The sequence below is a fragment of the Panthera pardus genome, unplaced genomic scaffold (assembly GCF_024362965.1).
Source record: "Panthera pardus isolate Hobbes unplaced genomic scaffold, ASM2436296v1 HiC_scaffold_8, whole genome shotgun sequence".
NCBI classification, from domain to species: Eukaryota; Metazoa; Chordata; class Mammalia; order Carnivora; family Felidae; genus Panthera; species Panthera pardus.
Genome location: NW_026527013.1, coordinates 72,815,160 through 73,968,592, shown reverse-complemented (window position 1 = coordinate 73,968,592; position 1,153,433 = coordinate 72,815,160). Strand labels below are relative to the sequence as shown.

General features: G+C 39.2%; 4 protein-coding genes, 1 long non-coding RNA gene and 1 other non-coding gene across 10 annotated transcripts; 4 read left to right on the top strand and 2 right to left on the bottom strand.

Annotated features, from left to right (window-relative positions):
- Positions 1-17,443: 17,443 nt before the first annotated feature.
- Positions 17,444-17,749, top strand: LOC109267900 (10 kDa heat shock protein, mitochondrial-like). Its single transcript, XM_053898329.1, has one exon. The coding sequence runs from the start codon at positions 17,444-17,446 to the stop codon at positions 17,747-17,749; it is 306 nt and encodes a 101-aa protein (XP_053754304.1).
- A 39,890-nt stretch (positions 17,750-57,639) lies between these two features.
- CDK13 (cyclin dependent kinase 13) lies at positions 57,640-179,715 on the top strand. Of its 2 annotated transcripts, none has more exons than XM_019451096.2 (14): positions 57,640-58,853; positions 83,391-84,050; positions 92,434-92,604; positions 93,950-94,089; positions 95,895-96,065; positions 136,886-137,075; positions 138,116-138,172; positions 157,263-157,364; positions 157,460-157,537; positions 166,480-166,596; positions 167,149-167,280; positions 173,258-173,463; positions 175,793-176,065; positions 176,686-179,715. In XM_019451096.2, the coding sequence occupies exons 1-14, from the start codon at positions 57,640-57,642 to the stop codon at positions 177,537-177,539; spliced, it is 4,365 nt and encodes a 1,454-aa protein (XP_019306641.2). In that variant the 3' UTR covers positions 177,540-179,715. The 2 variants fall into 2 exon arrangements, with proteins under 2 accessions (XP_019306641.2, XP_019306638.2); XM_019451093.2 differs by having other exon boundaries at positions 175,613-176,065.
- Positions 179,716-210,159: 30,444 nt separating this feature from the next.
- On the bottom strand, positions 210,160-213,144 carry MPLKIP (M-phase specific PLK1 interacting protein). Its single transcript, XM_019451102.2, has 2 exons — positions 212,490-213,144; positions 210,160-211,424 (listed from the first exon to the last, which is right to left on the bottom strand). The coding sequence occupies exons 1-2, from the start codon at positions 212,952-212,954 to the stop codon at positions 211,224-211,226; spliced, it is 666 nt and encodes a 221-aa protein (XP_019306647.2). The 5' UTR covers positions 212,955-213,144; the 3' UTR covers positions 210,160-211,223.
- A 62-nt stretch (positions 213,145-213,206) lies between these two features.
- Positions 213,207-960,955, top strand: SUGCT (succinyl-CoA:glutarate-CoA transferase). Of its 4 annotated transcripts, XM_019451100.2 has the most exons (14): positions 213,207-213,420; positions 240,164-240,215; positions 240,867-240,940; positions 249,504-249,589; positions 250,864-250,914; positions 258,297-258,417; positions 313,751-313,842; positions 351,094-351,237; positions 397,152-397,247; positions 533,504-533,575; positions 541,365-541,462; positions 586,830-586,932; positions 858,253-858,316; positions 959,542-960,955. In XM_019451100.2, exons 1-14 carry the CDS (start codon positions 213,321-213,323, stop codon positions 959,703-959,705), a joined length of 1,317 nt encoding a protein of 438 aa, XP_019306645.1. In that variant the 5' UTR covers positions 213,207-213,320; the 3' UTR covers positions 959,706-960,955. The 4 variants fall into 4 exon arrangements, with proteins under 4 accessions (XP_019306645.1, XP_053753853.1, XP_053753854.1 ...); XM_053897878.1 differs by lacking the exons at positions 858,253-858,316; positions 959,542-960,955 and adding an exon at positions 654,676-655,094; XM_053897879.1 differs by lacking the exons at positions 858,253-858,316; positions 959,542-960,955 and adding an exon at positions 634,084-634,286.
- On the bottom strand, positions 802,804-802,905 carry LOC128775747 (U6 spliceosomal RNA). Its single transcript, XR_008420727.1, has one exon. It is a non-coding gene; the product is annotated as a U6 spliceosomal RNA (small nuclear RNA).
- Positions 960,956-1,114,761: 153,806 nt separating the features above from the next.
- On the top strand, positions 1,114,762-1,115,636 carry LOC109267898 (uncharacterized). Its single transcript, XR_002080337.2, has 2 exons — positions 1,114,762-1,115,037; positions 1,115,255-1,115,636. It is a non-coding gene; the product is annotated as an uncharacterized LOC109267898 (long non-coding RNA).
- The last annotated feature ends 37,797 nt before the right edge of the window (positions 1,115,637-1,153,433 follow it).

The following is a 1,153,433-nucleotide window of genomic DNA, read 5'->3' as shown; positions in this document are numbered from 1 at the left end:
CATCTCAGTTTATAATCAGTTGAGCCGCATGGAGGCTAAGTGATTTCCCAAGGCCAACAGTTCCCCAGTCACCTAGACAACATCTAAGGGTCCTCCAGTACATGTAAATCTCTACCCTGGATGGTACAGGGGCCAGACTAGAACCCTTGACAGTGTGATTCCTGGTCTCCGCTTTGTCCTGTTTAAAACACGTTTTCAGCCCACAGCTTCGTTTCCCCTGCCTCTGAACACCAGACATTATTTGCCTTTACAGGGTGTTGACTTACGGTGCAAAGCAGTGGCAGTAAATCTGTCCTTGCTTCAGTATCAATCGAGGCAGTGGCGCCAAACTGTGTGAGTCGTCTCCGTGCACTGGCGAGTGTTTTAAAAGCCAGTATCATTCAAGAATGTTCTCAGCTGGGGGCACCTGACTTGAACATCTGACTTTGGCTCAGCTGTTGATCTCATGATCACACGGTTGGTGAGTTTGAGCCCCACATCCTGCTCGCTGTTGTCAGCGCAGAGCCTGCAAAACCTCTTCAGATCCTCATGTCTTCCTCTCGCTCTCTGCCCCTCCCCCGCTCTCTCTCTCTCTCTCTCTCAAAAATAAAACATTAAAAAAAAAAAAAGAATGTTCTCGATTGGGGTGCATTGGCGGCTCAGTCCATTTAAGCATCTAACTCTTGGTTTCTGCTCAGATCATGATCTCATGGGATCGTGAGTTCAAGCTCCATGTCAGGCTCCAAGCTGTCAACACAGAGCCTCCTTGGGATTCTCTCTCTGTCCCTCCCCGCCATGTGCACGCTCTCTCTCTCCCTCCCTCTTTTTCTCTCAAAATAAATAAATAAAGTTAAGGAAAAAAAAAAAAAGAATGTTCTAGGTAAAACACTAAAAAGTCACTAATTGTATCACATCTTGTTCCTTGTATACATATATATTTTTAAAAGTTTTTATTTTATTTTTGAAGGAGAGAGAGCATGAGTGGGGAAGGGGCAGAGAGAGAGGGAGACACGGAATCCGAAGCAGGTTCCAGGCTCTGAGCTGTCAGCACAGAGCCCGATGTGGGGCTCGAACCCACAGATGGTGAGATTATGACCTGAGCTGAAGTCGGACACTTAACCGACTGAGCCACCCAGGCACACCACGCATCTTTTTATTATGTATGAAATAAATATGCATAAAGCACTTCTGCTGCATACTGAAGTCTGGGGGTTGTCCAAGAAGACAACCAAGAAGCGTTTGAGTTGCAGACTCAACCAGCTGCATTTTTCATGAAGCAGCAGTCTGACTTTCTGAAAGAACACCTAAGAGACAAACTGGATTCATTCACATTTGAATATTTGGCAGGTATTTCCTCGAAAATGAATGCAGTGAGCCTGCCACTTTAAGGAAAACAGCATTTGTTGGCAGTACTAAAAGTTGAGTTTTCAAGTAAAAATTAGAAATTTAGAAAACTTGTACCCACCAGTATGAACTTGACAGTTTCCCAACATTTGAAGACTTTTCTGAAAAGACCTATGGCCATACTAACAAAAGTGATTTTTTTTTAATATTACATAAGGAAATGTGTCACCCTTTGTAAAATTTGTATAATTCAGTTACTATCAATATTTTTCCAAATGAGCAATGCATGATGTTAAAAAAAAAACATGCATGGGTAAGAAATCCATGCAAAATGCGGGATGGGTTTGAATACAGCAGAATATGAAAAGTACATTGATAAGGTTTCAGATTCCACATTGCAACTTAAGAAAATTCCACTTGTCAAGTTTGGGGCAGTATCAGAAATAGCTACTACGATTATCTAAAGATGTTATTAAAATACCTTTCCGCTTTCCAACTACATAACAGTGAGGATAAATTTTCTTCAAACACTTTAACCAGAGGTACATTGCAATAGACTGAATAGAGAATATGAGAGTCAAAGTGTCTTCTATTAAACTAGGGATCAAAGAGATTTTCCAAAAAAGGTAAAAATCCCGTTCTCCTACTGAATGTTTTTTTTTGTTTTTAAAAATATGTATTTACTTAAAACATTTTTTTAATGTTTATTTATTTTTGAGAGAGAGAGAGACAGACAGAGCACAAGTTGGGGAAGGAAAGAGAGAGAGGGAGACACAGAATCTGAAGCAGGTCCCAGGCTCTGAGCTGTCAGCACAGAGCCTGATGCGGGGCTCGAACTCATGAGTTGGGAGATCATGACCCCGGGCCGAAGTCGGACGCCCAACCGACTGAGCCACCCAGGATCCCCCTAAAAATATTTATTTTTAAACATGTTTTTACTTAGCATGTAGTGGGTTTATTACTGTTATTGTGGTCACCCCTTAGAGATATATGTACCCCACACCCAAAATTTGACTCAGCTGTTTAGACTGATAGGTCGCACATTTACCAAGAGGGTATAAGGCAATCTATTACTCACATAATGAGGCTTTCTGGGACGAGCAGGGAAGGCTCTCAAGAAGGTCCATAATGACTTGAGAAAGCAGGGAGAGGTGACTGGTTTGGAGTTTTATGGTGGTTGGGGGGTGAGGCTGGAGCGAGGGTTCTCTCATATGGACCAGATTGTGTGGTCTGAATTTTGTTTGTGTGTTTTTTGGCACCAAGGGAAGGAGTTCATGAGCTTTCTTACTGCCTTTGCAGATGTGGGCAAGAAGTAAATAATGAGGAGTGGAAGTTGAAAGATGTCAGCACTCAAAGGTCAAACCTGGAGTCAGACTTACTACAATTCACTCCTGATGTTTCACTGATGACTGAAAATGCCACGTTGCATTTAACTGAATTTGTACTTGTAATAAATAAGCTACTACAGTCCTCTGGGAAACGTGTTGCCTGATTTTGGTCAGGGAGCTCAGTTGAAGACCTTGTTCAAGAGCCCAGCATTGTGTATTTTGCAAAGTGACATGTGTGCCTTGTCACTATCGGTAAAGTTTGGAACTGCGAAGAAGTGTCTTGGTGAATCCTCATATTGTGGTTTTAGTATGTGCAGAGATATGTGTGATCTTGGTTTATAATTTAGTGTCTAAGGGGTCCCTGGGTGGCTCAGGTTGAACCACCGACTTTGAACTCAGGTCATGTCTCGTGGTTCACGAGTTCAAGTCCCATGTCGGGCTCTGTGCTGACAGCTTGGAGCCTGGAGCCTGCTTCAGATTCTGTGTCTCCCTCTCTCTCTGCCCCTCCCCAGCTCGTGCTCTAACTTTCTCAAGAATAAATAATAAACATTAAAAAATAAATAAAAACATTATATAGTTTAGGTGTCTGTTAGCAATAGATTTGCAGAGTTCTTTACCCATAAGGATGCGCCTTGGGTAAGGGATTGTTGCTGCCATTGGCTGGACCAGATGGGTGACCGCTGGCAGCGAATGGCACCGGTACCTGTAAAAATGTGCAAATGGGGTCAATTGTTGGCCAGGGACCAGCGCGAAGTTGACTGCCTGTAGTGCTGCTAACTGTGCTGGCCCTTGTGTCCCATCCTTAATTAGCGATGTCCCAGGAAAGGGATGGACACCAGCCGCTCATGTGTAATGATGGCATTGCTGTCTGTAAGGTGTTCCAACCCATTGCCACTCACTCTGTTGATCCCCAGGGGCTCCCCAGGTGGCCAAGGGGTCCTCCAGCATGATAGCATCTGGCGGAGGCAGAGACATGATCCAGGGCCACTTTAAAGAGGGCCTCAATCCCAATTTCCAGGCCCTGAACACCAACCATTGAAACTTTCCACTCGGATTGGTTACATGTACGTCAGAGGCTTGGCAGGAGACAGCGAATGCAGCACTGAGTAGCGCGGTCCAAGGTGCACTCTCCCCAGCAGGCCGCCGCACAGCGCGAAGGGGACGCGGGTCAGCGCGCTCAGCAGCGGTTGGCGGAGCCAGTTAGAAGCCTGAAGAAAGGCTTTTGGTGGTGGGCACCACCTGAACACCCTGTTCGTCGTGACAACTGTTGGGCTCATGCTGCCTCCCTGGGGTGACGACGATGGTTAATAATGCAAAAATTAATAAATTAATATGTTTTCGGTTGGTCCGAAGGTAGTGAATTCTCTCAACTGATTGTTACAGATCAAACTCCTTGTTCTTTCCCTCCTTCCCACTACTGCCCTTGACTAGTCTAAAAAATATATGTATATATGTGTATATACGGATATGTACACATGTTTATATATATGTATATACATATATAATATGCATATATTTTTTAATTCTCAGTTTTAATTTCTAATATAGAAAATATCAGTAGCTATGTCCCCCATCAGCAAAAACTTTCGGAGGTCCTGTCTATATTTTAAGGTGATGAGAAGAGATCCTGAGAATCACTGGCATTAAATGTGTAAAACGAAACCAAAGCCTCACAGAACAATCGTTTCCTGATATCATGGGATGCACCCTGATGTTTTCTTCTCTCTCCTATTCTATATCATCCTTTAAAAAGTACTGGTCATGGGGCATCTGGGTGGCTCAGTCGGTTAAGCGTCCAATTTCAGCTCAGGTCATGATCTCGCGATTCATGAGTTTGAGCCCTGCATCAGGCTCTTGCTGACAGCTCAGAGCCTGGAGCCTGCTTCAGATTCTGTGTCTCCCTCTTTCTGCCCCTCCCTCGCACGTATGCTCTCTTTTTCTCTATCTCAAATAAATAAATGTTTAAAAAATTCTTTTTACTAATAAAATAAATAAATAAGTAAATAAATAAATATTTAAAAGCCCACAAATTGTTCTTTAAGGCTTAAAAACACTAAGGTAAAACACTAGGATAGTATGATGTAATTTTCTGGGGAGCACTTACTGCTTAAATCAAACATGGTTACCATTGGAGAAAGATGTCTAAGCTCACATTGCCGCTTTGGATCACGGTCTCACTTCTAAGCGGAGTTGAAGTCACCGCGAAGTTAATGAAGCTCGGGGCTTTGAGGTCCTCACTTCAACGGGTCTCCTCTTTTACGGCCCTATCCCTAATTTTTATGGGTAATTTTGCATCCTTTTTATTCAAGATGGCCACCCAATCTGTACAGGCTCCAGACTGCACAAAACCTAGATTCATACGTGCTTCTAAACCTTTTTTTTCCAGGAACTACGGTGAAATGTTTTAAAATAACAAAAGCGTTGCTTTCCTTATTAGAAACAATGGTAATAATTAGAAACACAGCTGCTGTTTTGCATTAGGTCCCTGTAAGCAAACCCACGTGATTTAGTTATCTCAAGGAAAAGGTAGATGACTCTAAGGATACACATACTGGGGCTGGAGAGTCATCTAGAGCAAGTCTGTTCCTTTCTCCAGCAGCAGCTACATGATCTCCCACTAATGGCCCCTCTACTTCTTTCTTGTGAGTCTGTCCATTCTGCCTCCTCCCAGGGCTAACCCCGGGCTTCTTCATACCATCACTTTGCCTGCGGTCCACAGCGAGCCCTGACTTGTCTCCCACAGCCAGCTGACCCAGGCTCTCCAACCTCATAGGCTGGCCCGGCCTCAGCTGGCTCATCAGTACGCCACGGCTGGGGGTGTGGGAACAGGGTCGTGACATACGAACCTTACCAGGTCAGGCCCCAGAATCTGGAAATAGGGCCTATTCCTCAGCAGAGACTGGTCGGCAGCAAGCTCAGAACACAGAGGTTATTCTGATCATTCAAACTTTGAGTTTAGCTCCATACTCTCAATTGGATTTTAGTTCAACATTAACCTGATTACTTGTGAAATGCCACTTCCAAATACATATGGGTATTTCACTTTTCACTGTTTCATTTTGGAACACAAGGGAGAATTTTATTTTTGGTACTTCCCATTAAAAAAACCCCATATTTCTTTTGGAGCATATTGATCTTCCCATTGCCCACTTTCTGGATTTTTTGCTAGTCACTGGAAATTTGGTGCAGGTGACTGATTTCAAAGACATAACATGTTGCTCACTTTTTGTCTTGTTTTTTTAAATTCTTTTTTAAGTTTATTTATTTTGAGAGAGAGACAGTGCGAGTGGGGAAGGGGCAGAGAAAGAGGGAGAGAGAGAGAATCCCAAGCAGGCTCTGTACTGCCTGTGCAGAGCCCAATGCAGGGCTCAAACTCATGAAACCAAGAGTTGGATGCTTAACAGATTGAGCCACCCAGGTGAGACTTTAAGTTTTTTAATGTTTTCTTTTTATTTATTTCTTTTTCTTTTTTAAAAAATTTTTATTTAATTTGTTTTTTTAATTTACATCCAAGTTAGTTAGCATATAGTGCAACAATGATTTCAGGAGTAGATTCCTTAATGCCCCTTACCCATTTAGCCTGTCGCCCCTCCCACAACCCCTCCAGTAACCCTCTGTTCCCCATATCTAAGAGTCTCTTATGTTTTTGTCTCCCTCCTTGTTTTTATATTATTTTTGCTTTCCTTTCCTTATGTTCATCTGTTTTGTATCTTAAAGTCCTCATATGAGTGAATTCATATGATATTTGTCTTTTTCTGACTAATTTCACTTAGCATAATACCCTCTAGTTCTATCCACGAAGTTGTGAATGGCAAGATTTCATCCTTTTTGATTGCCAAGTAATACTCCATTGTATATATATATATATATACATATACATATATATATATATGTATATGTATATATATATATACCACATCTTCTTTATCCATCCATCCATCCATCGATGGACATTTGGGATCTTTACATACTTTGGCTATTGTTGATAGTGCTGCTATAGACATTGGGGTGCATGTGCCCCTTCGAAACAGCACACCTGTATCCCTTGGATAGATACCTAGTAGTGTAATTGCTGGGTCGTAGTGTAGTTCTACTTTTAATTTTTTGAGGAAACTCCATACTATTTTCTATATTGTTTATTTATTTTTGAGAGAGAGAAAGACAGAGCAGGAGCAGGGGAGGGGCAGAGAAAGAGGGAGACACAGAATCTGAAACAGATCTGTCAGCACAGAGCCAGCGAGCCAAAGTCGGACATTCAACCGACTGAGCCACCCAGGTGCCCCACGTGGCACTCAGTTTTGCTGTCAGTCTTAAAGAATGGTTACGCCAAAAGAATCGATAGTATGCATAAGAAGAAGTTTAAGTGTGATATTCTTATCTGCTGGAGAATTTAAGTTTAATCTTGGCCTTTCATTTGTAAGAAAGATATACAAACTCACTGTGTGAGTCAATTTCAAAATGTCTCCAGTTTCCTTTGTCTCTCGGTGACACCCTAGGATGCTCTGAATGTTTGGGGGCGTGTATGCTACTCCATATTATTGCTTTGTTTGTTGTTGATGGCAAAAAACCATGTCTCTAATGACTTTTTTTTTAAATTTTTTTAAATGTTTATTTATTTTTGACAGAGACAGAATGCAAGTGGGTTAAGGGCAGAGAGAGAGGGAGACACAGAATCTGAAACAGGCTCCAGGCTCTGAGCTGTCAGCACAGAGCCCGACGCGGGGCTCGAACTCACGAGCTGTGAGATCATGACCTGAGCCGAAGTCGGACGCTCAACCGACTGAGCCACCCAGGTGCCCCTTTTTTTTTTTAATCTGAAAGCAGAAGCACCACATGAAACGTGTACAAATTTTAAGCCCTTCAGGAAAGAAGTCAGGAGAGGAACAGAATTCACACATAAGGAAGTCTTCGATGGGCCTGGATTTTGTAGCTGGGCAAGCACTACCCCATTTTGAAAGCCAGGCAATAGACAATTGCCAGACCCCACCCTTCCTCTGCAGCGGACGACCCTGCGCAGCAGTGGTTTTCCAAGTGGGGTTCTAGGACCAGTAGCATCAGCGTCACCTGGGAACTTACTAGGAATGCACATTCTCAGGCTCCTCTCCAGACCTGCTGAATCAGAGACCCTCAGCTGGGGTCTAGCATTGGGGTTCAACAAGCCCTCCAGGTGATTCTGATGCAGGCCAGAATTTGAGAGCCATTGTTTGAAGGCTTGCATTTCAAGGTATAGGGAGATTTCAACACACACACACACACACACACACACACACACACACAGCTTGGAGTAATAGCAAAAAGACCTGTAACCCACAACGTGCTACTCTCCTATTTTCTGGCCTATATTCTGGTTGTTTCTCTAACTAGAATATTCTTTCTCTTTCCTTGTCCAGGACCATCTATTAAAACCTTGCTCATTTTTCAAAGCCAAACCAGTTCAAAACCTACTTCCTCTGAGAAATTTCTCCAGACCCATCCAGCCCTCTGAAATGTGATATCTGTCTTCTAAAGGAAGTCCAATAGAACAAGTTTTGGTCCTAAAGATACTTACAGTTAGAAGCTTGTCATATCCAGGTAAAAATAATTTGGAATGAGTGTAAGGAGCTCTCTCCCATGATGACAACTAATTGATCCTCTGGATGGACCTTTCCTTTGCTTTCTGTCAAGTTGTGCATGCTCCTGCTTCAAGGTCTGATTCTTCCCTCTCCTGGAATGTGTTTAACTTGAGGTCAGGGGTCACAGATCAGAAATCAGCAAACATAGCCCACAGCTTATTTTTGTACGGCCTCTGAGCCAAGAATGTTTCTTACATTTTAAAATGGTTAGAAAACGGGGCACCTGGGTGGCTCAGTCAGTTGGACAGCCGACTTCGGCTCAGGTCATGGTCTCGTGGTTCGTGAGTTCAAGCCCTGTGTCAGGCTCTGTGCTGACAGCTCAGAGCCTGGAGCCTGCTTCGGATTCTGTGTCTCCCTCTCTCTCTGCCCCTTCCCAGCTCGTGCTCTGTCTCTCTTTCTCTCTCAAGGATAAACATTAAAATAAATAATTAAAATAAAATGGTTAGAAAACACTCAAAAGAAAAATAGTGTTTGGTGACACATGAAACGTACATGAGATCTGAATTTTATTTTCCATAAGTACGGAATTAGTGGAACATAGCCTCACCCATTCTTTTATGTTGTCTGTGGCTGCGTGTTTGCCCCAAGGGTGAAATCCAATAGTTTGCTGCAGAGACCATTGTGGCCTGCAAAGCCAAACATATTTACTGTCTGTCTCCTCACAGAAAAAATTTGCAAACTCTTGCACTAGATAACCTCACTCTCTCATTTCATTAGGGTCTCTGCTCAAATGCCACCTTATCAGAGAGGTCTTCCTGGACCACCCTACCTAAATGGAACACATGCCCCACCTGCTCTTTGCATCCGTATAATGCTTTATTTGTCTTCTTTGTAGCGGCTACTTTCAGCTGATGTTATATATTTATTTATTATAGGTCTCTCTTCATTAGAACCCAGTTCCATGAGATCAGAGCCTTTGTTTTGTGGCTCATTCCTGTATGCCCAGATGCTGTTAATCAACATTTAAATGGATGAGTAAATATTCTCCAGTAAGAATACAATAAGAAACCCTCCCAGGACATTTCCTTGTGGTTAAATTATTTTGTTTTTGGAGAGACCAGGGGCCAGTGAAGTGTAGTTTCTAGACTAGGTGATAGTAACGTAGAGAAAACCAGAGGTACACTTTGCCTTAAAAAATAACGAACATACATTATGGAATAATTTTTAATTAAGACCTGGAGGCAAAGCCTTCAGATATGAAGGATGTTTATCAAACCAATTCCTCTGTTTTGTAATAAGAATAAGAGCTGCCAACTGGAATTCTGGAAATTGATTTTGACCACTGGTTTTATTTTAAAGAGATTTTAGGGACTATTTTGTCCCATTCTGTTTCTCCTTGATTTCAAAATTCTCCCACATTTTAATCCAATTTTACAGACATTAGAATGTAGGCCAAAAAATGAACAAACAAACAAACAAACAAACAAAAACAGGCTGGGGCATTCCAGGTGCCATTTAATTTGGGATAAGAAATTTTCTGGAAAAGTAGACAGTATCTCTCAAGAGCCTCAACTGATCTTCTCATAACTCTTCCATTTGAAGTCAGATCAGTTGGGGTTTTTTGTATGTTTTTTAATGTTTATTTATTTTTGAAAGTTGAAGGGGAGAACAGAGGATCCAAAGTAGGATCTGCTGTCAGCACAGAGCCCAATGTGGGGCTTGAACTCATGAGCCTTGAGATCATGACCTGAGCCAAAGTCAGACGCTTAACTGACTGAGTCACCCAGGTGTCCCTGGATTGGTTGTTTTTAAAGAAATAGTTCATCTGCCTTTCCTTTCTTTTCCTAAGGCTAGTCTTCTTATTGAGAATTGGCCTGTGGTTTACCTCGTGTTGGGTGAAGAGAGCTGGTTCACAGGAATCTGCCTTCTTCCTTTCCCTACTCAAATATAATAGAAGTTTCCATCTAAAAGGACAGATTTTATCATTATGTTAGGGAGATGTATACAAATAACTTGCATCTGGGAAATCTGAATTATGAGATTACAAAGTTATGGTTGTTTTTTCGGGAAGACTCATATTGTCACTTTGGGAGAAATATGACTTTTGTATTAAATTCTGAAGTTTTTGTTTTTTGCATGTGTTTTTTGACATCATGGTCTAACTCCTAGAAAATATAAGTGGCTTAGCTGTGGTTACACAGCCACCTTAGGACCCAGGTGCCCTGCCTCCAATCTCTGAGGGCTCATGCCCCTTTCCTGCATCCTTCCACACCTCTCTAAAACACTCCTCAGCATTTTTCTCCTTCAAATCCACATGAAGGGAAAGACACAGGCAGACCATCACTGGGTTTCCACTGTTTGATGTTTGTCTGTTGATTAAGAATGGAGAGGGACTGGGGCCCCTGGGTGGCTCGGTTGGTGGAGTGTCTAACTCTTGGTCTCCACTCAGGTCATGATCTCACCATTTGTGAGTTTGAGCCCTCAGTCAGGATCCACACTAACAGTGCAGAGCCTGCTTGGGATTTTCTCTCCCTCTCTCTCTGCCCCTCCCCTACTTGCACTGTCTCTGTCTCTCTCAAAAACAAATAAACTTTAAAAACATTATAATAAAGAAAAAGAAAGGAGACTGGTTTAAATTGGATTCTGTTTGTTTTTTTTTTTTTTTAAGGTATTTCTGATCTCTGCTGAGTGGAAAAAAAAGTTAATTATGGAATACGAGTACATTCCTACATCAAGGAATGGTAGGGCTTTCTGAGGTTTAATGACTATGGTAATAAAATGTGTGTTCTTCAAAGTACGGTAAGCACTTAGGTTCAGAAAATATTTTCCCAAATACTCTTTGGATGTAAAATGAGAGATCAGTTTGTCCTGGCATAGGTACATTTGGGAGGGTTAATGCTTCTGGCTTAAAGAAACTCCCCCAGGGAAACACGACCTGCCTAGGGTCTGTGATGATGGCAATTGATCATTTAGAAGCATTACAATCAGAAGAAAAACAAGTGTAGGAAGAAATGTGGTGTGGAACAGTCAGAAATCATCACCCTACACAAGAGCCTTCCAGTTTCTATGCAAGATGAAAACTCTCTGTCATTTGAAAAGGCAGGAAAACAAACATTCTAACAATGAAAGTTCTGAAGTTTTTTTGTTTGGGAAACTGGAAAATAGCACCCAAGTTCTTTTAGAAAGATCACAGTCACAAAAGACCTATAGTTTGGAACAACAACATGAGCAAAAACTGGGCTTAAGTTTATTTACTTGAGTAACATTTCACATTTAGTAAAAAAAAAATTTCAAGGACATATTTTTATTTTTTTAGTACATACTTTGCAAATGCAGGATAAACATGCAATTCCCTGCTGCTACCTAGAGCTGAGAGTTAATTAAGTTGAAAAATAAAATAAAATTAGACAGACCAAAATATCTCATAGAGTGAGTGGTGCTATGAATAAAAGAAGAGATATTAACCTATTTTCTTCATGAAAATGAAAACTTAGTTGGGGGTCAAACTATGTTGACCTCGCTCTGATAGCTCTCACTTTTGCTAAGCACAGTAGGTATTTGTTGTTTTGGAACATCTGGATGTCAGGCACTCGTTAAGGGGACTATATATTGGATATCTGTTGTTGTTTCTGTTGTTTTCATCCAGTTCTAGTCTGTAGAAATAGTATTCCAATTCTGCTCTGGAAAGCCAGCCCTCCCCGCAGTCTGAAAGCCAGCCCTCCTCCCCCTCCTCCCCACATGCTTCAAGTGAACCTGAATCCACCCAGGGGCTCCCAGGCAGTGGTATGTGACCAGGCTAAGCTAATCAGTACAATTGACTTCCCCTGACAACAGTAACTGGATCAGGAAAGACACATGATCCAAACTGGACCAATCAGGGTATAAAAGACTCAATTCAAAAAAATTGATGAGTGACCTGGACCTTCCTGGATTCTTTCTCAAAAGATGTGAATAAATGTTTATAGCAGCAGTTTCAACAATAGCCAAATTATGGAAAGAGCCTAAATGTCCATCAACTGACGAATGGATAAAGAAGATGTGGTTTACATATACAATGGAATACTACTTGGCAATGAGAAAGAATGAAATCTGGCCATTTGCAGCAATGTGGATGGAACTGGAGAGTATTATGCTAAGTGAAATAAGTCAGGCAGAGAAAGACAGATACCATATGTTTTCTCGCATGTGGATCCTGAGAAATTTAACAGAAGACCATGGGGGAGGGGAAGAGGGAAAAAAAGTTACAGAGAGGGAAGGAGGCAAACCATAAGAGACTCTTAAAACTGAGAACAAACTGAGGGCTGATGGGGGGTGGGAGGGAGGGGAAAGTGGGTGATGGGCATTGAGGAGGGCACCTGTTGGGATGAGCACTGGGTGTTGTATGGAAACCAATTTGACAATAAATTATATTAAATAAATAAATAAACCGTATATACAAGGGCAAAAAAAAAAAAAGGTGTGAATAAGAATAGAGCCACTGCTGAGGCGCCTGGGTAGCTCAGTCAGTTTAGTGTCTGGACTCTCGATTTTGGCTCAGGTCATGATCCCAGGGTCATGGGATTGAGCCCCACACTCAGCATGGAGTCTGCTTAAGATTCTCTCTCTCTCTGGGGGACCTGGGTGTCTCAGTTGGTTAAGCATCCAACTTTGGCTCAGGTCATGATCTCATGGTTCATGGGTTCAAGCCCCGTGTTGGGCTTTGTGCTGACAGCTCAGAGCCTGGAGCCTACTTCAGATTTGTGTCTCCCTCTCTCTCTGCCCCTCCCCCATTCAAGCTCTGTGTCTGTCTCTCAAAAATAAATAAACATTAAAAAATTAAAAAATCCTCTCTCCCTCTGCCCCTCCTCTAAAATAAAAAAAAAATTAAATTTAAAAATTAAAAATTAAAAAAAAAAAAAGACTAGAGCTACCGCTATAATGCATTGCTGGTAGGAATGCAAAAGGTTATGGCCTTAGAGAGGGGAATTCAGCAATATCCAGTGAGGCTGAAAACAGAATGCAATTTATAATCTGTGGTTTTCTTTTCCTATAAAAGATGTTACTGGGACAATTAGTGAAACTGGAAGAAGATATGTGTGGATTAGCTGATATTGTATCAACTTTAATATCTCGATTTTGATCATTGTATTTTGACAATTGTATTGTGGTTGATATTCTTATTTTTAGGTAATACACACTTAAGTATTTAGATGTAAAGGGTCATCACATCTGCAACTCATTCAACCATGGTTCAGAAAAATTACATTATGCACATACACACTTACACAGATAATACATTAGAGAAGAGGACAAGACAAAGAATGGTAAAGCAAATGGAATAAAAAGTTAGCAACTGAAGAATCTGGTTAAAGAGTGTGGTGTAATAAGAAATACATTTGGTCTTGGGGTGTCTGGGTGGTTCAATTGGTTAAGCATCAGACACTTGATTTCAGTTCAGGTCATGATCTCACAGTTCACGGGATTGAGTCCTGAGTCCAGCTCTGCTCTGGGCATGGAGCCTGCTGAAGATTCTCTCTCTCTTCCCCTCTGATCCTCCCCCACACGTACAAGTGCTCTCTCTCTCTCCCTCTCTCTCTCTCTCTCTCTCGCTCAAAATAAAAAACTTAAAAAAAGAAAGAAAGAAAGAAAGAAAGAAAGAAAGAAAGACAGACATTTGGTCTTTGTCTGTGGCTCCTGTCACAGAGCTTCTAAATTCTTGCCATTTTGTCATTCATAAGGAGCCCCTCTTGAGCACATCTGAGTTTATTATGCTAATAAGGTGACTTAGGCTGGGCCCCAAAGATAGCCTCAGGATGGAGCTGGTCACCAGAAAGAACAACTAAATAGAGGGTTGGAAATTTCAGCAACACCCACCAACCTCTGGAAAGATGAGAGGGCTGAGGATTAAGCTCTATAAAAACTTTTTTTTTAATGTTTAATTTGGAGAGAGAGAAAGCATGCATGGGGGAGGGGCAGAGAGAACGAGGGAGACAGAGTCCCAAGCAGGCTTCGTACTGGCAGTGCGGAGCCTGATGTGGGGCTCGAATTCACCAACATTGAGATCATAACCTGAGCCGAAGTTGGGCATGTAACTGACTGAGCCAGCCAGGTGCCCCTTATAAAAACTCTTAAACAAGATTTGATGAGCTCAGGGTTGGTGAAAGCATCCATGTAGTGGGATGGTGGTGCCTCTTAGTTCCATGGAGACAGAAGCTCTTGCCCTCGGGACCCTTCCACATCTCACCCCACATACCTCTTCATCTAGCTATTTGCTTATTGTTTATAATAAACTAGTAAATGGAATATATGTTTCTCTGAGTTCTGTGGGTGACTCTAACAAGGTAATTAAACTTGAGAAGAGGGTCATGGGGACCTTCCATTTATAGCCAGTTGGTCAGAAACAGGTGAATTGTGATTGACTTCTGAAAACAGAGAAACAGTCTTGTGGGACCGAGCCCCTCACTGTGGGATCTGACACTATCTCCGGGTAGACAGTGTCAGAATTGAGCTAAATTGCAGGACACCCAGCTGGTGTTGCAGAATTGTTTAATGTGTGTAAAAGTGTCAGAAGTGAGATGCAGTAGTAGTGTCAAGAGTAAAGAATGCACACAGGAAGTGAGTTTTCCTTTACGGAGGGTATAAAGGAATTCTTTACTCTTCTTGTAACTCTTCTGTAAATCTGTAATTATGTCAAAATAACATTTACTGAAGAAAAAGAACAGGATGGGGAGGAGGAAGTGGCAGAAGAAGAGGAGGAAAATGAAAAAAGTTGCTGTTGGCAGCCATCTTAAGCCATGCTGGGAAAGGCTGTCTCAGAATGGAACAGACTCAGAGGAAGCAGAGCCATGAGGTAGATCTGGGTGACTTTGTGGCAGCCCTACATTAAGCTTTAAATTAGTTAATCTGTTCTTCCCCCTTTAGTTTTCAGCTTATGTGAGTCAAATAATCCTGTTTCATAAGACTTGCTCATGAAATATGTAATAATTCACCACATTCCAGTCGGAAACTACTACACTTCTTATGTTTTCTTTTCTTCTTATTTTTTAAGTTGTTTTCATTCCTAAATAAACAATGAAACTACACAACAGAGTTCAAAGAAGCTACACACTTTGCTGACTTCCATACATATATATGGAAGAGGATGACAGAAATTACTTAGAGAAACACAACCATCAAGAATTACATGACCAACTCAACTACAACACAAAAGCAAGTGACTTGATTTAAAAATGAGCTAAGGACTTAAATAGAAATTTCTCCAAAGAAGAGTGAGCAAAAGATGTATGAAAAGATGCTCAACATCACTAATTATTAGGGAAATGTATATCAAAATGTATATCAATGAGGGACACCTGGCTGGCTCAGTCAGTGGAGTGTGTGACTCTTGATCTCAGGGTTCCAGAAAACCCTGTGCGTTCCAGTCCCATGTTGGGTGGAGATTACTTAAAAATAAAATCCTTAAGAAAAATTTTAAAACTAGAGTGAGATGTCACCTCACACCTATTAGGATGGCTACCATTAAAAACAAACAAAGAAAGAAACAAACAAAATAACAAGTGTTGGTGAAGATGTGAAGAAATTGGAATCCTTGCACACTGTTGGTGGAAATGTAAAATGGTGCAGCCACTGCAGAAAATTGTAAGGCAGTTCCAAAAAAAAAAAAAAAAAGGCACAAACATAGAATTAGCATATGACCCAGTATATATCCTAAATAATTAAAAGGAACTGAGTAATTGAAGAGTATATATCCAGCATCTTGAAGAGGTATTTATACACTCATGATCATAGCAGCATTGCCTACAATAGCCAAAAGTGGAAGAAGCCCAAGTATCCATCAACAAATGAGTGGACAAACAAAATGTGGAATATTATTCAGCCCTTAAAAAGGAAGGAGATTCTGACATGTGCTAAAACATGAATGAACCTTGAGGACATTATACTGAGTGAAATAAGCCAGTCACATAAGGACAAATACTGTGTGACTCCACTTAGATGACATACCTAGAGTAGTCAAGTTCATAGAAAGAAAACTACAGAAAGTACAATGGAGGTGGGGGGTGCCAGGGGCCAGGGGCCAGGGGGAGGGGATAATGGGGAGTTAGTGGTTAATAGGTGCAGGTTTCAGATTTGCAAAATGAAAACATCTCTAAGGGTGGAAGATGTTGGCTGCACAACTATATGAATGAACTTAATGCCACTGAAATGTATATTAAAAAATGGTTAAGATGGCAAATTTTATGCTGTTTTTTTTTTTACCAGAATAATAACAATTAAAAAAAAAAAGAGTTATAAAGACAAAGAACTTGCTGTAGGACAGACTAATTTACGTAATTGGGGCAGAAAATGGCTACCACAAAAAAATAAATAGATGACCAAAGGAAGTGAAAATTTATAAATCCTAAGGAAAAGTAAATTTATTGTAAAAATCTGAGATAAATCTATGTAGAAAATGTAGCAGAAAGTCAGAAAAACTTGAAAGGTATTTTGTCCCTGAGACATTGGTGCTCTAAGATTGTAAGCAAAGGATTACTAAATATGGATCCCTGGGCATAGATTCTCTTTGTTATTCTAGAAGTTCTAGGAGAGATTACCTCCTCCAACATACTCCTCCAATCTTCCCATTGATGCCTAAAATTGCAGTCTTTGAGGTTTATTACTTTGATATAGGTTTTTTTTTTTTTCTCCTCTGTCCTAACCTTGGCCCTAAATTCCAGCACTACATTACAAAAGCCCATTAAACATTCTTCACCAGTTCTTCAAACCAGTATGTCCAAATGAATTATCTTCTCTTCAGAAGTCACTCCCTTACTTCCTGCCATTTCTGCCAATCACTTCCCTTTTGCCCCCAAATCTTGGAGTAATTTTTCCTCCTCCATCTCCTGTGCCCTTGTACCCACTTGGTGATTCAGTCCTGATATGTCTCCCTCCCTGACTCTCATTACGGTCCCTTCTTTCCATCCTCATTACCACTTCCCTCTGTCTATTCACTCCTAGGTTGCTGTAGCAAATCCAAACTGGCTCTCCTCATCCAGCCTCTCCCCTGCCTTATAAGAGGAAGACTAAACACATGTTGACAAGCACCAGGAAAGCAGGAAATAAGGAAGGAAGGGAGAGAAGGAGGGATGGAGGGAGGATAGGAGGAAAACAATATTGGAAAAATTTCAAGAACTTGAAGATAAAATCAAAAGATTCATCATGAGACTTTTTTCCCCCACGTTCATGTGGCCCCAGGGTCAGACTATAAGTCTGGGGGACAGAGTCATGGCAAGACATGCATTTAGAAAGTTTCTTCCCCTCTTTGGCCGAGTTTTAGTTGAAAGGAATGCAGCTGAAACTGTAACCAAAGGTGGCATTACACTTCCAGAAAAATCTCAAGGAAAAGCATTGCAAACAACAGTTGTAACTGTTGGATGGAGCTCTAAAGGAAAGCGGGGAGAGATTCAATCAGTTAGCATGAAAACTGGAGATCGAGTTCTTCTCCCAGAATACAGAGGCACCAAAGTAGTTCTAGATGACATGGATTCTTTTGTAGAGACTGTGACCATTCTTGGGAAGTATGTAGACTGAAATGAATCACTGAAATGGCATCGAATGAAGCTGCCCATTCCAGTGAAGTTGTGAGATTTTTCATTAGACAAATAATTCTCATGTCTCTCTTTTATAATAAACCAATGGTGTTCAAAACAAACAAACAAAAAGATTCATGAAGAGAAAAATATAAAAGCTACATTCCTTAACAAATTCCATTCCTCAAACACAATCCTTGTACAGATATTTTTATATATTTCCCCCACAATTTCCTAAGCTTATAATAGACACTTCCTAATAGTCCAGCCAGACAACAGTTTATGAATCCTTATAATTAAATAAAGCCTAGAAGAATCAGTTCCAATATCTAGAACATAGTGTGGGATTTTCTGTCAAAAAATCTCTCCAAGAACTACCAGCCTTTTAGAAGACAGGATGTCTTAATAGGGTCATTATACAAATATTATTGTTTAATAATAATTTTATAAGTTCTGATCTAAATTTGTTCTCTGTATCATCAGACTGACCCTTAAGTAAAACTTGAGGGAAACGGAAGTTCAGCTCAAGAGAAGAAAAAAATCAACAACAATAGTGTCTACAGCACAATAGGCTGACTCAAAGGAAAGTAATCTGTCCCTCACTGGGGTAGTCAAGCTAACACAGGATGAGTATTTGTCAGGAAATAGTAAAATGGATTTAAGCATTAATTAATGGAGAGAAATAAGTGAACTCCTTATTCAACGGTTTCTCAAACCAGCCAATCTACACAATCACTTGGAGAGCATGTTAAAATTCAGATTCCTGGGGCACCTGGGTGGTTCAGTTGGCTAAGCGTCTGACTCTTGATTTTGGCTCTGGTCATGATTTCATGGTTGTGAGATGGAGTCCTGAGTCAGGCTTTGTGCTGAGTGTGGAGCTTGCTTGAGTTTCTTTCTCTCTCTCTCTTTCTCTCTCTCTCTCTCCCTTTGCCCCTCCCCAAACTGCACACACTCTCTCACTGTCTCAAAAAAATTTTTTTTAAATAAAACTCAGACTCCTTGGCCTCACTTGTAGAAATTCTAATGTAGTAGGTCTGGGATAGAGCCTGGCATGTATATTTTTACAGAGATCCTCAGAAGGTTCTAACATAAAGCTGGCTTTGGGATCCCCTACTTTATATTGGTTTCTCAAACTGAAGAATACAGTCCCCCCCAATATGTCCATAGAATACACCTTTTTTAGGGGTCTTAATTACATAAGCATTATGTTCAAAGAATTATTTTTACTTAGTCTTGGACGGTGACTTTTGGATATGCCATAATTACATGTAGTAACACAAATGGCAGTGTAAATCATGTCTACCGTTCTGATCTCAAGGGTAGGGCTAGGCCCAGAATTGTTTGTGGTTTTTTTTTGTTAATATTCTAACATTTGGAGGCAGTATTGCCTAGATCAGTGGTTGTCAAACTTTGGTCTATGGCAGAATTACCTGGAAGGCTGGTTAAAACTCTGGTGGTTCCAGGGCACCTGGGTGGCTCAGCTGGTCAAGAGTCCAACTTCAGCTCAGGTCATGATCTCATGATTAGTGAGTTCGAGCCCCACGTCGGGCTCAGTGCTGACAGCTCAGAGCCTGGAGCCTGCTTCGGATTCTGTGTCTCCCTCTCTCTCTGCCCCTCCCCAACTCATGCTCTGTCTGTCTCTCTCTCAAAAACTAGTAAACATTTTTTTAAAAAAGCAAAAACAAACAAACAAACAAACACTCTCTTGTGGTTCCCATCCCCTGACCCAGAAAATCTGGGGTGGGGTCTGGGAACTTACAGTTCTATCAAGTTTCCAGGTAAATGATGGCACTGCTGGTCTGGGAGCCACATTTTGAGAACCATTGACTTTTTTTTTTTTTAAGTTTATTTATTTATTTATTTATTTATTTATTTATTTATTTATTTTGAGAGAGAGAGAGAACACGCAGACAGCAGAGGAGGGGCAGAGAGAGAAGGAGAGGATCTCAAGCAGGCTCTGAGCTGTCAGCTCTGACCTCAACATGGGGCTCGGCTCGCATTTACACGAGATCGTGACCTGAGCTCAAACCAAGAGTCAGACGCTCAACTGCCTGAGCCACCCCGGCACCCCAACCATTAGCTTTTTGATTACAATCGCAGGCTTCTGGGCCAGACTCAGTGGGTTAACCTCTAGGTTCACCATCTTTTTGTTGTGTGACCTTGGGGATATTCAACATTTCCATGCCTCAGTTGCTTTCTATGTAAAATGGGGATAACAATGGCATCTACTTTAGGGGGGGTTACGGGGAGGATTAAATACATTTATCCACAGGAAGTATGGACACACCATGTATCCATAAAGTACCCACCACAAAATACTTTTCCTCATAAAAAAATGGATACAGCAGATGGTGAATACTCATATGTTTGGTATTAATTCAGAACATGTTTTGTGAGCCAGGTATTATACTGCAAATGCATATTATAAGATATGCAAGATCCATAGATCTTTCACACTCCTAATGGCTGAGTCTAGAAGAAATTGAACTTTTTTAAACAAATTTTTAATGTTTATTTTTGAGAGAGAGACAGAGTCAGAGTGTGAGTGGGGAAGGGGCAGAGAGCAAGAGGGAGACACAGAATCGGAAGGAATCCGAGCCCGTGGTGGGGCTTGACCCCATAAACCATGAGATCATGACCTGAGCCGAAGTCGGATGCTTAGTGGACTGAGCCACCCAGGTGCCCCAGAAATTGAAGTTTTTTTATTTTTTATTTTTTTATTTTAAAAAAAAAATTTTTTTTAACTTTTATTTATTTTTGAGACAGAGAGAGACAGAGCATGAACGGGGGAGGGTCAGAGAGAGGGAGACACAGAATCTGAAACAGGCTCCAGGCTCTGAGCTGTCAGCACAGAGCCCGACGCGGGGCTCGAACTCACGGACCGCGAGATCATGACCCGAGCCGAAGTGGGCCGCCCAACCGACCAAGGCACCCAGGCGCCGCAGAAACTGAAGTTTTTGATTTAATTTCTCAGTAATTAGCTGTGAAATTCTCATGTCTCTTCATGTTTGTCTTTTCATATTTCTCTAGTGATGATCATGGAGCCTGGCAATACCAAGCAAGTGCATTAGGAAAAAAGTATTATGATAGAAATACAGCAAGCACCAGCTCTTTTACAAAATACCATTTTATTGGAAAAGCTAGCTTTTTGGCAGTTAGAGTTTAATTTCCTAGTTGAACAGAAGGTGGCAGCACCACACGGCAATTTTGCAGGAGCATATTGCTCTGCGCCGCCTCTCCCCTACGCCCCAACGTGGCTGGCTTTTTGCATTTTGAACCCATTTCCCGGGTCTCAGATTCTTATCCTTTTTTAGGCTTTAGAACATCAGTGGACCAAGACCCCTTCCTGTTGGTTAGTTTATGGGTTAAAAAAAGTTTTACCTCTCCGACAGACTAACCTGAAGTGCGACTCTTAACAGGTCCCTGTGCCCCTCTTGCGCCTCAGTTTCCCCTGTGTGAAACGAGGACAGCGGAACTGGGGCTCTCTGAGGTCATCAGCCTCGACAGCCGGAGGTTCCAAGTTCAGGGTCAGGGCTAGTCGGAGGTGTCCAGCAGGTGGGTGGGTTCGTGCTCCCCAGGAGATTGGGCTACAGGAATTCAGGATGGCGGGTCGGCGCCAGAGTGTGCAGGCGACAGGCACTGCGTCCTCTGGAGCATCCTGTTTACTGGGCGTAAGAAATGTGAAACGTCGTGCGCTGTATTAAGTATAATAAAGCAGGAGATTCGGGGGAAAGTTACATCAATTTTTAACATAAAGCTGATGGCATCAACGAAATTACATACCTCCAGTAACTTTTTAAGAGGGCCACCTGTCCACTGTCTTCTGTCTTTAGGAAGACTTCGGTGGAGACTGTCGCTTTGGGCAACTATTTTGTTTAATTGAAGCTTAACGGGTTTTAGGGCAACAGAAACTTCTTTTGGAGAAGGATGCTCTGGCGCCCTCTGGTGACGCATCCTGAGTAAGACATCACTCCCCTCCCAACTCCTTCGTTTCAATCGTTCACACCAAATAATCCGGTTTTTGCCTTTAGGGTTCTATGTCCCTTGGCTTCTGGATTATTAATTTTACAGCTAACTCTATGATCCTCCAAGAAGAGGTTACAAGATTTCACGTTGGTTATATGGACTGCAAGCCAGCTTAGAGCAGAAGTACTAATAAAGTAACTCGGTTGGACAGCCAATCTTTGGTTTGGGGTCATTTCATAGGAAAACAACGTGCCTTCCAGAGCTGGTTATCAGTCTGAGCTCGGAGTGGGGCGTCGGAGAGGAGCCTCTCATTTTCCATGCTTGTGGTTTAGGTCGGTGGCTCTCTGGAATCCCCTTGTCCTTTCCACATAGGGTGATGAGGCGTCCACCTCGGTTCATGTTTGAGATCCCAGTTCTTCACAGGATGGCTCCTCTTGGGCCCTGACATCTTTCTTAGCAAGCTTGGTGAGTAAGAGGCCAGATACTTCCTGATCTTTGTGCCTGGAATTGTTACTAGCAATACCAGTATTTCTCCAGGGACCAAATGCATCGGTGCCTCCTGGGATGCTGCTTACATTCACACCCGTTGGGTCCAGCTCTGGACTCACTATGTTAGAATCTCTGAAGGTAGAGATAAAATTGTGCATTTTAAACCAGATCCCTAAGTGGTCATGAAGCAAGCCAAGATTTAGGAATTGCTTCATAGACTTGTGACTCATCATCATGATATCTTCTGTCCACCTAACAGATGTATTTCTGCTGTCACTTCCCCACCCTGCCGCCAACAGGATTGCACCTTCTTAGATCCGAGCCCCAGCCAGGGTGCACAAGCCTGAGCCTCCTGGCTCCAGTCAGAGTAAATTTCCCTGGTCTTTTCTGGGCCGCATTTTTCTTCCATCAAGCTAGTGAGTCTGAGGTTGCAACGAGACTCTTTGCAGAGCAACTTGAAATTATACGCCTAATGTTAAAATAAAATGTCAAGGATTAAGAAATTACAAAAGCATATGTAATTTGATATCTACATATACACAGAATCATTCACATTTAGGCAAAAGAAAGCTACCTACCAAAACAATGGTGTGGTGTTTTGGTAGCTTTGTTCAGCTGGGACACCTTTTGTCTCTATCTGTGTCTGTTAGAAACAGTGAGGTGAGGGACCCGAAGCCCACCCTAGGGTCAGGGACTCAGCATCAGGAAGGACAAAGCCTAATTCCTTTCCCAGGGCATCAGTCCCTTTCCCATGCATGCACTCAGAAGACATCATCTTAGATACAGACTTTGCAGCTGCCTGGCCTTGAATCTGCAGGTGTACTGTTCATCTGTGTACCCAAATGCTTCCTTGCCCAGCAGGGTTCAGATGCGTCAGAGAACAAAATAGCCTACCAGTTCACTAGCACCAGTCAGTAGTGTTATGAGCACTGAGGCCCACATCTCAGACTCTAGAGCAGTGCTGACCAATACAGTCGCCACATGTGGCCACTGAGCACTTGAAATGTGGCTCACGCGGCATGGGCTTTAAGTGGGAAACCCACACCAGATTCTGGGCACATAGTAAGAGTGTTAAATATCTCATTCGTAATTACAAATAAATATTGATTGCATATTGGAATGATAATATTCTGGATATACTGGGTTAAATAAAATATAGTACTAAAACTAATTTCAGTTAGGGGCGCTTGGGTGGCTCAGTCAGTTAAATATAAGACTTTTTTTTTTAATGTTTATTTATTTTTTACTAAGAGAGAGAGAGAGTGAGCAGGGGAGGGGCAGAGAGAGAGGGAGACACAGAATCCAAAGCAGGCTCCAGGCTCTGAGCTGTCAGCACAGAGCCTGACTTGGGGCTGGAACCCACGAACCATGAGATTATAACCTGAGCCAAAGTCAGACGCTTAACCGACTGAGCCACCCAGGCGCCCCAAGGGTAAGACTCTTTTTAAAATTGTTTTTAAGTTTATTTATTTATTTTGAGAGAGAGACAGGGACAGCAAGAGTAGGTAAGGAGCAGAGAGAAAGGGAGAGAGAGAGAGAGAGAGAATCCCAAGCAGGGCTCAAACTCATGAAACTGACATCATGACCTGAGTCAAAACCAAGACTCGGACTCAACCAACTGTGCCACCCAGGCACCCCTAAGCATCAGACTCATGACACCACGTCATGATCTCAGGGTCATGCGATTGAGCCCCACATCGGTCTTGCACTGACAGCACAGAGCCTGCTTGGGACTCTCTCTCTTCTCTCTGCCCTTCCCCCATGCATGCGTGCACATGCTCTGTCTCTCAAAATAAATAAGTAAACTTTAAAATCTTAAAAAAACAAACTAATTTCAGTTATTTGTCCTTTTGAAATTTGGCTGCCAGATAATTTAAAATTATATAACATGGCTTAGACCCTACTGATCTGAACCTGTGGTATTTATCTGATGGTCCCTATTGTAACTAACCTTTTGGAGGCTTTCCCACTCCCCTAAGCTACATGATCTGTCTGGTTCCTTCCAGTTCTTCCCCTTCTGGCCAGCCCTATCCTATTGCCCATGGTTGCTGTCATGTTAGAGCCTTGCTAGAATGCCCCAGGTGGCTCATTCCATGTTGCATAACTCTAGCTGTCAGAAGATTCTTTCATATATAAGCCAAAATATGCTTCCCTGGGACAGTTTTCTGTGAGAATAAATCAGTCATGGTTAACAACTAGATAATAACAAATTTATGCCATTTATTTAACCGATTCCCTATTGCTGGCTATTAAGCTTATTTTCAGGTTTCTAAAAATTGTGTTATGATAATTATGTTTATTGTTAAATGTTATTTTTTTTAAGTTTATTTATTTTAAGACAGAGAGAGCAGGGGAGGGGCAGAGAGAGAGGAAGAGAGAGAATCCCAAGCAGGCTCCACGCCATCAGAGCAGAATCTGACCCGGGGCTCCATCTCATGAATGTGAGATCATCACCTGAGCCAAGATCAAGAGTCAGACGCTTAACTGGACTGAGCCATTTAGGTGCCCTTCCTTTATTTTCATTTGTCTTCTCTTAAAATGGAGAAGGAAGCAGTTGGATCCTGGGTATCCTGGGGACCCATGATGGGCAAGTTTGCCCACCCTGGAAAGGGTGGACACTGAGACCTTGGGCTAGGCTGCAGAACCCAGTCTTCTAAGACCTGCTGGCGGAGGCAACAGACGAGAAACGACCACTTTCTCCTTCTTATAAGGAAATCCCAACTTCTCCTCCGCAAGCCCTCAGGTTCATTTCCTTCTGTTGTCTCTCTATCTCAATTTAACAGTGCTTTGAGTATAATTGGCACTGTACAAATGCTTGTTGAGTGAATGAATTAATAAATGAAAATATCCATGGGTGAACACTTACCCTGGAAATACCTGGGTAGGCTTGTTAAAGCAGCACTGAAGGTTTTCATCCATGTGAACGGCTTAGCACAAATAGCCAATGACAGTGTAGCACAAACACTCTTGGGATATTATGGAATCAGATATTGTTAGAGCTGAAAGAAGCCTAGAGCTTTTCATGTCCCAAGGTCCCATCCTGGGAAATACCATTAGGATTCAGATGTATTTATTTAGCTTGCATAGTCTTGTTGCTGTCGATGCTGGTTTTTACTTTTTTTTTTTTTGTTTTTTAATTAAAAAATTTTTTTAACCTTTACTCATTTTTGAGAGACAGAGAGAGACAGAGAGTGAGCGGGGGGAGGGGCAGAGAGAGAGAGAGAGGCCCAGAAGCCCAAGAAGGCTCCAGGCTCTGAGCTGTCAGCACAGAGCCTGACGTACAGGGCAGCACAGAGCTTCGACCCCACGGACTGCAAGATCGTGACCTGAGCCGAAGTCAGACGCTCAACCGACGGAGTTAGCAGGGGCCCCTGGTTTTTACTTTTGAGTTAGTTACCAACATATAAATGTTGGGAGATTTCACAGAAAGTGTTTGGGGCTTTTTTTTTTTTTCCCCCCTTGACTGGAAAATCTGGTACCAGTAGGTCCGTAGCTACCCACAGCCTGGGCTGAGTAGTTGCTGCCATCTTTGAGACAGGTTGTGTCCTATCCATCCAGGGCAGCCCCTGGCACTCACATGGGATTTGTCCAGCCTTGCTACAGGTGGCATTTGTGATGCCTAAGCTAGTTTAATGCCACCCTACAACCCCATTTTGTAGACAAGGTGACTGAGCCCACTGAATTTACTCCTTTGCTTGACTTTGGCCTCATCCCTGCAATATCTTCCCTCTACTGCCAGAGTCATCCCTGGAAGATACAGATTGGACTAGGTCACACTCCAGCTTAAAATCCTTCAGTGGCTCCTTACTACCTAAGGATCCCAGTCTTATGTTTACCAGATTCCTCAATGCAAAGCTTGTTTTACCAATCTTAACTCTGACAACTCTAACTCACCAGGCACACTGAATATCTTCATGTTCCTCTGTTCTGCCATACCCTCTTGTGCCTCACTGTCTCCATACATGCTGTTCCCTTTGCCCAGAATGATCTTCCTTATCCTCATTTGTTTGACAAACTCTTATTCGTATTCAATATTTAGCTCAGGCACCTGTGGTTATCCCTGTGAATCCCTCCATCCTCACTTCATTATCTCTGCCATGGGACTCCGTTCACACTTCCATTTATAGCTCTTGGAACAATTTATGAAGATTTCCCCACCAGAGTATGTGGACCACAAATCATTAATTTTTATCCTTAACATTTATCCCAGTGCTCAATAAATGTTGAATGAATATAAGAATGACAGCTTTGCTCTAGGTGACTTGTTGGTGACATAGATGTGATAAATTATGGTCTTTCCATGATTCCCTGTAGGGTTATGACTGGAGTCCTTTGCAAACTTGAGAGAGTGCAGAGACGAGCGACATTCTTCTTACATTACCAGACTGTCTCAATTATTGACAAAGTACGTCTTAGAGGTGGCCATGAGTGAGCCCCATCACATCCCTTCCTACTGTGGCCCACACTGTCAGCTCACATTTGGGCTACAGCCACGGTTCCTCCTTCCTAACGGCACCAGATTTTGTTTACAAGGATACCTCTCTCCTTACGGTCACAATGCTCCCAGTTCTAAGAACGGACCTGATTCTTCCACGGATAATCTCACGGCGCCTGGTCAATGAGTAGTTATGAATGAGCTGGAGAATCAATTCTGGCCAATGAGACAGGAGGGGAAGTATATGAGGAAGCTTCTGGAGAAATTTCCCTCAATCCTAAGAGGCAGCTGTAAGAGAAGTCATCCCTGCCCCACTTGACAATTCCTGTGAGAATGTGAATACAAGAGTTGCTGCTGCTGTCTTATTATGAGCATGAAGATGAAGTCAACCCCAAGGACTTCAGAAGAGAACGATGGAAAGAATCCAGGTCCTTGATTGCACATTGAGCTGTAGAACTGACCAGTCTTGAAGCGCTCCTTACCTTAGCTGAGACGTTGAGTAATGCAAAATAATGCATTTTCTTATTTTTTTAATGTTTATTTATTTTTGAGAGAGAGAGAAAGAAACAGAGGACAAGCAGGGGAGGGACAGGGAGAGAGGGAGACATAGACTCCGAAGCAGGACCCAGGCTCTAAGCTGTCAGCACAGAACCCAACTTGGGGCTCGAACCCACAAGCAGTGAGATCATGACCTGAGTCGAACTTGGATGCTTAACTGACTGAGCCACCCAGGCACCCCTGCATTTTCTTATTTTTAATCCAATTTGATTTAGACTTTCTGACACTTGCAATTTAAAACATCCACATGATACAACTCCAAAACAGGGGAGGAGTCTTGTTCGTAACCATTTATTACTTTCTTTATAGCCCTAGGATATTTTTGTATATTGTTTTTGATGCTTGAAGACCAACTTTTCATTAACTGTCTGACATGAGGGTGATGTGACTTGAAAAGGACATTTTAGGAATCAGCTACTCTTTAGTTCTCATTTCCAACACAAATAAATGGCACAAAATTGTATTCGTTGGGATAGGATAATATAGGATAGGATAGGATAGGATAGGATAGGATAGGATAGGATAGGATAGGATATTCTCTATCGGATGAAATAACAAACCTTGAAATCTCAGAGACTTAGCACACATTAAAAAGAATACATTTCTCACTAGCAAAAAAATGGATTCAGGTGAGCCAAAGATGTCCTCCATCTGGTAAGTCCAGAATTCAAGCTTTTTCTATCTAGAAATGCTGCCTTTTCAGTCTGAGGCTTCCAAGGTCACCATGATGGGGAAGCAAGTACATGGAGATAGCACACTAACTCTTAAACATCTTCATCCAGAAGTGACACATGCCATCTTTCATTGGCAAAAACTAGACACCCATCTAGCCTACAGCTAGGAAGTACAGTTTCTCCTTATTCCTGGAAAGGAGGACCAGATACAAATAAGTCCTTTCGATCTCTATCTGTATAATATATATATTTCTGTGTAAAACATATACTTCTGTGTAATCAGATCAGCAATGCTTATTCTGTTCCATGTGTAAGTAAAGGAAACAACTGTTATCCAAAAGGCATTTTAGTAATTTATTTGTTAAAGTGGGCTTCTCTCCTCTGAGAAGTAAAAATTATTACAAAGATTGCCTTTAATTACATCCACTTTTTAAAAACTAAATATGGGAATTCAACAGTACTGTTGTTTCACACTAAAATGGCAATCTTTAAAAAGAGGTACTATGAAAGGAAAAAAAAGGTATATTCTTCAAAAATATGAATGTCATAAAAGACAAAAGCTAATGGTGAACAGTTCCAGATTAAAGGAGACTAAAGACACATGACAACTAATACGACATGTGATCCTGGTTTGGAATTGGTACTAGAAGAAATCATGGTATAAAGAACATTATTGGGTCAATTGGCAAAACTGGAATATAGGCAATGGATAAGGTAAAAGTATCTTCGTTAAACTTACCGAAGCTGCTAACAGTACTATGGAAATATAAGAGAATATTCTTATTCTTGGGAAATACACACCGAAGAATTGGGGGAAAAGGTTCATGAAATATGCAACTTAGTAGAAAAAAATTATGTACCATGGTCATGAGCCATAACATTCAATATTGTTAAATGTCAATTCCTGCCAAATTGATATAGAGATTCAATTGCAATTTCAATAAAAATCCTAATAAGCTCTTCTGTAGAAAATGCCAAATTTATCTGAAAATGTATGTAACATAGAATATCCAAAACAAATTTGAAAAAGAATAACAAAACCGGAGGACTTAACACTAGCTGACTTCAGTATTTAGTACAAAGCTGCAATAGTGAAGACAATGTTGGATTGTTGTAGGGATAGACATATAGACCATTGGAGCAGAATAGAGACTTCAGAAATAGATCAGTACACTCAACTGATTTCACCAAGGCAATTCAATTCTACTGGGTACAGGCATGAAGAGAGTGCAGAGTCATGTCAAGTAGGAACTTTCCAGGGTCCCAATAGGAAACAAATGGCACACTCAAATTGTGATTGGTTGGTTTAATAAAGGGGCTATTTAAAAGATGATGGAAATGATATATTAAAAAAAAAAAAAAAAAAAAAAAAAAAAGAGGTTAGAGTGGGAGAGAGCCAAAGCATAAGAGACTCTTAAAAACTGAGAACAGGGGCGCCTGGGTGGCTCAGTCGGTTAAGCATCTGGCTTCGGCCCAGGTCATGATCTCGTGGTTTGTGAGTTCAAGCCCCACATCAGGCTCTGTGCTGACAGCTCAGAGCCTGGAGCCTGCTTCGGATTCTGTGTCTCATTCTCTCTCTGCCCCTCCCCCACTTGTGCTCTGTCTCTCAAAAATAAATCAATGTAAAAAAATTAAAATAAAAACTGAGAACAAACTGAGGGTTGATGAGGGGTGGGAGGCAGGGAGGGTGGTAGGTGATAGGTATTGAAGAGGGCATCTTTTGGGATGAGCACTAGGTGTTGTATGGGAACCAATTTGACAATAAATTTCATATATTAAAAAAATAAATAAAAAAAAAAAAGATGATGGAAATGACCCACTGCCAATTGCAGGGCTTGAGCCTTAAGGTCTGTCAGCTTCTGCCTTTGTAACTTTGGGAGTTCTTGAGTCACCAGGTCCAGTTACTCTGAGGGAGAGACCATGGGGAAAGAACTTGTGGAGGTGGGGGGCCATACAAAAAGGATGAGGCTCTTGATTCCTTGGGGAGAGAGAGAAATCTCACCTTCCCAGAATCCCAGTCTTCCTGCTGTCTCCACCAGACGTGGGAGTGAAGATGTCTTGGACATTCCAGCCTCGGTCACCATGTGACTGCAGCTTTATGAGAAACTACTGGTGAGACCAGTGAAAGAATCATTCAGCTGAGCTTTGGTCAATGGTGATGGTTCTAAGTCAGTCAGTTGTTTTCTTTAAATTTTTTTGATTAAGTTTATTTATTTATTTTGAGAGAGAGCAAGTGGGGTAGTGCAGAGAGAGAGAAGACAGAGAGAATCCCATGCAGTCCCCACCCTGTCAACGCAGAGCCTGATGCGGGGCTCGAACTCATGAACTGTGAGATCATGACCTGAGCTGATAACTGACAGAGCCACCCAAATGCCCCAGTCAGTCAGGTTTTTGATAGATAACTAAAGTAGCCACCAGGCAGCAACTCCCCAGAGAGGGAGCCTGGCAATAAATATTTCAACCTCACCCTTCTCACTCCCTCTAGTCTCCTTTTTGGTGTTCCCCATAATTTGAACCCAGTCAGAAGCAGAAGGCAAGGGAGCCTTCCATGTTGTCCATTAAGGTTAGCCTCTCAAGACACAGAGCAGGGGAGAGGAGACTCGAGATTGGATCTGGAGAGGCGGACAGAAGATGTTCAGCAGGCTCCAACTCCTTCCCCTTTCAGCATCAACTCTTGCTCTTAGTGGCGGTGAAAATCTGTCTCCCTGTTATAGGAGACATTCAAAGTCCTCCAAGTTCCATGTTGGGAAAATGTCTGTTCAGTCATAGTTCCACCTGAAACCTGAAATATTAGCTAGCACTGGTGTTCTTCATATCAGATGGCTAGGATGAGGGTGTGGAAAAGTAATTAATTAATATGAAACATAGCTATTACCATCCCTGCTTCTGTGACTGACCCTGAGGTCTAAGCAGGTGGTGATCGTATATATTTTCTTCCACATTCACCTCATGTTTCTCTTATCCTCTGATAGCACCTCAGCTGGATGGAGTTCTTTTTCTGGTGGGGAGTGGGGGGGGGGCAAGCCTTCATTTTTATGGGCTTGGAGTCCTTGTTGGTCTTGTTTTACTCTGTTGCTACCACTTCCCATTGAGGACAAGGACAATTGGACAAGTAAGTACTAGGAGGCACCCCACAAACCCTCTGTGCTTTTTTTTTTTTTTTTAGTGTTTATTTACTGAGAGAGAGAGAGACACGCATGCACACACTCCCATGAGATAATGTGAAGTCAAAGCATATGTTTCCATCCCCTGACCACCGGAAGGGAAAGAAAACATAATTACTTTTGAAAGCCCAGGACAGATTTTTAATTTAATTTAATTTTTTAAAAATGTTTATTTATTTACATTTAGAGAAAGGGTGTACATGTGTACATGTGCATGCCAGCAGGGGAGGGGTGGGGGGGGGTGTGGCGGACAGCGGATCTGAAGCAGGCTCTGCACTGTCAGTACAGAGCCTGATGCAGGACTTGAACTCACAAATGCGCGATTGTGACCTGAGCCAAAGTGGGATGCTTAACCCACTGGGCCACCCGGGTGCCCCTCCTCTGTTCTCCTAATATAGTTCTGTGCCACCCTTGTGTAGCAGCAACCCAATCTCTCCCTGGTAATCAGGATCAGTGACCCCAGTCAGCACAATAGCCCCATTCTTTGCATTGCTCCCTCAGGCACTAGGATCTTTAAATCCACAGAGGCCAAGGTCACAGGGACAAAAAGCAAAAATTCTTCAAGTGTATCATGTAATAGAGAGATCAATCACTTCCAGCTCCAATCCTTGGTTCCCACACCCGGGCGTTCTGGCTAGGAAAAATAAGGCACCATATATCGGTCCCTGGCTAAAAGCATATCTTAAGTTTATAGACCAGCAGCCTCACCTCACAGGGTGTTGTCTCCCAGCCAGTGTCAGGACTAAGTCTTCAGCAGCAATTCCACTGTTCGGTCAAAGCAACTACTTCCATGTGATGGAAAAGTTCACAGATGCTGAGTCCATTGCCCCACTTCTTTTGCCTAGTCTTGGGCAATGTTGTGTGGGACTTGATGGCGGTAGATAAGATGTTCCAAGAGTCCAAAAACTGGTGGGACTGGCAAGAGCACTGAGATCTTGCCACTGATTTTCCAAAATTAATCTTTCCAAGTCCCTGACCGATTGATTTATGGTCCATGTGTTATTATAGCTCTGTACATCAGCCTACCTCTTCTCCCACATGAAATGGACAACCAGATGTGGCATCCAGAGTTCTGTCCATAGGGATTTCCCTTTACCTTTGTCTTTCTGGCAGAGTGTTAATGTAGCAGCCACCCACTTCCAGCCGGTGATGGTGCAACAGGTAGATCCTTCAATAAATCTAGCTCCTGTTTTTCCCTCTATTAACTGGCTGCATGGAACTCCTCACAGCGCCCTGGCGTGGACTGAGAAAGAGGCAAAAAAGCCATAGGAGCAGTGGCATGGGAGTCTGTGCCATCTGCTTATGTGGGTGACTTGTGTCTTCCAGACCTGTGTATGAGACCGAGCATGCCATTTCTACTTTACAAGAAATCTGCTAGGCATGTCTTATTTTGACGTTTTGATGGAATATATAATACCTCCCACTCCCCAGTTCATGGTGGGGAGTTTGGTGTCATAGTTGAATGCCAGGGCCCAATGGTAATCTGGGAATTATTTATTTGTTTGTTGTTAAATAGAGAATAGTTGAAGGCCTTTCCTGAGCTGAGTCCTTCCAACAGGGGATGTAGCCCATGATGACTTCTTAGAGAGGGAGCTGGAGGAGTGAGTATCTTAACCTCAGTCTCCTCCCTCCCTTTGATCTCCATGGACTGAGATCCAGAGGACAAGGGGTTCACTGAAGACTATAGACCATATATGTCTGGATCTAGAGGGGCAAACAGAAGGTAACCTGCATCAGGTGAATATAGGGGTATTAAGAATTAAGGGAGTTAAGAATAAAGTGACATATCATTACATCTAAGTGGTGTAAGGGGGCCGATGAGGACATGCAAAGAGGAGGCAGTGAGAAAATGCAGGACCTATACCTATGGGTCCAAATGCAGGTTACAAAGTATTAAAGTGAGGTTACTAGAGCAAGTTGGAAAGAGAGAAGGTGCCTGTCAGAGAAGGGAACTGCTCAAAGTAGAAATTCTGTGTGAAACATTGGTTATAGTTCAATGGAACTTTCTGCGATGATGGAAATATTCTATATCAGTCCTGTCCAGTACGGTAGCTATTGGCCACATGTGAGTATAGAGCACTTGACATGTGGCGAATGTGACTGAGACCCCAAATTTTAAATTTTATTTAATATTAATTAATTTACATTTAAATAGCCACATGAAGTTAGTGGCTACTGAACTGGACAGTACAGGTCTAGAGTTTGATCGTAACAGCTGTTTTATGGGGGGAGTGCAATCCTAGGGCAACAAAGAGTGATGGAAAAGAGGAAGGAGCAGAGGCAAACATAACATAGCTGGTCACAGCTTCACAAGAAAACACACCAGTTGCTGGGCCACACAGGATGTCTCTGGAGATGCCGTGTAGCACGGTTGTACATGGGCACAACCCATCATGGGGAGGAAGGGAGATGCACTCAACTACTGGCTCCTTGCCATCTCCTGCCTTCCATTGTCCAATGCCCTTCACGGGGCATTAATTACCCCACTATGAGCTGTGCAGGGAAAATGGCACAGTGCTTCATCTAATCTTGAAGTGGTGGGAGGAGCCAGTCAATGGGTCACTTTGGACCTGGGTGCTGGAGCTGCTGCTTCATGAGTGGGTGTGAGGGAGGTCAGGCTAAAGCCAGGCCCTCATCCTGGGGGAGTCTGAGTCAGCTGGGATGTCAGGAGATTAGGGGAGCTCACCAAGTAAGAGGCCAAGGTTGGGGTGTGGGGTCAGAGGGGCCTGACCTGAGGTCTGGGGGGGGGGCATAAATTCAGTTTGGTATATTGTGAGTGACCCTGGGGAGGTCACCTGGCACTTCAAACCTTGGTTCTCTCTTCTACACAGTGGGTAACAGTACCTACCTCACATGCTGGCTCATATTATTCATATGGATTACCCAGTATTATTACAAGCACTTTGTAACAATAGGCGAGGAAGCTATCATTCTTGTCGTTTCACAGAAATGAACACTGAGGCTAAGAGAGATTAAATGAAAATACTTATTAATGGCAGAACCAGAGTACGTCTGACTCAGCCTCTTACTCTTTTCACTAGATTACACTTCCCCTTGGGATTTCACCAGAGGACTGAATTTCAAAGCTCTAAGAGAAAGATTCAAGCATGAAAGTGAGCTAAAAGTTATATACAGGTGCAGATATTATAAAGGGTAAAATGTGTGTCCAACAACATGCAATCCTAAAATTTCTTAATTGGCTTTAATAAAGTAAAATGTGCTCTGAAAGCAGTTTGCAAATATAGTTTTCTTAAAGATTTGTTTGTAAGTAATCTCTACGCCCAACGTGGGGCTGGAACTCACAACCCCGAGATCAACAGTCACATGCTCTACTGACTGAGCAAGCCAAGTGTCCCACAAATATAGTTTTAGAAGCACTCCAAAAAGTGTTTGGTTTGAATGAATTTCTGTTGAATTCCAATGATCTGTTGAAACATTAAATATAAGATTCAATGTTCCAAACAATTTTCAGGGGAACCAGTCTCATTTGTCAGGCGAGCACAGAGGGAGAACAGCTATCAGTGAGATCACACACGCTCTGACTTGTCAGGACCTTCCTTCATGTTTCCTCCTGCCAAGTAACAGGCTCAGCTATCATGACCTCTAATCCCTTGGATCCAGCTGCCTCTCAGACTGTTAGAGCCTAAGTCACCCAGCTCCTGCTGACAGCAAACCTCTTTCAGATCTCCGTTCTGAGGAAAAGAAAACCTAATGGGGGATTAATTGGGCAAAAATCCTCCAGACTGATATGGGTAAAATTCAGTAATTACAATGAGCAGTGAACTGTTTTATTTTTTGCATTTTATGTAAGTACAGAGGGAAGTCAAAACTCTCTTAAAACTAGGGCTACTGCTTTCTAGCTTTCAAACTCTCTGAGAAAAGCGATATGGGAGTGACGTTCATGTGAAGGAGGTAGTCAGACTTCTTAAAGAAGCCTGCCCATTCCCTGAAGTGCACAGCAGAGATGCCCCCTTTCGTGACTGAGGACTTTTCCTGCAAATTGTATGGACTTCATAAGGCTAGGGAAACAGAAACTGGCACCTGTTAGCTGATGTTATTGCCCTGAGAAGCTATTGCTGGAAGGGATGAGAAAGTCGTCCAAATATGACACTGAGTCAGGTGTCCTGGACACCCGGGGACTCCTCATCATGAGAGAGACAAACGGGGATTCTGTGTTTCTGAACTTACTCCCCTAGCCCTAAACCAGAGGGTGGTGGCAGGGCCAAAAGGTACAATGATACTCAATACGCTAAAAGGTACATGGGTCATCAATCAGTTTTGTGGGGAGCTGACTGAGGGGCTACTACTGATATGAACACTCACATAAACTATCTCCAAGGCCATTTTTAGTGATGGGGAAGAAGAGTCTCAACTGTGCTATATCGTGGGATGGTCGAATGCCATAAAAACAAATTTCAAATCAACCTTCCACCAAAAGAGATAGAAACTGGGCTGTCAGAGAAGAAACAAGTTGATTTTATGTCTTTATGTTCTTATGTCCAGAATGGTGCCTCCCATGGATATAGCAGGACTCAACAATTCTTTGTCATCGATGCTTATAGTAAAAAGGGTTGATTAAAAAAAAAAATCAACTGAGCCAAAGTGGCTCAGTGGATTAAGGGTCCAACTCTTGGTTTCGGTCCGGTCATGATCTTGTGGTTCACAGGATGGAGTCCTGTGTCAGACTCTGTGCTTGAGAGGACAGAGCCTGCTTGGGATTCTCTCTCTCTCTCTCTCTCTCTCTCTGACCCTCCCCCACTTTCTCTCTCTCTCAAAATAAGTAAAAAATTTTACATGATCTCACCACTCGTGATTTCGAGCCCCACATTGGGCTCTGTGCTGACAGCTCGGAGCATGGAGCCTGCTTCAGATCCTGTGTCTCCCTCTCTCTCTGCCCCTCCCCCACTGGTGGTCTGTCTGTCTCTCAGAAATAAATAAACGTTAAAAAAATTAAAAATAAATAAAAAAATTTAAAGATAAGATAAAGGTCAGACAGACTAATACAATAATCTGTCCTGGGCTTTCCAAAGTAATTATCTGTTTGCCTTTCCCTTCAAGTGGTCAGGGGGTGAAAACAAGTATGCTTTGACTTCACATTATCTCGTGAGCCACTGCCTGGCTGTCGTTTCACAAATAGCTGTGAAAAAAACATTTCAAAACTACTGCATCCTCTTTAGACTAATTCCTTTCATCTCTTCTCTTTTATCTGGACTTTACGAGTGTCTCTTAAGGTTCTGCTCCTTGCTGGTTGTGTGATGTTGAGAAAATGACATAATTTCTTTGATCTCACATTTCCACATTTGTGAATCAGGGCTGATAATAGTGGTATGAAAAATAAATGAGTTATTGTCTGTGAACGTCCTGGGCAGGATGCTTAGTGCACTGTAACTATTCGTGGCATTTATTGGATTAACAAGCATGCAAAAATGACGGTTCAGTTTTACTGCTGACATAAAAATTTCTCTTTTGACTCTGAGGTGAACACCCAAAGGAAAGAAGAATGGAGCAGGAAACAGTACATGTTTTGGAAAGTACTTTTGAGGAAAGTCAATGATGTATGACCAAAAATTGTTCTCAGATTTAGGCCAGTTCTGCCTTTTCTGAAATATGAGCAGTTTGAGTTTTCTTTTGCTTTCGGAGAATTTTCTGTAAATCAAAGACTTATGTACATCTAGAGTTTTCAGAGCAAATACAAACAAAAAATCATCAGGGAAAAAAAATCCTACAGAATTTCTGGTTTCATCTGGATCTAAATTTATACATTCTTATCGTCCGTTTTACACTTTTTTGTAAAACGGGGCAGACTGTTTAATTTTCATGAATCCTGTCGTTCTCAATTAAAATTTTTTTTTTTTGCAAAAAATCTCCCACAAAACACCTCTCATGCAATAAGTTTCCGCTAATAAGTCCAGAGATTAATGGAAATCAGGTCACTTGAAAGACCATCAGCAGCAGTAAACGTTTAGTGACTGCTTCCTATTTTATGCACTATGCTAAGCAATGGAACGTGATTCAAGCTTCTAGGAAACTTATATTCAAATCATTCAAAAGGAAAATTAGGAGAGTTGATTATGAGTGCATTATTCTATGAGAAAACAATCCTTTTTCTTTTTCTTTTTTGTCCATTGATTTTTTTTTTTCTGTTGGAATTTATATAATTCTGGTATTAAACTGGGACACCTCCTATGGGGAGTGAAAGCAGACAACAGGATGTGAAGGGATTGGGAGGAGGGGTCAGATGAGGCAGAACAGGCAGGGGCTGGATTATTCATCTAGTTTGGGCCTGGCCTTTTTAATATATGAGCTGAGAACCAAAATCGTCATTTAGAAACAAAAAAAGAAACTCTCTCATTAAACCCAAATTTTATGGTCATAAGGTTACAAGTCCACTAGTGAAATGGGGGTGAGAAGAGAATGAATGAGTGAACACACCAAGCTATGATGAATTATCCACTAAGATGCTGTGAAAATGCCCAGGATAGCATAAAACCCAGCTGTGGAGGGATGAAGAAGGCGCCTCCTTGGAGGAGGGGTGGACCTAATTTGAACTTTCCTGGATAAGTAGGAGTTAGTCAGTGGAAAGAGGATTGAGAAGGGAAGGAACTATGTATGCCCAAGAGCTCAGCTCTGAGAACCAGCAACCACCACGTTTGGATTGGATGGAGAGCTAAGAGTTGAGGCCAGAAAGGTGAGGAGAGGTCACATCATGAAAGATCTTAACTGTCATGAAGGCAATGGAGATAGACCCATTAAAGGAATTACGTTGGGGGAAGGCCTTAAGCAGATTGGCCTTTGAATAAGGACCTTCGGGACTATTGTGTACAGATTGAGGGAGACAGTCTGGCTCTTGGCCCAATTTTCCTCCAGTGTTTCAGAGGGAAGAAAGTGACATACAATAAACATGTTTCTCAAGTTTAATCTAATTTTAATTTCTTAATGTTGTTCTTAGAAGCAACCCAGAAATCTCGAATAACTACCTAAATAAATTCAACTTGTAAACTTCGTATATACTGCTGATGTGTTGGTAGGGTTTTATGGAAGCAAGAATTTCAAGATAAGCTGGATGTAGTTCTAGAGATGATATTCCCTTTGTGCAGTCTCTATGGATTGATTCCTTTGATTTACCATTTAAAATCATTAGTCATGAGAGACGTCATGAATGGTTGTACAATTAAGGGTCTATACTCCCTCTTTGAAGAGCACAAACATCTCCATGAAACACGGATGGTGCTTCCAAGGTTTTTCATAGGTGATTCAAAAATGAAATCAGAATATATTTTTAATTATTTAGTTTCCCAATATTGTAAAACATAACAGATTACATTACTCAGTGGCTTCATTTCCCTAGTTCATAGCATACTCAGCATTAAGGACTCTTACGATCTTCATAAACAGATTCTGGGAAACATAAAAGTGTGGAAACATATGCATTCTGTCTGTTCTTTCAAAAGTGCTAAGACCTGTTTTTCTCCAGAGAGACACGGTGCCTTAGTTGCTACTCCCAACTTTTCTCTCCTATGGGCCTCTTTTATTATTCCTGGCAGAAAAATTTAGTCCCTCACCTCTAAAGCAACTTCCTGGCAAGCCTAATACGGACCTTTCAAAAATCAAAAAATATAAAAGAACTTATAAAGCAAAAGCCACCTGACCCAACCCCTGTAAATTTTCCAGAGGCCACTACTTTGAATCATTTTCTTACTGTTTCTTGATTAATCAACTTTAGACATTTTCTTCTTACTTCCTGCTATGACAGATGAAGATTTGGCACATTTACACCACATCTCAGTTCATTTACCTCTGTCCTCATGTGTGTTAGTCATATCCCTTTACTGTGTTTCATTTCTTCATTGCAGAAGTTGCAAATGGATGGCCTGGAGGCTAAATCTGACTAGGGATGTGTTTTATTTGGATTACCGTTAGTTAAAAAACAAACAAAGAAAAAACACAATACTGAAAAATTGTTAAGACTTAACAATTTTGGAGGCACCTGGGTGGCTCAGTCGGTTAAGCGCCAGACTTCCCTTCGTTCCGGTCATGATCTCGCAGGGGACAGCAGGTTCGAGCCCCACGTCAGGCTCTGTGCTGACAGCTCAGAGCCTGGAGCCTGCTTTGGATTCTGTGTCTCCCTCTCTCTCTGCCCCTACCCCGCTTGTGCGCATGCACATGCGTGTTCTCTCTCTCAAAATAAAAAATTAAATAAAAATAATTAAATAATAAGAAATGATTTAACATTTTCAAAAAATCCAAATGTTTAGCTTCTCACAAAAAGTCAGATGAGGCATGTTTTCGTTCCCTAGGGCAGCAGTAACAAAGTATCACAAATCAAGTGGCGTAAAACACCAGTGTATTCTCTCCCCATTCTGGAAGTGTATTCTCTCACTGTTCTGGAAGCTAGAAGTCTGGAATCAAGTGGTTGGCAGGGCCACAGTCTCTCTGAAAGCTCTAGGAGAGAATCCTTTTTTGACTCCTCAGAGCCTACAAACCTTGGCGTTCCTTGGTTTCTAGGTGTATCACTCACATTTCTGCCTCTGTCTTCACGTGGCTGTCCTTCCTCCGTGTGTCCTCATCTCCATCCAAATCTCCCCTTCTTGTGAGGGGTACCAGCCACTGGATTGAGGGCTTGCCCTGATCCCTTGTAACCTCACCTTAAGTAATTGACATCTGCAGACACTATTAACAAGAAAGATCACATTCTGAGGTTCCAGGTGGACAGGAATTTTGGAGGGCAAGGGGACACTAACTCAGTACATGGCATATATGCCCCGTCCTAAGAACTGACCGAAGCTGGTCCGGTGGCCGAACTCTCCAAGTGGGACGTGCACCTACTAGTATGCCCAAATTCTCATCGCATCTATGAGGCAAACACATGCACCAGTACCTGAGCCCTGTTTTTCATGTATGTTACCTGCTTTGTTCCTGTAAAAGTCTGTTTGCTAACTGTGCTACTATTTACCTTTATAATTTTTAAATAATATACCAAAACTCCCATTTCATGCTTCATAAGCTTTTGTCAATATCTCACAGCTCCCTTCCTGTTTTGTAAGACCAAGATATTGGGTTTTTTTCCACTTCGCCTCTATCTCTTCTATTCCCTTTCCATCTCACACATTTTGTCAGAAGCACCTTAACTATTGTTATGAATTGAATCGTGTCCAACCCTTCCCCCCAATTCATTTGCCAAAGTCCTAATTCCCAGTACCTCAGAATGTGACCTTATTTGGAAATAAGGTGATTGCAGATATAATCAGTTAAGATGAGATCATACTGCAGCAGGGTGGGTCCCTAATCCAATATAAGTGATGTGCTTAAAAAGGGGAAATCTGGAGACAGACATAACCACAGGGAGAGTGCCAGGTCAAGATGAATGCAGAGATTGGGGCGATGCAGCAGAAGCCATGGAATGCCAAAGACTGCCAGCAGAAGCTAGGAGAGAGGCATGAAAAAGATTCTCCCTCACAGCCCTCAGAAGGAACCAACACTGCTGACATTTTAATCTCCAATTTCTAGCTTCAGAAACTGTGAGACAATAAATTCCTAGTGTCGAAAGGTACCTCCCCCCGCCCCCCATTTCCGGTACTTTGTTACAGCAGCCCTAATAAATTAATACATAATATATAATATATATATTAAGTACATCTTATATTCTGTGGTCCTCAAGTGGTTGTTCATCCTGGGTTATCTATGCATATTTAAGAATGGGCAATAGACTTCTGCTTCTACACATGAAGGGGTTACCAGTATGGGGCTTGCACTCCTGTTGTAAACAATTAGAAAACTGAGCAAAATATCTGAAATAAATGCTTGAAGCCTTTTCCTTTCAGTCATTGAAAGAAAGGAAACCCACAGGATGTGTCTTTTGATTGCTGCAGCTTTATCCCTGGAGGCAGTTTCTAGACCATGGCGCAGGAAGGAGAAAAATCACTAGGAGATCTCACTGAGTTGATGAGCCAGAGATAAGGACTTGGGGAGGCTGGGTGGCTTCAGTTTGTGAGGAAGAATATCAAAGGGGAGGGAGAGATGCAGAGAACAAGATCCAAAAATCTGCATAGGGATCCCCTTACTGTTTGACAGAAAAGTAATCTGAACCTATGTAAGATGAAACCGCATGGGCTAAGCAAAGAACACAACCTGGGCGCTATGAGCTAAACAAGTTCTACAGCTTGCACAGGGCTAAGAGACACTTTATCTCCACGTGGCCATGTGAGGAAAACATATGAAAGACTTGGGGCATTCAATAGAGAACTAAGAAGTGTTATGTGTTCTAGTGGGGCTAAATAAGTATTAGAATAAAAGCTACTTTAGATCTGACTGAACAAAGCTTAAAACTAGGTCTTGAAATAATTAAGCTGATCCTCAAGTAACTAATTTAACATTTATTAACATTCATTAAATTTAACATTCATTAAACTTAACACTCATAAAAGCAAGTTTAACATTCATTAAAAGAATGCAACAAAAGTCAAATAGTCTTATAAAATTCACAATGTTCAACTTCTAGTCAAAACTCACTAGGTAAGTGAAGAAGGTAAAAATATGACCTCTAACCAGAAGAAAAATGAGCCAATGTTTCTAAGAGCTGTTGTCTGTTTCTAGACTCAGAAATGACAGGTGTGATGGAATTAACAGACAAGGAATTGAAAATAGCTATTATAGATATGTTCAAATGTTTAAAGGAGAAGAAAAATAATAAAGAAAAAATGGAATGTATAAAAAAGAACTAAATGGGTACTTCCAGAAGTAACAAAATACAAAATGTGAATTGAAAATTTCACTAGATGAACTTAATAGCAGTTTAGATACTGAAAATAGAAAGATCAGTGAACTTGAAGACACAGCAATGGAAATTATCTAGATGGAAAAAGAGGAAAAAACTGAAAAACAATTAATGAGACTCAATAACCTATGAGACAATCTCGAGAGGCCAAACGTGTGTAATTGAGACCCCAAAGGAGAAGAAAGATGTGGAGAAAAGATCTGCAGAAGTAATAGTCAAAAAACTTCCAAATATGATTAAAATTTTTAAAAATCCACAGATCCAAAAAGACAAGTGAAAGTCGAGCAAGAAAACACAAAGAAAACCATTGCAAGGAATATAATAATTAAATTGCTAAGACCGTTGACAAAGAGAACATTTATCAAGTAGCCAGTAAAAAAGAAAAAATTATCACAGACTTCTCACTACAAACTATGTAAGTTAGAAGACAATGAAACAATCAATGGTGTCAGTCTAGAATTCTATATTTTTTAAAAAATGCTTTTCAAAATAAAGAAAAACATAGAAACTTTCAGGAAAACAAATTTGTGAGCTGACCTGCACTACAAGAAAGGTTAAACAATATCCTTCAGGCTGAAGGCAATGTTATCAGATAATCTTGGTTCTACACAAAGGAGTGACAAGGTTCAGAAATGATAAATATAGGGGTAATTATAACAGACCTTTTACTTCATTTTATTTTTTTTAAGGATGTTGATTGTTCACAGCAAAAGAAATAATAATACATTTTGCTTTCTATTGTGTATGCATATATGTTATATGTGTAGAATTAAAACCTTGGCAAAAACAGCATAAAAGATGGGAGAGGGAAATGGAAGTATGCTGTGGTAAGGTTCTTACACCAAATTTGAAGTAGTATAATATCATTTGAAATTAGATTCTGTTAAGATGAAGGTTCATACTGCAAGTCCCACAGCATGCACACAGACATACAAAAAAGAGGTATAGCTAACAAATAAATAATGGGGATAAAATGGAATACATTTAATGGAATACATTAAATAGAAATAGATCAACCACTCTAATTAAAAGGTAGGGAATGTTGAACTGGATTTTAAAAAAAAAGCAAGACCCACATAGATGCTATATACAAGAAACTTGCTTTAAATATAAAGAGGTATAGCTAACAAATAAATAATGGAGATAAAATGGAATGCATTTAATGGAATACAGTAATTAGAAATAGACTAGCCACTCTAATTAAAAGGTAGGGACTGTTGAACTGGATTTTTAAAAAAGCAAGACCCCCCCCCCCCCAATAAATAAATAAATAAATAAATAAATAAATAAAGACCCAAATGCTATATACAAGAAACTTGCTTTACATATAGGTTAAAAGGATAGAAAAAGTTATAATAGGCAAACAATAATTACGAGAAAGCTGGAATGGCTCTAGTAAGAAAAAAGTAACATCAGGATAAAGAATATACCAGATATAAAGAGGGACATTTCAGTATGAAAAAGAATATGGGGTTAAATTCACAAGGATGACATAATTCCTACATGTATCTGCAGCTAAAAACAGTGTTTCAAAATATGAAGCGCAAGTTGATAGAATTAAAGGAGAAATAGAACAATTCACAATTGTGGTTCAAGATTTCACTCAGCTCAGTAATTGATAGACTAATTAGTACATCTGTAAGAATATACGAGACCCCTAAGCCACATTGACCCATTGATATTTATAGAACACTTTTTCCTTATCATAGTACACTATACCTAACAACAGAAGAATACACATTGTTTTTAACTTAGAATAATCACTAAAATAGGCCATATATTGGACCATAAAACAAGTTTCAATAGATTTAGATGTATTGAAATCATAATGAACATGTTCTCTGATCATAATGGAATTAAATTAGAAACTGGTAGCCAAAAGATATATGAGAAGAGTCTAATTATCTGGATAATCAACAGATTTGTAATTAATTTATGGATTAAAAAAGAAATCACAAAAGGAATTTTAAAACATTTTGAACCAACTGATAACAAAACCACAGCATATCAAAATTTTTGGGAGGTAGCTAAAGCTTAAAGGAAAATGTGTAGTTTGTTAAACATTTTTTTAAACGTTTATTTATTTTTGAGACAGAGAGAGACAGAGCATGAGCATGGGAGGGGCAGAGAGAGAGGGAGACACAGAATCTGAAGCAGGCTCCAGGCTCTGAGCTGGCAGCACAGAGCCCGATGTGGGGCTCAAACTCGTTAACTATGAGATCATGACCTGAGCAGACGTTGGATGTTTAACCGACTAAGCCACGCAGGTGCCCCATTAAATAAATAATAAATTTTAAAAACAAAATAAAAATCTGTTGTAACTTTTAAGTTTATTTATTTATGAGAGAGAGAGAGAGAGAGAGAGAGGTGCAAGTGGGGGAGGGGCAGAGAAAAAGAGAAGGCGAGAGAGAATCACAAGCAGACTCCATAGTGTCAGTGCAGAGCTGGAGACAGGGCTCAAATCCATGAACCTTGAGATCATGAACCTGAGCCAAAATCGAGAGTCAGACGCTTAACCGACTGAGCCCCAAATCAATAGTAATTCCAAATACTAGTAATAAACTGAAGAAAATGAGGAGCACCTAGGTGGCTCAGCTGGTTAAACATCGACTTTGGCTCATGCAACTCAGGTCATGATCTCATACTTTGTGAGTTCGGGCCCTGCCTCCGGCTCTGTGCTGACAGCTCAGAACCTGGAACCTGCTTTAGATTCTGTGTCTTGCTCTCTTTCTGCCCTTTCCCTGCTCATGCTCGCTCTCTCTCTCTCTCTCTCTCTCTCTCAAAAATAAACAACATAAAAAGAAAACTTAAAAAAAACCTGAAAAAAATGAAATATTAAAAAACATTTTACATATCTTTCATGAAAATTAACTAAAAAATGGATCACTGACCAAATATTAAAATGCAAAGCTATAAAACTTCCGGTTTGGAACATAGGAGAAAATATATTTGACCTTGGATTTGGTGATGAATTTTTAGCTACACCAAAAGCATGATCCATGAAAGAAAAACTTGTTAATTTGTACTTTGTAAAAACTAAACATATCTGTTCTGGGAAGATAATCAAAAGACAAGCCTCAGACAGGCAAAAACTTTTTGGAAAACACATATCTGATATGAAAAATATACAAAGAACTCTTAAAGCTCAACAATAAGAAAACAATCCAAATTGTAAAAACGTGCATCAAATCTAAAACACACACAACATACACATCAAAGAAGATATGCAGATAGCAAATAAACATATGAAAAAATGCTCAATAGCATTTGATATTAGGGGTCTTCATAATAAAACAAGAAGATACGACTGTATACCCGTTAGAACTGCTAAAATCCAAATACTGATAATACCTGTTGCTGGTGAGGATGTGGAGAACAGGAACTCTCACTCATTGATGGCAGAAATGGAAAATGGTACAAACACTTTGGTAGTTTCTTACAAAGCTAAAAATAGTCGAGACATAATATTATTATATGATCCAGCAATTTCACTCCTAGTGATTTGATGATTTGCAAAATTACCCAACTGATTTGAAAAATTATGTCTACCTAGAAACCTGTAGACAATCATCAGCTCTATTCATAACCACTCAAAATAGGAAGCAACAAAGATATCCTTCAATAGGTGAAGAGATAAGCAAATTGTGGTACATCCATACAATGTATATCTTTTCAGCCACAAAAAAGAAATTAGCTATCAAGCCACAAAAAGATATGGATGAATCTTAAATACATATTGCTAAGTGAAAGGTGCCTGTCCCAAAAGATTACTGCATAATTATAATTACAATTACATCATGGAAAAGGTAAACTATAGCAGTATTAAAAAGATCAGTGATTGACAGGCCAGAGGCTTGAGGGGAATGGGAGAGGGTTAAATGGGTGAATCACAGAATTTTTTTTTAGGGAAGTGAAACTATTCTATATGAGACTCTAGTGGTAGATACGTGAATTTAATAGTTTTGTACATAATAGCTCCCAACTGGAAACAACCTGAATGTCCAACCACAGGTGAATGGATAAGAAATGTGGTCTATCCATTCAAGGCAGTACTACTCAGCAACAGGAAGAAATGAATTACTGATATGAGTTACAACACGACAAATCTCAAAAACACTACATCTAGCAAGAGAAGCCAGTACTGCATACTCTATGATTCAGTTCAGCAGAAGTTCTAGAACATGAAAACTAGTTGCCTAGGGTGGGCTGGTGGTGGCAGTGGTGATTGATTGCAAAGAGGCAGGAGGAAAGTTTATTTTTGTGAATGACATATTCTTTGTGTGGTGGTTACATGCCTTATGTGTTTGCCACTATATTATAAACAAATTGATTTTGTAATAAAATTGATTTGATTTTTTTTTTTTTTAAGAGGCAACGGTAAGACTGGATGATTTGTAGACAAAGGAGATTCTCAATTGATAGGCTTTCCTGGAGAGTACAGGTCATGGGCTGGTTTTTATGATGGAAACTTCTCCCATGCCAGAAGGGAGAGCTTTTCTCTGCTCTACCAACTCCTTCCTAACACCCCTAATTCTCTCTAGGTAGTTCTCTAGAAAGGAATTCTCCTGTCCATCCCAGCCTCCAGATGTAATCACCTGGCTGGCAACTATTCTGTGTCTCAAAGTCTGTTCCCTATACACCTTCGGATGGTCTGATCCTGCCTCATTTCTCTTTCTTTCCCTCTGTAATACTTCCTATACCCGAGTCCGAAACCTCTCCAAAGCCCTACAAATCTAGAGTTGTTTATGTGTTGTTGGGATGTTTGTTCTGTGATGTGCATCCATTGATTTAATCCTAGTTGAAGTGTGTTGTAATAATTATCTATTGTTGAATAGCAAATACTGCAAAATTTAGGGGCTAAAACAATAATAAAAAGGACCTGAGGATCATTGGGGTTCATCTTGGGGGATGTCTAATCCAGTCAGTAAATACTTACTTGTGTGTTTATGTCCATCTATTTCATTTTTATTCCTCAGCATCTGTTTCACCTGCCACTTGTGAAGAAAATACCAATCAATTTTTATTAGTATGATAGATACTATGGCAAACATAACTAAGACATTTATAGTATTTCAAAGTTTCAAAGTTACAATTGTAAGTGCTTCTCTCTCTCTCTTTTTTTAAAAAGACTTTTATTTTAAGTAATCTCTACTCTCTATACCCAGTGCCGGGCTCTAACTCACAATCCCGAGACCAAAAGTCGCATGCCCCATCAACAGAGCCAGCCAGGCACCTCTGTGTTTCTCTTTTCATTTTTATTTTTCATTATTTTTTAAAGTTTATTTATTTATTTGGAGAAAGAAAGAGAGAGCAGGGGAGGGGCAGAGAGAGGGAGAGAGAGAGAATTGAAAACAGGCTTTGCACTGGTGGCACACACCCCTACACGGGTCTCAAACCCGCGAATTGTGAGGTCATGACCTGAGCTGAAACCAAAAGTTGGATGGACGCTTAACCAACTGAGCCACTTAGGTGCCCCTCTCTCTTTCTAAAAAAGTAATAGATTTTAGAGCACCTGGCTTGCTCAGTCTGTTAAGCGTCTGATCCTTTATCTCGGCTCAGGTCATGATCTTAGTTTGTGAGTCTGAGTCCCACGTTGAGCTCTGTGCTGAGAGGACAGGGCCTACTTGGGATTCTCTCTCTCCTTCTCTCACTGCCCTGCTCATGCTCTAAATCTCTTTCAAAATAAACATTTTTTAAAAAGTAATAGACTTTATCTTTTTGAGAAGTTTTAGGTTAACAGAAAAATTGAGCAAGATGGATAGAGTCCCATAAACTCTTCACCCCCTGGTTTCTTCAACTAACGTCTTGCATTACTGTGGTGTGCTTGTTACAGTTAATGAATCAATAGGGATGCATTATTATTATTGAAGTTCATAGTCTACATTGGGTTCACTCTTAGTGTTGTGCATGCTATGGATTTTGACAAATGTATAATGACACGTATCTACCTTTACAGCATCATACAGAACAGTTCACTTCCTTAAAAATATTCCATCCTCCCCTAAGAACCTCTGATCTTTTTACTATCTCCAGTTTTGCCTTTCCCAGAATGTCATATCATTAGAATCATACAGTATTAAGCCTCTTCCAATTGGTTTCTTTCACTTAGTGATATGCACCTGGGTTCCTCTATGTCTTTTGTGGCTTGAGAGCTCAATTCTTTTCATTGCTGAGTAATATTCTACTGAATGGATGTACCACAGTTGGTTTACCCATTCACTTACTGATGGCTATCTCAGTTGCTTCCACATTTTGGAAATTATGGAAAAAGCTGCTATAAACACTGACGTGCAGGTTTTTGTGTAGCTATATACACATCCTTTTTCATCCTTGGTTCTTCAGGTTTATGCTAAACTTTTTTTTTCTTAGATGGTTCATTTCTTTCATATCTGAGAAAAACCCTTCATCTTGTTTGTATGAGCCTGAATTCTTGGTAGTCTCTCAGTAAATATTAATTACTGCGAGGTTTCCTCAAAATTTGACAGGCATTTTAACTTCTGTTGAGTAACTTTCAAAGTCCTTTGAATTTCTAGACTCATGCCCATTTCCACAGAAAGGTAGAACTGTATGCTGTAATTGAGATTGGAGCAGTAAGGAACTTATGGATAATGCAAGCAAAAGTATTTTAAGTTCTTTTCACATGATGTTTTAAATGTCTATCTTATAATTTCTCTTTCTATCCTTACCTGAGCTCTTCATTAAGAATTCTAGCATAAACACATCCAAATTACTGAATATTCCATTTGATTATAAAATGAAGATTATGTTTCTCTGAAAACATCATGCCCAATTCTTGTGTTTTATTACTTTTTAAGCCATTCCAGGGGCCCTAAACACACACATGGCACCAAAACAGACTGCTCTGTATGAGAACACATATTTTGCTTTAGTTCTAGACAGCTGTAATGGACAGCTGGACTTTCTTGGCTGCAGCATAACCAACCCTTCTTCCTGTTTGAGGAAATTCCCCCACTGTCTCGTTGAGAGGTCACACCCTCCTTCCCACTCGGGAAGTGTAAGGGGCCATTTACCCTAGCAGCCTGCATGGGCACATGATCTTTAGCCAATGATCATTTTTTTCAGAAAGTTGAATCTTAACCAAGTGACACAAAAGTAAAGAAGTGATGAGATTTAATTCACACTAGTGGGGACATTATCTCTAAACAGCAGTGTCCTTCCACAGAGGTGGTTGTGTCCTTCCTCAGCGATTCTTCCTCACGTTTTCTGGCTTCCTTGCTGTCTGGATTTATCTGGGTCTTTACCTATTATTTAAGCCTTGGTATTATAGCTTCAATTTGTGAGCCCTTTACACATCTTCAATAAATTCCTTTTTTACTTAGGATTTTTAACTAACTTTCTAACTTTCAGTAGAATTATTTTAATTGATAAATCGGCAAAATCAATCCATCAATTCTCCCAATATTGATTAAGCACAACCTATGTTGTGCAGGGCTTAAGAATAAAATGGCGGGGCACGTGGGTATCTCAATCTGCTAAACTTCTGACTCTTGATTTCAGCTCAGGTCATGATCCCATGGTTCAGAAGACTGAGCCGCATGTTGGGCTCCACACTGACAGCAAGGAGCCTGCTTGGGATTCTCTCTCTCCCTCTCTCTTTGCTCCTCTCCTGCTTGTGTGCAAGTGTGCACATGTGCGTGCTCTCTTTCTCAAAATACATAAACTTAAAAAAATAAATAAAATCTTAAAAAAAAACCTGTCTACTTTGTACTTTAGATAACATTGAAAAGACAGAAACTAAGGCTTAATCTGGCATAATGTTTTCAAAGTTCATCCGTGTTATAGCATGTATTAGAAGTTCATTCCTTTTTATTGCTGACAAATACTATATTGTATGGATCTCTCACATGTTGTTTATCCATTCATCTGTTGATGGACATTTGGGCCCTTTCTACTTTTTGGCTATTATGCTGCTATAAACATTCATGTACAAGTTTTTGCATGGAAATAGGTTTTCACAACTCATAGGTATATACTTAACGGTAGAATTGCTGGGCCACATTGAAATTCTATGTTTAGCACTTTGAGGAACTGTCAAACTGTTTTCCAAAGCAGCCATACCAATTTTACTTCCTTACCAGCAATGTATGAAGGTCCATTTTCTCCACATTTTTCAACAAAACTTATCTATTGATTATTGCCAGCCTGGTGTTTGAAGTGGTATCTCACTGTGATTTTTATCTGAATTTCCCTAATAACTAATGATGTTGAGCATCTTTTCATGTCCTTTTTTAGCTATTTGTATCTTCTTTGGAGAAGAGTCTATTCAGATCCTTTAACCATTTTATTTTTTTTAATTTTATTTTATTTAAAAAAAATTTTTTTTTCAATGTTTTTTATTTATTTTTGGGACAGAGAGAGACAGAGCATGAACGGGGGAGGGGCAGAGAGAGAGGGAGACACAGAATCGGAAACAGGCTCCAGGCTCCGAGCCATCAGCCCAGAGCCTGACGCGGGGCTCGAACTCACAGACCGCGAGATCGTGACCTGGCTGAAGTCGGACGCTTAACCGACTGCGCCACCCAGGCGCCCCTCCTTTAACCATTTTAAAATTGGGTTTTTTCATTTCAATATTGAGTTGTAGGAATTCTTTATATATTCTAGATACAAGTTGCTTAACACACACACACACACACACACACACACACACACACACACACATATATATGAGCTGTTCATTTTCTCGATGTTGTCATTTGAAGCACAAAGCTTTTGAATCATAATATGTCCAATTTATCTATTTTTCCTTTTGTCATTTGTATCCTTGGTATCTCATCTGAGATTTTATGTAACCCAAAATTGCAAATATTTATTTGTATGTTTCCTTCTCAGAGTTCTATAGTTTTAGGTCTTATATTAGGTCTCTAATCCATTTCGTGTTAATTTTTGAATATGGTATGAGATTGGGGTCCAACTATGTTCTTTTGTATGTGGCTACCCAGTTGTCCCAGCACTGTTTGTTGAAAAGACTATTCTTCCCCATTGAATTATTTTGGGACCCTTGTTGAAAATGATCTGACCATAAAAATAAAGGTGAATCAACTCTTAAATTCTAATACTTTTATTGTAATGCTCTGAAAACAAAATAAGATTCTCATTGTCAGTTAAAAAGTTCTGGGAGAAATCATTTCACTTGATCTATATCACCAATCGTGTACTTTAAGATTATAATGACTTCATTAATAAGAGCTTTAACACAACATAGATGAATTGTTCATGTTTGTTTGCACTTTCTCCATCAACTCTCTTAGTTGATATAATTGGAAATTTAAAGTATTCTTGTTCTATACTTGAACTTCCAAATATTCCTGAAAATCTCCTAAGAGTACATATTCTGATGAAGTTACACATTAACAAAATATCCCAAAAAGGTATATCCATTTTAAATTCTGACATAATTCAATGTATTAATTTGATTTATCTCTATAACTAAGGCATAACTAGTATAAGATAACTGTAATGTTCATAGTTTTATGCCAAAGTGTGAATCCTAGTTTTTGGACCAAACCCCCCCAAAATTACAAAAGTTGCTCTAGGACAGGCATGAAAAATGATTTAATTGCTGGTACCATCTCTGACCTATTGGTAATGGGCCTCTGAACCATGGAAAAGATGAGCATGGGACCAGCACATCTATCATTTTCATCTATTATTAGTAAAATTCATCTTAAAATTTTATCACAAATTTTGTGTTTTACTTTTATTCTGAAATATACTATGTTTGTGTGCGCCTCCCCCAGGCTTAAGAAAAAAGTTATGCGTGATGTATAGATTAAAATCAAGAGCACCACAAAAGGGTGCCTGGGTGGCTCAGTTGGTTTAGGTGTCCGACTTCAGCTCAGGTCATGATTTCCCATGAGTTTGAGCCCTGTGTCAGGCTCTGTGCTGAAAGCTCAGAGCTTAGAGCCTGCTTCACATTGTGCCTCCCTCTCTGCCCCTTCTGGGCTCACACATTCTTTCTCTCTCTAAAATAAAATACATTAAAAACAAAAACAGAGCATCACTGAACTTTACCTTCCCTCCAACTAATTCCTCAAACTCCCTCTCCCTACACCCTTTGTGTTCCCAATTCCTTTCTTAGTGAATGAAGAGCTTAATCCCCAAAGGCCTGATATAATCCCCAGGGTTCTCTTCTCATAGATTTCCCACTCCTCTCCCCCCATTCCTGGGAAGGGGCAGGCACCTCAATTTGAATGGATGCGATACAGCCTAGTGAAGGACCCCATAACCTGGGGCACCAAAATGGGGCTCTCGTGCCATAGAAAAAGGATACTGGTGCCTCTGAGAAAGGAGGCATGCAGACTCAAAATCCTCTCATCATGAATAGTCACTGCTAAATCGGTTGCCCTTCTAATGAGGGCTGTAGAACCACACCATGTCCTTCTTGAGCCCGAGCTGCTGGGCAATGTGGCTGATCTGCTCCACTGTGGGTTTCAGGCACTTATTTTGAGATGGAGTCTGAGGCTATATTTAGGATGCGCAGGAAGGAGTGTTGTCATTAATTAATGATATCCATCATGGAAGTGGGATGAGCATGGGGTCACACTGAAGTGTTTAGGAATTTAGTTTGGCTGTAATAAAACTGGAAAAAACAGCGGCTTAAACATATTACCAGATTTATGTCTTTTTCAGTCCAGGATTGGTTTGGCACATCCACAACATCCTCAGGGAGCCAGGGTCCTCCACTCTCCCTCCACCTAGCAATCCTTAGCCCACACTTGTTCCTTTGTAGTCACAAGACGGCTGCCCAAACTCCAGTATTGCATCCAGACGTAAAGAAAAGTAAGGGTGAAGGGCAAAAGGCACAGGTCAGTTAAACTGGTCTTCCGTTTTCAGAAGCATTTACAGAAGCCTCATCCAAACTGTTCTGCTTCCATTTCATTGGCCAGAACTACATAATATGTTCTTGTCCTTCATCTGCATTGTGCTGGAAGATGTAGTTTTTTTAGCTAGGCACATTTATACCCCCTCCGAAACCAGTGTTCTGTTACTTATGATCAGGGAGAATCCATACTAGGAAGGTCTCTAGCAGTTTAGTCCACCATTCCTATTCTGTAAATAGGTATCCTTCAGCTTTATTGAACCAGCAAGAACTCTACCCCCAGTACCCCCAAATCCCCACCCACTTTCACACACAGAGGTAGCATTGCTCTTCTGCAAAGGGTTGATAGCCAGTGTGGGTTCTGAACTGTGTGAAAGATGAGCATGGGAGAGGCACATCTTTCACTTCTGAGTCTTACTAGTGAAATTGATCTTAAAGTTGTATTACAAATTTTGCGTTCTATTTCTTTTTTCTGGGAAATTTATTACTATAGTTGTGTTCAACATAAATCTCAGGACTGATATCACTGTGAAACATCTTGTAATTCTTAAAAGACTGGACTACAAACCTAGACAGACTTGGGTTAGAATCCAGATCCAAATTTACTAGCAATGTACTTTGGGCAAGGCATTCAAACTATGCCTAAATTTCCTCATTTGTAAACTGTGGGTAATAATTTTTATAAGTCAGATGAGAAGACAATTTATGTCCAAACTGGAAATCCTTAATGTGCTGGAAAGGGGATACTATTAATAATTACGCTTCAGCAAGTGGCATAAACCAGGACCGCCCCAGGCAAACCCAGAACTATGGTCACCCTACTTATAGGTACTGATGAGGATTAAATGAGAAAATAAAAATAAAGCACTTAGCATAGAGCCTGATACACAGCAAGTGCTCAGTAAATACTAGCCACTACGTTTTTGTTATTGAATTGAGAAGTTCCACTGTTTTAGTTGACAATCTCCCATGTGATAGTGGGCTGACTTAAGAAGAGCTTAATTTCTTTCAAGGTGGAGAAAAACCTAACTGAAAGTCAAACAACCAGCCTCTCCAGAGGCGGAACAGTGTTGAAAGACACTGCAGAAATTCCTAGTGATAAGGATCCTGGAATGATAGTGAATGGCCTGTCAACAGTTTGTACGTTAGAAGCATGAAGCAGAGAATCAGAATTTTAATGATTTTATATACTATTTCTCAAAGGTTTTGATCTGAGGATCCTTTCACACTCTTAAAATTTTTTGAGGCCCACAAAGAGCTTTTGTTTATGTGAGTTGTACCTATTGATATTAAAAATAAAAGTGGAGAAAATTAAAAAGTATTCATCTGAAATGACAATAACCTCGTCATATATTAACACAACAAACACATTTAAATTAACTATCTTTACAAAACAAAACAAAACAAAACTGAGAGGATTATTGTTTTACCTTTCTGGAGATCTCTTTATCGACTGGTTTAATAGAACCAAAACTGATTCTCATTTCTGTCTTTTTATGCCATTTGTCGCAGTATGTTGTTTCAGTGAAAATATATGAACAAGATATGTCCTTGGAAAAGAGAGGGAGTATTTTAATACCCTTTCCAGATAATTGTGGTTATTCTTTGATATTACATCAAAACTCCACAGTAGTTTCTTAAAGGTTAGTTGTAAAGTGGAATCTCAAATCCTATCCCTGAATGTTTTGTACTGTTATATTAAAATCCCTCAGTCAGTCTTGCACTTTGAATGAATGTTTTACTCATGACTTTGTAACATCACCCATTACTCATATGGAAAATATCAGTTCATGGAGTTATGCAGATTTTCCAAATGTTTACACATTTCAGAAACCTAATACCTTAGAACATTCTAGAAAACAAATGAACACACAAGCACACATTCTATTAGCCACCAGAACGATGATGTCATCACATGTCATGTCGTCTCTGGAAAACTCCACCATACATTCATGAAAGAATTAGAATAAAAAAGACAAATCATATCTTATTATTAGGAAAAGTGTTCTGACTGCATGAGTTGCTGAATAGGTTTTAGTCTCAAGGCATACTTTAAGAACAGCTGATATGGTACGATATGACTGTTAGATAAAAAAAGCAAAAAACTTACCACCTGTTTTTTTTTCTTTTAAAATCAAGAGGCAATAAATTATAACACACAAACAGCAAAATACTAAAATATAGTCCCAACTGGCAATTTCAAACCTTTTTATATGAAGACAAGTAGACAAGCTTATAGAAACAGATGGCTTTTAATCTGAAGGTCTTTCTCATTTTTTGTTTTTGTCTTTTGTTTTTAGTTTGGAGTCTATTAATTATTAGTATTTCCATGTATGCAGGCAGGTACCTCTTAGGAGCTCAAAATGCTTCATTTCTTCCACTTCTTCCCATTGCTCCCAAGATAGAATCTTTACAGAAACATGTGGGCAGCAAATCCCACTAAAAATATTTTAGTACATCTTTTCTGTTTGCAACCTGGCCTGGAAGCTGCCCATGAATTATGGGTCAAGTTTTTGTACAAGTATAGATCACATTCTCACGTGAAATTGGTTATAGATTTGAGAAACTGCTAAATAAATCTCTTATCTTGCTCCCCTGCTCTGTTACTCCAGGCTTTTCAAAGTACGATGATAGTAGAGGTTAATCCTATTTTTTGGAAAAAACCACCTCCTACCTGGTCTTTAGCGGGCTATAACACCTTCACTCAGCATACTGCCAAGGAGGAATTTGTTTTAGGCACCCTGGCCCTTACTTTTCTATTCCGTTTTCCAGTGCCCTTACCACTTCCTTCTGGCTGCACAGTAGAGCCCACTGTGTGGCCCACCCAGGCTTACCTTCCTGGGCAATGCTTTGCCTCCTCCTTTATCCTTCAGCAAACACATACCCTTTGTATTCTTTCTTTCAGTAAAGTCTGATTTTAGCTTAGATTAGTCCAGTCTGAAATACAGTGTTAGTGGATGTCAAACCAATTAAAATATTTACACTAAGGTATGAATGATGGAAGCATACCAAGTGTTTGGGAACTAAGAACCAACTGATGATCTGAAAAAACAAACGTGTAAAGGGGTTACTACTTGTAGCCACTGAATGGACTGCTCAGCTTTTTTTCAAGTATATTAAAAGCCAATAACCCATTTAAATTTCAATCTAATTATCCTATGAGCCCAGTCTATAACTGAAAGGCAATTTGGGAAGGCAAGAAATGAGACATGAGGTCACCGAATGGCTACGTTTGGCAGCGCCATAGGTTTAGATATTAAGAAGAAAGTGGGTGAAGTGCCAAGAGGGCAGTCCTCATTTGAGCAAAATGTTTTGACTTCTAGCTGCTGGTAATAATTTTGGGATTTCCAGTAGTTCCTTTGGAAGTTTCATTTATTCCCCAAATCAATTCAAGGCTCTTTCTTTTTTAAAGTAAATTTCAGTGTTACCAAAGCTCAAGACTCTGATTCCCAAGTGTGCTTTTAGGTTAAGATGGGGCCTCCAACTTGGATGTTCGTAAGACAGTTTAAACCAACGCCACCTCTGCTCTCTTTTGCACGGTGCCCTCTCTTTTCCTGTCGCAGCTATTCCATCCCCGGGATTTGGCTGAGGGTACAAGATAGAATGACTACCCAGCCCAGAGGCTCCTAACGGCGTTACTAATGAGTCTCTAGATTCTTGCTGTCGCCGTGACCTTTCAACAGGCGGGCGGTGCAACACCGCGTTGGACGCAACAGGCACGACCGGCGTGCCATCACTGCGAGAGTCTCGAGCGACAGCAGTGGGCGGTACACGAAACCTCTCCTTTCTTTAACCCTTCTTCACACAGAGTCCCACCCTCACCGGAAGTGGAGCCGTTTCTACGTTACGCCACTTCCGGCCCGCACGCCCGTCTCCGGCGGGAGCGAGCACGCTGGTGCGCGGCAACTTTGTTCCCGCCTCCTTTGCCCCGACACCACTCACCTTCGGCTTTCTCGGAGCGTGACGTGCGTGCGCGTCCCCGGCCTTGCGTCAGGGCCGAGGGGAAAGGCCGAAAGAGCGAGGCGAGAAGGAGGGGTTGTGGAGGTTAGGGCCCAACCAGCAAGTCCCGTCGCCCTCCCTCCTCCTGACGAAGATCGGCGAGGGAAGGGGAGGAGCGAGCCGGGGCCGGCCGCGCACACCAGGAGCCTCCTCGTGGAGGGGGGGGGAGCGGAGGAAAAGGGAGCTCCGCCACCTCTGCTCGCGGCGGCGGCGAAGGAAGAAGAAAGTCAGGGCCCGAACCCACCGCCACAGGCTCAGAAACTCCCCCCCCCCCCCGCCCCTATCTCCCCGGAAACAGCCCCCCGCCCAGCCCCGCACACTCGCTGCCCCAACCGTGAGCCGCAGCCCGGTCGCCCCCGCCTCGCCCCGCCCCGCCGCCCGTCCCTGCGGGCGGCAGAGTGCGCGAGGCCCTAGGCCGGGAGTTGTTGTCAGGCCCAGGCCACTTCCGAGGCGCCCGCCGTGTGTCGCCGCCACCACAGGAGGACGACGTCGACGCTGAGGAGGCGGCGGCGGAGGCGTGTTGTTGTCTCGCCCACTCCCCTCCCCTGAACTCGCACCCAACGTCAGGGCGCGATGGAGTGAAGCGGAGACGAAGGTGGTACTTCCGCGTTGCGCTGCCCGAGCCGAGAGCGCGGCCGAGGCCGCTCCCCCACCCCCGGGGGCACTTGGAGGACTCCGGACTCCCCCGCAGGTCAGCGCCCGGCGCATCTGGTGTTTTTGCTGCTGAGGAGAGGACGACGAGCACGATCGCGAGCTCTGCCACCAGGATTCCTGCTTCCCTCAGGCCCGGAGGCCGCTGCATACCCCACTGTGACCTGGAACCCAGGGACCCGAGTCCTGACCCGGATTATCGTGGCGCGTCCCCTGGCCGGCCCTGGTGCTCGGTGTCCCTCCGCCGCCGCCGCAGTTCCCGTTTCCGGCGGGGGAGATGGCCAGGATCTGACCCGGGAGGAGGCCGCACCCGCGCCGCGCTCTGCGGCGGGCTCTAGGCGATGCCGAGCAGCTCGGACACGGCGCTGGGGGGAGGCGGGGGCCTGAGCTGGGCGGAGAAGAAGTTGGAGGAACGCCGCAAGCGGAGGCGATTCCTGTCCCCTCAGCAGCCGCCGCTGCTGTTGCCGCTCCTGCAGCCGCAGCTCCTGCAACCGCCGCCGCCCCCGCCGCCTCTGCTCTTCCTGGCTGCTCCCGGCACGGCCGCCGCCGCAGCCGCCGCCGCCGCGGCCTCCTCCTCTTGCTTCAGCCCGGGCCCCCCTCTGGAGGTCAAGCGGCTGGCGAGAGGCAAGAGGCGCGCAGGAGGGCGGCAGAAGCGGCGCCGCGGGCCCCGCGCCGGGCAGGAGGCGGAGAAGCGTCGGGTCTTCTCGCTGCCCCAGCCGCAGCAGGACGGCGGTGGCGGTGCTAGTAGCGGCGGGGGTGTGACCCCGCTGGTGGAATACGAGGATGTGAGCTCCCAGTCCGAGCAGGGGCTGCTGCTGGGGGGGGCCAGCGCGGCAACGGCGGCGACGGCTGCCGGGGGAACGGGGGGCAGCGGCGGGAGTCCGGCCTCCTCCTCCGGCACCCAGCGGCGCGGGGAGGGGTCGGAGCGCAGGCCCCGCCGGGACCGCCGCAGCAGCAGCGGCCGCAGCAAGGAGCGCCACCGCGAGCACCGGCGGCGGGACGGGCAGCGCGGCGGCAGCGAGGCCTCCAAGTCCCGCAGCCGCCACAGCCACAGCGGCGAGGAGCGGGCCGAGGCCGCTAAGAGCGGCAGCAGCAGCAGCAGCGGCGGCCGCCGGAAAAGCGCCTCGGCCACGTCTAGCAGCAGCAGTAGCCGCAAGGATCGAGACCTGAAGGCTCACCGGAGCCGGACTAAGTCGTCCAAGGAGCCGCCTTCGGCCTACAAGGAGCCGCCCAAGGCCTACCGGGAGGACAAGAGCGAGCCCAAGGCCTACAGGCGGCGGCAGCGGTCCCTGAGCCCGCTGGGAGGCCGGGACGACAGCCCGGTGTCCCACAGGGCCTCGCAGAGCCTGAGAAGCCGCAAGTCCCCCAGCCCGGCAGGAGGTGGCAGCAGCCCGTACTCTCGGCGGCTGCCACGCTCCCCGAGCCCCTACAGCCGCCGCCGCTCCCCCAGCTACAGCCGCCACAGCTCCTACGAGCGGGGCGGCGACGTGTCCCCGAGCCCCTACAGCAGCAGCAGCTGGCGCCGCTCCCGGAGCCCCTACAGCCCGGTGATCAGGTGAGTCCGCCGCCTGGTGCGCGCCGGTCCTCTGCAGCGCTGGCCAGATCTCCAGGGGGCAGGGAAAGTGGTGATTGGCCTCTTGGAGCCACTTAGCTCTACAACCGGCCCTAGAAAACCCATCTTCAGACTGGGCTTCAAGTCGGGAGAGGCGTTTTCGCGCGCCCACGACACCTTTTAGTGGGTTGGAGGGACAAAGCAACAGGTCCCGCAGTTTTTTTCTTCTCGCTCGTGCAGGGAAAATTTCTAAGAAAGAGTTCAAAGTTTTCAACTTGTTGCATTGATATATTCACAGATTTCCCTCAACTGCTCTTTGCTTTTCTAGCACAATTACTTTGGGTAAACCTAGACGTTTTAATTTGTCATCATTTTGAAAGCCCTATGAAGAGGTTTCATCGTTGGAGATTTAGGAACGGACTGCAGCTAGGGCCTAAATATTGTAGGAGAGAATCAGAATCACTTGCTGATGTCAGTTAGATGTACATTTCAGATGTTTCAGGTGATTAATACAACGACAGAAAAAGGTTTTCTGTAAAGTTTATTCTTTTAAGATGTAGAAGCCTTATAGTTCTAAATTCTCAAGACAAGGAAGATGCCCGATTTGTGATATTCTTGTGCGGAATGTTTTTTTAAGTGTTCAAAAGTAGAAAAAAAATGACAACATTGTGGTTTCTCTGTTGGTTTGTGATGACACCCAGTTGCTAATGACGTATAATTAATTGGTGTGACCAAGCAAATGGTCTGGTACATCCTTACACTATTACACTATTTACCATTACATTAAGTTACTGTTTACATTTACCATAAGTTAGCTATACTTTTATATATCAGGATCTTTGTTCAGGAATCTTTAAAAGGGGTAATTTAATCTAGTGAAATTGGAGTAAATCTTTTATGTAGTTGTTATACCTTGTTACGTAATTCTTCAGGAAAAGTGTGTGCATTGATATATGCATACCTGTGAAGCAAAGTGAATTAAAAATAACTTTTGAATATTTTGTAGGTTCTTAATTCCTTGAGCTGTCTGGAAATTCTAGGCCTTATATTTTAGGGTATTACAGAATGACGTTTGCATCTGTTATGCTTTTCCTATTGGCCTTAGTTTGCAGTAATGCCAAGTGGATGCTAAGAATCTCTAAGTAGAAATTATGTTGAATCTCAATTCATGTATCTGTAAAATTAGCAGATCTCTTTGAAGTGTCAGCCTAGTAAATATTTGTGAAGATGTGATTGGAGTAGAGATCTGGGTGTGAGTTTGTCTTTAAATGAAAACATCTGTGTACATGTGTTTCTTACAGTGTTCAAGTACACTTAAAATGCTAGTTGATGCCTTAATAAAGACTATTAACAGTGACCACTTAGCTTTTATATCTTGTAAGACTTTGCATTTTACTTTTAGTTAAAATATTTTAGGTTTGCCAAAAGGCTTGCTTTCTTTTCTTTTTCTTTTTTTTTTTTTTGCAGTTGACTGTTTTTGAAAACTGATTAGGTTAAGTTTCAGCGCTTTACATTGTAATTTTTAAGCGTATGATGCAATATAAGAGTAGATTTATGTGTTTGTTTGGTTTTTTAGTTGCTGGTTACTTTAGCAAGGCCCTGCACTATGGTGCTGTGTATTTTATATATATTGTAGAGTAGTGGTATGTATGATTAGGATTATTCATCTTTATTAGCAAATATTTATTAAGCACATTATATGCCAGTTACTGTTCTAGGGACTGGAATAGATTGGTGAAGGGAGATGAGGTCCTTGCCCTCATGAAGCTTGCATTCTAGAGAGCCATTCATTGCTGAATCTTTTCATGGTGTTTATACTGACCACCAGTATTTCTAATGGATTGGATTTGGAAGAGGCTTTAGAGTATCTTGGCCAACATTCCTGACAGCTGTCCATTTGCATTTGGTGTGTGCCTGAAACATCCAGACCTGGGAAAACATTATTTTGAGATGGCCTGTTCCATTAGATTTGGGACTTGAATTCTAGTCCTGACTTAGCAAGACCCTCTCTTAAAGGCTCCCATTTCTGAACTGTAATGGGAAAATGCTTGTGATTTTTGGATTATTTCAAGGATTAAGTGAAAATTTGTGTTTTGTAAAGTATAGAAATACTATAGATTATGATAGAAGTGTAATGTTGACTTATGATTGCGTAGTTTGAATTATTAGAATTCTTCACATTGAAACAGAAATCTATCTCCATATAACTTTCTACCCATTGCTTCAAGTTTATCCCTTTGGAATGATACAGAGCAAACCTGTATGCCACCTCTTTAAAATGTAAAGACACTTCCTATGTCTTCTTTTCTTCTCTAGGGCCAAGAACTTCATTTTTCGTGAGGTGTGGTTTTTAAAGATTTTTAAATATAACAAATGTGTTATAACTGTTTAGGAAATTGAACTTGTCCAGTTTAATGCTAAAAGTTTTATTTACTTTCAGAATTTAGTAATGTCTTAAGTGTCTCATGTTGTTTAATGAATAGACTGCTAGATCGTGAGCCTTGTGAAGGCAGCTATCCTGTCATGCCCACCACTGTATTCCTGGTGTTCAGCATGGCATCTGGCGCATGTAGTCTCCTAATAATTGTTGAATGGGTAAATGAAGGGATGATGGAGTTTATGGAGCATGTGAAATATTAGAGTGGGGCTGGATTGCATAAGTATTTAATAGAGACCATGTGCTATGCTATGAGAAATATCAGTGAGATCTTTTACCAGTCCACATGGACCTAATGTATTCATAAATTGTCAGTGTAATATTTTAAGGAAATGCATGCACATTGAAAATGGTATTGAAACCATGGTATGAAGTTTTTTCTTGGTGTTAATTCCTAGAATAAATCCTCTCCATTCTAGTGACTTCTAAATCACAGTTTTCTCTAGGCCTTCATCTGAATTTTCAGTCCTCTCCTCCTGCTTTTCTTTTCATCAGTCCCTCCTTAGCTTTACGTTTTCTCTGTGTAACCAGTTTACCATATTTTCTTTACTGCTTGACTATCGGGCTGTGGGAAGTCACATAATTTTGCTGACTGGCCCTATAGTAAGTGTGAGAGTGTACTGAAGAGAGAGCTGTTTAATAAAGGGAGGGAATGGTACTGAGATTTGGATTTTACTATATGCCAGGCATTGGTAAGTACTTACCATACATTCACCCTCAAATCCCCTAAGATACACTTCTATTGATAGACTGGGAAACTGAAGCTATAAAAAGTTAAGTCAGCTTGGATTCAAACCCAGGGCTGACTGAAGTATGTGTTCTTGATATTAAGTATTGGTATTGTCATGCATTAAAGGGAGCTGGCTTTCAAGGGAGCTGACCGTCTCATGTGATAATCTGTTTTGCTGAAATTCATCTCCCTGTTTGGTTATTTATTGATTTTTTTTTCCTGGCCATCTTTGCAGCATTTTGAAAATTTTAAAAAAGAAATTCTTCTCTAAAGATTGTTTCAGCTCATTTGGTCTTTATTAACTTGTAGTTTTTATGAATATGAGTCTAAGAACAATTCCTTGAAGGCTTTAATTATACTTAGTTATTGACAGTTGTTTTGTAATGGAATGTCTTGATCTGAAGTCACTCAAGTCTCATCAGTTACAACCAGTATAATAAATTGTTATATATACTGTAATTGGTTCTGTGTCTGAAATTGTGGAAGTTCTATTCTAAATGGAGCAAAAGCCTCCATTACAGAGACCCTGAAAATCTAAAGATGGGTGGACCCTAGGTGTAAATCAGTGAAGTTATTAGTATTTACTTGCATATGATGTGGGATACCTCTGTCATGATTTATTTAGTGTATTGTCTTAAAATCTGTGTTCAAAAATATGTAAAATAAAACCACTCCGGGATAATGAAAAAGCTCCTATTAACCGATAATGCTACTGATTTGGTTTGTACTTACTAGAATGGTAGTATCCTTAGATGAATGTAATTCTTAAAATGCTTTTTAAAAGTGTTGAGTGTATAGGATACTAGAATAAAGGATACTAGAATAAATGAAGAAATACACAGAAGGAATGGAAATTTAGGTGAAGTGTCTTAAGTGTCCAAACCTGTAGTTACTTATTTCACGTTCAAAGTAGGCTTGTGTTTTGCTTCTTCTCTGACCAAACTTTACCCAGCATTTATATCTATGTAGTCCTTATCACATGTATATTTTTTAAGTTTATTTATTTTTGAGAGGCAGCACAGGTGAGGGAGGGGCAGAGAGAGAGGGAGACAGAGAATCCCAACAGGCTCTGCACTGTCAGTATAGAGCCCAACATGGGTCTCGAACCAACAAACTGTGACACTCTGACCTGAGCCGAATATCAAGACGCTGCTCAACTGACTGAGGCACCGAGGTGCCCTGCCCCATTTATCATATATTTGTTCTAACACTGGTATTTCTCCCGTTTTCATTTTCATTCAGCACCTTAGTTCAGGCCCTAGTTTTCACTCAGACTTCCTGTTATCATTCTTTTCTTCTCTCTTCCATTCCTTTCTTCCCACTTCATTCTTTATCAGGAGAATTTTCTTTTTTAATTTCTTTTAACATTTATTCATTTTTGAGAAACAGAGCATGAGTGGGGAAGGGGCAGAGAGAGAGAGGGAGACACAGAATCTGAAGCAGGCTCCAGGCTCTGAGCTGTCAGCACAGAGCCCGACATGGGGCTCGAACCCACGAACCGTGATATCGTGACCTGAGCCGAAGTTGGACGCTCAACCGACTGAGCCACCCAGGCGCCCCATCAGGAGAATTTTCTTAAAGTCTTGGTTAGATTGTGTCACTTCCATTTTATAGAATTAAGTCCAGACTTTTCAGTGGATTTTCAGGTAATACCTTTTATGATCAGGCCCCATTCTATCAGAATTCTATTTCCAGAGGCCCTTTTATTTCTCTGTATTCTTGCTCTTGCTGTTCTTTCACCTTGAAATGCCCCTGTTTTTCCCTCTTCTCTGCTTCCGGCTTTGCATTCAAATCCTAGCTCCAGTTGAACCATGTTGAGGTCTTGCTCCATTCATCTAGAAAAAGTTAATTCTTATATTACTGCAGCACTTTGCTTTATCTTTGTTATAGAGCTTCAGAAAATTCTATTTAATATTCTAATTATTTGGCTGCGTACATTTGTGTTTTCTCTCTAAGATTGTAACCTCCTAGAGGATAAATTTTAAAGTGTATTGATTAGTGGTTGAGTTAGTTTAGATAGCATTTTTTCACCATAGATTAATGAAAATCAGCGTTTGTGCAGAATCCAGTTGTGTCTCTAAACTTGGAATTTTGGGGATGCGTGGGTGGCTCGTTCTGTTAAGCATCCATTCTGGATTTTGGTTCAGGTCATGATCCCACAAGCCCTGCGTCTGGGTTCCATGCTGAGCATGAAGCCTGCTTGTAATTCTCTCTCCCTTTCTTTGCCCCTCTCCCATTTGCGTTCTCTGTCTCTCTCAAAATAAATAAGTAAAAATTTAAAAAAAAATACTTGCTATTTTGGTTCACATATACTCTAGGATAGATGAAGTAATTATTTTATTTTGTAAGGAGAAAAGCTAAGAACTTCTTTTTCTAGCTGCTTCTTTACTGGCATGAGTTGAAGATGCTGGGACTCGTTTTCTGTGTGAGTAGAATAAATTCAGACCTAGTGTTTATATTTGCACTCTGGTACTAATCAAGATAAGTGATATGCTATTCTTGGTGAAAATTTTCTGAACAAGTTGACTGTATGTCAAGCTTTATTTCCTAACTGAAAAATTGTAGCTGTTTCTGAAAAATAAGTTGAAAATTAATATTGCTTAATATTTATATTTTAGATCATTTTAATCTGTTGTTTTACACTTTCTCTATGAATATCACTTAATTTTTTTTTTAATTTATTCATTTACTTTGAGAGAGAGAATGAGAGAGAATTCCAGGCAGACTTCACACTGCTGGCCAGAGCTGGACGTGGGAGTCTTGAACCCACGAACCAACCACGAGATCACGACCTGAGGTGAAGTCTAGAGTCAGACATTCAACCGACTGAGCCACCCAGGCACCCCTCATTTAAATTTTTATTGCTGTTATTTTGGTTTTGGTTGGCTTTGTTTCATAGCTAGATATTTATATGCTTTTAAGTGGATGTCAAAAACAAAAGTATCAAGCTAGAATCAGAAGTACTACTTGTTTGCAGTGATTTTTGTTACTTGAATTTCTACATATGTAAATCGTGAGAGAATCTAGTTTGCTTAATGTATTTGGAAAACAAAATGAATGTACAGAATAAAATCTAGGTTAGAAACTGGAATTTATTTATTTTTAAAGTTTTAATTTAAATTCCAGTTAGTTGATGTACAGTGTAATATTAGTTTCACGTGTGCAATATAGTGATTCATCACTTCCGTACAACACCGGGCGCTCATGACAAGTACACTCCTTAATCCCCATCACCTATTTCAAAACCCATTCCTTCATCCCTTTGTCTCTGGTAACCATCAGTTTGTTCTCTATAGTTAAGAGTCTGTTTCTTGGTTTGTCTTGCTCTTTTTTTCCCCTTTGCTCATGTAAAAACTGGAGTTTATAAAAAAGAAATGAAAAAGGTAGTGAGAGGAACTGAAAACTGAAAGTAGTTAATGGGCCGCATGCCTCCCCACTTTTGTTACTGCATTTTCAGTTGCACAGAGGCACTTTCACTGAGATATGTTATTGATTCTCCAAACTTACTTTATTTAATATTAAGTTAATTATTTCACCATTCTTAAAATCATTTCTTCTTCTGATGCTACTCTTCAGTATTTTTCACCTGTTTACAAAGATTCTAGAGAATCATGGTTTTTCGGTTACTACAGAACAGTGTGAGAGATTAAAAGTCCTTCTGAATCCAACCACCTGAGATGATCATCTTTGACATTTCTGAATAACATTCTTCTAGACTTCTCTCTGCATAATATATGGGACTTATGCATATATGCAAAGCATAGAGACAAAAGATTTTATATAAATCTTAAGAATTATGGGAATATACTACAATGCTGTTTTGTACATTGTACTCTGTAGTATGGTCTTTTTATTGGCTTTTGTTGTTGTATGGATGTACTGTAACTTATTTGGCCAACTCCATTTTGCTAGAATCTTAGTTTTTTATTTTTGACATGTGTATGTATTTGTTGCAGATATTTTGTATGTGCATTTGTCCCGTTAAATCCCATATATTGGACTTTTCAGAGGTAAAATTGTTGGGTCAGAAATGGTACTCATATTTGTAATTTTGATACACTGTCATATTGTCCTGCAGAAGGCTCTTACCGTTTTTTATTTCCCAACAATGTGCCACTGCTCATTTCCTCAGCCCTATCATCACTCGGAGTTGTCAGATACGCCATTATTTTTTTATTTGCTTTTCTTTAATATCTAATAAGACTGACTTTATTTTCATCTATTTATTGAGTGTTTTAGTTTCTTGATTTATTCTCTTTGTTGTTTTTCTTATTAATTTGTAAGCTTTTTTGTGTATTAGGGGTATTAACTTTCTGTGGCCTAGCAACTATTTTTCATGGGTTTGTTTTTTGTTTTTTTTTTAACGTTGTTTATATAATGTTTTGTTTTAAGAAGTGCTATGCATGTATTCATGGTTTGGTTTTTTTTTTAATATATGAAATTTATTGTCAAATTGGTTTCCATACAACACCCAGTGGTCATCCCAACAGATGCCCTCCTCAATATCCATCACCCACCCTCCCCTCCCTCCCACCCCCCATGTATTCATGTGTTTTAAGTGACAGTTTCTCCAAGGCACCTAGGTCCAAAACTGCAGTAATACTTCACTTGCCTCTTGTTCTTCCCCAGTTCTAGTGAATTGCTTGTTCTGTTGGTCCTTTTGCAGTGGTCTTTAGTCTATCTGTTCTTACTTTGGTTTTGGAATTCCTTACTTTACGCTTTTATTGTGGGGTTTGCTTGCTTTGGGTTTTTCCTCTTAGACACTTTCCTGTTTTCTGCGTTCAAATTAATCTTAAAATACCATTTTGATTCTGTCATGTTTCTCTGAAGCATACTTACCGAATCAAATTCTTGAACTGGGCATTTATGATTCCTTACCTCAGACCGACCCACACTACCTTTATTTATATATGCTGATCACAATGCAAGCTGGACTCTTTACTATGTTAAAAACATGGAATTGCAGGTGCCCTACACTTTAGTTTATGCCCTTCTCTCAGTTGGCTAATCCTCCTTGTCCATTCTTCCAGCCATAGTTGAGGTGTCCTCTTCATTAATGTCATCTAGAAGTGACCTCTCACATCCAGGCTTGAATTAATTTGAGATGTCCCCTCCCACCCAGGTATACTGGACATATTTCATTCATTCATTAAAAAAAAAGTCAGTTTTATTAAGGTATAATTTGCATACAGTATAATTTCCCAATTTATGTATAAAATTAAATGCTTTTGACAAATAGATATACTTGTGTATCTTCTACACAATCATGATAAAGAACATTTCTATTACCCCAAAAACTTCCCTGTGCCCCTTTGTAGTTTGTCCCCTGTTCTGCATGTGGTCCTTGGCAACTGCTAATCTGCTTTTTGTCACATTAATTTTATCTTTCTTGAACTTCATATCAGTAGAATTATATGGTATGTAATCTTTGGTGTCTGCCATTCACTTAGCATGCTTTTGAAATTCATTGTTGTTGATGTGCATTTGAGTGATTTTTTTTTTTAATTTTTTAATGTTTATTTATTTTTTGAGAGAGAGACAGAGACAGAGCATGATGGGGAGAGGGGCAGAGAGAGAGGGAGACACCGAATCCCAAGCAGTCTCCAGGCTCCAGGCTCTGAGCTGTCAGCACAGAGCCCAATGTGGGGCTCGAACTCACAAACCGCAAGATGACCTGAGCTGAAGTTGGATGCTTAACCGACTGAGCCACCCAGGTGCCCCAGTGGTTTGTTTCTTTTTATTGTTTAGTAGTATTCCATTTACATCTACAGTCGGTGGATATACCATAATTTGCTTGTCCATTCACCCAGTTGATGAGCATTTAAGTTTCCAGTGTTTGGCTATTATGAGCAAAGGTGCTGTGAACATTTGAATAGTTTTTTTCTCTTTGCATATCTCATGAATAAATTTGGAGTGGGATTGCTATGTTGTATAGGAAGTGAGTTTTTGACTTTATAAGCAGCCTCTTTTCCAAAATGGTTGTACCATTTTTCATTCTAGTCAGTAATGTATGACCATTCTGGTAGCTTCAAATCCTGACTTGTTTTTATCAGTCTTTGTTCTTAGCTATTCTGGTGGACGTGTAATGGTACATCATTGTGCTTTTATTTGCAATTCTGTAATGACTAATAATGTTAAGCATCTTTCCATATGCTTATTTGCTCTTCATATCTTTTGTGAAGTGTCTTAAAATGTTTTGTCCATATTTTTTATGAATTGGGCTATTTGCTTTATTGAATTGTGAGAGTTCTGTACATATTATAGTTATAAGCTTTGTCAGTTTGTAAATGAGTATTCCTGTTCTGTGGCTTGCCTTTCCTTAACAGTAGTTTTGAAAAGCAGAATTTGATGAAATCTAATTTAGCAAATCTGAGTCTAACTTATGGTCACAAAGACTTTCTCTTTGGTTTTATAATGTACCACTTTAGTTTATCACAGGCTACCTTCATGTATAATATAATATTGCAAGAGTATGCTTCTATTTCCTCCTTCTCTTCTTATGTACTATTCTTGTCATATGTGTTATTTCTACAGAAGTATGACTTATGTACGTTGTTTATAGACATGAAATTAAAAAAATGAGAAAAAAATTTATATCTAATATATACCTCTTTTTTTTTTTTTGAGAGAGAGGGTGCAAGTGAGTGAAGGGTAGAGAGAGAAAGAGGAAGAATCCCACGAGGGGCAGAGAGAAAGAGAGAAGCGGTGTTCACCTGGGACTTGTGTTTAACCCAAAGCAGGGCTGGCGCTCACCTGATGTGGGACTCGAACTCACAAACTGTGAGATAATGACCTGAGCCAAAGTCAGCTGCTTAATGACTGAGCCACGAAGCCACCCCTTAATGTACCTTTTGAAACACTTCTGATGCCTTTGTGTAGATCCAAGTTTTGAGGTAGTATTTTGCTGTAGGGAGAGAAATAGCTTTTAGCCTTTATTTTTTTTTAAAGTAGGCTCCACACTGGGTATGGAACCCAACGCAGAGCTTAAACTCTTAAACTCATGACCCTGAGATCAAGACCTGAGCCGAGATCAAGATTCAGATGCTTAACCCAGACACCCCTTTCAGCATTTCTTACCAATGCCACTCTGCTGTCTTGTTTGTCTGAAAAAGTCTCTATTTTGAAAGATATTTTTGCTGGGTATGGAATTCTACATGGACTTTCCTCCCCCGCCCCCCCCCCCCCCTTTGTTACTTTAAGTTATTCCACTTCTGGCTTGGGTAGTTTGACAAGAATTTACATAATATTTTGTTTTTGCTTCAGTCACTGGATTGTAAGTCTCATGAGGTTCTTTTTTAATCTTACTGTCTCTTAAGCACCTACCACAGCACATGATAGGAAATAGATACCTAACAAATGATGTTAAATTGGTTTGGATAAGAAAATATCCAGCACCTCAGAATTTGAAAAAAAAATCCTTTTAATATTAATAGAGTCTAATATTGATTTATGAATAAATCAATAATGGCTAGAGCTGGACCTATCAAAAATATGTGCCTTTGTGCAAATCAAGTATTAAGCTTTCCCTCTACTTTTCTCACCATCTTTCCTTTTTCTGTCTTCAAAAACATATCTCAGGGCATGGTTCAGTGAAACATGAAGACAAACACAGTTTATGTGCTCAGTGGACTAGAACTTGTTTGCCTGAGCAAATCCACAAAAAGTCAGTCATGTGTCTTTAATCTTCTTAACTTTTAGTGTTTCATAAGGAACATGAAAGGAAGTATACTTTTCAAATAAACACAAAACATTTCAGTTTTATATTAAATTTTTCTAGTTTTTAAAATAACATCTTTTTTGAGATATTATTCACCTACCATGCAATTTACTCTAATTTTAACTGATACAGACAGTGGCCTTTAGTATAGTCACAGAGTTGTGCAGCCATCACCACTAATTTTAGAACATTTTAATCACTCCAAAAAGAAACTCAGTGCCTGTTAGTAGTCAGTCTCCATTCTCACCTCCCCACATCTTTGGCAACTACCAATATACTTCTTATCTCTTTGGATTTGCCTATTTTGGACATTTCATATAAATGGCATCATATGATTCACGGTTTTTTATGACTGCTTTCATTTGAGCTTAATGTTTTTAAGGTTCATCTATGTTGTAGCATGTGTCATCAGTATTTCATTTCTTTTTAGGGAAAAATAGTGTACCATTGTATGAATATACCACATTTTGTTGTCAGTTGATGGACATTTGGGTTGTTTTCAGTTTTTGGCTATTATGAATTATGCTTCTATGAACATTTGTGTTTAGTTTCTTGTTTTCGTTTGTGTTTAGTTTTTGCATGAGATTTTTTTTGCATGAGGTATGTTTTTATTTCTTTTCTTCCTTTTTTTTTTTTTAATGTTTGTTTATTTTTGAGAGAGAGAGAGAGAGAGCAAGCAGGGGAGGGGCAGAGAGGGAGACACAGAATCGGAGGCAGGCTCTAGGCTCTGAGCTGTCAGCACAGAGCCTGAACTCATGAACTCATGAACTGCAGGATCATGACCTGAGCTGAAGTCAGACACTTAACCGACTGAGCTACCCACGTGCCCCTGTTTTATTTCTCTTGGATATATATATACCTAGGAGTGGAATTTCTGGGTCATGTGGTAATTCTGTTTAACATCTTAAGGAACTGCCAATCTCTTTTCCAAAGTGGCTGCATCATTTTTTATATTCCAACCAGCTATATATGAGGGTTTCAATTTCTGCATATCCTTGACAATAGTTGTCTGTTTTTATTACATCTGTCCTGGTATCTCGTTGTACTTTTGATTTGCATTTCTTTAGTGACTAATGATGTTGAACAGCTTTTCATATGTTTATTGGCCATTTGTATATCTTTTTGGGAGAAATGTTTATTCATATCCTTCACCTATTTTAAAATTGGGTTTTCTTCTTATTGTTGAATGTCTTGAATTCTTTATATATTCTAGGTACTAATATGACTATGACATTTCTTCTAGAAAGAAGAACTCTTGTATTCACGAGAGTTCATTTTAATTTAGTGCAAAATAATGGACTCTCCCTGGGTAACTTGTTTGTAACCGCTTAGGCCATTCTCACAGTGTAAACTTTGGACAAGTCACTTAGCTTTTGAGTCATTGTCTATGGACTCATAAGAAGAAAAAAGAGAATTCCTAGGGCGAGGTGTTAACAGAACAACCAAAAGACTACTGTCTGGTTGGCAGACCTTCTACCTTGGGTTGACTGGGTAAATATCCGCTATAAAGGAAAAAGCAAGGACTAGAAATTATATAGATGTGGATTTAGGTACTAATTCTGTTGCTTTCATAGCAGAGCAATATCAAGCAATTCAATTTTTGAGCTCTGGTCTTTCTACTTTGTAAAATGGGAGGTATAATGCCTACCTAGTAAAAAAAAGAAAAATAAAACAACAAAACTGGAAACAACCCAAGTACAATGACTAGGAGCAATTAAATTGTGCTACAGATACATGATTTGCATTTTTCCCCCATTGTATCACTTTGTTGACATCCATTAATGCACATTAGTTTTTAATTTTGATGAAGTCCTGTTTATTTTTTCTTTTGTTGCTTGTGCTTTGATGTTGTATCTAAGAAGTCTTTGCCTAATTGAACATCACAAAGATTTATTCCTATATTTTCTTCTAAGAGTTTTATAGTTTTAGCTTTTACATCTTGATCTTTGATCTATTTTGGATTAATTTTTGTGTATGGTGAGAGAAAGAAGTCCACCCTTATTCTATTGTGTGGAAAACCAGTTGTGCCAGCACTATTTATTTAAAAGGCTATGTATTTTTTTCGCCATTGAATTGTATTGGCACCCTTGTTGAAAATCCACTTACTATAAATGAGAGGGTTTATATATGGACTGTCAGCTCTAGTCCATTGATTTTACATGTCCATCTTTAGCCAGTACCATACAGTTTTGATTATTCTAATCTTGTAGTAGTTTTTGAAATTAGGAAGTGCTTGATTCTAATTTTGCAGTGATTTTTGAAATCAGGAAGTGCAAGTCCTTCAGCTTTACTCTTTTACATTGCTTTGACCTTTCCCCCTCTTTTTTGGAGGAGGAGAGGGGTCCTTTGCATTTCCACATGAATTTTAGGTTTACCTGGCCAAAAGGCAGCTTGGATTTTCATAGGGATTGCACTGAATCTGGAGATCAATTTGAGAGTATTGCCATCTTAATGGTAAGTCATAAAATATATGAGTATGGAATGTCTTTGCATTTATTTATGTCCCTTCAATATTTTCAGTGGTATGTTGAAGTTTTCAGGGAATAATCCTTGAACTTTTTTTTGTTAGATTTATTCCTACTTTTTCAGTGTAATGGGAGTTGTTTTTGTAATTTCATTTAATTGTTCATTGCTAGTGTCTGGACCTACAATAGATTTTTCTACATTGATCATGTATCCTGCCATCTTGCTTGCTTATTAGTTCTAATAGTTTTTAGTAGATTTCTTAGGATTTTCTGTATACAAGATTATGTCATTTGCAAATGGATACAGTCTGGATTCCTTTTACTTATTTTTTCTTGCTCAGTTGCAATGGCTAGAATCTCAAGTACAATGTTTTGTGGGTTTTAATTTATTTATTTAATGTTAATTTATTTTTGAGACAGAGACAGAGTGTGAGCAGGGGAGGGGCAGAGAGAGAGGGAGACACAGAATCTGCAACGGGCTCCAGGCTCTGAGCTGTCAGCACAGAGCCCGATGTGGGGCTTGAACCCACGAAACGTGAGATCATGACCTGAGCTGAAGTCGGACGCTTAACCGACTGAGCCACCCAGGCGCTCCCCAAGTACAATGTTTATTAGAAGTGGTAAAATGAGACTTCCTTGTGTTGATCCTGATGATCCTATAGGAAAAGTATTTTAGTCTTTTTCCACAAAATGATGTTAGCTATGAATTTTTCATAAATCCTACTTTTATTTTTTGGTTAAAGTTGTTTCCCTTGGGGTCTAATTTTTGGTGTCAGAAAAATTCTAGATGCCTTGCTTGACCCTTACATATGAGCCTGTGTAATTATTTATTACTCTTACAGAGTCCAGGAAAAGAGGAAAATCTCCTATTTTGTAGCATGTGTGTAATGATAATGATTAGCTATATTGGTTTCCTACAGGAACATTTGAAAAATGTTTTATTGTTAAAAATATATGCATTAATGTTCACAGTATTTTCTTTAATTAGTGTTACTTAAGTAGTCATGATTTTCTAAATTTAATTTTTTAAGGTTAAGAGGTGGTGTACTGTAGTAAGAATAATTTGTGCAGCCTTTTTTATTTTTATTAAAGAAAGTGACAAGTTTTCTTTATAGCATAGATTTTGGTTTGTTGTAATTTCTGGTGGTATTCATCTTTAAACTTTTCTGTTGGTGTTTGTGTATTCTTTTGATGAGTTTTGAATACTCACTGTTTTTTAAGTAATCTCTATGCCCTGTGTGAGACTTGTCCTCACGACCCCGAGATCAAGAGTTGCGTGCTCTACCAACTGAGCCAGCAAGGCACCACTGTTGGTGTTTATTTTCATTAAAATTTTTTTAAAAATTTATTTTTTACTAACAAAAGTGGGTTTATTCGAGAGTAACAGTAGCAGTCAAGGGCATACAAGCTACCACAGAACCATGGGCAAGATCTATGAGTATTTATTTTTAAACTTTTCTGTACTTTTCAGTTTTCTACAATGAAATTGTGTTACCTTTTTTAAAAACCCATACTGTTTGTATTTAAAACTTACATATGAGGGGTGCATGGGTGGCTCAGTCCGCTAAGTGTCTGACTTTTGGTTTTCAGCTCAGGTCATGATCTCACCGGGGTTTGAGCCCCCATCAGGCTCTGCACTGACAGCATGGAGCCTGCTTGGGATTCTCTCTCTCCCCCTCTCTCTGCACCTTCCCCTGCTTGCTTGCTCTCTTTCTCAAAATAAATAAATAAACATTAAAAAAAAAACCTTATATATGAGATACTTGAAAACAATACAGAAGAATATACAGCAAGATGTGAAAGCTACCCTTGATGTCCTTTTTGTTCCTGTTCCTTTTAAAATGTATAACTCTGTACGTAGTTGGTGTATATGTTTTTTCTGTGTATATACTTTCATACAAACATGTGTACATGTAAACATTAAGAATGTGACTATGCCATAAATTTTTATTTACTTTTTTTTTTTAGCAGTAGTATTTGAAGCTCTTTCCAAATTGGCTACATAGAATTCCATACTGAAATGTTTCAAGTTTTATTTACCTATCAGTTGTTGGGCACTGTTTTTTCATTTTTTCTGTATTATAGTCAGTCCTTTAAAGAGTATCTGTGTAATAACTTTTTGACACATATGGAAATGTTTTTGTAGGATATGTTCTCGTAAGTGAAATTGCAGATCAAAAGCATTTGATAGATATTACCAAACTGCCTTTTAAAAAGGCTGAGTAATTTTATATTCCTTCTGATAATTTATGTAACTGACCATTTCTGTGCATTTTCATAAATTATATTTTCAGAATTCCAATTTTTGACATTCTGATGGATGCAAATTAATTACCATTGCTTTATTTTGCCTTTTCTGGTTATGAGAGAGAAGAGAGCATTTAAATTTCTTTACTGGCCATTTGCATTTCTTCTGTGATTACATATTTTTCTAATCAAGAAGAGACTCTAGTTATTAAAAATAAGGAATGAATATAGTTTTACAACAGAAAAACTAGTTTTGTTCATTAAATCCCTATGGGATAATGGATATAAAATGGTTGGTTAATAAAATGATAAATTCATCTCAGTGTTTATATGAAGAAGCTAATTAGCTAAATGTTATTCTGTCTCAAATCTTTTTAGTTTAAGTAGAATTTCATCAGTGGACCTTTGCCTGTTAGTTAGCTGGGTATCAGTTATACAAAGTTAGCATTTATGGGCAGTTAGAGAATAGATGATAAACATGTGCTTTGCTCTTTTATTCATCAATTCATTAAATATCTTTTGATTCCTTATTACATACCAGACACAGTTCTAGGCACTGGGATGGAGTAATAAACAAGACAGTGGTGGAAGGGGGGAGGGAACATGATGTACTTATTTATTTTTCTGAGGAGAGGCTCACTGTGGTGTTGATAAATATATGGAGCCCTGAATGACAAGAAAGAGCAACTATGTGATGATCTCAGTATCCCAGAAAGAGAAAACAGTATTGCCAAGGTACCAGGAAGAAGCATAACTTTGAAGAATCATAAAAGAGACTAGTGACTGGGACCTAGTGAGTAAAGGAGAGTGTAATGAAGATGAGAGGCAGTTTGGGTCTTGTGGATCACAACAAAGATTTTTATTTTAATTTTAAATGCAGTGAGAAGCCATTGGAGAGTTTTAGGCAAAGGTGTGGTATAATCCAGTTTATATTTTTGATAGACATAGAATACAAGACAGTATGTCACAAGTATTATTCAGCAAATGGGGAGGTTACAGAGTTGGGACTTTAACTTGATCCATAAAGGCAAGTAAGAAATAAATGGAGGGGAAGGATGTAGTTTGATGTGGTAGCAATAAAGAACGCCTGGGTTTCAATTGGAAGACTTGGTATTCAGTATTGACTCTACTTCTTTATAGCTCTTGGCCTCTACATAAAATTTTTAACTCTCTTCTTAGTTTCTCTCATCTTTCTGTGTACTTTGGTTGCTGTGAAGAGCAAGTCAGACGAACAATGTTTATAAAAGTGTTTTGTAAACTGAGACATGCAATATGGTATGTTTGTTTACTCAGGAAAAGACTTATCATCTGTGTGGTATTATGCTAAGGACTGTGGAGTGATTAAACAAAAATGAATTATACCTGGTTTCTGCTGCTCAAAGAGGATATAGTCTAGTAGACAATGTGGTAAATACCTAAAATACAAAGTTAAGAATGGTAAACATCTTAAGAAAGATGCAGATAAAGCCCTATGGGGAGTTCAAAGAAAGAAGAGCTTTCTTCTTTCTTGGAGTTGGCGGTAAGGCTTTTAGAGTAAGAGCTCTTGAATGAGGCCTTGTAGGACTTCAGTAGAATATGGAGGGGAAGAGAATATTCTCAGTAGGTGAGTCTGTGAGTAAAGGCATGGCAATATTAGGCAGATTCAGAATGTGATAAGGAAAGGTAGTTTAGAATTAGATCATGCAGCACCTTAATATTAGGATAAGGAAGATGAATTCCATTCAATAGGAATATTCTCAGCAGGTGCTTAATTCTGCAAATATTTATTGACTATCTGCCATTGCCACATTGGTGCTAGTTAGGGCTATGAAGATACAGTTGATCTCAGTCTATTTGCGGAAGACAAATTATCTGTTATTCTAATGAGGCAGGATCATAGGACAAGGAACATCTCCAGCTCTCTGGCATAATGAGGGAAGGCTTTATAGAAGTATAGTAGACCTTTTGTTATGATATGAGGTATCTTTGTACTTACCAGGTACCAGAGATGAAGAGAGGAATATAAGAAAGGCATTCTGTGTTTTGGGATGGCTGGACGAGGTCTTTGTATGCAGTGCAAGGTTGTCTAGAGCTTTGTTACAGGGGTAACTGGAAGATTCAGGTGGTGGTATGGAGACTAAATTGGAAAGGATAGAGGTTTGAGGTGAGGAGTCTGGAAAGGAGGCTGTTAGACTGGGCGAAGTGAGAGGTGATGTAGGACCAAATGAGAAATAGTAGCTATGGGACAAAGAGCCTAGACAACTAGAGAGATGCTTAAGATGTACAATTGGCAGGACTTGCAGATCAGTTGGATATGGGAGAAGAGAGGAAAAGGACCATATGGAATATAGAATGATTTCTGGATCTTTGCTGTTTCAGAATTTCAGAATCTGCTATTGCCTGAGAAGAAAAGGGGTGGATTTGGAGAGGACTTAATAGTTTTATCTGTATTGTGTTGAAGGTTCTTGTAGGTTAGTTGGAAGTGGGAAGAAGGTCATCACACATGTTGATATTCCTCCCCCACCCCAAAGATAGGTCATTGTTCACCCTAGTAATTAATTTCAGTGAGGATACAAGCCAAATTATAGGGGTTTGAGGGGTGTATGTATGTAGAGAATTTGGTTGTAATTGGAAGCAGAGAAAAAGATAAAATACAAAAATACCATTGTTTGGTTTTTTTTATATGTATGTATTTATGTACGTATTTTTCTTGTTTGTTTTTAAAGATTTTAAAGATGAATTATTTAATCCTTGAAATAGTAAACGGACAGCAAAGGGTTGAAGTCACAAATAGTGGAATAGTCATGGAGGAGCCTAGAATAGTGCATCTCAAACTTTAGTGAGCATCTTGTTAAAATGCAGACTCTGAATCGGAAGGTCTGGGTTGGGGCTTGAGATACAGCATTTCTGACAAACTCCCAGATGAGGCTAATGCTGCTGGTTTGTGGCCCATACTCTTTGAAGTAAGATCTAGAGAGTATGGCATTGATAGCATTATAAAAGAGTTAGTCTTGGATAGGAAGAAGAACACCTCTATTCTGAGATCAGGTAAAATGTGAGGTAGATGGAGATACAGATTAAGCTTGTAGGTGGGAGCTATGCCTGATAATTTTTTTTATTTCTGCAAAATAGAAGTAAAACAATGTTAAGAAAAGACTTTGGAATGGTGTTAACTTGAAGACAGAAAGGTTTGGAATAAATTGTGAAGGTTTGGAATAGCTACTAAAAAGAGAAGGGAAATGAGTGAATTTGGAGCATTTAACATTCACTGAACAGTGAGGATTTGTTTGGTGATGGTGTCTGTAGAAATAATTGGAGTAGGGAGAGACTATATATGAAGATTTTTGAGATGATAAGGTACTCTCAGGGGAGATAATGAGGTCTGAAATAGAAAAGTGGCCTTGAGAATACAGAGGGGAGGATGTGGTAGGCTACATAATGGCCCACCCAAAGGTGTCCATGTGAACCTGTGAGTATACTTCCTTACACGGCCAAAGGGACTTTGCAGATGAGATTAAAATGAGCATCTTGAGATGGAGAGATTATCCTGGACTGTACACGTGGGTCCTCTGTAATCACAAGGGTCATTATAAAAGGAAGCAGGAGGGTCAGCAGAGTCAGAAAAGGCCATGTGAGGACAGAAACAGCAGAAGAGGAAATGTGATAAAGGAAGCAGAGGTCAGATTGTTGGAGGACCAAGAGCCAAGGAATGGACAGCCTTAAGAAGCTAGAAAAGGCAAGGAAACAGATTTTCCCAAGAGACTGCAAAAGGAACAAAGCCCTGGTGATGTGCTGATTTTTGCCCAATAAGACTGATTTTGGAATTTCAACCTTCAGGTACTGTAAGATAATAAATTTGTGTGGTTAAGCCATTAAATCTGGTAATTTGTTATAGCCACAATAGGAAACATGCATAGAAGTGTGGATGTAAGGGGATGCAGAGTTAGAACTGATAAAGTGAGGCAGTTGATGAGATGTGCTGTGGGCATCAGGTAACTGGGAAGATTTCTAGCCTGGATAAATGGGTGGAAAAGAGTGGTGAAATTAAAATTACAGGAGGAGATATTAGAGGAAGGTAGTCGCTTTGCATTAAGTATAGATTAGTTAGGGTAAAGGAAGATCTGAAACAGGAAGACGGATTTAAGAGGCTGCCCTAGTATTGTTAATAGTTACTTGAAAAAAATGAGAAAAAAAAAGTTAATTGAGCTGTTCCAATACCAGTACATGACAAATTACATAGGAATATTTAAAATTTTGACTGAGAAGGTAACAAAAGGGATGATTGAGAAAGGCAGGTTTTTGACTACTTCAGGTACTGTTTTTCATTTTAGAAGTCATTTTTTTTTACTAGTTTTATTAAGATATAATTGAGAAAATTATGTATTTAAAGTGTCATTGTGATGATTCGCTATGTGTATATATTGGGAAAGGATTCTCATATCATAATCAGGTTATGTAATACATCCATCACCTCATAGATTTAATTTTTTTGGTTAGAGTTCTCTAAGTTAATTTCAGTTATACAATATTATCAACGGTAGTCACCACGTTACACATTAGATCCTCAAACCTTATTAATCTTGTAACTGAAAGTTTTTATTGAGGTGCGTTCCTTCTATACTGTTTGTTTAGTTTTTATCATGCAAAGTTGTTGAATTTTGTCAAATGCTTTTTCTGCATCTGCTGAGATGATCCTGTGATTTTTATCCTTCATTTTGTTGATGTGGTATGTCACATTTATGGATTAGCATATGTTGGACCGTCCTTGCATGGGAAGCATTGTTATATCTTTTTTGGGAGGGTAATCAAGTTTTTGAAATGCGTATAGCTGCTGTTAGAATGTGAAATAAACAGGGTAGAAAAATTAAGCTAAAAAATGTTGAGAATAGTGGCTAATGTATCAGACATGAACATGTATAGAACATTTCTATCATTTTAGAAACTTCTTTTGGATAGTGGTTATATATTGTTTTATATAATGAGGAACTAGATATTATTATAGTAAAAATTTTAAGAGTTAGTGTTAGCATACCTGGACTCTTGGAGAGATTGTGTGATATAGTTGAGTGAATACTACACCATGCTCTTTCTCTAAGGAACACTAACCTAATTCACAATGAGCACTAACCAGTTGAGTTTCGGGATATCAAATTTTGATTCTGGTTCTGCTTTGTGTTGTATGAATTTGCAAGCCTTAGAAACATGGAAAGTTTTCTCAACTTCTTAAAGAGATACTACCATCTCTCAAAAACATTAAAAAGAGACAAACAGCTAATATGTATTCAGTGCGTAGAGATATTAGAAAAAACATTTTTAAAAAGAAGAAAAATCTTATCTTCAAAGAAAGACTTGCTATCTACCATCCATTTCGTTCTTTTGGTTAAGATACCATGATATCGTTCATTCTGTAGTCTTGAAGACGCACTTCTCTCTTACCCTCGTAACTTTGTATGGCTGAAGTATTAGATCATTTGTAAAAATGACTTAAACTTGAATTTTGTGTTTATATTTAATATTAGGTTCCCAAACCATGTTTGTTTCAGACCGTAAGCACTGAGAGAATGCATGTTTCCTAGGACATGAAGTTAAAAGGTTAAGGAACTTATGGGGCACCTGGGTGGCTCAGTCGGTATGATTTTGGCCCAGGTCGTGATCTTACCTTTTGTGAGATGGAGCCCCATGTCGGATTCTGTGCTGTGATAGCACAGAGCCTGCTTGGAATTTTCTCTGTCCCTCTCTGTTTGCCCCTCTCCAGCTTGAACTCATGCAGTCGGTCTGTCTGTTTGTCTCTCTCTCTTTTTCAAAATAAGTAAATAAACATTTTTTTAAGTTAAAAAATGAAAAGTTAAATTTTTGAAGAGAAATAGAATTAGAGAGGAATGGAGAGTATGTCCAGAAGAATTTAATTGATACAGAGATCAAAACATATAAAAACCTCATTTCTAAAATAACCCTTTTATTTTTTACTTTTTTAAAAAAAAATGTTTATTTTTGAGAGAGAGCATGCACAAGCAAGGAAGGAGTAGAGAGAGGGATATAGCAGTGAGCTGGATGGGAGCGCGAACTCACACATCTTGAGATCACGACCTGAGTCCAAGTGGGACGCTCAACCAACTGAGCCACCCAGGCACCTCCAATATATATATCCCTTTTATAGACCAGAAATTTTTAAGTCTTTGCTGATAATGCTTATCCAGATTCTATCCAGAAAAGAATAATTTAATAGGCCACGGGAGTTAATTGTATTAGGGTTTTACCTGATATCTTTGTCTCTTTTCTTAGGTAAAACTTAGTCATAAATCTCTCAGTTAAATATAATTTATGTGTTTGTATGAAATTGATGATCCGAATCTTGCTAGTGTAGGAAAGTTAATTTGAGGAAAGTTCTGTACTGTTACCTCTGATGAAATGATAGTCTCTTTGCTCTCTCCTGCTGTGTACCTTTCTGTTGCTTTAGAAGCATGGCATATGAGACTTGTTTTGAGGCCCAAGAGTTTAAAGGGAGAAGACATAAAAAATGTGGCTGTTTCATATTATGACACTGTTGGTTCCTGTATTAAAGTTATCTGAGATAGTTACCACTTTATATTTAGCAAAACAATTCCTCTCATATCCGTAAATAGTTGTAAGCTTATTGGTGATTTTAATGATTGGTGTATATGAATATTTAATGATAAGCAAGTGTTAGATTTAAGTATTTTCTAAACTGTGTTCCCATTAATCTAAAATAGTGTTGCATAAATACTTTATATAAAATATTGGGTTTGTATGAAACACAAGCTCGATGTTGAACAGCAGTTGGCCCTCAGTACATTTTGAAATGTTTTTGAAAGAGTGAGGGAGAAGTTTAATTTGTATTTGAGTTTATCCTAAACCTAATCATCATTTTATTTTCATATTAGAATTATAGAATGTTTCTAACGGTTTTCCTCCATACTTTACTAACATCAGATATAAACAGAGTTTCCAGTCCTTTCTTTTCTCTCTGCCCTATTTTAATTATGGGTTCTTAGGAGTTTCTTTGCTTTATTTACTCTCTCCCCATAGCTTCTACAAAATTTCAGCAAGAGTTCTCTCCTTCACAGTGTGTTAATTTTTTTTATTGTGTTAACCTAGCTACTTTTCAGTCAGAAGGTCTGGATTTAAAACCTGGCATACAAGGTAGATCAGGCAAGGTTCTGAAAGGAAACTGAATCCAACTGAGATGGTGCAAGAGACTTTCACGAAGGATTGCAGATAAAGGGGTGGATTAAGGGAACCCACAAGGGATGTTCCTGTAGTTACAGAGGGAAGCAAGGAAAATACAGTGTTTTTAGAGCCTGATGAGAGCTGTGGAGAGGGTGATAAGGGGACACAGCTTCTGTCAGAAAATGTGACCAAAAGGGAGGATGCTGGGAAGAAATAATCCGGCCTTCTCTGCCTTCTGATCTGCCGGTGACAGCCCTGAAACTCAGAAGGTGCATTTGTTGAGGTTAGCCTCCTTTGGCACAGAGTTGGATAGAAGAGTATTGGAGGAATAGGGTAGTGACAGTAAGTAATAACCAGTACAACTACTGATGAGTATGGGATTGATTTTAGGTAACATAATATTTTAGATTACATTTCTAATCTGTGAACTGTAGATACTTCACTAGGATTGATGTGAGCATTAAAATGAGACCTGGTAAACATGTCAGAGTACTATCATAGTGCCTTTGTCTTGTAGATACTTGTTTTTAGTTTTGATAAGGTGAGGATTTGAAAACTTCAGTTTCCTTTCACATGGTGCTGTGCTGCATTTGTTTTATAGGAATTTTGGTTGTCACTGTATTTTAAATATATATGATAGTTTTTGTATTTTCCAGTATTTTTTGAAAAGTGAATTGCAGTCATTATTGAGTAGTTACCAAGATTTAGAGACTGCTTTTACTTATTGCCCAATGACAGGCATTGTCTTTTTCACTCTTGCTGTAGACAGAGCACTACCGACTACTGAATTTGTGGGGTGAGGAAGCTTTACAGATGTAGAGATTAGACTTTGGTGAAAGATTGGTCAGACTTCACCCTGCTACTGCTACCATTGGTGTACCCTTGTTGTGTACTTCTCTTTTCTTTCTTTTTTTTTTTTTTTTAAAGCAGGAGGCTCCCAGGGACCTCAGAAAGACCTTTTTTTTTTTTTTTTAATGTTTTAAAATGTTTATTTAATTAGAGAGAGAGAGAGAGAGAGAGAAAGCATGGGGGGGGGGGCAGAGAGACAGAGACAGAATCTGAAGCAGACTCCAGGTTCCAGGCTGTGAGCTGTCAACACAGAGCCCAACACGGGGTCCAACTCACGAACCTGAAATCACGACCTGATCTGAAGTTGAACGCTCAACCGACTGAGCCATCCAGGCACCCCTGTACTTCTCTTTCCTTTCCTTTTCTTTCTTTTAATTATTTTTTAATCTTTATTTATTTTTGAGAGACAGAGTGTGAGCAGGGGAGGAGCAGAGAGAGAGGGAGACACAATCTGAAGCAGGCTCCAGGCCCCAAGCTGTCAGCCACAGCCCGACGCGGGGCTTAAACTCATGAACTGTGAGATCATGACCTGAGCTGAAGTCGGATGCTCAACCAACTGAACCACCCAGGCGCCCCTGTACTTCTCTTTTCTAAAGACAGCAGTGATGCTTCATCACACTTTTGTTCCTAATCCTTAGAGTATTTCTTCTACCAGAGATCTGCTTTCATCCAGTCTCACCTTTGAGCATTCATAGGCTAGACCAGGATGAAGACAGTCTATTTTCAGGAAAATTTTAGCTACCAAATAGATAATAATCTGCTTAAAAGCATTTTCTGTCTTTTAAAAAAGTCTCCCCCCAAAAAACTATTATGATTTTGAAATTTAATAAATTTGTATTTTATGTAACAGGGTTGAGTTAGTAGTTTTTGTAAATTTCAGACTGAACTTTTCTGAATTCCTGACTAAATCTTCATTATTTTCCACCAGACGTTCTGCCAAATCCCGAAGCAGAAGCCCATATTCCTCTAGGCATTCAAGATCTCGTAGCAGGCACAGGTTGTCTCGATCCAGAAGCCGTCACTCTAGCATTTCTCCTAGCACACTAACTCTGAAGAGTAGCCTGGCAGCCGAGTTGAACAAGAATAAAAAAGCACGGGCTGCAGAGGCAGCAAGAGCTGCAGAAGCCGCAAAAGCTGCAGAAGCAGCTAAGGCTGCTGAGGCTGCTGCCAAAGCTGCCAAAGCCTCCAACACTTCTACACCTACGAAGGGGAGCACGGAGACGGGTGCCGGTGCATCTCAAACAAACCATGTGAAGGATGTGAAGAAACTGAAAACAGAACACGCACCTTCTCCGTCAAGTGGTGGGACTTTAAAAAACGACAAGGCAAAAACAAAGCCACCTCTTCAGGTAACCAAGGTGGACAATAATTTGATTGTAGATAAAGCCGCCAAGAAAGCAGTTGTAGTTGGGAAGGAGAGTAAATCTGCTGCTACAAAGGACGAACCAGTATCTCTTAAAGAGAAAACCAAACCACTTACACCAAGTTTAGGAGCCAAGGAGAAGGAGCAACATGTGGCTTTAGTGACCTCTACGTTACCACCATTACCTTTGCCTCCCATGCTGCCTGAAGATAAAGATGCTGATAGGTAAGCGCAAAAAAGTTTTGTCACTAACAGTTTATTTTTATTATTTTGAAATTATTTTTTTACTGTTTATTTTTGAGAGAGAGAGAGAGAGAGAGAGAGAGCAAGAGCAAATGAGCGTGGGGGAGGGGTAAAGAGAGAGGGGATGGGGGAGACACAGAATGTGAAGCATTCTGTCAGCACAGAACCAGCCTCGGGGCTCGAACTCTCAAACCGCAAGTTAATGACCTGAGCTGAAGTCAGACGCTTAACTGACTGAGCCACCTAGGCGCCCTTGTCACTAACAGTTTAAAAAAAGAAATGTAAGTTTGGAGTGAGAAATTACCTGAAATGCCCCCCCCCCCATAAAAAGGTTATAAAAAAATCATAAGTAAGTAAACTTTTTATTATGTACACTTTAAAATGAAGCACACTGCTTGTAAGATGACAAAATATAGTTTATGCTAAGAATTCCAGGAAAAATTTGCTGTTGGGTTTGGAATACAATGTATATTTCCGATTGAGTTTGGGAATTAGAAATGCTAGTACTGTGTTTTCTTTGATTTAATATTCCTTAAATGACAGTATCAGAAACAGGACATTTATGAGAGACTCTGTCCTGGGTGATTAAAGCAGGTATATTCGTTATTTCTAGGTTTCTTCTGTGGCCTTATACATTTATCACTCTGGGTAGCTTTATGAATTTATTATTTTTTAGGCTTTTCTTGACCCTTTTAATTTTGTGCAATTGGAGATTCATTATGTATTACAGAGAACTCAATGTGGTTATGCTTTCCTTTAACATGTTTACAGATTCTTTTATGAATATTGGGGGTATGACTTTTTTTTGAAACATTTTATTTTTTAGAGGATGAAGATAAGAGTGTCTGTAAAGTAAATGTGGTTCTAAGAATATTTCTGAAACATATGCTAGGATAGAAGCATTATGCTACTGTGTAATGTCTGTCTGTTACACCACTTAACCTTTTTCATTTTTATTTTTATGGAGAAATTAGAGCTGTTTTTCCCTCATTTTCTGTTAAAAAGCAACTATATGAGCAGTTTTCCTAGCTGACATCTTTATAGAATTTGGAAACAAGTGGATGAGAATGCTGTGTGGGTAGGTCTTTCAAGTGCTCACTTTGGCTGGCATTATGAACATTTTATAATTTAAAACAAATCATAATTCCTGTGTTTTGTGTCCACTATAATGTCTTTTTTCTACAATCAAAAATGTTGCCAGGAGAACTCATCCAATATAATCAGGTATTCTCCAATTATACCACTCTAATTATGGTATTTACAGGTTTCACTATTCTCTAGGAACACTGAAGGTTCATAAACAGAGTAGTGATTTGTAATTTTGATGAGTTGTGGAATGGACTCTCCAGCAGAGAGGCATGAATGCAGAACTGAGTCACTTCATTAGTGAGAAAATAATCCATTTGCCAAGAATCTAGTAATTCTGGGCTGGTGAGACTGGTTATTCTCTATTTTTCATATATCCTATGGAGATAAATTTTTATTGGTGGTATTTTCAAGAATTCAAGATGCATGCAGGTGAATGCTTTAAAGCATTAATGCTTAATGCTTTAAGGAGGGTATTTTTTGTGCATCCTTTTTTTTTTTGACAATTGACTGATTTATTGAACAATAGAATCTAAGGTTCTGATCTCGGATGTGTACAATCCCCATTTAGCTTTGCATCTTTTATTTTTTATTTATTTATTTTTTTGATTTAACTTTATTTTTAATTTTTTAAAATTTACATCCAAACTGGTTAGTATATAGTGAAGCAATGATTTCAGTAGATTCCTTAATGCCCCTTACCCATTTAGCCCATCCCCCCTCCCACAACCCCTCCAGCAACCCTCAGTTTGTTCTCCATATTTATGAGTCTCTTTTGTTTTGTCCCCCTCCCTGTTTTTATATTATTTTTGTTTCCCTTCCCTTATGTTCATCTGTTTTGTCTCTTAAAGTCCTCATATGAGTGAAGTGATATGATTTTTGTCTTTCTCTGACTAATTTCACAGCATAATACCCTCAAGTTCCATCCACATAGTTGCAAATGGCAAGATTTCATTCTTTTTGATTGCTGAGTAATACTTCATTGTATACATATACCACATTTTCTTTATCCATTCATCCATCGATGGACATTTGGGCTGTTTCCATACTTTGGCTATTGTTGATAGTGCTGCTGTAAACATGGGGGCGCATGTGTCCCTTTGAAACAGCACACCTGTATCCCTTGGATAAATGCCTAGTAGTGCAATTGCTGGGTCATAGGGTAGTTCTGTTTTTAGTTGTTTGAGAAACCTCCATACTGTTTTCCATGTGCATCCATTTTTTTTTAACGTTTATTTATTTTTGAGACAGAGAGAGAGAGAGAGAGCATGAACAGGGGAGGGTCAGAGAAAGAGGGAGACACAGAATCTGAAACAGCCTCCAGGCTCTGAGCTGTCAGCACAGAACCCGATGCGGGGCTCGAACCTATGGACTGCGACATCATGACCTGAGCTGAAGTCGGACGCTTAACCGACTGAGCCACAGGCGCCCCAGTGTGCGTCCATTTTTAATGAGATGTTGGTATATGTCATGCTTATCATCAAAAATTTTTTTGACCTGTATTCTTTTTGGTCTCTTCTGCTTCTCTGTTCTTCTTTCTTTGAATATGTTTGCACATTTCATGGATATAGAAGTTTTTAAGACCCCTGGCTACTACTACTAACATGTGTGGCCACAGATCAATTCAACACCAGTCAGTCACTCTTCTTTTGATGCTCCATTGTCCTTGGTCAGTGGGAACTCCTTAAGCTGACTGTCTTGTCCTTTTGACATGACCTGTTTGGTTTTGAGTACTTCCTAGCCAAGTAATATCTTTTAGGGTTACTTTGAACTTTGCTTCTCCTTCAGACCCGGAATTTATTACTCTTTAAAAATCACAAGATAGACTGTTAACTATATACTTTCATATAATAAATTGTTTTGTTTTAAAGGAAATTAGGATTATACTATGCATAATACTCGACTTTTTTTTTCATTTAATATGTTGGAGATCATTCCATATTGGTATATGGATAGGTTCAATATTCCTGTCTATAGGAATGATAAATCATGCTCTTACTAGCTATTCTATTGGTTAAGGGATACTTAGATTTATAATAATTGTTTGTATCACACTCTTGTTATATTAATATTTTATGTACGTTTGAGCAATTTTTGTAGGATAGTTATAAGGTTGAAGTATACACATTTAAAATCTGATAAAAGCTGCCAAATTGTGTCTTAATAAGACTGTGTGCCAATTTATACAGTCTATAAAATATATGATCATTTAATTTTGCATTTTTCTGATTATTGAGATAGCATCTTTCTGAATACTTGTTGGCTATTTATTTTTTTCCAGTGAACTACTTGTTTATATCTTATGCTGGCTTTTCCTTAATACTGTTTTTCTTTTTTTTTTTCCTTATGTTAAAGATCTTGCCTTTCAGAGTCTATTGCTTGCCTTTGACATTTATTTGTTTTGTTTTTGGCCATATGGATGTTTTCCTTTTTTTTAAATTTTTTTTTAATGTTTATTATTTTTTGAGAGAGAGAGACAGAGAGCAAGCAGGGAATGGGCAGAGAGAGAGGGAGACACAGAATCGGAAGCAGGCTCCAGGCTCTGAGCTGTCAGCACAGAGCCCGATGCAGGACTCGAACTCACAGACCGCGAGATCATGACCCATGCTGTAGTGGGCCGCCCAACCGACTGAGCCACCCAGGCGCCCCGGATGTTTTCCATTTTTAAATATAGTCAGATCTATCATTTTTCCTTTAAAACTTATGGGTTCATAAAGTTAAAAAAAACTTGACTCAAATCATACAGAAATTTGTTTTTGGTTATTAGATGAGGAAGAAAAATGCTCTTCCCCACCACCCTGTAGGCTGATAGATCTAGTTATTTCCAACATCACTTACTGAATGGTCCCAGCTCACTGGTTTGTGGTGCCATATATGAAAATTCTTATAGATACCTGTATTTCTGGACCCTCTCTTCTTTTTTTTTAAAAATGTTTTATTATTTTTGACAGAGAGAGAGACAGAGACAGAGAGACAGAGCATGAGTGGGGGAGGGGCAGAGAGGGAGGGCGACACAGAATCCATACAGGCTCCAGGCTTTGAGCTGTCAGCACGGAGCCCTATGTGGGACTCAGACTCACCGACTGCGAGATCATGACCTGAGCCGAAGTTGGATGCTCAACCGACTGAGCCACCCAGGTGCCCCTGGACCCTCTTTTCTATTAATGTGTTTTATTATTTCTTTGCCAGTACTTTTTTGTTTTGACTTCTTTAGATGAATAGTATATTGGTTCTCAGACTCAAATACCGATTAGTGAATAGCTCTGCTATTCAGCCTCAGCTTCAGTGCTACTGTATATGAATTTGAGCCCAGTGTTGCTAGAGCCTTTGATTTTTTTTTTAAGAAGCCTGAAATCTGAATGTTTATGTAAATTTTCTGATTTAAAAATATTTACAATTTAATTCATAGTTTTTTGGGTTTTTTTTCTTATAAAACATTGGGTAGACCATAATATATATATTCCTTGACTTCAGCCAATCTTGGGCTTCTAGTTTGGGATCTTTTATAAAATTTGTTTTAATGTTTATTTTTGAGAGAGAGAGAGAGAGACAGAGAGAGACAGAGTATGAGTGGAGGGATGGGCCGAGAGAGAAGTAGACACAGAATTCGAAGCAGGTTCCAAGCCATCAGCACAGAGCCGGATGTGGGGCTCGAACTCATGAACTGGGAGATCATGACCTGAGCCAAAGGTCACGCTTAACTGACTGAGCCATCCAGGTGCCCCTAGTTTGTGATCTTTTAAAACAGGTTGACCACAGGACAAGGCAAATCTCACTTCATTATTGTTTTTTGGAAGTGTTTTTTGGCAGATTTTTGTCTTTATTCTTAGATTTTTATAACCTGCTTGTCAAGTTATATTAAAAATTTTTTTGCTTGTGTTTTGTGTGGGACTCTAGTGAGTGTAGTAGACTAATTTGGAGACTAATAGCTTTACAGCATTACAGTTTCCCGTACAAAAACATTGTTTCTTTCCATTCATTCAGATCCAGTTTTATTTTCATCATATTTTTAAATTTTCTTCTATTGGCCTTGTATATTTCTTGTTAAGGCATTTTATTGTTTTTGTTGCTGTAGTATATGGGAGCTATTAAAAATGTCATGCTTCCTGTTTGGTTATTGTAGGTATTCAATAAAAATAATGATGCTTTTAATTATATAGTATTATTCTTGGATAGTTAGTATTTCATTTCTCTGAAGCCTGGGAGTCTTGCTGAATTTGGTAGTTCATAACATATATATGAATATAGGCAGTCTTTTAATTTTTAAGTTATAAGTAAAGATTTGTGTTTTTTCCTCTAAAAATGTTGATTTGAATCTTCAGACAAATGAGAATTTTTGACTGAAAACTAATTACAAGTAAGAGACTACAGTTTTGTTTTGTTTTGTTTTTTGAGACTACAGTTTTCTAAGAATTATTTGGAATAGGTTTATTTTCAGGCACAGTTCAAGTGGTACCTTTTTAAATTTTTTTTTTTTTCAACGTTTTTTATTTATTTTTGGGACAGAGAGAGACAGAGCATGAACGGGGGAGGGGCAGAGAGAGAGGGAGACACAGAATCGGAAACAGGCTCCAGGCTCCGAGCCATCAGCCCAGAGCCTGACGCGGGGCTCGAACTCACGGGCCGCGAGATCGTGACCTGGCTGAAGTCGGACGCTTAACCGACTGCGCCACCCAGGCGCCCCCAAGTGGTACCTTTTTAGAAAGAAGCCTTTACTATCTTTCAATCCTGATTTAGCGACCCTTTAGCTACATTACTCTAGGACTCCATTTGTGTAGTACTTTATCCTACTGCTTGCTTGACTATGTTCTCCAAAAGTCTAAGTTCCTTTCTGAGAGGAGTTATATCTTAAATTTTTTTGATGTTTATTTATTTTATTTTTATTTTTTTAAAATGTTAAAAAAATGTTTATTTTTGAGAGAGAGGGAGAGACAGAGTGTGAGCAGAGGAGGGGCAGAGAGAGAGAGGGAGACACAGAATCTGAAGCAGGCTCCAGGCTCCGAGCTGTCAACACAGAGCCCAATGTGGGGCTCGAACTCACAAACCATGAGATCATGACCTGAGCTGAAGTTGGACACTTAACCATCTGAGCCACCCAGGCGCCCCTGGAGTTGTATCTTGACCTGAGCTGAAGTCGGATGCTCAGCTGACTGAGCCACCCAGGCACCCCTGATGTTTGTTTATTTTTGAGAGAGAGAGAGAGAGAGCGTGAGCAGGGGAGGGGCAGAGAGAGAGGAGACACAGAATCTAAAGCAGGCTCCAGGGTCTGAGCTGTGAGCACAGACACAATGTGGGGCTCAAACTCACAAACCATGAGATCATGACATGAGCTGAAATTGGATGCTTAACCATCTGGGCCACCCACGTGCCCCAGGAGTTGTATCTTAATGTATTTGTTATAGTTTTTATTGTTAAAGTCCAGTGCCTTACCTAACATCTAGTACATAGAAGCATAAAATCAATTGAACGTATGGACATTAACATTGAAAAGGAGGCTATATACCATTACTGTAAAAATAAAACTGCAAACTAGTTTCCTTTTGAGCATGTTTTCTCTGTTAAAGAACCTTCTGGTGAGTAACACGGGGCTATGGAGAAAAGGCACATTTTTATTGTAGTTACTGATAAATGGTTTTTATCAGATGGTATTAAAGTGTGCATTTGTACAATAATATTGTTTAACATGAATAGAAGTTATAATTAAATGATTTACATTGATAATGTCATTTGTAATTTCCGACCCCAGTGGTGTAGTCTCACTAAACTTTTTCATTATCGGACTCATAACTGCTATGAAAGTGTGTGAAGTCCAAATTTTGTTATCATTATAAGATTTTCTTTCAAGAAATGTCATTTTCTAAAAATTTTTTTCAACATTTTATTTATTTTCTGAGAACGAGAGACAGAGTGTGAGTGGGGATGGTCAGAGAGAGAGGGAGACACAGAATCCAAAGCAGGCTCCAGGCTCTGAGCTGTCAGTACAGAGCCTGATGCAGGGCTTGAACCCATGAACTGTGAGATCATGACCTAAGCCGAAGTCTGACGCTTGACTGACAAGCCACCCAGGTGCCCCAAGAAATGTCATATTTTTAAGCAGATTTTTTAGTAACTGGGAGGTTTAAAATAATCAGATTACCTAGTTAAAATTCGGAGTTCTTTATGCGTTCAAAAAAGTACAATACAAACAACTTAAATTTTGACCTGTAATTTCCATAAGCTAGAACCTTAAAAATATTTAAGAGAGTCATTATCCAATTTAAGAAAATTAACCCTGGAAAAGGGCAAAGCTAAACTAGTTGTTCGTGGTTATTTAAATGGGCAAGATAAATAACGCCATTTAGTGTTATTTATTTAATAAGAGACTTTTTCTTTTAAGTTTATTTATTTATTTTGAGAGAGAGGGCATGAGTAGAGAAGGTGCAAAGAGAGAAGGAGAGACTCCCAAGCAGGCTTCACACTGTCAGCACAGAGCCCGATGCGGGGCTTGAACTCACGAACCATGAGATCATGATGTGAGTTGAAATCAAGAGTTGGATGCTTAACTGACTGAGCCACCCAGACGCCCCGAGACTTTTTTTTTTTAATGTTTGTTTATTTTGAGGGAGAGAAAGAGAACACATGCGGGGGAGGGGCAGAGAGCGAGGAAGAGAGAATCCTGTGGGTTCTGTGTTTGCAGCGCTTGAACTAACGAACACTGAGATCATGACGTGAGCCTAAATCACGAGTCGGATCCTCAACTGACTAGCTGCCCAGGTGCCCCATGTAGTGTTATTTATTTCTATAAAACCTCTTTATGTCTCTCCAACAGAGTCAGGATGCTATCACAGAACTAATGAATTTTTCTGTGAAGCATGACTAATTGATTTTTTTAGTCTTAATTTACAGTTTCATAGTAATTCTAAATCATCTTTAAAATATACGATTTTTTGAACAGATTTAGATTTGCAGAAAAATTATAATTATACTACAGAGAGTCCCCATAGATACTGTATTCTGTTTTTTCAGTATTAACATCTTATATTAATATGGTATGTTTGTTTCAATCAGTGAACAAATATCAAAATATTATTGTAACTAAAGTTCATACTTTGCTCAGGTTCCTTAGTTTTTATCTAATCATTTTGACCCCCAAATTTGGTATTTTGCAATTGAATACAGTTTATTATTTTAGCTGGAAAGTAACTTAGTTTAGTATTTTGCCATTACTACTTAAGTGTAAGACATGGCTGATTATTATTTCTCAAATGTGTTTTGTTTGTCTGACTCCTTTCTTCCTTAGCTTACGAGGAAATATTTCAGTAAAAGCAGTTAAAAAAGAAGTAGAGAAGAAACTACGATGTTTACTTGCTGATTTACCACTGCCCCCTGAGCTACCAGGAGGAGATGATCTCTCAAAGAGTCCAGAAGAAAAGAAAACAACAACACAGTTACATAGTAAAAGGAGGCCTAAGTATGTGCTTGCTTTCTACCTGCTTTTAAATTGACCAGAAATGATTCTGGGTCCTCATAAAATCATAAAACACAAAAAATTAAGATTTAAAATAATAAAAAGTATATTTATTCTTTAAACTTAAGTATATGAATAAATTCTACTAGAGTTTTGAAAAAAAAATTCATAATTCCCTGCATACCTATTCAAAATGACTAATAAAACTAAATTTAATTTTCTCTCATGGTTTGTAATGTATTAATTTCTTGGGGTATTATATGTTAAAGATAATTTCTATAATTAAGTTTTTAAATAACACAAAACACTGAAATTGGAGAAGGTGGAAGTCAGCATTCAGTGAGCCCAAACAAAATTAGTAATGGGCAAGCTGCTATGTTTTCTTTGCTTTTTAGCTCCATTTGCTCCTATAACTAAATGCATTTTTCATTTTGCAAGAGGTGGAGTGGAAGAAGGTTTGAAATCTGTATCCTAAATTAGCTTCAAGTAAGTGCCTAGAGATAACTCCCTTGAAATGTGTTCATCAGTTAAGAAGTGAGCATGTTGATTTCTTTTTTTACTTCTACTTAACCAAGGGAAAGTGTGAGTAAGACTTTGAGTTAGATCTGATTTTAGAATTGCTGTTCAGGTGCCTCGTGTGAGTATGAGGCAATTTTCTAGTATAGAGTAGAAAACTAGAAAACTTTTAAAAGTCTTTCTGAGTATTGTAGCTTTATTCCTTTACTTGAATTTCTATTACATACCAGAATATTGAAAGACTATTAAATTATGTATCTTTTGAAGAATGTCAAATATTTGTCATATATAACACACACACAGCCACAAAGTATGGATTCCTGGAAGTTGATTATATTAATACTTTTTTTACTCTCTTGGACTAAACATCTTTCTAGTATTTCCATTTTTAAGATAATTTCATCTAGCTGTAAGTCTAAATTTGTCAGTAAGCTTTATAGTTAGATTTTTGGTAATGTTCATTATCAAACTTGCTTTTTGGAAGCATTTTATATATTTTGTATATATATATATAATATGTATTATATATATAGATGATGAATGAAAAGGAAAATTTCCTAAAGGTTGGTTAGAGAACTTTGACTCTTTGTATCAGTGTTGGTTTTATCCACTCATTGAAAAATTACATTTTATTAATCTGGAAGTTCTTCATATAAGCCTTAGTTCTTTTTCCAGTTTGTTAGTCTATAGAAGAAGAGTCAGCATGGAGAAATGATGCCTTGACTTTCATGATAATTTATAATACTTTTTGGGAGAGGGTGGATATTAAATATTAAACAGTTTATTCAACTTGCTTGATTGTATATAAAAACTTAAGAACTATATTTGATAGAATATGTGGGCCTCGCTATGGTGAAATCAAAGAAAAAGATATTGACTGGGGAAAACGCTGCGTGGATAAATTTGATATCATCGGAATTATTGGAGAAGGTACCTATGGACAAGTTTACAAGGCCAGGGATAAAGACACTGGTAAGTATGCCAAATACTGTGGATCTTTGGATCTATTGAATGTACTTAATTTGTGTTTTTTAAAGTGGTTTTTTAGTATTTGTGATGTGTAGCATGGTGGGATTTAGATTTCTTTAATTGTGAATAAATTCTTACATTGTTAGTAATCAGGGGGAAAAAAGTATCTTGACCTTAATTAGCCTTAGTAGTAAATTTTGTTGAATTAAGCCTTATGCAGCACTTTTTCTTTTAGCAAAATATTCTTTTTTTCTGTCAAAGTTACCCTTTGGAGGCCATATTTGGCAGCTTAATCTTTTAGAACATAATCAGGAACCTGTGAGACAGTTTTAAAGGTTTTGCAGCCAGTAAAAAGTAACTGTGCAGAGGCTACATATTTTACTAATAACTCTTAGAGCCAGTGTTTAATCTTTACTTATAATTCCTTGTTGAAATAAACCAATAGATTAAAATAGCATAGCTATTTGAAGCCATTTACTATAGGGGAGACTAGACTACCTTATGCCTGGAAACTCTGGAACACGGTTACGGCATACAGTAATACTATTTATACTGGTGATTCTGCATTATCAAAAAGAGATTAAATTGTAGCTTTTAAAAGCTGTTTAACAAATAAGGAATCATAATTTATTTTAGACTTCCATCAAAGAGAAATAAATAAATTTTAATGATTAAAAGGATAAACATCCTTCTTTTGGAAAATTTGTAAGTACAGAATTCCTTTTTTCTCCAAAGAAGTAGAATGAACAAACCTTTTTTTCTAATTTTTTTTTTTAACATTTATTTATTTTTGAGAGAGACAGAGCATGAGTTGGGCAGGGGCAGAGAGAGGGAGACACAGAATCTGAAGCACGCTTCAGGCTCTGAGCTGTCAGCATAGAGCCCTATGTGGGGCTCTAACTCACAAACTGAGATCATGACCTGAGCTGCAGTTAGACACTTAACCAACTGAGCCACCCAGGCGCCCAACAAACCTTTATTATAGTGAACTTTTACTTACAGGATTTGTGTGTGTGTGTGTTCTTTTAATAGTGAGATCTTATCTGAGACAGTACTCACTCATATCTGAATTACAATGTCGTTTAGTGTAGTGGGAAGAGCGCATACTTTTGAGATAGCTAAAACAGATTTTGAATCCATGTCTCACTGCTGGGCTGGGCAGCTTTGGACAAGTTAATATGTCTGAGCACATTTTGTCACCTGCTTAATGTATAGAATCTTCTCATCTGTTGAGAGATTTTATGTATGTATAAGCATATTATATAAATTTAACCTCCTCTCTACTTTTTTTTTTTTTGAGGGAGAGAGAGCATGAGCCGAGGGGTGGTGGTATAGGAAAAGGGAGAATCTTCAGCAGGCTCTGTGCTCAGTGTGGAGCCCAAAGCAGAACTTGATTTCAAGAGCATGAGATCATGACCTGAGATGGAATCAAGCTGGACAGTTAACCAACTGAGCCATCCAGGCATTCCATCCCCTCCTTCACTTTTTAAAAATGGTAGTGTAATGCAGCTACTGTTCATCATCTTGCTTTTTTCATTTAATATATCATACAGAGCATACAGTAACAATACTTATGGACCTACCCCCTCCTTTTTAACAGTTATATAGTATTCCACAGTTTGGATAATTTAACTAGAGACTTAATTTCTTGAGCTATGAACATTATCATTGGTACTTTGAAAGCTAAAATATATTTTGTGAGTAGTAAGAGGTAGGAACAGAAATTTTGAATTAAAATAAAGTTAAAATTAAGAAAAATGTCATTTGGTTTTGTCAGCTGCTAACTTGATTTTACTTAATTTTTATAGGAGAAATGGTAGCCTTAAAGAAAGTACGTCTAGATAATGAAAAGGAAGGCTTTCCAATTACAGCAATTCGAGAAATTAAAATTCTCCGGCAGCTTACCCACCAGAGTATTATCAATATGAAGGAAATAGTGACTGATAAAGAAGATGCTTTGGATTTTAAGAAGGATAAAGGTATGTGTGCATATTTACATAACCAGTTCTGCATACACATGATGTTGCTAACTTGCAGATTTTGTCATAGGTATTGACTATATGAGTAATTACTAGGTACATAAAACTATTGCATTAATATCATACTCTGTTTTTAGATGTAGTTGAGTTGAAGAATTATTTATTTACTTTAGTGATATTTGAGTCCCCTAAGAAACAAAACATATTTATCAGTATTACACATATTTAGTAGTAGTAGTTTTTTGGAGCATCAATGTATAATTTTTAATCTTCATTTTTTAGTTATTGAGAAATAGTTTATAGTAGTATAGAATATATGCTTATCTTACATTTTTAAAATGTTTTAATGCCTTAACATATAAGGAAACTTTATGGTAGGCATTTATGTTATTTCTGAACGTGTGGAGGCAAAATCTTACCTGAAATTGCCTTTAATGAATTATAGTGGTATATGCTTTTAGCAGAAAAACTAAAAAGAAATTAGCATGCTCATTAAAGTAGTTATCATAAGGCATATGGTAGGTAAAAGGCTCTACTTCCAGTAGGTTTTAGGATCTTTAAGATTTTGGAACCAAAGTTGACTTCATTATAACCTGTGGTTTTCAAAGAGCAAAATTCTTTTTCAAATCTAAGATAAGATAGATTAAAATAGGTGTTCTGATTGAACATGGTACTTAACCCCCTCCCATCCGCAACTGTACACACACACACACACACACACACACACACACACATACACACACAATCTTAGTCTTCTGGGGAACAGTATAAAAAATGAGTGACTTAATACATAATAGTTATTTTGTAGAAAGGAACTTCTTCTCAAAGTATTCTGTGTGCACTATGTAGAAAATTTGAATTTTTTTTTAAAAATTTTTAAATGTTTATTTATTGTTGAGAGAGACAGACCAACAGAACGTTGAGCAGGGGACGGGCAGAGAGAGAGGGAGACACAGAATCTGAAACAAGCTCCAGGCTCTGAGCTGTCAGCACAGAGCCCGATGCAGGGCTTGAACTTGTGAACCATGAGATCATGATCTGAACTGAAGTTGGACGCTTAACCGACTGAGCAGTTAAGCCCCTAGAATCATCTTTTTAATTGATACCACTTTCATTAGTTGTTGTCCATAATAACACCAATATTCCTTAGCTTGATTTTAATCCAGTTTATATTTTTCATCGTTTCTTATTGTGTAGTAGAAAGGATACTGGTTTGACTTGTGTTGGAATGTCTGAGATTTGTGACTTTGCTTACAAGCAGTGCAACCTTATTTGCAAGATCTTTAGCCCATCTGAGCCCTTGTGACCTCTTCATCCATTAAAGGAAACATTATTTTTCTTACTGTGTAGTAAGGATTAAATTAAGATCTTATATATGAGGGTTATATGTAAATATTTTTCATTAATGTCATACTATAGCCAAAATTAATATATTTGTTCTTCCTCCAACATACCCTGAACCTCCTGCTGCTTTGATTTGGGGGATCATATCCCTGCCTATTTCTTTAACCCCATCTCTGCCATTTTTCTGATTGTCCACCAAGCTTCAGTCATATAGGTCACATATGCCAATGCACTTCACTGCCTTAAAGTCTTTACATATGCTGCTTCCCTGGGCTTAAACCTCTCTACCCTCAACACACACACACATGCATGCATGCATGCACACACAATTTGAAAGACTGTTTTCTCATCCTCTGGGTCACAGACTGAATGTTACTTTATTCATCAGTGAAGCCTAACTGGATGGACCACTTTCAACTGAATGGAGACACAGGCAATTTAAAAGCCTTAGTTTTTTTCTTCATAACTTTTTCCAGAATAACTACTGATTTGTTATTTACTTGTATCTCCATATGAGAATGGGGACCATACCTGTTTTATTCATTATTATAACCCTTACCTAGCTCAGTGACTAGGCCATAGAAGGTACTGAATAACTAATTGCTGGATTGGTAATTAAACTCTGCTTACTATAGCCTGTTCATACTTTAATACTTTTTTTGTTTTAATTTTTTTTTTAATGTTTATTTATTTTTGAGAGAGACAGAGACAGAATGTGAGTAGGTTAGGGGCAGAGAGAGAGGCACACAGAATCCTAAGCAGGCTCCAGGCTCTGAGCTGTCAGCCCAGAGCCCGACGCAGGGCTCGAACTCACAAGCTATGAGATCATGACCTGAGGCGAAGTCGGACGCTCAACTGACTGAGCCACCCAGGCGCCCCAATACTTTTTAAAAGAATGCAGTAGTCAGAATTTTCCTTGTATCATATTTATGGTCCTTATTTATTTTCCTTACTGGATTATAAGTTTCCTCAGTCCTTTGTTTTTTGGTTTGTGTCTCCCCCACAATGTCTATCACCATATTTTACAAACCATAGATTTTCCTCTATTTGCTTCCTCATCTTTTCCCCCACCATAATCCTGTTTGTAATTGCTGGAATCATGATACATAATGTGTTTTACTGTGGGGAAGTTACATTTAGATGCCAGCTATTAAATATACTACAGTATGTCAAGGAGTATGGAATTTAAAACATAATCCTCTTTCAGAATTATTTATTTTATTGAGATAAAATCGACATAACATTGTATTAGTTTTAACAGTATAATGATTTGGTATTACATATATTGTGAAATGAGCACCGTGATAAATCCAGTTAACATTCATCACTACACAGTTACATTTTTTTTCTCACGAGAACTTTTTTTTTTTGAGAGCGCACATGAGCTGGAGTGAGCATGAGTCAGAGAGGAGCAGAGAGAGTGGGGGAGAGAGAATCTTAAGCAGGCTCCATGCAAGCATGGAGCCCAGCACCGGGCATGATCTCACAACTCTGAGATCATGACCTGAGCTGAAATCAAGAGCTGGATGCTTAACCGACAGAGCCACTTAGGCACCCCATGATGAGAACTTTTAAGATCTACTGTCTTGGTAACTTTCAAATATACAATACAGTATTATTAACCGTAGTCACCATACTGTGTATTACACCCTCATGCACACAGTTATTTATTTTATAATTGGAAATTTCTATCTTTTGATCCCCTTCACCCATTTTGCCCACCTCTTGTCCCCTGCCTCTGGCAACCACCAGTCTGTTCTTTAGATTATCTATGAGTTTGGGGGGTTTTTTGTTCTTGTTTTTGTTTTAAATTTCACATGTAAGTGAGATCATATGATATTTGTCTTTCTCTGTTTGACTTCAGGGCACAAAACCCTCAGGGTCCATCCACATTGTTGCAAATGGCAAGATTTCCTTCTTTTTTACAGCTGAATTATATTATACCATATAGTTATGCTACATTTTATTTATTCAGTCATCTTTTGATAGACAGGTTGTTTCCATGTCTTGGCTGTTGTAAGTAATGTTGCATGGGGGTACATGCATCTTTTTGAGTTAGATTTTTATTTCTTTTGGATAAATAACCAGAAGTGGAATTGCTGAATCATATGGTAGTTCTACTTTTAATTTTTTGAGGCGCTTCTATACTGTTTTCCATAATGGCTGCACCATTTTACATTCCCACCAACAGTGCATGAGGGTACCCTGTACTCCTCGCCAACGCTTATTTCTTGTCTTTTTTGATAATAGGTATTCTAATAGGTGTGAGGTGATACGTAATCCTTTTTCAATGAATCTATTAAATTTGGTTTGTTTTATTTTAGAGAGAGACAGTGTGTGAGCAGGGGAGAGGGGCAGAGGGAGAGAGAGAGAGAGAGAGAGAGGGAGAATCTTAAGCAGGCTCTACACTCAGAGCAGAGCCCAATGTAGGGCTCGATCCTACAACTCTAGGATCATGACTTGAGCCAAAATCAAGAGTTGAATGCTCAACTGACTGAGCCACCCAGGTGCCCCATGAATCTATTCTTTCTGGTGAGAACCACGATGATGCAGACTGATTTGGTGAAAAGGGAACTAGATCTGAAGTCTTTGGGTTCTAATCCTGATCATGTTAGCTGTGTACCATTATTCCAATTGTGATTGCTGTCCTGGAGCAGAAAGACAGTATGGAAACTTTGATTTAATATTTTATATTAGAATTGATGAAACTAAAACAACAAAGTAAAACCAAATACTTAACAATAATTTAAATTTGAAAATTGTAAACAACACAAAAATCAAGTAAAATTGCTAACATAATAATATAAACTTTGTGCCTGAGTGGCTCAGTCTGTTGAGTGTTGGACTTTCGGTTTCAGCTCAGGTCATGATCCCAGGGTTGTGAGATCAAGTGCAAAGTTGGCCTCCGCTTTGAGTTTAGAGTCTGCTTAAGATTCTCTCTTTTGGGGTGTCTGAGTGGTTCAGTAGGTTAAGCCTTTGACTCTTGACTTTGGCTCAGGTCATGATGTCATGGTTTGTGAGTTCCAACCCTGTGTTGGTCTCTGTGCTAAGGCTACAGAGCCTGCATGGAATATTCTCTGTCTCTGTCTCTCTGTCTCTCTCTGTGTCTCTCTATTCCTTCCCTCCCACCATTAGTTCTTTCTCTCTCTCTCTCTCAAAATAAATAAATTTAAAAAAAATTTAAAAAGTAAAAACTTAAAAAAATATAAAAACATAGTAAAAACTATATATAAATATATAGTGTAAATATATTATAATAAATAATATAAATAAAATTAATAAATATAAATAAAATAAAAACGAATATATATAAAGATTTGCATTATTATAACAGAAGCCATAGCACAAAGCACTTGGCTCTACTTCCTTAAGGAAACAGGGTTAAGTGGTTTCCATAAGTCATAGGTGGATTTTTGTGCAAAATCTTAGAGATGCTGAATGAGCTTTTTCTGAAATAATCTGGGGAAATGGAGGGAGGCTAAACTAATTCTAAATTTTTTTCTTAATTTTCTTTATCTTCAGGCAGTCTCATCTTTTTAATAACTGAGGGGAATCTTTGAACTTTTTGTGTGTTTTTCAGTCTTTAAGTGTTAGCAAAGGGTAGTTTTTGTTTCAAGGAAAATATTTCTTGTACTTCTAGATTTGCAGTTTCAAGTATGAAAGGAGAGTGGGATGTAATTACTTGTATTAATTTCAGTACTCTGGTGTTCATATTTCACTGTTCCTCAAATTTTTGAACTAAAGTATGAACTATTTTGCAACAAAAGTTTTGCTTTATTTTCTTGCTCCCACTGAGGATTATGAATTTATGGAAAGATACTTTCTGACTGAATGTAATAATATTCAATTAAAAATTTAAAACAGTTTATAATTCTCTGGGCAGAGAAGACTTTGTTTTTGCAATTATATGCACTATAAAATAAAAACTACAGTCTTTGATCTCCATCTCAAAATGTAAATATTTTGTATTCAGGTTAAAAAAAAAAACCTAAATACTGAAATAATGGTATCATTCCAACAAAATAGTATTGGTACTTAAAAATAATATGATATGCTGGACAGCCAAAAGCTGCAATTGTAATTACTATATTCAAATTAAGCTATAATACTTTCAGTATTAGTACTTATTTAATAATGGAATTTGTGTAATCTTTTAATTTGGAATTTTCTTAAAAATCAGCAAAAAACAATATTCTATAGTAAATGTTTGTGGCAAAGTGTCACCATATGGTTGAGGGAAAAAGTCTCATATGTCACTGCTATGATTTCTGATTTCACATGGTGCTCCCCTGCATTTGCATTGCATGTCATACACAGTTCTCCTAGACACTGGAGCCAGATTTCCTTCTGTTTTAGTGACTTTGTACATAAAACTTTTATTCACCTCTGATTGTTCCCTTAAATAGATTAATACAAATTGGATTACTCGGTCAGTGGATTTGAACTTTGAAATTTCTTGACACATGTCACCAAGTTTTTCAGAAAGGCTGTGCCAATTTATAAAGCAGGAATAGAACAGACTAGGAAAAGAAGGTAACTGTCTCAACCTGATGAAGGGCATCTATGAAAAACAAGATGTCTGTTCTTACCACCTCTATTCAGCATTGCCAAGGCAGTTAGGCAAGAAAATTAAATAAAAGATAAACAGATTAGAAAGGAAGAAATAATACTATCTCTAATGTGTGCATGGTGTGTGTGTGTGTGTGTGTACGTACGTACACACATACTCTATCTTCATAGAGAATCCTATAGAATCCACTAAAAAACTCAGAACTAATAAATGAGTTCATTGAGGTGGCAGAATGCAAGATCAATACACAAAAAACTGTTGTATTTCTGTATATTAACAATGAACAGTCCAAAGTGAAATTAAGAAAACAGTTTCATTGTAATAGCCCTAAAAGGAATAAAATATCTAGGAATAAATGAACAAAAAAAATGTAAAAGTCTTGTACACTGAAAACTATAAAACATCACTGAAAAAAATAAGACCTAAATAAATGGAAAGACGTTCCTTGTTCATGGATCTGTTGACTTAATATTACTAAGATGGTAAATTGATTTGTATGTTTATTGCAGTCCCTATCCTGGCTGACTCTTTTTCAGAAACTGACCAGCTGATTTTAAAGTACATATGGAGGGGCAACTGGGTGACTCGTTTGGTTGAGTGTCTGACTCTTGGTTTCGGCTCAGATCATGATCCCAGGGTTATGAGTTCGAGCCTCTTGTCACTCTGCATTGAGCATGGAGTCTGCTTCAGAATCTCTTTCTCTCCCTCTTTCTCTCCTTCTGCCTCTCCCTCTGCCTCTCCCTCTGCCCCTCCCTCTGCCCCTCTACCCTGCTCACACTTTTGAAAGAAAGAAAGAAAGAAAGAAAGAAAGAAAGAAAGAAAGAAAGAAAGAAAAAGACAAAGAAAGAACATATGAAAATTCAAGAGAGGTAAAACAGTCAAAAAATATCTTTAAACAGAAGAACTGGGGTGTCTGGGGGCTCAGTTGGTTAAAGTGTCTGACTTCAGCTCAAGTCATGACCTCACAGTTCACGAGTTCGAGCCCTGCGTTGGGCTGTGTGCTGACAGCTCAGAGCCTGGAGCCTGCTTGGGATTCTGTGTCTCCCTCTGTCTCTCTGCCCCTTCCCCACTTACGCTCTGTCTCTCTCTCTCTCTCTCAAAAATAAACATACATTTCCTGATTTCAAATATTACTATAAAACTTAGAGTGATCAAGACTGTGTAGTACTGGCTTTAGGATAAATATATAGATCCGTAGAATAGGTTTGGAAGTCTAGAAATAAACACTCACATTTTTGGTCAGTTGATTTTTCAATGATGATACCAAGACCATTCAGTGGAAAAGAATAGCCTTTTTAGTAATCAGTGCTGGCTCAAGTGGATATGAAAAAGAATGAAATTGGGCCTTTTATTCATACCATATGTAATAATTAACTCAAAATGGTTCAGTGGCTTAAATATAAGACCTAAAACCTTAAAACTCTCAGAAGAAAATATAGCAGTAAATCTTCATGACCTTGAGTTAGCTAAAGCCTTCTTAAGACACCAAAAGCAGAAGCAGTAGAAGAAAGTAGATATATTGGACTTCATCAAAATTAGAAACTTTTGTGCTCTAGGTAGGGGACACTACTGAGAACAAGTGAAAAGACAACTCATAGAATGGGAGAAAATATTTGTATAGCATCTATCTGATAAGGAACTTGTATCTAGAATGTATAAAGAACTCTTACAACCAAATGATAAAAAGACAACCTGTTTAAACATGCAAAGGATCTGAATAAACATTTTTCCAAAGAAGATAGGCAAATAGGGGCACCTGGGTGGCTCAGTCGATTCATCATCTGACTTTGGCTCAGGTCATGATCTCTCAGTTTGTGAGTTCAAGCCCCGCATCAGGCTCTGTGCTGACAGCTCAGAGCCTGGAACCTACTTCGGATTCTGTGTCTGCTTGTCTCCCACTCATACTCTGTGTCTCTTTCTCTCTCAAAAATAAATAAAGATTTAAAAAGTTTAAAAAAAAAACATAGGCAAATGACCAATAAGCACATGAAAACATGTTCAATATCATAGCCATCAGGGAAGTGCAAATCAAAATTAGAGTGAGATGCCACTTCATATGCACTATAGGATGGCCATAAGAAAGAGGATAGATATTGACATGTATTGAAGAAGATGTGGAGAGATTGGAAGATTCAGACATTACTGGTGGGAGACTCATACATTACTGGTGGGGTTGTAAAATGGTACAACCACCTTGGAAAGCAATCTGGCATGTTTTTCAGAATATTAAACGTAAGAGTTATGAGCTATAGAACTTCAACTTTTGGGACATATCCAGGAAAAATAAAAAGATATATCCACACAGAAACTTGTAAACTAATGTTCATAGGAGGATCATTCATAATGGCCAGAAAATGCCAACATCAGTTGATGAATATGTCTATCGATTGGTGAATAAACAAAATCTGGTACACCCATGCAGTGCAATAGTATTATACCATAAAAGAGAATGAAGAACTTAGACCAACAAATTTGATAACCTGGATAAAATGGAAAAATTCATAGAAATGTACAACCTCCAAGAATTATGAAGAAATAGAAAATCTGAACAGACCTATAACTGTAAGGAAATGAATCTGTAACAAAAACTTCAACAATAACAACTAAAAAGCCCAGGACCAGATGCTTTTACAGTGAATTCTACCAGTCATTTGAAGAATTAACATCAGTCCTCTCCAAAACTTTCCAAAAAAACTGATCACGAAGAAACACTTTTTGGGGCGCCTAGGTGGCTCAGTTGGTTAAGCGTCTGACTCTTGATTTCTGCTTGGGTCATGATCTCATGGTTCGTGGAATTGAGCCCTGCATTGGGTTTGGAGCTGACAGCTCAGAGCCTGCTTGGGATTTCCTCTTCCTCTCTATGCCCTTCCCTTGGTTGTATGGTCACTCTCTCCCTCTCTCTCTCTTTCAAAATACATAAACATTTAAAAAAAAAAAAAAAAAAGGAGAAACACTTGGAGAATCATTCTATAAGCACATCATTATCCTGATACCAAAACCAGGCAAAGACACTATAAGAAAACTATAGACCAATATTTCAGAGATATATTTATACAGAAATCCTTAGAAAATACTAGCAAACTGGATTCAGCAGTATATTAAAAGGATTATACACTATGACCAAGTGAGATTTATTCCTGGAATGCAAAGATAGTTCAGCATATGAAGATTAGTCACTGTAATACACTACATTAACACAATGAAGAAAAAAATTTACATGATCATCTCTCTAGATACAGAATAAACATTTGACAGAATTCAACATTCTTTCATGATAACGACACTCAACAAACTAGGATTAGAAGGAAACTATGTCAAACGTATTAAAGGCCCATATATGAAAAGTCCACAGCTACCATCATATTCTGTAGTGAAAGATGAAAAGCTTTTATTTTATAATCAGGGTGAGACAAGGATACTCACTTTTGTCACTTCTATTCAGTATAGTGCTGGAAGCAGTTAAGCAAGAAAAAGAAATAAATATATCAAAATTGGAAAGGGAGAAATAAAATTATCTTTATTCATAGACAACATGATCTTATATGTAGAAAGTCCTAAAGATTCTACCAAACAAAATATTAGAATTAATAAGTAAATTCAGCAAATCGCAAGGTACAAAATCAATGTGCAAAAAAGATGAGTTTCTGTATTCTAACAGCAAAAATCTGAAAAGGAAAAGAAAATGATTTCATTTGCAATAGCATCAAAAAGAATAAAATAGGAGTAAATTAACCAGGGAGATGAAATATTTGTATATTGAAAATTATAAAACGTTGCTGAAAGAAGTTAGACACCATAAATTAAAGATATTGGTGTTCCTGGATTAGAAGACTTAATATTGTTAAGATATCAGTACTACCCAGAGTAATCTACAGATTTAATGCAATTCTAATGAAAATCCCAACAATGGTTGTGGCAGATTGGAAAAATTCATCCTGAAATTTATTTGGAATCTCACGGGACCCTCAAATAACCGAAGCAAACTTGAAACAAGAACAAAGTTGGAGGTCTCACACTTCCCAGTTTCAACACTTATCATAAACTACAGTAATCAGACTGTAGTACTGGCATAAAGACAAGACATATGCACCAGTGGAACAGAATTCAGAGCCCAGAAATAAACCCTGGCATATATGGGCACGTGATTTTAGACAAGAGTACTAATACAGAGGAAGTTTTTTCAACAATTTGTGTTGAAAAAGTTGGATATCTATATGTGAAACCATGAAGTTGGACTCTTAGCCTAATACTGTGTTAAAAATAAAACCTTGAGGGGCACCTGAGTGGCTCAGTCAGTTAAGTGTCCGACTTCGGCTCAGGTCATGATCTCATGGTTTGTGAGTTTGAGCCCCGCATTGAACTCTGTGCTGACTGCTCAGAGCCTGGAGCCTGCTTCAGATTCTGTGTCTCCCCCTCTCTCTGCCCCTCCCCTGCTCGTGCGCGTGCGCTCTCTCTCTCTCTCTCTCTCTCAAAATAAACATTTTTTTTAGTTAAAAAAACTAAAAAAATAGAAATAATATAAAACATCAGGGTGCCTGGGTGGCTCAGTCAGTTAAGCATCCAAATCTTGATTTCGGCTCAAGTTATGATCCCATGGTTATAAGATCCATCCCTGCTTTGGGCTCCGTGCTGGGTGTGGAGCTTGCTTGGGATTCTCTCTGTCCTTCTGTGCCTCTCCCCCACTTGCATGGTTTCTCTCTGTCTCTCTCCTTCAAAATGAAGTAAACTTTAAAAAAAAAGTGAGACTGAGGATCACTTAAGAGAAAATACAAAACAAAAAACGGGTGCCTGGATGGCTCAGTTGGTTAAGCATCCAACTTTGGCTCAGGTTATGATCTGGTGGTATGAGCCCCGTGTTGGGCTCTGTGCTGACAGCTCAGAGCCTGGAGCTTGCTTTAGGATTTGTGTGTATGTCTCTCTTTCTCTGCCTTTTGCCTGTTTACGTTCTCTCTCTCTCTCTCTCTCTCTCTCTCTCTCTCTCTCTCTCTCAAAAAGAAGAACTTAAAATAAAACCAACTCAAAATGGATCAAAGACCCAAATGTATGAGCTAGAACTAGAATACTTCTATAAGAAAACATAGGGGAGAACTTGACTACATTGAGTTTGGCAATGGTTTTTGGGTAGGATATCAAAAGCACAGAACAACAAAAGGAAAAAGAAAAAGTTGGGCTACTCAAAATTAAATTTGATTTTTTTTTAGCAAATTCTACCCCCAACATGGGGCTCAAACTCATGACCCCGAGATCAAGAGTCTCATGCTTTACAGGCTGAGCTACCCAGGCGTCCCCAAAATCAAAATTTTTTAGGCATCAAAGGACATAAGAGTAAAAAAGCAACTCAGGATATAGAAGAAGATATTTGCTAATCACATATCTGATAAGGTTTTATATTCATTTTATGTAAAGAACTCCAACTCAATGAAAATAAAATACCAAAGGACTTTAATGGATTTTAAACACATGAAAAGGCATTCAACATCACTATTAGGGAAATGCATGTTAAAACGGCATTGAATTACCAGTCATACCCATTAAAATGACTTATCAAAAGAACAAAAATAAAAACAACAGAAAAATAACGAGTGATGCCAAAGGTGTGGAGAAATTGGAATGCTTGGCCTTTGCCAGTTGGAATGTATAATGGTAAAACTGCTGTGGAAGATATGATGATTCCTTAAAAAGTTAAAAACAATTAACCATATGGTCCAGCATTTCCACTTTTGGTTATATACTCATAAGAACTAAAGTAGCATCTTGAAGAGATATTTGTACCTTTTGTTAATAGCACTATTCACAGTAACCAAAAGGCAGAAGCAATCTAAATCTTCTTGGATGGATCAATTGACAAGCAAAATGTGGTATATACATACAATGAAATATCATTCAGTCTTTAAAAGGAAATTCTGACACAAGCTACAACATGGATGGACCTTAAGGACATTATGCTAAGTAAAATAAACATCACAAAAGCGAAATACTAGATGAATTTACTTTCAGGAAGTACCTGAGGTAGTCAGATCCATAGAGACAGAAAGTCAAATGGCGGTTACCAGGGAGTAGAGGCGGGTAAGAATGGGCAGTTACAGTTCAATAGGTACAGAATTTCATTTTTGCAAGATGAAAAGAGTTCTGGAAATGGGTGCTGCTGATTGGTTGCACAGCAGTGTGAATGAACTTGCTGCCCCTAAACGGTACACTTAAAAAATAGTTATGAATGGTTTATATTATATACATTTTGCTACAGTTTAAAAAAAAAAAAAAAAGATGAAGTACAGATACATCTTACAACATGAATGGACCTTAAAAACAATAAGTGGAAGAAGCCAGGTAAAAAGACTGTGTATTGTATAATTCTGTTTATATAAAATGTCCAGAATAGGCAAATCTGTAAAGACAGAAAATAGATTGGTGGTTGTCAGACACTTGGGGAGGTGTTGAAAATGGGGAATACCTGCTAATGGGTATGAGGCTCTTTTTGAGGTGATTTCATTGTGGTGGTGGTTGCACAACTCTGAATACATTAAAACCAATTGAATTGTGTACTTTAAATGGGTGAGTGTATGATATATGAATTAAATCTCAATGAAGCTGTTATTTAAGACAAAATCCAAACAGCACCCCAGAATTCTTTGTTCTGATGAAAATACTGGGTAGATTGAGAGGGAGAGGTGTGTGTGGTGGATGGGGTGGGTTTGTTTAGAAGATGAGACTGGAAGGGTAGGTTAGGACCAAAAATGGTGCTTGACATTAAATACAATGCCAAGGAATCAAAATACTCACTTTTTTCAGAAAAAATAGCACAGAGCTTGTCATGTATTTTGACCAGCATTTATAATGATTTTGTTTGATAATTTGATAGGTAAAAAATGGTATCCTGTCTTTTTAATAATTATTTTTTATTACAATGGAGATTGGACAGTTTCCTGTTCTTAGAGGCCATTTATATATTTTTTTAACATATATTACCTATTTATGTCCCTTGCCTATTTTTTAAAATTAGGGTATTAGTGTTTTTAATTGAGTTTTGAATATATTTGTAACATAGTAAGAATGTTCATCTTTTGAGTAGTTTATATAGAAACTGTCCAGACATCTGGTTTCCTTGCTCTCATGTTTCTTATGTTAGTGCTCAGTAAATGTTAGAGTTGAATCGAGGAGAAAAATATTTATAAAACAGATTGTATTCTGTTCCAAAATAACCAAATGAATATTTCATGATTGTGAATTTTGCATAATCAGTTAAAAGGTATAGGAAAGTGTTTTATTTACATTTAATGAAATGTAGCATATAAAGCTTTTACTCTTTTAAATGTTTACTTTTGAGAGAGCATGGGGGAGGGGGAGAGAGAAAGTGGAGGGGGGGGAGAGAGAGACCATGTGGGTGTGAGTGTGGGGGATGGGCAGAGAGAGAAGGGGACAGAGGATCCGAAGCAGGCTCCATGCTGACAGCAGTGAGTCCAATGTGGGGCTCGAACTCACAAACCAGGAGATCATGAGCTGAACTGAAGTTGGATGCTCAGCTGACAGAGCTACCCAGGTGTCCCTTGCCTATAATGCTTTTAAAGGAAAGAACGTAAAATCTTAATTTGGAAATGACTCCTTTCTGAATCACAAGAAGATACAGAGTTAGCATCATGTGTTGAAATTAAGAGTTTATTTTCATTTATTTTTTTGATTAAGTAAGCTCTATGCCCAAGGTGGGTCCTGAACTCAAGACCTTGAGATCAAGAGCCAGGTGCCTTTAAAAATTTAAAGAACATAGGGGTGCCTGGGTGACTCAGTCGGTTAAGCATCCGACTTTGGCTCAGGTCATTATCTCGTGGTCCGCGAGTTCGAGCCCCGCGTCAGGCTCTGTGCTGACAGCTCAGAGCCTGGAGCCTGTTTCAGATTCTGTGTCTCCCTCTCTCTCTGACCCTCCCCTGTTCATGCTGTCTCTCCCTGTCTCAAAAATAAAAAAAATAAACATTAAAAAAATTTAAAAAAAAAATTTAAAGAACATAGAGAAATCAGAATGTTTAGTTGCCCATCAAATGATTTATGGCAAAGGGATTGTGGAGTTTAAGGGAAAAGGAATCTGTGGGAAAGGCAGGAAGAAGTAGATGGGAATGGAAAGGGGAAGTGCCTTTCTCTTGTCAATATTTCCTGAGTAGCTGAACAAGAAATAGTGTTCTTTTGGGGCAGATGTTATAAAGTAAAAGTAATGAGAAATATGTGTAATGATTAAGAGTACATAGTTTGAATCCGAGCTTCGTCCATCTCTGGTTTCCTCATCTGGAAGATGGAGTAATAATTCATTATTCATAGATTTGTTGCATTTGATGAAATAATTCATGAGAAACACTTAGAATATTGCACACAGCAAGAACACAATAAAGTTTGTGTTTATTATAGGTTGGTAGTCTATTGATTGTGAGGGTAGAAATAGATCAATAATACAGTAATTGTTTTAATTAGGTGGAGAGGATGGAGGTTTGGGAGAAATGGTTTTAGTCCTCCAGTGAAGTTTTGGAGAGCAGACCCAGAAATTAGGAAAAAAAAAAAAAAAAAAAAACAACCTTTTTTCTGAAAGCTTACAAGTAGTCTTTAATTATTAATAGTAAAAGTTGTCAAGAGTGAAAAAGTTGTCACATAATGACTAGGGTGTGTTTGATTGGTTAACCTTACCGGAAGTTAAAAAGTGAGCTCAAACCCAGGCAGAGAAAGGGGGATCGTAAGAATGAAACTCAGCAACAGACACGTAAGACAGATGCCAATTGCAGAAGCCATGGTATCGGTTTGAAATGGAGAGTAGAGGGAGAAGTTAAAAAGCGGGTGATCTGCATTGTGAATACTGTGGCCATTAATAGAAGAACTTTAGCAGTTAAATCCTGCAGTGGGGCAAGGTGGGTGGTGAAGGGTGGAAGTGGCAGAGAACCATTTAGGGCAGCATCAGCATTAGGGCAGTCAACTATGAAAGGTTAAAGATTTGTCAGGTTTTTGCCATTTCTGTGAATTGCCCGTTTGTTTGATGTTTGCTTACTAACTGGAAAGATTTATTAAAATACATATTAATGTTTTATGTGTTTCACATAGCATAGATAATTTTTCCCATTTCCATTGTTTGCCCTCACCTTTGTTTTTCTTGTGTTCTTTGTTATTCTGAAATTTATATGTGGTCATGTCAGTTTGTGGGATTTTTTTTTGAAGGAAGGTGATTTGTCTCACGCTTAGGAAGGCTTAGCCCCCTAGAAAATTGTAAGAATGTTTTCTGTTTACATATTTTTAAAGTTTTTATTTAAATTCTAATTAGTTAATGCAGCGTAATACTGGTGTCAGGTGTATAATACAGTGATTCAGCACTTACCATACAACACCGGGTGTTCATCACAAGTGCGCTCCTTAATCCCCATCACCTACTTAACCCATCCCGCCATCCACCTCCCCTCTGGTAACCATCAGTTTGTTCTCTGTAGTTTAATAGTCTGTTTTTTGGTTTCCCTCTCCCCCTACCCCTTTGCTCATTTGTTTTCTTTCTCTTATTTAAATTTTACATATGACCATGGGGGAGGGGAAGAAAAAAAAAAGGTTGGGGGGGAGCCAAAGCATAAGAGACTCTTAAAAACTGAGAACAAACTGAGGGCTGATGGGGGGGTGGGAGGGAGGGGAGGGTGGGTGATGGGTATTGAGGAAGGCACCTGTTGGGATGAGCACTGGGTGTTGTATGGAAACCAATTTGACAATAAATTTCATAATAAAAATAAAAGTAAAAAATAAATAAATAAAATTTACATACAAATGAAATTTTGTGGTGTTTGTCTTTCTGTGACTGATTTATTTGGCCTATTTCCATAATTTGGCTGTTGTAGATACAAACATCAGGGTCTGTGTATCCCTTTGAATTAGTATCTTTGTGTTCTTTGGGTAAATACCTAGTAGCACAATTGCTGGGTTTTAGGTATTTCTATTTTCTGGTTTCTTAAAAATGTCTATGTGAGTTTTTAAAAACATTTGGATATTTAATCTTTCTTACTCTGTTCTGTCATGTTCATCGTATATAAAGTTTGTACATATTCTGGGCTTTCCTGTTTTATAGATCCCTTTGGGTGTCCTGCTATCATACATTGTTTTAATTATTGTAATCTTATATTACATTTTAATTTCTGGTACATAAAGGTCTCCTCCTCTGTGCTCCCTAAGAAAAGATCTTATTTTTATACATTTAGATGTTCATGAAGTGTGAAAACTTAAAAATGGAGACTTGACTGGAATTATGTTGAGGTTTATTTGGGGAAGAGCAGGAGTTTTTAAAAAACTTGTTCAGTGTATGAAATCATAGGTATATTCATGTAATACTTGAGACTGAAAATTGGTACAGCTTATTTCATAGAGGAAGGGCATGGTATGATACCTGGCACATACTACATGTTGTATAAGTATTTAATGTTGATATTATATTACAATAATTATTTCTTAAAGTATAATTGTCCTTTAACTCAGCAATTCTATTTTTAGAAACATAGAAGGAAGTAATCATGACTTTATATAAATATAGCTATGAGAATGTTGTTCACAGTATGGCTTATAATAGCAAAACAGAATTAATTTAAGTGTCTAACAACTTAAATTGCCTGGGTGGCTCAGTCGGTTAAACGTCCGACTTCGGCTCAGGTCATGATCTCATAGCTTGTGAGTTGGCGCGCTGCGTGGGGCTCTGTGCTGACAGCTCAGAGTCAGGATGGAGCCTGCTTCGGATTCTGTGTCTCCCTCTCTTTCTGTCCCTCCCCTGCTTGCTTGAGCTTTATCTCAAAAATAAACATTAAAAAAAAAAAAACTTTATATGTCTAACATCAGAAGATGATTGAACAGAACTATGGTGTATTATTACTTTGGAGTACTATGTAGCCATTATAATTGTGTTCAATGATAAGGAAAACTGTTCACTCTATGTATTATGAGCTGGAAAAAGTTTATAAAGGAATAGGTAAAGTTTAATCCATATTTTGTATTAAAAATATAGTCTAGGAGCACAAGGAAACCTTTGGGGCTGATGGATGTGTTCATTATGTTAATTGTAGACACAGTCTCACAGGTGTATACCTATGTGAAAACTACTTAAATTGTATCTTCTAAATATGTACAGTTTATTATTGTCAATTAACACATTGAAACTGAAAAACATTTTTGTTCAGTTAAAGTGTAATAAGCTCAAGGAGAACGATTGAGTTTATTACTTCAGAAATTAAACCAATAGAATATATGAATATATAGAGAGATTTATTTTAAGGAATTGGGTCAGACAATTGTTGAGGCTGGCAAGTCTGAAATTTGTTAAGAGTGGCTAGTAAGCTGGAAATTCTGGCAGGAGTCTGTGTTGCAGACTTGAGTTCAAAAGCATTCTGGAGGCAGAATTTCTTCTTTAAAAGGACCTCAGTCTTTTCTCTTGAGGCCTTCAGATGGTTGGATGAAGCCTACGCACATTATTGAAGGTAATCTGTCCTCAAAGTCTACTGACTTGAGTGTTAATCACATCTAAAAATACCTTCACACAACATCTGGACTGGTATTGACCAAGCAGCTGGGCACTGTAGCCTAGTCAGGGTAACACATCAAATTAACCATCACATTCTATCAGAGTGATTTCAGCAGAGCAACAAAATTCAATTGAAATGGTTTAAATCATAATGGGAATGTATTAGCTTGCATAAAAAGTCGTCCAGAGATAGGGCAGGCTTTAGGGTTAATTGATTCAGTGGCTTTCGGATGTCATCAAAGGCTCAAGTTATGCCATCTGCAGTGTCTGTTTTATTCTCACAGTAGGATGGCTTGAAGAGGCAGTTACTCATATCTGGTGAGGGGAGAGCCTGGCTTCGCATGGCTTGCTTTCTTTTTCCTTTCCTTTCCTTTCCTTTCCTTTCCTTTCCTTTCCTTTCCTTTCCTTTCCTTTCCTTTCCTTTCCTCTTCTCTTCTCTTCTCTTCTCTTTTCTTTTCTTTTCTTTTCTTTTCTTTTCTTTTCTTTTCTTTTCTTTTCTTTCTTTTCCTTTCCTTTCTTTCCTTCCTTCCTTCCTTCCTTCCTTCCTTCCTTCCTTCCTTCCTTCCTTCCTTCCTTCCTTCCTTCCTTTTATTTACTTTTGTGAGAGAGAGAGTGTGAGGGCCGAGACACAGAATCTAAAGCAGTCTCCAGGCCTGAGCTGTCAGCACAGAGCCCTACACAGGGCTCAAACTCATGAACCGCGACATCATGACCTAAGCCAACGTTGGATGCTTGACTGAGCCACCCAGACCCTCCTTCCCACGCATTTCTGAAGTCCATGAAGGCTTCTCTCTTAGGGCCCCTCATCAGTGCCTCAGTAGGCCCAAATCTTCTGTGCCTGCACATCTGTTAAGTTAAGCTGTTAAGTTAACATAGAATGTACTGTAATTAGAATATGATGAAAAGAAAACAAACTAAGCAAAATACCACTTTCAGTACTCAGGACCTTATTGGGAGGGAGGGAGATAGCTGACTTGGGCAGAGACTGATTCTTGGCTTTACATGAAATCTGAAGATGCTACAGTATTACAAAAGAAGATTGAGAAATACGTATTGTGTTATGCAAGTAAAGGTTATGCAGACTTTTTCTTTTTCGGTTAGTCTGTGTCCCTAGGACAGGTGGGAATTGGCAGCCAAAATACTGAGTCATGAAGTCAATGGAATTACTGACTTTTTATTTTAGGATATGGAAAGTTGCATTGATACTGTCTTTTTACGTTCTGACTTTAAGTGTTTTATTTTAGTTAATGTAGTAATTATTTCCTGACTGTTGGCTCCTATTACTGGGCTTGTTCATTAGGGCTTATGTTCATTTCACTCTTGGGTTTTTAGGTACCAGACTTTTAATTTGGGGATTTGGGGTCATTTTTGCATATAATTGGATTTTCTAGCAAATGTTATGTAATCATAAGATTTGTCCATTATCACAGATATTTGGGGTAACAGTTGAATGCGTTTTGCATTTCTCGGCTTTTTTGTTCTTTGTTTCTGGGTTTAACTGAGTTTTCTGAAAGTGAATTGGAATTTTACAGTTTGTTCTAGATTTAATGTAACCAGTAAACTTTTAAAAAGTTCAGATTCTCCTGTCATCTCATGTTATTTATGCAGCAGCCACTTGGCCAACTTGGATTCCCTACACACTATTAATCTTCATTTTAAAGCTGTTCACTCTCCCCCAACGTATTGAGTTGCATAAGAAAGACTGGACTGGCATCAGCTGTCCCTAAAATGTTACGTGATTGTATTTGTCCCAGAATGTAATTGAGGTTGCATAGACTTCTCACCGTACATCCAACTCTTACAGCAGAAGCTGCATTAAATGATGGCAGTTTAATGGAGCACTCATGATTAAGTGTAAATAAAGGTATATGATTAAGGTAAATAAAAATTGCTTAAACATGGGGATCCTGGGTGGCTGAGTTGGTTAACCATCCAACTTTGGCTCAGGTCATGATCTCACAGTTTGTGAGTTTGAGCCTCGCATCGGGCTCTGTGCTGACAGCTCAGAGCCTGGAGCCTGCTTCGGATTCTGTCTCCTCCTCTCTCTCACCCTCCCCACTTGTGCTCTCTCTCTCAGAAATAAATAAATGAAAAAAAATTGCTGAAACGTAACAAATATACTTTTAAGGGAGTGACAATATGGCTGTGGGTAAAATAGGTTGTAGATAAAGTTTTAATTTTTTTAAAGGTTTTTTTTTCTTTTTAAGTTTATTTATTTTGTGTGAGCAGAAGAGGGGCAGAGAGAGAGGCAGAGAGAATCTCAAGCAGGAAACTGAACCACCCGGGCTCCCCTTTAGGTAAAATTTTTAAAAAACAGGACAACTTTGGAAGATAAGGTTACTTTAAACATACTGAAAAGTTACAAATTATGAAGTTATAAATTAATCTGAAGTTCCCAAAGAGCAGTTGATGTGCTAGTCTTTTGAAATGATAATTTTGACTGTGAATTCTGGATAATTCATTTTGAAGTGATCAAAAAATGAATTTTGAAAACCCCACTAAAAAAGTAAAGCCAAAAAAAAAGCACAAAAAAGTAGAGCCAAAAATACTTTTTTGAAAATTAATTAGAAATTAATGAGAGAATTAATTTAACAAATTTGAAAAATGAAGTAGTGTTTTATTTAATTAAAAAAAAATAATGCTTGCTGTGGGCCAGGCACTTTCCTGAGCAATTTACAAATATTAACTCAAAACTTATAGAAAGCTTATGAAAGTAATTGAAGAAGACACAAAATAATGGAAAAAGATTCCATGCTCCTGGATAGGAAGAACAAATATTGTTAAAATGTCAGTACTACCCAAAGCAATCTACATATTCAATGCAATCCACATGAAAATTACAACAGCATTCCTCACAGAGCTAGAACAAATAATCCTCAAATTTGTATGGAACCAGAAAAGACCCCGAATAGCCAAAGCAATCTTGAAAAAGAAAACCAAAGCAGGAGGCATCACAATCCCACACTTCAAACTATACTACAAAGCTGTAATCATCAAGACAGAACAAAATAGAGAACCCAGAAATGGACCCACAAACGTATGGCCAACTAATCTTTGACAAAGCAGGAAAGAATATCCAATGGAATGAAGACAGTCTCTTCAGCAAGTGGTGCTGGGAAAACCGGACAGCAACATGCAGAAAAATGAACCTGGACCACACACCATACATAAAAATAAACTCAAAATGGATGAAAGACCTCAATGTAAGACAGGAAGCCATCAAAATCCTTGAGGAGAAAAACCTCTTTGATCTTGGTCGCAGCAGCTTCTTACTCAAACCATGTCTGGAGGCAAGGGAAACAAAAGCAAAAATGAACTACTGGGACCTCATCAAAATAAAAAGGTTCTGCACAGCAAAGGAAATAATCAGCAAAACTAAAAAGGCAACTGACAGAATGGAAGAAGATATTTGTAAATGACATATCAGGTAAAGGGTTAGTATCCAAAATCTATAAAGAACTTAACCAAACTCAACACCCAAAAAACAAATAAGCCAGTGAAGAAATGGGCAAAAGACATGAATAGACACTTCTTCAAAGAAGACCTCCAGATGGCCAACCGACGCATGAAAAAATGCTCCACATCACTCATCATCAGGGAAATACAGATTAAAACCACAATGAGATACCACCTCACACCTGTCAGAATGGCTAAAATTAACAACTCAGGCAGCAACAGGTGTTGGCAAGGATGCAGAGAAAGAGGATCTCTTTTGCATTGTTGGTGGGAATGCAGGGTGGTGCAGCCACTCTGGAAAAACAGTATGGAGGTTCCTCAAAAAAACATAAATAGAACTACCCTATGATCCAGCAATTGCACTACTAGGCATTTATCCAAGGGATACAGGTGTGCTGTTTCGAAGGGACACATTCACCCCCATGTCTATAGCAGCACTATCAACCATAGCCAAAGTATGGAAAGAGCCCAAATGTCCATCAATGGATGAATGGATAAAGAAGATGTGGTATATATATACAATGGAGTATTACTCGGCAATCAAAAAGAATGAAATCTTGCATTTGCAACCACGTGGGTAGAACTGGAGGGTATTATGCTAAGTGAAATTAATCAGAAAAAGACAAACATCATATGACTTCACTCATGTGAGGACTCTAAGAGACAAAACAGATGGACATAAGGGAAGGGAAACAAAAATATAAAAACCGGGAGGGGGACAAAATAGAAGAGACTCATAAATATGGAGAACAAACTGAAGGTTGTTGGAGGGGTTGCGGGTGGGGGGGATGGGCTAAATGGGTAAAGGACACTAAAGAATCTACTCCAGAAATCATTGTTGCATTATATGCTAACTAATTTGGATGTAAATTTAAAAAAATAAAAAATAAAACAAGTTAAAATATTAACTCGTTTAATCCTCATAAAAAATCTGTGAGGAATAGAGAAGGAAATGAGATGTAAAAACATCAGAACCACTCTTAAATACACATAATACCTGGTATATGAAAAATAGTGACTAGAAATACTCTTTTTCAAGTGGACATTTCAGTTTGTTTGATTTTAATAGGATGTAGAAAATCTGACTTTGATGTATCACAGTATTTTTGTGGGAAAATGCATTAGAAATACAAATATTAAGGCCAAGTACACACCTGTTTCCTGCCATTCTCAGCTGTGGTGGCATTCAATGGATTTCTCCTCTTTTCTGCTCACCTTTCACATGGTGGGAGCACGTTTCCTAACTCCACTCACTGTCACTGGTAGTGACCTTGGAGGCCTGAAATGAGAAATGGAGACCTTCAGGTGACAAGCCAGGAGCTCTCAGGTTTTCAGAATTGGAAGCTTTTGGGCTTTTTTTTGTGATAGAAAAATCTCTGGATTTGAGGTATTTGGTTTCAGGCAGGCACAGTCATCAAACCTCTCTCTTTCTGCCATTTCAGGAATTGATCTGTTTCTCTTTTTGCTACTGACCGCCACTCTTGGTCACAACTTCGTGTAATGTGCGTATATCTGTTGTTAAGTTTTCTGCCGCTAATACCAATGAGAAGCAGAGGAGGATAGCTTTCTTCCTTCTTTGCCAGTACTTAACACCCAAACCCTTTTCCCCAGACACATTTTCCTCTTTGGCCTGTGGGAAATGCAGAGATGAGAAAGTGACTCTGGGTAATGTATTTACTGAATGCCGAAATAAAATTGTCTGGATACTTTTCGAAGAAATTACTTAACAAGTATTTGTTGAGTACTTGTTATATGCTTTACATTGTTCTAGGTGCTAGGTATAGGCAGTACATTTGATAGACAAGTTTTCTACCTTTTGGTGTTTAACATTCTAATTGAATAAGACTGGCTGTCTTGGATATTCTATTGTAAGACCTGAGGATTGGGGTTGGGCTGGGGAGGATTTAAGGGAATAGGGAAATGAAGTTGCTTTTTTCTCCTCCAACTTGGACAGAATACAGAGTCAAAGGAGAGTTTAGGAATGTCCCTATCCATCCTCAGTGATACTGTATGGTTTGGGATGCTGATGTTAAGTGGTTAATGTAGCATCATGTTTTCTAGCAATTACGGATTAAAGGCAAAGACGACTACAAGAAGAAATGTTTTTACTTTCTTTTTCTTTCCTTGCAGATTTCAGGCAGAAATGTTTTTGAATTTATATAAATGTCTTAAAAATGTATACATTCCAAATATTGAGACTATGATTCTTTTCCTTGTTTTCTTAAGTAAAGACAATGCAGTTTTGGCAGTCCTTAGTTTTACAGTGAGAACTGTTAAAGCATGTCCATTAACTTTCCTTCCTTGATTATTTCTGATGTTGAATTTGAGAAAACAGAGTTGTAATGCAGCTTATACTTTGTTTTTACAGGGTGAGAATTCTCTGCCTCTACTTCTGACTTTCCATGCACTCACCTCACTCTGTACCCATTTTGCTCTTTGAAGTAATGTTTCTTCCTGCTTAAGGCTGATTCCTTCTTGTTCCTAGGATCTTGGTTGTGTGTTATCTCTTCTGTATTTCGTCCTCTTCCCTCTTTTCTGGCTCCTTACTTTCAGGACTAAACCTACTCAAATCTCTTCTGTCTTGAACGAAACAAAAATCTTTCTCTGATTTGCATCTACTTATGACTCCATTACTCTTGTTCCTTTCCATTGTTGCCAGACATTTGGAAAGAGTAATGAACAATTGCTGTCTGTATTTCTCACTTTTTCAATCACACATTCATCTGAATTTTCCTACTACTTTATTAAGATAACGTCATTAATGATCTCTTGCCAAACCAGTGGTAATTTTTCAGTTTTTCTTTATATGGGCAGTATTTACTGTTGACTTGTTTCTTAAATGTCTTCTTGCCTTTTCTGAAAAAGCTCTTGTCAGATTTGTTTTCTTCTTCTCTGACTGTGGCTTCATGGCCTTGATCATTGGCCCCTTCTTTGCCTGATACTTAAATGTTGGTGTTAAGTCCTTGGTGGTCTTCTCTTAATTCTCAAATACTCTCATTGGCTAAGGCTATTACCATCATTGGCTCTATTCTGTTACCTTGTAAAAATTTTCTAGACCTGAGCTCCGTACAGTTACAACTGTTCACTAGATGTCTCCATATTGACATTTCACAAGGGTTTCTCAAACTGAGCATACTCCTTGCCCCTGTCAGCCTGCTTGCTCCTAGCCCTGATTTTAAACCCAGGTTAAAATGTTTCTTCTCAATTCCCTAATCAGGATACCACTGCATTTTAAGCTTGTCAGTTACAGCACTATAGTATTTTTATTTACTTAATATCTCCAGTGCTACCTTATTAGGCTCTTGATGTCAGCAGCTCTTAGTCATATCTGTACTTATAAGCCATATACTTCTGTTGACTGTTCTATTGAAAAATGTCTCACAAAGGTAAAATTCTGAAATAATTGATACATTTACAAAACATATGTGATCTCAAAAATAATATAAATTAGAATTTACAAGTGGAAACTTGTAATTTTGGGTTCAAATTCACCATTCCTATACCTTGTGTTTGCTTCCAGTATTACTGTATTTGCCTTGAACAGGCAGGATCTAGGCTTAATATACTAGATGATTTTTAGAATGACTAGTTGAAAGTAGATTGGTCTTTCACATTCTTTTCTTTTTTTTAATTTTTTTTGATTTTTTAATTTATTTTGAGACAGAGACAGCACAATTGGGAGAGGGGCAGAGAGAGAGACCAAGAGAATCCCATGGAGGCTCTGTTCTGCCAGCGCAGAGCCTAATGTGAGGCTCGAACCCATGAAGCTGTGAGATCATGACCTGAGCTGAAACCAAGAGTGGGATAACCAGCTGAGCCACCCAGGCACCCTAGAATGCTTTTTCTGTTTGCATTGTTTATTATGGTAATTAGTTAACAGCATGGTAACCTTCCATGTTCAAAAATAAGGCAATCTCCAACAGAGTGGTTGGTCTATTTATTTAAGAAATCTGTTTCTTTTGGGGCGCCTGAGTGGCTCAGTCGGTTAAGCATCCAACTTCGGCTCACATGACCTCACAGTTCATGGGTTCAACAGCACAGAGCTTGGAGCCTGCTTCAGATTCTGTGTCTCCCTCTCTCTCTGCCCCTCCCTCACTTGTGCTCACTCTCTTTCTCTCTCAAAAATAAATAACAATAAAAAAAAAAGACATCTTTGGCTCAGGTCATGATCTCATGTTTTGTGAGATTGAGCCCCGTGTCAGGCTCCGTGCTGAGTGTAGAGCCTGCTTGGGATTCTCCCTCTCTGCCCCTCCACCACTTGCACTCTCACTCTCTCTCAAAATAAATAAACATTAAAACACCACATTTTTATAAATTATGTTAGGCGTGAGTTTACCTTTCCATATATTTTGGTCATGGGTGAAATACTATATTTGAATTAGTACTAAGTGGACAGTTGATTTTCACATAAGTCAGTGTGCTAGTGAATTTATTGTTCATTTTTTGGATGTATTCCTCCCCTTCCCTACCTTTTTGCCATGTTTTTAATAATATAATAAAATATTTTCTCTTTGCTAATCATGATCTTTTTTTTTTTAATGTGAGGGAGAGTGCAAGCAGGGGAGGGGCAGAGAGAGAGGGAGACACAGAATCTGAAGCAGGCTCCAGGCTCCAGGCTCTAGGCTCTGAGTTGTCAGCACAGAGCCCAATGCGGGGTTTGAAATCATTAACCATGAGATCATGACCTAGGCCAAAGTTAGACGCTTAATTACTGAGCCACCTGGGCGTCCCATCCTTGCCAATTATTTTTAATAATATTTTATATTATTTAAAATACCCCAAAATATAATCGTAATTATAACATGTAATGATTATTTAAAAATTATTGAGATGTTTTACATGTTTTTGTACTAAGTCTTCAAAATCTATAGCACATCTCATCTCATTGGGTCTAGCCACATTTCAGGTGCTTCAAAGGCAATTGTGACTCATGCGTTGTGAATGGAGAGCATAGTCCTAGAATATAGCTTGATAGTGGCTCTACTTTGAGGTTGATAATTGTATTTGATGTGTTTTGGAGTCTCCTACTGCCCATTTACCCCATTTCCTATATACTTCCTGTAACAGCTGTGGACTTTTTGTTTTTGAGAATCCACCTTTTATCTATTCTCGGTTGGTCTAGCAGTAGAGCTCACTCCACTTGCAGCGCCTTAGGGGCACATCACTGGCCAGTTAGAGTAAGGTCTTCTTGTGTATGAGGTTGAGATTTATTCCAAGATTTCATGCATAGAGTGAGGTTGTCTCACCTGTGCGGTGTAAGCTTGAGAGCAAGAAGGAACTGTTGTTGCAGCAGCCACCTTATGACAGTATAGGTTCTTAGTTTAAGGCCAGCACTGAGATGTAGAGGAGACTAGACTCTAGGTGTAGGATTTTGAAAACTCCGTTTCACTCTATACCCAAAACAAAGAATGTTTCGGAGATTGATAAATCAACTTTTTTGTTCAGGTCAGTATACTTTGACTCTTGTAGGTGTGGATTAGGGAGGTCTATCTTAAAATATCCTGTGGTTTTAGAATGTCCTAGTAGCACAGGATTGTTCTGGGATTGACTGGAGGGTTTCCACCAAATATAATTCAGGTTAAGTTGTGATTCCTAGGCCTCAAATGCTTGACTTTACCCCTTATAAAGGGTTGTTCCTGACCTTCTGGTGGGGCTGACATTTAAGGACTCAGCCTAATTACAATGAACAGTAATGATTCAAATGTCTATTCAGTGAAGGGAATCAGAAATGCAGGTAACACGTAATTTATTCCCCCCAATTTATTTGTTCTCCGTTTTGCATTTTATTGCTTTTGCCTGTGAGTGTAGAGCTTATTGTGATCAGTTTTTACTGAATTTAAAATCTCTTGTATCTTAAGGACTTTTAACTATAAATTCTTTATTATTTTAATGTTCTTTTGAAAGAGTTCCTCTGTAATGAGTATAAAAGTAAAAATTAGTTTATCATAATCTTTGAAATAATGCAAATATATATAAAGAAAAAAATTAATTTCCTGGTTTTTTCTTGATACTTTTTTCCGAATCCAGGGTTAACAGCCTGTTATATATCTTTCAAGACCTTTGTGTCTTGGAATGGAAATAGAAATAGAAATGGAAATAATAGAAATGTATATTTTTTAAGTTTATTTATTTTGAGAGAGAGCACATGCAAGGGAGGGAGAAGGAAGGGAGAGAATCCCAAGTAGGCTCCGTGCTGGCAGCACAGAGCCTGTCCTGGGGCTCAATCTCACAAACTGTGAGATCATGAGCTGACTCAAAATCATGAGTCTGATGCTTAATCGACTGAGCCACCCAAGTGCCCCTAGAAATATATATTTAAATCTATATGTTGAGAGAGAGAGAGAGAGAGAGTCAGAGAGACAGTCAAGCAGAGAGAGACAGAGAATCCAACAGTTTGGTAGAGTTTGAGAGAAACTGATAGGAACACAGAGAAAGAGAGACAGGGGCACAGAAAGTCCCCCAGACACAGAGAATCTGACAGAGTATTTACACTGTCTTAAAAATCCCCTGTATTCACCTGTTCATATCCACATTTAAATTCTTTGGCAAATACTGTTTGTTTCTTACTATCTCCCTAGCTTTACATTTTCCAGAATGTCATTATAATTGGAAAAATAACAGTATGTAGCCTTTTCAGATTGGTTCCTTTCACTTAAATAATACACTTAAGTTTGCTCCATGGATTTCCATGGTTTTCATGCATCATTTCTTGTTAGTGCTAATTAATATTCCACTGGCTCCATGTACCCCATTTATCCATTCACCTACTGAAGGACATGCTGGGTTTGGATTATTGGGTTTGGATGCTTGGGTTTGAATAAAGCTGCTGTAAACATTCACATGCAGGTTTCTGTTTGGATATATGTTTGTAGCTTCTTTGGCTAAATACCAAGGGGCATGAGTACTGGGTCATATAGGAAGAATGTATTTGGTTTTCTGAGAAACTTTCAAACGGTCTTCAGAAGTGACTTTACCATTTTGTGTTTCCATTAAGTAATAAATGATGAGAGGTCTGCTGTTTCATAGCCTCACCAGCATTTGGTGTTGTCAATGTTTTGGATTTTTGTCATTCTAGTAGGTGTGTATGGTATCCCATTGCTGTTTCAGTTTGCCATTCTTTTTTATATTTATTTATTTTGGGGGAAAGCACAAGTGGGTGAGGGGCAGAGAGAGGAGGACAGCGCATCTGAAGGTGGGCTCTGTGCTGACAGGCTGACAGCAGGGAGCCCCATGTGGCTTGAACTCACAAACCTCAAAATCATACCTGAGCCACCCAGGTGGCCCTCAGTTTGCTCTTCTTTAATGAAGTATGATGTTGAGAATCTTTCCATATGCTTATGTGCCACCTGTATGTGGGGTTTTTTGGGTTTTTTTTCTCCTTGGTGAGGTATCTGTTCAGATCTTGTGCCCATGTTTTAATTGGGCTGTTTGTTTTCTTAGTGTTGAATTAAACAATTTTTTGTACATGGCTGTATACCAGTCCTTTCTCAGATACATTTATTAAGATTTTCTTCCAGTCTGTGGCTTGCCTTTTCATTCTTCTAAGGGGGTCTTCCACAGAGCTGAAGTTTTTAATTTTAGTGAAGTCCAACTCTTTTTCCTTAACACCATTTCTTCTTTCACAGATTGTAAATTTGGTGGTGCATCCAAAAAGCCTTTGTCAAACTCAGGATCCCCTGGATATTCTCCTGTGTTATCTTCTAGGAGCTTTATAGTTTTACATTTTACCCTTAGGTCTATGATCCATTTTAAGTTAATTTTTGTGAAGCATGTAGTATCTGTATCTAGATTCTTTCAGTTGTTTTTTGTGGGTTTTCTTTCTTTTTTTTCTTTTTTGGCATGCATGCCAGTGCCTATTTATTCCAGCAGCATTTGTTGAAGACTGTCCTTTCACTATTGAGGTGCCTTTGCTCTGTTGCTGAAGATCAGTTGACTGTTTTTTAAGGATCTATTTCTGGGCTATTCTGCTATTCCGTTCCATTGGTCTACTTGCCTATTCTTTTGCAAATACCACATTGTATTGAGTATTGTAGCTTATAGTAAGTGAGGTTAGATAGTGTTAGTCCTCTAACTTGATTCTTCTTCTACTGTGTTGCTCTTCTAGGAATTTTGCCTCTCTGTATGAACTTTAGAATCATTTTGCCAATATTCATAAAATAACTTGTTAGGATTTTGATTAGGATTGCAATAAATGCATAGATCTGGTTGGGAAGAAATATCTTTACAATATTATGTCTTCACTCCATGTACATGGACTGTCTCCATTGATTTAGATTTTTGCTTTTTCATCAGGGTTTGTAGTTTTTCTGGTACATATTTTGTTAGATTTATAACTTAAATATTTAATTGTTTTTGTTCTTAACGTGAATAGTATAATGTTTTTAATTTCGAATTCAGTTGTTCACTGCTGGTATATAAGAAAGCAGTTAACTTTGTACATCAATTTTGTATCTTGCAACCTTTTTACAATTGCTTATTAGTTGCCCGACTTTTTTTGGTATTCTTTGGGATTTTCTACACAGACAATAATGCACATTTTATTTTTTCTTTCTAATAATGCCGTTTATTTCTTTTTCTTGTCTCACTGCATTAATTAGGTCTTACAGTACGATGAGTAGAAGTGGTAAGAGGGGATATCCGTGGTTTATTCTTGCTATCAGTGGGAGATCTCTCACCATTTAAGAATGATGTTAGCTGCAGGTTTTTGTAGAAACTTTTGTAGAGGAAGTTTACTGAGTTTTGTTTTGTTTGTTTTGTTTTGTTTAATCATGAATGAGTGCTGGATTTTGTCAGATGCTTTTTCCTACATCTGTTGCTATGATCAGATAATTTTTTTTTTTGTTGTTAGCCTTGATGTCATGGGTTACACTGACTAATTGTTGAATGATGAACCTGGTTTTCATACCTGAACTAAATCCCACTTGGTCATGGTGTATATTTTTTATATATACATTGTTGGATTTGATTTGCTTATATTTGGTGAGGATTCTTACATATGTGTTCATGAGAGATGTTGGCTGTAGTTTTTCTTTCTTGTGGTGACTTTAGTTTTGGTATTAGAGTAATGCTGGCCTTATAAAATGAGTTAGGAAGTAGTCTGTCTCCCTATATTTTCTGGAAGAGATTGTAGAGAATTGATATAATGTCCTTCTTAAAATTTTTGGTAAAATGCACCAGTAAGCCCATCTGGGCCTGATGCTTTTGGTCTTGGAAAGTTATTAATTATTAGTTCATTTTCGTTAATAGATATAGGCCTATTATTTTTCCTTTTGTGAGTTTTGGTACATTGTGTCTTCCAAGGCATTGGTTCATTTCATCTATATTATTAAATTTGTGGGCAGAGTTGTTCATATATTCCTTTACTGTCTTTAAAATGTTTTTGAGAGAAATAGTGATGTTTCCTCTTTCATTTCTGAGATTTGTAATTTGTACATATTCTCTTTTTTCCCCTAATTAACCTGGCTAGAGGTTTACTAATTTTATTTGATCTTTTCAAAGAATCAGCTTTTAATTTCACTGATTTCTGTTCTAATTTTTATTATTTCTCTTTTGCTTACTTTGACTTTAATTTGCCCTTTTTCTAGTTTCCTAGAAAGATGGATGCTTAGGTTACTGATTTTAGGTCTTTTCAAATACATGCATTCAGTGATGTAATTTTTCTCTAAGCAGTACCTTTGCTTTCTGAGGAGAAATTTGATATAATTTTTATCTTTGCTACTCTGTAGGTGAGTTTCCCCCTCCCTCTGGCTTCTTTCAAGATTTTTCTTTCTTTCTTTCTTTCTTTCTTTTTTTTTGATTCTCAGTAGTTTGAATGTGATATACCTAGATGTTGATGTTTTGTATTTGTCTTCCTGGGTATTCTTTGAGTTTCCTAGATCAGTGGTTTGGATTTATCATTAATTTGGGGGAGATTTCAGCCATTATTACTTGAGATTTTTTGTTTTCCTTCCTCTCTTTTTTCTGTTCCTAGTATTCTCTTTACATGTGTGTTAACACCTTTTGTAATTGTCCCACATTTTTTGAGTATTTTGTATTGTTCTGCATTTTTTTTTTTCAGCTCAGTTTTGGAAGTTTCTTTTGATATCTTCAAGCTCAGTGATTTTTTGCTTGGCCATGTCCCATATATTGATTACCCATCAAAGGCATTCTTCATTTTTGTTACAGTGTTTTTTGATTTTTAGTACTTCCTATTCATTCTCTTTTAGAACTTCTATTTCTCTGCTTACAATACCCATTTGTTCTTGCTTATTGTCTACTTTTCCCATTAGAGCCCTTAGAATATTAATTATAGTTTTTAAAATTCCTTGTGTGATAATTCTAGTTTTTCTGCTATATCTGAATGTGACTCTGATGTTTGCATTTTCTCTTCAGATTGTGTTATAAAATACTGTATGATATTTAGTTGAAAACCAGACGCACAATGTATTGGATAAAAGTAACTGAGGTAAATTGGCTTTTAGTGTATGGTTTATGTTTATCTGCCTAGTGGCTAGGCTGTGCTTTTTGTTTGCTGAAGCTGTGTCAGAGGCTAAGCTCTCCCCTCTTGTCTTTTGGGTTCCTTGGAGACTTCTTAAATAATATCTGGGATGTGCAGTTCTTTAAGTTGTATTCCCTTGTTACTATACAGAAGCCCTATTTATACGGTGGTAAGTTATGGGGGGAGGAAAAGTATTCTGTACTTCTATGATTCGGTCTGTTTTTTAGTAAGCCTGTATCCTTGGGCTGTGTCCTTCAGAAGTGTTTCTCAGTTTTCTTATACTTTTCCCCCTTAAGTAAGGCAGGAATACTAAAGGATGCTGCAGTTGAGTATTTCCTTCCTCTAAGTGAAAGGCTAGAGTGTTGTGGAGATGGGATTTTATTTTTTTTCTGCCAGATCGATAAAGCTCTTGTGGAACCCCAGTCAGTTAGTCTCTGTTAATATAATTTCTCTTGAGAGCAGGCTGTGTTAAGAACAGAATGCTCTGAGTGTATTTGATCATGACTGTTTTCCCCCACCCCTTGCTAGAAGCACAGTATAATTTTTTTGTGATCTTCGATGTGATAACCTGGTAGGTTTCCTGAAGGGAAAACTTGCAGAAGTATGGGAACCTATGTAAGGCTGGATCCCCTGGAGTTTTTAACTGTTAGACTTGTTCATGTGGAGTATCCAGCCATTTGTCAACTACATTTTGGGCTTTCCTACCCTGATAATAGTTTCTATGGAGATTTCTTTTCCTGGGTTTCTTCTCTGGTGAGTTGACTCTCTTTATCCACCTGTCTCCTTTGCTAATTTGGGGGGCAGTGGTTTGCTCTGTGACCCTTAATTCTCTGATCTAAGAAGAGTTGTTGATTTTCAGTTTATTCTCCTATTTTCTTGTTGTAACAATGGGATTGGTAACTTCCAAATTCCATACATGTCAGACCAGAATCAGGAAGACCTAGTGTTAATTGCTTTTTTACTATGTATTTTACTTTTCTTATTAAAGAATAAAACATACCTCTAGGTGATAAAATTTTTTTGACACAGCTGCATGATGTGCCACAGTGTGGATATGTACAGTTTTATTCAGTCAGTTCTTTATGGGCATTCAATATTTCCCATCATTTTTTCCATTACAAACAGTTCTGCTAGAAATGTTCTTATGGGGTACCTGGATGGCTTAGTCATTTAAGCGTCTGACTCTTGATTTCGGCGCAGGTCTTGATCTCATGGCTCATGAGATCTAGCCCTACATCAGTTTATGAGATCGAGCCCCGCATTGGGCTCTGGGCTGACAGTGTGGAGCCTGCTTGGGATTCTCTCTCTCTCTGTCTCTCTCTGTCCCTCCCCTGCTCACACTCTCTGTCTCTCTCAATCTCTCTCTAAAAATAAACATTTTTTTTTAAAGTCCTTATTCATGTGTAAGTATACATGTATACTTGCATACTGGCGCTATTATTTCCTTTGATTTACTCCCAAATGTGGGATAGCTAAGTCAACAGACATTGTAGTTTTAATTAGTAGGTAATCAGGTTACTTTGCTAAAAAGTTGTAGTGTATGAGTTCCCTTTCATTTGAAAATCACTGGAGGGGGTGCCTGCGTGGCTCAGTTGGTTAAGCATCTGACTCTTGGTTTTGGCTCAGGTCACGATCTCATGGTTTTGTGGGTTCGAGCCCCACTTTGGGCTTTGCACTGGGAGCCTGGAGCCTGCTTGGGATACTCTGTCTCCGTCTCTCTGATCCTCCCCCACTTGCACTGTCTCTGTTTCTCTTACATAAATAAACTTAGAAAGAAAGAAAGAAAGAAAGAAAGAAAGAAAGAAAGAAAGAAAGAAAGAAAGAAAGAAAGAAGGAATTGCTGAATATTGTCAGTCTGATAGGTAAAAATGGTATCTCATTGTTTCTTTGATTAGTACTTTCCTGATTACTAGTGAGGTATGGAGCATCTTATTACCATTTTGATTTCCCACATGCATTCTTTGTGACATTGCCATTTCTTTCAGTTGGGTTGTTTTTTCCTTAACAAATTGTATATTAGACATAGTTGTTAATATATTTAAAAATTACTGTTTGTGTTCCTCGTAGAAAAGTCAGAAAATGGCAGCAAAAGAAGAAAGTAAAAATCACCCATCTGCTCACACAGAGATAAACTGCTCTTAGAATTTTGATATTGGACATTTTTCTAACCATATGTATGTATATAAATTCCTACCAAAATGAAAGTTTACTTGGCATGCTATATTATAAAAAATATTATTACATACGATTTTACTAATGTTTCAATACAATGTAAGGAAAAATAACATGCAGTAGAAAAAAAATTTTTTTTAAAATTTTTTTTTTTTTTAATGTTTATTTTTGAGACAGAGACAGAGCATGAACGGGGGAGGGTCAGAGAGAGAGGGAGACACAGAATCCGAAGCAGGCTCCAGGCTCTGAGCTGTCAGCACAGAGCCTGACGCGGGGCTCGAACTCACGGATCGCGAGATCATGACCTGAGCCGAAGTCGGACGCTTAACTGACTGAGCCACCCAGGCGCCCCGGAAAAAAAAAATTTTTTAATGCATTTTGTGGGGTGCCCAGCTAGCTCAGTCAGTGCAGTGTATGACTCTTGATTTTGAGATTGTGGGTTTGGGCCCCACACTGAGTGTAAAGATTACTTAAAAATAAAATATTTAAAAATAAATTTTAAAAATAAAAATAAATGCTTATGACTCACTAAATTGATTTCATGATCCAGTTTGAAAGTTGGAACTTTTGAAACATTTTGATATGGGAACATTCTATCCCTTAATTCAGGATAACTTGAAAACCTACTGAAATTTTTATTTATTCATTTTTGTTGCAAACATTTAAAACAATTCAGTATTAGTGAAATAGTATTATTGAACTACTCAAACATACTTAAGACAGTATGATGAAACCCATTGTTGCCATTTCTCACATTTAGCCGTTATCACATTTTGCTAATCTTGTTTCATTTCTCTCCCCACCTGTTTTTATTATGCCTGGATTATTTTTAAGTGAGTCTTAGGCATCATATTGTAAACATAAATACTTGATTAATCCTCCGCCTATAGTATATAATGAATTTGTGGTTATGTTAAAAAAGAGAAGAGGCAGTTTTTTATAATATTTATATAATTTATATAATATTTATATAATTTATAATATTTTCTAATAGTTGATATTTACATTTACCAAGTTGTCTCAGAAATACTTTTTATGAGGGCTTTGTTGAAGTCTGGATGCAAACAAGATCTACAGTGTATGTGGTTAATTATCTGCTCTTACGTTTTAAAAATTTCATTCCATTTATTTACTGAAGATTAGACCACATTTTGGATTTGGCTAAATGCTTCCTTTTGGTGTTTTTGGATTGTTCTTCTAACTCTCATATTTGCTATAAATGGTAATTAGATCTAGATGCTTGTTTAGAGATAAGCTTGATTCTTTGGCAGTTGTGCTTAAAAGATGATGCTGGAAGCTATTATCTCTTATGGTTTCTATGGGCAGGGATTTGGGAGCATCTTCGCTGGGCACTTTTGGCTCACGTTCTCTCATGAGGTTGCAGTGAGGTGTTGACTAGATCTGTAGTCACTAGAAGGCTTGACTGGAGTTGGAGAATCACCTTCCCTCAAATGGCTGGCAAGGTGTAGTTCCACGGTTGGTGGGTGGTCTCAGTTCTTTACATGGGCCTTTCAGTAGAGTTGCTTGACTATCCTGACAGCTTCATGGCTGTCTTCTCCCAGGGCAAGTTATTCGAGAAGGTAAAATAGAACCTGCAGTGTCTATATACGATCTTGCCTTGGCAGTCATTGATATTATCACTTCTGCAGTATTCCTTTGGTCACACAGGCTGCCCTCGAACCACTGTGGGAGGGCATAGATACCTGGACATAGAATTGTTGGGGACCATGTTGGAGGCTGACTAACCATAGATGATTTGTTTTTAAAGAAATTCATTTACTTATCTTTTATTCTAAGTAGGCTCCGTACCCAGCATGGTACTTGAACCCATGACCCTGAGATCAAGAGTCACATGCTCTAGCAACAGAGCCAGCCAGGCGCCCTTACTGTAGATAATTTTAATTTAAAAGAATAAGGTTTATATTTGTTTGATCTTATACTTTTCTTTGTTTTATATTAAAAATCTTAATTCCCAAGGTACTAACCTAGTCCTACAATATACACATAATTTCAAGATAACAATGCTAATATTAGTTACTAAGAAGAACACTGAATAAGGTTTTAGATTTCTTAATGTTTCTTTTTGTTCCTAGACTATACCCCACTAGGGATATTTAGTCAAAATACTATGATACAGACCTGCAGCCAGTTTGATACACGTTTAGGTTCATCTGTTTCTGATCTTTTATGGAAATACACTCTTACCCTTTTTGGTTAATGATGTATATTTATCATGTAAAACATTACATGACTCTAAACTCACAACTTTAAAACAGGGCACATTCAGAATAGGCTCACTCGCATTTCTCTTTTTCTCATTCTGTCCCTTTCCCATGGGTAACTGTTATGTTTTTGTTTTTAAAGTTTAATTCATTTCAGTTTCTTTTCTACATATTCACCCTCCTCTCTTTGTATAAATAGGAGCATAATAGTAAATGATCTCCTGTGCCTGGTTCTTTCCTCCATAGTGGTAGAGATTGTCATCACCTCTTTTTATGGCTACACAGCACTCCACCATGTGGATGTACAGTTTATTTGGTCAGTCTCCTGCTGGTCGACATTTACATTGTTTTCAGTCTTTTACTGTTAGAAATAATGCTGCATTGAGTAGCTCTGTGCCTATATCATTTAGCATTTTTGTCAGTGAATTTTGGGACAGGTTCCTAGAATTGGGTTTGTTATAGGTCAAAGGGAAATGCTAAATATAATTAAATTAGATATTAACAGATTCCTAGCATGTCCGAGAGAGTGTTCCTTACAAGCTTTGCAGTAGAGTCTGGTGTCATACTTTAGGGTTGTTGTCAGTTTGTTATTGTGGTGAGCTTTCAGTTTGAAAAAATAAATTTTTATTCTGGGCGAGGTTAAGCAACTTTCCATTGATGGAATGGCAATTTGCTATACTGGTTTTTTGGTGGTTGTGGGTTTTTTTTGGGGGGGGGGATCTTTTTTTTTGCCTACTTTTCTTAAGGTTGTTAATCTTTTTCTTTCCGACTTAGAGGGACTTTTTATAATGGATATTAATAAATTGCCTGGAATATAAGTTACAATTGAATATTTTCCAGTTTGCTTAACTCTTCTAAATTTGCTTGTAGTGTTTTTAGCCATGCAATAGATTTTTATTTTTACATAGTCGCATCATGGAAGTGTTTTCCCTCTTATTGCTTCTTGATTTGATTCCTAGTTAGGAAAGTTTTCCTCATTCTGAAGTTAGGAAGAAACTCATGGTTTTTGTTTGTTTGTTTTTTTAAGTGTTCTCATGATTTTATTTTTTATATTTAGCACTTCTTCGTTTGCTTTTTATGCTGGTATATGTTGTGAGGAAAAGACCAGTTTCATCTGTTTCTGTCTATTTCAATTGCTCAAATATTGTCAATAAATCCATATTTTGCCCTATTGAAATGATACACCATCTTTATCATATATTAAAGTTTTGTATGTGCTTGGGTAATAGATTTCTGGATTTCTGCTTTATTTCATGTTTACTTGCAAATATTACACTTTCTAGTTATAGACATTAATACTGTCTTTATATCTGGTAGAGCCTCATGCCCAGATCCCCTTTTAGATGTTTTCATTGCTATTCTTATATTTTTCTATGTGGATATAACATCAACTTTATGTTTAATTGTAGGGAAGAAGAACTATTTTAAAAAATTGAGCTTGTGATTAATTTATAAATTACTTAGGGGGAATTGACATCTTTTTCATGTTGAGCCTTCCTATCTAAGAGTGTATGCACTTTTTGTGTGTATAGTTTTGTCTCATAAGAGTCTTACAAGTTTATCTTTGAAGGATTTGGCACATTCCTTAAATTAAAAAAAATTAATCTTTTATTAGAAACAGAGCCTTCCATTTTGTCTTTTAACTGGTAGTTACGTTAGTGACTCCTTTATGTTTTATTTCTGCTGGTTTTTTTTTTTTTAATTTTTTTTTTTTTTTAACGTTTATTTATTTTTGAGACAGAGAGACAGAGCATGAACAGGGGAGGGGCAGAGAGAGAGGGAGACACAGAATCTGAAACAGGGTCCAGGCTCTGAGCCGTCAGCACAGAGCCGGACGCGGGGCTCGAACTCAAGGACCGCGAGATCGTGACCTGAGCCGAAGTCGGCTGCTTAACCGACTGAGCCACCCAGGCGCCCCTCTGCTGTTTTTTTTAAATGTGTTACTGTTTTTAATAATTTTCTCATTGAATGTTTATGTCTTTTGCAGGGACCAAAAGATAATTTCATCTGTATAGAGAGATAGTTTTCGTTTTAATTCTTACACCTGTAATTCAATTCTAATAGAAATAGAATGCAAGCCGTTATATTTTAATTTAAAATTATCTGTTAGCCTCATTTTAAAAAAATCAGTCTGTTTAAATAATATTTTTATTTAACCCAGTGTATCAAGTAGATTATTTCAGAATGTGATTGGTATAACAGATTATTAAAGTATTTTATATTCTTTTTGTTGGTTTGTAGTAAGTCTTGGAAATCTGTTATACATTTTATACTTCCAGCACATTCAGTCTAGCCAGATTTCAAGTGTTGAATAGCCACATGTGGCTTGTGGCAACTGTATAACACCATGCACATTCTAAATACTTTCTCTAACTGTGTTATTTAATGTCATCAAAGATTAATCTGTCAAATGCATACTATTTTATAATCTACTTACTTTATCTTAACATCATTAATATGTTTCCACATCAATATTGTACCTCTACAATAATTTTCAAAGCGCATGGTATGGTATAGATGTACCATAATAAGCCAGTTTTTTGTTTGTTTTTTGTTTGCCTATTGTTTTGCCTTTAAGTATTTTATTGCACTATTGCTTTTAGTGAACATGCTTATAGTTAAATCTTTGCAATCTTTATTTCCTTTTGCTGAATGTCTATAAATGCACTTGCTCTGTAAAAGGGTATGTAATTTTTAAAGCTTTGGTGTATATTGCCTATTTATATTTTATGAATCTTCTAATTTACTGATACTACATAACAGTGTCTATTTACCTCATGAAGCCTTTGTTAATACTGTGTATTTATTGTCTTTCTTTTGAAATGCCTTTAGTTAAAACCCTTTAGGTAACCCTTCAGTTAAGAGTGGTATATTGCTTTGTATATTTTGATTGATAGTGAAATGTGTGTTTGGATATAAGCATCTTTTGCATATTGACAGTTCATTTTATTTATCATTTTCTATTGTGGGATTGGTCTTCTAACGTACTGATTTGTAAGACTGTGTTTTATATTAAGGAATTTGTAGGACTTTGTTTTATATTAAGGATATTAATCTGTTTTGTAGCAAATATATTTCTCCAGTTTGCCATTTGCCTTTACCTCCCTTTTTTAAATTGTATTTTAAAGTTTATTTATTATTTATTTTTGAGAGAGAGAGAAAGTGCACACGTGCACAAGCAGGGGAGGGGCAGAGAGAAGAAAAGAGAGACTCCCAAGCAGGCTCTGTGCTCTCAGTGGGGCTTGATCCCACGAACTGTGAGATCATGACCTGAGCCGAAATCAAGAGTCAGACGCTTAACTGACTGAGCCACCCAGGCACCCCTTGCCTTTACCTTTCATATTGTTTACTTATGTACATGATTCTAAATTTTTATTTAGTGAAATCTGTTGGTTTTTTTATGGGGTTGTGTTTTGTCTTTGGTGTAACTCACCCATCTTCCTGTGGGGTTATGGTATTTGTTCCAATACCAGCTTCACCTTGTTTTTTCTTCACTGACTTCAAATGCTTGCTTTCATAATTATTAGATGTATATTGACGCTTTATTTTCTGGTGTATATTATATTACACTTCTCTGTCCCTACAGGTTATATGAAATCTCTGGTAGGGCAGATGTTCATTTTCAGAAACATTTTGGCTGGTACTTTGGTTCTTGTTTTCTTTAAGGTGAATTTTAGCATTATTTTGTGAAGTTAAGTATCTTCTTAGCAAGAGAAAATAGAAACAAATCCTTGGCTCTTTTATTGAAACCATTTTATAGTACAGAATTTTATAGTTTGGTATTTCGTAATGAATTTGTATGGTTATTGTTAAAGTTTATTTTCCTGGTCATTTGTAGTAATGTTTCTTCTGTGGAGTAGTGTAAATTTTATTTTCTAATAAGTTGTTACTTGCATATATGAATGCACCTTTTGCTTTTTGTATATGATTTTCTCTAACTTAGGTAGTCTCTTTTTATTCTATTGGATTTTCAAGGAAAATAGTCATCTACCAGTAATTCTGTTTTTCTTCCTTTCAGTGTTTACACATTGTCTTTAATTTTCCTTACTAACTTCTACAGCAGTTAGTAATAATTAATGTTTTTTCTTATTTATAACACCAAGCATTTTACTGCTAAATATGACTTGGTTGTTGGTTTGAGAGAAGGGTACCATCATAAACTTGTTTTTCAATTTTTATTTACATTCCAGTTAGTTAACATAGAGTGTAACGTTAGTTTCCGGTGTACAGTTTAGTGACTCGGCACTTACATAGAACACCCGATGCTCATCACAAGTTCACTCCTTCATCCCCAACTTTTAAGAGTATTCTTTTTTTAAGTTTACTATAAGTAAGATCTTGGCTCTGTTTTTAGTTAGGAACTGATTGTTAACTTTCTTCAGATGACTTTTTTGGCATATTGATAGCTTATTTTCTTTGATAGATATATTGAATTTTGTCAGCTTTTCCATGAATATTTTTAGATACAGCTTTGGATTCAATTTCTACAAGCTTCAGTTAGGGTTTTTGGATCTCTTATAAGTACAGTTGTTATGTATGTGCTATGTGCTATTTTAGGTTTTGGTAGCAAGATTAAGTTGGTTTTATAAAATAAAGTTGTAATTTGTGTGCTTTCAAATGCTCTGGAGATGTACAAACAGAATTAAATTATATGTTTATTGAAGGCTTAATAGAAATCATCTAAAATCAAACTGGGCTCAGATTCTTTTCTTATTAAATACAATTCTTTTAACACTTTTAAATTTTCTTTGATGAACTGTACTGATTTTATTCAGCTTCTGCTGAGAGACAATTTGTTCAGTGTATAAAACAGTTAATTTATTTTACATTAATCACGCCCAGAAGCTATGCACTGTAGGGTTGATTTCCATATCTTAACAGTTTTCTGTTTCCTTGGGACGTTTTTATTGATTTTAAATTCAGAGAGAAAGATGAATGTTATTGAAGTCACAAAGTAGGACTTCTTTTCAAGAGATAATTTTCTTCACAGCCTTTTTTTTTAAATTTTGAGCCTATAGAAAAGTCTTATAAGAATAAAAATTTTAATGTGTTAACTATTCTTGTTCTTAGGTGCATTTTATCTGGTGTTTGAATATATGGACCATGATCTGATGGGACTACTGGAATCAGGCTTGGTTCATTTTAATGAAAATCACATAAAGTCATTTATGAGACAGCTTATGGAAGGCCTGGATTATTGTCATAAGAAGAACTTTTTGCATAGAGATATTAAATGTTCAAATATTCTTCTAAATAATAGGTATGGTATGAGTCTGATATATGTGTTTCAAATGAGTATTATATAATGTATACTTTGATTCTGTTGAAAAGATTTAAAATTTATTGCTCAAGCTGTTATAACATAATCAGTGTTATAACTGCCAGAACTGCATCTGAACATGTGTTAAATACACTTTGGTTAATTTTCCGATAATACTTTTTGGTGTACATAAAATAATACTTAATCAATTTTCTTATTTGATATTCTTCCAGATAATGTGAATGGATATTCTTATAATTAATAATGATTTCAGCCTTAGGTTAAGAATAGTTCTGAGAATTTTTTTTAATTTAGAATTTGTTTTACACCAGTATCACAGTTTTAAAGTGAACTTTTTTTGAAGTGTGTATACACAGACACACACACACATATATACTTATACACACACACAAGTAGATATTTAAAGTTTATGTTAAACATTTTACTGACAGCATAACCTGAGCTCTGATAATTCTTTTGTAAGTAGTACTCCTTGTTAGTTTAAGTGAGATATGCCTGGTTCTGATTTTAGTTACTAGAAAGGGTTCTATGTACCTAGCCCCTCTAAGAATTGGAAAATTAAACATAAATTTAAAATGATACGATTTCATTCTCATGCTTTACTGATTTGATTTGAACAAGTAATATGTCTTAATACTGAGTAGCAACAATAATCTCATTTTATTTTCATTGAAGTGTACTTTTCTAAATAGGAACTAACTAATACTAAAATACTGTTAATACTAGTACAATAATAGTAATAGTTGTGGTGGTGGTACTAGAATAATAGTAGCTGAAATTGTCAAAGGAAAAGTACTGTTTGTTTTTTTTTTTTTTTTCTTGTTTATCTGTTTACCTTTCCTTATAGGACTTGGGGTACTGCTGTGTGATCAATGTTAAAGTTTATATAAGTATATTTTTTATTAGTCCTAGGAATAGAATATGAATGTGTATGATAGGATTAGATATCTATGAATATGTACAAATATGTATGATTTCAGAGTAGGCTAATAGTTTATGTTCATTTTGTCTTCCACCAGAGGGCAAATAAAACTTGCAGATTTTGGACTTGCTCGATTGTATAGCTCAGAAGAAAGGTAAGAGTATTTTCAAATGAGTATTATAGACAATAGAGACCAGTTTTAAGGACAGCTTATTGATAGTTTATTTTTTTTTAAGAAATAAACTTTTTTAAGAAAAGGGAAATCTATACTTTTCATTGTTAAATACAGGAAATAATATAATTTTATACCATATTGGATTGACTGTTTTAATTACAAATTTTATGTATTTATCTCAATTTAAAAATAATTGCTTTTTTGGCACTTTAGAGGTAAATAAATTTTTTTTTTAAACGTGTCATTTTAAATGTAGCTTAAGTACAGATCCAGATATTAAGATGTTGGTGATTTTTGTGTTTAGTGAAAAATATTAGTACAGTATGTGCTTTTTTTATACTGCATGTTTAAGCTCACAAATTTTGTTTTAGTTATTAATTTGGATTCCTTTTTTTAAAAACTCAAGTTTTATCTATAGTTATGTTTGTTGTAAACTCTCTGGAACCTTTTATTTAAACTATTGTGAGAAAGTTCCATTGTATAACTCTTCTCTGTATGGAGCTTCCCTGGCTGCACTTGGGACGTGTATCCCATTTTGGCTCCTTTGGGCCTGGTGGTAGTGAAATAGGACTTGCCTCATTAGAACTAATATGTGGGAGTCTGGCTGGCTCAGTGGGTGGAGCATGGGATTCTTGATCTCGGGGTTGTAAGTTTAAGCCCACACTGGGTACAGAGATTACTTAAAAAGAAAATCTTAAAAAAAGAAGAAAACTAATATGGAATTTCAAAATTATTTTTGTGAAGTAGTGGATTTTATATAAATATTCTATGGAATTAATTGGGTTTAATCTATCTCTAGTTTGGTCAATTTCTTTCCTATCAAACAACACTGTTTCTTTATTTCCAGATATATATTCTGAAATACTTTATGCTTGACAATTCTGTAATTTCTTTAGTGCAACTATAATTTAATCATGATACAAAAGTTAATTAGAATTCTCAGAAATAGGTACTTTCACTGAATGTTGGCCAGTTTCTGGTTGGTTGAAAAAAATCCTCTTTGAATTTTTTACAGTGAAAATTTATTTCTTTTTGAATCTTGCATTGTCTGTTATGTCATTCTGAAAATTATTTTCATTGTTTAGTGTAGAGAGGTTTTTAAATGGTGTGTTTTGGACCCATCAGAATTCATTAAATCCCTCAGAAACTATGGTATGGACCAGTTGTTACAGACCTACTTTAAAAAGGCAGAGCTTTTTGGCTTTTGTTGTTTTACCTGCCATACTTCTAATTAATATTTTATTTTAAGAAAGAGTCGTAGGATTTATTTTTTTTAAGTTTGAAACTTTTCTAAAGCCTTAAAAGCTGTAACCCTCATCTTGCATTTGAGAAAACTGAGCCCTAGAAAGGGTTGAGTTAAAGATAAAAAAATATTTGTTGGCAGAGTCCAGAGTATATGTAGTTCAGTTTCCAACTCCCAATTTTTTATTTTTTCTATCACCTATAATAGTGCCTCTTGGTAGAAATTGAAGAAAAAAATAAACTGGCCAAGTATGCACTTAATCCAAAACTTCTCTTGGGAGTATATTTTTTGAGTAACTAAATTTCGTTGACTATTCTTTATGGGGAAGTTCTTTTTTTTTTTTTAATTTTTTTTTTTAACGTTTATTTATTTTTGAGACAGAGAGAGACAGAGCATGAACGGGGGAGGGGCAGAGAGAGAGGGAGACACAGAATCGGAAGCAGGCTCCAGGCTCTGAGCCATCAGCCCAGAGCCCGACGCGGGGCTCGAACTCACGGACCGCGAGATCGTGACCTGAGCTGAAGTCGGACGCTTAACCGACTGCGCCACCCAGGCGCCCCTGGGGAAGTTCTATTTAATTAAAGATTCTGTCCTCTTAGCTGGTTATTTGAGATTTCACTGTAGTTTCAATCATCCTTTCTTAATACAGGTATATGTTTTTGTCAAACTTAAATGTAAATCCCTTCTTGATTTCATGTTAGGTTTCAGTAGAAATGGAGAACAGCTAAATTACCATTTTTTGTCTTATTTTCATGTTTAGTGAAAAATCTTAGTATAGTATATGCTTTTTATACTGTATGTTTAAGCTCATAAATTTTGTTTTAGTTATTAATTTGGACTTCCTTTTTTTAAAAAAAACCTCAATTTTATATATAGTTATATGTTTGTTGTAAACTCACTAGAATCTTTTATTTAAACAAACTATTGTGAGAAAGTTCCACTGTATAATTCATTTTATGTTGATATTTATTCACATTAGAATAGATATGTTCCAGAAAAACTGACTGTAAAGTCAAGTTTTACCTATCAAAATACATTTTCTAATTTATTTTACCTTTTAAAAATGGAGTGTTGGGGGGTGCCTGGGTGGCTCAGTCGGTTAAGTATCTGACCTCAGTTAAGGTCATGATCTCACAGCTGCTCATGCGTTCAACCCCTGCATCGGGCTCTGTGCTGACAGCTCAGAGCCTGGAGCCTGCTTCAGATTCTGTGTCTCCCTCTCTCTCTCTGCCCCTCCCCTGCTCACATTCTCTCTCTCTTTCTCTCTCTCTCTCTCTGTAAAAAATAAATAAACGTTAAAAAAAATTTTTTTTAAATGGAGTGTTGGGTTTCAGGGGAGTGCCAAGGGCGTGGTGTGTTCACTGAGCCGGGGTCCCCATTGCTGTACTGAATTGATACAGGAATTTTGAGCTTAGAAAGGTAGGAAGTTTAAAATTTGCATCTTCAGGTAATGTGTAGTAAATGTTTCTGCTTACCCAATTTTCGTAAGATAAAACCTTTTGGTGTATTATTTTGTTTTGTAAGCAAAGTTTTTCAGGGGCTTATGTACTCCCTTACAACTTTTCTTTTTCAGATTTGAATAATTCCAATTTAAGATCAGAGTAGGCTTAATTTTAATGGAATGACTTTAAAATATATATATTGTTATAGTAAATTTTAATAACCTACCAGTTTCTAACATACTGCCTTTAGCAGATTTACTATTGTTCCAACTTTTCTAGATATTTTTAAAAATAAACATACCATGATATTTCATTCATACTTCTTTGTTATTATAAGCAGGAATAAAAGTAAGGCTTTATAGTAATAACACTCATCCAAATGTTAAATCACTTTGAAGTGTTTTCTAAGTAACTAGCTATTACAGATAGAATAACTGAAGTGTTCAAGAAATTATTGCAAGGTTTTTTTGTTCAGAAATTGAGCACATTTCAGCTTACCACTAATAGCTTCAACTACATTCTCACTCACTTGGTTTCCGATATCTTTTTTGAATTTGGAGAACTGGATGGAATTCTCTCTAGTACTTAGGAATTGAACATGGGAGGTGATGTGACCATTGTGGATCTCCTCTGTCACGTGTGCTACAGAAGAAAGAACCACTGAGTTAAAATTAGGGTGAAAATGATTCCTTTAAACTTGAAAAATCCTTTTCTCATTTTGGGAAATATAGAACTTGAGAACAGAGGGTTTTGCCCATTTCTTTACACCCATTCATTTTTTTCAGTAGCTATTTTAAGTTCAACTTTTCCTGAAACTTTTAGCCATGGTAATATACCCACTTCTGAGTTTTTATTTTACCAAGTCATTGCTCCATTGCTTTCCCAAATGATAGGATATCTTTTTCTCTTTATGTGACTGTCCCATATGAATAAATATGTGCATCAGGAAAACTTTGGTTCTAGTCCTGGCATTTCCATTTCTTTAAGAAGTTAATCTTGGGCAGGTCACTTAATCTCTCTATATTTCATTATTCACAACTTTAAGATGAAAGATTTTGTTTTATAAAATTTTTTTAAGTTTATTTAGAGAAGAGACAGAACGCACGCGTGCAAGTGAGCAGGGGAGGGGCAGAGAGAGAGAGAGAGAGAGAGAGAGAAAATCCCAAGCAGGCTTCACGCTGTCAGCACAGAGCCTGACCTGTGCCTCGAACTCACAAACTGTGAGATCATGACCTGAGCCAAAACCAACACCCAGACGCTTAATCGGCTGGGCCACCCAGGTGTGCCCCAAGATGAAAGATTTAAAATCTCTAAAATCCTTATTTAAAGTATATTGAAAAACCTATCTTTTATGGTTCTAAGAGTTAGTGTAATCAAAATAAAAGTTTCTTAAACATTTTTAAAGGTAATATCACCATCTAGTGGCTTTTCATAAAATTGCCATTAAAAGCAAAATTAAATTTTTCCAAAGCTAAGTATCAGTGGGAAAGGGAGAAAGTATTACCTCTTGCAGCTTGTCCAAGGACTAGATGAATTTATATTCAGGACATATTACTTGTGTTCTTGCCTTTTCAGTCAAGCTAGAATTGTAGTCATCTTAAAGACAGAGACCATATTTTAAACTTTTATGTTTTTTATGCCCTAAAGTGTAAAACACATTCACACTAACTGCTTGATTAATTCTGATCCAAGAGACCAGCATTCTGATCTGCAGGACCCTCCTGATAGAGATTAGTGCAGGGAGCTCTGGGGACTACAGATAATACAGAGTACTTCTGGGAGATCCTGGGCCAATATTAGGACCATAGTAATAAAAAGATGGCTAATAACATATTAATAACAATAAAAAATGTGGCTAAACAAGCTTTAGGAATGGAAATCTCATTTAGATTACTAACCTAACCATATGATCCAGATTAAATTGTACTTCCTTTGGCCCTAATGGAGTAGCTTACATTTTTGAGCATATAAAATGGGAAAGGCAGTTTAATTATCTGGAGTATGGTGTTCCCCCTCTTCATGTAGGGTAAATGTATTCCCTCAATGCTGAAGATTTACAAATTTCTCTTTCTTTCTCTTGATCTTTCTTTTGATCTCTAAACCTGTACTGGACATAACTGCACAACTCCACCTAGGTGGTGTAGGTGCTTTAAATTAAACATACTGTACAAAGCCTGTCTTCGTATTTCCAGAAAAAAAGTTTGCTCTTTTCCTTTATTCCCCATTTTAGTTGAAGGTATCAGTCACTCTCACATATAGATATGTCTCCTATAGACCACTGTAAGTAGAATTGTATTGGTTTTCCTGCCTCTGGGCTGTTTCCCTAACATTCTTTTCCTTCTGCCATTCTTACCAACTGCTGTCCCCTGCCCCCCAGATAATAGCAATGTCAACTCTTGGTAGTTCCCTTAAACAGGTTAAGCTCTTGAATGCCTTTGTGAGTCTACATAAGTTGTTTCCTTTGTATGGAATTATACTTTCCATTATCTGAGTCTGACGTTTGTTTTTTTTTAAAAATTTACCCTGAATCCTACAGTCATTATTGGTCACATCTTCCTTTATGTATCCAGAGTACATTTTTCATTATTTTATGTAGTACTTAAAGTATATTATTGTAATTTATATCGATATTACCACCAGACTTCAAGGCTTTAAACAACTACTTGGTTGGTTGGCTCTTTGGTCTAGCCATCTCTTGGTGCTTAGTGCAGTACCTAGCTCAGAGTGTCAGTAAATACTTGTTTATAAAGAAGGAACAGGGACCCCTTGGGTTGCTCAGTTGGTTAAGGTCCAACTCTTGATTTAGGCTCAAGTCATTATCTCACACTTCATGAGTTCGGGCTCCACATTGGGCTCCTCGCTGACAGTGTGGAGGCTGCTGGGGTTCTCTCTCTCCCTCTTTCTCTGCCCTTCCCCTGCTTGTGTACTTGCTCACTCTCTCTTTGTGAAGAAGGAACAAACTTAACTAGCATTTGTGCATAGTACTTTATATATTTTATATATGTATGTATACATATATACACATACATTCATACATACATACATATATACACATATACACATATATTCACAGTATATAATCAAAAGCATTAGACTTTTGATTTTGGTTTAGGTCGTGTTCTCACAGTTGTGAGATCGAGCCCCAAGTCGGGCTCTGTGCTGAGCCTGGAGGCTGCTTGAAATTCTCTCTCTCCCTGTCCCTCTGCCCTCCCCTGCTTGTTCACTTGTGCATGTGCTTGCGCTCTCTCTCATAAATAAATAAATAAATAAATATCATTTAAATTAGTGAATTAGGTAATTTGAAATTGGCCTTATTTGCCAACTCCATCTATCTTGGTATTTGCTTTTATGATTAAAAGTCTGTCTGCATACTTTCTCAATATTTGCTTCCTTCTTATTAGACACTAAGGTAGAAAGTGAGGTGGGACACCTGTTTTGCAGAATACTTGAATAAATCATGTAAGTTTTTTCTTAACTTTTAAACAATCATTTTGTCTTTTGTCAATATTAACTTCTAAACATTTAAAACTAGTTTATTGAAAAGCTTATTTAAAATGTTTATTTAAAAAATGTTTAGCACAGACATTTAAAACATAATTATAGCACCACCATCTTAAAAGTTTTCTTGCTAGCTCTGCTCTCTCCCTGGCTTATCTCCTAGCTCTAGAAAATGAACATTTACTCAGCCTTCTCAGGAACTGATGGTTCAGTGTGCTTGAAACAAGAACCAAGTAGTAAATATTTTTTTTTTTAATGTTTTTTTTATTTTTGAGAGACAGAGCATGAAGGGCAGAGAGAGACGGAAACGCAGAATTGGAAGCAGGCTCCAGGCTCTGGGCTGTCAGCACAGAGCCCGACATGGGACTCGACCTCATGAATCGTGAGATCATGACCTTAGCCGAAGTCGGCCACCTAACCAACTGAGCCACCTAGGCACCCTAGTAATAAAGATTTTTATAGGCCTTATGTGCATATTCTCTAGGAGGAAGAGAATGTGTGTGTGTTAAAGGTATAACATATTGACGTTTTGTGTTGTCCCTTTGACTATTTGGAAAGGAAGTCTGGAAGCAAGGGCAGTCAGAGAGCTGTTGCAGTAAACCTGGGTAGGATGATTATGGCTAGAACTTGGGAATGGGCATAGATGTTGGCAAAACAGATGAATTATATCATAAGATATAAAATTGTTAAAACTTGATAGTTGAATATGTTTATTATTTATTTTTAATTTTTTTTTTAACGTTTTATTTGTTTTTGAGACAGGGAGAGACAGAGCATGAACGGGGGCGGGGGGGGTGGTGTCAGAGAGAGAGAGGGAGACACAGAATCTGAAACAGGCTCCAGGTCTGAGCTGTCAGCACAGAGCTTGACGTAGGGCTCGAACTCATGGACTGCGAGATCATGACCTGAGCCGAAGTCGGCCGCTTAACCGACTGAGCCACCCAGGCGCCCCTGAATATGTTTATTTAGACACATCCCTGTCTGTACCTCTACTGTAGATTTCTGCTTAAGAAACTGAATAAATGGTTTGTTAGGGTAAGCTAAGCTTTTACATCAAAAAGAACCTGGAAATTCAGTGGCTTAAAGAGTACGAAGTTTGTATGTGTTTCTCACTTAATGATCAGGAATGGATATTGCTTACCTCAGTGGACAACGAAGAGTATTTAACCATCTCATTAGATCAAGTAGTGACTATTTCATATAGTCATTGAGGGATCCAAGTTGGAAGATCTGCCATCTTCTTCACATGACTTCCAAGGCTGACACCACCTCTGTTAACCAGAAGCTAGAAAAAAGGAGAGAGGGATGTTATGAGCCAGACCTAGAATGGTGCTTATCGTTTATGATCATGTTCTTTTAGTGAGAACATGGTGCTGTGATCACACACACCTAACTACAGTGAGGGTAGGCAGTGGCCTATAGGTGGGCAGCTACCATTGAAGAAAAGAAGAACAGATTTTGGAAGACAGCTAGCAGTGTCTACCATACATTCCTGAGACAGGAAACAGGAAGCAAGTGTGTGGCAAAAGATGATACATTTCCTTTGGGATGTGTTAAGATACAGGTACTTTTAGGACTTCTAAATTTACATGTGTAGTAAAAACAGGTAAGATGACCTTAGTTGGGGAAAAAAAATTATTGTTTCTTTGCAGCAGTGTTACAATACAGAAGTTTCAGAGTTATTTTTCTTGGAAAATATCAGGAAGAAAGTGGGAGTGAAGATAGAAAAGTAAGGGGGAAGGGGCATGTGAAAAAATTGTGTTCATCATATATAGTTAAGGCATGTCTTAGCTCATTAAAAGTATTAGTAAGTGCAGGGTACCCAGGTGGCTCAGTTGGTTAAATGTCTGACTCTTGATTTTGATTCATGTCATGATCTCACAGTTCTTGAGTTTGAACCCCGTGTGGGGCTCCACACTGCTGACAATGCAGAGCCTGTTTGAGATTCTCTTTCCCTCCTCCTTTATCTGCCCCTCCTCCACTCTCACCTGCTTTCTCAAAATAAATAGACTTAAGAATATGTTAATGAGGGGCGCATGGGTGGCTCAGTGGGTTGGTTGAGCGGCTGACTTCGACTTCGGCTCAGGACGATCTCACGGTCCGTGGGTTCGAGGCCACATCGGGCTCTGTGCTGTCAGCTGGGAGCCTGTAGCCTGCTTCGGATTCTCGATCTCTGTCTTACTCTGGCCCTCCCCTACTCATGTTCGCTCGCGCTCTCTCTCTCTCTTCCTCTCTCTCTGTCAAAAATATAAAACATTAAAAAATATATACATGTATATTAATAAGTGCTTACTCTGTGCCAGACACTGACCTAGGTAATACCTACTGGTTAAGTATTAGAGATATAGCTATGAAAGACACCGGGTCCATGGTCTCATTTACACGGTGATGGCAGAGGTAGACATGAACCTGTGGAATAGAGGAAAGAATTTAAAATACTTAAGTGCTGCAAAACAAAATAGTGACTGCGAGGTCACTCTAGGCATGTGGGTAGTTTTTAGCTAAGGTAGTTAGGACAGACCTTTAAAGAAGTAAAATTGAGCCTGACACCTGAATAATGAGTGATGAGAATGGGATAACTTAATGAAGACATAGGGCAAGAACATTCCAGTAGAAGGAACTGAGCAACTGCAAAACCTGGGAATAGACTTGGAAAATTTAAGGGCCAGAAAGTTGCCTAGTGTAAAAATAGGAGGTGAGATGCCCAGGAATATGGTTATATCAACTGAGGTAAAGTTTAAATTTTATGTACTTGCAGTAATAGGATCTGATTTTAGGCTTTGAAAAAAATCTTTAAAAAAATGGGGGAGGGAGGCCAGATAGAAATAGAGGCAGGGAAACTCATACCAATGAAAAAATAATAATGACTCAGACTAAAAGATAATCTTGGCTTTCACTTTTTGAAATCATGGAAAATGGTTGGATTTAGCATCTGTTTGGATGTAGAAATGACAAAAGCTGTTGACAGATGTGAGATTTGAAAGAAAGAAGAGTCAAGGATGACAGAATATTTTTGACCTCTGGAGGGTAGGTATTAAAAACAGGTCCTAGATTTCTTTTGTAGGTTTGGTAGGTGTTTCTACAGTAGATTCTGAAGGGAGACATGGCATTTGTGCATATGATAAATTTTGTTAGCAGAAGGCTCTCCATGTTTTTCTCAAAAATATAAGTTATAGTCTAAAAGAAGTACAGGCATACTATATATGTTGAAAGAATGAAGCATTTTAGAGCAGTTTAGGTATTTCCTTTTATATAATTCTCTTTTTTTATTTCTTATAAGAGTCTTTAACAAAGTTAGCAACTCTGGTTTGTAAATTTTAATTATGTAGAACCTGCAAATACTTCAGGGGTCTAGGATCTTGCTCTGAACATTTGCTTTTTTGCCTTTTTATTTATTTAGACCAGATAGGAGGCTGAGCTGCCTACCAGCCTCGGGACACACCCTTAAGGCATTGCTTTTTTTTTTTTTTTTTTTTTTTAATTTTTTTTTAACGTTTATTCATTTTTGAGAGACAGAAAGAGACAGAGAATGAGCGGGGAAGGGGCAGAGAGAGGGAGACACAGAATCTGAAACAGGCTCCAGGCTCTGAGCTGGAGGCTCCCAGCGCAGGGCTCGAACTCACAAACTGTGAGATCCTGACCAGACCCTAAGTCGGGCACTCAACTGACTGAGCCATCCAGGCATCCCAGGCATTGCTTTTGTTTGTTGGGAAAAAAGGTAGGCAAGTCTGTAACTGTTTCCCACCACCTCCCCTGATCCACCCCAGTCTTTTGAATTCCTGGGATTATCTAAAGGCAGAGTGTTGAAATCTATCATCGAACAGATAGTCTTTGAGCTCTCTTGATACCTCCATTGAATGTAAAGAAAAATTCAGTGAAAATTCACAATGGTACTTTGTTTTATAAAAGGTGTATATCAATCTGAATATTTTATTCACTTTACAAATAAAAGAATTTCCCCAATATTGAGATATTCGTGTTTTAAAATTGAACTTTTTGGGGCACCTGGGTGGCTCAGTCAGTTAAGCTTCGGACTTTGGCTCAGGTCATGATCTTGCAGCCTGTGATTTTGAGCCCCTCATCGGGCTCTGTGTTAACAGCTCGGAGCCTGGAGCCTGCTTTGGATTCTGTGTCTTCCTCTGTCTCTGACCTTCCCCTGCTCGTGGTCTCTCTCTCAAAAACAAATAAACATAAAAAAAATATTTTTAGGGGCACCTGGGTGGCTCAGTCGGTTAAGCATCCAGCTTCAGCTCAGGTCATGATCTCATGGTTTGTGGGTTTGACCCCCAAGTCAGGCTTCTTGCTGACAGCTCAGAGCCTGGAACCTGCTTCAGATTCTGTATCTACACCACCACCGCCCGCCCCCCGCCGCCTTTGCCCCTCCCCCGCTGGCACTCTGTCTCTCAAAAAAATAAAAAAGATTTTTTTTTTAAATTAAAAAATATATAATTGAGCTTTCTGGGTCAAATTTTACAGTTGAATGATTTTTCTCGGTCTCCCTACTTCTTATTTTTTTCTGACAGAAACTAAGAATTTGGAAATATTAGAAAAAGCTGTCAACTAGTATACATGAAATATTTTTGCCATATATTTAGAAGTGTATTTTGGGACTCCTGGGTGACTCAGTCAGTTGAGCATCTGACTTTGGCTCAGGTCATGATCTCACAGTTTGAGTTCGAGCCCCCTGTTGAGCCCTCCATTGTCAGTACAGAGCCCACATCAGATCCTCTGCCCCTCCCTGCTCATGCTCGCTTGCGTGTGCGCGCGCGCGCGCTCTCTCTCTCTCTCTCTCTCTCTCTCTCTCTCTCACACACACACACACACACAATAAACATTAAAAAATTTTAAAAAAAAGAAGTGGATTTCATCCAGTTTTGCATTTAATCATCTTTGATAATATACTAAATATTTTCATTTCTGGATTTGATAAAAGTTAAAAAATTAAACTAGTCTAATTTTAACTGCTTAAAGATGACTATGTTGTAAATGTTGTCTAAGACTTGATACATAGTATATAAAATAATCTTTTATTTAAATATTGCTTTCAATAAAACTTAATGACTTTAATTTGTGTAATTTCTCTACATAATTCAACATACTTTTATTTTTAAAATTATATTTAAATATACTGCTAAACATAAAAAGATAAAATATAAACTATTTACAGATTTATATTAATTTAAACATATTCTTGAGACTGTAGATATCTAGTTGCACTTGAGGCGATGAGACCATAGGTTTCATATGCTTAAAAATCCTTGAAATGTTTTAGAAAACTAGCCATTATCATTTTCACAAATTTCTCCCACCCAGCTAATTCATATAGGTCAACTAAACTTGCAAGGCCATATCCATTAAAGTGTCTGTCCTGTGCTCAGCTTTGTTCTGGGCTTTGTGTGTGGGGTTCATAATAAAGAATGGTCTCTGGGGTCTTTTGTCTTCCTGGGAAGATAGAAAACATAAAATACAATACAGTGGTAAGTATGATATAAAAAATAAGAATGTGAAAATCTGCTGATAATAGAGATTCGAGTTTATGAAGATTGGTCTTTCACTATGTCTTGAAGGAGGTACAGGATTGAATGAGAAAAATGGGGAATTTCAAATTTAAAAGGAGTAAGGCATAAACAGGTGAATTTTTTTTATTGACGTATAATTGACATACAACTTTATATTAGTTTCAGAATGTAATGATTTGACAGTTGTATGCACTGTGAAATGACAGTAGATCTAGTTATCATTTGTCACCATAAAAAGTTACAGAAGAAAAATTTTCATTCTTGTGATGAGAACTTTTCAAGATCCACTCTCCTGGCAACCTTCAAATATGCACTGCAATACCATTGACTTCGAGTCACCATGCCGCACAGCACATCCCCATGACCTGTTCGTTTCACAATGGGAGGTCTGTACCTCCTGACCCTCTTCATCCAAATCACCCCACCTCCTCCCTGGCAACCACCATTCTGTTCTTCATGTCCATGAGTTTTTTTATTGTTTGTTTTTTAGATTTCATATATAAATGAGATCACATGGTATTTGTCTTTTTCTGTCTGCTTATTTCGGTTAGCACAATACCTTCATGGTCCATGCATGTTGTCACAAATGGCAAGATTTCATTCTCTTGCCTGCATAGTATGACTTATGACTGCATAGTATTCCATTATATAGAGAGTAGTCTCCAGGTCTGGGTTTTGTGTTCCACAGTTTCAGATGCCTGCAGTCAAACCCAGTTCAGAAGCAGATGATCCTTCTGATGTATCATCAGAAGGTCAGTAGTAGCCTAATGCTACATCACAGTGTCAGCATCACTCACCTCACTTTGTCTCATCACATAGGCATTTTGTTATCTCTCATCACAAGAAGGATGAGTACAGTACAGTAAGATACTTTGAGAGAGAGACCATATACACAAGTTTCATTACTATATGTTATAATTGTTCTACTTTATTATTATTATTATTGCTAATCTCTTATTGTGCCTGATTTATAAATTAAGCTTTATTATAGTTCTGTGTGGATTAGCAAAAAGCAGTATATATATAGTTCAGTACTACTTAAGGTTTCAGGTATCCACTGGGGGGTTTTGGATTGTATCCCTTATGAATAAGGGGGGGACTACTTTGTGTACCACATCTTCTTTATCCATTCATCCATTGTTGGACGCTTAGGTTGATCCATATCATGACTACTGTAAATAATGCTGCAGTGAACATGGAGGTGCAGATTATTATTTCCATTAGTGTTTACTTTTTTTTTTTTTTTTTTTTTGGATAAATACACAGAGTGGGATTGCTGGGTCATATGGTATTCTGTTTTTAGTTTTTTGAGGAACCTCCATACTGTTTTCCATAGTGGCTGTACCAATTTACGTTCCCACCAACAGTGCACAAGGGTCCCCTGTTCTCCACATCCTTGGCAACATTTGTTATTTCTTATCTTTCTGATAATAGCCATTCTAACAGGTGTGAATTGATCTCTCATTGTGGTTTTGCATTTCCCTCATGATAAGTGAGGCTGAGCATCTTATATGCCTGTTGGCCATGTGTATGTCATCTTTGGGAAAATGTCTCTTTGGATCCTATGCCCTTTTTTTTTTTTTTTTTTCTTATGCCCATTTTTAAATCCGTTTTTTTTGGGGGGGTTGTTTTGCTATTTGATTGTATGAGTTCTTTATGTGTTTTGGATATTAACCCCTTATGAAATATATGATTTGCAAATATTTTCTCACAGTCAGTAGGTTGCCTTTTCATTTTGTTGATGGTTTTCTTTGCTGTGCAGAAGCTTTTTAATATGATGTAGTCCCAACTTGGGACTTTAACCTTTTTTACCTTTTCTTTTGGAGTCAGATCAAAAAAAAAACCCCAAAAAACCAACACTAAGACTTGATGTCAAGTGTTTTCTTCTAGGAGTTTTCTGGTTTCAGGTGTTAACATTCAAGTCTTTAATCCATTTTGAGTTAACTTTTGTGTATGACAAGATAGTGGTCCAGTTTTATTGTTTTGCATGTGGCGGTTCAGTTTTCTCAGTACCATCGATACTCAAGAGATTGTCTTTTCTCTAGTTATATTCTTGTCTGCTTTGTCATAAGTTAATTGACCATATATGCGTGGGTTTATATCTGGGTTCTCTATTCAGATCCATTGACCTATGTGTCAGTTTTTATGCCACTGCTATACTGTTTAGATTACTATAGCTTAGTAAATTAGTTTGAAATTGGGAGAGTGTGATGCCTTCACCTCTCTTCTCAAGATTGCTTTGGCTATTTGGAGTCTTTTTTGGTTCCACTCAAATTTTGGGACAGTTTGTACTATTTTTGTGAAAAATCCCATTGGGACTTTGATAGAACTTGCATTGAGTCTATAGATTGCTTTGAGTAGTATAGACATTTTAAACAATATTAATTTTTCCAGTCCATGAGCATGGACAATATGTCTTTACATTTATCTGTGCCTTTGGTTTCTTTCATCAGTGTCTTTATAGTTTTCAGTGAACAGGTCTTTAATCTCCTTAGTAAATTTATTTCTAGGTGTTTTATTCTTTTTGATGCAATTGTAAGTGGGATTGCTTTCTTAATTTCTCTTTCTCATAGTTTATTGTTAGTGTATAGAAATGCAACAGATTTTTGTGTGGTTGATTTTATATCCTGCAGTTTACAGAATTTGTTTTATAGTATTTTGTGGAGTCTTTAGGGTTTTCTACATATAAAATGTCATCCACAAATAGTGACACTTTTATTTCTTCCTTTTCAATTTGAGTGCTTTTTGTTTCTTTTTATTGCCTAATTGTTCTGGCTAGAGCAATTTGACATATTGAATGAAGGTGGATAGAATGGGCATCTTTGTCATTTTTACATCTGTGTTCACCAGGGATACTGGCCTATAATTTTCTTTTTTTTTTTTTTTTTTCCTTTTCTTTTCTCTTCTTCTTTTTTTTTTTTTTTTTTTTAATGTCTTTGTCTGGTTTTGTTATCGGGGTAATCCTGACCTAATAAAATGAGTTTGGAAGTGTTCTCCCTTAATCAATTTTTTGTCAGAGTTTTAGAAGGATAGGTATTAAATCTTCTCTGTTTGGTAGAATTCATAAGTGAAGCCATCTGGTCCTGGACTTTTGTTTGTTGGGAGGTTTTTGATTACTGATTCAGTCTCATTAGTAGTTGGTCTGTTCATATTTTTTCTTCATGATTCGGTCTTGGAGGCCTGTATGTTTCTAGCGATTTTTGTTTGAGCCTTTTCTCTTTTTTTCTTGTTGAAGCTAGTTAAAGGTTTGTCAGTTCTGTTTAGTTTTCAGAGAACCAGTACATGGTGTCATTGATCTTTTCTGTTGTCTGATTAGTCTCTATTTCATTTATTTCTGCTCTGATCTTTGTTATTTCCTTCCTACTACTATGGGTTTTGTTCTTCTTTTTCTAGTTTCTTTACATGTAAAGTTAGATTGTTTATTTGAGATTTTTCTTATTGTTTGGAGGTAGGCCTCTGTTGCTTTGAACTTCCCTTTTAGAACTGATTTTGCTGCATCCCGTAGATTTTGGTAAGTTGTATTTCCATTTTCATTTGTTTTGAGGTATTTTCTTACTTCTCCCTTCTAATTCTTCATTGACCCATTGGTGGTTTAGTATCATATTGTTTAATCTCCACATACTTATGATTTTTTTCCGGTTATTTTTTTTTCATGTGATTTTTAGTTGCATACCATTGTGATTGAAAAAGATGCTTAATGTGATTTCAGTCTTCTCAAATTTATTGAGACTTACTTTGTGGCCTCACATGATTTATCCTAGTTGTTTATCTTTTTCTTATGTTTATTTAGTTTTGTCACGGGGGCGGGGGGGGGGGGCGGGAAGCATGGGGGTGGCAGAGAGAGAGGAGACACAGACTCTGAGCTGTCAGCACTGAGCTTGACATAGGGCTCCAACTCACAATTCTCAAGATCATGACCTGAGCCAAAGTAAGATGCCTAACCAGCTGAACCACCCAGGTGCCCCTAATTGGTTGTTTAAAGCTGATGTTGCCTTACTGGTTTTTTTTGTCTGGATGATCTGTCCATTGATGTAAGTGGGGTATTAAGTCCCCTGCTATTATTGTATTGCTGTCCATTTTTCCCATTGGGTCTGTTAATATTTACATATTTAGGTGCTTCTATCTTGGGTGCATAAGCATTTAGAAATGTTATATCCTCTTGTTGGATTGACCCCTTTATTATTATGTAAAGTTCTTCTTTGTCTCTTACTACATTCTTGGTTTTAAAATCTATTTTGTCTGATACAAGTAAAGCTGCCTCTGCTTTCTTTTGGTTTCCATTTGTGTGAAATATATTTTTCCATTTCTTTAGGCTGTGTATGTTCTTACATCTGAAGCAAATCTCTTGTAGCAGATCGATGGTTTTTTTTATTCCAGCCACTTACTTTGTCTTTTGGTTGGAGAATTTAGTCCATTTACCTTAAAGTACTTATTGATATTTACTTATTGCCATTTTGTTCCTTGTTTTCTGGCTGTTTTGTAGTTCCTATCTTCTCTTGCTGTCTTCCTTTGTGATTTGATGGTTTTCTTTAGTGTTATGCTTAGATTCCTTTCTTGCTATTTTTGTGTTTCTCTTGTAGATGTTTACTTTGTGGTTACCATGATGCTCCCCCCTCCCATTTTATGTTTTTGATGTCACATTTTACATCTTTTTCTTTTGTGTGTCCCTTAACTGATTATTGTAGTTACAATTATTTTTACTTATGTCTTTTAACCTGTATGGTAGCTTTATGTGATTAATCCATTACCTTTACTATGTATTTATCTTTACCAGTGAGACTTACATGTTTTCTTATTCAATTAGTGTACTTCCTTTGCTGCTTAAAGACTTCCCTTTAAAAGTTCTTTTAAAGCCAATTTAGCAATGATGAACTTCTCTAGCTTTTGCTTGTCTGGAAAACTCTCTCTGCTTTAATTCTGAATGATAACCTTGCTGGGTAGAGTATTTTTGGTTGGAAGTTTCTTTCCTTTCAGCTCTTTGTCTATATTGTGCCTCTCCCTTCTGGCTTGCAAAGTTTCTGCTGAAAGATCTGCTTAAAGTCTTAAGGGGGCTGGGGTGGGGGTTCCTTGTATCTTAAAGTTGTTTTCCTCTTGCTTCTTTTTGGATTCTCTTTTACTTTTGACATTTTAATTATACTATGTCTTGCTGTGGATCTTTTGGAGTTCAATTTTTTTATGGGACCTTTTGGGCTTCCTAGATCTGGACATCTGTTTGCCCACATTAGGGATATTTGCAGCCATTATTTCTCCAAATAAGTTTAATGTCCCTTTGTTTTCTCTCTTCTCTTTCCGGTACCCCTATAAGGTGGATGTTATTCTGCTTGATGTCGTTCCATAGGTTCCTTAAGCTTTCTTCACTTTAATTTTTTTCTTTTTTCCACTCTGTTTGTTTGAGTTTCACTGCTATGTCTTCTAGATCACTACTCTTGTCTCCTGCTTAATCTAGTCTGCTGTTGAATCCCTCTAGTTTAGTTTCTGTTTTTCAGATCAGTTACTGTCTTCAGCTTTGTGACTTCCCTTTGATACTTTCTTATATTTTCAATCTATTTGTTTAACTTCATGCTGTGTTTGTTGACTTTTCTCCCAAGATTGGTGAACATGTTTATGATCATGACTTCCACTCTGTTAGATAAATTACTTATTTCTGTTTCATTAAATTTTTTCTTCTCAGGTTTTATCTTGTTCTTTTGTTTGGAACATATTTTTCTGTTTCCTTATTTTGCTTGACTCTGTGTGTTGTTTCTATGTTTAGGGAAAACAGCTACCTCTTCTAGTCCTAAGGAGTGGCCTTGTGTGGGAGATGAACTTTGTCTTTCAACCTTGCCCTAGCTCTTCTGTTTCTCAGACCTTTGTGTTTGTCTAAGCAGCCTGATTTATATTTGCTAGGAACCAGTTATTGAGGGTGTCCCAAGACCAGTCAGTGTTCTGAAGGGAGGGATCTCAGTCAACACTTAAGTTCAGGTTGATTGGAAGCCAGACCCTCAGGCGGCAGCTTTTAACGTATGCAAATATATATAGTTGTATGGTACCACAATTGTAAATCCTCTGCCTACAGACCAGGTGATCTGGAGATATCCCTGGGCTACAATTGGAAAAGTCAAAATATATAAGCTCTTTTCTGGGAGGTACCAGTGAGCTGTAATGAGGCCAATGGAGAGTGCAAAGATGGTGTCCCCTGCCGGACATTCCCCAAGAGCACCTGTGTAGCCTTTAGATGTGTGGCAAACCTGAAGTCTGTCCCTTAGGCTGAAGCTCTAGGACAGATAAATGGGCCTTTTTCACAGAAAGCCTGGGGGTGTGTTTCAGTCTGTGTGGTGCCCTGGTTATGGTGGCCTGCCAAGAACCTTTTCTCTGATTATTACATTCTCACGGGACTAAGGAACGCAGTCACCCCTGGCCACTAGAGCCATGTGATCAGGGAGCATCTCTTGTGTAGACTGTGTGTGACCAACAGGTTTAGTGCAACTGCGGGAGAGTGCAGGCTGGGGTGCGCCTGCTGGCTTTAGTGGGGCCATGGGAGAGTGCAACAGTGGCACAGGGCAGTGCCTTTGTCTCTGGAGAGAGTCCCAGCAGGCCCCTACCCCTCTGGTGGATGGTTTAAGATTAGCAAATTAATATCCTTCACATATAATCTAGTTGCTTTTTAAACAGCTACTTTGTGCTGGTCCCTGGCTTGAGGGAGCCTGTTTGCAAGCCTTTTAAGAGAAGTATCTCAATTCCCTACAGGCTGTTTGGTCCCCTGGATGTAAGCCCCACTGGCAAATAAAGAGGTAGCAGTATGTGTATATTTTCTCTGTTAGAAGGTGACAAAGGAATCGTCTGATACGGTATCATACCTATTGCTTGTGGCGCTTTGCAGAGTAGACCTCAGCTACTACAGTACATTCACGTACTTTGTGTTTGCATACTAAAGTGGGTTGAAATATTGTCAAAGATATGTCCAGGTGAAAATGTTTGTTAGGTGATTCCAATTTGTACCGTATCTTGCCACACATTAGTAATTTGCCGGCTTTGGTTAAAATCATTCAACTTCCTTTAAGTCAGTTAATTCCTTTTAAAGTTATGGAAAGGAAAAACCAAACTGATGAGTTGAAATATAAAGACCTTTTTTGGACCAAATGACAGTTAAAATCAGCCAACTACTTTTCATTTTTATGTATTAAGGGAATTTTCGGTTAATCACGTTGCTCTCAGATGCATTTTATGATCATAGTCAGATGTAATAGCATGTCGGAATTTCGTAGGCAGGTGGAATTGGTTTTAGTTCGGATTGTTATGCTTTGATTAGCCAAAACAATATTTCCTAAGAGAATCTCTCTTATTCTAACAGATACTAATTCTAAAGAGTGATTTTTGTTTTCTTTTAGTCGGCCGTATACTAACAAGGTCATCACTTTATGGTACCGTCCACCTGAACTGCTGTTGGGAGAAGAAAGATACACACCAGCCATTGATGTATGGAGCTGTGGGTAAGATAGTTTTACTGATGGTTTAATTTACTTGAAACTTTTGGTAGTGAAGTAAATTCGTATCATTTAGTAATGATGGGTATTTTTCTCGTTAGATGTATCCTCGGTGAACTCTTCACTAAAAAACCTATATTTCAAGCAAATCAGGAACTTGCACAACTAGAATTAATAAGGTAAGTTCATGACTGTAATATTTGTTGGGGGTGTATTTAAAGTCTCTCAAGTTTGTGTTTTCAGGAGAACGACGTGGTTTTCCTGAAGGCTAATGATTGCTGAGTGGAGGAAAAACTAGAATGTGGGTACTTTGATCCTCGTTCTAGTAAAATTAAGGATCTTAAAGTCCCTAGATCTTTTTTGCAATTAAATGAAAGGGCTAGAGGCCCAAAAAATAAGACTGGGAAGAAAGAGTAAATAAATATGAGGAAGGAGACAATATGTGATAGGTAACATTTTTTTAGTATGGCAGGGTGGAAGAATTCATGTTTTGGAGTACTGTAAAAGAATATCTGTTTTATATATACATATGCATATGCATATACATTTATATGTATCTATATATGAATGTCTACACACCAAATGTATACATATGCACGTACCCACTAACATAAGTCTTCATTATTTGGAGCCTATTGTAGAGCCTATGTCATCAAGGGCATACATGTTAATCACGTTTCTCTTTAATATTTTAAAATATTTTTTTTAAAGAGCCTTGGCTTTCATATATAATAATGTTAATTTACAACTTCTAAGATTTGTGTGTTTCTCAAAATATGGATGAGAACTTTTAGGAAAGGTACTGGTATGAGGTACCAGTATACTATGATACCAGATACCAGTATACTATGATATATACCAGATACCAGTATACTATGAACCTTCCTTTCAACAGACTTAATTGGATTAATTGATGCTCCCCAGTCCCCCTGTAAGTAACACTAGCTTGATAACATGGCAAACTGAATGTTTGCAGCTAATAGGCTACTACTCTCTAGTAAGACTATGTATTTATCTTACCAGTTGAAGTATGATGACTAAGAAATAGTTGTTTACTGACTTTTTTGTATACCGACTTTTTTTTTGTATGCCTACGTTTTATTATTGTATATATATCCTTTAATTAAATATAGACAGATGCAGTGCTTTGCAAAGACTTAACAAAGTTGGGGTGGGCAAGTTAGAAAGATAAGTCATAAAAATTTGGAAGAATTTAGTACTCAAATTGCTTTAAATCCTTGATATGATGTGTTATGGGTGTGGTTTATTCAAGAAAGCGAATACAGAGTCCCATTCAACGCATCCTCTGTTCAAAGGGAAGGCCTTGCTCTGTGTCAGAAAATTGGAGAATAAATGTACATTTTTTATTTTTCAGTTATAATAAAATGTTTAAATTATGTATCTGTGTTTCTTTATTTGTTTTAAATCATTCCCTGTTACCCATTTTTTCTATTAACAAGGCATTGGTCCTGATTGTATTGGATACTAAGGCTCCTATTAATGATAAGTTAACATTTATTTACTTTATACATGATGCAAGCATTGTTCTAAGAATTTCACCTGAATTAACCTCAGTTAAGCTTCATAACAACCTTCTTTCTTCTTTTTATAGTTAAGAAAATGGAACCTTAGAAAGTGAAGAATTTGTCCAGGGTCATAGAACTAGCAAGTGGCAAATTTGAGATTTGAATTTAGTTTTACCATAGTAGCTAAACTTCTTACTCATTCTCTCCACCATGTAGGAAATAAAACTGCTTGGAGATTTTTGGTTAGTATGACATAAGCATCGATAATTGATCAAACATCCTGAAAAATTTCTCCAGAATATTAATCCAAAACTTCTAAAGAAAAGATTAGTCAGTAGTATCTAGTTTTTCATTAAAAATCAACTTGCAGAGTCAAGTAGGAGTCATCTCAAGAATACAAGAATGTTTCAGTTTTAGGAAATCTATTACTATAATTCATCATTTTAATAGAAGTAAAATAATATGTTTATCTTAGTAGGCATTGAATAGGCATTTACTAGAAATATAAACCAAGTGTAGAGGTAAAATTCTTTAATGTGATGTAAAGATGTATTACAGACTAATATCCAGAATATTTAGTGTTGAAATACTAGAAGATAGAAGACAAGAATTATAAAAAGTGTTTTCTAGTATCATTACTTTAAGAGTGTTTTTAGAAGTACCAACCAGTTAACTAGTAGTGTTATGAAAGTGAACCAATAAGAGGTATAAATAGTGGAAAGATAAGGCAGTATTGTTATAATTTGTATATGATAACATTGCATACATGCAACATGCAAGGGAATTACCTGAAAGACCTTAAATTAAAAAGTTTGGTAAAATGATGAGTGTTGAGAAACCCTGTGTGTGTGTACATATGTGTGTATATACGTATATACATATGTGTGTGTGTGTATACACAATATACACGTATATAAATATATATGTATATACATACAATACCCTAATACGTTAATACATTTATGCCAAAAGCAGTAGCTTCTTAAAAATATGTACCAATAATAACCAGTTAGAAACGTACCTGAGGGAAAAGATCCCTTTAACAAAAGCACCATCATATATTCTCCATGCTTAGTGAAAACTAGTATCTCACTTAACATTGTAAAGCAGATTTGAATAACTATTGGGAGAAATGTATCTTGTTTTTGGTTGGAAGCCTTAACTTTTTTAAAGATGGCAGTTCAACCTGTGTCAATCAGTATAGTCCTAATGAGAATTTCAAAAGACATTAGCCCTCCAGATAAACGTTAAAATAACCAGAAAAATTCTTAAAAAGAAGGAAAATCTGGCATATCATATGTTAAAATTATAGCAACTAAAACCATTTGCACTGGCACAACATACATAGATGAATTGGTGGAATTATATGGCAAGTCCAGAAATAAAGCAAGTTTATATGGACTTTCAAATATAGTATAGAGAAAACATTTCAAGGCCAGGGGGATTAACTGAACAAGTATCTATTGGTTGCTGGTTGTGTGCCAGTTACTTGGCACTGAGGGTACAGTGAAGGGTGCGGGTTGTATCCTCAGTGCCTAGTGACTGGCACACAATTTTTTTTACTTTCTAACTGGGAGAGACAAGACAAAACAAATTAATAAAATGAATCAGGTGGTGATAAGGGATAGAAAATGACAGGAGGTAGTGTCATATATAGAGTCAGGGAAGGTTTCTCCCATAAAGTATCATTTGAGCAGGGATCTGAAAGAAGTGAGGGGACAGCAAAATAAAGATCCTGATGCATGAGTGTACTTGTTATGAACATGTTAAGTCCATTAGTGAACTCAGCCCATCCACTTGGTCACATACTGTACAGAGATTAAAAAGGAAATGGTAGATCTGGAGATGTTGACATAGAAAAGCAACATCATTACATGATGTTTTACAGAACCGTTTTGCAGAAGGCTATGTTTGGTTTGGTCCCATTTAGATAAGACTGACACATCAAAAGAGTCTGGAGTTACTGTCTGAGCATGGATTTGTGAGAGGGGGCTATTTTACATTCCAGTTTATATATTTCAGAATGTTTTTGTTTTTGTTGGTATGATACCAAATATTTATAATATAAAAAGATGGTGGAATTGTGATTCTATGGCATTATTTTTAAAACACGAAGAAAAAGACGTTTCTGACAAACAGTTGTCTCCCTGACTCCCTGATATGAAGGAGGCATCAGAGTACTATTGATTGAAAGGGTGGGCTGTGGAATCCTCCAGACCTGGGTTCTAATGCCAGCTCAGCTACTTCCTGCTCTTGTGACTTAGGGTAAGTTCCATAACCCTCTAAGTTTGTTTCTTCACAAGTAAAACAGGATTAATCATATGCTTAGGGTTGTAAGAATTTAGTGTAAGTTTCTTGCTTCTCCCTCTAACTTTGTTTGCAGTTATGTTTGAGTATATCCCCAGTCTAAAGCCGCAGGAATGATGGGTTCTAGTCTGCATAAAAATCCGTGTGAACTAGTCAAAGGTGGGAATACTAGTCAGAATCTGTGTTTAAAAGCTTCACACTACAGTGGTTAAGTTCTGTCTACTTAGCCTTGTTCCAGAAACTATTTTAGGCAAATTACAAAAGTTTTGTGATAAGAAATAGCTTGGGTTTAAAATCAACGGCAAAATAAAGTGAAAACAGGTGATGCCAAAATGGGATGAATTGAGAGCAAAAACTGTTAACACAAGAGTCACTGTTTTAACTCCACGAAGAACTTTTATATCACACAGTATACATTACATTGCTTATGAAATAAAAAACACTTATAATCATGGAAAAAGTGAGAAGTAGATTGGAATGAAAAGAATTCTGCTTCTATCCACCTATGGTCACACAGGTGAAATTTTTAACACCTTAAAAGCTTAGCCATTGATTGTTCTAAAATATAGCTCAAGAAGGGAAGCTCCCATATTTTTAAAAATGAAGCATGTATATCTTCATAAATCAATAGCATAAACATTAGACTTGTGCTTCTTTTTGCTCTTAAGAATTTCTCTACACCCTGAAAAATTATGTAAGATCCCAGGAGCTTTGTTTACGCTAGTTGTATCTATTGATATTTATCATACAAGAAATTAAAACTGAAAAATTAAAAATAGTCACTTTAAATCAATATATTAATACGGTTTAATTGTAAAAGTCTTTGTTTTCCAAACTAAAATAAATGTTGGTGAAAATGAGTAGCATTGTTTTACATTTTTATATATCATTTAATATCTGGCTTAATAAAGTAGTAACATCTGGATTCTCCTCTTTGTGATATGTTGTTTTCAGTAGTCTTTTAGATAATCGTGTGTATTCTCCTTTGAAACTATACTAAATAAGTGGTTATTTTTTATAGGTTAGTTGTAAAGTGCAGTGTGAAAACATGAAGGAATATATTGTATTCTAATGTATTAAAATCCATTAGTCTGTCTTGCACTCTGGATCTGTGTTGATTTTGTAACATTGGTAATTTGGAAGATATCAGATCACTGAATTTAGCGGATCTTCTAAATGGAACATTTCATTATATAATATTGGTTATCACCACTAATCTCATCAGAAAAGCCTATAGGTATTTATCGTGAAGCTTTCAAGTCTATGGTGTAGATAAAACCTTTCTGGTATTCCAATTTTCTCCTAAAATCTTGGATTTTATAATTGAAAATAAATACCACACTTGTCTTCCTTGAAGTAACAAGCTGACTTTGTTCACATGTGAGAAAATGTCTGGCAGATACCCAAGTCTGAATGACCGTAGTGTGTTACTTATTCATATAGGGAAAAATGATGGGCCGTGAAAAAACTGCTACTTCAGCAGTTACATAACACAAGTGTGTCTCAAGATAACCATCAGAATTTCTTGAGCAACAAAAGTGCTTTATCTTCTGTTTTCTCACTGAGAGTGTAAATAAGATGTATACTCAAGTGTTAGGGTTTAATAACATTAACAGTTTTTAGTGCTTCAACAAGTATGACCGTAAGTGAAATGGCTGTTCTGTATCATCCCTGCCCTGGGAGATTGTATAGTAGTAAAGAGTATTTACTGTTGATAGTTTTATACCATCAGTGGATAATCAACACATTGAAAAAAGGCAAATAATGTTTCAGTAACATCTTTCACCTGCCGGACTGCTAAAGGGTCCAAGGGATTATTATCCAAGGGTCTTTGGACCCCCTTTTTGAGAACTGCTACTGTATACCAATCTCACATACGAATATTGATGCAAAACATCCAAACGAACAACTAGAATACAGCATTACACTAAAATAATAGTACTTTTGTCAGGGCCAGGTGTATTCCTCATTTAAATGTTAAGGATGAGTATTAGGAAAGCTCTTAATATAATATACAACATTAGTAACCCAGGGAGGAAAATGCAGATGATGGTTATAATAGTTTCTAAAAATGAAGCTAACAAACTAAAAATGAAACTAACAAAAGAGTGCAAAACATTATAGTTAGGCAAACTGCCTTTTAAACATTTAAAAGCCACAAAATAAAACCCATAGTAAAAAGGAATACGTTAATTTTTAACAGGATATATGTGAGTGTGTGTGTGTGTGTGTGTGTGTGTGTGTGTATGAATATCTTTATGTTTTTCTCAAACCAAAAGTCATCATCCTTCCCAGTTGTAAACAATTAGAGTACTCCCATTTAAAGTCAGAAACTAAACTACCCAGTATCGTATGGCATCATTATCACTGTAACATTGTTTTGAAATTGCCACATACCGTATCATAATGATAAAGAGGTATGCATGTTTGAAAAAATAGAGGAGAATTCTCATTATAGGTGAGAAGACTGTAAACCCGGAAAGCCTCAAAGAAACAACTATTAAAACTATGTTAGGACCCATAGGATCTCAGATGGCTATTTAAAATTTTGTGTCATATGTCAAATGTTTTCTATAATAGGACTTTCCTAATAGGAATAAGAATACATTCAAACAAGCAAAAAATAAAGATGATAGAAAGCAATATATAAGATCTAATTAAAGATACATTTAAACTGAAGGAAATATAAATGTGTATTTCTGGGATAGAAATATTAAACCTTCTGAGGATAGCAATTCTTTCTAAATCTATAAATTCAGAGCAGCAGTGGAATCTGAACAGATTCTCTTACTTTTGGAGTGTGACAGTATTGATTCTACAATCTGTAAGAAAATTCTAAGGAGAGTAATTAGAGGTGTGGGTGGATAGAAGGCTTTGTCCTGTTGGCCTTACAAAAAATAAAAAGCTACCGTATGGTATTGATACCAGAGTAGGTGAGTCAGAATAAAGTCCCAAAATAGATCTCAGGTATTTGGGGATTTAGCATATGATGCATCTCAAGACCTCTTCGGTAAGTGATCTTGAGAGAGCTGGTTGGCCATCGGGTACAGATCTTAACCAACATGCAGTTATCATCAATTGCTGTCATGTCTGCTTCGTCAGTTTCTAGTAACTTTCCCTGCCTCAGATGATCTAATGACCTGCTACTAGTTCGATAACTTCACTATTCAACTATCTTCTCACAACACATAGAGTAAAATAGTTGAAACTCTTTAGCTAAGGGGTAATGAAACTTACTTTCATTTTATTGCTATTGAATGGGCCAGATGCCAGCTCATTTAATTTCACAGCTCTGAAGTAAAACTAATCTGCCTTTTACAAAAGAAGAAACAGATTTTTAAGCAATGCAGTTTGACCAATTGTCACAGGCAGGTTTCAGTTCTAAAGTTTGTTTTCAGAGTTTGCCTTCATTCTAGTTAGGCGAACTGCCTGTTAAAACTTACTGTGTGGCTCCTATCTGTGCTCCCAGCAACCCTCCCTGAGCCCTAAATTCCACCTATTTCCTTAGTCTTCCTCTGATATGTCTGTACTGGACTACTTCTGTGCCTCTGCCTATGCACTTCTCTTTGCCAGTAACATTTTTGTTAGTTCTTTTCCACCTGTCTATTATTTACTTATCCTTGGAGCTGTAGCCAAAATTCTGTACCTCTTCCATAACTTGAGTACATTTTCTTGTATTTCTGCTGTTGAAAGCATCCTTCACTTTTGAAAATTTCAGTATACTTTATATTTCTGTAATAACGTACATCACTCTGCCTGGGATTATTTATATTTATATTGTTATTGAGAGAAGTTTACAAAAGTTAAAAGACACAGTTCCCAAACTGTAGTTTAGTAAGAAAAAACAGATACGTAAACTAAAATACAAAACAGTGAAATAGTGTCAAAAGAAGCAAGTAGAAAGCAGAGTGACTGTTCTCGGTAGCTATGGGGACACAGAAGACCTCATTGAATACATTATTTTTGATCTGAGTCTGGAAAAATGAAAAGGATTCTGCTAGTTAGAATCTAGCAAGGGGAAATATCACAAATGTGGAAGAGTGATTGATCTGTGGGGAGGGATGAATTGGGAAATGAGACTGGGAAGGCAGTTTGAAACCAGATCATAGAACCATACTCCTGAGTTTGACCTTGTTTTCTGAGACAGCCACTGTATTTTTGAGGAAGTTGTAAGGAAAAAGAGACTGGCAGTGGACAAATGCCTTAATACCTTTTTAAAAGCTTAGGTTTACAAAAATCCTGAACTATGTTGAAACAAAAATGTACTTTTCAGTGGCATAGCTTAAAAGACCTGCGATTTCTTCCATAAAGAAGAAATCTTTATTTCTTGTGTGTTTCTGAGACCGCGTTCTACAGCTCAGCTAAAGAATGGCTGGCAACTTTAGCCATCGCTTGTTTATACACATTGGTGCATGCATTTATATTTATTATGTACAGAACAGTTACTTTTAGTCAGTGATGCCTGGACATTTCCTCTTTACATATGAAGACCAGCTGAGGATTTTATGTACAATGCACATTTATTTTTGAGATTCAGTGTACTGAGGGTAAGCATATTTAATGATTTTTCATCTATATGTTATCAAATCAGTGTTTAAATATTTAGCAGCTGGGGTTATCCATGTTATAGCCTTTCTTCTACAAATTACCATAACAAGGACTTACTAGTTAGTACAAAAATAGGGTTTCCAAAATACAGATAAGCAGAGATTAAAGCAGTTAAAATTTCTAAATACCTTGAAATCAGTGGCACTACTTAAGTTGAAGAACTTTTATGTCTCAAGAATGTTACTTTGAAGGGTCCTCCTGTTGACTGAATTCAGCAGCAGACATAGTACAGTTCCCTTCCTGGATGTAGGAAGTTTGTTTCCAGTGTTCTCACAGACTTCATCATAGTCATGAGAAGGTGATGACAGGTACCTATAGAACAAGAGAAAGACCTACTAAGTTCTTGCTCCTTAATTTATTGGCATAAATTTTTTAGCTTGCTTCACAATATGGTCAGCATATTTGAAGTGTTTTCAGACTTGATTGTACAAATATAAAGGTTTTCTTTTCAGGAATGTTTGGAGTGTTAGAAGTAGCTACTGAAAATAAGTTGATATCTTAACACAAGTAATTAAGTTGGGATGACTAAAATATTGACTAAAACTTCTCATACTTTGCATGAAGATTCTATGTAACCTTTATGTATTGAATAATGAGTTGAGGTTTTATGTGGCAGTCGTATGTATGATTTTTTTTCTGTGTAATTTATATTGATGTACTTATTTTTGTGTGTTGTTTAGCCGTATATGTGGGAGTCCATGTCCTGCAGTGTGGCCTGATGTAATCAAACTACCATATTTCAACACCATGAAACCAAAGAAGCAATATCGTCGAAAGTTAAGAGAAGAATTTGTTTTGTAAGAAGGGGATGCTTAAATGTCCATATTGCATTGATTTTTTTTTTCTTTTTAGTTATTGTGAATTCTAAATGTCACTGTCCTCTATTGACCCAACGTAGACCGATCACAATTCTCTTATGTCCTTTAATTTTGACTTTCCCTTTGCTACATGCAAATTACCATTTCACTATCATTATGGTTTCAGTGATTTGGGGTTGTGTGTTTGATTTGGAGTTTATGTGATGGAACTTTAGCATCATTTAAAATTTTAATGAAGCAACTTACATGTTATTTGAGTTCAGGTTTTTATTTTGTTATAGGAAACTATACTATTCAGTTCTTCATTGTTAAAATTGCATATTTCCAATTGAGTAATAAAATAACGCTACTGTTTGCCAAATTTCAAATTATTTAGAATGATAGTTAAAAAGTATGTAAAAATATGTCTCAAAGGAAAATTTGGAATTTATTGGACTAAAGTAGTACAAACATGTTATAAAATGTTATTTTAAAGAAGCATTAAACTTATGTCAAAGACCATGTATGACTTTTGTAATCCTCTCATGCCAGTATTCCTGCAGCCGCATTAGACTTATTTGATTACATGCTCGCCTTGGATCCTAGTAAGCGCTGCACTGCAGAACAGGCTCTTCAGTGCGAATTCCTTCGGGACGTGGAGCCCTCAAAGATGCCTCCACCAGAGTAAGTGGCTCTTTATTAATAATTAGATCCCATCTGGACAGTTTTAGTAGCATCTGTATAAAATGATCAGAAGCTATTGCATGATTAAGTCAAAAAGAATAAGTCAAAAGAAATAGAATACTAGTAATACACATAATTTGCACATCTAGAATTTAGAACCTTGCTTAATGTTCTGCTAACATAGCAAGAGCAGCTTTCCTCTTTCTAATTTTATTAATAGATTTCAACTCTAGGAAAATATTCCTGCTGCTAATATTATTCTAGTACTACTTCTGCCAGCCCCGGTGTTGCTATAGCTAAAAATTTGGGTGCTATGCTAAGCATTTTTCATGTATTACATTAATCTTTATAATCCTATCAGGTGGGTATTATTATTGTCCTCTTTATATAGAGGAGGAAGCAGGCTCAAAGAGGTTAAGAAACTTGCCCAAGAATACAAATCTAGTAAAGGGTGGAGCCAGCCAGTTAGTTCAGTAGCAAAGAGAAGTTCTGAAATATTCCTGGCATACTATATAATAGAAAATCCTTATCATTGGATAAAAGAGCATTAGTAACAAAAGTCTGTATAGAAGGAGTTTATTGGATGAAGCAGAGAAAATGTATAGAGTTTGGGAGTCAGAATAGCTGGGTTCTTGAACCTTCCTTCCCTGTGGCTCCTGTAATTTCTCTAGGATTGCTTTGGGAAAAAGGGAGGGGACAGAGCAGTCCCTTTTGTAGGGATTTTTATAGTAATTTAAAAACTTAACGATGAGTGTCACAAAAGCAGGCCTATCCCTATAATAAAATGTTTCCATGTAATAAAATTAGTATATTGTGAATGAACAAACATGGGCTTTGGAGTTCAAATCCTGGCTCTTCCACTTATCACTTAGATTGGACTTACTTTATTTCTGAGACCTTCACGTTCAACTTCATTAGGTATTTATTGAATTATATGAATAGACATTGTGGGATGATTTGACAGGCAGAAAGGATCTATCACTTAACATGTTGAAGGACCTGAATCATTCGCTGTTTAATTAATTGTTTCATGGTGGGGTTTTTGTTGTCGTTGTTGTTGTTCTTTGCTTGTCAGTATATATCAGCAGGCTTGAGACTTTGGCACCAGTACCCCTTCAAAGTATATCTTTTATAACTTCTGATTTGGAAAAATTTCACCTCTGCAGAAAAATATGAAGAACAGTACAATAAGCACTTATATGTCATTCACCTAGATTCAATAATTATTAACATTTGCTTTATACTATATATAAGGTTTTCGTCCTGAAATATCTGAATATTGTATTGTGGAAGTGACACAATACTTATAAATGATTTGTCATGTAGCTATAAGAACTGGGACTTTGTTACTACAGTGCCATTATAAAGCATAAGAAATTTAACATTGCAGTATGTAGTAGGCAATCCATATTTAAATTTCTCCAGTTGTCCCAGTAATTTCCTTTATAGTTTTTGTTGTGTTTTTTGTGTTTTTTTGATGAAGAATTCATTCAAAGCTCACTCATTGGATTTGGTTGTAATTCTCTTCAGTCTTTAATTGCTCTTTGGGGGAGGGCTTTTATGACATTGGCATTTTTGAAGAGTTCAAGCTAGCTATTTTGTAAAACATTCTACATTTTGGCTGTAATTGCTTTCTTGTGATCAAAATTAGAATAACTTTTTTTTTTTTTTTGTCAAGAATAGTACTTAGGTAGTGATGTGTGCTTCCTGCTCTATCCTATCAGGAGGAATGTAAGGTCACTCTTCTCCCATTATTGGTAATACTAAGTTGATCTCCTGGTTCAAGTGGCCCACATGAAAGAATCCTGGTAAAAATTATATTGAGCATATTTTTAATTAACATCTAAACTTGTTTTAATCAAGGGTGGAGATAGTTGCAAAAGATGTAAATTTCAGTGTATGGTAAGTGTTGACACTTTTAAATGGAGCAGTTATCTCACTTCTTGTAAATGTACCCACTGGGATCAAAATATCTTAGCATTTTGATATTCATCAAGATTCATTTAGAAAATACAGAATACTCTTCAACAATTGGACAGTGTCCCTTTTTTTAATCTGGAACTTATATTAATTTCACAGGTTTTTAATGTAACATATTTATGCTTGAAAGTATTTTATTGATTACCGTATTGAACTTCTTTAAAACAAATATATGTATATAAATGGAAATTTAATTTTAAAATTTTTCTGACTTTAAGCTTTTTTTCTTCTTGATCAGTTGGTCATTGTGAATATTACTAGTACATATTTCAGTTTAAAAAAGGAAAGAAAATTGTTGACTCACTATGTTGTAGCCCTGAAACTAATATAATATTATATGGTAAATTATATGGCAACTATATTCCAATTAAAAACATTTTTTTAAGGAAAGAAAAAATTAATAAATTTGTTTGTAAATTCAACCTAATGAAATAGGTAGGACTGTGGTTTCTTTTTATATCTATCAATTAATATTACTCATTCTAGAATGAGAGAGTTCCACATTAATTGTAATTTTATTCTTTTCTTTTTATAAGTACCCTTGTAAGTAAGCCTTTGCGAACAAATGGTCTTTTGTCATAGTTTTATCACTGAGTTCTTTGCACTCCTTCCATATTATGTCCAAAAATCACAGAGTGATCTGTCATCAGAAATTATGGTAATGACCTTTCAGATGTCGACTTAAGGTTCTGTTTTAATTTTCTTGACAGTAAAGAATTGGAAAGCCTATGGCTTGAAAAGATTTTTAAGAGTCATTCATTATTTATTTTTTCAAATTTTGAGAAAATAAACTAAAGAAGCTTCATTAGTATCTTATTAAATGATTTCTTATACTTCGTACTTTTTCTTTTATTAACACTTATTTCATCCAGTAAGTATACTTGGAAAAGTTTAGGGTGTCAACATGTAACATCAGTACAACTTCGCCAATCTTTTTGTTACATCTTTTTTCTTATTACATTTTTAAAATATGCATGGTTTTGTGAAAACCTTGGAACTGTAGATACACCCTATTTAATTAATGGAAAACATCTGTCATATAACCTAATTGGAATCTGTCCATATTGTCAAACACATCACCTAAATGTACTTAATTTTTACCAGAACACACCTGACTGCATTTCTCCATTAAAAATAAGCATATTAAAAAAAAAAAAAAACATATTAATACACATTTTGGTGAACAGGCTGTAATCCAGTAATAAATTACAGGATGCATCACTAAAGCATTCAGGTTGAAAGTATAATGATATTGTGATTAATTTTAGGAATAATCAAATGAGAATAGGATATTAAAACAAAAAAACAAAACAACTGCATTAATTATATTAGATGTGGTGTCAAGACTTTACTGGCATATTTAATGGAAAGAAAAAAACATATTGCTAAAAAGTGAAAGAGTGACAGCTAGCCTATAATTTTATTTTTTCTCAACAGCAAGTGAAAAGCACTGAACAATTTATAAGATAAAATATGATCAACTGTAATTGGAATAAGCATTTCATGATGTGAGTGATTTGATAAAAGTAGTTTTAAACTATCTTACGGAATGATGATAAATGGGTATCAAGCGTGAATACAGTGCCTACTATGTGAGGGGCACTGTCCAGCGCTTACATATGTTAACATATATCATTACCTCTACCCCATAAGGTAGATTATATTGTTAATCTCATTTTTAAAGATAAGGAAACTGAGGCACAGAGGTCAAGTTACTTGCCTAATGAGAGCCAGTAAGTAAGTGGCTGAGCCGGTATTTGAACCTTCAGAAAAAGCACATAAAAATGTGGTCATCCTGGAAAACATTGCCGGTATATCCAGAGTCTGCATCACTAACCTATACATTACAGCTATTGGTTGGGTAATGTTGGTCTTTCCTAGAGATGAGCTTGGAGATCATCCGTAAAGAATCTCTCAGCTTTAAATTGTGGGAGGGAGCCCAGAAGCCCTTTCTCGTGGATTTCTTTGCTTTCCCGTTATGGGGCTCTCCTGCAAGAGCATCAGGGTGGAAGAAGTGAAGTCACTCCTGTTGCCCCACTCTGAGTACTGCAGTATATCTGAATTCGGAATATCCCAGCAGGGGCTAAGGCCACACATCTTAAAATACATAAACACACACACAGAAAGGAAAGTCTTTGGCGGGTTTATGATGCCTTAAAGCTTCCCAATATCAATATTTCAAATTGTACCTTTGTTTGTTACTCCAGGAGGTTTTTACACGCTGAGGCAATGCACCATAGTAAGATGGCTGAGAGGTATGCCTTTGTTTTGTTTTTGGACCTCAGGTGCATAGACTTGGTTTAATCATAATCCTTGTGTCACTCATCATTGGTCCATGCATGGCTCTCTTTTTTTTCTTTTAGTTACTTAATTAGTTATTTTAAATGATGTTAATAAGCAGCCATGAACCTACCAAATAAAAGCTAGAACCTTGGAAATAACCTACGTTAGTCATATCATACCCTCTCCCCACCCCCTGCCCCACGACCTATCCCCTTGCCTTCCTCCACCTGAGGTAACCATCATCCCTGTTTTCTTTTGTATATACTTTTGTTGCCATCTATATGTACTCATAAAAAGTTATATTTTAAAATTTTTAGTTGTTTTTAATTTTATAAAAGGGTGTCATGCTGTTTGTAATCTTTTGGGAATGACTTTTTTTTACTTGATATTATATTGCTAAGATTCGACCATATTGTTGCATATGCCTTTATTTTGTAACATGAGATGAGAGTAATTGTGAAAGAGGAGGTGTGAAAGAACTTGCTGTGCAGGCCATTCTCCAAAGTCAATTGTAGGAAAGGACACGGAGCTATGTCAGTTGTTTTAAAACCATTTCAGGTGCATCCCCTTCAAAAGCATCCCTAGAGGTGAACACACCCAGGTTGAAGACTTGTAGCTGTATCAACCAGGTTGGGGCTGCTTAAGAGAATTTGTAGATATTCTGGGCAAGTTTATTAACCTTTCCAAGCCTCAATTTTCTCATCTTTAAAATAGATATAATAGTAACTTCCCATTGGAATTTTTATTAGGATAAGAAGAAAACATTTATAAATCAACCACTTACATCTTTCTTTAGGCAAAAGTTACTCTGTAGTGTTGTCAGTTTTAAGAAATTACATTAATGAAGGTAGAACTGTTTCAGAATTGTGGGTAATTTTGATAGCTGCTAGGCATTCAGAACTCTTTATTGATGAGTAATTAGCCTGGACTACCTATTTTTGAACCTTCTCTGTAGCATAGTTTCATTTTAGAGCATTTGATTATGGAAGTAAATAAGAGGGTATTAAAAAAGTAAAAAGCTTTTACTAGAAAGTCTTTCACAAATGTTATCTCCTAGCCTTTACTACTCTTTAATCCTGTTTCCATTTCCTGCGAATGGCATATTTTTTGCCTTTTTTTCCATGTCCTGTTCAGTGTATGGTGTACTGTGATAAGAACTGGCTTTAAAAGACTGCACCAAGGATAATAGTAACAAAGTTTTATGAACATGTGTTCTTCATTCATAGTTTTTAAAAATTTTTTTAATGTTTTATTTTTTATAGAGAGAGAGAGACAGAGCGTGAGCGGGGGAGGGGCAGAGAGAGTGAGACACAGAATTGGAAGCAGGCTTCAGGCTCCAAGCTGTCAGCACAGAGCCCGACACGGGGCTCAAACCCACGAACTGCGAGATTATGACCTGAGCCAAAGTCGGATGCATAACCGACTGAGCCACCCAGGCACCCCCTTCATTCATAGTTTTAATAAATGATTATTTGTCAATTATTCAGAAGCCACAGAAAAACAGTCCATTTGTAAAAGTGAATCCCTGACAGAGGTGGGGCCTCAAGGATGATTTTTGTTGAGGGGCTCACACAGCATGTGTATGGAGTCTTCAAGATCAACTGGCAGGGGTGTGGGGTGGCAGCTTTGGTGCTGTGTAGGAAATATTAGCAGGTTTTGGTTGTCATTAAGAAATAACATTGACAAACAATTTTGATACCTTTTTTTTTTCCAGTCTTCCTTTATGGCAAGATTGTCATGAGCTGTGGAGTAAAAAGCGAAGAAGACAGAAGCAGATGGGCATGACTGATGATGTTTCAACAATTAAAGCCCCCAGAAAGGACTTGTCTCTTGGCTTAGATGACAGCAGGACCAGCACACCGCAGGGCGTGCTGCCGTCTTCACAGCTGAAACCTCAGGGCAACTCGAACGTAGCACCTGGTCAGTAATGCTTCCCGGGTTGGTTTTCTTCCCTCGTTTTGTGGCTAGCGGTGATTATGTTGCTATCGTGTTAAAGCATTTGTGGCTAAAACATTAAGATTTACTCACCAAACTTGACATTTCCCTGTTAATTGCTTGTGCCAGTATAGACATTTCACTGCTACTGGCATCACAATATGAAACAATCTTAAGGTAAGAGGCACTTCAGAAGAGCATCAAATTACATATGATTAGTGAATGGTCAGATTTCTCTATTTCCTTTTTCCCCCTAGGGCAAGAATCCAGAGAAAGATACAGGAAGACAGCCAAAATTCATAATAGAAGTTCTTTCATTCTGTTTATAATGTCCTCAGATCACTCTTACTACATGGCCTGTTATATTATAGAATCTCAAAAATTAGAATCTCATATTGTTCGAGAAATGACTTGAAGTATGATAAAGAAGGCTATCTGGGGGAAACTTACTAAATTTCTTCCTCTGGATCAGTCTGTCATAAGAGTAAGCTTCTTCATGAGAATTCGGCCTCTTGAGTGTTGTCAGAAATGTTGTTAAACTCATTCTGTCATTTAGTTTTAAAGATCAGTTAGTTGATTAAAACAGATCTGCTGATCAGATTGAGCTTTGGTGGTTGGATATAAATATAGAGTAGATTAGCTGAGAAAGATTACCATTAATGCTTTCCCATGTAATCTGCAAGCTTATACTTGACCTTGGTCAGACTGCATTAAAGTACTGGTACATTACTTTACAAACCAAAAACAATTGTTATTTGTTGCTCAGAGTTTCATTTTATCTTTTGTTTTCCTTTTTTTGAAACTGTCACTGTTAAGAAGAATCCTGGTTTTGTGAAATAGGAATGAATCCTCTCTGCTTCATTTTCTTCATCATCAACTGTCTTATTTTAAAAGAAAATGCCCTTTTTGTTAGAGGAGACACCATAGTTACAGAATACTTGCAAGCTCACACAGAGCCTGCCTCTGCTGATGTAGAAATTAAATGGAAAATGAGGGGAAACTGGCTCTTAGGATGCAGCAAACAGACATGGCTCCTTGTTTCTTAATGCCTGCGAGTCACAGGAAGAACTTGCAAAAGTTTGTTTTGAGTTAACCTACAAATAACATTAAGAAGTAATAAAAAGTCTCTTAAAATATATATAAAGAGAGAAAATAAAAGGAGAGCATTACTCATCAGTTTTTTATTTTCTTGGAGTTTCTCTTCTGTTGGTTCATCATTCTTATAATAGAAATTGCTTATCAGGGTAGTGTCGCTGAACTTCTGTGGTATCATACACATTCGAGCCTCGTTATGTGTGGCTCAGAGAAGCTTGCACGAGAACCTGTGTAAACCGTCACAAGCCTCAACTGAAAATTGAAAAACAACGCCATCTGTTTTGTTGGTGATGAGTTAATACCGTCTTGCAGGAGCATTATAAGCATGCTTCTGTAGGAGTTCCTAACTTACCCTAAGGGACTTACCTTAAAAAAAAGGTAATTTGAATAAAATACATTTTATTAAGGAGTCCATAACATCTCAGTTTGAATTTACAGCAAAATCAGGTTAGGTCCTCAGATAATAAGCATGATTTTAGAGATGATTTTAGTGAGTAGTTAAGAGCTCAGACTCCGGAATCAGAATACCTGGGTTCTGATCTCAACTTGGGCAAATTATTTAGTGTCCCTGGATGTCAGTTTCTTCTTCAGTTTAAAAACAAACAAACTGGGCGTAATAATAGAGGGTGCCTTCAAGGTTGTTGCGAGGAATGAAAGATCCCAAATGCTTCAAGAGTGCCTGACACTGTAGCTGCCCGGCACCGCCGCCTCCAGTCCCTGCTCACAGCTGGCGGCTCCCACTCATACCTACCGTACGGGGCTCCAGCAGTAGTCTTGGTTTTCCTTTTGAACTATTGAGCCCTGAAGAGAATTCTTCAGAACGGGCCGCAGTGTGTTGTTGTTGTTTTGACTTACGTGCAGTTACATCTTAAATGTACATACATGAAATTAGAACCAGACTGAGATTCCTGTTTCACAGTGTTTCCTACACACTGTCCCACAAATGGACATTTTAATAGGGTAATATAGAGCCATTTTGGGGGGGGCGGGGTGTGCTGTGAATTATGGCAATTCTAATTAATACAAATTTTGTCTTTAGTAAAAACAGGCCCTGGACAGCAGTTAAACCACAATGAATTGGCAATTCTACTAAACCTACTACAGTCTAAAACAAGTGTTAATATGGCTGATTTTGTCCAAGTGTTGAACATTAAGGTAAACTCTGAGACTCAACAGCAGCTAAATAAAATAAACCTTCCTGCTGGAATTTTGGCAACAGGTGAAAAACAGACAGACCCATCCACACCACAACAGGAGTCTTCGAAACCATTGGGAGGAATTCAGCCTTCTTCTCAGAGCGCGCAGCCTAAAGTGGAGACTGATGCTGCCCAGGCGGCCGTGCAGAGCGCGTTCGCAGTTCTGCTGACTCAGTTAATAAAGGCCCAGCAGTCCAAGCAGAAAGACGTGCTACTGGAAGAGAGGGAAAATGGGTCGGGACATGAAGCGTCATTACAACTCAGGCCACCTCCAGAACCTAGCACTCCGGCATCGGGTGAGTGTGCAGAGAGCAGACCGCTAACAGTGTCCACACTGTTTTTCTTGATGGGGGGGGGGGGGGGGGGGGGTCTCTGATGTGTATCGTTTGGTGGCATTGCTAGGAGTAGATGTTCTGAAAATTCCTAGGTCACTGGTCATAGGTTGGTTCGTGAGTCCATTTACTCCTAGGAGGAGTAGATTCTTTGACAAATTACCCATGTGTGCTGTAGCTCATTAAGAATGCCAGAGATTTTTCTCATGTAAACCTCTGATGGAAGAAATAATTTACTCCAACTACAACAACATGATTGAGCAAGGCAGAAACTTTGTGTGTACGGTAGCTTTTGTTCTTCAGGCAATAAATAGGTAGATGTGAGATACCTTGGAAAAGTCCAATGCAGTTAAATTTTTCAGTCACCACAGACCTAAATGGTAGCAGGCAATATTAGTATTTATATCCCTGTTTCCTTTCGTTCCTTTTTTTTTTTGCTGGAAATGGAACTTCCGGAACTTGTGATGTTCTTTAGGACCACCTGTAGGAAACTGACTATTTTGAAACACGTAGTTTTCCATGATCACTTTTGACTCTCTCTCTCTTTTTTTTTTTTCCTTTTCTTTTTGCTTTGTTTCACTTAGGGCAAGATGACCTCATTCAGCACCAAGATATGAGGATGTTGGAGCTCACCCCAGAACCGGACCGGCCTCGTATCCTCCCTCCTGATCAGCGACCTCCTGAACCGCCTGAACCACCACCAGTCACCGAAGAAGATCTGGATTATCGGACAGAAAACCAGCACGTACCCACCACCAGTTCTTCGTTAACTGACCCTCATGCCGGAGTGAAAGCCGCCCTGTTACAGCTGCTCGCTCAGCATCAGCCCCAGGATGATCCCAAAAGAGAAAGTGGTATGGATTACCAGGCAGGAGACACTTATGTGCCCACATCAGACTACAAGGACAATTTTGGATCCTCTTCTTTCTCTTCCGCTCCTTATGTTAGCAATGATGGTCTGGGAAGTAGCTCTGCTCCTCCACCATTGGAACGACGTAGCTTCATTGGAAACTCAGATATTCAGTCTTTGGATAACTACAGTACTTCTTCATCTCATTCTGGTGGTCCACCTCAGCCTTCTGCCTTTTCCGAGTCATTTCCCAGTTCAGTAGCTGGATACGGAGACATTTACCTCAATACTGGTCCCATGTTGTTCAGTGGAGACAAGGACCATAGATTTGAATATAGCCATGGCCCCATTGCAGTCCTGGCGAACAGCAGTGACCCTCCCACAGGGCCAGAGAGTACTCATCCTTTGCCAGCAAAGATGCACAACTATAACTATGGTGGTAACTTACAGGAAAACCCGGGTGGCCCCGGCCTCATGCATGGACAGACCTGGACTTCTCCTGCCCAAGGACCTGGATATTCACAAGGATACAGGGGACACATTAGCACATCAGCTGGCAGAGGTCGAGGCAGAGGGTTACCATACTGAGTATCTGTTTTTCCTCAGGCACATCATTTTTATCTGGAAAGACTTTTCTAGCTGCAATTTAAGGCAGCAATCCAAGAGACTTGAATAATATTAATTCAACAACAGCTTTATTTTTATGTGGAAAAGGGTCTTGCATACAATAGTTAAAAAAAAAAAAAACCTTTGCTTAAATTCATGCTGTTCTAAAAACTAGATCTATTGATTGTACATCTTCACAAATTCTAGTTAACAATTTTATTTTGTATTCTTGCAGTTTTACGTGGATGCTAATCTTAGGGACATAAGAGTCTTTTATGGCCCTCTTGCAGATCTTCTGAACTATGCACATTTGTGCTTTTTTTGTAAGTTTGGACCAACTTTTATGTAACAACCAACCAACCCCTCCCCCGCTCCAGTTTTACAACAATCAGAAAGGGCACTGATTTATTTGGTATTTTTCTTTTTACAAAGCTACCTTTAGTCAAAGGTCACTGTCAGTCTTTGCACCTGCTTCCAGTGTTATTGTGAAAGGTGTACTTTGTGCTCACTTCAGAAAATAAAACACAACCTTTCTCTTGATGCAACAGTTTTATAAAAAAAAATGGTCAACGTTATTTTTGTTTTATTTTGCAGATTATCATAGCCGAGCAAAATGCATTCAAATGAAATAGTGGGTTTTATATGAAAAATATGGGGTGGGGAGGGTAAGTAAGTGCCTTAACAGGTGAGCTGAAGGTCTGAAAAAGCAGTTAACCTTTACACCCATTTGTCTTCTAAAGGGAATCAATACTGTATTGAAGAGGCAGGGAGCTCTCCAGTGTTTAGGGACTGCTGCCTGTTCAGTTCCCGCTAGACTCATTCCCTCTGCCTGTCACACTTTCTTCTTTCCTGCCTGTCTTTGGGCTACGTTACCTTCCACTACCACCTTGTCTTGATAGGAGCGTGAGAGCAAAGAAAGGGATTAGAACTCCAGTCAGTACCTTGTTACTTCCAAGATGTTCTAAAAAGTTACATCAGTTAAGTGGTTGAAAGTAATAGCTAAATGAGAATTTTAGAGTACCCATTTTCAGGCTGCCATATTGTCCCTGTTTTCCTTTTGCCATGGATAATTGGAGGGCAGTAGTGCAGAAGCAAGGCTTAATAAACAGAATTGCCTGATTCTATTAAAGTTCATGGGGGGAGGGGAGGCAGACATCATATTTTAAGTTACGCAATTGCCATTTTAAGAAAAAGCCGTTCAGTTTGTTAACTAGAAACTTTGCCTACACCGAATTTATTGAAACAAAAAAAAAGTAGTGAGAGAAAACCTCTTCTCTTCCTTCCTCTCACCTTCTGTGAGGTTTATTAGGACTTCTGCCAGACTTAGAGCAACTTTAGTTCATTTTAGCATTTTTCTCTTTTATTAAAAGCAGCAAAGAAGGATGGACTAACCCTTATGTAAGCTGTAATGGTGTCAAGTCTAACTAACTTCTCGTGCACGCTCAGGCACACGTACAATTACAATAAATTCTCAAAAGGAACCAAAGGTGAATAACCAGTGTTTCCAGTATCCCTGAATGGAAAAATAAACTCTGGAAATGAGAGCTGTGCCAATTAACCATTTTGTTTTAACTGTTCTTTCTCCTGGTAACTTACTTTTTCATTGGAATTGTAAATCGGAAGAACTGTTTTAGAATGGAAATTTGCTCCAGTTCTAAAGTCAGTCTTTTAACCCCATGCCCTCTGACTTGTGAACCTTCATTTCAAAATACTATATGGGAAGCATTACAGTTTGGTGACAGCAAGGATATTTTAAAGTGGATATTTTACCATTTTACTGCTATAAAATGAGTTGATGTCAGTTGATCATTTTATTTTTTTGATGGAATTTTTTTTTTGTTATTGGGGAGAAAAATGAATGGAAGAAAAATTATTTTGCTTTTATTTGAATTTTGAGTACTAACAACTTAAAACTACATTGCAGGAGGTGAAGAAATACTTCAAATTTAGCAAAATAGCTACAGTATTCAACTATCTCAAATTTTAATATGGTGAGTCTTAGCGCTTTAGACTTTCCTATAAGTGACAGTATCTAAGTTATTCTTAATAGTCACACTTGATAATTCTGCTGACCATAGCAGCTAACCGAAAATTGAAGATATTTATGTGACATGAATAGCCTGTGTTTTAAAAATTAAATATTTTATATAAAATTGAACTGTGTTTGGATAGTTTTTCCAACATTTCAGTTATATATTTATGTTGGGAGAGTGGCTGGGAGGACAGGGAAATTGTTGCTTGAAATTGGAAATTTGAACTACAGCTTATAATATTACCCTTAGACAGTATTAATTGTGAAATATACCAGTATCTTATGCACCACTTAGAAAAAATCTTGCCGGTTAAACCACAACACAATGCCCAGATGCAGTAATTGTCAGATACTTCCAAATTCATAGATGTTATTATATGAAACAGTTGGTAAAATACGGTAATAAAAATCTCAATGCATCCTTCCATACCATTTAATACTTCAGTAAATACGGATTAATAAAAAGAGCCGGGATGGAAATCACTAATTACATAGGTTATAATTGCAGTAATCACGAGTATTCTTGAGTAAAGTCTAAGGACCATAAAACGTTAACTTAAGTTTTGGGGAAAGAATCAGGTAAGTCAGATTGCAAATAATGAAGATGAAAATAGAAGACTGACCTACCAAAAGAAGAAAACTTATTATCTCCCATGTGAAATTCCCATTTATATTTCCTGACGCAGCAAGTTTTTCTGCATGCAACTCAAAAGTCTTCAGTCTGTTCTTTGTGGAAGAATTGTAGTCACCCATGAAATTTTTAAGACTCGTTTTAAGAGGTTTATTGATGAAAATGGTTTGTGGAATGTGAATTAAGATAATGCTTTAGCTGTGATTCAGGGCTTCATTCTGTCAGTGAGTATATATATTCAGTGCCTTGGGCTACGTCAGTTAACTTGTGAAGGGCATTCAGTCACACTTCCAGTGGGTTGATAAGATTTTAAAAAGGGGCTGGAGAAGCTAGTAGTATTTGCTACTCTCAGCTGTATCTACATTACTCTTAAGTGAATGTAAGAAGTGACCATGTGAGTGTGCAGTTTTAAAGTGGAAACTGAATAAAGAAATAACATTCTGGAACAAAATAGAACAACTGGAAACTCTATGATGAAAACAAATTTTAAGTTGCATCTGGCCAATTTGTAATAGGCCGATTTGTAGGAAATATCAGGATTTCTTAAGAAAAGTGGAAGGTAAATGGGTTAAGTGCTTCCAAACTACTCTCACTGGAACTTGTGAGTCAAAGTTTTGCCGTGTTTGCTAGGAGCTTAATCATATTTTACACAACTTTTCACCATAGTCCCTCCCCCCACCTTTTGTTAAAATAAACTTGAAATACAAGTTCTGAATGAAAATCTGATCCTCTGGGATACTGGTTTTGAGATTTTTAAAGTCTGAACAGGACATTCCTTCCAATATTCTAATCATCTGGTCTGTCCCCTCACTTTTACAGCCTAAGAGAAATGAGATGGATTTCCAGGGCAGTTCCTCTAAGCCTCATCTAAATTCTGCAGAAAACACTTAACTTTTTTAAAAAATTGACTTAAAATGGTTACCAATGTTGGGGCCAGGCTGACAGAAGCCTGCTTGGGATTCTCTCTTGCCCCTCCCCTGCTCACGCATGTGCACACTCACTCTCTCAAACTTAAAAAAAAAAAAAAAAAAAAAAAATTACCAGTGTTACAGTGAAGTAAAATAATTAAATTTAGAATACTGAACAACTACCTTAACACAAATGGTTTTAAAAAGCCAACTTATAAAATGACTCAAAAAATAGAGAAATAGACTAAAACAAAACTTTAGAAAAACTTCATTAGAAGCCTATACAGGATGGATAGTTCTTCAAAAGGAGGCTCCTCGTTTTTTTTGGTTTGTTTTTTGTTTCTTTTTAACAACAGTAGTTTTTAAATAACGATTAGGTAGTGAACTGAATCATTTACATTTGTTTTCTCTTTAGAGGAGGAAAGTCTATGCTAGCAGGCCTGCAAACATTGCTTTTATAATCTTTCAAGGGTTTATAATTTCCAGTGGTGTCATGAGGGAGCAACGGTTTGTCATTTACCAAAGCCTCTCCAGATAATTTCTCAAGCTGCTTTTAATTTAATTAAAAATAAAAGCTATTAAATTAATAAGCTATCAAGGGATCCACTTGAAGATGGAGAAAACAAAATTTTGACCATAACAGAACTTTGTCTTTAAATTGTGACTAACAAATTTTGTGGGTCTTACCCTCTTCATCACGTCAAAACAATTCCTAGTTGTAGTTGCATTCAAAATGAGGCCCTGTAAGTGAATCACCCCTTGGTTTTCTTTGACAGCTAGTTTGTTGTAAAGGTGTTGTACTTTTTTGCAAGAACTTTTAGTAAAGTCTTGTAACTGTTAAATCTAATGTGTTTAATAGAAGCCATTTGTTTAAAAATAAATAAATAAAGGCTGTATTCAATAGTCTGTAAATAAACTGCCATAAGAATTCGAGGCCATTTTTAGCCTTGTTTTATTCTTGCTTATATCCAGTACAGACTTCCAGGAATAATCTTAATAAATAATCTGAAAAAGATGACCACTTATTATCCATTGTGCCGTGTTTTATTGACAAAACCTAAAACCCGGAATACTTACTTTGTCCTTTTTAGACTGGTACATATTTGAAAATGTAGGAACACCTCCAAAGATAACCGTTAATAATTAGACTTTGATGGATGTATATAAATGCATATCTAATCTTTTTCTTAAAACAATGGGTTTATGTTACCCGTAACTTTGTAGTTTATTTTTTTCATTTAATAATACATTGTGAACATCCTGCTATGCCAATAATTAAATTCTACCCTCTTTTTAATGGTTGTTAAGTTATTCCCTTATAAAAAGAAGAACCGTAGCTTCCAATTTCCTTATTACTGGACACAAATAATTTCTAACCCTCCTGTTATAAATAACGTGATGAAAATCCACATAAAAACAAATATGCATGATTTCCTTGGAATTGCTGGTGTATAGGAGTATACTTCTAAACTTCTGCTATATCCAAATTGCCCTCAGGAAGGGTTTGCAAATTTTACATTCATTCCTATTACTTTTCACTTAGCTATGCTGGGTATTTAAAACTTTTAAATCTGCCATTTTGACAGGTGATAAATCATTTCGATTTGTATTTATTTGATTACTAATGAAATTCATTATTATTTCATGTTAGCCAGGTATATTTTGTTTTATTAACTATTCATGTTCAATTATTGCTTGAAAGAGCAACAGAGATAAAGAAGATAGCCCTATGTAAAGTATAATTTTAAAAACACTGTATGGTGTGTTTTGATGTAGGAAAAATTTATAATTATATATGTAGCCAATTCTCTTCATCTTTTCCTATGGTTTCTCCTTAGAAAAGCTTTCTCCAAGATTATTTTAATATTCACATAAGTTTTATTTTACTTCTCTGGCTTCTTTTACACTTAATTCTAAATCACCTTAGAATTGAATTTTGTGAGGTGAGCGACGACTTAAGGCTTTCTCGGAGTGGCTAACCTGATGACGCAAGCAGCATTGGTGAGCAGTACGTCCTAGTCATAGTTTGTAAATACCATCTATGTCTTATTCAGGTCTGTTTCTGGGCTTTCAGTTGCGTTCCACCCTCATCTCTTCTGTTACAAGTTCTACAGTTGCATTATGTCTGTATAAATTATGCATCGGTCCTTGTAGTCCTTTTTTTAATCACTCTATTTTCAATCCCTAGAACGATGTATAGCACACTGCAGGCAGTAATACTTGCTGTAGGACAGAGCTTAGTTGTCCCTTTTTCAAAGTTTTCTATTTTTGCCTGTTTATTTTTTCATGTGACTTTTAGAATCATTTTGTTCACTTTCCCCAAGGTATCTTGTTAGGATTTTAACTGGAAACATTAAGTGTTTAAATTCACTTAGGAGTCTTTCCATTGAGAACATAGAATTGGTTTTTCGCATGTTCCTCATTGAAAGTTCCAAAATTTTCTTTACTGTAGCTGTTAATTTTTTAAAAAGTTTCCAAAAATATTGTTGTTGCCTTTAGAAATGGCCTTTTCATATTATTAAATAATAGTATTGTAATATTTTAAACTAGTCACTGCTTATATAGGAAAGCAGTCTTTTTTTTTTTTAACTGAAGACATTTTATTATAATTTCCAGTAATTTTCAGTTTGATTTAATATGATAATGGGCATTCTTGTTTCCGACTTTATGAAAGTCTGTAGTATTTCACTCCCACGTATAATTTTAACCTATAGAGTAGAAATAGAATGCTTTATGGGGCACCTGGGTGGCTCAGTTGGTGAAGCGTCTGGCTCTTGATTTTGGCTCAGAGCATGATCTCATGGTTTGTGACTCTGTGCTGACAGTGCTTTATTATGTCAAGATTATTCATGAAGCCCATTTATTAGGATCAGATGTTAAATTTTTTTTCAAATGCCTTTTCAGTGTCTACCATTATATTTATACAGATTTTCTCCTTTGAGCTATTGATCATAGACACCAACTATGTTAGTAGAATCCAATCTTGAGCTGCTCATTTAAAATGCTGCTGTGTTCTATTGACTAACCCTGTATTTAGGATTTTGTATTTACGTTTGTTCATAAGAAACAAGTCTGGTTTTAATTTACAGGTTTTGATAGCTGTGCAGAATAAACTGGAAAACTATCTCCTGTTTTGTTTGATTTGGAATAGTTTATATATTTGAGAATGATTGTTTATTGAAGTTGATGCTGTTTTACTTATACCCAGATAGACCTGACTCTTTTCTTGAAGGTAATTCTTTCACAGTATTTCTGTTTCCTCATATGTTCTTGCTCTGTTCAGCATTCTGTTTCTTGAGTAAATGTTGGTAATTTTCCTTTTTCTGGAAATTTGTCATTGTGGTCTACCTTATATTTAAACTGTTCTTAGCATACAGTTGCACTTAATAATCTCACTGTTGTAAATACATATATTATCTATTACCAATCTCCTTTTTGTGTCTTTTCTTCTCCTTGATTAGATTTGCTCCCTTCTTCCTCCATCCTTTCTCTCACTACCAAGGAAGGAAGGATCTATTACTTGTTTTCTCATTTATTTCAGTATTTTGACTTTGATTCCTTTCTTCTACTTCCCTTACTTATTCCCACCTCTTGAGTTTGAATGACTGATTCATTTATTTTTCTTTCTTCGATTCTAAAGCCATGTTAATGGTATGGATTCTCTGATTATTTTCTTTGGGTCCATTCCATACGTTGAGGATGGTGTGTTATCATTACTGTTTTCTAAATATTTGGTGGCTGCAAATTTGATAGCTTGTTTGATCCAAGGCTTACTGAGGATAGTGTGTTTGAATTTCCAGGTGGCTGGATATACTTTATTTTTTTACTTTAGTGTTTTGTTAATAACTTATAGTTTCTTTCCTTTCTTTTTTTTTTTTTTTTTAATGTTTATTTTTGAGAGAGACAGAGCGTGAGTGGGGCAGGGACAGAGAGAGAGGGAGACAGAATCCGAAGCAGGTTCCAGGCTCTGAACTGTCAGCACAGAGCCCGACGCGGGGCTTGAATTGGCAAGCTATGACCTGAGCTGAAGTCGGACGCTCGACCAACTGAGCCACCCAGGTACCCCAATAACTTACAGTTTGTATTACATGTAGTCAGTGTATACAGTCCACTTTGGGGAACTTATTAAGGATATCTTTTTAACCTGCTAACCAAACACATTTTGTAAATATTTCCTGGGTGCTCTGGTACAGGGCATTTCCTTTGGTACAGTTTGTCATGTAACCATTCAATCAATATTATTCATTGAACACTGGGGAGATCTTTACTTACTATCTATATGTCTCTCAAGGAGTGAGATATGTAAATTCTCATACTGCTTTTACATATTTTTCCATATTAATCCTTTTTGTTATATATATTCTGTGCTCTTACAGGTTCATAACTACTGAATCTTTGTTCCATTTCTTCACATTTTTGAAAACTTTTAATTCCAGTGGGTCCAGTTTTAAGATTATCACTATTAATGTTATCACTTGATCTTCTGAAAGTTTATTTTATAATCCCTTCTTACCTTTTTTTTTTTTTTTTTTTTTAATGCTACCTTGCTGGCTTTGTTTTTAATCTTTTATTAACTTACTTTCTTTTACTCTCTTTTTAAAATTTGTGTTTGGGGGCCTTCTGTTGATTTGTAATGTTCCTGTTTATCTTTAAATGTTTGGAAGACATATGTAAACCTATATTTTGAATGAATAATGTCAGGAATGAGGGAGTTGCTATAGACTGTCACTTATATAAAAAGAAATGTGCCTACTTTCCCTATTTCCTAACCTACTTCCTGCTACTTTTTTGTTAGTAAAATTCATGATTTTAGACTCATTTTAAAAATACTGTGCTTCAGTTCTGTTACATAGCTATTATAATCATTACCAAAACCTAATGCCACCAATATATTGGGATATAATGTTAGACACGTTCACTTTAAGAGGAGGAATGGACAAACGTGCCCATTATGAGTGACTACTTGGTATTCGACACTTTGTGGCAGGTCTTGTTACACAGTTAAGAAAGAGCTGGGAGAAGGAGGAAGGAAGAGAAGAGTAGGATTGGAAAGGAAGAAAAAGTTCTTAATGGCAGACTCTATTACTGTCTATGGAGGACTTGCAACAGAGATCCATGGGAAAATTATTAGCATTAATATGCAATTTGAGAAAGTGGCTAAAACATTTATACAGAAGAACAAGGGACCAAGAATAGCAAAGGCAATTTTGAAAAAATAAGAATTTGGACTTGTTCTACCGGATACTAAGTTTTCTGGGACAATTGGTTATATGCAAGTACAAATACTAACGTCAAAAAGAGGCAAATGTTTAAAATACACGTTTTCTTGGGTCTGTGTGACAAAAATTAAAAATCCGGAGGAAGAAAAAATGCACTTTGACATAGCAAATCCATTTCTGGGAATCTGTTATTCATAAATAATATTATTTACAAAGTAGTAAATGTAAATATCCCTTTATTGGAGAATAGTTAAATATTGTTATGGATAAAAGTATAGTATGATTCCATTTGATTAACGAAATGTGTCTATATATGGTGTATAGGAAAGATATGAAAACTAAAACTGATTGTGGGTTAATGAATAATAACACAGTGGTTTAAAAGGCAGGCTTCTAAGCCAGCATCAAACTCTGGCTTTACCATGTATTAATCTGTACAACCTTAGACAAGTTAGTGAAACTCTGATTCTCAGTTTTTACATTTGTGAAATGGGTAAAATACTAAAGTTTTATGAGTTCAGTAACTTCATAGCGCCTGGTATCTAGTAAGTGCTTCGTGAATACTCATGTTGTTACCGACAGATTGGGTAGGAGTGGTGAAGGGCAAATTTTGCTGCTTCATTCATGCTTGCTCTTTATCTTTAAAAAAATTTTTTTTAAATGTTTTTATTTATTTTTGAGAAAGAGAGAGACAGAGCATGAGCAGGGGAGGGGCAGAGGGGGAGACACAGAATCTGAAGCGGGCTCCAGGCTCCGAGCTGTCAGCACAGAGCCTGACGCGGGGCTTGAACTCACGGAGTGTGAGATCATGACCTGAGCTGAAGTCAGACGCTCAACCGACTGAGCCACCCAGGCACCCCTATGCTTGCTCTTTATCTTAACATCTTTTTGTAATAAAAAATTTTAAGTTGGAAGGTATCAACTTCGGTCAACAAATAATAACTTTTACCCTTGAGGCTTTCCACAGAATATAAAAACTATCTTGAACTATCACCTTAAACACCAGAAAGAAGTGATTAACAGAGAACTGTCTGTTCTTTCTCCTTCAAGCACTAATGTTTACTATCTGCAAGTTCAGAGAAATGATTTCTTTCTCGATCTCCATCAGAGGAGTTAGGAGTAAAGCTAGTTCTGCGTTCACTACAGGAAAATGGTCTAATAAGCATTGGGACCACTCATTTTGAAAATGGAGGGTTCCATCAGTGCTCAGACCGGCTCTCTCAAGCCACGTGTGAATACGAAATTTCAGCCTTGGGTGGGCATTAGAATCACATGTTAAGTTTTATTTTTAACTGAACATTTAAACTTTTACGTAGGTATAACACGGATAAGTTAAAGTAACATTAAGTATACCTAATGCATTCTTACATGTTTGCACCCCATGTAACCACCGCCCAGATTAACGTTTCTATCACTCCAGAAGGTCACACTCCTTCCCAAGCAGGACTCCTAGGAACTACCGTTCTAACTTCTATCACCTTTGATTAGGATTTTGTCTGTTCCTAGGCTTCAAATTAAGGGAGCCAGACAGTATATACTCTTATTAACAACTTTGTTCAAATAAATTTGATAAGGTAGATGAAACAGACAAATACAACTTAAGACTGGCAGGAAAATTGAAAAGTCTTGAATTGAAACTGTAATTAGAAACCTCCCCCACCCCACCTCCCCCAAAGAACCCAAAACATATAACTGCAGGCTCAGAATGGTTTGCTAATGAAACCTTCCAAACACCTACAGAAAAACTAATAATTCTACACTAACTATTAGAGATTAGAGAGAGAAGAAATATATTCCCACTCATGAGTTCAACAAAACCCTGACAGCTAAAACCTAACATGGACTTTGCAAGAAAATTATAAGCCAATATCTCTCATTGAACATCCCTAACAAAATAGTAGAAAATCCAGATTAAAAGAAAAAAATGTATGATGACTAAGTGGAGTTTATGCCAGGAATGCAAGGTTGGGTTAAAATTCATAAATCAATGCAATTTACCACATTCACATGATAAGGAGAAAAGCCATGTCATCATCTCCATGAGGAACTTCCTCAATTTGATGAAGGGTATTTATTTAAAACCTATACCTAGGGGCGCCTGGGTGGCTCAGTTGGTTAAGCATCCAACTTTGGCTCAGGTCATGATCTTGAGGTTCCTGGGTTCGAGACCTGCATTGGGCTCTGTGCTGACAGCTCAGAGCCTAGAGCCTTCTTTGGATTCTGTGTCTCCCTCTCTCTCTGCCCCTCCCTTACTCATGCTTTGTCTCTCTGTCTCAAGAATAAACATTAGAAAAAAATAAAAAAGAAAAGAAAAGAAAACCTATACCTTACATACCTAATGGAAAAATATCAAACTCTTCCTCCTGAGGTCCAGACAAGAAAGGATGTTTAACTATCACTGCTGCTTATCAATATTTTACTAGAGGTATGAGCCATAAGACAAGGAGGAAAATGTAAAGATTGGAACAGAAGAATCAAGTATGCCTTTATTTGCAGATGATATGATTGTATAAATAAAAATAGAAAAGAAACTACAAATAATAAGTTAATTTAGCAAGGAATCTGAATAAAAAATCAGTATACAAAAATCAATTGTATTTATTTATACTAGCACAGTTAGAAAATGAAATTCATGGGGCGCCTGGGTGGCTCAGTCGGTTAAGCGCTGACTTTGGCTCAGGTCATGTTCTCGCGGTTCGTGGGTTCGAGCCCCGCGTCGGGCTCTGTGCTGACAGCTCAGAGCCCAGAGCCTGCTTCCGAACCCATGTCTCTCTCTCTCTCTCTCTCTCTGCCCCTCACCCACTCGAGCTCTTGTCTCTCTCAAAAATAAACATTAAAAAAAATTAAAAAAAAAAAAAGAAAATGAAATTCAGTAAACCTCACTTACATTAACATAAATATAGGAATATCCTACAAAAAATGTACTTCTATACTAAAAACTACAATACACTGCCAAGAGAAGTTAAAGGAGGCCTAAAACTATGGAGAAAAAGTGACAGACAATGAACTAGCTCATGGGTAAATATATTAAGCTCATCGATTGGAAGCCTCAGTTTTATTATATCAATCCTACTCATACTGGGCTATCTATAGATTTAATGCAATTCCAATCAGAAACGCAGCAGGTGTGTATATGTGTGTGTGTGTGTGTGTGTGTGTGAGAGAGAGAGAGAGAGAGAGAGAGAGAGAGAGGGAGAGAATTGACACATTGACATTAAAATTTAAGGCCAAGTGGCAAAGGAACTAGCATAGCCAAGGAAACCTTGAAGAAGAATAAAATTGAAGAACTTTATCAGATTTTCAATGCTTAATGTAAAGAAACAGCTTTTAAAATAGTGTGGTATTTACACAATGGTAGGTGTAGACCAATGAAACAGAATACAAGTCCAGAAATAAATCCCCACATACCCACTCACCTTCATGTAATTCAATGAGATAAACTAATCTTTTCCAAAACTTTTTTTAATGTTTATTTTTGAGACACACACACACACACAGCATGAGGGGGAGTGGCGGAGCAGAGAGAGAGGAAGACGCAGAATCCAAAGCAAGCTCCAGACTCTGAGCTGTCAGCACAGAGCCCAAGGTGGGGCTCGAACCCACAAACCGTGAGATCATGACATGAGCAAAGTCAGATACTTAACTGAGCCACCCAGGTGTCCCAAAATAATCTTTTCAATAAATGTTGCTGTAGTAATTGGTATCCATGGGTGTGTGGGGGAATGAAGCTTGAGTCATATATCGTATTCAAAAATTAATTTCAGATAGATCATAGGGCTAAATGTGAAAGGTTAAAAAAGCAAAGCTTGGGGCACCTGAGTGGCTCAGTCGGTTAATCGTTTGATTCTTGACCTCAGCTCAGGTCTCGATCTCAAGGTTGTGAATTCAAACCCAACTTTGGGCTCTGCATTGGGCTCCATGTTGGGTTGTAAAGCCTGCTTTAAAAAAAATTAAAAATGGGATGCCTGGGAGGCTCAGTTGGCTGAGCATCTCTTGATTTCCACTCAGATCATGATCCCAGAGTCATGGGAGTGAGGCCCATGTTGGGCTTTGCACTGTGTTGGGAGTCTGCTTGAGATTCTCTCTCTCTCTCTCTCTCTCTCTCTCTCTCTCCATCCCCCTATGCTCTCTCTCTCTCTAAAATGAAAAAAAAAAGGGGGGGGTGCCTGTGTAGCTCAGTCAGTTGAGTGTCTGACTCTTGATTTTGGCTCAGGCCATGGTCACCTAGTAGTGGGACTGAACCCCGAGTTGGGCTCCGGGCTAGGTGTGGAGCCTGCTTGAGATTCTCCCCGTCCCTCTCCCTCTGCCCCTCCCTCTCTCTCAAATAAATAAATAAGAAAAAATAAAATGTTTAAAAAATTAATTAAAAAAATTTTAATAAAAAGATAAAAAAAGCAAAGCTTATAGAAAAAAATACATTTGTTGTGACTCTGAACAAAACACAAAAGCACTAATATTTCATTAAATTTAGGAAGAAAGTCATGTTTTCTTCTACATATTCTAAGTGGTATCCTTAGATCAAACCATACCTTCAGAATATTTAAGTACTGCTACCATTATCTGGATAGTTTGTAGAATTGCCTTAACTAACATTTTATTGGTAAGCTTTCAGCTTTTTATCAAAGGACACTATACAAAAACTAATGAAATTATTCTTGCATTTGGTGTCATTGATTCTTTAACCAACACTTTTCCTGTTTACCATGTGTTATGCACTGTTCTAAGACCTTTATAAATATTAACTTATTTAATCCTAATAACTCTCAGGAGCTGGATACTAGTCCTAAGTACATTTTACAGAGGATGATACTGGTGAAGAAACATTAAACACATTGCCTGTGGTCATATAATCAGTTATAGGCAGTGTGGGGATTTAAACATGGCCATAACCCAAAACCACAGGCTGGGGGGCTTACATTTAAACAGAAATTTATTTCTCACAGTTCTGGAGATTGGAGGTCCCAGACAAAGGTCAGCAGGGTTTCTGGTAAGAGCTCTCTTCTGATTTGTAGATGGCCACCTTTCCCCTGTGTCCTCACATAGCCTTTCTTCTGAGTGTGTGGAGAGAGAGAGACAGAGACAGAGACAGAGACAGAACTCTCTGGCATCTATTCCGATAAGGACACTAATCCTATTGGATCAAGGGCCCATTCTAATGACCTCATTTAACCTTAATGATTCCTTACTCCTTATTTAACAACACTGGGGGTTAGAGCTTTAGTTTATGAAGCTGTTAGAGGTTTAGTTTATGAACCAGACTGGGGACACAGTCTGGTTCCAGAGTCCACATAGAACCACTGATTCTAAGGTGCACATAAACATTTTCTGTAAGAAATTGATGCAGGGAGAGATTAGCATATTGAGCACACTCTTCTTCAAAAATTTGTGTATTTATAATTCAATAACAGTGTCAGAACACAGGCCTCTTATGTCCTAGAAGGTTTTAGAAATTCTTGGAAGATAGAATGCAAAGAAGTTGGAGAAACTTGATAGAAAACAATTAAAACAGGGGCACCTGGGTGGCTCCGTCAGTTAAGCATCCGATTTCAGCTCAGGTCATGAACTCGTTGTTCATGAGTTCGAGCCCCACATGGGGCTCTGTGCTGACAGCTCAGAGCCTGGAGCCTGCTTCAGATTCTGTGTCTCCCTGTCTCTCTGTTCCTACCCTGCTTGTACTCTCTCTCTCAAAAATAAAGTTTAAGAAAAAAATTAAAAAACATAGGGGGAAACCACATGGTGAAATATTACAGAGAAATTCCAAGGTCGGAGCCACTAAATATAGATCCTTCTTATGCCAGGAAAATTGGTGCAGCAGAAAACAACTTACAGGGAATCCACTCCCAATGGGGGTGAGGAATTCTACGACGGGGGAAAAAGTTCGCTCGGTACTTTATCTTTAATGATTATGAAAGCCATGAGAATGAATGTATTAAATGTATAGTTAACAAAACTTGTTATAATTGCAACTGTAGTGTTAAAAAGATACCAGTTGAATCACTTGTCTTTTTGGATGTAATAGTTTTGATGAAACAGTGTTGCTAACACAATGAGATGCCTTTCATTCTACCCTTCACTTTTGTAATCTCTTCATCCCTCTGACCTTCTACTTTATATCTGCCCTTGAAATTTGAAACAACAGCGTTAGGTAAGAAAGAATGCTTCATAACCCTATAGTTCTGAGAAAGGCATAATAAAATTTATCTTTTTTTTCTTCAGTCTTATCTCCTACTATGTCTTCCACTTCCTGGAGCAGAGAATTCAGCTTTTCAAACCTCAGGGTCTTGACTTGGATTGCAGGCTGGACCTGGGAAGGACTTGTGCTTTCAGATAGGTCACCTTCGGCTGGATCTTTTCTTGTGTGCTGTAAGAAATGGCCAACATATTCCAACATCCTCATTTTTCCCTACCATTTTCCTTGATACCACATTTCTGTAGGTATATGGTTAATGTCCCAACGTATAAGGTAAGAACTTAGCCAAATGCAAGGGTCATCCAAACCTGGAACAGTGGGAATCACGTTGTCCAATCTTCCACATCCTTGACTTTGCCAATTATACATTTGAGGATGTGCTGTGGTACTTGAAGCGTCTTACTTCCTTTAACCACAATCTCTATCAGGTCAGCATGTTTGGGTTGCTCATCACAGAAAATCCAGCTCAAAGTTGCATAAGCAATAGGGAAATTTATGGGGCGCCTGGGCGGCTCAGTCGTTTAAGCATCTGACTTTGGCTCAGGTCATGATGTAGTGGTTTGTGAGTTTGAGCCCTGGATCAGACTCTCTGCTGTCAGCACAGAGCCTGCTTTGGATCCTCTGTCTCCCTTTCTCTCTGCCCTTCCCCTGCTCACTCTCTCTGTCTTTCAAAAATAAATAAACATTAAAAAAGAAAAAAAAAAGCAATAGGGAAATTTATTTTCTCACATAGACCCAGAAAAGGGTAACTTTCAGACATGGTATGCCAGCTACTTCTTTGTAGCTTTCCTGATCGGTTCTGTCCTCTGTGCATTGGTTTCATTTCAGCAGGGGAGCAAGTTTGTTGTGGCTGTTCCGGTATCACAAACAAAACTCTCTAGAGCAAGACGGATGGCCTCTTAAGAACTACATCTCATTAGCCAGAATCGAGCTATATACACATTGCCAATCCAACTACTGAACGAGGAATGACATGGTTAAAGAAATGTTGGAGAGTCACTTCTTATTAAGCATTCATAAAAAAAAAAAAAAAAAGCAAAAAAAAAAAAAAAAAAAGCTGACAAAAGTGAGAATCAGAGTTCCTGGATATTAAAAACATGATTGCAAACAAAAAGTTGGATGGGCTGTAAAATATCCATAGCTGAAGGTCAAATTAGTGAGCCTGAGTATCAAGCCAGAAGATGTTGGGGATGATCCTCCCCCAAATTCACCACTAAACTAAATAAGGAAAAGTATAAGCAAATTGAATAAGTAGATGGATATCCCAGTATCCATCTGATAGGAGTTCCAAAAGGAGAAAACAGAGAGATTGGAGAGGAAGAAATAAGCAAAAAAGTATTAGAAGAAACTTTCCCAGAACTGAAAGAGACATGAGGCTTGTAATGGAAGAGGTCCAGAGCAAGACCTATGATAAAAGATTTACACATGAAATACACCAAAGTAATATGTCAGAGTTTTCAGTTTTATTGGAACTTTAGATTTATTTAGATTGAGGAAATAACAAAAATAGACTGTCAGTAAAAGAGAGAATCAGACTGCCACTGGACCCCTCACCATTAACACTGGATGCTAAAAGTTACTGCAAAGTCTAAGGGAAATCATTTTGACTTTAGAATACCCTACTCAGTGTGGGAAGGGAAAGTTGTGTTCTCCTGGTCTGCTTGCTTTGACTGATACCTGGCCCTTCCCTAAGGATACCGATTGCCCTGCAGCCTTCTCAAGTGATAGCTGTTTTCTCTCCCTTGTGCCACTGTGCCTGGAGTCCAGTTAGGTTTCCTTCTTGACCTTCAATTTTGGTTTTAGACTTCTCTCGTTGCCTCCTTAAAACTACATAGTTTTTTTGTTTGTTTGTTTTTAATGTTGATTTTTGAGAGAGCTCCAGCAGGGGAGGGGCAGAGACAGAGAGAGAGAGAAAGATACGGAATCGGAAGCAGGCTCCGGGCTCTGAGCTGTTAGCATGAGCCTGAGGTAGGGCTCGAACCCACAAACCGTGAAATCATGACCTGAGCCAAAGTCGGATGTTTAACCTACTGAGCCACCTAGGCGCCCCCAAACTACATAGTTTTGACTCTCCTTAGACTGTTTCACTCCACTTGTCCTGCTGTTATTATTTACTGACCTCTGAGTTGTTCTTCTCCTTCCACCCTCCCCCCAATACCCAACCCCACACGCATTCTTTCAAGATTTTAATTCCTGGCTCACTCACTCTTGCCTATTTCTATCTTGATTTCACATGTGGATGATTCTTCAAACCTTGCCCACTTCTCTAATGGTCTTTTCCTCCACCTCATCTCAGCTACTCACGCCCTTGTCATACTTGGGACTTTATCAACACCAATAATGTCATCCCCTCCACAAACCTCAATGTCAAGCACACTACTCATACTGCTCTTTGGAACCCCTCCTAAGTTTGTAGCTCACCCTCCCAGTACTCAGACTCCGCTACCTGTTTTCATTATCATCTCTCCCTCACTTCCTTATATACCCCTTCAACTGCCTCAGGCATCCCCTTTCTTTCCTGTACTCACTTGATAAAATGAAAACTCTGTTTAGACCCAAAGTCCAGAAACACTGTTTGAATCCACACTATGCCTGTATCCATGCAGCTGAACATAGTGGAGAAACGAGCTGTGCCATCTAGTTTCCCTTTACTTCATGATCACCAGTCTCACTGTGGGCCCACTGGCTGCCCATCAGTTATCCTGCCATATGCCATCGGTTCTAGAACATACACGCTGTCACACTTAGTATCTCCAGAACGAGGGTGTGCCTTGTATACGTCACTATCAAATGTCATACTTTGATTGGCAGAGCTTTTCCTTTTTTGTGGAACCTAAAACATTGGTGTGGCTCTCAAGTGGCATTTTGGGTTTGATGAAGTGCAGCATAATTCTCTAGTCCTCGTCATTCTCTCGTCCTGATCATGATCATCTCACACTCTTCCCCTCTCTCCTCAGACCTCCAGGACTTCTCTGCCCAAGGCTGCCTTCTCGCTGTGTCCTCACATGGTCTCCCCTCTGTGTGTGCCCCAATTTCCTCTTATATGGACACCAGTCATACTGGATTAGGGGCCACACTGACAGCCTCATTTTAATTAGGTTACCTCTGTAAAGACCTTATCTGCAAATACAGTTACATTGTTAGGTACTGGGGGGCTAGGACTTCAACATATGAATTTTGAGGGGACACAATTCTGCCCATCACACTCTCCCATCCTCACTTTTCCCCCCTTTATTACAGATACAGAAATAAGAAATCCCAAAGCTGCTACCTCCACCTTTCACTAACTGCCCCCATTTCATGAATGCCTTTCCTGTTACTGTGGATAAACTCTCTCCCAGGAAATCTCTTCTTGCCAAAAAAAGAACTTCACTCCAGCCCGTGTCTCCCTCCTGCTTTATCGACTTTTCCCCTCATATAAACTCCAAGGGAACCAGTTGTTTGTTTTGTTTTGTTTTATGGTTCTCTACTCCCAGTCTCTAGAAATGTGACTGGCACACCATACAAGCTCAATATTCAAGGAACAAATACTGATTTTATGGATAAAAAGGAAACCCTTCCCTGGAAGTAGAAATATGAGTATATCAAATAAGACAATAAAATGAAACAAAGTTTCAGTCAGCCCAAGAAAGGCAGAACACTTCACAGGAAAAGAGGGAGGTGGTTGAAGAACAGCAGTCACTTGAAGGAAAAAACCTCACTGTTCATTTCAGATATGACCATATGCCAAAGACACAGGAGATTCAGACAGAGCCATGGCTGATGAAAAAACTTACTTTCCTGTCCAGTAAAAAACTCCATAGGGTTTTTTGCTATGCTTTTCAATTAGGCTATGTTATATACATATTTTCATTTCCTTCCCATCCTAATGGAATCCTTCCTTCCTCCCTCCCTTCCATCCTCTCTCCCTCCCTTCCTTCCCTCCATCCTTCCTTTCTTCCTCCCTCCCTCCCTTCTTTCCACCCTTCCTTCCTCCCTTCCTCCCTCCCTCCCTTCCTTCCTCCCTCCCTCCCTTCCTTCTTCCATCTCCCCTCCCTCCATCCTTCCTTCTTTCTCTCATCCTTCTTCATCTCCTCCTCTTTCTCCTTCTAATTGTAAATACCCGGTTTCCTTTCCACAACTGCCTATTTGAGTATGGAGGAACTGGTTAAGTATGTAATTTAGCCTCAGTTTGCCATAAGGAGTTGTACCATAGCAAACCTGAAAAGAGAAATACATATCTAGAGTTTTTTTTGAACTTCAGTGTGAATGAATAATGAGACAGAGTTGTCTCTATAAAAAGATGTGTTTGGTCATATACGGTAGTTACATTTTATCAGGTGTGGCTTTTAAAAGTACATGTTGGCTAAATGCAGTGTGGAATTCTGGATTGGATCTTAGAACAGATCATTAATGGAAAGACTGATGAAATCCAAATAGTCTGCAGCTTAGTATTCTTGACAAGTACAGTGTGGTTATATAAGATGCTAATATCAGGGAAAGTTGTGTAAAGGCTATACAGGAACTCTCTGTACTATCTTTGCAACTTTCTGTAAGTCTAACATTAAAAATATAAACCAACCCCTGAAAACAGTGTATGTATAAAGAAACCTATATATGGAAACTGGACTGCTGGGAGATGGAATATCTTTTCTTACTTAGCATTCATTTCCTCTTTGGCAAGAACATTCTGCTTCCTATTGGGAAACTATGCATTCCTTTGCTCTCAGTATTCATGTTTCAGAGAGCCATGGACTCTCCTCTGCCTCTGTGGATGGCAAGTGCCCCAGGCTTGCCCTACTGATTAATATCATATCCTCGGATATGTCCCTCAATCAATGTCTGTGAGACTCAATTCCCAGAAATGACCATTCCCTAGAAAATGGTACCAAGACAGGAAAGAGCACAACCACCACCCAGAGAGCAAATCCATGAACTGATAACACCATCTAAGCTCCTCTCTATAGCTCTCTACAGCTAGCCTTGGACTTGCTCAATAAAGTTCGTTTGCTGAATAGGTCAATTTAAGTTGGATTTTCTGAAGCTTGCAACTTGGATGCAGACTAGTTCAAAAATTTCTAACTGGAGTGGGTTAATGCTAAACTGTTCATCTAGTATGATACCTTTTGAAAACATATTTGGGCATCTAAAATCTTTAGAAAGATTTAATCTGTTACCTGGATTGGGGTTATAAGACTTTTACAGCCTGCTTTACACGTTTCTGAATTGCTCTTAAGGACATATGGTATTTCTGTCACTGGAGGTAGCAAATATAGACTGCTGTCCTGTGAGATATCTATGGTAAAGAAAATCAAATTAAAAACAGCTGGACCTTAGTTATTTTAATTTGCCTTGTTCAGTTAGTCAGATAATTTAATTGGCTCAAGTGATAGGCTGAGCCACTAAGATTTTTTTCTTAATCCATGCCATATAGCTGAAAGTGATAAACATTTTGCTCATGACAAACATACAGAATATTTCATGAAAGATAGGCATGAAAAACATGCAGCTTTTGAGAGAAAACTCTAGCAATGTACAGACTTTTATTTTGTTAACATCTCTTCCCTCTACCTTTGATTTTTGGTCCAATTCATTTTCTAGGGTTACGAGTTTAAAATGATTACAGCATAGTACATAGTACCAAAGTTTGAGATGAAGTAGTTCATTGTTTTAAATTCAGGATTCATAATACAATAGTGTCCTTCAATGGGAATTTCATCACGTGTTCTATGGGCTCTTGTGGTGAAAGAAAAAAAAATTATCACAATCATCCATTAAACTTTGTTGAATTACAAAATTGGTCCTAACATGTAGAATATCAACCAACAATGTGAATTCCTTTATACCTACATATTTGGGGAATATTTGGAAAAGTTACTCAATAGATTCCAATCCTAGCTTGAAAAGTGTACCCCCTCCTCTATCCCTGGCCCTTGCATTTATTGAGGACACGAAAAAGCATTTACCAAGGGACAACATGTGCACATTTCTCTGTGAATCACTCAGAACAAAGGTTATAAACTGATGACCCAAGGTAGGGATTCAGTTTATAGGTGGTTTTCTTTGGTTTACAGTGTTTAAACACTTAAAGAATTAGTGTGAAACTGGGAGGATTTGTGTAAAAAAGTCCAGATTTCTAGGAGTCATTTGAAAAATGGAAAATCTGGCATCATTGCACTTCTGCTTTGGGCATTTTGTACCAATTTACAAACAGATTAACTTCTCAGCTTCTGTCACATGTAAATGCAGGTAGGAAAAAGATGGCAAGAGAAATGGCTCATCCCCCTCCCCTGCAGTCCTCTCTCTGGGAGCCGAATGTTGAAGATTCTTCAATAACATAGAGCTCACTGTTCTACAAGAAGTATTAAGGATTCTGACTTCCAAAGGATTAATAACAATCTAGAAGACCAAAGGGAAAGGTAATGTGCAGTATTTACTTAAATGTTGCTTTTGCAGCATCAAATTACAGATCTAATATGTTTAAGGGCCATTTCATAAAATCAGAACAAAACAAATAGAAAGCATGCTGATACTTTCTTATGGTGTAAGCTTACCCTAACTAGAGAATAAAGGAGAGGAAGAAATTTGAATGTTAGAGTCATAAAACCCCACCAAATATACTTATCCCAGACGATATGCTCACCTAAAGAAAAATAAAATTTTGACAGTTTTCTTTGACTCTTTTTACCCTAGCCTCATAGGCATTGGGTTTTGGCGTTTCTTTAATGAATCTTAACTATGAAAAACTTAGTGAACTAGCAGGGTTTGGATAATCTATGTGGCCGAGACATTCATTGAAGCTGTAAGCTGAGGTAATGAAAGTTGGTCTGTACATTAACAATCTCATCCTCAAGGGCATCTATCTGTTCTCTTCCATTCCTCATTCCCTATTACAAAAACAAACTTAACAAGGATTTCCAGATGACACAAATCTTTCCTTTTTTTTTTTTTTTAAATGCTTATTTATATTTGAAACAGAGAAAGAGACAGAGGGCAAGTGGGGGAAGGACAGAGAGGGAGACAGAATCCGAAGCAGGCTCCAGGCTCTGGGGTGTCAGCACAGAGCCCAATGAGGAACTTGAACTCACGAACTATGAGATCATGACCTGAGCTGAAGTTGGACGTTTAACCGACTGAGCCACCCAGGTGCCCCAGCAAATCTTTGCTTTTAAAATCTCTATGGATTGTGTTACATCTAACTAATCCAAGGCATGAAACAAAATTCACTATATTTATTAAGTGGGAAGGTTCTTTTAACACCAGTGGCATGCCTGAAGGAGCAGGATTTAAGTTGGGCCGCTGGAATGCTCTCTGAAAACATGGAAGTTGTCCAGTAGGGAACTTACTGCACTGAAGCCACACTAAAACTGGGGATACCACTGCCAGCAACTGCATCTAGATAATAGGAAGACAACTGCATCCAGGCACTAGGGAACTAGGTCAAGAAGCCGGAGACACCTACAAAGTTGGCAAATGAACCTTGGAATCTTCTCAGGAAAACTACAATCTTCCTAACCAGTGGCAACAGCCAGAAGCCACCCTGAAGATGGACTAACTTCTACTTCCCAAATCTTGGGCAAGTGTGTCTAACGGACAAAAACAGATTTATATTTAGAGATTAGGTGCAAAAGGGTTGGAGCATTAAAAAAAACGAAACATCTTTCTAACAAGGGAAGATGAATGAAAGTTGAAGGCCAAATTACTTACTATATACATGGTTTTAAAATTTAATTTGTGTTAAATGATTTCTGCAAATGTATATTTAAAGGTATACAGAATTAAGGTGCTACAGCAACAATTCAATTCTAGGCATTTGCAAACATTTAACACAGATTACATATAAGGTAATAGGACTGTGAGAAAAACAAAGAAGGGATTATATTTTCTCTCACACAGAAATAAGCTGTAGGGGGGCCCCAGGGTGGCTCAGTCGGTTAAGCATCCGACTCTAGATCTCGGCTCAGGTCATGATCTCACCGTTTGTGGGATCGAGCCCCCAGTTGGGCTCTGTGCTGACAGCATGGAGCCTGCTTGGCATTCTCTGTCTCCCTCTCTCTGCCCCTCCCCCGCTCACTAGCATGTGCTCTCTCTCTCTCTCTCTCTCAAAATAAAATTAAAAGAAAAAAATGGAGCTGTAGGACTAATACTTTAAACTTGCTTTATCCTGGAATCCATCCATTTCCAGCTCTATTGTCACTATTTCAATGCAATGCATGACCCTCTGTGGCCCTATCTTAGTGGTTTACTAAATGGTCTTTGGGAATCTATTGTCTATTCTGTTTTCCACACTGAAGTCAAAGTAAAAAAAAATTTTTTTAATTAATAGACTTTATTTTTCTCAGTTTAGGTTTACAGAAGAATGAGCAGAAAACACAGAAAGTTCCCATATACCCTCTCATCCTCCTTTTACCCCCATTTCCCCTGCTATTAACATCTTGCATTAGTGTGGTGCCTTTATTGTAACTGAGCCATTATTAATACATTATTTAACATATAAAGTCACAGATTAGAGTTCACTTTTTGTGCTGTACATTCTATGGGTGTGGGTCATTGTATAATGACATGTATCCACCATTAACAGTGCCATAGAGAATAGTTTCACTGCCCTAGAAATCCCCTGTGCTTCACCTATTCATTCTTCCCTCCACCCACCAATCCCTCCAAGCTTCTGCAACAACTGGTCTTTTTAACTGTCTCCATCGTTTTGCCTTTTCCAGAATGTCACATCAGTGCAATGATAGCATGTGTAGGCTTTTCAGATTGACTTCTTTCACTTAGCTCTTAAGTTTTCTCCGTGACTTTTCGTGACTTGATAAGTGATTTCTTTTTATTGCTGGATAACTCAATTGTATGGATGTACCACAGTTTGTTACCTATTGAAGGACATGTAGTTGCTTCCAAGTTTTGGCAATTATGAATAAAGCTGTTATAAATACAAATGTGCAGTTTTTGTGTGGACTTAAGTTTTCAACTCTTTTGGGTAAATACCAAGGAATATGATTACTGGATCATTTGGAAGGAGTTCAATTAGTTTTTTAGGAAAATGCCAAACTGTCTTCCAAAGTAGCTGCATCATTTTGCATTCTCACTAGCAATGCATGAGGGTTCCTGTTGCATTACATTCTTGTAAACATTTAGTGTTTTCAGTGTTTTGGATTTTATCCACTGGATTACCCATTACAACTGGTATCTCATTGTTCTGCATGTATTTTCTCCCCATCCATGGCTTGTTTCTTCATTTTCTGAACATTGTCCTTTGCAGAGCAGAAATTTTCAATTTTAATGAAGTTTAACTTACTTTTTCTTTTATGGATCATGCATTTAGTGCTGTATCTAAAAAGTCATCACCACAGCCAAGGTAACCTAGATTTTCTTGTAAGTTACCTTCTTTTATAGGTTTGTGTTTTCTATTTAGGTCTATGATTCATTATTATTTTTTGAAAGGTGTAAGGTCTGTGTCCAGTTGTTCTAACACCATTTGTTGAAAGACGGTCCTTTCTCCACTGAATTGCCTTTGATCCTTCATCAAAGATGTTGACTATATTTGTGTTGGTCTATTTCTGGTGTCTGTATTCTGCTCTATTGACCTGGCTGTCTATTCTTTCACCAGTACCACATGGTCTTGGTTATTGTAGCTTAATAGGAAGTCTTGGGGTCTGATAGTGTCAATCTTCCAACTATGTTCTTATTTAATATTGTGTTGGCTGTTTTGCCTTTACAATTAAATTTTACAGTCCTTTGACTTTACAATTAAACTTTAGAATCATTTTGTCAATATTTAACTTCCTGGCATTTTGATTGGGATTGCATTGAATCTATAAATCAAATTGGGAAGAACTGATATCTTGACAATATTGAGTCTTTTTATCTGTGTATATGGAGTATATCCATTTATTTCAAATTTTTGTATTTTTCACCAGTTTTGTAGTTTTCCTCATAGAGATCTTACATATATTTTGTTAGATTTATACCTCAGTATTTATTATTATTATTACTATTATTATTTTGGTGTTAATGTAAGCTATATTGGATTTTTAAATTCAAATTCTAATCTTTCTGGTATACAAGAAAGCTATTAACTTTGTATACTGCAACCTTTTTGTAATTGCTTATTCCAGGATGTTTTGTCTTGTTTTTTTTTTTTTTTTTTTTTTTTTTTTGATTCTTTGTGCTTTTCTACATAGACAATAGTGTCATTTGTGAATAGGTTTTAATTTCTTTCTTCTCAATTTGTACACCTTTAATTTTTTTTTTTTTTTTTTTGAAACTTCCAGTACAGTGTTGAAAAGCCATGGTAAGAGGGGACATGCTGGCCTTGTTCCTGATCTTGGTTGGAGCTTATTTTTCTCACCATTTAGTATGATATTAGCTGTAGGTTTTGGTAGATATTCTTTCTCAAGTTTGAGAAACTTCCTTTCTGTTCTAGTTTGTTGAAAGTTTTAATCATTAATGGGTGCTGGACTTTGTCAAATACTTTTTCTGCCTATATTGATAAGATCATATGATTTTTCTTCTTTAGCCTGTTAATATGATGAATTACATTGATTTTTTTAATTAAAAAATTTTTTTTACACTTATTTATTTTTTGAGAGACAGAGCACAAGTGGGGGAGGGGCAGATTTTAATATTTTTCAACTTTTGATAGCTTGTAATATACACCCATCTACCCATCCACCCAAATCCATTTGAAGCTTCTATCTCCCTACCCCAAAATAATTACTATCATGAGTAGGATTTCTTACTTTCGTTCATATTTTTATACACTTTATTATTTGGCAGACTTAAATTTTCATGTAAAGAATATCACATGGCTTTTTTTTTTTGCTCTTTACATAAAATTATTTTTACATAAAATTATTTGTGTCTGTAGCTTAATTTGCTGAATTCTATTACATTTTGCAAATTTACAACTTAACCTTTTTCCTATCAATGGTCATTTAGATTATTGGCAATCTTTTGATCTTACAAACATCACTGCAAAGAACATTCTTAACTATATCTCAGCAAAAATACAACAGCAAGTATTTTTCTAGGTTATATATTGCAGAAGAAAATAGCTCATCTTTTAATTCTCTTATTTTATTTGCAAAAATAATTTTTGCAAGGAGGCTTCCAGATACTTTATTCAGTAAGATTTAAAAATATTTTTGGGGCACCTGGGTGGCTCAGTCGGTTGAGCGTCCGACTTCGGCTCAGGTCACGATCTCGCGGTTCGTGAGTTTGAGCCCCGCGTCGGGCTCTGGGCTGATGGCTCAGAGCCTGGAGCCTGCTTCCGATTCTGTGTCTCCCTCTCTCTCTGCCCCTCCCCCGTTCATGCTCTGTCTCTCTCTGTCCCAAAAATAAATAAACGTTAAAAAAATAAAATTAAAAAAAAAAAATATTTTTATGCTGAGTTCATGGTCAGGTTATTATACACAATTTGTGAGTGAATTGACCTATCATAACTTTAAATAAACATAAATTCATGGACAAATATTTTTACTTATTTAAAATATTTTTTAAGTTTATTTAGAGAGAGAGACAGAGAGAGGGAGCAGGGGAGGGGCAGAGAGAGAGGGAGAGAGAGAATCCCAAGCAGGCTCTGCACTGCCAGCACAGAGTGGGATGCAGGGCTCAAACCCACGAAGCTGAGATCATGACCTGAGCTGAAACCAAGAGTTGGATGCTTTACAGGCTGAGCCACTCAGGCACCCCACTTTACTTGTTTTGTAATTACTTTAGTGTGGTATCTTGCTCAAGATTTTTGACCACTATGTTCATAAGTTAAATATTGTACAATTTCCATTAATAGGTCCTTGGCCAGGTTTGAGATCAAGTTAATACCAAGGTTGTAGCCTGTGTTGGATACTTTCTTTTCTTTCTTTTTTTTTTAGGTAAAGGTTTTGTAATACAGGGATTAGGTGTTCCAGGAAGGTTTGGTTAAGTCTGATGTCATTTTTGGGGAGAATCATTATCAATTCAATATGTATAATGGCTGTTGGTTTATTCCTGCTTTCTATTCTTTTTGAGTCAATTTGGATCATGTCCTTTTCTAAAAAATTACTCATTTTAACTGTTTTCAAATGCTTTGGCCATACTATGTTTGAATGACTTTCAAAGCTTCTATCAGTAGTAATAGAATTTCTTCATCTTAATCCTCAATATACCAGAAAAAAATAAACATCATTTGTTATCTGGGGCCAACACATCCTTTTAATTTTTAGATGTATTTTAAGTTATTTATCAAAATGTACAGAATATATAGTTAGAAGCACTTTATTAGAAATTTGAATAAAAATATAAACATAGCAAATCCCAATTTTTGTTATTTTCTTTGTTTTCATGGTATTAATATAGGAGACACTGGTAGTGTATTTCGAATATAATAGACATTCCTTAACTGTCATGAGCCTAGAACATATTCAACTTATAAATCTTGACTCCAGATTTCAAGTAAATCTCTAATGGGCTCTGGATTAGTATTACTTCTGGTTCTTCTTACACTTGCATCTTCAAAATGCAATATAGTCTAAGACTTTGATGTCACACTTTTGAAGAGAATGGCTATCTTCTGTGCTTTGTAATGGCAAAACATTTTCACTTGTAGATTTGTAAACACTAATTAAAATGGTGAATCCAATTTTTCACTTTTACATCATTTATTTCATTTCAATCACCTTTAAATATGCATCTGCCTTTAAATTTTGTCTTACAAACTAGATCATGTAAATTTTGATGAACACAAAAGATGTTCTTGCGAGACAGTATTGTAATGAAGTCCTTTTAGATGACAAATTATATGGATTACATATTTCCTTTGTCCTTAGAAATGTATTGCCCACTCACTGATTCTTGAATTTCGGAAAAATTTTCTAGGGTATTTTCATTTGAAAATTTATAGTTAGGGTTAGAATCCAGAGGGCTTGTGAAATACCTTTTTCTTTACCATCATGAATGCAAAATAAAAAACTACAAATTGCTAACTGTGCTCGGTGAAAGCTTAAAAAAATGGTTGCATGGATTGTCTCTAGACTTCTTGTATATCTTCTTAAAATATGATGCAGTACCTTCAGGCAATGCAATAAAAAAGGATGATGCAATGATGATTTATTTCACTATTGCATTATCCTTCTAGGTGATTACTTCCATTGCTATTGTTTTCTTACAGTCTTTTTTTTTCTTTTTTTGCATAGTTTCTGATATTACACCAAAGGTTAATAGTTTAGGTTTTTTCATCTGTCATTGCACCCCCCCCCCCCCCCCCCGGCAACCCACCTTCATCAATTTTTGTTTCACTTATCCAAAGAATAGGCTTTTGCTTTCTTAACATTCTCTACAGTTTGCCTTCTGTTTCACTGATTTATCCTTTTATTTTTTGATGGAGGGTACTTTTTATTTTTAAATTTATCAAGCATTTTGTCAGAGAACTTGATCTGCATATCACATCTTTGAAATTTGCACTCTGTCATTTAGAACATATAAAATTATATGCTGTGTGTAGTTGGAAAGAATGTACATATATATACACATAACCTCTGTTTTGTCTGTATCCTTACAAATTCCACATCTGCTTGATATGTCTGTCCATGTCTGGTACAGATGTGCTAAAATCCCCACTGTGATTGTGAATTTGAATCTTTTTGTAACCCTTTATAACCCTTTTAGATGTATCTTTTTAAAACCAGCAAATATATTGATTCCATTCTCCTAATCCAATCTGATGTTTCTTTAAAACAAATTTTTATTTTTCTTAGATTCATTGTGATACATTGGGACTTACTACTGTCATTTTTACTTTTTTTTCCTTCCCTGATTTCTTTTGGATTTATGGTTTACTATACTTTCTTCCTCCTCTGCTGGAAATCTTTAAAATTTTTGGTCATATATTCTCTATCGTAAAGGAAGTAATTTCTGTAATATTGAAATTTTAAGCTAAGTCCATTAAATTACAAAGGTATCCAGCTGATACATCACAGCAATTTGATATTCACCAGTACTCCTTAAAAGTTATTGAAATTTTATGCTATTTTATTTCTAAATTATATCTCCATTATACTTTCCCATGTAATTTTATCTCATTGGAATATAGGGTATTGCTTGATAGTCTTTTACTGATACTTTATTATACATCTCTGACTCAAAATACATGAAAAACATTTACTGAAATAAAAAATATTTTTAGAAATTAAAAAAATATATTTCTAATAACTATAAACCTCCAAGTGTTGAAGATTGTTGTTTGGATTATCATCACTATTCAAATGATAAAAACATAAATATTAATTTTAATAAATTATTAAAAACATAACATTAAGTTTTATTGGAAATGTATCTTAATGAGGATAGTGCTGTATTTTATTTTCATAAATATTGCTAATTGCTAGAATAAGACATCTATTTTATTACTATTTTCTATGTATAATGTACTATATATAATATATAAAATGCATACATATATAATATATAATGTATAAATGTTAAATATACGTATGTATAAATGCTAAGAAAATTCATTCACGTATATAGTAAAAAGGGATAGAAAGAATTCTGTTGTAGCGATGTCACTCATTTCTTGAATTCCTTTTAAGTTATATGCCAAAACTTATAAACTAGTCTGTCATCAAATTATTTTTAATGATTTTAATTGACAATCTGATTAAGCTTTCTTCAATTTTGTTGAAAGCAAAGAGCTGAAAACTACCCTCACTAAAGACCTTATTTTCAAGCCATTTTCCTTCTCAATTCTTTGGAAAGTTAACCAAAGATGTTTATTACTAAGACTTATCTATAACTCTTTCACAGAGTCATCTTGCTCATGGAGCTTAAAATTAAGATAAAATGGAGTAAAAATACCCCCACAAAATTTGAAATTGCACAGATTTCTTGAGGATAATTTTATATAGATTAGAAACTGTATGTTTGAAAGTTATAGTTTTTACAAAATTAGGATGTAATATAAAAGAATTAATCATAACTAAATAAAGTTGATTTTCTAAAGTTAAATGTACTATGTCCTAGTGTACATTTTGGGAATACTTATTCCATTTACCAATATAAGTATATGTTCTGCTTTTATGATTATTGTTTATGGTATTTTTATCAAACTAAGATACACATCTTAACATTTATGAAACTGGGATGCATCTTACAATTGATGGCATATCATAGTGGGTAGTGTTTTTACTAAGTGGTGTGTAACAGTGAATCACAGAATAGCGTCTTAGATTAGATGAAAAATTAGGTTGTGGAAATTAGGAGGTAAAAACTATATTGAATCACTAGTAAGCCAGGTATATCGATGACTATTATGGGTTTTATTTATAATAAAACCCATAATAGTTAATAGTTTTGTTAATTTAAACCTAAATACATATTAAGAATGAAAAAAGCTTAGGAAATAAGGAAGAGACTTGGGCTAGGTAAAAAATTAATAAGGATTTACAAAATCTAATAATGAACTGGCAAAGGTTAATAAGTTTCTCCTAAGAAATCTGAAAAATGCTCTGGAAAATATACAATCATGAACTTACCTTTGGTATGTGATCTATTCATTTGAAAATCTAATATTAGTATGTCAGAAATAAACATGGAACTTTTAATTTCTTCCTCCTTGAAATCATGCTAATTATGCTACTGAGACAGGTTTGAGACATTATTTATCAGGCTCTTTACCATTATTGAGAATGGTGAAAATAGTTTGCTTGACAGCATTTATCAAAACCCATCATGTTTTTGTACCAATTTCGAATATTCTAAGATAGATGAGGCAAATAATCTTATCATTTGTTACCTAAAAATAAGGTACCTTTACCTTCATTTATGTTCTTGCTCTTTGCTTTACTTTCACATGATTCACCCACAGGAATAATGAATTTTTGATCAGGAAACAAAAAAGGCAAGGTCATTAAATAAGAACTATCATTATACTATCTCCTACTTGACCACACATCTGAATTCTGAAAATCTCCACATTGGCCAATATAACCCATTTCTAAGACCACACTTCACTCACAATGAAAATTAACTTCCACCATATTTTAAATAGAGCAGTCAGAAAAGGTCTGTTCAGGTTGCAAGGGAAGGGATGTAACTCCACATCTTGATGGGGTAGTGCAAGGTTCTGGAAGAGTATGTGGGACCTGAAATATTGTTGGGCTTGTTTTTGGAAAACACAAGCTGCCATAGTTTTCTTATGTGAAGTGGGAGAAGGGTTATTATGAAAAGGCAGAAGATAAAAAGGAGAACTGGCACAATTCACCAAACATGAAAATGTTCTTTAGGCAGATCATTTTAACAAAGAGTATATATGGGAATTGAGGATCTGCAAAGGTTTTTATGCCTGCATTTCCCTTGGAAGGCTGAAGACTCCCAGAAGTACACACACCCTTGTTTGAAGACCCCACTACAGATTATACTTCTGTTCTTTAGTTATCTGAATATTCAGGATGCATACTTAACTAAAACTTTTTCCAACTTATATAGCATTTCTATGGAGGCAAAAATGTGTATTTTGAAACGCTAGAAAACAATTATTTTTCATTTTAAAGAATGATCAATTCCTTTCATTCAGCTAAACAAAGATAGGCTAATAATAGCAACAAACCAAATTATCAATGTTGCAAGAACTTGGATATCTGAAGACACTACTAACTAGAGCGAAATAGCAATGCACCCTCCCTGAGGACAAAAAAAAGTTTTTCTTAAGAAAAGTCAGAAAAGGTCAGACCCCTGGAAGTAGATGTTGGGTACTTGGCAAGAAAGAAATTTTACATTTAGTTTTTAACATTACACTTATAGTGAAATAAAATGCACATAAACCATTGGAACCGTTACAATTTGTGTATCTTCCAAATATGATATGAATACATTGGCACAAAATTCTTCCTGACTTCCTTTTTCATCTTTGCCAATAACCCAGTGATCTCTAAGAGGTGGTTTAATAATTATTTCCAAATGTCATTTCCTGAAGATAGTATATCTTACCTATAAAGTTCATTAAAAGATTTATAAGTATTCTACTTGCTCTAATTTCCATCACACATCATGACCTCAAATAATCTGGAAAGACAATGTGTTAAAGAATAAAGACATTTCCTTTAAAATATTGGGGAAAATTACTAATTTACTATCCCTTTTATATAGAGGAGACAAGGCAGAGCAATATAGTAGTTATAATCAGAAGGTCTACATTCATTCACCAAATATTTATTAAGCACCTACTATTTCCCAGACATCATTCTAGGAGCTGAGGCTCTATAGGGGTGAATGAGAAAGTAATAGCTACCATTTATTGAGTGCTTACTATGTGCCAGGCTCTGGCCTAAGAGTTGCACACATATAAACCCATTGAATCCTCAAACACAATACCTCTATGACATGGGTACTATTTTCATTTTACATATGAAAAAATTGAGGCATAGAGAAGTTAAATAACTGAATCAGCTAGTAGTTGGTACAAACAGTCCTGGCTGTTGTGAAGCTAAACTCCTTCCCTTCTCATTTTCTTCTTTGCCTCTGCCAAAGACCTAACAGAACAGAGTATGGCTCACATAGGTGTGTGACCTTTTCATTTTCAGATGTTTCTTTTTTGGGTATGTTTAAAAAGAATTTTAACTAGCTCTATCTTCATCATGTTGTGATCTCAAAACATCTAAAAAGCCTGAATGTTAGAAAACTTAGCTTTATTTAAATATTTGCGGGAGAAATACAGGTATATACACGTAGCATCCCTTCCTTTGGAAAACCACTATTCTAATCCAGGCAGGCCTAGCAGGGCTGAAGATTATGGGACCCTGTCTTGTTATAGGGGAGGTCAATAGTTCAAGGCCTCACTGCCTTGGGCATAATTATTGGTTCAAGACTATAGAAACATGAATCAGGCATGACAAATTTGTCTTTCTTGGGATGGACGGTATTAGGAAATGTTCTCTTCACAATGGAAGTGATTTCAGACTGCTGGTATCCATCTTCCTTGGCTCAAGAGAAGATGGCCCCGTAATATTGAGATGTTGAGAAATTCAGATACAGAACACTTTAATCTAGCTACACAAGAAATAGGTCTATCATTGCCCTTTCTAGTTAAATGAGTATAAAAAGAATAAATACCCTCTTTAAGTGTAAGTGGGTTTCTGTGACTTTCAATAAAGTTTCAATGCATTTTTACAAAAGCATTACATAACTATGCACAAACAATGGTTATAATAAATATGAGTAGAATTCTTTTCTGTTCTCTTTCTTCACCCTTTTTCCCTATGAACAAATATAGAACTATCTACAGCTCAAAGGATGGTTTATTTCACTTTCAAAAGTAGTATGCAAAATATTTATCTATGAATTCTAAGCAAGTGATTACAGGCATTATTTTGATAATTCCACTTCTTTAGCATATGACAAAACCACAATATATCTAGAAAGACAAAATGTTTTATTTTAAAACATTGGAAAAACCATTGAAAAGACAAATGTCCATTATATAACCATGAACGTTAAATATCTGGAAACTGTAAATCTTCTAAAATGTGGTAGGCACTTCCAAAGAGCTAAATATTGCAAATTATTCTACTGGATGTTTTCTCTATTATCAACAATACTTGATATGATGAAAAATACCAAGAAGACCCAACTAATTATTCAAAGTCACCATCTTAGGGTTCAACTTAATTACACAAGTAAAAGTTTTGTCCAAGATGTTCCTGTCACAAGAAGCTTCCCGGTGAATTTCAGAAATGTTAACAAAAGTATCTTCCTTTTTTGCCTGTGAATGTTTGAGTATTGCTGTACTGTTGGTTAATATCCACTACAGATACTGGTTCTAGGCCAGCCCAAGGGTCTTCAAGCATTGAAGGCTTGAAATAACTTTCCAACTCATTAGACATTCTTTTTTCTCTACCACGCCCTGATCCAAATGGTGTAGATGTCCTTGGAGAACCCTTTAGAAAAAAAATCATCAGTTAAAAAAATGTTTAGTAGAGATAATTGGCACTTTTTTTTTTTTAAAGCTAGTGGGGATCACATTGCTAGTTAAAAATTGTGTTTTGAACCCAAACATGTTCAACTGCAAAGTCGGTTCTTCCTTTAATCTAGTGTTTTTGTTCCTAAAAGTATTTAAGCCAGTTTGATATACCTGTTTATTAATAAGTCCATGCCAACTGTCACCTTCAAATACTTCTAGATTTCTAGTGTAGTAACTCTGTAGAACTATCAGTTGGTGATGAAATAAGAAATTAATTATATTTCAATTTTTCCTCAAAATTTTCATCTTTTTCTGAAAGGAAATTAAAACTTTTTTTTTTAACCCTACACCTTCAAAATTTCTAGAACCTTTACATCCTACGAAATTTTATCTCTTTATAAAGCACCAGAGTCTAAGGGGGTGAGGTTGGTTTAGTATAAGGAAAGTTAGAAAACCATGTAAGTTTTAAACGACAGAAACCCTAGACACATCAGAAATACCCCCTGAGCCTTCCTGAATTCACTTACTGAGAATGGGAAACTTCCAATATCATCGATTTTCCTTTAAGAAGGCTTGGAGCAGGAGACAGTGTCGTTTGAAGCTCCTAACCCCCTCCCGCCGCCCTCGCCTAAAAAAGGTACCGGTAGTAAGAAAATGGCACCAGGCTAGAACCCAGTAACTCAGAGGAACTCTATGCTGGTGAGTCATTCATCCCCCCCCCCACCCCCCCGGAGAATAATTTACACACACGAACTGGCAAGGTCCCTGGCAAAGGGGAGGGAATTAGGGAAATCTATGTATGAATGGCAGTGTACTAGTTCAAAGCAGGAGGGCTCTAGAAACACAAAGTACAGCTCTATTACTTAAGATAATCTAAAGAAAGTTACTTAACTTCTCTCAGCCTCAGTTTACTCATCTGCAAAACAGGGCCAACAATAGTATCTCACCTCATAGAGGATTAAACAAAATAATCCATGTAAAGGGATTATTAGCACCATGCCTGCCATACAGTAAGAGCTCGGCAAACGCTGGCTATTATTACCTGGGGGTGGGTCTGCTGCTGCCCTGGGGAGTAGCCGAATTGCTGCTGGGACCCCGCGGGGGACTTGGAGTAGGAGCCAGGGTAGCCGCCAGGGGACGGAGACCCGAATCGGCCCCCCGGGAAGCTGCCGCCGTGTCGCGGAGAGTGGCTGCTCCCGTAGGGCCTAGACCGGGGCCCGTACGGCGGCGTGTGGTGCGGACTCCCGTACCCGTCCCGAGGGGAGGGCGGCCGCGGTCCGCCTCCGCCCGGGGTACCCCGGAAGCTGCTCCCGCTACCCCAACCTCCTACACCCGCGCCGGGGTAGGGAGGAGTCGGGGGTCGAAAATTCTGTCGGTGCATATCAGGAGATGAAGACGAAGACCTCACTGCCGCGTTCTCCCGCCGGAACTGTCCCGACCAACCCTTCTCAGAGACTTGGTGGTCCTTCGCCAAAACAGTCCTCTGCCATTCAGCGCAGTACAGCATATTGGTTCCGGTGTCACAAGGGTTCCGCTAGGCACAGGCCAGAACGTGGATTACTGAATTGGGTGGAGATTGAGCGGATTGAAGTAAAGGAAGGATAAATAAAAAGAACAAAAGAAAGGCCGAACCCTCGGCTCCAGCAAAGAGCTCTGTCGTCTTTTGCGGTGTGCGGTCGGGACCGACTAACTAGACAACTCCCGGACGCAGTGACAAGGGATCCAGAGCACTTCGACGGAGCTCCGCCCAGTGGGGGGCTGCCCAGTTGGGGGCGGGGCCTGGTGTGCTCGCGGGCGCCCCCAGTGGCGGCGAACGGCGCGCGCGCTGTGCTCTTTCCTCACGCAGGGTCCTAGGCTAACCGAGAGGCGCGCGATGCTGGCGACGCTGGCGAAGGTTGCGGCTCTGCGGAGAACCCGCCTTCTCTTCGGCCCGGGCGGCGGGAGGGGGCTGTGGACCGGCCGCCCGCAGTCAGGTACCCTCCGAGACGCGGTCCGGGCGGCGAAGGGGAACCCAGCCCCTGTCTCCCCTTCGGGCGGCGCCATGGAGAGAGCGCCCGCGCTTTCCTGAAGTGTCTCCTGTCCCCGCAGCCCGCCCTTTGGCCTCTCCCATCTCCCGGGGCCCTCACTCGTTGGCCCCGCGGCCGGCTTGGCCCCGCGCCCGCAGCCGCCCCGGGGTCACCTGCCCGGCTTCCCGGCCGAGGGCCCGAGAGTTCGCCCCTGCGCGATCGTACTGGGCGGACGCCTCGCCTCTGCCCCTTACCCCTTCCCTGTGTCCCCCGAGTTTAAGTAACTTTAAAAAGGTGCACCCAGCCGCATTTCAGAAAGGATTTCAGAATACATCTCTGCATAACTTGGGGGGAGAGCCTGTGGTAACTCATATCGGACTTCAGCCCCTTCCTTGTTCTTGTTAAATGGAAGCGGGTTAGGGAGGCGGCTCCGAGGCAGATGCTGATTTTCAGAGAGCAAACTTTGACCGAAGCTTTTAAAATCTTGACTGTTTCACGAACTGTTGGTTATAAAGACGAATGTGCTAATTCAGGAACGACACCTACTGTATAATAAAACACGCTTTTGTACCAGACACCTGTCCCAGAATTTTATTTAGAAAATGTAGTTTAAATTGACTACCGTTTTAAAGAACTTTCTTTACTCCCTCAGAATTTGGGAATGATAGTCCACCATGACTTTTGAAATCAGCTCGCAGGAAACAGAATCTTAAGGAACTTTAGGACTCATTAAATCACAGCCTAACGGGTAGCGGGGACCTCTCCTTTCCAGGCTGTACGCCTTGCAGCTGTCACTCCTCACTGCCTCTCTGTCACTGCTCGGTGACATGGCTAGCCGAAGAGCGTGCTGTCTTCTCAGCTTCCATCCCTCTTGAGAAGTGGAGACACAAATGGTTGTTTTTGTTTTTGTTTTTTGTTATTTATTCTGAGCAAGTTCTGTTCACCAAATTTGTCCTTTAGACCCAAGTTGTAGAATCGATCAGGGCAGGATAATGCCATCAAGGCCTTGTGACGCAATGAAGGCGTGAGGACCCAGATTATCTACTTTATTGTGTATTTCTATCTTGGCCAAAAATTTAACTTTTGTGCCTTGTCTGTGGTGCTTAGCTTAATGCCTGGTAATTGAGCAGTCAGGTATTTATTGAATAAACGATTGGGTCGGTCACGACATCATCAGTGATACCTGTCGTGTAAAATTAACCAATCTACTTTTCTGGGGAGAGAAGCAGAAAAATGAGGGTGTTGGAGGCCAAAATTACCTTTATTAATTTTTTTATAACTGGCAAATGATTTGCAGAATTGATTAAAATACCGTATGTTGTCTTTTTACTTGGCTTACACTTTTAGAACGATCTTCCCTGTAGCGGTGTCTTGCTATCTTCTACACGTATGCAATTGTATTAGAAATGGGGTGGGAGGAGTGCCTGGGTGGCTCATTCAGTTAAGCCTCTGACCCTTGGTTTTGGCTCAGGTCATGATCTCACAGTTCCTGGGACCCTGCCCTGTGTCAGGCTCTGTGCTAACAGCACTGAACCTGCGTGGGATTCTCTCTCCTTTCTGCCCATCTCCCTCATGCATACATGCAAGCCTGCTCTCTCTTTTTTCTTTCAAAATAAATAAATAAATAAATAAATGTTAAAAAAAATAGATGAGTAAAGGAAAGAAATACAGTGCAGAATGTTTGACAGGTAGATTATACATGACAATGTACCCTTCACCAGGTTTGCAGATACATATGAGGATTGTGGGAGAGTTCTTAATTATATGAAAACTCCATATTCCATTTGGATCACTTCTGAGCATAGGCCATTTGCCTTTTTAGAGATGAGAAATAGCCCAAGAGAAGTCAAGTTGACTTGCTTAAGTTCACATAACAAACAGAGGTGCGACTAGAACTCAGGCTTCTTGAATCCCAGGAGATTTTTTTTCCTACGTAAAGATATATGAATTGACTATTAGTCTGTGCTTTGGAAACTGCAATAGATAAATGAACATGTAAAATTTTGAAAATGCTGTGTAGCATATTGTTTTGGATTTAGAGATTAGTAGGTATAACCTTAATACTGATTTTTTATAAGTGTAGCTACAATCTTCTCAGGTGTTAGCATGGGAATTGCAATGTGGGTGCCTGAACTGGTCCGTCTGAGGCATCTGTTTGTATCGAATGTATGGTGGTGAGTTCAGGGGGAGAGAGATGAGGGGAAGGAGAAGTAGAAAAGTGAAGAACTGGGATGATAGATATGAGAGTATGGTAGTTGCCCCCCTGAAGTCTGAGTCCTGTGGAGAGAAAAGGGCACTTCTTATTTTGTGAGCAACAGAGGTTTGGTTCCCTCCCCCCCCCCCCCCCCCCCCCCCCCCGCCAAAAAAAAAGAATTGCAGCCCTGTTTAGGAAGTATCAACATTAGAAAATTGGGTACTGGATAGGTTGGTGCTTTCATGGAAGACACTTAGTGTCTTTTTTCAAGTGGCATTGTGTACATAGGACATCAACAGACAGAACATCAAGAACTTTCTGAGTACCTGTGAACAATATCAGGAGCCCCAGAAATAATTGGTTAATTTTATGGTGTTGTGTATTTTATAAGTTTCACATTAATGCAAGTAAGAGTACCAAGCCAAGGAAATTTAAGCGAAAATGTCAATGGAACCATGTCTGTTTCTGTAAGACAGGATTTTTATTTAGGTTGCTTAAGATTTTTCAGTGTTTTTTTTTTTTTTCTTCCAGTGGATTTCAAGTTTTTGTTTTGTTTTGTTTTTTTGTAGAGTCTTATCTTTAAAAAACATAATTGGAAACCCCAAATATGAGAGCATATGGGCTGTGCTTGAAGCAGGAATTGGGGTTTCAGAGCCCTGCTCACTATGCACCTCTAAATGCTCCCCTGAAAAGAGGCATCTGAGGCACCTCTGAGGAATTCCCAGGGCTCTCTAGAAAGAGTACAAAAGCCAGTATTTTAGGAGGTGTCAGATATTAACAAGGGCTGAAAATATTGAATATTTTGGCTTGTTTTACTGTGTATTACCAAGAAGTGTGTATATTCATTTTTCTGCGTGATCACAGCTTTCTAAGTCAAGAAAACCAGAACCTGGATTAAAGGGCAAGGTTTGGAAGTTAAATGATTGTTAAGAGATTAGATTGTTAGAGAATTCCCAGGAAGTTTATGTTTCTATTTCAAAGAGGTATAAAACTCTGAGCCTTGGAGACATTCAGGATTGAGATTGTAAAGCTGTAAAATTAATCTTTCCCTCTGTAACGTTAATCTTCTCTCCCTGAGACATTTATTTACATTCCAAAGGGTAAGAACTCAGAGACCTTCCCTTTTCTTCCTAAGGAAAATTTGCTTACATTAGGAAGATTAACTTTTTTCTGCCTTTCTCAGGGAAAGGTGGCAATTGGGCAGCTATAATATATATACTCCCACATTTATACTTTTGGGGATCTTTCCTGTGGTTCAACCCCTGTATGTATAGGCCTAACCAACTGGCTGTCTTACAATGCCTTGACATATTAGATACACATACCTAGTATCATGACCTGAGCTGAAACCAAGAGTCAGATGCTTAACTGACTGAACCACCCAGGCGCCCCTTGGCCTAATTATTTATGCAAGCCCAGGAAGAATAGCATTTGGCCTTATAGATCTTTTAAAATCTGCTTCGCTGGAACTTTTCATGAGGAATCTCAATTGAACTGTTAGTAGCCTCTCTAGGCCAGAAGCCAAGCCAAATACTTGTCATCAGACATACCTCCAATACGTATAGATTTGGGCTCTTCGAGGTCCCCAAAGTATCCTGAGGTTCCTGCACCTGCCAGGAAGTGACATTCTTTACTCACCTGGTAAGGCTGCTGGGAACTCTGTAAGCAGGGTATCAGGCCAACATTTCCAAGGGACTTTATGACTCCGTGTTTCATAAAGTCAACCTCAGTTCCTTAAAGCTGTCTGGTCATCTGAGTCTATGCATGTCTTTCTCAGATATGGCATTCCAGTCTAAACCTTGGTAAAAGAACTAGTGTTTCCAATGGTTTCCTGTTAAAAGGAGAACAGATTCTTATTGAACTTAATGCAAATGACTATGATTACCATGGAAGAAAGGATACTCACTGAGACTTTTTGAACTTCAAAGGGTTCAGATAGAGAGAAAAATTAAATACTTCAATTTGTTTACAAATGAATACCACATTTCTGTAAGTCATAGATATCTTAAGAGAAAGTTTCCTTAATCTGGAAGAGCAAACGTTACAGAACCAGCAATGTTTCAAACAAGAGTTACAAAAACTGTAGTAATTTTCCCCAATTCACTTAGTTTCATGTTACTAATTCTTGTTCAGTTAGAATGCAGCTTTTTAGTTAGTTCTGGAGGTTCTTACCCATTTCAGTTTTATGATCTTAAAGATGTCAAATACCTGTATTTGTCAAAAGCCCTTTTTATAAATCTCCTTGAAGACAAAATTCATTTTGCAAGAGCATCAGAACAATATAAATCACAAAGACATTGTTAACAATCTGGTGAGAGTTCATTATGATGCAATTGGCATGAAAACTTGGTTATGTCTGTGACACAAAACAGTTTAATAATCAGAATATTGAGTGATGTCCTTATCCCAGAATATAACATATCAAGTAAACAAGCTGAATTAGTCACAGACTTCAGTTTACAATTTTAAATCCTGGGGAAGTTTGTTAAAACTTTAGAAAGTCTTTATTTATTTTTTTAATGTTTATTTATTTTTGAGAGAGACAGAGACAGAGCGTGAGCAGGGGAGGGGCAGAAAGAGAGAGGGAGACGCAGAATCCTAAGTAGGCTCCAGCTGAGCTGTCAGCACAGAGCCCAATTCGGGGCTCGAACTCACAACCTGTGAGATCATGACCTGAGCCTAAGTTGGATGCTTAACTGACTGAACCACCCAGGCACCTCTAAAACCTTAGAAAGTTTTAAAGCACATGCCTAAATAGGATTATGGATCATTAAAGACCTGATAAAGACAAAACATAGAAACTGGTTTTTCGGGGCAAAGAAAAGAGAAAACAACTTTGTTTACATTTTCTTATCAAGAGCCGATGAACAATCCAAGGAAACTTTGTGTTTTTAATAGAGAGAAAAGCAGAATTGTAAACTCTTAGCAACCTTAGTCTCCAGTGAAAACTAAGCAGTAACCAATTGTGAGCTGTGAACTGTTGCACCAAGATTCTTTGGATCGCAAATTTATGAATCAATTAAGCACAAAGCATGTTTTCCGACGTACCCAAATATTCTTAGTTTTTCTGAAATAAGAAGTCAAAACCAGATAAAACTCATGTTTAGTAATCAATGTGTTAATATTTTATCTTATTTGGAAAAGACCTAGAAGTCCAACGAATTCAATCCCATTTATCATCTAAGCGGAACTTTACAATTTCAGGTTACCAAAGTCTTTTAAAGCTATCTTAACCTATGAAAATTTTGAGACAAACAAAATTCACCATTATTTTAAGTCATGTTTTTGCTAACAAATTGAAACAGGAATAACATGAGCTTATTTGGCCTTCAGTAAATCTTGGTAGAATAAAAGTTTCAATTAGTTTAAATACTGAATTATGTTTCACCTGGGTGCACTTAAAAGTCAATCAGTTTGTCCCCATGTCAGTTTTTACCTGGGGCACCGGTGAGGAACTCTGAAGTGGGTGGTCTAAGTCCAAAAGGGTGCTCTTGGCTTCTACACAGAAAATTCGTTTTTTTCTGTGACACAAAATACTTTAATAATAGGAATTTTGAGTGACGACTTTCTACCAGAATATAACATACCAAGCAAACAAGCCGAATTAGTCAGAAATTTCAGTTTACAGTTTTAAACCTGGAGAAGTTTGTTAGAACCTTAGAAAGTATTTTTTTTTAACGTTTATTTATTTTTGAGACAGAGAGAGACAGAGCATGAACAGGGGAGGGGCAGAGAAAGAGGGAGACACAGAATCTGAAACAGGCTCCAGGCTCTGAGCGGTCAGCACAGAGCCCGACGTGGGGCTCAAACTCACGGACCGTGAGATCATGACCTGAGCCGAAGTCGGATGCTTAACTGACCAAGCCACCCAGGCGCCCCAGAAAGTATTTTTTTTTAATGTTTATTTATTTTAAAGAGAATGAGAGACACAGAGCGTGAACAGGGGAGGGGCAGAGAGAGGTCGACAGAATCTGAAGCAGGATCCAGGCTCTGCAAGGATAGAAGGAGGAGCCAATGGTGCTGGAGGCACTGAGGATGCTATAGGAACCAGTTAGGTAGGCTGAACCCAAAGTGGTGCAGAAACAGGAGGAGGTGGAGGCAGAAGAGGTGAGGTGCCACTAGAAGGCAGAGAAAAAGGACTCCCCAGTCCTAATGCTTGGCTTCTCAATTTGGACAGATTTGCAGATGCCATGTTTTCCTGTCATCAGATGAAAATGTAGGCAGTTCGCATGGGGTGGGAGAAGACAGGAAACTTTCCCAAAACAAAGGGAGTTTCTGCAGCTGCTTGGGAATATTTCTTGAAGTCCCCCTCAAAGATAGATTAACCAGAGACAGTTGGCTCCAAATTATCATAGCCATTAACTTGGGAAATGAATGAGGGAGAAGCCCCCATATCTATTAGCAGGAAGCACAGTGAGGCAATCAGCATCCAATATGTCAGGCAGCGACTGGCTATTGGCCAAACACATTCTGCAAATGACTCTTATGTCAAGGTGCTGATTTAGGGCCATGAAACCGACCAAGATGTCGGAAGATATGGGACTTCTAACCATTTGGAAGAGTTCTAGCAAAGGAGGTCAAGCTGAAAAAAGTATTATACGAAAGCGTTCTGTGGAAGGGCCATACTTCTTAATCAGGGGGTTTGTACTAAGGCCCAGAAACATCAGGCCTTGTGGATCCAATTTGTTCCTGCTTTTAAGAACACAGCCCAAGAGTGAGTCAGAAGGAAGAGAAGAGGTCCCATCGTCGGAAAGACCAGCTACTGATTCCCAAAGGGGTGTCCTGCCAAAGAGAATGGAGTTCGGACTCATGGTCTGGATTTTAGTCAGGGCGTCGGGCTGACCTGAAAAAGGACCAGACCTAATAGGAGGGGATGGACTCTTCAGGTGGTGTCCCACCATGGAGAGAAGTCATGGCAAATACAGGGTGACCAACTCTTGGGGTATCCCACCGTGTTGGTGTGTATTACCAAGAGGTTGCAGCAAATGGCATGGCACTTCCTGGTGGGGTGTCCCCTGGCGACAGGGAGAGCCAGACACCGGTTTGGCCAGACTGGGTCAGACCCATGCAGATGCGTGGGAACATGTTTGCCCACAGATCAAGATGGCAGCTGGATCTGCAGGAACAGAGGAAAAGGGTGGAGGCCAAAAGAAGCAGCGGCTCAGAGTCAGCCAGTGTCAGGAAAGGGTCCCAATGCAGTCCATAGTGTGTGGGGATTCAGACTGGGCAACCTGCCAGTTGTGTCAGACTTTGGGAACAGACCTCAGGAGACAGAATGAGAGAGCAGAGAAAAGAGGTCCTTCACTCTCCCAGGCTCGGACAATCCTAGCTTTCCCCCTCAGACCTTCAGACCACACTGGAGAGCCGCCCTGGCCAAAGGCCTTCAGTTATCTGAGGAGTACTAGGGGTTAGACTGTTGAAGGGTCGAAAAGAGAAAGGAGCGGGAGGGAGGGATTCCCCTCTGAAGGGCAAAAGGGGAAATCCCTCACCCTTTCTGGCAAGGGCGTCAGGCTGGTTCTCCCTGGGGCTTTGAATCCTGTATGAGGAGTAACCCCTGACAGAGGTCATCAGTTCCCCAAAGAGCAGTAGAGCTGGTTCACCCAGGGAAAGTCCTGAGAGATTCCCAAGAGAATTTGAGGAGAGTCCCAGACTGGCAGGGCTCCTCGTGCAGGGTTCCCCCAAATGTGGGTGGAGGGGGCACCAAATGTGGTGCCTCCTAAATGGGGGGGGTCTCTTGATCAGATGGGGGCCCTCAAATGTGGGGTGATGATTGGGTGGAAGCCAGTGGCCCCTGAGGTGGAAGAATTCACCTGAAGCAGAACAAAGGAGATAGAAGTTTACTGAACACATGGAATGGGAGCTGAGGGCAGGACAGCAGAGGAGAGGCTGTCTGCGATGAGACAGTGGGAGGGGGCTGCTTGTAAGGAGTGGAGGTGAGGTATGAAATTTTACCTTTTTTGGTAACTGTCTGGTTATAAGTAGCCCACTGGTCAGTTAGGAATTATAGGTATTTCCGGGTGGGTCACTGATGGGGCTGTGTTCAGCCAGGTGGTCACTGTGGCCCTTTCTGCATTCCATCATTGCTCAAACCTGTTTGTGTAAAAAGGGCCTCCACATATGAGAGCCAAAGGTTACTGTTAATCATCTTCTTTTTAACTCTAAGCATGTATGCATTGTCTGTGGTAGTCAAGCACAGGTGAATTGTTTTATACATATTTACTTCTTTAAAAAAATTTTTTTTTATGTTTATTTATTTTTGAGAGAGACAGAGACAGAGTGCGAGCAGGGGAGGGGCCGAGAGAGAATGAGGCACAGACTCTGAAGCAGGCTCCAGGCTCTGAGCTGTAGGCTCTGAGCTGTCAGTACAGAGCCCGATGAGGGGCTTGAACTTGCAAACGGTGAGATCATGACCTGAGCCGAAGTCGGACGCCTAACTGACTGAGCCACACAGGTGCCCCACATATTTACTTCTTTGTAGACTAATATTCTTTACTCAGGTGTTAACACAGATGTTAAAGCATTAACTCACACTTATATAAAAATTTTCTTTGAGAATAAAGTTGCTGACAGAGTACTTCTATATGAAGGGATATGTAAGAGTATAAATATTGTTTTTGAGACAGATATTTATTTTATTATTAATTTTTTTAATGTTTATTTATTTATTTTGAGAGGGAGAGAGGGAAAGAGAGAATCCTAAGCTGAGCTCCACACTCAGCACAGAGCCTGATGCGGTACTTGATCTCACTAACTGTAATCATGACCTGAAGTCGAAATCAAGAGTTAGATGCTTTACCAACTGAGCCACATAGGTGCCCCACAAATTGTTATTTTAAAATTAAAAAATAAAATTTTTATTTCACTGGAAGTCATATTCTTGTATATTTTCCAGTTATAAAAACAATAAAATTTGTAGAAAACCTGAAGTGTTTAGAAAAATAGAAAGCAAGATTAATTTCTTATCTAAGAAGCAACTATTAATATTTAAATAGAAAAAATAAGCCTTAGGTAGCTTAAACCTTTAAATAGGAAAATAAAAGCTTTTTAAATGGGAAACCCACCTGTACACGAACATTTATGTAATCTGGGATTGGGATAACATGGTACCTGTGCAGAAAATCATTAACATAGCAGGCCTCAGGCCTTTAGAAGGCCTTTAGAAGAACTGTCTTCAATTAGCCCTTGGATGGCATCTGGGAACTTGGCACTTGAACCTAATTAATAAAGGTGCCTAGATGGTTTGTACAATCCATGTCTTTTATGGTTAACCTGCTTTTCCTCTGAGTCTGGAATTTTGGTACATGGTAAACAGAGCATGTCTATGTGGATAGTGCTCAGTGAAAACCTTAGATTCTGAGTTTGTAATACACTTCCCTGAGCAGAAGCTTTGGACATGTTACTGTATTTTTTTTGTTTCTGGAGAAAGAAGCATGCATTGTGTGGCCCCTCACAGAAGGGAGAGAACATAAGAGGCCTGTACATGGATTTTTCCAGACTGTGCCTGTCTTTTTCCCTTGCTGATTTTGTCATGTATCATTTTGCTGTAATGTCACAGAAACAGCTATATGCCGAATCCTGTGAATCCTTTTAGCAAATCATTGGAAGTATGGTTAGTCTTGAGGAATTCTGAAACAATAAATACCAAAGGTGGAAAGTAAAATGATTTTTTTGAAAGTAAAATTCCAAAATTACTCAAAGCAAACTGAAGGTAGGGAAAAGTTACTTTTATTAAATACTAATGATAAAAGGTTAATATTTTTACTGCATAAAGAGTCCATAAAAATTAATAATAAGAAAATTCTGCCTAAGCAATACGGGGCAAACAAAATAATTTATAAGAGAATTTATAAGGGAAGATGTGAAACAAGAGCAGTTACGAAAAACTCTTCACTTTCAGAAGTCATTAAATAAATGCAAATTAAAATGACAATGACATGCACATTTTTAATTTTCAAATTTGCAACAAGTAAATAAAAATCCTACAAAGCCAAGAGATCATATTCAGTGTTATGGAAGATGGCGGAGAACACTATTTTCATACACTGCTGGTGCCAGCATATATTAGTACTACCTTTCTCATGGACAATTTGATAATTGGTATTAACAGTACTAAAGAGTTTGTATCATGAACACAGCTAGGCCACCATAAGGCCTGCCTCTGTATTTGGAAGCATGGTCTTTGTTTTCCTTTAAGTATCAACTTATATGCAAGATATTGTTTACAAGTTATTTAGGAGTTAGACCGCTACTAAAGATTCGTATGTGGAAGGCTGGAAAGCTACCAATTTATAGACTTTATAAATCAATCTAGAGTTAAAGACTTTATAACCAAAAGTTTTTATCACTTAAATACATTTTATAATATGAACTAAAGTGAGAGTTAAGATCTGGGATGTGTGAGGAATATGCTTTTCTTTAGCCTAGTGGGGAGAACGGTTATCATGAAAGAAGGCTTATTCACTGGCTAATCAACTTTAGGCAAGAATACATATGGAAGTTGAGGGGCGCCTGGGTGGCTTAGTTGGTTAAGTATCTGACTTCAGCTCAGGTCATGATCTTGCGGTTCTTGGGTTCGAGCCACATGTCTGGCTCTGTGCTGACAGCTTGGATCCTGGAGACTGCTTTGGATTCTGTGTCTCCCTGTCCTCTTTGCTCCTCTCTATCTCTCTGTGTGTCTCTTTCTCTCTGTCTCTGTCTCTCAAAAATGAATAAACATTTAAAAAATTAAAAAAATGTATGTATGGAAGTTGAAAACCTGGAAATTGATTTTTTAAAAATGATTCATTTATCTCTTAAGAAAGTTTTCACACATCTCAGTTTGAAGACTGCTGCTAAAGGGACAGTAAAACAATCTACCCCTGAAATGGACTTATCACTTGTTAGCTTTCTTGCCGTGAAATTGCTTAGAGGCTACCATTTTTCTTCCTTCAATGCTTGGCATCTCAAGTGGTCAGGATAGGCTTGGTTGTGCTGCAGTACAAATTAGCCCACCATCTCATTGGCTTTAATACAATAAAAACATCTTTCTTGCACGTCTGTCTTCACTATGTGAAATTTGCAGCCTCCAGGGTTGCTGCAGTAGAAGAGAAACCTGGAGGATTTCATGGGATTAAAAAAAATTATTTATTTATTTTGAGAGAGAGCGAGAGTGTGTGTGTGCACATGCATGAACCGGGGAAGGGCAGAGACAGAGGGAGACCAAAGATCCCAAGCAGGTTCCATGCTGTCAGCGCAGAGCCTGATGCTGGACTCTATCTCACAAACCGTGAGATCATGACCTGAGCTGAAATCAAGAGTTGGTCGCTTAGCCGACTAAGCCACCCAGGTGCTCCTTCATGGGATGTTTTTAAGGGTCTGTACTGAATTGGCTTAAGTTACTTCCATCTATCCATTTCATTGGCCAGACCCCAGGCATTTGAGCCCAATCTCACTGCAAGAGAAAGCTGGAAGTGTGGAGGAGCAGAGGGATTTGGAATTAGCACTGACGTGTATTTTGGTTGTGGCACGCTTTACTCATGATTCAGAAGCCCTCTTTCTGATCAGAGGCCATCGTTCTTCCTATAAACTTCTCTTTTCATTAAAATAGTGGCATCCGGCAGTTATAAAACCTGTTTGATTGCAAATCCCACAGTAATAATAGCTGCATTCTTATAGGTGAAGGGCAGTTGGTAAGAAACTGGTGTCAATAGGAGGTAGATTATAAATTATTCTAAGTTATTTTTTTAAATTTTTTAAGGTTTATTTATTTTTTGAAAGAGAGAGAGGGAGGGAGGGAGGGGCAGAAAGAGAGGGAGACACAGAATCCAAAGCAGGTTCCAGGCTCTGAGCTGTCAGCACAGAGCCCGATGCGGGGCCCAAACTCATGAACTGTGAGATCATGACCTGAGCCGAAGTCAGATGCTTTAACTGACTGAGCCACCCAGGCACCCCAATTATTCTAAGTTATTACCCATCTATTTTCTGGTTGTCTCTAAGTGGTATGGTTGGCTCATAACTTGAGTATCACTCCCACACTACCTTTTTACAACTCAGAAATTCTACTTTCCCTGGAATGTCTTCCGGTGGATACTAATTTTTGAAGTACTCTAAACTCCTAAAATTACCTGTCAAACTATATCATTAGTAACAGAGATTTTTTCAAGACTTCTAACACATGCCAGAAAGAAAACATCATGCTAACTATTTTAAATAAAGCTTCAGCAGATTAAGAGAACATGCTTTGAAAAAAATGTCCATCTTCTGCTTTCTCACTCCTAAGTTCTGGTAGTTAAGTTCTCTGTAAAATATCAAATTAAAAAAATCCTTTTAATGTATATTACATGTTCTATTTGATCAGTTTGTTTTATGACTTCGCCTTTTTTTTTTTTTTTTTCTTAAATGTTGGCTAGTACGGTGGGGAGGGATGCCATGATTGCTGTCACACAGATGAGCCACTTAGCTGGGTATCTGTCAATTATGTCTACTCTCATGCTGCTCAAGTTTATTTGTGTCCTGGAAACCTTAGGGCCACATACCAGGGGAGTCTTAGAAACAGCTCTAGCAAGCAGGGAATTGATGGCTCCTTCATTACAATTATACTTCTTTGCATGATTGCTTGGCTGTATTCTTATAATAGCTTTCCATCCTAGAGGCTAAATAAATAGAGCGATATACAAACTGCTTGATATATCACAGAAAATTAACAACTGTTGCCCTTTCCAACTGTTTTTCCTCCTATAATCACCCTTTACTCCCATCCAACTTATTCTTGTCTTTCACAAACTGCCAAAATGTGGATGTAGATATCCTTAAGTATAGAGTGTTGAGAGTCATATTTTTTTCTGTACCTTAAAATAATTGTGTTTTTCTTTTCTTATTTTCCAATCTAGAATAAGTTATTTACTTTAATAGGTGGTGTGACTGTGTAATACATATATGATAGTGATAATAATGACAAAAGTAAACTTTTAGTAAGCCTTTACTATATGCCAAGAAGTTTGCTGAGCACTTTACACACAACATTTCATGTAATATTGCAAACTCTATGATTTAGGTGTTTCACATGAGGAAACTGAAGCTCAGAGACGTGAAGTTACCTTGAAGGTCATAAGGTAGCAAGTACTGGAGCAGGGAATTGAATCCAGTCAGTCTCCAAAGTTCATGCTCTTTACTATTGAAAGCTCATTTATTAATTTTGACTTCAGTGTGTTCCAGAAGTCCTTTCTGGGTGTCTTCTCAGACAATACAAAATTCTGTTGCCTAATATGAAATGAATTCAGTTTAAAAGTTTTTGTGGTTTATATATACAATGGAATACTACTTGGCAATGAGAAAGAATGAAATCTTGCCATTTGCAACAATGTGGATGGAACTGGAAGGTATTATGCTGAATGAAGTAAGTCAGTCAGAGAAGGACAGATATCATATGTTTTCACTCATATGTGGAATTTGAGAAACTTAACAGAAGACCATGGGGGAAGGGAAAGGGAAAAAATTGTTTCAAACAGAGAGGGAGGCAAACCATAAGAGACTCTTAAATACAGAGGACAAACTGAGGGTTGATGGGGGTGGGGTGGGGGAGAGGGGAAAATGGATGATGGGCATTGAGGAGGGCACTTGTTGGGATGAGCACAGGGTATTGTATGTAAGCGATGAATCACGGGAATCTACCCCCAAAGCCATTGATATACTGTATGTTAGCTAACTTGACAATAAATTATATTAAAAAAAAAAAGTTTTTGCTTCATTGAAGTGCCTGGGTGGCTCAGTTGGTTAAGTGTCTGACTCTTGATTTCGGGTCAGGTCATGATCTCACGTTTCAGGGGTTTGATCCCCATGTTGGGCTCTGCGCTGACAGTGCAAAGCCTTGCTTGGGATTCTCTGTCTCCCTCTCTGCCTTTCCCTCATACACACACACACACACACACACACACACACTCTGTCTCTCTCTCTCTCTCTCTCTCAAATAAATAAAAATTAAAAATAAATAAAAGTTTTTGCTTCATTAAACAAAATTTACTAATTTTTATGGCTGTGAGATGACATTGTAGTGAAATATAGACTTCTCTTAATAGATTTGTAATGAAACGAGATTTATGGGATGAAGAGATTCCTAAACGTATCTTATGCATCATTTGAAATAAAACAGGGGCCCTAAAAAGAGATTTGAGAACCCAAGACCAGTATTTTTGGAGACATTTATAACAAAGAGAATTACTTGTCCATTCATTCCTAATGATGTCAAACTATCCTCTCATATTTGAGGTCTTTTTCTATGTTTTTATTCTTGAAAATGTTTTTCCAATGTTTTTGTTTATTCTGTATGTTTTTTCTTTTTCTTTTTTTTTTTTGCTGATTAGAAACATAATCAAAATTAAACAAAATTACAGAAAAATAAAACTTAGCTGGTAAAAGTTCTCCATAACTTCTTTTCCCAAGATTTAATCCCTGATAAAATTTCATGAATGCTTCTACAACTACCAACATATATTATTAATGCTATTATGTATATTTATAAAATAGGATAATATGCATTTTATTCTATAACTTGATTTTATTTTTTAACTAGAAATATATCTTGGTTGTGGCACCTGGCTCAGTGACTGAGTGGGTCAATCGGTTAAGCATCCAATTCTTGATTTGACTCAGGTCATGATCTTACGGTTGGTGAGGTCAAGCCCTGTGTCAGGCTCTGTGCTGACAGTGCAAAACTTGCTTGGGATTCTCTCTCTCCCTCTCTTGTCTTTGCCCCTCCCCCACATCCTGCTCATGTGCACGTTCTCTCTCTCAAGATAAATTAACTTAAAAAAAAAAGAAATATATATACTGGTCCACTTTTCGTGTTAGGATATGTAAGTCTGTTTCATTTTTTTTTCTTTTTTTTTTTAAATTAAAAAAAGTTTGTTTGTTTATTTATTTATTTATCTATTTAGATCACGAGTGGGGAAGGGGCAGAAAGAGAGGGAGAGTGAGAGAATCCCAAACAGGCTCTGTGCTGTGTGTGCAGAGTCTGGTGTCGGGCTTGAACTCATGAAATGTGAAATCATGACCTGATCTGAAATTAAGAGTCACACGCCCAACCAACTGAGCCACTCAGGCTCCCTTTAAATTTTCTTTAATGTTTATTTATTTTTGAGAGAGAGAGAGAGAGAGAGAGAGAGAGAGAGACAGACAGACAGACAGTGTGTGAGTCGGGAAGGGGTAGAGAGAGAGGGAGACACACAATCTGAAGCAGGCTCCAGGCTCTGAGCTGTCGGCACAGAGTCCAGTCAGGACTCGAACCTACGAACTGTGAGATCATGACCTGAGCCAAAGTTGGATGCTTAACCAACTGAGCCACTCAGGCACCCTTGTTTCATTTTTAAAAATATCTATATGAGAATCTGTTGTATGAATGTGCCAGTGCTTATTTAACATTTCACCTGTTGGTGGATTTTTGCATTGTTTTGAATATTTTGCTTCAGTATTTTCATTTCTTTAAAATTTTAGTAAGAGTGTGTGAGCAGGGGAGAGGCACAGCGAAAGAGAGAGAGAGAGAGAGAGAGAGAGAGAGAGAGAGAGAGAGAGAGAGAGAGATTGAGAGAATGTTAAGCAGGCTCCTCACCCAGTGACTGGAGAGCTTGACCCTGAGATCATGACCTGAGCTGAAATCAAGATTCAGTCGCTCAGCCAAGTGAGCCATCCAGGTGCCCCTATTTTGCTTCACTATTAAACATAGTGGGGCAGTTCATAAGAAGATGTATGAATGGCCAATTATTACACGAAAAGATGTGCAATATCATTATTCATCAGGGAAATGCAAATTAAAACCACAAGAAATATCTACTCATTAGAATGACTAACTTTGAAAATAACAGCAATTTCCAGTGTTGTGAGGATATGAAGCATCTAGAACTCACATGCACTGTTTTACAACCACTTGGAAGATCTGTTTGGCTGTTTCTTAGAAAGTTAAAGATACACTTAGCATATTACCCAGCCGTTTCACTAGGTATTTACCCAAGAAAAATTAAAACATGTTCATACAAAGACTTGTACATCAATGTTCATAGCAGTTTGATTCATTGTAGCCTAAAACTGGAACCAACTCAATGTCCATCAACAGCTGAATGCATAACAAATGTGGTATATCCATATAGTAGAATACTACTCACTTATAAAAATGCAACAACATGAATGAATCTCAAAATTATAATGCTTTATGAAAGAAGCCAGACATGCAAGAGTCTCTATTAAGTGATTTCATTTACATAAAATTCTAGAAAATGCAAACTACATTTTAGTAACAGAAAGCAGATCATTGGTTGCCTAAGGCTGAGAGTGGAGGGAGAGGTAGTTTTCAAAGGAAGAATCTTCTTTCACAGGAAGAAACTTTCAGGGGATGGAGAGTTCTATTGATTGTGGAGGTGACTGCACAAGTATATATATCTGTCAAAACTTAATTAATTGTATAATTTATTATATGTAAATTATTTTTAACAATGTTGATTGAAAAACATTTGAAGTACAGCTGAAAATCAAAACAAAAAGGTTCTGCAATGAACATTTTTTTTTACCCATGTCTAGGCATACTTGTGGAATTGTTTTGTGAATTAAATGCCAACAACAGGAAAACCTAGTATGAGGATATTAACATTTAAAAAAATTTTTTAATGTTTTTATTTATTTTTTGAGAGAGAGAGAGAGAGAGAGAGAGAAAGAGACAGAGTGTGAGTGGGGGAGGGACAGAGAGAGAGAGGGAGACACAGAATCTGAAACAGGTTCTGCAGGCTCTGAAATGTCATGACAGCACAGAGCTTGATGTAGGACTCGAACTTGCAGACCACGAGATCATGATCTAAGCTGAAGTTGGATGCTTAACTGAGCCAACCAGGTGCCCCTAACATTTAAAATTTTTATGCCCTACAAAGTTGTTAGTGATTTATGTGTATGAATGTGCCCATTTCATCACCCCCTTGCCAATATTGGGTATTATAAATATTTGCCAATCTGGTGAGAAAAATATTATTATTATTATAACTTTCATCTTTTCATTGTAGATGAAATTGCTATGAATGTCTTTTGTTACGCATACTAGAAATTTTTATTTATCTGTGAATTAACTGTGTATATTTCCAATTTTTCCTTTCTTTCTTTCTTACTGATTTCTAACAGTATTTTATATGTAATAAAAACCTTTGTCTTTTATTTTTATTGCAAATATTTCCATTCTTCCAGTATGTTATTTATCTTTTAAGTTTAATCATGGTATCTTTCATTGTACTGAGTTTAAAATTTTATGTAGTCAGAACTGTCAACTTTGATGATGTTTTAATTTCAAAAATTTTTTTTAGATAGAGAAGAACTTTTCTCAAAGTTTCTCAAACATTCTTGCTTTAATGGTTTTATTTACTTTAAATTTTATTTGTATTTAGATCTTAGAACTTAAGTGTAGATCACACGTCTTCTTTTCTATATGGATAGTCAATTTTCCTAACACTGTTTCTTAAATAATTTATCATTTTCCCACTGATTTGAGATTTCTTCTTTGTTGTGTAATAATTTTTCATTTCTATGTGTGGCTGTTTCTTTGTTCATATGTTAATATCTTATTTTAAAAATTACACTTTTATTTTTACCTTGTAGGCTAAATATTCTTCTCCCCACAAAAATTTTTTTCTAGGCTATTCTTGATCATATACTCATCAAGATGAATTTTAGAATCAATTTATCAAATCTTCTTTACCTTTTCTTCCCCTGTGGCCCACCCTTCCAAACTGTGTTTTGATGATGGCACTCAGGTTTGTTTGAAAGCTTCCCAAGGCTGGTCAGGGCTTTCTGGTTGAGGTAGTGCTGATCTTTCTCTTGCCTCTTTTATACAGTTAATTCTCGTTATTAGAAGTAGTTTTGTTCTATAAACTGTGAACACCAAATTAGTGAATACTGAACCATTGCTCCTGGGAGAAATATAGGATTAAGTTCCTGCAAGTCTTTGGTCACACATTTTTGTCTACCAGTTAATACACATAATGTTGTATTATGGGTGTTTCTGTTTAAAGTCACCTTATTTAATATATATTGTTGATTCATTAACATTGAATCCATGGCCAGAGCATTATAACTTATATAGTTATAGTCATGCCTGAACAAAGCTTATCTAACACATATTTTCTCTATAGGGCTCATCATGGTCTTCTTGCACTTAAGAACACCAGACAGCACTTCAGCACTACTCTTGGGGCCATTTTATTTATTTATTTATTTATTTATTAAAAAAAATTTTTTTTTCTTTATTTTTGAGAGAGAGAGAGAGACAGAGTACGAGCTGGGGAGGGGCAGAAAGAGAGGGAGACACAGAATCAGAAGCAGGCTCCAGGCTCTGAGCTATCAGCACAGAGCCCAACACGGGGCTCGAACCCACAAACCATGAGATCATGACTTGAGCCGAAGTCGGATGCTCAGTCGACTTGAGCCACCCAGGCGACTTAGACTTGGGGGCTATTTTAAATGGTGAAATCACCAACAAAACAGCACAGAAACGTGAAAATGTGACACTAAGTACACCACACTAAGGACACTTGTTTACAGTATGAGACCTGAGACAAGAAGGCCTAACAAGGCAAAACAAGAAGAGTGTTGCTGGGAACATGTACATCAAGTGACTGAAATTTTTCTGCATTCTGTGCATGGCCTGAAATGACTGCAAAAGCACTGAAAATGTTGATTTTGGAGTTAGTGAGTAGTTGAATCCTCAAATACAGAATCTGCGAATGATGACAATAGACTATAATTTCCCCTTGAAGCTGCTGCAGTTTGTGTAAATAATTAAATGGAAAGCCTCAGAGTGCAATATTTATCAAAACATTGCAGGGGGCAGTACAGCAAAATGATTCCTCAACTGTCGCTCATGAATTTAACATAACTTATAGTTTATTTTTTAATTTTTAAAATCAATATTTTATATATACTTCACATCTATATGGTTAATTACGAAAAATAGTAACCTCTGATGCCTCTGCCCCTTTTTCCCAGAGACAACAAATGTCAATTCTTTTAGCTGTTTCTTTTAGCTTTTACCTTCAAATTTCTAAGTAATGTAATTATAATGCTACTTCTTGCTTTTGTTTTTAGGAATTATCTGTAGTGAGAAAGACTAGCTCTCTTTCACCACCATGCCAACAACTACACATACACTTTCTATCTTATCAAATCATACATTTTGCTAGATCAGAATTCAAGTATTTGCATCGTTATGATTATACAATTATTCTTCAGATTTGGATGACATTGCTGCTCTTGCACACCTTTTTGTTTTTCCTTGTGTTAATATTTGTATGGCTTCTTTATTTACTTTCTCAATATATGTCCTTAATTCACCCCCAACTGAACCATGAAGATATTTCAGCTATTGTGTTAGTATTTTCTTTACTTTCATTCTGAAGATTCCTTTCATCTTTCTCCTTTAGATCCCTCATTTTCTGGATCCCTTATCTTCTTATTTCTTTAAAAAAAATTTTTTTTTAACATTTATTCATTTTTGAGAGGCAGAGAGAGACAGCATGAGTAGGGAAGGGGCAGAGAAAGGGAGACACAGAATCCGAAGCAGGTCCAGGCTCTGAGCTGTCAGCACAGAGCCCAACGTGGGGCTCGAACTCAGGAACTGCGAGATCATGACCTGAGCCGAAGTGGGATGCTCAACCGACTGAGCCACCCAGGTGCCCCTCTTCTTATTTCTTTTTAAAAAGTGTTTATTTATTTATTTTGAGACGGAGAGCAAGAGAGAGTGCACTTGCTTGCATGAGCGGGGGAGGGGCAGAGGGAGAGAGAGAATCCTAAGCGGGACCCCACTCTGTCAGCACAGAGCCCAACATGGGGCTTGAACTCACGATGCTGGGATCCTGACTGGAGCTAAAATCAAGAGTTGGTCACTCAACCGACTGAGCCATCCAGGTGCCCCTCTTTCTTTTTCTGTTTTTGGTGGACCATATCCTCTAGAAATAATTTTCCCAAGAAGGGATGGGAAGGTAAAATTTTTCTGATTAAAAAGTTTCTTTTTTCTACCCTCACACAAGACTCATGGCTTGACTGGGTTTAGAATTTAAAAGAGAAATACATATTCCTTTCAAAAATTTTAAGGTTTTTGTTCCATTTTTATGTTTTAGCTTCCAGTACTGTTGAGAAGTTCAATGAGATTCTGTTAGCCAATCCTTTATATATGCTTGTTTCCTCCTTAGAGATTTTTCAGATCTTCTTTTGGCAGAGACAAAAAATCTTAGTGTTCCAAATTCTTACACTGATGTGCTTTGGTGTATGTTTTTAATTTATTTATTTGTTTTTAAATTTCTAGCACTTTGTCACCTTTTAAAATTTTTATTGTGGTTGAGACACAATGTTACATTAGTTGCAGGTATATAATATTGTGATTTGACCACTTTAATATATGCTATATTCACCACAAGTGTAGCTACCGTCTGTCACTGTACAATGCTATTACAACACCATTTATCATTTTTCCTATCCTGTACCTTTTTTTTTTAAGTTTATGTATTTATTTTGAGAGAGAGAGAGATTGAAAGAGAGAGCACAGGAGTGGAGCAGAGAGAGAGAGGGGAGAGAGAGAATCCCAAGCAGGCTCTGCGCTGACAGTGAGATCATGACCTGAGCTGAAATCAAGAGTTGGATGTTTAACTGACTGAGCCACTCAGGCACCCCTCCTATGCTGTACCTTTCATTCCCATGACTTATTCATTCTTGGTGTGTGTCTTTATTGTTATTAATTTAATTTGACTTAATTAATTTGTAAAAATTTGAGTATATTTGACACGTTACATTGGTTTCAGGTATACAGTATAGTGATTTGACAAATATGTATGTTAATACTACCCTCACCACAAATGTAGCTATAATCTGTCACCATGCAATGCTATTACCATATTGTTAACTAGAGTCCTTATGCTTTGCCTGTTATCCCCATGACTTACTCATTCCATAACTGGAAGCCTGTATCTCTAACTCCCTGTCAACCATTTTGCCCATCCTCCTACCCCCTCTCCTCTCTGGCAACCAGCAGTTTGTATTTATAGGTCTGATTCTGCTTTTTGTTTGTTTATTCATTTATTTTGTTTTTTAGATTTCATCTCTGAGTGAAATCATGTGATGTTTGTCTTTCTGTCTGACTTACTTCACTTAGCATAATACCCTCTAAGTTCATCCGTGTTGTTGCAAATGGCAAGATCTCATCTTTTTTAAGGCTGAGTAATATTCCACTCTGTGTGTGTGTGTGTGTGTGTGTGTATGTATCATATCTTCTTTATCCATTCATCTATTGATGAACACTTGGGCTGCTTTCATATATTGGCTATTGTAAATAATGCTGAAATAAACATAAGGGTGCATGTATCTTTTCAAAATGGGGTGTGTCTTTTTAAAGTCTAGGCAGGGCATGCAGAGCCCCCCTCCTTTTTTTTTGAGATATAGAGGGGAGGGGCAGAGAGGGAGAGAGAGTATCTCGAGCAGGCTCCATGCTCAGCACAGAGCCCTATGAGGGACCTGATCTCATGACCCTGAGATCACGACCTGAGCTGAAACCAAGAGTTGGAAGCTTAACCGACTACAGCACCCAAGTGCTGCAAGGGCCCTTTCAGTCTGCAAAATCATATCCTTCAATTCTGTGATCTTGATCTGAATTATTTATTAATGTTCTCTCTTCTGTTTTTGCTGTTCACTCTTTGAGAAACCTGTATTATTGGAATTCCTAGGCTGATTCTTTTTTTCCCCCTCTCCTCCATTTTTCACTTTTATCATTTCTTTTTGTTCTACTGTCTGAGTGATTTTATTTTTTCTTTTTTTTAATTTTGTTAATGTTTATTTATTTTTGAAAGACAGAGTGTGAGTGGGGGAGGGGCAGAGAGAGAGAGGGAGACACAGAATCTGAAGCAGGCTCCAGGCTCCAAGCCATCAGCATAGAGCCCGACGCGGGGCTTGAACCCACAAGCTGTGAGATTGTCACCTGAGTCAAAGTTGGACACTTAGCCAACTGAGCCACCCAGGCGCCCCTGGGTAATTTTCTTATCTTTATCTTTCTGCCTTTCTCTTACATTTTCGTTCTTCTGTCATTTTTTAAAGTTCCAAGATCATATTTTCATTCTCTAAATACTTTTTACAAGTGTCCTTTTCTGTTTTATAGGTGCAAGTTCTTCATTTTTCTGATAATATTGATAATTTTTTATGGACATAAAACTTGCGTACAGTAAAATTCTTTTTGGCGTGTAGTCCTTTGAATTTGGGCAAACATATAGAGTCATGTAACCATCACCATAATTACGATATAGAACACTTCCCTCACCTCTCAAAACTTGCAGTCATTCTCTCTTCATTCCCAGCCTCTCCCAACTCTTACCTATTTTCTATCTCTATCCTTTGTCTTTTCAAGAATGTCATATTGATGGAATTGTAATGTAGTTTACCTGTCTTATATCTGTTTGCTCTTTCTTTTTCATGTTTGCCTTGGTCTCTTTCTTTCCTGATATAGGTTTTCCCTATATCTTGCTGATTTTTTGACTGTTCTTTTATACAATAGGGGATGGACATTTAAAAAGCTGATTAGAGGGGTGCCTGGTTGGCTCACTTGGTTAGTGTCTGACTTTGGCTCGGGTCATGATCTCGCAGTTCGTGAGTTCAAGACCCGTGTCTGACTCTGTGCTGACAGCTCAGAGCCTGGAGCCTGCTTCAGATTCTGTGTCTCCCTCTCTCTCTGCCCCTCTCCCTTTCATGCTCTATCTCTCTCAAAAATAAATAAACATTAGAAAAAAATTAAAAAAAAATAAAAAGCTGATTGGAAACTGTATGCATGGGTCGAGCTTTGTTATGGGCTGAATTTGTCCCCCTCAATTTATACATTGAAGTCCTAATCCCCCACATCTCAGACTGTTTTTGGAGATAGTTCCCTTAAAGAGATACTTACATTAAAATGAGGCTATTTGGGTGGGTCTTTACTGGTTGGTGTCTTTATAAGAAGAGGTTAGAACATAGAGATATCAGGGATGTAGTGCAAAGAGGGATGACCCTGTGAAGAGGCAGCAAGAAAGTGGCCATCTGCAAATGAAGGAGAGAGGTTTCAGGAGAAACTAAACTTGCTGATACCTTGATCTTGGACTTCTAGTCTCTAGAACTATGAAAAAATAATTCCTATTGTTGAAGGCACTCAGGCTATGGTATTTTGTTACGGCAGCTCCTGAACACTACAATAAGGTTTCTTGATTGACAAATTTCAATGTCGGGTGATATGATATGGCTGGACTTTTATGTGTCAATGACTACTATCAGTATTTTTAGTTATTTTCTCTTGGATTGATAAAATTCTTTTCCAAAGAGGAATTTTCAAGTAAAGCTATTTGACATGGCAGCTAGAGAAGAAAGGGATTTGGAGACTTATGGAGTGGAGAAGATTTGCAATAGCTGTTTTGGGAAGAGGTGGGTTGAGCAATAGGTTGTTGGGTAACAATGAATTTGAAGTTAGGCAACTTGATTTTATAGGGGGCAAAACTCAATAGCCTCTCTTCATCAGCTTGATGTTTATGTTGCAGTGTAAGTGACAAGGATGGTAAGGGTGCTTGAAGCAATGTTGTGTAGGCTCCTTAAGGAACTGAATTAAACATGGGCACAAGTTTCAAGTAGATGTTTATGTATTTTTAAAACATTTATTTATTTACTTATTTGTGGGGGAGGGAGCATGAGTGGGGGAGGGGGAGAGAGGGGGAATCCCATGCAGGTTCTGCACATTCAGCACAGAGCCCAGCTTGGGGCTTGATCTCACAAACCTCAAGATCATGACTGGAGCCCAAATCAAGAGTCTGATGCTCAACTGACTGAGCTACCCAGATGCCCCACAAGCAGATGTTTACTAGAAGAGGTATGATAATGGCCAATAAACATATGAAAATGTGCTCAGTGTCACTTGTCATCACAGCAATACAAATTGAAACCACTATGAGTGTATTACCCAGTGTCCAAGATGGCTGCAATGATCCTTACCTCCTCATACACCCTTGTGTATGGAGTACTCCCTAATACTGCACCAGAGTTGGCCTATGTGACTAATAGCATATGGTAGCTGTGATAATATGTCACATATGAGATTAGGTTATAAACACTGCAGCATCCATCTTGGCACCAAGAAACCCCACCTGTAATATTGCTGCAATGGGACTGTAGTTTTTTCACTGTGTTCCATTATGGCAATCTATTAATGCATTGTGGCAAAATGAGGATTTTTTTTTTTTCTCCTCATCTTTCTGTCCTTTCTTTCCCTCCACAAACATTTTTTAAATGGTATTTTTAAAGTTTACTTATTTTGAGAGGGAGGGAGGGGCAGAGTGAGGGGAAGAGAGAGAGACTCCCAAGCAGGCTCCGTGGTGTCAGTGCAGAGCCCAACACAGGGCTTGAACCCACGAACTGTGAGACCATGACTTGAGCCAAAATCAAGAGTTGGAGGCTTAACCGACTGGACCATCCAGGTGCCCCTTTAATGTTTTTTTTTTTTTTTTTAATGTTTATTTTTGAGAGAGAGAGAGAGGGGCAGAGAGAGAGAGGGGGACAGAGGATCCAAAGTGGGCTCTGAGCTGACAGCAGATAGCTTGATGCAGGGCTCAAACTCACGAACTGTGAGATCATGACCTGAGCCGAAGTCTGATGCTTAACTGACTGAACCACCCAGGAGCTCCAGCAATTTCTTATTTTAAAAGAATGAATGGGTTGATTTCAAGGAGCAAGTGCCCACTATATGGAATTTCAGTGTTCCTTACCAGAACATTGAGGTAATGTCCTCTTAGCTGAGGACACTCCTAGCTAAGAATTGTTGTGTCTCTTGTGATCCTTCTCAAGACTATAATGATATGTGTGTAAATGTGTGGTATATGTGTAAATCTGTAACTCTTATTCTTAATCCACTGGTGATGGAGATGCATTAAGATTTTTAAAAAAATGTATTGACATGAGGAACTCCCAATCATTGCTGGTGGGAATGCAAAACGGTACAGCTACTTTGGAAGGTGGGGTGGAAAACGAAACATACTCTTAGCACACTTTTCAGTAATCAGCACTTCTTGAGAATTACCCAAATGAATTGAAAATTTAATGTCCACAGAAAAACCTGCACACAATGTTTTAGCAGCTTTCTTTGTAACCACCAAACCTGGGAAGCAACCAAGGTGCCCTTTAGTAGGTGAATGGATAAATAAACTGGTCTATCAAGGTATTGGAATATCATTCAGCACTGAAAAGAAATGATCTGTCAAGCCACAGAGGAAACTTAAATGAATATTATTGAGTGAAAGAAGACAATCTAAAAAGGCTACTACTGTATGATTCCAACCATATGACATTCTGGAAAAGGCAAACTGTGGATACAGTAAAAAGATTGGATTACAGGAGTTTGAGGTGGGGAGGAAGGGATGAATAGGCAGAGCAGAGAGGATTTTTAGGGCAGTGAAAGTATTCTGTGTATTATAATGTTTGATACACGCCATTATGCATTTGTCTAAACCCATAAAATGTACGAGAGCAAGAGTGAATTCTAAAGTATGCGATAGTGATGTGTCAGGGTAACTTTGTCAGTTGTGAAAAATGTGTCACTCTGGTGAGGGATGTTCAAAATGGGCGATGTTGCACATGTGGGGAAAAGAAGTACATGAGAATTCTTTGTAATTTCTGCTCAGTTTTGCTGTGAATCTAAAAACTTCTCTAAAAAAGTCTATTTAAAAAATGTATTGAACCAGTAGTTCATCATTTTCCCCCATAAATTCAGCTTGATCTCAGTCATCATGATCTAAACTTTGTAAGCCATTTGGCTAGAATTTGACTTTGTGATTTAGTGTTGATGTTAAATATTTTTAGTGAATTAATGATACAATTATTGACCTATCTGCTAATTTTTATAGCTGGTGGGTGAAGAGAAGAAGTAAATACACATATTTTTTATATGTAAATATTTTTTGTAAATAAATTATTTAATAAACTTTAAAAATTCATATTTTCTCCCTGTTTGAAGTGTAGAATAAATACGTGGAGGTCTTTGTTGTTCTTTTTTAGTTGTTAGTAATTTTTTGTTGTTTAGTTCACTTTTTATTATTTTTTTTTATGACTTTATTTTTTTTATAGCTGTTTCAGGTTTACAGCAAAATTGAGAGGAAGGTACAGAGATTTCCCATATACCCCTTGCCTACACACACCTCCATTATCCATATCCCTCCGCCAGAGTATAATTTGTTACAAACTATATTGACAGTGCCCTAAAAATCCTTATTTTTCATTAGACAAATTATCTTAGGTGTAACTGTGGACTTTATTAATAGGGTATTAGAGGTTGTAATTTTTACAGATTGACTTAACTGGATCAGGTCAAAAGTTTCTGTGTTACATATAAAGCAGAAATATAGTAAAGGAAAAAATATAGTTTTGGTAGTAATAGAGATTACTTAAAACAGAATATTAACAATTTTGCACTTTTCCTTCTGAAAATTCGTCATCAATGCTCTTAAAATATTTTCTGTGTTTTGCCAGATACTGACAATATGAAGCCACTGGAGGGTGTAAAAATTCTGGATCTAACAAGGTTTGTATTGGTTTATCTATGTTTTGGTGATTGAATTTTCCCTTCTTTCAAAAAAACATTCATTCATTTTTGGGTTTTAATGCTTACTATTAAAATTTTAGAAAAGAAAATAAAAAAATGGTATAATTTCATCATTCTAACAGATAATTAGTATAATATTTGCATTTTTTTCAATCTGCATATTTATATATTATTTTTAAAGACAAAAATTAGAACCATACTGAAATTATAGTTTTTACCCACATGTAAAAGATAATATTATATTCTGAGTATTTTTCCATGTCATTAAAAATTCAACAAAAATGTAAGATGATATTTTATTATATGGTTGTCACATAATTACTCATCCCCCAAGATTTCACTATTGTAAATTAGGCTTCCTTCCTGATGTACAATTCCTTGTTCATCAATCTTTGCCTCAGGAAATCTTAGGATTTCTTCCTCAGGATAGAATGCTGAAAGTGGAATTACTGCATCAGTATACTTTTTAAAGCTTTTAATACATAAGGTCAAATTGCAATTCTGAACAGTTTTAACAATTTTAAATCTTGCTAGCATTATATGAGCTTGTCTGTGTTAATGGATTATTAAGAAAAGAATTAATATAAACATCTTCAAGGTGGTGATTACTTGTCATTGTTAATATTGTAGAGTACTGGCGGGACCTTTTGCTACTATGAATTTAGGAGATCTTGGAGCAGAAGTTATAAAAGTGGAAAGACCAGGTAAAGCTATTACTCCCTTTAAAACATAGAAACAGACTAATACAGTTTTTTTTTAAGATTTTGTTTATTATTATTATTTTTTAAAGTTTATTCATTTTTGACAGAGAGAAGGAGAGAGAGAGAGAGAGAGAGAGAGAGAGAGAGAGAGAGAGACAGAGCTTGAGCAGGGGAGGGGCAGAGAGGGAGAAACAATCTGTAGCAGGCTCCTGGCTTTGAGCTGTCAGCACAGAGCTATGAGATCATGACCTGAGCGGAAGTCGGATGCTTAACTAAATGAGCCACCCAGGCGCCCCTAGGATTTTATTTTTAAGTAACCTCTATATCTAGCATGGGGCTTGTACTCACGACCCTGAGATCAAGCGTCTCATGCTCTTTTGACTGAGCAAGCCAGGCACTGCAAACTAATGTTTTTTTTTGTTGTTGTTGTTTGTTTTTAAGTGTATTTATTTATTTTGAGAGAGCTCAAGCAGGGGAGGGGCAGAGAGAGAGACAGAGAGAGAGATAATCCCAAGCTGGCTCTGTGCTGTCAGAATGGAGCCCAACTCGGGAGCTGGATGCTTAACCAACTGAGCCACCCAAGCGCTCTAATAACAGTTTTTAACTGGTTTTTGAAATATCCATGTACCTATATGTGGAATGAGGAGAGAATTGACTGAAATGTTTATTTTTTTTCCTCCATTCCTTACTTTCCTCTGAACCTATACTAATGATTTCCTTTCACTTTTTTAAAGTGTTTTTTAAATTTTATTTTTGAAAGAGAGAGAGAGCGTGCGAGCTTGTGCCCATGTGCACATGACCAGGGGGTGGGGGGGTGGGGAGAAGGGCAGAGAGAGGGAGACAGGGTCCGAACCAGGCTCCGCACTATCAGCACAGAGCCTGAAATGGGGCTGGAACCCACGAACTGCGAGATCATGTCGTGAGCCGAAGACAGGCACCCCTCTTTTTGCTTTTTATAAGTGCCAAGGGCTAAAGCTTAAGTCAGGTCCTTCACACACACCTGAAAGCCTCTGGTAGAAACTGAGATGCAGCTCGTAGTAACAGATGCTAACACTTGTCAGAGTACCATATACAGTTCTAAGCACTTTGCCTATATTAATTTATTTAATCTCTACAACAGCCTTATGGGTTGCTGTTATTATTCCTCGATTAAAAATGAAAAGACAGGGGTCCTGGGTAGCTCAGTTGGTTGAGTGACTCTTGGTTTTGGCTCAGGTCATGATCTTATAGTTCGTGGGATGGAGCACTGAGTCAGGCTCTGTGCTGACAGCACGGAGTCTGTTTGGGATTCTTTCTCTCCCTCTCTCTCTGCCCATCTCTGGTGCCTGCTTTCTCTCTTTCTCTCTCTCTCTCTCAAAATAAATTTTAAAAAAGTTAAAAAAATAAATGAAAAGACAGAGACAAAGGGAGATAAAGCAGTTTGTCCAAAGTCACACAGGTAATAAGGAATATCCAGGCGCTCAGGTCTGGTCCTGGCCCTCCCTAGCCCCATACAAACCTTACTGTTGATGGGGCACCTGGGTGGCTCAGTCGGTTGGGCGGCCGACTTCGGCTCAGGTCAGGATCTCGCGGTCCGTGAGTTCGAGCCCCGCGTCGGGCTCTGTGCTGACAGCTCAGAGCCTGGAGCCTGTTTCAGATTCTGTGTCTCCCTCTCTCTGACCCTCCGCCGTTCATGCTCTGTCTCTCTCTGTCTCAAAAATAAATAAACGTTAAAAAAAAATTTTTTTAAAACCTTACTGTTGAGACTGAATTTAGAGTCGACCCCGCCACATTCCCTCGCTGTGGGATGAAGGGAACGCGAGGAGGAGGGAGGGTAAAAGGGTCTTCCCTTTTAGCACACACAAGAAGGAGAGAGGGAAAGGAATCCAAGTCCTTCCGAAAGGAACTCAGATACTCCAATCCAAGTCATTCTTTTCTCTTTCTAGTAAAAGAAACATTTTCTCATTATATGATTTTCAAGATTTTGAGCAAGAAACACCGAAGCTGAGATCAATTCTTTGTATTTGTTTTTTATCTGACATCTTGCCTATTTTTTCTTTCCCCTGTGTCCACCAGATAAACCTATTCTGTGTACATAATTCTCACTTCCGTTTGGTGCTTTCTCAGTATTTTGGTATTGAGCTCATGCTGGTATTGAAAGTGTCATGTTGTATGCTCTTTCTCTCCTGCAAGCACTTGAAGGGCACAGTCCATATTCTCCATATCCTCTACATCATTCTATTGTTTTGGAAGGTTTTAAAAGTTAGCATTATTATTTGTTCTTCAAGATCGGATCCATATGGATCTGGAACAGAATTACTAAATCAGTGAAAATGGTCTACCCTTGAATAGTGTGAGTATATCTGTAAGACCATAAGAGTCGAGTTTATTACATCACCTTATTAATTTCCCATAAGTGATTAAATGCCATAAAGTAGAATACTTGGTGTGGAAGATTCATCTTCCTGATAAATAGATTTCTTAGGAGGCTGAAGCAAATTACCATAAGATTCTCTGATCAGCATGGGGAATATTACATATTATTCTGTTGTATAATCGGACCCTGTGTTTATCAGGCTCCAGGTGGTAGCTCCTGCTTTCAGGGATAATGCTTCAATTATCTAGATAGTGTTGTTCACCACTTTTGGTCATTGCTGGCTACATGCTGTCTACATGTTTACTTTCTAGCTGAATATCTGTTTTTTCTTTTCCACATTTCATAAAACTTTAATTTCCACACTGTTACGCAATTTCAACACGACAGCACTTTGAAATTTTAGCTGTTAGGTCTTCTAATCCTAGGTAGAGCATCTGATCTTCTCTCTCTTGCTATTTCAGTTGATCACTGGTCTACATATTTGTATTTATATTAATTTTAGAGATCATTATCCCCTGTTTACGTGGGCCTTATTTCTCCTTTGTACTTTTTCGGTTTTTCAGTGGGGGGCACCTTCCTTGTGTAGGCATTCCACAGTCCTACACTTGGTAGCAAGCTTTGCTGCTAGCAGGTAGGTGTTCGTTGCTTTTTGCCTGACTGATTACTTTCTTTCCCTTAACCCTTCTGCCCAATGCATTTTATTGTTCATATTGTGTATTTAGCAGTTTTGGGTTTTTGAGATAGTTGTTCAACCCAGATCTGAGGCGAAGTGGCTTGGCAGAGTTATCAAAGTTCAGTAGAGAACTAGTCTTTTCTCATGTCTGCTTCTCCTGTTCTTTAATTACATAGAATTGGTTACAGTTTTGGGACTTGGGACTTGGACTATTCTTATTTTTATAATCAAAGAGCAAATAAATTTTCTTCTCCTTCTTTCTGTAGAGTTACCTTAGTCTGTAACCTAGCTGAGTGAAGTGGACAGTGTAGGGCAGCAGATGATGTGACTGGGGTTCCTGGATTATCCCCTGTAGGCAGGGATATGAAGGCAGGGGTGTTGATCTTTTGGTCACTGCTGTGTCTGCTCTGCATAGAGCAGTGTCTGTGACATAGTAGGTACCCAATAAATACTTGCTGAGTGTCTTGAATGTGTTGAAATATCATTTAAGAAAGGCAGTGTGAAATTTTATATGAGATCTCCAGATTTTGAAATCATGGCAGCTAGTTAAAAACTTTAAATTATGTGTGGGTCAAATAAGACATCTCTCAAACTGCCAGTTTTCCCAGTTTGTAAACTTTAGCCCTTATATCCTGTCATGTGCCATCAGTGCTGATTCTTTTTTTTTTTTTTTTAAATGTTTACTTATTTTTGAGAGAGAGAACGTGAAAGCAGGGGAGGGGCAGAGAGAAGGGGAGACACAGAATCCAGAGTAGGCTCCCAACCGTGAGATCATGACCTGAGAGGAAGTCGGATGCTTAACCAACTAAGCCACCCGGCCCGCCCATCAGCACTGATTCTTTAGAGAGGCCATTGATCCTCTCCAAAGCCCTGGATACTTCCCAAAGACAGATGGGGCAGGAAAGCCCTGTAGGCCTTCAATTTAGATTCCTGACAATATCTCCACCTGAGATGAATGTAAACATTTAAAATTATTTAATTTTAGCCTTATGTTGGCATTGCTTTATTAAAAAAAATTAATATATTGGGAGCCTTAAAAAAATGGAAGTGGCTGGATTTTCTCTTGACTCTGTGAGGTCCTGTCTGATCCTGAAGGTCCAGATTCACACATACCTTTTCCATGAAGCCTCTAATTGGTTTTTTACTAGAAGATTGCCTTTCTCGGATCTTGTAGTTTTATTTTTCCCCTGGTGTTTTGAGCATGCCATTCCTTTTGATACTTACCACTGATTGCTTTGTGTTGTTATTGGTTCATCTCCAGTTAGAACTAATGCTTCTTTTCTCCTCTGGCTTGTTGTCCTCTCTCTTATGAGGTTTGTCTTCCTTCCTTCCTTCCTTCCTTCCTTCCTTCCTTCCTTCCTTCCTTCACAAGTCTGTTCTTTGGCCTCTGTTTTGTTTTCCAAAAGGCTGTATTTGCTTTTCTTGATTAGTTTCAGTGGGTAAAGTCTACTGGGCCAATAGATTAATTATATCATTTAGATGAGATCAGAATTTAAACTTCAATTCATTCTCAAGTTCTCTCTTCTTGGGGGCTAGAGATAAATACTTTAACTGTAATTACCTATATAATGATTAGTTTCTAATATCAATATTTAATCAGACTTTATAAAATTCTTAAGTGATACTATTTTGTGCCACTTAATCCTTGATTCATTTTCTGAGCTCTGTCTACGTTGTCAGTGGCTTTTTGTGCAAAGGAAACTTTTTTTCTGTAACTCTATAGTGTTGTCTTTGAATCTAACACAAACATATGACTTGAAGTAGATGTTCAGAAGAAAACACCCTATATTTTGATGGTTTTAAACTTTTACTTTGTAGCAAGACCTAGATGAGTAAAATTTTATTCTAGAATAGTATTTTAAATTAAATAAATATGCTATTCATTTACTTATTTTGCCTTTTTTGATTGTTTATAACACATTTTTTTTTTTTTAAGTAGGCTCCACACCAAGTGTGGAGCCCAACGTGGGGCTTGAACTCAGGACCCTGAGATCAGATCAAGAGTTGAACTCAGGACGCTGAGCTAAGATCAAGAGTTGGACACTTAAATGACTTATCCACCCAGGTGCCCATATAACACAAATTTTTTTCCCAATTGTATTGAGAAATAATTAGCACACATCACTGTGTAAGTATAAGGCACAGAACATGATGGTTTAATTTATATACTTAGTTATCGTGTTATTACCACAATAAGTTCAGCTTACATCCCTCTTCTCTTGTAGACATGATAAGAAAAGAAAAAAGAAAAAAATTTTCTTCTTGTGATGAGAGATATTAGGATTTACTCTCTCAATTTTTTTTTTTTTTTTTTTTAGCATTTATTTTTTGGGAGAGTGCAAGCAGGGGAGAGGCAAAGAGAGGGGGACAGAGGATCTGAAGCAGGCTCTGCACTGATAGGCTGACAGCAGTGAGCCCGATGTGGGGCTCGAACTCACGAACCTTGAGATTATGACCTGAGCCAAGGTCGGACACTCAACTGACTGAGCCACCCAGATGCCCCTAGGATTTACTCTCTTAACAAATTTCCTGTATATCATACAGCAGTGTTAACTATAGTCATGATGCTGTACGTTACATCCCTCATACTTACTTGACCTTATGCCTGGCAGTTTGTACCTTTTGACCACCTTCCTCCAATCTCCCCTGCCCCCACCCTCCACCTCTGGTAACCACAGGTCAGATCTCTTATTCTATGAATTTGGTTTTTTTTTTTTTTTAATTTTTTTTTTAATGTTTATTTATTTTTGAGACAGAGAGAGACAGAGCATGAATGGGAGAGGGTCAGAGAGAGAGGGAGACACAGAATCCGAAGCAGGCTCCAGGCTCTGAGCTGTCAGCACAGAGCCCGTCGCGGGCCTCAAACTCACGGACCCATGAGATCATGACCTGAGCCGAAGTCGGATGTTTAACTGACTGAGCCACCCAGGCGCCCCTGAATTTGGTTTTTTATTTTCTAAAATTCCACATATAAATGAGATCATACAATATTTGTCTTTATCGGAGTTATCTCATTTAGCATGATGCTTTCAAGTCCATCCATGTTGTCACAAATGGAGGATTTCCTCATTTTTTATGGCTTAATATTCCATTGTGTGTATGTGTGTGTGTGTGTGTGTGTGTGTGTGTGTGTGTATACATACAGTTGTGTATATACTCCCTCTCTCTCTCTCTCTCTATATATATATATATACATATACATACATATATATGTATACATATATACATATGTATACATATATATGTATACATATATACATATGTATACATATATATGTATGTATATGTGTATGTATACATATATATGTATATATGTATATATATATGTGTATGTATGTGTATATATATATATATATGTATATATATATATATATATATATATTGCAGCTTTATCCATGCATCCATCAATGGACACAGGTGTTTTCATGTCTTGGCTATTGTAAATAATGCTGCTATGAACATAGGATGCATATCTTTTTGAGTTAGTGTTTTTGTTTCCTTTGGATATATTCCAGGAAGTGGAATTGCTGGATCATATTGTAGTTCTATTTTTAATTTTTTGAGGATATTTCATACTGTTTTCCATAGTGGCTGTACTGATTTACATTCCTACAAACAGTGCACAAGGGTTCCCTTTTATCTACATTCTTGCCAGCATTTGTTGTCTCTTCTCTTTTTGACGGTGGGCATTCTAACAGGTGTGAGGTTGTGGTTTTATTTTGCATTCTTGCAATGAATAGTGATGTTGAGCTTCTTTTTATGTACCTGTTGGTCTTTTGTCTATCTTTAGAAAAATGTCTTTTTGGGTCCTTTGCCCATTTAAAAAAATGTGTTTGTTTATGTATTTATTCATTTATTTTTGAGAGAGAGAGAGAGGGTGCATGTGAGCAAGGAGCAGAGAGAGAGGGAGAGAGAGAGGTAGAGAGAGAGAGAAGTGGGACTCACCTGAAGTGGGGCTCAAGCTCACCCAACACGGGGCTTGAACTCAGGAACTGTGAGACCATGACCTGAGTTGAAGTCTGACACTTAACTGACTGAGCTACCCAGGTGCCCCCTTTTGCCCATTTTTTAATTGGGTTATTTGTTTTTTAGCTGTTGACTTGTGTGAGTTCTTTAGATGTTTGGGTATTAACCTGTTATGAGCTATATGATTTGCAGATATTTTTTCCCCATTCTGTAAGTTGTCTTTTCACTTCAACAAAGTGAAATGGTTTCTTTTGCTGTGCAGAAGCTTTTCAGTTTGATGCAGTCTCACTTGTTTATTTTAGATTTTATTGCTTGGTACTTTGGTGTCAAATCCAAAAAAAATCATTAACTAAGACCCATGTCAAGGAACTTTGTTCCCATGTTTTTTCTAGGAGTTTCATGCTTTTAGGTCTTAAAGTTGTCTTTAACTCATTTAACTCAGTTAACTCATTTTGAGTTAATTTAAAACATTGTTTTAAGGTTTGTTTATTTTTCAGAGAGAGAGAGAGAGTAAGAGAGTCAGAGCATGAGTGGGGGAGGGGTTGAGAGAGAAGGGACTCAGAATCTGAAGCAGGCTCCAGGCTCCAGGCTCTGAGCTGTCAGCACGAAGCCTGACACAGGGCTTGAACTAACGAACCATGAGATCATGACCTGAGTTGAAGTCAGACACTTAATCAACTGATCCACCCAGGCGCCCCTTTTTTGAGTTAATTTTTGTGAATGATGTGTGGTGTAAGATATAGGTTCAGTTTCATTATTTTACATGTGACTATCCAATTATCCCAGCACCATTTGTTGAAAAGACTATCTTTTCTTCATTGAGTGTTCTTGGCTCTCTTGTCAAACTGAAGCTTAGTTTGATTTTTCTAAATTTTTCTCCATTGTTGTTTCCCTGCTCTATTTTTCTGCAATGGTCTACCCTCACTTTGGACCCAATTCTCATTGTCTTCATTTTCAGACCATTCTTTTTATCTTCTCTTCAGTGGTAGGTTGATTTTATTTAAGTCATTAAATATTAGTTGACCATATATGCTTGGTTTATTTCTGGAATTTCACAAAAATTTATAGATTTATTTATTTATCATTGTTCTTAAGATGCCGTTTTATTATAAAATCTCATTTACCATTATTCTGGTTTAAATAATATTTAACAAAAATCTTTTGCAGACTCAGCATTTCTTTGTACATTTAATGCTGAGAAACACCCAAAGAGCTGACCAACTTGCTTGCCAAAAATTGAGAGTGATTCTTTTAGATTTGCCATTTATTAATTTTTTTTTTTTCAGATTTGCTATTTATTAAATCTAAAGACTGCTAGTAGGGCATTTCTTTCTGGATTTTGACTTTTAGGGATGGCTTCTAGTGAAAGATGATTTGGAAGGATTTCATTATTAACATGAGCAGGTTGAGTTTGGACAGTTCCAGCAAGTTCTTATGGCCCCTCTAGATTGCCAATTCCACTGAATTGAGCTGATTTTGTTTAGGCATCTGTGAATGTATATGATGGGTTGGTTTGAATGTCTTACGATGTTTCAGAGATAAAGATTAATAGCTCATACTGTTATTTTCAGGAGCTGGTGATGATACACGAACTTGGGGGCCACCTTTTGTGGGGACAGAAAGTACTTATTTTCTCAGTGTTAATCGAAATAAAAAAGTAAGAATATTTCTTTCTTTGATTTTTGTGTAATTTTCTTGTAATAATAAAACTTTAGGTATTACCTTGGTTCATTCATTTCTACCCTTTTTTTTGTATATATAAATAATATTTCAAATAAGATGAAATTTTATTCATTCACTAGTTACCAAATAGAAACAATAGAGTTTTTTTGAAACTAATATTCCTTCTTGACTAACTTAAAAATTTCATGAGAATTTATAATGGTTTATAATGGGAATAATTTTATTAGAGGAAGAAATCTTTTGATTCTCTACATTTCATTCTTTTGGAGATTGCTAATTGCCTAACACTTGATATTATAGTTTGAAAAATTTTTTGTATAATCCTTGCTTGTGGGGAATAAGCTTAGGACTTCCCTGAGCTTTCATCAATGGGTTAACTAGGCATAAAGAATTAGAAAGCCATAGGATGTACACACCCAAGTTTGGGTAAACAAGATTAGGTGAATAAGATTAGGTAAACAGGGCAAAGGCCCCCAGTATAGGACAAAGGTATAGGAATAGGGAATTTTAGGATGAAAACATCCAAGATTAGGTATTCAGGGTGGAAACACCACCCCCTCCCCCCCAACTTAGTACAATAGCAGAAAGCTGCTTTCACAGAAGGAAGGACCAAATTAGGTAAACAGGTAAATAGAGGTGTAGACCCCTATGGGCCAGCGAAGTGGCTAACTAGCAAAAGAAAGATACTTTGTTGACCCTGAGATAGCATGCTCTTGTCCCCTAGGCCAGTTTAGGCAAACAGAGGTGGGGCCTCATGTCTGCTGTAAACAACCTTCTGCCTGGAGCCAGGATTTTGTTTTGTATTGACCCAAACCCCTAACACCACATATCTTCAAAATCCCCTTTCTCTCATGTCCATGAGGTAATATTCATGATTCATCGTCTCTTTGTGCATATCCATCACCACATTTTTAAGCCTTCTGATCCTAAGAAAAACAGAGCAAGGACCCTTCCTCAGGCTTTTGTCTCCTCCTGCACATTAGCCTCACTTGCATTTTTAATCCTGTGTCCCAGTTTCTTGCTGGACAAGAGAGAACTCCAGACCCAGAGTCTATGACACTTGCTCTCATCCTAACATATCTACATTGCAAATAAAATCAGTAAAGATAATTTAAATGTTTCTTCATGAGGAAAATACATTTGCTTTAAGAAGAGAATCTATGCTATGGATGGCTCCCTTATTGAACTGTTAGTACTATGAAAAACATTTATGATACTATTTTAAGATATATATATTTTAATTTTTAGAGTATAGCTGTTAATATCAAGGATCCAAGAGGGGTGAAAATCATCAAAGAGGTACAGTATGCTCTATGGAAGGCATCTTGTCACTTGGGTTGTAATTGGGGATTTGACCATCAGAGTAAAAGTGTTTTAAAAATTTATTTCATTGGCAATCTCTAATTTTGCTATGAATGCCATTTGGGAATTTAACTTTACTTTTATCGTAAGTAAAATATGCTTTATAATTTCTCATATGTTGTGTATAATGTTTCTCTACAGTGTGTAAGTGTTCAGTTAATACTAGCTACTATTGACTGAATCCCTACTCTGCATCAGATCTTAGGCTTGGGCACTTACAGTATATCTCCTCAAATCCTCAGAATTTTATTTGTAAATGAAGTATTAGGATCCTCATTTTCATGGGAGGGAAATGAGCCTCATGGGGCTCAAGTGTTGCTCCAAAGATCACATAGCTAGTAAAGGGAAGAGCTGGAATTTCAACCCAGGTCACATCACTGGAGAGCTCAAGCTTTTTCTAACCCTTATTCAGATGGCTAATATATCCAGACCTAATCTGAGCATCTTTTCTTGAGAGGCAAGATTGTGTGATGGTTTGGTGCACACCTTAGTGTTCCAGTGCTGAGATTCAATTCCTGCCTTCTCTACTTACTAGCTATGTGACTGCAGGTAGGTTACTTAAGTTTATTTTTTGATTGTTACTTAACATTTTTTTTAAATGTTTGTTTATTTAGAGAGAATGAGCAGGGGAGGGGCAGAGAGAGAGGGTAAGAGAGAGAGAATCCCAAGTAGGCTTTATGCTCAGCATGGAGCCCGACGTGGGGGCTCGATCTCACAGCCGTGAGATCATAACTTAAGCTGAAATCAAGAGTTGGAAGATTGAGCCACCCAGGCGCCCCTTAGTTAACATCTTTATGCCCTTCATTCCTTACCAGTAAAATGGGGATAATAATAGTACCTGCATCTGAAACTTGTTAGAATTGAGTTGATATGTGTAAAATATATAGAAGAGTGTTTGCCATAGTTAGTACTCATTAAGTATTAGCTGCTATTGTTGTTCTTTTTTTTATTAAAAACAATTTTTTTTAATGTTTATTTTTGAGACAGAGAGAGACAGAGCATGAACGGGGGAGGGGCACAGAGAGAGGGAGACACAGAATCTGAAGCAGGCTCCAGGCTCTGAGCTGTCAGCACAGAGCCTGACGCAGAGCTTGAACTCACGGACCGTGAGATCATGACCTGAGCCAAAGTCGGATGCTTAACCAACTGAGACACCCAGGCGCCCCTATTATTGTTGTTCTTGATGCACATGAAATTGGATTCATCATGTGAGATAGAACTTGCTTGCTGTCTTTGTTAAAGTTTAAAATCTACCCTAGTGGATGTACTTGATTAGAGAACCAAATCCCCAAATTTGTTTCATATCAAAGCGTCAACTTTGACATCATTGCTCTGTTGGCTACTTTCCTTATCTATCTGGCTGATTGAAAGATAATTTCTTTTAATCATTAGGATTAGAATCAGTGACCATCCGCTTTGGATCTCATGGGTCATTCCAACAAATTTAGAATTTTTGTTTACTAGATATATTTTGAACACAAGGCGTGGTAATTGTCCTGATCTTAGTGCCTTATTTCCACATATCTTTTCTACAGTATAACTTACATTTTTTGTTTGTTTGTTTGTTTTCTTTTTCAATTGAACCTTAGTTTGATTTTTCTAAATTTTTCTCCATTGTTGTTGCCCTGCTCTATTTTTTCTGCAATGGCCTACCCTCACTTTGAACCCAGTTCCCATTGTCTGCATTCTCAGACCATTCTTTTTATTTTCTCTTCAGTGGTTAGTTGATTTTATTTAATTTTGTTTTAGGCAATTGTTCTTGCCTCAATTCTTCTTTATGTCCTGTCTCTCAGTTTCATCTTTAGTGTTCATAGCTTCTGCTTCTTTGCTTCTATTTCAGGGCATTCTGATATTTTATCCGCAAAAGTCAAGGTTTCAGATTTGATTAAACCCATACTTTGCAATTTCATTAGAGCTTCTCAGTGAGGCAGTATTTGGGTGGAGTTCATAACTCTTGCTACTAAGACATAAATGTACATTTGAGTATTTTGGACCTGCTTGTGTAGTTCAGACCAAAGTAAATGAATCTCCAGGACTTGCTTCTAATTCTCCTTGGATCTTGCCAGTTTTCTACTATACTGTAACAACTTTAAATAAATTTCATCATGGGCTTGATTTCTCTTCATGTCTGATTGATAACAATAAAGTACATTTCAACTCATATTAAACTTAAATAGATTGTATGGGGACATTATTCATATCCATTGCTGGTTGTACCATTCATGTTATGTATCTTATTGCCTAGGGGAAAAATTATCTTTTGCTTAGTCTTTTTAATCTTTCTGGCATGGATTTCTCTTTTAGCTTAAGAGTAGTAAAACAACCTCTGTATACAGACCGTGGTGGCTATGATTGCTAACACAATGAGTTTAGTTTATAGAAATAGTTCCAAAGTAGCTTACAAACCAGTCAGCTGTATACATGAGAGCTCCAAAAAATATGACTCCTTTGTACAAGGCTAACCAAAAACAGCTTGTGCAAAAAACAAAACTCTGCTTTGAAAATCTATGTAGAGCCTGGTATTTTCATGGCAATATGATTTGATAACTTTCTAATATGTCGTTTATATTTCAGATAATTCTCTATGTTAGTCAATAGTCACAATATCCATATTGTGTGCACGTGTTATGGTCCATAGAGCAATGTCATGGATTTTATTTTCTTCCAACATTTTATTATGAAAAATTCAAACGTACAGAAAAGTTGAAAGAATAGTATAATGAACTTTCAATAACCCTATCCTACATGTAATAATTTTAATATTTTGCTATATTTGCATATTTACATATGTATACCTATCTCTGTGTGTGTGTGTGTGTGTGTGTGTGTGTTTGAACTATTTTAAAGTGGGAGATATCATGAAACTTTGCACTTAAATCTTTTAGAATACATTTCTTACCAGTAAGCACATTATTTGATACAACATTTAAAAAATTACTGTACTGGGGCGCCTGGGTGGCTCAGTTGGTTAAGTGACTGACTTCGGCCCAGGTCATGACCTCGCAGTTTGTGAGTTCGAGCCCCGCATCAGGCTCTGTGCTGACAGCTCAGAGCCTGGAGCTTACTTCAGATTCTATGTTTCCCCCTCTCTCTACCCCTCCCCTGCTCACGCTCTGTGTCTCTCTGTCTCTCAATAATAAACATTGAAAAATTAAAAAAAAAAATTACTGTACTATTTCTGATCTCTAGTCTGTTCTTAAATTACATCTAATAAAGATAACTCAGAATTAGATACTCTATATTTCAAATGAATTTTAGTTCTTATTTACTCTGTGACTAGAGGGAAGAATTTTTTTTTATCTCCTTTCAGAAAGAAAAAAGATAGTAGGTTCTCTAAGTCATACAAAATTGTGCTTGCTTTTTATTATGGGCCAGATTCTAGAATAGATTTTTTCAATGATTTGTAAGCACTTAGATGAGGAAGAGGATATAATACCAGTAAAACTGGGAACTAGTCTTCTTCTCTCCCTTTATTTCCTGGTAGATCATTGTATCAGGGAAATGCAGTAAACATTTGGTCTCTACTGAGGTAACTATCACATATAATACTTGTAGTTAGTGTGGAGGTCAATTTCTCATGGCTCTGAGTTTTGCACTATTTTCTTAGAATACTTCTGAATGATTAGCTAAAGCTGTAGGGAATAGATATAATCTTGAAATGGGTGAATATCCTAAAACAGAGAGGGAGAGAGAATATGGTCAATGACAGACCAGCTTGGAATCAATATCTAGTAAGTGGCTAGTACGTATCTAAAATAAATATTTGTAAAATGGAGAAAGGAATAATTTCTGCCCTATAAACTTTTTTGGGGTATTTCTTAATAAATAAATATCAAAATGCATACATGTTGATTTCTTGGGTAATCATAAAAAAACTACTGTGCATCTTTATTAGTAGAAATATTTAGCTCTTAAACTCAACTTTTCTTTATTTTTCTTGTAATGTTGTAGAGCCAGACTACATGGTACTCTGAGCACAGCTCTTTTTAGTTACCATTTTTTTTTCATGTTACCCAAGAAATAATACAAGTTCATGCAAAGACATTAATATTTTAGTATATCATATCCAATCTCTTTATGTCCTTGTATACTTATTTTTCCCGAAAACGTGAGATAATACCATGTATATTGTTTTTTAATCTGCTTTTTTTGGTTACTTGAAATATTTTTATACTTTTATATTAATATAAATTACTCATTATATTTATTTCCTTCTGTTATTGAAATAGTGCATTTGTTTGTGGTTCATCTATATACTTTATGTAGATTGAGATGTGACTTAGGATTCCTTAGAAGTCTAAAAATACAAATACCTTACATAGTTAAAAAATTTTTTGTTGTGGTAAAATATATAGAGCATAAAAATTTCCATTTTAACCTTTTTTAAGTACACAGTTCAGTGGCATTAATATATTCCTAACACTGTACAATCAGCACTGCTATTTTTTTTAAATGTTTTATTTATTTTGAGACAAAGAGATAGAGAGTGAGCAGGGGAGGGGCAGAGAGAGTGAGGGAGACAGAGAATCCCAAGCAGGCTCTGCAACTGTCAGTACAGAGCCCGATGTGGGGCTTGAACTCACGAACCATGAGATTATGATCTGACCGGAAACCCAAGAGTTGGACGCTTAACCAACTGAGCCACCCAGGTGGCCCACTACTATCTATTTCTAAAATGTTGCATCACCCCAGACAGAAACTGTATCCATTAAGCAATAATTCCACTTCCCACTCACTCCAGCCCCTGATAATCTCTCATCTACTTTGTGTCTCTATGGGTTTGCCTATTGTGAGTATTTTATATAAGTGAAATTATACAATATTTGTATTTTTGTGTCTGATTAATGTCATTTAGCATAATATTAAAAAAAATTTTTTTTAAACGTTTATTCGCCCCTGAGACAGAGAGAGACAGAGGATGAATGGGGGAGGGTCAGAGAGAGAGGGAGACACAGAATCTGAAACAGGCTACAGGCTCTGAGCTGTCAGCACAGAGCCCAACGTGGGGCTTGAACTCACAGACCGCGAGATCATGACCTGAGCCGAAGTCAGACGCCCTTCCGACTGAGCCACCCAGGAGCCCATTTAGTATAATATTTTAAAGGTTTGTGTATGTTCTAGCATGTATCAGAACTTCATTCTCTTTTTACAACTGAGTAATATTCCACTTTATGGATGGATACATTTGTCTGCTGATGGACACTTGGATTATTTCCACCTTTTGGCTATTGCAAATAATACTGCTGCCTTGAACATTGGCATACAAGTATCTGTTCGGGTCCCTGATTTTAGTTCTTTTGAGTATATACCTAGGAGAGGCATTGCTGGGTCATATGGTAATTCTATGTTTAACTTCTTGGGGAACCCACACAGAGTTTTTAAAAATTAAATAATTCATTAAATGTCATTTGCATAAGGTGCTATATAGTGCTCCATGCAGAATATATGCAGCAAGAGATGACCAGTGTAGAAGTCTAGATGTGTTTGATGTAGTTTGTTTTCTTTACAGCCCACAGGAGTGCCTTGTCAATAGTAAATAGAGGCTCAGAAGAATTTGTGGAATAAATTAAAGTGTACCATTTTGTTTTATTTAAAATAAACACTTGGCCTTTCTCCAAATCCCTAAGCAAGCAGTACTTGGTAGAATCATTAACAATAAATAAGTAAATGCATTTTTATTGGGACTCTCCCTGTATGGAGTTGCTTACAAACAGCTCAAATGTTAATTGGTACCTGAAATTTGGAAAGACACCTATATGGCTTGAGATTTGGAGTGCATACTTCAACCTTTCTATCTCTGTCCTATGTCTTAATATATTTATCATTTCTCTCTAGAGAAGTGTTTACCTGGCTCCTGGTGCCACTGTTTCAGGAGCTCTGGAGGATGACAGCTTATTTCCTTGAGATGTTTCCTGAGATCCCCTCCCTCCAAATTTTGTTAAATCTGACAATTCCATATATATATTCCAAACTCAGTGACACAGTAACATATAGGCATTCAGTTTATTTACATGTTTCCATCTAAAGTTGATGCTAATTCGGTCTTTTTAATCTAGAGCAGAGGTTTGTAGATAATGTGGGTCATATCAGGTTTGTTTCTGTATGGTCCTTGGACTAAATCGATTTTACATTTTTAAAGATTGCTGAAGGAAAATAAAGAAGAGTATCTGACAGGGAATGTATGTGGCCTTCAAAGGCTGAAATATTTACTATTTGACCTTTTATGGAAAAAGTTTGCCCATCTTTTATCTAGAGTCTTACTCTATTACATTAGTTTGTATGCGTGGATATATTTAAGTCTATGTCACCATGGCAATTAAAAAAATTGTTGAATAGTTATTAGGCACTTGAATATGTTCAAGAATTACTGTAATGGGGGCACCTGGCTGGTGGAGTATGTGATTCTTGATCTTGGGATTGTAGGTTCGAGCCCCACGTTGGGTATAGAGATTACTTAAAAATAAATTCTTTAAAAAAAAGGATTACTGTAATGAATTTCTCTGGTGAAATAGTATAATTTTTGGATGACTTTAAAACATACCTTAAAAGATGTGTAGTCACAATTGAAATTTTGAAAATTTAAGGTTAAAGTTTACAGTGGTTCATTGTCCTCTAATTCGGATTGCAGTGATCTGGGAATCAAAATCTGGGTCTTGTTTCTGACTTACTGATTCACTGAGCTATGGTTTAATATGCATATTTATATATATTATATATATGTATATATGTATATATATTATATTAATATGAATATATATATTTAAATGATTCATTAAATACATTTAGAACTCTTTGGAAAGGAAGCATCTGAAAAGTATGAAGACATTTCTGAATCATGTTTACATGTATTAAACACCTATATGTTCAGGTTGTAATGAGGAACAAACATTACATAGTGACCATGATGAATAGCAAAAAACATCATATTTAGTTTTTTATAAAGGGTTTAGAAGATGTTTTTCATATATTTTTATACATATATTTTACCTTTCCTACTGAAACTTCTGAGAATATGTTGGGACCATGTAACCTAGATATTTCTTACATTTAACATAAGCAGAATCCACTTAACGCCACAGTAGTTACTGAATATTTTAATGGCCATTGTTTTATTGGCAGTAATATCTCAAGTAGTTGACCAGAGCCTTTGTGTTTATTTAATTCTACTTTGTAATTCTACTTTTCTTGTTGTTTTTCTGGACTATTACAAAGTGAAGATCAACTGTGTTTACTGAAATTAGAATTGTGTCATGTGGGGGCTTGTTGAAAGTCTGGAAGGTCCCTGAAGAAGTCTGACTCATCTTCACCTCTTTCCTCAGCTTGCAGCTGTTTGTGATGTGTTTGTGGAAAACTATGTCCCTGGCAAACTGTCTGAAATGGGCCTAGGATATGAAGATATAGACAAGATTGCTCCTCACATCATCTATTGTTCCATCACAGGTATCTGTACCCCACACCCTCCCCAGTGAGTAGACTTTTCAGTTATTGGGTTTCTTTATGTACGTAAGAAACCTCTTGCTAGTGTTGGCTTTCCTGAAGTGATTCCGTTCTCCCTTGCCCTCACCCCCAACTCATCGTTAAAGAACATTAACCTAAATGAAGATTTTCATGCTTTGATTGGCTGTTTGTATTTCTTCTTGTATTGTATGTCTGTAGTTTTTTGCCCATTTTTCTACTGATATTCTACAAACATTTACGAAGTACTGTTATTAATTAATACATAGAAATATAGGTGAAATATTAGTTGGCTTTAAGATAGCACAGGGTCTCGGGGTGCCTGGGTGGCTCAGTTGGTTGAGTGTCTGACTTCAGCTCAGGTCATGATCTCACACTCTGTGAGTTAGAGCCCCGTGTCGGGCTGTGTGCTGACAGCTCAGAGCCTGGAGCCTGCTTCAGATTCTGTGTCTCCGCCTCCCCTGTTCATGCTCTGTCTCTCTCTGTCTCAAAATAAAAATAAAAACATTAAAAAAAAAAGATAGCACAGGATCCCAACATATCCCTTTAATATATTCAAAAGCGTTAAGCCAGGTGAAGGAAAAGAGTGCTTTATATATAGTCTTCCAGATTGTTGAGCCGGTGAACATTGTGTGTGTGTGTGTGTGTGTGTGTGTGTGTGTGTGCGCGCGCGCGCGTGTGTGTGCGTGTGTGTCTTTAGGTCCAAAAGAAAAAAGTCATTATATTAGTTAAGTTTTCTATTTTATAAGCAACTGTGTATTAATTAGGGATGCAATATAGAGAGGTGGCTCTGAAAATTCCAAGTTACATTGATAGTTTTTGTCAGAAAACTTTCTTAATATTTTCAGTCTTTATTCATTCATCTTCTAAATATTTACTGCAGGCCTATGATCTGCCAGGCAGTATTCTAAGGTCCTGGGATGTAGCACTGAATAACACATATTTATACTTTCATTGAGGTTTGCATTATAGGTTAGGGAGGTAGATAGTAAATACAGAAACAAAAACATTCTTTTGTTTTTGTCTTTTATAATTGAACCCAGTAGTGATAAGGGCAAAAGAGAAATAAAGTACGGCGAGGGGGATGAGGTAAGGAGGAGCTATTTTATGCTTGGAAGTAAGAGAAGTTTCCCTTGATAAGGTGACATTTGAGCAGAGACCTGGATGAAGTAAAGGAGTGAATCATGTAGATATTGGCAAAGATGGTTTCAGGAAAGAAAAACAGCAAGTGCAGGGGCACCTGGTTGGCTCAGTGGGTTGAGCGACCGACTTTGGCTCAGGTCATGATCTCACAGTTTGTGAGCTGTGCTGACAGCTCAGAGCCTGGAGCCTGCTTCAGATTCTGTGTCTCCCTCTCTTTCTCTGCCCCTCTCCCACTCATGCTCTGTCTCTCTCTGTCTCAGAAATAAATAAACATAAAAAAAATAAAAATAAAACAGCAAGTGCAAAGGACCTGAGGCAGGAATGTGCTGGGCATGTTTGAGGACCAGCAAGGCAGAGTGAGCCAAGAGGAATGTAATAGGAAGAAAATCAGGGAGATGTTGGTTAGCAAGATCATGAAGAGTTCAGGGTGACTCTTACTGAAGGAGTTTGACTTTTATTTTGAATAAGTGTATAAGCCAATGGAGTGTTTTGAGCAGAAGAATGATATGATGTGACTTTTTTTTTTTTTAAAGGATGAGTTTAGCTACCGTGTTGAGAAAAAGATTGTAGAAGACAAGGGTAGAAGTGGAAGAACAATTGTGAAGCTATTGAACTAGTCCAGGCTAGAGATGTTGGTGGCCTGAATTAGAGTAGTCATGGTAGAGGTAGTTGAAGAGTGATAGGATTAAAGATATCTGTTAGTCATAAAGTAATAACCAAAATACTTCTGTTTCTATGCATTCGGGTTACTTGGGATACAATAATACTTTGACTATGACATATTGCTTTAGTAAAAATAGTGCTTTTCATGGTATAGTTTTGTGGTGCTATTTTCATATAAATTAGGCTATAACTGCAATATTTGATATTATTTTAGAGAGGATGAAGGGCCCAATGATCATTAACTTCTCTACTGAATCAGCATGAGAGACAGAGTCTGTACATAGTAGATGACTCTTTGCCTCTAGATCTGAGTCTTTCTTAGATGTGCTATTTTATAGACCTGTAATCACACTTTTGTTTTTGTATCTGTATGACAATATTTATATGTGTCAGAGAGAGGGAAATATTTTTCCCTAAAATATCACAGTCCAATGGAAATGTTGAAGTCTGAATTATTAAAATAGGTAAAATATTATCTTCTGAATTATCCTGTTATCATAAAAATGCTATGTAATTGGCAAATGCAAAATCTCATATGACAGTAAGTCTTTATTTCTCATTCTCATGCATTTGGGTTGGCTGCGATTTGGCTGATCTATGACTGGTTAGATTGGGCTCCAAGTTTTATGTTGGGCGCCTGGCCTGTTCTCCATGTCTCTTATACTCCTTGGATCAGTGGCTACCAAATGCATCTTCTCATAGTGAAAGGCAAGCGTACAGAGAACAAGCCCAAATTCACAAGCACATTTAAAGCATGTGCTCGCATCTGATTTGCTTACTTTACTTTGGTCAAGGAAAGTCATATGGCCAAAGGCCACTACCAATGTGTGGTCGAAATATATTCTACTCTACGTGGCAGGAACTACGGAGTCACATGGCAAGGTGTGGATTTCAAGAGGGGTAAAGTTTGGGAATAATAATGTATTTTATCATATCCCCCAGCCTAATAAAATGCTAATAATCCACATGGGGAGCCTCACAGTTCTCAAAGTTCCACATACTATAACTAAATGTTTAGAGCCAAGAGTTCTTCTGGGCCTTGGCTTGTGATTAGAGAATCTCTGTGTTTTCTTCCAGTTCTCAGATCCCGTATTAACATTTTGGTGTGGCAAAGGGCCTTGGAGATAGACTATATAATTCAGAAATTCTCAGCTATGGGGAGAATGGGGATTTCATATTCTTTTCAGTGTTACAGATGGGGAAATAAAGAAGAGATGGGGAAAAGCATTTGTAGTCTGGAAAAATACCTTCCATAATTCTGTAATCCTTTACATCCCCATCTCCTGACAATCATTAGAATAACATCCATACAGTGCATTCTCCTTTATTTCCTGATAAGGAAACAGGTCCAGAACATCTAAGGGACCTCTGGTCATACAGATATTTAATGGCAGATGGGTTTAAAACTCAGGCCTCTTGACTAAATATTAAGTGTCCTATGCTTTCCAAACTTAGACATATATCATTGTTAAGTAATGACACGGACTTTGCGACCATAAGACACCGAACAGCTTGACTTGAGAATAACATATCCTTGCTCTTCTCTTTCATTTGTTGTTAATCATATTTTCAGTGGTGGAAGTCATGAACAAGTTTGCTCATCAGGGAGTTTAAATTTCAACAGATTCTTTTGGAAGCAAAGGTCATTTATGAGTCATGAATTTGTGTATATAAAGTAAGGGCCATCTCTTTTTTAAAAGTTTGATATTCTTGGTAATCAGTGTTTGTTTTTGATATTTTTTAATAAGACTGATTAGATCAGTCTAAAGTTGCACATGTTATGATTGGGATCCTAGACTTTCCTGATGTTTCCCAGTGGCATTGCTGTTCTGTCAGTGCTGTCCAAGCCCAAATAGTCTGTTCTCACTCACATGTTGGCCTTATTGCTGATGAGAGTAATCTTAGAATGGTTGAGAGATTTACTTTAATGCACTCTGACAGTTGTGTGGTTGAGATTGCCTCAGTATGTGAAATCTGGTCTGCAGGACAAAAATGCTAGACTGATCACAGGGGAGGAAGGACCAGATTATTTTTGTTAGCGAGGTCCTCTTATCATTTCAGAGTGTGAACATTAGGGGGCAGTGTTTAAAAAGCTATAAGCCACTAGGAATTACTTAAAAAAAAATTTTTTTTTAATCTTTATTTTTGAGAGAGAGAGAGAGACAGAGAGAGAGAGAGAGAGACAGAGAGACAGAGTGCAAGTGGGGGAGGGGCAGGGACAGAAGGAAGCACAGAATCTGAAACAGGCTTCAGGCTCTGAGCTGTCAGCACAAAGCCCGACGCGGGGCTGAAACTCACGCACTGCAAGATCTTGACCTGAGCCAAAATCGAACACTTAACCACCTGAGCCACCCAGGTGCCCCAGGAATTACTTTTTGAGAAAACTAGTGTTTCCTTTGTACCAGTGGGTAGAGAAAAATCTCTTAAAGTACATTATTTATATTTTTTAAGTTTTTTGTTTTAAGTGACCATTCTCTACTTCTGTATACTTGTAGAAGTATAATACTTCCCTTAACACTTTAATTTTAATGTTTTTTTTTTTTTTTTAATTTGTTTTTGAAGGAGAGAGGGAGACAGAGCATGAGCGGGGGAGGAACAGAGAGAGAGGGAGACACAGAATCCGAAGCAGGCTCCAGACTCTGAGCTGTCAGCACAGAGCCTGATGTGGGGCTCAAACCCACAAACTGTGAGATCATGACCTGAGCCAAAGTCGGACACTTAACCGGCTGAGCCACCCAGACGCCCCATTAACACTTTAATTTTAGGTTGTACCTGTTTTCCTTTGCATCTTCTGAGCGTGTTATTAATTATAAAAATTTAGTATTAAAAATCCTCTCTACCACATTTTATTTTATTTTATTTTATTTTATTTTATTTTATTTTATTATTTTTTTTCAGAGCTAGGATTTATTTTGTTTATTTATTTTTAATTTTTTTAAATGTTTTATTTATTATTGAGAGAGAGAGTATGAGCTGGGGAGGGGCAGAGAGAGAGGGAGACACAGAATCCGAAGCAGGTTCCAGGCTCTGAGCTGTCAGTGAAGCCCAATGCGGGGCTCGAACTCGTGAACTGCGAGATCATGACCTGAGCCGAAGTCAGACTCTTACCTGACTGAGCCACCCAGGCACCCCTGTTTTATTTTATTTTTTTATTTTATTTATTTTTTAAATTTACATTCAAGTTAGTTAGCATATGGTGCAACAATGATTTCAAGAGTAGATTTCTTAATGTGCCTTACTCATTTAGCCCATCTCCCCCTTCCCACAACCCCTCTAGTAACCCTCTGTTTATTCTCTATATTTAAGAGTTTCTTAGTTTTGTCCCCCTCCCTGTTTTTTTTTTATTATTTTTGCTTCCCTTCCCTTATGTTTATCTGTTTTGTCTCTTAAAGTCCTCATATGAGTGAAGTCATATGATATTTGTCTTTCTCTGACTAATTTCGCTTAGCATAATACCCTCTTGTTCCATCCATGTAGTTGCAAATGGCAAGATTTCATTCTTTTTGATTGCTGAATAATACTCCATTGTATATATATACCACATCTTCTTTATCCATTTATCTATCGATGGCCATTTGGGTTCTTTCCATACTTTGGCTATGGTTGATAGTGCTGCTACAAATATTGGGGTGCATGTGTCCCTTTGAAACAGCATACCTGTATCCCTTGGATAAATACCTAGTAGTGCAATTGCTGGGTCGTAGGGTAGTTCTATTTTTAGTTTTTTAAGGAACCTCCATACTGTTTTCCAGAGTGGCTGCACCCCCTTGCAGTCCCACCAACAATGCAAGAGATCCTCTTTCTCTGCATCCTCACCAACATCTGTTGTTGCCTGAGTTGTTAATGTTGGCCATTCTGACAGGTGTGAGGTGGTATCTCATTGTGGTTTCGATTTGTATTTCCCTGATGATGAGTGATCTGGAGCATTTTTTCATGTGTTGGTTGGCCATCTGGATGTCTTCTTTGGAGAAGTGTCTATTCATGTCTTTTGCCCATTTCTTCACTGGCTTATTTGTTTTTTGGGTGTTGAGTTTGATAAGTTCTTTATAGATTTTGGATACTAACCCTTTATCTGATGTGTCATTTGCAAATATCTTCTTCCATTCTGTCAGTTGCCTTTTAGTTTTGTTGATTTTTTCCTTCGCTGTGCAGTAGCTTTTAATTTTGATGAGGTCCCAATAGTTCATTTTTGCTTTTGTTTCCCTTGCCTCCAGAGATGTGTTGAGTAAGAAGTTGCTGCGGCCAAGGTCAAAGAGGTTTTTGCCTGCTTTCTCCTCGAGGATTTTGATGGCTTCCTGTCTTACATTGAGGTCTTTCATCCATTTGGAGCTTATTTTTGTATATGATGCAAGAAAGTGGTCCAGGTTCATTTTTCTGTATGTCGGTGTCCAGTTTTCCCAGTACCACTTGCTGAAGAGACTGTCTTCATTCCATTGGATATTCTTTCCTGCTTTGTCAAAGATTAGTTGGCCATACCTCTCTACCACATTTTAAAATATTTACTTTTTTTATTATCAACTTCATTATTTTTTCTTCCTAGAAGGATAAACATTACATTATATTATTGACTAGACTAATTTTGTGGTAGGAACACTGTTTGCCCTTTAATAAATCATTATTATTATTATTATTATTATTATTAGGAAAGCGGTTTGCAAAGTACCCTTTTGATTTTTGTGAATTCCCCAATGGCATCTTCTTATTTTTTTCTTAAAAATTTTATTTTTAAGTAATCTCTACACCCATCATGAGGCTTTAACTCGCAACCCCAAGATCAAGAGTTGCAAGCTCTACTGACTGAGTTAGCCAGGCACCACCCCCCAACTCCCATGGCATTTTCTTAATCTCTGTCCTTGTATGGACAGATTACAGGATTTCTCTTGGGGATAGGTACTCAGGAGGGACCTCAGGACTCATATCAAAGAGAATATTTTAGAGAATTAGACCCATTTTAAAATTTTAAATAGAAAAAGTCTGAGGGCTCTACTTAAGAGCTAAGAATAGTTAAGGCAGTTTTAAGGAAGAACCTGGTAGGCAGATTTGCCCTTTTAGATATAAAGACATGCAACCCATAATATTAGTACAAGGATAAAGAAATACATCAATGGAACAGAATAGAGAGCTCAGAAACATGTGGGCATATATATGGAAACATGTTTTTTTAGGGCTTATACTATAAATCATTAAAGAATAGAGTAAACAATAATTGATGGTTGAACATTAATTATCCTTATGGGGAAAGATAAAAATTGAATAAACTTTAGTTTATTCTATATAATAAAATAATGTTCGAGGTCAATTTATGCCCTAAATATAAAAAGCAAAACTTTAAAACTTATAGAAAATAATATAGGAAAGCATCTTTATGACCTTAGGGCAGGGAAGAATTTTGTAGACAACATACGAAAAGTATAAACTACAAAGAAAAGATTGATAAACTTCACTACTTATTAAAATGAAAAACTTTTGTGCATCAGAAGCCACCATATAAAAGCAAGAAGATGAATCACAGACCCTTAGAAGGTAACGGACCAAAGATTAATAACCAGAATATATTAAAAATTCCTTAAAATCAAATAGAAAAAAGAAACAATTCAGCAGAAAAATAGGCAATCTCCAGAAAAGGAAACCTGACTGGCTATAAAAAGTTACTCAGGCTCAGTTGTTTTTAGACCAATGCAAATTAAAACAGAAATAATATTCCATTTCACACTGAAGAGATTGTAAGACATTTAAGAGTCTGACACTACTAAGTGTGGATAAAGCAAAGAAATCCATGAACATTGCTGGAGGACTGATATCCATGTTGGAAAATGATACCCGTGTTGGAGAGCAATTTGGCAAGCTCTTTGAGATTGTACATGAGTCTACCCTATGATCTCCAGTTTCACCTTTAGGCATGTCCCTATAGAAAGTCTTGAACATGTGCATGAGGGGACATGGAAAATGTTCACAGCAGCATTGTTTTTAATAGCCAAAAGGTGAAAATATGAGATGAAGTGTATTTCAATATGAAAATGGATAAGTGTGTAATATAATGGGATACTATTAAGCAGTGGAAAGAATAAGCTAGAACAACGTGAAATGAATTCGATGCATTTTCCAAACATAAAATTCAGTGAAGAAAGCAAGTTACAAAAACTGATATGCAGGATGATGCTATTTATGCAGAGTTAAAATAATAAAAATCATGTATATTTTTTAGTAATTCACTTAACTGTGGTTAAAATATAAAGACCTGCATGGTAGTGAGAAATACTAAATTTAAGAGAATGCTTACCCCTGGGGAGTGGAAAGGGAGGGATATGGGACATGGAAGGGACACAAGACACAAGACTTCAACTTGCTTGCCAAATAAGCATGTGTATTTGTTATATTATTCTTGTATACCCTTTTACATTTGACATAACAAAAGATCCAGAAATGCCCAAATAATTCCCTCCCTTACTTTCTTCTGTCTTCCTCCTCCCACTCCAATGCATATTGCTTTTAAAAAATTTAGTTTAAATTTGGAGAGGGAAGGAGGGAGGGAGGGAGAGAGAGAGAGAAAGAGTGAGTCTCAAGCAGACTCCACACCCAGCATGGAGCCAGATGTGGGGCTCAATCCCACAGCCCTGGGATTATAACCCAAGCTGAAATCAAGAGTTGGCTGCTCAACTGACTGAGCTACCCAGCCACCCCTCCAATGCATGTTTCTTGAGCTTCTGTATTGCCTGGCTGTGTTGAGTGTACAGGTTGAACAATGCAGACATGATTTCTGCCTTTTGAGAGCTTACAGCCTAGCGTTAGAGACATTTTATAAAGAAGTTAAAAAAATACTATGGCATGTATTAATAAATTGTGTTATTATGAAAGAATCAAATAAGGTACTGTGACAGAGATTAATAGAGGAGGGGATGCATAGTGTAAATGGGATGGTCAGCAAAGGCTTTTCTGGGGAGTTATCATTTAGACCTAAAATATGAGTAAGAGCCAGCCATTCAAGGATCAAGGGGAAGAGCAGTTCAGGCAGTGAGAACACCGTGTGCAAAGGCCCTGAGGTAGGAAGGACCTAGATACCTTAAAAAGCCTAAGAGAATACCACTGTGACTGAAATACCAAAAACAACCAGGATGCTTGACAAGACACTATATAAGGGTGCAAGGACCATGGCATACTGGGAAAGATTTAAGCAGTAGAGGGATACGATCCAAATTACATTAAAAACAATCTTTAAAATAAGTAGGAATCAAATACTGATTAAGTCATCAAAGAACTTCATTATAAATATTGAACACTGAATTGCACAACCATAAAAAAGGATGAGCTCTGCCATTTGTGATATCATGGATGGACCTCGAGTATTATGCTAAGTGAAATAAAATCAGAGAAAGACAAACACCATATGATTTCACTCATATGTGGAATCTAAAATACAAAACAAATGAATAAAGAAACAAAAGCAGAAGTAGACCTAGAAATGCAGAGGACAAACTGATGGTTGCCGGGGGTGGGGAAAGGGTGGGCAAAATACGTGAAGGGGAGTGGGAGATACACACTTCCAGTTATGGAATGAGTAAGTCATGGGAATAAAAGGCACAGCGTAGGGAATATAATCAACAATATTGTAATAGCATTGCATGGTGACAGAAAGTAGCTACACTTGTGGTGAGCATAATGTATAGAGAAGTTCAATCACTATGTGGTACACCTGAAGCTAAAGTAACACTGTGTGTCAACTATACTCAAAAAAACAAAAACAAAAACAAAAACAAAACACAACTGATAAACTTCTAGTCATACTGACCAAGATAAAAAGAGAAGATACAAAGTTATCAGGAATACAAAGTATCAGGAATGAAAGAAGGGCCATCACTCCTGACAGCAAAGGCATTGAAAGGATATCAACAGAATATTACAAATAACTCTATGCCCACGAATTAAAAAATTGAGATAAAATAGAATAGAATAATTCCTTAAAAGACACAAAGTACCAAAACTCAGTCAAGAGGAACTAATGTGAATCGTGCTATATCTATTAGAGACATTATATTTTTAGTTAAATACCCTTTAGAAAAGAAAACTTCAGGCCCAGATGGTTTCATGGTGAATTTTACCAACACTGAGTAAGAAATGCTGTCAGTTCTACACAACCTCTTCCAGAAATTAGAAACGCAGGAAATACTTCCAAACTCATTTCGTGAGGCCAGCATTACACTGATTCCAAACTAAAGACATTTCAAGAAAAGAAAACCAAAGACCAATGTCCCTCATGAACAAGGAAGCAAAAATTCTCCACAAAATATGAACAAATTGAATCCAGCAGTGTATAAAATGACAATACATCACAATCGAGTGGGATTCATCCCAGGAATGCAGGACAGGTCAACGTTCAAAATCTATGGTAACCATATTAGCGCACACAAGAAGGACATAGGAGAAAAGCGGCATGAGGTTTGGCTTTGACTGTTACTTGAGACATATGATAAAGAGCGCGATCCACTCGGCTGTCAAAAGGAGTGTAGTATTGACTCATACTACAGTATGGGTAAACCTCAGAAAACATCAAGCTACATGAAAAAGGCCAGATGCAAAAGACTAGGTATTGTCTGATTCCGTTTACGTGAAATGTCTAGGAAAAGACAAATTTATAAGCTGGAAAGCAGATCAGTGGTTGCCTAAAGCTGGAGATGGGAGCAGGGGATTAACTGCAAATGAGCATGAGGAGACTTTTTAGATTGTGGCGATGGTTGTAAAACTCTGTCTATTGATTTATGTACTTATGGTGGGTGGATTTAATGCTGTATAAATTATATTTTCATGAAGCCATTCAGAAAAGTGAAAAAAAATTGGACGTTGAAATACAGTTCATGTTACAGAGAGTAGTTATTAAAATGAAATTTCTGTAGATTACTAAAGAAATCACCATGCCTCCATAGTGCTTCAGAGTTGATAGCCGAGAGGGGTGAGCCCAAATGGATATGGCAAATCATGTAGCAACTGCATCCAACATTCATATCATGGCAACGGCAATACAAAACAAAACAGTGCTGCGGTTGGATTCTTCCGGAGTGAGTTAGTCTGTGTGTGTGTGTGTATATATATATTCTCATCATTTTCTGCATATTCACCGCATAACCACATCTCTTAGAAAAGAATAATTAGAAGTCTGCCTGCACTGTAAATCCATCAAAATTTTGAAGGAGAGAAAAAGAAGGAAGGAAAGAAAGGAGGGAGGAATGGATGGAGGAGGATGGCAGAAAGAAGGGAAGGAAGGAAAGAAGAGAAAGACTCAGAGTTAAGTCAAATGGAATAACAATGGGCAAGTTTGGTTTTTGTTTTTGTTTTTCTTTCTTTCTTTCTTTCTTTTTTTTTTTTTTTTTTTTTTTTCACCTCTAAAATTTGTAGTCCAGTTTAGTTCATGTGGCATTCACATGGCAATAAGCATCATTTCTAGATTGGGTCAATAATCAATATGGATATGACATTAAAAGGGTCCTTATAGTCAAAATAATTGGAAACTACTGGTCTAAATTATGAATGTCTTGGTTGCACCCTGTCTTCTCAGGAAGTGTTTTTTTCTCCAGAAATTCAGAGTATTGTGGCCATCTGTCCAACTTTATAGTCAGTGATCCCCAGCAAAAGTGTGGTTTGACATATTTACCATTTCATACCAAACTCGTTATTTAAACAAATAATGACACCATCTCTGCAGGGGAAGAGAAACTTAGCACATAAATACAAGATTTCAAAACACAGCCCATAAAGCTGAGGACTGAGATTATATTTTGTCTGTAGACATGGACTGGCTCCAGAAAGTGACTTTATGCCTTTATTTTATTCCCGAAGGGAATAACCTTTTTATCTTCAAATACTTCTTTTTACCCTCACACATATAACAGATGTGTTGTTCGAGTTGGACTCAGTGGAGAATAGGCAGAAACTTTATTCTCCCCCACCCTACCTCTGCAACCTGCAGTCTTGACTCATTTTCATCGCTCATGGATGAAATCCCAGGCAAGTCCTATCAATATTTTTCCTGCTGTTTCATGTAAAGTATTAAAAAGTCCAGCTCAATCTAAAATCATAACTTCAGACTCTTGTGGAATTTATGACTTTTCCCTTTCCCCAACTTGGGCCTGTCTTTTTGGAAACCTGGAGTGAGAGAGAGAGGGAGAGAGAGAGAGAGTTGGGAGGTGATATTTTCTTCATTCTTCCATGATTCTCTTCCATACTGCTAGCTGCTGTAATTCCTTCAGAGTCAGGTCCTCTTAGGGAAAGGGAACCGAGTTGGTGAGCCCACAAAAAGCCTTCAGTTGACTGGTGTAATTGGAGTCCTGTGCTGGAGACTTCTGTTCCCCTGAATCTCAGGTGGTGGCTCTTTGTCTTGCGGGGAGCTTTGTAGGATCCTGAGACCTCAGACTGTAGTTCTTCCCCTCTAGTCTCTGTCTCATTGTGGTCCTCTGTACATAGAGACTATCCATTCAGGTCACATGGTCCTATAGGCAGCCCTCATGGATAGAATTCCTTATACTTTTATTTTTGACAGGAAGGGAGAGAGAGAGAGAGAGAGAGAGAGAGAGAGAGAGAGAGAGAGAGAGAAAGAATGAGAACGAACATGAGCGGGGAGGGGCAGAGAAAGAGGGAGACAGAGAATCATAAGCAGGCTCTGCACTGTTAGTGCAGAGCCCGACCCTGGTTTTGAACCCATGAACTGTGAGATCATGACCTGAGCTGAAGTCTTGCTGAGCCACCCAGATGCCCCATAGAATTCCTTTTATATGAGCTAGTTGTGCTCTGCTGATGGTCTACTTGGCTCATAAGGAAAACTCCTCCTTTCTCTTCATCATTGGCAGGAGTGCAGTTTACTCCCAAACCTGTTACTTTTGCTGCTTTTACCTGATTTAACCATAACTTCTTGCTTTTGGTATGTTTTTAGGCCACGTGTCAAGTCCTTACGTAATTTCCAGTTCTCAGAACAGGGCCAAGATCTCAGATACTCTTTTTGAAGAGTCCCTCAAGTGGCTTGAAGGAAAGGGGAGGCAGTTTGGTGGGGTGAAATGCATGGCCTGCTGACAACTCCTTCTAGGGAAACCCTTGCTAAAGGTCTTATTTGCCTCTACCTTCTTGCATCCCTTCATGGATGATAAGCTAAGGGCAGCAAGGCTGGTTTCATAATAGTTCAGCATGACCTACACTGGTATTCTGGCAATTAATGGCATTCTTTTTGGATTTGAAGCCTCAGATGAACTGAGGTGAGACATTTGAACACTCTAACTCCTATTTTGTTGAAGAAATGTTTTTCAGGTAATAAAGAATAATATTAAGTAGAGCAGACCTGAGATATCTGTCTTCAAAATTTTTAAGAATTAAAGGATAATATTTAATGATAAAAATATTTTGGCTAATTTCCTATGTGTTTTCAATTATTTGAACACAAATGCAAAGGTCAAGTTTTTCCATATACATAATTTCCAAGTAAGTATCTTTTCTCAATAGCAAATACCACTTTATAGCTGATACTCAGTTGTTACTGGGTATAAGGAGCATTATAATAGCTTCCCTTGGGAATTCTTTTTTTTTTTTTAATTTATTTTTAAATTTTTTACTATTTTTTAAAAAGTTTATTTATTTACTTTGAGACAGACAGAGCACAAGCAGGGAAGGGGCAGAGAGAGAGGAAGAGAGGAGAATCTCAAGCAGGCTCTGCACTATCAGCACAGATAGTGCTCAAATTCATGAACCATGAGATCATACCTGAGCCGAAATCAGGAGTTAGTCGCTTAAGCGACTCAACCACCCAGGCACCCCTTTTTAAAATTTATTTTGAGAGAGAGAGACAGACAGACAGAGAGATAATATGAGCAGGGGAGGGCCAGAGAGAGAGGGGGAGAGAGAGAATCCCAAATGGGGCTCGAACTCACGATCATGAAATCCTGGCCTGAGCTGAAATCAAGAGCCGGGCACTTAACTGACTGAGCCACCCAGGCTCCCCCTTTGGGAACTCTTTATGAAACTGTGGGATTAAGAATATCTACTGGACTGGAACATGGACAAAATGACTTGCCATCATGTTAAAAGAGACAAAATTGCTCTTCTTAAAAGATCTCTGCTGGGTGTATTTATGGATATGCAGTGAGTACCATCTCATGACAGAATTTTATACATAAATGTATGTTTGGCCTACTCCAGTCCCCAGTTACTTTTATTTTTCATATACTATTGATCAGTAAAAAAAGGAATTCAAGGGGCACCTGGGTGGCTCAGTCAGTTGAGCGTCTGACTTCGGCTTAGGTCATGATCTTACAGTCCATGAGTTCGAGCCCCGCGTCGGGCTCTGTGCTGACAGCTTGGAGCCTGGAGCCTGCTTTGGATTCTGTGTCTCCCTTTCTCTCTGCCCCTTCCCTGACCATGCTCTGTCTATATCTCTCAAAAATAAATAAACATTAAAAGAAATTAAAAAAGAGGAATTCAAGATGTGGGGAGGTTGAGCTGTTTTCTCAGTGCTTTAAAATTCCAGAAGAAAAGAGACAGGCTTGGCCTAGAAATATGGTATACATCTAGAATCAGCTGGTTTCATGTTTGGTTTTCAATTTCTAATATATGGATAATGGTTTCCAATTTAAAGAACTTCTTGGGGACTAGCGACCAGCAAGAGGGGAAAAAAGATGACAATGTTAGGTAATGTTAAAGCAGTAATTCAAAATCTTCACAAATCAAGTGTTTCATGTGTCATGCCAAATCAACATGCCAAGACTTAGCCATCATCCCAAAACCCTGTCATCAAACTGAATTGTTTCCCTTTATGGTAATAGGCCTGGGAAATAAATCCATAAATTTAAAGAAGCAATGCTAGATAAGAAGAAATGTTATACTTCAAAGGATGCAAAAAATAAATGTTAGATAAAATTTAGATAGCATTTATTTCATGAATACTAATGATATTTTCCAGTCTTTGGATGGTCTTCCAAGCCAGCATTAGTGCAATATTACAACTTTCAGTCCTTGATTTGAACTACAGTATTTTTAATAACAGAGGTTAAAAAATGTGGAGTAAGTAATAGTCCTGCACCCTGAAAGATAAAGGATGTTGCTAGAATATCAGATTGTGTAATCAGTGATTCTGATTTGTAAAGAACATAAAATCCACAAAAGTTTATCAAGTGAAAAAATACCAATGTTAAAAAATTTGGCTAACATACTTGCTTATAAGAAAAGCTAGTCTTAAACAAGCCAGTTAAAAAATGGGCAAAGGACCTGAATAGACTTGTCTCCAAAGCAAATATACAAACGCCAATGAGCACAAGAAAAGCTGCTCAATGTTACTGATCATTAGGAAAATTCAAATCAATGCCAAAATGAGATACCACTCATAGGGTGACTACTATTAAAAAAAACTACAAAAGATAAGTGTTGGTGAGGATATGGAGAAATTGGAACCCTTGTGCATTGTTGGTGGGAATGTATAATGATGTAAACCACAATGGAGGTTCCTCAGATATTTAAACAGAATTACCATATGAGCCAGCAATTCCACTGCTGGGTGTACGTGCAAAAGAATTGAAACAGAGACTTGAACAGATATTACACATATATGTTCATAGCAGCATTATTCAAGATGGCCATAAGTTGGATGGATGAACATTAAAAAAAATTAAAGGATGAACCTTGAAGATGTTATGCTAAGTGAAATAAGCCAGCCACAAAAGGACAAATACTTATGATTCCACTCATATGAAGTACCTAGAATAGTCAGATTCATAGAGACAGGAAGTAGACCTGTGGTTGCTGGGGCTTGTGGGGAGGGAAAATGAGGAGTTCTTGTTTCATGCAAAGTTTCAGTTTGGGAAGGTGAAAAAGTTTTGGAGATGGTTGAATGGTGATGGCAATATAAATGCCACTGCACTGTGCACTTGAACCTGGTTAAAATGGCAAAGTTTATGTTATGCATACTTTATCATGATTTAAAAGGTAGAAATTCAAATTAAAAAATAAGTTAAATAATTAAGTAAAATAAATAATAGTTTAAGCTACAAGGTATACTATGGGAAAAATTATAATTACTATGCTACAGCCACAAGAAAATGTTTTACTGTATCTGGAATAGTGGTATACAAATATAAATATTTGATGACTAAGTATTAAATATATAAAACACTCCTTTGTTCAAGAATAAATTGATTCTTATGTGTATAAATTAAAAGCCCTTTATTTCAAGGATTTTGTTTCTTTTCAATCTGATGGGATTATTATCTGTATATATATTAGAATATAATTGTAAATTTGCTTAATACTAATAATGACCAATATTCCATTTCTTTTGGTCAAAATCCTATTCCATAATACTAATTCTATGTGTTTAGATTCTTACTGCTTTTCACCCTATATTTATCATTCTGTTGTGAATAATTTATCATTCCTACCATTGCCTATGAAATACTCAGAGGATTGAGGCAAATATTTATTCATCTAAATGAATCCTTTCTGGAAAGAAGAATTGCCTGTCAGAATAAATAGTTATAATCATGAGAGTTCTATGAGAATTGCCGGTCTTACTTCAAAATAAAGGTACAGTTTTATAAAAATTTCCAATCTGACAAATGAAATGTTATAGTCCCAGATATTTCTAGGAGGGTTCATTTCTCCTACTCCAGCCAGAAATTTCAGTCGTGTTTCTCACAGATCCCCAAGGAAAGCCAAAATGGTAGTGTGGGACCTCCTACCGTCACCATATTAGATACACTCAGAACTTTATTTGTTCTATTACCACCCTTATGTTTTTTTTTTTTTTTTACATCTTTATCTATTTTTGAAGGAAAGACAGCGTGAGAAGGGGAGGGGCAGAGAGAGGGAGACACAGACTACGAAATGGGCTCCAGGCTCTGAGCTGTCAGCGCAGAGCCCGACCCCACAAACCGTAAGATCGTGACCTGAGCTGAAGTCAGTTGCTTAACAGACTGAGCCACCCAGGCACCCCTCCACCATTATGTTTTGAATCTTCTACTCTTCTTCCCGCACAGAACCTTGGGCACTTGTGTCTCACATACTATCAGTTCTATTTCTAACACAGCATGTGGGTGCAGTGATTCCACCAGGCTGTACATGTTTGTGTCCACACAGATACCCTCATTTAGATCTTTTACCTGTCAGCGTTTAGTTGAAGGTGCTCAGGATCATTTATCAGCAACTAAGTCTTTATTTACTTGTTTATTTGTTTATAATGTTTGCTTATTTTTGAGAGAGAGCGTGTGAGCTGGGGAGGGACAGTGGGAGAGGGAGGCAGAAGATCGAAAGCAGGCTCTATGCTTCAGCAGGGCTTGAACTCACGAACCATGAAATCGTGACCTGAGCCAAAATCCCATACTTAACCGACTGAGCCACCCAGGCGCCCCCAGTCTTCAGTTTTTATCCTCAGTGCTTCTGTGGGTCTTTTGCTTCTTTGGGGGGGATGCTGTATGCTTCTGTCCTTTACCCTCTCCACCATCTCAGGTCTGATCTGTCACTTGGACTTAAATTGTTTATTATATCTGAAAGCCATGGAGATAATGGACCTAAGCTGTCTGGTCTGTCTTTTTGACTCTCTTGAGTTATGCAGTCTTGGAAACAACCAAAGCTAATGTGAAAGGAATAGTCACTGACTGTGCGGCCCAAGTACTTCTCAGGTGAAAATGGGGTGGGTGTGCCGGATAAGGCACAGGAAGAATCTCAGATTGTGAGATATGGGTGTGGAGAGGCAAATGTTTCCCTCTCATGTGCCTACCATTGCACTTCCAGCATTTCATTGGATTCCTTGAAGTTCCTCAATTCAGTTACATAGAGCAGGCACCTGGAAGGGCTTGTGGGCCAAATCTGTCCAGTTGTCATCTTTTGAAAATAAAGTTTTGAAATTTTTTTTTTAAGGTTTTATTTATTTTTGAGACAGAGAGAGACAGAGCATGAACGGGGGAGGGGCAGAGAGAGAGGGAGTCACAGAATCAGAAGCAGGCTCCAGGCTCTGAGCCATCAGCCCAGAGCCCGACGCGGGGCTCGAACCCACGGACCGCGAGATCGTGACCTGAGCTGAAGTCGGACGCTTAACCGACTGAGCCACCCAGGTGCCCCAAAAATAAAGTTTTGTAGGAACACAGCCATCCCCATTTATTTATATATTATCTATGGCTATTTTTGCATTGCAACAGCAGGGTTGAGTAGTTGCAACAGAGACACCCCCCAACCTCACACAGTCTAAAATATTTACTATCTAGTGCTTGACAGAATTTGCAGCTCCCAGATCTAGAGCATTATTAATGGTCTGAAGGTGGGATGATACCACAGGATGGAGACGAAAATACTATCCTTTTGCTTTTATTTTATTTATTTGTTTGTTCCCTTTCATTCTCTTTTGAGTAAAAACTCTAAGGATATTTAGGATAGAAAGTGCATTATGATGTTAAAGCTAGAATCTGAGTTCTGTGCCTATATTCCCAAGAAGGAACACAATTCTCTACAATGAAAATGATTATAGACATAATAAATGGAATCAAGAAAAAATTTACATTTAGAGTGGCTATATAACATAACATTTAATATTTTAAGTCTTTTTTGAAAGTTTATTTAGGCTCAGTCGGTTAAGCGTCCAACTTTGGCTCAGGTCATGATCTCACGGTTCATGGGTTCAAGCCCCACATTGGGCTCTGTGCTGACAGCTCAGAGCGTGGAGCCTGCTTCAGATTCTGTGTCTCCCTCTCTCTCTGCCCCTCCCCCACTCGTGCTCTGTGTCTCTCAAAAATAAATAAACATAATAAAAAAATAAAGTTTATTTATTTATTTTGAGAGAGAGAGCGACAGAGCGAGCAGGAGAGGGGCAGAGGGAGAGGGAGAGAGAGAATCCCAAGCAATCTCCGTGCTGTCAGCACAGACCCTGACCAGGGGCTCAAACCCACAAACTGAGAGATCATGACCTGAGCCAAAATCAAGAGGCAGATGCTCAACTGACTGAACCACCCTGGCACTCCCATAATATCTAATATTTATTGAGTGCTTATTATGTTTTAGGCACTGTGGTAAGCATTTATTATGTATTATTCATATAACATATTTGGCAAATTAACATATAGGCAGATCTTGGAATTATATTAATTGCTTATCAATTATAAAAAATACCATGTAGCATAATCTAAAAAAGCTCTCAGTGAGGATTTATGATGTGTGTATTGGAATATCTTGTAACCTTGGGGGTCATTACACTGATCTGAACTTAAATGTCCTCATCTCTAAAATGGAAAGAAATCTGCCCTGCTTCCTCATAAACTTCTAGTGGACTCTGAGATGTGATTCATGAAACTTCCTTCAAAGTTGTAAATTATTATGTAGATATTAGAGACATGAAGTCATTAAATATGTTTCAGGTTATGCTATGTAAATTTTATATTGTGTATAACACTAGTCATACTCTTTTTCATGAGACTACATAATGGAGAGCAAAGGCTGAGTTGTTGGAGGACCTGGGGTAAATTCCCAGTTCTAACATTGTTGGCTGTATAACTTTTGTCAAGTTATTTAATCTCTGTTTTCTGACTGTACTATAGGAACATTGATGCTGGTGCCTCCCCTGGTGATGTTATTATAAGGATTAAGTAGGAGTGCAAATGGAATCCATAAAAGTGATACAGTCTTAACAAGCAATGTTATTCTCAGACCTTGAGCCTTCGACCCCCCTCTCCTCCACGGTACTCCGGACCTTTTCCTTCCACATACCCTCTATAGTGAAACTCAAAGTTGACAAGAAATTGCTCTCGAGCTACCATTTCTCAGGGCAGAGACTGAACTAAATATGTTAATCCTCACATTCTAATGTCTCCCACGTTCTCTGGCTCAATGCTGCTTTCTGTGCTTACTTCTTTATATGCTGTATGGAAGCTCATTTATTTTTGCTTTGTTATATGAGCCGGAATAAAAAAAAAATACAAATGAGGGTTCTTTTCTCAGTTAAAAGCAAGAAAGAATTTGTGGAACGTATCCTGAGGTGACAGCTGTCCATTCAAGAAATATTTACTGATGTAGATACTTTGATAGGTACCAGGAGCACAAAGATTAATGAGTCACATGGGCAGCCAGCAGCCCCTGGGGAAGGAGGTGGTTCGTATAGAAGCCAATAGTTACAGATCAATTTAAGGAATGGACAGAAGTACTCTGAAGCACAGATTAGGGGTTGACTAACTCCACGGTGGTGGTGAGGTGCTAAGGAAGTCTTAACAAAGGAAGTAATAATTAAGTTGGCTTTTGTAATATGATTAGGTTTTTTTTTTCCAGGCAGGGAGTGGAAGTATAAGATGTGTTAGACAGTGGGATTGATCGGGCAAAGGAGTTGAGACACAAAGACATGGTGTGTTCAAAGAAAGTGCAGAGGCCTATGTGGATAAAATGTGAGGTAGAAGATGAGGCTTGAAAAGTAGAGTGAGGCCCCACAGAAAGACTATATGCCAGATTTACAAGTTCAGTCTCTATCCTGTTATCAATAGGAAATCATCAGAGACTTTAAGCAGGGAAATGTCCTGGTCAAATCCATTTTAAGAAGATAATTAACTGCAGGTAGAGAATTGCATTCAAGCAGAGAATATCCTGACAGCAGTTCATCCGTTATAGTAAAATAACGGGCAAACATTCTGCACAAAGAAGAAGCAATGGGGCTAGAGTGGAGGGGGTGGATCAAAGAAGGATTTAGCATGTGAATTGAGTGACCAAAAGAAAGGAAAAAGATAGGAATTGAGATGATTTCAAATTGTCTAGCTTAAGCCATTCTGGGATCAGGGAGAAATGAAAATAAGTTCAATATTGGGAGCAGTGGGAAGAGAGAATTTCACGGGGAAGATAAAATAATCAGTGTCAGATCCTGTGCAGAGGACATTTTTGACCTTGTACTCTCATAGCCCCTTTTCTACTCTTTTGATTTCAGCATTTATTAGATTGTATTCATCCATATTTAGATGGATGCATGGATCCACTCATTCATTTGTTCATTCATTCAGCAAAGTAAGTGTTGTATCTACTCAATGCAAAGCAATATAATGTAATTCTTTAGCTGAATTCCTTCTCCCCTCAAGTATGAGTCTGTGATCACCTTGATAGCAGAACTGAGTCTTCTTTATGCTCCCAATACTAGGATGATGTCTGTAATGCACAAGTAATGCAAACATGTTTGTTGGGGTCATTATTGAGCCAAACAGGATATGGACTGGAAGAACAAGCCATTAAATTAAACATTAAGAGGTTATTGTTAATCCTTCAGGAACAATTCACTAGAATGTTGGGAGAAGAAGGCAAATTATAAAGGGTGTTTAGGAGTGAATGGGAGGTGATAAAATAAAAAAATGAGTTGTCAATTCTTCAAGAGTTTTTAGGTTAAAGGAAAGAGAGCATTTGGATGGCAGCTTCGAGGGCAGAAAGTATTGGGCAGGCTTTGATAATACATTCCTGTAATGCAAAAGTTGAGTCAATATTATATAAAATTTTAGAGAATGGATAGTGCAACATTTAAACTATACATTTAAAATTTTTTTCAGGGCGCCTGGGTGGCTCAGTCGGTTGAGCGTCCGACTTCAGCTCAGGTCATGATCTCACGGCCTGTGAGTTCGAGCCCCGCGTCGGGCTCTGTGCTGACAGCTCAGAGCCTGGAGCCCATTTCAGATTCTGTGTCTCCCTCTCTCTCTGCCCCTCCCCTGTTCATGCTCTGTCTCTCTCTGTCTCAAAAATAAGTAAACATTAAAAAAAAAATTAAAAAAAAATTTTTTTTTCTCATGTTTACTTATTTTTGAGAGAGAGAAACAGAGAGAGAGAGAGAGAGAGAGAGAGAGAAAGAGAAAGAGGCAAAACATGAGCAGTGTAGGGGCAGAGAGAGAGGGAGACACAGAATCTGAAGCAGGCTCCAGGCTCTGAGCTGTCAGCACAGAGCCCAACATGGGGCTCGAACTCACAACTCCATAGATTGGGGGGATATTGGAGCAATGGCCTGAAGGAAGTGAAGGAATGTCTCGTATAAACTCGTATCTAGAAAAAGAACATTCTCAGCAGAGATTAGGAAGGGCAGAGGTCTTCAGGTAGAAGAGAGCTTGCCTTGTTCAAGCAACATTGAGGAGTTAATAGGGCTGGATCAGAGTGGGTGGACACTTAATGAAGTTTAGGTTAGACAGGTGGTTGGGGACTGGATTCATGGGGCCTTGTGGGCAGCTTTAAGGACTTTGGCTTTTACTCTAAATGAGATGCCAAGCCCATGGGGGATTTTTGAGCAGAGTAGTGATACAATCTGTGTTTTGAAAGAGTTAAGCAAGGAGACCAGTTAAGAAGGAGCTGTGTGTGAGGGGCACCTGGGTGGCTCATTTGGTTAAGTGGCTGACTTCATCTCAGGTCATGATCCCGCGGTTCGTGAGTTCGAGCCCTGCGTTGAGCTCTGTGATGACAGTTCAGAGCCTGGAGCCTGCTTCAGTTTCTGTGTCTTCCACTCTCTGCCCCTCCCCACTCATGCTCTGTCTCTCTCTCTGTCTCTCTCTGTCTCTTTCTCTCTCTCAAAAATAAACATTAAAAAAAAAAACAACAAAGAGCCGAGTGTGAGAGGCTGATGGCCTTGAACCAGGAGGCTGGTAGTGCAAGTGGTCAGATTCTGGACTTACTTTCCAGTTAGAACTGACAGAATTTGGTGAAAGTTTGGATGTGTAATGCAGGAGAAAGAAAGGAATCAAGGATGACTCCAAAGTTTTTTTTGCCTGAACGGCTGGAAGGATACTATATTGGTTAGGGTAGGTATACTGCTCTCTAGTCAGTCCCAAATCTCCATGACTTAATTATGGTTTATTTCTTATTTGTATCATGAATAGTAGGACTCAGAGAGAGAGGGCTTTGCACTGGTATAATCATCCTAGGACTGGGTCCTTTCATTTGGTAGCTCAGCTATTATCAAGAGCATTTGAATCTTGTGTCAGATCCTCTGAAACCAGCTTCGAATGAAGAAAGTGAGTGTGTGGAATGAGGAGGGTCACTCTAACCTGAATCAGGGTAAATGGGAAGAAATCCTTATCTCCGCACATCAGAGACAGAGAAAATATTAACAGTAGCTGAAGGGGAAGGGGAAGACAGTTTATTGTCAAAGGAATGAGAATTGTCTGACAGCTGGCTTCTTAATAGCAGCATTGAAAGCTAGGAAATAGTGGACAAATATCTTTATCAAGGTGCTGAAATAAAAGAACGGTCAATTAATACTTCTGTAACTAAAGGGGCTCCTGGGTGGCTCAGTTGGTTAAGCCTCCGACTTTGGCTCAGGTCATGATCTCTCGTTTGGTGAGTTCCAGCCCCGAGGGCTCACTGTTGTCAGCACAGAGCCCACTCTGGATCCTCTGTCCCTCTGTTTCTCTGTCCCTCCCCTGTGTGCACACCTGCTCGCTTGTTCTCTCTCCCTCTCTAAAAAATAAACATTAAAAAAAAAACAAAAAGAATTCTCTAACCACAAAAATATTCTCCAAAAATGTTGACGACAAAGACATTTTCCAACAAAATACACTGAGAGAATTCACTTAGTAGCAAACTCGTACCAAAAAATTCTACAGGCCCTTCTTCAGAAGGAAAATGAGCTTAAATGGGTAAACCTAAATAAATGCTGACTATATAAAACATAATATGTGGGTATTAAAAATATGTATGTATGTACATATACATTAGTACATAATATGTGTAGCACATACACACATATATGACCATAGCAAATAAGTTAGGAGGGGGTAAAAGTGTTCTAATGTCTTTGCACTGTCCAGGAGAAGGATAGAAGAAAAAAAAAAAGATCAGATAGACTGGTAATTCCAAGGATGAATACTACATTTTCTAAGCTAAGAAAATAGAAAACACAGCTAAAAAAAAAAAAAACATACAAGGTGGGGGGCATAGCTTCTAAACTAATGCAAGGGATAAAGAATGACAACAGATATGCAGCCTATCCAAAAGAAGTTAAGAGAGGAGAGCCGAACATAGAACAGTTGGGACAGATATAAAGGACGTTAGGAGATGATAGAGGAGTTAAAACCAAATAGACGATACAATTCTTTTTTTTTTTTTTTTTTTTCCTGATGATAGATTCTAAGGTCAATTTTATTTTTACAAAAAAAAAAAAAAAAGGCAGTCAAAACAATAGAAAGCACATGTAAAGGATGTTGCTGAGTGAGCTTCGAGTGCAGCCTGCCTCTGCAAAGGCTTTGAGTCCAGAAGGAGAGGGAAGGCCTGGTCTCTGTCCTGGCCTGGCCGGCTGCTCCGAAGGAAGGGGCCAGCGGGGCGCAGGCGACCCAGCCTGGTGGAGGCTACAGCCGCGTCCAGCCAATCCCAGCCAATTCCAGCTCCGAAAAAGGTCAAACTGCGCCGAGGGAGGGTCGTCGAGGGAGGGTCGCGGTGGGACTGCGCCGCACTGAGAAGCCAGGGGAGCGAGCTCGTGACAGGTCTTCAGCGTTGCCTGCAATGACCCGCACATTTTCTCCAGTGGCTGCAGGGAGGAGAGGCACCCTTTGGCCTCCGGAGACCCACTGGCGAGGAATTCCTCCCCCAAGTGCTCGGCCATCCTCTGGTCGGCGGGCCCTTCCCTGGGGCCCCACAGACCGGGTCTCCCTGAGCAGGCCAGGCCCGGCTGGAAGTCAGTCACGCAGGCGGACATCAGGGTTTGCCCATTCGATTGACGTTTTTGTGGTAACAGCCGGCCAGATTTTTACGTAAGAACTGGGCCTCCCTTTTCATGACTTTTGTTTTTTGTTTGGTTTGGTGGTGAGGAGGAGGTGGTGGGGTGGTGAGTAGTGATTTGCTTGTTTTTAAATTAAAAAAAAAAAAGGATGTTATAAATTGGAGCCGCCGGGAGATTTGAACCAACTCCCACACAGGGCAGTGCAACATGGGAGAAGCCACCAGACAGCCACGAGCTGTCTCCTTGCGGAGGAGGCTGGTCTGGGGAAGGGAATGAGTGAAAAATAAACCCAGTGCAAGAAAATGGGAGCTGCAAGGGAACTGCAACCTTTGTTTTTTCTTTCTTTATTTAACCTTAAGGGCTAAATGTAAATGGAAGATTTTGGATAAATTTGGGCAAGAAAAGAAACACCACTCTTTCTTTCCTTTTTAAGTAGGCTTCACACCCAGCCCAACTTGGAGTCCAAGGTGGGGGCTTGAACTCAGGACCCTGAGATCATGACCTGAGCTGAGATGGAGAGTCCCACTGCTCAACTGACTGAGCTACCCAGGCTGTCTACTTTTAAAGTAGATTGATGCAGTGATTTTCAAAACAAAGCAGAACTAGAGCATCTTACATTTTTAATCCTTCCTTTACAGGTTACCTAGACTGCTTTTGATTCAGATAACAGTAGACAGTGAGTAACTGCTGGGAGCAAATGCCAGGTGGCACATGGGTCCTGTTTTGGGGGGTGTCTGAGTGTAGGGGTCTCTGTGCACAGGCTTGTTGCCGTCGGTGGCTTCTCCCTGTATTTCTTTGTAGCCTCTGAAGCATTCTTACGTAACATTTTACCGCCCTTAGAGTATTCTTCAGCTATAGCGTCCAGCTTTCAGCACAAATTATCGGACAGACCTGCCCCTTTTCATGGTTGTTCCGGTGGTCTTTTGTTTTAAAGGTGATCTACGGAGGTTTGAACGTGGACTCTTCTGGAAACATGACTTCCATTGTGAAGGCCCTCTTATCATATGGAGGCTTGTCAGGAACAAGAGGCCCTTGCCAAGTCAATAAATTAGCTTCACCAACCTGGGTTGTTAGGTTTTTCATTCTACATCTGCAGATTTCTTCAAGCTCCTTCCTCAGCCTCCTACTGGCCACCATCTTGGATCCGGTGCTGCTCTACAACTGCTTTAAATATAAAAGGATTAGGGGCGCCTGGGTGGCGCAGTCGGTTAAGCGTCCGACTTCAGCCAGGTCACGATCTCGCGGTCCGGTCCGTGAGTTCGAGCCCCGCGTCGGGCTTTGGGCTGATGGCTCAGAGCCTGGAGCCTGTTTCCGATTCTGTGTCTCCCTCTCTCTCTGCCCCTCCCCCGTTCATGCTCTGTCTCTCTCTGTCCCAAAAATAAATAAAAAACGTTGAAAAAAAAAATTAAAAAAAAAAAAAAGGATTAACGTTTCCAGTTAATGTCAGAGATTCTCAGACTAGGTACACACACACACACACACTTTAACTAAAGTATCCTTTTTTGGTTTGTTTTTAAGTACTTTTTAAGTAGGCTCCATACCTAAGGTGGGGCTTGAACTCCAAACCACTGAGATCCCTGCTTGCACAATTGTGTTCTCCAAACAGTGGCCGGAATGACTGCAAAGCAACCATGTCCCTCTCCTGCTTTACACCCTCCAATAGCTCCCTCAAAAACCCTCCCAAAGCACATGGAATGGGATCCAGACTCCTCTTTGGCCTGTAGGACCCTGCCTGTATCTACAACTGCATCTTACCGTATATTCCTTACTACAGTGCTCACTGAACCTCAGGGACGCTCGCATTCTTTTTGTCCTTCAACCTTCCAAGCTAATGCTTAGTGCTTTTATGCATGACTTTTATGCCTGGAATTTCTTTATCCAGCCCTTCTAATGCTGGATTTATTTGTTTATTTATGTTTAATTTAGGTCTCAGGTAAATGTGATCTACTAAGAGAGAGCCTTTCCAACTTTTCCATCCGTGATACTACTTTGACCCTTTTATTGTTTTGAAACTACTTACTACCTACCTGTATGATATATATTTCTAGTTCCATGCAACCACTCTTTCTTTTTTTATGACTTGCTTTCCCAAAATATTTCTAACAATTTCTGGAAGTAACATGTGTGGTAAAAACATTCCTCTGTTAGTGGGTCCTGATTAAGGTTACTTTTCCTCTAAGAGAGAAGTTCTTAATCCAGGCTGCACATTAGTATTACCTGGTATAATTAAAAAAAAAAAATAGTGATGCCTAGGCACCTCCCCATTGAATCAGAATCTCAGAGAGGGCAGGGTGAGGCCTGGGCTCATATTTTTTTAGGAGCTCACCAGGTAATTCAAACGTGAATCCAGAGTTGAGAATCTGTCTTAGAAGTTAGTTGGGCGCCTGGGTGGCTCAGTTGGTTGAGTGTCCAGTGGCTCAGCTCATGATCTCAGGATCTGGGGGGGATGGAGCCTCATGTTGGGCTCTGCACAGAGTGTGAAACCTCTCCCTCCCTCTGCCCCTCTGCCCTGCTCATGCTTGCTCTCTTGCTCTTTCTTTTAAAAAAGAAAAAAGAAAAAAAGTTAATGGAGGTAGCAGTAGGAGGAGGACAGGAGGGCGGAGAGTATTTTTTGTCACATATAATCTGAGCCCGAAGGTTTCCAGTCCTGCTGCCCTGTCTGTGGCTATTACTGTCCCTATGTTCCGTTGCTTCTGAGGCTCACTGGTTTCTACCAAATGTGATCTAATAGAAAAGCTCTAGGGACCTGCCTAAGCTGGAGTCAGTCTCTTTCAGACCACTGGGCTTGTTTCTTTGTGTCTTAGGTGCTGTGCTCATTTTCTAACACTTACTGATGCTATGTGTTAAAGATATGGTAAGTCCTTGAAATTTTTTTTATTTTGGCATAATTTTAGATGGACAGGAAAGGAGCAAAGATAGTGCAGAGAGTTCATATATACGCTTTACCCCACTTTCTCTTATGTTAACATATAACAATGATACATTTGTCAAATTAATAAATTAACATTGGTATAATATTTTCTTTTAATTTAATTTTTTAACATTGATATGATATTTTAAATTCCAGGCTTTATTCAGATTTTGCCAGTTTTTCCATTAATGTCTTTTTTTCTGTCCCAGAATCCATTCCAAGATGTGGCATCGCATACAGTTATTGTATTTCCTTAAATTTCTCCAATCTGTGACAGTTCCTCAGGCTTTCCTTGTTTTTATGCCCTTGACACTTTTGGAGAATGCTTGTTAGATGTTTTGTAGAATGTTCCCCACTTTGGATTTGTCTGATATTTTCCTACGATTCAACTTGGGTAGGGGTGCCTGGGTGGCTCAGTCAGTTCAGCATCCGACTCTTGATTTCGGTTCAGGTCATGATCTCACAGTTCCTGGGTTCGAGCCCTGAATCAGGTTCCCTGCTGACACAATGGAGCCTGCTTGGGATTCTCTCCTTCTCCTTCTCATTGTGCCTTCCCCCGTTCATGTGTGTTATGTGTTCTCTCTCTCCAAATAAATGAATAAACTTAAAAAAAATTCTTAGCAAAATAAACCGGGGTGATGGGCTTTTTGGGAAGAACATCACAGAAGTGAAATGTCCTTCTCATGGCGTCATGTCAGCAGTATACTATATCAACATGACCTGTCACTGGTGATGTTAACTTTGATCTCCTGGTTAGAGTGCTGTCTGCCAGCTTTCTCCACTATAAATCCACTACTTTTCTCTTTCCGTACTGTATTCTTGGGAGTCCAGTCACTAAGTTCAGTCTACTCGCAAGTAAAGGGGACTTAAGGTACATCTTCTGGAGTGGGAGTATCTACAGATATCTGTCATAATTCTGAAAAGAGGAGTTGTCCATTCTTGCTCATGTGTTTGTTTACTCATTCGTACCAGCCCATGCTCATGCATATTTGTCTTATTCATTTGGTTATAATCAATTGCTGTTGTTGCTTTGTTGCTAAAATTTCTCCAGCTTTGGCCATGGGTTGCACTTTTTAGGTTGGATTCTATGTCCTTTTTTAACACGTCTCCATCTTTTCCTTTCTTTTTCTCTCTGCTGCTCTTTCTCCCTCTGTCTCCCTCCCTGTTTCTCCCTCTCCCCCAACATTTCCTCCTCCCCTTCCTCCTTTTTTCTAACATTACCTTCTGGTACTAGGACATGCTCATCTTGTATTTTCCTTGCCTCAGCCCTGCAACCGAGTGCTTTTTTTTATATACATGATCTCACTGAACCCCCAAGATAGCCTTGTGAGGTGGATAGATATTATCTCCATTTTTACTAATTTTGAAATGGAACCCATGTGGTAAGTATCCTAGAGAGAACATGAAACAGCACTGTTTGGAACCAAACAGAACCATTTTGTTATTGACCCCTAAGCTATATGCCTTCTTCTGAAACGCTCATTCTGAGATAGATTGGTTGAGGAAACACCTATGGGTGTGGTGCAAACATTTTCCCACAATGCTTCTCCCTCCTTCCAGGCCCTTCTATCTCTGGGAACTCAGTAGTAACCAAAACAGTGAAAAATCCCAGCCCTCATGGAGTCTACATTGTTATGAGATAATAATAGCAATTATTGAACATATTGAATGTTAGGTACTGTTTGTCACTTTAAATATATTAACTGATACAGTCTTTACAACAGACCTTTGAAGTAACTTCTGTTATCATTCATCATTTTTAAGAGAGAACTGAGGCATGGTGAGGTTAAATCACTAGTCCAAGTTTGCTAGTTAAGTGGCTTGTCCAGGATTGCTCTGCTAGTAAGCCGTGGAGCCAGACTCTGAACCAGGCAGTCTCACTGCCCTGCCTCTATCCCTACACACTCCCTACTGTTGTTTGCCTGTGAGGAAATGAAGCTTACAGGTGTGAATTACATGTCTGCACTCCAGACCTATGTTTAAACTAATCCCATTTGAATTGTGTTTAATAGAAGTTCCTAATAATTTGGGGGTCAGAGATACAGGTTTTACCCATTTGTGTAGTTCTTTGGCTATTTCTGTCAGAATGGGGAGAGAGAATTGTGATGCCAGAGCTCACCAACCATGTCTGGAAACCCATTGGATACTTTTTTTTTTTTTTTTTTAAGAGAGAGAGTGAGCAAAGGAGTGTGTGCTAATTCATGCATGAGCGGGGTAGGGGCAGAGGGAGAGAGAGAGAGAGAGAGAGAGAGAGAGAATCTCAAGCAGGGTCCACACTTAGCAAAGACCCTGATATGGGGCTCAAACTCACAACTGTGAGATTATGAGCTGAGCTGAAATCAAGAGTTAGATGCTTAACTGACTAGCAACCCACGCACCCACTTTTAAAAATTTTTTTGAGTGTCGGCCATTTTAAAATTTTTTTAAGTTTATTTATTTTGGAGGGGGAGGGGCAGAGAGAGAGACAGGAGAGAGAGAATTCCAAGCAGGCAGCGCAGAGCCCCATGTGGGACTCAAACTCAGCAACCGTGAGATCATGACCTGAGCAGACAAGAGTTGGACGCTTAGCCGACTGAGCCACCCAGGTGCCCCTGGAACCTCTCTGTTATGAATGGCTCTGGATTTTGGAACGGCTGTTTCTCTATTATTAGTTAAATGGAGGTAGATGACTACAACCCACAGCTCAGACATTTTAGGAAATAGCTGCTTATAATTACCTTTATTGGGAGAGAGATTCTGGATCAACAGTGAAATTTACTTACAACTTCCATCTATAGGAAAGTCCTGTTCTACTTTCTTTGTTTTGGGAAACAAAAGTGCTTAAAAAAATTTTTTTTTTTATTATTTTTCTTGGTGCAGATGTATAGATAGCTTACAAGAAAGCATGAAGGGAGGTGGGTGGGGGATGGGCGAAATAGATGAAAAGGATTAAGAGGTACAAACTTGAAGTTATTAAATACACAAGGCACAGAAATGAAGAGAACAGCATAGGGAATACAGTCATAATATTGTAACGACATTGTATGGTGACAGATGGTGACTACACTTACCATGGTGAGTATTGAGTAATGGACGGAATTGTCAAATCAATATGTTGTACACCTGAAACTATTATAACATTGTAAGTCAGTTGTACTTAAATTAAAAAAAGAAAGGGGGAAGCATGAGGGACAAGCTGGCTAAACTTGCTTCAGAAGGGTGTAGTAATTTATTTGTACCCTCTTTATGTAAGAAGGGGGAAGGGCTGACAGGGTAGCTAGGAGGCCACATGCAAGGATGTTCCTGGTGGAGTGTTCTTTTCTACCCTGTCCACATGGAGGCTAGCGTTTCCCCTCTCTCCATGCTAGATTGCATGGCTCATTATTTATAGAATCCGTATCTGAATTTAGCAGAGGTTTGCTGCACTGAGGTTTTTAGTGTCTTGCTTTTGTTTCCTGTTACTATGATGAAGCCAGGGTCACAGATACCATGTGAAGTCTCCTTCACCCCCTCCCAGCCAACTTCCCCACCCTGAATTGCTTCCAGAATTACCCTTTTCTTCACTCCTGCTCACAGTGCTTTTGCTTAGATATCACAAAGCATCCCAGTATCCTGTCCGTCTACTAATCCTTATGCAATTTCTTCTGTGTTTTGTACCAGGAATTTGTAGGAATTGGAATGGTTATAGAAACAGAAAAGTGAAAGGGACTGATGGAAGACCCAAACTGTGGTTCTGGAAAGCTTTCATTTCTTTATATGCTTTATGGCTTCTAGAAGTAGTGACTGTGCCAGGGTACTCTTGGAAAAGAGTGGACAGAGATGTTTGACCACTTGCAATGTGATAATCCTTCTGGAAAAAGAGTGACAAACTGTCACTAGTGTCCCTCGAGTTGGTCATGCATGGTTAGGGAGCTTCATTCCAGGACATTTCACACAGTTTAAAAGAAAGGGGTGAAAGCAAGAGATGCTTAGTTTACTCTTCAGAGAACTGTGCACACATACTACTTTGTGGTAGTAATAGTTCTAGGAAAGAGTGGAGGAAGCTTGACTACCAGTGCTCCAAATGAGAAAACAGTTTGTAATTGGATGTCATTCATTAATTGTCATTGAATGATCAATCATCTCAGTTATAAAAGTCAGGTCACCTTGTCTCTTGGAGAGGTGGTGGCCGGGCCGTGTCTGTGGATATTTTCCATGGGTGACCTCTCTCCACCAGGCATGCTGGTTGTAGGGGTGTGACAGCTCTTTGCATGTTTAAAGCAAACATTGAGCAGACACAGTGAAACAAAAGTACGAAACAAAAGTACAAAATTAAAAAGTCCTTATCAGCAAAGGACCGAAAAAAACCATTACAGATAATACCTTAATGTCGAAATGAAAAGAGACCTTATTAAAAAATCCCTTTGACCAAACTTTTTTCCTTAGAATTCTAAATCTTTTTTGTTTACTGCCTTATAAAAAGTATCAACTAATTTATTAGGACCTTGTGAAGATGAGGAAGTCTGCCCTAATCTCTGGCTGTTTTTTGTTAGCATAGGAACATGTAGGGGAAAAATATTTTTTTCCTATTTATTAGAAGGTGGCCTGTATGGTTCTGGTACAGAATAGGATGTGTATGATCTATCACTCAAGAATGCATCTTAACCCTTTGCACCAATGATGTTTTCCATGGAAATTCTCCATGGAACATTGCTTGTCATGTTATCTTCCTTTCAAAGTTCCTTCCTTCCTTCCTTCCTTCCTTCCTTCCTTCCTTCCTTCCTTCCCTTCCTTCCCTTCCTTCCCTTCTTTTCCTTATTTTCTTCTTTCTTCCTCTCTCCCTTCGTTCGTTCGTTCGTTCGTTCGTTCCTGCCTTCCTTCCTTCCTTCCTCTCTCCCTTCCCTTCCCTTCCCCTTCCCCAGTTTTGATCTTTACTATTTCTCTCTATAGTTATTTTGATGGGAGGTTGAGAGAAAGCATACTAGCATGGCTGTCTGCTTCCCTGTTAACTCAGAAGTTAAAGAACCAGTTTTGATACATTCCCTGATATTTCATCTGGCTCTAATGATATTCCCAGAGTGTCCCAGATATTTATTTACATCTGGTGCAAAGATAGTATTAATTAAAAACATAAAGCTGGCTTTGGAACTTGACTGTATCAGGAGGAAACTTGGCATTGGTTCAGAGCTTTGTGATAAGTCTGTTACTAAGTACTTTGAGGCTATCAGACCATCAGGCCAAGTGATAGTCCCTGAGTGATGATGGAGGAACGAACTGCTTAATCGAAATTGCATGTGGAGATGACAAAATCTGAAAGTCTCTAATCACTTCATCAGGGCCATTAAACTGAGGGCTGCAACAGAGACTACAATTTATGCAATAATTTCTCATATAGTTTGGGAAATTTTCTACTCCTGGCACAATTCCCCATAAATAAGTAGAAATACCGATTTCCTACAAAGTAAGGTCAGCCTCACTTTAGTTTCTTATTCTAGCATGGTAAATTCTAAATTATTTATTTTTGGATTATCCACAGGGGAAAAGAAAAAAAGATGGAACCTGAGCTGACTCCCCCTGACACAAAATGTTTGGAATCCTCCTCCTTTGCCATTGTTTGGATTCTTGAAAGAAAATGTAAATTTATCTTAATATGAGTTTAGTTCAAACTGTGAGGAAGATAAGCTTAGTGACATAAAAACATAGATTTGTACTGGGGATACAGTAACTGAACATTTTTTTTTTTTTGGGTAGGGGTCTCTGTCTTCACCACCAGTGGAGACACCAAAGATGTGAGTATGGTTAGATCTCCTCTTGACATTTGTTGCTCGTAGAAAAAAAATAAAAAGCAGCTTTCCTCTAATATTGGGAAGTATACTTTGAAACTGTTGTTGATTAGACATCTGATTATAGAATAAAGCAGATATTTACATTATCTATGTTTTTCCTTAATGAAAAAAACCTGTTACTGCTTTTTGTCAGTCATAAAAGTGATAAATGTTTATTGTGGGAAATTCTGAAAGTAGAGGGCTATAAAAAAAATAATTATGAGCTACAATGCTACCACCCTGAGATAACAATTGTAAGATTGTGGTGCATTTCCGTAATCATGTTTACACTGAGATTTTTTAATCGAACATTTAAAGTTTCAAAAGAAATAGTTTTACGAATTTAGAATCTTAAACCAAAGGAAAGGACCCTGAATGGGACCCCTGGGAGGATTTGGTGTTTGTTCCCTGGAGCTTGGTAGATAAGTGGATTGATATGTGATTCATGCCTGAGATTTTTAGAGAGACAGAGGATGTCTGGAGGGCTGTGGTTTGGGAGCCACTGTGGTCTTGCCAATATTTCCTGTGGATCAGGGTGAGAACGAGAAAAACATTGTGTGATTGCTTTAGATCCTGTCCAAGAGGGCAGAAGGAAGCTGGTGGTGTACTAATGACGTCTGGGGATGAGGAAGGATCATAAGTGATTAACTGGAAAAGGGAGAGATTGACCAGTGTAAAGAGACCCTGGAGGTAAGAGACCCCCGCTGATGGAGTAGGGGAGGTCTTTGAAGAACCCATTAAAGTACTCTGTGAAACAAGTAGGCTTTAAACCCCTGCCAAGTCTAGATCACCATGATAGTACCAATTAAGAAGACATTCCCTGCTGACCATACCTCTTCTCATTTTTCTCCACCCCCATCCCTTCTAACATATGCCCGAACATGGAGGCATTAGAAACTAAGCTTAGCAAATGGGGAAGCTACACAGAGTTGGATTCTGTCATTATTGGATGCTCATGAGTTTTCTTAACGCTACTGATTTCTTGAAAGTAACATTTACACATGATAGATATTCAGTAGATACTTATCCAATCAATATTAGTGGAATAAAATGTAACTGATTTACTAGAAATGAAATGATTATCCAGGTTCCTATTTTGGGTTTGAGCACTGTGGTGGGTGTTCTTTTCCTTCCTGAAGCTTTGCTTTAAAGTACTGGACTTAGCTTGTCCTGACCTCTTTATAGCCTTTGTCTTGTGTCTTCCCAAGTGATACTCTCATTGCAACTTTAGGGCGAGTCGTCTGGCAACATTGTGAGGGAGAATAGTGTAATATAGTGTTTTAAAGTTATTGAGGCTTTTCTTCGAATATCTTCCATAGAAGCCTAACACAGATAAAGGTAGAGCTGCTCAGATCAAAGCAGGGCAAAGAGAGCAGGGGGCATTGTCCCCTATACAGTAGACTGGTTCAAACATTGGCTCTGTCACTTACTACTTACGTGGTTTTGGATAAGTTACTTAACCTTTGCAAGTGCAATTTTCTCATCTGTAAATTTTAGGGTCATTGTAAGAAAGGGTTATTATAAAGGTTGTTACAGGGTTATTACAAGGGAGTGCTCAGGAAATGTTAGCTATTCCTCCTTGGCCACTGCTGCCTTCCGCTCCTCGTCTTCCTCTTTATTTTCCTTTTCTTCCTTAAGCACAGGGCTGAGTTTAATGGCGTTCAGGTGTGTGTTAGAACTCATTACTTATAGTTTATTATAAGTTTTGATCTTTACTATTTCTCTCCATAGGTATTTTGATGGGAGGTTGAGAGAAAGCATACACACTAGCATGGCTGTCTGCTTCCATGTTAACTCAGAGGTTAGAGAACCAGTTTTCTGCTTCCCATCCAGTCCCATGGACTTGGATATACAAATACTTTTGCTTTATACTTCTTTCTGCTTCTATCTATCTATCTATCTATCTACTAATCTGTCATCTATCTACATTTTTTAAAGTTTATTTATTTATTCTGAGAGAAAGAAAGAGAACGACAGCATGAGTGGGGTAGGGGTAGAGAGAGGGAGAGAGAATTCCAAGCAGGCTCCATGCTATCAGCGCATAAACTGTGAGATCGTGACCAGAGCCAAGATCAGGAGTCTGACACTTAAACTACTGAGTCACCCAGATGCCCCTGTCTACATTTTTTATGAACCCAATAAGAGTAAGCTACAGCCATGTGATGCCCATTTCCCATAAATTTTTTAGTTTGTATTTCATAAAAACATAGAATTCTGTTATGTAACCAATTACCAAAATCAGGAAATTAACATTGAAAAATACTATCGTACAATTTTCAGACTTAACTGGTATTTTATCTATTGTCCCATTAATGTCTTTTTACAGCAAAAGAAAGAAAACGTAGGTTGCATTGTATTCAATTGTCATGTCTCTTTAGCCTCCTTTCATCTGGGCCTATCTTTGTAGCATTTGAGTCTTTCTGTGTGATTCCTGGCATTGACATTTTTGAAGAGTGTAGGTTAGTTATTTAGTAGACTATCCCTCAATTTGGATTTGTCTGATATTTCTTCATGAAGAGATTCAAGAGAGGTCTTTTGACCTTCATGCCACAGAAGGGATGCTAAGTTCTCAGTGCATTGTCAGGAGGCACATGCTTTTTTTTTTTTTTTTTTTAATATGAAATTTATTGTCAAATTGGTTTCTTTTTTTTTTAATATGAAATTTATTGTCAAACTGGTTTCCATACAACACCCAGTGCTCATCCCAACAGGTTCCCTCTTCAATGCCCATCACCCACTTTCCCCTCCTGTCCACCACCCGCCCCACCCCCCCAACCCTCAGTTTATTCTCAGTGTTTAGGAGGAACATGCTTTTGATTAGTCTATTACTAGCAATGTAATTTTGACCATTGGGTTTAGGTGGTAGTTTCTACAGGGTAAAGTTATTGTTTTCTCTTTTACAGTTAAAGGGAGATGTTGTAATGGGTGAGGGACAGTATACTTTGAGACTATGTAAATATTCTGGTATTTGCTTAAGCTACCATCCACTGTTTTTGTCATATATTGATAGTTCTTACTTGAGTTTACCATTGTTATGATGATGTTAGTGATTTTCTAATTCTACCGTTCCTTCTACATTTATTAGTTGACTTTCTACAGTAAGGAAGAGCTTTCCCTTTCCTTTATTTACTTATATCGGGGTTGACTCTTGAATTCATATTTTATTTGATCAGTTCCAATCCTTTATTCTCACTATATATTTTGGTGCTCAGATTGCCCCAGATTTGGCCACTGGGAACACCTTCAAGATGTCCTCTGTATTCTTTTGATATGTGCTCACCATCTTTTGAGCACTTTCTGAGGTTTTGGCATGAGATGGTGTAGGTTTATCCTGTTTTGTGTCACCCCCACTCCTTCCCTGTCCCAGTCCTGGAACTGACCATTTCTCCAAGTAGCCCTGATTCCACTGAGTGGAGAATGGTATTTACAAACCAAGATCTAAGCACTAGACGTCCTCATAACTGCAAACTTTTAAAAGCTTCCGTCAGCTTATTTTACAAATGATTATTTTCACCAGTGCCATTACATGTTATACTATTCCTCTTGATTTCATGTTATTTTCCTGCTTTTGGATTTATTGTATACACATATAATACTATGTGTATGTGCTTATTTTGGAAACATTGGTTACGCAGAAGTCTGTACTTTTGGAAAGACTTTAATTATTTGCGATTTTGGGCAGTTCGAGGATTACCGGATTTTATTTGATATCTTTCTTACTTGGGTTACTGTTATCCTTTTTTTCCCTCATTGATCTCTATTAAATAAAGATGTAGACTGTACTTAGTTGAATATTTTTTTCTTGGCAATGAACGAAGGCTAAAGGTGATTCTTGTTAATTTGTTACTCAATCGAGTTATCTGTTTATCTGGATTTAATTTGAGATGATGTTTAGTCTCTCAAAAGAAGTCAGTAATGAACATTTTTATGGTCTTTGCCTAGAATGTTCTTTCACAGTCTGACGTGGTGCTGCTGTTTGGGGTGTGGGAATCTAGCTATAGGGAGTTGGTTTTACGTGAGAGTCTGGCTCAATTTTTATTTTCTTTTCAACTCATAGGGTGTGTTTTATCTTTCTGACGTTTAAAATTTGATTTTGTACCTGAAAATGAAGAATATATATAGCAATAGTCATTCTCTTTGTTCTTTAATGATTTTTATGGGGCATTTGTCAGAATGTGAACTGTATTTGTCTAATAGAAAATATTGACTCTTGGGATATGGATGTAACTACTAATATAGTTTCTTTAAAATAGATCCTGTGAAAATATATTTGGATTCTTAATTTCAGGACAAATTCTGCAATTTATTTTCATTATTTAAAATTTTTTTTTAATGTTTATTTACTTTTGAGACAGAGAGAGACAGAGCATGAACGGGGGAGGGTCAGAGAGAGAGAGAGGGAGACACAGAATCTGAAACAGGCTCCAGGCTCTGAGCTGTCAGCACAGAGCCCGACGCGGGGCTCGAACTCACGAACCATGAGATCATGACCTGAGCCGAAGTCGGACACTTAACTGACTGAGCCACCCAGGCGGCCCTATTCTCATTATTTAAATTTGGTTTGTAATAGTGTTTTTCCCTCCCTACTTGAATAAGTCTTAAGGAATTAAGGATAATTTGTGTGTGTGTGCGTGTGTGTGTGTATGCACGTGATTGAGGTGTAGTTAAGTCACTTTTAGCATGATGCATTGACATGATCATGACAGTCTTTGAAAATGTAGATTCCTGTTGGATGATGGAATTATTGAAGAGTTTTGATCTCTTTTCCATAAAAAAACTTTGTGTATATTATAGACAAGATTGTATCTTGATATCCAGTTATCCCTAACTCCTGTCAATCCTATAAAAACATTTGAAAAAAATAGTTACAAACAGAGAGGGAAGGAGGCTAACCATAAGAGACTCTTAAATGCAGAGAACAAACTGAGGATGGATGGGGGGTGTGTGAAGGAGAGGGGGCAAATGGGTGATTGGCATTGAGGAGGACACTTGTTGGGATAAGCACTGGATGTTGTATGTAAGCAATGAACCATGGGAATCTACCCCAAAAACCAAGAACACACTTACCTTACACACTGCATGTTAGCCAATTAGCCAATAAATTATATTAAAAAATAAAAATAAAAACATTTGATAGTTTATGTGAAGAATATCATTGGCATGCATGAAATAGTATAAAATACAAAAATATGCACCAGTCGGGTGACAAATGTTTATTAAGTACTTACTGTGTGCTTATTGTTATGTTAACTAGTTGGGGAAAATGAAATATCTGCATAAGAAACAATTCTTGAACACAGATACTTTTATATTAATGTCAGCAAATTGTGTATTGTAAAACGAAGTGGTAATTCTGTGATAAAGACATGTATCGTCAGTGTAAGCTGTTTTTTATTTTTTATTTTGCTTAGTATGCTTTAGCCGCATTGCAGAATACTGCTTAACTTACAAATTCACTTACCCTTTCTGACTAGGAACATATGCTTATTAGTATTATATTTCAGATGCTTGGGTGCTGTACAGTTAGTTACCCAGTTTTGATGCCTCCCTGTAATAGAGAGTGAGGAGTCTAATTTCAAAGATCATTGAGGGAACAAACCTAGTGATTAATATATCAAATTTCTGGTCTTTGAACAATGTGTGCACTTTTGATACTCATGGAAATATTTTGTAAAAGTGGTTACACAGTAATGAATGTCAACAGTTTGATAATTACATATAGAATCACAGTAAGCAGCTGTGTGACTTCGGGTTAGGCACTTAGTCTCTCAAAATTTCATTTTTCTCAACGGTAATTAAAATACCTCATGTAGGTTTCATGAGACTTAAACATGTACAGAGCACCAGCACAGTTCCTGGCACATAGCAAGTGCTCTGTACATGTTAACTATTATTATTGGATTAATTGTATAAAATAGAAAGTGGCCAAGAAGATTCTTCAGAATAGAATAAAACTCTCCTGTTTAGATGAAGGAGAACCCGATTGGGAAACTGAAAACTTGAGTGTTCATTCTGGTTTTGCTGTTGATAGGCTTTATGACTTTGGGCAAGTCAGTTAATCTCTGTAGGCCTCAGTTTTCTCATTTGTAAAGCCATAATTTTTGCCCCAGACCCATTCAACTCAAATATGCCTTGGTGTACTTTCAGGCATACAAAATGAAATTTTCCTATCATTGACAGTTGATTTTTTGACATTGTAGAAAAATTTAAAGTTACAGGAAAGTAGACAGAAGAGTATAATGGCTCTTGAGGTACACCCATAATCTCTTTATGACCAATCTTATTTTGTCTATAATCCCACATATTCTCTCTCCCCTGATTATTTAAGAGCACATCTCAGATTTTATATCATTTCATTTCTAAATACCTCAGAATATATCCAAAAAAGGATTATTTTTAAAGCATCAACACTCAGTGTCATCACATGTAAATAAAAAAAGGACTATAATTCCTTAATATTATTAAATATTCAGCTGGTGTTCCAATTTTCCCAATTCCCTCTCTCTTTCTCTTTATAGTTTGTTAATTTTGAACTGGCATCCAAATGAAGTCTAGTCACTGAAACTGATTGATATGTTTCTTAAATCTTCTTTAATTTGATTGTTCCTCCTCAATCTTGTTTTTCCTGCAACTTTTTTTTTTTAATTTTTAAATGTTTATTTATTTTTGAGAGAGAAAAAGCATGAGCAGAGAAAGGCAGACACACACACACACACACACACACACACACACACAATCCAAAGCAGGTTCCGGGCTCTGAGCTCTCAGCACACAGCCCCACATGGGGCTGGAACTCACAAACCATGATATTATGACCTGAGTCAAAGTCGGACACTTTGGCTCAACTGAGCCACCTAGGTGCCCCATAACTTATTTGTTTAAAATATCAGTTTATTTATCTTGGTGCCCATGTGTTTAATTTTGTTGTTGTTCTTTAAAAAATTGGCATCTGTAGGTTTGCTCAGATTTTGGTTTGATTTTTTTTTTTTTTTTTTTTTGTTAAGGATATTTCACAGAGGGGCTCCTGAGTGGGTCTGTTGGTTAAGTGTTGGACTTCTGATTTTGGTTCAGTCGTGATCTCATGGTTCATGGGATCAGGTCCCATGTTGGGCTCTGTGCTGACAACGCGGAGCCTGCTTGGGATTTTCTCCCTCCCTCTCTCTCTGCCCTTCCTCTTCTTGCACTCTCTCTCTCTCAAAATAAATAAATAAACATTAAATAGAAGGGTATTTCACAGAAGGTGATGTGTAGTTCCATTAGGAGGCACATAAGGGCTGGCTATTGCTCTCTTTGTGATGTTAGAAGCCATTGATGATGATTGCCTACATCTGTTAATTCATTAGGAATTATGAAATGATAATATCCTAATTTTTCCAGTCCTTCTTCATATATTGGTTGGGAAATTTCTGTAAAAGAATATCCTCTCATCAACTATTGGATTAGTATTTGACAAGCAAAGGCAACACAGATGTAAATTCTTTCCTTTTATTCACCAATTGTCATAATAACAAATTTATTCCCTATTATCCTCCCAGGGTGACTGGTGATTTAAAAAATATCATTATGAATTCTCAAGATTTGCCATATTTGTTGTGTTTCAGTCCATTGCAGCTATTATTTTGATTCATACTCAAAATCGTCTCATCTTTGGTCATTGCAGGTCAGTTCAAGTTGGCATCTGCATATTTTTTTGACATGACCAGTAGTCTTTGGTAGGATCCTTGATTTCTGGCCAAACAAGATATTCTAGGTAAATTTTGTATGTTTCCTGCTCTATCCTGGGATCAACCATTTCTTCATGGAATCCTAGTTCCTTTTAGTAGGAAATGGCATTTAGAGACCACAGTCTGGATACTAAGAATGCTCATTGCCACTGGGTTAGTCTTTGGTTCTAGGCCTTTTCAGTGGACAGATAAGAAAATAAATATCCTTTAAAAATAAAATCAATTATTAGTTCATAATCTATCATTTTAATTCAGAAACATTTTGTACATGAGAAAATGAGCAAAGAAAGAAACAAAGTTCAGATACAGTTGACCCTTGAAAATGTGGGGGTTAGGGCTCTTGACTCCCCCCCCCCCACCATGCAGTTGAAAATCTGTGTATAACATTTGACATCCAAAACTTAACTACTAATAGCCTAATTACTGTTGCCTGGAAGCCTTATCAATAACATAAACAATAGATTAGCACATATTTTGTATGTTGTGTGTATTATATACTGTACTTTTAAATAAAGTAAGCTATAGAAAAGAACATTTTATTAAAATCATAAGGGGTGCCTAGGTGGCTCAGTGGGTTAAACATCCAACTCTTGATTCAGCTCATGTCGTGATCTTATGGTTCAGTTAATGAGTTTGAGCCCTGCATCTGGCTCTGTGCTGACAGTGCAGAGCCTGCTTGGGATTCTCTCTGTCTGCCTCTCTCTCTATTCCTCCCCTACTTGTGCTCTCTCTCTCTTTCAAAATAAATAAATAAACTTAAAAAAATTGTAAGGAAGAGAAAATATATTTATGGTACTGTGCTGTATTTTTGGAAGAAATTTGCATGTAAGTAGACGTGCACAGTTCAAACCTGTGCAGTTGACCAACTGTATTAATATACGTTTTTAAGGATTACATTATTTGCTATAAAATATTTTATTGCCTTCTGATCTTCTTTGGTAAATAATCTATTGTTGGAGCTTCTGTAGCTGCTGGAATAGTAGTATTAACTATCTAGATAATAGCCATAGTATTAACTTTAAACATACTCCTCTTTTGTTTTGAATTTATCAACGGGGTAGATAGTAGTCCTCTTTGAAACCTCCTTCTTTATTGTCCATAATAGCCATTATTGACTAAGTCTGTATCTTGAGGAGGTTTATATTTCCTAGACAGATGGGGGAAGTGGGGATCACAAGTAAAATGGCATGTACAGAGAGAAGCCCAGAGTTAATGAAAGAGCCTTGCATATTTGGAGAGCAGCTATACTGAATATGAGTTGTTTTGGAGGAGTGAGAGGAGATAAGATGTATGGGGTAGTTAGAGGCTAGGTCACAAAAGACTCAGTTGGTCATACTGAGTAATTTTTATACTATGGGCAACTTAATAAGAATTTAAGGGGCACCTGGGGGGCTCAGTCAGTTAGCATTGGACTTTGGCTCTGGTCGTGATCTCGCAGTTCATGAGTTTGAGTCCTGTGTTGGGCTCTGTGCTGACAGCTCAGAGCCTGGAGCCTGCTTCAGATTCTGTGCCTCCCTCTCTCTCTGCTGCTACCCCACTTATGCTCTCTCTCTCTCTCTCTCAAAAATAAATAAAACATTAAAAAATTTTAATGAAAGAAATGACTTGATCAGAATTACGTATTTGAAAGATCTTTGTAGCCATGTGAAGAACAAACTGAGACAGGGGGACCAGTAAGTAAGCTATTGCAATGTATAAGGACTTAGATGGATTGAGAATTACTTAACAGATCAAATAAGGAATTAGGGACCAATTGGACATGGGCAGGAACTGAAAGAGTCCAGGATGACTTCTAGGTTTTGGAGTTGTGCAAATGTGTGGGTGAAGTTTCACTCAGTGAAACAAAAGTGGTCTCCCAGTCTGGGTTGGTGATCTTGAGGGTGAATGTGCTGGGGTAATACTTTCTGTTTAGGGCATCTTTAAACTTGTGGTGCCTTCGATTTTTTGGTGGAGATGTCTGTACACACACAAGCAAACATCTTTGTGTATAAGGATTCAGACTTGGGTTAAAATCTTGGTTCTGCTACTTCTTATCTGTATGACCTTGGATGGGTCACTTAACCTTTTAAGCCTCAGATTTTATCATTGTAAAAAAGGGATAATGGTACCTAACTCATAAGGGTCTTATGTGAATTAAGTGATTCTAATGGACAAAAATCTATCAGTGTCTACTACATAGTAACTTGATAAATCGTCATTATTATTCTAGATAGGGTGATGCCAGTATCTTGTTTGAGGCCACGGTATGGATGAAGTTCATTAGAACACTGAGAATAAGAGAGGGGGCCAAATATGTATGGACTCTTGGGGAATGTCAGCGGTTGAACCTGGGAAATTTAGTTTGCCTGGACCTTCCCACACTGTCCCTTTCCCCAAGCCCCAAACAGGTTATTTCAGGTATTACTAGAGGAGGTACAATTTAATCTTTGTGTTATAGCCAGTAGTAAGATAAGTGTTATTTTTATTTCCCTAGCTTATTTAATTATATTCATTCATTTGTTTAACACACATTTACTGAGATACTGGTAGACATTAATCTAGGTGCTGAAGGAATCGCAGAGAATATTCACCTCGGTCACAGCTCTCATGGGGCTAACGTTCTAGAGGGGAGATATATATTCATGTAAAAAATTAAACATCAGATAGTGATAAGTACTTTAGAGAGACTGAAAATATGATAAAGTGCTAGGGAGTTCCTAGAAGTCTATTTTAGATTGGGTAGTTAGGGAAGGCCTTTTTGAAGAGGGTATGTTCAGGATGACATAATCAGTAGTAGCAGGCATGGGAAGACTGGAAGAAAGAACATTCTCGGTAGTGCAAGATCTCCAGGATGGAGATAAGCTGTGGGTGTATTCAGAGAACAGTAAGAATAACAGGGGGACTCGAGGTAGAGGGCAGTGGGAAAACTGATGAGATTAGTCCAGAGAGCAGGCAAGAACTAAGACACGGACATGAAGAGTTTGGATTTACTCTAGATGGCTTGGAAAGCCCCTAGAAAGCTTTAGGCAGGAAAGTAGGACACACTGATTTAGATTTTAGGAAGATCACCAGGAACACAAGAGGGAAGCATGAGGGAGAGAGACTAGAGCAGGAGGCTAATGATGAGAGATGCTGTGTTTCGTTCCCCCCTTTTCTTTTTATTATCAGGCCAAAGCCGCATGCTGGAGCTCATAGTTGCTAGGAAGCCTCATAGCTGTCCTTGAACTGATCCCCAGCAGGAGAGTTATACTGATGATGCAGGTGCCGTGGGCCTGGAGTAGATAGATGCAAGCAATGGTAACTTGCAGAGGGTCCTTTAACCTGCCTCTTCACTAGGGGTGCATGAATGGGGTTTGAAATGTTTTGTTGTTTTCTTCTGGGGAGGAGTTCTAACTTCTTGCCAGTTTGTCAGAGGGGTGTTTGACCTTCAAAAGGTTAACCTTTGATAGCGTGTTGAGCACTGTGGGAGGTGTCATAGGAGTTATAGAAAACAAAAGCACCCGTGGGAGCTCCTGCTTTCTAAGTGCTCGTAAGTTAAGGACAAAGGGAAAACACAGATATAATTAAGAAGAAAAATGGTGAAGCCAGGAGCGGGCAGACCAGATCATGTGGTATTCAGGACAAATATTAAAAGAAGAAATCTTTTCCCTTTAAGTTTCTTTTCCTCACAGTTTTGCTTGTAGGTCTGGAAATGTGTTTTGCTTTATGGTCAATGTTCATAAAAGCCACAAGATGGCGAGGTTGCTCCTTAAAATGAATGTGAATGAAGTTAAGGGGTGGGAGAAGAGAGACAGAGAGGAGAGAGAGGGAGAGAGACAGAGAGAGAGGGAAAGAGAGAGAGAGAGAGAGAAGAAAGCGAGAGAAAACATGAATGAATGTGTGGCGTTCCTCTCTGATTTTCCATAACCTCCTTAATTTTCCTTACCCCATTACTTGAATATGCAATAAAACTGACATGCTTAGATTTCTTCTCTTTAGTTTAGGTTTTGATTATACTTATTTTGGAATTGTAAGCTAAAATAAAATTAAAAAGAACTATCTGGATCCCAGGCTTATCATTTTTTCAGCCTTTTAATAAATTATTAATAAATCAATCTTCATGTTGCCAACAGAGTAATCTTTACAAAATACTATTTGATAATATCAGTTCCCAGCTTTAAAACAGCTCAGAGTCTGGAGCCTCCTTCAGATTCTGTATCTCCCTCTCTCTCTCTATCCCTCCCCTACTTGTGCTCTTCTCTGTCTGTCAAAAATAAATAAATGTTAAAAAAAATTAAAAAAAACCCTTTCGGGGGGTGGGAGGGAGGGGGGGTGGGTGATGGGTATTGAGGAAGGCACCTTTTGGGATGAGCACTGGGTGTTGTATGGAAACCAATTTGACAATAAATTTCATAAAAAAATAAAAAAAAAGAAAAAACAAAAACAACAACAACAACAACAACAACAACAACAACAACAAAAAACCCTTTCTATTTATTGTCAGAAATATTGGTTAATAGTCCTGGTAGTCAGTATTCAGATAGTTAAGGTTAAGTGTAGGATGAAAAGGTGGAATAATTTTTGACTCATATTGTTGCAGGATGATCAAGTGTAACAGTCAAGAAAGAGTTCTTGAGAGGTTGTACAGTGCAACTTACTAAATTTATTTAAGTAACACAGGGACAGGACCTGGGGACAGAAAGAGCCCCACTTTTTGCTGTATGAAGCTGGTGATTATATGCTTAGTGCTTAATGGGGAGAGGACATACCGGGCATATTAGATCATAACTGTCTTCTTCAAATTTCTACTCATAAAACTACCTTTACACGATTTCCCTCATACTTATCGTTCAGTTCGATATTAACGCTCAGTGGGATGTATAGGCAGTCATGAGACCCTTTAAGATAAATGTAGCAACCAGCGCATGTTTGATCCTTGTCAGCACTACGCAGGCTATAGGTCAGCCTTCTGGGTTAAAGGTGAACATTTTTCTGCTCCTGACCCTCGTCAGTATTACAAAATATATATATTTTATTATTGTCCGCTTCTTCTCCAAAACGAACATATGCAAGCTTTCAAGAACAAAAATTTTCAATTTTTATGTATTATTAAATAACGTAATTGCAATGCTTAGAATATTTATTGTCATCATTTCAACATACCTCAAGGTAGTTTTCTTTTTATTCTCAACATGTTGTGGAAAGAGTAAGCTACTGCATTATTAGTATACTGATTAAGGCATATTTATTAATGAAGTGTATTTAGCCCTTGATGTAAAATACACTTTGCTTATGCTGTCTTATCAAATAAAATCCTCATAAGACATCTATGAGATAAGTGTGAATATTGCCATTTTACAGATGAGGACATTGAGGCTCAGGGAGATCAAATAAATTGCTGATGATTTAGTAGTTGGCTGAACTATAATGTGGATCCATGTTTTTTTTCAGTCCTGAAAACTCATCTTCTGACTCAGTATGCCCTACTGTCTCCATGAGAGCAACTACATCTCTCTTTAAAAGAAGTACTTGGGGGCACCTGGGTGGTTCAGGTGGTTAAGTGTCCAACTCTTGGTTTTGGCTCCGGGCATGATCTCATGGTTTGTGAGTTCAAGCTGCATGTTGGCCTCTGCGCTCACAGAAAAAAATAGTTAAAAGAAAAAGAAGTTAGATGAAAAAAAAAAAGTACTTGGAAGTTGTAATTTAAAGTAATTTGGTATTTGTGCTTCCTCTTTGTTGTAAACTGAACAAGAAAATTTGTATCACAAGGCAACTATTTTGGTGCACTTTTATTTAGCCTGTTGTTTGTTTTTCTGAGCATATTTTCCTGCAGGCCTTTATTTAGAAGACTCCATATAGAGTTGTGCTGATGGGCCTTGATTGATTTGAGGGATTTGGACTCCTAATTCCTGAGCACCTGAGAGTGGACTGAAACTTAATTCCTTCTCTTGACTTCCTGTTGAGCTAACAGGTTTTTTTAAATTTTAATTTTTATTTAATTTTATTCTTTTTGGAGAGAGAGAGGGTGGGGACAGAGGGAGAGGGAGAAAGAGAATCTTAAGCAGGCTCTAAGCTCAGTGTGGAGCCCAGCTTGGAGCCTGATGCATCGCTCGATCCCATGACCCTGAGATCATGACCTGAGCTGAAATCAAGAGTCAGATGCTTAACCAACCAAGCCACCCAGGCGCCCCAATGTTCCTCTCTTATGGTGGAGATTTTCTCTGCTCCAGGGGGCCTGTTTTATGTTGGAGATACCAGCTGTTTAAAAACTATTGTGTGGAATACTGGAAGGCTGGTCTAGAGCGCCCTTTACAGTTGTAAATTAGCTGCCCTGGAATATAAATTCACTCCTAATGCTTGGTATTAATTTTTGTATTTCTGGAGAAATATTGCCTTATGCTTTATTTCCCATTATATTCCCTTCATATCCCATTTTAGCTTTTCTAAAGATTTAAAAAGTAACAGTTCAGAATTTACAAGTTTTGTTTCTGAAACTGGAACACCAGCATGGCAGAGTCTAGGATTTTGCGTGAATAGTTTTTACCTGAGTCAAGACTTTTTATGGTTTTTACTTTGTTCTTCATATAATAGTTTTAGCTGAAAAATAAGTGTAATGGAAAGAAGATTGTCTATGAATAAATAATTATGGAAGTTGCTAATGGATTTATTATATGATTCTTCCAACTTTTATTTGTGTGAAACTTTCCAAAATAAGGCATATAGGAGATATATGTTGTGACATCTTTTCTGTCATCGGTACTGATAAATATAACTTAATCTTGAACCACTTTAATTTCTTAATACTAAGTGATAATTTTATCTGGAGATTTTGTTTTACATATCCATCTTTTTTTTCTTTTTTCCCAAGCTAAATGAGAAATAATCGACAAAATTGTATATATTCAAAATGCACAATGTGTTTCCATATCTTTGCTATTGTGAATAATGCTGCACTGAATATGAGAGTCCACATACCTTCTTGAGATACTGATTTCATGTCCTTTGGATATATACCCAGAAGTGGTATCATATGGAGTTCTATTATTAATTTATTTTTCTGAGGAATTTTCATAATGTTTTCCATAATAGCTATACCAACTTACATTCCTACCAATAGTGCTCAAGGGTTCCTTTTTTTTTCTAGAACCTTGCCAACATTTGTCATCTCTTGTCTTTTTGATAATAGCCATCCTAACAAGTGTGTGGTGATATCTCATTGTGGGTTTGATTTGCATTTCCCTGATGATTAATGAAGTTGAGCATCTTTCATGTACTTATTGGTCTCTTGTTATGTCTTCTTTGGAAAAATGTTTATTCAGGTCCTTTGTTCATTTTTAAATCAGATTATTTGTTTTTTTTTCTATTTGGTTGTATGAGTTCCATATAAATTTTGGATATTAACACCTTATCAGGTTACATGGTTTGCAAATACTTTCTCCCATTCTGTAGATAGACTTTTCATTTCTGATTGTTCCCTGTGCTTTGCAGAAGCTTTTTAGTTTAATGTAATTCCATTTGTCTATTTTAGCCTATGTTTTCGGTGTCATATCCAAAAAATTATTGCCAAGGGCAATGTGAAGAAGCTTTTTCCTTATGTTTTCTTCTAGAACTTTTATGATTTCAGATATTACAGTTAAGTATTTAAACCATTTTGAGTTGATTTTTGTGTATAGTGTAATATAGGGATACATTTCATTCTTTTGCATGTGGAGATATATATATATTTTTTTTTCTTTTTTTTTATATTTATATATATATGTGTGTATATATATATATATATATATATATTTTTTTTTTTTTTTTTTTTTTTTTTTTTTTTTTTTTTGCCCCCAGCACCATTTATTGAACAGAATGTCAATTACCATTGTGTGTTCTTGGTACTCTTGTCAAAGATTAGTTGACCATATATTTGTGGTTTTTGGGGGGCTCTGTATTCAGTTCCATTGGTCTATTTGTCTGTTTTTATGCCATTACCATGTACTGTTTTGATTACTGTAGCTTTTAATATATTTTGAAATCAAGAAATGTGGTGTTTCCAGCTTTGTTCTTATTGCTCACAATAGCTTTGGCTATTTAGGGTCTTTTCTGGTTTCATATAAATTATAGTATTATTTTTCTAATTTCATAAAAAGTGCCATTGGGATTTTGATACAGATTGTGTTGAATCTGTAGGTGGCTTCGGGTAACACTGACATTTTAACAATGTTAATTCTTCCAGTCCAAGAGCTTGGGGAATCTTTCCATTTAATGTGTCTTCTTCAGTTTCTTTCATTAATGTCTATAATTTTCAGTGTACAGATCTTTTATCTTTTTGGTTAATATATTACAAATGTTTTATTGTTTTGATACTGTTGTAAATAGGGTTGTTTTCTTAATTTCTCTTTCATATAATTTGTTGTTAGTGTATAGAAATGCAACAGATTTTTGTATATTGAGTTTGTATCCTGAAATTTTATTAAATTTGTTTATTTTCACAGTTTTTGGTGGAGTCTTAAGGGTTTTCTATATGTAAGATCGTATCATTCACAGACGATTTTACTTTTCCTTTCTGCTTTGGATGCACTTTTTTTTTTCTTCAATTAATTTGCTTAATTACTCTGGCTAGGTCCTCAAATACTATGTTGAATAGAAGTGGTGAGAGTGGGTACTATTGTCTTGTTCCTGATTTTAGAGGGAAAGCTGATAACTTTTCACCATTTAGTATGGTGTTAACTCTGGTTTTGTCATATATGTCCTTTATTAGGTTGTGGTACATTCCCTGTATACTCAATTTGTTGAGAGCTTTTATGATAAATGGATGTTGAATTTTGTCAGGTGCTTTATCTGTATCTATTGACATGATCATATGATTTTTATCCTTCATTTTGTTGATGTGATGTATCACATTGACTGATTTGTGGATGTTGAACCATCCTTGCATTCCTGGAATAAATTCCACTTGATCATGGTGTATTTAAAATGTTCTGTTGGATTCAGTTTGCTAATTTTTGTTGAGATTTTTACATCTATGTTGATCAGGGTTATTAGTCTGTAATTTTCTTTTCTTTAGTGTCCTTGTTAGGATAATACTGGCCTTGTAAAATGAGTTTTGAAGCCCTCCTCTTTTAGATTTTGGCAGTTGTCCAATATATAGGTTGTCCAATTTGTTGTTGTATAATTGTTAATAATAGTCTCTTGTGTCCTTTGTATTTCTGTGGCATCACTTGTAACTTCTCTTTCATTTCTGATTTTATTTATTGCAGTTCTGTCTCTTTTTTTCCCTTGGTTATTCTAACTAAAGATTGTCTATTTTGTTTATATTTAAAAAAAAAAGAGATGTTAGTTTCATTGATCTTTTCTGTTATCTTTTTAGTCTCTATCTGTTCCGATTTTGGTTATTTCCTTCTGTCTGCTAATTTTGGGCTTAGTTTGTTCTTCTTTTCCTAGTCCTTGAGGTGTGAAATTAGGTTGTTTATCTGAGATCTTTCCTTTTTCTCAATGTAGGCATTTATCACTGTAAACTTCCCTCTTAGAACTGCTTATATATTATATATTACAAGTTTTGTTAAGTTGTATTTGCATTTTTATTTGTCTCAAGATGTTTATTTATCTTTTGATTTCTTCTTTGACCCATTGGTTGTTTAGGAGCATGTACATAAATATTTACAAGTGTTATATCCTCCCGTTGGATTGACTTTTTTTTTAATCATTACACAATACCCTTGTTTATCTCTTATTAGAGTCTTTGGCTTAAAGTCTATTTTACTTGATATAACTATAGCTACCCTTGCTTTCTTTTGGTTTCATTTGCATAGAATATTTTTTCTATCTTTTCATTTTCAATCTGTGTGCTTAAAGTTTAAGGAAGTCTTTAGTAGGCAGCATATAGTTGGGTCTTTTTTTTTTTTTAATCTGTTTAGCTACTCTATGTCTTTTGATTAGAGAACTTAGTGCATTTGTATTAAAGTAATTATTGATAGGTAAGGACTTAACTGTGTCATTTTGTTAATTGTTGTCTGGTTGTTTTGTAATTGCTTTGTTTCTTCCTTTCTCTTTTGTTTTCTTCTTTTATGATTTGATGATTTTCTGTGGTGGTATGCTTAGATTTCTTTCTTTTTTGTGTAGCTGTTATAGGTTTTTGCTTTCTGTTACCATGAGGCTTACATAAAACATCTTATAATTATAGCAGTCTATTATAAGTTGATAACAACCTAATTTAGATGTATACAAACATTTTTACATTCTTTCCTGACATTTTAATGTTTTGATGTCACAGTTTATATTTTTTTTATATTATGTATCTATTTAGAAATTACTATAAGTCAGGCAGAGAAAGATACCATATGTTTTCACTCTTATCCTGAGAAACTTAATAGAAGACCAGGGGGGAGGGGCAGGGGGAAAAAAAGTTACAGAGAGAGAAGGAGGCAAACCATAATAGACTCTTAAATACTGAGAACAAACTGAGGGTTGATGGGCAGTGGGGGAGAGGGAAAAGTGGGTGATGGGCATTGAGGAGGGCACCTATTGGGGTGAGCACTGGGTGTTGTATGGAAACCAGTCTGACAATAAATTATATATACAATAAAATAAAAACCTACAACCTAAAAAAAAAAAAAGAAATTACTGTAGTTATGGGAGTTCTTAATACTTTTGTCTTTTAACTTTTATATTACAGTTATATAAGTGACTTACCCACCACCATTACAACATTAGAGTTTTCTGAATTTAGCTATATATTTACCAAAGTGTCATACTTTGATAAATTTAATGTAACCAGTTAGCACTCTTTTGTTTTCATACCTTGGAAGGCTGGTCTAGTGGGGATAAATTCCTCCAGCTTTTGTTCATCTGGGAAATTCTTTATTACTCCTTCAATTCTGAAAGGCAGCTTTATTGAATAGAGTGTCCTTGGCTGGCAATTTTTTTATTTCAGCACTTTGAACATCTCATTTTACTCCCTTCTGGCCTGCATAGTTTTTGTAAAATCTACTGTTAGTCTTATGACAGTTCTCTTATATGCAACAAGTTGCTCTTCTCTTGATGGTTTTAAGGTTCTCCCTTTGGCAGTAAGTTTTGACAATTTAATTATAATGTGTCTGAGTGTGAGTCTCTTTAGATTCATCTTTTTAGGTATTTTTGGGCTGCCTGGATCTGGATATCATGTTTTTTCTTTCAGATAAGGGAAGTTTTTAGGCACTATATCTTTAAGTAAACTTTTGCCTCTTCCTCTGCCTCTTTTCTTCTTCTGGGACCTCTATAATATGTATATTGGTCTTTTTGATGATGTCCCATAAGCCCATAAGCTATTTTCACTCATTTTCCTTTTTGTTCCTCTGATTGGATGTATTCCACTGCCTGTCTTCTAATTCTCTGATCTCTTCTTCCAGCTGATCTAGTCTGTGGTTGAATGCGTCTACCAAATTTTTCACTTTAGTTATTGTATTCTTCAGCTCTATGATTTCTGTGGTACTTTTAAATGTTTTCTCTCTCTTTGTCCAAATTTTCACTTTGGTCATGCATTACTTTCCTGTGAAGTTCTCACTTTGACCATGCATTGCTCTTCTGATCTTGCCTTTATGATTGTTATTTCAAACTCTCTGTCAGAAAAATAATTTCCATTTCCTTCAGGTCAGTTTCTGGAGATTTACCGTGTTCTTTTGTTTGGAACATATTCCTGTTTCTTCGTTTTCCTTGATTCTCTGTGTTGGTTTCTATATATTATCTAAAACAGCCACCTCTCTCAGTCTTGAGACCAGTTTTGTATAGGAGACAAACCTCATTAATCACCCTGGCCTGAGCTCCAAGTTTCCTCTCAAATCTTTATGACTGCCCAAGCCATTGTGTTTGTTCTTCATGTCTTTTGCTGGTTGAGTGTGTGCCAAGATCCATCAGTGTCCCCAAAGGGGATGATAGCAGTTAACACGTACATGTAAGTTTATTAGAAGCTGGTCCTCAGACAACACCTGAGAAAGTATGCATTCAAACTCCTTCTGTGGAGAAACTGGGAGATAGGTGTTTTTGTGCTCTCTTTCTGTGCTGAGCCTGATGTATAGCCATGGAGTTTGCCTGTTTATTTATTTATTTATTAAAAATTTTTTTTTAACGTTTATTTATTTTTGAGACAAAGACAGAGCATGAACGGGGGGGGGGGGGGCGGGCAGAGAGAGAGGGAGACACAGAATCGGAAGCAGGCTCCAGGCTCTGAGCCATCAGCCCAGAGCCCGACGCGGGGCTCGAACTCACGGACCAGACCGTGAGATCGTGACCTGAGCTGAAGTCGGATGCTTAACTGACTGAGCCGCCCAGGCGCCCCAAAGTTTGCCTGTTTAAAAGCTGCTTCTTTATAGCAGGTATAGCACTGTGGGACTTGTGAATGTAAACCCACATTGGCTGTCAGAGTCAGGTGATCTGGGGGCCCATCCCTTGGGCAATAGTTACAAAAGCCTGGGTCCAGACATGTGTAGAAGCTCTTTCCAGAGAGATGCTGGTGACCTGGTGTTATTATTGGAGTATGAACCACTAGCTCTTTTGAATTCCAGGTAGAATTGCAGTCAGCACCTAGATATATGTTAATTACAGTCCAAATCCTCAGGTGGTAGCTTATAAATTATGCAGTGAGACCATTTGTAGGGAAAAGCTGGGAGATGGACGTTTTTGCCTGCTCCCTCTGTGCTGATCCCTGGGAAGATAGCTTGTGGTTAGTGTTTATGCACCTGTCATTGACTCGTTTTTGTTTGCTTTAGTTCTGCTTTAGTCCTGCTGGATCTCAGAGCGAGGTGCTTTGGGGGCCTTTCCCTCAGGTGGGACCTTAAAAGTTGGGACACCTGATATGTGGCCCAAACCTTTTACTCCTGAAGGAGAAGTTGGAGCTGGGAGTTTCCTCTTGATTGGATGGTGCTGTGCCAGGAGTGGGGTTTATGGCAGGAGTGTGACTCAGCCTTTCCTGCCCATTCAGATGTGGGTATTTTCTCCATTACACCATGTAGTAGCCAAACAACTAATTCTGGATTTCTCTCAGAGGGAATTAGTCCACATGGAGCTGTGCATTTGGTGTGTCTGTGGGAGGAGGAAAATTCAGGCACCTCCTAGATTGCAATTTTGGTCAAAAACAAAACAAAACAAAAAGTTCTTTAGTTTCTTTATTAATTTAGTTGTTATAGATTATTTCTTTTAATGTATTTTATGTAACAAGTATTCATTTATTCAATAAATGTTATTGAATACTATTCTGGATGCTGTGAACCCAGCAGTGAATCAGATGGAAAAAAAATTCTGGAGCACACATTTTCGTAGGGAGGAGACCAGACTAAATCAGTAAACATACAGCTATGTTATATATCTTGGGATGAGTGCTATGAAGACAAATATAGTCAGATAAGGCGGATTAAGAGTGAGAAGGGAGAGTGCTCTTTCATAAAAGTTCTTTGGGGAAGGCCTCTCTGGTAAGGAGACATTTGAGTGCAGATTTGGAGGATGTAAGGGAGTGATGTATATGGATATATGGAATGAGATGGAGGGAGAATGTCCCAGGTAACTGGAGAGGCAAGCAAAGGCCCTGAGGCACCCCTTTCTGGGTTTCTAAAGTAAGGTATACAGGAGATTTCAGCTAATAGCTTACGGATCTGGAAGGCTTTTCATGTGTTCACTCTTTGGTTGATAACATGGTATTTGGAGACAGATTCATGTAGCACCTGAAATACTCTTTATTATTCAACAATAAGTGCCAGGGCTTAGGAACCTAGGAGAGCAGGAGAAACTATTTCTTGTGTTCTCTTGGTTTTTGCTGGAGGGAAAAAAAAATAATAACTTCACCTTCTGTTTGTAATCTTAGAACACACTGTTAGGTCATGCAATCATATTATTTATGTTCAAAGTTTTTAATCATCATTTGTGTATATATTTTTGCATACCTGAGAAAATATGTAAACAGATTCCAGAGGGACATTGGTTTATTGTTTTATTTTACTTTGTATTATTGGTTTGTACAGAACAAGAATAACATATATGATTGGAGTCTGGGAGTGAATTAGGCTTAGGCATAAAGGAGTAAGACTGGTGGAGGAAAGGCAAATTGGAGAATTTTATTTCCCTCTGTAAAGGGAAGAGCTGTTACTTACTCTAATTGATTGTTGCATGGACCTAGTTTTGAACTTATTTTCTGATTTTTCAAGAAAAGCCAGAGATTTGTATTTTATGTGTTATCTCCTGCTTTTTAAACAGCTGGAAACTCAATAAAAACATTCCAGGACACTCTTCAGGCCAGACAGAACATTCATGCAGGTGGGATTCAGACCTCGAGTTTCCAGTTTGCACCCTTTTGGGGTATAAGATCATAAATAATTTTTGTTGCTTCCTTTCAAGGGATACTATTATATGCCTTGTAATAGTAATAAATTGCTGCAAGATTTCTGGATACAAAGAGTTTTTAACACACTATTGTACCATTGCTCCCCCGGCTTGTTACCGACTATGTCTATTCTTGTCTTAGGGTACGGTCAGACAGGTCCACTGTCTCAGCGAGCTGGTTATGATGCTGTTGCCTCTGCTGTTTCTGGTCTGATGCACATCACAGGGCCTGAGGTAGGTGTCATTCTTTAGCTTTAGAATATTCATAAATTTACTCCCTGTTTCTTCCAAAGGGATTTTCCTCTTCATTAACCTATAAGCCTAAATTTGAGTTAATTTTATAACAGTCTTTTTAAAAAGCAAGAAGCAACAGATAAGCGATGAACACATTTTCTGCGTGTATTACACTGTTCAAGCTTGGTATAGGCACCCGGATGTAACTTAGGAATAGTCCTTCTGTCAAGTAGAATGGCTGACTAGACCATACCTTCATTTGGCATATGTACAGAGCGGAAGGTCTCTTTTTCCTTCTGGAGTATTAATAAGTGGTTATGTATTTAAAATTTTGTTGCTTAAAGCCTCAGGTGGAGTTGTGTCTGATTTGTTATATACATTAGGTTCTGACAGTGGGAGAATTATTTGATTTTATAGCAAACCCTCTTTATTAATAATAGGTTGGGAATTTCCTAAAAAATGTAGAGATGACTAAAATGTGTTTGGTTCACTTGAAGACTCTTAGAAAATGGACTCTGTGAGAAAACGGTAAGAATGGCGTGGAAGCTAAAAAAATGTGTGAAAGTCTAATAAATAAAAATAGTTAAAGACATCCATTTCCAAAACAGATTGGATTGGTAGGTCTGAAACCTTTTCCCAGTTAGGTGTTCCTTCCCTGAATCACTTTAGTCAGTGAATTCTTTAGGAAATATTCCTGCAGTTTTGGGTTAAACAGAGGCAGAGTGACCTTGAGTCTTCTCTTATCTGCCTTTCCTTCTTTTTATTAATTTTAAAGCAGCTGTTGGGATTTCAGTGTCTTGAGATACAAGTATTTGTTGCTTTTATTGCCTGTTTCATTTTCACAAGTCTAAGAAAAATGTGTATAGCCTTTTCTTAAAATATTTAAGGGCACCAGTTTTCTTTCCATCCGCCAGGAGAATGGAGGATGGATGTATCTCTTTGCTCTATCCCATAGAAGTGCTTATGTGTACAAGACTTTATTATTGTGGGTGGTTTTGTTTTAAGAGTACTGAACTCAACCACGAATATGTGAAAAGATCTTGGACTTTCTTTTTTTTTTTTAATGTTTATTTATTTATTTTGAGAGAGAGAGAGAGACAGACAGAGAGTGGGGGCGGGGCAGAGAGAGAGAGAGAGAGGGAGGGAGAGAATCCCAAACAAGGTCCATGCTCTGCGCAGAGCCCAACACAGGGCCTGATTCTATGAACTTTGAGATCGTGACCTGAGCTGAAACCAAGAGTCAGACGCTTAACTGACTGAGTCATCTAGGCGCCCTGGATCTTGGACTTTTAAATTTGTATATGCACATGTTAAAATGAAATAACTTAAAAACAGTTGTTGTGAAGCATTACTCTGGTTCCTTTAGTGCACTGTGATATATACTCTGACAGGGGTAACCACCCAGCATGTGCTCAACCTTAGTATTTGTCAGTCACTAACAGCTGTTCTGTCTTCTGTTATCCTACTTGGGAGATTTTTGTTCTAGCTAAGCAGATAAAGACAGCATTCATTGAGTGCTTACTAAGTGCCCAGCATTACTTTATGTACTTTACAGGTATTAGGTAAACTTAACTTCCATATACTGTATTTCTTTCTTTCACATGGACACATCTTTATATCTTAATTAATCGATCCAGTGAATGGTTCTTGCACATGTTCCCTCTCTATGCTGGGAACTGGCAGGCACTGGTGATAAAGCAGGCAACGGCGGGGGGCAGGGGGGGCACAGTCCTTAAGTGGAGAAAACAAACATTAGCAGAAAGTAAACATTAAAGACAAATAAAAAGAACTCTGAAAAAGGGCTCTATATACTATTAACATATACAACAGTGTGCCTCAGACCATTATAATAGTGTACTTCCAAAGTTCTCTGCAAAATGTGTTTTGACAGCAAAGAATAAAAGCAGAAGTGGAGAGAATTAGGCCACATTGGGAGTTCCCTTTAATAGTACTCCCTGTTGTCAGCAATATTTTATACCTCTTGGCAGAGGAAGGAACACTTCCGAAAGCTCTGGCTGATATCTTCAACTAGCCAATGCAGATGCATTATTGCCAGTTATATCCTATTGCTCGTGAACTTTTATCTACCTTGTCAGATGACTGAATGGAACCCAGGCTTCTTTATCATGTATCATTGTCCTGAGGCTTCACCACATCACCCTACACTGTGCAGCCTAACACTGTCGGAATGGTTGGTCAGGGAAGGCTTCTCTGAGGACCAGATGTATAAGGTGCGACCCAGTTAGGCATCAGCCTGGTGACCAATGCTGGTGTCTAAATGCTGGAGGGTCTGGTACGTTTGAGGAGCCAGAAGAATGCCAGTGTCATTGGATTGTTGTGAGCTGACAAAGAAGGGGGAAAATTAGGTTGGGGAGGTAGGACATGGTAGCTGAACTTAGTCTTTAGGGTCTTATTATATTACTTAACAGTTTGATAAAAAGAGAAGATACATTATTATATATACACACTTTTTAAGTGATGATCCGATATAATTCTTCCTAGAAAATGAAGTGATGTTCCTAATGTATAGACTAGCATCATGATAATAAAACCTCAAAATGCATGTTTTTTTAAAAAATGTTTAATTATTTTTGAGAGAGAGAGAGAGAGAGACAGAGTGTGAATTGGGAAAGGGGCAGAGATAGGGAGATACAGAATCTGAAGCAGGCTGCAGGCTCCACGCTCCGGGCTGTCAGCCCAGAGCCTGATGCAGGGCTCGAACTCACAAGCCTGAGATCATGACCTGAGCCAAAGTTGGACACTCAACTGACTGAGCCACCCAGGCACCCTGCATGTTTTTTTTAAATAACAGGATAATATTGCGCTTTTTATCCCAACGGGGTATCACCTAAGTATATAATGTAGGATAAAATTTGTGAAAGCAGTCTCTATGATGAAATTTAAGCAAACCAGTTACAGTTGACTTCCACTAGATCTCAAATCTGGCCTTTTAGGTTAGGCATGCTGTGGTGTTGTCAGATAAGATTCATATTTGATTGTGGAGGAAAAGCTAACCAATGCCTGCACTCTCCTGGACCCATGCTTGATGCTTTACATACGCTGTTACAGGTTTTGATCCTCACATCAATCCTTCTAGGTAGGCATTGATAAATTCTGTAACAAAAGCTTAAAGGGTTAGATAACTTGTCCAGAGTGCTGTCATGGTATATGAAGCACAAAAGCCAGGCTTTTAACCCAGATTTCCTTTACTCCTTACACCCTGACACTATATCCACTCTCCATACTGCCTGAAGAATGAATTTTGATTTTTATTGTATTTGCATTTTGCCTACACAGGCTACATGATATGATATGTTACAGTTAGTGAATCAATCATGCATTGTAGGGAGAAAGCATTTGATTAAGAGTCTGGAGGCCTGACTGTATCTAATTTCTCTTGTGTAATGTTTACTGGCTGCCTAAAATGTGCCCAAGAGAATAATAAGCCTCATAAGACCATGGTCTTTGCTTGGTCACTGCTGTATCTCTGCCTAGAACAGTCTGGCACTTGGTAAGCACTTAATGAATACATGTTGAATGAATGAATAAATGAATACCTGGCACTGTGCTGTGTGACCTTGAACATATCACCTAGCTTCTCTGTGTTTCAGTGAAGTGCACCTCGAAGTGATACTCACATATTTTCTCTTCAAGTATTAGATTAAGCAAATAAAATATCTCTTATAAAACATAAAAGCACAAAATTGTGTGTAATGTGGGATAGTATATAAAATAGTCAGCAAGTGCTTGGTATATCTGTAGTTTTCTCATCTCCACTCTTAGAGATACTGATTTGTGGGCTTATCATTAATGCGTATTTAATGATGACCCCAAATGTTTCTGATGGAGATGGTTTGAGAAACACTTGGAAACATTATGTGAGGTATTATTATTAAAAACCCCTTTGCACTGAAAGTAGGCAGCAGATATTCTTTGATAGCCTCTGACAGAAGCCAATGACTTACTAAGGTCTATATATTATGATTAAATTATAATCTTGTGCTTCAAACAAAATCATATTATCTTTTTCATGTTCATGGCTGTATGCTAACTAGTCATTACTCAAAACAGGTATCTATCTATCCATCTATCTTTTTTTTTTTCTTCATGCATAGGGAATATGGAGAAGGGTTGGGAACAAAACCAATAAGTATGAGATTTTGAAAAGTAGATGACTGATAAATATGTAACATGTATTCTGAGTAATAATTCACCTATAATTTATAGTACACGTAAACATCAAGATGGATTATTTTGATCGGTCAATGAACAATGATGTATTTACCATATGTGTATAGTATTGTATTAGATATCATAAGTTTAGTATCTTACTCTATAAGTAACAATATGATTGACTAGATTCAACATATACTTACGGAAAAATTAGAAAAGAATAGAAAATGCATAAAATTAAGTGGAATGCTCTGTAGCAGACAATATAGAGAGCTGTAAGATAGAGGATCTCTAACTTTTTCTTCCGGAGAAGCAACTTTTGAAAGCCTTTGAGTTTTATGATCCTAGAGGCCTGGGTTAGGAAATGTGTATGTGTGTGGGTGTGTGTGTCTGTATGTGGAATGTTGATTGCGCATTAAGTGCTTTGCAGGCAGCTGAGAATGGCAGATATGTGAGGAAAAGTTGGTATGGGAGCAGTTGTCAGCTGTTTCTGTGAGATCTTCCAGGGTGGGGACATCCTCTTATTCAACCTGATGTCTTAGTGCCCAGAACAATAGATACTCTAAAAATGTTTTCTTTTTTTAAATGTAACTAATAAATTCTTCAAAAGCCAATTTATGGCTCACTTGGAATCTGTTGTAGAGAATTTACTGTAACTTGAAGTAAAATATAAGTGTGGTTCAGAGCAGGACTTGAAGAAAGTGGCAAGATTTGAGTTGAAGGCCACCTGGAAAAGTGGATAGCATTCAGATGGATGGAGACATTCGTAGTGGAGATCAGAGTGGATAAAGACAGAGAAGCAGGATAGAATCAGGCTTATGTAGGGCAAGTATATGAGCTAGGTATGGAAGAGCTGAGTTAAGGTTTCAGAAGAGTGGGAGAAAAGTGGTGAAGGTGCTACTTTGCAAAGTCTAAGTTCAAGCGAAGAAGTTGGGATGTTGTTTGCTCATGGTGGAGTTATGGAGGTTTTTGAAGGGGTATGATGTGATGAAAGCTGTACTTCAGATTAGTTTGTCTCAAGTGTGCAGGATTGATAAAATGAGGTTCACAAGCAATGCTTCTTAGATATTTATCTTTCCTTTTAAAACCAAAGGAAGCACTTGGGGCACCTGGGTGGCTCAGTCGGTTAAGCGGCCAACTTTGGCTCAGGTCATGATCTCATGGTTCGTGGGTTCAAGCCCTGCATCAGGCTCTGTGCTGACAGCTCGGAGCCTGGATCCTGCTTCAGATTCTGTGTCTCCCTCTTTCTCTGCCCTTCCCCTGCTCATGTTCTGTCTCTGTCTCAAAAGTAAACATTAAAAAAAAATTAAGTGAAAGCCAAGGAAGCACAAATAATGGCATAAAGAGAAAATGCTCTTACGGTGCTGTCCAAAGGCACTGTATTACATTTAGTTTGTATTTTATTTTGAAGATGTAATACATTCATATACTAAATCTACAAGACATGTGAATATGTTGACCATATAATTTAACTATAACCAGGACCCTTTTAAGAGTGGAAGAGGGTTTTTACATAATAACATTGGGGTGTAAACCAGGCTTGTCTTTGTCACCCTAAATTTAAGAGTCTACAGTGTAAATCTCCTTTCCTCAATGTAAATCCGACTGTCTTGTCCTCCTCAGAAACAATCAGTGCTACCACTTTTCTCTTGCATCCTTTCAGAGAAACTCTGTTCAAAAATAAGTAAAATAGGGGCACCTGGGTGCTTCAGTCATTTGAACATCTGACTTCGGCTCACGTCTCCCAGTTCGTGGGTTTGAGCCCCGCATTGGGCTCTGTGCTGACAGCTCAGAGCCTGCAGCCTGCTTCAGATTCTGTGTCTCCATCTCTCTCTGCCCCTTCCCCGCTCATGCTGTCTCTCTCTCTCTCAAAAATAAATAAACATTAAAAAATTTTAATAAAAAAATAAGCAAAATAGTCTTCCCTTAGCTTTGAAGAAACACAGTTGGTACTATATTTTCTTGATGTTTTAAAATCCCATAAAAGCTGGGGTATAATTATACTCGTGAAAAATCTTAAGGGTATGGTTTTTTTTTTTAATGTTTATTTTTGAGAGAGAGAGAGAGAGAGAGAGAGAGAGAGCGCCAGCAGGGGAGGGGCAGAGAGTAAGGGGGACAGAAGATCCAAAGCAGACTCCATGCTGACAGCAGAGAGCCTGATGTGGAACTCCAAGTCACGAACTGTGAGATCATGACCTGAGCCAAAGTCGCATGCTTAACCGAATGAGCCACCCAGGCACCCCTTGAGGGTATGGCTTAATGATTTACAAATATATTGTAATATTACAATAATACAATATTGTAATACCACCTTCTCCTAACCACTGTTTTCACTTCTATGGACTATTTTATTTCTTAAACATCTATCAATAGAATCACATTGTAAAGGAGTACCTTAATGTCTGGCTTCTTTTGCTCAACATAATGTTTTGAGGTTCATTCAATTGTGTGCATTACTGATATGTTTTTACTGCTATATAGTATTTCACTGGTTGAATATATCACAATTTATCTACTGTTTTATTAATGAACATCTGAGCTGTTTCCAGGTTTTGCCTGTTATGAATAAAACTCCCATGAACATTCTTTTGAATGTCTTTTTTTGGACATTCACACTCCTTTATATCTTGGATATATACCTAGGTGTGGGACTGATGGATCATAGGTTAGAGATACATTTAGCTTTAGTAGACTACCAGTTTTCCAGAGTGGTACCAGTTTATACTCTTCCAGCAATGAGTGGAAGTTTTAATTATCTTCACCAACTCTTGCCATTGCTAGTCTCTTTAGTTATAGTCATGTTGGTGGGTATGCTGTAGTACCTCATTGTGATGTGAATTTGCATTTCCCAGATGAGTAATGATACACAATTTTTTCATATTGCTAGTGGTCATTTGGATATCTTTTGAACTATATGTTAGAATCTTTTCTGGTTTTTTTTTTTTTTTTTTTGGAGCGTTATTTTTTTTTTCTCATTGATTCATAGGATTTCTTTTTGTATTCTGGATACAAGTGTCTGTCAGATAAATGTATTGCGGATATTTTCTCCCCATCTATGGGCTTGCCTTTTTAGTATCATAATGTTTTTTGATGAGAAGTTTTTAATTTTAAGTCAAATTAATGTTTTCCATTTATTTGTTACTGTCCTTTATGTCTTGTTTAAGAAATCTTTACTTGCCTTAAGTCAGGAAGATTTTCTTCTATTTTTTTTTTCTAGAAGCTTTAGAATTTAAATTTTCACAATTTGGGTTACATAAACTAAATGTATTGTATTGTATTTTATTTCACTTTATATATTTTGGAGCTTATTCTGTATCAGTACACTTCCTTTTATTGTGTCCACATCTACGGATATGCCATAATTTATTTAAGCAGCCTCTTCTTGATGGGCATTTCATTCCTTTTGATTATTTTGCTATTTCCATAAGACTGCAGGGAATATTCTTTTTTAAAAAAATGTTTATTTATTTATTTTGGGAGAGAGTGTGCTCTAGCAGAGGAGGGACAGAGAGAGAGAGGGTGAGAGAGAATCCTAAGTAGGCTCTGCACTGACAGATGTGAGTCTTAATCTATGAACCATGAAATCATGACCCAAGCCAAATTGAGTTGGATGCTTAACTGACTGAGCCACTCGGTGCCCCTACAGGGAATATTCTTGCATCTGTTATTTTTCACATGTGTAATTATATATATATATTAAAAAGTCCCTAGAAGAAAAATGCTGTGTCAAAAGATTTTTTCATTTGTACTTTTGATAGCTATTGATATTCCATAAGATTCAACCAATTGATACTCCTGTCAGTAATGTCTGAGAATAAGGACCTAATTGAAATTTGAAATATTTATGTACAGGCATATCTCAGAGATACTGTGAGTTTGGTTCCAGAGCACCACAATAAGGCCAATATTGCAATAAAGCAAGTCAAATGAACTTTTTGGCTTCCCAGTGAATATAAAATTTATGTTTGCACTGTAGTCTATTAAGTGTGCGATAGCATTATATCTTAAAAAATGCACTTCCTTAACTTAAAAACCCTTTATTGCCAAAAATTGCTAACGATCAGTTGAGCTTTCAGTGAGTTATAATCTTATGGCAGATGGAGGGTTTTGCCTTGATGTTGGTAGCTGCTGATCAATTAGGGTGGTGGTTGCGGAAGGCTGGGATAGATGTGACAATTTTTTTTCTTTAAGTTTTTATTTAAATTCCAATTAGCTAACATGCAGTGTAATATTAGTTTCAGGTATACAGGCTCGTGATTCAACACTTCCATATAGCACCTGCTGCTCATCACAAGCACCATCCTTAATCCGCATCACCTATTTAATCTGTCTCCCACCCACGTCTCTTCTGGTAACCATCAGTTTGTTCTCTATACTTAAGAGTCTGTTTCTTGGATTGCCTCTCTCTCTTTTATTGTTTCCCTTTGCTCATTTGTTTTGTTTCTTAAATTCCACATATGAGTGAAATCATATGGTATTTGTCTTTCTCTGACTGCCTTCTTTCAACTTAGCATAATACTTTCTAGCTTCTTCCATGCCAATGCAAATGGCAAGATTTCATTCCCTTTTATGGCTGAGTAATATTCCATTGTATATATACACCACATCTTTACTCATCTATCTGTCGATGGGCACTTGGGCTGTTACCATGGTTTGGCTACTGTAGATAATGCTGCTATAAACATTGGAGTGCATGTATCCTTTTGAATTAGTAATTTTGTATTCTTTGGGTAAATACCTAGTGGTGCAATTGCTGGATCATAGGGTGGTTCTATTTTTAAATTCTTGAGGAACCTCCATACTGTTTTCCAGAGTGGTTGCCCCTGTTTGCAACCCCACCAATGATGCAAGAGAATCCCTTTTCCTCCACATCCTCGACAACACTTGTTGTTTCTTACATTTTTTATTTTAACCATTCTGAGAGGTATGAGGTAATGTCCCATAGTAGTTTTGATTTGCCTTTCCCTGATGAGCAGTGATGTTGAGCATTTTTTTGTATGTCTGTTGCCATCTGGATGTCTTCTTTGGAAATTGTCCATTTCTTTTTTTCTTTAATGTTTATTTATTTTTGATAGAGAGAGAGTGTGTGTGTGTGTGAAGCAGGGGAAGGGACAGAGAGAGAGGGAGACACAGAATCCAAAGCAGGCTTTAGGCTCTGAGCTGGCAGCACAGAACCCGACACAGGGCTCAAACCCACAAACTGTGAGATCATGACCTGAGCTGAAGTATGACACCCAACTGACTGAGCCACCCAGGCGCCCCTGAAAAATGTCCATTTCTTAACTGGGTTATTTGTTTTTTGGGTGTTGAGTTTGCTGAAGTTGCTACAGGCCATGTCAATGGAGGTTACTGTAGCCAGTGCTCTCTTCCAGGATTTTTATGATTTCAGGCCTCACATTTAGGGCTTTAATACATTTTGAGTTTGTGTGTGTGTGTGTGTGTGTGTGTGTATGGTATAAAAAGTGGTCCAGTTTCATTCTTTTGCATGTTGCTGTCCAGTTTTCCCATCACCATTTTTTGAAGAGACTGTCTTTTTTCCATTAGATTTTCTTTCCTGCTTTGTCGAAGATTAATTGACCATATAATTGTGGTGGGTTCATCTCTGGGTTTTCTGTTCTGTTACATTGATCTATGTGTCTGTTTTGTGCAGTACCATACTGTTTTGATCACTACAGCTTTGTAATATAACTTGAAGTCTGCAATTGTGATGCTTCCAGCTTTGTTTTTCTTTTTCAAGGTTGCTTTGCCTATTTGGGGACTTGTGTGGTTCCATTCAGATTTTAGGATTGTTCTAGTTCTGTGAAAAATGCTGTTGGTATTTTGATAGGGGTTGAATTAAATGTGTATATTGCTTTGGGTAAGTATAGACATTTTGACAATGTTTGTTATTCTGATCCACGAGCATGGAATGTTGTTCCATTTTTCTGTGTTGTCTTCGATTTTTTTCATCAGTGTTTTATAGATTTCAGAGTACAGGTCTTTCACCTCTTTGGTTTGGTTTACTCATAGGTATTTTATTGTTTTTTGTGCAGTTGTAAATGGGATTGATTCCTTAATTTCTCTTTGTGCCACTTCATTATTGGTGCATAGAAATGCAACAGGTATCTGTACATTGATTTTGTATCCTGCAACTTTACTGAATTCATTTATCAGTTATAGCAGTTTTGCTGGTGGAGTCTTTTGGGTTTTCTATGTATAGTATCGTGTCATCCTGCAAATAGTGGAAGTTGTAGTTTGTCCTTGCTGATCTGGATGCCTTTTATTTCTTTGTGTTGTCCAGTTGTTGTGGCTAGGACTTCCAGTACTATATTGAATAACGGGCAGTAACCTCTGTTGACATCGGCTGTAGCGTCTTCATTCTAGACATGTCTCATGAGGCAAGGGAAGCAAGATAAAAAATAAACTATTGGAACTAAATCAAAAAAAAGCTTCTGCACAGTGAGGGAAATAATCAACAAAACTAAAAGGCAAACTAGGGAATGAGAGAAGATTTTTGTAAATGACGTATCTGATGAAGGGTTAGCATCTCAAATCTACAAAGAACTTATTAAACTGAATCACCAAAAAAACAAATAACCCAATTGAGAAATGGGCAGAAAACATGAATAAACATTTTTCCAAAGAAGACATCCAGATGGCCAACAGACATACAAAAAAATGCTCAACATCACTGCTCATCAGGGAAAGGCAAATCAAAACTGCTATGAGACATTACCTCATACCTCTCAGAATGGTTAAAATAAAAAATGTAAGAAACAAGTGTTGTCGAGGATGTGGAAGAAAAGGAATTCTCTTGCATCATTGGTGGGGTTGCAAAGAGGTGCAACCACTCTGGAAAACAGTATGGAGGTTCCTCAAGAATTTAAAAATAGAACCACCTTATGATCCAGCAATTGCACCACTAGGTATTTACCCAAAGAATACAAAATTACTAATTCAAAAGGATACATGCACTCTGATGTTTATAGCAGCATTATCTACCATAGCCAAACTATGGAAACAGCCCAAGTGTCCTTAGATGGATGAATGCGTAAAGAAGATGTGGTCTATATATACAGTGGAATATTACCCATAAAAGGGACTGAAATCTTGCCATTTGCAACAACATGGATGAAGCTAGAGGGTATTATGCTAACTGAAAGAAGGCAGTCAGAGAAAGACAAATACCATATGATTTCACTCACATGTGATATTTAAGAAACAAAATGACTGAGCAAAGGGGAAAAGAAAAAGAGGGAAGGAGGCAATCCAAGAAACAGACTCTTAACTATAGAGAATAAACTGATGGTCACCAGAAAAGAGATGGGTAGGCGGGACGGATTAAATAGGTGATGGGGATCAAGGAGTGCCCTTGTTGTGATGAGCACTGGGTGTTGTATGGAAATGTTGAATCACTCTATTATACACCTGAAACTAATATAACACTGTATGTTAACTAACTAGAATTGAAAAGTTATAAAAAGAAGTTAAGCAATGCAGAAAACAATGGATTAGAAAACAAATTATCCTAGATTTCACCACTCAGAAGTTACTAGTAGTAATACTTGGTGAGCATCATTCCAGACATCTGTTTATGCTTTACAAGTGGACATATTCAGATGGCATGATAAATGGAAATAATTTCATAAGAACAAGATCATAATGTATCTTAATTATAATATTCTTGTTGATTTAAAGCCAATAAGTATTAAATTTAGTTGAATTTAACAAAGGAACAATAAATTAAGTGAAATAGAAGGCATTGCTTGAATGTAGCTAAGTGTTCCTTCTTTACAAAAGTAATTGTTCATAACAGATCCTTTCAAGGTTGAGACAAGAGATTATGAAAACCCATCAAGTAATGTTGGAGTCATTTCATGCTTCGTTAACTAACCTCATGTTCATTTTTAAACATTGTGTGTTGATTTCGTGCTATGAGAAATTATTAGCATTGTTGCATTTCTTCCCTCTATCTCCCTTTCATCACTTCCCAATTGTTGCTGATTAGTACTTTGACTTAGTCAAAGTTTAGTTAGTATTTATACTTAAGTACTTTTATTCACTTACTCTGTCTCTAATACCAGCTCTAGTCAAGTTCTATAGCACTGAAGTTCTGGACTGCAACAATCATTTCTCCAAGTTGGAGTTGCTTGAGGTATAGGAATAGGAGTGGGGTGAGGTAGAAGAGGTTGAGTGGGGGGTGGTAGGAGGCCAAGCCTTGCAGGACTGAGTGTAGTCTTTACTGGGGCTTAGGGTTGCCCTCTTTCTAGACCCCAACAAGTGCCCTGTGCTACACCTGCTTCAGCCAGCCAATGGTGTGTGGAACTCCCAAGAATGGACAAGGCAAATCCTGGTGGCATTTCTTGCCTTGGTTCTGGACCTTAGACTTTCTTCTTTAAGGGCATTTTTTTTTTTAATTTAGTTATTTATTTTGCGAGAGTGGGGGGAGCATGGGGGAGGGGCAGAGAGAGAGAGAGGGAAAGAGAGAATCCCAAGCAGGCCCTGCGCTGAAGCATGGAGCCAGACACGGGGCTTGATCTCAGGAACCATGAGATCATGCCCTGAGCCAAAATCAAGAGTCAGATGCTTAACAGATTGAGCTATCCAGGCGCCCCTCCTTTAAGGGTACTTGTGTTAACTTTTCTGAGAGTTTTTTTTTTTTTTTTTTTAACCCTTTCATCGTGCTTCTTTCCTATTAGAGAGTTTTGATCTGGATTCTCAGTATTTGGTCAACTAAACCTATCTTTCCTTAGTATTGTCTGGGCAAGGGAGGGGAAGTGAGGAGCTGTACCACATGGGTGCTCCTCAATTTTTGGTTCTTTTCATGGTCTGTGCCTTTTAGAGTTATCATTCCATCGTTGCAGAGTTTTACTTCTTTGGTTCATAATAGGACCAATTTGTATGACGTAGGAAAAACAAACAAAAACCTAAAATCCACACAAAGAAGATGATGGGGAAAGTATAAACGGGGTGGTAGAATTGTGCTTTAATGTGTCTGTTCACCAGCTGAAAACAGTAATTTTCCAATTGGACTTGTATTTTCCCAAATAAAACAATGTGTAATAACATTTTTATTTGGTTATTAAAGTTACAATTCTGTAGGTCACATAAGATTCCAAGATAAAAAAGTCCTAAGGATATACCATATGTTGGTAAATATGGTTTTATTATAATAAATATTTTGGGATAGTGTCCAGATCATGGAAGATGTTTTGTGAGACACAGAAAATGTTGCTAAGAATTTCCAAATACAATTACCACAGACGTTATAAATGATAATTCTGAAAGTACTGAATTTTAAGGGTTAATAACATATCATTCCTCTTATTTCCTAACACCTCTTGGAAATGTAGTGTATACGAAGGATTTGATTTGTTAAACCTTTGTAAAGCTAATGAATATTATAACTATGGTAAGGAATTGTAGTTTGGAAACAATGAGGCCATTTTGATCTTTATCAGAGCAGTTGTGTGATCTAGAAGAAAGAGCATGGACTTTGGTGTTACACAGAGTTTGAATCTAGGCTCTGCTATTTATTATCTAAGTAACTTTACACAAGCTACTATGAATTTCCATTTCCTCATCTATAAAATGGCAGTCACATACCTGTTTTTCATAATTGTTGTGAAGATTCTACCCACTGTAGTGCCTGAATAAGAGTATGTACTGAATAAATGGAATACTTGAATTAGTGTCCTAGTAGTAGAGGTCAGTCCTGAAAGGGCAACATTACTTTTAGTTTGTCCACCCATCCCACATTATTTCCAGTCACTCCCCAACTCCTTACCCTCCTTATTTTTTCTTCATAGCACTTATCGTCGTGTGTGGAATTATATTTCGTTCTTTTTTTTAAAAGTTTTTAAAATTTATTTTTAGAGAGAGCGTATGGGGTAGGGGCAGAGAGACAGGGAGAGCAAGAATCCCAAGCAGGCATGGAGCCTGACGCAGGGCTGGAACCCACAAACTGTGAGATCATGACCTGAGCCTAAATCAAGAGTCAGATGCGTAACTGATTGAGTCACCCAGGTGCCCTTATTCTTACCCGTTTATTGTTTACTGTCCATTTTCACCTTTAAAATGTAAGCTCTGTGAGGTCACGAACTTGTTGTTACTGCCAGAATCTATGACAATGCCTGGAACATAACAGGCACTCAAACATTGGTTGACTGAATGCAGATGTACATTTACATGTGTTAAAACAACTAGATCGTAGGTCAGTTCAGTGAAACTGCAAATAAATTTAGAGAAAAGAAATAATTATGTTTTTTTTTCCCCTTGTGTACAACCGATTTGTTGGTTGATTTATTGACTATTCAATTTAGTTTAGTTTGTATAGAATTGGATTTATGAACCTGATCCTACTGACTGACATTAACACTACTGATACTTCTTTTTGAAGCTTACTTGGTGTTTTAGCTGCTATTCCATAGAGTGTGTATTACAGTGTAGTTTTGCTTTGTTTTCTTCATATTTGACCCCTAAATGGAAGTGAACACAAAGAAAGAGTCAGCTGTGAAATTAATGAAGGAATGCAAAAATCCTCAAATTCCTCTAAAACAGATCTCTAATAAGATATTTCACAGGGATCCTGGGTGGCTCAGTTGATTACACATCAGACTCTTGGTTTCAGCTCAGGTCATGGTTTCATGAGTTTGAGCCCCTTGCTTGGGATTGTCTCGCTCTCTCCCTCTCTCTCAGCCCCTCTCCTGCTCATGCTGTCTCTGTTTCTCTCAAGTAAATAAAGTTTAAAAAAATATTAAAAAAAGATTTTATACACATGCATGCATACACAAACACACAATCCCAGTTTTTTAAGAAATGAACTATATTTCTTTGGGGAGAAAAGGCCTCCTTTATTTAAGTTTTTTCTTTTATAGAAAGCATTCTATTTTTTTTTTTAATGCCTGATTCTTTTTATTTGTTTACAAAATGTACAATAATCAGCTAGTTCTCTAGGTTCTGAGTCCTTTCAAGCTGCTCTGACAAAATATCACAGACTGGGGTGGAAAGCATTTCATTTTAGAAGGATTATGTCTTATTCTGAAATAGCCAATGCTTGCTAAAAATTTCTTTATACTATAAAAAGCCATACAATCTTCTATAGTTTAAGATGTCAAATTATTCTCGGTTACTGGTTGTTGTTTTTTTTCCCTGTAACTTAAATACCTTTAAAAATGTACTGTTCTTTTTTTCTAGAAAATTCCTGGGGTGCCTGGGTTGCTCGGTTGGTTAAGTGTCCGACTTCCGACTTGGGCTCAGATCATGATCTCACAGTTTGTGAGTTCAAGCCCTGCATCGGGCTCTGTGCTGATAGCTTGGAGCCTGGAGCCTGCTTCGGATTCTGTTGTCTCCCTATCTCTCTGACCCTCCTGTGCTCATGCTCTGTCTCTCTGTCTCTCAAAAATAAATAAACATTGAAAAAAAATTAAAAAAAAAAGAAAATTCCTTTAAAAAATTTAACACATTTATATTTAATGATTCTTTACTTTTCATAGGATAAAAAGCAAATACTTGCTTTAAACTTTGAAAGAGAATAGTAATAGAGACGTCCTTCGGTTTGAACTCATCCATAAATTGCAATAGAAAAGAACAATAGCAGGAGGCTTAAAGATGTGATTTTATTTTTTCTTCATTCTATGAAAGAGTTAAAAAAAAAAAACAGGCTGAATTGTCTGCTTATAATCTGTAGGTTTGCATATTTTCTCTTATTTGCAATCTAGTTTTCCCCTGATGTTTTCTTTTGATCATTAGTTGGAGATTTTCTCATCTAAAAAATTATATGTTGGGATTACATAGACTGAGGAATGAGGATGCATGTGTATTACCCTTTTGGGGGTGAGGAAGTCTCAGCACCTAGTTTGTTTGGGAGTGAGGATTTTTTTTTTTTTTTAACATTTATTTTTGAGAGAGAGAGAGGGACAGAGAGTGTGAGTGGGGGAGGGGCAGAGAGAGAGAGGGAGACACAGAATGTGAAGCAGGCTCCAGGCTCTGAGCATGGAGCCTGATGTGGGGCTCAGACCCACAAACTGCGAGACCATGACCTGAACCCAAGTCGGATGCTTAACCAACTGAGCCACCCAGGTGCCCAGGAGTGAGGATTCCTAATGGTCAGCAGTTCTTATTATAGAGGCTGGTCATTATTATCATGTTTCTAAACTGTCCAGTATATATAACCAGAATTTGAATAAGTTATTTTTATTTAGCATTTTCTTCAACCAAATTACTTGTTTATGTTGACCCCTTTGATATTGTCAATATCATTTTGAGCTGTATCCACTCTTGTTTCACAGTGCAGAGGAAGAAGATTATTATAGTTTATCTATATATAGCACTGGTACTCCTGGAAATGTAATACTGAGTTGATTTGTAAACACCAAAAATGCCAGAGAAATGTCAACAAGTTGGAAACATCCCAAAGAAATGTGAAAAAAAAAATCCTTTTTTTAAGACCAGGAGGAAAGACTAAAGTAAATATAAACAGTTTATTTAAATGTTGTAGGACAAAAAGGACATTTACCAATATAGAAAGGGATTATACATTGGGGTGTTTTGTAATATTATTTGTATCATGTATGGGTTTTATTTACCTTTTTCAAGTTCCTCTCAATTGGAGGATGCTCGTGCTTGGCTACTGCACCTTCTGCAAACTTCAGGCTAGGGATGGGGTCCTAGTCTTCTTGCTGTCCATCCCCACATCTAGTGTTTGGTTCCACAACTTAGGCCAACACTCACTCCACTTCTAAAATCTCTGCACAAACTCTCTCCTTCCCGTGCTTCTAGCTATAGTCATCCTGGTCTTGTCTCTCTTTTGCCATGTTATCCTGGAACTTTGACCCTCACAGTTGTCTTGTCAAGTCCCCATGCCTGTCGTTTTCTTGAACTGTTTTAACACCTTCATTGAATGGTCCCAGGAATTAGGAATCTGGGTTTGAACGTTCATCCTGTCATTCAGTTTAACATAAGACAAGTTGTCTACATTAATTTTCTCCTTTAAAAGACAGAGAAAACATCTTGTTAAAATGGTGGTTGTAAAGTGGTCAAGTGATGGTAGAAGCATCACATGAATTACATGGGAAACCATGCTCAGTGCCTGTTCTATAGTCATCTTTTAGGTAGTAACAGTTAATTTGGTTCATCAAACCAACTGATATGTCTGCATTTTATATTTTGTGTAACATAAAGATTCCATTTTGGTATGTATTCTCTGATTGCATCTTCCACACCACAAATTCCTTCACCTTATTATCCCTCTTAATCTTTTAAACCCATCTTCCTATTCATTTAGTCATTCACCTTTCTTTTACTTCATTTCCCTTGCTACTGTCTGTAACTAAGAAGTAGGATGATGGGTCTCTGCACTTTGTCAGTTCTGAACTTGAGGTAGCCTATGCTCTAGAAATTGTTTTCATCTGGGTGGTAGTCTCTATCCCTACTTTGGGGAGTTTTAAAATGACATGTGATTGTTATTGGCACTTAGTACTTAGGGTAGGGATGAGTAAACATCCTTAATCTATGGATGGGCTCATGAATCTAAAATTCTCCCTCCAAGGGTGCCTGGGTGGTCCAGTTGGGTAATTGTCCTACTGTTGATTTCAGCTCAGGTCATGATCTCACGGTTTGTGGGTTTGTGAGATCGAGCCCCGTGTCAGGCTCTGTGCTGACAGTTCATAGCCTGCTTGGGATTCTCTCCCTCTCTCTCTGCCCTTTCCCCACTTGTGTACACACACACTCTCTCTCTCTCTCTCTCAAAATAAATAAATAAATAAATAAATAAATAAATAAACAAACACTAAAAATATCTTAAAAAATAAATAAAATTCTCCCTGTAAAATGCCAGTAGTGCCCCTATTGAAAGCACTAGTCTGTTTCCAGGGCTTTTATTCATCATTTATAACCTGGTTCCTTTCTTACTTTTTTAGGCTACATTTGCCACTTCTTTCTCTATGTACCTGTATAATTTTCATTATGCTGTTAACTGTATGTCTCTCTGTCTTTAAAATATAAGTGGCTTGGGGCGCCTGGGTGGCTCGGTCGGTTAAGCGTCTGACTTCGGCTCAGGTCATGATCTCACGGTCCGTGAGTTCGAGCCCCGCGTCGGGCTCTGTGCTGACTGCTCAGAGCCTGGATCCTGTTTCAGATTCTGTGTCTCCCTCTCTCTCTGCCCCTCCCCTGTTCATACTCTGTCTCTCTCTGTCTCAAAAATAAACATTAAAAAAAAATTAAAAAAAAAAAGAATATAAGTGGCTTAATTCAGGGAGAGTGTCTTTGGAACACTTACTTTTGTATGCCTAGAGTACAATACAGATCTCCTACATAGTTGGTACTCACTGACTGTTACATATGAATTTGGAATCTCTCATTGTTTCAGGAAGGATCATTTTCCATTTGAAAAAAAGAGGTTGGTAAAGTGTAGCAACATCTATGGCATTTGAGTTTCCATCTGAAGTCCTTTCTTTTTTAAAATTAATTTTGAGAGAGAGAGAGAGAGAGAGAGAGAGACAGAGAGAGAGACAGAGAGAGAGAGAACGAGTGATTGGGGGTGGGGGCAGAGAGAGAGGGGGACAGAAGATCTGAAGCTCTGTGCTGACAGCTGACAGCTGACAGCTGACAGCCTGATGTGGGGCTTGAACTCACGAACCACAAGATCATGACCTGAGCCAAAGTTGGACGCATAACTGACTGAGTCCCTCAGGAGCCCCCACTCCCTCACTCTTTTTTTAAATGTTTTTTTATATGTTGACGGAGACAGAGACAGTGCAAGAGGGGGAGGAGCAGAGAGAGAGGGAAACACAGAATCCGAAGCAGGCTCCAGAGCTGTCAGCACAGAACCTGATGCGGGGCTCAAACCATGGGCCGCAAGATCATGACACTTCACCAACTGAGCCACCCAGGCTCCCCTAAAGTTCTTTAAGAGACATGAAAATAAAAAGAATATCTTTCCTATTGGGTAGATCACATAAACATCTCATACTCAGAAAATGAGAATAAAGAATTTGGGGGTTGTGACTGTTTGGAAAAATACGGTAAAAATATTTGAAAACATGTACAGCTTGAAGTAAGGATTAAAAAACATTTAAATAAGTTTCTTTCTAATGTTTTTGTTTTTTGAATCTTATAATAGAAAAATCTTCCCCCTCCTTTTTTTTTCTATCTCACTAAATGGTTGCTTTTGAGAGCGTTGTGTTCATTTTGAGTCATCATGCTTTGAAAAAGTGTTATAATCAGAGAAGATCCTGAAAAGAATGGCCAAAATTATCCCAGGGATATAAAATAGTGTTTTGTTTTTTTTTTTCAATGAAAGCCTATAGGGACTGGATTTGTTTACCTGAGATAGGGCAAAGAAATAATTTGATTTCTATTTTCATCTATTTTTGGGGAGAGAATGTAGAATAGTTATTTTCATTGCTCAAAGAATAATGAACAAGAGAAAACGTGCTCACATCAGAGAGGAGATTTTAGTTAGCTAAATGAAGGGTATTGAACAGTGCAGTGCATGAAGAAGAAGGTCATGCCATTTCTACTAGTTTGGTGGAAAGACACTGGGCTTTGAGACAGGAACCATAGTCCCACTTAACATCTCTGAACCTCATTGTTTTCATTGGTAAAAATGAGAGTACTAACATGTCCTGAAAGATGTCCTCAGATACCATATATTTTCACTCTTATGTGGATCCTGAGAAACTTAACAGAAGACCATGGGGGAGGGGAAGGAAAATAAAAAAGGTTAGAGAGGGAGGGAGCCAAACCATAAGAGACTCTTAAAAACTGAGAATAAACTGAGGGTTGATGGGGGGTGGGAAGGAGGGGAGGGTGGGTGATGGGCATTGAGGAGGGCACCTGTTGCGGTGAGCACTGGGTGTTGTATGGAAACCAATTTGACAATGAATTTCATATTAAAAAAAATCCCAATGCGGGGGGAAAGATGTCCTCAGATTAAATGACATAATGTGTAGTCAAGCACCTGGGAAATAACGCTAGCTCCTGTTCCCTTTCTGGCGCATGCCTGGTATGTACTAGGTAGTCAGTAACTGTTCTTATTCCTCTGGAGATCCTTAAGGAGAGGAGGATAAGCATCTGTACTGGAAAATTTAGAAATGCACCCGTCTAAAGGTAGTGAGGTAGGCCCAATGCCCTTTTGAGAGTTTTTATATCTTTAGGAGTCTTTATTTACTGCTCTATTTGGAAACCAAGTAATAGATTGTTCTTAAGTTCTTTTGTGGGAAAGATTTACCAGTCAAGGATGTATGTAGTGTTTGATTCATACTTCATTATACACTGTAAAAAGAAAGATGCAGAGTGTCTTGAATTACCTTTTGAACCATAAAGAATTTTGATGGAAAGTTAATGAGAGCTTGAATTCTGAGTTAGCATCTTCCCTAGGACATTGGACTGTAGGGCAGATCACAATGTATATTTTGCACCCTGGCATTTTTATCTATGTGAGATCAGGGTAAAGTGCTAAAAAGGAGGAGTTAAGAGGGTCCTTAAAGGGGAGTATGCAGCCTTGAGGAAATAAGATTTAGCTTGGTTAGTCTTAGTTCTGAACCATCTTCTTTTCACGCATTGTTATCCCTCTGGCTGGGGGTCAGACACCATAACCCTGCTTAGCTGTAACTGAGGAATAGTTTACTTTTGAGAAGTAGTTTACTACTCTACTCTACTTTACTCTACTCTAGTTTACTACTCTACTATTTTTGAGAATAGTTTACTTTTGAATACATTTACTTTTGAGAAGGAAGTTTAATTTTCTTTCTTTTACTACATGTTCAGAGAGGAATAGACACCTGCACTTTTGGCATGAAAAGTTCTAAAATATTAGGACGAATGATACTTAAGTCTGTGCAAACACAATAGCTTTCAGTACAGTCAAATGTGATTTTAGTCAAATGCTAGAAGTAGTGTTTCCCTTTGTATATTGAGGATAAGCCAGTGCAAAAAATATTAAATACTTGGTTTATAGTCAGAGTCACTGGAAAAGAATTTTGAATTTTTCAGAAAGCTCACAGTGGTGTGAGTAAATTACAATTCCTCTCCTGATGTGTAAGGGATGTTGAAGAACTTTCACTACAGAAGAGGGTTAAGAACTGCAGCTTGTACCCTTTTGTGTCCTCAGTGTTCCTTCTATAATGTATTGCCAGTTTTCCTCTTGGCCAGTTGTGAGCCTTGATTTCTATTCTGCTAACAATTATTGTGTAATAATTCACCCTAGAACCTAATGACTTCCAACAAGAGCAATTATTATATTAACTCTCATAGTTTCCATGGTTCAGGAAATGGGGAAGGGCTTAGCTGCGTGGTTCTGGCATGGGGTTTTCTCAAGTAATTGTAGTCAAAGCAGGAGCAGTGGGGGCTGGAGCATCTTGCGGCTGCCAGGCACCTCTCCGTGTAATCTCAGGGCTTCTTCGTGTGGACCGTTTACATGGGGGCTCAGGGCTCTACTTGCACAAGTATTCCAGTAAACACGGCAAAGGCCCCATTCCATATATGTTTTGTGCTGTAGTAGTTGTGGAAGTTATGCTCTAACCCTTCTGCAACTTTTTATTTGGTTCTGAGCATGTCACAAGACCATCCAGATTCAAGGATCAGGAAGTGGCAAACTACTTTCAATCTTTCTATAATCTTTCCACTTTGTGGAGAAATCTATAAGTAACAATGGACTTTTCATAGCATTGATTGATCTTTTCTTGGCTTTGCCTGTGGCAAAAATCAATTATGGACTAAGCTTTAATGATCTCAGTATCAGCCTTCTCTACTGTTAGTGTCTGAACCTAATCACCAAAGAAGGAAGCAGGATGGAAGGAACAAAGCAGATTATCTCTTGACACATTAAATAGCAATTTTGAGCAGGTAAAAAGGATATGTTACCACCATTTATTCTTCATCTTTTAGAACTTGTATCTTAATGACTTGATAATCCATTTGGATAAAACAAATGCACAGTCATAGGGAGCAGAAAGATAAATGTTTCCTTATGTGCTGATGGCTTATTATTGTGCACCACCAAATTTGGCCTTAATATGCTTCTGGTTCTACCTAATTTTTGTCCTGACTAAACAACTAAAGTAATTGTTTTCACCGGATTATTTCATGCTTTTATTTGGCTTAACCTAGCAATTCCATGCATGTGGAGGGTTCAGGAAGAATTGTACTGGATAAGTCGTAATACTGATGTAAAAGATTTCTCTACAAGAAGTGATTGCATTCAAAGTACATAGTGTGCATCTTTGAGACATCATTCATTGATGAGAAATGAAATTAAATGAAGTAGGTACAAATCATAGGATAGGAAAAGCCCTCAAGACTTCATCTGTTTAACACAGGAAACAACAGATGTGGGAAAAGGGGAATTTCTTACACTTTTGGTGGGAATGCATACTGGTGCAGGCACTGTGGAAAACAGTATGGAGGTTCCTCAAAAAGTTAAAAATAGAACTACCCTATTGCACTATTAGGTATTGCAAAGGATACAACAATATTGATTCAAAAGGGCACATGCACTCCAGTGTTTATAGCAGCATTATCAACAATAGCCAAATTATGGAAAGGGCCCAACTGTCCATCAACTGATTAATGGATAAAGAAGATTACACACACACACACACACACACACACACACACACACAGACACACACACACAGTGGTATATTACCCTTACCATGATGAGGACTGAGTAATGTGTAGAATTGTTGAATCACTATATGGTATACCTGTAACTAATATAACACTGTATGTTAATTAAACTGGAATTAAAATTTAAAAAACTTCATAAAAGAAAAACATTGACTTTTAGATTTGACTTTGCTTCTTTCTGATGCATTAGCACAGAAAGCGCTAACACAGAAACTATTCTTGAAGAACAACATGGAAAGAAGTAAAAAAAACTTTCCAAATTATTTCTTAGGCCATCCCTTAAAATGTCAGAATTCCCTAACCATCCATTCCATTTTCTCCCAGTCTTACCCTATTTAAACTATGATATTTTGGGCATCTCACAGTGGGAGTTAACTTAAAATGATTTAGATGGTATTTAATCACTGGATAAGAAAATATTATAATTGGTGTGTTAAACATTTTTGAAAATTTTTAATTTTGTCTACTTTTTATTTTGGAGTCATTAATCCATCCAATGAATGGATTTTTACAGTTTTTTTCTGAAAAATGTGTGTTTACATTTTTCACACTGATAAAATCATATTTCTTTGTAAGTGCATTGGATTGTTTGCAGTTCACTTGAATCGCATAGAACAAATGATCTCACATCGGGACTGATTACTGAAGTTGTAGAAATGACAAATCAACTCACATCTTTGAAAGTTTTGGGCTCTAGTGATTGCCTGAAGAAAAGATGATGAACTGGAATTAGAATAATGTATGGAGGCAAGATGGTAGTGAAAAAAACAGAAGCTTTAGGGTCAGAATTCCTGCGTCCTAGTCCGAGTTGTACCCGATGCTCTCTGTGATTTTGACAAGTTCATTTATCATCTATATCCTTCCTTCATAATCTTTAAAATGGAGATAATATTGGTACTTACAGAATTGTTGTGGAAAACTAAATGTAACTTTAACATAGTTAAAGTACCTTGAAAAGCAGGAAGTTTCACACAGCATTGTAGACCTGCAGGAGACCTGAAGAGAGCTTCTTACTAGCTTACTAAATACAAGATAGTTAAGAATCCAAACCTGCTCATGAAGCCCTAGGAATATAGCTGAATGCAGTAATGTGGTAGAGGCAGTGGATTCGAGGCCACTTGCCTGGGGTCTTGTTTTGACTCAGCTACTAAATGATTGTAACGTGTTCTTCAGTTCCTTGTCCTTCACAAGGATTGCTTACTTCGAAGGATTGTGCAAAGAGTTAGTTAGTTATTTTTGAGAGAGGGAGAAAGAGCACAAGTAGGGGAGGGGCAGAGAGAGAGGAGGAATAGACGATCCTAAGTGGACTCTGCTGACAGCAGAGAGCCTGATGCAAGGGCTTGAACTCATAAACTGTGAGATCATGACCTGATCCTAATACTTAACCTACTGAGCCATCCAGGTGCCCCTTAGAAACTGTTTTTTTTTTTTAAGTTTATTTTTATTTATTTTGAGAGAGAGAGAGAGAGAAAGCAGGGGTGAGGCAGAAAGAGCGGGAGACAGAATCCCAAGCGGGCTCCGTGCCACCAGTGCAGAGCCCGATGTAGGGCTTGTATGTATGTGTGTGTGTGACAACCGTGAGATCATGACCTGAGCCTAAGTTGAGTCGTACGCTCAGCCGACTGAGCCACCCAGGCACCCCTCGATACTGGTTTTAAAGTGCACTATAAGAATGTTATATTCTGTAAATTTAATACCTCTAAGTATTATTTTTAATGTTTAGAAGTACAAAAACCTTTAATTCATTACCAGAAAGAAATTTCCTAACAGGTAATGAAGCATTCACAAGCAGCCAGAGAATGGCACAAATTGGTTTGTTACATTTACCCTTGAGCTGCCTATCTGGTGTGGACTCTCTGATCTTCTCTCCCTTCTCAGTTTCTCTTCTCCTTCCTTCCTTCTGGGGTCCCAGTTTGTTGTGACTTTGGCTTCTGACTTGTGCTTTGTTGAGGCTGAGATGGAGATGTGTTGGCTTGAAACTTCAAGTCTTTCAGGATGTGATGAAGAAAGGTGATCTTCCTGTTCCAGTCTCCAGGTGAAACATCTAAAGATTTTTCTCCTGTTGGTACCGTCCACCCCTAAAAGCCTAGCTTTAATGCATTTCGATGCAAAACAACATTTTCTCTTTCTTACTGGGTATCTGTTTGCTAGTAAGTAGCATCGACTGATCTCTTAGCAACTACACACTTTCCTGCTTTTCTGCCTTCGCTGATAGGGGACTGAGCCATGAGATCCTTTTAACTTCTAAAAAGATGTGATTTAGGTTGGAGGAGTCAGTGAGGCACATAGGTGATAGATTTTGCTGGGCCTTTTTACAGGTGAGAAAGTGAAGGCATGGAGGAGTTGGATCTATAGCTCTGAGTTCAGTGTTTCAGCCACTACATAGATTTTCTCTTCATGTAAGGGAAATAGTACTTCGTAGAAATTTATATGTGGATGTCACTATCAGCATATTTTTAGCTTCAGTGAGTGGTTTGGGTACAGTGTGTATTTAGAACAGAAGGTTTGGATACTGTGTGGTTCCAGTGCCTGCATCCATGAAATGTGGGGGCAGTGACTGTGGTGACTGACTGTATTCTTGTGCCCTGGAAGACTTGTTTGATCTGAATATATCATAGTTTGTTGTTGTTGTTGTTGTGTGCCATGTTGCCCTTTGTACTAAAGATATTTTTGGGGCGCCTGGGTGGCGCAGTCGGTTAAGCGTCCGACTTCAGCCAGGTCACGATCTCGCGGTCCGTGAGTTCGAGCCCCGCGTCAGGCTCTGGGTTGATGGCTCGGAGCCTGGAGCCTGTTTCCGATTCTGTGTCTCCCTCTCTCTCTGACCCTCCCCCGTTCATGCTCTGTCTCTCTCTGTCCCAAAAATAAATAAAAAACGTTGAAAAAAAAATTAAAAAAAAAAAAAAAAAAAAAGATATTTTTCCTACTAGTTGGGGCTCTAAGTCATACTTGCAGTGTTTTTCGTAATCAAAATATTACTTTCATATTAAGAAAGTTAATTTCATGTTGATTATTTTCCCAAGTTAATTCAATTAAAATTTTTTAAAATGTTTATTTATTTTCGAGAGACAGAGACAGAGACATAGAGACAGAGAGAGAGGGAGACACAGAATCTGAAGCAGGCTCCAGGCTCTGAGTTGTCAGTACAGAGCCTGATGTGGGGCTCGAACTCACGGGCTGTGAGATCATGACCCGAGCTGAAGTCTGGTGCTTAACTGACTGAGCCATCCAGTGGCCTCCCCCTCAAATTCATTTAATTTTAACCTCTCTTTTCATTTGATCATAATCAAAGTCTAAGAATTCAAATTTCTAAGGATCTCTGGCATCAACCCATTCCCTCTGTCCTTAATTGAGGTTCTCTCTATGGCTCTCTCCCTTGGACTATTGCTAAATGTTTCTGATGGATCTCCTAGCCCCACACCAAGTATCTTATAAAAAGTCACATTTGTGTATAAAGTGCTTTTATACACCTTTTCTTATTTAATTCTCATACCTTGTGATGAAGTAGATTTTATCATTACCAGCATTTGACAATTGGGAAAAAATTAGAATGGCTAAGAACTTTCCAGAGTAATGGTGGAAGAATTCATATTTTAGAAAATAGGTCACTGAAAAAATTCATGTGCCCCAAGGTAGAAACAAAATTTTCTGTAGATTACATTAGTATAATGAATGACTCAGTATGAAATAAATGTATGACATACGGACACAGATACATTTAAGGATAACTTTTTAGTTTGGAAATGAAGCCAAGTACTTAAAAAAAAGTTTTAACATTTTTGTTGTTTTATGAAATAATTAGGTTGAGTAATATAACTAAGGAGAAAAATGCTTGGTGACTCCTTAAATTCATGCCACTTTATTGAACACCTTCCAGAATTGATTTACAGTTTCTTATGTACTTTTTTTTTTTAACCAAACAAGGTTTTAAATAATAACTTAGAAAATCACATGATTTTTCTTTCTTCCACCCTCCCTTCTTTCCTTTAAAAATTTATTTGGTAACCTCTGAAAGTTGTGGGGATATGGAGAAATAAATGAAAATATTACACAGCCTTAAATCATGTATGGAAGATAATCTTTTTTAAAATTCTTAATTTAGGACACTGTGATGTAAAGGAAACAAAATGACCTTTTAGGTTTTTTTTTTTTTTTCCCTTCTCTAGATTGCATTATTAAGAAACAAAAAAACACTAAAACATTTCTACCACTTAAAATTGTCATATTTATTTTTTAAAGAAATAATTCAGGTTTTACTTTTCAACTTTTTAAACTTTGAAGCAGTTTTATACTTATAAGAAAAGTTGCAAAAATAGTACAGTGAGTTCCTATACCTTTTACCAATACCCTTACCTATACTGTATAACCTTCAACCCATACCCTTCACCATTTGTAATGTTTTTACAAAACCATAGGTATGATGATCAAAACTAAGACATTCACACTGGTGCAGGACTATTACCTAAACTATACTCCAGTTTAGTCAGATTTTGCTAGTTATTTATTTATTTTTAACTAATGCTCAGGTTTTACTTTTGAATTGCATGAATGAATGGGGATGAGAGAGCTTAAGAAAACAACACTGGTAACAGTTGAGGATGCAAAAATACATGAATGGATGTAGAAAGTGAATAACTGGGAAGACTTAGTATTTCTAACATATACATATACATATACATATACATATACATATACATATACATATACATATACATATACATATACATATACATAACATACAGTTTAGATCCACTTCTTCCAAACAATGATGATGGATGGAATTCTAGTGCATATTGCTCAACAAGATCAGTTAATTACCCATTTTTTCCTCAAATGTGTTTTGGCTAAGTGTTATGAGCTATATCTATTAAAAAGGTTTTTTTAGGGGCACGTGGGTGACTCAGTTGGTTGAGCATTTGACTTCAGCCTAGGTCATGATCTCGCCGTTGGTAAGTTTGAGCCCCACGTCGGCTCTGTGCTGCCCGCTCAGAGCCTGGAGCCTGCTTCGGATTTTGTGTCTCCCTCTCTCTCTGCCTCTCCCCGACTCATGCTGTGTCTCTCTCAAAAATAAAACATTTTTTAAAACATTTATTTATTTTTGAGAGAGAGAGACACACACACAGAGTTAAAGCGGGGTAGGGGCAGAGAGAGAGGGAGACAAAGGATCTGAAGCAGGCTCCAGGCTCCCAGCTGTCAGTCAGCACAGAGCCGGACTTGGGGCTTGAACTCAGGAACCGTGAGATCATGACCCAAGCCAAAGTTGGACACTTAACCGACTGAGTCACCCAGGTGCCCCTAAATTCCTATATCTATTGACATGCAGAGATAACACCACCCCATTTATCCCAAATTTCAGGAGGAGAGACACATTGTTTTGTATTGTCAAGGCAATAGGGCTGGAGCTCTGGATGTGGAAGGGGAGTTTCATACTTTGTATGTACACAGTCCCCGCTCTGATTCTGTTAGATTGCACCTGGGAATACTTAGTCATTTCACAGCCACAGTGTGCTTCTCTGTGGGATTTCCTGCTTACTAAATGGTATTTTATTGGCACTTCCTTATTTCTCTGGCATGCTGACAATTCTTCAATGACAGGAATATGATTATGAGGGATTTCCAAAGTATGAGCATAGCCACCTCTGAATTATACTGGAAGATGAGTGGTACATCCTTAGTTATTGCTACCAAAGAGCTTTGAATGAAATGTAGCTTCTTGAGTTTCCACTAAATACATGACCTTTTAGCAGGACTTTAAAAAGACTTTTTAGGGGCGCCTGGGTGGCTCAGTCGGTTAAGCGTCCGACTTCACCTCAGGTCACCATCTCGTGGTCCGCGAGTTCGAGCCCCGCGTTGGGCTCTGGGCTGATGGCTCAGAGCCTGGAGCCTGCTTCCGATTCTGTGTCTCCCTCTCTCTCTGCCCCTCCCCCGTTCATGCTGTGTCTCTCTCTGTCTCAAAAATAAATAAACGTTAAAAAAAATTAAAAAATAAAAAGACTTTTTAAAACTTTATTTCCAATGACTTCTTTTTTTTTGTTTTGTTTAATTATCAGCATTATAATGGTGTTTAAAAAGTGAAACAGCTTTATGAACACATAATTCATAGGCCATATGATTCACTCATTTAAGGTGTACAAGTCGATGGTTTTATATTCACAGAGTTCTGCAGCCTTCACCACAACCAATTTAAGGCATTTTCATCTAGGGGCGCCTGGGTGGCTCAGTTGGTTAAGTGTTCGACTTTGGCTCAGGTCATGATCTCCCGGTTTTTGGGTTCGAGCCCCAAGTCGAGCTCTGTGCTGACAGGTCAGAGCCTGGAGCCTGCTTAAGATTCTGTGTCTCCCTCTCTCTCTGCCTGTCCCCCACTCGCATTCTGTCTCTTTCTCAAAAAGAAATAAACATTAAAAAAATGTTTTTAAAACATTTTCATCTTTTAAAAGGAACCCCAAACTCATTAGCAGCACTTCCTATTCCACTTCCTGTCAGACCCTGGCTCTACTTTTTGTCTCTATGGATTTGCCTATTCTAGACATTTCACAAAAATAGTATCATATAATATGTGGCCTTTTGGGACTGGCTTCTGTCACTTAGTGTAAAGTCTTAGCATGTATCGGTACTTCATTTCTTTTTATTGCCTAACATATCCAATTGTGTGGTCATCCCACAATTTATTCACTTATTGGTTGATGGACAGTTGGGTTACTTCCACTCTTAGGCCAAGATGAATAATGCTGCTATGAATTGTACATTGAGTTTTTTGTGAAGACGTATGTTTTCATTCTTTTGGGTATATTCCTGGAAGTCGAATTGCCGGGTCATAAGGTAGCTTTATGTTTAACTCTTTAAGGAATTTCCAGACTGTTTTCCACAGTGAGCACACCATTTACAATCCCGTCAGCGCTGTATAAGAATTTTGATTTTTCCACATCCTTGCTAACACTTGCTATTATCTCTCTTTTTCATGACAGCCATTCTAGTTAGTGTACTATGGCATTTCATTGTGGTTTTCATTTACATTTCCCTGATGGCTATGGATGTTGAGCATCTTTTCATGTGCTTATTGGCTATCTGTACATCTTGTTTTTGAGTGTGTAAACACTCTGCTCATTTGAAACTTGGGTTGTCTTTTCATAACTAAGAGATCATAGCCAAATTTACAATCATGAGAGTTTATGGCTATATTTTTTTCTGTTGTATAGTTTTAGCCCTTATGTTTAGGTCTATGATCCATTTAGAGTTAATTTTTTTTTTTTTATGTGGTGTAAGGAGGGATTCCAACTTCATTCTTTTGCACTACCATTTTTTGAAAAGACTACTCTTTCCCCATTGAATTATCTTGGTATGGGGGGTACTTGTGATGAGCACTGGGTGTTGTATGTAAGTGATGAATCACTGAATTCTACTCCTGAAACCAATATTGCACTGTATGTTAACTAAATATAATTTAAAAAAATTAATTGAAAGTAAATCTGAAAACTTCCATTGTCTGTATATCTGTCTTGTTTTAATACCGTGCTGCCTTATTTACAGTAGCATTGCAGTAAGTTTTGAAATTGGGAAGTCTGAATTGTCCAACTTTATTCTTCTTTTTCTAGATTTTTTTTGGCTATTGTCCCTGGTATTTTCATATGGATTATAAGATTAGATATTATTTCTACAAAAAAAGGCATCTAGGATTTTGGTAGGTGAAATTGCATTGAATGTGTAGATCAATTTGGGGAGTATTGCCATATTAACAATATAAAGTCTTCTGATTCATGACAGTGGGATGTCTTTCCTTTTATTTAGGTCTTTAATTTCTTTCTTTTTAGAATGTAAGTTTGTTACATTTATTCCTAAGTATTTTATTCATATTGATGGTATTGTAAGTGGAATTGTTTTCTTAATATAATTTTTAGTTTATTTATTGTTACTGTGTAGAAATGCAATAGATTTTTTATATTGCCTGTATCTTGCAAACTTGCTGAACTCATTTATTAGTTCTAAGAGTTTTTTAGTGGGTTTCTAAGCATTTTCTGTATATATGATTATGTCATCTGCAAATATAGGTTTACTTCTTTCTTTCCAGTCTAGATTCCTTTTATTTCTTTTTCTCTCTTTTTAAAAAAAAATTTTTTTAACGTTTATTTATTTTTGAGACAGAGAGAGACAGAGCATGAACAGGGGAGGGTCAGAGAGAGAGAGAGGGAGACACAGAATCTGAAACAGGTTTCGGGCTCTGAGCTATCAGCACAGAGCCCGACACAGGGCTTGAACTCACAAACCGCGAGATCATGACCTGAGCTGAAGTCAGACGCTTAACCAACTGAGCCACCAGGCGCCTCTCTTTTTCTCTCTTAATTGCACTGGCTACAACCTGCAGTACAACGTTGAAGGGATGAGAGCAGGCATCCTTCTCTTATTCCTGATATTAGAAGGAAAACATTCAGTTTTTCATATTTACTTATGATATGGCCTCTGTCTTTTTCACATATGTCCTGTATGAGATTGAAGAAGTTCACTTCTCTTCCTAGTGTGTTGAGTATTTCAACATGAAGGGTGTTGAATTTTATCAATGCTTTATTTGCCCCTGTTGAGATGATCATTTTGCATTTTTCCTTTATTTTAATGATTTGGTCTGTTATATTGATTGATTTTCAAATGTTGGATCAACCTTGTTCCTGAGAAAATTGATCCCAATTGCTCATGGTGTATAATCCTTTTGTATATTGCCAGATTCAATTTGCTAGTATTTGGTTGAGAATTTTTTTTGTGTTTATATTCATAAGAGATATTGGTCTGTATAGTTTTATTTTCTTTTGATGTCTTTGTGTGGCTTGACCTCAGTTTATTACTAGCCTCAAAGAATAAGCTGAGAAGTGTTCTCTTTCAGTTTTTGGAGGCATTTATTACGAATTAATATTAACTCTTCTTTAAATGCTTGGTAGACAATTGTTTAAATGCTTAGCTGTTATTTTGAGATAGTTCTTCTTTTAAATACAGGAATGTACAGCTATAAGTTGCTCTCAAATACTGCTTTAGCTGCATCTCATAAATTTTGGTATGTTTACCTTTATTTTCATTTGTCTTGAAGCATTTTCTTTCCTTTTTTAAAAAAAAATTATTTGAGTGTAGTCGGCCCACAATGTTACATTATTTTCAGGTGTACAAGATAGTGATTCCACATGTTTATATGTTATGCTATCCTCACCACAGATGTAGCTACCATCTGCATCATACAACACTGTTCCAATACCATTGACTATATTCTTTGTGCAGTGCCTTTTATTCCCATGACTTATTTATTCCATAACTGGAAGCCACCTCTCTTCACCATTTTCCCTAGCCCCCACCTTCCATCCCTCTGGCAACCATCAAACAAAGTCTGTTTCTGCTTTTTGTTTGTTATTTCATTTGTTTTTTAGATTCTACATATAAACAAAATCGTATGGTATTTGTCTTTCTCTGACTTATTTCACTTAGCGTAATACCCTCCAGGTCTATCCGGGCTGTCTCAAATGGATGTATCTCACCCTTTTTTATGACAATGTAATATTTCAGTGTGTGTGTGCGTGTGTGTGTGTGTGTGTGTGTGTGTGTGTGTGTGTACATGTACAAATATACCACATATTCCTTATCCATTTGTTTCTCTCTGTTTTTTTGAAAATTTTTAACATTTATTCATTTTTGAGAGACAGAGTGCAAGCAGGGGAGGGGCAGAGAGAGACAGGGAGACACAGAATCCGAAGCAGGCTCTAGGCTCTGAGCTGTCAACACAGAGCCTGATGCAAGGCTCGAACTCATGAACTGTGAGATCTTGACCTGAGCTGAGGTTGGTCGCCTAACCGACTGAGCCACCCAGGCACCCCGTCCATTTGGCTCTTGATGGACTCTTAGGTTGCTTCCATATCTTGGCTATTGTAAGTAAGGCTGCAACAAACATAGGGGTATATACATCTTTTTGAATTAGTGTTTTTGTTTTTTGGGGGGTAAATAGCCAGTAGTGGAATTATTGGATCATATGGTCTTTCTATTTTTAATTTTTTGAGGAACTCTTATATTGTTTCCACAGTATGGAGTGTACCAGTTTACATTCCCACCAACAGAGCACAAAAGTTCCTTTTTTTTCCATGTCTTTGGCAATACTTGTTATTTCTTATCTTTTTGATGTCAGCCATTCTGACAGGTGTAAGGTGATATCTCATTGTGGTCTTAATTTCTGTTTCTCTGGTGATTGGTGATGTTGAGAATCTTTCCATGTGTCTGTTGGCCATCTGTAGGTCTTCTATGGAAAAATTTCTATTCAGGTTCTGTGCCCATTTTTAATCAGAATTTTTTTTTTTGGTATTGAGTTGTGTAAATCCTTTACATATTTTGGATCTTAACCCTTTATTGGATTTATCATTTGCAAATATCTTTTCCCATTCACTAGGTTGCATTTTTGTTTTGTTGATGGTTTCTTTCACTGTGAAAGAACTTTTTATTTTGATGTAGTCCCAATAGTTTATTTTTGTTTTTTTCCCTTGCTTTAGGAGACATATTTAGAAAACTATTGCTATAGTTCATGTTAGAGAAATGACTGCCTGTGTTCTCTTGTAGGTTTTCTATGGTTTCATGTCTTACATTTGGGTCTTTAATCTATTTTGAGTTATTTTTGTGTATGGTGTTAGAAAGTGGTTCAGTTTCATTCTTTTACATGTAGCTGTCTAGTTTTCCCAGTACCATTTATGAAGAGACTGTCTTTTCCTCATTGTGTATTCTTGCCTCTTTTGTAATAGATTAATTGACCATATAATTGTGGGTTTATTTTGGGTTCTCTGTTCTGTTCTGTTGATCTATGTGTCTATTTTTGTGCCAGTACCATACTGTTTTGATCACTACCGCTTTGTAATATAACTTGAAGTCAGAATTGTGAGGCTTCCAGCTTTGTTTTTCTTTTTCAAGGTTGCTTTGACTATTTGGGGACTTGTGTGGTTCCATACAAATTTTAGGATTGTTGTAGTTTTATGAAAAATGCTGTTGGTATTTTGATAGAGATTGCATTGAATCTGTAGATTGCTTTTGGGTAGTTGCACATTTTTAAGATTAATTCATCTAATCCATGAGCATGACATATATTTCCATTTGTTTGTGTCATCTTCAATTTCTTTCATCGATGTTTTATAGTTTTCTTTCTTTTTTTTTTTTTTAGGTACTTAATGCCATTTTATTCATTGTTTTCTTGTTGTTTTATAGGTGTTCTTGTTTTATAGTTTTCAAAGTACAGGACTTTCACCTTCTTCTTTAAGTTTATTCCTAGGTATTTTATTCTTTTTGGTATACTTGTAAATGGAGTTATTTTCTTAATTTCTCTTTCGTTATTAGTATATAGAATGATACTGACTTCTGGGTATTAATTTTGTATCCTGAAATTTTACTGAATTCATTTACTCAGTAAATAATAGTTTTTTTGGTGGAGTCTAGGATTTTCTATGTGTAGTACAATGTTGTCTGTAAATAGAGCTAGGTTAAACTTTACCTATATGGATGCCTCTTATTCATCTTGAAGTATTTTCTAATTTCTTATGTGATTTTCTTTGTTGCTTATTGGTATATTGGGATTATGTTGTTTACTGTGCACATATTTTTGAGTTTCCAAAATATGCCTCTGTTAGTGATTCTAATTTTATTCAGTTGTTATCTGAGAACATATTTTGTGTGAACTCACTACTTTTAAGTTTATTTTAGCTTGTCTTATTGCCTATGATATGATCTGTCCTAGAGAATGTTCCATGTGCACTTGAGAAGAATGTGCGTTTTGTTGTTGTTGCATGAAGTGTTTTATAGTCATTTAAATATAGATGTATTTGGTTTATGGTGTTGTTCAAATCTCTTCTTTCTTTTCTGATATTCTCTCTAGTTGTTCTATTCACTATTTGTATTTGAGTATTGAAGCCTGCTATTATACCTGAAGTGTCTGTTTCTCTTTTCAAATATGTCACTTTTTGCTTTTTATATTTTGGCAGCTCTGTTTTGGGTGCATATATGTTTATAATTATTATATCTTCCCAGTGCCATGGCCCCATTTTCCTTATAAAATCTTTTATTTTCTCTAGTGACTTTTTTTGGTTTGTTTAAAATCTATTTTGTCTGATAGTAGTATAGCCACTCCAGCATTTTTATGGCTATTGTTTGCAAGATCTGTTTTTCCCCATGCTTTCTTTTTATTTTCAGCCAATTTGTATCTTTGAATCTAAAGCGTGTTAGTAAGCTTGTTTCACTTAGTGTTTCACTAAAATTATCTGGCACAAATTGTCACTTTTAAGAGTGATAATGTTGTTTCTGTAGATGAGTTCATGTTTATTTAATGTCCATACATTTAATACTATTATTCTGGATAACATAATGATATTTTTAGAATATTAATCAGGTGAAGTCTCCCCCTTTCAATAAGTTTATATATAAGTTAAAAGATTTATTATCTACTTTATTCCTATTGGTCTGAGAAGCATAGCAGATAAAATATGAGTACATTATTTTATAGTGAGGAAATGTGTCTATAAACTTAGATTTGAACTTGTCTCTCATTTTTTAAAAATTTTTTTTAAACGTTTATTTTTAATTTTTGAGACAGAGAGAGACAGAGCATGAACGGGGGAGGGGAAGAGAGAGAGGGAGACACAGAATTGGAAGCAGGCTCTAGCCTCTGAGCCATCAGCCCAGAGCCAAGCGTGGGGCTCGAACTCCGACCGCGAGATTGTGACCTGAGCTGAAGTCAGACGCTTAACCGACTGAGCCACCCAGGCGCCCCTTGTCTCTCATTTTTTAACATAATAAATAATTTTAAATCCCAGTGACAAATTTAATTTAAAATTTACTGATTTTATTCTTTTTGGTACAATTGTAAATAGAGTTATTTTCTTAATTTCTCTTTCTACTATTTTGGTATTAGTACATAGAATGCTACAAAACTACAAGTTTTTCCAATCATAATAGTTAGAAAACAGCTAGAAGTTGCCAATTTTCATTGCTATATCTTTCTTGAAATGGTGTTGAAAAGCAAAAAAAAAAAAAAAAAAAGTTTAGTCATTAAATATTCTCATTTACTTGCTTTTAACATTATTTAGTACTCTTATAAGGTGATTGACAGATTGTGTATGGGTTGCAGAAAAGGGAAAACTAGCTTCTGAAAATGGTTGAATAACAGCTGGACTTAATGAATAAGGAAGTGATTGAATAAATGCATCAACCAGATGAAATGTAGGTTTTTTTAGGTATTCTGTGTAATGTAAGGCTTAACAGAATTCAAGGTAGTGAAAAATAAGAACTCTATGATGTTACAATGACTGATAATAATGTAAATGATAGTGTTAGCTCGTTTTTATCTGGTACTTATTGTTTGCCAGGCACAGCTCTAGTATCTGTACGTATAGGTCAAGGATTGGATTATCAAAACCGACTGACATCAGTTGAAGATGTTAATCAGTATTAAGCTTTACTTGTAATTTTAAGGGTACAAGGAACCAAAAGGCACAGGAAAATCAGACTGAGGTCTTGAACATTGAGAGAGGCTTTCTTTCTTCCCACAATAGACAAAATTCTCAATCCCAGAGCAGTAGGTACTATACCTAATGAAGTACATGGGTTACCTCATACAGTAGGGAACATTGCAGGCTGTGAAATGTTACATTTTATACTTTGATAATGCATAGCTGGTGTCCCATCCCTTATAAGCCTATAGATTCTAGGCTTGTTTATCATAGTAATTCTAAGCCAGGAATAATCTGCTTTTAAAAGCCTTCTATGGATAAGTATTACTTTTTTTTTTAAGCAAATACCATTAGTATATTTGCCAGTAATTAGCATGCTTATAAGGAGAATAGCCCAGGTCTTCTGCCTTTTTTCCTGGAAGAGCCTCCTACCCAACAGGAAAAAAAAAATGCTCTTTTTCATTCCCAATAGATTAACTCATTTAAATTCAAATTTAACTATTTATTTTGTTACTATAAACAGGTAAAATATATTAAGAAGGCACCTGGGTGGCTCAGTCAGTTCATTGTCCGACTTCGGCTCAGGTCATGATTTTGCTGTTCCTGAGTTCGGTCCCCGTATCAGGCTCTGTGCTGACAGCTCGGAGCCTGTAGTCTGCTTCAGATTCTGTCTCTCTCTCTCTCTCTGCCCCTCCCACACTCATGTTCTCTCTCTCTCTCTCTCAAAAATAAATAAACATTACATTTTATTTTTTAAAAAAAGTAACTTCAGACACATTTAAAAAATATTTTATCTTATTTGGTTTGGTTTAGTTTGGTTGGTAGGAGATGGAGTGAGAAATACAGTAAATGTATATTCTCACCACCAACAGGTATCCACAGTAGCAGCTTGTTGGTTTTTCTCGTGTGTGTGCATGCACAAGTCATATACAATTCTTCTTCTGTTTGATCTTAGAATATTTGAGAAATCATCTGATGGTTTCAATTTTCAATTTTCTCTGTTTTTCTCACCCCAACCCTCAATCAGGATGGAGATCCAGTTCGTCCAGGAGTGGCCATGACTGATCTTGCTACTGGCCTGTATGCATATGGAGCCATTATGGCTGGATTGATACAAAGATATAAAACTGGGAAAGGACTGTTCATTGATTGCAACCTGCTGTCATCTCAGGTATCAATCCAAAAAGCATTCTAGATTGTGCTGTAAAGACGTGTATCTGGGTCATACTCTTTCATATCAAATTTTATGGTCACATGTGCAAAAATAAAAACAACAGAAAAAAACCCACAAACAACAACAGCAAAAGCTATTTTGTTTTGATATAGTTAATTATTGTCATCTTAAAATAAGTGGGCCATGAAGATTTTGTTGTAATAGGCATTGCTGTTGAATTAGAATTTTAAGGACTGTTTATATTAGAATGAGTGTGACAAGAGTGAGACAAGAGTACGTTTGGTTCTATTTTATTGTCACATGAGCTCTGTAACTTCTTTTGACCAGAGTTTCTTCACCTTTTTTGTACTGTAGACCCCTTGTGTACTCTGGTGAAGTCTATGGACCTTTTCTTAGAATTATATTTCTAAATGCATAAAATGATATACTTAGGATTGCAAGGGAAGCCAATTATATTGAAATATAGTTATTTCAATGTAAAAACCAATTTTGTGTTATAATAACATATCGTTTTTTTTATTAACACATTAAACCATAAGATCTATTATTGGGCCTAGTAACTACTACAATTTTGAGGAAATGTTGAACATAAATGATGCTTTAAGATACCTACAATAACTATAATATGATATGAAAATATGTATAATATTTATTGGTGATCAAGCCATAGGTACTACTAATCTCCTGTGGTTTGCTGCTTATACTCGTAATTGAAGAAAATGCTAAATTTTATCTAGGAGTTGGATGGAAATAAAGATCTAATTTTTTCTGTTCAGGTTAATTAGATGCCAGAATTCTTTCCATGGACTCCGGAGTAAGAACCCTTGGTTTAGACAGTTATCAGTTATGTTATGCTAAATACTAAACTGGTAGAATAAAAGAGTTAACTAACTCTCACATTGACATTTTGCCTCCTTTTTATTGGAGCAGACCCAGGTGCTGTACCATAGGTGGACGTTGATTTGGAACAGATAATTTTTCGGGAATAGAATAAAAAAGAAAATAGTTTAATTTGTGCAAGGAGATATTTTACCGTGAGAAAAATTACTTTATAGATGGAGATCTCAGTTAGGAATTTCAGATTTAAATGGCATACACGGGAGACTAATAAAGTTGGAAAACTGCTTTCGAGATATTTTCTCTTAGACAAAATTGAGGAATTATCTAGAGGTAAGAAAAATATCAAATGGTTGCAGGTGAATTACAATGTCTGGAGTTTCAACATTAGCTTTGAGTTACAGTGAGCATTTTAATGGTTAAATAAAAGGGTAAAATAATTCTCTCCAAATGAATGAATGGTCTTTTGAATAGAAAAACACAGATGTTAGTTATGGGAAGAAGCTGAAAGCCTTTTTCTTTCCTCCTCTAATTTAATAGCTGTAAGGAACCTGATGGAGGTTAAGTGACTGTTTACAAATTACACATTTAATAAGTATGGAAGACATGAAGGTTTCATGGGTGTTTGACCTGTCTGATCACAGAGGGTCTTAGGCTTAGTTTAAAGTCCTTAAGACTCCTGAACTGTATTTAGACTGCTTTACTTATATGTCAATGATAATTAGCTTTGGAAGAAATTCTCCTGTAGAGTATTATAGAGTTTAATTCTCTTCCATCACCTAATGCAATGATTCACAACTCAGAGGTGTGTGGGTCCCTGGAGATGGGAATGGAGGGGGGTGGTATGACTGGTAGGGCTGTTTCGAAGTGAGGGTACAGTAAGTCCAAACTCATGCATGCATACACACATATACACATTCCAGTCATTTTGGGTATGTGTCTGTGTTTGTTGTTCATGCTATTTCCTAAGACTGTAAGTTCCCTGAATGCAGGAATGTTTGTTCCTGTTTACAGTGGTAACCTAATAGCATATCCCAGTATTTGTCAAATAGCAGTCTCTCCCAGTCTTTTGAGATCAGTCGGGGACCCACTGTTACCAGTAGGTATGTCACACAGCCTTTAGGTTTGCTACGAAAGATTAGAAAAAGGTAGAAAACCATTGAATTAGAATAAGTACTTAATAAACAACTTATGATGAAATGATGTGTTTTCAGTAAACTAGGTAGCAGTGATTTAGCTGTAGCTGATGGTGCTGTAGTTAACCTAGTCAAAGTTTGCTAAAATTATTTGTGTATTTAAGACTCATTATCTTTTTTAAAATTGAGGTAAAATTGGGGCACCTGAGTGACTCAGTCGCTTAAGCATCCAACTTCAGCTCAGGTCATGATCTCGCTGTTTGTGGGTTCAAGCCCTGTGTCAGGCTGTGTGCTGACAGCTAATGGCCTGGAGCCTGCTTCAGATTCTGTGTGTGTGTCTCTCTCTGCCCTTCCCCCACTCTCACTCTCTCTCAAAAATAAATGAACTGGGGTAAAACTGGTATATAACATATTAAGTTCAGTTGTACAACATAATGATTTGATATTTGTATACATTGCAAAACGCTCACCACGTCTGGTTAACATCGGTTGATTTTGTTTTCTCATGGTGAGAACTTTCCCCATCTACTCTCTTAGCAGCTTTCAAATATGTGGCAGAGTATTACTAGTCACCATGTTGTACATTACATCCCTATGACTTATTTATTTTATAACTGGAAATTTGTACCTTTTGACCCCCTTCACCCGTTTTACCCACCCTCTGCCTCTCACAACCACCAATCTATTCTCTGTATTATGAGCTCAGTATTTTTTTTTAAGTAAAAAAAAGTCTTCTAGATTCCAAAAATAAGTGAGATTATACTGTATTTGTTTTTCTCTGTCTGGCTTATTTTACTTAATGCCCTCAAGGTCCATCCATGTTATTGCAAATGACAGGATTTCCTTCTTTTTTTTTTTATGGCTGAATAACATTCCATTGTGTGTGTGTATATGTATCACATTATTTTTATCCATTCATCCACCGATGAACACTTAGCTTGTTTACATACCTTGACTGTTGTCCTTACCTTTTACCTTTTATGATAAAAAAATTGATTAAGTCTAGTTTTAGAGCTATGGACTTTCACATCTACTATTTTATTTTTATTATTTTTATTATTTTATTTTATTATATTTTTGAGAGAGAGAGAGAGAGTGTGAGCCTGGGAAAGGGGCAGAGGGAGAGAAAGAGAGAATCTTAAGCAGGCTCCATGCTCAGTGTGGAGCCTGATGTGGGGCTCGATCCCACGGCCCTGGGATCATGACCCAAGCTGAAACCAAGAGTCAGATGCTCAACCAACTGAGCCACCCAGGTGCCCCATGTTTACTATTCTATATGACCTTCGTAATTATCACCTGAGGTAGGTAGGGCAGGAATTTTTATTCCTATTTTACTTATAAGGAAACTGAAGTAGGAGAGGTTGATCTGCTTGACCAAAGAGTCACTGCAAGAATTTGGTTTCCGATATCCTGGCTGGTTCTCTTTTCCCTGCTTCATAAAGGCTAGATTTTTAGCACTGAGGGACAGGCAAGATCCAGCTTTCCTACACTGGGGCTCCAGAGGAGAAGGCAAATTTAGTAAGAGGCAGAGGAAGCAAAAGAGCACTCAGTAACAAGGGAAAACATAACAGGACTGGCTCCCCTGCCCCCCAACCTGCATGCCAAGAGTCAGAATAAGATAGTGCAACAAGGTGGCCCCTCTGGATCATTATCTAAATCATGTTTAGATCCAGTGAATGAAAACTATCATGGAATTTAACCCGATGGACCAGTGTTTCTGTTGAAATGTGAGAATTTTGAGAAAAACAGCATTTGGAGTCATGGACACCTGGATTTTTTTATGCACTCTGGCCAACTGAGGGTTCACTGTGCCCCAGGCTCTGTGGTCGCTAGGTTGGAGTGCAAAGTGACACCTCAGTCCAAGGTTTAATACAAGAGGCAGCTGTGTCAGAAAGGAGAGTCTAAGGTGTGGTTTTCTAACAGGGCCTTGGAGCATGGTTGGACCAAGGTAGTTAAGGGCCTTGTATGTTATGCTTCGGAATCTGGATTTTAACCTCCCAAGGCCTCTGTTTCTCTACCTACAAATTCTGTTGGTGATGGTCTTTTCAACCAAAGACTACGTCTGCTTGGGTACATGCTATAGTTGCCATGTGCTGAATAACCTCTGGGCTGTGGACAACGTTTGAGTTTCAGAGGGCAGTGGTACAGACACTATTTTTTGTTGAAGGCTGTCTGAGGTGCCAGGCAGCGGGTGGGAAGAACATTTTCGTTGTCTTAACCCACTGCAGCCCAAGCTCTGTTTTTCTCTTTTTGCCTCTGCCCTTGTCTTATCTCTGTACTTCTTCTCACGTGTGTTTCTCTACCCTTGGGCATCTCTTTTCTCTGTCTATTTCTCACTTGTCTTTCTTTACTTTCCTGTTTTCACTCCTATTCTGTGCTGTCGCTGCCTTCCTCTGTCCCCTTTTCTCCATGTTTCATGATGTGGAGCTATAGGTGAAGCAGTTCTGGTCCCAGGTCTTACGTCCTTATACTGTACGGTTAAGGAAACTTACAGAATCGTTTAGCAGTTTGCATGGAAGAGAAAGGAAGGCCTTTTTTCTGGAAGCCCCGGAAAACAAGACCATATATTTTACTGGGTTAAATGACCATTCCTGAACCAATTAATGAGGACTGAAAGAAATATGCTATTTGGCTTAAGCTGTTCTAGGTACTAGTGATAGTGTTAACTCTACCCAAACCATAAGACTGTAACTGGGGAGATGTGATTCACCTAAAGCATTGTGTGGTTATCTTTTGTCCAGAGGAAGGGGAAATAAATGTTGGGGGACCAATCAACATTCTACTAACATAACTGGGTTGTTTAGAGAATCTACTGCTCTCAAGGATGTGAAAAATTCTTCATAAAAGTATTCTGATGACTAGCATTAATTTTATTAGGTTATTTAAAAAATATTTTGCAGTGTTAGAAATGGGCTGAGATTGGGGCACCTGGGTGGCTCAGTCAGTTAAGCATCCAACTTCGGCTCAGGTCATGATCTCGCAGTCCGTGAGTTCGAGCCCCACGTCGGGCTCTGTGCTGACAGCTCAGAGCCTGGAGCCTGTTTCAGATTCTGTGTCTCCCTCTCTCTCTGACCCTCCCCCATTCATGCTGTCTCTCCCTGTCTCAAAAATAAATAAATGTTAAAAAAAATTAAAAAAAGAAAGAAATGGGCTGAGATTAAAAAAACTGGTTATTGACATAATTATTTTATTATCATAATTATTATAACTTTTCATAATAGAGAAATCTTGACTAACTTTACTTAGTCTTTCCTTAAAAAAATTTTTTTGGGGGTGACTGGGTGGCTCAGTCGGTTGGGTGTCTGACTTCGGCTCAGGTCATGATCTCGCGGTTCGTGGGTTCAGACCCCGCATCAGGCTCTGTGCTGACAGCTCAGAGCCTGGACCCTGCTTCAGATTCTGTGTCTCCCTGTCTCTCTCTGCCCCTCCCCTGCTCACGCTCTGTCTCTCTCTGTCTCAAAAATAAAATAAAACATTAAAAAAAATGGGGCACAGAGAGAGAGGGAGACACAGTATCCAAAGTAGGCTCCAGGCTCTGAGCTGTCAACACAGAGCCCAACATGGGGCTTGAGCTCATGAACCATGAGATCATGACCTGAGCTGAAGTTGGACACTTAACCGACTGAGCCACCCAGACATCCCACTTTACTTAGTTTTTCAATTTAAGATAACATAGATCCTAGATCCAAAAACCCAACCCAACCCCAAAATGATTAAAATCTGCTTCATGTAAATGTGAAGTGCTATTTCTAGATGCTTTTCAAAGTAATATAATAGGAAACTTCACCTTTTAAAAAATGTATTCACTTTCTTCTTCTTCTTTTTTTATATAAATGTTCACCTGCGTTAAGCAGATAGCATTCGAACTTCATTTCAGATGCCTGGAAAGTGACTGTGATTTCATGCAGTGGGTAAAAAAACAGGCTTTTCTAACTCATTTTGATTGCGTTACACAGGATGACAAATGAATGACTATAACATTCAATATCAGTTGCTAAAAATGAAATTTTGTACTCCCTCTCCTAAAAGTGATCTAGTGTACAATTACACAAATTACACTTGATTTGAATAGTAGCTAATTATTAACTCAGAGCTGATTGCCTCGACCACAACAAAACCGTTTCATTGTAGAGACATGACAGTTGCCAGGATGTGGTTTATAGTGGGCACCAGATTTTTTGTAGTTTCAAGGCTGTGAACTTTTAACCCTTGTCATAAAATTCTTTGATTTTTTTTTTAAGTCTTAATATGATTTAAAGTTGTCAACTGAAGATTGTCTCACGTCAGCATCTAAACAGTATTCTTTAGATGATATTGGTAAATAACAAGGAAGTGGATTTGGATGTGGTTCCAATTATTCTGTTGCTCTTATTCTTCTGTTGTGGCTGACAGAAATATCTTTTGGAAGTTTTAATATCCTTCCTGTACTTAATTGCAACCAGGCTCCCTTAATTACTACTACAATGAGTTAGTTTTTTTAGCACCAAACTTCCATAATTATTTTCACATATAGAATGTTTTGACATTTTTGATGTCATTATTCTTTTTTCATGTTTGTAAAAGTGTTCATATTTAGGGTAGATAAAATTTTAACTCCCAGTATTATGGCACATTTTTGTGGGGATCAACTTCTGAATTTAAAATAAGTATAGTAATCTGAAATTTATCTTTTTGTGTTTTTAGATACACCTGTGTTTCTGCTTTTTTTTTATTCTGTATCGTAAAAAAAATTTTTTTTTAGTTTATTTGTTTTTTGAGAGAGAGAGAGCAGGGGAGGGACAGAGAGAGAAGGAGAGAAAGAATCTGAATCAGGCTCCACACTGTCAGTGCAGAGCCCGATGTGGGGCTCGAACTCATGAACTTGAGATTGTGACCTGAGCCAACATCAAGAGTCGGAGGCTCAACCAACTGAGCCACCTAGGTGCCCTTCTATATCTTTTTAAAGAAACAGTTTCAGTGAGGTATATTTTGCACGTCATAAAATTCACCCTGTTTCAATGGACCATTTAATAATTCTTAGTGTATGTGTTGAGTGATACAACCGTCACCATAAGTCAGGTTTTGAAATAAATACTCATATGGTCACTTCTGGTATGGGTCTTATCCATAAGGCTAGCATGGACCAGTTTTGAGTGGGAAGGATGTAGGGCTAGGTTGACTCACAATTCAGGGCCCATTATGACTTCTGTGGGCCCTAGAAAATTTTGCCCTTGTAGGTCCTTTGCTCCAATAAAAATACTATGAATTACAGATGCATTGGTATAAAGATGAATATAATTCATTAATGTGTATTAATTATTATTGCATTAATTTTTTTCTGATTTAAAAAGCAATTAGAATTGGGACGCCTGGGTGGCTCAGTTGGTTAAGCATCTGACTTCAGCTCAGGTCGCATGATCTTGTGGTTCGTGAGTTTGAGCACCACATCGGTGCTGACAGCTCAGTTCCTGGACCCTGTGTCAGATTCTGTGTCTATCTGTGTCTCTGCCCCTTCCCCGTTCTCTCTCTCTCTCTCTCTCTCTTTCTCTCAAAAATAAATAAACATAAAAAAAAAGAAATTAGAATGAAAACATTTTGTGTACCTCTCAAGTATCACGAGCACTGTATCATATTGATGTCAGCTCTGAAAGAATTTCCTTAAGAATATTGTAAATGTGCCAGATCTGTGAGGAAAGACAATTACGTATCCAGGAAGGAAGTGAGAGGCTGAAGGTTGAGATCATGCTGAAGGGTGAATAGAGGATGGAAAGGGAGAGAGGCAGCAGCCTATGACCAAGGAAGTTGACAGCATGGAGTAGGGAGAGAAAAAAGAGGAGGTAATATCATCAGAAAGCTTAAGAAATCAGAGAACTGTGAGTTTGCATTTGAATCTCCCGTTTTTGAGGAGCCTAATGCATTCCTGCCCTGAAGACTCCTGTCAGCCTGACAATCCTTAGTTACTTGAGGCCCATTAAAAACATTTCTTTTTTAATTTGTAAGTTTATGTATTTATGTATGTATGTATGTATGTATGTATGTATGTATTTATTTATTTAGTGTGTGTGTGTGTGTGTGTGTGTGTGTGTGTGTGTGTGTGTATGTGTGTGTGAGAGAGAGAGAGAGGGAGTGAGAGAGAGAGAGAGAGGCAGAGAGAAGATCCCAAGCAGGTCCTGCGTTGTTAGTACAGAGCCTGACCTGGGGCTCTAACTCACAAACTGAGACCCTGACCTGAGCTGAAAGCAAGGATTGGACACTAAACTGACTGAGCCACCCAGGTGTCCCATGAAGCCAATTTTTAAATCCTTGTCCAGCTTCCATTCTTTAACTGGCATTCTCTCCAAGGCCTCCTGCTCCTTTATTATAGTTCAGGGAATAAAAAAAAAAAAATCAACACTTATCTAATATCAAGATGACTAATTAGGAAGGTAAAGACACACCAAAAAATGAAATCTCAGATGATTTCCAAAGAAAATTAGAATTTTAGATAATCTATTATTTTGTTTTTATTTTTATACTGTTGGTTGGATTGAATGCAAGTTGGCTGTAATATAAAACATGGTTGGCTGTTTTTCTTTCTCTTTCTTTCTTTCTTTCTTTCTTTCTTTCTTTCTTTCTTTCTTTCTTTCTTTCTTTCTTTCTTTCTTTCTTTCTTCTCCTGCTCCTATTCCTCCTCCTCCTCCTCCTCCTCCTCCCCCTCTCCCTCCTCCTCCTCCTCCTCACCCTCTCCCTCCTCCTCCTCCTCCTCCTCCTCCTCCTTCTCCTTCTTTTAGAAGATCCAGTGAAATGTAAGTGTATTGGGAGGATGCTCTAGCTTTGTATAACTGAAATCCTTAGTTATATTCATGGGCATTGCATATTTTTATATGACATGAACCACAGTGAGGGAAACTAGGGCTTTTAATTGTAATAATTGATAATCAGTGATGAGAGAATATCTCAAAGGAGAAAAGAATAAAACAGGAGGACAAATTTCATTGTGATCTAATTTAATTCTCTTATTAGATACTTTAAAACAATTTGGTACTTTCAAAATGTTCTGAAAAAAATAGGAACATGATTAAGATCAAGATACAAAAGAGATAGGAGAAAGATCCATTGGTGCTGATAAATAGTCACTGAATTTAGATTTTAGTTTTGCAGAATCTTATGGAATAATGAATTTAATGGACTGTTCCTAAAGGTGGATTTAACAGTATGAGAATCACTTATGTTCTTCTACTAGAGTTACAACAATTTGTTTTTGTTGCTAAGTTAATCGATTCTACCTTCATCTTTGTACTTCCTAGGGTTGGAACATTTTATGTAGAATGAAATGTAGTAATCATATCCTCTGTGTTGGCTAATTAGTAGTAGCTCTATACCTGCCATAGTTATAGACCAACTGATTCCTAGTGGAACACATCTATTTGGCCCCAACCATTATGTCATCATTGTAGCTAAAGGAAAAGTAAACCACTAGCATGAAGCATGGTGGTTGAGATTTAATTTCTAGGAAAATCACTTTAAGTTCTTTACAGAATGTATATGAAGTATAATGGTGAGTAATTTTTAAGTTTTTTTGTATCCTTGAGTCATTATATACCAGCAATACATAACAAGATCTTGATTAGCTCAAGTACTTAGCAATTTGGATATTCTGGTTGATTTCATTTTGTAGATGACTGGAGGCTAAAAGGAAACTACTTTGGTTTCAACCATTTTCATAGAAAATCTTCTAATATGCTTTAATTTACCTTTCTGTTGTGGTAAATGCCATATACTAAATATATTTTCACCTTAAAAGTTATTATTCAGATCTTTTTCTCTTTTTTTTTCAACCTATGGATACTCACTGTAGGGAGTAAGAAATGAAGGAGAATCTGCACTAACGGAGTCTATCTGCCTGCCATCCGTCCATCCTTGCTCCCTGTTTCTCATCTACTATACGCCAAAGTATGCAATAAATGATAAATAAGCCAGTATGTTCCTTGTCTAATGGAATTTAGATACAGACAAAAAACGAGTAATAAGTGACACATTTGCAGAAGGAAATAAACAGTGTAATAAAGATAACAGGGGCACGTCTGTTAGCCAGGGCAAGATCATTCCAGAGAGAGGGAACAATAAATGCAAAGGCCTGAAGCAGGACAGGACTTGGCATGTTCTAGGAACTGACAAAAGTCTGATGTGACTGACTGCAAGACATCCCTTGAAGTAGACACTGGCACTAAACCTGGTCATTTATTAATAATCATCTGAGGAATAAGCATGGGTTGTGACATTTAAATAATAACCCAATAATCTATAATTAGTAGGCCCATTAGAAGTTAGGAGTAGGTAACAGGTCAAACCTGTAGGGTAGGAGTTGAGTTCTGTTAACAACAGAACTAGAAGTTCTCAAAGTGCTGTTTTAGTGGGATGATAGAAGAAACAACAGAGGACTGCAAATAGCTTTAATCTTTAATCACTTGGGCTGACTGGAGACCAGTACCAAGAAGATTGAGACAGGTTCTGTGGTGAGACAGTGCTGTGGTTATTAACAACGGTGTCTGCCAAGGTGCAACACTGGGAAAGCGCTATCACCTTGCTGACCTTGGAGTAGATGCTGTGTTACATAGGCTGCTTTTATTCTCTGAAGTTGAATTACTGAGAATGGCTTTAACAACTTAATAAAACTTGTATAATGTTTGCTTTATACTAGACACTATTCTAAGAACCTTGCATATATTAACTAATTTATTTCCTCAACAGCTCTATTGTTCCCATTTTACTGAGGAGGAAACAGAGGCACAGAATAATAATACATAGTCATTAACTAAGTGGTAGAGCTGGAACCTGAACTAGGTCTGCATCCAGAGGCTGCTATATTTTTATTCTCCTTGAGTGTATAAGGCCCTCCCACTATTCATTAATTTATTTATGCACTTAAATCTTTAAGTGCCCAATGCTAGAAATATATTGTTATGATGAATAGGGATGTTTGGGGAACATGTTTTGGCTATTAAGAAGGACTTACAAAAAGAATATATCTTGACTTATCTTTTGGGAGAATGATCTTAATCAGTAAGGTGATTAGCACTGAGCAATAGAACTTAACATGATTGTAGATTCATCTTGTATCTTGCAGCCTTGCTGGGCTCATTTTTTTAGTTCTAAGTGTATTTTAGTGGATACTGTAGGATTTTCCATATACAAGACCACATCATATGTGAATAAAGATAGTTTTACTTTCTCCTTTTCAAAATGGATGCCTGCTATTTCTTTTTCTTGCTTAACTGCCCTGGGTAGAAAGAATCCCAGTACAATGTTGAATAGAAGTAGCAAGAGCAAACAACCTTTTCTTCTTCTTTATTTCAGAGCAAAACGTTCAGTTTTTACCAGTATGTATGAGGTGAGCTGTGGTTTTTTCATTGATGCTCTTTATCAGATTGAGGAGTTTCCTTTTATACTTGGTTTGCTGAGTGTTTTTTATAACAAAAGGTGTTAGATTTTGGCAACTGCTGTTTCTGAAACTATTAAGATCATTATTTGGCTTTCATCAATTATCCTATTAAATTGTTATTTGATTATTAATTGGTTAACTTTGATTGATTGATTTTGTAGTCCTGGGGAAAATCTCACTTGGTCATGTTGCATAATTTTTTGTATCTGTTACTCTATTCAGTTTGCTACTATATTGCTAAGGATTTTGGGGTCTATATTCAAAAGGAGAATTGGTCTGTAGTTTTCTTCTTCTGGATATTTTTCTGTTTTTGGTATCAGGTATATCACATACAATGAGTTTTTCCTTTTTCTCCTAGTTTTTGGAAGAGTTTGTGGAGAATTGGCATTAGTTTTTCTTTAATTGTTTGGTAGAGTTCATCAATGAAGCTAAAAAATCCTGGACTTTTAATTGTTTTGTAAGTTTTATGAGTACTAATTCAATCTCCCTATTCGTTATATGTTTATTTCGATTTTCTATTTATTATTTAGTCAGTTTCAGTAATTTGTGTCTTTGTAGGAATTTGTCATTTTATTTAGGTGACTTAATTTATTGGAATATGATTGTAGTATTTAAAAAAATTTTTTTTAACGTTTATTTTGAGACAGAGACAGAGATGAGTGGGGGTGGGGGGCAGAGAGAGAGGGAGACACAGAATCTAAAGCAGGATCCAGGCTCTGAGCTGTCAGCACAGAGCCTGACACGGGGCTCGAACTCGTCAACTGCAAGATCATGACCTGAGCCAAAGTCAGATGCTCAACCAACTGAGCCACCCAGGTGCCCCTGTAGTATTTTTATATAACCCTTTTTATTTCTGTAAGATGATTAGAGATGTTCACTCTTTTATTCCTGATTTTAGCAATTTGAGTCTTCTCTCTTTTTTTTCTCAGTCTACCTTAAGATTTGTTAATTTTGTTGATCATTCCAGCAAACCAACGTTAGATTTCATTGATTTTCTCTGTTGTTTTTCTCCATTCTATTTCATTCATTCCTGCTCTTTATTATTTCTTTCCTCTTGTTAATTTTGGGTTTAGTTTGCTCGTCTTTTTTTGGTGTCTTATGGTGGAATGTTAAGTTATTTATTTGAGGTCATTTTCTTTTTAAACGTAGGTATTTTCAACTGTAAATTTCCTTTAAGGACTGTTTCACTAAATTTCATCTCATAAGTTCTGGTGTGTTGTGTTTTCCTTTTCAATTATCTCAAATTGCTTTCTAATTTCCTTTTGTGATTTCTTCTTTGATCCATTGGTTTTTAGGAATGTGCTGTTGAATTTCCATTCTTTTGTGAATTTCCCAAATACCTTCTGTTATTAATTTTTCACTTCATTCCATTGTAGTTGGAGAACGTTCATTGTGTGAATTTCAGTCTTTTTAAATGTACTGAGGCTTGTTTTTGACCTAATGAATGGTCTGTCTTAGAGGATATTCCAGGTGTGCTTGTGAAGTGGGGTGTTATATAGATGCCTGTTAAGTCTAGTTGGTTTGTAAAGTAATGTTATGTTTAATATTTTGAGGAACTGTCATTTTTTTTTCTAAAACAGCAGCACTATTTTATAATGTCACCAGCAATTTATGAAGTATCTAATTTTTCCACATCCTTTCCTAACATGACTAGCTATTCTCTATAATTTGTTTTAAAAATGTATTTATTTATTTATTTTGAAAGAGAGAGAGAGAGAGAGAGAATCCCTCTGTCAGCACAGAGCCTGAAGCAAGGCTGAATCCCACGAACTGTGAGAGATCAGCCCTTGAGCCAAAACCAAGAGTTGGATGCTTAATTGACGGAGCCACCCAGGTGCCCCTCTATAATTTTTTAATTTAGTTCTTATAAAGTAATTCATGTAAAGTGGTTTTGATTTACATTTATGCATTTCAGTTCTATTTCTCTGTTGATTTTCTGCCTAGTCACTCTATCCATTATTGAAAGTGGGGTATATAAGTCTCCATCTGTTATTATTGGATTGTCTCTTTCTTCCTTCAGTTCTCTCAGTTTTTGCTTCAGGTCTTTGGTGGTCTGTTGTTAGGCTCATATATGTTTATAATTGTTATGTCTTCCTGATAAATTGACCATTTGATCATTGTAAAATGAATTCATTTGCCTCCAGTAACAAGTTTTTGGTCTTAAAGTCTATTTTGTCTGATATTTGTATGTATTCCATCTGTCTTTTGGCTACCATTTTCATGAGGTATTATTTGCTAGGGCTATCATAATGAAGTACCATAGACTGAGTGGCTTAAACACTAGACATTTATTTTCTCATAATTCTAGAGGGTTGAACTCTGAGGTGAGGGTGTTGTCAGAGTTGATTTCTTCTGAAGGCCATGAGGGAAGGATCTGGTTCAGGCCTTTTTTCTTGCTTGTGGATGGTCATGTTTACCTATGTTTTTACATCATCATTTTTTTGCACTCTGTGTCCAAATGTTTTCTTTACATAAAGACATCAGTCATTTTAGATTAGGGCACATCCCAGTGACCTCATTTTAACTTAATTGCCTCTTAGAAGACACTGTCTCCAAATGTGGTCACATCCTGAGGTACAAAGATTAAGACTTCAATGCATGAACTTTTGAGAAGGCACAGCCCATGACACATGGTCTATCTTCTTTCATCATTTTACCTTGACCTCTTTGTGGTTTTGAATTTAAAGTGTGTCTCTTATAGACAGAATATGGTTAGATTGACTTTTTTAATGCATTTTGCTAATCTCTGCTTTTTAAATTTGCTATTTGCTATTGTTTTTTATATGTCTTACATATTTTTTGTTTCTTTGTTCCTTCATTAATGTCTTTTTTTGGTTAAATAGATATTTTGTAGTGTATTATTATAATTCCCTTTATATATATAATACATATATTAATTTTTTATTTTCTCAGTGTTGTCCTGGGAATTATAAATAATATCTCAATCTAAAACAATCTATTTTAGATTAGTACCAACTTAATTTGAATACCAGGTAAAAATTTTGCTCCAATATAACTTTGTTTCCTCCTCTTTTCTTTGCACCACTATTGTGATACATCTTTATACATTGTATGCTCATCAACACAGATTTACCACTATAGGCTCTATTCAGTTCTCTTCTAAATCAGGTAGAAGAAGAAAGATTTATGCACAAAATATATTTATACTGTCTTTTATGCTTACTTATTTTGTTTAAAAATTTTTTTAATATTTATGTATTATTTTGAGAGACAGAGACAGAGCGTGAGCAGAGGAGGGGCAGAGAGAGGGAAACACAGAATCCAAAGCACGCTCCAGGCTCTGAGCTGTTAACACAGAGCCTAATGGGCTAGAACTCACGAACCATGACATCATGACCTGAGCCAAAGTTGGATGCTTATTCGACTGAGCCACCCAGTTGCCCCCTCCCACCCCAATTTTTTTAATGTTTATTTATTTGTTTTTGAGAGAGAGAGAGAGACAGAGCGCAAGCAGAGGAGGGGCAGAGAGAGAGGGAGACACACAATCCAAAGCAGGCTCCAGGCTCTGAGCTGTCAGCACAGAGCCCAACGTGGGGTTTGAACCCACAAACTGAGATCACAACGTGAGCCAAGGTCAGATGCTTACCTGACTGAGCCACCCAGGAGCCCCCTATCCTTACTTATTTTAGGTAGCTCTACTGGTGCTCTTTATTTCTTTGTGTGGATTTGTGTTACTGTCTAGTACTTATTTATTTATTTTTTCCATTTCTGCCTACAGGACTCCCTTTGGTATTTCTTGTGGGACAGGTTTGCTAGCAACAAATTCTTCCTTTTTTTTTTTTTTTGTTTCTCTAAAAATGTCTTAATTACTCCTTTAGTTTTGAAAGGTAGTTTTTCCAGGAATAAAATTCTTGTTTGGAATTCTCTCTACCCACATATGTTATTCTATGGGACCTGTGATTTTTAATGAGAAGTCAGGTATGAAATCTTTCTACTTTCAAAATTCTTTCTTTGCCTCTGTCTTTTGTCAGTTGATTTTTTATGTGTCTAGATTTGGATCTCTTTGGGTCCTGCTTGGAATTCGCTGAGCTTGTTGGATGTGTCGATTAATGTTTTCCATCAAATTTGGGAAGTTTTTGGCCATTGCTCTTTTGAATATTTATTCTTCCACTGTTATTCTTTCCTCTCTTCTGACTCCACTCTCATAGTCATTCTTACACTTTTCTTTAATTTTTCAGGCAGGGTTCTTTCAGGTCTTTCTTTGTACAAACTTACAGTACCTGATTTAAAGTCTTTGTCTAGGAAGTATAACACTGGGGCTTCTTCAGAGATAGTTCCTCTTGACTGCCTTCCCCTACCTTCTCCCGCCTCCCACCCCCCACTGTGCATAGCCATAATTTACCATCTCTTTTCATGTCTCTTAATTTTGTTGTTGTTGAAAACTGGATATTTTATTTTTTTAAGTTTATTTATTTATTTTTGAGAGAGAGAGAGAGAGCACAAGTTGGGGGGGGGGGGGCGCAGAGAGAGAGGGAGAGAGACAATTCCAAGCATGCTCCATGCTATCAGAGCAGAGATCATGACCCAAGCCAAAATCAAGACTTGGGCGCTTTACTGACTGAGCCACCCAGATGTCCCCAAAAGTAGATATTTTAAATAATAGAATGTAGAAACTATGGAGATTGAATTTTTCCTGTACCCGACGGTTTGTTATCGTTGCTATATGTTGTTGCTATTATTTGTTTGCTTAATGACTTTATCGAATGAATTCTGTAAAGTCTTTCTTGTTTGTCTTGTGTAGCCGCTGAAGTCTGTGCTCAGTTCAGTGGTTAGCTGCTGATTAGGCAGACAGTTTCTTCCATTGTTCTTTTGTTCCTTTATTTCTTCCATTCTTTCTTTCTTTCTTTCTTTCTTTCTTTCTTTCTTTCTTTCTTTCTTTCTTTCTTTCTTCTTTTGGAGATTGAAGTTTACTGAATACACTACAAGGTAGCAGGAGGCAGGACAGCGAAGGAGAGACTGTTTGCCTGGAGGCAGTGATGGAGGGGGCTGTAGTTAAGGGGGGAAGTGAGAAGGTATAGGCACATATGGAATTTTCCTTGTTTGGTATCTGTGCCCAGTTGTAAGTAGCCCATTGGTCAGCTAGGGCTTATGGATATTTTGAGGTGGGTCACCTAATGTGTCTATTTGCATCTAGCCCAGTGGTCACTGTGGGCCCTTTTTCTTTACTCAGGTTTCCATTGCTCAAGCCGCTTGCCTAAAAGCAGCCTCTACATTCCCCCTGACATATCTACAATGATACATCTTTGGCATTTGGGCAGAGGGCTCAAATTCAGTAACTGCTTCATGCTGGATGGGGGTGGAGTGCTGTCCCTACCCAAACTTACCAATCTGTCAGGGGTTCTGTGCAGTTATAGACCAAAGCATGGTATTATAGTAATAGGCTGATGGGTGATTTGAGTGAAATTCCTTGGTGGTCAGGTCCCCGGGATTTAGGGGTAGGGGATCCTCCGATGCTATTGGCTGGAATCCTTGTTGAAACATGATTTGTATATGGAATTGTTGGATTCACTCATATTTTGCTGCCAGATCAAGATGATGGCGGATCTGTGGGAACAAAAGGAAAAGGGGGGCACACAGGAAGCAAGGCCTCTGAGAGTCAGGAGGTGTCAGGAAAGGGTCCCCTGCAAGTCCAAAACTAGTGCAGATTCGCCCTGAGGGAGCTTCTTCTGCCAATGGAGGCCTCAGGGGGACAGAGTGGGAGAAGAGAGAAAGGAAAGGGGTCCTTAGCCCTCGCAGGCATGGACCATCTCACCTGCTTACCTTCAGACCTTCAGATCACACTGGGGAGCCACCCTGGCCAGAGATCTTCAGTTGTCTGAGGAGTACTAGGCTTAGACCACCTAAGGTAGGAAGAGAATTTCCCTTAACTGTCTTGAGCCGATATATCTCTTAGTTTTGCACTGTGTGTGTTGGAACAGAATTCCCAACTCTACCTTAGCCTTCACTTCACATTTGTGCAGAACCTGAAGGTTGGCTGTAAGTGAAACATTAATTAGGTCTTGTCAGGTCTTTCTTGTTCATGCACATGGCCCTGCACATGCATGTTGCCTTCTAGATTCCCAGGAATATGTTGGAGCTTTCCAATATTCCCTATGGACATCTCTTTACCCAGTGCTTCTTTTTAAGTTTGGGGGTAGCCTCTTGTTTCCTCTCATGGGTATTGCCACTTCAGCTAGCTGTGATGTTAAAAAATTACTGCTAATTGTTTTTCCAAATGTCCTGAGGACAGGGCTTTTTGTACTGAGTAAGCTCCGAGGCAAGTCAAATAAGGCAAACCTGAAAATGCCGCTCTTCTAGGGCACTGCCAGGCAGGTTAAATAGTGACAGTTTTCTGGTGATGGTGCTCTTTCATAAACTTCAAATTCATTCTGCCCATTTATGTGGCTTCTAGGTTGCTAGCTGTGAGGCTGTTGATTTTCAAGGTTGCCTTGGAACTGGTCAAGGCGGATGGTAATATGGCAAGTTAAGAGAAAAGCTCACTGTTCTTACTTAAATTCAGTCATTTTTCTTGAATAATCATTCATCAAGCTCCAAGGCTTTGCTCAACTTGCAGGTTCTGAAAAAGTTGATTTTGAGAATTTTTCCAGGGTTCTCATTTTGGAAGTTGTATTAATCAGAGTTCTCTAGGAGCACCTGGGTGGTTCAGTCGGGTAAGTGTCCGACTTCAACTCAGGTCATGATCTTGTGGTTCCTGAGTTCCAGCCCCACATCGGGCTCTGTGCTGACAGCTCGGAGCCTGGAGCCTGCTTCAGATTCTGTGTCTCCCTCTTTCTCCGCCCCTCCCCTGCTCGTGCTCTGTCTCTCTCTTTCTCTCAAAAATAAATAAACATTAAAAAATTTTTTCAAAAAGTCAGAGTTCTCTAGAGGACCAGACCTATAGTATACATACTGCTACATACATATATATGATATAGGAAGGCCAATAGTCTTTCCATATTTGATACATACTTTATACTTCTAGCACATCTTAATTTGGAGGGCTCATGAAGGGCTCATGAAAGGCTCAATTGGCCACATGTGGCTAGTGGCTTTTGCAATGGCCAGAACAGTCTTAGAAGGCAGAAGAATGGGTAGATGTGTTGAAATTCTAGCATAGAAATTCTAGTAAAAGAAATCCTTGCCCAGTTGTGTTGAAAGGGAAACATAATGTTTAACTATGACCATGTCCACCATCTACTTCTTCCCCGTTACTGTCTGTGGTAGATTGAATAATGGCCCTGAAAGATGTCAATGTCCTTATTCCCGGAACCTGTGGATATGTTACCTTACATGGTAGAAGGAACAATGTAGATCTGATTAAGTTAAGGAGTTTGAGACAGGGAGAGTATCCTTTGTACTTACAAGTGTCCTTGTAAGAGAGAGGGAGGAAGATCAGAGTCAATAGTTTGAGCTATGACAATGGTAGCAAGAGAGTGGAGTGGTGTGAGGAAAGAGGCCACACCTTAAGGAACGCAGATGGCCTCTGGAAACTGTCAGGGGAAAGCAAACAGATTCTCACCAGAGAGCCTCCAGAAGGAATCAGTCTTGCTGACCCCTTGACATTAGCCCAGTGACAGTGGTTTTAGACTTCTGACCTCCAGGACTATAAGATAACAAATTTGTGTTGTTTTGAACCCCTAAGTTTGGGGTCATCTGTAATAGCAGCAGTGGGAATTAGCAGCAACTAATTTACCACCTTAGCAGGCAGAAATGGCTATAGAAAGTTTGGCTTCATATATAAATTTTTGTTAATATTAAAGAAGTCATGTTCTGTGTATGTTAAGGTCCACATCAATTATTTCTTTAGTTTTTATTTTTTTGAGAGAGGGAGAGGACAGGGGAGAGGCAGAGGGAGAGGGAGAGGGAGGGTCTTAAGTAGGTTGCACGCCTGGTGTGGGGCCTGATGCAGGGCTCAGTCTCCTAACTGTGAGATCAAGACCTGAGCCTAAATTCAGTCAGACACCTAACCAACTGAGCCACCCAGGCTCCCTGTTCCATATCAACTCAAGCTTTGTGTCACTGATTGAAGTACTCATTTTTAGTTTCAGCAATTTTATACTTTAGATGAATTTTCACAGGGCCAGAGGATTAAACCATTACTGAGAGACGATTGCCAGAAATTTCAGGGTAGCTCTAGAATCTATATATTTATCTCTAAAATTCCAGGAACACGGTGTCTTCTTGGTGGGATAGTTTGTTTTCAGTTCAATCAATTCTTTCTGAAATGGAACCACACTTAGAGGATAGATGATAACACAAATAGGTTCTGAGGTTTTTTCTAAAGGAAACTGCAGAACTTAAAGCATGATTTGAAATCATGTAAATTGTGGAGTCTTTTCTGAAACGATGACTTCCTTCCCACCAAATAGTTCCATAATTCTTTATATTTTTGAGTTTATTGAACTCAAGCCAGGCCACAATAGTAAAGTGAGTACATTCTCCTTTAGTGTTGTGTTCAACCTATAGGCCCAGTTTGAGGCTGAAATTTGCACTTCTTTGAGTAAAAATAGGGTTTTTGAATTCTAGGACTGTAGTTTTCCATTGTATTTGGATATACTATTTCCAATTTACTAATGTAGTGTCTTGTAAGCCACTGAGGGAAAACCAGGTGCATCTGTCAGTCTTCTTAACTACAGAAAAAAAGATTTGACTGGAGAAATAATTTGGTTTCTCTGACATTGGTACCTAATTGAATATTTAGTTTGTTTTGTTTTGATACACATTCTGCTTCCGCATCTACTAAATATCCCTAAACTGTTGCAGATTGGTTTATAATGGTATGAAAAAAATGTACAATATTTGTTACTTCCTTTGTCATACAATGAAACTGACCTGTGATATTTAGAGCATAAGTTTTTTGTCAATGAAGGCTGGACTTAATAAGTTTCCTTTTCCATTGCCTCAAACTGTTGAAAACTTCAAACTGTTGAAAACTTTTTCTCCTCCCTTTTTTGAATGTTGTCATATTGGTAAAAAGTATTTTTCCATGTTTAAATTTTTTTAAATGTTTATTTTTGAGAAAGAGAGAGAGAAAGAGAGAGAGAGAGAGATCGAGCACAAGTGGGAGAGGGGCAGAGAGAGGGAGACACAGAATCCGAAGCAGACTCCAGGCTCTGAGCTGTTAGCACAGAACCTGATGCAGGACTGGAACCCATGAACCATGAGATCATGACTGGAGCTGAAGTCAGACATTTAACCAGCTGAGCCACCCAGGCACCCCATCTTTTTCCATGTTTAAACCATACTTAACATTTTTCTTAATGGCAGTGTGTTAGGTTTTATTTGTTGCCACCATGGCTAAGTGGGTATTAAACATTTTTTCTTGTTGTTACTGCTAAAAACTTCAAGCTGAATATGCCTAGACGCCAAGGAATGCTGCATTTGGCCTCTGTGCTTTACCTAATAGCCAGTGCTCAAACTTGGCCACACATTGGGATCCCTTGGGAGTTTCAAAAACGTCACCTATGTACCACCCCCAGAAATTCTGGAGATATGGTCTGGGCATTGGAATTTTTAAAAGTTCTCTAGATGATTCTAATGTACAGCAAAGTTTGAGAACTGCCACTCCACAAAGTGATCCCCAAATTATGATGTATGAAGTTCACTAGGAAACTTAAGAAAAAAAAAAGCAACAACAGTATTTTTAAGACTAGTTTTTGGTTTACAACAAAATTGAGAGGAAGGTACAGAGATTTCTCATATACTCTCTCTTCCTATACTATTATCAATATCACTGTCCAGAACGGTACATTTTTACCCAGGATGAACCTACACTGACACATCATAATTACCCAAAGTCCATAGTTTAACTTAGGGATGTACATAGCATTGTGTATCCTATGGGTTTAGATAAAAGTACAATGATATGTATCCATCATTATAATATCATACACAATATTTTCACTACCTTAGAAATCCTCTGTTCATTCCCTCCCCAGCCCTGCAACTACTGATCATTTCATTGTCTCTAGTTTTGCCTTTTCCAGAATGTCATATAGTTGGAATCATACAGTACATAGCCTTTTCAGATGGGCTTCTTTCACTTACTAATATGCATTTAAGCTTCCTCCATGTCTTTTCATGGCTTGACAGCTCATTTCTTTTTGACGCTGAATAATATTCCATTGTTTGGATATACTACAGCTTGGGTAATTACGAATAACCAAAGTTTTGGCAATTATGAAGAAAGCTATAATAAACATCCACGAACAGGTTTTTGAGTGATGTAAGTTTTTAACTCTTTTGGTAAATAATGGTGAGTGCAATTGCTGGGTCATATGGCAAGATTGTATTTAGTTTTGTAAGGAGCCACTAAGCTGTCTTTCAAAGTGGCTGTACCATTTTGCATTCCTGCCAGCGTGAGAGTTCTTGTTGCTGCACATCCTTGCCAGCATTTGGTGTTGTCAGTGTTCTGGATTTTGGCCATTCTAATAGCTGTGTCCAGGGAGATGAAAACAAACAAACAAACAAACAAACAAACAAACACACAAACAAACCCCCAGATTCTTGGGCCTCACACTCAAGCATTCACTTCCAGTTCTGGGGCAGAACTTTGAAGCCTGCAGTTTGAAGCAGCATCCCAGGAGACTGTTGCATTTGACCTGTGGGTCAGATTTTATTTTGATTGATTGATTTTTAATTTTTTAAAACGTTTATTTATTTTTGAGAGAGATAGAGACAGAGTGTGAGCAGGGGAGGGGCAGAAAGAGAGAGGGAGACACACACACATAGAATCCAAAGCAGGCTTCAGGCTCTGAGCTGTCAGCACAGAGTCTGAAGCAGGGCTCGAACTCACAAGCTGAGATAATGACCTGAGCTGAAGTTGGACTCTCAACCAACAGAGCCACGCAGGTGTCCCTATTTATTTATTTTTAAAAGTTTATTCATGGGGCGCCTGGGTGGCTCAGTCGGTTAAGTGGCCGACTTCAGCTCAGGTCATGATCTCGTGGTTCGTGAGTTCGAGCCCCGCGTCGGGCTCTGGGCTGATGGCTCAGAGCCTGGAGCCTGCTTCCGATTCTGTGTCTCCCTCTCTCTCTGCCCCTCCCCCATTCATGCTCTGTCTCTCTCTGTCTCAAAAATAAATAAAACGTTAAAAAAATTTTTTTAAAGTTTATTCATTTTGAGAGAGAGAGATTGAGACAGCACGAGTAGGGAAGGGGCAGAGAGAGGGAGAGAGAGAATCCCAAGCAGGCTCTGCATTGTCAGCTGAAATCAAGAGTTGGACACTTAACCCATTGAGCCACCCCGGGCACCCCAGAATTTTAAAAGGAGGTTGGTCTTCCAGGGATAAGGTAGGTGAGTCACATGTACACTTCTTCTGCATGCTACCATAATCTTTTCTTGCAGTCAACCTGCAAGGTATATCTCTTCCATATATCATCTTGATACTTGTACAATTAAATGGCATTAAAATTCCCCCAAATAATTAAAAAAATTTTAATGTTTATTTATTTTTTGAGAGAGAGAGAGAGAGAGACAGAGTGTGAGCGGGGCAGGGGCAGAGAGAGAGGGAGATACAGACTCCGAAGCAGACTCCAGGCTCTGAGCTGTCAACACAGAGCCCGACGCAGGGCTCAAACTCACAAACGGAGAGATCATCACCTGAGCTGAAGTCAGACACTTAACTGACTGAGCCACCAAGGTGCCCCAAGTTTTAATCAAAACTCAAGTCATACTTGATACAACTTTTTTGGCTGGGTTTAGTTATTTGCATCACTGTACTTCAAGTCTTTGCTCTACAAGCTTCCACGGGACCTGTAGCTAGATAGGGAACCAAAAGAACATAAGGTAATTTGGAAACAACCTTAGCTTTATGACTGTATGGTAAATTGAACACAACTTTAGGCATTGATGGTGTGGAATAAATGAAAATCAGCAGCTAACTGGTCACTGTGACTTACAGTCTTTAGGAGTGTGGGAACTCTTCATCCTGAATCCTTAGCTTAAAGGAAAACAGCTGGAGAGAGGGACATTCCAGGGACCACAGACATGAACCTCAAGTCAGACTCTGTTTCTCACATACTGGTGACCAGAGTTCACATATTTTTCTTTTTAATCATATTTGTACCCATAGATATGTTATCAATCATGGCATTTGAAAAATGAAAGAATTTAAAAATCTGGCCTAGCTGATAACTGGGAAATACACTTTACCAAATAATTTACCAAATAATTAGATTTATAAGTAGTTCTTTGTTATTTGTTATTTTAAGCAAAAAAGCTGAGTTTTAGAAGTGTATGTGAACATATCAATTGCATGATTGAAATATAGAAGGGATATATAGAAAATAGAGACAAATGTCTTATTTAGTGTTTCTTCCTGATGAGTGTAATAGAGTGGAGCACAGGACTTTTCCAGACTTTTAACAAAAGAAATGCATGTTCATGAAAAAATTGTTAAAAATATACAAATGTGTAACTTAGTAACTAAAAGTTTTTTGAAATTCCACTCCTTAGCAATAACTACTATTAAAAGTTTGGTGACTATTTCAGCAAAAGATTTTATTAAAATAACTCACTAATGCATCTTTCTTGAATTGCTTCCAGGGACATATATAGTTATTTTGTCTTAGGATATAATCAGTGATAATATTATGATTTAAAAAAAAAAAATTTTTTTTAACATTTATTTATTTTTGAGAGGGAGAGAGAGAGAGCAGGTGAGCATGAGCAGGGGAGAGGGAGACACAGAATACGAAGCAGGCTCCAGGTTCCGAGCTGTTGGCACAGAGCCCGACGTGGGGCTCGAACCCACAAGCTGTGAGATCATGACCTGAGCCGAAGTTGGACGCTTAACCAACTGAGCCACTCAGGTGCCCCAATAATATTATGGTTTTGAATGAAAAACTAAACTTTAGAATTCAGTTGAGTCATATTGTAAACATTCCCAGCGTGAGAATTTTTGAAAGCGAATCACCTGCCTATTTAGGTCTCTAGAGAAATTTTGCTTTGTTGGATATGTGCTTGGCTCTCCTCCCTACACCTCTCACTCCTCCACCACATGGTTACTTGCTGCATCCATTTTCCTTCTGGAAGTTCCACAGTACAGGTGCTGCTGATGGGGAGCTCCCCACAATTTGTGTTGTTCTTTGGAGTGGATATTTCAGCCCTTGCCACTGACTGCTTCTTTTTTTTTTTTTTTTCAACGTTTATTTATTTATTTTTGGGACAGAGAGAGACAGAGCATGAACGGGGGAGGGACAGAGAGAGAGGGAGACACAGAATCGGAAAACAGGCTCCAGGCTCCGAGCCATCAGCCCAGAGCCCGACGCGGGGCTCGAACTCACGGACCGTGAGATTGTGACCTGGCTGAAGTCGGACGCTTAACCGACTGCGCCACCCAGGCGCCCCTCCACTGACTGCTTCTCAACTCCATTATCCATGAATTGAACAGTTACATTCACGAGTGCTGAAGTGCTCTATATGGTGTCACTAGGTGACAGATGCTATTAATAAATAGTTTGAATGTTTTCTCGAGGGAAATGAATCACTCTACTAAATTATCAGCAACCTTTCTTACCCCTCAAGTTAATAGCTTGGGATGTTCTGGTCAAACTCGCATGTTTAATTAAGAAGGGTTGGGGGAGGGGTGCTTGGGTGGCTCAGTCGGTTAAGTGTCTGACTCTTCGTTTTAGCTCAGGTCATGATCTCACAGTTTATGAGTTCAACCCCACATCAGGCTCTATGCTGACAGTGCAGAGCCTGCTTGGGATTCTCTCTCTCCCTCTCTCTCTGCCCTTCCCCCTGCTCTCTCTCTCTCTGTAAAAATAAATAAATAAACTTAAAAAAATTTTTTTTAAAAAGAGTAGGGGGAAATTTAAATGTAAGGGTCATTCTGCAAAAGTTATAGTAAATTAAAAGATAGGTATTACTAATGTAAGTTTCCTTTTTTGTGTGGAAATTCTGGATTAGCTATAGGAAAGATAACCTGCAGGAGAAATGTATGCGTGATTCACCTACCTTATCACTGGATGGCACTGTGGGCTCATGAACTGCACTAGAAATAGGCTGTCCTTGGTGGCTGAAATCTTGTGCTCCCATCTTTCTGGAGAAGGCTTTTTATATTCATTTCTAATGTTTGTAATTGCGCTTGTTACCTGTTGCCAAATACACATGAAAATTTATATTGTGTTTATTAGGTAGAACATTTTAATCTGAATGCAAAATGTATTTTTTTCCTTATAAGGTAAAACCTCATTTCTTTTTTTTTGTTATTTAATTTTTTAATGTATGTTTATTTATTTTTGAGAGAGTGAGCACAAGCAGGGGAGGGGCTGAGAGAGAGGCAGACATAGAATCTGAAGCAGGCTCCAGGCTCTGAGCTGTCATCACAGAGCCTGATGGGGGGCTTGAACCCACAAACCATGGGATCATGACCTGAGTCGAAGTTGGATGCTTAACTGACTGAGCCACCCTGGCACCCCTTAAATTTAATTTTAAGCTTGTTGAATTATTTTCTCTCATTTGGTAACCTTTCTATTTAGACTATAGAGTAGTGGTTAGGAGCATGGACTCTCCAGCCAGACTGCTGAAATTTAAATCCTCAATATGCTACTAAGTAGCTAAAGACTTGTGCAAGTCATAAAATGGCTCTGTCTCAGTTTTCTCATTCATTAAATGGGGATAATAACACTGTCTGCCTCCTCCAATTGCTATGAGGATTAAAATAGGTTAATACATGTAAAGTGCTTACTGCAGAGTCCATTACATAGTAAGCACTAAATAAGTGTTAACTTTTATTATTGTATTATCATTATTATTGTTGTCTCTACCTTAGTTTTTCCTGTTTTGTTTCCTTTCCTTGTCCCCACCTTTTGCACACTCTTACCTTATTACTGCCTTTCTTAACCTTAGATGTCCAGACGTAGGAGCTATATTGGTTGCAGCAGAGACTGATTTTTTTTTTTTTTTTACACAAAGCTTTTACTTTTGAGTAAGTCTTGCAATTATTTATTTAATTTTTTCCCAAAAATAATTTTAAAAAAGATTTTTTTAATGTTTATTTATTTTTGAGAGAGAGAGAGGGAGAGTGAGCATGAGTGGGTGAGGGGCAGACAGAATGCAAAGCAGTCTCCAGGCTCTGAGCTGTCAGCACAGAGCCCGACCTGGGACTCGAGCTCGTGAACTAGTCTTGCGATTAATTATTTAGAATATAACCATTAAGGGGTGTCTGGGTGGCTCAGTCGTTTGAACGTCCGACCTCGGCGCCCATTCATGATCTCGCAGTTCGTGAGTTCGGCCCTGTGTCGACTCCATGCTGACAGCCTGGAGCCTGCTTTGGATTCTGTGTCTCCCTCTCTCTCCGCCCCTCCCCTGCTTGTGCTCTGTGTCTCTCTGTCCCTCAAAAATAAATAAAGGTTAAAAAAAAACATTTAGAATACAACCATTAAAAAGTAAAAATCTTGCTACTGCTTTTTTTTTTTTTTAAGTTGAGGGAACGTGTGTGCTAAAATTAAGCTAAAAATAGTGGTGACATATTGCTTATGTCATTATACAGGCGAGGCCCGTGGATGATGGTTGGAGCTCAGACTAGGCAGTGGGCTGAGACCACTTGTAAGTCCAGGAAATACTTTCAGTCAGCTGCCGTACGCGCCTGAGAATTGTGAGCAGAAGTACTCAGGCTCACCTTGAGTTCTTTTACTAAAAGCACTCAGTACCCCCTGAAGCTAACATAACACTGCATGTTAACTATGCTGGAATTGAAATAAAAAATAAAATAAAATAAAATGAGAAGAACTCTGTTATTCTTGAGGTCCAGGTCTTTAGCATTAGATCAGTGAAAATCAATATACAGAAAACAAAAAACTTGATGTAAGTTAGCACTGCTAGTACACATTACTGAATGTAGGTAAAACTCTTGCTCTTTTTGTTATTGTTCTGCCTTGTTTTTGTTTTCAGTATTATCAACAAACTGCTTTTAAGTTTAGCTGGATCATTTCCTAAGCTTTCCCATGTATACTGGAGAATGTCCCATGGAAGTGAGAGCATGTCGAAAATCGGAGGCAAAATGTTTCACGGGTGACCAAGAATAGTATTTGGATTCTACCCCAACTCAACATATATATATATATATATAGATATATATAGATATATATCTATATATCTATATATATATATATATATCTCAACATATATATATATATGTGTGTGTGTGTGTGTGTGTGTGTGTGTGTTTCTTTTTTTTAATTTATTTTTGAGAGAGACAGAGTGCAAGCAGTGGAGGGACAGAGAGAGGGAGACAGAATCTGCAGCAGGCTGCAGGCTCTGAGCTGTCAGCTCAGAGCCTGACACGGGGCTGAAACTCAGGAACCGTGAGATCATGACCTGAGCCAAAGTCAGACACTTAAATGACTGAGTTACCCAGGCGTCCCTAACTCAACATTTATATTAAGAGCAATCAAAAACACAACAGTGGCTTTCCTCCTTTTTATCAACTTGGTCCCCTTCTCTCATGTTACCTCAAACATGCTTTTGTCCTTTCTTTGTTCTTCTCCTCTGTCCCTCTCACCTTCTTTCCTTTCTATTTCTTTCTTCCTATTGCTTTACTATCCTTGATTTGTTGCCACAGTAAAATTGAACATATGATAATTTGGGGACTAGGATAGAGTTCCAAATACTTGTCATTTTGGGGCATGTCGAAAAAAAGAAAAGGCCAGGAATCATGCTGAAGTAGGTCTGAGACTGAAGAGAAATGTAGCGAGAGGTGGAGGAGAGAAGATAGAATTTGAAAAGTGGTGTGTATTGAGGCTTCTGGCACTTGGTCAGATTGCCCCTTCCTTACGGTGGTGGTGATTACTGGCAGGACAGTATTCACATCTACGGAACCAGTCGATGGGAACTGTTTTAGGAACTTCCCTTGGTGTGCATTCCTCCCCAGATTTTGTCCTCTGTCTTTGTTCTTGGGACTGTGGAAGTGGTTTCTGGAAAATGCTTTTCTTCTGGTGGGTGGGACTCTGATACTCATGCCCCAAGGGAAGGGAGGGATAAATGAAAGCATTATTGTCTTTGGAAGCACAGACCTATGTATTAGGGCAGGCTAAGCATGGGTTCATCTGTGTGTGAACCCATGTAATGTGACATGAAAGGGAATTTTTTCTGACCACTATCATATCTGATTTCATGTTCAGACATTCTAGTCAAGAGTCATTTAATCAGAGGTTTGTCTCGTGTCAGAATTTTTCTGCTCAGGGTTTCAAGATATCTGTCATATATCCATTTGCAGACAAACCAAAGCCTTCAGAGTTTTGAAAAGCAATGATGATCTTTCCCCCACTAGAAATAAAAATCCTCAGCTTTTCATTATTTGTTTCTTAAGGGTATACAGTTAAACAATACTCTTATCATTTAAAAAATATCTATATTTGCTAACTGTTCCATTTATGACTTGAAAACCATCACAATGTTCTTGTTTGCCTAAATACCACAATGACTAAAATAGGGAGAAGAAGGAATCTGTAGATGGTATTTCACTTTGTCCAACTGTGTTGAATTTAAGCCTGGTCTTTGTTTTTAATTATCAAGCAAGCACAGTGGCTTAGGTTTTTGGTTTTTGTTCTTTGTTTTTTTCTTTGTTATCACCTAAGAGTTGTTTTGAATACATTATGACTGTAAACCAGGAGTTGCAAATACTTAAATATGCCAGGCAGGTTATTAAAATGAGTGAAGTGAGCCAGACAAGGAACAATAGTGGTGGATATGGGCTAGGAAGGGCTTAGTCACTCCTCACTCCAGCATTTGCTGTCATGTGAGATTGTGGTCCCAAGTGTGGGGTGTGCTTGTAAATGTTCAACTTGCTTTCTTAAAGCAAAAAGAAAAAAAGAAAAAAAAAAAAAAAAGAGCAGCGATTTGTAGCATTTGCCAATTCTCATTGTGTAAACATTTCCACATGGCTGATTTCAAGCCTCTAATACGATCGTTACTGAACGTGTTTGGAGGAGATGCTAACAATCAACTCTGCGGAGCCAGTGTAAGCCAGTTCCACCATACTGGCCCAGTATAGCCAGATCTTCAATTTTTGAAGTAAGACATTTGAATTTTTATATAAAACTTTTTAATTTTCGAAATGCTACGTAGCCCAGACAAAATGCAGTTGTGAATGGAATCCTGCTCACGAGCTGCCCGTTTGCAACCTCTGGAGGTAAACTGCTGATGATTTGTCTTAGAAATCTCATTAGAAATCAATTTTTGCTGCTTTATAGTCTACCTGAAGATTTAATCAATGGTTTGATTCATCCAAACATTGAGTTAAAAAAATTTAATTCCAATAGAATTAACATACAGAATTATACTTGTTTCAGGTACAAAGTGTTGATTTTAATCAGTGGTTCCACTGCTATTTTTCTGAACCAGCAGTGTTTTAAAGTGTGTTTAATATTTATAAGAGTTAAAAAAATTTGCAGTTCAGAAACTTCTTTCATGAATAAAAACAATCAATATACCTGGAATTTCTAAAGCTGACTGACCTGTTTTTGTCATCTCTGGGAATTGTTTTTCCTAGATGGATTATTTGTATGAATGAAAGATGGAGAGCATCAATCTAATAGAAATTACTAAATTGTTGTAGAGTAAAACCCCATGTGAGCTCTTTGGTCTGTATTTGCTTGGATAATATGTTTTTTTTAAAGGATAATTTTTTAGGATTCTTACATTTGAGTATTTTCAAAGTGCTTTTACCATGTTATTGTGAAGTTATACGAACAGGGCTATAAAGAAGTTGGTTATGTTTTGCAAACCTGAGTCGGGGTTCAGAACTTTGTAGTGAAGAGCTAGGCTGACCCTGGGACTCAGGATCCAAATATCTTTCCACCAAACTGCTGAGGATATCAAAAAGATTCAAAGACTCTGCTCTCTTCAGAACTGTCTAGCCCTCCAATTGTGGTTAAGGAGTAGGTGGAGGATGTGGCTAAGAGACTGATCATTGTCTGATGAATATGAGGATTGACACAACAAAGCAAAGTGGATCCTTAAGGGCTCTATCATATTACAGTCCTCTAGCAGAGAAAAACAGATTTGCGGATACGTTAGAATGCAGATCGTATGCAAATGTATGAAATTAGGGGCATATGAGAATGTGGATATATGATACAGTGTGTCATCAAAGGCTGATTATGTCGGTGTACCTTTGAGGTCTCTTAAAGGTGATGTTGAAAAGTCCAAACACATCCACAGTTTGCAACTTAGACCTTAAAAGCCATCCAGCTTGTGTCATGTGGCTTGCTGTTGAGTTCTGACTGTGGGATGTAAGTTAGCAAGGTTCTGAAATCAGTTTCCTTGGTTTTAGTCTCTGGTCAGATGTGTTAGTAAGAACAGAGGTGAGGTTGCCCAGGTGTTCGTATGTAGAGTGGAGTATTATTATTGTTTCTGTTCCCGTGAAGTGACTCCCACACCAGTAAAGATGGCTGTAACGTAGCAGTTATATTTGCCAAAAGCAGTTTTTGTGTCCTGGTGGCAGGAGGGGGCAGGGAAGTGTGAAAAGAATATGCTTATCATGCTTATCATGCCAAGGTCACTTTGCTCAAAGTCCCCTAGGCTTGTCCCCAAATTCCTCACCTCACTAGGCTTTATATGGTTGTTTTTTTTTTTAAGTTTCTAAATTTATTTTGAGAGAGAGAGAGTGAGAGAGCAGAAGACAGGCAGAGACAGGGAGAGAGAGAGAGAGAGAGAGAGAGAGAGAGAGAGAGAATCCCAAGCACGCTCTGCGCTGTCAGCACAGAGCCTGATGCAGGGCTCGATCTCACAAACCCCAAGATCACGACCTGAGCCGAAGTCAGAGGCTTAACTGACCGAGCCGCCCAGGCGCCCCATAGGCTGTACATGTTTAACGTGTCCTCTCTCTAGACCCTGTGTTCCATGAGGGCAGAGGATTTATCTCTTTCACTATTGTATTCCCAGCACCTTGCACGTTGCCTGGAACAAAGTAGTCACTCAATACGTATTTGTTGATTGAAGATATGAAATGTAAGTACAAGATTAACACTTTCAAATACAACAGAATTAGTATATAAAAATAGAGGGGCGCCTGGGTGTCTCAGTTGGTTAAGCGGCCGACTTCGGCTCAGGTCATGATCACGCGGTCCGTGAGTTCGAGCCCCACATCGGGCTCTGTGCTGACAGCTCAGAGCCTGGAGCCTGTTTCGGATTCTGTGTCTCTCTCTCTCTGACCCTCCCCCATTCGTGCTCTGTCTCAAAAATAAATAAACGTTAAAAAAACATAATGTATTTTTTCTTTCTTGGTGTTCTTAGAGTTTTTTGTTTGTCTGTTTTTATCACTGAGTTGATTTTGTTAATTAAATGGCAGTCCTTGGCACTGTGTACCTGTCTTCAGTGCATGAATTTTTTCTTGAAGTGTAATAATGTGACACATACTTTACCTGCTGAATCATTTGGTCACTGACATGATTTCTTGCCCTAATTCACACCTGGTTTTGCACCTCTCCCTTGAAGTCCCATGAGGACACTTTAAGAAGAGTCACCACTGAAGAACTTAATCATGTCCTGTATGCTGGTGAGTCTCCCTTGTTATTCTGGGAGCCATGCCACAGAAGCTCAGGAGAGCAGTGCGGTGTGATGTGGCCAGACAAAAATCCTCATTCGAATCACCTTTACATTCTTGGATTTTAGTCAGTTAGAATGATCAGATGTAGTCAGAGTGTGTAAATGAATTTTTGTTCTCATGTCGGAGCTTGGTTTATAAGCTGTTGTTCTATGCAGCGTTGTTTTATATAGCTCTGTGACTTCAAGGTTCTAGGAAAATGACTCAATTATAAAATCTTTCTCCCATGAACTTGAGGGAAATGCCTGAAATTCCACTCAGAGAGATTCATTCCTTTAGCTCTAAGGCTTTTGTGTTCATTAGTTTTCTATTAAAGTCTGTATACCCTGGAAAAGGTAACATCACGAACAATCTTCACTTGACACCATTTTTGGTAATTTGGCTAAGCATTCCAGCTATTGTTCTGTCTCTTTCCTCCTTTTACTGCCAGACTTACATGTATTATTTGTATTGAGTTTTCTGTTTTCCACCGACTTTTCTTAATCCTTTGCGTTATGATATCCACTCCAATTTCTCTCTTGACATTGCCTTTGAAGGCTAATTTCTTTTTGTTGAGTCTGAGATTCTCACAGTCCTCCTCCTTGGCCTCACTTGGCTATTTGGCACACATTCAACACTGTTCTTCTAACATGCTTCTCCTTTGGCCTCCAGACACCACACCTTTCTGTTATTCTTCCCACCTTCACATCCTTTAGAGTTATGTTCTTTTTTTTTTTTTTTTTTTTTGTTCCCTCTTTGGTTGACTCCAGAGCCCTGCCCCTGTCCTCTGCTTTCCTTGGAAGCATTCAGCCGACTCATCTACTTCAGCGGCTTCAGCCTTGTATTAATTTTCTATTGCCATGTAATAGATTAACACATGCATAGTTCGAAATAACACAAGGTTATTACATTATAGTTTCCATGGGTGAAGAGTCTAGGAAAGCCTGGACCATTTGCTCAGGTCTTAAGAGGCTACGATCAAGGTGTCTGCTGGGCTGCAGCTCTCACTAGGGGCTCAGAGTCCTTCAAACCCTTTCAGGTTGTTGACAGGTTGTTCCTTGTGGCTGTAGAGCCCATGCAGGCTGTGTTGTCAAGGTCGGCAGGAGCATGTCTCTCTGAGCTTAACCTTTATTTTATTTTATTTTATTTTAATTTATTTTTAAGTTTTTATTTAAATTCCAGTTAGCTGACATACAGTGTTAGTTTCAGGTGTACCGTGTAGTGATTCAACACTTCCATACAATACCCAGTGCTCATCACAGCGCGTGCCCTCCTTAATCCCCATCAACTATTTAACCCATCCCCCCCCCCCCCCCCCCACCTCCCTTCTGGTAACCATCAGTTTATTCTGTATAGTTAAGAGTCTGTTTCTTGGAGTGCTTCTCTCTCTTTTATTTTTTGCCTTTGATTTTTTTTTTTTTTTTTTAAATTTTTTTTTTTTCAACGTTTTTTTTTTATTTATTTTTGGGACAGAGAGAGACAGAGCATGAACGGGGGAGGGGCAGAGAGAGAGGGAGACACAGAATCGGAAACAGGCTCCAGGCTCCGAGCCATCAGCCCAGAGCCTGATGCGGGGCTCGAACTCACGGACCGCGAGATCGTGACCTGGCTGAAGTCGGACGCTTAACCGACTGCGCCACCCAGGCGCCCCTGTTTTTTTTTTTTTTTTTTTAAATTCCACATATGAGTGAAATCGTATGGTATTTGTCTTTCTCTGACTGACTTATTTAGCTTAGTAATAATACTCTCTAGCTCCATCCACATCGTTGCAAATGGCAAGATTTATTCTTTTTTTATGGCTGAGTAATATTCCATTATGTATAATACATTGTATATTATACATTAATGTAATATATTAATAATTTTTATATATTATAATATATATATCTCCCATCTTCTTTATCCATTCATCAGTGGAGAGACACTTGGACTGTTTCCATAATTTGGCTATTGTAGTTAATGCTGCTATAAACATCAGGGTACATGTATCCTTTTGAATTAGTGTTTTTATATTCTTTGAATAAATACCTAGTAGTGCAGTTGCTGGATGGAAACCTCCATAGTGTTTTCCAGAGTGGCTGCACCAGTTTGCATTCCCACCAACAGTGCAAGAGGGTTCCGCTTTCTCCACATCCTTGCCAACATCTGTTGCTTCTATGTTGTTGACATTCTGACAGGTGTGAGGTGATATCTCATTGTAGTTTTGATTTGCATTTCCTTGATGATCAGTGATGTTGAGCATCTTTTCATGTATCTGTTGGCCATCTGGATGTTTTCTTTTTTCTCTTCTGCCCATTTTAATTGGATTTTTTGGGTTTTTTGAGTGTTCAGTTTTATAAGTTCTTTATATATTTTGGATACTAACCCTTTATCTGGTATGTCATTTGCAAGTAAGTATCTTCCCCCATTCCATAGGTTGCCTTTTAGTTTTGTTGATTGTTTCCTTCGCTGTGCAGAAGCATTTTATTTTGATGAAGTCCCAATGGTTTATTTTTGCTTTTGTTTTCCTTGCTTTAGGAGACATATCTAGAAAGAAGTTGCTACGGCTGGCATCATGGATGTTACTGTCTGCGTTCTCTTCTAGAATTTTTATGGTTTCAGGTCTTACATGTAGGTTTTTAATCCATTTTGAACTTATTTTTGTGTATGGTGTAAGAAAATGGTCCAGTTTCATTGTTTTGGATGTTGTTCCAGTTTTCCCAACACCATTTGTTGAAGAGACCATCTTTTCCCTGTTGCATATTCTTTTTATGCTTTGTCAAAGATTTATTGACTATGTAGTTTTGGGTTCCTTTTTGGGTTTTCTATTCTACTTCATTGATATATATGTCTGTTTTGGTGCCAGTACTATACTGGTTTGATCACTATAGCTTTGTAATTTAAGTTGAAATCCAGTATTGTGATGCCTCCAGCTTTGCTTTTCCTTTTCAAGGTGCTTTGGCTATTTAGGGTCTTTTGTGATTCCTTACACATTTTAGGATTATTTGTTGTAGCTCTGTGAAAAATGCTGCTTTGTATTTAAAAACTTTTTTTAATGTTTATTTTTAAGAGAGAGAGAGAGAGAGAGCGAGAGGCAGTGTGCATGAGTGGGGTAGGGGCAGAGAAAGAAGGAGACACAGAATCTGAAGCAGACTCCCGGCTCTGAGCTGTCGGCACAGAGCCCGATATGGGGCTCAAACCCACGAACTGCGAGATCATAACCTGAGCCAAAGTGGGACGCCCAACCTACTGAGCCACCTAGGCGTCCTGTCTACTTGATAGATTTTTTTTAAAAAGTCTCTTGTGGGACTGATTATTTCTATTTTGAATTAAAGATTTTAGCTTTCGGGCGTCTGGGTGGCTCAGTCTGTTAAGCATCCAGCTTCGGCTCAGGTCATGATCTCACAGTCCGTGAGTTGGAGCCCTGCGTCGGGCTCTGTGCTGACAGTTCAGAGCCTGGAGCCTGCTTCAGATTCTGTGTCTCCCTCTCTCTCTCTCTGCCCCTCCCCTGCTCATGCTCTGTCTCTCTCTGTCTCAAAAATAAATAAAAACATTTACAAAAATGGAAAAAAAGATTTTAACTGTCTTGAGAGATAAAACTCTCTTTTTTTTTATTTTGGGACCTCTGACAGCACCTGACAGAGTGCTCTGCATATAATAAGGGCTTATTAAATATCTGCTAAATGCATGAAGGAAGCAATAAACAAAAGTAACTTTCATTTCTTATAACTTCTTTTTAAAACTAGCTGTTGCAGAGCAATGTATGTATTCTAAAAACAGAACTTAGAAAAATGTTTGAGTGTAGTTGACACACAATGTTACATTAGTTTCAGGTGTACGGCGTGGGGATTCAACAACTCTGTACTTCTGCTGTGCTCAACACAAGTGTAGCTACCATCTGTCACCATATCGTGCTGTTATAATATCGTTGACTATATTCCCTATGCTATGCCTTCTATTCCTGAGACTTTCTCCTTCCATAAATGGAAGCCTGTATCTTCCACTTCCCTTCATCCATTTTGCCCACTCTCTCACCCCCATTCCCTCTGGCAACCATCGGTTTGTTCTCTATATTTATAGTCTGATTCTGCTTTTTGTTTGTTTATTCATTTGTTTTAAGAAACAAATATTTTAAAGAATGAAGTTATTTCAAATGTAAAACCATATTCGAAGAAAACATTTGAAACCGAAGACATCACAGGAATAAATAAGTACATCATGTCACTAACTGTTACCTTTCTATATTTCCACTTACTCATCACATTTTTTCCTTTTAGTTATTCATAACCACTTTTTGAGTGAAATGATTGACTGGGTCAGTGGTTAATGGTAAGAAATATGTTTGATGTATTACACTAAACATGCTTTTGAAATTCTGTCTCTCTGTGTTGTCTGGTCTTACCTTCTGGCATTTGAGATCCAGTTTCCACATGTCTGATTTTGATTCAGATGGATTGGCAAAATTATTCTGAGTATGATGCAAATATGTTTTCTTTTTGAGTTCAGTATATAAAATAAACATCAATATGATTTGACTACCATTAGTGATAGTTCAGAGGAATGTGAAATGTGTGTGTTCCTTTCATTAGGTTAAAAAAAAATGCCCCAAAGAGAAGGATTTGACAATATGTTCTTCCTTTGCTAAGCAAATAAAGGTAGAGATTTTAAAATTACATAACAGCTCTACTGGTTTTTCCAGTGTTTACAGGTAAAATGTTTATAGGTTGAAGTTTATTTCTAATTACATTAGAATAGAAGTAAAGACATAGTTGCAGCAAAGCAGAAATCTTTGAGTGAGTACCATATTAAGGATTATGTAATAATTAAGGTCGGACTTATCTGTAGAGGTTTACCTAATAGAAAAGGATGTTTACTGACTGTCTTTTCTTTACCAAGTAGGACAGTCAATAAAACTTTTCTAGGATCGTGGCCATTCAGGAATACTAAGGAGTTTGATTCTGTATGAAATACAGAATAGAATGCCTGAATCCAGACTAGCTGAGTTCAGGTCCTGGCTTGTCCATTTACTAGGTATATAACTGTGGGAAGATTATGAAACTGCTCTGTGCCTCAGTTTTCTCATTTGTAAAATGGGTTCATCATAGCACCTCTCTCATACAGTTGTCATGTGGATGAAATAAGATAATTTGCATAAAATGCTTAGAACAGTACACAGTAAGTACTTAATATAGATATTAGCTTTTATTGTTAGTGAATACTAGAAGCTTAAAATGGTAAATGCAGTATGAATAGGTATAATTCTTGTTCTTTTTTCAACATGGGATAGCCATTCCACTCCTGAATGCGTTCCCTCCTTAGCCCTATGAGCTGGAGATTAGACTGACCTGCGAGTGAGTCATAGATTTGCCATTCAGCAACTCACTGTGTGACCTAGACGAGACACCTAATCTGCCTAGGCGTAGTTTTTTCATCTGTAAAATAGAGGCTGTAATACCAACGTCATGTGAGATCATTTGGTTTCATTCATTCCCCCTTAATACTCCATATAACAGCCAGATGATCTAATTATTATAAATCAATGGCTTCCCATGACACTTAGAATGATATTCTAGGTCCTTACTCAGGCCTGCAATACCTACATGTTCTGGTGCTTGCTTCCCTCTTTAACTCCATCTTTTTTTTTTTTTTTTAAGTTTATTTATTTATTCTGAGAGAGAGAATCGGGAGAGAGAGTGCATGAGCAGGGTAGGGGCAGAGAAAGAGAGAATACCAAGCAGGCTCCACACTGTCAGCACAGAGCCTGACACGGGGGCTTGAACTCACAAACCGTGAGATCATGACCTGAGCTGAAATCAAGAGTCCAACGCTTAACTGACTGAGCCACCCAGGCGCCCCCCTCCTTAACCCCATCTTATACTATTGCCTTTTTTACCTACTACGTTCCTGCTCCAGTGACCTTATTTTTGTTCTGAAATATGGTAAATTTTTTACCGCAAGAAAGTCTTTTAGTTGTTGATGTGGTTGCCTAGAAAGATTCCCCTAGATTTTCACATGCTTTCTACAGGTCTCCAGTTAAGTGTTAACATCTTCAAAAAATTTTTTATTTTTACATTTATTTATTTTTGAGAGACAGAGAGAGACAGAGCATAAGTGGGGGAGGGGCAGAGAGAGAGGGAGACACAGAATCGGAATCAGGCTCCAGGCTTCCAGCTGTCAGCACAGAGCCCCATGCGGGGCTCGAACCCGCAAGAACTGGGAGATCATGACCTGAACTGCAAGATCATGACCTGAGCCGAAGTTGGATGCTTAACCGACCGAGTGACCCAGGTGCCCCTAGTGTTAACCTCTTCAAAGAGACTTTTCTAACCTGCTGGTCTAGAAAATCATTTCTATCTATCATTTCTTGATATCCTCCTGTTTTTTTATGCCTGAATGTAGCTGACCCTGGAATGTAAGCTTCATGACAGTGCAACCATGTCTGTCTTATTCACTCCTATTTCCCCTGTGCCTTGAACAGTTCCTGGCACATAGTAGGTGTGATGTCAAGATTTTTGAATAAATGAATGAATGAGGCACTGGTTGACACTTAAATAAATATTATATATAATATATTAACATAATATATAAATAGACATTCCCTTTACTTACCTTTTGATCCCCCTTCTTTTTATGCTTTCTTGTAAGCCTGGAACAGGACTTCTAGAGATGATCCTGGAGTATCCTGTAGTGCCACAAAAAAAGAAGTGCTTAAAAACAAAAACCTCACCATGATGGGGTGTGTGTCAAAGGAGCCAACTGAAAGAGCTCCCAGTGGCCAAAAAAGAATGATTTGAGCAACAAAATAGAGTCATATTGGATTATAACCCAAAGTATAAAATAAATACCTAGGACTCTGTGCTGATATAAATAAATGACTGAATAAATAAATAGGAGAGAAGAGACAAATATCCTATGCAGAATTCAAAATAATTTATGTGGACAGTTCATCCTTGAAAAGGAGGAGCATAACTCCTCACCCCCAAAGATTTCATTGTGGAAAGGGGGAGAAAAAAAAGAATGATTTTACAGTGGAGATACCTGATAGCCACCACCTCAGGCAGGTGATGGAGGTCAACACCAACAATGTTAAGTCGTATGGATAGTTTGTACCTTTGATAAGATGGACGAAAATGGCCCTTTACTTTTGTGAGCTTTCTTCCAAAAAGTCCAAATTCCCAAAGACCAACCCATAATTCTCTAATTATGAGAAAAATAGAAGAAAAATCCCTATTGAGGAGCAGTCTCCAAAATACCTGATCTGTACTCCTCAAAGCTGTCCAGGTCCTCAGAAAGAAGGAATGTATGATCAATTGTTACAATCAAGAGGAGCCTACAGAAGCAACCACCAAATAGAATGTGATAGGTATCCTGAATAGGATCTTGGAGCTGAAAAGAACATTAAAAATGAAGGAAATCTGAGGCACCTGGGTGGCTCAGCCGGTTAAGCATCCAACTTGGGCTCAGGTCATGATCTCACGGTTTGTGTGTTTGAGCCCTGTGTCCTGGGTCTGTGCTGACAGCTCAGAGCCTGGAGCCTGCTTCAAAAAGAATAAGTTCTGTCTCTCTCTCTCAAAAGTAAACAAACATTAAAAATATTTTTTTTTAAATGAAGAAAATCTGAACACACGGACTTTAATTAATAACAATGTGTCAATATTGGCTCTTTCATTGTAAAATATGTATCACACTGGGGTAAGAGGCTAATTAATAGGAGCATTGGAATGAACAGTCAAGGGAATAAAAGGCGCAGCATAGGGAATATAGTGAATGGTACTGGGATGGCGTTGAAGGAAGCCTGATGGGAGCCACACTTGTGCTGAGCACAGCATAACGTCTAGAGAAGTTGAGTCTCTAGGTGGTACACCTGAAACCAATGTAACATTGTGTCAGCTAAAAAATAAATAAGAAATTAAATCAGCAGAGAAAAGAAATAAAAATAATAGAGGAACTGGGTGTGGAGTATATGGGAACTCATTACTATTTTGGTAAGTTTTCTGTAACTCTAAAACCGTTCTAAAATAAAAAGTTAAAAAAATTATAAACATTTCCTCACATGGTACTATCTTCTTCTGTTGCACCATTTTAAATGCCTACTTTTATCTCCTGTTATGTTTAAATATCATAGTTTATTTCACCTACTCCCTATTTTGGGGTAAATTGGTGCTGGTGGTTTGAATTGCATCATCATTCATACCTCTGATTAGAGGCTATTTTTGGCATGGAGACTTATCTTCTTTTGTTTTACCTTGTTCCTGGTTTCTTCTCTAATTTTCTCTCCCTATTTTCCCTTAGGGAATGACTTTATATACTTTCTATATGCTGATGACTGAAGCCCCAATGATTGTCTTGCATGCATCTCCAATGCAACATATGCAAAGGAGGGTTCTTGTTTTCCTTTCCCTTCACCTCCTTCCTCTCTTGGATTTGCTTATTTCTGTTAGTGCCTTCATAGCCTACCCAGATATTCAGCCAGAAACCTGGGAGTTATGTGTAGCTCCCTCCTCTTCCTCACCATTTTATCTGCCATCCCCTTCCCATACAGTCTTTTACATGTTCTGTCCATTCTATCCCTAAAGGAGATCTTAAATCCATTCATTTGGCCATTTCCACTGCCACGAACTTAGTCTGAGCGGTCATAGGCTTATGCCTGGACCTTCACAGTATCTGTAACTGGTCCCTTTTCTCTCTTGTCTCTTTTCAGTCCATTCTTTGGGTTTAATTCCAAATGCAGTGGGAAGCCCTATGAGTTTTAAGTAGAAGGATGATATAATATAATTCTTGATTTTAAAACTATCATTCTGAGGGGCACCTGGCTGGCTCAGTCGGTGGAGCATGAGACTTGTGATCTTGGGGTTGTGAGTTTGAGCCCCACGTTGGGTGTAGAGATCAATTACAAACAAACAAACAAAATAAAATAAAATAAAATAAAATAAAATAAAATAAAATAAAATGATCATTCTGAAAGATGTGCAGAGAATGACTCCTTCAGGGGCCGGCAGGATCTGTCCACCTCTAATTTCATTTCCTGTCTCTTTCCTGTCATGCTTCAGTTATATGCATCTACTTTCAGATGTTTTTTCCCCTGTATGCCACTCTCTTTCTTGCCTTAGGGCTTGCCCACATGATATTCTCTTTGTTTTTAAAGTTCTCCCTGTGCAAGTTCCTATAACTGTTTAGTTGTCTTCTCCACTATTCTTAAGTCCAAAGAGAGCAGGACTGTGTCTTTTTATTTACTTTTGTACCCAGTAGCTGACATAATACCTTACACAAAGCAGCACTCAGTATTTGTTGAGTAAATAAACTAATACTTACTGTTTCCATTCACGCGTTAAAAAAATTAGTGCGTGGAAGCGCCTGGGTGGCTCAGTGGATGGATTAAGCATCCAGCTACAGCTCAGGTCAGGATCTGCGGTTTATGACTTGGAGCCCCACATCGGGCTCACTGCTGTCAGCACAGAGCCTGCTTTGGATCCTCTGTCCCCCTCTTTCTCTGCCCCTCCCTTGCTCACACGCTCTTTCTCTCTCAAAAATAAACATTAAAAAAATAGTGTGGAAATTCTATGTTAGGTGCTGGGAGAATATATGAAGGGTTTGTAGCAAACAGTTCTTACCCTGAAATAGTTCCCGGTTTAAAAGGAGGGATAGGATAAGCTATGGATAATAAGTTAGGTTGGAGGAGGACACTGTAGTTAGAGTAGTTTAAAGTTCTGTCATTAGCCAGCTGTGTGACTTCAAGTAAGTTATTTCCTTCTCTGTTCCTTTATTTATCCATCTCTAACCTTAAGAGATTAGGCTAGATTTCCCTGAGGCTTTGGTTCTCAAATCTGGTTACATTGGTTAAATTATGTTTTTCCCAGACCCCATCCCTGGAGAGTCTGATTCAGTAGGTCCGGGGCGGGGGGGTGGTGGGTCCAGGAATTCTACAGGTGACTATGATGCACAGGTAGGTTTAGGAACCACTGATCTAGGTTTTCTTAGCTTTGCCATCTTATAAGTGTAGTTGTATAAGGTGGACTGTGAAAGGGCAGCTGGAATTAGGCAGATTAAGGGGTTGTGTTTGTTCAGAGGCAGGGGAAATATTTGTTTGCTTGGGTGATGAGAGGATACTTAGTGGAAATGGTGACATTGCAATGGACTTTGAAGAATGGTTGGAAAGATGGGCAGGTGCAGAAGTGAAGCATGATTGGTGTTTAGCCCAGCTTAGTTGGAGGCCAGAATATGTGCAAGGGAGCAGGAGGGAAAAATTGACCAGTTGTGATGCAATGGACCCCAATCCCAGTATTGTTTTCCCCACTTTTCCCATCATACTTGGTTTTTTGGAGATGAAAAATTCTATTATTGCAGTTTGATCCTCATTCGGTAGAAGTGAAACGTGGTGACAGACCCCATGGGGCTGCTTTGGGAAATAATTGGGTGTATTCTTCCTCATGTCTTTTGGGGCTGTGCCCTTTGAGAGCCACTTTGACCATGCCATTGGTTTTCTGGTTAGACACACAATACCAGGACCCACTATGTTATCTAAAATAATAGTTTTTCTGTCAGAATGATTATTATTAAACCAAAGTTGGCTTTTTTGTTCAGATGAAACCATGTAAAGGCAACATTCTGAGTAAATTATATAGCGTCCACATGATGAAATAATGGCCCTAAGTTTAGGGGATGTAAGTAATGATCTAATGCAATATTTAGAATGGATATACAGTATGTAGTTATTAACCTAAAAGTCACATCCTGCATTCTCTTGATTTGTGGAAAATTTGTCATTAATTGCCAGGAAGCCTCTGATTTTTCATACATAATCACGTCATAGCTGTTGACTTTCTCCCCCTTCTCCTGCCTTAAAATACTTCATTGCAAATAGTAGATTACTCTTAGTTTTGCAATGCCCCTTTTAAACACTGGGTTGCTAAATTTAGCCCTGTCGCTCCCTTTTTTTTTTTTTAAATAGAATTCATTTTTCCCCCAAATTTGCCTCTGAATAGTTACTGACAAATCACACTTTGTTTTTGGGTGGCAGTGGCTTAAAATCTTATCTAACCTTTCTGCCCAGTGAGAGGCTGTTAGTCCTGAAATGCTCTTTTGTTTTCATGAGTTATTGTTGTGTGCAAGAAACTGATAGGGCATCCCATTTAGAAACAGTTGGTGAGATGAGTTTTGACTCTTCATTCAAACTTACTCTAAATAACTCTGCTTTTACTAAATAGTTATCAAAGATATAGCTTAGCAAGGTAGGGTCAGAAACACAGAAGTCAAAATTGAGATGAGAGAAAGAGGTCGTGGGCAAGAAAGGAGGTAGTCGGGCTCATCTCCAGCCTAGAATCCAGCCCATACATCCTCCTGGCAACCATGTCAGATCAATCTAGGATTTTCAGGTTAACCTGTGATCATCCAGTCAGTTCACTACCTCTTGCAGCTATTGCTGATGTTGGTCTATTGACTCTCAGTTGACTTTGAAATTAAAAGAGTGGAAATACCAAGCCTCTTATGATTCTTTGCTTGCAGAGAATTACCTTTATTAATGTGAATCCTTGGCCTTCAGTAGCACCAGAGCAACTTGGAGAGTGACTTTTACCAGAATTTATTTGAGAAGAACAACCTCCTCCCCCCATCTCTCATATATAGTTAGATCAAAGAAAAACCTTTCTTATAGAAAAACCTCAGACTTGAGAGAATTTACCCAATTTCAGGAAGAGCTTTAATGGGAAAATGACTACAATTGCATCCCTGGTATCATTTTTATCTGCCAGACTGTTAAGAAGAATAAGAGTCAGAAGTATAGACCTAGGAAGCAAATTTAAGACCATTTACTATTTGCAAATTGAGTTCTGTGTTTATGCTGCCCCGGGTGACATTGTAGGCCTGCTTCCACTTCAACCAGAACACTGGAGGTTACTTCCTCACACATTAGGATTTTGTGCATTATGTGGTTTGGTACAGGAGTTCTGCTTCCCCCCCCCCCCCCTCCTTTTTTTAAAAAGATCGAAAAGCACCCATTTTGGCCAAATGCCCAAGATTTTATAGAGAATGTGTCTGAAGGTCAAAGTAGTTAAATACCTACAGCCGTACAACCTCTTAGAGTTTACAGAGATGCAAAATCATGAAACTGGACTTCCTATCCAGTGCATTTTTTTGACTACAAAATGTTGATTTGATTTTCCATTTTGAAAGACACAGAAGTGATCTGTGAAATGGTGATTAGCACGAGGCAGCCCCAGGCAGCCCTGGAATGCTCCATGGTTCAAATGCCCGAGACCAGATGGAGGTCCAGAAGTGGATGACTCAAAGTTTATTAGTTTTGCCACCTGGGCAGTACAGCCGAACCAGCTGCCATAAGGCAGTTCCAATTTCAACAGAGCAGTAAATGAACATAAAAGTGAGTGTAAATCCCAAGAATAAAGTAAAGGAGAATGTCTGCTGCTGTAAGGAGATTCATCCAGGCCGAGCCCTCTTGATAGGCCTTGAGGGAGGCAAGAAGCCATGCCAGGGAGAGGGCAATGACAGGTCGTGGCACGGAGCCCTGAAAAACCACCCCTGAGTTGTTCCAGGAGCCAGACTTAGTTTGGGATATGTTCAACTTACTGGCTTGGGAGATTCCCAGTCACACCTGATGATCCAGAATGGGGAAAATAAACCCATGGTATATGTGGAATATCCTGATTATGTTATGGGGCCAGAAGCTTTTTTTTTCTGGAAACTTTGGAAAATTTTTATTAGGTTGCCTTTCCATAGTTCACAGCCCTTGGGGGCATGGGTATTCGTGAGAACACAGGCTCCTCGTGGCGGGTCATCGGGAATCAAGTCATTATCCTCATGTTATCCTACTATGCTATTGAATCATTGTAGGTTTTCAAGATATGTGTATGAAATACTGCAAGAGTCAGAAGCTGACCCTAAGGTTTTAGATGATCCCTTTAAGAGATCTAAGGCTTTTGAAACCTGAAATAGGTATAATATTGAGGGTATGGGGTTAGGACTAATTTGAGAGAGGTACAGCAGTTTTTGTTTAAATGAGGACAATTCACGGGGAATTTCAAAAAGTCAAATAATTTTGATTCTCTGTGTCAGTAAGAATGCTTTGGGCAGCTGAACTGATTGAAACAAAGTAGAGGTTTATTATTGTTATTTTTTTCATGAAATGAGAACTTTAGAGGAACCTGGCTCATGGCTGGTTCAGCTGCTCAGGGATGACACCAGCTCTTCTTTTTGTCATCCTGACAGAAAGCAAAAGGACACGGGTGAGGAGGGGAAAGGAATGTACTAGATGCTGATGTATTTTGATGTGGTTTTGATGCTAAAGGCTGGACCAGGGTTTCATCTACTGGGTCGACCTCCATCCTCAGTTGATCTTTAAATTTTATTTTTTAAGTTTATTTATTTATTTTGAGAGATACAGAGACAGCATGAGAAAGGGAGGGGCTGAGAGAGAATCCCAAGCAGGCCTTGCGCTGTCAGCGCAGAGTCCAATGTGGGGCTCAAACCCATGAAACTGTGGTGAGGCAAAACCAAGAGTTGGATGCTTAAACCGATTTGAGCCACCCAGGCACCCCTGTCCTCCAGTGATCTTTCTGGGAGCTGAATGTTATTCATACTTAGTCTCAGGCAATAATGTAATACCGTTCTATCTTTCTTTGCGTGATGAAGGCATGGTGGCCTGTGTATTTTCTTTATTTTTTAAATGTTTTTATTTATTTTTGAGAGACAGAGACAGAGCACAAGTTGGGGAGGGGCAGAGAGAGAGAGGGAGACACAGAATCGGAAGCAGGCTCCAGGCTCTGAGCTGTCAGCACAGAGCCCGATGTGGGGCTCGAACTCAGGAACCTCAAGATCATGACCTGAGCCAAAGTCGGACATGTAACCAACTGAGCCACCCAGGCATCCCTCCTGTGTATTTTCTAACCTATTTGGAGTTTCTTCTCTCTTTTACTTTCTTCTGCCCTGACATGAAATGAACTCAAATGAGAACTTTCACAGTATAACCTTCTGTTCGTAATTGTGGGTTAACTACCTTTTTCCCCCCCTCCTCTGGTAGGTGGCCTGTCTGACCCAGGTAGCTGCTAATTATCTGATTGCCCAAAAGGAAGCAGAACGATGGGGCACAGCTCATGGCAGTATTGTTCCTTACCAGGTAAGAATAATACATACAACATAGAGTTGGGCTACTGTAATCTGCAGTTTCGTATGATATGAATTTGGGAAATTATTTCCCTTGCTAAGAAAAAAAAAACCTTTCAGGATACTCTGTTATGTATCTTTGTCTGACTATAACAAGGTTCTGTTGTTCACTTTAAATTCTGTGTTTTGCACATTTCTTCATCAGAAGATTAGTAACAGGACACTTAAATGGATCAAAGGAACTTGCTGAAAGTGAGTGACTTTTGGCCACACATGATGGTTTGTGTTTTTTTCACCCCAAAGAAACACTGATTGTAGCCATTTTATAAAGCATGGTTTGTTCACCATGTCAGTTATAAACCAAATGTTACCTACCCCAGCTGACAATAATATTCTCACAGGGTTGGAGTAAAATGAAAACTCGCGTGTGACGGATCTTTATTTTCAGAGCAAAGCAGATGGTTCAGGAACTGCTGTTCTTTATTAAGTGTCTAAACTTGTCCTTAGAAATTCTTGATGTTGGCTAGTGTGAATGAATATGTGAAGGAACTGTGATCTTTCACAAATAAAATAAGAACAGAAACTAACTCTTCTTCCAAACCCTTAACCTTTGCTTAGCTTCGTAGTATCATTTCTCATTGTATTTATTAATATATTTGTTATATCTTCTCTAATACGTTTAAGAGTTAGAGGTGTCTTTTTCATCACCATATCCTTTCTCACATCCAGCAGAAGTATGGACTAGGCACCATGTAAATATCTATTGAATGAAGGAGTGAAGTTTACTGTAGCCATTTCAGTGCTAATGGCCTTGACAGAGCATGCAGAAGTCCGCATTTTGCATTTACCAGGAAATCAATCCATCAACAACTGCTACTCATCCTTTTAGTTTTAAGAACATTATTTCCTTCAGCAAAACTAGCTTCTTTTCCATTTCTTTTAATACCAATTTGAGCAATTCAGTGACCCAATGTGAATCTGGAATTTTTCGCTTTCTATTTCTGTGTATCTTCTCCTTGTCCCTGAGGCGTTACTATGATTTCCTTGTAGAAGTGCCTTTTGGCGTAACTACAGTAGTGGAGACATTTTCTTTTCTTTTTTCCTTTTTAAGTTTTTATTTATTTATTTTGAGAGAAACAGAGACAGTGTGAGCTGAAGACGGGCAGAGGGAGAGGGAGAGAGAGAGAGAGAGAGAGAGAGAGAGAGAAAGAAAATCCCAAGTAGGCTCCACACTGTTAGCACAGAGCCTGACATGGGGCTCAGTCTCATGAACTGTGAGATCATGACCTGAGCCAAAACCAAGAGTCTGATACTTAACTGTCTGAGCCACCCAGGTACCCCTGAAGACATTTTCTTGAGTGCCTCCCCTTTTTTCTTTAGCAGTGCTTTTATGACCACTGTTAGTGACATTTGGGTTCCCTACTTCTTAGCCCTCTGTGGCTAAACTTCTAGCCAGACCTACCAAAAGCTGCATTTTTGAACTTTTTAGAGATCATCAAATTCAGCCTTCTCACTTCTCTGATAGGCAACTTGATACCTGGGGCGTCTGGGTGGCTCAGTTGGTTAAGCGTCCGACTTCAGCTTAGGTCATGATCTCACCACTCATGAATTCAAGCCCTGAGTCGGGCTCCATGCTGACAGCTCAGAGCCTGGAACCTGCTTCCGATTCTGTGTCTCCCTCTCTCTCTGCTTCTCCCCTGCTCACCCTCTGTCTCTCTCTCTCTCTCTCAAAATAAATAAGTGTTAAAAAAAAAAAAAGGAATTTGATACCTGTATTGAATAGATGAATCCCAACTCTGATCTGCTCCTTGTTGACTAGTCTTTCAGATCCTGCTACCTTTGACAGGAGAGTGCTGTGGTTCCAGTTGCTTCTTCTATTCCAAACCATACCCTCTCCGTCAAACTTGCTCATGGCTGAAAGGTTGCCATCAACTAATTGATACTTATCACTGACTGTGGAGATCCATCTCAAAGGCATTTTAGCAGAGGGAAATGTTGGAACCTGTGGGAGTTCATCACTAATAATGGAAGGCGTATTTTTAGTTTTTGGTGTGTGGAGAAAGCATTTTTGACTCGGAAGGCTTTATAGTATAATTCCAAATCATATCACATAGGGATGTGTTCACTGTGTTGTAGTGTAAGGTTTACAGTTTATTTTTTGATTATTTTTTTAAAAAATGGAATGTCTTTTAAAGATATATATTTTTAATGTTTTATTTATTTATTTTTGAGAGGGGGTGGTGGGGAAGGGCAGAGGGAGAAGGAGACCGAGAATCTGAAGCAGGCTCTGTGCTGCCAGCAGTGAGCCTGATGCGAGGCTTGAACTCACAAACCGTGAGATCATGACCTGAACTGAAGTCGGACGCTTAACCAACTGAACTACCCAGGCGCCCCAGAAAAAATAGAATGTCTTTTGAAAAAGTTTTGTATATTGGGGTGCCTGGGGGGCTCAGTCAGTTAAGCGTCTGACTTTGGCTCAGGTCATGATCTCACGGTTCTTGAGTTCGGCCCCACTTGGGGCTCTGGACTGACAGCTCAGAGCCTGGAGCCCACTTCCAATTTTGTGTCTCCCCCTCTCTCTCTCAGCCCCTACCCCACTCGTTCTCTGTCTCTCTCAAAAATAAATAAACATTAAAAAAAAAAAAAAGTTTTGTATAGACCTTGGCTGTCCTTCCTGTGCTCAGGAGTCTTGAGTATGCTGTCAATTATTTTACTGTGAGGTAAAAAGAAATTTAGAAACTTTTGGCTTTTACTAGAGTAGGTAAAGGATATGGGAGACTCTGTGTGTGCATGTGTATATATTCTTTGAAGACAGAAATGTACTTTTCCTGCCAGAATTGTCCCAGTCACATAAAGTGGATACTGTGCTTATTTGATCTAGTTGATTGCAGCTTTATTATCTGTAAGAAATAAGAGAAGATCTACTAGGATCTTTCCTCAGGAACTCAGAATTCATCTGTTTTTTCTTGGTAGAGGACCGGTTCAGCACTGTGATTAAGGAACAAATGCAAATTCAGCTTGAATGAAACCAGCATATTAAGATGGATCCTAGATATGTTTCTAGACCTTGGTCTGTTTTTAATTTTTAAAATAGATTTGGGAAATATTTTTATGGGTGAGTGCCAGGATAATTATAATTCAGTTTTCTAGAATAATTATAGCTTTGCATCTAATTTGAGTTGTCTGCGTTTGGAGCTGAAAGTCTGTAATGGAAGACCCCAATGGTCTCAGGAATTAGTTAGGCACCCTGCTCACTCTGCTTAATTCTTGTTGAACCCTATCTGAAAGATCACAGACCTTGAATGCATGGAATGTAAATTTCTGAAAAGTAAGGATCCTTCATTTTGTGTGTTATTTTATGTACCCTCAATCCTGAACTTCTCGGGTTGATTATCCACTTGTGTTCATTCTTCCCTATTCTTCAACTGCCAACTTTCTGAAAATGAGTAAACCAAACAAAAGTAGACAGAATTGAGATAGTCATTCTGCTACTTGTTGAATAGATTTGGTGGGTGCTTTTCTGAGAATTCAGATTTTTAAAAAGTGGATTTCAGTGTTTCTTTTGTTACCATTACCATTGGGCCTTGCCTCTGAGAAACACCTAGCCCAAGGGGTTAATAATTACATAATGCTGATGCGATGCTGATGATTTTTAATGCATTGGTATTAGTCCAGTGTTTCTCAGCCCTTCAAACATTTATATTTATAAAGACAGGAGGGTTTTGGGGGATGGGAGAGAAGAGTGCAGAGAAAGCAATTGGCTGGTCTTCAAAAAGAATATGTTTTATTGTGTATTATGGTTATCAGTGGGGCCACTGCACTTTACATACATGCTTAACATCATAATCCCCCTAATTTCATAACCCAAGTGTATCCAAAAGTCTCTCCCATATTTCTTCAACATGCTAGGAGCCTGTATTTGTATGTTCCCCTCTGCTTTCCAGGCTCATGATCCTTACTGACCCCTCTCCCTCTCTCCAGAAGATTCATTCACACATATACTCATGAAGAGAGGAGACTATACTGAACATTTTCAAGGAAAAGGGGGAGATTTTATAGATGAAACTTATACAGTCTCTGACAGGAAGTCTCACCTGTCTTAACCATATCTTTTGGCTGCTACTGGGGAGTTTCACTATCTTGAATAGCATAAGAATCTCCCCATCTTTTCTGTTCCTCTTTCTCTCCCCTCTTCTTTTCGGAGACCAACGAACTTCTCTACTCTTATACAGAATTATTGTGCTCTGTAGTGCAAGCACAGATCTTTGGGTGGCCATCTCTGCCCTAAATGCTTAACAATGTATTGCTACTGTGCCCTAAGGAGCATGCTGGTATATGGATCTAACAGAAGCCCACTGAGCTCCCTCTGGATTCCTGATAAGACCATCTCTCTCCCAGTCCATACTACCAGCAGGACTTGGGGATGCTCACAGAGTTCTATGTGCTTCCTTGTGGGAAAAACCCACAATCTCTTCAGCTACAGCATTGCCTTCATGATTAGTATGTACTGCCACAGAGACCAATCTGGGGAATGAGACAACCACAATTACCTCCTTCCCTTAAAAGAACACCAATCCCATCATCCTTTACACATTTGCCTCAATCACCACCAGGACTCCAAGCCTTCCAGGCTATGTGTTATCACCCGCACAATTATTCTCACATGGCTCCGTTCATCTCTTCCTTTGACCCAGTTATTTCTTCTGTTAACAGTCTTGGTGGCTTTACAATCCACTTAGATGACCCAAGCAACATCCTGGCATCTCATTTCTTTAGCGTCCCATGGCCCTTAATGATCTTTTCCTGTTTGCACTTGACTACCACTCAGGTATTTCTCAAGCTTTAACATGCATATGAATATCTACATAGAAATCGTAAGATGCATTGTCTGATTCCAGGTGATATTGATGCTGCACTATGAGTAATAAATGACTATATTATTATTGGTAACTATACCGTCTCCTTTGTATTCAAGTGGCAAAAGCCCACTGCTGATTAGACTTAATGCTCCTTTCAATCTGCGCCCACACTCAAGTAGCGAATATGGCTAGAGGAAAACACAGCTACCATGTTGACAAGCTCCCTCTCCATTCACCACCATTTTTCTCAAGTGGTCCCTCATCCTTACCCACAATCCTGGCACACTATTTACATATTTATTTTCTCTCTCTGAGATGACCATTTCACATCTCTGTCCTCAGACCTTCCCCCATCTCCTCATCCTTAGCCAAAGATGGTCTCTTATTTCACTGAAAATTGATGCGATTGGAAAAGAACTATTTCATCTTTTCTTTGCCATGCCTCCCCAGCTCCTGAATGTGTTCCCATCTATGGTTCACTTCATTCCCTCCTGTCACAATGAATGAATTGTCCCTTTCCACATTTTACCTATTTAAAGGCATTGCCCCTGTACTTTATCTCCTCTGTCACCTGCATTGTGTATCTGTGGGTAGTCATATGATCATGTTCCTCACCTTAAAAACCCCAGCAACCTTCCTTAGACCCCCAAGGCATCTTTTTCCTTTTACCATCCCATTTCTCTGTGCTCTTGTATTACAGAATTCCTCAGAAGAGTTTTGGGTGGTATCTGCTGGGAAGAAGGACTACATCATCTAGTTTGCAATATCATTTGTACCTCACAGGCAAAGAGATTTTACAGTCCTCAGTCCTCAGCCATTTGGGTGCTGTGGAATAGCTCAGGGAAGTTGACTTTCTGAGCAGTTCATTAATATTACTCTTTTTATGCTTTTTCTTGAGGCTTTCAAATGTAGGGCCTTCAAAAGAAACCTTTCCTCTAAATGGCCTGAGAATTCGCATGGCAATTTCTTTTAAAGCTTCCTTTTTCTGGAGTACCCTCTAAACCAAGAAATTGAAGAAAACAATTATTTAGATGATTAAATAAAATCATGTCTCCTTTTCTTCAGTTTGGGCTCATTCAACCAAGGAATAGAGCAGGAAGCTTGCTCTGTTATTTCTGGTATGGACATTATACTGTATATTTAATTTGGCACAAGCAGAGACTCAGACAGGCAGTAAATTCCAAGTTTGAAGAGATGCAGTACTTTGCTATCATTCCTTAGAAAACGTTAAAATGCTGTTAAATCATAACAGATTAGGTAACCTTGGGAATCTTTTTTTTTCGCCCATGTTAAGATTTTGTAAAAAGTGAAAATGTAAATGATATATATCTGTCTCTTCTTGTGTGACTTTTTTTTTTTTTTTACCATAGTCACACTAAAGCATTCACTGGAATTTGAAAGTATACTTTAAACAGGCATATGATTATATTGCGTATTTAATTTCATTGATGTATTAGTAAATAACAGTAAAATAATCATGCTGGCTTCCATTGAAACAATGATTATATATTATGTAAATTATATAAATTTTTATATATTCATTATATAATAAATAATATATAATTATATGATAAATTTACATAATATATACTTTATATAAATTATATATATATACTCACATATGTAAAAGTTATATATATGTAAATATGTTGATGAAAGGGAGACCAAGAGAGAGAAAGCAACTTTGTTGTGGCCATTGGTAGAAAATCCGAGACCCTGGTTCAGAACCATGGTTTTAATATTTCTAAAACTTGCTTCCTTTCCCTCTATATTTAAACTAGTAGTTCTTTTGGTGCTTGATACATTGTGGATGCCTGTCTTTTAGTTTCTTTGATAGATGGTAGAATTCTTCTCATATTTTTCCATCATCTTGACAAATGACCTATTTATTATGATTCTGGAAGGCATCAAACCTAATAAATGACATTGAAGTACATTTGAATTTTGAGCTATGGGGCAATTAATGGTAGGTTTCCATCATGTTTTCAACGTATGCTTTCAAATGACTCTTGATTTTTCAGTTAAACCGTTTCTTGAGCCTCCAGTGGAATAGGCAGTGTTTTAGTTCTCGAAGGCTTCCAGATGAGGAAGAACTGGGCCTTTGATTTCAAGGAGGTCAGAAGCACTACAGCAGGCATGGTTGGGAGAGCTTGAACTTGGGAGTCAGACCAGGTTTCGTAACTTGGCTCTGCCCCTTATTGACTGTGAAATCTCGAACAGGTCTTTTGATATCACTAGTGTTAGCTGCTTCCCACACAACAAGGTGATAATGATAGTAGTTTCCATGTTTGTCTGAAAGAATTAAATGGAATAGCATACGCTGGATATTTGCTGCAGTACCAGACTCTTGTAAGAATTCAGTGGAAGGTGACTCCTATTATTACTTCTGTAGTTGAACTTATTACTTTGTGAAAGTTTCTAGGAAACTACGAAATAATCTCTGTGAAAGCTATCCATGGCAGTGGAGGGGCAGAGTAAATAAAGAATAAAGATACATAGCCGAATTTCTTTCATAATGGAATTTCTACTTTAATTTGTTTCTTTCTTTTCAAGATGGAAAGGAGAGCAACATGCTGTGGTATTTTTGTTTGTTTTAGAAAACAGAAAACTGTTCTTAGATCTTTTGAAGAAATTGCAAGTTGTACCACTGCCAAAATGTACCATTCTTTTTTCCCCAGTTGTATTGAGGAATAATTGACATACATTTCTGTATAAGTTTAAGGTGTACAGTGTGATGGTTTGATTTACACATATTGTGAAGTGATAATACAATAGATTCAGCTAATGTCCATTTTTTCTTGTAGTTGCAAAAAAAAAAAAAAAAGAGAAAAAGAAAAAAGGAAAAAAAATTTTTTTCTCCTTGTGCTGAGAACTCTCTTACAACTTCTTGAAAGAAATCTAGTTTGAGAATTTACTCTCAACAACTTCTTGAAAGAAATATAGTTTGAGGAGAATCATATATCGCAATATCATTGAGTTGTCAAGGGGAATAGGGCTTCTTGTTTATCGAATTGTCTGGTTAATTGAGATTTAGTATATATTCATAGTTAGCAAAATGAAACATGACAAAAATGATTTTCAGAAATAATCTCTGAGAAGCCCACAAGATGAGAACCTATCTCTATAAAAGTTACATTTCCCTTTGAGGGCCAAAAATTACGGTGATTTGTCCTCCAGTTTTAAAAAGTGAGAGAATTAGAGAATATTTTAAACATCTGTTCTTGTAATCTTAGATTGCAATGAACTTTGATAATGTTTACCCAGTAAAAAAATACCTGGGGATTTATTTGAAACAAAAGTGCTGGTGATAGGAAATACATTAGATTGCATCTCTGAGGTTTCTGAAAACTTTTGGATTACTTAGTAGTGACAAGTTAGAATATTCAAATGTCTGTCTTTTTTTTTTTTTTGGGTAAATTAAGGCATGAATTATCTGAATATCTCCCACATCCTTTATTCTACAGCTTTTGGCAAGGTAGCTTTGGAGTATTTGCTATAAAGCTTATGTGTGTGCCTCAGTTCTTATGAATTTTGGATTCTTGTTAAAGCAAAACAAAAATTTTTATTTGGAGATTCTGGTTACTTTGAAGCCAGTTGGCCTGGACTTTGTCACAGTCCTAAGAATATAGGTAATTGGGCAGTCCAACAGGCAGATAAAATTAGGGCAAATATGCCAGCTACTGGCATAATAGTTGCCACTCTCTGGGCTTCTCCTTAGAAAAAGTTCAGCTTTCTTTAGTTTAAAATAAAATTCTGAAGTTTAAAAGAAATTTGACAATATGATGTTTAAGGAGAGCATATTGCACAAAGAATAAATGTAGTTATGACTGTTCAAAAACTAATGTGCTTTTTAAAAATCAGAATTGCCTCCAATTGACAAATACAGTCTTTTTTTAAAAAAAAATATTTATTTCTTTAGAGAGACAGAGAGAGAGGCAGGGAGGGGCAGAGAGAGAGAGAGAGGGAGAGAGAGAATCCCAAGCAGGCCTCACGCGGTTGGCACAGAGCCTGACATGGGACTCAGTCTCACAAACTGCAAGCTCATGATCTGAACTGAAATCAAGAGTGGGATGCTTAACCGATTGAGCCACACAGGCATCCCAATATGGTTTTTTAATGCATTTTACTAAGAGGTAAAATAGAAACACAAGGACAGGCAATGTATCTTAAGAAATATACCTGAAATTCATTTAGGATTTTATCAACTTCTCTTGCATTCTCAATATTCTCAATATATAAGCAGAATTGATGGGATTGTATGTTGTTTATACCTATCAATTTTGGCTAAAATTTGATGGTGGGAATGCAAATTGGTGCAGCCACTGTGGAAAACAGTATGGAGGTTCCTAAAAAAAATTAAAAACAGAATTATCATGTGATCCAGTAGCTCCTACTGCTAGGTATTTAGCCAAAAACAATGAAAACACACATTTGAAAAGATATATGCACCCCTATGTTTATTTCAGCATTATTTACATTAGCCCAGATATGGAAGCAGCCCAAGTGTCCATCCATAGATGAATGGATAAAGGAGATATGGTAATAAATAAATAATGGAATATTACCATAAAAAAAATGAAATCTTGCCATTTGCAACAACATGGATGGATCCGTAGGGAATAATGCTAAGTGAAATAAGTCAAAGACAAGTATACAATTTCACTCGTGTGAAATTTAAGAAACAAAACAAGTAAACAAACAAACAGAAAAAACCAGACTCTTAAATACAGAGAACACACTGGTGGTTGCCAGAGGGGAGGTGGTGGGGGAATGGGTGAAATACATAAAGGAGATTAAGAGTATATTTACCTTGGTGAGCACTGAGAAATTTATGAAATTGTTGAATCATTTTACTCTATACCTGAAACTAATATAACACTGCATGTTCATTATATTTGAATTAAAAAAAAGAATAATAAAAAAAACTTGGCTAAAATTATCCAAGAGAATTAAACACCATTTTGAATAATATTAATAGTCATTACTCTTAATAATATATTAATAGTTATAACCATCACTAGAGGTAACATTTATTGAATGATTACTCCATGTTAGTTATTAACTACTTTACCTATATTAATTCAGTCATCACAACAACCCTCTGAAATATTGCTGTTGTCCTCACTTTCAGATGAGGATACTGAGGCATAGAGAGGTTAGGTAACCAACTCGCCCAAGGTCATATGCAAGTAAATGGTGTAATAGGATTCTAACAATAGGCAGGTGATGCAGGGCTACTTACTGACACTGGCATGTTATTTCATTTTCTGTCTTTGTCCCACTTTTGAGGAAGAATTATGTGACATTTTCCTCTACTTACTTTTCCCCTTTGGGACTGCCAAGAATAATTGAAGATGTAGAAACAATTCTGTTGTTGACCCATCACAAACATCCTTAATTATGACTTAAAAGCAGATTTCCATCAGGAAATCAAGTTGTACATCTTTTGAATAAATCCTTTGATTGCAGATGCTGAAACTATTAGAATCATAGCTAAGTCAAGTTCTAGTGAAACAGATATTTCTAGCTCTGTCTGTGGTAATGAGAACAATATTGTCCTTGAGCGATATGGGAGCTTGGGATGGTTTGAACTGTTGTGAGACTCACAGTTTCTGGTTTTCAAACTGTGTTTCTGTGAGGGTAGTAGCTGGGGTGGGATTTGGGGTGAGAAGGAGTATTTAAGGCCTGAAGAGGAGTATTTAGAGTATGGGGAGGGGCAGGCTGGGGAGAAATCAGATAGTTAGATCTCCAAGTACTCTAATTCTATTTCAGCCAAAACAGGTCCACTTTTCTTTGTTTGAAATAGGAATCCCACTGCTTAAAAAAAAAAAAAAAAGATTATTTGTCTTGGATCAATCTGTTTGTACTAAAGGATTCTCCTAGACTAGAAAGTGGGTTTTGTACATGGTTCTGTGTGTGTTTGGGGAAAGAGAGACTGATTTTCCTCAATGTTGATGGCTCCTAGCACTGTGGCCTAGAACCAAAGGGTTTCATCTAGCTGAGGAGGAGTCTGAGTGGGGCCTGACAGATCAACTGGGTGACAGAGCTCATACATTACCTTACAGCTAAGAGTCTAGTGTGGGGGCTCTGCATGGAGGTCAAGGCTCTTTGGCTCAGATAAATCACATAGGACTGGGTTCTGGAGACAGTTGGATTTGGATATAGTCACACATCCTGTTCTGTACTTAGGAATGTCCAGGCAAAATATTGTTGAAATTCTGAGGAGGTGTGCTTAGTGCCTAGACATTACCCCAATGGCTTCCTGCTCAGGTTTGGTTTACCTGAGGGAAAAAGAACTGAGTTCTGATATGGTTCAAATTACTATTATAATATAATTTGATATTGAGCAAATAAAATAATAACAATGAAAGAAAACTTACAAGATGTTAAGTTCTGAAGTGAACCTGAGACTTGAGAAAATCATGTCACAAATAAATATGGTTGTGAAGTAAGCTCTTTTCCTTCTTAGTTTTGTTGGTGGTATTTAGGATGAGGAGTGTTGGCCTCAGGACTCTGCTCAGACAGGAGACCATAAGTGTGCAGGCTGAGTTGGGCGAATGAACCAGGAACTTAAAAAAAATCATGGTAATAATTTATCTGACCTAATTTTAACCTGGAAGTGATGATTCTCAAATGTCCCTTACCTCTTTTCTTTCCTGAGGGTAAATGCAGGTATGAACTGTTCTAGGTCCGTGCCACTCTCTTAATGGTCCATGGAGTAGTGGCATCAGCATTACCTGTAGCTTGTTAGAAATAATAGATTCTAGTCTATTCTACTGAACCAGAATCTGTATTTTAACAAGATTCTCAGGTGATTTCATGTTCATGTTAGATTTTGAGATGCCCTGGTCTAAAGTACATGTAAAATACTTTCGGTCATTGTATTATGTGTCCACTAGATGTCACTCTTGTAACCTGATAATGGGATGGCACTTTTCAATGGGGACTTGAAAAAAAATCTGTGAATAATGAGCACATTATTAGGTGATTTCCTCCCTATCCTTAGAGCTACTGATATTCACATTGATTATTTTAGGTAAAACTACCTTTCTTTTTGCTTCAAAGTCCTGGAGAGAGATTCCTGGAAGTGATTTTCATTTTGTTGAATTAGCACTCATGCCTTCTGTCTCTCCTTCCTCAAGCCCCCTGTTGCTTGGGCTAGTTCTGTCATTATATAACCTTAGCACAGAATATACTGCACTTGCTCTGAATGACTGGCTTACCGAGAGAACAGAGAGCAGGTTTGATTTCTGCAGAAGTGATTGGGAGCAGAAAGGAAGCAAGGCTGTATCCTGAAATTAGCATCAATCTCTGTGTGATTGTTGGAGGAAGTGTGGACCTTTCTGAATTCTCGGGGTGTCTCCAGGGTGGTTTTACAAAAAAGATCAAGTTCACTTCTGCTTAGAAGGAAGTGTCCCAAGTGTAACCTTTTAGGGTGCTAGTTCCAGCCATGAAGATGGATGTAAGGGACATTTACAGGTAAATTTTACTGTCGAGTAAAATCCATAGGGAGATGATATACTTTCAGAAACATATGAGGCCCCTAGGACAAGTCCTGTTAACAACTGGTTAGGTCTGCATATTAGGAAAGAGGGTGAAAAGGTTAAGGACTATGCTTTAGAATATCCAATTTTTTGCCGGATGCCCAGCTTGAGAAAAGTTAGTCTTGAAATAAATCAAACCCTTGCAAAACTCTCTTCCCTCTGAGTCTGATGTGGTTTTTCATCTGTTTCAGTTAACAAGGGTAGCAAACGACTCATAAAGTAGCAGGTGTGTGTGCGCGTGCGCTTGGGTGTGTTTGATGAGCACGTATATTTCCTCTTCTTGGTCTGTGGGAGGGTCATTTAATTTGGTAATATCACCAAACGAATGCAAAATGTTTAATTTGATTTCAGTCAAGTGAATATTCTTATTGGTATGAAAACAATATGGTTTTTGCTTAAATATAATTTTTCTTTTGTTCAATATAATTAAAGTGGCCATAGTATTTCTAAGCTTTAGAATCTTTTTGGCAACATCATTTACAATGATGTGATTCTTAATGATGAGGAACAAAAGTAAGCATTTCAAGCATTTTACTGAAAATCAATTTCATTTTTAAAAACAGAATCTAAATTATGGAAAGCAAGCCTAAAATGCTTATTCTCATTCTAGCCATGGTTTAAATTTCTACATCTGCAGCGATAGCATTTTGCACCACCATCCCTTTTACTGTTGAATTTCCTTCTGTCCTTTGTTTTTAATTGTTGCTCTTGATGCTGTCAGATGTAGAAGCATACTTTAGATGTATTATTTAAAAGCATGGGCTTTGGAGTGAGACAGACCTTGGGCAAACTGCTTCATTTCACTGAACCTTAGTTTTGTTTGTAAAGTAGAGATACTATTACCTGCCTTATGGGTGGTGGTGATGATTGAGCAAGACAGTGCATATGAAGTATGTGGCATAGGGGTGCCTGGGTGGCTCAACGGATTAAGCATCAGACTCTTGATTTTGGTTCAGGTCATGACCTCACCATTCATGAGTTCTAGCCCCGCGTCTGGCTCTGCCTTGTCAGCACGGATTGAGATTCTCTTTCTTTTCTTCTCTCTCTGCTCCTACCCTGTTGGTGTTCTGTCTCTCTCTTTCTCAAAGTTAATAAATAAACTTAAAAAAAGTTAAGTGTGTGAAGCATAGAGTCAGGCACATAGTGTAGTAGATGGTAGCTGTTATCACCATTTTTGCATCCATCCCACAGCCCCCAGACCTGTGGCTGGTATCCCCATCTCTCCTGTTAAAATCCCTGCACCAACTGTGGCAGGAGCCCCTGTCCCTATACTTTTTCTCTCCAAGTCAAGGAAGAGTCTTGCTTTCCTCTGCCCAGCCGATGTGCATGTGGTGGAGGTGGGGCAGGGAGCAGATGACGAGGGTGGTGGAGCGATAGAGCAGGTGTTGGCCCAGGACTGCAGGGAGGAGAGAAGTCTTCCTCACAGCCCATACTGGAACTCTTGGTAGACATCTCCCTCAGGGTCATAAAATGGTGGTCCCGTTCAGCAGAAAATTGAGAGGACTGTTAGGATCATCAGTGCATCCACAGGACAGGCTGGCCTGGCCCATGACCCTGTTCACCAATTTAAACAATGCTTTTAAAGCAAAACAAAAAAACAACAAACAAACCAAAACAAAAACCCTTGAGATGCAAACTGCCAAATCTCAATTGAATTTCTGTAACATATGTTTCAGCTCATTTGCTCTTTCTTATCTTAACTGCTTTGGAATGACTTTTTTGGTCCTGAAGGATCTCTAGACCTTGGGGTTACTGGAACATTACCTGGTTAGCAGCAGACTCAGAGAGCTGCTGTGCAGAAGTCTGAGGAGATACTTCATCCGAGAACATCCTTGTAAGAGTCTTTGCAATTCCATTGTAAGCCGCCCTGTGGTTTCATTTGATAATATCCTGTTGATGAAGAACAATGGAGATTTTGATGTAGCAGTAGCTGTAGGAGTGTGCTGCCTCAAGTAGAAGAGGATTTAAAATATTAAGAATTATGAGCATGATGTATCTTAAAAATACACTCTCACTCTTTTTGTTTCTTTGCTAGACTTTTGGAATCTGCACTGGATTTTTTTACATAGTGAATCTTAATATGTATTTTCAGTAGTTTAAAATGCATGCTCAACAACAACAACAAAAAACCTTAAAAAGGGCATGGATCATTCTTTCCCCCTCATCATATCATTCTTGTTTCCATTGCAAGGAGTCAAGTCAGTAAGTTCAGTCCAGTTCAAAGAAGAGGGGGTAGGGAGCAAAACTTATAATGGTGTTACTGTGTAGATTGCAAAAGAATCTGAGGTTTGTTCAGCAAATATAATGGTGCATTGAGGTGTTGTGTTAATGTGGGGGGCCAGAAAATGAGCTCTGTGTGTAGCAAATCTGTTAAGTGGCAGTTTAGAGTTTAACCTAAAAATTGGGAGAAAGTTGATAAGTGCACAGGAAGCATGAGACCCAATTTGACACAGATCTTGCTAAGGAGATGGTGGTGGGGTGTGGAAGGAGGGGTCGGAGGAGAAGGGACTCTGGCATGTTGGATGAAGATGGGATGGAAAAACTGTCCATCCATCGAAACAGAATTGGTACTTTGGGGGAAAAGCAAAGTCTCACGTATTTAAGTGCATAGTGGATATATAAACTCTGGAAGTATAAATAAGAGTGGATGGGGCGCCTGGGTGGCTCAGTCGGTTGAGTGTCCGACTGAGGCTCAGGTCATGACCTCGAAGTTCATGGGTTCAAGCCCCTTGTTGGACTCTGTGCTGACAGCTCAGAGCCTGGAGCCTGCTTTGGATTCTGTGTCTCCCTCTCTCTCTGCCCCTCCCCTGCTCATGCTCTTTCTCTCTCAAAAAATGAATAAACCTTTATTTTTTTTTTTAAAAAAGAAGAGTGGATAGAATGATTGGTAGCAAGTAAGGATCCCAATTCCATTTTTTTCCCCCTCCTTAGGCTTGGTAGAAGGAGGAAACTAGTAGGAACTGGTGAAAACTGGTTACAACAGGGTTAGGGAATCCATGGGAATATTAGGGATGGATGAACTGATGGGGTTATAACATTTTATGAGCAGAAATGATGAAAGCAGAATAAGTATAATAAAAACAGTAAACAAAAGTGTACAAAATAATGCTGGGTAAATACATTCTGTGTGGATGAGAAATTCATGCCCAATAATAATATATTTAGGGACACTATGGATCCTAAACTTTTTTGTTTGTTTCTTAATCCCTGTGAGAAACTCTGAAATTCTTTCTCAGAAAAGTCCACATTCCCATAGACATGTGTGGTTTTGCCTACGATTTCAGGAGCTTCTCAGACTTCCCAGCACCCATTCCTGGACCGTGGCTAAGATTCCCCACTAAATGCCAACCAGATAGGGTAAGGATATTGAAATTCTATTGATAACAGTGGAGAATTAGACCAAATAATAGTTATGAGGGAAGTCATACCCTAAGATTGGAAGATCTCACACAAATATCTGTTTCATAAGGCAAGAAGTTTTGAAATTAAGGAAGGAGAGAAATTATACTGGCCTTGAGCCTAAGATTAGACAGGGATTAGTGCAGGAAATTATCTGTGACTGTTGTAATAATGCTCACAACTCAATTACATTCAACCTTCTGAAGGGGAGTAAAAGACGAAAAAATCCTGTCACATTATTATTCAGTTCTAGAGAATGGAACTATGATCAAATCAATGTGTGCATGCAGTTAACATTGAAAGTAATATTTTAAAAAGTCTGTAACTTGTAGGAAACCTGGAAATGCTTTAAGCACATTAATGGAAGGGCAGGGAAATATGTCACATACCAAAGATTAGGAGTTTATATAAAAACGTTTGCATCCATCTCATAAAGTGTAAAAGAAGCAAAAGTGGGGGTCGGGGGAAAGTAGGCAAAAGATTGTGCCAGTCGAGAACAAGGAAGGCCTCAAAGTGTGACAGGTCAGGTGTAAATAAGTCAGGTTGTAAAGGAATTCAAGAAACAGCACAAAAAGGACTCTAATCCAGAAATAAAAGCTTTTTTATACATGAAAGGCAGAAGGTCAACTGGGGAATCAATAGGACCGCTTGATGATCAGGATGCAAAAGATGTGCTCCCGGGGAAGAAAGGAGATCTGGAGGCTCACTGAATTCTTTGCTTTGGTCTTTGTTGAAACATAGACATTTCCACTGTCATCACGTCTTTTGAAGCAAAGAGGCGAGAGATGTAGTATGAGATCAAATGATGGTAGGGGAACAGGATGTTCTACCTGCTTGGCATGCCAGATATGAGTAAATTGCTGAAACTTTATGGCATCTGTTATAAAGGTCTGAAGAAGCTCAAGGGAATAAGTGACCAAAGTGCAAGATAAGCTATTGCATGTATTCTTCAGTATTCGTGAAGTCTACTCTTGTTTCATTTCTAATGGAGAGGCCCTAAAGTCTACCGGTGAAGCTCACTCATATTGGTAAACTCCAGAAGTTAAGGGATCATTGGCCACTTAGTGTAATGAGTGGAGAGGAGCATTCTGTTTCCTAGAACATGTCTGAATTGGTTGAGGAGGTTCATAAGCACCAGGAAAAAAACAAAAACAACAAATGTGATTTGTTTAGACTTCAAGGAGTCAGTTACAAAGTTTTACAACAAAGCTATTCCAAATCGTGTTACCATGGTTAGAGAAGGACTATTTTGTCACACATAGGTGTGAATAGAGGAAACAAAAAGTAGGATGTGTGAGCCTGCTGTTGATGGAGACGTGTAAACAGTGAGGCCCCTCCAGGGATTTCTGCTGGGGCTCTTTATTAAACATGTTTATAGATAATCTGGAAGAGTAAGTACACCATGAAATTTCAGAGGGGGCAGGACTGAGCTCTTTTGGCTGGTGAAATTAAAAAATCAGCACGAATGAGCTTTTGAAAGATTGTATAAGTGGAGAAGAAAGTGGCTGGGAGGCTGAAAGTGCTGAAAGTACTGGGAGAAGTGCTACCCATTTATGGAGAAACCAGAGTAAACTCGTAAAATTTTGGGCTCTGAATTATTTAGAAACCTGCTTTCATTTAGAAGCCAGAAAAGGAATTTGGCATCATTCCTTTCTGAGTAGCCCGTCAGAATGTCTCATCCTTCTGAATAGGCCGGCAGAATGTTGGGAGATTCTGAAAACAAAGGTACACGTGAAGCCAAACCATTGTGCCTATGTATTCTTTTGGTTTTGACCCTCCTATCTCAAAAAGGCACATGACAGATACCTGGTTTCAAACCCTGACACAGTCCTCAAAACACTGTCATGAGGACCAAATTAAATAACATGTATAATTGCCTAGAACCATGGTCCATGGCAAATATTGAATGCAGAGTCCCAGAGGGGGCATGATGAGATTAGATGCTCTTCGTTGGAAGAAATCATTCAATCTGTCACTTGGTACAGGATATTCCATCCCAGATGCTGATCCAGCTTCTCTCTAACTCACCTACAAGGAACTCGCTTTAAAGGAAGATGATTTAATAATTGTCACTAAGTACTTTATACTTAGTTGAAAGCTACCTTTCTGTAAGTTATAGAACAACAGAAAAGAAGGACCTGAGACATCACTCCTTGTTTTCTGAATGAGGACCAGGAATATAGGGTGAAATCAAATCTCAGGAAAGTAAATGAGAGACAAATGACCAATTTCTGAACTTTGATTTTTCAAGAGTGTAATCAATCATAAAGTTCCCGACACACAAGCTTACACATCTCTGTTTAGTTGGTGATTACTAGATGCTTAACTCAGAGTGGTGGGCTCTGTGGAAAGTGTATAGACTACCTGGGATTCCATTCTCAAGAGTCTTTAAAAAAAATGCTGGGCAACCTATTACCGATGTCACTTTCCAATCCCAGCATATTAGAAGTTAATAGAAGGTCCCAAAATCTTAACTGTTGGTCTCCCTCAGTCTTGAGAAGCAATGTAGCCTGAAATATCTTGCTGTTTTTAGAAGTGTGGCATATAAGAAGCTTTCTAATATGAAGTAATCACTGTTGATAAACATCTTTATTTTGTTTGTTTGTTTAAAATCCAGGCTAAGCTATGGAGTGAGTTTCATAGTTATACCCAAATATATACATCTATATCAGCATTTCACTTTCCAGTTTATCTCAAAATGTTACTCTAATTCATCTGTTAATTCCTAAGATTATTATTGTTATATGTATTAGAAATTTCTATTGGCCCATGAACTCACAGCTATTATAATTACTTGCAAAATATAAATTAATTTGCGTACTAGTGAGTCATGATATTTATCTATAATAATTACCAACATGCCACCTCACAGAATGTTTCTGGCCAGGGTGATAGAGCAAATTAGGCAGACTTGGGACTTGAATCCAGATTTTTCCAAAGCCAAGAAATCAGAAACCTCTTTGAAACCGTGCCTTGTGTTTCAGTCCTAGAATCTTTTGGAAAAAAGATAAAGGAAAAGGAACCATAGAGATCTATGTAGATGATGGCATTTCACCAGAAGAGTGAGAAAGGTCTTCATATAGGAAATGAAGTTTGAGGGGCGCCTGGGTGGCTCAGTCGGTTAAGCGGCCGACTTCGGCTCAGGTCACGATCTCGCGGTCCGTGAGTTCGAGCCCCGCGTCGGGCTCTGGGCTGATGGCTCAGAGCCTGGAGTCTGCTTCCGATTCTGTGTCTCCCTCTCTCTCTGCCCCTCCCCTGCTCATGCTGTGTCTCTCTCTGTCTCAAAAATAAACGTTTAAAAAAAAAAAAGGAAATGAAGTTTGATTTAAATATTGAAGGCTGAGTAGAAGCTTGATAAGTGAAGAAGAGAGAATGGGAGAAGAGGGTTTGAGTATTTGAAGCCTGTGTGTGTACAAGGCATGGATCGACGAATGCGTCCAGGTGACTTCCCATTCGTTTTCTTCCCTGTAGAGGGATGAACACTGTCCTATGTCTGGTATTATCAATATCATGAATGCTTTTAGCCTTGTACATACATGTATGTCTTCAAATAATACATAGTACTGTTTTAGGTGCTTGTAAACTTTATATAAATAGTATCATACTGATACATCATTTTGAAAATTGCCTTTTTTCTTTCAACCTCATTTTTATAAGTTTTATCAGCATTAACACATACAGTTCTAATACATTTATTTTTAATGCCCTGTATTATTCCATTCCATCAGTATGGCACATTGTTTACCATTTACCTGTTGAAAGACTTCTGTACATTTTTGTTGTTCATATATCTGAAATTCTTTGGAATCTATACCTGAGAATAGAAGTGCTGGGTCATAGATATTTGTATCTTCAACTTTGCCTGTATTATATAAATAGATTTTCTAATATTGCATCAGTTTTTGGATTCCCAGGAAAACCCATTGATTTACTGTATTGTTTTTACATCTTTATAAATTTATTTTTCTAGAGTTTTATGTGGGACTGTTACATCTGTTTTACATTATAAGTAAACTGCCACAGAACTTCCTTTTGTCATGGTACTCTTGTGTGTGTGTGTGTGTGTGTGTGTGTGTGTGTGTGTGTGTGTTTTAATATAAATCTCATAATGAGATAGAGGGGGCACCTGTGTGGCTGAGTTGTTTGAGTGTCCGACTTTGGCCCAGATCATGATCTCATGGTTCATGAGTTCACACTCCGTGTTGGGCTCTGTGCTGACAGCTCAGAGCCTGGGTGGAGCCTGCTTTGGATTCTGTGTCTCCTGCTCTCTCTGCCCCTTCCTCACTCATGCTCTGTCTCTGTCTCTCTCTGTCTCAAAAATAAATAAACATTAAAAAAATTTTAAAAATGAGATAGAGAATATCCATTCCTTTGCTGTTCTCTAGATTAGAATTATCTGTATATTAAAAGTTTGTAGAAATTGTCTATTAGACCAAATGGTTCTAGTAGTCTTTGGATGAATAGATTTTAAATTATAGATTTTTTTGAAAGATTAAAGATCTATATATGGGATTTCTATTTCTTTTTAAGTCAGTTTTACTGAGTTACATTTTTTTCTATAAATTTGTCCATGCAATCTAAGTATTCTAATTTATTCTCATAAAGTTAAGCATATTTTACCATAATTAAAAAAATAGATACTGTTGTACCTATTATTGTTTTCTTCTTTTCATTCCTAACATAGAGAAAATAACTATAGGGTAGTGAATAAAAGCACAGACTATATAGCCATATTATCTCTGTTTGAATACAGGTTACCCAATTTTCGGGTTATATAACCTTGGGAAAGTTACAAAACTTCTCTGTGCCTCAGCTCCTCAACTATAAAAATGATAGTAAAATAGCATTTACCTTACAGGCTGTACTTAGAATTTTATAAACCTAAAAAAATGTATATACACAAAAATACCTATATGTACACATATGTGCGTAAACACAAATGTATATACGTATATATACATTTTCATCTATCTTATCTGCATGTACACACACATGCACATATATACATCATTATACATATGATGATGTAATATATACATTATAGACATGGATTAAATGTTTGTGTCACTCAAAATTCATATATGGATTTTGCCTTAACTCTCAGTGTGGCTGCTTAGAGTAAAATGTAAGAGAAGAGACATGAATTGAAGAATAATTGTTAACTAAAAGGGAACCAGAAGTTAAAGATTTGGAAATTTCTCAGCCTGTCCATATTGCAAAAAATAAGAAAGCATGTTTAGAGGAGAACACCAAAGGTGGCTAAACTATAATTTGATAAAGAGATCATATGATTATATGAGCAGAAATACTGCCAATTTGGACTGAAGGGGTTGGAGACAGGACAAAGTGAAGGAAGGCTGGGGACCTCTGGAATTCTACAGAAAGGGACCATAGAGCTATCCAGCTGCAGTCCTGGTTATCCTTCAAGAAAAGGGAAGAATTACCTCAAAGTCAATTCAGAAATCATTGGGGCTCTCCCTCCACCGAAGGCCCAGGGGTTAAGGCTGATTGCTCTTTGGTTTCAGAGGTGGAGCCCCCTCTTTAGTTTCAGTGTGCCAGGTGACTACTGCAAAGATCTGTGTGGACAGCCCCACAGAGCCGTGGGGATGATGCTACCACTCCAGTGAGCTTGGAGGGCAGAGCGCTGAACCAGAGTATTGTTAGTCTTGAGCCTCAAGATCTACTAGAATTTACTTCGGCAGGTTTTGGACTTCCTTAGAACCCATCACCCTTTTCTTCCTTCCGGATTTTCTCTTTTGGAATGGGAATGGCTACCCTATGCCTGTTCTCCCATTATATTCTGGAAGCACATAACTTGTCTGGGTTCATAAGTTCACAGCCAGAGAGGAATTCTGTCTCAGATGAATTGTACCCAGAGTCTCACCCAAACCTGATTTAGATGAATTTTAGATGAGACTTCAGATTTTAATGATAATGTAATGAGTTAAGACTTTGAGGCTGTTGAAATGGAATGAATGTATTTTGCATGTGAGAAGCACATGAAATTTGGGGGGGCCAGGGATGGAATGTTATGAACTGAAAGTTTGTAGCCCCTCAAATTCATATATGGAAGCCCCATCCCCCGGTGTGGCTACATTTACTTTATGGAATGTAATTAAGGTTAAATGAGGTCATAAGGGTGGGGACACCAGAGAACTCTTTGTGAGTCTCCCCTCCTTTGTGCATGCGCTGAGGAAAGGCCATGTGAGGACATGCTGAGAAGTGGCTGTTTGCAAGCCAGGAAGAAAACTCTTACCAGAAACTTAATTGGCTAGAACCATGATCTTGAGCTTCTGGCCTCCAGAACTGATAAATGCCTGTTGTTTAAGCTACCTAGTCTGTGGTGTTTTGTTATAGAAGCCCGAGCAGACTAATATACTACTTGGACCTGACTGGGTTAGTTAAGTTCCATGTAAGAAGCTGCCATGATTTTTAGGGAAGATTTTTCTTCCCTATCTCACGTGGAGACATTTATATTTCCCTTGCAGGCCGACATTTTTTTTTTTTCTAGTTGAGCCCTGCTTTTTAAAAATACATCAACAGTATGTGAAAGTGTCTATTTTTCCTCATTCTTACCAGCAATGCTAGATATTATCATTAAAAAAATCTTTTCCTATTTGCAGATGAAAAATGATACTGCCTTTTTTTATCTTAGTTGACATTTATTTGATCTCAAGAGTTTTATTTTAGCCATATTTTTGTTCTGCTTTTGTAACTTCCTTATTCAGATCATTAAGCAATTTTACAATTTTCATTTTTTTCTTACTGATTTCTGGAATATCCTCAAAGTTCTTGACTTCTTTAATTGTCATTTATGATGTCACTATGGCTGTTGTCTGTTTTTGACAGCTGACTTTCGCATTCTTGGCTGGTTCTGGTCTTGGGTACTTGCTTGAAGATCATTCATGGTTTCAGCTATGGCCCACATCTTCTGTGCTTACAACTGTCTCATCATCTCTGTCTTTCTTCATTATACCACAGTGAAACATTTAAGGGTTATATATTAGATACCTGATCTTTCCTAAGATCCCGGGACAGGCTATCTACCTGGATTAATAGTAATTACATGATTTTTTATGTGTAGGTATTTTGTAGAAGGATTTTATTTTATATAAAAGAGTAGATTGATTACTGTTAAGATATGGATTTTCTCATTTAGTTTTGCCTATAGGAATCCTTTTTTGGATCATGTAGGCAAAATGCATGTGAGGAAGTAATCATTTTCATGAACACTGGTTAAAAATACATCAGCGAAGAGCCTATAAATACTGGTGATACTGTTATACATAGAACAATGGATTGGATAGATTCTTGGCTTGCTTATTATGGCATAGTTTGTATGCATGTACATATACATATGTGTCCATGTATATATGTACACATATATGTATATATATGCATCATATGTTATATGTTTTAAGTAGTGTTGAGAAATTGTCCTGCTTATGGTTGGACTTCCATCTTCTCTTGACCCTCTGTGGCTCTGATTATACATTATCCTCTAATATAAGCTTGAATGTTTCCAAATTTATATGTGAAATGTCATTATTGCCAAGAAGGAAATGTTCAGTAAATTACAAAGTTAATCAGGAAGCCATTGGAAATAATAGCAAAAATAATGAAATTCTATAATTTAACAATTGAAATCGACTGGATAAAAACAAGTTTATGGAAATAATATTTTTACTTATTTGTAAATATATATTGCATGAATGGTAAACTAAATTTTGAGGTATCCAGAATAACTTAACATTAATTTTTTTTTTTTGAGAGAAAGAGAGAGAGAAGGTGCAAGTGAGAGAGGGGAAGAGAGAGAGAGAGGGAGAGAGAGAGACAGAAAGAAAGAGAAGGGGGAGAGAGAGAGAGAGAGAGAGAGAGAGAGAGAGAGAGAGAGAATACCAAGCAGGCTCTGCAGGGTCATCCCAGAGCCTGATGTGGGGCTAGACTCACCAACTGTGAGATCATGACCTGAGCCAAAGTTAGATGCTTAACTGACTGAGCCACCCAGGTGCCCTTAACATTGATTTGTTTTTTGTTTACTATTTTTTTATTCACTTGTTTTATTTTTTATTTTTTTAAATTTACATCCAGATTAGTTACCATATAGTGCAACAATGATTTCAGGAGTAGATTCCTTAGTGCTCCTTACCCATTTAGCCCATCCCCCCTCCCATAACCCCTCCCTTAACCCTCAGTTTGTTCTCCATATTTATGAGTCTCTTCTGTTTTGTCCCCCTCCCTGTTTTTATATTATTTTTGTTTTCCCTTCCCTTATGTTCATCTGTTTTGTCTCTTAAAGTCCTCATATGAGTGAAGTCATATGATATCTGTCTTTCTCTGACTGACTCATTTCACTTAGCATAATACCCTCCAGTTCCATCCACGTAGTTGCAAATGGCAAGATTTTCATTCTTTTGGATTGCCGAGTAACACTCCATTGTATATATATACCACATCTTCTTTATCCATTCATCCATCGATGGCTATTTGGGCTCTTCCCATATTTTGGCTATTGTTGATAGTGCTGCTATAAACATGGGGTGCATGTGTCCCTTCAAAACAGCACACCTGTATCCCTTGGATAAATGCCTAGTAGTGCAATTTCTGGGTCGTAGGGTAGTTCTATTTTTAGTTTTTGGAGGAACCTCCATACTGTTTACCAGAATGGCTGCACCAGCTTGCATTCCCAATATTAATTTTTTTATAGGCAATAAAAATTATGAGTATATAAAGGAAAAAATATTGGCTGAAATCCATCATCCAAGATATAATATAACTATTATTGAAATTCGTATGCCTTTTTTCTAGTCTGTTCTTTCTCATTTTTTATGTGTGTGTCCATGTGTTTGTGTAGATGTATTTGTGTGCTTATTTGAATTGCTAGGTTTGGAGAGGTGTATATATAAATGTACATATGTGTGTGCATGTATGTACATGTATACATAGACAAATGTGTATGTACACATGTGTATATATGTGTGCAACACATATGCATATAAATGTGCATTTCCATCTTTTCCATTTTTCTTTATCTTGATCATCTGCCATATCATTATGTATCTTTCAAAAACGTGATTTTTAAAAATGTTTATTATTTATTTTTGGGACAGAGAGAGACAGAGTGTGAGCGGGGCAGGGGCAGAGAGAGAGGGAGACCCAAAGCAGGCTCCAGGCTCTGAGCCGTCAGCACTGAGCCCGATGCAGGGCTCCAACCCACGAACCGTGAGATCATGACCTGTGCTGAAGTCAGATGCTTAACCGGCTGAGCCACCCAGGTGCCCTTCAAAAACATGATTTTTAATGTCACATGGGTTAAAAATGATGATGTGGTGAATAGGCATGTATATAACAAAGATTTTTAGAAGAAGAAATTACCCACGTGGTTTTCCTAGTGTTTTTATGGATTTCATTATCGTGTTTGATTTTTGTCACTTGTCACATTGAAAAACATCATCTTTATCACTTGAGTTTAAATTTAAGCTCCTTAACAATGTCATATAAGGGATCTGTTCTGTTCTTATCTTTCCTGTTTCAAATTCTTAGTATCCTGTCTCTCCTTCCCCAGTCATCATCAACACTTGGTATTTGTGTTGTGTTCTAGCTCAACCCCAGAAGTTTATACATTCTTCTTCCTCCGCCCACACACCATTTCTCGATTGGCTAGTGAGCTTATTTGCAGTTTTTGTTCAGTTAATCATTTGTGGAGTTAATCTTTTTCTCATTCATTTGTAAAACTTTTTATATGTTGAAGATATTAATCTTTTGACATACAGTTGTGATATTTTTCTTACGTTATTCACATGTAAATTTTATATGTGGTCGTTTTCTTTATGTAGAATACTTTGGTTTTTTTAATGTGATCAAATCCATCACTCTTTTAAGATTTCAGTTTTTGGAGTAAATTGCCTGGATGATTTTGTTTTCCTATTTTTTGGAATTTTAAATTCATCTCAGGTTTTTATGGCTATATAATCTGAAGTAAATTTTAACAGTTTTTTTCCCTCTCAATAATATGTGAATTATTCCAGAATATTGAAGTAATCCATGCTTTGTCCACTGTTTAAAGGGTTAATTTTGTGACATATCAAATTTACATATATTGGTCATTTTCTGACTCCTGTGTTCTGTTTATTCTATTGATGTCTTCTCTCAAACCTGTGTCACATTGTGACTCTATAATATGCTCTAATATTCTGTGGTGAATATCGCCCCTCATTTTCATTTTCATCATTTACTTAGATTTTTTGGTGATGATTTCTTTCAAAATAGGTAAAAAGTCTTTTTCAAGTTAAGAAATCCCTTTCAAGTTTTCTTAAGATTACATTGAACATATAAATTGTTGGGCAAGGATTTTCCCTTAAACTTACTGATTAATGCATTCGTATAAGTTTCTTAATATTGAGTTATTCAGATATTTCTGGGACCAATTGTATTCAGTCATAGTTTATTTTTCTCTTATATGCTGCTGATCTAATATGGTAGTATTTTAGTTACAAGTTTTACATCTATTTTTCTAAGTATTGATTCATAAGTTTTCTTTATTATGTTTTAGGTTGTAGTTTGAGGACAATGCTAGATTTTGGATATCAAAGTAGGCAGTTTTCCAGTTTTATTAAGAGTTGAACTTTTTTTCTTAGATCTTTTTAAATTATTAGGATATAACTGACATACAGCATTGTGTAAGTTAAGATGGTGTACAATACATTGAATTGATACATTTGTATATTGCAACATGATTACCCTCATAGCATTAACTAATGCCTTGGTTGTCATATAATTATCTTTTCTTTTTTGTGGTGAGAACATGTAAGAGCTAGTCTCTTACCAACTTTGAAGCTGACCTTTACGGAACAGAAGTATCTTTTCTATGAGTGTTTGGTAAGAAACCTTCCTAAAATCTGACTCCAGGGCTTTTTCTTCGGGAGTCAGTTTTAGTCTATAGTATTTCTTTGTGTCTTCAGTTGTTCAGCTTACTTTATGGTCACCTGCACTGAATTATATAATGTTATTTTTGTATAGCTTTATGAATCTCCTCTGTCACCAGGTCTTTGTTCTAATTTTGGGTGTTTGATTACTGACCCTCTTGTTCTATTTTAATTAATTCAAGTTTAGTTTTAATTTTTTTTACAAATCAGAATCTCATCTTTGATTTATCAAAATGGTGTTTTTTTTCCTAGAAATTGAAATTTGCAGCAAGATATATCTAGGTTGGTCTTCATTTAGTAATTTTGGGGGTCTTTAATTTACAAACCTGTCTTTTTTAAAAAAAAATTAGGGGGCTGTACTCCCATTATCTTTTTATCTCTTCTTAGAAATACCAGATTATCTTTATTTTGGGTGTCTATCTGTTCTCCATACTTATTATGTTTCCTCAATTTCATTCTCGTTTTTTTTCCTTCTTCATTCTGGAAGAACTTTTGGGGTTCGTCCCACACACGACTTACTCTGGTACTTCTGCAATGCTGAAACTGGCTTTTTGCTTTTAATATATTTTTGTCATCATATTCCTGCCTACCTCTGTTGTAAATCCTTCTGACCTCTCAGGTCATGCCATTATCTCATAATCGTATGGTTTATCTCCTATTTCAGAAAGATTGTATTTCCATGAATTTTATTGAGTGACCAAAGCAGGTATTCATTGTAATTGACTTATTTTCCCTGCATAAATAATTTTGAAATTTTTGTCTTTTTCATGTATTTGGAGTTCTCTGTTCTCTTTCTTCTATGTTATAGAATATTTTATGCATCCTCTCCATCTCTCTTCTGCATAATTCTCGCTGAATGAGCTCTCGTCGGTGTTGTCTGGTGTTTACAAAGCAGGTGGCTTTGCTTCTCTTTAGTACTCATCACTATCTGTTTACTGTTCAAAATGCTTCTTTTAAATCTTAATGTGAAATACTCACTGGTCCAAACTTAGACTCAAAGTCATTATGGAGTAGATAGACAGTCCCATCAGGGCAATGAAGTTGCTTCTCAGCCTGTTGTTCCAGTGACTAGCTTTCTGTGTCTGGCATTATACTTGTCTTTGTTCCAAGTATAAGCTGGGTGTCCTATCTGAAATAATTGAGTCCACCCCTTGGTATTCTGCTTTCTGTCTGGTGTTGTCCGTGCACAAAATACGGTGCTTGGTCCCAGAGCCCTGCTTTCAAACATTGCTTATTCCCCAAATGGAGGCTGTGCCACTTGCTTCCAAACTGCCGTATGATTTGGTTCCTCTAATAAGGTCCTTCTCGCATTTTGCCAGTGTTATTTTTTTCACTTGTGGGAGTTATCTGTGGGTCCCTGGTGATTTCATTTAGTTTGGCTTGTTTAGAATGTACCTAGCAGAAAATCTTCAACATTTCTGTTCCAGTACTCATGATCCTTATAGCATTCTTTTTCTTATTTTAAAAATCATTTCAGGGGCTCCTGGGTGGCTCAGTTGGTTACGTGTCTGACTTTGGCTCAAGTTATGATCTCATGGCTCATGGGTTTGGGCCCCGCATGAGGCTCTGTGCTGACAGCTCAGAGCCTGGAACCTGCTTTGGATTCTGTATCTCTCTCTCTCTCTCTCTCTGTCCCCTACCTGCTCCTGTTCTTTCTCTTTTCCCTCAAAAATAAATAAACATTAAAAAAAGTATGTTGCATCCTGAAATATGACAATAATTGATCTTCTTTTGTCAAATTTTTATGATTTCCCATGAAAATATTTTTATGTTTATTTCCTCCCTTTAAAAAATAAACAAACTATGTTCCTATCTTCCTTGAATGGATTATTAGACTTATTTTGAGATTCAGTATAATTATAATAGTTTGATTGTATTTTCTTCCACTATCCTTCCAAGATGCTTTAAGCCTTTGTTAGTAGTATCTCATTAATTCACACCACACCCTTGTGGGTTAGGTAATAACTGTGATCAGAATCCCAAGGCTGTTTTTAGAAAATCCCCAGAACAAATAAGGCTTAATTTTGTTAACTAAACATTTATAAGCAGTCTTTAATGACTGCCTGACATCACATTTAGAGTTTGGGATAAAAGCATAGTTCTATTTTGCCAACTTTTATTTTCTGACTTTATTTTTTAATCTGTGGAAAATTTGCCACTGTCGTACATCTTTCTTAAATGATATAAGGTGGATTATGATTGAACACATGCAGATTTTAAATTTAAATTGAGTGGTTCTCAATCTTGGCTTCATATTAGAATTATCTGAGAAGCTTTTTAGAATACACTAATATTTAAGTTTCACCCCCAGAAATTACTGTTTAATTGTTCTGTGTTGGAATTCGGTATTAAGAGTTATTAAAAAGCTCCCCAGGTGATTCTAATGTGCAGCCAGCGTAGGAAACCATTATTTGACATCTGCGGTTCTCCAAGTGTTGTCCCCAGATTTGCTGCATCACCTGGGAACTTGTTAGAAATGCAAATTTTCAGGCCATGTCTCAGGCCTATTGAATCAGAAACTCTGGGGATAGGGCTTGGCAGTGTGTGTGTGTGTGTGTGTGTGTGTGTGTGTGTGTGTGTGTGTGTTAACTTTTTGTTATAATTGTAGATTCACATGAAGTTGAAAGAAATAATACAGGGATCCATTTTCACCAGGTTTTTAAAAAAAATTTAATGTTTATTTTAGTTTTGAGAGAAAGAGAGAGACAGAGTGGGAGCGGGGGAGGAGCAAAGAGAGAGGGAGACATAGAATGTGAAGCAGGCTCCAGACTCAGAGCTGTCAGCACAGAGCCCGACGTGGGCCTCGAACTCACGAACTGTGAGGTCATAACCTGAGCCGAAGTCAAATGTGTAACCTACTGAGCTACCCAGACGCCCCCATTTTCACCAATTTGGCTTACACTGGAGTGTGTGTTTAGGTCTATGAAATTTTATCATGGGTGCCACCACCACACTTAAAATACAACAGATATATGTATTTTCTCAAGCCTTCAGGTGATTCTAATGCAGCGAAGGCTTGAGAAAACTACTTTAAAAATGAGACTTCAAGAGCAAGAACAATCTAACTACTCCAAGTCTGCTAACAGGCCAGCAGCGCAGAGCTCAGCAGAAGCTTGAGAAATGCATTGGCCCACCCCAGTTCCTTCTCAGACCCAAGGAATTGGAGTCTGCATTATGACACCATCCCCAGGGGATTTGTGTGCACATTGAGGATGAAGGGGACCTCACAAATAGGTAAACCAAAACCAAAAACATCTCCAACAAACAAACAAAAATTTAGTTTTTTGAAATTGGGCTCAGATATTTACTTTTGCAGTAAAGATAAAATCAGTTTTTAAGCCAAACTAGTATCTGTTTTTCTGCTTTTATAGCCTGCTCTTACTTTTGTCTGATGGACTTGGATTTTTTTTTTTACAACATATGATATAAAATTTGAGATTTTTCTCTTAGTCTTAATATTATAACATATTAAGTATAAGAAACAATGACAGCTGTCATCAGCTTCGTTGATATCAAATATGAATGTGTCTGAACCCTTTTCCCCATCTCTCTCTCTCCTTTTATTCCTCACTTGTTTCTGATAAAATTGAAGATTCTGGGTTTGTCTCATGTTCATGTTGCAGCTCTTTTGATGACTATCACTATTTTCTGCTTTCATTTTTATGATATTTGTTTTGAGAGTCTGAGACAGTGCTTTAAGGAAAAAAGTGCTGCATTGAGGAAAACAATTAAGTGGGGTGGGGAGCTCTGTTATTGGTCCATTATTTTAGGCCATTTTCCACCTCCCTTTCACCTTGATTCCCACCTGAGAGTAAATGAGGACATTTAGAGTTTTTCCTTCTCTCCTCCCTCTCTTCCTCTGTACTTATAAGGCAGCAGAGATTAATCAGTGAATAAGATATGACTCTGTTTGTTAGGGAGCTGACATTCTGTTGGGAATATGCAAAACAATCACAGAACGATGAAGAGAGTATGAGAGGAACACCAACAAGGGAAGACTCAGCTCAAGCTGGGGAAAAGTGTTGCTGAACAAGGTTTCACAGAAGTGCATCTATTCAGGCTGAATGTAGAAGGTTGGATAAGAATTTGTTAGGCAGGGGAATCTGGGTGGCACAGTTAGTTGAGCACCTGACTTCGGCTCAGGTTATGATCTCAAGGTTTGTGGGCTCCACACTGGGCTCGCTGCTGTCAGCCAGACAATGTGGAGCCAGCTTAAGATCCTCTGTTCCCCTCTCTCTTCCCCCGCCTCCCACTTGCTCTGTCCCCAAAATAAATAAATATTAAAAAAAAAAAAAGAGAATTTGTTAGGCAGATTTATCAGCCAGGGGTCAGCAGGAAACAAATTCAGCCCTGATAGTTTAAGTGGAGGTACTAAATACAACGGTGAGGGTAGAAGGCAATGAAAGGATGGAAAGGCAGGCAAAGTGGGACACTATTACCTCTTTATACAGCCAAAGGGATGAGAAGGAAATAGAGGTCCCGGAGCCCAGTGAGGGCTAGAGCTGTGGAGGAGAGGCCGCCTGGTTAAAGCTGTAGTAGTGGAGACACCCGGCTGCTTCCAGAGATAACAGTGCCTAAGCTGGGAGGGAGCTGCTAAGAAATTCCTTGATCTCTTCCTCTTCCCATTGGTGCCTGCCATTGGTCAAATCTAATTAAAAGTCAACTGGCAAGGGAACTGGGTACTGCGGTCCATACGGTCAGTGTCAAGAGCGCCGAGCAGGGCAGAGCACACTGGGAATGGATGGAGGTTGGACCAAGTAAAAGAACCAGGAGATAAGGGAGAATTGGCAGTTACAGAGAGAAGGAACATTACGTGCTGATGCACGGAAATGCAGAAGATTGGCAACTCCGAGGAATAAAAAGGAGAAAAGGAAGGAGGGAATGTGAAAAGAGAGGAGTAACAGATGTGGCTGGATAAATATTAATAATAGCCAGTATAATTTTGGGCCCAGGCATTTGGCTAAATACTTTATATAATTTATTCCATTCAGCCCTCACATGGTTATGGATTTGGCCATCTTAAGTTGCAGTTATGACTCGTGTCCACAAATACGTATGCAATTATTTTTTTACATTGACTCAGATTTGGCTGTGAACCTTTAATTGTATTGGGAGATTGTATCTCGGTCATTATTTTAGAGGCTCCTGCCCTCTTCACTGAGTTGCATGGAAAGCCAGGACATTCGCATGGTGCCCAGATAAATAAGGAAGACTCTAATTTCCAGGCCGCTAGATTCTGCTGACCTCCCCCCTTGTGACCTGAGATCCCTGCATTATCACCTAGGGAATGCCGGCATCTTTGTGGAGGCTGTGAGCCCCAAGGGGGAGTCATTCCTGATGTCATAATTTGTGTCAGAATCTTTTGGCAAGAGCCTTAGGAAGGTATGTTGTACTTTGTCCCTCTTTCAGATAAGGGTATACTTCAAGAGTTTTTGATTTATATCAATCATAACCTGTGATAGTTTTTTATCTTTATATTATTGTAAACTGTTCCACGTTTGGGAAATATAAACAGTTTATGCTCCTTGGAGACTGTGACATCCTCCATTTTACCACCAACTCTTTTGAGCAGGAGTCGGCAAATTTTTTCGGTAAAGGTCTAGATAGTAATTTAGGCTCTGCAAGCCAAGAGGCAAAATTGAGGGCATTATGCAAGTACTTATATAATAAGGGAGAAAACAAATTTTCACAAAATTTTCATTAGTAAAATTAGAAATATAATAATTGAGTACAGTTTTTATTTATTTATTTTTTGTAAAACACATTTACTAATGAGAAGAGTGAAATTCTTTTTGGGGGAGGGTAATATTTTTATTTAATTGGGGTAGAAAGTTAATGTTCCCTATCACCAGAATTGATCGCAAATGTTTTTCCCTTAATGTTGATTTGTAATAAGAATTTACATATTTCATCATTAAAAATTTTTTTTTCCCACACAGAAAGGTGCTGCCAAATAGTGATATCAATCCACAAGCACCTGATTTTAATTGAGTGTATTCATTGCCTAGAGAACATTTATAGAATTTAGTAGAGTTTTCTCCTGGTGTTCTCCTTTTTTGTGTCGTTACATTGCAGATTCATCACTTAAAATGGAAGTGCTCCTTGATGGCACAGTTAAATGGATTTTGAAATACGGAAATTTCCTTTGCAATTGCATGGAAGTCTGAAAACCACTGCTGTAGTTTGAGTTCAGAAAATGAATCTGCTGCAAGTTTGTGTGGGAATAGAAATCTCACTTTTTGTTTTAACTTTTGCCAGCATGGGGAGTACATAAAGCATTACTGGTGATTCAGACATTAGTTGTCAATGAAATGACTTTATCACCGTAAAAGTTTTGCATGTTAGTTCTGTTTTTCCTTATAATTTTAGGTTGAATTCATGAAAAAAACATTACCAATTCTACAGGAAGAGGTAATTTCCAGAGCTACTCAGCATTCATTTATGGTGGTTGAGGGTGGTTCTTCTTATTCAGAAAAGACTAATTCTTGACCATGAGCTTTAAAAAAATCACAGTCAAAGGCGCCTGGGTGGCTCAGTCAGTTGAGCATTGGACTTGGGCTCAGGTCATGATCTCAGGGTTCATGAGTTTGAGCCTCACATCAGGCTCGCTGCTGTCAGCATAGAGCCCTGCTATGGATCCTCTGTCCTCCCTCTCCCTGCCCCTCCCCCTCTCCCTCTTTCTGTCTCCCTCAAAAATAAATAAAACATTAAAAAAAATAAAACATTAAAAAAATAAACAAAAAAAAAATAAACATAAAAAAAATAACTTGACCAGTGTTAAGCCATAGTACTGCTGTATGATAGAGTGGGTCACGATATTCAGCTTCTATTTTTGAGAAAATTTCATGAGACTAACGACAGTTAAGGCTATCAGAACAAATGAAAATCACCATTAACACTGCTGGTTTAATGTCACTCGATAGAGTCAAGTGTTTTCCTCAAAATACATGCTGACAAATAAAACAATGAACAGCCCTTGGCTTTAAACACCTGATATTTTTACAAGCTCTGCACCTTTGTTCAGCTAAGTCTGTTTTTGCCCCACACATAATTTTTACCACCTTAAGTTGTAACATATCTTTGCGGAGTCCACTTAATAGCTTAAGTTGTATTGAATTAGTGCTTTTTCAACTTCTTTGGAAATATCCTTGTTTGTAGTTGTTCCATGCGGCCTATTCATAGAGGCTAATTCTTCAGTCACTTCAAAATCGGCAAAATTGACTCTTTTTATAAAGAACAACTGAGCAGTATCCAACAACATCTGTCAACTCATCAAAGCCAAGGAAAACCACTCAGAATAATTTGCCTCATTTTTAAATTGACTATTGATATTACTCCCAATGTCTTCAACTCTTTGAACAACTGTTCTTACCAAAAGACTAATGGTCCTAAACAAGTTTATTTTCTTTGGACACATTGCTTCAGCTGCTGCAATCAAACACAACTTAATTAACTCACCATTGGTAAATGGCTTTCCTTGCCTGGCCAACAGAGCAGCCACTCAGAAACTGACTTTTGTTGCCATCTCACTTTTAATTTTTTTATACTTTTGTGAAGAAATTCTGCTGTGATGAGATATTCTGTTTTAAATTTTATTCTAAGTTTTTTGACCACTTCTTTTCCTATGAGTTGGGCATATTGCAATGAACACTTAATTGTGTATATTGTAGTAGTTAGCATGGACCTAATATCATTGAATAATAAACCAAACACCTTGTTATCTAATTCAATAAAAAAATAGCCCATCTTCCAGTGTGTGCTAAGAGTATGGCACACTTCACCTCTTTTTTTGTTTTGTTTTGACATGATGGGTGTGCATTGTGGTAAGGTGATACATGTGACATTTGAAAAACTGTTGAATTCTAGCTGCATCACTGTGATTTGGAGTGCACCAGGCAGGGGTGCAAAGCCATGACTGTGGGAGTGCCACATGGGGTCGTTGTTACAACCTCTCAGCTTTTGTACGTGCAAAAGCAACCAGAGGTGTGAATAGGTGAGTGTGGCTGTGTTCTAATAAAAATTGATTTATGACCCTGAAGTTGGAATGCCATATGTTTTATCTATTATGAAATATTATTTTCCTTTTGATTTTTTTAACCATTTAAACATGTAAACATAATTCTTAGTTTGTGGATCAAACAAAAATGGGCAGCAGTCTAGGTTTGGCCTGCAGGCCATTGTTTGCTGACCGCTGATTCTCCTCATCATCTAGGTCACTTCGAATCTCAGAGCCACTGAGCAATACAGATGTCTAGGCCCTGCTTACGACTTGACAGGAAAACCTGCCTACCTTGTTTAACATTAAATCTCCAGCACATAGATGCTCAGTATTTTTTTGAGTAATAAATTATAGAGAATTTCTGGCATATAAAAAGCCTAGAATAAGTCTGTTGGATTAATGATATGAATGATTTATTATGTATCATTATAATTTATGGGATCTTAAAGATAGTGAGATTGAAATGGATTGTTTAATCTTAGAGAAGTTAAAATAGAGAGGGGTAGCCCTGAGAAGCATAAAGTGTTTAGTATCTGGGAATTATTTTGGCCAGACTGCTATATATATATATATATATATATATATATATATATATATATATATACACACACACACACACACACACACACACACACATATACATATACATATATGTATACATATATATGTATGTACATATACAATATACATATAAAATATACATACATATATATGTGTATATATATATATATATATATATTTTTTTTTTTTTTTTTTTTTTTTAATTTGAGAGAGAGAGAGAGAGCGAGCATGAGCCAGGGAGAGGGGCAGAGGGAGAGAGAGAAAATCCCAAGCAGGCTCCATGCTCAGTGTGGAGCTCCATGTGGGGCTCAATCCCACAAACCTGGGATCATGATCTGAGTGGAAATCAAGAGTTGGATACTCAACCGACTGGGCCACCCAGGCACCCCCAGGCTACTAATTTAAGTAATAATAACTGGGGAACCTATTATATAAGGTAATTCAGATATTAGGGAGGTATAGCAGGTAAACAAAATACTCTGTAGGCTATTTCAATAAGACTCTTTACCATTAGATATTATAACTAGATCTCTTAACAATGTTATACAGACTCTATCAAAATTCTAATGGCATCTTACACAGAACAAGGACAAACAATCCTAAAACTTGTATGGACTCACAAAAGATCCTGAATAGCCAAGACAATTGTGAGAAAGAAGAACAAAGCTGGAGGTATCATACTCTTTGGTTTCAAACAATATTACAAGGTATAGTAATCAAAACACTGTGGTATTGGCATAAAAAGAGACATAGAGATCAATGGAACAGAATTAAGAGACCAAAAATAAACCCACACATATATGGTCAGTTAATTTATGACACAGGACGCAAGAAAAGACAATGGGAAAAGGACGGTTTCTTCAAAAAGTGGTTCTGGGAAAACTGGACAGACAGTTACATGCAAAAGAATATAACTGGACCAGTTGTCTTACACCATGCACAAAAATTAACTCAAAATGGATTAAAGACTTGAAACCGTAAAACTCCTATAAGGAAACATAGGTAGTAAGCTCCTTGACGTTGTTCTTGGTGATATTATTTTAGATCTGATTACAAAGGCAGTGGCAACAAAAGTAAAACTAAACAGTTGTAACTACATCAAACTAAAATCCTGCACAGCCAAGGAGACTATCAACAAAATAAAAAGGCAACCTAATGAATGGGAGAAGATATATGCAGATCATGTATCAGATAAGGGGTTAACATCTAAAATTATATATATAAAGAACTCATATAGCTCAATACCAATAAAACCAAACAGTCCAATTACAAAAAATGGGCAGAGGACCTGAACAGACATTTTTCCAAAGAAGAAATCCAGGGGTGCCTGGGTGGCTCAATCAGTTAAGCATCTGACTTCGGCTCCCAGGTCATGATTTCATGGCTCATGAGTTCGAGCCATGCATCGGATTCTGTGCTGACAGATCCTGGAGCCTGCTTCAGATTCTGTGTCTTCCTTTCTCTCTGATCCTCCCCCACTCTCTCTCTCTCTCTGTCTCTCTCTCTCTCTCTCTCACTCACTCTCAAAAATAAAGATTAAAAAAAGGAAGACATCCAGATGGCCAGCAGACACATTGAAAAGACGCTCAACACCGTCAACCATCAGGGAAATGCAAAACAAAACCACCATGAGATACTCCCTCACACCTGTCAGAATGGCTGTTTTCAAAAAAGTACAACAAGGAATGGTGAGGATGTGGAGAAAAGGGGACCCCCAGGCACCGTTGGTGGGAATGTACATTGGTACAGCCACTATGGAAAGCAGTTTGGAAGTTCTTAAAAAAATTAACAATAGAACTACCATATGATGCAGCAGTTCTACTTCTGGGTATTTATCTGAAGAAAAGAAGAACACTAATTTGAAAAGATATATGCACCCCAATGTTCACTGCAGCATTATTTATAATAACCAAGCTATGGAAAGAACCTATGCGTCCACTAATGGATAAATGGACAAAGAAGATGTGGAGATACACCACACACACACTAGAATACTGCTCAGCCATAAAGAGAATGAAATTTACCATTTGTCACAATGTGGATAGACCTGGAGGGTATTATGCTAAGTGAAGTAAGTCAGATACAGAAAGACAAATACCATATGATTTCACTTATATATGGAATCTAAAAAAGCAAAACAAATTAACAAACAAAGCAAAACAAAACTTACTGGTACAAAGAATAAATTGGTGGTTGCCAGAGGGGAGGGTGTGGGGGATGGATGAACTTGGTGCAGAGGATCAAGAGGTATAAACTTCCAGTTACAAATAAGTCCTGAGGATTTGATGTACAGCATGGTGGCTACAGCCAATAATATTGTAAAGTTGGAAGTTGCTAAGAAGGTTAATCTTTTCTTTAAAATTTATTTATTTTGAGAGAGGGAGAGAGAGCGAGAGAGAGAGAGAGAGAGAGAGACTGAGAGCACATGGGAAGGGCAGAGACAGAGGGAGAGAGAATCCCAAGCAGGCTTCACACTGTTAGCACACAGCCTGATCCATGCTGGGCTCGAACCCATGAACTGTTGAGATCATGACCTGAGCTGAAATCAAGAGTCAGACACTCAACTGACTGAGCCACCCAAGGCGCCCTGAAAGTGAATCTTAAAAGCCCTCAACATGCACACACACGAATTGCTTTGTGACTTTGTATGGTGACCCATGGTAACCAGACTTACTCTGGTGATCATTTCACAATGTATATGATTGTGGAATCATGGTGTTGCACACCTGAAACTAACATGTTTTGTTTTTGTTTTTGTTTTTTGTGGGGTTTTTTTTTTTTGGCTAAAACTAACTTTTATTTATTTATTTTTAAAAATTTATTAATTAAAAAAAAATACAACCAAGTTAGTTAATGTATAGTGCAATAATGATTTCAGGAGTAGAACCCAGTGATTCATCACCTACATATAACACCCAGTGCCCATCCCGACAGATGCCCTCCTTTAATGCCCATCACCCATTTAGCCCATCCTCCCACTCAAAATCTCTCCAGCAACCTCAGTTTGTTCTCTGTGTTTAAGAGTCTCTTATGGTTTGTCCCCCTCCCTGTTTTTATATTATTTTTGCTTCCCTTCCCTTATGTTCATCTGTTTTGTATCTTAAATTCCACATATGAAGTCATATGATATTTGTCTTTCTCTGACTAATTTTGCTTAGCATAATACACTCTATGAAACTAACATGTTGTATGTCAGTTACACCTCAATTAAAAAAAGTTATGCAGAGAAAATGAAAGACTTTTCAGCAAGGAAAGAATTTCAAACCGAAGAAGCTAGTAGCTAATTGCATTTTCCAGGAGGGTGAACTCAGTGTATTTTAGCTATTTAATATACTAGAATATTTAAATAAAGTCCTCCCTCCCCAATTAGTGTGTACCTTCAAGAGTGTGCTTTGACATAGGATATGGATACCTGTGACTGTTTGCCAAAGGTGTACTTTAAACTACATTTCAAATTCATTTAGATCATATGCAATTAGAGAACTCAGCTCTTAAGCTTTGACATAGGGCTGTGTTCCATGGATATACACTATTATAAAGTCAGAGGCATTTCTCACAGCAGCCTTAACTTTGTGTTTTGTTACTAGAGCAAGATTAAACATGACATGGCTATGAAAGTACAGGTTTCCTGTTCATCCCCACCACCCCCCCTCCCCCGACCCTGCTGCCCACTATAACAGTATACAAGAGAAGGGTTTGTATACTGGCTTTTTTCACATCCTAATTGTGTTCTTGTAGGCAAGGTGCTTACCCTTACCGAGCCTTGGTTTATTTCTCTGAGAAGCTGTAATATGATCTTCCTTTAGAGCTTGATTATGGAGATTAAATGAGACAATATGTGTCAACTGCTGAGCACAGTGCTTGGAGAATGGTAATGGTAGCTATTATTTATATTAAATGACAGATTTCTTACTTTAATATTTCTTAATTTAAGATGACTAGGTGACTGTTGACACTGCATAATACAAGGTCATTATGGGCAGAGTTAAACAGTAACTACTTACAAATGTTGGATAAATGAACCACAGCCTTTTAATATCCACAGGGTAGCCATGGGTCTGTTGTGCATGTGTGTGCAAGACTTTTTTTTAACTACTGTTTTTCTTGCATTCTGACTTTGCTTGAAGAGGATTAATGCAGATTTTGCTAATGAGGTTTGTGAGAAGGGATACTAAGGATGATTATTAATTAATTAATTGTTTATTTCAATAATACTGAGCACCTACAATGTACCAAGCATTGGGTGACAGTGAAGAATAAGACATTGCCTCTGCCCCTAAGGAGCTTACTTGTAGCTGGGAAGACAATCAAGTTAGCGATGGATACGGTAACAGAGTAAGTGCATGATCATACGGGCATGAATGAAAGGGGCATCTAACTGGTTTTGGGAGACGAGAGATTTCCCAGAAGAAATCTGAAGTCTGGTGACATAGTGATGAGGGCAATGGACTAGCAGCAGAGGGAGCAGTGAAAGCATCTGGAGAGGTTTGTCCACCATGTTATGAAACGCGAACACCATCCTACCGGCAGGAAGGAGCGTCTGAAAGGTTTTAAGTACACAAAGGCGTCTGTGTTCAGAGATACAGTTTTGGTAGTAGTGCAGAAGGAAGAAAGGTTGTGGGTAAGACGACCAGTTAAGAGGCTGTTGCAGCACTCTGGGCTCAAGGCAATGGTGGTTATGGGGATGGAGACAAAGCGAACAGATACCAGATCTGTTAAAGAGTTAGAATTGAGGTTACTTGGTCTCTAATTGAAGGTGAGGGTATATAAAAGATGGAGGGTTAAGTCCCAGGTTTTTTACTTCAGCCTCTGGGTAGATGTTGGTGCCATTCATTGAGATAGGAAATGTGAGAGGAAGAACAGGTTTTGTCTGGGGAATTGGGGAGATGATGAGTTCTTTTTTAGACATATTGATTTTTTTAGTGCTTATGGGATCTTCAGATGGAGATCCCTCCCTGCCATACCATCCCAATATCTGTAATTTAGGAAAGGAAACTTAGGAAAGGAAAGGAAAGGAAAGGAAAGGTCTAGCATGTGTTTGATTTCCCAGCAGGCAATCTAGTCAGCTTTTGGGATACCAACAAAGCTTAGGCACCTCATACCTCAAAGAAGAGAGAGAAAATTAGAAAAATCTAGAAAGAAGTTACTTAAACTTCAGCATACTTTTAAAATTTTGTGTCAGTTTAAAAGTAAAATTTTATTTTGTTGTTTAAGGTTGTTTAATTTTGAATGGCAAAGGTTGTGGGAACTGGAAGTACTGATCCGTGAATCATTGGCATAAAGAGGCTAATTAAAGTGACCATGTGGAAGAAATTATCCAGGGAGGGAATGAAGAGCAGTAGTTTTCTCTTTGACTGCACATTGGAATTTTTTGGGGGACCTCGAAAAAAAATTCTGATGCTTGAGACGTATCTCTAGAGATTCTGACTTAATTGATCCAGGTTGACCTGGGTCAAGGTTTGAGAAGCTCTGGCCCAGAGTGAGGAGAGATCCCAGGAAAGAATATGGACGATCGTGACACTTAAGAGTAAGACAGGTGGCCTGACTCAGAGTCCAAGGAAACGCTCTTCAGGGACATTGGGTATAGCTGCCTCGTATGTGCTTGACTCAGATAATTGAGTTCAAAGACCAACCAACCAACCAATCTTCAATAATCTCCAGAGTCTCCCATCACCACCACCATCCCTCCTGGGATGTATAGGATAACAATGAGTGCTATGGATAAAGACTCTGAGACTAAGCCTGCATGCTAGAGAAGGGAGCTTGGCAAGGAATTCCTACATGTATCTGGCCTCAGTGTGTGTGTATAGTTATCTCTTTCTGTTGTAGTACTATATAGCTGTGAGTATTAAAGATTACATCCAACTTAGGAGGAAAGTTGGAAGTAGAAGCTTAAGTCTGGAAGCAATAATATAGTTCTACAAAGTTGAGATGTAATTCACATACCACAGAATTCATCCTTTAAAAATGTGCAATTTTGGGGTGCCTGAGTGGCTCAGTCAGTTAAGCATCCGACTTTGGCTCAGGTCATGATCTCACAGTTCATGAGTTCAAGCCCCGTGTTGGGCTGTGCGCTGTCAGCTTAGAGCCTAGACCCTGCTTTGGATTATGTGTCTCCCTCTCTTTCTGTCCCTCCTCCACATATGCTCTGTTTCTCTCTCTCTCTCAAAAATAAACATTAAAAAAACGTTAGTATATTCACAAGGTTGTATAACTGTTACTACTATCTAACGCCAGAAAAAAAATGTAGTTTTGACCTTTGTGATAGGAAAAGAATTTGCTTTTAGTCATTTGACTTGCAAAATATAATTTAATCTAATATATATGAAAACAGTTCTAGTTTTAAAAATTACAAAGTAAAATGCAAAAAAAAAAACAAACAAAAAAAACCACCCTAACTCATTTTAAAAAACTGCTGGCACTGAGGTATTTGCTAAAAGTATATCAACTCACTAAACAACACCAAAAATATCCATTATTTAAAAAAAAACAACAAAGCACAACTGTTATTTTACTTCCATACAATGAAACCCAACATCATTTGCCATGAGTAGTAAGAGTAAGAATAAATATAATGGAAATTAAGAAAGTAAGATTTAACTAAAGCAAAGATATTTCTTTTTTTTCTTTTTTAAAATGATTTATTTTTGAGAGAGAGTGAGAGAGAGTGGGGAAGGGGCAGACAGAGAGAAGGGGACAGAGGATCCAAAGTGGCTCTGTGCTGACAGCAGAGAGCCTGATGGGGGGCTCAAACCCATGAACCAGGAGATCATGACCTGAGCCAAAGTCGGATGCTTAACCGACTGTGCCACCCAGATGCCCCAAAGATATTCATTTTCAGTATCTCACAGATCTCTCCCGTTATGTCCATTTACCTCCATCACTGCTGCCCCTAGTCTGGGCCATCATCCCTCAGAATCCTGCAGAATCTCATTGTTCCCTTGCTTTCACGCTTGCCTCGCAAACCTTGAAGACCTATTTTTTAACTGGCCTTCCTGTCTCGCACGATTTGTCCTTGCTTCCCTGCCCATGCTCGTCTCCTACCATTGTCTTCTGTCTATACTGCACTACATGTAAACTGCCTGCTTTCATTCCCTCAGATGAATCACTCTTCTTTTAGTCCTTAAGCCTTTCTTTCTGACATTTTTCCATCTCCCTGAAACACTCTTGTCCTCATCTCTGTGCCTCATAAACTCCTACTTCTCTTTTAGTCACCTCCTCGGGAAGTCTTCCCTGACCACATTCTCATACTTCCTGCTCTTGCCTACTGAGTCAAATCTCCCTTTATAAGACTTTATCTATATGTTGTGTGTGTGTGATTATTTGTGTAATGTTCATTATCTGTCTTAATAGATCATAAATTCAGTAAGAACAAGGGCTTGATCTGTTTTGCTTATTCTTGTATTCCCCACACATAGCACGTTGTTTGGCACATAATAGGTCTCACTATATATTATCTTAAAAAAAAATGAGTGAATGAGTACTTGAATGGACCCATTGTCCTTGATTGGTTGTATTCTGACTTCCATATTCTTTCTTGTTCTCTCTTGACTGGAATGCTTCTCTTACACTGAGCTGATATGATGATGGCATAGAGTTTTCATCTTCTGTCTGCAGTTGCCTGAAGTTCAGACTTTAAGGACAGAGTATATTCTCTGGCTGAATATCTATAGCTAATATTAATGTTGATCATAATTTACCACTACTCAGAATTAGGCAACATGAAACTGAAGAAAATCCATTTTCCTATAATGTACCGATTCCCCAAGTTGCTGATTTTCAAAATCATCTGGAGACCTTTTCAAAATGTAAATTCCTGGGTTTTGGGTGTCCCAAATTAGAACTTTTGATTGGGGCCTGGATGTCCATATTTTTGGTAAGTTCTCCAGGTAGTTCACATCCAGTGGTATTAGCACTGGACTGAAGAGTGACAAATGGGAACCAGTAATTTAGAAAATGTGGCAAAATGCCGATGTAACTGTCTTCCCTCTTTGTCTTGGAGGTAGGGTGGAGCATGAGGAGGGAGGTGAGTATTATTACACATTTCTCTGGCTTTTGTGGAAAGAAAACTTCTAAGTTGAGCTCTTTGTGAAGAAACTAAGGCTCAATGTCTATATCAATATCTTTACAATTTCTTCCATCGTATTATCAGATATCCTATCCTAGCCCTGACTTTCCATTTCCACATTGCAGCAGTGTGGTATATAATTGCTTAGCAATTTTATATACATCTATGTCCAACCACTCATGGAATGTTACAATAGACCATTGAGAGAAGGAAGGAAGTTCAGATGTGGTAGGGCCATGCCAAGGAATGACTCTGCTCAGGTCCCTAAGAAGGAGGATGGGGCATTAGTCCAAGTCATATATTTAAGAGACATAGAAAAGTTGTAACCATTTTGGGTTTATTGTGAGCAGCAGATGGCAGGAAATGGAGAAGGAGTATTGGATGGAGGCCACAAGGAAAAAACTAGGCCCAGAGATTATGATCTCAAGGATCAGTTGCAGTAGACCCTAGGTTCCTATAACTGTGGGACTATGTCAAGAATGGAGGATGGTTGTGGAAAGGAGGAAGGCAACTGGTGACATCTAGCGGCATTTCAGAATGATGGCGAGATTAACTGAGGTCATGGCCAAGGTGAAGTCCATATGCAGGGAGTATGATACTCCATGCTCCAACATCCAGGGAATATGATATTGGACAGGTGGCAAAAATTTAGTTCAGGACACGTGGTTTGTGCAGCCCTGGTGTTGTTTGTGTAACACACAGCACTGCAGCTAAATTGGGAGTAGGGGAAGGTGAGGCACCCCGGGCACATTGGATCTGGGATTTAGGGTAGTTTGCAAATATCTGACTCTACTCGCTAGTGGGAGTAGAGCTTCTGATGTACTGATCACTGGTACTCCACAGTGATAGTAGAAAGTGAATAGTAAAAAGCTGTCTCATCATATCTGCCTCCCTTTCCCCTCAGATTAATTAGTAAAGGACACCTAGAGGAGGTAAGTAGAAAACAAGAATGGTTCTTGCAAAAGCCAGGGAGGGATCAGTTTTAAGGATGGACCGGTTTCCTTTCCATACTTTCTCTGAATACTTTGTTTACTAAGTTGCCCAAATTAGAAGCTTTGTGGTCAATCTTGAATTCTCTTCTTTCACTTTATCTATCCTGATGTGATATTGATTCTACCTCCTAAACATCTCTGAAATCTCTCTCCTCTCCTTTCCTTAGCTGTTCTCTCTGCCTCTCTGCTCTCCTTGCTCCGATGCCTCCTTAAAGTTTTCTTTCTATCCTTAAAAACTGAGTGTCACCACCCAGCCGAGAAGACTTCCCTCTGACAAATTAGTGATTACCTCTGACAAATTAGAGAAGAATTTATTGAATATACCTTGGAGTTCCTATATGCAGTCCATGCTCATTATTCACGGACTCTGTATTGTCAATTTGTCTACCTCCTGACATTTATTTGTAACCCCAAATCAATACTTGTGTGGTTTCATGGTCATGTGCAGTGTTGCACGGAGCAGCAGCGTTGTCCGTCATGCATGTTCCCAGCTGAAGTCAAACACGGCTATGTTCTTTTCTTATACTGCAAACTGGTGCCCTTCTGGTGGTCTATTTAGTAACTTGGTTTTCACATTTTTGTGTCTTTTCTTGTGCTTTTGCTGTTTAAAATGGAACCCAAGTGTAGGGGTGCGTGGGTGGCTCCGTCAGTCAAGCGTCTGACTTTGGCTCAGGTCATGATCTCATGGTTTGTGAGTTCAAGCCCCGCGTCTGGCGCTGTGCTGACAGTGTGGAGCCTGCTTGTGATTCTTTGTCTCTCTTTGACCCTTCCTCCCGCTCTCTCTCTTTCAAAACAAATAAAAAAACTTAAAAAAAAAATGGAACACAAGTGTAGTGCTGATGCACGATCTAGTTTTCCTAAGTGCAAGGAGGCTGTAATGTGCCTGTTGGAGAAACTACAAGTGTTAGATAAGCTTTGTTCATGCATGAGTTTAGTGCTGTTGGCTGTGAGTTCAGTGTTAATGAGTCAACAATATATATTAAATACGGTGTCTTTAAGCAGAAACACACATAAAACAAGTCTATGTAACAATGAGTCGATGAAAATGTGACCAGAGGCTCTCAGGAACCTAACCGTGTATTTCACCTAGGAGAACAGCTCAGTATTTGCTAACTCAGTGCTCCCTGTGACTTTATTGAATATAACTACTGCAAATAACAAGAACTGACTGTATATGGACTCAATTAATTCTTATACGCATGCTACTATGATCCCATTTTTATAAATGGAAACCCAAGCTTATGGAAGTTAACTAAGTTCCCCAAGGTCATGTAAGTGGTGTACCTGGAGCTGGAACTGAGGACAGTTTGACAGCAAACTTCATGCCTCTAACCATTTGTCTCTGTGGTCTAAAAGCCTTAGCATGGCAGATGAGTTCCCTTACTAGCTGGCCCTCCCTCCCTTCTAGGTTCCCTTCTCCACTGCTCCCCTCTCCATGGCAGAGTGCCTGAGCTACAGCCATATGGGACAAATGTAATTTTCTGAAAATGCCATCTTCCTTCAGGCCTCTCTGCTTTTGGCCATGCTATTTTCTTTGTATATATTACTTTCTTCTTATTGTAGGCAAATATATACACATTCTTCTTGCATTTCAGTGTTAACTTTAAAAAGTCCATCAACATGGAAAAAGTAAAGCAGATTGTAAACCATGTGCAGAGTGATACCCCTGGGATCTGCATGCCATGGTGGTGATGATTAACTCATGAGATCCCTGAGGACGGAATAAGTGGGACTCTGAACTCTACCTGCTCTTTCCTACATGCATATTTTTCTAACTTTGCCCAATCTGGAGGATCAAGAGTGATTTTCCCCAAGAGGGGGTAATTGCCAAGTCCCTCTGTATGAAATTGATTGCTTTATATGTAGCTGGGGCTACAGTGTCCCTATACCTAGGGATCCTCACTTGCAGGGGTTCATTTCACTATGCTTAGGATGTGTGTAGAGGGTAAAATGCGTGTGCGTGTGTGTGTGTGTGTGTGTGTGTGTGTGTGTGTGAGAGAGAGAGAGAGAGAGAGAGAGAGAGAGAGAGAGAGAGATGGAGACATGCCTAAAGGTTAACTGTGGTTATCTCACTTTTAAGAGTTGGGGTGATTCTCATTTTTTCTTTTGCTGCTCAGTGTTTTCTGAACATTTCTACAATTTGTGTATATTACTTTTTAATAAGAAAAAAATGTTTTTATAAAGCACCTCAGCTATAATTTGTATTTGTGCAAAAATGTGAGCACAAAACATGCTTGAAACCAAATAACAAGTTTAGTGTTAATGTATGGAGGAACTATGGTGTGTTAAACACTTCACCTTAAGTGACTCTTAGTAACATTGTACAACATATATTATGATTATTATTTTACAGGTGGAGAAACTGATGCTCAGAGAAATTATATGACTTTCCCAGAGACTTTTGTAACACAGAGCTAGACAGTCCCAGCTCAAAAGACCATAAATGTTTCTTTTATACAATCGTTTTTCTTATTATGAACATTAAGAAACAATGCAAAAAGAATCCATTTTGACCAAGTTCTCAGTTGTGATTTATCCAATGCACTCTCTCTCTTAGTTCCTTAAAAACAGTGTGTTGCTAGATAAGGGCTCAGTAAATGCTGATTGGTTATTTTTCATTTATTTTTCATAAATACAGTGCAGGATGAGCCAGGAACTCTTCTTTATGCTTTGCTTTCTGTGCTTTGTTTGTTCAGTTTGTTCTTTTGATTTCTCCTACAGTTTGTGGGCGTGTAGTCAGTAAGCAGCGATGCCAGTGAGGAAAGAGTATAGGAAAGGTTACTATAGAAAGAAAGTCAGTTGTTAACCTTCAGGAATGCAGGTGTGGAGTCAGGTTAAAGGCAAAGCATGACTTCCTCGGCACTTCAAGTTTTTAAAAGTAATCAAAGAGGGGTGCCTGGGTGGCTCAGTCGGTTAAGCGTCCAACTTCGGCTCAGGTCATGATCTCACGGTTTGTGAGTTCGAGCCCCGCGTCGGGCTCTGGGCTGACAGCTCAGAGCCTGGAGCCTGTTTCGGATTCTGTGTCTCCCTCTCTCTCTCTGACCCTCCCCCATTCATGCTGTTTCTCTCTCTGTCTCAAAGGTAAATAAACGTTAAAAAAAATAAAAAAAAAAGTAATCAAAGAAATGGAGACAATGAATTCATTATATTTTGTTTTCTCTACCCTGGCTAACTGAGCAAATTTGGGAACCTGACAAAATGTTACACATTGTTGAAAAATATTAATAAGAAGTCTCAGCTGTGCAACAAACGTCATTAAATTTAATATTTTTAGAAGATGTTTCGGTCATCAAAGAATTTTGGTATTGTTTCCTTAGGATCTTAATCGTCACTGCTCAGAGGTAACATTCAACATTGTACTGATATTCAAACAGATTATTACAAAAACTTCCATTTCATTTCCTGAGGTACAGGAAGAAAAGACTCTTCTGATTTTCTCCTCCCTAATTTAAAAATCATGTTCACAGGAAATTCTTTATAATTCTTTTAAATAAACAGGAAACATAATTATTTGCTTGCGGGTGTATATATATATGTGTGTGTGTGTTAAAAATAGTATAGGTTGAGGAGTACGGTGTTTTTTTTTTTTTTTTTTAAATCAGGATTATGTAACGTGCTTCAAATGAGATCCAGGGTTGTGTGTGTGTGTGTGTGTGTGTGTGTGTGTGTGTGTATGTATGTTTTCATGGTTACTGGCTTGAGGGTTTTTTTGGTTGTTGTTAAGTTTTGTTTTTGAATTTTATTTTTCTGACGCTCTTCCTGTTTTCTTATAAGTTCAGTGATGGAATAAGAGTTGAAGAGCTGGCAGATTCCCATGGAGACAGTCTTTGTAACATCATCTTTCAGGTGTCTGTTTCTTTCTTATTAGTCATCTGGAATTTTGAAGACTGATTGAGGCCATTACAAAATGCCTCGTACAGCAGATCATAGACCTTACATCTTTAATTAATTAATGTTCACACAGCACTGTGCAATTGATTAATAAAACTGGCTGTTGAAATATACTGAATGGTTAGCTCTTTCCATATTTTTCTCTTGTTTCCACACGAAATGCATTAATCTGATTTAAAAAAATATGTGCCATAGCTGATCCCAAGCACTTTTTTTCTTTTGAGCTCTTTTTGCACTATTTACCATTTATATAGGCATAGCTTTCATAGTTTTGCTTCTTCTGATTTTCCTGGTACATATATATTCCTGAAGGATATAGATTTATTTCTCATCTGGAAAACACCGTTCAAATGTCATTTTCATTCTTTTTTTTTTTTTTAATGTTTATTTATTTTTGAGACAGAGGAAGACAGAGCATGAACAGGGGAGGGGCAGAGAGAGAGGGAGACACAGAATCTGAAACAGGCTCCAGGCTCTGAGCTGTCAGCACAGAGCCTGATGCTGGGCTCGAACTCACGGACCATGAGATCATGACCTGAGCCGAAGTCGGACGCTTAACCGACCGAGCCACCCAGGCGCCCCCATTTTCATTCTTTTTTTTTTTTTTAAATTTTTTTTTTTCAACGTTTTTTATTTATTTTTGGGACAGAGAGAGACAGAGCATGAACGGGGGAGGGGCAGAGAGAGAGGGAGACACAGAATCGGGAACAGGCTCCAGGCTCCGAGCCATCAGCCCAGAGCCTGACGCGGGGCTCGAACTCACGGACCGCGAGATCGTGACCTGGCTGAAGTCGGACGCTTAACCGACTGCGCCACCCAGGCGCCCCCCCCCATTTTCATTCTTAATAGAATTAATTTTTTATGTCAATGGGAAAAATCTGTAAAATTATTCAGGCAACTAAACCAACATCTATATCAGCTTTGAAAGAGAAACTTAAGGATCATAGAGAATGCTTTCTAAGAAAAAAGAATATTTAATGAAGAATGCTCATTTACATGAAAAGGTACTATCTGTTGTAAAAAACAGCAACGACTGTGACCTAAGGAGCAGATACATTCTTAATCAGATAACTGTGAAAAATTCAATACAAGTAATTTAGTCATGTTGCCCTCTAAGAATTCATAATATCAAATCCATATTGAGTTAAAAAATTTTTTTAAATCTTTATTTACTTTTGAGAGAGAGAGAGACAGAGTGCAAGTGGGAGAGAAACAGAGAAAGAGGGAGACACTGAATCGGAAGCAGGCCCCAGGCTCTGAGCTGTCGCGGGGCTCAAACTCATGAACTGTAAGAAGTTGGACATTTAACCAGCTGAGGCACCCAAGTGCCCCTCAAATCCATGTTGATTTTTAATAAAAATAAGTTGCAGCACAAATTTATAAAGACGGGATTATTAGCTCAAATAAAGTAAGATTTATATCAAATTTAGATCAGTGAAATGTAACCTTAAAGTTTTATAGATTTTATCCCTGAAGAGCATTATGAGACTTTAAGTCATATCCTCATAATTTGAGGATATTAATTTTGAATGGGAGAAGTTTTCAATGGGAGAGTATGTATTTTTGAAAAAGGAATATAATACCAGGAAGTCCTCATATTTAAATTAGGAAGATACTGTCTGTGGACGTCATTCTGTCTATATATGTGTATTTCTGATTGTCCTTGATATCAGAAGTTGAATGTGAATTTATTTTTGTAAGTAACAGCAGAGATAGACAAGTGATTTATCTATGATTGACTCATTCCGTTTGTGGCAAATCACTTTTGGAAGTATTTTCAGGGGTTTTGACAAAATAACTGAGTTTTAATAGAAATGAGTCAATGACAAGAGTAATAGAAATCTGTGAGGATGTTTAGAATATTCTGTAGATAAAAAGTATATGCAAGTTGAATTCATTATCATAAAGAGTTCACTTGGGTAGGTACAAAATAGCTGTATTAATTTTTTTCTTTTTATGCCTGCAATTTATCAGCACATATACCCAAGGCCCCCATTCGTATTTGGTCAAATACAAAAATGTTCTGGTAAATATTTTTTACATTTTTGCTGTGAAGTAAGATTTGAAGTTCCTCGTGAAGCATCTGAGTTACATGAAGCCCTATTAAAGTTGTACAACACTACTGTATACGCCCATAGGGCAAGACTTTGATAAAGTGTGTCAGGTACTTTGCTGGGCAAGTGCTTATATAGGAAAGATCCAGGAAAGAGGGATATTAATCTAGCCCTGAGGAAAAGCTATTTCTGTGTTGAAGATGTCAATAATTACAGTTTGAATTAACATTTATATGGTGATATTTGCATGTATTTTCTGGTTTAACCTTCAAAGTGACCATCTGAGGTATGTGTTGTTATTTTATACACGAGGGAACTGAGGTTCAGAGATAGGAATTGCCTTAAGTCATAGATGAGCAAAGTGAATTTAACTCAAGTCTCCTGGCTCTATATTCTTTATTTTTTCTTTCTATCAAGTGGAGACAGAAGCAAAGTTTGCATCCATATTAAGGGGATCAGCATAAATTTTATGAGACAGGCAATGCTTCAAAACCTTCAAAGAAAGGCAAAATCTAGATGTGTGGAACTAGGGATGTCACAAACTGAATGAGTGATCAACCAACTGGATTCAGCCTGCGGATGAGTTTGGTGTGAGTAGTCTGGTGTTTTTTTAAAAAGTCTGAATTTGAATGCCTTAGGTAGAAGAAGCATTTTCTGGTTGTCTCAGTCTCCACTACTCTCTATTATTCTCATCTGACTGCCCTCACTATATCATCTGCTTGGACTTGGATGTTCTTTGAATATGCAGTCCTGAGCTGAATGAATCACATGACCAAAAACGATCACATGGAGGAAAGGATGAAGGGTGGACGTAGGGAGCAGTTTCATCTGGCCTGAGCATAGCTTTTTATCCGGGGGACCTTGGCAGAAAGTTGCCAAGGACCAGATTATGGATGCTACTTGTCCCTCCACCTCCCCCAACCACCCCACCTCTTCCATGAAAACTAGCCTGGATGAGTTGGCCATAGTCCAAGGGAGTAGGAGTATATCATGATCTATGAGGGACAGTCCTTGGAAGGGAGGTCCTGAAATTTCAAGCTTAATTGAGGTAGGTCCAATTTCTTGGGAACGCACTATTGTGTAGACAGGGTCACAATGCTGTCTTCTGAGGTTGGAAAAGCAATCACGGTAAGTGAGTTAAGTTCCTGAGTATTGCTCTGAACATTGGCTGATGTTACTAGTACACTTTAATGGGACACTGGAAGCATGTTGTTGGATAGATACATTTTTTAAGGGTCGGGGAAGAGTAGAAATGTGCAATCAGTTTTGTTTTGTTTTGTTTTTGTATATGTGTAAGGTTGTTTCCTGAGATACCTAATTAAGGCAAGTCCCTTTGATTGGATACTTTGTGGGGACAGTTGCTTCTTTTCTTCCAATGGACTTTGGAGCCTTTGGAGAAGAAATAAGGTTATGAGAAATTACCTATGTATATTTATGTCTGGATTCTGAAATCATGAACTTCTTTTCCACCTCAGGGCCTTTGCACATACTTTATTTCCTGCATGTAATGTTCTTCTCCATTCTTAATGAAGCTGACTTGTTTTTATCTTTTAAGTTCTTTACATATCAGCACAACTATCTCTCCTTTGGGAGATTGTCTCTGACCTATCTAAAAAGTAAATTCCTAACTAAACCTCATCTAAAAAGTAAGCTCCTTCCACCTTTATTTTGTTGTGTTTTTTGTTGTTGTTTTTGTCTTTTGTTATTTTTTTGTTATTTTTTTGTTATTTTTTGTTATCTTTTGTTAATTTTTACCATAGGATTAATCAGTTTATAATTGTTTTGTCTATGTACATATTTGTGGAAATGTAGCCTCAGAGTAATGTATCCCACAGTATTCTCAGAGAATATAAATTTTGTAAGGTCAGAGATTATGAATTCAGACTCTAGTTCCATGACAGAATGGATACTCAAATAAGTATGTGTAAATGAATAAATAATGGGAATACAACCGAAGAAAAATAAAACCATGGGTATTGATGGGAAGCCTAAATTCCCATATTAGATGGAGGATGTGGAAGATGTTTTTCCAGTGTGCATTGTAACAAGAATTCAATGTGTAATAGCAATAGGGAAATCTCATACTACTGCTGAAAATTTCTTACTGCTAAAGTAGAATATTGAGTAATTCTTTAAAAATTGCATAATTAATACATTTTGAAGGTAGAAAGTTTAAATGACAGAAAAGGCTGCAAAGGGAAAGTAAAACTTTTAGTTCCCCCTAATTCCATTTAATCACTATTAATACATTCTTACATGTCTTTCTATAAATTTTATATGTGTATATATCTGTCATTGATCTTACTTATCTCTAGTTATCCCCTTGTTGTCTAAACCATTTTGATTATAATAGAAGTATGGTTCTGCTATTTGCAATTTTCATTTAGCGTATCTTGAATATTTTCTCATGTGAACCCATAAGGATATAATGACTTGTTTTTTAACAATTGCATAAACTCTCTTAAAGTGTCATTTGATTACAATTTCCCTTCTGTCTGAAGAACTTCCTTTAGTAATTCTTTTGCAGGTCTGCTGGCTACAAATTCTCTTAGTTCCATTCATTTGAGAATGTCATTATTTCATCTTTATTCCCGAATGGTAATTTTACCGGATATAGAATTCTGGGTTATGGTTCTTTTCTTTCAGCATGTTGAACATGTTTCAGTTTCTTTTGCCTTTCATGGTTTCTGGTAAGAAACCCATAGTTATTTGGATTATTGTTCCCTTATAGGTAATGCATCGTTGTTCTTTGGCATTTTTCAAAGTACTTTTTCTTTGTCATAAACTCTCACCTGTTTGATTATGTGCCTGGGCATGGGTTGCTCTGAGTTTATCCTACTTGGAAATCATTCACCTTCTTTAATCTGTTTCACTAAATTTGGGAAATTTTCAGCCATTATTTCTTAAAACATTTTTTCAGCACCAACCCTTTTCCCTGTCTTTCTGACACTTTGAAGATGTAAATATTAGTCATTTTGTTATTGTCCAACAGATCCCTGTTCATTTTTTCTTCATTCTGTTCTGTGCATTGTGTTCATTCTTTCTTCAAACGTTTCTCTCCACTCAGGTTTAGACTGAATAATTTCTATTGATCTATCTTCAAGTACACTGACACTTTCCTTTGTCATCTATATTCTGCTCTCATGTTCATCAGTGAATTTGTAATTTTGGTTATTGTATTTTTTACTTCTAAAATTTCTATTTGGTTTCTCTATATATTTTTTTCTGATACTTTCTATTTTAATATTTGTCTCAAGAGTATTAGTATCACTTGAGCATTTTTTAAACAGCTGCTTCAAAATTTTTGTCAGATAATTTTCGTATATGTGCTATTTCATCCTTGATGTGTGTTAAATGTCTTGCTCTGTGGTTTGAAATTTTCATAGCTCTTCATATACTGAGAAATTTTGAATTTTATTATGGGTGCTTTGAATATAATGTTGTGGGACCCTGGGTCTTGTTTAAATGCTATGGCAAAGTTTTATATTTTTGTTTTAGTGGACATTTGACTTGGTTAAGTTTAGGCCATAAGTTCAAAGTGCTTTCTGTTTGCCTTCTGTTGGTTCTAATGGTGGTTTACTTTCAAAGTTTTTGCAGTACTATTTGAATCTGTCCTGCATTTGCACTACTCAGTGGTCTGAGACTTGGGCTAAGGTCTCTGTTAGCTCAATTTTCAAAATCTTTGATATACCAATGAAGGCCATATCTTAATAGGCATAGATAAGGGGTGAACTAAGGTGTTCATAAACAATTTCATAGGATTTCTTCCCAGACCTCTTTCCTTTGTACTACCTTTCTAGTTCTTTCCAGTTCCCTGGGCTACTCTTCATGGTTCTCAGGCCAAAAACTGCCTATTTCTCCAATTACACTAATTCTGGGGCCATGTGGTGGGAGGCCAACCAAGAGAAAGGAAATAAAAGCAAGGGATTTGTTCTTACACCACTGGGACTCCAACGAACAGAGAGCTTCCCCCTCCATATAGTTATAGTTTCTACTTTCATATTACTGGCTGTCTTTCACTGCTACCTCTCCACCCATCGCCCTTTTTGACAATATTACCTCTCTACTAGGGCATGAGAGGGTCAAAGAAAAAAAGAAAAGACAAAAGAAAAGAAAAGAAAAAAGAAAAAAGAAAGGAAAAGAAAATGAACCTATGGAAATTTCCCCCATTCACTTTGAACTGTAAGATTTTTTTTTCTTCTTTTTGAACTAGAAGTTTACTTCCAGATCTCTCTTTGTCTGCACCGCAGTGCTCACTTTTAGGATTTGAGCTGTATTGAGTTCAGATCAGGAGGTACGTGGAGGTAAACAGAATGACGAACTCACTGCCAGTTTGGTAATACTTTACATTCTGGTGTTTTCTGATCTGCCTGCTGATATTTACCTTTTGAAGTCAAATAGTTGCACAATGCTTTCTGTCCAGGTTTTATAGTTGGATTCATTGGGAGAGAAAACTTGGCCTGTGTTTATTTCCCTTACTGGGAGCTGGAACTCTATCCTATTCGTCATCGTTTATAATTATCTATTAATTATGCAGTGTTTTACTCTAAATATGTTTTCTTAGTTCTACCTATTCCCATATCATTTAGTTTAGCTTTCTTATCATCCTGCCTCTGATCTCTTTTTGTATAAGGTTTCACATTGTCCCTACTTTTTTCAGGAGAGTGAAATACTTGCTATGGGAAACTATTTTTTTGTGATATGTCTTCTTCCAGAACATATCCTTCATCTTCCTTTACCCTCCATGCACTTTCCTAGTTTGTTTTCTTTAAGCAGTGATTTTGCATCAGTGTTGTATAATTGCCTTTAATTTTATATAACTTTGATATGAGATGCTGTATATCAGCTTTCTTTTTCCTCAAATATGGTGTGAATGAATTCCATTTAACATTTTTCCACCTTTTATAGGTGCTGTTGGTATTTATGCTTAAGGATGAAATATTAATGGCTTAGGTTCAATTTGATCTTCTGTTTCCTGTAGGCAGAGAGAGGGGAGAAATGTGATAAAGAGCTGAAAGCCACATGGAGCTGTGGGTTGGCACAGTTGGTGTAAAAGTTTGCACTATTGTGTCTTTCCTTTTTGCTATAATTCCTAAATAGTTAGGAGCACATGGACTTCCCAAGGAAGCTACGTTCAAGTTTTTTATTTCCCCACCTCATAGTTTTTTCTAATAGAGAAAATTAGCCTTGCATTTCTGTTTCCTAATATTTCTTACCTTCCCAAGCAGCTATATCCAGATGCCTCCATCTCAAGGGCAGAAAAAATTATTTTTAAAACATAGGGCTTTTAAAATATTTTAAGTTTATTAAAGTTTATTTATAAAAATATTAAGATTTATTCTATGTGATTGGTCTCTTCTCTCTTGCTGCTTTCAAGATTCTTTCTTTGTCTTTAGCTTTTGGTTGTTTGGTTATGATATGTCTAGCTGTGGAGCTCTTGGTTTATCCAACGTGGAGTTAACAGAGCTTCTTGGATGTATAGTTAGTTTTTTTTTCTTTAATATTTTCATCAAATATAGGATGTTTTTGGCTTTTGGCTTTTAATTCCTTAAATATGTTTTGTTTTGTTTTCTTTCTTTCTTTTTATCTCTTTCTCTTCTTCTGTTTCTCTCTTCTCTCCTTTTTCCTTTTGGAATTCTCATTATGCCTATGTAGGTACATTTGATTGTGTTCCACAAGTCTCTAAGGGTTTTTACACTTTTTTTCTCCATTCTTTTTTCTTTCTGCTACTCAGACTGTATACTCTGAATTAACCTATCTTCAAGTTCACAGATGCTTTCTTCTGTTACCTCAAATCTATTGAGCTCACCTAGTGAAATTTTAATTTATATTATTTTACTTTTCAATTCCAGAATCTCTATTTGGTTCTTTTTATAATTTGTGTTTCTTTATTGATATTCTTTATTTGGTGAGTCATTGCTCTCATACTTTCTTTTAGTTCACGAGACATGGTTTCTTTTAATTCTTTGAAGAAATTTTAAATAGCTCGTTTACAATTTTTGTAGCAGGCTGAATGGTGGTTTCAATGATGTATTCATGTCCTAATCCTTAAAGCCTGTCTTACATGCCAAAAGAGTAATTTATGGCAAAATATGTGATTAAATTAAGGGTCTTGAGAGGTGGAGATTATCCTGGGTTTTCTGGGTGGGCTCTAATTGTAATCACATGCATCCTTACTAGAGATAGAGGAGGCTTTGAGATACACAAAATAAGAGAAAGCAATGTGAAGATGGAGGCAGAGATTGGAGTGATCAGTCTCAAGCCAAGGAGAGCCAGTGATAGAAGGTGGTAGAAACAAGGAAAGGAATATTCTCTAGAGCCTCTTGAGGGAATGTAACCATGCCAGCCCCTCAATTTCAGACTTATGAGCTCCAGAACTATGCGAGAATAAATTTATGTTATTTAAACCTAGCAAGATCACGATAATTTGTTATGGCAGCCGTAGGAAACTAATAAAGTCTGTCTAGTAAGTCCAATGTCTGGCCTTCCTCAGGAACAGTTTCTGTAGACTACTTTTTTTCCCTGTTAAGGTCCATAAATTTTGTTTCTTTGCATATTTCATATTTTTGTTATCGGAATTGCACATTTAAAATAATATTATGTGGTGGGTTTGACTTTTGCTGAGTCCTGGGGATGGTGTGTGTCAAGCTCAGAGTGCTGACATCAGCACAGTTCCAAGCCTGGTGACCAGGTACTTGCTTTCAGCTTTCATGCCGCTCTCATGAAATGCAACCCCCACTCTACCTAAGACATTGGTGAGTTTTGGTCCCATCTGTCCAGATTTCAGCCTGGACACCGTGCAGAGGGGATGAGGTTTTATCCTTGCCCACTTGGCCAGTCAGGTGATCTTACAATGAGATGCTACTCTCCATAAGGATGCTCATGCTATCAGCCACACAAGTCTATTCATTCTTGACTATCCAGCTCTTTGCATTCTTAAACCTGCTACCTATAGAAGCAGACATTTTAGCATATAATTTTGAAAATGCATCTCAGACATTTGATGACTGTCCAGTAAGACTTGGTTATAGACTTCCAGCTGAAGGTTTAAAGATTTGTTTTTTTTTCTTTATTTTTCTTTTTAATGTTTATTTATTTTTGAGAGAGAGAGAGCATGTGTGCATGAGTGGGGGAGGGGCGGGGGGTTAGACAGAGAACCCCAAGCAGGCTCTGAGCTGTCAGTGCAGAGCCAGACTTGAAACTCGAACTCATGAACCAAGAGATCATGACCTGTGTGGAAATCAAGTATTGGACGCTTAACTGACTGAGCCACCCAGGTGCTCCTAAATACAAATCAAATGTATTTGATTAATTCAAAACCAGAGAACACTGTGAACCCATAGTGCCTCCCCCACTAAAAGACAATTCATCTGGCACTTTCACTGTGGTAATTAGAAGACTTGATTGTAATTTTGATGTAAAGGTTTTATTTATTTTTTTTAGTGTTTATTTATTTTGAGAGAGAGAGATCATGAGCAGGGAAGGGGCAGAGAGACAATCCCAACCAGTCTTTGCTTTGTCAGCACAGAGCCTGATGTGGGGCTTTATTTACGAATCCTTGAGATCACGACCTGAGCTGAAACCAAGAGTTGTATGCTTAGCCAACTGAGCCACCCAGGTGCCCCTGATGTAAAGGTTTTAAATTCACAGAGAGCAGGATACAAAGCAGACATAGTTGACAATATTGACTCTGATAACCTCATTAGCATGGGATCCAACAACTTTGATGTGCTAAAGAAAGTTGACATTCCATCTGTCTTTACTGGGGAATCATCAGCTAGTTCCCTGAAAGATGAATTCACATATGAGAAAAGGGGCACATTATCATAGTTCCACAAGCCAGTCTTCCTCTCGAATCCCATCTAATCCCTTTCTTATGATAGTGGGTATCTGTCTCATCTTGATAGTCATTTTCATGAAGTAGGTAAATTCACATTAAATATATTTTTAAAAATAGCATGGGGGTTCTAAAAATCATTGTATTGAGTAAAAGGAGTCTTACATAAAGGAGTACATATTGAATGAGTCCATTTATATGATTGGGTCTGGAAAAAGTGAAGATAATCTGGGTAGAAATTTCAGAACAGTGATTGCTTCTGGGTGGGGGCTGGAAAAGGGTGAGGGATATACTGAGATGGGTATGGGAAACTTTTTTATTTTGTGATAAGTCATATTCTGTATCTTGAGAGAGGTTTAGATTGCAGAGATTTCTGTATACTTAAATTTGGTGCATTTCATTGTATATAAGTTTTACCTAAGGGAGGAAAAACTAAGAAAAATACTAAACTCTAAGTAATGATACATATGCTAAAGTATTTGGGGGCTAAAGTATACTGAGTATCTGCAACTTACTTTGAAGTGCACTGTTAAAAAATGAAGAGAAAAAAAGATGTATTGATGGATAGAGAGGTGATAAAAAAAAGTACGGTACATCGTTAATTATAGAATCTAGGTAGTGGATATATGTGTATTAAAGAATTTCTTCAACTTTTCACTGTACTTCAAATTTTTACATTAAAATATAAATAAAGAATAGTATGAGTGCTATAATAAAATAATATTATGTGGCAACTCTGGAAATCAGATTCTTCTCCCCCTTCAGGGTTTGTTGTTGCTGTTTGCCTAATGATTTTTCTGAACTCAGTCTGTAAAGTCTGTACTTGTTGTGTGTGATCACTGAAGTCTCTTCTCTGTTAGCTTGGTGATCAATTAATGATTGGACAGAGATTTGTGTAAGTTTGTGGAACCAGTAAGTCTCCAAGTTTCTGCTGAGGGGCTGTCTTGTATGTGTTGTGTATGTCTTTCACACTCAGAAAGGCAGTTGACAATTCTGCTTTACTTTTACTTCCTGCTTGCACATAGCTTCAAGGTCAGTCACAGCTGAGAACTAGGGTCTTCTCAGCTCCTTTTCTGAGCATGTGCACAGCTCTGGAGATGCAAACAACCCCACACATGTGATGGACCTTTTAGATTTCCAGGAATATTTTGGTGCTTTTCAAAGCTCCTTATTGACATTTCACTCCCCAGATTTCCCTTGATAAGCTTTTTGCTTAGTCTTTTGTTTGCCCCAGCACTGCCTCAGTCAGCAGTGATGTTAAACAATTAACAAATGCCCTCAAGACAAGGCTATTGGCATTGAGGGAACTCTGAGTTAGGTCAGATAAAAAGAAGCCTTCCATAAAGAGCATACTTATCATGATGAACACTAAGTAATGTGTAGAATTGTTAAATCGCTATATTGTACACCTGAGAGAAGATGTTAAATGGCAGAGCAGAGTGGAGACCCTCAGTTTGTCCCATTCCTGAAACACAGCCAGATCAGCCCCAAACCATTTTTGCACACCTAGGAAATTGATCTGAGGATTAACACAATTTGCATAACTTGAGCCTCCGAGCTTGTCAGGTACACCTTGCCTTGCGGAGAGGTGAAGGGGGGAGAGAAAAGCCGGAGGGTAGCTGTTTTTGTAGAGAGAGGACAGAGAAAGGGGGAGAGTGCAGCACACTGGGAGAGTGCAGGAAAAACACTCCCCCAGAAGTAGTTGGAGAGAAAGAGAGGGAGAGAGTGAAAACACTCACAGGGGACTGAACAAGAAATCTGTTCCCCAAAATCACTGATGGGAAGAAAGGAGAGGGTTTCAGTATCACCAGGATTCCATAAACAGTGGAGTGCAGTCTGAAGTTCCAGAGCTCAGTGGCTGGCTGTGCTCTGGGGAGGAAGTAGGGTGAGTCACCAGGAACAGGCAGCAGAGTCTGAGAGGTTCATGTGCCACACAGGAAGAAGCAGTTCCCCTGCTTGGAGAGCATTTGGTAGAGGGCATATAGCCTCCCCACAGGCAAAAGTCCCAACAGACTCTGGAGAGCAGCCGTGTTTGCTGGTATTGGGAAAAAGATGCCAGAGTATGGTGAAACCTGTGCCAGCTGGGTGTTATGATTTGTTATAATCTCTGAAGCTCTGTTGCTGCACTATTGCACAAACATTTTCTGGGACAAGCCGGCACCTGGCCACTGCTCAGCAAGACCCTCCCCCAGAGAGTTGGCCTGAGTCCATGCTGCAGGGGTCTCTGAAGTGTGTGATTTTGAAATACAACCCCATCTGATATAAAACTCTGGAGGGAGGTGCTGCCTGGTAAGCGGATGGCTTGGACATGGACAGAGTAGAAGTGGGGAGTGGACAGAGGCCTGAGACAAAGGAGGGGCTTGATCGCTGGTGGGTGAGAGAGCAAAGTTCCTGTGCCCAAGACTAGGGAGCTGGGTGAAGCCATTTCCACCTCTCCTGCACACACGCTTGTGTGTCACACTGATCCACCCAAGTAATGTAAGCAGCGCCACCTAGTGGAGAAGGGAGCCATTACACCAAGTCCTGCCCAACTGCACCCTCCAAGCACACACCCTGGAAGACCAGCGCAAGTCCTTCCATCTGCTTAGTGTACTGACCATAGAGGGCTTCATAGTTTCAGTTCTCCAAGACAGACAAGGAAAGAATTATGAAAGCAACAAGGGAAAACAAGTCCTTAAGTATAAGGGAAGACAGATCAGGTTCACAGCAGACCTATCTACAGAAATTAGGCATGACAGAAAGGAGTGTCAGGATAGATGCAACGTTCTGAATTGGAAAAATATACAGCCAAGAATTCTTTATCCAGCAAGGCTGTCATTCAAAATAGAAGGAGAGATAAAGAATTTCCCAGACAAACAAAAACCAAGTGAGTTTGTGACCACTAAACCTGCCCCTGAAGAAATTTTAAGGGGGACTCTTTGGAGAAAAGATGAAACAAAACAAAAAAGACCAAAAGCAACAAAGACTAGAAAGTACCAGAGAACATCACCAGAAACACCCAATTCTATAGGCACCACAATGGCACCAAGTTCATCTCTTTCAGTACTCACTGTAAATGTCAAACGTTAAATGCTCTAAATGCTCCAATCAAAAGATATACGGTATCAGAATATATAAGAAACCAAGTCCCATCTATATGCTGATTATAAGAGACCCGTTTTAGACCTAAAGACACCTGCAGATTGAAAGTAAGGGGATGGAAAACCATCTATCATGTTAATGTTTGTCAAAAGAAAGCTGGAATAGCCATACTTATATCAGACAAACTAGATTTTAAAATAAAGATTGTAACAGATAAAGAAGGGCATTACATCATAATTAAAGGGTCTATCCACTAAGGAGATCTAACAATTGTAAATATTTATGCCCCAACGTGAGACACCCAAATATATAAATCAATCACAAACATAAACTCATTGGTAATAATACCATAATAATAGGGGACTTCAATACCCCACTTACAACAGTGGACAGATCATCTAAACAGAAAATCAACAATGGCTCTGAATAGCACATTGGATAAGATGGACTAAACAGATATATTCAGAATATTTCATCCTAAAGCAACATAGTACACATTCTTCTCGAGTGCACACGGAACATTCTCTAGAATAGATCACATACTGGGACACAAGTCAGCCCTCAACAAGTACAAAAAGATTGAGATCATACCTTGGATATTTTCAGGCCACTATATTGTACACCTAAAACTAATATAACAATGTATGTTAACTATACAGGAATTAAAATAAAAAAAAAAAACAATTAAAAAAAGAAGCCTTCCAAATGGGTCTTCCAGATAGGTCAAATACTGACAATTTTCTGTAAATGAGGCCTTGAAAGTTCCAACCCCATTCTGTATTCGCTAGTGGCTGCTAGACAGCTGGTTTTCACTGTGATTGCAGACTACTGATTTTCAAGGCTACTGGGTAGCTGGAATTGGGGGATGGGAACAGGTTAAGTTAAAATGTCATGAAGCTCACTGTTCTTACTGTGACTCAGCTGTTTTTCCAAAATAAATGCTCTCTGGATTGCCACAAGCCTTTCGTTAATTTTCAAAGTTCTGAAAAAGTTTTATTGACTATTTTCACCAATGATATTATTGTTATGTGGAGGAGAGAATTTTGGGGGTCTTTAGCCTTCCATATTTGCTGATGTCACTCCAACATGTGGCTTTTGGGTGAAGTGTTTTTATAGGATGGAGGGGAGAGGACTTAACAATAGTTTTGCCTTATGACTTTACTATAGTTTTAGTATTAATTTCTTTTTAATTCATTTTTATAAGTCCTTGTTTGTTTTTTGAGGTGATGATGAGTGTGCAGGCTGCCTCCTAAACAGGGAATAGCCAAATGGCAAGTCTTTTGAGACACTTCTTGCTGTGTTTATGGTTTACCTCTGAAAGGGCAAGATTCTGTACTTTGGAGTGGCATTACTGGTCTTTTTTTGTTTCCCTCGATTCCTATTGGCCTTTTCTTTGAGTCGCATTTCATCCTCTAGATTCTACTTCATTCCTAATCGAGGAATATCAATAAGAATTTTCACAATTTTCTGGATTCAGTTTCCCTCATCTCCATAATGCTTCTGGACAATAATGAAAGGAGCTAAATGTTGATATCATAAATCTTCAGTCTGTTGTCTATGATGACACTTAACAAAATTTGGGGTGTTACTGCTGTCTTCTTCTGCTTGCTGCTTGCACATTTTGATTCTTTTTCCTTTTTGTATTTATTTTGTTAGGTTTTGGGATAGAGGTTTTGTGATTCAGTTTCTTCTTTGTACTGACTTTCTGAAATGGTGCAGAATTATTTACTTTAAAATAAAAAGTAAATGTCTATAAAATGGGAATTTTGGTTTTAAAGAATGTGTGGTGGAATGTGTTGAGAAAAATGAAAGAATTCACTTTGTTTTATCTTTTTAAATTCAAGTTATTTGATTCTTTAAGAGTCAGCTCGATTCTTATCACAGAATTATGCTGCAAGTCTGTATGACCCTGAATGCGGCTGGATATATAATATATAAATAATAGAAATAGTAGTACTAGTAATAGTAATCATAATGAAAAACTTTTAATAATATGTAAATTGTGTTTTTAGTTACCTTTGTGCAGGAATATTATAAGGCAGTTGCATTATTTAGGTTTGTTTGTCTCAGTCTTATAGTACTGTTTCTTTTGTTCACATGGATAAAATATTAAAATGTGAATGTGTCACCTTCACAATTTAAATTCTTTTAAACTCCAATTCCTTTAAAAAACTGTCCACAAAGCATTACCAGTTTTGCTCTTGTACAAAACAAAATAAACAGGGCATCTGAGTGGCTCAGTCAGTTGAGCATCTGACTCTATCTAGATTTTGGCTCAGGTTTTGATCTCACAGTTTTTGAGTTCAAAGACCCACATCGGGCTCTGCACTGGTGGTGTGGAACCTGCTTGGGATTCTCTCTCTCCCTCTCTGTGACCCTCCCCAGCTCTCTCTCTCTCTTTCTCAAAGTAAATAAATAAACTTAAAAAAAAAAAAACAAAATAAACAACCCCTTCCCCACAAGAAACTCCTAAATCTGTTGATTGCTTTTTCAGAAAAAAATATGAAATTCAGTAATTTCTAAATCAGTGTGATGAGGTTATTTCCATTTTACAGGAACCACCCTAGACCCAGTGGTGTTGTGCCAGTGTGGATGTAATGAAACCTGATACATTAATGATTATATTGGAAAGTCCAAAATATGTTATCTCCCTTGTCTCCCCCACTGTGCCAAATATCCTAATCATTAAAAAAAAATCACAAATGGGCACACAAAAATTCTGTCAGAACAGATAACTATGTAACATCTGGAAAAATTTGGTTAAGGAACAAGACAATAAGTGGTCTTTTTTTTTCATGTCAGTCATTTGTGCTTATATTTATTTTATATTTCTTTCTTTGGACAGTTATTTTAGAAGAGGTTGATGAACTTAACTTATTCATCCAACACATCATGCAAGTTCTGCTGATTACACAGAACCAGAGTAATGTAGTTCCTACCATCAAGGGAGGGGCATCTGTCTGTAAAACCCTAGACATTTCTTGGACCTGGTAATTAAGACATGGATACTGAATTAATAGCACTGTTATTATTTTTCAAAAAATGCCTAATATATTTGAAAATATAAGCAATGCTATTTTAGTATATTTATTTTCATGTGTCCCTGAGTATCCTGTTTTAAGAGTCTTATGGGCATGTTTCTTTTCTAGAGATAGTTTTTCAGGATCTTGCATAATCTAGTGGCTCTCAGAATTATGTTATGAGGAATAGAATTTTATTGCTTGTAGGTTTACTCTTCACACATTTATACTCTTCATATATTTATGGTTAAAAATGTAAAGAGCTATTTTAAGGTAGAAGGAAGTGAGCTTAGCTCGTCTCATGTTGTCCCTTGAGAGAACAACACTCCCAAGGATTTGGAACATCCACTCCACATTACTGGATAGGAAGAGGTCATGGGTTACTAGTTTCAGTCAATCTCTCCTTTTTATGGTAAAGAATACTCCTCAAATGTACAGAAAGGAGCATGTGAAAGACGATATAAAACCTTGGCTTTGTGTCTAAGATCATACCTTTAACTCGTAATTACAGTGCTAACTATAATGGTTTACATGGACTTAGCAAGGAACAAAGGGTTACACCTTATTAAATCTAATATATTTGTGTTAATTTAGATATATTCATGAGATAAAGAAACCAATATGTTTCAAATGTTTATATCAAGTTAAGCATTTCAAATTTTATTTCCTACTGCTTTGGTTAGCTGTACTACAGCTAGGTTAGACTACAAATGATAGTCTTTCCTTAGTATTCACATGAAAGATTTGCATTTATAAAAGATTTCATTGATATTTCATTTAACTAATTAAATCTGTTTAATTGTTATTTGTTGATTTAAAAATCAAATATTAAGTTATGGATATAAAGAAATATTTTTGTTTTTTTCCTTGCTCATAATAAGGGGCTTACTTTCTATATCATAAATAGAATCTCTAAATTGGTATTTTTACCTAACTAATGACCCAAGAAAACACATGTGATGAGTTGTTTTATAGATAAATTTCTTTTTCTAAATCATTATTATTATTTTTATTTTAGAGAGAGAGAGAACAGGGGACAGGGGCAGAAGGAAAGAAAGAGAATCTTAAGCAGGCTCCATGCTCAGTGTGGAGCCTGATGCAGGGGTCAATCCCATGACCCTGGGGTCATGATCTGAGCCCAAATCAAGAGTCAGACACTCAACTGACTGAGCCACATAGGTGCCTCAACAAATTTCTTTTAAATAGAGAAAAAATACAAATTAAAATAGCAAAGAGTTGAAATAAAACAAAAGAGAATTTAATTTAGATTTCGTGCTTAGAAATGTCTGAGACCATATTATTTGAATATATAGTCTTTGATGAAATGTCAAATTAGATGTTTTGAAAACTATGTTAACTCTTTGAAATTGTGATCACCTAGCTTTTCTCCATCATCTTTGGAAAGCATTTAAATGCTGAAACATACGTGATTATATACATTACAAAGAAAACTACTGAGAAATATACTTCTGTTTGTAAGATCTCATATTCTAAGACAGATTACACTCATTTTCATTTTTCATATTCATTTTATTAAATGTAGGGGAGCTAAATAGGGGTAGACTTTAATTAAGTAATACAGAAATGAATAAAAATCCTAAGTATCGTAAGTCATGCAAAGTGGAGATTTATAGTGCTGTGAGAGCATTGTGTGGAGGGGTTTGATGTAATCATGGTCATCAGGGAAATTTCTCTGGAAGTGTTGATGAGTTGAGCTCTGAAGAAACACTGAGAGTTACTAGGCACAGGGTAAGGAGAATCCTATTTCCTCTGGTTGGAATTTTTCACATATTTTATACTATATAATATATTGACACATTAATATTGGCTTGAGAGATCAACCCTTGTTCACTCCTTTGTCAGACAAGGAAACTAGAATCCATGCAGGTTAAGTAACTTGCCTGATTCATAGCTACTTCTGAGAAAAATGGAAGTAGGATTTATGATTTATGTTTAATGCCCCTTCTATTAAGCCAGGTTCAAGACATAAGAATAACAGGACAAAGATGCACTTAACTTCTTGTTTGTTCATTTATTTACTCAACTTATAAAGCACCACTGCATGGAAGACTCTGTGCTGCTTGATGTAAAAGATACAGAAGTGACTGATATGTGGCATTTGCCTTCGGGGAACTTTTCATCTAGTAGGTAATGTTAAGCCATATATGAATTTATAGACTAAAATTATATATGCTGAAAGAAAAATCTAGATAAAATATGGGAATTGAGATGAAGAAAGAATTAACGTCCATTGGGAATAAGTTTGTGAAGGCTTCCTGGAGGGAATGATAATTGAGCTGGGCTCAAGCATGAAAATGAAGGGCGTTTGGTGCAAAATGAGCTGCATGATCAAAGGAACATTGTCAGAACATCAGCAGGTAGTTCTCTTTAGATGACACTAAAATGGGTCAAGGGATGGACAGTGAGTAATAGATTTGGAATATGGGTTGAGGCTTGATTGTGGAGAAATACTACAGGTAAGGGCCAGTCATTATTGAAAAGAGGCATAAAGAAATCGTAACTGTAGGTCAATGCTAAGAGCACTGGGTAGAAGATAAAGAAAGACTGAATGTGTAGGTGCTTTATGGGATGCTGGGGATACAAAGATGAATGTATGCAATTTAAGGATAGAAGTAAGTGTGATGGAGGAAACACAGAGAAAACCAGGTATGAGAGTTTCATGCCTACGTTGGGGGTTAGCCATTAGTTCTCTTGTGAAGAGTTTTCAAAGTCGTTGTAGGTAGGTGGAGTTACAGTTGTTCATCTCTGCTCTTGTTTTGTCTCCTTGGACCACTGGTTCTCTATAAGTCAATGATTATCCAGCAGTGGACAATGAAGGCTTACTGACCCTGGTGTTACCACTACGCCATGCTTCCTTTAGCTCATAAGACTGCCCTGGCTTCTTCAATTTTTCATTCATCAGATGTTTATTGACAGCCTACTATGTGCCAGGCGTGGAGTTTAGGTGTTGAGAGTATGGTAAATGATGCTAGAAACCTTTCCTGTCCTCAAGGGTCTTGTGTCTGGCATATGAAACAAGTAATTAAAATGTGGTGTGATTAGTGTTACTGATAGAGGAAGGGATTGGGAACTATGGAAGATAAAACCAGGGAGGGCTCTTTTCAATGATCATAACATTAAAAAATTTTTTTTTGTTTATTTATTCTTGAGACAGAGAGAGACAGAGCGCGAGCAGGGGAGGGGGAGAGAGAGAGGGAGACACAGAATCTGAAACAGGCTCCAGGCTCTGAGCTGTCAGCACAGAACCTGATATGGTGCTTGAACCCACAAACCTCGAGATCATGACCTGAGGGGTCATGTGAGGGGTACCCCTGTGAGGGGTAAAGAAAGAAGGAGGACTCATAGCTGGGAGCATGGCCTTGGAGTCCAACAGTCCTGGCTGGATTTCAGTCAGTACTTACTTGCTGGGTGACCTTCTGTAAGCTACTTAATGCCACTGCCCTCAGTTTCTTCAGCTGTAAAGTGGGGAAAATTGTATCTACCTCTTAGTAAAACTTAAGTGAGATGAATATTTGAAGCATACTGCTTTGTATGTACTAAGTATTCAATGAGTGATGTCTTTTTAAAAAGATACAGTGCTCGTCAGGGCACCTGGGTGGCTCAGTCGGTTGAGCGTCTGACTTTGGCTCAGGTCATGATCTCACAGTTCATGAGTTCGAGCCCCACGGCGGGCTCTGTGCTGACAGCTCAGAGTCTGGAGCCTGCTTCGGATTCTGTGTCTCCCTCTCTCTCCGCCCTTCCCCTGCTCATGTTCTGTGTCTGTCTGTCCCTCAAAAATGAATAAATGTTAAAAAAAAAAAGATACAGTGCTTGTAAGAGAATGGGATCTAACTAGTGTTTTAATCTCTGTGCAGTATTTGGATCCTATGTCCACTGATCACTGTCCTTGGGCAAGAAATCTGACTTTGTGCAATCTTCTCCCATATAAAAAAGCGACTGTGTTTCCCCCTCTTTCCTTTTAGTAAAAGTATGAAGAATTACACCATATAGTACTTTTTATTTATTTTATTTTATTATTTTTTTCATGTTTATTTAGTTTTAGAGCAAGAGAGAGAGAGAGACAGACAGACAGAGTGCTAGGGGTGGGAGGGGCAAAGAGAGAGGCAGACACAGAATGTGAAGCAGGCACCAGGCTCTGAGCTGTCAGCACAGAGCCCAACAAGGGGCTCGAACTCACTAACCGCAAGATCATGACCTGAGCCGAAGATGGACGCTTAACCGACTGAGCCACCCAGGTGCCCCACCCTATGGTACCTTTTTAGATGCTACATCTAGTGTTTTATTCCTTCGGTCAAATTAATTTTTCTACAAAAGTCGAAAATCGTTCATGTCTCTTTCTAATCTTATTTTTTTTAACGCACATGGCTGTTTACAGCTTTTAAGGTGACGTGTGGACATTTCTCACGAAACTAATAATTTGTGTCACTTTATAAAGCACTGCCCGAGTCCTTCCTTGCCAATCTTCTTGTGACATGGAACAATTGTTAGGTGGGATGGATGCATATGCAGATGCTTAACCAGATTTTATTGATTATAAATAAAATGGCTTAAAATAAAACTTTAAAAATACAATCACTGCTGCCATTTTCATAAGAAATTCAGAGTAAAGAAATATGGGGTGTTCTCTTTGGGACAGGAACCTGGATTGGTTCTTTCTTCATTGTTCTAAGACATAGATGCAGTGTGGAAGGCCATTTTCAGAATAGTACAGAAGATGGTACAAAGGAGTGTTCAGAAGAGCACTCGAGAGGTGCTCATGCTTTTCAGAAAGGCCCTAAACACTGTGCTCTTAAAAATGAAATAGCTATGGGGCATATCAGTCTTTTCAGTAAGCTCCAGTAATAAGAAATGCTACATTCTTTCTTTCTTTTAAATAAATCTACATCCAGCTCTGAACTCCCATCCCACTAGCTTGAATTGAGTCTCAGTCATAAAGGCACTCCCTCTCTCACTCACAAAATTACGGGGTCCAGTTCCTGAGCGTGTTGCACAGAACAGAGCGTTCAAGGGTGATCCTTGGTCTTTTCGTCCCAATTAGTTTCCACTTTGATACCCATGGCCTGCCAGTGTCTCTTAACAGAGTGTCCTGGCATTTTGGGTGGGACAGGTTTTGTGGCGTAGAACATGTCACTGTAGGATGTTTTTGGCATCTGTGACTGTCACTTGTTTTGACAACAACTATAAGAACAAAAGTCTTCCCTCCCTTTCTAAAGCGCCTTAGTTGGACCCCCTAATGTACCTACTTTTATTTCCCCAGCCAATCCTTTGGGGTCAGATGGTGTTGTGGCGACTGTGTCACCCAGCATGTGGAGACCCACTGGGCTCAGGTGCTCTGAATGGAGTCTTTCGTGGCCACTTTGCTATTGTTCCCTATGGAGACCCAGCCTCTTTCCTGGAATTCTGTAAGAGAGAAGCTGCAGATACCATTGCTGAAGGTCCCACAGACTTCCAGCCCTTCATTAAGCCTGGGACAGTCTTGCTGCTTGTGCCACCCCTGTCCCCACCTTTATCTCACAATCTCACACTCTCACATTTAGCTAATGCTAAAGTGCATTAGCTTTTGTTTGTTTGTTTCCCTAGAACAAAGCTTTTGGAAAGCTATAGCAAGGAAAAGAAGTTCTCTTAAGGCTACTTCGCCTCATCCCTGCAGCCTACACTGTGGCAAGGGAGTGCAGAAGGCCTGGCCATCCGTTCTTAGAAAGTAGGGGTGGAAACTAAGTAGGCAAAATAGAAAATAGAAACTACTCAATGTCATTTCACCCTTTGACATCATTCAATGGCACTGAAACCAAAAAGCTAGTTAATATCTCAGTGCATTATCCCAGCACATATCCAAGTATAAATTTTTATACCACATCCCCCCAAAATGAATGGTGCTGACTTACCTCTGTGGTCTGCTTTTTCAAATATTTATTTATTTTTGAGAGAGAGGGAGACAGAGCATGAGTGGGGAGGGACAGAGAGAAAGGGAGACACAGAATCTGAAGCAGGCTTCAGGCTCTAAGCTGTCAGCACAGAGCCCGACGTTGGGCTTGAACCCATGACTGTGAGATCATAATCTGAGCTGAAGTCAGATACTTAACCAACTGAGCCACCCAGGTGCCCTTGGTCTGATTTCTTTTCCACAGAAATCAGAGCTCCATAACTTGGACAAATAGGACCATGGCTATTGGTAATGCTGAGGCAAAGGCAGAGAATAATTGGATAGAACTGAGAGCATATGTACTTTTTTTTGTTTTTTGTTTTTGTTTTTTGGAGTTTTTCAGCTGAACAACAGAAAGCAGAAAACTATTTGAGCGGCTATTCACAACTCTCCTGTGGATGGTACTTTCTAGTTTGATAGGAGAGAAGTTAATTTGTTCCGTGCAATGGATGCCTTAGGATTAGGCATTAGGGGCATTAAGATTTACTTTTCTTGCTGAACCTTTAGGAGTGGTGAGCATTAATACCATTTATCTGGTCCTGTTGCCCTGTGAAATAATCAGAACTGTGATTTACATTTGGCTTCTCATCTATTAAAGGAGAATGATAATAGTACCTATCCCGTGGGGCTATTAAAGATTTAAAGGAATTAATACACAGAAAGTCCCCAGAACACAGCCTGGCACTCAGTAGGTGCCGTGTAAGGAGATCATGTTAATGCGTTCTGGTGCTGTGCTAAGTACTTTACGTCTTTGTGCATTCTCATTTATGCTCCCCTAAACCTTCCTAAGATAGATATTATTATCCCCATTTCACAGAGAATGATAGGCTTAAAGAGTTTTTTACTTGCCCAGAGAAACAGCCTATGAGGGGATGAGTTGGAATTGGTTGCAAGTACAGAGAGAAGCATCCTCTTTGCAACTGTGAGGGGGAGAGGGGCTCAGGCTCACCTTATTGTATTGCTGAGTTATTGCATTGCTGAGTTTTGTTTGTACATGCCCGCACACACTCTTTGATTGAAAGTAGAATAATGAAGCAGAAATCCAATCAGAATGATCCCGATGTTCAGACTGAAAAAAATGAATCCAGTTAAGTCTGTTGAGTAAGAGGGTTTACACCTGGAATATATTTGTTTGAATCCCCCTTACGCACTACTGACAAATAGTCTGTAATTATAGGCATTTAATGAAGCAGGCTAGTGGGCATGTTGGTAATAGGTTACATTTTATTTTCCTTAGGGTGATTATAACAGGCTTAACGTATAATGAGAGAATTTTGGTTTTGGAATTGAAATGAATTTAAATACAAATCACTGGAAAAGCACAAGTCAGAACATGTGAACATTTTAAAAATTAGCAGATGTTCTTGTAGAACTTCACATTTTATATTTTCACATTATGCTCTGAAGTAAAATAAAAGCAGGATCTCCTATTATTTTGAGTGTGGATAATTCATAATGATTTAGTTATAAGGGATCTTTTTTCTTCTAGAAAAAGTCCTCCATGGTTCTCAGTATTCATGTTTTTACCAATTAAGAACTTAAGAAATATGTTTGACATGTTCCTTTATCCAGAGAAAAACTATGCTGCCCTGTCATCGTCAGACTTTCCCTCTTGTTATTGTTTTTTTTAAATGTTTATTTATTTTTGAGACAGAGAGAGACAGAGCATGAGCAGGGGAGGGGCAGAGAGACAGGGAGGCACAGAAGCTGAAGCAGGCTCCAGGCTCTGAGCTGTCAGCACAGAGCCCGACACGGGGCTTGAACTCACGAACCGTGAGATCATGACCTGAGCCGAAGTCGGACGCTTGACCGACTGAGCCACCCAGGCGCCCCACCTCTTGTTATTGTTTTAATATGTGTCAAGATAATTTCTTTTTGTAAGGAAGAGATATTTGTGAGCACTAGTAAGACTTTTTTTTTTTAATTTTTTTTTTAACGTTTATTTATTTTTGAGACAGAGAGAGACAGAGCATGAATGGGGGAGGGTCAGAGAGAGGGAGACACAGAATCTGAAACAGGCTCCAGGCTCTGAGCTGTCAGCACAGACCCCGATGCGGGGCTCGAACTCACGGACCGCGAGATCATGACCTGAGCCGAAGTCGGCCGCTTAACCGACTGAGCCACCCAGGCGCCCCCTAGTAAGACTAACTTAAGTAGATAAAAATATCAAAGTATTTTTCAGATTCCTTTGCAAAAGTAAGACATTTGAATAATTATGGAGCACATTCATCAAGTTTGTGCTCTGGCTTTAAAATCAACAACAAATATTGATAATAATTAAAATTCCAATTTATTGGGTTTTACTCTGTGCCAGGTTATATCCTAAGCACCTTATATCATTAATATTTATTTATTCATTTGCTTATTTATTGATAGAGAACAAGCTCAAGAGAGGGGGAGGGGCAGAGGGAGAGGCAGAGAATCTTAAGCAGGCTCCATTCTCAGTGCAGAGCCTGACGCGGGCATGAACCCACAACTGTGAGATCATGACCCAACCCTAAATCGAGAGTCGGACACCCAACCGACTGAGCCACCCAGGTGCCCCTATCTCATTAATTCTTAATGACAAAGCAATAAGGTGAATATTATCCCCGGTGCCCCTATCTCATTAATTCTTAATGACAAAGCAATAAGGTGAATATTATCCCCACTGTCCACATGAAGGAGGTGAGAAATTAAAGAAGTTACATGATTTTCTCAGGTAAGAATGCTGACAAATGGTGCATCAGTGGTTGGAATCCAGATCTCTGTCATTAGCCAGTTTTCTCAACTACTGCATTATGATGTGAGTGACACAGAAGTGCACAGGTGATTATGGACATATTGAGGTAGACACTTCACCAAGCCTGGGGGACATGAGTCCTAAGGTATATGAATGAGCTAAGGGTGTTTCTGGAGGAGACATGGGAGAGTAGAGAGGGAGAAGGAAGGAATTCCAGGTAGAGGATTCTGTAAGTCGAAGAACTGTTGCTGTTACTTGCAGTGTATTGGGAGTATTAAATGAGACAGGGAATGATGCCAGAGAGGTAAGGTCAAAATATTGGAGAATCTGTGTTGAAGAGCTTAAGCATGTTCTGATAGGATACAGAGACTCTGACAGTTTTCAGGCAGATAACTGGCATGGTTATAACTGTGTTTTAGGTAAATCACTCTTGAATGGGTGAGGAGATGGTTTTAGTAGACAAAACTGAGGGAGGGAGTCCAGTTGCAGTCTTCTGAGGATGATGAAGACTTGGATTACGTCAGTGGTGCTAGGGGATCCATATAGGGTGTGATTAAGGTACATACTTGCAGTATTTAATGGTGCTTAGCTCTGGGTGATGAGAGAAATAAAGGGGTAAATACTAAGTGTCAGATTTCCATACTGCATAACTGGGTGGTTTGTAGAGTCACTAGTTAAGACTGAGAAAAATAGAGGAAGAGGATTAGGCAGAAGATAAAATGAGTTCAGTTTGGGACATGTTGGGTTTGATACAGCCAAACGTATTTTTCAATTTCAACAGAAATTGACTATATCAGTCTGACAGTGTGGGCAGCGATTTGAGGTAGAGAGGCTTAGGAATCACAAGCAGCTATGATAGGTGCAGCTATTATAGTAACTAAGATCATGGTGCAAGTGAGAATAGCGAGCTGTCAATGGGCCACTGGGGTACCTAGGTTGGGTGAAGAGAGGGGAACCTACTAAGGAGACAGAGCAAGAATAATCAGAGAGATGATGAAGCAACAGTGTGTGGCATCAGAGAAACAGAATTTCAGGAAAACAATAAACAGGTGTGGAGTGCTGGAGAGCAGTGTTATAAGGGTTGGAAAATGTCTATAGAATGAGGCAATGGCGGTAACAGGTGACTTTTGCAAGAAGAAATCTAGTACAATGGTGACAGTGGTTGACACAAATCATGACACATTGGGTTTAGACGTAAATGTTAGGCTGGGAATTAAGATGCCAAGAAAGTTCTCTTTCTTTTTGGTTGATTTAACAGGTTTCTAGGTTGTGGGGAAGGAGGCCACTGAGAGGGAAGGGTTAAAGATACAGGAGAGTTATGACCAATGTGCAGGACCCAGATGAGGCCCTGGGGCTGAGTTAAAGAGACGCAGACCTGGCATGGGATTACGAGGCCATTCCTTTCCTGAAGGAAGGAAGGAGAAGAATGAATATGGGTGTACTTACAGATCACTTACAGGTCCTGTATGTTAGTCCGGTGATAACACAGCTTGCTTGTTTCAGCCATCTGGAAGAAGGAAGTAATGACAATTCTTGAAAATAAATGTGGCGAGAGACGTAGAGAGGGGTGAAGCTTTATCACCTGTTTTGCAGTGCTGGAGTGAACAACAACAACAACAACAACAACAACAACAAACCCAAAGGATTGTGCTAGTATTGTGTCTTGGGTCCTGGTGACCACAATGTAGATGGTCACCCAGGGGACAAGCTATGAGTAGTTGACCTGGACTTTAAGCTTTGACTTTGGTGACTTTGTCTACAGGTGCTGAGACATTGCGTAGGAAGGGGGTAGTTCCTTTAGACCAGAGGTTTCCAAAAGTGATTGCTAGCAGGAGTCCCTGGGAGTGCTTTTAAGAAAAAATGATGCCAGTGTTACCCCCTTAGTTTCTGAGTTGACTGATTTTGGGTGGTACATGGTCATCAGTGTTTTTTTAAAAATATTTTTAATGTTTGTTTATTTTTGAGAGAGAGAAAGAGAGAGCAGGGGAGGGGTAGAGAGAGGGGGACAGAAGAGCCAAAGCAGACTCCGTGCTGACAGCAGAGTGCCTGATGCAGGGCTTGAACTCATGAACCATGAGATTATGGCCTGAGCCAAAGTTGGAGGCTTAACTGACTGAGCCACCCAGGTGTTCCCATGGTCATCAATATTTTTTAAAGCTCAGTAGGTGGTTTGATGATGCAGCCAGGGTTGAGAACCACTGCTTTAGACCAGTGGTCAGCAAATGGTTCCTGTGAAGGGCCACACAGTAAATAGTTTGGGCTTTGTGGGCTCTAAAGTCTCTGTTTTAACTATTCAACTGTCCTAGCTCAAAAGAAGCCAAAGATAATACACCAATAAGTTAGCATGGCTGTATCCCAGTAAAATGGACACTGAATGTGAATTTCATATAATTTTCACATGTCACAAAATATTACTCTTCTTTTGATACCGACCCCACCCCTGACCAGCCATCTAAGAATGTGAAAACCGGGGCGCGTGGGTGGCTCGGTTGGTTGAGCATCCGACTTCAGCTCAGGTCATGATCTCACAGTCTGTGAGTTCAAGCCCCGCATCAGTCTCTGTGCTGACAGTCTGCTTCGGATTCTGTGTCTCCCTCTCTCTTTGCCCCTCCCCTGCTCATGCTCTGTCTCTCTGTCTCAAAAATAAATACATTAAAAATTTTTTAAAAAAGAATATGAAAACCATTATCTCATTAGCTGTATTGGCATGGGCTGCAGTTTGCAGACTCCTGCTTTACACCCTCATTGCTCAAAGTGTGGTCCTGAACTAAGAACATTGGCATCACCTGGAAGGTAGTTAGAAGTGCAGAATTTTGAGCCTCAACCCAGTTCTCCTGAATCATAATCTGGATTTTAACAAGATTCTCAAGTGGTTTATATGCAGATTAAAGTCTGAGAGGGGCGCCTGGGTGGCTTGGTCGGGTGAGCGTCCGACTTCGGCTCAGGTCACGATCTCACGGTCCGTGGGTTCGAGCCCCGCATCGTGCTCTGTGTTGACAGCTCAGAGCCTGGAGCCTGTTTCAGATTCTGTGTCTCCCTCTCTCTGTGACCCTCCCCCATTCATGCTCTGTCTCTCTCTGTCTCAAAAATAAATAAAAACGTTAATGTCTGAGAGTCATTAATCTGCTCTAAGCCATTCTACTCCCATTTCTACCTGGCTCAGAAAGTAGGGGAGCTCCTTCATTGGCCCCATTGTCTCAGTGATCTTTTAATGAAGTTAGAGAGCTTTTAAGGAGAATTCTGTGGCAAGAAGCTGTCATCCAGGTTTCTGAATTGCTTAACAATTCACATAGTCTGGCTTTAGGTCTTAGAACTTATAAGTGGAAAGTTGACATTCTGTTATGAAAATCAGAGCTTTAATTTATATTCTAGCACATATAGAGTATCTGTCTTCATATAGAACAAGCACACTTTGGGTTTTAGAGGCAGAACCAAATTTTTCCTTAAGAAAAACCTTAAATTTATTTAGTAGCCTCTAACAAGAACTTTTCTGAAACTCCAGAAAACTATATCCAAGAGCATGTAAAAGAGGTTTTATGGGAGGAAAACCATGGAAATCATGGACAAATATTTTTTTTAAATTTATTTATTTTGAGAGAGAGGGAGGGAGCGAGAGAGAACCCCAAGCAGGCTCTGTGTTGTCAGCACGGAGCCCGACATGGGGCTCGATCTCACAAATCGTGAGATCATGACCTAAACCGAAATTAGAGTCTGATGCTTAACATACTGAGCCACCCAGATGAGCCACCCAGCCAATATTCCATGGGGGAATATTAAATGTCTCAAGATTAGCTCATGCACTCATAGTGAGGCCATTACTGAAAGAAGTGAGCCCCACCTGTTTTGCCCTGCATAGGGCAAAAGCAAATTACTTAGCAAATAATATTTCCTACTGAGACCCATTTCAGGTAAATTGGGAAGAACATGAAAAGTGGGACTCAAAACACCTCATCACAACTCTGAAGTGGGGAGGCTCTGAAAAGTATGAACTGATTTTTCTGATGCAGACGAACTCATGCCTTTGTGAGCTGGGCTAAGGCTGTGAGTGTATTTGCAGGTTGACAAAACAATTGTTAGTTTGATTGTCTACAACAGTCTTCAGGCTGAACTGAAGTATTTGTTCTGCAAGAAAAGAAACCATTTCCTTTTAGCTTCGGTTATAACACTTTCGCAGATTTGCTTCCCATTTGACTCTGGTAAGAGAAAGATTAATAGGGGAACTGTAGCAAGACTAAAATGTTAATTCCCCCAGGATGTGGAGAAAAACCACATGCATACAAATGTGTTTAACGTTGATTTCCCACGTTATTTACTTTGGCTAATTTCCTTTTAAACTCACATATACGTGTAGGTTTGGACACCTGTTGAAGAGAATATTAAGCCTTGACTGATTTTGTTCATTCATCTTTTTTTTTTATTACCTTGATCCAACTCTTTTGCAAAACGGTAACCAACACTTCTTTCTTTAAACACCATTTGGACAAACAGAGATAAAAAAGATCACAGACTTTTAAACTTTTATGCTATCTTTATATGACCGTAAGGGAATGACCTCCTCTGACTTCCTACATTTCCTTTCAACAAGTTTGATAGTGCGGAAATTTTAAAATATGAATACTAACCTGGTATTAGAAAATGATATGCTGCTGATTGGCCTTCCCGCCAGAGACACTGATGTCATGCCACTTTTAGGAGTTGAAAGCTCCGATAATAAATTACTGAAATGGTTAAAAGTTCATGCAGAGTGGTGTTTTCCCGCCATTTCCCCCCGTATAGCTCTGTGATGTGTACATTATGCTTCAGCCAAATCAGACTGTTTCTCAGAGGAGCGTGCATTTTTCTGTGGTTGGAGCTTTGCTTATAATATTCTCTATATTTAGAAAGCCCTCTAGCCACCTTTTACTGACAAAATCCCATCCATCCTTCAAAACTCTGCTCACAAGACCCCTCCTTCACATATCCTTCCTGATCCTGCCAACTGGATGTGATATTTATCTCCGTTGAGCCCTCAAAGCACTTTGTATGTACCTCTCTTATGGCACTTAGCTCATTCTGCCTTATGTTTTAGTTATTTGTGACCTTGATTTCTTTCCTTTGCTAGGCAGCTGGAGAGCAGGGACTATGTCTTCTTTATTCCTGAAACTCTTGAAAGTTAATGCTCCTGTTTCCACAAGATCATTCTTGAGGAGTCTAAAGACAGAGACTGGTCAGAAAAAGGACAGATTATATCAAGCAGAAGTTTCTTTTGTCTTTTGGATGATGTTGATCAAAAGGGAAAATATTATATTTAATACAGGAATTGGATCTGTTGTTAGATGTAGAAATACAATAGTTTAAGTGGGTGAATGAAGAGGCATGTGGAGACTGTAGAGAAATCCAGGAAATAATGGGAGACAGAAGAATGTTGGGGTTCTTGTGATCGCAGAGGTGAGATACCTTGAAATCTCAGCCTGTGTAACTGAGACTGTTGACGTCAACCCTCCTGCCCCCATGCTGCTTGCATCTACTTCTGAGTTCTCCTGCAGTGTGTGGTCCCTGAAAGCTTCCCACCTCAAGCATTTGTGTCTCTCTGTGTCTCTGCCAGACACACTTCTGTTTACTTCTGTGTCATAGGTGACTGCTTCACCCACATATAGGCTAGCTCAGAAATGCCAGGGAACTCATGCCTCCCTGGGCAACCCTCCACCAGTGAGGGATGACTGTCAGTGTTTTCACATTCTATCTGGTCTCTTCCTGGATGTGACAATTCTGAGGTATATTGTATGTGGTTTGCCAGAAGGGCCCCAGTGGGATTGAGTCTCAGCCTGCCACAGCAATAATCTGATCATTATCTCATTTTTTTTATTGGCTTTTCTTCCTTTCCTGATTTCACTTTTATTTCTCCCTAACTTGTGCTTCCCGCGATCACACAGCAAACGAGGTCTTCCTTTGGGTTAACCTATCCTGAGACATTCTGACCAAGTAGAACTGAGGTCTTAGAAAAGAATAAATTACTTCCATGATGAGGTCCAATCTTTATATTAATAATGTAATCAGTGTATTATACTATTACAATGTAATAGTGTATATACATTATATTAATAATGTAATCAGTGACAGTAGCCACAGATAAAACATACACAGGGTAATCAGAGTGGGAAAAATGTGGCTTAGTTTGCATCATTTTGGAAAAGGATTTTTGTAGGGGTCTAGGAAGAATTTGTACAATGAACGAAGGATGGACTCATAAAGGGATGGCCTGGGGTTGTAGACAACAGTTGATTGTATTGAGCCTTCATGCTCAAAAACAAAATGTGTACCATATAGTTCTCATATCTCCTGTTGCATTTTGCCATAATCAGTATAAATAAAATATACATTTTATACATCTATGCTGAACAAATCTGCCATGTCTGATTGCATTCCACTGCTATTTTAATGATGAGATTGAATCCAGAAGTATAATGGATGAATCTACATTGTCAGGCTCTTACATTGGGAAGAGGTTTACAGAGGATTGACTTTGATTCACCAGTTAGAGATTAAAAAAAAATTACCACATTACATTTATTTCTCACACATATGACAGGCTCTTATTTTTATATACTAATTTATATGTTATTTTACCCGTGCAAGATATATTTAGAGTCAACCTTCAAGGTAGAAAAAACAGCAGGAAAAGAATTCAAAAGTCTAACCCCTAGGGGGACTTAAGGTAAGAAAGAAGATACTAGAAAAAAAAAATTAGACTCTTAGGTGATCAACCTACATTGGCTTAAGCCAAAAAAGGAATTTATTATTTCATATAATGGAATAGTCCAGGGATAGAACTACTCTCAGACTAGCATGATTCATGGTTCAACGTCCCTAGGTCATTTTTAGGCCCTGCACTTAATGGGGTAGTTCTATTCTCAGACTGTGTGACGGACCCCAGAGACTTGAGAGTCTCTTCACCACAAGAAAAAATAATACAGCGGAAAAGAGATTTCATACTCAAATTCGGGAATTGGACCTCACTGGCCTGACTTGGGTCATGTGTCCATCTCCAAACAGAGCTCATGTCAATGAAATGAGCACATTAGCTTATTTGACTTTCCGCTTTCTAATCTGTATGCCATTTGTGTCTTTTTCTTGATTTACTGCTCTGTCTAGTTCCTCCCGTACAATGTTGCATAGAAAGCAGGGATCCCAGCTTTTTCCTGATATTAGAGAAAAATGGTTTAGTGTTTTACACAAACTTCATGATAGTTGTAGGTTTTTTATAAGGCTTCATCTATCAGAGTGAGGAAGCCCTCTTCCATTCCTAGTTTACAGAGGATTTAAAAAAAATCATGAATTGGTGTTCAATTTTATTAAGTGCTTTTTCTGCATAAATAGAGATGATTATGTGGATGTTCTTCATTATCCCGTTAGTATGGTGAATTATGTCAATGGATCTCACCTTGATTCCTGGCATAAACGCTACAAAGTCATGACGTATTGGATAAGTTTTAAAAGTTGCTGAATTCAGTTGTGTGTGTGTGTGTGTGTGTGTGTGTGTGTGCATGCACTTAATGTTTATGTCTACATTCTGGAATGATACTGGTTTGTTGCATTGTTTTTTGTAATATGTTTATCTGATTTTGATATCAGGGTAATGCTGGCCTCATAAAATGAGTTGGAAAGTGTTCCCTCTTCCTCTATTTACTGACAGAGTTTGTAAGAAGATTAACTTATTTTAATTCATGATCTTATCCTACTTCTCAAGGAGGAGAGTCAGTTTTACCGAAGTGTGTTCATTGACAATGGGAGAGGGATGGTTCCTCTGAAAAAAATGGAGGTCCTGTGGCTGCAAGAAAGAAGAGCGGAAGCTCTTTGATAGATTGAAGGTACAACAAATGACTATTATACCCAATGAGGCAGAACAAGGCTTCTCATCACCAAGACTAGATAAGATTCCCTGGGTTGGTGGGGCAGGAAGGAAAGAGTGGAATCGAATGAGGAGATAGGGCTCACAAGTAGGAGCAGAGTTAGTTTCTAAAGGTTGAGCAGTGCCCACTGTTATGGGAGACTCTTGGGAGCTAACTTGAGTCTTCATCTGAGAAGAATTTACTGATGCCTCACCTGTGGCAAGGATGTGAGGAGCTGTTCTTCTAATTGGCATTTGGTGAGGACCTAACCCCCTGTCAGCATGTTTTTCATTGACTTTCGACTGATGTGATACAGTTTTGTGCCTCCACATTTTGCTTACTTTCTACTCTGTTTACCTAAGTGACACCTTTCAGTGTCCTTGGATACTCACACCCCCTTCAACTCAATTCCTACAGATATAGAGTATGAACCCACACTCCAGAAAAGTGGTGGAGTATGAGGGGGCAAAGCTTCCCACCCCTGTAGTTGGATGGGTTTGAACAGAACTGGGTGGATCTCTGTGATACAAGTAATGGTCAAAAAAAGCTGCCCAACTGATCTGTCTGAAGTTGCTAAAATGCTCTTATTTTACATCATTTTTTTCATCCTAATGTTAATCTATCTGTGATTGACCCCTTTCTTGTCAATCTTGAATTGATTCTTCTTAACTTCGGAGAGTAAGGAAAGATAACCAGCTGGTGCTTTTTCCTTCTGGACGAGCCTGCATGTCACAAAGCCATGCTTTTTAAAAATTGCAGTCTCTGTCTTCAAAAGGAGAGTTTCCCCTCATTACTAGCTGGTTTAAAAATCTTCTTGGGATTTTATTACACTAAACCTGAGAGATCGTTGTATGACAATAAAAGATGCAGTGGCAGGATGCTCATTTCACTTCGTCTTCCTAAGGGGTCTATTATATACCAGGTAAGCAACAGGGCTACACCTTGGGATGATTAGACAAAGACTCTGCCCTCTGGGTGCTCCGCAACCCTGTAGAGTAGAAGTGGTGGACACTGAAGACTGGATAAGAAAACGGAAGTGGAACAGCATGTGAGAGGCTGCTAATTTGTTAATTTATGCAGCACACTGTTAGTATCCAAGCAGAGAAGAGTCAGCCAAACTTGTGAGAGTTCTGGAAAGATAGGTTAAGGAACCCTTCATTCCTCTCCTCTCCACTCTTTGGGGTTTGTACTTCAATTTTGCAGTCTGGGAGTTGGCCATTCAGTTCATCTAAGGAGTGATTAAGCCCGGGGGAAAATGTACTCACAATGACCAAATTCTGATTTTAGCTCAAAACTAGTTTAATAACTTAAAATAGCAAATCCTTCTTCCTAGAAGGGAAGTTTACATAAGACCAGAAATAACAGGAGCTGTAAATCAAGACGAGAAAGCAACTTGGTGAATATATACTATTTGAATAAAGAAGGGTCCCTAAGGAAAAGCCTATCCCAACTATTAGAGTACTCTAGTCTACTTAGGGTTCCTTCGTCCTTAACCATGATCCCATTTCTTTCTGGTAATCTTTCAAAAATGCTCCAGGTTGCTCCCTGTAATATTTTTGGTTACAACAACTACCGTTTTTTTTAACTAAACATTCCAAATTGCTTCATGAAAAGCACATTCAGTGAACACACATAATAATAATAATAGCTAATAGCTAATATGTATTGAGCATTTACTGTTCTAAATGTTTCATATGGATTATATTCTTTATCTCTTATGCCCAATCTATGAAATACGTGCTATTATCGCCCTGCCCCCCCCTTTTTTTCTCAAATGAAGAAGCTAAAGGTGGTCGGGAGGGTGGTCCCAGATCCTGTGCTGCTAAAGCATCTGTGATCCTCTCAGCCTTTCATTTGAGGTGGTTGAGACATTCAAGATGAGTTGTTGTAATCTGTGTTCAATTTATCTTTAAAATGAAAACAAATTATGTTAGAGAGAGAGTACAAGTGGAGTAGAGGGGCAGAGAGAGTGAGAGAGAGAGAGAGAGAGAGAGAGAGAGACAGACAGAGAATATTACACAGGCTCCATGCTCAGTGTGGAGCACGATGTGGGGCTCGAACCCATGCCCCTGGGATCATGATCTGAGCAGAAATCGAGTCGGGCGCTCAACTGACTGAGCCACTCAGGTGCCCCCTATGTTCATTTTTAAGATGAGTGAATAGAGAGGGTTATGGGAGTGCAGTTTATGGCTGATGTAGAAAATCAAGCTGTCTGCTCTTGTGCTTTCTGACATTGTATGGCTTGGAAATTAGCTGTCTTAATTAAGAAGGGCAACATTCTTTTTATAAACTCCTGTAGAGAAACACTAACGATAAAACAAAAATAAAGCCCAATAACACTGTACTCATGCAGACAGTGCGATTTCTCTTTGTTCTGCAGGTATTGTTTATTTCCATGTATCTTCTTTCTGTTATTTCCTGTAAATCCACTTTTGAACATGTATCTAACTTTTCTATTCTTGGCCCAAATGTGTTAGGATGGGAGTTCGTATTTGTAGTTTATTAAGAGCCACATTAAATGGTTTTGGAATAAAATCTCTGTCTCAGTCTCTCAACTTTTAGGAAGTCCTCTCTTATTGCTTCATCCTGATTGGGAAGGATCCACCCTTTTTAGAGTAAGAGAAAGCTCAGTCTCCAAACGGATTAAGCTTTGGACCCTCCACAGTGAGCACTGCCAACTTGCTGATTTCTGTGTGTTTTTAGTGATGAGGACTACTGTCATCCGTGGATATAGGTGAGAGCACCAGAGACTTCTTACTGGAAAATTCATGTTGCACTTAATTTCCAATAGGTTAGAAGCAGTTCAGTACCTGATCAAATGCAGGGAGGCATTAGCTGGTCTCGACGTCTGGGCCACTTATTATATTTTAAGCTGTAACCTTATTCCTCATGTTCAATGTTCATTCTTATATTTTTCCATTTTCCTTCTTTTGCTTTTGGGGAGTAGATGACAATGTTAAACACAATAATTTTCTTTTTGTTGTCATTTCCCCATAATTTTATTAGGTTTTACACAAAAATGCTGCTGACCTGGCACAAAAATAAGGACATAGATGAGGCAAACAATCTAAAAATCCTTGTCAGTAGGTAAAGAGTCCCATGCAAGTTTTGCTCACTAATAAATAGAACAAGACTTGTCATGAGGAATGAAGCTGGGTAGGGTTTTCTTCACCACACACTTGAATATGCCACAACTTATTCATCTTATTGTATTAAAAATAGTGACACCATTTTTAGGAACACAGACTTTTGCTAGAGGGACTGCAAATCTAAACGGACAGAGGAATAGCTTTTTCAAAGATGGAATAATAACTATATTTTTCACTGTTAGTATGTTGGGCAAAAGAGGAAGGTTATATAGGCATAAAAATGGAGGATCCAGTGGAAAACTCACGAGAATTGTTTACGTAGCCCGAGCATGTTCTATGACCTGAACATAGGTCAGAGTAGCTAAAATGTTTAATTTCAGTCTGAGGCTGACCTTGTCTCTGGTTTTGATGTGCTTAGATGATTCATAATTTATTTCTACTCAATTTCTTCATAAGAGAATGGAACTAATTTGATGCAGTTTGATGGCAAGCATGTTTTCGTGTTTTCTTTGTCTATATGGAAAACAGGTTGAGTTTACAGTATGAACATGCCTTTTTAATCTCTTTGAAGATTAATTTTGGAAGCAGCATCTGCTCCTGGTGATTCTTTCTGACTGGCTCGCTGGCTGATGAAATGTAATCAATCTAGATGGAATCATCATTCCAGTCTTGGCTCGCTCTTTTTTTCCTTTCCTTTCCTTTCCTTTCCTTTCCTTTCCTTTCCTTTCCTTTCCTTTCCTTTCCTTTCCTTTCCTTTCCTTTCCTTTCCTTTCCTTCCCTTCCCTTCCCTTCCCTTCCCTTCCCTTCCCTTCCCTTCCCTTCCCTTCCCTTCCCTTCCTTCCTCTCTCCTTCCCTCCCCTCTCCTTTCTTCTCCTCTCCCCTCCCCTTTTTCCTTCCTTCCTTCCTTCCTTCCTTCCTTCCTTCCTTCCTTCCTTCCTTCCTTCAGTAGGTTTTCTTTCTCAGGTTTTAAGTGTCACAGGAAAAGGAGATAAGGCAGGGATCAAGAGAAGAACCGTACTGGCTTTGTCCAGGGATCAAACACAAAGTGCATGCAGGTCACGTAGGAAGGGAAGCAGACACAGGAACACTGTTCTCTGCCATGGGAGGGCCCCTGCCTGCATCTCAGGAAACTCTACTCTGACTGAGTGACCTTGGGCAAGTTGCTGAATTTCACTGGTCTTGTGTTTTCTCGTCAGTAAGATGAAGAATTCGAGCTGATGAGGTTCCTTGAAGAGTTACTGTTCCATGCTTCTACATAGAAGAGGGAAAGTGACATTGGTCTTACTAACTAGGAAGCTTGGTAAGGCCTCTGACACCTTGCACAGGAGCGAGTACCATGGTGGTGACCTCTGTTTTCCTTTAGCTTCCTCGGTCTGGGGAAGACATTCCTTTGGAGAGGTGTCTAGTCGCGTTTGTTGCTCTATCTTTGTACCTAGAGGAGTTCCTGATGTTCTGGCATTTTGGTAACATAGCTTCTTGTAGACAAAAATAATTTTTAGGCCAACAGAGGCTCTTCAGCATGATCCCAAACTCTCCTGGATCTGTACTTCTGATGGAGAAATGTCCCCTTGTAACGCTGGGACTAAGTGCTTCCTGTCCTTAATCCTAGTATCTTGATGGAATTAGTCGGGCTTTAGCTTGAAACATCACAGCAGGGCTCTCTGGGGTACTGAGCAGGGTATGTAGTTTAATTTCTAAGCCTCTTCATCACCTGAAATTGAAACCTAAACGTCACTACCTTCCTGCAAGCTGCATAGGAGATCAGAGATGAGAGTCTCTCTGCAGATCCCCCAGAACGCAAGAAGGATTTAAATATCCAGGCCCCTCCTGGACTGTCCAGACGACGCTGTGGTGGCATCAGTTTATTGATCTCTGCTCACATGGCTAGAAAGAGTAAGAGAGTCCCCAATCAGGATACTGTAACCTCATTCACACTCAGTGTTTGATGCTGTTTTTTTTTTTTTTATAAATCTTAAAAAAAAATTTTTTTTAATGTTTTTATTTATTTTTGAAGGAGAGAGAGAGACAGAGCATGAGCAGGGGAGGAGCAGAGAGAGAGGGAGACACAGAATCGGAAACAGGCTCCAGGCTCTGAGCTGTCAGCACAGAGCCCGACTTGGGGCTCGAACCCACAAACTGTGAGATCGTGACCTGAGTCAAAGTCGGACGCTTAACCGACTGAGCCACCAAGGGGCCCTGATGCTGGTTTTAAAGAGATAGAAGATGTAGGTGTGATAGGAAACCTGTTACATGAATAGGGACCTCATTTTCTTCATTTCTATAATGAGGATAATGTCTTTTCCTTTTGCATTATCATTAATATAATAGGTTTCCTGCTTTAAAGTTAGCATTTGAACATGTACTGCTTTACATTTTATTTTATTGCAAAGCACATTTAACTTTGCTTCTGATAATGCCAATGTTTCTTATTATAGGAAATATTTTATAAACTTAACATTTAAAAAATTTTTTATTAATATTTATTTTATTTTTTGCCAGAGAGACAGGGCATGAATGGGGGAGGCCCAGAGAAAGAGGGAGGACAGAGAATCTGAAGCAGGCTCCAGGCTCTGGGCTGTTGCCTGGATGCAGGGCTTGAACTCACAAACTGCAAGACCATGACCTGAGCTGAAGTCAGATGCTCAACCGACTGAGCCACCCAGGCGCCCCTAAACTTAGCATTTTGAACAATAAGGAAATGTCCCTTTAGATTTATGAAGTCCTATAATGCTATCACAGCAGATTTTAATCGTGATGCAATTAGGAAAGTAAAGTAGTTTATTTGTGTTGGAGAGCTAATCTGATTAGAGTTAGTTCAGTTCTGAGCTGATTTATACAAATCTCATTTATTCAGAAGGTCGTCGCATAGTCAGAAAAGAGTGAGTAATATTATCGTAAAAGGTGCTGGTTGTTTAGGTGCTTATTCATATTCATTGACAGCTTAGCAAATTCTGAGTTTTTACAATGATCATTTGGCTTGGGACTAGAAACAAAGGGTCTCTTTTTATTTGCTGTTTTTGCTAAGCTTTTAAAAAAATTATACATAAGGGGCACCTGGGTGGCTCAGTAGGTTGAGCGTCAGACTTGGGCTCAGGTCACTATCTCGGGGTTTGTGAGTTCGAGCCCTACGTTGGGCACGCTGCTGTCAGCCTGTCGCTGCAGAGCCCACTTGGGATCTTCTGTCCCCCTCTCTTTGCCCCTCCCATTTGCGCTCTCCCCAAATAAATAGATATTTTAAAAAATTATACATATAAGCAGAAAACTGGGAAACATAATGATAGCCTAGATTCTTGGTTTAAAAAAATGTTGAGATGAAGCTTAGCTTTCAAAATTAAAACAAATAAGTTTTTTCCAGTAGACTTCAGATATGTATGTGAGATCATTAAATACATTTTTTTTTTTGGGGAAAAAAAAGGAGTTGCAAGGTGTATTGGTTTCAAGACTACAACAAAGAAAACAGAAAATATGAATGAAAATGAGAATCCAAATACACAAGCTTCTAGAAAAATACTTGCAATTTATTTTATTGTCATAAGATGAACTTTTACTATCAACATCTATATGTTGATTGAAGACAAATTTTCCCCTGACTTGTTTGGCTCCCTGAATAAAAATATAATAAACATAGCTATGCAAGATTTCAAGAGCTGGATGAAACAGCTTTTAAAATTTAAGAGCAATTCCAGTTATTTTGTTTGATTAAAACAATAGAAGTCAGAAAGCATTGTCAGAATGTTATATGAACTTAAGGTAAATGTATTCCCTTACTCTTCTGTTGTATCTTTTGATGAAGTTGATAAAGACATACAATTGTGTGTGTATTGCTACTGGGCAAAAAATTAAACAAAAGGAATATTATTTTTTATCTGATATATATGTTTGAAAGTAGTCCAATTTAAGTTGTAAAAGGATAGAAATAGTTTCAGAACTTAAGAAGATCATGCCAAGAAAAAAAAATATATTGAGCTCAGCCTGTACGTATTGAAGAATAAACAACATGGACAATACTTTGCTTTTGATTCAGTTTTGGCAATCCTCAGCAAAAGGATTTGGCAAGTCTGAGCTTTTAGAAGGCTTTTTAAGGAGTATATGTAATAGGAGTACCCTTTTTTTTAACACCCCCTTCCCCAATTTATTTCTCAATGCACACAGAATTGGCAACATGGACCAGAGGAACATTTTCATTTATATTCATTCTAAACTAGATTATCTTCGCTTAAAACAGGACACAGTCTCTGAAATAAGAGCCATCTGATTCAGTCCCCAATGAGGCTGGGATAGTTTTCTATTACATTAACTCACTAACCTACCCCTGAGTTCAGATGTTTTCTTTAGTCCTAAAGAAAACATTTTACCTATTTCTCTTGGAAGGATATTAGTAACTTGTTGATTTTGATGCCAGTAAGCTTTTCCAAGTCACTCAAACCAAACATACTTTTATGTAATCTTTTAGTGGTCATTATGTCAGAAAATGTAATAGGTAAATTGAAGGGGGTGACTTTAAAGGAATGTGACAATATTCCTAGAGCATTCCTTCCAGCTATCATCTTTCTTTTAAAGGACAGGCGTCCCAATGATCAGTGTGTAATGTGGGTATGTGCATATTCTATTCATCATATATGCTGGAGTCGCTACTAAGAACATATGCTCTAGTGATTTTTCTAGAGATGCTCATCTGTATTAGTAGTAACGTAGAAAAAATAGTCACTTGTATTTGACTATTTTTTTTCCTGAAACCATGTTAGAAACAGGCTTATGCAAACTGAGAAAGGATGGGCTTTCTTTGATTATTTATATATCCCTCCCAGGACGCATGCCCTTCCTACCTGCAGAAGGTGGCCTCATGGAACTCCTTTCTGACTCTGTCGCCTCACCGAGTCCTGCCTTTCCAGGGCAGTTCCCAGCTTTCTAAGGAGGTTTTCACCCGTTTTCTCTTTCACAGATTTATCTGGGTGATAGTTTGTTACCAAAGCCATTTTTGTTCCTTAGTTGCCTTTCACTGTGGAGGGAATCTCAAGTTTATAGAATGAAAACAACGTATTTTTCTATTCTAATTACAACTCTAATGGAATCCACAGCATTAAAATAACATTTATGAGGTTTTTCTAATTACACAGTTAAAACATTTGCAATGTTGGAAATTTGGAGAGCTCGGGAAAATATCAAAATGCTAAGGAAAGACAAAACAATCTGCAACACAACAAAATAAAAATTATTTGTAATTTTACGCATGAGTACAGTTCATATTTTTCTCTTTCTTTCTTTCTTTCTTTCTTTCTTAATGTTTTTTTCACTTTTGAGAGACAGAGAGAGAGTGTGAGTGGGAGAGGGGCAGAGAGAGAGAGAGAGGGAGACACAAAGTCTGAAGCAGGCTCCAGGATCTGAGCTGTCAGGACAGAGCCCGATGTGGGAATTGAACCGACGAACTGTGAGATCATGACCTGAGCTGAAGTCAGACACTCAACCGTCTGAGCCACCCAGGCATCCATTTATGTATTTCTTCCAAATAGTTAACTCATTAACTTAATCTGTCAGTGATATGAACTAATATTATGAACACAAATACACCCAGGCCCACGTGGTTCTGGACTTTATGTTTGGTCCATTGTCTCCCAGCTAAACTCTATTACCAGTATTTTAGCTTTATAACAACTTCAGACTTCTAAGCTTTCTAGCATTATTCTTTTTCAATATTTTCTTGCCTATTATTATCTGTGTATACTTTCAGGGAAAGTTTGATTGAAAATGTCAAGTTATAAAGCATCCTTTCAGGGGTGCCTGGGTGGCTCAGTCAGTAAAGCGTCTGAATCTTGGTTTTGGCTTAGATCATGATCTCACAATTCGTGAGTTTGAGCTCCATGTTGGGCTCTGTGCTGAGCCTGCTTGGGATTCTCTCTCTTCCTCTCTCTCTGCTCCTCGCCTGCTGGCATGTGCTCTCTCTCTCTCTCTCTCTCTCTCTCAAAATAAATAAATTAAGAAAAATAATCCTTTCAGATTTTGATTGGAATTTCTTTAAATATAAAAATTAATTTGGCTAGAGGTGACCTGATTCATAACTGAATTGTCTCATCCAGGAATATGACAGTAATCAACCCTTACAGTATACCCCTCAGCCCGGTTTTGCATATTTTTTTCATGTTAAGTCATATACTTTTTTTCTTGCCTATTATTGGCTATCTTACATGTTTTGGGAACTGTAGTGGATAGGATCTTTTCCCATTATGTTTGCCAGGTACTAACTGCTTGTGATATATATGGCTCATAACTGGACACATCACCAAAATCCTTTATTATTTCTAATTAGTTCTAATTCAGATCTTGAGTTGTATAATACTAACTTTCCCTAATTTATGTAGTTATTTTAAGTTATCCTTTTTTATTCAATTTCATATTTTTTGCCCTGAATTCTCTAATTTTTGTTTGCTTGTATGACATTATTTTATCTGTTTGGTATGACTTTGTCCATAAATGAAGGCAACAGAGAGAGGCAGGTGATAGATCTGCAGGGGTAGCATTGAGGAACACCTGTGTGGAGCAGCAATATCATGATTAAAATCATGTGCTCTGGTGCGGGACTGCCTTTGGTCATGGCTATGCCACTTACTACCTGATTGACCTTAGGCACGTTAATTAACCACGTTGTCCCTCAGTTTATATCATCTATAGAATGGGAACGTTTTGAGGATTTCAGTGAATAACCAGATGTAAAATGCTTGTGATGGTTCGTGTCTCAAGTGTACTACACACTATATAAGTATATGCTATTATCATTGTTATTCTTATATATATTTTAAACTTTATAGAACAATTTTGATTGATTAATTTATTTTAATGTTTATTTATTTATTTTGAGAGAGACAGAGAGAAGAGAGACAGGGGGAGAGAGAATCCCAAGTAGGCTCCACGCTCGGCACACCCCATTATTTTGATTTAGTTATGTCTTTTAAAATATAGTTTTAAATAAATGCTTATTTCTGTAATACTGATATATTTGGTTCTGCTTCTTATGTGAGTTTTTTAAAAAAAACTTTTCTGTTGTTCCCTTTGCTTTGTGTCTTTTCAAAACTTGCTGTATTGCTTTTTTGTTCCTTCTAGTAATTTGGAGTGTATATACTTGAAAATATATTGTATACCTATCCACCTTAAGAAACAGACCCTATTGGGGTACCTGGGTGTCTCAGTTGGTTAAGCATCTGACTCTTGATTTCGGCTCAGGTCATGATCTCACGATTCATGAGATTGAGCCCTGCATTCAACTCTGTGCTGATAGTGTGGAGCCTGCTTGGGATTCATTCTCTCTCTCTTCCTCTCTCTCTCTCTCTCTCTCTCTCTCTCTCCTCCCTGCCCCTCCCCCACCTACCCTCTCTCTGTTTCTAAAAATAAATAAACTTAAAAAAAGAAACAAACCATATTGTTTCTCTTGATATGAATTAAAGGAATTTGTGCCTTTAGTTTTCTTCTCCCTACAGCTTCCAGATTTGTTTGCAGATTTTGTCATTTTTCATCTCACTTACTACTTATTTTTTTTAACTTGTATCATTTCTTTCGATAATTATTATGTTGTTTTATATTTGTATTTTAGTAGCTATTTTATTATAATTATGAGATTAAGTGGTGACAGTATTCATTCCCATTTCTTTCATAGCTCAGTTTGCATATTTGTGAGGTTTTTGTCTTATTTAACCTGTCTGTGGTTGAAATATGCCTCCAAGCATTTTATTTTTCCTCTGGTATACATAGTTGGTATATTTTATAAGCCTTTACATATCTGATAATATATTTCTGTTGTCTTTACAAATGAGTGATGATTTGTCTGGCTATAGAATTCTTAAGTAATCTTTACCCGTTAAAATAATTTTATTCTATCTGTAATATTGTGAATAAGTGATCTAGACCAATCTACCGTTATAAAAAACTTTTTAAGGAGTATTTACCTTTGACAAATATATATCAGGGGTTTTCTAGGTATAATTAGTTGTATCCTGTATAGAGTGAAGGTTTTTGGTCAGCAGATTTAGATTTTTTTATTCAGCTCAGTAATTTTATTTTTTATGGAAAAACTGTGATTAAGCTAAAAGAATACAGATTTGGCAAAATGGCACATCTCACTCCTCCCTAACCCACTGACATAAGCCAATGAATCAGGCTTGCAAAAAAAGGACATGTATTGAGTGTGGTGGACAGAAATGTGGCAGGGCATTCCTCCTGCCCCCTTTAACCCAACCCTATTTATGTGCTGCTCCTCTTCTGGTTGGGCATTGTTGATGGCAAATATGATGTAAATGAATTCTTGTTGAAGGATGGAAGTCAAAAGGCACCAGTATGGTTTCATATCTGATCATTCCTTTAATAGTGTTCCCAACCCCCAAAATTTTGTCTGTTAGACCAGAGACTCTGCTGTTGTTCATAGTGTTTATGACACATATCAGAAGCCACTCTCCTCTCATTGGCTTATTTCCTCCTCTAAGTTTGACTCACAAATACAGCGCTTAATTCTTACAGGTGCATCTATTCTACTCGTTAGGAAGACAATATTTAATCAGGAACTAACACTTTTTGATGGCTGAAGGTGCTGAACAAGACAGCATTCTTTTTTTTTTTTTAAAGTTTATTTATTTTGAGAGAGATAGAGCACGTGCAAGTGAGGGGGGGTGGTCAGAGAGAAGGAGGGAGAATCCTAAGCAGGCCTGTGCTGCCAGTGCAGAACCTGATGTGGAGCTCCATTTCACAAACCGTGAGATCATGGCCTGAGCCAAGATCAAGTGTTGGTAGCTTAAAGGACTGAGTGACCCTGGCGCCCCAAGACATCATCCTTACTACTGCTCAGAGTAATTGTATTTGAAACACTAGCTGATGCTTTTTCTTTATTCTTCTAAGAGAAGATTGAACAACGCCAACTGTTCTTTTAAGGGTGGTTTCTTGTGCCATATTAGATGTTTTTGTTTTATTTGTTTAGATTTCATCTTTAACAAAATACATTATTGTAATGTTGAATCTCCATTTTGTATCTTCTATAATTTTTACCATTTTTGGAGCATTTTAATATTGTGTCCCTTTCTTCTTCAATGTTGGCTAGGTTTAAAAGTTTGTGCTTCTGCTGACTTACTAGATTTTCTGCAGTATAGATGCTGACATTTATAAGTTTTAGTGTGATTTTAATTCTATTGAGTCATTCTCTCTTTACTCTCTACATGCTTTTAGCAAGTCCGTTGATTTTCTTTTCCTGTAAGTGCTTTTTCTTAGTTCATATTCACTCTTTTTGTTTGGGGCGTCCAGAATGTTTTCTTTAATTTACTTGAGAGCATAAATAAATGCTTTCTAAACTTTACTTATGTTTTCTGCCATATTTACATTAAATATGCTCTTTACTTCTTACATGTTGTATTTGTTTTCTTTCATAGGGCATAAACTCTTTATGGGTATCATTTCATCTTTATATTTATACATTCTTAAATGAAAAAGATGTATTCTGACCATGTATTTGCCAATAAATAGCATGAATGGATTTCGAGAGGGGACTTTTCACAATATTCTCCTGTATAATATTAGGATTCTTCCCTAAGCTTTACAGTCTAATGGCTTTCTGGGGTAACTTTATATTAGTGACCCAGCAATCTGGAAGAAGTTGGAGACATGGGGGACATCCAAGCAGGGAAATTTTCTCTCTGTGTGGTTTTTTTCTCTGTATGTGGGGAAGCTGTGTTTAGCTTTCCAAAGCTAGTTTCTTTTCTTCCCTGCTTCCCCTAAAAAACACTGTTTGGCTATGTCTGACCTCTTTCCTGGAGCTGCCTGCTGTCTCAGGCAAAAACCCTACTTTAATAGGAGAGTCGGATTCCTAACTCACTTCATCCACCAAAATAAACTCCAGATGGATTAAAGATTTACATGTAAAAAAAAAAAAACTCTGTAAGTACTCAAAGAAAATATGGGAAAGCATTTATATACTCTTTGGGTGGCAATGTACATTTTAAGTCCAATATAAAGACAAATTAAGTTACTGAGAGATTTAACTATTTGAAAATGTATAACGTCTGTGTGTGAGAAAGCCCACTCCATATATGCTATTATATGGTAAGTAAAAATATTTATAACATGATTTGATGGTCAAGGAATAAGTGCTTTGGTGTAAAGAAGTTTTACAAACCAATAAGGAAAATATGAAAATCCTAATAAAAAATGAACAATATTGAGAGATAACTTATACAGAAGAAAATACAAATGGCTAATAACAATGTGAAAAAAATCTTTTCATGTAATTAATAATTAAATAAGTACAAATCACAGTATTGAGATATAATTTTTTTATTATATTGATAAGTGTAAAGAAAAGTCAACAATATTTATCCACTAATAATACTTACCATGGAAATTTCACTTTTCAAGGTCTTTTTTTAAATAGTTGCATAATATTTCATGGCTTGGATATAACTTGGTTTATTCTCCACTGATGGACAGTATACTGGTTCCATTTTTTTTTTTGCCATGATAATAAATGTTGTAATGAATATTCATTTAAATATGAATAAACTATGGCTGTTATATACACAGGATAGGTTATCAGGAATGGGATTTCTATAACTAAGGGAATGAAGAAACAATTCACATTTTTACCAGCAGTATGTGAAAAAGCTCTTGTCCTGCCTCTAATTTTCCCTAAAACTGGGTATTATCACTTTTCATAGTTTTTGCCAACCCTAATGGGTAAGAAGTTGAAGAGCATTGCTGTTTAAATATTTAATATTGGATATTTGCATTTCTAGTCATATTATATTTTTGTTTGTTTCAGTATTTTTCTTTCAATACGTAGGAATTCTTCTTATATTGATATTTTCTCAATGTAACTTTCATCTTTCACTATGTTTTTATTTTTTAACTAATCAAATGTAATTGATTTTTCTTCCAGAACTTTTGGGTTTTGGCCTTGATTAAAAGATTTCTCAACATTTATTTTTCTTTATTTCATTCTATTAAAAAATTTGTTTTGATGTTTATTCACTTTTTGAGAGAGAGAGAGGAGGGGGGTAGAACATGAGTAGGGGAGGGGTAGAGAGAGAGGAAGGCACAGAATCAGAAGTAGGCTTCAGGCTTTGAGCTGTCAGCACAGAGCCCAATGCCGGGCTTGAACCCATGAACAATGAGATCATGACCTCGGCTGAAGGAGCACTTAACCCACTGCGCCACCCAGGTTCCCCTATTCTATTTTTGTTTTATTTTTACATTTGTGTCTTTACTCCATATGAAATGTTTCTTTTTTTTTTTTAATTTTTAACATATTTATCTATTTATTTATTTGAGAGAGAGAGTGAGAGAGAGAGCGAGAGAGAGAGCACAAGCAGGGGAGGGGCAGAGAGAGAAGGAGACACAGAATCCGAAGCAGACTCCAGGCTCTGAGCTGTCAGCACAGAGCCTGATGAGGGGCTCGAACCCATGAACCATGAGATCATGGCCTGAGCTGAAATCGAACGCTCAACCAACTGAGCCACTCAGGCGCCCCAATATGAAATGTTTCTTTATATGACAGGAAGTAGTGTCCAACTTAATTTACTTACAGATGGATAGCTAGTTTTGACAGAATTTTGACTAGTTTTTTATTTCTAAAATAAAATTCTATCTCTGTCATATTAAATTTTTGTGTATATTGGGACCTACTACTGATTCTCTTCCATTCCACTGAATTATTTATTTCTTGTTTGATTAAGATTATGTTACAGTAGTTTCTTTGGTTTTTGTTGTTTTTTAAATTTATTTTCAGAAAGAGAGAGAGAGAGAGAGAGTGCATGAGTGGGAGGGGCAGAGAGAGACGGGGAGACAGAACCCCAAGTAGGCTCTGCACTGCCAGTGCTGGGCTTGAACTCACCAACTGAGATCATGACCCGAGCTGACATCAAGAGTCAGACACTTAACCAACTGAGCCACGCAGGCACCTCTATAGTAAGTTTTAGTAGATGGTTGCAAGCCCTCAACTTACTCTTATTTTCATATTTTTTCTTTCTTACAAATGTAGTCTTCCATGTGAATATTTTTTTAATGTTTATTTTTGAGAGAGAGAGGGAGCAGGGGTGGGGCGCAGAGAGAGGAGACAGAGAATTCCCAGCAGGCTCTATGCTGTCAGTGCAGTGCCTGATGGGGACTTGAACTCATGAACCCCACATTATGACCTGAGCTGAAATCAATAGTAGGACGCTTAACTGACAGAGCCACCCAGGCGACCCATCTTCCATATGAATATTAAGATCATTTTAACTTAAGTCAAAATAATTAGGATTCCAACTGGATTGCTTGCAATCCAGAAAAAATGAAGAAATGAAAAATATATACTTTCAAAGTATATGCATTAGGAAGACATATTTATATATATTTATAATATTTTGGCATCAAATCTTCCTTTTCAAGGACATGGTTTGCCTCTTGACTGGTTAAAATCTTATTTGTATCTGAGAATAAAATTTTATGCCTACATAGATTTTTTTCACTATTGTGAATAGGAATTTGGTTTTATTTTAATTTCTTTTGTTTGTCAGGCATAAAATGTTGGTTTTGCATATGACATATCTAGTCACCTTATCAAATAATCTCATGGATTGTAGCAGCTTTATTTTTAGGGTCTTTTGAATTTTCTAGGTATAATTTTCTAGTATGTTAGTCATTTTGTTTCTTATCTTCATATACTGGAGTCTCAAAGCCCAATTTTGGCTAACAACTGTGATAAAGGGTCATCGTGATTTTAATGATGTTTATCTTTTTATATAGTCTTACTGTATTCTTTTTACTTTCAATTTTACTTGGAGCTCTTAGAAATTATTGTTGAATTTTATAAAGTGACATTTAGTATCATTTATAGAATCATACATAAATATGAAATTTTTTGAAGTTTTGGATGCAATTCATTTGTTATATTTCTTGATCATCTTTGGCTTTCTGAAATAAACCCTCCTTGATCATAGTGCAACATTCTTTTGAAATATTGCAAATATTAATAGATTTTATTTGGAATAATTTAAATAACATTGGAATTTGAGTCCTTTAAAACTTGGCAAGAGTTCAGTTGTAGATCTATCTGGGTCTCGTGCTTTTAGAAATGATTCGTTTTAAGATTGTCATAGTTTAATAGCCTTTATAATCTTCATCATTAATGGTTTGTTCAGTTTTTGATACTTTTTTCATTGGTTTTGATATTTTTCTAGAAAATATTGGCCATTTATGTTAGGCTTTCAAATATGTTGTCAGAATTGCATATAATATTTTTAGGCCTTTTCCTAATTTCCTGTGTATCTTTTATGTCTCTGTTTTTGTTTCTTTTTGCCTGCTTTATTTATCTTTTCTTTTTTTATCAAACTTGTGAAAATTTATGCATTTCATTGGTCTTAACAAAGAATTTTTTATTTTTTCTATTATTTTTCTATCATATATTTCAGCTTTTCCTTTTGTTAATTTCTGTGCTGTATTTTCTTTTAGTTTATTTTGTGACTTCTTTTTTCACCTCTCCTTCTCCCCCAACATGGAACTTGAACTCACAACCCTGAGATCAAGATTTGAGATCAAGGGTCAGACTCTTAACTGACTGAGCCACCCAGGTGCCCCTATCTTGTGGCTTCTTCTTAAATACTTAAAATGTATACTTGGTTCCTTTATTTTCAGTTTTATTTTTTAATAATAATAGTTCAAGCTATACATTTTTCTGTAAATAAGATTTTATGTTTCCCAGAGGTTTTGATATTAACTAGTCTCTCCTTTTCATTGTCTTGTAGATAATTAGTAATTGCAGTTTTCATTTATTTTCTAATGTAGGCATTATTTAGGAAAATAATGATCAATTTCCAAAGAGGTTTGTTTTTATTAACTTTTATTATAATTTTCTAATTTATTGGTTTATAGAAGTGACCCATACAGTTTGTCGGATTTTGAATTTGTTAAACATTTTGTGTATGTGTGTGTTCAAATGTATGATTTATTTTAAAAAAGTGTTCTGTGGACATTAAGAAAATGTTCTTCATTTATAGTATGTGAAACTGTATATTATGTATTTATATAAAATCTTATTTTTGGATTATGTGATTCAATTTTTCTATTGATTATATTATTTAACTTTTCTATGTGCTTACATATTTTTAATGTACTAGCTCTTTGGTCTTTTGAAAGATTAATATCTCTCTCTGATTGTATTGTTTATGAATTTCTCCTTGTATTTCTATTAGCTTTTGCTTTATTTATTTTGTTTTGTTTATTTTACTTCTCAGTTATTTCACTTTGTTTATTTAACATCTTTGTTATTTAACTTTTAAGTTATATGTTTTTGAAATTAAACCTTCCTTGTATAAATCATATTTTGTATTACTGTGTAATGCTATTCTCTGTCATGTTTAATTTTTTTAACTTAAATTCTGGCTCATCAAAGATTACTGTCACTGCCCCTGCTTTCCTTTTTGTTTGCACTTGAATGTCCGTTGTTTTGTTTTTCTTTTAATTTTAGTCTTTTTCTATTGTTTTTTAAAAAGTATAAACATACTGATTTATAAAATATGTTAGTACAGAATACATTTTAAAAAAAGAAAATGCTAGGTAAAATTATCCTCATTTATGAGTTATATAATGAGCTCCTATGGATTGAAAAGAAATACCTCAATAGAAAAATGATCAAAGAACACAATTTACATCAATAACAATACAGCCTATATAAAAATATAGATAGGCTATTTCAGCCTTACTGGTGATTAAACTAATGTGACTTAAAAGAAAAGTCTTAAGTTTGTATCCTTTAAATTCACAAAAAATAGATAATATCTGATGTTTTAATGAAATTAAATAGTTTTGCTTTGCTTTGGCCTGTATAAATAGGTAATCTACTTTTGAAAAACTACTTGGCAATGCCTTTCAAGAAACACAGCAATTTTGTACTTTGGCTCATAATTCCCACTTTTGCAAATTTTCCCTGAGGAATTTTATTTATGGCAACAACTAATAACAAATCTAATATCTAATAGGAGAATGGTATCTTGAATTATGATGTATCAACTTCATGGTATTTTAAGTAGGCACTGAAACTTAATAGACTGTATTGGGAAAGGCTTAACTCATTTGTTTCTGTGCTATGACCACCATTGTAAAAGCATAAACACATAAATCTGTATCTATCTATCTATCTATCTATCTATCATCTGTCTATCTGTCATCTCTCTGGATGATGTGTGGAAGATGTTATGGAAAATGTTTATTATCAGTTTTGCTTTTGTCAGATTATGGGATTTGTTCTTTAAAATTATTTTTACTTCTTTTATTTTTATTTATTTATTTTTTAAAATTATTTTTACTTCTTTTAAAAGTATTAATTTTATAAGAACATTTTTGCCGTTTGGTGATCTGTATTAATTTTGGCTGGAGAGGGTGTGTTTGTGCTGGTTTCAGCCTATCAATAACCAGCGTCATGGTTGGTCTATCCCTTTTGATTCTTATATGATTGCAAGACACCCTTCAGCAACAACCACTGGGAACTTTGAAAAAGTCAAGGTTTATTACTTATAAGACCTGGAAATTACACAGCACACCTGGGGCCACAATAAGATCACAGGTAGAGAGAGAGAGAGATTGAGAGAGAGAGAGAGAGCAAGAGTGTGTAGGCTGGGGGTTCTGCTTTTATTAGGGTTGAGGGTGGAGACCTGGGATTTTGCTGCCTCACTCTTTATTGGTGAATTTAAAACATAAGAGTGGGAATTCAAAGTGTGGGGAACAGAAAAGACAAGTGGCCAAATTTAGAAATCAACATCTCTAAAACAAAAGTGCCTTGGGCAGGGGGGTTGTTGTTGTTGGTGGTGGCTTGACTTTTTACTTAGTGTGGCTGGCAATATATTTATTCAAGAAAGTCTTATTGAAGTGGATGTCTTGGTGATCAAAGATTACTGTTGGGACTTAGACCACAGGGTATTTGTATGGAACTTTGTGTCTTGAACTGATATTTCTTCATAATTTTCTGAAGATACTTCCAAAGCAGAAGAATTTTGAGTAGCTTATTTTGCAAACAGAAAAGGCAGAAGCACAGTAGTCAGTGATAATGATTGTCTGAAGAATTAGGAGATGGTCCTCAATGGTCCATGTCCTTGTGTAATCCCCTTCCCTAGAATACAAGTGGAACTTAGAACCTGTTCTCGAGCCCACACAGCACATGGGGAAGGTGATGGGCTAGTCACTGCTATGACTATGTTATAGCCTATGGCTCTGTCTTAGTAGACTGGGGTGAGAGACAGTCTCTTGGTGGCCATGACGAAGCAAACAGCCATGTTGTGAACTCCTTTTGTAGAGGTGTGGCCTTTGGCAGCTGAGGGCCTCAGTCCTACAAGCACAAGGAAATGAATCAGCAAACGAAGGGAGCTTGGAAAGGGATCCTTTCCTGGTCAAGCCTCCAATGGCACCAGGCCCTGGGTGGTACCTGGATTTTAGCTGTTGAGACCCTGCACAGAGAACTCAGCTGAGCTGTGTCCCGATTTGCCATATAGAAACTGAAATAATAACTGGATGCCCTTTTCAGCCACTAAGTTTATAGTAATTTATTATGTAGCATAGAAAATCGGTATATCTGATAAGCATTTATATTTCATATGAGCCTCAAGCTTCACATGATGTCACCCGGTTTAAGACAAATCTGTATTTTTCATGTGACTATAACCCCAAAGTTGCATATTTATTTTGATGTTTAAAGAGAAGAAATTTTCCTTTCTGTTATGTTTTTGAATTTTACATTTTGTGAAAGTGCTTTTTTTCTTAATTCTGAAATTGTATCAGTTATCCAATAGACACCACGTTAAAAGTCGCTGTATATCTGATTGCAAGCAGAGAGCCACTGGGTAAAAAGACATTTGTTGTAAGGACTCACAGATTGGAAATTTCAGGAACTGTGTCTTCTCTAGGAACCGGTCTCTCTGCCCTCTCTGCTTCTCCCTGGATAATGCTGTGATCTCCAATGATTGGTTTCCTCACCAGCTAGTCAGTGTTGTTTTGCTCCTTCATTATTTTGGGGTGCATGTGTGGTGCAAGGCAATAAATAGCCTTGCTATGTGCCTTGAGTCACTTTCATAATGTATTTTTGCTTCCAGCTTCACATTTAATGGCCCAGCCTCTCCTTTTCCCAGTATCAAATGTTTGGGAGAATGAGATTGGACCAGCTCAAAGTTATGGTCAAGAATAGGCCACCGTTGAGCTGCTACTGGTCAGGTGCCCCTGTCTAACTCTCATGAACTAAGGCAAGAGAGGGTTCCCATGGTAGAGGAAAAGCCACTTATGGTGCAGGAGTTAGAAAGAGGCAGATTATGGTGAGGTGTGGTCTGGATAGGCAGTGACAGCATTACTTGTATAATCTGTCAATTGCCAGGAGGTTCTTTAAATGAAAAGCATCATCAGGGCACCAGGGTGGCTCAGTCAGTTGAGCATTATACTTTGGCTCAGGTCATGATCTCATGGTTTTTGAATTCAAGTCCTGCATAGGGCTTGCTGATGACAGCTCAGAGCCCGCTTCGGATCCTCTGTCTCTCCCCCCACCCCCCTGCCCCTTCCCCACTCATGCTTCTCTCTCTCAAAAATGAATAAATATTTTTAAAAAACAAATGAAAAGCATCCCCATTTTTAGTTTTTCTCACTTGTAAAATAGAGGAAGTTACATTTTCCCATTTGTCCTCTGAAGGTTGGACAACTTAATTTTGGAAAACTGCAAAGAAATTAAAATGCCTTATTACAGCATCAGAATCCATAAACTGCAATGTATTTATAGTAAGAATTTTAGTGTTCATTAGGGTCCTGAAATAATGCTTTATTTTTTTCTCTTACTCCCTGCCTAAAGTATAGTGCTGTAAATATATTTGGAAGTTATTATGGCAAGAAATGTAATTGTAAAGAAGAACATCAGTGTAAACTATGTTAACTCAGCTGATGTCCTGAAAGGCAGCAGAATCATAAAGGAATGTGTTCATCTATGGGGCAGTGAGTTCCTGCTGCAATGGAACAAAAGACAGTTTGTGTTTATATATTGTAAATGGATACCATAAACGGAGAGTTCTTCGTGGGTTTTATGGATTGAATTTCTTTGGCTGACGACAAAGTTACTAAAAAGTAGTGCAAATAGAGATCTGATAGCAGAAATTCATCTTCTTCCTTTTACTTAATTAACCACATCCACTTTTGTTATATCGCTAGCCAACTCTAAACCTAGACAGAATCCCCAATATACTCATGAATCACTTGATTCGTTACTGAAGGGGAAAAATAATTTTGGCTTGAATTAGAAGGAAAAGGAGGAGAGTTATAATTTTTAACCAGTCAAAAGCTACTTTCCCCCTGTTTTTTTTTTTTTTTTTAACCTGGTTGCAAAGGTACGCCGAGTGCAGTTTATACTTTTGGTGTTCCCTCTTTGCATTTTTTCTTGTCCGATAGCTGTCGGAAGAAATGACCAATTGATTCAAGAGCTTGGTATCTCCTTGTGAATTTACAGTCCAAGTCCTCTCTTAGAAAGTCCACTGCCAAGAGGCATATCTGGATGGAAGGTGGTTGAGAGGCTAGAGATCTTGGTAGAAAGCCTAGTTCTAGTCCTTGACTTTGGTCAAGTAGCCTGGTCTGCTTTGTTGTTTAATCTGCAACAGCATGAGAATAGTTAATGGAAGAGCTGTATGATTCAATGCTTCTACCATGCCAGTCACTGCTTTAATCAGTTTCCAAGTATTGTCTCCCACACTTCTTGCAGTAGTCCTGTGAGGTAGGCTTTACATGCATCTTGCAGAAGAGGATAGGGTCCCAACGGTGTTAAGTAGGTGGTAAACTGCAGAAACAAGCGACTGTGAGGGGTGCCTGGGTGGGTCAATCAGTTAAGTATCTGACTTCGGCTCAGGTCATGATCTTGCAGTCCATGAGTTGAGCCCTGCGTCAGGCTCTGTGCTGACAGCTCAGAGCCTGGAGCCTGCTTCGGATTCTGTATCTCCCTCTCTCTCTGCCCCCCCCCCCCCCCCGCCCACTCGCACCCTGTCTCTCTCTCTCAAAAACATTAAAAAATTATAAAAAATAATAAAAAACAAAAAACCAGGAGCCTGTGCTCCTAACCTGTGTGTTTGACTTCCTTTCCCTGTGATGGCTTACAGTCTCAGGAGGAAGAACAGAAAATGGGAATCAACACCTTGTGTGTGTTAAGTACTGGAGCAGAGAATGGACGGCTGCTGTGGAGTAACAGACGCGGGGAGATCAGAGAACTTCGGGAGAATCAGAAGCCGAGGTGAAATTTGAAGCATGAGAAAGGGTTGTTGAATGAAGAAGGTGGAAAGAGGACATTCTGGTGACAAGGACTAGCATTCTGTGTTATGTGGGTGGGTGACTATGGGTGCATTACTCTCCTGGTGCAGAGGAAGTTTCCTAGGCACAGGTACTTCAATGGGCAGGAGTCAGATTCCACTATGGAAGTTGCTTTGTACGAAGGTTACGTCTGCACATTTCCTTGACGTTTCTAAGTGCCATGGGGAGGCTTCTGTGACTGGCTCTTTGTGCTGCTGTGATTTGCATCTCCATTTCCACGAACACAGCCTTAACTCGGTAGCTCACTTTTGCTTACCTGGAAGATTATACAAGTTTACCTTCTCCCTTGTTTTCTTTCTGATATATACTCTCTTGAACCTGGAAGCAGAGCTTTGATCAGGTCTCTCTCCTGCTCACAAACTTACAGAGGCTCTCGAAGGTTTTATTGGCTAAAATCCAGCTTTCTTAATGTGACTGCTGTCAAAGGCTCTATCCCATCTTTCCAACGGTATTTTCAGTATTTCCTTTAACAACTTATCAGATGGATTTGTTGATGTGCTCACTTTGTGCTCTCTCACTGAGTCCCCTTCTTACCTTCCCCCATCTTTGGGTCTTCAAAGATGTCCAGCCAGGTAGAGAGCTGTAATAGATGCTTCTTAACTGATTTCCGAGAACTCTGGCACCTTTTTTTTTTTTTTTAATGTTTATTTATTTTTGACAGAGAGAGAGACAGAGCATGAACAGGGGAGGGGCAGAGAGAGAGGGAGACAGAATCTGAAACAGGCTTCAGGCTCCGAGCTGTCAGCACAGAGACCGACGCGGGGCTCAAACTCACAGACCGCGCGAGATCATGACCTGAGCCGAAGTTGGACACTCAACTGACTGAGCCACCCAGGCACCTTCCTCTGGCACCTTTTAAACAGCTTTAGGAGCTGTGTTTTGCAGCTCTGGGGACTTTTCTAGCTTCTGTCTTCCATGTTCTGCTTACATCTAATTTCCTGAGCTTCTGTCTTATTGTCCAGTTCCTAGAGATCTGTTGCTGCTTTTCCCTTGTTTTCTCCTCAATATATCACCACCTGCATCATCTTGCACTGAGAGGTCACAGAACAAGGGACACCTGACTCCTTGTCCTGACCAGACCAGGCTCTAGGGTACTTTACTAGAATTCAGGCTTGGTATTCCTGCTGCCCTCTGGTCTAGACAGAAGATTGGCCCTGATTCATTTTGTCATCTATTCCTTTCACCAATATTTACCAATTACCTAGTAATTGTGTGCCAGGCCACTGGAGATACTGTGGTGAGCCAAACAGTCGGTATGACACCTACTTTCTAAGGATGTCAGGAAATGCTTGCTTCCTTGAGAACTCCCCAAGACTAATAGTTGTCACTATCCCTAAGACTGTGCATTAACCCTGAGCTATTGGAGTTAAATGAACAGTTGTTAGAAAAGGGCTGTGTGAATACTGATGTGTTCACCCAGTTTTGAACTCTTTATCTTGCCCCTACTTTCTTCTTTGGTCCATAGGGACCATGTTTTGGCAAATTCCAATATCTACCACTTGAGTCATTTTTTCCCAGATCAAGACTAGGTATACATAACTGAAGGAACTATTTGAACTTTTTTTTTTAATTTGATCCCTAGAAGTCTGTGGAACCCAATTAAAATGGATTTAAATGCTTCTAAATTAGTCTTAAATTTATAATAAGCGCGAGATATGGTGGGAACAAGTGGGAGGGTTCTTTGTTTATGTTGGTAGTATTTTGTTAGTATTTAGAATGAGGTATAATTAAATTTTTAATAACTAACTTATTGGCTAGCAGTTTTAGTGGTTAGTAGGTGACAGGCACTATGCTAAAAGTTACCATATGTATTATTTCATTTAATCCTTTGGAAAAACTGTCAACACATCTTTCACTGAATTCATGTATAAACACTTTCTTGGGCTCTTCACAATTTGGCTTCCACCGTGTCCGGACTCATTTTCTACTATCTTTGAACCTTTTGTGACAACTCAGCATATTCCTGGCTATTTTGTGTGTTGTATTAGTGTCTGTTTTTTCTTCCACCTGTTCTTCCACCATTCTTTCCTCTTCATGTGAAAATCTTACACTTTGTAATCGTTACATTGTCAAGATATTCCAGTCTGTGCACATTGGATGTGATCTTTGACACTTTCCCTAAATAAAGTAGAGGTTCAGTGAATATCTGTTGGGTTAAACATCAGGTGCTTTGGGTAGTTTTGCTAATTTATCTCACTTAAAATAGGCAGATGTTCTTTAACAGCCACGTAATTAATATGATTTGAAATGGTTTGCTGCTCTTCATCCTTCCATCTTAGAGAACTAACCAGCTGCCAAAACAAACATCCTTTTTAAAACATATAATCACTAAGAATTACTTCATTTTGAACAACTTCTATGATTTAAGAGTATCTTATTTTGTATTTTAATAAAGGAAGTCCCAGGAAGTCTAGTTTATAACTGTTTGCCACAGAAGGTGCTCAGTTTTTGAATGAGTGGGTCCTAGGAGATGGGTAATGTTATTATTTTTTTAATGTTTATTTTTGAGAGAGAGAGAGAGAGAAAGAGAGACAGAGAGAGAATATGAGTGGGGGAGGGACAGAAACAGAAGGGGACACAGACTCCAAAGCAGGATCCAGACTCCAAGCTGTCCAGACAGAGCCCAAGGTGGGGCTCAAACCCACGAACAGTGAGATCATGAACTCAGGGGAAGTCAGATGCTTAACCAACTGAGCCACCCAGGCTCTCAGAGACAGGTATTATTATTATATCAGATTATGGCACAGAGAAGTTAGGTAGGTTGCCTGCCTCACACAAAGTTGCTGTACAGAGCTGACATTTATGTGTCATCCCAACTGTGTCAACAGTTTTCAGGGGTATATTTCTAAATTGAGTCTCATTTCACACTTAATTCCATTATTACTCTTTGGTATACCACCCTTCTAGGAACACCTGGACTCCCAAATACCATGACAAATGACTGTAGAAAAATATTAATGTTACTGATGATGCATGTCATATCTGATAAAAAAAAAAGTGCATGTCAAAGTGTCTGAAATGGTAGATTATTTTATAGAAAAAGATAGGATTAGGGACGCCTGGGTCGCTCAGTCAGTTAAGCGTCCAACTTGATTTTGGCTCAGGTCATGATCTCATGGTTGTGAGATCGAGTCCCCTGTCGGGCTCCAGGCTGACAGCATGGTGCCTGCTTGGGATTCTCTCTCTCTTCTCTCACTTCCCCTCCCCCTGCTTGCATGCACTCTCTCTCTCAAAATAAATAAATAAACTTAAAGAAAAAGATAGGATTAAATTTATTTGGCAAAAACTTCCAAAATATATTATGAATCTAATTGCCAAAAGCTTTTATTTAATTTTCCTTGACAGAACCTGTTCTTCAAAATAATTGAAAAAAACTTCTTCCAAATGGTCAACAGTTGCTTCCCCCTCACCCACTTTTAAAAAATGTTACTTACTAAGAACACAGATGCCAGATTTCACTTAATTGCATTTTTACAGTGCAGTCATTAACTACTGAAAAAAAGTAGCTTAAATGGAAACACTGACATAAACCTCATTACACTGGCTCCTATGTGTTGCTATCGTAAAGTATCCATCTTCTATATGTGTATGTTTTCATAGGATGCTCTTGAAAAGGTAATGGAAAATTAATGTTGCAATGGAGAATTTGATTCTGTGTATATATTTTTAAACACTCTAGCACAGTGTATGTTTACAACATCAAGCGGTTTATTTGGAATTAAGGTTTATCATAAACTTTATGATATTTAAAACATATTTTACAACCGACCATATATTATTTATGCTCCCCATTTTGAGGTTTTTCTTATTTCTTTGACCAAATATTTCTTATGCTTCTCTCTTTAGGCTGAACAGACTATTTATACTCAATTTTCAATAAGGATAAATAAGCCTTAGGATTTCAAAGTGATTAATTAAGCTTTCTCTCATAAATTATTTTTCTGACATTTAAATTTGAGAGCATGCTCTGCCATGGTGGGGTAGTGTGTCAAACGATAGACATAGTGGAGTTTAAAATAATCATTTAAAAGGTGTCACCGCAATCATCATCTTTGACCTCACTGATATGGGCACAGGGCACAGATACTTGCCCTGTGTAGTTTTGCTGTTGTTGTTTGAGAGAGAGAGAGAGAGAGAGAGAGAGAGAGAGAGAGAGAGAGAGAATCTTAAGCAGGCTTCACCCTCATCACGGAGCCTGACCTGGGGCTAGATCCCACGACCCTTGGGATCATGACCCTGAGCTGAAATCAAGAGCAGGGTGCTTTAATGGACTACCCAGGCACCACAGCTGGTGTAGTTTTTATAAAGAAGGGAACGAAGGTGTGGGGAACTAAAGTAATTGAAATGTGATAGGAATGTGCAAGCCTGGGAGCTAATCTCTTTTCATACACGCTTGCTATATGTGTAGATGTATGGGAAAACAGTAGAGGAGGAAGAATTTCATGATTTGAGACTCTGTAATCATTGCCTTCTCAGTCTAATCATGCTAAATAGCAATTCGAAAAGCCTGAGGAGAAATGAGTACTTTTCTTTAAGACTCAGTGCTTCTACTACATGGTAGGTGCTTTGCTGGAAGGGGTTTGAGAGCGTTCATCTTTTTTAACTGTATGACCCTGGACACGGTGCTTAACTTCTCTGTGTTCTAGTTTCTATCCCTGTAAAATGGAGACCATAGTACTCTCTAGCTGAGAACATTTCTGGGAGGCTTCACAGGGTTATTACACAATAAGGATTCAATAAATTTTACAACTATTATTATTTCAATAGCAAACCGGTTTATTTTGAGGCAGAAAGGTAGAGTAGAGCTTGATGGACTTGGGTTCTCATCTCGGTTTCTTATTTAATGGTGTTCAGCTAAGCTACCGTATTCTCTGAGGCCTGATTTTCTTATGAGTAAAGTGGGATAATATTATTTTGCAGTCTTTTGGAAGAATGAGATTATGTATGTAAATTACCAAGCATGGGAGTCACACCCAGTAGTGGGTGCTCAGTGAATGGAGCCATTATAATTACTTACAAAAAACACGGTAATAATTAGATTGAGTGCCTAAGGACACTGTGTCTTTACAAAATAGCTTTACTTTGTTCAACAACATAAAGAACAAAGGTCAGTGTTCTGAGAAACTCATGTAGTTGAACATGACCTCTCAGCCAAAAGAAATACATTATGGAGTAAGTGGTTGTAAATGCTATGTTCTATTTATACATGATGAGGGTGTTGTGAACTCTGGAGCCACATTTTTAAATATCATGTGTGAGGGCTTTCTTGTTTCTTACCTTATAAAATGTACTCATTTTAAATGTCTCTAAGTGCATGTAAACATATATAAAATAGCCCCAAACACTTGCTTTAAAATAAGCAAGATCTTCTAGACCAGACCATTTTCTTTCTTTTTCACTGTTTTACTACAATCCTCCTATCAGGATTTCATGTTTGATCTTAAAATCACAGAATTTTATAGCTGGAAGGGACCAGTCCAACACCCTAAATTTATAAGTGAGGAAACTGACCTGACAAGTTTAAGTGACTTGCCTAAGGCTACGTAGTAAGTTAGTGACAGAATCTTGGTCTCTTGTCTCTAAGCCAGAACATTTAAGGAAAAGAAGTAATGACTGGATTCAGACAAAACTGAAGCTTTTGTAAACTTAGGAGGGATGGTTTGGGACCAGCAGCATAGAGCTGAAAGAAAGGTTTAGGTGAGGCTGGTGCTGGGGAACTTCACCTGGTGGCAGAGACTGGCCCTTGTGAAATCACCTGGATGGAGCCATACTCCTTTTCTAAAGGATATTGTGATCTCGGGTATGTTCAGGTAACAATTATCTAAGGATGTCAGTTTGAACCAGAAAGTCAAGCACCAGGTAGGTATCCAGATAGTGGGATGGAAGCTTCAAAGTCAGAAAGGCAATATGGCACCTTAAGCTCCAGGGGTGCTGTGCTAATTGATAGCTTGAGGAAGTCACTTATCTTTCAGTGCTTTGCTTTTCTCAATAACACATTTGTATTAATACCTGTATCTTACGGTTGTGTTGATCATAGAACAAGGTGATTGATTCATGAGGCGAATGTAGCATAGTGTCCGGTCAGTATAGTAACTGCTTAGTACACAATAGCCATCACTACAGCTCCATGTAATCAGTCTCTCCGTGGTAGAAGATCTGTTACAGGGAGGTAAATTCTATCCCTTGAGAAAGTGCTTGGAGAACTTGCTATGTTCTCAGGTCCCAACAAAGGCACCCGCAACTTAGGATAGCATTCTAGTCTGAACAGATAAAAGAGGTACTTAAGGCAGGTGCTTAATCTAGAATTAATTTGTAATTTCTCTTAAGAGAAATTAAGGCAGAAGCCTGTTGCCTGAGCTGGCCAACAACGTGGGTATTCAGTATTCTTAGGGCGTGAAGCATCTGGAATAGTATACTTTCCAATAAATACAAGTGAGGTGGGTATATCTCAGGCTCAAGAGGCCGAGTCTAAGACACATTTCAGTGACCTTATTCTAACTAGACTCCAAGATCACTGCCGGATTTTCCTCCTCCATTGTTTTAGAAAGGTGACTTAAAAAAATTTTTTTTAAATGTTTATTTATTTTTGAGACAGAGAGAGACAGAGCATGAACGAGGGAGAGTCAGAGAGAGGGAGACACAGAATCCGAAACAGGCTCCAGGCTCCGAACTGTCAGCATGGGGCCCGACGCGGGGCTCGAACTCACGGACTGAGAGATCATGACCTGAGCCAAAGTCGGATGCTTAACCAACTGAGCCACCCAGGCGCCCCTCGAAAGATGACTTTTAAAAAACATCTAGTGGGGCGCCTGGGTGGCGCAGTCGGTTAAGCGTCCGACTTCAGCCAGGTCACGATCTCGCGGTCCGTGAGTTCGAGCCCCGCGTCAGGCTCTGGGCTGATGGCTCGGAGCCTGGAGCCTGTTTCCGATTCTGTGTCTCCCTCTCTCTCTGCCCCTCCCCTGTTCATGCTCTGTCTCTCTCTGTCCCAAAAATAAATAAAAAACGTTGAAAAAAAAATTTAAAAAAAAAAAAATAAAAAAACATCTAGTTAATATCTATTATGATTGCCTTAACTTTAAAACTTACTGGTGGCTAGTAAATGTCTTCTTTTAGATATGGCATTCGTAATGTGTTTTTTTATTTGTTTTCTGCTGCTGCTCCAAAGTGACTTTTAAGTGCTGTGCTGACTGGTTACAGTTGTAGTTAAAGTTTAGTCTCTAAAATGCTGCTCTAGGTTTTGATAAACCCAAATAGCAGTCCACCTGAGCCTCAAAAATCTCAGCAACAAATTTGCCCCAACTACAAATTTCTGCTGTATCCCAAGACATGAAAATATATGGTTTTTCTTAACCGTTTATAAGGCTTAACTTCTGTTTACTTAATTTCTTTCTTTTAACATTTATTCATTTTTGAGAGACAGGGAGAGACAGAGCACAAGCAGGGGTGGGGCAGAGAGAGTGGGAGGACACAGAATCTGAAGCAGGCTCCAGGCTCTGAGCTGTCAGCACAGAGCCCAGCGTGGGGCTCAAACTCACAAACCGTGAGATCATGACCTGAGTGGAAATCGGACGCTTAACCAACTGAGCCACCCAGTCACCCCTGTTTACTTAATTTCTTAATTTCTGATCATGGAGTTTCAGGGGAAATCTGTGCAGCCTGAAGCAGCTTGAGTAAGGAAATGATGTGGGCATATTACATGCAAAAGTTGTGCATTAAAGATTAATAGAAAAGACATCAATTTACAGTTAATAAGAACCATGTATTTGTACATTAGATCTTCCCAGATTCTTCTTAGAATGTAGACATAAGCATTGAAAATCAAGGCCAAAAATCAACCACAAAAGGAAAATGTGGAAACAAATAAGACAGAAGACATTTTGTTTTTGTTAGCTCTCACATTTCTTCCTTTATTCATAAGATCATAAGATTTTACATTGGACTTCTTGAGAGTATATTATTCGTGTTTATAGCCCCAGTGTCTAATATAGCAGCCTGAAGAAAATATAGTAGGTGCATAATAATATGTGTTGGATGAATGAATAATGGCAGTTTGATTAAATAATCCTGGGACAAGGAATAGCCTAGTAAATGTGGAGAACTTTTGGATGTTTTATAGTATGTGCAGAATATTCTCTTTTAGTTCTCTTTGTAAGAGAACCTGTTTGATCAAATAAAACAATATATATGAAAATTCATTATAAATCTCTACATGCTCTGCCAAAAGTAGGTCTTGTCAGCACTCCGTATTATTACTTTGAGGACCTGGAAAGACCACATCCTCTGCATAAGGGCCAAGGTCTATGAGTAAGGAAAATGCTGACACACACCACGCCTAACAAAAGCTAAAGTCAATTCTTTTATTTTTTGTTTTATTTATTTATTTATTTATTTATTTATTTATTTATTTATTTATTTTTGACCATTTTATTTTTTAATTTATTTTTAAAATATAATTTATTGTCAAGTTAGGTAACATACAGTGTATACAGCGTGCTCTTGGCTTCGAGAGTAGATTCACATGATTCTTCGCTTACATACCCAGTGCTCATCCCAATAAATGTCCTTTACAACGCCCATCAACCATTTTCCCTTCTCCCCTGCCCTCCTCCCACCCATCAACCCTCAGTTTGTTCTCTAAGAGTCTCTTATGCTTTGCCTCCCTCTCTGTTTGAAACTGTTTTTCCCCTTCCCTTCCCCCATGGTCTTCTGTTAAGTTTCTCAAATTCCACATGTGAGTGAAAACATGATATTTGTCTTTCTCTGCCTGACTTAATTCACTTAGCATAATACCCTCCAGGTCCATCCATCTTGTTGAAAATGGCAGGATTTCATTCTTTCTCATTGCTGAGTTATATTCCATTGTATACATAAACCACATCTTCTTTATCCACTCATCAGTTGTTGGACATTTGGGCTCTTTCCATAATTTGGCTGTTGTTGATAGCTAAAGCCAAATCTTGATACGATCAAGGTGATCTTTCAGGTGCTACAATATATTTGCCATAACAGAACTTAACATAAACATCCTGGAATTTTATAAGAAGTTGACATCATCCAGAACCTTAGGCATATAATCTTTATAATGTTTAACCCACGACTGAAAATTTGTAGATGTGAGAAAGCTGGAAAAAAGTCACTAATAAGAAAAAGATAAAATCCTCAATGGAAACAGACACAGAGATGATCCAGATGGATTTTTAAATTTTATTGGGTTTTATTTTATTAATCATGATTAGTGTGTTAAATAGAGGGAAATATGGAAAAAATAATGATAATTAAAAAGATAGGATATTTACACAGAAATATAACATTAATTAAATGAGCATTTGGAGAATATAACTGAAATGAGAACTCATTAGATGAATTTAATTTCAGACTACACACAGCAAGACAGAATTAGTGAATTCACAGATAAGTCAGTAAAAAACATCCAGACTGAAATTCAAGATTGAAAAAACAACAAGAAGAAAGAATGTAAGCAGAAAAAGTATAGGTATAAATTGATCATGTGCAAATGCTCAAACATATGTGTGACTTTAATCCCAGAAGAAAAGGACAGAGAATGGGATTAAGTAATGTCTGGACAAATCATAGCTGAGAATTTTACTAACCTGATGAAAGATATCCAGCCACTGAATCAAGAATCTCAGGCAACTGAAAAGAAATCTCAGAACCTCAGAATCTAAATGAATCTTCATTGATTAAATGAAGCCAGAGTAGGGGGAAAAGCCGTCTTACCTGTGAAGGAGCAACATAAAGAATAAGGACTGATTTTTGACCAGAATCTGTGAAAGCCGGGAGACAATGTGATGGCATTTTAAAATGCTGAAATTAAAAGGGGGGGAAAAAGCCCTATATGGTATAAGACCTAATATTACTGTGATGTGCCGCCTTGGCATCTGGAACCAGGAGAGCCTAGAATGGCCTAATTGCAAGTTCCTGTCCCCACTCTGCTCCCAGGGATAAAGTCCTCTAGCTGATCAAATCTCCCTATCAGCTCCTGCTTATTTCTGAGGAACACGCCTCAGTCTTCTGCCCGCCTGCGGAATTATCCAAACAAACCCATCACATGGTTCTGTGGGAACCAGAGCGGCACTCTGCCCTCTGATCTTGCAAAGCCTTGCTTCCCACAGCCACTGGTTGTTCACTCTGTTCCTGAATGCAGCCCCCATGTGGCCCTGTGTGGTGTGCAGTGCCCTCCTTCCCTAGGCTGTGGGTACAAGTGACTAATAAACTGTTGTTCTTATCTTCCCAGTTTTAGGTGTTATGTGTTTGGCCATTCCCTTTAATCCTAGGGTAGGGGCTCCCTCCTTCACCAATGAGGTAAAGAGGAGGCAATGGAAACCTTTCTGCCTGTGATGTTTTATTATTATACAAGGAATTTTGCTAAGTGCAGGGGCAAAGGTAGTGATCAATAAGATATCATCTCTTGCTTCAAGGAGCTTATGATTTAGAGGGATAAAAGAATAATCTAAAACTTAGAACTGGATTATCTAATGAAAGCCAGGCTAGTTGCCTGCTGTGATCAACTCTGGAACAAAACATTAAGAGCAGTAAATTGGAAAGGGGGAGCCTGAGGTTTAGAGGGCTTAAAGCAGTACCAGATATGTTTTAGAAAATTGAAACTCCTGGTCCCCACCCTTATCTATTCTGATCCTGTAGGTGTTTGAAAGGCTTACATGTAAAGTGGTATTAGACTTGTTCTATGTGACCTCCAGCAGTTAGGAACTACCTGAAGGAAGAGCAAGCTACAAAAAGATGGATTTGGGTTAAAAAATAAAGTACCTCTGTTGATGGTCAGAAATACCTATTTAAGGACTTGGTGACTTTGGCTGATACTAACTTCTGCATCACTGGAAGTGTTACTGCAGATGGGTGACAACCACCTTGTGGAAATTCTGGAATTGGATCTCAGGCCCTTCAAGTTTTATAGCACTGGAGAATATCTGGGTTTATGATCAGCCAAGGTTTATGGAAATAGTGGGTGCTAAAGTATGACTAAAAGGTATGGAAGCAGGAGAGCATGTTTTTTCTTCAGAGAATGCTACATTTTAAATTTTAGTCGAATCATATAAATATATGTCTAGGAGTTTTGAGTGGTGAGATTCAACAGGTGGATTGGGATCAAACTGTGGGGAGTTCCGAGTGCATAATAAGGATTTTATGTTTATTTGATAACAAGTGATAATGACACTTGCCATGGTCTGAATGTGCCCCCCCCCCCGATTTATATATTGAAAATTAATCTCCAAGGTGATGGTATTAGGAGGTGGGGCTTCTGGGAGATGATAAATTTTGGATTATTTGTACTAGTTCTGTGAAAAATACCATTAGAATTTTTTAGGGATTATATTGATTGTACATTGTATACATATTGCAATGATTGTATATTCCTTTGGATAGTATGGACATTTTAACATATTAATTCTTTCAGTCCATGAACACAGAGTATTCTTTCCATTTATTTGTGTCTTCGGTTTCTTCCAACAGTGTCTTACAGTTTTCAGAGTACAGATCTTTCACCCCCTTGATTACATTTATTTCTAGATATTTTATTCTGTTTGATACAATTATAAATGGTATTGTTTCCCTTGATTTCTATTTCTGACAGTTCATTTTAGTGTATAAAAATACAGATTTTTGTATATTAGATTTGTATCTGGAAACTTTACTGAATTCATTTGTTAGCTCTAATAGTTTTTTGATGGAGTCTGTAGGATTTTCTACATACTGTATCATGAAGTCTGCAAATAGTGACAATTTTAAGTCTTCCTTTCCATTTTGAATGTCTTCTATTTCATTTTCTTGGCTATTTTCTCTGGCTATGACTTTCAATGCTATGTTGAATAAAAGTGGGGAGGGTGGGCATCCTTGTTTTGTTCCTAGTCTTAGAGGAAAAGCTTTCTGCTTCTCACCATTGAGTATGATATTAAATGGGGCTTGTTAAATACACTTTGTATGAAATTCAGCTACATTTCCTCCATGGACACTTCGTTGGGAGTTTTTTTTTTTTTTATCATAAATAGATGTTGAATTTTGTGAAATGTTTTTTTCTGTTTATATTGATCTGATCATGTTTTTTATTTTTCATTTTGTTAATGTGATGTATCATGTTGATTGATTTGTGGATGTTGAACTATCCTTGGATCCCTAGAATAAGTCTCACTCGATCTTGGTGTCATACCCTTTTAATGTGTTGTTGAATTAGGTTTACTGAGGATTCGTGCGTCTATTTTTCTCAAGGATATTGGCCTGTACTTTTTTTATTTGGTGTCCTTGTCTGGTTTTGGTATCAGGGTAATGCTGGCCTTGTTTGTTCATTTGTAAAGTTTATTTATTTTGAGAGAGAAAGAGAGAGAGAGAGAGAGAGAGAGAGAGCAAGCTGGGGAGGGGCAGAGAGAGAGGAGGAGAGAGAGAATCCCAAGCAGGCTCTACGCTGTCAGCACAGAGCCTGACATAGGGTTCAAACTCATGAACCGTGAGATCATGACCCAAATTTGAAATCAGGAGTCGGATGCTGAACTGACTGAGCCACCCAGACAACCCTGGCCTTGGTAAAATGAGTTTATAAGTGTTTTCCCCTCTTTAGTTTTTTGGAAGAGTTCAAGAGGATTGATATTAATTATATGACTAATTATATTGGTGTTCTTTATATTTTTGGTAGACTTTATCAGTGAAGCCATCTGATCCTGGACTTTTGTTCATTGGGAGGTTTTTGATTACTGATTCACTCTCTTTACTCATGATGGGTCTGTTCAGATTTTCTATTTCTTATGATTCAGTCTTGGAAGGTTGTATGTTTCTGGGAATTTACCCATTTCTTTTAGATTGTGCAATGTGTTGACATACAATTATTAATTGTAGTCTCTTATGATCCTTTGTATTTCTGTGGTATCAGTTGTAACTTCTCTTTCATTTATGATTTTACTTATTTGGGCCCTCTCTTTTTTTTTCTTGGAGTGCCTAGTTAAAGGTTTGTCCAAATTCTTTATCTTTTCAAAGAATCAGTTCTTAGGTTTATTAACCTTTTCTACTGCATTTTTAGTTTCTATTTCTTATTTCCTTCCTGTTCTTTATTATTTACTTCTTTCTACTAATGGTTTTGTTTGTTCTTTTTCTAGCCCCTTTAGATGGAAATTTAGGTTGTTTATTCAGGCTTTTTCTTTTTCTTGAGTTGACCTGAAATGTTATGAACTTCCCTCTTTTAGCCACTTATGCTGAATCCTATAGATTTTGATACACTGCATTTTTGTTTTCATCTGTCACTAGGTATTTTTTTATTTACCTTGATTTTGATTACCAATTAGTTCCTCGATAGTATGTTTTTTAATCTCCACATTTTTGTGGTTTTTCCATTTTTCATTTTGTACTTGATTTTCATACCATTTTTCTGAAAAGATGCTTGATATGATTTCATTCTTCTTTTTTTAAGTTTATTTATTTTGAGAGACAGAGCATGAGTGGGGAGGGGTAGAGAGAGGGAGAGAGAGAAAATCCCAAGCAGGCTCTGTTCTATCAGCCCAGAGCCTGATGCAGGGCTTGAACTCATAAACTGTGAGATCATGACCTGAGCCAAAATCAAGAGTCAGATGTTTAAATCACTGAGCCACCCAGGCACTTCCAATTTCATTCTTCTTAAATTTACTGTAGACTTGCTTTGTGGCCTAACATGTGATATGGAGAATGGTTCATGTGAACTGAGAATATGTATTCTACTGCTATTGGATGGAATGTTCTATAAATAAACATTAAGTCCCTCTGGTCTTATTTAAGGCTGATGTTTTCTTATTGATTATCTGTCTGGATGATTTATCCATTGATGTAAGTGGGGTTTTAAAGTTTCCTACTATAATTGTATTGCTGCCTATTTCTCCCTTTAGATCTGTTGATATTTGCGTTTTATATTTTTGTGCTCCTATATTGGTTGCATATATATTCATAAAGGTTTTATCTTCTGGCTCAGTTCACCCCTTTTGTCATTAGGTATTGCACTACTTTGTCTTTTATTAGTCTTTGTTTTAAAGTCTAGTTTGTCTGTTATGAATACAGCTACACCAGTTTTCTTTTGTTTTCCTTTGTATGGAATATCTTTTTCCATCCTTTTACTTTTAGTCTGTGTGTGTCTTACTTCTGAAGTGTGTCCTTTGTAGGCGGCATATAGACAAACTCCTCTTTTTCTCCATTTAGCTACTTTTGATTGAAGAATGTAGCTGATTTATATTTAAGGTAATTATCGGTGGGTATGTGTTATTGTCATTTTAAAAATTGTTTTCTGGCTGTTTTTGTAGTTCCTATATGCTTCTTTCTTCTCTCTCTTTTCTCATGTAATGTAGTTTCATAACTTTCTTGGTGTTATTTTTAGATTCCTTTTTCACTTTCTTTTGTGTATTTACTGTAAATTTTTGTTTTGTGGTTACTGTGAGGTTCACATATAACATACTATCCATATAATGGCCTATTTTAAGGTCAGAGAAACTTAAATTTGAATACATTGCCGAACTCCACATTTTGACACCCCCCCCCCAATTTTATGTTTTTGATGTCATATTTTACATTTTTAACTTTATGTATTCCTTAGCTAATTATTGTAATTTTAGTTAATTTTGTCACTTTTGCCTTTTGACCTTCATAGAAGCTTTATGAGTGATTAGTCAACTACCTTTACTATATATTTACCTTTACTAGTGGGATTTTTACTCTTGTAAAAATTACTCTTGTTATTAATTGGTGCTATTTCATTTCAACTTAAAGAAATCTCTTCAACATTTCTTACAAGGCTGCTTTAGTGGTAATGCACTTCTTTAGCTTTTCTTATGTGGAAAAGTTTTTAATCTGTCCTATGATCACCTTGCCAGACAGAGTATACTTTTCTTTTTAAGTTTTTATTTTTATTTAAAAATTTTTGAAGTTTATTTATTTATTTTGAGAGAGGGAGGAGAGCACAAGCAGGGGAGGGACAGAGAGAGAGGGAGAGAGAGAGAATCCCAAGCAGGCTCTGTACTGTCAGCACAAAGCCCGATGTGGAGCTTAAACTCACGAACTGAGATTACGACCTGAGCCGAAACCAAGAGTCAGATGCTTAACGACTGAGCCACCCAGGCGGCCCTTAAGTTTTTATTTAAATTCCAGTTTGTTAACATACAGTGTAGTATTAGGTGTACAATTAGTAATTCAACACATCCTTACAATATCTGGTGCTTATCACAACAAGTGCACTCCTTAGTCCCCATCATCTATTTAACCCATCCCTCTACCTACCTCCCCTCTGCTAACCATTAGTTTGTTCTCTATATTAAAGAGTCTATTTCTTGGTTTGCCTCTCTCTTTCTTTTTTTCCCCCCTGCTCATTTGTTTTGTTTCTTAAATTCCACATATGAATGAAATCATATGATATTTGTTTTTCTCTGACCAGGCAGAATATTTTTGGTTGGAAGTTGTTGTTTTTGTTTTTGTTTTTTTCCTTTTAGTACTTCAAATATGTCATGCCACTCCCTTCTGCAAAGTTTCTGCTGAAAAATCTGCTGGTAGCCTTATAAGGTTTCCCTTGTATGTAACAAGTTTTTCTCTTGCTAATTTTACAGTTCTTTCTTAATGTTTAATTTCTAATATTTTAATTACAGATATTCCTCTGGGCACCTGGGTGGCTCAGTTGGTTAAGTATCCAATTTTGGCTCAGGTCATGATCTCACGGTTCATGGGTTTGAGCCCCAAGTCAGGCTCTGTGCTGACAGCTCAGAGCCTGGAGCCTGCTTTGGATTCTTTGTTACCCTTTCTCTGCCTCTCCCCCACTCGCCCTCCATCTCTCTCTCAAAAATATATAGACATTAAAAAAATTTTAATTAAAGATATTCCTTGACTTATGATGGAATTATGTTCTGACAAACTTACTGTAAGTTGAAAATATCTTCAGTCAAAAATACATTTAATACACCTAACCTATTGAACATCATAGCTTAGCCTTGCCTACCTCAAACATGCCCAGAGTAGTTATATCAGGGTACAGTTGGGCAAAGTCATCTAATGCAAAGTCTACTTTATAACAATGTGTTCAATAACTCGTGTAATGTATTGAACACCCACTGTACTGAAAGTGAGAAACAGAAGTGTTGTAAGTATATCAGTTGTCCTTGTGATTGACTGGCAAACTGCTAGCTGTGGCTTGCTGCTGTCACCTAGCATCATGAGGGAGTATTACACCACATATCACTAGCCTGGGAAAAGATCAAAATTCAAAATTTGCTTTTTCAGTTTTTTCAGTTTCTACTGAATGCATATCACTTTTGCACCACCATAATGTCAAAAAATCATAAATTGAATTGTCATGAATCAGGGACTGCCTGTATAATGTGGTGTCTTTGGTATGGATCCCTTTGGGTCCATTTTGTTTGGAAATCTCTTTGTTTCCTGGACTTAGATGTCTATTTCCTTTTCCACATTTCAGAAGTTTTCATCTATTATTTCTTCAAATAAGTTTTCTGCCCATCTCTTTTTCTCTTCTCCTTCTGGGACCCCTATAATGTGGATGTTATTCCACTTGATATTTTCCTATGGGGCCCTTAAGCTCTCTTCACTTTCTAAAATTCTTGTTTTATCTTTGCTGCTCTGCCTGGGTAAGTTTCATTGTTTTTTCTTTTAGGCCAGTGATACATTCTTCTGCTTTATCCAGTCTTCTTTGTAACCCCTCTAGTTTATTTTTCAGTTCAGTTATTTTATTCCATCAGTTCTGTGACTTGTTTGGCATTGCATTATTTTTTTTAAGTTTAAAAATATTTTCTGTATCTTTGTTGAGGTTCTGACTGTGTTCATCCATTTTTCTTCTCTAGTGTCTTAAGCATCTTTATTACCATTACTTTGAATTCTTTATCAGGTAGATGACTTAATTCCCATTTCGCTAATGTTTTCTTTACAGTTTTTGTCTTATTCTTTTGTTTGGACTGTATTCTAAGTCTCCTCATTTTGCCTGATTCTCTGTGTAGTTTGTATGTATTAGGCAAAACAGCTACTTCTCCAAGTCTTAAAGGAGTTGCCTTGTATAGGAGATGATATGATATGTGGGGCCTAGAATCACAATTCTCCCTGGCCATTAGAGCCAAGTGCTCCAGGGGGCTCTCCTGCATAGGCTGTGTGTGCCCATCAGCTATGGTGTGGCTGCTGTGGAGGGAGAGCCATTGTACTCCCAACTGTGCTAGCAGGTTAGAGGAAGACTGCCATAAAGGCACCCACCAGTGTAGGCATTATCAAGGTATGGTGTGATTGCAAAAATGGTACCCATTAGCACTTTTGTCCCTGGAAAGGGTCCCAACAGGTTCTTGTGTTTCTGACAGTCTCTTTAAGATTTGCAAGTAGCTCTCCTTCACATATGATATATGGTCTAGGTGCTTTTCAAACTGCTGCTTTTGTGCTGAACCCTGCCTGGCCTGAGTCTGCATACAAGCCCTTTAAGGGTAGATTCTTCATCCCGTACAGTTTTATGGTTCTCCTGGACATAATTCCCATTGGTTTTATGTTTCATGGTCTTGACTCTCCAGTTCAGGACTCAAGGTTGGGGTACCTGATACAGAACACAAACCCCTCAACCTCAGGGGAAAGTTCATATTTTTGAGATCTTTCCAGAAAGTGAGTCACCATGCCTGGGGTGGGGTTTTTGGCAAGAACATGAATCTGCCTCTCCTACCTTTCTTATAACACAAATCTGGTGGTGATGAATTTTCTTAGCTTTTGTTTATCTGGGAAACTCTTGATTTGTCTTTTATTTTGGAGGACAGTTTTGCTGGGAATCCTAGTCTTGGTAGTCAGTTCTTTTATTTCAGCATTTTGAATATATCATCCCATCTCTTGTGGTCTGTAAGATTCTGCTAAGAAATCTGCTCATTGTCTTATGGGAGCCTGTTTGTGTGTGATGAATTGCTTTTTTTTTTTTTTTTATTCCTGCTTTCAACATTCTCTTTTTGTTTTTGACTTTTGACATTTTAATTATAATGTATTTTGGTGTGGACTTCTTTAGGTTTACTCTAGTTGGATTTTTGGGGGGAAGGTGTGGCTTCTTGAATCTGGATATCCATTTCTTTCCCCAGAACTGTGAAGTTTCTTTTTTAATTCTTTTTAATGTTTTATTTATTTTTGAGAGAGAGACACACACACAGAATGTGAGCAGGGGAGGGGAAGAGAGAGAGAGACACACACAGAATCTGAAGCAGACTCAAGGCTCTGAGCAATCAGCACAGAGCTCGATGCAGGGCTTGAACCCATGAACTGTGGGATCACAACCTGAGCTGAAGTTGGACGCCCAACAGACTGAGCCATCCAGGCGCCCCCCCGCCGATTTGGGAAGTTTTAATCATTTTCTCTAGTAACCCTTCTGATCCTTTGTTTCTCTATTCTCCTTCTTGGGACATTTATAAATGTATATTAGTCTACTGGATTGTGTCTCATAAGTTCCTTATGCTTTCTTCATTCTTTTTTCCTTTCTTCTTCTGACTGGATAATTTAAAATGACCTATCTTTGAGTTCACTGATTCTTTCTTCAATCTGATCAAGTCGACTGTTGTTCAATTAAGTGAACAACAAATTCTTTGTGTGTCAATTCAGTTATCGTATCCTTTGGCTCCAAAATTTTAAGTTGGTTCTTTTTTTTTATATTTTCCATGTTTTTGATGTTAGTCTATTTTGTTCATACATTGTTTCCCTGAGCTCATTGAGCATTCTCATGATGGTCATTTAGTATATTATCAAGTAACTCATATTATACCCATTTCTTTAGGATTGGTTTCTGTAGATTAATTTTGTTTCTTTGATTGGACCAATATGTCCCTGTTTCTTCATGTACCTTATATCTAACTTGGTGTTGGGATTCATGTACTTGAGAAAACAGCTAGCTTTCCAGTTTTTATGGGCTGTCTCTGTTCAGGGAAAGACCTTTACCAATTATCCTCGCTAGATATTCTGGGGTTTCCTCAAATCTTTTTGGTGGGTGCATATTCTCTGGACTGGTTTATATAGAGTCAGAGGGATTTGCTAGTTTTATTTTTCAGGAGCTCATAATCTTTTGCTCCCTCTGGCATCTGTGTGCATTACTGCAGTTTCTCTAGAAGTGACACAAATTCCTAGCTCTCTTTTATCCTCATTCTACACTGCCACATCACCCCCATTCCTGGCCCCAGCTATCCAGTGTATGTTGTGTCAAATCAGTGCTCTGAGACTGGAGAGACAGAAACCAGTCCCTTGAGCAGCCCCTGAGAAGCCAGAATAATGATGCACACTCCACTCCTCTTTCCTACCCTTTGAGTGAGAGGCCACTTCACTATGTTGGCCTCTATCTGTTGTACTGTTGTTCCTCTGAAATAGTAACAGGCCACCCAAGTATCTTTTTCCATCTGGAATCCTAAGGCATCTAGAGTATGCTGTGTCCTATAAGTGTTCTGAGACATGCAAAACAGAAACTAGTGCCTTGGGCAGCCCCCTGAAAATTTAGAAAATTATACACAGTCTCCAACTCTTTCCCTCCCCAAGGAAAAGCCAGGAGTTAGGAGTTTTCTTTCACTTTTTCTACAGTGAACCAGGGGGAAGGACTATGATGAGAGAGTGTGTGCTAGTCCAAACCCTCACTTTCATTCTCAGCAGCTCACGGCCCAACATCGTTCTTGTTAGCACTTAGATTCAGGCAAGACAAAAACCAGTTCCTCAGGTAGCCCTTCAGAAAGTCTGCTTACTGGACATACATTTTGTTTTTTTCTTTCCCTCCCCAAGGAAAAGCCAGGAGCTGGGAGTTTTTGCTCAACAATGCCTCACTGAGCTGGGGCAGGGAGGGAATATGGCCAGTGAGTTCTACAGATTTTCCTGCTGGCTTTGATGTGATTGGTTTCACACTCACTTGGGGTGCAGCAGACTTTTAGCCATTTTTCTGAGTTTCTCACAAAGGAAATTGATCTATGTATTGTTATTGAATCAGTGTTTCCATGGGGGGTGGGCAGCTGCGGCTTCCTATTCTGCCATTTTGCTGATGTCATCTCACATCTTTAAGGGAGATCTTAGTGATTCATTTCCATTCCTGCTACCACCACTCCTACTATTAACTGCCTCCCTTCTTCCTCCTCCCCGCCTTCTCCTTTTTCATATTAGTGCTTTAGGTTAACTCATATGTATTTTCTTTCCTTTTTCACAATTCCTTTTTGTATTTCATTTCTTCTAGATTCAATTTCTGTCTTCCTAAAGCATATATTTTAGAAATTGCTTAGTGAGGATCTGGTGGTGATAAGCTGTCTTAGATTTTGCTAGTCTGAACATAACTTTATTTCAAGATCATTCTTTAACAATATTTTAGCTACGTATAAAATTCTTTGTTAACAGTTATTATACCCCAGCTTTATCATCTGACTTCTATAATTGCTATTGAAGTTTCTGCTACTGGTGTAAATGATATGCTTTACAGGTATTCAGCCCTTTTTAAAAAATGTTTATTTATTTTTGAGAGAGAGAGAGAGAGAGAGAGAGCGAGAGCGAGAGAGATCACAAGCAGTGGTGGGGGGTGGGGTGGGGCAGAGAAAGAGGGAGACAGAAAATCCCAAGCAGGCTCTTCACTGTCAGCACAGAGCCTGACCAGGGGCTGGAACTCATGACTCATGAGATGACGACCTGAGCTGAAATCAAGAGTCAGACGCTTAACCAACTGAGCCACCCAGGTGCCCCTGTCTTTTCCATTTGGATGATTTTAACATGTCTACTTTGGCTTTGGTATTCTTCACTTTTACTGTGGTATATCTGATTGTCCATTTCTTTTTGTTTGTCCCACTTGGGATTCATTGAGTTTATAGGATTAATTAATTCTGGATATTTATCTTTTATATACTGTGTTTCCTCCATTATCTTTGTCTTTCCATCTGTAATTGGAGAATTTCATTTTAACCTTCTCTCTCACTCTCTCTTTTAGAGGAGAAAGAGAGCATGGGAAGAGCTGGGGGAGAGAGACAAGGAGACAGAGAGAGAGAGAGAGGGAGGGAGAGAGAGAGAGAGAGAGAGAGAGAGACAGAGAGAGAATCTTAAGCAGGCTCCACACCCAGTGTGAAACCCAGTGTGAAGCTCAATCTCACAACTGTGAGATCATCACCTGAGCCAAAATCAAAAGTCAGATGCTTAACTGACTGAGCCATCCAGGCACCCCAACCTCCTTGTCTCTTAATATCACTTTTATAGTTTTGATCTCTTCTTTCTGCTTAATTCTATCTAGCTTCTATCTAGCTTATTTTTCAAAATGTCTGTTTCAGGCAACAATTCTTATTTCAGCTTTGAATTTTAAATTTCAATGATACTTTTATTTTATTTTATTAAAAAATTTTTTAATGTTTACTTTTGAGACAGAGACAGAGCACAAGCAGGGAGATGCAGAGAGAGAGGGAGCCACAGAATAGGAAGCAGGTTCCAGACTCTGAGCTGTCAGCACAGAGTCCAACGTGGGGCTTGAACTCACGAACTGTGAGATCAAGACCTGAGCCGAAGTTGGACGCTTAACCGACTGAGCCACCCAGGCATTCTCCCAATGATATTTTTATTTTAAAAAATGATATCTTGTTCTTTCAAAAATGTACCTTTTTAAAGAGTAACTTCTACTTTCCTCATATGTTTGAATCTATACTCCATTAAAAATATTAGCCATGCTTATTTTATATTTTATTTCTAGAAATACTGTTATTTGAAGATCTTGTTATTCGAATTCTGCTTTTTATTGTTGCTTCCAACTCTGGCTCATGGTAGCTTATTTCCACGTATAATGTTGCATTATAGGCTCAAATACAACTGGACTATCTCAGTGAAAATCTCCCTCAATTTCAGTTGAGGGTTTCCTTCTCAATAGGATTTGTATTTGTTTCTTGCATAGTAACTGAAGGCAGTAGAAAGAAGGACTGGCTTTCTGTTAATTTTTTGTTTTTTGTGATCCACACCTTTACAGATAAATTCGAACCTCTTTAAGGAAAAGCCATGATTAGGATTATTCAGGGGAGTCTTTTTTTCTCTCACCTTTTCTTATGAATGGATCTTTCTCATTTACACATTTACTGGTAAAGTAGCCCTTTATGTGTCCCAGCTTTATGAGGATGTTCCCTTGATGCAGTTTCTCAACTTGTCCCAGTCCTGGTTTAGACTTGATTACCAACTTTGGTTAATTTAGTACAAGAGCTTGGGAGTGGGTCGGTGTCCGAAAAAGAATTCCTATAGAAGTTATGGTTGAATCTCTGCTAGTGAGTGAGGTCACAGTGCCAAAAGGTAAGGAGGAGGGAGAGAGGTCACCTGAGGAGGAAAGCTCAAGAACCCCCCCAGAATGGATGGGGTTGGAATCTGAAGGAAGTAAGATTGTGTAGTTTCTCCCAATGGTAAAATGGGAGGTTTGAGGACAAAGAGATAAAGAAAGGTGAGGACTTTGAGAAAACATACTGTGATTAAGATGGCGTTTGACAGTAGTTTTTCTGGTGTTCTGGGATGGGCACCATCCCAGGGATGGAGGGAAGGGGTAAATGGTAGGGAAATGGAAGTAGAGAGGGACCCTCTGAGTCCCTTTTGCTCTGAGAAGAAAAGTAATTTATTGTATGCAGTGTAAATAATTAAACACTAAATTTTATTATTATTTATTTATAAGTGAGGTATAATTAACATATAATGTTATATTAGTTTCAGGTACAAAAGATAATGATTCAACAATTCTATATATAACTTAGTGCTCACCGCAATAGGTGTAGTCACCTGAATTTTAATTTTTAACATTTAGAGAGGTTCCTGAAGAACTTAAACTATTTAGTCTTTGCACATGTTCTTCTCTCCTCAGAGCACCAGATTTACAAGATTTCAAGGTCATTAAAAAAAAAACTATCCTATCTAAATAATTAGCTATCATATTTTAAAAAAACTGAACTTATTGGGTGGAAAATATAGATTAAGGTAAAATAATTTATAGCATTTTTTTTTTTTTTTTGGAGTTTAGCCAAAGCCTTTATTTAGGGACTTGTATAAAATTTCAAGCATGGTTTATTCATTAGGGGATAATGTTAAATCAGACTTTAAATCAGTTAATTTGTGAAACTAACCTTGAAGAAAATGAAAGATAACAGTTTGTAGGTTCTTCTGGATGACAGCAGGGTCTTTGCTCCTTTAAAGATCTGACAGGTTCATGTTGTTCTGTGGAACACTCTTTTGGCCCTTTTCATATTGTTCTGTGGAACACTCTTCTGGGAGAAATTAATGGGTATGCTTAGAAAAAAGGGTTTCATGAACAAACTAATTTGAGGAACTCCTTTTTAAAGACTCTAGGCCTCTTTTGGAGATTCGTAAAATTCACTATCACATTAAGGGTTTTGAAAAGTAGAGTTTAAAAAGCTGTTGAACTTGCGTTTCTCAAACTTATTTGAGTGAAGAAATGAAAAAGTTTGTATGTGTGTGGTGCTGAGAGAGAAAAATAGAGAGAAGGCTATTATTAACACTTTATGTAACAGTGTTTTGTGGAACTAGTTTGGGAAATACCTGTTTAAAATCTCTAGTAAAAGGAAAAGATTTCAAATAAGTATAAGGACCTCCTTTATATCAGGCCCTGTGCTAGGCAAATAGACATTGAGTCCATAAGATATTGACCCAGCTTGTTCACTGCTCCCCAAAACTCTGCTCTGCTAGAGAACTCCAGTTATCTATTGATCCTCAATTTGCACCATATAGCACCATTTAGGAAATCTATGATTAAGTCGTTTTTGGTTCTAACAAACAGAAATGCAGCCAAGATAATTCTGATAAATAGAGATGAGGTGGATAAGAGGGAGGTCATTGTAAGGCTATAGAGATTTTGCAGAAACAAAAGTATAGTTTGGTTTCATGAAAATCAGGGTACTATCAGACATGGAGCAGTTGCTTAGTCCTTATCAGTTTCTTTTGTGTAGTCTAGTCTTTTGTCTCACTTGTAGTCTGTCTGAGGCTTTCTTACTTACTTATGTAAGCCTAATATGGCCATTTCAGCCCCATCTCCACGTGACCTTTTGAATTCTCAAGTTGATGTAATTGATTCCTGTCCAGTGAATCTATTAGCTGGCTTGGGAATGGTATCCACACTATTCTAGTCAACCAGGGGTGAGGAATGATCAGTCACATGAAGAATGAAGTTGCTTCTTCAAGGGGTGAGGGTTGGGATGGAATGGAAATTAAACATATTTAATGCAATTGGGATGAAGAATTGTAGTGTTTGAAGAGACAGGGAATGGTAAGTTATTTCCAGCACATTCTGTTATTATGTATAAAAATTCGTATGCAGAATAAGTTTCCACCTTCATTTGTAGAACATGATATCCAGAGGAACTAAAATATAAATTATCCAAAATAGATAAATAAACTCTAAAATAAAACAGAATCTCCTGCTACCTTTGAGTTTTTAACTAAAATGACCTGTTAATGTTGACAGGGATGCACGGAAGTACCAAATATTATCTGTTAAGTGCTTATGTAGAAGACCAGAAAGGGATTATTGCTTTTTTCACCTTCTGACCTACTAGAAGGACTACTGAAAATTCTTTTCAGGTTGTTTGTAAGAATGCTGTGCTGTTAAGTTACTTTGGAAGGGACAACTTCTTAGTTGGTCTAAAAGAACCTTGTATAACACTCTCATGACTCAGTCATGCCGTATGTGCCCATGTGAGTCCAACTCTTTTGGGTCACCAGTGATTGAAACAGGAATGCACAGAATAGTATTCAGAATGCATCTTGTTTTTTCTTGTGTATTTCATGAAATGTAAATGGTTGAGGTACATTTTGAGATCTCTGATCTCTAGTGATTCAGCATGGCTTCTTCTGCTGAACAAGTCTGAGTTCATTTCCCCCTGCTTCTTGTAGCCATATGTGGAAGGGTCTACTGACCTTTCCACCGACAGATTCAGACTTGACTCAGCATCTAGATGCAAGAGGACTTGAGACAAGAAGTAATTAATCCATGTTCAATTCTGATAATTTTGCCTTCTGATTATTAGTTTTCAAGGGAGAAAATTTATGGAGCATTTAGTCTTCAAAGATACTGGCTTCTAATATAGTTCTTTCTCACTGTATAGTGGCAATATTATCATCCTGGTGTCTACCTTAATCTCCCATGCACTTTAGATGGCCTACGTCAGGCTTTTAGGTCCTGATAATCCAGTGAAGGAGTAGGTCCTTTGAGGGACCAGTCCAGACCCTGGAATATGGCAATCTCATCAAATTCCTAACAGCTACTTATAGCCTACTGCTTTTTCCATCACTTTCCTTAGAAATGTCTACAGATATTTAAGACAGAGCTTTCCCCTGTGCTTTTTCTGACTCTTGAGTTAACTTGTTTTAGATACTTGGTTATCCCATGAAGGCTACATTTTACCTGTTCCTGTGAGTTAGCAGGTCCTTCTTAAAGTGCTTATTCTCCACCATGTTAAGCCACGTAGCTTCTCGTGATCTTTAGACCAAGCCCACAGATATTTTGAGAATCTGTATACTTTGATTCCAAGCCTCTGTACAGGAACTCATTTTATATTGGGTGGAAAATAAATTTTAATTCCAGTTCATGTCCAATGACTTGGTAATAGCTATGTGGAATGTTTCTTGGGAAGAATACTAAGGATGATCCTATATGCTTCAAGACAGAGTGGATACTGGATTAGGGTGATAATGGTGGAATTGGTGGTTGGAGGTAGTGGCAGTATGCATGGATCCTTGCCCCATGACAATATGCCAAGGAGATTTCTCCTCACCATCCTACAAGGTAGCGACTTGCAAACATCACGATGGGTTAAGAAACCCTTGGCTATGAGTATTAGGGAGATAAGGGAAGAGATCTTTCAGACAACTAAATGGTCTTTGGAAAGGGACATTGTGAAGGGGCTAAATTTTGACCATGGAAAGAAGGAGGAGTACTTAATTAGGGGGACTAAGTCCCTCATTGTTCCAACTACAGGACATATCTGGAACTCCTTTTGGAATTATATTCTCCATCTCCCCTAAAACTTAATCTTCACCTTTAAATTTAGGCAGTCATCTCTAAGGAAGGACGTTTGCTGTGGGAATTGATTCTTAGTGTGTTTGCCATGCTCAGTAAGCACCCTCTTCGAGTCCTTGACATTTTCTCATCTCTTCTACTTCTTGCTTCCCAGTTTTGCTGCCATGCCTTTTGTATAGTGAGTAATGGTTCATGAGTTGCCTAGTTTGCTGTTATTTAATGTTAATACATTGGCTTTCATTTAACAAAATGTATTGAAGCCTGCCATGCCAGACATAATCCCAGATATTAGGTATAACTACCATGGGCTCTAAGTTCTTATATGCCAGCCAGACTCCCGTGCTTATAGGAACTGTCATTGATTCATATATCTTTGTTCAAAGTCTTGGGCTTCTGCTTTTGTCTCTATTCTCTGAGCTTCTCGTCTAGTTAACTTCCTGTTTCCTGTCCCTCTAACTTTTGCTTTGTTTTCACAAGTCTTTGAGCCTCCTTCCCATAACCGGGACCCTATAGGCTCTATCTGTACATCTCAGTGGCCAACTGCCTTCAAGAATTATTCTGTCAGAATTTCTCACCCTATTCTCTACCTATACTCCCATACTTTATCTTGCCAACTGCTTTCCTGAACCATGCTTATTTAAACTTTCCATACTCTGCGGTGAAATTCTGCTGTCAACTGGACCTGTACCCCACTGCCTTGCTTCAGGTGTAGTGGGCAGGTCTCATGTCAGGGCCTCCCTCCTCCTAATCCTAATCGCTTATGTTTTGTCATTGATGAATCTTGAGACATGATGGAATTAAAATATGTTTGGAAAACCTTATTGGCAATCCACTCTATAATCCACATTAGAATATTCTCATTGTAATTATAATTAATATCCTTTTATAGCTTGATTTTTGGCTTGAAAGTGAACTATGGTGGCATCTTGAATAAAGTTCTGGTCTATGAATGAATGCCTTAAACTAGTCTGAAATAAATGTAGGCTCATTTTCAGAAATGGTATTTTCATGGATGGAACATAACTCGTTGGGACTGTGATTGTTGTAACATGTTTGAGATAAAGAGAAGTTTGAAAATGCTTAACACCTTGAAGTGCTCCTGAAAAATCAATATGGACTTATCCAGGAATTTTTGGTTGTTGCTTTTGCTTACCTATTTCAAATAATCTGGCTTATTATTCTTTATAATGAAATCAATTCAGGATCATCATCAAAACCAGTTTTGATGGTTACTTCCCAAGGAAAGGAACCCCATGTGCCATTTTACATTGTGTCCAGGATGCACGATGACTCCATTTTTGACAGGAGGCTTTCATGACAAAGGACTTCTTTTATTAAAAAAAAATCCATTGACAGTGTGGGAAGAATATTAAAAAAATTTTGACATTTCCCATTTTCTTCTTTGCACTTGCATTGTATCAGAAACTGAGTGATTGAAGATCATACATATGTTCAATTTGAAATGAGACTTAATTGATTTGAAGAACCTCCAGTATATTTTTGAACATTCAAATTTCCTGTGGAATCAGCAAATCCTGGCCTTGGTCTGGGGTGGAAGGAAATCAGCATGTAATACCTCTGTAAAGGCTATTCTAAATTTCAAGGCAAAGATTTGTATTTAGAAATCGGTCTTCAAAATGGCTTTTTTTTTTCATGATGAAAAATGTACAGACGAAGGCAAATTGGTAGTAGGCGAGATTAGGGACTCTTGGGTTCGTTTACCACTTGTTGCATGGTTTCATCCCATAGATGACACTGTTCTTGAGCTCTAAGTGGTTTGTGCCTCACTGCCATCTGGCTCAGCCAGCTTCAGCACCATAAGGTGAACTGAACTGTTTGTGGTAGGAAATAGTGCTCTATATTTGTCATGATGTACTAGCACAGACCCAAAGTCGGTAACTGCTTGACATTCCAGAAAACATTCTCATGGCAGTGAGTTGAACTTCATGGAATGTCTTTTTCCAGTGGATGATGAAGTCATTTAGCAATAGTTACCTTTTGTGGAAGAAAATCTTGTTAAAAATTAGGTAGCCCTGGGAGACCCAAGAGTTTGAGGGCTTGTTTTTGAAGTAGACACAGCACCACTTGTATGTACTTTATTTAGACGAGAGGAAATACTGATGCATCAATATGGTAGCTTAAGAGAGTGACACAGGAAGTTTCAGTTTTATTTTTTTTTCCTTTTTCCATTTGACCATGAAATATATTGAGTTGGTGCAGAACTTCGAAGGGTCCTTCTGTGATTTTATCTGTAGCCAGATCAATAATTAAGAGATCATCAATCCGGGTTAGCTGGCCTGGAAGCAGGGAAAGCAGAGCATTTCGGAAGCAGTAGACACTTCCAGATTTACCTTCTTATATCTCTGACTTCATGTCTGCTCAGTATTCTCTATTCCTATATCTTCTATCGCCACCCCTGGGTCTCTCAGGTGTGGTCCTATTTCACCTGTGACACTGTTCTAACCAGAGCAATGAAACTCTGATTCCCCATGCCTTCTTGTCTTTACATTTCTCCCAATTTGCTCGTAAGTGGTACAGTTTCTTTGGCACGTCCAATCACTTGACCCATCAATATTTTCTCAGTCTGAGAAACACCTCTTCACCCAGGAGAGGAGGTTCATTGTGAACTGGAATGTGAAGAAAACTGTGCAGGTTCTGTGTGGTCTCCCCAATGGTGAAACTTACCCTAGAGAAAGCACAACCCATGGTAATAAGCTTAATAAAATCTGGTCTTCTAAGAGGAATGGCTTGGTTTTGGCTTTGTCCTTTTTCTGTTTGTTTGTTTTGTTTTTGTTTTTTTGTTTCTCTTTTTTTGTAATTTTATGTATGTATGCATGTATGTATGTATTTTTTAATTTATATCCAAGTTAGTTGGCATATAGTGCAAAAATGATTTCAGGAGTCCAGTGATTCATTCCCTATGTATAACACCCAGTGCTCATCCCAACAAGTGTCTGCCTTAATGCCCCTTACCCATTTAGCCCATCCCCCCCCACAACCCCTCCAGCAACCCTCTGTTTGTTCTCTGTATTTAAGAGTCTCTTATGTTTTGTTTCTCTCTCTGTTTTTATAGTATTTTTGCTTCCCTTCCCTTGTGTTCAGATCTTTTGTATATTAAATTCTACATAGGAGTGAAACCATATGATATTTGTCTTTCTGTGACTGACTAATTTTGCTTAGCATAATACCCTCTAGTTCCATCCACGTAGCTGCAAATGGCAAGATTTCGTTCTTTCTGATTACCGTGTAATACTCCATTGTGTATATATATATCTTCTTTATCCATTCACTTGTTGATGGACATTTGGGCTCTTCAGTACTTTGACTCTTGTCGATAGTGCTGCTGTAAATACTGGAGTTTGGCCTTGTCCTTTTAAAACTATAGACCCCTGCTGCCCTCTCCCCCATCATTTCATGCAGAAGCAATGGTTTCTTGCCTCCTGAGGCCTAAATTCCTTATGAGAGAAACACCCTAGCCATGAGTGTTTTTAGCCCAATTCGATGCTTTTGATATGAGTTCTCCCTGGTGTGGAAAGCCTGCTGGCAGTTTGTGCGTATGGCTTGTTATCACTTACTTTGCTCAGTCTGGAGAGTGAGGCAACCAAGGGAATAAAGAGAGAGAGAGGAGTCTGTTGCAGAGTAGATGAGGGCCCAAGAGTCAGGATATAAGGGTTTAGAATACATAAGGAAGTTCCTTTTAGGTAGGATGCAATTATTTAATAATAATGACATTTATTGAATCCCTACCTTTTATTTATTTTTGAGAGAGAGTTACACGTGGATTATGCATGTGTGGGTTGCCATTGTTCAAGGGTCAGTCCCTGTGAGGCCTTCCTTTCCTGTTGATGACTCTTGTGTTGGGGTCTGTAATGGACAGCTATTCTTGTAATTGACACTTGTCAATTACAAGTGATACAGCTTTTCCTTTTAATCTCCTGACTCCACTTTAGTGACGTTTCCCTCTATTAATTTTCATACTCCTAATACCATCATATTGGGGTTAGGATTTCAACATGCGACTCTGAGACATAATTATTTACTCTTCAGCCAATACTTTGTTTTTAAGTTTTTACTTAAAATATATTTATTAAATAAACACTGTAGGAACAGTAACAGGGAACAAATAAGCATTTAAAGAACTCAATCTTACCTTTATCCTTATAAATCTATTTGATGATCTTTAATTGTGTTTAGTGGCTCAGCCACTATGCAGTCTTCATTTTCCTGTGATCATTAACTGGTTATCTCTGCTTAAAGTTTTGAAAGTTTTATATTGATAAAGACATATTTCATGGCATAGCTAAGGCTTAAGGAAGAAACACTTCTTAATTAATTAAAAGGGAATGAGGATCTCCAAAAATGTAAACTTGCTGAGTTTTTTGTCACTAATCTAAAATTTTAAAATTTATTTATTTATTTACTTTGAGAGAGAGAGACAGAAAAGAGAGAGGCTGAGCAGGGGAGGGGCAGAGAGAGAGAGAATCCCAAGCAGGCTCTGCACTCTCAGTGTGGAGCCTGATGTGGGGCTCAAACTCACGAACTGTGAGATCATGATCTGAGTCAAAATCAAGAGTCGGATACTTAACCAACTGAGCTACCCAGGCACCCCTAAAATTTTGAAAATCTTTTTTCACATTATACTTGGTAGCATACATTGTTACTTCATATTACTTATTTGCTTCCCAACTCAGTTTTTCTCCGGAAAACAAACAAAAAAACAAGCCGACAATCTGTGTACCTTCATAGTTATCAATGGTTTATTGGGGCATCTCTGTTCAAAATCCTTTGCTCCTCACTCATACCTCCATTGCAAATTCCCTTTCTATAGTTTGAGAAACACCAATGCATTGTTTATAACACAAACTTTGCTTTTGCCCTGTGAACAGGGAAGATAAACTTTTAAAATAGTTCATGTGAAATCTTTTTAGTAGCATTCATTACCAAATCAAGCAAAATGTAAATAGAATAAGCCCCATTAATAATGTTTTGCCTGAGATTCATTTTAGCCATGAGTCTATTATATGGAAGCAGTTATCTGAGAGATTTATTACATTTTACGACCATTTATTAATTGCCTAACATTCTTCAGATATCATGTTAGGTCTAGTAGGAAGAATAAAAAGAAAACATACCATCTTCCAGCTTCAGTTTCCCAGCATCAGACAATGGGACTTTCAATGATGCTGGAAATGCTCTTTATCTACGCTGATATGACAGGCATGGCTTTTGAATGTTTGACATTGTGGCTAGTGGGTCTGTGGAACTGAACTTTTACTTACATTTTTCTGAATAACATCTCTACTGAGATATAATTGATATATCATAATTCACTCATGTAAAGTGTACATTACAACAATCTTGGAACATTTTCATCACCCCATCAGGAAACCCAGAACTCATTAGTGGTAGTGGTCACACCCCCAAATTCTCCCCATCTTCTCAGCCCTGGGTGGTTGCCAATCTTTCTGTCTCTATGGATTTCCCTATTTTGGACGTATCATATAAATGCTATCAAAATATGTGGACTTTTGTGACTGGCTAATTTAATTTTAGTTTATTTAAATTTAATAGCCACATGCGGCTAATGGCTATTATAGGAAGCAAGTGAAGTGAAAGACCACATACAGATCCTGAAGGCTAAGAAGAAGATAATTCTGAGAAAGGGGAATGCGGAATACAGGTCAGAGAGATTGGAGATGAACCCAGATGGAGCCTAGTGATAAGACAGGTTCCTGGAGGAAGGGATGGTTAACAGTACCAAATAATACAGAGGGGTCAAGAAAGAATAGTTCAGTGTAAAGATCGGATAAAAATCCTGATGACAAAGGGCATTGGCATGTGGCGTTGGTGAAGAAGTGTAGGCAGGTGGAATTTTATATCATTCAGAGATGGAGGGAAGGAAGAAAATTTCAAGGTAGCCTGAGAAGGATAACAGGATTGATAGAAATTTTGTTTTGTTGCTGTTAATATTTTTAGTGTAGACATGAGCCTATATCTAGGCAGAAAGAAAAGGATCTAGTCGGAATGAAGAGATTAAGGATGATTGAGCAAGGTTCTGAAGGATATGAGTGAGGGTGGGACGAGGGTTTTTAGTATAGGAGCAAGCCCTGGCAAGGAAGATTGAAGTCATCTTTCTCAGAGGTAGGAGTAAGTAAAGAAAGAGTAGGTGAAAATACAGAGTAATGTTTACATAGAAAAGAAGGAAACTAAAGGAACTCATTTAAGAAAGTGGGAATGAGGCCTTCTGTGGGTAAAATTTGGTTCCTCCAACCATCACTGTGATCAAATGTGGAGAAGGGAGTTCTCCAGATGCTCTGGGAGGTGAGTGTATCAATTTCTTATATTCTTGTTGCTGCTCAAATGAATGTGTCTCCTAGAAGCAACAAACATTTTCAAGTACATAAAAGCCACATGAGATTCAGAGATCCACATGTGTCAATTTTCACTTAATGAAAAGTAAATTGTCCAAACGTTTACATATGAGATCTTCAAAGATAAAATGTATCAGTGTATGCATCCTCCCTTCCACCCTCCCTTCCTCTCTCCTCCCTCCCTGTTTCCTTCCTCCCTCCCTTCCTTCCTTCCTTCCTTCCTTCCTTCCTCCCTCCCTCCCTCCCTCCCTCCCTCCCATTCATTTATTTTTCTTTCAGTTTGTAGAAAACATTGTATCCTCTTGCTCTTTTCCCTCCAAGGAAAAATGGAAACAAACAAAATATAAAACTTTGGAAAAGCCCAACATTAATCCATACTATAATGAATACAGAATTTCATGTTATGCATTATAATAAAACTGTTTTAGTTTAATTTAGTATTTTCTTTATTTTTCCAAGCCGTGTTACAACAGTTAATGGAAGAGCCAGGAAGTGCTTTGAAAATCCCAAATTAAGAAAAACAAAACAAAACAAAAGAAACCAACTATGCAAATATAAGAACAAAATCTACTAATTAATATTTATTTAATTAGTAATGTACTTTAGAACATGCTTTCGATATAGAAGTTTTAGAAATTAAAGCTAACTTTTATGGTATTTTCAATATATAAAGTTATATATTCATGTATCTATGTATTTGTATGTATGTATGTGTGTACTTATGTATTTATTGATTTCTTTTAGGCTTTTAAAACCAAGGATGGATATCTTGTAGTTGGAGCAGGAAATAACCAACAGTTTGCTACTGTGTGCAAGGTAATCTTGAATCACTGGGGTGGGCGGATGACCCGTGCAACAACTCGTTTTGTATACAGCCAGGAAAGTTCAGTTTTGCCTAGAACAATGTTGTTAAGTCTACAGCCAACTCCAGACCCCTTGCCTTCACACCTAACAATGTGCCATTTTGATACGTACAAGTGCTCGGGACATGGTCTGAATTAGCATTCTGACTATATGTTTTTTTCAGGTTATCTGGCTGTATTTTGAAATGAATCATAGTACATAGGAACCTAAATTATCCTCAAACAGGACCTGACTACCAGTCCAATGAAAAAAAAAGGAAAGAAAAAAATGCACTAATTTTTTTTTTAAATGTTTATTTATTTTTGAGAGAAAGAGACACAGAATGTGAGGGGGAGGGTCAGAGAGAGAGAGAGAGAGAGAGAGAGAGAGAGAGAGAGAGACGGAATCTGAAGCAGGCTCCAGGCTCTGAGCTGTCAGCACAGAGCCCCATGTGGGGCTTGAATCCATAAACCAAACCATGAGATCATGACCTGAACCGATGTCAGATGCTTAACTGACTGAGCCACCCAGGTGCCCCCCAAAAAATGCATTTTAAAGGGAATTTTATTGCCAGGATATTTTTCTTTTCTCTTTCCCTTCTTTTTTCTTTTTTTTTTTTGTAATAACATGAGATCTAATTAGGCCCAAATACAGTATAATACCAAATTTATTGTATTAACCACTAGAAAACTAAAAACAACTTTTCACATTAGCTTTTAATTTTGCAGAATACCTTTCTGCAAAATTCATGTTTTAAGGTGTTAGCAATTAAGGTTGTATTAAAGATGTTGCTACTCATTGGGTTTAAAAAAAGGCCTTGGAATAGTTTGAGATAATTTTATATTGAAGATTTTACATTTTTGGCATCGCTTAGACACTTTTTTTATTTGATGTCTTTACTACTTACCTAGATTTTAGGGTTTTTTAGATTTGCTTTTATTTAAGTCTTTAGGTTCCCGTTCACTTTTTCCAGTTCTAGTCCCAGAAGTATGATCTAGCTTTAAAAATATGTATTTAAGTTTTTGTTTTAATTTTTCTTTCCTGTAGGGGAAAGGCCTCACCTGTTGAGGACGTTTTAATTTTTTTGCACTCCTCATACGTACCACTGTGAACTTCCGGCGTTATTAAAGATGCCCAAATATTCCTTAGAGGAGCCTTCTTTATTGCAGTTAGCCTGCTAGAACCTTCTGTATTGCAGTTAACCTGTTATGCACAAAAATTCTTTATTGTGGTGCCTCTTTTGCAGGAGAGGGTAGGGAGCGCAGCTCAAAACCACAGCAAAGGGGTGGGAAGTACCAGGGAGAAGGTGACAAATGGAGCTGGTTCCTATGGCAGGGAGGGCTGGAACATCTGAGGTGGGGAAGAGGGAGCTTTCATAACGGTGACTCTGAGTAAGTGTAGAGAAAATCAATTCAAACATTTGATCCAGGATCAAAGAATCTTTATTATGAACGGTCAACGTTAAAAATATGAAACATACGGAAGCCGTTGCCTGTGAAGTCATTTGCGTACTCTAGCCACAGAGATGTAAAAGCCAGTTCATTGCTATAAATGAGTACAGATTTTCTTCCTGGGCCATATGTTTTGGAGTTTTCTCTCTCCAGAAAGGGGGGCGGGGTGGGGGGGGGGGTAGAAATTACTGGTTGACATATTCTTCACTGTTGAAAATAACTGTACTGAGCTCTTTTTATTTTTGATTCATTACTGCTGATCAGTTTGAAACTTTTGAACTTCCTCATAAATATCCATAAGAACATTTTTTTTGGAAAAGATTTTTATTTCAAAGCAGAATATTTGCCATAAGTCTGAGTACTAAAATATGACTTACTGTGATGGTGTGTTAGGATACGTTTGTTTAAAAGGAGACCATCAGAGGGCCTTTGAGAGTGGTACACTTGACCTTGTTTTTCCATATGTGAGTTAGGAATGATAATCCCTGTTATGAGCCCGTAAGACAATGTCTATCAAATTCTTTGAAACACTCAGAAGAAAATTTTTATGTGTCCAGGATTTTAATGCTATTTACATCACTTACTAGGCATCTTGAGCGAACATTGCAATCTGATTGATTTTTTTTAACCTTCATAATTATATCCTTACATGTAAACTTGCCCTATAAAACCTTTTAACCTGAAAAAAATGCTCTGTTCCCTTATGCCATGTATAGTGGGTTTCTTATAAGTATTTTTGGTTCAGATTTATCTGTTGCTAAGGGGCTTGTGATTCAAATTGACCTTACGGAAGATGAAGTTCCCAGGTTTTCACATGATGCCCATCAATTGTTCTTTTGCCAATTAAGGCCTGTCATAAGAGATAGGGTGGCTCGGGTGCCTGGGTAGCTCAGTTGGTTGAATGTCAGACTTCAGCTCAAGTCATGATCTTGCAGTCAGTGAATTTGAGCCCCCCACATTAGGCTCTGTGCTGACAGCTCAGAGCCTAGAGTCTGCTATGGCTTCTGTGTCTCCCTCTCTCTCTGCCCCTTCCTCACTCATGCTCTGTCTCTCTCTCTCACTCTCTCTCTCAAAAAATAAACAAACATCCAAAAAAAAAAAAAAAAAAGATAGGGAGGCTCTACCTCCTAGGGAGAAATACAGCAGTATTGTCTGTGATGAATGAGTAGAATTTACTTGGGCCTAATCTCTTTCCAAAATTGAAATAGATCTACTGGTTGACTAATACTTCTGGGGCAGGGGGTCCTATTAAGGAGCAATTATTGTCAAGAATTAGGGTGAGAACAAGAGCAATTGGGTTCAAGGCTTGGGGTTCAGAAAATCTTCCTGCATATAAACCAAACCTTGGCTTAGAACAAATCCCATTTTATGTCTCTTAACGTGATACAGAAGAGTAGGCAACATGAGCATATGTAAGCTATTTTAAGCTGATTGATGCCAACACTAATGGGTATTCCTATTTGAAGTACATTGACATCCTTTCAAAAGTCATTTAGACTGAAAGTTTCTTTTATTGGAGGCAATATGCATTGGTTCTCAACTCTAGCATGCATAGGAAATCTCCTTGAGCTTCATACCCAAAGATTTTGACTTAGTGTGTCTGAGGTGGGGTATGGGAAACTTCAATTTCAGTAAGCGTTGTAGCTGATTTTGGAGCAGGTGGTTTGAGGACGTTATAGCATAGTTCTAAGGCATACTGTGAGTCTTGGAGATAGTCAGGTGACCTCTGGCAAGATGCTTAATCTTTGTTAAGCATCTGTGTTCTCATGACAAAATGAATATTATAATACATGACTATGCTAATATATAACTTTTGGGATTTTGCAAGAGTTAGATTGGATAAGTAAAATAGTCTGTCTAGTCCTGACTCACAGTATGCACTTAATAAATGGTCTCAATAAAAATTACATTTGTGGGGGGGCATCTGGGTGACTCAGTCAGTTAAGCAACCAACTATTGGTTTCAGCTCAGGTCATGATCTCTGTGAGATTGAGCCTCCTGTAGGGCTCTGTGTGGACAGCACGAAGCCTGCTTGGGATTCTCTCTCTCTCTGTCCCTCCCCCCCCCCCACTTGCTGTCTCTCTCTCTCTCTCTCTCTCTCTCTCTCTTTCTCTCTCTCTCTCTCTGTCTCTCAAAATAAATAAATCTTAAAAAATTGGGTTTGGAGAATCTGGTTCTGGTTAAGATAAAGTAAGCACACTTCTCCCTATCTCTTCCATTGAATGCAGCGATAAAACCTGGATAGAATGCAGGGAGCATCTATGAGAGGGTGTAAGAGGGCTCTGAGAAGTAAGTAGTAGGAGGAGAATTGGGGAAGAACACCAGAATTTAAAGTATCTCTAAGGCAGCAGTAAGTTTCTCTGCAATGACTTCCTTATACAGTGGAGCCTGAAACATGGAAGTAGGCACTAGGAAACAGAGCTGAGCCCTACGAGATGCCCTTTGTTCTTAGAGTGAGGACCACAAAAGAGAGCTCTAATAGCAGAGAGAGTGTGGAAATCCTCCGTCTTTTCTCCCTCTCCATTTTCTCATGCGCCACCCCACAAACAACCCCTGTAATGGTATCAGCAGATAAACAGGAACTAAAACTCTGAGGAAGGAGAACTTTCCTCTTTATCTCTGAGCAGTGATCCCCCAGAAAGAGGGGTGAATTCCTGTTGCCTTTTTCTCTCCCCCCACTGCTTGGCCTCCACCCTGCAAGTCTGCTGGGGAGTAGGCTACCTAAGGGGGTAGTTCTACCAGGGAGCTGGAAAGAGACTGCAGAGAGGCAGGAGCTGTGGAAAGCAATCCTTGAAGTTGTTGGTGAACCCCTCACTCACCTCTGAGCTGCACATACACTGATCTGGTGCTAACCAGCACCCCAGAGGAGTTGAGGACTGAGTTAAGGAACAGATGACTGCCCAGGTGGCAGCATAACCATTAAGTAGGGCACATGTGGGACAGATTCGAATAGCACTGCAAGCGCTCAGAACTCCACTACCTCTAGAACCAAAGCACACCAAAGGTGGGTTGTGGGACTCACAGCCTGGACCTCACCAGGTCAACTGCTTGCTAAACACAATAACAACAAGATTTTTCTGTAGGATTTAAACAAGACCCAGAGACTCATAATATAATATTTAAAACGTCCAGGATACAATCCAAAATTACTCAGCATATGCAGAGCCAGAGCTTGCATGAGAAAAGACAGTCAATAAATGCCAATGCCAAGATGACACAGATGTTGGAATTAATTTACAAAGGCTTTAAAACAGCTATTATAAAAATGCTCCGATAGGCATCACAGACTTTGTGGAAATAAATGGAAAAATAGAAATGTCCCGCAAAGAAATAGAAGATATGAAGAAGAACCAACTAGAAATTCTAGGATGGAAAAATACAGCCACAAAATAAAAAAAAAAAGCATCTCCTCACTGGGTGAGCCCAATAACACAATGGGGATGACAGAGGAAACTAGTCATGGAACTTGAAGATAGATAAGTAGAAATCATTCAGTCTGAACCACAGAGAAAGAAAAAAAGGGAGTCTCCTCCCCAAAAGTCTATGCTGAAAAAATATTTGAAGATGTAATTGCTGAAAACTTCCCAAATTTGGCAAAAGACAAAAACCTACAGATTTAATAATTTCAGCGAACCCCAAATAGGATTAACCCCAATAAATCCATGCACAAACACACCCAAGACTACCCGCTGAAAAGGAAAGACCAAGGCAGATGTTTTGAAAGCACCCAAAGAAAAATGATATATTACCTGTGGGGGGACACGGACTCAATTGACTGCAGATTTTTCATAAGAACCTGGGAGCCCAGAGAGAAGTGGCACAGAGGTGTCCACCCTGAACTCTATATCCAGTAGAAATATTCTCAGAAAATGAAGGTTAATTAAAGACATTCTCCCTCCCTGTCTCCCCGCCTTCCTCTTTCCCATTCTTCTCTTTTGAACAAACCCATACTTCATTATTTCTTTTGGGGGAAAATGCACCTCGTTGGAATGCTTCCCATGGATTTAGTGCTCAAGATGTCAGGCACTTTCACTGACATGGCTTCATTCCGTCCCAGGCAACACTGCTTCGAGCACGTAAGGAATGGTTGTGATCACAGCACCCGGAACGAAGCGGTCTCTCTAGGAACATTTTGAATGGCAGCGTGGCTGAACACAGAACGATAATTATTGTGACCCACTGTTTCGTATCAACTTTCAAATAGAAAAGAGGTCTAATATGTCAAGTTTAGAGAAGGACAGATGAGGATATCCTGGTTCCCATTGAGTAAAATCACTGAGTGGTTTTTTTTTGTTTTTGTTTTTGTTTTTTTTTTAACATTTATTCAGTTTTTGAGAGACAGAGAGAGACAGAGCATGAGGGGGGAGGGACAAAGACAGAGGGAGACACAGAATCCGAAGCAGGCTCCAGGCTCTGAGCTGTCAGTACAGAGTCCAATGTGGGGCTCTAACCCACAAACTTTGAGACCGTGACTTGAGCCAAAGTCAGATGCTCAACTGACTGAGCCACCCAGGCGCCCCACTGAGTGTTTTTTATTTTATTTTTTTAATGTAGCTTATACTATTTCTGGGTGAGGCTAGATTTACAGATTTAACCTGTGATTTGGTGAAGGCACTTGCTTTTTCTTGAAATGACTTATTCATTCTTGGGGAGGGAAGGGGTTTCCATTCCTGGACAAGGCTGGAGGCCATTCTGGGATCAGGTGTGGTGACAGGGAGGGTTTGAAAAAGGACGCTCTATGTGGTGTCGCTTTTTAAACTCTGGGAGAGTAACGCTGTCTTTATTATTCCTAAAGGAAATGAATAAGTGAACCATGCAAAAGAGAAATGACACCGTGGAGATGCTCTCTTTACTCCAGGGAACCTTCTTCACTTCTCTGTCCTTTGTGAGATGATTAATGGATTGATTTTATTTAAACTGTGGGAAACAAATGAAACCATTAAATGTTTATATTTAAAGCAAATACATTACCAGAGGTAGTGAAGCTTTCTGTGGGCCACATGGCCTGCCCGGAACCCATAAATGCTCCTTCTGACTTTCCAACACAACTGCCAAACACTGCCTCCACACATTCTTTATAAAACTTCTTTTCCATTCCAAATCCACTTGGTACTTTCATTACGGTCTTGTTAAAATTGCAAGATGTCCGAAGGGACTTGCAAGATAGATTTCCCTTTATTGAGGAGGAGCAAAAGAGGAAGTGTATAAAAGCATTTCTATTTGTTATTCCTTCAGGGAGACATATTAAAGAAAAATAGTGACACTTCTATAGGAAGAATATCTTTTAATTTGACATTATTTTAATGGTGAGCATTTGGGGCAAATGTATATGCTTTTCCTCTATTTTAGCACCTTGTACAACATCCTGGATTGGACTTCTGGGACAGATAATATTATTTTATTTACATGTGGAACAAATAAGTGAATGTACCTACAAGATATATGTTGATCGTGGGCTTTGTGAAAGTGCAGACAAGTACTTATGATATTGGTTCTCAGAATTAGGTCCGTTTTATCCAGTTTTGTATCTCTCTACTTACTCTCTCCAGACAAGCTTATGATGGGGATCTGATAACTCTTTCTATGCTCCTGTTTGTAGGTACCTACACAAATGTAGCAAAAACTTCTCATAAATGACAAACTCAGTCACAACATTACCCATATTAAAAAAATTTTTTGTACCGTTTATTCATTTTTGAGAGACAGAGAGACAGAGAGTGAGTGGGGGAGGGGCAGAGAGAGAGGGAGACACAGAATCCATAGCAGGATCCAGGCTCTGAGCTGTCAGCACAGTCCGACATGGGGTTTGAACTCACTGACCGTGAGAATATAACCTGAGCCAAGTCAGACGCTCAACTGACTGAGCCACCCAGGCCCCTCAACATTACCCATCTTGATTGCACGATCCTTCCCTCTATATTCCTTTGCTGTTCTATATGCTTTTGTCTGGAAGCATAAAGGTCAGCAAAGGATGGTGTTGGGAAGGGTGTGGTAGTTGCTGAACACTTGCACTCACAGGCAGGTACCCCCCAAAATCGTGAATTATACATTAAGATTATTTTTCCTGGGGGCGCCTGGGTGGCTCAGTTGCTTAAGCATCAGACTCTTGATTTCCTCTCAGGTCATGATCTCAGGGTTCATGAGTTCAAACCCTGAGTCAGGCTCCGTGCTGGCAGCACAGACACTGCTTGGGATTCTCTCTCTCCTTCTCTTTCTCTCTCTGTCCCTCCACCCCCCCCCCCCCCCCCGCCTTGCTCTTTCAAAAGTAAGTAAATAAATAAATGTTAAAAAACATTATTTTTCCCTTTTAGATCTTGAATTTGCCTGAACTGATTGATGACTCCAAGTATAAAACTAACCACCTTCGGGTACAGAATAGAAAAGAGCTTATCAAAATACTATCTGCACGGTAAGCTTGGATTTACTGTGTGTACACTTAAGAATTAATGTCATTAGCATTTACCTGGGTTTTTTTTTTGTTTGTTTGTTTTTTGGTGTTCTTTTTTGCCTTATTTAAATTAACTTGTATTTCTTTAACATTTCACAAAGCTGGTTAGTGGAAAGATATTTCAAAGCCATGTTTTTTCTTTATTTGAAAACATTTTACATGTCTTATTAAGTACTGAGTCATAACAATGATATAAATAAGAAAGTCAAATGACTTGAATTAGGTTGCTCTTCTGTAGCATGTGAGTGTTTGGGATTAGTCTATTATGAATTCTAATAACAACAATACTACTAGTAATAATGATTTAACATTTTTTTTTTACCTTTTACTATTTAAACAGTCTACATATCTGACCCCTTTTAACCCTTACAATCATTCTGTGAGGTAAATTCTATTCCTATTTTACAGATAAGGAAACTGAGGCAAAGAACAGTGAAGTCAAAAGTTTGTTGGCTTTTCTGTTCTCCTGTGCAGTTTATCATGATGACGTTTGGAAAATGCCAGATTGAGTTATGGGTCACAAAGGATTAATGCTAGTCAATTAGAGCATTTGATTTCCAAATTATAACATTCATGTCAGGTTTTGCTTTCATTAAAACCCGTATCAGTCTTTCAGGTATCCCTCAGAAAAGGGTACCAATCCTGCATATTTCCTACCGGTTTCGCTTTTGTTTATGTCTAAACTCCATCTACAGAATAGGCATCAGGGTTCTTGTGGGTCTAAATGCCCACAGAAGCGGTTCTTCAATACGGAACATTTGCTGTCATCATGCCCATGAATTAAGTACTTTTGTTCAAATATCATATCTTGTCTTTTGAAAGGGCCCTTATTTTTCTGTGTAGTATGTACCAAAGTTCTTAGACAATAAGATTCTGCTACTGTAATTTTTATTTCTGTCCCCTTGGTATTTGCGGATCTCTGTGTGAATCAGCAACAATTCATTACCTATTTTCCCTTTCCTGGATCGCAGACACTTCGCAATGCCTGTTTCGCCTTGTGCCCCATGCCGGTCGATCAGCGGGGGGCTCTGTGTGGGACTGATGTGCAGAGAATGCAGGAGCCAGAATCGGGCTCCCCTATCCCTGTCGTTCGTTAAGTATCAGTCTGATTCTACCACAGAGCCTGAGAGCCCTCAGTCATTAACCTTTCTTCACATGAGAATTGGCCATTTATTTCTGCTCTTTGCCTCTCATTTAATTCATTGATAGGACTTTTTCCTTTCACACCACGGTTACCCACTTTCAATAATAGGCATTTGTGAGAACCTTATCAAAAGCTCTTTGAGAGTCTCAATAGATCGTATCCATGCTGTGAGAAGTGGACCCAAGAAAAATACAAAACTGAGGCAGATAAAAGTGTCATCTTCGTACTCAGCTGCTGGCCCCTTTTATAACATCAAGGGCCACAAAGTTACATTACTGGTTTCCCATGTCTTAAGATTTTTCTTCCTTGCTCAATTCTGTGACAGAATTCTGCTGTAGAAAGACTTTTAGTAGCATCTGTAATAGATTAATTTCTATTTTCTCTCTTCATTGTGAATTACATAATTTGTCGCCTTCTTCTTTCTACTCTTACGCACGCAGAAGTGGAAGTTTCCTCATTGTGGAAACCCATAAGGTTCTTATGTCTTTATTCAGGGCTTAACAAGGAGCTAAGGAATCCAATCACAAGGAAGAGACTGGGGGGTTGTCTTCAGAGAGGAAATTCGATAGGGGAGGTCACATTATCACAGGTCCTGCTGTTAAAGCACAGACCACAGAGAGCCTGCACTGTTTGGAGGCTCTGTTGTGTGAGTGTGTTGATGTTTTTTGGTGCTCTCTTGTGGTAAGCAGTCTTCAGTCTCTGCCAGCTCAAGTCTCTTCTGCGTGATGGATCAAACAGTGATGAGCGGGGAAGATTAGGATATGATTCATTCCCATTTATGACCTTGTCGTTTGTTTTTCTGAACAAATGTCACTGGATTCACCGGTACTGTTCAGTGCCTGGCTTTCAGGGGGTCTCTGTGAAAGTTTAAAAGTGTATCATTTTCATTAGCTGATTCTATGTTCTCTATGAAAATTTAAAAATGTTTAGTGGCTCTCTATTATAGGATGAAAGCTGGTCTTTTTAGTCTGACATCATGGTCTTCCACAGTCTGACATGGTTTTTTCTTTCCACCTTTTCTCAACATAAAGGCCCTGCTGTGGCCACACTCCCATTCGGTGGGGTCTTTTGTTCTCTGTCTGGAACGCTTCCCAGACTCACTACGATTCTGAAACATAGTCGTGCTTCCAAGGTCAGTTCCACAGCTTCATGAAACCATCCTCAAATGTCCCTCTTTGGGGTCCCAGTCAGATGACAACACTTGCAGAAAAGCAGGTGTCCTTCCGTGCTTCGTATCCAGCCTACCAGTTATCAAACACAAACAGAATCGGCATTAACTTGTTGGGAATGGTTCTGTCAGAGGTGTGCTTGACACGCTGTTCTTTTCATTCCACAGCAGAACCTGTGAATCACAGACACGCTAGCTCCCAACCACAGAAAGGAGGCAGGGAGAAGGGAAGGGGAGAAAGCAGCACTGAGTAGATGCCTTTAATTATCAGGAAAGCATTATTATTCCCACTTTACAGATGAATATTCTGAAGTGTAGGGAGGTTAGTCTCAAGGTTAGAAACATAGTGAATAGTTAGTTTAGAATTCAAAAGGCTGTATCTTTTCCATATGTCATATTGCCTCCCCTAAAGTGGTGCACGGAACGTTACCCTGTCTTTGCTTATTTACTCAATAAATATTTATTGATCACTAGGGATAGAGAATAAACGAAACAAAGAACATTGGTGAAAAATATTGCAGGGAAGGAAAATGAGGAATGCCAAAAGTTGGTTGTGAGGCTATTTCATTTAAGCTGGTCACAGAGAGCTTCTCTGCTTAAGGGACATTTGAGCAGAGTCCTGAAGGAGGTGAGGGAAGGGACCTGCAGAGAACTGGAAGAAGCTCTTTAGGCAGCAGGTGCATGGGTGGGAGTTTAGGGAGTACCAGAGAGGACAGTGAGCCCAAACTCAATGATCAAAAGGAAGAGTTGGGGGGAGGTGGGTCCAGAGAGAGAGAGAGAGAGAGAGAGAGAGAGAATGGAGGGATGTGGGTCCAGGGTGGGTCCAGGGAGACAGTAGAGAGAGTGGGGGGAGGTGGCCAGCAAATCATGTTTAAAAGTTATGATAGACTTTATAACAAAGTAGTTTCTTAAACTCGTGAAATGAAGGGATTATTTTCATCATATAGTCAGTTTGCTTCTCAGCCACTACTATTTTCTATCCAACCTGAAGACACATTTTTTTCCAGTTTGATTGAGACATGCCTGACATATAACCGTGTATTAGTTTAAGGCATACACCATCATGATGTGATATATGCATGTATTGCAAAATGAGCATCCCAGTAAGTTTCGTTGACACCCATCACCTCACAGTTACAGATTTCTTTTTCTTGTGTTGGGTTTTAAAATCTCTCCTAGCAACCTTCACATATACAGTATTGTTAACTACAGTCCTCTTTGTGTTCTCCTATGGAATTCATAGACTCTTTTGAAAGCCTACCAGGAAAGCCAGTCGCTTACCTCACTTTTCTGTTATTCCTGCTAAAAATCGTGTGATGCTTCTCTCTGAGCAGCCAGGCTCATTCAGGAAGGCAGCTGCATGTTTTTGTCATCCGCTGAGTTTTCCGCAGACAGCACACAGTGTGTCTCAGGTGTTCTCAGGTGTTACTATTTCCCACCCCCCCACCCCCGCCCCCCACCAGGCCGGCCCTGAACAAGTTTTGCTTTTTTTAAATTTCAGGATGGGAGACTTTTCCCTTGGGCTTGCCGTTTTATCCAGGGTGTTGCAGAACGTCTGTTTACCCAGCTGCTAAGACTGAAAACGGTGCAAGGAGAAAGCATGTTAAAAGTCCCCAGCTAAAACAGAAGAGACATAATAGAGACTAATCCAGGGCCCGTTAAAACAAACCCCTTTTCTGCAGCTCCCAGGAGCAATAACTCCTAAGTCAGGGCCCCTGACACACTGAATCAGCACTTTTGCCACCGTGAGGACCTCAAGGGAGAGAGTGAACATCATAACCTGCATTGAAACCAAGAGGAGAAGGTTAAAGATGTTGTGTTAGTAGTTGGGGAAAATAAGAGGAAGACATGAAATGAGGAGGAAGGAGAAGAGAAATGATGGAGAAAATAGAAATATAATTTGCTTTATTTCTCTCCCTTCCTTTCTTCACTGTTACTGGCCACTGACTGTGTGCCCTTGTCCTGCAGCTACAGAGATGAAACAAAAGATCTGGGCTTGTGAGGAGTTCATGATCTAGTTAGGAAAATAAGCAGGTAAAGCAGTGGCTTAAGTAGTGTTTGCTCAGGACAACTGGTAAACACACTCACAGGGTGCCCGCAGCCCAGAGAAGGGTAACTCCCTCAACGTGGGCAAGTCCAGGAAGGCTTCCTGGAGGTGGTGCCACCTGAGATGAGTCTTTTTTTTTTTTTTTTTAAATGTTTGTATATTTTTGAAGGAGAGAGAGACAGAGCATGAGCAGGGGAGGGGCAGAGAGAGAGAGAGAGAGAGAGAGAGAGAGACACACAGAACACAAGGCAGGCTCCAGGCTCTGAGCTCTCTGCACAGAGCCCAACACAGGGCTTGAACTCGCAACCTGTGAGATCATGACCTGAGCTGAAGTTGGATGCTTAACTGACTGAGCCACCCAGGCGCACCCCCCGCCCCACCCCAGATGAGTCTTGGACAAATAGAATGAGGTGAAGAGAAGAGAAAAGAGAACTCAAAGGAAGAACTATCTGATCAAGTGGAATTTCACAGGGAGAAAAAAAAATAAGTCATAGGAGAAGAAAAATAAGGTAACTTGGAAAGAAACTGATGACAACTTTTAAATTGATTTTTGAAAAATGCTGCACATGTTAAGCAAGTGTCTGTCAATATAGTCCTAGTGAAGGTGTTACTAAAAAGTTGGTTACACTAAGATGATATAAATAAAAATTAACAATGTAAGATAAACTTACCTTTTTTACGATGCTGTGACAATTCCTTTAGTGAAATAGTAATTGGTTTTGGTTTTGAATGATCTGATTTTTCTTAAGTTTCTGATATGTGATTGAATATTTACTTACTTTCAGAGTTTACTGTATTAAAAAACAGTGAAATTTTTTTTATTAAAAAAATGTTTTTTAATGTTTATCTTTGAGAGACTTTGAGAGAGATGGAGAGACAGAGCGTGAGTGGGGGAGGGACAGAGAGAGAGGGAGACACAGAATCCAAAGCAGGCAGGCTCCAGGCTCTGAGCTGTCAGCACAGAGCCCGACATGGGGCTGGAACTCATGAACCGTGAGATCATGACCTGAGTTGAAGTTGGACGCCTAATCTACTGAGCCACCCTGGCACCCCAAAAAACAATGAAATTAAGTGCTGGAGTTCAGGGCCTTCTAAGCGGAAGTGCTAAATAAATATTGGTGAACTGAATCAAAGGTTTATTAAAGAGCTTCATCTAATCTGATCACTTCCAAAATTTGGTATCAAATTATTTTATTTTATTTTTAAATTTAAATTTAATTTTATCATTGTATTAATTTTTTTATTTTAGAGAGAGATAGGGCACAGGAGAGTGGCAGAAGGAGAGAGAGAAAATCCCAAGCAGGCTTCACACTCAGTACAGAGCCCAATATGGGGCTTGATCCCATGATGCTCAAATTATTTTTTTAATTTTTTAAAAATTTGTTTAATGTTTATTTTTGAGAGAGAGAGAGAGAGAGAGAGCAGAGAAGGGGCAGAGAGACCCAGAGACAGAATCTGAAGCAGGCTCCAGGCTCTGAGCTGTCAGCACAGAGCCCGACGCAGGGCTCGAACCCACGAACTGTGAGATCATGACCTGAGCTGAAGTCGGATGCTTAACCGACTGAACCACCCAGGCGCTCCCCAAATTATTTTTAATTGGCTTGTTTAGAATATTGGAGAGTTGGACCTAGAGTGTTTTTTGGCTGTTGGTAGGGGGTTGTATTTTCAAAGGTGCCTGAATATAATGTTAATTTATAAAAACTGACATCTTGGTCTCAATCTGGCAAATTTGGTCCTTCTGCTTCCCTGCCTAGGTCTTTCAGGGAGTCTCCACAGCTTTGAGGACAAAGATTGAACTATTTGCCTTAATACATGTAATTGCCTCCTACCTAGTCACCCAAGAACCACCTGCAACTCCTTATAACGTGGCCTGGTGTTTTAATCCTCTGTGTCTTCCCATATGCTGTTTGCTTTTCACTAAAATGATGAAGCTTCTTGGCTTCACTGGGTGCTTCCATTCCTTCCAAATGAGCACGAGCCCCAGGAGCCTTTCCTGCCTCACTTGTCTGTTGTAAACAGCCCCTCTGATGCCACGACATCAAAGCATCCATCGCACCCAACTATCATCAGTTGTCCTCCTTGACAAGACAGTAAAGTTCTTAAATAAGTTTCACATTTCTTAATTTCTTATTTTTTTAAGTTTATTTATTTATTTTTAGAGAGGGGGGGAGCAGGAGTGGGGGGAGGGGCAGAGAGAGAGGGAGAGAGAGAATCACAAACAGTCTCCACACTGTCAGTGCAGAGTCGGACCTGGGGCTTGATCTCACGAACTGTGAGCTCATGACCTGAGCCTAAATCAAGAGTCGGACACTTGATTGAGTCACCCAAGTGCCCCTCTTATTTTTTTAAAACAATTAAATGTTTTTGAGAGAAGTTTTAGGAGGAAGGTACAGAAAGTTTCCATATATCCCCCTCCCCCACTATCAACACTCCCCACTAGAGTGGTACATTTGGTGCAATTGATGAACCTACATGGACACATCATAAGAGATAATATATCTCTTTTGATTTTTATTTCTAATGCCTGTTGGGTTTCTGGAACTCAATAAACAATCTTTCAGTTAGTCAACGTATTACCCAAGGAGCAATACCATCCAAGTTTGGAAGAAGTGGCCAAAAGGAAAAGAGGACAAATTCCCAGTGTTGTTAAGATAAAAAGAGAACAATGGAATATTACTCAGCCATCACAAGGAATGGAATCTTGCCATTTGCAGTGATGTGGATGGAACTAGAGTGTATTATGCTGAGCGAAATAAGTCAGTTCAAGAAAGAAAAATACCATATGATTTCACTCATATGTGGAATTTAAGAAACAAAACAGATGAACATAGGGAAAAGGAAGGAAAAATAAAATAAGATAAAAACAGAGAAGGGAGGCAAACCGTAAAGAGACTCTTGTTTTTTTAAGTTTATTTATTTATTGAGAGAGAGACAGAAGGAGAGAGAGGGAGAGAAGCCTGATGATCTCACACTATGAGATCCTGACCTGAACTGAAACCAAAAGTCATTTAACCGACTGAGCCATCCAGGTTCCAAAAGAGACTCTTATGTACAGAGAACAAACTGAGGATTGCTGGAGGGGAGTTGGGTGGGGGATGGGCTAAATGGGCGACGGGCATTAAGGAGGGCACTTGTGATGAGCAATGGGTGTTATATGTAAATGATGAATCACTAAATTCTACTCCTGAAACCAATATTACGAGTATGTTAACTAGCTTGAATTTAAATAAAATCTTGGAAGGCAAAGGAAAAAAAAAAAAAAGAACAATGGTAGCCAGAGATGAAAACTTTCTAAACTAACCTAAGAGGACTGTATTATGATCACTGAATGTCAAAAGGCCTGAATTTGAGGCCAGAGTCTTCCACTAACTCTGTGGCCTTGAACTAGCCCCGATTCTTGGAGCCTCAGGTCCTCATATATATATATACAATGTGCATAACGATACCTACACCATAGTGAGAATTACGAACCAGAGCAGGCCTGAGAGCAGCTAGCCCAACACAGCACACAGCAATGTTCGGTCTGTTTTAGGAGAATCTCAATCCCCTAGAATCACAAATCACAGTTCCCCAGTTTTGTTTTTTTTACCATCAAATTTCTCCTGTATAATTTTTTTTTACTCATGAACCCCCTATCTTTAAGAAATTTTTCTCTCCCAAGCTGTAAATATTTCATGAATTCCATAATTTTTATTTAATCAAGGTCTATTCAACTGCCAATCAAACCCTGCTTAGGATGATACAACGAGTATCATTGATTATTGTACTGATTTGATCCCAGTGAAAGGAAAGCAGGATATTGTAGTAGGCCTGTATATCCTTTTTGCAGCTAAATGATTTCTGTTCAACTCTCTTGAAAAGTTAAAAATAGCTCACAAGTCTTGGAATAAAGACTTTATTCTTAATGAAGACTGTTAATAGTGCTTAGTTTTTTAAACCAAAATGGACCTTAACAGCCCATAGTCTATTCCCTTTCAAGAGACACTTGTTTCTTGGTGGGGGCAATGAATTTGGAACTTGTGAACACTCCATTTAAGTTATTCCTTGCATTGGTGGCTATACCCTCATAAAGAACGACACATTTTGCGTTCCTTAGCTGCTATGCTGTGTTAATAGTCTCTATGAAAAGCTTCAGCCGGGGCCTTTGAACTTGGAAAAAAATATGTCCATGAGTTCTCCTGTGTCATTTTATGGTTAAGTTTTTTCAAAGTTTTAATGGGCATTTTTGGCCTTCCTGAAAGCTATTGACTTTAATTATCTGCTAAATAACATCTATAATTTCCTTAATTTTTATTCTTAGTAGAAAATGAAGCTACAGTTGACCCTTGAACAAAACAGGTTTGAACTGTGCAGGTTCATATACATGCAGAATTTTTTCGATATATACAAATGGGACTATAAACGTACTTTCTCTTTCTTATGATTTTTCCCAGTAACATTTTTTCTCTAGCTTACTTTATTGTAAGAATACAGCATATAATATATATAACATACAACATATGTGTTAATGGACTATTCTGTTATTGGTAAGGCTTGTGGTCAACAGGAGGCTCTTGGTTAAATTTTAGGGAAGTCAAACGTTATACACGGATTTTCAACTGTGTGTGGGGTTGACGCCCCTAATCTCTGTTCTGTTTAAGGGCCAACTCTTCTTTATATTTAATTTCTTAATGGCGAGCTATCGTTCACTCCTTCCCTTTATCCCTGTCTTAAACCCCATTTTAGTTCATCCTCTTGTCTTCCTTTTCTGGTTCCATCTTCCTGTCCTCATCCAGTTATTGAGAATTTGATCTCTTTTTAAAATTAAATTCTAAATGGATATTATGTATCACCTTCCTAATAATTGGATTTCATTTATTTGCATGAAGCCTTCATTTGAATAAGTAGTTTGCTCAGAGAACAGAGAGAATTTTATCAGTGTCCACCTATATGATAGAATTCAGAAGGGCTGGAAGGAACCTCTGTTGCATGGAATATAACCCTTCCTTACACTGCTGATTTCAGAGGTCTGCAATTATAGATTTTTTTTTTGCCCCAAAAGTTTGTCTATTCTTTTTTTTTTTTAAGTTTTTTTGTTATTATTTATTTTTGAGAAAGAGAGAGTGTGAGGAGGGGAGGGATAGAGACAGAGGGAGAATCTCAAGCAGGCTCTGTGCTGTCAGCGCAGAGCCCAACCCGAGGCTCGAACTCACGAGACTGTGCAATCATGAGCTGAGCTAAAATCAAGAGTCAGACGCTTAACCGACTGAGCCATCCAGGTACCCTAAGTTTGTCCATTCTTAAGCTTCAGACAGCACAGAGAGAGTTAAAGCTTGAACTCTTATTCCTTAGCGTAAGTTTTCTCAGACTTTCCCCTCAGACTAGATTTTCATGTGGAGAAAGTAGAGAAATCATCAAAGCCCAGGCTGCCTCAGCGAGGCCGAGAGCAGAGTGAAAGGCTGAGAGCACTCAGGAGCCCCAGAGATCAAGTTCCCCCCAATGATGCTTCTGCCAGGGCTGGGAGGCTAGGGAAGTCTCTTTTAACTCTGATTCATTCCTCTACTCTCTAAACCTGGCAACCATCGACTCTCCCATGTCTACATGTTTTTAATATATAGAGAGAAACTTATTGTTCGCTCCCCCTGAAACTCTTTGGTTGGTCTAAAGTTCTCTTTCCCATGTGATCACATTTTAAAATCTTCCTGCCAGCCTTCCCACCCCCCCCCCCACCCCTGACTTCTATTAGTATCTTATGAGGCTGCAATTCATGTGATTTATATATATCCTCAACCTACATGTTTAGTTTATTGCAGCCTCCCCCCCCAAACCTCTTATAATGCCTTGAATGATACTGTAGGTTAATCTGGCATTTGCTGCAGAGGGCTGATTGGGATAAATGGATCTGATGTTTTGGTGAGGGTCACATTGGTTTTCTTTTGCATTCCATGGCAGCTCTGCCATTATCAGCTAATAGATGGTTCCTTGTAAAATGTCTCTATTTTATGTGGTACGTTTTCTGAATGTTGGCTATTTGGAGATAGCTTTAAGTGGCTGTGTGTTGTTACTATAAAATCAGCCTGGAGGGAAAAAGAATGAAAGAAACACAGCCCTGGAATGTATCCTTTTGGCTTACGGATCGTATAAGGAACTACTGCAACTCCAAACGAAGGGCTGTTTCTACCCTGTTAGGAGAATTCTTTGTGACTGAGGATCGAATGATATCTTTAAGTGAGTCAGGATGAAATGGAATGTCATCCTGCTCCTCCCCCCCACCCCCATTTTTTTCTTTCCAGGAGGGCTATAAACCATTCCATACTGCCTTTTAGTAGAAAGAATTAGATGGTGGTGGTGGGATATTTATATATGTGTGTGGGGGCGGGAAGGGGGGGTGATGGCTGTGAGAGGGAGTCCAGTAAACTATGTTTCCCTGGATAAAACATTTAATACCCTCGTTTCTCCACTGGAACTTAATGTATATTTTTAGATTTATAGAATGCTAAAGTCCTAAACATTTGGGGAGTTGGGTAGGGCCTCAGATACCATTCATTGGACTTAACCCTTTCCTAAGTGTAAGAACTTAGAATTTAACAGCATCATGGCTGGAGACCCCTGATCTGGTGGGAGACTGCACAAAGCCAGCTCAGAAGGCCTTCCTTTGGGAAGGGTGTAGGCACATCTCTCCAGCCTTTTTCTGGCTGACCTTGTTTTGCTCTTGACTTTCAAATTGGATAGAGAATCTGGAGTTTGACTCAGTCTCTTGACACTGCTTTGCTCCTCAGACTCCCCAGACTCATCCTGCCCTGCCCAATTTCCTGCCTGCCTTTGGCTCACACCGAGTTCTGTGCTGCAACTACTTTGCCCCTACTTGGGTTCTATTCTTATCTCTTCTTAGCTTTGGTGCCCTCGCATAGGCCTTCCTCTGCTCTTTTTGATCTTACATTAACTGATGTTTCTAGTAAGAGCAGACTCCACCTCTCTTCCAGTGCTGACAGCTGACGTCCCTGCTGGGTCTTGATTTCCACCAGCTGTCCAGCATCCTGGAATATTCCCTGGTGACCAGCTGCTCCTGACCGCCTTCACCTGGATGATCCACAGTAGTCCTGGCAAGCTACTCGCTGCTCCCAATGTCAGACTAAACCTACCTTAGTTCTAGTTTAACATGTTTTGGCCATTAACACATAGGTCATTAATGAGGCTCAAATTGGGAATCTCTTGATTATCAATGCCTTTTCCACAGCACTCACAGAATAACTGCTTTTTTTCTCTTTTCTCTATAAATTTCATATTTAGAATAATACTGGCCGGGGAAAGGAAACAAGTAAACACCCTGCACCTCACCCCCCACACTTATACAAACACACACACACACACAGACACACAGGTACACACACAACTTTTAATCTTTGAATTTATAAATTGACATTTTCCTTTCTTAATGATTTTTCTTCCCTCTATTGTGAATTGTTTTTCTTTTTCTCATTTGCTAACTTTGGAAAGAAAAATCCAGACATTGGAATGTCTGAGTTTATTTAAGTCTCAGTACTCTGTTCAATTTAATGAAGGAAAACAAAAAAAGGAAAATTGGAGTGCTGGTCTGTATCTTCATAGCCCTGGGACTGACCCTTCCTGGCGGTCATTGATCTATACTGTATCTTTAAAATAAGAGTCATTGATTGTTCCAAGTTATTTTTAAGCATGGAAAGATATAGAAATATATTCCAAAACATAGAAAGTTATATATTCTAAAACATTAGAAAGTTAGAAATTGTGAGACACATGATTATTTTATAATAATTTAACATGGTATTTTCTAAACTAGATTAAGAACTAAAAAGAGGATTTATTTAGTATATTGAATGAGATGGAAGTATTAGATATACGTCACCTTACGTACCCTGCTAACAGAGAGCACATAGTCTTGTGTCTGTGGAACATTTACAAACACTGATTATAGACTAGGTTACAAAAAAAAATTTCAGTAAGCTTCAAAAGAACCAACTACAATGAAATATTCTGAAACTTAATAATAAATTTAGAAATACAATTATAGACAAAACTATAAAGCAAAGTGTTTAAGTAAAAAGGAATTAAATGGGATTAAAATTGTAAAATCGTAGTTAACTATTGTGGCATGGCAAACCATACTGAAACTTATCGCTTTAAAACGAGTTGGCAAGCTTTTTCTATAAAGATAATAAATACTTGAGCCTCTGTGGATTAAATGATCTCCATCACAGCTACTTAACTCTACCATTGTAGCCAGATAGCAACCGTAGACAATACTTAAATGAGTGGACATGACTGTATTCCGTTTTTTTATATTAAAATTTTTTAAAATTTTTTAAAATTTTTATTATTTTTGATTGAGAGAGAAAGAGACAGAGAGAGAGAGAGAGAGAGAGAGCAGGGGAAAGGCAGAGAGAGAGGGAGACACAGAATCTGAAGCAGGCTCCAGGCTTGGAGCTGTCAGCACAGAGCCCAATGAGGGGCTTGAACTCCTGAACTGCGAGATCATGACCTGAGTGAGCCAACATCAGATGCTTAACCGACTGAGCCACCCAGGCACCCCACATGACTGTATTACAATAGAATTTTATTTGTGGACACCAAAAGTTGAATTTCATAGAGCTTTCATATGTTATGAGATATTCTTCTTTTGATTCCTTCCAACCATTTAAAAAGGTAAAATCCATTTTTTAATGAGAACTCATAAGATTTACTCTATTAACTTCCCTACATCTCACATAACAGTGTTAGCTACAGTCATCGTGGTGTACATTATATCCCTAGTACTTACTTATCTTATGACTGGCAATTTGTCTTTTCTGACTACCTTTCTCCACTCTTCCTTCCTCTCCACTCCACCTCTGGGAATCACAAGTCTGATCTCTTTTTCTGGCATGTTATGTTTTCAATTTTCCTTTGATCCATTGTTTGTTCAGGAGAGTGTTGTTTAATTTCCATGTATTCATGAATTGCCAGTTTTTTTCTTGTTCTTGAATTCTAGTTTAATGCCACTGTGGTCAGAGAAGATACTTGCTATCATTTCAATCTTCTTGAATTTGCTAAGACTTGTTTTTTGGCCTAACATATAGCCTATTCTAGAACATGTTCCATGTGCACTTGAGAAGAACGTGTATTCTGCTGTTGTTGGATAGAATGTTCTGTATAAATCTTTTAGGTCCATTTGGTCTCTAGTGTTATTCAGATCTGCTGTTTCCTTATTGATTCTCTATCTGGATGATCTATCTGTTGTTGAGAGTAGGGTATTAAAGTCCCCAACTATTATTGTATTATTGTATTTTATTGTGTTGTATTGTATTGTATTATTGTATTTTATTCAATTTTATTTCTTATTTTAGCTGTGTTAGTTTTCACTTTATATATTTAGGTGTTCCAAGTGTTGAATGCACTTACATTTACAGTTATGTCTTCTTGATGAATTGATCACATTAGCATCATATAGTGCCCCTGTTTGTCTCCTTTCATCATTTGTAAAGTCTATTTTGTCTGATGTAAGTATAGCTAAGCCTACTCATTTTTGGTTACTTTTGTCTTTTGTTGTGTGTGTTCTGGTTGTTTTAGAGATCTTTGTTTCTTGTTTCTTATCCTGCTATCTTTGTGTGTGTGTGTTGATGTTTTTGTATCAGTATGTTTTGAGTTCTTTAATTTTTTTGTTTGTTTACTTATTCTGGGAGAGAGAGAGCACGAGTAGGGAAGGGGCAGAGAGCAACAAAAAGACACAGAATCTCAAGCAGGCTCCAGACTCTGAGATGTCAGCACAGAGCCTGATGTGGGGCTCGAACCCACGGACAGTGAGATCATAACCTGAGCTGAAGTTGGATGCTTAACTGACTGAGCCTGCAGGTGCCCCTGTTTTGAATTCTTTCTCATGTTCTTTTTTTTAAATACTACAGGATTTTCCTTTGTGGCTTATGTAAAATGTTTTAATTTTATAACACCTTGTTTTAAACTGATGACAACTTAACTTCAATAGAATTCATGAACTTTATATTTTTACTGCTCCTGCTTGTCAAGTTTTTGGTTACTGCTGTTAAAATTTATGTGTTTTTAATATCATGCAACTAATACTATTGTAGGCATGGTTATTTTTACTATCCTCATTTTTTAAAACTTTCATACAAAAGTTGTAAGTGAATTATATACCACTCTTATCATCTAACTACATATTTACTGTTATTAGTGAGATATACACTACCTTTTACGTTTTTATTATGTTAATTGTTGTTCTTTTACTTCTACCCCAAGAGATCCCTTTAGCATTTCTTGTAAGGCAGATCTGGTGGTAATGAACTCCCTCAGCCTTTGTTTGGGAAAGTCTTTGTCCCTCCGTCAAGTCTGAAGGACAGCTTTGGCTGACAGCTATTTTATTTCAATATTTTGAATATGTCATCCCATTCTTGCCTGGCTTGAAAAGTTTCTGTTAAGAAATGTGCTGATGATCTTATGGGTTTCCTTGTATGTACCTTCTTTCTTTTCTGTTCCTGCTTTTATTTATTTATTTATTTATTTATTTATTTAGTCTTCATTTTTGAGAGAAAGAGAGACAGACAGAGTGTGAGCAGGAGAGAAACAGAGAGAGAGAGGGAGGCGCAGAATCCAAAGCAGGCTCCAGGCTCTGAGCTGTCAGCACAGAGCCCGACACGGGGCTTGAACTCATGAACCGTGAGATCATGACCTGCGCCAAAGTTGGACGCTTAACCTACTGAGCCACCCAGGCGCCCCTCTGTTCCTGCTTTTAAAATTCTTTGTCTTTGACTTTTGACAATTTAACTATAATTAAATTTTATCCTAAATAGGGCTTTGATCCCAAATAGGGCTCAATTAGTTTGGGTCCTTTGGGCCTCATTGATATGGCTGTCCATTTCTCTCCCCAGGTTTGGGGCATTTTCAACTATTTTTGCTTTAAAGATACTTTCTGTCTCTTTTTTTTTCTCCTTCTGGATTTCCCATAATGCAAATATTGTCTCTTTCTTCATTGTGCCCTATAATTCCTGTAAGTTTTCTTCACTCTTTTTCATTCTTTTTTCCTTTTGTGCCTCTCACTGGATAATTTCCAACGTCCCATCCTCCAGATCACTGATTCTTACGCATGGCCGAGTTTACTTTTGAGACTCTATTGAATTCTTCAGTTCAGTTATTATATTTTTGAACTCTGGGATTGCTGTTTCATTATTATTATTATTTTTTGATGGCTGCTATTTTCTTGTCAGACTTCTCCTTTTGCTTATGCATTCTTTTCCTAATTTTATTTAGTTGTCGGTGTGTTATTAAAGGTCACTAAACTACTTTGAGAGGATTGTTTTGAATTCCTTGTCTGACAGTTCATAGATCTCCATTTTTTTTTTTTTTAAGATCAGTTTTTAAAGCTTTATTGTTGTCTTTTGGTGCTGTCATATTTCTCTGTTTTTCATCCTTGATTTCCTTATGTTCTTATCTCTGCATTTGAGTAATCACATGCACACTTAACGGGCTTGTTTTGGCAGAAACAGTTCTTCACCAGGCGGCTTGGGTTTCTGGGTGTGTCTCTTGGTAATGTCCTTGAGCAGGTGGGGTCTGTTATTATGATTTATTTTGGGGGCAAGGCAACCGTTCAGGCTGTGAGGATGGGAGTGCAGGTGGTGTGCCAATGCCTGAGGAAGTTGTGTAGGACTGCTGTCTTGGCTCCCTGCCCAAGTGAGGTTGTAGGATGGGTCCACGGTTGCCTGGATTCTCTGTCAGGCTTACCAGATGGTAGGGACTGGGTGCTATGTTCAGTAGTAGCTGGAGCTATGAATTAGCTTCCCTGCCCTGGCAAGGCAGCAGGATGGGACCTGGGGCCTATACAGCTCATTGTTTGGGGACCCAAATCAGGCCAGGGTATGCACTGGACTTCCTGGTCAGGTGAAGACGGTGGGGGAAGCCATGAGCTATGCTCTCTGTTCAGGTGCCACTCTCTGAGGAGCTGTCGAATGAGCCATGCAGCTTCCTGTGTGTTTTGGTCAGGTTCCCTGGTTGGACCAGCTGATAGCTGTATTCAGTGATAAATGGGACTATGAATTAGATTCCTTCCCCGGGTACCGTAGAAGCAGCTCTAAAGCTGGCAAAGCTCTTTTTTGTTGTTGTTATTTTTAACTCAAGCCAACCTGCCCCTAAATTCTCTGACCAAACAAAGCTACTGGCCTTGTTCTGTAGACTGTGGGCTCAGGCAGCCCACCTCTCCACTTCAGTGCCACCGGGCTGCACAGTTTGCAGGGGTTGTGACTGGCCCTTCTGGTTAGATGGGCCTGGAAGATACTCTCCAAAGTGAGTGAGGCTATGTCTCAGCTCCCTTGCATGGCTGATAGAGGGAGGGGCTGCTCCTGACCACTCTCAATTTTTCAAACAGGCTATCTTATTGGGTGAGGCTGGGAGCTACTATTAGCTTTGGCTATGAATTAATCTATTGCTTGTATATAGCATGGGATTACTCCATGCTCAGTACTAGCTCTGCTCTGGGGGTGATTAGTGCTGCCTGCTTATTTCTTACCTTAGGCGCCACGGGCCAGCACAGGTTCCGGTAGCTGTCATCAGTCATGGTCAGATGGGGCTGGAGGCCACTCTCCACAGTGGGTGGGGCTGCGATTCAACTCCTTGCCTGGGCGTGGGCAAACCGGGCTCTAGGGCCCTCAAAACTCCTTGTTTGAGGATCCAAATTGGGCAGATGTGTGTTCCACTGAGTTCCCTGGTCAGAGTGTGGCCCTAATTTGCCTCTGCGGATGAGCAAAGCCACTGGTTGGGAGGACTGCTCTGGCAGTACAAGCATGAACTGGTTTTTGCAAGCCCCTCCCCTTTTCTCCTTCACAGTTGGATCCCCAATGGTTGTGCCCTACAGGTTCCCCTGTAATCTCTGTGGTCTGAGATCAGACTAGGGGTTCCTGCAAAGTGACCCACAATGCTGGAGAGGGTTCCCATTTTCACTGGAGGAAGCATAGCCGCAGGGGAGACCTCTCCTTGTGGTGCTATGCTGACTGGGGTGAGGAACAGTATGGTCATCGTGTCACCACTTGTCTTGCCCTTCTAATGCAGTCTGTCTTGGTCTCTGTGGGGTGGGGGGGGGCACTTAAGTCTCAGCCCTCTGTTGTAGGATTCTCTCAGTGGGGCTCCTGGGTGGCTCAGTCGGTTAAGCATCTGACTCTTGATTTCAGCTTAGGTCATGATCTCACGGTTCATGGGTTCCAGCCGAATGTCAGGCTCCACACTAACAGCATGGAGCCTGCTTGGGATTCTCTCTCTCATTCTCTCTCTCTCTCTCTCTCTCTCCCCGCCCCTCAAAAATAAATAAACAAACATTAAAAAAAAAAAAAGAATTCTCTCAGTGGTGTCTTCTTCTTAAATAGCTGGTAGTCATTCTTATGAGGAGTAACAGTCAGGAATGATGTATGTTACACCTCGGGATGTCACTCCTATGTCCATTTTTAGCTTGAGGGTTGTACAAAAACAGATGGACTAAATGTGGCCCGTGGGTCATAATTTTGAGTTTTTGAGCCTGTTTTAAAACAATGGTGATTTACTATTTCTCATGATTCTGAGAGTTGGCTTGGTGGTCCTGTTGGACTTGGGGGCTCCATTAAGTGGTTGCTTTTAGCTAGTAGGTTATCTGGGCCAGAAAGTCCAGGATGGCCCTACTCTCTTGTCTGGCTGGTGCCGGCTATTGGTTACATGGAGTTACTTGGTTCTCTTGTTCATCTTTTTAATCCTTCAGGCTACAGAGACTTGCTTATATGGTGCTCTTTGAATACCGTTGAAGGGCAAAGGCAGAAGCAACAAGGCTTTTGAGATGTGGACTCTAGAACTTGCACAGTATCTCTTCCATCATATTTTATTAGTCTAGATGCATCCCAAGGTCAACCAACATTTAAACTGGAGGCAAATATTTTATTTTTTTTAGAGAATTCCTTACATTAATATGCTGACATATATTATGAATCTCAGTGGAGAAGTGTAGCAAGCAGTGATTTCCAAACGAATGTGGCCAGAGAAACTGTTTTCTCCTCTCTACTCCACTAGCCCCAATTCCTATTAACATATCAAGGGATATTAGCATGCCTTGGAACACAGTTTGGAAATCAGGATATATAATCTAATATAATTTAGGAAACTAGATACTGAAATAATATCAGAATATAAGAATGTATTAAAAACATAAACCTCTATAGTTAAGTAGAGCTTATCTCAAATATTAAAGTTACAGGAAACCTAGGACTTGAACTTGCACAGGGGTTCTACCTTTTACTGTTATATTGTAGCAGAGTAGAGTTATGTAGATCTTGGACTGAACTAGATTATTTTAATACCAGAACGAAAGGACCATGCATTCATTACCTAAGACAGATTGGGAAGGCTGCAGGATCTTTCCAGGATTTTATCCAGGGTTTAGAAAATACTAAATCCAGAGAATGGGTTGAAAGTTGGGAGAGAGAATAAAATCAATATCTGAATGCACACTAGTAAATACAGATTGTTCACTAAAATGATTATATTTGTCAGATGGAAAAGAGTATTAAACACTGATCTGCATATAATAAAGGAATAATACTTTTAACAAAACTTACAACTAATTGAGTTAAGCATGTGATCAAATACAAAATCAATGTACAGAAAATACTGCTTTCCTTTATAATTGTATATGTAATGAAGGAGAGATTCCATACCTACCAGCAGTAACACCATATACAAAACACCTAGGAAAATGGTAACAAGGTATGGGAGTTACATGAAAAAAAAAATCACAAAATTTATTGCTAGGAGAACTAAATATTGTAAAGATGTCAGTTTTTCTTATTATTAGTTGTTTAACAAAATCCAAACACCATTTCAACAGCATTAATTTGGGAATTTAACAAATTCTAAAATTTATCTTTAAGAATAGAGTAAATGAATTAAGAAGTATTAGAGATTACTATCCCTACTATGTATTAGAACAACTCTAAAAACACCATAATGCACCATAAATGCATATATTTATTTTCTGTGTAAGAGAGTCAGAGAGAGAGAGAGAGAGAGAATCGTGATATGGGGCTTGATCTCACGACTGTGAGATCATGACTTGAGCCAAAATCAAGAGTCAGACACTTAACCAACTGGGCCACCTAGGCTCCCCTTAAACACCATAAATAAATTAAAAGAAAAATGAAGTGGGAAAAGTATTTCCAACAGTAACTACAGATAATGGTAGTTATTTTACAAGAGAACAGCCAAATAGATTAGAAAACAACAAACAAACAACAACAGCAACCTCAGCAGATTAACCTGAATAACTCATAAAAGCTGAAATCTTAATGTCAATATATGAAGAAGTATTTGGTTTTGCTAATAATTAGATATATGTAGATAAAGATGGCTCAAATATGTTATTTATTCAAATATTTATTAAACAAAATAATTAATGTGTCCTAATACATAGTAAGATATAGAAGTTGATGCCATGCTGAGGAGAAAGAACGTGGACAGTAGGTGTATAGAACATTAAAGTGACTATTCTTAGTGACTTTATAATTCTATTTTAAAATAACCATCCTTTGCATTCTAGTAAATCTCTTTAGAGGAATCAAGCTAAAGACACTTCCAGAGTTGTTTGCAATAATGAAATATGCAAAGCACATAAACATATGGCATTAGGGTAATAAGTAAGCACTTACTGTAGAATATTGTTCATTCACCCCAAATTAAATTTTTTATAGGAAGGGAAATGCTTATTATATAATATTAATTTAAAAAGGAAAAACTATAAACTATATTAACAACAGCAAAGGAAAGGCACCAAGGGGAGAAGTATTGGTTAATATTAACCATGGTTGTCTCTGGAGAGAATTGTAATTTCACCCATTTTAGGAGAGCAAACAACATAACACCAAAAATAACCAAAAAATAAAAAATTCTGTGCTCTGGCCTAATTGGTAAACACACCAACAGTTTTATTATAAGTGTTTGGTCATTGAGTGCTAAGAATAGCACAGAACATAGAGGTCAAAATAAAGGTAAGAAGTTAATGCTGTTTAAGGAGATGCCTCCTGTCGTTAGTGCATGTTCTTAATTTCACTTGGTGTGCATTTCAAAATAAAAACAGGTATCTTTGATTTTTTTCTAACCTTAATGTTAATCTGGATAAGTAGCTACATTTTTATGATAATGTCCTATACATTTTACTTGTTTTCAGTTGTACTTTTATTACATTTACTGAGAAGGTTGTATATATTCTGTGCTTTGACTTCTGGAAAGGAAAGTGTAAAGTTGGTAAGAAGAAAAAGGACCGTGTCTTTTGTGTGCTACAAAACTTTTCATTTTTCAGTGGGGGAAAGAATATTTTGATGAAACACAGTCCACCAATGAATTCTGCCATAATTTGGAGAATCTACTAACAATTTATGCATGCTTTTTGTGGTTGTTTACCGTATTGTTCAATAAAGCTTACATATTTGTTGTAACAGTAACCATATGAAGCATCTTAAAGCAACATGTCCATGCAAAAGCTGTATGTTTGAGAAATGTCAATAATTTTCTGATAGCGGGTCACCTTATTTTTTTCCATGCAACAACTGGCAGTAGAATGCAACATTTAATCATTAAAATGTTATTTTTCAGTAAAATAAAAAATTGCTACAAAATAAGATTGCACTTAGGATACCTTCCCAAGAAGCCTTATGCTTTTCCCATTCCCAAGGTGTTTCTAAGTCTGCACTGTTCATTCTATAAGAAAGCAGAAACCTAGCATTACTGGTTAATCAATAACACTTTCCACTGCTTCTTGAAATTACTCCTGGAATTAGAAGGGGGCAACTGTGACCTCAGAATGCAGTAGCAAAGGGTGGCATGATTTGGTTTTCCAGTTTGATAGATCCAGTATGATTTATTTTCCTAAGTACCAACAACTCTCTTTGAGCTTATCCAAAAAGGAAATGATTTAAGGAACTCATCCCTCTCAGAAATATCCTTGAGAATGGGGGCAGTTTTGTAATTTGGTACTGGAAATCCACTGCTGGGTGACAGGGTGGGCAAAGACATACATTGTACTTGAGTTACAGTGATTATGTTAAAAATTCCTGTCTCATGTTCCTTTCCCATTATTTTGCCATCTTTCCTTCCCTAAACCTATTATTGGGTTTAGCTAATGACCTAGAAGAAAATCGTGCTAACCCCTTTTATTTTCCCCCAAGACATGCTCTAGTTTAGCTCAGAACATAAAACAATCAAAGCGTGTATAATTAATGTCAGAGCTATCCATGGTATGCTTAAAAAGATAAATTACTTAAACTCTTGAAGAAATTAAATTAAGTCATTACTTAATTACTTAAAGTTAGTGGAAGATTTAAGAGTGATTCAGAAATCACTTAGCTGGGTTTCCCCTAAAGCAGATCCTGATCCAGGGACTTGGGTGGAGGGAATTTATTAGGGAAATGATCTCATGAAACACAAATAAACAAGGGGAAAATAAGACAGAGAAGGGTGCTTTGATGAGCAGGTTGCCACTGTGGGCAGCTGGGGTCAGTCATTCTGGGAACATTGAAAATGGCCTGGAACCTGCTTCACTATCATCTCACCAGAGAATGGGGACACTGGGTATTTATCCACCATCTCCCGTCCCTAGTGCTTGAGGATTGCCCCTGCGGGTGCCATCCAGCAAATTCCCACGGTGTTGGAGAAAGCCCACATATAAGGAAACGATGCAGGCATTTGCAAGAGGAAGCCATCAGTGGGCTGGAACTCTCTAGAGCTGAGGTAGAGCTCATGCTGGTCAAGGGCACATGGGGTGGGGATTCTACAGCCTCTGCAGCTATTCGTGTCAGAGGACAAGAAAGGCTGAATAGAATCGTGGTTAACCTCAGTTGAAGCTGGAATTAGACTTCTCAGCTTTCAACACTTGTCCTGTCCTATCAATTGTAAGATATTAGGCAAGCTGTGAGGCTTTGATATTCTACATTTTTCATCTGTAAATTGGGGATAATAATAATAATCCTTACGTCTAGAATTGTTGGAAGAATTGAATGGGTGAATACACACAGAGGAAAAGCTCTCAGCAGAATGCCTGGCATAGGGCAGACACTAGATAATGTGTTACTTATTGTACAGGCCGGGGGGCAGTCTAATGGAGTGGTAGTTCATTTGTTTTGGGTAACAGTTCTGTTGCTGTCCCAGTTTCCACTCTTATTCCGCAGCCATGTGGCATGTTGACTCTCAATAAGCGACCACAAACGCCTTATTTCCTTTTCTTTTCTTCCTCCCTCCCTCCTCTCTCTCTCTCCCCCCCTTTTTCTTTCTTTCTTTCTTTCTTTCTTTCTTTCTTTCTTTCTTTCTTTCTTTCTTTCTTTCTTTCTTTCTTTCTCTTTCTTTCTTTCTTTCTTTCTTTCTTTCTTTCTTTCTTTCTTTCTTTCTTTCTTTCTTTCTTCCTTTCAGAGAGAGAGAGCACATGTGAGTCAGCAGGGAAGGGGCAGAGGGAGCAGGAGAGTCTCCACACCCAGCACAGAGCCCAACCAGGCCCCATCTCACAAACTGTGAGATCATGACCTGAGCCAAAATCAAGAGTCAGATGCTTAACCGACTAAGTGACCCAGGTGCCCTTCAAAGCACCTTTTTAAAAAAAAAAAAAAAAAAAAAAAGGTGCCCTGGAGGCACCTGGGTGGTTCGGTGGGTTAAGCATCCGACTTCAGCTCAGGTCATGACCTCACAGTTTGTGAGTTCGAGCCCCACGTTAGGCTCTGAGCTAATAGCCCAGAGCCTGGAGCCTGCTTCAGATTCTGTGTCTCCCTCCCTTGCTTGTCCTTCTCTCTCTCTTCCTATCTCTCAAAAATAAATGAATAAACATTTAAAAAACGTTTAAAAAATTAAAAATAAACTCTGGCTACTATTAAGCCCTGTTTCTCTGTGCATTTATTATTTTTGTATGTAACTTCCTTTTTTTTTTTAATTAACTTTGTTTAAGACACAATTGGCTCTGTTTAAACCAACTTGATTGCTGTATCTACTAGCTTCTTATTATGCACAAATCCAACCAACATGACATCATCCTAATCCTCATTTAGATTCAACAACAGACACCACCCTTACTATCCAGGATTGAAACTGAACTGTCTGGGTGTGTGGTGGCCTGGCTTGAAATTTGCACATCATGTCCTTATGCAAACTGCATTTCTCTGTCTTATCCACAAGGACATTTTTAATGACCTTGTGGGTAGCTTTGGTGAAATCCAGGAACGCTGCCCATTCGTATTTCCTTCACACTCCTGTATGAACCCAATCAAAAGAATACTTCTTTTTATAAGTATTAAAAAGTTATTTTAAAGTCCTGTATTCAATGACGTATTGAGCTCCTACTCTGCTAAGCATCATTTTTGTGTCTCAGGGTGACTTTTCCAAGATTCAACAGCAAATGAACAAAAAACCCAGTTCCCTCATATTGAAAAAAATGGGCCATATAAGGCATCCTTGCAAAGTGCGTGCTATGATTTAGTGAGATAATGTATGAAAGCACCTATCATGGTTCCGGAGTGCATAGGTGTCTAATACGTCAGTTTCCTTTCTCAGGTTCCAGAGAGAGTAAACACAAACAATTCATTAGTCAATCAGTTGATCGATCCGTTGATCCATTCTTCCATATATACATTTTTTATTGCTCACCTCCTCATTTACTGAAGTGGTACAGCATAGGGGAAGGGTGGGGAGAGCATGGATTCTGGAACTCATACTATCTGGGTTCTAATCCTGGATCTTTTCCTGACCGTGTGATCTTGCCAAGTCACTGAAGCCTCGCCATGCTTCAGGTTCATCATCTATCAAATGGGGATGATAATAGTATCTATGTCATAGGGTTGTTATATTAGATGTGTAATCCATGTAAAGAGCTTAAAGTAGTGTCTGGCACATAGAATATGCTATGTAAATGTCATCTATCAAATGTCAGGCTCTGTCGTCGTATAAGGATACAACAGAAAGCAAGCCAAGCCCATCTCTTGCCCCATAGTACTTACTGTTAGTGGGGATCCCCATATTTTTTATGGAGCCATGGGACTGCTTTAATCATCTTGGTTTCTTTTAAGGATTTGAGAAATTTTGAAGAAAAAAAGAATACGATGAGTTCTTTTTTTTTTTTTTAGTTCTATTTATATCTTGCCAAATTGTTTTGTGGAGTTTTGTTAATGTATATACATAATTAGATATAATTATATGCACATACAATTGTGAGTTCTGTTTTTGCATTTCCTAAAGTATTTCTGTGTATATTGTATAAAGTATTTAGTGTATATTGGCTATATATTTACTTTAAATTGCTTATGTACTAACCTGTTGTATAAATATTCTGTAGTGTACAAAGGCATTTTGCTGTTTTCTAGGCATTTAGGATATTTTTACTTTTTTACTGCATTAGAAGCTTTTGATTTGAATATCACTGTACAAATGGAATCATTCAAACTGCATGAACAGATTTATAGTTCTTATTACTTCTTAACAGATTGTTTTCAAGAAAATCTGAGTTAATTTGTAGGACCTCAGTAATATGTAACCATACTTTTTCCCCCCACTTCTTACAGTGTATAATGATACCTCAAATCATTTAACTTGCATCTCTTAAATTATAAGTGGGGCTGAGCATGTTTTTCTGTGATGGTTTATTTTCATCTTTTCCCTTTGAATAACATGTTTTTCTCCACTGATGGGTAGGCTATGAATTGTTTAAATTCTTTGTATATGCCATATTGAGGAATAGGTAAAGGATGTCAGGGTGTTTAATTTCCAGAAGAGAGGACTTGATGGAGGATCATGGCTGCTGTTTTAGAATGTGAAAAGACTGTTATGGGGAAGAATGTGGTCTGAGGCTCCCCAGGAGTCAACAAGGATCAGTGGGGAAGACATTTCCAGAGGCAGATTCGAGGATGGATGTGAACGGTTGTGTTCTAACATTTACAGTCTTGGTTCCCACCCTCAGGGAAAGGGTACCAGGGTGGGTGGAGCTAGGGAGGATGGGAAAAGAAGAGAAAGATTGGGAAGCTAGAATCCTTCTTCAGAGATTTCCAAATATGAAGTGAGTTCCTTCTGAAGGTACTGTCTTCCCTGGCAGAGCACTGTCTGTACTATCTACATGCAAAAGCAGGTTGGACGGCCACTCTTCTGGGTTTTAAGGATTGGAAGACATTACCAATAGAATTCATTCTCCCTCTGGTATCCTTTGGAATAATAAAAAAAGTAGATTCTCTGTCTTATAACTCTTTTCCTTCCTATCATTTTCATGTTAGTGTATTATGTCCAGTAACAAAATCATGTGCCCTTTCCTAAAGGTGTTCATTCATGGAAGACACCAGATGAGAAAGTGGGTAAATCTGTGAAGTAGTAGATTTTCACACTTCATTTGAAAATGTCTTTTATTTGGGGCACCTGCGTGACTCAGTCAGTTAAGCATCCAACTCTTGGTTTCAGCTCAGGTCATGATCTTGCGGTTTCTTGCATTCAAGCCCCGTGTTGGGCTCTGCATTGACTGCACTCGTGCTTGGGATTCTCTGTCTCCCTGTCTCTCTGCCCCTGCCCCTGTCTCTCTCAAAATAAATAAATAAACTTAAAAAAAATAAAGAAGAAAGAAAATATCTTTTGTTTAATGAGTGTAAATCAGATTCAGTAGAGATGCCTTGAAAAGCAGTGTTTTGAAGCAGGAAAATTAAGGAACAATTGCAAGCTTGCCTTTTAGGGTGTGTTGCTGTGCATTAGCTTATACCTGGATTCAGATTGTGTTTGATATGATGCTAATGGTCTAAATGTGTATTTGAAGTGAGTAGAAGAGGTGGACGTCATACATCACCTGGGTTATACATTTTACTCTTGGGCAGGACTAGAAGCACGTAAGTAAAAGATGCCTGTTGGTCAAGTGATAACAGGTTGAACTTGGCCAGGAAAAATAAAAACTGAATCATAAATGAGTTTCCTTTGACTTCAAAATGGCACCTGACTCACAGCCAAAAGGAAGCTTCTCCACATTTCTTAAAAATAATACCCTGGAGGGGCGCCTGTGTGGCTCAGTTGGTTAAGCATTTGACTCTTGATTTCAGCTCAGCTCATGATCTGAGTTCATGGGTTCAAGCCTTGCATTGGGCTCCCCACTGACAATGCAGAGCCTGCTTGGGATTCTCTGTCTCCCTCTCTCTGCCCCTCCCCTGCTCTCTCTAAACTTAAACATTTTTTTGAACAATACCCTTGAACTTCTGGGAAGATGGTGGTGGCAGTGGCAGCATCATTTTTGGATCTCCCAAATCTCCACATAAAAACAGAGCTACTAAAGAACAAAATGAGAAAAAAACAAGGAAAACACTTACAACAAAAGGACAACCCTCTTCAACCCCAAAATGTGAGTGGAGACAAACTACCAAAAGCATAGGACCTGAATAATAGCATCTGTCTGTAAGGGGAAAAACCGAGGGTAGCACTGGGGCCTCTGTCCTGGACTCGAGCATAGGTTCAGAATAACCTAGACGCATTCTTCAGGAAGGGACGAGCAATTCTGAGAACAGCAACAGAAGCTAGGAACTGAGTGCAGGGCTTCCCAATGAGCTCTGAAGAAACTGGGGCAGTATAGTTGCTATGAATTGTGGACAGTCCCCTCCAGGAGAGGACTCCATGCTGAAAAACTGCAGGGAGTGAGATAAAAATTGAGCAGGGTATTGGGAAGCCAGCATGGCTCAGTCGGTTAAGCACTGACTTCAGCTCAGGTCATGATCTCACGGTTCGTGAGTTTGAGCCCTGCGTTGGGCTCTGTGCTGACAGCTTAGAGCCTGGAGCCTGCTTTGGATTCTGTGTCTCCCTCTCTCTCTCTGCCCCTCCCTCCACTCACACTCTATCTTGCTCTGTCTCTCAAAAATAATAAACATTAAAAAAAGTTTAAAAGTATATAAAAAAATTAAAAATTCAGGAAAACTAGTTTTACATAAAAAAGGAGAAAGTAACAGAAAAGTGCTGAGATCAAATCCTATCAGTTATAAAATTTAAAAAACAGAAGAAGCAGAATGATATTCCTATAGGCAATGAAAACATGCCATTAAGACATGCCCATAGAACAGATAAAAATGAAGTAAAAGACACTAAAAATGATGTAAGATCTGAAAGAGCAACTTGACTAAGAATTTGAAACACACAGAAATTAAGTGAAAGAACTCAGAAAATATTACATATGAAAGAAAAAAAATCAAGATTAAATGAGAAGGCACACAAGAGGGAATCAACAACAGAAAAGTCTTCAGGAAAATAAAAAAAAATTCAAAAATTAAAAAGCAATGGAAATATATTTCAAGCAAGAATTTGAGGAAAGTGCCAAATGTTGAAGATGGAGGGGGGAAGAAAATCTAACACATGACTAATAGCAGTCTCCAAGGTATAAAACCAAAGCAGGAGAACAGAACAAATACAGAAACAACAGGGTGTCTATAAAAGTCTGGAAATATAAGCTAATGTACATTATGTCATAAAAGACAGTTAAAAAATACAGTTAATATATACTTAAATTTTAAAGCAAAATGGTGTAATGAATGCCCATGGAATTACTACTCATGCAAGAACTAGAATATTAATCTATCTGTATGTGACTCACCTATATCATCTTCCTGGTACCCTCTGGGAGGAAGGAACAGCTACACTGAATTTTGTGTTCATTTCCTTCCTTTCTTTATGTACTTTCAACACATATATAGGTAGCCTAAAGAATAGATTGTTTAGTTCATAAATGACACTTTTAATATTTAAGAACATAATAATATTATCTGTTTCCAGACTTTTAAGATAGTCACTATAACTGATGGCAATTTCCTGAAGTTAAAAAAAATAATTTGAAGCTATATATTGAAATAGCATACCATGTATCTGAGACTATTGACTCTAAAAAACAATGCTAAGACATAGTAAAATTACTGGACTTTAAAGGAAAAAATATATATATCTTTCAAGCCAGTAGGCAAAAAGAACGCATAGTGTATAAGGGCAAGAAATTTAAATTATCAGATTTTTTTTTCAGGAGCAGTAATTTATTCCAGAAAAAAAAAAAGGGGGAGTAACATTTTAAAGATATTCAAAGAAAGAAAGCTAAGGATTTTCATAAACACTCAACCTGACCTTAAAGTAAAAAGGATACAAATTGTTAATAATTATGCAGGAATTGTGTAATCTACTAAAAAATGGGCTAACAAAAGTAACTGGAAATATAGTGACCTAAAGACTTGTGGCAAGCCCCATTTATAAATATGAAATATATGTAATATAAGTAAATGAAAGTCAAAGAGAAAGTATGTAGTATGCACCGGCAATATATTCTGGCTATGTAGATACATAGATACAGAAAGTTAAACATGGGGAGTACAATTGGGGCCACATAACAAAAATATTTTTTAAAAAAATCGTAATTGTGGTAGGATTAAAGTAGTTATTCTGAGATTATTGTGTATGTGATGTAGGATAATGCAAATGGATAATTATGAGTTATTCTAATTCTATTATCACCTGTGTCCTTGAGAATCAAAATTATTCTAAAAGTTCTGTACATTAAAAACCACCGTAAATAAAAGTTAAAGGCAAATACAAAACTTGTCAAAGCTTGTCACACATTAATATGAAAGAGGAAAACCCAATAGAAAATTATTGAAAGAATATAATCAGGCATTTTATAAATAAAGATACACAAATAATCAAAAGCATTAGTGATTAGCAAGATGTCTTTCTTTTTTCTTTTGGCTCACCAAATTGGGAAAAATCAAATCAAATGATAGTTTCCGATTTACTGTAAGAGAAACTGTCCATACAGTGCATTTGGCAACATTTATTCTTTTCACTGAGACCTTCTTAAGTCATCCTATTAATGGTGTGTCCACTCATGGAAGTTGTTTATTTTCTGCTTTATTTTTCTCCACAGCACTTCTGCAAGAAATCTAGATTTTACTCATTTATCCTGTCTCCTTCATGAAGATGAGAATTTTTGTTTTGTTCACTGCTATAATCCTAGACACTTCCTAGCACTTAGTAGGAACTCAGTAAATACTTGTTCAATGAATGAATATAAAAATGTTCTAAAATTATGCACATTTAAAAGATTTTCATTTCTAGGAATAAATCCTGAGGAAATAAGATCATGTATAGAGAATAAGCTGTGATGATGTTTATTGAAGCAACATTCACATACCTTAAGAAAATAAAACACAAATATCCAAATGCCATAGTAAGTAACTATTCCTTGACTGTTGGACATGTGATTGCTAAATTTGAAATGGTTACAAAGCATCGTAAATCATTTATCCATTGATGGATATGTGGTTGCTTCCACGTTTTAACTATTGTGAATAGAGGCGCCTGGGTGGCTCAGTGGGTTAAGTGTTCAACTCTTGATTTCGGCTCAGGTCATGAACTTATGGTTTGTGAGTTTGAATCCCACATCAGGCTCCACACTGACAATGCAGAACCTGCTTGGGATTCTTTCTCTCCCTCTCTACCCCACCCCTACTAAAGTTCATGCTCTCTCTCTCAAAATAAAAAAATAAACTAAAAAAAATTTAAAAAATAACAATTGTGAATAATGCTGCTATAAACACAGGTGTACAAATACTTTGAGATCTTGCTTTCACTCCTTTTGGGTATATACTCATTAGTGGAATTACTGGGTCATATGGCAATTCTTTTTTTTTTTTAAGTTTTTTGGGGAATATCCATACAGTTTTCCAGGTGACTGTACCATTTTACATTCTCACCAACAGTGCACGAGAGTTTCAATCTCTCCACATCCTTGCTAGCACTTGTTTTCTGGGTTTTTTTCTTCTCTTGAAATAGTCATACTTTCAAGGTGTGAGGTGATATCTCTGTGTAGTTTTGATTTGCATTTCACCATTGATTAAAGATGAGCATCTTTTCATGTGCTTTGAAGAAATGTCTATTCAAGTCCTTTACCCATTTTTTAAACTGTGTTGTTTCTTTGTTGTTGAGTTTTTGGAGTTCTCTATATATTTTGGTTCTTAATCCCTTATCAGATATATAATTTGCAAATATTCTTTCCCATTCTGTGCATTGCCTTTTTTTCTCTTAATGCTAGGATACAGGAACTTGATTTATTTATTTTTATTTAAATTTTAGTTAACATACAGTACAATATCAGTTTCAGGAGTAGAATTTAGTGATTCATCAGTTACATAAAACACCCAGTGCTCATCACAAGTGCCCTCCATAGTACCCATCACCCATCTAGCCAATCTTCCACTCACCTCCCTCCATCAACCCTCAGTTTGTTCTCTATCATTAGAAGTCTCTCATGGTTTGTTTCCCTCTCTTCCCCACCCCTTCCCATATGTTCATCTGTTTTGTTTTTTAAATTCCACATATGAGCGAAATCATATGGCATTTGTCTTTCTCTGATTGACTTATTTCATTGAACATAATTCATTCTAGCTGTATCCATGTCATTGAAAATGGCGAGAGTTCATTCTTTTTGATAACTGGCTAATATTCCATTGTATATGTATCACATCTTCTTTATCCATTCATCAGTTGATGGATATTTGGGCTCCCTCCTGAGTTTGGCTATTGTTGATAATGTGCTATAACCAGTGAAGTTCATACATCCCTTTGAATCTCTATTTTTGTATCCTTTGGGTAAATATCTAGTAATGCAATTGCCGGGTCATAGAGTAGCTCTATTTTTAGTTTTTTGAAGAGTCTCCATACTGTTCTCCTGAGTGGCTGCACCAGTTTGCATTCCCAACAACAGTGCAAAAGAGTTCCCTTTTCTCCACATCCTGCCAACGCCTATAGTTTCTTGTGTTGTTCATTTTAGCCATTCTGTTAGGTGTGAGGTGCTGTTTCACCATGGTTTTGATTTATATTTCCCTGAAGATGATTGATGTTGAATATCTTTTCATTTGTCTGTTAGCCATCTGGATGTCTTGTTTGATAAAGGGTCTATTCATGTTTTTTGCCCATTTCTTAACTGGGTTGTTTGATTTTTGGGTGTTGAGTTTGGTAAGTTCTTTATAGATTTTGGATACTAACCCTTTATCAGATATGTCATTTGCAGATATCTTCTCCCATTCCATAGGCTGCCTTTTAGTTTTGTTGATTGTTTTCTTTGCTGTGCAGAAGTTTTTCTCTTGATGAAGTCCCAATAGTTCATATTTTCTTTTGTTTCCCTTGCCTTCAGCAATGTGTCTAGTGAGAAGTTGTTCTGGCCAAGGTCAAAGAGGTTGCTGCCTATGTTCTTCTCTAGGATTTTGATGGTTTCCTGTCTCACATTTAGGTCTGTCATCTATTTTGAATTTATTTTATGTATGGTGTTATAAAGTGGTCCAGTTTCATTCTTCTGCATGTCACCACCAGTTTTCCCACCATCATTTGTTGAAGAGACTGTCTTTTTTCCATTGGATATTCTTTCTTGCTTTGTTGAAGATGAGTTGACCATATAGTTGTGGGACCACTTCCAGGTTTTCTATTCTGTTCCATTGATCTATTTGTCTGGTTTTGTGCCAAAACATACCGTCTTGATGACTACAACTTTGTAGTAAAGCTTGAAATCTGGAATCGTGATGCCTCCAGTTTTGTTTTTCTTTTTTAGCATTGCTTTGGCTATTTGGCAGCATCTTTTGTGGTTCCACACAAATTTTGGGATTGTTTATTATAGCTCTGCAAAAAAAATACTGGTGGTATTTTGATCGGGATTGCATTAAATGTGTAGACTGCTTTGAGTAGTATAGACATTTAAAAAAATGTTTAAATGTTTTTTATCTATCTATTTTTTTGAGACAGAGAGAGGCAGAGCATGAGCAGGGGAGGGGCAGAGAGAGAGAGAGAGAGACACAGAATCTGAAGTAGGCTCCAGGCTCTGAGCTGTCAGCACAGAGCCCGACGTGGGGCTTGAACTCACGGACTGTGAGATCATGACCTGAGCTGAAGTTGGACGCTCAACCGACTGAGCCACCCAGGCACCCCTAGACATTTTAACAATGTTTGTTCCTCCAGTCCCTGAGCATGGAATATTTTTCCATTTCTTTGTGTCTTCTTCAATTTCTTTCATAAGCATTATATAGTTTTCAGTGTACAGATCTTTTACCTCTTTGGTTAGCTTTCTAGGTTTCCTAGGTTTCCAGGTTTTATTCTTTTTCCTAGGTTTATTATTATTCCTAGTTTTCTAGGTTTCATTCCTAGGTTTCTTATGATTTTTGGTGAAATTGTAAATGGGATCAATTCCTTTATTTCTCTTTCTGTTGCTTCATTATTGGTGAATATAAATGCAACAGATTTCTATACGTTGATTTTATATTCTGTGACTTTGCTGAATTCATGTATCAGTTCTAGCTATTTTTTTGGTGGAGTCTTTCAGGTTTTCCATGTAGAGTATCATGTTGTCTGCAAATAGTGAAAGTTTGACTTCTTCCTTGCCAATTTGTATGCCCTTTATTTCCTTTCGTTGTCTGATTACTGAGGCTATGACTTCCAGTACTATGTTAAATAGTAATGGTGAGAGTGGACATCCTTGTCTTGTTTCTGACCATAGGGGAAAGGCTCTCAGTTTTTCCCCGTTGAGGATGATATTAGCTGCTGGTCTTTCATATATGGCCCTTATGATGTTGAGGTATGTTCCATCTATCCCTACTTTGTTGAGGGTTTTTTATCAAGAATAGATACTTCTGTCAAATGCTTTTTCTACATCTATTGAGAAGATCATAACCTTTCTTTTATTAATGTGTTGTATCACATTGATGATTTGTGAATATTGAACTAGCCCTGCAGCCCAGGAAATCTCACTTGATCATGGTGAATAATTCTTTTAATGTAATTTTGAATTCAATGTGTGCATTGGCTTTTTACTTTATGAATAGTGTCTTTGATGCACAAATTTTTCAAATTTTCATGAAGTCCAGTTTATCTTTTTTTTTTTTTTTTTTTGGTTACCTGTGCCTTTGGTGTCCTATCCAAAAAATCATTGCCAAATCCAGTGTTGTGAAACTTTTGTCCTATGTATTCTTCTAAGAGCTTTCTTGTTCTATGTGTTACATTTAGGTCCATGATCCATTTTGAGTTAATTTTTGTACATGGTGTTAGATAAGATTCCAACATCATTCTTTTTACATGTGGATATACAGTTAGTTTTCCCTGCACCATTTGTTGAAAAATCGTCCTTTCCCCCATTGAATGGTCTTGGCACCCTGTTAAAAGTCATCTGACCATAAATGTTAGGGTTTATATCTGGCTCTCTTTTCTATTCTGTTAGTCTGTATGTCTGTCTTTATGCAAAACCATACTCTTTTGATTACTATAACTTTGTAGTTATAGTCTCTCTCTCTCTCAAAAAAAGTAAATAAATAAATAAAACGTTAAATATGGTTGAGATGATAGATTTAAAGTTATGTGTATTTATTTTAACACAATGAAAAGAAAAAAACTATTGTGATCTCTTTTAAATTTCTAAAATTATTTTTTTAATGTTTATTTATTTTTGAGAGAGCGAGACAGAGCACGAGCGGGGGAGGGATGGAGAGAGAGGGAGACACAGAATCCAAAGCAAGCTCCAGGCTCTGAGCTGTCAGCACAGAGCCCGACGTGGGCTCGAACTCATGAACCGTGAGATCATGACCTGAGCTGAAGTGAGAAGCTTAACTGAGCCACCCAGGCGCTCCTAAAATTATTTCTGTAATTGATTTTATTTCTTCTTTTGTGTCTGTTGATATTAAATATTTTTCTACAAAAATTACGTGTTGCTTTACTAGTAGGTCTTCACAAAGAGATCTCAGTTCAAGAGGCTTATGTTTTAGTATGAGAGGCCTTGGTATAAGTTATTTCTGGACCTTGGAAATGTGGGCAACTTTCCTATATTAGCTTTGCAGTGATGCTGCTTGGGCTGTTTGTACAGTCACAGCAGATGCTGGTCAAACCGTTATAATATTATGACCCACACTTCATTTAAAATCTGTACAAAACAGAGTATGTTTCTGAACTGTGAATGATCGTTAGTATGGGCCAGAATTATTACTGTGGTAACAGTTAGTGTGAATCTTAAGAAATAGTGGCCTAGTAAGTGTCTTGATGGGTTTAAGAGCAAGTTGTATGAAAAGTTCTGAGTGACCCTGCTCTGGAAGGCAGTGACTGGATTCCCCGGGGGAATTCTCACTCCATCTTTTGTGTGGCCTGCAGATTGACATTCAGGCAAAGGAGAGAGCTAGTGAATGCTAGAGGGAAAAAGGGATAACTTTAATCATAATTTATCAGTAATAGTAGAGATAAATTTCTAAGAGGAAATAAGGTCTGAGAAGATTACAGGAAATATTAAGTCTGTGGTTCTGTTTACGGTAGGAACACCGACCAACAAATTCCAGCTGTTTTTCTGTGGGTTATAGAAGTGTCACAGGCCTGTTTATAGTTAATGCATTGTAGACTTTAGCCTGGATATTATGGAATCCTATTGGTTTGGGTCGGATTTACTCAGATTTGTCCAAAGAGACCTTTTCTATAGGCAGTATATTTATCTACCAAATTTTTGTTTCCAAAACTTCTAGTTTCTTTCCCCTTGTTGCCAACAGTTTGCCTCTCCAGTAATGTTAGTGTAGCTTTATTTATTTAACACTTCTGTAGCACTGACTCATACCGTGCACTGTTCTATACACCTTTAAATTTAATGCCTCATGACAAGCTTACAAGCTAGATACTGCTTATTAAATCAGAGCAGAAAGCAAAAAAATGACAGGACAAGAATTATGATTTGTCTACATTAAAATTAATAGTTATTGTATGAAAAGGTAAGAAAGCTAAAAGACGAGCTATAGTGTAGAAAAAATTTAAAGCACGTTAAGTCAGTAGTAAAAGAGAAATAGTCCAATTGAGAAAAGTGCAAAAAATATGAAAGGGAAAGAAAAAAATATTCTTTAAACTTGTGAAAAGATGTTTACCTTCTCTAGTTGTGAGAAATGCAATTTAATTTAAAGTAACCATGAGAGGGGTCCCTGGGTGGCTCAGCTGGCTGAGCATCTGACTTCAGCTTAGGTCATGATCCATGGTTCGTGAGTTTGAGTCCTGCGTCAGGCTCTGTGCTGGCAGCTCAGAGCCTGCAGTCTGCTTTGGATTCTGTGTCTCCCTCTGTCTGCCCCTTCCCTGCTTGTGCTCTGTCTCTTTCTCAAAAATAAATAAAGAATAAAAAAAAATTAAAGTAACCATGAGATACCATTTCATCTCTACCAGGGTGACAAAACTTTAGTCTGACAATAACAAAAGTTGGTGAGAATATGGAGCATGAAAGAAGCAAAAATTGTCATCAGGCTGTATGGAGCTCTTTGGAGAATAGTCTGGCAAAATCTAATACAGCTGATGATATGTCTACTTTATGACTCAGCAATTCTGCTTCTCTATGTATACCTTAGGGAATCAATCCTACTTGAATAGAGAAAATTATAAGGTTCTATTGAGCATCATGTGTAATAGTAGGAAACTGGAAACAATAGACCATAAGTAGGAAAAAAGATAAATTGCGGAATATTCACACAGGAATGTGCCCAGTGGATAAAGCACATGAACCAAATCCGTATGTATGAATACAGATAGATCTTGAAATTAAAATGCTTAATATGAAAGCAAGTTCCAGTATAAAGTTTAAAAACCCACATGATACCTTTTATTGCTCATGGATTAATTCCAACAGATACACATGTATTTAATAGGATGGTGCTTCTTTTGAAGAGGAGAAAAAGGGCAACAAGGTAAAAGAGAGGTACAAAAGGGGCTTCACCTCTGTTGGCAACATTTGTTCCTTAAAGATAGGAAACACAGATGCTCAAATGTTAAGATTTTAATGATGTGGGTAGGTGAGGGGACATAAGTATTTGTATTATTTTCTTTCCTATAGCTTTCTATTCCTATACTTTTTGGCATGTTTGAAATATTTTACAAGAGTAAAATAAAAAATAAACTTAATAATTTAAAAACTAACTCTAGTGGATAACATTCCTGAATTTTCTTTTAAAAATCACAGGAAAGCATTGCTATTATATTGAAATAAACTCTCCCCAAAACTTGTATGTTATGTGGACAGCATTTCTTTACAAAGTTATATTCAGTTCTCACTGTCTTCCAGTGTAATGTATTTTGCAATTCTCCATTGTTTTTGTTAAGTCCCCGCAAGATATTTATTTAGCTTTCTGTGTTTTTCACAAAATTATTTGGAGTTTAAAGGCACAGTCTTTTGTATATCAAGAAGATGGGGTGTGAAAACTTTCTCTCCACTGTTCTGGATAGCCACCCTTAGAGGAAATCCACAAATGTATTTATATTTATTTGTATAAGGGGATGGAATTAATGTGTACAAATTTTAGAAGATTATGGGTTCTGGGTATACAGATATTGACACTTATATTAAAAAAAACTGTGGTTGGCAAATTGACAACTCTTCCGTAGAAACAGTATTGCAGCAAGATAAGGTTTACCTTTGTGCTTATGCAAAAAAATATAATTTTTTTTTTGCAAATTGATTCATATTTCCAATTATATGAACAAATCATTGTGTGCATTGAAGAATGCTTTTATAACATAAAGTCATATTCCAATGTTAGTTAAGTTACATTTGGATTTTCATATAAAACTTCTCTGAAAATACAACTAACTAGACCTCCAAAATAACTTACATTTTTGAGTCCTGAATTTTGATGTGGAAAAATGATTGAGGGGACTCAAAGATTTAAAAACTTGTTGCAGAGTCTCTGTATATAGTTTATCCTTGAAATACTTTTCTGTTCTGACCCAAAAGTGGGGAGAAACTCATAAAACCAAGATGGATGTGATTTTACTTTTGCCACAAATGTTGCCATATTCTTCACTCAAGAAACTCTGAAGACCATGGAAGACAAAGTTTCTTTGAGCCTCTCATAAAGTCAGGCGGGAGATATAGGTAAAAGGGCAAAGGCTCCAAGTTGCTGTCACTAACTTTTAAGTCACCATATTTTGCCCAGGGGTATCCATGGACCTCTTAAGGAAATGAGACCTTGTCTATCTATGGACACAGTGTGACCTCGCAGTAGGCATTCTCTTTTGTCACTGACAGGAATTGAGACTTTGTACTTCCTCTGAACCACTAGGATGAGCCAGAAAGACAAGATTTAACATCTGTGGCTTCTCTACAAGCTATAGTGATGTTGGTACCTCTTTAAATTGTTACAACCCTCCTGGATGCTATCCTGGTTAAAATGTATTTGCTCTACTACCCCCTGCTTAGCTTGAAATCTCTGCATTGTCGCTACCTACCATGAGATCTCCAGATGTAATGAAGACCAGTTGAGATTCCTGACACTGGTGGCATCACCAATGATTTACACTGCACAAACACTGATATTTTCTAGAAAAAAAATAACAAAGTGACATGCAAATACATTTTAGAAGTCCCAGAAGCTTTGAATTTTTATTTTCAAAATTAAAAATAGTTTTTGATTGGGTGCCTGGGAGGCTCGGGAGATTGAGCATTTGACTCTTGGTTTTGGGTCAGGTCACGATTCCAGGGTCATGGGACTGAGCCCTGCATTGGGCTCTGTGCTGATCATGGAGCCTGCTTAAGGATTCTCTTTCCCTCCCTCTGCCCCTCTCATCTGCTCTCTCTCTAAAATAAATAAATAATATTTTTTGATTGAGGTACACAGTTGACTCTTAGGGGTGCCAGACTCCCACGCAGTTAGTTGAAAAATCTCTTTATAACTTTTGAGTGTCTATGAATTTAACTAGTAGTAGGCTACTGTTGACTAGAAGCCTTACTAATAACATGAACAGGTGATTAACTCATTTTGCATGTTATATGTATTATAAACTGTATTCTTACAATAAAGTAAGCTGGAGAAAAGAAAATGTTATTAAGAAAATCATAAAAAAGAAAATACATTTACAGTACTGTATTGTATTTATTGAAAAAAGTCTGTGTGTAAGTGGACCCACGCAATTCAAGCTGATATTGTTCAAAGGTCAACTGTAATTGACATATAATACTGTATTAGTTTTAGGTGTGTGGCATAATGAATGATTTGACATATATATACTTATATTTTACAGCCATAAAATATCTGAGAGATGATCAGCAGTAAATAGGATCTGCTGTATAAATTGTAAAAATGCATTCCTTGGATTGCAGTTTAGGCATATTTTATTATCGTGTTTATTTTTAGTATAAGTGACACAACTACTAAGTGGAATACCAGTTATTGGGTACTTACTATATGCTATGTGCCATGTTAGACAATTTGCAACTATAATTTTCTTATAGCAGATGAGAAAATTAGAACTCAGAAAAGTTAAACCACTTACCTACCATCACAAAGCTAAGGGAGGTTAGGAAATACATTTCATTTATTGATTTGTTTATTGATTATCTTTCATAAATGGCAGCAGTGCATAGTGAGATGAGCTCTGAGCCAAGAATATAAAGATTGAGTATGACTCCCAATTATGCTTCAAATTTTTCGTCTTCAAAATAATGATAACTTGTCCTTTCTCATAGGATTCTTGAAAAGATCAGATTGGAATATGGTGGTCAATATTATGAGACATTATGGAACCATAGCATTGATCAATGGTCAGTGGGAAAGAAATTGGGAATTGTTGGAGACCAAGCACCTCACCCAGTACAGAGTTAACTTGCTTCTGTCCCCCAACTTTGATATGCCAGTGGCCTAAGGGTGCTACTGCATGCTGAGCTTGGTTGGGTTGATGTTGACTTCTAGCAGGTCGACCCTACTGAGCAAACATAGAGAAAGACAAGTTCAAAATCCCACCCATGGATAGATTTGAGCCTTCTCTTACATATACCTCCCTACTTGACTTCTCTATGCCTTAATTTACTCAGTCATCATAAAACTCACCTCCCAGGATTATGATGACTAGAAATAATATATGCAAAGTATTTCTTATGGTGCCTGGTAGATAAAAGGCTCTCAGTTAAGAGTAACACCAAGATGCTAGGCTTCAAGTACTCCTTTTGAAGCCTTCTCTGGGACTGGTCTTTGGCTGCACATGACTCACAGAGCTTTGTCTGGTCTGCTCTCCTGGACTTTGCTACCTTGAGTCAAACAGTAGAAAGTTGTGGTTAACACATGGGCTTTGGACCCAGGATAGACTTCCAGCTTGGCTACTTAATTTGATATGACTTAAAAAGTTTACTTAAACTCTCTAAACTGTGGTTTATTTAAAGGTTTAAACCTTTAAAATGACCATGATGATACCTTTCTCACAGGATCGTTGTGAGAATTAATTTGATTTGAAAAATTGTGAATGTTATTAACTGATATTTTTATTAAGGTCATATAGGTAGGTGGTGCTGGGGCTGTAACTCAATATCTATCCACATCTCATGCCTTTTCTGTTGTGCACACTTCCTGTGTTTGAATACTTTCAGTAACTGGACTGACAGTGTGCTATTAATAGAAATATGTACAATGTGCAAAATAGGATGATTTTATAGAGCCATAGAAAACAATAGATAGTTTTTAAGGTCTTTTTAATTCCTGAGATCTTATGATTTTCTGGATAACATAGTCAGTCCCTAAATCAAAACATTATGTTTTAAGCATCTGTTTGTAAGTTAGTTGTTGGGAACTTGAAATTTATTTTCAATAAGACATATTTCTGTGAAGAATTTAAAGAGCAGTGTGAAGGAAGAAGGAAAAGAGGAGATATTGTGATACTGCTTTTAAACCTAAGACCCTCAGATTGTCTTCCTTCTCCAACCTCAGTATCTAAATATACCTACTGTCAGCAAGGTTTTAGAAGAAAGTAATCTACCCCACTTATTCAAGCTAATGTGACTAAGACCCTCTTATTCTGACCAATTAGTCGTATACTCATTCATTTAGCAAATATTGGGTGCCAACTGTGTTCTCAGTTTTGGGGATATAGCAGTGAAGAGATAGTCTGTTTCTCTAGTGTGAGAGAAGATAGTCATCCTGGGAAAAGAGACAATTGGACAGATTTGAGACATCTAAAATTCACTTTAGTAAAAGGAGGAAAATTGGAGGCAATAAGTTTTTAGTCTACTATTGCCACAGTCCAAGTGTCAGACTAGATAAGTAAAACTTAACTATTGAAATGTTGATTCTGCAGGCCCGTTATGTGTCACTTATAAGAGATGACGAAAAAACGAGTTCCTGAGTTAGCCAAAAGTGTGAATTCAGGAAAGGGAGAAATACAAGGTTTATGGGGGCAACAGAAGTGGTAGTCATCCATGGGCGTGTTGTGTTTATGGGTATGGTAGTGCATCTGAGTGGAAATATCCTATGGCAACTAGGAAGAGGAGATGGGGGAAAGGTCAGGGCTAGAAATACAGATTTGGGTACCATCTCCATGGAGACGACAGGATTACTTAGGTGAAAAAGAACAAAGAATATTGGGACTGGAAGAAAAAGGTAAAATAATTTAAAGTAGAAACTGAGGGGCGCCTGGGTGGCTCGGTCGGTTGAGCGCCCGACTTCGGCTCAGGTCATGATCTCACAGTCTGTGAGTTCGAGCCCCACATCGGGCTCTGTGCTGATGGCTCAGAGCCTGGAGCCTGCTTCCGATTCTGTGTCTCCCTCTCTCTCTGCCCCTTCCCTGCTCATGCTCTGTCTCTCTCTGTCTCAAAAGTAAATAAAAACATTAAGAAAAAAAATTAAAAAAAAAAAAGAAGAAACTGAAATGGCCAAAGAGGTCTTAAAAATCCAATAAGTATAGTACTATAGGATGTAAAGATAGGCTGGTCAAAAGCATCAAATGCTGCGCGGAGAGCAGGTAAGATGAGGACTGTGAAAAGAATATTGGGTTTGACAAGTGGTAACTGAAGACTCTTGGAGTCTGGGTAAGAAAAAGTGTTGGTGAACAAATCAGATTTCTGAGGCTTATGCAGCCATGACAGACTGGAAATGGATAAATAAGAGGGCAAAAGGGGTAAGAGCGCCAAGAAAACGTTTTTTTTTTCCAATGAAAATTGTTTATTATTGACAATAATATGGAAGATATTGATAGAGGGGAAGATTTAAGATGCATCGGAGAGAGAGTACATTACCTCCTTTCAAGTTTTCTTGCCTCTGGTCTCATCTGTATCTCTCCGTTCTCTGTGTTAATGTGTTAATGCTGATTATGTCAGTCCCCCGCTGAAAGACCTCTCTGGATTCCTCGTTGCCAGTGGAAATCCAATATCCTTAGCATAGCAGACAAGATGCCTTGCACTCCAGTTCTAACCTTCTTTTCCCATTTTTCATCTTTTGCCACTCAGGGCACAGGAGACTTCAGATTCTTTCCAGGATGGGTCTTTGTACATATTGTTCTCTCTGTCTGGAAGACCCTTCATTCCATCTTCCCCATGGAAAATGCTAACTCATCCTTCAACAGCTGGCTCAAATGTCACCTGGTTTTTTAATTCCTTCCTGACTCACCAGGCCCCGTTCAGGTCTCCTTTTTTGGTACTTTAACTCAGGTTGTATACTCATTTTTTTGCCTTAGCATCTTGCATTGCAATTCATCAATTTCTTTAGCTGTGTTCTCCTTTAGGTCTCCTTTATGATCTTTGAATACAGGGGCGTTTTTATTGTTGTAATCCCCATGACTGACACAAAACACACTATTACTAAAAACATCAGGAATGAATGAGTATTAATGTAAGGAGATAGAGCTTGAAGTGAAAAAGCATCTTCGTGCTAAATGAAATAAGCCAGATGCAGAAATACAAACAGTGCATTGATCTCACTTATGTGTGGAATCTAAAAAGTCAAACTCCTAGAACCAGAGTGTAGAATGGTGGTTGCCCAGGACTAGGGTGTGGGGAAAGTGGGGAAATACTGGTCAAAGGGTACAAGCTTTCAGTTATAAGATGAGTAAGTTCTGAGAATTGAATGCATAGCATGGTCATTATAGGTTTTAATACCATATTTTATACTTAAATTGTTCTTAAGTAGATTTTAAATGGTCTCACTTCCCCCCTCACCCACATAAATGGTAACCATGAGGTGAAGGATGTGTAAATTAATTTGCCTGCAATAATCATTTCATGATGTATATGTATATTAAATCACTGCACCACATTTCACTCTTTAAAAAACCATGTTGTACAAGCTAAATGTGTACAATTTTTATTGGTCAGTCATACCTCAAAAAAAGGTTGGGGGGCTAAAGCTGTATGAATTTGAGCAGGTTAATTTCTCCAAACCTGATTTTCCTACTGATCATATGAGAATAATATTTACCTTACAGTAGCTTGTGAGGATAAAAGCTACAAGATATAGACCAAACAATTTAATAACCAGTATTTAGTAATCATTAACGTTAGAATTATTTCCAACTCTACCTTCATGGCCCATGCCTCATAGTTTCTCTCTGGTCTTGCATTTGGCTGCAACGTTACACCATTCTCTAAAGAGAAGAGTTTTTGTTTTTTAAGTGAAATCTTGATGCAAAGAAATTTAAACTCAAGTCCGTCTTCGTGTTTCATCTACCTAAGTGATGCGATCTGGTTAACAATACTCATTCTGACATCAAGTGAATTCAGCAAAAATCTAAAATGTAATATGTGGATTGATTTAATAAGTTCACAATTAAGTCTGGTTTGTTTAATGAGTTTCCAAGTAACGTCCTAGAGGAGGCTCTAGTTTTGAGGCTCACTTCACTGGATCTAGGGACACTTTCCTGTCTTACCTTCAGTATTATACTGCCTGAAAAGTGATTTAGAGCAGCTCTTTCCTTTTCCTTTTTTTTTTTTTCAGCAGAATTTTTGTGGTTAATAAAAACATGCGCTTACAGCTTTTTTGCATAGATAAAGGAAAGGATTCCACATCAGATTTAGATCAAGAGATAGATTTTCAGAGGAAAATGATGGATGTGTCCTCTGGGAGCAGCGGAATGTAGCGATGTTCTGTCTCTGACTGATTGAGTTTAAGGCATTTACGAACACTTCCACACCCACACCCACGCAAATACACAAACAGTGGTCACAACTGCAGCTCCAGACACTGCCTCTCTCCCTTGTCTCATTTCCAAAGTGCATCCATTGTTTTCCATAACATGAAATAAATCCCTTGCTTTTGCCCAGTGGTGAAAAGCTTATATAAATACTAAAACTGCAACTATTCCCCTGAGTTTTCTGTTGGCAAGTCTGCAGCCATGGGTTTGTTTGGATATTGACATGCATTTTCTGTGCGGCTCTTTTAGGCCACTTGGGTGAGGCCAGTGGTGATAAATTCACTTGTCTTGAAAATTTATCAGCTTAACCATTATAATACTCCGTTTATGAAAATTTAAGTAATTGACACCTTGATTGAAAAGGCTCCAAGTTCAAAGTATCTCTTTTATTCTTTCAGCATATATCATTCTGGTGATATATATGTCTCAGGAAGTCTTGGCCAGGAGATGACTTTAACAGTCATTGAAAAGAAAATAAGGTTGTGAAGAATTGATTATTGTAAGACATTTAATGTGCATGGTGGTGTTCCCATGAAAGAATGCTTTTCAGTATGTAGAAGGGAAGTGTTTGGTTGTATACTACATAGGGATGGTTAACATTACTGGCTGCGATTCAAATGTACAAGAAAATCTTGTCATAATAATAAGATTAGAAAAGTGTCCTCAAAGTATTGATACTGTTTTTACCCTGGTTTTAAACAGTGGAAGGAGTAGTGTATTTCTCTTACATAATTTCCCACAGAATCTGCAAATTTAAGGTTAATTCTAGCTATGTGTAAGATTGCTGAATGGAAATCCATGAATACTATTTCAATTATATTTTCACTTGTTTTTCCATAGTAGTACCTTCTACTTGCTCCCAATAATCTATTTTACCTAAGGCGTTTTAAAAATCTCTTTTCACCTAGATTATTACTTAACTGAAAATAGTTCGCCACTTTAACAATTAGTAATTCTAAACTCTTTTACAAGTTATCACTGTTCAGTTGCCTTGAAGATCCAAGATTGTGTTCTATTTCATTGTCTTAACAAGAAAAAATACAAAACAGTGAATCTCATTAATGAATTAGGTCCCCTTTTCTTGAGACCTAATAGAGAAAATAAAGGCAATCAATTAGGCTTTTAGGTCTGTGGAGCCTAATTTTAAATTATAGAAAAAACAAACAGAGGTAAGGGACTTGGTTGGATTTGAGAGGTAATGGCTAAACTGATATATCAGTCTTCACATGCCTAGATTTGTTCTGATTAGTAAATCACAGTGCAAATAAGTACCTAAAGTTGTTTTTAGGCCAATGGTTGTGGCTGTTAGCTCTGATGTACCTTAAATATAATAGGGCTAGAACACATAGCTTTCTTTTAAAACAACTACATTTTTAACAATGTTTATTTATTTTGAGAGAGAGAGAACAAGGGAGAGAGAAGGAGTGTGAGCAGGGGAGGGGCAGAGAGAATTTCAAGCAGGTTCCATACTGCCAGTGCAGAGCCTGATGCAGGGCTTGAACCCACGAACCATGAGATCATGACCTGAGCTGAAATCAAGAGTCGGATACTAAACTGACTGAGTTACCCAGGCACCGCTAACGCAACATTTGTTTATTTTTTGTTTTGAGGAATAATTTAGTATGTCAGTGTCTACCTTACACTGGTGTATTATGCCTTATACCTAAAAAATACTTTGCACAATGACATTATGCTCAAAATTGCAATTATTATTATTATTATATTTATAAACTGCTCAAAACCACAACAATTGAAACTCAGTTAAAACCATTTCCCACATAATCTCTCTTCTCCAGTGGGCTCTCTGTCAAAAAGCACACAGGGACAGAAGTAGGAGGAGTTTTATCTCTAAAGGTGGATTTTCAAACAACGGGACCTGGGTGGCTGTTCTTACCACTGCAGGGCAAGTCGAGTTGTTTCAGTTAGACAACATTCTCAAAACTAGGAGCAAAGAGAGTCTAAGAAACATATTTTTGTCGTTATTGGTTGCTTCAAAAGAGGGCCATATGAGAAAAAATGTTGTGTTACATTCTTTGTAAAAATACATCTTTTTTTGGTGTGTTCCTAGGTTTGAAAAAGAAATGACCAGCAAGTGGTTATACCTCTTTGAAGGCAGTGGGGTTGCATACGGCCCAATCAACAACATGAAGAATGTATTTGCAGAACCCCAGGTTTGGTTTTTGAAGTTTTTAGTACATTGCAGTTTTTTAGTACATATTGCCTCTCTTTCTTATCCAGATTGATTCATATAAATACCTGTTAGCCATTGGTCTTGAGCTTAAGTCATGTAACATGATTTTTGACTATTATGTTAGACTGTGGGTCTGAAGTAAAAAGAATCAATTTGGAACTGGCTGTCTATAATCATGCTTTTATGTCCATCAGATCTAACATATTTCTTCAACAGTCTCTACATAAAGCCTGCAAGGTCAGGACATTCGTTTTTCCTGAAAAATAGAAATATAGACAATTGAAAGATTGGGATCAGGCACTTGGAGATCATTCTCTGTAGAAGGAAGTATGACAGCTCTCACAGTTATAGTCCATATCTTGTCAGATGGCTATCTTAAACTGTACAAAGCAGGTTACATTGATTTTGCAAATGAGAGGCTTTTATATGTTTTGATTAATAAAGGGCATTATTTGTGAAGAATTAATTGTTCTTGAATAGAGATTTGATCTGTACAATTCTTATAGGCTTCTTCTTGGGCCCAGGAATAAGGATCACCTGAAAAAATATTTTTTTCTATAACATTGTTCAAATAATTATTTTTAGATGGTATCGAAATAATTTCTGATTTTATTAATCAGTATCACTGCAGGCAACTTACTGTTTCTTGGATTCACATATTAATCCCAAAAGGTAGAGGAACTCCATTTTTCTATGAAGCTTTCACTATGATTATTCACATATCTTGTCAGTTTCCAATGCTTCAAAATTACAGGTTTAAAAAAATTCTTTTCATTGTAACAGATTTTTCTTTGAAATGAATTATTGAAAATGGAATACGATGTTTTCTAAGAGAGGAGAACTTCGTTGGAAGCTGACCTAATTCTTTACCTTTGGTATCTATATTTTACATGAATACCTGCTTCAAGGAGAATTGAGATGTATTTGATTCAATGGTTACAGTATTTACTGGAGGAAAAAAAGTGAATGAATTCAGGAATTCTGCTTTGGGTTTATTTTCCTGCCAAGATCGTGAAAATGGCAAGGCTTTGTCCGTAATAAAACAATGGCCAATAAGTATTTGAGATAAGGGGGCCCACTTGATGTGTGCTGAGTTTATGTGGAAGGGTCCTCACTATATCATGGATCACTGTCTGGTGACTCTTTGCAATGATGTAGCAGCATGCATGCCCTGAAATGTACTAGACCCAGAGGACCAGTTTCCTCACTTCACGACTTTGAATGAGGCCAAGCTCTGACTTTAAATTGTTGGGGGGGAATGGGTGGGTGCGTTGTACTATTATTTTCCCGCTTAAAAGTGGTACTGAGGCGTGTAGGACTTGGTGTTTAATTCAATTAATGTGAGGGCATGTTTCTCTAGAGATAATTTCTGAGAGTTTTATCATCAGCATTTCCGTTGCTCCACCTGTTTCATCAGGCGTAAATTCACCCCAAAGAACGTTATTTTAAAAATCAGTAGGTATATTCTAATGTGACCTATTTTCTAGGTTTTGTTGAACAAGGAACCAAGGTTCCACTCTTCAAATTGATCAATGCAGTCTGCTCTGGTTCAGACCGAATCTAGGATAATTAGATTTTTCATTCCCAATTTTCCCTTGTAGTTTAGTTTAATTACTGGAATCTCTGTATCTCGTCTCTTTTGGACCTGCATGAAGTTTCTATTGTTGGTCTATGGCATGTTTTTAGGACTTCAATCATTTTTCAAATGGAGAAGAGTGGTATTACCTGAGCCAGGACACCAACTTGTGCTACTACCCCAAGGGTCTCTGAAAACTGCCTTCTTAGCCACCAAAAAGAAGATTGTAACTATTACAATTCTAACATCAAAAATTTTTAACTGTACAGTGATGATTACTGACAAGGTACCCTAGTCGCAAGAATAGAGTTGGTCTCTTTTATATATAATTTCATTCTTCTTTGCGATTTAAATACGAAGCGTACACTTCAAAGTTTTTTGGAGTTTTAGAAAGACAAGAGAGCAGCATACCATTACATTTTGAAAGTTACCAAAGATGGCTCTGGCAGTTGTATGTAGGATTGTTTGGCACAAGAGGTAAGGCCACTGTATTTCCCCTATGCTTGGAATTGCTGGGCTCTTTTTAAAGAATTCCATATAATTTGGAATTTTGGAAGGAATGTAAAATGTGACAAAATCATGGAGTTGTTTTTTAGGACTGCTTTAAAAGTTCATTGGGCAAACCAGTCTTGTACTTATTATGTACCAAGTGCTAGGGATTTAGCATGAACTTAGTAATTATCTTACGTTCTGAAAAATAAATTTAAAATGGACTTAAATAGCAGATACACATTAAATATTGTTGATGCATGGATCAGTGAATGAATGAGTTGGCTAACTCTGCAAAGTATAGGTTTTCCAAATGATCAGGTGGCTATTGTGCACCCCTGAGTGGGGCTGACAAGCTCTATCTATAGTGCTGGCTGGAAACCCTTTGTCTGGAAAGCCTAGGGGAGGTAAGCACAACATAATGGTTAAGACCATGAAGTCAAAATTGTTGGGCAGCTTTATAAACTTACTAGGGTTCAGTTTACTCAACTGTAAAGTGGTGAAATAGGATCTTGTCTCTATATTGTTGTGTTACGAGAGATAGTGTTTATCAAGGGCAGTAGGGATTGCCAGATGGTAATATCCCTGGTTATGATGGTGTTCTTTAAGGTCATATTTTTGTTTAAAAAAAAAGAAACACCCTCTTTTACTTACCTTTGTTTCGTGGATACAAACAAACTTAGTGTGGCTGTGGGGAGGGGATCGTTAGCTTAAAACCGAGCTCTAATACTCTTTTAAGAAAATGCATCTACAAACTCTGTGCCAAATTCTCAACCTTCATCATTTCTGATTGCTGAAATTCCTTTTATTTTATTTTTTATTTTCTGTACAAGTATCATTTCCGTTTAAGGTGTCCTCCCTTGTTTTTCCCCCATGAGCTGTAGAGTTTCTTGGCCCTGGGTATGTGGAACCGGCCACTTGTGCTCAGATGTGGGACCGTGCCGCTGGCGCCCGTGGCTGGCTCTCCGTGTGTGCTGTGCCAGCACAGCTGCTAGTTCAACTGAAAATTGACTTGGGTGAAGTACAAGGCCTGGAACATGGCGCAGGAAGTGAGGCTTTGATGAAGTGAAGAGGGGGTATGTCTAACCCAAAAAAAAAAAAAAAAAAAAAAAAGAAGCATCACAGTGCAAGAGAGAATTTTCTGTGGGCCTGCTTATAGTGGGACATGTACATTTCATCTATGGTTTAGACTTGGTAGACAACAAAAATTTACTTGACGGTAGAAACTACTGCTAACCTAAATAATTTCATCATGGCCTCCTGTTCCAAGAAAACTTGATTTTTTGACTCAACTGAAAGAACAGATGATTTTTTTTTTTTCTTGGATAGAGACAAGGTTGTCTACCTTTTATCCTCTGGTTATATGCTACAGACTGCGTAGTCGAAATGATCCTAAAGTATCCACTGTTAAGTCAATCAAGAATACTATGGGGGTTTTGGTCTGGATTTACTGATAGCTTTGAGAAATTTTGATCCAAAAGCCTTTTTAGTGGTAGTTTTATTGTTTTTCTCCCTCAGTGATAAATTATCTGTGGAAAAGTCTGTGTATTATAGAAGTATAATGGAGATTATCTGCATATAGATTTTCATGGTCGTTTTTCCAAGTGCTTTCTTAAAATATCTTTTTTTAATCAGGCCAAGATTGTGCAATACATTAAAGGAATTCTTAAAAAGTTTAAAAAACTTGCTAGATGACCTCAGTATGGTCCTATTTAACATACCCTTGGGAACATGTGCATGAAATACATTGTGGTTTGAGGTTTTCCAACCCAAACAAACTTAAAAGAAAATGCAGCTTTTAATAGAAACTATTCAAATTCTTGCAAAAATAGGTATGGATCTCACCACTGAGAGCATTTAAAAGCATCATTATCTACCATGAGAATCAAAAGAGATTGTGTTATCCTGTCTTTTGTATTTTGGTTAATACTGTGTGTTTGACGATTCTAGTGTATTCTTTGCTGAACTGCGCAATTAAAAAAAATACATAGAGATGAATGACTGAATGTCTGATTAATGTTTTTTTTTTTCTCCTTGATGCCATGACCTGTGGGTGGGGAAGAGAGGGCAAAGGGTGTCGCAAAACTGATGTTATTTAACAAAGTCTTCACATTTCTACCACACAAGTTGAATACATCAGGTGTAAGACATCACCCTGAAGCATCACTTCTGAGAACTATTGGGAGGGAAATATCAGAACTGAAATATCACAGCTGGCCCTGATTTTAGCTGGTGCCAAACACCTGCAGGCTCTAAAAGGATACCAAAACAAAACCCCACCCCATGGCCGCAAGCCATCCCTTAACAACCCTTCCTTAACTTTGTATCACCATCAAAATTAATTTAACATTTTCTACAGAAACCTTATTCTTCCGGTCCCAGAAGGCCATTACAACTCCGTTAGCAAATCTTTCGTATGGGGTAAATATGTCATAGAAACAAACAGAATGAAGTATTGAAATATTTGATGGCTTAAAATTATCTGTTGTTTTCATATCATTATTTGTGGAAGCCTGTGAAGTTGGAGATTTTATTAATCTCTAGGCTAGCTCATATTCTCTAAGTGATTTGGTTTTTTTTAGCACATTTTGGCAAAATATCTGAGCATCTGGGAAAAAAAGTTTCAATATTCATGTAGTAAGTGTCAGAAGCACCCCAATATACAAAGCTGTTTTTCAAGCCCTTTCTACACTCATGCATGCACGTGCTTCTGCACATGCGCACAAACGCACGCATGCACACACACATTGTTGATGCATTTTAAAGATTGCCTTCTCAATGACATTAGTTAATATTTATTGAAATGCAGTTGTATAGCCCTGGGGGTCTTATACACCTCAGACAAAATTATATCCTTGTCTCTAATACTGCTGGGAAGCACGCATACCTACAGTGCTCCTTGCAACAGGAAAACAGTTGATGAAGATCTGAAGTAAAACAATATGTCTGGAAATAATTCCTGGGAGACGAAGGAGATAAAAAAACAAATTTTGTGCCCATCTCTGAATATATACATGACACATTTTAGATGGTGAACAAATTCAGATATATTATGTGTGTGTTTGTTTTATGAACCTGGGTTTAATACTTTAAATTTTTGAAGAAATAATGTTTTAGACTTACGTGATTAAATGAAATAAAAATGGAGAGTGTAAGCCTTCAATTTTATATTAAAATAAAAAGCATTAGGCAGTAATATCTAGTGTTATTTTATTGTGTTGAGAAGGATCCTAATAATGTAAGAGGAAACCGATTAAAATGTTAAATCAAAATTAAGGACATATTATAACATTACTGGCATTTTGTGCTTATTTTTAAAATATAGCTAAGAAAATTGGATGCACCAGTTTCTTTGAATGATAACACTTCTATATATTTAGATAGCCAATTCAAATGCCTTGAACATTACTTGACTGATGGTGATGGAAATAAGATTGTAGAGTTTATGTTAAAGAAAAAAAGCCTCCTTTACTTTTTATCTTTTTATAAAAATGTCAAAGGCATGGTTCAGGGCAAAGGAGAATGTATTTGCTTATTCATTCAATCAGACATTCACTCATTTGTTCAGCAAATAGTAATTGATGGCCAACACTAGCTTGTGTGCATGCACACTCTCATAGATATTATATTACATAATATATAATATATATATACCAATACATATACCTATATATATATTGGTTTTGTAGTAGATATTTTGCAAGGGAAGAGAGTATGATGGAAAACAGTAAATCAACAAAAATAAAGCTTCCTCCAAGGAGGTCCTGCAGTCCAGTTCAAGGTAAAGAGTGTCCATCAATCACAGAAGAGTTACATATAAATGTTTTGGGCATTTTAGTAGTGAGAAATAATAGTCACAAATCATCCTATTTAATGAACTAACAGAAGTTTAAGATATGACAAAGACTTGCAAAATGTCTTTATCATGAAACTTACCAAAAAACTCTTTATTCTTTTAAATACTTTTTGTAATCAGTTTGTCATATTACTCATATATTCTTTTTCAGTGATTAAGAGGAATTTAATGGAGGTTTTAAACTTTTACTGTTCAGTGATTTTGAAATTATTTGGGACCTGGGAATATCTGAAGGGTTTGTTTGTTTGTTTGTTTGTTTTGTAAAGTTATTCTCTCTGTATTTCTCTGTCTCAGACAGCCAATACTGAATGTTATGATTTCACAGATTTAGTCAAATAAGAACATTTTTCATTACCATGGTATTGTAGTTATTAATTAAAAAGCATTCTATCTGTATTATTGGTAGTACTGAACATGAACAATGATTGACAGGGACTGAGCACCATTGATATTTGAAGAACTTTCCTAAAATGATTAATGATGAAGAAAGAAGACCCACAAAATGGTGTATTCAAAGTCTAAAGGGACCTTGAAATGGAGTTCAACATTCTGTAAGAACTCAGCAGTTAAAAATGGACCCTGAATTTGCAATTTAGCTCTTTTATTTTTGTTACCTGTGCTTTATGTGCTATACTAGGAAACCATTGCTTATCTGAGGACATGAATATTTATGGCTGTATTTTCTAAGAGTTTTGTAAGTTTTACATCTTACATTCAGGTCTGTGAACAATCTGGCACGCGTGTGTGTGTGTGTGTGTGTGTGTGTGTGTGTGTGTATGCTCATCCTGTAAGGTGTGGAGTCCAACTTCACTATTTTGCATATGGATATATCCAAATTTTTCAGCATCATTTGTTAAAAAAAAGACTATTCTTTTCCCATTGAATTTTCTTGTCATTCTTGTTCAAAACCTATTAATGTAAGTGTTCATTTCAGAACTTTAATTATTTAAACATTTTTATTTATTTCCACAATTGTGTATTTCTCAAGATTTCTAATGCTGATTTTTAATTTTATTCATTGTGTTTGAAAAACATACTTTGAATGATTTAAGCTCCTTCAAATTTATTGAGGCTTATTTTATGTCTTATTATAGGATCCATTCTTCAGAATGTTCAATGTATTCTTAAGAATGTGTATTCTATTGGAGTGTTCTGTAGATGTCTGTTAGGTCTCATTTATTTTTACCATTATTTAACTCTTATATTTCCTTGTTGATCTTCCGCCTTGTTGTTGTAGACATTATTGAAAGTTGGGTGTGAAATCTCCCAATGTTATTGGTAAATTGTCTGTCTCTCCTTTTGGTCAGCTTTTGCTTCATCTATTTTGGGCTCTGTTGTTACATGCTTATATGTTCATCACTGTTATATCATCTTGATGAATTATCCCTTTATCATCATAAAATGTTTGTCTTTCACTCTAGTAAGATTTTGTTTTTGATTTTTTAAAGTTTATTTTGAGAGAGAGAGCAAGAGAGAGTGAGAGCAAGCATGCATGAGTGGGGAAGGGCAGAGAGAGAGAGAGAGAGAGAGAGAGAGAGAGAAATCCCAAGCAGGCTCCATGCTGTCCACACAGAGCCCAATGCAGAGCTGAATGTCATGAACAGTGAGATTGTGACCTGAACTGAGATCAAGAGTCAGACACTTAACTGACTGAATCACCCAGGTGCTCCAAGATTTTTTGTTTTAATATCTACTTTCTGATATTAGTATTGTCACTGCATTCTCTTTTATGATTGTTGTTTGCATTGTACATCTTTTTCATCCTTTTATTTTCAATCTATTTGCATGTTTGAATATAAAGTATCTCTTATGTAGACAGTATATAGTTGGATCTTTTTTTTTTTTTTTAATCCAACCTGAAAATGTATGCCTTTTGATTGAATTGTTTAAGCCATTTACACTTAGTTATTACTGGTGTGGTTGGATTTACACCTGACATTTTGCTTTTTGTTTTTTATGTGTCTCAAGTCTTTTTTATTGCTGTTCTTTTCATTGCCTTCTTTTGTATTAAGTAGATATTTTCCTCTGTAATATTTTAATTCCTTTCATAACTTTTAATGATATTTTGAGCTTTTTTTATTGGTTTCTTTGGGGCCTATAATATATACCTTAACTTATCAGAATTGACTTCAGCTTCTTTTATTTGAGTTTAGTTGACACACAATGTCACATTAGTTTCAGGTGTACAAAATAGTGATTCAACAACTATAGTTATGCTGTTCTCACAAGTATAGCCACCATATGTCACCATACAGCACTATTGCAATACCAGTGACTATATTCTCTGCATTGCAGCTTTTATTCCTATGACTAATTCATTCCATAACTGGCAGCCTGTGTCTCCCACTACCTTCACTTATAACCACTAGTGGATACTTACCCAAAGAAAATGAAAACACTAATTCAAAAAATATATGCACCCCTATGTTTATTACAGCATTATTTATAATAACCAAGATATGGAAGAACTCAAGTGTCCATCAGTAGATGAATGCATAAAGAAGGTGTGGCGCACACACACACACACACACACACACACACACACAGGAATATTATTCAGCCATAAAAAAGGTGAGATCTTGCCATTTGTGACAACATGGATTGACCTAGAAGGTCCTAAAGGAAGACAAATGCTGTGTGATTTGTATATGTGGAACCTACAAAATCAAACAAATGAATGAACAAACAAAAAGCAAAATCAGACCTATAAATACAGAGAACAAACTGGTGGTTGCCAGAGGCAAGAAGGGTGGGTAGGTGGTCAAAAAGAATTGATTTCAGGGGCTCCTGGGTGGCTGGGTCGGTTAAGCGTCAGACTTCGGCTCAGGTCATGATCTCACGGTCTGTGACTTCGAGCCCCGCGTCGGGCTCTGTGCTGACAGCTCAGAGCCTGGAGCCTGTTTTGGATTCTGTGTCTCCCTCTCTCTCTGCCCCTCCCCTGTTCACACTGTCTCTCTCTGTCTCAAAAATAAATAAACGTTAAAAAAATTAAAAAAAAAGAATTGACTTCAGTTTTATACTGACTTAGTTACAGTGAAATATTGAAACTTTACTCCTATATAGCTCCATATATATATACAATATATGTATATTTGTATACATATACATGTATATGTATATTGTATGTATAATGTATAATATATGTATATTGTATACTATGTATTGAAACTATATATATACATATACATGTATATGTATACAATATATAGTATATGTATATATATAGTTTCAGATATATAACATCTATACATATTATAAACTCAGCAATACACTGTTACAATTATTTCTCTATAAAATATGTTATACAGTATTAAATCTTTCAGAGTTGCTGATGAAAGAAATAAGGGCAAATAAATATTCATAGAATTTTTATATTAATCTTTTTATGCCATCTTATTTTCTTAATTTATACCTATGGATTTGAGTTAAAGATTTGAGTTGGATCTGATGTCCTTTCCTTAATCCAGTAAATCTTGTTGCTGTTGTCCACCCCCCTTGTGCTATTATTGTTAAATATATTACATTTACATATTATAGGCCCAATAGTATATTTATATACATACTGTTTATTGCAATAGCTTTTGTTTGTTTCACATTTTTATTTAAATTCTAGTTAGTTAACATACAGTTGATATTGGTTTCAGGTGTAGAATCCAGTGATTCATTACTTACATACAACACCTAGTTTTCATCACGAGTGCCCTCCTTAATGCCCATCACCCATTTAGCCCGTCCCTTCTAGCAACCCTCAGTTTGTTCTCTATAGTTAAGAGTCTGTTCTATGGTTTGCCTCTCTCTCTTTTTTACCCCCTATGTTCATCTGTTTTGTTTCTTAAATTCCACATATGAGTGAAAACATATGGTATTTGTCTTTCTCTGACTGACTTATTTTACTTAGCATAATACTCTCTAGTTCCATCCCTGTTGTTGTGAATGGCAAGATTTTATTATTTTTTTATGGCTGAACAATATTTCTCTCTCTCTCTCTCTCTGTCTCTGTCTCTCTCTCTCTCTCTCTGTGTGTGTGTGTGTGTGTGTGTGTGTGTGTGTGTATGTGTGTGTGTGTGTATATATATATCCACACACACACATATATATATATACACACATACATACATAACATGCCACATCGTCTTTATCCACTCATCAGTCAGTGGACACTTGAGCTCTTTCCATAATTTGGCTATTATAGATAATGCTGCTATAAACATTGGGGTGCACGTGCCCCTTCGAATCAGTATTTTTGTATCATTTGGGTGAATATCTAGTAGTGTACCTGTTGGGTCATAGGGTAGTTCTATTTTTAAGTTTTTGAGGAAACTCCATACTGTTTACCAAAGTGGCTGTGCCAATTTGTATTCTCATGAACAGTGTAAGAGGGTTCCCCTTTCTATGAATCCTCACCAACACCTGTTGTTTCCTGTGCTGTTCATTTTAGCCATTCTGACAGGTGTGAGGTGGTATCTCATCATATTTTTGATTTATATTTCCCTGATGATGAGTGATGGTGAGCATCTTTTCATGTGTCTGTTAGCCATCTGGATGTCTTCTTTGGAAAAATGTGTATTCATGTCTTCTGCCCAGTTCTTAACTGGATTATTTGATTTTTGAGTGTTGAGTTTGATAAGGTCTTTATAGATTTTGCAGTAGCTATGTAAATCAGTCAAGAGGAGAAAGTAACAAATATGTAATTACATTGTTTTTTGTAATTGCCTTAATTATTATTTTATTGGTTTTCTGCTGTGTATCTGTGTGTGGATTCATAGTGCTATATGATATCATTTACTTCCAGCCTAAAGAACTTTCTTTGCTATTTATTACAATGTAAATCTGATACCAAAAAATTCTTTCAGTTTTTGTTTATCTGGGATTATCTTTAGTTTGCTTTCATTTGTGAAAGATAGTTTTGCTGGCTATAATATTGTTTGACAGTTTTTTACTTCTAACTCTTTTAATACATTGCTCCAGTGCCTTCTGACTTCCATGGTATCTGATGAGATGTTACATGTTAGTCTTACTGGGCTACCTAGTATGTTATCAGTCATTTTTCTTTTGCTCCTTTAGGGTTTCTTCTTTGTATTTGAACATTTTGAGTATTATGTGTCTGGGTGTATGTGAATCCCTTTACATTGATCATACTTAGAGTTCATTGAGCTTCTTGGATGTGTAGACTAATGTTTTTCATGAAATTTCCAAAGTTTTCAGCCATTATTTCTTTGGTATTGTTCATCACTTTCTCATACCTCCTTCTGGTTCTCCCATTTATGTGTATGTTGGTGCTTTTAAATGGCTCTGTTCTCATTTCTCTAAGGCTCTGTTCTTCATTTTTTCCTCTTCTTCAGATTGCATAATCTCTATTCATCTATCTCCAAATTTACTGATTATTTCTTCTGCCAATTGAAGTATATGGTTGAGCCCCTCCAGTGAAATTTTCATTTCAGTTATTGTACTTCTTGACTGCAGAATTTCCATTTGGTTCCTTTTAAATAATTGGAATATTTCTATCTCTCCATTGATATGGTATCTTTGATGAGACAATGTCCTCATATCTTCCTTTAATTATTTAAGCATGATTTCCTTTTGTTCTTTGAACATATTTATAATAGCTGCTTTGAAGTTTTTGCCTGCTAAGTCCACCATCTGGGCCTCTTCAAAGGCAGTTTCTATTGCCAGCATTTTCTTTCTGTGTATTGGTCACACTTTACTGTTTATTTGCATGTCTCATACCTTTTTGTTGCCATCTGGATATATTAGATCTCCTCCAACCCCAGGCATTGTTTTGTTTGTTGCTTAACAGGTAATACAACAGTGACTTGCCTGCATCCATTCTGTGAGAACCATTTTCCTTGCAATGCATAGCCACTGAGGTCCCAGCTCAGATGGTTTCCACTTACTTTTATCTTTTAGCTCTAGGTCTTCCCTGAGTAGGTATAAGCCACTTACTAAGAACCCTGAGGATGTTCTTACCCAGTTAGATTTTTATCCTTTGTAGTTGGTCGTGTGTGTGACTTGGAAGCTGCTATTGAGTTTACAGTCTCCTTCCCCCCACCCCCTGCCTTTTTTTTTAGCCAGGGACTAATAGCTTGGGGATTTCCTCTGTGACTGCTTCTGAGAGATCACAACCTTGGACACTCACACAGTTCCTAGACTTCCAGAAGTAATTGTGATTTGATTTTTAAGTGTAACTTCCAGTCTGTCTTTCTAGGATGTCCTGAAGTTGTTTACCCTATCAGAATATCCACGTCTAAATTTCTTTTACTTTGTACTTTGTGCTGACCCTCTTTACACTTATGCTTACACCTTCAAGAAGGTCTTACTGTGCTCTGCTGGAGTTCTTAGGCTCCTTGTCCTTACCTTGCTAGGTTTGGTCTCCCATTTATTGCTACTTTTGAAAGACAAATGTAAAAGTTTTATGGAAGTGTTTTTAGAGTGGTCTCCAAAAGAACACCTGGGTTAGAATCATCCAGAGGCCTTGTTAAAATTCATATTTCTGGAACTAACCAAGCCCAGTGATTTTTAATGTCTTTGGATGAGGTTCAGGTATTGGCTTATGTAGATTTCCCAGAATTATTCTGGTACAAACTATATTTTGAAAACCATTATAGGAGATGGTAGAAGATTAAGTTGGAAGTGTAGCTTGGGTCCTGATCGTGAAGCACCTCAAATATTTCTCTAAAGGATTTGAATTTTCCCTGTGGGCTAAGTGTTGGAAACAAAAATGGCCTTACATATTATGTGTATAGTACTAAGTATCTTCTGTGTTCTCTCACCTTCCTTGATGGTCTCCCTGCTCTGTTGCAGACACTTTGTGTGCTCCTCACTCACTCACTAAGGACTTAAGGCCCTCATCCTTTTATCCTCTTTTATCCTTGCTTCCTCTCCTTTCTATTGTCTCTGACTCCCTACCAGCTCAGCATGACCTCATCCACCCTTCCCCTCAAAGATCTTAAAGCATCACTTTGTTTCCTTCTCTTTCAAATAAAAACTTAAAAGAGTATTTCCAGCAATTCAAATGAATTTCTAAACCAGATACTGGGTGCAGGGAGTTATTTTTTAATAGGATTAGCTTTCTTGCCTACTTCTCTGCACTACCCTCCACTAATGCCATAAGAAAAAGGGACAGTAACCTTGTACTTAAATTCTGAAATATTATCAACCCCTAAAATTCCTAAAGATTGTCAGCCTAATATAGGCATTGATTAAAAGTGAAGACTTTCTAAAAAAGCCATATATATCAAGAACTTCTATGTAGGAAATATTAACTTGGATACCAAGTAAAAAATTATTTGATGGGTGCTTTTAAAATCATAGGAAAGAAGATCTTATAGAAAGCTTTTGCCATAGATCAATTAGAGGATTATGTTGCTGAATGATTACTCTAGGCATCAGATGTTAAAAGCTTGAACTAAAATGATTATGATGGGTCTGGAAAATAAGAGATAAAAGCCACACTAAAAAAGAAGTGATTGGACTCAGTGACTACTTGAATATTGGGAACACTACAATTTAGAGTCAAAGATACTATAAGTGTCTCATGTCCAGATTATATAAATAATTTCTACAGCTCAATAATAAAAAGAGAAATAATACAATTAAAAGTGGATAAACGATTTATATAGACACTTGTCCAAAGAAGATATACAAATGGCCATTAATCACATGTAAGAATGCTCAGCATCATAAATTATTATGGAAATACAAATCAGAATTACAGTGTGATATAACTAGGGTGACTGTAATGAAAAAGTGATGTGTTGTTAAGGGTATAAATGAATTGGAACCCTTGTACAGTGCTGGTGACAGTGTGAAATGGTGCAACTGCTTTGGAAAATAGTTTGTCAGTTCCTCAAAATGTTAAACATGGAGTTACCACCTGACCCAGCGATTTCCCTCCTAGGTATAATAATTGGAGAAAAATATGTTTGTACAAAAATGTGCCCACATATGTTCATGAAAGCTTTACTTGTAATATCTAAAAAGACACACACAACCGAAATTTTCATCTGCAGATGAATAGATAATCAAATGTGGTATATCTATGCAATGGAATATTATTCATTCATAAAACTGTATGAAGTTCTGCAACAGCATGAATGGCCCTTGAAAACATTATGCTAAGTGAAGGGAGATACCTGTAATAGGCCACCTATTGTATGACTCCAACTATATGAAATGTCCAGAAGAGGTAAAACCTATTCAGAAAGACAGAAAATACATTGGTGGCTTCCAGGGACTGAGAGAAGGAGGGGGAATGGGGAATGGTTGCTAATGAGTATGGGGTTTCCTTCTGGAATGATGAAAATGTTCTGGAATTAGATAGTAGTGAGGGTTGCACAAACTTGAGAATGTATTTAAAGCCACTGAATTGTACACTTTAAAAGGATGAATTTCGTGATATATAAATTATATCTCAAAATAATAATAAAAACAAAAAAAGATACCAGAAGAGGTTAGAAATCTATTGTTAAAGAACAAATCAGAGTTTTGGGAGGGTTTAATTTGTTGTATAGGGATGAACATGGAGAAGTCTGGGTTAGGTCTTGAGTTTTATGAAAGAGTAGAAAATTTCATATACTCCCTTAAAGCAGATTCCTTTGGGTTTCTTGGTCTTTGTGTCCCTAATTACAGTCTCACTGTAGGCTTATAATGTAGTTGTAAACAGGATGAATATAATACCCGTGCATTCTTGTTATTGTCCCACAGATCACTGAGAACTTGTTTTTTTTTTTTTAATGTTTATTAATTTATTCTGAGAGAGAAAGAGATCGAGCAGGAGAGGGGCAGAGAGAGAGGGAGAGAGAATCCCAAGCAGGCTCTGTGCTATCAACACAAAGCCTGACGTGGGGCTCTATCCCGCGAACCCTGAGATTGTGACCTGAGTTGAGATCAAGAGTCGGACGCTTACCCAACTGAGCCACACAGGCACCCTGACTGTGTTTTTTTATTCAATTGTTTTTCTCTCTCTTTTTTTTTTTTCACATGACATTGGTCATTTCAACATGATTGGGTTCATACTAAGTTCTGCTTAGCCTTCAGTGGGAAATGGTTCTAATGTCATTTCAATTTTCTAACCTTTTGCAGAGCTATCCAAATGTGGGGTGCATATATACCACCTTGTAGCCAGTATGGGATCTGGGTCGTGTTGTATCTGTTAATTCAGTTTTCAAAGTGTGGTTTGTTGAACTCGACACATACATGTGTCTAGGAGTTCATAAGTAACGTTACACAGCCATATTCCTGAGTTCCTCTCTCAAGATCCCTTTGGTAATTTCCAGTTTCCTGGGGTGCATCTTTTTGGTCCTCTGGCCAGAATGCTATGACTTTAGTTATGCTGTTCTCTGTGCACTTCCACAACTGCACCTGTCTTTGGGGCCAAGTGGCAGCAGGACAATGAAGGAAAAAGTGCCATCAGATCCGAGTCCACCCTTTGCAACTGCAGTTCCATCAAACTTCAAGGAACATTCCCTTTCTTAGGATTTTGTCTTCTGCTGGCTCCCACTGCCTCTGCTGTCAAAGCTGCTGCTACCCTGACACCACAGCATTGCCTGAGAGCCGGGGAGTGAGATAGATAAAAGAAAGAGAAAAAACCAGGGGGGTTCCACTGTCTTGTTGACTGTTTTGCATTCACTTTCCCACTCCTTGAACCAGAACTAAAGGGCTTCTCTCAGTGTTTTCCCTGTCTGCATCGATTGTAGTCCATTTGGGATGCTGTAACAAAAATACCGTAGACTGTGTTGCTAATAAACAACAGAAACTTATTTGTCACATTTCTAGAGGCTGGAAAATCCAAGACGAAGATGCTGGCATGTTTGGCGTCTGGTGAGGATCCACTTCCTGGTTCATAGCCAGCTGTTTTTATGCTTTGTTCTGTCATGTTGGAAGGGGTGAGGGAGCTCCCTGAGGTCTGAGGGTGTTAATCTCATTCATGAGGGCTCCACCCTCCTGACTTAATCACCTCCTTAGGACTCCACCTCCAAATACCATCACTTTGGTGGACTAGATTTCAACATAAGAATTTGGATGGGGGGGTGGTCATGGAAGATGGGCACAAACATTCAGCCTATAGCAGCCTCCCAGTGTTCACTTCTTTGTTTCCTATGTGATGAGTTCAGACCAGGGGATACAGCAGTAAAAAAATTGGTAAACTTACTGCTTATATGGTGGTATTTGAATTCTGTTCTTCCCCAATCCATCTGCTGCTGTTTACTTTTGAATCCTCAAATAGCCGTTCCCTGTATTCTGTCGAGGTTTTATAGCCGCATTCAGTGGGAGACAGTGTAGAGTATACTTATTTCTCTGTTACCCAGAACCTGAATGTTTCAACTTTAAAGCAAAATTTCTTACTATTTTTAGAAAAGCTCTTGAATAGTTTTTCTCAAAGAGAATCCTATCATAGTTAAGTAGAAGTGCTCAAAAAGTTCGTGTACTTTGTAACTACTTATTCATGCAAATTAGGGTTTTTATGAAATATGTAATCAAAATATAGAAATAAATTGAACAAAAAAGTTATTAAATAACCTGAACTATAATAGAAAACCCCAATTTTTATACGGATTGTAGGGTAAGCAAATGTTATCGTTTTGAACGATACATTTACATAACTAGACTAATACATTCTTGCTTTTGAATGCTTTATATATTGGGGTTTTGTTTACTTTTTTCATTAAAATAAAGGCTTTTCTGCTAAAGAGAAGAAAATCTTCTGACTTGTAGGAATGACTCGTCAGCTTGTCCTTAAGGTACTCTCCTTAAAAACCAATTTTCCATGTCAGGCATTTGACATACATCTAGCACTTCTTCATTGTTCCCTGGCAAATGAAATATTTTGGAGTATGAGGAAAAACAGAATTTTCAGAAAGAGGAATAACGTATCAGAGCCAGCAATGGTCAGGGATACTAAGAGGAAAAAAAGTCTATTTTCTTGTTTCTGAGCAGCGCTAAATCATTCGTCCAGTTTTTCACAGCAAACGTAATATAAGCCTGGAACACTTTGTGGTGACAGTGAGGAAGTGCTCACAAAATGATGGGAACATGAAAGAAGTACAAAGGAACCAACTTCAGAGAGTTCCCAAGGGCCCGGATGGGACCCTTTGAGTAACAAAATAAATATAATATAATTATGGTAATGAACTGTAATCCATAGAATATCCATGAGTCTATACTAATGTAAATAAATAATTGAATCAATAAATAAATGTGGAAGAATGGAAAAGAGCTGGTCAGATTGTAGGATTTCAATTAACAAACATAGAAGGAATGAGGAAATAGAAAATTACCTTTAGGTAAACATCACAGTAAAATCTGTTTCAGGAAAGAACCATTGATGGATGCTAAAATTACAGTGAAAAAGAGGATGTTCGTAATCTCAAAGTATGTCTCTATCTTCTCAGTTACAAAGGAAAAGCTAGTAACTTTATGCTGGGGTGGGGGGGGGGGGGATTGGTTACTAATACCAGCTTAACCAAGTGATCCAAGTTAGTACTAAGATCTGTCAGCATCAGAAACCCTTTGAGATGATTCATGACATCACTTTCTTGCTCCAAATGCATAATTTTAACCTAGTCATGGGAAAATATCTGATCAACTCAATTTGAGAGACATTCTATACAATACCTGACCAGTCCTCTTTAAAAGTGTCCAGGTCATGCAAGACAGAGACTGAGGAACTGTCCCAGATTGGAGAATGCTAAAAAGGTTTGACAGTTACCTGCAGTGTGGGATCCTGGATTGTACCTTGGACCAGAGAAAAGGGCCAGTGTGATACTTGTCAAAATTCAGAGTCTCTAGATTAGTTACTAATATAGTACCCATTTAAAATTGTTGGTTTTAATAGTTATACTATGGTTAGGAAAGATGTTAATAGTAGAAGCTGGATGAAGTGATGTTTGAGTACTGTGCTTTGCAACTTTTCTGTAAGTCTAAAATTATTTCCAAATAAAAATAAAAAAAAATCGGAAAAAATTTCATTTCAAGTAACTTATATTATATAAATGCAAAAACAAAGAGGCTTGCATTAAAAGAAAATTAAAATGAAATGTAACAAAGGGAAGTCCTACGGAACAGATAAAATAAAATTTCAAATTTCATTGCCTTTCTTTCAGATTTCAGTCACTTAAAAACAATGCTTATTAAAAAGTCTGAAGACTGTTATATACCATTTTTCCCCTCACATTTCAAATTGACTGGTTATAATACTTCTCCCTTTACTTTTTTAGAGATATGAAACACTGAGTAATTGAAGCCTGAACTATTACTGATATTTCTGCATCATAGTTGAGATTTTATTTCTGATGCCTGAAGACCACGAAGACAGCATACACTCAATCAAATGTTCAGATCTTCTCCACACAATTGTAGTTGATTCCTTGTCAAAAATTTAAATGAAAGATAATTTAAATTCATTTTTCTTTACAAAACAGATTTTTGCTAATTTATAAAATGTAATTAAAATGTTACCAGAATGCAGTTACTCTTGGAAATACTTCTCTACAGATTCTCATTTTTGCAAAATAGATATGTCTCATTTAACTTTTATGAAAAATGGTTAAATTTTCAAAATTGGTTTCAGATGCTACCCAATTTCTTGGTACATTGAAGTGTCAATAGTTGATGTAAGCCCTTTTAGATCAGCAGGCAGGGATTCTCAAACAGGGTATCCATTAGTCACCTGGGGAACTATTTCAAAATATAGATCCCACAGCTCCAGCAACAGGGATTCTGACAACACAGGTTAGTATAGAATTAAGGATGTCTGGATTTTTAGAAGATTCCCCAAGGATTCTACTGTAGAACCACAGAATGCTTTGGAGAGAGGAGAGTGTTGTTTATGAACATGGTCGTTATAGTTGGACAGAACTGACTTTTATTTGAGCTCTGCCACTTACTCATGGAGTGATTTGAGCATTACTCAAGTTTCCTATGCCTCAGTTTCCACCTGTGTAAAATGGAGCTTTTAATGATTTCTATCTCATTAATTAAAAAAAATATTTCAATGACATAGTGCATATGAAGTATTTAAAATGAAAGCACTTTTTATTGATTCATTTTTTAAGATGGCTAGATGTTTTTTGGAAAATGCGATGGTGCACAGGGAAGCACTTCAGGCAGAAGCATTAACCAAGCAAAGAAATAGGAGATGTGGAGCTGCCTGCAGAGGTCTGAGAAGCTCAGGTGTTGGGTTATGGCTGGAGCCTAGAGTGTGGGGGAGATATGGTAAGAGGTGAAAATAGGGAACCCAAGAGTCATTTCATGGAGTACTTGTATGCCATGCTGAAGGGCTTGATCTACATCCAAAATGTCAGACTGTGTAGTGTGATACCAACTACTGGAAGTGGAGCAGAGGAACTTGTATGAGCAGCAATGTTGTCTGGTGATCCTGGGTAGCAATGAAGCCCAGGAGGATGTAGGGTGCAGGATACACACGCCGATGTACAGCTGTGTGTGACATATGTGGAGTTTATCAGTTTCATGGTAGAGATTCAGGATATAAGATAGAATTCCTCAGGTTCAAGCCATATTTGATATAGCCTACCAAAAATCATGCACTGTAAGAGTTACTAGAAGCTATTCATTCTTTGTTTTATATCCTGTCAGCCAGAACTCTGGCCCTGAACCCCTCATAAACTCAAATTCTGGTAAAAATCTAGCTGTAGATGACCATATCTGAGCATTGTGGAAATGTAGTTTCCAGGTTCTAGGAAATCAGCTACTTTAATAATTCTAGACATGTGTGGGCATCTTGGGGAACAGTATCGTTGTGTTGCAACTAGACTAACAGATCCTATGTTAATCCCTGTTCTTGGCCATGTCAGAGGGTAAAATCTATTTCAAAGAACTTTTTCCAGGATAAGATTCAGTTCCTAGTCTCGTGGAGGTTCATTTTACTTATCCTCAGACTGAAGTGTGGGGAAGCCAGGACACCTATTTGCAGGAGCAGACACGGGCCGAGTAGGATGCTATTCTATAGTCTGGGGTCCTCTGACCCAAGGCACACAATGACATCATCTCATTGAAAAAGTGACTTTTTTTTAATGACTCTTATCCCCCAAAAGTTTATGAATGCAACTAGGGCTTGTTTAAGTTAGGAGATTCTCCTAGAAATAGTGGTGATTGCATGGTCAGTGGCTCAGAGAAGTATATTTCTGCCAACTGTAGTAAGAAGAACAAGTAAAGAAGGACTGTATTTTTTTCAGAGACTGAGAGATTTATATGTGGAAAAGAAGGTGCTTTGGGTTATTCTGCTGTGTCATTGTTGGTTATTTGTAGTGATGTAATTGGTGGCAGATGTTGATAATGGGAGAGGCTATGCATGTGTGGGGGCTGGGCATATATGGAAACTCTTTGTACCTTCCTTTTAGTTTTGTTGTGAACCTAAAACAGTTCTAGAAAATGGTCTTTAAATATGCAAAAAAGGAAGGTGCCCTAAACTGAGATTGCTGTTCCCTTTATTTATTTATTAAAAATTTTCTTAATATGTATTTATTTTTAGAGAGAGAGAGACAGACAGACAGACTGAGTGTGAACAGGGGAGTTGCAGAGAGAGAGGGAGACAGAATCTGAAGCAGGCTCCAGGCTCTGAGCTGTCAGCACAGAGCCCGACATGGGGCTCAAACTCACAGACCACAAGATCATGACCTGAGCCAAAGCTGAACGCTTAACTGACTGAGCCACCCAGTCACCCCTCGCTGTTCCCTTTGGGAGAGGCTTCCCAGTAATGAAGTGGAGCTGCTACAGTTGTTTATTGAGACCTAAAGATCAGAATTGATTCATAGTCAAATATTTCATGAGTATCAGCTGTGTGCAAAGCAGTGTGCTAAGCACTGGGGAGAAAGAATCACAATACTAGGTTTACTCTAAGCAAATAGGAGACTACTTAATGAACAGAGGTACCAAATAATTTATTTGCAATGAGAGACTTAATTGCCTCAAAGCCTTTAATATGTTATATCTATTTGCCAGGGTATCTTTTTTAGGTACTGAGCAACTCATTGAGAACCAGGTTAATAATTAGGACATCGTTGACAAAGATCAGATTAGAAGACCATTGAGGTTTAAAAAAATTTTTTTTAAACATTTTATTTAGAAATAATTAGATTCACAGGGAATTCCAAAGATGGTACAGAGAGTTCCTGTGGACTCCTCACTTGTTTCCCTCGATGATTATGTCTTGCTTACATAATTACAGCATAACAGCAAAACCAGGAATCTGACGTTGGTAGAATGTGTGTATATAGTTCTATGTCGTTTTATTACATGATTGTGTAGATTTGTGTAACCATGGCCACAATCCAGGCCCAGAACTCATCTGTAACCACATCCATATCCCTTCTGCTGCCTCACTGTGGCCATATCAAACACTTCCCTGTTTCTAATTCACAGCAGCCATGAGTTTTCCTTCCATCTTTATAATTTTGTCATTTCAAGAATGTTAGATAGATGCGATCCTACAGTGTGTGAGCTTTTAAAAAACTACTAGCTTTATTGAGATATTATTCATATAGTGGAAAATTCCCCCTTTAAAGTGTATAATCCATGATTTTCAGCACACTTCACAGAATTGTGCAACCATCACCTCTAATTTCAGAACATTTTTATAACCCCCTAAAAAGCCCCATTAGCATTTCCTCTCCATTTTACCATCTTGCCAGCTTCCTGCAACCACTAATGTGCTTTCTGTTTTTATGGATTTGCCTATTCTCTGCATTTCATATAAATAGAATCATTCAACATGTGTCTTTTTGTGAGTGGCTCCTTCACTTAGCCTAATGATTTCAAGGTTCCTCCAATACTCCATTCCTTTATGTGGCTGAATAATGTACCTTGGTATAGATGCACCACATTTCGCTTGTACATTCATCAGTTGATGGACATTTGGTTTATACCCACATAGTGTCTGTTTTGAAAGGTGTTTTTATGTAAATTCATGTACAGGCTTTGTGTAGATATATGTTTTAATACCTATTGGATAGATAGCCAGGAGTAAACATAATTCTGTTTAATTTTTTGAGGAATTGCCAAACTGGTTTCCAAAGTAGCTGCCCCATTTTACAGTCCCACAAACAGTGCATGAAGGTTGCAATTTCTCTATGTCCTTGCCAACACTTATTATCTTCCTTCCTTCCTTCCTTCCTTCCTTCCTTCCTTCCTTCCTTCCTTCCTTCCTTCCTTCCTTTCTTCCCTCCTTCCTTGCTTCCTTCTTCCTTCCTTACTTAGTCTTTCTTTCCTCCCTGCCTTCTTTCCTTCCTTCTTCCTTTCCCTCCCATCCTCCTTCTTTCCTTCTCCCTCTCCCTCCTTTCCTCCTTTATTCCTTCTCTTCTTCTTTCCTTTTTTCCTTTCATAGCCATACTAGTGGATATGAAGTAGTATCTCACTATGGTTTTGATTTGCATGTCACTAATGATAATGATGTTGAAAATGTTCTAAAGTGATTATTGACCATTTGTATGTCCACTCTGGATAAATGCCTATACAAATGTTTTGCCCATTTTTCAATTGGGTTATTTGTCTTTATTATTGAGTTAAAAGAGTTCTTTATGGGCAACTGGGTGGCTCAGTTGGTTGAGCGTCCAACTCTTGATTTTAGCTCAGGTCATGATCTCATGGTTAGTGAGATCAAACCTTGGGGTCGGGCTCTGTGCTCTCTCTCCCTCTCTCTCACCCCTCCCCTATTTGTGCTTGCCCTCTCTCAAAAATAAAAAAAATAAAGAGTTCTTTAGATCCTCTGGATACAAGTCCCTAATCAAATGTATGAGTTGCAAATATTTTCTTCCATCCTGTGGGTTGTCTTTATATTTTCTTGATGGTCTCTGAAGCACAAGTACTTTTAGTTTTGATGAAGTCTTATTTATCTATTTTTTTTCTTTCATTGCTTGTGTTTTTGGTGTTGTATTCAAGAATCCAAGGACATAAAGATTTATGAATATGTTTTCTTCTAACAATTTTATAGTTTTACCTTTACATTTAGGTCTCTAATCCATTTAGTTTAATTAACTCTATGAGTTAGTCTTTACATATGGTGTGAGATAGGAGTCTAACTTTTTTCTTTTACATATAAATAACCAGTGGCATGCTACCAATTATTGAACGACTATTCTTTCCTGCATTGAATTTTCTGGCACCCTTGTTGGGAATCAATTCATAGGAAATGTGAGGGTTTATTTCTGTTCCATTAATCTGTATGTCTGTTCTTTTGCCAGTACCACACTGTCTTGAACTGTGGCTTTGTCATAGTTTTGAAATGAAGAGAACCTCAACTTTGTTTTTCCTTTCCAAGATTGTTTTTTATTCCAACTCCCTTGCATTGCCACATAAATTTTAGGAGTAGCTTGTCAGTTTCTGCTAATTAGTTAGTTGGGATTTTGATAGGAATTGTGCTGAATCTGTAGATCAATTTGGTAGCATTGCCATTTTAGCAATATTGTCTTCTGATCCTTGAAGATATTACGTCTTTCCATTTATTTAGTCTAATTTATTGCAAACATATTTTGTCGTTTTCAATGTGCAAGTCTTGTATTTCTTTGGCCAATTTTGTGCCTGAGTATTTTACTCTTTTTGATGATACTGTAAATGGAATTTATTTCTCGATTTTACTTTTGTAATTTTAGTTATTACTGCATGGAAATAAAATTGACTTTTCCTTCAGTCTTACTGAATTCACTTACTAGTTCCAATAGTATTTTTTAGGAGGGGTTGTGGATTCCTTGGGAATTTTCTGTATATAAGATTATGCTGTCTTCCTATCTAATCTGGATGGCTTTCATTTCAGTTTTTGCCTGAATTCCTTAGGTAGAGTCCCCAGTACTATGTTGAATAGAAGTAGCAAGAGCAGACATCTTTGTCTTGTTCCTGATCTAAGGGACAAAGCATTCATTTTTTTACTTCCAAGTATAACATTTGCTGTGGTCTTTTCATACGTGCCTTGTATCAGGACTGGGGAAGTTATTTTGAATTTATTGTTTGTTGAATGCTTTTATCATAAAAGAGTGTTGCTTTTCGGTATCTATTGAAATGATTATGTGTTCTTTGTCTTTTTTCATTGATATGGTGTATTACCTTAATTGGTATTCAGTTGTCACATCAAACTTGCATTCCTGGGATAAATTGCAATCAGTCGTGGTGTATAATTCATTTTATTTGATGCTGTGTTTGGTTTGCTGATATTTTGTCGAGTATTTTTTGGGTCTGTTTTCATAAGAGTATGTATATATGCATGTAGTTTTCTTATGTCTTGTTTTGTTTTTATTTCAGGGTAATACTGGCCTCATATAATGAATTCAAAACTCATATAATGAGTTGGTCTCATACATGTATGTGTGTAATAGGGTTTTTTTTTTATTTAGTTAGGATAAGAAAGAAGACGAAATATACATTTCTTATGTCTTTTATATTTTGATACTTGCCTTTACTGGTTTTTCCATATGGACTCAAAGGACTTCCTTTAATATGTCTTATAAGGTCTATTAACAGCACAGTCTCAGTCTTTGTTTATCTGGGAATGTCTTTAGTTCATTTACATTTTTAAAAAACTGAAAAATAATTTATGAGAAATAATTTTGCAAGATGTATGTATGTAAGATTCTTGATTGACAGTTTTTTGGGTTTTTTCCCCCAAATATTTGTGAAACTTCTTGATATATCATCCCCTGCCTTCTGTACTGCATTGTTTCTTCTTTCCTTTTTTTTTTTTTTTTTTGAATGTTTACTTATTTTTGAGAGACAGAGAGAGAGAGAGAGAGAGAGAGAGAGAGAGTGTGTGAGAAGGGTAGGGGCAGAGAGAGAGAGAGAGAGGGAGACACAGAATCCGAAGCAGGCTCTAGGCTCTAACCTGTCGGCACAGAGCCCAATGCGGTGCTCGAACTCATGAACTGGGAGATCATGACCTGAGCCAAAGTTAGAAGTTTAACCCACTGAGCCACCCAGGCACCCCTGTCTTGTTTCGGGTGTGAAATCAGCTGCCAATATTATTGGTGTTCCTTTTTTGTTCCAAGTTGTTTTTCTCTTGATTTCAAGATTTTCTTTTTGTCTTTGGTTTTTAACATTTTGACTAAGTTGTGTCTGGGTGTGGATTTCTTTAAATTGATCCTAGTTGGAGCTCATTGAACTTCTTGGATGTGCAGGTTAATGTTTTCATCAAATTTTGGAAATACTTAGCCATTTTGTGTCCCTTTCTTTCTCTCTTCTTCCTTGGTACACTCATTATGCCTATGTTGCTGTATTTAGTGCTGTCACATTTATCTGAGTCTATTTTTCTTTATTCTTTTTTTCTGTTTTTTCAGACTTCATAATCCCTATCAATTTATCTTCAGGCTCATTCAGTGTTTATTCTCCTAGTTCAAATTTACTTTTTAGCCCCTGTAGTAAATATTTAATTTCAATTATTCTACTGTTTTAGCTTCAGAAGTTTCATTTGGTCCTTTTAAAATAATTTATTTTCCTTTATTGATACTCTCTATTTGGCAAGATATTTTCATCATTCTTTCCTGTAATTCATTAAGCATGGTTTCCTTTTAGTTTTCTGAACATACTTATAAGGCTATTTTGAAATCTTTATCCATTAGGTCTGACATCTGGATACTCTCAGAAGTAGTTTTTATTGCCTACTCTTTTTCTTGTATATGAGTCACATTTTCATGTTTCTTTGCATGTGTCATAATTTTTGCTGAAAACTGGACATTTTAGATAGTGTACTGTAAGCAGTCTGGGGTACAGATTCCCTCACCATGCCTCTGCAATGCTTGTTGTTATTTCTTGTTTATTGTTTAATGACTTTTCTGGATTGATTCTGTGAAGTCTCTCCTCTCCCTCTTCCCCTTGTAGTTTGAACCCTCTACTGTTGACATTCAGAAGGTGTAGCCTTGGGCATAGGTAGTCTCAACCTAGGACTGCAGTGGTTTTAGCAGAGCTCTCTTTGACTTTCCCTAATCTCTCTGTTAAATTATCTGCCTCAGTGGATATCACATCTGGGTGTTAGGCTCTATTATTGTTTGGTTTTTCTGTATTGTTTTTAGCAATGCCTTTGAGCATGAATAGCCCCATAGTCTGATCCAACTAAATTGGTTCCCCTTTGTAGGGATGGTTTTCTGAGGCCAGCTTTTGTGTTTTGTTCTGACCCAAGAGGGACTCTACTTAATTTTCTCTTTGGTTGCTTCTGATAAATAAAGTGGCCTCCAGTTTACTTTTTTTGCTCTCATATAGCTACTAGCCTCCTATTAATTGCCTATCAGCAGATCTCCATTGTTTTCGAAAGCATCCTTAGTCCTAGACTTCCCCATACTCTTTCCAAATACGTCACTTCCTTTGGGAGAACTCTTGATCTTCCTGTTCTTATCACTTCCTTCAGTCTGTGGGCAAAATCTCTTGAGGCACTGCTCTGGAGATCTAGTCAGGGACAGTGGTGGCTTCTCTCAGAGTGTCATCCTTGCTTTATGAGCAGAGCACTTGGTGGGAGTGGTGACTTCTGGTCTTTTTGGTTTGCCTTTCCCAGTTAGGGAATCTCTGTTCTATGAGCAAGGTGGGACAAGAGTAACTGGGATCTCAGTATTCTTGGCCTGTCATCCCTGGGGTCAAAACCATGTTCTATGAGTCAGAGCTGTGTGGAAAAAGATAGCCCTATACCTCTAACACTTCTTGCCTGAAATAGAGAATTTGCAGTACTGAGCTTGGGAGTAGGGGAGGTTTGGCAATGAGAAATGCTCTTGGGTGGCTCAGTCGGTTAAGTGTTGACTTTGGCTCAGGTCATGATCTCATGGTTTGTGAATTCAAGCCCCACGTTGGGCTCTGTGCTGACAGCTCAGAGCTGGGAGCCTGCTTTGGATTCTGTATCTTCCTCTCTCTGTGCCTTTCTTTCTCTCTCTCTCTCTCTCTCTCTTTTTCTCTCTCTCTCAAAAATAAATAAACATTAAAGAAAAAAAAGAAAAGAAATGCTATTGGCCTATAACTTTTGGAGAGACACTGTAGCCCTTGGTTGGGAGCTGGGTGGATGGGGAGCCCTGTGTTCTTAGAGGCACCCACTGGGAGTAGAGTTTTATCCTGCTGATCTCAGTGGTGGTTAAAAGAGGGGGACTGGTGGAGGGAGTAGGTTGTGGCCCAAATGCCACAGACTTTTGCTCTTCTTTCTGAGATTTAGTAGCTTTTATTGAATAAATATTTCTTCCTTTGCTGTATATTCTTTGGATAATTTATAGAAACTTTAAATGGTTGTTTTTAAAAGTGGTTTTTACCAGCTATGGTTGTTTCACTGAAGAGTGAATCCATGGAGCTATTTGTGTTATCATTCTGGAAGTTACCAAACAGCCCCCACCAACCTCTGCCACACACACCCACATCAGGTAAATTTTAGGTGCATCTTGCTGCACTTAAGCCAGGCACAAAAGACTGCATATTATTTAATTACATTTATATAACATTCCAGAAGATGTGAAAATGAAGAGCTGGAAAACAGGTTGATTGATAGTGGTTAAGAGTTGAGGTAGAGATTGATTATGAGGGGACAGCACACGAGAATTTTGGGGGTGATTGCACTGTTCCATATGGTGCTGTGGTGGTAATACGGAAATTTATGTATTGGTCAAAACTCATACCACTCTATCGTATGAAGAGTATCAAAATTGATAAAAAATCAACCAGGATGTCAAGAAACCCAGATCTTGACTGTGACAAATGAACAGCATAACTACACTACAGAGGATAGGGAAGGAAGGAGCTAACCTGACTTGGGAAGCCAGTTTTTTGACTAAATACTGTAAGGCTAAAGACAAAAATTACCACATACAAACAATGTACTGTAGCTGGTAAATTTGTTTTTCAAATGGGCATGGGTTAGCACCTCTGAAACCGCTTTCATATGTGTAATAGGGTCGAACAGACAAGCAGATATATTGTAGATAATGAAAGCCAGGTTTCTTTTGTTGTAAAAGAATTTATAAATAAACACAGTAAGAATAATAAAATGAGTCCTCTGGTGCTTGATTAGAATCAATATCAATTCATTTGTTGTTGTTTTTTAAAAATACATACAGATACAGAAATACAGAAACAAATACAGATATATGTGCATGAGTAGTTAGCATTCATACACATGAGGTCATAGAAGCAGGGAATCCACAGTTGTCATGAACATACTTAACTCCCAGGCCTTGCTCTCTAAATATTATTCTTTTATTACATAGTATCAGAGCTTCTTGGAAAAATAGTTGGTTCCAGGGCTTGTGCAGGAAAAATTCAGGATAAACCTGGGCATCTGGTGATGCCAGAAAATATGGAGGTCCAAAAAAAAAGTGTGGGGACATATCAAAAGGATATGGGAGCTAACCTGAAAGAACTTTCCATGGTCAAAGTTAGAACATGTAGAACACCAAATAATCCAAACAAAGGCATAAAAACCAAAAAGCCAAAAGTATTTGAATCATACCTCAAATAATAAAATATTTATTTGTTCACACTGACATAATAAATGATTAAATGAATGAATAAGTAAGAATAAGGGACAAGTCTTACAGAAATATTACAGTTAATAAATGTAGAAGGGATGAAGGAAATAGAAAATCACCATTAAAACATCACAAGAGTAATTACAGTAGGCAAAATCCACCAGTGAATGCTTATATTAGTGTGTGAATGTTTAATGAGAAGCAGGATATTTTCAGTACATCACCATCCTCCCCCAAATATTTATTAATGACGCTAAGAAGAATATAAGTTAACAGCAGTGAAAACTGGTAGACACACTTTAACTCTGCAGTCTGGTAATATCACCCGTGATGATGATGATGATGATGATGATGATGATGATGATGATGGTGGTGGTGGTGTAATCTTGAATTAGATCCTGGCATAGGAAAAGGACATTAGTGGAAGAGCTGCTAAAACCAAATAAAGTCTATAATTTAGTCAATAGCATTGTACCAATGTTAGTTTCTCAGTGTTGACAGTTTACCCGGTTATGTAAGAGGTTAGCACTAAGAGAAGCTAGGTAAAGCATACATAGGAACTCTTTGTAACTATTTTTTTTTTAACTTTTCTTATGTCTGAACTTATTTCAAAATAAATAATTGAAATAGTTAAACAAAAAATGAAGTGAAACAACATTGTATAAAAGACATCACAAGATGCTTTATGGACAATACGTACAAAAAAATTCTTTGAACTGAGAAAAGGAAAGGAAAAGAAGAATCCTGACAGCATATGTCTGATTTAAATCTCCGAAGCAAATTGCCAGAAGAGTAGAATTCATAATAAAAGTACTGTAATGGAGGTAATTCATAAAGATAAGACAAGATATTGATAAATTTTATTAGCTTATAATAGTGAACAAAAACGAGATTATTTTTGCTTAATAATGCATGTGGATTTTCCTTCCAGTAGGGGAATCTTACATTGCCGATACAGAGTCAGTGTGAATTTCATGGAACTCTATCTCGTGCAAAATTAGGATAATTTATAAAGGTGTCCAACAGACTTCAACTTTGTTGAAAAATTCATTCAACTACTTATTCATTCCAGGGACTGAGTAAATGACAGTTACCAAAGCATATGATTCATACTTTCTGATACTTTGGAATTTGGACTGTCTTTAAAAAGAGGAAGCTGAGTAACCTCTAATTTTAAAGTTTGGAAGACTATGGAAATAAACAATGGGAAACTGGCTTACTGAATACAGGCAGAATGGATAATCAAAAAGAGATAATAAGGAATTTTTACATTGAGCTGGAAGAAAATGAAAGTTCCAAATAAGGCTTGGCACCCAATTCACGTGTAGAGGATTCTAATACCAAGTGTCCTAGACATATAGAATAAAAATAAAATACTAAAAAACACATGATATCCTTACAAAACTGGAATATCCATAATTTTCAACATATAGCATTGAATATAATTAGAAAGGCTAAAGATGAGACAGACTGAAGCAATTCTGGTGGTTATTAAAATGATCTTTTCTGGGGGCTTTCTAGCTGTCTCTGTCACTAATTATGTAACCTTGAACAAGTCACTTATCTCTAAACCTTAATTTCCTCAATTATAAACTGGTGACTATAATACTGACAATTGTAGGGTTGCTGTGATGATGAAATGAGATAGCATAAGTATCACTTAGCACAGTATTGGTACATGTTAAGGCCTCAATAAACGTAAGCTACTGTTCTAGTCACTACTGTTGTCACTGTTAATTCCTATTTGTTGAGTGCCTCCTATGTACCCGCTCACTGTTGCTGGGTGAACTCACCTATTGTTTAATAATCTAAGTGGTTCTAGAAGTAGATGCCATTATAAATTCTCCTTTATTTGGGCACTTGGAGAATATACAGGACTTAACATTGGCTTTGCTCACCCAGTCTTTTCATACTTCCTTCATACATGCATAACGTTAACGCGACCTTTATTAATGTTACCTCGCCCCCCTTCAGCCCTCTTTATTTGGTCACTCCTTTCTGGTCTTCTTTTTGTTGTCACCCACCGCTATCCCCTCGTCTTTTGATTATCCTGCTGATCTCCTTACAACACCTAGCAGGACCCAGTGATACTTGGTTAATATCTCCATTTCTCATTTGAAAGGTGAAAAATGATTTCCTATTAGTCTATTTTTTACCCCATACCTTGTCTATTCAACTCTTTGCAACATTGACCTTGGCGAAGAGCCTCACCTTTAAAAACTAGGTGTTTTCGGGGCCCCTGGGTGGCTCAGTCGGTTGAGTGTCTGATTTCAGCTCAGGTCATAATCTCACAGTTGCTGAGTTCAAGCCCCACATTGGGCTGTGTGCTGACAGTGCAGAGCCTGGAGCCTGATTCAGGTTCTGTCTCCCTCCCTCTCTCTCTGCCCCTCTGTTGCTTGTGTTCTCTTTCTCAAAAATAAATAAACTTTAAAAATTAGGTGTGTTGTTGTTGTTGTTGTTGTTGTTGTTGTTTTTAGCTTTATTGATAGTATAGTTCATGTTCTTTCTCTGTTTAAGTTTAATTTTCTGGTTCCTCTTCTTCCTTCTTTTAGAGGCACTGTAGAATAGTGAGAGATTGTGTAGGCTTGAATCAAATGGATTTGAGGAAGGGTCCTGTCTCTCTAGTTTCTATTCTGTAACCTGGGACAAGTTGTTGAACTTCCCTGAAATTGCCAAACCTCTCTAGGCTTCTGTTGTCTTATTTGTGACCCCCAGCCCCCCACCCCCCGAGTAGGTATAGAGTGTGAAGATATTTGTGTACCATGTTCATGCTCATTAACAGCTCTCAATAATCAAGCAGACAAAATGACGCATTTTTTAATGGATGTCAGTAAACCTCTTTTCTCAGTCCCCCCCCACCCCCCGCCGAGTACCTGCTCAATGGATCCATGTACAAAGTAGCCATATGCAGGGATAGTGGCTATGAATGGGCTCAACAATATAGATTTCTCCTCATCAAGGCTTAGCGCCTTGTGTAGTGCCTACCCTGCCAATAGCAGAGACCACTTAGGGTGGGTTGATTACATTAGGCACATGCCATCATGGAGGTGGCATGATTTCCCCCCTCCCTGTACTGGCATGTAATCCTGATGTGGATTTGCCTTCCCCGCCCATAATGCCTTTGCCAGCATCCAGGGATTCACAAGAATGTATTATCCATTATCATGATACTTTGCACAACATCGTGCAGCATCTCACCACAAAATTGTGTGGTGATAGGCTCAAGCCTGTGAAATTAACTTGTCCTAGCCCTTGTCTCATCACTCAGAAGCAGCTTTCCCCATGGAAGGGTAGAATGGAGACCGCACCTGGAAGAATGGGCGCTGTCTTACAGAATGCAGTATCTGCTTTGAATCAGAGTCCCACTTCTGGTGTTGTGTCTTCTATGGGTCTGGAAACCAAGGAATTAGGAGTGGCTCCACTCATTGTAATATCTACAAGCCCATTCTCAGAATTTTGGTTTCTCTCTCTACAACATTAAGCTCTGCTGGTTAATAGTCACATTTCCTAAGGAAAGAGAGCCTCTACCAGGTGACCCAGTACCAATTCATTGAACTGAAGATGAGTCAGCCACCTGACTATGTAGGGATTCAAATGCCACTGAAGCAACAAGTAACAAATGTAGCTGCTAGCTGGGGTGGCTGATCCTGACTGCCAAGGGAAAATAGGGTTGGTACCACACAATGAGAGCAGGGAAGACCATGTCTGAAAACCAGCACATTTTCTTGGAAGCCTCTTAGTACTTCCATGTCCAGTAGGTAAAAGTTACAATGAAACAGGATTCAGACACATCAGGAATGAGGGTTCAGGTTACCTCATCAGGTAAGAACACTGACTTACTGAAGTTTTGGCTGAGGGGGAGGAAACTTGGAATAGGTAGTAAAAGAAGGATGTTATAAACATCAGTGACAGACTCATGACCAGTTTCATAAATAGTGTAGCAGCGATGTCTTTTCCTCTTTGTGTTTTATAGCTTTTTAGAGATTATTTTCCAGTTGGTATCAGGTAAGAGAAAATTCAGATGGGACTGTGGCCAGATTTGGTATACAGTAGCATTGCACAGGAATGGGTGCCATGACTGTTAAGATTTTTGTCTCTATTAATTTTCAAGGGAGGGTGTCTTCGTTTGCACTAACAGGTGCATCTTGTTATGTGGAAACGGAATTGTGTTGTTGTCGTTTAGACGAAATGTGAATGTGCATCCTCGAGGGGCTGACCAGTTACTAAGTTCTTTCTCAGCCTCATATCCATGCTTTTGTATTCTGCTTTGTGATGTTGGAGCTGGGACTCTAAACCACATTTCTGGGGGCGCCTGGGTGGCTCAGTCGGTTAAGCATCTGACTCTTGGTTTCAGCTCAGGTCGTGATCTGGTGGTTTTGGGAGTTCGAGCCCAGCATCTGGCTCTGTCCTCACAGCGTGGAGCCTGCTTGGGATTCTCTCTATCTCTCTGTCTCTCTGTCTCTCTCACTCTCTCTCCCTCTCTCTGCCCTTTCCCCACTCGCCCTGTCTGTGTCTCTCTCAAAATAAATAAATAAAACTTTTTAAAAAATTAAAAAAATAAACCACATTTCTGCTTTGCCACCTGACTTGTGTTTGAAGCTGGCACAGAGGAGGCACTAGAGGGAGTCAGCAAGGTGGGAGGAGCAAGAAAAAGACTTCCTCTTTACTATTTTTCTGCATCCTCCCATGGACTCCAGTTCATCTGTGGCTCTTGAACTCATCATGCCAGCAACCCTTCCCCTGCGGGCAGCAGGGCTTTTATGTGGCAGCAGCTGAGTCAAGTTTGAAGTTTTCCAGCACTTTCAGAATTAACTGCAAAATGTCCAATCTCAGAGAAACCGGCTCTCACTGGCCAGCACCAGCACCTTCTCAGGGGTCTGAGTTTTAACTCTGCCATTTCTATCTCTAAGGGCCTAGGTTTAATAATGCCGACATTTTCTACTGTTTCCCCTAGTCCTAGGAATTGCTAACTTTGTAATACCTTGGAGTTCTCTCTCTCTCTCTCTCTCTCTCTCTCTCTCTCTTTATCTCTCTCTCTCCCTCCCTCTCATTTTTAACAGATTAAATTTATCACAGTGCACATACACCATTCAAAACTGTGCATTAATGTTGTATTTATTTTTAAGAAAGAGAGTGTGAGCAAGGGAGGGGCAGAGAGCGGGGGCGGGGGTGGTATAGAGGATCCAAAGTGGGGTCTGCGCTGACAGCAGCAAGCCCCACAGGGCGGGGCTCAAACTCACGAACCGTGAGATCATGACCTGAGCCAAAGTCAGATGCTCAACCGACTGAACCACCCAGGTGGCCCTAGAGTTCTCTTTTTAACTGTTCAGTTACCTTGCTAACAACTTTGGGGGGAATTCTTATTGGATTGTCTCTGAAAAGAGAAATGGTGTGCTTTCTGCCTCTTGACTTGACCCTGACTGATTCTGAAAGTCGCATAAAAACAATTTAATTTGGAGAAAATTTTGTGTAGGGAATGTTAAATATACCACAAGGGAAAGCATCTCATAAATATTTGAAATTTTCCATCAAGGGAGTAACTAGACTGAGTTGTCCTTTTTCCTTTTAGTTGTGGCTGGTGAGTAGACCTACTGGAAGTTACTCTAGGAAGAACCTTCAAATTCCAAGCTAACAAAGTTCTTCCTATTTGCGCATGTATTCGCTAATCATTTTCTGTCCCTGCTGCGGACAGGTTCACACTACTGTTGCAGGTGCGGCCGGCTATAACACCTGGGGGCAATGCCAGCAATTCTCTTCCCCAGGAGTAAATTCCCATGTGGTTTATTTATTAAATTCTATTTAAGAAGTTCTAACTGACACATTTTGTTTACTTTCTAAAAATTTCAGGATTCAATATCTATTAAACTATATTTTATGCATAGATGCTCAATAATGTATTATAATTAATGTGTGCCACACTCTTTTTTTTTTCTAAGTTATTTATTTGTTTTGAGAGAAACAGAGAGAGCGAGCGAGGGAGGGGCAGAGAGAGAGAATGAGAGAGAGAAGCCCAAGCAGGCTCTATGCTGCCAGCAGCAGAGCCCGACAGCGGCTCAAACTCAAACCCTGAGATCATGCCCGGAGCTGAAACCAAGAGTTGGATGTTTAACTGACTGAGCCACCTAGGCAACCAATGTTGCCAAACTCTTAAGTGAAGCTGGGTATGAAATATAGAAAGTGAATGTCCCTTTATCCCTATTTTAATAATAAATAATTTTATGACATTATCTATAGAATTCAGACAGATGTGAAGAATGTCCTAATAGCAAAGACTAAGATATTTAGGACAAAGTTGTAAGTTTATTTACTTTCGGTCAATAATAACAAACCACCAAAATCAATTTTATTAACATGCAGACATCTACAGATTTCTAAAGTGAGACTATCAGCAGACATAAGGAAACTATGAATCATTAAAAAGAATCAGAAAGTCTTATATCTTTGACATTTAACATGTATCTTAAAATTTGTAATTTGTATCTGTTTCTTCCACTGGAAGTACTGTGATCTCAAAGGCAGGAGGATATCTTAGTATTTGTAACAGTGTCTGATTGTATTGGTTTTCTATGATTGCTAAAACAATTTTCTTTACATACTAAAACAATACATATTTATTATAATTCTGCAGGTCTGAAATCTGAAATAGGTCTCACTGAGCTAAAAATCAAGATGTCTGCAGGGTTAAATTCCTATGGAGGCTCTAGGGGAGAATTAATTCCCTTGCCTTTACCAGCTTCTAGAAACTGTCCATATTCTTTCTCTCATGGTCTCCTTCCACCTTTTAAAGACAGCAATGTACATCTGAGTCTTTCCTTTTGTTATATACCTCACTTTGAAACAGATTCTTCTGCCTTCCTTTTGCTGTTAAAAGGACCCTTGTAACTGTACTGGGCCCACCCAGGTTACCCAGGGTAATCACCCCATCTCAAACCTGCTGATTTAATCACACTCAGAAGGCCCTTATTGCTATGTAAAACAACACATTCACAGTTTCTGGGGATTAGGGTGTGGACATCTTTGAGGGGTTATTGTTTTGCCTATGGCAGTGGTCTGCAACCCAGAACAATTATTGACTCAGTGGACCCAATAAAGTTGCACATAGTATCTAAAAATAGAGGCAGAGAATTTCCACGTAAATATTATGCAATGGTTAAGGGTAATTGTGCAACGGGAAGGAATGTAGTCAGTGTTTTTAAAGAATGATTTTAATTGTTTTAAAATCGTTAATTATTTATATATTACGTTATATTAATGATTAATTATTTAAATATCAAATGATTTTTAAAGGATGCACATTTGGTATACGGGAATAACAAAATTTTTTAGATGGCGCCTATGTGGCTTGAAATGTTTAGATGCATGGAGTAAGACAACGTGCAAGTTTTTCTAGAATAAATTCCTTGAAGTATTAATTCTGGTAGAGCAAGTAAGCACAATTTAAATTTCAGTAAAAACAACCAAAATGCTTCTCAGAGGGCTGTGCTGATTCGTACTCCAATCAACGTTGAATGGAGAATGGTTTTCTCACACTGTCACCAATACTAGAGGCCATCCATCTTTGCAGCTTTCACTCCTGTGACTCAAAAAGAGGTGGCATTTGCATTTCATAAACATTAGCACTAGCTCTTTGATTCCTAGATTAAAAATGAGAATGAGAACTTTTTTTCTGTCCATTTGTCCTGTTAAAATCCTTTGCCCATTTTTCTTTTAGATTTTAAGAGGTTCTTAACTTTGTATATTATGGATCTTAATCCTTTTTTCTAGTTATAAACAGTAAACTTGTTTCCTGAGTGATGCTGGCCTTTTAGCTTTATGCGTTAAAAAAAAAAATTTATTGGGGCACCTGGGCGGCTCAGTCGGTTAAGGGTCTGGCTTCGGCTCAGGTCATGATCTCACAGTTTGTGGGTTTGAGCCCCACGTCGGGCTCTGTGCTGACAGCTCAGACCTGGAGCCTGCTTGGGATTTTGTGTCTCGCTGTCTCTCTCTGCCCCTCTCCTGCTTGTGCTCTGTCTCTCTCAAAAATAAATAAAATAAAAATGTAAAAAAAAAATTTTTTTAAAACTTATTTATTTTTTGCCAAAAATAATATTTGGTTTTTAGTGTAGTTGAATAAGTCGGGTTTTTTTTTTTTTTTTCCTTTATGGAGACTGACCTTTGTGTCTTATGTAAAAAGGTCTGCCCTCTCAAAGTAATTAAAATTCATTATTTCTCTGACGCTTTATAGCTTTGCTTTTAGCTGTTTATTATATCAAGAATTTTTGTCTATGGTGTGGGATAAGATAATAATATAACTTAGTTTTTTTTTTAACTAAGTAAAAAGCTATGTATCCCAATGCCATTTATTGTTGTTAGTCTTTTTTTTTCCTGTTGGTTTGAAATATTACCATTAGCATGATAAATTTCATGTATGCATGGATCTTTTTCAGGATTCTCTATTCTGTTTACCGTCCAGTCTATGTATCTCTAGATTACTTGCTGATTTTTAAATACTGTATTTGCATAGTATGTCAGGCCAAATTTTCTTCTTTTTAAGAAATGATCTTGTTCATTTCATGAATGTATTTTACATAGATTTTAGTATAATGAAGGATTTTCTTTAATTTATAAATTAATTTGGGGCAAATTCACACTTTTACAATATTGAATCTTCCTACCCAGGAACATGGTATTCTCTAGGATTTAAGCTTTATTATGTGTCCTTCATAAGATTGACAGTTATTCTAAAAATATCTTTTGCACATTTACTTGATCTTTATTCTTAGTTATTATATGAGTGTTATTTGAATTCTGAATGAAATCTTTATGGGTTTCATCTTCTAATTTGTGACTGTTAGCATGTAAGATAGCTACTGATTTTATGTTGACATTGTTTCCATCTGGCTTAGTAAGCTCATATTTATTTTAATAATTTTCTAAATGTTTTGCTAGACATCAGACTGTTGGTAAAGAATGCTAATTTTGTTTCTTACACTACATGCTTTGATTCCTTATGTTTTTTTTTTTTTCTTAATGTTTTTGCTAAGGCCAATTTTTTGTCCCTTTTACTCTACTCTGGAAGATTTCTTATGATCTTCTGAATCATTAATTGAACCTTTACTCATATTCATATTCATATCCACTTTATTGTTTACTCATCTATTGATTTGTTTTATTTCAGCCACACTGCTTTCAATTTCCAAAAATGCTAACTCTTTTCTTCCTTCTCTTCCTTTTTCTTCCTATTCTTCTTTCATATCCACAATGTTTTTTTTAAAGAATGCAATATTTTCTTTAGTTTTGTTGATTATAATAATTACAGTCCTTTGAAAAGTTCTTTTTATTTCTTTCAGAAATTCTTTTTTCATAGGGATTTGTTCTGTTTGGAACCTTTTTATCATTCCATTGGTCTCCCTTAAATGTTGGTGATTCTTGTTAGTTAGAGTTGAAGGACTCTGTTGAGTGGTTTTGGTAGTTGGATGGTTACTCCCTAAGGATAAATAGGAAATCCTGTTCCTTCAGCGACAGATCTGGTCAAACCCCAGGAAAACTTCCTTGGTGGTGGTTCTGTGGAGAGAGGAAGGAGGGTGTTGGATGTTTGCTTCACCTCATGACCTCAGGACTCTAGAGTAGAAGCCCTCTTCCTATATCAACATTTTTATCTTTGGCATCTGAAAGTGCAGGCTTCATATTTAATCCAAATGCTGCCATATAGGCTAACCAAAGACCCATGTTAAATCTTTAGACACTTATTATTTTCTTCTAATGGCTATAAATTCAATATGGCAGAATAATAAAATTGGAAGCACTAGTCTGTAATTAAATCTGGGATAGTAAACAGACATTAATGTATTCCATGCCTTAATGCCTGTTCTCACTTTGCATTTTACATCCATTATTGTTTGTCTGAAGCTGTGAGGAGGGATGAAGAACAGTTACTGGGACATCCATGAAATGTTTTGGAGACAGTGAATATACAACTGTGATTCAAATTTAGGATTCACAAAAAGAAACCATTGGAGATAAAGCTGGAGCCAAGCTGTGAAGATGCTCATGTTTATGTTTAAGGAGTTTGGACTTTACCTTGTCAGTAACGGAGTATTTTGGATGGGTTTTGAGCAGGGAAGTGTCGTGATAAAAGTGGCTTTATTTGAGAGCTGTCTCCATGATAAGTATCAGGAGGTCAGACACCACTGTGGTAATCTAGGAAGAGATAATAAGGTCCTGAGATAAAGTAAAGGGAAATTGGAATGGGAAGCAAGTGACATATATAAGAGTCTGAGCAAAATCATTTTAGCCTTTGGCGATTTCTTGGATGAGAGTATAAAGAGAAAGGAATGCTCGAAAAGACCTCAAGGTTTCAAGCCTAGATCACTAAAAGAGGTATCAGAACTAAATAAGGGGATAAAAAGAGGCTGCTATCCGCCCCCCCCCCCCAATTTTAGCTGTCGTTTAAACACTTCGACCCCATCATGTTTTGTTTCTTTATTTTCATCTAATTTTTTCATTAGATGATTTATGCTTAAAAATGTCAAATGATCAGAAATGAATTATTTTATGTTTCCTGTCCAGTGATGCTAAGAATATCCATTGATTTCCTAAGGCTGTGGAGCTGGCCGTGGGGATGGAAAAGACGGTATTTGAGGAATGTGCTGGTCAGACTTGAGGACAGTGTAGTATGGTGCCTGCCACCTCACTGACCACCAAACTACTCACTGTGTCTGGCTAGCTGCACTCGGTCCAGATCCCATTCTGGAGGGGAAGGGGAAAAGACTAGACCTTGACCTGTTTGTCTTTCAAAAGAAATTTCAAAATATTATGAAGATTTTTTAGCTGTAAATGTTGCTGTAGAGACACATGAAAGTTCTCTCTTCGTTCCTCTGTTTTTGCCTCTGCGTCTACCCGTAGCTGGATTTTCAAGAAACTTACTGTTTTCATAGTAGCACTGTCTTTTCTTAGGTCTTAATTTCACTGTGCCCTGTTGAGCTGGTGAGTTGCATGGGCATAGCAGTTACAAAGTTGCCCATAAGGATTACATGGGTGAATCTAAGTAATACATACAAGTCATAAAGACATATATATATAACACATTATATATATATATGTATGTGTCATGAAGAGGCTTTGCTCGCAATGAAGCCCTCAGTAACTATGAACTGTTAAGACCCACAGACTGAAGATGGGCATCTTTACTTTTTACGGATTGTGTGGTGCCATTCCAGGCAGTGGATCTCAAACTTTAGTGTGCATTAAGATAATCTTTTGGGTTGATGAAAACACAGATTACCAGGCCTTATCCCCAGAGTTTTGATTCAGCTGGTCTTAGGTGGAGCCTGAGAATTTGTGTCTGTAGCAAGTTCCCAGAAGATGTTGATGCTGCCGGCTGGGGACTAAGTTTTTGAGAACCAGCGGTTTGGGGACTGGGAGGAAGGTTAATGAGATTTGTATTCATAATGGAGTCAGTTACTTTGCAGTTAGGAATTCCCTTCTTTTCTGGCTGTACATTCTGAACCCTAGTCTGCTGGGCTCTTTGTTTTCTGAAGCAGCAGAAACCAGTCAGCAGGTGACAAATTTCATTACTCTACTTTCTTTGAATTTTCCCAGGGATTACTAAGTATACCACTGTTAGTGCTGGCACTTCTCTGTTATTTTAAGGATTTGTTGGTTTTTCCAAGGTGGTTTTCCCTTGATGCCAGAAGATGTGAATAGGAGCAATCTCATGGTGATGCTTGGGTCTCTCTTGGTATTTGCTATACTGCAGAATTTATATTTTTCACTTAATATTAATTTTAAATCCGTGCCTTTCTTTCTCACACCCTTTTAAATTCTCATTTAATTAGTCAGAGTTACAAATGGCATCACTTATAAACATACTTGTGTAAGCAGAGCAATGTGGCTTTCGGCATCTCTGTAATGAAAGTTTAAACTACTTGGAACTCTAGCTTACATTCCTTTAAGTCTTTATGATCTAAATATTCTTTTCCGTGATGCCAAAAAGGTTCTGTGTGATCATCTAAAGTTTGAAATTCGTTTTCAAATCAAAGGCACTGCCAAACTCAGAAGCAACTGTGTGAAGAAAATGTGTGGAAACACCAGTCATTACAGGTTGGTTTATAAAAAGAGTTGCAGATTGATCGGTCTTTGAAAAATGTTTGGTGACACGAAACTCTTTCAATCAGTTCCAAATCTGGCAACTCTCTTGTTGCATTAGATTTTCTTTCCTTCACTTTTCTTCTCTCTCTAACAGAGACAGACACATCCCTTTTCCTGCGTCCCGTTTTAGATGACTGACGGAAAAGTAAACACCAAATATGAGCATGTGGGGATGGTTTATTTCTTTTTACATTGACTAGAAGGCAGTGTTGAAAGGGAGACACTGCTGTCATTTCACAATGTAGGAAATTTAGAAAAGGTGTTAGAGCTGTTTTAAATAATTTCTATTTTTGGATTATGCCATTCATGAGGGTATGTAGTCTTTCCTTTAGAGAAGGAATTTGTTTAAAGTATATCTGAGATCTCTTGGTGACAAATAAACAATGTGTTCAAAAGAAAGCCCTGTAATATTTTTCATTCGATGATTCATGCTTAAAAATGTCAAATGATCAGAAACGAAAGACCCAATGATTGGGTCATTTGAAACATATGGTTCTGGGAATTATTAGGCATGCCAACTCTAATATGGAATCTCAGTCTCTTCTTTTGTCCTTATAAAGATAGCAGAGTCATTTGTGCCTCGTTCTTTTCTTTTTACCTGTCACATTCAGTGCCCTCACGTTTCCTCGCCTGTGAGGCAGCACTCACACAGGGGTTGGATGAGTCTGCCCGAGTTCAAGTTCTGACTCCACTACTTATTTACTGAGTGCTGCTGAGAAAGCCACTCACCTTTCTGTGCTTCCATTTCCTAACTCGTCAACTCAAAATGAGGACACGTACCTTGAAACACGATGGCAAAGAATAAATAATACACGTACTGCCCTTAGAGCAGTTTCTGGCACAGAATAGCAGAGTCCGTCTATGTTAGCTTTTATCGCTTACTTTGTTGGACTTCCTGGTTTGGTTACTTATTTCTCCCAGAGAAGGAAGATTATGACAACCTCCCTGTCAATGGCTATTTAGAATATCATTGGGAATGGTGGAGAGTTAATATGGCTCCAATATTATAAATTCAGAACCATCCTTATGAGAATCAAATAAGTGATATTTTGGTCATGAGTTCTGTTTCTCCATGTTAGAAACCATCTTCTTTTACAGTAATTGCCCCACACATTAACAATGGGGAATTCTTTTAGGCCAGTAGACTTTGGATTTTTTTGTTTAGTGGGATCTGTGATTTTTATTTCTGTTCTGTTTTCTCTGATGAATGAAAAGTTTGCACAAAAAAGCACAACTTGTTAATTCTATTGAAACCATTAAGAATGGCTCAAGTTAAATATAACTTCATAGAAATGAGTTCTTCTGAACTGATTGTATATTTGGACTTGAGATTGAAGTCTCACATTGAAGATACTTTGGAGATATTAAAATGATGTATTTGGATTCCTAATGACAAGTTCCTACTTGTGCCTTGATTCTCCTGCCTCATTAAATCAATAACACCCATTATTTCTTGGGAAGGAAAGACCCAGCTGAGAACAGCAGAGTTATAATGCGGCTTTGAACTTCCAAATAGAATTTGTCACATCGATAGCAAGGTCATAGTCTTGCTATGTAAGCACCTTTTATTTGCAGAAGCCATTTTTTTTTGAGGAAGAAAAAAAAAGAGGGGCGTATGTAATGGTTTTCTTATAAATCAGAACTTGGAGGAGGGGTCGTGGAGCAGAAAAGAGCAGAGCAGAGCACAGATCAGAACTCATGGGCGTTCCCACCATATGAGAAGGAGCAAATGTCACAGGACTGGAGAGAATCACTGGAAGAGAAGTAGGTCCAGAAAGGTGACAGAACATTTTCACTTCCGCATCCTGTGACCGTATGGTGGGATCTTGAAACTGGGAGGGGAGAATTAAATATTAATAAATCTGTCTGAATTCAGCAGTCAGTATTCCCTTTCACTTGGGAAAAGCCTGGGAAAGTTGCAGACCCTTCGTCATGGCAAGATGTCCAGCAGAGAAAGCAGCTGAAAGCTTCTTCTTCCCCATTTGCTCTCCACCGTTCCCATTCTGAGAGGACAAGTGGACCAAAGGGCCAGGTACTGGAGGATGCAGAATGGAGGGAAGGCAAGCTTCATGGCCATCAGCAGTGGGTACCAGGCCGACACCATCAAAAACCAGGTCAGAGAAATCAGTCTCACTAACAGAGGATTCCCAGCAGACGGCACATTGCAGGACATCTCAGCGAAGCCAGAGAAAACCCAGGGGATACAGGAACCAGATGCTCCTCTGCACACAGACAACGCCACCTCGGGAAGAAGGATGAGGGAGGAAAAAAATTTTCCTTTCAATTGTCAAGTTAAAAGATTTTTTGTTTGTTTGTTGTGTCATCAGTAAGAATGAGACTTGGAAGGAAAACGTTACCAGTGAAGGAAGCTAAAGTAGGTGAATTGTAGAACAGAAATTTCACCCCACAACACTGAGTATTAGTTAAGATCGTCATTCTACATGAAAGGTTGAGTTTCCCAAGGTCTAGAAATGCGGGAGTATAAACACAGCTCATTCAGCCCCACAACGGACCATATGCCCCCAGAGTCCCACTGTCTGGAGATTTTTAACCTAATTGCTCACCTGACTCCAATTTCTCTGCTTTAAATTCTATCCCGCATGTTTCTGCCCACGTAATCATCTGCCTGCAGTCAGCCTCTTTTGTCATGTAGTTCCTTAGCACAAGAACCCCAGCGATGTATGTGTTTATTTGGTATAAAGTACTGTGATTCACTCTTACGGTTTATTTGTTTCTTGCTTTATTGCTATTTTTTTGTCCCTTTTGAATGGTTCTAATTATAACTTCTATCAAATTGGGAATAGTTCTGTAATTTTTAGCTACAGAAAATGACTATTTGAATTTAGTTTTCCTTCTCTGCCGTTACTGTTATTTGAAAGAGACTATGTACATTTTGGCACAAAGATATAATTGTTTTAATAAAGAATCATACGGGCCAATAGCAGGAAGTATATATAAGCCTTCAAATTCTACTGCTAAGCAGTCGAATTCAGTGACCACACTGAAACCTGAGAAAAGCATGCTTACAATTTAGCTTTGTGGTGTATTGAAGTCTTGTATGTCAGTTTTCCTATTTCATGGGATTTGTAAGCTGAAAGACCTTGATGCTAACTTAATACAAACAAGATAAAACATTCTTAACAGAGTGTGCTGACCATATGTGGGATTCATTTGATGAGGATTTTCATTTTCTTTATAAAACATATCTCAGGAAGACCAGCAGTTATTGTTTAAATCACAAAAATGAAGTGGTATCAGGGCACGCATAGGCTCCGTCATCTCTGAGGGTTTAAGTTTCAGATTGTGCTAACCTACTCCGAATCTACTAATATCACAAAAACCAAGCCCAATTCTTTTCTGTATGTCGTATGTTCATTTAATCATCCATTGAGTCCCCCCACACCCCGCACTGTGGGTTAGGCATGTGCTAGGTACAAAATTTGAGATGGAAGAGATGGAGGGCACAGTTTAGGAACTCGAGGGATGTAGAGTGTGGTCTGGGAGTTGGACCAATAGACAGGTAAATATTACATTTGTACAAGTTGATTGCGGGGCCTGGAGGATGAGCTCATTCAACTTGGAGATGGTCAGGAAAGGGTTTCTTGAGTGTTGATGCGTTAATCTATACTATCCAAGTAAACAGATGAAGAAGGATTTTGAAACAAAGGGAAAGAATGAAGATGACATTTTAACTTATTTTTTTAATTATGCATTTTCATTTTTTTAAAGCTTATTGATTTATTTTTGAGAAAGACAGAGCATGAGCAGGGGAGGGACAGAGAGAGAGAGAGAGGGAGAGAGAGAGAGAGAGAGGAAATCCCAAGCAGGCTCTGCCCTGTCAGTGTAGAGCCCAATGTGGAGCTTGAACTCACAAACTGTGAGATCATGACCTGAGCTGAAACCGAGTCTGATGCATCACTGACTGAGCCACCCGGGTGTCCAGAAGATGACATTTTTAGAGAAGCTTCAGGAGTTTGGTGTGACTAGAATACAAGATGCATGCTGACGAAGTATAGAGACACTTCAGTGTAAGGATTAAAAATTAGAGTGGAAGAAAGGTTATGAGCTATCTAGTTTAAACCTCACAACAACTCTGTCTGGTGGGTGGTATTATGCCTGTTTTAATGATGAGGAAGCAGAGTTGGGAAGCTTAGACATGCTTATGGCCACACAGTAAGCAGCAGAGATGGGGGGGGGGTCTTCTGACTACAAATTCAGTGATGCAGCCGAGGAGGTCACAGGATGTTTTTTTTTTTTTAGTCTCTTCGTGGCCTCTTTCCCCGCCCCACCCCCCCCCACGATATAATTATCCATAACATGTGAGAAAGAATTAAATTAGAATTGCTTTGTGGTTGTTTAGAAAATTAAACTACTCAAAAATGTAATAATAATAATAATAATAATAATAATAATAACAATGGTTCTTGCTCTTATTATAACAAGGAAGAAGTTCCCAGTCACCTCCACAGTGATGTGCTTACAGTTTGTACTGAGCATGTGAAATTTTAAAAATATGTTTCTGCCACATGTATGGGACAGTCTTTAGCTAGTCCTTCTGAATATCCTCCTTCCAAAAGCCTGAGAGATGAGATCAAACAGCCGAGGGAATGGGTCTAAGGAATGGGGCAGACTGGACGGGTGGCCTCATGTGGATTTTTATGAGGTTGTTTAAAATCTGTGCATGGTTTCTTCAGGAATAAGGATCCAACCAAAACGGTTTGATGTCTTCTAGTGACTTTACCACAGGAGAAACACTAGAAGAATTTATTTTAGAATTCTTACAACAATACAAAACAAGTCAAAACAAAACTAAACTATGTCTTATGATCCTTTGGGGACCACAAAAGGAAAATCATCTTGTTTGAAGAAAAATTGACTAACCTGGGGCCCATTTTCCTTAGGAGAGTTCCCATGTTAGGCTTTAGCCAGGGGTCTGTGTGTATATACTATGTCTGGAATGGAGGGAGGGAACCTATAGGACTCCTTATGTTCTTAAAGGGACCAAATCAGGAAAGATTAAGAAACATTTGATGTAAGGGACGCCTGAGTGGCTCAGTCAGTTAAGCCTCCGACTTCAGCTCAGGTCATGATGTAGGTTTGTGAGTTTGAGCCCTGCGTTGGGCTCTGTGTTGACAGCTCAGAGCCTGGAGCCCACTTCAGATTCTGTGTATCTGTCTCTCTCTGCCCCTCCCCCATTCACACTCTGTCTCTGTCTCTCTCTCTCTCAAAAAGAAATAGACATTAAAAAATAGAAACATTTCAAATGTGACACCCCAAACTGAGTGTGTGTGTGAGTGTGCGTGTGCATGCGCGTATGTGTGTGTGTGGTCTCAGATTACTTTCAATTTGTGGGATTGAATTCTCCAGATTTGATCCTAAGTAAGCATGCAAGAGGTTTTAGAAGGCATTTCATTTTAACATTTGACAAAATAAGGTTTTTTTTTTTTTAATATTAAGAGAGGATTTTCATAAAATAACATGCTGATTCCGTTATCTCATCCAAACAATAGTATCAACATTGTTCCACAACAATAAAGCTTTTGGACCTATAAATAAGTGTTAAAATGTCAATTATAACAGTATTTTAATTATGATGGAATTAAATCAATATCACATCATCACTTCTCTCAGCTGATATGAATGAATAGAATAGCTATCTTTAAGTTCAGTTGAGTTGGTTAACAATTTCTGTGTTTTAAAATTTGTGACATGCTACTAAGTCCCTTGATAAACTGTCCCCTCAAACTCCAAAACTTTTTCAGATAATTCAGAATAGAATATGAGTTGCTATGTAATAACTATATATGTACAAGCTAAAGTAATATACCATGCAATAGCCGTGAAATGCAGGGTGCATTACTATGAAGTTTGTATTAAATAAACAAAGAACCAGAATGTGTAAAGGTAATTCAACTGTAAAAAATTTAATCTTATGTTATCAGTAAAATTAAAATCTGTGAATCATGTTTGTATCATCTACAGAGTTTTTGCAAATCTTCAATTGTTTCAGCGTTTATTTCTTTTAAAGGGTAGCTCTTTCATTTTGCTCAAATTACTGGCCTTAAAAGGTAAATTTAAGTTGGAATAATATTGCATCCAATATAAGCAATACATATTTCAGAATAGTAATTAAATATCAGTATTTATCTTTTTTATGGGAGCTGTGGAGAAATACCTAAATCAAAAAACTATAATCTTGTCCTATCTAAGAAGATGGTTTTGTTGATTTTTACATGTTTGGAGAGAATACTTTTTTATATGGTTTCCACTCTTTTGCAAAATCCATTTTGAAATTTAGCTGAAGAATCACTTCTAATTTTGAAAGTAAGAAAATACGTGTAATTCTGTGTTTAACCTTTTTAGAAAGAAGTCTTTCTAAAGACTCAGCATATGATAAAGAAATTTTAAACCCAAAGTAAATTCAGATTTGTACAACACTATCACCAAATCCTTTGATTTATCAGCCACCTATTTGTTTGATTGAAAAATCATTTTCTACAACATCCGATGTTTTCATAGCTTTTGGAATGTTTCGATCACACCTAATAATGCACTAGGGTGCAAGTCCAGCACATTTCTAAAAATTATGTAGCTTCTTGCACATTATTAATCTCTACTTGTTGATATTTTGACAAATGGCCAATCTTTCTGCAGATGCACACAAGGAGCTGATAGTATTGGGAATGCTTTCCAGTTCTTGCCGTCTCCTCTGAAACTTTACCACTTCTCAATCCAAAAGACATGTAAGACAGAGTAAATACACTTAAATTTTGCAGCAAAATGTCTATGTGTGTTAATGGCATGATATTAGACCTGGTTTAAAGTTTTAGGAAAATAATTTTGAATTGGTGCAATTAAAAAAAAAATTAGTTGGATGATCCCACTATTCTCCAAGGTCTCTCCTTAGTGTGGTTTCTGATGTCAATTGCCTGTATCTTATACAAATAGATTCTGTTTTTGGGGTGTACCTATTGTCACATCTGATATTGAATAGACTGAAGAACATTAAATCTCATTAATGGTATTCAGTAGGAATTTGATCTTTGTTATGCCAGTGATTTTATATGGAATTTGGGCAAATTTGTCAGAATCAAAAACTTATTTCTTAAGTTAAAACAATTTTATCTTCCATTCTGATTTTCAGTAATTTCCCAAAACCTTTAGTCACAGTTAAAAAATTATTGATGCCATCTTAATGGTAAACATGTTTTTAAGAAATAAGATGTTTTCAACCATAAGTTTCACCTACTCTTTCTTTTTCTTAACATGTTTTTATAATTTGTGGGTGACAGTTGATCACAAAGGGATTCATTCCAAAACTGCAATGATTTTAAATATAATTATTTGAATGATTTGTGAATATTTTAAAATATTTTGTGAGCAACCGTTCTCTATAGATTAAATTTTTGATGTGAGAACAAGTTTGTATACATTTAAATGTAATATCCTGATTATCACTTATCTAGATATTAAGATGCTTTAAAAAAGATTTTGTTTTAAAATTTTTATAATTTACTTATTTATTTTAAACAAATTTTTAAATCTTTGTTTATTTTGAAAGAGACAGAGCATGAGCAGGGGAGGGCAGAGAGAGAGGGAGACACAGAATTGGAAGCAGGCTCCAGGCTCTGAGCTGTCAGCACAGAGCCCGATGCAGGGCTCAAACCCATGAGCCATGAGATCATGACCTGAGCCGAAGTCGGACGCTCAACCGACTAAGCCACCCCGGCACCCCCAAATTTTTATGATTTAGGGATAATTTTGTGCATACAATATTACTTATATTTATGACTCTCACACTGTATATGGAATCCAGGTTTACAATAGCACTGTTATCTATGAATACATTGATAGCAGATCTACACTAACAAAATACTCAGTTATGTTATCCTTTTGCCATTAGCACTATGGCTTGACTTCCCCGTTTTAGGGAAACATTATAACACAGAGTTTTATTTTAATATTGCTGCCAAGTAACTAAAGTTCATAGGAACCCCACATCAGTGACCAAATAGTTTGCAAAATTGTACAAGTGCTTGACAGGTGTTATTTATTCAGAAAGATTTCTGTGGAATGGGAGAGGCAGGGCGCTCGTAGCATTGGGGTTTAGGTATTCATGGGAGTGAGTGAACCCGTTGGATCAATCTTTCCAGGAGCTTGGCTGTGAATAGAAGGTCAGAGGGATGATTAAAAGGAGATGTTATAAGAGACTCTTAAAAACTGAGAACAAACTGAGGGTTGATGGGGGGTGGGAGGGAGGGTAGGGTAGGTGATGGGCATTGAAGAGGGCATCTTTTGGGATGAGCACTGGGTGTTGTATGGAAACCAATTTGACAATAAATTTCATATATTAAAAAAATAATTTCTGGAAGGATTAAAAAAAAAAGGAGATGTTAGATCAAGGATGGGGGAGACTTGCACACTTCAGAGAAGGCACTGACAGCCGAGAGGAAGAGGTTGCATATCTGGAGAAAGAAGGAGCATGGCAAGTGGAATAAGATGGTGACCTGGGGCACCTGGGTGGCTCAATCGGTTAAGCGGCCGACTTTGGCTCAGGTCATGATCTCACGTTCCGTGAGTTCGAGCCCCGCGTCGGGCTCTGTGCTGAAGCTCAGAGCCTGGAGCCTGTTTCAGATTCTGTGTCTCCCTCTCTCTCTGACCCAACCCCGTTCATGCTCTGTCTCTCTCTGGCTCAAAAATAAATAAACGTTAAAAAAAAAAAAAAAAAAAAAAGATGGTGACCATGCAGGGTATGGGAAGGGAGAAGAAAGAGAACCAAGGAGAAGGCACTTTATGCCCTGAGATTGGCAGAAAGAAAGGGGAGATGGGTGGTGTGAAGGTGAAAAGATATGCAGAAAGAGTTCATGCTTTGTTCATTTGCTCAAAATGAGGTTGGGGGCAAAATGATTAGTTAATGGGAAGAGGAGAAGGCAAGGCAATTGTGAGGAATGTGAGAATGGAAAATTTTGGTTGGCTATTCTCAGACTTGGAGGTGAGCTAGCCAGCTAGGGCCAGGCAAATAGCCGTGTCGTGCTGAGACCCATTAACTTAATAAGCACTCCCCGAAGGCTTGCCACATGCTAAGTACTTGGTTAGGCTCTGGGGATACAGAGATGAAAGACCTGGTCCTGGTCCCCAAGGAGTCTGCGGATGCGTAAGTCACTAGTTACCATGCGGGTGCTGCCGTGGGAGCTGAGAGAGGGATGTGTTTCTCAGCCTGGGGAGAAGAGAGAAGCTGGAAAATTTTCTTCTAAAGGAGAGCTTCTTAGACTCTTTTAATGTGCCTGGTTAGCTTTACTTTATGCATTTCAAAGAAGATTATCTAGTTTTCAAGGAAATTAGCAGCAGAAAATTCTAAGGTCTCAGTTATGCTCTAAGTGACATCTGACAGAACAATAGGAAATAAGCTACCAAGACTAAAAAAAAAAAAAAAATGAGTACCAACATCTTAGACTCTTTAATTGGTTAGTGACCAAAATCTAATTCAAAATGGATTAAAGAGAAAGGAATGAAATTAGAGATTCACATCATTGTCAAAGTCTGGGAGGCATTCTTGGTCTCAGGAATGGCTGCATTTAGGAGTTCAAATAATATCATCAGGTCTTGGTCTTTCTACATTTTTTGAGAAATGAGCCTCTTCTTTACTTCTTTCTGGCAGTTTCATACCATAGCACCTTTAAGCCTGTGTTTTCTCTTTGGGAAGTAAAATTGTACCTTTTGCCAGAGCAGCGTGGCGGACCTTGGAGCCCCCGGTTCAAGAAAGCTACATTCCCTATAAATGTGGATCACTGAATCTGATGGGAAACTTTTGCCATTAAAAAAAAAAAAAGGTTTTGAAGCTATTGTTCATATTTTTGTTAAAGTTTGGGGTAAAACTATAAAATCCACAATTAAAGCTTATCATGATCACCCCCACCCCCCGTGGTTGAGTAGTTTTTAGGCTTCATTGATTAATCCTAAAAGCTTAATCTTTATTAACAAGAAGTAGCCACTAATAACTTCAGTATAATTCTGGATACATCCCATGTGCAACTCTGATGTTTGGAGGGAGTAATTTAAACAGTAGAAAACAGACACATCCATTAGAATCTTAGATGTACATGTAGACTAAATCCTATGTGCTTGTTTGAGGAATAATTTTTGTGGTTCTACAGCTCTGACTAAACCATTATAAAACGTTTACTGTGGGGTCCCCCTAACATTCAGATGTATTGGCCTCTTGTCAGTGATCTTAACGATTTTGAACTTAATATAACCCAAATGACTATTAAGTACTTTTCCTAATAATGTTTAATACAGATAAGAAACTATCGGTGGTGAACATTTAAGAATTTTGGAGATTAAAAAGAAAGAGTCAAGGGGTGTCTGGGTGGCTCAGTTGGTTAAGTATCTGACTCAATTTTGTCTCAGGTCTTGATCCCAGGACTATGAGATCGAGTCCCTTGTCCGGCTCTGCTCTGGGCGTGGAGCCTGCTTAAGATTCTCCTTCTCCCTCTCCTTCTGCCCCTCCCTCACTTGCACATGCTCTCTCTCTGTCTCTCAAAAAAAAAAAAAAAAAAAAGAAAAAAAAAAGAAAGAAAGAAAGAAAAAAAGAAAAGAAAAGAAAAGAAAAAAAAAAGAAACAGCCAAAACACAGTAGCATGTCTAGTTTTAGACTGACTACATTCCGAGCAAGGGAATTTCTACTTGGGGAAGTTTAGAAAAGAACGTATACATGTTTTATATAATTAATAATTATGAATCATTTTAGTGTGCTCTGTTACATCTATTGGAATTTCTATACTCCTTTTTTGTTGTTAGAATAAAAATCAAGGATATCTACAAAACACTGTTTCCTTTACCTAATGAACTTTAACCCTTCTATAGCCTCAATGACATTCATCTGTAGGTGATCAACTTAATTCTACTATTGATGTCGCTCTCATAATAAATCAAGTAAGAGAATGTGTCTGTAGTGAAGCACAATGTATTGTGTTTTGGTAGTTCAGTTTTATTACTGTGATTAATGACAATAATGACTATTATTATTGTTGTATCGTCTAGCCTTGGTATTTTTTGACATAAGAAATCATTACCACCTATTCATCCACTTAGCATTAGTAATTTTTAATGCTTAGACTTTGGTACTCTGTTTGAAAGCAACTGGAAGGATGCAAATGTTAGGATTATTACTGATTACCAAATAAATGTCCTGGAGATATTAAATGATATAAAAAGTTTAAAGTTTGTGCACAGCCTGCAGTAGAAAATGAAGGCTTATGACATGATCTCTGCAGTCAAAATAATCCTCTCTCCTCCTCCCTAAAATATACTCAACCAGATAAGATTATAGTTTTGCTCACTAAGTTGTTTTTTTGTTTTTTTTTTTTAATTAGAGCTGGTCATTTTGCCTCTAAGTTTCCAGTCAGAGGTTAGAACTGTGTAAAACAAAATAAACACCTTTGTTATATAAGCACTGCATGTAGATAGGCCATGTCCTTTCGAATATTAAAGGCCTAGAATATAGAAGCTAGTAATCTGGGTAAATTTTTAAAGAAATGATTCTCAACAACACAAACGACAAAGTTGAAGGCTCAGTATTGACGATACAAAGGAATGATAAGAAACAAGGACAGAAATTTCACCAGAGAGATTTTCTTTTCAAAAAAATTTTTTAATGTTTATTTATTTTTGAGAGAGAGATGGAGTGTGAGTGTTGGAGGGACAGAGAGAGAGGGAGACACAGAATCCGAAGCAGGCTCCAGGCTCTGAGCTGTCAGCACAGAGCCCAACATGGTGCTCGAAGTCACGAACCACCAGATCACAACCTGAGCCAAGTCGGATGCTTAACCGACTGAGCCACCCAGGTACCCCTCACCAGAGATATTTTCTTGAGGAAACGCTGAACACAGAATACCCCTGAACTTGTACAGTGGGTGTGCAGATGAAGAAATACTGAATGAGATGCTCTGGGACTGTACAGGGCAGAAGGAAGACACACAGGTGAAAGGTAGCTCTCCTTTAAAAGACTCTATGAAGCTCCAAACTCACCCCTCCCTCATCATTGAGATTGTTCTGGGTCTTTATTTAACTTTCTTACTCAAGAAGATAAAAGAGCAAGTAGGAAAATCTGGGCCAAAAAAATGTGTATATATATATATTATTATATATACATTAATATATTATTATATATTAATAATAAAATCTATCTGGGAAGAGTTGAGAACACAAAATACAAAATGCTGTGTACTCCAGCACATTCAGAAGTGACCTCACATTTTTTTTCTGAGAGTTCTATCAGCCAGCAAAGAGAAGTAAACTGGATCCCTTACAAGCCTCACGGTTTTCGTAAAATTAAAATAAACCGTTGTTCTGGAGAAGCAAACTCCTTTACTGACTCTATAAATAGATATTTTTCTTGTTAGTCCTTATAGAGTTAGGGAAAGGGTGATTCCTTTCCTTTTGTCTCAAATGTTAGGCAGAATCTTCTCATTCACAAAGTACGAAGTAGAAGTTGAACACCTCTCAATAAGGTAAACGGAAAAAAAATTGCCAACATTATTTCATCCCTAGAAAAATGCTCCTGACATTTTCAATCATAGAACACGTTATTGTTTTAGCACTAACTAAATGCCAGTAATAACCAAGGTGCCTGTCTTTGGAAATCAATGATTTTAACATATTTTATGCTACTTTGCAGGTTGCAAAGTGCTTTCACATTCATTGTTAACATCCAATTTTTATAGTGTCTCTGTGGTGTAGATAATATTATCTCTGTTGACAGTGTGGTGGGTACTGGTTTGAGGTCAAGGGACTCACTTGCTTGAATTTCCACATCCAGGAAGTAGCATAATTGGGGCTCAAACTGGAATCAAATCTTCCTTTCTTAAAATAGTATATTTTCCCCACTACAGCAAATGCAATTCAATTTTGCAGGGGAAACCTCCCACTGAATCACGTATCATAGGTATAGACATTTCTTTCCAATACTTATTTCAGATATTAGCAGCATACCTTCATCTGTTGCTTTAATCTTCATAATGTGGAATAAGTTGAAGAAATACCAGGCATAATAAAATAGCCACCATTTGTCAAGCACTACACCATGATTTCATTTGGTATTAAAACAACCCTTTAAAGCCAGTGTCATGGTCCACATTTTGCAGATGACAAAATTGATGTCAGAAGAAGGAAAAAAAGGGACATAACTGGTGTGTGGCAGTGAAAATTCTAACCAGGTCTGTTTGACTCCAAAGACCTTGTTTTGATCACCATAATGTGTGGCTTGGCAGCCTTCGTGATCTACGTCCAACAAGCGTTCACGATGGAAGTGAGAGACCACTGTTGCTCTGTCCTTACCAGGGAAGTCATAGAAAGTATAGCTGTCTGCACTGGACATTTGGTAAATGCCTACTTACTCTCTAGGACATACTGATGTTGGCAAACAGGGCATTTTCTTAACCAATCGTTGCTCCTGTGTTTAAGAGCAGGTCTTTGGGAGTTATCAGGATGAAGCTGCCAGTCTAATTTCCATTAGGTCCTCAAAGTGAGTAGTGAAGAGTATATACTTACACATCTGATTAGTATGTATCTCAGTAGAATCTCCACTTTAGAATTCCTCACCTTCTTCTTACCTGTCCCTATGGGTGCTGCCATGTTCATTTCAGCTGGCCAAGGGAAATCATGGTTTTAGCAAGAAGAGGGTGAACCATAGCCAACTTATTTTAGAATTCAAAGCACTCATTTTTCTCTGTAACTTTTCCCATCCACTCATAGTTCCGTGCTTGCAGCGTGTTTTTGTGTACGTACATTTTATGTCTTTCCTCAGGTGCTGTGGTAGGCACCGTAGGGAGTGCAAAAATGAGCAAAAAACAAAACAAACCACCTTAGAGGAATTTATGATCTTGCAGAAGGTAAAGAGAAAAAAAGCAAGTATTTTATTTAAAAATTCTCCAAGTTATGTAAGCTAAATGTCTAAGAAAAAAATAGAACCATAAAGAATAAATGTATTAGTAAGCAGAAATATGCAAATGTAAATAGTGATGTCTGTTTACACTGAATAAAGTAACAAGAATTAGAAGTCTGGATAGAGCCAGAAGTTGGCAGAGATGTGGGGATATAGAGGCCAACACACACCTTTGTGAGAGTGCATGCCAGTGCAGACATTCTGAGGACAGTGTAGCATTACTTAGTCAATAGGCTTACCTCTTCCTGTGATGCTGCATTTGTTCTGTTCAGTATATATCTCAATAAAATTCCCAAACAGGGCCATACGGGGCCATGTATGAACATACTCATTTCTGGCAGCCAGGAGTATATTGTCAAAAGTGTAGGTGAGGGGTGCCTGGGTGGCTCAGTCAGTTGAACATCTGACTTTGGCTCAAGTCATGATCTCGTGTTATCGATTGAAGCCGCACATGAGGCTCTGTGCTGACAGCTCAGAGCCTGTAGCCGCTTTGTATTCTGTGTCTCCCTCTCTCTCTGCCCCTGCCCTGCTCATTTCCTGGCTCTCTCTCTCTGTCTCTCAAAAAACAAAAACAAAAACAAAAACCGTTAAAAAAAAGTGTAGGTGAAGTGTGGGCAATGCAAATCATAGAGTATTACCCAGTAGTTAGAAATACCAGAAGAAACATGGAAGGGTCACGAAACAGCATGGAACAATAAAAGAAGCAGAGTAAAATTTATCATGGTATCTATTTAAATAAATTAGCATGCTTGCATAAAAATAGTGTATATTTCCCAAGAACACTTAATAAAAAGATACATATTTATGGGTTTTTGTGGGAAGAAGAGAATTGAAATGGGGATTGGGAATAAAAGGGAAAATAAATATAACACAGGGACTATCCATTGACCAATCTTTTTTTTTTTAAGTTTATTTATTTTGAGAGAGAGTGTGAGTGAGCGGGGGAGGATAGAGAGAGAGAGAGGAAAAGAGAATTCCAAGCAGACTGTCAGCACAGAGCCTGATGAACTCATGAACCGTGAGATCATGACCTGAGCCAAAACTAAGAGATGCTTAACTGAGCCACCCAGATGCCCCTATCCATTAACCAATCTTTGTGACATGACATTAAATGAGGAGCATGTTGAATTCAATGCTCTACAACAAGCAAAACAAAAATCATGGAGATTCAAGGTGGTAAGAGTTACAACCTGATGAGTTCAGGAAATAACTTCATAGAAAAGTGGCATTTGACATATGTCTCTAAGGATGGGTAAAATCTGAACAGAGGTTAGAGAAGACGGGAAGCCAGTACAGGGAGTAGATATTGGGGTATATGAAAAGGGCCTTCCAGGGAAAGCAGGGCCAACAAATGCTTGGCAATACAGTGACAAGGGGCAAGGGTTCAGTGAGGAGAGAAGGGCTCACTTTGGCTGATGCATAGAGTACAGGTGCGGCACTGTAGTAACAGCTAAGTGTCAGGCTCTAAGCTGAGTCTTTTATGCACCTTATCTACTGAATCCTCACAATGGCCAGATGATACAGATATTCTACTCTTAATCATCATCAATCATCATCATTCACTTTACAGATGGGGAAGTGTGTTGAAGAGGTAAGTAACTTTCTAGCTGCACATCCTGTAATTGCTAGATACATGACGAAAAGCCAGGTATCTCTGGCTTCAGAGCCTGTGCCCTTAACCCCCATGCTCGCCTCCCTTTCAAGGCCATGCTCTCTATTCCCTCTGTCAGCGTAGATGTAGAAGGGCCTGGTAGTGAAGGGGTTAAAGTAGTCAGAACTCAGCCCTATGCTGTGTATGGCTTTAATTATCCCTTACTACTGATTAGTTTGATAGCAAAAGGATATTTGAGAAGGAAGCTGCCCATGTTATAAAGTTCTGCCTATATTATAAAGGCCTTTCTGCTCATGTGTCTCTCATTGAAATGATGGAGGGGCTGTGCCAACATAAGCTAAATAAGGAGAAAACATTTATAAGCACCCTTTTAACCCTGTTGAAGCTATGCGTTCTGAAATCCCTTCAAGTAACAAATGGGTAAGAACAAAAGGGGCAAAACTAGCTTTTTAACTATGGAGACTGAGGTCGAAGCTTTAGCTGGGCCCTGTTTATCATGCTGCCTTGATTAAACTCTAAGCTTCTATGCCATAAAGATGAGAGGAATGACCACGTCTATAAGATAGGGTTTTGAATCTCAGCATACTCAACTGGAACATATCAGGACATATCACTCTGGTCAATGTAGGAGTAGAGTTTGGTTTGTTGGAAATGTATAGCCAGGTGAACACTGAGGCCAAGTACTATGACAGTTTCCATGTTTTGGGAAGTGGCATTTGCAAACAGAGAAACGGTTGCATATAGACGCACACAAATGGAAAACAAAGGCCAGAGTGTTGAGAAAGGGCTTTTAGTGATAGACTCAAGTGAAATGAAGTTTCGACAGGTCTGTTTTTTATTTATGCCTTCCTCTTTCTTGCATCTCCACCCATTTCTCAAATTCTTTCTTTGCTATTTACACATCAGAACATCTGGGATTGGGCTTCCAGCACCTGCTATAGGGAGCAGAGATTTTCCTGCTGAAAATATACTTTTCAATGGCAAAATTTAAATTAGTATGCCCTACTTAGTTCAAAAAGAGTATGTTTCAAAATCTGGCTCTAAGCAAATACGCAGCTTAAGAAACAATCGAGAGCAACAAAATAATTTTAACAAAAGAAATACCCAAACCTGAAGATCTTGATAAAAGAATAAAACAAACGAAGAATTCAACACACAGACTGAAAACAGACTCTTCATAGTTTAGACCTGGAAGGCTCTACAGTACATCTGGTTAACATCTTGCAAGCTGAAGAACCCTGCCTTGAAAAACCTTCTGTACCAATGACACACAGAATGAAAGGTTATGTTATGACTTTCAGATGGAAACCTGCAAAAGTATATCCACTGGACTGGACCGTTAACTCTTACTACTTCTGATTCCAACTGTTAAAGAGATTTTTCATGTGTGAATTATAATGAACTTTTTCAGTTTATATCAGAAACACCAGAAAGAATTTTTACTTGGAGAGAGTGAACATGCTATGGACGGAATAGAATGTCTCAGTTGTGATGTCCAAATGGAACTAAAATCCCCCCAGTAGGGATTTTGTAGAGTGCATTTTAATAATAAGCATACATGTCTGTATATTGGGTTGGGAACAAAAACGCCGTATTTGAAATACAAGCGTGTTACAAAACGTCTGTAACTGGTAACATTCACTGAAAGTTTTGTTGAGATAAAGGAGTCTATTTGCTTCCAAGTATGGGTACAGAAAAATGCCTTTATATTGATGTGGCAAAAGTCATACGTGCTAAGGAGGTACTGTAATTTGTAATATAGTAGAAAAATTAGAAGAATCCTTTTTTGAGATCCGTTCACTACCAGAATTGTATTGTCTTTGTCTACAATTTACTTGACTCTGGGGAGGGAGGTAAAAATGAAGAAGGGCAGTTTCTCTAAACACCGGATTGTCCTGTGTTTAACCATCACGTGGTTGTGCATTTTCTTGATCTGTAGGAAGGAGGTACTTCCTTCTTCCCTAACCACCCAGGAGGCTCGCTGCCAGCCTCTTGCCTCCATGCCCCCAGCATCCAGCAGACACTTCTCAGAAATGCCGTTTGAAGTTCTCTGTGCAGCAAGTGGGTGTGTGAGCGAAGGAGAGGTATCATTTCCTTCAGACACATACACACCCCCCCACCCAGACGAAGGGAGAATCGGCTATGCAGCAGGCTTGCTACAAGGGATTTTTCCATGTGTGTTTTATTATGCTGGAGAGGACTGTGGTGACAAGCAACACATGAAATTGCTATCTGTCTTTTCTGAAATTTTACATTCTCTTCTCTTTGTAGGGAAAGTGATGTAATACCCTATTGCTTGTGTAAACAGTATCATTCAATTAGAGGGTGTCTGCTTTCCCTTGCATACCGTGAAAGCTGCATTCTCCTCGCTCAGATGCCATCATGGACTTGGTTGCGTAGTGGTGACCTGTGCTCTTGGGGACAGTGAGCTGCATATACTGACACTGTTAGTAGCCAGAAGTTTTCACTGGGGAAATAAGTTTAGTATACTGTTATTAATTTGGTTCAGAAAAGAGTTGCAGAAGTACTCAGATGAATAAGACGTAGCAAGAACACATGGTCTTCGTTATTCAATAACTATTCCTCTGCAAAGGAAACATGGTCTATTTCCCATTTGAGAAGGAGCTTACAACAAACTAGTAAATATGGAAAAAGGGCTACACATGTACTATAATTTTATTGAGGAGTTGTCCTCGTGCACTTATGTAGCCCTCCCCCACCCCAACAAACTCACAAAACATGTCCACGTCGATGTATTCCCAGCTGGTATTAGCATAATCATTACCACATTATAAACAAGCCTGTGGAAAAATAGCCTGTGAGATTTAGATGGCTTGTTGTATAAATGAAGGCAGGTGGGGATAGACAACCAGATATTTTGGGAACAAATTCTCCCCCCCCCTTTAGAAATAATAGGTGAGATCTACCAAATCTCAGTTGATAGCATGGACTGAAGAGGTAAGAGTTGAAAGGCATTATGACACGTTCAGTATGCCTAGATAGAAGTCTGCGAAAGGCTTACCGTGGAGCCCCTCCACTGGAAGAAGTTCTCATTTGATGATGGGAATGTTGAGCCTCCCTTTTTTCTTTCCTATTGGAGCACAAGTGGACTACTTTTCCTCTGATTTCATATAGTTCCTGTTGGTCAAGGTATCTGGCTCTTTCTTTCTTTCTTTCTTTCTTTCTTTCTTTCTTTCTTTCTTTCTTTCTTTCTTTCTTTCTCCCTATTGTACTTTTTCCAAGAGTTGACCAGATGAGAAATCTGGACTTAATAGCTACTTCCAAGTTTACTGCCAAGACCAGAAATAAAATATGATGTAGAATATTGCCTTACCTGAAAGCTTCAGGACGCTAAATGCTGTTAGATCCAGGTTTAATTGTAAAAAGAGTCCAAGACAGAGGAAGGAAACGAATTTTATGAAAGTAAAAGCTGGTCCGTGTGTCCAGGTTCTAAGAGATCAGACAACAGGCTGAAGAGATTTAGCATATTTAGAGATTTAGATTTAGCATTTGCTTCTTTCTTTTTTTCTATTGATTTGTACAGGCATGCAGAGAATAACTAAGTATGCTAGCCACAGAAAAATCTTGGTGTATTCTTTCAAATTTGTGATTCGAGCAATATCCAGAGAACCATACAATTAGGATAAGGATGGCATTGGTGAGTGTGGGTGAGGCAATATATTCTCTGTGGGCTTATTACATCTTCTGTGGCCTGGTGATTTGTTTGTAAGTTGCTTTAATTTGATGAGATGGATTTAACCACATGTACCTATAAAATCAGAATGATATATAATATGGATCGCATGAGTTTCAACATCCAGGGAAGTTAATTTTTGAGTACAGTACTCCAGTAAGGGTCCCTCAACTTTGACATGAGATTTCTATTTGCAATAAAGTTAACGAGGCTCTTTCTTCCTAGGCTGTCTTAGACTCAGATATCGGTAACCATCAGGTATAGCAGACCTATGGGAAGGGAATGCACACAGATCAAACTGGCATGATGGTCTGCTTTACTGGAACTCACTTAACCCCTGTGCAATATCCTCAAATTGCATAAGTGCTGAAGTTACTTAATGTTTCATTATAAATAAATTATCTGATATGAAATGTGTTATTCTCATAAATTGGCTTTTTCCGTGATTAAGAAAGAGAATTAGATTAAAATGGGCCTGTTTCAAAGTGACATGGCCATTTTTCCTTTATATGTTTGCAAAGTTAATAAAGTAATTGATATTGCAGAGACTTTGCCAAAAGGCAGGGCATTTTCAGGCCCTACAATTAAACCATGATGTCCAAAAGAGCTTGCTTAATGTATTATTTATTGAGCACTGATGGGATATTCAGTATAGCATAAGAACGAAGTTAAGCCAGTGTTTTCACAGTTTGAATAAAAGCATCTAAGTGTTGTTTCCTATTGATAATAGAATTTGAGATTTATAGACAAGAAAAAGGACCCTGGAGGATTTCTGGTAACAACTCATTTTATAGATGAAGAATCAGAGGCTTCAAGAAAGGAAATGATTTATTCACTCCAAGGCATAATAGCTCAGCTAGAATTAGAACTCAGCCCTGTTGACTTTCCCAACATCATAGCTGTGCTCTCCCGCTGGCTGCACCCCTCCACGCTTGCCATCCCTCATCCTTTTTGCCCAATCCCTGAAGCATCTTTCTGGCTGGATTCTTAGCCTCTAGCCTTTCTCACCTGTAGTCCATCCCACACATCACTTATAAGATTAACTGTCTTTAAACCTATTTCTTTAAAAAAATTTTTTTATGGTTTTTTTTTTTTTTTTTTTTTTTGAGAGACAGAGACAAAGCATGAGCAGCAGAGAGGGAGAGAGAGGGAGACACAGAGCTCATAGCAGGCTCCAGGCTCCGAGCTGTCAGCACAGAGCCTGACACAGGGCTCGAACTCACAAACCATGAGATCATGACCCGAGCCAAAGTTGGACGCTTAACTGACTGAGCCACCCAGGCACCCCTTTAAACCTATTTCTTATCAAGAATCCCTTCTGTATTAGGGTTCTCCAGGGAAACAGAACCAGTAGGAGATACACATATGTACATCCCCACACCCAGTGGCATAGTTCTGGTCTGAAGCTGAAGGTCTGAGATCCCAGCTCACACAGTCAGACAGGTGAAGCCCCCCCTTAACTCAGCATTGTACCCAGGTCTTCACTGACTGGATGAGGGCCACCACATTGGAGAGGGTCATCTGTTTTATTTAGTCTATGGACCCAAATGTTAATATCATCCAAAAACATCCTCACAGACACATGCACATTAACGTTTGACCAAATACCTGGGCATCTCATGGTGCAGTAAAGTTGACACATAAAATTAACCATCATACTTTCCTTCAGAAGGTATAATGGCTATGTCTTCCTCTTCTTCCTCTTCTTCTTCTCCTTGTTGTTGTTGTTGTTGTTGTTGTTGTTCTTCTTCTTCTTCTTCTTCTTCTTCTTCTTCTTCTTCTTCTTTTTCTTCTTCTTCTCCTTCTCCTTCTTCCTTTTTATCAGAGCTTATTATCATTTCAAAACTCTTTCCTGGACTTAATCTTATTATATCATCACTTGGACACAGAGAGAAGGGAAGGCTGACTTTGAGTGCCAAATTGCTCTGAGGCACTAAGAAAATCTTATAGTATTTATTTCTGTTATAAAATAAATACATGTTTATCATAAAAAATACAGATAATGGAGATAAGTAAAAGAAGGAAATAGATGTCTTCCTTGATTCAAGAGTCAGAGGTAACCTCTATAGCTTTTTAGACTTTTGTGTATGTAGTTTTATAAAATGTTACATGTAATACTCATCCTGAGTATTATTTTCCACTAACACACACATATACCTATGGAAGGATTATTTTTAATCATTTCACAGTATTTTCTTTATGAACGTCCCCATAATTTGTTAACTAATTTGGTATTGGATACCAAGATAATTTCCATTTTATTCTGAGATACCACTTTGTACATGTAGCCTTGCATACATGTCTAATTCTTCTTCTTTTTTTTTCATTTTTAAGTTTATTTATTTATTTTTGTGAAAGAGATGGAGAGAGTGAGCGGGGAAGGGACAGAGAGAGAAGGAGACAGAGAATCTCAAGAAGGCTCCACACTGTCAGCATGGAGCCCAATGTGGGGCTCAATCTCACAACCCAGGAGATCATGACCTGAGCCAAAACCAAGAGTTGGACACTTAGCCGACTGAGCCACCTAGGCGCCCCTAATTATTCTTTTATAAAAAAACACAGGTGAATTGTTACTTTCTTTATCACATCAGCTCTAAACTACTTTGCCTAATTTTCACCTTCTTCTCCTAACTATATTTTTTACAACTTCCTAAAGCAAATCTTTTAATTTGGTGACCTTGGTTTTATACTGTCTTATGTTCTTTACTTTCTTGCCTGTATTTATTTTAGCCCTCCAGATAAGCTATCAGCGTCTTGAAGGAAAGAGTCATATTTTATATTTTTATATAAAGATATAAACATATCAAGAGTGGTAAAACCTTGGTTTGAGAGCATAATTTGTGCCAGAAACATGCTTGTGATCCAGAGCACTTGTGTGTCAAAGTGAATTTCAAGAACCACGGGCTCAGTTGTGATCATGTGATGTTCAGTGTCATATACTACTCATATGGCAAGACATCGCTTGTTTATTAAGTTAAAATTTATTAGAATTGTTTGTTCATCTTGCAGAACAAGTTACTAGCAATTCAAGGTTTTATTGTAATTGATTTGAATTGTTAATAAAACTTACTGTGCACTATTAGGCTATTTTTAGTTCGATAGTCTAAGTCCTAAAGAAATTATCTTATGTAGTTCCTATCAGCTTTGAAAATTTGGTAGCTCACAAATTAAACATAAATAGTGAGTTTCTCAATCTTTCAATCACTTGACACATTATTGAGTACTTTTCTTTGTGTAGATTATTGCAGTGGTCCTGTTTGAGGGTGCAGTGAGACACAAAGAGACACTATTTCTACATCTCAAGATACAGCCAACAATCTGTGTCATACATATAAGATAAAAAATTATTTGGGGCACTCTTGTGCTTTCCCTGATACAATTTTCTGTAAGAAATTTCTCCATTTTTTTTAATGTTTGTTTTTGAGAGAGAGAGAGACAGAGACAGAGACAGAGTATGAGCCAGGGAGGGGCAGAGAGAGAGAGAGGGAGACACAGAATCTGAAGTAGGCTCCAGCTGTCAGCACAAAGCCCGACATGGGGCTCGAACTCATAAGCCATGAGATCATGACCTGAGCTGAAGTTGGACGCTTAAACGACTGGGCCCCCAGGCGCCCTGACATTGTTCCATTTAATTAATGACATGGATTTTGCCCTTTGTTAACATGACATCCACTGTCACTTTTTTGTTTGGACTTTCACTTGATATTTGGTCTGATGATCTAGACTTTCTATAGATTTGATTAAGAAATTATGGATGGAAAATATTGCATTCTGAAAATAGAACTCTTTCGTGTGATTATTACGAATACATATTAGGAGGCCTTGGAGTGATCACTAAATTTAAACTGAGTATGAAATTAGAACAAGCATTAACAAAATGCAAGGATAGGCTGAAATTTTGTTGAGGAGGAAAACACCTAGATGGTAAAACTGCCTGAGGTGTTTATTGTCCAGTTGGAAATTTGGACACATACAACTCTCTAGTGATGCCAATTAGGCATTAACATAATTCAAATGTGTGAAGGGGAATAATTACTGTGACTAAGAGGGTCAAGGAAAGATTCATTGAGAAAAAGACACTGGAGCAGGGCCTTGAAAGAGAAGTAGGATTTAGATGTGTCAGTAGTGGAAAGTGAATTGGAAGTGTTGGGGAGAGCATGAAGAGGCATACAAACATCTGAACATATATTTTTGTTCCTAGAATGTTGAAGGGTCTTGTGTAGTGGGGGAACAAAAAAAGATGAGGGAGGAGGAAAATGGTAGAAGGAAAAAAATGGGCCTGTAGATTGAGGTCTGATTCTGACGACTGTTCAATGTCATTCTAAGCAGCTCAGAATTCATTCTACAGGGGGAGAGGTTTTAAAACAGAGAATGGCATGATTGGGTTTATCTCTCAGGTTGATATTCTGACTTTGTCAGAGAAGATAACTTGCAAGGGCTAGACACTGGAGGTGAGAGAACAGTTGAGAATACAAGCAATGGTTCAGGGTGACTATCCACAAGGAACTGTTATTTATAACAGTGGCTCTAACACCTGAGGAAGAGATACTTTAATGGAATTTAAACTGTCCTGGATTTTATCTGTGTGGGTTTTTTTTTTTAATGTTTATTTAGCAGGTGCTAATGGTCTAACAGTCCAGATTTCATCTTCTCTTCAACACCTAGTCTTTTATGAATTTGCATTTGCTTTCATGGACCGATTCTTCTCTATTCCACCTCTGTTCTTTATTGACAGGAAGACAGGAACAGAGGCAGATCCAATAAAAAACTATTTATTCCCATTTGGGTGGAGAACAGCTGTTGCTGCCCTCACATTTGGGACAAGAATATCCTTACGGCATCGTATCTTGAGACTTAAAACCAACAAAGATTTATCTGAGAACCATGTAATCATACACTGTGGAGAAAGCATGAACTAAAATGATGAAATAACTGTATTAACATTACCAACAAGTACAAATACACCAATATACTTCTTCTTGGCCCTTGGTTTCACTTCACTTGGGAAGTTCTCCCTCGCCGGAATAGCCATGGCTCCTTTCTCTTTCCATTACTCTCACACTCCCTTTTCTGTCTTGCAAGGTGCTCTAGCTGTTTGGCAAGGTTCACATACATTTCACCTTTCTCCTCAGGACCCATTCACTATATTATTAGATTTCTCCTGGCTAGGAAGTGTTTCCCTTCTTCTTGCTTTCCCTTTTACTCATTTGGCCTGTTTGCTTTTTCTGTCTCTTTTGTGGTTTTTCTCCCCCCTTGGCAGCCTGCTTCCTGCCTTTCATCGGCTGCAGGTGTCCTGTGTCTTTGTGATGACTTCTTGCTCAGAGGCCCTCACCAAGCCCTTCTCAGGCCTTCCACATTCAAGTGGGCATGCTCTCTGGCCAACGGGTCTCCCCAGGACCCCCTCCTGATGATTCTCTCGGGCCACTTTTGTTTTTACAGATTACAACTTTCTTGCTCTCCTGTTCCCCACTCTACACCTCCCCTCTGCCCCTCATCTGTTTTGGTTAAATCCTCGGTGAGGGTTCTGGCCTTTGTGTTGAAAAGCTGCTTTCTGGTATAAAAGACAACTCAGTTTCTGCTGAATGTAAAGTTTTATTTATTTTCCCTCAGAATATACAATCTCTTTGGAGGGAGAGAATCGGCTTCCAGTCTGCATGCTACTAGGAATACCATCATCGCTACAAATATGGTCAACCTATACTCGCATATGACTTTAAAACACATTTAGTGTTATCGTGAATGAAGCAGTTTGGTTCAATCATGAGGAAGTATCCGATGTCAGCCAGAAAGAGAAATCAATATGTATTGTGCTGGGTCATAATGAGTATTGACAAGGCAGACTGGAGTACATTTATTTGTTCACAGAACGCACCCCAACGGAACATGGTATGTGTTGAGTTCTGTAGACATGAGACAGTAGAAAGCATACTTTCTGTCCGTACAGAAGTCAGTCTCGTTGGAGGGACCAACGTGAATCTGGATGTTTACAGTGTGGTAGGATGAGTGCCGCAATACAGACATATAAAGGAATCTTGGACACACAGAAGGAGAATGTAAATAATTTTGCCCCAGGGGTGCCTGGGTGGCTCGGTCGGTTAAGCGTCCGACCTCAGCTCAGGTCACGATCTCACGGTCAGTGAGTTCGAGCCCCATGTCGGGCTCCGTGCTGACAGCATGGAGCCTGCTTTGGATTTTGCATCTTCCTCTCTCTCTGCCCCTCCCCTGCTCATGATCTGTCTGTCTCTCAAAAATAAATAAACGTTAAAAAAAAGTTTTTTAAAAATACTTCTGACCCAGCCCAGGAAACTGCTCTGCAGTGATGTGTTCAGTTAGTCAGCCTGAGAACGACAGATTCTGGAATACACGAGGTTTCACAGGCCAGCATTACACCTGGTGTGCAAGCCGTGAGAGGCCACTTTCAGCTCAAGTACAGAGTTTATCAGAATTGTTGAACTTCAGCTAGGCGATCTTGGAGCGCTTTCTCAAACTCTAAGGATCCGGATTGCCTAGAGAACAAAAGCATCTATGAGATGCTTGAGACTTGTTCTCTAGAGGCCATAGGTCGCTGTTTCCCATGTCACATTGACACTTTCCCTTGACAGCGTGCTAGCAAAGCAGTAACATCTGTTTCTGCGCGGCTATGCTGTGAATGCATCGAAGAGGACAGGCAGGCAGTGGTTTAGTGCAGCCTGCGACTTGTAAGGAATTTCATATGGAGAGAATTCTACTCTGTGGTTCCGAAATTAGGGTAAAGAGGAAGTTGCTTTTATTACTGTGGCAGAAGAGGGCCCTCTGCCCTCGATTTCTCTTTCTTTTTCTAATTTGTAACCATTTCCTGACTGACGTTGCCATTGCATGCTTTTTTTCTTAAGTTCCCCCTGATGCTTAAATAGGTTAAGGGCCCGGGCTGCACCGGGTGAGCCCGGAGTCCCCGCACCTGGGCTCACACCCCTGCTCCATCACACAGGGTCTGGTGCTGACCTGCCAGGCCACATGGAACTGTTCAACCCCCGTGTCCTCCATCAAGATTACCATGAGCTGGGGGTTTACCCTGCTTGCTCCTCATTTTCTTTGTCAGCAAGACTGAGATCAAAGTGCAAGACGGATACATAAACGATAACCTAGAACTTTGCCCAAACACAGAGGCTGCTACCCAGGCAGCATCTTCCATCACACTTTCCCCAAAGGCAAGGAAGGAGAGGGGCCAATTATGTTTAAGTATAGCCTTTCTCACACAGCCGCTTCCAACCAACCCCCGCCCCTCGCTTTGTTTCCTGAACCCATCATCGCTGTATTAATCAATTGGTTCAGGGATTTGAGGTTTCCTGACCTAATCACAGGATCTGGGACATACTGATTTCTGTTTATATGAAGCTGTGGCTGTGATTGCAAACTTCGTACCTGGCTGAGCTCACATCTGTCATTCTGTACTCAGGGTCTGGGATGGTTCTGGCCGTTCTCCTGAAGAGTAAGGAAGGGTGATCTCCGCTTGTGTTGTGAGCCGATGATAGTTTACTTTCGGAATGCATTTCATTTAAAACAATATTGACAAATAACATTCGTAATGGCAACAATGATTTATGGAAGCAATCGGACAGGTAATAATTCCCTTTGGGCTTGTGTCCCAGATTTTTACAAAATACCTTGCAGCGTGTCTGAGTTGACTTATGTCATGCTACACTTCCTCTCTTTAAAACGAATATTTGTGTCTTGAAGAAAGAGAGAGATGGACCGAGGATATAGCCAAAAGGTAGGGAATGACTGGGAATTAACCAAGAGGATTAATTCTTTTAGAAAAATAACACTCAGATAACACCAGTTTTAGTTAGCAAAATTTATATGATTGTTCTCTAGATTGATGTTGTCTCTGAGCCCATCGTATAGACTAGACCTGGAAAGGTGAGGTTGAATAAGGCAGCTCTTGCTTAGTGCCGTTGTAAATGCTCCGTGGATTTTTTTTTTTTTATCAATATGATTGATTATATTTTATAACAGATAGTAATTCCTCCCTGGATCTCCAGAAATCACAGCTAGCCCATGTGATTGTTCTCATTCCTTTCTGAAATCAGGTATCTATATGTGCATGTGTATCTTATAGATACATGACTCCGTAGATCTTCCCATACCCACACGGGCTGATACAGCATTAACTGGTCGTGGAAAAGCTGAAGCGTGGACACTTCCCCCACACTTCTATCACCCCTACCAAGCTGCCACATTTGTGTGCGTGTGTGCATGCACTCACGTCCAAGCATGCTTGCGTTGTATGTATCTTCAGTGCTGTCAGCCATGTTGTATTTCAAACGCTCTGCTTGGTTTCTCAGAAAATACTGGCATGTTTTGGAAATACTGAGGATGATCTCAGTCAGTAACCACCACAGCAGGTAGGGGAGCAGCACAACCCCGAACTGAGACAACTCGGGTTAGACCTTCCAGGTAGACTCTTGCTGAACTTGACATTTGACTTCTCCGGGTCTCATATTCTTCACCTGTAAAATGGTGACAATACTGAGTACCACAAAGCGTTCTTTAAAGGATTAAATTATAAGATATAATGTATGAAGAGACCTAGTGCTTTGAACTCTGGCCCTGGAGTGGGCATGTGTGGATTTGCATCCAGGCTTTGCTTCTTAAGAGCTGTGTAAACTCCAGGCGCCGACCTTGGCTCAGGTCATGATCTCATGGCTTGTCATCAAGGCCCGCGTAGGGCTCTGTGCTGACAGCTCAGAGCCTGGATGGAGCCTGCTTCGGATTCTGTGTCTCCCTCTCGCTCTGCCCCTCCCCCGCTCATGCTTTATCTCTCCTTCAGAAATAAATAAACTTAAAAAAAAACCTGTGTACCCTCAAGCAATTCATTTAATTCTCTGTGTCTCAGAAAAAAAAAAAAATACAATGCATATAAAGAGCAAAGTTCCTGGTATGTAGTAAGCACTTGTTAAATATTTGCCATTATTATTAAATTATAAAAACTATGCAGATGTTACCTTTTGTTATGATGGGCCAATTAATAAGACAATGTCTAACTCTGAGGGTAAGTGTTTTTCTGACAACTGATCTGGAGAATGTAGTGGCCTGCTAATCAGCATTTTGTTGAAATAACCTGCCAGCTTTGTGAGGGAATGGATGTATTTATAGACTTAAGCTCAAAGTGTGATCCCATGCGTGTGTCTTAAAGACGCCTGGAGTCATTTAGCTTGTCCACGTTTCACGAGCTCTCCTATGGTAAATATGAGAGTTAAACAGCATTTGCATGGTTGCAGCTTCTCTGTCCCCTGCTTTGCCGTGGGGATAATTTTAATGACTGTTGTTCTGTGGCTAAGAATGAATGTTTGGTTTCAGAAAAAAAAAAATCCAACTTTTGTAGAAGAGCTGTGGCACATTAATTGATATCAGCAGTCTGCAGAAAAAATGTTCCCTTGTCTTTCCGTGGTTAAATATTTGTCAAGTTTATCTCTAGAAGTTTTCATGTGTTTTTCTGCCTTGCCGTAGTTCTACTTCTGAGCCTCCTAAGATATTCCCTTTTTTCCAGGATCTCTTCTAATTCTTTTTGCTTCCCTTGCCAGAGACACTTACCTAAAGCCCCAGCTCTTGTTTATTTCATGCCCTGGCCTGATGGTTCCTCACCCTGATCTAGAATGCCTCTTCCTAAAATCATATTTCCATGACTCCTTTCTTCATACCCTGTCCCACCAAACTGTTCTTCTTTCATAAAGCATACTTTTATATATTACATATTCGTGGTCACTTCTAAACCATTTGCTTATAGGGATTCTCTCATCTTTCATACGGCATTTGATACACAATTCCAAAATATGGCAGTGCTGCCTGTTGGCAAAAACTGTTAGCCTGTCATTGTGTGAGTATTTGTGAGCCCCTGGAGCTGCCCCAGTCCTTAAGGAAGAAGGAACAGCAAGAACTTCTAGACTTCCAGGAGACGAATGGGGAGGATGGCCCTTATGGTGGTCCAGGCCCTTCCCTCTGGCCAGTGAAATTGTTCCTCTCTATCATTTTTGTTTTCATTGAATTGGCTTCATGGATCTCTTCATCGCCTGAGCATCAAGCTTGTAGTTCAGGCTGCTCTCTGGCATGGCTGTCCCTTCGTCTAGTCCAAGATCCACTTTCATCCCTGCTGTTGTTATTCACTTAAGAGAGGGAGTGGAAGAGTCACCTGCAGGGCTCATTAGAGTAGACCACTGGATCCATTGCAGAGTATCTGATTCATGTAAGTCTAGAGTGGGGGCTGAGATTTTGCATTTCTAACACTTTCTGGGGTGGGGGTGGGAAATCATACATATTTGGAACTCTTTATATTTGCTGAATACTATCTGATTATGAAAGTGCTCTATGCCTTCATACCTCTGTGCGGCTGCTCATGTAGTTTGGTTGATCTTGAAGGCTTTCCCTAAATCTTGCCATTTGGAACACTCAGGTTAAATGCCACCGCTTTAGTGGTCTTTTATGATTCCCTTAGCCAGGGCATGAAACCGTTGTTGTATGATCTCTTCTCCCCAATTTCGTAGCAATTTATTTGTCCCTCATAGTATTTACCACCATCTACTCTATATAAAGTATGCATGTCCTGGCTTTGCTCCTTGAAGGCAAAGGTATTAGTCTCTTTTATCTCGCTTCTTCAAGTTCACTACAGTGCTTTACACACACACTGTTTCTGTTGATGCTCTACCCACATCTCCTTGGAGATTTACCACCTCTGTGTATCCATCTTTCACACTTCTGTATGGTTTGTTCCTACCAGGTTGAATTTCTGACTTTCTTTAGAGGACTAAACTTGAACCACCAGAGCCGCTTATCTCAACCACGTGAAGAGCTAGAATTGTCTGGAAGTTTGCACCCCCGGCAGAATGACCTACAGCTAGTGCAGGAGTACAAAAGCCCTTGCCTTGAGGGGGACACACATGCTGCACAGCTCTCATGGGCTGACACAGGGACCTCACCTGAAATCACACTCCTGTTTGCCATCTTCTCCTTTCCTATCCTGCTTTTCTTACTCCCTCAGTGGCTTTCTCCTGGGAGCACTTCCTTAATAAATCACTTCTGCATGAACTCTTGTCTCAGGGCCTGCTTCTGGTATTGTGGAAATGCTTATTGAATGAATGAATGAATGCTTGAAAAGGAAAGTAACATCATAGTGGGGAGCTTGGACTCCAGAGCCAGACTGCCTGGGTTTAAATCCCAGTTCTGCCACTCTCAGCTCTGTGACCTTGGGCAAGTCACTAAACCTCTTTGTGTTTCAGTTTCTTTGTTCATAAAACTGAGTTAAAATCGTTCTTTACGGGGATGTTAAGAGGGGATAAATAAATCAATACTTGTAAAGCATTTGAGTGTAGTTCCCAGAATAGAGTAAATGCCAATTAAATATTTGTATAAAGAAGTAAAAAAATAAATGCATTGAAAGAAATGAAAGGAAACATAAGTAATCCAAAGACATAGTATGTTCAACAATAGGAAGACAATATTAAGATGATAGTACTACTGAAAGTGGCCTATGGATTCAGTGTAATCCCTATGGCACTTTTTTTTTTCTTTGAAGAAGTAAAAGTCCTAAAGGAATTCTGAATAGCTGAAATAACCTTGAAAAAGAAGAATGAAGTAGGAGGACTCACACCTCACAGTCTCCAAACTTATTACAAAGCTATAGCAATCAAAATGGTGTGGTACCAGTATAAGGACGACAGTTCATGGCTGTCCCTCATATATGAAATAAATCCTTATATAGGCGATCAATTGTTGATTTTCAACAAAGGTCCCAAGGCCATTCAATGGCTGGGAGAGGGCAATCTCTTCAACCAAAGTGTTGGATATCCACATGCAAAAGCTTTTGCCATATATGAACATTAACTCAAAATGGATTAAGAACCTAAAATGTGAGACCTAATATTACAATACTGTTTGAAAAAAAAATAGGGGAAAATATCCATGACTTTAGGTCTGGGAATGACTTTTTAGATATGATTCCAGAAGTACAGGCAGCAAAAGAAAAAAAATATATGAAATGGACTTTATCAAAATTAAAAACTTTAATATGCCAAAAACCACTATCAAAAGAGTGAAAAGGCAACCCATAGAAAGGGAGAGCATATTTAAAAATCATACATCTGATAAGGGATTGATATCCAGAATATATCAAGAACTCTTACAACTCAACAAAAAAATATCCAATTCAAAATATGGGCCAAGGACTCAAATAGACATTTCTCTGAAGAAGATATGCAAATAGTGAATAATCACATGAATAAGTATAAACACACAAACAGAAAATAACAAGTGTTGGCAAACATATGGAGAAATTGAAACCCTTATGCAATGTGGGAATGTAAAATTGTACAGTTGCTGTGGAAAACAGTTCAGCAGTTTTTCAAAAAGTTAAGCATTGGCAATCCCATTTACAATTGCACCAAAAGCAATAAAATATCTAGGAATAAACTTAACCAAAGAGGTGAACAATCTGTACTCTAAAAGCTATAAAACATTGATAAAAGAAATTCAAGACAATGCAAAGAAATGGAAAGAACTTTCATGCTCATAGATTGGAAGAACAAATATTATTAAAATGTCTATACCACCCAAAGCAATCTACAGATTTAATGCAATCCCTATCAAAATGCCAACAACATTTTTCACAGAACTAGAACAAACAATCCTAAAATTTGTATGGAACCATTAAAGACCCCCAAATAACCAAAGCAGTCTTCAAAAAGAAGAATAAAACTGGAGGTATCATAATTCCAGATTTCAAGTTACATTACAAAGTGGTAGTAATGAAAATAGTATGGTCTTGGCATAAAAATAGACACATAGGGGCGCCTGGGTGGCTCAGTCAGTTAAGCGTCTGACTTTGGCTTAGGTCATGCTGACAGCTCAGAGCCTCGAGCCTGCTTCACATTCTGTGTCTCCCTCTCTCTCTGCCCCTCCCCTGCTCATGCTCTATCTCTCTTTCTCTCTCTTTCTTTCAAAAATAAACATTTACCAAAAAATTTTAAAAATAAACACATAGATTAACAGAAGAATAGAAAACCCAGAAATAAACCCACAATTATATGATCAGTTAATCTTCAACAAAGGAGGAATGAATATACAATGGGAAAGAGACAATCTCTTCCTCAAATGGTGTTGGGAAAACTAGACAGCTGCATGTAAAAGGATGAAACCGGACTGGTTATGCAATACACAAAATAAACTTAAAATGATTAAAAGACCTAAATGTGAGATCAGAAACCATAAAAATCATAGAAGAGAGTACAGGCAGTAATTCCTCTGACATTGACCATGACATTTTTGTATATCTGTCTCTGGAGGCAAGGAAAGCAAAAGCAAAAATAAACTATCGGGACTTCATTAAAATAAAAAGTTTCTGCACAGTGAAGGAAACAATCAATAAAACTAAAAGGCAACCTATGGAATGGGAGAAGATTTTGCAAATGACATCTGATAAAGGGGTATTATCCAAAGTACATAAAGAACTTATTACAACTCAACACCCAAAAAACAGATGACCCATTTAAAAAATGGGCAGAAGACATGAACAGACATTTCTCCAAAGAAGACATCCAGATGGCCAACAGACACATGAAAAGATGCTTAACATCACTTCCATCATCATGGAAATACAAATCAAAACCACAATGAGATACCACCTCACACCTGTCAGAATGGCTAAAACCAACAACACAAAAAACAACAATTGTTGGTGAGGATGTAGAAAAAGGAACCCTGGTGCCCTGTTGGTGGGAATGCAAACTGGTATAACCACCATGGAAAACAGTATGGAGGTTTCTCAAAAAGTTAAAAACAGAACTACCCTACGATCCATCATACTACTCAATCCTACTACTGAGTATTTACCCCAAAAATGAGAAAATACTAATTCAAAGGGATACACAAACCCCTGTGTTTATAGCAGCATTATTTAAAAAAACCAAAATATCAAAGCAGCTCAAATGTTCATTGATTGGTGAATAGATAAAGGAAGAGGTGTCATGCATATATATATATATATATATATATATATATATGCATATTCCATTATATATATACAATATAATGTATATTATATATATAATGGAATATTATTCAGCCATAAAAAAGAATGAAATCTTGCCATTTGCAAAATCATGGATAGAGCTAGAGAGTATAATGCTAAGTGAAATAAATCAACCAGAGAAAGACAAATGCTGTATGGTCTCATTCATACATGGAATTTAAGAAACAAAACAAAGAAGCAAAGGAGAAAATAAAAGAGACAAACCAATAAAGAAACTTTTAACTATAGAGAACAAACTGATGGTTACCAGAGGGGAGGTGGTGGGGGGAGATGGCTGAAATAGGTGATGGGGAAAAAACAAAGAAAAAAAATTTAAACATGGAATTACTATATGGTCCAGTAATTCGGTCTAGTAATCCAGTAGGTATATACTCCAATGAGATGAAAGCAAACACTCTAAGAGATACTTGTGCACCAATGATCATAGCAACATTATTCACAATAGCCACTAGGTGGAAACAACTCAAGTGTCCGTTACAGATGAATGTATGAACAAAATGTTGCAAACAATAGAACTTATTGAGCCATAAAAAGGAATGAAATTCTGGTACATGCACAACATGGATGAACTTTGAAAACATTATGCTAAGTGAAGTAAGCAAGACATAAAAGGACAAATACCATATGATTCCACTTACATGAGGTACCTAGAATAGACAAATTCGTAGAGACAGAAAGTAGGCCAGAGGTTACTGGGGGAGGAATGAGAGTGGGGAGTTCTTGTTTAATGGGTACAAACTTTCCCTTTAGGATGATAAAAACAGTCTGGAAATAGATAGTGGTGATGGTTGTATAACATTATGAATGTGCTTAATGCAATCGTATACTCAAAAATGGTTAAAATCGGTAATACTATGTTATGTGTATTTTACCAGAGTACAATGAAAATGCACTAATCCTAGTCTTTCATTTTGCTATTCCTATTCTGTCTCTGGGACTTTGTTATCTGTCTCAATGTTTCGTTTCTCTCTCATGGAAGAAAGACATGTGATTCATCTATGCGCATTTAAGCAAAGTGCTTGAGTAGCTGTGAATTTTTAAACAACCAAACAAAAGCAGAGAAATGAAAAAACTGTGGATAAACATGAATAAATTGAAAAATAGATTATTTGAAAATTCTTTAGTTTTAGTCAGAATTAGTTATAACCCCCTGAGTGCAATGAGTCAAGTTTAATTATTGATGCCATAAAGCAGTCTGAGCCTAGAGTTTTCTTCAGCTTTACCGTTTATGGTTTTATAAAAGCTGTCCATATGGGTCCACTTGGTTTGGGCTCACAGGCAAATTGGTCTCCAGCCAGATGCTCCATCTTCTTACGTTATCACACCTCTCCATAGAGCTGGAATGTTCCCCTGAAGAGAAACTTTTAAAAATCCCACAGACTCTAATTTAAATTTGGCAATCACTGTGCTGTGATGTTTGAGTGTTTTAGACTTAGCGATAAATAATGTTTTAAAACTTCCAATGTCTTGTGTCTTAGTTGCTGTGCTCTGTGTCTGTAGGCAAAAACCTTAGACGTAAGAGTAAATTAAATCTAACAGAGCCTCTCATTGGCTAAGATTGTTCTTCCTACCCCACAGTCCAAGATTCTCCTCATTTTTATCATAAATAGGGAAGTGAAATGAAAGAAGTAAGGAGAAGAGAAGGTTCGTTTGTTTATGAGGTAGTGTTCCTCAAGGAATCAGTCAGCACGTTTGACTAACCCTCATGACATTTACTTTGATATATTTTTGTCTTTGCTTGTTATATTTACATCTTTATTTTAAGACTTTTTGGTCTTCCTCTGGCCAATCTGTTGGGTCAGAGGACTGACCTATTCAAATATATGTTAACTCACATCCAGTTTCATCAAAAGGGACACAATAGGAACTTTAGCCCAAATTGCATTTAACAATAAGTTTCCCAAATTCAGCCAGTCTCACACCTATTTCAAACAAAACTACTCTACTCTAAGCCTTTTTCAGAACAAGACAAGTCATTAAGGGACAAAATAGTGTATGTTGAACTATTCAATACAAAATTTCTGTATGCAATAGTATATTTCTTATGTTTGCAATTTGGATTCAAATTGGCTCCTCTTTTGTTACTGGTCTAGAGGTCTTAGGTGAAAAGGGAGTTGGTTGTAAATTATCCTGTTGAAGACATCTTGATGCTTGTTACTGGTGGATCTGTTCTCGGGCAGTGTAAACACAACACATCTCTTCATCTATTGTAAATGGAGTTAACTGTGACAAGAGATGAGTAGCTTTGAGTATACAGTTAGGTTGACCAAGTGAGTACTCGGTCAATACCCACTAGTTGAAAACCTGAGCATTTGGAAAGCAACACACACACACATGTGCATATATATACATGTACCCATAATACATACGTACGTACATATTTATATATATTCTCTCTGCTTTTTGAGTGGAGGGACCTGACAAACAGTGACATAGCCAATGAACAGAGAGGCAGAAAAAGGAATGGGTGCAGGGAAGAGGGCAGTATTCTTTAAGGTTTTGCTTATCAAACTAATTTCTGGGGGTTACTTGCTCTCTCCACTCAAGGCAGAGAGTTAATTCTCACGGAGTTAACAGCATCACAGCTTACTCCCTTATGGCATGCACAGAACTCCCAAAAAGTCTCTTAGGGGTGATATATCTTAAGCCAAATGGAAATCCTATACCCAAGGTCTTGGATTCCTGAGTAGAGATTATACAGATAGAGACAAATTGGTTATTTCCACTCAACCCTCCAAACCCTACTGTTCGGCTTTGTATTGAAAATCAAAAGTAAACCTTTGTTTATTTCCCTTTACTGCAAGACTTCCATGGTGGAAGTTGGTTGATGAGCAGTAAATCCCTAGTGGGAAATTACTAGAACTAACAAGACTAGGAATATTTGTTTTCAAATGGATTTTTAAATTGACCTTGATAGTTTTCAGTGTTTCTTAATTAGTGTTTGCAAATCTGCTGATTTTATGAAAAATCTGTTTCTTGCTGTATTAGAGTATAGCATCACAACAAAATTAGCATTCCATATGTTGTTTTGTTAAACATACTTGGTGACTTTCTTTAAAATCCCTTGGGAAATGTTTTGAAATTTGTTGAAACAAATATGCAACACTTGAAATTAAATGGTGATTATCACCACATTGTTCTTTCTTTAAAGCATCGCCTGTGTTTGGATTCATTTAGGAGTGCTATCACTGAACACATACCCTTCAGAAATTACTCATGAATGGGTAAGGCTTAGATACAAGCCTTTTGACCTAGGTAAGTAAAAGCAGCTTGCTACAGAATTCTACCAGTGCCATGATGCCATGATGATTCTCCTCTACCTCACCAAGGGCTGTATTGGCAAAACTGTCTTATAAAAGACTTTATGTAGGTTTTCTGTCCTCTAAGTGGAATGAGAAAATTCAGCTCCCTTTTCCTAAAGTCTCCTTCAGAACTCTTTAAAAAAATTTTTTTTAGTGTTTATTTATTTTTGTGACAGAGAGAGACAGAGCATGAGCGGGGGAGAGGCAGAGAAACAGAGGAAGACACAGAATCCAAAGCAGGCTCCAGGCTCTGAGCTGTCAGCACAGAGCCAGATGCAGGGCTCAAACTCACTGACTGTGAGATCATGACCTAAGCTGAAATCAGACGCTTAACCGACTGAGCCACCCAGGCACCCCTCCTTCAGAACTGTTAAATAGAAACAGAAGAATAGATTTCATCTGAAATTGGAGAACTGGGATGCCTCCCATTGGGAACATTGATCATTAACATTTAATCATTTATTGTATCTGAGATGTGGAAAGAGGTGTTGTGTACGGGCCTTCATGTCAGGTTTAAAATTTAGTCAGCACACATATTGAACATCTACTATGTGCCAGGCCTTGTGGTAGGGACTGAAGTTTCTGCTGAAAATACCACACAATGGGATCAATATCTCTACCTTGATGGTATCACAGCTTAGCAGGGAAATAATGGGCAGCACATTGGGGCTAGTGCTCAGAGATTTCACAGAAAACTAGATGCTAAAGCATAAAAGCAAATGCAAGTTTACCAGACAGAAGAGGCAGGGAAGGATCTTCCAGGAGGAGTGACTGAGTCATATTCGGCACTGAAGTGTAAAAGGTTGCAGGTTGTTGGTGATGGTGTGATCACAATTCATTCAGTTTGGTTGGAGCATAAGATTCAGGGTGGGCCTAGGGATGAGTTGGGGGAAGCATTTGAAAGGTAGGTGTTTTTCTGCCATACTGAGGAGTTTGGACCTCATCTTGTAGGATATGGAGAGACTGAAAAATTTTAAGAAGGGACGGGTATTGATCAGTTGTATGGGACAGAGGTGATGAGCCTGAAGACACTGCGAGTGAATCATAACAGTATGGATCTTTGCCTTCGCTCCTAGAGCGTTCCCTGCCTCCCTTTAGGGCTTGTCTTCCCATGGGAGGCGGGTCCAGGGAAGTGAGGGTGGTTAACGCTTGTCCCCTATTAGCAGCTGAGTGCCACTTGCATGCACATGCCATGGCAGGGGCTCTCTCTAGCCTCCTGTCCTGTGGATACCCACGGAGAAGAGCTTGCTAGGGTGCAGACTCCCCCTTTGCCCGTGGCTTCCGGTTATCCTGTCATGCTAGCCCATGGTCAGATTTGAAGAATTTGTTAAAAGTTTAGCTCTTTTTCTCTTAGCCTTTATGACAGACATCTCTTCTTCCCACACTCTGCCAAAGGAGAAACATTTCCTGTGTCCCACCTCTTCCCAGAGGGGTGATCCACTTGGAATTTGGTTCACCTGATTGCCCTGCTTCTTTAAGCTCTAGGAAGTACCCAAGAAAAGTCTTGGTTTGTAAATTATTTGGCTTTTTCTCATTGTTAGGATAAGAACTTTCTTGAGTTTCTGCATTCTACTTGGAAGCAGTACTCCCTCTATAGAATTGATTTTGCTAATTAAGGATCTGGCAATTACTTTACAACATGATCTGAAAAGACAGCTTCTGGCAGGTAGTCACACGAGGACCATAGGTATATACTGGAGAGGCTCTTCTAGATTATTGCCCAAATCAGAACTGTTTCTGTTAGGCTGCCTTTACCTCTCTTAACCCTCAGCACCTCAAGGACACCACCTTGCAACTGAGGGTAAATAAAGCAGAAAGCAAAACAAATTGTAGTGTGTCCCTAAACCTCTAAAAATTCAATATGGACATATTGGTTTGGAAACTCGGACTATGGCAGTTAAAAACCTAACCAAGCCAAAATAAATATGGAGGAGGGGAGAGTTGGATGCCCACACTGTATTTTTCTTCTGTGAGTTAGATGGGGGTGGGGGTAGTCAGCACACTTTTTCTATAAAGGGCCAGCCAGACTATAAATATTTCAGGCTTTGCAGGCCTTGCAGTCTCTGTTAAGATCATTCTATTGCAACTTAACTCTGCCATGGTAGAAGAAAAGCAGCTATGGTTAATACAAAAACAAATGGGTGTGGCTGTGTTCTAATAAAACTTTATTTACAAAAACAGGTGACAGCTAGATTTGACCCCAGGGGTACAGTTTGCTAGCCCCTGAGTTATAGAATTGATATAGAAAGTTTGGCAGATTCCATCACCATTTTGGCCATGACAATCCATCTATATCACACAGTTTTGCAAAGAAATTCATTGAACTCAAGCCTAACCTAATGTACTAATTCAAAATATTTTCCTGTGAAATGTGAATCCTCTCTGTTATAAATGGCATTTAGAAGCAATAACTGCCCACTGGATTTTCAATGTTAAGTCTTTTGTGGAACGAGACACAGAATCGATCATTACATAAATAATACAAGTGGAGATTACATATATATGTGTGATGTGTATGATACATTTTATATGATACATAATACAAATATTTATATAATATATAATATAAATTTTTATATTATAACAAATGATAATATATAAAATATGTAGATAAATATAAATATATATGAATATAGAAAATATATTTTACATTATATATTTGTATTCATATAATACATATAAAATATATATTTTATAAATATAATATAAAATATATATTATGTTATATATATTATGTTATATATGTATATAATATTTTATATATATTTTAATATAAAATATTTGTATTATATGTCATGTACATAAAATAACTGGAAGGAAGGAAACATACCAAAATACTACTATTTCTTAGATCTGAGTTGTTGAATTGTAGGCAATTTAATTGTTAAAAATATACAAAGTTTCAAACAATAAGCCTGTGTAACTTTTAACATCACCCAAAAATTATTTTAAAACAAAATAACACTAGGGTGCCTGTGTGGCTCTGTCGGTTAAGCATCCGACTTCGGCTCAGTTCATGACCTCGCATTTCATGGGTTTGAGCCCCTCATCGGGCTCTGTGCTGACAGTTTAGACCCTGGATCCTGATTCGGATTCTATGTCTCCCTCTCCTCCCTCTCCCTCATTCATGCTCTGTCTCTGTCTCTCAAAAAATGAATAAACATTAAAATTTAAAGCAACACTAATATATGTATACTGGGGGAAAGGAATGTATTTGAAATTATTCTGTATGTAAGAATTCTTTTTAATTTATTCTGTTTACTTTCCTCAAGTCATTAATTAGAATCTCAGGGTTTTTTTTTTCTTTTCTGGGCTAGAGATTTGTCCATTCCTTTAGACTTTAGATGATTTAACATCTTGAGAATGAAGATAATTTTGTGACATAAAAAAGGCTTGCTATTACTAAGCCCTGGGCCAATGGTCCTTGTTAACATGGCCTGTCATAGGAGCCTAAACTCCTATACTTAAGGATGGATGGACTCAGATCTCTCTAATAATCAAGTTTCCTTTTTGCTACCAAACTGGACACTCTAAGAGACATACTTATGAATTAAGAGCAGCCTTTTAGTATATTAGGAATGAAGACCATTTTCTATCCTCCAAAGGGCCCCAGTATTAGTTTGGTCTACATAAAAGGCACTTGCTAACCGTGTTCTCCTAGAAGTAGAGCCACATCCAACTTCCTGTGCTATGAGTATAAAAATAATCCAGGAATGATACCCACGCCCTTTGACTAGAAACCCTGGATTCTGCAGAAGTAGGGTGGGCACCGCAAATACACTGTAGATGTGGGCAAGTATTGTCAGGACTGGCCTTTGGGCCACTGAAAAATAGGCAGAATCATTGTCATTGTCTTCCTACTTCCCCTTTCAGTGGCTTCCTTCCAATTCTGTTATTACTCAACTCCTATCAAGAACCTAAGACACAGCTTTCGTCTCCCAGATCTCTTTTTATGCAGAGGCTTATGAAAACTGCTTTCTGCTTTTTGGTCACATTGGGCAGAATCTGTTTGTCAACCAATTCATGAAACACACCGATGGCTTACAGTGACCACGTTGTGATGCTGCTCAGATGCATTCTCCAGTAGAGCAGGGAACATGCTTTTAATTAAAGGAACAAAGGTCTAATCCAATGGTGGATAAATTTTTATTGGGGTGATATGATGCTACCATCACATCATATATTCCTTCAGCGTTTCTTTCATTCAACAGATCTTTAGTAAACATCTGTCCGTGCTAGGCACTGTTTTAAGTACTTGCATGTTAAGGATTTTATGGCTCGGCTTTAGTTAGAAGCTGCTGTGACCTGCCCTGGTCCTTGGACACCGTGATTATCATGTCCCTTCTCTGCTTGGGCCCTCCGGTGGCTTTCCATCACAATTGGCAGGATTTCCGAGGCTCTACATAATGTGGCCCAGGTTAGCTCTCTCCTTATTTCCTGCCTCCACCCAACTTCGTCACTTTGCTCCAGCCCCACTGACTCCCTTAATGGTCCTCAGGCAAGCTTAGCAAGCTCATGCTGCAGGATTCTTGTGCAGTAGTGCCCCCTTACACATGGTTTTGCTCTCCACAGTTTCAGTTGCCTACGGCCAATCACAGCCTAGAAGCGGATGGTCCTCCTGACATAGTGTCAGAAGGTCAACAGTAGCCTAACTCTATGTCACAAGGCTGATGCCATCTACCTTATTTTCTCCCATCACACAGGCATTTTATCAGCTCACATCATCACAAGAAGAAGAAGAAGAATTACAGTACAAGAAAGTGTTTTGAGAGAGAGACCACATTTACATAACTCTTATTACAGTAGATTGTTATGATAATTCTAGTATCTAGATAACTAATTTATTATTGGTTATTGTTATTACTGTCTTACTGTGCCTAATTTATAAATTAAACTCCATCATAGATATGTACATATAGGAAAAAATAGTATATATAGGGTTTGGTACTATCTGTGATTTTAGGCATCTTCTGAGGGTCTTGGAATGTGTGCCCTGCAGATAAGAGGTGACTGCTGTATTTGCTATTCTGTCTTTATGGAATACTCTTTCTATAGAAACCATGGTGCTTACTCCCTCACTTTATTCAGGGGTCTGCCCATATGTCACCTCAACAAAGGTGCTTTACCTGACATAATACTCTTTACTTTCTGTTCCTTTTTCTGGCTTCACTTTCATCATATTACCTATAAGCACCTGGCCACACACACACACACACACACACACACACACACACGGTGTGTGTGCGTGTGTGTATACATGTGTATGTGGCCTTTTTCTCCACTAGAATATAAACTCCATGAGGTCAGTTATTTTATTTTGTTCATGGTTAACGTTTCCAGCACCTAAGATAGTACTTGGGCATAATATATAAATCAACAAATATTTATAGATTGTTGAAAGACTGTGGTTTACTTGAAGCATCTACAATTCAGTCTTCTTAACCTTGAGTTCTTGTCTCTTGCCCAGCACATAATCAGCTCAACAAGGAAGGAATAGCATGATTACACCAAAAATGCTTATGGAGGGAATTCAATCATAAGTCCCAGTTACCTACCAAAGATACAACTAATATTAGATCCACGAGTTCCTTTCCTAGAGCCTTGTTTTCGGGACATTTGGCCGTTGTGACTTTGGTTTGGCTCTGCTGTTATTTTTACATGGTGTTAATGTGTTCCTGACATATTTCAGAGACCGGGCTTGTCATTTACTTTGAGGGGTCCCATGAATTTCTCTCTTACACTTTTGAAATGAAATTTCAGAATTGACTCAAATTTATTGTTTCAATCAAATGGATTTGATTTACAGATGTCTGATCCCTTAAAAACAGATCTAAAAATGGAAAGCTTCCATCAACTTCAGTTCTTGTTTTCTTGTCTCCTCTAAACAAGAACTAAGAACTTTCTATGAGACATTTTCTGTAAGACTTTATTGTGTTAAAAACATCAGTGCATGTTAAACTAAGTACATTATATTTGCTTATGTTTTAAGGTTCATTTCATCGGGGAAGTAGTATAATCCACTAGCAAGTTGTGTATGCCTTTTCAGAATGTGATTATTGCTCATAAAAGTGGTTTTAATTGAAAATTTTATGTCATGGATAGCCTATAGCAGTCTTAGATCCACATACCTATATTTATGTGTCTATAATTTATTTTTTAAGATTCCCAATACAACACTATTTTGAAATTACTAAAGGGGTTTTCTTTATTTTTTTGTTATTCATTTGGGTATCTTAAAAAAAATATTGCTGTTATGTTTGACTGTTGGCACCACTGCAGGCAGCTAAAAGCTTAAGAAAATTATTCCCCCGCCTGTCCCCTCCCAAAGCCACATCTAAAAAGGTCACAAAAGGAAACACACAATTCAAATAATCTCCGTGCTGTATCTGAGATTAACTTGGACACAGATGTTTTCACTTATAGTTTGATCTGGCATAATATATACATTTAACAAAATCCTGTTTTGTATTGCTTCTATAAACACTGAAGTCTGATAAAAGTGTATTGATTTTTCTGCTATTTAAGAGCTTTTGAACCAGTGCTTCAAGTGGGTTTTCTCCAAGGCCTAAATTAACTCTTTCAGCTTTTGACGACGGTTTCCGTGTAGGGGTGGGTGTACATGCAAGTATGTGTTTGTTTACGCTTGAAATGGATCAGAATGGCAAGCCATTTTGTGGTCTGCAATATTTTACTTGCTAGGGATAATCATTAGACTTTGTTCTTGGTTTTTTTCTTAGAAGATGAAATGATTCAACACTGTTCATTACTGTTCATTTCCTAACCACACTGTAATCATTATAGGCCTGAACATTATCTGAGAAGTCGCTGAAAATATTAATGCAACATGAACAGAGTTTGCCTCCCCGACTCTGGGCATTTCAATATGGGCATCATACTTCCCTCCCTGATCCTCAGGCCTTTGGTCCAACTGACCTCATCACGAGGGCTCTCAAAGCGGTGACTCAGGGAACATCAGTGTCGTGTAAGTTTGTCTGGCTTGGAAAGCCATTCTCACATCTCTTCTTTCTTGGCCTACATTCCAACACTCTACAAGGTCAGCTTCTTACCTTGTGAGGCCCGCAGCAGCCACGACAACCAGACCGTAATTGTGACCTTAGTAACTCCTGGGGAAGAAGATAGCCCTAAATTTAAAATTTCAAATAAGGGGCGCCTGGGTGGTTCAGTCAGTTGAGCGTCCAACTCTTGATTTGGGCTCAGGTCATGATCTCACAGTTCATGATTTCGAGCCCTATATCTGTCAGCGCAGATACTGCTTGGGATTCTCTTTCTCTTCCTCTCTCTGGCCCTCCCCTGCTCATGCTCTCTCTGTCTCTCTCAAGATAAATAAATAAATAAATAAATAAATAAATAGAATTTTTAAAATGTCAAACGGAATGTCAGATTCAGCAACACTATGACCCTTTGAAGCTACAGAGACTATTACTTAGTGGAGTATCTTATGATGGTATGAAAAGACAGGTTCTGAGTTAGATAAGACACTGGCTAATTTTGTAAGGTCGGACCACATGTCTTACTTTTTAAATTCATCTTTCGGGTGCACAGTAAGCATAACATATAACAGCAGTGAGAACATTTATCTATTTTTTTAATTAAAAAAATATTTATTTATTTATGAGAGAGAGCAAGCAGACAAGCAGAGGAGGAGGAGAAAGAGAGAGGGAGAGAGAGAGTCCCAAGCAGACTCTGCCTTGTCAATGCAGAACCCGATGCAGGGCTCGAACTCATGAACTGTGAGATCATGACGTGAATTGAAATCAAGAGTCAGATGCTTAACCAGCTGAGCTCCTCAGGCACCCTGAGAACATCTATCTACCTATCAGCCACACACACACACACACACACACACACACACACACACACACACCCCTCAAGATCAGGGGACAAACAAATGGGTAACCCCAAACTAGAAATCTATGAAGGTTTTGTAAAGGATTCTCTCCATACCTTAAAGGGCAAACCTGAACAAAACTTAAAGAACATAAATATCCATTTCAGTGATTGCCAGAGAATTTGCTTGTCAGCTAACAGAGGCTGGCTGCCCTCCCCCCGCCCCCCAACCCCACCCAGGGACAGTACTTCCAAGTTCTCTTGGGGCCAGGGGGCAGCACTGTTGGCCTCATCACCTTTGCAGAGTGTAAACACGCCTGTCCAGACGTTGGCTGGAAAATGACACTGTAGACACATGACGGCTCTTGGGAAACCGAGGACATAGTCTCAGGTAAACTTGTTATTTATTGATGTCAAGATTATAGAAGTGTTTGACATGGTTATGGAGATTTTCCTTACTTTACATTTTATAAAAGGAAAGTATCTTCCCCTAGCAGAAATGCTTGATAACTTCCTCAGTGAGAATGGCTGTTCTATCAGCAACAGTAGAAGGCAAGAGAATAGTATAATTCTGAAGGGTGTGGCTTTAAATCCTGGCTCTGCTACTCACTAACTGTATGATCTTGGGTAAGTTAATTTTCTCTGTGAGCCTCGGTTCTTCCTGTCTGCAAAACGTAAATAATAATATCTACTTGAAGGGTTGTTTGAAAGATTATAGGGAATATACATACTGGCCCCAGATGACTTTTTTAAAAAGCAGGTATTTCATTTACTTGAGGAACAGGGCTTTGGCTCATGAAAAGTTTCATCACAGGGACACCTGGGTGGCTCAGTCAGTTGAGCGTCCGACTTGGGTTCAGGTCATGATCTCGCAGTTTGTGAGTTCGAGCCCCACATCGGGCTCGCTGCTGTCAGCACAGAGCTTGCTTTGGATCCCCTGTCTCCCTCTCCCCACCCCTCCCCTGCTTATGCTCTCCCAAAAATAAATGAAAAAAAAGGAAGTTTCAGCACAGGACATATATGCTACCAAGGACCTATAACTCCATTACAAATACCTGAAATATCAAATAAGAGAGGTGAGATGAGGAGGCAGGAAGTTTAGATTGTAAGAAACAGCGGAATCCTAAGGAAACACTTACCGGCCTTCCTTCCTCCAGTGGTTACTGAACCTTTGGCAAAGGCAGCATTCACCAGATCAGTAAAAGTGTGAATGTCTTCCTTTTGCTTGCTCTCTCTTCCCGTGTGCCTTTGACTTCTATCTGCTCCTTTCATCCGCCAAATTTGCTTTTATTGTCTGCAGCCCTGTAGAGCCAGCACCTCCCTGCAGGAATGAGCTGGATCGAATTCTGCTTCTCACAGCCCTGACAGAGCCGTCAGCTTCATTTCCATCACAGAATCCTGGTAGCTCTTAAGAGTGTCAGAACTCAATGTTTCCCAACCCAGGTTGAACTGGCACAGCCGGGGCAGAGAGGAATCTTCTTTAAACTTGTGTACTGAGCAACTTGGATTAGCAAGTCACTGAGAAGATGTAAATGGGGGGTTGAATTTTTACCGTAAAAATCTCAATTATCTGAATGTCAAAAGATCATAAAAAATGAACTTGGAAATCATTCATTGATAGGTGAAAGTTACATTATGAAAAACAATCAGACCATCTAATCCCTTTGACCTGTGGTCTATTGTGAACATATAAATGCCCCGAAAAGCTTTTAATCTCATTAAACTTTGAGCCCCAACCTAAATGATAAGGTAGATGCTGCCCTTCATTTATTTAATTGGAAAAAATAATAGGCAGAAATTGATACAGTTCTTCCACCAAAATCTGACACATGGCATCCAGAGTTGACGATATGCAGCTTGCTTCCATAGAGGCGAAGGCTGCATAGCCACGTTGTTATCAAACCTTATTTGCATATAGTAAGGAAAATGTGGGTTTTGAGAGAGATTACTGCATTGGGGGCAGTCGTTCAGTGGTAAACTGTATCCCATTTCGGGAAATAAGAGTTCTGCCAGTTACCTGAAGTTGCTACTGTTTTTATCCTTAAGACTGACTCATTTTAAATATTGTTGGTAGACATACAGTTCTACGTATCTCACTCTTTGCTTAAAAAGCTAGTTTAGACCAGAGGTAGCTTTATCAGAATGACACAGAGTTAACATTATAGATATTTATTCTTGCATTTATTTATTTGGCAAACGTTTGCCTAGTGCCCATCCAGTGACACTTCCTAGTGTCACCTCGCCTGGAGGAGTTTAGTGAGGAGGAAGAGAATGGAGCAATGGACTGAAAACGACAGACTGGAGCACAGTTAGACCTCGCGGGGCTGTTCGTGAAATGTGTAGAGCTCTTGCCCTCACCTTACACGTCACCGAGTTACTGTATGTTGCGAGATGCGTGTGGCGTTTTTATTTATGCTGCTGATGCTGTTCCTCTGGTTTCTTTGTGCACTATTGTTAATTCTTTGACTGTGAAGCAATGATTGCATCTGAGTCCGGTAACTTTATCTTCTTTCTTTCTAAGTTGCTTTCTGTTGAGGCGAAAGATCAGATAACCAAACTAGTTAGAATCGTGTCTAAGGTATGAGTAAAAAACCATGAATTTGAGGAGAAGTCTCCTCTAGGCAAAATCTATAAGCCTTTATAAACGGACCCCTTTCTTCTAAACCTCGGTGTCTTCATCTGTAAAAGCTGGCTAATGATCAAAACACCCCATAAGTGCCCTTTCAGTCTGTAATTTGACCTGCAATGGTTTTATAAAAGATCTTTAAAAATTAATTGCATTTTGTTGTGCTTTCCATAGTTAAGCTTGCCACATCTTAATCATCTGGAGGTGTTAACTACTTCTTTAAATATCAGCACCCTCAATGCCTCCATATTGAGTAAGAGAAACTAAAAACATTAAAGTTTTGAAAATCTAAATATCTTAATGAGGATCAATATTTAATTATAAATTTTTAAAGGTTTATTTATTTATTTATTTTTGAGAGACTGAGAACTTGAGCAGAAGAGGGGCAGAGAGAAAGGGAGACAGAGAATTTCAAGCAGGTTCAATGCTGTCAGCGCACAGCCCGATGCAGGGCTCGAACTCAAGAACCGTGAGATTACGACCTGAGCAGAAGTCAAGAGTGAGATGCTTAACCAACTGAGCCACCCGGGCGCCCCCATATTTAATTATAAATCACCTGTTCTCTTACATTTTTCTTCATCTGACTATAAAATGCATTAGGGGGAGATGTGAACACAAGTGAAATGTACAGTTTTGGGTTCCCTAATGATTTCTTGTATTTTGGGAATGCATGTAATTATTTTCTTTTTTAAATTATTTAGAGAGAGAGAGAGAGAGAGAGAGAGAGCAGGGGAAGGGCAGCAAGAGAGGGAGGCACAGAATCCGAAGCAGGCTCCAGGCTCTGAGCTGTCAGCACAGTGCCCAACGCGGGGCTTGAACTCACAAACTGTGAGATCATGACCTGAGCCGAAGTCAGACACTTAACCAACTAAACCACCCAGGCACCCTGTAATTATTCTCTGATTTCAAAATTCTAGACTCTTTGTACACAGGAGTGTGCAGCGTGCACGGACACACATTACTAACTCTGAGAGGAGTCTCTTCTATTTTCATATCTCTGCAACATTTGCTACAGCATTCTGAGCAGACTAGGTACACAAGAAAATGTTTATTGAATGAATGAATGCATCAATGACTAAAATCCATTGGCTTGAATCCTACTTAAACTTTGCTAAAATGTATCAGGAGTCATCACCCAGCTGCTCTTCTGTCTTCAGAAAAGCTTTTGTCAGGCACCAGTTTCTTAAAAATAAAGCGTGGATTTGTGGTGTTCTAGAATTCTCTGAGATTATGTAAGAATGTGTAAGATGGTCTTCAACTGTCTCAGGAGAAAACGATTAGTCGGAAACACATAGAAATGAAATAGTTTCAGACAGTGGTCAACCTCAGCAAAATATTTCTAAGACAGCCATCCAGTGACTTTTTCCCTTTGCTTCTGGAGTGTGAAGCTGTCTACTCACCTCCAGATCTCACTCCTGGCTAATTGCAGGGAGGGATGCGTGGAAGCAGGGTGCTAGACAAGTGCTGACAGCTGTCCCGAATGTGGCATCTTATTTCCTGCAGGCTCAGGTCTGCTTAGCATTACACAGTGCTTAGCTTTGGTCAGGATGTGGTCAGTGTTTGTTGGAAGGTGTATCATATGAACTTGGCTCTCGAGGAGGAAAGCTCCTGAAAAATTTACACTATGCATGCAAATTTTAGTGTAGAAAATTGCCTGTAAAAATTCAGGATGCGGGGTGGTTGGGGGAGAAAATTGGTTTGGCAGCAAGGGCAATATTTCTTTTGCGTCCCCAAAGGAAAAGATTCTTTGGAGCTTATCGTCTATAGTTGGAGAGAAATAAATTCATCCCTAGAAATTTTGGGAGCACTAGCTCTCACATGGCTCAGGATCCATTCATCTGTGGTCAGGTGATGCTGGAGAGTTTTGTCGGGGGTCAAGGAAGGAAACATGAAGAGATGGGCTGGGGGGTCTTGTATGAGGATGGCAGGTACTCTTGTGTTAGAACGAGCCTTGAAGATCATGAGGAAGTGGTGGAAGTTATTTATTGCATTAATCTGGGCCTAAACTTAATGGGGATTATCTTTAGTTTAAAGAGCAGTGGTGGAAAAAGGCATCTGGGGAAAAGCTTTAACAACTTCTGGAAGAAGTTTCTGATTTTAATCTCATCATATTATTGTGTGTTTAAAGTATTAACTCTTCCCTAAGACTAAGCAGCTAAACTGATGATGTGCGAGGTCCCCACTGGCTTTAGATGCTGTGATTAATAAAGAACAAAGGGCGTGTCTGAGAAAGACCCGGCGTGTCTGCTTATTTCTAAATAAAATAGTGTCATTGGTAGTATTCATTGTGGCATCGAATTCTCTGGAACAAGAAGAGACAGGATGTAAGCTGCACAGGTAAGTGATTCACGTTGATGAAGAGATCTGTCTGAGTCGTTTGGAGAGTTGGCTGCAAAATCTGGGGCTGAGGAAGATGAGAGTAACGAGACACCCATCCAATCACAACGTGTGAGCACAGACGTTCACGTTTTGTTTCATCTTGAGCTGTGACGTCTCAATATCGCTTGCTCAGCCTTTCCTAATACCGGAGCAACTGAAAAACAACTCACGTTTTTGTTTTTGTTGTTGTTGTTTTAACCAAAATGGCATAAAGCCGCTCCTCTGAGTCTCTGACTTTGACAGGACTCATTCTGGAATGGTCCTGCATTCCACAACCTATACAGCAAATCTGTTACTTTTATAACAGAAGAATCAGACAAGATTTTCCAGAGTCCACCTGTGGATCTTTTGATTGTCGTCATGTTACTCAGAACAGAACAACTGTTTGAATCAAAGCCAAAGATGTCCTTGAATCATTTGGTATCAGGGCACTAACGAGCTCTGCAGACATTTCAAATTCCTTTTCCTTCCCTTCTCTCCCTCCCCTTCCACCTTAACCAGGTGTGACTTAATCCAGCCTACTTTTCCCCTAAGTAATAAACTGTAATAACACACACATGCGCGCGCGCGCGCACACACACACACACACACACACACACACACACACACACACACACGCCTATATACTTGTGTATATGTACACACATGAAATTTATGTATACACAATTTTTTACTGTGAAGTGAGTTTTCCAAACAATGGGTTGCTTTTTTTAAACAAGCACTAGAGACTTGACTGATGTATTTCATGAATAGGTATGGAAAAGCGGAGCCTCAGTTTTCATTGTCTCCTGGGGTTTTTAAGAGATGACAGATACCTTAATGATCTGATAAGCCAACTCAGATTTGCAAGATGAGAAAGACAAGGCTCAGGGTTTGAAGAGACTTACCCAAGATCACGCAGGTAGTGGCTGGCAGAGCTCGACTAGAACCAGGTCCTTGAACTCCTGTGCTCTTTCCTCTGGAGCACGTGATTTGAGAGCTTCATTGATATATCTCTCTCTTCTCCTCTTTTTCTCCACTTAAAATTGTCTGCTATAAATGGGCCAGTTTTAATGACCTATGATGTTTCCTTTTTCTTGTTTTCCATGGTGACTTTGTGATATTATGTTATGCTGAAGTCATAAGTTATGTGAACACATGTAAGTTCTATTTGTCTGGTATGCTTGCTGCTCCCTCCCCCTCCTGTCATCTCATCTGTCTGATGAACCCCCACTGATAACCAAGGCTCAGCTCCTCTGCTGTGTCTGTGCAAAGTGAAACCTTCCCCAGACAACCACCTCCCTTCACCCCCTCTCCTGTGCCAGCTGTCCCTTCTCTGTGCTCTAGCAATCCTTTACATATGTGACTATGAGCACTTTTTACATTGTGTTATATTGATTTATTTATTCATTCACTTAACTCTTAATTTTATTATTATTTTTTTAATTTTAGAGAGATGAGGGAGGGGTGCAGAGAGAGAATCCCAAGCAGGCTCCACGCTGAGCTCAATCCAACCACCCTGGGATCATTATCTGAGCTGAAATCAAGAGTTGGACACTCAACCTGAGCCACCCAGGCACCCCAATTCACTTAACCCTTTTCTCCCCAGTTCCACAATATAGAAAATGGAATCCTTTGTAGAACAAACCTCTAAATAATTTAAAACCCTTTTAACATTTATTTCTAATTTTGTTTTCTGAACACATATGTTGTCTATTAGTTCAGTCTCACAGATTTTTGGAGCAACAGCTTTTACTTCCAATTAACTGACATTATTGAGCACTTACTATTACAAATAACTATAGCAGCTGCTCCTATAGACATCTCAATGAAATCCTTGCAACAATTGCAGGGGTTTAAGTTATCATACTCAATGTATAGCTATGGAAACTGAATTGCACAAAGTACACATCTTGTCCAACATCCATATAGTGGCTGAATCTGAAATTAATTCAAATTCAACCAGTGGAATCAGTGCTCAAGTATTTTTTCCCAATTACATCCATTCTTGTATCATTAAGCATTTTCTTCAGTGTGCTATACTTCAATTAAGTATGCAATTATATACAAGTATAATATATAATACAGTATATGTAATATACAAGTATACTGCAATAAGGTACAAGAGTGGCTTTGGAGAGGGAAGTTGAGAGAAGTTTTGGAAGTTTGGGGATAAATTCATTGGGTTGTCTGCCTTGTATATATCTGTTCAAAAGTCACCACCACTAATATGAAAAATGTAACTGTTACACTTTTGAAAGAAGGGGACTAATCTTTACTTTGTTATTATTGCCTTTCTTTCTGTGTATAACTTGTTTGGTGTAATTTCTTACCACCAATACTTTTTTTTTTTTAATTGGCAACAAGTTTAGTATGCTAACCACTAAAAGATAGCTCTGAGGATCATGGAAGACAGAGGATGACACTTAAATTACTAGTTGCTTAAAAATCTTGAATTTGTCTCTTTGCACTTTCCCACTACATTTTTTGCCAGAACATCTAATCAACATCAAATGTAGAACTTCAACTCCTTTTTTTTTTTCATCTTTTAATCTCGGAAGTCCTATTGATTCTTTAAGTGGATATATAGAGAGTGGTAAAGAGCAGAAAAGTTAAAAGTCTCTAAGGTTTCCTCACAGTGAATCACCTGTACCTGAATAGGTATGTCACGTGTAAACCTTGCCCTGTGTTGTGAAAACTAGACAGGATTGCTGAACTGGGACAAAACAGTCTTTTAATTCGCTGTTGCTCATATTTGGCATTTGTCAATTAGCACTGGAGCATAAAGGATGGGCCTCTTATTCACAGAAGATTAAAAAATAAGGCTCATAAAGCTTATTTAGCATTTTGAACAGCCCAGTGCTAGTGGCAGAACAGGAGTGTGTTTGAAAGAATTGAAAGTAACAGAAAGTGAAGGGCACCTGGATGGCTCAGTCGGTTGAGTGTCCGACTTCAGCTCAGGTCATGATCTCACAGCCTGTGAGTTCGAGCCCTGCATCTGGCTCTGTGCTGACAGCTCAGAGCCTGGAGCCTGCTTTGGATTCTGTGTCTCCCTCTCTCTCTCTGCCCCTCTGTCTCTCTCTTTGAGAGAGACTGTTTCTCTTTGAGAGTGTCTCTCTCTCAAAAATAAATAAACATTAAAAACATTTTTTTAAGTAACAAAAGGTGTTTATCCGTTGGTAGAGCAGCAGCTTGAAAGGTTGAATGTTAGCGGCAGCTTCGTAACTTTTGGCTACTCCATCTATTTTCTCTTCTGCCTTGCAGCTGTCAAATGAAGGTGACAGTTTGTGAAAAGGCAAGAGAGAAAGTAGAGAAAGGGGTCTGCTCTCCAGAGGAAAATGCTTTTTCTTTTTCTTATTTCTTTTAATGTTTATTTATTTTTTGAGAGAGAAAGAGACAGAACATGAGCAAGGGAGGGCCCGAGAGGGAGGGGGAGTCACAGAAGCCAAAACAAGCTCCAGGCTCTGAGCTGTCAGCACAGAGCCCCATGTGGGGCTCAAACTCATAGACTGTGAAATCATGACCTGAACTGAAGTCAGGCTCTTAACCAACTGAGCCACTCAGGCACCCCAGAAAATGCTTTTTCAATTCAGCTTATGAGCTTCTAAAAAAGCTGTTTATGCCCCCCAAAAGTAAAATAAAAAATATCTTCAGTCCTTTGAGAGCAGAGAACATGTGAATTTGGGAAATCAGAAGGCTCTTGGAAACCTGAGCATTATGTGAAAGTTAGAATGAGGTCATAGGGGAGGGCTGTTCCAAAAAGCTACTGGGCAGTGTAGTCTTGTTGGTCAAGCAGACCAGAAGGAGAGAATTGCCAGCATTGTCCTCATTTTATAGGAAGAGGCTTGGTTGAGTTTTGTTAGAGCCACTGTTTTCAAATGTATTTCTTATCACTTGAACCCTTTTATCAAATCAAATATCAATATATAAAATTGATAACAACAGATCTGCTTTGAATGAAGTGAGGCGAGGGTCTGGAGCCCTGCCTCCGAAGCTTCACCTTTCTGCTGACAGCTGATCCTCAAGCATCAGATTTCCCCAGGACACAGTTTGGAAACCATACGATCATGTTTGGAACTCAGACCAGTGGTTCTCAAAGTGTGGCCCAAGACCAGCAACATCAGGATCACCGGGAACTTGTTAGACTGCAAAGTCAGTGTCAAAATCCCTTGGGGGGGGGGGGGTGGGACCCAGCAGGCTGTTTTCTAACAATACCTGCAAGTGTCAAGACCACCAGTATTTGAGAACCATTACTATACCATTAGTTTGGACTTTTAGATTTCTCAGACCAGTTGCCTAATTGGGTCCTCAGAGAAGCAGACACCAAGATGAAATTGAACTTGCAAGGATTTTTAATAGAGGAAACACCTGTTAGAGAAAATGGAGAGGGAACTGAGAAAGGCTGGGAGAGCTGTTTCAACCTCAGCACAGGTCTACCCTGAGTGGAGGAGACAGGAAAGGAAGATCGAATGGAAGCATCTCAGAATGTAACTGCTAATATCTGGGTCATTTCCATTGTTTCTTTTTTTCTTTTGAAAATATTATATTTTCCTGAGTATTTGCTGTTGTTGTTGTTGTTGTTGTTGTTGTTGTTAGGGAGGAGACGTATGGTGAATAAATTGCTTTGTTTTCTGGTCATTGTGAATGATCTGTTGTAGAGATTCTGTATTTTGGTATACTCCTCTGAAGAGTGCTGGTTTTCAAAACAGGCTCTAAGTTTTTCTGGACTCAAACTGCAGAATCTCTCTCCTTTGCACCTCAAATCTTGGCTCAGTTCTTCTTAGTCTTAGCTGTCAGTGCTACATGGACAGGTCAGGGTAATCATGGTTTGGGCAGAATTTATACATTTCCCTTTCAGGCTCTTTCCTTTCTGGGGTTCCCTCTTCACTTTTTAGGAGCTGTAGTTTCCTCGAGTTCTGATCTCTATTTCTTTAGGCCAGGACGACTCTAAATTATGAATAGGAATTGTATCCTTTTCTCACGGGTCTATTTTGTGTTTATTTGGTTTTGTTTCTTGTTTTAAGTATTTAATTTTGTTGTGTTTTCATATATCCAGATTCAAGATTGGTATTTATATATTTTAAAAACTAAATTATGCCTCTATCATTACATATCTCTTTAAAAAAATTTTTTTTAAATGTTTTTCTTTATTTTTGACAGAGAGAGAGACAGAGGATGAACGGAGGAGGGTCAGAGAGAGAGGGAGACACAGAATCTGAAACAGGCTCCAGGCCCTGAGCTGTCAGCACAGAGCCCGACACGGGGCTCGAACCCACAAGCTGTGAGATCATGACCTGAGCCAAAGTCGGATGCTTAACCGACTGAGCCACCCAGGCACCCCCATTACATATCTGTTGAACTTTTTAATGTTTTGTCTTCAAATTTCTCCTTATTTTTGATACTAATATTGGCTCTTTTATCTTCTCTTTATTTGCATTTGCCTATCTTTTTGCTCATTTATTTATATTAAATCTTTAGCACTTTGGATTAATTTTTAAAAATATAATCTGCCAATTGCTTTTAAGTGGGAAAATGTGCCCATTCACATTTATTTTACCACTGATATACTTAGCATTCTTTTTTCCCCATTTTTGTTTTACATTCAATATTTATTTCCTTCTTTTCTTTTTTTGAAAAATTTATACCAATTTTCTGATGCTGTAATTCATTTACTTTATTCCCTTTTCTAAATTATTTTTCTGTTCCATTAGTGGTTGCCTTCACTCTCTAATACTCACAATATTATACATATTTTTTAATTGTCAGATGAAATCAAGATACCAGAATTTCTCTTAGGAACATACTCTATTCTTCCAGGGAGATGAATGAAACCTATAGAAAACCTTTACTGTCTATTCCTCTCTCCCCATATTTTTACCAAACTTCTGGGTTGTACTGCGATAATGTAATATTTTAAGTTCTGGAATTAATTAAATTTTCTCTCATGGTATATATCTCTTTTATCTCAGGAGTCCTTATTTAGCAGCACTTTACACATTTCTAGAGAGTCTGTCAGTGTATCATTATCTGTAGATTTAATTATATGGAGATAGTATATGTGCATATGTATGTATGTGTGTGTATTTCTAATTAATGTTTCCTCCTTTCTCAATCTTGAGGCTTCTGTTCAGATTCAGTGTTTCAATAGATTTGTTTTTTGAGTATTTTCTTTAGTTGGGTATATGGTTTATTTGTTATCTGAATATTTGCATATCTAAAGACATGAGGTGTTTTTTTCAAGCCTAATAATGGGTGCAGGTTCTTTGCGTTGCAATCCTTTAGATAATCTGTATTATAGATTATATTATTTTACTGTCTTCTAACATCTAGGTTTGCAAGTGACAAGTCTGATTCATGTCTGTTTCTTTTCTCTTTTGGTAAGGAAATCATTCTTTCAACCTAGAAGATTGTAAGATTTTGTTTTTAAATCCTTGGATTTAAGGATTTTTTAAGTCGTATGTGTCTAAATGTATTTTATCATCAATTCTATTTGAAACTTAGTCTACTCTTTCAAGTCTTTCTTCATTTTGGAGGATTTTTAAAAAATTTGTTCAATACTTATCTTTCCTCTGTTAGTTCCTCTTCCTGACCTCCCAGGGTATCCACTATTTGGATGTTAAGGGCTTGTGGATTTGTCTTTAGTTTTTTTTTGTTGTTGTTGTTGTTCCTTATGATTTCTATCTTTTTGCATGTTTTCTCTTTGATTTTCTAGGCTATTAATTTGACTCTTGACAGAGACCAATTTCTCCTTCAACTTATGTAACAATTTTTTTAGTTTAAAAATTATGGTGGTTTTTAATTTTGTTTTTTAAGTCCTCTGGTTAGGGGACCCCAAGTGGTTGTGGTCATGGGGAATGGTTGAGGGCAGATTGTCTCTGACCTCAATGCAGCAGCAAGCATGTGATGAGGTTTATGTTCAAACACTAGAAATCCACTCCGTTCTTTGGTCTCCACACCAAGCATGCAGCCTACTTGTTCAATATTCTTCAGTATCTTGGGCTTCAAGGACACCAGTAGGCCCAGCTTTTCAGAACCAAGTCAAGAGACTGCTTGGTTGGTCACCAGGGAATCAAGAAGGTCCAAAGGAGAGCAATCCCTTTCATGTATCTACGGTGTGACATCTCCTTCATCCTGCTTGACTGCCTGCTGGCCTTGCCACCTGCTAGGCTCAAGACAGATGCTTGGGTTGGAGTGGATTTGGGGAATGGAGGGAAAAGAAGTGGATTTGGGCCACCCCATTTCTAGTACAAAGGCAGCCCCTTGATGGCAAGACAGAGCATTTGTCAGTTTTTAATTCTTTCAGAAGAATGTAACAATTATGCATTTTTTGACTGAGTAATATTCTTTTAGCATTGTATTAACAAGGTACTCTATTCTTAGGAGTTTCACAGTAGTTTAAACCTTATGCTGATTTTTTTTTTTTTTTTTGCCTATGATTGTTTAAAAACCATAAACAATTGTTTTATTGCTTGAGCACAATATGCCTTTTCTCCAGTTTACATGTTCCTAAAATCAAAGGAGAGTTTAATATTTATCCCCCAGTAGAATCCTGGTAAGTTCATTCATTCATTTGTCTCTTCCTTTATTCATTCATTCATTCTTCTAGCCAGTGTCTACTTCTTTAACTTTATCTATATTATAGACACAGAGTTGTCTTCTCTAACATAGGGGTTCTCAAACTTCAGCCCATATCAGAATCATGTGATTCTAAAACACAGATTGTCCGCCCCCCGTCCCACCGCCAGCATTTCTGATTCAGTAGGACCAGTCTTTGAGAACCACTTGTCTGACTAGTTTTCCAAGGACAGCTCCAGTTTTAGCACTAAAGGCCCATGTCCTGGAAATCACGTCCTGGGCAAACCAAGATAACTGGTCACCTTAAGTGGCACACACTTAGTTGTATATTGCAGTCTTCTACAAAGTCTTCTAGAACACTGATGCTGGCTTGGCCCTCACTGCTCCATAGTCTTTATTTGATGGGTTTAGGACGTTCTAATGGCACATGGACTAAAGCCCTCTAGATGATTCTAATCAAGGGTTATATTCTAATCATTGCTCTAATTACAAGCCTTACTCCCATAGGAAGACTTTTGTACTAGCAGTTTCTTTGCCTGGAAGGTTCTTTCTCTTCAGTGGTTCTCATTCCTAGCTGTCCATTACAATTGGCTTGGGAACATTCAAATATACCAGTACCCAGGCCCCACCATCTGAGCACAGTGAAATCAGAATCTCTGATTCCTTAACATCCCCAATGATTCTCATGGGCAACCACAAAGGACAGGTATTGTGATCTTCTTGTGGCTGGCTCCAGTCATTCAGTGAAAAAGACCCATCCTAGTCACTCCATTTAAATTAGCTCCTCAACCCCTCACCCTGACGCTTCCTAATAGCATGTACCACTTTCTCATCTTTTCTTCTTTCTTTAATTCTCTATTTATTTGTTTTCTGCTTCCTACTACCCCACCCCCCAAATAGAATTCAAGCTCCATGACAGTAAGAATTTTATCTTATCACCATATCCCCAGATCTCAGAATAGTATCTAGACCAAGTAAGCACTTAATAAATATTAGTCCATGCCTGCAATGTGCTAAGCACTATGTTAGGCACTAGGGACAGTACAATACTAACAACAGATGAAAAAAATAGTGCTTTCTGCCTACACCTCAGGAAAGTAAATGGTAAAATAAAAGGGAAACACCTTGCCACTCAAAGACCATTACTAGCATCCTGTCTTTTCATTGCAGCTATCAACAACACATTTACACCATTAAATGGACCCAGTGATTTACAGAAACTGAAATGACATTTCAACCCTCTGCCTTAAAACAACCCAAGCCATGGTTTCAGGACTCTGATTTCTTCCGCCTTCCCTTGCAGCCTAGTGCTGTTGAGGAGAGGTGAGACAGTACAACTTCTTCTCCCACGCGGCGGGTCTTTGGTGGGATCCTCCTGGTGGTCCAAGCCCAGAGCCGAGCCTTCCTGCTGTAGTTGGCCGCAGGAAGTACTCTCTAGTCCTTCAGTTCAGCTGGACACACACATGAAAGGGCCCAGGAACACACACAGAGAAAACACATAAACAAGTGCACACTCATCCATTTTTATAGAAATAGACATCAGTGGTGTGGGTGTGCTTTAGCACGTGGAGTGTCTACATTCTAGAGGCTTTAATCAGCAGACAGTGACTAAATCTCGATGGCAGAAATTTCAGGGAAAGGGAAACTCATTCAGGGAGATCAGAACCAGAGCACTGCAGGCCAAGCAAATCTATCTGCCAAGTCTAAGAGACTGTAGCTAACACACCTCATGTGAGGCCAAAGCGAGTAGTCCCTTTACTGATCTGAGGGAGTCCTGCCTGGACTGGAGCAAGATGGTTTAGGGGTTAGGTAGAGTTGGCATTTCTTCATGCAGTCTTTCCTTCTGAGAGAATAGCCCTATGTGGTCAGGTTTATTATAGAAAAAAGGAGTAATTATAAAGCGATTTATTCATCCATTTGAAATGATCCTCATAGCCAGTATAGGCACTGTATGGAAACAAACATTAAGGAGACGTTTGACTAGCTTATCTATATTTATTATGTCTTTAATTATTACGCCCTGAGAAAAGCTTAACCTAGAACTTTGTGTTTGCAATGCAAACTTTAGACAGAATCCATTAGTTGAAGCATGAGCATGAACAAGATATATTTTTTCCATTTCAGTATATCTATACTATAGACATAGTATATATGTTACACATATACTAACTATATTATGTATATAGTATTTATGTATATGTGTATCTGTCTAAATGAGATGACAAACTCTAGGCTGCCAAAGGTAGTGAATATTCTGCCTGGAAAATATGTCCTATGAACATTTAAAATATTTATGTTTTCAGTGAAGAAAGGTTTTTTAAAAAAATTTTTAATGTTTATTTAATGTTTATTTATTTATTTAGAGATAGAGACAGAGCACGAATGGGGGAGGGGCAGAGAGAGAGGGAGACACAGAATCTGAAACAGGCTCCAGGCTCTGAGCAGTCAGCACAGAGCCTGACGCGGGCTCGAACTCACGGACCGCGAGATCATGACCTGAGCCAAAGTCGGACGCTTAACCGACCAAGCCACCCAGGCGCCCCAATACATACTTACTGAGTTGTATTATGTGCCCGGGTACTGTGATGGCACTGGGTATATAATGGTTAAAATTTTTAGAAGTTTAGTATTAAGTGGAGGAGGCAGGGATTAAAATCTCTATTACAATAGGGGTGGTCTTACTTGAATCTACATGGGCTATGAGAAACTCATGTGGGGGATACAATTTAAATGAGAGATGGGCAGCTAAGTGACATTTAAGCTTAGAAGGAGTCAGCCAGCCAAAGACTATTTTATATTTCAGGGTTTCCAGAAAATCTTCAACTTGGCATATTTTGTTTTACTTTCAGAGCTAAAGGAAGAAGAAGGACAGTAACTTATTTTAGTTTTTATTGTATTTTTGGAGAAAGATGTGGAAATTAATTTTCCCTCTTAAGTATGGTAATTGTGGAGGAAGCCTAAAAAAGATTACTTTATTTTTGTTTCAAAATTGTGATTTTATCCTACACATTTAATACCCTACCTCCCAAATGATGTGTGTGTATGTGTGTGTATAATCTTTTTCCTGATACATATCAGGTAAAAGACTGTACTTGCACAGGAAATAAGAAATAGGAATCCCCACAGGCTAGAATATTTGAATAATTTCTGCAAGATGTAGTAAAAATAGGATCTAATTTAGGGAGGTTCTACTCAGCCTGGCATTTATAGCATGGGAAGGAAAAGTCCACCTCAAAGTAAGTGGAGAGAATCTCAAAGAGTTACAGTCGCCTCCATGTTTGTAAAGACTCATCTATGAAGCTAAAGACAGGAGACCAATGGGCACAGAAGTAAATGTCCCTCCTCCTACATAACTAATCTGGGGAAACGGAACTTCAGGAAACATCATCTTCCTTCTTTATACTTTGGTACTGGGAGTATGGATCAGGGGCACACACAATCTCTCACGGATTCCATTATAAAGTCCAATCCTGGACAAACATATACCAACTCTTATAAGGATAGAGGGAAAAGCCACTAGGAGATGTTGCTTCCAGAAACAATAGGCAAACAGAAGAAATCCTCTTTCCTCACCCGGAAAATAGGGTCATAGGTAGACTATAAACCTACATCTATAATTGGGTCTGAAAATAGAGTCATCCCCTTCAGAATGATTGCACTGGGAGGATTATGAAGTATACACTTCACTGGTATATTCTGTGTGTTGTTTCCTAATTGAAGACATATTAACAAATTGCGTAATGGTTTTGGTGTCTCTCAACAATGATGTATTTTTTAAAGTTTTTATTTAGATTCCAGTTAGTTAGCATACAGTGTAACATTAGTGTCAGTTGTACAAATGAATGATTCAACACTGCCATACATCACCCAGTGCTCATTACAACAAGCGCCTTCCTTAATCCCCGTCACCTATTTCACCCGTACCCACACCCACCTTCTGGTAATCATCGGTTTGTTCGCAATAGTTAAGAGTCTCTTTCTTGGTTTGCCTCTGTTTCTTTTCCCTGTGCTCGTTTGTTTTGTTTCTTAAATTCTACATATGAGTGAAATTGTATGGTATTTTTCTTTCTCTCACTGACTTATTTTGCTGAGCATAATACTGTCTAGCTCCATCCATGTCATTTCAAATGGCAAGATTTCATTCTTGTTTGTGGCTAAATAATATTCCAACAGTGATGTATCTGAATCCCATTATTGTTTTCACAACCAGAACTAACGTTGGGTCACTGTTTGCCACTAAACGATTATAATCAAGGTATAGGGCCTAAAGATTGGTTTTCATTACTACAAGTGCTATAAACTTTACCCATAATTTGGTATTTAATAGTGCTTTTTTTTTGTGGGCCCTAGTTTTTTATCTGTCCTGATGAGACACTGTGGCCCAAACTTTGAACTAGAACTTGTTTCTAGTGCTCTAACAGAAGACTTTTATTGAAGGTCTCCTCCCCCTCTGCCAGCTACTGCTGCAAACACAAAATTGGGTTGCTGGGTAACAGCAAGTGCTCTGGAATCCAATGACTCAGCTTTCTCTCCCCACTTTGCCTTAACTTCCTTGTCTATGCACCAGGGAAACGAATGCTCTTGTGTTGAGCGGGCTGCTGGCTTCATGCCTATCACAGAGCCCATGCTCAGTATATATTAGCTTTACATCCAAAAAGGTTAGGAAAGCAAGGGTTTAATAATGTCACTGTGTGGCATTTTCAGTAATAATAATAATGCTGCTATTATTAATATTTCCTAGATACTGTCATTTTTTTCCCCAAAGACCCTTATGTTAGCTCTCTTTTATATATAGGTATATCTTCCTTAAAAAGTAAACCAACACAAGCACAAAAAAGTGACTCACTATGCAAATACAATTTGTTGCACACAAAAATTGGCAGTTCAGTAACTTGCTTCACCACATAATTCTCTGAAATAACAAGTAACTAGTTATCTGAAGCTTTTGAAAGCAAAAAATTCACAGAATGGCTGGCTACATCAGGAAAGCTAGATGTACTTCAAAAAACCTAAAAAACCCAGTGAAGTGCATAGGTGCAAAAAATAGCCTTTGAATTCCTATAATAAGACAATATAAAAGTAAAAGAGATTTTTTTTTCTTGACTGTAGAAGGACATAGATTTTTTAGTGCTCTATAAAAAAACTCTTTTGTCCTACATGGATAGATCTTTCCTTGGTTCTTCTAATAAAGCACATTTTAGCATTATGTATTTTTCTTAAAGCGATCATGAAAGGTCAATATCCTTGCCATTGTTAATTCACAGTCAATCTTCCGAAACAGATCTTCTTTTGACTTGCCTGATGACCTTCAGTGACACACTGACTCAATGTTTTTACCTTCACATCCAGACAGTTCAGCTTAAAATCAATTCTTCAACATAGAAAACCGAAAACAATGCTTCCAAATTAAACCGGTGGCACTTCCTGTATCTGCAGCATGCTTTAACTTCTACCACGTATGCGTTAAGTTGGCAAAGTACCTTATGGACTATAATAATCCTGATGGCTTAGAATCAGTGTTTTACCATCATTGAACAAGTCCCGAGCCCATCTACCCTGAATCTCTGCATAAAGACAAGACTCCATCCTGCCATGCACCTGGTCAGTTGTGCAATGGTGACCAACAAACAGCTGCTAACAATAAGGGTATTGTGCTTATGTAACACAGTTCAGGATCTGATGTTTAGTCTCTTGATAAATGGCAAAACACTAGGGAATTTTCTCTTGCCAGGATGCCGGCTTCATGGAAAATACCGTGTCTATGTTGAGCTGTACACTTAAATCTACACTCTATATGAGCTGGCGGACTTGGATTCTAGAAGATCACGTTAGCCTTCCCAGTTGGTTTTGAGGGGGTTAAGCATCTCTCAGCCAAGAAATGGCCATACAGTGTGGCAGTGGATGTAATTTTAGGAACTGTTTTCTGTATACTTGTTTTACCATGTTAACAAAAGTCTGTATTATGTTTCTTCCCCTTGATGTGGGTGTGTCCTTGTGTGTGTATTCAAGAGAGGCTTCCGTTTGTTGAGTGATCTTCATGCAAACATCTTGGAGTGCTTTACAAAAGAATTTTAAAAATTAAACCAAACAGGATATGAAACTGTGCTGCCAAACAAGTAAGTCTTTAGGCATGATTTAAATTTAGTTAATGACATAAAGAGCTAAATCTGTGAAAGGAAGCAAGTTCCTTGGATCAGAGAAAAAGAAGCAGAAAACAGATTCTCATATTTGTGTAAGTCTTCATTTGAGTGGCTCCAAAAATGTTCTTTTAGAAGTGTGGTTGGAAAACCCCAGGCTAAGTGAGTTCCAAGGCACAGTATTTTAGGGAAGAAGACCAAATAATAGCTCCCATGTGCGTAGCAATGTACAGATCGTGAAGTATTTTCCCAGCCATTATCTCATTTGATTGTCACAACACCCCACCAAAGTAGTTAAAGAATGTGTTATCCCACTTTACAGATGAATACACTGATGGCGGGAGAAATTAAGGTATTGCTCTAAGGTCGCTCAACCAGAAGGTGATAGAACTACGATTCTGATGTGTATCTTGATCTTGACCTATTGTGCTATTTATATTTCTCTGAGTCTGTGGCACGTCATCTATGCTGGCTGCTTTTCTCCTGCCGTTATAGTTCTCTGTATCTGAGGTAATACTCTGGCTTCCCAGGAGAACCTGGCATTCTGCTCCCTCTCAGGAAGAATTCCTGACATTCTTGTGTACATGGGAAATGAGAAAACCAGGGTCTTCTAATGCAAGTGCACCCCAGACGACAATGTCATGGCTTAATCCTTTCACAACATCCAAGCTGACCTTGTTGGTTTGCCTTTTAATTCACCCTCCAGTGGTTCCCAGGTTGCTCCCTGAGTAGATGTGATTGGAATGATAGGGGCCCCAGTTCCCACTGTTGTAGGTGGCTTCTTGTGGTAAGAGATGATAGTGGGAGGGAAATGGGGGATTCTTAATGAGCTTCCTGTCCATTGGTGACTCGGGCCAAGTGTGGTTATTCTAGAGACTCTGAAGATTATGTGAGCATTGTGGTTTCAGACAGTGAGTCTTGGCCTTGTGCCCAAAGGCTGGGTGACATAGTAACTGGGTTGGTTCTTGAGACTTACAGTGTCTCTTCAAGGCAGATCATTTAGAAGTGACAGAGCTACTGCTGTCAAGTTTCATTGTTGTTGTTTTGCCTTTTCTTCTAAAAACACATTTGATTTCTCACCCAAAGCTTGGACTTTAGAAGTTTACATTTTTGTTAAGATTCAGTTTGCTTCAGGCAAGCCGGGAAGAACGCTGTTTTGTGACTCTAGATCTTTTGGCAAAACATATGTGGTGGAACCCAACAAGCAGCTGAAGCCATGTCTCTGTAACCAGCTCCTTGAGGAAGTCACTCGGGCCAAATATAAGCCCAATAAAGTGATGGAAAAAAGGAGGGACACCATTAGAGGCAGCTAGGGCCTTGCAGAAAGCCAGTAAACTTAAGGATGTTACTTTATACCTTACATTTCAATATTGCTTTTGCAGATTTTTGCCTTTATGCTTAATTCAAAAATATTAATACAAAGGCTTCAGCTATCTTGCCGTTAGCCAATAAACATAGCCTATCCAAAAGATTTGTATGACTTCCATATGTCATTTGAGCATTTGAGACAGGAAGACAAACCATCCCATCTGGAACCATCAGGGATAAAAGATAGCTGGAACCACATTTCCAAACTGGCTGCATTCCCCAGCCGAGCCTCCTGTATGGGTACCCGTTCTCATAGCCTTCAATCTTTTAGGTGATGAATTGTTCCTGGCTGCAATGAGCTAATCTTTGGACACTGCCCCCCTCCTATGTTTATCTCAGTATCACTTTGATTTCCTGTTCTCTGTTCATCTATTCATTTTTTTCAACTTGACTTGACTTTGCTTCTTATCCCTTACCTCTGGATTGGTTCTATGCACAGCTTTGCCAATCTGCCCTTGGTTTGATCTGCTCTGAGCATCTGTTTCTTGGATGCTCATCACATGGTTGTCCATCACATGGCACCCTCTGTCACGTGACTGTATTTATTCCCGTTCCTGATCATTTGGTTCCTCCCTGTCTTGGTGTGTTAGTTATAACCCCATCAGTGCATATAGGACTGGGCTTGAGGCTCTGGAAGGAATATAAAAAAGTAGAAGATAGGGTTCCACCTACTTCTTACATACCTGGATTTCTCCTTATCATTTTTGTCCTAAATTTTTAATGACCCACTTCTTTTACCAGCCAGACCTTGGTAATTGTTGCTTCTTTTAAATTTCTTCAGCATTTATCATCCAGGTGGTTAGGCATCACCTAAATGCTACAACATTGTATGCTTGTATTGTAATACAAGGCAGCTCTTCAGGTCCTCGGTCCCTGGCAGTGTCTGGCACAGAATAGATGCTCAGTCATTGTCTGCTAATTATTAGTTTTGTGCACAGAAAAACTGAGAATATGACTATATCATGTAACCCAGTCACAAATGGAACTGTATAGTTTAAATGTTCATTAATGTTGTCCAACAGCAGTTCTTGTAATGATTGAAATAGTTTATACAGGCATACCTTGAGAGACTGTGGGTTTGGTTTCATACCACCATAATAAGCCAAATATCTCAATAAAGTGAATCAAATGAATTTTTTGGTTTCTTGGTGGATATAAAAGTTATGCTTACACTATACTACAGTCGTTAAGTGTGCAATTGCATTATAGCTAAAAAACCAGTGTACTTAATTAAAAAATATTTTATTGCTAAAACATGCTAACAACTATCTGAGCTTTCAGGGAGTCATACTCTTTTTGCTGGTGGAGGGTCTTGCCTAATGTTGATGGCTGCTGATTGGGGTGCTGGTTGCTGAAGGTTGGGGTGGCTGTGGAAATTTCTTAAAATAAGACAGCAATGAAGTTTGCCACATCAATTGACCTTTCTTTTCATGAACAATTTGTCTGTAGCATGTGATGCTGTGTGATAGCACTTTACTCACAGTACCTTGTTTCAAGAGTGGAGTCAATCCTCTCAAACCCTTCTGCTTTATCTACTAAGTTGATGTGATATTCTAACTCCTTTGTTATCATTGCAAGTCTTCACAGCATCTTCACCAGGAGTAGATTCTATTTCAAGAAACCACTTTCTTTGCATCAGAAGCAACTCTTCATCCATTAAAGTTGTATGGTGAGATTGCAGCCACTCAGTCCCATCCTCAGGCTCCACTTCTAATTCTAGTTCTCATGCTGTTTCCATCCTGTCTTAAGGTATTCCCTCCACTGAAGTGTTGAACCCCTGAAAGTCACCCATGAGGGTTGGAATCAGCTTCTTCCAAATTCCTGTTCATGTTGATATTTTGGCTTCTTCCCATGAATCATGAATGTTCTTAATGGTATCAAGAATAGTGAATCCTTTCCAGAATATTTTCAAGTTATTTTACCAAAATTCATCCAAGGAGTCACTATGGCAATGGTAGCCTTATGAAATGGATTTTTTTTTAAAAATAAGACTTGAAAGTCAAAATTACTTCTTGATCTTTGTTTTGCAGAATGGATGTTTTTAGTATAGGCATGAAAACAACATTAATCATTGTCCCATTGTCCACCTTCATCAGAGCTCTTAGGTGACCAGGTGCTTTGTCAATGAGCAGTAATATTTTGAAAGGAATTTTTTTTGAATAGGTCTCAACAGCAGGCTTAATATATTAAGTTAACCATGTCGTAAGCAGATGTGCTGCTATCCAGGCTTTGTTGTCCCATTTATAGAGCTCAGGTAGAGTAGATTTAGCATCATTCTTAAGGTTCTTAGGATCTTTAGAATGATAAATGAGCATTGGCTTCAACTTAAAGTCACCAGCTGCACTAGCAGTTGAGAAGAGAGTCAGCCTGTCCCTTGAAACTTTGATGCCAGGTATTTACTTCTCTCTAGCTATGGAAGTCCTAGATGTCATCTTCTTCCAGGAGAAGACTGTTTTTTTCTACATCAAAAATCTGTTGTTTAGCGTAGCCAGTGTCAGTAGCTCAGCTAAATCTTCTGGATAACTTGCTGTGGCTTCTATATCAGCACTTTCTGCTCTGCCTTGCACTTTTAGGCTTTGGCTTAAGGGAATGTTGTGGCTGGTTTGATCTTCTATCCAGACCACTCAAACTTTCTCCATATCAGCAATAAGGTTGTTTTGCTTTCTCATCATTCATGTGTTCACTGGAGTAGCACATTTAATTTTCTTCAAGAACTTTTCCTTTGTATGTCTAAGTTGGCTAACTTTTTGGCACAAGAGACATAGCTTTTCACCTATCTTGGCTTTTGACATGCCCTCCTGACTAAGCTTAATCATTTCTAGCTTTTGATTTACAATGAGAGACGTATGACTCTTCCCTTCATTTGAGCACTTAGATGCCATTGTAGGGCTATTAATTGGGTTAATTTCAATATTTTTGTGTCTCAGGAAATACAAAGTTTTGAGGAGAGGGAGGGAGATGGGGGAACCGCTGGTTGGTGAAGCAGTCAACATGTATTATTAAGTTGATTATCTTATACAGGCACCGATCATGGTACCCCAAAACAATTGCAATAGTAACATCAAAGATTACTGATCACAGATCGCCATAATAAGTGCAGTAATAAAGAAAAAGTTTGAAATATTGCAGGAATTAACAAAGCGAGACAGAGACACCAAGTGAGCAAATGCTGTTGGAAAAATGGCACCAACAGACTTGCGGGATGAAGGTTTGTCACAAGCATTCAGCTTGTGAACATTGCAGTATCTGCAAAGCACAATGAAATGATGTGAAATAAAACGAGGTATGCTTGTATCTTCATTGCCTAATATGGCAGCCACTAGCCACCTTTTCAAGTTAGAACTGGAAATGTGGCTACTGTGACCAAAGGATTGAGTTTAAATTTTATTTTAACTGTAATTAATTTAAAGTTAAAAAGCCACATGTGCCACCAGATTGGATAATGTGTGCTACAGGAATGTGGAGAATGGAAAGATAAATGTGTACTATGAATTGGAACATGTGGCCTTCCTTATGGAAGAAGATGAACTTGGGTCTTAAGGGTGGGAAGCAGAAAGAAGGAGTGATGTGTTTCTAATTTTTTAAAATATTTATTTATTTTTGAGAGAGAGAGAGAGAGAAAGAGAGAGACAGAGTATGAGCAGGGAAGGGGCAAATAGAGAGGGAGACACAATCTGAAGCAGGCTCCAGGCTCTGAGCTGTCAGCACAGAGCCCCACATAGAGCTCGAACTAACAAGCCATGAGATCATGACCTGAGCTGAAGTCGGACGCTTAACTGACTGAGCCATCTAGGCGCCCTGGGGGTGATGTGTTTTAAATAAAGGGGCATAGTGGAAGCTCTGAGGTGGTTGAAGATGTTATGTTTGGGATCAGTTTGAAGATTTGAAGTAAAACAGTTTGAGAACTAAGGATAATAGTAATAATAATAGCAGTTGTTAATTCACACTACAAGTCACACATTAATTTAATCTTCACACCAATATTATGACTCAGAAAATATAAGTGATTTGCTTAAGGGAACAAATTAATATATGACAGACTTTGGATTTGGACAAAGGTCTGTCTAGCTCAAAAAACTAGGCTCTTAAGCACCATACTATACTGTCTCATGCTTTGACATATTAAGAAAGACTGGCAAGTAAAAAATATCCCAAATGTCCTTCATCTGGTAAATGGGTAAACAAATAATGCAATATACCCAACCAATGGCATACTCCTTAGCATTATAAACAGTTACAGAATTGCAGATAAATGTAACAGTGTGGATGACTCTCAAATGCATTATGCCAAATGGAAGAAGCCAGATTTAAAAGGCTACATACTATTGGGGTGCCTGGGTGGCTCAGTCGGGTGGGCGTCCAACTTCGGCTCAGGACATGATCTCACGGTTTGTGAGTTCGAGCCCCGCGTTGGGCCCAGTGCTGACAGCTGAGCCTGGAGCCTGCTTTGGATTCTGTGTCTCCCTCTGTCTCTGCCCCTCCCCTGCTCACACTCTCTGTCTCTCAAAAATAAATAAATGTTAAAAAAACATTTTAAAAAATAAAATAAAAAGCCACATACTGTATTATTCCATTTATATGACACTCTGGAAAAGGTAAAATTATAGGAACAAGAAACAAATCAGTGACTGTCATGGGCTAGGGGTGAGGGGCAGGGATTGACTACAGGAAAACAAAAAAATTGGGGTGGAGGGTGATGAAATAGTCTACGTTTTTATTGTGGTGGTGGTTACCTGACCATGTATTTGTCAAACTCACAGAAATGTGAACCAAAAAAGGGTGAATTTCACTATATGTGAATTATACTTGAATAAACTTGACTGAAAAAGAAAGAAAGACTTACAAATAGATCCAAGTTTATTTTCACAAAGGCAGGTGGGAATATGGTTGGTTTCTCTAACTCAGATATTTTCAAAAATAAATAATTCTAAATTTTTTGTGTCTAAACATATCTTCATATTTATTATATATGTACATATATTTATACACACACACACAACAAAAAAGCGATGTAGGCATTTAAGACTTTAAAAGAGATGTGTGTGTGTGTGTGTGTGTGTGTGTGTGTGTGTGTCTAAAGCAGTTAAATTTATATTTAACATGAGTTGACACAGTAAATGTTTATTCAACGTGGTGTTTATTTGCCATTGGCATGGGAAAGAGGCTCGAGGTGGAAGAGGAAGAGATATTTTAATTAAACCTGAATGGTAAGATGTCAGATGACTTATCCCATTTTCTTTTTATTTTGTTTAAGTGAAGAATAACTACCCTATGAGGTCACCAGCTCCTTTGAAAGCTTGCTTTAAAATTTCCCAGTACATAATGAAATTCTCGTTTTTAAGCCATTTATATGAGACAATAGTACAATGGATCTTTTTGCATATACTGATTTCCTCTTTTTATATTTGTATTTCTAAGAAAGCTGTCATGCAGAATTGATTATGTAAAAGGCTCACATGACTTTGTCTTCACTCATGTTGCTGTGTGTTCATAAAATCACGGATACATTAAATATTTAGGCAGAGGGGATGTCAAAATATTGTATGGCACAGTCTGTTGTCTCTGGGCAGATAAGGGGTTATCTGTGTTTTATAATTGAAGAATTGGTTTATAACGGACATACAGAGTAGTTAAATAACTTTCCCATGATCACATTTCTAATGCTTAGGGTTTTATGTGTAAAGAGTGATTAATCTTAATAAAGAACTATAAACAAGATTAATTAGTGATTATGATTTAAGTATTTTTCTGGGTTTTCTGCTTTAAGCATTTTTCCAGGTTCAAGCTTTATTATCATACATAATAATACTTTAATAACCCTGGTTAATCTTAAAATAGCTTTCTTAGGGAAAGTGTAAATTACAGGATATGTTATTTTTTGAATAATTCCATTTACTAATGTGGAATTTGAAGTAGTGAATATGAAAACACTTTGCTGGCTATAAAGCACTGAACAAATGTTGTATTTTTTCTTTGATTTTTATCTCCCAGTCATGTACTTTTTGTTTTTCCTAGAATCCTGAGTGGTATAATGCATACATTTGCAGAGAAAGCTGACATCTGATATTTTTGATAGCTAGGCAATATTTCTGTTGGGGTACAAATAAATATGTAATTATATATCTACATCTACATATAATAAAATTTCAAAGAGGTTCTAATTAAAATAATCTAAATAAAAGTGCTTTTTGAACTGGTTAAAAAATCAGTAATTGGTGTCATAGTGACCTGTCACTCCATTTAATAATGTTATAGATCATTTAAATACATAATATACCCGTGTGTGTGTGTGTGTGTGTGTGTGTGTGTGTGTGAACCTAGGCAACATTTTCATATTTACTCCATTTATTTTTCCCCTTGTAATTTCACTTTAAAGATATATAGGGGGAAAGAGATTAGATTATAAATAGGGTCAGAGAACTTGTCTCTTAATTGTGTTAAGGCAATGTTAATATCTCCATAACTATTTCTTTAGACACTTAATGAAAACTTAAAACCAAAGAACAAAATGGTAACTTTGTTGATTTTATAATTTCTGTTTTGGATCTTCTACTAGATTGAAAGCATTTTGGAGAAGTATTTGGATGCCTTTTCTACCCATTTCTAGTTATTTCTTTTCACAAAATAGAGAAAAACTTTGCAAAAGGAGAGAATGTTTTAGCTGTGTGGCAGGAGGTATCAAACTTACATCGGAAGACAAATCTTTGGCAATGTTAAAGGACAGGTTTAAACATTTGTTGAAAAGTTGACTTTGATTTTCATTCAAGTCCCTTTCTTTTTTGTGAATTGCTAATTGCCATAATCAGTTTAGCTATTGAAAACTGATGGCTCAAAAGACAGAGCCCCAAGTCCTGTTGTCTCCCTCATTCCCTTGGGGCAGAGACTCAGATAAAATAATGAAGCCTGCTGCTCCTGCTTGTGCGGGCTACTGTACGGAAAGCCCTACAATCACTGGTTGTCTGGAGAGAGAGGGAGAGAGAACCCATGTGAGATGGTAGTAATTCCCTATCTTTCCCCCATTACCAAGGAGGTAAGGATGGTCTTCAACTCATTACTCTTCTTCATCTCTGGGTCTTGAGAATGGCGAATAAAGTTTAGAGATGTCTGTTGTCCACATTTCTCAGTTATAAACAGTGATTTTTTCCATTTGCATTTACATCAAAAAGCTCTCCAAAGAGCTAAATGAAATATCCTGCTTGGAATTAAGGTCACAACAAGAGCCAGGTGATTAATCTAGATCAGAGCCTCTGAGAAAAGCATAGCTGTGGGCCAGACTCTAAGTGACTGAGTGACAGAAAGAGGAAGAAGACAAAGATGATGAAGGACACGGCCAGGTAAGAAGGCAGAAGCCTCCTGGAACTGTTAGGAATTCAGGGTCATAGAGATAATACATAGGTGTATTATCCCTGGATGCTGATTTCAGGGCCCATAGGTGGATTTTGATGGTGACCAGAAAATTGGTGTTGGCAAAAGGGAACCAGGAGAGTTGTTACCCCAAGGGTCTGGCCTGTCTGAGGGGTTCATGGGTTAGGAAGTTTGAAAACAATATACTAAAATCAATTTAAAAAGTAAACAAAAAAAATCTTAAATAGGAAATTTTTGACTTAAAAAATCTCAGAACTTTTTTTCAAATAAAATGTGGTGTCAAATCCTTGCTATATCATCACTTCCATCATAATTGCAAAATACGATCACACTTTTCGTACCCAGTTATTATGGTGGGAACCTCCACTTGCCAAATTGCTGACAATTAGCCTATCTCAAAATGTCCTCAAACAATTTAATTATCCCACTTGGGGTAAGTTACTTAACATCCTTATGCCTCAGTTTCCTCCTCTGTAAAACCAGGGGAATATCTACCTAGTAGGGTTCCAGTGAGGATTAAATGAGTAAATCATTGTCTGCTTCTGCCTCATACATGCCCAAGAATAAGCTCCTCCTTCTCCCTGCCTCTTGTTTATCTGGCTCAAACTCTTCAAGTCACCAAATGGTGGCCTTGGGAGAGCACGCCAGGCTAGGCACCTTTTTCCAGCGACAATGACTGGCACTCCACACTTGGGTTTCCAACGAAGTACATTGGACTACTTTTCCCCACACGCGGACACAAGTCCATCAGAGTCTACCGTGTCTCTTGTATGAGACACATACAGATCTGGGGATGGCAGAGGCAGAATACAGCACAGGGAATGACTCTCAAAAGTAAACACAAGTCCAGACCCAGCCCAGACCCTCCTCAGGCCAGTGCCAGCCTCGCCCGGCCTCCCCCACAGGGCAGAGATGTGGCTCATTCTCCACCTCCCAGACCACTCAGCCTCCAGGCTGGGGTTCAGGGCCAAACCTTGGCCCCAGATGTGCCTGCCTGACTCTGAAACTTTTCCAGGGTTATTCACAGTGAGAAGAGCTGTCTTCTTCTGGGGAAACTCCTCCCTTCACAGAAGTACGGCCAGGTGTGTGGCACCGACAAGAAAATCGTAACTAGACCATCACTGGCGCATTTTCTGATCCCACCCTTATACACGGTCGGTATCAAACAGAGCAAAGTAGAGCTGCTTTGGTTGAAGTCGGGCAAGAAACCCAAAGTCTCATCTGCTTGGGCTTCCCCAGCCCTACCACCCTGCAGGCCACTCTGCTGGTCTAGAATGAAAATCACACCTTTAATGCATCCTTTCTCCTAGGAGTAGTTTATCGACCGTCTCCTCTTTCTGTGTCATTACTGAATCATTCTTGCTTTGGAGTATCCTCTGGCATTGATAATGAAACAAGAAGGGATTTTTTTTTTTTGGTCAAACCTCTGGAGAAAAGAGTGTTCTCCATATACTTCATATTATAAAGATGAAACAAAAAGTGTTAAAGCTTACAGTGTGCCTGGTGCTTTTAAATATCTTATCCTCCATGCTATGTGCCATAATTCTGTGACAAAACTACTATCCTCCACATTATGGTAGATAAAAACGGGCGCCTAAAAAAGGTGAAGTTATTTGGCTTAGGTCATAACACTACAAAGTGACGGATCTGTATGACACTAAAGGCCACATTCTTTCCATTCCCCCGTTCCTTCTATGGATGCTTCAGGAAATGTATTGCGCTGCTTAATTTCTGCTATAATATATTATTAGGAATGTTAATGCTGTGGGCAGAGAAGCAAGTGGAGTAGAGCCTGTGAACCTTGGAAAGCATTTCACAGGAAGTTGGGAGTAGGTAGCTGGCAAGTTGACGTTGGTAAGACTGAAAACATGTTAGAGGTAGAGGACAAAGCCTCGCATTACTTCTTGGACAGAGGTGTGGAAAAGGAGAAACTTCAGGAACTTTTAGTGGCTCCCTGCATGTTGCGTATCTTACTGGGCTACTAGATCTAACCTTTCCTTTTAATTTCCTTCGTTCATTCGTTTGTTCGTTCCTTCCTTCCTCCTTCCCTCCCTCCCTCCCTCCCTCCCTCCCTTCCTTTTCCATGTAAAAAAAGAATACAGTGAATTTTCAATGTTAGGAACTAGCTACAGTATATTACCATTGTCTTCTTCAGGATCACTCAGCGGTCACAACTTGTTAAAGGTGAAATGTGGCAACCAAAATATGGAGAGGGTGTTTGTATGAAGCCTTTGTATGAAGGCTGAAACATAACATAGCCTATTCACACCTGTGAGCTGGGTAGGACTTAGAGTTTGTACCAATGGTTGGTAGCTTACGATCTTAAACTTTGTTGCTTAAACAATGTATATTCATCAAAAGCAATTACTGGTACCTCTTCTCCTGCCTAAAGTTGATGGAAAAAAGTGTCCTAAATAGGACAAATAATTGGATGGAAGATCATCTTAAAACAACACTCAATCTTGGACATGTTGAAGGGCAAATAGTCACATTCCCATGTAGTGTGAAATGTTCATTTTATTCAGAACATGACTGACATGTTTATAAGCTAAGGTTCTTTTCAGACCAGAGAATCCTACAGATGTCTCATCTGGGAGGACTTAGGAGCTATGTGACTTACTTTATTGTTATTGTTAATAATAAAACAAACTTTAATTTAGAAATCATTTCTTATCCTTTTCATTGCTTCTTGCACATTTTCTTTGCAGCTTTAAAAGGATCCTTTGTGTTTTAATAGTTGACTCACTCCTTCCAATAAAAATAGCTAAATAATAAAACTACAATAGGCATTGGGAGTACACCAAGTCCTCTGAAGACACGTTGGTACTACCGATATTAAGAGGACCACAGAGGCACAGAGAAAATTCTGCAACTGCTTTTGCGAATATAGAGAGAACATTTTGGTAATGTTGTGTGCTGCTGCAATGTACATTTTCATATATTGTTTAGGAAATTAGAGCCTTTAAAACAAGACCAAATTGTTCTAAATTGAATACCTAGGAAATCAAAGGAAAACCTTTAAAGGCCCTATGAGCTAGCTCAGAAAACATAAGGCTCCGGTTCCATAAATGGGTCACACACTGTCAGGTTTGACTTCATGTATCTTTTACCTGGACATGTTTCATTGCATGCTAGAGATCTACTAGTTGGCGATGGATGAAGATCTTTCTAACAGTGAGGTGTTAATGTGTTCCTTGTATTCTTCTTGTATTCCTTATCTCCCCTATCACTTATTTTTCCTATGAGCTCCCTTTAGGGGCTTATATATCAGTGCATTTAACACATTAGTGAAAGCCTTAGTAATTTTCATATGATGTTAATCATGTATTACCACATTATATTATTTAGAATCAAGTGATTTCTATCACTGGTGGTAAATAGATTATAAGATTCATGAAGTCAAGGATCATGCGTTTTTCTCTTAGTCTCTGTATTACCAATGAAGTGATGAATGAACGCTTCAGCCAAGTGCCTGTATCCAGTGGATATTAAATGAACATCGGATAATTGTATGAAATAATGTTATCTGCAACTGGATAGAAAAACTGAAGCACATAAGCTTATAAGACTCTGAAGTTAAGCAACAGGCAGGTGGAAAATGAGGAACCAGATCTCAGATGTTTGCCTTTCTCATCCATCTTTGATTTCTAGCAGACTTTTCTTCCTTCAAGAGGAAATTCTTAACTCATCAAAATCTGTTAATAACTGGACTAATTTTTCCCCAACATGTTTGTCAAACAACAGGGACTGGTCTGATCAGGCTTCCTTAGCCAAAGTCCTTGAAGATATAACTGTATAGTTGTGCCACTGCACGTTCAAATAGACTTTTCTAGAATCTTTCAAACTGGATACAGAGACCCTCAAGACATCTATGAACAATGTGCATTGTATTCACTTAAACTAAATCAATAGGAAAACCTGTTCCAGTACAATACAGTTCAATTTATTGTAAGAGCTGTTATCTTCTTTACAAGCCTGGGGTACAAATAAGGTCATGTGCTAGTCCTCAGCACTACTTACCAAATATTTCCAGCTCTCTCCCTTCTGGCCACATGGTAGGGCTGCACTTCTTGGTTTCCGACAGTGAGATGGGACCATGTGACTAGATCTGGCCAACGTGTTGTGAACGAAGAGCGTATGTCATTTCTAAGCCAGAACATTTAATATCGGGCCTGAGACCCTACATAGCTATCATCCTCTTTGGTGCCATGGGCTGGTAAATGCTTGCGATGGTGGCTCCTCTATCAGTCTGGGTCCCTGAGTGATTAAAAGGAGCAGAGTCCACTATTGGCCCAAAGTATGCGTGCAGGTAATATTTTTCTAGCTAATTTTTGGAGTGCTCAGAGACTATCATCTGCCTTCTCCATCAATTTGTCCCCCAAAATGCAGTGTTTTGTTTTATCCAAAAAGGTCATAAAAAGATTGAAAAGTCCACTACTGCCTTTTCTCTGTGTCTACCACAGCGTCTCTGTGTCTGTCCCCAGTTTCTCACAAAGTGGCTTTTTTGTCCTCTAGAGTGATAATACTCCTGCTGGTCCAGATCCCCCATAGGTGTAAGTACTGCCACATGCCCAGATTCCAATTGCTTCAATCCACACTTACATCCTTAGCCGTTGCCCAAGTGTAGCAGTATGGAAGGGTAAGTGGACCACAGCACTCACTATACTGAAACCACACCTCTCTCCTAAGTATTGGGCCATAGCAGGTCCCTCTCTGTGGTGTCAGCTGATCATAGTTAGAGTCATGATTTATCAGCGACAGTCCAATAATCCTCACCACCAAGGAGGAGGAAATCAACGCCTTGATCCTTGCTCAGGGAGACAGACAGGTACATACACAGTAAATTCTAATGTATACATCAGGCTCTGTCATTCTTATAGAAGCAGAAGCTCTTGTGAAAGGTGATAGGAGGGAGCCTTTATTGAAGTGATAATTGATTTGAGCCTCAAAGTATATGATTTTTTTTCCCAGGGGGTTGGAGCAGACAGGGGGATCTAATGAGACATACATCTGGAAAGGAGTTTGTTGGGATACATGGGGAGTGAGAAATCACTGTAGGACATGATGTGGATAATCAGATGGGAAAGCAGGTAATATAAGATGATAACTTTGACCGTCCCAAACACAGCATCTTTGTAGTACCGGGTGCCAATTTCCAAACTTCTCACATGTGATACATGACTTCTAGAACCGAGAAGATTCTCTTTGAACTAAATTGGAAAGAGGGAGCATATGGGATTTTCAAAACACCGACAGAGGAATAGTGATTCCTAAAGAGATCATCTCCATCATCTCCAAGACCATATTTTTTCTCCATCCACAGCTCTCAACGTGACAGTGGCTGCAGAGGTGGGCACAGCCTAAACGTGGTTCGCCTGCCTCCTCACTTCCCCCTAAATAAAATGCCGTCTCTCCTTTCTGCTGCCCCTTTCAGAAGCCACAGGAAGCAGCCTGACTTTGTGGTCAGATGCAAGAAAGGGAGGTTGAAACCAATACTTTCAGGGAAGCCTCAGAAGCTGGTGCTTGAGATTTGCTGGCCATCGCTCCTTATCCTTGCTGTAGGAGACCACCATGTCAGGGGGAGTTTGTGGAGAAGTCGTGGGCAGCCTGTACATTCTCATTAATTAGGAAATTCGATTGTTGACGATAAATTGGAGGCTTAGGAATGTCTTTATTTAAAGTAGAGGAAATGAAACGTGGGAGGTTAGATGATAGCTATGCTTTTTTACACCAGATCGCACTGGCTTACTTGCTTTTGCTTCAGGGGTTACATTAACTTCAGCACCAAAGCTTGTCCCTCAGAAGGCTGTACAGTTCCCCCTTTGGATGGGTTCATTTTACAAGATTTCCCGTGTGAACGTGATTCTGGGTAACATAAGTAACCTTATTGATTATAAGTCTTTTTTTTCTCTTCCCCTAAACTGCCCATCTGATTTTCTTAAAACTCTCTTACTCTTTAGGGGAGCCTGGGTGGCTCAGTCTGTTTAAAAGTCAGACTTCAGCTCAGGTCATGATCTCGCAGTTTGTGACTTCCAGCCCCCTGTCAGGCTCTGTGCTGACAGCTCGAAGCCCGGAGCCTGCTTCAGATTCTGTGTCTCCCTCTCTCTCTCTGTTCCTCACTCCTCTCATGCTCTGTCTCTCTGTTTCTCTCAGAAATAAATATTAACACACACACACACACACACACACACACAACTCTCTTACTCTTTCTAGAAGCAAATTTAGAATCCAATTGTTTTTTATTTCTAACCAAGTCTCCCTAGGCTTACCAGCTTGTGGATAATACTTCATAAACTGAAATATCATCTCCACTCACTAGTATAATTCCTGGTTTCTAATCACACTCTTACACAGTCCTTTCTTATTTTCCCCACTTCAGCCCTGAACCCCTTGCTGGGGTGCAAGCCCCAGGGACACTTAGGGGTAAGTGCCCTATGTGGCCACCAGGGCCCGCCATAGGAATACTGGTGTGTGCCTGAAAAGAGCTGACACCTGCCCTCTTTAAGCTCTTTCAAGGTGCTGGGGTCCCTGCATGTCTCCTTGTGGGAAAACTGTCCTGGATTCTACATAAATGAAGAAATTGCCTTTCTTCCTCTTTGCAGTTACACTTTGTCTCTTGGCCCTGGAGCGGCGTTCCTTGTGCGGATCAGGAAAGCGCTCCGTCAGCTTTCCTTGCAGCTCTCCTTTCCGGGGTTCTGTACCTGCTGTAGACTACGAGCTGTTCTTTTTTTTTTTTTTTTTTTAATTTATTTTTTATTTTTAATTTTTTAAAAAGTTTTTATTTATTTATTTTGAGAGAGAGAGAGAGAGAGAGAGAGAGCAGAAGGAGAGAGAGACAGAGAGACACCCAAGCAGGCTTTGCAACACCAGCACCGAGCCCGACACGGGGCTCGAACTCATGAACCATGAGATCATGACCTGAGCCAAAATCAAGAGTTGGAAGCTTAACCGACTGAACCATCCAGGCGCCCGACTATGGACTGTTCTGCCTGTCACGGTGTTTTCCTGGATGTGTATAAAAGCCATCTTATTATTCATTTTTAGGAACCTGCCCTCCACACATAAAAGCAAAAGAATCCCAGCAACAAAAGCATTAAGAGCCAGAGTTCTTACCCACCCCTTCATCAGGTGTGCTAAACCCCAGTTTAGATTCAAGCTGGATTCCTGCACACATAAAAGTTACTTCTTGCAAGTGTTTCTTAACCACACTGAAGAGGGTAGGCTGCAAAATCGCTTCCCCAGAATCCAACACATCACTGTCACTAGATGAATCGGTTATCAAGGATGACGGTGACATCATTTGAAGAATGTCATCCAAGGCATTAATTTTGCGAACGTCACATGTTTTAGGAGAACCTCTGGGCATCAGCTTAATCTCCAGGGCTTTCACATAAGTCTAGGGGATAAAGTTGCAACAGTCCCCATTCCTCTTTCTCCGGCAGGAGACACAGACAACTTAGTACTCGACTTCCTATGTGGTTCGAAAAATCAAGCCTCAAATACTGTGGGGAGAAGTGGAATTTGTTAAAATCAAGGTGAACCACTTTTGTTGGTCAAGAGGGCATAAGGTTCAGAATTTGTAAAGAGTCCAGGTTTTTCCTAACTTGTGGATTAGATCCAGTTGAACAGGCATTCACTGTGTGCACAGGAAGTAGATATGTGCGTGGGGTTTTCTAATTAAAGGCAGTTTTGTTTTGTTTTGAAACCATCTTTACATTGATATGGGTGCCATTCAAGGACATTTTTTGTTACCTGTGTTCCGTACTCCGTTCCAGTATTTTCCCTGGTGGAAACGTGACATGTACCTCTGTCATTCTAATAACAACATACCCGGAATTCTACGAATCTGGTGCGAATTCTAGGAAGAGGAGGACGGGACTACGTTTCTTAGGTCACATGTTTACATAAAATACAGAACTGTTCGTGGTAATTGGAGAACAAACACGTTCCGGCCTAGATGATACAAAAGGAAACAAATAGCTTCCAGGGTAATAATTGTACAAGTTAGAGACCTGTAGTGTTTGACACCCGAATGTACACTACAAATATTCCCTGGGACTCAAGTTTATCTTGAGTCTTGTGGTGTAGACCTGAAGCTCCTACTCTATCTGTTCCGGAGCCAGAGGGAGAGATCGTGGGCCTGCAGGTACCAGGCTCTCTTGTGGGCTGTGACCATCCAGCACAGTTTTATCTCAAATCCATGTGTCGCTAGTGTCATCGATTTCTGCGTGATAAAATAATATTGCTTAGAAGTATTTTCTGAAGGTTTCACGTGTGTAACGGAAATGATTATGTGAACCACGCAGTTCCCTGGCTTCACATTGCGGTTCATTAACACGAGATTCCATCACGTGGAGTATCACAGTAATCTTGCTCTACCCCCTTCCAGTGTTGGATGATAGCAGTTTGCTGCAGAAAGCCCAAGCCTAGAAAATATTACACACAATCAGATCTAAACATTCAAATGGCCAAGTTCAAGTGTATGTGAAAGTCCAGAATTGCCCTTTGTCTGGAAGTTTGCATTTTAAAGCATATCTCATTAGAAATAGTTCCTGGGGCCCCTGGGTGGCTCAGTCAGTTAAGTGTCTGACTTCAGCTCAGGTCATGATCTCACGGTTCGTGGGTTCAAGTCCCGCTTTGGGCTCTGTGCTGACAGAGCCAGCCTGACAGGTCAGCCTGGAACTTGCTTTAGATTCTGTGTCTCCCTCTCTCTCTCTGCCCCTCTTCTGCTTGCATTCTCTCTCTCTCAAAAATAAAGAAACATTCAAAACGTTTTTGTAAAAAAAGAAATAGTTCCTTTGGCCTTTTATAGACACACAATTTCAATTTTGTACTGAAACTAAAATGTTAATTTATGTCATTATTTGGAAGGCCTCTTCATATAACAACACTTGGGATTTTAAAAGTGGTTTGTACTAAATAATCTCAGCTCAGCTTTGCTGAGTGAAAAAGATTTCCTTTGTTCCCTAATCCTGTCTGCTATAATACAGGGTTAGATTGTATGGCTATAGCTGTATACTTACTTCAGGCATGGGGACAAACAGACAAACACAAAACCATGAGTTACTGAAGCAGTAGGAAGTCCTAGTGACCTCATGAGAACCTACTAGAACCATTTCCTTCCCTTCTGACATCTTCAGTTCTTTTTGCCATCTGCTTCAGTTATTTCTATGTGCACTCTGTCTCCCTTCCAAGAATTAGCAATCCCATCGTAGACATTGTTTATAGTAGCCCCATCATCCTTTTCTTCTTTTTTCATTCATTTTTTAAAATGTTTTTAAAAAATTTTTTAATGTTTATTTTTGAGAGAGAAGAGTGTTGAGTGAGGGAGGGGCAGAGAGAGAGGGAGACACAGAATCTGAAGCAGGCTCCAGGATCTGACCTATCGGCACAGAACCTGACGTGGGCCTCGAACCCACAAACCGCGAGATCATGACCCAAGCCGAAGTCGGACGCTTACCTGACTGAGCCAGCCAGGCATTCCCCCTCCCCCCCATCATCCTTTTCAATAGAAATGATGCCCTTAAGATTTGCCCACTTGCTTCCTGAAAATGACAGGCCTAATGCCTAATGCCCTGGGTGACTGCTTTTCAGACTTGCAGCAATGATGGGATTTTGGAGCAAACAGGCTGGACAAGCCATTTTAAGCATAAATAGGTCTGAGGGAACAAAAAACTCTCATCTGAGCTTGTTGGGAACTTAAATTTTAGGAGGAATTAGGTACATTTTTCATTTGTGGTCATTCTCTAGTTTGGTGCTCATGTGTTTTTAGAATATCCAGCCTGTTTTTAGGGGAAATACGACTTAATATGGATTTAAATTTGTTTTTTTCCCCTAAATTCAAACTATTTGTTCATGCTTAGAGAATTGGGTTTTCGAGACTAAGAGGGCTTAGATACATATGGATGTATACAAATGCACAATGACAACATAAAGTGCTTTTGTTGGTATTTTTATCTGCCTAAGATAACCTGTGAAAAAAGTGTTTTCCTCTCTACTTGATTTGAAGTCGTCTGTGAGTTTCTAGAAGACAGAGATTACATTTCATTAGCCCCAGAGTTCCCAGAAGAGTCTAGTACAGTGGTTTAGCATAGTAGCAGCTCCATAAATATTTGTGAGGTTAAGTCCCTCTGTAAATAACACTACTTTTCTAATTGGAAAGTAGTGTTACAAGTTAGATCACTTGCGGTTTTATTCTGAGTTCAGTTGGCTCTAAGCCTTCTGGTCCACCAAAATGGTGGCAAGGCACGGGGCCCTGGGTCTAGGGTAAAGCAAGTGGAGCAGAAATGGAAGAAACTCCCCATTCTTACTTGCTACACTCTGGTTTTTCAAAAATAGATTTATGATCTTGGTAGTCCTTATCATAATTAGTAAGCATGGCATTTAATTTCACATTTCATATTTGAGATGCATAAGCTTGCCCCACTGTCTTTTATTTCTAGAGTGAACTTCCCAACATGCAAGTTTGATCAGGTCACTCACTCCCTGTTTAAAACTCTCCAAGCGTTTCTTCTGGCACGGGGAGAAAATCATACCCCATAGTACGACCATGGGGTATGGCCATGGGGTATACCCAGCTTGTCTTTCACTACTCCCCAGCTCTGTTCCCCGTCTGGAGCACCTGTGGGCCTCCAGCAGTCATTCCCCATTCTCCTTCTGGAGCCCTGTGCATGGGTAAAATCCCAGGTAGACCTCTCACGTCTGCCTGAGGTGGATTTTGAAGGAAAAAGACAATATTCCGCACACTCTTTCTGAGTATTAACAAGAGACCCTTGCTATCTGCTCCTTTCTAGCAGGTTTTGGGGTTAATCGAGCAGACAGTCTCCCCATAAGGACTATGATATTCCTTTGTTCTCCTCAAACAAATCCTTGTGAGGTTCCTTGAGAGCTACATGAATCTGTTCAGTTTATTTTTATTTTGCTTTTCTAGATCACTGGCCCTTACTCTTAACAACAGAAGCATCTGTCTCTAGAATGTGAGAGTATGTGATATTTTTTCTCTGCTTCCACTCGTTAACCCTCATAAAATGTAAATATCTACCTAGAGGAAGGAGTTTACCCCCATTCAGCCTTTTAATAGCCTGATGACCTTAAAGTCACACTTCTGATACCTAAAATATCTAAACCAAATCAGTAAGAGCAGAAAGTAATTGCTTTCATGTTGGGGGGAGGGGCATTTTGCAAACCTCCACCTCTAAGCCTGAAGGAATCAGAATGTATGATATAACCAGTGTAGGACGCTTTTCTGTAGCTGTCCTGCTAAGTACGAGTGAGTTAAAGCTTTCTTTTCCAAGAAATTATCACACTTCTAAGTGAACAGCTTCCCCTTTGCCCTCTCCTCATTTACTCCAAAACTGGTGTGCTTGAGATCTGGAAGTTCACTGACACCTCATTGTCAGTGGGAAGAACAGAACGGAGCGCCAGGGAGCAGGCAAGGACAGGAGGGCAGGCGCACTGACCCGGATTTGGAGGTTTTGGTTTATTGAACAACTTCACCCCAGCTCCACCGGTTGTGTTGACCGGTCTGGCAAGGTATTGGGAGCTGTGCGCCCTCTGCTGGTCAGAGCAACACTAGCGGCCGCCCCACGGCACCTGGCCTAAGGAACTTCACGCTTTTGCTAACCCCAGGGGCAGATTTTCTTCTCAGGGGTGATGCTCTGCTGGTGTAAGATGATGGTCATGAAAACAGAGCGTTGGGTTTCTAAGGTAGTTTTAAGTCTAATCTGAGCAAACAAACAACTCATTTTATGTTTTATCCTGGTCAACCTCATACTCACCCATTTCCTCTCTGCTGATTGTGGCTTTAATCATACTGTCAGGGCATTCGGTTCAATGGCACAATACATCAAAGTGTCTTTGTGCTCAGAGTAAATAGGATCACAAGAAGAATCACTTACTAACTCACACTCTCTATTTAACATGTCATATTTTGGAGACAGTGGAAGACTTTGGCATATGCGAATGCTTTTCCTTATGTTTAACTCAGCTCTTTCTAACATTAATATTCCAATATCAGGGCTTAAACTTTTATTTGAATTTCATGCCTTATTTTTTTTTAGTCCCTTCACAAACATTAAGGGGCACTTACTATATACCAGGCACTGTACAGGGTTGTATAGAGAAGTAGGAAAGAGAGGAGAGAAGAGACACCCAGAATTTCGAGGGGCTCAGTCTCCAAGGTGGTGTTTAGACTTGCAACATAAAAGGTATTAAGAAAGAAAGGGATCCAGCATGCTGAGCAGATAAGATTGTACAGCGGGCGGTGGGGCCTCACAGAAAGGCCATAACCAGGAGGGCAAAATGACCGTTTTTCACTGTGGAAATAATCTCAGGAAGGTAGAGGGTGGATAGAGGGTCGGGGAATGTCAAAGTATCAAGAGGAGGCTTTTTAGAAAACTGCTGGGAGTCAAAGAGAAAAACAAAACAAAACAGAGAGTGGGGATCCTGGGGAAAGGGTTAACTGGACAGCCTCTTAAGAGGTGGACCTGGCTGTGGAGGATGAGGAAGATGAAAGAATGAAGACAAGTTGGATGCCAGGTGACGGTGATAGTGGGCTGAGCAGGAAAAGATTTGGGGTAGCCGTAGTGAGCTCCACTTTGGGCCTGCTGAATTCGAGGTGACTGCATGTGAGGATATGCCCTTCAGTAGATGGCAATGCAGGTCATGAGCTCAGAAAGGGGGCATGGCTAACAGGGAGATCTGAGATTCACCAGCTGGAGCCTGAGGAATCAGTGAGAGTGTCCAAGAACTCTGCGTGGACAGAAGATAGGCAAAAATGGAACGTCTCGCACTTCTCTTTTACTCCACTGAGTTAGGTGACAATTTCATGACCTGCTTTTTATTAATTTTTTATTTTTTTAAAATGAAACAAAATAAAATAAAATAAAATAAAATAAAATAAAATAAAATAAAATAAGACTGTGAGCAGGGGAGGGGCAGAGAGAGAAGAGAGAGAATTCCAAGCAGACTCCATGCTGTCAGTGCAGAGCTGGACTCAGGGCTCAAACTCAGGAACCATGAGATCATGACCTGAGCTGAAATCAAGAGTCTGCCACTCAACCAACTGAGCCACCTAAGTGCCTTTCATAACCTGCTTTTTAAATATTAAATGTTGTCGAGGATGTGGATTTGGGTAACATGTTCTCTTAATGAAAAACCTATTTAAGAGTAAGTTTAAAAAAAGAAAAAGAAAAAGAAAAACCTGTGCTCCTTACATGATCCAGTCTTCATTATGCAGCCTGTTAGCTTTTGCATCTAATACGTTTTTTCAAAAAGTCATATTAAATCAGAAATGACTTAAAAATAAACTCTCAATGAACTTGATCTATGCAAGTTAAAAGCCAGGATTAAGCTATATACATGATAAAGCATAAAGATTCAGTTCTTTTTGGGTGGGCTTTGGAATGGAAAAGTGGGAAAAGATCTAATTTGTTATGATCTCAAGGGGAAGGGGATCAGCATTCATTTTAATCTCTATTCATATGCATAACTAGTTCTGAAAAATGCCTAGAATTCTAATCTCTTAACGAGGAGGGAAGAATTTAGAGATCTTGTAAAATCCTCTGTTTGATAGACAAGGAAACTGCACAGTAAATTTAAGAAACACTGCACGCTGCCTCTTATGTCTCTTTAGGAGATTCATAATTCATGCTGTCTCTTTAAAGGCTCCGAGAGGTTCTGCAGGAGAGAAAATACTGATTTTGTTTAACTTAGATTTCCCAGTCTTATCTGATGACCAACCCAATATTTCCCAGAGTTTGAGGAGCGGTGCTTTGAAGGTTTCCTTTATAATTAAGTGGACGAATGTAATATTTCAAACCATTAGCCCCAAAGCTCGATTTTGTTAGCAAACATTTATTGATCCCTTACTATTTATAGGCACTATGTTAGGTACTAAGGGCACAACGGCTATTCATAAAATGACAATAATAAATAATGATGATAATAATAATTAAAACTTATGAGCATTTACCAAGTGCCAGGAGATTTGCTAAATATTTTACATATATCATCTCATTTAATCCTTTCAACCCTGTGAAGGAAGAAAGCACTTTTTCCCATTTTAGAGATGAGGAAATTAAGGCTCAGAGAGGTGAAGGGATTTTCCTAAGATGGTGGAACTAGTGAATTACAAAATTGGTATTCAAATGTTGTTTCTATCTGATTCCGCTGCCTACTTTCTTAACTACCGTATAGCACTGTCCTTGGAGAATTTTCGGCCTGAGTAATCTCCATAAACTTTGCCAAGATGGGCTTCAGGTTTTTTGACTTGAGAATCTTCAAACTGTGAAGTCTAATGGTGACCCTTGGCATTCACCTTAACCCTAACCTTGACATTACCTTGACAAGTCTACATTTACCAACCAGGGTCTCTCTGGTTTTACCAATCAGGATCTCTCTGAGTCTGAAGCTCTTGGTATCAAACAGCTCTTTGTTGGGCTGTAGTATCTCGTTTCTTCTGCATTACATAATGCAACATATATGAAGTAGATCAGGATATAGCTAATTTACAACTTTCCTGCAAGGTTCCTGAATGTTCTTTTTTCGTTTTTTTTTTTTTAAGTGGGAAAAATGAGCACTATATTTTAAATCTTCTTTATACACTCTAGGCAATACTTAAACATTTAACTCTTAGCAATTTGTGTTTTTAATGGAATAGGGTTTTCCTTTTGGGTCATTTTCATAGAGTAACTTTGGTTGTCCAAACATACTCTGAAATACGTTGGGGATTATGGTTTCAACACATGTAAGCCTAAGGCCAAAGTATGAGTAACACAAGATATTTTGTTACATTTCGTGAACAAACCACTGTTTTGTGGTATAATACAAAACATAGCTAAGTAGTTTAGATCACTATCAGGCATTACAAGGTTAGGTTTTCAATTTATGTGATTACTCAAAGCTCATTAGAAGTATATTCTCTAGCTCCAGGGACTGCAGCCTAGAAAACTGTGGTTTCCCTTGTGAAAATGGTATATTTTTAGTCCATTTATTATGTTTTTAGTTTATCTCAATTATACCCCTTTGTACTTCTAGTACAATAGTTGAATTCATAAATAAACTTACAAAGTCTATTTACCAATGAGCCAAAATGGGTAAACAAACAAAGAAAGAAAGCACATTATTTTGATTTATTAACCTAAGCTTTGTAGAGTGTCACCAACTTTCTATCAATGAAACCACTGTTACAAATTCTTCTCTTTCAATCATACCAACTATGATGTAGTAGAAAAGTTCCAAGTTCTAGTTCTGGCTCTCCTATACATTAGAAAGACCGTTTGACTTGTTGATTTTTTTGGGTTCCACACTTAGCAAATGGGCCTACTATCATGTGCCTGGCTGTGAGAAAGTTCTGATGTGTGTTGGGAATCCCATGAGCTTCGCAATTATGTATGCGCGGGGGCCATATTCTCTTGCCAGCTTTGTGATCTTGGGTGAATTTTTTAATCTCTTTGAGCCCTGGTTTCTTCATTTGTAAAACAATGATAATGACAGTGTCTACCTGATAGGATTACTGTGGGGATTAAATTAGATAATATGTGTAATTACCAGAGACCAGGATGGTGTATACAGGGTAATTACTCACTGCATGTTAAATTCTTTCTCTTATTCCTTATGATACACATACTATTATGATTTTATTCTTTTATAAACTTTCTTTTATTTATATATGAATATTTCTAAAATTGCACTTAAAATCCTTAATAAATAATATGAAAACCATGACTGTGGCTTATGGTTATATATCTGATACTTGAGGAACTGGGGCTAATTTTGATCCAGCATATTTACTGAGCTTTTGCTGTGTGTGTTACGTTGGATCAGCAAATGAGAACTTATCTGTTTCCAAATTCTTGGTGAGTCTACATTTCAAAACTGGGAGGATTTTTGTTTTGTTCTGTTTTGCTTTTATTTTTAGCAAAACAAGAATGCATTATTGGTAATATAAGGGTCATTACTTGGAAATAATCCACTTCCTTGGTTTAAAAACTGAAATGCAATTGTTCATAGAGACCTTCCTTCTAGAGAGTCTAGAGGCCTTTCTATGGGAAAAGGCTGCAGGATATTGCTCTGGAAGAGACATGTGTGAAGGAAACATTCATCTGTGAGTCTTAAGTAGACACACATGCATTGAAATAGTCTGACCTGTAATTTTGAAATAATCCCATTAAATCCGGCTGCATATCTTCAGTCCCTTTAACTTCATTCTTACAGTTCTTTTCTTTACTTGCTTTGACCATCAGGAAGCTTAACATTGAATCTGTGACCCGATTATTTTCGCCTATGATACTTTAGCTTGGGTCTTATTTTACTTGGCCCTGAATTTTAGATTTTGGTTTCAATTAGTTATCTCATATATTTTGTTGAGGAAGAGGGGGTATTAATAAAACAAATAAATAGATACATACATATATCAGAAAAAAAAAATCCAGTTAAACCTTGATGCAGTTCCCAAAGGAGCCAGACATTTGACTCGTAATGGGTAAGAAAAACATGGGTCAGCTTACATGAGGTGTAAGCAGATGAGGTCTCCTCCCTTTTGGAAAATACAAACCCCAAACTGAGTGTTTGGAGAGGGGGCATTCTTAGAAGAGACCAGAAAATCCCCATGATTTTGGACTGCCCTTGGGATCAGAGTGTTGGTTTGAACGATGATCCTGATTTTTAACATCTTATTGCTATGTGGACCCGCTTCGTGCCAAGGGGATTTATTCATGCTTATGACTTCAGATTCCACCATGAACCTCCACGTTGCCCCATGTCAGTTTAAGGTTAATTACGGTAATTCTCAAAGCCACTGAGTGCAGGTCAGAGTCTCCATCTCAGTGGATACTCCTCCTCTGATCCAGAACCCAGGCTGGGGAGGCTGGGAAGGAAGGACGTAGACTCTGAGGAAGGACATGCATTTCAGACATTTCTCCTGAGCATGGTGAGTTCCAGTAGCATGAAGCCTGACCTCCCACTGTTAATAGTATAAGCGGGCACTTTCACGTATACTTGCTGTACATTTCCTGGCTCTCTCATACATTTTTATAGTCAGGAGACATCAGATTTAGCAATAAAATTCCAGAATGATCGTATGCTTTGAGGTCTAATTCCTTTTCCAACACAGAAAATGAAAAGACAGTTAGGTCGTGAATCCGTAAACAATCAATCAGTCATTCCCTTGTTCGAGTACAACAAATGTCTCAGTAAATTCAGCTTTCTTTAGAGTGCCGTTTATGTCCCCATGCTATATCATGATGGTTGGTGACGACTGAGAAAATAATACCCCATGAAGTTTTCCATTTTAGGTTGCTAATGGCAAGAGTGATTGTAAGCGGACTCAAACACCCTGGCTGTCCTTCTGCAAACTTTGGGAGACAAAGTTCTTGGGTCTTCACACGGAGCACTGATTTTATTTTAAATCAGATGGTATCCCCACATTCCATGTGTTCCATTGTTTCTCTGGGGGCAGTACTTCTGTGAGGAAAAAAAAAAAACTACAAGATATACTGAGTTATGTAGTAGAATTTCACAGTAGTAGGAACAGTAATAGCTTCTACTACTATAGCAAACATTTTTTTTGGAATATCTTCCAGGCTTCCCTCTAAGTACATTACATCTATTATCTAACTTAAATATCACAATCCTAGAAGGCAAACATTATTATTATCTCCATTGTCCAACCCTCTAGGCATTTTTAGAATCTTCACTTTACAGGTGAGGAAACTGAGGCACAGACAGGGTAAGCCACTTGTCCAAGGTCACACAGCTATTAAATAGTAGAGCGCATTTTCTGATCTGGGCAGCCCATAGACAGAGATACTGCATTTATTTATTTATTTATTTATTTATTTATTTATTTATTTAAAACTCTTTTAAGTTTTATTTGTTTTTGAGAGAGAGAGAGAGACAGAGAGAGGGAGAGAGAGCACAAATAGGGGAGGGGAAGAAGAGGGGGCCAGAGGATCTGAAGCGGGCTCTGTGCTGACAGCAGTGAGTCCCATGTGGGGCTCGAACTCACGAACCGTGAGATCATGACCTGAGGCGAAGTTGGACGCTCAGTGGACTAACACAGGTGCCCCAGAGCTGCTGTTTTTAAGCCACTATCATAGAAGAGCTGCCTCCTCCGTCATTCTTTATTGTTGATATTTTTTACATTTATATTACATTAAAGCATTGTCAGAAACCTAAATTAACCCCCCTTTTAAAAATAATGTGCCACAGATTTGTAAACAACATCCCTGTGTGTTAACAAAGACCATAACAAAAATCATGTTATGATTAAGTGTATATGCATGATGGGTCTGATAGCTAACATTTATTGATGTTTTGTCAGGCATTTTTTAAAGTCCTTTACATGCATTAAAACATTCAATTTAGCTATTACTTAGGTATCAGTAAAGATAATAATTAACTACGTTATAGAATTAATAAATGCAAAGGGCTTGGAATGTATGGCATACAGTAAGTGCTCAAAAATTCTAATTATTATTATCTTTATGTTACAGAGGAGGGGACTGAGACTTTACTGAGGTCAAATGCTTGCTCACAGGCATGAGGCTGGTTAGAGGCAGAGCAGGGCTTTGAACTGAGGCTTATCATGCTTCAGACCCCATACTCAACCACCACGCAAGCAGGAAAAATCAAGACATCTATGAATGACACTTTTGTTTTTACTTGCTTTGATGGCCAATCCGAACTGAAGCTTTTATTTTATTTATGAGAAGCAGCAAGGTATCAGAATTAAGAGGATGAGATTTAGAGTCAGCCTGTCTAAATTGAAACATCATCTTTATCCCGTGAGAGCTGTGCAACCTTGGGAACTTTACCCAAACTCTCTGTGCCCTGGGTTTCTTATCTCTCCCATGGGAAAAATTATACCTTACAAGACTGCTGTGAAGATTAAAAGAGAAAAACCTACCTAAAGCTCTTAGTGTAGTTTCTGGAATATGGTAGCATCCAAATAAGATTAGCTAACATTATCATGGTTATTAGAAAGACACTTACATTTGCATTTCACAAGTATACTTTGAATTTTAAAGTCACAGATTAAGTCCTGGGAGCCCAATTTAATGAATACTTCTATAAGCTATATCAGACTTTCAAAGTCTATGTGTACCAAACTGTCTTACTCTGAAAGTCAGAGTGTGGGCTATTATAATAGGGCTTGAGGGAGAACACCATGAGGCTACTTAACACAGCTGGAGTAGCTGGTGGGGGAACTGACTGAAAATGCCAAAATGAACCACATTGCTACATTTATTTTGGGCATTTAGAAACGATGTTTAGACAGCTTCTTCTCTGGTTTTGTGGGGAATCAGAATTCACTTAGTTCAGTTATGACTATTTTCCAGACCCAAGATAGAAGGAGAAGAGAGAGAGAGAGACAAGGAACATATACAATGACCTTGTGACACGGTGCCTTCCCCATCTTTGATTCTTTCATTCTTGGACAATAAGCCAAGTGGTACGGCCTGCTCACAACAGCCAGCATGCACTTTTGTTGATGTCTCCCAGCCTTATCATGCACCCAGTATTTCTAAATAACACAGTAGTGAATGCTATGGGTTATAGTTTTGATTTCTATTAATTTTTAAGTTGTTTCTGTTCAGGGTTTTGAATGGCGTATCTGTGCCTAAAATTTTTTACAGTACTTGCTCTCTGAAAGCCTAAAGTTTCCTTCAGGGAAACTGCTCTGGGAAGGGGAGAATATGATAAATAAAAAACCGTAAGCAAACCCAAGGCAGTGTTTGTTTCAAAACCCACTCTGTTATCCAGTTGACTTTGAGGGATTGTTGCTTCATTTTTCTTGTTTTCTCTTCATTCTGTTGAGTTCTGCATTCAGGAAGACAACATGTTTCCGTGTGGCTATTGCCTGCTTCCCCAGTCTGTTTACAATGGCAGGTCAGAGGATGTTAATAGATGCTCTAGCTAGAAGAGTGCACGATTTCACATTCATTTGGGACACCCTGGCTTATACAGCATACCCAGGCTTCTTCTCTGCTGGACTTTGTAAGACTGTGCTAGTCCCGTGTACTCATCAGGAGATGATCATAAGATGTGTCTATTTCTTTAAAAAAAAAAATGAATGTTTACTTATATTTGAGAAAGAGAGGGAGAGAGACAGAGTGTCAGTGAGGAGACACAGAATCCAAAGAAGGCTCCAGACTCTGATCTGTCAGCACAGAGTCTCACATGGGGCTCAAACTCATGAGCCGTGAGATCATGACCTGAGCCAAAGTTGGACACTTAACCGACTGAGCCACCCAAGCACTCCAGGATGCTGTGACATCTTTATTTCTTGCAATGTCTTAGAGTTAGTGTTTGAGGACCATGCTCTGAGAAAAGCTAATTTATATAGTCATCATTTTTTCAGATAGAAATAGTTAGGGAAAGGTGCCAGGGCTTAATGGTAATTGCACTATTATTTTTTAAAGATTAAATAAGTGGCATACCACAGCTTATTAAAAATAAAAAAATCTTGAATTCAGAACTTACTAGAATGTTTTTCCCCGGTATCAAACTTAAGAAAAAGAGGAAAATGACAAAAATGAAAAATAGAATTAATTTAAAAATACAATCTGATTCTCTACCAAATCCTGAATCCACCAGAAATTTAATCCAATAGTAAACATATTCTATCTACAGTCAGATTGTTGAGAGACACCTAGGGTACCCCAAGCCCCTCAACCATCAAAGATGTTGTATTTCTTCTTCTTCCTCTTCCTCTTCTTCTTCCCCCTCTCTTCCTCCTTATCCTCCTTCTACCAATGCAAGGCAGTACAATATAGACTAATAAACTACTGATAATTTTTATAATAGAGATTGAAACAAACATATTTTAGGACATCCCCATTGACCCAAAAAACCCTTTTACCAGAACCTCCTAACCCCAGAATACTAAATGGGATAATTTATTATGGTGATATTTTAATTTATGCCCTTTAATTCTTAGGTAGGAAGAAAATTAATTTTTGCTATCGTGAAAATAAGAAGATAATCAGACAGAAAATCAAAAGGTCTTGGTGGCCTTGTTAAGTTCATATCCCAACAGGCAGCATGCCTGATACAGAGCAGCTACTGGACACATGTTTGTGGCATCAACTTCATCTGCCAGTGCTTTGACCTCCCATCTGTTCAAAGAAGTGGTGGGGCAGAATACATGACCTCGTAGGTTCCTTAGTGCATGCAAATGTGGGTTCTGTGTTACACTGTAGTTCCTAGATTGTTAGGGAACACGTAAGTGTCATTTGAGAGCAAATACAAATAATTTTCACTTTGCTGTATATAATCATAAGACCAAGTATAAGCTTTATTTTAAAAATCAAATCTTCCTCCCTGCTTCAGCTTTTATCCTATTCGTTGTTTTTGACACTCTTTCAAATGTGAAGAATGAACCCTCTTCTTCACACAGAATGGAGAGCAAATTATTATTGCTGGTGATATAGAAGAGTTTTCTCTCAGTCTTGAAAGTCACCCACCATTCAAAATGTTTCATCCATCATTAGGACTTAATTAATGCACTTAATTAACTCTTGGAAATAGGAACAGCTGCCTTTCCCTCAAAGGTCACTTGTATACTTTTGATTCCAGGATGACTATCTAAAATGTCAAAACTATAATAAATATATAACTGCAAACTGCAGTTATGTATTAACTGAATGCCTACTACGTCCTGATACTGCACAGTACGTTTACATATCTGGCTGTAGGATCTTCCTTATTCTTGAAAGAAACCTAAGAACTAGGTATTGAAGTCTGTTTTGAGAAAATCGAGGCTAAAGTTCAGGTGATTTGTGCAAGCTCCAAGAGCTAGTACGTGATGGAAGAGGAGTACAAACCTAGTTATCTTCAGAGGAAAAGAAAAGTATTTCGGGAATTAACTAGTCCGTTTCAAGTGTATAGTGGACGATGTAACTGTGGGATTATTAGAGAGAGAGAAGACCTTGAAGGTGGCAGTGGACTAAGGGCCTTTATGGTCTCCAGGCAAGGGTCTTCAGTAGAAGTGGGCTGTGACCCCCTATTGTACACTGTACTCTCAGGAGAGCTTAAAGCTTAAGTGGCAGTCCATTCCGCATGGTGTGGGCTTGAGGACAACACATTTATCAGGATATTTTTATTTGATTAATGTTGCTTGCTATGGCAAAGTCTAGATTTTTCCATTTGCCTATGAATGAATCCAGATATTCAATAAAGTTTCCAGTTCAAATATGAAAAGGATATCTTTAGTGGATTAAAGGTCAGGAATAGTTATGACTGTTTTTCATACCATGCTACAAGGCAAATGAATATTACGTTTTTTTTTTTAGACTCAAACTTCATTTTTCACCTTTATTTTATTTCCTGTTGAATGTTTGACCAAAAAAAAAAAAAAATTCCAAAGACATTTGCTTCTACTTCTATTTTGAAGAAGGCATTCCTAAAGACTGGGGGTATGTCTTTAAAAGATGGATGAACATCATTTTAATGTCCAGTAGAACACCTTTGTCATACTGGAGCTTAATGAATGCTCTTGGATGATCAAGGGTAGATGAAAGCATTTGGAAGGCCATCTAGTCCTGGGCTTTGAATAAGATCTCCTCCAAGGTTTCTGTTGGGCTTGAAGCTTTATACTTTTATGCTATCTGAAGTTTGCCCATGAAATGTGTGCTTTTGACATATTTTTTAAAGAAGAAGTTTTGATTCTCACAGTAAAAGAGCTCAGATGTCCGGTAAAATTCCGATATAAATTCCACTGGTTAGATTTCTTTTTAAAAAATTATTATTAACTGACCTCTTCAAGGAAAAAAGAGAATTAGTTACTTAAAACAAATCACTATAGACCCTCACTAAGGATTCCATACATAAAAATAACTTTTAGTCGTATTAAGGAGTTAAGTTTTCAAATCTAAGAAGATTTAAAACACCTCAGAAATTTTATTTCTTCAGATCTTTACCTATAACTTTATTTTAAATATTGAAAATCAATAACTACATACATATTTCTAAGTGGAAAGAAACGACTGTGTTTTCTTGATCGTTTCAGTGACATGCCCCTTAAGTCACTTAAAAAAAAAAGTCAAATAAATTCTTATTTCTTACATTTTACCAATTATTGGAAATCAAGTCTTACTTCAGGTTCTTCATATGTATTCCATCAGACTATCTCAATAATATTTTTCTTCCTGTTTTTAGTTGCCTTTTATATACTGCGGACAAAAATATATTTCTACTTTATTATAACTCTGCTCTGTAATCACATTGTATATTTCTTGTAATCCATTTCATTCTCTTTCTAGAAGCCATTCTTGGAGATTTCCACTGATTTCCCATTTTAATTTTGACCAACTGTTTTCTAGGCCTGTTGCAAAGCTGACATCACAAGAATTATTTTCAAAGAACTCTTGAATTGGTTTCAACATTATATAGCACTGATGTCTTTCTTTTGGTCTTTCTATTCTTATTCTGTGAGATCACTACTTGACGTCTCCTCTTCGATATCTAGTAAACATCTCAAATGTAATAGGTCTTTCCACTAGACCTGCTCTACCCTTCATGTTTGTTAGTGGCCGGCCCATCCTTTCAGCTTCTCAGGCTGGAAATCCGGAAGCTGCACTTGACTCTTCCTCTCACACTCCACATCTCATCCAACAGGAAATGCTTTAGCCTTCCTGCCGAAATACATGAGCATCTAAGCAGACCTCTACTGCAACCATGTGCGTCCTTGGAGTGGTAGCCATAGTCTGTCTCAGAATCGTACATGACCAAATGACTTTGTTGTCACTTACAAACACTTAAGTAGAGACAGCTAGGCTGGTAACCTGTCTTGATTCATTCTGATTTGGAATTCCACCCTCCAGAAACAACCCTTGGTGGCATTTGGTAGCTATTTTTAAATAACTTAGGGACTGTCAAATAGTTGCAAACAGTAAGAAGTAATTGTTGGAGTTCACATTGTCTGTTATTTGTAGAGCAACTTACAATTTATAAAGCACTTCACATAATTATATCACTTGATCTTCACAATCCTAGGGAGCTGTTTTTATTACTGTTTTGCAGATAGAGAAACTGAGGCTCAGAGTCTAAGTGATTTGATCTCAGCCCATTAATGGTGAATGACCTCAGAATTTAAATCTGATCTTTTCCTTTTAAATCTTACAGTTTCTGCTACTTTGCTTCTGTCTTTTAGAAGGCATAAATAGGACATGTAGTCTGAACTTAGTTTTATTGAGAAAAATGGACACTCTCATAATCAGAGCTAATCATCCAACATTAGACTGTGTTGCAGAGATGAACATTTTTCTCCCCATGGTGGTGTTTAAGGAGAGGCAGATATCCGGCCCCCCTTCTCTTCCCAACCACTCCATCACCTCTCACACTCTGGCCAGGGATACCGTGGGAATCCCACACTGGCTAGGTAGCTTTTTGGGATGCTGCCCACACATCCTTTCAGAGATGAGATTCTGTTATTTATAAAGACCTACAGGCATCTCTGCTTCTATAGGAACCCATACGTCAAAGGTACTGCTAGGCTCGTTGTTTTCTCATGAATAGAACTGCTTTTTATTAAATTACTGAAACTGCTAAATTATTAGTCATGACTACTGCCTTGTCCATTAATTCTTTAATATTTAATATCTGTCTTATTTTCTTCATGCTATCGTAGGCCAGTATATTTACAATGAAAGCTAAAGAAATACCCTGACAAATAGTTGAAAAATATATTCTGTATTTCACATTGCCAAATGTTATTCATCTATTAATTTTTCTTCACTCAGAGTACTTAAAAATTTTACATGAAAAGCTAGATGAAGGAAGTCATTCTGACACTTTTATTATTTATTGTTTTTGTGTTGGCCAGTTTTCATACATTAGTGATAAATGACCTCTCTATTAGGTGTACGACTTTTGTTTCGAAATTTTTAACAGGTATGAGGACATATTTTCATGAAATAGGTTTTAAAGTCAGATAGAGGCGGAAGATTTATTTTATTTTTACCATCATACATGAAGTAATTCTTACCTTGTATTTCACAGATTTTGTCAGCCAGGCAAAGCTTTTGTAAAATTCCTTTTCCTCACATTCATTTGTGATGCATGACCAGGCTAATGATTAGTTTTAAAGGAAATGTTGAAGACCTACATTTTCATCCACTGGCTTCTTTCTGGGCAACGGCACTGATGGATGCCATAGTCTCATTTTTCAGAATGAAGAGATGCTGGGGCGCCTAGGTCTCTCAGTAGGTTAAGCATCCAACTTTGGCTCAGGTCATGATCTCACTGTTTGGGAGTTTGAGCCCCGCATCGGGCTCTGTTCTGACAGCTCAGAGCCTGGAGGCTGCTTCAGATTCTGTGTCTCCCTCTCTCTTCTCCTCCCTGGCTTGAGCTCTCTCTCTCTCTCTCTCTCTCTCTCTCTCTGTCACACACACACACACACACACACACACACACACACACACACACACACAAACATTGAAAAAAAAAACAATGGAGAGGTGCTTTTCTCATTTTCCTTTTCATCAGTAGTTATGAGTTAGACAGGTATAGCAGACAGGTATTGATGTATAACTTTTGTCCTAAGAGATGAATATTAGAGTATTTCAAAGAGTAACAAGTCAATGACATTTGAATTATTTTAGCCAACATGGTGTACAGATGAAAGAAAAGAAGAGGAAAAACTCTGTATGTTATAGCTGAGGACTAGGTAGTATGACTTTGCTTTATTGAATTAAAACATTCGGTTTGGGGGGAAAAGAGTCTTAAATAAAGAAACTAAGCCCCATGTCAAAAGAATGCTGATATTCCCCATTAGTAGTAGACTTGTCATCCTGTATATGATATTTTTGCTCTATTACTTGCAATTCGGCTTTCAAAGTTGTCTACAAAGAGTTTTCACTTTTGATTCTAACTTTGTACTGTAACAACAGAATAATTTGGTGCCTTCCCTCACCTTTTCAGTGAATGAAAAAAGAATCTGGTGTCTGCAAATTGTCTGGTACATGGCCAGGGTCCACCTCCCCCACTCAGATGGTCACCTGCATGGAGCAGTGGGTGAATTATTCCACATTCTGAATAAGGCTGGCCAAGACTCAAGCCATGGTGTGTGGGAGCACTGCCACAGTTAAGATGTCACTGAGCCCCATCCCTTCCCAACTCTATGCTCAGTAACATCTCCTTGGCAGTTTGAAATTCCTTGCTGGGAGTATTTATACCATGGGAACCAGCGAATACTACAAATCGGAACTCTTCCCTGACCCCAAAGAGTTGCTTGGTAAACATTTACCAGCACAACCCTGGTTTGACACAATTTATGTGACTTTGCTCAAGATAGTTGACCTCTCTGAGCCTCATTTTTTATCTCTGTCAAAGTTTGGGAAGCCAGTACCTACTTCACAAAATTTTTGAAAAAAATTACATGAGCTAACATTATCTAGATGGCATGGAACTTAATCAGTGGCTATAATAATGATGTTAATGATAAAAATAATCCTTTCGAACACAAACAGATTGGTAGTATTAACTTCCAAGGCCTTGGAAAGGCCTTACTCACTGTTAGCTAAGTAGCAAGAAGAACAAAATAGTAAAATGAGGGGAGAAACTTGGGTTTTTAGGTGGACATAGTCCTGGTGAGCTCTTTCTCTTATCAGTCTTTTAACTTTTTTGATTTAATTCAGCATCTATTTTCAGTACACATCATATGGCAAACCACTATGGTAAGTATAGTGAGAAGTATGTTTTGTATTTTGCAGTCTGTTTCCTTTTGCTATTCCGAAACAGTAAAACAGTTCTTGAAGTAAGCACCAACAATTTATCATGCGTTTTTATTCATCCTGTATTCTAAGACCTTTTTATTATATTCACTTATTTATATTTACATATGGAATGCATATTATATACATTTTTGTTATTATAATTTATGATTGCAGCAGGTGGGGAAATAAACAGGAAACGAGAAATAGAAGGTCCACAAGAAAGTCAGCAATTCCAGGCCAAGGAATGCAATAGAAAGAACACTGAACAGGGAGCTTTCCTGTGTTTGTTACTTTGTTGTTGTTGTTGTTGTTGTTTTTTCCCCTGTCTTTCTCCTTGTATTGATCAGTGATGATGACGGACCAATGTCAGCTGGACTGCTAAGCTGCATTTCGCTCCCTGGCTTGTAGCTTGAGAGGACAGAGTCTCAAGGGTGGAGTGTGTAGAAGTAGGTACCTAAGGAGAAGGAACCAGTTTAAGTCTCTGGGGTTTTGCCTACACAGCAGAGAACAGGGGAGGCTGGTCTTGGCCTGTGAGCCAGCCCTGAGGCTGTTCAGAAGGGGCTAGAGTGAGGTTTCCTGACATATGGAACAGTTGGAGAAATCTGGAGATAAAAGGAAGAAGGGTGTTTCAATAGCTTGAGGAGAAGGTAACAAGCAAGGGAAAATCAGGGATGCAGGATGTGAAGTGAAATGATGGAACTTTCCATCTTAATCTAGACCATCTGGTCATCTTATCTTTAAAGCAGTGATTTCTCAGACATTTTTCATCTTATATCACGATGACCATATGTCCCAGATTTCCTAGGATGGGCCAGATGTCAAATATTTTCGCCATTGTTAGACCATTGGTACCAAATCAGGATTGCAAAATACGATCATTATTCTTACATCCTCCTCTGTCAGCTCTTGTTTACCTTTATCACATTGTTTCCAAGTAGTTAACAGCATCATCAAGCAGCTGTCCAAAGCAGTAGTTCCCAAATCTGACTGTGTATCTGAATCATCTGGAACGTTTGTTAAAATACTGGTTCTTGTGGTACCTGCTCCACCTTTATAAACTTGAAAATTTAGATTGATCCAGATCTGGAAGATACTCAGATGTCTATCTGTATTTTTAGCAAGTGTCCTATGTGGTCATGAGGCAGCTGGCTTGGACAGGTTTTAAGAACCACTGGACCAGTCAACACCATTCACATCTTCTTCTGAGCATTGCAAAGTCTCTTACAACAGAGCTTCTCATACAGGGGGTCTGTTGACTTCTGGAATCTGTGAACTCCTGAAATTTTAACATTACATTTGGAAGTCTGGGTCCATGAGCAATTTCCTGGGAAAGGACCACAGCCTTAATTAAGTTCTTGATGGAGTTAATGGCCAAGAAAGGTTACAAACCCAAGAATACAAGATCATTTAGAAGGTAGAAGGTACTTTTTTCAATGATCTTAGACTTAACTGCCCCTGTGTTTTGTTTTGTTCATCTTCTCATTACTCATATCTACTTAATGATCTAATAGGAGTCTTTTTCCTGGGTTTAAGGAATACATGTATGTGTGTGTACATGCACACACACACACACACACACACACACACACACACACACACACCAGTGACTTATTCTAAAACAGTGATTCTTCTTGCAGACAAGTATTTTTGAATTTATCAGCCAATAACGTGTGTGTGTGTGTGTGTGTGTGTGTGTGTGTGTGTGTGTGTGTGTGTTAAGGGTGATGGTTTGTTGGGTGGGGCAATCCGATCACCTAATTTAAACTCCCTATTTCCTCAGCCAGTCCTGCCCCGCCCTCCTTTGCTCTCCAGCTTTCCCTGTGTATCCATTGAAACAGGTTGTGGATCCATGATCCAGTGAAATCCTGTGTGTTTTAAATCTTGGGGTTAATATTCTCCAGCTGTGTTGCCTCAGCTCTAGGGAGACTACTTCCTTGACAAGCATTTGTGGTTTAAGGAGCCAAGCAATAGACTAGAAACTTCAGGGCTATGAGTTCTAACTCTGGGTCTGCCCTGACACAGTGTGTGACCTTGGGCAATTCATTTGATCTCTGTCCAAACTCTCTGATGCTTGATAACAGGATTTTCTAGAAATCTCCCTGCCAGTAAAGACATATGGAACCACTCCTTGCTTCCACAAGGGAAGGCTACACTTCATTATCTTCCAGGCTTTTAACTCTCTTTCTCCATTTGCCCATTTCCCCATGCCAGGGACTCCAGAGTCTAACTGTGGCTGTTTTCCCAAGTCTTAGAACTACTTTCTTACTTTTCTTTCCAAAAGTGCGTCAGCAATGCTACTCTATTTCAGCCTGCCCCAGGATTCCAGACTTTGTCCCCAAATGCATACCCCACAAAACTAAACTGCCCAGGCTGCTTTGGAACAGTGTGCATTGTGCAGAACTGTACTCTGCCCTGGATTTCACGTGGCTACTGTAGATAGATGAGAGCTGAGTTTCTCTCCCATCTTTTGCATTCTGCAAATTACAATTTATTGCTTTATGAGCCTCCACAAATCATTTTTATACTCCTTCTACTTTTTAACATCTCCTTTTATAGAAAATGATTAAGCTAATAAATTTTATGAAAAGCAATACAATTCCAAGAATTTTTTTTTAAAGAAAATATGCACTATTTCAGCTTTTGGATTTTGTTGGAAGATCATTAACTCAGATAATATGTGTCTTTTAAGTTTTGGGAACACACACACATTTTTTAGTGTGCAGTCAAGAGTTTTGTGGGGTGGCAGAGGAGAAAATGATGTTTTGTAATGGCTGGTCCTCTCCTTTCAGAATACAGCTGGAGCAGTGGAGTTGTGAGTGCTTCTTTTTTTTACTAATGTCTTGCTCTGCCTTCTGCCTCAAGATACCATGCCCCTCCAGACATTGGGTTTTGATGTCTCAGATACTTTATTTCTGCTAATGATAGATAAAGGTCCTTGGACCAAAATACTAGAAAGAGTCAGCATGTGGCCTGAAGCACATCAGTCAAATGGATTTGAGTTCACCAGGTAGTGGAGTAACTTTAGTTGTGTGTTTTAAGTGCCTTCTGATTTGGAGTGGTATCAGTGGGTACTTTTCTGGGATGGAGAACTTTCCTTGCCCTGGGATGGAGGTGCGTCCCTCACTCTCCTCTCAATCTGTGGCTGCCCCAGAGCCCCCACCCTGGTTTATCTCCCCAGTATCTTCCTTCTGTTGGACCATCCCCTTTTTCCTCTCCGCTAAGACCTCTTTTGAGTAATTGCCAACCTGGAAATTATTTGATAATCTAATATCTCTGTATTATTTCATTGCAAAGGAAGTATATTAAAGGAACAATAACAGTTAGCATTTATTATTTACTCTGTGCCAAGACTTTTTTACAATACTTTACATGCAATTTTGCACTCAATCATCACAATAAGCCTGTGGGGTCTTTGATACACCCACTATCTATATGAAGAGTAAAAAAGTGTTAAGGTAATTTGCCTAGACCCACTTGATGAGTAAAGGCAAACTGAATGGAGACCTGTGTGCTTGATGAATGTGCTCCATCTTTCAAATTTTTTGTTAATTTATTTTTAAATAATCTCTACACCCAACATGGGGCTCGAACTCATGACCCCGAGATCAAGAGTTGCATGGTCTACTTACTGAGCCAGCTCTCAGTCCCTCAATGTGCTCATCTTTAAAGAATAACCAGATGCACTGTTGTATGTGGTTTGTGAAATTGTGATGATGAGGTCCCAGTCACAGGAAGAGCTGCTCTAAAGGTGACAGATGACAGGAAAGTGGACGGGGGGGAGAAGCAAGTAGGTAGGGTTCTGTGTCCCCTTCCTTCTCCTCTCTCTCTCTCTCTCTCTTTCTCTCACCCACACACCACATGCATGTGCACACACATCAAGCTGAGCAAATATTCTTTTATCTGTTTTCACAATAGACTTCCAAGTAATGTTTCCTTTGAAGAGTTTCTCTGTAAAATACAAACACGCTTTGAGAATGACTGCTTTCTAGGATCCCACTTATCACAGCATATTCTTATCTCTTCCCCCCTGATCTGGAAATGCTAATATAACTCAGATGTTAACTGAGGTCTCCCTTGTCTCTGAGGTCACCCTGTCCTTTGAGATTTAAGTAAAATTGTCTCTGCCCCCCATTTCCTATCTCCTGGAAGTTTCCAGCGCCATCGTTCAGATTCTGCACATTCTCGAACCTACTCTCAGGGGCAGTTTTCCCTGGCAAACTCTTGACCTCACTGCATCCTACCTCCCACAGCTGCCTTTTCCTCTGTGTTGCTTGCTGACCTCGAGGGGAACTCAGTTCTTTTTTCTTCACTTGCACCCTCACTTCGTCCACAATTCAGTCCCACAGAGAACTGTTCCATAGTGAAGACCTGCAGGCCACAGGAGAGGGTTGACATCCCAGCAAAACATTTAAATGGAAGATTAAGCATCCTTGTTCTGAAACCATGTTAAGTCTCTTTGCCACCAGGAATTTCTAACTGACTGCAGGCTGCAGGGCATTCTTCTGCAGGGCACGTTCAGTCCAAGCCTTTTCCCTCTCAGTTCCTTTCCCCTCCCTCTTCTTACTCCCCTCCCTCCTCCCCCTCCTCCCTTTCCCTCCTCTTCCTCCTCCCTCCTTCCCTCCTTCCTTCCATTCTCCTTCCTTTCCTCCTCCCTCCTTCTCTCCTCCCTTCCCTTTTCCCTTCCCTTCTCCCCCTCTTCCCTCCTTCCCTCCTCCCTTCCTTTCTCCCTCCTTTCTCCTCCTCCTCTCCCCCTCCCTCCCTTTCCCCTTCCCTTCTCTCCCTCCTTCTCCTCCCCTCTCTTCTTCCCAGACTCCTTCTCTTCCTTGCCATCCCTCAATTCAAAATCCCTCTGCATTTCCTCAGCTAGGTTTTGTTTCCTGCCTCCTTCTTAACCACGTACCCCAGAACCTCAACTTTTCTACCCGGAGCAATGAGCAACATAGTAGGGTATTTCTGTAAACAAAGTTAGGTTTCTCTCCAAAAGAAACCACGGTAAGCCGTTGAGAGGGTTCCCCCCAGCTCCATGAACACAGGATAGCCCCGTTGGAAGGGTGTGGCCAGGCGGATCAGCAAGCCCAGACTGGAGGCTGACTTCAACCCTTCTTGGAGAAGAGTCAGGGGCCTGTGTAAAGGGTGGGTAAACAATTTGCCTTCTTCCTGCACTGTTAATAGGCAGTAGTAAAAACCAGCATCAGGCACCGTGCGAAGCACTTCACATTTGTCATTTGATTGAAATCTCACACTCTGTGAAGTACATTATTTCTATTTTCTTTTCACTAATGATGGGGGTTAAGCACCTTGCCGCAGATTCACAGTTAGGACAGGCTGCTTGGGCCCCACACAGACTTGCCATGCTCTTGACTACAGTGCTACGTTATTCAACCACCCAGTGGTCAGAAGAATACTTCTTTCCCTAAGTGTTTCAGTCCACCTTCTAGCACCCCTTACTCCCCATGGGAAGTTCCTCAGGCTCCATGTCTTTTTCCTGCCTCCTGAGAGACTCCGAGGAATGCAACTATTTTCGGCTCCCTTATGGGAATATGTGCTTTTTCCAGTATACAGCAGAGAACCAAGCTTATCTGCAAGTCATGTTAACTGTATATTTAGATATCTGTATCTCGAAATGAAATGTGCTAAGTAAACTTTTTTTTTTTTTTTTAACAATAATGACAGAGCTTATGGGGAAGGGGCCCAGTCATGGGCCTCCATCCTGGGTTTACATCTTCTTGTGTGTCTGATGGCAAGTTGCTTATTTTCTACATAGCCTCTATTTCTGTGTGATGGGCACAATAATACCTACTTCCCCGCCATAGTGCCTGACACTCAGAAAATGCGTAATGAATATTAGTTTCTTTCCTTTTTGTAGTTGACATTCTCATATCAGCATATTTACTCTGTATTTGCTCAAAATTCCAAGTGATTTCAGCATTGAAAGTTGAAGGAAGGTGATAGGATGAATGTGTTCTACTTTTTCAGTTTTCTTTAACTTTTTATATGCATTTTTCTTGTAAAAAAAATAAAAATAGAGGTCTTTCTAAATGCCAACAAGGAGAGGCCTATTATCCAGCTCCTGGTTTCAGTGAAGAGGCAAAGGCATGTAGACAAGAGGTTGGAGGTGGATTCGAACCCCGTGAGGTAAAACTCTTTTTGTCAGGGCTGGATGGCAGGATGGCTCTCAAAATTTGTGAAGGAATTAAAGATGGTTTTCACATCCTCATAGTGAAACATGTGGCCTGTGTTCATCTGAACGTATCAGTTTATTGGCTAGTTGGAATTTGGGATTTTTATGTGATCAACATTTACTACATCTATTTTTTAAAAATATATTTTTTTATTTATAGAGAGAGAAAGAGTGTGAGCATGTGGAGGGGCAGAGGGAGGGAGAGAGAGAAAGAAAGAGGAAGAGAGAGAGAGAAAGAGAGAGAGAGAAGGGGAGAGAATCTTCAGCAGGCTCCGTGGAGCAGGGCTCGATCTTACGACCCTGGGATCATGACCTGAGCCTAAATCAGGAGTTAGGCACTCAACTGACTGAGCAACTCAAGCATGCCAACATTTACTATATTAAGTGACTTTATTTCCAAATTTACTGTAAATGTTTTGTAATTTAAATGGGCTCATTCAAATGCAAGGTGCTTCCTGCAGCTACATTGGGTGGTAAGCATCAGTCCGATGATTTGACAACTTTCTCCTCCCAATAACCATAGGCACAAAATATCTACACTGTTCAATCATAAGACTCTGCCATTTAATTTCTCTTTAAGTGAGTGGTAGCTGAGAGGTGAGACATCCGAATCAGGCCCTCGGGCTAGTGCTGAGACACACACAAGGGCTCCTGTCACCTTGAATGGAAAGATTTCATCAGGCAGCCAATCCTGCTACTGTTTAACATCAATAACTACAAGCTAAAAGGAAACCTGTGTCCAAGATAAAGTGTTCTTTCTCCCTTCAGGTTCTAAATTATTTCTGAAAGTGAATAGTAGTAAAAACTTTGAAATTTGCTGTCTATACTTATACTTCAGTGGCTCTCAAACCTCAATACCCATTACAATTGCCAGACTCCTAGGTGCCACCCACTACCATCGGCTCTGAGTGAGTTAACTTGTATTGGAATCTAAGAATCCTGACTTTTCAAAAGCCCCTTCTCCTCCTCCTCCTTCCCCTCCTCCTCCTCCTCCTCCTCCTCCTCCTCCTCCTCCTCCTTCTTCTTCTTCTTCTTCTTCTTCTTCTTCTTCTTCTTCTTCTTCTTCTTCTTCTTCTTCTTCAAGATTTTTAATTTTAACTCCAGTATGGTTAACATACAGTTAGTTTCAGGCATACAATAAAACAATTCACCAATTCTGTGCATTACTCAGTGCTCATCATGATAATAAGCACACTCTTAATCTCTATCATCTATTCTGCTTGAGTGTTTCTGTACAAATAGTGCCTGTCTTTCAAATAGCTGCATTACAGGGGCTCCTAGGTGGCTCAGTAGGTTAATCGTCTAACTCTTGATTTTGGCTCAGATCATGATCTCATGGTCGTGAGATCAATCCCCACATCAGGCTCTGTGCTGAGTGTTGAGCCTGGTTGGGATTCTCTCTCTGCCTCTCTTTCTGCCTTTCCCCTGCTAGCACACATGTGCATGCTAGCTCTCTTTCTTACAGATAAATAAAACATTTAAAAAACACAAGTAGCTACACTGCAGATAATCAATACATGCAAATAGCTGCTTCTGCTCCTTTTGTACCCCTGAATGCCTCTATTCTTCCACCTCCACCCTCCCATCCCATGTTGTTTCTTTATAAAAAGTTGTTTTATAAAGATTGTTGGGTTTCTATGGGCTCTGAAGTGGAAGAAGGAACTGCAGTAGTAATTAGCATATACCACTCTTACACAGGGATCTCAGTGAGTCTGACTTGCCTAAGCAGTGACTGGATTCCTGTCCAAAGCTGTATTTACTCTACTTGTCTCTGTTGGTCAGGGATGGCTCCACTGCAGGAGGCAGAATTGATTACAGAACCTCTCCGCTGTGCTGCTGAAAAGCTGCACCACTTCTGCGAGAAACTGATGGTAAGGAGGCTATTGCTACGAGGGTTCTGCTTCCTCTGCTGCCCTCAGGAAAGCAACTTTGGCTGCTAAGCCAGGAAGAACCTAATTCAGGAACAACACAGTCTCTGGCGGAAAGTGAGATGCCCCACACTTGCTTCTCTCTCCATGAGACTCACTATTCGAGATCAGAATTTCATGTAAGGTCCTCTGATTGGTGGAAACTAAGTCTTGCCTGAAACCCTAGTTACAAGAGTGTCTTCTAGTTGTGTTTCTTTTTTCCCCCAAATTTTAACTCTCCAATCTCTTGCTAACTAGAAGGGAGCTAGAATAGATCTTGGACCAATGTATTCTCAGCATCTGCTAATTCCCTTGCAGCTTGAATGTTTGCACTTCATTTTATTATATTTTCAGAAGTGTCATCATTTAAAAGTTAATTTGAGTCCTCGAATTCTGCGAATACTTTATTCTAGTCATTGTTTCTGTGAGGGGAAAAAAACATTTCCAAGATCAAAAAACATTCTTATCAATATATTTTTAGATTGAAGCTCTTTATAATATGGAGACTGCCTTTTTGGAGAAGCTATCTTGTTACATACATGTATATGCAAGTGTATGTGTGTTCTATTAATGCAAATGACCTTGACCTAGTACATATGTGGTAATTATTATTGACAGTCATACTGATCAATTGGAAGCCCTACCAGATTCTGAAGTGCCATAGTAATTATAGTAGATAACACTTATTGAGTCTTAACTTTGTTCCAAGAACCATGCTATATGTGTTCTTATATTTAAATTCTTAAAATTCTATGAGCTGGGTGTCATTGTCATCATCCCACTTTACCAAAAAGGAAACGGAAGCAGGGAGATTAATTTGCCAATGATCCACAGCTGGTAAGTGGCACAGCCGGAAGTTGAATCCAGTATTCACATCATCCCACAAAAGTATTATTAGTATGATTTCACTATAGGTGTTTTATTTTAATCTAATACCAGATGGCATAATTTATTCTCTCTCCATGTCTTTCTGCCTCTTTGCTGGTGCGTGTGTAAGTGTGTGAGTTCAGTTTTGGACATGTTATATTTGAGATCCTACCCGCGCGTGGTGGGGCGGCATTCTTTAATCTCCTCATCTTTGTTTAGAATGAAATTTAAGATAAAAAGTTTATTCATCTCCAGTTCCAAAAGAAATACTAACCCACATTTGTCCAACTGGTAAGCAGGAAAGGAGAATGTATAGGTTCACAGCTCATCGAAAAGTAGAACACTTGTGATACTTCACCATCTGGTGGTCAGAAACTCAAGTGAGCCATCTGGGCACTAACTAAGCAAAGACCATGTTATTGAGGTGCCTTCTTACTTAGCTGAGAATTCTGTTATGACTTGGCCATTAGCCAGTACCAAGGACTGCTGTCTAGCTGTCATGCAAAAGTAGAATTCTCAGTTCATGCTCTAAGCCATGCAGATCTTAGTATATATGCCAGTCGTGTGCATTCCTGCACTCAACTGTTAGAGGTCTGATCCTGCACTTCTCCACTGAAAACCATTTACACTGAGGCAGGTTTTGACCCTTCTGGTCATAACCAGTCATATTTTGCTCTCTTGACCACTTGCTCTTTCTAAATTCTATCCTCCCCTGACTTCTGGAAGTGTACATACACCCTCTTCTAGTTTTCCTTCTGCCCCTTTAGTCTTCCCTCTCAGGCACCCCCTTAAAAGTTCCTCTTGTTTTATTGGTCCCTAAAATTTAGTTATTTATTAGGGTCCCATGCTTGGCCTTTTGGGTTCAATGGGGAGCTCTTGGCAAGTCATAGTAACTTCCGATTCCTAACTTCATCCCCAAGGAAGAGGGCTGATTAAGTGGGATCAAGAGCAATGACATTTATTAGATCCAGGTGCAGCGGACTCTCTCTCAATATATCTCTTGATTATTACCCTTATACAATACCTCTCTTTCTCCTATGAAATTGGGAGTGACATGGATTTGGGACCATTACTTCCAGGGAAATACCTTATCCTGAGAACTCCTTGGTGCCTGGATTAGACAGTTTCTGCTGTAGACCATGGGAAAACCCCTGCTTTGTCCTCTTGTTTACCTCAGTCTACTTTTCCTTTGACATTGGAGTGGGCAGATACAGAGGACTAAGACTTGTGTTTCTGTTTAGGGCATATGGACTAAACAGCCTTCTCAGCCTACTTTAAAGGCCCTAGATCCTTTGTATCTGCTTCTGGCATTAGAACATGGGCCTGTATTTCCTTGGGGAATTTATGAAGGAGATTGAAGGTGAAGGGTAGAGCTTGGGAATTCTATGGCAAAACAAAGTTTAGTGTTCTGGTTTCTGAATATCTCTTAATGGATTTCCATCATAGTCAAAGCTTATAAGACCTACTTCTCATTCTATATATACCTCCTTCTTTTGCTTCTAAATAGAACTCAGCTACCACCTACATGCTGGCTTTTCCAATAGTCTTATCTTTAGTCTAATTGTCCCTACTACAGGCTAGACACATACAGTCCTTTGTCATCTGGAAATTTTTCCTTGGGCGCCCCACAGGATCTTACACGTGTCCCAACTAAACTCATATCTTTCCTTCTCTCACCTCCTGAATTGGCCCTTCCTCCTCTTTCTCAACAATAGCAGACATTCCCGTTGGAAACGAACCTGGCTGTCTCGTAGCCCCCACATTCAACTGTCATTAAGTTATACAGAGAGAATGTTGCAAGTAGCTTCCTTGGGGGGCACCTGGCTGGCTCAGTCAGTGGAGCATGTGACTCTTGATCCGGGGGTTGTGAGTTTGAGCCCTACGTTGGGCATAGAGTTTGCTTAAAAATAACATCTTAAAAAACAAACAAACAAACAAACAAACAAATCTTCCTTGGATCTGCTGTCTCTTTTTCACTCTCACTGCCACTGCCTTATTTAGGCCTTCATCATTTCTCACATGTTTTATACCAGTCCTAAGAGGTCTCCCTCTTCACATCACCGTCTCACAGCCTCCAGGTACACATGGGATGGAGTCACCTGCTTTCACTCTTTCAGAACAGGACCCACAGCCCTCACCTTCCTCCCCTGCGGTCAGCTCTGTCCTCTCACTGCCTGTGCTGTGTCCTCACTGAACAGCATCCAGTCCCAGAGTGCACGCTGTGATTTCCAGCCCACTGCTTCATCTGCCCAGATGTCCTCACCCCACAGATGCTGCTGCTCAGGATCTCCTTCCTCCCTTCTCCCTGTGTTCTCCGCTTGGGACTTGTTTCTTCTGTATCATCTCTTAGCAACTTTTGCTTTTCTCTATCATAGTCCTTGCATCATCATCTTATAATTTTCCATTTACTCAGCTTCTACTAAACCGTGATATCCCCAAGATGAGGAGCTAGGCCTTTTTCATGTTTGCATAAGCCCAGCCAAACACACAGCCTGACACTCACTAAGCGTATGTATGTAGTTGAAATCAAAGAATGGTATATTTATCCAGCAAAAAAAACCTTGTGTGCCACCCCTCAGGGTATGTATTATTTCAACATTTTAGCTAATCATTTGAACTCAGAAAGTCTCCCATGTAGAAAATAAGTAATAAGCCAGGAGCAAAGAGAAAATTCCTTCTTCTCTTCCTAAGCATCATTAGGGGAGAGCCTCACAGAGGAAGACCTTTGAGGGTAGCCTTAAAGGTAGACTCAATTTCCCAAAGACACAAGAGACAGAGGGGCTTTCAAGCCACAGCTCTCAGGATGATGTTTGTGGACCTCCACTAATCCTGTGTGGCAAGAATAAGGGGTAAGAGTGTCACAGGAGGAGGGCGCTAGTCTTGAAGGACCTTGAGAGGGAGAATGTGTTGTCTGAGGCCACTTAGTATGTTAGTAACTAAGTTGAGATTCAGGTTCTTTTATTTGAAGAATGAGCCAGGAAAGGTATTGTTCAAAATTGGTGATCAGAGTTGAAGATGGCCTCATCAGTCAGATTATACATCAAAAACTACCAATCCTGTGAATCGGTATTATGTATTTTATCCAAATATAAAATTGACATGCCAGTTAAACATCAAAGGAGGAAAATATTCATGACTCTTTAAAAGATCTTTCAGTCTATAAGCAGAACTCCACTTACAAAGGGCAGAGTTAGAATGAAAAGCTACTGGAGCGCCTGGCTGGCTCAGGTGGTTAAGCATTCAACTTCTGCTCAGGTCATGATCTCACGGTTTGTGGGTTTGAGCCCCACATTGGGCTCTGTGCTGACAGCTCGGAACCTGGACCCTACTTCAGATCCTGTGTTTCCCTCTCTCTCTGCTCCTACCCTGCTTGCACTTTGTCTCTCTCTGCCTCTCAAAAATGAATAAACATTAAAAACAAACAAACAAACAAACAAACAAAGAATGAAAAGCTACAGTTTGAGAAGAAACATCTCTAAGTTTGTGAGGCCGATTTCGGTAGGGGAAATAAAAACCTGGCACTTCAGGAGAAGAAAGTTTTCAGGGGCAGCCTGGTTATACTTCTCCTGACTTCTGGCTTCCTGCTTCTTGATTTAAGCCTATACTTAGGCAGCACCTGGGGGGCTCAGTCAGTTGAGTGTCTGGCTTCAGAGTTTGGCTCAGGTCATGATCCCAGGATTGTGGGATCAAGCTCCATATCAAGCCCCATCTTGAGTTCCATGCTGAGTGTGAAGCCTGTTTAGGATTCTTTCCGTCTCTGTCCCTCTCCTCCGCTCACACTCTCTATCTATAATAATAATAAAAAAGCCTCCACTTAGGCAGAGAATGACCCTTACCTCCCCTCAATTAGCCAGCTTAGTCCCACACTCTGTCTTTGCCAATACGTCCTCTACCCACTTGCTCTGTGCTGTCAGGAAACCACTTCTCCGTCAGGGCTTCCTCAGTTCACCTATTCTGCTTTGCTCCTTCAGTGACTGTTCCTTAGCCCAAGCCCAGAGTCCTCTGATACCAGCTCCCTATCAAGTCACATGGAAGGAGGAAGCCACCTGTCTTGCTCCATGTTGGCTCTCGGGAAGTGGGGAAGTAGATCTTTTCCTTCTTTATCTCCCACGTCTTCAATTCATACTATAAAATACCTGGTATCCTTTCATATCTGTTTGACCCGATATCTGAGAACCACGATACTATTTCTTAGGAAAGAGTAACCACAAGCCAAGGGCAAGAAAACACTAGAAATACCAGACCTCTGATTGTAACGTCATTTGTGGTGAAAAGATTTTGCATGTGCGCACTGGTAATGTTGGCACTGAGATGTTGTCTTTCTCTTGTTCTCTCTTCCTCGCTTAAATGGAGACAAGGGCCCTTGTGACATGAACATAGTGAAAGTTAGAAAAGCAGAGACAGAAAAGAACATTTTTTTGAGTACCTCCTCTATGCCAAGAACTTTCTGAATCCTCATGCCTGAAAGATAAGCTACACGTCTGTCTCCAAAGAGCTCTCGGTTTAGTAGAGAAGGTAAATTTGTAAAAAATACTTAAAAAGCCTTATAATAGAGTACACACAGGATTCTGAGCTAACAGAATGGGAATTGATTACCCAGTGAGTGAGTGTGTGTGTGTGTGTGTGTGTGTGTGGAGACAGAGAGAGAGAGAGAGAGAATCTCATTTGTTCCATATGAAAATCCTATGAGATTTTATTAATCTGAGATAGTTATTAATATCTCTGTTTTACAGATTAGAAAATTGAAGCTCAGAGTGGCAGTGTAATGTGACCCAGGTCAGGTAGTAGGTGCTTAACTTGACATTCACACTGAAATCTGTCTGACTCCAAAGTCCCACATTGTTTTACTTCATTCCACTGTCTCCTGTCTCCATATCCCTATGTTCTAGGAGGATAGAACAGAACTGGATGGAAACAGAAAACACTAATCATTATCATGAGCACTGTATTGTACACACGTGTCGTGCAGCCGTACCCTGGATGGTTTTGGGTTTCTCTCGGCATTATTTCTGTGTAGCAAGGAACCATTTAGCCTTCAACATACACTCCCAACTTATGTTTCATGGCACCTTTCTTCCGAACTTTGGCTGTATGTGTATTGTTATGGATTTTGAACATAATATGCACCCACCTGAGCGTTAAGATGACCATGGGACATTTGTTGTCCCTGTCACCAAATGTCTAGGTTCAGTTGTACACACTCAACATTCAAGAGGTTTTTCCTCATCGGAGACCTACATCAGCAGATGCCTCACAAGTTGTCAAAAAAGCCCCTTTGTGATCTGACATGTTGTGTGTGTATTGGATCTGGAATAACTGTGGCAGGAATGGAGTCATTAGTTTTAGGCTTTTTGTCATCAAGAAGGTAATACCACAGATTCCTCAGATCAGATCCTTCTGTAGAGGTCCATCTCTCCTGAGATATAAGAGCTGTTCCATCTCAAAGGCCTGAGTAGAGTATGACAGGCGTAGTGAGGAGACCACAGAGCTGAGATTCCCTTGATTGTGGAGAGGACACCGCCCCCCCGACCCCCAATCTTCTCTAGGAAAATAAAGGTCCACTTTACTGCTGCATGGATTTGAAGGTTCTTCTTTGAGAACCTGGAATCATCCCCCACATCTACACCCACCTCTGAATTTTAACCCAGCTGGTTTTTTGAAGTTACTGGATTCTTTCTTTGGACCCTGACCTGACCCGTTGTAGATGCTTCCAGGCCCAGAGCCCTTTTGGTTTTACTGGAATGCCAGCCCCGTGCAAGCGGGGCCTCATTTACCACAGTGTCTCCATGGCCTAGAATAGTGTCTTGCATAAATATGTGTGGAATGAATTTTGTCCCACTAGACACTCAGGATGACCCATTCTTGTCTGAGATTGTTTTCCTCCTGGGATGGAAGTCCTGCCCCAGTCTTGATCATATAGCATGATAGCAAAAGCTTTTAAAAGTTTTTTGCCAGTTTTCTTGAGCTATAATTGACATATAACATTGTGTAAGTTTAAAGTACACAACATCATGATTTGATATGTATAAATTGTGAAATTATTACTGCAATAAGTTTAGTTAACACCCATCAGCTCACACAGTTATGGTTTTTCCCTTATGATGAGAACTTTTACGATCTACTCTTAACAACTTTCAAATATACAGCACAATATTGTTAACTCTAGTCATCATGTTTTCTGTTACATCCCTAGAACTTGTTTATGTTATAGCTGGAAGTTCGTACCTTTTGCCCACCTTCACCCAATTCCCCCACCTCCTACCCCTGCCTCTGACAACCACAAATTTGATCTGTTTCTATGAGTTTGGTGTTTTAGATTCCACAAATAAGTGAGATCACACAGTATTTGTCTTTCCCTGACTTATCTCATTTAGCGTAATACCCTCAAGGTCCATCCCTACTGTCACAAAGGGCAGGATTCCCTTCTTTTTTTCTGGCTGAAGAGTTTTCCATTACACACACACACACACACACACACACACAATTTTCACATTTTCTGTTGATGGACTCTTATGTTGTTCCAGTGAATGTGAGAGTGCAGATCTCTTCAAGGTAGCGATTTTGTTACCTTTGGATAAATATAAATACTCAGGAGTGGGATTGCTGGAGCATATGGTAGTTCTATTTTCAATATTTTGAGGATTCTCCATATTGGTTTTCATTGTGGCTGTACCCATTTATCTTCCCACCAACGCTGCACCAAAGTTCTATTTTCTTTACATCCTCGCCAGCATTTATTGTCTCTTGTCTTTTGGGTGGTTGGTCATTCTAACAGGTGTGAGGTGATGTCTTACTGTGGTTTGGGTTTGTATTTCCCTGATGATGGGGATATTCAGCACCTGTTAGCCATTCGAATGTCTTCTTTGGAAAACGACTTGCTTTTTGCTGGAAGATGAGATTTGTGCTCTTTTATGCCAGGCATAAAGCTTAAGGCTAGTAAATGCCAGACTTCCTTATCTGAATCATCTACCTCTTAGTCTCTTCTTAAGCAGTGTGTGATCCCTATTCAGGCATCTGTCCTTCCCCACTTGCTTTCCATTTCCTAATCAACCTCACTCAGCATGAAAATAACCTAAGCAAAAATGAAAAAGGGAATATGGAGCCACCCACCAATTTCTTTCTTCTGACTTTCTTGCCCTTCTACGCCTGAGCAAGAAGAAAAAGTAATATAGCTGTTCCTATGCAGATGGCGTACAATCATATTCATTCATTTAAAAAACACTAATGAGTATTAACTCTATGTCAGTCACACAAATTTTTGAAAACCTAAAGTATTTTTTCTCTGTATTTTTGAAAAAGAGAAGACTTAGAATCTCCCACTTAGAAATATTAAACAATAATGACTAGTGCCATTAAACAATAAATGCCTTGAATTTAAGGACAATAGTATTTCTAAATGCCACTAAGTCATGTCATAACCTGCACATTTCATAAGTCTCTATACAGACTGAATTATAAAGAGAGTTGTTTTCTTCCCCTAGTTAAAAAAAAATGTATCCCTAGGAGAATATCTCAAAAACTATGAGAGAGAGAGAGAGAGAGAGAGAGAGAGACAAGCAGAGAGAGAAACAGAGAGACTGATTTAGAAGGGTTCATCACATAGCATAAAACAACCATATTATAATTTTTTAAATGTTTATTTATTTTTGAGAGAGAAAAAGAAAGAGACAGAGTGTGAGGAGGGCAGGGGCAGAGAGAGAGGGAGACACAGAATCCGAAGCAGGCTCCAGGCTCTGAGCTGTCAGCACAGAGCCCGACACGGGGCTCGAACTCACATATCATGAGATCATGACCTGAGCCAAAGTCGGACGCTTAACCAACTGAGCTACCCAGGCACCCCAAAACAACTATATTATAAATAGTATAAAGTCAGCTAGAGGATGAATTGTGTCTTACACATTCCTTGTATTATCCAGTGTAGATACTCAGTAACTTTGCCTCTGAGTTCCTGTACAGACATCTGTTTAAGTAAAATCAGAAATTGAAATTGTCTGCATTGTATTTTCTTTTAAGTTATTTAATACATAATATTAAGGACTGAAAGTGTATCTTTTTAAAATAACATAAACTTTCTATAAATGATACAACCCCATATGCAGAAACTGACCTCTTTGCAGAAAGATAGGCCTGTACTGAAATGGGCTGACTCAGCTCAGGGTTTTTGAACATATTAAAGTTTGCCCGCAATGAAATGACAGGTATACACATATTTATATGAAGTCTACTGTCAGTGTGTATATCAAGGTCTCTGCACCTTCAATCAGAAAAACGGTAAATTCTAGCAGGTGCTTGGTGCAATCAGAACTTGTCCTTGACAATTAGAAGAGCTAAAGAAGCAGTTCTCATGTAGCTGGGAGCCCGTTAAGTTATGAAAATTTCTGAAGCAAAATTCAGTAATTCAAAAGATATAAAGGCTCCTAAACAGAGTTATGGAGATCTACAAAAGGTTCGTTTCCCATGTGAGGAATGTAACGTGTGATTTTCTGTGTATCTTCTCCTTTTGCATAAATATGCACATGTATTTAAAAGTTGTATTCTTTTGGTAACACTAACATTGAATCAAATATTTGTCAGACCCCTGCATTACTTATAGCATTTGCTTCAGAGAATTATTTTCAGTTCTTTATTATAGCAAATACTGTCATTTTATGCAATGTAGACTTACTTTACCTTTTCTTCATTATGATAAAAAGATGAATTTTTAAAAATGTTTTATTTATTGTTGAGAGAGAGAGTGCAAGCAGAGGCAGGGCAGGGAGAGATATAATTGTCAAATCACTATGTCGTATATCTGAAACTAATATTATCGCCCAAATATACTTCAACTAAATTAAAAAAAAAATTAACGTTTATTTATTTTTGAGAGACAGAGAGACAGAGCGTGAGCAGGGGAGGGGCAGAGAAAAGTGGAGACACAGAATCTGAAGCAGGCTCCAGGCTCTGAGCTGTCATCACAGAGCCCGACATGGGGCTTGAAATTATGAACTGTGAGATCATGACCTGAGCTGAAGTTGGTTGCTTAACCAACTAAGCCACCCAGGAGCCCCCAATTAAACTTTTTTTTTTAATTTTAAAAAAGAAAATATGTAGAAATTCAATACTATGACAGATAGCCAGTTTATTGAATAAGTGGGAGGAATTACACTGAAGGATTTAGAAATAATCAAACATTTGTCAAATGATTTCAATAGCATTATTTTAGAAATCTTTGAAATAATTAAAAAAAGTCCTCGTATCCACATTAAACAGTAGTAGGAGATTGTAAATAAAAATAAAAATTTTTGAAAGTAGTATGGATGAATGCAGCTAAGGACCCATTAGAAACCTTGCAACTGAATTTTTCGTATAGGTTAAAAATTGAAAACAAGGACTCTAATAAAGAAAATAAATAATAAATTGGATAAAGTTGAAGCAATACTTAATGAAATGGAATTAGAACTGAGTAAATTACATGGAATGTTGAAAAAGAAAAAAGATATGAAAAGTATAAAAGATATGAGAGTCAGGATGAATTGACACACTGAAATATATATTTTTAAGTGTTTTTTATGTTTATTTATTTTTGAGTGAGACAGAGTGTAAGCAGAGGAGGGGCAGAGAGGGAAGGAGACACAGAATCCAAAGCAGGTTTCAGGCTCTGAGCTGTCAGCACAGACCCCGATGCAGGGCTCTAGCTCAAAAACCATGAGATGATGACCTGAGCCGAAGTCGGATGCTTAAGCGACTGAGCCACCTAGGCGCCCCCTGAAATATATTTCTTAGAGGAGTTCCAGGAGGATAGGATGAAGAAAAGATATTAACAGATGATAACAGCTGAGAATTTTCTAGAACTGAAGTGCATTCCCAGCCAGATAAAGCATGGAGTGGCAATCAGTGTAAATTAAAACAACAACAAAAAAAACCCCCAAAACTCTGCCTATAAACACATTTTATTGAAGCTTTACATTAAGGTATTATTTTGAAACGTTATTTTTTTTTAGTCTTATTTTTGCCAGAACACAGCCTGTTTGCATTATTATCTTTCTTTCTGCCATGAAGATCACCTATTATCTTGTTTTTATCACCAATATTTGTTAAAGGAAGGGGAAAGCAATTAAAATAGGCAAAATTTGAATTTTATTTTCTCACCAAGGAGAAACACACTTTGGTTTTGCTGGTGTTACACGTATACATCAATAATACTTCTTATCTTTTTGATACACCGTGTGACATTTGTTTCAGATATACAGCATAGTGATTCAAGCTCTATGTTGTGCTGTGCTCACCACAAGCACGGCTACCATCTGTCACCATACAACGCTAATTACAGTACCATTAACTCTATTCCCTATGCTGTGCCTTTGATTCCTGTGACTTATTCATTTCATAGGTATGAATATTCATTTCCAAGGTATGACTATTACTAGCTATTATGTAGATACTCCAGTAACCCTGGTAGATTCAAGACTGTTGCTTTCTTCTTGCCTTCACTCTAGTCTAAGTTACTATGAACTCGTTTCACTGACTATTCGAAAGCCATCTTATCTTCCAAATTCCCTGGAATGGGTTTCTGATTTTTTTTTTTTCCTGCTTGATCCATCGTATGGGATACACAGAGGTCTGACATTCAGCTGATACACAGCTATGTGACATACCGGCATTTACCCTGAGTAGTTGTCACTCCAATTATCTATTGCTGTGTAACAAACGATCTCAAAAGTTAGTGATAGAAAGCATTGACAACATTTATCTTGCTTGTGAATATGAGATTTGAGGAGGGCTGAATGAGGCCAGCTTGTCTGTCTTTCCCTTGGTGTCAGCCGGGGTGGCTCCAAAGTTGGGGGCTGCAGTTACCTCAAGACTCGCTCACATGTCCGGTGCTTAGTGCCAGCCACTGGCTGGGACTTCAGCTGGGGCTGTGGCCAGAATACCTACTCTTGGCTTCCGTGGACTCTGGTGTCTGGGTTCCCAGGGTGAGAAGAGAGGAAGCCAGGTAGAAGCTGTATTGTTATTTTGACCTAGGCTCAGTCAGCCAGGGCCACATTTACCTCATTAGAAGTATTATTCACTAGAAGTGAGTCACAAAGGGGGTGCCTGGGTGGCTCAATCGGTTAAGCATCCGACTTCAGCTCAGGTCATGATCTCATGGTTTGTGGGTTCGAGCCCCACATCGGCCTCTGCGCTGACAGCTCAGAGCCTGGAGCCTGCTTCAGATTCTGTGTCTCCCTCTCTCTCTGCCCCTTCCCTGCTCACACTCTGTCTCTCTGTCTCTCAAAAATAAATAAATGTAAAAAAAAAAAAAAACAAGTGAGTCACAAAGGCAGACCCATATTCAAGGGAGGAGAAATTAGATTCACCTTTTGATGGGCAGGAAAGAATTACAGACATTAAAGCCACAGTCCTTTCATGGGATATGTAGAGTAGGCAAATCCACAGAGACACGCAACACAGCAGAGGTTACTGGGAGCTGGATGGAAGGCGGACTGGTGCATTACTGTTTAACGCATACAGGGTTTCTTTCTGTTTGGTGGGATGAAAGGTTCTGCAAATGATAATGGTGATGGTTGCACGACATTGTGAATGAACTTAATGCCACTGGATTGTACACTTAAAATGGTTAAAAGATAAATTTTATGTTATGTATATTTTGCTACCATGAAACAACCAGTGTAACACATGGTCTACGCCCATTGTAATGAATCAGTGTTTGGCTATTTTGTCCTTAAAGTATTCTTAAAGTATGTTTTAAGTTTATTTACTTATTTTGAGAGAGAGAAAGTGTGAGTAGCGGAGGGGCAGAAAGAGAGGGAGACAGAGAATCCGAAACAGGCTCTACATTCACAGCATAGAGCCCCGACCTGGGGCTGGATCTCATGAACCGTGAGATCATGACCTGAGCCGAAACCAAGAGTCAGATGCTTAGCCAGCTGAGCCACCCAGGCACCCCTTGGTCTTAAAGTATTTTAATTAATATTTCTCTGGGCACATGTGTGTCCCAAAAGTATTCATAAAGCTATGAACTCCTCACTCCTCCCTGTCCTGACGGATTCCACAAAGGTAGGGGCAAATATTACTATTGGAAGGAGCAGTGACTTTTGCTTGCTATGTGCTCCTGGGGCCACAAGATCTAGAAAAATTTGGAAAATGCTGTTTTATTTGGTGAGCCACCCAACTGGCTTTTAATAAATAAGATGGCTGATGAAGCACACGTTTCCTATTTATGTTTGATGAACTAGGAATATCCTTTCATTCCAGGGAAACCTCACTAAAAGGGAAGTTCTCATGGAGATTTTTAACTACTAAACCCAGCTTCCTCATTCTATTCACCAAAGGCTGGAAAAGCCAAATATCCTCAATTCCTCACGGAGTTACAGTGGGACTTGGTGAGAAGCGTGTTAACACTGACCACCCAGTTAGCACCAGCCCCAGGACCTTTGCAGTCTTGTCATGCACGCCCAACGCTTCCACCAAAACATTTGAGTTCCGTGCTGGTATCAGGGAGAAGTGTGGCTAATTCATAGGAACCAGTGTCTCTAAAACATAAAAATATGTTTAGTTGTGAACAGCAGACACTCAGTCCTGGGATCATTTTGTACGGCATCAGACCCTGGGTCACTCTCATGAATAGAAACGTCTTTCTGGTATATTTGATGTTAATTCTTTACTATCAGACCTTAGTCAGAAAACTACCATAGCACATAGCTCACTGGCCTTAGGAAATTGGTTGCCTGCATTTCAGCATGATGGCCTTTCTTTCTTTAGGAATGCCAGAGCGTGGTCTCTTCATGTTTTGCCACTAATTGAGAACCCTTACAAGTGTTCTAATATATTTACCTCTGTGGTTTCTTAGTTTTATAATAGTGATATCCCCACACTAACTGATTATTATGCTAACAGCACAAATGTACTCCTTTGAGAATGTAATATGATGGTTGGAAAAGTCTTTAAGTTTACTTCTATTGAGCAATGATTTGCCTTAAAAGTAAGGGTCAGTTGCCTTCAGAAGGCAAGGTTACTAACCATTGCCTTCAAACATCTTGCAATCATTTTTGGTGGCAGGTTAGTAACCACAATGCCTTGATTGTGAGGTGTGTTGTGAAGCATAAATCATTGTTTACCACCAGTTAAGTGAAATTCTAGAGTGGTTTATTAGAGATAAGTTAGAGCAAATTCAGGGTTTTCCCTTTAATGCTGTCACTCTGACTTGCCTTCAGAAATGCTTTCTGGGTGGAAGAGACTAGATGGAGCTATGACAGCATCACTCCCATGTCGTCATCCATCATGTGCATATTGAAGGGTTCTGGCTCATTTGGCACTTTGTGTTCATCCTGGTGCTTTGCTTGTGTCTGCCTTTAAATATCTCAAGCCCACAATGACTGAGCACATGTCCCAAAGTGGGGAAAGCTGGATTAGAGTGCTTCCAGAAAAGTTCTCACATTTCTGCTTAGCATGAGGGGGGAAAGGACAAAGGTACCGAGAATGATACCACGTTGTCCTATCTGCCTGTGGGACGTGTTCATTTCTAGGGCACAGAGGTGCTGCACAGGTCAGCAGTGAGGAAGGGACAAGGCACATGCATTAGGAGAAGGATGGTTAGGGATACAGTGCCTGTGATGTAAAAGGACCTCAGGGTAGTGTGATGGAGACAAAGAGGGTCCAGTTGGGCAGGGAGAAGGGATAATGGATGGCTTCAGAGATATCATTAGGACACACAGAGGAGGTGATAGGAGGGCATATGAAGAGTTGAAATCCAAGGAAAGAATAATCCAAGGCCGATTATTCTTTTTTTGCATTTAAGAGCCCTTTTAGTACCTCGGCTCTTATTCTTTGGCCCTTCAGAAGTCACAGTCAACCAAGGAACATTGATTGGATGATATCCACTTAATTGGAAACATCAAGATAACTGAGATTGAATTCAGTTAGCAGTGGAATGACTTACAGTTTGGGGAGATGAATGTGATTACTCAGTAGATATTTTTCGGCAGTTTCTTGTGCAGCCTGCAGAATTTGTACCATTTGGCCAGGTCCAGAGTGTGCTCCCTAATGTGCTAGCCTGCTGTTAATAGCCCACATTTCACTTATTAGTACTTTTTGTACATCTGTCTTCCTGGCTAAACTGTGAACCGTGAGGGCGGGACCACATCTACCCGCCTAACTCATACATTCCCTGTACAGTGCCTGGCAAAAAATCATTGCTAAGTAGATGTTGGCAAAGAGGAAGCATAATAGAGAGAAAAGACCTTAGCATTTCAAACCAGATGAACCTGAATTCTAGGTTTATCATTTACTTAGCAATTATCTAACTTGAGCCAGTCACATTAATTATGCTTTTTTTTTTTTGCCTGTAAAATGAGGGTAATAGCAAATGCTTTACAAAGATATTAGGAATTAAAGATAGTGTTTGTAAAATACTTCATTCAGTTTATGGCTCTTAGTAGGTGCTCAATAAATGCTTTCTATTATTTGTAATAATAAGCGATTAAAGTCATCTTTCTCTGGTGTTTGTTTCATTGAACAAGCTATGAAGATTCTAGCATCACTGTGTTTGAAAACGTATGTGAGAATGTGCAAACCATCCTTAAGATGCTTGCTAGAAATTCTTCATTTCAGAAGAATATAAAACAATGCTTATACCTTCTTAATGAACCCTCCCTTCAAACTTCTGGTGGCTCTCTTTTCCCATTAAACCCAGTAAGTCAGAAAATCAAACAGTGAAACGAAAAAAGCTAAAACCAACCATGGGAAGTGAAATAAATATTTACACATGGCTTCCATAAGCATGATATATGTTTATACCTTTAGTATGTCTTGATTTGTGTATCCTACCACCTCAAGATGGAAGCTTCTAGCAGCTGGGATCCGCATCCTGGACGTATTTTGTTTGCTCTTTATTGTATGTGATGACTTCGGAGTCTACCACTAAACATACTAGACTTAGTGTGGATACATGCAAGGCTAATTCCACAGGCAAGCATTTTTTTTTTCCCCAGAAAGCGTTCTTATCTAAAATTCTGTGTTTGTGCTTGGCTGCTGTATCAGTAGACTCGAAGACTCAGCTACAGTCATCCTTAGAGGCTATCTATAAAAGTGCAGGTGTTCAGCATTAGCAAATAGTTCTTATTATATGGATCGACTTTTGGCAGCTAGTAACGATGTTTCCTGAGATTGAAAAATGATTTTCTACCTTAAACAGTGGTTTCACATTACTGGAATGCCGAATTACCAAAAAAAAAAAAAAAAAAAAAAAAAAAGCGCCACATAAAATTCCTCTCATCAAATAGTACTGAAACTGTTTTTGTTCGTTGTATACATCGCATGATTTGTATATTTTATAGTAGAATGTAAGCCTTTCTTTTTAACTATTGTGGTTAGGTTTAGGTCCTTTGCCAAACGAAGCAGACTATGAAGAATTAGGAAGGGTAATGCATCCTGGGGTTCTGTTCCTGGTAAAGGGGACCGAGACCTGGCTGGATGCCAAGGAAGGACCTGGGCTGGAGATGTTTTCAGAGCTTTAAGAATATCAGGGCGTTCTTGTGTTCTACTTTTAGAGACTTGTTTTTACAGCACCAAATACTAGCAGATTGCCTTTTAGCCCCATTTTCAAGGAGTTCAAATGCCCTTTAGGATGTCACTTTTACCCTTCCTGGACCTTAACTTGAAGGTCACGGCTGTGCAGAATTTGAGGACCTTGTTTAAAATGATTTGTGGGAAGTTGAGAAATTCCCTGCATTCTCTGTTTCCTACATGCATGCCCACTGATTAAACCAGAGGATGAGCTATGTGGCTTGGTATCTGTTGACTTCTAGGTCAAAAATACAAGACTAAAAACTTCAAGTATGGGACAGAGACATTTTCCTTTTGGAATATTGTATTTAAAATATTTTAAAGCTACTATCTAATACTTGAGGTCTTCTAATACTTGAGTTCTTCACTGCTTGCTTGGGAGTCTGCTGGGGCAACAGAAACCTGTTTGGCTAAATAAATCAAAGACAAGATAGTGCTATTAGGTGGGTGGTGTTGGGGGACTACCACTGAGTTGGTCTTAAAAAAGGCTGGTTGTGTTAAATAAGTAATCTTCCTTGCTTTGGAAACACATCACTGACTTTTTGGAATCTTTACAAGGTAAGTAAGCCTTGATATGGAGGAAAACCAAACAAACCGATGTCAGTTATCTGAACTAAGCTCTACTCTAGCGGGCTTGAGTTATGGCCCATGTCAGGAGAATTCAGAAACGTTCCACGTGCAAAGGTTTCCCCTTTATCATCTTACCTTCTCTCTCCTTCAGGTCTTTGCAGCAGAGTGCTTTTCAGGTTTTTGTTCAACATACGAAAGGCTCAGTTTCAAAGGCTTGGGTTTTCACATCCATGTCAATATCACAGATTGAAATGTGACACAGGTACCTGGCTGCATACTTTCTTTAAACCTGAGCCAGTAATACTGCGAAATGTTAGGGGAGGCACTCTTTCATCTCACACTTTAAAGTGAAAGGTTTGTTGATGTAACCCAATTTCCAGTCTGCAGAGGTCACCCTGTAATGTAGCACAATGATGATAAGCCCATCAATCCTGTTTGATGTTCGAGTTTCCCTTCCCCTGGTTTTACCCCCACCTTGTTTTGTAAAGTAAGTTTAGTAATAGTGATATTCTGGCTTGCCAACATGTGATGATGTGATTTCCCCTGACACTCACAGGGTGGCTTTTTAAAACCACACATGTGCTTTGCAGGGATTGTTCCCTGGATACAATTATGAGAGGGATGATAGAAATAAGTATGTTCTTCCCTACATTTGATAATGTTCTTGGGGAAAGTAAGTGATCAAATACCGAGCTACTAAACTCCGATTCCTGGCTCTTCTGTGACCTTTGACAGCGGTAAACGTTGTTCTGTATTCTAAGCATTCAGCAACCAATATGAAGTCAGTTGGTGGTCTCAGTGCAGCCACTGTATGGTGTGGGTGTGTGGGCATGAGCTGAGGGTAGGGTGAACAAGGGCTTCGGACAGGAACCAGTGTTGGGGACAGGAAGGCATGAGACAATGCTTGTGACATCCTCAGTCGCCCTTGGTAGAACATACATAAACCTAAAGTCAAAGGCCATACAATTGTTTCTGGTCCCGGTCCTAAATTAAAAAACAGAATCAGGGATGAACATGGACCAAAGCCTGTTGCCTAGAATATACTGGAAGGTCCAAGTCGGTTGGAACCAGGACAGCAAAATAGAGGTTGAAACAGGCTGGAGAGACAATACTTGGTCATTTATGATTTATAAAACAACAACAACAACAACAAAAACAACAACAAAAATCATTTATGATTTATAAAACAATCAATAACATATGATTCAATGCTTTCATTTCATTTCATTTCATTTCATTTCATTTCATTTCATTTCATTTCATTTCATTGATTCAACCTAATTCTGTCTGTAGTAAGTAAATCAGTTTTATCCTTCTGGTTTAAAAACACCTCCCTTACCACCCCTTTCTCCTGGAAGACCAGGGCTATAGTGAGGGCAGGAGGTATTAACTAGCAGATGTCTATTATGACCAACATTGATTATCTTTGTCTTCTGGTCCCTTTGGGATAGGAGAGACAGAAAGACACCTTCTTTGAATTATAGCGCTGGAGGTCACCTGGGAAGCTCCAGTAGTTTATCCCTTTCTCTCTGGCTAAACCATCCTGATAATTATTTACCCTTTCGTTAAGGTCTGTATCAGCAGCAACGGCAGTAAAGGGTATCCCTACCTCTTCTTCATAATGCTTTTCAGTGAACCCCTCAGCTACACGCAGCCGCCTCTAACACCTAGGGGCATTACTAGATGGGGTGTATGGTGATAGAAAAAGAAAGACCCGTATTCATACAGTCCCTTCCAAGTGAGTGGAAACTCTCTGTGTTGCTTTCAAGCCCTTCTCTAGGTGACAATCACCATGAAGGTTTCAGAAGCTCTGTCTTCACCTGTGACTCAGCTGCACAAATTGAGTTAGCAGTTTTCTTAATAACTAAGCAACATAATTTCTGGGGTTAGCATTTTCCCAGCACAGTAGGAACTACTTCAGAGGTCTAGAAACTACAGCTTGAAGTACTACGGTTCCTCTGAGTTGCCTTTGGGTGGCTCCTGAGGAAGGGGAGGTGGCATCCCTGTGGGTTCTGCCCGGGCTTTCTACACCTCTTACCTTTTTCCTCCTTTCAGCCAGGACAGCTCCGTCTCCTGTGTTTTCTGTCTGAAGAATGACCTCAACAACTAAAATCCATAACAACAAATATCGAAGGCCCCTGGAACAAACGATCTTCAGGTCTTTTAGCTTACTGAGAAATTAGAATTTTTCCTCTAAATATCAAAATGCACAATCTGACAGTGTATGCCAGTATAATGCAAGGAAAATAATTTCCTTCCTTTTCCAGGCGTCCCTACCGAGGCCCATAAAATAGAAACATCTGTCCTTCTGGAGATACTGGGAAGGGAGGAAACTTTCAGCCTTTCTTCCAGGCCCCCTCCCAGAGGAGACGGGGACTTCTTTGACTGACTAATTTGAGGAAAGGAACTGGACTTTGTGTGGCTCAACCCCCGCTGGATTTTCTTTCTGTCAGCCCAGTTTTGCCTGCAGACAGGGCATGTTCTTTCCTCCTTGTGGAAATCAGACAGGGAAGGCTGTGCCTCTTAGTCTGCAAAACCTGCCATTTGGGGTGGGTATGGGGAAGGGGGGAGCTTGACCGTGACCTCAGTCCTAGCCACATTCTCTGAGCCAGACTGACTAGCAATAAAACTGACAGATCGATCCCCATGTGACTCTTGCATTCATTTCTCAGTAAGTTCTGAAACTGTAGGGGTGGGAGATGGAGTAAGTTTCCTTGGAGAAACTCCAACAACGAAAGCCTCATTCCCTGGCCATTAATTCTCAATTTCCCCAGTATACAGAACATCCCCGCCCCCACCCCCTGATCTCTTGGCCGGTGCATCAGTGCCTTCTGTGTCTAGACTAACAATCTGTCCTCTTATTCTCACCTCACCACCTCTCTTATTCTAGGCTGTGCCCGTAGCTCGTGCACAATGATTTCTTTACTGGACCTATGAGCCACTCTCATTACTGATCACGTGCTCTCTTCTGTCCCGGTGACTTACTTTTCCTCACACTGCCTTTGCAGTGCAGGTGAATTCACAGCCCTGTGACCTACCAGAAGTGGATCTGGTCTTCACAAGAAAGCGGGGAGTTCAGCCCCAATGGACAAGAGCAGTCAGCTCAACCACAGCGTTACGTGCTCAGACACGCCCAAAGCTTTAATCTCAGGACGCCTCCCTCTGTTCCATGGCAAACGGAGGCGTCTGTCAGTTGCAAGCTGGTGGGAAGCCTTGTGGCATGAAGTTTGCAGCGCCAGGAGAAAGACCCTGTCATTCCTCTGTCTCTTTATTTCTTTCCTGGGCAGGCCCTGTGTGGCACTTGGCCTCAGACTGCCTCATGGTGTCCACCAGAATCCTTCTGTGGCTCCGTCCTCATCCCTGCACCTGTGTTCAGGGGAAGCACATCCTATGCCTTGCCTCAGGTGTGCTGTTGGTGTATTTCTGTCTCTGTTTTTCTCCAGGGCTTCCGGCATGATATATTTCAAAGTGCTTTTCCTGCCCTCTCCCCACCCCTGCCCCCTACTCATGTTCCATTCCCATGGCTTGTGCAATGTATTCCCGCTGACTGAGTCCGTAGAGGAGGGTGTTTAATCCACTGGAGCAGATATGACTCGACATCACTCTGTTCGGCACAGTCACGTGCTGTGCCCTGCTCTTTTCCATCTATTTGTCAACACCTACCTGAGTGTAGAGCATATACCTGAACTGCTGCTGGCTTCCACACAGGCTGAGGCTCAACCGTGCCTTCCTGCCTCCCTTCTATTGGCTACTCTGCTTAAAATGCCTTCCCCACCATGCCTGGGGTTGGGCAGCAAGAACGGGGAGCCTCTGATCTTGAGGACAAGTGAGAATACCATCCTAGAAGAACTCCAGGGCCTGGTGCTGTTGACCATGGCTCTCTTCTCTCCCCCCGGGTTAGTGTGTACCCGTGGGAGGACCAGCAATGCAGAAAGGGCCAGAGGCTATGTAGACATGACAGAAATGCTCTCAGGGCTGCTTTTCTTGTATGTTCCTCACTTCATGCACATGAGCACACAGTGGAATGCAGAGGCTCTCTACCCCGTGATTTTTCTCACCCTTGCATCCCTGAAACACTGTGATTTATCTTCCTTGGAGAGACACTGCCTTTCCATGAAGACTCCTTTAAAAATTTTTTTTTAATGATTTTATTTTTATTACTTATTTTGAGAGACAGAGAGAGAGAGAGAGAGAGAGCAGGGGAGGGGCAGAGAGAGAGAAACCCAAGCAGTGGTCACCAACGCAGGGCTCAATCCCACGAACCACGAGATCATGACCCAAGCCAAAATCAAGAGTCAGACGCTTAACCGATTGAGCCACCCAGGTGCCCCTCCACTAAGACTCATTTAGAATCAAAGTGTCTGGTAGAGCACAGGCACATAGTCCAGTGCAGGCCAGATCTTGGTTCTAGAAGCCTGGCAGGAAATATCTAGGTCATTTTAGTCTATACATCAGACAGGATCCCAGCGGGATCCAAGAGTGGACCTCAGTCTACTGCAAGGCCCCCACCTCAGGGAGAAGGGATCGGTGGGAGGTCAGTCCCTCAGCCAACCAAGTTGGGGTTCAGGCCAAGGCTCAAGTCAAAGTGGGAACTGTTTCACAAGGTCTAGGCAGTTCTGACCCTGACCAACATCCACGTTTTCATCTCGAGCTCAGACCTCCATATCAGTTCCAGATGTGTATATCCAGCAGCCTGCTTACATCTCCACCGGGGTACTAGATGTTTACCATATCTGAAATATATTTCAAATATCACATGGAAGACTCTACTCTTAGCCTCATTTTCAACTCCACCATCACCAACCCACCAATAAAATTTTCTCCAAGCTTCCTCATCAGTGGCCCTGCAGCCAGCCATTTGCTCAAGCAAGAATCCTGGAAAAGTGTCCTTTTCCTTAGACACAGTATAGTAGCAAGCTCTATCATTTCCTTCCCCACAGAAAACTCAAATGCATCCAGCTCCCTGCCTCCCCACTGGTTAGAGGCCCTACTACACTTCATCTGGAACTCTTCCTAGCCTCCTCACTAGTCTCCCCATTTCATTCTTCTCTATTTTCTATTTTCCAGAAAGCCGTCAATGCTTCAAAAACATAATTTGGAAAAGCATTGTTCTGTTCCTTTGCTTTAAACCTATCAATGCCTTCTCAGTGCACATAAAACAGAATCAAAATGTATTTCTTGGGGTGCCTGGGTGGCTCAGTCACTTGCATATCTGACTTCAGCTCAGGTTATGATCTTACGGTTCATGAATTCAAGCCCCACTCAGGTTTTCTGCTGACAGCTCAGAGCCTGGAGCCTGCTTTGGATTCTGTTTCTCCCTCTCTCTCTGCCCCTCCCCACTCACGCTCTCTGTGTCTCTCTCTCTCTCTCTGTCAAAAATAAATAAATATTTAAAAAACATTTAAAAAATGTATTTCCTACTGTGTTCTACAAGACCATGCTCTGCAAGGGCTGGCCTCTGTTTAGCCAGCCTGTATCTTTCTTCTCTCCCCTGTGCCAGGACACCTGCTTTGTTTCTATTGTTTGTGTTTGTCCAGTGGTTTCCCCTCCAGAACCTTCATGCAGAATTCCCTCACGCAGGTCACTATCCTGCCGTCTTCTTTGTCTAGGCTTCTCCCTTCATCCTTGAGGTTTTCAATGAACTGTCACCTCCTCAAAGAGACCTTCCCTGACTACCCAGTCTGACTAGGTCACCTCTTCTTGGCTCTTTTACATCTTTGTACCCTTCATGCTGCTTATTACAATGTTTAGATCTATATTTGTGTAGTGCTTTAATTCACTAAGCTCCTGGACCACAGGTGCTATTTTATTCAGCATCTAATACAAGACCTTGTATTCAATGAATGTTTGTTACATGACTGAATCATCTAACTCTGTAAGGGTCTGGGTGAGCAAGGTGGTGATGCCAACTCAGAAATCGGGCATACCTGCCAGCAGCTAGTGCAGTGTGTGAATCCTGGACTGCTGGGCTGCTGTGCTCTTGGAGAGAGTGCTCTGAACACAATGCCCAGGGTTTGGCAGGCTGGGCTGGGTGCACAGGAAGGCCACCAACCTTCAACACTTGCAGCCTGACACAATATGGCAGGAATACTATCTGTTCTAACACTATCTGTACTAATGTCAGGGCCTTCAGCATCCTCTGTGGCCTGTTTCACTGGGGGCTGGACAGGTGACTATAAGCCTATAATCATCAAATCATTACAATATTAAATCATTTGAAGGATATAAAAAATACCTGGAGGGGTGCCTGGGTGGCTCAGTTGGTTAAACATTTGACTTTGGCTCAGGTCATGATCTCACGGTTCATGAGTTCAAGCCCCATATCGGGCTCTGTGCTGACAGCTGGGAGCCTGGAGCCTGCTTCGGATTCTGTGTCTCCCTCTCTCTCTCTGCCCCTCCCCCGCTCAGACTCTGTTTCTGTCTTGCTGTCTCTCAAAAATAAATAAATATTTAAAAAAATACCTAGAAATATATCAGACTTGCCTGTGTATTTGGTAGGGGGTGGGCAGGAACGACTATCCTATCGTCATTTTGGGTCTCTTTAGGACCTCTGTGGCTGTGTACAATTGAAATTATCATGCTGCATTTCAGGAATGCACTGAATCAGAATATACGTGTGGAAATCTAGAAGGTACATGATTACTACCACCCCTTTATTCCTACTAATACTGCTAATATTAGTAATTGGAATTTCATACACGATATGGCATTGCTGGACCTGAAATTTACATTTCATACACTGTATGAAATTGTTGGTCAAACTGTAGGTAAAAAGCAGTTGAGCCATCATTTTTGTTAAATATATGAGCAAAAACCTTGCTAAAACAATATTCTGAGTCAAGCCCTGTTATATTTCCTGCTTACAGATTAGGACACTGAAACACCTAGAGGTTAGGGCTTGCCCAAGGTCACGCAGCCAGGAAGGAATAGATCTTGAACATAAGCCCAGGTTATTGGTATGTGATCTTAACTAATATGTGACGTGGAAACAGCCATCTCAATCCCGTACATTCTGTGAGTTTTACTGAATTCCTTCAAAAAAACACAGGAATATCCACAGCTATCAGAAGGCAGGTATGAAACATACACACTACATTTACTGTTATAAAGCAGACAAAGACTGTGAAAGTCTAAAAAAATTCTAACTGTAAGAAAATATTGACAGTTCAGAAAATTATAAAGATGAAAATAAAATCACCCCTAATGCTATCAACCAGTGTTAACCACTATTAATATTTTAGTGTGTTTTCTCTAAAACTTTTTTCTATGCATATTTGTGCATAGGTCATTATATCTTTTTACCTGTTTATTTATATTTCCGTATTTTTAGTTTATATTATATCCCTAACACTTTCTCCCATATTAATTATTCTTCCACAACTGATTTTCAGTTGGTTTTAAATATTTGGTTATGTAAAGGCATGCTAATTTGTTTATTTATTGTCACATATTTAAATTGTTTCTGGGTATATTTAGGTTTCCTTCTATAAATAGTGCATAGCTGTGATTGGTTGAATTGTGTGCCACAAGAGATATATGCTGAAGTCCTAACCTTGGTACCTATGAATGTGACTTCATGTGGACATAGAGTCTTTGCCGATATAACTGAGTTAGAATGAAGTCATCCTGGTTGGGGTCGGTCCTGAATCCAGTGATTGGTGTCCTTATCAGTGGGGAGAGATTTAGAAGCAGAATCACACACACACATACAGAGAAGGTGGCCGCAGGAAGATGGAGGCAGGAACCGATGTCATACACCTGTCCATAAAGGAAGGCCAACCCCGAATAGCCATAGCAATCCTGAAAATGAAAACCAAAGCTGGGGGCATCACAATCCCAGACTTCAAGCTATACTACAAAGCTGTAATCATCAAGACAGTATGGTACTGACACAAGAACAGATACTCAGATCAATGGAACAGAATAGAGAACCCAGAAATGGAACCACAAATGTATGGCCAACTAATCTTTGACAAAGCAGGAAAGAATATCCAATGGAATAAAAAAAGTCTCTTCAGCAAATAGTGTTGGGAAAACTGGACAGCAACATGTAGAAAAATGAACCTTGACCACTTTCTTACACCAGACACAAAAATAAACTCAAAATGGATGAAAGACCTAAACATAAGACAGGAAGCCATCAAAATCCTCGAAGAGAAAGCAGGCAAAAACTTCTGTGACCTTGGCCGCAGCAACTTCATCCTCAACAAGTCTCCAGAGACAAGGGAAACAAAAGCAAAAATGAACCCAGTAAGACCTCATCAAGATAAAAAGCATCTGCACAGAAAAGGAAACAATCAGCAAAACTAAAAGGAAACTGATGGAGTAGTAGAAGATATTTGCAAATGACATATTAGATAAAGGGTTAGTATCCAAAATCTGTAAAGAACTTATCAAACTCAACACCCAAAAAACAAATAATCCAGTGAAGAAATGGGCAAAAGATATGAATAGACACTTTTCCAAAGAAAACATCCAGATGGCTAACAGATAAATGAAAAATTCTCAATATCATTCATCATCAGGGAAATACAAATTAAAACCACAATGAGATGCCACCTCACACCAGTCAAAATGGCTAAAATTAGCAACTCACTCAGGCAATAAGAGATATTGGTGAGGATGCGGAGAAAGAGGATGTCTTTTGCACTGCTGGTGGGAATGCAAACTGGTGCAGCCACTCTGGAATATGGAGGTTCCTCAAAAAGTCAAAAATAGAACTACCCTATGACCCAGCAATTGCATTATTAGGTATTTATCCAAGGGATACAGGTGTGCCGTTTTGAAAAGTTACATGCACCCCAATGTTTATAGCAGCACTATCAACAATGGCCAAAGTATGGAAAGAGCCCAAATGTCCATAGACAGACAAATGGATAAAGAGATGTGGTATATATACACAATGGAGTATTACTTGGCAATCACAAAGAATGAAATCTTTCCATTTGCAACTACGTGGATGGAGCTAGAGGGTATTATGCTAAGCAAAATAAGTCAGAGAAAGACAAATATCATATGACTTCACTTGTATGTGGTATTTAAGTTACAAAACAGATGAACATAAGGGAAGGGAAACAAAAATAATATAAAAACGGAGGGAGACAAAACATAAGAGACTCTTAAGTACAGAGAACAAACAGAGGGTTGCTATAGGGGTTGTGGGTGGGGGCATGGGCTAAATGGGTACGGGGCATTAAGGAAGACACTTGTTGGGATGAGCAGTGGGTATTATACTTAGGGGATGAAGCACTGGAATCTACTCCTGAAATCATTGTTGCACTATATGCTAAGTAACTTGGATGTAAATTAAAAAATAAATTAATTAAATTTAAAAAAAAAAAAAAAGGAAGACCAAGGGCTGTGGGCAACACCAGAAGCTGGAATGAGGCAGGTAAGGATTTGTCCCTAGAACCTTCTAAGGGATCCCAGGCCAGCTGACACCTTGCTGGCCTCCAGAAATGGAGGGAATGATTTTTTGTTGTCTTAAGCCACCCAGTTTTTGGCAATTTGTTACAGAAGCCCTAGAAATCATATAAAATAGTACAAATTTGTATAAAGGCATTTTTCTTTAAAAAATGGGAGGGCTTAATCTATTTTCATTTATTATCATTAATGTAATTAGTCTAACATCTTTGACTTACTTGATTCTTTTTATCTGCTTCCTAATGTTACTTTTTTTTTTTTTGGTCTTTTTATTTATGTATACTTAGCCATTGTTTTCAAAAGTGTATCTTTTATTACTTCTATGCTTTTCAAAATCATTATTTGTCTTATATTTTTTCTAATTGTCAGAATTAAGATTGAAACAGCACTATCTGAATTGCCTATACGAGAGATTAGTAGGAGTCGAGCAAATTTACTTTTCCCTTCGTTTCCACTTTTAGCTCTTAAAATACAGTGATGTTACCTCACATTTACTGAGTAGGTTTCATGATGCTGTACTAGTGTTTACACGCAAAAGCATATCTCTGCTTCACAGATGAGGAGACTGAAGCATGGAGAGATTATGGAGCTCGCCCAAGGTTATCATGTAAACCTGGTTGACCCAACATTCAAAAAAGGGTCTTCTATTTCTGGAGCTGGGTTCTCTACCACTATGCTATCAGGCCTTCCGAATAAATTATGGCATTTTAGGCCTAACTTGTAATAGATTATGGTATTCTACCTACATTAATTATATCTTCTATTTTAAGATAATTTTGGACATTTTTTTTTAGTGTTAAAGATAGATTGCAATTTTATTAGAAACTTAAAAAGAGATATATTGATGGATTAATTGACTGATTGGCTGATTTCTAAATCCTTGTAGTCCATGATCAGAGACTTGATGGGATTTAGCACATGTATCAAGTTCCTGATCTGATCAGGGATGTCTCGCATCTCCAGACCAAGACTAATTTTCAGTTGTTCAAAAATAGGCCATATGGTAGAAATTTCAGAGCACCAAGTGACCCAGAAGCCAAAGAATTATGTTCTCTCCCCTTATTATTTACTCAGTATTAACATGTTATATATTGGTTATCTACTGCTGCATGACAAATTACCCCAAAACTTGAATGGCTTAAAATAAGAAACATTTATTATCTCAGGGTTTTTGTGTCAGGGGTCTGAGCATGGCTTAATTGGATGCCTCTGGCTCAAGGTCTTTTTCGCAAGATTGCAATCCACCTGCTTGCCAGGGATACGTTCCTATCTGAAGGCTCAACCAGGGGAGTGGATTTGTTGGCAGGGTTAATTTCCTCATAAGTTGTTGGGCTGAGGGCCTCAGTTCCTCACAGGTTCTTGGTAGGGGGCCTCTTTTGGTTCCTTACCATGTGGGACTCCCAATTGCGAGCAACATGGCAGCAAGAGTTCCAGGGCCAGGGAGAGAATGAGAATGTGTGTCCAAGGCAAGAGCCACATTCGTTTTGTAACCTAATCCTGGATGTAACATTCTGCTACCTCTGCCACATTATATTTATGCTACAAGAGGATATATATATCTTGTAGGATATATATATATCCTACAAGAGGATAACTAAATTCAATCCACTGTCAAGGAGAAGGGATTACACAAGAGCATGAATACCAGGAGATGGGGATCATTGGAGGCCATCTTAGAGGCTGCCTACCACATCTTGGTTTTAGCTCTCTGTTCATGTGAGAACATTTTAAAATCATACTTCTGAGCAGGTTAGAATCACCTTACATCTTTTAGAGGAAACTGATACTGAGAGTTTTGGCATATGCTTCTGGGGGCAATGTTCCGCTACCTCTTATCTGATTTAGGCAGAAATGATTGGCAGTGATCACATGGATATGCCTTAACCAAATTTCAGCAATAAATTAGATCTCCCTTCATTGTCATTTTGTATTTAATGCTGTAAAGGATATTGTTAAGAGTGATTAAAATGTGTTGCTTTGTATTCCTGAACCTGGGAATTTTTTCCACTTAATTTTAACTTAGGGATATGCTTAGGCCTGCACTTTCTCACTGGTTTTCCTGTGAACTATAAGCTGTCAACTGTTGCAATCTGCTTACACTGCCCTTTCTTCATCTCAAGGAAATCTTTTCCTTTTATGTCTTTGATTATTGCTGGTTTTCTTTTATTTTATTCTTTCTTCAGAAACAACTTTCAGCCTCAAGTTGAGTTTATGGTTTTGATCATCTGTGGCGCTCATTTCCTTCTTCTTGCTTGGAATTTTCCATCATTCTAAAAAAACTTCTATGCCCACCATGATGATGCACACTTGAGTTTTTATATCATTGGTTCTACCCTAACTTCAATGTAGATTTCAAAGATGTTCATTCTAATAGTGTGGTTTCAATGTCCTTGCCATTGGTTTTTCATTTTATCCTCACCCTTTTAATTCCTCATTTTATTTTTCACTTCATCCTGTTGTTTCCTTAAAATTATTTGTTCCTATTTATAGTTGCCTTGTCTTCTTGTCCTTCATTGAGGAAAACAAACATTTTCTGGAAATTCTTCTCAGTCCTAAAGTAATATTACAAAGTGTTTTATTCATCCTTATCTGCTGAATGCTATTTTTTTCTACGAAATCTTTTCTCCATGTCAATTTTCTTTTTACTCATCTTCGAACAGGGTCCAGACTCACTTTTTCAATAAATAAGGCGATTAGATAGATCTCTCCGTACCTGAGACTGAATTAGTTTCTTGACTGCGCATGTGGAGGCAGGTTTATATATTTGCCTCTCATTTTAGGCTTAAATTATGCTGCATCTCTACCCCATTGAAGGAGCAACTCACTCCCTCTCTGACTTCTTATTTCTCTGGTGATTTAATACATCAAATACTCTAACATTTGTGATCCAAGGCTTCTAAAATGTACCACCCTAGGGGCGCCTGGGTGGCTTAGTTAAGCATCTGACTCTTGATTTCGGCACCAGTCATGATCTCACGGTTTGTGGGTTCGTGCCCTGCATCGGGCTCTGCGAGGGCAGCGCAGAACCTACCTGCGATTCTCTGTCTCCCTCTCTCTCTGCCCCTCCCTCGCTTGTGCTTTCTCTCTCTCTGAAAATAAATAAATAAATAAACATTTTTTAAAAATGTATCACTGTAGGGGCACCTGGGTGGCTCAGTCAGTTAAGCGTCCGACTTGGGCTCAGGTCATGATCTTGCAGTTCGTGGGTTCAAGCCCTGCGTTGGGCTCTGTGCCGAAAGCTCGGAGCCTGGAGCCTGCTTCGGATTCTCCATCTCCCCCTCTCTCTGCACTTCCCATGCTCACGTTCTGTCTCTCTCTGTCTCTCAATAATAAGTAAACGTTAAAAAAAAATGTATCACTGTATCTCTAGGATCTCCTCCCTCCTATTTACCACCCAATAGCTTCCTGGCTTTCTGTCCAGGGCTGCAAATAGACTCTTAGAGAGATGTTAGGTAGTCCAGCTCCACCCACCTTCGAATTATTGCCTGTTTTCCTAGATCCAGACATTGTTGATACTGGTTTTAGGTGTGTTTAACTTTTTCTGTGCCTTCATGGATATTTTAACAGGAAGACGAGAATTGCACCAGTGGCTGTTACCAAACATTGTTTTGGAAGAAAAATCTGTATTGATATCATAATACTTGCCCTCTCCAATATGTTTGCCACAGTGCTGCTTATAGGTCTTTGCAAGATCTCTAAGCAGATCTTATGCCTTTGTAAGGCATAGATTGTGCCACTCCCACTCCCTGCCCTGTCCCCGAACATCCTTCCTATCCAAACTCAGTGCCATGGAATATTTGATCTTCAAAAATCTCATGTCTGCCTAAAGCTCCCACTTCGTCCCTCACACCGCATTCCAACCCGCTGTGCTTTGACTGGTGGCATTCCCTCTGCCCATTTTGTCCTTTCTTCCCAGCTGGTCTTGAAAGTGCTTGTTCGAGGCAGTTCCTGCTTCATCTCCACGAAAAGGAGACTTGATAATTCCATTCTGTGCCTCCACCAGGTCCCCTGCATGAGCTGGTCTCAGTACCTCTCTCTCCTCATCACTTTTACCTGGCCGTGGCTAAGCAGAGATTTCTAGTTTACTTTTATATCGCCAGAACCTGGTACGTATTGTCTGGCCCGACACAGACCCAATATTGTCTGGTCCATCTGATGCAGTATGTCTAGTACACATTAAATGCATCAAAAAATGGTTTCTGAGTCAAGGAAAACTTGGATGTGTAAGTACGTTTCTTCTTGCTCTTAGTAAAATAAGGAGTGGTAAATATGGGGGCTATTTCCTCTCTTTAGGTCCTCTTTTCTCTTAAGGATTTACAGTTCAATTCTTGAGGTTTCGCTGTTGTTGACTAAAATTAAAACCTCTCATCCTGTAAAAAAATTCATAAACTGCATTGTGATTTTGGTGCTCGTTACGCCCTCTCTGTGACAGTTGGGTACATCAACCCTCCTACTGGAAGCAACGATGGAGGATGATAGCCAACTCGTAAATGGACATTCCCTAAGCGTATTTAAAAATCTGGATTCAAACACCCCCTCCCCTTCCCCCTCCCTTTCAGTTCCCACTTTACTCCTTTCCAGTCCCGTTTATAGCATAAACAACCAGAATGATCTGGGAGTTGCCTGGTCAGCTTCATGGAGTCCTAATGTTGGCGCAGTTAGGCTGTAAATCCCTGAGGAAACCACTTAGCCCTCTAGGTGTCTCACCTTTAACCTCTACAAAACCGGTTGACCTGGTTCACTGGGCTGTTTCGCATGAACTCCATCTATTAAGTAGCATAAAAGTAGTGTTGTTTTTCCCTGCCTGGATGCTAAAATTAGTTTCTGTGGAAATGATTTAGTTGTCGCTAACAGTATTACGGACTCCTGTGTGACACAGTAGCAAATACACATCAGCTGTTAAGAAACAAAGATCTTGCTTTCCTACTGAAGACATATGGTTAAAACCACAACAACAACAATTACACAAAGTACCAAAAGGATATTTTGCACACGCTGAAAAAAAATGCAAGAGAATTAGTTTTAATTCACGTATCACCGACTTTTCCTTGAAGTATCAATATCTCCGAAACACTGAATAGCATTGATCTGATTTTTGACAATTTGATGTTAAATTAAGACACGAGTTACTTTAGCAACAAGGAGATGGATAGAGTACGTTAGGGAGTGAGAAGGAATCTTTTGCTCTTGTCACTTACGAGAATGAAAGTATAAGAGGAGCTCAGGAAAAAAAAAATGTCTAATTGCAGTGCAATCCGCAAGTTTGCACATCCTATAACAAGAAAGCTCCTTGTTAGCTGCCAAAATCTGCCATCCAATCTGTCTGGTAGTTGATTTCGTTATTGCATTTTGATGTGCCCTTGACAAGCTTTAGCACACAGAAACTCAACACCTCCTCCTGAACCCTCCAGTACCAGAAAGATCATGGAGGGATGACAAAGGCCCGTGCTTGGCTTTTTATTATCCACATAGCTGGAATGTTTATAAACAGAACAGAGTGTAAGGAGAGCAAATGCTCAGCTCCATCAAGCGGCTCCCTTGTCTTGCCTGCCATTTAAATATCGACTCCCTCTTATCCTGCATTTGAGGCTTCCCACACACAAAGACCCAAACTAAGTGCCTGAAAACTGTCCTTAAGGGCTTAAAAATGTGGACAAACAAGTCTCTTTTCTTTTGATAATTCTGATGCATTGTTCCACCACTTTGGGTCTGTAGCATCTGGTGTTTTTGAAATCCTCTTTGCATGTCACCCTGAACTCCATCGTTCTAGTGACAGCACTAGACTCGCTCAGTCCCTGACACATCCTCACAGGTGGACCCCGTGCCTGGACTCACGTGGGGAAATGGAAGGGATTCAACATTGCCATTAATTTTATGACATATATTACAAGCCTCAGAAAAACTTAAAGGAGAGGCCATCAACACAACCAGTGCCACGGTGCCTTCGCAAGTAGAATCATATCCTCCCTCTCTTTTCCGTTGGTGTTAATGTGATATAAATGTTTTGGCCGAGTTTCATTTGAAAGGTCATAACCCGGTCCCCAGGAGTGAAATGTCACTTTCAGCATCACTCCTAGCTACGCTGAACTTCTTCATCGCAAAGCAGAATTCTCTCTTGCACTCCGGGCAGAGTGTCAGTTGACGAACTTGTCCATGGTTTAGAGACTAGTTACAAAGGGATTGACACACCCGAACCCCAGGGCCCTGACCTGATTTTGGTGTAGCAAGATGATTATAATCTGCTACTATTGACTATTTCGGGGGGCGGGTGGTGGGGGCAGTGGTGAAATCATAAAGGTACAGTTTGCTGCAATCATAAAAATAGATGCCAGGACATACTTTTCATGGAATGCCTTTAACTGCAATGATGAACTTTTCTGAGCCATCTAAAGGAGAACACTTTCAAATCCATGTGTATGTTTAATTTCTTTTATACTTTTTTGTGCTGTCCTACTGACATTTTAGGTTGTAGGGTACAGACAGCTTCCTGTCTCATTATATTTGCCAAAAATATATTGCTTTCAGAAGAATAAGCTAACAAAGAAGAGAGGGTCAAGAGAGTTAACATTTGTGGGATACTTATAGCCACACAGTCTCATAATTGTTTTACATATGCTGGATAATTTAATATAATAATCAGAACACAGATCTCCTCCAGATAAGAAATATTCCCATTTCCCAGATAAGGAAAAGATAAAGAAAGATTAAGTAACGTTCCCAAAGCCACACAGCTAGTAAATTAAAATCTAGGTCATTCTGATGCCAAAACCGTGCTTCTTTCTCAGCATCTTTTCTTTCTTAAAGAGACAAGAACACCTAGAGTTCACCCTAACATTCAAACTCCCAGGCAAAATGTGCACCTCAAAGGGACACTCAAAAATTTGCCTTAGTTCACCAACCACGGACAGAAACCACATATAGATATAGTACTAATGATTCGCACTGAAATAAGAAGCGAATATATTCATTATCTGCAAGTGACCTGTTTGCATTTGAGATTAGCTCGAAATCCTAGGCTACTCTTTCTTGTTTTAAACATGTAATTAAACCAACTGTCCTAAGAAAACTCTTCCTTCTGTTCCACATATAACCAATTCCAGATGTGAAACTGCTTGCCTGCAATAATTGGTGAGTGTTCTACTTTGACTGGTCTGACCTTTCGTAAAGCCTACTCCTCTCTCAAACTCATTTAGATTCTGGTCTCCAGACTGAAATCAGATTTGGACCCTAAAGTGAGGAATGTCTGCAAACTGAAAATTCCAATTTAATTTACGCGCTGTTCTCGAAACATTAGAAGTTGAAGGGAAGGAAGGAACGATGATCTCCCCAGGACCAAAGATCCAACTCTAGTCTGGTATGTTCCTGTGGCGTAGCCCCTCTTCCAGGCAGGACCCTCAGCTGGGGCTTTCTTGGCTTGGAGTCATTTTGCTGCAGTTAGCATTTAGTTCACACATCATTAGGTGAAGCCCGGGTTACAAAGATACACTGCTCTTGTCATAGCAGAAGTATGCTGCGTGCACCTGCAGTTTGAAGTTTTTGTTGAGGGAATAGACTAAAATGAATGAAAATATTGAAACCATTTACTTTTTTGTGACTCCACCTGCTGTGGTATATTTTTGTTGGATGGGATAACTAGAGGTGTGTTTATGGCTTTAGGGAAAGGATACATTAGGGGTTACATGGTTTTAAGGCTATTTTTTTCTTTAAAGCTATAAATCAAATTTCCATGAAAACAGTTATATGTATATAACTGTTATAGATTTTGTGTATATATGTATTGTACTTTTTTCCCCCCTTTGGTGAGTCAGAAAGGAATAATTTCCTTTGTGGTCGTCAGCCCAGGAATAATTTGCTCGTGGTCCTGGTGTGTCAGTACTATATCTGTGTTGTGTTTGACGTTGACAACAAAGACAGGATAAAAACTAGCTTACCATCCTTGTAAATTTACAAATGTCAGCTTCTGCTTCAAGTGTCTTTCAGGAAAGCACATTCTATAACCGGTGTCCAGGTGGGTCCTACTGCGTTTTGCTGGTAACCTCAATGATAATGGTAATCTCAAATGTAGTTGGCATCCATTGTGCATCATGGTCTATACTGGGTGTCTGGACATAGATAAAGCATGCTTCCTGCTCTCCAAGAAAGGAAGCGTTGGGATTGCCATAAATATTAAATACTGATCAATAGATAGAAGAGCAGATTAATGGAATAAGAAACCAAATGCAGCAAAGGCTGATTGTAGCTGCCAAATTCACCAAAACAACGGCTTCAGTTAGATAGGACAGTAAAAACCTTGCTTAGTATTAGGCACACAGACAACCATTTTCCGGATGAAGAACCTCAGGCCAAAGAAGGTAAGTGTCTTGTGAAGCTTTCAGAGCTCTCAAGTGATAGAGCTGGGCTGCAATACGTGGTCCACGGACACAAAGTACAATGCTCGACTACCCAGCAGTCCCACTACTAAAAACTAAAGCCCCAAACGACAGTCAAACACACTGTGCTTCTATCAATTTGTTTCAGGATTTCTGCTAACCTTCCATTTCCTATCTATGACTTCTCGGTATCCTTTCTATGTGGCATTTCACTTAGCGACCTCTAAGTATTTACAAGTTAGAATGACCATAGGAAATATAATCACTATATTGAGGAGTCTCAATTCATTGAGATAGAAGCAGGAAATGGTCTTGATGTTTACTGATGACTGTTTTTAACTCTGTTGAACCCCTCCCCCACTTTCCCATCTACATTGGTATGACTCCATAAATTTCCAGTTAGTTTAATATTAGGCCAGATATTAGTCGAATCCCATACTCATTTTAAAGCCCTCTCTTTTTCCTACCAAAGGCTAGACTTCTCCCTTAGAGTGGAGGAGTTTATGCCCTGGCTCCGGGTTACCTTCTTCCAACATCCTCTTTCACACTTAGATCCTTATCTGTTGGGCTCAGGCAGGAGGAATAGCAAAGGCAGATATCTTCTTTCCTTCTCTCTTTTTTTCAAATACCTTTTTCTCCTATACCTTTCTATTGATGTATAATTGACAAATAAAATTGTAATGTATTTAAAGAGTACCACGTGACGATTTGATACACGTACGTGTTGTGAAAGGATACCCACCACCAAGTTAGCGAACACATCCATCACTCCACACTTTTTACCTTTTTTCTCACTCGACTTTGGGTGAAGGGCACCATCACTCTCTCCTTCTGCTTAGACACACTGGACTACTCATGAAGCCAGCAACTCAGGTCTCACCTCCTCTTAACGCTGTCTTTATATAAGCTAGGGAGGAGGGATGTGGGGTAATGGTTGGTGGGTGTAAATTACTAAATTACATCTTGGTAATTTTTGGAAGAGGTCCCTGGCTCTAATTATGAGACACATGATAGATATTTATTGGTTAAAGTAGTATTATCTGGGTAATGAATACACCTGAAATTTCAGTGGCTTATTCAATATAATTTCTATTTTTCCCACATAAAGCCTCCTAACCAGGAGACTTGCTCTGTATAGTCATTCAGGCTGAGAGAGGCTCTGCCATATTCAGTATCAGGCCTGCCATGTCAGTCTGACCTTGACACCCAGCCAGCGAAAGAGCTGAGACAGAAAATGTGTAAAGTGTTTGTGGGCCAGACTGGAAGTGGCATTCATCATTCCTGTTCACATTTTGTTGGCCAGAACTTAGTTACACCTAATTCATGCCTTTACCTAAAAACACAGGATGAGGGTGGAGGAGGTGGCTGGGAAATGTAGCCTTTGGTTGGGAAGCTGTCTCTCTCTCAACACTGAGAAGGGAGAGTATGAACCTTTGGTAGATGGCTAGTCATTGCCATCTATGAAGCATGACACACATAGACGAGCCCCTCCCTGCAGGGTTTGCACCACATTCCCTGGGGTCAAATGTCTAGCAGCCACAGAGAATCCCCGAGCTTGCCAGTCACTGAGTGCACAAACTCAAGACCAGTCCCAGCAGTCCTCACACCCTCAGTTGCCTTCAGAGCTCCTCACCTTGTGCTTCCCCTCCTGCTGTGTAACCACACCAGTCATATCCCATTTGCTATACCCTACTCTCTCACTCTCCAAACCTACCCATCATATCTCATCAACTCTCCTATACCCTCAACCTTTTCTTGGAAAGTTCCCTTGACTTTCTTGCTCTAACCATAACCAACCTGGCTCTGTCCCGAGAACACTGCCTCTCCTACAGCCCTCTCACATGACAGTGGTGTTGACTTCCTCCTGTACAGATCTCAGGGCTAGAAGGTCAGGTGGGTATCACTTTCTCTATTTTCTGCTTCTAAATTGTCCTGTCACCTTCAGTCTTTGACATGCATGTCATCAGACTCTACTATCCATAGCCCTTCCCATCGGCATCTCTTGGCTTTCTGATCTCATATCTAATGATGATGTCAGCATTTAGATGATTATCTCACTTTTGACCACTTATCCCTTCATTCTTGACAATTTCTACGTCCAAGCAGTTACTTCAAACAATACCCCGGTGCCTTGGTTTTCTTATCCCTTTGGCTTCCATGATCTTATCGACCTACCACATGTTGCAACTTATTCAGGCACTAATATTGGAGATGTTTAATCACTGATCGTTGTGCCACCTCGGAAAACTCAATTTGATAAGAGCAACCCACCTGCTATATTTCTAACTCACTTACTCTGGTTCTATCTTTCTAAGAGTCTCCCACTAATCCTCAGCTGTGTCTCTTTTCAACAATTCATTATTCTCCTGGTGCCCTTACCACTCTGCCTACTGGCCTCGTTTCCAGTGCTCAGCACTTACAATCTCACATTCTTTGCTCCTCTTTTTTTTTTTTCTTTCTGTTGTTGTACTTGACTGGAAAAACCCCAAGTCTAGTCAAATCCAACTATCTACTTATGCCACACATGTATCTGTGCAGCTGAATGTTGCTAGTGAAAAAAAAAAAAAAAAAAAAACTACAACTTTACTGACTGGACTCATTTCAAATTTATGACCAAAAATCTCAAATGGGTAGTAGTCGTGTTTTCCATATATAGAACACAGGAGATTTTACTACTTGAAGCGACATTAATACAAATTTCAGCTTAGTGTCCAAATAATGGCAAAGCATTAGTGTACTAGTGTATCTCCATACCACAGATAAGAATTACTGCCCCCTTTTATGATGATAGATAAAAGGCTCATTAATTTCATTGCTTTTGTTTGTTTAATTTTTAATTAAGGAGAATTCTTTTAAAAATAACATTTTTTTCTCTTTTCCTGCTTATTAATGTAATACATAAATATTTTTTTTTAATTTAGAAAATTTATATAAAAAAGAAAATTATGTAAAAGTATTTCTTACTTTTAAAGCCATCAAGAGAAAATTACTTACGACTTTCTGGTGTAATGTATATTGTGCTTAGTTATTTAAAGTACCCTCCCCCTCAGTCTCTCTTGGAGGTCGTCTGTGAGCTGGGTGGTCTCTTGTACACATGTTCTTAAATTAATCCATACCATAGCTATGACCAATAACCCATTTCTAGCCCTCTGCCCATCAGTTGGTTATCCTTCAGGTAGTTTCAAGGCCATTCATCTTGAATAGAAGGGCTTCAATTCCACCCAGCCTCATTCATAGGAAACATATTCAGAGTGTGATCCATGAACCAGCAATATCAGCATCACCTGGAGGTTTGTTAGAAATGCAAATTATTAAGCCTCCTGGTTTGGGTTGAATTGTGTCCCACCAACATTTACATAGGAAGGCCTGATCTCCAGTGTCTCAGAATGTCCTTTGGAAATAGTTTTTATAGAAATAAGTTAAAATAAGGTCATTACAGTAGGCTCTAATCCAATATGAACGGCTTCCTTTTTAAGAGGGGAAATTTGGACAGGAATTTAGAAATTTGCATAGAGGGAAGATGCCATCCATAAACTAAGGAGAGAGGCTTGGAACAGACCCTTGTCTCACAGCCTTTGGAAGAAACTGACCATGCAAACTCATTGATTTTGGACTTCTAGATTCCAGAATTTTGAATACATTTCTTTTGTATCAGCCACCAAGCTTGTGGTGCATTATTACAGTAACCCTAGCAAACTATTCCCTCTATAGAGCTGTGAATCAGGATCTGCATTTTAACAAAATCGTCAAGTGATTTTTATGCAAATAAAACATGGAGTTTTATGCATGTTGGAAATAAGGCGTTAGAGTGCTTTCAAGGGCAAGTAAGGAAGAACCTGACTTCCACAGTCATCAACAACAAAGAGTACTGATTGAAGTGGCTCAGAACCCTGGAGGCACATTAGAATCACCTGGGGAGCTTTTAAAAAATACAAATGCCCGGGGCCCAACTCAGAACACTTACCTAAGACTCTTTTGGATGGATTTCATGTATCCTTAACCTTCCCAGAAGAATCTAAAGGATGGCCAGGGATAGGAACTACTTAAGTAACTGAACAATCCTGCATAGTGTAAACTCTGAGTGTGATGGATCAGGGTTTGACTTTGATTCTAGCTCTCTATGTTGATTTGTCCTCAGATGATTTCCTTCAAGGTCAAGAGCTTCTGCTGGCAGCAATCATGGCTGCCTGCTTCCTCAGTCATCTCCAGAGGAGATGGAGGGTGCTTTACTTTAGCTTGACTGGGCCTACTTCTGACATTGCTTGTCCCTGAACTACAGCGAAGCTCAGGGAGCACTAGGTACTGAAAGGTTTGAGGCTGCTGTGTGTGCCCATTCTCAAATCAATGATGGTGAGGGCAGAGGAGCCACTCTGAATTCCTTTGACCAAATGAAAGGAACCTCTGAAGCAAACAGTGGGGCCGTTCCCTTCCAAACTGCTGGGCTTTCTCAGAGCAGGGAGGGTTATATGAAATCTCTTTGATTGTTCATTTTAATGCTCCATGTGCCAATAAATATGTAAGTACAGTTAATAGGCAGGAAGGAAGGAAGGTGGCTTTGCTGAAGCAGAGTTAAATAAACAAATGGAATTAATCTAACAAATATTTTAAAGCAATCATAATTAAAATACTTAAACTAACAATTATGAATGTGCTTGAAACAGATGAGAACAATAGAAAGTATAAGAAACAGAATGTGCCAGCAGAAAAATAGATGATGTAAAAAAATGAAAAATAGAATAATAATAAAAAAATCCCTTAAAAACCCAAAACTCATTAGATGGATTCAATAGCAGAGCAGAGGGGGCAGAGAAAAGAATCAGTGCACTTCAAGATAGAGCAATAGAAATTCCCTCAGATGAACAGCAGAGAGAAAATAGACTGGAAAAAAAATAAAAAAATAAAAGAACAGAGCCTCGGGGATCTGTAGGATCTAACACTCCTGTTATTGGTGTCCTAGAGAGACAAAATCAAAAGGGTGAGGCTGAAAAAGTACTGGAAGAAATAATGACCAAAAACTTCCCAAATTTGGCAAGAAACATAAATGTAGAGAATCTGGAAGCTGAACAAATCCTGAAGAAAAACAAACAAACAAAATCCATGCCAAAGCACACCATAATTCTGAAAACTTCTAAAAACTAAAGACCTGGAAAAACAAAATCTTTAAAGCAGCCAGAGAAAAAGGACACCTTACCTATAGAGGAAAAACAATTCAAATATCAGCAGATTTCTCATCAGACATCATGGAAGCCAAGAAAGAAGTAGCACAAGATCGTTCAAGGGCTGAAAGAAAGAAATTGTCAACCCAGAACTCTATAAACAGCAAAAATATGCTTCAGGAATGAAGAGAAAATGAAGACATTCTCAGATGAAAGAAAACTAAGACAATTTGTCACTAGCAGACTAAAAGGACGGCTAAAGGAAACCCTAAATAGAAAGAAAAGGATAAAAGAAGGAATCTTGGAACATTAGCAAGGAAGAAAGAACATGAAGAGTAAAAATATGGGTAATTACAATAGACTTTCCTTCTCTTCTTGAATTTTTTAAAATTATGTTTGAAGATTCAAGCAAAAAGTCAGACACTGTCTGATGTAGTTCTAAATGTATGTCAGGAAACTACTTAAGACAATTATATACAAGGGAGGACAAACAGATGTAAAAGGAGGTAAGATTTCTACACTTCATTTAAAGTGATAAAATGTCTGAAAAAAAAAAAAACTAGTAAAGTGACAAGAGCAGTGGACAGTTACTGAATATGTATATATAATATCTTGTGCAACCATTTAAAAACTGTACAAAGGTACACAGTTTGAAAATACTATATCTAAACCACAATGGAATTTTTTAAAGCATGTGAGAAACCCACAGGAAGGTAGGAAAAAGAAAAAAAGTGAGAGAAATAGAAAACACAAAATGGCAGACTTAAGTTATAAAATATGCAAAAATTACATTATAGGTAAATCATCTATATACACCAATTAAAAATAAAGATTGGCAGAGTGAATTAAAAAAACACGACCCACCTCTGTACTATCTATAAGAAACTTGCTTCAGTATAATGTAGGTTGGAAGTAAAAGGATGGAAAAAGATCATGAAAATGTTAATCAGAAGACAATGGGATTGACTATATTAATTCTGATAAAGTAGACTTCAGAGCTGAGCTAATATATGAGAACAAAGGTGGATATTATGTAGTGATAGAAGTGTAAATATATCAAGAAGAGATAGCAAATTCTACATGTGTATGCAACAGACAACAGAGTGTAAAATGTGTGAATCAAAACCGATAGACTCAAAAAAAGACTCAAAAACCTGATAGACTCAAAAGAAAAAGACTAAAAAAACCCGATAGACTCATTCATAATTATAGTTGGAGATTTCAACACCCTTTCTCAACAACCAAGAGAACAACTGGGCAGACAACAAGGGAATGAAAGAACTTAACACTGTCAACTGACATCCAACAACAATGGCAGAATACATGTTCTTTCCATGTGTCCATAGAACATAGACAGATATAGACCATTCCTTGGGCCACAAGAAAAACCACCAAATTTAAAGGAGTAAAAATCATTGAGTACACATGGACAATGGAATTTAACTAGAAATCAATAGCAGAAAGATAATCCTAGAAAAGTCTCCAAACACTGGGAAATGAAACAACATGCTTATAAATAATTAGTGGATAAAAGAGAAAGTCTTAAGGGAAGTCAAACAAACAGGAACTAACTGAATAGAATGGAAATGAAAATAGAGCATATCAAAATTCACAGGACATGGCTAAAACAGCAAGGAACTGTTAGCACTAAATGCAAAAGTCAGAAAAGAGGGAGTCTCACATCAATAAACTACATTCCCACCACAAGAACCTAGAAAAAGAAGAGCAAAATAAAACAGATGCAAACAGAAGGAAGGAATTAGTAAAGAGCAGAAATCAATGAAACTAAATATAGAAAAGCCAATAGAGAAAAATCAAGGAAACGAAGAACAGGTGGTTTGAAAAGATTGATAAAATTAACAAACTTGTACAAAGACAGACAAAGATAAAAAGAAAAAAAACAAATGACCAAGCTCAATGATGAAACGGGATATTAACAAGACCCTGCAGATATCCAAAGGATAATAAAGGAATCCTATGAATGACTGTATGTACATAAATTTGACAACTTAGATGGAATGGATCACTTCTCTGGAAAATCACTTCTCCAGAAAACACAAACAACCACAACTCACCCAATATCAAATACTTAAGTAATCAAATAAATAATTTGAATAGTCCTATAACTATTAATGCAATTGGAGTCTAATAGGCACTCTCTGTGCTTCTTGGATTTTAATGTTTGTGTCCTTCCCTAGATATATTAGGCGAAGCAAAATAAGTCAGAGAAAGACAAATACCATATGATTTCACTCATATGTGGAATTTAAGAAACAAAACAGAGGAACATAGAGGAAGGGAAGGAAAAATAAGATAAAAACAGAGAGGGAGGCAAACCATAAGAGACTCTCAAATACAGAGAACAAACTAAGGATTGCTTGTGGGGAGGTGAGTGAGGGGATGGGCTAAATGGGTGATAGGTATTAAGGAGGGCACTTGTGGCGAGTACTGGGTGTTATATGTAAGTGATGAATCACTAAATTCTACTCCTGAAAACATTATTATACTATATGCTAACTAACTTGGATTTAAATAAAATTTTTAAAAAAGAAAGAAATAATATGGGATCTGTTTTTAAAAAATATTTCTATAATAGGATAATATGTATCAATTTAGCATGTTATACAATATATAAATGACACAGACAAATGTTTGTAAAATTATAAATAGCAAATATAAGTTTAAGAACATGACCTTAATTTAAAAAAAATACATAAATAGACAAATAAAAAATATGTGTTACAGATATATAGATGAATATCCAAAGACACCAGGGACATGATAAGTAATTCATTTTCTTCATTTTGTTATCTTTCCTAAATTTTCTACCTTTGCATTAAAAATTGTCTTTTTAGAGGGAAAAAAAAGCTATTGAAGTCATAATTTTAAAACTCCCTAAAGAAATATTTAAAAAAGAACTAACATAAATTCTATACAATCTCTTCCAGAAATTAAGAGAATAAAACTCATTATTTAGTTAATTTATGAAGAAGATAATATTACCCTGATATCAAAAACAAAGAAACCAATAGAGAAAAAGAGAAAAAAAAAGACCAATATTCTTAATGAATATAGAAGCAAAAATCCTAAATAAAAGTTTGTAAATAAATTCGGCAATATGTAAGAAGGATTATACATTATGACAAGTGGGGTTTATTGCAGAAATGCAAGGTACAATATTTGCAAATCAAAGCTTGCCTATATCCTGCTGGGATTTCGATAGGAATTGTGTGAAAACTATTTATCAATATAGGGATCATCTATACATTTCCTATATTGAGTCTTCCAATCAGTGGAGTACTAGAGAGTTACCATATTCATAGGCTAAAGAAGACCAATAATATGATCATATCAACCAATGAAGAAAAAGCACATGAGAAATATTTAAAACCCATTTATGAAAAAAACTTTCAGAAAAATAGGAGTAGAGGAGAATTTTACCAACTTGATCAAGAGCATTTGCAAAATTCTGGAAGTTCTAGCCACTGCAACAACAAAAGGAAATAAAAGGCATACAAATTGGAGAGGAAGAAAATTAAAATGGTCTTTGCAGATGGCATAGCTGACTATATAGGAAATCCTCAGAAATCTGTAGAAAACTCTTAGAACTAATAAGTGAGTTCAGCAAGGTAGCAGGATGTTACCATATCCAAATCATTTTTATTTCTATATACTGGGAATGAACATGTGGACAACAAATTTAAAATACAGTGTCGTTTATATTATTTGAAAAATAAAAATGAAATAATTAAGTATGTAGGACTGGTATGCTAAAACAGAAAATGCTGATGAAAGAAATCAAAGAAAGTTTAAATAAATGGAGAGAAATGCCATGTCTATAGATGGGAAGACTCAACGTAAGAAAGATGCCACTTAGAATATTGATAATATAGGTTTAATGGAATTCTTAGCAAAATCCCAGCAAGATACAGACAAACTTATTCCAGATTTTATAGAGAAGCATGGGATTTAGACTAACTAGAACAGTACTGAAGAAGAAGGATAAAATAATTAGTGTATTTGGGGCACCTGGGTGGCTCAGTCAGTTAAGCGTCTGACTTCAGCTCAGGTCATAATCTCACAGTTCATAGGTTCGAGCCCCACATTGGGCTCTGTGCTGGCAGCTCAGCGCCTGGAGCCTGCTTCAGATTCTGTGTCTCCTTCTCTCTCTGCCCCCCACCTTCATGTTCTGTCTTGCTCTGACTCTCAAAAATAAATAAATGTTAAATTTTCTTTTTAAAAAATTAGTGTATTCAATTCTAAGACTTATATAGCTACACTAGTCAAGACTGTGTGGAATAGGAGGGCAGCTAAACATGTAGATCAATGGAAGGGAAGACAGAAAGAACCCAGAAATAGACCCCCACAAATATGCTCCACTGATTTTTGACAAAGGTGCAAAAGCAATTCAACAGAAGAAAGATAGACTTTTCAACAAGTTGTGTGGGAGAAATTGGACACCCATGGGAAAAAAAAACAAAATAAATGTAATATTCATAACTTATACAAAGATTAACTCAAAATATATCAAAAACTTAAATCTAAAACATAAAGCTGTAAAACCTTCAAAAAAACAGGAAAAAAATCTTTGGAATCTATGACTAGGCAGAGAATTACTAGACTTGAAACAAAAGCAAGTCCACAAAAGAAGAAAATGGTAAATTGACTTTCATTAAAATTGAGAACTTTCCTCCATGAGGACACTGTTAGGAAGATAAAAGACAAGCTAGAGAGGGGGAGAAAATATTTGTAATCCACATTATCCAGCAAAGGACCAGTAGTCCTAGTTTAAAAACAAGACAAAACAAGCTTAATACAAACAGTAAAAAAAAAAAAAAATCTGATTAGAAAATAGGCAAAAGACTTGAACAGATATTTCTTCTAAGATGATACACAAGTACATGGATGTTCAACATCTTTAGCCATTAGGGGATTGCAAATGACAACCACAATGAGATATTACTACCCACTTATCACGCCAAGACATGGTAACAATACCAAATGTTGGCTGAAGACATGGAGAAACTGGGTCACTTGTACCTCGCTGATGGGCATAATTAATGGCATGGCCACTCTGGAAATCAGTTTTGCAGTTTCTTAAAAACTATTTGAATTCCACATGACCCAGTAATATTACTTCTGGGCATTTGTCCCAGATAAATGAAAAGTAATGTTCATTTAAAAAAATATATGTGTATGAATGTTTGTAGCAGCTTTATTCTTAATAGCCCCAAACTAGAAACAAACAAACCAGTACACTCATACTATGGAATATTTCTCAGCAACAAAAAAGAATGAACTATTAAAATGTAGGAGAAAAAGTCATGATGTTGGACTTGGCAATGATTTCTTTGCACAACCAACAAAAGCAAAAATAGACAAGTAAGACTATATCAAACTTCAAAACTTCTGTGCAGGAAGGGAAATAATGAACATGGTGGAAAAGCAAACTATGGAATGGGAGAAAATATTTGCAAATCATCTGATAATGGGCTGATATCCACAATAAAAAACAACTCCTATGACTCAATAACAACAAAACAACAATAACAACAGCAACAATAACCTGATTAAATAGCCAATGGACTTGAATGGACATTTCTTCAAAGAAGGTATACAAATGGCCATGTATACATGTACATATGCATATACAAATGTATACAAAAACATAGGTAATCATCAGGGAAATGTAAATCAAAACCACGATCAGATATCATCTTACACCCTTTAGGATGGCTACTAACAAAAAAGAAAGAGGAAGGAAGGAAGGGAGGGGGGAGGGAGGGAGGAGAGAGATGAAAGAAAGAAAGAAAGAAAAGAAAGAAAGAAAGAAAGAAAGAAAGAGAAAGAGAGAGAAAGAAAGAAGAAAGAAAGGGAGGGAGAAAGAAGGAGAGAAAGAAAGAAAAGAAGAGAGAGAGAAAGAAAGAGACAAAGAAAAATAGAGAAAGAAAAGAAAGGAAGAAAAAAACACATGTTGGTAAGGATATGGAGAAATTAGAACCCTTGTGCACTGCTAGTGGGAATATAAAATGGTGCAGCTGCTATGGAAATAGTATATAAGTTCCTCAAAATACTAAGAATATGATCCGGCAATCAAACTTCTAGGTATATGTTCAAAATAATTAAAAACTGGATCTTAAAGAGATATTTGCATACACATGTTCATTGCAACATTATTCACAGTAACCAGGAAGTGGAAACAACCTAAATGTCCATCAGTAGATGAATGGATAAAGAAAATGTGGTATATACATACAATGAAATATTCAGCCTTAAGACAAGAAAATTTTGTCATATGCTACAACATGGATGAAGTTGAGGACATGTAAGTGAAATAAGCTAGACACAAAAAGACAAATACTGCTTGATTCCACTTAGGAAGTATCTAAAGTAGTCAAATTCTTAGAACCTAAAAAGTAGAGTGGTGGTTCCTAGGCGCTAGGGTAGAGGTGGAGAATTTGAAGCTTTAAGTGGATATAGGGTTTTAGTTTTGCAAGTTGAGAGAGTTCTACTAGAGATTTGTTGCACAACAATGTACATATAGTTAACACTACTGTACCGTATGCTTAAAATGGTTAAGATGGTAAATTTCATGTCATTTGTTTTTATTGCAATTTTTTAAAAAGCAACAAACTATTGATACATATAGTAACTTTTCTTGATTGCCAGGGAATTATGCTGGCAGTTCCGGAACTTACATATTGTATCATTCCTTTTAAATGTACATTCTTAAAAAATAAATGAATAAATGTATGTTCTTGAAATGACAAAATTATAGAAATAGAGGCTAGATTCATGGTTGCCAGGGTTTAAGGAGAAGGTGGGGACAGGAATCAAGTAGTGTGGGTGTCAAAGGCCAACAGAAGAGATCTTTATGGCTATGGCAATGTGGTAAAGGAATGTGTCTTCACTGTGTCAATGTTGGTATCCTGCTTGTGATATGGTACCACAGTTTTACAAAATGTTACCATTGGGGGAAATTGAGTAGGGACTACTTAGGATCTCTCTGTATTATTTCTTACAACTGCATGCAAATCAATAATTATCTCAAAATCAAAATTTTAATAAAAATAAACTTTAGGTAATTTACAGTATAGTAAAATGCATTTTAAAAGTAATCCCCAGACCCAACATGGAACTCAGACTCATGACTCCAAGATCAAGAGTTACATGCTCTACTGACTGAGCCTGCCAGGTACCCCTAAAATGCTTTTTTTTTTTTTTTTTAATGTGTACAGCTTGATGAGTTTTGACAAAGGCATACAACCGGGTAACCACCACCATGTACACTTTGGAATCTCTGTCCTCCATATCTGCTATTTTCTTTCTCACGTCATTTTCATTTCTTTGTTTCTTTCCCCTCTGTGATAAGAGAACATTTCATCTTTGTCCCCTCAATCACTGATTAGATTTTCTGTAGAGTAACATGTTTTTCAACTATTAATACAGATTTGGATAGTGCTATGTGCTTAAATGTTTCTTGAATACTACCTGTGGGTCCTGCTGCTCACATCACTGATCAAATTCTAACCTCCCATGCCCTTTTATAATTTTGTTTCTTCTTCTTGGATGCTACTCCATTTCTGCCAACACTCCCCCTGAATCACTGAGTCACTTCCTCTATTTAAACCTTGCATCAAAGCTCTTTTTTTCTTTTTTTCTTTATGAATGAAACTCTCAGTGAGGAATTTTGTGATTCTATTTAAGGGCACTATGTAAAGCCGAAGAATATTATATAACCACCCATAAAATGTCTGTGACTGAAATAAAACATACAAATGGAGGATATACCATTCATAAACTTCCATAAACTTCTTTTATAGTCACCTATCACTTAATAAACATAAAGGAATTAAGTGTAGCACATTTTTTTTCATGTTGTTTTTGTATAACCAATCATTGAGACCAAATTACTTGTGTTTTGGAGCCAGTTTTAATGTTTCGTGGCCAAAAATTGTATGCATTGTGAATTTACCTATCTTATTGGGGAGAAATAATTCCTCCCCTAATTTTACAAGGAGTTTTGCTACCTTAAAAGACATTGCAGATACCTAGAATCCTCTTCTGTTTCCCAAACTCATTTTCTGCCAAAGTCACTTAAAACAACAATCAACCACAACAGCAATAACAACAATGAAAACCAGGCCCAGATTTTAAACATTCAAAAGTTCTAAAATTAAGGTGGAGAGGAAGAGTAAATGAAAGATTAAGCTGAGTTATTAAAGAAACAAATACACAAGGCTTAAAATGTGAAACTGTTCTTTCTGTTTTTGGAAGAACAAGTTTGTCATTATAGTATTAAATGGTATTTCTCCCTGGAAATAATTAATTTTCTGTAAGGAGTAACTGCACGCAATAGAGACTTTTACCACAGGATATAGTCTATGGAAACTTCATGTACCTTGTAGTGAAACTCTCTATTACAGACTATTGCTTAATCTGACACTTGACGTCCAAGAAATTCAGCTGGTTTGTGCCAGCTAAGACAAAAGAAGTCCTTTGAAGGGTGAGAAGAGCCGTCTGGTTCAGAATGTCATCATATTCACATTTCATAATATGCCCTTTCTTAACTTTCTATTGAAATACTTATGAAGACATAGGAACTTATACAGTTATGAAAAGCAATGATAATACTGAGCCATTTGATGGCCACGGAGGAACTCTATCAACCATAGAAGGAAAGAAACTGGATGGAGACCCAAATCTGTGGCCTCTGCATGCATGCTTTAACTTCTAGAAAAGAGTAGCTTCATCTGATGAGAAATAAAAAATTAAGGCAAATTAAAAAATAAGCCAGGAAATTAGAAAAATGGTTATGGTTTAGAAATAGATAAGGGGTGGGGCTCGTGGTGGCTCAGTCGATTAAGCCTCCAACTCTTGATCTCAGCTCAGGTCGTGATCTCTGAGTCATGAGTTCAAGCCCTGTTGGGCTGTGCACTGGACATGAAGCCTACTTAAATAGAATGGAATAGAAGAGAATAGAAAAAATAGAATAGGGGAAGATGCTGTATCTGTGAAACTAGCAGAATATTGCCTATAATTATACAAATGTGGGTAGCGTGCATTGTACCAACAAAGTTTTACTGTGATGATTTGGTGCTGGTTGTGATGGAAATTAATGGACAGAACACAGTTTCACTTTTGTTCCTTAGAAACTGTGAGCTCTTTAGAATAGGTTGTATCTTGACCAATTTTGATTTGAATGAGCATGCAAACATTTTGTTTGTTTTTTTAAATTTTTTTTAACGTTTATTTATTTTTGAGAGACAGAGAAAGACAGAGTGCAAGCAGGGAAGGGGCACAGAGAGAGGGAGACACAGAATCCGAAGCAGGCTCCAAGCTCTGAGCTGTCAGCACAGAGCCTGTCGTGGGGCTCGAACCCAGGAACCTGAGATCATGACCTGAGCTGAAGTCAGATGCTCAACCGACTGAGCCACCCAGGTGCTCTGAGCATGGAAATATTTTTAAAAGAATGAATGAATTGAGCATCAATGGAACCCTGGGAGCACAAGGATAAAAATTACTTACAGAGTCAAGCTAAGAGAGAGACAAAGAAAAGACAGTAAGAACTGAAATTGGTTGAAGCATAAAGTGCTTGAGAAGTGATGTTTGAGATGAAGGACGTGTGGGAGGTCACCAGGCCAGAAAAGTCAAGAGACAGTGCCCAGGGAGAGGGGGCAGGTAGGACTGAAAAAGCATAAGGAAGTGAGAGAAAGCCGGTCAGGAGAGGACACAGAATGAGCAGGGGGAGCTACGACGTGAAAGAGGTGTCAAGACAGGGAGGAATGCCAAGAGCTGAGGCAGGCGGGCAGGGAATAGGGGTGAGTGACACAGAACTTGGAGGCGTCACGTCAGGGAGTTTTGACTTAAGCCTTTAAACAACAATGTATAAACATGAGCGAGTATAGACTTGAGAAAGATGTCTGTGACTGCAGCCAGATTGGAGGAGAGCCAGGGAGACCAGTGAGGAGGTGGAGGCCAGTCACATCAGGAAAGCAGACAACAGTGAGCAATATTCTAAATAAATAATTAACAGAAACACTTGGAGGCATTACAGCATAATGATATGAGTGAAGAGTTCTGGAGCCAAATGAGGCTGGGCTTCCTTTGCAAGCATCTTCAATTTTCTCCTTTGGCAAAGGGACTGTTGTTGTAAAGATCAGATAAAGTAATGCATATAGCAATGCCTTGAAACCTAGTACCGGCTTGACAAACGGTTACGACTACCTTTCTAATGGCTGATATTCTATCACAGGACAAAAAGTGAAATACGTTTCATGAGACCTTAGGCCTGTCCATTTCTGTTTCCCTTTCGTGGGCTAAATGGGAAAAGTATACATCAGACTCTACAAAAGGTTTGCTTCATTGCTATGTATCAAAGCACAGGAGAGACAAAGGGAGAAAAACCTTTCATGTTTGGAAGTCACCTATTCAGTTTCGCACAACAGTTGTTACTGGAAACCAAGCTTGCAAACCCACAGCCTTCGGAATGACTACTGAGTGTATACGTGTCCTCTTTGACCTGCCATGTCCTGAGGTGCCCACTCAAGTCCCTTGCCTCCCCATGTGAGCTTCCTAAACATTCTGAAACAGCCAAAAAAGATGTATGGAAAAAAATGCTGCCACAGCTCATTTTTCTGCGTTTCCCCCTAACACTACGTCTTTTTGTTTTGGTACCGAGTCGGCATCCCAGCAGGCAGCGGTTTAAACAAGGTGCTTCATCACTGCATAACCGAGGTAATCTTTTTGCCAAACACAAATAATCAGAACCTCAGAGGCTGATGTCCTACCTCTTCCCCTCAGCCAGGTCTACGTGTCAAGCCTCCCCACCACTCCCCCAGCCACCGTTCCAAATTCTCTATCAGTGAGGAATGCTGTCGGCTGTAAGTCGTAGAAACCCCAGCTGACAGTGATGTAAAAGTTGGGTTTGTTTTAGTCACTTTCTGAGGTGGTAGGATGTAACCAGCCAGTGCTACCTCACATAGCCAACAGTGTTGTCAGGAACCTAACCTCTCTCCTGTTTACTCCACGCTCCTTTGCTGCATCCCAGCGGTAAGATAGGTGCCTCAGCTCCAAACGTCATGATATTCATTAATATTTTTTTTATTTTTTTTATTTTTTTAAAGTTTATTTATTTTGAGAGAGAGAAATGTAAGTGCAGAGCCCAGCGTGGGGTTCAAACCCACAAACCACAAGATCATGACCCCGGCTGAAATCAGGAGTCAGACATTTAACCGACTGAGCCACCCAGGCACCTCTGGACATCATTATATTCAGAGCAGAAACCTGGAAGGGTGGGGAGAGCTATGTGAGTGAACTCTGTTTGTACCTGTTCTTTTTCTAAGACAACCCTCTTAGCAGACTATGTCTCATTGGCCAGAACAGTTTCCATGGCCACTTCTAGTAAAAGAAAGGCTAATAAGAAAATCAGTATCTTGCTTTTAGAAACCTCTATGTGGGAGACTTTCAAAAAAGAATGGAGTTGAAAATGCTGTAGGGTTAGCCGTGGCTAGTTATTTATCGCTGTGTAACAAACTACCCCCAAACATAGTAACTTTAAACAAAATAAGTGGCTTATTCTCTTTCACAGTTCCTGTAGGTCAGGAATTCAGGAGCAGTTTAGCCGGGTGGTTTTGCCTTGTAGTCTCTTATGAGTTTGTAGTCTCACTTGGCTGCAGTCATCCGAAGGCTTGACTGGGGCTGCAAGTTCTGTTCCAAGGTGGCCCACAGTCATGGCTGGCAAGTTGGCACTGGCTAAGCCTCTCCATGCTTCCCATGTTCAAGAGATTCAAGCATAAAACCCAAGCATAATATTTTTTTATGACTTATTCTTGGAGTTCACACACCATTACTTCTGTAGTATTCTATTGATCATACAGGTCAGCCCTATTCCTCAAGGAGGAGACTGCACAAGTACGAAAATACTAGAAAGCAAGGATAATTGGTTGCCATTTGAGAACTGGCTACTACAGCAGTGAAAATGTAAGGTACTGCTCCTCTTTTAGCTTTTGCCTCACAGTGTTTCATTGGCAGCCATGGTGACATGTTTACAGTTTTCTCTCCTCCTGATCTGTGAGCAGGAATGAATGAATGTGTGAAGTAAAAAGGCTTGATCTAGAGTTATATTTAGCTGTCAAGAGATAATTATCCATACCTCCTTACTTCACCGGAAAAATCCTTCTGAACTGCCAGTCATCAACAGAAGGAAAACAGTCCACAAATAGGGCATGCGGGGCAACTCCTGCTTTCCCCTCCTGAGTAAACTCACTGGAAAAACTCCATTACATTAACGTAGAGTGAGTGGTGTGAATTGTTTCTCCGGGGTGATTATAACTCACGTGGTATATGAGACCCAGAGGCAAGAGACTATGTAATTTTGAATACAATTCTGGATTTTTAAGACAAGTATTGCTTTCTTACATGAAGAAAATATAGGTAATTTGATTCAATTAACCCCTCATTACAACCAATTTGTTTACTTGCCCCAAATATTTAGGCAAGTCTCCTGATTGCAAAGCAACCTTAGCCAATTTGCTTATTCATAACTTTTAGGTTCTTTCTGGTTGGTTTTGGTAGCTTCTTAGAGTTCCAGATAGTGGTGACCAATGATTCTTCCATCAAAGGCTGGATACGAGACTTCTTCTAGGAGCCCAGGCCACCATTCTGAAGGGTACAGGCTATTGGGCTTACCAGATTCCTAAATGTCATTTATTTATGTGAAAGTAAAAATGCCCCTACCTACCATGTTCCTATCACATATTTTGTTACTAATATCATGATTAAAGAATATTTCCAATATTCACTATGCTAACCAACAAAGCCCCTGGCATTTATCAGGTTTGAAGATAGCTGAAGACTATCTTGTGGTAACTATGTCTGGAACTGGTTTTCTGATTAAGACTTTTCCCACACTAACTCACCACCCCTGGGGTGATTAGTGCAGATGACCATTCCAAGGGTATAGATGAAAACTAACCTGCATGGACACATCACTGTCTACACTGGAATATTTAAAAGAAAGTTGCAATCTCATAATAACCACTTTCCGGAAAGCTGGACAAAGGTTGCATCCCGCCTCATACATCTGCCCTGTATTATCTAGTTTTTCAAGGAAGTCAAGGTCTTTTATTAACAATGAGTAGTACTCTGGGTACCTTTTTCCACTTTGCTCCTGTTTTGTTGCTTTGGCTCCTGTTTTGGTCGGTGGAAGCAGAGACCACTTTGTCTGGCATGGCAACAGAAAATAACTAGTCATTAAAATAGTGGTAACACCAGAAAGTTTATGAGAAAAAAAGCCCATAAGTTAGGGTAGAATCCTGAGTCCAAGGCCAAACCCCTCACCAATTCAATTGGTTTGTTTTTGTTAAATATCCCCTCCTGTTTTCAAATCTCATTTGCTATGCTGTGATTGATTCCTTTTTACTCACTCCAGTATTCTCCTATGATGGGAATTTCATACCCAGTCTAGATGATTCCTAATTTAGAGCCACTTGCCATTCCATGGCATTTTATGCCATTATAGAAAGATAGACTATTTCATTTTTAAGCCAGTATTGCTAATATGTGTCCCTCCATCCTAAATTAAAGGGTTAAGAAACAATGTAATGTCACATTATGGACCCATCGTTTTTTAAGGACCAAGTTGTCATGAGGTCATGTCTTAATCTTCACAGAAAGTTTATTTTTACAGAGAAATGCAATCCTTTTTCTGGGACAGAATAGAGAGGAAGGATTTACTGTCAAAATTACCTAAATAAATAGGGCTAATTTTTTTGTGGGGGGGTTGGTAAAAGATGGATTTGGTTCTTTAAAAAATTAAAGTCAGCTGTTTAACACCTGCACAAGATTCAGGATATATTATGCTCAATAAGTGTTAACTTTTTAAAGGGGGAAAAAATCAGCAAACAAAAAAAAATTCTTAGTACAGTAAATGTTAGCATCTGAAACTCTCTCTTTGGCTTATTCATGAGTGTTACTTAGAAGTCTGTCTGAAGCTCATTAGGCCATTTAAAACCACAGGTCTATCCATATGTAGACCAAATGTTTAAGAAAGGATTGCACACCCACAAAAGAAGTAAAAGAAAAATAAAAGGCCTAACGGTTTTGCCTTGAAAGTCCCAGGGAACATTCTATTGTCAAAGGTAATTATATTCCCCATACCCTTCTCAGGGATGTAACTACTCCTTGTCTCATGAAGTTTTATAGGAAAGAAATCTATATTTCACATTGGTAAAGTCCAATGTGGAGGGAATTTTGACATCATTTATGATTGGAAATCACATCTCTGTCTTCATTTTTTATGCTCTCTTTGGTGGTGTATGGTGACCATAGTTCCCTGTTCCAAAGCTGGGATGTGTGGCCAGTGTAGCCACAGTCATTCTACCTGGGGATGGCTATCAATTCAGTAGTAGTACAGTAAGTGAGACCCTAGGGATAGTAATGAGAAATGAGATGAAGCACAGGTCCAGTTTATTACCATGATCCATTTCAACATCGGATAACATCCACACTTCCATTAGGAAAGCCCATGAATTTTCTTTAAACTTAAGCAAAACTTACACTTTCCACTAGCAAAGGACAACTGAAGACTTCTGTTAGGACATTAATGTCAAAACAGCCTGATCCCCCTTTGTAAATACACGTTAAGTGCCAGGGACCTTGAGGAGATTACACACAAAACTAAGGCAAGAGACAAAAATAAATCCCCTTACTCTCTCTGGTAGGAAGGAGAGAAGTTTATATTTTATGTGTTTTTACTTAGCTTGAAAATAGTCTTTATTCTTTGTTCATTTTGTGAATGTAATTTTGTGATGTAAATTACATTCTTCTTATTGTATACTAACTGTTTGGTGTCTCCAAAAGCAAAGGATTTGAAGACCAAGAATATCTGTAGTGCCAAAGTGGAAAGGGTCCATTCCATTTCTATCATTGCTATTCTTTCAACAGGTTGTGGACCTGTGGCACGTCCATAGTGGAAATAGGATTCCTTTATATTTTGTAGCTTGTCAGTTTATTTTCTTTGCTTTATGTCAGTAACTTATTATTTTAAAAATTGGTTTAGATGCATTTTCTGCTTGAAAAAAAAAACCTAGACTTTTCTGTGAAAAGCAATTTCCCAATTATTCTGTGTAAATTTCATCAGGCTTTAATGTAGCAAGAAAAAAAAAATCAGGAAAAAGGTCCCAACATCACACTCCTCATTGAATATTATTCAGCCATGAGAAAGAAGGAAATCCTGTCATTTGTGACAACACGGATGAACCATGAGGACATTATGCTAAGTGAGATGTCAGACAGAGAAAGACAAATACTGTATGACCTCATATATATGTGCCATCTAAAAAAGCTGAACTCATAGAAACAGAGAGTAGAATAGAATGGTGGTTACCAGGGGCTGGGGGATGGCAGAATGGGGAGACATGCATCAAAGGGTACAAACTTACAGTTGGAAGATGAATACATTTTGGAGATCGAATGCACAGCACCGCATCCACAGTATTGTAGTATTATACTTCAAAGTTGCTAAGAGACTGAATCTTAAAGTTTTCACCACAAAAAAGAAGTGATAATTATGTGACATGATGGAGGTGTTAGCTAACACTGTGGTACTGCAATATATAAATGTATGAAGGCAGCATGTTGTACACCTTAAACTTACACAGTGTTATATGATAATTATATCTCAATTTAAAAAGAAGTTTCCCACAAGAAAAAAAGGAAGAAAGAAAGATCAGAGCTATTTTCTTCATTTGCTGGCTCTCAGGTTGAAATAAAGGGCAGTTTGCACCTTTAGTTAAGCTTGATTTAGCCCTGAAACTTTTGCTGTTTGAGCAGGTCAGTTTTTTCACCTGCTCACCTGTGCCCAAGACTACCACCTTGTTTTTGCAGGGCTTACTTGTGAAATCAGAGACTATGATTTTATGTTGGGTGCTTACAAATATTTATATTCCATCATAAACCCATCCCACTGGCTTGGATGCATTTGATAGGAATGGCTCTAGCAGAAGAATGTGGAAGCAATTTGGATGTTTGAAGCTTCCTTTTCCACTGTGGGAACCTTCAGAACCCTTAGCCATGCTCAAAACTATTGATTAGTGTTTGATGGGCTGGTGGGTTCTCCATTGCTTGACTCACAGTTGACCTTAGTCAACTGTATTAAGAAGATAAAACAATCTCTCTGGTGATTTTTAAATTTATGGATTTATTAAGCCCATTGAGTGTCCACATTCACTCTCAAACTGTCACTCAATGTTCATCCATAGTAATTGCATGAGTTGGTTTAGAATCTGGCACTCTGTGTTAGTTTTCTATTGTTGCCATGACAGATTACCACAGATGTAGTGGCTTAGAACATCATGACTGTATCGTGTAATAATTTTGTAAGTCAGAAGTCTGGCATGGACCTCACCAAGCTAAAACCAAGATGTCAGTAGGCTGTATCCCTCTGTGGAGACTTTATGGTACAATCCATTTCCTTGTTCATCCTGGTTGATGGAAGAGTTCAGTTCCTTGTAGTTATAAGACTGAGGTCCCCATATTCTTGCTGATTATCAGCTGAGGGATGGTCTGCTGCCTTCCTTGGCTCATGGCCCCCTGTCTTCACCTTCAGAGTTCAACAAGGGTGGATTGGGCCCTGTTATGTTTCATCTTTCTTACTGCAGCCAGTAAAGGTTCTCCACTCCTAAGGTCTCATGTGATTAATTTGGACCACCATCTGGAACCTTAATTACATCTATACTTTTCCTGTGTAAGGTAATATCACAGATTATAGGAAATAGGACCTGACATGTTTGGGGACCTAAGAGTCTCTGTGTATCTAGGGGATATAGATGCAATGAGATTTTACTTGGAGTCCAGTTCTGAGACTCTAATCCACCCTTTTAAAGTGTTTCCTTGTAATTAAAAAAAAAGACCATCTTATCAAAGTAATACATATCCATGGTTTGAAGAAACAAGTAGAATTCATAGGCTTATCATAAAAAGCAGCATCCTCCTGCTCCACCATCTCCTTCCCAAATTCTTGTTTTTGGAAAACGCTTAAAGTTGTTTCTTCTACTAATTACCTTCATATTTCTAAATAACACAGTTTTGCTATCTCCTAACTTCTTGGAATTGTGGACATTATATATTTATTCTGTCCTACAGATGAGAATGAGAATTCAGATGAGAATTCAGTTCTCTAGAATCATCTCCCATACAACTTACAACCTATTTTTCCCTTCCTCCTTTCCAACATAATTGGTAACTGTTTTTGGTTAAATCCATAGCCAGTATTTACATTATTGGGAGTAAATAACTATTTCTCACAATTGAGAGACATACTGTTGTAGGAGTATTTTATTTTTATTCTGAATTAATAGCTGTCTTGCTTATCCATTCCTTAGTTTTTAATGTTTGTAGGAGTAATTCATACCTAAATTCTGCAATGGAGTTGTAAAATTCCACTGTAAGATGAACAAGAATAACAACAACAAAACAGATGATCTATCATTGAGTATTTACCCAAAGACATCTCCCCTGCTGCTCTGATTTGGATTAATTCTCCCTAGTTCTGCTATTTGAATGACTTCTTGAAGCTTCCCTGCATCATCAAATTGGGGTTATTTTCTAGAACACTGTCTTTCTATAGGAAAAAAAAAGACAGAAGGGACAAAATTTTTGTTGAGACCTCACGTGTTGGAAAAGCTCTTTATTTTATTTTCACCTTTGATCATTACTTGGTCAGAAGCCGCTCATTGTCTTCTGTCTTTCAGAATTGCTGTTCAGAAGCCTAATGTCATTCTAAATCTTTATCTTCTGATTGTGTTTAGTTTCCTCCCTAGAAACTTCCAGAATAATCTTTTTTATATTTATCAGTGGTGTGTCATAGTGGAACTCTTTTATCATTTATTGTGCTAATTGGATATTCATGGGATCATTCACTCTGGAGGTTTTCTTGTATTATTTCTCTGGGTAATTTCATAATGACAGCTTACTCTGTCTTTCCTAGGTAGATCGTCTTAGTTTTCTCTCCTATTTTCTGTCTTTTCCTTTTAGTTCTATAAGTTTATTTTATAACTCATTTACTTCAATCTTCTGTTCCCATACTCATTCTCTGAATAAGGGAGCATCTTGGCACTTTATTTTGCTTTGTTTTACAAATGAATAAATTGAGTAATACAAATGAATAAATTGAGTAAATGTGTTATAGTTAACTTACACTTTTCTTTTGGTCCTTGGTTGCCTGTTTCCATTGTTTCCCTCTCTCTCTGGTTGTCTAACTTTGTCTGTACATTTATTTTGAGGCAGTATAATCTAGAGATTAGAAGCATTGGATCTGGTTCCAAACTTAAAGGTTGTGAAACTGGCCACACCACTTCATAGCTTGTGACCTTGAGCAAGTTGCTTAGTCTTTAGGTCCCTCAGTTTCCTTATTGAAAAATGAGAACAGTAATGGTACTTACATTATAGAGCTATTATGATGAAATACATTTACATGTATATGTGCAAAACACTAATACTATATGTAAAGGGTTAAAGTAATTAACTTTTGTAAAAATGAAAATGTGCACATCACATAGAAAGACATATTGGGTACCTATTAATATTGAAGAAGGTGACACTAAAAGGCTAGCTGGAAGCTTATAGGTGAGGGCAGAGTTTATGGACTGTTCATTTCTTGAGTGTAGGCTGATAGGAAGGCTTTTCATTGGGGGACCCCAAATATCTGCATCTACAGATATTCTCTTGGTTTGTTCAGTTCTTGAGAGAGAAATCCTACAAATCTCTGTCTTTGGAGTTTTAGCCTGGTAATCTGTGTTCTTGAGGTCAAGTTGGGGAAGGAGGCTAGGGAATCTCATGATTGCCATGCAGATTTTTACTTAATTGTCTAGTTTCCTGCGTGGAATATAACTTTTGTCCTCAGCTGTGGGCCCTGTTCAGCCTCTCCAGAAGGATGAGGAGGGGCAGTCAACATCAACTGTCTGCATATGCTTGCTTTCAGTTTTACCCTGTACCCCTGCCTTTTTTGAGGTTGCTGGTGCCTCTAGTTCCAGGATTTTGCAGCTTAATGTTCCTCACTGCTCCACTCTCTAATCCACAGTTTCAGCTTTTTCCCATCTCTAAGTAAATGATGGCTCATCCATTGCATTTTCAGCTTACAAAATATTGCTACCATTTCTCATCTTCTGTCAATTCTTTCCCTTATCTCTTAGTCCTTCTAGGTCTTCTAGTCCTTCCAGTCCTTCTTAGTCCTTTTCTAGGTCTAGAAAATTTCCTTTCCTGTCATTTTCATGGAGAATTGGGAGGGATTAATAATAAACATTTATGTTCAATTTACCATGTCTAATTGTCCTTTCTAAGCAAGGCATGGCTCCCTTTGCAGTGGATGAGGGGTGTGGAGGCAGAGATCTGACATCAGTGGACACTTGTCTGTGAACATGTATTCTCATTTCCAGTTCTGTCTTATTTTCTCTGATATTGGTAGACTGTGCTGATGTAGTGCTTGTGATAAGATAAATAACAACGAAATGTTATTTATCAGTTAGTATTTACCTAAAGACATCCCTCCTGGAGTTCTTTATCTTTTTGCTCTAACTTGGGTTAATTCTCTGTAGTTTTGCTGTTCAAATGACTTTTTGAAGTTTCCCTTCATCATCAACCTGTGGTTACTTCCATCTTTACTCCTGCTCCCTCTCAGAGTGTCAGGTAAATTTTCCCTTAGCAGTACCAGTCGACAATGCCCCAATCCCTTTTCTGCCTACTAGTGCCTCCTAGCTGTTTTTGGTAGCCTTTTTGCAGCCCCATAGCTCATGCACCTCTTCTAACTTGTATGTTCTTTCTTGAGGAGCTTAGGAATAACTAAATTCCTCTTTTACATCCTCAGAGTTCCATGGGGAACTGGATGGTATGAAAGAGTTCCTTGAGGAACTGGATGGTGTGAAAGAGGTTCCATCCAGTTCCTCTATGGAACTGGATGATGTGAAAGAAAAATGCATGGACATGCCCCCAACTCCTGCCTTTGGAGAGACTTACCCCTTACTTCATATCAGAAATTTTTTATCTCTTTGTGGGGGGGGGGGCATGTGTTTTTCTTTCACACAAGCACTATAGTTTTTTTTCTTTCCACAAACACTATGCTTTACTGCAACTAATTGATGCTTGTTGTCATGGGCTGCTGCCCTCCCTCAGTAATCTCTAGATGAGAATCAAGCACTAGTCTCAACTTTTGATCACCCACATATACCTCACAAGACTATGTCACTCCTCTAAGGATCTGTCATGAGGATCCTCTTGGGAGCATCTTCAGAGAATCTTCTGGGTTCTATAAGTCAGCAAGTCTCAAGCAAAGGAGAAGTGGCTATACTTGAAAATGATGAAGATAAATAATTCTTGTTCATTTCTTTTATGTGTATTTGGAATTATAGGCTCAGATTTGTTATTTCATCAATGAACTTATTTACCAAGGAAGTGATTTGGTAATATGGAGCTATTCATCCTTCAATAAAATTTATTGGACATTCAAGATATTAAGACCTAATCTAGCAGGTGTTATAGAAATGTAAAATCTTAGTACTATTCTTAGTGCTATAGTGAGTAAATATTAGTGCTATGCAGGTACAGACCTTTGGCCTCCCATGACGTGATGAATTTTGGTCCAAGAGACTGAACCTTCTTGCTAATGTCCATGTTGCAGTGGATGCCATTAGAGACCCAATCTCCCTATCTTATCAGAATTCTAGCTGGATCTGCAGAGTCCAAAGAGGTGTCTGTTGCCAGAGATCTAAAGTGAGATGCTTCAAGACCTGCTAGCCATTGTGCTTCTGAGTTCCAGTTTGTCCCAATAAATCAAAAACCTGGCATTGTTCCCAATTACTAGAGTAGTTGGTATGGCACTTTTATTTATCTTGAAATTATGTTTGCCCCCAAGATGCCATTAATAATAAAAAATTAAAAACAATTTCCAAAGTCCCAAAGCAGTTATATACAAACAATAGGTTATCATCAAACCATTGAAATGTATGGGGGCACCTGGGTGGCTCAGTTGGTTAAGCGTCTGACTTCGGCTCAGGTCATGATCTCACAGTTCATGGGTTGGAGCCCTACATCAGGTTCTGTGCTGACAGCTCAGAGCTTGGAGCCTGTTTCAGATTCTATGTCTCCCTCTCTCTCTCTGCCCCTCCCCTGCTCACGCTCTGTCTCTCTCTGTCTCAAAAATAAATAAACATTAAAAAAAATTTTTTTAATGTATGTAACATTTCAGAGATGATAGCAAGATACAAAATTTCTGTGCACTTTGATCACATTTGTAATAAAAGTAATATACAATATAAAAACATTTAGGAAGGAAAAAATGCACCCAAATGCTAATACTAATCATATTTGGGAATGAGATTATGGATAACTTTTCCCCTTTAAAATTTTTTTCTGCATTCCCCATATTTACTATAATGAAATTTTATTCTATTTTTAGTCAAAAAATAATTTATGAAAAATTTATATATAATATATAATGTATTATATACTTTATCATATAATGATCTATATAATAAAAATACATTTACCCTTAAATTAAAATTGGCAGATTAAGTATTTGAATTCTATATTCATATCTGCAAGAAACTTTGGGGGGAGTAAACATTCTAAGGCCCCACTGTGGAATTCTGAAATGGAATGGATTTACTTAAAGGCTAATTTATGGGCCTATGGGGGCTGGAGTGGGAGTTTGTCTATGCCTTGTATAGTTTGTCACTGAAGGAAGGAAAGGAAAGAAATTGACTCAATTCTATGAGGTTCAGACCCAGTTTTACATTTCTTTAAAAGTTTATCATAAGCAAGACTTGCTCAGAAAGCCACAGACTGAGCGTTATGTATTCCAGTTTCCACCACCCTGCATTTTTCCCTCTGTGTTTACTCATTTTAAGCCTATCAAGTAATAGAAAAAGCGGATTTCACTGGAGCAGACATCTCATTGTTCTGGAGAAGATTTAAGTGTCCAGTTTATGGGAAGTGATGGGTCCCCCAATTCTGGGGAAAATAAAAATAATGGGAAGGCAGTATTTTTTTTAAATCTTTTTATGTCTGAATTAAAAACAAAACAAAACAAAACAAAACGTAGATTTCCAAGCAAAGAAGGAGCAGTATGGTTTGTTTAGAATGTCACTCTCAAAGGATGAGATAACTAGAAGTTTCCTAATGAAACAATCTTAATGGAATAGCTATCCTCTCAGATTTTATTTTTTATTTAATAAATTTTTTGAATGTTTTTTTATTTTTGAGAGATAAAGAGAGAAAGAACACATGTGGGGGGAAACAGAGAGAGAGGAAGAATTCAAAGTAAGCTCCAGGCTTTGAGCTGTCTGCACAGAGGCTGACACGGGCCTGAACTCAGGAATCATGAGATCATGACCTGAGCCAAAGTCAGACACTTGACCAACTGAGCTACTGAGGCACCCCTTCCTCTTGGATTTTAGAGGGAGACTTTCTGCTGCTGGTTTGTTGGCCCTCCGTAGAGATGAAACTTTCCCTTGATCCAAAGTTCCTTCCTTCTCACCATGTGAAGGACATCATATAGTAAAGACAGGGGAACTTCTTGGAATCCTGGAATGAAAGAGATGAAAATTTGACAATAAATTTCATATTAAAAAAAAAGAAAGAGGGGCGCCTGGGTGGCGCAGTCGGTTAAGCGTCCGACTTCAGCCAGGTCACGATCTCACGGTCCGTGAGTTCGAGCCCCGCGTCAGGCTCTGGGCTGATGGCTCGGAGCCTGGAGCCTGTTTCCGATTCTGTGTCTCCCTCTCTCTCTGCCCCTCCCCCGTTCATGCTCTGTCTCTCTCTGTCCCAAAAATAAAATAAAAAAACGTTGAAAAAAAAAAATAAAAAAAAAAAAAAAGAAAGAAAGAAAATGGCAGAAGAATCATTTCTTATAAATAGACCAGGTCCGTTTGCTGCAACTCACATTCTTGTAGCAAACTCTGCCAGACATTTCTTATTTAACTGAGTAGCTGGGGGTGCGGTGGATGGAGTGGAGGGTGAGGAAGTGGGTAGGGAATTGTATGGTGGAGAATGATACAGGGTGAATGATGAGGATTAGCTGTGCATATTATTGTACTCAGGGTACTCTCTTCCTTAAGTCCCAATGTCTACCCCTGTGGATTTTCCACATTTAAGCAATAAGTAGCCACTGTAAATTACCAGTTAATAGGATCAGTTCCTCATGTCAGAAATCTAAAGTGTTCCACCAGAGAGGGAAGTTAATATTTTGCTTTTACTTTTCAAGGATTGATGCATATGGTCACCATACACCAAAGAGTTTCAAATTCATTTTTAGATAAATGGATTTGTTCTCTTATTCATTTGGAATAGCAACAAAAAGGGGTCTTCATAGTTGAGCCCTTATTGTTGATTTAAAAAAAACTATGCCAAAAACATGTGGAGCTTGGGACATGGGCCAAGATGGTAAACATAATGGTTACAATTTGGTTGTCTGCGACTATTGCCTTAAAGCTCTTTTTAAAACTTGTATTTACAGAATCATTATATGTATGAACAAGAACATTTTTGTGATGTGAGCTGACTTCTGTTCAAAAGAGAGTTTAAAACAAGAAACTGTTTTAGACTTTAGATTTTTCTATCCAGTCTCCTTCAAATATACTGTATAAATCAACTATTATCAGTCTTAAGTGCTGACTTCTTCCCCATGGCTAATTAAGTTACCTATTAATTATTGAAAAGACACATTTTCATAGGTCCTGGTGCAAGTCATATTAATGAACTAATAAGAGAGATTCATCCATACAGACATTTAAGCTGGAATCTTTAGGAGGACCTAAAGATTGTGGCCAAAAATCACTGACGAAGTCTGTTTCTCCTCCAACAGTGAAGACAATAGTTCATCAAGACCAACTATACTTGGGCCTTTTGCCTTTGGCTCTCTGATTTTTTTTCTTGGAGGCAGAAGAAAAAAAAACCGAGGAAAAACTGAGAGTGGATCTCCTTCTGTTAGAGAACTGAGGACCTCAAAGAATCCTGGTGAAGTCTATAGGAATAGGGGGGAAAACAAAACTAAATGAAGTCTTGGGGTGATCTGGACCTCTCCTTGAAGACACAAGAAATCAAGTTTGCATTTAGGTCGATCAATACTGTCTCATGTAAGATAAAATATATATGAGTTTGTGGTAGACTCCAGAAAACTGATTACTTTACTGGAGCCACTTACTGAAATAAGACCAGAAGCTTTCTTCTCACAGCCAGATCATAATCAGAAGCCATGCTATTTCCTGATTGTGAAATGTCATAGCCATAGGGGCCTGGAAAGAGTCAAAATCAGCATGACCCATAATTCTTCCCAGAAGGCTGGCCCAGCTTTCTGGTGAGAGTGGAATCAGAATAATCATGTTAGATGTATTACAATTTTAATGGAGCCAAACCAAGATAGCCTGCTATATTTACTCCATAATGGTGATAACTTTGTCAGTGGGCCCAGAAATATTAAAGGCCATTGGTTTAAGATCCTATATCCATATCCATGTATATTTGATATCAGGCTTGTAGTATTTAAGTCAAATGGTTCTGTCTTTCTCTTAGGCTCTGCTTATAAGGATTCTAAAACCTGTCATTATAATACTCTTTTATCCAAACTTTCAACAGCTACATTCCTCTGTTCTAAGAAGAAATAGTGTGTGGGTCGGGGAGGAGAGGAGGAATATAAAGACATGAAAATGTGTGCAAAATTTAAGAGAGACACAAAAATTGGTTAAATGTGCACCATGTAGCAAAACTGTTTATATTCTTTTCTCATTTACTTCTTATAACAATACTGTGTATTTCATAAATGAAGAAACAGAGGTTTGTAGAGGACTTCTTATGGTCACACAACTGGGAGGTGATTGAACCGGAATTTGAACCTAGATCTCTCGGATATCAAAAATTATACTCTTTCTCACTAAACCTCACCTACCTAAGTCACCTTTTAATAGTTTTTCTCAATAAACCCTATTGAGTGGCTATTACATTTCAAGACTTTATCTGGTGCTGAACAAAGATTATGATACACTGTGCTAAATGTGATAGCATTATGAGAAATTGAAGAATGTAAAGAAACAGTGTTGCCTTGCAGGGGACACAGATGTTCATGTGGGCTAGGAAATCTATAGTGATGCATGGCATTTTTCTTCCCCTTAGAGGAGGTGTAGGAGTTTTTCGGTTTAACAGGGCAAACAGGTGGGGGGTAGTTGAGGGAAAAGAAGAAGGTATCCGAGGTCTAGAAAGAACAGCAGAAGCAAATGTTGGAAGGCTTCAAGGTCCTGATTTTAAGGACTTCCATCGGACAGTCATTGAAAATGCACAAGGTGTCTTCCAAAGTGTACAAAGAGAATGGGAGCTTTTGCTGATGGAAACCTGCATGAGAAAAACTGAGCTTCAACATTTGTTACTGATGTGAATGTGTTGCCATAGTGGACACTTTCACCAACCCAAGAACAATTCAAAGAGCCTGGATTCCTGGCAAGAAGTAGGGGTGGGGTGGTGTAGGGGAGGTGGGCAGGGATCATGGCAGGGGACAGAGGGTCCCAAGAGAAAGACAGGTAAAGAGAGGGCTCAGGCACCAACATTAACCTTCCTTTTAAAATCCTGCGAGAACCTCTTAGACCTCTTTGCCTTTACCCATAAGTCAGCCGATGTTCACTCAGTCAGCAAAAGTCTACTAACAACAGACTTGATTGTGATGAGAGGTGCACATTCTTGTGAACTTTGTTGGGGAAGAGGAAGGAGAAAGGCTTTCGGCTATTCCTGCTTTGTGCTAAGTGTTAAGCAAGGGATCTGATTAAATTGAGGGAAAAAGAGTTTGGAAAGGGTTCATCTCTGTAATCACACCCCTTCTCTCCTATTCTGAGTGCTTTAGGGAGAGGAATAGAGTGGCAAATGTCCCATAGAAAGAAATGGAAAGTTACTTCCTGGACTAGCGATTTTGCTAATTTCTGCCCTAGCAACTATTTTCCTTAGTAGGAAAAACCAACTCTTTCTCTTCTCAGTCATATTCCCAAATATACTATGTAGTGGACTTTGGGCTGAAAGCAGGTCATTTCAAGTACTGGCTTCACCACTTATGAGCTGTCTATCCTTGAACGAGTTAATATACCTATCAAATCCTCATCTTCCCATGTGTGAGATGAGAATTATGGATGGTACTTATCTCACAAGGTTTGTGTGAAGATGAAATGACATGAGGAGAGCCAGAATTGATGGAACGCTGAAAATATTTCAGGCAGTGTTCTTTCCAAATGCTTCACATGCATTTAGATGTTAAACTCATTTAATGTTTGATAAAGAGCCCTTATCAGGCAGGTACCATTATCATTCCCATTTAACAAATGAGGAAGCTGAGGATCAGAGAGGTTAAATAAGTTCCCCAAAGCCACACAAGTATCAGAGCTGGGATTTGAACCCAGATCTTTGGGCTGCAAAGGTCACTCTGTTTGGCTACCATGTTCTACAAATCCCCATGAGTATACACCATTTGGGCACAATTTCTTGGAGATATAATCATGGAATAAGGATTAGCCAGGTTTTAGAAAGCCTGGCTTTTTACTTGACTCTGACATTCAGCATATTTCTCAGTATTAGAATTTTGAAACCTTCATCTTACCTTGATGACACTTTAACTGAAACTCACTTCCTCACAAATTCTGGTTACTATACGCAGTTAAAATATTTACTGTTTCCATGACCTGGAAACTTGTAAGGAGTGGTATACGTCTCAATCAATGTTTTAATTTTTTAAGTTTATTTATTTATTTTGAGAGACAGGGAGAGAGAAGGGGGGGACAGAGAGAGAGGGAGAGAGCATCCCAAGCAGGCCCCTTGCTGACAGCACAGAGCCTGATGTGGGGCTCCCTCCCACAAACTGTAAGATGGTGACCTGAGCTGAAATCAAGAGTAGGATACTTACCTAACTAAGCCACCCAGGTGCCCCTCAATTGCTGTTTTAAAACAATTTCATTCCAACCTGTGGAAAATAGAAGTCAATATATCAAGCCCTCACAAAATCTTTGTCCCACCATGTTTTCACCACACTTTTTGAAAACATTCCCACAGCTCAAACAAATGAAAGATGTCAGAATCCATGGTGTAACCAACAAATATCTGTATATTTCTTGGGGTGCATTTTCATATAAATCCAAGCCCATTCTGCTTTTATCGGCCGTTGTCTTCAAAACGGATCTCCAGATGTTGCAAAAATTAGAACCTTGATTTTGACTGGCTGCCATTTTTGTTTTCCATTTTGAAAATTTCTGTCAAAGGTCCCAGGTATGAATGAGGGAGATTGCCTTTAGTCCAAAACCTACCAACACATTTCCATGCTGCAAAAAGCTGACATGAAGAAAGCTCGGCAAGGATGTCAGGTCTGCCCTAACGTATCTATCATGGTCTGCAAGGCATGTGAGCAGGCTCTTGGCAAAACCCTGAGGAGGGGAACTTCTCCAGCTGTAGCACTAGCCTGCCATCTTTCTCTTGAACTTGGCACTTAATGAATCGGTCTTTGGCTTGTTTGCATCTTAGAGTCAGGCTGGAATAAGCTTCATTCTCAATGTAGGGCTTTTCAGTGTTGTCTCTAGTATTTCCTTTGCAATAGAAATTTTATTAACATTCATAAATAAAGTTTTCCACGTACTGTCATCTATCTCTCTTCTACCTAACTTATCCCAGATTTTCTGGGGATTGTCTGAAAATGATTCACATTGCTAGTGAACAATTTCCACATTGTTCTTCCTGGTGTCTAAATAGAACACTGCCCTTGCTGAAGTCAGTGAGAAAGATATGACTTTGTCCTCTTTTGGTCTTGTTAAACAAACAAACCTAAAAAGAGATAAAACAATTTTTGCCATTGGTGGCCAGATCTCTCCTTTCCAAGCATGTCACTGCCTGGGAGATGATGCTGCATTTTCTAAGATAAAATTAGCATCTTGCCTTAAGAAGTAGCAGAATGAGGGGTGTCTGGATGGCTCAGTCGGTTAAGCATCCAACTTTGGCTCAAGTCATGACCTTGAAGTTCATGAGTTTGAGTCTCGTATCGGGCTCTGTGCTGACGGCTCAGAGCCTGGAGCCTGCTTTGGATTCTCTGTCTCCTTCTGTCTCTCTGCCCCTCCCCTGGTTGCACTGTGTCTCTCTCTGCCTCTCAAAAATAAATAAACATTTTAAGAAATAAAAAAAAAGAAGAAACGGAATGAATCTGGACTGCATGCCTAGAGACATTTTGGGGACGTTAGATAGTCCAATGCCACTGGGTCGCCTGGTCATGTAGTGGCTTTGGCTTGAAAATTAGACATATTTTTGCTGACCATCCCTTTGTTTTATGACCTAAGTCTTGGTTTCAGGAAAGATTGAAGGCAGTATTGGGCATAAGATGAAAACTTATGAGGTATTAATGGGGGGGGCATTGAAATTGTCATTGGCACTCAAATAGCCCACACAAAATTGCCCCCACTTAAGAACCACTGGGTTAAGGAGATGATGAGACCGAGGCCTGGAGAGGTTCAGCAGCTTTCCTAAGGTCTCATGGCTGGTAAGTGGCAGAGCTAGGACTACAAAGCTTTTCTGAGGACAAAGTGCTCATCTACTACCCTATACCGCTACTCCACGTCACCGTCCTCTCTCTCACTTCTGTCTAATATCATACATCTACTGGGCATTTGCTTAGTGTACTGTGTGTGCACACCTGCATGCACTCATGTCCAGCAAATAACTGTTAATATTTCAAAGCATTCTTTTTTTTTTTTAAATATGGAACACTTCATGAATTTGAGTGCCATTCTCATGCAGGGGCCATGCTAATCTCTGAATCGTTCCAGTTTTAGTCTATGCACTGCAGAAGCAAGCAGTATTTCAGAACACTCTTAAAGTGACTTTGCATTGATTCTTAGATGCCATCAGACAGGAATTGTGGAAAAAGAAATTTCCACTTGTGTCATGACAGTAGCTGTCTCTGAGCCAAGAGCTGCATCTGAACAGAGGTCTAAGGTCAGAAATATGGGTACGAGTTCAGACTAGGAGTTCCCATTGCAGGCAATTCCTCATTTCCTAGCAGGGCTTGGCTCACCGCTGCCCAGGTTCTATCTCATGCTCGGGGTCAGTAGACCATCCCAGTCTCCAAGGGATAAATTAGATAATGTGAAAAGGCTTCTTACCCATGTGCTGTTGTGAAAAGAAGTGACTCCCAGAGCCATAATTTGCCAATTATATCTTTTGTTTTCCTTCCCATCTTGTAGTCATTCTCAAAACCTCCAAACTCCATGCTTCAGCCTCTTGTCTGAAACAATTAAGCCTCTAGGAAGATGTGGGAATGCTAATAGATTTAGTGTTGTGTTTCATCCACTCCTGACTGTTGACATCAACTCTTCATGCTCAGCAACGTTTTCTCTGCGACTTCATAAGCACATGAATATTTATTATGTGGGGGAAGCACACTACTGTTCGCAATGACTGCAGCTGAAAAAATGATAATAAACGTGAGAGATTAACAGGACTCAGGACAGGAAGCAGTTCAGGGATGGTAGACCAGGGTCTGTGGAATGTTAAAACCACTGTCATCCAAAGAGCAGCTAAAATGTTAAGAGACGCGCAGCAAAGGGACGTTGTGTTGGCAGGAAATAACCTAGGGGAGTTTTAGATTATAGTGTGTAATTAGTGCGTAATTAGCATTTGCATAAATATTCATTCCAGGGAATTTTGTGGATAGTAGTAGCACGTATCCAAAACACACGGGCACACGTACACACATGACTAAGAAGACTCAAACAAAGGATATTCACGTACTCATCAGTTAAGACCTGCCTGAAAACTCCTCTCCATGGCTATATCTTCCCTATTTCCCCTACAAAGGGCTGCTGGTGATTCACTCAGACTTGGACGACTCTCTACTGTTTATAAACCTATTACTCCTCTTGACTCTAGACCCCTCCAGGCCCTTGGTTTACCCGGTCGTTTCTTCCACAGTGTCTACTACGCACAGTTCCACAGTACGTCCTGGATGGTCAATACCTGATGACCGAATGAATGAGGACTGGTCAAGGAAAGGATTATGTAGTTCAGTTTTATTTAACTACCTGGGAACCTGCAGCAGACACTGTGTTAGGCACTAAGGAAAATCTCAAAGGAAGTTGGGACTTTTCTTGACCACACTTCTTGCAGTCTCTTCTTTTAGTGAGTCAGTCAGCCAGTCAGCAAGTTCTGGCATGTTGTGAGAACCAAGGACACAAGTAGAGAAGTTAATAGGAATACTATCTGGTGTCATTAACACTGTGTTTGATATATACTCAGGATTTTGGGAAAGCATGGGCAGGGATTCTAACTCAGCCTGGCAGTCAGTAAAGACTTCCCAGGTTGTATGAGCTGAGTCTGGAAGGGCAAGTGGGAGTTCCTGGGGTGGGCATTGGAGCCAAAGTATAGCATGAGCAAGTTTGGCAGACAGAGAGAGAACCAGGGCGGAAGCCTGCCAGTTGTCAGCATGGCAGGGGTTGGGGGAGGCATTAGGGCTTAGAGGCCATTGGGGAGGGAAAGGCGGTATCCCTCAGTGAGTATTGCAGGTTCAGGGGGCCTGAACTGAGGCTGTAAGAGGTGCCAGGAAGGAGAGGCAGGGACAGGAGATGGCAGCGACAGAACTTAGTGGCTCAAAGTGTAAACTGAAAAAGCTGAGGCTGAAGAGTGGGCTCCCCCGTGATGTGAGCCTCAGGAATCTTAAAGGACAGAATGCAGACACCTTAGCATGTGTCCATTTGTAAGTGGAGTGCAAGCTCCGGGCTGAGGGGGCGCTCAGGATGCAGTGTCCCTTAGTCCACGTCAAGGAGAAGACACAATCGTACTTTGTTGTTTGCATGGAGAGTTCATGGGTGCTTTGAGTTACACATATTGGGATATCCACATAATCTTTTTAAATAGCTTACTCTTTCTCTCTTGGACTTGTTCTTTGGTTTCAAAGTCAACTCTGTCTAATTGGTTGCTAAGATTGGCCTTAGCATTCGGTTAGGGTTGAAACATTGCATTTTACGATCCAAATAATTGGGGAGTTAAAAATACTTCCAACAGTTTATGACTCACACTTTTCAACTCATAGATGAGAAAAACCAAGGTGGGTGACTGTGAATGCCTGTGATTTCGGCACAGGCTGAAGTTCCACTGAGTTCTACATGTGATTTCTGGCCTGCTCGGAAGGCCCTGACTTTCTCAGGTCATCCCAGACTTTCTGGCTGTGCCTGAAATTAATTACAGCCACATCCACTAGATTCAAATGTCACCTTACAGGGATAGAGAACACTTTAAGTCCCTATCAATCATAGAGTTTATGCATTTGAAAGATCTAGAAGTATAGGTTTTGACAGGCGGGAGTCGAGGTTAAGAACGAGGGGTTACAGGATGAAGGGTAATGCACAAAATTTACCTGCTTTGCAATTTGATCAGGTTGATTCAGTTTGTTTCAATTTGCCAAATATTTACTGAGCACGTGCTGCCCACGTGATGCAGTGACATGTCCTCTGGCCATCCAAGGTGGGCCTCACATGCTCCTGAGGGGCGCAGAGGGTGGAGAGTGAGTAGGTATGTATGTTCAGGTAAGAGAGGTCATGACTCAGAGAGAGAGAGAGAGAGAGAGCTCAGTCCACATGGCGTGAACCATGAGCAAGAAGGCTGCGTCGATAACAGTTCTGCCTATGTAGCAATGCACTCTTTGGCAGGTTATGCAGACCTCAGAGTTGGCTTGCTCATCTGCAAACTTGGGATGACGAGGCTTCCCTTTCTCCCTCAGAGGTTTGTTATGAAGGTCAAAGGAATTACTTCATGTTAAAGAACTTGAAATACAGAGAGGGTGTATTTCATTATTTAATTGTTAGCAGAATCAGAATTGGAACCCCAGGCTATTTGATTTAACTCCTAAGCCACAAAACTCTGTGAGCTTTTCTGGAACATTCTCCACTACCCCCCCCCCCACACTTTTCATTGCTTTATTGGAGAAATCTTTGAGGTTGCTGTAGGCAGCTACATGTGTCTCTTGCTTTATAGAGGAGGGTAGAACAAGGAGAAGGAAGATGACACTGATAAGTGTGGGTGAAGAATTCTAAATTTTGTGAGTCAAATACAATCCCTGGAACTCTGAAGATGTGTGGAGTCTCTTGAAAGGCTGCCTTACACACTGTGATTTAAATTACACAGTGTACATGCGTTCGCTAAGTGGGTCTGCTGTCACATCTCCAGTCCCATCTTAGGGCTGGAGACTCTGAAAACAGGAGAAGTTTTCTTTTTCTTTTTAAAAGTTATTTATTTATTTATTCTGAGACAGAGAAGGGCAGAGAAAGAAAGGGAAAGAGAGAGGATCCCAAGCAGGCTCTGCACTGTCAGTGCGGAGTCTGGTGCAGGGTTCAAACTCATGAACCATGAGATCATGACCTGAGCTGAAATCAAGAGTCCGAGCTTAACTGACTGAGCCACCCAGGTGCCCCAGAGCTTATCTTTTTCTTAGGGGATGGGTCTCTCAGGCCTTGCCTGCATGAGATTTTACTTTGCAGGATTTAAGTGGTCATGAAATGATAGACCTGAGCATTGAATCTCTACAGGGAGTCTATCATGAGAAACATCGCCAATACGCTATTGCTTGAGTAACTTGGAAAGCTGAAGGAAATAGGCCAATTGTGCTGAGTATTTTGAACAATTTTCCATTTGTTCTGCTTCATATCAGCTACTCATATTCTTGCAACTGAAAAATTGACAGATGTCAGAGGGAAGGCTCCATGATTTTCCCTTGTCCTGGAAACCCCATGAAGAAAACATAGGTATCGACTACGTCAGTGGTTTTTATATCCAAGTTATGGCCCTTGTCCAAAGAGATTATTTTCCTGATTTCAGGCAGCAACAATTCATATAGCAAGGGATACTTTCTGAGCAGGTAATACATTTTGTTGGAGACCACTAGGAGGTGTGGGATGCACAAAGACGCCACTGATTCCTGTTCAACTTCTTAAATATATTATAGTGGCAACACGAGAAGACTAGATCTGACCTACAGCCACTCACGGAGGAGAAAAGAGCCACCACAGAAACAAAACCAAACCTCACATCCCCTCTGAAAAGCTTCCTGCAGCAAATCCAGCCTGAAGATTACAAGCAAGGGTTGGAGCTGAAGGGAAACTTCTCTTCCCCTCTTTGGTTTGGGTGGTAGTAGCCTGCTAAAGCCCAGCTTTATCATTTTTTTTTTTTCCTTTTATAGTTTCTTCAGGAAAGCCCCGGGCCTCTGAGGCTGCCTTCCACCCCCATCGGAGATTTTAAATGTGAGGACAGGAAACGTTTGTCCGGCTTCGTCATTTTATGACACTGTTGCCCACTCCCCCCCTCCCACACACCCTCCTTTGGTGCCTCCCGAAAAGTTCTGCCAACGTTAAGCAACCATCTTTTAATGTGGCTTTGGCTGAACTCGTACTCTAGGAAGTGAGTGTGGCAGGGCACCCCTGTCTCAGCCAGGCCAGCCACTTCTGAGAGCTGAGCTCATCCGCCGCCCCAGCGTCCGGAGGCCCAGCCCACGGGGGGCCGTCTGTGAAGGGTGCTGGGTGGCAGGAGGGCACAAAGCAACCTCAGCAGGGCAGGCTGGCTGCTCCTAAGACTAGCACTGTGCTTCGGATGGTAGGCACTACGTTATGAAAGACAGGTGTCCTGAGAAACAGTGATTCTATGCAGGTTCTATGCATAGTATTTTCCAGGTGATTATCTGGAAAATGACAGAAGCTATTTAAGGAAATAGAGAAACATATAGTGGTGAAAGGAATTGTCCAACTTCCACAAGCCATTCGGATACACTGATGGAAGGGGAATCTGAGCTCTCCTTTCTACCAAATGTCATCTCCTCAGCTGCTTTTGGCCACTAGTATATTTGCAATCGTAAACACATCATAAGCTCTGCCATCCTGACTTGTTAAAACTCCACTAAGCAGTTCTGTGCAGTAGGTAAGTGGGGCCTTCCCCCTACCTTTCAGTGGAGGAAAGTGGGTTGTAGGAGTTGATGCACTGCCTGAAGCCACATGGCAAGTTCAGGTGAGACACGTTCTAAAAATCCTGCCTCAGGCTGGGAGTCTGTGGGATACCTCAGGGCCACTGTTATGACCCTTCACTGGCCCAGGCTTGTCAAGGCAAAGCCCTAGAAATGCATAAGACTCAGATTCATGGGAGACCCACCTGGTTTACGTCATCACGGGCTGTGATTCTCACTCTGTTTCGGCCCTTTGTGTAAACCCAGCCAAGCACTAGCTTCCCGGAATAACCCTCACCAGCACCAGAAGCCCGAGCCTTCTGCCAGAGACAGGGCAACGTGAAGGCAGCCAGGTGTCTCTCACATTGTCTAGGTGGCCGTAGAGAGGTAATTATCAATGACCAGATTTCTTTTGTGCCTTTACTATCTTACTGGATGGGCACGCAGGATGCTAGGACGAGTGTAGAAGAAATTTAAAATCCAGTTTCTAACTGTTGGTCCTGTTGAGATATTTCTCCTAATGTGAAAGAAACTTGGCTCTGTTTCAGATGAGGGAAATAATAGAGTGGAAAACACACATTTTCATGTGATTTTCTGTAACAACATCAAAGTCAAGAAAACCATGTGAAATCATTATTCATGACCTCTAAAAGCCACAAATTACCTTTTTAGCTTTTTGGGCTGTGGACACCTGGCTGCCTTTTCCTCCCCTGTGCACTCAGCATTGCCGTCTGGAGCATATGCTGTTGGTACATTAGATTTATGTGTCTTTTAAGGGTACTGCGCCCACCTCACTTTAACACTCTTTGCTTTTGGGGTCAACCTACTGTTAAATTACTTTCAGTTTTATGGTGACCTATCAACATTAATGCTCCATGTTTTTAGGATTGAGACAACTGTGTGGAACAGGGTGTTGTTATAAATGCCGTGCAAGCACCTATAAGGCCTTTCTATCTCCATAAAAGATCACCAAAATGCCTTTTCCCGAGCTGGTTTCTTATTTTGTGGGGTCCTCACCTATAAAGCAGAGCTAAACACGGAACATGTTACAGTAAAAAACCATGCTTACTTTCAAGTCCACCCACAAGTGTGCAAGAAGATTTTGACTAGAGGCCATTTTTTTTTTCTGTACACATAACAAAGCCATTCTACCATTCCTGCCTACCTTTTGTGATTCCAAGGAAAAGCATCTAAGTAATATCTATGTAAAGTATTATAATAAGAGAAATGTACATTTTGTGTGTATGTGTGTGAATGCATGTATGTGTGTGAGTGTATATATAGGTGAATGTGTATATTTGTGAGTGTGTATGCATGAGAGAGAGAGAGAGAGAGAGAGAGAGAGAGAGGAGAGAACGTGTATACATATCTGTGTCTGCCTGTCTTCTCCATCAGTGTTGGTTGTTGCCCAGGCCCAAATGTGTGCATTGAGCTCTCTCCTCTTCTCACCTTGCCCCATCTCTCTGTAAATACTCAAATGTCTTTGGAGGTGGGAAGGATTGGAGGTGCTCTCTTGCAGAGTAGATTTCCTTAAAAGTGATAAATTCCTTTCACCATGTGGGAAAAGAGATCCAGTACAATTTAATCACCTGCCTGAGATCACACTGGATAGTGATTTTATGAGAATTCCATTCTTAGCTCCAAGAGCTAGCAATAAAGCAAATATTCCTCTTCCTTGGCACCAGGGTAACTGATACTCAGATTTCTATACTTATAATCCAGGTGGTCATTCATATACACAAGAGCTTCTTAAATAGAAACATGGACCAAGTGTGCCTTTTCAAGTGTTGTTCCAGATCAAGAGGCCAACAACCTAAAGTTACAGTCTATTGTACTAGCTATTTTTGAGTAGATACCAGATAATGACAACAGGTGGTCCCTGTGTTTTATAAGCCTCCAATCTACTAGGAGAAACAGAGCTCTAAAACATCATAAGGAGCACAGAAAGCAACATGTGCCCCCCCATAGAGTGTGGTCTCACAGTTGACTTGCCACGATGGGACTTGTATGATAAATACTCCTATTTGGAACACTGGCAAGAATCAGGAAGGAAAAGGAAAACCCATCAGGAAGGAGTCAACAAAGTTGTCCAAAAGCCCATGCCAGAAAAATGTGGAACCTCATAGATCTGTATTGGGAATCCTAGTTTAGACATGGTACTTAGAATTGTGAGTCAGAGGGTTTCCCATCACTTTGGAAATGTCCAGGCTTTTGATTCAGAATAGCTGGTTTTGAGATTAGGTGCTACTACTGGCTGGTTGTGTGACCTTGGGCAGTCCACTGACTACAACTTCTCTGAGTTGCCATCTCTTCATGAAACAGAGATAGTAAGAGCAACCCAATGCATGGGAGAATGCAAATCACAACACCGGATACCAGCACAAGGGGCTCTCACAAACATCCTGTTACCTAGTTACGGTGGCCTAGAAACACCACAGTAGACGGGACACGGGATGAATAACCGCAGAGGTAGATGTGTTGAAGACAGCAAAAAATTCTAGCTCACAGGTGACCACAAGGGTAAGGATTGCTTACCACAGATCATTAGCTGTCAGCATAAATGTCCAGGCCTGATTCAGCCTGAGGATTTAATTATATCAGGGAAATCTGTGTCAGAGTTATCAAGAATGAGTTTACCCCAGTCAGATCCTGAATAGCCAAGAGCTTGGCATCACAGAAGGATTTAGCATTTGTTTTTGTTTGTTTGTTTGTTTGTTTTGGTTTTTGTATTGCATTGTAACAATTATAAGAACCCAGCTAATGCTGCATGTGTTACTGTGCTCCAGATACTATTCAATTCTTAAGTCTTTTAATCCTCACACCAGCTCATTGAGGAAGGCACCACCGTTATCTCTATCTCACGGACAGTAAAGCCAAAGCTCAGTGAAGGTAATTTTCTCAAAGTCACCAGCCATCAAATGATGGGGCCATGATTTTTAATCCAAAGATTCTGGCCCTTTCAACCAAAGTCCACTCTTTTAACCAGGATATAAATGATACTAACTTAACTAAACCCTCATTTTCTGTATATATGGAAAACATCTGAATATTTGCCTTTCAACTGTATGCTTTTGGACATTAGAAACTTTTCATTTATAAGTGGTTAAATTGATCAGTTTTTAAAAATTGGATTCTTCCTTGGCCATGCCAAGTTCAGTATTCAGTTTTACCATGTTCTATTTATGATTATATTTAAATTTTGTTTTTACTTTTTATTTGACATAATTATAGGTTCACAGGAAGTTGCAAAAATAGTAGAGAAGTCCTGTGTACTCTTCATCCAGTTTCCCCCCATGGGTATGTCTTACATAATTATAGTACACTATCAAAATCAGGAAATAGACATCAGGGCAACGTCTGTGCAAAATTCTGTGCTGTTTTATCACATATGTAGATGCATGTAATCTACGCATGATGTAATCTACTCATTGACAATAAAAACCTTGACTGCAAGATACAGAACTATTCCATCGCCATAAAGATCTTTACACTTCCATTTTTATTCAAAATTTGTTGGTTCATCTGGAGGTTAGTTTGATGTTTGAGAAGTAAAGAACCTGTTTTCTACTTTCCGATTTCCTCAGTACCATTTATTTTATAAGTTATCATGTGGACATGATTAGAAATGTCACTCTTCAGCTCCAGCAGTACGTAATTAACAAATCCTGCATTCCTCAGACCTCAGAGCCATTGTTCCTCCCAGTCCACCACTTTATCTCCTAAAAATTTGGTCTTGGAAGCAGTGGGGTTTGATCTTTATGCCATCGGACACGACAGAACCTACATCAGGGTCTTGGGTCACTTAATTGTGCTGTTGGTGTGAAATTATTGCCTTTTTTCCTTGAAATTTATCAAAGGGGAAGGCTGTACCCATTGGTGGCTCCCTTCCAGGGCAGTATATCTCAGAAATCCTCAGGGGCCTGGATATGAGATCAGAGTTACAAAACTTCAGGTGCCAACACTTTTCTTAATTTTTCTTCAGCCTTAGTTTCCTCATCTGAAAAATGAGGAAAATTCAATCTCTCTCGGAGGGCTATGATTTTTATGCGGATTAAATGAGGTAATATATTTAAATGTACAGCCGAGGAAGGGCTTAACATAGTCTAGGATTTTTATGATCATATTCATTTCTAATAAAATATCTTTGAATTCAATGGAAATATATTTTTATTATTTATATTTGTATGTGCCTTCAATCATGATGACATTTCTTATTCCCTCTTGAAAAGTCAGTGTGGGAAGTCTTAGATTTGAGGAAATATGATCATGATAAGATTTGTGTACAAAGCTAATTATCAATGTCTTAGTCTGTTCAGGCTCCCGAGACCATTCCCAGTGGGTAGCCATCTCTAGGGACCCGGCTAAGTCTTAATCCAGAGGAAACCACAGCATTTCCAAGAGTTTACGATAGTTTTGGATGATAACTTTGTGTTCAAGAAGCTAGGCTATGGAACTCAGCTATCCCACCCCTTCTTCAAATAGGTCTGCTCAGACCTGTTCCTTACAGGAGGCGTCACAGAGTTTGTGGTTATATCACAGCTCGGACAACTGGAGAGCTCCCCACCCTCATTGTCATCTTCACCTTGGAACACAAGAACACGTCTGTGGTTAGCATGTCCCAACAGCAGCCCTGGGCATCCTGTAATTGCCTGGGGTAGAATTAACTCTGCTAGTGGCTCAGATTACATAAATCTACATCTAACCCAAGGAAGAATCTGCCCTCAAATGAGGAGAATGGATGTGAAATCCCAGTATACGCCATGAAAACACAGCAACAGCGAGTAGTTTTTAAGAAGGAGAAGCAGTTTGGGGAAAAGGAGAAAATTTCTTTACTCTCTCTACCCTGCTTCATCCTCACTTTCTTTTGAAAGGTGTTTTGTATGTGTGAATGTGAGTGTTCTGTGTGTCACTGGAAAACACAAGAAGGACGCTGTGATTATCATTTTCTGAAGAGGCCCTCCTACAGGAAATTGGGCTGCAGGGGAGGAAAAGTGTGTGTTTTCCTGAAGGAAGTGCTTATAGAAAGCCAAATCTGGGAAACAAATCATGGAGAAGGTATAAATAAACTTCTGGCCCTTTGCATTTTGAATGGCGAGATAGTACCTTTGGTCCCAAGGAAAGCAATTTCTTTTGGACGTGGTCCTTAAGGCACGTGAAAGCTTCAGATTTAATTTTAAAACCAGCACCTTCATGCTTCCCATTTTTCCTAAATCGCCTGACCACAGGCACATACTCTGTAACCACCAACATTGGGAAACTTACAAATGGGAAAATTGAATTCCACTTAGAAAAAGAGTATTAGAAATCTCCGTGGAGTGAAGCCTTAAATATTGTTTCAAAGTAAGCTCTGGTGGGTTTTTGTTCCTTTTGAAAGAACTGACTTCCTTATGTTCAAACTTGCTTCGGTTATAAATTGTAATTGAAATCTTTTTTCTGTGCACTTAAAAACTCACTGACAATAAAATTTTAACAAAGAATAGGTTTTATTGGGAGCAAAACACCAAGTGGAAATTTTTAGTTGTTAGCATAGATGTTATCAAATGTCTTCTTTCATGGTATTGTTTACCAACGTATTTATACACTTTGAATAAAATGAAATGGGAAAAAAAAATCCTTACGTTGTGGCTTTCGAGAGTAGAACTTGCTCTCAGTAAAACTTCCCGGACCTGCACAGTACCTTATGAAGCAACAGGAATCAGGGAGCTGTTTCGTGAAACATAATAGTAGTAATGTCAACGTGGGGCTCCAGGATCGAAACACTTCCCTGGTACCCTGTGCAATAATGCTGTCTGTCCCTAACTCGGTCTGGATGTCTGAGACTCGGTGCCTTCATAAATCCTTCCTTCCTGTTCCAGGTTGTGATCAGGCAAAGAGGGAAGGAGACTTAAACAGGGTGTGCACATCTTGTAGGGCCCTTCAGAGCTCTCAAGGGATTAAAGTCAATGAGTAGATAAATAAGCTTTCCTGGAAGCTGTTCACCTTCGTCTCATTCCTGCCTAGTCTATTGCAATATCATTTTATCTGTGGTCTCTGATTCTCTTGCCCCACCTGCAGTCTCTTCTCTCTAAGGAGACTTTTACAAACATAAATGCATTCATGCCACTGCCTGCTCAGAACCCCCGAGGGCATCCCATCACATCTTGTTTCCACTCTGACCTACTACCCCCTACACGGTCAGGGCCCTGGCTACCTTCTAAACCCATCTACTGCCCCTGTCCTCCTTTCTCCCACCCCCAACTAACCAAGCCCTTGCCTGGAGACTTTATACTTGCTGTTTCTTCTGTCTAGAACAGTAGATAGTCTCATAACTTTGCTTATAGAAAGTGAAATTTGCTCACTGCTTTTAAGGGTCTGCTCAAATATTGCCTCCTCACTGAGCTCCCTGCCCCCACCCCATTATCACTCTCTATCTCCTTCCCCTGCTTTACTTTTCTTCATAATATTTTTCACTCTTGGATATCAGATTACACATATTCCTCTGTTTACTGCCTGTTTCCCTCATCAGATCAGAAGCTCCCTGAGGGGAGAGACTTTGCTTGCAAAGTTTACTGTGGAAGCCCTATATAGGAGCTCAATAAACGTGTCGAATGAATTGTTTTATGTTAGTGAATGTGAATACCTTCCCCTCTGGCGACTTCTCATCCTTTCTCTTCATCTAATTGAACATAAATAAAATTGTATAATATTCACTACTGGGGATTGTCACGACATATACATTTCAGAACTTGAATGGTCAATAGAGATCATCTAGCCCATCAGTTTAAAAGTTTCAAGCCCAACCTTTATTTTCTCCTTGCTGAGATGCAGAGTATAGTCTCATATACTTTTGAGAAGACTCCCATGGGTATTCCCATATTTGGGAATTCTTCCCCCCACCAAACAGTAACCATTCCCACCTATCATTGCTCTAAGAGAAGCTTTCCAAACATTTCTAATCATTAGAACTATTAATAATGTCATAGTCTGGTTCCCTAGAATCAGCATGTGAGAAAGGGATTGGGGTGCACTGATTTCATGAGGGAGTAGTCTTTAGGAAAAAACTGGAAGAGAGTGAAGACAGCAAGATAGGGAAGGAGAAGGAATCTCCAAGGAAGCGATCTTAGGTAAAGTCTAACTTTGGCCTGATACACAGGGCTCACAGGGCAGAACCCTCCTTCCCTTCAAAGGGTCTAGGGTAAAGAACCTGATACCAAGCAGTCATTGGGTGCCCTGGGGCTGGGGTGGTGGGTGGGTGGCTGGCTTCCCAGGCATGTATCCTTGTCTGTCAGCCAAGGATAAGTCACTGGAGAAGGTCACAGGAGAACATCCTCAGCAGTCTTACTCAAAGCAAGCAAAGGATGGGTGTGCTGGCTGGTCCACAACCTCTACCACAGATGGTTTCTCAGTAGTGACTATGCACCACAGGTTATAGTTGTCAAATTCATTGCACATCGGAATCCCTTGGAGGGCTACTTGAAGTCCATATCGCTGGGCTCCAGTCCCACAATTTCTGACACAGACGGGAAGTGGGGCCCAAAGATCTATTCTAACAAGTTCCCAGGTGGTGCTGATACTAGTCAGGGGTTAGGTGAACAGTTTTGAAGATGGTTGGGTTATATCATACTTAAGATTCCCTTAAAGAATCTCAGACAAAAGAAACACAAATCTTAATCCCAAAAACACTGGAAGTAACAGAAGTCCTTCTCGAAATTCTCTTGAAGAAGGGGTAGGGGTATGTATACACTACACCACACTCAGCAAACTTTCTAAGAGATAGGTTTTATTTATTTATTTTTATTTTTTTAATGTTTATTTATTTTTGAGAGAGAGAGAGAGAGAGAGAGAGAGAGAGCGAACATGAGTGGAAGAGGGGAAGAGAGAGGGAGACACAGAATCTGAAGCAGGCTCCAGGCTCCGAGCTGTCAGCACAAAGCCCGAACTGGGGCTCGAATTCACGGGCCACGAGATCATAACCTGAGCCGAAGTCGGACGCTTAACTGACTGAACCACCCACCCAGGCACCCCTAAAGGATAGTTTTTAGATACTGTTCCTCTGCTCACTTTCATCCTTACCACAACTACCATCTCCCCCTCTCCCCCACACCCCGTGTCATAAAACATTCTCTGAGTGTTAGCTCTAAGATGGGACACTTCTTTCCCATTACGGAAAGTGTTGTAGAATGCAGGACAGACAGACATTATCACAAACATATCCTTGAATTTGCTTTTATTTACATAGAAACAAGCTATGTGTGTGTTTTTATTCTATAGCTCTTAGGAACAAACTGCTTATGATCTGCCTCACAGTTTATGGAAACGATACATATGTCCCAGCCTCTCTTCTGTAGCTGATGAGTATGGGGCACTGGGGGGTGAGGTCTTTAATGTTCTACCTCAGATGGAATTTTTCTCTTTCTTCCACCCCATTCCTCCTACATCCTCAGTTTTCTAGATCTTGCTAAACAGGGTAGTTTTAGGGTTTAGGGTATCTGTCTATATGTTTGTGTAAATGAGAGAAATTGAGAGAGATTTCTAAAATCATGCCTAAGGAAAAAAAGAGATTAAAAAAACAACAAAAAACAAAAAACCTCTGTAGTCACATTAAAAAACTTGTCAAGGGGACCCTGGGTGGCTCAGTCCATTAAGTGTCCAACTCTTGATTTTGGCTCAGGTCATGATCTCGCTGTTCATGGGGTTAGGCCCCGTGTTGGGCTCTGTGCTGACAATGCAGACCCTGCTTGGGAATCTCTCTCTCTCTCCTTCTCTCTCTGCTCCCACTCTGAAAATACACAAACAAACTTTAAAAAATTTTAAAAAATAATAAGTAAGATAAAAAATAAAAACTAGCCCAGGAGCAACAATAATAACAAAAAGTGCTAAAACTAGGTAATTTTATCTGAGTGGACAAGTTTAGCAAATAATCATCAGTTTATTGAAAGATCAGCCAGAATGTTCATCAGTGGTTGTATTATCATCTGATTATTTTTTTTCCCTGGGATCTTAATTTAAGAAAATTTCCTTCAAGAGTTTTGACTTGAAAAGATGCCATCTAAAATAAACTCCTGGTTTGTCTGTCGGTGCTCTGTGTTTGGAGTGTGGAATGCGGCCCGAAGATATTGGAAGAAGGGTTCTCACCAGTGGAATGGGCTGAGGAAAGGAATAGGGAGTAATCTGTGTTTGCCCAAGAAGGCTCATGTTCACTTAGGTTAGGATCCCTGCTTGAACAAGGTGGTGAAACTTCTTCTTCTTTTTTTTAAATTTTTTAATGTTAATTTATTTTTGAGAGAGAGAGAGAGAGCAGGGGAGGGGCAGAGAGAGAGAGGGAAACACAGAATCTGAGGCAGGCTCCAGGCTCTGAGCTGTCAGCTCAGAATCCAACATGGGACTCAAACCCACGAACTGTGAGATCGTGACCTGAGCCGAAGTCGGACGCTCAACCAACTGAGCCACCCGGGCACCCCAAGGTGCTGAAGCTTCTAATTCGGAGATGAGAATCCCAGACACCCAGCAGGACCCGTCAGGGAACGCTGGTGAGTGAAGGCAGAAGAGGGAAGAAACGCTGAACGGAGCCCTGTGGTGGCACACTTCCCTTTCTGGGGACAACACAGGCTCAGCTTCTGTGTTTAGAAAGGAAAGCTGCATCAGGATTTTTTCGTGAAATCTTACAATGGAGCCATACCAATTCCTCTTTTCCTATCCAGTCCCCCTCCCCAAGCTCTGGTCCCCCATTCTTTTGAGACCCAAACACTATGGCTTCTGGACTTCACTCCCTCCTGTGGAATTCAGGCCCTCACTCTCTGAGCCACGCATATGAATTTACACTGTTTTGTGAATTCTGTTTTTACGGGAACTTTCAAATCACTGTCAAAATGTCTTCATGGTACCCCAGCTGGATCATAAGCTTGTGAACTCTCTCAGCACAATGTCCCGTCTCAAGGCTTTGTCCTCCCTCGACATGCACAGGGCAGGACGGCCGGCCTGCACTTAGCACCCATGCTATGGCAGAGGCTCTGTGTCCTTATTCATGGCTCTGTAAGCCAGGCCCATGTTGAAGATGAGGAGACAGTGTCAGCAAGCCCACCTGGCCTGGCCCACTCATAAAGGAAGGAGCTATATGCTTCTGACTGCCTTTGACTTTGCTGCCCTTTCCATTATTGTCTTTGTCACGTAAGGCTGCCATAACAGAAACATCATAGAGTGAGTGGTTTGAACCACAGATGTTTACTTCTCATAGTCCTGGCAGCTGGAAGCCCGAGGTGAAGGTACTGGCAAACCTGGTGTCCGGTGAGGCTCATTTCTGGTTTGCAGATGGCCTCACCTGGCAGAGGGAGCAGAGAGAAGAAGACACATTCTTCTTATAAGGCACTGACTTATTCAAAAGGGCTCCACCCTCATGGCTTAATTCCATTCCAAAGGCTCCGCCTCCAAATACCATCACACTGGGGGTTAGGATTTCAACATGTAAACCTTGGGGGTGTGGCGGGACACAGACATTCAATACATTACAATTATTTAGACTACAGCTACTTGCTTGTAAATAGGTGTTTTCAACAATGAATCAGTGATTGAGTATTCCAATTATTTTTCATACTGACTGCCAGGTTACAATCATCTTATAACTTCTAGGATATACTATTTGTTAAAGTGGGAATAGGAACAGAGAAGGAGGTTAGTGAGGTCTGATCAAAAATATAACCACCCTCTGGGGCACCTGGGTGACTCAGTTGGTTAAGCGTCCGACTTTGGCTCAGGTCATGATCTCAAGGTTTGTGGGTTCAAGCCCCACATCGGGCCCTGTGCTGACAGTTCAGAGCCTGGAGTCTGCTTCAGATTCCATGCCTCCCCTCTCTCTGACCCTCCCCTGCTCATGCTTTCTCTCTTTCTCTCTCTCTCAAAAAAAAAAAATATATATGTATATATATATGTATATATAAAACCTCCCTCCTTTCAGCCACAAGCAATTTCATAAGAACAGATCAGCTCTATTTTCTAGCCAGATAAAACATATTGTGTTTCATGAGGCAGAGCTGGAAAGCAGTGTATATCTTACATTGTATGGTGTAGGTAACTTGATTTCCCCTTCTAATTTGTTGTAAGATGTTGCACAAGCCTCCTATATATAGCATGATACAGTGTGGAAAAGAAACTACCTATTGCCTCTGTAGAGAAAAAGAGTTTAAGATCATCTTAAACTTGGTTTGGGTATGCAACAACCCTTCCTTGTAAGGAAATGACGACCATATAAAACCAAAGTATATTTGTTTCTTTTCTCATACTTATTAGAACTACTAGTTAGATGGTATCCTTGCAAAGAAGGACATTGGATCAAATGTTTCAACATTGAGCCTCTGACCTAGACTCAGAGAAGGATGGCGTCTTGGAGCCAGAGAGGTGGGTCCCCTGTGGGGTCCTTGGCATGGGCAGGTCTCACCTCTCTTTAGAGTTAAACTTAGGAGATTTTAGAAGATGCTGACAGTCCTCCATTCATTTTAGACTTTTGGGTTGGAGCTCCTGGGTGGCTCAGTCAGTTAAGTGTCCGACTCTTGGTTTTGGCTTAAGTCATGAGTTTGTAAGTTTGTAAGTGTGTTAAGTTTGTAAGTTCAAGCCCCGCCTCGGGCTCTGTGCTGACAGTGCAGAGCACACTCAGGATTCTCTCTCTTGCCCCCTCTCTCTGCCCCTCTTGTTCTCTCTCTCTGTCTCTCTCAATAAATAAAAAAATAAACTTTAAAAGAAACCAGAAAATTTGGATTTTGTTGTCACTGGATCCTGGGGAGATCCCGTAACCTTTTCAGTGATCTGATAACAGAATTCTCCCACATCACTGTCAGTTGCAAGATTCATCTCAAATGTAATTCATATGTCAGTTGCCACGGGAGAATAAAATGTCTGAACTTATTTAAAATCTTTTTAATGTTTATTTATTTTTGAGAGACAGAGACAGAGTGCGAGCGGGGGAGGGGCAGAGAGTGAGAGGGACACAGAATCTGAAACAGGCTCCAAGCTCTGAGCTGTCGGCTCAGAGCCTGACATGCGGCTTGAACTGGGATGCGGCTTGAACTGGGCAACAGGGAGATCATGACGTGAGCCAAAGCCGGATGCTTAACCGACTGAGCGGCCCAGGTGCCCCTGAACTTATTTTAAGATGAAAGTTCCTATTTCCCCCCAGCCCAGGCCTACTTTAATTTAGAAGTCTACAGTGGAGGGGTACACAGGGCAGAGGAGGGGTACACAGTTGGCTTCTGTTCCATTTTCTCACTGTCATTTGTCTTCTACCCCCTTCCCTCCCCCTTCATCCCCCATCTCCCCTCCCCCCCCCCACCCCGCGCCCCCCCGCCTCCCACCACCACCATTCCAGTGTCCTGCTGGAAAAGGACTCAAAGAGAGCAGGGCAGAAAAAGCCTCACCTGACTGATGTTGGGTAGACTCTCTCTGCGCTTGGAGACTGCTCGAGGCTGGCCCTCCCATGATATGCTTTCAGGGGTCTTCCACTCAGAAAATCCCACTGCAGGCCCCTGACTCAGACGTGCCTCCCTGCACCTGCCAGTTAGCATTTCCTCAGCCCCAGGCTTGAACCCAGTGGGTACGATACACCTCCAGTTCTTCCTTTGTTGTCTTCCCCAAGCCTCTCTTATAAGCTTGAGGGAAGGAGGATTCTTACATGGCCAGAGGGTGGTATTCTCATAAATGCTGCTATGCTCCAGCATTCTCATTCTCAGGAGGGGGCTGTTGACCTAAGGGCTACAAAACTAATTCTCTCCACCTCCTTGCAAGTCCTGCAAAGGTGGTCTAGAACCACAGCCACCTGTTATTTTGCTTTTAACCTTTGGGCCTTTTGTGTTTAACCAAAACAGAGGTGGCCGTGATTCTGTTTTAATATCCTGTAGCACTTTAAGTCCAACTTTGGACATAGGCAGGTAGCAGGCATCAGTTTGAGTATTTGTCTGAGAAGTACCAGGTGTGTATAGAATTGTTTGAATTATTCTTTCAAACACTTATTCTTTCAGACTCTAGCCCCCATCTTCTCTAACCCCTACTCTCATCCCCTTGCAACATGCTGTACATTTTCTTTCATATTCTCTTCCCTCTTTAGGAAAGGGGGCATTATGACCACATCAGGGGAGATCATTGGGCATCTACCTCGCTTTTGCCATGTAGAAACTGTCCAAAGGTATTAAGAAATATTTTAATTTTTTTAATGTTTATTTGTTTTTGAAAGAGAGAGAGAGAGAGAGAGAGAGAGAGAGAGAGAGAATGACCAAGGGAGGGGCAGAGAGAGAGGGAGACACAGGATCTGAAGCAGGATCCAGGCTCTGAGCTGTCAGCACAGAGCCAGATGCAGGGCTCGAACCCCCGAATTGTGAGATCATGACCTGAGCCGAAGTCGGATGCTTAACTGACTGAGCCACCCAGGAGCTCCATTTTATTTTATTTAAAAAATTTTTTTTTGAAATATTTTTAACTTTATGTCACTTTCCATGGCGACACTATTTAGCTAACATTAATTACTCAAAACAAAACAAAACAAAACAAAAGAAACACAACTACTCACTCCCCCCCGTAAAAAAGTCCAAAGATTTCCTGAGATTTGTCATGTACTGAGTTAAGTGTCTCTAAAACTGAGGTCTCTGGTTTTGCTGTAGTTTCTGTTTAATCTCCCAGTTTTGCCTGAAGCCACGAAGTCGACCTCAGAGCAGAGCCTCTCTCCAGCCCTTACTGCCAAAATGAAAACCATGTGCTTGTGTGGGTTTTCTTTGTTTTTCTTTTTAAAGTTCTTCTCCATTATTTAATGAAACTATTTAGTAATGCATAGGTCTTAAATAATAGGGTTCACATGGGCTGTTATCAATTAAGTCACATTAACACAAACACTTGTTCTCAGAAGCAAATTTAACTCTGGACATGTTTAAAGCCGATTGTAACACCCTGGAGGAAGTTAGAAACTCTTTGAATTTTTACAAGTCAGACTATACAGGACAATACATAAAAATAATATGTGTATGAAATACTTAATACTTGTACAGCTCCCATCCATCCTTTCCTCCTTCCAGGAAGGCAATTTATCAACCTAAACTCCCATCCTGGGTAGTGTTACTTCTGACCCCGGTTTAACAGTAGAAAAATCTAATTCACACTGGAGGTATGTCACATCCGGGAACTCGGGATGCAAATCACAAATCTGTATGCCGAGTGGGTTGTGGAGATGCCTCTTCTTTCCACCTGCCAGGAGTTAAGATTGTCTGGAAAAGAAGAATTGCAAGGGTATGACTTGAATTCTGAAAATCACGCCTTCTATTCTACTGAAACAATATTTTAAAGCATAAAATCCTTTTTTTTTTTTTTTTTTTTTTGCTTTAAAACAGACCAACCTAGTACAGATAGGTCATTCTTGAGTATTTGCTCATGCCATTTGCATAACAGAGAATGAGCAGTTTATGGTCAGTGCAGCAAACACAACGGAGGTGTTGATGTGGGGGTGGGATGGAGAGATTTTGCCACTGTGACCCAATCTGCACAATTGCAAACATTTGGCCTTCTTGAAGCCCCTTCTCTTACTTCCTGGCACATTCTCTCCTGCCTGACTGCAGGATGGAAGGACTATCACTCTATAGCATGCTCCAATGGTGAATTCTCCTTATTTCCCACAAAACTAACAAGCAAAAAGGCCCAACTCTTCATTTCCCAGCGGGTGCTCTCACTAGAAGAACAAATGAAGTGAGGCGATTTGCAGTTGGATGTGAGCCACTGCTCACTGAGCCACTGATATGTACATATCCAGCGGTGAGCTGGCATATCCCCCTCGGATATGGCCACGGACAGCAGCTCACACTCTACATGTGTGGGTGGAGTTTACCCGCCATCTCCCCCACCCCCAGCCTCCTGTGTTCTCTATCTCTTGGCTGGGCACAAGCATGTCACCAAGCATGCAAGCTACTGAGTGGATAATGTGTCCAGGCTTCTCATCCCCACTGCATCTTCTAACCTGGTTCTGGCTCAGTTTCCCCAGACTTGCCATTGGACATTCTCACTGCCATTTCAGTGACTGATCCCATAGGTCAGCTTGTCATTTCCTCAACCCAACAGGCTGCTGGTACACACACCAAGTCCCATTCTGCATCTTCGGAGCCCTTTGATTCTTCAGACATCTCTTCCATCTGGTTTTCTGTCCTCCTCCCTTCCTCTTGGACCACTGTCTCCTTCTTTGTCCCCTTATCGCTCTCCCCCTGGACACGCTAAACTGAGGATTGGGTTTTACAGCACTTCCTAATCGACTTAATCTTTTTTCTCCGCTGGCTGGTTCTCTGAGGGCAGTTTTGTACCCATCTGCCTGTCATTAGTGCTGGGCACAGAGTAGCTGCTCAGCAAGTGTTAGTTGAGTGCACCGACTGGATGTGGGCATTGTAAAAGATGAACTTGTGAACTCATTTGCTGAGCTGAGTGGGGGATGTATTCCTGACTTTAGTCCCGGTAGGCTCCTAATAAATTCCTGTGGAGTTTTGTTGAGTACTGAAAGCAGAAACTTTCCAGTCTTGCTTGGTAATCCCTCCTCCCTGCTTCCAGCCAGAGGAATGGTCACCAGCAATGAGAAACACTAGTTTTTAGTTCGCTGGGTCCTATTATATATTACGTGACTGAAGCCAAAATGGCCTTTCACCCCTAAAACTAGAATCCCTTCAGAAGCCTGCACCGTGGCTTCAAACCTATAACTTAAGCCAAAGTGTACAAATTGTTTCTACAAATTAATCCATCAATGGAAATCTATTAAATGCTTGTTCTGTGGATGCCAAAATGATTGGGACTACTGTGAGCAAACAAACAAACAAAAAAAGGAATTGCTCAATAAACACTAGAGTGATTGGTGTATTCATTTGTGAAAAAGTAATTTTCAACTTTATTAAAGAATTAAGTAAAATATAATAACAGGAGGAAACCTAGGTGAATGTTTATTCCGTAAAATCAGAAATTACGAGCAAGACAGCTATTGAGGAAACCATTTGACCATATAAAAACTAAAGTCCTTTGTGTATCTATGAGCACAGCCACACATATAAAGGCAAATGCCATATCTTATGGCATTCAAGACATCAATTATATGATGCATCACTATATTATCAATGTCACTGAAAGCAGGAAAAATAACAAACCACCAGTTAAAATATGATAGGCCATCAATTATGAAACATGAATTGATTTTAAGGATGTTAAAATGTGGGTGGAAAATGTGCCTCTTGGGATCGAGGAGGTATGGTAGCAAACTAGAGAAAAAAAACATGACAGAAACATGTCATCTACTCACCTCCAATGGGAACATAACTTAGCACAATCTTTCTGGATATAATTTAGCAGTTATGTACCAAGATTTTTGAAACATGCATTCTTTTGACCCACAAATTTCACTTCTTGGAATTTGCGCCGAGGAAATCATTAAGAATGTGTAGAAAGATTAAGCTACATATTTGTTCGCTGCCATAATATTTATAAAACCAAGACATCGGCATACCTTAAATGTTCAGAAATCAGTGATTAGTTTCTGCAACACATTATAGCATATCCATATCAGGGCACTGCCTTCAGTCATTTAAAAATGACGCTGTAGATGAAGATTAATTGGCAGGAAAAGATCTTTGCTGCATGTTTTGATTTCATTTCTCCAAGAAAATATCTATAGATGTAGCTATGTAGATATGAATATACAGAGGAAAAAGCTGGAACTAAATTTATATTAGAGGTGGTTTTTCTGAGGGTGGTGCTATAATGCTAATTTTATTTTTATTTTTTCTCATATATTTTAGTTTCTTTTAAAAATATAATTTATACTAGCACAATAATGAAATGTTATGTCTATTTAAAATGAAAGTCTGCCTTGAAGAGATTTAAAAGACTATTTGACACATTAAGGGGAGAATACAAATGAAAATTATTGAAATAAGAAATATAAACTATGCCCTTGGTTTTAGGCATTTGTGGAAAATCATTTTTCATGCCAAGTAATGAACATTCTGGTATAAAAACTGGTTTCTCCCTGTTTTATTGCTACTTTGATTAATAACAAGTCAAGTTCCTATTTGTGTCTCATGTGTATATTAAGACTCTGACCCCTGCAACCAAATTCAACAAGACCTTGTGAAAAATTTCAGAAACGATTCTTGAGAAGTAACCAGGCACTTTGAAATTAACAAGTATTCAGTGTAACCTGACCTTCAGTGTCACATTTTAACATCTGTTTTTCACGTTGTGATACTTATTTGAGATCTGGTATTATTAAGTAATGAGGAAAATATCTGACTGTTACCATAGGTAACAGAGCAGTAACTTGAGGCGGATGGATTGGCATGCTTTGTCTCTATAATGTAATTCAAATAAAGTCATAACATTATGGCTATAGCCTTCATCCGTCAAGCATTTATACATATTTTTCCCTCTGATAAATGAACTGCTAGGCTTTATGACTGGTTAATAATAGTCCAATAAAAAGGAAGAGAAACAGCTTTTGGCCTTCCATTTAAAATTGCCATCGGCAGTTTGGAGATTTAGGTATATACGTAAACATTTTTTAAGTGATTCTGCAGTGGCATTTTTTTTTTCAAGTGAAAGAACTTTGAGTATTTTAAATAATACTTATTGAAACGGATTCCACATACTTGTGTCCGAGCCAGTGTCCACACTATTGCCACAAACTCTGGGAACAAGTTCTTATAATATTAGAGACTACAAAAATATTTATTTATAGTCTTTCTTCCCAAAGACTACATCATATAAAATTTTTTAAAAACCCCACAGATATGAAAGGAGACCACTTTGAAAAGGTGGTTGAATGTAGCTGCTTCAGCTACTAAGATAGTTCTGGAGATTTCCTAGGCAGCATTCCTAGAGTGGAAATTTCATCGAGTTATTGCATGCTTCAACTTTGTAGCGTCTCTTTGTTGTCCTTAGGATAAAGTTCCAGTCCCCTAACATGGCTTACAGAGCTATGTGTGATCTGGCCCTGGCCAGCCTCCCCACCTCATCCTTCCCTGCCTACTGCTCCCCACTCTACCTTGCTCCTTTCTCTCCTTCTCCTCCTCTTCTTCTCCGTCTTCCTCCTCCTCTCCTCTTTTTTTTCTTCTTCACCTGCCACGTCCTCCTCTTTCTCTTCCTCCCCCTCCCTCTTCCTCCTCCTTCTCCCCTTCCTTCTCTCCCTCCCCTCCCCCGCCCCCTCTTTCCTCCTCCTCCTCCTCCTCACATAACTTTCTGGCTGCTCTGTCTAGTGTTTGCAGTAAGTCAGTTTCTCCACTCTTGACTCTCCTTTCCTTCAGAAACTTTTGGTTCCACTTGCTCTTCCCACATTGATCCCTTTGACAACCTACACGGCTATAGCCAGCCCTCAGGTCCTGCAAGTCAAGGGGCCTCAAAATGCATAGCCATCGACTCAAAAGCAGCTCAAGCTGACCAGAAGGGGGTCAGGCAAAGAGTTACCAAAGCCCATGACAGAAAATTCAAAAGCAGAATAAGGTTGAAAATTGGGTGAACACAGAGGGAGAATTGGGACGAATAAGAGAAGCTGGTGGGCAAGATGAGGCGAGACACCTGGAGAACCAGTGTGAGGACACGCAAGTTCATGTGCGACCTCTGAGGCGGCGCTCGGCACACAGGCCTCCAGTGGGACCATCACACTTTGAAATTGTAATCACTCTGCTGCTCCCTGTGACTTTGGACAAGTCATGTAATCATTTTAGAGTCATATGACTTGGTAAGGTCACAAGCTGTCTGTAAGCTCTGTATTTGCCAAAGTTTGGCTTGGCAATATTCAGAGGTGCATGGGGCTATGGCAGGGGGTCCCAAAGCCGTAGGATTATAAATGACACACCTTCTCGGGGTGTCTGAGTGGCTCAGTGGGTGAAGCGTCTGACTTCTGCTCGGGTCACGATCTCGTGGTCCGTGAGTTCGAGCCCCGCCTCGGGCTCTGTGCTGACAGCTCAGAGCCTAGAGCCTGCTTCGGATTCTGTGTCTCCCTCTCTCTCTGCCCCTCCCCAACTCATGTCTCATGTGCGCACACGCACACACACGCTCTCTCTCTCTCAAAAATAAACAGCCATTAAAAAAAGTTTTGTTTTGTTTTTTTTTTTAAATGATGTACCTTCTTGGAGCATTCATCTTATATAATGGAACAACATTAACATCATATATTTTAATTTACAGAAAAATAGATTTGTTTAGGAGTCAAATGCAAAATTTGAATACTGTTTTAAGAGAAGCATGAGATTACAAAGAAATGTTATCCATGGCCTCTGTAGGCTTCCCCCCAAATCTCTGAGGGCCTCTCAGTGCACATGTGTGGATTACCCAGGCTCCTTCAAACTAAGACAAGAGGTTTTTTTTTTGTTTTGTTTTTTAATAAAAAGATTAGTGTAACATGTTAAATAGGAACTTTGTCAAGAGTAGTATTCTGCCTCTTTGAGATAAGTTAACACAATAATCTTAGTATGACCAAATGTCACCAATCTGTCGTGTGTTTGCTTCTTGAATGTATGTGTCTTGTATTCAAGCTCATCTTTTACATACCAGTTTTGAAATAGGACAGGAAGACACATGACATTTGGACAACATGAAGGAAGCCCCACCACAGGTTCCATACAAGATTTTAAAACAGAACTATATTTTCTCATGTCTTTCTAGGTTCCACCTGCATTTATTACAGTAGGAATTTTCCTCCCTGGTCTTTATGAGCCTTATCTTTCAAAAGCACAGCTAAGGTTCATTTTCCCAAACAATGAGTCTGGGTGACAGTAACTGGGGCTTTTGATTTGCCCACTTCTGTGACTTGTTTATGCGAGGCCGCTGAGTAGGCAGGTTCTGGAGCCAGGCTGTAACGGCTCTCTTCACTCTGAGGATGTGTTGAGGGATGAAAGCAGGGCCCAGACAGTCACTGCCTGTCAGTTGCTGTGGAAGTGAGCACCCCTTGATTTAGAAAAGGTTGGGGAGGGGGGTAGGGGCACCTGGGTGGCTCAGTTGGTTAAGTGGCTGAGTCTTGATTCCACCTCAAATCATGATCTCACAGTTCAGTTCGTGAGTTCGAGCCCTGCATCAGGCCCTGCGCTGACAGTGTGGAGCTGGCTTCAGATTCTCTCTCTCTCTCCGTCTCTGCCCCTCCCCTGATTGTGCTTGCTCATGCTCTCTCTCAAAATAAATAAATAAACATTTTAACAAATAATAAAGTAAAAAAAAAAAGGCAGGAGGTAAATCATGGGGCTGGGGGTTAACCAACCAGATTAGCACAGAGTTCCCATGTTACACTATTCCTCATTCAAGTGCCACTCATTCGAGCGGTCTTTTTGTTTTTCATCTCTTGAGAGGTATCGTGGGCTTTCTTCACCGAATGTTCTACTTAAGCCCTCTGAATAGTTCGCTCTCTGCCCAGGGGCAGCAGATAAGGAATAGTATCAGCGCATCTCTCTGTGAGACATAATGGTGAAGTGCTGCGATGCATGGAATTTTATTTGGGCCTGCGATTTAATAGATGATGGACTATCTCTAGGTCAGATCTAGTCCAGATCAGTCACTACCATCTGTCACCAAGCTACAGCCAACTGGCAGCTGGTTGGTGGCCATTACGAAATCCATTAGTAATTTCAGTTCAGTTCTTAATTAATGGACATACTTAGGTACAGAACATTCCATAATTGGCCATTTTCTTAAGTGGCTTCATTCCGTTCCTATAACCTGGACCTTCTTGGCCCCTGAGGAGTGTCCTTTGGTTTGGAGTTGCTGTAGTGGGGATAGGATTTCTTGTGTCCCGGTTCGTGCATGCAGATACAGTCTGTGGAGAAATGGTAGGCTTTGAAATTTCGGTTTACGCTGCTTGAAGAAGCAAATAGGATTCCCAACGAGACTTCCTTCTAGAATTGGAGGTACTTGAAGACTGCCCTTTCGTGAAGGCTTTTAGTGCTGCACCTCCGTTGTGGTCCTAGGTGAAAGCCGGTCTTACGGAAGGCTGTGACAGGAAAGAAAACCAACCTGTTTAAGTCTGAGGCAAGCTGGCCTTGTTTGGGGCCATTGTCCCGGAAGTTTTTATTTTATCTGAACAACTCCATCCACCACAACTTGATGGAGCAGAGAACTTCCTCTTTCTGGGTTACCAACAGGCACACTTTGCTACCAGTAAATTCTCCTAAATAATAAGCACAGTGCATAATAATCAATTGGGGAACATTTTTAACAGAAAAAGAGGCTGATGGCTGTGAAAACCAAACAAGCATGCAGCTCCTCAATTTAAAGAAATCCGAGCCTGCTCTTATACTATAACGTAGGAGAGCCTTTTGGCAGAGTCATAGTTTTGCTCTATTTTTGTATAATAAATACACATATAATCAAGTGAAAATAGACCTTGCTGCAGTGTTCAGCCGTTCCCATGCTGTGACGATGTAGCTCATTTAAATGCTCCTTGGGAATGTTGGCTCGTTCAATGAGAAAACAGTCAGTTTTAGACCAAATATAGTCAATTCCAAAAAGCAGTCAAACCAGTAGCATGAAAATGAATTTTTCACTTCTTCCACTGGTTGTTTTGGAATCCCATCGACACGGGCAAGAGGATGGAATGAACATTCTAAAACCGCATTGTTTATCCACTCTAGACACAGTGGGCTTCAAGGAGCCCCGATGAATCTGCATTTTCTTAAGATGCTTGTGGTCCCCCAAACAGGAACTTCCCGGGGGGGTGGGGTGGAAGGGGGTGCTCTCTAGACCTATCACCTCCTGAGGAGGACAGATGTTGTGAAGATCCCGGGCTGTGGTGCTGGCAAATGGCCAGAGACTGTTCCGTTCCCCACAACCCTGTGCACAGAATTTTCACCTCTGGTGCAGCTGATGAGTCCGGAACGCAGGCTGTGTGCATTTCTCCTGCCGAGGCAAAAGCGTCTCCTTACAAGGAATCAGCTTCATGAGGAGATTTAGTCAGGTTCAGGGGCTAAACCTACACCTTGGTCTGATAGCTCCATCTCAGCAAGCAGCCTCTCGGCAGACGACCTTGCACAGGATGTCACTCTCAGTGACTCCTCGCACGGAACTGCGTTGTCCTGAAATGGCGGTCAAAGAGTGCTGGGCAAGACTTAGGGATTTCTTCACTGATGCCTTTACTCAGCGAATGAGATAAACAGAAAGTTAAGGGAAAATCGAGTCCAAGTCTTCACACTGTTTTCAACCCTCCAGAAGTCACGCGCAGGGACGTGAGAACAAGGTGCCGTAGTACAAGTCTGAATCCGACGGGTAAGGCTCCAGGCACACAAGTGCAGACACGGACAGTGAGTGTGTGTTCCTGAGGGGGTTTGGTACTTGCCTTGCTTAAGCCTGGTGGTTGGCATTCAAAACATAAAGCCAAACAAAGCTATCCCCAATCCTCTTAGTTCTGTACATCCCTCCTCAAGGCAACCTAAAACAAACCACAAATCCCTGGAAGGCACAACTTTGCATCCATCATTCAGGAAACTGGTCAAACAGGTAACTGAATCTTCTTTCTTAGAAAGTCAACATTTTGAAGTGTACTGGCTCAGAGAGGAGAGAAACTATAAAAAATCAAACTACTATGCATTTTAATAGTCTTGTACGCTTTACAACATGTTGCTCATCCATGGTCTATCATGCCAATCAAGACTGAGAAAAGTAGGTGTTCCCAGAAGATGCTTGGTTTCTGGTTCCAAAAAGCTCACATGTGGAAGTCTGCATTAATTTGACTATATCCATTCAGACAAATAATATAGTAAATATAGTAACTAATTTCCCTTCTATGGGAGATGATTTTAGCAAAATCCTAGTATGTTGAGTCCTCTGTATTTGAGTGTAGCCTGAAATCAGAAAAGCTATAGGGAATAAAAAGAATCCTTACTGAATTACTTTATAATGTAATCTTTCCCAAAGGTAGTTTTTGAAGAGGGATGGCCACATAGTATCTTTTATAAGTTTTATTCTTAAGGGTTTAGACTTCTCAGAAGGATATATGGTGTATGTAAATAAAGCAGTAGGTTTAGAAACACATTACTTGGAACTACGGGTTGGTAAAGCCACTCACTCCAGGGACACATCCAAAAGGGACGGTTGATACATTATTAAACATCACAAATGTGTAAGAGAGATTTTCTTTTAGGTTTTTTTTTTTTAAGTTTATTTATGTATTTTGAGAGAGAGAGAGACAGAGATGGCATGAGTGGGGAGGGGCAGAGAGAGAGAACCCCAAGCAGTCTCCGCACTGTCAACCCAGAGCCCGACATGGGGCTTGAACTCACAAAACTGTGAGGTCACGACCTGAGCCAGAATCAAGAGTTGGACACTTAACTGGTTGAGCCACGCAGGCACCCTGATATTTTCTTTTAGTTTGAACCTAGATTCAATCAGTAAATACCTCTTGAATGTGTGAAGGAATGCAATACATTTCCATATAATGTTCAGTGCGTATATATTTGTTCCCTAAGCTCAATTACCATGTTCCTACTTTCCTTTTCTTACCACATCATTCTAATGTGTCCCTTCGAAGTGAAGTATCCTCCCCCCACCACACACACACACACACACACACACACACTTTTTTTGGGGGGGTCAGAAAATGTCCATGTGACACATTAGGGCAATATCCTTCAATCTGATAAAGTTATTTATAAGCTGTATACATCATAAACAACATCTGTACTTTCAAGTAATGTTTACCATCTGAAATGAATCTATCAATAGTGCTGTGTAAGCGATTTGCTTCTGAGATCAGCAAGTGTGGGGTCCAAATACAGAACGCAAACTGGCAGAGTTTTCTATGAACTTCTTATAGGACTGGTGAAAATTCTAGCTAACTAGAAGAATGAAATGCATCTGAAGTATGCCGGGGAAACTGGGGGTCTTGCCACTTGATAAGCACATCAGGTACATGTCTGTGACACTGAACCTTGGACGCTCACCTAGCACCGAACATAAGATCTCTGAATTTAGCAGGAGGTAGATAGACTGGACTCTGTCTCTCCCCTTCCCAGCAGGCATAGGGGCTGCTATTTTTTCTTTCCTTTTGCTTCTATTTGCAGAAAGATCATAAAAGCACAGATACCTCCCCTGATCACCGAATAGGTGAGGATTTATCCTCTGGGATGTCCTGTTTCCTTGAAGTCACAGTTATCTGAGAGAGTGAGGTTTTGATTTAACAAGAGCAGTTTCTGATGCTCATTTCTGGTAATAGACTCCTACTTCTGATTCTGACTTCCAATTAAGTTATAAAACCACAGGAAATCTCTGACTACTTTGGTTTTTAAGAGGAACTGTTTGGTGGGGGGAAAAAAAATGATGACTTTCCAGGAAACAGAGTTCCTTATCTCACGTACTCCATCCGTTAGACACATAATGAGGAAATTGAGCTGTTAACGCCCTACACACTGCAGTTGTCTATATTTTCTGTTTGTATTTTTAGGAGAGAGGATCTTATGCCCCTCCATCTCCAGTACTTACCACTTCAGAGACACTGGGCAGCTGTTGCGAAATCAACAAATGTATCAATATTTGTGTATTTCCCGTCTATTTCCTAACAGGATTCTAGGCACTTTGTAATGAAACACATGTGAAACAGAACAATAAAATGAAGGTAACAAACAAAGGAGGCACCATGTGAAGAAAATGAAAAGATATGTATGCTAAGGGCCAGGGACTGGGATGAGATCATGGAAGCACTAGATTTGACTCTAAACTGAGGTGAAAAACGAATCCCTGATCGACTGTATTGTTTTCTTAACCTGAGAAAATGAAGCACACAGAGGGTTTCCTCACGTGGGGGGTCTGCAGCACATGGGAGGACATTGCAGATGCCCGTTGCCACATCTGACCTGTTCATGTCTATCAGGCATATTTGGTCACCCCTGTCTCCTATTAAGAAGATCTGGGGCCTGCTGAAGACAGCGGCCTGGAAATCTGAGATCTAGGTGCTGCAAGTGATTTACTGACCTCTCCTCTGAAGTCAGTTCAGTGCAACTTGAATATGTATTATATATGTACTATATGTGTTTATTATGTATATGATGTTATACGGAATATATATATATACACACATTTTTATATACAACTTGTATATGTATGTTTATCTCCTATGCACAAAAGCCAAGTTTCTATTGGAATCAACCTTATATCCTTTATTTAAAAATAAGACAAATTGGAAGCAGATAAAACACCAACGCGCTTATTTTATTTAAGATTTGAGAAAACAAAAGTCCTTTTAAACGCCTATTCTGCCACCATTAAAGGGGCCTTTGGCTGCCTGAGTAGGGGGCCACTCTGACACACTGAGGGCCATAAAGGATGTTGGCCAGTAGAGACCCCTATTTTCTTCCCCACAGCTGAGAATCCAAGCCTTCTCAGTTATCTTTTCACTCTCTCTCTTAATGATTGGGATTCACCAGAACTTTCTGTTCTTCTGCTTGGCTCATACGTTCCCTCCTAGAGATCATCTCTCAAATCCTATATTAATTGCTTATACCTACCTTAAAATATTGTTTCTCAACAGACTTAATCCAAGTCACTAGCGCTCTTGATACAAGCCCCAAACTCTTTCTCTGTAGAAACCGGATGTTGCCCTGTTTCTACTGCTTTAAATCCTTTGACAGTCTTGATTTGGGAGGATATGTTTTTTTTTTTTTTTTTTTTCTAGACAAGGAACCTGCCAGAGGTTTAAAGAGAGAACTTTACAGAGAGGAAAAGCAAGCAATTCATGAAGAATAACAGCTAACTTTATCATCAGGAAGACAGTAATTAGAAGACTGTACAGAATGGGGGTTGACAGCTTGGGCCCTGGGACGTAGTCCCAATTCAAACACCACTCTGGCATTTAAACTAGTGGGGTGACCTTGGCAAATTACATGGACTCTATACCTCAGTTTCTTTGTTTGTAAAATGGGACTAATAGACAATGAAAGGGAATAATCTGTAGAAAATGCTCGGGACATAGTAAACATTTATTAAATACTGCAATTATAACCTAGTATGTACTAATCTGTATGCTCAAGACACCTATTTCTCAGATGTCCATAAAGACACCTAAGATGTTTTGTATTCTATTCTTGCATAGTAACTCACGGAGAGAGATTACGTGTGGGGCAAGGTGAAAGAAAAGTGGAGGCTTCACCCCAGTGTGGTAATCCAGCCGCCGAGATGCCAGGGTGTGAACTTTGGGCGCACCCGCAATGGGTGGGCTCCCCTCACCATGAGGGCACACACTGTCACTGACTGCACAGGTGCCATTTGGAACAGGCATTGTCATGCAAGGAGTACGCTTGGTTATCGAGGGAGGGGTTAGTGCTTATAGCCAAAGGGCCATGTGCTCAGAAAACAAAGGATGATATATAAACAAGGCGCAACACTTGCATGACAGGTGAAAGATGAATGAGGTACTTAAGCAAGGCTCTCGAGACAGAGCAGTGTGTGTGATTGAAAGGCTGCACTGACTGTGTGCATTGTGTTTGGAGAAACAGGTGAGGCCCCCGCGGGCTGTCAAATACTGCATAATATATTAGTAGGAATGGTATCGTGTTATTGTTAGTGACTCCTCGCTCCCTGTTAGCTAAGGCAGTAACTTTTTCTCTATACGAGGATTTTGTGACCTTAGAGATTTCTTTTTTGCTTTCCACAAGTATGCTTTTCCATGCTTTATACAAAGATGTCATGATTTCTTTAGGAGAACATCTATCATTGGTGTCCCCGGGAAGTTATTCTTCAGCTTATCCAAGAGATATGAATTCACTTTTGCATTTCCCAGCCCCAGTTGTTGGGTCCCTAGTCTCAGTGGCTAGAAAGCAGCAGCATTTGGGCAACTGGTCACCAGGTAGCCTTATCATCTTCAGCAAGAGGATCTAACCCTCTGGACATTGTCCTCCCTGAGAAGCACTTTGCATTAGGTGAGTCCCAAGGGCCATTATCATCCTTTCTCATTACACGCTGATACAAATGTAGACCATCCGACTGAAAATATTCACTTATGCCTTCGTATCTGACAGCTGTGCTAAGGCTCAGCAAGAAATCCTTCCATGTAGGCATAGTTTCTTCCAAATTAGTCATCCTGTTCAGATTAGAACTGATCTTTCTTTGGGAATGCAAGCTGGTGCAGCCACTCTGGAAAACAGTATGGAGGTTCCTCAAAAAACTAAAAATAGAATTACCCTATGACCCAGCAATTACACTAGTAGGCATTTATCCAAGTGATACAGGTGTGCTGTTTCAAAGGGACACATGCACCCCCACGTTTCTAGCAGCACTATCAACAATAGCCAAAGTATGGAAAGAGCCCCAATGTCCATCGATGGATGAATGGATAAGGAAGATGTGGTATAGATATACAATGGAGTATTACTCGGCAATCAAAAAGAATGAAATCTTGGGGCGCCTGGGTGGCGCAGTCGGTTAAGCGTCCGACTTCAGCCAGGTCACGATCTCGCGGTCCGTGAGTTCGAGCCCCGCGTCAGGCTCTGGGCTGATGGCTCAGAGCCTGGAGCCTGTTTCCGATTCTGTGTCTCCCTCTCTCTCTGCCCCTCCCCCGTTCATGCTCTGTCTCTCTCTGTCCCAAAAATAAATAAACGTTGAAAAAAAAAAAAAAAAGAATGAAATCTTGCCATTTGCAACTATGTGGATGGAACTGGAGGGTATTAATGCTAAGTGAAATTAGTCAGAGAAAGACAAAAATCATATGACTTCACTCATATGAGGACTTTAAGACAAAACAGATGACATAAGGGAAGGGAAACAAAAATAATATAAAAACAGGGAGCGGGACAAAACAGAAGAGACTCATAAATATGAAGAACAAACTGAGGGTTGATAGAGGGGTTGTGGGAGGGGGGGTGAGCTAAATGGGTAAGGGGCACTAAGGAATCTACTCCTGAAATCATAGTTGCACTATATGCTATCTAATTTGGATGTAAATTAAAAAAAAAAATAATAAAATAAAATAAAAAGTTTTGAAAAGACAAAAAAAATAAGTGAATTCATCAGTTGCCTTATAGAGTCAAGGTACAAATTCTAATTCATCTCTATATTCTAATTTTAAAAAATGGAAATTTTATAAATGATACTTTTAATGATATAATAAAAAATGTTGAAAGACTACAAATGAAAAAAAAAAGAACTGAGCTTTCTGAACTTTGACTCTTGACAACCAACGTCGCCATCAATTTAATGGAAACTTTTTGGCTAGATCTGAATGCATGTGCCCTAAAGATGAAATATTTAGTTACTCTAGGCAAGGAAAGAATTTTTGCCTGCCCTAGGAATGTTGCGGTTCTAGATACCTATGTACAAAAATAAGTGATGCATATTTCCTTTCATCTTTTTTTTCTTTTCATATTTGGGATTATCTTACTCATACAAATTTGTATCTTGAATTTTTAGTTAGTAACTTTCCTGCGTTGCCAAAGAACCTTTGTAAATATACTTTTAATAGTTCTTCAGTATTCAGTCATGATTTGTATTATTTATTTATCATTCTATTTTTGGACATTTAAGTTATTACTAACTTGATAATGCTACAAACATGCAGAGATGAACTTTTTTTTAGTGTGAGTCTTTTTCTTTTTTAAAAGTTGTTTCTTTAGAGGTGGTTGTCTGTCTCCCTGTCTCTCTGCCTCTCCCCCACTCGCCCTCTGTCTCTCTCTCTCAAAGATAAATAAACATTAAAAAATTTTTTTAAAGTTGTTTCTTTAGAGCAGAGTCACAGAATTAGGATTACTTGGTCAAGGGTACATATTTAAAGCTATATATATTATATAAATATGAAATATATATGTTAATATTTTATATTTATAAAGTTATATATATATATATGTGTGTGTGTATATATATCCTCTTCTCAAAAAGTTATATAAATTTAGACCCTTACCTTCAAGGTAAAGATTATATGTCTCCTTTCACCCTTGAAAGGTTTGTCCTTATTTAAGAATATACATATTTAGAAATGTCATAATTAAAATATGGTATTTAGTTGTTATTGTAGGTATGTTGTATCTTATTGCTTGACTTTGTTTAACTAGGATGGCTTTTCTCTAAGTATATTTATTTATAACTAAGTTGGAGCTTTAGGAAAAGAGTTTTCTGAAGGCCCCACCTATGAGAAAAAAGAACTTTCTAGTTTCTTTGAATATATATAATTTTTACCTCAGTTAGTAAAATGTGAGACTTCAGAATATAGCTGTCTCACTGGAGTCCTGTTCTATGTGTCCAATGGGGGTTTGTTATTCAAGGGAGATTGTTTTGTTGTTTTTTTTTTTTAATTTTTTTTTAACGTTTATTTATTTTTGAGACAGAGAGAGACAGAGCATGAATGGGGGAGGGGCAGAGAGAGAGGGAGACACAGAATCTGAAACAGGCTCCAGGCTCTGAGCTGTCAGCACAGAGCCTGACACGGGGCTCCAACTCACGGACCGCGAGATCATGACCTGAGCCGAAGTCGGACGCTTAACAGACTGAGCCACCCAGGTGCCCTGGGAGATTGTTTTTTAATGTTTGTTTATTTATGAGACATAGAGAGAAAGAGAGTGAGAGCAGAGGAAGGGCAGAGAGAAGGGGGGACAGAGGACACAAAGCAGGCTCTGTGCTGACAGCAGAGAGCCTGATGTGGGGCTCGAACTCACAAACCATGAGATCATGACCTGAGCTGAAGTAGAATGCTTAACTGACTGAGTCACTCAGGCGCCCCCAAGGGAGATTTCTTGATATAAAGAAGGCTTTATATAACAAAGTAATAATTACAGCTAATAATTTCAGCTGTGTGCCGAAAGCTCTTAGAGTTTTATAAATACCTTATGTAATCATTTCAGTAACCTTTGAAGCAGGTACTATTAGAATTCCCATTTTCAGGTTCTCAAACTAACTTAGAAAAAATTCTTACCAAACATTGAGCAATTGGCAAGCAGAAGAGCTCGAATTCAAAAAGTCTGATTCCAGAGCCTGTACCCTGAGCTGCTACACTATGATCTTCTCTTTTGATGGGATCCAGAGTGCAGCTTATTCATATTAAACTTTAGTCTGTGATGCTCAATACTGTTTACTCCAATTCAAATAAATTTGAGCATTTGCTATGTGCCAAATAGTGGATAAGCACATCAGCATATTGTGTTTTTAATTAACACTAGGGGCTCCTGGGTGGCTCAGTCGGTTAAGCATCCTCTTGGTCTTGGCTCAGGTCATGATCTTACAGTTCTCAGGTTTGAGCCCTGCATCAGGCTCTGTGCTGACAGTTAAGAGCCTGGAGCCTGCTTGGGATTGTGTGTCTCCCTCTCTCTCTGCCCTCCCCTGCTTGCGCTCTGTCTCTGTCTTTCAAAAATAAATAAAAACATTACAAATTTAATCAACAGTTAGTAACACTTATCTATACCAGGTATTGTGCTGGAGAGTAGGGGTATAAAAAGTTCAGTCCCGTTTCTCAGGGACTGTATGTCCACAGATGGTTAGAAGCCTATGCGATAAATGATTTAATAGTGTAGGATTAGAAGAGGAAACACAAAGTTGTTCTGGGCTGGCAAAGTAAGATGACAAAAGTACTGCCTTTTGAGTCTTCTTATAGGGTACATATTTGCAAAAAAGAAAGCATTGGGATGTGTGTGTGTGTATGTGTGTATGTGTGGGTGTGTGTGGGGGTGGAAGCATGTTAAAAGTCAAGGAGGTTTGGAAGACTTTGATGTTCAGGAATCTGGAAGTGTTTGATGCTACATTTTGGTGAGGTGTGACTGGAAAAGTAGTCCAGGGAAAGGGTATGAGGGTTTTGTTTTGTTGCCCATGTGAAAGGGTTTAGACTTTATCCTATGGATCTGAAGTCACAGCTCAAATACCTACGGGTACCTGACAGATTAAAGCCAATGACTAAATCAGAGAAGGTAACCAGGAGTAGGGAAGACAGGAAAGCACATGTCACAGCTAAAGACGATAGCTGCCTCTCAGCTCACGTAGGTTACATCCAGACTCTCCAGACCCTTTCACTTTCTGTGAAAATCCACAAATCTAGATTTATATGTAAAATTCTCCACATTTTAAATCTTGGCCATTAAGAACAAGAATGATGAAGGTGATAAAATATCATGCAAGCCAGAGAAAGCTGCTTGGGTGCACCCTCTCTTAATGCAGAGAGACCATGGAAGAACCTAGAGCAGGGATAGCATGGTCAGATCTGAACTTTAGAGACTCAGTTCAGATGGTTGCTGTCTTTGATGATAGATGAGGCCCATGGTGAGACCGATTTGGAGACTCTTTAGTGCTGTTGGCAAGTGGTTCTGATGTCTCAACTTACGTCTATCTTCATAAAAAAAGGAGTAAAGGGCATATTTGAGAAGTGGTAGGAAGTGATAGGACTTGGTAATGAATTTAACTTGACTGGGGGAGAGGTGGATATGTGTAAGATGGGGGAAAGGTCAAGGAGACTTCCCAGTTAGAAGACACGTGAGGCTGAGTGCGTGGGAATTGGGAGGAACAGGTTTGAGGTGTGGTGACAAGGAGTTTTATTTGGACTCTAGTGAATTTGAGAGTCTGTCATAGTATTCCGGTAAAAATAGTGTAATTCATCTAATTCTCCTAACAAGGCTATGAGGTATATCACATTAACCCAGTTTTTAACAGTGAAGAAATTGATGTTCAGAGAGGTGAAAAACCTTTGTCCAAGTCCTTAGCCTTGGCAGGACTGAGATTGGCAAGGGTTCCTGCTACTTGTCACCATGGCTTTCAGACAAGATCAAGATCTTTTGAAATACCTGTCAAATGTTCATCATTTCCTTAGTTTAGGTTCTGGGTACTCTTATGTGATAGGGAAATACAAAGCACTCATAAATCATGCCTTCATACATTAAAAAGTTGGGAAAGTCAATATTCTAGAGTCCTCAGAAAATAATTGTGTGCTACCAAGGAGCCAAAATTGCAAGGATATATCATGGTACACACCCCCATGAAGCAGTCCCTCTACCTAAACTCAGGTCAGGTGCACACACAAGCCACCGAAGTGGAAGAAGAAAAAATTTGATGTGACAACAGCGTTTGGTTTTAAGTTTTTACAAGGTTATTGAAAACGACAAAGCGAGTTCCAAAAGAGTACAAAACAGGGTTATTCCTTCATGCAAATAATTTCAATAAAATACCAGCTGGTTGACTGAAATCCGGATGGATTAAATCTGGACGTAAACATTCCTGTCTCCATTATGTAGGACCTCTGAATCTCACTTGGATTGATAAGACTAGGCAAGTGGTTTTTTGGGGGGGAGAGGGGAAGGGGGAGAGTGTTTAGATAGGGGTTCATGATAAACTGATAATTCTAGCTTCTGAGGATCTATCTGGATGTAACTGAAGAGCTAGATACAGTGGGTTGTAGGATTGCTGTAACAGATGACTACAAACTATGGCTTACAAGGACAGATATTTATCCTTGGATTGTTCTGGAGGCCAGATCTAAAATCAAGGTGTGGGCAGGACCCTACTCCCTCTGACAGCCCCTGGGGAGAACCTTCCCTTGCCTCTCCCTGCTTCTAGTGGTTCCAGGTGTTCCTTGGCTTGTGGCCACTTCCTTCCATCCTCAGCCTCTCTGGTCACACTGCCACCACCTCTTGGGTGTGTTGGTGTTATCTTCTCTCACCTGTCTCTTATAAGGACATTTGTGATGGCATTTGGGGCCTAGGCCTTTAATCCAGGATAATCTTGGTATTCTAAAATTCTTAACTGAATCACATCTGCAATGACTCTTTTTTCCAAATCAGGCAATGCTTGTAAATTTCAGGCATTAGGGGTTGATAACAACCCTAATAACCCTGCCGTTATTCAACCTCACTACATACGGTATAATGGTTGATTCAAGGACTAAGCTAAACAAGATGTGTGTTTGGCCATGGGGCTCAGCTCAAAGGAAAATCTTCAGTGTGAGCAGAAGTGAAATGTCCAAATCAGACTGGGGCTGTCAGATGTCAGGCCCCAAGGATAAAGCATGGTTATAAATAGGAAGACAGATCAAACCACTAGGATTCAGAAGACAGTGTGTCCCATGATATTCAAGTTAAGCAAACCAGAGGCCTGAACCACTTTTCTGTCCGCTCTGCTGAGATGCGATACTGCCGTGAATTTCCAGGTTGAAAAATGTGTCTATGAGGCAAGTTGATAACAAGTGATTGCAATTATGAGCCACTGGATGCAAAAAGTCAGCTGAGAAAATGAATATGTCTAAAAGGGGCTCAGGCTTAACCCTCAACTGGGTTCATATCTTTCTCTTTTGGTTTCTATGTATCACCATCCCTCCCCTCCCCTCCATATCCAACTAATTCTAGCCATAATTATATATACATGACTCAGCCCTTTCTGGTGGATAAAATCTTTTGGCAATATCCCAAGGATCACTTGTCCACAAAATTATCAGTGACTCTCCTCACACTTACCAATATTATCTCCCCCAACCCGAGTCACAAAGACTCCTTCCTAAAACACTTGTCCTTATCTCTTGCCCTAGAGCAAAGTATTTCCCCAACAACACAATTCCCCTGAAAACCAAACCAAAATGTAAATGAAAACATGCAATTTATTCAATTTACAACCATGTCTTAGTGCTTTTGTCTTAGCAACAGGCTAATTATCATAATGGTTCTGTTCTTTTCTGAATCTGAGCAGATTCTGTGAATGATGAATCTGGTGTGAGGAAGATACGGTGTGCAGTGTCTATGATCTTTCTGTAGTTACAGGACTGTCATCGGATTGCCTCTTGGGTAGTTATGGTTCTCTAGAATGGCTGACATAAAGTAAGCAAGTGGTATTGCTTCCTCATGGTAGACAACTGAGTAATCATTCCATTTACCAACGGCCACTCTGCTTTGTGGCTCTTCAGATACTGTGTGTGCCACGACATCATTTCCTCTATGGTTTCCCGATGCTGAAAATCTTTCCTGGTTAAACTGATATCATACTGTATCAAGAATGGTAATGAGTCAAACATATTTGGCATGCATGACTCTATGAAAGAAGAAATCAGATACTGATGCTTGGTTACCTCCTGCTGTCCTTTGTGTTCCTGTGGACTTAGTAAGAAAAAGCTTTACTACACCCAATAAAGAGATGCCTTATTGTAATTAGCTCCCAGGGGAGATTTAATCTCAATAGAGTTTACAACATGCTTCCATCAAAGACACAGAAAGGAAGCCCTCAATAAAATATGGCCTGCATCTTTCTATACCTGAGCTTCCCGGTGGCCCTTGAGCCAACAGAAGAAATGACAAATTGCTAGTGGCACTCATTTGGAATACTTGGGGTCCCCAATGATTCTTTCTCCATCTATCTATGTTGCACTCAGGTCAGGACACTAGGATCTTATTATAGTGAGAAAAGGTACTGAACACTTAAGAGACGGCATAATGCAGTGGGAAACAATAATATGCTCTGCTGTGGGAGAAGCGTGAGTATGCCTCCTTTTTTTTTTCTTCTCTATTAATGATATTCAAGTCGTCTTACCTCTCCAACCCTGTTTCTTCATTTATAAAATGGAAATAATAACACCTATTTCCCTGGGCCTCTGTGTGGATAAAATGAGCCCAGGGTGGCAAATTGCACTGTAGGTGGTAGGTAGGTGCTAATCTCTCACACTCACCCCTGTCCTTTTTTTACATTGATGCTGGCTAGGCTCTTGAACCCTGACACATCACTTAGAAAACTGTGCACACTCAGAGACTCCACGTAAGTTTTTTGTTGTTGTGCCGTATTTTGTTATCCAACTGGCCTTTTTCCTTATTGCACTCATTTGTTACTTTGGTCCCTGAAAGAGTAGAGCAGTTGGCAGTGATTCACATTTCAGTGATGATTTAAAAAAAAAAAAATAATAATAGTGTTTATTTTTGTGAGAGAGAGAGAGAGGGAGAGGGAAAGTGGGGAAGGGGCAGAGAGAGAGGGAGACACAGAATCCGAAGCAGGTTCCAGGCTCTGAACTGTCAGCACAGAGCCCAATGTGGGGTTCAAACTCACAAGCCGTAAGATCACGATGTGAGCCCAAGCAGACACTTAACCAACTGAGCCATCCAGGCGCCCCTAAGTGAGGATTTCTTGACCAATAAATGAATATTAATAAGAAATATGATTATTTCCATAGCTTCTGAAAACAATCAAAAAGGTTCATTAAATAAATTAGATTGGGTTATGCATCTTAGACTGAGCTCCTGAATCTTTGCCTAATATCTTCAGTGTCTGGGAAGTGGACACTGAAGTGTCCAGGAAGGAGTGTCCAGGAAGAAAGATGACATACTTAAAACCTCCTGACCTGTCCTCATAACTAATCAAAACTCAGTTTTCCCACTGGGAAATTGGGAGATTCCTAAGAACAAAGGAATTATTTGGTTCTTGTTACATGAAGACAGCACACATAACCACCCTGATGACCGCCTCTTGGAATGGTTCCTTTCACGGGCTGGAGGGGAACAAATGTTTTCTTAACCTCCACCAAAGTTCATAGCAATTGGTTCTGGGACAATTTCCTTAAAGGCCCCACTGCCAAGGAGGACTGAGTTAAAGATAAAAGTCCTAATATCCTGACTTTAAAATTCATAAATCACCTTTATATTTAACTGGATGCTATTGTATTTCCTCTTCCATTTAATAGTTATTATTTTTCTTCTTCCCTGGGATAATTATTCCTGGGAAAGTCAGAGCACCAAATTAAGCCTGAATCCTGAAGCTTAGAGAAGACATCCAGAGGCATGCCACACAATGATATCCAGAGCATGGATGACGACAGTGAAGGACCTCTGTCTCTGTCAATGTGGAGGACTCTGTGACCTGAGAAATCCTGCTGGTACAGAAATCACTAGAAAACATGCATGCAGAGAAGCATACATTGGACCAATACTGGCTAATATCTGTTGGCTTAGAACTTGGGCTGGAGGGGCCATAACACATGGAGACAGAACAAAAATCCTAAAGCACATGCTAGCTGGGAGATTGGACTTCTGAATAAACCTCGGACATCCAAAAGTCAGCATTCTCTGTGGGTAGACTTGGGAAAAAAACAAAGCAAAACAAATAAATATAAAACCCTGCATTGAAGGAAGAAGGAAATGGCTGTTATTCTGGCCTGTCTGGACTTTGGCTCCTGCAGGAAAGATATAAAGAGAAAATCTCGGGGCGCCTGGGTGGCTCAGTCGGTTAGGCGGCTGACTTCAGCTCAGGTCACGATCTCGCGGTCCGTGAGTTCGAGCCCCGCGTCGGGCTCTCGGCTGATGGCTCAGAGCCTGGAGCCTGCTTCCAATTCTGTGTCTCCCTCTCTCTCTGCCCCTCCCCCGTTCATGCTCTGTCTCTCTCTGTCTCAAAAATAAATAAACGTTAAAAAAAAAATTAAAAAAAAAATAAAATAAAATAAAGAGAAAATCTCCCATGAATGTTTTTTAGCCACAAACCTACTGGTCTGCATAGAGAGCAGGAATTAATTCTACTGGGGTCCCAAAATATACAAGCACAAAATTTAATTTAATGTGGTCCCATTTTGGTGGTGCCCCTGAGCACTGGCCTGGAAGAAACCAGTGCAAATCATCTTTGGATGAAGCACATGTACGAGATGCAGAGACATGTAGAGTGATCAAGTTCAATGCATGGCAAATATATGTCTAAGATATATCTAACTGGGGCTCCAGGAGAAGCCAGAGAGAATTGGTAGAGGCAATACTTGAACATGGTTTGGAATGTTTCTAGAGCTTGTGAAGACATAAGTCCTCAGATTACTGAAGGCAAAATAGATTACATAAAAATCACAAAACTTAAATAAAAAGTGAGTCTAAGCCTAATGGTAGAAAATCAAAAACATAGAGAGGATGTTTAATCAGTCAGGTTACCTACATGGGAATGACCATTCAGCCTGTAGCTGACTTCTTAAAAGCAGCAATGAAAATCACTAGACTATGGAAGAATATCCTCAGTGTGCCAACAGAAAATAACTATCAGCTTAGAAACGTATAATCAGTATAGCTATCATTCAGAATGAGGGAAAAATGAAGTAACTTCTAAGATAAAAACAAAGAAGATTAAAAAAAAGAAGAAAAAAGAAACAAACAAAAAGTAAAACTGAAGAGGATTTACTACGAACAAATGACTAAGGAAATTCTAAAGAACATCTTGGCGCCTGGGTAGCTCAGTCAGTTGTGTCAGATTTTGGCTCAGATCATGATTTCAAGTTTCATGAGTTCGAGCCCGCATCGGGCTCTGTCACAGAGCCCACTTCAGATCCTCTGTCTCCCTCTCTCTCTGCCCTTCCCCTGCTCGTGCTCTCCCTCCTTCTGTCTCTCTCCTCTCTCTCTCTCTCTCTCTCTCTCTCTCTCTCTCAAAAATCAACATTAAAAAAAAAGAACATCTCATAGAAAAAGGGAATATAAGCACTGAAGGAAGGTCTACAATAAAAAAGAAAAAAGTGAGCCAAAAATATGGTAAACGTGTAGTAAGCTAAAAACCCTTGACTTTGAAAAACAATATTGATATTGCCTCATTTTTTATTTTAAAAAAGAGACCCAAATGTTGCCAACAACATATAACTGTTGTTCCCAAACTATGCACTGAGGCACTCACAGCATCCTAGTGAATACGCAGGGGAAACAGAAGTTATTAACATTTTCTAGGAAGACACAGGAACATCTGTTGGAGGCAGCATGGAATGCTAGCTCAAGGCAGTTCACGGTTTCAACAGTGAATTCACTATGTTCCTTTCGATTACATCTTATCTGTATGAAACCAAGTTTTCATATGGATGTTTCTATGGAAAAACAAAGCGAATACCAAGAGAAGATAAATATCCAACAAGAAATAATGGCGGAAGTACATAATTTTATTCCAAGATTTGAGAAGTTGTGCAGTGCCTCACAAGTGCACATGTGCTACGAGACAATAACTGTGGTTATTTAAGGATGAAATAAAATTATTATTTTTTCTTTCAGTTCATGTCTACTTTTTCAAATAGCTCCTAAGTTATTAGGATCCAAATACATGATAAGTTGTTTTGACCTAGTTATTTAATGAACAAAACAAAATTAGTTAATAACCAAAACAAAAGATTCTTCCATTTGCCTAGGGGCACAGTGAAAAAAATTAGACACTATGAATACGGGCAACAGAAACAGTTTGGGACCATCTGGAATATAAATTGGCATGGGGATAACTGGATAGGTATGAATGAAATTTCTATTTTTTTAAGTTAAATATGCATGTTAAAATTTGCAGGAGAAAGAAAGGCGAAGATGTGTAACTTCCAAACTAGTAAACGTGGAAAACATTCAGTGTAGGAAAACAATATCAACCAATCTCAAACGAGGCAAGACGAGTTTTTTTTTTCATAAGTGGGACAACAAGAAAGCCCTAAATAAGATGCCAGATATGAATTCAAACCTATTAATTATCCCGATTCATGTAAATGCACTAAATCCTCCAGATAAAAGACTTGCTAAGTCCTGTGATTTTCCATTTTCAAGAGATACACCTAAAACGTAAAACTTAGGTTGATTACAAAGCACAAAATGGTATATGAAGACACAACAAACCAAAATTAAGCTCATTGTAACTTCAGTGATGTTAGCAGACTTTAAAACGTGTTACTATAGAAGTTGCCACACATTCGTAAAAATTTCAATTCGCCAAAAAGATACAATAATTCTAAAATTGTATAAGTGATGAACAATTTTAAGATAGTAAATTTGAGTAAATTGGAGTTGTAAAATTCCTAGAAAATACGCATTATTGAAACATACTTAAGAAAGAAAAATCTTAAATGCCCTATATATATTTTTAAAAATTTTTTCAATGTTTATTTATTTTTGAGAGAGAGAGAGACAGAGAGAGAGCATGAGCAGGAGGGAGACACAGAATCTGAAGCAGGCTCTAGGCTCTGAGCTGTCAGCACAGAGCCCGACGTGGGGCTCAAGCCCACGGCCGTGAGATCATGACCTGAGCCTAAGTTGGACGCTTACCTGACTGAGCCACCCAGGTGTCCCTTAAATGCCCTATATTGATTAAAAGAGTAAATTGATAATGGAAAATCTTCTCACTCACAAAACACCAGTTCCAGATAGTTTGTAGGTGAATTTCCATCAGATATGAAGGAACTGATATTCCAATATTACAGAAATGCTTTCACAAAATAGGAAAAGAAGGTTTACTCTAGCTCACCTTATGAAGGAAAGATTAATCTTGTTACTAAGACTCAGCAAGAGCAATACAAGGACAATTACAGATCATTCTCATTTATGAAATAGATTCAAGAAAATATTAAACAAAACATTAGCAAACAAAACTCCAAAATTAATTTTTCTTGAAATGTCAGATTGGTTCAGCATTAGAAAATTATGTTGACAGATAAATGGAGAAAAATTATGTGATCTTAATAAATGGATAAAAGGAATTTGGTAACATCTATGTTACCATAAATGGATAAAATTTATGTTATCTATGTTACCATAAATGGAAAAATTATGTGATCTTAATAAATGGATAAAAGGAATTAAGCCAACATCTATGGTAAAAGTTCTCAACCAACTAGGAATAGATTCTTTAGCCTAATACAGTGTCCCTACAATGCTTTGATATAAACATAATGATGAAACATTATGTACATTTCCTTTAAAATTGAGAACAAAATAAAAATGTTATCTGCTAACACTATCAATGTATTGGTATTCCTAGCCAATAATATAATATAAGAAAACAAAATGAAAGGTATAAGATTTGGAAAGGAAAAACAAAACTGTATTTATTCTGAGATGATATCATTCATTTTACAGAAAACCAATAGCGTCTACCAATCAGTTATTAATAAGAGAGTTTGCCAGATGTGATATCAAAATGTTAAAGTAAATCTCATTTTTATATGCTAGCAATAAACAGCAAGTTTTATTTTTTAAAAAGAATCCATTTTACTATAGCAGCTAAAACGGACTGCTTTTATAAGGCATAAATGTAATGAAAAATTGCTCAAAGCCTTTATGAAAAATGCTAACACTTTATAAAACATATTAAAAATTACCTAAATATAAAAAATAAAAAAATAATAAAAAAATAAAAAATAAAAAAAAATAAAAAAATAAAAATAAAAAAAAATTACCTAAATAAACTGAAATTATTAAAGTAAATTTTTAATAGGTAGTAAGATAATATTATAATGAGGTTATTTCTTCCCAGTAGGGTTTTCCTGGCACCTGACAGGTTGTCTTTAAAATTTACAGAGATGAGCAAAGGGCCACGAATCCCTGAAGACAATCCCACAAATCCCACGAATCCCTGAAGGCAGGGGTGTGGTGGGGATCATGCCAAATGAAACACTGATACTTAGGATGAAAGACAGTGATCCAGTCAGTGTGGTATTGGCTATGGGGTAGACAACTGTACCCGTAGGACAGAACAGAGAGGCCAGGAACAACCCCAACATGTATGGAAATGATCGACAGCATAACTGCTATTGCAGATTCATGAGGAAAGGAGGGACCGACTGCTCAGAAGTTTTCTAGGGGGACAAATGAAATTGAATCCCTTTTTACATCATATGCAAAATTCAATTCCAGTTTCTCAAAAAGCAAAATACGGAAAACCAAAGTTAAAAAAAATTGATAAAACTTTATTCTGAGGTAATGATAGATTTTCATGCAGTCATAAGAAATAGTACAGAAACCCCGGGTACCCTTTGTCCTGCTCCCCAATGGTAACATCTTGCCAAACTATCTCACGGTATCACAGCCAGGATAGTAACATCGATACAGTCAAGATACAGACAGCTCCATCTCAAAATCAATCCTACTGCCCTTTACAGCCACACACACTCAGCTCTCCTCGACTGCCATCTCTCTTGCATCTTCTACTGCTAATCTGTTGTCCGCTTCTGGAATTTCATCACTTCAACAATGCTATGTAAATGGAATCATATACTATGTAATCTTCGGAGGATTGGCTTTTTACACTCAGCTCAATTCCATCAAGATGCATCCAGGCTGTTGGGTGAATCGATAGCTTGTTCCTTTTTATTGCTTAGTATTCCACAACATGGATGTACCACAGTTGGCTTAATGACCCATCGGTTGAAGGACATCTGTGTTGTTCTCAGTTTTGGGCTATTACAAATAAAGGTGCTATGACCGTTCATGTGCAGGTTTTTGTATGAGCATAACTTTTCATTTATCTGGGATAAATGCTGAGGAGTGCAGCGTCTAGGTTGTATGTAGCTGCAGGTTTAGTTTTTTTAAGGAAACTGTCCAACTGTTTTTTAAAGTGGCTGTACCATTTGACATTCTCCTCAGAAATGTATGCATGATTCAGTTTCTGCTTACCAATATTTAATGTACCTTTTTAAAACTTCAGCCATTGGTATTATCTCATTATGCTTTTTAAAATTTTTTTTAATGTTTATTTATCATTGAGAGAGAGAGACAGAGCAAGAGTGGGGGAGGGGCAGAGAGAGGGGGAGACACAGAATCTGAAGCAGGCCCCAGGCTCCGAGCTATGAGCACAGAGCCCGACACAGGGCTCAAACTCACAAACTGTGGGACCATGACCTGAGCCAAAGTAGGACGTGCAACTTACTGAGCCACTCAGGTGCTCCTCTCATTATGCTTTTAACTTGCATCTCCTTCACGGTTAATGATATTGAACATCTTCTCATGTGCTTATTTGCCATCTGTATATCTTCTTTGGTGAAATGTCTGTTTATGCCTTTTGCCTATTTTCTCCTTGGATTTTTTTTTACTGTTAAGTCATAAGAATTACACACACACACACACACACACACACACAATACTAGTCATTTGCCCAATATACTGCTTTAAATATCTCTCCCATTTTGTAGCTTTAATTTCCATCCCTTTAACATGATCTTTGCAGAGCAACATCAAAGATTTTTCCTAAGATTTTAGAGTTTTAAATTATACACTGAAGCCCATGATGCATTTAAGTTAATTTTTGAATAAGGAATGAGATTTAGGTTGAGATTTTTCATTTTTCTGCTGACTGTTCCAGGACTATTTATTTAAGGGGTTGTCATTCCTCCATTGTTTTTGCACCTTTGCCAGAATTATTTGGGCATGTTCGAGTGGATATATTTCTGAGTTCTCTATTCTGTTCCATTACCATAGTTTCTAAGTCGCTGTATACTATATAGCATCTATCTAGTATACCTCAATATCAGGTAGACTAATTCTCTCTCATTTAATTCTTATTTTCAAGGTTGTTTAAGCTATTCTAACATCTGTGTCTTTCCATATAATTTTTTTTATAAGCTTTTTAAAATATACAAGAAAATCTTTGCTGGGATTTTGGTGAGAATTGCATTAAACCCATAGATAAATTTGAGGAGAATTGACATCTTTACTATGTTGAGTCTTCAAATCCAAGAACATGATATGCATCCCCACTTATTTAGGCAGTCTTTGATTTCTCTCACAAAAATTTTGTAATTTCTAGCATACAGAGTCCATACCTATTTTGTTACGTTTCTGTCTAAGCATTTCATTTATTTTTAGCAATTGTCACTGGCGTTGTGTTTTCCATTTTGGTTTCCTCATGTCATCATTGGGATACAGAAATGTGATTGCTTTTTGCGTGTCGACCTTTTGCCCTGTGACCTTGAAGAACTCATTTATTAGTTCCAGGAGTATTTTTGTATATTCATGGGAATTTTCTATGCACACAGTCATGTCATCTGTGTGATTTCTTTCTTTTATTCTTCTTCTTTTTATTATATTTCTTTTTATATTTCTTCCTTTTATATTTAGTATTTATTCCATTATTTTTTCCCCTTAAAATCTGTATGCTTTTATGCAGATCATGCCTTTTTTCTAGATTTATTTCCATGGCTAGGACTTCTAGTAATATGCTGAATAAGAATGGTGGCAACAAACATCCTTGCCTTGCTCTCAAAATTAGAGCAAAAGCTTTCAGTTTCTTACCATTAAGTATGATGTTATCTTTAGGATTTTTGTAGACAGTCTTTATCAAGCTAAGGTAATTCCTCTCAATCCTTGACTTGCCGTGAACTTTTATTATAAATGAGCAATGCCTAACATTTTTATAGGAAAATTTAGGAGACTATTTGCATCATCTAGGGTAGGGAAGAATTCTTTAAATATGTCATAAAAGATACAGAACATAAACGGAAAAAAATAAATTCAAGAATGCTGAAATTAAAAACTTCTGTTCATCAAAATGCCACAAAATGAGTGAGAAATAAAGCCATAATATTTTCAATTTATGTTCCAGTGAAGGATTCATAACCAGAATACACAAAGAACTCATGAATCAATAAGAAAAGTTAATTAAGCCAATAGAAAAAAATGCAAATGACTTGAACACACATTCATTGAAGAGGAAATAATAAGCAGGGAAAATATATTCAGTCTCCTTAGTAATCAAGGAAATAGAAGTTACAGCTTCAGTAAGATACTATTTCAAAGTGATTAGATTGGCAAAGCCTTAAAAACACTGATAATATCAAGTTTTGCTACCATTGTAAAACAAATAAAAATATTCACTACTGGTGGGAATTTTTGGTAAATCATTGAGAAAAATAATTTGCCTAACATGAAAGATACATGTACCCTATGTCAGCCTTTGAGCCCTAGGCACATGCCCTAGAGCAACTGTTGCATGAAGAGATGTGTATGACAGCAGTGTTTGTTGTAGTAAAATAACTGGAAACAGTGTAAGAGCAGAGTGAATTAATACATTATGATGTATTTCTATAATGACATGTTACATTAATGGCCATAATTGGCCCTCAGCCACATACTTCCAAGTGGGTGAGTCACGAAAACAATGTTAAAGAGAAAAAGCGAATCAGAGAAGAAGATATATACACAATTTCATTGCTATAAATCTTACAAATGGGTGAAAACAGGCACTGAATCCTTAGAGATATAAACATATGGGATACAAAGATGGAAAAAAAGGAAGGAAAAAAAACCAGCAGAGTGATTATTTGGGGACAGAAGAGGGAGGGATTGGGGCAAACTTGGAGTTGTAAACATTCTTTTTTTCATTTTTATTTTTTAATTTTTAAAAAATGTTTGTTTTTTTTTGAGAGAGAGAGAAACAGACAGAGTGTGAGCCCGGGAGGGGCAGAGAGAGAGGGAGACACTGAATCCTAATCAGGCTCCAAGTTCTCAGCACAGAGCCTGATGCGAGGCTCAAACTCATGAACCACAAAATCATGACGTGAGCTGAAGTCAGATGCTTAACTGACTGAGCCACCCTGGTGCCCCTGAGATGTAAGCATTCTTAAGTTTTTATTAGTACTCATTAAACTATATGTATATGTTATAATACCTCTTTGAATAACAAATATTCATGTTTTTAATTAGAAAAAAGAGGAAAAAAAGCTCGGTCGTGTGCATTAGCACCATAGTAGGTTTGGTTGCAGCCAATTGTTTCAAAAGAAATAAGAAAAACAAAAATGTCATCACTTAAATCTGACCTCCGTTATCAAGGAAAAGTTTACTTGTTCATTATTTTCCATTAATTATGTGTTATTTTTGCATTTTTTGGTTTTCAAAATAGTTGAATTAACTTTTAACATATTAGTTGTGTGTTAGACCTTCAGTTATGTAACTTTTCAAATATTAGTCTTTGCTGTTTTCCTATCAAGTGAAAGCAATGACTGAGTGGACAATGCAATAAATTAGTTCACTCCAGTGCTTTTTTGCTTTCTAAGATATTAGTGCATGTTTTGGAAATGGTTTTCTGAGTTTTCCCTGTAAAGAAGCATGCTATGATTCTGGTGTTCAAGTGTGGTAGATTCACTTCCCACGTATAATGTGCATATCCACTGTTTCTGCTGAATTCCCACATCACCCTTTTTGGCTCTCTTCACTGTTAATGACCATGGTCCTCGTGTAGCTCCTCAGCATGGCCTCTGCAGTGCCTTCAGATGTGGGCAAGATAACTAAGGCAGATGCAAGATATTTGGAAAGCTTTAGGAAACTGAGGAAATTGCAGGAAGGCAACATGGGAACTGGGTAACTGAATTCTTAAAAATAAATATATTTTGGGGACCCAGTAACATTTTCATGTCTAGAGAAATCTAGGGATTTGTTAAAAGCTTAAAAGAGACAACAGCTTCCAATCCTGCCCCCCCCCCCCCAATAAAGAAATGAAACCAAAAGGAGGCACTTGCTACTTAGTTCATTCAATTTATGTTGATCTCGGATAATGATGAATAGATGCCATGAATTTTGAGTTCACTGTGTCCAAGGCCCTGTGCTCACAGTTTTGCGCCCATCTCTCACTTAATCCTTACAGACTCTGGAGAAACAGATATTATTGCCACCTTTTTACTGAGGAGGGTTCTGATCCTCAGAGTACTTAAGTGCCTTGCCCAAGGTCACTCGCTGGGTCTGTCCCCTTCAAAATCTGAGCTATGCTGGGGCCAAAATCCTTCCTCTTTTCACGGCCTTTGTATCTGTGGTAGCCTTGGCTAGCTACAAGGGAGCATTCAGTTTATTAACTAATTGGGCTATATGGTGCCAAGCAATCCGTTGGGCTGATTTTCTTACCCCAGTGAATTGACTAATTTATTTTACAGAATTGACTACATCAGCTAGTTATTTTAATGGTAAATCAAATTATGCTGGTCTTTTTTTTTTTTTTTTTTTTTTCTTTCTCTTACTAAGTCTCCAACTGGCAAAGTGTTTAGGGTCAGAGGCACCTTAATTATCATCCAAAGTCAACCATTTATTAGCTGTGAAACCTTGGGCAAGTTCTCAACCTTTCTAGGCTTCCATCACTTTATCAGTAGAAATGCAGATGAGAGTAATTCCTACGGGGTTTAGTTCATGAGAGGATTAAATAGAGACAACTCTTTCCCTTCTAACACAATGACTGACCCTTAAGAGTATTGTTGAGCAATAGCTTCTGTAATTATATATATCCTTGCAATTGTTAACCTAATGTTTTATCTCTGTATTATCTTTGTGTTGTGACTTCCACTGAACTCCTTGATCTATGTCCTTTAGCTTCCTTCCAAGGTAGATAAAGTTACTTACTTGTTACTTATTAGATTTTGCTCCTTCATTTGAAGCTTAAACTGTTATAAAAATCGGCTCAAGTCTCTTATTCCCATCCCTGTCTTCTAATTATAGGCACTTTGAATGCATGTTCATTCATCTTTTTACTGCCAACCCCTTGCTATCATTCAGTACATGGGTGCTCTATGATGTTTGTTAAACTGAACGACTGGCCATGTCTCTATTCATCGTCCGTTCTCTGTTGAGCATCACTGTTAATGTCATGGACGGTATCATATTGATTTTTAATATGGTCTTTACACATATCGTTTGTGTATGTCATTTAATGCCGCCATTCTGTCAGTCTCTTTTCATCTGAATATGCCTTGTTAGTTCTACTCTTGACCTAGATCTCTTGCTTTTCTTAGAGGTTTTCACCACCCAGATAGGGGGGAATTGATTTTTTATTTTTTTACATTGTTTTCCTGTTAGTGCTATATCACAGACTTGTTCTGCCATTCCTGCCATAGGACTTTATCAAAAGACTTTCTTACTTTAACTTACACTCGTATTTCACTTCAAGGTATACATTTTACTCCCCCCCTTCCCCCCATCATTAATACATTACCATTTGACTCTGTCATTAGCCTGTCAATCTCTGAAACTCTTGAAGAAAAAAGAAAGACCTTATTTTAAATAGGCCCGATTCTTTGCTAAAGAGGTTAGTACACTCTCTACAATTCTATTCTTGTCAGGAATAGGCTTTTGCAATTATAAGGAAAAGAAATGATATTTAGAAGAGCTACCCAACCATGAAAGATCTAGGGAGGATAAAATAAGTGAAAGAAGGATGAAATCCACTATAAAGTTCTAGGGAAGCTTCCTTGCCTCATTCAAAAATAATGAAATAGATACCCCCAGGTGCCCTGGATGGCCAGACTGAGGCTCCAGGCGTGACATTTCCTTGAGAGAAAATGGTATTGGAGGTCCCTAAAGCTGAGGTTCCCCCATTCCATTGTTAGTGGTCAGAAAATGAAATCTTTTATATTTTTAAAATTTTTTTAAACATTTATTTATTATTGAGAGACAGAGAGACGGAGCATGATCATGGGAGGTGCAGAGAGGGGGAGACACCGAATCTGAAGCAGGCTCCAGGCTCTGTCAGCACAGAGTGGTGACACAGAGTGGTGACTCCCAATGGGGAGTGGGAGGGGGGGCTCGAACTCACAAACTGAGAGATCATGACCTGAGCCGAAGTCGGACGCTTAACCGACTGAGCCACCCAGGCGCCCCATGAAAATGAAACACTTTAAATCTGAATTTCTAGGTTGAGGTAATAGAGGCTGGGGTGATGAGGCTGGGTGAGAAAAAGAAATGGGGAACATTTAGTAACCGTTCCCAAAGAAGCGTTCTACAAATGTTAGTAAGCGCCAGGTCCTCCGTTTCCAGTGAAGTTAGGGAGAGACAATACGCTTGAAGTGCAGCAGGAGAGATTTATGCTAAAATTCAGACAGCCTGCCTGCGTTCTGAGGTTCTCGAATATGTTACTAAGCAGAGCAGGACTTGCCCCACAAACAAGGCTGGAGAGTTTTCCAAGATTCCGAGTCATTAGGCAGGGTTTCCAGGGACAGCAGTGCCACGGCCTCGATTGTTCCCCGAGATAATCTGACCTGATTCGCAGAAGAAAGCCTATGGAATTGTATTGACTCCAAACTTTACCTAAAAAGGGGGATAGCAACCAAGCAATGGAATAGGTCAGATCTTTCTGAAGATGGGGGCTCAGACTAGCCCATTTATTTCATAATTGTACAAATGCCGTAGCAGATGAAAAACCGCAGTTAACCTTCCTGAGCCAAACATGAGAAGAATTTATATTTCTGCTTAAAACTGAAGGACTTTCAATGCAAAGGAACTGGTAAGGCTGGATTTCAAAGTTTCATTTCATTTCAAAGTTGGGAATATCATACACAGACCGTAATGAGGGTAGAGGCGAAGGAAGCACATTCTTTAAGCTGCTTCCATGAAAAACTTCAATCAACTGCTAGCTTTTGCTTTGCAGATCTGTGACATATGTCCCTTGACCTTTACCAACTACCCTTTCACGTTTGACACTTAACGTTTCCTACATGATTAAAATTCAGCGTTAATTAATTTCAACAATATCAGTTAAGTTATATTTAGCCAAGAACACTCACTTTTGTCTTCTGTGAGTAGCATTGCAGTGTTATTACAAAGAGGTAGTCACGAGGGCAACAGATACGAGAAGAGAAGAATGATTCAGTGTGCAGATAATTGTTTCGAGTGAAATTTAGCTTGGTATTTTTGTTCCTGTCCTCAGTAGAACTGAGATTTAGCACCTCGCCTTGGCATTTAGCCCCCACCCCCACACAGGAGGAGGCTGTGCTGGGCGGGTGCTGAGAACGAGCCACACCAGAGTTAAATTATAGCTCAGTTCTAACACTGGCAAGAATTTTCTCTGGCCAGCTCTTGGGTGCAAAGCTGGTGATTCCAAAAGAGAGGCAAGGCATCCCTAGAAAGGATCTCCATATGGTGTGGCATCACCCTCACTGAGGGAGGTTGACACGGTTGTTTAAAGAGCATCACCCCAAAGATGGTGACCATTCCCAAAGAAATCAGTGGAAGCCAGAATATTTAGACACAGCAGAGTTCTACTTCTAACCTTAAAATGTCACCTATAAGGTTGTCTTATTGGTGGGTTATTCTGCAATGTGACCAAAAAGCTCACAGGAAATGGAGAGAGCCTAAGAAATGTGACCTCTTTCCCTGAGTTTTACATTTTTATTAGTTTATTTATTCCATGCTCTTTTAACTCTGGGAAAAGACTAGGATAAGGATATGGATATGCAAATCTTGCTTTTACCTGAAGCTCAAAATGCTATAGAGCCATTACAACTGCTGCTTTTGGGGATGTTAGCATGAAATCATGGTCTGCAAGTTTACTGTGCCACTGAAACCCTTGCCCTTTAGATCCATGTACAAAATAGGAAGAGAGAAGCTCTCCATTTGGTAGATAGTACAGATAGAGCACAATTCATATGTGACTCACCCATATATGTCTCACTGAACAGTCAGTAATAATAATAGTAAATTGAATTTTGGGGTTCTTTAGACAGTAGCTATTAAAAACAATTAAACAAAGGAAAACAACTTTGTAGAATTTTCATTTGTGTATGACCAAACGTTTTGCCTCCCAGAATTCAACTTTTGTAGTCTAGAATCTAGTTCCATGCCCTTGTCTCATCCTTTACCTATGAGGGCACTTGATCCCTGGCAGATTCTGTGTTCCTGCCCACCCCATAGGAAAAATGAAAGCCAAGGATGTAGGTAGCTCTTTTCCAGTAGCAAGCAATTCAACATCAAGCCACATTTCTTCTGCTTGTGTCCCTAATAGAATGTCCCTGTCCTAGTAATTGGCCTTGAGTCTGAACCTGAGGCCAAGTCTAGGTAGGCCAGGACCTACCTAGCTTGGAGGTCCAAGCTATTTGGACCACCAAATACCTATCGTGGTCCTAGTGCATGGGAACCTAACCAGCCCTTCAGGACAGGGTCTATGTTTTGTTTTGTTTGCTCAATTTCCTCCCTGCCAGCTCCCCACTGACTCCCAGTTCTGAGATCTTGTCTTATAATAATGGTCTTATTACCACCAAAAACCTCTCTGGTTCCAATCTCCAGCTCAAGCCTCTGACATGAGTCCACTCTGGGCTCCCGGTCAGCTGGTCCTGCCTATTACTGGTCACAGCAGCCCTGAATATGTCCACTTCCGGCAGTCACTGAGCCTTCTGGTTATTCTGATTCACCTTTCAAACTGGACTGACTCCCACACCTTCCACTGAATAAATTGCTAGGAGCTCATGTACCATCCCCATGGGCTCCTTAGTTCCTGGTCCTGGTTCTTCCTCCCATTCTGTCCTTCTGCAGTTGACTTTGGCCATGGCCTGTGATGAAGTAATGCCAGAAGAGGCAGAGCTTCAGTATTTAGAGGATCAAACACAGATGAAAAGGGGAAAATCATACTGTATATTTAGGAGCAAATAGCATTTTTAAGAGTGGGAAGACTTTATAAAAAAAAAATGTAGTGCCTTCTAAATCTTTTTGGCATCACTTGGTTTAATATAAGATGGAAACATTTTTGTTTCAAATATTTACTTTCAAATTAAAATTCCAAACTTGAAAATTCTGTGTTTTGCAATGTTTCTTTGGTGGGCCAAATAGGGGGCTTTTCAAACTCCTTGAGATTAAGTAATTTTATTTTGTAATTTAGTTTTCTGTCTGTTTTTACATTTGAAGGTGTTACACAATGGCCTCATTATGGAGATGAAGCATCCGACCGTGGGAAAGATCTCAGTCCCAGGTTTGAAAACTTTGGTTATTTTCCTCAATACCTTCCTTCATTAATTATTCCCTGTGCTGATCCCTGCAGGTAGCTGGTGATTCCCCAAACAGTTTGTCAAGACATTATCCAACTTCTTCATTTGGATGAAAGGGAAACCTTAGAATCTTACCCACAAGCACATATACCTAGGCTACGGACTTGTGTCTTCGTTTTAACGAATATCTGATTGCCCTGGTAACCAAAATTGCTCATATTATCTGACTCCATTTTATGTAATCACATGCTCACAAAACTACACAATGTAACTGCCGAAGATAGACAACAATAGATGTGGCAACTATTCTGAAATTACACATGGTTCATAGGTGAATGGGAAGGTAAGCCAGGCACAATGGAACTGGCATCCAGGGAAGGCTAGTGGCTGCTCAGACCAGGACATTTTTTTTCCTGAACTATGATTTACGGTGAGGATCTCAGCTTTGTAGATAAGGAAACAAAATATTTTCACTTAACTCAAAATACATTGAATTTTTCTAAGTTGACTCATACCAAACAAACTCACTAAGACATTTTGGTCCGAGCCAAAATGCCAACTTTTTCACTTCCGGGAGAGAGTTCTCTTTCCAGCAGCCAGAAGCCTCAGAGCATCCAAACTGTAGTGAGAGCTCATGACCAGCTTGCTACCCCGACAAATCTCACTTCTCTAACAACCATAATGTTACTGTTCCTCAGCTCAGTTGTCTCTACTTGGGGCACTGCTGGGAAAACACACCATGTTCTTGTTCCTCGGGGCCCTCTTTTATAGACTATATATAAACCATACACTTATTTTTGTCTTTTCTTCTGACAGAGGATAATGAAATTAGTTAGGATACAACTTTGGTCATTGTTTACTTGAAGCTCAGTGCTGGTTACCTTGCTTGAAATTTGGGCATTCCCCAAACCCCTCACTCACCTGAGTCAAAACAGCATAGAGGGGTGCCTGGGTGGTTCAGTCAGTTAAGTGTCCAACTTTGGCTCAGGTCATGATCTCCCAGTTTGTTAAGTTCCAGCCTCACATCAGACTCTCTGCTGTCAGCACAGAGCCTGCTTTGGATCCTCTGTCCCCCATCTCTGCCCCTCCCCCATGCTTGCTCGCTATCTCTCTCTCTCTCTCAAAATAAATAAACAGCATAGAATATTTACTTCTCTAGGTATCAGATGGCACTTATTGAATAACTGCTATTGTTAGGTATTATGTAGCTATAATCTAATTTCAAGATTCAGGATCAGCTTGATAACAAAGTCCCAGAACAGATCAGATCATGACCATTGGTGCAAGAAGGAAAAGAAGAGGAAAGTGGGATGATAAAGTAAGTTGAAAGAGAAAATTCTTATGTACAGGAGTATAAGGACCACTGTCTGGGAATTAAGGAAGGTAACTAAGAGAGAGAGAGAGAGCAGGTGTAAGCATGTCAGAGACTGGAACCACATGTGAACAGGGAAATGCTATGAGATGTAGACATGTGGTGGAGGAAAAATAAAAGAATTATCATAAAAGCTAAGACAGTCACTTGTTGACTCATATTACTGAGCATACTCCATATACACATTCCATGGGCAATGCTTTGGGTCCTGGGAATGTAAAAATAAACCAGACCTGACCACATGAAGCTCAAACTCAATGGAGAGTCAGGTAATAAAAGCAACCAACAAATGTTCTGGTAAGGGTTAAGTCATGATAAGTGCAAAAAAAAAAAAAAAAAAAAAAGAAAGAAAGAAAGGACAGACCATGTATTGTCGTAGAGAATAATGGAGGCAGATGGGACTTACATTAGTTTGAGTGATCAGAGAAAGCCTGGTCACCTATCAATGGAGAATTGAAGGATAATAAGAAGTTGACATTTGAAGAGTAGGGGAACGGTATACCAAGCAGAGGGACGAGCATGTGAGAAGACTCTGAGTTGGGAAAGAGCAGGGTGTTATTTTAAGCCAATAAGAAAGGTGAGGTAAGGAGTGGGAAGTCAGACTGCAGAGAGAGGCAGAGCCGGGACACCCTGCCAGATGTGGTTTTACTCTAATTTGATGCAGGGGAGTGAAATGGCACAATTTATAACTAAAAGCAGGCAGTCACGTTTGGAAGTTGTTACGGTACTTCAGGTGATTCTGTTCTTAAGTTAGGGTCATGGCAATAGCAGTGAAGAGTGGGGGTGGTCAAAAAAATTTAATCAGTGTTTTCAGTGTGAGGAGATCTTAAAAAATATTTTCTCTAATATTTTTTATTTTTTTATTTTTACTTTTTAAATGTTTACTTATTTATTTATCTTGGGGGGGGGGAGGTGCAGAGAAAGAGGGAGAGACAGAATCCCAAGCAGTTCCATGCTATCAGCACAGAGCCTGACAGGGGGCTTGATCTCATGAACCGTGAGAGAATGACCTGAGCTGAAATCAAGAGTCTGACACTTAATTGACTGAAGCACCTAAGTGCCCCTATCCAGCAGTTTTTAATTTTAATTTTTAAAACAGTGGAACTGAGTTCCAAGTGAAACCTCAATATCTAAAATATATTAAAGCAGAGTTCTGCTGGTTGAGAGGTTAGCACTCTAACTGTTAAGCTTTCTTCCACTGCTTCCATCAGGCTGTCTCCTCCAAACACCTGCTTGGAACCATGGGATCTAAAGAACATTCAAGAACCTCTGATGAAACTTTATTCTACAAGTTTACAGATGAGATCATAGTCATTAATATCCTCAATACATGGGAGGAAAGGGTAAACATTTGAAAGTTAATTATAGTTGTTGGTATAGGAGGGAGAACAGTAAGTCAGTGGTCAACCTACAATGAAGTTATTGGTTCTGGCACTCTCTCAATCAATCAGATGTGAATTTGTTGGCTTTCCTGGCAAATGAATGAACATCAATCTTGGGGAGAGAGAAATATTTTTTTTAGATTCCTAAGGAAAAAGCATACCCTTTTTGCTCATTTTATTTTATTTTTAATTTTTATTTATTTATTATTTTTTAATGTTTATTTTTTGAGAGAGAGAGAGAGGAAGAGAGAGAGCACAAGCAGGGGAGGGTCAGAGAAAGAGGGAGGCACAGAATCTGAAGCAGGCTCCAGGCTTTGAGCTGTCAGCACTGAGCCCCATGTGGGGCTGAATTCATGAACCGTGAGATCATGACCTGAGCAGAAGATGGACACTTAACTGACTGTGCCACCCAGGTGCCCCCCTTTTTGCTCATTTTAATTTATAAGTGTATCACTTAGCTACTGTGATGATAATGCTGTGTAACAAATAACCACAAAAATCTCAGTTCCATTCAAACATAAGCATTTATTTATTCCACACAAGTAGACCAGGTAGGGGGTAGCCAAGCTGGACTTGCCTGGGTGACTTTGCTTTTGGGTGCAGGTCTGGCCAAGCGTGGCTCCTCACTATAACATGGGCTCAGCTCTGCCCAACGTATCTCTCACATTCTTCACATGGCAATGGCAGGAAAATAAGAAGGCAAACAGAAACCACAAGGCCACAGAAGAACCGATGCATAACTAGCAGACCCTTCTGTCGGCATTCCATTGGCCAAAGCAAGTTTTAGGCTGTGTTCCAAGGAGTGGAGGAAAGTTTCTCTCTTTTTAAGAGAAATTGCAGAGTTACATGGAAGCCTGGGCAAAGAGGGGTAAATAATTGAGGCCAAAAATTCAATTTACCACAATACAATTCTCAGATCTTCAGCTCTTTCGTTTTTATCTGTTATTTTTATCTTTATTTCCCTTTGAAAAATACTATTTTTGTTTCTTTAATTTCTGTTGAGTTCAGGCATGTTTTTGGTATATCTACTTTATTGACTTACCTTGTATCCGTTCTATAAGATTATCAGTATAGGAAATCTCAGATTTCTGGTGAAATGGATATGTTTAGGTTATTTTTGGAATTAGCATCTGAGCATCTCTTGAGAGCAGCACATTTGGACCACCCGTGAAAGAGGAGAGACAATTCTGCTTATGGATGTCAAAAAAGAAGTTGCTGTTGTATTTCCTAACTCACTGTATCCTACTGCGAGGCCACTCAGACAGGGTAAGAGGTATTAAATGTAAAGGGAATTTATAAGTAAATAATTACATTTTTTCCTGTGGATTTCCCCTTTCACTGATTGTATTTACCTATGATAGTTCTGCCTTTCTTTGTAAAGGATGTCCCCATTGGACAAGTTTTAGGCTATAGTTTGAATGCTGCAGAAACACCTCTAATTCTCCCACAATGCCTCAATGAGGTGAATCTGCCAAAACAGGAAACCCAGAGTGGAGTTAAAAGTGATATTATGCTACATTGTGTTCTAGTTGGCTAGTGGAGACATGTTTTTGAATTCATTAAATGCAGTTTATATATTTATATATGTATCTTTACATTTCCAATAAAAATCCTTATTAACATTACCTAAAACTACCTATTTAAATTTCCTTTAATATTAAGGAATTTCTTGTGACCTTTACTGAATTTTCTATACAATGCACTAATTTGAAAAGTTTTCTTAGTCAGTTCTAGAAATATGTCTCTTGAAGAACAGCAGTAATTCTTTTAAAAAAAATTTTTTTTAATTTTATTTAAATCCAAGTTAGTTAACATATAGTGTAATAATGGTTTTAGGAATAGAATTTAGTGATTCATCACTTACACAGAACATCCAGTGCTCATCCCCACAAGTGCCCTTCTTGACGCCCACCACCCATTTAGCCCATCCCCCCCCCCACTTCCCCTCCACCAATCCTCAGTTTGTTCTCTGTATTTAAGAGTTTTTTATGGTTTGTCTTCCTCTCTGTTTTTATCTTATTTTTCCTTCCTTTCCCCTAGGTCCATTGTTTTGTTTCTTAAATTCCACATGTGAGTGAAATCATATGATATTTATCTTTTTCTGACTGACTTATTTCACTTAGCACAAAACATTCAAGTTCCATCCACATTGTTGCAAATGACAAGATTTCATTCTTTTTGATCCCCAAGTAATGTTCCATTGTGTGTGTGTGTGTGTGTGTGTATATATATATATATATATATATATATATATATATATATATATTACATCTTCCTTATCCATTCGTCACTCAATGGACATTTGGGCTCTTTCCATACTTTGGCTATTGTCAATAGTGATGCTATGAACATTGGGGTGCATGTGCCCCTTCAAATTTTGTATCCTTTGGATAAATACCTAGTAGTGCAATTGCTGGGTTGTAAGGTAGTTCTATTTTTAATTTTTGAGGAAACTCCATACTGTTTTCTAGAGTGGCTGCACCAGTTTGCATTCCCACCAGCAGTGCAAAAGAGTTCCCTTTTATCCACATCCCTGGCAACATCTGTTGTTTCTTGAGTTGTTAATTTTAGCTACTGACAGGTGTGAGGTTGTGTTTTTGATTTGTATTTCCCTGATGATAAGTGATGTTGAGCATCTTTTCATGTGTCTGTTAGCTATCTGAATATCTTCTTTGGAAAAGTGTCTTTTCATGTCTTTTGCCCATTTCTTTACTGGATTATTTGTTTTTTAGGGGTGGTGAGTTTCATAAGTTCTTTATAGATTTTGGATACTAACCCTTTATCCAATATGTCACTTACAAATATCTTCTCCCATTCCATCTATTGCATTTTAGTTTTGCTGACTTTTTTTTTTCCCATGGGGAAATTTTTATCTTGATGATGTCCCAATAGTTCATTTTTGCTTTTGTTTCCCTGGCCTCCACAGACATGTCTAGTAAGAAGTTTCTCTGTCCGAGGTCAAAGAGGTCAGCAATAATTCTTATACAATATTTATTGCACCATTTTTAGAGATGATAAATCCACACCATTCCCTTAGGTGCTCAGTTTAGAGCTCTCATATAGGATACTAATTGATCAATACCTTAAAGGTCTTGGTCAATCAATTTTAATATTCTTTTAACAAGGATAGGAAATTATTAACCTCTTCAAAATTTCTTTTAGCTACTTAAATAATTATTGTAAGTACTTAATACATTGTTTCAATATTTGTAATCATTATTGATACTAAAGTGAGTAGTATGATCTAAATTATTCCTTTTATTAGTTTATATCTGTTGCAACATACTCCCTTTTCATATCATTTCCCACTACCTCCAATCTATAGTCAATAATTAAGAAAGAAATTTCATTTGTGTGGATACATGTCTTTGAAAACATATGAACTAGTTAATGTTCATGAACTATCTGTAAGTATGAGTCGTAGTTAAGCTCATACCATTGTTCTTTATTTCATATGTTGTTCATTAAACTACTCTCTCATTTGAGCTTTGAAGCCTATTTGACAGTTTTAAAAGTGGAAAGAGACTAAGAAAAATTAATTCTTAGTGGGGATATAAATGACAAAATGCATCCTATCTCTCTTTGCCAGGCTTAAATATTCTGGTATTCCAAGAGTCCCCAGGAGGGCAACGTTCATTAGTCGCAGGTCACCATTAGTTTAATGATGGAGGTATCAGCACAGTGAGCACAATGTACTAATATGCTCATAATTAACTAATGTAACCTGAGAACTGAGTTGAGTAGTAAAATCTCAAACACAAAAACTTCACTCTATGGTCTTCTATTGGCTAGATGAAGCTCTGGTAATAGACCTGTGCCCAGATCAGGCTCAGTCGCTCAGGAGGCTTACACTTCACCAGGGAGGGCTTATTGGACTAGAAGGAAAAGGGGAACCAGAATTTCCATGGAGAACCTGAGGCCACAGCAGGGTGCTGGGAGAGCACAGACCAGGGAGACCTCATCTAGTGTGTGGCATCAGGGGAGGCTTCCCTAAGAAGTGAAATGTACAGACACACAAAAAATGGCCAGCTGTCAGTTGGCAAATCTGGTGTGGGCTGTGGGGGCCTTCAGGAGGCCATGCTGGTGTACAGGAGGAGCTGAGGAAGGGCTCAAAGGGACTTAGTGAGAGGGGCAGGTTCACAGTCACCCTGACGAGGTAGGCAGAGGCAGGAAGAATAAGACCTAACACAGAACTAATGACCAAACTAAAAACAAATCAGAATGTAAAGGAGATCTATGCCAAGGTCTCTGAGGTCCTTAGTATCTGGAGAAGGGATCTGGAAGAGGAGCTCAGGTAGAAGCCTCAACCTGGTTTGGCAGATGTTCTCACTGACTGCTTTTAGGTATAATTTCTAGAAACCTTCTAACTCCATTGGAGATTTTTGTAAAACTCATAATGTCCTGAAGTTTAAACTATGAAACTGATAGCAGTTTGTATGTAATTGCTAAATTAAAAAGTAAGTTAAAGTTCACACCACAACATTTCATCAAAAAGAGATTGGCCATTAGATAAACATCACCTTATTTGTGACTGTAGTGGAAAGATATTCCACTGGTTATCACATTCCAAAGGACTGCCCGTTTCCACGACGCCATTTGTCATTTGCATCTTGTAATTCTGCTGCCCATTGGCCTTTTAGCCAGAGTGGAACATGCTGTCCTCCATGGTCTATGTAGGTGCCAAATCACCTTGGTTTTGAGTTCCAAACTTCAAAGGCTGTCACTGAAATAGAGTTTGATGTGTAACTCTAAACTTTCTCACCATAACCATTTACAGATACTTCCCTGTGTGTACTGCAATTGTCCGATTCCAGTAGCACTTCTGGGAAGTATTTTAATGGGGAGTGTGTCAGTGCTCTTAAAGGGAAGTAGTCTTCTGTGCCTGTGAAGCGATTTTATTATTTATTTACTTATTTATTTTAAATGTGTTATTTTTTTAATATAATTTATTGTCAAATTGGTTTCCATACAACACCCAGTGCTCATCCCAACAAGTGCCCTCCTCAGTGCCCATCACCCACATTTCCCTCTTCCCCTTCCCCCATCAGCCTTCCGTTTAAGTGTCCATCAACTGATGAATGGATCAAGAAGATGTGAAATGATTTTAAATTGAATTACCCTTGCCTGCTTGTACCCTGATCTGTGTTTTTCAGCAAGCAGCTCTAAGTTCTTTCATTTTATTTTTTTAAGTTTATTTATTTATTTTGAGAGAGAGCAAGGGAGCAAATGAGCCTGAGCAGAGGAGGGGCAGAGAGAGAGAGAGAGAGAGAGAGAATCCCAAGCAGCATCCACGCTGTCAGCACAGAACCCAATGTGGGGCTTGAACTCATGAACCGTGAGGTCATGTCCTGAGCTAAAATCAAGAGTCAGATGCTTAATTGACTGAACCACCCAGACACTTCTTTAAGTTCTTTTAAATAAAACTTTTGTTAAGTCTTTTCCCCATAATATTTTAACATTCGTATTTGGACTCTGCAACAGTTTTTAACTAGTCAGTGTTGGGGCAGGAAGGACAATCACTGCTGTGAATTAATGGAGCTCAAACCAACTTATTGGAATATTGATGTCTGGATTTTATAGTGAAATTTGAAAAAGTTGAATGTACTTCTGTGATTACCTGACATTTTTTTTTATTTCTTTAAAAAAATTTTTTTAAACATTTATTTATTTTTGAGACACAGAGTGAAAGCAGGAGAGGGGCAGAGACAGAGGGAGACACAGAACCAAAAACAGACTCAAGACTCCACACTGTCAGCACAGAACCCCACAGGGGCTTGAACCCACAAACCATGAGATCATGACCTGAGCTGAAAAGTCAGATACTTAACTGGCTGAGATACCCAGGTGCCCCTATTTTTTAATTTCTGAATGTTTTGCAAGACTTTTTATAAATGATGAACATCTTTCTTTTGTAAGCTTCTGGAGGACAAAAATATCATTTGAAATCAAACCAGCACCCTCTATACCAACTAAATAATTAATAGACATTTTCTGGGTGATGATTAGAATAAAAAACTATTAGGTGAAAAATAATTAAAAACATGATTTGTGACAATTTTAAGCAGTATGGATTTTTTATGAACAGATGGACTATTTAGGAACAGAATAACGTGGAAGTTATCTGAAAGAGATTTATTGTACATTTTTAGTTTGTTTCCAGTTTGAAGTACACACTTTACATGGAGTGACCACCTAGTCTCTTGTATCGTCACCAGTCTTCCTCCGCTAAGCTTTCATGTCGTCCTCGTGCTTTTAGCTGTTTTATTCCCTTTAGATAGAAACTTAGATAGTGTCTCTGAAATCACATACCCTCAAAGTGCAGTTACATTTCTACAATCGTTTACAGCAATGGACAAAGCTGTCACAGATCTCACCAGGGAGAAAGAAAAATTAAGAGGAACCAAAGTTTCAGCTTGTATCCCTCCATAAAGTTTAAAAATGTCGGTGTGCTCGTAAGGAATCCTATGTAAAGCCAATCTGAGAGTGGAAGGTGAGATAAGTTATTTCTTCCAGGTAGAAAAATCTTTCAGATGACAACAGGAAGAGTGTGTAAAGTTTTCATGTTGTGTGTAGTACTCAATCTATCTTCTAGAAAGAGCATACTCCTTCGGGGACCAGGTTAAGCTGTAAAGAGAGGAAACAGATGAAAGCAAGGTTCTACAGGCTGTCAACAGAATGAGAGAAAGCTGGCAGGGAAATGAATTTTCAAATAGACTAGCCATGGTACTTCCCAAAGTCCTCAATTATTTTTAACTTTATTAAACCCTTAACCCATGGCAATGTACTGAGAGTTAAATAAATCAGTGTATTCCCAGGTGATTTGACATTGAGTGCCTGCAGCCTTCTCTGGCATTCTTGTTACAATGAGGCAGGGCCGTAGACATTGTTATCCTTTAGTGAGAAATGAATAGCACAGTGACTTCCCTTCCTAGGAGAGCAGGGAGGAAGCAGAGGAGGAGTGAATCGCATCTCCAGGAATGTCTTTCCATAAGGAACTGGAGAAGCCCTAAGAGCCAAGTTACTGTCGCTGATATGACTTAGGGATCTCCATCAACTATGCTTATCTGTGCCATGAGGAAGAAATATTTTGTGAGAGCTGGGCTTTCATGCTCAGGGAATTCATGTTCCTGTTAGTAGGGACTGGGAAAATGGCCAAGATCTCAGTTGTTCCTCTTCAACCTGTCCTCATCAATCTCAGCACTGAGATAAGTGAATCTGTCTAGTAGACAATAAACTCTTGTTGCAAGTCAGTCCTAAGTTATCAATAAAGTTCTGGGGCGCAGAGTTGTTTTCACTATTAGGAAGTGACATGTAGGCTGAAGACTTTTTCTGGGTGAATATTTAATTGGAGGTGTTTTCTCCAACTATCACTCTGCAGAATGATCCTTGAGGTTAGGGGTGTTTGAAATCATCTGAGAAGACCACTGAATGTTGAACAAAATCTAGAAATCCAAACCAAACAAAATAAAAACAAATGGCTACACGAAGAGTGGGAGTCTCAGGGATGGTTAAGCATTTTTGGTTATTTTGTCCTAAAAGGTGGATGGATTAGATGTCTTCTGGGATCCGTGCTAGAGTCCTTGCTGCCCTAGTAGCAGCCAACTTACATTGGGTACCCAGAGAAGTCTTTTTCTGGATCAAATTTAAATACAGACTTTCTGATGGGTCTTTAGAGGATCAATTAATTAAATGTAATTAGGCATGTACATTGGCTGGAGAAGTAAAATCAGATGTCATCTAATAGCTAAGTACAAAAAAAGTTAAAATAATCTTTCAGTTTAGACTTCCGTGTTATAGAGTTACCTTGGATAGTCAAGAAGTGACACTACTTTTGCCTCCAAGTGGGCTTCAGCCTAGAGTGAATTGCTTGGCTTCATTACCATTTTATTCATGGCTGGAGAGCCAGTCCTCTCTGAGAGAAATGGCTTTGCTCTCCTCTAGCGCTCCCAGGTAGGAACTCTTTGGTTCATGAAGAGGTGACAATCGGGCTGGATCCAAGAAAGTTGTTTTCTTTAAATATGCTTCCTTAATGTCAAGATACATTCCTGTTAAGACTTAGCCAGAGAAAACATCGGAGTAAGCCATCTTTTTGTTTAAAAGGATGATAGTTTAATTTTGACTAGGCCTACAGTGTTATGTTAATATTAATGAGAAGTATTGGTGGAGGTGAAGAAATGGTAGTAAAGGGTTAGATAAGAACCTCCAGCCATCTTAACACAACCAATAGGTCATGGGCAATATCCCATGTATCACATCACCTCCAAACCATAAGGATTTACTTGGCTTTGAGCTGGGCGCTTGGGGTTCATTGCTCATCTCTTTCTCTGTAAGAGTGATGCTATCTTTTGTGTGTGAATTATGTATCAGCTTCTATGGAACCAAATTTCCGTGTTGTTGTGTCTTTATCTGCTATGGCATCACTAGTCAGCGTGTCTCTGGGCTCATCCTTTGAGCCCAGAGGGGGCATAGAGGGGGAGGGATGAGGCACTTTGAAGTGCTCCCCCAGCTTGTCCTTCATCAGAATATCATATAAGGTGCAGTGGGCTCTTGGAATGGCCCAACAATTAGTCTAACCCACTCAGAACCCTGTGTCTGTTGAAAGTGTCCCTAGGAACCCTATTCTTCAGTTCATTACAAGAAACCAAGTGCTTTTCAAACAATTAAGCAAAAACCTAATTTTAATTAAATAGGAAAGGAAAAATTAATCCAAGATATTTTAGGGATTTGAAGAGAGTGTATGGCCATGTACTGACAAGTAAGAGAAGCAGTACCCCGTATAGATTTAGAGACTGTCCTCAGCACAGTCCGCCCCCCACCCCCTCCCATTAAGCCCTCAAAGACCTAACCTGTTTTCTCTTTGTTGCTGGGCCTTCAAGTTTGCATGTGACCTTAAGTGATTCACTTTGCCTTTTAGTGTCTTGTCTTGATGTTCTAATGGGATTGATCTTTTCGGCCTTTCAATTTAAAGGAAAGATGCAATTCACCATACTGCATGCAAATATGTTTTGTGAATAGATTTTAATGACTTCATTGCTGGGGAACATTCAAATTGGAAACAAGGGACTATAAGGGAACATCTGTTGAGTCTTTCTCTATACATGGTACATATATGAGCCCTTTATAGACACAGTGTGTTTAATCTCCAGGACAATTCAGTTAACCATTCATTATTTTTCTTTTAAGTTTATTTGTTTATTTTGAGAGAGAGAGAAAGAGAGAGAGAGAGAGAGTGCACACAGGAGTGGGGGAGGGGCAGAGAGAGAGGGAGAGAAGATAGTCCCAAGCAGGCTCTATGCTGTCTAGGTGGAGCCCAGCGGAGGGCTCAATCTCACCAAATCCTAAGATCTATGACTTGAACTGAAATCAAGTCAGACGCTCAACTGACTGAGCCACCCAGGCGCTGCTTATTATCATGTGCATTTTTACAGATGGGAAAGTTGACACTCGCTGAGTGTTGCAGGGTCACTGGGAACCCACATCTGGGTATCCTTGAACTCTGTCCTCTTTTTCCCGATTACTACCATCTCCTAAAGTTGAGCCAATCATTGAGTTTTTACCTTACAACTTTAGTCTCTCACAGGAAGACCCCTTAATGTATCTTAAATGTTTCATTTAAAAAAGATCAGCTAGGCAATTTATTTAAAGAATGCTTAAATTTCAAGAATTTGAACTTAGAGACTATTTCCTTTGGGAATTAAGTTTGTTTTTATTTTTTATTTTTTATTTTTTACCAAGTCTATAATTATGTTTCTTTGAAAGACAAAAAAGTCTTTGGAAAATATATTGTTAGGCCATTTTGATATTCTCAAGAGCATGGAAGTGTAAATGCACCAAAACATGTGGGTTACATTTCCCTCAAGTTGTGCCGTTTTCACACATTAACAGAAAAGCAGTTTGAAAGGGAAAAAAAAGAGAAATGTTTGGGATGTATATGCAGATTTCAATCATCAAAAAAAAAAAAAAAAAAAAAAAACTGAAGATGTTAAGCTGTCACCCTGACTTACCCAGATTTCTCATCTTTCCTATGATCTGACCATGGCCCTGGTGCTGTGTGGGCAAATTTCCTCTGGCTCACGGGGGACTGATTTTGTTTTAAAGTCAGAACCTGGTTCCCTTTGAGTAACACTAAACTGCAAAAAATTTGGTGTTGGTATAAGAAAGTTAAGATGATTTTCTTTTCAAGTGAATGGTTGGTACTATATCTAGAGCAAGAATTTAAAAAGTAATTAGTGACAAATTCTGTAAGGTTCTACTTATATGAAATACCTAGAGTAGTTAAGTTCATGGAGACAGGAAGTGGAAGATTGGTTGCCAGGCTCTGGGGGAGGGATGAATGGGGAGTTAGTGGTGAATTGGTACAAAGTCTCAGTTGGGGATGATGAAAAATTTCTGGAAGTGGGCAGTGCTAATGGTTGGACAACAGTGTGAATGCCCTTAATGCCACAGAACTGGACACTTCGGTAAATTTTATATTATCGATATTTTGTCTCAATAAAAATATGGTTGCTAAAAAAATGTAGCTAACTTCTAAGTTGTTTTCCTGTGCACATGTGATCTATCCATGTGGTGTGCATCCAAGGATGTGGAGTGGAGTGCATGTAGACTTAGCCAGTGAGACCTGAGTGCAAAACCCGGCTCTGCAGATTATAAATGGAGATAATAGACAGCCTCCCTTGTCTGACTCAGTGACCTATCTTATCTGTAATACAAAATCACACACTGCGACTTAACAATCGTTAAATACTATGTGCCAAAGTTCAGCACATAGAAGGAGTAAGTGGAAGCATGCTGTAGATAATTAATAAACTCTGTTTTTAAGTTTTTTTTTTTAATTTATTTTGAGAGAGAGAGAGAGTAGGGGAGGAACAGGGAGAGAAGGAGAGAGAGAATCCCAAGCAGGCTCCAGGATGTCAGCACAGAGCCTGATACGGGGCTCGAACTCACAAACTGTGAGATCATGACCTGTGAGATCATGACCAAGATCAAGAGTCAGACGCTTAACTGACTGAGCCACCCAGGTGCCCCAATAATTAATAAACTCTTAACAGTACCTGCAGCAGCAAAGACTCTTGGGGGGAAATAAAACTAGCCACGTTAGTAGTTATTTGTCAAATTTTAAAAGTGGAAATAATCATGGGCATTTTCTCTAGGTCAGACGTGATGCAATGATACAAATGACGCAAATCATTCTTTTTTTGTTTCACAAACTTTTGTCTGGGATCTACTCTGTGCCAAGTGTAGGCAGACAAGGAACTCGGTCTTGTGGTTGCATTTGACAGCGACCGATCCGAGGAAATGCCCTGGGGATACGGAAACGGTGGCACAGTCACTGCCAGTTGTGTGTGTTAGGACAAACCAGCCTCTTTATTCATCTTCCAGGTAGGTGCTCTCAGATAAATATGTCATGCGTGGAGTCAGTGGAGATGGTGTAGCGTGAAAGCATCCTTCCCAAACAGCATTGTTCTCCGACAGAACATGCAGGTGAAAATAATAATTCAGGGATGGCAGCTGATGATGTAACAGTTTGTTTAAGGGAAATTAGAGAAGGGCTGTGACGCCGTGCGACATTTCCAAAATATACTCTGCAGACCCCATGGTTTCTTGAAGTCCTAATAATTGTCCCAGCAAGACATGACTCTTGTCAAACAGCTTTGGGAAACCTATGTTAAACAAAGGTCAGTGAATGTTCTGCTTTTCTCAGAACTATGAACATTCTAAGATATGTTTTCGGTCACTAAGAGGGAGATACTAAATGCCCCGTTTCCTTACGTTATTTGACAGTGGAACCTTTTTCTCCCCCAAAGCTCATGGAAAAGCATTTTGTGGGTTACCCCACTGGGAACATGTGTCCCTTAGAGCCACATGGGACAGGTTGTAATGGTCATTTACTGGATAAATTTGGCTAGTTTACAGTTAGAAAGGGAGGGGAAACCAGCTAAGAAAAGTGTCCCTTCTCTGAAGGGTAGAATTTTCTCTTGTTTCTTAGCTCAAGGGACCCAGGCGTCCTGAGGAATATTAGAAGATTTTTTTCTTTCTTTTGTGAGGGATGAACACCCAGAAACACTGGGCAGGAGAGGGTCAGCCAGGAGCACAGCCATGGGGGCTTCAGGGGGGCCAGCAGGCTGTAGCGTGGAGGTGGGGCGCCTTCCCTCCGAGCTGGTTCAGCCCCGGCCAGCGAGAGCCACATTGAGCAGTGAAAGGCACTGGGCACGGATTGAGGGCAACACTGAAGTGCAGATCAGGAATAGCTCACACGGTGATGCTCTTGCTCTAGGAGCAAAAACTATCCTGGGATCTAAAGGAATCACTTAAGGAGGAACACTTTCTCTTCATCGCTCCGCAGTAACGCTGCGTTAGGGGGATTCTGCACAATTGTTCTTACGCTGGCTTAGAAAATGGAGTTGATTAAGTGAAAGGAAAATTTTTAAATGTGACAAAGATGATGAGGTGATTAAAGGGTAGAATTTAAGTGGCGAGATGTGGAGAATTTAAGATGTATGACTGAGTAGCGATGACAGTGGGGTATATGATAGCTGCCTATAAATACCCAATTAATTGCCTAATGCGGCAAATGAGAAGAAACAGGCTTTAAGCACAAAAGGGAAACTTGAATTGAAGTCTGTTAGGGAAACATTATTTACCAGTAAGGGTGATTTGACTGCCTTCACACAGGAAGTCAGTGGAGTTATTTGGGCAAAGATTCAGGATGATACTTTTCTTGCTTATAAAATCCTGAGGCCAACAAAGTTTCTTTCTTTAAAGTGAATACATACATCTTCATGTTTCTTAGGAGCAGAAATTGTAGACTGGAGAAACATGTTTAATTTGCGGCAGGGTATTATGAGCTGGTAGCAACGCTTATGGTTGTTTTCAGCCTCTAGATGCGTTTTCCCTTAGGCTGAATTATAAGTAATATTCTTGGTGGTAAGAATCATAGAAAATTTACGCATTGTATTCTACTGCGTGGGGAGGTACGCTTGTGATGTAAAGCATAAGAAGAGTTACTTAAGGGAACACTCGCTAAAACTAGCCAACAGTCAGTGTGATTAGGCATCTGGTGCTTGACAGAGATCGTCTCTAATTATCACATCGACATTCTGAGGGAGTCCTTAGTATCCCCATTTTACAGATGAGCAAACTGAGAAATTAAATAACTTGACCAAAGTTATTTGGTAACTTGCAAACTTACTCCAGTAAATTGCAGACCCGGAATTTGCATTCAATTCTGAGTTACTCAAAACTCCATGCCCGTTTATTGCGATGTTATGCTGCCTCCTGAAGGCATTTTTGATCATCGCTTTTATACACTTTAGACCAATGGCTTAGTGTATATGAAGTACTCCTGAGAGTGAAATGGTCTGCTCATGTGTGCGAGTGCATGGTCACTAAGACTGTTGCCCACACCCAGAGCAGATAATGCTATGGCATGGCTGGAGCCAAGCACTTGCACGGGGAATGAACTAGACAGGGCTGGAGGAAGGGACGGTGGCTCCAGCTTTCCGCGCAGTCAGAGCTGATGTATGGAGGAGCTTTGTCAGATCTCGCAAACGGCATCCAGATTTGATTATAACTTCTCTTTGTGGTCTTTGAAGATTTTGTTATTTCTTCCCTTGCCTCATGGAGTTCAGATCTATTTTCACATAAACAGAAATGATTCCTCCTTTCTGAGCACTTCATTGTTGGTGGCATTGTGGAATGTCCCAGGAAGGGGGAATGGGCCCAATTATAAAGGAGAAATTCCTCTTAGGCTTGCATGTTTACATGAAAATGCCAACGCCACCAGCTGTTACAATAGCGGGCCTGGGGTGAAGCCTTATTTCTCAACTGCCTTACACCCTCCACACAGCAGGGGGAGATCGTTCCAGTAGACTCCATTGGAAGACAAAAAAAAAAAAAAAAAGTTTCCCCCAAAAGTGTCCTCCTGCATTCGAGTTTTACAGGAAATTGAGGAAATCTGCACTGTGCTGTAGTTTTTATTTCAGTAGGAAGTTCCCAAATTATAAACACGGAAGTAACAAATTCTAATCATTGTCTCTCTTTTTTTTCACCAAATTTTTAACTTTTATTTATTTTTGAGAGAGGTGGGGGGTGGGGGGGAGGGAAGGGTTAGAGAGAGGAGGGACACAGAGGATCCAAAGAGGGCTCTGCCCTGTTAGCAGGGAGCCCGATGTGGGGCTCAAATCCACAAACTGTGAGATCATGACCTGAGCCAAAGTTGGTCACTTAACCAACTGAGCCATCTAGGTGCCCCACTAATTATTCTCTCTTAAATACCTTACCTCAGCTTACCACTGAGGAGTGAATGTTTGCTTTGACTAGGGGGAATGTAGATTGAAAAAATTAATTTCACATTCCTATTTATAGGACACTTGAGACAAACAGCCCCTCAGTGTGACCGTTACCTCATTCGCCTTTTTTCACCATCAGGACTGACTACTTATGTCTTTTACATTCACGGAACGCATTTCAAATCTCAGGAATTTGGTTCCATAGCAGGACCTTAGCAGAGATGATATATATCATCTTGTTTGGCTATCTTTTAATGCTTTCTTCTTTTCTTTAAAAAAAAAAAAAACAAAAATGGTATATTAGTACTGATGGAAAAACCAGGTCTGACAGGAAGGTTGAAAAAAATAAGTTACTTAAATAATTCTTCTGGAATCATTCAAGACAGTAGGGTGGAGTAGACTCTAGAAGCAAAACAATGTCATCCTAAAGATCATATTTTTTAAAAATTAAGCTTCTTTGGGGCTGTTTTCCTGCATTGAAATGGCCAATGCATCTTCCCTGTCGACACTCCTGATCAAGGGAACCTCAGTCCTATTTCCTGCCCCTTCCACCTAGTGTCCAAGGTGAGCTGTGGATTTCCTGGACAGGAGCACTACGGCAGCTGGGACACACCCAGCTTTCCACATCAGGACACGGGTTGGAACAACATGCTCTTTCTGAGGAGAGAATTTCTCCCTGATGGTGCTGGAGGCTCATCTTTCTCAATTACTACAACTTTAGAGGTCCTCTGCATGCCTGGTAGTTCAGGTTCTCATCACAATGATGTTTCTCAGTTCCGTGGTCTGCAATAGAGTCCCTGAGGCATCAGAAAGCAAAAGTGATGGCTTCTTCCATGCTTGGAGTTTTAGATTCAGCAGTTCGTTTGTAGTGAATTACAGATTTGTTTCTTTCTGGTTCATTTTTCCGCATCTTAAATTGCGAAAATTTCCAGTAAGACAAGGGGGAAAAAAAAAAGCTGTCACTTAAACACATTTGGTCTTAAATCAAATTAAAATGATAGGAACTCCAAACCAGAGGTTCCATTCTGGTTGAAATACCAAGATATTTTCTGTGGAAATAGATTTGTTTGTTTCCCTTTAAAACAAACAAACAAAAACAAAACAAAATAAACCAGCAAACAAAAAAAAACCAACACAGAAACGAAATTTGCCGGACACAGCTTCGTGGGCTCCTGCATTCAGTTGTCCCCAGACGCCCTACCTGGGATCCAGAGAGTCCAATAAATGCTGTTAGGGCCATGTTGTTTCAGAAAAGTAAATAAAAACTATGTGCTTCCCTTGAAAGCCTTCACATGATCTATTTGAGTATTTGAGCCAAAAGAAAAATCAGAGAATCAGAGGTTTCCAAACCAATATAAAAAGCAAATTGGGCCCATCTTTATTATTTATTTCCTTTGCCTCTATTTAAAAGGATAAGCCGAGTGCCTGGATGGCTCAGTCGATTAAGCATCCGATTCTTGATTTTGGCTCAGGTCATGATCTCATGCTGACAGCACAGAGCCTGCTTGGGATTCTCTCTCTTTCTTTGCCTCTCTCTCTCTGCCTCGTCACCCAATCATACTCTCTTCCTCTTAAAAAAAAAAAAAAAAAAAAAAAGAAAAAGAAAAGAAAAGAGAAAAAACAAACATTAAAAGGACATAGGAAGTAATGACTAAGAAGGCCAAAGGGAGGCAAGCCAAGGTGGGGGGGAATAGAATTTATGACTGAAAAAAATAGAGGGAACACTCATATTTAAGCAGTTTCTGAAATTGCCTAAATCTTCTGCTCTAGTCAACCAGCACACCTCCTCTAAGATGCAGGAAATCTTCCCACAACATGGCGGCTCCCTGTGCTTTTCTTGAATATCACATCACCCTCTGAGTTTTCATGCATGTTTATTATTTTCTTTGGACTTCTCTTCTTTACCCTTATTAAATTTTTCACTATACAAAAAGAAATGTCAACATTTAACCTTTCATGTGAGGTGGGAAAAGGAGAATGTTTATTTCAGCTCTCTTCTGTTTAAACACAACAGAATTCTGTTATGATGTAACTTTACTCTTGCATTCCCATGTGATATGGTTAAAACCCCAGAAAATTACTTAAAAAAAGCAATACGTGTCATTTCTACACAAATCCTCGTGTCAAGTCTGGTGTTACAAGAAAATCCAGCTTTATATTCTTAATTTTTTTTAACGTTTATTTATTATTGAGAGACAGAGAGAGAAAGAGCACAAGCAGGGGAGGGGCAGAGAGAGGAGGAGACACAAAATCTGAAGCAGGCTTCAGACTCTGAGCTGTCAGCACAGAGCCCGACGCAAGGCTTGAACCCACAAACTGTGAGATCATGACCTGATCCGAAGTCGGTCGCTCAACCAACTGAGCCACCCATGCTCTCCCAGCTTTATATTTTTATATATGGGTATTATGCTTATTTATTTCTCTCCCAATCCAAATTCCTGCAAATTCCGAAGTCAATTTATTTTTACTTTCTAAAACAAAAATCTAAATCTCAGTATGTTAGTGATAATTAAGCCTTTGAAACAATTTTTCCTTACAATGCTCTATTAAAGTAAATATAAAGAACTTCTGGATAATTTGAAAATCAACCAGTTTTAGACTTTACCAGATATATGTGGTTTCAATATAAGCAGTCCAATCCTATCTTCTGGACTTCTATGCAATTTGATGTGTGTATGTTTTTGTGTGATGTATTTTAAAATGTCTTGCCAAGTATTTTAAGTTTATATACATGTCAGTTTTGCTATTACTATATATGTGTTGTGGGAAATTTTATAATGTTAGATGGAGGTGAGAGATCATAGGTAGTAGTGTTGGCATAAAAACTGGAGTCTATTCATAGGGAGATCTTGTTCTGAAGATGATGATTATACAATAGCAGCATTTCTACATCTAATGTAAGAAATGTTTAGACATGTATTATCTGGTCTATTTGCTTATTAGGTGCATTTGAAAATGTTCCAGTGACCTTTCCTTAAGGTTCCTTAAGACCTTTAAGTCTCTATTTTGCAAAAAAAAGATAAAAGTTAAGCTAAACCACAAGACTAAAACCAAACAGATCAGTAAGAATTAACTTCCTAATTTTTTTTTCTTTTTATAATGTAGGTGGTCTCTTCATAGAATTTTCTTTTTTCTTTTTTTTTGAGAGAGAAATGTGTGCATATGAATGGGGGGAGGGGCAGAGAGAAAGGGAAAGGGAGAGAGAGAATCATATGCAGGTTCCACGCCCAGGGCAGAGTCCAACGTGGGAATTGATCTTAGGACTGTGAGATCACGACCTGAGCTGAAATCAAGAATGGGATGCTTAACCTACTGGGCCACCCAGGTGCCACTCTTCATAGAATTTTCTAATATTAATTCCTGTACTTGGAGAGGAATCTATACTTCTATACACAAAAGGTGTGCTATAGAATATGAATCACATGATATAAAAGAAAACTGGATGGTATTCCTAAGCCTTAGCACTCCAAAAACTATCTTAATGGGGTATTTTTCAAAATGTCGTTAGTTCAAAGGATCACTCGTGGGATTCCCAGGGTCTCATGACCCAAGCAGTGGCAGAGGTGTTCACCTTGCAGGAAAGAGGAGCCCAGTCATGTGAGGACTCAGAACTCGATAGACATGCTGGTGTGGCTCAGAGGAATGGCAAGGACAACCTGCCTACTGGCAATAGAGAGAATGTCAACCTATCAGCTGGGGCATGATAACTGGGAAACATGGTTTCATATTTACCAAGAGATGACAAGGTGCCTGACAGACAAGGGACAAAATGCACTGAGATTGTAGGCTCAAGGAACATCACAGAATCATAACAAATAGTATGCAGTGGACCTCAGCTATAACCTTCTGCTTAGCAAGACCTCAGCCCCAGGGTTGGCATTTAGGAGCACAACTCAAATCCTGGCATGAGAAAGAAAGAGGCAAGAGCAAGATGACATCATTGATTTTCCCATATCCCGGAAGGATGAGGCTGCTGGGATGGTTTTAAGGGCAGAGCTGTGTCCCAGGGAAGAAGGCAGAACCTACTTCTCAAAACTTGACCAAAAGGCAGGAATTGGTTTGGGATCAAGGTAGAGCCCATGACTGGGTCTAAAGCATGCAGTGAGCACTGGACTGGCCCTGTGTCTTCTGAGTGCAGTCTTCTCTGGGAGGATCCCAGGCTCCCAGGCTCTATGGAAGGGAAGAAGGAGTATCAAGGGGCAGAGAGCCAAGCAGGATATTACCCAGGGAGTGTTTTCCAGCTTAAGTTTGGGCTTTTTCCTCTCTGTTCAGCAGGTGAGAGTACAGAGGAAGTGGTCTCAAGCTATTTAACAGCTTATTTCTGAGAACTTTGTACAGCATCATTGGAAGAGGCCATGCCTGCTCCTGGAGAGTTCATGGCAGTAGGTCTGCAGGAATCCATCTGTTCCCCTGCCCAGACAACCCTTCAGGAATTTCCCAGGGTCCTTGATGGCCCCATGGACTCTTGATCCCTATGAAAGGCATCAAGATGTTGCAACTTCTCTAGGCTACTTGGTGGGAGTTACCTTTTGACCAGGAGGGAAGGACACCCAGGAGTCTGTTCAGTTTATTGGGATAGATAGATGACACCAACTGATAGGTTTTAAAGACCTTGCAGACCCAACCATCCATCTCTCCATCACCATGTGTAGGAAAGAAGTATGTTCAACATGATTAACCACAGTGGTGCTTTTCAAAAGAATATTGGCTATGAAGACCATGCTCGATGCTTAAAACACTGGGCCCTATAGTCACTTCACTTACTTTCAAATAATGTATTTACCACATTGCAATCCAGATGCCTTCATGTTGGGTTGATGCTGCTGGTGATACAGTCATAAGACACCTAATATGTTTTTGCCATTCCTTTTTTAATGTAAACACCTTTAAGCATCCAAACAAACCTCAGCACGCTGCACTGTTAGACTGCTGCACAGTGTATCTTGATGAGGGAAATGTGTGATGAAGTGCTCTTGAAGGAGAGAGCCACCAGCAGAGTGAGGATCTTGACATCATGTCCTGCACTGGACATGCTTATGAAAAGTCTTGGATATGGTGATTAACTTAGAGAGAGATATGCCTTTGTAGGACTGAGCTAGGACCAACAGACGTTACAGGGAGGGGAACTGGGCTTAAAATAAGGACGAACTTTCTTACACGTGGAGCAGTAAAGGAAAAGACAAGGGTGGGGAGAGTGTTGATCTTCTGGCAAGATGGTGACATCACAAGAGTTCAGTGGAAATAGACAGTGGGTGGGCACTTAGCAGGAATGTTGTGTTTAAGTGCAGAGTGGGGAATTGGCCGATGTGGCTTTTCAAGTGAGTGACTGAACTAGAATCAAAATTTGCATTTCCTGTTTTGTAATCTGGGGTTTTTACTCAATTCCTTGCTGTGATAGGCCAGACAAGAGTCCCCATTAAAGTGTGAATGTTATTTTCTATGGCAAGAGGGACTTTGCAGATGTGATTTAGTTAACCATCTCAAGTTAGGGAAATTATCCTTCTCTTAAAAACACGTAATCCAGGAGGGAAGGGAGACTATACTAAAAATTGTAATGTGTTATAGTAGTTACAACTGAGGTGAACTGAGAGAATGGATGAATGACCATAGCAAATGGGGAGAACGTTTCTTCAGCGTATTCTAAGGAATACCTGTTCCTATTTTTCCCACCATCCTCTACCTCAAGAATGGTTGTAGGGGTGCCTGGGTGGCTCAGTCGGTTAAGCGTCTGACTTCGGCTCAGGTCATGATCTCGCGGTCCGTGAGTTCTAGCCCCACGTCGGGCTCTGTGCTGATAGCTCAGAGCCTGGAGCCTGTTTCAGATTCTGTGTCTCCCTCTCTCTCTGCCCCTCCCCTGTTCATGCTCTGTCTCTGTCTCAAAAATAAATAAATGTTAAAAAATTTTTTTAAAAATAAAATAAAAAAAAAAAAGAATGGTTGTAGGGCAATTGGCATCATATTTTTCACCTTGCTCCTTAAAACCAGGGTGACCATAGCCTCCAGTGTGCTTGGGCCTGTCTCCATCTATACCTGTTGTGCCCATGTGATTAGAGTGCTGCTTTCACCTCCCGGATCAGCCAGCTTCCAGCCTGCTACTCCAACATGTACTCTCTTACACTTCTCTTTCCTTTGCTTTCCACACCCAAGGATGGAGAAGCAGGAAAGGAGGGCAACTTATTCTCCTTGAAGGTTCAGATTCTGGCTTTGGATTCTATATTCCTGCTACCACCTGCTGAATATCAGCCTATCTTCAAGTCTTGCAGATTGTTTCAAGTTCCTGTGGTTTTGTGGACAAAAAAAGCCTTTATTCTTTGGAGGAGAACATGCCTCTGGTTTAAAGAAAAAAAAAAGCCAAATTTCTGTGTTTGAGCTCAAAAGCATTTTTTTTTTTTTAATTTTAGTGAGAGAGAGAGAGAGAGAGAGCAAGAGCAATGGACAGAGGTAGAGAGAGGGGAATCTTAAGCAGGCTCCATGTTCAGCAAAGAACCCCATGCAGGGCTCAATCCCATGACTCTGAGAACGAGACCTGAACAGAAATCAAGAGTCACATATTCAATTGACTGAGGCACCCGGGTACTCCTCAAAAGCATTTCTTTAGATTACTGCATGATCATCTGTGCTGAGTATACACCCTTTCTCAAATTGAATAATTTTATCCACTGTAATTTGACTTTGGCATTTAAAAACATTTTCTTCTGAGGGAGTGAACTTTTCATAAAGGTGACCATGGTGTATGGACTGATCAATTGATCAGTAGGTAAATGGTAGGTAGATCACCAAAGCTTATCCTCTTCTTTTTTAAACATAGTTTATTTATTCATTTTTAAATGTTTATTCAGTTTTGAGAGACAGAGTGAGACAGAGCATGAGCAGCAGAGGGTCATAGAGAGAGAGGGAGACACAGAATCCAAAGCAGCTGTCAGCACAGAAACCCAATGTGGCACTCGAACCCATGAACCCGTGAGATCATGACCTGAACCAAAGTCAGATGCTTAACCGACTGAGCTTAACCTTCTAAGTGCTAATCCTTGAGAAATGTTTTCCTTATTTTATAGAATTTTATAAAATGACTTAAATACCTATCTGGCTTTTAATTTATATGAATTAAAAAGAATAAAACATGATTTTCATAATCATTAGAACTGTTAATTATTGTTTCTTTATATAGTAAGTGATGTCCTCATGGACTCTTGAGGCATATGGGGTCATTTGTCCTTTTCCTATAATTTTTGAATATCTTCTTTTCTTCTATCATATTGTTCTAGGTTTATTGCCTCTGTCCATTCCTCTTTCTCCCTCATGATTCGTTTCTTCTCATCTGTTGTAGGCTCAAAAACAACATCAGTATAGTGATCAGAATTGTTAATGAAATCAAGGTAACTTTGCTCTAACTGATTAGCAACTCTCCATTGGGGAAAATCTATGGGTTTTTATGACATCACTTTTGGCTGCACAGATACTTTTTTGCTTGCTTTTTGTCTGTGTTCCAAGTAGTGGGGTTTGTCAAATAGTTGACCTCTAGATAAGTAAAGTGTTTTTGTAATTCTATTTGAAAATTAGTGTGGAAAATTAAGGTGTGCACCCCTATGGAGAAAGTTGAGGTCAAGTAATTCATTCCTGAAGCTGTGCAGTCATAAAGATTCACATACTGGGCTCAGAACTAGTATTAACCAATCAAATTGCTCCCAGAGGGGTGCTCACTTCCTAGGTCAACTCTTAAAACACTCCACATAGCCATTTTAGGCTTCCAAATACTTGCTCAGTGGATGGACAGAGAAACAGGAAATCAGAGTGAAAATGGATGCTATAAATCTGTTTTGTACAGAAATGTGTTGAACACCTTTTAGGGAGGGCAAATGTACTACATCAGATGTTAGGATTCCACAGTACTGCCTAATTCATCTGGGAACCGAAATCTTTCTTTTGTTATGCTTCTTTTGCCCCCCCCCCGCCTAATTTAAGGCTCACCAAAATTGTGTAAAGCTTGTGATTGTGTCACAATTTGAGAAGTCAGTCTTCCTTCGCTTTTATCAAAGGTCAGAAAACAATACTATGAAGTAGATTTAACTCATCTAGTGAAAGGCCAGAGTTATTATTGCCAAAAGAGTATCTTCAAAAACTAAAATGAAAAGATTTTCTCTGACACACGTAAAAGGGAACTCAGTAAGTACAATCGTGTTTATGTGTCTGTTGCTCTCCTGTTTTGGAATAGATGTTAAAAATTAAGCCTGAAAAGTTCCCAGACACCAGTGTCCCAGGAAATTAATCTGTCATTTTCTTGTTACTCATTGTGGACATGGGAAGGCAGTTGATCTGGTGGATTTTTGCTACATTTTGGTTTTTAGATGCCCAAGTAGAACCTGTAGGCCAAAGGTATCTCACCTCAATGCAATTACATTTCCCAACAGAGTGATTTCTGGCGCTGATGATATTTGTATGCAGATTATTATAAAGACTTGGAAAGACTCCTGGGTTTTGATTTTATGTTGGCTTTTTCCACAGGTTACATGTTTTCAATCTACCCCAAACACTGGAATTGTGAAATATAACTGAAGCATTTTGGCAAAACCCACGAATTTGTCCTGAATGTCAAGATACAATGAGTTTTTATGGTCATTAATGCTCTTCCATTAATAACATTCAGGAAAAAAAGAGGGGAAAGTTGTTAAAACGATTCGCATTTTTTTAAAACTGTGAACCAACCACAACAAAACCTTTAAGTGGGCCAAATGCGTATTATTGGAAAATGTATATTTTGCAGTATTATTTAATAGTTACTTACTACACTGTGCAGTTTCAACTGTGGTATCACCAGGATTTGTTTCTGCACAGAAGAGATACCAAAAAATAAATAAATGAGCAAAGAAACAAACCAAATAACAAAAACAAACTTATATTTGAGAGCCATAAGAGCTGCCTGAGTATTTTGGAAGGTTTTGAAAGATAAACCTACTTTCCCTCTGCAACCATTAATGTGGCTTATACTAGAAGAAGGTGATTTAAAAAAAAAAATTTTTTTTTTTGATGTTTATTTCTTTTTGAGAGAGACAGAAACAGAATGCAACTGGGTTAGGGGCAGAGAGAGAGGGAGACACAGAATCCAAAACAGGCTCCAGGCTCCAGGCTCCGAGCTGTCAGCACAGAGCCCGAGGCGGGGCTCAAACTCGCGAGCCGCGAGATCATGACCTGAGCCGAAGTCGGCCGCTCAACCAACTGAGTCACCCAGGCGCCCCTTAGAAGAAGGTGATTTTTAAGGACCTGCACACGCTAACGAGCTCCGCTCAGAATGAGCGGGGTGTCTTTGGTGCGGTTACATAGCCTTTCAACTTGATGTATTTTATTTCTGGACCCAGCCACTGATTTATACCTGAGGTCTTTGGCGTGTGAAGGAGTCCCACGTTCTCTTCTGGAAAAGTAAGCATCCACAAGTATTCTCAATGAACAAAACCAAGAGGTATGTCTATAAGCTAATAGTTGCTATGCATTGAACGCTAACTCTATTTGAGACACTGGATTAGGTGCCTAACACACACTACTCTAAAAATATTCTTTCCTCTTGCAAGGTGGATACTATTTTCTCTGCTTTGGAACACCAGAGTTCAGATCGATTAAGGGTATGTTTAAGGTCATACAGCTGGTGAGAGGCAGGACCAGTGTTCCAACTGATGTGAGCCTGATTCTAAAGTCATTACACCTTCTTTTCCTTTACTTCGGGAAAAGAATCTAGTCTGATTTCAGACGGATGCACTTTATGCCTTTTGGAGGGCAAACCTAAGATATTAAACTGTCTCTGGCTTAAGTGTAAAGTGAGTGGATTATTTCAGCACTTTATCTCTCTCATGGAAGTATAAATAAGTCAAAATAGGTGCACTATTCCAGATTCCTTTAAAGAAGCAGCAACATAAAATCAAGTCCGCATATGGTATACACACTCGATACGTATTTTGAACACAGATGAGCCTTCCAGAAGTGATTTGGTTTCTGGAATTGTTAGAACATTTCTTTTCCTGTTTCCAAAGTTTCAAAAGACTCTATCCAGGTGGGATACATCACCCTTCAATGTCAGCTAATCTCCTGACCGCTCACTGGAGCTCTGCCTATCACGAAACTTTGCCTATCTCCTGCTGGTCTGTATTGTAGTTTGTAGGGAGGTGCCCAGAGGTCACTTCCATCCTGTCACTGGGAAAGCTAGCTGGGGAATCCTGGTGTCTGAGGACTACAGGAAGTCAGCTGTAAAGCAACTCTTAAACGTTTTCTATGCCCAGAACCTGCTCTCGATTCACACTGGAGCCTTTGAATCAGTTTTTCCTTTTTACTCTGCCTCAGTTTCTCAACTATCAAAATGAGGAGGGGGAAAAAAAGCCATGTTCTGAATAGAGAATCCAGCCTTGTTTAGATTTAAAGGATTTTTTGAGTTTTTTTAAGGATCTGAGTCCTAGCTTATGACATCATTACTTCCCCCCCGGCCCCCATGTTTATAGTTCTCTTTTGGGCTGGTATATGGTTCTTTCACATCATGAGAAAAATTCTACTTCCTGGATTAGAGTTTTCATATTCTTCTGGAAATTTCAGTTATTAATCGTTACCATTAATTTTTCCAAACCTAGAGGCAACAAATTTTGTATCAGTGTTATTTTCTATATGTTATTTTAGTCTTCAGTGTCAACACCTCTGTCTAAAAGGGATATTTGAAGCTGAATAGTTTTGTGCTAGGCTCAAAAATGCAGTGTGCTAAGTCAAACACTTGCTTATACATTAAAGGTGCAAACTGAAGTTGGCCTGCACCTAGCATCCTGGCTCTCCTCCCTCCCATGCCTGTGGCAGACATTGCTAATCAATCCTGGGCTCTTTACCACCAAGCGTAGGGGTCACTTGGCTTTCAAGAGCCCTTCTTGGCACAAGGCTCAGTCATTTGGAGTTGGCCTGCAGGATAAAATCAATTTGCCACCCGTGGAACAATGCCCCATGTAATAAACACCAAAGCAAACATAGGTTTTTCTCCTCAGGGAGCACTTTGAAACTTTAATGAAAAGATATTTTGTAGTGGAGGAGTGAACCAGAGAAAAAGCCCTAAAATTCTTATAAGCTTTGTAATAGTGTAATGGGGACGCCCATCTATGAAAAATCCTTTGTCAAGAAATGAAATTTTGAATTAAAAATCCCACTACTAGAGGCAAGGAAGAATTTGCTTCCCTCTATAGACAATAAAAATACTATACTTAATCTGGAGATTTGAATTCAGATTCGTATTCACCAAACTCTGATGAAACCCGTATTCTTGTGCCTGGACTGAGATTAGTCTCTAAGGATGGTTCCTACTTACTTTTTTTCTCCTTAGCTTGAACACAAAGATATGTTATGGAGATATGCGATGGATGGGCACTCACCTTTTCCATGAACATCGGGGTAAACTCCTAGCCTTCCTGTTAATTAAGTGTTAGAGCAAAAAGACATCACACCCAAACTGAATAATCATATTCCCATTTACGCTTCTTTTTTTAGCCACTCACTTTTTTGGGTCATGTTTTAATCTAAGTGCAAGTAGTATAAAATTGTAGCGGTCCTTCATATTAATTTGGGGTGAAGAATGACCAAATTACTTGAAGTGCTCTAATTGACCAGGAGCTGCACTAGGGGGCACTCTCTTCCAGGAGTCCTGGCATTGCTGTGGGTTTGGGGAGAGCTGTGTGTGCCTGGGGCTGCACATTGCGACGGTTGGACTACCCCAGAAGGTCTTTAATCATTTCCTTGGGGGCCTTTGTTCTTCTCAAGGCTCTTTTGGTTACAAGAAACAGACATGCACTTAAGTTGCCTCACGTGAAGGAGGATTTATTGCAAGTTTGTGCATGGGAGAAGCTGAATGACCAGCCTCAGAAGGACAGAAGTTAAAGCACACTGCCCTCGTAATCTCTGTCTTTCCGAGGCGTGGTGCCCCTGCCCTTCTCTCCTGGCTTCCCCTCAGCACCCACAGGTCACTCCTTCCTCATAAATCCAACATGCAGCTGGCCTACAGTGGCCACCCCAGTTCTGCCTACCTCTACTTATTAGGTGTCCTGGCTCCAGAGAACTAGCTTAGTGACTTAGGATCCCAGTTCTCACTTCCACAGAGGGGACCTGGGCACAGCTTCTCTTTCCAGGCCAACTCATTGATCATGATGTCACATAGATGGAAGTCCAGGGCTTGGCTGTCCTTGAGTCAGAGCCCTGTTGGCTTAGTCAGGTATGGTCAGAGGTTGTAGAGTGAGACTGTACACATCACAGCTGCCTACTTCAGTATGTGTGTGCTTCCAGCCCTGTTGGAGACATGAGAGTATAATGACCAAACCTGGAATTAGAGTCACAAGAATCAGCGGGATGTCCCTGGGGGGACTGGTGGAACAGTGCAGTAGCCACTTCTCTGGCTTCAGAGAGTGGACAGTAGGTTTAACATTACATTTCGAAACTTAACTATGCCACTTACCCTGTGTGAAATTTACATCCATCTTAACAGTTTCTTTTTCTGGCTGAGGTAGATTCATTTTAGAAGTACTTATTTTTCCTATAATTATTGCCATTGGCTTACTTCCTAATTTAATGATCTAGGAATGCTTGGTTGCCCAACGGTGAGGTGAGGCTATGAAGGAAGGATTCTTTACATTGTGCTCTGTACTCTGTAGGTGATCAGAAAATAATCAGAGTGCATCATAGGCTTGGAGGCTGAAGAAGCTGGGTTCCACTTGATATAAAGTTTATATTTTTCTTAGCCTGACATTTCCAATTAATGAAATATGATGTTAGCAGTAACCTGGGATCAGACCTGGGAGCCTTGAAATAAAATATTTTCTAGAACCATATATCTTCTTGGTAAGTAAGATGAGGCTGAGATCTTTTGGAAAAGGAGATTTTCTCACTCTATTGTTATTTCCTGAATGGCTTGTACCAAGTACAAATCAAGCCATGAGTAGAGGCTGTTTGTTGGGCCCTTTCGGCTTCCTTCCAGCCACTCGAGAAATGTTAGCATGGGCCTTGACCAACACTCCCACCCTCCCCCAGCCTTGTAAAGAGGAGATAGGTTGCATTCTGAGCAGTGACTTTGCAGAAAAAGACCAGGCTAGGATGGCTCAGGGGTCTGAGATCCCCTGGGGCCTTTCCTTGTTCTGTGCCTCTTTGTTCTCGACCTCGAAAAATTCACCCCATCTCTTTCCAGGTCTCAGCACCCTCATCTGCAAAATGGGCATCCATTCCCCTCAGGGATCACTAATGAGCACTGTGGAGTTTGCTTGTTAATGACGCTAAGAATGCGTGGAACGTATAAATATTTCCTAAGAAGAGCTGGTGTCTCTCCTCTTGCTATAAGATTGGAGGAAGTATGCAGCGTCTCTTCTGCTCATCTGTAATTTAGTCAGCTTGTATACAGACTGCACTGCATTAAACGCTGAGCTCCGATCCTCGTGTTTAAACATATTAAATACAAAATATGAGTAGTATAAATTGTGTGAAACACTTTGGTCTCCTCCTTGGAGGCCTAACAAGATTTCAGCGCAGGGTCACCACGAACATTATACAGACACGGCTAACTAAGAGTAAGTGGAAGTCTTTTAGATGGTGGCTGGAAAATAGTCTTATGGCAAAAGTTGCAGAAGCCCATCCCTGGGGATTTATAAGTGGGCCTAGGAAAGATGAGGGGAACCAGTCTACACCGCTCATGGGTGGGCAGAGGACTAGAGGTATTTGTTTATTTTATTTGCACATTAACTTTTATAATGCTATTGCTCTAAAGAGCACGCACACAAAAAAACTTTACAAATCACAGACTCCACGGTTCAAAACTCTTCATCCCCCCCAACAGCTTTGCAGGGGTTTGCTGCCACAACTTATCACACCAAACATCCACCCATGTCTCCCTTTAGAAAAGTAAAGCTTTAAGACAAGGTATTTCCAGAATTTTCTTAATAGAAATACAAGAGATTTCACAGGATGGTTATGTAAGTAGGTGCCCATGGCCACACTGGCGCAATGATGGGCCAGTATGGATGATTCTCGTCCCCCACTGTTGAACTGTAGCTGCAGTGGTTTTCATAATCCACACATGCTTTAATTAGGCATTTTCCTTTCTTCCTCTTTCCAGAGGAAGTGGTCATTTGTTGCCCTCCTTTGCTTTTATGTTTGGATAGTGACTCGCAGCCTCTCCCGTGCTCCAGTTGTGTTTCTCCAAAGTCACATTGGATATGGATCAGGCCCTGAGTGAATGTTTATGTCGCCAGGGAAATGTGAGGCTCTTTGACCTTTTCCTTTCTACATCCCGCTGTTCTCTGTTTTGTCCTGGCCTGGGATTTTTGATTTTTACTATTAACAACCTGAGGTCTTTAATATTTTCCTCCGGGGCAAAGCCCAAGAAGAAATGGAACTCTGTGCAGAGTGGTAGAAACTGTTGACAAGGGAAGTTTGAAAATGACCATGTTTTGTTGCAGTTTCTTAAAAACTGTAAGCTGACACAGAGAAACCTCAGCAGTTACACATCCCGGCTGATCCTTCTGTCCTCTGAGAAGGGAGAGATTTATGGAATCCACAGAGGCTGGGGCCACATAACCCAGTTTGAGCTTAGAAGGCACTAGCTCCTTAATGCCAAGTAAATTTTGGAAATGATTCTCCTTTGCTGACAGTACCCTCATTACTGATTGTGTAGAGTAATTTATCAGGCATTTCTTAAAATAAACCGTTCATTTATACTAATAGGACTTGGCAGGAAGGAAAAATTGGCAGGACTTGGAGTTCCTAGTGTGGGTTTTTCTTTTTCTTTCTTTTTTTTTTTTTATTTTCTGTCTTTAAAAAATTTAAAAACACCAACATTGAAAACTTTTAAACATTTTGAGGAAACAGTTTTTAGGGGCCAGCTTGAAGTTCACGAAAACATAAAGAATTGCATGATAAATCTCCAAAATGGAAGAAAGGAACCATTTCCCATGACGAAGTTCGGCAAAAGAAAGAATAAGTACAATGTCACTGATTTTTATCTTTCTGCATTCTTCAGACACTAGGTTCCTCATGCTGATGACTTTGTTACTTAGGTTTGGTATCACACGGGCTTTTACAGAGAGTTCATTTCTCTTTTTCTTCTCCTGTACAGTTAGAGCCTCCTTCTCCTTGAAGTCTGCCTCAGCTGGCTGTTCCTCTTTAGTTATGCACATAATGTATCAGTGTTGTTTATATACACCCAACGTCGTTAGCCTCCAGGCTTTCTGATTATCTGCATATTCTTAGCCTTGGGTCTCTGACAGTACGTTTCCATCTTCCATTCCCTCGGAATTAAAAGGACATCAGTGGGATTGATAACCTTTTCTCCTGAATAAAATGATAGTCATGTAAATCATAATAAAACATAAGTAACAATCGAAATCTACTGGCTCAGGAAAAATGCTTCAGGCCCCTGCCAGCAGTGGGGATGCGCAAGAGCCAAACTCGGAAAAAATGCTCCAGTACCGGAGATATAGATCTACATCCACATGTGCACATACACATACATGTTACATAGGAATACGCATACACAGACATGTAACATAATCTACTTAAACATATGCCCACATATGTGTACACCAACGTGTATGTCTATTTATCTGGATAACGGAATGTGTAAGTTACAGCACGTGTTGAGAGGCATGCCGATAAATTCTGGGACTTCAGATCAGAACAGAAAGACTAAATGTTGTTTGTGAGACTGAGAGGAGTTCTTAAAAAGTGCAGGGGTCCATGGATGAATCAAACTACAGAGGGTAATGTGGGCCAAGTAGAGCTTACAGTAGTGGGTTAGCAATTGTTTTCCTGTCGTTGAATTAGCAACTCTACCAGCTTCTCAGACAAGGCAACATCCTTGGCTGACTTCTTAATATGAAATGGTACTTACCTCTTTGTTTTCCTCCTCTCTCCTATCAAGATGTTAGAGCTGGCTATTTGTTTAAAACCCAACTTTCAGATTGATTTGTAACATTCAACCTTTAGCACAATGGGTATAATGAGTTTTGTGGCTCCTGAAAAAAAAATGTCTGTTAGGAAATACATCAAAATATTAATAATAATATTACTATATAAAGACTGTCTTTCTAGGGGCACCTGAGTAGCTCAGTCGGTTAAGCGTCTGAGCTCAGCTCAGGTCATGATCTCATGGCTTGTGGGTTCGGGCCCTGCGTCAGGCTCTGTGCTGACAGCTCAGAGCCTGGAGCCTGCTTCGGATTCTGTGTCTCCCTCTGTCTCTGCCCACCCCCTGACTGCTCTCTCTCTCTCTCTCTCAAAAATAAATAAACATTAAAAAAATTTAAAAAAATATATCTTTCTGGGTTGTAAGATTATGGGTACTCTTCACCGTCTGTATTCAGTATTTTTGTAAATTATTAGTGTTACTTTAATATATAGAAAAAATATTTCCAGAAAAACAAGGAAAAGAGGCCTGTACCTTATTTTTTAGGAATAGAGTATGAAGAACTAGAATACTTTTTTCCTAGAAAGTTTAAAGTATGTTCGTTAATTTTTTTCTCAGTGTGCAATATCAGGGCTTCATAAGCCACACGATATCCTATATATCCTTATTTCTTTATATCCATACTTCTTAAATGTGCCCGACAATTCATTAGTAACTTCTAAGTCTCTAGTTTTCTCATACTTGCATTACCAATGTCAAGTCTTTTTGCTGTTTCCTTTCTTGTTACTTTAAGATTCTCTATTAAGATAAGTATGTGCAAAACTTTGAGATGCCATCACCAGTTTGTTTCGATTATTATCTGTGGCCTGAGTGATAGTGCATGGGCTTTGGAAATTTCCTTTTTTCCTAACTAAAGATTTCAGACGAAATCCTCAGCAGAATTGCTGCTGCAGCCACCAAATTTAGATCATTGCCTTTAACTCCAAGCTGAAGGACCCTCTAAAAAAGTTCGAGGGCAGCACGTATTTGGATTGGCACACAGATTCACAGAGTCTGAAAATAACTGGAGAATCCAGAAAAAAGGTCATTGCTGTTAAGGTTGAAAGTAGTGCATGGGCCTTATACCTTGCCCTTTTTTGGATTAAATCCAACTCATGACATTGCCAGTGTTCCTGTTTAGCAAAAGCAACAGGAGAATGGAAGAACATAGTTCTTGATCATGAAGAGTCTTTTTATCACAGGGATGCGCAAGAAACTCAGGAGATTTCATTGTTCCTTAGGTGACGTTTCTGGCCTCAGTTTGCCTTTTCCTTCCCTGCTATGCATTTGTAGGAAGGGGGATGGGAGTCGGCAGGAATGAGTGAGGGGCTAGCTCCCCACCTGTAACTGCCTCTATGAGTAGTGTGTGGATATAATGTTGTGGTAAGATATTGAGCTTCAGCTGGTTCTGTGCTGATGAAGGTTTGTCTTTTTTTTTTTTTTTTTTTAATTTGAGAGAGAGAGAGTGTGCACAAGAGAGGGTGGGAGAGGCAGAGGGAGAGAAAGAGAGAATCTCTTGGGGGCTCGATCCCATGACCCTGGGAATCACGACCTCAGCCGAAAACAAGAGTTGAACACTCAACCAGCTAAGCCATTCAGGCGTCCCAAGGAAGGTTCTTCTTGAGCGTGGATTTCTTCCTGGTATCAAAGACTGGTCAGACTTCCAGTCAGAAATTGAAATACAGCTTGTGTCTTTTGTTAAAAGCGCTGGGTGGGGGCAACTGAAGCTTGCCATGTGGGGGCCAGCTGGTGCTACGAAGGGGAGTCAGTCTGCTTTGCTGGTAGAGTTACTTTAGTCCTGGAGATCTAGAGGTTGCCACCCCCTTTTCAGGGAATCCCGTACAGAAGGAGATAGCCCCATAAGCTACCTAGCTTCGACAGGGTCAGAAAACTTTTCCTAATTAGCTTGCCTGTATATATAATATTCTCTTTATTTCCTTTTTGTTCTTGAACATTTAGTAGAGAAACTTCTGAAAGTTTTAGCCAATTTCAGCTAATGAACAGTTAATGAACAAAACCAATTGGTTTATGTTTGTTTCAAGACACTAACAGGAGAGGCAGTAGGGGCCATTTGGAGGGGAGTAAGAATCAGAGACGGGAACTTGAACAGGGAGATAAATTCAAGAGGAAAACCTGAGGGGTGTTTGTCCAGATGTCCCTTCCTAGCAGTAGATTCTCTGTCCGGTGCTAAACTCTGAAGGTCCCTAACTATGTCTTAGGAAAGGAAATTAGTGGTGACATGTTGAGAAAATGAGCCAGTGTTGATGTGGGTTTGACCGAATGCTAGTTTATTTATTTAGACTGGGATGTTAGATTTGCTTTCACCTTGGAATTTCTCAGAGATTTCTCAGTTATCTGCACTGGATCGCTATGATTTGCTCACCCAGGAAGTTTTAGGTCTTTGTATATATAGTTGATTCATGCCCTTTAAATTCACATAAAACTAATTTGCACCAGAAAGCCAATTAGATTCTGAGCTTGTGAAGGGCAAGGGTATCTTTATCATTTTTTGATTCCTCAGTGCTGAGCATGGATGTGTGACTCAGACAATGCTTGTTGAATGAACCTGTACTAAGTCAGGTGTGAGAAAAGCCTTTTACCATGCCTAGACATTTCTGCCCTTGCCAACAGTACCTTTTCAGTTTAAAAACATCGTATGGCAAGTTGATATATTTGCAAGATGGTTTCAGCATGGTTTGAGGGCACATAGGAGCAGGTGGGTTAGAGCAGTTACAGGAGGAGGGTGATCTCAAAGCTTCATGAAAGATTATCTCTGTTCCACTCCTCAGTAAATATTTGCTGTTATCTGAGACTTGAGCTTCTCTGATGGTGTCTCTCTTAGGCAGGGCTGACAGATTTCTTTTCATCTTCATGTTCCATGTTTCATCTGGGTCATTCAGCACTGCTGGGACCATATTCTTCTCATAGCCATGGCTAACGCTTGTATATCATCAAAATCCTACATTGCTAAGATTACATGCAGAAGACTAGATTCACTTGCTTTGGGGAGGAATTCTTGTTGACTAATCCCTTATTAATACCCTGTTAATTCCTGATCTCTTGGGCCAGAGGATGACCTCTATTTTTGACCTCTATTTTATCTTTTCTGTAAGGACAAGGGAAGAGAGTAAATTTAAAACAGTTATAAGCGCAATGCAAAAATGACTTAAAAATTCCTTGACAATTGTTTGCACGGCATTACAGGCATACCGCATTTTACAGGACTTTGCATTATTGTGCTTCACAGATATAGTGTGGTTTGTTTGTTTTTTTACTGTTTTGCAAATTGAAGGTTGTGGCAACCTTGCCTCCAGCAAATCTGTCAGCGCATTTGCTCACTTCATGTCCCTGTCACATTTTGGTAATTCTCTCAATATTTCAAACTTTTTCATTATTATTATATTTGTGATGACAATCTGTGATCAGTGATTACAACTCGCGGAAGGTTCAGATGCTGGTTGGCATTTTTGAGCAGTAAAGCATTTTTAATTACGGTATGTACTTTTTTGTAGACATAATGCTATTGCACACTTAATAGACTAGAGTATAATATATACAGAACTCTTATGTGCACTGGGAAGCCAAAAAATTCATTTGACTCCCATTATTGTGATGGTCTAAACTGAACCCACAATATCTCTGAGATATGCCTGTATCAGACATCAAGCATATGCAAACATTACTTGGAGGGTGGTCAATTGCAAAGGACATTGGACTAGAATCCAACTTTTCTACTTAGGTGTTTTGTTACTGTGAGTGAGTCACTGACTCACACCGAGCTTCCATTTCCTCACTTAAAACTTTACTTCCTGCCAGAAAGAAAGAACATTAACATATTATCTATCTATAGGATCCACAAACGCAAGGTAATGTTGCATATAACATCTTGAGAGACCACTCATAAGAGGACATGTACATTTCTGATGATGGCCAATAGCTAGCTGGTGGTAGTCTCTTAATCCCTTGGACACCCTGACATTTATAAATTTGGCATTTTTTACGACGGAAAGTTGCCTTCTAAACTGTACCAGAATGCCCACAAAATTAATAGCAACTGTTTTTCTATAAGGAAGCATATACTGCCAAGTTGTCATTCCTAGAGAAGAAAGCTGTTCTCAGATGGAGTTGGTCTGACTACCTGTTTTTCACCAGTTCTTTAGGGGTAGGAACCATGACCCAGTTAGCTCAATATGAAATAGATCCTGACCATCTGGCAGTCTTCCTGTATCTTGTAACCCAATCCTTAACAGTAGCTTCAGGTAGGTCAGTCTCACATATCCGTGTCAAAGAAGCTTAGTCCTAGTTAAACAGGGTAAATTAGGTATTGAGGTTTCTTTGGACTCGGTTGCTCACCAGGTACTTGAGGTAGGTCCCAGAACAGCATCCAAGGCTTGGTCACAATGGCTGGGAACTAGCAATGCGTCTGTAATGCTTTTCCTTCTCCTGGCAGCACGCAACAGCATTTCCAAAGTAGCATATGAAGAAAAAAAAAAGAGCTAAGGCATTAAAAAAAAAAAATTGCATGTGATATCATCTCGATTGGTCAGTTTCAGTGAAAAAATACAAGGAAGCAAAGATTTTACCCCTGCGTGACAAGTCAGTAAAATCATTAATTGGGCTTTGGTTTGTAATTTAGTTCAAAGAAAAAAATAATCTAACTTAATAAATGCCTCGAATCTTCCCGTAGAAGTAAATAAGTGAAAGAAGTGAATAAGTGATGAAGACTGGTAGTAAACATAAAACATAAAATTCTCACGTGTTCGTGTGAAATTTGAACATGTTGTCTCAGACAAGCATAACAGCAATGATATAGGAGACCAAGGTTCAAGGAGTAAATGATTGCAGTGAATAATAGAAAAATAAAGATGGCCACTATTCATAAATTTGCAATGATTATTTTCTGTCAGATGTGTTATAGAGTGTTCTTAGTTTCATCTAGTCAGCATAGCATTTTTGATTAGTAAGAGAAAATTATCTCAGCAGTGAGGTTAGCCTTATCAGAAGTTATTTGGCTTAACCTGGCTATTATCTCTGATTTTAATTATGTTAATAAAAGGTAAAGCTATTCATAGACTAGAAATTAAAATAGGGCTCATTAGCAGAAACAATTTTGAATATTTCTGCTAATTATATTGTTGCCTATCATCCAAATGAATGGAAGAACCATGCCAAACAATTCTCTATGGAAATAACTAAGAGGGAAATATAATTAATTCCTATAATAAGAGAAAAAGCAAACTAGGATCTGTATGGCTCAGGCGTACACAGGAGTGATATTGAAAATACTTAACAACAGCTAAGCTTGGGCCCTCACCAAAAATGATAGGATGCTAGCCATGACATCAGAGCGGGGCTGCTGAAGGGACATCCTGACCAGGTGTTCGCCCTTTATACCTTGGATCATTAGAAATTTCAGTGGGATCCTGGGGAGGGCACAGGGAATGGAAGACAACAATTATTTAGTAATTAACATATCAATGTTTTAGTAACCAGAATGGATATGCCGGTGCACACAAACTGAATATCAGCCATGGAAATACTTAATAATCCATTGATAAACTTTTGATGCATTTCCCATTAAACCTTAAGGATGGAATCTGTCCCGACTTTGTGGCCTTCATTGTCAGAATTAATTTGTAAGCCTGGGGCAGTTATAAAAGACAAGAATGCCAGGGACAGTGCTGTGTGGACACCCACCCATAGGAGATATCTGAGAGTTCCGTTTCTGGTAAGGCAAAGGCTAGCTTTTAGCACACTAACCCTCCCAGCAAGAACAACAAGAAAAACAGGACACTTTTTAAAGATCAGTTTGAAAGCACTGGGGAACTACCAAGAAAGCTAGGGCTTCCGGGGCCAAATCCCAAAGAGAAGGGAAACACAGTGAGGTGGGCCCAATATGTTCCCTCACTTAGAACAGCACCATTTCTTGATGCACAACATCAGTGGTGACTTAGAATGAGCAAGATTTTGCCGGGTTTGGGTTTAAGTTTTGGGATACCTCAGGCAGCCAGGACTTAATGGGACAAGAACTGAGAGAAAAGTAGATGTTGAAGATGAACATAAAAGGTTCTGAAAGATGGAGAGAATCAGGAGAACCAGCCAGGGATCCTGGAACCCAGGGACTGACATGGCACTGATTTGCCTGGGTTTGGTTTTGTTTTTGTTTTCTTCACATATCACACTTGGGTATTGGAGAAGCTGGCAGCTCCAAATTCCAAGGCCGAAACTGGACAATAAATTAAAAAAAAAAAAAAAAAAAAACTCCAGGAAGTGCCTGTTCTCTCTTGCCAAAGGGGTCAGGAAATACGCAGGCTAGAATGACAGAAGACTTTTAGACAATAACCACCCCGCCCACTTCAGTCAAACGCCAAACTGCAGCCCCACCCCCACCTCTATCAGCAAAACAAAGTGGGGAGTCTAGACTTTTGCCTTGCCCCGTTGAAATGAGAGCCCCACTCGACACACACCCATGCTAGAGTGCTGTGAGAGAAAGCCAGGTGGGGAGCCTAGACTTTCCTTTCTGCCTGGTGGTAACGAGCAAGTCCCCCATGGTGAAAGCGGAGGCCCTGGAAGAGAATGGACTTCTACTCTGACTCCCACTCAGTGGTAACAAGGCGCTTGTCCCCATCTGTGCTGAGTGGTGTCAGGGGAGGCTGAGTGGAAAGCCTGGAATTCCATCATCTTTCGGTAATGGCAAGCCAACGACTCTACTTGCTGTATCAGTCAAAGCCAGGTGAGCAGGAGTAACCAGGCACTCCCCTTTCTGTGAGCCAGGTTGATATCAGCAGAAGTTAGTGGGGAACCCAAACCGCCCATACTGCCTTGAGGAGCCCCTCCAACCCCACCAGCATAGGGTGTCAGTGGAGATGGAATGGAAAAACTGGGTTTCTACCACATTGCTGGCAGCAATGAAAAAGCACCCCCTTTCCCCTGCCAGCACAGAGTCAGAAGAGTCCTATTAAAAACAGACTTAAATAAGATGTAGAGATTCATAATACCAAATATGTGTAGGATATAATTGAAAATCACTCTTCATACCAAGAACCAAGAAAATCTCCACTTGAATGAGAATACAACCAACGGATTTCAACACTGGGAATGCACAAATGTTGCAATTATATAACAGATTTTAAGGCAGTCTTATAAAAATGCTTCAACAAGAAATTGCAAACACACTTGCAATAAAGGAAAAAAAGTACAAAATGTTAGTAATTAATAGAATGTCTCTGCAAAGAAATGGAACATATAATGAAAGACCAAATGGAAATGATAGAACATGTTCAGCCTATAAAGTTTCCATTCTCTTTAGATCGATCTTGGTGTGGACTGGGGCATACGTTTACAGTTCAGACATTTCCCAAGTCTGTCTCAGCTGTTACTTTCCACTTGGCCCTCTCTCGTCTCCTCCCACTCATGGTGACTCAAGTAGGGATGCATGCATTCTTCTTTATCACATTCTCTTGGCCTTAGAGTTTAGTTCAGGGTTAGACAACTAACCAGACCAAGATAGAGAAAATTCTGAAATTCTTGCTGGAAGTATTGGGAAAGAGAACTCAACTATTAACATGTAAGCACAGGCTCTTGGATGTCATATTTGCTGCCACTTGGTGGCAGCCTGCTTGAGATGAGCCAAGAGACTGGAAGGAAGACATGACGAGAGGGTCCTGGTGACATGGTATGATCACTTGGATTGATCTGGCCTTTTTTGAGTTGGGTTTTGCATGAGGTCATTTGCTTCTTAACGGGCCCAAGAAATAGAGAATCCTAAAGAAAAAAGAGCCTATTTTATCTTATAATTCTATGGATTAAAAATAGAAAAAGAAGCTAATTTTTATTGTGTGCTTATTTTGTTTTCAAAGCACCATACTAGATTTGATATTCACCAACTTGTCTAATCCTCATAAAACCCAACATGGTGAGTGTGATGCCCACACTTAACAGATGAATAAAGAAAGAGACCTGGAAAGATTAGGAAATGTGTCCAAGTTCCCTTTGTTAGTAAATGCCAGAGGTAAACCTCAAGGTCTGAAATGGCTGATCTCAAAGACCGCCTTTGAAGTAAGCATGGTCTGTACATATGTGAGGAAGATAAAACGTGATACAAGTAGTAATTTCTCTATCACTGAATTTTCACTGCTGTGGTACAACTTCTAGATATATACTGATATGCCAACACACAAAGAGGAGTGTTTTATTAAAATCTCTTTTCTCTGAAAGCCTAATTCAGATTTAGAGAACAATTCCAATGGATGAGAGAGTAATAAGATAGTCTGTTGAAATTATTCTCAGGAAAATAAAATTAATTTCCATGCAATAGTGTAATAATTCAGGAATATTATGTCACCACATGTTTCTTTATGTGCGTGTAATCTTTAAATTCTGATCATTGTACCTTGGGAAAATAGAAATTTGAGGTATTACTGGTGGGTTTTTTAGAAACACTCTTTAAATTATAAAGGGATGAATAGATATTTGAGCGTGATCTGTTTTGGATATAGTATTATACTCTGTCCTTAGACAATGACCGATGTTCATTATTTCCATCTGTAAGCAATGAGTTAAATTGCTTTTTTGATGCAGTCCTTTTATTTGCTAGTCAAAGAATATTACAAATGATTGAAAGGATTTATAAAATGAGGTGGCTGAGATTTGTTCTTATTTGCTTCCAGCTGAAAGCATAATACACTTAATGTTTCCAGGATATGGAGGAGCTAACAGATGTCAAAAGAGCAGAGAAAGCTATTTTACTCAAGATTGTTCAAAAGCTAAACAAAAACCTTTTCTTTTCCAAAATTCATAAACTTTATTTATCAGACATTAATTATATTTGACATAAAATGCATTTGCTGTTTACCCAAAATGTATCTTTTTCCTTTTCAATTAAGAAAATAAAAGTTGTTATGGTAAAGGTAAGACCCCTGGATTAAAATTAGTGTAACATAAGTTTGTTTTCATCAAATAACCATTACCATAAACTTTATCTTTGTAACTCTTTACTGTCTATACGATACAGACAAATAATTTTACTTAAAGATGAAAACAAAATAATTAAAAATCAGAGACTGTTTGAACTTGCTGTTTTGCTTAACCAAATTTCAAACTGATCTGAGTTTCCAGGAACTACCATTCAATGCTGGATATTTTATCTGTGGATTTACTTTAGGGATCAGAATTCTGCAAGGCTTGCTAATGAGGTCAACTTGGTAGACCCAAAAGAACAGCCATAGTGTTGCATATTAGAATTTTAAGAGCAAGATGGTAGTTTGAAGGAACAAATTGCTTAATGCTGTTTCCATAGGTCCCATGTAAACAAACAGTAAAAGGTTGGCAAGTTTTTGCAATCAAGGCCCACATTTAATAAAGGCACAAATGAATCAAAAATGGAAATATTATTCCTGGATTTACATTTTGCCTCACCTCCGTCCAAATTCTTACTGTTAAAACAATCCAAAAATATATTTAAGATCTCACCTGGGCTGCCACCCTGCTCTTATAAACATGCTACTTTAATGAATCGGTTTGTTTCTGACAGATGCTCCCTTTGAAATTAATCAAGAATACTATGAATACAGCTAGCTTATTTCCCTCTTTTGTTTTCCTAGCCTTTCTTTTCTTTTCTTTCTTCCCCCCCCCCCACCCCCCATACCCCCTGGGGGAAATTCCTCCCACACACATGGAGAGCATGACCATTTTAATCCTGCCCCTCTGGCCATACTTGATTATTCGAGGGTTGACCTAGGATAACTCCGGCAAATGTGAGGCATCACCACAGAAAGTTTGCAATTATAATAGAAAAAAGAGTTTGTATCATATAACTGGAGCTCTCTGAATTAATCTTTTAAAAAGTCATATTAAATCTACACATCTGTCTTAAGACACATCTTGACTTTAGAAATATGAACATGTGCTTGTGTCTTAGAATAGAAAGGAACAGTGTATGTTCAAAAAGTTTTAATCTGAAGCAGGGCTAGGGTGGTTTGCTAAAGAGTTTTACAGAGGCGGTATCATCTGTGCACATCCTGATCCCACCCAAATACTGTCAGCGTCATCATCAGGAGGCTCCTGAGGCAGACGACCTCATCCACAAAGCTGCTTGTTGTCAACACGCTTGCATATTCCAGCCTTGTTGAAAACCCTCCCTTTGGTGGGAAGGATATCTCAAGGGATTTTTAATTTACCTAATGCCCCTCGTTCTGATTCTCTATTCATCAGCAACCTGCTAATTCCCAAGAAGAAACTATGCTGATAGAATATACTAGACTTAATGTAACTATGGGGTACATGTGACAATGATTGCTGATGTAAGTTGTTCAAGTCTCTTCTTGTGATTATGGTTTCATGTAGTTGACTATAGGTGGAGAAGGGCCAATCATGTAAACGTGAAGATCTGTGCTTCACGTGACAGTTATATAATTAAGGAGTGGCCATCCTGGTATCTATTTCAGTCTTAAAGACAGTTTGATTTTGAGTGTATCAGCTTTCATGGAACTTAGAGCTGATAAGAACTAGGTTCTGGGTCTTTGAAGCACAAGGCTAGATCTAGCTGGAATTCTCTTAGACCAATAGTTCCCAAACTTCTCAGTGTATCAGAATCAACTGGAGAGCTTTTTTAAAAGTATAGATTCCTGTGTTTGAGATGCTGATTCAGTAGATCAGATATAGTACAGCTATTTACATTTTAAGGAACACTCCCCAGATGGTTCTAATGCATAGCCATGTTTGGGAACCACTGCTTTAGACTCTGTTTCCATACGACATTCATATGTGCTTTCTTTTAACTGATTTTTTTGAAAGCCATAATTAGATTTAGTGAGTTGCTAGATTTGCCTACACAATACTTACAAATTTGGCCCTAGATGGAATTTCTGGTTGAGCAACCATAATACACCTTTCTGAATTTGTAGAAGAGGTGAATGGGGGGGGGGTGCAAAAAACATGAGAAGAGGCAGTGGCATCTTAGATGTGGTAAATAGGCAGCCAAGCTCACTACTCCCTTCCCTACAGACTTCAGGGATGCTTACCCTTGCCAAATGGTATCTTTTTTCTAGTTACTTTTTTCATTGGTCAGATTCTGATTCCTTTTACTGTGTTTGCATAATTATTAATGAGACCATTTTCACTGATCAGGAACATCTATACCTCTGGCTTAATTTTTGCTGTTGGGATGTCAGTTGTCTGTCTAATTATGTTACTTTGTAGGCAGTATTTTCCCTTTCTGTCTCTGTTGTTCAACTGAAAGTTTTCTCCTCGACTTTTTCTTTTATTCCCAATTTACTGAGATGTGTCTAGTTATAGATCTATTGATATTTTTATTAACTTACTCGGAATTTGTTAGGCTTTCTGAATCTGAGAAGTCATGTCTTTCATCAACACTAGAAAATTCCTCAAAAGTGAGCTCTCTGTTTTCTCCTTCTGGACTCCAGCTGGATGTGTGTTCAACCTTGCCACTTTATCTTTTAGGTCTTTTCATTTCTCTTTCATATTTTCCAACACTTTGTTCCTTTTATCACATGTTGAGTAGTATCTTCAGTTCTGTTTTGCACTTGACTAAATGCCTCTTCAGCTGTGTCTGATATGATGTTTAATCTTTCCATTGAGTTTTTAATTTAATGACTTTATTTTTTACTTCTAGATGCTATGTTTTCAGATACTTCTGATTGTTCTAACAGCTTTTGGTTTTTTTCCTTATAGCGCTGATTCCTCCTTTGATTTCTTTAAACATATTTATATACTGGATCTGATCATCTAATATCTGAAATAATTAAATACCTGATTATTTATTTGTTTTGCACTGTCTAGTTTACGGTGACTTGTTGCCAGGTATATTATGTTATGCATGTTATGTTCATTGGAACTTTGTCTAAATTCTTCATGGCCTAGATTGAAAACGTGTTCCTTTGTGTTGGTTTCTGGTAGACATCCATGACGCTTCAAACCTAATGACTCTTGAAAGTAAATTTCTCCTTAAAGTTTTTTTGTGACTACCACAATGGTGTGAATTCAAGCTCCAAATCTGTATGAGGACTGTATATGTGGTTATACATTCTCAAGGAAATTATTTTATCAATTTTCATCAGAATCAGAGTAAGGCAGAATTTTGTTTGTTTGTTTGTTTTTTATGCCACTGTGCCACACAAGGTGGATCTTATTTCTGATTTACCATATCACTGAGGAATAACATTTGGTGGTGGGGGCGGGGAATCTCAGCTTTAAGCAGAAGTCTCAAATATGACTTCTCACCTGTACAACCCATCGACTCTGTCTTCTGTTTTCCACAGCTACAGGTAAGTAAGCATTGATAGATGATCTTGGGGCACCTGCTCACTTCAGAACTTACTTAACTTTTTATGATTTTCTCTCTTTGTTGGGTCCTCCCCATCTCCCTCAACCCCTCATCACCCCCCGAGGGTTTCTTACTTTCTTGTTAACTCAGCCATACATTTAAACTGTTTACAAAATATATCCTAACATTTTTAAATGTCTTAGATGAAGAGGGTTTTTTCCTTGATAGTTAATCCATATTTCCATAAACAGAAGTTTCATGTTCTTTTTAAAATGTAATTGAGATTTTTTTTTCATTCTCCAATTCTCATTTCATGCCACAGACATTTTTAGCAATCAAGCAATATAAAAATTTACAGGAATCCTAATATATGTTTTTCTAATACCCTCATCTTTTTTTTTTTCCTGATGAGTAAATGTATACCTAAGTAGCATTTCCCAAAGTGAATTCCGTAGAACAGGAATTTGTAGTTAAGTGGTCAAATAAGCTTGGGTAACACTGGTTTAAGCAAAGTTACAGTGAAAGAACTTGTGTGGTGTGTACTGTGTTGTGCAATTCTGAGAGTGGATAACACAGGACTGGTGCACTTCCCTGAGGTGAACTTGAAGAAAGCTGGCATAGAGGTAAAAATGACATCCCTAAGTCCATAGGGGCAGTTAATAACAGAGCCAAGACTGGAACATGGTCCTTCTAACTCTCTCTTCCTCTTTATCATCACAATGAAACATTTTGTAAATAGCTCCTTGTGAAACTATGTCTAGTAGTACCCCATCCTCAAATTGAAATGCGTTTGGAGCCCGTCTTCTTTCACTCGATGAAAGGGAAGTTGGCTTGTCTCCCAAAGGCAGTTAAATAGGCATGCTCCAGAAGTTCTTCAAGGAAAATAAAATCTGAAGTAGAAAAGCCAGGGTTCCAGATCTTGACCTGATGTAGAAAATCAATGTTTTCAGAGGGCTTCCATCCAAATCAATGCAGAGATATAGTCATCTTGTCTGATTTTGAAGAGGGTTTGTACTCTCCCAAAAACCATCGTTTTTAGTTGGCAGGGAACAAACTCCCAAGAACAAGTTGTGACAGAAAACTTTTTTTTTTAAAAAACTACTTTTGGATTTCAACCAGGAGAATGTGCAGTTTCTGACTGTTAGTGTATTCTTCCCCCTCTTACCCAGAAAGTGGACTGTGGGAACTTGGGAAGGTGAAGGATAATGTTATTTACATTTTTGTGCCAAAACATTATGAAGGGAAGTAGTCAAACATGCTGAGTGAGTTTAGCATATGAAAATTAATAGGAACATTTTGAATATGTGATATTTTACTTGAAACAATGTAAATGAAAGAGTTTCTGTCAAGGTACTTTTTTGACCTCTTTTAAATGTTTCTTTTTTCTTTTTTTTTTTAAACACTCTCAATTGATTGTAATAAACGCCTTTGGATCCTAGACCTCAAAGTTCTTTTCTTTTAGAATTTCCTTTTCTCTGTGTACAACAAATACCTTTCAGAGAAAAAAAAAACCACCACAGTGCCTTGACTCTTTTAAATAGTCAGTTCATGATGTCTACTAATATTGAAATAGGACAGCAAGGGTGAATATTGGGTTTGGGATCCAAGTGTTGGTGTTCCATTTGGTCATCAATCCTTAAAATAAGTGGCTATATACAAAAGTATTCAAAGAGTACATTATAGATATTTTAAGGCAAGAACTTTCAGTTAAGGCTAAGAAGGGAGGTGAGCATTTCTGAGATTGTGCTTTATAAGATGGCAAATTGACAGAATTTGCACTAGCAAAAATAATATTATAGAAAATTCATAATAATGAGAAAGCAGAAGAGAAAGAGAAGAAGAGATATTGAACTTTTACTCTCTCTCAGATACCAAGTTCAGTACTGAACACATACTATATTACATTTGTACCTCAGAGCTGAGAGGCCGTGTCTATTATCATCCCTGTTACAGGCAAGGCTTAGAGAGTGAACAAGCTAAGGTAACTTGTTTGAGATTTTACAACATACGTGGCAGATGAGGAATTTGAACCCAGCTTTCTTCTGACACCAGATTCCTGGCCTTAACTGCTAAGTTACATTGCCTCCTATTGCAGGTATAGCTACAGGGTATATCTTTTAAAAAGCTTTATTATTGAAGCATGGTTGACACACAGTGTTATGTTAATTTCAGGTAGTAGGACATCATGATTTGACAATTTTATACACTATCCAGTGCTCACCACTATAGTCTAGTCTGTCACCATATCACCAAGGTTATATATATATATATATATATATATATATATATATATATATATAATATCTTTACCATTTTGGAAAAAGGGTTTGACTTTATGTAGTGAATCTAAACTAGTGGAAGAAGTCTGGAGCCAACTGGTAACCCCAGTGGTTTGGGCATGACCAAGTGCTGAAGAGAAGGTGGCATTGAGTGGATGTCAGCAATGAATGAGCCTATGGCTGATTTCTGGAGGCAAGCCAGGGGCAGCTTGGAAGTCAAATGTCAAGGAGCAAGGCAGGGATGAGCCAGGGTTAACTGGGATATGAACAAAATAGTAAGAGCATCAGGACATTTCTGAAAAAGCATTTTTTAGTGGGCATGGCCAATTTTCCTCAACCTGTAGCCTATAGGGTATCTGGAGGGGCTCTTTTAAGTCTTGTGACAACTTTTCACGTTTCTAATAGGATGGAGAGGAGAGTAGGTGATGTACAACTTCATTCCATGCATTTAGGTTAGTATTTATGAAATAGCACAGCATGAATTGTTTTTTTAACCATAAAATTGATCTTTGATCTCCGTATTTAACTTAAAGTACACAGAACTTCATAGTTGTAGTAATAACCCAAGCTTAAATACCTGTCTTATTTTCTCATTAAAAAAACTGCATATTGGGCAGTTGTAAACCAATTTTTCACTCGGAAAATATGACTACTCTCTTCACAATACACAGCTTATTTATTTCAGTTTCCTATTTCAAGATCTCTCTATCCATCTTCTGAAATCTCTTCCTCCTCTTGTGTTTACTCGATGAATTATTGGCCCCATCAGTCACCGTAGCTGGAAACTTAGTAGTTCATGCCTAAGGGGCTTCCTCTCCCTCATCCTCCACATCCTTCTGGTCAAAAGAGCCCTCCATTCCAAGTTCTATATGCTTCTTAAATGTATCCCTTCCTCTCCTTTCCTAAATTCCCCATCCTCTCTACCTTACAAGCCAGTTTGCTTTCTCATGTCTAATATTTGGGTCAGACACTGATGCTCAGCCTGGTTTATCGTGTCAAACTTATGGGGTCATATGATCAAAGACACGGAATCCAGAAGGAATGACCTGCTTTGCTTGGAAGGGGTAATGCAAGTGGTGGGTCCTTTTAGGATTCTGGACCTCTCAATATTAGATTCGTACCCTGTATGCCTTTGCATATGGGTCAGAATTTAAATTCCATACCCTGGAATCCAAAGACTTCACAACTGGGACCCCATCCATCTTCTCTGTCTCTCTTGCCCCACTCCCAAACTCACGACATATGTGTGACCCACTTAGACACATTGCTGCCCTTATGCAGTTTGATGTTCTTTCCTGTGCTTGAAGTGTGCACCCCCTTCATGTCCATCCAGAGAGCTCTAATCCCACCATCAGAATTCAGGCATCAGCAACTCTGATGGAATCCCCAGCCACACACACATTCTCCAAGCTTCTTTACACCCCTTTGCAGGTATGCTTTCTAGCATCTCTCAAACTGTGTTATAATAATAATTTGCTACTATATCTTCTCCACTGACCAGGGACCTTCTCTGAGTGTAGACCCAAAAAAGTTTGACTTACCTTTTATCCCCAGCCCATCGCATAAGACCTGGATCAATACATGCATATGTCAAATGAATGATTGTGCTGAGATTAATCAATTATGAAAAAGAAATTCTGCTTTGATACATTCTGTTGTTTTCTGTGACGCTCTCTTTTCTCTGAGATACTGCGAGAACTGTATACCTGATTATATATTATATACATGAAAGGAAATGATCTTTTTAGGATTGCTGAGTTAGAACCTCCAGATAGGGAAAAGATATAGAAAATGTTTGTAAGTTAACAGTTATAAGAGATAAAGTCAGAATCCATTGCTTGCTGACATAGCTTTAGTCAAAATAAGAAGTAAAGTTTTAACCAATTTTACCATATAATATATCCTCACACTAGTGGGTAGTATTTCAGAGTGTATTGGTGTCTTGGATTTTAAATAAAAATATCATGTTTTCTTTAATGCTACAAGTTTCAAATACTGCCATGTATTTTCTCTGTCCTTTATGTCTTGTACATGCTGCTTACCTTTCCTGAGCATCACGACCCTTACCTTAAAGCGTAGGAAATTATACCTATCTCACATAATCATCCTAATGACCCAAGAAGGTAAAATACCTAAGATCCTAAAATACTGGCTGACATAGTTACCGCTTACTAATACATGTTGATGGCTTTCTTTCCTTTTTTATTTTTTTAAGCCATTTTTGCTAGATGGGCTCCATTCCAAAATGTTAGGTTCACAAATACATAATAACTTGTCATTCCCAATTATGAGTTATACTACACTGCGCCATTATAAATCCCAGTAGATCATTGCTCGAGGAAGATTGCAGTAGGCTCCAGGGTGAATTGCTGTGCTTTGCTGGAGGCCAATACTGTGGGCTGAGGAAGCCCACTGCCACTGTGGATGAAGGCTCCTTCAAGGCAGAGTGGGTCCTAGGCTCAAACACATCTCCACTTGGCTTTAAAAGGCCTGACAGTCTACCAGGACTGCCTCTCCCGTGAAAGGTGTCGTGAGCCACCCCTCCTCTTGTGGACCATGAGGCCCTTTGGATCTCTTAGAATCCAGCCTTCTTATTTATCTAAACACTCAAATCAAACCTTTTTTGTTTTCTTTTAAACTAACATCAGGGTTATTGAAATATTTTGATAGCTTTGGTTAGGAATAGCATGCTACTTTGAAACCTTCTAAAGAAAGCATACTGAAAACATCCTGTGCATATTGTTTGCAATATTGACAGAAGTTTTTTTTTTGTTTTTTTTTTTTTTTAAAGAAAATTACCCAAACAACTAGAAGGAAAGACAGAGCAAGGGATCGACACGGGTTGGTTGGCTGATGCTTGACACATGAAACCCTTTACCATTCATCAAATGTTTAGGTTATTTGAGCTGAGGAGGAAATTGCTAAGGATTAGGTTTATAGCACTTGACTATGTCTCACAAGTGCTATCGTGCAAAACTTGTCAAAGGCCAAAAAAAAAAAAAAAAGGAACGAAAACAAAAACAAAACATAACACACGCACACACACACACACAAAACCACAAAAAGCAATCCCATTAAGGAACCTGGGCTTTGCATCCTGTCATTTATTAAATTTGTCAGTTGAAGCAGTAAGGATTATGGCAGTAGATTTATTAATTTTCACAAAACTTGGCATGGAGAAGCCTTACCCTGGGCAGCAGGCTGGAAAATGTGGTGAAGGAAGTTTGTGAAACAAGCACAATGCTGAATACCTGCCGTGAAAAAGTCATTACCATAGCAAACCTGTCACAGATGGAGCCAGGTAACAAATTTGAGGAGGGCTGTCTTCCTGATAATCAGCAAGATCATATTCGGAATCTTTTGGTGCAAAGGAAAATTCTTTCGTAGCACGAACCCTATGGCGGCTCCAGGAACCGCGGGCCTGGAAAATGACATTGTGCTCCTGGAAAATGACATTGTGCTCCAGGCAGACGTTTGTTTTCATTTCTGACATTCAAGACTCATTGTCATAAATGTCCACAGTCATTCTTGCCTACCCAGCCAAAAGGCAGAACTTACCCCTTTCTCTTCACATAATGATGGGGCTGCAGGGCTCTAGGACCCTCTTGCTAATATTCTCACCCTGGAGAGTGGCTGTGGCCTCGGGGTGGGTGGGGGAGTTGTACTGTAGCCTTTTAAGGTCTTTTTTATTTATGATAGATACCACTGAGGCCAATTTTTCTTTTCTTTTCTCTTTTCTTTTCTTTTCTTTTCTTTTCTGTTTTCTCTTCTCTTCTTTCTCTTCTCTTCTCTTCTCTTCTCCTCTTCTCTTCTTTTCTCTTCTCTTTTTTCTGCCCCTGCTTCCCATAGATCCAAGTTTCTCCATTTCTTTCTTTCTTTTCTACCCAGGACAGTATACAGGGGAAGCAGGAGCTTCTATATTGTGTACTGAAATTAAAGTACATACCCTAAATTTATAGTGTCCCCACAGTGTTGACTATATTTGAAGCTCTCTAACATTAATTAATTGAATCTTATGGTCCTCACACTAGCCCCTGAGGTAGGTGCTATGATTACTACTGTGTGAGGTTTGAGGAGACTGGGACAGAGACTGGTGGCTTGGCCAGGATCACAAACCCCCCAGTAAGTGACAACTAAGTCAACCACCTTACCAAGCCAGGGTTACAGCAGTCACACGGCAGAGGCAAGCAGTGTTGTTCGTGTGAACCAGATCCACATGTCCATAGAGAATGATGGTTCCATTCTCTGAGCACCAGCAGCTGAGGGGGAGGACAACGCATGGAAGGCAGGGGATACAAATTAAAAGTCTGTGAGCACCATTGTGGATAGAGCCAAAATAATGAAAACCTTTGGTACTCTGATTCTATGGTGTGTACAAATCACCTGACGCATTTATTAATTTTGGCCTCACCCGCAGAAATTTCTGATCTGTCAAGCCTTGGAGTTTGAGTCTGCGTTAACGTAAGCACTCCCAAATAATTCAGAGCCTCTTGAGTGTGCCTGGGAGGTATTTCGTTAGGGATTTGTGCCTTGTACCTGCAGACTTGGAGTTGTTTCAGAGAGGACAGAAAGATGCTACAGTTTTATCCTGAACACCTCTCCTATCTTGTGGATGTGTCCCAGGTAAGCAACTCTGCAGACCTCAAGTTTATCTTCATGGGCAGGTTTCACCTGTGCTGTGAAGAAGCAGTTTTGAGAAGCTGGCAACAGCGAGGTAGACTAAGATCTTAACCATGAACATGAAGACTTGATTTTTTTTTAAGAGAGGATGCCCCTTCTTCTGGAAGGTACAGCAGATGGCAGTGTACTCCTCTGACGAACTAAGTTTAGAAATAAAAGTTTGTGGGACATTTCAAATAGGACTGAACTTTGAACTCACACTTATGTACCTTGGACATAGGAATAGGGAAAAAACAACCCTTAAAATATTATTATGTCATAGGTGGCTTATCAGATGTGCTTAAGGCCCCTGTGGGCCACAGTGGATACAACTAAAAATGCCCTCATAATTTTACTGGATGAGGATTTGACCTCACAGACCAGCCAATATACCTCTTTCGAACAAGAAAACAATCTGCGTATATAGTCTTGAGTCCCTTCAAGCAAATGTTAGGCATGGCTACAGATGATTTAACCCAATCACTAAAGTGAAAATAAAACAGAAACTCTTTCCTATGACATGAATTTAAGGAACAGACTGACTTTCCCCCCTCCCCCCATTGGATAGGAACAGTGAATTGAAGTGGAGTAAAATTAAGCTAAATAAGAGGAAACAGTGAAATTTTGTAGACTGTGGAATGGTCTCACTGGGAACATTTTGGAAGCCCCATCACTTAGTCATTTCAAACTAGACCAGACAAATGACTTGAAGATCTGCTGCAGAGGCACGGTTGTGGAGAATGGATGAAGGCATTTTTTCTCTATCCCCTATGGAAATTTCCTCAGTGGTGTCAGCTGGTGTTTCTCTCTCTCTCTCTCTCTCTCTCTCTCTCTCTCTCTCTCTCTTTTACATACCACATGCACACAACACACAGTTCTGACTTTTCAATTTGATCATCACCCAAACAGCATTTTAAAACCTCAAAATTGCTGGGTCTTACATTTACTATCTATTCTGCTCCTCCCTTTCCTTCATTATGGATTAAGTTTTCCTTTCAGGCTGTAAAATCCTTACAAGTTCCCCTTGGTCATCTTTAAAGCCTTGTAAACACCTTTCCCGGTGAGCCCTGGTGATTGCAAGCAGTGAGTAGTGGAACTTCCTCTTTGAGACTCAGTGGGGGAAAAAAAGATCACCCAGTTCCCATGCAATGGAGATATACAGAAGCTGGACATTTCACCAGGCTCATTTAAAGGGAAGAGAGGGAAACAAACCACAAGGGACTCTTAAAGATAGAGAACGAACTGAGGGTTGATGGAGGGGAGGTGGCAGGGGGGATGAGCTAGATGGGTGATGGGTATTGAAAAGGGCACTTGGGATAAGCACTGGGTGTTGCATGTAAGTGAGGAATCACTGAATTCTACTTCTGAAACCAGTATTGCACTGTATGTTAACTAACCAGAATTTAAAATTTTTAAAAAGAGCACCCAACCAGAAAACCACTGACCATTTCTTCCATCTGTTGAGAAGCTGGTACAAATCACAATATTGAGGAACTAACTTCTTGCAAATTTGGAACTGAAGGTGGCAATGCTAGGCATAACCATCCCCCCTCCTTCCTATTCTTAGAGTTTAGCCTGTTTTACACCAGAGAGTATAGAAATGATGGGATTTTTTTTTTTTACTTTTTTGTTCTACTTTGTGTTTGATACAATAAGAAACTTGACTAAAATTTAAAGACTACTTATGATTTTCCATTATGCTAACTTTTATTCCCTGATTTGGGACACTTGAGAATTGGTTACCTGTTTCTTTAAAAAGTATATATTTACCTACTCCAGGTAATTGGCCATAATGAAATAGAACAAAATGTTGATTTTTATTTTCAATTGTAATTTTTTTTTGAAAACAAAGCTATCATCATCATCATCATCATCATCATCATTATTATTTTTATAATCCATTCTTTTCCTTGTTACTCATGGTCATGATCAAGCAAGATTCTCCATCTGGCTTCATGATATGTAACAGTAAAACAAAATAACAATGATAGTAATAATAAAAAACAGTAACCATTTATGGAGTATTCACAGATATGCCAGACCCTGCGTTAACGGATTTATAGATATTCCATTTTGTCCACACAACAGCTCTATAAGTAAAATGTTCCCATTTACTGGGGAGAAGATTGGTCTTAGCGAGTTTCAACTATGTTTAAAATCATACAACTAGGTGTGTAGCAGAAGTCAAGCCATTTTTTTTCCTGACTCCAAAGCCTATGTCTCTATGCCTATAAGCCTCAGAAAGACACATTTTCATTTATTAAAAAAAAAATTTATTTTAAGAGAGAGAGAGCAAGTGAGCAATAGCATGAGCTAGGGAGGAGCAGAGAAAGAGGGAGAGAGAGAGAATCCCAAGCAGGTTCTGCACTGTTCACGTGGGGCCTGACATGGGGCTTGATCTCACGAATTGTGACATCATGACCTGAGCCAAGATCAAGAGTCGGACACTCAACTGACTCAGCCACCCAAGAGCCCCAAGACACATTTTCATTTAAATTCTAAGAAAATCATTGTATTTCCTGTGGTCGTCCCTTCCTTCCCTCACCCTGTGTTTTCTTATTCCATCCTCCAGAAGGAAACAAGAGTCCATCATCCAAAATGATATTTTTGAACCATTAAAAATAGTAGAAACTACTATGATTAATTTTCAGGGTTATTAGAAGAGGCAAACCATAAGAGACTCTTAACTACAGGGAACAAATGAGGTTTGCTGGAGGGGAGTTGGAGGGGGGATGGGGCTAAATGGGTGATGGACATTAAAGAGGGCACTTGTGATGAGCACTGGGTGTTATATGCAATTGTTGAATCACAAAATTCTACTCCTGAAGCCAATACTACACTATATACTAACTAACTTGAATTTAAATAAAATTTTGGAAGAAAAATAAAAAAAGGGTACACAAATAATATGATAATACAACTAGGGATGGATTCTCTGGGTAACCTAAGGAAATCAAGCAGTGGTTCTGAAGAAATTTATATTACTTTGTCTATCTGGAAAGACCAACTACACCACACAAGGTCTATTTACTGCATGAAAAACAGTTCCTCACAGTAGGGCGACCACATGGAACGTGGGATTTTGAGTCAATTGTATTTTAGTCATTGTTTCCAGGATGGTGATGGTAATGGCAATCATCTACAAATTAATGACTGCCCCAGAGAAAAGTGGGTAGACTTCTTTCTGCTTCCAAAAGCTTACACATTTTGGCGTTGTTATTATGCACCTTCTGCATAAATATAACATTGGATATAAAACTTGAGTGCAGGCCCTTACCCAAATTTTAAGCAAGTACATAAGTGAACAAGAAAGTATTGGTATGTTTGTTTTCTGCACTCCAAATAGAATGCCAGATCCATAAGAGCAGATGCTTGGCATTCTTTAAAAAAAAATTTTTTTTAATGCTTACTTATTTATTTTGAAAGAGAGAGAGAAGAGCAGGGGAGGGGCAGAGAGAGAGAGAGAGAGAGAGAGGGAGAGAGAGAATCCCAAGCAGGCTCTGTGCCATCAGTGCAGAGCCCACGGACCATGAGATCATGACCTGAGCCAAAATCAAGAGTCAGACGCTTAACTGACTGAGCCACCCAGGCACCTGGACATTTGGCATTCTTAATTAATTATGTCTCTAACATGTAGAAAAGTACTTGGCACATACTAGATGCTTAATAAGTACTTCTTAGCTAATGTGAACTGTAAGAGAAGGAATCAAGGGGAGACTGCACCTCTCCATTTATGTATCTGTGAGGGGGAACAGTGGGTTTGTCCACTTTCCTCTTAAGAATATCACTGTCAGGCCATCACTCTTCTCAGACAAAAAACATCCTTTCAGTGTAATCGACATTGCGGGTGATTCAAGCACTGAATATCTTAAGTAAAAGCATCTGTTAGAAAACATGATAAGACACTCAAGGACAAAGTCCTTGTCATTTATATGTTCTGAATGATGCCCAACTTCCCATGGGTAAGCACTGAGTCCTAAATTGCCATAATAAAAGATCAGTGCCATTGTCATAGAGGCACATTGTGTTGATCCCAGCTTGAGTGTGGAAAACAAATGTTGGCACCATGGGACTGATTTTGCACCCATGTGGAATAATTTAATTCCATTAATAATGCTAGAAATGTTAAGAAAACATTTTTAGGGTAAAAAGAAGCAGAATATGGAAGCATGCGAAACCAGTCTTTTGCATCTGAACTCCAGGATCCATTTGTTTTCCATTGTTTGCTGTACTTATTCTGGATCTGTTTTCACTTTTATTTGTGGTCAGCTTGATATGTCTACACGAAAGCACACATCAGAAGTAAAATGACTATGTCTTTTTATAGTATGACTTCAGACAGTTGGACAGCTTTAGGACTCACTGGATCCTGGATCAGTTTTCCCATGCCTGCCCGAAGCATGCTAGTTAATATGCTGCAAGGAGAAAAGGCATTGTCTTTAAAGGCACATGAATCCAACTCACTGAGCCAGGTTCTGGGCTCAAACCCTGCCCTTAGATCCTCATGCATAGCCCCCCAGCTGAATTTACTCCCCTGAAATTCTCCAAGAATTTTCATTGACTACAGTGGGACTCATCTGGGTGTGTCTAAGGGCAAAGTCTGGCTGGCTGCATGTAACATACTGTTTGAGTCGGGGTCTAAGCCAAGAAAGCATTGTTTACTATTTATACGGGCCTTCACCAATTTCTGGATGCCAAAAGAGATGAACTCACTGCTTCTGAGTAACTCATTCATCAAACCAAACATGAATAGTTTTCTTCCTTGGATTTAGTTAGAAAGAAAATCATTTGCTCGTTCACTGTCTGGAAGCCAAAGTATGTTTGGGGTTCTCCACTTCGACCCAAGCTGACAGCCTGCAAGCTGACAACACCTCAAAGTAAGATGGCTAGCTTCCCTCTAAAGTTCAAGTTCTTGTAGACCATTTTGGGAGCCATCACTTTGATATCATCCAAACATGAACCCAGCCTAGGACAATGTTAATGCCTCCACTGTCAGAAATCAATATTTCTTCTGTCTTGATTTAATGGTATTTGTCATTTGTTTTATGCCCTTGTGAAAAGAGCACATATTCCTTTGGGGGTACTTTTTAATATAAAAATGCTAGTGCTTTTCTTTTGAACATATTAAATGGTTCCATGTGTATTATCAAGCTGTTATGGTAGCATGAAATGAGGGTGTTGCTCTGACTTGGTCTAAGATCATTGTGTGTGTGTGTGAAATGGCATCTAAGGAGCCTCAGAGTCAAACACCACAAATGTACAGCAGTGAGAAGAAAAGTCTCCTGGAAGTGGTGCATGCATCTTGGAAAGCACTTGGGAAAACTCCTAGAAGCAATGGGTAGATATGCTTCCAAATCCTCAGCTATCAAGCACCCAAGTGAAAATCATTAAGTTTAATGAGATCTTTTGTCTGTAGAAGAAAACCAAAAGCTTAAAGTTTTTTTTTTCAAGTTTACAAGTACCTAGGGCTCAATATTTTGGACTAAATTCCAGCTTTTAAGAAGGGGGATGTCTAAATCCTACGATACTGATGAGGTTTTGTTCTCAAAGGGTTCCAGGTGGTCCTGAGTAGCCAGTAAGTTTCATCAAACTTATGGTTGCAAGTTGCAGATGTTCAACCCCAAATCCATCCTGCTTTAAATCTACTTTATCCTGTCCATGCTTCTATGAACGTTGAGAGTAATTTCTTCCTGGGGAATTCATTGAAGACTGAAATTCCATTCAAGACAGCCATAGCCTTCTCTTCTAAACCATCATCGTTGTTACTTCCCTCTTCAACCTGACTTTCCTTCTTGCTCATCTCTGTTACCTTCTTCTCGAAATTTTATAAAAAGAGAGAAACAACAGTGGTTCTGATTAGTGTTATTCTTTGATGCCACCCTTGGGGAATTTTAGCCTGGTTTTGTTGCTCCTTCCCCTTTAATTTGTTTTGTTAGGACAGACAAACATCGTTATGAATGTTTACCTTGAGATCGGGTTCTGATTTCCACAGATGCGAATTCAGAGTGGCTCCACCATTTAACCAAGTGGCTTAAACTGGTGCTTCACAACCATTTTGAATGTCATGGAATAAATGAAAAGTGAGAATATTGGTACAAATGCTGATATAAGAACCCTGGAGTAAACAAATGGGGCCGCTTGAGGCAGAGACTGGAGAGTCTGGCACAGCGGCCATAAGGAGTGAGATGATCGGAAGGCTCACAACCTGTTTTCCATGTGGTGCCATGGCATAGCAGGCAGCAATCTCTGGCTTCAATTCTGTATATATCAGTTTCTTGCTCTATAAAAAGAAAGTAATAAAGATATCTACAACCCATCTTTTATAGTTGTAAAGATTAAACACGTTCATACCTGTAATGTGCTTAGCACAACACCCGTCACTGAGAAGGTGCTATTAGTAATGGTGGTAGTAGAAGTAGCTGTAGTTTCTCAGCAGTGGCGGTAACTTTGGTTCTGTGCAATCCCACAAGTTCGAGAGAATCATTGACAAGTAATAGGCCAGTTCTATTTACATTGTCAAAGAACAAGTATGATTTGATGCTTAGTGTGATAGAATTGGAGATCTGGATGTGATGCCTCACATGATAGATCTTCAGTAAACCAAGACTAGTGACGAGGGGGAGGGAAGGTTGCCAAGGCAGGTAGTGTCTTGTGGAAATGACTCCATTTCTGAGAAGAAGCAAGCACATTGCCCAAGGACCAGACCATGTAACTAAAACTTAGTCAATAAGCTGAAATTTAGGAAAGGACTATGGGCCCTTGAGGAAGAGTCTGCAGGAGGAAGCTGGACGACCAGACAGAAGGTCAGTAATATGATGAGAATAATATGATGAGGGGGTAGTTTGAATTTTGATGGAAGGGCTCTCTGGCTACATGTCCCCAGGCCACCCCAGCCTTACCCTGTTTGCCACCAAGAGAACCACTGAAGTAGGTGAAGGCAGCACAGGGGCTGAGCAGTGAATTCCAAGCCTGAGAGAGCTGGTTGATTCCCAGGTACATCTGAAGGACTCCTCTCTGGAGATTGGCCCCCAGCTTCATCTGCAGATAGAGGACTTCTGGTATCCAGCAGCAGAGGCCCAGGCAGTCTGAACAAGTGGGAATGGCCATCTGGAAAGCTAAGAAGCCCTAGATTTGTAAAAGCTATGTTCAGCCAAGTCTGGATTATCTGCACAGAGGCGTCTCTATGCTTGGGCACTGTCTCTTCCCTCACTGCCCAAATGGTCTACTTCCAGCCATGCTCCCTGGGGACATTGCCTCCATTCCCCAAGCCTTACTCTTCAGCAGTTTCACAAAGCCTCCTTGGTTTAAATTCTTTGCCCTTCCATTGTCCAAGCCTAATAAGGAAGTCAGTCAGCTGTGGGTTGGGATAAGAAGCTGGTGGTGAGGAATAACATTCCTCCAAGGGCCTTTTGATCTTTAAGAGGCTGTAAGTGGCCCAATTCCCTGCTTTTATGCAAAAATATCTCTTGTATGTGTCATTCAAACAGACTGTTTTCCTTCTCATGAATGTAATTGTTGTCTCTTGGAGATTTTATAAGAAACAGAACGCAGACCGTCCCGAGGTTAAGCAGAAGAGGAGAGCATAGGACTTTACTTTGCCCACCTCTCAGACTTGTCTTTCTTCTTCATTGATATCTGCCTTTAGAAGTCACCTGTTTCAATGGTGAGGCGAGATGCCCCATGGTAATTCATGCCTAGGCCTGACTCTGTCGCTGATCAACTGTGTGCCTTTGGAAAAGCTGTTTCACACCTCTGGGCCTCAGTTCTCTTATTTGGATACTGAGCACATTGGAATTTATGAGGCAAATTTGATAGGCAGTGTGTTATTCCTGTTGAGAACAGGATTTTGAAAATGAAGATATGTGATTTTAAATCCTGGTTCTGTTACTTTGCAAAGGTGACTCAGCCATAACAGAGTCTCGGTTTTCTTATCTACAAACAAGTTTGTTAGGAGGATCTTTTAAAGATAATGCTTCAAGTGCTTACCAGTGCCTGAATATTTTAAGTGCTGCATAAATGTTAGTTCCTATTATTTTTCCCATCTCTGATTTTCCTTCTAAGTGTTAATTTTACATAAATCTATTATCCTCTACCATATATGCTAATATTTTTTCCCTTAGTTTGGGCAAATTAAGATGGGCAATGGTGAAACTATATTTTATTTTATATACACAAGTATGTGTGCATATATGTATTCTCCCTCTCTCCTCTCTTTCTCTCTCACACACACATACAAAGACACACACACACACACACACACACACACACAAAACAAAAAATAACTGGATTTCCTCCCATTAGTAGAATCTAGGATAAATTCAATTAAAAACTATCAATCCAGCATTTGGTTCCTCAAGCTTTTGTACAAATCCTTCCCTTTGAGTCAATGGCTTATGAAGACAGCAGTTTTAAAGCTGAGGAGGTTGTTAAGGGCATTCGTCAGCAATCCCATTGTGTGTGCAAAGGTCCTCTGTAATATGAAACGAACAGAATCCTGATGAGCGAGGTCATTACAACTCTGCAGTATTAGCTATAGCCATTAACCTCAGAGGCAGGGCCTGGCTTGGTAGGAGTAGACAAAAATAAGTCAAATAAGAGCTGCAAGAAAATCTTGCAGAGAAGGAGTCTGACAAAGGGATGGGACTGGAGTGAGGGAGAAATGTTTGTGTCTAGCACCTTTTCAGAAGAGAGGTTCTTTGGAGAGGAGAGGTTTAGAGACTGTGAACCAATACCTCTGCCGCTCAAGATTACATTTCCCATGTTTAGTTGAGTGGGTTTTGGTGCAATTAGGCGTCTTCATTTTTGTGTATGGCTCAGATAAATCTAACTTTTATTTACTTATTCATTTATTTATTATGTACTCAACACACACACACACACACACACACACACACACACACACACACTGATATGTACCTGCAACTGGCCATTATTGTGCCAGGTGGTAGCAGTACTGATGTGCCTGAAACTGGATCTCTACCCACAAAAATTCACAGTGTTGGAGGAGACAGGAAATCTGCACTCTCTGTATAGGGGTTTGGTGCTATGACTGACGTATACAGAAGGTACTATGTGAACACAGAACCACTGGGGAGTCAGGGAGGAGGACCTGAAGAAAGTAGCAATGGAGGAAGGCAGTGGTGAAGATCTATTAGAGAGACCTTTAAGCATGGGTTAGGTGGATTTAGAGTCACTAATGGAAGGATACAAGGCAAAGAGCTGTTTTGTACAAGATAATGATGACTGGTTTTAACCATGTGGAATTTGAAGATCTTGTGGAACATGCCGTGAAGACAAGGTGTCCAGAAAGCAACTGTCATTAGAATTTAAATGGAGGTTGAAGCCATGAGTGTATATGTACTTCTTTGAAGAGAGAGTGTAGAGATTTAAGAAAAGTAGATCGTGGTATGCCTGGGGAATACCCATTTTTAAGGGTTGACATGGGGAAATAAAGATAGTGGGAAAGAAAGAAAAGGAATACTACAGAAATAGGAGGAATACCAAGAAGACTTTCATCACTGAAGCCAAAGAGACAGAGAACTTCTGGGAGGAGAGAGTGACCAGCAGAGTCAAATATCACAGAAATAAGATGATTTATAGGTGTCTCTATTACTCATGTAGGCTTTTTGCTAGCAAAGAATATGTTCATTCAAATTTTGTTAAACAGTAGTGGCTTTACAGAAAGTACACACTCAGAAAATGAGGTCCACAGGAGCCCCATTCATGCAACCAGGTCTGGGGAGAATAGAAGAGTCAGATCCTGTAGAGTGTGGAATACAGCTTAGAAACCAGAAGGTTTTCAGGATACAACACAACTCTTGCAATGAAGATATTTTGTTGCCTCCTGAAGCTTCTACGGGAACATAGAGGAGGCTCCATGATCCTGTTTCAGGCTGCCTGCCAATCCTAACTCTTTGTTTCTCTACGAAGGTCTGCATACTTTGGCTCCACAACCATATACTATCTCTAACTGGCTTTTCAGGGAGAAAATCCAGCTGGTCTAGTTCATCCCCATGTTTATAAATGGAAAACGATGGCATAGTCCATAGATTGGGAGGCCTTGAGTTACTTGTATATCCTCACCCCTTGGGGTCCAGTCAGCTATAGCCAGGAAGGCAAGGCAATATGGCACCCAGCCCAGACCATTGATTACCTCTTCATAAAGAACCACCAAGGACTTCTTTCCTCCACAAGGGGCAGTAGCCCTGGAAGATGCTTCCTGTTTTAAAGCTTCTTCTTTATTACCATGGACATTGGTAATGTGGAAATATTGGCATACCAGGGAGAGCACTTTAAGTGGAGTGGTGGAGACAGAAGCCAGAGTTTGAATTTTAGTAGATTGAGGAGCAAATGGGAAGCAAGCTAATAGAGACAGAGAATATAGATGAGTCTTTGAGGGAAGGTAGGTAGGAGGTACAGTAGCTAATAGGACATTTGCTTCCAAGACAAGATTGTCCTTTAGGATAGAAGATACTTCTACTACTATATACATATAGTAGTAGAAGAGAGAGAGAAAGAAACATAGGGTGGTGTATGCACAGGAGAAGATGATTCATAGACTGGGGTCCCTATGGAGCTGGAGGGAATCCGGCAGAGACCATTGTTCACTTTATACATATTTACACTTGTCCTTGGGCTTCCCTATCGGAAGCAGCCTGATATTGTTGGATGTGGAGAAATTCTGGCAGAGAGATGGAGAAAGACTAAAATGACAAGGAGAACATGAAGAAAATGGAGGAATGCCATGTGTGTGGCAGCTAGAAAGACCAACAGGAGTAAGAACAAAAGAGTGGGAACGTCAAAGTGAACAATCAGCAGGCAGAAGTTTGACCAAATCCCCAAGGGACAGGTCATGGGTCCTCTTCGATGTTCTAATGAGTCTAAGGATTGCATTTATTTCTCTGGCTGCAAGGAGAAAGACAAAAGCAGGCCTTGGTTGTGATGTGTCTCGTAACTTACTACCATAGCAGCAAGTCCCCAGATATTCTGGAGCTTCTTATTTTGCATCAATAAATATTTACTGCTGTTTATCACCTTAGTGATGAGTTTTACCATACATCCTGTCTGAATTTCTTGGAACAATCCCTTAAAAATTTTTTAATACCAGAAATAATCCCAGCGGATAAGCCAATTAGGTCTTAAAAATAGAACCTTTGTTAAAAAGCCATTACAATCTCTCTTCTGGTGTTGGGCTCTGTCATTGATAAATTGCCCCCAGGCTCCTCTCTTAACGTCTTAGGTTAAGACTGTCTGTAGTACATACATATACCAGAAGCACTAAGATTTGTTCACTTAAAAATAGACCCAAAGGCAAACATATTTCAAGTGGATTTCCTACTATGGGGATTTCAAAAATTAACACTGGAGAATGAAGGTGGAAACTGTAGTTTTCATTTGTACTTACTTAGCAAATACAACGTCTGCTCCCATAGTTTTTCCATTTCCTCCACCTAACTCTGCTACCCTGCTTACTATAAATATGAGTTGTAAAGGGCAGATTTTGCAAGCATTTGAGACCTCCATTTTCTGCTTTGAAAGGAAAATGGACCTCTTACAAGCTTTTCTTTTGTCTCTCCCCCCCCCCCCCTTCTTCTTCTCCTCCTTCTTCTTTTGAGGCAAGGGAAAAAGAAAGAGAAATTATTTGAAGGTGAATTAAAAGGTAGTATTTATATTTAACGTTTCATTTCCTTTAAGTATCAGATTGGGGACTCAAGTAACCGTGGTTGAAGAGATGGGCCAGACAGCTGTTGCAGTCCCATTAAATTGCCCTAATTCCTCTTGACAGAGTCAAAGCCAATTTGTCTCCTGGCTTATAATCTTACCACTAGATAATAGACAACATTTTTTGACCACCTAGTAGGTTGCAAATCCTGAGGATAAAAAGGGAATAAGCATTGGTCCCTTTCCTAAAAGCTTATGCTTTAGTGGTGACCAGCAGGTAGTGGCTAGATTAATGCAGCATTTCAGGGGGGTGTCAAAAGAGAGAAAGTGACAGAAAGCAGTGGATATAAAATTTCTCCCTCTTACTCAAGCTTATGACAAGCATTTAGCTCTATCTTTGACTTCACTCTGTGGCTGGAGACAGGAAAACATATTCCTTGCTCAAAAAACCGTTCCTGAAGGAAAGAACTTTCCCTGTAACTAGGAAGCTGATTGATGTCCTTAAAGCCCAAGGAGTCTTCGCTGACAGGCCTGCTTGCCCTTTCAAAACTGAAAAGGGGTGTGTAAAGGGAAAGGGGTGTGTGTGCCTGTGTGTGTGTGGTAGAAGCAGGGACCAAGGCGAGAAACAGCAGGTGGGGAGACAGAGGAAGCACTTGTGTAGACGAAGTATTTTCCCTTTTTTTTTTTTTTTTTTACCTTAAATGATGGCTACGGGTAAGGCAGGAACTAAGCAACAGAGAGAACATTTGTTATGTGATGGGGTATAAATGAGTTGTCAGTAATGCTAGCTGCTGCAACAAGCAGCCTCTGGATCTCAAATAATTATTCCTTATTTGCCTCTGTCATGGTCCTGGAGGAGGGGACATCACCTCATGCAGTCTTTCAGGCCCCCCGAACCTCTCTATTATGTAGTGCCACCATTAATTAGGTGGTCCCTGTGTTACTGAATAAGGGCTAGAGAGGTGTCACAATTTAGGCAGCAGGAGGCAGGGCTGTGACCAGTCCTGGAAGTGGCACACGAAACTTTTCTTGCATCCCACTGGATGGAATCCAGGATTCACGGCCCAAAACTAATTGCAAAAGAAACTGGGAAATGTAGTCTTCCTGTGTGCCCAGAAGGAAAAGAAATTGTTTTCGGTGAACATATGGCATTGTCTCTGACATGTGGTAGTCCTTTCATCAAGCTACAATTGACAGTGATAAGAGTCCTAAAAAGCATACAACAAGCAAGGTCTTGCCCTTGTTGGAACACTGACTGTCTTGTTTCAACATTACTTAGAAGAGTTTGAATCTATATGCTTAGTATTTATATCTCTCTATGGCTTGAGTGAAAAACATTTCTAAGGTTTCAAATTTTCTGAGGAAACCTAATTTGAAGTGCATGGCATTGGCTGAAGATGTCTTTCTTTCTTTCTTTCTTTCTTTCTTTCTTTCTTTCTTTCTTTCTGTCTTTCTTTATGTCAATTGTCTTTCTTCCTTTCTTTCTTTCTTTCTTTCTTTCTTTCTTTCTTTCTTTCTTTCTTTCTTTCTTTCTTTCTTTCTCTTTCTTTCTTTCTTCTTTCTTATAATCCCTGTGTCAATTCCATGCAAAAAAGGAAAAAGAGAAAAAGAAAATCAAACTCTTTTAAAGTACTGGCATTGCACATGAGTGAGGGAAAATGGAGGGTGGCCTCAGAAGTGTCCATTCTGAAGGGGATACTTCCTCCCAGCTCTGTCAGAGTTGACTCAGCACATTAAGTAGCTTAGGCAGGTGTCCCATCCTGCCCTGCTGTCAGATGGTCAAAATACACAACTGTGGCAATGAGAGGGGTCGTATTCTGGGTTAGGGTTACAGGAGTGCCTCGGTGGCTCAGCTGGTTAAACATCTGACTCTTGATCTAGGCTCAGGTCATGATCCAAGGGTCATGGGATCGAGCCCTGCATCGAGATCTGTGCTAAGTGTGGAGCCTGCTTAAGATTCTCCCTCTCCCTCCCTCTGCCCCTCTCCCCAGCTCTCTCTCTCTCTCTCTCTGTCTCTCTAACAAGCAAACAAAAGATTACATAGATACTTGCATTCCCAGCTCGAACTTCCCATAAGCCCCTTGGTGTAGGAGCCTGGCTTTCAATTTTAGCATGTTTGTACACATAACTAAATGACTATAGGAGAAAAAAATACAGAAAAATAAATCACTCAAAAGTTAAACCTTATATATATGTATTTCCTTTTCCCCTAAAACTTTATTAAGTGCTACAGACAATATGATTAAGAAGGAGATTTCAACTCAAAACTTGAAACCATAATAAACAATCCAAACACTATGTATTTTTAATTCCTCATATTGCACAGCTAGTTGTCTCTTTAAGTTTTAAATGGTAGTTGCTAAAGCAGACCAGCAAGGATTACTTTTAGCAAAAATCACAGCTGGCTTTGAAATTAATTTGAAAATGAATCTAATCTATAACAGGTACATATGCAAGAGGTGAAGTAATTCCTGGCATCCTTCAACTGATACACTATCTTAAAAGTTTAGGGCAAAGCATTTAGTATTCAGGAAAATTACACATAAGATTGTATTTTATGATTTTTTTTTCCCTGGGAGTGTATGAACAAGCATTACAAGCATGCTATACACCTGTAAGACCTAGCATTATGGTGGGTAGCTAGGGAATATCCACTACACCAGAAAGAAGTCTGCACAATGAATCAGGCAGGGAACAGCTGGTGGAGAAATCAGATGGAGAATCAGAGGAATCTGTGGAAGGTATTTGAGTTCACTATAAACATTTTGCAAGCGCTGGGTGAAGAAGCTAGATTTCTGGGCCTCACGACTGAAGCCCAGACTTGCTGTAGGCTAGAGAAACGGTTCTCAGAAATTCACAGCTCAACACAAAGAGCTACCATGTTGTTTCTTTCTGACTCAGGGATGTCTGACTCGGGGCTCGCGAGGCGTCGTCTTGGGAAGAACTGGCCATGGGTTTCTAGTACTTGGCCTCTGGGGTGCCCTGTCTTTCCACTGCCAACAAGTGCGTTGCTAGACAAGGGAAGGGCATTGCTTTTAAGTATTAAGTATGTGCTGAGCAGGAAAGAGCCTTCTCCTGTCCCTTAGGGCACAAAATAAGAACACTGTGGTGAGTAACCGAGAACTTGGCCAACAAAAGAAATATGTCTGAGGTTTGGAAAAGCGGGATACAAGTTTGCTTTCCTTCACCTCCAAATCCACTAGATTTGCCTATCTTGTTTTTCTTTGGCACCTTCTATTTCAAATATTTGTGCCAGGCATAGCTAAAAAACAAACAAACAAACAAACAAACAAACAAAACCCAAACCCAGATGAATAGAAAGGAATCCCTCTCATACAAACAAGGGAAGATGCTCTGTGAGCCTGGGCCATGGAAGAAAGGAGGGACGGGCAGAGAAAGGAAAGCACAGAAAAGAAAAACACAAAAGTAGATTCTGGAACGTAGGGTCAAATGAAAACCCACAAATGCAAATGGCAAAGGATCAGAGGTGATAGGGTGTGTGGGTGGAAGGTTGTTGCCCTGCTCGGAGACATTCTGAGGTGGAGAAATTCTGCAGGACTCAGGCACCTGCTGCTTGAGGTTCACACCATCAGGAGAGTGGAGAGAAACCGGAAGTGGGGCGGCGTGGGGCGGCGGCAAAGTGGCTGCCAGGGACACACTGAGCTACCTTCATTTACAGGCCAAGGTGTCACTCCTTTGCTCAAGCCAATTCTACATGGGGCCCCCAGGATTCTAGAATCCTCTAGAATTGACTGACATGTGAAAGGTTAGGCAGGGGAAGGGTGGCTCTGTTACTAACCTTGAGGACCGTTTCCCTTCCTGAGTATGTTCAGGCCTGAAGCTGTGGGCCTGATCTCTGCTCGCTGTGGCCAGGGGACAGGGGACCTGAGCTGCAAGACCTTTGCTCCCCTGAAGGAGGTCACCCTCCATCTCTCCTTTGGTCCCGAGCAAGGCTAGCAAAAGGGAGAAAGCCACAGAACTTAAACTTCATAAGAGCAATAGCAACAGCGTTTCTGGTCCCCCCCCCCCACACACACAACACCCCCCCCCCCCCGCCGCCCCATGGGAACCGACCCACCACAGAGGGCCAGCTCCTCCCACCGGTGGCTTTGCTTTGATACCTCCAGCACCGAGGGGGCCATCTGTCACACCCTGGCAGCAGGGTCCTGAAAACCAGTCCTGTCCTCCAGCTTAAGCTCCACAATGACATTGGTCAAATTGCCACTTTGAAATTCATGCCTGAATCCTTATGTGGAATGTGCCCTCTGTCTACCCTCCTCGCTTTGGAGCTTAAATCCAAACATTGCGTCTCTTGTTAAGACTCTGGAATAAACATAAAACAGGTAATTGGAATATGAGAGCGCAGGGAAATAACTGTAACCAGCAAGGAGAGCTTCTGTGTTCACTTCCTCTTTGCTAGTAGAAGAGAAGAGGATTCATTAATAAAATGAGGCTGCCCCAGAGTTATAAACTCCTTGGGGTGAGGACTGTCACCCACTTTCAGCTCCTTGTTGGGGATCAAACATTGGAACGAGCTGGGGGCAATTGGACCAGATGGTCTGTGAAGCTAGCGTTTAATATTGTTACAACACTGAGTGGGCCTGGCTTTCCTCTGCCCTAGCTGCACAGGTGAGCAGGGATGGAGACGGGGAAGGGATAGAGAGCGTGCTGGGGAGCAGGTGCGTAGCAGGGACTTCCAAACACCCCACCTTCCTCTCCTTGCAGAGTTCACTTCCTTCCCCCCCTAACTCTTACTTTCTAAGCTGTGTCTGACTAAAGAGAGAAAAGATATGACACCTCCAAAACACAGCGTTGAGGGGCACATGTGTGGCTCAGTTGGGTAAGTGCCCGACTCTTGATTTTGGCTCAGGTCATGATTTTGGCTCATGGGTTCGTGAGTTTGAGCCCCATGTCGGGATCTGCACTGACAGTGAGGAGCTTGCTTGGGATTCTCCGTCTCCTTCTCTCTCTGCTCCTCCCCTCATGCAAAATAAATAAATAAACTTAAAAGAAAAAAAACAATGTTGAGTGAAATAAAGGTACATAAAAATATAGTATGAATATTAACCATGTACATTAATTTTTTAAAGAGAAAATTGGACTGCAAATTGTCATGAAGTTATATTTATGTAATAAAAAAAGGTAGAAAATGCATGAGGATACACGTCAGCATAATAAGAACACCAACAGCCACATCCACCAGGACCACAGTGCCCAACTTTATGGAGAACTTTCCGTTTGCTGGGTGCTGTTCTCATTAGCTCACTAAAGCCTCTGGGAAGGAAAGAAGGGGGTGGGGGCGAGACTTTAATTGTATTCGAAGCGAATATAGCAAACTGGCAAAGTGTTCACAAATTACAAATTTGGGTGGAGTGTTCGTTTTATTTTCGGTATTCAGTGTGTTTGAAACACTTCCTAATTTAAAAAAAATTTTTTTAATGTTTACTTATTTTTGAGAGAAAGAGAGACAGAGCATGAGCAGGGGAGGGGCAGAGAGAGAGGGAGACAGAGAAAGTGAAACAGGGTCCAGGCTCCCAGCTGTCAGCACAGACACCGACTTGGGACTCGAACCCACAAGCTGCGAGATCATGACCTGAGCTGAAGTTGGATGCTTAACCAATTGGACCACCCAGATGCCCCCTAATTTTTTAATTAAAAGAAGCAAGCAAAAGCAATAACAAAGAGAAACATGCAGATTTGGGGTTAGAAAGCACCTGTTCTGCCCAAGGACATGCCTTCTCAAGTTCTACCCTGGGAGTATATCCCCATTGACCTTCACCTGCTGCCAGGGGTTGGGTGGGGCTTCAGTCTTTCTCCACTCTTCCTCCCCAGATGTGTATCTGCTCCCACACCTCTCAGACACTGTGTCTGATGTATCTTCTAAGTAGCTCCTTAGTACATCCTGTAAGAAGCATCCTTAATCACTGGGCCCTGCTGAGGCCTCCAGAGCATCTGTCCCCAGGCCCATGCCCTTCTGCACCCAGGACCTGCCGTGCATCACACAGACACCGAGGGTGCATCAAACCCAACCTGCTCAAAAGCAAGCCTGACTTCCCCAAACTATTTCTCCCACAGTAAGTTCCCATCCTCTTTAGAGTAAAAATAGTCGCGCGGATTTGTTCCCAGCTCCCTTCTTTCTGTTGCTTTCCACGACCCACCCATCAGCCCATCTTATTGGCTCTGATTTCAAAATACACATTGGGTCAGAATGCGTCTCAGCTTCCTCACGCCTGGCCCCAGTGCCATCCGGCCCGGACCGCTGACTGCAGGAGCCTCCTAGCCTGCCAGCTTCCACCTTCCACCACCCTTAGACTATAGCCAAGAATCCATATGGATTCTTTAAAAGCTTCCCAGGGCTTCCTTGCACTCAGAATCAAATAGAAAGGCTTCTCTGTGGTCTGTAAAGTGCTCATCACTGGGCCACCAGTCCCTTCCCAGCCCATCCTGTCCCTGCTCCCTTGACTAGAGTCATAAGGACCTTCCAAGGGACGTGTGTCCCTGGTTCTCAGTGAGGGCCAGGCAGGCCCCAGTAGTCTGGCCATATGTCTTGGCTGTTTCCTCTGTCTGAATGCCTCTTCACCTGGATAGCATATTTTTTTAATTTTTAAAAAATGTTTATATTTATTTTTGAGAGAGAGATAAAGAGCAAGCAGGAGAGAGGCAGAGAGAGGGAGATAGAGAATCCCAAGCAAGCTCCACACTGTCAGCACAGAGCCATCATGACCTGAGCCAAAATCAAGAGTCAGACACTTACCAACTGAGCCACCCAAGCGCCCCTTACCTGGATAGTTTTATGACTCTCTCCCCCTTCTTCTCTTCACTCAGGTCTGGGCAAATCTCATCACCCTGTCGGACAAAACAGCCCTGTCACTTTCCTTGTCCTTGTCTGTATTCATTCTTCTAGACCAGCGCCTGGCCCATCGTGGGCACTCAATTGCACATTTGTGGAAATACAGAATTAATAATACTTCTCAAACATGAACTGGTCACAGGCATTAAATCATTTAGTTCCCACAAAAGTCATCTCTGAACAGCACGGGTGACCGACCCTTGGAGAAGGCTCACAGGCTCCATTGGTGCCAATTCCAAGATGGAACTCAAACACCTTTCCTTTTGCTCCAGTCTTTCCCCCTGTACCACACTGTGGCTCTCCAAGGAGGAAAGTAAGGAGAAACAGCATTCAACTGTCTGTTCTGTGCTCCAGGGATGGAGTGGGTCACACAGACAAACTTATTTTCATCTTCACAAACATCCTGAGAAGTTAGCGATATCTCCATTTTAGAGATCAGAAAACTCAGCCTTCTGAGAGGTGAAATATTTAGCTTAAAATCACCACTTCTACTCAGTGACAGAATGTGCCCAGCCCTGCCTCTTCTGCAGCTCGTGCTTTCTTAAACACATCCATCCTGTTTGCCTCAAAGTTCCATTTTGATTCCCCTAAAAGGCCTCTTTCCCTGGAGCTTGTCAACAGCACAGGCTTTCTGATCCCTGCCGTCTCGTGAATGATTCCAACTCTGTCTCCTTCCCTCTCCTCACTCCCTCCCTCTGCCGCAGGGACCTTTCCCCAGAACTTTCACCCTCTACTCATTGCTTACGCCTGCTGTGGTCTCAGAGGAGCAATCGTTCTCACGGGCCACCCAGAAGTTGGACATGAGCAAACAGGTTAGGTCGAAGAGAACATTTAGTGCTAGAAGGCAGATGGTGCCCAACTTGCAAATGGGTTTGTTTGCTAGAATTTCTTTGGAGGATAGTCAGATGCAACTTGAAACACATTTCCCCATAGAAGCAATATCATCAATGATGAATAGGGCCTTGGGTCATCCATGAAGCCCTGACTAATGTGAATGCCCAATCAAGATACCACTAGATATTCCTAGAATTATTGAACCTCACTAGCAAGTCGACATCAGTCACATGGATTCTGTGGAAAAACAGGATTTTGAGTTCCAACTGGGGACACCAAGAACAGTTCTGTTCACATTATTCACCTCATGCTCTGGTCTCTGTGTGACATTCTCCTTGTCACGTGCCCCCATCCCAGCTGGAATTCAGTAGGGGTGGTTGTTGGCCTCGGGTAGTGGAAGGTGCTGGGCATTTGAAGGAGGGAAGCACAAAAGAGGGCTTGCAGAGTAGGGTTATTGGGCAGGGCATAGCCTGTGCTTAGAATCTGGATGTAGTAATGGCATCAGTTTCAGGGCCCGGCACGTGCTGGGGGGGGGGGGGGGGTGTCTTTTGTGCTGTGGTACAATGACTGGAGCAGGCAGAGTAATGACAGAATGTTAGCAGTAGGGAGGGAGTCACCCTTCAGAAGGGATAACACGTGCAGATGTATGACTGCTTCCTGTGTAGGTCCTGATGTCTTTGGAGAATGCAAATGCAATGGGGTGGCAGTGCCCAGTCATACAGAGCACCCAGAATGGGAGCCAGTGGGCCCCACTCCTTGCTCCACTTCCTTAACATGTAGTCTCTCGAGCCTTATTTTTCCTCTGTGTTAAGTGGGAAAAATCACAATTACCCTCTGCTCTGCAGGGTCACGATGTCCATCTATTATGATATGATTATGAAAATGCTTTCTAGCGCATTCATTGCCCTGTTAGTATTATACTTAGCATTACACAATAGGCCACCTGCTCTCCAGAAATTAATATTGTTTGGTAAAAAACAACTATGAGCGGGACATATAAAAACTTCCATCTAGTCACTAAGTGGTTTTTTTTTGTTTTTTTTGTTTTTGTTTTTTTTAATACTCCTAGCAATTGAGAATTATCTAAAGAGGGAGATTTCAGCCCAGACATCCATATGCTCCAGGCTGAGAACTGGCCACTCCTACTCCTCATCTTCCTTGTCTGTTGGCCTCTATCCCCTCAGACCATGCAGCTTAGCACTCTGTGTGTGGATGTGCTCCCTTTAGAAGGATTTACCTTTCCAGCAGCCCATTTTTTTCTTTGTTGTACTGCTGGAGAAGAATCTAATCTAATCAGTAGTCCTTTTTTATTTTTATTTTTTTAAGTTTATTTATTTGAGAGAGGGGGGCATGGGGCAGAGAGAAGGGAGAGAGAATCCCAAGCAGGCTCCATGCCATCAGCACGCAGCCCTACCCGGGGCTCGATTCCAGAACTGTGAGGTCATGACCTGAGCCAAAATCAAGAGTCAGATGCTTAACCAACTGAGCCACCCAAGCGCCCCTCAACAATCCTTTTTAAAAACTTAATAACAATCGAAGAGATCACATTTTAGTTTCAGATTTCTGGAGGAAAAAAAAAATCCTTATCCAAACTCCATGTGTAGGAATGTTAACATGAGATGGATTGTATTCCAGGATCCTAGGTGTAACAAAGGAACATTAACAACTCAAGGAGAGTTCTCTATTTGGAAAGTATTTTTCCCCTACCTGCTGAATTATTTCTCTCCAGTTTGGGACCTAATGTTCCTATGTGGAGAGTAAACATTGACTCGACTGGCTCCTTTCAAATTCCTATTTTCTGTAGGGGAAGTCAACCTATTTAGGCTTTGTCATTTCAACATGGGTTCATAAACATATTGGCCAATCTGTCAGATTCTCTGTTTTAAAGTCCCTGACTATATTTATCTTTGAAAATTGAAGCCATGGACACAAACCATTTTCAAGTTGGCAAGATATTAAAAATAATTATGTCCTGCAGTGTTTCTCTAGAACCTTGCCTTTCAGGATCTTGGCACCTGCTACATCATTACTGTATAGCCACCTGCTTTGAGATCAGATGCTACAAGTTTTCCTCTATTTGTCTCTGGACCGATGAGTCAATGTAGGATTTGGTTCTAAAAACTCTTATCTGAACAGCGGTGAAGGCAGCATGTAGAATGCTAAAGCCAGTTCCAATGGTTTTATACCAGAGATACAGGACTGTGGGAAATACCAAACTCATTAGAATTCAGATAAGCAGGACCTCACTTTTATTATTGTTTGAAAATCAGTAGAATCATTGGAAAATATTCTCAGCATTGCATTAATATAAAATTCTAGTTGCCCACTGTGCCATCCTGAGAGTCTAAGTGCATCTTAGTGCTTCAGGGTTGATGAGTTCTTTTTTGTGTTGTAAAAACCTCCCTCTATCAACTTAAACTTAAAATTTTTGGCACCTGCTTTTTAGTTTTCTGGGAAACGTGAGGTGTGTTGTAGGAAATTCAGTGGAACCTAGATTACTAGGTATGTCTTTGTGGTAGAACAGAGAAACATGGACTTGTACTACTATAGCTGGACTGACTTCAGAATGGTTTTTTTCAAAACTTTCATGGTTATGGGGCTGAAGGTGAATGGTCATGAGAGTTTTCCAAGGACTTGGGAAGCATCCTTGATTTCTATTGTCCCTATTTTTATCGCTTAGATTGGGAAAGATGTAAAAGGCCCTGCATTTGCATCTGACACAAAACCGAGCGTGTTAATGAATTTGCCACCTAAAATACAGAAAAGCACACTGTTGATCCACTTCATAGACACATTATTAGAAATAAGATACAAAACATGTCAATTAGCTGGAGCAGTGGGACACATTAACCAGGGTTTTATTTGACTGAAAGTTCATTGCAAATAAACTGACTGGTGGGGTTACTAAGACACCTTGTGATTTCAGTCTGTAAAAATAGAGATATGATATCCAGAATAAGAGAAAAGATAAATCTTTTGTACTCTAAGCACCTGAAACATGCACGTAATTTTGGCACTTTTATACTCTGAGCATCTTAATAACATGCACAGTTAATTTGATTAGAGAGGGGGATAAATTGGAATCCAGATTTGTATTCAGCAGTGAACAGCCAGAATAATGAAAGACCTAAAGCCATAGAATGGTTTCAAAGTACAGAAATATTTCTTTTGACCTGAAAAAGAATTTAGGAGGGACACCTGTGAAGCTCAGATGGTTGTGTTCAACTTTGGCTCAGGTCATGATCTCACCGTTCGTGAATTCAAGCCCCACATCGGGCTTTCTACTGTCAGCACGGAGCCTGCTTCCGATCCTCTGTCCCCCTCTCTCTCTCTGCCCTCCCCCACTTGTTCTCTCTTTTTACCAAAAATAACTAAACATAAAAAAAAGAATTAAGGAAATAATAATTGCTTGCCGTAGGAAAGGATGTGTTCAAACGTAGTCTTGGACCACTAGAAAGATTTTAGCACATGAAAGCTGTTTTGACATGATGATGTTCAGATCCTTTCCAACCATGCCCTTCAAGGAGACCATGGGTATACTTCTATAGAGGTGCCATTTTAGGAAACTGTGTCCCTTTTGAATAAAAAAAAGAATGTTTTGAAATTTTATAATATTTTCTTTCATCATCTGGATTGGAGCTTCTCAATACTTGATTGAGATGATGGAAATGTTTTCTGTACTGTGCAGTATGATAGCCACTGGCCACATGTAGTTAATGAGCACTGGAAGTTTGCTACTCCGACTGAGGAGCTGGATTTTAATTTTAGTCAACTTTAATTTTAATTTAAATACCCGCATAGGACTGGTGCTTATGGTACTGGGCAGTGTAGGTCCACACATTGCCTTTCTTTCCCATTTCACCTTGCTAATGGCTTTGAAATTGGGTCTTTGGTCTCTTCCATATTCATCCAAATTCTTAGAAGCAAATGAGGAAAAGAATTAAAATCTAATTTCCAGATGACTTAAATGTGAACTCTTTATTTTTAAAATACCTTCTAGGTGTTTCCTAAGTTTCATATTCAGGTTCTTCAAAGTTTTTCTTTAAAACAAATTTTTTTAATGTTTATTTATTTTTTGAGAGACAGAGAGAGGGAAAGAGAGACAGAGCATGAGTGGGGAAGGGGCAGAGAGCGAGGGAGACACAGAATCTGAAGCAGGCTCCAGGCTCTGAGCTGTCAGCACCGAGCCTGACGCGGGGCTCAAACTCATGAACCATGAGATCATGACCTGGCCAAAGTCAGATGCTTAACCAGTTGAGCCACCCAGGAGCCCCTCTAATTTTTTCTTATCAGATGATGTCTGCTTCAGAGCACCTTCCCCCATTCCTTGCGTGTTGAAATATTGATTGCAGAAATTAAGTTCTGCTGGTGCTCTCTCTTTGGCACTCATATTCTCATGCGAGTTCTCCAGAAGCAGTGTTTTTCAAAAGGACCTGCATTTGCTGCACTCGGCCCACTGTAAACTGATTCCATGACATGTAGGCAATCCCCCGAGGCTTGCCAACAATTTGGCAGGAGACCATATTTAATGGTTGTATTGTTTTTTCTCATTTGGTTTCAAAACTTTAGAAAACATAAACATCGTCTTGGATTTGAGGCAAAGTTTATTCTAGGTTTGAGGTAAATCTTCTTAACCCATTATTAAGCCCTCTGGTTCAGAAAAATCACTTCCCCAGATCAATGCTCCGATTTCAAGATCCATCCAGTTAAGTTAGGGAAATAGTATCTTCTATTTGGAGTAAATCATTAGTATCATCTATTTTCTTGAGATGAGTTGTTCAATATGGAATGATTTGTAATAAAAAAAAAGAAAAGCATTAATCAAATGTAAGGTATTGCTTTTGTTTGTAGTCTTTTTATAGCTTTTAAAAACTTTTTATTTTGAGATAACTCTAGATTTATATGCAATTATAAGAAATAATCCCTTCACCCAGTTTACCCCAATGGTAATGCTTTGCATAATTATAATACAGTATCACAGACCGGAAATTGACAGTAATATGATCCACTGATCTTTTTCAGATTTCTCCAGTTTTACAGGACTCAGTTATGTGTGTGTGTATATTTAGTTCTATTCAATTTTGTCACACATGTAGATTCATGAAAATACCATGGTAGTCAATGTACAGAACAGTTCCATCCCGAGGACCCGTCATCCTACCCTTTATAGGCAATGTCACTTCCCACCATCCTACCTTCTATAATCCTTATTAACCAGCATTGCGCTCCATCTCTATAATTTTGTCATTTCATGAACGTTATATAAATGAAGTCATACACTATGTGACTTTTTCATTTTGGCCCTTTTCACTTAACATAATTTCCCTGAGCTACATCCAAAGTGTTGCTTGTATCAACAGTTCATTCATTTTATTGCTAAATAGTAGTTCATATAACGATGTTTGACAATTCACCTGTTGAAGGACATTTGGGTTCTTTCCAGCTTTTGCTGTTACAAATAAAGCTTCTATGAACATTTGTGAACAGATTTCTGGGTGAACATCAATTTCTCTGAGATAAGTATCTAAGAGTACAATAGCTGGATCATATGGTAAATGCACATATAGTTTTGAAAGAGACTGCCATATTCTTTTCCAGTGTGACTGTAAATTACATTCCACTAGCAATGTATGAGTGATCTAATTTCTCTGCATCATAACCAGGATTTGGTGTTATCACTATTGTTTATTTTAGTTATTCTGATTTTTTAATTTACATCTCACTGATACTATTGAACATATTCATGAACTATTCATTTTCTATTTCTTCATGGTTCAGTCTTGAATATACACTAGCCAAGTGTATATTGTACTCAGTGAAATGTCTGTTTATGTATTTTTCTCATTTCTAATTGGATTGTTTGGCATTTCATGTTTTTTTACTTTGTTGAACATGTGGTTTGAAAACATTTTCTCCAGGTCTATACTTTGGCTTTTAATTCTCTTCACATAGTCTTTCACTGAAAAAACGATATTTTTAATTTTAATGAAACCCAAATTATCAATTTTTCCTTTTATGGATCCTGCTTTTGGTGTCAAATCTAGGAGCTATTCACCTAGTCCTGATTCCCAAAGATTTTTCTACTAGGCTTTATTCTAAGTTTTATAGTTTTACATGTTGCATTTATTGCTATGATCCATTTTGAAAAAAAATTTTATAAGGTGTACAACCTAGCTTGAGGTTAGATTGCCTGTGGCCGGTCAGTTGCTCCATTACCATTTGCTGAAAAGGTTATCTTTCCTCTGTTTAATTGATTTTGCACCTTTGACAAGCACACTGAGTCTTCCAATGGATGTAGATCCATTTACTTACTTTTTGATGATTTCTTTCACCGGTATTTTGTCATTTTCAGCATACTTGTTTTGTACAAAGTTTGTTCATTTTCTTTACAGGAGTTGGAAATAGTATTATGTTTGCAATAACAGTTTCCACATTTTCCTTGGTAGTAGATAGAAATGTGATTACTTTTTGTGTGTTTGTATTGTATCCTGTAACCTTTTTTTTAATGTTCACTTCTAGCAAGCCAACCTTGCTAAAAGGTGTTTTTTGTTTGTTTGTTTATAGATTATTTGGGATTTTTTTTACATAGACAATGTTATCTGTGAAAAGGGACACTAATTACTCTCGCTGTAATTCATATGCCTTTCATTTTTTTCTTGTCTTATTATAGGGACTAGAACTTAAAGTACTTATTGTTGAATAAAAATGATAAAAGTAGACATCCTTGCCTTGTTCCTAAAGAAAAGTAATCAATCTTTTACTATCAGGTATGATGGCACTATTGAGTTTTGTAAATACTTTTTATCAAGTTAAGAAAGTGCCTTCATTCCTACTTTGCTGAGGAATTTTTTCACAAATAGATGTTGGGAGGCACCTGAGTGGCTCAGTTAAGCATCTGACTTCAGCTCAGGTCCTGATCTCACAGTTTGTGAGTTCAAGCCCTGCATCAGTCTATGTGCTGACAGCTCAGAGCCTGGTGCCTGCTTTGGATTTTGTGTTTCCCTCTCTCTCTGCACCCCCCTTAAAAATAAATAAACATTAAAAATAATTTTAAAAATTAAAAAAAACCGAATAGATGGTGGATTTTGCCTTGGGTTTTTCTGCATCAATTGATATGATCATATGATTTTTTCTTTTTTAGTCCATTGATATGGTGGATTGAAGGAATTGATTTTAAAATGTTGAACCAGTTTTGCTAAATGTAATAGATCCCACTTGGTCATTGAGTATACTTGTTTTTTTACACATTTAATTTGTTAATATGTTGAGAAGTTTTTAGATTAAGGTTCATGAGGCATTAACCTCTAGTTTTGTTTTTATGTACTAACTTTGTCTAGTTTTGAGCTCAGAGTAATACTAATCTCATAAAATGAGTTGGGAAGTGTACCCTAATTTTCTGTATTCTAGAAGCGATTGTCTAAACTTGGTGTTAATTCTTTAAATAGTAAAATTCTCCCATGAAACCATCTGAGTTTTTTCTGCATCTATTGAAGTTATTACGATTTTTATCCTTCACTTGGTTTATATAGTGTATCACATTGATTAACTTGCAGATGTTGATCCATTCTTGCATCTGTGGAGTAAATCCCACTCAATCATGGTGTATGATCCTTTTAATGTATTGTTAAATTTGGTTTGCTAACATTTTGTTGAGGATTTTGCATCTATATTCATCAGGAGTATTGACCTGTAATTTTCTTTTCTTGTTGCTTTTGGTATCAGGGTAATGCTGGCCTTTTAAAGTGAGTTTGGAAGCATTTACTCTTCCTACATATTTTGGAAGAGTTTGAGAAGGATAGCTTTTAAATCTTTAAATGATTGGTAGAGGCCATGTGAAGCCATCTGGTCCTGGAGTTTTATTTGTTGAAAAGTTTTTGATTAGTGATTCAATCCCCTTACTAGTAGTCTGATTATTCATTTTCTATTTCTTCATGATTCAGCCTTGAAAAATTGTGTATTTCTAGGAATTTATCCATTTCTTCTAGGTTGTCCAATTTGTTGGCATAGAATTGTTTGTAATAGTCTCTTATGATCCTTTGTATTTTTGTGGTATTAGTTGTTAAGTTCTCTTTCATTTCTGATTTTATTTATTTGAATTTTCTCCCTTTTATTCTTGGTGAATTAGCTTAAGTTTTATCAATTTTGTTTATCTTTTCAAAGAACCAGCTCTGTGTTTCATTGATCGTTTCTGGTGTCATTTTAGTCTCTAATTCATTTATTTCTGCTCTGATCCTTATTATTTCCCTCCTTCTATTAACTTTGGGTTTCATTTCTTCTCCTTTCTCTAGTTCCTACAGGTGTGAAGTTAGACTGTTTGAGATTTTCTTGTTTCTTGAGGTAGGCCTGTATTACTATGCACTTTCCCTGTTATAATCACTTTTGCTGCATTCTATAGTTTGGTATGTCATATTTCCATTTTAATTTGCTCTACATATTGTTATTTCTACTTTGATTTCTTCAATGACCCATTGGCTGTTCAGAAGCATATCGTTTAGTCTCCAAGTTTCTTTTTTTTTCAGTTTTCTTATGAAATTGACTTCTAGTTTCATACCGTCATGGTTAGAAAAGATGCTTAATATAATCTCAAACTTCTTGAATTTACTGAGACCTGTTTTGTAGCCTGACATGTGATCTATTCTAGAGATGGTCTGTGTGTACTTGAGAAGTGTGTATTCTGCTTCTTTGAAGTGGAATGGTGTTCTTTTCTTCCTGAAGCTCAGAGTCTTTTTGTTTTATCATTTCTTTTTGTTTAGAGAATTTTCTGTTTATAAGGGTTTGCTATCAACAAATTCATTCAGTTTTCCTTTGTCTGAAAAGTCTTGATTTTCTCTTCATTCCTGAAGGATATTTTTTGCCAGATATAGAATTCAAAGCTGACACTTCTTTTCTTTCAGTAATTTAAAAAATTTCCACTTCCTTCTGTCCTACATGGTTTCAGATGAGAAATCTCTTGTCATTCGAATTGTTTTTCCCCTATAAATAAGCTGCTGCTTTTCTCTGACTGCTTTAAAAACGTTTTTTCACTGTCTTTTGTTTTTAGAAGTTTAATTATGATGTGTCTTGGCATCAATTTCTATGGGCTTGTTTGTTCAGTTTTTTACAACAATACATTTATGTATTTCACCAAGTTTTCTGAAGTTTGGGGGCATTATTTATTCAAATATTTTTCAGAAAGTCTCACTTTCTCCTGTTCTTCATCTGAGACTCCAGTGATAGAAATTTTGGCTCTTTTGTTGTTGTCCTGATTCTCTGTGCAATTATTTTTTCAGTCTATTTCTTTCTCTTAGACAGCTAAATTCTGTTGATTTGTCTCCATGTTCATTGATTTTATTCTCTGTCATCTCTACTATGTTGCTGAACAAATCAGTTAATTTTTAAAATTTTAGTTATTGTATTTTTCAATTCTACAATTTCTATTTTTTTCTTTTTAACAACTTCTTTTTTATGCTGATTTTATTTTTTCATTTGTTTCATTTATTTATGAAACATTTTTATGTCTGCTTTATAATCCTTGTCAGATTTATCTTGACGTTGGCATCTGTTGATTGTCTTTTCTCATTAAAGTTGTGATTTTCCTGGTTATTGCTTTGATCAGTGAATTTCTATTGTATCCAGGGTGCTTTGGATATTATGATATGACTCTCTGTATCCTTTTCAATCTCTCCCTCTCTCTCTCTCTCTCTCTCTTTTTTAGCAAACAACCCTCCTGTTAGGGTGTAGCATGAAGGGTGGGTCTTTATGGTCAGCTTCCTACTGGATTCCCCAAACCCACTCAACTCACTGCTGGATGACCATGGCATTATCTCGGCAGGTAATTAGAGTACCATCTTTTCCATTGGATAGGAAATGAGGTATCTGCTCTCCCCTTTAGTCCTGCTGACCACACAGGGTTGGAAAATCAGAATGCCACTGCCTGCTTCCATGGTAGTGGTATTGGAGTAATAGTCTAGAAGATCAGCTCTTGGCTTGGCCACACCAGAATCACTGGGCAGTAGTGGTAAAGAGGACTTCCTTTGGTGTTTGCCCAGAGTATGGCAGGTATTGACCAAAGGGTTTATGGTTCAGTTAGACCATCCTTTCCTGGTGCTCTGGCTTAGAAGGAACAGACTTTTCTTGCTATTTATTTTGCCTGTGTCCGTTTGTGGTCCCAGATTGGAGGTTTCTGTAGTGCCTTGTCCAGGATATGTAGGAGGCAACAAGGAAGCCCAGAAAACTCTCCTCAGTGTAGTTCTTCAAGTCACAAGATCCTTTGGCAGTCAGCTTTTTGTTTCAACTCCTCAGAATTTTCCTATTATTTTTTATTTTTTTTTTTTGCCTTGTGTCCAAAGTTTTTTTACTTGGAACAGGGAGGACTTGGGAGGAATGGTATTGCTTTTGATATAATGCTTTATTAAGACTTCATCTTTTCTAATTGTAAAATAAATAGCCTCCCTTCAGAAAGAGTCTCTGTGCAGGGCACCTGGATGGCTCAGTCAGTTGAGTGTCTGACTCTTGGTTTCAGCTCAGGTCATGATCTCACAGTTCGTGAGTTCCAGTCCCACATTGGGCTCTGTACTGATAGTACAGAGCCTGTTTGGGATTCTCTGTCTCTCACTGTCTCTCTATTCTTCCCCGGCTCGTTATCTCTCTCTCTTTCTTTCTCTCTCTCTCAAAAATAGACAAAAAATTAAAAAAAAAAAAAAAGAGTCTCTCTGCACAAATTTCAGTCTAGATCCTAAACATGAGTGAATCACTGCTGGTCATGATGAAACAGAAACTCAATTCTCATAGCTCCTGCCCCTAAAACCCTGCAGTGTTAATTATAATAAGAAGAAAAAGAAGAACTAACAATTTTCAATTGCTTAATATATGCTAGGTTCTGGATTAAGTACTTGGCAGCATTTTTTATTTAATTTTCTAAAGTAGTATGTGAACTAGATACTGTTATCACCCTCTTGTTCTAGATGAGGACACGGAAATATTTGACATCAAATCCACATAGCTTGGGAGTGACAGGACTTTTCCAACTTAGCGTTCAAAAAACTTCTGATGTGCATATTCAAATTCAGATAACAAGCGCTATTCTCAAAGATTTTGATCTGGTGGGTGTAAGGCTGGGCCCAGCAATTTGTAATATTGACTTGGCAAGCTAGAAAATTGAGGTAGGAAGTCCTTTACTCACACTTTAACAAACATCTGAGGTACTGAGGCATTTGCTTTGTCTTTGGTTAGATGGCTGTCACCAATAAAGGATGAAGAAAACAAGCACACTTGTCCTTTTTAAAGAAAACAAGAATTTGAGGATGGTCCTCTCTTTTGGGTTTTCCCCAAGAAGATGTCCAGGACTTTCTAATAGGCTCTATGGGGTTTACTGCACATTCACTGTCACACCATTGGGCGGGGCAATCAGACTCACTCCAGAGTAGTCACTTGGATGTTTCTTGAATGTTCCATTTCATTGGAGACAAAATCATGGTTATCCTCAAAATATATATCATGTGCTTGGATGTTTTTGACTTTATAACACTCTTTTTATAGTGTTCCAACTACCAGATCCTTTTATAGTGTACAAAAATAGTCACTTTCCTCACATAAACTGTTTTATACATTGTCATGTAATTTTAAGGTAACTTAAAAATTAACTTTCAGGGTAAGTTTAATCCAGAGAGGACTCTTAATTTACCACACATTATTGTTATAATGCTTACCCGTTTTCTTTCACATGGTTCAAAATGTCTTGTAGAAACCTTCTACTTAAAGTTTTTCTTATGTACTTATTTTTGTTAAGAAATTGACATTTGACAAATTATCCCTGAATCACTGCTCATCAAAGACTTTCTAACTCAGGATAATCTATAATCTGGGACCAGGTCTTCTGGTTTTATGGACCTTGTGAATTTAGAGACCTGAGAATAGTAACTTTAAGTAGTAATTTTAAATTTGGTTTTCATCAACTTTGAAGGTATGATCACTTAGATACTTAGAGGATCATTTTGAAGTTTATCTTTGTGCTATCTTGTTAAAGACAAATCCCTGAACAAATTATTGACTTAATGATGATTACACAGGAAATGTTTCAAATGTTCCTAAAAATAAGCATGCTGAAACACAGAAAGAGTACCCTTTGTAGGAAAGAACTGATTTACTATTTAAAATCCACTTGTGTGTATTATTAAGTTTTCTTATGGATTTACAAGACATCTTTGGTCTAGTTTTATTTATTTGTAAGAAATAATGCTTCATATTTTTCATTTGGTTAAGCTGGATTATTACTCAGGCAAAATTAATGAAATTCCAATGTGGAAAGAATGTCTTCCCACTCAGCATGGATTGAGGATATCCTCACCATTTCATAGACAACAGCCAACTCTACCCTTAGCAGAAGAAAAGTTTGTGTTCTTGTAAGCTGTGCAAGGAGCTCTTATATGGAAAGAGAATATTACCCATGTATTTCATTAACATATAAAAAAGTAAATGACCATCTTCAAATTTACAATGAAACTGTGAAAATGAAAACAACACTTCAGATATTTAATAGCCCTTATTACCTTGTGTGTTAAATACATTTAAATAATTCAAAAGGTAGTAGGAAAGAATAACCATAGAATTAATGTGCAAGAGAGTCAGCAGGGCATTTTGTAGGCACCAATATAAATAGCTAACGAGGAGAATGTGGAAAAAGGGAGAAGAATCAATAAGTAGGAAAATGTTTGTGTATCACAACAGGCGTGTATTATTATTAAGTGAAATTTACAACACCCACTAGCAAAGAAACATGGGAAACAAAATTAAATTAATGTGCAATTGTAAAAATTATAGTCTCATATAAATAAAACCAAGACTTATGTTTTCCAAATAGAAAAACAAATAGTCATTAAAAATCCAAAGACCTTATGTTCTTCCAAGAAGGACTAAATATTTTTTTGAGTCTGACAATGTTTTCCTGAGCTATTTTACATTGTTCATAGAGTCCTACATATTATTGTCAAAATAAAAAATTAACTTCTAAACAAATTAAATTAAGATAAAATTTGGTATCATTGTACCAACATCCAGATGGTAAAACCTTTCTTTTTGTGAACAGTGAAATTGCCTTTTACTGCCTTGTTTATTTCTGAAAATATAGGGGTCCTTTTTCTTCAGGCATACATTCATTCAACAAATACGTATTGGGCATCCCAATTTACTGGCTTCTGGAGACAATGCAAACAGAGCAGGTATGATTCCTGCCCTCATGGAGCTTCAAAATTCTTCTGAACACCTGTTTTTACCCAATCCATGAAATGAATGTTGATACTAAAAAATTCTGCACAGCTGTTGGAATGTTTCATCTTTGGAATATTGCAGGTGTCTGTCTTCGTGGGTAGCATAACTATAAGTTGCACAACTGGATAACCCAGAGGTAGTGAGAACAAACACACTGCATTTAGCACTTTTCTGTTTGTGTGTAAGTATTTTGGCTCATAGTCAGCAATAGGGTTTTACTTTGCTTTGGGGTCTATTCAACAGGATTTATTTCGCTAGAATCTTGAGGTCTGAGGCTATGGACACTTCGAGTTTCATTGTTTTAGAACTTTGAGAACTGCATTCAAAGTTTAGTTGAATGAAATCATTCATTCACTCACTCACACACTCACTCACTCACAATCAGCAAATATTTGTTGAGGAAAACAGACAATGCTCCCTGCTATTATAAAGTTTACATCCTAGCAAAGGGAGACAAATAAAGTGGACATACATGAAAAGTACGATGGAAAAAAAGAGAAAGTAAAACAGTGTAAAGGAGATTGGAAGTGGCAGGATCAGAATGGCAGGTTAAAATGTCCAGTGGGGTAGTTAGAGTAGACTTCATTGAGCAAAGAAGTGAAGGCTTTAAAGGAATAATTAGTGTAAATAGCAGAAGGGAAAACGTTGCAAGCAGGGAGATCAGCTGGAACAAAGCCCCTAAGGATGAGCATGCTTGGTGAAGAGCAAGAAGGCCAGCTCTCCTGGAGCAGGTGGGTAGGAGTGGGGAGGGTAAGATGGGAGGTCAAGGGTAGCTTAGTGGGGAGGCAGGTGGATTATGCAGAATCTCAGAGCCCTCTGTCAAGAATGAAACAAAGAAAGCTTTGCAGAATTTTGAGCAGAGGAATGATGTGATGTGACTTAGGGTTTTAAAAGGTGACTCCAGCCGCCTTATTGATAATATATTGCAGGGTAAGCATGCAGACAGGGAGTCATGATAGGAGGCTCCCACAGAAATCCAGGCAAGAGGTGATGGTGGCTAGATCCAGGATGTTTATAAAGAAAGAGGTTGGATTCTGCATATATTTTGAAGGTAGAGCCCATAGGAGTTGCTGATGATTTGGTTATGCAGTGTCAGAGAAAGAGGAGTCAGGATGACTCCATTTATACACCATGTAAACAAGCATTAGCGTTTCTGTCCTTCCGTATTTCACATATTTCTAGTGGCCTTGTTTCCTAATCTAGGATTCGAGTTAGGTGGCTTTTTCTTTTTTTGTCTACTCCTTCAGTTATTTACTGGACACTCACCAGGTGGTAGACGCTATGAAAGATCAAGATGAGCAGAACATTAATTCTGGTCTCAAAAAAGATCACAGGAGGTAATACAATCAGAGTTTGAGATACATCATTGAGGAAAAAACAGATCAAATGTTGGAGGGAACCAAGCAAGAGAGATGTTCCTTTGACCTGTGAGAACAAAAAGAAGGCTCAACAGCAAATTAGCCTGAGCAGAGCCTCAAGAATAACATGGGCTTGAGGATGGCCATGTTGAGATACCTTCCAGGTCAGCAAAGGGGCTGGCACAGAGTCAGAGCCAGGAGAGAATGAGCGCAGTTGGGCTGGAGGGAAGAGCTGGGAATAAAGATTAGGCAAGAAGCCCTCCTGTTTCAGAGTGCTTGGGCCCAAGGAGGGGGCAGGAAAGGTAAGTATGGGAATATGTGAGAGGCATTTCAGAGGCCAGAGCACTGGGATAGCAAGTTTACAAGGCAAGGCTGACGATTAAGGTGGTTGAGAGTATGAACATGCCAAAATGGAAATAGGGGCATAGAGGGAAAGCGTTTTCTAAAATCCTTCCCTGTGGACGTCAGCAATAAAGTGAAAGGGAAAAATTAAGATCAATTCTTGTGGCAAAGAGTCAACACATCCGCATTTTCCCAGCAGCAAGTTTGGGGACCTAATTTTCTGGATCCTCCATTTGCTTGGGCTATGATTGTGATTTGTGTGATCTCAGACACTCTTGGGAAAGCAAAGCCGAAGACGGTAGATATAAAGCTGATTCCTTTAAGACAGAGATTAAGAAGCACAGAAAAATTTTATTAAATTATGAAAGACCTTCAGAGGTTTACAGAAGAACTTTTCAAAGCTCATTTGTAGTAAGAGCCACAAATAACCACCTGCTCCAGCTCTGTTCAGTTCCTCCCCTCAAAACTGAATCGAAATGCAATCTGGCTTCTCTGACTGGAAACTTCTTCCGGTATTTTCCTTAATGGAGCACAGAGGCAGAGGAGGTGAGGAGGAGGTCACTACTTTGAAGGTCTATGAAGCTTAAAATGTTCTGGCTACAGACTTCAGCTGAACCAATTTTGTTTTCCATGGTGAAGTCTAACCAAACAAAATCCTGGGAATGCACCCAAAGAGCTTGTATTGGATACTTGAATTTTAGAAGGCAAAGAAGTGGGAGAATTGATTATTTTGGCAAAGCGCACATTGTCAGCAAGGTGTTTCTTCACCCTTTTTAGTGTTTGCAGAAGTGTTGAAAATAATTAGAAGCAAACACAAATGTTGGAAAGAAGCATTAAGGGGAGCGCTTCTTCTAGTCCAGCATTTTTCAGGGACCTCAGCCACCGGTTTGGGGAGCACACTCTGAGGGGAGATGGCATGTTTGTTAATGAATATGAATAGCATTTCCTTATGGGCCATATATTTTTCCAGCAGGAAACGGATAATCTACTATGACATTTCAGTGGGTTGGAACAAGATAGATAAATCAAGTACAAGTCACCCTGTTTCTTTTTCAAATGAAAGATAAATGCCTTAATGGATTAGCAATCATGAAATATATAAGTGTTTATAATACAATACTGCTTTATAACACCATCTGCCAAAGAATGGTATTTATTCAGCCACTGATATGAGAACAGATTTTCTTCCACATTATGCAGGGAGGAAATACATCCCAGTGTTAACGAGCATGCACTTTGTATTTAGGCAGCCTAAGTAGTAACGAAATTCTTTAGTTGACCGGCTGTGTAATTTTGATAACGTTACTTAACCCCACTTTCCTTGTCGATAAAATGGTGTAATAATAATCCTACTTTTTCAAGTCATTTAGTCTTTCAAGCAAGGTGATATATGGAAAGCATTCTACCAAATGCCTAACACATGTAAGTACTCAATACATAATAGCTGTTATCATCATTCCACTGGTCCAAATTGGCTACACACAAAATGAGAGTTTCAAAGTATTTGGGCCATCTGAACTGATTGCTTTTTAAAGGAGTGCTGAGGCTTAAGGGGTCCCTCGTTTGGTCGCAGCAAACAGATCTCTGGATTAAAGATGAGGCGTCTAATCAGCCTTCGTGGGCTAGGTTATGCTGTAGTAACAGTTCCCAAGTAACACTGGCTTACAACAACACAGATATATTTCTTGCTCACGGTATATGTCCATCGTGGGTTGAAATGGCCCCAGACTGGTGGAGCAGTCACCATATCACACACTGCCAAGTCACCACACCAGCACCAGAGAGACCCAGAGGCTCTTAAGTCAGCAGTTGAGTGTTCTGGCCTGGAGGTGGCATACACAGCCCTTCTATTCACAGATTGTTGGACAGTCACATGGCCTCGTCCAACATCACAGGGGTTAGGGCATGTAATGCCAGCATACTCCTGGAAGGTGAGAATTGGAAAATCAATGGACAACACTCATGACTACCACAGGGTCATAGACACAGTTGAAAATATACTCTTACCTTACAGGTAGCGGCACTTGAAGAATTTTTTATTGAGTTGCAAAATAATGAATTAAAATTTGTGACCGCAGTAATGATAAATGGTGCTTGTGAACTCTGAATGAGACTAGGGGTGCCCTATCCCAGTGGTGGTACAAACCACATGTTGCCTTGAGTTTCTGGGATGCCTGACCACGAAAGCAGTGCCACAGATTGAGTGCTTTTGTTAAAGAAGTCCAAAGCCATTTTTATTCTCTATGGCTTTTCCCCCATCACCCATGCTATTTTAAATGGCTTTATCTGTTTTTATCTCACATCTAATGGGCTTAATGTGTTCTAACTGTGTGGCTCCATTTGGCACTTTGGATGCTATGGCTGAGAGGCGCCATATAAAAAATATTGTTATTGTTATGATGATGAGTTCAAGCACTGGAGGGGAAATTGTGAAACAACTCGGTACTGGAGCTATCATTATTTTCAGCAAAATAAAGTTTGGCTTCTTAGTACACTAGTAAGCCTTGAAGATTAAATGGTATCTACAGCATGTATCTTAGAGATGGGCCAAAGAAGTCAAAATAAAAACGTTTGATATAGCATTTCATATATTATAAAACAGATGTTTGCTTTTAAGTATTCATGATATTTTTAAAAGTTGACACCCATATCAGACATTGAAAAAAAAAGATCCACACACTTAGCATCATTTTTTTTATTCTTGCTTCCATTATGATTGGACAGGCCAGCTATGTTAATTAACTTAACCCTTAGCGTTGACCATTTGCCAGTTTGCTGTGAGGTTGAGCAATGGATTGTTTCATCACTTTAGAAATGCATCATCAAGACGGGAGGTGCATGGAGTTCTGGAAAAAAGGACTGTTTAGGTCCCTTCCCTCATGATGATGATGTGATATTATGTTCCCATTACTTGAATATTCATTATGGTTTCCCACATGTTTTTGGCTACCTCTGTTTCCTGCAACTGTTTACATTATTAAGTTGGTCTGGATTATAGAAATGTAGCTTGAATTCTGAATATAGTTAGAGTAGCTTGGGATGTTTGCATAGATTGGGTAGTTCCCTTTTTAGCCTAAGAGAATCATGGAAGTTTTCTAAAAGGAGATGAGACAAAATAGTCAGGGTCTTGTTACTGAAGGGCCTCAAACCACAGCTGGAAAACACCACAGGGCTTGTCTGAGGAATTTTCTGGCACACTAGGAACTGGACCCTCCCTGGGCCTTGAACCAGATAACTTTCCACAGAGAGCACAGGGAAGACTTCATTCCTTTCGGGGCGGGTAGAAGCGTACATTGCCCGAGTCAGGAACACGGGAAATTGGGGATGTATTGATGTTGCTCTGATCCCGGGACTTCCTACAAGGAAATTAGTGACATATGACAAGTTAATTTGAAAAGATGAGGTAGTAATGAATACATAGTGCATGAGGTATCTGGAGGCACTGTAATCTAGAAAGACGGAGAGAACAGCCTGGTCAGAAGATGAAATGTGAAATTGTCCTTGGCATGTTCTACCCCAAGGCGCCTGAGTTCAGTTTCAACCTTAGCTAACCCCCTCTTCTTTTGCTGCCCAGGAAGTAGTGTGGCCCATTGGCAATGACTGGGGATTTGGAGCAAGACTGGGTGTGAAGCCTGGCTCTTCTTCTTACTGACTCTGTGACCCCTAGCGAGTGACTTCCCCACCAAGTCTCTCAGTTTCCCTGGTTGTAAAATGGTGATGACAATAGTAGCTTCTGGAATTATCCTAAGGGCTGAATGAATCAAATGTGTCAAGCACATAAAATAGTGTCTGGCGCATAGTGTTTGTTAAATAAGTCAAATAAGTTCCATGTTTTCTAATTTCCTTCTCCTATACCTAGTTAAAATCTAAAGGAGTATAAAATTAATTTCCGGTGTAGGTTCTGATGCTGTTGAAAACAGTAAGTGTGCCCTTATCAGATGTGTGACATGGGTAATCTAACCTTCCTTAGCCTGCTCTTTGCTATCTGTAGGAAGAGGAAGAAAATGCCTATTTCAAGGGGTTGTAATGGAGAATGAACAAAATAAACATTTGAGAAGTGTCTGTTATGTAATATGTGCTTAAGTAATGGTTGATTCCTTTCTCCCTTTTCCTTTCCCTTGAAATATTTGTATCCTTGACTCTAAAGGAATTTTTAAAAGTTAACACTTTTATCCCCAACTTGCTGCCATGAACTGAAAATGCAGCTAACTCAGAGCACCTGGGTGACTCAGTCGGTTAAGCACCCGACTTCGGCTCAGGTCATGATCTCATGGTTGGTGAGTTCGAGCCCCGTGTTGGGCTCTGTGCTGACAGCTTAGAGCCTGGATCCTGCTTTAGATTCCGTGTCTCCCTCTCTCTCCACCCATCTCTCTCTCTCTCTCTCTCAAAAATAAATAAACATTAAAAAACAAATGCAGCTAACTTGTCAGTGTTCTGGAAGGTCTTGAAGTAGGAGGTGACCGGGGCTCTGCTGAGGAATCTAAGTTGTTAAGGCAAACTGGAGAAGAGAAGGAAAGAAAATGATAGCAGTTGGCATGTATTAAGTGCTTACTGTGTTTCTGGTACTTTCGAAGAATTTTTTTTTTTTTTTTTTTTACGTCCTCACAACTTGATATGGTAGGTGCTATTATCGTCCCCATTTTCCAGAGAAAGATATTGAGGCACAGGCTGATTAGGTCGCTATCGAGGAGATACAGTTAGTAAATGGCAGAGCCAGGATGTGAAACTAGACACTCTGCTTCCAGAACCCACACTCTTCATCATCTTGCCATATCACTTGTCAAAAACCGTGGCTACAAAGTCAGCAGGTCTATATGTGCACCTGCTATACCTGCTCTTACATGCATTTCACAACCTCTCTCAGCAACATATTGCTCTTCGGGGATATAGGAATGGAATGCATTCATAAATACAAAAAACTGCCTACAGTGATCGTGAGGATCTAGAAAGTACTGAGCCCCGGGCCTGGTTTAGAGGAGGGACTCAGTAAGTAGTAGTTTCAGACGTTACCATGTCTGACTTGCAGGCTGTGATGCGACTCCTCCTCCCCTGCCTCTGCATGGTGTCGGCCTCCAGCTCTTGAACTCTAGAGTCCATGAAGTTTATCAGTGCAGCCTCTCAGGAAAGCGCATGCACAGAATGCAATAGAAGTTGAAATAAAGGTCATTGCCGCTTTCCTAGAAATCCCTTGTGTGAGGGGACACACACACACAGTCCTCACTTAGAGATGGGTACAGCCTACAAACTGTGCCACCCAGCCCCCTTCCTGGTGAAGGGCATAAGGATACCCATGGTCTTGACCACCAATCATTAGACTAGGTGGTCTCCTCAAAAGGACAGCACCTGGGGTTGCAGATTTGGTACCAAGTTATGTGCCCATTTGTTTCCATGTTTTTTAGTTTGACCTCCTCTATTAAGGCAGAGGAAAAATTTTCCCACCTTACTTTATCCCTAGGTGGCTATGACTCAGGTCCCCCCTCCCATCTCTTTCTATGGGGAACAACACTCACAGTTCCTTCAAAAATAAAAATGCCGTGTTTTCTGCTGTCAGGTCAATGGAAATGTGTTTGTTTAAGCCCAAGAATATGGAATCCCTTTTTAAGAAATGCATTTTTCTCCAAATTTATCGACTGTCGAGATTAGCTTTTTATTAATTTACTTTGCTTCCTGGGGACAGAACACATTTTGATGTGATAGATACTGAGCTAGAACTTAGTAAAGAAAAGGCTGCGCAAACATCTCATTTAAAACCTCAGCACCGGGGCGCCTGGGTGGCTCAGTCGGTTGAGCGTCCGACTTCAGCTCAGGTCACAGTCTCGCGGTCCGTGAGTTCGAGCCCCGCGTCGGGCTCTGGGCTGATGGCTCAGAGCCTGGAGCCTGCTTCCGATTCTGTGTCTCCCTCTCTCTCTGCCCCTCCCCCGTTCATGCTCTGTCTCTCTCTGTCTCAAAAATAAATGAACTTAAAAAAAAAATAAATAAAAAATAAAAATAAAACCTCAGCACCAAGGACGTTGGAATAAATACAGTTACCATGAAAATACAGTGTTTTGGAATATGGACATTTAGATGGTAAGTGGCTTCTTAAATGTATGTATATCCTGGACCCAAATCTTCTCTGAATTCCAGACTCGCATAACTAATGGCCCACTCACCTCTCCCCTTGGCTATCTCACAGACACCTCAAACAGCATGTCAGAAAGAGAATTTGACTTCTGCTTCCACCCAAACTTGTCCATACAGAATCCATTCAGTCTTCCCCATCTGGCAAATGGCCCCACCAGTTGTTCAATCCAGAAACACAGGATTCTCCATTGCTCCTTCTCTTCCCCACGGCCCATGTAATCCATCAGCAAGCCCTCTCATTCCTATCACCAACATGTCCCTCAAATGCATCCACTTTTCTCAAACTCTACAGGCACCACCCCAGTCCGGGCCACCACCATCTTTGCTGGTCTGCCCACAGCAACCTCCAAACACATCTCATCTCACTCTCTGCCTGGCAACACGAGTGTTGTTTCACTGCTCTCAAAGCTCCAGTGGCTTCCCATGGAACTCAGAATAAGATCTAGCTTCACGACTATAACTTCTGAACTCTTTGCTTCTTCTAAATCCTCTTCTACACTCTGTTCTGCCTCTTCCTCCAACTTCATTTAGAATCTCTCTTCTCCTGCCAAATTGAGTTCCAGCCACATTGGATCTTTTTTTTTAGTTTCTTGAACATCAAACCTGTTCACACTGCCTGGACTTTTCTTTTCTCCACTAGTTGTACGGATAGCTCAATTTAGGGCTCAGCTTAAGGATCATCTAATCAGTCTGGCCTTATCACACATTCCATCTAGAACAGTCCTTTCCTGCTACCCTGGCCTCTCCCCACTCTGCCTATAATATTCTTTTCTTTCCAGCTAGATTTTAAGCAATTTTATTTTTTCTATAAAATTTTAGCTATTTATTTAGTTGCTTGTTTATTGTCTGTTTCCCAAATCAGAATATAAATTCCATGAGAGTAGGGACCAGATATGGTTTTGTTTTTTTTTTTTTTTTTGCTAATATATATCTAGCTCATAGGGCCAAGATCTTGACACAGGGATAAATACTAAAAAATTATATGTAGACTTAATTAGTGGAAAAACTAATTAAAATGACATAAATGGTACTTATTCAAATACCTTTAATTATTGGCAGTCATTAATTCAATACATTTATGTCAAATGACAGAGCATGCCCCATGGAATCTGATACACAGATCTTGTCCTGGTTCTATTATTTATTTAGCTGCTTAACCTTAGACAAACTAACCCTTTAAAGGACCTCAGTTTTCTGATCCATAAAATGAGAGTTATAAGGGTCTCTATTTTATAAATTGAAAATTCCAATGAGATAATGCAAATAAAAAACACAATCTAGAGCAGCTGAGTGCCTGGGTGGCTCGGTCGGTTGAGTGTCCAACTTTGGGTCAGGTCTCACGGTTCATGAGTTCAGTCTTATGGTTCTTGAGCTTCAGCCCCCATAAGGTTCGCTGCTGTCAGCATGGAGCCTGCTTATGAGCCTCTGTCCCACCCTCCCCACCCCCCTGCCTCTCCCCTGCTTGTGCTCTCTGTCTCAAAAATAAATAAAAAAGCATTTAAAAAACCACAATCTACAATCATTATAGGTGTTTAAGAAAGGATGTTTGCCATTATCTTCATTTCATAGGACCGTAAAAAGCATGCAGGACACATTAATAAACCCAATTGGCATGTTCCTGCCCTCACAGGAGATACGGACAACTAAGTAGACAGTGGAATACAATATGCCTAGTGCTGGTATAGAGGATGCACAGGTAATACGTACTACCCAGATGTTCTTGGCATCAAGGTCAACTGGATTTTCTTTGTGTTCCATCAGTTACTTAAAATCTTGCCACATTATAATTTGCTTCATATTTGGATCTTTTCTTTCTTATGCAAATTTCATTTTTCTAGAGTTTTTAATTATTATTTTCTTGTATAATGTAATTTTATCTTCTTTTAAAATTTTTTTAAAAATTTATTTCTTTTGAGAGAGATGGAGCAAGTGGGGGAGGGGCATAAAGAGAGGGAGAGAAAGAGAATCCCAAGCAGGTTCTGTGCTGCCAGTGCAGAGCCTGACATGGGGCTTGAACTCATGAGAGCATGAGATCATGACCTGAGCTGAAACCAAGAGTCAGATGCCTAACCGACTGAGCCACCCAGGTGCCCCTAATTTTATCTTATTATTACATTGTTCCAATCTTTAAGTTATTCTAGTTATACAATTAACGTTCTTCTTGCTTTCTTAGACTCCTCTTTTGAATGTCTCTGTCCTCTTCCATTTCTATGTTATTGACTGTCTTGGTCTGAGCTGTCATCCTGGGACTTTCCTTCCCTGTGCTCCCTGGTTGGTTCTGAGTATCAAAATTTTCCATCATTTACTCCCATGTTTTACTGGATTCAACATCAAGAAATTATTTAGTAAACTTAGTTAATCTTTGAAAGTTTCAAAAGGTCTTCGCACTTGATTAATCATTTGTTTGGATATGCAGTTCTAGGTTGAATATCATTTTCATTTAGAAACTTGAAAGCAAGCTTCATTTTCCTTCTAGTTGCAAGTACAAACTAGTAAGTTAGTCTGAACTAACACATTCAATCCTTCCGCTTTAAGTTCTACTTCTATTTTAAGACCTGTCTCGGGGCGCCTGGGTGGCTCAATCGGTTAAGTGTCCGACTTCGGCTCAGGTCATGATTTCATGGTTTGTAGGTTTGAGCCCCACGTCGTGCTCTGTGCTGACAGCTCGGAGCTCATGAACCTGGAGCCTGCTTTGGATTCCGTGTCTCCCTCTCTCTCTGCCCCTCTCCTGCTTGTGCTCTCTCTGTTTCTCTCTCAAAAATAAATACACATTAAAAAAAAAATAATAAAGTAAAAAGACCTTTCTCCTCACCACGGATTTTAAGTTCAGAATGTCTTGGGGGGTGAAATGGGCCAATGAATACCCATTTCCTCTCAGTCTCCTTGTAGAATATTCTGGGCTTCAGATTTCTCTCGCTCTTTTTCACACATCAACATTATCCTATCCATGTCATTCTTAACTTTGTTGTAATATCCTATTCACCAGTGATGCTACCACCCACTTTCTTTACTCTTGAAGTTTTATATTTGTTTAACTTCTAAACTCTTATGTCAGTGGTACTTCAAGAGAGAGTGAAGATAATATTTGTGTTCAAAGACCCACAAAATACAACTTGAAATTATTGTACAGGTTGCCATCGTTTGGAGGCACTATAATTTATTTGACCAGTGCCCAAGTTTTGGACATATATTCCAATATTTTTTGATAATTGTGACTGTGTGACCTCTTCATCCGGAAGAAAGGGGTTGGAGATAGACCTATGGGAGCAGTATGTGAGACAAAGAGTTGCTAAACACCGGGTCCTAACAAGGTCACTTTTGGAAGCTAGAAGTTTTAAAAAAAAAATACATACAGAATTCCACACAGAGAACCCTCACAGCCTGTAAATTGTAAATTAGAAAGCTCTGTGGGAAGGAGATAGGTCTTAAGAATATAAAATGTATTTGGAAATTTGTATAGATTCTTGCCTATAGAATTTGTCGACATTCCTCATTACATCCATAGAAGAAAATTTTTGAAGCAGGATTTCTCCATCCAAGAAACTCGTCGTACTGAGTTGACAAAATTCCCTCCAGAAGGGTTGTATCAGTTTATACTCCTACCTGTCACTGACCTCTTAAAAACAAACCAAAATAGCCACAAGATTTGCTAATTTTACAAACAAAATTTTACCTTATTTTATTATCTTCATATGTATTTCTTGGATTATTACTGACAGTGAATATTATCCATGTTATGTTACCCAAATGCTCAAACCAACCCTCCATAGGTACTGTCAACCTCATTTTAGAAATGTGTAGACTGAGGCTCAGGGACTTTAAGAATTCTCAAGATCACACAGCTTGCAAGTGTTTGAAAGCATATGTGAACATAGATGTTACTTTGCCAAAAAGTAATTTAAGAACATGTGACTTATCTGCTCATCTTTTTTTAATGGAAGATCAAATTATTCATTCTTTCTGGACCTTAGATGTAAATAATTATGTCAAGCATTTTCTACTTCTTGAGACAAATGTATTTTAAGAACCCTTTATTCCCTTTGTGCAAAGTCTCGACTGGAAAGGATGTCCCTGGTACACAGGATTATTGCACAGGGCTGCAAGAACAGGGGATTTCAATTGATTCATGAGAAGTTAGCTTTCTCTGGGATCTGGATATCACTTTTAATTGTCCCATTGCTTAACTATATATATATATATACATATATATATATATGTATATTTCCATTGCAAAAATACATATGACTATAAATTTTTGTTTTTTAATAAACCACGTGGCAAAACAATAATTATTTTAAAAATGTATAAAAATTACAATTTGAAAATTGCCAGTACAGTAGATATATATATATACACTATATTTTGATCTTAAATTAGATGAACAAACCCCAGCTTCAGAATCGTTCTGAACTCAACCATATGCAAAATACCTGGTTTATGACAGCGCTTATGGAAAAACATATACAATTTATTAAATTGTGATATGGTTTCCTTAATAATATACACTTATTTAGAGAAGCATAAGCTTTCCAAACATACAGTATCTTCCAGGTGTCTTTATGCCAGCAATTCTAAAAACCAAGCAATACCATTCTAGTGCTTTAATAATACCATTCTAGTAAATGGTATGTAGTAAAACCATTCTAAATTCTTTAAGACTTTTTGTGCAAACTGTTAAATACCCTTCATCCCAAATTGGTAGCATAGTCTTTAGTGTATATCTGGAAGCTTCCAAGAAAGAATAGTGTTTAGTGGGAGTAACACAAATTGAACTTCCCTTTAGTATGGCTGGACCTGAAGAATTCCCTTATGCCATCACTGCATGGAAGTTCAAAGTTCCATGCTGCAAGGTGGATGAATCTCAAAAACATGCTAAGTGAAAGAAACCAGACACAAAAGGTCACATATTGAATGATTCTATTTGTATAGAATAGGTATATCCAGAATAGACCAATCCAGAGACAGAAAGTAGGTTAGTGGTTGCCAGGGGTTTAGAGGAGGGCCGAGTTGAGGGAAACTGCTTCGGGCCCAGAGGGTTTAACTTCGGAGTGATGGAAACATCTTGCAACTTCTAAATAGAGGTGGTCATTGCACAGCATTGCGAATGTACTAAATGCCACTGAACTGTTCACTTAAAAAAGTTTCTAAGTTTATTTATTCATTTCAAGAGAGGCAGAAAGGGTGGCAGAGGAGGGGCAGAGAGAGAGGAAGAGAAAGAGAATCCCAAGCAGGCTGCACACTGTCAGCTCAGAGCCCACTGCAGGGCTTGAACTCACAAAACTTGAGATCATGACCTGAACTGAAACCGAGAATCAGATGCTAAACCAACTGAGCCACCCAGGCACCCCTGAACTGTTCATTTTTATGTTTATTTTATTATTTTTAAATGTTTATTTCTTTTTGAGAGAGAGAGAGAGAGCACAAGCAGGGGAGGGACAGAGGGAGAGAGGGAGACACAGAATCTGAAGCAGACTCTAGGCTCCAAGCTGTGAGCTCAGACCCCGACGCGGGGCTTGAACCCACGAATCGTGAGATCATGACCTGAGCTAAAGTCAGATGCTTAACCGGCTGAGCCACCCAGGTGCCCCTGAACTGTTCACTTTTAAATGGTTCATTTTATGTTATGTGGATTTCCCCTGACAAATTATTTTGTTTAAAAACCCAAGTTCCTGAACCTAACAGAACCAAATTTGGAAACTGACTCTTCCTACCTGGGTGATGTTGGACAGATTATTCTCATTCCCTAACCTGAACCCTAAGCCTGTACCTAAAGTCTCCTTTAACTTCAGTGTCTGCCCAGGATTGTTGTGAAGGCTCTCTAACAGGACTGCACGGTGGCTGAGTTATCGATCCCAGGTTCTTATGAAATATTTGCAGCTATCGTGCTACAACCACCAGCAGCAATCCCAGCAGCGAGTTCCAGCCCAGATTCTCAGTGTAGTCAAGTGACTATTTTCCAGCTGGTAGTCACGCTCCAGGAATTCTGTTAGGAAGGAGTCACATGACATTGACCTCAGCCTATACCCTCAGTGGCATCCTTCTTTCGAAAGACAAATTTTCGATTAAAACTGTTGTTAATTAATGTCAAAATGGAACGGACTCAGAGTGGTAAGGATCACATCCCTGAAACATCAAATGATCAGCCTTCTCATGAGAGTAGTGGACCCTGCCTCCCAACGTGTGCTCCTTAACTGAAAAAGGGACCAACCAGTGAAAAAAAAAAAAAAAACAGTCTTCCCTGGGACATTTTAAAAGGTAGCGTGAGCTTCCACGTGGAACCTAAAAACATAACAAATAAATAAAGAAACAAAAAGCAGAGACAGACCCTTAAAGCCAGAAAACAAACTGGTGGTTGCCAGAGGGAAGGGGGAGTGATGGGCAAAATGGGTGAAAATTGGGAGATACGGGCCTCCAGTTATGGAATGAATGAGGCAGGAATGAAAGGCACAGCAGGGAGAACACTGTCAGGGGGTGGCCACATGTGTGGCAGGCCCAGCATAATGGGCGGACTCGTTGACTCGCTGTGTCATACACGTGAAACCGATGTAACGTCGTGTGTCCACTACACGTCAGGAAAAAAAAAAAGTAAATATAATTTAAAACAATAAAAAGAAGTGTGAGGAGAAGAAATGAATTTCACTGAGCTTCAGAGAAACAAAACTCTGGCCAGCAGCTGAAAGTTGCCATTTGTCCACAGTGGATGGTGTGTGTTGACACAAAAGCATGGCTTGGGGGGGGCGCCTGGGTGGCTCAGTCGGTGAAGCGTCCGACTTCAGCTCAGGTCATGATTTCGCGGTCCGTGAGTTCGAGCCCCACGTCGGGCTCTGTGCTGACAGCTCAGAGCTTGGAGCCTGCTTCCGATTCTGTGTCTCCCTCTCTCTCTGCCCCTCCTCCGTTAAAAAAATAAATAAATAAATAAACGTGGCTTGGGGTGTCAGGGTGGCTCAGCCAGTTGAGCGTCTGACCTCGGCTCAGGTCACGATCTCACGGTTTGAGAGTTCAAGCCCCACATCGGGCTCGCTGCTGTCAGCGCAGAGCCCACTTCAAATCCTCTGTTCCCACCCACCCCCCACCCCTCCCCTGCTTGTGCTCTCTCAAAAATAAAAAAACATAAAAAAAAAAAGTGTGGCTTTTGACCGGCTGGGGAGGTCTGTGTCCTCTTTATCATCGACAATGGCTTCTACAAAAGTACTTTTTATTAATGGGATTCTCTGGAGAGCTTGAAGCACATTTGCTGCTTTACTAACTGACATTCTGTTACCCACACGTGCTTTGGTTTTGTGTGTTCTTCCTTTGCGCTCCCCAAATCGGGAGCAGGCTGGAGAATTTTTTAAGAGATGGAAACGTACTGTTTTGTAGTCTTCTTGCAACTATCTAATTTGTTTTCCCAAAGCCTAACCAAATTAGATGTGAAGGACAGCCAGCATCCCGGTGCTGTTAGTTATTAGCCATGTGACCTCGAGCAAAACTTGAGCTTTTTGGGCTTTCGTTGTCCTGACGTGAATGAAGAAGGAGGATAATAGAATCCATCTCCAGTAGGTGTTGAAAGTACCGTTTGAGTTCCGGGTTTACAGTGGCTCAGTGCTCAGCAAACAGAAGGCAATAAATCGCCTTCTCCCCCAGCTCTGTCCGTGTCAAGAGAGATTCAGCGGCAGCTTTTTCCTCATAGTAGCCGGCCAGTCTCGTGCATTGGCGTGGATTAGGGAATGTTTAGTGTGTGCCTCTTGTCCATCACCTCATTTAATAATTTTTTTTAAGTTTTTAAAATTTATTTTGAGAGAGAGAGAGCATGCACAAGTGGGGGGAAGAACAGAGAGAGAGAGAGAGAGAGAATTCCAAGCAGGCTCCATGCTGTCAGCGAGGAGCACAACAGGGGGCTCCAACTCACAAACCGCGAGACTGTGGCCCGAGCAGAAATCGAGAGTCTGAAGCTCAACCCACCGAGCCACCCAGGCGCCCCTCCGTTATCTCATTTAAACCCTTACGTGATCATACCCAGTTTAGTTGCAGAACATGAGGCTCGGAGAATTTAAGCAATTTGTCCGAGACGGCTCTGCCACAGAGTAGGGGAGCTGATGTGCAAACCCAAATCTCCCTGACAATGAAGCTTGTACCACCAAAAGGCTTCACCAGGGTCTGGCAGAAGTTTAGTTGATCTGCAGTCTGTTGAATTCGACCCTGAATAATAAACTGCTAGACCCCCTTCCACCTGGGCTCAGGTTTCCAGCTTCAGAGAGACACTGTGTACCTACGGTCACGGTTCGTCTGGATCCAGAGAGCCTGCCCAGTTGTGTGACGGACCCCTAAGCGCCTCTGCAACAGGACTGGCGACTTCGGAACGATCCTGGCACCCACTGGGCGTGTACATGCCGCCCCCTGCATGATGGGGGCAGGTCAGATGACCACTGCACAGTTGAACGAGACTGAGGCAGGAAAAGCCTCATGTGAAAACACACGTCTTTCCAAAATGATGGTGGACCTACACCGTTGTAACTGGCAGTGATATTCTTGGCATTCGTTGAAAACACCCCAGGCTGCTTGGGTAATTAATTTCATAGGGTTAGTCATTAACAGGCTTCCTGCTTTCCTCCTCTTTTGACAGGCCCAGCTGTGAGATACAGTAAGTTCGACATGTCAGAGGCCAGGCCGCCTCCCCTGCTTGGGCAGCACACGACGCGCGTCCTGAAGGAGGTCCTCAGATACGATGACAAGGCCATTGGGGAGCTGCTCAGCACTGGAGTGGTGACCCAACATGAAGCTCAGTGACGAAAAATGCCTTCTCAAAACCGCAATCTGAATGTACTTCACTAGCAAAAGCAATAGTCTTTCTGGACCCTTCTCTACAGTTCTGGTGCCTGCCTCTGCAAAGAGAAGTTAGAGTAATTCCAGATTTCCTGCCTGGCGCCTCCAGAATGGCTCTGGTATCAATGCATCTCGTGCTTTCTAAATGTACCCCACCTTTTACTCCTTACCATTTCCCCCCACCCCACCCAGATAATAGGTTAATTGTGAATTTGTGGGGGTTTTTTGTAAAGATTTTTTTTTTCTGGAAAAATACATTCCTCTTTCTAATTACATTAATCGCCCAAACATTTGCCCCTCCAGCCCACGCAGGTCTGAAAAAGAGCAGATCTCTTGCCGTTCTCTACTTGCACATAAAGTCCTCATTTAAACCTTTGTTAGGAAGTCAAAGCAATAAGTAGAATGACAGTTTCAGTGATTGATTTTAAACAGAATAACTTAATTTTGAGCTCATGAACCCTTTGTTAATCTGTAATTTAAACCGTGGACTTTGCTGATGTCCATTATAAAACTGAGCTTCTTTCTCTCCATGGGGGTAAATATTTGCTTTATGTTGTATTTCTCTGATCATTTCATGACATGTGGCAGAAAATCAATTTCCATGAATGCATTTTGGAATGTATGTGTCTATCTGCATTAGGGAGTGAAGAGTGGTTCTTTGATCAGTACCTTATTTTGAGCCAAGTACAAATGTAACAGGTTTTTAAACGAATGTCAAATGACTAGTATTAAATAATGTTTAAATAATGACAAATAGGAGAATATAATCTGAGCACTCATTGTAGAAGAATACATCATGCCTTAATATTAAATATTTGCATTTACATATTTAAGTTTTTGTCAGAGAATTTGAAGTATAGAAAACATTTTCTGTCCAGAAGTTAGTAGCTGATTTGTATTATGTTCTGGGATCAGTCATCTCTCAAAGTACCAATCACCAAAGCCCAAGGTATAGACCAAGGGATCAGATGATCACATCCTGATATGATCACAGTTCACGACTGTTAAGCACGCGTATCTTAAAGCCATGTCATGACATCCCAAGTGGTAACTGAAAGTTAAATTACAAATGTTCATCTTTCAAACTGTGAGTCATAGTTAGTTTTCCTTTTGTGTTCTTTTTGTATTGGAGTGATTGGAGCCATTTATGCTGTAAGCCCCAGTAGGTTTCTAGAATCAAGGATTTCAAATAAATAAGGAAATATGTCTTCTCACAGGCGTCGTGGGACTTTTTAGAAGCATGCCTACTAGTTCCTGGGAGAGGAGCGCCCCGCTTTCCTCTTTGTGAACATTTTATTCTGAGGCTCTCCTGCCTTTTGCTGTTTAGAATGTCATCATACAACGGTAATTTCATGCCTTTTGCAGTGCTTTCCTCCCTATGGCTAACCCGTAGACACACATTTGGAGACATTCCCTTCAGGCCAGATACAATTAGCAATGAAAATGGTAAAAGACGGGATGACAGAGAATTGGCAAGACCACATGATCTTGAAAAACAGATTCATCATTTCTCCTGCTGGTTCAAGTAGATTCTCTTGAAATGCAAATTGCTTGATTACTGAACAGTAACCCTAACTATCTGGGTAGCCTTGTGTAGGACGATATCGATCGTTCAGACTAGGTCACAAAATGCCTCTAAAGCCTTGAAATCCATCGAGACTGTAGTTTTCATCCATAGAAGAGTTACCATGGGAGACAAATGTATCCAGATTCCACCTACACAATTCAGAATGATCCAAGAGAACTTTGAAACTGTTCGTTACCCAACGGAAAGCATTTACTCTACTGAGTTAGTGAGAGAAATCATTTAGAATATATTTCAAGTTCAGATCAATAATTAGTCCTGAAAGAAGCATTGCGCTGGCTAAAATTTCTAGCAATATGCCCAGATCAAGTTATGCTTTATAAACAAATGTGCTGTTTTAATTATCAGGGCCTATTTTCTTACACATTCCCAAAGCTGAGCACACTACTAAGAGACCATATGCTCAAGTTCAGTGTGTGTCAAGGCCCGCCTTCTGGCAGGTTTGTGTCTGAGGTTGACTTAGAAAATTCTTCGAAACTTCGTGGGTTAATCATTATGGAACTGAGGGTGTGTCCACAAGCAGCTAGTCTTCCCTCTCTTGATTTTTTCCTTCAACTTTTTGCTGCCATGGTTTTCTGGTTAATCAAGCATGATATTTTCCAGCATGCACTCTGATATTCAGAATGTTTCCCTAGAAGAAGAGAAATGAACATTGACCAATTGTGTGTGACTAGTCCAGTTATTTGGTATTCCTTTGTCTTCGATTCATCTCCTAGGAATTGGAAGTACAATCTTTTATTTTTTAAGTTTATTTTGTTTATTTTGAGGGAGAGAGAGAGAGAGAACAAGTGAGGGAGGGGTAGAGAGGGAGAGAACCCCAAGCAGTCTCCACACTGCCAGCACAGAGCTTGATGCAGGGTTTGAGATCATGACCTGAGCAAAAGTTGGATGCTTAACCAACTGAGACACCCAGGTGCCCCATGGAAGTACAATCTTGATTTAAAAAAACACAGGAGGGGGGTGCCTGGGTGGCTCGATCGGTTGGGCATCCGACTTTGGCTCAGGTCATGATCTCACGGTTTATGGGTTCGAGCCCCGCGTCAGGCTCTGTGCCGACAGCTCAGAGCCTGGAGCCTGCTTCGGATTCTGTGTCTCCCTCTCTCTCTGCCCCTCCCCCACTCACACTCTGTCTCTTTCTCTCCTTCAAAGATAAATAAACATTTAAAAAAACACACATAGGCGGTCTCATATAGGCTATTTCATATGAGGTCACTAGGCCACCTAACCCCGATAGCCCCACAATGGAGGGCTTTTGCATGAAGACTTCATGACCCCTACTTTCAGCCTTTCTCAGGGAAATCCACCCCACTCATGTCTCACCTAAATATGATATTTCAACATGGACTCTTTCATCCCATGACAGTAGCACGTTGTCTACTTGAAAAGCTTTGTCGATTTGAGTCTGGCTTGCCATTCTCCCACATAGCTCAATTTTGCCTTCGTCCATAGGACTTATTCTCCAAATAGTGGGCTTAAAGGCTCTGGGAAAGAATGCCAGCCCAGAGCTGAACAGACTGTCCAGATCTTCTGTCTCTCCTCTGACTGTTCTCCATGAATTCTCAACCAGCAAAGGAAATGAGTGGGAAAAACATCCCCTGACCCTGGGCTCTTCATTTTCAAACTTGTTCCCAAGATTATGAGATTCTTCTTGCACTTGCCTCTATTTATGGGAGACTCTCTGCTGTACCAAGCTCTTACAATTGATGAGATTCTTCAGATGCAGTGGGCCTAAAGAAAACAGGTTGTTCACCTGGAACATCGTAGTATCAATGATCCTTACGAGGCCAGAATATCAAGCTCCCTTCTTTTCCTTCTCGATTTTGTGGTACCAGGACTGGCACATTCATCATTCGATAAGGAAGATGAAAACGTTAAAAACATAAAAGGGTACACACTTCTATTGCCAACAGCAGTTAGGGAAAATAAAAAATACATCACCAAGGCTCTCATACTGGTGTGTAGAAGTTTCCTCAGACATCAGGATAAAATTGTATTTCTTACAATTCTACCAGGGTTGAAGGTTTTATAAATTGCTACTCTTACAAGATTCTTAAATAGTTTCTGTATATAGACATACCAAGCTATCTTCTGAGTGCAAATGGCCCTGCACTTTTAAACTAGCTATAAGCAGGGCATGTATGTGGTGAGATTAGTGGTGATTAAGCAACTCCAAGACATGTTTCCCCTGACACCCATTCAAAAACAAGTCTTCTAGGGGCGCCTGGGTGGCGCAGTCGGTTAAGCGTCCGACTTCAGCCAGGTCACGTTCTCGCGGTCCGTGAGTTCGAGCCCTGCGTCAGGCTCTGGGCTGATGGCTCGGAGCCTGGAGCCTGTTTCCGATTCTGTGTCTCCCTCTCTCTCTGCCCCTCCCCCGTTCATGCTCTGTCTCTCTCTGTCCCAAAAATAAATAAAAAACGTTGAAAAAAAAAACAAAAAACAAAACAAGTCTTCTAGTATCACTCTGGTATTACAGACAAACGAATGGGAACATTTTGCACACATAAATTTATTTCACACACCAGAGGGGGGAAACACACAAAAAAGGAGAGTTTGGAAAAAACAAGAGGTGACATACGTCAATTTGATTAGCAGGAAAGGAAAAGAGAAAGCATGCCCAGGTCAGACAGACCCAAGGTTGCATTTTTTCCGGAGAGTCTGGTGAACCCATGGCAGTATGAACCCAGCCTGAGGTGTAGATGCCAAGAGGGAAGGACAAGCACTAGAAGGAGCTCAAACACTGCAGGAAATAGATTTCACCCACTTCATATTCTTTCTTGAGAAATACCTTTATTTCCCTATTCCTTAAGACCATAACATTAAAATGCTTGTCCAATCTTCTGTCTCTCGGCAATATTTTATTTTATTTTATTTCATTCCATTTTATTTTTTGTTTTGTTTTTCAGAGAGAGAGAGAGAGCGAGCACACAAATGAGGGAGAGGGGCTGAGAGAGAGAGAGAATCAAGCAGGGTCCACACTCAGCACAGAGCCTGATGCAGGCCTTGATCCATGACTCTGGGATCATGACCTGAACTGAAATCAAATGTTGGACACTCAACTGACCGAACCACCCAGGCACCCCATATTTTACAATACTCTTAATAAAAGGCTCTGGTAGGCAGAATAATGGCCCACCAAAGATGCCTATGTCCTAATGCCCAGAACCTACTAATATGCCACTGTACTTTGCAAGAGGGAATAAAGATTGCTTATCAGCTGACCTTAAAATGGGGAGTTTATCCTGGATTATCCTGGCAGTCCCTGTGTAATCACAGGGGTCCTTCCAATGTGGAAGAGTCAATGTCAGAGGGATGTGATGTAAGAAACACTTTACCAATTGTTGTTAGATTTGAAATGGAAATAAATGAAGGAATGTGGGCATTTTCTAGAAGATGAAAAAGGCAAGAAAAGTGGACTTTCCCTTTGAGCCTCCAGAAGGACCACAGCTCTACCTGATTTCTTAGCCCAGTGAGACCTATTTTGGACTCATTTGTGGTCTCCAGAACCACAAGGCAACATATCTGTATTATTTGAAGACACTAAATGTGTGATATTTTTTACAGCACCAGGAGTAAACTGATAGGGCATTCTGCCTTTGTTTGAAAGTCTAAAGTGACAGGAAAAAACTCACCTTGTAATTCCATTTTTTCTCTTCCCTTTTTTTTTTCTACCTACCACTGTTCCTACCTTCTTTTTTTCTCATTCTTAGAAACTCCTGTCCTTCCTTCCTTTCTCAGTGGTAATAATATTCTTTCTTCCTTTTATCTTCTTCCTCCATCCTGCTTTCTTCTTATCTTCTTTCTCTCCCCTTTTCTGCGCAGAGTTATACATCCCTGTTACACAGCATGGATCCCCAACCCTGTGACTGATCTTTGAAAAAATAGGACTGGGGCGGCTGGGTGGCTCAGTCGGTTGAGCGGCTGACTTTGGCTCAGGACATGATCTTGCGGTCCGTGAGTTCGAGCCCCGCATTGGGCTCTGTGCTGACAGCTTGGAGCCTGGAGCCGCTTCGAATTCTGTGTCTCCCTCTCTCTCTGCCCCTTCCCGATTTGCACTCTGTCTCTCTCTGTCTTTCAAAAATGAATGAATGTTAAAAAAAATTTTTTTTTAAATAAAAGAAAAAATAGGACTAGCTCAGTAATTTGGAAGATAACTAGCAGTAATTCTGGCCATGACTTCACCTCCACTAGCTATCTTGAATTAATAAGTGGCTGCCCTCCCTGCCCCCTACCCACCCCGAAACTCAGGAAAAGAAACGAAGGAGTGTTCCAAATGCTACTCTGGGCTGTGGCAATGCCCTCAGCCATGTCCATGCCTGTCCCATGCCCTCCGTCCTAAGAAAAAACTAAAATAAATAAAATATAATACAGAGCAGAGTTTAGACTTTGTGACAGCCAGGGTCGTACTGTTGTGGTTACTGAGCCTTCAGAGGAAGGGGAGGGAGGGCATGATGGACAATGGTTCTGCTCCAGCAACTAGGCTCCGCTTCTTGCTCTTTCTTAGAAACGGTGGGTTTTCTCGGTCTCTAGGTGGGAGTGAGTAGTTTGTCGCTTGCCATTTTAGTCAAATGGCCTCCAGAGGCCTGCTGCCTTCTCCTTTACCTTGGTTTTGCCATCTGTTAAACAGGGCGAGTGGATCCTCGGAGCAACCTTTGCTTTCTTCTTTCCACAAGATGAAACACTCTTTGACACATCCCTCCTCCACCCCCGTCCCACCCCCGCCCCCCCCAACCGTCCACCCTTTCTTTTTCTTTGCAAATTAACCACATGACAGTCTATTCAACTCAAGTTGGTTTCTTTGGCTCCTGACCACACAGATGGGAGCAACAATGTTTCCTGCTCCTCATCCCTTTGCCCGCACCCTTTCCTCTTGCCCAGAACTTCTGCACACGTGCTCGCCATGAAGCAAGACACTCCGCTTCAGAGCACACAGCCAAGATGTTGAGAGGAAAGAAATTAATGTGAAACTGCCATAGGAAAATGTCTTTCTTTCCACCCCTTTACCTCTTCGTGACCCCCAAAGAAGAACTCGGATTTCCATAGCATCTCTTGGTAAGAGACATGGCAACATGTGTAACACACATTCACCCTGAGAGTCTTGGATTTATGTTTTTAGGTTTTACAAAGAACTTCCTGTCTGTTCTTGACAGAAGCTTTGAAATATACCATCAATGAACATTATTGTGTTCCTTCTTTGGAGAGGGTCAAGATAATCGTAGCATCCATTTTGAGAGGACTGTTAAAGAATCACTATTTCTGGGGGCAGAAAAATGAACTATATTTCCCTGACTAGGGTGGCTCGTGTATACAGGCATGGCACTGCTATTGTCTAACCAGACGGGCACTGGCACAAGACTAGAGGACAGGACAGAAGTGCAGTGACCCACAGGTCACCTCTGGAAACAGTGCCCAGTGACGTAGGATCTTCTCAGCCTGATTTGCTGAACTGTACAATGGGAAAGGTCTGAGACCAGAGGGAACTAGTGTCCGATTCTTAAGTATATGACAGAGTCGGAAATATCCAATCCCTGACGCTTGCATCTCTGGGCCCATGTTTCCCATCTTCTGAGTCCCAAACATTGTGTCTGGTTCTCCAGCTTCACTTTCTGGGAGAGCTTAGATGAAAGGATGTGGGTTCCGTGTGCAAGCAGAGGTGGTGCTCAGCTGAACTCACTGACAAAACCATGGGGAGATGACAGGAGTGGAAACTCAACATTGTGCACAGCGACTCTCGTGTAACCCCGGGGACGTGAGGTGAAGCGACTAGCTTGGTGGGTCTCTGAGTGGGTGCGCTTCTGGGGGAAGGTTTAGTAACTGAGGGAAGGTTTGTTAGCTTGGAGCACGAGCCCTCAGACCTAGAATAGGCCCCCTTGGAGGAGGAAGAAGACTCTGCCACTCGTCAGTTATTACCTTTTATTTCCTATACAGAATGGAGGTAGATTTACCCCGTTCATCCCTGTAAAATAAGAATTCTTATTATAATCTTTTTACTTTCTTAGGACACATAGCAGCTATAGTTCAGCTGGCATGTCTTTTCATGCATTCTGTGACTGGGGTTACATTTGATGCTTAACAACAACATCTAGTAGGCACTGTACGTAAAGTGCTATTCTAGGTAGACTTACATGTACTAACCGACTTGACAAACTTGCCTGGGAGGGCCTAGCGGATGCTCCTGAAGAGGGCATCGTGTTGAGTGGGCCATCCACGTGTCCTCTAGTCCACCACATTCAGTGGGACTAAATGATACCTGCTGTGATTACCAGGATGCTACCCTCAGAGCATATCCCTAAAGCTCAAGGGCCCAGGACTTTCGGAATCTGCAAAGGCGTGAAGGACAAGACACGTCAGGACCAAAAAGACCCTAGTCCAAGTATTTTCAACCTTTGCTAATGATCTAAAGATAACAAGGTTCCAAAGAGGGTCAGCTGAGCTCAAACGTTGTCAGCAAAACCCTCGCGAAAGTCTTCTCGGGTTACCACCTCAGGGAGATATTACAGTTTCCCGCGTGTTAAAAGTCCTAAGAATATATCCTTTTACGAACTAAGATCTTAAAATGTTTTCCCCACCCCAGCATATTTTTCTGTGTGTAAACGTACAAATACAAACTGCCATTTCTAGTTTTTTTTAAAGGTAAAGTGGAGTCCTGATAAAGTGGCTGATGAAGTAGGTCAAAGCAGCTCTCCCAGAGGCCACTGCTTGAGAAAAATGAGAGAAGGAAGAGCTCTTGGGTTTAACCACTTAGATGAACATCACTTGCGCTGGACAACAGCCAGAGTGGTATTGAAACCTAATGGGCATTGACGGAGGGACATTCCAGTGTAAATAAACTACGGCTTATCAGAGATCACTGGAAAATGTCGGAAAATGAGGGATACCCATTTTCAGATTTTCCTTGGAAAGGTGGAAGAATTATGAGAGATGTCTACAATGATCCTGATGACCCTAGCAAGAGCTAAAAACTGTATTAGTAGGAAGATACTCATTTGTGTAAAAACCTACTCAATCAGAAAATTCAGTGAAAAATGTAATCCCCCCCCGCCCCTCCCCGTGAGAAGATACAGCAATGAGCCATACAAACAATGTCTTTTGGTTTGGAGCATTTTCAAGATATCAGAGTAGAGGGGAGCGGGAAGTACATCTTGGTGTTTGTCTCTTGATCTGGGAATCAAGCTGCTTCTGATCTCCACAGTTGGGAGTGAGCTCTGTATCTTGTTTACCATCTCAGTCCTCTGTGTTTGCCTGAGCGTGACAGTTATCACACACTGAGTTATAATTACTGGTCACCAATCGTGCTCTCCCATTAAATGATAATATCCTTGTGGGTTCTTTCATCACCATTGTATCTCCAGGAATTATCACGATGCTTACTCTATAGGAGATCCACGGTAAATATCTGTTGGACAGACATATTCTCACCCACCAGATAATGTGTTCTCTATGAAAGGAACTGCTCATATTCATTTTTTCTTACTAGGGGTGCCTGTAATAGATAATCTTCCAAGATAGTCACCATCAATTCCTCCTTCCCTCTATGCACATGCCTCTGTTCCTATCAAGAGATGCACTTTATTTCCTTCTTCCTGGAATCTGGACTGGCCTGGTGACTTACCCTATTTGTTGATTTATTTAGGTTAAACTTTTTCTTTTAAATAATATTAGATTGACAAAAACTTCCAAATATAGTACGTTGAGTTCCTACATACTGTTCACTGTTAACTTTCTGCTAAAGCTAACATTTTATATAACCAGTGTACAATGTCTAAGGCAGAAAATTAGCATTGGTGTGAACTATTAATTAATCTACAAATGTTCATATTTTACCAGCTGTCTCACTTGGGCAGGCAGAAATTCTAAAAGAGTCCCTAAGATTTGTAGTCCCTGTTACATACACTCTCTCCCAGTTATTCATTCAAGCACTAAGTGCCCCTACGGAAAGGCTTTGCAGCTGTAAGGAAGGTCCAAAATCAGTTAACCTTAAGATAGAAAAATTATCGGTGGGCCTGACCTAATCCCTAAGTCCTTTGAATCTAGGTCTAAGAGGTCAAAGATGTTAGGCCAAAGATTTGAAACACAAAAAGAATTGACATGAGAGAACTTTCCAAAAGGGTGTAATTTCCAAAAGTGGATCACTTTGACCAATGAAATGAGGTAAAGGTGATACTATGCCAGTTCTAGACCAAGCCTTGAAGGTGTTTAGCATCTTCTTCTTTTGCTCTTGGAAATCAACCCCCATGAACGAAGTCTTACCACCATTTCCCAAGGAAGCCCAGGGCCATTATCTTCAGAAAGAGACGGGCACTTGGAAGGGCACAAAGGCACCACATATGGTAGTGAAACTTCCGTGGACCTCCCACTCACCTCTGCAACCACATGAATACAGCTAAGAGACCCCAGCCAGTGCCACATGGAGCAGAACTGACCAGCCGAACCTTATCCCAATTTCTGACCCACATAAATTGATGTTGTTTCAATCTACTGTTTTCAGGGGGTTTGTTGTATAGCAATATATAAGCAAATGTCTAATTCAGAGAAGGATCTCAATAAATATTTCATATTATCAAATAGTTTTCATGGAATCTTGGCTAGTTGAAATAGGAAGTGATGGGGCACCTGGGTGGCTCAGTTGGTTAAGTGTCTAACTTCAGTCCAGGGTCATGATCTTGTAGTCCATGAGTTCGAGCCCTGCATCGGGCTCTGTGCTGACAATTCAGAACCTGGAGCCAGCTTATGATTCTGTGTCTCCCTCTCTCTCTCTCTCTGCCCTGCTCATGCGTGCACGCTCTCTCACTCTCTCTCCCCCCACCCCCAAAAAATAAATAAATATTTTTTTTAAAAAGGAAGTAATATGTTACGGTTTATTAATTATTTTTTCTACTGAAAGAGGGCAACCAAGACCCCCCTTTTGTTGAAAGTTCCTTTAAAATGAATCAATTGGGGCGCCTGAGTGACTCAGTTGGTTAAGTGTCTGACTTCGGCTCAGGTCACGATCTCACAGTTTGTGAGTTTGAGCCTCACATCGGGCTGAAAGCTTGGAGTCTGGGGCCTGCTTTAGATTCTGTGTCCCCCTCTCTCTCTGCCCCTCTCTCACTTGCACTTTGTCTCTTTCTCTCTCTCTTTCTCAAAAGGAAATAAACATTAAAAAATTAAAGAAAATGAATTGACTTACTATTGTTACTTAAGGAATGGAGTATGTTGAATTATTTTGATTATGTGATGCTTCAGGGTCATCATTCTGACAAGATAAAAATCCCTTCCCATTCTCAGGTGAAACTGAGGATGGTCAGAAATCATCACGTTTCTGATCTGGGAAGAGGTTAAACTTAGGAAAATTTTAAGTTATTGAGGGGTTTCCATGGTAGGAAGCTTCTAAGATGGTCCCCAATTGGCCTTACCCCGACCTCTAAAGGGACCTTTGTGTTGTCCCTTCCCACATTGTACTAAGGCTGGTCTGTGGAAACAATAGCATATAGAGGAGGTGAAAACTGAAGCTTCTGTTCTATCTCCCTCTCTCCTTCTCTCTCTCTCTCTCATATCCCTCACTCTGGGGACAGCCAGTTGCCATGGAGTGAGCAACTCTATGTAGAGGCTCACATAACAAGGCACTAAGGCCTCTGGCCAATAGCCAGTGAGGAGCTGAGGTCTGCAAGCCTGCCAAGTACCACATGAGTAAGTTTGGAAGCAGATTCTCCAGCCTCAGTATAGCCTGGAGTTGACTGTAGTCCCGGCCCATAGCCTACTGACATCTCAGAGCCATGCAGCTGAGCTACTCCCAGATTCCTGACCTGTGCGAAATAATTCCTGAAACCATGTGAAATAATAAGTAGTTGTTATTTTAGCTTTACTTTTAATAGATTAGATTAGCTTCAGTGTGGGGCAATTTGTTACACAACGATAGATAACTAATAAAGTTCTCCATTAGATTATGACAAAGAGTTATTTCTAATATGTGACTTTCAGTTTCGGGGCACTTGGGTGGCTCAGTAAGTTGAGAGTCCGGCTCTTGATTTCAACTCAGGTGGTGATCTCGCGGTTCGTGAGATTGAGGCCTGCGTTGGGCTCTGTGCTGACAGTGTGGAGCCTGCTTGGGATTCTCTCTCACCCTCTCTTTCTGCCCCTCCCCGCCTCTCAAAATAAATAAACATTAACAAAAATATATATGATTTTCAGTTTTGACCTTTGACGTTGTATTTTTTGTCAATGATCTCCACTCTGTTAAGCACAATACACATGCACAGCTTGTGTGGGGACCTCACAAACAATAAGGGATGGTGTTGCCTCTCTGTGGGAGTCCAGGATGGAAATTACAGCAGCAATTTGTGTGGAACACAAATTTTGATGAGAAACTTCTGAACAGGACCCCTCAGATAACCTCCATGTCCACAGTGGTCTAAAGGAGAAGCGGGGGAAGGGGAAGTTTGCTACTAGCTTCTAGTGAGGAGAGGCCAGAGATGCTGACAAATGTGAACAACACACAGGATAGCCCCACAACAAAGAATTTTTCAGCCTGAAATGTCAACAGGGCTGCTATAAGAAATGCTGATCCTTGAGACAGAAGAGTGGGGGCCTGTCACCTCTATGTCTTTTTTTTTTTTTTTACATTATGTAAGTTTAAGGGAGAAGGGAGGTGGGCTTGCTGGGTATAATATAATCCTGAATTTTTTCTTTGGAAATGTGAAATCTTTATTTTGGCTTCTTGTGGTGAGTTGCTTTTAAAGAGGACGGAGCAAAGCATTCTCGGGAATGGAAGGAACTCCGTTGTTTTTCGTAGTTGCAGTTACATTAAAGACATAAATCAAATTGCCAGAACAATCTTAGTCCTCAGTATAATCAAGAACTGTAACATGGCCCAAGTGACAGTGGCCAAGGCTGCAGTCTCCTTCTGGATTGTAGTTTGCTTTGTAGAGTTAAGGACTTTGATGAGACAACGACTGAGATCCTCCTTTTAAATTCTTCCATTCTGTAGGTCTTTCATTCTATGGAGGCACAGAGAATGCCATAAGTGTTGACAAAACTGGTGGCAGGTTTGAACAATATTGTTTAAAGGAGAAAGACAATCTAAATGAGGAATTAGGAGAACCCCTTTTAGGTATCTGGTAATCCAGAATGGTAGGGAGTGTTTACAGAGTTAACAATAGAAGTGGGATAATCCCCACATTCCTTGGCACATCTTCTTATCTCTTTGATCTATGCACCCTGCAGATGTCTGCTCTGGAGAAGAGTTGAGATGTGGTTGAGGCTGAAGTGTTTAGCATGGGAAGGGTCTCAGGTCAGGGCTTGTAGATGGGGTCTCAGCTGTCACCTCAGCAGAACCCAGCTGACTCTTTGATCAGCACATGCCCAGTAATATCCTCAATATCTCTGAAAACCTACAGGTCAGGATGTGATAGGGTTTTCTCTACAACATGGAGCTTTTGAGGGGGATCTGAGGACATGAAAAGGAGAATAAGCGCGTGTGCAAAATATTAATCAACACTTGCAATTCTGCCCAGTTGTTCTGACAAGGCTAAAGCGAGGACCAAAAAACTCACCACCAAGCTCCCATTGGAAAAAGTTCCCTTGCCAAAGGAAATGATATTTCAAAGAATTGAATGGAAGAGGAACATTTAAAGGTCATAAGATAGAATTTAAGCCTAAATGACGACTTTTTCTTGGCTGTAATTGTCAACTCTATGGACCTACGCAAGTTACACCTAGAAGATATGCAGAGGGAAGGGCATCTGGCATCCAGACTTCTGTACCAGTTTGTTGATTTTACTCAACTATCAGAACATGGCCAGGCTCCCGAATCCACCCATTCCTTTCCATGTCCACAGTCACCATGTTAACCCTCGCCCTTCTTGCTTCCTCTCCTTCTTGCCTGTTGTTCCATTCCTTTCTTCCAAACCCAGTTTAAAAAGTCACTTGTCTATGAAGTCTTTTAAAATTCATTCCAGTCCATTCTGATGATAACTGATCAGTCCTTTACTTTGTCCAACACTTATGCCTAGTTTTATTTTGCTGTCTGTGGCATCACTGAAAATCTCGTGTTTGTTAAGCATTGGGCAAGTAGAGAGGATGAAAACAGGTATTTGACATCAAGGAACTGGAAATCGAGCTGGGAAGGCAAGACACATATGAACTCGATGCAGAATAACTCATAGTATACATACAAATGCCATTACTAGGGGAGTTCAGAGGAGGGAATAACCTCTATAATCTGGTGTGTAGGGAAGTAATTATGTAGGAAGCAAACCTTCATCTTCAAAGAAGAGTGAGACTAAAACAAGTGAAGGCAGGAAGAGTGTTGTATGCAGAACTGAGCAGGCCACGGAGGACAGGAGGGCCATGCCACATTTGGAAAGAGAGAGCAGTGATAGAGGGCCGTTCTCTTGGCAGGAGATTGGAAGCCTGGAGAGGAGCAAACTATAGAGGGTGGTTGGAGACCTTGAATGGCAAGAGGGCAATTTTTCTGTAGACACTGGGAAGCCCTTGTAGATTTTCTAACAAGCATGTGACTTGCCCGGCGCTGTACTTTGGGAAGGTAGCACAACCTGGTATTTGTGATAGAGCACACTGGAACAGAAGGACTGGAGCCAAGGGGGCCGACTGTCATAATTCTGGCTATGAGTCCCTGAGGGTCTGGACCCGAGATAGCAGTCTAGCATGTTACTTGATACATTTTGTTCCGTGTATCTACGTCGTATTAGCTCACTCAGATTATAAATGTCTTGTAAACCAGGAACATTTCCTCCTAGTTTTATTAGCATGTTCCTGCCTAGACAGTACTAAAGATTAAGTGCCTGGTGATGAGTAAAAGTTATTGTTATTATTACTCTATACATTTTCGATCAGGCTTAGCTGCTCCAAGTGGTTTATAAACACCCTGCGTTGGTATGGCAACCATGTAAGGATTTGTGACAAACGATCTTTTCTCTACACAATATGTTCTCCAAGGCCAAGGGTGCAGAGCTGCTTGGATCAGATGAATCACGTTTGAGCCATGAATCCTCAGGGTTGTGTTGGAAGATGGAGCCTTCAGAAGCCACGCCACACTTTTAGAGCTCCGGCAACCTACCATCTCATCAGGCTTCAAGACTGATCCTCCTCTGAAAGAAGACATAGATACAAGATCATGATCATGGCGACTGTTAGCACATGGGAGAAACTGATGCTAAGTCTGAAAACCTGTGAGGCCACCTGTCTGCCTGCTCCATGGAAAGCATCAGTCCCTATTACAGATTGGGCTGAGCCCACATGCCAGTCTGCAAAAAAGGTGCTGCCGTTAATTATGGGATTCTTGCCGGCCGGTTTAGTCATGGCCAATTAAAATGGCTGTAGCAATTTTCTCAGGCTGTGAATTCTAGGTAATCTTGTTCTACTATTTGATGTTTTACCATCCACATGCTTTATTTTTAGAGATAGATTGGAAGTTTCTTAAGGATAGGATGTATGTCTTACACTCCCTTTGTATTCTGCTGAGCATCTGGCACAAAACAGGAAAATGAGTATGTGCTCAGTAAATGGTTGCTGAATCGGTCTGTTGAGAAAGTTCACTCTCTCAGAAATCTGGAAGACCAGCTATTCTGTCAAACTCATTCTTCAGTAACGCAAATGCACTGTTGAGTTTAGTCTGAAAGACTTGAAGGCATGCTAGAGGTAGTTCTTTGTGGCCTAAAGTTTAAAAGGCGGCAGAGAGAAAGAACGCCCAGTTACTCAGTTCTGCCTAGAGCATTGATGAAGCCATATCTCGCACCCGTGGCTGATTCCTATAACTGATCGTTTTGCCTTTCCCTTCCAAAGACAGAACCCCAGAATTCTTAAGCACCACTCTGGACAGCCACTAGAAATAAATCTGAAGTGGCACACACACACACACACACACACACACACACAAATCCATTTGCCATTTCAAGACCATTGAAACTATAGCCAGTTTCACTTTTTTTAAAAAAAATATTTTTTAATGTTTATTTTTGAGAGAGAGACACAGAGGGCAAGTGGGGGAGGGGCTGAGAGAGAGGGAGACACAGAATCCAAAGCAGGCTCCAGGCTGTCAGCACAGAGCCTGATGCAGGGCTTGAACCCAAGAACCGTGAGATCATGACCAGAGCTGAAGTCAGACGCTTAACCGACTGAGCCCCCCAGGCGCCCCTAGCCAGTTCCATTTTCAGGAGAACTTCCTATAAGACTGTAAGGGCAGCAAACACAGTGTGGACATTAATGTTAATAAGAGGTCATCTTTATTGGGTGGTTAAGTGATCTTCCCCTACATCCATTTCTCCTCCAAAGGTGACTCCATGCCAGTCCTGGTGATCCTATTCTACCTGCAGTGATAATTTTAGAATAGGCTTGTGACCCAATTTTGGCCAATGGAATGAGAGAAGTCTACTGGAAAGCCTCTGGAAAGTTTTTCTTGCCCTTCCTTATTGAATATGAGAAATGATGTAGTCCTACTTGCCCTAGGAAGCCAAACTGTGACCAGGAGAAGACACAGCTTTGGGATGAATTCATGCCAAAAATAGGATATTAGAGAGGAAAAGAACCTAGGTTTTTGACAACCCATCAAGCTATGAGTCGTTTTGTGCTGGAAGTGTGCTCTCTTGGATTCCAGCCTATATGAAACACACATTTACTTACTGTTTAGCCAGTTTGAGTTACTCCTTTTGTGGTTTGCAGCCACAACACCTCTGGGCAGGGGGATATCCTAACTTTACAGGGATTACCTCAGCCTTCATCATAGGTCTATAAGGTTGACACTATCTTCATCCTTATTTCTTAGGGGAGGGAGCAGAGAATTAGATTGTATAAGTGACTTTCCTAAGGGCAGGGGACACTTATGCATCAGAGCCATCATTTGTACTAAGGCACCCACACTCTTAAACAGTATGCTGGAGTCAAGCTGTCTGTCAATTTATTCCATGGAAAAAACACGAAGGATGATACTAGGAAGTGTACAGGCTGGGCATGTTGAAGTTTTTAAGAAGTCTTTTCTAACACATTAAAGGAAAGGGGATTATGTGTCTTTACCAAGTTGAAGACAACTAAGGAGCTAATGACACCCACAACTTAGAAGTCTACGTACAGTGTTTAATTTGGCTTTTTTCCTTCCAGCGGGCCAGAGCTATATTTCAGAAGGAAGGAAAGCTTCACCACCATAAATCAGAGGTTCCTCTCCAAACGCCACATGGGTTGTCTCAGGAAGGCAGAGTTGGTACTCTGGGATGGTAAAGCCCTTTGAGGTGGGTTAGTGAATCGTGATGCTGAATGAATGTGTATGTTTGTGTCCCTCCCAGGGCTGCCACACTTGACAAATGCTCAGTGCCACGGCTCCCACCGCGAACAGACGCTGTCTGTGCAAACGCTGCTTCGGGAAAGGCCTGGGCAGCCTGGAGCCATTCCAGGCAGCACGTTATCAGGGCTCGAATTTCCCCTGGGATCAGCTGGTTCCTTCCTTCTTTTCTTTCTTCTTTCTTTCTTTCTCTCTCTCTCTTTGTTTCTTTGTTTCTTTCTTTCTTTCTTGCCTTTTGACAGTACTCTTCCCCAGAATTCATAATCACTTTTCTCTTTCTCAGTACATATATGGATTTCTCTTCTTTTTCACTTAGAACCTGGATGAAGTTCAAAAACATTTAAAGCTGAAGTCTACCTGTGATTTTTTTTTTGAAGAAATATCTTCCTTTTGTGTATTGATCACTTTAACCCACTTGAAGCCTCCCTTTGCCAAAGGATGCTCTCAGAACAACAAAGTTTCTCTTGGATTATGGGTGGTGATCAAAACTGTAAATGATCTTTAGATAAAATGGAATAAACCATTTAGCAAGAGCCTCCTAAAGTATCTTTCATGTTATATCCAAAAGTGTGTCTGTGTTTATGTGTGTTTACTGGAAATCATGTATAATTGCAAGGTTCATCATTGGATAGCTTCCTTTAAATCATTACCAAATGGATTTTAAGCACTTTGATAAGCATTTTTAGACATAGCCTGTGTGAAGGTGATTTTGAGATATTTCATGGATTTTTCAATAATGAACTTGCAAGCACTTAATGTGTGCTCTGTGAGTGGGGCGTGTGTGTGAGTTGAAGTTCTCAATATGAAAACCTTTTCTTTCTATAAAAATTTCATACATAACTCTCATCTAAAATCCACAAGCTTTTGAAACAAAAATGACAGGAACTTCTCTAGGGAAGTAATTGCCTTTGCCGTGAGAAACTTTTAATTTTGTTGTTTTGTTTTGTCTTTTTGGAACCTTAACCTTTCTACACCAAGTGCTGACAATATAGAGACGAGAGTTTGAGATTTTTGGTTCTGGAAATAAGAACCTGAGTGAATTATTAGATACTCGAGGATTTGCCAGTTAGGATGCTGAATTATCTTTGGTTTACATTTCTAAAATATGCTCATCACATTAAATTGTTTCTGCACGTGTGAGTGTCATATATTCTGAAAATGCACAGTGACACAATCAGATATGATGCGAAACTGAATATCGGAACAAAGCTCTGGTGTGCACTGTCCTTCCCTTTACCCACCCATCTTCTGCGTGCCCCTAATACTTCCTTCACCTTCCCTGAGATGGCAAGTATCCTAGTTCTCTTTCTCATCTGGTAGGGCCTGCATTATCTTCATCTATCTTTTCTTTGTTTGGATGGGACAGAGTCGAGGTTGGGATTTAGTTTTAACTTCTAACTTTGATTTTTCCATTTTCATAGAATCCTAGTCTTGTTTTCTGGATGCCACTTTGTTTCAAATCTCTTTGATCTCTTCTCTCTTTAATTGAAAGTGTTTCCTTTTTCAGAAATATTAGCCTCTGTTTCCTAATTATTTCTGTTTTCTCTGGTGTCATTTTTCCTCTGTGTTTATCTCTGTCATCCTGCAGCCCTTCCTCTGTATGGTGAACCTCAATAGTCCATTCACATTCAGCAATGGAGCAATGGTCACCTGGTCTGTATTCTTCTGTGGGGCTGGTTTTCTGGCGGGCTTCACTTCAGGGTGAACCATTACATTAAAATACCAGTTTGGGGAGTGCTTTGCCCTTGTGTGTCAGTACCAATACGTGCTGTCCTAGTTTTCCCAGAGAGATTTTGTTTTGTTTTATTTATAAAAGAAAGGAAGTCTGCTAGTTTTCACCTGAACAGTAAATACTTTATTGGGCATGATTCTGTGTATAGGTGGGTGGATGGGTGGATGTCATAATGTCAACTGTTGCTTATACAGACTTTCACTTGCACCCATTGTTGTCAGTTCTGTGCTTTGCTCTTTTTAAGGACACTGTCACCCCTGCAGACCCCAACACACACGTGCGTGCACACACACACACACACACACACACACACTCAGGCTACCCACACAAGAATGAAGCTTTCTTAATCTTACTTTCTAAATTACCCTTCATCCAAATACTGCATCTTCCATAAATTTTGGAATTTCCTTGCCTGCTGGTGACTACCATTATATCCTATCATTGTTTGTTAATGCTTTTTAATTTATGTGCTACAATTTAATATTTATTTATAAGGAAAATTTTAAAACATACATAAAATTATAGATAATAGTATAATCAACCTCTGTGTACTCATTATCCAGCTTCAACAATTATCAACATTGTGTGACGTTTATTCATCCTCTTACTGTCTTTTGGAATACTCAGAAGAAAATTCAGGTATCGTGTCATTTGACCCATACATACCTCAGAATACATCTCTGAGAAATACATGTGTATACGAGCATGCTCACACCTGACAAAATTAACAATAACTCCTTACTTTTAAATAACACACAGACATTATCCAAGTTGTTTCAATTATCCCCAAAGTGACATTTTAAAGTTTGAATTGTTTGAACTGTGATCCACGATCCACAACATGTCTTCAACAGTTACATTGCTCAAGTTTCTTTTACTTTATAACAGTTCTTTGTATGTGTGTACGTGTGTGTGCAAGTGTGTGTGGGTGTGTGTGTATGTTGGGGTGGTGGGAGGTTCATATGAAATTTACCAGCTCTCCTGGGGTAACAAAAATCTCAATGGTATAACAAAAAATGTTAATAAAAGTTTTTGTTTCTGGCTTCCATTGCCCATCGTCTGCAGTTTGGCGGTGGTTCAGCTCCTCTCCATGTGTCTTCTTATTCTGGGGCCCAGAAATTGTGTCAGGACGTTCTTGCCACAGAAGTAAAAGGGCAACAAAACCAGTGACGGGATGGCCAGCAAAGCTTTCTTAGATGTGGCCTAGTCTCACTTACTCACCACCATGCAGAGTAAGTCATGAGGCCCAACCGGTGTGAGCGGAACAGGAATACACACAGTTCCACCAGGAGAGGGGCCAGCCAAAAGGCAGTAGGCACAAATGTATGATCCTTTTACGAATGAATAATCCTTCCTCTTGCAGGAAGGGAGATGAATAATTGGGCAATAATAAAATCCACTGCACATGCCTTTGATCAATTAGAGAAACTAGGTCATCTGTTCTGTAGAGTGTCCCACGTTCTGAATTTGGCTGATTGCTTCCTCATGGTATTGTTTGATTTGTTCTTTTATGTCCTGGGCACTGGTATTTAAACCTACAAGACTGAATGGATGTGAGTTTGATATTTTTTAAGGCAAGAGTACTTCGTGGATACTCTTCATATGTACTTCTGTTGCATTACCTCTGAAACCACAGTACAACTGATTAACCCATTTTTCTAATGCTGTTTGGTCAATGGGCTCAGTTGGTACCAGCTGGATCCTTCCATTAAAATGTTCCCTGTCGGGGTACCTGGGGGGCTCAGTTGGTCAAGTGTCTGACTACTCTTGATTTATGATCAGGTCATGATCTCACTGTTCGTGGGTTTGAGCCCTGCATCAGGTGCCATGGCTGGTGGCGTGGAGCCTGCTTGATTTCTCTTGCTCCCTCTCTCTCTGCCCCTCCCCTGCACATGCTGTCTCTGTCTTTCTCAAAATGAATAAATAAACTTAAAAAAAAATTCCCACACCAGCCTTTTGTCTTAGGGTTTCAACCTCCATTCATGATTATTGCCTACATCCATTGTCTCATTAGTGAATGCAAAATGATGATTTTTTTTCTAATTCAGTCCATTTTTATTTATGAGGTAAGAATATTAAAAAGTGATGCTGACCTGCCATATTGAATCACAGCTACTAAATTTATTTTATATTTTGGTGTCTGAGTAAAATTTTATTTGAAAATATTTTATTTAAGACAGTTTAGAAAGCACTGAGCCAGAGGATCTATTGAGTACCTTTTATCTCTCATGGTTCTCAGTGACATGTGCTGAGCCAGTGTTTCATGACAGGACAAAGAAGGACAGCTGTGTTGTGAGTGTGCAAAGGTAGCCAGTTAGACTCTCCCTCTGGCCTAGAGAAGGCTGGATTATGATGAAGCCATGGAAGGTCCCCCTGAGCAACAGTTTCTTGTAAGGTGAAGGGAGAATGACTTTCAAGCCTTCAGTCCTTGGAAGCCACACCAAATTTTATATATATAAATATATATATATATATATATATATATATAAAAATATATAAATATAATATATATTTATATATTATATAATATAAATATTATAAATAAATATATAATAAATAAATATAAATAATAATATAAATATATAATAAATATATATAATATTTATTATATATATTATATATTATATAATATATATATATTTTATATATATATAAAATATATATATATTTATATATAATATATAAATATATAATAAATAAATATAAATAATATAAATATATATATATATATATCTCATACCAATATATGATATAAAACCAGGATTAATAATTACAACAGACATAGCCTTGATCCTTATCTTCTCTTCATCCTCCCACTATAGGACCTTTTGCTTCCTCTAAAGTACACTGGAACTATTCCCATATTTTAGCATGGGATACCATGTACTCCCATGTTCTCAGAAACATGGACACATCCATTATTAAATTTTTCTCATGACCCATCACCCAAAGCCTTGGTTGCTTTGAAACCATAACCTGCCACTACAGAAGTACATAGCTCTGCTATATTCTCTGAACTCCCTGATGTATGGCTCTGACTTCCTTTGAAGTGGGAAGAATTCCTCTCCATGTTTATGTTCCATCTCGTTGCATGAATAGAAAAGCAATTCTCTTGGGCACCCAATGATTTATAGAGATTTTAGTGAAACAGGCCTTTCAAGTTGAACCTACTGCTTCTTCTCTTGTGACCCAGGCACATGTTGATGGACTTAGGTGAACGGATCATCTGAATGACAGCCACTTGTTTATTGCATATCAAATGTTCTCTCTCTTGCTTCTGCTGGGACATGCAGGTGGCCCCATGTGCTGATATAAACGAGGACATTGTTGGGCCTTAACATGAGAACCGCAGTGGCTGGTTATGCCAAGTAAAGCAGCAGAATGGGAGATTACTTCAGATCTCTTTTCCAGATCTCAAGTACAATGACATCCTTCCCCATGTAGATGTTGACACTGGCTTCTACCCCCTAGGTTGGTCCGGTAGAGAGTCAAGATAGAACCTTCCTGATAAACAGTGTTTATTCTGCGGTCCTCACTCCCTCCTCAGGGAAAGTTGACAGCAGAAGGAGCAGCAGGAAAATCTGTATGGGAAGCCTTGGGAAGCAGCCCAATCTCGGGCAACACGAAGACTAGTGTAGAAAAAAATGTACATGTAAGAGCCAGCAGACAAAGAGGATCACTTGGTTTGCTAAGTAAATCAACATTGGCTCTAATTGTTGTCTAAATCCCTGAGAAAGTTTCCTGTTCTCACACCTTTGCTTGCTTCCAAGTTTCCTCTTAGACAAGTTTTGGAAGCTCTGAAATGTCTGCATAGACATGAAAGCAACTCACTAAACCTGTCACAAGCAGAAATGTCTCCCGCTACACTCCAGGAATCAGAGGATGATCCACCAGTATGAAAATTATGGAGGAAAGAGTCTTTAATTTATGAAGGTTATGAAATAACAAACACTTAAGTTTAAGTTCTTTGAAATCTGGCCAGTATAAACAATTTTACATAAAGCTCTATTTACTCCTATTCAGAAGCAGTCAAAATGACCCAGTTGTTCTGTGACTCACGGGGCTCTTGTGTCTATCATCAACTGATTGGATTTCTTTACACTCCGGTTACAGAGAAGACCATTGTAACCACCAGGGCCGTGGGTACAAACTTATCTTCTTTTCCCCAAAGGAAAGCAATACCCAATGATTACTATAGAATTTATACTACTATTTGTAACACGCATCGAAGGCGCGCGCGTGTGTGTGTGTGTGTGTGTATGTGTGAGCTCTCCAGATCCCCAGTGTCACTAGCAGAAGAAAAGCATGTATCTGCTCAGTATTAGAATAATAATAAGGTCCTGAGAGTAATGCTCACACTAAGAGCTTGTGAAGTTTGCTTCCTGTTGAAATTGGGTTAAGGTTGAAAGAATAAAGTTAAAATAATAAAGACACTGGGGCACCTCGGAGCTCAGCCGGTGAAGCGTTAGACTTCAGCTCAGGTCATGATCGCATTGTTCATGAGTTCAAACCCCGCTTTGGGCTCCTCTCTTGTGGTGCAGAGACTGCTTGGGATGCTCGCTCTCTCCTCTCTCTCTGCCCCTTCCCTGCTTGTGCTTTCTCTCTGTCAAAATAAATAAATAAAAACTTAAAAAAATAATAAAGATACTACAGGTATCTTTAACATTGGTGCATAAATTTAATTGTTTAAACAGAACAATAAAGTAAGTCATTGAGTTCTTAGTCCAGTTTTAAAGAGAAGAAAAAGAGGTGATCAGAATTGGTGTTATATCAGGTAAAACCAGATTCATCTTATTTTGTTTGCCCTAGAATCAGTAATTTGTCCTTGGTATCCCTTAGAATGATTTGCTGTGATGTGGGGGCTCAAAAGATTGGACCCACATCCACCTGTCCCTTACACACACTCCCAGAATACGTGGGTCAGCTTGCTTTCCTTCTCTCTTCATAGAACTCTTTCTCTGCCCTAGCCCTCTGTGCTGACAACAGAGTGCCCAGGGATTGATGGAGAATAATCTTCACCACTCACTCCAATTCTCTTCCTCATGGTTCAGTCGTCCCATCTAACCCAAAGCAAGAGATTATACATTAAGGTGATCAGAACCTAGTGCTCTTGACTTACACTGGTGTGGTCAGTCTGCCGGGTCTCACTATTCTTTCTTGTTAATGATACAGGTGTGTTCATTAGGTATCAGTCCAGCTCCTGAGTTGCACAGGTACAGAGCTCTCCCAGGCACACATTCCCATCAAAAGCAGCCTGCTTCTGGAAATTCGGTGCACTGGCCCCAGTAACTCACCTGAAATTTACTCCTGTAGTCAACTGCGTGTGTGTCTTTGAAGACCTTGGGGGTTGGAAGATGTGGAAGCAACAATTCCACTGGGGTTCAGTGTCTTTTATTTGACCCAGAGGTATCATTACCCAGAAGTTAGTAGCAGGATCCCTGGAATCCAACAGCCTGAAGGTCACATCTTTGTTCTGACATATGTTCGGTGTGAATTTAGAAAAGTTTTGGAGCCCTTCTGGGTCAGTTTCATCTATAAAATGGGGATAGTATGTATCTCATAGGATTGTCATGAGGATTAGTGAGATTATGGATGTAAAATACTTAGGGCAGAGTAAGGTCTCTCTAAATGTTAGCTGCTGCAGTTGTTGTAAGTAGTATAAGATTGGCCTTCTGGAAGCTGGGGGTGGAAGACCCCGAGGATGTACTTTACCTGCTTTAATATTGCAAAATGCAAATGCCTGGAATGGATTCTGTAACACGGATTGTGGTTTAACTTCCTGTGAATTTCACTATAAGCAGTGAATACAGCTGCACCTCATTTGACAGAATAGACTAATGCTGCCTGTCTACTGCAGGGAGTGTCCCACGGAACCAGCACCCTGATGCGGGAGCAGGACCCACAGCCACAGTTTCCAAGAGCTCAAATAACAGAAAACCTCTGCAACCACAAGTTTTTTCCAGAAAGAGAAGTACTATGATCATGGCTCATAGAATCATGTTGGCCTTTTCTTTCTTGTAACCCTAGTGAAAAAAAAAAAAAATCTGTCAAGGAATCCTTACCCTAGGCAAGATTTATGTTCAGCTTTTCTGACATTTGGTTCTTTAACTGGGATCAGGTTCATTCCAAGATGCTAATGCTCGAAGAGTCCCCTGGAAAATTTTCCAAGCCAGCAACAGGAGACAGCTACCTGGCTGAGCCATTGCTCCGGTACTGGCACAGGCAGAGAAAAGACTCAGGAACCTTCGACAGACTGTTTACCTCCTTGCCAGGTCTGCTCCAACATTAACTCTTTGTAGCTCATGACTGACTCACCTGTGTTCCCCTGGCCTCTAATCTTCTTGTGAAGGAACACATGCCTGGGATTCTTGGAAAGGTGGCCTTTCTAGTGCTGTGTGTCCTAAGCCTAGGGCACATGGGGCTAGCAGGTGGCCCTGCACTTCGTTCAGTCCTCACATGTTAAGATTTGGCTTACGTCTCCTGCTGTGCTAGACGTTGGGGAGCTTTTGTGAAAGAAATTGGTATTTCCCTGAAATCCTCAAGCAGAGGTCACAGTGACCCACTGGGAAGGCAAGAATGGCCATGATGATTTACAATAGAAGGGACGTGGCAACTGCCTCTTGCTGGTGAAAATGAAGAAGGGAGCCATGGCCCCAAGGGAGAAGAAGGATAATAATCACCCATGATTCTAAAGAGTACTATGGTGTCACTGAACGTCCATGTGAGCAGAAAGAGAGGAGTGGCTGTCGGTGGGATGGAGTAGGATCGGCCTTTGCTTTGTGGTTTGTTTGTTCATCTGGACTCTACCCTTCTGCCCCAAGGGGCATCTTCGGTCTGGCACAGTGGTCGAGAGCACAGCCTTAGTGTTAGACAGGCTTGGGTGAGAATTCCAACTCTGTGACCACAAGACATATACCTTGGTCATGTTGCCTGATGTCTCTAATGGTTTCCTCGTTATTAAAGAAAACAGCTCATGTTAAATAAATTAAATGAAAAGGAAACACAGATCCTAGAATGGTACCTGCCAAATAATGTGATGGCATTGGAGGGGAGCTAGTGGAGGTGATGGGGGGTAGGGGTGGAGATGGTGATGACGGTGGAGAGGTGTAGTAATGGAGGTAATGGTGGTGGTGACATGTGGGAAAGAAGGAGCAGTAATGCATGTGGGCTCTAGCTTTTCACCACACCTTTCAGTGGTTCTCCACGGGTGCCATAGCAGATGTACTGGCTTGGAGAGGAACCAAAGTTTGTTGGCCTCACCCCTCTACTGCTTTCTCCAAAATACGTTTTTCCACCACTTTCCCTGCTTTTAATGGAACCAGACCTACAAATGGAAGAAAAATAAGAAGGGTCAATGTTCCTGACACCTGCCTCACCTGAGCTCTTCAAAGACCTGGCAGCGAGGATTTCCTAAGAGCCCCGGGTAGAGCCTGACCTTTGAGTACTCCTCTCTGGGGACCCCTGTTCCTCCTCCTGGATCCTTTGCCAGACAGGCCAGGTGGTTTTCCATGCCATCAGACTGAGGTCAGATTCAACCTCATTCCTCCAAGGGAAAGGTACCATTTCCTTTCACCAATCCCCTGGAGCCAACCTTCATCCTGCGATTGGCCTTCTCCCAGAGTGACTCATCAACTCGGAGTCTGGCCTTGTGCTGACCCCTGACGTCTTCCTGAGACAGGGTGAGACCTGCTGGGAGGAAAGGCAATCATTATATCATCCCAGAGCCAAGGCCACATAAACACTTCCCTTCTCTAATGAATGGGCTCCAAAGGGCAGGCTGACTTGTCTTGGTGTGGCCCCTCCTAGGCCAAGGGTGTGGATGAGAATTTAAGCTAATGTTGGTGTTGGGAACATTTAGATATCAACTTCCCGACTTTTTCTCATTATAACAGAATGCTAAGCCTGTTGTAGAAGGACCTTCACCTTTTTTTCCTCCCCTTTTAAGAGACTTTCCAGAAGCAGAATAAGAAACCACCCAATTAACAGCACATTGTCCAAAGTGTGTGCTGTGGAGGCTTATGAGAGATGAAGATGAGTCTCAAGGGCCATGGAGATACAGGCATGCTTGTAAACGAGGCAAAAGGGTGCAATGGCTGAGACAACGCCTGAGACAGTCAGACATGGGGGGCTTGAATTGTGACTGGGAACATGTCACTTCATTTTCTGAGCCTTGTCTCCCTCTGGGTAACATGGAGAGATTCATGGTGCCCACCTCATAGATACCATGCTAAGTATGTCAGAGAAGGCTTATAAACTGCTCAGCACAGTGCCTGACACGGGACTGAAGCTCAATCCACCATAAGATGTGGTGGGGACCACCAGTGGGAGGTGAACACCGTGCCTTAAAGCCTGGGGAGTGAACACTGGGCCCCAGTTAGGACTGAACACGTGGATATAGGGTATTTCCCAGCCAACATTCGATCTGGGCCTTGAAGGAGAGCACCGTCCACAGTGGCTGAGGAAGCTGCGTGGCTAGAAATGAACAGAGTTGTGGAAGATAGATTCATTAGACAGTGGGTGGCATCGTGGAACTGAACACAGGCTGTGTGGGGGGAGCAGTGAATGGAAAACTGAGCTGGGCCAACATGTTGGTGGGCTTGACTAACGCACAAAGAAATTTGTCTGAGATGGGAGGTCTCCATCGTGGTCCATTCCCCAACCCTGCTAACTAGCCAACTCCCAGAACTCTTAACTCCAAGAGATGAGGGAATTCAGAGATACCCATTTTGGTATGCAGTGGGCATCCCAGCATATTCTAGGCCTGTTTCCACCACAGGAATCTAGACCTACTGACAGCTCAGAACTATTGGAAAGGCAGGTGAGAAAAGTCTATGTATACTAAAAAGTAGGATGCCGTCAGGGAAAATAACCATTCCAAGAAGCTGACTCTTGTCAAAGCCTTTAGCTTGAGAGAGTAGAAGTGATTCTGAACCCACGACATCTCTCACTTTGGTTTCTCATGCACCTATGCCAGAGACCCATGTTGGATAAAGGTCCTAGAAACTGGGAATGGGAGAAAGTTCTAGGCCAGTGGAATAACACCTGCAAGGACCCTGAGGTGGGAAAGAGGCCAGGGTGATTAGGACATATCTGGGGATGGGGATAATGGCATCGGGGGTTGTAGAGGTAGGCAAAGCTGGCTGGATGGTTAAAAGCATCCCCAGTTCCCAGAGAATGGTTTGAATTTATTATGTTTCTTTCCTTTTGAGAGGCAGAGAGAGACAGAGCATGAGTGGGGGAAGGGCAGAGAGAGGGAGACACAGAATCTGCAGCAGGCTCCAGGCTCTGAGCTGTCAGCACAGAGCCCGACGCGGGGCTCGAACTTACGAACTGTGAGATCATGACCTGAGCCAAAGTAGGACGCTTAACCGACTGAGCCACCCAGGAGCCCTGAGAATGGTTTGAATTTAAATGTACATATGATGGGCAGTTACCAGAGGGGAGTAAGCCACTGAGTGACATGGTCTAGCTCTTGAGTTAGAAACAGCACACTTGCTTGGAGAGGGTGCTGGGTGGGAGCAGGGCTGGAAGCAGGAAGCCGGCAAAGAGATACTTCAGGGGTCTCAGTGGGAGGTGGGAGGGAACTGGATTGCTAAGGGGGGGGGGTGCAGGGTCACAGAAACAAGTCTTGATTCAAGTTTTAGATATAGAACCATGGAGTTCAATGACCAATAAGAGGAGTAGTGAAGACAGGAAGGGTGGAATTGAGAAAATCTCTTTTTTCTGGCTTCAGCCACCAGGGGGACAGCGGAACTATCAGCAGAAATGAAATATTCGGGGATGAGGAACCTCTGCGGCAGGGAGAATCAGGCATTCTGTGTTTGAGCAATTCAGATGGAGTCCCAAGGGGGCATTTGTTTCTCCATGACCCCTTGGAATTCCAGGATGGGTGGGGCTGGAGACACAAGGTGAGGGGGTTGAGCCTTCTGCGGGAGAGATCTACTCATAGCACCTTACCTGATCCCCAAGGTGGCAGAGTGGGGGGTTGAAAGCCAGGTCTGTTTGATTCCAAAGCGGATGCCCCTTCTACTCCACCATGCTCTTTAGGCAACAGTGTGCTCGTTCTGCAGATAAAGAACTGAGCGTCAGGGAATGAGGCGGCAAAACAGGCCAGCCAAGGCCTCAAGTGGGGCTCCATCCCAAGGCTTCTCCTCACCTCCAGCAGCTTCGCCTCCTCCCCTGTGCCCATCACGGGATTGAGAGACTTGGAAATATCTGGAAATGGCTCTCCATGAAGAGGTCACCTCGCAAGTAGAGCTACACCCAGTCTCTGGATGTCAGAATGTTTTTGGAGAATCCGAGTACGTTTGATTTGCATAGGAAGCAACGACGAATGGCATTCTTAGCCTTGTGCTTTAAAACAGGGATGTAGGCTTTTTGGTAGCTGCATCACAGAATATCTAAGGGCGAGGTCTAAGCAGGTTGAGGGGCACCTCGATAGGTTGGGGGCACCTGGGCGTTCTCACCTCAGTGGGGAGAGCTTATGGGCCACCTCAGACAGGCACTGTCCCCTGCCTCAGTTGGGGCCAGAGAGGGCCAGGGACGGGTTCCAGGCAGGAAGCCTGAGCAAGGCCCAGGTGACCCTCCCCAGAGTGTGGGTTGGAGGGGCTCAGATGCCACCGGGCAGTATCTGTCTCTGTTCCTGGAACCCTGGGCTGCTGGGCTGCTCTCCTCCCTGAGCTGTCAGTCAGGTTGAGACACACAGCCTGTGGCCTGATGCCGCGTGATTATATTTTATTTGACTGATTTTATTTTGACACAAAGGCTGCCAGGAAAATGCCAACGTGCTGGAGCTTGACTCCGACGGGTGAAGCGGGGATCCAGGAGTTAAGCTGCACCCTGAGGCAGCTCGATGGGCCAGACTGGAAGCATGGATCCTGGCCGTGGGAACGTGGGCCCTGGAGGGCACGTGGGTCGGCTGGCCACGGTGGCTCCGGGGGGGGCACCTAGAAAGTAGGGGACATCCATGCGTCTGTGGCTGAGTCTCACGTGGCCTGCAGCATTCCCTGGGAGGACGACTACTTTCAAAACTTGAGTGCTGTGTGCCCCGTGGGGCCACCCCCTTAACGGGAGGAGAAGGGGCCTTGGAACACTGCTAACCTTGGGGTGGACTGGACCTGGCAACAGGCCCTGGGAAGCTCTTGTCTCCTTTCAGCTCCCAGATCCCGACTAGAGCGGCTCCTGGAGGCCTTTCCTCTGTCTAATCACATACCCTCCCTGTCTTCAGCATCAGAAACACAGCTTGTGGTCAGGCCCTCACATCCCAGTCCACACCCCGAGGCCCTGGGAGTGGGTTCTCTTCCTCACAGAATAAGATCCCTGCCTGTGAAATCCTACATGCACACAAGGTAAATTCCTCCATCGCCACATTGCCTCAAAGCCAAAAAAAAAAAAAAAAAAAAAAAATGAACTGGAAACAACCTGAGTGTCTATCGATGGATAAACGGATAGGAAAGTTGTGGTATATACATGCAAGGGAATACGACTCAGCCATGGAAAACGAGGGAATCCCACCATTTGCCACAACAAAGAGGGATCTCAAAGTCATCATGCTAAATGACATAGGTCAGACAGAAAAAGACACACAAGGTATGATCTCACTTATGTGGGGAATCTAAACAACACAAAACAAAGAAAACCCCTAAACTCAGAAAAAGAGATCACAGCGGTGGTTACCAGAGGGTGGGGGCGGGGGATTGGTGGAAGGCGGACGAAGGTTCGTGCTGCCTGTCACGAGGTAAATGCGCACCGCGAGCGCAATGTAGGGCATGACTGCAGCCAGGTCTGCTGTGTGATGGGCAGGGAAACTGTTAACAGAGGCAACCCCGAGAGTTGTTGTCACAGGGAAACCATTTTTTTTTTCCAGTTTCCCCGCTTCTTTTTTACGATATCTACGTTGAGAAGATAGATGTTCGCTGGACCTATTGTAATCATTTCATGATGTATGTAAGTAAATCAGCCCATCACGCTGTCTGCATTAACCTTATGCAGTGAGGTGTGTCAATTATTTCCGAGTAAAACTGAAAAAAAAAAAAAAAGAAACACCACAAACATTTATTACTAATATGCCCACAAGAAGACAAAAATGGGATAATAAAAAAATTACTTATCTGAAAGAAGACAAAAAGAGAGGAAAAAAGAGCAAAGAATGGATGGAGACAAAGAGAAAACAATAAGAAATTAGACTGACATCAAATTACATCACTAATCATATTAGGTGTAAGTAGCTAAAGCACCCCATTTAAAAGACAAATTTTCTGGGGCTCCTGGGTGGCTCAGTTGGTTAAGCATCTGACTTTGGCTCAGGTCATGATCTCATAGTTCCTGGGTTCGAGCCCCACATGGGCTCAGAGCCTGGAGCCTGCTTCAGATTCTCCATCTCCCTCTCTCTCTGCACGCCCCCCCCCCCCACTCTGTATCACTCTCAAAAATCAATAAAACATTAAAAAGAAATTAAAGACAGATTATCTAACCAAACAGAAAAAAAAAAAAGACCCAACTATAGGCAACCTATAAGAAAGCCACTTTAATTATAAAGATCCAGACAGATAAGAAGTAAAAGGATAGAAAAAACAAAAACAAAAACATGTAACACAAACCAAAGATGGTTTCAGCAGCTATACTAATATAACACAAAGTGAATTTCTGAGTAAATGACCAGGGATAAAGAAGCTCATTTAGTAATGATAAAAGGATCAGTTCATCAAGAGGACAATACAATCCTAAATGTTTATGCATTTAATACTACAGCTTTAGAACACTCGAAGCAAAAACTCACAGAACTTCAAGGAGAGACAAGTCTATCACGGTAGTCAGAGATTTCAACTTCCTTCTCTCAGTCAGTAATAGAACACGTAGATAAGAATCATGAAAGATGCAGAAGACTTAATCCTTGCACAACTTGGGGGTCATTATCTTGATTGTGGTAGTTTCATGAGCATATGCGTATATCAAAATTTATTTTGTGCACGTTAAGAATATGCAGGTTTTTTAAAAAAAAAATATGACTAATACCTCCATAAGGGTGTTAAAAATGCAAATCTAAGACTTTCTGGAGCATTTACAATCACTTAAAATCCAGGAGTGCCTGGGTGACTCAGTGGGTTAAGCATCCAACTTCGGCCCAGGTCATGATCTCATGGTTTGTGAGTTCGAGCCCTGCGCTGGGCTCTGTGCTGACAGCTCGGAGCCTGGAGCCTGCAGCCTGCTTTGGATTCTGTTTCTCCCTCTCTCTCTGCTCCTCCCTTGTTCACCTTCTCTCTCTCTCTCTCAAAAATAAATAAACATTAAAAAAATTTTTTACAATCACTTAAAATCCAAAGTTGTAAAAAGGAGGGATGGATGAGAAATATGAACCCGAACTTCATACCTGGTGAACACGAGGCTGGGACTGAGAAAGGAATCAATCACGATAGGTAAAAGCATCCGGAACATCGCAACAATGAGCTTGATGAGTGTTAGCCGCACAGCAAATGGAATTCTGCCCCATCCACGGAGACACTATCCAGCGGAAGTTCATAATAATAGCAAATTATACTGGAAAAGATGTGTTGTTTTTTTTTTTTTTTAATTTATTTAGAGAGAGAGAGAGAAGGGAGGGGAAGGGCAGAGGCAGAGATAGAGGGAGAGAATCCCAAGCAGGCTCCCTGCTGTCAGCGAGGAGACCAACTTGGGACTTGATCTCACAGACCATGAGCCAAATCAAGAGTAGCCCTGAGCCACCCAGGTGGCCCTGGAAAAGGTTTTAAACAACAATGTAGTACACTTCCTAAATGCAGCATTAGATACAATGTGACTCTAACCGATAATAAAATTGAGCCCAGTGATTTTATCCAATAATGGAAAAACAATAACAACAAAAAAACCCCAAAATACAAAAAAACTGAACAAACCTCCTTTGACTATATCACTGCCAGGTGGCTACAGTCTTACCTCACTGGGCCCTTTTCTAGCTAAGCTCAAGGAAAGTTCTGCCCCTCTTTCTCACTCCTGAATCCACTTCTGTGTCTGCAGCCGCCAAAAGGCAGGGTGAGGAGGTTGCTGTGAAGGGTCTGCCCCCGTCCTGGGCAGCAGCAGTCCCCTCCCCTCTGTGGGTCAGTCTGGGGTCCCTGAACAGGCTGACCCCTCTCTGACCACTTCTATCACCATTCTCCACACAGCAACTAGGGAGGTCTTTTAAAAATGGGAATTAGGTCATACCCTCCACTAGTTTCCAATCCCCCTCATATCTTCCCACAATGAGAAGAGATCCTAACCCTCCAGCCCTGCAGGGCTTGGACCCTGCCAGCCTCCCTGCCCGGACGCTACTTCCTCAGATCCTGTCTCCGCTGTTCACCTGCCAGGTCTCTGCTCAAAGGTTACCTGCCCAGAGTCCTAGCCTTGACCCTATATAAAACAGCCTTGCAACTCACCTTGTTCTCTGCACAATCCCTGCTGTGTGTAGGCTCCTTTCTCCTGAAGAATGCAAGTCCCCCCCACCGGGCAGTCATTTTACATCTCTCATTCAGAATTCTTGCAACATAGTAGTTGCTCAATAAATACTTCTTCAGGGGTGCCTGGGTGGCTCAGTAGGTTAAGTGTCCCACTCTTGATTTCGGCTCAGGTCGTGATCTCACGGTTCCTGAGATTGAGCCCAGCCTAGCTCGGGCTCTGTGCTGTCAGAAGCCTGCTCTTGGGATTTTCTCTCTCCCTCTCTCTCTGCTCCTCCTCCGCTTGCACACGCGTGCTTGCACTCTGTCTCAAAAAATGAAAAAATAAATACTTGTTCAATCACTGAGTGAATACAAAGTCCACGTGGTTGCCATATGGCGGATGATAGGGAGACAGGGGAGCAGCTAGAAAGTAAGTAAGGCCCAGAGTGTGCAGGCCCTGAGTGTTGTGTTAACATATTTGGTTTTTTGTTTGTTTGTTTTGTTTTGTTATCTTCTAGGAGGTGGGCCAGCCACAGAAGAGCTTTAACCTCCAGGATAGGAGCAAAGTCATGCTGCAAAATGATCACTCAGGTGGCTGGGAAGGGTGGGTTGTGTCTCCAGAAGCAGAGAGATCTCACTGGGGGGCCACTGCAGTGGGAAGGAAGGAGGGGAGGGAGTTGGGAGGGTGTGTGCAGGGAGGAGGGGGAACAAACTTACTGAGCTCTCAGAGGGCCATGAGATGGTTCATTTGATAGGAGAGGAGAATTCCTATAGATGAGGGGCAAACTCTTCAAACAAAATCATGTCCAGAACTCCCACAAGGAGCCGCATAAAAGTGGAGTGGCTCTCACTGGGGCTGGAGAGGGGGCCCAGAGCCAAGCCCTGCCCCCATCTATGGCTTCTCTCCATCAGTGGCCTCCAAGCCCCTCCAGGGTTCTGAGAGCACACTCCTGATGGGGGTGGAGAGAGGGTCGAACCTCTGGCGTCCTTGCCCTGCTGACACACGCAGGGGTCAGGCCTGCTCTCTGCTAACAGACGGGGCCCCCAGCCACTTGGCCACCCACCACCGACCTGGTGGGACAGAGGTTCTCTTCGGAAGGCAAGGAGGTGTGCCCCTGGGAGGCTGGGCCCTCTGTTCCCCCTCCCTGCACCGCCCCCCCACCCCCCCTCGCTGGCACCAGCATTGCTATAAATACACCCTGTGGAGGTAATTACACTGAGGAACAGAAGCGGCTCCAGAGCCCGCTGGCTTGGGGCTATTGTGCCAGCAACACACCTCTGAGAGAAGCACATAAAAAGACAAGCAGCTCAGGAGGTGACGCAGCACGGGCTGAAAAGGAAAGAAAAGAATGAAGGGAAAAACACAGCCACAAGCGCAACTCATAAGCCCACGTTATGAGTATTCCCAGGAGAAGGAAGAGGCTCCAGAAAGGCACCCCAGTCCCTGGAGCACACAATATGGTTTTTATAAACTTCCAGGACTTCTCCCTCCTTTTTTTTTTTTTTTTTTTTTTTTTACCATTTCACCCCTACAATACACTTTCTTCTTTAGGAAATTAAACACAAAATGCCTACTGTATATTTAGTTCAAAAAGAGGGGGAAAAAAATCCCAGGAACCCGCTCAATGTTGAAATGTCATTAAAGAGGGTGACGCAAGGCCAAGAGGCCAGGAAATGAAGTCTCTAAGCTGCCACCCGGCCCTGAGCACGCTGAAGTGTATCAGCACACAGCGTGGGGCTCCATGGAGAAGTTCAGCTGGATTCTGGAGACGCAGGGCTCCACAGCAGGGGGCAGGGCCCAGCGGTCTTGGTCACACAGAGACCCTGGTCACTTTGAGTATGGGGCAACCGCCAGGCCTTCACCACAGAGCTGTGGAAGGAGCTTGCACAGGACAGCCTGTGATTTCCAGTTCTGGAAAGTTGGCTCCAGCTTCCTCTTAAATATCCTCTCTTCTCTGCTTTTCTCGAATGTTGCCATCCCTCAAGGCCCAGCAAGGACCCTGGGCTCCATGAAGGCATCCCTAAGTCCCAGCTTTTCTTCCTCTGGCCCCTCCTGCCCCCTGTGGATTCATGGCTGGAATTCTGAGCTCAGGGTGATGTTCCACCTTGGACAGATTACTAAGCCTCTTTATGTTTCCTTTTCTGTACAGTGAACTAGCTGTACGGATTGAGATTGTGCCCAGGAAACACTCAGCATGGGGTCTGGCCTATTGCCTATTAATTCGGCCAGTTAAATCTGCCCAGGCTCTTGCTTGGTTGGGTATTCTGCAGGCCCTGGGGACAGCGGTTGGGGGGTGGGGGGGAGGGATGGTTGAGGGGTAGAGGCAGTCAGGGACTCCATCCTCCATGACTCACAGCCTCTTGGGAAGGCTTGTCACTAACTTGCATTTCTCCCACCAGTCACCTCTTTTCCTTACACTGTGATTATATTTGCCACTCCCTCTCCTTCCAGAAGGGTTGGGTTTATAGCCCCCCCGCCCTTTGCAGTTATAAAAATTGCAGTCCCTGAGAGATGAAGAAGCTTGCAGGAGTTTCTGCAGGGAGGGACAGGTGGAACTGGGGCACCCCAGGACCCTCTGTCTCAAGGCCTCAGCCTCTCTGCCGCGCTGCCCGATCTCGCCTCTCAGTGATCCTCAGACTGAGAGTTTGGATCCGTGCAAACATCAGGTGGTGTGGGACCACGGACGAGTGTACCATCGTATTTGAGATTGGAGTCTGTAATGCCGCTTTGTGTTTGCATTGTTCCTCGATTTCAGTAACGTGTTCTCATAGCAAAGGAGAGACTTGGTTTTCATGAATAAAGTGTTCACTAAAGTTTTCTACATGTCCTGTCTTATGTGTCCTGTGTTAGAGGTTAATGTGGACAGTTGTTTTGCTCAACTGACAACTTTGAAGAGGAAGTGACTGATCCAAGCTCACAGCTGACATTGGCTGTGGGATTGGTGCCAGCTCCCCACCTCCTGCCAGGCTTTGAGGGCATCAGGCTTGGGGGCGGAGGTGCCCTCCTCCAGGGAGGGCCATACCCTCCAGGCTGGTCTTTATCCTTCATCAGTGTTGCTGGGAAAACCTGGCTCAGAATCAGCTGGGTGGCTTGTTAAATCTGCAGACTCTGAACCTAGTCCAGGGGTTTCTGCATCAGGCCTTGTAGGGGTGGGAATCCCATACTTAACCAGACCCCTGGGGGGTGGGGGGTGGTAAAGCACACAGAGGAACACTGGCTTTCTCCAGAGGAAGTGGTCTTTGTGACCCACGCTAGCCAGCCTTGTGGAGGCCATCTTTCATTCACCACCTTCCTCAAGGACCTTCACTCAGTCACTCAACAACTATTAAAGTCTGACTGTGGGCATAATAGATGTAGAAAGAAAACTAGTTTTCACCTCTGTTGATCTCCAAAGGTAATTCCATGCAGCCGGATGGATAAAACAACAGTGCTTGTTTGGTCATCAAAGGTATGATCTGGGCCCAGGACCGGCTTGGGTGGGTGCCAATGGACATTGACAAGAATGCCAAAGAGGCATGATGGTCCTTGACCATGAAGAGCACAGACACTCTCAGGAAGCTACCTGTGTTTAATAAACCACAAGACAACATAGAAGCCATGCTTCCACGAGGAGCTGAAGGGACAGAATAGGGTAAGAACATCTGGCTGGAGGGAGGGCGCCTCACAAGAAAAATGGCACCTCGTTGGTTTTTCATTTATGGAGTGATCGATCTGTACATTACTTTTCATCCAAGGATTTTAGGTGATTTTCAGAAATATAATTAAAAATATAAGAGCAATTCATGGGGCTCCTGGGTGGCTCAGGTTAAGTGTCTGACTTTGGCTCAGGTCATGATCTCATGGTCTGTGAGTTTGGGCCCCATGATGGGCTCTGTGCTGACAGATCAGAGCCTAGAGTCTGTTTCAGATTCTGTGTTTCCCTCTGTCTCTCTGCCCCTGCCCTACTCGCACTCTGTCTCTCTCAAAAATAATTAAACATTAAAAAAAATTATAAAAAAACAAAATATAAGAGCAATTCAAAATATAAGATTAATAAGGATATATATATACACACACACACACATATATACATGCACACACACACACATATGTAAGTACAGGTCCACTGAACATAAAGAAATAAGTAAGTTAGAATGAATATGTGTAGGTTTCAGGGATGAGAGTTGGGGAGCATGTCCTATCTCTGAACTCACTCTTGGGTGCTTCATCTTGTGATTCGTATCTACTTGGCTTTAAGTCCATTGAAGAGTAAATATTCCAGATGACTGCCAGCTCTTCCATAGATTCTAAGCAGAACTTGGTTACTCAGGACTGAAAGAGTCACCCATGGCCTTTAGAGACCAATGGCCACAGAGGGGACAATAAAAAGGCGACTCAGGGAGAAGGCTAGTGAGGAAGAAGATGACAGGTCCCTAGCCTGTCCTAAGTCTCTGCTTCCTCAGCAAGATCCTTTGGCCACCACTTTGGCCAGACAAAGCTGTCCTTACTGTTTGTTTCAACTTACTGGTAATTGTCCAGGAGCCTGGCTCCCAATCTCCTTCTCACGAGGAAAACTGTTTAATTCCATCAATCTTCATAACACATGCTGTTCAGCAGCCATCACCTTAGAGAGTACTGGACAGTGCCATTGGTGTGCATCCATTTAGAGGGTCATCCCGAGGTGTTCTGGAAGCTCAGGCCCTGCCGGACATGGTTTCCAATCTGCCTTGATTTATGGTCATCTTCAGACAGAAGATCAAAGCGCATTTCTGCATCCATGTTAACTGTGGGACTTTCTTGGCACATATATATCAAAGCAGAGGATGCCAGACAATAAATCAAGAAGCAGAACTGAAAAATAAGCACAAAGAGGAGCAAGGGAAATGAAGAATATATCTTATTTCTGATGGGAATAAGTTGGGTTACAATCTTAAAAATCATTTAAAATAGTGCAGAGAAGCTAAATGTGAAAAGGGTTGCTGGATTTTTTTTTTTATTAAGACAGTTTTTTAAAACAGTTTCCATATACCCCTGGCCCCACACATGCACAGCCTCTGCCACTGTCAATATCTTGCACCAGAGTGGTACATGTTTACCACTGACGAACTCACACACACACATCATCATCACCCAAAGTCCACAGCGCACATCATGGCTCACTGTTGGTGGTGTTCACTCAATGGGTTTGGACACATGTGATGATGTGCACCCATTGTTATGGTACCACACTAAATATTTTCAATACCTTAAAAAATCCCGTGTTCCACCTATTCATCTCTCCCGTCTTCCCAACTTCTGGAAACCTCTGATGTTGTTTTTCCTGTCTCCACAGTTTTGCCTTTTCCAGAATGTTATGTAGTTAAAAGCCATACCGTATGTAGCCTTTTCAGATTGTTTTTTTTCACTTAGTAATATCCATTTAAATTTACTCCGTGGATTTTTATGTCTTGATACCTCATTTCTTTTTTTTATTTTTTTAAAGTTTACTTATTTATTTTGAAAGAGAGAGATCAAGAGAGAAAGAGAGAGAAAGCACAAGTGGGGGAAGCTCAGAGACAAGGAGAGACAGAATACCAAGCAGGCTCTGCACCATCAGCACAGAGCCTGATGTGGGGCTTGAACTCACGAACTGCAAGATCATGACCTGAGCCAAAATTGAGAGTCGGACGCTTAACCAACTGCACCACCCAGGCTGCCCTCCCCCATTTCTTTTTAGTACCAAATAATATTCCATTGTCTGGAGGGAGAGCTTATTTATGTACAATTTATTTATGCATTCTCCAACTGAAGGAAGACGTCTTTGTTTCTTGCAAGTTTTGGTAATGTGTTGGATATTGTTAAAAGTAGAGAATCTCAGAATCTCAGAATTTCATAATTTAGTAGGGATTCACTGGTCATTTTACACGGTGGTGTCAGACATGAGGAGTGTGGTAACACAATCAAGTCTAATTCAGGCAGATTGGAATGGAGAAGTGAGGAGGGCCTCGGATACAGTAAAGTATCATCATCCTGCCCCATCAGGATTTGTTAATGTCCTCACGTGGGCCCCAGACTCTCTGGCACATACCAAGGCACAAAATCACCTTCAGCTCTAACAGCCAACATTTACTGTGCAGGGGGTGGTTCTGCAAGAAAATAAGAATGCATTTTCCTTCCATGTAACAGAGAGCATGAGATCAGTGTTCAGACCAGGATTTCTTGTGAATCCAGATATTGGAGACAAACTTGTGGCCAGAATGATATGTTTATATTTAATATACTTTTTTCTTTTGCATAAACAGAGATGAAACCACAGACAATTAATAAAATACCCATGTTGTTTATTTAAGTCACATCCTTGTATTTTTTTTTAAGAATAGTTCAATTTTGATACAATCTCAAACAAAATGATATTTCCAAGTTGGCTTCCAGGATATGTGTGTGTTTCTCTTTATTTCTATGTCTAAGCAAGAACTCTGACTGAAATAAAGGTCCTCTTGTATCTAGTTCTTCTCTGGCCTCATCTTTCTGAAAGGGTAGAGAACCAAGGGCCCCAAGAGGTTATCTTCACCTCAAAAATCAGAACTGTTAGAGCTAGAAAGAACCTCAGAAAATGAACTTAATCACCTCATGTTACAAGGAGGATGCAAGCCAGTAAGATACCATTCTTTCCCCCAGGTAGGTATTTCCCGGCTCCAAATCAAGGTACTTTCTGCCATCCTGGGGCTTGTTGTACGGCAAATCCAAGGTAAGACAGCCATTTTGTTTAGTCAAATTCTCCTCCTCTGAAGGGTTACTTAGCTGTGTCTGGGGTGAGAAGCAAACTTAAGTGGACTTCACCCAGAACTAGTGTCACCCAAGGGATAGTTCTTAATGCAGTGGGGGTGGTGGGCTCTGTGAGACCATGGCTCTGCTTAGACTGTGGTCTGTTGAGTCAAAGTTTCACTTCCCTGGACACTTCTGAGAGCTCTTACAGCACAAAACAAGCTTATTGATACCAGGTTAGTTCTGGCCCTGAGGGGTCCACCTTTTGGTTACACTTCCCCTGCCTCAGAATGAATAAAAACAACCTCCTCCTTACTTGGCTAAACCTTCCTCTAGCAATTCCTGGAGAAAGGAGACCTGATCTTTTGTCACACACAAGGTAAGAGATGGCACACTAGACTCTCAATGAGAACTGTTTTTAGCATGAAATGGCCTCTATCTCTATTCTTCATTTCCAAGGCTGCCTCATAGGTTTTTGCCCAAACAAAGACCCCTGTTGTTCAAGGTACTTGAGGGTCTTGAAGGGTGTCTTTGTACAACAATAAAGCCAAGATTGATGTTGAGTCGCTGGGTTAATACTTAGGAACCCATCAGGATTTGACATAGCTGGACACTGAAGGTCACAAGAAAGACAAACCTCTCTACAAGCAATATCAGATGGCCCCAGCCCAAGCTTTGCTCAACTTACATCATACATACCATCCTTTGTGCCCAGCCAACCATCCTTGGCCTCTCCAACAGTGTTTGTGCCAGCAATCATTATGACTTTATTATAGCCCCTTTCAGCAAGTCATGAATTTTTACAGCTAAATTACAAGTCTGTTTACAGTTAAGTGGCAGCAAGTACTTTTAAAGCATGTACTGTAGATATTTTTATGACTGAGTTTGCACCGTCAGAAACACACAAAGTATATAAGCAGTCCCCATAATGCCAGTAAGACTTTCAGGGTTCAACTAAATAGGATAAATAAGGGGGCTTTGTATTTGGCCGATGGAGGCAACTCCACATCAGGCCAAGGCTCAGATTCCATTGCAAAACCATGAGGTCTTTGTATCCACCAAAGATGGGTTGATTCTATAGTTTAGGCAACATAATTTTCTTGATTAACAATATTAAAATTAGGATAATTCCGTTGCAATGAAAAAAATTATTTGTTATTGCATGATTACACTTATATAAGGTATGTAGAATAGTCAAATTCAGAGACAAAAAGTAGAATAATAGTTTCCAGGGGTTGGGGGAAAGGAGAGTTATTGTTTAAGAGATCCAGAGTTTCAGTTTGGGAAGATGAAAATATTCTGGGAATGGATGGTGGTGATGGTTGCACAAAATGTGAGTGCACCAAACTATGTACTTAAAAATGGCAGATTCTGGGGCACCCCAGTGACTCATTCGGTTAAGCATCTGACTTGATTTCAGCTCAGGTCATGATCTTATGGTTTGTGAGATCAAGCCCTGTGCTGGGCTCTGTGCTGACTGCACTGATCCTGCTTGGGGTTCTCTCTCCCCCTCCCTCTGCCCCTCCTCTGCTTTCTCTCTCTTTAAAAGTAAATAAATAAACCTTTAAAAAATGGTAGATTTTATGTTATATATATTGTACTGCAATCAAAAATATTTTGGAAGTTGAAGACATATGCTATTGTCTTCAGGTAGAGGATGGGTTTAGGAACCCCTTTCTTTTTTTTTTTTTAATTTTAATGTTTTTATTTATTTTTGAGACAAAGAGAGACAGAGCATGAGCGGAGAAGGGGCAGAGAGAGAGGAACACACAGAATCTGAAGCAGGCTCCAGGCTCTGAGCTGTCAGCACAGAGCCCAACGCGGGGCTTGAACTCACAGACTGTGAGATCATGACCTGAGCTGAAGTCGGATGCTTAACCAACTGAGCCACCCAGGCGCCCCTAGGAACCCCTTTCTTGAAGCACATATTTAACTTCACCTTCTAGTCTTTGGTAACATCACCATCTAGGGTTAATATAAGATGATTAAAACATTTTAGCTTTATCATATCAGCTAGGGGATGACAGTATGTTTATTTATTTTTGTTTTATTTTTTAGCCTTTCATCATTTTGATTATTAAACAAAGATAATAACCATATCTAAACTTGAACTTAAAATTTTTTAATTTATAAGTTTTAAAATTTATAATTAAACAAATATAATTAAAGTAGAGCCATGCAATGTTAGATGGTTGATGGAGATTGGTTAAAAAAAGGAATAAAAGTAGAATTAATGGATTGAAGCATTCATGATGTTATGTAATATATTTATTTCAGCAATACTAATCCAAAAAACAAAGGTTAAAGACAAAAATATACATATTTAGAAGGAGTAAATGTTTAAATTATGAATATAAATAATTTAAAATGTAAAAAAATGCAATATGAATTATTTTGGAAACTAATTAAAAATATACATATGCTTAAAATTTTAATTTATATTACATATTATATATTATATACAGTATGTATATACATATATACAGTATATATATATATCTACATATATATCTACACACACACACACACACACACACACACATATATATATATATTCTTACACTCCCCCCACAAAAAATGTTGAAAATTAAACAGAAAGAACAGATATGGAAAAAACTGAGAACGTTGAAAAGATGAGCATCTTTCCATATGCTAACTCTCACACTGATAACTGCAGTGTGTAAATCTCCAATAAACTTTGAGACTCACAGGTATTTCCCTCTTTGATACCTCCATTGTAGTGATTCACTGCCACTCTGAGTATAACATTCCCCCAAATGAACTTTTGATTTCCACCCTGCAAACCTGTTCATCTGCCAGTCTCCAAAATCTTTTTAATGAGACACTTAAACCCATCTGTGATAATGCTGAATAATGGCCTCCTAGAGGTATCCACATCCTTATCCCTGGAACCTGTGAATACGTCACCTGACATGGTGAAAGGGAACTTGCAGATATTTTCTGGGTGTGTGAGAAAAGACAATATGAAGTAGAAGTAGAAGCAGGAGAGGGTAATAATACATGGAGAACAGAGGGGAAAATGGATAGCATGACATAAGGGTGAAGGACAAGAGACAGAGACAGATAAGAAGAAAAACAAGAAGGAAATGGTTGAGCATCTGCATTGGACTTCTTAGTTATATAACCTGATGCATTCCCATTTTGTTTATGAAAATTTGAAATGGGCTTCTCTTAAATAACTCTCAAAACACAGAGTCAAGTACAAAATTGGTACTTGAGTATGAGGAGTTTAAAGTCATAGACTGTTTGGAGATATTAATGTAAGTGATACTTATACCATACTCAGGTAAGAACTGTTATTCTTTTGCCTATAGTGATCTCCATAGTCCGATAAATGGTCATATATTTCATCTTAGGACTCAGCTGTATATTTAAATATTGTGGTTTGTTGGATACTTTTATTGCTTCCAGCAAGAAAGAGATAAGTTTCAGTCTTCCTTGGCTCATCTGAAAGCAAAAATGAGACTTTAAAGTTTCTTAAATGGGTCCTTTCTGCCCATGAATTGTTATCTATGAACAGCTATACAATTTCTGAATACAATAATAAAAATTCATACTATGTGCTAAAAATACAGCTCAGCATAACTGATGGGGATAGAAAAGGGCAGAGGTAAGTTTTAGATTTGCATCAGCTAGTTTTTTTCATCCCCACCCCCACCCCCACTTTATTGAATTAACTGACATATAACATTGTGTAAATTTAAGATGTACACTATGTTGATTTTCTTTGGAAAAATATCTATTCAAGTCTTTTGTCCATTTTTTAATCAGGTTGTTAGTGCTTTTAGTTGAGTTGTAGAACTTCTTTATATATCCTGTATATTAATCCTTTATCAGAATGTCATTTGCAAATATTTTCTCCCATTCCATGGGTTACCATTTCACTCTGTTGATGGTGTCCTTTGATGCACAATTTTTAATGTTTTTAAAACTTTTCTTGAATGTTTATTCATTTTTGAGAGAGAGAGAGAGAGAGCACGTGGAGGAGAGGCAGAGGAAGAGGGAGACACAGAATCCAAAGCAGGCTCAGGGCTCTGAGCTGTCAGCACAGACATGGGGCTAGAACTCAGGAGCTGTGAGATCATGACCTGAGCCGAAGTTGGACGCCCAACCAACTGAGCCACTCAAGCGCCCCACAACTTTTAAATTTTGAAAAAAATCCAATTTATCTATTTTCTTCTTTTGTTGCCTATAGTTTTGGTGTCACACTGAATAAATTATTGCCAACTTCCACATTGTGAACCTTTTCCCCTATGTTTTCTTTGAACAGTTTTGTAGTTTTAGCCCTTATGTTTAGGTTTCTGTGTAATTTGTTTTTAAGGTGATGGGCAAATAAGGTATAACTTCTGGAAAGGTTTAAAAATAAATGAGACATAGTGGGCCAAATTGATGAAAATAAACATGGCCTTCATTTTGGAAGACTTCTACAGAATGCTTGCTACTCAACTCACATTCACTTTCAAGCCTTTTTATCATTTAGCTTCACTTTCAGAAGGCTCAGAAGATTATGTCCATACTAAATCCATTCAGCCAGCCCATCAAAACATTACTCTATGAAGTGTTGTTTTTACTCTATGAAGAAGATAAGAAATCGATCAAATTCTCACTACCAACATCCTCCATAGGTATGAAGGAAGAGAATGTTTGCTGAGAGAATGAACTTCAAGGAATGCCTTCCTTACGAGAGAGCTGGAGTTGCATGGAGCTCAGCAATGAGTGGATCTGAATGCAATAAATAAATAAATAAATAAATAAATAAATAAAATAATTTACTACACCAGGAAGATGAAGTTTCTTGACTTTTGTGGAGACAAAAAGCTGAGTGACTGGTATATGAGGCCAAGGCAGTGAACTTTGACTGGTTTGTACCTTGAGAGTATCTGTGGATTATGCCTTGTATGAAATACAGATATTGAAGAAATTGGCTTAGCGTAACTATCTGAATCTATGTGTCATTTATCCTTAACTGGTATATTTCCCTAAAATTATTATTTATTTCTTTGTTTCTTTCAAAACTCAGATTCCATAAATGGGAAAATCCTGTCTTATATTGCTCACATATGATAACCCACAGGTATCCACAGATCAGAAACACCAGAAAAGCTTATTTCATAGTACAGATCCTGGTCCCTGCCCTGGAATCCTAGAATAGAATTTGGGAAATAGTGTCCAAGAATCTATGGTAATTCCAATGTTGTGTTCAGTTTGAGAACCAGTGTCCTCACTATGCCAGAACATCTGTCACTCACTTGATTCAGTGAAAAACAAATCACATTACCTGTAGGATATTAGCAAGTACATAGATCTGAATTTCTCCACATGTCTTCCAGAAACATACAGATTAAAAAGGAATCTAAATAAAATCATTCATAGCTCACACTTAATAATGTACATGAGACTGAGATAACTACAGATTTCAGTTTGTGTGGAAGAGGGAAAGATGCACCCGAAACTAGCAGTTGGCTCCAGAGCCAACACGGGCATCGACAGTCAGGAGGACGCTGCACAGGCAAAAGGGAGAGGACAGCGGTGGCTAGTGTTGGTGACTGTGTTCGTTTTCTAGGGCATCTATAACAAATTACCAGAATCTAGGTGGCTTAAAGCAACATAAATTTGTTCGCCCACAGTTCAGCTGGTTTGGTTCCTTCTGGAGGCTCTGGGAGAGACGGTGTTCCGTGCCTATCTCTCCACTTCTAGTGGTTGCCAGCAATCTTTGGCAATCCATAAGTAGCTCCATTACTCCAATATCTGGCTCCATGGCTACCTAGTTGGTCTTCTTCTCCATGTTTTCTCATGGCCTGTTTCTTTCTGTGTGTCTGCATCTCTCTTTCTCCAAATCTCCCTCTCATTATAAGAACACCAGTCATTGCATCTAGGACCCACCCTCATCCACCATGACCCCCATCTTAACCGGATTACATCTGCAAAGATCCTATTTCTAAATATGGCCCCATTGACGGGATCTAGATGGACATGAATTTGGAGGGGATGCTATTCAACCAAATAGAGTAGTATTACATGGATACGGTCACACCTGGAAAGGGGGGGGGACCCACCCTTAGTGAGGAAATACAGACTTGGCCTGAGATCTGGTAAGTGAGACTATTGGTGATTCAATAAATTAAAGAAGGAAGGTGGCATGAGAATTGGAGGAGGAAGACATGACCATCCTAGGAAAGCCCCACTTCCAGGAAAGATGGGCAACTTGGGAGGCGAAGTAGCCATTGGAGATTAAGTAGTAAAAACGTGAAAAGTAAGAGCACTATAGAAATAAAAGTGAGCCACAAATTGGGAAGTCTCAGTAACCCCCTTGCACCTCCAAAATGCCACCTACTAAAGAAACTGCCCCTTACACTGGCATTCAAAGAGGGGCGTCTTGAACTAAGGGACCTAAAAAGTCATTCCTGCCTGCACCTGTGCTCCTATTACTGCTGATGTAAGAAATACAAGACATTTCAAAATGAGCAGAAAATGACAGGCAACACCTGAACACCATTACTGTTAAGAAGTAAACCTAAAAAGAAAGAAAACCTTTCAGCTCACAAAGAATCTGTTCTGCCCCAAAATAAAATCTCAAAGCAGAAGGAAACTGTAGTACCCCAACCTGATTTAAACATCTGTTAATGGGCATTTGTAGATATGAAGAATTCCTTGAAACAAAATTCAAAATCTCAGAACAAAAAGGAACACAAGTCAGGAGGATGTGAAATGCAAAGAAACCAAGCTCAGAAAAGAAATTTAAGAAAAAGATAAAATCAACTGAAAAAATGAAGTTACAAGGCACCCCAGGGAGAACAGATTTGACCAAACATGTAATAAGGGGCATCAAATAGAGGAAGGAAAAGAGGCAAGGGCATGAAAACACAATTTTAAAAAGTAAGTAAAGGGGCACCTGGGTGGCTTAGTTAGTTAAGCATCTGACTCCTGGTTTTGGTTCAAGTCATGATCTCATGGTTTGTGAGTTCAAGCCCTACATCAGACTCCCTGTTGACATTGTGAAGGCTGCTTGGGAGTCTGTCTCTCCCTCTCTCTCTGCCCCTTCCCCATTTGTTCTCTGTGTCTCTCTCTCAAAATAAATAAATAAATGTAAAAAAAAATTTTTTTAAAGTAAAAAGAATCAGAGACATGTGACAAATGTAGAAGACCCATAAAGAAGAGCTAGCATTACATAGTTGAAGTCCCTGAAAGAGAAAAACAAAACAAAACAATGAATAAGAACTAAAAACAAAACAAAACAAAACAAAACAAACAATGTAATTCAAGGAAACTTTCCAGAAATAAAGTCCTGAATCTATGGGTTGGAAGGGCCTACCATATGTCTAAGAAATGGAATAGTCAACTTTGAGACATATATCAATAAAACTATTACACTGTAAAGGTAATTTTAAAAGTCCTTTGGGCCTTAAGGCAATTTAAGAAATTAGGTTTTGCATCAACCTTCTCAACAATAAACAAGACCATAGTGGAGAACATTTTCAAGAAATTCAAGAATGTGGTCCAAGAATTATACCCAGCCAAGCTATCCTTCACCAACTTTGAATACATACCACTCGGGCCTTCCTGTACTCTGAGTCCTTCCTGAGGGATGTCCAAAGAGAGAAGCTTCATCTAAATCAGAGAGGAAACTTTGGCAGAAGGACTAGCTGTGAGCCTTGCGTATATTTAATTGTAGATAGAAGCCTAAAATTAATGTGGAGACAAGGAAAATGGCATAATTTGTATTATTCTGGCAAAATATAACCTACCTAAAACACTAGGAGGAGGGAAAGAGGAGAGAATAGAATAAGCACATGAGTTGGCTGCCTAAGAAATAGGTGGGAGTCAAATTTAAAAATTGCTATATAATTTAGTGTCTATAAACCAAGTAACAAAATATTCCCAGAGAAGGAGCTATCCCTTCAAGCACTAGTGGTCTCACGGAGACTCAAGATGGTTCTCTCGTTTCGTTGTGAAGGTGCTGTTGTCAGGAGCCATGGGCTTACCTGGATGTTTCTTTGTTCTTATAATGGGGCAGGTTTGAGTTCAGGGTAGGAAACTGGAGGTAGGGATCTGTTCCTCAGGCAAAATATCTCTCCTAAGTAGGTGTGGGGCGGGGAGGGAGAGGGTATGCATGTATGTAGAGACATGTGAGGGTGAGGACGTGCTTTCTGATTCATGATCATGAGCTTTCCTGGCTCCTGCACTTCTCCTGAACACACTTATGATTAAACACTGTCTCCATTCAGAAGAACAGTGTCCACATCCTGACTTAGCCCCCCCTACTATTGTGTTATACGTCACATTCTCAGACAGAAATCAACCTCACCATAAGGGTTGGTGCTTAATCTACCTTGTACCTCCCTGGGCTCTGAATTCCTCATTCTAATTGTTAGATCCCATGAGGAACAGATGTAATAATACTAGTTTAATCCAGCCAACACTTATTAAGTGATCATTCAATGTCAGGCGTTATGCTCGTAAAGCAGTGCCTAAGTGTAGTGAACATGTAGCTCTTATTATTTTTATATGTGTTGCCTCATCTAATGCTCACAAAAAGACCCTATGAAGTAGGCGTTATTGCTTTTCCCATTTCACAGCTGAAAAAACTGAAACTGTAATGAAGTCTGTATTATATTGCCCGATGTCACATGGCTGGTGGGTTGCAGAGAGAACTGGAGTCCAGATTTGATTCACATCACAGCCCTGTCACTTAACCACGATGTTATTTCTGGACGGGATCTCCAACTCCGAAATGTGTAAAGATGAGGAGAGTGTGTAGACAATGCCCAGTGCCTGAGACACACTGTATTTTACAGCTGTAATCTAAGATAAAAGTCTGACCTCATCCTCACGAAAGTCGAAACAGTAAAACTAGAAAAGGTTGTTAATTTATTTATCTTATGAGAGAGAGGCAGTCCTTAGTGTTTCATTCCTAACTCTAGGAAATAGAGATCTAGTTCATTACTTTGTATTTTCAAAATGTTCGAAAGTAACTATCCTATTTTTTGTAAGATATGTATACAAATCAGTAAGAAAAAAAAGCTCACGCTCAACCTAATAGAAAAATGGGAAAGGCATCACCAGGGAAGTCACTTAAAACATCAGCATCAGGGTCATCTGGGTGGCTCAGTCGGTTGAGCATCCGACTTCAGCTCAGGTCATGATCTCACGGTTCGTGGGTTCGAGCCCGGTGTCGGGCTCTGTGCTGACAGTTCAGAGCCTGGAGCCTGTTTCAGATTCTGTATCCACCTCTCTCTACCTCTCCCCCACTCATGCTCTGTCTCTCTCTCTCTCTCTCTTTTTCTCTCTCTCAAAAATAAATAAACATAAAAAAAAAACATCAGTTGGGGCGCCTGGGTGGCGCAGTCGGTTAAGCGTCCGACTTCAGCCAGGTCACGATCTCGCGGTCCGTGAGTTCGAGCCCCGCGTCAGGCTCTGGGCTGATGGCTCGGAGCCTGGAGCCTGTTTCCGATTCTGTGTCTCCCTCTCTCTCTGCCTCTCCCCCGTTCATGCTCTGTCTCTCTCTCTCTGTCCCAAAAATAAATAAAAAACGTTGAAAAAAAAAATCAGTATCAAAGAACTACGAATTAAATAATTAATAAAAAACCAGTTTAGACTATCAAATTGGCATCATTTCTAAAATAAATAATGCATACTGTTGGACACAGTATGACAAAAGACCCCCCCAACTAACTTGGAGAGCATTTTGCCCAATTGTGTCAAAATCTGCCATCTTCTGACACAGCATTTTTTTTCTTCCTCTAGCAATTTGTAATACAACATAATTTAAGAAATAGTAAAAAAAATTAGAAGCAGAATATATAGCTACCAGAATTTTCATTGGAATGTCTAACAAGGGGAATTGGTTAAGCAAATTTTAGAAGAACCCTACAATTAAATATCAAGTAGCTGTTAAAACAAAGAGGACTCTTTGTAGCTTTAGACAGCCACAGTGAATTATTAAAGAAGAATTTACAGCATAATAGGGATTTTATTGCGCTGTACATTTATATGTGCATTTTTGCATGCATGTTATATTTACATTTTTTAAAGTTTATTTATTTATTTATTTTGAGAGAGAAAGAGAGAGAAATAGAGGCAGAGAGAGAGAATCCCAAGCAGGCTCTGCACTGATAGCCCCAATGCGGGGCTCAAACTCACCAACCGTGAGATCATGACCCGAGCTGAAACTAAGAGTCGGACGCTTCACTGACTGAGCCATCCTGGTGCCCCTGTTATATTCACATTTAAAAAATTAATATGCAAAATATGGCTCCATTTTTGAAGAATATGCAAGGATACATATATAAGGTAGAAAATCATTGGAATGCCATATGTTAAAATGCCCACAAAACTATCTCTGGGTGGACATTTATGGGGTTTTTTTTCTTTATTCTCATTTCTTTTTCTAAAATGGACAGATACTGCAAGCACAGCAATAAAATTTTATTAAGTCAAAAAGAGTACAGACCCAATCATCTGCTGTGGCAGAAATACAGCCCCAGCCATTTCCAAAGTCAACATTTCCTGCTCAGGTCACCTGGGCCACAGCTCCGCCAAGGCGGGCTGAGGTCTGGAAAGCAGTAGATCACTTGGGAACAACACTGCGGACACTGGTTTGGGTTCCGAGTGTGACTTGTACAGCGTGTGCCTCCACCTGCCTCTTTGACTTACTACCCTGCCGTGCGGCTGCACGTCGCCCGGGGTTCACTCAGCTCCTGCTCGTGGGCCGCTGGCCAGCGCTCTCCGGTTGAGTGTTGGTTTATTTTATGACAGCTGGAGCTGGTCACCGAGGTGCGTGCTGCTGTCTTCCTTGCGACATCACAGGGAGGAAAGCGCGAGAGGGAAATCTGTCCTTAAATATTCTATCCTTAAACAGTTCTTTGCCAATGGTTGCTTTTGTTTGCCTTGCCTTTCTGTACAGCTTCATCTGGAATATTCTGTTTTCTCACTATAACCTGCTTCCAGATATTTCATGAGAGATTTCAACTAGGCCACTTCTCTGGTTATTCTGGCACCTTCCAGACAGGCTGACTCCAAGGTTATGAGGTAGTTTGGACTCATCTCGTGGCTTTATCAGGAAAGTTTTCAGAAGACTAAATTCATCTGTGTGAAAATTCCTACAGAATGGCGGCTTTTAGAGCCAGCAAGTCTGAGTCTAAAAACAGCAACCTGGTTAGACAGGGGCCCATCCAGGGGCATCTCCCAGGGATGTGCTCACTTTACCAGCTGACTCCTTGAGTTGAGGTTCAACAGGTGAACTCACTTTTCATTTTCCTTGTTAAAAGCTGGTGACAAGAGGGAGCACATCCAGTTAAAAAAATTCAGTCTAATCCAGCTGCTCCTGCATTAAATTGGATGGGGGGTGGGGTGGGGTTTTGTTCCGTGTTGTTTTGTTTGCTTTGTTGTTTGTATTTCTTTCATGCTCAACATGAAAAATGCTCCTCTAAGTCCTATTCCCCACAAGGGAAGATTCTGTGAAGGGCCCATTGAGTAGATGAAGTGTCTGAGACGTGAAGTGATCATGGGCTTAAGAAATGTGTATCAAGCTGTAGAAAGATGATTAAGACCAAGGATGATGGATGGTAGGTCGACATATGATAAAGATGGCAAAATGCCCAGTCTGAGAAAATCAACCCTGAATGGAGAATAGCAAGACTTATAAACTCAAATTGGTGCTTGCTATGTGCAGAAAGTAGTTAACCCATCATGGTTTGCGTTTAAGAGACATTGACATGCCTGTCTATAGATGCCTATAAGAATATGGACCATTTTTATGATGAGATATAAACTCGACAGTTGATCCATATTTATAAGGTGTGGTTGGAGAGTAATGACACTTAGATGTGATAAAAAGTGAGAATGGCTATCTGTGTGCCTAATACCAAGTAAGGGTTTCACTGCCCTATCGAATTGAAGCTGTTGTTTTGGTGAATTTGGCAGCTACAATCAGCCTTTGCTACATTTGGTTTCTTATTCCACTAATCTGCTCTTCTATCTATTGATCAGTATTTAATATTTATGGCAAGCCCATGTTTCCTTTCTTAGAGAGCAGGAAGTATACTTTATCTATGTCCAGATACCCAATATAGACCATGGAGTACAATAGATGCCGACTACATTTATGAATTTGGCATTTATTTAATGACTAACTTTTACATGTAGAACTTATGATAGGCCCTGGGAAAAGTCAAAGTGGCTTTCCAGAGATTTGTAGGGCTTTGTTTGTAAAACAGACCATGCTGATGCTGGATTGTGATTTAAGGAAAGAAGGAGGAGATTCTGATAAGAGAATGCTAAAAATAAGAATAAGTCTGGGGGCACCTGGGTGGCTCTGAGAGTTAAGCGGTTAAGCGTCCAGCTGTTGATTTAGGCTCAGGTCATGATCTCATGGTTTTGTGAGTTTGAGCCGCATGTCAGGATCTATGCTGGCAGTGAGAAGCCTGCTTGGGATTCTCTCTCTCTTCCTCTGTCTCTTCCTCCCCTGCTCATGCTGTCTCTGTCTCTCTCTCAGAAAAAAAAAAAAAAAAAAAAAAAAGGAATAAGTCTGGATTTTATTAATATGTATCATTGTGCCCCCTCCTTTTCCCAACCTCTTCTCTGGGACCATGGCCAGCAAGCCTACCTTTCTATTCTTCCTGAACACTTACCTCCAAGTAGGCACTAGTGATGTTTTTGCCTCGGGATATTGCTTAGGGGTAAGGAAAGGCCAAGAGACCTAAGAAGAAAAGCAACAGACAAAGTACAACAAAGCAAATGAGCGAACAAACAACACAGCTCCCCAAAACCTCTCATGAAGGTTATTTAGATGTTGTGATTGCTGTTTTGAAAATAACCTTTAAACTGAGTGCCATTGACATGGACAGTTAGTGACATTATTTTACCATCTTCTATTTGTGAGCAGCTATGAAAACAATCACATAGTGATTGTTAACACCTTGAGTCCTTTAATTGCCATTAATATGATAACGTTCAATACAAGAAGTAATTAATAATAGTAATTAGTAAATAATAAACATTAGCTGAACCTGTGCCTATTGTTTTTCTGGAGGACAGTGAATGAAAGGAAAGCAAGTTCACCAAAATCAAGTGAACTTTGGCTCTGGCATCATCCACTTCCTTCCTCCCCCACCCTTTCCATCTTTCTTTCTTCCCCTTTCCATTCACTCATTCGTTTATTTAACAAATATTCCTTAAGGCACCGAAATGTGCCAGGAACTAGACTGATACCTAGTATCCACTGATACTAGAGTGATGAACGAAACAATCAAGTGTCCTGCTTTCCTTGAAGACTACCTTGCTAGGGTTACTGATGACTAGAAATTGAGAAGTCAAATAGATGATCAAGGTTTAGCCAGGTAGGCTGAATGGCCGAATCCGTGTCTTTTTTCTATAATACAAGTTTTTGTGTAAGGCAATGTTGTCTAAATTTGGCACCCCTGATGTTTACAGCTGGATAATTTCCTGTTGTAGAAGAAAAATTATGTTTAGTTAAGAACAGCTGGTAGAAAGGAACCATGATAAGGAGTTTTCTTGGTGTTACTTCTCATATCCCTATGTTCAGGGGTGGACACTGGAAGAATTATGACTCATGCAGGAGGGACAGTGTGGGTGTATGTGTGCGTGTACGCACAGGTGCCAGCTAATTACATATGGAGATAGATGGAAATGTCGGCAATTTAAATTTAAGGTCTATTGGTGTTTTGTCCTAAACACTCTTCCCCAAGGTCTTGCATTTCAAGAAACAATATTGGCTTTTATTTGACATATTTACAGCAGTGGAATTTATTGAGGAATAAAGAAGAATCCATCAGTTAAATTTACTGTGACAGCTTGCTTTTCCTCTCTTGAAGACTCTGGCCATCCACATCATCCTACAACAGTCTTAATTCAATGTTTACAATAGCTATTTTTTCTATTAGTTCTAGATTGGCCAAATTTATGATGCATTTGGCTTATGATACATTTATGTATTATTGGTAAATTCTTGCCAATTTTATGGCACTGGGATCATAATTTTACTAATTCAAACGACTTTGGAGGTTTATGGTTGTTGTATCTTGCTTGTATGACACATTATTGCTTATATCTATGATTTATTTGCTACTGAGTCCTTGGTCAGGAACACAACCCCCAATTATCCAACCAATTATAATATTGTTCCGTGGGAAAAGCTCAGCAGCTGAGACTGTTGACGAACTGCAATCAAACAGAGCAGCTTGATATCAGATAACCCGAAGCTAAACTTTTGTTTTGGTTGACAATTGCCAGCACTCACAAAGCGACAACGAAGTACCAGCATCCATCATGGGTTTATGATGCCTAGTTTCCCATGCTGGATGGGACCATGCTTGTAGTTTTTTTCACTGTCAAGATGGCCAACTGATAATAACTGTTCTGAACAATCTCCAAATAAAAAATAATTGCTTTGTTGCTACATGATATGGTAATCTGGGTTCTGAAAAACTACGCATTCAGGCAATTAGGCGCATCAAAGAAAAAAAAAAAAAAAACCTGACTCCACCACACTGCAGAGTGGAATTCACTGGTTTTCCCAACAGAATACGGCTTTGCTTTCAGTTAACTCGTACTCTCTCAATATTTAATAAATGCACTGGTCACAATGCACTGGTCAGAGAGCACAACCTTGATCAGCTCCAGTCTTACACGTGCTTCCTGACTTCTGTATGGCTGGATTGTAAGACACACTGAGTCTACTTTTAGAGGACACAGCATTGAGGGTAGGGCCAAGGAAATGGAGAAACTCTGCCATCCACCACTAGGCCTCAAGCACATTGATTTAATAACGCATCCTGGGACACAAATGTTAGAGTGGGAAAGGTACATCTTAGAACTGAGGACATCACACCATCCCCCCAAATCTCTACAAGCCGACCTAAAGTAAACATACCTTCTAAGTAAAAAGTGTCATTCCTCTGTAAATGCAACTTCAAGATGACTTCCCTTGTTCTGTATTCTTGCATTTAGAAAGAAATTCTACATTTAGGAATACATTCTGGAGCATCTATGGCAAAAATGTCTCAATGAGGTTGTTGCCAAAATAATGCTGCATGACCACCCCAAAGCTCAGTGGCTTACGACACAAGCGTTTGTTCTTTTACAGCTATGCAGGCCTGCAGCTCTTGTAGAATAGACTCATCCAGGTGGGTTTGCTTGAGGCTGAGGATTGGATTCAGGTCTGCTGTATATGTGTCCATTCTGGGATGCAGACTGATGGGGCAGCTCTATGTACAGCATGTTGTTCTTCTGTCTTGTTACCAAAGCATGAGAGCCAAGCCAAAATGAAGAAACTAATGTAAGGCCACTTCATGTCATGTCCACTGACATTCCATTGGCTATAGAAAATCATATGGCTAAATTGAGCATCAGGAGGTCAGGAAGACAAACTTCACCCTCACAGGAAAGGGAAAGAAAGAAATATTTGTTTAATAATAATCCAAACTATCACACAACATATGTTATTTAAAAAAGAGACTAAAAGAGCTGTTAAATAGAGATTTTTTTTTCAGTTTTTTTGTTTTGTTTTGGGTTTTGGCATATTCTTTTATTTTTTTTTAATGTTTATTTATTTTTGAGACAGTGTGAGCGGGGGAGGGGCAGAGAGAGAGGGAGGCACAGAATCTGAAGCAGGCTCCAGGCTTCAAGCTGTCAGCGCAGAGCCCAATGCGGGACTCAGACCCACGAACCATAAGATCGTGACCTGAGCTGAAGTCAGAAGCCTAACTGATTGAGCCACCCAGGCGCCCCGGTTTTTGGCATATTTTTGAGTTAACCCAGGCAACATTACTTTCCTTACATATTTAGTTTTGTCTTAGGATCCTCCCCCTCTTTCAGTTGTGCATGTCTGGGTGGGGTTCCACCTCGTCCCAGGAGTGGAGCGTATGACCCTAAGAGCAAATCACCTCCACTTTGCCACAGTGATTTATGTATCTTCAGACAAGGCTGCTAACTGTTGGGACAAGGACTTTCACTTTTATTTTCATTTGTATTTATTTAAATTCAAGTTAGTTAATATGCAGTGTAGTTTTGGCTTCAAGAGTGGAACCCAGTGATTCGTCTCTTACATATGACACCCACTGCTCATCCCAACAAGTGCCTTCCTCCATGCCCATCACCCATTTAACCCATCCCCTCACCCACCTCCCCTCCAGTAACTCTCAGTTTGTTCTCTGTATTTAAGAGTCTCTTCTGGTTTGCCTCCGTCCCTGTTTCTATCTTATTTTTCCTTCCCTTTCCCTGTGTTATCTGTTGTGTTTGTTTTTTAAAGTCACTTTCAAAGCCATGTCTACTTCTGGACTCTCAAGTTTTATGCATCAATTAGTGTCTATGCTTCATACCTCATACTTAGGAAATCAAGCACAGATAGGATCTTGACTTACCAAGAATCATTACCAGGAATGCGGTATAGTAGTAAGCCCTAAATTATGAAAATGCTAAGCTGAGGGAATAGAGTGGAAAGCACTGAAAACTCCTATTCACAGCTTACAAGTTTGTGAGTCAAGTTACTCACTGGTACAATCGTGTCCCAAACTACTGCATCTTAGACCGTGGACCACACGCCTACAAACATTGCTGCATTAGGGAGTTTGGTAGGAGAAATTCAGGATGCTGGAACATGTGAACCACTTTTTGTGGTGAAATCTGTAGAACAATAAAATTGAGAATTAGGTAATCTGGATATTTGCAGGGTTAGAAAAATTTATTCTCTACCAATCAAAAGCTAGTGCCAACCAAACCAGGAAGGAGGAACCATATCAAAAGATATTAGAATATGTGGCGAAGTTGTTTTCATATCATTGCCAAGCACCTCCTGATACATGGTTCCTACAGGACAAACATCATGATTACCCACACGTGGCCCACTTGGCTGCTGCCTGCGTGCCAGCTCAGTTTTCTTATCTTGACCATCATTTCAGGTTGCTCTGGGGCAGGGCAAAGATGAAGGCCGCTCAAGGAAGGACTTCAGGGAGGGAGAGAGCGCCTATCCTATTACTGAGAAACAGACATTCTCAAGCTGGATTCAGACTGAAAGGATCATAACCAAACAAGGTCTCTGAGTTTGGATTCTAGCCTTTGGAGTTCTGTTTGGAACTAGGTAAAACCTGAAACATTTCTAAAGGAGGAGCCAGAACAATTGTCTGTAAATGTTGTTTATGAATGACCCTAAGAAAGCCTTCAGACTTGAGAGATGTTAACCAAAGAAGTGGGAGATATTCATGGGGGCATATTCCACAAGGCTATTCTGAGATATGGCAACAGAAGATAATAGATCAGGAAGGTTTTACCAAAGGGCAGAAAAGTTGGCCACAAAGGCAGAGGACTGGAGCCATTCTCAGATAGAAGGACAGGAAAGCTAGACCAGCTGAGCAAAGACTCACTCAACAGTTAAGACAGAAAGTCCTTGCTATTCCTGTTCAGCTGTGTATTCACCAGTTCAGCAAATTCTAGGCACCTACTATATGCCCCAGACCTATATACATACAGAAATACATTAGTGAACAAAGCAGAAGTTTGTATGTGCAACGAAGCAGTGATTACTAGTGCTTCCATTCCCACCCTGGTTTTTCTGTTCTCTCTCTGCCTTTGTGTACTGGGTATGTTGGCCTCATGCTTAAAAATGTTGCACATCACTCAATAATCCTAAACCTGAAATAGGGTGCAAGCATCAAATCAGATTTTACTTTCTCTTTCTGGGGACTGATTATGTTATATCTGGGGGTAGACATTAAAGAGAGAATGAAAAACATCTCTCTACATACAGTAGTACTAAGATTGTACATAAATATTGGATAGCCAAGAGGCATATTGTTGTGGATGGTTGTTTATTTCTCTGTCGTCTGTTTCCTCTCCTTTGAGGAACAGACCTAATATTTTGTTTGGGGTTTGCTCCTTCCTCTCTCTCTCAGTCCACATAGTTTGGGTGTGGATCCATTGACAGCTCTAGGAGTGGAGGTCTAAGCCAATCACTGCATTGCATTCTGCTCACAGTGATCAATTCAGGGATGGGTATGACCAAAGCATGTCCAATGAAAGTGAATCCCAGGACTTTGAGACTGTTAGGGAAGGAAGACTCTAGTTACCACTGGATTTGAAGCTGGGATTATGTAGCTCTGTGAGCCTCTGAGATCTTGTGTCAAGAAGAGTCTTTTTGAGAATGGAACCAATACAGAAGAAGTGAAACAAACTGAATTTTGATAACATCATATCGGCCATGACATGCTATCACAGCTGAAACCAGGTCTACCCTTGAATAGCTCTCTTATTGAACTAGTGAGCTGCCACTTTTTTGGTGGCACTTTTTTGGTGGCACCACTATTTGGTGTTTGCGTATGTGCATGCAGAGAAGATGAAGACATGCTACGAGCATTTTTGAGTGTGAGACTATAAGTTTTTAACATTTATTGCCTGTTTCTTCATATGCAGAGATATTATACTATAAAAATATCAATATATAAATCTATTGACAGAATGTGAAGGAGGCTGTAATAGCTGTAGGATGTAAAACACACTGACCATCACTAAGAGTGCAAAAAGAAGCTATTGGTTCAAGTAAATAAGGAGTCAGGAGAGACACTGTAGATAAAAAAAGGGCTTCAGATACTGACTTTGTTAGGTGTTGACAGTGGACTGGGAATACCTGACACAACAGTAAGTTATTATTCAAAGGATATAGTGAGGAACATGAAGAGTCCATCGTAAAATTTAGGTTTCTCTTCTGAGTCGAGAAGCATTGGCCCCAAATGGCGAAGACTGAGGACAAAAATGCACGGATGTCAACTGTCTGGCAAATTATCTTCATGTCTTTGACTCTTCTAATCATTATAAAATAACCTTCCGATGTTATCTATACTTTATTAATTTCTCTTGAGAGGAAGGAGTGGATCTTGGTGTTATTACCCATTTTACCCACTATTTCTATCTTGCCATTAGTTAGTGGAGGTAGGCTGCTCTTACAAAGATACCTTCCCCCTAAATTTAGTGGATCAAGAAATAAAAGGTTAATTTTTCTCTAAAAGTTCAAGGTAAGAGTTCAAGGTCAGTGGGATCCAATGAGCCATGCAGACTCCTTTCATCTTGTGACTACATCATCTCTTAGGGCCTTGCTGTCATCAGCATGGTAGGATCTGAGTTGCAGCCATGACTAGGCCATAGCCTACAAGAAGGAAAAAGAAGCCTGTCCACAGGCTACAAGGTCTATGGACAGGAGTGGCAGGACAGGAGAGAAGCTAGTCAGACCGTCATTGCAAGGGGAAGTGGGAAATGTTGCCTAGCCATGAGCCTGGAGAGAGGAGAATGAAATTGGTGGGGAAAAAATAGTTTTTACCACATACTCTGCCCCCTGAAATCTTTAGTGAGAAAGGGAAAAATATGGAAACTCTATTAGACTATTAAAGCAATGAGGCTATACTTACATGAGGAGCCTCAAATTTGCATGAGGATAATTTACTTGTTTTAGAGACATTTTCATTTGTCAGATCTTACAGCTATTCTCCAGGGTGAAATGCATAGCATCCACTGAATGAGACCAGAATCCTGCATGGTGATGATTGGAATAAAAAGATGGAACAAGAATGGAAAAAAGAGAGAATGAACTCCATGATGTCTGTCCTGGCTTCAACAATCTTTGCTTATGCCTGAAATTTCATTCTTAGTGGTTCATTCATTGGTATTAAAACACCAAAGCAGCCAGAGTCCCTTAGAGTCTAAATTTCACAAGGAGAGGTAATGCTTAATCTATTATACCATTGTTTGATTCAAATGTTTGCCACTGACTGAAAGATCAGGTGCAAATAAAAAAATCCCCTCAAAAGTGATGATGGGAAAAAGGTTATCCTAAACACTCTGATTTACTTCACAGGAATGGAGAGCCACCCACTTTAACTGTTGGGGTTTTCCAGAGTTTTGTCTTTCCTCTCTCCTCATTCCTGAAAGAGCTCATTGAGTCACGTACATTTACCCACCTTTCAGGTATAGATGACTCATACGTTTATTTCTGTAACCATGACCTCTCTTCAGGCTCCATACTCATATGCCCACCCAACGCCTACTAGACATCCCCACCTGGATGCCCCGCAGGCACTTCAAACTCAACCAGCCTAACACCCTTATTTCTCTCAAAGTAAGCTTCCTCCCATATTCTCCATGTTATTTGTTGGTGCCATTGTGAACCAAGTCGCTCCAGTCAGACACCTGAAAGTTACTTTTGAATCCTCTCTCTCCTCCACTTTCCATTTAATCACTCAGAAAGGCCTATAACTGTTACCTCACAAATAATCCCATCCCTAGGCATTTTTAATTTAGTTTTTAGGGTCTCTTAGCCTTACATATTATAATAACTGATTGACAGGCCTTCTTGTCCCAGTTTTCTCCTTCTCCATCATCCATTCCCCCAAATTCATTTTCCAGATTGCTGCTAGAAGGTTCGATCTGACCATCTCACTTCCTTGTGCAAAACCTTTCAGTGACTCCCTGTTGTGTAACTTACCTATGAGTTACACCTATGAATTCATCCAGGCACTCCGCAACCTGATTTACCCCGATTCTCTGAGCTCATCTCTCATAGTTCTTCTATCAGCCCCTCTGCACCTTTTTTGTTCTAGCATCATCTCTAATTCCCAGAACACATCTTGCTGACCATTATTTTCTCTTTCTTCATCCATAGTTTTTCTTATAGTGTCCTCTATTTGTTCTTTATAACTTAGCTTAGGAGCACCTTCTCTGGGAAGTTTTCCTTGACTACCTTTTCCCACCTCCTCTACTGGGCTAAAGGCCCCTGTATGTGCCCATTCTCCTATACATTATAATTCATCTACTATGACATAGTATTAAAGTTGTTTATATGTCTAGCACATCTGCTAGACTGTTATTTTTCTCTGGGGAAAGAATGGTGTGCTGGTCACCCTTATTTTCTAAGTGCCCATATCTGGCATATACCATGCTGTGACAAATATTTCTTTCTTTGATTGGGTCTCATCTGTGAGGAAAATACACCATGCACAAGACAAATGGTAACTGTGAATGAGGTTAACCAGAACGTCATGAGAAGACTTGGAAAGTTCAACATTTGTTGCCACCTGCCCTCTACCTGCTGATATTGACAACAGAAAGGGCTGAAGGAGAGGATAGGACTTTTCCTCTAGGAATGGCCAGAAGGATGCATTCTCATGCAGCCCATCCGGCAGCAACTTCCTGTCTGCAGGTGGTTATGTCAGATACTTAAAAATGAATTGTGCTTTGCTTTTCTTGTCCTTAATTGGCTTGTTGGTTGGTTTGGTTTCTTCTTTCTCCTCCACCATTTTTGCCCTGCAAGAAAATTATCATCCCAGACTGTTAGCTGGCAAATCTTCTGTTTGGTCTAAGGAGTCCTTGTATTCCCAGATGAAAGAGAAAGGGTAGCTTCTTTTCAGATCTTATCAGAAGAAGGAGAAATAGTGTGAGAGGATGTGGCCAAGAGGTAAATAAAAGATAAGCGGCTTTAAGACTTAAGGACTTAATACCTTTGTTATCTGAAAGTTTTGTAAGGAGATTAAAAAAAAAAAGTAATGCAAAACTCATTTCTTTGGATGGCTATTAAATTGTAGTCTTGTTGTACCTCTGTTCTGAGCACCCTTTGAAGAAAGAACCCAGGCTAGAAGTAGGCAGGTTGGTGTTGACCCCCTGGGTTATGTCCCTGGGTTGGGTGACCTTGGGTCCAGCCTCTGTGCCCATATATCCCATTGTAGGTTGAACATTACTAACAACTTCCACATTTGCCAGTGCTCTAGAGAGATAGATGGAAACGCACTAACATAAACAGAAAATATGTTGCAAGACTCACTTTAGCAGGTGTGGGTAAGGTGAAATTTTTATTTTTGTTTATTTTTTTTCACAAGAGAAGATATTGTTAGGAAGAGCAGAGGGTAAATTTGCACATGGACAACAGAGACCTCCTAAAAGCAGGGAGACTCATATCCCTGAATCCTGTGTTTTCAAAGTTCAAAGTTGTTGAAAGTTGTCTGGATGGAAAGGTCCTGGTGAAGGGGACTTGCAAGGTCTCTGAAAGTATCAGTGGAGCCGAAGAGAGGCAGGGGTAGGTGGGGCCTTCTGCTGGGGTTGAGGGGTGTAGTTGTTCTGAGGTTTGGCTCAGGTTCAAGGCCTAAGGGAGAGGGGGATGCTCTGGGAGACCCAGTTTGGTTTAGGCAGCAACCTCTTCACCTCCAAGAATGGCTGCCATAGCCACATAAGGTTATGGACTTTCTCTAATGGTAAATAAGGGCCCAGTCAGGAGTAGCATCAGCAGATGACTTGGCATTTCCCAGACTTCTACGGAGGCCTTTACTGGTTCCAAAACTACAAGCTTCTGGGAGTGGTAGGTGTACCTTCCTGTCTCTCAGGGGCTCTAGCTGGAAAGTGAGGTTTCCATCGTGCTTTGAAGAATTCTGTGTTATGTGCTTGTGTGTTTATCATGTGAGGGAAGACCCCAAATTGGAGAAAAGGACAATGTCACAAGAAGGAGGTGGCAGGTCCAGCCTCTTATTTAGAACATGAAAATAAGATATCTCCATCTTTTTCACTCCCACCTGGAAAAGTTGCATATAGCCATAATATTAATATAAATCATATTAGAGTCAGTTAATTCGCAGATTCAAAGGAGACTCTAGTATTCTTATATCAGCTCAGATATGTTAAAAAGAAAAAAAATTCTTATCATCACCTGGATTGTTTCCTCAGGGTTGTCCATACTGTGAGGGGAGACACTTGATTTTTTGCCAGGATTTTAACGGTGAGAGGCTCATTGATAATAAAGACAGGTGTTTCTCTGAATTGGACTTTGCATTGGTCTCCCAGGGACCCTTTTGGGCTTAGTAAAATGATTACCACTTACTCCCGTGTTTCTTTAGAATTGACCAGGGGAGAAGACATCCCATCTGGTCTCCCTGGTGGATGAGACACCAGAGTCCAACCCTGATTCACAGGAATCCTGTGAACTCCTGATTGTTAGGAAGAGTGGAGAGTAAACCCTTCAGCCCTTTGATTGTGCCTGCTAAGATTTGGGCACTTTTGAAAGCAAAAAAACAAACAAAAAAAAAATCACCTTTGTTCTCCATCAGGTGGCTCTTGCCACCCACTTTAGAGTTCATGCCTCAGGAGATAGACCCTGACTCATGGGGCAGGGTTCTTGGTCCTCGGCAAGGAGCCCAAGACAGCAGCCTCGGGCAAAACTGAAATCATATGTGTGCTTGAAAGGAAGCAACAAAACACTGGCTTTCCCCTCTGAGTATACACGTCCACTACGATGGTCTCTTCTCTGGAAAAATACCCACCAGTATATTTCATTTCATCCAAAAATGAGCTGTATTCAATGACACACCTAGTAAGCTCTGAGTTAATAATCAGGTGCCCTTGGCCCTTGCCTCAAATTGGAGTTAGTAACTTTATGATAACGGTGAATGGAATTTACCTGGTAGTAAATGTCACAAGTAGCTGACTTGCCCCAAACAAGTTTCTTTATAGACCTCTACCTTTTCTCTCTGTACCCAGTGGTAGTTGCTGCTCTTTGGCTGCTTTACACGAGCAGTGACAACATGGATAATTACCAGTGAGAGATCTGGCCCCTGAGCTGTCTTGAAAGTGCCCAGCTCTTGGCTACTAGACAGACACAGAGCAGGCACACTGGTGCAAGGACATTCCATCCGTGCTCCTGGGAAGGTTACAAAGCTGAACTGGGGTCCGAAGGTAGATGTCATGGCAAACACATTTGAGATTCAGTTGGAGCTTCTCTATGATAGATAGGAGTTGAAGGAGATCCCTTAGCCTTTAAGTGTGAAGAAGGAGAAGAAAGATGAGTAATGTTCTATCCAGAGTATGCATCCTGTGGAGCTTTCATCTAGGAACTCATAACCCCTGGTCCCTTGCCTGGTTTTAAAAATCATACTTGCTTGGCAAAAAGTGAGTGCCAAAAGATATCACAGAATTGTCTGCTTTGTATGTTGAAGATACTATATCCAGGAAATATTTGGTCCGAAAAATACCCTTTGAGAATCAGAAAATCAGGGTCATAAGAAGTTTTGACTAGAAGTCTAAGTCAAATAGTGATTTCAGTTTGGTCATTGATAATAATTAACCAAGTTTTTGCATCATTCATTCATTCATTCAGAGCACATCCACACATGAAGTACTTACAGAGTTGTCACTCAGTAAGTGACAATCATTAATGCAAATGATGCCTGTAGTTTTACTTTACTCTAAAGAGGCAGAAAATAGTCAGCGTAAATTCTAACTTGAGAAAAAATACACAGGCCCCTCAACTGGCCCTTCTCCAAGGTACAAGCATTGGTTGGCCAAAGGTCTTCTCTGGGAACACCAATCTATTCTCTAAATCTGCCATTTTCTCCAGGCCATTGTTGCTTGTATCCTTGGTGTTGCAGATCGTATTATGAGTTATCTTCTCTACACCTCTAAGTGAGTCCTTGTCACTCCTCCAGACTTCACTCCTTCAATGTTGAGTCATTCTTAAGGCCACAGAATTTGATCCCTCTGAACCATGAATAGAGATTTTTCCCTGCTGGTGATGAACTTCCTCAGTTGGCCTTCAACTTAGGTAGCTTAGCTTTTTCCATTTTCTATGGTTAAACTGTACAGGAAAATTGCCCAGTAGATTGGAGGATTAGCCCATTAGCCATCATCCTGGGTCCAAGGACCACAGCTCTCTGCTTTAGCTAGGTACTCATTACAGGGCACATTTTAATTGGGAGGACCACTCTGGGGCTTGATTATATAACATTGCATAAAACACAGTCCACATGCCCAAGAAATTCTTAATCTATTTAGGTGGTGAGAACAGTAGAAGGAAACATAGAGGGTTCCTGTTAATTAGTAATTCTGTATCATCAATACTTCCGTAAAGTCAAGATGAACTTTTTTCCCTCGTGGATTCTAAGATGCTTTCATATTGTTGTTCACAACTGTAACACACTTATTTTTAACACTATATATTATGCTATTGTCATGCCATAATTTAGTTATCCATTCTCCAGTCACATGGATATTATGCCTCTATGAAGATCCATGTATATGGCTCCTAATGCACCATATGCAAGTTTCTCTAAGTTGAGTGTCTATGCTCAGAACTCTTTGTGGTCTGTGTTTCTAGAAGGAAGAGAACTATAGCAGGCCACGGTTTGCAAAGCTTAGTGATGTCTCTGGGTTATAAGAGGAAGCCCTTGATTTTTCTCTTAGAATAATTTTACTATTTCTTGAGTGAATCTTGCCTTTTTGCTCTTATTGGACTTGTAAAGCTTTCTGATAGTAGCCAAATGCCAACATTCACACTGAGAACGGATTCTTGACTTATAGGATGAGCCTGCATGGTATTCCCTGCATGTAAAGACTGGTTTCTGCATGACACCTTCAACCTGAATCCCTTCAGGGAACGTCTTGTCTGACTTGCTCTACGCTCAATAGAATGCAATTACAATGCATTCACCTCCCTCAGTTATCTGCATACCTTCCCAGAGATAACTATTGTGACAAACCATCGCATGGTTTCAACTTTTTTGAGATATCAGCACTATTTATAAGAAATGCTACCAGTCTCTATTCTACAAAGTCCCTTACCGAGAGCCCCAAAATACACTCATTCGCAAAGGACAGCTCTTTTGGGCTTGTGCTTTGTAAAAGACTGGAGAAACTCCACTTCAGAGTAAGGAGGAGGAAGTGGCTGAACTAGATGTCAAGATAAGGAAACTGGACAGCTTCTTATCCCCTCTAAAATGACATCTTCATAGTGTACCTTTGGTATTTTACTTGATGTACAAAATTTATGTCAAGCCTAACAACATAAACATTTGATGAATGGTCATTTGAAATTTCCCATTCCACTGCTCATTCTGCTAATGGAGTATTACTGACACCGAGTAAATACTTCCTAATACAGTTTGATACTTTCTAAACAGGACCATGAATGTTACTCAATATTTCAATAATAGGGAGAATCTTGAGCCTTAGTTTATAAGGGAAAACAGAGAGGAGCTCTTCAGAATTCGATCATTTTTTTTTTCTTTGTCTTGGACTGGTTGTTTGGTTTTACTCAGCCAAACATCCACAAAATTCCTTCCCTCAAGGAGAAATGGGCTCTTCGTGGATACTAGATCAGGTAATTTCCTGAAATTGCTGATGGAAACCAGAAGGATGCTAAAGAAAAAAAAAAGGGGGGTGCCTAAGTGTTTCAGTTGGTTGAGCGTCTGACTCTTGATTTCAGCTCAGGTCATGATCTGGCAGTTTGTGGCATTGAGCCTGTGTTGGGCTCTGCACTTACAGCATGGAGTCTGTTTGAGATTTTCTCTCTCCTACTGTCTCTGCCCCTCACCCCCCAAATAAAACATTAAAAAAATCGATGAAAACATCAGATAAAGGTAATCAGAGACTTTCTAGATTCAAGTAGTTTGTTTTGTGGTATGTACTAAATGTTTGTGACTCCCTAAATTCATGTGTTGAGGTCCTAACCCTCAATGTGGATGGCATCTGGAGATGGGGCATGTGGGAGATAGAGTTAGATGAGGTCAGAGGGTAGAGCCCTCATGATGAGATTAGGGCCCTTGTAATAATAGACACCAGAAAACTTGATGGTTTTCTCTCTACTGTGTGAGAACAAGTGAGAAGGTGACCATATACAAGCCAGGAAGAGAGCTCTCACTTACGAAGTGACTCACTTGGCACCTTGATCTTGAATTGAATGGATTTTAGAACAGTGAGAAATACATTTCTGTTGTTTAAGCCACAGTCTATGATATTTTGTTATGACAGCCTAAGTAGGCTAATACACTATTTTTCTTGTTGTTGTCTGTTTGTTTTTTATTTGTTTGTGGTGTTTTTGTCTTTCTCTCAAAACCAAATATTATTTTGAGCTCAATTTCAAGTAGTGAAGACTGATTCATTTTAATAGAGCTTCTGGGTCTCTTGCAAACTTGAATGTTCCTACAGTGCCCGAATGTATAATTGTTTAGACGTTGTGGCTGAGGAGATCTTGTGCCAACTCTCTATGTGGGAAACATATTTTGTGACAGGAAAATAATGTACAGAAATATGGTCAATTTTGTATATGATCCTATGTCTTGCAACCTTGCTAAACTAGTGATAATAAGCACTATTCCTTTTTGTGTGTTTGTGGATTCCATAGGATTTCTATACAAAAGACTGTGTCATATGCAAAGAAAAATAGTTTTATTTCTTCCTTTCCAATCTAGATGTCTTTTATTTATTTCATTTGCCTAACTTCCCTGACTAGAATCTCCGGTACAATGTTGAATAGAAGGGGTAAAAGCAGACATTCTTCCTTAATCCTGAGATTAGCAGGCAAACTTTTCAGTCTTTTATAAGTATGGTGTGAACTGTGATTTTTTTCATAGATGCCATTTTTCAGGGTAAGGACTTCATTTCGATTCTTAGTTGAGTATTTTTTTTTTTCATAGAAGATAATGGTTTTGTCAAATGCTTTTACTATTGAGATGGTTATATGTTTTGCCCTGTATTTCATTCACATGGTACATTGCATGGATTAAATTCTGTATGTTTAAACCAACCTTCCATTCTTGGGCTACATTCCACTTGGTCATGATGTATATAATTCATTCTACATGCCGCTGCATTGGGGTTACTGATATTTTGTTTAACAATTTTGCATCTATATTTGTGAGGGATGCTACTAGTGTGTAGTTTTCCTTTCTAGTGATGATTTTGGAAACAGGAATGCTGGCTTTATAGAATAAGTTGTCTATTTTTTCAAAGGGTTTGTGAAGTATTGTTAATAATTCTTCAAGTCTTTGGTAGAATTCACTACTGAAGAATTTGTGTCTGGGCTTTTCTTTGTGGTACGTTTTTATTGCTAATTCAATCTCCAGCTTGCTATAGGTCCAGTCAGATGTTCTCTTTCTTCTTGACCCAGTTTTGGTAGTTTGCATATCTTGAGGAATTTGTCCACTTCATCTAAGTTATCTTAAATGTTGGCTTACAATTGTTTATAGTGCTCCCTTAAAAGCCTTTTTTATTTTTTGAAGATCAGTATTAATGTGTCTTCCTTCAGTCCTGATTTTAATAATTTGAGACTTTTCTTTTATTACTGTTCAGTCTAGCTAAAAGTTTATTGTTGTTGATCTTTTTGATCAATAAGATCAATACGATCTGTTTGATCTTATTGATCAACAATAATTGTTGATCACTGTTGATCTTTTTGAAAGAATAAACTTTTGGTTTTATTGGTTTTCTCTGTTGTTCTTCTATTCTCTGTTTCATTTATTTAGTTTCTAATCTGTATATATTTTTTCTCCTTCTTGCTTTCATTTAGTTTGTGCTTCTTTTCCTAGTTTCTTAAGAAACTATTAATGTGAGAATTTCTTCCTTTTTAATATGTGTATCTTAAATCCATAAATTTCCTTCCTATACTGCTTTAGCTGCTCCTCGTATTTTGACATGTTGTATTAATTTTTTTTTTTTTTAGTTGACACACAATGTTACGTTAGTTTCAGGTATACTACATAGTGATTCAATTTCTCTATATGTTTTGCTGTGCTCACAAGTGTAGCTACCATCTGTCACCATACAACGTTATTATAGTATCATTGACTATATTCTGTATGCTGTGCCTTTTATTCCTGTGACTTATACATTCCATATCTGGGAGCCTGTATTTTTGTTTTTATTCATCTCGAAGTATTTTCTAATTTCCTCTGTGATTTCCTTTTTGACCTATGGGTCATTTAACAGTTTTATTTCCACATACTTATACATATTCCAAATTTTCTTCTGTTATTGATTTATAATTTTATATCACTGTATGGACTGTTAATATTTTGTACAATTTCAATTTTTTTACATTTTTGATACTCCTGTTATGGCCTAACATCATCTGTCCTGGATAATTTTCTATGTACAATTGAGAGTAATATGTATTCTTCTGTTGTTAGGTGGAGTCTATAGATGTCTGTTGGTCTAGTCAGTTTATAGTGTTATAAAATCTTCTATTCCCTAATTATTCTTTGTAGTTGTTCTAATCATTATTGACAGAGCTATATTAAAGTCCCCAATCATTACTGTTGATTTGTAGGTTTTTCCTGTCAGGTCTGTTAGTTTTTGCTTCATGCATTGTAGAGCTCTGATATTAGGTATATGTGTGTTTATAATTGTTACACCTTCTTGATAAATTGACCCTTTTATCATTATAAAATTTCATTATTTGTCTCTAGCAGCAATTTTGTCATAAAGATTATTTTTTCTGTTATTAGTATACTTATTATAGCTCTCCTTTGATTACTGTTTGGCTAGTATATCTTTTTCCATCCTTTCACTTTCAGTTAATTTGTGTCATAAATCTAAAATGTGTTTTGTAGACAGCATACAGTTGGACTTTTTTCTTTTTCAAATCTTTGCTCTTTGATTTGAGTGATTAATCCATTTATATTTAATGTAATTGTCAATAAGGTACATCTGCTGTTTTGCTTTTTGTTTTTATACTCTGATATCTTTTGGATTCTCTATTCCTCCATTATGCCTTCTTTTGTGTTAAACGTTTTTCAATGTATCATTTTAATTCCCTTGTCCTTTCTTTCACTATTTTTTTTGAATTATTGTCTCAGTGGTTACCCTGGGGATTACAACTAACAGTTTAATTTATAACAATCTCATTTGGATAAATACCAACTAATTCAAACAGTGTACAAAAACTTTCCTTCTTCCCCCTCCTTTTCTTATTATTTTCATAAAATTAAATCTGTATATATCATATGGTCATGAATAAAGACTTATAATTATAGCTTTATGTAATTTTTTAAATCAGAAAAGAGAAAAAAAGTGTTATAAATAAAAAATATATTTGTACTGTCTTTTATATTCATCTGTGGGCTTATCCTTACTAGCATTCTTTATTTCTTCATGTGGATTTGAATTACTCTCTAGTGTCCTTTTATTTCATCCTAAAGAGCTCCATTTAGTATTTCTTATAGGACAGGTTTGCTAGTGACACATTATTTTAGTTTTGTTTTTCTGGAAATGTCTTCATTTCTTCTTTAATATTATTTTTAAGAACAAAACCTGCTAGATATAAAATTCTCATTTTCTTTCTGTACTTTGAGAATGTTATCCCAATGTCTTCTGGTCTTCATGGTTTTTGATGAGAAATTAGCTATTAATATTATTGATGATCCTTCCCTATATGTGATAAACTGCTTCTCTCTTGCTGCTTTCAAGATTCTCTTTTTGTATTTGTCTTTTACCAATTTGATTATCATGTTTTGATCAGGATCTCTTTGAATTTATCCTATTTGGAATCAAGAAATTCCATGTGTAGATTGTGTAGATCTACACAATTTCAATGTGTAGATCAATATTTTGCATCAAATTTGTAAAGTTTTCATACATTATATCTTCAAATATTCTTTCTGTTCATTTCTTTCACTCCTCTCCGTCTGAGATTCCCATTATATGTATATTTGTACTCTTGATTGAATCCCATAGGTCTCTGAGACTCAATTCATTTTTCTTCACTCTTTCTATTTTTCAGATTTGATATCTCAGCTATACTACCTTCAAGCTTGCTAAATCTTCCTGAAACTGGCTCAAATTTGTTGCTGCTCCCTTCTGGTAAATTTTTCCTTTCAGTTATTGTACTTTTCAACTCCAGAATTTCTATTTGGTTATTTTTGTAATTTCTATCTTCATTGATATTCTATAATTGATGAGGCATAATTCTTATACTTTTTTTTTAGACATTTTTTTTAAGCTGTAAGGACATATTTAAATTATCTGATTTAAAGTCTTTTTCTAGTAAAGTTCAGTGTCTCAGCTTTCTCACGAGTTCCACTGACTGCTTTTGTTCCTGTGGGTGAGCTGTACTGTTTCACTTCTTTGCATGTGTTATTTTTTGTTGTTGTTGAAAACTTAACTTTTTAAATAATATAATGTACAACTCTGGAAATCAGATTCTACCCCCTCTATGGAATTTGTTGTTGTTGCTATTTTTTGTTATTTTTCTCGATGCTGTTTGTTAATGATTTTCTTAAGCTCATTTATAAAGCCTATATTGTTTGCCATGTGTGGACACTGAACTTTCTGCTCAATAAAGTTACTATTCCACTAATTACTGAAAGAGAGTTCCTCAAATGCCCATTTACCAGCCTTTGCCAAGGACCTGTCTTGAACGATGTTGTCACTGTTCAAGTAGGCAGTTTACAACTCTGCATTAGCCTTCACTTACTGCTCGTGTAGAGCCTCAAGTTCAGTCAGCACTTTCTTGGTGAAACCATAAAGAATATCAGCAGGAATGCTTGGACCTTTATCCTATCCAGTATGCAGCAAGACAGTCTCTTCTTTAGCCAGTGAAGCTTCTATTGCCATTTTGAAGACAGCAAAGAAATAACTGATCCTCTCTCATTATGTGTTTGGCAAAACACAGCATACCCTTAGACTGGTTGGCTTCTACAAAGAAATGTCATGGATGTCTCAAAGTTTCTCCTCATGTACTGTGTCATTGCACAAGTAGATGAATGCCAAACAGAAAATAATTTTTACAGGTCAATTATGTATTTGTTTTAGTCATGCCATTTCTTCTATACATGAAAATACAAGCACAGCTATCTCTTTAAAAAAAAAACAAAAAACTGCGACCCATGATAGTGTTCCAAAGTAATTGCAAGATAGATCACTAACGCAACATTTAATAGATGACTTTCTCCATCATTCCATGATTCATGTCACTTGCACTGGAATGTAACCCACAAACGGATTTAGTGTCGAATATAGCAATAACTCTGCTCCCCAAAAAACCTTTGATGCTACATTGCCCAACTGCTGATGATGATCATAAGATTCTGAGCTCTTTGTGAAGTGGAAACAAACAACTACCCACAAAAGGATATAGCACCTCATTTGCATCCCATGCTTCAAAGTTGTTTCTCATGGTGGTTTCTGCAATTTTTTTGGAAGATGAGACTTGACAAATATGTATCTTGTGTTCACGTTAGTCTTTTGTTCTCATACAGGTTTATTCTTAACAGCACTCAGTGAACATAAATGACATCAGTCCCATTAGTGCAAAGAGAGTCCCATTAGTGCCATTAGAAGGCTGCTGCATTTTGCTTCCAAGTCCAAACAAGAACATTTGAAACCAGAGTAGGTCTTGCACAATATATAACCATTCCAGATACTGTAAATACTTTCAAGTGCCCCATGAATCTAAAAGATGTTAGAAATTCAGAGACCTGCACTAAACATATATTTTTAAAGAGAAACATTACAAATCTATGGCACATCATTTTGGAAAAATTTGGAGTGTCTTTTTCACTTGTGCTTCTTCCAATCTTTCTCACGCCTGTAGACATTTTTTTTTCTTTTTTCAAATAAAACATTTAGTATTCATGTCATCTTATGTTTCTTTTAATATATCTTAGCATACCGGCAAATTACTTCTCTTCCAGAACTTTAATGCATCAGTCAAGAAACATATATATGTGTTGTAGTGGGTGTTCAACAGTAACCCCAGACATCACTGGTGATATGAAAACTTACCTGAACAGACAGATCTGAAAAGTATTACCATGAAGATTTTTGAAGGCAAATGTTCATTCTTGAAAGATTGGGATATACTCTTAAGGGGAAAAAAATGTTGTGTACACACAGATGATACTATGAAATAACACTATTATGATTGACTGCAACTGTATGTTAATTCTTCCCTTCCCCACCCACAGCAGGTCACTTTAAATTCCATAGTTGATTCAATATACTTAGAAATACTTGAATAATCTTGAATGGTTTCAAACTGCAAAAAAGTTTACCAAGTCCAAGTTAATAGTCTTTAGAAGGCTAAACTTCTTGTCTACACATGGACACTCTCCAAGTGAAGGCTTTGAGGCAGATGGGTTCACACACAGAAACCCATCCTGCCCTCCAAGAAGAGTGAGGGAGTGTGACCAAAGACTCCCTCACTGAGGACTCTGTGATGCTTTCAGGACTCTGTCATGTCTTTCTTGCTTTTCTTCTTTGTTATCAGTCACTCCACTCCCTGGCTTTGGCTTCTGCTAGGTTGGACTTTATCTCCCACCTTTTATTGACAAAGAGGGAAGGACGAACTCAGAAAATCCCAGTTTTTCTGTATTTGCTTCAAATGCAACCAAAGTCTAAGATAGAACAGAGGTAGGGTGCTTGTTGTCCTCTTTCCTCAAGTGGGCAGTTTGTCTCTATATGTTTCAGACTGAGTGATATCAATAGTTGAAGAGATTCTCCTCCCCAAGATTCCCAGCCCCTTCTATGGGGATCCCTTCAAAGACAAATCATATACAACAATAATAACGATGAGCTCAAGAAAATAGTGAGTTTTGCCCAGGCAGGCAGCATACTTGCATTACTAGTAAAGATTCTAAGTAGAAAAGTCATCAAAGTCATGAAAACAGTATGCAATTCAATGGGAAATAGGTGGGTGACTTTTCTTTTCCTGGGCTGATCACACAATGGCTCTACGTTGACTTTTGATAAGGAATATAGCAGAATTCAATGTGCTTATTAGATAGCAGTAATGTGGATCAGCTCCTGGAAACTTTTCTACCCTAATCAGTCTTAGCCAGTTTATTTTCAAATCAATGTATCTCTCTCTTAGGCTGGTTTCCAGGTGGATCATCTGGAGAGGAGTGTATTTCTAGCACCCTGCCCTCAGAATAATGGCAAAGAAGAAGCTGACCAAACCAAAGAGACTGTATTTTAAGCATCAATTTCACCTTTCCTGGGAATTTCAATAAATAAGGCAGCATTATTGTACTCCTCCAGCTTGTGATTTCGTAAGTTCTCTCTTCTGAGTTATACCATTTCAAAATTTACCTAATTATTATTTGAATTATTCCCACATGTATGTATTGTGCTTATTCTATTTTCAAGTATTTTGGTTTTTGAACCCAGAAGTAAGAGCCATTTTTGGCAGATGTAGAAGGTATTGTTGGCTGCCCAAGTGGAGACTGTCACCAAGCTCCTCAGTCCACTGAATAAGATTGTATCCTATCCCAAATCCACTTTCCAATGAGATAGAGATGTTTGCTGATTTTTACTCTGTCCAACACAACTAATGCACTGTTTGCTTGGACATTAGACTCCAATTAGATAGCTTTTTAACATCAATTTTGTTTCTGTGCTTTTAGGAATGGAAATAATTGTCTCCAGAAACCTGAACAGCAGGATATGTTTTCGTGCCTTACCTGGAGCCAATTTGTACTGTTTTCGTGTTGCTCTCCTTAAGGAGAGCTGTGTTAAATTAAATGGAATACTCCCTTCCAAATTTATTTGCATACACAATTTAATAATGTTAAATGGCACTCTATGGGATAAATGTGGGAAAATATTACTTACATAATCAGTTCTTTAGTTATACCTACATATATCAATATCCTAGTTACTTTATTATATATAGCCATCGGTGCATGCTTGTTCTTTTCATTCTGGTAGGTCGAGCATACACATCTAGATTATCTGGAAACAGCTTCAAATCATCAAGATATAAGTTAAAAATAGGTCAAACATAGCAACATTTTATATCACTCAATAATTGGATCCTTTGAAAAGACATCAAATATGTTTAGATTGTGCATTTGCATGAAGCTGACTTGCTCATCTAGCCTGATTAGAACGATCCTCAAGAGGGCTACCCTGGACATGTCAAGAGCAACTGTTTTTTCCTTCATTTTACTCTTGAAGTGATGTCTCCCAGCCCACTGACTGAATTGAACAAATGGTATTAGGAGTTTTTGGAAAAGTTGTCATATTCTGTGTAGCATTCTTTGTTGCTCTGAAGATACTGAAATGTCTGATTAGCCTTCTCTCAAGAGGTATTGGGGCGCCTGGGTGGCGCAGTCGGTTAAGCGTCCGACTTCAGCCAGGTCATGATCTCACGGTTCGTGGGTTCGAGCCCGGTGTCGGGCTCTGTGCTGACAGTTCAGAGCCTGGAGCCTGTTTCAGATTCTGTATCCACCTCTCTCTACCTCTCCCCCACTCATGCTCTGTCTCTCTCTCTCTCTCTTTTTCTCTCTCTCAAAAATAAATAAACATTAAAAAAAAACATCAGTTGGGGCGCCTGGGTGGCGCAGTCGGTTAAGCGTCCGACTTCAGCCAGGTCACGATCTCGCGGTCCGTGAGTTCGAGCCCCGCGTCAGGCTCTGGGCTGATGGCTCGGAGCCTGGAGCCTGTTTCCGATTCTGTGTCTCCCTCTCTCTCTGCCCCTCCCCCGTTCATGCTCTGTCTCTCTCTGTCCAAAAATAAATAAAAAACGTTGAAAAAAAATTAAAAAAAAAAAAAAAAGAGGTATTTATTGCCTATCAGTGAATCATTTATAAATTGAAAGAGATTCGTCTCACTATGTTTGAATAAACATGGACCTTGCCTATCTAGCTCCTGGTTGGGAAGGTCTTTTTGGGTAGAAAGAAAACCCCACTGGGGTGTTTGGGTGGTTCGGTCAGTTAAGTGTCCGACTCTTGGTTTGGGCTCAGGTCATGATTTTGTGGTTTCGTGAATTCAAGCCCTGTGTCAGACTCTGCGCTGGCAGCATAGACCTGCCAGAGATTCTCTCTCTCCTTCTTTCTCTGCCCTTCCCCCACCTGTGCTGTCTCTGTCTCTCTCAAAATAAATAAATAAACTTAAAAAAATTTAAAAATTAAAAAAAAAAAAAAGAAAGAAAAGCCCATTTAGGTCAAAAAGACAGTGTATGAAAAGGACACAGAAAGGAACCTGCTAAAATTCAAACTTAATTTTAAACATTACCATTACATCCTAAAAGCAAGTACATTCAATCTTTGTGGGTTGACTGTGCTAATCAGTAAGAGGGTTGCTTCTGAGACCCAGATTCTGGAGACGGGTTCAGGAAAGCACAATCCAGGCAACGTCCTCAAATGTAATAGACACTTGGCTTCCTCTGGATGGGACCCAGCCATCCCGCATCGCAAAATTCACATTATGAAACCAGTCAGTTGTTTGCAGAACTGGGTGAGGATGCTTTGTCCTCCCGAGCTGTTCCAATCTCAGTCTGCAAATCCATGGACATGATCCCTGCTGTGTAGGGCCCAAGTATATAATCTTCCCTGTTTGCAAAAGGTGCATATTCAATTCTTTATATGCTGGAAATAACTTTTTATGAGAAATTTTACCTACAGGGCCTAACTCTGTGCGGAAGTGGGAGAACCATCAATGAAGAGTGTAATCACTGCTCACCTGCACCTTCATTGTAGTAAGCCCATATGTTGCGGTGACTATCTCTGGCCGAGAACAATGGATCTGCTTTCAACCATCTCATCATAGCACTGGCCTTTCATGTCCCCGCTGAAAAGGTAACATTTAAAATGTCTGTTACCAGCCTCAACAAAAGAGATATCTAAAAGTTAAACATTCCATTCATGCTTCCACTTGAGCTGGACTCACAGAAATCGTCATATTTGGACTTGAAATTTGCCTAATTAGGCTGCATTTTAATTTTGTGTCCTTAATTTTTAAGGGACGGGAGGTCTGTGTGGTATCCTTGCGTGAAGAACTCCAGTTGAATATACTGTGTATGACATCACTGTGTTTCCTGTATGAGGCCCCATCAGTGTGATTTCCTTGAGAAATTAATACAAGAAAAATACATTTGCTTTCCTGAGGAACGAGTGTGTTTCTTCTTATCTAATAATAAGAACTGTGCAATAGCCCATGTCTCCCCCCCGCCCCCCCCCTTTTTTTTTTGCTTTGGCTGACAGAGGCCTTAGAACCAAATTTAATGATGTTTGCAACTATGTAAGCTTATATGGCCTGTGTATTTACATTCTTTTATCATCCTCCCTTCTTTTCTTTCTTTTTGTCCTTTCTTCACTAACTCGTGTGTTTTAGTCTTACCCTCATCAATTAATCTGGGAAAAGAGGCAGAGTATAAATTATAACAAAAAAAGAACAATGTTTGGCAATTTTCAAAATACCAAGATTGCTTCACTTCAGCATGATTATTGGCCAATTTCTAATGACACTTCCATGAATCATATTAATTGAGTTGCATATGATGTTTTTCTAAAGTATTATATATTCACATGAAAACAAATAAAACAAAATAAAAAAATACTTTTGTTGATTTAAGTTGCTTGTTGATTTGAGTTGTTGATTTGAGTTGTTGTTGATTTAAGTTCCAAGAATTTGTTAGTTCTACTTCTGAAAGATAAACTAGACCTTTTTGGGAAAACTTATAGAGAATCAACCTATTCAGCTACTACTAGAGATTAAACACTTCATTTTAAAATGGATAATGACAAATGAAAATGAAAGTTATTTACATTAGCTGAGCCTCACTGACTTGCAGATACCATGATGGAAAACAAGACGGTGGAAAATCCAAAATGTTATGAGAATTTAGTCATGGTAATATCCTAGTTTCAAATACCACAAGACAGGATTTCCTCCTATTGTCTCTTCCCTCATAACTCTCTTCTTCTCTACCTCATCACTCTCTCACTCAAGAACTTTCTTTTTTAAATTAATCAGAGAATAGAGATCAGGTCACTATTTGTACAGAACATAAAGTTTATGAAAGATAGTGGATAATATTATCAAGACAAGGTTTTGTCATGTGTATTTTAATTATGAAGAACCTAAAGCTACTTCCAAGGACAAAACAGGACTCCATAGACTGGACAGAGATTTTACAGGTTGTGAAAGTAAATAGGACAACGGGTTGGGAGCCAGGAATCTTGGATGAAGAAAGCAGAACATAAAGACTATGAAGGAAGACCAGGAGAGAGAGGACTCAAGAGAAGGATTCTTCAGTGATGGAAAAATGGAAAACGAATAAACAAACCTGTTTTGCATCATCCTCTAAACATACATTAGTGATCCTAGGACAGCAATATTTTCTTTCTGGTAATGGTCAGAAGTAAAGAATTTTATTAAGTGGTGATTAAAATCTTAACTTAAACATAGAGCAATGGACGGTCATGTTGAAAAAGAGTTACAGTTTGGTTGAAAGAGCTTGGAGAGGACGTAATTGAAACTGTTCTGGAGGCTGTTTCAACCCGTGCAGAGATGTTTAACTTAGTTTTGGGTCCCTTATCTAAAAAGATGTACATGTGCATCCATCATATTTCTTCCATCTTTTGCAAATTTGATGATTACCAGCACATGACCCTGGGCATGACTAAACACATCTTTTCTGGGCTTAGTATCTATAAAGCACAACTTAAAAGTTACACAGAGGATCCCCTTTGTTGCGCAGGTGGGGTGAGAACTGACATGCCCTGTGCTTTCTCTCCCATTACTACAGAACCCTGTGCTACACAATAGCTGCTGCTTCTGCAATGGGCCAGAGTACAAACTCACTGGCGTGGGAAAGGTGCTGCCAAGCTCCCAGGAGCAGGGATGTTATCCTTGTCACGGCTGGAAAAGAGCAAGTTGAGATTGGATCATGAAGTGTTATTGTAAGTCACTAAGTTCATGTGTAAGTAATGAGAGAATCACAGAATCTTGATTTAATGACTAAGACGAGCAAAGAACCCCTCAGCACGGAGTGCATTTCATAGGAAACTGATAACCAGGTCCTCCCACACCCAAGCAATTAAAATAAAATAACCGCCTCCCCGTTTCCCAATCTCACACACTCCCACCCTCAATCAAAATGATGTTGATGATGTACTTGTTTAAATTCTGGCTAAGTAGCTTTGAATGTCCTTTCTAAAATTCAGGGAATTTCTGGAAATAAAACAGTGATTTCTCATATAGAAATACAAACAATAACCACATAAAGTCACTCCTCCACTACTTCTTCCCTAAAATAGAGCCTAATACTGAAAGCAATGAAGGAAAACTAAGCATAATGAATATTTCTAATCTGTAGAGCATAATTTTAGCAAAATATGGTATTTTATAAGTTTCTGTGTAACCCACCCATTGTTATTTTCTTCTTTCACAAACCTAAGGAAATTTCCAAATGGAAAACACACTAATTCTACCATTCTATGATAAGGGTTGGAACAAATTCTTTTTTTTTGCCCATATATTTGGGTATTATTAACATACTTTTGTAAAATTAGAAAGAATGCAATAAGACAATCTAGATATCTCTGAAGAAACTGCAAAATCAACTCTTTTTACAACAAATAATTTACAACACCCATAGACTAGGTCACAAACTGAACCATGCCCGCCACTTTGAATTGAATAATGGAACTGCATTTGCCAAGTCGGCTGTGGGAAGAACTGCTTCAAGACAGCCTCATCCTATTATCGGGGCTAAACTTAGACGTGGGTGGGGTACAGTAAATCATGATCAGTTGATCACGTTTCCTCTGTGTATGTAATTTGGTGGGTGGTTCTAGCTCTGAGGAACAGAGAAACTGATGAGTGTGGTGTCCACACATGAGTTTCAAACCTCGTTGCGACCAGTTCAGAGGTGGGAGTCAGCCTCTGAGGTTGGAAGAGACATCAACTAACAGAACAAAGTTCTTCTGGGACTGTGGGAAAGGAAGTCATGATGATCACAAGATAAAAAGTATGGGCTGGCTAAGGGTATGTAGGGGATGTGGGCCTCAATGATGAATAAGCCAAGATGGAGTAATCAAAAGCAACCTACTGAATGGAAGAAGATATCTGCAAATGATATATTCAATAAGGGGTTAATATCCAAAATATATAAAGAAGTTACGCAACTCAATACCAAAAACTCCAAAGTAATCTGATTTAAAAAAGGGCAGAGGACCCGAATAGACATTTGTCCAAAAGGAACATACATATGGTCAATAGATACATGAAAGGATGCTCAACATCACTAATTATCAGGAAAAGGCAAAACAAAACCATGGTAAGATATTATCTTACACCTGTTAGAATGGATGAAAAAAATACAAGAAATAACAAGTGTTGGTGAGGATGTGGAGAAAAATTAACCCTCATGCATTATTGGTGGGAATACAAACTAGTGCAGCCACTGTGGAAAACAGTATGGACGTTCCTCAAAAAATTAAAACTAAAAATACCATATGATCCAGTGATTCCACTGTTGGGTATTTACCCAAGGAAAATGAAAGCACTAATTAAAAGAGACATATACACTTCTATGTTTATTGCAGCATTGTTTAGAGTGGTCAGGATATGGAAGCATCCAGTGTCCACTGACAGATGAATGGATAAAGAAGGTGTGGTATATGCCTACAATGACATATTTCTCAGCCATAAAAAAGAAAGATCTTGGGGCACCTGAGTGGCTCAGTCAGTTAAGCATCTAACTCTTGATTTTGGCTCAGGTCATGATCTCACGGTTTGTGAGTTCAAACCCCTTGTAGGGCTCTGTGCTGACAGCTCAGAGCCTGGAGCCTGCTTCAGATTCTCTCTCTCTCTCTCTCTCTCTCTCTCTCTCTGCCCCTCCCCCACTCATGCTCTATCTCCCTCTCTCAAAAATAAATAAACATTAAAAAAATTTTTTTAAATGAGATCTTTCCATTCACATCAACATGGATGAACCTAGAGGGTATAATGCTAAATGAAGTAAATCAGTCAGAAAGACGAATACCATATGATTTTAGTCATATGTGAAATTTAAGAAACAAAACCAAACAATAGCAAAGCAAACCAAAAAACTGAAAGGAAAAAGAAACAAGCAAAAAAAATCAGACTCTCAAAAAAAGAGAGAACAAACTGGTGGTTGCCAGAGGGTAGGGGGGGTGGAGGGATTGGTGAAATAGATAAAGGAGAAGAGATTGCACCTATCTTGATAAGCATTGAGTAATGTATAGAATTGTTGGGAAAAAAAGAAAAAAAAAAAAAAAAAGCAAGAGTTCTCCAAAGCAAAACAAGAAGGCCATGCTCCATCTGTGGAGGTCTGGGGTGGACCCGATGCAGGTCATGTGCTGTTACTCTTCTGTACCCATAGACTTGAGAGTTCAGAGCCTTCCACTTGGAGCCCCTGTGATGTGAGTGTCCAGAGAGGATGTGAATGCTGGGTGAGCTCCCGAGACCCAGTCCCTTCTAGGAGCCCCTCAGTTATGCTTTTCTTCTACCTCCTTCTCTGACCAGCTGAGCAAGGCCCACTCAGGGTGCTAGGAGTATCAGGAGGAGAAAGAACCTTTAACGACAGGATGGCTTGTCCTGATTGTGATTTAAAAGAGAGCTCTGTAAACTCCACTGCTGCTGGTTGTTCCAGAGTCTTTCTTGGCAAAAATCTTCATGTAAGAAATGGCTTATCAAGTCCTATCATGCTACAGGGTCTGTCTTGACATTTCGAAACCTTGCAGTAAACACCTTATTATGACACCCTGCTTAAGATAAGAGGTCGCACTGAAGAAATAAAGAAAATTCCAAATCTACATTTGGTCCATCTTTTGGGGACCTATCTCATGTGATACATTTTACATGGAATATAGAAGCCTGATGTCCAAATTCAGCCCCACATCCTATCGAACCAGCCATTATGTCTAAAGGCTTTTGTTCGTTTTGTTTTCTGCATCTCTTTGATTTGCCCAAGTTCACATTTGTTTCTGTCCTTGAATGTTTTTATTAACAAATTAGAGAAAAAGCTTAAAGTGTTTAGTATGCTCAGTTCCCTGTGATAATCTTATAAAGCAAACTATGCTGTTACAATGTTAGCTCTTGCTGTTGGCCTGTCTCCCAGGGATGTGGACGTTCCTAAGGTGTTCTCTCTCCAAGGGCAGCAGAGTGGGCTGCCCTGTGTCACACAGAAACGAAGATTTCCAAAGCCACATTTTTTGCAAGTAGAAATCACCTAATTTAGCCCTTCCTGGGCAGTAAAATATTGATGGCAACATATTCGGAGTCTGTCAGGAGGGGTTCTTAACTTGGAACTTTCAGAATAAAGATTTGCTGAGTATGATTAAACTCAGACTCTTAAATTTTAACGGTATGTTTTAGTTTATGCATAGATTTGCTCTTTTATGCCAGGTATGGGACCAGATATTGACAATATAAATATAAGTAAGATACACTGTTTCCCTTAAAGGGCTTACAAGCCTGGGCACCTGGGTGGCTCCTGACTCTTCTGACTCTTGATTTCTGCTCGGTTCAGGATCTCATGAAGCCTGAGTTCCAGCCCCCCGAGTCGGGCTCTGCACTGACAGCTTGAGATTCTCTCTCTCCCTCTCTCTGCCCCTCCCCCATTCTCCCTCTATCAAAATAAATAAACATTGAAAAAAAAAGAGCTCATAAGCCAATAGAAACAATAGTATGAAACAAACAAAAGGATGAGAAGGGCTTTGATTAATTTGCATATGATCTAGTTGGGACTCCTAGGAGGGAATTCAACTTGGGCGGGGGGGGGGGGGGGGGGGGGGGAGGAGGGGGGGGGTGGTTGGGTGGTTGGGGTGGTTATGACAGACTTCCATAGAGCTGAATCCTGAAACAAGCATTTGCCTAACAGTGTCAGGGTGGGGGCATTCTGTAAGGAAGGGACAAGAAGTAGAAGAAAAGAGTCTGGAGAGTTGGGCACAGAGGCCAAGAAAGAAGTGTGGTGAGCCAGCCAGAGCAGATTATGGCAGGCCTTACCTGCCAGGCCACTTGGCAAGTATTTGGGAGGCATGGAAGCATCTGAAGCAAAGAAGTGACATACTCTGATGTGTGTGTGTGTTTTAATCACGTGGTAGCAGTTACAAACAGTCCAGAGAAATGTGAAATGGAGACAGAGATCAGTTCAAAGATTGTTGTGGTATCCAGGAAAATGATGGGGAGGACAGGGAGTTAGGCCAGAGCCCTGAGACAAACTGGAAGGGAGGGACCTAACAGACTCAAAAGACATACAGATAGAGATGAATCATTGAGATTGAGGGCCGGCCTCAGACTTCAGGTATAAATTATGGTATAACTCAGAGACATGAAAGATTGTCTCTTTGTTCAATTTAAGCTTTATTGAGGGACAATCGGCATATATAATTGTATAATACTTGAAGTGTACACCAGAGTGATTTGATATATGGGTACATTGTGAAAGGACTTCTCCTATCTAGTTAATTAGCACATCCATCACCTCAAATATTTATCTTTTTTCTTTTTTTGTGAGAACATTTAAGTTCCACTTTCATAACAAATTTCAATTATACAATACAATTATATACTATTCATCAGTTTACATTAAATCCTTGGACCTCACTCATCTTGTAGCTAAATTTGTACCCTTTTACCAACCTCTCCCTATTTCTCCCACCCCTCACCCCAGCCCCTGGCAACCACTTTCCTACTTTCTATTCTCTGTTTCTATGAATGACTTCTTTTCTTTTTTTTCAAGATTCCACATGTAAGTGATACCATGAAGCATTTGTCTTTCTTTTTCTGGTTTATTTTATTTACCATAATGCCCTCAAAGTTCATCTATGTTGCCTCAAATAGCAGGACTTCCTTCTTTCTCATGGTTGAATAATATACCATTATATATATATATATATATATATATATATATATATATATATTCCATTGTACGTGTATATATATGTGTGTTTGTACACACACACACACACACATATATATACACACACAATGGAATACACACACACACACACACACACACACACATATATACATTGTACACCACATCTTTATCCATTTATCCGTTGATGGACACTCGGGTTATTTCCATATCTTAGCTATTGTGAATATGCTTAAATAAACATCAAAGCTTTTGCACAACAAAGGAAACCATCAACAAAATGAAAGGGCAACCTATAGAATGGGAGAGACTATTTGCAAATCATATACCTTTTTTTTTAATTTTAGAGAGAGAGCGCAAGTGGGGGAGAGGGGCAGAAGGAGAGAGAGAGAGAGAGAGAGAGAGAGAGAGAGAGAATCTTAAGCAGGTTCCACACTCAACACAGAGGCCAACACAGGGCTCAACCCCACGACCCTGGGATCATGACCCATGCCTAAATGAGAGTAGGACGCTCAACCAACTGAGACACCCAGGCATCTGGCAAATCATATATCTGATAAGGGGGTAATATCTAAAATATAGATCAATAGAACAGAATAGAGAACCAAGAAATGGACCCAAAAATGTATGGTCAACTAATCTCTGACAAAGCAAAAAAAGAGTATCCAATGGAAAGAGTATTTAATAAATGGTGCTTGGGAAAACTGGACAGTGACATGTAGAAGAATGAAACTGGATCACTTTCTTACACCATACACAAACATAAATTCAAAATGGATGAAAGACCTAAATGTGAGACAGGAAGCCATCAAAATCCTACAAGAGAAAATGGGCAGCAAACTCTTTGACCTCAGCTGCAGCAACTTCTTACTAGACATGTCTCCAGCAATGGAAACAAAAGCAAAAATGAACTAATGGGACCTCATTAAGATAAAAAGATTCTGCAAAGTGAAGGAAACAATCAACAAAACTAAAAGGCAACTGACAGAATGGGAGAAGATATTTGCAAATTACATATTGGATAAAGGTTTAGTATCCAAAATCTATAAAAAACTTGTCAAACTCAACATCCAAAAAACAAATAATCCAGTGATGAAATGGGAAGAAGACATCAATAGACACTTTTTCAAAGAAGATATCCAGATGGCTAAAAGACACCTGAAAAGATGCTCAACATTACTCATCATCAGAGAAATACAAGTTGAAATCACAATGAGATACTACCTCACACCTGTCAGAATGACCAAAATTAACAACTCAGGCAACAACAGATATTGGTGAAGATGCAGAGAAAGGAGAACACTTGCACTTCTGGTGGGAATGCAAACTGGTGCAGTCACTCTGGAAAACAGTATGGAGGTCCCTCAAAAAATTAAAAATAGAGCTACCCAATGACACAGCATTTGTACTACTAGGTATTTATTCAAAGGATACAAAAATATGCTGATTCGAAGGGGCACATGCATCCCAATGTTTATAGCAGCACTATTGACAATAGCCAAAGTATGGAAAGAGCCCAAATGTCTATCAGCTGATGAATGGATAAAGAAGATGTGGTATATAAATACAATGGAGTGTTGCTCGGTGATAAAAAAGAATGAAATCTTGCCATTTGCAGCAATGTGGATGGAACTAGAATGTATTATGCCAGGTGAAATAAGTCAGTCAGAGAAAGACAACCACATGACTTCACTCATCTGTGGAATTTAAGAAACAGAACAGATGAACATAGGGGAAGGGTGGGAAAAATAAGATAAAAACAGAGGGAGGGAAACCATAAGAGACTCTTAAATACACAGAACAAACTGAGGGTTGCTGGAGGGGCGGTGGGTGGGAGATGGGCTAAATGGGTGAAGGGCACTTGTTGGGATGAGCACCGGGTGTTATATGTAAGTGATGAATCACTGAGTTCTATTCCTAAAACCAATACTACACTGTATGTTAACTAATTTGAATTTAAATAAATTAATTAAATTAAATTAAAAGGTATAAGAACTCATAAAATTCAACACCCAAAAAACCAAATAATCCAATTAAAAAATGGGCAGAGGAACTGAATAGAAATTTTTTCAAAGAAGACTGACAAATAGTCAACAGGTACATGAAAGGATGCTTGACATCACTAATCGTCAGGGAAATGCAAATCAAAACTACAATGAGATATCACCTCACACTTGCTAGAAAAGCTGTTATCAAAAAGACAAGAGATGACAAGTGAAAATGTGGAAAAAAGAGAACCCTCATGCACTGTTGGTAGGAATATAAATTGGTGCAACCACTATGGAAAACAGTATGGAGGTCCCTCAAAAATTTAAAATTAGAACTACCATATGATCCAGCAATCCCACTTCTGGGTATTTATCTAAAGGAAATGAAAACCAGATATTGGCAAGATGTCTACAATCCCATGTTGACTGCAGCATTACTCACAATAGCTAAGACAGATTGTCTCAATACCCATCAAAACATTAGGCATAATTAGGTAGCTTTCCAAAGGTAGGTTCTGATAGTCATCTTTGATGTTCTAAGAAGATAGTGTCAAATAAAGGACTTTTCTATAACTTCTACTCTTTCAGGATCTGTGGATTATCATCTGTAGCACATGAAGAGCTGCGTCCCATCAGGAACTTTACTTCGACTTATACTTCTCCTCTCTATTTGCATATTACTTGTTTACAGTTTCTTTCAAGAACAAATATTTTATCACATTCTTTTTTGTCTAGCAGCTCTTTTCTTTTAATTAATATTATTTTGTTTACACAAATAATACATGTTCACTGCAGAAAATGAGAGACCATACAGATGAGAAAATAAATAAAACTCATTCCTGGGTCCACTATCTCAAGAAAGCTTCAGTTGACATTTCTTTTGTCAAAACCATCCAGAAATGTGATGCATGTATGACTGAAATATCTATGTGTTTATATAAAGGTGGATTTTCTATACACATTTCTCAATTACATGCTTTTCTCATTCAAAATATACTATTATATTGTTTCAGTGTCAATAAAGATACAAACTGACGTTGTTTGAAATGCCTGTGCCATCCTTTTTGTATGCATGTACCATCATTAATCAATCCTCTTTGGAGGCCATTTAGTTTCATTATTTTTGCTAAACCATGCTGTTTTTTGGTTTTTTTTAATTTTTTTTTTAACGTTTATTTATTTTTGAGACAGAGAGAGACAGAGCATGAACGGAGGAGGGTCACAGAGAGAAGGAGACACAGAATCTGAAACAGGCTCCAGGCTCTGAGCTGTCAGCACAGAGCCCGACGTGGGGCTCAAACCCACGGACCGAGAGATCATGACCTGAGCCGAAGTCGGACGCTTAACCGACTGAGCCACCCAGGCGCCCCATAAACCAAGCTGTTTTAAGTTTTAAGTTTGGGGTTTGATTTGATCCTACTTGCCTGCTCAGAAATAAGCCTAGTACTATGCTGTAGTTGCTGGCAGAAGACACAAAACCTCTGGGTCAGAGACAAGGTACTTTATAACCTATAGCGTGTCAGGCAGGTGGGCATCACCTTGTGGTCTGGTCCTCCTGGCCCCCAAGCCCCAGGCAGCAATTCCACAAGCCCAGATGGATGTTGTGCACCCAGCGAGTTTATGGAATCCACTTCTACAGAAGCAGTAAGCAAGCCTTCTCTTTGCAAGAGAACTTAGAGACATTACCTCCTCCTCTAAGTTCACCTGGCTTAATTAGCCTGAGAAATGGCCTGGGTGAGGTGGTAGATGTTGTCTTCTTGGCATACCCCAGCAAGTTGTTTAGGAGCACAAGAGAACCATGAAGGGCTCTCTCCTAATAATCCGCATCTTGCCTGTACATCTTTAAATACCCTTTGGGTAAATTCAAAGGACTGACATTACTCAACGAAACAGTCTGCCCTGCTATAGGCTTTCTGTTCGTGTTACCAAATCATCTCTTAAAAACTTACTCTTGCACATTTGCTTTCTCAGTTGTGTTCTGTAAAATGACTACTGTCATCCACTTGCTAGCAGCAATGACTTCCCTCATTTGAGGACTCAGGCCCATATTTGTATTCTCTTCCTTTCCAGGGATATGTCTCATTTGCATTAACAGGGAGGGTATTTTAGCAGAGCCATTTCCTGATTGGTGTCGAGCTGGAAAGAGATAGCTTGCCCCAGTATGGTGGGAGCAGGAATGCTAAGCACAGTATCACCTCCCCCCTTCTGCAGCAGGTCAAGTCTTTCCATCCAGGAGGCCCAGGCCCCTGTATTCTCATTTGATCTAACATTATGGACAGGTGGTATGTCATGTCTGTGTGCCGATAGGTGAATTTTAATGACATTTCAAGGCATTCTGAAAAAACAAAGTAATTCTTTGGGTTGCTTTTTTTTTTTTTTTTTTTTTTTTTCAAAGAATACAATTATTTGACATAAGTCTCATTGAAACCAGATGTGGAAATATGCAATTCTTACTTTTTTACTATCCTTCTCTGGGGGCTCTTGGCTTGTGCCAATCTGAATTTTAATGTTGAAAGTTTCAGTTTCTCTTTTCCAGGTATGTTGTCTTTAATACATAGGAAAACTTTGGGAAAGGACCTTTAGCAGTAGCTAACATTGTTAAAAGGCAAGGTTAACCATCGGAGGGCTAAATAAATAGGAAAGATTTGTCCTTACATCCAGGCCTCCTACAGGATAGGACTGTGCTTCATGTACCTTGGTAGTGGCTGGGGCCAGTGGTTTGGGGCATGGAGCATTCTGTTTTTATCATAAGCTCTTCCTACGACTTTGCCGTATTCACTTCTTTTTGGTTTCCTTTTCTGTTAAATGAGAATGCAAATGTCTGATCCTGACCTCAATTTGAGAATTACCTGAAAAATCCTTGCTTTTATTTATGTGTGTGAGACCCAAGTACAGATCTCAGGCAGCATTTTATACCCTGGAGTCCCCTCCTTTATTCCTGAGTAGTGACTCTATATGGTTTGCCCATGCGTTTCCTGGCACTGGAAACAGATCAGTGGAGGGGCGCCTGAGTGGCTCAGTCGGTTGAGCGTCCGACTTCGGCTCAGGTCATGATCTCACGGTCTGTGGGTTCGAGCCCCGCATCGGGCTCTGTGCTGACGGCTCAGAGCCTGCTTCAGGTTGTGTCTCCCTCTCTCTGCCTCTCCCCCACTCTCACTTTGTCTCACACTGTCTCTCAAAAATAAATAAATGTAAAAAAAAAAAATTTAAATAAAAGAAACTGATCAATGGAAATGGTTTTGCTCTCGGCCACATATGGTGTCTCCTTGAAGTGAATGGGCAGGGTGTGCTGAGCTATTTTTTCTGCAGAGGGGGATCCTGATTACCGTACCCTCCAGCGGTTTTATTTTCATCTCCATACCAGGAAAACAGATCCATAGTGAATGGATTTGAAGGAATGTTTGAAGGAAAATCCATAGTGTCTAAAGAGCTAAATTAGAAGCAATTTTTTTTTTTTCCTGATCTTGTGGTAATAATGTTCGCAAAGAGTGTTCTCCAAGCAGGCAGAATAGGTCATTGTTATGGACTGAATGTTTGTGTCCCTCCCCTCTCCCCCCCTCCAAAATTCATTAATGGAAGTCCTAATCCCCCAAATGCCTGCATTTGGAGATAGGGCCTGAGAGGAGGTGATAATGTTAAAGGAGGACCTAAAGGTAGGGCTCTAATCTGATAGCATCAGTGCCTTTTTAAAAAGAGAAACATCCAAGCTTTCTCTCTCCACTGTGTGAAAACAGAGCAAGAAGGGAGCAATCCAGAAAAGGAGTTCTTACCAGAAACTGACCATGCCAGACCCTGACCTGGGGCTTCTAGTCTTCAGAATCATGAGAAAATACATTTCTGTGGTTGAAGCCACATAGTTTCTGGTATGTTGTCATTGCAGCCTAAGCAGACTAACACAGTCATGAAAACACCCCAGCAATAGCCATTATGACTGAGCAGGAGGGAATCCAATTACCTTTGTCAAAATGTGTCCAAGAGTGCTATTTCACCCTGACTGGTCTCAAACCAATCTTATCAAATCTTTTCTTGGGAAAGCACAAATTCTAGGTGAACAACGACAACAACCGAACAGATTATTATTGTTGTTATTTTTATTTTTCTTAGCTGTGATGAGCTACTTTTCCATTTTTCTGTGGAACTTAATGCAGATCTCAACTATCCAGATGTTCATCAACTTTATAGGAAGTGTTGGCTGAATCATGTCTTGACATCCATATTAACATTTTTTGAAAGCTGATAAACCCTATTTATCATGGAACATGTGCACCTGGCATTGCTATTGGTGTTAAACATTTGTGGCATGATTAACAAATGAATGAATAAAATAGTAATAAATGGAATCTGAACTGACTACGTGTTTGGTCAATATTCCAGATTATCCCACATTTCTTCTCTTTTTGCAATAACCACCTTTACCCCACATTTTATATACATCTTTCTTCAAATAACCTAAAGAAATACGACTAGTATACCTTCATCCAGTTCCAATCTGTAAAGGATAGAAACTTTAAAAGTAGGCATCTCAAGGACCATCCTTACCTGTACAATATATTCATCTGGATCTCTATGTGTGGATGGCTTCCCTACACCTTAGGTCACAGCTGAGATGTTTAAACCCTTTCAATCAGTTTCATATGCTTAAAAGGAGTGCAATAATCTGTTAGTTCTAAACTCAAGAAGCTGCCTCTTCTGTTTGGAAATTTCAGAATACCCAAATCACAGATGCTTAAACCAATAGTTGTATTTTTCTTTTTATATATGTCACAAAGTCTCGAGGTAGACTGTTCAGGGATGATACCCTGATTCAGTGATCTTTTAGCTCCATAGGTTTTGTTTTTGTTTTTTTGTTTTGTTTTGCTTTGTTTTTAATGTTTTCCAGGTGCCTCTTCAGGCATAACATCTGCTTTCCAGCCAGCAAGGAATGGGAAGGGCACATCTTTGCCTTTTTATTTTTGAATCCATAGTTAAGCCTAAGGCATTGTGCCTATGTCTCCTTGGCTAAAACTACACTGTGTAGCCACCCTTATATGCCAAGATGAGAGGAAGACAAGGAAAAGCTTGGTTGAGGATGTGTGTTAGATGAACCAACCTTCCGTATCTTTCATATTATCTTAGGTAAGAAAAGGAAGATTTTTGAGAATCCCAAACAAGACTTGGAGAAGTGGAAAGAAACATAGTTTCTGAGACTTCAGCAACAAGAGATTATGGGTATTCCTTTTGCAGCCCTGCTTAACTTAGCTCCATGGAGGTTCACATCTGCATTACCTTGTTTCAATCTGGATGGCCAACCCAGAGAGGTGTCCCTCCCCATGTGAGCCAATCATGATTGGGGGTCTGCTGGCTGAGGGTGAAGCTTGGGTAGTTCAAATGTGGGTTCATATAGCTAATCTCTAGATGTGGTTTTAGAGACCTTGGAGAAGAGACCCCTGGTCTAAGCATCCAAAGACAGTCTTGAACCCCAGCTTTGGGCTATGACTTTGGGCAAATCATCCCTTAGATTTCCATTACCTCATCTGTGAAGTAAGAATAGAGATATCCACAGATTAAGTGAGAAAATGGAATAAGTACATTCTGACAGGTGTGAGGACTTGTGTACCTAGAAGGTGTTACTATAATTTTTAGAACAGTGCCAAGATATCGCTGCCTTTTCTGGTCATTGATATATTGCATGCCACTGAACAACTCATGAACATAGACAATTAATATTTATAAGAATCTTCTTTCCTAACACCCATCCTTAGATTTTTCCAGGCCTCTGTCACCTCTCCCCAGCTATGTTCTCTTTCATGAGTGGGTGGAGAGAGACATGTATGTGTACGGAGCATGTGTCTGCTAGAAGCAGTAGCCATGTCTCATGATCCCATCTGCAGTGGATGTGAATAGCAAAGGCACAATCTAATTTTTCACCCTACTCACTGGAGATCACACAGAACCCAAGGGGTTAAAAGCAACATTCACATGAGCTGCACAATAAAGTCTCTATAAGGCTGTCCAAGGAGACAGTCACTTGACCACACTACATTCAGTGAAGTAATGGTCCCACATGCATCCTCTTCTCCTTGGTGGAAGGTGCATAAAATATAAATAAATGATCAAGTTACAGAATGAACTCTGAATGACCAATTTTAGTTCAAGCAAAGGCCTTCTCCTACCTCACAGTTTCCTGATGATAAATCTTTCAGCAACAGGTTGATCCCTCTCAGAAACAGACTGTCTAGCAATGTTTTCACCTTCTGCACTTGTCAGGATGGAGTGAGTGTGAGTTGGAGGCCCGAATACACACGCAACCACAGACTAATGGCCTTGAATGTGTTTCTTCTTTCAAGAGCCTTTGGTAGATACTGTGGCTGCTGCTGGAAGGGAGAAAAAAGGGAACAGGTTGCAATGTCAATAGCAAGTGCAATAGACCATCTGCAAAAGGGAGCTACTGATCTGACTTCCACAGTCTGCTAGCTACAAAATTAAAGGGATAGTACAGAGCTCCTACTTCTAAAAAGAATGGCAATATCCTCTTCAATTTCTCCATCCTCTTCGTTTTCCCTTGGGCTGGATTATTTAAAGTCTGTCATGAGTCTTTGTAAATTCATAAAGCAACTTGCATGTGCTATCCCATTTTACTCAGGTCTCCATGTATTCCATGGGAAGAGGGGTATGAAGGAATTAGAGCTTCAACATTTCTCAAGGGATTCTTTGGTGACAGGTTGCATGGGGTTGATGGGGAAGGAGGTGGACATAAACTTATGAAGCTGCTGCTTTGGTCAGAAATGGAAATCACTCCTTCCCATGGGAATGTTGGTTTTGATAAAGAACCAGGACAAGGTTATTCTGCTTTGTCTTATTTCTCTGGTTCCCCTGGTGTTTGCTTTCCCCTCCAAGTTAAGTAGTGCCAAACTGCATTAGAGTGACTAGTGCATCCCTTTTCCGGTAGATATTGTCTCAGTGCCTCCAACCCCTGCTCTTCAAGGAGGCTTTAGTGTTGGGTCTAGTTGATGTCTTTCTGTGATCCAAAGGCTTCCTCTGTGGCCCAGTGGACTGGTCACTTGACTGGTAAGCTCAGCTATCCTGGACCTGAGACTCATATTTTTTCTGGTCACCACTGGCTTGTAGGTCTGTACTCTCTTGAATTATTGACAGGGTCCTGGATAGCCCCTAATGTGTCTTTGTGAATTACCAAAGGCTCCCTGCTCTTGACAGACAAAGTAGAAAGCATCCCTCTGTAGACCGAAGCAGCTAAGCCAGGGTACAGTGAAGTGCAGGCATGTCCTCAGCCCCAGGTACACCCCTTCACCCTCACACAGATACACACTGTGGGCCTGGTTGGTGGCAACACTTCTCATCTTTCTCTTTGCCAAAGTGTCACAAAGAGGTTGGACACAGGGCAAGTCAGTCAGTGTTCATTCTCCAGGCTCCTTTCACTTCTACCTCAGGCAACTGCGACATCCTGGCATGGACCAGAACAGGCTCAGCTCTTGTCACAGAGACTTTAAACTCATTCATTCATTCATTCATTCATGCAACAAATACTTATTAAACACCTCCCAAATTCTAGGCAAATATCAGGTGGTGGAACACAGACATAGTCCTGGTGATCATGGGCCTCGCAGTCTAGGTGGACAACACGCAAAGTAATTTCATAATGTTCTAGTGTAAAGGAACTTATAAGAGTGAAAATACCATCAAAACAGGAAGTGAGACTTGGGTTGGACAAGTAATAATACCAGAAGGATAAGACTAAGCCAAGGTCAAGAAGATGAGCAGTCTAATCTGAGACAAGCCCTTCATATGTCAAGGCTGCAAGGCAAAAGAGGACAGACACACTCCAGGAACTGAGGGGAGAGTGGTGTGAGGGAATGAAGGTAGAAAAGGAGAAAAGGTAAATATTAAGTTATTGGAATGTGCACAAGATAGATTATTGCAGGAGAGGTCAAGGCTTTTCAACCATTTTCTTTATGTAGTTGGAGGGGTTGAAAAGCTTTAAGCAGGACAAGGATGCCATAGTTTGGTTTGGAATTTATGAAGATTGTATGGCTGATGACTCCACTTGTAGTACATTGTTTTATCTGCGTTGTGTAGTTCCATGATGAACCTCCATGACTGGAGGTAGGTGAAAGGTGGTGGACCCCACATATTTAGGGTCCCTTGTCCCCCACGCCTCTTTCATCATACCCCTTTGCCTGTGTCTCCACAAAATACTAAACTCCACATTTACAAGGGGACTTTCTTAACTTGGGTTTCCCCCTTATCATTTTCCACTTTCAGGTTCCAAGACATCCATAAGCAAACCTCCTTGGGACACTTGTTCCCATTCACATGAAAAAAGTGTGATTCTTGTCAACTCTATTCTATCACCAATCACTAACTTCACCAAGATTCAAAACTGATCCGAACTACCTGTGAATCTGATACATTGCATGTGTTAATCTAAAGTCCAGAAATGCTGCTGCATTTACCTTCATGTCAGTACTAAATATGCGTTTGTATTTTCTCCAAGCGCTCCATTCTCACCAGACTACAGAAGGTCAGCACACAGTGGTCTGATGAGCTGCTTGGAGTGTGTGTCATCAATGGGCCCTCTTGGAGATGCTGTGGCTGTGCAGTCCCCTCAGGGGCCAGGCTGCATCTGGTGAAACTTCATTTCGACACAGGTGTTGGTGACATGGTCAAGTCATGTAGAAATGAGAGATTCAGTTGCTCCTTCCCTTGGTGGCCTGTCTACACAGGTTCATGAAGGGAGGAGTGGGGAAATTTCTGTCCTACTACTCAAAGACATTTTAAGAAGAAAGAATAAATCCAAGCACCTGGAACCTTCAGTTAAGTCACATTTTTCTCTATCCCACTGGTATAAGGGGAATGTGAGAGACTGAAACATACTTTAAAGATAAAGCTAGCTCTCTAGATTTTATTGAAAGTATTGAAAGTAGTCATGGGAAAAGTTCTCAGATCAGACTTCTGAGTTCAAATCCCAATACTACCATTTCCTAGGTGTATGTCAGCCTGCTTGGGCTGCCATATTAAAATACCATTGGCTGGCTGGCAATATATGGTAAACAACAGAAACGTATTTCTCAGAGTTCTAGAGGCTGGAAGTGTGTGATTAGGGTGCCAGCATGGTGGGGTTCTGGTGAGGTTTTCCTTTCTGGATGATAGATGGCTGCTTTCCCACTGTGTCCTCACACGGAAGAGAGAGAGTGAGAGACAGAAAGAGAGAGCAAGCAAGCTTGAGTGCAAGCATGAGCACCCAAAGCCCTGCCCAAAGTGCAGTCAGGTGTGTCTTCTGATAAGTGTACTAATCTCATCATGAAGGCCATCCTCATGACCTCATCTAATTTCCTCCCAAAGTCCCTATCTCCAAACACCCTAACATTGGGGGTTTGGGTTTAACACATGAATTTTTGAGGGACACATTTAGTCCAAAGGATTCTGCCCCTGGACCCTCCAAATAGTGTCTTTCTCATATGCAAACTACATTCATCCCACTCCAACATACCCAAGTCTGAACTTGTTCCAGCATCAACTCTAAAGTTTAAAGTCCAAAGTCTCAGATAAATAGCAGGTACATCAGATATGGGTGAGACTCTAGGTACGATTCATCTTGAGGCAAAATTCCTCTGCATTGTGAACCTGTGAAACCAGACAAGTTATGTGCTTCCAAAATACAATGGGTGGCCAGCAGAAAATAGGCAATCCCATTCCAAAAGAGAGGAATTAGAAGAAAGGAAGGGGTGCTGGGTCCCAAGCAAATTAAAATCTAGCAAGGAAAATTCCATTAAATCTTAATTAAGCCTTGAGAATAATCCTCTTTGATTTGATGCTCTGCCCTCCAGGCCCATTGGGGTGGCAGCATCATCTCCAAGTTTCAGGAAGGTGGCCCTGCCTATGGAGTCTCTGCAAAGGTGGCAGTCCTTACCTTTGAAATTGAGGTTGAGACAGCCTTGCTCCTTGCATCCCTGGTGGGAGTGGCAGCTGTGATAATCTCTGAACTGCCTGTGGAGTACTTCTTCCCTTTGCTCAAAGATAGCGCACATTTGCAGCTGAATAGCCCTATGGTCCCATTCTGTGAACTCCAAGAAGTCCAGCAACCTTCTTTCACTGTCCCGCGTTTTCTGCCTCCTTTAGTTCAAACTGGCAGTGTCTCAGCTGATATAATCTCTTCTCTACTCTTGGCTTCTGTTGAGGTGGCAAATTAAGTTTATAAGTAGAATTCAGGATCTCCTATCAAATGGTTGTTCAGCCATACCCTTAGTGTTTTCTTCAAAACAAGCTTTCTCATTTTTTCACCATGGCTGAGAAGTTCCAAATTTTCGAATTCTGGCTTCTTGTTGCTTAAGAATTGTTTTTTCAGGGTGCCTAGGTAGCTCAGCCAGTTAAGCTTTCAACTTCAGCTCTGGTCAAGATCTCATGGTTCGTGGGTTTGAGCCCCTTGTCAGTCTGAATTTGGAGCCTGATTCAGATTCTGTGTCTTCTTCTCTCTCTGTCCCTCCCCCACTCTGTCTCTATCAAAAAAATGAATAAACGTTTAAAAATTAAAAAAAAAAAAGAATTGTTTCTTCAATTTACTCTCTCTCTTTTTACTTTATGAGTTCAGAAGGAAACAAACCACTCCAATGCTTTGTGTAGAAATCTCCTCAGCTGGGGTGCTTGGTGGCTCAGTTGGTTAAGCATCTGACTCTTGGTTTGGCTATAGTCACAATCTCACAGTTTCTTGGGTTCAGGTCTTGCATTAGGTTCTATGATGATAGTGGGTAGCCTGCATGGGATTCTCTGTCTCCCTCTCACTCTCTGCTCCTCCCTCACTTGTGCTGTATCTGTCTCTAAATAAATAAATAAATAGAAATCTCCTCAGCTAAATAACCAGTTTAATCACTTACAAGTTCTACCTTCCACAAAACACTAAAATACAAACACAGTTCAGTCAAGTTCTTTGTCGATCTGTAATAGGATCACTTTTCCACCCAGTTTCCAATAACATGTTCCTTTCTGTTTGTGACCTCCCCAGAATGGCCCTTAATACCCACATGTCTACCTGTACCTCAAAGCTCTTCCAGCCTCTACCCATCATTCAATTCCAAAGCCACTTCCTCGTAGTTAGGTAGTTATTATAGCAGTACTCAGTTCTCAGTACCAAAATCTGTCTTACTTAGACTACTTAAGTTGCCATAACAAAATGCCATAGACTGGGTGGCTTCAACAACAGAAATTAAACTTTCTCACAGTTCTAGATGCCGGAGATACCAAGATCTGCAGTTCAGTCTGGCTCCAAAGGCCTGTGAACCAGGAAAGCCAATGGTGCAAGTCCAAGGTCCAAGGCCAGGAAAAATCATCTTAGCTCAAGCAATCTGGCAAGCAAAGTTCCCTCTTACCAGCCTTCTTGTTTTATTCAGGTCAGTTGATTGCATGAGGCCCACCCACATTAAAAAATGTAATCTACTTTACTCAATCTACCAGTTTTAATCTCATCCAGAAACACCTTCACAAACATACCCAGAATAACCTTTGACTAAATGTCTGGATGCCTTATGGCCTAGTCAAGTTGACACAAAAATAGCAATCACAATATATGATACCCAAGCTTCTCATCCTTTCTATCATTTCTTATCTATAAAATGGGGATGGAAATAAAGCCATCGTCCCAGAGTTACTTTGAAGAGTGAACTGAAAAGCAATATTTGGCCCACAGTGAGGGTTCAATACACAATGGCTATTATTATCACTGGGGTGTACATATCACCAGATAACAAGTCTACCCAGAAAATTAGAATTTTCATAAATGAGTTTAATTCACTCCTGATTATTCATAATGTTGTAATGTCAAATGTCTTAGTCTCAAGCATATCCTTCTAGGACAATACAACCTGGTGTTGTACCTATGAAAACTAGAAGAAACCTTACCGGACGCTGCTGTAGTATATTGAATAATGCCACGTGCATTAGAAGCACCTTCAAACCAGTTGAGAATGATGGGGTTTTGGAGGACTGGTAGGGGTTTGGAGTCGACGGCCAGGCCAAGAAAGAATTCTTGAAGATGTCTTTGTTGCAAAAAAGGTAATTTTATTAAAACATGGGGACAGGACCCATGGGCAGGAAGAGCTGCAAGGGATTGCGCAGAGTGATTGCTTATATACTGTAGAGTTGGGGGAGGTAAAGCCAAGAGGAAGTTTCTTAAAGGGATTTCCATATGCTAAAGAGGATCCACAGATTGGTGGAGGCTTAGCTATTGTCAAGCTAAGGTTGTTTTTCCCTCTAGCAAAGCATTATCATTAAGACAGTAGGGAATTCCTAGAGATTAGGCTATTGATGAGATATATGTAAACTGATGGGGATTATCAGTTTAACCATTTGTTTTCTGCCCTTTCCTTTGTTCTTGGGCAGCCAGGAGTGTCTGAAGAATATCACACACATATCCCACCTGGGGTGGGGGGTGGCTGGGGGTTGTGAGCTTGCCTTATGCTCCCTCATCAGAAAATACACATCTCTGGCTCCACACAAAAAGCATTATAGCAGCACCTATTGAGTGGAGGTCCAGGGATCTGTGCTTTTAACAAGAGTCACAGATAACGTACACAAAATGTTGAGAATTACTGCCACGATGGATTTCTGCACAGGCTACTGATCCACTATTTCCTTGTCTTTCCTTTATCAAATTTACGTGAATGTGTGTTAATGTTATTGCCCCGTTTGAGTTTCTGTTAACATTTTATCCCTCTTGTGTTCTTCTAGTTGTATATTGTATTCTGTCAGGGTCCGGTTCAGGGCAGTTCTCTGGTTGATGTTTGTAGTCCCAGGCCTCCTCACCTTCACCTGGCTCACTGCTACTGAGCACATCATTCCCTTACTACCCTCAACCATAACAGACAGTCCTGCCCACTCCCTCCTCATTTAATTCTGTGTTGTATTACCTTCTCCCCCCCCCCCCCCCCCACCAACCCTGCCTTGATTTAAGGAGCTGTTTTTATCATTGCTGAAGCCAACATATCTGCATATATTTCCCTCCAACTTAAAAACATCAGAAAATCACTGGTTACTGAACACTAAGTCACGTCTGCCCTAGCTGACCATTTCTTTTATAAGTGGCATTAATTTGGTGAGACTGAATTTTCTGGGCTTCTACTCACCAACACTCCTTTGCTGGCATTTAGGTCAGGTCCCAACTCAGAATAGACAGAGATACCTCACAAGCCTAAGTTTGTGTGTATAATTGCTTAATCTTGTGAATTAAAGTAAACTTTGTGGTTCATCTGCAATTTCCCATCTTTATACACTACTCTTTCTCCATAAACACAGGAAATTAAGCTGTGGTAATAATTGAGAAAGTGATGTAGCTCTAAGTGTGTTAACAATGGACTGTGAGCAGATTGGAAAGGATTTCTCTGCCTCCATTACAATTATATCTATAATGAGCATCATACTATTTCTGACAAATGGTAGAAATCAAGTTTATTTAACCTAAATACATAAGGAATTTGCTGGGGGATATCAGAGAGCTCCCCAAAACGCCAAGCTCAGAGCACACCTAGGAACGAAGGGAGACTCTGAACTTGATCCTCTGGCAGAATGCAAGCAGGGCAGGGGCCTGGTAAGGGTGCTGGGTTGTGCCCCACCAGCCTGCCACTTTCAGATTCAGAGCTCCAGGCGAAGAAGTTCTGATTGGCTGAGGTGACCATGTATTCACTCTCCCACTAACAGCTTCTATAGTGGAAGGTAAGCTTTACTCCTCTCCCCTAGGGTTCTTCAAAATACTAAGATTTGGATGTTGTAGCCTCAAATGACAAAAGTCTACCCCAAACATGACTCGCATCCCTCTATTCCCACTACAATAATAACACCCATCAGTTTTTGAGGGCTTCTGTTATTTTTTCAGGCACTGGGCTAGATGCTCCATATGTCAAATCGCTAATCCTTAGCACAACCCCTCAAAAAGATAGCAATAGATGTATTTCTTACAGTTGAAGAAACGGTTGAAAAGGTTAGGTAACTTCCCCATGGCCATAGAGGCGATAAGTGATAAACTTAGATTTACGTGATCCAGAATTGATGGCCTGTCCACTCTATCACACTGCCACCTCAATGCATGATCTTCACCTGAATTTTTTCCCCTGTATCCCAAGTAAGTTACACAAATAGAACTTGTTGTTTAGCCATTGCATCTATATCTGAATAAGAAAGGGTATTAACAAGATAACCTCTAAGGCTCCTTCCATCTATGTCATTCTATGTTTCCATAACTATATTTTGATCGCTATCATCTTAAAATGGCATCAAGTGTATAACTAAAGAGCAGATTTGGAAGATGTTGGTGGAATCATTAACGCTATCAAGTGCAAGTCTGTTTTCTTTGGTCTCCTGCAGCTTTCCCTGAAAGATTGTACTTCCCCCGCCAAGTCAGGTCCCTGAAATCTGTTTGGAAACTAAATGCAGGCCTGTATCCCTGTGGAAGTGGCTGTCAAACATACAATTCCTGCTGTCTGGCTAGTGACATGCTAATCACCCTTTGTTCTTCCAAGTAAATACATCTCAGCAGAAACTCAAAGAAACTTTCAAAGAAGAAAGCATATGTGTTCACCATTTTTACCGGCACTAAGTGACGGGTGGTTGTGCAAGTAATCACTCTTGATATTCTCTTGGGTATATGTGGTTTTAACTAGAAACTAAAAGATACTTGGACACTTTTGCAGAACCGTATTGCTGCAAACTCCAGTCTGCAACTTCTGTCTTAAACCACCACTAGCATCAAGGCATTAAAAGGCATGAGTTCTGGGTGTGTTCCTTCTTCAGGAGAAACTGTGATTCCTTTATTCAATTGTGTTGCAAATGGACATTTATGGAGCAGCCTGTTGGGGTTAAGATTGTATCAGTGTTGAGATGTGACTTTAAAAAAAGGACAAAATTCTCAGCACAGGAGAAAACAGACATTAAGACAAATAATGAAAATGCAGGGGGATAGAAATGTCCTGTTACGAATGCCTGGAGAACGTACTGTAGGATCACAGAAAAGGGAATTAGTGGGAATTACTAGATGTTAGGGAGTAAATTGGTGGTGGTGGAGGGGGGAATCTCAGAAGAAGTTTTATCTGGGTGGAGTCATAATGAAAACAGTTCTACCCAGAAGATAAGGGGGAAGATATTTGAAGACTGAAAGACAAAAGTCTGCAAGCGTCAGGACATAGGGGTGATTGTGAGTAGCACAGAAGGAAGTAATAGCTGAGTGAAAGGAGGAGTTAAAAAGGAGCTAACATAGGCCACGATGCAAATAGTTGTATGTATATCAAACAAAGGTGTTTGGGTCTTATTAATAGGAAATCACTGAAGGTTCTTACATGGGAGGGTGATATGATCAGACTGTGTTTTAGAAAGATCACTGTTGCAGAAGGATGAATTAGAGCAAGAAGGGGAAATGAGCCCCTACAGATAGTCAAATGACACGTACAATTTCATTCTTTTGATACGAATTTACAGAAGTGTGAGAAGACTCATTGTTTTTCATAGTCTCTTCAAAACTATGAAAGCCATGAAGATCCGATATGAAAATATGTGATATTTTCATTAGGAAATAATTACAGTACTTACTTTCTTTTACTGGCCTGAAACCTGAAAAAAAAATACAGTAGGCAGTAGAGTGTACCTCGACTTTTTATAACATAAGTTTTATATAGCATGAGTCAAATTTTGGTCTCTAATCCATAAAATAATTACCAACAAAATCTTCAATTACAGTGAGTTAATAGGTTATTAAAGAATACTGTTTCTTATTTGAAAGTTTTCACACTAGCTGTCCAGCCACTAAAAGTGATTATTTAACATCAAATGCTATTATTTAAGAATGACCTTCAAACAACTATCTTGTACCATTGAACTAAATCAGAAGATATGAATGTGGACTGCTTTAAGACATGTCAAAATGAATAAGTGTTTTAGTAAGCTGTTCTATTTCTAATACAAGGCAGTGAAAACAACAATGAGCAAGTATCCAGTGTTGAGATGGGAAAATATGAAAACCATCCCAGCTTACTCCACTCATCACCATGGTTTCATCATCTATTACACAGTAAAACAAACACAGCCACTGACTATAACCCTTAATGAGCATATGTGACTCTGATAATATTTATCAGGTTTATTTGTTTGAGGCCAACTGAAATGAAAAGAAAACAGTACAGCATTGGGTCATTAGTCTCTTCTGACGTGTGCTGTAATTCTAAGGAAAACATTAGGAGCTTATTTTTAGCAAGCACCTTCATCCACTGAAGTGATAATGGCCCAAAGAATAATCCCTAGGATGGAAAACAGAAATTCCCAGAATTAAACTTTCTTGTTCATCTGTTCTATGGTCATAGGAAATCCATCAGCATTGTTATTTCTCATCAGCATCAAGGAATGTTTTACTTCAGACCATTATGTAATTCTCCCAAACTAGACTGCCTTTCACCTTCACCTCAGCTAAATCAAGGTCCTCACAGCCAAAAGAAATGAAAAATGTCACCTCCTCCAGGAAACCTCTCTTTACATAAATACATTATCACTTGTATCTTATATTATTTTCACTTACATAATCTGTTTATTCTGTATTCTTTATTTAAAAATGCCATTTAAAAACTCATACGATTGAAGCAAGACACTGTTCTAGGACCCACTCTGATGGTATATAGGGGAGACAGCAGACAGATAAAGAAAATACAGTTTCTTCCTCATAAGGGTGAAAACCCAGTAGGAGACAAGGCAGATCAACAGGATAAAAGAGTGATCCTCAATATTATTTCACCTCAGCATCTGAGAAGGACATGGCCCTTGCCACCAATCCCAAGGACTCACCATTGATTGACAAAAGTATGCAGACAGTGAAGTGGCCACAATCCAGGCTGGTAGAATGGGAGGAGAGGAGGATATGGGAAATAGTTTGAAAATCATCAAAAGGCACTGGTGATTCAAAGTAGGGCCTTTGAAATAAAACATACGTGGGCTAAAATGTGGGGCCTTCTACTACCTGTGTGATTTTGATGAGTTACATAATCATTTTGAAACTCATTATCACTAAATGAGTGACTGTGAAAGGATGTATTATAATGTTAAGCTTGTAAGTTCTTAATAAAGAAGGATATTTATTGTTTTGTGGCTATTATTTTATGCTTCTTCAAAGGAAGCATAACCTGGTGAAGAATTATTTAACCCAGTGAAGAATCATTGTATTAAATTGCAAAATTCCTCCTAAAGGAAGAACAGAGTATGCTGGGAGTTCAGAAGAAGAGGAATTCTATGACTTGGGAGAGGGGATCAGAGGAGGCTTTCTGGAAGAGATGCCCATTACAGCTGGTTTATAAGGGTCACGTATGATTTGAGGAAGCAGTGGGGAAGGAGGTAGACCATCCAACCATGAACTAAATGATAAATGGAGAGCTTTTGTACATTTCTTTTTTGGTTTTACAACATGAATTCCAGGCATTTGTTGGGTATTCCCACCAGAAATGGCAAACTTCTTAGAGCAGGAACCATGATTTTACTTTTTATTTATTATCCCCAAAGAGAATCCAGTATAAATAAAATAAATACTTTTGTTGACAATCTGGGGTCTTTGAAAAAGCCATTCTTATAACCAAGAGATTGATTAATACACTGCAAAAACTCTCTCTTCATCTATCTCTATTTAAAAAAGAGAATAGGAAGGAGGTGGTTCAAGAAGGCAGTGTAGGGAGATTGTGAACTCACCTTCTCCCACAGACACAACAAATCTACCGATACATATGAAATAATTTCCTCTAAAAGGTCCTAAAAATTAAATGACCAACAACATCACAACAAAGGATAAAAGGGTCACATTGAGACAGGAGAGTCAGAGAAACACTGCCACCAAAATCCCTACCCCAGATTCTGGAAACCCATAATCAGGAGAAATGTAAAAAATATGGAACTGTTTCATGAGGAGTGAGGCTTTTTACACCACATCAGGACCCCAACCCTTAAGTCCTGCATCAGAGAGAAACAGAACTGTAGGTAACGGAGAACCTACCCATAAAGTGTTCACACAGACTCACTCACCCTGAAACCCTGTGCTAAAGCAGCAATATGAAAAGTGCCTAGACTATATGTGAAGTAGACTCACTTACAAACCTTAAAATGATGGCTAGAGAGTCAGGAACCTGTTGGGACTCTCTCCATGGATGGACGCACTGGTGGGCACTGTTTTTGTTTGTTTGTTTGATTGATTTTTTTGTTTTTTGTTTGTTTTTTTGTTTTTTGTTTTTTGGGTTTGTTTTTTTTTTTTTGCAATTTCACTCCACTTTGTTAATTCCAGTGCTGGTGGAGCATTTTGACATTCTTCCTCTAACCTGTTAGCACAAGGAGGTTAGCCTCAACCCTCTACAGCCCAGCCTCACAACCACTGACTGGGCAAGGAGCCCACCCTTCTTTGTTGGTGGGTAAATGCCCCACCCCCTGCACCATAGCCACAGCTTGACCACAGCTGGCTGGCACACACAGCCCACACAGGACATACCCCTGGAGCACTTGGCTATGGTAGCTAGAGTGATTGCGATTCTGGGCTCCATGTGTCATCTCTTACACAAGGTCATTCCTTCAATATTGGAGGAGATGGCTTTTTCACCTATTACATAGAAGCAAACACAGAGAATCAGGCAAAGTGAGAAGACAGAGGAATATGTTCTAAACAAAAGACCAACAAAGCCTCAGAAAAAGACCTTAATGAAATGGAGATAAGTAATCTACCCAAAAGAGCTCAAAGTAATGGTCATAAAGATGCTTACCAAACTAAGGAGAAGAATGAATGAACACAGTAAGAATTTCAACAAAGAGAAAATATAGGAAAGTATAAAACCGAAGGAACAGAGCTGAAGAATACAATGTCTGCAATAAAAAATTTACTAGAGGGGTTCCACAGCAAATTGGAAGAAGCAGAAGAACAAATCTGTGAGCTGGAAGATGAAGCAATAAAAATCACCAGACAAAGAAGCAAAAAAAAAAAAAAAATACCATAAGGAACCTATAGAACAACCCCAAGTGGAATAACATTCCCATTATTAGGGTCCCAGAAGGAGAAGAGAGAGAAATGGACAGGAAGCTTACTTGAAAAAATATTGGCTGAAAACTTCCCTAATCAGGGGAAGGAAACAGAACTCCACGTCAGGAAACCCAAAAAGACCCACACCAAGGCACATTATAATTAGAATTAAAATGTGACAAGTTAATGGTAAAGAAAAAACTTGAAAGCAATGAGAGAGAGAGAGAGAAAGAGAGAGAGAGAGAGAGAGAGAGAGAGAGAGAGAGAAACTTACTACATTCAAGGGCAACACCATAATGCTATTAGCAGATTTTTCAGAAGGAACTTTGTAGGCCAGAAGGAAGTGGTATGACATATTCAAAGTACTAAAAGAAAAAAAAATTCCATCCAAGAATACTCTGCCAGCAAGGTGATCATTCAGGATAAAAAGAGAGATAGAGATTCCCAGACAAACAAAAGTTAAAGGAATTCATCACCACTAAATTAACCTTACAAAAATTTTTAAAGGGACTTCTTTTAATGGGCAAGGCCATAATTAGCAGCAAGAAATTACGAAAGGAACCAATTTAATGAGTAAAGCAAGCATACAGTAAAGGTAGTAGAGCAAACACTTATAAAATTAGTAAAAATGTTAGAAGACAAAAATGGTAAAATCAATTATATCTAAACAATTAGTTTAAGGGACTCCAAGTTAAAAAGATATAAAATATGAAAACATATACACAAAACATGGTGGGGGGGAATACAAATGAAGAATGAAGTTCTTTTAAATGTGTTCAAATTTAAATGACCATCAACTTAATACTTATATATATAATATTTATCTAGTATGTTATATATAAACCTCATGGTAACCACAAACCAAAAACCTATAACAGATAAACAAAAAATAAAAAGAAAGTAAAGCACAACACTAAAGAAAGTCATCAATCACAAGCAAAGAGAGCAAGAGAAGAAGAAAGGAACAGAGAAGAAATACAAAAATAACCAGAAAACAATTAACAAAATTGCAATAAGTACATACTTATCAATATTTAAATGTAAATAGCTTAAATGTCCCAATCAAAAAGATATAGGGTGACAGAATGGAAACAAAAACAAGACCCATCTACATATTGTTTGAAGACACTCATTTCAGACCTTAAACAAATGCAGACTGAAAGTGAAGGAATGGAAAAAGATATTGCAGGAAAAAGCAAGTGAAAATAAATTTGGGGTAGTAATACATACCAGAGAAAATAGAGTTTAAATTTTTTTTTTAATGTTTATTTATTTTTGACACAGAGAAAGAGACAGAGCATGAGCAGGGGAGGGGCAGAGAGAGAGAGAGAATCTCTCTGGAGCAAGCTCCAGGCTCTGAGCTGTCAACACAGAGCCTGACGCAGGGTTCGAACTCACAGACCGCGAGACCATGACCTGAGCTGAAGTCAGATGCTCAACCGACTGAGCCACCTAGGTGCCCTGAGAAAACAGAGTTTAAAACAAAGACAGAAACAAAGAAGGGCATTACATAATGGTAAAGCTATCAATCCAACTAGAGGGTATAACAGTTGTAAAAAAAAAAAAGAACAAGAAAAAGAAACAATTTTAAATATCTATGCACCCAACATTGAAGCACCAGAATACATAAAGCAAATATTAACAGACATAAAGGGAGAAATTGACATTAATATAATAATAGTTGGGAATTTAACACCCTACTTACATCAACGGACAGATCATCCAGGCAGAAGATCAGTAGGGAAACAGTGTCTTTGAACAACACATTAGACCATATGGACTTAGACACACACAGAACATTCCATCTGAAAATAACAGAATACACATTCCTTTCAAGTGCACATGGAATATTCTCCAGGATAGATCACATGTCAGGCCACAAAACTCGTCTGAATAAATTTAAGAAGATTGAAATATCAGGCATCTTTTCCAACCACAATGGTATTAAACTAGAAGTCAATTACAAGAAAACCTGAAAACACATGCACACACACACACACACACACACACACACACACAAACACGTGGAGGCTAACAACATGCTACTAAACTACCAATGGGTCAGTGAAGAAATCAAAGAGTAAATAAAAAAATGGAGACAAGTGAATATAAAAACACTGCAGTCCAAAATTTTTGAGACCCAGCAAAAGCAGTTTTAAGGAAGGAAATTTATAACAATACAGGCCTACCTCAAAAAATAATAATCTCAAACAAAGAACATAACGTTATACCTGAAGAACCCAGAAAAAGAAAAAAACAAAACAAAAAAAACAAAAACAAAGCCCAAAGTTAGTAAAAGAAAGAAAATAATAAAGATCAGAGTGAAAATAAACAAAGTAGAGACTGAGAAAAACAATAGAAAAGACCAATGAAACAAAGAGTTGGTTTTTTGAAAAGATAAACAAAATTGATAAACTTTTATCCACTCATTATGAAAAAGAGAGAACCCCAATAAATAAAATCAAGATAGCAATTATATGATCATCTCAGTAGATGGAGAAAAAACATTTGACAAAATTCTCCAACCATTCAGGATAAAAACTCTCACAAAGTGGGTTTAGAGGGAACATACCTCAACATAATTAAGACCATGTATGATAAACTCATAGTTAATCATATTCAATGGTGACAAACTGAGAGCTCTTCTTTTAAGACTGAGAACAAGATGAGGATGTCCACTATTCCTATTTTTACTCAACATAGCACTAGAGGTCTTATCTACAATACTCAGACAAGAAAAAGAAATAAAAGGCATCCAAATTGGTAAGGAAGATGTAAAACTGTCACTATTTGCCGAGGATATGCTACTATACATAGAAAACCCTAAAGAATCCCGGTGTGTGTGTGGGGGAACTATTAGAAGTGATAAATGAATTCAGTAAAGTTGCAGCATACAAAATTAATACACAGAAATTGGTTGCATTTCTACACCCTAATAATGAAGTAGCAGAAATATATCAATTTCTTTTATCAGTGTTTTATATAGTTTTCAGAGTGCAGGTCTTTAACCCCCTTGGTTAAGAAACTGAAGATGACACAAACGAATGGAAAGATGAACCAGGCTTATGGATTGGAAAAATTAATGTAAAATGTCCATACTGCCTAAAGCAATCTAGACATTTAATGTAATCCCTATCAAAATGCCAACAGTATTTTTCAAAGAACTATGACCGATAATCCAAAAATCTGGAACCACAGGAGACCCCAAATGGCCAAAGCAATCTTGAAAAAGAATAAAGTTGGAGGTATGACAGTCACAGATTTTAAGATATACTACAAAGATGTATGGTATTGGTACAAAAATAGACACACAGATTAATGGAACACAATAGAGAGCCCAGAAATAAACCCATGTTTATATTATCAGTTAAGATTTGACAAGGAGGCAAGAATATACAACGGGGAAAAGACTGTCTCCTCAACAAATGGTGTTTGAAGAACTTGGCAGCTACATGCAAAAGAATGAAACTAGACCATATATCATGTATGTAATAAAAATTACATCACATACAAAAATTAACTCAAAATGAATGAAAAACTTGAATGTAATACATGAAACCATAAAACTCCTGGAAGACATAGGTGGTGAATTCCTTGACACCAGTATCAGAATTTTTTTTTTTTACCTGACTCCAAAGGCCAGGTCCACAAAACAAACGAAAGGGCAAAATAAGCATAGAACTAAAAAGCTTTTCCACAGTGAAGGAACCATCAACAAAACAAAAATGCAAGTTACTGAATGGAAGAAGCTATTTGCAAATCATATATCAGATTAAGGTTCAATATCGAAAATATATAAAGAACTCATACAACTCAATAAAAAAAACAAAAAAAAAAAAAACAAAAAAAAAACCTTTTGATTTAAAAATGGACCCAAACAGGCAATTTCTCCCAGAAGACATACAGACAGCCAATAGGCATACGAAAAGATGCTCAACATCATTATCTGTGGAAACACAAATCAAACAACAATGGGCTATCTCCTCACACTCCTCAGAATGGCTATTCTCAAAAAGACAAGAAACAAATGTTGGCGAGGATGTGGAGAAAAGGGAACCTCGTGCACTATCTGTGGGAATGTAAAATGGTGCCACCCATATGAAAAACATTATGGAGGCTTCTCAAAAAATTAAAAATAGAATTACCTTATGATCTAGCAATTCCACCTCTGGGTACCTAGCCACAGAAAATAAAAACACTAATTAGAAGATACATGGACACTTTTCTTCATTGCAGCATTATTTATAATAGCCAAGATACAGCAACTGGTAGATGAATAGATACAGAAGAGATAGTATATATAACCAGTGGAATACTACTCAGCTGTAATTTAAAAAGAAAGATTTAGAAAAATGAAATCTTGCCATTTGTAACAACATGGATTAAGCTTGAGGGTATTATGCTAAGTGAAAGAAGTCAGAGAAAGACAAATATCACATGATTTCACTTACAAATGGAATAAAAAAAAAAAAAAAAAAAAACCAAAAAAACCAAACCACAACCCAGACTCATATTTAGAGAGAACAGAGTGGTGATTTCCAGAAAGGAGGGAGTTTGGGGGTGCAAAATGGGTGAAGGGGATCAAGAAGCACAAACTTCCGTTTATAAAATAAGTAAGTCATAGGGATATAATGTACATCATAGGGATTACAGTCAATAATATTGTACTAACTTTGCATGATGACAGTTGGTTACTAGATTTATTGTGGTGACCAGTCTGCAATGCATATAGCTATTGAATCACTATGTAATACATATGAAACAAATATTATATGTCAATTATAGTTCAATTTAAAAAAGAGAAAATAAATCTTGGAGAAAGCTGGGATGCATCGAGGAGGCAGGATGCAGCCTTGTTTCTAGATGGTTTCATTTGCGTGAGCTCCCATCAATATTCCTCAAAGAGCATGGCATATATAATAGAATCATTGTACTTTAAATTTATTAACTTTTTGTAATTCCTCATTCATTAGTAAATTCTTCTATTTTATTCATAAAAAATCCAACGTTTTTCAACTTGGCAAAGAGGTAACAAGGTGAAGATGTTTATTTTATTTTATTTTATTTTATTTTATTTTATTTTATTTTATTTTATTTTATTTTATTTTATTTCATTTCATTTCATTTTTATTTTTTTTAATTCATTTAATAGGTCTTTAGTTTTGTGTTGCCTACATATATTATAATTAATTTACTAGTCTTCTGCTGATACACATCTAAAGCTGTTTGTACTATTTTTTATTTTTATTTATTTTTATTATTTTTATTTTTTTTAATATGAAATTTATTGTCAGATTGGTTTCCATAAAACACCCAGTGCTCATCCCAACAGGTGCCCTCCTCAATACCCCTCACCCACCCTCCACTCCTTCCCACCCCCCCATCATTTTAAATGTGTGCAGAAGTGTTAAAGGCCACAGAATGGTGGGTGTGGGGAAAAGACCTTATGGTGAGGGCAACTTCCAGGGAAAAGAAGGTGCGCTTATTATCTCATGCCCCCCCCCCCCCCCCCGGCCTTGAGAAGATTCTCCTTTTTTAGTGCTACCAGGTTCTGGATTACTTTTTCTTAGGGAAGATTTGCTTTTCTAGAAGGGATCTCTTATAGAATGCCATAGCTACAGAGATAATACCAACAGGAGGTGTTTCAACAAAGTTCATCTTAAATAATGCTATAGAACTGTATAGGTCTTAAAATCTGAATATTGACATTGAGGATAATAATGATGCTAAAGAAAAGAAGTATATGCTTAAAAATGTTTTAAATATGTAGTCCAAGGGGTGCCTGGGTGGCTCAGTTGGTTAAGCATTCAACTCTTGATTTCAGCTCAGGTCATGATCTCACGGTTGTGAGACTGAGCCCCAAGTCCAGCTCCATGCTGGGCAAGGAGCCTGCTTAACATTCTTTCTTCCTCTCCCACTTCCCCTCCTCCACTCAAGTGCACATGCACATGCCTTCTAAATAAATAAATAGATAAATAAATAAATAAATAAATGAATGAATAAATAAATATAAATATGTAGTCCACAATATATGTTTGTTGTAGAGGAAAAAAACCCTAAAATATTGAGAAAAACATCAAGAATAAAAATCTGCCATAGCTTATTCTTTTTAGCATTATTTTAGGTACCTATTTTATAGAGAAATAGTTTTTTGAAAAGACATAGGAGATGCTAAAAAAATTTTTTTGTGACTTGACTTTTTTCCAGTTAATGTATGATCTTGTCCATAAATATATTTTTAGAACAGCCTTAACTATTGTAGAGGTGTAAAGGTTTTTTGGTTTCCCCTTCTCTGTATATTCTCATTTCACCTATTATATCCTGGCTGGTTTGGGGTGGGGTGCAGGGGGTGGGGGAAGATATTCACTTCCTCCTGTTTAGCCATGTGATTGTGTGGAAAGACCCCACTCACAGCTCCAGGAGTACACCCAAGTTGGTTTAACAGTCAGTGTTTCCACCTTCAGCCCCTGTGATCAGTACAAGAATGGGAGTGAAACAATATGAGCCAAGGACTGATAACAGATGCCAGGACAAGTAAATGTATCAGAAGAGACTTGCTCTCTTCTGGATGATGTTTGAATTTGTGAAGCCTGAAGTTCTCGCATCCGTTTTGTGACCGCACAGGGGAGCCCTGAACTGCCCAAGGAAGTGTCCCTTCTCTGAGCCTTTGAGATGGGTAAGCATTGCCTTTCCCTTGTTCTGAAAAGCCTTCATCTGGAAAAAGTGGGCCACAGAGGATTTGTATACAGTAGTTCTGGTTATAAAGGGAAGAAATTTGGCATTGCAATGAGCCAAACCTGACTTCAAATCCTAGGTTCACCTATACTTAGTGGCAGTCTTACCCTTGATGAATTACTCTCTAAACCTCAGTTTCAGTGCCAGAAAAGTGGGGGGAAACCTTATCTACAAGTTGTGAAAATTTAAGGAATGTATTCAGGAGCCTGAGTGTTGTGAGAATTGGATGTTGTGACGAAGACAGACACAACAATACAGAGAAGCGGGGAGAGAGAGAGAGAGAAAGAGAGAGAGGAAGACAGAGGAGACGTGACTAGAAAGTAAGGGCATGGGGTCTTGTTAAAATGCAGATTCTTATTTGAGAGGTCTTGGATGAGGCCTGAGCCTCTATGTTTCTAACTAGCTCCCACCTCCCAATGATACTGATCAGCTGGTTTGTGGACTACTTGGCTAGCAAAGTTGTAGATCACAAATGAGGATGGACCTTACTTTCATTCCCTAGAAGCCCTCTCTACTCTCCATTGGATGTCATTTCTTGATGTATTCAGTGTTCTACATGCTGCCATTTCTCACTACCTAGAGGAAAAGGCTTAATTATGGCAGGTGAAGGGAATGCCCCATCACCTCTGCTTATCCTGTGTAGCTTAACTGGAAACTCCTTTACAAGTGGAGCTGAGCTCACAAGTCAGAAAGCACTGGTGGAATCATGGCCAAGGCCTGGGTGGAGGGTTCCTAGGGAGGGAAGGTAGGAAATGAAAGGTTCTCAATGTCACCATTCTCACCATTGTTGGATGTTCACATCTCATTGCACAGGAAACAGCTTCATCTGCAGTTTCCTTCGTTGAGTCTGGGAAGATCAAATTACTTTTTGGGTAGAAGGCAGGTAAGAAGGGGACTTGTTTCCCATTGGCAAGAATTTTACATGTGGCCAGAATCCAATCCCAGGGTTCTGCACATTTGAGATGTAATTGAAGAGCAGTCTTCAGACTCCAAAGAACTTCATATCACTTAGAGCTCTGAAGTTACCAGCTCAGGTTCTTGGACAAGCTACCCAACCTCCCTGAGTCCCTGAGACTCATATTTTTCATCTGTGGAGGTTATCAAATAGTACAAGCTTTCTAACAGCCCTCTCATGAGGAACAAGTGAGAAAAAGGATGGAATAACTTTGAAAAACAAACGAAACATTATACACTTGTGAAGTATTGGGGCAAGAGTTCAAAGGCAGCTTAGCTACCCAATTGCCCAACTGTAAAATTATGTCTAAGACTTTAAAAACAAATTAGGTGGAACCTAAATACACCTAAGGAAGGGGAAAATCAGATAGAAAGCACAAACCACTCAGGAAATCTGTCATGTACCATGCTGTTTCACATGGTTGGTCAGCCTTGCCCCCAAGGTCAGGATGCTGGTCAGAACAGAGCCAGCCAAAGCAAGACTCCAAAGGGTGGACTAGATGGCCCCCCAGAGGTGCACAGGGTGTATTTAACTTGAAGCTAACGAGCTCTTATTGCTTTAATAAAGCACATTTGAGTAAGAGGATGGAGTCAGTTCCCTCCATATGGTTGCTACTAGAATGGCAATACCCCAAAAATCCAGTGTAAGAAGGGAAAAGAAGAGAGAAAAGTATCCATACCTCTCCTCTAACAAAGAGTTACTGGAGCCTGCCAGCTCCTTAATATTCTTTTCTAACTCCTTGATCTGAATTAACAAGTCTTAGGCCCTTATTCTGGAGAGATTGGAGCACATGCTTTGGATTGGTTTTTTGATGTTTTTGGAAGAAGCAAGAATAACTCAGAAACCACCTGGCACACAGACCAAGAGAGCTGGACCCTGGCCAGAGGAAGTCACAGAAGACAGACTGATCATAAACTCTTCTTGTGTCTTAGTCCACATGGTCCAATAATCAGAAGATGATTCTGATAATCAACAGTACGATTCTGATAGGTAATGAGACTAAGAATACTCAAAGTGAAGGCTACACCAGTCCATTTAGCCACTGGATTCTGTGCTCTCTCTCTCTCTCTCTCTCTCTCTACACATATATGTATATATATATATATATATATATATATATATATATATATATATACATGTATATATATACACATATATACATATACACATATACACATATATGTATATATATATATATTTCAGTTTTCTCATATACACATATACATACATATATATATATATATATATATATATATATATATATATATATATTTCAGTTTTCTCTCTTCCATCACTATAATGGAAGTTTCATGGAAGTGTCATTTCTTTGCTTACTATTATTATATGTTCAGCACCTAGCACGGTCTGAAAATAATAGGTGCTCAATAAATATCTCTGAAAGAGTGATCCCCTGGTGTATCAATATCCCTGAACTCTTCCTTCACATTATAGTTTTAGATTACTCTTGTGCTTTTTTTCTCTCATTCTACTTACCTCCCTCACTATTTTTATTAGCCTATTCTAATCATCATCACTACAATCATCAGATAAATTTTTTTTGTATTTCTATTTGTGGAGAATTTGAAAACCTATCGCTCTCCACGGCAACAGCCTCCTGGCAGTATACGCATTGGGTACAGGAGGGCCCAACAATTGCATTTCAAGTTAAACATTTCTTAACTTCCTTCAGTCAGGTTGATTCCTTTGTAAAATCCACTTCTCAGGGTATGTTTCTCTCCAAGGCGTTTAGGAAAAGTGACTAGGATAGTTAGATAAAAGGAAAGCCATAAAATCACTTTCCTGGTGATATCACAAATCAGGGGCAAATGGTATGCCAATGTTGTAACTCCCTGAATCGCACAGTGATTTCCGAGTGGCAAGAAACATATTTCTCCAGTGTGTGCAATTTTGTCACAGGCAGGAAAATATCATTGGAAAATATTTGACATATAGTAAGCACTCAAAAGTTTTGGGATGAATATGTGGATGAAATCCCCCTGGATGCTTCCTTTCTCTCTGCTATGTTGGTGGCTTCAATATGGGGATTTGTGGTAGAATTAACTACATGTCCATACTTTTTTCTCCAAAACCCAGCTGTCCCAGTGTAGCCTCTGTCTTCCTGTACATAAAACATTCCCTGTGCATCTGGAGACTCAGAGTAAGGACCCCGCAAGTCTGCACATGGAATTTGCAGCATTCAGCTTCTGCACCTGTGGGCTGAGCGATCTGGAATATATTTGGGTTTCCCGGTAACACTTGGAGCAGTGAGATGTGACCTTTAGAAAGCAGTGGTTTGCTGAGAGCCTGTTCTTAGTTCTTTTTAAATCATGTACACATTGCAAAAGCCGGACACCTCTGCCTACCAAAGGCTGAAAGAATGTGCCTTGAAGCCAAGTCTAGACAGAATTCCAAGGCAGGGGAGTCAGTGGGACAGGGAAATCACCACAGGGTCCATGCCAACTTTCTGTCCTGTTATTTTACCATTTTCATGTTTCTGGATTTTAGCCAGCACGAGAGGCCTTTTGTGCCAAGAATGACCATAACAAGTGGGTTGGGGTTTCCACTGAAGGTTAATTTAAATGTTCCACCTTCCTTCAGCTCCTCATTTAGAGTGTGTTACGGTTCCCGAGGCAGCCTCAAGACTTTCCAGGCCTCTGGTTTGCTGAGGGAAGGAGAGAAGGGAGGCCAAGCTACGCTGTCATTTCTGTTTATAGACACCTGTAATCAATCATCAGATGAACGGGGATTTACAAAAACAATTGAATTAGGAAAGTACTAATCCCAACTGTCAATGTGATGAGTAAACTACAGAATGAAAGTAAAGAAGACAGGCAAGATCTCTCTGCCGCACTTTCTGCAGGTGTCCAATCCGATTTAACAGCTCAAGGCTGTGCCCTACCTGAACTACACAGCTGGCACCCTATTAAAAGCACCCTATTAAAAAGCACCCCAAATCCTCATGTGGCTCATGGTCTTCATCTTAAATTGCCTGTCCCCACCTATTTCAAACTCCACGTCCTGAGGGTAACATTCTCACGGTGTCTGACTTTCCTTATTGATAGTCTAGTCTCTCTCTCCCTCATCCCACACATCCCATCAGTCCTGAAGTCCTGCTGATTTTACTCCCTGCCCATCCATATCCACCTCTACTGCCACTGCTCTGGTGCTGGTCCTACCGTCTCTCGCCTAGATCATCGCCGTCATGCTCTGCTCACCCTCCTCCGGCCGTATTCTCTACCTCAGCTCTACTCTCAAACACATTCTCCACACTGCAGCCACCCTACCATATGAATCTGACCTTGCTCTTTCCTGCCTAACATTCTAATCTTTGGTCATACCAGACAGTTTATAATCCACCCGACACCGCCCTCCACACATACCTCTATGGTACCATAACTTGTGCCGTTGCCCTTTCTTTGCCCACTTCCCAGGCATTCCTAACTTGCTTCACTAACATTTACTTCTCAAGACTCGGATAAGGTTATACGTTCTAGAAATCTTCTCAAATACGCCACTTTGGGACAAATGTCCTTTCTCACTCTGCTCATAAGTTTCCATGTAATTTTGAAATTATGTGATGACATATCTTCCCTAAACTCTCAGATCTCAGAGAGTGGGATTGTACCTGCAATGCCTGGTCCAATACTTGGAACACAATAGGTACTCAAGAAGTCTTTGGTAAGTGGAAACGATTGGTTGCATTTTCTCCTCAAGTGAGCATTCTTGGCATTGATCTCTTGACTTGGCTCTATTTCCTATCTTGGCAATGGTTTAGACTGTTCCTCTAGTGATGCTGCCCCTGGTGTCTTGGTGAACTACCCCTCCAGGAGAGCTAGGGCATTTCTCTGTGGTTCTGGGATCCAGTCTTGGACCTCAGTGGCCTCTTTACAGTTCTAAGAAGCTTTATAAATGAGGACTTAATTCCTGAATTACTTTGAAACTAGGTTTGGTGGGTTGTGTATATAATTACTATGAAATTAGAAAGTTGTCTCAGAATAAAGACAGCGAGGAATGTAGGGTTATATGGAAGGGGTAACAACTGTGTAGCATCCAATAGACACAAAGGGCTGGTCATCTTATTTGGAGATGTTAGTGGACCTCATACCCAGTTGGTAATAATGTTTGCTTTCTGAATTCTGGGTGTGTATCAGCATCAGCTGGGAACATTTTAGAAAAGCTAATGGCCAGATACAATCCCAGAGATTCTGATTTAACTGGTCCAAGTAGAGCCTAAGTATTGGTGTCTTCTAGAAAGTCCTCCAATGATTTTTTGAGTATACAGGATTGGTCTATAAGGAGCTTCTCCCCATTAGCTTCTTCCCAGCCTGAGTGAGTCTTGTCCATTGTGCCCCTAATGACAGTGGATTTTACAAAAGCTTAGGTGATCCCTCTTTAGTACAGCTTCAAATGATTCTTCAACTTGGAATTTCACTATGGGAGGCATTTGTTGAAGAAAAAAAAACCTACAAGAGGATCACATTTATGTTTTTGTCACAGTTAATGTAAGCATTGATAGGCATTGGCACATATAAATACATACCCGATGCAAATGTAACACATTTTGTGCATACCTCCACAGAATGTGGGAGGACAGGCATTGCTGTGTTGTGACCTGCTGAAATAACATACTTTAAACTTTATTTGGAGAAAGTCTGGAGATCTGCCTTCATAAACTTAGGTGGGAGGACATTAGAGGGGAGCAAAATTTGCCACTCCAAAATGTGTCTCTTTGGCATGTGGATTATTTCAGGCTGATTATTTTTAAGACATGGAAGACTTAGAAGTTTTTGTGCTTGCCTGGCCCCTATTTACCTAAAAGAATTTAGATAGAGGACCTGGGGAAAGAGACATCACCATAGATGACTAGGTATAATATGAACGAGGTATGGGAGACAGGGAGGAACCTAGCAAAGCCTGTCTGATAAAAAGTCCTATGTTTCTGAATGGCTCAGCCAATATTTGTTTACTCTTTCCATTCTTCCCGTGAATTGCCTTCTCTGTCTTTGAAGCCTGGGATCCCTACCCTCTTCTCCTTAGTCTAAAATGACAAATATACCTTATTTTACCTATCTTTGAAATCTCTCGTGTTTATGTAGATTCCCTGTACCTGTGTAGCTAAATGTGATTCTCTTCTATTCATCTGATGTCAGTTTAATTCTTAGACCAGCCAGAAGATTAGAGGGTGGAAAAAAATTTTTTCCTTCCTAATAACATCTTTCAGGGTGAGGGGGCTGCCCAATAGACAAACTCTCCTCTTGCTCACAGTTATTATTTATTTATTTTTCTTTGTAAATCATTCGTCATGTTTTCCTGAAGCAAGACCGACCATCACCGGGAAGATTAAATGGTACGTCAACCCTTGGCACTATAACTTAAGTTTCAACGATTTTTAACTTTTTCAGCGATTCCATACATGCCACACTGGAATTACAGGTTCAAAAATTCTGTGCTCACGTTGATTTTGGTCTTTGAAGCACATTCATCTTGCGGAGGTAGGCTAGCCAGGAGACCGTAGATTGTCTGACTTGGTGATTAGGAAGCAAATAGAATAGCGCCTTGCACCCAGTTAGCCATACTTACGTGTTGGTTAAACAAAAACAAATAAATACAGTGGAAAACTGCTATTTTTGCTTCCTAAAGCCCCTTCCCAAAGTTACCTGTAGAGATTAAAGCTTCCAGAAGCAGGGCCAAGTATGGCATTCGAGAGTGCCTTTCTAGCACTTTTGTCTTCATTGATTCCTTCAAAACAGTCTCACAGCAAAGGCTTTTACTTTTCCAGTTCTTTTCCCTTCCAGGACCAGAGAGGAATGCTTTGCTTTGTCTCTGAGACTCTGGAGCAGGCAGATTTCATAGACAAATTACAGGTGAAGGGGCACCTGGGTGGCTCAGTCAGTCACCCAGGCTGTGAATGTGGTGGCCGACATTGGCTCAGGTCGTGATCTCATGGTTCACAAGTTCAAGCCCCATGTCGGGCTCTGTGCTGACAGCTCAGAGCCTGGAGCCCACTTTGGATTCTGTGTCTCCCTCTCTCTCTGCCCCTCCCCTGCTTGTGTTCTGTCTCTCTCACTATCACAAATAAATAAACATTAAAAAAAACCCACAAGAAATTATAAGTTAAATTTAAAGCAACTCCACAAGTTCTTGCTAAGCACCACTATCACTAGTTCTGTGTGTGCGTATGTATTTCTCATTACACTTCACACACACACACACACACACACACACACAGCCTATTGGTTTTGGATGGAAGGAGTTTGCAATCTGGTTGATATGTCCATGATTTATCCAGATCCCAAATGTCTTCCTACAAAGAGCCTGACATTAAATGGAATAATTTCCTTAGGCTCTCTAATGACAGCCCTTCAACTGTAAGCGACTAGATTAGACTCTGGCTAACTTAGGTTAAAAAAGCAAATTTGCTGGAAAGGTAATGGAGAATGCTTGGAATAAAAAAAAAAAGCTTCATGACCATTTTTCTCAAAGACACTATGTTATGTTGTGCTTTGTTAGACAGGGTGAGAAATTTGGATTTAATTACAATGAGAAAGGAAACTATCGATGGATTTAAGGGAGAGAAGTGGTATGATCTGATTTATATTTTTAAGTAATGTCTCTAGCTGCTGTGTGGCTAATGGATTGTAGACATGGGAGATGGGATCAGGATAATAAGTTAGGAGACATATTTCAGCCAGGTGAGAAATGATGGGGCTCTTGCTGGTGAGAAATATCCACACTGAGGGTAACAAACTGAGGTGAAACATATTTTTAAGGTTAGGGAAGGAAAAGAAGCATCAAAGTCTCCTTATCAGAGGCCCTAAGGCTTCTGACAGGACCAAGTAGGTGAAAGTCATGCTACTTACTAAGAAAAAAAAAATGGAAAAGAAACATGTTTGGGGGGTATCGAAATTACTGCCAGGGCAGTTTGAGGTGCCTAACATATATCCACATGGAAATGGTAAGTCAGGAGTAGGTTCTGAGTCTGGAGTTTCAGGAAAGACCAGGGCTGAGGCTGTCTCTTTTCAAGTTTTATGTAGGTGAATTTAATATGGTGGGTCTGGATAAATTTTTTAAGTTAAAAACACAGAGAACAGAAGACAGCTACGATGGTACTCTCGGGTGGGCACTTCTACATTTAAAGGTCAATCAGAGAAGGCAAGTGAGGGAGAAGTGAAAGCGGGAGAGTGCGGTGTCACAGCCACTCAGACAAGATGCATTAAATCTCACTGAGAAGTAAAGAGAGGAGAGAGGCCACCAATGCATTTGGTGGTGGCACGGAGGTGACCTTGACAAAGGCAGACTCAAGGGTAGAGTAGAAATAGAGGTCTTACTGGGATGAGATGTTTTTCCTCATTCTACTTAGACAGTGGGAAGCAGGGAATAGGATGTTAACTGGAGGGGGTGTAGCCTCAAGGTAGGAATATTTTAAGGTTGCCTGTTTGGATGCTAATGGCAGTGATCCAGTAGGAAGGGAGAATTTGATGATTTAGCAAAGACTGGAGCCAAGTCTTTGAAAAGACGAGAGGGCATGAGATCCAGGTATATAATTGGAACAGCTACCATTTGGTGGGAATGGGAACTTCCTCCCTTAGCAAAAGGCAGAGAGCAGAAAACAGGTGGTCAGCAAGTATGGTGGAGGAGAGATGAAAAAGCTCCTAGTTACTTGCTTGTTTCCTCAATAATGAGGCAAGGTCATCAGCTGAGGGTGAGAATAGCCTTGGTGTACAAGATATGAGGATAGGTAGAAAATAGTTGTTTGGGGGAGTCTAAAAGTGAACATGAAAGGGAAATACGATAGGCTTCCTGGGACTCTCGAGTGTCCACTTGAGACTTTCAACATGAAATTTATAAGACCAGTCAGTATAATGGGTTTTTGTCCACCGATGTTTAGCTGCACTGGGGCAGGACCCATGGCTACTATTATGAAAAATACTAGCTGGCATATATTGAATGCTTACTATGTGTCAGACACTTTTTAAAAGCACTTTACAAGTGCTTACTTTATGATGTATGTGCTATTATAGGTAAGGAAACCGAGGCACAGACAGATTAAGTAATTTGTTCAAGGTCACATGGTAAGTAAGGGCTAGAGCTCATTACAGACCCTAGCAATTAGACTCAAAGGACCACATAATTTGCACCTCATAGTGTTATTACTAGGAAAGACAAGCCAATGGCATATGAAGCAGCTAGCATGATGCTCTGCCCATAGGAAACATTCAGTACATTTTAGCTAATAGGAATAGCAGCATTTAGAGAATGATATTATTTACTCAGCAGAAGTTTGGTAAAGTTTCAAAAAGCTGACATGTATGAATTCTGAGACTAGCACCTGGAACTTATGAAGGTTGGTGCACTTCTGCTCTGTCCCACCCCTACCAACCTTGGTAATCAGACATCTACATCCTTAGTCTTTTGATTGCTAAGAACTGTGTTGCCATGGGAGACCACTAGGTGGCGCCACCAAAGAGCAAGCCTGTATGATTTACCTTCAGGTCTTGAATTCAGACACAGGTGGGCAAGCCAAAGTTGGACCTCAGCAACCAAAAGAAAAGTTGTCATAAATAAGTAAATGGACAGAGAGAGGGATAGAGTTGCATTTAAAGCATATAGTTGGGCAAGCAAATAAAACAAAGGGTATGTATATCCTAAGAAACTGCTATTTGATAGGAGAGCAACAAAAGCCAATGCAAATTTCTTGTGCTTGCGAGCTAAATAAGACAGAAATAGTGCCTACTTTCTCAGAATCAAGCTCTGCTCCCCAAATGTTAAATCCAAGGGTCAGACAAAATTTCTAACAGAGGCACGGACATATCCATCTTTCCTTTTTCTGCCTCCAGCTCAGGTAACTGAGATGCGAGCTGTAACTAAGTAAGGTCTGTGTTCCCGCCCTCACCTTCAGCCCAGCCCAGCCTATAACTTGATAGCTATCTTTCTTTCTGGCTGTTCCATCCAAGGTCAACAAATGAAAACACCTAGTGTTCAAGGAACGTTGCCTCATAAGGAGACTATTCCAGGTATCCTCCATTGTGCAACACCTGCATTCCTATCGTTTCTTTCTGAATGGCAATAGTCAGCCACAGAAACAGCACAGCATACTTTTCTTATCTTTATTTCCCTCAGAGCAGTGATGTCATGCGATGGCAATCTCTGCCTGTTTATTGTATCATCACCAATAGCTCTATGATTACATTGTATTCTGAAAAAGGCATAGATGCAATCCATTGAAATGTAAGTCGAATGGAAACCCACCTTGCCACATTATCATGGCATTTGGGTACATTTTCCAAGTTCCACCCTCCCTATCCCTGGCCATCTTCAAGTCTTTGTATTGTTTCCTGGATTGTCCCACTAAGACCATATGTATCTGCTTGTAGCCAGTGCAACTAAGCTCCCTAAACACAGATTCCCATGAAAATGGAACAAAAGAGGAGGGAGAGGCAGAGCATGTTAAATGTCTCATTAGGCCTTCTGTCTGATTCTCATTAGATTCGCTGACTGCTTCTCATTAGGCCCCTGGCCTCGACTCCTTGCAGGCCCTGAATATGTAGGCCAGTGCTTATAGTCATGGTTGGTCCAGAAGATCCATTGCATTTACTCACAAATTGAATGTGGCTTCTGAAAAATCCCAGGCAATTTTGTTTTGGCAAAGTTAAGACAGGCTTGTTGTTGTTATTTGCCATTTTCCAAGCAATCCTAAGCAAGGGTGGGCAGGAGAAATAATTTAAAGACCCAGCACAAAAACTTCAAACTCTGCTGCAGGATTTGGATGCCGGGAGATAAAGAGTCCAGCCTGATGTGTAGATATCAGCAATGGGTGACACTGTGGGAGAAGTCACAAATACCACTGGGTCAGAAAGTAACCGTCGTTGATCTAACAAGATGTCCAGAGGGAAGAGGACAGCTATCAGGGCCTACCAGTGAGCTGCAACTCCTATTCTCCCTGATCTCTGGGAACATTTGCCTAGTTGTTGAATTAAGAGCCAGATAATATTATGGAAAAGTCACCAGACAGCTGAATATTCTACAAATTCTGTGTGCAGTGTGAAAGAAATCCTTTATATCTCAATACTCTTCTCACTAAAACAAGTGGCTGATTCTTCTTCTGGGAAGAAAGCTCCCAAGACATGGTATTGTTGATGACATCAGTGGACATGGCCCTAAATTACAACACAAAATGTATATCTCCTGTGGAAGAAACAGATACTGATGAGCCTTTGCTCAAAAAACGAATGCCTACTATCTTCTCTCTTTGTTCTTGTTTTCTGTCTTGATGTTTGAGTTTCTCACTTGATGAACATGAAGTTGATACAAGATGATTTTGGGAGTCATCTGGTACCAGAAATCAGAGAAGTGATACTCACAAGGAATTATTATTATTATTATTATTATTATTATTATTATTATTTTCTTCTTGGATAGTCAAGCTTGAAGGAGATTTGATAACTTTAGAAAATAAAGTTTCCCTCTTAATTGATATGTAGTCTGGGTTTGAAATAGCTCTATAGAGGAAAATCAGATTGCCCAATAGAAACATTTGTAAAATTAGATGTCAATATAAATTTTGATAACCTTCTTGCTGCCCTATGACCCTACACAGAGGGGAGAGGAAGGGTGCCTCCATATAAAACTTTCTCCTCCGTCAGGAAGTGAGGCTGGTATTCCCCAAGGAAGGAGGAGGGTGATGACTCACAGAGGAGGCGGCGGGTGTGGTCCCTTTTAGACATGATCCAGCTGCTCCATAAGCCGGAAAGACATGGTCACTTCTTTGTGGATTTTGCCTGAGTTTGCAATGTCCCATTTTTGTGATAGAGCTGGAATCATATTTTTATCCTGTGTTATATGAAGAATTTGTCTCTGTCCATGATCACATCAATGTAGGTATATATTTTTAAGGTTATTGCCTTTGTATCAGGCTAGGCAGTCAGTCTTAAGTGGATCTATGTGGATACTAGAGAATAGAACTTGCCCATATGAAAGGGTATAGCCATTCCAAAGATGTTTCTATGAAAGTTTTTTTTTTCTCTCCTCCAATGTTGACTTCTAAGCAAGTTTCAGCATCCTTGGTGAGCTGCCCTCATCCCTTTTGTAAGTGTTTTCTCTTTGGAGAACTTGACTTCTGAGAATTCCAGGAAATATGTATCCCAGACTGCAGTGTTCATTCACAACATTCCCAAACAAAAAATGTTTTCTCCCAATTTGTCCATGGAGTACACTGTTTTATGAAGACCTTCTAAGACGGCAGGTCTCTGTGCATTAATTTCTGAAAGCGACATTCTTATTGGTGCCTGTGGGCCATGATTGCGGAGATGACATAAAAATTTTGGCTCCAAAGCTCTTTAGCAAAAAGCTCCGTTCAGAGACAGGCTAGAACAATGGGCTGAAAATGATCTTGGCCTTTCAAGGGCTTTATCCTATCCAAAGTTCCAGCAGGAGAACCTGATCTCCCAGAAAGTATTTCTTTTATTGCCAACCATAGAGAATCACTGACAAAACTAATTAAAGAATTTGAACCTCATTCTGTATTTCCTTAGCTGACCCTCAACCAGGGGCTGGACTCGAAACAAAGACACAAGATATAGAATATGAGGCTCTCACCAGGGTAAAGAGGGCTGTGTGCTCTCATTCCCCTCTTTGAAAGAGCTACTTGAACGTAAAATGCCTCACCTTTTTTTTTTTCTTTTCTTTTTTACAATGGAAAAAGCTTTGGGTTGCCATCAGAAATAATGAAGTTTGAAGTTCCTGAATGTTATCCATTTATTAGATTCGACTTTCCACCCTTCCCTTGAATTCAAGGAGCCAGGTCAAAATGGTGAATTCTCATGGAAAATTAAGCGCTTTTGCAAAGGTGCTTAAAGAAATATAGTTGTTTCAGGTTTCGGACTCTCAAGGGGATGATGGTCATTGATTTCCAGGCTTAAGACAACGATAAAGACTTCCAGATATGAAGGGACTTATGTGGAACCCGGAGAGTCTACCTGAAAGGCCTCCTGCCATAAAATACTTGGTCTTGTCCTGGATAGTCACTCCTCTTGTCCTTTGTTTTTCCCCTACATTTTAAGATTGCATAGTTTGGCAGTCACAGTCATGATCACATGGAATGGCATTTATTGATTGAATATCTTGGCTGATTGAAGAAAACTATTTTAAGATTGTGAAGTGATTTCTGAAAGCTACATAATTATCCACTGAAGTGAAGGGATCTATTATAACATACATCTTTATTAATTATATAGCTTATATAAATTTAAAGAAGAGGGGTCTCAGGGAGGCTCCCGGAAGAATTCTTCATTTTATTGATATGGAAAAATATTAGGCTTAGAGATTCGTAATTTATGTTTAAAATTAAAGAGCAGAAACACACATGCTATTTTATTTTAAAATGCATTTTCTTTCTGTCTTAACTTTGTTAACAATAAAACAAAGGTTTTGGCTCAAGACTCTTCACGTGAAAAGAAACGATGGATCTCCGTTCTTGACTTGTACACTAACTTGACTTACTGTTGCCCTACTCATCAGTCTGCGCAATCCTGTTTGACCAATTGAGACTGCCCTTGTTGAACAGGCTTTTCCAAAAGCATTTTACATCAAGTCAAGGCCTTCTTAATCCACAGTAAAGCTATGTATATACAAGAGTGGCTAAATATAAACAAGGGTAGACCCAAGCATGTGTTCTAAATGAGAACTCATGTGCTCTGCTCTGAGTCTGGCTGGAGTATTGTTCCTGTTGTGTACACGCCTTCGGATATCACCCAGGGAACCAGATGCAATGCTTTGGCGCATCATCTAATCCCTTCACTCTGGAGACCTAGTCTTCAATGCCAGAGAGATTCTCTTGCAAATGACCAAATACTTGACTTTGAACTTTTGATGAAAGATTTAATGTGGGGTGATCAATGAGTGAAACCACCTTATGCAATGCCAGAAATATGCAAAAAGTAAGAAAATGAAATGGGAAATTAACATTCTTGGATTATTTGACCAGGGAGAACAAAAATTGCTTAAAGTAAAGACTTCTGTGACAATGGGATCTTGGAAGAATTGCAACTCTAATCCAAAGAAAAAAGAAATAGTTGTATGTATTTTTTAAAGTTTCTGTGTTCGATTGTGCTATGCAGAATCCACTATTTTCTCTTCCTTTAACAAAATCTTGGGTGTGTTCCATAACTTCCTGGTCACATTTGGTAATTAAAACTTAGTGTGGCTTAATTTAAACCCTTAATTGCATATCCAATTTACAGCTAGAGCTGTGACTCTGGCTGCTTACAAAGAGGGTGGGGGGCAAGATCTGGCTCTGAATCAATACTATCCCCTCCCTCCTCTAGACCCAGCTCCTCCGGAAGACGAAAGGAGGGCTAGGGACTCAGAGAAATCTTTCCTGAAATATCTACTTGCCCTTGAGAGGGAGGAATCTTTGGACACTGATGTGATTCTCCCTGGTTCTGTCTACTACTAGTGGGTTTCACAGAGGTGGCATATGTGTGCTTTTAAGCTTGCCCCACATTCCCCAAAGCAGCGTTGGCTGCCATCAACCCTGTGTGGACATTCCAGGTTTTCACTTGGTGGCTATGGAGGAAACCCATGGCTCCATTTCCTCCACTAATGTTTGAGCTCCTTTAGGTGAAGCCAATGGAAGGCTGGGGTCCTCTTTCACCTCATCCAGGGATGGAAAACATCCTAGATGGGTTGGAGATCACCCTGCCCTCCCCAGGTATTTCTGCCACGTCCTTCCAAGTTGTGATATTCATGCCTCCAGAAATGTATAGGCTGAAAGAGGGCCACAGAGTGCATAATTCTGTATACCTCTGCCATACCTCAGAGGTACACATCTGGCTCCCCCCACAAGTCTGGCACCTATTCTTCTATGGAGACATGTTGAAGGAGGGTCTGCCAACTTTGGAAGCTCAGGATGCCTCCATTTGGAGAATGAGATGCCAGTTTCCCTTCATTGCAGGTGCCCCAATCGTTATGAGTGACTCTCCAAGAGCCCTCTCAATTTGTTTCAGGAGGGGAAACACACCTTTCCCTGCCCCTCGATTAGGGGTGAGAACATGCACTGCAATTTACATAAGGACTTGCTAAGCACATCTCCTGCCATCTTCCCTAGACTATGGAGGGCCTGGTGGGATGGCGCTTGGTAAAAGTGGGAACATCCTACTGCCTCTCAGTCACTATGAGGGGTAGTGTCTGGTCCTGATGCATGGTGGCTTCTTGAGGGTCTTGTCAGAATATGGGGATATCTTTGTTCCCAGTGGTGTTAAATATCTTGTTATAACAGCAAAATTAGTAGAAGTGACTTATTCGGGGAAAATGTGATTCCAAAAAATGTAATTATTTTGGTATATGGTGGGCAATTGAATGAAAGATTACATTTCACACAGTCTATTTTAATTATTCATTCTCAAAATGATTTTTATATCTAGGACTCAGAGAATAAGCTTTTGCTTCATGAAAAATTAGAGGAAGGAGATGGAACTGAGCTTACCTTCCCAAATCATAGGCTCAGTGCCACAGGACGAAGTTAGAGTCATGGAACATATGTTGTATCATATGCCCACTTGCTCAGAAACCTTTTGTGAATTTGGCTACTAACTTACAGCCTAAAAATCTTTGGGTCCATTTATGTATTCAGCCTTCCTTCTGGCCACCCTTCCTTCCATCCATTCATTCATCCATCCATCGCAGTGTCCTGATCATCACGTAAAGTGTTACAGCGTTTTATTATAGAGTCCCAGGGTCAACTGCACTGGAACATCTGGATGTGCATTTTAAACAAGTGCCCCAGACGAATCCAATTAAGTTGGAGAAACTAATGAGACATTCAAGTTTCTGAAGCTCGGCTATACTGAAGACTACAGAAGGGCAACTTTTCACCAACGAAATTGATGCCTGGTCTCCTCAGTGATATTTTCCCAAACATAAGTGGTCTCGAGGAGAACCTTCCCTTGAGACGTGTTCAACATGTTTTGTCCACATGCAAACTTTGATGTGCTTATCTATGAAGTCTGAGAGAGAGTTCAAACCAAAAGTGAGCTGACTTCATGCTCTGTAGCCCTCATAACATCCAGTAGGAAGTACTTCTTCATCATCTGAAATTATTGTTCGTTTATTTGTTTACTGCTCATTCTCCACCTTCCCAAACTTGAATGTAAACTCTTTGATACTAAGAAGCTTGCCTTCCTGTTCACCGTGATTGGCAGCACCTGGATTATTACCTAACACAGAAGAAACATGTTGTAACTGTCTCTTAATGACTCAGAGAGTCACATATGTATACATGAGTAAAACATATTTTTTTTTCTAAAATAACTGGAAGGCATTGAAGTAAACTAGGGACCACAAGGTATTGAAGAATGGATGGGGTTAATTTTGGAAACATCCCTAAAGGTATCGATCTTGAACTAAAATCTGAAAACCCTTCTGAAATGTGTAAAAAATGAAAAGCAGGGACTTACTTCTTCTCTGTAGACCAGTTCAGGCAGAAGCAGAAGCCTTGAGGCAAAATTGAGGAAAGCGTTCTGCAAAATAACAAGGCCAGCCTAGTTGGAGCAGAGAGACCCTGGAGAAGAAAAGTAACAAATGAGAGGGGCATCAGGGTGGGGTAGGAAGAGGAGAATTGGAATCAATGGTCAGAAGTTTATATTTGGTCCAGATGGTAATAGGAAGCCACTGGAGGGCCATGTTTACACATTTTCAAAATCCAATTAGGATACCACATGTTTTTATGGTCTAATCACCCATTTTGGACCCATTAAATAAATTAGTTGAAAGAGAAAAACAAAGGGAAAAAAATAAAACGATGTCATTCGATAGCATTAGGAAATCATGGGATAAATGTGTGAAATTGGAAAGTTTGACCTGGAACCAAATTAATCTAAATAGGGTCTTGATGACTGAGTCTCGAACAGCACCAGGCCCACGCTGATGTTTGAAAATGGGAACAGTTAAGAAAGACAAAAGAAATGATGGTGGTTTGGGTGAGGAAAACAGGCATCTCTCTCCCTCTGAATGATTTAGACATTTACTTACTGAGAGTAGAAGGCTAGGCCAGCTGATTTCTCATGCTCGGTTCCAAGCTCTAGATTCTAACCGTTCTATAAGAACACTGGTTGATACACATGAGGAGGAAGCAGCTGTTTCACTGAATTCCCTCTGGAGAGGAAGGAAGGCCAGCCATCCAGATGGGAGCAGGCAAAAGGGGGAGAACAGGGAAGAAACAGGCACTGGGAACAGGCCTGGGATTTGGTGTGGCACCTGCTGTCCATCCTGTCCTCAGCCTCAGCCGCAAGTAAGAACATACAGAGAATGGGGTGTAGCAACAAAAAAGAAGTGTATGCCTGGGAGAAAGACATAATCCTCGTTCTCTTGTGCTGGGATGATTTCATTTTTTAGAATCCCATTACTCAAAGTGTGGTTCTCCAACGAGGGCATCCACAACTGCTGGGGGCTTGTTAGAAATACAGAAACTCAGGCCTCAACCCAGACTTACTAAAGAAGAATCTGCGCTTTAACACGATTTCCCAAGTTACTCATAAGCACATTTCAGTTTGCAAAGCATTGTGTTAGAGGGCTTAAAGAAAACTAGATAAGATGAGGTAAGGAAAGAGAGAGAATTACAATCCCATGGGACAGAATGCAGTGTAAGTAGTTCTCCCACCGTGCCCTTTGAACCTGGATGGGTCACAAGAATTGCAACGGTGAAGACAGACCCACAATGCACATCTATGTGCACATAGGAGGCGCTAGGAATGCATTGGTGGGAAGATGTCTACTGTTCCAACCCCAAATCAGCTTGTCTCTGTCTCTCTACAATGTAACTTTGAAACCACTTTCTTCCCTCTGAATTACACCCAGTTCCTTTCATGAATTATATTTTATGTCTTCTCCTGGTTTCACTTCATCTTCCACTCTCATAGCTTTCTTGAGTGCAGCCCCGGGTCAACCAATAACCGGGGAAGCCAAACTGAGACAGTTAGAATTGTAATCATTTGCCATTCAGCTGGAAAAATAATGATTCCCCGGTTTCTCAAGTGTGGAAATTTCCCGGAACCAGCTTCTTTCCAGGGCCCAGGGACCCTCCCTCATTAGTTCCAGTGAACTTTCTCTCACTCTGAAGTACTTACTTATACCCCTCGTGAGGTTCCAGATTTAATTAGCTCACACTCTACCGTGCTGCTTTCCATCACCACTCAAACTCCTTATTGCCTTTTATTCTTTTATTGCTCTTTCTTTTCTTTCTTTCTTCTTTCTTTCTTTCTTTCTTTCTTTCTTTCTTTCTTTCTTTCTTTCTTTCTTTCTTTCTTTCTTTCTTTCTTTCTTTCTTTCTTTCTTTCTTTCTTTCTTTCTTTTGGAGGTTTTTAGTCTCTATAAAGGGGAGTGCACTGTAACGGCTTAGGGCAGCAGTTCATGTCCGATGGATCAGGTTCAACCCAGCCCCACTACTCTGTGATCCTGCTTAAGTTACTCAGTCTCGAGGAGCTGTGGTCTCTTTACCTGTAAAATAGAAATAATAAGAGCAGCTGCATAGAAATTTGTCATTATCAAATAGACAATGTTACCTAAAGTTGTCAGCACGCCACATGCATGTAAGCAAGCACTCAAAAAGTGATACGTGGAGGCTATCTGAGGCCCTCAATGGTAAATTCATTAGGTAAGATTGATTTTTAAGAAATGATACATCAAGTGGCCTCATTTACGTTGTGATTACTTGTACTCTCTCTGCATAGGGCAAACCCTAAGATTCTTAGAGGTTTTAAGGTGAGGAGAATGCCACCCATTCATTTAACTATACTAATCTTCTATCCAGGGAAACTAAAAGAAAAATTAAAAGAAAGCAGAAGGATGCAAATCAGGAAATGTATCGTGATAGAGCTAGACTCTCAGGATCTATAATGAAAATTCTAAATGACAGGCAAAGGAGCTTGACCTTATTTAAGTATTTCCACATTCAGAACTCTTGTAAATTTCTGTGTGAGTTATGCGGCTGCCAGCACAATAACACCATCTGCAAGCCACCGTTCATAATCCAAGTAAAGAACCTCTGATAAAATCTGATATTGTTTTTTTTTTTTTTTTTTCAAAATGTTACTTATGTGTTTGCAGAAAGTTTTGTCCACGCAATCTACCGAGCTGTTTCGGAACAATGATAAATACAAATGGCATTTCACTTCGAACTGCGGAAATAATACATGATTTCTGCTCCTTTGGCTGACCAGTCATTTATCACAGGTCATTTACATAGAGCTAGATGGCTTGGTAAACTAATCACTAAGCTCTTTCATGTGGTACTGTGTTCTTCTTAGTACATCATGTGAAATTAGTCTGATGATTTCAGTTCCTTCTCTTGGGATCCATAACCCAGTTCACAGACGAACCAAAAACAATTTGGCTGAACCTACCAGCCTGCATCCACATTGGGGACTGTTGTGTCTTGATGTTGGATTCATTGATAGTCAGTGAGTCAGTTCTGACTTCTGAGAAGGAAGCTTTGGCTGAGGACATAGATAAAAAATATAATAATAAAAAGTGGTGTGTTAGCATGTGTGTATATGGGTATTATATATTTATATGCTGTATATGCATGTGTGTGTGTGTGTGTGTGTGTGTGTGTGTGTGTGTGTGTGTGTGGCTGCAGCAATGAGCTGATTTAGGAAGGCAAAGATTCTGACAGAATTTCAAGTGGCTACCTAATACAATTGTGATCATGACATATTTAATTGCTTAAGAAAATGAAAACATCAACTTTAGATTTTTTTCACTGATGTATCTTCCTAACAGTATCTCATAACAGTATTTCTGGTTTCACATCCTCTTTCAAAACTTTGTTGGGGCGCTTGGGTGGCTCAGTCGGTTAAGCGGCCGACTTCGGCTCAGGTCATGATCTCACAGTCCGTGAGTTCGAGCCCCCCGTCAGGCTCTGTGCTGACAGCTCAGAGCCTGGAGCCTGTTTCAGAGTCTGTGTCTCCCTCTCTCTGACCCTCCCCTGTTCATGCTCTCTCTCTGTCTCAAAAATAAAATAAAAACGTTAAAAAGAAAATAAAAAAACAAAAAACAAAAAACAAAACTTTGCTCTTCTTCCATCAAAAGGTAAAGTCTAAATCCTCTGTCCTTGAAACTGAGTACCCCTTTGTGACTTTCACAATGCACAAAAGATTGTGGATGTGAGGCTGCATGACTTTGAGGCGAGGCCATAAAGCGTATATAGATTCTCTGTCTCAGTCTCGGTCTCTCTCCACAAGTACCTTGGGAGCCCTGAGCTGACAAGTAAGAAGTCCAGCTTCCCTAAAGCTGTCTTCTGGAGGCACCCTGGGGAGAGAGCATTACTCAAAGTGAGACAGACATACCTGAGAAGCCGAAGTAGCCCAACCCCCAGCTCTCTGAGTTTTCCCAGCAGAGCAGGTAAAGATGCTTGTGACTGAGGGAGCTTTCGGATGATCCCAAGCCCCATGCCCACTCTGCCGTAATCCTGCTAGCCAAGTAGAGCCAGAGAGAGCCTGCAGGCCTTTGAGCCTCCCCAGCTGATATGCAGTGATACAATAGAACAGAGACAATCTGTCTCCACTATGCTCTGCCCAAGTTGCAGATCTGTGAGCAAAATAAATGTGATTTTTTTAAGCTACTACATTTTGAGTTTATTTCATAGCACAGGTAACTGAAACATACATCGTGTAAAATCAGCATGATCATTTTTTTTTTCTTTTTCTTTTCATTTTGATCTTTTTGTTTGTTTGTTTGTTTGTTTGTTTAGGGAATTTTTTTTTTGGCGAACTATAGTCCAATTCAAAAACAAACCAAAACACTTGACTGAATCTACCAACTTGGGTTCACACAGCAAGGCAGTTGTGACTTGATGTTGATTCAGTGAAAGTCAGTGAGTCAATTTGGCTTTTGAGAAGGAAGCTTCGCCTAGATAACCAGGTCAGATTTTTTATTCCCTCCCTCCCTTCCTTCCTTCCTTCCTTCCTTCCTTCCTTCCTTCCTTCCTTCCTTCCATTCAAATTTTTTGAAGTGTGTATAACATATTATACCAGGGCTGATATCCTGGTTTTAATATTATACTATACTTAGAAAAGATAAAAACCATTGGAGAAAACTGCATGAAAGGTACGTGGGACCTGTCTGTACTATCTTTGCAATTTCATGTGAATCTAATTATTGCAAAACAATTTTTTTAAAGTGGCCATATTTGAGTACGTGTGTGTATGTATGTGTGTGACTGTGGGAAATGGATTTACTTGGTATGGCAAATATTCTAATGAAACTTCCAGTGACTCCTTAATAAAAATTCGCTCATTACATATATTAATTGTTCTTTTTAAAAAAGAAACATCAAATTTAGATATTTTTATGAATTCATTCATACCTCCCTTTCCCCATAGTCGCACATTAAATTTAAAAAATGAGAAGGAGTTTTACTTTCATCTTTTCAGTCAAATAGCACAATTTCCCTACTGGAAACCCCTAATAAATAATGATAAAAGGGGTCTGAAAAGTGTAAAACAATCCCAGCCTCTCCCAGTGAGTTCCGGTTTCTTCCTGAGAGAACTGAGAGGACCTGGGGGGTGTCTTTGCCAGGCTGGAGCTGATGATCACTGAAGGGGAATGTACCAGACTTGACATTAATCCTAGCAATCAGTTTGAACTGATTACTATGAAGATGGTTTCTTAAACAAGGAAAAATGAAACTAGGGAGAACTGTCTAGCAACACAGGATCCCTGAAAAAACTTTTACCAAACTTTCTGAATTCCAGACATAATACATTAGGGACACAGAATTCGCAGCCTCTGTATGAACAGGATTGAGAAACTGGTAGTGACCAAATGAAAGTGTATAGCATAGGATTACATGGCATATGCTGGCAATCCATTCATTTCTTGATAAAATACTTAGAATTGCAATCTTTTTTTTTAAATTTTTAAAAATATTTTATTTTATTTTTTTGAGAGACAGAGAGACAGCATGAGTGGGGGAGGAACAGAGAGAGAGGGAGACACAGAATCCGAAGCAGGCTCCAAGTTCTGAGCTGTCAGCACAGAGCCGGACGGGGGGCTCAAACCCACAAACTGTGAGATCATGACCTGAGCCGAAGTCGGATGCCCAACTGACTGAGCCACCCAGGCGCCCGAGAATTGTGATCTTTTTAAAACAAAGGGAGAAGTATTATTGCAGCTCAAACTTTTTAAAAAAATGTTTATTTATTTTTGAGAGACAGAGAGAGCACAAGCATGGGAGGAGCGGGGGACGGGGTGGGGGGTGGGCAGACACAGAATCTGAAGCAGGCTCCAGGCTCCAAGCTGTCAGCACAGAGCCTGACATGGGGCTCCCACTCATGAACAGTGAGATCATGACCTGAGCCAAAGTCGGACACTTAACCAACTGAGCCACCCAGGTGCCCCGCAGCTTAAACTTTTTTAATTAAAGGAGAGATACAATTGTAGGCGGGAGAAATTGATGAGTCATTGACAATGGGAAGACTTTTTCCCCTCACCAGTCTGATGGTCATTGAAGGAGTCAAGGGTGAGAAAAGGGCAATAGAACAAAGGTGGAGCTCAGACAAGAGGCTCTCATCTCCAGAGGGGGGAAAAAGACTGATGAATTAACAGTGGAGTGAATAGAGACTTTTTACTTTTCATTGGTTTGATGGTGTGTGTGTGTGTCTGTGTGTGTGTGTGTGTGTGTGTGTGTGCACATGCTAATTTAAAACAATTGATTCAGTGAAATAAATTAGTGTATTACTGATTAGTGTGTCAGACTGTTACTGAAAATTGTTGTGAGCAAGGTTTTCAGATGTGGCTGATCATTACTTCCTGTAACCTTTCAAAAATAAAGATTCTTAAGCCTCCCTCTCCACCTGTGAGTCAGAATTTTCGAGGGTAGAGCCCTAAATTCTATATTTTTAAGTGCTCCCTGGGTGATTCTTAATATCTCCCAGGTTTGGACTAGGTAGAAATAAATGGATGTTTCAGTTTCCCATCCTTCAGGTGATACTGGAATCAGATCATTTCTGTTCAACTGCATTGAGGCAACAAGACTGTCCAGGGGTGGTTCCTGGCAGGGCCCTTCAAACAATGAACTCCCCGAGACATGGCAGACTCAGTGTGAACTCTCCTGTGTTGGAAAACACATTCGGTGCAATTTCATTTCTAGATATGTCTGTTTTAACCCAAGAATCCGGTAACATATATTCTCCCCAAATACCTTTCCTGCTTCCTCCCTTGAATGCCAACATCCCACACAAAAGCCCCTGGACTAGGCACTGAGTGTGTGTGTGTGTGTGTGTGTGTGTAGGTAGGAGTGGGGGTGCACCAGGAGGGACCAGCTCAGGAAAGACCCCTTCCTGGTATGGTTTCTACTTTCAGTTAGAACAGCACATCACAAATGGTTTTGAAGGTCTAGTGTTTCAGGGAGGTCTCTGGCTCAAAAGGACTTGCTACAAGGAAAGCATGCTCATAAGATTGGCTCTCTTTTGAAAACGACCTCATTGGCCAGATTCACAAAAGGGTAGGAGGTCTTCCTCAAAGATGGATTCTTTGTGACTAGCAGAGATTTTCACCCTGATCACCTCTGTGTTATGCAGGGAAGGTCCACTTGTATTCCTTCCAATACACAAACCTCAGTGGCTTAACATAGCCAAGTTTAATTTCTCATTCACATCACAGTGCACTGTAGACCACTTGGGGGTTGTGCTCCACAGGGTCATTCATGGACCCAGGGTCCTTCCTTCTCTCTACTCTACTATTTCCTAGGGCCTTCAATTCTCCACTGGAGTCTTTGCCTTAGACCAAAGCGTGAGGAATGAGTAAATAATGTGGAAAACCCATGGCGGGTTCACTATGGGCAAAGCTTGAGAATTTTGTTAGCCAGAACCCAGTTTCGTGGTCTCACTAACTTTAAGGCAGGCTAAGAAATGCAGTCTAATCATGTGCTTAGGCAAAAAATAGAAACATATTTTGGTGAACACACCACAGTTTCCATAGTTTGCCATTATCTTTGGCGGCCTTAGAAATGTGATGAGAATGGCACTTTAGTTTTTATTTTTTCTAATGGTTATTTATTTTGGGGAGAGAGAGAGACAGAGTGTGAACAGGGGAGGGGCAGAGAGAGGGAGACACAGAATCCAAAGCCGTCTCCAGGCTCTGAGCTGTCAGCAAGAGCCTGACACAGGACTCGAACTCACGAACTATGAGATCATGACCTGAGCCAAAGTCAAACGCTTAACCAAGTGGGCCACCCAGGTGCCCTGAGAATGGCATTTTTATCTCTGTGGTTTACCTCCCCTAAACCCGTAACTCCTATCTAACCGTGACGAAAACTTCACACAAACCCCACTTGAAGAATATGCTACAAAATGCTTAATGAGTACTCCTCAAAGCTGTCAAAGTCATCAGAAACAAGAAAAGTCTGAGCAACTATCATAGCCAAGCGGAGTCCAAGGAGATATGACAAGTAAATGCAATATGCTAATCCTGGACGGGATTCTGAAACAGAAGAAGGACAGTAAGTAAAAACCAAGGGAATATGAATATAGTATGGGCCCTCAATAATAATAGTGTATGGGTATTCGTTCATCAGTTGTGACAAATGTACCATATTAATGTACAATGCTAATAATGGTGGAAACTGGGCCTGGGGCACAGGGAAATGCTTTTTTTTCCTTCAAAACTTCTCTATAAATCTAAAATTGTTTTAAAATAAAAGCTTTTAAGATTTATTTATTTATTTTTTTTTATTTTTTATTTTTTTTTAACGTTTATTTATTTTTGAGACAGAGAGAGACAGAGCATGAACGGGGGAGGGTCACAGAGAGAAGGAGACACAGAATCTGAAACAGGCTCCAGGCTCTGAGCTGTCAGCACAAAGCCCAACGCGGGGCTCGAACTCAAGGACCGTGAGATCATGACCTGAGCCGAAGTCAGACGCTTAACCGACTGAGCCACCCAGGGGCCCCATGATTTTTTTAAAAAGTGAGTAACAAACTCTACTACTCCTGTTTCCCCACAATAGCCGTGGCAGGAAAAACAAAGCCAAAACACATTGTCTACTGAGAAACTGCTACTCTGGTCTTCTTCTTACACTCATTTTTCCCCTTATACCAGTTCCTTCTACCTGCCTCATTCCATAGGGACTGTTCCTCCAGAACTAACTGTGACATCTTTTTACTAACATGCCTCATGCTCCTCTAAGAACATGAATCAAAACATGATGATAAACAATTAAAAAACTAAAAGCTATTACGTTTCTGCGTTAAAGCATACATGTACATCCTTAGACGCACAAGTGCACACATGCACACACGTATGCACACACACACGTGCACACACATGTGCACACACAAGACCCAGGAAGCTTCTCACTTGGTCTTCACTGTATCACCACTTTCAGACCTCTCCTATCATAAACTTTGTTATTGATGTCAACAGTTTATACAGAAGCTCATTTTCATTATAGTTTGCCCCCTTTCCCTGCCCATCCAAAATGTGGTCTTGAGTCAAGTATATTTGAAAGTTTCACCAGGGGCGCCTGGGTGGCTCAGTCGGTTAAGCGTCCGACTTCAGCTCAGGTCACGATCTCACAGTCCGTGAGTTCGAGCCCCGCGTCGGGCTCTGGGCCGATGGCTCAGAGCCTGGAGCCTGCTTCCGATTCTGTGTCTCCCTCTCTCTCTGCCCCTCCCCTGTTCATGCTCTGTCTCTCTCTGTCTCAAAAATAAATAAACGTTAAAAAAAAAAAAATTTAAAAAAAAAAATAAAAAAAAATAAAAAAAAAAGAAAGTTTCACCAAATGGGAATAGAGGAGAACGTAAGAGGAATATTGATTGAGAAAAAAATTTCCCATTCACAGAAATAAAAATAAATAAATAAATAAATAAATAAATAAAAAGATTTCAGATTTCCCATTCAAAACCTCTCCCAGATTACTTTGGGACATACACAGTGTTCCATAATACAACTCTGGAGACCCACCTCAGCATGTAAAAGAATCTGACAACTCCCACAATAAAGAAATTTATCTCCTTTGGTTTAATCCAACATTACCAAAACTTCTTTGACGTGAAACTTTATTTTGTTCTGTTTTCATTTTTTTTTTCCCCGTCTTACCTGTTTATCCATTAACCTCGTGTGGAACTAGCAAGTCTTCAAACACACTTCAGATATTGTAACATTCAAATGCACTAAGTTAGGTGCGCCTGGGTGGCTCAGTCCCTTGAGCGTCCAACTTCGGCTTAGGTCATGATCTCACGGTTTATGGGTTCAAGCCCCACGCTGGGCTTTGCATTGGCAGCACAGAGCCCACATCAGATTCTTGGTCCTTTCCATATCTCTCGGCCCCGCCCTCAAAAAGAAATAAACATTTAAAAAACTTAAAAATAAGAGCTAAGTTAAATAATGTTTGGTTTCTTCTGCCCATTCACAGAGAAGAGGTGAGAAAGAAGAACCTATCTTTTTCTGGTCTTATTCTCCAAATTAAGCAATTGTCTTGAAATTAGAGAAAATAATCTGGTCCTTTTTCCTACCTGTGTCTTTGGGTAAATTATCTTACCTGAGCCTGGGCCAATAATAATTGCCATTTGGGGAATTTGTTGGGTGGATTAGATGACAACTTTAGCCTACATATAATTATTCCTCTTCCTCACTGGGCTGAGAAATTTTGTTTGTTTGTTTTTGACTTTGGACTTTATTCTTTAAACAAATGGAGACAAAATGGGTTATTGCAGAAAACAATATCTACATATGCACTCAGAGGTACACGTTTGGGGACAGAAGAGACTTAAGCATAGGCTGACATCTCAGAAGTGGTTCCCAAAGAACTAAGCTTTATTTTCTTGGATTTTAAAAATGCCTATGATCCTCCTTCATCCCTGATCTTCAGAGCCAAATAGTATATTAAATGTCCCTTATCAGCAATTCTATCGTCTACAACAAGGGATACATCTGTAGACACATTGCAAAAGAGTACAAAATATCTGGGTGACATGGCAGCTCAGTATTGACTCAAAAGGCTAAACCTGATGACTTTCATTAAATCAAGAACTCCCATCTCGAACAAGAAGGGGTGGGATTGGTTCCTGGTGGTCAACAAGTGAGGTCCCAGGAAGGAAACAAGTTAGGAGGGGGGTGGTGGCAGATGGGGCTTTATATGACAGCACAGCCACGTGCCTTAGTACCAATCCTTAGAGCTGACATTCAGTGATCATTACTATCAGCCAAGCACTGTGGCAAGCACTTTACACATATTAGCTTATCTAACGTTCACAGTAACCCATGAGACAGGCCTTCTGATAATCCTAATTTTTACAGATGAGAGTGTTTGGCTAGGAAACGTGGTCTTGGTTAGTAAATGGCAATTCCATGATTCAAATTCAGGCAGGCAGACTCCAGAGCCCCACCTCTTACAACTATATTATCTGGGCATCATCTTTGTTGATCAAAGTTTTTGTTTTGTTTTTGTTGTTGTTGTTGTTTTTGTGTTTTTGGTTTTCTTAACAGATTGAAAAGGTGACGACTCTCCATTGTTCTCCCCCATCCCACTCTCGTTTTTTCTTTCCATCTGTTAGGCTGCCCTGGTAAAGGAAAGTCTACTTTCCTGACCCAAGTCCCTTTCCCAGAAGGAGATAGGGCACTAGCATATTCCCTCCAAGGCTTCCATTTCTGATCAAGGTGGAGGGTTTGAAATTTCTTAATTATTTTTATTTTTATTGTTTGGTAAACACATTCAGAGTGGACACATGTTAACTAATCTTAAAGATGGATGCATGGGTGAAACAAAATAGAAATCTATTGTTTTGCATTTTAAAATGTAACAGCCAACAGGATAGCAGATAGAACATTACATTTATGTAATGTAGAGCCCATGGATATCTGTCCTCTTAACTCACCTGATTCTGAGTCATATTTTTCCTTATGTTTTTCCTTTAAACTCAAATTTGCTTTTTTTTTCTAATTACAAAAACATGGTAGAAAATCTAAGAAACATCTATTAGTAAAAAAAAAAATGAAAAAGAAGATAATGATTTCTTGTAATCCTACCATCTAACAATAACCACAGTTAACATCTTCCAGACATTTTAATATGTATACTTATATGTATAAGCCAGATGTCAAATGGGTCTCTCTGCTCCTTATTATCTAGATAAGATGCCTTGGTCCTTCATTTCATTGTTCTTCTCAGGATTCTGGCAACTTCCCAGAATCTCACATTCTAATGATCACCTGTGACTCCGACTTCCTGTTTCTTCTGAATTCCATTCTCTACTGTTCAGCCTACAGCTGTTGCTTTATTTTGCTCTGGCTATAGACCCAAATGTGGAAATCAGGTTCTTTCTTTGATTCGACAGTAACAACAAATCACCCATATGAGGATTTTTCGATGTGTAGCCCTCTTCACTTCAGGATGTAAAGACTATTACATTTAAATAGTAGACATCATTTCCCCTGGAATTTTCTGTTTTGTTCTAAAGCCATGTTACCCAGTCATGTACTCTCTCCCCCTTCCCATTGATTTTGTTTTTTCCTTCTCAGGAGGAGAAATCATATTCTTCCCTTTTTTTTTTCTTGCAAAGCAATTCAGATATATGAGAACTTGCCTCCAAATTTAACTTCAGGAATTCCCTTTGTATACACAAAGTCTCCCCCAAAGCTCTGACACTGTCATGATCAAAAAGTCTGGAGTTATTGGATAAGGGCCATTCATGTCCCCATTTCTGGCATGTAGTTTCTACTAAGATCCAGAGATGTGATACATGGCAAAGACAAAGGGGGTTGAAAACCATGTATTCCACATGGTAGGGGTTTCAAAGGAGATGTTAAAAGCTTAGTTTCATAGTTCCTAGGGCCTTCCCTCACATCGAGGATATAAAAGCAAGACTAGGGATTAGGAAAGGTAATCTTTAGAAAGATTTCACTGAATGGAGCAGTTAGTGGGATGTAAGAACCCCCATCCAAACCAGAAAGAGACAGGGAGTGGGATGCTCTCCAGGTCACATCAGGTTGTTGGTTAAAAGAGAGGCTTCAAGGAGCACTCAGAATTGATTTGATATGTGTTCTCCTTAGTTGGAGAGACACAGTAGACTGATAACCGACTTCTGCTTGGAAAACTTAAAAGCTGACATGGGCTACATGCACTAGGCTGAGTCTGCCTGCCCTCAGAGAAGAGGAAGGTGGGTGTTTCCTATGGACCACATGTGGCCTCACAGTCAGGGAGAACTGGTGGGACCATTCTCAGTGCAGCCCAAGAGCATTTCCTGGGGACCTTGGGACTTACATAGTCTTGCTGAGTGGGCTGCTGCGAGGATAGTGACTAAATTTAGGGAACACATGCAAAGTCATGGAAAATGCAATCAAATGAGTCCATTGGGAGCCTCCAAAAGTCCAGCAAAGGGCCTAGCAGAGAAAGAAAGCTTTGGCCTCCAACCAGACCCATGACCTCTCATTACAGAACCAAGTCAGGAAACTTTCTTGCTCCCTTACTACTCTCCTCCTTCACCAGAACCCTGTGAAGGGGGTAAGAGCCCCAGTTGGCAAAATAGAAAAACGGGGGAAAGGTGAGGAAATAGAGCGGGGCATGAGGGGGCATAAGGAACCACCAGCCCTTCTAGACTACCTACCTCCAGAGGGCCCAAGTTAGATAAAGAGAGAAGTTTTCTCTTGAAACCAAGCTCTAAGTTTGGAGAATTGCATGCTAAGAATGATTTAAAAAATGAAACCAAATATGGAGATCCTTAAGTTTCCATCTAGAGGAACCCCCTCTACCTGATAGGTCTGGAGAAGTAGTGGAAGACAAAAGTACAGAGGCTAACTGATGCATTTCCCTGTGTTGTATGAACTATTCTATAATATTGCTTTGTAATTATTAACAGTTATAAAATAATTACTAACAATTACTAATAATTCTTTAACCAACCTCTTTGAGCTTAGGTTATTTCTTTATTTTTCCCTATGAACAACACTGATACAATTACTTCATGTATCCTTAGGTATTTCTTTTGGCTGGATCAAGGTTTAGATTCATGCTTCAAACTTTAGCGATGAACTGCCAAATTCATATCGATTTCCCTGTCATCCATGCACGCCCTTGCCATACATCTATTAGAACCATCAGTTCTACCATATTAAAGTGACTTTGTTCTCCTGACTCTGATTCCTTATAGGTCAATTTCTAATGTAACTCTAAAGGGACAAAATTATTTCCCAGTTCTTGAGGTGGTGCCTCACTTCACTCTTGTTCCTACACTTATGAGTGTATTTCAGAACTCAAACTATTCATGGATTAGCAGCTGCCTTTATATTGTTTTCTCAGTTGTTAGGATTTCGAGATAGAAGACGCACTAAAAAGGCACAATTATTTATATACCGTGGATAGACTACCTGCCTATATTTGGGTTGGGAAAACAAATTCAGCAGATAAAATTTTCCAACCTCATGTTTTCCTTCTGAGAAAGATGTGACTGCTTCTCCCGACCTCACAACCTCAGCAAAAGCTGTAATTAGAGCTGATTCAGTAAATACAACTTGTGCCTGGGTGGGTGGGGGCGGTGTTCTCCACAACAGCTCTGGTCTTGAACAGGGCAGGGAGGAGGGCTACTATAGGTTTTCTGGGGCTTTGGCTACGGGGAAAACAAACACAGTTAAAAAAAAAAATCTTAAGAAATATTCCAAAATAGGATTTCAAGAGCAGTAATCCCCTCTGTCTATATTTGGCTATGAAGTCCCTTCCCATGAAATATAATTCCTAGCTGGCTGTCACTCGTCATTTTCCCTGTGCTCAATATTCACCAACATAAAGGTCCTATTTTGCCAACTCCCAGCACTTAATTTTCATTCTCATTCATTTTACCATTTCTCTTCAAGTGAAAATAACACTCAATTGTCAAGGGGATTGAACGAATTGTAAATAACAAATGTTATCTTACTCCCTGGAACTTATCTCATGCTATGTTATGGATTTACCAGGTCTTACAAAATAGCTGATATATGAGCCTTAAAGGGGAAAAGTCTCCATACTAGTAGATGAAAAAATTCCTAAATTCCAGAAGGGTGAATGAACAGATGGATACTTTTGGGACATGTGTGTGTGTCATTTTTGTTTTACATTTCCTTGGCTCTGCAAGAGAACGCATTTTCTACAAAGTATGGTAGCTGGAGTGAAGGATAATATTAAATTAAACCTGGAAACAAGAAACGAGAAGTAAATAGTTTAACAAAAATGCAGTTCCATATGTTAATTTTGAAAAGTTTCATTACTAAAACAGAGTTAAAACAACGTGGCCACGAACTGAGACACAAAAGGTAAATAGTGACTGATGTCATGGAGAACATTTTTCTTACTTGGAGGTGTAGATACCATTCTAACACATTCATATACGTATTTCTAAGTTTTATTCATTGAGGAAATTCAATGTTTTAATAAATTTCCATCAGAGTAATTACTGATTGGTGATGTCTTTCCTTGAGTGGTGATTTCTTACACAGAAAGTAAAGCTCTGGGTGGTTCCAGCAACGTGGAGCACTGAACTATTACGCTTCTTGCCACAACATATAAATTCTGGATATTTTATAATAACACAGCAGCTTATAAAATGTATCTGAGAGGAAAAGTAAACACAAGGAATCTCTAGTTGTCAGAAATGAAGAGTGAACTCTTGGCCAGTGCACAGCTAAATTAGCAGCAACCCAAAATGATAGTGGGGTCATTCAGATTTAGATAAGTGTCCTACAACTGATGGGCTGAAGTACTAACTCACCCTTTGACAGAGAACATGGACTTTGACTCCCTAAGGCATAGTGCTTGAACTGACACTGGCATTGAACCCTAGAAGGATACTCACTCCATGAAAAACCCTTCATAGGAAAACCACCAGGAGCAATGTGGCAAGCTGGGGCACAGTGAAAAGTAGAAAACGAAGCAAGACTCCAGCCTATCACATGCACAGAGTGACAATCAGATTTTTAGCACCAGCTAGTGCAGAATTTGAACTCAGTAAATAACATGAAATCTGGTCTCAGGTGAAATCCTTGGCTTCCTTGAAAATAACAAAAACAAAAACAAAACAACAACAACAACAAAAAAAAACCACTAGGGATTCAGAGCTGGTGACTTAACGATAAAAAAGAGATTCCCTTTACTTTTTCTCCCTCACACATGTTTTACGTACCGTTCTGTTGTTATAGTTCATCCGACACTTGAGTATGTTTGCAGTTTGTAGTGGAGCTGAGTCCCAGATAGTTTGGTTCTCTGTGTTGCTAGAATCAGATCATGGGTTACTTTCTTTGAGAAACCACCATTCAGGAAAAAAATGCCAGTCTGAAAAATTTCAAGATGAACTTGCAGGAAAAATGCTGCAAATGATATTAGCAATTAATTATTCACCATAAGAGACAGTTGATACAATCAATAGGAAGATGATGCCCCTCCCAAGAACTAGAATAGAACAATCTGGAACCAGGAAATGAGACTATCTAAAATTATTATTCTATTTAAAAGGAATAGAAAATGTGCTGAAAGGTATGATATTGTGCATGAAGAACAATCCAATTAATCAAAATGACTAAATCAAGGCTTTCTGCAAAGAGAAAAAATTACAATTAAAAATTCAAAGGATAGGCTAAAAGTTACATTAAACAGACTACAAGAAAAAAAAAATCAATAAACAAAAACATAAAATCTGGGAAATTACCTGGAATGCAGAATGCAGTGCTGTAAAAATTGAAATGTGAAGGAGAAGATAAGCAATATGCACAATAGAGTTAGGCAGAGTCTAAAATATGGCGCCAGGGTGGCTCAGTTGGTTAAGCATCAGACTTGGCTCAGGTCATGATCTCATGGTTTGTGGGATGGTTTGACTTTGTGCTGACAGCTCAGAGCCTAGAGCCTGCTTCAGATTCTGTATCCCCCTCTCTCTCTGCCCCTTTCACCCTGTGCTTTGTCTCTCTCTCTCTCAAAAATTAATATTAAAAATAATTTTTAAAAATAATAAAATAAAATAAAATATGACAGGGGTCCCTGGGTGGCTCAGTTAAACATCTGACTTAGGCTTAGGTTATGATCTCATGGTTTGTGGGTTCAACCCACACATCGGGCTCTGTGTTGACAGCTCTGAGCCTGCAGCCTGCTTCAGATTCTGTGTCTCCCTCTCTCTCTGCCCTTCCCCCACTCATGCTCTGTTTATCTCTCTCTCATAAATAAAAAAATTAAAAAAAAATTTTTAATATGGCAAATTAAATTTTCAGAAAGAAAAGAGTGAAAAGAGAAGCAACATTCAAAAAGATAATGGCACAGAATTTTCTGGAATTGCTTTAAAGCATCAATTCTCAGATGTAGGAATCTCAGTGAATCCTAGGCAAGATAGATTAAAAATAAAATCCTCACCTAGACACATTGTAGTGGAGCTACAGAACACCAAAGACAAGAAGAAGGTCCTCATAGCAGCTGCGGTGGGGGGAGATATTTGAAATAAAAGAACGATAATTAGGCTGATAATGAACTTCTATCACCAAATGGAGACCTGATGACAATGGGATAATATCTTCAAAATGCTCACTAACTGTATATTGAAAACAGTCGTCAGTGTAGGATTCTATAAGTTAGCTAAACTTCCTTTCGAAAGAGAAGGCAAAATAAAGACGTTTTCATACAAACAATGAGTGGGAGTTCATTCTTTAAATGTGCTTGATAAAAGAACTACTTGCTGTAATCAACTTAGAAGAAAATAAACCCTGACATGAACAGGAGGGAAAAAGCAGTAGTGAGCAAATGATTGTTAAAATGGACAATAAGTCTACAGAGTTGAAGACTGTTAAAAATAGTTTTTAAAAAAGATTTCAAGAGAAATTTAAAAGTAAGGTGAGACGAAAGTGCTAGAAAAGCAAACACCACAGACAACAGAGGACAGACACTCTGTAGAATAACTGTATTTTGAGTTTCTTGTAATACAAAAATGTTTGGTTTGCTTCATTAAATGCACTTATCAAAATTTAAAGGTAAGCATGTAAAACTAGAAATAGCAGATGTGTTCTTTATCCCAATAAATGAGAGTAAAGGAAGTGGACAAGAGAAATAAAAGCAAGGTAATAAAGCACAAATTAGTCCATATATAAATATTCACAGTAAATATAATATAATATATAACATAATATAATATATAGTATAATCTTACCAATTAATGCAGCCTCTCACACTGAATTTTATTTTAACCATTTAAATATCTGCCATGGCAGTTATTAATGCTGTTCACTAATTATTTCTTATTCTCATTCTGGACTCTTGGGTTGAATTTCACTCACCTGCTCCTCAGGAGTGAGATGTGGCTCTGTAACTTGTCACGACAAATTTTGAAGAAGCTGAAGTGATGTGTGACACAGAGGGGTGGAAATGTTAACATTCAGTGAATGATATATCAAGTTTTTCTTCTCTTCTGCTATGCCCACTAGCGATACTACAGAGAGTGGCTGCTGTGGACCCCAGGTAAGGACCAGGTGGAGCAAAGCCTTCTGTAAATCCTGGAGGGACCCGTAGCTCAAGAGGGAAATAAAATCTTTGCTGTTTTAAGCTCTAGAAATGTTAGAATTGTTTGTTATGAAGCATAGCATAGCCCATGCTTGCTGATACACACAAGAGGAATATGCACAACATAAAGAAATAGACCTTGAAAGCAGAGGGATGAGAAAAGAGATACAGAAAAGCATTGACAAAAAGAAAACCAGAATATTAAAATTAATTTTAAGCAAAATAGTCTGCAAGACAACAAAGAATTAGTAAGGAAAAAATAGAAAATATATTCCTGTATAAGAATAAAAGGAAGAGTCTGCCAGGAAGATCACAATCCTGAATCTTTAAACATCTAACACTAGAGTCCCCAAATATGTGAAGTCAAAGTGGATGACAGAATTATGAGGAGAGATGGACAAGTCACAATAATAAGCCAAGTCCTGAACCCCCATTTCCCTTTGCTAGGTGGAAATGGTGGATGGTTGGTTGTCAGTCTCACACATGACTGGGCAATGACACATGGACAGAAATGCCTAGAAGGGCTTCTGGAAAAGGATTTCTTTTTTCTCTGATAAAAAGCAAGGGATAACTTTGAAGGTATCTTTTTGTCTTTGAATGGGATTTTGTGAGAAAGTGATGGTTGAAGTTGCAATGGCCATTTTCCTTCAGATTCCTTATTATATGGCATTTTATAAAACCCCACTTTTTTATGCTAGCATTATTTGCAGCCTAAAGCATCCTCACAAAGCATTAGGTATCAATGATCATGATCAAGTTATGGCAAATATAACAGCATGGTGTTATTGAAGGAACAAATTGACCAGTGGAAGATAACATAAAGATATATGAACTTGATATATGACAGAAGTGGCATTACAAGTAAGTAGAAATAGAACGTGCTATTAAATAAATCATCTTGAGATAACTCCCATTTGGAAAAACATTAAGTTAGCATCTTACCTCAGAAATATTAGCATCTGGGGCACCTGGGTGGCTCAGTGTGTTAAGTGTCCAACTTTGGCTCAGGTCATGATCTCGTGGTTTGTGGGTTCGAGACCCAGCATTGGGCTCTGTGCTGACAGCTTAGAGCCTGGATCCTGATTCAGATTCTGTGTCTCTGTGTCTCTCTGCCTGTCTCTTGCTCACACTCTGTCTCTCTCTTTCTCTCAAAAATAAATAAACATTAAAAAGATTAACAAAATAAAAAGAAATATCAGCATCCTACCTAATAAAAATGTTCCCTATTTCTGTAATAGAGAAAATTACATTCCAAGAGGATTAAAGACATACATATGGAGACTACTACTTTAAAATATTTAGAATAACATATTGGAGAGATGTTAAATTTTATGTGTATTTTTATACACATAACATTATACCACAATTTTAAAAAAGATACATGCTTACGGGCACCTGGGTGGCTCAGTGGGTTAAGTGTCTGACGTCAGCTCAGGTCATGATCTCATGGTTCATGGGTTCGGGCCCCACATTGGGCTCTGTGCTGAGAGTTCAAAGCCTGAAGCCTGCTTCAGATTCTGTGTCTCCCTCTCTCTCTGCCCCTCCCTTGCTTATGCTCTCTCTTTCAAAAATAAATAAACATTAAAAAATTTTTTAAAAAAGATACATGCTTATGGACAAAGACTTAATTATCAATGCAAAATTACAAAATTATGTGAAAGAAATATATTGGAGAGCATTTTTATAAGGTTGGATTAAAGAAGGATTCCCTAAACAAGACATAGAAAGAACAAAACAAAAGATGTAAAAAGCAAAGAATGATAAATTTCACATTAAAATTAAAATCTTCTGTGTAAGGAAAGACCATCCAAAGTGAGAAAGTGAACCACAGACCCGGAGAAGATACTTGCTACACTTTAACTGAAAATTAATCCATACCAGGATGTATAAAGGACATCCTCATAGCAATATAAGAAAGACAAACAATCTAAGATATTTAAACGGCAAAGGATATAAATAAATGCTTGGTAAAAGAGAAAACCCTAATGTCCTATAAACATAAGGAAAGACACCTGATCCCATCAGCGACAAAAATTAAGATTAGATCAGCAATGACACATCTCTTCACACTCATCAGTATGGCCAAAAAAATAATGTCTCATAATAAGTGTGGGAGAGGATATGGGATTTGGGGGCTCTGAGATACTGAGTGTGGGGTATAAACAGCCCTGATTGGATATTGTCAAGCTGCTCCCAACCTGTAAATGTTCAAATTCCACAACCGATAGCTTTGAGAAATGTATCCACATGCACAAGGACCCATATACCAAGATCTTCGCTGCACATTGTTTACAATAACAAGAAATCAGAAAGAAACAGAAAGACTCATGCATGAGGCATGAATAAATTATCCTATATGCATATAGGGACTTACTAAACAGCAGTTAAAATGAATATCCTAGATGTACTGCATCAACATAGATCTATTCTGAAAGTGTTGAGGGAATAAAAAAAAACAAGTTGAAAATTTGGGTATTATGCTGAGTGAAATAAGCCAGACAGAGAAAGACAAATACCATATGATTTCACTTACATGTGGAATCTAAAAAAAAAAAACCCAAACGAATGAACAAACAAACAAACAACAACAACAAAGAGAGAAAGACTCATAAATATAGAGAACAAACTGGTCGTTGCCAAAGCAGAGGGGGTGGGGGGATGAGCGAAATTGGGGAAGGAAGAGAGCAAAATAGGTGAAACTTCCAGTTATAAAATGAATGTCACAGGGATGGAAGGCACACATGGGGGACATAGTCAATAATATTGTAATACAATTATCGTGGTGAGCGTTTCATGATGCATATAATTGTTGAATAACTATGCTGTACACCTGAAACTAACTTAACACTATATGTCAACTATACTTCAATTAGAAATTAAAAAAAAGGAAAAATGCATATATTTACTTAAGTATCAAAACCTAAAACATAAAACCATTGATGGGGAAGTTATAAAACCGTCAAGATTGTGGTTAATTCTGGAGTAAAAGGGAAAGGAATACATGGGGTATTTCACATATATATGTAATATTTCTTTATTTTTCTTTTACTTTTTTAAGGATTTATTTTAAGTTGATTTATTTCAGCAATCTCTACACCCAACATGGGGCTTGAACTTACAATCCCGAGATCAAGAGCCACGTGCTTTACTGACTGAGCCAGCCAAGCGCTCCTATAATATTTCTTCTTAAAACAAAGAAAATAGAGCTGAAAGAAATATGTCAAAATGCCAACATTTATTAAATCGAAGATTAGATATGTTTGGATGTCTGTATATTATGTTTGAAATGTAATCAATTATTTTGCATGTTTGAAACATAATAAATATTTGAAAGAAAACATGAATAACACATTATAAAATAAACAACGTTGAATAAAATGAGTTAGGAATAAAAGTGGAAAATAATGTAAATATCATGGGTGGAGGGAAGACATGAATTCTGTTTTAGAACGGGACCACATGAAAGGAAGACATGTCAGGTCTTGACCTCGAATCCCACAGCTGTGTTCCCATGGCTTTCTGGAAAGCTCCTTGCCACGTTATCAAAGACTCAGGTGACTGAGCTCAGGAGCTCCAAACAGGCCCGGGAGCTGGTGGAAACAGTGGAGGGGCAGACGCCAGGAGAGGCAGCACAGCGGGGCCGTGGAAAGCCGACCCCCTCAGTACCCCAGGCCACCTCCTACAGCATCCACCTAGGGTCCTGTGCTGAGGTTAAAGGCCTCAAGGAGAGAGCAAGCTCTGGTCTCTGTGTGCTTCTGTCATCAACATGGCCCACCATTCTCTCCTGGCTGAGGCCACCTGCATGGGCCCCTGACCTGTGCAGTCACACATCGCACCCCCATGTTTGGTTTGATGCTCCACTGGTGCTGTCTTGACAAAGGACCCTGCATTTGCATGTTGCGCTGGGTCCCTCATGCCAGTGGCACGGAGAGACTGGCCACGCCCTCTTGGCAAAGGGGTTTGTTCCTCTGTCCTCACCTGCTCATCCCTGCTCTCAACACTTAAATGGAATCTGCCATTTACATCCATTGCCACCCCCCTGCAGGCATCTGCATGGTTTCTGCTACTTTAGAGCTTTGATCTTGGGGATCCATCTGTGCCCCCGGAGGACAGCTGCCCTGTAGCCACAGAGCTCTGGGGAACTTGAGGTGTTCAGGGGCGGAAGGCCACATTCACCTCAAAACTGACATGTTGGTACCATTTATATTTATATTTATATTTTTATTTCATCCTATTTATATTCATTGAAACCAACAGCAACCACGTAAAGTAAATGTGCAATACAAAATGCAGTTATGGTATTGCAGCAATGACTATTTAGGTTGTATTTAGGTAAACACAATATGATGGTATTTACACAGGATTAACATACACTCCTAGGCAGAAAGTCTTTTACAGTCTTTATCCATATCAAAGGCACCTGCCCAATGCAGGCTTTCATAGATGATTATCTGGTTCTTAGCATTTATACTTAAAAAAATTTTTTTAATATCAATATTATTTCTAGAACTGAGACAGAGGTGGCTAATTCATATATTTGCTTTTGGAAGCTGAAACAGTTCTGGAAAAAGAAGTTCAGTCGTTCCACCTGGGACCTTTAGGGCTGGTCCTCTAAAATCCCTAGGTCTCATCCCATGTCATTATCCTCCACAGACTTCTCAGGGAATTCCAAGGTCAGAGTCTCAAAGAAAGGACCGCCCTGGGCACTGTGAGTGGTGGCACCAGCCCTTGGAAAGAAGACTTGCCCAGTGCAGGGCTAAGGATGGGCCAAGGGCTTTGGCTTCCCCCATCCCCAGTGGCTCTGTGGTATCCAGGAGCAGAAAAACGGTAATTCTACCATGTCACTGATTAGGTTTGAGGCTTATATTATATTGGGATGAACAGGGGAATTCCCCTGTTAAAAAACCTATTCATTCCTAGATATACATAACATCCTGTGGCGCAAGCATGCCTGGAACAGAAGGGACAAATATGCAGGAAGTTTGTATGTCCATTTTATACATGCTACAATCTGTGGTTATGAGAGGATCAAAGGTATTCAGGGCAATGACATTGTCATTCGTGGCATTCCACTTGGCTCTTGGGGAATATAAACCGGTTGTCTCCAGTGGAAGAATCTCAAGCTCCCACTGAGAAAATATTAGGAGAAAATAGACATAACAGGGGCATATTTGATTTTTGAATGTCACGTGAAGACCACAAAAAGTCTGTGATTTGAAAGACCCACATTCCTGTCTGGTCTACTTCAGATGAACAGTCACATTATCACGACAGGCTGGGGCTCAGAGAGTCCGAAACAATGCGGTTGTCATCTCAGGGCCGCCAGGCCTCCTGCCTCCGTGCGAGTCGGCTGACATCTTCGAGCCTCACTTTCCTCATCTGTAATGTGTGGGTGATATTGAGGGCTCTTCATAAGGTTTTGGGGTTTCGATGAGCTCAGGCATGAGAAAAGCGTGGCATTGTATCCAGCACCGGGAAAGCCCTTGGTGGACGATAAGGATGGTGATTAGCATGGGCTGCCAGCGGTCAGGTGGGGCCTCTGTTGTCTGGACCCTGTCTCCTGTCCCTAAATTTAGTGCAGAGGGGGGACCTGTGTGATGGCCATAGAACTAGGAGCCAAGAGGAAAAGGAGGTATGTCCCTATTGTTCTAAGGCTGAGACTCGGGTACATGGGGAAAACTAGCATGGGATAAAGGGGGCATAGAAGGTCTGAGAAAGGTCTCAAGAACTAAAAGCATTAGGATCTCCTGCTTGGGTTGAACACTAAATAGTTCCCTGACGTGACCGAAGCCTCAAGGGCCACACCAAGTTACTAATGTGGAAAGCAGTGCACCAGAACCAGTCAGCCCTCCAGCATGCACTGGCCGGGCCCTTCAGGCAGTGCTCCGTACCTGTAAGCCCAGGTCTCCTCACCTGGGATATCAGTCGAGCCTCCCCTGCTGACTTGCCGGAGTGTTAAATGTTCAGTTCTCAGGGGTGACTGCCAGTATTCTTTTAATGTGTCTCCAGAGAGGAGCTGCTCTTGGAGGACAGAGTAGCTCCAGCAGTCACACCTTAGGCGTGTCTTTCAGATCAAGGGTTTAGCATTCGTGAACGTTCGAGGCCCCGTTCTGTTGGTCTTTCCTGGCGCCCTCCTCCCGTGTTGTCCTCAGGGATGCGGGATCCCTCGTGAGGACTTCTCAGCCAGCCGGCCCCATGCCGTGGGGTGACCTGAAATCTCAGGCATCTGAAGAGTCTGATGTGAGCATGAGTCACCTCACTCGAAATGCTACAGTCTATGATGACAGGGCTACTTGTTTGTCCGATGGGCCTTAACTATCAGGATCACATCTCCTTGAAAATTCCTAGTCACGCATTAGTCAGCCCACCCCCAAATCTGAGGGGAGAGCCCACCTCCAGATTCTGCGTGTAACTCATAGACTGTCCCGAGGAAGCAGTGCTGGGCAGGGGTCAACTGAATCTACCACGGAATGGATGCATCTCCATGAAACAGTCCCCTCTGCCCTGTGAATCCCCCACCTCTGCCAGGTCTATCACGAGCATCTAAAGCTTCTGTGTCTTCCTTCTGGGAAAAACTCATGCCAGAGACTCCTTTTTTTTTTTTAATTTTTTTTTTTAACATTTATTTATTTTTGAGACAGACAGAGAGAGAGAGCATGAACAGGGGAGGGTCAGAGGAAGAGGGAGACTTATAATCTGAAACAGGCTCCAGGCTCTGAGCTGTCAGCCCCGACGCGGGGCTTGAACCCACAGACCGCGAGATCATGACCTGAGCCGAAGTTGGACGCTTAACCGACTGAGCCACCCAGGCGCCCCCAGAGACTCCTTTTAATAGGTTTCCTTATTCAGACCGGTTTTAGGTTTTCAGAAAAATTGTGTGGAAAGTACAGAGTTCCTTTACATGCCTGCTTCCACTCCAAGTTTCTTTTATTATTAAATGTTGCATTAGTGGGGTACATTCGTAACAACTGATGAACCACTACCGACATACTACACTAGGGTTCGCTCTCCATGTTGCACGACCCATGGCTCTTGGCGAGTGCATACGCCCGGGTGTCCACCATTACAGCATCATCCACCCAGCTTCAGCCCTAAAAACCTCCCAGGCCCCGTCTATTCGTCCCTCTCCCCAGCCCCTAACAACCACTGATCTTTTTACTGTCTTTATGGTTTCGCCTTTTCCAGTATGTCATATATGTGAAAATCATATAGAACGTAGCCTTTAGATATCAGCTTCTTTCAGTTAGTAGTAGGCACTCAAGGTGCTTCTGTGCCTTTTGGTGGCTTGATAGCTCATGTCTTTGACTGCCGAATAGGACTCCACTGTGCAGATGTACCACGGTTTAGTCATTCACCCATCCAAGGACATCTTGGTTGCTACCAGTTTTTGATAATTATGAATAAAGCTACTATAAACACGTGTACGCAGGTATTTGTGTGGACTTCGGTTTTGTGTGAACTGCTTTTCCATTACAAAGACCTTCAGATTGACCCCAGGTCTTCTTCCTCCTTGTTCTTAGAGTCCACACATGCTAGGGTTTTCATTTTAAGGTCTTTCTTACCAGGTGAGCTGGTGAAGTGGGGAGTGTGGGATTTCGTCCTTTACAAGTTCATGGAAGCTTTCTGAACTCTGGCCTACTTGCCTACTGGAAAAGCGGTAACATAGAGGCCTGGAAATATGTGTAAAGATGATGGTTACATAATAAGAAGTGGCCAATAAATATCTTCTCTATGTCCTCGCACCCTTTCCTCCCTTTCCCCATCTCTCCCTCCATCATTTCCTGCTAAGAAACTCAGAAAAGTAGATTTCCAGATGATCTTCTGCTTGAATTTTCACACATTTTAATTCAGTATCTGAGGATTTCCAATACCACCCTGATTTCCATCCTTGAGCCATCACACGTTATAAATCCTGAATGTACGCTGACATTTCTCTTTGGGGTCTGCACTTACGATGAAAAGAGAAATTGGGTTAATTCCAAGGTGAGTCTTCATTGGCTGGAAGCAGGATTGCCTGCTGAGTTGCGGGAGGGCCCGGTGGTGGCCCGCATGGGAGATGGGGGACAGGCTGAGGAAGGGCTCGCTTGCTGTCAAGGTTGAGGACTCATTAGTGCCTCACAGATCTGTGCCCAGTTTATGCCCCAAGTGGGTGGCTCGTGACATGGCTTTAGATGTCACAGGCCAGTGAACACACTAGCAGTGTGGTCTAGCCTCTCTGATTCATAGATTTTGGAAGCTGAGTCAACACAGTACTGCCATAAAAGACCAAAAAAAATTGTCTGTTTTCCTCCCGGGTGTTTCACCAAATAAAAGGAAAACCACTTAGAATGGGGTTATCTGAGCTAAAGAATTGAGAGGGATTTCAACATGACCTTCTGTGACCATCTCTGACAGCTGCTTCAAGCCCTCCCTCGGCTCCCTGTGCTGTCCCAAGAAGGTCCTCCTGGTCTGACCCTGGATACCTCGGTCCTGATTGCTTTTCCTTGTTTTGCACCCTGGATTTCAGACATTCCGAACATTGAAAGTTTTCAAAAGGCCGGTATCCTTCCCCCACGTCCCTTCCTTTGGAACACGTGCACAATAGTTTGCGTTCTGATCTCCACCTTTCTTCACTACTCTGAGAACAGCCCCCTTAATCCCTCAATGGATTGGATGCCCTGCCATGGGTGTGCCCTGCTGTGTCATCATTTACTTCCCTTATAACAGCACCCCTCTCTCTGTGTTGTACTCACCTGCTCTTGTTTTTCCCTCCCTCTGCTGGCATGTAAGTTCCATGAGAGCGGAAGTCAGCCTCACGCCATCACACCCATAGGGTGGGGCTTTGTGCCTGACACTGAGTGCAGTCTCAACGAATGGATGGATGGATGGATGGACTTAAAACAAGACACAAGAAGCTTGAAGTGCACATTAAAAGCTGGGGAACCATGTGAAGAGAGAAGGTGCGTAGCATCACTGCTACTCACACCGCACTGCAAGGACAAGCAGGTACGTACAACAAAAGAATTGTCTTCCCCAGATAAGCCATCTCTAGGCCTGGTTACTCACTGCTGATTACCTACCCAGTATCCAAAAGTCTCTTCTTCTTTACTAATAGTATCCCAATTTTGTCCAAGGAGACAATGCTCTAAATTTTTAAAATGCAAGTCACAATTATCATATCCTCTTGCGATTGGGGGTGGTCATCACAGATCTTACCAGTGAGAAGCAGAGGGTTCTGGGTTTGCAGGGAACTTCTGGCTCTCCTGATAGAAGTGGTGCCTTCCCTTCTTGTTGCTTCCGTTTCCCTCCTTTTGCCCGGAATACAGAGGGAGGGTGAGGGTACAACTACCATCAGGACGAGGTTACATTCTATGCAAGGCAGATCAGAAAGATAGAAGGAGGCTTGGACTTTAACAATTTGGTGGAGCCTGCCTTAGATGTCTCAGTGATGTCCGGTGAAGCCACAATAGGCCGCTCTGTGCTCCATGGAGAGTCCACTTTCTAAATGACACAGCCTTCATCTCTAGGCTCCTGCAATGAATGCATTTGAGTGCTGGGGGGGGTCAGAGGAGAAGCCCCAGATTTAAGCTCCTGTTTTGTATGGCCATTATGTACAGGGAAAAGGAAACTAGTGGGACCCACACACTTTGTCATTCCACACTCAAATTAGAGGTGGCTCAGGACCATTAGTCCTGCCACCCTGGGGACATCAGGATAACATACATGCTCACAAGTTGTAGGCAATCAGATCCACAAGTATAAACTTGTTCCCTACTCATCGTTCCTGAGGTTGTCTCCCTTTCCAGTATCCCTTCCTCTTTTTACTTGCTTACCATACAAGCTTTCATTTCTGGCCTGTGCAGGATGTGATACGGCCATTTAAACTTCACTATTTCTCTGCTGGCCTTCTGCCAAAGGAGCCATCGATGCCTGGATCTGAGAAGCTCACATATTATCCAAACACCTTACATGTGTCCCAGCCTAGATCGATGCTAAGAGTGTCGTCCTAGAATCTGTAAGTCTCTGGGATTCACCAACTTCTCTTTGAGCCCTTGGGACACTAACTACTTCATTTTAGTGATGTGTGTGTGTGTGCATGTGTGTGTGTACATGTGTACACACACACGCATAGGGGGTTACCTGGGAAACTTATTGAAAATGCTTGTTCTTATTTCCCACTCCAAGAAATTGTGATTCAGTTGGTGGAGCCCAGGAATGTGACTTGTTTACAGGCACCCACGTGTTCCAGCTGCAGGTGGCCCCTGCATCAGACTTGGAAAAACCACACTGCCATGGGCCAGAGGCGGTGCTGCCTGAATGAGCTGATCCCCATCTGAGAACAAGGTTCTGGGGAAGAGAAAACTAGAAGGGGATCCGGGGGCGCCAAGTGAAAAGGGATACGGGAAAAGCAAACTGACATGAAATGATACCAGAACAGGAGGATGAAACTGGCAAAAGACAAAGTCTCCATCTTTACAGAGGTCTGGTCCTGTCAGCGCTGTCCTCGTACCTTACAGTGACAGAATGTTAGCACCAAATTGTCTGTTTAGCTTAACGACTGCATACTTATTATAATAGGTTGTTAAACCAATAAAACTCAAGAGGCATAAGCAATTTAATTACACTACTCATTCTGTTTAAAGCATTTAAATTAGGCTGTGTTGACATGGTCCAACTTCGTACTCAGAATCCGATCATTTGAATTCAGAAGAGTCTATGTGTGAGTGTGTGCAAGGGAGATGGGGTATGGTACGTCTTGATTCATGAAATATCTGTGTGGTCGAGAGAATTCTTATTTTGGAGAAAAACGAGACAGATTTAGAAGGAACACTTCACTACCTCGGGGCCACAGTCTCTTTTTTCTCGAGTCAAACGAGCGAGCGTGTAGAGCTGAGTCTGAGCCTTGAGAAAACAAGGTTCACAATAGGGCTTTTGGACCCAGGAACACAACCCGAGCTGGAGCTGGAGCTGGAGGGACCGGAGCCACTCACATATAACCCCACCGAAGCCGAGCTAATGAGGATTAATTGGGCCTTCCTGTGCACCAGGCTGAGGGTAATTGGGTCCCTGGACACGCTGACCTTTTCATTTACTCACCATTTAACACGAGCTCTTGGCTACCGTGTTTGGAGCTTAAACAGTGGTACATTTAAAGCAGCAGCCACATTCTTCTGCACGTTCATCCATCCCACCTTGCTTCATTTCTTTCTTCCTTCCTTCCGTCTGCCCTTCTTTTGGCCTTTGGAGGAAGGCGGAGGGGCCTCCGAGTGGAGCTGTTCTGCCAAGGGAAGACAAGCATTACTTGTTGTCTGGCCTTCTCTCTAGGGGTGAGGAGGGGTATCACTTAATGAGGCCCCAGCCTCAGCAACGGAGCTGAGGACTTGAATAGCGTGACTCTGCTCCCGGTCGGTGGCTCCAGCTGCCCCTCCAAACCCTCTCAGCACGGGCTGGCCAGACCCCCTACTTCCCCACCCCGCAGGCTGGCTGATGGGCCGTGAAGCGGGCACTTGTGCAACGGGGGCAGTGACCCTGCCTCTGCACCTCTGTGGCTTTCTCTTTTGCCACTAGCTGCCTGCTGGGCTAACTCAATCTGTTCTTTCAGCCAGTCAGTAGAGGGCTGAAGCACTCAATCAACACGGGCATAGGCTGATTTGCATTTAGCCTGGACCTCTTGTATGGCTGCTGTCATCCTATTGCTAAGATGACAAAGTTCCTAAAATTAGAGTTCTGGCTATTTAGTACTACCAGGTGGCCTCATGGAATCCAAATAAGATGAATAGCAGGTGGATTCATGCTCGCTATTTTATGCTTTCACACAACCACTCACAATGCAACCTGCCTCGTTCTACAGCGGAGAGGACTTGACCTCTCCTCCAGGAACCTCCGGGCCCTCCCGTTCTGAAATGACATCCGAAACAGCAAGTGTGAGTGCGTGTGCTTGTGCACACACTGGTGTACCTAGAGAGGACCCATGCTTCTCACTTTTATGCTCCAGCCCAGGATATTCACACTTTGTGATGCAATGGCAGATGATTTATAAGAGACACAGATGAATATTTTTAATTTTAATGTCTTTGAAAAAATAATTAACTACTGAGCAAAACAGCAATTTTGTGGCTTCTTCAATTTGAAGCTAGGTTATTTTTAAATAGTTGATTTAAATACCTATATCACTCAAATAATTATGCAGATGGCATGCTGATATATCGAAAATCAGGAAGAATGAGCCTGTCACCATTTGGGAACTCACTCTGGCCACTCAGGCTTCTTTGTGGTCCCACACATTACACTGTACAAGGCCCTGAGCTTTACTTCACAGGACTGCCCCTCCCCCTCCCCCTTCTTCCTCCCCCCCCCCCCCCCCCAGTGCTCCAGGCCCCAGCCCCATGGAGAGCCCGCCTAACACCAACTCATCTCCTCAACTCAGAAGGGGCCACTTGCTCTCTGAATCTTTTCTGACCTTCAGGAAGAGCAACCCCTCGCCCCTGATGCCCCTTGGTGGCCGCACAGTCTTCTCTCACACTGCCTTCAACAGACAAATGAATGTTTTTGTTGAGTGCCTGTTTCCTCTAAGGTACAATCGGGTCTCCTCCACACAGGAATCCTTGCTGACTTGCCTGTTGCTGGGTTCATTGTAGATGCTCAAAAAAAATGATAACTGAAATGAATGAATGGATGAATGAGTCAACATGAATGAATCAACAGGCTCATATATTCACTTCATCAGGAGAATAATCAAATTAAGTCTCCTTTAAAAAAAATGTTTGTAACTATCAAACCTCTTGTGACAATTTTTGTTAGAAAATTTTCTACATTAGGAAACATAATATTTAAGAGCATATAATTACAAGATGGACAGACTTGGTTCCTAAATCTGGCTCTGACAAACCAGTTTGATGACCTCAGGGAAGTGGCTTAACTAACCCTGAGTTTTCTTACAGTGAACTGGAGGGAAGAGCAATAACCGTTCATACTGGGAATTCTAATAGCCCACATACATACTAACTATAGTACTGGGCACATAGGGAGTGCTTGAAAAAATTATCCACTTGAGTTGGTTTTTCTCAGTATGGACATTCTTGTCTTCATCTCCAGAGGATATCGGATACCATGTAATATGTGCTTAATTATGTAGTGTTTTCAGTGGGAACATCATGTATATAACCTACTTCCCGGTTTGCATTTTGCTGTCTCCTCCACTGATAATCAGGCCACTAGATGTCATTTTTCCTACAACCATACCTGCCTCTGACACCTCCCCCCACATTTCTTCACTCCTGCGAATACCTTTCTGTTAGTTTATATTTTCCTCTGTAAACACAGACCCCTGACATGGTTTCACAGAGAAAATGAGGCCAAGGCTAAGGGTTGGGATTGTTCCCTGTGTCCCTAGTGATCTTCAAATTAGTCTGCATCATCTCTTATCTCTCCAAGGATGACTTCTTCACCACTCCCTCTGGGATTCTGTTCCTTCCCAAACTTTCTGCCTCTACCTTATCCTAGAACCTTTTCTTTTCCACTGACACCTTGCCTTCTGCAAGCAAACATTCTTAAAAATCCTCCATCCTGAAATGGACCAACAAATCAAGCAAAACAATCCTTATTTTGTCCCTTAAAAGCTCAGGACTTAACTCTTTCCTGAATTCATAGTCAGCTTTCCTGACCATTTTTGCTTGCTTATCCTTACCTTTCTTCTTGCCAAGGTCTCCTCCGTCTTCCCACCTCAGGACTAAAAGTCCTGTCTCTAAGGTCTTTGAAAACCTTCCAACCATCAAATCGAATGACCGTTGCCCTGTGTAAGGTTTTGGAAGCATTTATGGCATTTGCCAACCCTGTTCATTCCTTAAAACTCTCCTTTCTCTTGGTTTCCATTGTTTTACCTCTCTTTCTGCTGCTTCAGCCACATTCTCCATTTCTCCTGTGCATCTTCTGACTCTTTCCATTATCCTAGGATCCTATCTGTAGGTGCTTTTCTCACCACACACCTGTCCAGGCCAATCTCACTAACTCTCACACATACCTCAACTCTCACCAACCTCCCTGTGCTCCCAAATCTTTCTCCAAACTCTCTTTGAATCCCAGACCCTTATTTCCAGCTAATCTACCCCCCATGTACTGCATGACATATGAAGAGCAAAACTCATTACCTTCCCCCCTGACCCAAACCTGCCTGTCTCAAGTTAGAGCACACCTTGATTATAACTCACAGACTGTGAGTTAGATGCCTGACCAAACCATGGTTCACTGAGGTAAAATCATGGACAAGTAACTCTGTCTCTTGTTGCCTCAGTTTCCTTAAACTTGTAAAATGGGAAGACTAATTCTGGAAGACCTGAAACCCACTTGTATGTGAGTAGATGAACCAAGATAATGCGTGTAAAACCTGAAACACAAAGGAAGCCCCCTCTCTCTGGATTGCCTTATTCACCTTGTCAACCAGGAACTTTGTCATTCTCTAGTCTCTCCCGACACTCTGAGGCAGAACCACTTCCCCCTGAATAGACACTCCTGTCCTTGAAGCACGGATGACGTACTTCCATAGATCTCTGTTTGCATGCTGTCTTTCTACTTTGTGAGCTCCTGAGTTCATACTGAGTCTCTGAATTCCTGCATCCGGCATTCAATGAATCAGGCACACTTAGGCATTCAACTTATTTGGTGAACTGCATTAAATTGAACAAATTTTTTAAATATCATAAAATAAACAATTTTCAATAAGATTCTAAAAAGAAAACAGCAAAGTGCATGACCTTTGACGCTTTTTGCTCCAAAGTGCTGAGTTCCAAAAAATTGAAGTTTACTGACCGAGGAACAATGCAAATTTCTTAAGTAACCTGGGTAAGTTCACTAATGAAAAGGGCTATTTCAACCTCACTCCCAGGAAGTCTTCTGGAGTCAGCTTTGGTGCTCTTAGCAAATCTCTGTTCAGGCTTTCCCATCCAACACGCAAAGTGTGGAAATGCCTTAGTTATCAGTTCTTTGCCGGGTATGCATTTTTTTTTTTTTTTTTTTTTTTGGAAAGGTAGGTCAGAGTTTCCCTCCAACTTTTCTTGAGAAAAGCTGAAAAAATGGAAACTTCTTAAGTAATTGATTTAGCTTTCCTGAAGCTCCTGATTCTTGGCAGGTCAGATATTGGAAACTGCAATAAGATTCCTTTTTCTGCTGTGTTTTCAACATTTGGTTCTTAATCCATATAAAAGTGCAGTTGCTATGAGAGAATGTTGTTGGGTCACTCAGAACACAGGAAAGGCAAAGAATGATCTTTTAACACATACACACCCTGCAAGTGGGGGAGGGGGCGGATGGCTCTTATCTTTCTTGTATTTTTCTTCCCGAGAAAGCCTTGAATTGGGGATGGGGAAAGGGTGTGAGAAGACCTTGTCAAGCAGACAGGTCAGGTCACCAGAATGTCTGCCCACTTGTCGCTGTGACAGGAAGAAGGGGGGCGCCCCTCCTCCCTTCTCCCACTTCTGTTGGTTCTGGGTACAAGCAGAGGGTTGCTGCAGAGCTGTGGGGGGGGGGGGCGACTCTTTTGAGACTTCCCACTGATGCCTTCTGTGTGAGGGCATTTCCCTTATTCCCCCCTCACCTCCGCCATTCTACGGGCAGCAAACCGAGGCCTTGAGAAGTGAATCCTCAAAAGTGGTGCCCTGGGTGAAAGCGTTAGTGAAGCGTCTCATCTCTGACCTTTCAGGGTACATCCCGCAGGCCTGTTCCTATACGTATGTGGGATACACGCTGCTGTAAACAGACCAAGTAGCCATAGTTGACTCACTAGCAATGCACCCGACTCTTCTGTGACCAATGCAGGTTTCAGAAAGGGGAGGGAACGAATCGCCTCCTGGCAGCGGAGAAGCGGTGTGCCGGAAGACTGCTTTATGAGCCCAGACTGACATCCCCGCATGCTGGGTCTCTCCACAGAAGGAGAACAGATTAGTCAAAAAACGCCTGACCTCTGCCTCCGGACCTCATAGCTCCCATGAAGGAGAGCACACGAGGCCCTCTCTTTTTTTCTCTTTAGTCTCAGCGTGAGCAAACTGAAGATGGTCACGTTTGCCTCACCGTGTGGTTCTCAGAGTTAACCGAGATGGTCCATGTGGCACGCGTAAAGTGGAGCCTGCTGAAGAGAAAGTGCTCCGTCGCTCCTAATTATTGCTTACTTTCTTTTCTGTATGTTTTATTATTTTGTGTTTCCTCTACCATTTCACCAACTTCCCGGTCGGCCACGCTTGCGCCACTAGAGACTCCTTTTCTAATTCGCAGTCCCCTATAACCCCCCATTCTATCCAAGTGGAGGCTTCGTGAGGCTGCCTCTCTAACAAGTGTTGGCCACCGAAAGCCAGTCTCTCAGAATCCCTTGTGTGAGAGACACCAAGCCCTGAGGAGCTGGCACTTGTGAAACAGTCTCAAGGCAGGAAAAGAAGGGAGTCCAGTGTGTGTGTGTGTGTGTGTGTATGTGTGTGTGCGCATGCACACACACACACACACACACACACACACACAAGCAGATCTGTGTGCATACATGTCTAGGGTTTGTTAAGGATTGAGGTGGGAGGCGTTGGGGGTTTGGATGGGGAGGGTTAATTTAAAACCCAAGGATTTCTTGGAAGGAGAGGCCACTGTGGTGACGACCAGGGAATATTTGAGAAGGAGAGAGCTCCAGGGCGTGGGTAGAGTCATGGAGAGGAGCAGGGGGAATGAAGACTTCCTCCCCTGCTCCCCACTGTTTGCTCAGACTACCCAAGGAAGGCTGCTGGGGCCTCAGGACAATCCGGAGTTAGCAATGGGGTGCTGAGAAAGTCTCTGCAGTCACTCACCACCTGGGTTTCTATTACTCTCATCACTTGTATTCTTGTCTTTTTGCTCACGTTTTCTTGGCTTTGGCATGATGACTGGTCTCTAGACTCCCATGGACCTCTCGCCACTCTCTTCCAATGTGCTAACAATATTGTCTTTTCTCATATTTCTTATTGGTTGTGTTTTTTTTTTCAAGAAAGGAAGAAAAAGAAAGTTTTCCATATCCACTCCACATATCCAGCCACAGAGCCTTGGATTAAAAGAGGTATTTCCTGCGGAATTTGGTGTTTCTGTTCTGCCAGGCTCTAATCCTCTGCCACTAAAATAAAAACTGGAGAGGAAGCTCTCTTTTCTGAGTGGTCTCAACCTCTGTGGTGCTTCTAGAAATCTCCCTCTGTTTACTGCCCCACTGCTCTCAGGCTCCTGATTTCAAGGCTGTGAATACCACACAACTTGCAATCAGAGCACCTCATCTAACCAAGAGATGTGGCCAGGGTCCTGGGTGGCTAGGGGAGTAGGAAGAAGACAGGAGACAGAGTAGGACTAATTCTAAGTCAGCTGACCCACCTTATGAAGGAGCAGGCAGACATTTTTAATTTAAAAAATTTTTTTAATGTTTTTATTTATTTTTGAGAGAGAGAGAGAGAAAGAGAGAACTAGTGAGGGAGAGGCAGAGAGAGAGGGAGACACAGAATCTGAAGTAGGCTCTAGGCTCTGAGCAGTCAGCACAGAGACCGATGTGGGGCTCGAACTCATGAACTGCGAGATCATGACCTGCACCGAAGTCGGATGCTTAACGATCTGGCGCCCTTTTAACGCCCTTTTAACCACCAGGCGCCCCTTTAAATTCTTATAAAAAGTAGTGCTCTTAAACTGGAAGACTGTTCTGGCATCTATATAGATTATTCCTAGGCAAGCCAGGTTTGTGGGTTTAGGAACTCTATTCCATTTCTGGACTTCAACAGTGTTCTTTATTATTATGATTTTGAAGCTTCCCTTCAAAATAGGCATTTTGATAGCTAAAGCAGTCTTGAAGACAAACAGAATTAGAGGTCTCATTCTTCCTGACTTCAAATTTTATTAAAAACCTACAGCAATCAAAATAGCATGGTACTGGCATAAAGACAGACATATAGGCCGATGGAAAAGAGGTTAGAAATAAACCCTTGCATAAATGGTTAAATGATTTTTGCCACGATCATCCAATAGTAAAGACAGTCTTTTCAACAACTGGTGCTGGGAAAACTGGATAGGCACAAAGAAAAGAACTGAAGTGGGCCCCTACCTACCACTGTATACAAAAATTAACTGAAAATGGATTAAAGACCTAAACATAAGACCTAAAACCATGAAACTCTTAGGAGAAAACACAGGGAAAAAGCTTTGTGACATTGGATTTGACCGTTATTTCTTGGATATGACATGAGAAGCACAAGCAGTAAAGTAAAAAATTAAATATATTGGACTACATCAAAATTAAAAACTGTGCATTAAGGGACGCAATCAACAGAGTGAAAAGGCAATCTATGGAATGGGAGGAAATATTTGCAAATCATATATCTGATAAGGGGTTAATAGCTGGAATATATAAAGAACTCTTACAACTAAACAACAACAAAAATAAATTGATTTAAAAATAGGCAAAGGATTTGAACACACATTTCTCCAAAGAAGATATACAACAAGCCTATGAAAAAGATGCTCAACACTGCTAATGATCAGGGAAATGCAAATCGAATCCACAATGAGATACCAGTTCATACCCATTAGAATGGCTACTATCACAAAACCAAGAAATAAGTATTGGCAAATTAATTAAATAAATAAATAAATAAATAAATAAATAAATAGTGGTGCTATTAGTGGCAAGGATGTGGAGAAATTGGAAGTTTGTGCACTGGTGGTGAGAATGTGAAATGGTACAGCCTCTATGGAAAATATCAATGCTAGTTGTTAAATTAAAACTAGAATTATCATGTGATCCAACTTTCCAGTTCTGTAGATATAGATACAGACATAGACATAGACATAGACATAGACATAGACATAGACATAGACATAGACATAGACATGGACATAGATATATATCCAGGAGAATTTAGAGCAGGGTCTCAAAGAGATACCTGCACACTCATGTTCATAGCAGCATTATTCACAATAGCCAAAAGATGGAAGTAATCCAAGTGTCCATTGATAGGTGAATGGATAAACAAATGTGATATATACATACAATGGAATATTATTTAGCCTTAAAAAGGAGGGAAACTGTGACAAATGCTACAGCATGGATGAACCTTGAGGACATTATGCTAAGTGAAATAAGCCAGTCACAAAAAGATAAATACTGCGTGATTCCACTTGTATGAATGATCTAGAGTAGTCAGATTCATAGAAATAGAGAGGTTACCAGGGGCTGGGGGAGGGAGAATGGGGACTTGTTGTTTAATGGGTATAGAGTTCTAGTTTGCAAGACGAACAGGTTCTGGAGGTAGGCTACCCAATAATGTGAATGCGCTTAACAATACTTAACTGTAAGCTTAAGCATTGTTAAGATGGCAAATTCTATGTTAGATGCATTTTATCATAAAAAACCATTCAGCCAACAAACAAACCACAGGTATTTTGCTGAAATCAATGGTTGGGCCTCAAGCAGGCCCAGAACTGAATCCTGTCATATCACCAACGTTGGTTAAGCCTCTATGTCCTCATCTGTTAATGTACGGGGTACATTTACTCACAGGATTGCTATGAGTATTGAATGAGATATCATTATTTGTAAAGCCTATTACATAGGCTTTACACATAGCACAAAGCCTATTACATAGAAGGCACTCAAGAAGTGTTGGTTCCCTTTACCTAATATTCATGAGAGCATGTCAGTGAGGGCCCATGGATTGCAAAGGAAATGAGGTCTACACAGAAGGTCTCTTTTCAAGAAGCAGCTACGTGCATCTTGTGGGCTCTCTGTCTCTAGACAGAAGAGCTTGGTGTGCCGTTCACTGCAGATTCGACAGGCCAGTGATGTGTGGAAGCTGTGTTTCCCGTGCTTCCAGAGGGCTTTCCCAACTGATGTGGCTCCTTATCTGTGCTGCCAGGAACACAGAAATCCTCCCACACAGATTTACTTATTTACACTAGAAGTCCAAGTTGGGTAAGGGGCACAGAATTATTTACATGTACAGCCCACATACTGCCTTTTCTTTCCATAGCTTGTGTTTCCCCATTCCCCACAGAAGTTCTTGGGCTTTTGCTGGAATCCTGGTGGTTTCTCAGAAAAGCTCAGCTTCTTTTCTAAACCTCCTCTTGGCAATCTCAGAATCTTTGGGTGACACGGTTGGGTTAGGGTTTTCTGTCCTTGAACTTTGATGTTAAAACATTTCAAAGGACACATTAAAGTTTGAGGAATGTATTTGCCCTGTCACCAGTGCCATCTTGTTCATACTGGTTGGATATCAAATTAAATGATGTCTCCTGCCAAAGGGTCAGTCAGAGCTGTCCTGGAGTGCTCAGGGTGGCACTCCTATGAAATGAGGTAGGCATGGTTGAGGGGAGAGAAGAAGAAGAATAAGATGAAAAAGAACTTGAATTCTCTGGTATTCATGGGCCACTGGCCTTTCAGCTATATATAAAAATATTGGCTATATTTCATTAGCCAAGAAATTCTCAGATTTCCACAGTCACCTCACCAATGAGAGAGGTATGATTTCAAAAGTATTATGAACCCTTCCTTCCTCTAAATCTCTTTACCCTTCATGCCCTAACGTGTCTGCAATAATTTCTACCTTTGGATTTTTCTCATTTATATTAAGCAATAGGTAATAAACTAATGGGTTATCTAAAATTTTTCTCTGGATGGGTTTATCAGCTTCCCATCTCTGAGACTGAGCTGCTTGAGAGGCCCCTGGCAGGAAGAAGTGAAGGCTCAGAGTGGGTGTGTTAAGTGAAATAGCAGACAAAGGCAGTATGGCCCAGCACCGGGGTCCACAGAGCATTCCTGGACCAGGAACATCACCCGAGGAGGCAAATTCTGGGGTTCTCCCAAGACCTTCTGAATCAGAAACTTGGGGGTGGGTCCAGTGCTCTAAGAAGCCTCCAGGTGATCCTAAGGCATCTGTAAGGTTAGAAACACTTCTTTACTATTCATAAATCCCCAATTTCTGTGTGCCAAGTACACACTGTCCTCCTGGCTTTATGTTAGATGCTTGTATATTTTATCTACTAATTAAAGCAATCCTTTGAGGTTGCAAAACCTGGCCGTAAACTCTTCCTTCCCTGAGATGGAGGGATAGTCCCGTGCTGAGTCGGGTTCGAACTTCTCTCACAGAGCCAAATAGAAGTAATGAATGAGTTATTCTCACAACCTCTGTGCCCTAAAAATGTCACTTATTTTCCTCACCCCCCAAGGTATGAAAATATGAGCATATTGTCTGCTCAACCCTTGTTCTACTGATGGGCACCACATTTGATTAAGAGAAGAGTTGGTTAATTAATACCTGGGATACACTTAGCATAGTGCATACTATGGACATACTAAACCCTTCCCTGTAATTCTTACTCCTCTTCCCCCAATTTTTATTCCTAGGCCTTTTTTCTCCAACCTACTTCTTCCTCACTAAAATGTTATTTCTCTGTACCACTTCCTTCGTGTGTAAATATTACCCATTTTTTTTTTTCAAGTTCAGCTCCTCTAGAGTTTTCCTAAATGCTCTCTTTGGAAGGTTCTCATCCTTTCCTCTCTATTCCCACAGCCTTTTATCCTCACAATTCCCCAAACCTCACGGTACCCTCAGAGAGTCCAGTACCTGACAGACGACCTAAATCACTTGTTAAAGGTGGAAACAAACACCACACGGAAAAAAATCATAGGCATTCTAGAAATATGTTTCTCTTACTATTGTCACCATATGAGATGTGACCAATACGCAGATGTTCCTAACTATCTCCTATTCTTTCTCCAAGTATATTCAGAGACATTTTATGGAGAAAATATCCCCGTCGCTGACACATTACAGGTATTTGTCTATTTTTCTCTTCACTGTCAAGTTTCTCTTCAAATGAGTCTACAAATGCAAATGATAAATGGGTTCCATCTTGTGCTCCAGTCAAGCAGTCCAGTTTGGAGGCTATAAGTCCCGTGTCATCTCAACTCTACTAGACAGAATTCTGTGGTCATGTCTGATGTCTGCCATTGACAAGGGCTCTAGGAGCCCAACTCCATATGCTGTGGGTCTGCCTCATCCTTGTCTGCAGCTGCCTCAACTTGATTTAATGTTTCTTTACCTCTTTCCTCTCTTTAATTACTCATTATCATTAATTTATTCATAAGATCCCCAGCGGGAATACAGTGGGTGCCTATCCTATGTGCCAGAAGTTTTCTTACTGCTGGGGTAAGCAATTAGAGGCAGAACAAACCCCGTGAATAAAGACAGGGACATGAAAACGTCAAAGGGCTCCCATTGCCTGCTGTGCTTTGCCCACTTCTGTGCCTGGAAATACCTGTTCATCCAGTCTCAGAAGCCTTCCTGATGCCTGCAGGTGGCACTGACCACCTACACTATGTCACTGCACCATGCCTCATGAGCTCAGATCACGGTGCCACATAATTGCTTATATTTGCTCACCAGTCTTTCTGTTACCACTCAGCCAGACCATCAGTGAGAAGTATCATGTCTGATCCATGGGCCTCCCTGTGTCCAGCAGATTGTGCACTTGAGTATTTTAGAATGAATGGATGGATGGTTGGATATATGAGATATGAGAAAGTGAATCTAATAAGTTTGGGCTAATGAGGGATAATGTATCACCTCTATACATTTCTGACGTAATCCCACCATTTTACTTGAAAACAATAGAGCTGAAGAATTGTGACTTGGGGACAATGTGTGATTCTCATTTACCAAAGATTTGCTAAACCTACCTGATTTCAACAATTGACATTCCAGGGGTTATCACAGGAAGGTGAGAGGATAGGAAAGTCATTTCAGCCAAATTTTTAGCCAACTCAGGAGTGGCCCGGTGCATAGACACACATCATGAGTGCATGGCCTTCTTCTGGAAGTTGGAGGGAAATGGTACTGTTGGAAGTAGGATTTGATTTCAAGTAGCAGCTGAGCCTCAGTGATGGCCCCTGGCTCTCCGTGCTGGGAGAGAGTTTAATGGCTTACAAGAGAGCAATGGGCCCAGAGAGTGAGTCATTTCCTCCTTCTGGCTCTCTGTGGGGTTGGCCTGCAAGATTCTGATTTGGAATGGATTTGGAGTGACCCCTGATGTGTTCTTACCCCCCACCAAGTCGCCTTAGAAAATATCTTTGTGCCTAACCGGACATGAGTTAAACTAAAAAATGAGTCTGTGTTAGCCAGTAACGTAGGTCATCAAACTAAGGGGTGGGGGTGCAGCTGGTGAATGATGTTTGTGTTGTCTCACCAAAAGTGCCTCTTGGGGAGGGGAGAAATGTTAGGAAGGACATCCTACTAAGAGGGGCAATCTCAGTCCTCAGCCAAAGTTTCTTACAACAGCTACTGAATGAGACTGCATCACTGATGAATTCACTACTGGGACTCATGGGAAACATGGAACTTTGCAGGAGAGCAGGACACACACACACACACACACACACACACACACACACACACACATGCACGGACACCCCAGGGTGGGTGAATTTTGTAAAGGGATTCTTTCACTGTCAGCACCTGACAAGTGCTGAACCTGAAGATTAGCAGGGTCAGCATGGCGGGGTGGGGGGGGGTGGGGGGGGTGGGGGGGGTGGGGGTGGGGTGGGAGGGTGGGGGTGTGGGTGAGGGGAGGGGAATGGATTAAAAGCACCTGCCCGCAAACACATTTCCTTGGTGACAACAGGCCTCGGTGACAATGCACAGGCTTCCTAATCAGCTGAGCGTATCTGTGGGCTAGGCACGGAGTACACTGGGGAGAAAGAGCCAGAGGAAGAGAGGGAGCCAGCTCGAGTTTGCTAAAAGAGAGATTAAATTTCAACCCCTGGAGGAAAACAAAAAGTGAAAACGAAAAATGGAAAATGCTAAACCCCAGGTTTATTTTTGGTGCTAATTTTGTTTTCTTAAGAATGCGTCCCGGTTTTTTGAACACTTGCAGAATGGCAAGCACACACGTTTCAGTCAGGACTGCCGGACGCTGCCTGGGGCAGCGGGCATCTCCCTGACTTTTCTTTCTGGACAAAGTGGTGACGGGGAGAAGCAAGCCTGCCCCTCCACATTCTGTCTGACCCGGCACACAGCTGCGTGTTCTCATCCCTGAGAACCGGACGGGTTTCCTGAGCCCTGGGCTGATGTTCCGTAGCATCCCTGGTGCAGCTGTAATGTTAACAGGGGGAGCCGACTTGAACCTCTCTAATCCTTACTCCAGACACCCTGAACTCCCGAGACTGGTGTGCATGTGTGCATGTGTGCATGCGTGTTTAAGGGTTTTTCAGCTGTGCTTCTGAGAAAGTGGCTGCATCCAAAGTTTAAAAAAAGAAAAGGGTGGCGGGGGGCGGGGGGGGGGGGGAAGCAGGGAGGAGGTTAGTGACACAATTGCCTGATTCTGACCATGAGGTATTTCTGTAGCTTTAACATTTGCAACAGCAAAAATAATGTTATTATCCTGTGCTCACCTACTTGTGTCTTTCAATTCCTGTTTCTTTTCTGCGGCTGAGTGACAGGTTCCATGCCCCCTTTTCTGCTCTGAACCATGTTAGAATTAACCTGGAATTGAAAGTATGAGAAGCATCAGCCGGCGGAGAAGCGGGGAGAGGGTCTTGGAAAACAATTGCAGCTAGTCGTAGAATTGCACAACCAACTTCAGATTTTTTTTTTCCTAGAGACTTATATTTTGGGAAGGAGCTGTTTTATGAATGGATATAGGCCTGACACACAAAACGCGTGGGATCCGTCTGAGGGCCTCGTCTGGGTCAGCTGCGACATCTGGCTCTTATGAATCTGGTGCATTGTGACTCACGGATACACAAATAGTAATCCTTGATAGCGACCACTTGTGACTGCTGACAAACAGTATCAAACGCCAGGGGACCGCTGTGGCCACCTCGGCTGAGCTGCTCAGGCCACCGCTATTCCTGCTGCCATCAGGGAGGAGTCAGTGGACTCTAGGGATTCTGGTGCCCCCCCCCCCCCCCGCTAGGGCCCCAGGTGACCTCTGCCACCATCTGCAGCCTGGCAGATCCCAAGCTCCCCTCTCAGAAGAGACCGGTTCAGGGTATGTGGCTCCGATGCCAGATGGCCTAGATTTGAAGTCACACCTCAGCTGAGAACGTGACAAATTTTTTAACTTCTCTCAGTTTCTTCATCTATCAAGCAAACAAAAAAAAAATAAAACCTAGTTAAAATAGCTAACATTTATGCAAACTTCCTATGGGCCAGGCACTGTTCTAAGCACAATATAGGCATTATTTCAGGTGAAAATTTCTAAAATAGGATGTGGTTGGTATATTTCCCATGGAAGGGGCTAGACATAGGTGCATTGGTGTAAGTGTGGCAGCTAGAAATCCCAGCATGCTTTCCTCAGACTGCACAGCAGTGACTCTCAACGGGGCCGATTCTGCTTCCCAGGGGATGTTTGGCAATGTCTGGAAACCTTTTTGGTTGTCATGGCTCGGGTAGGTAGGGGAGGGATACTACCGATATTTACAGGGCTAAGGGAGATAGGGATGCTGTTTAACATCCTACAGTGCACAGGACAGTCCCCATCCAGTCCCCAGGAGTTACCCAGCCTCAAAATACCAATAGTGTTCAGGTTGAGAAACTGTGCCCAGTTACCGCACCAACTCACCAGATCATACCTACTGGCAGAGGTTTAGGGAAGATAAAATGGGATGACGCCTATTAAGCATTAAGCACATTGTCTGGCACATAGTAAGGGCTCAATAAATTCAAGGTGCCATCACTGTAGTTTTTCATTCACAACCTCTTTTCTGTTATGACCAACGTCTTCAAGGACATGTGGACCTTGGAGTCATGTCCCTCTGCCTGAAGGGTCTGTGAGGTACAGTTTTTTTTTTTTTTTAAAGACAGATTTCCTTTTACTTCCTAGTGTTCACTGATGTTGTTCTTCCACCAAATGCTTTCGGTTGTCAGATCTTCAAGGGGACATCTGCCGGGCCTCACCTGGGACCCACAGCCTGAAGCTTTGTTGGAGACATGGCGCTCATCAACGCTTCAGAAAATCATGTAGGTGGACTGGGTTGATCCTCCCTAGCAATGGAGAATTAGCAGGTTCATCTAAGAGTGGGCAACGCCAACTGTCCAAGGGATGAGGAAGCTGTTTTCATAAATGAAGGATGCCTATGTCTACCTGTTGCGTGTCTAGCCCCTGTTTATTTCTGGAATATCTTTAAAGTTCTCTTCTTCCCTGGAAGTTAGGAAGTGGAGCATATCAGGAGACAGTGAAGGATCAGCAAGTGCTATATAGTAAAAGGTAACCTGGGAGGAAACAACAACTTGGCTTTTCTTTTTACCTCCTCCCAGTCCTCCAGGAGAGAAATTTCAAGCCCCAAGTGCATGTTGCTCATTGCTGAGACCTGCCTGAGAACCTGTGGCGGAAATCCTCACTGCTCTGTAGGCAGCCATCAGTGAGGCCAGCTGATGCTAGTCCCAGATTCCTCTGGGCCACCCCATCAGCTGCTCCACTGTGTCAGAGTTTGGACAGCTGCAGGCCGACATACAGGGGCAAGCAGGTAACAACAACCACAAGTCCACAACTACCGTACATTTCGTGAATGTTTCCCATGTGCTTGGCGCTGTTCTAGCCACAGAACATGTAATAACCAATTTAATTTTCATAACCACCCAACAGGAGAGGTTCCAGTTTTATAACCATTTTAGATATAGGGAAACCAAGGCACAGAGAGGCTAAGCAATCTGCCCCCAGCACAAAGATAGAAGGTGGCAGAGCTAAAAAGTTAACCCAGAGGCCACATTCTTGACCATTATGATGAGCTGCCTCTACCTAAAAGAAGTCAGATGTCATCTAGTCGAGGCGGGCAAAGGTTCCAAAGCCCAGCAAATCAAGGAGGTCAAGGACAACATTAACAACTGAGGCACGTAACTCACCTGTATTCTTTATGAGCTTTATATATTTTGCAGAAATGGCAGAAATTGGTGAGGGGGTACACACGGTTATGGGTGAAAGAGCCTTACATACGTGTAATATCAGATGTGAGGAGGACCAACCAGAGAGCTGTCACCCTGATCAGAATATAAGGGATGGAATCTGGGGTTACAGAGATCAACAGAGAAGTGTTGATCTATAGCTGTGAATGACATCTAACCTTAGCGAGGTACTCGCAAATGCACACCTTCCGTGAAACACTCAACACCTATTTTCTAAGTGCCTGCTGTGTGCCACACAGAACCTGTCAATGCACATGGGTACATCAAAGGAGGAACTCAGCACATAATCTGAGTTTAAAAGTTAGCTTGTTCAGAGAGATGTTCTTAAATACAGAATTGCTCACAAATTTGGTCCACTTTTTAGTCTACGTTTTAGAGGATCAAGCATTGGACACACTGTAGAGACTGAGTTGGAGAAACTGAAAGTTGAATCAATATCCCTGAAAAATCCCTGCAACACAGGTAAAGTCCTGGAATTCTGGCCATCTCTGCATATAACGTGCAATTAAACTTCTAATGTCTGCTGAACTGTAATTAAGGGACACTCAATCATTTGATTGCATCATCTGTCAAGTGAAAATGCTGGTATTGGTCATTGACCAACCTGCTGCCCACTGGACAGGAAAGGTTGGTGAGGGAGCTTTATAAATGCATTGATGTTCTTAGGATTACCATGTTTATACATCCATCAATGTGTATTGATCCTTAAAATTCCTCCCTTCTTATGTTGAAAAGATTCTGAGTCCCTTCACGTTCTTGGGGCACACACACCAGGCCATGTGCATTGTGCTTCAGAGGATAATGAGACTAGACTAGGGTCCTGCTCTGTACCCTGTGCATTTCCTAGGAGTGCTCATGGATTTGCCCTGCACAACCTCACAAGCTTTTCTCACCCCTTTTGTAACCAAAGGTCATGCGGTTGCAGAACAAATACCTGGATTAATGTGATGATCTGTGTGGTTCACTTACCGCCACTTCTGCCTCACAGCCTTCCATCAACTCCCAAAGCCTCCATGGCTGCCTCCCCGCCCCCTCCCAGTGCAGCCCTGCAGCTATGTGACATGGGCGCCCACTCCCCTCTTAATCTTCTCTCTTTGGCTTATGTGATTTCACCCTCCTCTCTGACCCTCATTCTGTTGCTCTCCCTTATGCCTTCTAGCAATGAAGGTGAAGTTCAAGTTCTCAGCTTCATCGTGCTCTCCACAGATGACCACCGGCTGGATCATGGGCATCCCCACAGTAATCCCAACTTAATTTGCCCCTAGCTTAATTGTGTTTCCACCCCATCCCTGCTTCCATCTGTGAATCCTGTATCTCAGTAAACATCAATGCCATCTTCCTAACAACCTGGTCAGATGCCAGAGAGGTGAACCGAGACTCCAAACTTTTCTTATTCTCCCCAATCCTGGGAACTACCGAGTCTGACATCTTTCCCTCTGAATATATACCTGGACTCCATTCCCTTCCCACAATGCCTGCCTTGAATAGTGCACTGTCTTCTCACTCTTGCACAACTGCAACAGTGTCCTTTTGCTGTTCTCCTTGCCTCCATGTCTCTCCTTCTGAAACCATCCTTACCACGGTGAGTCACATTTGGTTAAAGGACCTTTCATTCTAGATTCCAAGATATATCATGTCGTTTAAAAAAAAGCAGGGTCACAACATAAAATCTGACATAGTTATTTTCGATGTCTGTGTGTGTGTGTGTGTGTGTGTGTGTGTGTGTCCCCGAATCCTCCACCTCAACTACTCAGGATTTAAAGTGTCAGTTTGCAAGTTTCTAAAAGCATGTATTTTTTTTTTTTCAGAGTGGTACTCTACAGTAGAAATTGAGGAAATCAGACAGGCAGTTATATGGAAATTAAATTAAAATTAAATTACATTAAATTAAAATGTAAGCTCCTTTAAAACAGCTGCCCGTGGTCCCTTGTTATGCCTCACAACTCTCAGCGAAGTACCTTGTTTAATGTGATTGGGTTCAGACCCAGGAAAGAGAGAACTTGCATTAATCAAAAGCAGATGAGGGCAGTCGATCCTCTACAGGTTAAAATATGTCAGTCTTTGAGGGGAAGATGGAGTGGATTTCAGAAGCAAAATATTTGTGTGTGATGAGTTGGAGTTTGGGTAGTTTTTATTTTCTGTGTGTTTTTTGCTTTGCTTTGCTTTGCTTTGCTTTGTTTGTTTCTTTCCTTCCTTCTTTCTTTCTTTTACTTTTCTTTTTTCTTTTTTTTTTTTTTTAATGGAAAAAAAGGAGCCCAAAGGAGCCAGGGAGACGCTAATGGATGAAATGCTTTGCACATATGGGATGGAAAATTGTGCTCAGTTAAGTCAAAAAGCAGCTTCTGAAGAACGTATTGTGGCTGCGGCTTCACAGGTGTCTGACCCTCTGGCCCTGCTACATCACTGCGCCATGTGTTTGGCGCTGGTCCTCCACTCCAGCCGCCATGCGGGAAGATCATATTCAGTGAGGCAGAAACTTCTAGAACTGCTTGGAACCGCTGCTCGTGCCAAAGAAGATCCCCTCCTTCTCACCCTTTTATCCACACACAGGAGCATTAAAGAACTAAACAGCTCTCATCTCAACTTCCTCCCAGCCTCACTCTTGGCTCATTCTCCTCTGAGGAGCAGCTGTTTTTCAGCTGATGTTTAAGCACACACTCTAACTTAAATTACTCAATTTCTTCATAAAGGAAAGAGCTCCTTTTCTCTGGTTTGTTTTAATTTCTCCTAAATATCATTCCTATAGGAGTACCTCACTTTACACATTTTTAACTCTTCTCGGGAACATATGGTTTATGCACTGCAGTATAAACCCATTATTTGCAAATTGACTCAGGGTTGAAATTCACCAAGAAAGGATGCCATTTAAAGAGACCATGTGGGGAATCCTTTAAAATTTTTTTTAAATTTTCTTTTCTTTTCTTTCTCCCCCCCACCCCTGTCACAGCAAAGAACCTTTCGATAATGCAAATGATTGATTCTCTTCCCTCTTTTTCCAGAAAACTACACTCTATTTTTACAAGCCTAGCAGATTTTGATTGACATGCATTGGGACTTTTCAAAATGGGAAACCCACTTGTGCCCAGATAAGCAGTTACTCCTAGGCCAGGGCTAGCTTCACATATTTCTCATTTTCCCATCTTGTTCTTCCTCTGCAGAAAATGGTGATTGTGTAGAAATGTAACAACGATATTAGAATTCATTCATACATCTAAACAGCTCCCATCCCCTCCAAGTCATCATGATGGGACAGCCTAGAACATTTTGGCACTGTACTGTGGAGTTGTTTCACGTTCCAGTTTGGAAATGTCACCAGTCGGATGGTCTACCAAGACTATCATCACAGCACGCCGATTCCAGGGACAGCTATGGTCCTGCTGAGTGCTCAGGGCCTGGTCATCAGAAAAGTTGGTCTCCAAGACCCCCAGCCTTCTATCCGTTGGCTGTTAACTTCTCAGTGGTGTCCCCCCGCCCCACAAGTTCTCTTGTCTCTTTCTTCTCCTTTAGAAGCATCAGCAGCTAAATTTAAACACTGCCCATGGTACACAAGGCACCGTGCCCACCAGTTTACAGACACCAACTCTTCTTATCTGTATAGTAACTTGATGCAGGAGCTGCACGGTCAGCCTCTCCATCTTGCACAAAAGGAAGCTCAGGTGCAGAGAGGTGTAGGCCACACAGCGGGCAGAGCTGCGACTCCAAGGTCACATGCTATGGCCATGTGTGACCCCTCCTGCGGGACCCCTCCCCTGTGACTAGTGCCGGCATGTCAGTGTACTTCCGCAGCAATAACAACTGCTTACTTTGTGCTTAGCAGATATAAGGTTTTTATTTAACGCTTGTATCTCTTACGACCCTTGCAAATATCGCTGTTGTAAGTGAGGAAGCTGTGTTATGGAACTCTTCTAATGGCACAGAACTCCCAAGCTGGGGGAGAGGACTTTCACTCACTAACTTTACCCACTGTGGTGTGTACAGTTAAGCTGAACAGAAGGAAAGCATCGGGCCTCCTTTAAAGGAATTTTAATGTAGTAGAATGGGTAAGAGGGGTTTGAGGACAGGGTTTAGAAGCACCTAAAATTTTATCATTCAAATCTGACTCTTCTTACTGGATTCACCTCCTCTTCTAACACACACACACACACACACACACACACACACACACACACACATGTTTAGACACATGGACATGTACACCAAGTACATGCACATTAATGTGCATGCACACTCACTCATGCATGCACACATTCCACACCCATGCACACACTCCCCCCCAAAAGCTGCTTCATAAAATAAGACTCTCCATTATAAAATGCAGAACTCTTACAGCAAGTTAGAATAAGCTAAAGAGAACTCCATGCCCTTGAAGAGCCCGTTAGAATCCCCTCACCCCATGAAGCAGTGCTTGGCTGGCATGGGTGCAAGGCAGGTGGAATTTGAGGGCTCGCACCTGTTGCCAGAGGGAGAAGAAGCTTGTTCAAGTACAGATGAAGGAAATGCTACCTGGAGGGCATGGCTCCTACTCCTCGCCTTTGAGCACCTCTGGAAAACCACACAGGGACCAAGAACCCTTGGGGACACTCCTCCACATGCTTCTGTGTTCTCTATGCCAGCAAAGGGGGTCTCCCTCCTCCCAAACACCTAGAACCTGAGCCCCAACATGGTCTTTGCTTTGAACTTCTTGCTTATCCACACAGCCCTCAGGTCTCTCCCTCAGTCTCCTTGTTGGTATTCTGATGCCACGGGTCAGACCCTTGCCTTGACTTCCTGGCAGGAGTCTCCCCTTGCTTTAGTCACTTTGATCTTCCAAGCTATCTGCTCTTAGAATTTTTTTTTTTGAAATGTGAGTTTAGGTTATTTATTACTTAGAAACTTACCAAGGCTTCCTATTCCATATGAGAACATGTCCTGATTCCTTCCTTTGTCTCTGAGGGTCTTTTCTAATCTGTTTCAAACTTAACTCCCTTGCTCACTCTATTACCCTTTTCTGTACCACACACCCTGCACTCTTACTCCCGGATGACCTAATTACCTTCGAACATGTCAAAAACTTTTATTTATTCCTTCATCACTTTGTACTTGCTATTCCTCTGACCTCCGGTTTCTCTCCGGCTACTGCGTTCTTTTGTCTAAGGTTTGACTTACATGTGCTGCTTCTGTGAGGACCTCCCCAGGGCTGCGCCCAGATAAGACACTGAATGACATTACAGTTCACTGAGGATGTGCCAGGCCTCTTCGAAACACCCATTAACTCTTTTAATCCTCTCAGCAATCCCGTCTTCATTTTACAAATGGGGAAGTAGAGGCACAGACAGGTAATGGACCTTGCTCAAGACCACATGCACGGGAAGAGGTAGCGCAAAGAACTAAAGCCAGGAAGACTGATTCTGTCTCATCCTCTTTTTTTTTAAGTGCTTACCCCAGTATCAGCTGGCATGAAGACGGGAGGGTAGGAAATACTCCGTATTGAGTCTGGCACCTGGTAGCCCCTTAGGCAAGGTGCCCTGGGGCATGCTTATGACTGCAGGAATATGTACAGAGGCTCAGTACAAGTCCATGAAATAACTGAGGAAGGATTTCTTGACAAGTCAGATCATTCCAGTTCCTGCTGCCTCAGAATGGGAGAGAAAAACCAAAGAGGGAAATGATGTTCTCGAGGATAGCTTACGTCTGACGTTTACTTTAAATCAAAGAATGCTGACAGAAGAAATTATTACGACTTTTTGAGTCTCTACCAAAACAGATCTAAGAGTCAGTCAGTCTGAGCTACATGAGGACTTCTCAAACCTCATTCGTTAATTTCAACGTACACTTCACTCTCAAAGCCCTGCAGGACCCAAGCGAGTTGTCAGTTTTCCTGGACACACCACATTCACCTTGGCATTTCCAGGTGGCTCGGGTCGTAGCAGAGCCTCCAAGGTTCACCCGGGTCTTCCTGCAAGGTTATCGTCTGCACTGTGTGTGCTTGGTGTGTGTGTACTGTGTGGGGCTGAGGTGATAGTAGGCCCAGAGGGCACTTCATCAGCCTTCACTTCACTGCATAGAAATAATCAAGCCAGAATATTAATACTGTGGCAACTGCGTCCTCCCTTCGTGTTTACACAGGGAGAGAAACAGCTGGGGTGGCTGACATCTGAAACAGGAGCAGCGGATGGTTACTAGTGTAGCAGATGGGCTTGGGTCATGAATAAGCAGCAAATGTGAAAAAGAGATTCACAGAGCTGAGCCAGGCTTGCTTTGTGCACAACCGGGTTAACCCTTGCTGCTTGCTGCTGGTCCAAGGTTCGGATTGCTGGGCTGCTGCTTTTTATGGTCGGAGACCTGGTGCCACTGGAAGGGGCAAAACTGGACTGGGAAAGTGCAAGGGAAGAGCTGAACAAATGGGAAGTCAAAACCCAACACAGACCTTGCTATGAATGGATGGAAAAGAAGCCCCTAGGTCTGCATTCAAGCTCCTGGCAGTTGTGTAAATCAACACCTCAGAGATGGGGCAGCCCCACAAGGCACAGTGAGTTCATCAGATGGGATCCTGGACATGATGTGACTTAAGAGGTGCCGGAACATTCCCATTTCCCACCAATCCCTCCCTAACTTGTCACTAATGTCTGCATTTAGGAAAATTTTAGGAAAGCATTTCGGGAAGCATTTAGGAAAGCATCCCTTGCGTATTACATAACCGAATGAGGCTCGCTGAAATGCAACGTCCTTGAGAGGGGTGATATGTTGAAACTTACCAGTGTTTAACATTACCCTATGCAAGTTGGTTTGTCATATCCTTTCCAGATTTCCTCATTCCCAGCTCTCAGAGAGCAGCTTCCTGTGGAGTCGGACAAGTGACGGGGGAGAGCTGGTACTGAGGGGGAATTCTGAGCATTGCGAATGCCTTCAGCATCTAGTTTTCTCTGGGTCTACCACTTAACAGCCACGTGTTCTTGGGCCTAGAGTTGACCCTGGGGCATGTAACCTTGCTGAGCTTCAAGAGCAGAGAAATAACAGGTACTGCGAATAGGTGATAGGATGTTGTGCAGATCAAACATCATTTTCCTTACCAAAGCACGTGTTTTGGTGGCTCCTCTTGCACCTGCTAGTTTAGGGCTCCAGCCTTTTCCAAAAGGCCTCACAATCAAGTCTGTGTGTCATCGAGGGTTTCCATGCATTCTTAGAGTCAATTCTCTTCAACCACAGAGTATCCTCCCTTTCCTGCTGTGGCCCCTCCACCATCACCTCTTTCATCCCCTCTATCCTTCACATGAGCCACACTCACCCTTGAGGTGCTGACGTCCTTGGAGTGCTGACACTTAGCTCTGTGGTGTGTTGACCATATACAAAAGGTGCACAGGGTCCCTTCCAAGAAGGAGGAAACTCCTCACCTTGCTTTTGAGTTACCCTTAGAGGAGAACCAAAGTGCCTCAAATGTTTCATAGTATTTCGCAACCACACACCCTTCTCCCGAAGTGGGAAAAACATGGAGCCAAGTACTTGCCATATCCACGACCTCATCTGAGGTCATGAGCCACGGCAGCCTGTCATGTACAAATCAAAATGCATCATCCATGTGATCCCACTAGCTGGTCACACCTGTGGGCCAGGGATGGGCCTCGGGGCCAAAGGCAGCCACCCAGACAGAAGTGAGCCAGCTGGCAGACTGGGGCAAAGCTCTGGTCCACTGGGCACTCTGTACTAGGCAGTGACTACCCATACCATTCCTTGGGGAGCTTAAACCCGAGCTACATGGTGACTTGACTTGACTGCAGAGATGGGGAGGCTGCACCACGATGACAGAGCTCTGGAATGGAGAAAATCACAGGCTGGTAGCTCAGGGAGCACCAATCACACCAGGCAGCAAGGTCTGTGCTTTGTCCCATTACAATATTTCAGTTTGGGTAAAGAATGGTCCCTTCCCTTTGCATCAGCAGCTGCCAGCTAATTAACTGGAGTATGTCTGTTCTCATCTGAAAGATACCAAAGACCTGACTCTTCTTCCATTATCAATGAAGGAAAGCCAGTGTCTTCTCCCCCACCCTTCTGCTTGAACAACATAGGATTAATATGTCCTCAAGTGGGCTGCTTCTGGAAGAGAGAACTCCTTGTTTCCTTAATCCCTTTGATACTAGAAATTAGAGCCCATAGAGGAAAATAAAAGCCTCAAACACACCTAATGCAAAGCTAGTCCCAGCCAAGGTACTCTCCCGATCCTCTCTATGTCGGCAAACTCTCCACAAAGCCAGGGAACCAGGAACTATGGGCTTAAGTAATGACAGCAGAATTGGGCCCAAGCTGAGTCAGCCACAGCCCTTGGCATATCCCCAAGTGAAAGGAATGGGAGGGTTGAGGGTTACTTAAGATAGGAACTTTAAATAGTTTCCCGTTGGGGATGCTTTGACAAGCCAGCCAGCCAAAGTGCCTCCTTTCCCTTGCCCCTCCTCATCCCAACAAATGACAAAGTGCAGGCTGTTGCCTCCAGGTGAGCAGAGCTCTGGGGAAACAAGGAAAGCAAACAAATACTCGATGTGGTTGAAGGGTTCCCAGGCTCCATTTCAAAGGCAGTCCCTTATGGCTTTGTTTGCTCCTGTTTTTCCCAGCATAGGTGTTTGATATCACACAGACCTATTCTGAGATTTCCAAGGACAGGAGTATTTAGTTTACAATGGTTAGCCAAGAGTTTCCTAGTTTGAAAAGGGGAATAAGTTACCTGTCCACTGGGTATATTTAAGAGCCCCCAATTGTGCTGCTATCAAGGTACTGATGGGACATGAGAAAGTTCAAACCAGGTATCTACAAAAGCACCTATGGCAATAACCATCTCTGAGACACCTCAGCACTATCTGTCCTTGGTTGAGGGGCAGCCTCCTCACTGGGATGTCACTCCGCTTTCCTAGCTTCGGGTATGGCAGGAGAAGGGCAGACCATGAGGTGATTGCCTACGCAGTAAGTTTGGGAAAGACCAAATAAATTCTAGAGAAAAGAGGAAGTGTGAAGTTACTATAACACGCCATGTTATCATTGGGGCTTGCCAAAATTTGGAACTCCCAAAACCCTTCCCCACTTTGCCTCTGACACAGACATGATTAAAGCATCAGGGAAACTTTTATTTTGCTCCCTTAACTCTAGCCTAGGCAGGTACCCAAACATGCCAGCACCAGGTGTTATGAAGGAAGCAAGAAAATCCATTTTTAAAACCAGGAAGAATAACATTCGGCAAAGTTCTGAACATACAGAAACGTCCCTAAGGCCTGCTATGGGTCACAAAGGGACAGAGATGAAAGGGCGGAGGCCCCAGAGAGGGGATGCAGGCAGAAGGATCTAGCGGCTATCTGGAATGGGGGCAAGGTCTTAAGTCACCCTTCTGCCTCCGTCCTCAGTAGTGGGCTGTATCTTCACCATTTCCTCTTGTCCAGAGACCGGTGCCACTCTCTCCAATCAGCCTGCTTTCAGAAATCCCCGGGAGAGGTAGAAACAATGGACAGGGTGTAGTATATCATTCGACCATCCCTTGGGTATTTATCTTTTGACAGAGCAAATGGTTTTAACCTCCAACTGAAAACAGTGCCTCAGTTTGAGGTCTTAAAAAGGGACATCTAGGAAAATAAACACAACATGGGCAACGGTGCCAGCCTCAAGATTAGCTTTAAAAAGGTACTTTGTTCCTGGAATATGAGCAAAAACTTTCTTTAAATCAGAAAACACTCAAGTCCTTCCTTTTGTCTACCAGCCACCTCCCCATCAAAGCCCAACAGCAAGGCCACATGCAGGAAAGGGCCCGAGGCAGGATCCCTAGTCTAGGCAGTATCCTATCAGTTTAATTCAGCACATTCTGAACTTTGGCCTATTCCAAACTTTAGGCCATCATGAAACATAACTGACAACGGCAACCAGGGTGTGAACTGTGTTCACATTCATTGGCCTTGTGTTTGAGTGACAGACAATACCTGTGCAACAAGCGTGGGAATCCCTTCCCTATATTGCTATCAGTCAATGATTCACAAGGCCTACAAAGAAATACATTTCAAACCATGTAGCACACCATTAGAACCACTTGGATGGATGCCTCTGCCCTGGGCATGTCCAGGTAATGCTCTCCTGAAGTAAAACACAGCCCAGGCAGAGGGAGGAGACCATCTGGGAAGTGGGCCCAGCCACAGAGTTGGCGCCATGCCCTTCGACTTGTGTGACTTGCAGTGTGGCTCTGCCATCAGCCAGGGATGCCCATAAGAGTCAACAAAGCTAATGTCCATAGTGCTTAGTGTGTGTGGGCACTCGTTTAGCAGCTTTATCTCGATCGTGTCACATAGTCCTCATCTTACAGATGATGAAAGGGTAAAGTATTTGCTTGGCTTTACCCCTACACATACTGATGGAACGAATGCCTAATACGGTGCCAGGTATACAGAGACTTGAAAAGCATGAGAGAGACTTAAAAGCATAAGAACAGCACCTGATTTGAAAGTTACAAATCTTGAATTTGTTCCCCCTAGGTGTTGCCTAAGCATGTTTACCAAGAGACTTGTGGAAAAAGAATGATTCCCCTGCCTCCCTCCCCACGTTAGAGGTAAGGTGATGAGAGTAACCCACATAAATAACTCATGCACAACTAGATTTGGTGGTCCTATTTTCAACTATATCTCTGAAAATAAAACCTTTTAAACGTTGACGTTAACTTTATTTTTTTATTTTTTATTTTTTTTATATTTATTTATTTTTGAGAGACAGAGTGAGACAAAGTGAGAGTGGGGGAGGGGCAGAGAGAGAGGGAGACACAGAATCTGAAGCAGGCTCCAGGCTCTGAGCTGTCAGCACAGAGCCTGATGTGGGGCTTGAACCCATGAACCATGAGATCATGACCTGAGCCGAAGTCGGACACTCAACCAACTGAGCCACCCAGGTACCCCCGTTGACATTGACTTTAAATAAAATACATAAAAGAACAACTATCAGTAAGTTTAATACATTCCATTTATTAAAAGTAAAAATGTATGCAATAAAAATTCACATGTTTAGGTATATTCAATATAAAATGTGATTAAAGAAATAAAACTCCTGATGCTTTCAGGTTGTTATATTAGTAGGAGCTACTATAAAGTGACTAACTGCAATTTTGCCTTTCATTTTCCTTTCTGACCTTCCTTTAATAAAAAAAAAATCAAACTAAAAAAAAACTTTTATCAGTAATAAAAATAATCCATAACTGCATCACCTACATTAAATAAATAACATTCTTTATAATGTTCAAAAACTCATAATTTTCAAAAGTTGTTAGAAAATATCTTTGGGGCACCTGGGTGTCTCAGTTGGTTAAGCATTCAACTTCGGCTCAGGTCATGATCTTATGGTTTGTGAATTCGAGCCCTGCATCAGGCTCTGTGCTGAACAGCTCAGGGCCTGGAACCTGCTTTGGATTCTGTGTCTCCCCCTCTCTCTGCCCCTCCCTCTCTCACACTCTGTCTCTTTTTCAGAAATAAACAAACATTTAAAAAATTAAAGAAAAAATAAAACATCTTTGTGATTAAAAAAAAAATTAAAATGGTTGTATTCAAATTTACTGATTCAGTTGGGTCAATTTTTGCTGCCTTTCATAAAGCTGCTCTGAACAATCTTGTTCTTACTGGTGTGTTTAATAGCTTTGATTGCATCCTCGAGACGCATCCTAGAGCAGAATCACTGAGTCAAAAAGTCTGAGCTCTTTAAGGTTCTTGACACTTAGGATCTGACTGTTCTCGGGAAAGGTTTAAATAGTTTGCTTTCCCATCAGCAGACTGCAGGAGTGCGTGTTTCCTGGGGCATTTGCCCCTTATTTCTCGCCGTGAGAATGTTCAAACTATCTCCTCTAGTTAGGATTCTGTTAGTAAATAAGTATTTTCCTTATTGAATGGAAAAAAAGGTAGCACATAAAGGATATTAGGTCTCATATATTTGTTGTATTTTCCCCCCAGTTTGATGTTTGTCTTTATGTTTTCCTGGGATGTGTTATGTAGAGTCTAGGTAACCAACGATCTTGTGTAATATCCTTCTATGTTTTCTTTTTTTTTTTTCTATTGCTTTTAATGTTAAAAACTTAGTAGCCATTCCAAGATCAGCTAAATATTAAATATTTAATAAATAAAAATTCACTTCATTTCCTGCCAAATCATCAATTTCATAAACTACGTTCATTGAACAATTCCATTGATTCATCAATTTTTATACTACTAATATACCACTTGTACTTTTGTTGTATTAAAATCTATCTTATTATTTTTTAGCTGTTCTCATCTGCTTTTGGAACTTTAGAACCATTTGGTCAAGTTCCAAGAACAAATGAAGAAATATAATCGTTTCAGGAATCTGTGCAAGTATCAAATCTATAAATTATTGGTCTACCTATCTATCTGCCTGCCTACCCAGTTTTGTGGCTAATTTTAATTAGAATGCCTTTACTATTTCATCACTAAGTATGATGTTTAAAATAGATGTTCCTGATTATGATAAGGAAGTAGCCATCCATTTCTACTTAAATCTTTTATTTAAAAACATCACATATGGTGTTGGAGTCTGTCCAATGCATTTCAACATCTACTGAAATGATCATATGGTTTTCTCATTACTCTCCTATATGGACTCTTATTCTAGTTAAATTAACCTGCTTGCTCATTTTTTTTTTTAAGTTTTACACTTTTTGGTGTAAGTCCCTCCCCCACCTTTTAAAAAACTTGATGCTCTTCTATATTAGTCAAGGTCTCTAGCTGCAAGTGATGGCAAACCAACTGCAACCAGCTGGAACAGAAAGAGAAATATATCTGATCACTTAACTGAAAAGTCCAGGAGCAGTGTTGATGCAGGAACCCATGGGGTATCACCGGAATGCAGCTTTGCCTCTCCTAGTCCCTGAAACTTCAGACTTTCATCATCACACGTGCAAGTCCAGGGGGAACAGAGGATTTCTTTGCCAACAGCTCTGACACAGTCCTAAGCAATTTTCTCTTTTATTCCAAAGTGCTCACATGCTCAAGCCTGTACCAATCACCGTGGCCAAGCAAAGCTGATTGATTGAGGCATAGGAAACCTGCTTACACTGAGGCTGGGAGTGGGGTGGGCCGAGAGTAGGAGAGGGTTTCCAAGGGGAACATTAAGGTGCTATTACCAAGAGAACAAGGATGGATTCCAGATGGACATATACATGAACTGTCTGCTCTCCACGTTTCATAGCTTGGAACCTCCCAGGATGGAATTTAAGAAGGAAGTAGCTATCTTCTGACCATGTTGTTTCTCTGTTCTCCCCAATATACTGGGCTTTCACCTCCTTTTAGTGTGGTAGCAACTCTCCTCCAGTCATGTTATGAAACTAAGAGTCCTAACCCCCAACAGTGCAGCCTTATTTTAGCCTGACTGGCTTCTCTAGCTCAGGGCTTGCTTGACTTTCCCAAGATGTCCACTGTGAGTAGGTCCTTGGGTGCTGTTGCTCACAATACAGGCTGTGCAGTGGGGTGTGGTCTCCTTGCCTTCTCTACTCAGCGCTGCTCCCATAGACAAATGCTAGTGTCTCCTTCAGGGCAAGAATTCAATTGCTGATCCCAATACAGGCACAAGGGGCATAAAACCAGGACGAGGTTACACCAGTTTCCATGAAATCCTTCCCATCATGGTTCCTGATTCATGGTGTTGATATCCCTGTTGAGACAGCAGGCTGTAGCTTTCCTATTTTTTTCTGAGCAAAGTACTCCCCAGTCATTTTTCCTTCTTCTAATTCTTTCTCTGCCTCCATCATGAAAGCCCCACTTTTTTGGTAAGTCTCAAAAGGGAGAGAGAACTGACACTAAGTAGAGCACCTCACAGCTTAGACTGTACTATATTGCAATTAATAAGAGCTTCTCTCTGGGGACATCCCCTTCAAGGAGTTCTCACCCACTCAATCATCTAGGGCATTTCTGAGGATTCAAAGGGGAAGCCTACCCAAGGCTGAATGGAAACCACTTCCAGTCACGTTTAAAACATGAAAAAGTAAGTTAAAGGTCAATATGTTATCTACCTTGCAGAAATGTTGCAAAATTTAGAAATTAAGATGGAGAAGCCAAACAGGCTTTCTTGGTAAACCAATCACTCACTCACTCACTCTAGCAGACAGAGGAGTATATTAAAGTTAAAACTACCCTTTGAAAGAAACAGGAGTGTAATTGCCAGAGATGATGACACCCACACCAGTGAAGTGAAATGGCGAGGGAGAGAATGCTGCTTTGTGTGGATGAGGGTAGGGCTGAGGTCAGCTGCTCAGAAGCAGTTTGATGCCTGGAGGCTGTGGGTGGGGAAGGAGGTAGAGAGGGCTGGTGGAGTAACCAAGTAAGTTTGCCAAGGTTCTGAGCAGGGCTGGCTGCTTAGCCCAAGACTGCCTCAGTCCAGTGCTAAGAAGTACAATTCCTTCCTTGTGAATGTATTTGTCTTGCACTGAAACCAGGAGAGGGATTTGGTGATTGTCAACTGCTTGGAAACCAGTAAATATTCTTTACTTACTTGGTTTCTCCTTCCCCTTTCATCTTTTGTCTCTGCTTTTCTTTTTCTGAAAGCTTGTTATTCCTCAACAAATCACCACATTCACCAGGATGAATTTAGGGTTGTAGGCAAAGTGCAGTTACCATGTTGGCCCCACAGAAATTCACTATTGCCATTTCCAACTGTAAAAGTGCACAGTGGAGGAAAATGAGCATCCCTTGACACCCTGTTCCACCTGCAGAAAAGAAGAACAATCTGAGTCAATTCCATGCCTTTTTGAACCTGCTTGTCTTGCTCTATCTGGCAAATAGAAAATGTATAGTCCTCTCCCACGAAGGGATAATAATGCATTATTGTTCTTTTGCATAAGTCAAAAAATTTTTTGGACACTGGGTCTAAGATGCTGTGTGGTTTAAGAGGTAATTATGTAATATTTTATGTTATCACCCAGCCTGATCATTATTCATCTTTTTCATCACACTTTCAATCCAACAGACATCATGGTTGTTACTGTGCTCTCTTAGGTAAGAAATGCTAAGGGAATATGGCCTATTGATAACATTAGTTCAAGCCATCTTAACCTGACATGGCTGGGCTTGGTCCAAGGTGGCACTGCTGTCCATCCTCACTGAAATCTGAGTGTGAATCCCGGAATCCCATCTGACACATCACCCTGCACAACTCTCTCCCCTCTCACTTTCTATAATATGAGACTGTGCAGATAGCAACCATGCCAGAGGCTTCTCTCTAATACCTTAAATGTATTTGGTTATTAGATGCCCTCAGATCCTTTCAGATATTAGGTGCCATTGGCACAAGAAATTTGAACTGATTTGGAAATGGGCCATGAATTCCCTGTTCTTTCCCCTGAAAACCCCTCAACACAGATGTTATGACAGAGAATATTAAAATCACACACTGCCCTGAAAGATAACACTTGTTTAACAGTGTATAGAAGCTGCTAATTTTGAATTTAAAACATAAGCAAAAACAAATTCATAAATGATGGAGGGACTATAATACTATTTTCATTGAGCCACTGTCCTTTGCATTATTCCAAACAATGAATACACAGGTACCCTTAACCTGTAGGCCACAGGCTCCTAGGAAGGCATAAAATAATCTCAGAGGGAGGGAGATTTCATTTGGAAAAAAAGCCCGTTCAGTAACGTAACATCATTTTATATTGGGAAACTGTTGTTTTACAAATACAAACTTAAGAAAGTCAAGTTGGTCAAAATTGTCTAGCCAATTAGAGACACACAGAAGGTAAAGGGATTCTTAGGCTATGACCTGACAGAGTCCCAGTAGTGGTCTTGTGTATGTGACAGAGACAAAGAGATAGAGAACAAGAGACAGAAAGTGAGAGACAGAGAGAGAGGAGTCTATATGGATTTTAAAAGCTGCTGGAATAGGTAGAAACCTCTGTTTCCTTCTTAGAGTTGTTAACTTTTCCGGAACTGCTGACGAGAAAGACCATGTGTTGTGATATTTCTCTGGGAAAGGACATACATCTATTGTGCATGCATTTGTACGCACCCCACACAGTCATAAGTGGCTTATTTTACCATGACAGTGGTGCAGGGTAAATTACTGCTCTAAGATAATTTATAGACAGTGGTTTGAACCTGAGGGTTTCTTTCCCTTGTTTGGGTGATGGACTCTTGGATATCAAATTTCCTCTGTCTGCACTATTGTCCCATGAAACTACTTGATTCTAGTGAATGCAGAGCTTGGCAGTCCTTGATGAAGCATATTTATGAGTTAAGTCCAAATGAATCCAAAACATATGGATTAAATTTCCCTTGAAATATCTAAATTAAAGGTGGAAAGCACTTCGAAGAATGCATTGGGGATCTGCTGTTCCTCAGGCCAATTTTAAAGGTTGAGCTATTTTTTCCCAATCAAGGGAGTTTGCCCATGTGGCCCGGTACTCGAAGGTCTCCATCTTGGCCGTTCTGTGGCTACTGCTATTCCAGGGCTGATGGACCTTGCTGTTCTAAGAGAGACTCCACCAAGATTCAGAAGGTCATGCATCAAGCTGAACAGGGAATGCTTTATTGAGTGATATAGCTTAATGGCTCTTCCGGGTTCCTGCCTCCTTCAAACCCTTAAGCACAAATAATGCCAAATGTATAAGAATAAAAACAGAGTGAGGAAGGTGTCCCCAAAGCATTTCCAGGCAGAACCACGGATCACCTTGGTTCTCCTTCCCATAAGCCAAAGTTATAGTGAATGTAGCTCAATAATTTTTCAAGTGAAAAACAAAACAAGAAAAGCTATCCAGTCATCATGGTTTCTTCATTTACAGATAAGCCAGTTTCTCTTAATTTTTGGAACAATTATATGATAGCTGAGTACTGATCCCATCATGGTACATTTGCTTTGCATTTAACAACTCAAATTGTAATAGCAATAACTTCAACTAAAGGGACTTCAACTAGTTCCTGAAGTTTTTATTCTTCCCCCGCTTTTCTTCTTTGTACAGACTGCGGATCATTCAAAGGTCTCAAACAATTATGAATCTGAATAAGGTTACTTTTACAAAGGCCAAATCTTTTCTACATATGTTTGCTTAGGCTTGACAGAAAATGCTTCTTCTATATTTTGTCATCACAATGACTGTATTTGTTTGTTTGTTTGTTTGTTTGTTTTCAAGAGACTGAAATAATTTTCCTTCTGGTCTTTGGCCTCAACAGAATATTCCAGTGAAGTTCAGGTCTGTCTACAAATGACTTGAAATTTGGAAACTAATATCTGGAAATTTACTCTATCGATGGCCAAAGAGATTATCTTTTCATTGCAAAGAGTCTAACTTTCCTCAGGCTAATGCCCTCTTCATCTAGGCTGGTGGATCATCAGAATTCAATGTTCTCAAAATCTGACCACGTGCACATTTATCAGAGTCCAAGGTTGTAACAGTGTCCATGGAATCAAGTAGAACCAAGTATTTTGGGCACCAAAAGTGTTCCTTTTCATCAGTGCTTGGCCCATAAAACTGCAACTTGCTCAAGGCAACCAGCTGTAATTTTAATATACTTATAGGAGAATAGTTTTCTCCCTCTCACCTAAAGGAAAGGGGAGAAAACGTCTGCACCTAATGACATTTTTTTAACATCTAATCTTAACACTTGGAGTCCTTATGGATCTACATATAAATTTGGAGAAGTGGATTTTTAATAAACTGACATTGCAGGGAAAATAAATATAGAAAAAATTGAGAAGACATTTTGTGGCCATAAATATCTGATACTGTGGTTTGTAACCATCAAACGAGCAAGGTAATAATAGCTATCTGTTTTCATCTCTATGTAGTCATTACCCTTCTGTCTAGGTTTTATCCTGGTCAGCATTGAATAGGGGGAAAATTATGAAAACACTGGAACAGATGATGCCCTTGTAATGTATTCCCAATGACCCTCAAGTAACAGTTCAGACTTTGGTCTAGAACAAAGCAATACCTCTCCCGAGTCTATGAGCTTCCCCAGAGAGCCTGAGTGTTTTAATAAGAAGAGGTCGTCCCAAATAGAGATGCTAAATGTATGATGACTGTTTAGGGTGTATCTGTTCTGTTCAGATATTTCCTCCATCCTGTCATCATCATCCAGGCTCTCCGGGCCAGACCTCCCTGTGCCTTGACCCCCTGGCTCTCTCCCACGGGTTTTAAATCTGGCTCAATCTTGCTCTCTGACTGGAGGGAGCAATGGGATTCTCCATTATGTATTCAAGACTCAACATCTGGCTTTTCTTCCATGTTTCTCTAATCAAGTTATTGAAAGCCAGCTTTTAGTGGCAAACTACTCTCAGAGAGAGTACTGATATTTCTCTATGTCTTTTTGTCATGCACTGAGCATTATCCTTTAAGAAAGAGGAGTTAAGATGAAAATCATTTCTCTTAAAAGATTCTGTACTTTTACATACAGATGTGAGCCTGAAGTATAGTGAAGCTTCATTTTCACCTCATGCCCTCTTCCAAGAACATGGTGTGTGTACACGTGTTCATTATGGACACAACTTCCTTTCTTCTTTGTACCAATAGACCCAAATTACTTTAATTTGGTCAACATCTGAATAACCCATTTTATTTAAAGCAGTAAATGTCGTGAACAAAATTGGCTATATCAGACAGAGAGGTGTAACAGGTAAAACAATAAACTAAAGGGTTTGTTTTATTTCTTTCTTTTTCTTACCTACTTCTTAAGATTGGTACTTGATCCAAATAGTCATGTGTGATTCTAGTGTGCACTTTAATGACACTATGAGCATAGCAGAGAAAGTACCCATGCTTCAGACATTGACAAAAGACACAGAGTTTCTGCCTTGGCCAGTTTTTCTGCCTATGTAGAGATTCAGTGAGTTTATAAAACAGGTTGATAAAATCAGTTGTCCTTGTGCCTTGTTAAAATTATTTTTGACTGCTTTTTATTCCTCTTATAGCCTCCATACAGCACCTAAAAAACAGGTCCAAACAACTACAGTGGCCTTTAGTCTGACTCATGGGCCACACAGACAAGTACTAAAGAATTTATATCTCCAGAGTAACTGTAGTTTCCCAGGACGGAGGATTCCTACTCCTTAGGGAAGTATTATAGAATAACCGAAAGTGTTCAGAGAGACTTGGATTAAAAGTGTGCCTCCACCCCTTACTAGCCTTGTGATCTGCAGCAAGTTCTAGCCACTTCTCTGAGCCTCCATTTTCATCCTTGACGAATACTGATCAGAGTATCTGCATCTTGACGTCCTAATGATTCAGCGAGACAAGGTGTATAAAGAGTTTGACCAACACATGTAGACCAAACTTCTCAGCATTGGAGGACTAATTTTGAATCCCTTTGCTTAGTACTTTATTCTCTTCCCATATGAAGCAGAGAGCTTGTGGAAGGTATAAAGTTTCTATTCTTGCAGAATTGGTTTGATCTGCCTAATTTCACCAGGTACCAAAGACTGTTTAGGGCAATGTTTGTAGGTCTTGTTTGCCTTGATAGTGAAAGAAACTAGCATCTTTGGGTTTCTACTTCCTTACAGAATTTGAAAACTTGCTCAAGAGACAGGAATGGGCAAAACAGTCACAAATGTTCAGTTCCATCTTGCAAATATATAACTGTACTCTCGATGGATAAAAAAAAAATTACTTGATCTAAATATGTGCACTTCAAGGTATGATAGTAATAGAACTATCATACCTTGAAGTGCATATAACCAGACTGGTAGCTTGTCATAGTGTCTAAAATAGGGAAATGCAATTCCCGATATATTACACAGTCAGTGAATTATTGTTTCCCCATAAAATCATTCCGATCCAAATCAAAAGGCTTTTGGGAACTTAAATCAGTCAGAATGCATTGAACCCAAAGCCACGTTTCTCCTTCCACTTCAATCAGCCCTATTTGAGTAAATGGAGAAGGGTAACAAAAACACTCATCCAATTCTACATTACATACCCAGAGACATTATTGATACCACATCTTCATTTTTCTTTGACCAGTATTATCAAAAAATGGGGCCAGAAATAGGAGATTTCAGGAAATAAGGTAAACAAAAAGATCATATGGTATTTATTTGCTAAAATCTCATAAAGCAAACTCAAAGCAAGAACATAGCATCAAACACACACCACCCTGCAAGAAAAAAAAAAAAAAGGACAATTTTCAATCATAATCTTTGAAAAGTTATGAATGAGGAAAGAAAAGACAGATAACCAGTTTGGGAAATTTGGTGTACCTCCTAACTCTGATCCTCAGAATCAGTCCAGGGAAAAGAAGTGGAGACTCCAGGATAAAATTTCACAAATATCCCCCAACCGAGGGAGATTTAGACAAAAAGGAGTATGTAGGTCTTGGGCAGGAGGTGAAGAGGAACAAGGAAGACTCTGAAATCAGAAGCACCTCTTCAACAACTCGTAAACAACATGCTGGGCGAGACTTCTCCCTAGAGAATTAGAGTCACCTTGAGCTGTAATCTCCAAGGATAAAGAGGCTCTTAACTGGATGGAAGACAGAAGAGAAGAAACAAAAACTCTGGGAGTGAGTCCTGAGGGAGCAACTAGTCCCAAGTAGGAAAGGCAAACAGAGCAGCTCAGTTAAAGAATTGTTTCTTCTACTTCTCAACTAGAAGCCGTGGCCCACGGCTATGGATTTTACTCATTTGCCCCTGATTTGCTGGGAGGAGAAGGGGACACTTGCTGGGAGCTGTGGGTGGAGCTGGGGAAGGTAACACTGGGAGCAGGTTATAGAAAACTCTGGGGATCTGTTCTGAATAGGCATGGGGGGAAGAATTTCTATACCTGGAGGTACCCGAAATAGGATGGAGAGATGCCCTGGGCCAGGTGAGGTGAACGCAAGCACACTCTAGCACACACGCCTTACCCAGATTGTTGAAGGCAGCAATCAGGCCCCCTAAGCACATTGGTTTATTAAGGTAGAAATGTGCAGCCTCCCTTACTCCCCAACTCTTGGGGAAGAAAGAAAAGTACAAGAAAACACACACTATCCTGACTCCAAACTGAAGTTCTAAGGAGAAAGGCAAGTTGACAGCATCTAGGAGAATTTATCTGAACATGATCAGAATAAAGATCTAATATCCTTTATAAACTTGTTCAAAACAAATGTGATAAAAAGAAATAGCACGGTAACTAGTTACATGGTATCAATATTATGGTAACTAGGATTGTGCTGGTAAATATATAACAAGTTGGGGAGGGAGGCAACAATTTATTACATGTGCTAATTGCCAGAAGGGAAATACTCCCACCACAGCCAGTTTCAACCTATCAAAGTGACATCAGTGAATGTGAAGTCAGAAGAGATGTAAACATTTGGCACTCATGAGTCTGCTCCAGCACACCACTGGATGGCAACTATGCAAAAACTCCACTGCAGTAAGTATGCAAGGAAGGAAGAGCATGCATAAGACAGATAATGCTTACATTCTGTAAGATGATATAAACCAGGAAATGGAAGGAAATTCCTTGCAATATGTTTTTCTTTCTAGAACTTAAACTGATCAAAAAAGTTTA

What these genes read in the sequence shown, in the direction of transcription:
- LOC109267900 (XM_053898329.1), top strand. Translation starts at nt 17,444, where the DNA reads ATGGCAAGACATGCATTTAGAAAGTTTCTTCCCCTCTTTGGCCGAGTT.
- CDK13 (XM_019451093.2), top strand. Translation starts at nt 57,640, where the DNA reads ATGCCGAGCAGCTCGGACACGGCGCTGGGGGGAGGCGGGGGCCTGAGC. An exon ending in TTGTATAGCTCAGAAGAAAG is followed by an intron (nt 138,173 to 157,262) that starts GTAAGAGTATTT and finishes GTTTTCTTTTAG; the next exon opens with TCGGCCGTATACTAACAAGG. An exon ending in ATTGATGTATGGAGCTGTGG is followed by an intron (nt 157,365 to 157,459) that starts GTAAGATAGTTT and finishes TTTTCTCGTTAG; the next exon opens with ATGTATCCTCGGTGAACTCT.
- MPLKIP (XM_019451102.2), bottom strand. Translation starts at nt 212,954, where the DNA reads ATGCTGTACTGCGCTGAATGGCAGAGGACTGTTTTGGCGAAGGACCAC. An exon ending in AGCAGCAGACCCACCCCCAG is followed by an intron (nt 211,425 to 212,489) that starts GTAATAATAGCC and finishes TTTTTTCTAAAG; the next exon opens with GGTTCTCCAAGGACATCTAC.
- SUGCT (XM_019451100.2), top strand. Translation starts at nt 213,321, where the DNA reads ATGCTGGCGACGCTGGCGAAGGTTGCGGCTCTGCGGAGAACCCGCCTT. An exon ending in CATCTATTGTTCCATCACAG is followed by an intron (nt 258,418 to 313,750) that starts GTATCTGTACCC and finishes TTCTTGTCTTAG; the next exon opens with GGTACGGTCAGACAGGTCCA. An exon ending in AGTTTGCTACTGTGTGCAAG is followed by an intron (nt 533,576 to 541,364) that starts GTAATCTTGAAT and finishes TTTCCCTTTTAG; the next exon opens with ATCTTGAATTTGCCTGAACT.